The following is a 1008662-nucleotide window of genomic DNA, read 5'->3' as shown; positions in this document are numbered from 1 at the left end:
GACTAAGAGCCTTTGAATAGGGGCTTTCCTCAGAGCAAAGAGACCTTTTATGAGCCCCAAGTACCAGGAACTGTGGCAAACAGTCTAGAAAATCTGCCTGCTTACTTTAGGAAGCAGATCTCTATACTGCTCTGCACTTTAATGGCAGTTTCAGTTTTAGTAGCTGTTTTAAAGCCTTATTTTGTCATAATTTCTTGTAAATCAAGCTTTAGAACTGACCCACAGGTGCTCTGTAACTTTTCTCTAAGCATTTCGTACTATGTGGTATCCCCAGACATGATAAACTTACTGCAGGGTGGATGAAGGACATGTTCTTACCACTAGCTACTTAGCTAGATTGTAGAAATCCTCTCTCTACAGCTACCTGAAAGGAGGATGAAGTGAGATGGGGGTCAGTCTCTTTTCCCAGGGAAAATGGGATGGGACAAAAGGAAATGGCCTCAAGCTGCACCACGGGAGGTTTAGATGGAGATGAGGAACAATTCCTTCCCCACAGGGTGCTCAGGCATTGGAACAGGCTGCCCAGGGCAGGGCTGGAGTCACTATCCCTGCAAGTGTTCACACACTGTGAAGATGAGGCCCATGGGTTAGTGGTGGCCTTGGCACTGCTGGGGAGTGATTGGACTGGATGATCTTGAATGTCTTTTCTAACCTTGTTGAGTCTATGAAACTAAATACCATCATCCTCACTGTAGGTGTGGGCAGAGATGATCACTGTTGCTTTGGAGCGTATGCAGAGAATATTGAATGAAGGAGACATCTGATGAGGTTTTTGTGATAATAAGCTTTAACTTTTGAGGTTGTGAACCCTGTGCTATACTGACCTTCCTATAAGCTACACATGACTTCAGTATTTTCTTTCCTTATATTCTGCTGTGAAAAGTTAAGTGTATCTATGTTGTAATGATTTTTAAACAAACTCAAGCAACTGTGCCAGTTCAGGAGGGGCTTTGAATTAAATAATGCTTTTATTCTGAAAATTAACTTCTTTTTTTTTAATTGGCCTTATCACAAGGCTCCTTCCATGCAGTGAAAGCATTCTGTGGCTCCCAACTGCAAGTCTACAGAAAGTTTCAAGTGATTGGCTTAAATACACAAGACTTGGTTTTCCCCAAGTATAACAAATGATGGGTGCTTTGTTTCTTCAGCTGTCCACTTCTAAGCCTGCTTCACAAGTTTAGTGGCAACCATGACAGAGAATGAGAGAGTTACTCTTTTTATTTCATGTGGTCCCTGTCACTTGTGACCTCCTAGTCCTTGTAGCTGAGAAAAATAACCTCAAGTGTGGCCAGATGTGGTGAGGTAGAAGCACTCCTCCTTGCTCCTTGCTTCTGCTTCTCTTAAGGATCTGCCTTTGTAAGAAGTGGATGTGGTCTCTACTACATAGCACTGTCCTGCTAAGTATGCTCAAAAGTGGTTGGAAGTTGTTCAAACCTACGTGCCCTGAGATAGACCAGGGCCACAGCAGTCTGTCCTTGGCATACAACAGGGAGGCAAGGAACGAGAAGGTCAGCACAGAGAAGAGTGCACCCAGTGAGAAATGTTCCAGATAGCTGTAGAGAACATAACTGAGGAGCCAGTGTGAGGTGCTGCTTTTGTCCTTGGCTTTCTCAAGACTTTGTGCTGTCCACCTGTCCTGATCCCTCTCTTAACATGCTCCTCATTGCTCAGTTTTACTCATGAGACCATGAAGAGGCCAAGTGAGCTTCAGCAGATGGTTGTGAGGTTGGGCAGGAGCTGAATTCCCTCGGAGCCACACCACAGGCTGCAGTTCATCCCCTGACATTTCTCTGTGCCTGAATGCCTTTCACCCAGCAGAAAACTGTGCACCCTGAAGGAAGTATGTAAACTGTGGAGACACAGTAAAAATAAATTTGTCTGTTTAAAAGTATAATGGCAAATAATAATCATCATAATTGTTCCTTTTAACCAGCATAAATAATCCCTCTTGAAATCCTTTTCATGCACATGCCTTTTCATTGCTTTTATCCACCTCCCTCATTCACTTCTCAGTGCAAAGCCTTTCCAGAGGATTTGCAATAGCCTTGATTTAGGAGTACTGCTGCCTATTATTGCTACATTGGTGGAGAAATGAAATGTTTATGGACCAATCTATACCATCCTCCCAAACCATAGATTTTGGTAATGGAAAGTGCAGTTTAATGCTTTAATAAAGCATGGTCTGATATGTACTGTGCCAATTAATCTAAAAGGTAGATGTGAGAGCAAGATTTTTTATTTTCAGCAATATTTCAGACTTCATTTTGAAGTAAATGTAAGTGCCTTGGTAAATGAAAGTGTTGCATTTTTCATTATAAAATAAAGAAGGAATAACAGGTTGCTAAGGAGGCATTTCTTCTTCATTACACATTTGAGCACTTCCTTGTATCCCTGTAGAAGTCAGCCTCACCAGCATAAGAATGGAGTAGACTTAAAGCTGTAGAAGATAGTACTTGGAAGAAGACTGTTTGAACGTGTTGTGTTTAAAGCCTGAGATTTGGTTGAAAATTGGCTGAAGTGGAGCAATTGTTCTTGTAATAATGGTATGAAATACCAGTAAGAGGGGAGCTATGGGAAGGCAATGTATTTTTGTATGGAAGCAACTTTCCATCAGTGTAAGGGTTATGCTTGTAGAGTTTGTTCAGACAGCAATCTTGTACATGCTGTGGCTTTTTAATACCTCAGTACTAATGGAAAGAAGATGGATGTGAAAGCTTAGAGGGCTTACTGGTGTGAACAGCCAAGTTTGCCTGTCAGAAAGAGGATGTCTTTTTGCCAAACTTTCTCTTCTTGGTTTTGCTATCGCAGCATGAGGGTCAGGACTAGCACATCTTTGTGAAGGACCCAGGTTATCTTATGTAGTGATGTCGGGCACCTCAGAAATAGGGAATAATCACATATGCTGCTGTTGTGTAAAAGTGTTGGAGATGCCTCCAAACAGGTGGCAAATCTTCAGAGCCTTGGGCTGCTGCTGTGAGGTGGCAGTGAGTATATGAGCTTCTCCTCCACTGCTTGGGTCAAGTGTTCCTTCTTGCTCTAGGGAAAAGTGATGCATCTGTTGTGCTTCCTTGGTTTCTTCATTTGTAGTTAGGCAGGAGAGAGGGTTGTGAGGAGACATATCTGAACAGCCTTTGCCTGAATGGGCTTGGGGCAGTAGGTGGAGCATGCTGTGTACAACACTCGGGTGCTGCAAGACCAGTAAGTAACTCCTGAACCAGGCACACCTGACAGCTGTGTTTTGTTGCCATGGATAAATTCCCCTTCCTAGCCATCTGGTCTCTCTTTCTGCACAGAACTGTCCCAACCACTGGCTGGAGACCATTCTTCTAAAATAAAGTCTGGTTCAAGACTAGGGAGAACATTGATGCAGTGCAGAAACAGCTCTTAATTTAAGAGCCCAGTGTCCATGGTTTTGACACTCAACTCCTCCATGTAAGAGGGAAGCACATGTAATGTAAGTGGGACAATGTGGACAGGTGACTGTGTCTCATGGTCTCTTTGGTGGATGTTGATACTGTGGATGGCTGTGCAAGCCCATTTGGGTCTGGGATATTTCCAGAGCAAAGCACTGTGAGTAGTACAAAACAGCTTCTGCCTTTTCCTAGCTGAGGATCCAGACCCTCAAGTGATGCTAGACAGAGGCGCACTGTTCCTCTTGCAGTTCCCTGCCCTCTGAAATCCATCTTGCTCAGTGCATATGGATCCCCCTCTTGGAGGGGCTTCTTGGCTATCCCTGCCCTGGCAGAAACACCTGTGGGGATGTCTTTGCTCAAATGTGTGGTGGTAGCTTACTCTCAATGAATATAGCCAGTGTCAAGAGCAAAGTTGCATTCTTGGGTTTGGTGACTACCTTTCCTCAATTGTTTTGACCTTTCTGCCTAGGTTTTGTAGAGTGCGTGCTCATGGTGCTGGTCTAGTGCTGCATACCAAGGACTGGAGTTCTGCAGCTTGACCTTTCTCTGGGGATTTAGCCCTACTCCCCAGGAGATAAACTCAATTGTGCTGAGTAGTGGAAAGTATGTACATTAACAGTGTTCTATTTAAAAAACAAAGCAAATGGAATGATGACAAGAGGTGTCAGATGGCAGGGACTGAGAATTACATTTTCTATTTGGAGCCTGAGCAGATGCAGGGCAGCCCTCCCCAGCTGCTCTCTGTGGGTAAAGGAGGAGCTTGCTCAATGGGGCATCATGTGCTGTATGGGACTGAGTGGTGGGACTTGTATTTCTCTCCTTTGGTGAACAGAAAAGCAGCCTTTTTTGAGGAACTTTCCCATGGCAATGCTCATGTTTCAGCCTACTGTCTCCATACTAGAAACAAGTTCAACCTTTAAATGGGTTGGAGGCAAAGCAGGAGATTTCCCTGCTCTCTTATAGATGAGGTGTTTCCAAACTGTGCTTTTAGGTTGGGTATCTCCTGGATGGGATTTACTGGTGACATTCAAGCTGACTGCCAGAGAAGGTTTGGTGTGTTTCTCAATTAAAAAACCCCACAGCATGTCATTAAAGTTCCAAAATGCCTTGGGTTTACATTTTCAAAGTAAGTAACAAAAGAAATTAGTTTGTGTTGGAGCTGTCACTGGCTCAAATAAGCTCCTGTATAAGGAGTTTGTAAATGACCAAATTAATTAAAATCACACCAAAATGGTTTTGTCTTGTAAGAACATGAACTTTTTTTTTTTTCAGCTATTTGCCTCTGTCTAAACTTGGGATCTTTTAAAATTGCTAAAACCTTTGAATAGCCTAAAAAGTCTATTCCTTGTGCAGCTCTGTGAAATACTTTGAGACTCAGTTTATTAGGAAAGGAGTATTCTCTTTGTTTTCATCTGGTTTGTCTGTCAAAATGATTTCTGGTTTAATTTTTGAGAGTAGAGTGTAGGTGATGTTACCTTCATTCCTTGCAGTTATTGTTCAGAGAGATACTGTCAGGCTGGTGATGTCTCATCATCCAGCTCCAACCCCTGCCATGGGCAGGGACCCCTTCCACTGGAGCAGGGTGCTCCAAGCCCCTGTGTCCAACCTGCCCTTGAGCACTGCCAGGGATGGGGCAGCCACAGCTTCTCTGGGCACCCTGTGCCAGCGCCTCAGCACCCTCACAGGGAAGAACTTCTTCCTTATGTCCAACCTGAACTTCCCCTGTTCCAGTTTAAATATATTACCCCTGAACGTGAGCTTTCACAAGTGAGTGGCTTAACAACCTGTATACTTCTGCACTGGTGAGGAGTCATCCCATTTTGCTTATTGTGAGGATTTGGGCCCCAGATAGTTTAGAAATTAGTAAAACTTGTGATTTCAGCAGAGAAAATACAATGGAAATTTCAGTCTTTCCTTTAGGGCTGTGTCTAGTCTTGGATTAGGCTGGTTCTGTGACTTCATGTCAGTGCAGTGTGACAGAGCAGTGTAAAAAGAAGGCTGACAGCATATATGGTGAGATGTTTTGAGTTTTGTTTGTTTGCTTTCCCAGCAACTGAGATCTGTTGTGTGTGTGTAGGCAATATGTTGAGCAGCAGGGTGTCTAGCAGTCCCCTGAGAAACACCCTATAAATAACTTGCTTTAATGTGTCTCTCACTTATTTTGGCTGCCTTTTTAGGATAAGGTTAAATAACAACTTCTATCAAGTGTTGCCCAATGCGCATGTGGCAACCGTAAGCCCCTGTAAATGACCTGCTGGCATAAGTCTTTGGGCAGGTATAATTCAGAGGTTCTTTTAGGCCTTACTACATACACAGTGAGGGTTTAAATGGGAGGTGGTTTGGGGAAGTTTCAGGAAAGCTGCTGTTTGAAGGGCTGCAGTTTGCTGTGGTGGCATCCACCCTGCTGCACCTGCTGGAACTTGAATTATGGTTATCCCATTCATAGTAACTTCAGATGAAATTGGAATGCAATAGAACAATCTTGACACTCGGGTGGGGATTAAGGCGGTTTCAGGAACGCTTAAGGACTAGAGAGGAGCTACACTTAGGGTTAGGGTGTGTAGGTAATGTTTTCCCTGGGTGATAGCTATTCCTGTGTCACTGGAGAAGAGGTAGATGGACTCCTCTTGCCATGGCCCAGGGAGTGATGGCCCCAGGGCTGGTTTCCGAATAGAGTCCTTTGGGGCGGTTGGTAACTCTGACTGCCTTTTCTAGCTGTCCATAAAGCTGTAAACAGACACAGTAGCTAGGATCCTTTCCTAGTAGTGCTGTGGGCCTGCTGTTACAGCATTTTGGAGGAGGTTTCATTGAGAAATCCAGCAAAATCTCTTCCATGGGCCACCCCGACTGGTTCTTGTCTTGCCTGGTGCACCAAGTGCCACCCTGGGAGCTGTTCTGACACCAGCTACCAGGTTTCCTTCTCCTAAAACTTTTAAGTGCTGATGGAGGTGGTAGTTCCCAAATTACTCCTCAGTCCCCAAAGAAAACACTTTCATTCACATTAAGTAGAGTGACCTGGAGATGTCTGTCTTTTCCTTTTTATCTTTCTTTTGATAAAACTTTATTTTGTGAAATACAATATACAGAGAAAACAAATCAGGTCCTGGGTGCATTTGAGCAGCTTTAGAGGAAAAAAGGTACTTTATAGCCACAAAATGACCACAGGGATTTATTGATGCTTTATTTTTTCCAAAAGATTCCATTGTTTCAATGCAAACAACATGGAAAGAGGTGCTCGGGATGGATGGATCCTGGATGGCAGTTTGCCTTGGTGAAAGTTCATGTTTTTGAAATGAAAGTATATGACCCAGAGGTGATACCTATGGATGCACAGGTAAAACTGGTGGGGTCGGAGGCACATACCATCCAGTTCTATTCAGTTTCCATGTTGGTGGTGATGGACTGAGCATGAATTTCAGGCAGATCTCGAGTGCCTTCTGGTCTTCCTGAGTTTGGCTTGTTCTGGGAAGGAATGGGAGAATTGGACTTGAGGTTGACTGAAGAAACACTTGCAAAATGACAAACTGAGCCCTTGATTTCTGGTTTGAGGTGTTTGTTGCTTCATACGAGAGTTGGTAATGTATCTTTCTTGGGATGGAATAATAGGTCAAATAAGATCACACAGACATTTTAAAGACAGCTGCTGGGTTTTACTTTGGACAAAATAGCGGCATATCAAGGTTGTGTGAGGGTTTCTGTTTAGGTGGTTTTTACCTCCTACTTGTAGAACAACTGCTAAATGATTGGGTACTTTTGAAGCCCTCTTTTGGCTATTGATCATGCCTGTTGAAATACTCTTTTTCAGATGATCATCAAAGAGCTGTTCTGAGTAGTTCACACAAGTATTCAGGCTACATAATTTGTTACAGATTTCTGTAACATTATCAGAAGGTGTTGCTTTGATTTCCTTTAGAAAACCAAGCAAACCACAAAAACTCAAGGTGCTTATAGGATAAATATCTCAGGCTGTCAGTTTGCACAGCTCAAAAGATCTAGGGTGATATTTAAGCATGAGCATTTCCATGCTTGTGAATAAACTGAGCATTTCTTTTCATAGCTTGGGTATGTTTGAAAAACCCACTGAACACAGTTTCCAACCACTTACAGAGCAAGACCCAGGGATCTGCACTCCTGTGTTCTTTCCTCTTAGATAACAGTCTCATTTTATTCTATTTGGGCTATTGGGGAGAAGGTGTCATGCTGGTTTTGTAACTTATACTTGGCCGTGGGCATGTAGGAGGCTTTAAGCATAGCAAACAGAGGAGGTTAAGTGTGCAAATGAGAAGAACATACCGTGTGGCATCTGAGGAAGTCCACTTAGACAGACAAGATGTGCTTTACAAATGCTGTGGGGAAAATACAGATATGCTAGTTAGAAGGAGCAGCAAATGTTAATTTGGGAAAATACCTTAGAAATACATGTTGCTGATCACATTTGTCCCAACAATGCGATAGAAAGCTCTAAGTGCAGTGTTTATTGTAAAAATATATTCTCTTCCTGCTTAAGTGTGGTAAGACTAAATCTATGATGAACAGAGCACTTTTTCTAAGCATTAGTTATAGGGTTGGTTCCAGTCACTGCAACTGCTCTACAGAAGGTCAGAGAGTTTAGAGATGTGGTGTTGTCCAAAGTAGCCTTCTCTGTGGCTGAATCTAATTCGAGTGGTGTGACTGCAGGCTAAGCATGTTGCAACAGTCATTTCCACACATAAGCCTTTCAGCCTAACTTAGCTGTAGTTGTGAGAAGCTAAAAGCAAACTGCAGTGAAGCTCTGAGAGAGGAAGAAGAAATGTAGGATGAGAGGGTGTTGAGCTCTTGCACATACCCTCGTAGTTGATGCAGCCGTTGGAGTCTTCCTGACCTTTCATGAGTTCATCTACTTCCTCTTCTGTCATCCTCTCACCTGGAGAGTTGAGAGACCTCTGTTAATTGTTCCACAGACAACTGAAACCTACAGCTTTTCCAAAGGCTTTCCTTATTTCCTGAGTTAATAACAAAAAGACCTATACATGAACTGAGCGTTGGTAGTTTTAACTTTCAATTACAGTTTTACATGTGCATATAGACACAGGGATTCCAATTATTCCTACTGAGTAAAGAAATTATGCAGCAAGTCCTCTACCTTTGTCCATGTGTGTTATGTCCCTGAGGTATACAGCCTTTTCTCCCTATTCTTTATATAATGAGCACTCAATACCTCCTCTGAATTTATAAGAAACTAAGCCTTTTCCTTTGGGCTTTCTACTGAGTTTTGTGTTTTGTGGGTTACCAGTTAGGAAACCCAGTTTTGTTTGGCTTTGTCGCCTCCTACCTCTCCAAACTGGTTAGAACATCCTTCCTCCCTCTCATGCCATCTGTCAGAAGCAGTTTTTAAAGTGCTTGTAGAGAAGATAATCCCTTACCTAGAGTAGCCAGTACGTGACGGAGTTCAGCCCCCATGACTGTGCCATTGCCTTCCTTGTCGAAGACACGCAGACCTTCAACGAAGTCTTCATAGGTACCCTGCTCCTTGTTGTTAGCAGCTGCTTGCAACATGGGCAGGAACTCCTCAAAAGTGATTTTCTTGGCATTCATCTCTGGAAAGAAAGCACCCGTTGCTACATGCTAGACACTTCCGTGTGTTCTTTTGGCATATTTGCCTCCCACCTCATTTGCACACCTCTTTCTGTCCTTTACTCTTTGCCTGGGGGTTTGGCAGTTCCTTTGCAAAACCTGCATTCTCTCTTATGGGAGTTAGTTTTCACATCCATCTGATTTTTCACCTACTTGCTCCAGTGCTCTTCTTGTGTAACTTTATATGCTTACATGCACATTGTATTTCTCTTTCCGAAATGAAACTAGCTGGCTGAGTTGATCTTTGAAAGGATTTTAGGAATGGGGGAACTACAGAATACAATAAACCAGAAATCTTAAGCCCAAACAGTGGGGAAAAAGTGGAGAGTGGGGTGGACAATTGAGATGAGTCCCTGAGGTTGCTGGCATGTTAGTGACCTCTTCAGGGCCTCTTGGATGCTGTAACAGAGACTATTAGCATAAGAGAATAGAGACTATTAGCATATTAGCATAAGAACAGAGACTATTAACATAAACTAATTGAAATTATGAATGTCCAGTGGGGGTGGTGTCCAGATTTGCTACTGACATGTTCAGCGTGGAGGTTTAACAACTTGCCAGCTCGGTGCATCTAACCCCTTTGTTCTTATGAGCCAGGAGTTGTCCATGGTGAGGCCTTCCCCAAAGGCTTTTTATTGGAGCAAGGCTGTCAAATAAAAGAATCTTTATTTTTCTCTTTTTATTTTCTTTCTCCTGGATCTTTGCAAAGATCAGCCTTCATCTGGGCAGCAATGGAATATAACAGGGGGAAATATGCAAGAGATTTTTGAATATACAGTTGTTACAGGAACCGTTTTGCTCCTCAGCTACATCAAAATCACTGGCAGTTACTGCTGGAGTCACCTAAAGTGTTGTCATGGTGTCACCTCTGTGTTAGTCCTCTGCTCAGTGCTTCCTGCTTGTGCTAATGCTTAACTCAGCCCTTCTGAATTGTTATTCAGAGCTGCCTTTACTAGGCCTGAGGGTTATAATCTCTAGATATATAGATATAATCTAGCCTTCTTAGTGTAGTTCAGCATGACTGAAATCAGGGATCACTTGTGCTAAGTCCTTGTTAGGAGGCAACTGGAATTTTTACCATTTCTTTTATCAAGAAGAGGGGAGAAAAGGAAATGGAAAATGACTGCTATATAAATGGCCAACATATGCCTCAACATGCCTTAGTTTTTGTGAGCTTTGAGCAGACCACCTCAGCCAGCAGAAATTTATGGATGGGTTTCCAGTCCCAGGGCATGTCTTGGCTCATGCAGAAGATCCTGCACTAGAAGCATCTGAAGAGTATCAGCTATTGGAAATGGACTTAGCAAGGTCTAGGGCATAAATGGACTGTGTTGTACCTATGTCAGGTTGGCACCAAAAATGGTCCCTACAGGGACTTCTGTACATCTGAAGGAGGTTTTTCTCCTCGGGAGCATGGATTTCATCCTCTTCAAAAGAAACTAGAGAATTTCCACTCCCTTTCTGAGCAAAAGATGTCCTCCCTCCTGCTGATGTTGCCTAATGACAGTTTCCCAGCCTCAGGAAGGGCTCGGGAGAGACTATAGGGTACTTACCCTCTTTGCTGGGGTTGCCCAGGATCTTGTTGATTTCTGCATTTGTGGGGTTCTGCCCCAGTGCCCGGATGATATCACCAACCTGGCTGAGGGTGATCTTGGCATCACCAGTCCTGTCAAAGAGGAGGAAGGCCTCCTTGAATTCTGCAAGGGAAGAGCAACGGTTAAAGTGAGCCAGGCAGCTCCCTATTGACAAGTTGTATTGACAAAGATGTGAGCCTGCTGTCTCCTGGCACTGCTCCATCAGCTCCAGGAGAGTTAACCAGGGGAACCTTTGGCCCACAGCCCCAAGAAAAACTCCTCCCCTCTGACATTTTGGTTTCACTATTTTTAAACTTTTATATCTACATTTCATGGCTTTCCTGGCTCTAATAGCTATCAATAGCTTTCTGATTGACCCCGTGGTTATTTCAAGCATGGAGCAAGATAAGCTTTCTGCAGACACTGCCATTCAAAGGCAGGTGTCTCTGCATGACACAGCAGCAGAAGGTACCTCAGCAAAGACTGGGATTCTTCTGTCAAAGCACCTTGCAGTGCAAAACATCTGGCTGTTTCAATGGGTCCTGCCTGCAGTCCCAGTATTTCAACTACGCAGTGCTAATGGGAAACAAGAACATGGATTTCAAATGCTTCTACTTTTGTTTTCCTTTGAAGTTGACTTACAATTGCATTTCTGCCTATGTTTATTCCCTCTCTTCTCTGCTCTTTGCAGTCCATCCCTGCTTCTTACAGATGCACAAATATCCGGCTTTTCCAGTGGTAATACTTGTGTGGTGCCTTATTTGAGTGCATTTCCAGTGTGTACACTTTGACACTTTGCTTCATTCAGTGCTGCCAAGTGATCAGCCCTCACTTATTTCCCTCTTGCTGCTGACCAAGAAATTGAGTTACATGCATTTCTACTACAAGAATCAGTCCAGGCGGTTGCCTCATTGCATTGCCAGTCTTCATCTTCTGTTGCAAAGCTCCATGTTAATCATCCTACTATATTTGTTGCAATGAATAAAGAAATGTGCATGGGGGGGCAAAAGTCCAGGGTCCAGCTGAAAAAGCATCCTTGAGCCTCATATATCAAGAGCATCTCAAGACTGCTGTTGATCTTTTCTGCACTGCAGTATCTGATGATGCTGTGTTTTAGCTCCAAATAAACCAAGTGAAATGTCTTTACTGTGGTCATGATGTGCTCCCAGCAGCTAGATAGGCTTTGTATCTCACAGCTCGCGCAGGTGGAATGTTCTTTCTTCCTTGGGGCATGTTTAGAAGCAATAAACCACATTTCAAATCATGTCTTCATTCATCTTGTGCTGGGGACAGGTGATGCAGAGGTATTTAGGTTCTTGCTTTAGCTATCCATATACCTGCTGCCTTAGTGGGGGAGTTGCTGGCACCCAGTAAAGCTGCTGATATACAATGTTGGCCTGCTAGGCTGTAATCTAATACATCTGAAACTAATCCTTACTGTCTGATGTGAGAGACCTATAACCCTTTACTGTGAACCCTCTCCCCTTACAGCTTTTATTGCAGGGTATGAAATCAAGGCCTTCTGGACCTGTATGGAGCTTCTCCTTACAATATATCAGCTTAATATCACCGCCTGCTTTAGCAGCTGAGGTCGATAGAGCTATAGTGATTTATACCATATGACCCCATCTTTCATTCGATGCATTAATGACATTTAGCCAGACTGAGGTATAAAACAGTGCCAGTTTGCTATTAGCAAAGCCATCAGGAGAGTTTCTCTTGTTTGTAAATCCTATAAAGTTTTATCTTCACTGGGTTCTGAACACTGGGAGAAAAGGCCTGATTTTGTTTTTGTGCCTCAGACATGCATTTCACTGAGTTATCTTTGCTGTGGGGTTTATCTTTTCAGTTTTGGGTGGTGTGTATATATGTGTATATATATATATATATATATTCCTAGTTTATACTCTGCTGGAATAAGCATGTTTCAAATCCCTCTCTGAGGAGGGTACCACCCAGCTGCTGGTGCATCAGCCTGTGTGGATGAAAATAGGCATGGAGGGTGGGACATCCCTTTTCCTGGGAAATTCTGCCTCTCAAGTAGCTTTAATTGCTCTTTTGCTTGGATCAGTTACCACAGCATTACAGCAACTGGATGACCTGAAATGTGTAGGGAAGCTGAACAAAGCCTTTTTCTTTGTTACAAATGCCAGCAGCTTGGAGTTGATGACATTTTCCCATAAACTCTCCCAAATCCTTGGTAAAAGTTTTGGAATTAAAAAGTGAGGAAGAGTCCAAATGATCTCTTTTTTGTGATCAGGAGTGTTCAGACTGCAGGAAGAGAAACATTTCCAGTCTCACTGCATTATACCTGTCATTTATTGCTTTGATGGTGTAACCCAGAGCAGGCTGGTGTTCAAGAAGTTTAGGTCTCTCCCTTAAGACCTGCTTCTAGCTATTCCACTCCCTCTGGATTTCTAGTAAATCTCTGTATCTTCCTTTCTAAGAACTTTGTTCACAGTGAGAAGTTTACTATATTTGCTACTGAATTTTTGATGTTTCTTTAAAACCTGTAGTATTTAATGTAGCCTAAATGCATCTCTTGGAATATTTGAAACACTCCAACATAGAATTCCAGAGCTTCAGTGGGGATTTTTGTTCATGCCAGAATTCTCAATCTCTTTCTAGCAGATTTAAAAACCAATTTGTAACTTGCTGGTGAAGCAGAGAATATAGCAAGATGCTCAAGAACTGCAGCATACCCACACCGCATTCGTAAGTAACAGTTTACATAAGTCACTTATTTGCTAGCTATTCCCATGTGTCGTGAATGTATTAACAGTGAAGCAGCCCTTGTTCCTCCAATCCACAGCACCTTCTGGTAAAAGTGACATACAGGCCTCTTGCATCTTCTGTTCATGTAAAATTGCAGTGTCATTGCAGCTAAGTTACGTTTTCAGCCCAATCCCTCCTCCTGTCCTTCATCTGCCTATTCCCGCTATGACTTCCAAATGCAAGACTTGTTTTCAGCATCCTTGTTAATGGCCAGTACAGGAGCACAACTGGAAAATGTTTAGTAGGTAGAGCTGGTAACATGGCATAAACTTCTCAGCTTAGGCAGCATCTAAGCACCTAGATAAATTATATGTAAATCTACAGTCACATTCTTGTTCAGCGTAAGTCAGCACTGCTCCTCTGAAGTCGGGAGTGTGGTGATTTATAGCAGTTGAAGACCTAGCTCATCCCTTCATAAAGGTTGAGCTCCTGAGCTTATAGCTCCTCTCTGAACCCACGTACATATAAAACACATCAGCTCTCTCGCAACTTACCATCCTGTTGCTCCTTGGAGAACTCGATCTGTTGGAAGGAAATCAATCACAAAAAATAGCTTAGGAGGGGGGGGCTGGGGGAGAACCTGTTTGTTTCCTAAAGCATCCAGCTCAATCCATGAGTCATCTTCCAAAACAGCAAAAATGGGTCTGTCAGATGCGCAGAAGTAATGCAGATAGCAACAGAGCTGTTAAGGCTAGTGAATATTTATCATTTGGTGGCCGTTATATACCCCCTCCTGCCCCATGTTAAAGTTTAACTGTTATTTCACTTACCGTTAATTTGGTCAGGAGTGAAGGACTGCAGTTGGGAAGAAAAAGAGAGAAAAGAGAACTAGTACTGCTGAAAATGCACTGAGAGAAAGCAAAGAGCACAGAGCAGTTGAGTGCTCACACCTGTCTTGCCATAATGAGGCCATAGCAATCTAAGCCAGCAACTTCCCTTGTAAAAATGCATCACCAGGTCTGTCTTTAAAGATTCCATTAAAATCTGCATCCCAGGGCAAGCCAGAGTTGTGGCTAGAAGCAGCAACAGTCTAAAGTCTCTTAGCTAACAAAGAAGTCACTAATCAGGTCCTTTACTATTTTATCATAGACCCATTTCATTAAGACTATTTGAAGCAATATTGCTTAACAAGCAGCTTGGGTTTTTTACATGAACATAGCAATTAAACCAACCTATTTGAAGTTTGTGTTTCAGACTACTTTTTGGCAGTAAATTGTTACATAAAGTACTAAAAATCACATTTTCTTATATTAAATATTACTCTGTTCCTTTGCCACTTTAGCAGGTTGCATCTGATCTCAGAACTAAGCTAAAATGTCTAGCAGACAGCAGCAGCAAATTGTAACCCTCCTGTCTGAAGCTATAGGAGCTGCACAGTTACCATTGCCTGGTGCAGAATCTGAGACTAACTGGAGAACCTTGCATAACACTTTAAGTTTAAGGAGGAAAACCAAGCACACCTAAGCTGTCTTCTGGTCTTTCCTTCCCCTCCCCAGAGCTACCTTGAGCAAAAAGCCTGATTTACTTAGGTAAAATACACTGGCTCGCTGCTAACCATTAGCTTTCCAGTGGACCCACCATGGTTGAGTTGGAAAAGCAGAGCAGCAGACGGGCAGGAGGGATTAGCTGAGAGGTCTCGAGAGTGGTCCTCCTTTCCTGGCCTTTCTTCCCCTTATTTATCCAGTGGTGCTGACGGCATTGCCTGGATTAGGTGTCAGAAGGAAGCAGTCCCTCCCCTTGGCGAGTTCTTTAGCTTTCTTAGGGCAAAGTGACAGAAGGCTCCATGTCTTGATGGACATCTGATGATGGCTATTTTTAGGAGGCTGGAGAGGGGCAGGGAGTAGCAAGCAGTAAGTTTGATTCAGGTCAGCAGTTTCTGGATCCATACTGTCAAGAGGAGATATTCCTTGTCCAAACCTACCAAGACTTCCTTCTAGGGAAGGACTCTTATTTCTCCAATAAGCTATAAAGTCAGAGAGCAAGGAGAGTAGAAAGTGAGAGATGCCATGTGCTTGTCCAGCTGACTGTTTTTTTACACATGGCTTGCAGGTTGTATTAGATGCAGCTGGATGGCCCTCATACCTTTGTTGAGCTTTGATCAAGCCCTTAGATGTTAATGCGGTGCTCAGAGTTAGATGAGTGCTGCTGCTGCTTGTCTGCTCAGTGTGATCCAGTTGTTGGCGTTGAGCAGATTAACCTGTTGATGGAGGTGGTGTCCAGCTGTGAAGCTTTTCATCTGCACTCATTACATTGTCCTGTTTGCCAAAGCTTGAATGGTTTTTAAGGCAGAATTTAGCCAGTTTTGGACCCAGCTGTTGCCAGAGGATAGCAGCTGATGTGTAGAGGTACTCTGCAGAGTGCTGAGGGAGCCTGTGCTCCCTAGGACACTTCTTCTAGGGCTGAGGTTAGGCAAGGCACCAGCATGCCAGAGCTTCAGAGCTCACTGGTGTGGTGAGAGTAGGTATTGCTGAGGCTTTTGTGATGTGGAGGCAAGGGAGAAACTGTGATAGCAACTGAGACCCACAAAAGCTTTGTGAAGTGGGAGGATTACTATTTATGATGGGACGGGGAATTGCAGAGTGAAGGGGCCATGGTAGAACTATAAATGGTGTTCCAGGAGGTAGAGGTTGCACTTTCTTTGGTAGCAAAGACCTAGTCCCACCATGTAGCATCCTCCAAGGCCAAGGTCAAATCTCTGAATTGATGCTGTGAGACATTGTAAATAGCTTTGAAAACCTTACTCCAAACTGCTTCCTTTCCCTGTCACCTCAGCTGGGTCAAGCATGTCGTGGAGCTGGGGTTGGAATGGTTGTGTGACAACAACACGCTCCCTGTTGAAAACTGAAATCCCCTCTCTAAATTCTGTTGATTTCTTTTGTTGAGCATTCCCTGCTCTGGATTTTCTAATGACAAAATGAAATTAGTGAGGGACATTTTGTCCTGTAGCTTGCTTCATTACCCTGAAGATAAGCATAATGCTTGTAAATGCCTCTTTGCAGTATATTGAGGGCTCTGAGAGCAAGAATCAAACCCAAGCACTGGTTTGGTTGTTTTTAAACTGAACAATCAAAGTCAAAATATTTAGCTGGATTTGAGACCTAAACTTCCTACCTGCTCTTTTAAAAGCTAAAGATACAACTGCCAAGAGCTCTCAAAGCTCAGAATTTTAACTGGAAAACGTTCTGAACTAACAGATTTAGTTGCATTTTTGAGAAATAGTTAGAAAATATGCTGAATAGGGAAAACTGCTCCACTGCCAAAGTGCACTCTTGTGTTTTCTGCTGCTTGTAATCTATTAACTTGTGGGACCAGGTACGTCTTGAGAACAAAGCTTAGTCATGACCAGGTGTGGTTGTATAGAAAAGGGGGTTGATGCTTTTGTCTGAATTGGCTAACATAGGTTAACACAGTGCAGACCACCTGGTTAATGCTGGCTGGAATTCAGTGAGAAAGCTAATATGGATCTTGGCCATCAGTCCCACTGCATTAATAGAAGAGCCTTCTAAAGACTTTGGCAGAGCTGAAATGTTGTCTGGGTCAGTTCACTGTGTTGCCTTTAGTGGAATTTTCCTCCTGCCCTCAGGCTCTTGCTCCCCAGTGTTGCTGCTGGGAAATGTTCCCCTGAAAACAGGATTTAAACTAAATATATATATGTAAAAAAAATAAGGAAAACTTAGAACAGTTTTCTTCAATGTTTTTTCTTCCTTCTGGGTAATCTTCATGGTTGGCTACAGCAAAACTTGTCCCAGAGGACTTCAGATGCCAAGCAGAAAATAGTTTGGGTGTGTTTGGCTTGGGCATAGAAAACTGATACCTGGATTAGCCATGTGGCTTGAATGGGCTATCAAATATGTATAGATTGAGAGAAGTCCACATGCAAACTGTGAGATTTTGGCTCAGAATTTACTAGCACACCACATGAGCCTTTTATAACTGATTCTGAATAAAACCTCACAAGAGTTTTGCTGGGGAGAAATATTCTAACATGGGCATGTTGCATTCACTTGAATTAAGAACCACCTTCCTTTAAGCCAATAGAGTCTGTTGGGTGCTGAAAATGCTACTTGCTTTGAGTAAGGCCATGGTATAGAAAATATTTTAGCCTTAAAAGAAACTCAAGGTAGGATTTCTGATTCTCTGAGAAGCTCTCATGAGCTTCAAAAGATAGAATTATTCTGTTTTAATCCTGGCAATGGCCTCTGCTTTATCAGAGAATGCATCTTGGGGCTTTGGGGAAGATGTTGAAAGTTTAGGGAGTTTGGCTTTATCAAAAAAGAATGCACCTTTCCCAGAGGAATAATGAAAGGTTGAAGGAACCACAAGATGTGGAAAGACCACAACGACCTGCAGTTCTCTAACGCGACTTATGGGCTTGTTTATGGGCAAAGTTATTATCCAGAAAGTTACCACCAAAGGGGTGTGTGTTTGGGTTGGGAGTTTTGTGATTAAGGCTTTTTGTTGTTGTGTTGTAAGAATAAGGCTTTTACCTGTATATGTGACCACCTTCTAGTCATCTTGTTGCTTGATAGAAACATTTTGGCCAGGTCTCAGTTATATAGGGTGGGGTGAGTAGGGTTGTATGCAACTCTCTATTGACAGCTAAGAAGAAGACCCAATCTACATACATCTTTATTTCCATATTATTACCAAAATTCCTAATTTCCCAACAAATCACTGGTTCATGGGCCTTAGGGCCCTGATCCTTGCAGCATGGTGATGTGCTCACCTATTCATCTATGAGACTAATACAGCCCTGCTGAGTGACAATCACTTTGTGCTCCCTGTAAATGTATAGGTGTCCAGCCAGGATGAAAAGCCTTGGGAAAAGATGCTGCTGGGAGTTAAAGCATTCAGCTGCTCCCTCCCCTTGTTACCCTTTGGGTGAATAGAAAAAAGGGAATCATCTTAGCATTTTATTAGAGAGTCACCAGGTATTTCAAAGTACTCTCTCTGTAGAAGAGACCAAGAACATATCAGATGCCTTGGAAAATCAGAGAGGGGAAAATCTAAGAGTCCCCCAGGATACTCACTGTATATTTAGCTTTCTGGTCAGGACTGGTGGGATTTCTCTATTTTTGGCTGTAGATAAGGTAGGATTGTGCCTACAGCAGTTCATGTGATACCTACTCACCATTAGTGCCTGCTCCTTGATTAATACAGCTGCATATCTTTTCTAGTAGACATCACTGAGTGCAGGATTACACAGCTTTCAAACCCCTCTGCAAAGCAGGCTATGATTCCCCTGTCCCTCACCCCAGTTTGATAGCTCTTGTGATAGATGCCACAGATCTAACAGAGGCTACTTCCCATTTAAGTGAGAATTGACAGCCTGTTGGATTTAGCCACATGTCTTTTATGAAGCAGAGAAATATTAGGAGCAGATATGCCCTTGAGAAACTCTGTTTTGAGAACAGAGCTGCCTCAGTTGAAGAAAGAATAAAACCAACTACCTTTAATATAGGAGAAAATTGGGTGTGTGTGGTACCATATGGTTTGGAAGAAGAGTTCAAAACCTCTTTGAGTTTAATGGACTTAACTTCAGATGAATTTGACCTTTTTCCCCTAAACATTCTGTGTGTAACTTTCCCGTTTGTCTGTTTTTAAAGGCTTGTTTAGTATTGTTTTGATTTGTATCAATGTGTATCGGTGAGAGGAAACCCGAGGCTCTGGAGCCCTGCTCTCCAGGGGATTTGTTGTTTTAACGTGCCTCCCAGCGGCAGTGTTGGAGTACTGACAGTATTTAGACTACTGCTACTTGACATTTAAGTGCTATGTGGCAAATCAGCCCGGTGAAGTGCTTTTTGGCAGTGGGTATAAGATGTAATAAAGCCTCAGTGACGTGGGGCGAGTTTCCAGATTGGTTGTTTCATATCTCCTTACAGACAACTTCTTTCTTTACTTGTCATTGGCTAAATTAAGTCACCTTCTTGCCGTCTGTAAGATGAACTTGGATATCTTGTTACTATCTGTTACAATCTCTCTGTGCTCCAAGGGGGCTTAAAACAGTGTTTTAGATATATTGGGGGGTTGTTTTGATGTATTAGTTGATAGGAGAAAGGTTCTGCCACACAACTGCTGTTAACACTTGAAATTACTCTGCGAGCTCTTGAAATGTTAACTCTCTAAATTGCTTTAAATTCCCCTCTTTTGCCAAAGTATGTTGCTCCCCAGACTCTCCAAAGCCTATAGATAGCATTTTAAAATGCTGCCAAAGCTGTGAATTACCAAGAATGGATCTTGCGAACAATTAATTTCCAAATGATTTTTCAGGTTAGTAGATATAAAGTGTCTCCTATATGTATGGACATATATATAGTAACATATATATAAATTGAAGGATTCCTTGTTTAGGAAGAAAAGGAGGCAAAGTTCTGGAAACCTTGTCAGGAAAACTAAGTGGTGGCTGTTCAGTTTGCTTTTCCTTCTGTTTTCAGCAGTACCTGAAGGGATGTCTTGGTATGTTGCTGAGTCTGATGTCCGAGTTGTTTGTCCTGGGATACCTTCATGCCATGCCCATGCAGTGATTTAACAACTGCCACCAGCGTGGGTCTGTTATCAGTAGTGAGATCCATGGGGGCAAGGGCTTGGCTGGGGTGCTGTGCTCTGAGTTGAACCCTGAATGGTGTTGTACCTCAGTCATCAAAGCAGTAGCAGGAAGCTGGACTGGATGGCATCAGATAGGCACCTTTACATTTCTTAAGGCTAAGTCATGTTTGCCCTTGTCCCCTTCCTACCTGAAAGAGCACTTGGCACTGGTAACATTGTGCAGTGGGTATATCAGTCCTAGAGAATCCTTTTGGAGTCATTGCTGGAGCTAGATCAGGCATAATCTGAAGGTCTGAGCCAAAAAGTTCAGGGGGAAACCTGCCAGTTCCTAAGAAAGCCCTTAGCACTCTGAGCAAAGCTGCTGTTACCATGCCTCTTCTGACACCACAGCTTCACATGGAGTTTGTCTGCAGTACAATAGTGTCTTGCAGCTGCAAGTGCTCCAGCTGACATTTGCAGCCCTGCTTGCCCTCCAGCCCAGAAGGTTTCTGTCAGTGCATTTTAGTGAGTTTCTCTCTCTGGTTATATCCAATGCAATGTCTGTTCAGAGATGACCTACTTGAGTAGTGAATGTCATAAGAATTAAGGACACTTGGTGCAACACTTTCTACTGCCTTAAGAGCTCTGTATTTAAAACCAAATAATCACACTTGTTTGCTTCCATGCGGGCAGGCTTCAGCATGCATCACACAGTTACACAAGGTCTTTGCAAGTCTTTACTAGTTGATAGCTTTTAATTATTTTCCCCCTAAAGATGTAGGTAGCTTATCTGCAATAGGGCATGGCATGATTGGAGTCACGGCATTCCAGTTTGGTGAACACCAGCATGGGAAGCCTTGTGTCAAGGCTGAAGTAGAGGGCCTGGTGTGGCACCACATATTCAGAGCACCACGTGCAAAGCAGAAGCCTAGGAGCACTACACTTAACATCTCCAGCACCAAAACATCACAGTGCTAGGAGCCTGGGCTCAGTCCAAGGATAGGTTGTGTGTGCTGGGAAAGGCCCTTAGATTTACCATTAAAAAAACCCCCACACTTAACATGTTAGTGATAGGGACAGAGTTAAACCAATTTGGGCAATATGAAATTTATCCATTTCCTACTGCCTCAGTTGGAAAACCAAGCATGAGACATCTCATCCCCATTATTGCAGACACAGACCCATAGTAATGCTGTTCATCAACTCAATGTTTCTTCTCAGCTTTATGTGGGAGAAGGAAGTTAAAGCAGATAAGCTATTTTTTGGGAATGTCTGTGGCTACAGTTTTAAGAGAACCCCCAGAATTCTGTAGTTAAGAAAAGGAACAGTACAGTCATTTTGCTTTCAGTTGTAGTTGGTTCCTAGTAGTAATGCTCAGACACATCCATTACCCTGTTCTTTGCATCTCAGTTATGATTTAATCTTTAATCTTTGTATCTATTGCTTAAATCCAGGCCATGCTTGTAATAAGGAAAACTGAAGATGTAAGTTTGGTCTAGAAAGGTTTGTGCAAAGCAGATTGAGTTTTATGTTATTTCCTGAGTGGGGAGAAAAGGGTCCTTACATCTCCATTTAAGCCCAAATTCTTCCACCCTGCCTTGCCTCTCTTCCTGTGGTTGTTGTGGTCTAAAGTGAGCTGAGAAAGGGCTGAGTTTACAGATTTCAATCCTTAAGTCTTCCTGTTACTCAGTTTTATAGTCAATAGATGGTGCTCAAAAATAGAAAATCCCACACCAGCTGCTATCAGTATGAGCAAATTAGCAACTATTTGCTTTAATTGGGTTAATTTAAAGTGGGGTAAAAAATAACAGAAGAAGGTGAAAGACCTGTCACAGCTTCTGCTGGTGACAGGCAATTTGGGGTGCCTGTATTTGCAAGAACACAGCCTGAGACTTCTTAAGAGAGAAAAGAAAAAGGCACCAAACTTTCAAAGTGTGCACCTCGGAAGGCCCCCAAAACCAGATTCCCTGAAGATGGAGGGGTACCATTGAAAGAATGACTACCCCTGTTTGTAAACCACCTTCTTGTTTATTTTGGAGAGTATTATGATCTCCGCTAATTCAAAATGAGGGGCACTGCCAAATGTAAAACCCTTATTAGGCAGCTCTACCCTTACCTGCTCCAGCTGTGACAGTTAAAAGGGGGTTGGATGTCTCCTTATAAAAGCTAACAAAGCCTTTCTGTGTGTTTTCCTCCTGTGTGACTCCCCAGATCATCCTGATACTGCAGCCTGGCATTCCCAGACACCTCTCATCAGTAGCAAGCTCTGGCATGGCTAATTCCCTTGCAGAGTGGAGGGGAGCTTCTTGATGCCCTTGTTCAAAGTGCTGGAGGCTCTGGCTCCACACCTGGTAAATCAGCACAAAGAGCCGCAGGACAGGATCATTCACTGAATCTCAATCAAAAGCTTAGCTTTGAGTACTCCCTGGCTCCAGCTTTGCTGGAGGTGGTGCTGGGCCTTTTCTCATGCTGAGGCTTTGGTGCTTGAACAGAAGGTTTAATTAATGCTAATTACGGGACTGGGCTAAGGCTCTGCCACATCTCCCAGGAAATGGCTTACAAGAAAACATTGTTTCCCTTCACTGCCTGAACTCCCAAAGAGTGAAAAAGGATAACACAGGCTGGCTGGTTGGGACTCTGGGAGGTTGTCCATTCCCTGCCCTGCTCCAAGGCAAGGTGGAAAGCACCATGTTTGCTCGTCATGCCTCTCAAAGAGCCCATCACTGGAGGTGCCACAGTCTGCCTGGGCAGCCCTTGACCATTGTGGGGTCTCAGGTGAGAGGAGGATCAGGAATAGAGGGGATGTGGGTTTGTGCATCACCTTGCAGCCATAGCTGCATGGTTGGGTAGAGTCCCCGTCTGAAAAAGGGAAGTCCATTCACTCCTGCAGCAGCTCTGAGGCACCCTGCTTCTTGCCTGGTAAGGGCATGATGAAGAGTCGAGGAGATACTTATAGAAAGAGATCTGGTAGTGATAAATATGTGAGGCAGGAGGCTGTGCCACCCACTGCATTGCAGAGTAGTACTGTAACCTCCATCATGCTGCTCATGCCACAGAATGGTCTGGGTTGAAAGGGACCTTAAAGCTCATCCAGTTCCAAACCCCCTGCCATGAGCAGGGACACCTTGCATTGGAACAGGTTGCTCCAAGCCCTGTCCAATTTGTCCTTGAACTTATCTTCACTTATTCACAGATAGGAATAATAATGCTTATGTGCTGCCAGTAGTATTAAAAGGTGATTTTTCCCTTACAAGCCCAGTCCCCTCCCTCCCTCCCATTCAAAGAGGGAAATATTTTGTCTGATATTAGCTTTCAAAAGAAAGAGACTTCAGGGAGGCTATCTTCCCTTAGCAGTCTGACTATGACACACCTGTGCTACCAGGGTACATTTCCTGCCATTATAGAGAGCTGTCTGGGTAAAGGAGTGAACAGAGATGTCTCAGGCTGCAGCCAGCCATTTGTTTAGCTGGTAATGTGCTATTAAGCCTATTTATGTAAAGATAGATTAGGTAGGATCACTGGAGTTGAAAATTCTATTTTCTTCTAATGAAATGGCCATAGAAAGCTGTAAAATCCCATTAAATTATTTAGTAGGAAATCTAGCTTCCCTTTCATTTCTGGAGATGAGTGAAATGTGAGGTCTGATCTGATTTTTCAGACAGTATTCTAAGAAACCAGTGGGCTTTTTATATAGCCTTTACTATGATCACCCAAAGTGTTTCAGAGTGTCTTTTTTTGCCCCCTCTTGCACTTGTTTTACTTTGCCAGCAAGGTTCAGCTTCTGTCTAATGGGAAGCTACAGACTATTCCAGAGAAACACTGACTACTGATTGTGAAAATTAAAGTAAACGTCAAGAAATCTCATTAAATGGGTCATAATCCTGGGACTACCTGTATTAAGATACCTGAAACAGAATTCATCATGAGATGAAAATGAGCATGTCCTATTAGGAATCTTTGTACTCCTTCTTTTCCCCTTAATAGGCATGATTCCTTATGTAGAGTTCAGCAGATAGGTCCCAAGACCAATCAGCTTGGTAGGTAGGTGGAGAATAGCTATTTATAGTCCTACCCAGAGAAACTGGTCTGACTTCATTTCTTTAACCATTTAACTTCCTGCTTCTCTTTCCCAAGTAAAGAATTGCCCAACATGGAGGAGTTTTCTTCAAAGGGTCAAGGCAACAACCAGAGATGTAGGTTGGCATGTGAAGCCATGAGATGCCATGAGATCAAATGAAAGTGCAGTCAGAGGGCAATCTCCAAAAGACTCTTCCTCTTTGTTGCTTTCAGTTTGCAGCAAATGACAAATTCTGAGCAAATCTCTGAAGGTGAGAGGAAATCACTTCCATTCATGGTTTCTAACTCATGGCCTCGACCAACCAATGTTTGTTGTACAATGCAAATGAAAATAGGCAAAACTCCTAATTCATTGAATGGTTCCCTCTTCTTAAATCTGTTTTCTTTCTGCTTTTAAAGATAAGCTGTGCTGACCTCAAAACACATGACCAAAGGGTCAGCAGGTGCTAGCAAAAATGTGAGAGGGAATTTGAGGGCAAACTGCACAACAAGGCTTGGTTTTAGTACAGCGTTATGGGAAAACATTGTGCTTCAAGTTTCAATAACCCCTTCCTGTCCTCATGCACCTTTTCTGGGGGGAAGGAAAGAGAGAATGGGGATGTTGTTGCTGGTTTTCATTTTCTTTTATATTTAGTTTTACCAACCAGGTCAGACTGATAGTGATTTGATAAAAGGTTCTAAGGGCCACGCTCCAAAATACTTGGGAAATCATCAGGTTTCCCTCTTGTGTTAAATCATGCGTCATGCCTTACACCCATCAGCTACTAATACAATCAAAAGCTCAGGCAGGTCAACAACTCCATCCACTGAGGTTACTCATTCATTTCACTGCACTCCCCAAACCGGAACCAACCACACACAATGTTTCACTGCAGGTCTCTGTTAGCTGGGACTCTGCTAGCTTTCCCCTTTGGAAGGGCTTTGGCTCCATGATCAGCACACTTTCATCCATTTACCTTGATGCTCTTGAGGTCGATTGCGGGTTCTTTGGGTGCTGCTGGTGCGGGTGCTGGTGCTGGCGCGGGTGCTGGTGCTGGGGCTGCTGCTGGCTTCTTTACGTCCTTCTTTGGTGCCATTTTGTGTTGCTTAAACTTGAAAGTAAAGGTGCCCCCAAAAAAACCCTTGCAAAACCCTTAAAAGTGATCCCTGGGAGAGGAGCAGTGGTCAGAATGAGCTACAGCCTGTGCCCTGGAGGTGGACCCAATGTGTTAAACTCTATAAGGGCATATATATATTTCACTTAGTGCCTCGTACAGTCCTGACACATCCAGCTGGATTGGACAGCTTGCTAATCAAGGGGGATGTCATTCCAGCTCGAGCTATAAATGGAATGTAAGAGTTCAGGGCTTCATAAGATCAAGGGACTCCAGTGGCTTTTTTCCCCCTCTTTAAAAACTCCAACCACCTCCCCTGTGTGTATGTGTGTATATATATATGTATATAATTATTTTAATGCAGGCAAGGGAGAGGGCAGTACGACAAACCCAGTTTTGGATCTGCTGTTGATATTCAGGCACGGATTGAACAGTCCTTTTTCTCATCAGAATTTCAGTTCTGCTTAAGTAATAAATCTTCTTTCTTCCCTTCCCTCCCCTTTCCCCCCATGCCTCTGTAGTGCTGCAGGAGGATTCAGTTTCAAGTAGGAATTTTGACTTTCACGCCTGGGAAGATCATCAATTTCCACCCTCATTTGCCTATCTCCCCACAGCCCCTCACTCCTTCTCTGGTTCCTTCTTTTACAAGGAAGTGTTGATCAAGCTCTGGGTGTTTAAAAATAAAGCAGACGAATATGGAAAACACTGCAGGACCTTCAGCCAAGGCATCTCTCCTAGACCCTGAGTGTTCTTACTATTTCAGCTCTTCTTACTGTTCCTTTCTATAATGTTAAGGCTGTGCTTAAAATTGAAAATCATTTCCTTTAATCTTTTCCCGTCACTTTTCTCCTCTCCTTATGGATAAGCTGTGCCTTGATAGAATGGAGATCAGCTGGATGGTATATTTTCCTACACAAAAGGCTTCCTTTTATGATGTAATTATGATTGGAAAATAGCCATGAGGCAAAGGAGGCACTTCTATTTTCACCTTTTTTTGCTTGCCCATCCTGTGACTTTTGTGTCTCTTTCCACTCCTCAGATTCCTGATGGACCTCCCTGCTCCCCGTGCTCTCCATGAGACACAGCTCTTAGGAGAAGATGGCTTCTCTGGTTTCAGTAGACTTTTTCCAGCACAGCAAAAGAGCTTCTAACTCTTTAAAACCTGATGGTTCCCCCAGTTTGGTACATTGAGATTTCCAGCAGGAAAACCCAGGCCTGCTGATTGTTGCTCCCTTGCCCAGCAATCTCTCCCTCACTTACTCTGCAACCTCCTGAAGTTTCGTGCTACTGAGTGCAAGGCTTTTGATGGGCTTTTTATTTCTGTCTCATGAACACTGTGGAGTGTTTTGTAATGAGAAGCATAGAGCCAAAGGCTGTCAGTGTATCCATGCACATTCATTTTAGTTTAATGGACTTTAAGGAAGGAAAACTTACAAAGATGCACACCAAAAAAAGGGGTGGAGAGTGGGTAAATGTGTATTTTCATCTAAGAAAACATGTGCTCAGGTTTAGCAAAATCCATCAGATCTTGGAGGTATGGAGAAATGGATCCTGGAGGTATAATTTGAGGATGAAAGTAGATAGTGTTTACAAATAGTGGAAATAGATCTATACCTATGAGAACTTCAGGTGCAAGGAAGAGCCAGTGATGATCTAGTCACTTCTACAGTCACCTGAGGTTTGTAGTGAAATAAGACTGAAAGCCACCATCAAATACATTCTGAAAGGAAAACAGGTTTTCGGAAATGAACTATGAGCATAGTGCTGGCTCTGCACAAGTAAGAACTCGGATGTGTCTGAACATGCCTTATGCTGCCAGGAAAGGAGGGTTTGTGAGGAACTGCCATAAAATAAGTGTGTATTGATCAGGTGAGAAGATAAACAGGCACAGAGGAGGATGGCAGGTCATTGCTTTAATTGCTGGGATAAGGATTTGGATCCAGTCAGGTTTTTGAGCTTGGGGCAGCGTACTATAGGTTTATCTGCCTGGCAAACTTGGATGTGTCCCAAGACATCTCTGTGAGTCTGTCGGGTCTGTCCCTAGGGAGCAGAGTTGTCCCAAGTGGTGCACAGGAGACGTGTCCCTGTGCTCTCGCATGGAAGCTGCTGTTGTTGTACCATCTCATCCAGGGCTGGCGCAGGAAGGCTCCTTTCCTGCTTTTAGCAGCAGCTTGGTGTGAGCAGAAATACAAGCACAAACCCCTCATGCTTGCTGGAACTTGCCCAGATCCACTTCTAAGGGAAAGCAGCAGCAGCTGAGGATGTGAGTTATCACTGGCATCTGCCTTGTCTGCTGCACAGCTCCTAGGGAGTGCATGGATGCCCCTCTCCTGCAGGAGAATCCATATCAAGGGGAGACATAATGAACAGTGACAGAGCTTCAGATTTCTTCAGGCCCCAGAAAATCCAGTAGTGAGAAAGCTGCTGGTTGGAAATCATGCCCTGGTAGTCCTGCTACTCACTGAACCAGGGGTCAGTTTGCTTGGGGCTTGCCAGGTTTTTACAAATGGTTTAGTTGATAAGGATGAAGTTCTGGTCAACACAAAACCTCCATGCATTTGGGCTGCATTTAGTTCAGTTGATACAAGGGAAGTGTGTTTTCCACCCAGAGCATTGAGAGGATTTATTCTGACACTTCTGAAGTGGAATATGTTCATGCGGCTCAAGATAGCCAGAGGACTGGTTTAGGAGGCCACAGAGGAAGAGATGCTTTTCGGGCAAGCACATGCTAATCTATATGCTAATATTCTGTGACCAAAAGGGCCACTGCAAGGTTAGTACATCTGTTTGATTGCCTGTTTCAAATGTGGTTTCCTTGCTTGTTGTCAGGTTGATCCCAGGATGTCAGATGAAGCACTTGGGGATGTGCTGGTTCCTCAGAAGGCTCTGGTGGGAGTTTCCTTTCAGACAAGGTGTGTACCAGTGAGAATACAGACTGTTTACAAATACCCAAGGACAGTCAACCTATTCCGGTCTCTTCTTGGAGCTTTTCTCCTGTCCCATGCACACTTATCTTCTATGGTTCAGCTGTCTGACATGTTCTGCCTTTCCTGTGATCAATTCCTGTCTGACACCTGTTGCTGTTACATATTTGCCATGCTCCTATACTGAAGGTTGGGCGACTGCAGTGTCAGCAGGAAAAATCCAAGTGTACATGTACCATGTGGCAAGCATGAGCTTTGAGAAGGACCGCAATGGTTTGGAGTTATGCCCTGGTACAACAACCTGCTTTATTCATCCCGTAGGTGGGAAGTGATGCCATTATCCAAAGTTACAAGGAGTACAGGAAAATTCATGGAAAAGCCTTTTGAATGCAAACGGGGAGGTTCAGTGAAATTGAAAACTAATACATGGGAATTGTTTCTTTTTCTAGCACCAGTGTCCTGGTTTTGGCTGTGATAGAGTTAAGTTTAGATTGTGAAACTCATTGCTTGGCAAAGAACCTAATAAGATGCAGGAAGGAACAGGCCGTTTAGGCAGTCATCAAGATTATCAGTGTTACTATAATTCATAACAAATTTGGAAGGAACATATATTCCATTTCACTGAGCTTAAAGCAGTTCTTGAACTTGATTTTCCCAGATGATGTAGAGATCTTTGAACTCCCGGTTAAACTTGTGTGTTTGGTCATAAAAGAGAGCTGACCACCTCTGCTGCCTGCTCCTCTCCTTTGATTCTCACACACTTCACTACAGGCTTAAAGGAACAAGGGACCTGCTGCCAGAAATCTCTCTCAAGACCTGGGCTTCAGGCTGTAATGCTGTGTGCAGCAGGATGCCTAACTGACCTGCTAATGATCTGGATTTGTCAGTGCTTACAATGTGTGAGGCACTGTCAACACGGGAAGGCAAAGCCATTTGCTATCCAAGCTGCAGGCAGCTGCAGGACACCTTGAGGTGTGGAAGCTTGTGCAGAAGAGTCAAGCCCAATAAATGGCCAGCTCTTTCTGAGCTCTTTGTCCAAAAAGGGTGATCTGGGAGCAGGGCACAGCACAGGAGGTGGTGTACACTGGGGTGACAGTGCAGGAATGTCACCAGCAGACAGTCCAGGTACCATGGAATTTGCAGGTGGTAGGAAATAGGGCAGTGATGGATGAATGCTGGAGACAGCGTTGTGTTTTATTCTTCCCTGTGAGGGTGCTGAGGTGCTGGCACAGGGTGCCCAGAGAAGCTGTGGCTGCCCCATCCCTGGCAGTGTTCAAGGCCAGGTTGGACACAGGGGCTTGGAGCAGCTGCTCCAGTGGAAGGTGTCCCTGCCTGTGGCAGGGGCTGGAACTGGATGAGCTTTAAGGTCCCTTCAGCCCAGACCAGTCTGAGTTTCTATATAATGGCACAAAGGCTGGATTATGTGCACAAGTGAAGGGCTCCATTGGCTTGAGGGAGGTGATGAGTGTGTTTTGGAACGATTCACCTCTTGGCTCCTTCAAGTGCTGTGTAAGGTGTTGGTAGCCTTAACACAGCCAGGACCATGAGGAGTCACTGGGCAGTGTAGGGCTGAAGGAGCAGGCACAGGAATGAGTATGTGAAGAAGGGGAAAGAAGGCACCAACTGGTGTGCCGCATATAGCCTGTGGCTGACTTAGCACTTGTGCTGCATTGCCCTCCCGCTCAAGGTTTTCTAATTCTGTCCCAGCCGATGTCAGTGTGTCCCAGCAACTGGCAGTGACATACAAGGCATTCCTTGGAGAGCCTGCAGCATCTCAATCACTGGCTGATGGGTGAGAGCAGCTTGCTGAAGGTGTGCTGCTTCTCACCTCTGCTGGGTTACTTAGGGCTGTCTTCAGGTCACCTTCCCAATGCCATCGTTCCCTGAGGAAGAAGGTGCCACCCAAGTGCTCTTTGCAGCTTACATTCCACTGCCCTCTAAAGCTTTCAATCATTTCTTTGATGTCTTGGTTTCCTTTGCATGAGCATCAGTTTATACATCACTGAGTAGCCAGGCTCTGAAATACAAGTGACTGGTTTAAATGTAACCTATGCAGGAGCATGGTTGTCTTGCGCCTGTTGCCCAGCTGTTTTGGGAAGGCTGCTGCTGAGGCAGAATGTGTGTATCAAATCCTACTGCACAGGACTCTTTACCAAGGAAAACACAGGCTGACAGGCCCAGGGGGGTAATATGTTGTTTTAAACATAAAGGTTAGGCACTACATAAGATGTTAATCTCTGCATGCTTTCTCACACTGCATAGGATAAAATACCCAATGGCTGCATTGGGAAATAGGGATTCCTGCAGCTTCAGTGTCTCATAGTCTTTGTGAACTGCAGAGATTCAGTGCCTTTCACCTCCTCTCTTTTGTCTGGAGCATGCAGCAGAGGAGTTAAATCGGTGCCCATTTAAAAGGAAATGTGTCTTTCTCAGATCCCACTCTTTGTGACCATACATTCTCTGTCCCTGTTGAAATCCTGTCTCTGCCAAGCACGCGGTCTGCATTTGCTTAATATTGCTAAACGCCCAAACAGTCCAACATATGTTCAGTGTACCAAAACACCCTGGTTTCTAACTGCATGAATAAGTCTTGCTGTTGTGTTAGGATTTAAGTAGCGTGTAGCTCAGTCATATGCAAACCTTGAGACAGCCCAACAAGAATGAAGCTGTAGGAACTAAAATTTTCCAGCTATTTCTATGTCTAGCAGTAAGTACTTAAGAGCTATGGAAGCTACGTAGGTTTCAGGCAATACCTGTGTGTTTTGCATCATATCCATGAAGATGATGTTCTTTGGGCAGAGAGGGCTATAACTACATACTATGATCAATTGTATGTATCTCAGAAAACTATTTGAAGAATCTAAGTAACATTGTCAAGGCTTATTAAGCCTGATGGAGATCCACACAAATATCTAGAATATAACATGTACCATGCTTGTCTGAGTGAACACAAATGGGCATATCACATTTGATGAGCTCCTTCTTTCTCATGAATTGCTATGAGAGTGTTTCTGAGCATCCTGTGTAAAAAGTGTCTGTATGTGGAGAATTGACATGGAAAGATTCTATGATGCTAAGATGGAGCTGACATCTTTGGGTGTTTGAGGATTTGAAGCAGAGTGTTCTCTGTGTCACTCCAGCTGCAGCATCCTTGTATAATTGACACAGCATCTTTGGTCCAGCCTTCCAGCTAGGCTGGATGTGGTTCTGGGCAACCTGGTCTAGTTAAAGATGTCCCTGCTCATTGCAAGGGATTGGACTAGATGAGCTTTGAGGGTCACTTCTAAGACAAACTATTATATGATTCCGTGGTGTTCAGCTCAATGTTATCTATGGACTTGTAGTTTTCCATAGCATTAATGGGTGTGTTCTGATGGTACTGTGCCCTGTTATCCCACTAGGATTTCTATTCCCCAGTGCTCAGCCCATGGCTGGAGAGGCCTCCTCCAGCCAGCAGGCAAAAGATGTTTCAGGGCCTGGCAGGGTTTCCTTGCACTCCTCTAGCCAGCCAGGGATAGTGAGCATCAGCTTAGAAGTGTCATGAGAAGATGATGTGGGTCCCTTAAGTATTTCTGTGGGAGAGGGGATACTCGGGAACTAGTTGTGCTGTGAACCAAGGAAACAGAGCACACAGTGAGCTTCCATGTGCTTCTTACAGGAGGCAGGAAGCTCTCCCTGCTGCCAGCGATATGCTGGATACATCTGGCCAAGGTGTGTCAAAGTAGCTGTGATGGAACTCGGCCTTTTGTGCTGTGCTCATGACACCTCTGTTTCCTCTGCATGTGAAAACAGACCTTGGTAAAGCAGAATCCTCCCATTGAAGCCGCTTGTGAGTGCGAGGCCGCTGTTTGGGGAGCAGTGATGCATACACGTGTCACGTCTCTCCTCCAGGATGTGTCAAGAAGCTCTGCTGGCTTTCTTTAAATAGCCTACTGCTGCTGCACCCCTTATTTAGAGGCATGGAGGCAAGTGGCACAGTGATGCTTAGGACTGTCATTTTGCTGCTTGTGTGACCTATGAGATCAGAGGTGGTTCGAAGGAGATCACATATATGCTCTCACAGAAGCTGCTGCTGGATCAAGAACCTGGAACTCATGCAAGGTTGGGCAAGATGTCAGAGCACAAGGGCTTAAGGGGATCCTGTGGGGGGTCCCTCTGGCCCTAGGGAGTGACTGAGCACCATAAAAACCCTAATGAAGCTTTGTGTGCCCCATGTTTGGCAGCCAGTGCGAGCTGCCTCTGCCTCCACCTGCAGCTCCCTGAACTATTGTATTTAAAGATGGTATTTTGTAGAAGATGAATGGAATCAGGAGGTTTGCTTACGGAGTGCAATATGAACAAGGCTTCAGTTTCAGCCACTTGCTTGAAGGGCCAGCCCTGAGAGCTTCTCTCCTGCTTGTTAAACCTCTGTCAAAGTCAGTTGCTTTGCAATATGAGATGCCTTCAGAGCTGCTGGTGAGAAGCTGATGACACACTATATGAAGACTGTTACCCCCAAAGGTAGTTCAGAAATGCCTGTTATTTTTATTAAATACCTTTCTCCCAAACTCATCTCCCCCAAGCGACTCTGCTGATAGAACTGCAGCAGTTGGCTGTGGGCTGCTGTGTGTGTACGTGCGGGTGTGACTTAACCCTTCTTGCTTACAAGGTTCTTTCTACCTTTCTCCTTGAGAAATATTGGATGATAGAATGGGAACAGCAAGTGCAGCTGGACCCTAAATGCCAAGCTGATTTTGGATGACTCTTTGTAACAAGGACAGCTTAAATGACAGTGGTAGGTACCGTGTATGAAGCTTTCATTCACACCTTTTAGGGGCTTTGAGTTAAGTGAGAGATCGGATCCTGAAAGGTGGTGCTGCCCCACAAGTCTCCTGACAGCAACTCCAGCCTCATGACATCAAATCAGTTGAGTCACCCTGTTTCTTTGGCAATGGTCAAATTTGATTTCCTCCCCCTACCCCAATTCAGTTTGGCAAATGAACTGTACTTTCTGGGTTTGTCAAAGAGAGTTAAACATAACTATTCACAACTGAAAACCCAGGCAGGCCTGATTAACAGGTAGACCACATTGTTTTTTTTACTTCCTGCCTGGTTTGTCTAACTCTCAGCATGTGATGCTGATAAATTTCTGTAATAACAAGTTCATAATGAGTTTTAAGCAACTATTTTGAAAAGCTTTTGCCAAGTAAATAGATTTGAAGAAGACTTTTGCTGAAGAATATAAGACATTTCCACAAAATGGAAGTGGTGTATTTAGTACTGATTTCCCTACCACCACCACCCCGTATTCAAACAACAGCGTTATCTATGAAGGTATCTAGTGTGTTTTACAACATTCAGACACGCTTTTCACCTCTTATGTAGACATGAAACATTAGTTTCTCATATTGATTCTCTATTTCAGTACCAGTCTGTGGCATCCCCCTGTCCCAAGAGAGCAGAATTCTGGTAGTGTCTTGCAGCTGGTGTGATAAAATGAATTAAAGTTGGCTTCATCACAGAGGAGCTTCCTCCACCTTTGCCAGTGGCTCCCTCCTCTCTTTTCCCGAGTTGAATGTCAGTTTGGCACAGCCCCCTTGGAGAAGGGGTCCTTTCAGAATGCCATAGCTACCAGCCTTGTGAGGTTTGAGGCTGGAATGTCATTTTCTGCCCACTGCTTTTGGAGTTGGGAGCGTCTCTCTTCCAGTTGTGCTTTTTAGGGTCTGAAATCAATTCAGTCTCTTAAAATCAGATGGCATGCATGCTCCTTTAGAGCATCACTGTGGAGATGCCTCCAAGGAAGCTGCCAGTGTGGATGCAGTCCCTACCATCTTCTCTTTGCATTGCTTTTTTTTCCCTTCTGTTCCCTTCTGTTGTCATTATGAAGGGGAACAAACCTTCCTGAGAGCTTTGATTTCCACAAGGATTTTATATGGCTTTTTCATCATCATTTTGACAGCATTTAAAGAGGAACTGTAACCAAGTCCCTTGGTGTGCTGTGGGGTTTAGCATTTAATACAAGCAGGCTGCAGATCCTGGGTAGCCCATTTGCTTCTCTACCTGAGGGTGGTGAATGCTCAAAAGCACCTTGCCCCCAATTCCAGCACATCTCATTTAGCAAATCTGCTTCCTTCACAGTAGAGTTCAAACCTGACATTCCCCAATTCCTAATCTACTTGACAAGTGTGTTTTGCCCCACAGACCTGCCCCATAAAGGGAAGCAGAAACCCAAAGCTACAGCACGCTGTGAGCACTTGTGGTCTGTCTGCTCTATGGGAGGAAGAGGAGCTGTGTATTTGCTGCAGCTCAGGATTAGACAGCTGAGGAAAACGGTGGCAATGGCAGCTCTTGGGAGAAGGTGACATCTGCCAACAGGAACGTGGTGCTGGTAGCTTCAGCTGCTCCCCCCCTCTGTGTGCTCTGATGCAGACCCACTTTCCCTGTCAGCCTTTGCTCAGTAATGAGGATGGTAATTGTTATTTATTGGCCAAGGATTTCAGTAGTCACAAGTGATTTTGAGACCAGTTCTGGCTTTTCAGACAGTGATGAACACTCTTCTCTTTAACAAACCCAAACCAAACTCCTCAAAGCCCCCCTGCAGCCTCTTTTCATGGATGTTTAAGCTGAACATCCTCCAAATCAAGGTGTCTCAATTCGCTTCACTTAGAAAATCTGTTACTGCAGATGGGTTTTTAAAGAGCAAGTGATAGCTAAGTCTGCTTCTAATGATGTCTCTGGGGCCACAGGGATGTGTAGTACACTATGCATTGTATGTTGCATGATTAGGGTTCAAATTAAGGAGAAAAAGAACCTAATGGCAAACAGTGGTATGAGGAGGATGAAATTGAAGACATAAATACAGCCAGGCAGTCAGGTAAGCGGGTTCAAGGCATAAGGAGAGCTAGGAAGATATGTACAAACAGGATTTAGGTACCCAGCACAAAGGTATCGCCTGTAAATGCTTGGGTGCTGAATTGGTGTGCCAGGCACACCTTTTCTTTCTGAGCTCTGGGTCCAGAGCAAGTCTGTGCAGTGGCCACATCATGGGGCCTCAATTCTCATCCCAGCACTTTCATGATTAAAATAGAAAGTGCTCTGTCTCTCTGGAAAGCAAAGATATGGAGCATTTCATTACTTCCAGTTCATTTTGAGAAGATCACATTTCAGTGTGGTTTCTAGCTCCCTGTTTTAGGGTCAGAAGAGACTCTTAATATGCCCCCTTCTATTTCTTCTCACCTTCTGTCTTGTCCTAAAGGATGCCACTTTTCACCTTCCATGGCCATTGCAAAATGCCAGCTGGATTCTTTTCGCCCTGCTTGTTGTCTTTTCTCCCATCCCTAAATTTGTGTCCATGCAGGCTCCCAGCCTTGTGTCACATCTAAAGGTTATGTCCAGTGGTTTAGCTGGAACTGAAGATGATGTGCCCAATAGCTAGTGAGGCTCTTGGGATCCTGTAGAATGGATGTCCAAGAGATCCTTGCTGTTTCTGTCCGCTCTCTGACAGTCCTGGCTGGCAAACGTGGTACGCTTCTGCCCAGCTTTCCCCCCCTGCTTCTAGCTGAGCTGGCAGGCCTGGCCAGAGGCAGGGAGAGGGGAAGTTTGCAAAGCAACAGGGCTGGCAACTATCTGTGAGATGTGGGATGCTGCTGCCCTCCTGATGGCTGTGAATCCAGTCCCAGTGGCAGGACGTGATGGTAAAGGGTTAATCATAGGAGAAATGATTCAGATGTTTCTTTGCCTGGGAAATGAAGCACTTTTTTTCCCCCAAGATATTCTCTCACAAGACTTGGAAGGCATAATGTTGGAGACAGAGCATTAATTTTGCATTGCTTTCAGTTCTGTATTTGTACACTTGGGGATTTGGGTACCGATTTCTTCCTCAGCAGCTTGTGAGCATTTTGAAGGTGCTGTATAATTGTTACTATTGTCAGTATAGCAAATGCAAATGTTTCCATAGTTCGAGCTCTAGCTGGGGTCTCTGTGATGTGCAAACACCAGGTAATAATGAGAAACCCTGCCTCAGAACCGCTGGGAAACGAGCAATAGAAAGGGAGAAAACCAAAGCAGAGAGCAGTCAAATCACTTGTTGGAGGAGCTCAGCTTGGTAGTTGCAGACAGAGGAAGTCAATTTGGCTGCAGAGTCCCAGTTGAAGGCAAAGCACAGGGAATCATAGAATAGTTAGGGTTGGAAAGGACCTTAAGATCATCCAGCTCCAGCCCCTCTGCCATGTGTAAGGATGCTTCACACTAGACCATGTTGCGCAAGGCTCTGTCCAGTCTGGCCTTGAACACTGCCAGGGATGGGGCAGCCACAGCTTCTCTGGGCACCCTGTGCCAGCGCCTCAGCACCCTCACAGGGAAGAGCTTCTGCCTTATCTCCAACCTGAACTTCCCGTTTCAGTTTGAACCCATCACCCCTTGTCCTGTCGCTACAGTCCCTGATGAAGAGCCCCTCTCCAGCATCCTTGTAGCTCCCTTCAGATACTGGAAGCTGCTCTGAGATCTCCACGCAGCCTTCTCTTCTCCAGGCTGAACAGCCTCAATTTTCTCAGCCTGTCTCCATACAGGAGGTGCTCCAGCCCCTGATGATCCTCGTGGCCTCCTCTGGACTTGCTCCAGCAGCTCCATGTACTTCTGACACTGAGGACACCAGAACCACACACAGTGCTGCAAGTGGGGTCTCACAAGAGCAGAGTAAAGGGGCAGGATCACATCCACTAGAATGAGCTGCCTCACCTGAGCAGCTTTCAGGCATCACCTCCAGCCCCTCTCCAAGTTTCTCTCCCTTTGATGAAATTGTCATGATCAGAGCATTGTTGGGGCATCATGTAGAAAGTTTTCAGGCTGGAGCCCAACCCTTTGGTCCCAAGTGGGTTGAGGCTTTCTCCCAGTTCCTAGTAGAGCTCCCAAAGCTGCCTTCAGAAGTGGTGTGGAGGCACCATCCTGAGCTGATTGTACAGAGGAGACAGCTGCTGGAGCAAACCTGATCTTTCCGTGTGGATGCTGCATCTCCTTTGGATCAGAAGTGGTGGCAGGATGGGATGTGAAACTTCTGTCATCTGAAATCATTAAAGGGCTCAGCTTGGCCTGCATGGGCACAGCATAAACCTTTTACAGCAGGAATTGTGTTCAGTCTGGTAACGCAGTGGGGTTTTCTTCTCCCAAATAGTGCCATTCACTGGGGAATTTATCCCTCATTTTATCTAAGGGAGATCCAAGCTGCACATGGATCACTGAAGAGTTCTATTCAGGTACATCTAATCCATTTGCTAAGCGAATAGTTTGGCTGGAACTTTCATGCTCCAAGTAATATGATTCACTGTTCTTGGCCTGGTTTCCTAAGAAGGTGAGGCTTAAGGACTTGCCTTGCTTGTCCATATTTCTGTGTTCTCCCACTGATGTTTCTGTCTTTTGGACTATTTTAGACAATTTAGAAAGGACAGAAGTGTAGGAAGGTGATCACCTCTCTATAGGCTTTGTGGGAATTGCTGCTGGGAAGAGTCCCAGGCCAGGCCCTCTTATTATAAAGCATATATTTAAATCTTCAAGTGAGAAAAGCAGAGGAAGAGAATGTCTTACTTCACCCTTGCTGATATTGCCTGTCACAAATCAGGGATATGGGAACTAAGTGCTAATATCATTGCTCCTTGGTTTTACAAGGCAGTAATTCAACACTGGCATGCATAGACTATGCAGTGCAAGGCTAAATGGTTACTGTAGTGAAGGGATGAGATTATTGCTGATGAAAACAAGGCAATTGGGGCTATTGATATTGTGAAGATAATAGAAGAGAGGGGAAAGGCAATTGTCTGGTTTTAAAAGGGTCTGTGTGCTGACACATCTGTACTCATTTGGGATCCCTGTATCAGGCTCTGTCTCCTCTGTGTGCTTGTAAAGCATGGGCTCAGCCCTGCTGGAACAGGGTGTTTCCCAGCTTTGGGTGGTATGAACACCCTGGAATTTATCCATCCTCTGTGGTGATGAATCCTTAGGGCTTCCCAAATGCTTCCACTGGCAACTTCCCACTTCTGGTCCAGAGCCCAGCTTCCTGCACGTGAACTTGTCAGGTTTTTAAACACTCAGCAATGCAGCCTGATGGGTGGTGAGCCCTGTTCTGGAGCTGCTGGGTTGTACCTTGATGTGGCTTTCACCTAACTGTAACACACTGTAGCTGTACCCAGGTGGGGTTTGTCCTCTTTCCCATGGTGATAAATGGACTATGAATTCCTTACAAGGATATCCCTGGATGTAAGAGATGCTCTCATCCAAAGCTTAATCCTGACAGCAGTATCCCTGAATATAGGAGTTGCTCTCATCCAAAGCTTATGTTTCATGGTGACCCTCTTGCAGTCTCTTAGACTCTATTCTGAGGTCTCTCAATTTTCCCAGCCACTTGTAATGATGAGATCAATCCCTTCCTGTCCACTACTGGGAGCATCAGTATGGAAGAGGAGCACCTCAGTGACAGGGCAAAGTGCTACAAAACAGCTCCAAAAAGCTTCTGGGAATAGAGAGTACCCCTGCACCTAAAGGTACTACTGGGGTCTCCCCTGCACTAGTGAGGAGTATCCTTAAGGAGGGATAACTATAATAGAACTCAGCCAAATGGTGGAAATGTGATTGACTCCTCAAGCTGATCAGAGCCAACAGCTGTTACGTGGAACATTTGCTCCTGCCCTACATGCAGCTGCATGCTCCACAGTAACTATTTATGGGCCCGGCTCCAATGGGATTTAGGAATGGTGAAGTACTACCAGTGGATTCAGTTACTGCCTGGGATCACTGCAAACGCTGCAGCAAACTGGCTGCAGAGTGAGCTTTTCACAAGGGCTGCCTGACACGTGTCCTGCCAGCAAGAAATTCCCCAGCTATGAGGAGATGGAGCTAAATGGCTCCCCACATTCCCTTCCTAAGGCTTTCAGGTTGGTTTTAGTGCTGCCTCTGTGCCTTCTCCATCCCTGGCTGGCTGAAGGAGGAAGCAGAGCCGTGTACTGTCATCCACAGGCTTCAAGGGTGCCCATTCATTACAGGATCTGTTGTACTTTTTGGCCAGATTTGCCATCTTTCACCCTCTGGGGGAAGCTGAGGGAATGCTCAGTGTCTGAACATGAAGGTGTCCCATCCAGCATAGAGAGGGGCAGAACCAAATGCCTCTTGTGCCTCTGGAGCTGAGAGCAATGTGAAAAATAACTGAATCCTCTTCTCCCCTCTCTGCTGGCAACCCTTAGCATCCAGATGGCTCAAATACTGGGGATGAGGTTGCCCTCCGGTGGTCCTGGGCTGTACTCGAATGCTTGCTCCCTGTGAGATACACAGGCAGGGCACAGGTTTCCTTGTGCTAAGCTGGTTTTGCCTTCCCCTTGCTGTTGGGCTGTACACTGGTTTTGTGCAGTGTAAAATCCACCACCCTTTTCCCCCAAAGGGCAGCATGGAGACAGAAATGAGTGGGTAAGAAGGGGATGAGGAGTGAGGTAAAACCAGAAGTGTGTTCAGGCAGATCTGCAGGAGGAAACAGCAGGGACCACCATGCTGGGAGTGAAACCAATACTGGGGAACACAGAGCTTTGTGGGTGAGGCAATAGCAAGCTTTGTCTCAAAGCTGCCCCTATAATGAGAGCTTTTGTTCTGCTTTTCCCCAACAGCTTTTGAGGGCGTATTTTTGATTCTGAAACAGCAAAAATCCTGTGGGATGCCAAGATGTGATGGTCCTCTTTGGCTCTCAGAGGAGCCGTGCCTTGCACCTGACACAGAGACCTTCATCCTCTGCTTTCAAAGGTCAGTTGTGCCATTGGGTTGTACTGATGGGAACCTGCTCTAAGGACATAGGACTCCCTTAGAGACTATGCACTTTTGAAGGGTATCCACGTTTCTCCCATCTCTGTCATCCCACACAGTATTCCAATACAGCCTCACCTGCGTGTGCCCCGTGGTTTGAATGACATTCCCAGGACTACCAAAGAGCTGAACCACAACACTCAGGTGGGATTTAGCAGCCAGGGGTGCTTGGCAGCAGCTGGGTGGCTGCTGCTGTTGGGCTGCATTGCCATCTGCTGGGGCCACCCAACCCTTTCCAGAGGCCACCAGAACCCAGTGTTCCTGCTAGGGGCCAGCCTAGCTATGTCCCAGCATGTTCACACACCGTGTGGATGTGCCCCTCAGTGCCATGGGTTAGTGGTGGCCTTGGCAGTACTGGGGAACAGTTGGACTGCATGAGCTTAAAGGTCTTTTCCAACCTGATTGATTCTATGAATGTATCCTTCCTCAGATGCTTATTTTGGGCAGATCTGCCACCTTCTGCTCTATTGGGTTTTGTCTTCAGTCACTTCATAATGTAACTCCTGGGGTTTAGATTTCCTGGTCTGAGTGTATGTCTTCCATTCAGGGTTTTGATACAGAGGACACTCTGCCCAAGGGGCTCAGGCATTCTGGGCAGGACCATGAGGAACCCAAGTTGTTCTTCCCTATAAGAAATAACTTATTTAAACATAAAATCTCTTGCAACAGATCAACTGCATGTGCTGGGACACGGAAAAATGTGAAAGACTCTTACCACTCAGGGTGGGTGGGAAGCCAGTGAGCCCCCAGAGCAGCGATTGTGGCATCTCTTGATCTCTTTGGACATGAATCCTCGTCATAAAGTTGGGGGTAAAAATAACACAAAGCTCAGTAGTTTTGGTGTTTTTATTAAACAGTGCTCCACAAAACACTTGTATACCAGTACACATGTACCCTGATGATCCCCTGACCATCAGTGTACCAACCCTGGGACTTGATGCTGCCATGGCACCAGGCTGCAGGAACCACCTCCTTTGCAGCAGTAGTGCCCAGAAGAAACCTAGGCTCAGAGCAGTGTCCTGCACTGCCATCACACCAGCCAAGCCGGAAGGTAACTGACAGCAGGCCTCACGTCCTACAGGATCCTACCCCCAAACTGTCTGATTAGCCAAATCCAGCCCTCAGGGCTGTGCTTCCTCCTTTCCAGTCACCTCCCTGTGTTGTTTAGGCTCTGTGAATGATAGGCAAAGGTCTGCATGAGCTTGAGGCTTCTGACAGGAATGCTCAGCCCAAAGCAGACTGAGCTTCTCTGCATTTCAGGCCATCTTTGGATGAACTTCCAGAAACGTGATGGCAGCAGGAGGCTGGGTTTTGAGGAAACAAGCAGCCTTCCAGGAATGGCTTCTACTCTTTGCTGGAGCAGCCCATCCAGGAGGTTCTTGAGGGTCTGCCTATGCTGTGGCTAGGCTACCTTGCATTCAAGCACATGGGAGCTAGCTATGTTAGTGTGCCAGGTTTGGTCCTTCTACTTCACTGTCACTGGTGCAGGAGTGCTGGCTTGGAGGTTGCTTGTGCAGGCTGAGGAGCTGCTCTCAAACAGCACCAAGCACTATGGCTGCATCAGTAGATTTCGCTGTGCTCAGTGCTTAGCTCGTGCTCAGTACTAAGAATGTCCTTTACAGGGTCAAGTCCCTTACAAGTATCTGATCTGCTCAATGGGTCAAACCTATTTAACCTAGAGCAGACATTTCAGGTGAGTAGACATGTGGTTGCATATCAAACTACAAGAAGCAAGTAGTAACAAGGCAAACAAGTGACTCAAATTATCCAGGTTCAGGAAAGCTTATAAAAGGAAGCATGTAAACAACATCCATACAGGGAATAGGTTAAAGTGGGCAGAATTCAGTGCTTTTTCCCATGCTGCTGCTTGGTGGGCCTGGCACCACCTCTCACCCATCATATTCATACACAACTGTAATGAAAGACTGCATAATAAACCTTCAAAGCTAAGCAGAAGAGACCACACCAGCAAGCATGTTTAGCTCACTTTTGGAGTTTGCCATTACATGATAAACCTTGCCTTTTGCAAGGTTTAGCATAAGATGGCAAATAGGCACAAAAGCCAGTGGATTATTTGGCTGTCACTGGGAAGAAATGCACAGGAGTTATACATAGCCTTTGTCTTTAAAGCAGGTAAGTGGAAATTCAGGACAGACCCAGCTGTGCCACTTGCAATTTGATGTTTAAAGAACATATAGAAAGCCTCCAGAGCCCATCACATTTGCTTTATGTGAAGCAGCTCAGACACTGAACTGCCTGCTCCTTGGGTATTCAGACAAGAAACTCCTACAAGCAACTTGCAGGGCAATAGTCCCAGTTTTTCATCTTTCATTTTCCAAAGGCAACTAAATTCCTGCTAGTATCTGTCAGCTCACAATAATAAATAGCCAAAGATGCATTCAATAGAAAACTTTCACCCAGGAAACAGGACACAGAAAATGGGATACAAAAAATAGCAGAACTCTCTAGCCAACAGAATACTGTGTATTTTCTCCCTGCTCCCTGTGTTTCTAAGACACCAGCCAAACCTGCATTCTGTCTTTTAAACGGAAACAATGCAATGAGATGATTAGAAGTATTAGAGAACTCAGCATGCCCTCAGGAGGATGGGTTTCCCTTCAGTTCGGTGAACAATGACTTTGGAAGGAGGAGAAAGCGGATCCAAACTGCTTTTCCAAGTGCAGAAGGATTCAGGCATGAAACTGCCAAGCTCAGATTTAGAGTTCAAATGCAGGGAACTTGGCCTTGGTTGGCACCAGCAGGTCAGCAAGGAAGTAAATCGTTCCAGCCATTCCTGAGGGTCAGAAAAGACAATGTGCTTCAGAGAGATTCTCCTTGGGCACCCTTTCTATTAGGGGCTGAATGGGTCATGAAGACAGAAGAAAGATGTTTTCAGAAGGGCCTAAATCACCTCCCAGGTCTGAAGTTTCCCAAGCAACTTAGGTATGCCAGTGGGGAAGCACTTTGAAGTTCATCAGATATTGAAAAGCACCTGATGGGTCTTTCCCCCTCCAGTTCCCTCTTTCTGCTTTACTTGTCCACAGGTTTAACAATATGAGTGTCTTTGCAAAACTTTGGACCCTGTGACATTGCTGCCTCAGGTACCTGCTGAGGTAACTGCCCTTGTGGCAAAGGCAGGGAGAACTCTGTTAGCTGAGGAACCTGCTCTTTCAGCAAAACCAGCTGATGGTGGATTTGGGGGGGGGCTGTTAGCAGGAGCCATAATGTGCCATAGGAACCAATGAGGCTTACAAAAGCAGCCCCATTTGTTACTCACTCACCTTTGGAATGGCACTGGAAAGCCCATGAAGGATTTTAATCCTTAAAAATTCATGGAAAAGAGGCTGTGCAAGAAACCAGGATACAGATTACCATAAGGTAGGCTTTGGCCTGTACCCATTACAGAATTCCCCTTGACACCTGTGTGCAGAACTGTACAATAGGCCAGAGAGGACAAGATGCTCCAGCTAACACAGCCTGTGCTGCAAGAAGACTGCTTCTGGGAAAGGATAGGAACAGGGAATACAATTTCCTTCCCACCTTCTACATTGACTTTTGCAAAGACTTCAGTGGAGCACGTATTTGGGTTTCTTTGGTGCTGCACTGGCTCAGACCCAGGAGCAAAACACAAGTCTAGAGATGAAGGTTACCTTCAAAGAGAGAGAATGGAGTGTCTGGAGTCCGGCACCCATGCTGGCCATAGCTTAAACACCACTCTGCAAACTGAAGATAGAGGAACAAACAGTGTTCAGGTTTTGTTAAAGACAGATCTTACAATACCACCCTCATCCTCACGTTATCCCTTCCAGAGCAAGACTTCTGCAGGATGTTCCTTCACAGGCTGTCAGACCATGATTGTGCTGTTGAGGGACTACTGATCTGAGCTGCATCTCTGCCACATAAATTGGATTTCAAAGGCAATGGCAGTGATGTAAAAGGTGAAATAGAATGATCCCCTCTCCCTTCCTCACACAGGCTCTTACCTTGCAGGCCCTGTAAAGGTATTTCATGTTCTGAGTGAGGTTATACAGTGCCAAGAAGCTGTAAGCATTGCCAGCTGTGCCATGGCACAGTCCATAGCCTTTCTTCAGTAACCCATACTGCCAGATGACTTCTGCACACTGCAGGGCATCATTTAGGTACTGCTGTTCCCCAAAGACCTGTAGAGACAAGAAATATTCCTCCTTACTGAGGCAATTTCCTCTATACAAAGAGCATCTCTGTGTGATGGAGAGGCTTGGGTTAATTATGCTCCCCTTCTGAAGTCTTAATGCTATGACTTTGCTCTCTGCTTTAAAAGAGGATGGTTTTGATATGATGAATGGGGCTGTGTGATCATTACTTTGCACACTATTGTCACCAGTCAGCTGCAACAGGACATCCCATGCAGCTGATGGCCATTTTCAGATATAATTTAAAGAGACAGATTTCTCTGTCAGTCAGGGGGCCCTATGGGATGATTTCATTTCAACCAGCCATCCTACTCTCAGGCAGGCAGGGTCTCAACAGAGCCTTCTCCATGATGGAGTTCCACATTTAGGGATTCCTAAAGGGTCTCTGTAAGATTTCTGGTACCTTGTAGGCCTGGAGAAGCATGTAGATAACACCTGGTGCCCCGTGGCACCAGTGCACGAGTAGGTCTCTGGTGTCATTGATGCAGGGAGGGTAATTGCCAGATGGGAACTTGAGCTGGCAGACGTAGTCCACGCTGGGTTTCACTGTGTTGTGCAGTTTTACTTGGCTTACTCCAAGGCCAGGCTAAGAGATAGATAGAAAGCATTAAATCAGGGAGAATTACCATTCTGTCTATCCCCAAGATCTGCCTGGAAGGCAGAAACAAAACCAATTGTGGTCATGGTCCCCTCTTGCTCCTTGAAAACAAAATACTTTCTTTGTTCAGGCTTTCACACATCACAAATACCCACTTGACCCAAGGCTGCTCTGCCCTTCTGAAGAGACTTACCTTCAGTCATATGCTCGCACCCCCAGAGACAAAGACTGCCCTGGCATGTAATCCTGCCCTCTAAGGAAGGATGCTTGCTGCTGCTTCTCCTGAACATAAGTAGGGATAGCTTTAGGTACTCAGACTTGGAGTAAAGAGAGAAACTGTCTAAAATCAGAATTAAGGATGAATAGAAGGACATCCTTTTACAAAGGCCTGAAGGGACAGGCCAAGGGGAATGGCTTTAACCTGCCAGAACAGGGGAGACTGAGCTGAGCTCTTAGGCAGAAGCTGTTCCCTGTGAGGGTGCTGAGGCGCTGGCACAGGGTGCCCAGAGAAGCTGTGGCTGCCCCATCCCTGGCAGTGCTCAAGGCCAGGTTGGATACAGGGGCTTGGAGCACCCTGCTCCAGTGGAAGGTGTCCCTGCCTGTGCCACAGGGGTGGAACTGGATGAGCATTAAGCAAGAGGGTGACTTCACTGCTGACCTCAGATAGAAGCAAGGGAGTGATTTCAGTGTCCTCTTCTAATGACACTGCTGCATATGCAGTCTGTGCAGCTCAGTTTCCCACTGCAGGCTGCAGTGAGCACTCCCATCTAAGGATCACACTGTTCCCAGGTTGAAAACTTGAAAGTTAAACGTCAATACTTGTGCTGTAAAACTATTACAGATAAAAGTTCAATGCTGTCCTCTCCATATGTCCTGTGTTTGCTTCCCCCAAGGCTTTTTGTGCATCCTGCTTGGCTGATCCTGGCTCCCTGTACATCATACAGCTGAGAAGCATGAAGCCCATGCAGTATTTTATGGGAGACTTACAATGATTTAAAACATCAGCCTGGCAACAAATGCAGGGACTTGATGCACATCTGAGCTCACAGTGTATTGCTGCCTTCCCTGTTCCCAGCTAGCTCTTCCATACAGCTTGCATCCGCCTCTTGTCAAATCTCCTTCTGTTGAAACACTACCAACCACCCCTTCCTCTCTGAGTCACATGAGGGGGTTGTACTCATAGGAACTCTGCTTATCCTGTGCATGGCCTTGAACTTTGAGGGCCCTGAAGCAAAGTACTTGAAAGCTGGTGGCTTATTTTCCACCTGCTGTGAGACTTGGGTCTAATAAAAGATCTCACCTATTTCTATGAACACTGCTATGCTAAAATCATCTGCCTTGCTCAGTGGGTGCTCTTAATGCTTTGAAAATGCAATGTTATTTATTGCTGTTGTTCTTCTAAGAGCTTAAACACTAAGTTTATGCACAGCGACCCACAGAGGGGAATTACCACCATAGGCCCCGCTTTGGAAACAAAGGTATTTTCCACTTTCCTATGATGAATGCAATCTCTGCTGGCATAATGCAGGTCACATTTCTCTACAGATCTCCATGGAGGTGGGAAATTCAGTCACACAGACTCAGAGAAAGCCTTTAGAAGCAGAGATTCATGATCAAACACAGGAACAAGTCCATCAGACAAAGGATCTGGCCCAGCTCAGCATCACCAGGAGCTAATTCAATTGCTCCTCCCTGTTCAAAGAAACGTGAAACAGCTGCTAAAGGTCCCTTCTCTCCAGTGCCTTTTACCTGCATGAGATAGTAGTAGATCCCAGCCAAACCATGGGCTGCTCCTACATAGTACTCCTGGTACCACTCATACATCAGTGGGCTCTTTGCTGTGAAGTTCCTCCTTTTGGCCAAGCTCTCTCCTGAGGCAACAACAGCTTCACAGACCTGTGGATGGGAACAGATGCAGGTGAGGGAAATGCTACTGCCTTGGACACAGCACAGTCAATATCCTGACCACAGCAACAGAATTGGTTTGCTGCCCAAGCAGAGGGAAGAGTGGGTGAGGGAGTTAAGTGTATGGCCTATGGATTTATATGGATGGTGGGGGGGGGGGGGGGTTGTGTGGTGCTTCCTCCCCTTGGAAGAGCGACAGAAATACCATGGTGTGGTTTCTCTCTTGTTGCCAGTGTTCTCTACATCTAGCATTGACTTTTACCTGCCCAAAGATGAGCTGCATATAGGAAGAGACAGCCAAAAAGTCAGAAGAAACCGTAGTACCTGCTGAATGTGACTCTGAGGGATCTTTTCCTCTCCAAAGTGCTTGTTCACAAACATCAGTGCATAGAGATAGCCCATGCGCCCATAGAGCAGCTCATCTGGCACTCGGGGGTCAAGCTTGTGAAGGTGGAGCAAACTGCAAAGATAAATTCGCATGAGAGAGATTAGAGGCCACTCAAAGCCACTTACCCAAGCAGTGAGACTGGAGCTCAAGACCATGGTTTGTTCCTTCATGCTGCCCGCACCCGGGGAGGTGTCAGTCCCATCTCTGGGTCCCAGCCTTCCAGCTACACAAGGTGTGAAATCCCTCCTTCCCCTCTGCTTTTTGTTTGGCTTATTGCTTTATTCTGACCAGATTTTACAATGTACTCATACTATGTGCTTGGTTACTTGTGGGGAATCCTGGGCTATAGGAAACATTCAGCATAAAGTTGCTGACTGCTCAGGAAAGGCTGCCCCAATTCAGCATGAATTACCTCCCCCTGGTGCTGTTGATAAGACAGACCCTCAGCCAGAAATGACTGTTTTCAAGTAAAACTGGTATTTGTTTAACTTGGCTGCTTGAGGAATGCTAAAAAGTCAGACTAGTGCTGACAGTATGTGGGCAAACTCTCACCTCTTGTGCTTATAAATCCTGATAGGAAAGCCCCTTTCTCTCCATGCCTGCAAGTAGGGCTCTACTGTCAGTGGAGAAAGAGATGTCTCCATGAGCTGAACATCTAGGTAAGAGGTGGGGAGAAGTAGCTGAAAATGATGTTTGACATCAAGCCTCTGTGGTACACGTAAGCAATAGTCTCTAGGGAGAGCTGAGTAGTGAGGACAGCTCAGCAGTGAGTGCTGTGGGCTGTATCTGTGGTACAACCCCACACCGAGGGGGTGTTGCAAAGGAAAGGAGCAACTAAACATCCAGAGTACCCTCAGAGCAGAGAGAGGATGCTGGGCTATGACTGCCCACAGCAGGAAACTTCCCCTTGGCACTGGACTCAAAGCGAGCAGGTATATTGAAGGAGAAAGCAATGTCTTGGAACGGATGGGCCTCATCTCCTCCTGTATCACTTGAGATGTGCATTGCTCCATGTGGGAGATTTCTCATGGATTAAAACCCAAGAGACAGATTTTACACCCAAGGCTAGGAGGAGTAAGGACAAGGTCCTTCTCTCAGCTGTGTGGCCTGCAAGGAAAGCCCTGCTACTTCCTCGTGTGCCCTGCCCCCAAGTCCAAGGAAAGCAGATGAAGAGGAGAGTTTCCAAGGAGGAACAGAGTGTTTCAACAGATGGACTCCCTTTTGGCTGGTGATATTCAGCCCTGAGATGTCAGGAAGATGTCAGGTGCAACAGAAGGAATGGATGGGTGAATAAACAGTAATACCCACAGTAGGGATTTTCTGAGGTCTGGATGTAAGATCATTTTGTGGGGAAATCTGGAGCTATGACCCTTGCTCCCTATGCATTACTGCTTCTAAATCTAGCTGCTTTTTCAGTCAGTACCATCAGGGGAGGAAGCCTGCCAGTTGTTTCTGGGTTTGAAATGTGGGGCAGGGCTGCATGGTATGTATGCAGGAAGAGATGCTTGGGATGCTGCTGGACTGACTGCATGCACAGTACATTTCTCAGGTGTGAGGGGCTAAATCAAGGTCCCTGAAGGGAAGCGCTGCTCCTGCTCACATATTGCCTCAACTGTCAAAAATCACTAGTTTCTGGCCCCAGGGCAAACGAGGCAGCTGTCAAGCAGGATGGGATATTTGTATCCACCAGCTCTAAAAACAAACCTTTGACCTTCTGAATTGGTGGAAGACTGGGGGGAAAAGAGGACTCCTGGAACATGGCTTATATTTTCACAGGCTCTTGGAAAATGGGCTTCCCTGAAGCACTGGTCTCCAGAGCATAAAAACACATTTGCTGGTCATGAACTCATTTAGGCAAGAGCAAGGAGCTAAGGCAAAGCAAGCTTCTGTCTATTCCACTGCAGGTAAAACCTGGCTGATCGATTCTGTCCTCGGGCTCTGTACAGATGAGGTGCTTTAAAAGACAGAATAAAATGGAGAGAGGCCTTCCTTCTCCCCAGCTCTAATGGAGGGGCACTTTCTATGCACTCGCACTGCATAACTTAGCAACTGTTCTGTAACTAAACAGCATCCTCCAAACCCACTTAAGACTTGTGATTAAGGGAGCTATTTCTCAACAAAATCCTCTCTTTTTAAAGGCAGCATGGTCAGGTTAACTGCTCTGGGAATTGGTAGCACACAAGGGACAGTCTAACTGTTCCTGTGAGAAAGCCATGCGCTTCTTACTGCCTCCCTTCAATATGCATGAAGAAACCAATTTCCAAGGCTCTGCCTTCATCGTGCCATTAGATGGCAGTGCAGAATTAATCATGAGTCCATTCTCCCACAGAACCAACTGCAGGCAGAAGGGATACAGATACAGAAGGGAGGGGAGAGCTGCTACAGCAAGAATTAGGGATTTTTCACAACTTGGGGCTTATGCATTGAACACAGCTGACCAGCACTATTTGACAGGTTAGTTCCCTTTTTGTTAGTAATTAATCATAGTGAGACTCACTACTCACTACAGGATTAAGCAAAACCTAAACCATAGGTTATTTCAAGAATAAAGAAGAGTTCTGTCCTCAGACTGACTGTATCCATGTGAACCACGGTGTTAAAGGGTGTCCAAACCATACAGGCACCTGATTCCCACCCATGGCTTTCTTAATTGCTACTATGCATCACTTGCTCATGGCTGTTTAAGGGCACTAAGTGTGTTCTGAAGCGTCAGGGGTTTTGTCCTGCTTTTGTGCTGACCACAGGTAAATGGAAACTCTTTACAGGGCTATTTCTCACATTCTTAAAGCTGATCTCCCTTAAGCAAGAAAAGCTTGCAACTGCGCCTCCTTTACTTTCTTCCTTCCTCTGCCACATGCTGATCCGACTCTAGGATGGCTTTATTTGTCCTTTTTTTGTCTTAAGTACCCAACAAAAATACATCTGAAAACAGTTGAGGAAAGGCAGGAAATAGAAAGAAATGAATCATAACCAGCTGCATTCAGCAGTTGAAAGGATGCTGTCAATCTTAGGTTTAAGTCAAAGTCAACTAACAAATAGCAAGTGGAAGCAAGTGACAACATTTATCTAATAATCCGACCACTTTCCTCCTCTTCATCAGAATGGCTGCAAAGCTAAATTGAAGGGTTCTGAAAATACATCACACCTCACCTTCTGGGGTTTAATTCAGGCATTTATGTCTTCCTGTGTTGATCAGAACTATTTTTAAGATGGCAATAGCAGCTGAACTTGCTCCCCAGCCTGCAGGCTGCCAGGCAAGCACGTCTGTCCTTGAGCTAGCTCTTTCCCCAGGGCACAACTAGTTTGTGTCACTGGATTATCCCGCTCATAAGGTTGCAGAAACCTTATTCAGGCTTGGCAGAGAGTGTCCCGTACAAGCCCAGACCAGCTCTATGAGGAACAGTAGGTCCAAGACATAACCAAGGTTTTTACCGAGTGATGCAGTCTTCTGACTGCTTGTGGTTCTGCAGTTTGTGGTAGACAACAGCAGCCACTGCCAGGGGCCCGGCATCTCCACACAAGAACGTGATGGATCGTCTTGTCAGACAGCTCAGGCTCTTCTTTACATACTCATGGGCTGCTTGAAGGTAGGCTGGGTCTCCATACACATCATAGAGGTGCAAATACAGCACAGCAATGCCTGCAAAAGGAACATAAAGGTTGCACTTGCCAGAAAAGTTTACCCTCCTTGCTCTATGTCCTGGCTGTCTTAATGAACCTAAAAGCCCAGCCTCATCTAGGGCATAAGCCTTCTAGACAGGCTTCCTGAGCACATCCAGGGGCATAACCCATAGCTGCAGCATCCACAGCTTCTTTCCCTGCTTTGTGACCTCCTTGTACTTGATGCTGCTTATGAGTGGACTGCAGGTCAAGACAACCAGTGGTGTGTGACCCAGGAGGGTCTGATCACTGGTCAGTGCTGATCCTGGAGGACAGCAGAGATTCTGATACACAGGTTAAACACAATTCTAGTAGCAAGGAGCAAAAGATGAGATTTCAACAAGCCCACCTAAATCTATCAACTGACCTGGGCCTGTTGCTAACCAGTGGAGGGTAAAGAAAGAATCATCTTTGGGCAAGATGGTACTTGTGGCAGAGTAGAACTGGATTGTTATTATCCTTTATTTTTTGCCAGGCTACAAGGTACAGGGCTGGGTCTCTTAGCTTGGATCGGATTTTACAAGTGACACATCATCAGCAGTTGGAAGCAGCACCCTTAAGACTGGCTTTCCCCCCCCCCCCCACCTCATTCCCACTGGGGAACACCAGTAAGATTGTAACAGCTCTGAGGACATCACCCCCTGCTGCTGAGCAGGTCCCAAGCCCTGCACCAAGGACTCGTGTGCCCTACAAAAGAAAGGGGTTACCTGACTCTCCTCTGTTCCTCATTATTCACGCAACCAGCCCTTGGGTGAAACATAAATAGCTACTTGGAATGCTGGAAAAGGCTGTGTGGTTCTCCCTAGAGGTTTTCAATGGGCTGGCCAGCTACAGAAACAATTCTGCTACTGAGAAGTCACATCAATTGCTGTTCTTTGCCTGCCTGCCCTGTCTTCAGCCAGCTCTTGAAGCTTTTAGTAGGTGACTGAGGAGTCCTTCGTCTGTGTTTGAAGGGTCTGCCACATTTGAACCATCCTTTAGATCTGGAAGGTATCCTCAAACATGCACAGAAGAAAGCTATTGACTTACATTACTTTGAGAATAGACCAGCATCTATTTCTAAGACACTTCAGGTCCAGCATTTAAGCCTAAATTAATAGAGCCCATCTCTGCAGACTTTGCTGAGGTAGGGTGAAAGGGACAAGATGCTGCAAAATTACTTTCCATGGTACTGAGGACAATTTTAAATGTAGCTTGTTTTCTCATTTTGCATGGATAATCTCCAAAGCCTCATGCTACAGACAATTCAATTCCACATGTATATTAAGGGCAAGTTTCTATTTCCTGCTGAAGCTAATAACCTTGTCCTCTCTTTAAGCAGTTCAGTGTTAGGTTAGTATTTCCAGAGAGAGCTCAGATGTATGGTGCCATCACTCAAGTGCATAAGGATGTGCATATGAAGCCCATCTTTAAAGGGGAACCCTCCTCTTCCAGCTTGCAGATGTCAAGTGACTCTCCTTGATTTATTTAGCAACTAGCACAGCTTCTAGACTTTAAAAGGCCTGAGAGCTGTCTGAGCAGAATGTGCACTCTTGACTTACCTGCTTTAATATACAACTTTGTGCTTTGTAGTAGCCTCTATTCCCGCTGCCATCGTACCACCCTCGTTACATATGTAACTACCACACTAAGACCACTTCCAGAACTGAATTCTTAGAAAGTCAATGTCTCAGCATTGTTTTCCTCTGCCTTCTTTGCCTCTCCTCTTTTACAGTGTTTCTCCCTCCCTTTCCTCCAGGTTCAAGCATCTTTGGGAAAGGTTCTAAACAACCACTGACTTACAGTAAAGAATGGAAGGGATAAGTTGCTTCCCCAAATCATTAATTTTCCCTTTTCCTTCAAAACCAAAGGCCTTATAAACTGAATCTAAAGCAAATTTCTTCAACTCAATCCTGAAGGAATTCATACTCTCAAGCTGATCAGAAGGCCAAATGCAGTGCTGCACTACCTGCTCTATTGCTGGGAGCCCAGAAGTAGGGGAGGGCAGGCCCATGCATGAAGAGACAATGTTTAGACATATGTAGAGGGATACAAAATGCAATCAGCTGGGTGGGGATTCTCCTATATCCTGTGTGCCAAGATACAGGCAGCATCTTTCAGAGCTTGGAGACAAAAGACTTTCCACACCTGCTGAACTTGGCTCAGTGAGAGAGCATTGTTCTGCAGAAGCTATTCCACAGATCCCTCCACAGTAATACCTTCTTCACTCCGACTGATGGGGTGTTTGGTATGCAGTAAGTGCTAGGCAAACATGGCATCATCATTCAAATGTGCCTAGATAAGCAGTGGATCTGCTCCAGTTCTGTGTTCAGTGTCCCAGTTGGAAATGTGACCTATTTTTGTGACCTCTGAGTCTCCTGGTTGCTTCCAGCAGAGCAGTGGCTGCCTGTGGCCTGCTACTGCCAAAGGTGTATGGGCTTTGATCCATTTATTAGTGGTCTTTTTCTATGTAGTTTCTCCAGACTTCCAAGTTTTTTTGCTCCTTGCAGTGCATGAAGCCAAAATACTGCTGCATAGCCACTGTATCAGACATCACTTGATGGTGCAGAACAGCAGCAAACACTTTGCTACTGACATATCCTTCAGCAGGGCTCTGATGACTGAAACTGTCATCTCCAGTATGCAGGAAGCCAATACACTGGAGTGTTAATGCTTGAGGTGCTTGCTCACTGCAGGGAATCAGGAGGCAAAAATGAGTTCTGCATGTCTGTCTGTTTATTGTAGGACAGCCAACAACATCTGCCATCCTGCATGAGGAGTACTGTAGATGCAGGGGGGTGATTTGCCTTAGAGATTTCTTCTTAGGTGGGCAGAAGAGGAGACTTAAATCTACATAGTAGAAACGGACTTGTCTGCACCAGTTGGGTAGAGCTGATGGTCCTCACTTTAGTAACCATTGCTTTCAACAGAGCAGACATCACTGGAGGTACCAGAAAAGTTCTTGCTTGAGAGCTAAAGCGCTGTAACAGGCTGAAAGAGTAGCTCATCCAGATGACCATTCTGCTGATCAAAGAGCAGTAAAGCTGCACCTCAGCTTCCTTACATTACCACTGCAACCAGTTCTGCTGATGGGAGAAAGCAGTAGTGATACAAAGCTTCCCCTTCACGCTGAACAGAGAGGATAAAAGTGAGAGGTGTCAGCACCACTGCAGTTCCCTTGCTGACAGCACCAGCAGAGGTACCCATTAGGCTGTTCTGAACATGCCTCCTTGTCCACTAGGAGCTGAGCTGCAATGTGGTCCTTTCACAAAAGGCACCAAGTTGTCATGAGAGGATTTCTTGACCTAACCTGGACCATTTCCACACCTGCCATCTGCAGTAATAAAGAGCTCCGAGATCTTGCACTGATCCAGGGAAGTAAGTAAGCACCCTCACAGCAGGGTGTCAAACACAGAGAGCAAAAGTGGGAACCCATCTCTGCATGTAGTGATGGAGCTTGATATTTTAGTGAGTCAGGCATGGGGTAAGTTAGAGGGGGTTGGCACAGCTTTACTGCCCAGCTCAAAGGATAATAAACATCTTTTCTGGTGCAGACACGTGGGATATTGTATTTATAAGTACATGCCAAAGCCATGCTGAATGGGACAGTGAGACATCTCTGGAGAGCTGTATTATGCCATGTCCAGAACTGCCTGGTGACCCACAGATGCATTTGGCTACTGCTTGCTTTTCTAGTGCACTGTGGAACATGGGGCATTTCTTAGCGTGTCTCAGGTTCTCCAGCCTTAAAACCTGGGTAACAAAACTTCTTTTGTAAAGCAGAAGAAGCATTCCCCTAAAAAAAACCCCAAATGAACAAACAAATGAACCCCAGCACAGGCCAAACCAAAACTACCCATTACCTCATCATAGAACCCTGCAACATGTTAGGTTAGAAGGGATCCATGGAAGTGATCTGATCCAACCCTCTGAAAGTAAGGCCAACTTCAAATTTACATCCCATTGCTCTGATCCTTGTCCAGCCAAACACTAAGCCCAGAAACAGAGATGTCACAAAAAACAACTCACCAAGCACTTGGCAGCAATGTGGTTTATGTGGGTGACACAAGGCACTCTATTCTCTCTCATTAAATGCAGCCTCACTGGCTCTTATTCTGTAGGGATTGGCTGAGGATTTGTTTTCCTGAACAGAACTCTCTGTTAATGCAAATTCTCTGGGTTCTGAGATGAAAACGCAGATATTACACTAAAATGAAGGAAAGGGGTTTTTCCAGAAGCTTTCCTGAACTGGTCTGGTCAGGATTTCTATCCATTCTTAAATGGCTTTTATTTCATCTGGTGTGTCTTTTGAAGAGCCCTTTCAAAAGGCAACTCAGCCCTGTTCCTTGTCTCCACTTGCCAGCCAAAAGCTGTGGATGGGGCAGGCCGGCTGGACTCACCAGTCTCAGAGGCCCTCAAGCTCCAAAAGCCACAACTCTGACACTGCTACAGAAGGGAATGCTCGCATGGAAAACAAGTTCCAAAGGCATTGCCATAACGCAGAGGAAGGGGAATCTCTCCCTTATATACCATTTCAGATGAAGATCACCTCATTGTCTGAGAAGGACACAACAGTCCAGCAGGCACTGGACTTGGGTATTTCTCAGGTTCGGTAGTCACCTAGGAGGTGACAGGAGTGAAGTTGGTTTCCTTCCATTCCCTTTTCATTGCCTCTGCTTCCAGCCAAGGTCATCTCTGGTGCAAGGCGCCATGCACTACGAGAAATACCACCACACAGCATATATGCTCTTCAGCACCCTCATGTGAGACTGGATGAGGCAGTTGTACTTCTGCCAGGATATGAACTGATTCTGATTCAGGATTAGCTGACAGCAGTTTACCTTCCCTCAGTCAGCTCTTTGATACCAGTGAAACAGATTAAGACCACAAAAAACTCTTAGAGCAGTCTGGCTAAACTGCTTAAGAGACAGAACACAACAGCCAAGTCTGGTCTATACCCAGCCATGTACCTTGTGCTGCCTATGGACCTTGGTCACTATGGGGAACTAAATGAAACTAACAAGCCAATTCAAACCTGTTTTGAGGGCATTCAGCCATCTGCTGGATAATCTTGATCCAAAATGTGTATTTACTGCCTCTGACCTGAAAATGTAAGTTCTTCCCTCCCTCTGCTCCAACTTCACATGCCAAGAAGCCGTGGCTTCCCTAACACAAATGCTGGCTGGGGGAGCAGGGCTCCATCAAGTGTGTTGGGAAAGAAGCAGGCACCAAAGTAAAACGCCAGCATATGCTGTGTATTACTGGGTGCAATGTAGGATACTCAAGTATGTTACATTTCACGCAGAGTTTGTGCTGAGAGAGCCATATTTCAAATCTCTCTTATTAGCAGCCACAAGAGTGTGGGTTGATTTCAGACTGCTGGGCAATGATTTACATGAGAAGATACTCAACAAGCCTTTTCTACATAAGCAATTACAGGGAAAAGCTGCTGTCTTGGCCCAATTAATTTTGTCTCTGGGAACCAGCACTGAATAAATTAATGCAGCTAGGATTAGAGAAGAAGGGAGGGTGGCAAAGATACAGTGTAATATCTGCAAACTTCCCTTCGCTGGCTGGGACCTGCAGGAAATCTGCCTATGGGTTTTTTTCTAATCCTATTAGCCAAGGTAGTAAGGTTGTGTTTCAATGGGGAATGGTCCCTGGGAGGAAAAGAGAAGACTCTCTTGAGAAACCCCTTTCCAAATAACAGTGAGCTGTAATCCTGACAGTGCTCTCAAACACTGCTTCAACAACTGCAGTTACTTTCCAACATGAAGCTCCTTAAGCCATCCTAAGGAAAGGAATATGGCCTCCGGGCTTTCAGAGTACTCCTAACATCAGCTAATCGTCCTCCTCCTTCATCTCCTGGCAAGAGGTAGACTACCATCATACCAAGTAGTACCCTCATGACTTAAGACCATCTTTACACATGGGGTGCTTTGCATCTCAGAGCAGGGTCACACACATTGTACGACTGAACCTGCCTCCCAAGGTGAAATCAGCAAGCACTGGAAAAGAAAACCCCTATAAATTCACAGGCAGCAGCAGGGTGCTGCCAGGCAGCAACCGATGAAATCAGTGATCTCCCACGCTGGAATTTAATACTAGCATCCTAGCATTTCTTAGGAACTGCTCTAGAGTGCTCTCAGTCTGTCTACCTTACTAAAACTGTTAAGCTGTCATCAAGCTGCAGAGTTATTTTAGCACCAACACAACGAACGCCATTCTCCCAAGCCAACTGTTGGCATCAAGTTCCACAGGATCCAAGCACAAGGCAGCCACACCCAGATCATCATGTAGAAAGTTGTCCTTTAGGATTGCAGCGCATTGCCAAAGGAAAAAGGCAGCATAAAATCCTGCAGTAAGCATGAGAATAATATGGGATTAACCACAACCATGCCAGGGTCCCTCCCTAGAGCCTGGCTTGGTGCAGAAGTCAGGCAAGCTGACAAAGCACACAGCACTAGCCAAGGATGAGGCACCAGTGAAAGGTGCATCCTCCCTGGCTCCAGGGGTAGGAATAGGGAGGGGAAGGCAAGGCATGGTCCCAAGGAAGGAAAACCAGGTTGAAACAGAAGAAAAACAAGCTCCTGGAAGCTCTGCAGACAGAAGTTAGCGTGAGGAAGGCTTCCACCCTTCTTTATAGTCACATCTGCATTTCTGCTCCCTCCAGCAGGTACTGGAGCAGAACTAGTCCTGGCTAAGCAGAGGGGCACTGCCTGGGGAACAGGAATGCAGCACCCTGCCCATCTGACAACATCATGAGGTAAAATTCAGCCCAGAGAAGGCAGACATCATCTCAGGCCTTAAGCTCACCGCTGCCATGTGCAAGGACTAAATGACCTACCACATGCATCTGCCTGCTTCATGGAGCACTGGTTTACTTATCACCATCCTCACTGGGACCAGATTTGGAACTAGTCCCTTTGAAGGCTGCCATGCTTGCTCTCTGTTGTGTAAGTTTGGCTCTATTAACCATGAGAAGACCCTGCAGTCTCTGCAGCTTCAAACCTGCTCCAGAAAACAGGGAGTGCTCAGAAAGAGAACCTTTCGTTTTCATGGATTAAAGCACACAGGAGCAGCACCCTTCTTGTCTGGGATCTACTGTGATCATTCAAACCCTGTGATCCGCCTTGGCCTGACCTAGAATTCAGTTCTGGAGAGCTCCTGCTCCACACGATCCGCTCGGCCGCACTACCTGCCCAGCCAGTGTACGCGGTGCAGTCCTGCGGGTCTGCAGACTTGAGGCCTCTCTCCATGTGCTGGAGCAGCTCCCGGATCTTGTTATTCAGCCTCTGCGTGAATTCGGGGGTCAGCTGTGGAGATAAACCCCCCAAGCTACTAAATACGACGGAAACACCATGAGGCGGGTGGGGGTTTGGGAGATGCCCTCAGGGAGCTCCTACACCCCACAGCCCCCATGGATACCTCAGGGCCGGGTGGGAGCAGGCACCTCCCGGCCCCAGCGCCCCGCTGCCACACTCACCCTCCCGGCAGCATCGAAGTAACCGGTGGCCAAGGACTTGTCGTAGTCGGCATAAGGGTTCGGCAGTGCCCGCTGCGCCATCATGGTTCCAGCGGCCCCGATCCGCTCCGCGCTCCGCCCCGGAAGGCGGCGGCTGCCGGTGCAGGTCCCGCCGCTGCTCCCGCGCTCCGCCGCACTGAGGCGCCGGTGAGGGCCGCGCCCGACGGCGGAGGGACCCTGTGGGGTTTGGAGAGCCCGATGGGGGTTAAAGGCCTCTTACAGCCGCCTCTGAGGGGTTTAAAGGCGGTTCTCGGCTCGCCCTGTAGGGTTTAGGGAGTGATTTAAGGGCCCCTTGTTGCACCTGTGGGGTTTAGGAACACTTGTTTGTTTGCTGGCCCTATGGTATTTAGGGTCCCACATTGCTGGTTCTGTGGTGTTTAGGGAGTTATGTGGGATTTAGGGGTGGTATGTCAATATTCTGTGGTAGTTAGGGATCCCATGTGGCTGTTTCTGTGGTGAAAGTTCCTGTGAGTCAGGGGTTGTGGAGTTTAGAGAGCTCTGTGGTGATTAAGGGTCTTATGTTGCTGGTTCTGTGGGGTTTAGGGAGCTCTGTGGTGGTTAAAGGTCTCGTGTTGCTGGTTCTGTGAGGTTTAGGGAGCTCTGTGGTGGTTAAGGGTCTCATGTTGCTGATTCTGTGGGGTTTAGGGAGCTCTGTGGTGGTTAAGGGTCTTGTGCTGCTGGTTCTGTGGGGTTTAGGGGTCTTGTGGCTGGTTCTGTAGGACTGAAGGAGCTCTATGCTGTTTAGGGCTCCCATGTGGCTGCTCCTTTGGTGTTGAGGAGCTCTGTGGTGTTTGGGGTTGCCACATCATTAACTCTGTGGTGTTTAGGGAGCCCTCTGCAGTTTGTTTTGGCTGTCCCTTGGGACTTGAAGGCTCTGGGGGGTGTTGGGGCTTCTTGCAGCTGGCCATGAGGGATTTGAGGTCTTGTGGGGATGGGCCCTATGGTGGGCCCTGTGGGGCTGGTGGCCCTATGCATGTGGTGGTAGAAGGCCAGTCCCAGGAGCAGCTGCCAGGCCCTGCTCCTGTCAGCAGCAGCAGTTCCTCACACAGGTTGGGCCTTGATGAGGAACTGGAGCTCCTCCTCACTGCCCCTGCTGAGCCTCGTGAGTATAGGATTGGTCCCTACAATTCACAGTCCTGAGCAGTGCTTTGCATCCCAAATCCCACTGGTGTTGGGGTTCTCCCTGCAGTCCTGCTGTGGTGGTGTACCCCTGAGCAGCCAGCCATGTTGGCTGTGTGGTAGCGTTCACTGGGCAGTGTAGTTCTCATGAGCTGTATTTCCTGATCCAGGCCTTGCTGCCTTTCTGCTTAGTGTAACTGTGCCCAGCTCCCCTTTTCCTGACCCTGTAGGCCTGAGGTGGGTTGTGACATCCCTGCTTGGGGTCTGGCTTGCTGAAGTGCAGCTCTGGAACTCCCCAGCTCTTCTAGCTCTGCAGGAAAGCCCAAATGAATGTGGATGAGCTTGAAGTTCTTGCATAGGTCTGAGTGTAGTGATATTGACCCTTGCAGGAGCTGAATCCATCTGGGTGGGTTTAAGGGAAACAGCTGCTGTAAGAATTTACTTTTTAGTAGTTATAAAGAACACCCATGGGAATAGTGCATTATGCTTGGAACAATTGTATTATTTAAGGGATTCTGGTTTTCTACTATGTGTCCATTTCTTTATTACAAACTGTAAAAATCACAGCTCAAAGAAAAGAAAAAAAGATACTATTGCAGGAGGTGCTGACAACCAAGCAGAAAAGAGGGAATCTCACTTGGATTTGCTTTCAGTTCCTTTTCACTCAGCTGTTCCTTGTTTAGAGAGTTTCAGTCATGTCATTGCCTTACGTTCAAGTTGGGGAGGTGGGTTATGCAGATTTAGCATCAGCAAAAACAACACGGGGTCTTCTGCTTATGGCTGAATTCTCAGCTCTGTGTTATGGTTTTCCCTTCCATCTGCAGGTCAAAACAATACTCGCTGCTGTCCTTCCCCCAGGTACAGTTCAGTATTAATTTCCAGCACAAGGCATTTCACCTTTAGAGTCTTTCTTTTGTCTTCAATTCCTCTTGTATTCTCTTCTTCTTTTTCCAGATCACTTGACAACAAAGATACTTCTCCCAAATTATCCTACCTGTTGACAAGCAGTTTTGTTTCAATATGTTGTTTTCTAAATGGTTATGGTCAGTTGGGCTTCAATGGACCTGCTGCTGCCCAGGATAAATCCAAAGTACCTGTGACTGTCACCCAGAGCTCAGGTAAGTGACTCATGATTCATCCTTAGTAACCTGCCTGTGCAGAACAGGGAATGAAAGAAGGAAATGAGCCTGAGAGGGGAGCTGCTCATGTGTTCTCATTGCAGTCTGTGTCACACTGGGGTGTTTAGGTGGGGGACTTGTTTGTTTGCTTTCTCTGGAAAGAGTCATGCTGGATTTGCTGAAAAATGGGCAATTAAAGCAGCTCTGTTCAAAACACATCTAGAGACAGCGTTTGTGTGGAAGGCAGTTATCAGAGTGGATAGAGAAAATGGTGAGAAAACAGGCTCCAGGAGCCTTCCTGGCAGGCCAGCACAGCCCTAGAAAAAGCTGATTCTGAAGTGACTCATCATCAGTGGTGGAAAAGACGTCCTAAAGTCTTTGTGCCTGTGAGAAGAGTAATATTTTCTGCTCCACAGCATTGCCTGAAAGAGAAATCCTTACTGAATTTTAACGCTATAATGATCCTGGCTGTTGGTAGTCTGTACTGCACTGGTAGCATGTCTGTTGGTCCTGGGGTTACATGGATAAAATGGATGTTTCAGAGTCTTTCTTGAAGAAAACCTCAGGATGCTTTGGTGTCTGTTCCCTCCTCATTCCAGTGAGGATGTGAATCCCAAATCTCTGCCAGGTATACAGCTGCCTACAGACTATTTGGCATCCTGCCTAAGGACAAACTGAAACACCTGCTTGAGAGGAGATGCCTCCTTCTGGTGTCACTGTCCTTCACTGGGTATGGGCATCCATCAGGTCTGTAATCTCACCTAGTGCTAATCTCCAGTCAGCAGGTGCTCACATTGGGCAGTGTACATGTGGAATTGCAGGTGGCCTTTCTAAAATGGTGCTTTGGCATCTGCCCCTCCTCATAGCCTCCTCTCAGGGTCAGATCGACCTGGCACAGAGGCTTCCATGCTGTGGGCCAGATGGGCTTGGCATGGTAATCCCATAATAATAAATGTGAGATTGCTTGTTTTGCCTTTGTGAGTGCATGCTGCATGTGAGGGGAGTGCAGTGAGAAAGGATAAGGTGTCCTTCATAGACATTTCAAATAGAAAAAGGGATTTGGGAGGCTGCGTGTGGAAGTGCTCCACAGAGCATGGTTCTCCTGGAAACAGGCAAAGCACTTGGGCAGTGGGGGAGGTTTTACCTGCTGAAAAGTTGCTCAGGGACGTCTTGCCATGGTCACAGAACAGCTGCAGTGCAGAGTTTTGTGGACAGTTAAGATGTAATCCAACTTGGGACATTTATCTTCCATCTCTCCTTCGTTTTGTCTTCTTTTTCTGTTGACTTCTTTGTGTTCAAGCTTCAGACAGTGTAGAGTAGAATTGAGAAGCTTCACAGCTCTATTTGTTAGCCTCTCTTTACAAGTTGTTTATTCAGCAGCAGCATGGCTAAAGGTACTACATATTTAGGGTGGATATCCAAAGTGTCCTGAGAAATACAAAAGATCAAAGGTGTCAGTTTCCTCTTTTAAAATAATAATTTTGAATATTGGGTGTTATTTCAGCTGTAATGCTCTGTATAAACCAGGGATGATTCTAGAAACTTTGCTGTGCTTTCCTATTAGAGCCATGGCTCACTCTATTTGATCTCGGTAAAAACTCAAACCTATATTAAGAGATTGAAAGCCTTAGTGCCATTTGAAGCTAAGTAGACTTGTTTTTGGAAGGTAAAGCAAGTGTAATATCTTGGCATTATGATGGCAAAGCTTTTCATTTTAGGAGGATATCCAGGAGAGGGAAAAAGCATCTTATTTTATTGGGTTCTTTTTTCCAATGCACAACAACCATGATTGCAGGTGTTCTTGATTGTTTTTTCTTTTGGCACCCTCTATGAAGAGCCCAAAGCCTCAATATTGGTCACAGGAGCTGAACTAAGCTAATTGATTATATTAATAGTATATGTAGGGCACAGCTCCCCTATATCCTGCCTGCATTTATTGTGGTCATAGGTTAAGCTAAGCGTTCAGTAACAACGAATTGACTCTGTATACACACCCTAGTAGGCTTTGAGCTAGCAATTCCCATTCACATCTCAGGGAACATAGTAGGTGATTCAGTGAAAACACCTGCTCACTAGAAGGTAAAAGAAAGTCGATACGGGGAAGGGAGAAGAGCAGAAAACTCAGAATACTGTTATGTATGTCCATGGCTCACCTGCATCTCAGGTATTTGTTCTGATCTCAAACAGGACAGCAGAACTAGAAGGGATACAAGTTATAGAACTAATCAGGCCAAAACAAAGGTCATCAGCTGTGTGGAATGGCATATGTGCAAGCAGGACTACTCAGGCTGAAAAGAGACATCTAAAGAGGGCTGTTGTAAATGTCTGTAAAGTCTTGAACAGTGTCATGGATCTGAGGAGGAGAAGGTGACACACTGGCTTTCAAAGCTAGCAGACATCAACTGAAATGACTGGAGTAGCATTCAGAGGTGAAGGGGCTAAGCCAGGACAGGTTGTCAGATAAAAAGACACCACTGTGCACATTATACAATACAGGAGGCACCTGAACCACCAGTTTCTGGGAGTTATGAGAGTGTGTTAGGAGCAGCTTTCCAATATCTGAAGGGGCCGTACAAGGGTGCTGGAGAGGGACTGTAGTGATAGGACAAGGGGTGATGGGTTCAAACTGGAACAGGGGAAGTTCAGGTTAGATATAGGGAAGAAGTTCTTTACTGTGACTGTGCGAAGGCACTGACACAGGTTGCCCAAAGAAGTGGTAAGTGCCCCATCACTGGCAGTGTTCAAGGCCAGGGTGGGAAAAAGCCTTGGGCAATATGGTCTAGTGTGAGACATCCCTGCCTGTGGCAGGGGGTTAGAACTAGATGGTCTTAAGGCCATTTCCAACGCAAACCTTTCTATGGTTATATGATTCTGTGATTTGATGTTACTGCATGTGTTTGCTAATACGCTGCCTGAGCATCAGACAGGAAAGGTGGTATTGGAGGATTTCTTCAGAGCCTGATGCTATATATGGGTTGATATTTTGCTTTATGGCATATTTGCCTGAGTAGAGCAGTTAATAGCCTAACAGTTTTGTCTCCAGCATCTGTCTCCATGTCGGCAGCAGCTGCATCCCGTTTAAGCTACCAACATATCCCTAATTGCACGGTAGCTGCAACTTGTGTTGCTTTGGCTTGATCCTGCTCTTCTTGTTCTCAGCCACTAGATGCCCCTGTCCCACAAGCAAGAAGCCGGAGGAGCCCTGCTCTGCCTGCCATCCAGGGAAGGCAGCTGTGTACTGCTCTGTGCTGGCCATGTGGCTGGCTTCTGCTGTGAGTAAGGAGCAGAGGTCAGTAGTTCTGAGCATCGGGCCAGAACTCTTTGGAGAAACGCACGTAGCAATCCTCTGTGATATTCTGCCATTTTCTGTGTGTGCCATAGGATATCTACTCCAATAGAATGGGAATCCATCTTTCTTATGAAATGAAAGAGAGAGGTTGGAAACTGTGGAGATCAGTAAGGGCTATATGTGGACAGGAGCAAAGAAAACCAGACAGGAAACTGCTGAGAGCTGGATTAAGGACTGGTTTGGTGATGAGGTCATCTGGAAGACAGTAGGGTTTGTTAAGACTTTGATACACTTTGATCCCTGGACAGGACTGACATCAAGTCAGATTTCTTTTGCTTTGCTGCAGTGACTAAAGCAGACTGTGTAGGGCACTTGCATCCTTAATGCTGTCTTTAAAGTTCAGCATGAGGACTGGATATGATTGCCAGTGAAAACATGGTATGGGTACGGCTGATTGCTCACCCTGACTCTGTATTTGACATCTTTCTGCCCCTGCATTCACCTTTTCATGTCTACAGGACAAGCAGTGCACAAGCATGGCTATTGACTTGTTTGCTTAGTGATGTGAGCAGTTTGGAATGGCAGTGACCAGGGACTTTGTGATACTGAGCAATAAAATTAGGCTGTAGAGGTGATCTAAGGACTCTGAGGGTCACGGGAGGAACCCTGTTTTTTCATTTGGTACCCTCTGAAGGTACATTTTATGCCTTCCTTGTAGTGGAATCTGCTATTGCTCGGAGTGTGCTGGGGGTTTTTAGGGGTGAAACTTGGGTGTCATGTTTTTAAAGGACCTTCAGTTTTGAGTGTCTATACCATCAGCAACTGGGACACCATCGCAAGCATCGCAAGGTCTGTTCTGATCTGGCAATGCTTTGGCACCTGTGCCAGTATCTTGATATTCATTCTCTGTCTCCACCTTTATGGTAATAGATTTGTCCTGGTCAGGAAATATGTGCCATCAGGCCCCAGGATTGCCATTATGGGATTTCAGGTGCGTGCTGTTTCTCTGTGCACCCATCACTCTCTGCAGCTCTCTGAAGACCCCCCGTGCCTCTGGATTCCCCATTGAGTTCACTCAGACTCCTGTCCCCTGTCCCTACAAAGCTTGTGGCTGACTTGTGTTTCTGTGGCTCTTTCCACAGAGGTAGAAGGGGTCATGGCTGGCTCTGAGGAGGGACTTCTTCAGAGCTTCTCATCTCCTTCAGGGAAACCAGGTAGAGGCTGATTCATTTCATATTCTTCAGTATGAGGGTGATGAGGTGCTTGCACAGGGTGCCCAGAGAAGCTGTGCCTGCCCCATCCCTGGCAGTGTTTAAGGCCAGGTTGGATGGGGCTTGGAGCAACCTGCTCTAGTGGAAGATGTCCCTGCCTGTGGCAGGGAATTGGAAGTGGATGAGCTTTAATGTCACTTCCAGGCCAAACCATTCTATGATTCTGTGATACCTGCCCCCTGTAACTGTGTAATGCCAGCTAATCAACCTCATTTCCTATAGATTTCTGTTTCCTGTTGAATATCCCAGGGGCTGTTAAGCTGTGAACCTTTGTTGAACTCTTTTTCTCATGGTTCAGATATTCAGCATGGCCCTTTGCAAACAGTCCCAATGTCTGGTATACCCCATGTACAGCTGGGTGCTTCTCAGAGTGAAGCTGAGCACTCTTTCATGCCTCAGATGTGTCCGTAACTCTACATGCTTTCATTTTCCCTACAAAAATTAAGCTGATATGCTGAGGCTTTCAGAGGGAGGACTCATCCCAGCTGGTGCAGGGCCAGCACAGCTGCCTGTCAGTCAATCACAAGCCATGCTTCAGTGCCAGGAGACAGCAGCATGCTTTCTTCTCCAGAGTGACATCTCTTGGTGGGTGGCTGCCTAGAACACAGGAACAGAGCTTGCCATGTGTGCCACAGAGTTTCTTGCTCTCCTTGTCTGTTATATATTTTGCCATGGTTTTGTTTTCAGAAAGGCTTTATAAAGCTTAGCTGTTAAGGACTGAAAATAGTTTGCAAATTCCTGATGTTGCTTAAGGCAAAGGGGCAGTTTCCCCACTACGTTCTCAACCTTGTGGCTTCCCACTGTGCAAAGATAATGTTTCATCTTAGTTCACTTTCTTGTAACTTCTCTCAAGATGCAGATGAAAGGAAATTAATTGCTCAGAGTACAAGTGTGCATGTTATACTGAAGATACTCTTCCTTTAGGATTCTGTTCTGCAATTACCTCATTTCTCACTTTCTAATTTTTCTGTTCAAAGAGTTCTCAAAACAGTGTACAATGGAAACAAGAGGAGACCTTTTGCACTACGAGGGAGCCTTCCCAAAGTAAGGGTCCTCAATTTGGTAGTGCAGATGTTTGGCACTGAAAATGTTTGCCACTCTGGAGGTTATTGTGTGCTCATGATCCCATGTGCTAGATCAGTTGGTGTGCTTCACAGAGAGTGTGCTCAGGCACTGGAACAGGCTGCCCAGAGCAGTGGTGGGATGACTGTTCCTGGTAGTGTTCACACACTGTGTAGATGAGGCCCTCAGTGCCATGGCTTAGTGGTGGCCTTGGCGGCCCTGGTAGTGCTGGGGAATGGTTGGACTTGATGAGCTTAAAGGTCTTTTCCAATGTGGTTGATTCTGTGATTCTATGATTTTACTGCTTCCAGTTTGAATGACTAAAGATACATTGACAAGACCCTTGCAGGCAGCTCTGTCTGAGGGACAGGAGGTGGAACAAATTCCTGCGTTTGGTCAGTAGCAACTCTGTGCTCAAACCATGAACTTCATGAGCCTCTGTTTTGGCCTTGTCTTGTTCTGAATGGTTCATGAATGCAGGCAAAGCAACCACAGGCTTGTCTGTGAAGGACTATCTAGTCTTATGGTCAATGACACAGATGTGACTTTAATGCTTATATATTCCTCAGCCATGGAGCAATATGATGGAAATGTCCCATCTGTATTGTCCCACTATTTTAAGCATGTGGAGGGTGGGGAAAGGGTGTGCATAACTCCCTTTGTGTTAGGTGGTGAGTTTGAAAGCTGATGGCTGTCGAAACATAAAGCATTTCATATTTTACTTGGGTGATTTTTAGCTATTTTTTTACTTGCTCTCTAGAGAAGCCTAAAATGGGTTGTACTGTGACTTTTTCTTGTTACTGAAGCAAGAGCCATTCCTGCCTCTCCCTCCCTGTTATTGAACCTTCTTGTGCCTGTGAAATCACAGTCCATCTGTTGTAGGAAGCTGATGGGAGGATGGTGGTAAACAGACAACTGGAAGCATTCACAGCGTACCAAGCACTGCTGTTCTACCTGCTGGATTGTACAGTTAAATGTATTGGGATCAGAACTCTGGTGCAAAAGGTGTATTTTGCCAGGATGAGGTGTTGTAGTAAGGGAGAGGAGAGAAAAAGGGCTAGGACAAAGCCAGATGTTTGCATGGGTAAGGGTTTTGAGCTTCATGTGAATCAGGAGAATAAGAAGTTGGAGACTTTTCTGAAGTCATGGCTTGAGACCAATTTCTTGTGCTGTTGATGCTGGAAATCAGACCCATGCTGCCCAAATGAGCTTCTAAATTCTTCAAAGCATGTTCCTGAGTATGCCGCAGCTGTAGGGGGATTGCTAGGGGCGGAAGGGAAGCAGAGAAAGAATTAGGTTGTCTGGAAAGATAAAATGTGATTGTAGGAGTGGATGACTGGCTTGACTCCCTGACTGAACAGGACAGAGTGACACTTGTGTAAAGCACTCTTTGCAGATGATGTCCCTAACATCATTTCCATCCACCCTGCCTATCAGCTGATAGGCTCTTTCCACTATATCATTTCTAAATGCCATGTGCTTAGGGCAAATGGTGTTTTCTGTTTCTGTGACTTCTTGTTGCTCAGAGTCACTGTGTGAGGCTTATACAGTGGGAAGCTGTATCCCGGTTTCCTGTGGCTCTTCTGCATTGCTTGAAGCATCGCTGAGCTCTTCCTTTACAAAGCTATATCTAGATAAGCTTTCTCACTTCTAGGAGTCTGGTTTAGAGAACTCAGTTTTATTCTTTTCTGTGCCAGCCATGCTGTGACACTTCAGATGCTAATGCTGCAAATAATCATCTCCTCCCTTGCCTCTGCTTTCATGTATCAGCTCTGGTGGTCCTGTTCTGTAGCCTGAGATTCTCCTGTGCGAGATAACCCCATTTCTAGGCAGTTGTCTGAGATAGAGGGCTTATGCTTGCAAGAAGCCTGTATGACAGGGTGTGAATGCAGTAACATACAGCTGTTTAGACAAGGCAGCACTTCAGTGTATTTTTGTTCCATATTTGAACAACTTTGGCTAAGTTTGAACCAGAGACACAACATGTCAGCTTACCATGATGACAGCCGGTGATCTTGGATGCCTCACTGTATGGATACCTGCTATTGAAGGGCTTCCAATTCTGAGGGGTCTGTATTTTTCAAGCCTTATTTCCTCCCTCAAGTTAGAAATGACAAGCTGAAGCTCTTCTTGACCATATGAGCCACCTCCTTGTTTTTGCTGTGAACTCCAAAACACATGCTGTTGTTGAGATCTCTGTGATCAGAGTAATGAAATGAAAACTTTCCAGTTATAATTAGCTGTCATGGAATTTCATCACTTTAATGCGATTTCATTGCACTGGATGTGGTAGTTTATGATTGCTTTGGTTATAGTGGATTGTAGCATGATGGAATCCATAGGAAGTGCAAATAGGTGACTAGAATTTGTTTTGTTTTGTTTATGGCAGTGGATAAAGATGGAAATCTGAGTATTTAACTTATTTAATCCATACTGGTAAGTGAATAAGCTGCCTTTGTACTGTTCTCCTTTAAATTTGATTGCTCATTTTACCAGAATCTGGTAATACCGTAATCACATCTGTTCATGAAGTCAACTATTTGAACACTAAAATCTGTGTTTAGTATTTTCCTGCCATGGGTTGGTTAATTTAAACCCTGCTGAGCACTGGTAGGTGTCAGGGTGAAATGAGAGCAGTACAGTACAGAGTATCTCCAGGGAAAGGGCAGCTTAACTTCACTCAAAGCCTATATTAGTGGTCCCACTCATTTCTGCCAGGGTTGTGTCTGATAAAAGCTCTGCACCAAAGCACAGACTCTCTTTAAGCCACGTGGTCTTTGTGGACAAGAGCCTGTTTCTGGGGGTTTTGCTGGTGTGAAGAGCTGTATTTGTTGAAGTACAGCAATGTATATTGCTGGGCATAAAGCTGTATTAATGGTCATTGTCTTATAATTAACTTTCTTTGCTATTATAGGAATACTAGCTGAATAGACAGTGTTGGAGTTCTGGGGTTAAAGTCCTGGACACTTAACTTGAGAGCATCAATTACTTCTTCAAACATCTTAGCTTTCCTGCCCTAAAATGTTTTTCAGTCAGCCAAAATCATGTCCCTTCTCCCACTTCCCAATTAAATGACATGGCAGATCTATATAGCAAAAATTTGCTGTGCTGTTTGAAGAGAGATCTCCATCCTCAGGCATTTATCTGCTTAATGCATATCTGTAAGTTCAATCAAATGCTTCTGTGCATAGCCCAGTGTACAAGAGCTAGAACTGTTTTCTTTTGTCTTTTTTTCCCCAGGGTAACCACAGGAAGGGGTGAGGAGAAATAGAAGGACAAACAAATTTTACAGGTCCTTCCAATCGGGAGCTCCAGGCATGAAGCAACAAGAAAAATGCTGATTCCCAGGGATGCTGGATACACGGTGAGAGGCCAAGGCCATGTTAAGTAACTCTTATGAAGTGTTAAGGCCCCCTCCCACCAAAACCAGGAATATCCAGCTCTGCGTAGATTTGTGCCAAAGGGTAAGAAGCTAGCATGAGGAGAAATGTGATGTATTTCCTTTTCAAAGAGTAAATGTATTTATACCAAAGGGAAGATGAAGTCACTTTTATTCACTTGAAGTTACGGAAGGAGCTTTGTGTAGAGCACTTTCTGTGTCTTCTTGTATAGAATACTTAAGTTGGAAGGGACTTGCTGTAAGCATCCAGTCCAGCTGACTGACCAGAAGTTAAAGCATGGTATGAAGGGCATTCTCCAAATGCCTCTTGAACACTGACAGGCTGGGGCATCAATCACGTCTCTAGTAAGCCTGTGTCAGTGTTTGCCCACTTTCTCAGTAAAGCAATACATCTAAATGTCAAGTCTGAACCTCCCTTGATGCAGCTTTGAGCCATTCCCATGTGTCCTGTCACTGGATATGACATCTGTTGTAATAAAAGAAATGTTAGAGCATGTAATTATTAGATTATTTCTTGTTCAGGACAGGCTTGATTGAATAAGGTAGAGAGGCTTACTGTCCAGAAATCCTGAAGGTACTAGCTCATAAGCTAATCATGAGGACTCGTCTTGTGCTCCACCACTGCAGTGGAGCTGCTTTCCTCCTCAGAATGAGCCTAGCTTTAGGCCTGACCCAATAATGTGCTAGAAACAAGAAGTCTGGTTTTATTTGGGCTGTTTTGTAGTCTGGGGAATGGGTAGAAGTTACTGTGAATCATATTTCATAGTGCCTACCTGTGAGGACCTGTTCCAGGAAATATATAGGTCTATAACATGCTCTTCTGATCTGGTGTTTACCTCTTCTGATGGATGTTTTATCTCTCTACTCATTTCCTTACTTTCCTTCTGGGTCACCCTAGTCATAGATCTCAGATCACAGGGTGGTGTGCAATGGGTCTGGCCAAAATCCTCTGCAGATGTCCACCATGAAGGTTGGACCAAATGGTTTGTCCCAGGTCAGAATGTCCATGAAAACAATTTGGTCATAGAAGTTTTGGTTTTAGCAAACTTATATTGCATGGGGGGGGGAAAGGAAAGGGACTATCAAGTCAAATCAAAATGACCAAACTGTCCAGTAACACAGGATGTGCCTATGCAAATGCACATCTGCAGTTTTATGCACATAAATTAGCAGCTTAGGGACAGTTTCTGTTGTAGCCTTCATTCTAGGAAAAGCTTATTTACTTACCATCTAATCAAGGGCAAGTCAATTTTGTTTTCCTTTGCACAACAAACACACTGGGCTATGATAACCTATCAAATATTCACCCATGACAGGATGGCCACAGAAGGCAGCGAGTGGAACATGAATCCTGAGCAAATGTAGCTAATCTTGCATTGTAAGGTCATGTTATTTTTAAACTGTGTAAAGAATGTGTAGCACGGGGGAGCGGTGTTTGTGTAGCCCTTTTGATTTGTTTTTATTTCATAAAGCCACTTTGGCCTTTTTAGTGATCCATCAGAACAAGCCAGCGGGATGCCTGAGCTTCTGGAATCACAAGGGAAAAGGGATGACTCCTAATCCTGGTCCCCATTTGTAAAAATGTCTTCTTAGAAAATGTCAGGGAGTGAGAAATCTTGCTGCCTCCAAACGTCTTCCAATAAATAGAGTTGAGCTCTGGACTGAAGTCAGACAATGCAGGCTCCTATCTGGGAGCTCTAAGATTCCTGGCCCCATTTCCCCCTGTTGCATCAGCATGGACATAAGAGCCGTATCTGAGGTGTGGTGCTCAGTCGTGGCACTGGGAGCAAACTGCACTTTGTATAGTCATTATTACCCCTCGGGCAATGCTCTTCTGGCAGCACTCATTTTAGCTACCTAAGGGGTTTCCGAAATTGGCTTTTTGGAATAACGTCAGTGTCTGTCAGTTATTGCAAGGGTTCTCTCTTATTTCTTCCAAGTCAGCTGAACTAAGAGGAGCTGCTAATCCCAGTGGCAATGGAATTTGACCCATTTTCAAGACATTGATTCTTTTTTTCTTGCTGAAGATAAGGGCCTTATCTTTGTCAAGTTCGGGTGAAGCACAGGCTCTGTATCCCAGACAGCAGATGAATGTACCCTGGGCTGCTCAAGCCTTAAGGAAAAGCTTTAATCTCCTTGAAAATGGATTTTCTGTAACCTGGGAATAGATACATAAAAGTCTTGTCAAGCATTATGGAAACTTTATTAGTCAAAAGGTGGTCTTGATTACTGCTTATACACAAGATTTGTAAAAGAAGGGATGTGCAAAGATAGGTAATTCAGAATCAATAAGAAATTTGCCTTTTTGTTAACTCTCTTTTGCATGGCCTTGGTTTGAGATTTTCTTTTGTTGCAGTATTTTTTCCTGTTATAAAATGAAAAACCTTTATTAACTTTTTAAACTCTCACATAAGGTGTGAGCTGAAACCTTTTCACAGACCCTGTTGGTTGCTGGTTAACCCTTCTGCATCCTGAATCACTTTGGTGCTTGCTACTACCCCTGGATGCTTTGTTTTCAGGCATATTTCCTTAACTTTATAAAACCGAGCATTGGGCATGAGGGTCTGTTTCCACAGCTGAGGATTTGCCTTGCAGAGCTCAATTACTATTAGTTGTCAGACAGACTGAACTAATATTTCTGAAGAAGGGCAAAATTACATCTCAGCTTGAGTCTGATGCTTTTTGACATTTTAATTAAAGTACTGAAAAAGAAAGTCTTCATTTATTTTTTTTTCTTTTTTAGCCAAAATTCACTTTTCACTTTGTGCTTTGAAAACACACAAAAAAAGGAAAAAAAATGATAGAAAAGAGGGAAAAAATTATTTAAAAGAGGAAAAATATGTTTCTCTAAAAAAAACCAACCAGGGGTTCCAGTAACTGCTTGGAGTATGTCATAAAGTGAGACTTGTGAACAACTCTGTTTAAAATGTTGGTACTTTTTGGTTGGTTTGGATTCCCAAACAGAAGTGCCATTCAGTCAGAATTAGGAAGATGTTTCAAGTTATAGTTGCAGTATGAATGTAGTTTGCACATCTTGTTCAAAGCACACTTGCACATTGTGTTGTCCATTGATTCCTATCGTTGGCTTGGGGCTCAGTTCTGTGAGATCTCCTTCACCAGACATCATGTTTTCAGTGAGCAAGGACTGCAGGGCTGGGATTTAAGACTATAGTCTTCTTGTGTTATTAAAACCAGGTTTCCTGCTGGTTTTCATATTGATTATTGTCTTCTGCAGGAAATAGTTAGGATTTGGTAGGATTTTTGCTGTTTCTATTAGCAGACATGGCAGTCATAATTTGGCCTTGTAGAAAAAAAGAAAAGTATATGGAAACTAAAGAGAAAAGATGTAAAGACAAGAATTGATTCTGCTTTTCAGGCTGATTCATATAATCTAATGACAGCTATCAGTATTGGTTTTGGAAGCAGATAAAATTGTCCTTATATTCTTTGGTTAGACTTTGGCTAGTAGATATAGAGGATAAAAAGAGTGTGAACACACGAAAAGGCCCCAAAAAGGTTAACATCTGAAGCTGTAACTGATCTGATATGAACTTGCCATCATTCTGGTGGCTGTGAGGTGTTATTTGCCCTGTACTCTTCCTAACAATTTTGACTCCACCATGTTATTCAAGAGGTGCTCTTCTTCAAGAGCAGGGCCTTTGTCAGCAACACTTGGAACTGCAAAGAGCAGAATTTGTGATACTCTTGCATAAGGAAACAGTGTACTTGTGGATGAGTGCAGAGTATGCTTCCCTGAGACTTCTGAACCTGGGGGGTAAAATTGGGCATTTAAAGTCTTATAGTTGTCTGCTGTCATGCTTTGCAAAATAGAGAACTGTTCCTGGTGAAGGCAGCAGGTAAGACACCAGCTGCCCATCAAGATGATGTGTTACATATTGATAAATGAGATTTTCAGGGAATTACAGGAGGAATGCCTGCCACTACCACACAGGCAAATTTGTGTGTATGTATATATATAAATAAATAAATATATATATATATATATAAAATAGATGTATATATAAAAATATATATTATAAAATATGCAACAAATGGCTTATTTTTGTTGCATTTCTGTAAGTGAGTACTAATGGGGGAACTGAACTTCTGTAGACAGGAAGGGTGATTTCTTTGGAAGTGTGCTCAAGAGAAAGCAGCTTTCAGGACCCATGAAGTGTGATTGGCAGGAGAAGTCCCATGAAGGAGCTGGGAGAATGTTACTCATGCAGAGAAACTGTGAAAGGAAGCAGAGATTAAAAAGCCAGGTCTCAGGAGTAGAAAGGATTAGGGGCCAGAGAGGAAAGGGCAGTTTGCATCTCAGGAAGGCACTGAGTTGGATGGAAAACAAGCTGCAAGCAAAAGCACACCCATAAAGACACAGTGGGCAGCTAGGAGCAGTCTGTTTTTAGTTCCTGTTCTTCTTGCCTTGTCACTTGGAATTGTTTCCATCTAAAAAATAAATCATGGGAGTTTATGTTCAACCATTCCTGTCACAGTCATGTGAGTTGCTAAGGGTGAGTTGAAAAGCAGCACCCCCATCTAAAGATCTGCTCTGAACCTCTCCCATTAAAATTTAAAATACCCTTTTCCCCAGACCTCCTCTAAAATAGAACAAACTGTATAGGAAAAAAAACCCCACCTCTTCTGGCTGTGGCTTAAATAACAGAATTAAGGAGAGCCAAAGGGCAAGATCTCCACTTGATTCTTATTCCTTTCATTTTCTCTCTATACGCTCAGGTGAAGATCAGCCTTAGTTCTGGAATTCTTGGCTTGTTACACTTTGCATTGCAATTACTGTGTTTCCTAAACATTGTGGGTTTTGCTTGAAATGCTTCATTTAATCTGAGATTGGCTCAGAGCCACACATCTGAATGTGTAGCTGAGCTTGCTTTCTGTCTTGGAGCGATCCAAGAGGGTCAAGTGATGGGGAAGCCTGGATGCTGTTAGTTCATTCGCGTGTGAAAAAGAGAACTTTAGTTTATTCCCCCCTACATACTGCAAAAAGACTAAGTTGTGGTCTCTGAGGTAGTGGAGTTGTTAGCAGTGTGCTAAGAACAGGAATTGTCTCTGGCTCAAACCTATTCCTGTATCCCTTGCAGTGATATTGCTTGATAAACTAACACCTGGTTTGAAAATATATGGCAAATGTTAATATTTTTCAGGTACTTCCTAAGCTCTCCCTGCAAGTTCCTAGGAAGCAAGTGGAGCTTGCCTTGAAATGGATGACAGGGTTTCCAAATCACAGGGCTTTTCTGCTAGCTGTAGGGATGGAGAAGAGCATTTGTTTGTTCCCTGTACCAGGAGAGGTTTTCTGTTGTGCTACCACCTTCAACTATTCTGCTTCTCCATTCAATACTTTTGAAATATGTTAAATATATTTTAGTTGTGGCAGGACAGAACCTGCCAGATGGCAGGAGGGATTTCTGAAAGCATCCGAAGGACACTTAAAGGGGGAAAACTCCTCTCTGATCTCACAAGAAGGAGAGTCCAAGCAATTCACACGGGCTGCTTATTACACTGATCCCAATCCAGGGGAGACTTTAGCCTCTGGGGCTCCACTGAGCTGGAGGCAGTTACTTCGGTCTTGCACTATCATGAATCTGGGCCAGTATGCCCACAAATTAGCCCTGATCTCTTGTCTTCCAAGCTTCTCTTATGGAGTAGCAGCAGTACTGTGGCACCTAAGCAGGTCCTTGAGTGCTCTGCAAACTCAAGCAGTTTGCAGTTTAAGCCTCTGAAATGCAGGCACTTAGCTTGCTTTGGATCTCTTGGCCCTGGGAATTTACAAAGCCACAGACCACTGATTTTGTTTGATCTTTACAGTTCAGTGGGACTGTGTGATGAATTTAATTTCTGGTGGTTTTCACTTGTAAACAGTGAGAAAAAGCTCCTCATTTTAATGAGCACTTTGCTCTCCTTGTCCTACTTCCTATGTGTGTAGGATATAGTGTAAACGAATAGGAAACAAAAAGCAGTTTGCCTTTTTCTAAGCACCTATGCCAAGTTAAGACCCTGATAAGGAAGCCTGAATTGTGAATAGTTCCCCCTCCACTGTCTGAACTGTTCTTACAGTTCACAGAAGAGTGATTTTTCTGCCTTTGTGGCTTTACATTCCTGATTCCTCTGCTGAGAATCCTTCTTCCAGAGCCCTGCCCAAACTTCCTTTCCTGAAGGAATGATGCAGTTGCAAGTCACGTACTGGCAGGCAGGTTTTAAGCTCAGGCAGTGTGGTTGCACCTCCATAAAACTGTTGGTTGCTGCTCTCCTTCTTCCAGTCTTCTGTGGTTGTTTCCCTTTTCCTTATTGATTCCCTGCAGCAAGCCAGGAATTCCAAAACTAAGGCAGGGTTTATAGAGAGAAAGTAAAAGGAATAAGTGATTCTGCCTCTTCAGGTCTTTGTGTTAAGCAAAGCACATACATAAGATCTGCCCAAACCACAGAAGGCTTGTTTGTATGTTGACAGGTTTTTGTGAACTGAAGCTTCTCTCAGGAATACCTGGTATATTTTTCTGGCCTTAGAGTCAACAGTTCATCGCCTCTTTTAGCACATTGGCAGTGAGACAAATAGCTTGATTTGTTGGCAGAGGGAAATTCCTCTATAATGGTGGAGGCTTTGAAAGGGAAGGTGGTTCTTGGACTGGAAGGATAACCTTGCTAACCTCAGAAGCTCTGAGGTGGGCTTAATTTTGATAATAAAACATGGATGAATGAAAGGGAAGACAGCAGTGTCAGATCTATAGCAGTTGTCAGTGAGGCATCCTTGCAGTGGAGAGGAAAGCATTTTTTGCCTGTTGTTCCCCATATAGCATTTTGTCCTTAACATACAGGTCTATGTAGGTATTCCAGATCCCTAACTGAACCCAGTTCATGATGTGGTTATGCAGCTCTTTTCACCTGGCAAAAGATGCTGCTCTTCTTCCCCTCACTCCTTATGTTCATGAATGGCCTAGTGGCGGAAGGCAAAGGTTTTGTTTTTAGCTGGATCTGTCTCCTTGTGCAGCTGTGCTGAAGCTCAAGTGGTGGACAGAGGATAGCTGGGAATTAGCAGTTAGGCTGCTGAAACTGCCAGTGTGAATTGGTTCTGGTTCAAGCACATCTATAGTCAGGGCTCAAAATAACTGCCTGATGTTGGCAGAGAGTAAAATGGAGTGCAGAATTTGCCCTTCGGTATGGCCATAACAAAGGGTAGTGCTTGTAACCTTCCAAATGCTATGTATGACATCCCTGGTGGTGTAAAGCTAACCGAATGTGAAATATGACTTTGGAAGAAAGCTGGCTGCTGAATTGCATGTGTGAGCGCACGTGTGCTTGTATATTCAGATGACCTTTCCAGTACAAGATACACATCTTTGCCATCCATTCACTTGTAAGCATGGTTTTGCTTTCTGTATCTTTTGTCTCCTGTGTGTATCTCCAACCTGGATCTCTACAGGCTGGACCCAAACAGAGGAGTAGCTAAAAACCCAAACCAAACCCCATTTCCCAGTTCCCTGTATTTTGTTGTTGTTGCAAAAAGTGGAATCTGTGTGTCTCGAGCTCCTTCTATGAATCAGAATGATTGTCAGGTATCTTGTAGGCAAAACAGTTGTGTCTTTTCTAAACTGCACTCAGGTTACCAGAGAACGTTGTGGGCTTGCTTCTCCCAGCTCTGCACACATGGAAAGCTCATGTTAAAGCAGTGAGCTCCTCCACACCCAGTCTGTCTTTCACCCTGTGTCTCTCTCTTTCAATCATCTGGATTCAGGGCTTCCCCATGTGTCTTTCTCATTCAAGTTTCCAGTAAGCTGTTCATGTACCCAACCCCACTGCCCTCTCTTCTTTGTCTTACTGTGTGCGATGACAGTTCAACCTGGTGCTAGAATGAGCTGTGCAGGAAATACTTGTAGGTGATACTGGCATCAATTTTGACTAATCTCAAACCACTGTGTACAAAAGAAGTCCTGATTATCGTTGTCAGTGATTAGAAAAGGTCAACTAAATCCTTTACAACAGTGTGTGTCCAGCTGTATAAAAGCTTGTATCTCTTGGTTTGCTTTCTTTTGCCTCCTGTGTTGGAGTGAATTGAAGTTTTAATCCTCTGGGTTTCAAAACAGGCCTCACCAGTTTTTGTTCTTGAAGAGTAATAGTAAGGTACATGTTTCTCCCAAAACTTTTGTTTTCATTAGGCGTTTTCATGTCTGGATAATGAACAACAAGTTTCTTATAGTTTAGGTATCCTGTTTTCAGAAGTGATAGTCACAAAGGTCTGTAGTTAATCAGGGGAAAGCATATGGAAAACTTCACCTTATTTCAGCTGCTGTCCATTGAAATTTTACCAAACGAGGTTTTTCTCTTGTAGCCTTTTATTTTTCCTGGTGATGTGCTTTTCATTTCCTTGGGAAGGGGCAGCAATGGAACCTGTGCTAGGGCTGGTGCCTGCCTATTCTCCAAACAGAATAAAAAGACTATGGCTTTCCACAGAATTTGGTCTTCCCACTTTACTTCCTTTAGTACAAATAAGCTTGCAGCAGCCACAGGCTGTCCCACTAGCTAATGTGCAGACCCTAGATCGCACACTGAAGATCACTCAGAAGCACACTATGAACAGACTCTTAATTTCCCCAGACTGTGTTCTGTGAGGAGAACAAGTGGTGCTGTTGGTGCCTCTTCCTGAAACGTAAAGTGTTTGTTTCAGGGTGAGAACTGGCTTCATTGCTGTAGCTGTGATTTCTCCAGCAGGTTTTGCTGTCTTCCAGCAGGCCTGGCCTATGATACAACCCCTGCAGCAGTGCTTAGAGACCAGCCTGAAGAACGTGTTGCAAGGGTGTCTGAGCAAGCCCCTCTCTGAGGGGCGGGAGGAGGTGGGGCTGCACCAGAGGTGTTGATGGCAGAATAAATGGGAAGGTGTAGAGCAGCTCTGTACAGTCAGTCCACGACACCCTCTGTGTCTCTGTCCTCTTCCCATGTGAGCTGCAAGAGTGTGTTGTCTGCACTAAACTGTGAAGAAATACCTACAAGCAGACTGTTGTTTTGTCTCGTTTTGTGTAAACTTCAGCTGCCCATCAGCAACTTTCAAGATGACAAGAATTTTGACAGCTTGCAAAGTGGTGAAGACTTTGAAAGGCAGATGGGAGTTTTGCAATGTGTCTGCTGATCACCGGAGTTTCTCAAGGGCTGCTATGAGGTTGTTGAGCATCAAGGTAACACTAACTGAGCTACTGTGGTTTAATAGATGGCTTTGGTATGCTGAGAGATAGCTTGCTACAGATAACAGGGCTTACCTGAACCAAAGCAAGTTTGTCTGAACCCTGAGCAAGGGGATTGCTTGGCTGGATGGTTTTATTAGCTAAGCAAACACACCTTTTGTGTAGTCTGGAATGGAAATTACAGGGTAAATTGCAGCAGAAGGTGGAAGTTCAGGGTTTCAGTTAATTACTATATGGTATCTTCTTCAGAAACAGACCAGCCTTCTATAGGACTGATAGCTAACAGAGTACATCTTTCAGTCCATATAAGCATGAATCAGATATTTAAAAACATGCATCACTTGAAGCACGTGATTAATCCTGTTGGATTCACAAAGAATCTATTTTCAATGTATTGGGAACTATGATGGCTCTGAGATTAGTTAGAGAGGTAGACAACTCTTTGTGAATGCGCCAGTGTGTCAGCTCTTGATTTACTGTGGCTGTGGTTATAAGTATGCTGTGGTAAAAGGCATCTTCCACTGATAAAGCTTTGTAGGCCATGGTTAGGATTGCTGGTTCACCTTTTGAGGAGACACAGGATAATTCTAGTAGGCACCTGCAGTAGGCTGGATCTGATGCATTCTTACACTGATGAATTAGCATCTGAAGTTTGGATTTGGCATCTTAAATGACAGATTGATGGTGTTAGGTACATGCTTTGTCACTCATTCAAGGACCACACAGTGATAGATCTACAAGGTCATATTTCATAATGCTGAGGCATCCAATTAAGAAGTTTCATGCTTATGGAAAACTGCTGCCCTACTCTGATGGAGTTAAAAGTACCAGCTGCTCTAGCATCTACCTAATTCTGTACTTGTAAAGCTAAAGACTGATGGCTTAAAGCCAATGACACCAATGCTGAAGGCAAGGAGAATGAATACCTGTTAAGAAAGCAATGCCAAGTGAAACCCCAAACCCTATTTTAACCTCGCTCCCAGCAATTGCAGATATACCTGAGGTGGGTCAGAACAAACTGGGCCCCTGTTCTGTTTCAAGGCATATGACAGGATCTATTGCAGGGTGGCCAAGACCTACTGTGCATCTGAAGTGCTGAGTCTGGTACCTGCACTGGGCTCGCTAGGTGTGGTGCTAGCCAGGCAGCCCCAGAAGTCTCTTTCTGGCATATATTGTGTGACAACTCCACTACCTGCCATTGTAAAAAGTCAGCTGCTACCTGCTAACACTAAAGCTGTGTTTTGCCTTTGCTCCCCTGCACATTGAGCTGCAGGGGACCCGATCTATCTACTCCAGAAGCTGGGATGGAACTTAACTGAAGCCTGGATGATGCCTTCTGCCTACCGCAATGAGGAAAGTGACAACTTTTCTTATTAGACTTGATTATTTGAGTTCAATACCTACAGGAATTTGTGCTGTCAGAGTGGATGCTTGTAATCATGGAGACTAAGGAGGCGAATACCTATTACAGTTTAAGAGCCTGCGGCTCGTGAGATCTTGGCTCTAGATTTTGAACACCACCTTTGCAGGGGCTACATTATTTCATTAGAATACAGGATCTGGAATACAAAGCCATGAACCTTTCCTGGCCTGGGGATTTTGCTTTGAGACAGTGACTGGCTTATACACTTTTGCCATGGAAGCAGAAGTGCAAGAGACTCTAATACATATATGAAGCAATAAAGCAGCAGACCTGAGGGAAAAGTTAACGAAGAGGTCTTAAAAAGCCAACTTATTGTATGGCTTTGTGTCAAATTGTGGAAGTTAACTGTACCTGTGAGACAAGTGACCAAGTAGTGACTTACGGCTGGGTTCAGGGTTCCAGCCATCATTAGAGGTAATAGATATTTGTAAGAAGTTTGGAGATGGAGTGAAATGCAAAGTAATTAAGGTGTGTGGGCTAATGATGGTACAGGTAATGATCCCATTCTCCCATTATCACAGGCTTAAATGAGCTTTAGTTGCCTTTTACTGCTTTTTCTCAGTGGGCTATTTTAGGGAGCATAACAAAATACAATGAAAATGTGTTTCTAAGCAATGTATAAGCTAAGTAAAGTATTAGAAAGCATTAGGGAGAGGAGGTAGTTATTAGAAAACCTAATAATTCTTCTCCCAAGTCCCTTTTCTGTCCAGTTAACTGAGCCTGCATGGGGAACACAACTGTAGGTGAGCAGTCTGAGGTGCAGGGACACACAGGTCCATATTTCCCTACTGCATCCCACCCTTCAGTTATAATGGAGAGATGAAGCTTCCAGGAGTGAAAGAAGGGTATGGACAGCAGATCAGAGAGCCCTATGGGCTTTCTGAAGGGGTGCTTAGCAGCACTGGTGTGAGGGTAATCAAGCTGATTGCTAATTCAGGAATGGGCACAGAGACTGCAGCTCAAAGCTCCTCTCATTTAATGCCCATCTGAGGCCAATATAGTTAAGTGGGGATGTAAAGAGTAGTACGTGCAATAAATAGGTGGCTTGTAGCAGTATAGCTGGATCAGTAAGGGGAGGATTGGGAGAGCTATAAAAACCATCAGGAGCAAGCTAAAAATATAGCTAGAAATGAAAGGGAGAGGAGGAAAATTTTTGAGCTCTGGCTGCAGCAGCTATTTCAGGTTACTGTAAAAGGGGCTTTCACATCTCTTTTGAGGCAGGGGAAAAGTAACTGAGAAAATGGCTCCACTCTTCTCCCTCTGGAGGTGAGAGTGAAGGGGAGGTGAAACAGGGCCTGTTCCTTAGAGACTGAGGGAGCTTAGTGAGCTGCTACAGTGGGGACAAGGAGGGGTGCCCATTTCCAGTGGCTTCTCTGAGTTGCCTCTGCATTCCCCCTCCTCTGATTTTTGTCACAAGCATTTGTGGCATTGATGTGAACAGCCTTAAGAAGAGGTTAAGTTGTAGGAGCTGTGACTTTTGTACCATGATACTTGTGTTGCATTTCTGGCTTTGCTTTGTCTTTGGCTTGGATGGTAAAGGAACTCATCCAAAGGTTTTCCCCAGAGTTAGCATAAGTGACTCTTTGGCTGTTGTGTAGCCAGCCAGATCTGTGCACCAAGAGGCTATCATGCTGCATGGAATCATAGCCTGCCTTAGACAGGAGATGTTTTATCACCTTTTACTGGAGGGAAAGCAACTGGTCTGCACTGAAACCAAGACCCAGCTGTGTCTCTGCTGTACAGCAGTGTCCATCCTAGCTTTGGCACTCTGCATACTTGCAGCTCTCCAGCCAGCATTCAGTGTTTGGCTTGCCCTTGCCAAGGTAAACTGAGGGATTTCTTTGGAGGGGAAGGACTTGACTTCCTTGGCTGGTTACTTTGTGAAGCAAGTAGAAAAGAGAAGAAATAGCCAATTCACTTTCCAGTGCAGGGATTTATAGAAGACATACTTCAAGAAGTAAATTGTACTGCAGATCTTTTGAGCTGTTGCAAGTATCCATCATCCATTGTGTAGATGAGAAGGGCAGGAGACTAACTGCAACTAAGTTAATCTGGTTTGTTACATATTGATTTGGGTTTGTTTTTGAACTGCTACAGTGCTTACTTCATGTATGAAGTCCTTAGTGAAGTGGGACCTGAACTTAGCTTTGGAAGCTGCTTTGCCAAAATGCACCAAATCTAGCAATGCTGTAGCCAAGAGCATGACCCTTTCTGTTAGCCGTCTCCATCCTCAAAGCTCTTCAAAAGCCCAACAGCCTCTCTGTAGCACAGGAAGCTCTGCTAAAGGTAAAGCTACTGGCGTGTGGGAGGGACAAATCAAGTTGCAAACCATGTCTCACATTGGGGGTGTGTGGAAGAAACATTCCAGTTGAGACAACAACAGAGGCTTGGCTGGGACTTCATGCAGATGCTTCTGAGAAGGCTGGAGACAAAAGGTCCTCACAGAAGCTTTGGGGGCTTTGTTTATTTCTTGTTGGCTTTGTGAAAGTGAAAATCTCTCCCAGCTAATCTGAGCCAGCTGGCCTTCTCTCTAGCCTGTAAATCACTTCTGCATTAAAACAGAAGTGCAAAGGCAAGGTAGGCTGGCAGCGTGGGGAGATGCTACCACCTCCGCTAGAAATCTAAGCAGGAATAATTGCTTCTAGAGTGCTCAACAAACAAACCAACCACTTAATTAAGAATAATAAATCAAGTAAGGGAGGGAAACATCTGAACAGCTATCCCTTGCTATGGCTGAACTTGCAGGCAGGTTATGGCTGCTCAGGGACATTCTGCATTACTTGAACACTGTGGAGGGGATCTAATAGTACAATGGGGGCTTCTGCACAACAGAAATGGGTTCTGTGCTAGTCTGGTGTGTAGAAGGGCAGGTGGTCTGTGGTGGGAATGAAGACATGTGGATTAATGTCAAGTACTAAAGAGAGAGTAGGGCTCTAGAGGTCACACTGATTGCTCTGGGGTTTGACCCCTCAGGATTTAGATGGATCTTAACTTTTATGGTCATTCCACTATTATGGATGTTGCTTCCTGAAGGATTTTCCCAGCCTGTTTGCAGCTGGGACTATGACTCAGATGATTATCCTAACTTGTGCCAGCAAGGGGCAGGACTTGCTTGAACTGGAGTTGATGTTTGGGTGGACTCAAATAATGTGGCCTGTGGGGGGAAAGGGTCCATCTGTTGAAACCAAGGCTGAGGAAAACCAGTTCTTACAGCCAGTCTCCCATGTCTGCAGCATGGGCTGGGCTTTCAACAGGCTTCACAAAGGGTAGAGGGCCTGTCCAAAGCCCAGTCTGAAGCACCCAAGTGACCTCTGTGCTTCGTAATGGCTTAGGCTTTCTGTAATGAGAAGCTTAGTGAAATATGGGAGCTGACCAAACTGTTTTATCTGGGCTAAACCTAGGGGACATATTTATAACTGGGGAGGGAAGGGATTCTGGCACTGCCGACTATCCCATCCAATAGTGTGGGAAGGTTCAGAAAGTGATTTCTGAACCTTTGGGGAGTGCCTGGATGTTTGACATTAATGAGGAAAAAATGCAAGGCTAAAAGCATCCCAGATGCACAGAATTCAATTACCTGGTGGTGCAGTTTGATTTTTAGTATGTTTTTCAGTACATTAGTAATTGATCTGTGCAGTATTTGTAACTGCAGAGGAGCTTGAGATGAATGTTTGCCATAATTGTTACAAAATGTTCAATGCTGGGAATGAAATTTCTCCTTGCTGTGACTGTTCATCTGATTTATGGCTAATGGAAAGGAGTTCTGCTCCTTTCTACAGCAAATTGATCTTGATTCTTCTTAACATCCCAGGAAGAGGAATTGTTCTGTAACAAAACCCCAATATGAAGTTAAATCATGGTGAGAGGTGCTGCCTGGTGGACACGCTTGGCACATCTCCTGTGGGGTTTTGCACTGGTGGTCACTCTGTGACTACAGCTCTGTGCCCAGGAGGCAGCTGTGCTGGCATTCCAGAAGTTCTCAGAGCCCAAAAGGTTCATCATCAAGTTCTTTTAAGCTCAGATCTATAGAAGCAAATCTATTTCCAGCTTTGCTTCCTGTCTCCCCATGCATGTCACCACTGATGCTGCTGTTTGAGGGAATCTCCGTCATTTCTGGTGTACATGTACTCACTACTTTCTTAGTGGAAGCTGGAGCTCCCAGCTGGTTTCCCGACCAATTCCTGGACAGGCTAAGAAAGGTTTAGCTTCAAAATGAGGTAAAAGAGGGGGTGTTTAATCTGGTGTGTGCAAAGACACTGAATCTTGTAACAGCTTCTACAAAAGTCATTCTCCGTGTCTCATTTTTCCTTAGCTGTAAAATAGTATTAAACCTGTGAGGGATCTCACAGGCAGTGTAGTTCTGCTAAACTGTCTCTGAAACAGGCACAGCTTTATGGGAAGCTTTCCTCTTGGCTGCTTGTTCCATCCCTTCCTCTTCCAGGACAGTTATACCTATCTGAGGTAACTGAGGCCATAAGTGTCTGATCCAGAAGTTATCCTCTTCTGGTGTCCTAAAACTGGTGGTTTGAATTTTGCCATCTCACACCAGTCCAGCTAAGCATTTTTAGCAGCTTAGCTATATGGTCGCAGCATAAGTCCAGCACCTCTCAAAGGTCACAGCTGGATGAGAGCCAGTATGCTCAGCAGCAAGCCTTGAGCCAACACCAAGAGGAGAGGTGATCCTTTCTCTACAGAATTATGATACTGGTTAATTGCAACATATAATGGTGGGAAGAAATGAAAGTGATATGGAAGGGTGATCCCACAGTGATAGCAGCACATGCTCTGCTTGCACTGAGGTTTGTCATGTCCTCATTAGGAGTACAATGTGGCCCAAGTGTCAGAAGGAAAAAGAGCATCAGGAGACTAGTAAAGGAGACTGTATCTTGAGAGCTGGAATGGGACAGGGGCAGGAGTATTTCCCAGGTAAGGTGTAAAAGGCAGGTGTCTTGGGTGTTAACCTGTACAAACATCAAGCCTGTTCTTCCTGTGTTTGAGTCTCTTCATGTGCCTTTCTCTAGGCGCAGACTGCGAACTTGGTGCTGGAAGATGGGATGAAGATGAAGGGCTACTCTTTTGGCTATCCATCCTCCACAGCAGGGGAAGTCGTGTTCAACACTGGTCTTTCTGGGTAAGATAAAAGCCAATGAGTGATAAGCACTGAAATTTGTCTAGGAGCCTGCTAAAGTGTGAAAGCTGCTTTTTTCAAGCTTGTAGGTTCCTGGTACCAGCATGTAGAACATACTCCAGTGCTGCGTGTTGGGTTTGGGTGCCAGGTTTCGATAGTGTGGGGCTACAGGGGTGGCTTCTGTGAGAAGCTGCTAGAAGCTTCCCCTATATCCAATAGAACCACTGCAGCTGCCTCCAAGATAGACCCACTACTGGCCAAGGCTGAGCCCAATAACAATGGTGATTGCCTCTGTGACAACATATTTAAGAGGGGAAAAAGCTGAAGTGCAGGAGCAAGTGCAGCCACAACATATGAGAGCAATAGCTCTGCAGGCACCAAGAGCAGAAGGAGGGAGGAGCTGTTCCAGGTGCCATAGCAGAGATTCCCCTGCAGCCAACGATGCAGGCTATGGTGAGACAGGCTGTCCACCTGCAGCCCTTGTAGGATCCCATGCCAGAGCAGGGGGATGCCTGAAGGAAGCTGTGGCCTTGTGGGGTCCCCACGCTGGAGCAGGTTTAATGGCAGGAGCTGTGACCCTGCAGGGGACCCCAGGCTGGAGCAGCCTGTCCTAAAGCACTGCACCCCATGGAAGGCACCCACGTTGGAGCAGCTCATGAAGAACTGCAGCCTGTGGGAAGGACTTGTGTTGGAGAAGTTTGTGGAGGAGGGACACCTTGCTGGGGCAGAGGAGGAGTCTCCCCATGAGGAAGAAGGATTGACAGAAACAATATGTGATGAACTGACTACAACCCCCAGTCCCTGTTCCCCTGCATGGCTGTGGGGACAGGAGATAGAGAATGAGGGAATAAAGCTAAGCCTGGAAGGAAGGGAAAGGTGAGGGGAGGTGTTCTTAAGGTTTAGTTTTATTTCTCATTACCCTTCTGTGATTTGATTGATAACAAATGAAACTAATTTCCCCAAGTCAAGTCTGTTTTGCCTGGGAAGGTTATTGGTGAGTGATCTCTCCCTGTCCTTATCTTGGCACAAGAGCCTTTTGATGCATTCTCTCTCCCCTGTCCAGTTGAGAAGGGCAGTGACACAGCAGCTTTCATGTGCACTTGTCATCCAACCAGGCTCAATCCACCATCTCTGGGGATATATATATATATATAGAGAGAGAGTTAATGAGGAGACTTCAGGCAGTCCATTTGGGTCATAGCATTTGTAGTGATGAGCAACTTTAAAGACTGATAGAGATAACCATGATAGAGAGGTATGTAGGGATCTGATCACCTCCCATTGAAATGCTGCCATTGCTGACTCATAGCAGAGGAGGTGTCTTTGTTCTTCCTGCAGTGCCCTGACCAAATAGAGGTTTGAATCATTTGCAGCCTTTTGAGTAATGGAACTTGGCTTCCAAGTTGGTCGTGACCCATCTCTTAACGACATTCATTGGCTCATACCACAGTTAAGGATGCATTTAAGCTCTGTGTGATTTCCAGATAAAAGGTAGGATCAGCCTCATGCCTAACCTTGCATGACTCTCTCCTCTTGAGGGGTAGAAGCCAGTGGCTGACTGACGATGGCAGCCAAATCCTGCCAGTGCTTTTATTGAACTGCTTGAGTGGAGGAAATCTTCCCAGAGGTAGGAGTGTTTTGGTTGGGAGAGGGACGTGTCCCTGGGGATGTGAAACAGCTCTGAGGTGGCTACTTGAGCTTTTCCTGCAGTCATTCATAGCTGTCTTTGTCCAGCTGCCTTGCAATTCCCAAGTTCTGCTCTCCTTTGGAGAAACCTGCACTCTGAGGATGAGTTTTGAAATGACCTCATTGGTGAGAGTGTTCAATTGCTGTGGAGGGGAATGCGCTTGCAGGGGTTTTTTGCATTAGGAGGTGATTATTTAAGTATTTTGACAGCACTAATTACTGGCTGTGTTAATATACCTGCCAAAAAGCAACTGTTAATGTGGAGCAGAATGATGGAGGACACCGGAGTTCTCTTCTTGGTGATAGATTATGGGCAATAAATCTTGTCACATCACAAAAGGCAAGGAAGACCTGATGGGTTAATTTCCTCTCCACATGTTACTGTGGCAGCAGAAGCTGTGTTTTCTCATTTTCAGGTGATTTGGAGTAGATGCTTCTGAAAGAGATCATTTCTGGGCTGGGGAGCATATGGGCATGGAGGGAACATTCAAAATGTAAGGCTGTATCTTCAGAGCACTCCAGGAACATGATCTTGATTGATTCAGAGAAGAGAAAGAGAAAAGTTTGCATCATTGTTGCAGATCGTAGAAGTGACAGGTTTGCTACTAGTCCAAGGATTGCTGTCAGAGAATCCTGGACTGGTTTGGTTTGGAAAGGACCTTAAAGCTCATCCAGTTCCAACCCCCTGCCATGGGAAGGGACAGATTCCACTGGAGCAGCTTGCTCCAAGCCCCTGTGTCCAACCTGGCCTTGAGCACTGCCAGGGATGGGGCAGCCACAGCTTCTCTGGGCACCCTGTGCCAGCGCCTCAGCACCCTCACAATAAGGAATTTCCTTCTTAAATCAAACCTAAATCTCCTCTGTTGCTCTGCCCAGTGCTTCTGAGCATGGAGATCAAGACCTTATGTATGCAGAGGAACCCAGCTACCTGTTTTCATTGACTCAGCCAGAGGCTAAGTGTCTGCGTGAAAGATGTGCCCAAGGTTGGGGTCTTCTACAGACTGTCTAGGCCCATAGTGATTTGTCAGAATAGAGAGCAAGAGGCTGCTACAGAGGTGCTTTTGCCAGGGCTGCTGTTAAGCCTCAGACCATACTTGTTGTGAAGTAGGTGTTTCTAGATGGTGAGTGGGGTCAGCCTAAGCTCTGTACTGGGATTATTAATATGCTGCTCTGCACCTTGTCTGCTCATCTGAGCTCCCACGTTCTGACTCATGTCATAGAACTGGGAGACAAAGCACTTTATGTGCATACAGCTTTCAGGCTTGAAGTAGCTAAAGCTGTCTGAAGTATTGTCATTGCTCTGGAATAGAGGGCAGAGAGCAGTGTTTTGGGGGTGAGATGTTGAATTTTCATTAGAAAAGCATGAGAAGGAACTTTTCAGACAGATTTGTTCAAAAAGAAAATAAATCCTGGTATTGCAGCCATCTGTTTGGTATAAGAAGAAAAAGGAAGAAAGGAGATGTCCAATTAGGAAAGAAAAAGAACTACAACCTATAAAATGTCCCCATGTTTATAACAGCTCAGTAAATGCATTTGCCTCCTGTAAGTCTGTGTGTGCTCCCCATGTTATTCTAGCAAGAGAACTGATTGACTTGAATTTACTCAGGCAGGCCTTTGGGCAGGCACAGCAAGGATTAGACCTTGCAGTATCTTTGGAACTTGTGTTCCCATCTGCTCTTCTGTGCTGTACAAGGCATTGTCCTGCTTAAATGCCATCGTGTCTCAGCACAGGGCTGTGTTTTCATGCCCTACCCAAACCCAGGGGCTCTCTGTACTTGTTTGCTGATTACAAACAGCATGCAAAGGTTAATTACATTAGCTTTGTCATTAACAGTGTCTTTTGGTAGCATAACCAATTGACTTGGAAGGAGAGAGCAATGCCAAATGTACACACATCATGCATTTAGTGCAGCATTGTAATCACACTGCACCTTGTGTGGTTGTTTACCTGCAGCAGGAAGTATGGATCTGAACAGCAGGAGAGGCTTACCTGAAACTATTTCATGGCCATTATTTGTTTGACATATCATTTGTCAGAGCTGGCTGGTGTGCTGTGTTGTCTGTATCTGCCTGCAACCATTCCAGGTTTTGTGAAGAGTTTCCCATTGTTTGATAATGAACCTTCTGGCAGGAAGTCTGATGTTCCATAAAAACGTCTCTTGTGACTTGCTGGTATCTGGTAGATGGCTGAAGTTGCCAGTTATGTATTGTTTAAACAATCAGAAATTATATTCTGTATAGGGCAGATTCATGCTGAAGTGTCTTAATTCATTTGGCTGAATATTGGTGTGGATAACTTCATTTGTTGCTAAATTACAGGTGCTTTAAGGTTAAAAGACAGCAATTGTGTAATGGATCGCAGTATCCTGCAGGATAAGGGAGAAAGTCAAGGACTGGTGTTAAGTTGAAGCTGAGGAGCAGGAGCATGGGCATGTATACCATGTTCCCCTCTACTGGATCCAGAGCTGGTACTTTGTAAAGACCCTAGGTTTGCTCCTCCACTGCAGAACACTCTTTCACCACACTTCTAGATCTGTCCATGCTGAGAAAGGTATTCAGGCAGGTGCTCAAAGCTGCTCTTCCTGGGGCTTCAGCCTGGGCTAGAGATATAAGGACATGCTCTGGGGCCTTGTGACCAGGCAAGACTGCTGAATTCCAAAGCATTGCCTTCAACCTGCCTTCTTCCAAACCAACTTCCGAGCACCTAGGAATCTTGTCAGGTGAAATGTATGGTGGAACCTGGAGATTGCTTAGGATGGAGGCCGGGCCCCTGCTGCAAGAAGCTGCAGAAGTAGTATCATGGCAGGGTTTGTTGACAGAGCAAGTAGGAGAGAACATAGAGCAGTAGTGAGGAATCACAAGGATGGTTCACAGCTGCCTTACCAATCCCCAGACAAGAAAAGATAGGCACAGATTTGTCTGCCTGCTTCCCCACAGCAAGAGCAGTTACAGCCTTGAGCATCTCAAGACCTACAAGCTCCAGAGTGTGGAAGGGACCAACTCTGGGCAAATAGCTCCGTTTGTTGGCTTTTCAGTTTGAGCTTTCTGTTGCTGCTGAGAGGGGTAAGTTCTTACACCACATGGAGGGAAGGACACAGCAGTGACAAAGTACTGCCCATATGCAGGGGATGACCAAGCCCAAGGTGTTATCTGTGGGTGAAGCGATGGGCCATGTGCTTACTGCAGTTCTGTAACATCTCTGCACTTTGTGCATTTGTTTGCCTGATGTTAAATCACAAGGAGTCTGAGTTTATTAACAGCTCTTGTGCTTTTCTTAAATGGAACATGAGAAGCCAAAGCCTTGCCTTGTTCTCAGTGTCAAATGTTTAATCACAGATGGCAAAGTCAGAACAGATTCACGGATGTGTTTCCTTTTATACTGAGACTACTTTCACACAAATGCCATTTCTGACTTTTTGCCATATGGGAATTCAGACCTGTCTTGTTTTAGTGGCTCTTTGTCTTTCAGCTCCAACCAAGGTACTTTTCTTCTACTGCTTCTTCATCTAGATACACCGAAGCCTTGACAGATCCCAGCTACAAAGGACAGATTCTTACACTAGCTAACCCCATAGTTGGGAATGGTGGAGTGCCTGACACAACTGCTTTGGATGAAATGGGTCTCAGGAAGTTCCTGGAGTCTGATGGGATCAAGGTAACAACGGGAGATGCAGACCTGATCAAAAGGTGGTGTTAGCAGCCTGAGCATGTGTGTGTGCAAGAGTTTACTGCCAGCCTTATAAAAGAAGGAATCAATAACACTCAGCCTTTCACTTTCTTCTTCTGGATAGCATTCTTTGGAGGAAGGTGGGAAAAGATAATCCATCTTTCTGTGCTGGGCTATGTGCTGTCTGAAAGCATTGTGTTTCCCATCAGTGATGGACATGCTACAGTTCTTGTGATGGCTTTTTTACCACCTTTGTTTTTGTGTTTGCCTGCAACTGGTTGCCACAGAGAGAACAAACACCAGTGAGAATGAGAAGCTTCTGCATGCTGAGACTTTTCTCTCTATGTCTGCACTACCACAAACAGGAGAGGTGACAGTTGTGTGAAGAAGGCTGTATGTACTAGTGCAGGAACCAGTATTTACACTGCAGTGGCAGGGAATGTTGAAGCAGGGCTGTGTCCATGCAGTGGTGGCAGTACTGAAAAATGCAGCAAAACCAAGTGATTGCAGAACCTGAGGTGAAATGACTCCTTTATAAGCTGTCTAACTCCACTGGCAAATGGAGCTGATGTTTGAAATGAAATGTCACTTCAGAGTGAAAAGCTTTCTTAAACAAAAACTGAATCAAAATAAAACATTTTGTTTTGTCTTAAACTTCCATTTTCATTCTAATAAGAACTGTTTTCTCAGTTCCATGCAATTTGCAGCTTTCGTTACCTGGAAGCCACATTAGTCTATGAATTTCCTAAGTAAAATGGCCCAGGTACAATCACAGAATGGTTTGGGTTGGAAAGGACCTTAAAATCATCCATTCTGACCTCCTGCCATGGGCAAGGATGCCTCACACTAGACAATGTCACCCAAGGCTCTGTCCAACCTGGCAGTCATGACAGAACATGAAGTCTTTAGCTCTTTGCAGGGTGCACTCTATCTGTGAAAACTGAGATTTGCTGTCTTTTTGTTATAGAAGAGCAGCCATGCCATGCCTAGCCTTGTGTCCTGTCCATGATATGGTTTGCTGTGAAAAGTCAGGAGGCGCAGAGCAAGTACAAAGTGATCCTTCAGTGCAAAATGACATTTCTTCTCTCTAGGTTTCAGGTTTGCTGGTGCTGGATTACAGCCATGAGTACAGCCACTGGCAGGCTGCTAGGAGCCTTGGAGAGTGGTTGCAGGAAGAAAAGGTGAGTAATCTAGGGGTAACGACATGAGAACAGAGCTGTATGCATGGGAAAGGGGAAAGAACTGCTGGCTTTGAGCTGGTAACAACTCTTCTCCTCAGATATCTTCACCAGTCTGTATTGGGTTCATTCTGTGCTCCTTAGTTCTCTGATTCTTCATCTATTTCTCTTTTACAGCATGCCATGGTATTTCCAAGATCTTTCTAGAAGGAATGTTAATTAAATGGGAATGTTTGCTTTTCCATGAAAATGATGCACATTAGCATTCTGTTGTTGTTTCTGTGGAGCTGCTCCTAGTAGTGCTGTTGTGGTCAGAAGGACAAGAGATGTTAGCTGCCAGAACCCCACTGACTTGCAGCCAAGGTGGTCGAGGATGTGTCAATAGACTGCCACTGACTTGGGACAGCTGGGAGGGTTAGGTGCTTATAACTAAGGCAAAATGGGGCTCAGAAATGAGACTGCTACTTGCCACATGAGCTTTTTCATTTAGTGCTTTTTAGTGCAGAAACTAGACTTGAAGAACTAGGCTGGTTTTGGGTGGAAATAGGGCGAAGTGTATAACAGGAAGGAGGGCAGCCTTGGTAGTAATGCTGCTCTTGCCAGAGCTCCTTAAAGGATATGTTCTTCTCAGCAAAGTGATCTGGCAGCTATCTTCCTCTGTCTTAGCTGCTTGTTTTCCAACTTACCCTTCTCTTGTGTTTTCTTCAGGTGCCTGCACTGTATGGGCTTGATACCAGAATGCTGTCCAAATTAATTCGTGACAAGGTATGATCTGCTTCCCTTGATCTGGTGTGTTAACCTTGTTACCACTGAGCTTTCTTTCTGTCAGAGCAGCAAATCTGGGGTAGCAGTGTTACTGCTGGGCTGCCTTGACCTCAGATGCTGCTCTTCCTGTGCTCTGTGCTCTTCCAAAGGCTCTCTGTCCTCTCTACACAGCAGTCTGAGGCAGAGCAGATCCCAGGGAGGCCTCTCTTCTTAGCTCTGCTTTGAGTTTTCTGTTCTACATAAGTGAACCATGCTAAGCTGATGTAAATGAAAGGCCTCAGGTAGCTGTGTCTGACAAGTATGTCAAACACAACAGGTACTAGTGTTAACTACATGTTGCTTCAGATAGTGACAGAGAGAGCAACAGTTTTGTGAGGCATTTTGGATGTTAGGTTACAGACAGCACTTTTGGTCAGTGGAACTACTGCTCCTCAGAGACAAAAGAAGGCTACAACAAACTGATCTGGCTCCCTAACTCAGGTTGAAGCCTGTTATTATCTTTAATAGTCATTACTTTTCTCTGGTTTCCAGGAGCTGACAATTGAAGGACATGAGCAGGGTTATGTTACTGAGTGGAGGTTAATGTTAAGGTACACTTCACACTGGCTAAAAGAGTGATCAAAGCCAGTCAATGTAAATGTGCCTTGGAGGATCTTTTATAATGGATTATTTAAAGTTGCTCTTTTCTGTAGGGGATCAATTTGCAGTCTGCAGTCCAAGCCCACATCCCCTTTCATTCCACAGAGCAAGGTATGAATGACCTAGCTTGAACAGATAAGTAGCAGGAATGAGCTCTGGCAGGAAGACAGACATTGTCCTGCTATTACAGACAGCAGACAAGTGCAGTTTAATACAATAGAAAATGGCTATATGTTTTCTACTTTCTGAAGACCTACTGTTTAATGGATCAGCATTCCTTTCATCCAAAGTGAAAACACTTTCTATGTTTACCCTGTAACTTGGCAGTGTATGGGAATAATGCCCATTATACTGGGCCTCTGGGTGCTATTGGTTAATGGCTTTTAAAATCGTGCATAATGTAGCCTTTTCTCCCAGTCTGAAAGAAACAGCTTAGTACTTCACTCCATGTCTGTTTATAAATTGAGGGGTAAGAATAGGGCTTCATTATGATAAATACAGAAATGAGCAATTAAATTGGTCTACTTGTAAATAAATCTCCAATGGTAAATGCAGGAAACAATTTGGCAGAATAACCTGGCAGCAAGGCAAGACACAGGGTTCCTGTTTGAGAGCAAGGGCTTTAGGGCTTTGTCATCAGTGTATATGGGACTGACTGGTGGCTCTCATCAGCTTCTGTGGGTCCCAAGGACCTCACTTGTTTAAAATGATGCTGAGTTTTGCAGCTCTGGTCCGAGCAAAACAGCCTGGAGTTGATTTTGTTGTGCTGCTCCAGATGAGGTAGGATGTCAGATACTGATATAAGCTGTCTTTAAAATTTACCCATAGTAGTGTGCATGGCAGTGCAGGATGCTGACTCTTTCTGGCCCTGACAAGGGTACTTCAGGTATGGCCAATGATGGCAGTATCTCATGGAAGGAGCACCAAACCCAATGAATAATCCAATTAGAGTGCATGCTAGTGTGATGTCCACAGGGTGGACTAACATCTTTTATATGAAAGTTAAAAGCTACAACCAAACATTGACTTCTTCTGTGTTACTTTCCCCTTCCATCCTTGAAAAGTTCTGTACTGCACATGCTGTCCCCATGCTGAGAAGAGGTTAACCCTAGGTTAATCCCACTTATTCCAGGAGTGGGGCAAAGCCAAACCAGGGATGTTTCCACTGAGAATTTGAGCAGAAGGTGGAGCAGGATATGCTGCTGGCAGAGCAAGAGTGGCTTGGCTTCTGTGAGGTGCTAACAGCAATAAAGAGTAGAGACTGTGGAGGTGGTATTTTTAAGCAGTTTCTTCAGAAAACAGTGTGCAGACCTGCCTCCTACATAGCTTTGCCTTACACCAGCTCTGCTTCCTTGTAGCTATGCACAGGAGGTGGCTAAAGATCTCACAGTGAGTTTCTATAAACTAGAAAGCTTTAAACTGCTTTGTGGATTACTCCCAGATCTATGGGGATCTGAATTCTAACCCGTTTCACGCTCACTAGACAGCTTGCCAGGCTTCCTATTAACACATGTTACTGCTGACAATGCCTCTCCCCTGAATGAAGGATTTTAAACGGGTTTTTTGATGCCAGGGAAGGCTTGTGAGCTTCTCTAAGATGCTAGAAGTGGTTCTAAGCCACCAAGAAGCCATCTCTAAACAGCTGTTTCAGTTGCTGTGCCTGTCAGCACCTTGTCCCCGTGTTCACAGCTTTTCCTTTGCTCGTGCTTTGTTGTTGACTGGTGTATTTCCACAGGGCACGTTACTTGGGAAGATTGAATTTGAAGGTCAACCGGTGGAATTTGCAGATCCAAATAATCAGAACTTAATTGCAGAAGTTTCAACAAAGGTGAGCAATTCTTCTGTGGTCCCAAGGCTGTACATTCCAGGTGGTGACTGCTCCCCATGTGCTCTGGGGATCATCCAGTCTTTTTAAACAATCTGGGGACCTTTTATATCCCATGCACCTTTGCAGACTATTTGAAGGATGTCTCAACATTGTTCTTGTAGAATCCCCATGGCTCCTCAGGTACAGTGTTGAAGCTGTAAAATGAGCTGCATTGAGCTGGATGTAGTCTGCACAGTACTCTGATCAGAGGACTGTGTGTTACAAGGACGCGATTGAGAGGTATTAGTGGTAAGTTAGACCTAATACATTGTGGGCATTTTCAAATGGAAGAAGTATTAGTAAAAAGAATGCTTGTTTTCTTTAAGTTTCAGGAAATCTCACAAAAGGATTTGGTAATCTCTGTTCAGGCATAACTTTGTTGAGGTGATTCCAGAAGGTAATTCTGGATTTCAGAAAGAGACCAAGTGAGGAATCCCCTGGATCTAATATTACTGGTGTTAGCTGGTTTGTCTATGGATGTGTTCAGATCAGCAGTTAAGCTTGTGCCTCTATTAGCTGGGCATGTAAACTGTGTTCCACTATGAGCTGAGAAGAGCATTACAAATCATGAGGACTTAGGAAACCAGGCCTATACTAAAGTTAGTAACTATTCTTGTACCAATGCAAAAGCTAACATCTTAAATTGTGGACCCTTTGGGGTTTTAATTGTGACATAAAGTGTGTTTTAGGGGCTTAATTCCAACGAAGTGAGAACTGGGTGTGTGAATCTTTTCTACAAATTCTGTGCTTACTATTGTGTTTGCAGCTCCTTGAAGGTTAGAAGAGCTTTGCAAATAGTTGCTTGTGTACTGTTCTGCACACAAGCTGGTATGAGAGTGAGCATGTGTGAGAAGCAGTCCTAAACAGGCTGGTCAGTGAGCAAGTGGGAATTTGAAGCGCAGTCTCCATCCAGACTTGGATTTACAGGAGTAACTGGTTACCTAGGATGCTGTTGGAATAAATAGGCCCCTTTGTGAATATCACCTTCAGGGATCTCACCAAATCATGCCAAAGCCTCCACTGTATTTTGAGTCAGGGCCTTGTTGCTACACAGAAGGATGGCAATTGATTATTGAGATTGTGATCTATGATTGCAAGGTGCAGGTGAAGCCATTTTGAGCAGTAACTCAGGAAAAGGTAAGGTTGCTGATGCTAAACTCTGCAATTACTAAGACAGAATTGCTGTAAAGATGCTGAAAATAGCTTCTAAGAGGGAGATGTAATGAGATTAACAGAGCCTTGCTAGTCTCATTATGTTTATAACTTTATAGGCTTAAAAAGCAACATTGCAAATAAAGCTGAAAACAAAGTAAGTTGTTCAGTGTTGATAATTACTGGATGTGATAATCTATTTGTTGCCAAATAACTATTTTAATGTAAATCAGATCAGGAATCTGCTTATCAACTGTACGTGAGGAGTGATTGATTCCCCTCACCTCCCCAGTTTAGAAGGCTAGTGGTATAGCCTGTATTTGCTAACATTGCCTATACAGGGCAGGGAATATAGAAACCTGCCAGTATTCTGCAGGAACTTCTGTTAGAGACTTATTTTGGTGTACGTGGTGGTCAGGGTCCCAGGGCAGATGAGAAGTATTTAACCACTTGAAGCCAAAAGACTACTTCCATCCACACCTGGAGCCCCATTCCACATCATGCTTTCAGACTGGGACAGTTTCCTATAGGCTGGGCAGTGAACAGATGAGGGAAGCCCTTTTGCTGTAGAGGGAATATGTTTGAACAGTTCCCTGGTCCAGTTCCCAATCTGGTTTCTGTCTAGACATACTCTGGGCCAGATGCAGGGGTCAGAGCTCTGCAGTACAGAGGAATAAGAAGCGTGAGAAGTGGGGCAAGGATTGTGAAGGCATTGGCACCTACAATCAGCCTTGCTGCTGATGGAAATGTAACAAATCACAACCAAAGTAATTAGACAGGGAAGAGTTTGGAGAGTGAGGTGATTTAAAGTATCTCAAAGCAGTTTTGTACCTCAACTCCCTCTGGCCATTAGAACAGCCAAGGAGAACCTTTGAGAGAGACTTTTGCCTCATGTTTTGAGACTTTAAAGTATGGATGTTGTGAAGAGTGGGGGGGGGTCTCCAAAAGCCCTTTTGAAAAGGAAGGGGAGTTTATTCTAAGGGACTCTGGCATATGACAATAAATTAATTTCTATGGAAACAGAGCACCTTAATCTTGGGATCATTGAAACCCACCTTCCAGAAGCCTGAAGGTCAGCAGATGAAAGACCCATACAATTCCTGTGCAGCACTGCAGTTCCACCCTGGACTGTGGAATTAGAATCCACTTGTGCATTGGTGACTGTGAAGATATTGTCATATTTGATGTCAGGCATGGCTTCATATCAGAAGTCTTGAGTGATCTAACAAGACCCAGTTTCAATATGAATTCCATTCTACTCATTCTCAAAAAGAGATTGTAGGGTACTTTGCCATCTGATTTAGTAGCATGAACTACAAGGTATGTTCAGAGACAAAATCTCTCAGCATTACACAACAGGAGTCACTACAGCAGTCATGTCCTCACAGGTTAACTAGGGACCACTGGTGGCTCATGTGTTGTGTTGCTGCTCAAAGCTTTGTAGTGAAGGGAGGTGGCTCTTTGCAATCCATCTCTTCCGCCCTTACTCCTTACATATCAATAAGTCACTCCTGATAAAAATCAGAGCTTTCCTCATGTAGGACATGCTCTTGCATCCTAAAACTCTGCATCTCAGTCTTTGGGCAGGTAAAAGTTCAGACAAAAACTGAGTTAGGAGAGCACAGGGGGAGGAGTTTTAGTATCCTGCTAACAACCTTCATCCCGAGTTCCCTGTAGGGGGGATGTCTTTCCTTCTGGCTGGTCATAATCCTCCCATGAAAGGTTCGGTTTGTCACCCTGCACCAGGTGTATTGGGCATGGATTTTAGCATCTCTTCATAAAGGGCCCAGCAGTGAAATATGAATGCCAGGGAAGCTGATTAAACAGGAGTTACTTAGTCTAAAAAATAAAATACTTTATTTTCAGTGGTGTATTGCATGAGAGAAAAACTACTTAAAAGAAAGCATGCTTATCAATATCAGCTTTCAGAAGCTGAGCATAACTAAAGGGAAGCACGGAGTTTTTTACAAGGAAGAAGGCTGCCTTACGTACTTATTGATGAATAACATCCCAATGTGGTGGTAAGTGCAGTCATGTAACAAGTAAAGTATTTCAACAAGCTTCAGAAAGAAGCTGTCCATAAATAACCTTATACTAGTGCTACAGCTGTCTGTCAGTATATCTGCATGTTGCAGTATCAAGGCCAATCTGGTGGTTTGACCTTTTTTTATGACTGAAAGATAATTGGATGTGCAAAGCATAATAGTCTGGATTTGGGACTGGTGGTGATTAACTTTATGGACTGGGTTAAGAAAGAGCAGCTGGAGGAGGAGGAGAAATGTTGTCTGACATGTCAAACTGTCAGGGCCATATGAGCATAGGCCATGCTCAGTGACATGCTTAGCCTGGTCTGTACTGCTGTGATGCAGTGGAGGCTATCTCCAGCTGTGCTATGCTTTGGTCTTACTGTGATTGGAGGGTCAGGGTAGTGTTGATGTGATGGATCTGCAGCTGGTGTGGAGCAGCCTCACTCCACTGGCATTAGCAGGATGACTTAACAGCAGCTGAAAGTCTCTTGCTGTGTATCTGGTGTTTCTCTTGGGCTGCACTAATCAGTGAGAACTGGCTTGCTGCTTCACTGCTAATGAGGTGAAACACAGAAAAAAAGCTTGTCATTAGCTATGGAAACAAGTGATTTCTTAGGAACTGCTGTAATCAACAGTGTATAAAAGAGCATTATAACTTCTGCTTTCACAGAAAAGTGAAGGAAGTGCTAATGCCTGCAATGCTTCCAGAGATTTCCCTGTGAATTGATTGTTAAGTGCTAGTTTTGCACGGTGGTGAAATGTTACTCTGCTCCCTGCCTTCTTTGTATTCTTTGAGCAGGGGGTGATCTGTCATTTACAGCATAGTCTGTCTTTCTATAGGAAGTGAAGGTTTATGGCAGAGGGAATCCAATTAAAGTTGTAGCTGTCGACTGTGGGCTGAAGTACAACATTATCCGCCTGCTAGTAAAGGTAGGTCAGTGCTTTATGTCCTTCATCTCTTGTTTTGCTTTGTCAAAAGCCTAACCTGTTCTCATTAGCCTTCCTTCTACCTGGACACATCCATTCCAGTAGCAGTTGTGCTCCTAAAATGACGTACAGTTTGTAGGAGGATTTTTGTGGACTGGAAGGTGTTTTCTGAACTTGGTGCACTGTATTCAGGAGTTAAGGATCAGGACCTGTGCAGCAACCTCTCAGCCATGAGAGGAGTTCCTAGGTGAGCTTTAAAAAGACAAGGCATGGCTTCTCTAAAGAACAAGGAAGGAAGGTCAAGCCGATGTTGTAAAGAACAAATAAATGGGGATAAGATTTTACAGTGAGTGAATGGCTGAAACAGGCCCAGAGAAGCTGTGGAATGTCTGTCCTTGAAGATATTAAAACCTCAACTGACCAATGTCCTCAGCAACCTGCCCTAAAGCCGAATTTACCCCTGCTTTGAGCAGGGATTGGAGCAGGTAACCCCCTGAAGTCCTTTCATCCCAAGTTATTCTTTAAGGTTATGATTCTGTGAAAATCTTTTCCTGTTGTTAGCACAGTGATGGAGCAGTCCTCACTTCTGTAGCCACACAGGAGGATTAAAAGGGGTGTCCTCTCATTCTGTGGATCTACTGGGTTTCCCTGGTTTTATTCTTTAGTTTATGTGGATATTCCCATTTTTGATGTGCAGAATTATTATTCACATGGCACAGAATGAGGTTGTGAAGTCCTAATTTAGTAGTTAGGATGAATGGGCCGTGTAAAAATAACCATGTTTTACACGTGTGCATGTGTACACATGTGTGTATGCTTTGTTTTTGCATTCCATCAGCTTTGATCTCCTTAGTGAATTTCAGACAAACCTGACAAACCTTGAAATAGCTCAAAGTTACTTAATCTACCTGTTTTGTGAAAACAATCTGGTCAGATAGTGGAGAGAAACCTTGTTGATGGCCCTGACAAAGGGATGACTGAAATCCAAACTCAGCCTCAGGGACATAAGAGCACAAGAATAACCTCTTCACACAAGTTCATTTCTTCCCCTCATCCCCATTTCTTGTTCTCTGTTCTTTTTCTCCTAGCGAGGCGCAGAAGTGCATTTGGTTCCATGGGACCATGATTTCACCAGCATGGAGTATGATGGGCTCGTAATTTCTGGAGGTCCAGGAGATCCCATGAAGGCCCAGGAGGTGATTCACAATGTCAGGAAGGTACAGTGTAATAACTGTAGGTCAATTGTGCTTCTTTGCTCCTTTTTTCAGGTGCCTGACTTCTAAACAGTTGATGGTACTAACACATTACAGAGCAAATGTTAAGTGATTTCATCTGCCTGGGATAATTTTCATCTTCATCCCCTGGTAGTTGCCTTCAGACCAGTAATTGCAGTAAGGGTATACAGACCTTGGTGAGCAATACGTGATTACTGTGATAACCTTACCAGTGCCTCAGAGTACCCTGTGCTCTTTCAGGACCTCTGTGACCTTTTGAAAGGACAGTCCCAACTTCACAGTGCTTCCCTTTGAAGCAATGTCACACACTAAATGTCTGTAATGCAGAGGGTCATTGCAAATTCCCTTTGAGTAGACTGGGACATCAAACTGTGTTCTGAGACTTCCCTCTCAAAGGAGAGGAGGAAACTTTCCCTTTATAGGCTGTTACCACCCATGCATTCAGCTTTGTTGTGAGTCAGTGAGAGAGCTGGCATGGTTTGTGTTGGAATTGCTGAACACAAACACTCCAGTATCTCCTGAAAAACTTTGTTTTAGGTCCTGGAGAGCAATCGTCCAGAGCCTTTGTTTGGAATTAGCATGGGGAATCTAATCACTGGGATAGCAGCTGGAGCTACTTCCTACAAGATGCAGATGGCCAACAGGTATGGCAGCTCTTCTGCTTCCCAAAACCCAGATAAACCAGCTCAGCAGTACAAAAGGCCACATAGCAGCAGTGCATTACTTCTGAACTGACTTAATGGGAGCTATCATGTCAGTAACATTACTTCTTCATTCCAGCCGTTCTCCTTGCCTTTAATTTAAACTGCCATGTCATGTATTACTTTTTCTGAGGGTATTTTGAAAGTCTTTGATGTAATTGATCCCCATCAAACTGAAGAATAGCAGAGCTTCTCCTAGGATGTAGCATTTTGAGATTGGCTGCCACTATTGAACAGCTAATATTGAACTCCTCTGTATAGCCCCAGAGTTATCTGCTCTAATAGTGGTATTTGGACACAGCTGACTCTTCTGCCCTTGGTTCTCTGATCCTTTCTCTTTCAGAGGACAGAACCAGCCTGTCCTGAGTGCAGTGAATGGACAGGCTGTCATCACTGCTCAGAACCATGGTTATGCTATTGACAGCTCTACCCTCCCACCAGGCTGGAAACCTCTCTTTGTGAATGCCAATGATCAAACGAATGAGGTGAGCTCATGCTTTCCAGGTACCTGCACATAGCAGGCCCTAGTGAGTCAATACCCTCTCTCACTTTATTTCACCTCCTGTAAACTTGCTGTCAGATTACAATTAGTTATTACAGCTAAACTTGGTGATCTGACCATCTGCTTTACTTGGAGTTTTTCCTGACAGGCCACAAGGGGTTGAACCATTACCACTGTTCTCCATACTAGCCCAAAGTGTAGGATTGCAACAGTGACCATGTGTTTTCTCTTGAACAGCTGCCTTATTAACTTCTGAGATCTTCCTACTATCAGTGATGCTCATTCATTGTCTTAGGACTGGTACCATAGGTGTCATAGCCTGAGTCATTATTTGGTTGTGTTGCTTCTGTGTTGTCCAGCACAGAAAAGGAATATTATTGCAGTCTAATTTGGCCTGTTGTTGTAATTTATATCAGTTATTTAGGTATTTTCAAAAGCAATTTCTCCCATGGGAAGGAGCAAGGAAGTGTCTGAGACAATCATTTTTATTCCTGCAGGGAATTATGCATGAGACCAGACCGATTTTCACAGCACAGTTCTACCCAGATGCAAATCCTGGGCCAAGGGACACAGAGGTATTGTATAAGGGCTGATATGAGCTTGCTTTCAGAGGTAGCCTAGGGGGTTCAGATATGTATTAGCTACAGTGACAAATCTTTATGTTGGTGACAGTCCCGAATCTTGGGTTTTGAAATGTTGAGATCCTAACAGAGGGCCCAGTCATGCATAGGCTTATGTCTGCTTAGCTTGATCCCCAGCTAATTACAATCAACAACAAGGCGTCTATTGACTTCTGTATGCTTTGGATCAATGATTCCATTCATATGATGTGTATGCTTGGAGCCCTGGTGGTATTATCTGTGTGTTCAAAGCTACTGAAGTGTTTAAGCCTTTGCAGGATCAGGCTCAAATCTCTTGTGGGGTGATTGCAAACGGAAGAGGTTTTTGTTTTACCAGGAAAAAATGCTAGCCAGATGCTTGGTACTAAAACCATTAACTTTTTAGTACATTTTAGTTCCACTTTCAAATCTTATAATTACCGTAGAGTTATGTAAATGGATTCACACTTCCTCACTCTGGTTCTCCTAAGTGAAATGAAATTTTAATCCCCCATCTGTGACTTTGCACAAACTCTGTAACAACTGGCTGTGTAGTCACAGAGTATGACTAAGCAGCAACAGGGGATGCGGAATGCAAAGGGGGCATGTCTGAACATAAATAAACCATTTAGCACTGCTTGAGAGAGGAGGATGGAAGAATGTATCAAAGTGCTTATTTTAATCTCAATTTGATGATGTTGATTAAACCTTCAAGTAAATCTCTTGATATCAAGAAGTTTCATAGCAATCTGATTGACTAGTGAATCTTAGAGAACTCAAAACAGCCCTCAGCTGTGCCTTTCCCAAGTCTGTGCACTCTGGCTGCTGGCATGGGTTCTATAACACAGTGCCTATCCTGATGGTCTTGCAGGCCCCATCTGTCCTCCTTCCATAATTCCCAGCAGACAGCTTCAGGAGCAGTATGGACAGACGCTCTGCAAGTGTGTGGTCAGATAGGAAGCCTTTCCCACTGTCTGTAGCTTCCTCTGGAAGGGCAGTACTGATGTAGCACAAGTGATGTTTAGATACACCTGTTCAGATCCCAGATCTGCAGCAGGCTTCATTCCAGATGGTTCTTTTGAGCTAGTTAATGTCTGCTTTTCTGTATTTTAACTTTTAATGCACGTTCATTCATTGCATTGCCAGCCATATACAAGCAGAGCATACAGATGTGATTGATATGTGTTATCTTCCTGATATGACCTCACTTTCTTGAATGCAGCTTTGTCAGATATGTCAAACTTGTTAAATGAATTTCAAGCAATGATCCCCTCTTCTCTGATGGTGTAAATCTACCTTCTGAAGGCAGCAGAGCAGAGCTAAGAGCTTGGCATTTATTTAGTTCCACTTTGGTGATTAAATACATGTGTTTATTTTTCCTAGTTCCTGTTTGATTCATTTATTGCACTGATTAAGAGAGGGAAAGGCTCAGTTTCCTCGGTCCTGCCCAAAGCTGGAGTGACAGCTTCCAGAGTGGAGGTCAGTGTACAGACACTCATTATTCATGCCTGTCAGTGAGGCACTTGTTAATTCCTACTGAACCTATGGTACAAAATGGCACACAAAGCTGACCAAGGAAGTCAGAGAAGGCTTCCCTTACAAAAGACCTGTCAGCTGCCAATCACTCTGTTATCAGGGGTCTCATGTGTTAACAACTCCTTTTTCCTTGAAGGTTGTAAGATCTGATGTTTCATGTGGGGTACTCTCATGGCAGTATGTGAGGTGCCCTGGGATAATCTGGCCTTGAGATTCTGTGCCAGCAGCATCATGTTGATGCTCTGTTGCTTAGCAAATAAGTCTGCAATTCTTAGTGTGAGCTGAATTTCATAGTGTTGCTGTCCTAGACGGCAGCTGGATTTTGTAGGCAGCCAAAGTTAAGCTCATGATACAGCTAACAGGTTTACTGTATGCCCTATACATAAGTCATGTTTTTCTCTAAGCAGAGATATATAGGACAAATCCAGTAGAAATGTTCTTAGAAGTAAAACTGCTGTGGTTTTGGACTTGACTTTTCTGTCTTTAAGACTTCTGTTTTGTAATTTGAGACTGTTCAGTGCTGTGCAGTGGCTGTGCATTCCAACATCCTCTATGATAGGACATATTTTTTTCTATGCTGTTTGACATTTCCAGGTCTCCAAAGTTCTCATTCTAGGATCCGGGGGTCTGTCAATCGGTCAAGCAGGAGAATTTGATTACTCTGGATCCCAGGCTGTGAAAGCCATGAAGGTGAGAGGATGCTCTGAAAATACTAACCTCATGTGTCTGATTTTTCCCCTCTCCCAGCTAACTCCTCTGACTGTGGGATCACTGGGGCAGGGAAGCCAGTGAGAAAAAATGACTGTAAGGAAATCTGGTCATTTTTTGTTTGTGAACTTGTTGGTTGAGTGATGTGAATTAACCACTCAGGATTATCTTCCAAAGAGATAGGTTCTTCAGCTTCCCATTGCAGTCTTCAAGCAATCTGTTGTTTGGGATATGTGACTGGTGACTCCAAGCTTGTCAAGATCAGTGGAAATGAATCATAGAATAGTTAGGGTTGGCAAGGACCTTAAGATCATCCAGTTCCAACTCCCCTGCCGTGAGCAAGGACATCATATCCTAGACCATGTCACCCAAGGCTCTGCCCAACTGGGACCTGAATACTGCCAGGGATGGAGCATTTCTATTTCTTACGTGTGACAGAGAAAATACAGTGTGAAGTTTGGCTAACCTTTGTTAGAGACACTTTGTCTGTTGAGTATGTGCAGTATCAAATAAAAACGTAATAGGACAAGCTTCTCAAAGCAATGACACCCGGAAAAGTAAAGTATCTTTAGGGAAAGTCAGAGCAAACAATGTGGGTTTGTACTGTTACTAATTGATACAAAAGCTGATAACTACCTGAAAACCCCATCAAAGACCTACTGCTTGGCAAGGAAAGATTGGGTTTTCATTAATTTTTGGTGACTTCTAGCCTGACTTCCAGCAGAACACAGACATGAGGATGCTGGAGTTTGTTCCTGGCTCCCCTGTGTAACTCCTAAGTGTGCTAAGCAATTTCAACCATGTTTCTGAATCAGGTGGGAATCTCCATTCCCTGAAGAGCCATTGACAGGCAGAGTCACAAAAGTAAAGAATTGGCTTTAGCTCAGCCTGGTACAAGAAACCAGGGATTCCTTACGGGAGAGTGCGTAGCTAACCAGGCTTTTTAAATGCTGCTGTTGGTAAACTGCTTGTTGAGCCCCATCTTGCTGCTGCTGTTAGATATTTTTCCACATATTCTTAGTTTTAATGCATATTTTCATTTTTTCAGGAAGAAAATGTGAAAACCGTCCTCATGAATCCCAATATTGCTTCAGTGCAGACCAATGAGACTGGCTTAAAGCAGGCTGATGCTGTCTACTTCCTCCCCATCACTCCACAGTTTGTCACAGAAGTCATCAAAGCAGAGCGTCCTGATGGATTAATTCTGGGCATGGGTGGCCAGACTGCTCTCAACTGTGGTGAGTGCAATATAGGCATTTTGGCCCTCCTTGCAGGCAAACTCATGGTTTTTACTATGCGTTCAGCAGGCTTTATTTGTGCAGACATGCAATACCCATGTGCCTGGTGCATTGTCTAAGTTACTAAGGGCTACAGGCAAAGATACTGACCATGGGGGAGTGAGTAATTGCTAAGTTGTGAACATAATATCAAATTGCTGATTTTGATACTTGTAGACCACCTTGAGACAGAGATCAAAAGGAAAAGTTAGCTTCATTTAGCTTCTTCCAAACACTGCACTCCTTTGCTGTGTGTTGCAGCTGATGGCCAAGCAGTAACTTTACCAATATTCCAGGTTTCATAGATGTGAGGACAGAAACTTTCATGTTATGGTTCCGAGTTCTAATACTGACAAAGAATAATAAAATCAGCTGTTGAAGAGGCCAGCAAAGTTGCCAGCTGCCTTTTGAATACTTTCTTCTTCTGTTTACTCTGCAGGAGTGGAGCTCTTCAAGCAAGGAGTCCTGCAGGAGTATGGTGTGAAGGTCCTAGGTACATCAGTTGAATCCATCATGGCCACAGAGGATAGAAAGCTTTTTTGTGATAAGCTGACTGAGCTAAATGAAAAGATTGCTCCTAGCTTTGCAGTGGAATCGGTAAATCAGATGATTTTGAAGATGTGATTACTATTACTGTTGTCCATTGGAGCTATTAAAACCTAAATCTAGTTTTGTTGAGTGAATGCTGTATACAGCTGTGCTACTGTAGTTTGTACGCTTTCACCAGCACTCCCCTCTGACTGATGCTGGTTCACCAGGATTTAGAATGAGTGCAAATGCAATTAAGCACTTGGAAAGTCTAAGCTCACTTACTTGTTCACAAGAAAAGGAAATTGGGTTGAAGTGGCCTCTGTGCTGCTCCTGTTGGAGTTTGGAGGGAACCAAACCCAGGATGCTTGTTGGAGGGGTTATTTCATGCTAAAAAGTCTGTGAAGCCAGACCAGATAAGGACTTTGTACTTTGTCAATAAGGAAGTCCACACATAACTAAGGACATAACTAACTCCTTGAGTCCATGCTCCAGTTTTCTGCTGTTTGGCAGAACAAAGCAGTGTTATAAAGCCAAGTGTTATTCTTTTCATCTTAGAGTGTCTTACTGATGGGATTTCCAGTTAGCAGTGTAACCAGAGTTGAGACTTTGTTCATTTGAATTGTTATTATACTCTGAAAACTATTCCCTTGTCCTTTAAGGTTGAAGATGCTCTGAAGGCAGCTGAAAAGATTAGTTACCCAGTCATGATACGTTCTGCTTATGCCCTTGGTGGTCTAGGGTCAGGAATATGTCCTGATAAAGAAAGTCTGCTGGACCTTAGTACAAAGGTATGTCTGCAATTGCAAGCTTTGGGAGTAGAGCTGAACATCTGGTTTTCTTAGATATTCTTCTGATAATCACAGACATCTTTCATCTTACCTGTAAAGTGTTATCCTGATTCTTTCTCATGCCCTCTGTTCGTAATTCATGCTGGCTTGGATAACAAACATGTTTAAATGACAGATCTATCCAGTTCATGAGAAACAAGTCATTACTTGAGTGTTTCAGCAATTTGGGTCTGAAAATAAACAGATTAGACTATATTCACCTACATGCAGGAGTAAATGGCAGGTGAAGGCTGTCAAGGAAGTTGAAATGTCTTAAATGCTGAATGACAGTGCATTATCAAGGACAGAAGACGTGAGAGGCTTGGGCCTCTGTTGTGTTTCTGTCTGAAGACAGTATTTTTGCCGGTCAAAAGCTCATGTAGAGATTTAATGGGATGACAGTTCATAATTTGACATCCACCAGCTGTCTCTGGCTATAGAGATAGCTCTTCTTCTGTAGGAAATCTGGTATTGGTTTTATGAATTTGCTGTGAAAAGTAAGCAGATAATTGAGGAAAACAAAACCAAACCTGAATAGCTTTTTCCTTGGCAAAAAATGGGGAATTTTAGGAAATAAATCTGTGTCTAAAATTCTTAGTTTTTTCTTTCCCTGGTTTATTGAACCTCTTAATCTTTCACATATCTCTAGACAAAACACTGTGGAGGGCACTGAGAAATGTCTGTGAAAATACCATGTATGTATCCTTCCACACTGTTCCCATGCAAACAGACTTTGGGTTTAGTGTGCTTAGTGCTGAGCAAATATCTGCTCAGGCAGAGTCAGTTGCAGGGAGGCCCAGTGGACAGGACTTGACAGATGCTGGAGGAGACATTGGGAGCAGTAACCCAATCTCACAGATTGATGGCTGAAGCTGGAAACACTTTGCTTGCCCAGCATCCATGGGCTTTGCTTAAAGAAAGCAGAAATTCACTCAGGAACTCTGGGTGTGCAGCTGCCTGAAAAAGTTGATATCCAAATATTTTTCAGTAGGAAAACCTGGTTTTGATCAGCGTTTCTTGGTGTTCTTTTAAGGTGGTTTTGAACTTCTCAGTTTTCCCCTGAGATCTGTAAACCAGCTGCTCTTGATAAGCATCTTATTAGCTATGAAACTTCAGAGTTGAGCAGTTCATATCTTTAGTAAATGCTTCATGGTTATGAAACTCCTTCTTTGAAAAGCCTGATTCTGTTTTACTTTCTAAATAAATGTTTTCATTTTCTCAAAAGTTAGCCTAAAAGAACTCCAGCATTTTGAATGGGAGTAGAACAGAGTATTTCAGTTGGAAGAGAGCTACAGTGATCATCCAGTCCAACTGCCTGACCCACTTCAGTGCTCACCAAAAGTTAAGGCATTGTCCAAATGCCTCTTAAAACATTGACAGGCCTGGGGCACTGACTGCCTCTCTAGGAAGCTTGTGCCAGTGTTTGACCACCCTCTCAGTAAAGAAATGCTTCCTAATGTCAAGTCTGAACCTTCCCTAATGCAGCTTTAAAGAATTCCCATGCATTCTGTCACTGGATACCAAGGAGTAGAGACCAGCACCTCCATTGCCATTTCCCCTCCTCAAGCAGCTGTAGAGAGCAGTGAGGTCACCTCTCAGCCTCCTTTTCTCCAAGCTAAACAAGGCCAAAGTTCTCAGCCACTCTTCATAGGACTTCCCTTCAAGCCCTTTCACCAGCTTTGTTGGCTCCAGCCACTCCTGTCCCAGTTTATGCTTGTGCCTGGCATTAGTCCATCCTGGGTGCAGAATCTGGCATTTCATCTTGTTAGATTTCATTCCATTAATCAAAGCCTAATGCTCCAATCAATGTAGATCCCTCTTTAAGTCCTCCTGTCCTTCAAGAGAGGCAACAGCACCTCCCAGTTTGGTACCAACATTTCAAAATATGCAGTGGAAAACAGTTTGGGTTAGAATCTTAGAATCATAGAATAGTTAGGGTTGGAAGGGACCTTAAGACCATCCAGTTCCAACCCCCCTGCCATGGGCAGGGACACCTCACACTAAACCATGTCACCCATGTCCAACCTGGCCCTGAATGCCACCAGGGATGGAGCATTCACAGCTTCTTTGGGCAGCCCATTCCAGTACCTCACCATCCTCACAGTGAAGAACTTTCTCCTTATCCAACCTAAACTGCCCCTGTTTAAGTTTTAATCCATTACCCCTTGTCCTATCGCTACAATCCCTAACGAAGAGTCCCTTCCCAGCATCCTTATAGGCCCTCTATAAATTAAATGAGTTAAATTAGCTCAACTTTGGGTGCTCATGTCTACAGTCCAGCAGAAACTCCCTTGTTCTCAATTATGTAGGTGATCTGTAGTAACTGTGTGAACTGGGTGTTGAGGACTCTGAATTGTATATAATTCAGAGGACTGAACACCAGTGGATGTTTCATAGCACACATGCTTCAAGTAATCTGTTCATGTTTCCTGAGACTGCTCATTTTGAGTGAGAGAAGGCAATAGGCAGTAACGTAGGAGCAGCTTAGATTGTTTTACAAGTGTGATTGGTTATCCCTGCTACATCCCCACAGATTCAGTGTTTGTGCTGTGTGTGAATGTGAGCTGCCACTCCTCAAACTACTTTGGCTTTTCATTTTCTGTGTGCAAGTTTGACACCAGCGCTAAGGGCAACAGTTGACTAACTGCTTGAGCTAACTACAGAGGGCACCAGACTGCAGACTGATGCATGGGCAGCATTAAAACAAGAAGCTTTGCTAAAGGATGGATGGATAATGTAGCTCTTATTTTCTAGGATTTTAGGAGAGAATTGATTAATGTTTTTTATCTGCTAATATTAAGGCCATTTATTCAGTTAGATTATGCTTGTTTACCAACAAGCTGTATTTTTCATTTTCTCTCTTGCACTGAGGAGTGCTCTCAAGATCTGCTTAAGAATAAATCACAACTCTTGCTCCTGGTTAGTATGCCAATGATAAACAGCATTATTAATACTGTTAATTGCATAGCGTTTGCTGGCACCCACATCCCCATCACAAGTCATTCAGCTTTCTGCAGACTTCTGTTGAAGTCCGTGGGGCTGCCCACATCCACAGCCAAAAGCATGTGTCTGCTGCATGATTGAAGCCTTAGATGTTTTTATATTCCTGTTTGTTATTTTTATGGCATTGCAAGCTCACATGCCCTGCCTTTGTTTTCCCATCAGATCACATAAATGTTTTCTTGTACTTTTCAAATGAAGCTAATATGTTTTTTTCCTTTAAAAAAAGAGAAATATGAGGTGTTTGTCATCAGTGCTGTGAGCTTCACTTACCTTCACCTTTCAGTTTTCATGTTGGTCTGGGATGTCTGGAGATAAGCCACAGAAGTTTTAAATACAGAACATGGTCTTAATAAGTTTCTCTTTTTTACTGTTCCTTTTCCCTAACATATTCCCAGGCATTTGCAATGACTAACCAAATTCTGGTGGAAAAGTCAGTTGTTGGCTGGAAGGAGATAGAGTATGAAGTTGTGAGAGATGCTGCTGATAACTGTATTGCTGTCTGCAACATGGAGAACATAGATGCTATGGGAGTCCACACAGGTATGCTTGGGTACAGGCTGGGTAACTGGAAATGGCTCATTAGCTTTTTTTATGCCATGCCTTTCTGGCTGTTGTTATGGACATAGGTTTGTGATTGATGAAGTCACTCTAGAAATACTCTTCAGATCTTGGATACAGCCAGCTACAGTGTGAAATGGACCCCTATGATCCCATTTACTGTATGACTGCTTGGCCTCTCCAACTCTGGGTTTCTGACTATCTGTGTTTTTAATCAACTGTGCATGCACAGGTTAGAATGTCTGTGGTGACTTCATTATTGCAGTGGGTTAGCAAAGAAAGTGACCTGTGTGGCTAGAATTTATCTGCCACTGAGCAGCTTCTCATTTTCCTTTTCTGCTACCTTGTGACAACAGGAGATTCTGTTGTAGTGGCTCCAAGCCAGACACTCACTAATGAGGAATTTCAGATGCTGAGGGATCGTGCCATCAAAGTCGTCCGACATCTGGGCATTGTGGGAGAGTGTAACATCCAGTTTGCTCTGCACCCAACTTCTCTGGAGTACTACGTTATTGAAGTTAATGCCAGGCTCTCGAGAAGTTCAGCTTTGGCTTCCAAGGCAACAGGGTAAGATTATTTAACCCTCCAACCCCTCACCCCCCATAAAAACCCCCACAAAACTATAGAACAAACAAATGAATAAGCAAAAAAGGGAGAAGAACAGGAAGAGAGAATTCTGATAAGGATATTGGAGGAGTGTTTATTTAAATGTATACAAGATGGCTGCAAGGAAGAGGAGCTCCTGCATCTGCTTTCCATTCAGTGAAGAAAAGAACGTGCAAGCCTAATTTGTAGCAAGGAAAACTGAAGTTGGTTTTTAGGGACAACTCTGGAGCAGACAGGACAGTAAGGTGCATATCTCTGCATGGGAAGCTGCTAAGAACAACTCTTGTCAGCATCTGCTAGGATTGACCTTTGGAGAATCGGTCCTGCTGGGAGATGGAAGAAGGGGTTAGTGAGCCCTCCAGGTCTAATCCAACCTGCTGCTGCTGTTACTACATGTGGAAAACTCCCAGGAGGTGTGGGGGGAGCCTAATAGCTGTCCTTACAAAGCATATCCACTGTATCCATATGTTGGCTGCAAATCATCTCTGGGACCCAGAGGACACAGTTATTAATGAGCTGTCTGTCAGATTGATGCAAATGGTGTTGCTAGCTGCCTTTGTTTTGTTGGCTAATCATAAACTAATCAAGATAAGGATGGTCAGAGCAGGCTGTTTAAAAATTGGCTGCTTAATAGCACTTTGCAGATGCTGTAGAGAGGCACAAATTAATCTCTAATTTTCCATTCTCAACAACTCTTGTGGTTGTTGAAGTGCCACAGCAAACTGGAGATAAGCCATGATGTTGGATAGTGGACATTTGATTGGATGCCATTCTTTTTGGGTGGTAGACAGCAAAACAGATCTCTGTGTGTGGTCTCACTGTGGGCATTAACACTGGTGGCTTTGCAGGTAATAAGTCCCAGATCTAGGGAGGTAGCTCTCCAATGTATTAAGGTAGGAAGCTGGATGAGCCTGGCTGTGTTCAAGCACAGTAACCTTCTGTTGGGTTGAAGAGGGAAAATCACCTCACATGTGTTTAATTTGATCCACTCCTGGGATTTGCAAAAGCAAAGCACTTCCCACTCTGCTATTCTGTACTTGTCCTCTATGCCAGGTATCCATTAGCATTTATTGCTGCCAAAATCGCCTTGGGGATCCCTTTGCCAGAAATCAAGAATGTGGTGACAGGGAAGACCTCTGCCTGCTTTGAGCCCAGCCTGGATTACGTTGTTACCAAGATACCCCGCTGGGATTTGGACCGTTTTCAGCATGTGTCCAACCGGATTGGAAGTTCCATGAAGAGTGTGGGAGAGGTGAGTGCAAGACTCTCTTTCTCTTCTATTCCACCACTTGGGAAACTCATTTCTTTTTCTTGGAAACCCTCATAATATCTCTTTTCAGGGACCTAATGACTTTTGAAGGTATTTATCCAGCTCAAATAATTTTTATCCAGTACTATAATTAATGACAACAAGTTAGGGTTGTGTAATCTTGGATATCGCAGAGCAGATTCCTAAATGGTTTGATTCCTAAGGGAAGAGACCACTGGATCACATGAGGTTGACTTCATTCTTCATTCTTAACACTTGCTCCAAGACAATCAGTTATTTTTGTTGAGGGTTCTGTAGTGGTGGTGAATTAGAATGTAACCCCAAGAGTTGTGGTCTGTTAAGATTACCAGTGATGCTGATGAGCCACAACTCTCATGTGCTCCCATAGTCATGTGTCCTCTCTGTTAAAACCATATGCCAAGTCTCAGCCTACTTCTGCTCTTGAAATCCACACCTATGTGTAAATACAGCCTGAAATCTTGTTCTGAAGTCTTGACTTCTCTTAGTGATGAAGTCTCTTGTATCCTGAACATGACAGTGTGACTTTTAAACCCTGATTTTAAGGTGCCTGGGACAATAACGGCATTTTCAGGCCCTTGTTTTAAAAGGAAAGAAATGAAGCAAAATGGTTCATTACTTGCTTTATTAGTTAATTTCCTACCAGCTACCAAAGCAAAAGAACTAAAGTGTATTTTTTCAGCTACTGCATTTACCTAATGCTTTTCAAGTAACTCTTTTATTAAATTGTTTTGACATGTGAAACCTTCCTGACATAATTCTACCTTGCTCAAGCAAGAAGTCATCATACAACTGGAAGGATTAATTAGAACTTGATTTTCCAATGGCAGTTTTGGCTTTTAATGGCAATGAGTTTGACTTTTTTTTCAGTGAGTTGATGCCTACTGATAACTCTCACTGCTTAGGGGTTGTTGGGCTGTTCTGTAGAGCTGGGGTTCCTAAATACAGTTGCCTTGTGCACCATCAGCTGTAAACACTTCCTGGCCATTCCCATTAGCAGGAGGAAATATTGAGTCCTTGCAGGTCGTATATCACAAAAGCAGAACTGCATGAACCCCGTGTCCTCCTCAAGGCAGTTTGCTGGGTAATGGGAGGAAGGAGATGCAGGAAGAGTCAGTGCTCCAACAGAGCAGGTCTGTGACCGCTGAGGGGTGAACTGAAGCAGGGATGGAGAAGAGATGCAGTTTGCAGCTGGTGGAGCTACTCAGCAGAAAGGTTAGCCTGCAGGACCTGGGAGTAGGAGAGTGTCTGAAGTAAAGAGCTTCTTGCTGCTGTGTCTATATTGATACGGCACAGCCATCTCCCCTGGCCTGAACTTGAAGCCCGATTGCAGCCCCTACTGCTCTTGTATTAATGGAACAGTCTGGCTTGGCCTGTGGTTTTGTTTCCTGAGCTCTGTTGTGTTGGGCAGTGGGCCTGGGGCAGTGGGAAAAGAGAGAACAATGTTATTCTTTTCTTTTGACATTTTCAACGCTGTGTTTGGGAAGGTTTTTATGCTGTGAGGGTTTCACTGCACTGGGAAATAAAACTGTAGAAATTGGAGAAAGAGCTCTGTTACCTCGCAGATTTCCACAGAGAAAGGCTTGCTTTCCTATTAGATATGATGTCAAGATTGAAGGAGGGGAAACCCCAATCCTGCCATGCCTAGAAGGAGTAATCCTTTAAGAGAGCCCTCACAGGGGAGAATCACTGTTAAATGTAATTTAAAGGAAGAGGAGCAGATTTGTTCAGAACCTTAAAATTCCCACTGTGAATTTCTATCTAACAGGTTGTTGAACAGAAATATCCTTCTATATTACTACATCCATGCTGCTGCATATGTTTCCCTCTATAAAGTGCTTCAAAGGAATATACAGAGGAGAGCAGCAGCTTCCTGTATTTTACCGATAGGGAGACAAAAGCAGAAAGGAGTCACTCATTTGAAACTCCCTGTTGATAATACTAGCAGAGTCAGGCCTAGAACTGGTACTCCCAATGCTCAGTCAGCTGTGCCTGTCTTCAAGTTAGCAGAACTATCATAGGGGGAAGGTCCAAAGGCTGTAATCTTTCTGAATGTCCATCTTCATGGTTTAGATCATAGAACGGTTTGGGTTGAAAAGGACCTTAAGATCATCCAGTCCCAGCCCCTACCATGGACAGGGACACCTTCCACTGGAGCAGGGTGCTCCAAGCCCCTGTGTCCAACCTGGCCTTGAATACTGCCAGGGATGGGGCAGCCACAGCTTCTCTGGGCACCCTGTGCCAGCGCCTCAGCATCCTCACAAGGAAGAATGTCTGCCTTATTTCTAACCTAAATTCCCCCTGTTTCAGTTTGAACCCATTGCCTCTTGTCCTGTCACTACAGTCCCTGATGAAAAGTCCTTCTCTGACGTCCCTGTAGACCTGTGTAGGCTGCTGTGAGGTCTCTACACAGCCTTCTCTTCTCCAGGCTGAACCAGGCCCCAGGTTTCTTAGCCTGTCTTTGTATCGGAGGTGCTCCAGCCCACTTATCATTCTTGTGTGTTCCTCTGGACTTGCTCCAACAGTTCCATGTTCTTCTTATGTTGTCTTATGTTTTTAATTGTCACTCTGTTATTCAGGGGACAGCTGGGCAGCAGCTCACCACTGCTAACATGGTATCCATAACACTGCTCTCCATTACAGGTCATGGCTATTGGGCGTACTTTTGAAGAGAGCTTCCAGAAGGCCCTGAGAATGTGCCACCCCTCTGTAGATGGCTTCACTTCACGTCTGCCTATGAATAAAGCCTGGCCAGCTGATGCAGATCTCCAGAAGGAACTCTGTGAGCCATCCAGCACTCGGATATATGCAATAGCCAAGGTAACAAAAGATAGAAAGCTCTTGACCTAGGCCCCTGTGTTATAGCAACTACATCGGGCCAACTGAGGTGGCAGAGGTTGAGTATTCTTTATTTTCTGGTTTCCCTCTGTTAAGCACACTGGGACCACCTTGTGTAGGATCCTTGATTCTGAAGTACAGGTATTCTTTCACATATAATTTCCTCTGCAGAACACAATAGCAGGTGAATACAGGACTTCAGTTTGTCCTGTTGACATCTGTATTTTCCTGCATCTTCTGTACTCATGTAACATGTTTGTCTTTTGGTACAATCTTAGCCAGTGCTCATTGCATTCAGGTGCATTCCTGTGTTCTGGTACTTTTAGCTGAGTGTTGGTGGAGACCTGGACCGCTTTCCTTTGTTTGTTCCTGTGATGTAATTGTTTGCTGAGTATTCAGCCCTGATTTACACTAGTGTGTCAGTCAAAGTGGGCTGGTTTTGCAGATTACCATTAATTGATAGGAAGGGAGGAAAGAGAAATTGAAGATGTTTTTGAGAACTGAACAAAGGATGCTAAAGCATGGCAAGCTGCAGTCTGAGAGCACTGCTTTTTTGCAGGTGTCATGTTGGCATGGGCTTGAAACAAACACAAAAATTATAATTCTATCTGAAATTTAGCATGCAGGAAATTTCATATTCCTTGAAATAAGCTCAACTTCCTTTAGCATTGTTTTAACCCCTCTCCTGTTGCACTGGGCAAATCACTTCATCTTTCAAGGTGTCTTAGTAAGAGGGGAAGCCTGGGTGTGAAATGACTTCTTCCTTCAGCTCCACGGTGTTTTCCTGTGTATATCAAATGTGGGATTAGTTACTTCAGAACATAGGTGCAATTTCATACTGTGGTTTTGCTGCAGCTAACTTGTCCATCTGTCCATACCCTCTATGAAGAGGATGAGACAGTTGCCTTTTATAGCTCATGCTTACCTCTTGGTTTTTTCAAGATTGCAAACCTTCCTGGCAGGGAACACCTATTCACCAGTTTTTGTGCCCCTGACTTTGTGTGGTGGAGTCTTTAAGCCCTTTGTGCTCATATGTTGACACATCCTCCACCTGAGTGTAGGGAACTGAGGTTGTGCTGTATTTGTAACAAGGTTTTCACATAGCTTGTTCCTCTTATAAATGGCCTGAACAAGCTGCACAAGATGTTCTATAAATGTGTGGCTTTGTCCAGCTGTTGACTCTTGGTTTTCAAGCTGGGGAAGTGCTTAAGCGTAGAACATCCTTCAGCAGCTGTGCTTGGTCTTTATTATTGTCACTGAGAGAAAAGTCTTGCTTCTTGTCCCTGCATGGCTCAGAGAGCTTTTATGAAAGGTTAATCTTAGCCCCATTGTAACACAGGGGATCTGTGGAGGTAAAGGTGAGTTTGGGTCCCACTGAACACTCTGGGTGTTCCCAGCTGGTGGCATTTTCACTGGGAGCTGTTGGCAAAAAAAACCCAAGATCAGAGTCTTAATCCCTCCCTGTAAAGAGCTGCCTGAGCCAGACACAGTGCATTAATTCATCCCTGTTAATAACTGAGGCAAGCAGTATCAGTGACAGGTACTTCTGGCAGCTGGGGCTGCCTGCCTGGAAATCCCTTTCCAGCCTGCTGACATTTAAAAGCCAACAGTTAGTCTCCATTATCCATCAGCTTTGTTTGGAACAGGATAGAGCTTCCTTGTATGTCTTCTCTTCGCCCTTAAACCCCACTAGTCAGCTTTCCAAGGCTTTTTGCTTTTCTCTCTCCTTTGTCTGTTGGATGATGAAAACAGTAACTATTCAGGTGAAAGGGATAGGAGTTCAGCTGCCATTCAGAGTGATTGCTGTTGTAATGGGACTCCCTGTTGTAATGTGAAAGAAGGCACTAGGAAAGAGGCTGAAATAGATGAGGCTTATTTCTTGGACAGAGTGGCTAACTCCAGGGATGGAACTGCCTGATGAGCAGAGATGTTCAGGTTGTATCACATCTTTTCTGGGCCCTCTTAAGGTTATATGCAAGTGGCATCAGAAGACACTGGCTGTGGATTTGGTCCATGCTCTGTTTCACACCAGGACTCTGGTCTTCGAGCTGTTCACTAAAGGAAGCTAAATACTTCCTTGAGAGAGGAGCAGGGATAGGACTGAGAGAACAAGGGTACTGGCTCTGGACACAGTGCAGAGCTCAACTGCCCTCCCTTGCTTTGCCTGCAGACCAGGCTTGCTCCCTCACTCACCATGTGAAGCCAGTCCTATAAACTCCTTTGCTTCCTAGCATGGGGCCAGTGTCTGCTGGGTGGGATGCTCTTGAAGGTGAGGAGGGCTCTGAAGTCATGCTGTCCTGCTGTGGCTCCCTCCTCTCTTTGGAAGAGCAGTGGCTGGTGGGTGCCAAGCACTAGCTGAAGGTTCAGTGTGTAAGTGACTGGTTACTCTAAAGGAACAAAAAGTGCATTGGAGATTTTCACTGCTGCTTGTAAGCAAGCGGGATGTTCAAATCAGTAGCTTCTTATCTCTCAGGACAAGAGAATCGTTGTGAGAGTGATACTCAGCCAAGCTGCTGAGCATATATATATGTATAATTGTAATCCATTGTCTTATGAATAGTACCTCTGTGGGCTTCCTTTTTACCCCATGCTTGCAAATAGTTGGATTAAAACAACAAAAAATATAGCCCCAGCAGGATAATGCAGGTAAATTTGAATGATCTTGCCATTAACTTGAGATACAGTGAGAGAAGCTTGAGTTATGCTGTAGCTTTGACATTTTTCAGTGTTGGCCAGGACTGGACTTGCATAGAAACATAGAATCCTAGAATGGTTTGGGTTGGAAGGGACCTAAAACCTCATCCAGTTCCAAGCTCCTCCCATGGGCAGGAACACCTTCCACAAGACCAGGTTGCTCCAAGTCCCATCCAGCCTGATCTTGTACACTGCCAGGGATGAGGCATCCCTATCCCTTGCTTCAGAGGTATTTCAAGCCCATGTGCTTTGATTCAGCTTTGTATTTCAATGGTTAATCAGTATTTATGCTCTAAAGCAAAGAGTTTCTTCACAGCTGAGAACCTGTCCTTCCTGTCTAGCACTTGCAGCTAGGAGGTTGCCAGAGGGTCTGAGATTTAGGCAACTTGACTGAGAGTAGGTGTAGGTGGAGGAGTTGGCACTGCAGCTTGCATATGCACCCTGTAGTTTCCTAAGGCACATACTCAGTGGTCACCAAGCCTTGTTGCCATCAGTTGAAGTTTGGCTGCTGACTGCAAATTACCTCTCTCTTGCTTAAACAGAAGCCAGCTTTTGGTACCTGGTGCCTCCCTACACTGCTTGAGGGCCTCATTTTCTGTTTGTGTAGGAGACAAGATGGGTTAGATGCACCTTTATTTGTCCAGCTCAGTCTACAGTTCTATCTATGTTTTTGTGCTATCCAGTTGCTCCTACCTGTTTGCAGACTGAATCTCAATTTGTGAAGCATGTATTAAAGGGACTGGTGCTGTCCTCTGTTTGGCAGGCATTGGATAATGAAGTCCCTGTGGATGTCATTCACAAACTCACAGCTATTGACAAGTGGTTCCTGTATAAGATGCGTGGCATTGTGAACATGGGGAAAATCCTGAAGGAAGTGAACAGGTAAGAAAAACCCACCAGCTTTCTCCTAGGACATGATGGTCCTCCTGGGCATCCTTCTGTTGGGAAGCCCATGGTAAGCTCTGAGCACAGATGTAGTCAATGCTGAGAAGTTTATTTCAGTGCCTGGAGCAAGCAGTGTTGTCTTAAAACCCAGTTCACTGCCTCACCCTGGCAGAGGACATTTCTGAGAACACTTTTAGGCTTGTGCTTAGGCATTAGCTATTCACAGGGATTATGGAAGTTCTGGTTTCCTTTGGAAAATCCTCATTGTATCTCTGAGACTGAGGCTGGAATTGTGGATGGCCTGCAATGAGTTCAGGCTGCACTCATGTGCTGAGGGCAGAGCATCCAAACACAGGATTTGTCCTCGCTTACTACACCTGAAGATCAAATATAATGCTTTTTTCTAGCCTGGCCAGTTGATTTTTAAGCTCTTCTGCCTTGCTGTGATCATGCACTGTGTGTTGTTTTTGTACTTTTAAACATCTATAATTCCAGTCATATTTAAATATAAATCTTCTTTCTTCAAGAAAAATGGCCGTATAAAACTAAGCAGGAGAGACAGCAGTAAATTAACGTGCTGGGCTGTATTTCAGTCCCAGCCTCTTGCTGACTTGAGCTTTCCCTTCATGTTTTACGAGATAGGGAGAACCTCCTTTCTGAGTTACGGGTTGTTGTGTCCGCCGGCTTCTCTGCTTCGGGTACCCCTTGTGTTAAGCACGTTTCGCCACACGATGGCACTGGGAGTGCACCGTAGCCAGTCCATCACTGAGGTGCTTGTTAGTTCATCTGCTGTGATTTTTGCTTCTTTGACCAGCTGCACGTTTTTAATTAAGCAGCCTTTGCTCTCCCTTGCCCCCCGGAACAAGCTGGATGTGGAGCTAAACAAAAATAAATGCGGAGGGAGAGGGAAGAGAAGGAGTAGCTTGGTTATTTACTGAGATCTGTTGTTTGGCCTCTTGCCCTCTAACATCTGTGTCGTGTTGCATTTGTCTGGAGCACCTTAAATATGTACATGCAGCTCCTGAGGAAGAAGATCAATACATCCAGAATCACTCTGATTTCCTCACTGTTGGAGTGTCTCTGGAACGAGGCGCTTTGGATCCTAAAGGTTGGCCCTGTCCTCGGCTGGTATAAATCCAGTATTGCTTCACAGGGGCTAATCATGCTGAACTATCCTATATAACTGAGGGTGCTTTCCGTTTCTCTGCAGTGGGTGACAGGCCATAATACTACTAGTAATGTGATCAGTATTTGATAGTTTTTCATCCTATAGGCAGCCTGCTAGAGAAAGCCCTTTTGCAATATCCAGTCTTGCATTTGTATCATCCATAACCACTGTTGTATCCCTTGCAAGTGGATTCATGCAGTTCAACTTGGATTGCAGGCTGTATAAATTAGTCTCACTCATTTATCAGTGCAGATTTTCACTCTCCTATCCTTACCTAGACCTTCCCAAGGAAACTCTCTTACCTCACAACCTCCATTGGAGGGAAGGCATGGACTGTATGGCTGCATTATGTTGAAGGCACATTGGCACAAGGCAAAGAGCCAGGGGAAACCACTTCTGACCTGAAGTAAGAGCCTAGTCCGGTGAGCCCCATCAGGAAACCCATCTCTGCAATAGCTGAGGGAAAGCTAATTGAGTGATGCAAATGAGACTTGGCACACACATGCTCTTCCTGCAGCCAGCTGTTTCCAGTCCCCGGCATGCCTGGCATGAGTTTTACCTGTGCTACAGGATTATTTCCAATTGAAAAGAATGAGCTGTGACACTGTCATTGCTTTAAATCTTTCTGTTGTTGAAATACAGTTACCAGAACCAGAAGTGATTGTCCTGTTCCCAGGCACTGTTGCTGGTTACATGCTTACTCTCTGGTCAAATCCATCCCTTCCTTTTTGAGGTTTTGGTTGGAGTTGGAGTAACACCTCTGCCAAAAGTCTTGATTTGAGCCCAGTAGAGACTGATAATGAGGAGAATGTCTCTGCCAAGAGGAAATTTAGAGCTTGAACAAGTGGTTATGACAGATGGGAAAGGGGGATCAGAGGCAGGTGGAGGCCTTTGTGAGCAGTTCAGCAAGCAGCATTCACACACTGCATGCTGCCTCACATCCTGACCACGTGGAGTGATTCAGAGGTGAGCAGAAGGCCTCACCGATTTGTGCAGGGAGTCTGCTTCCATGTGTGAAGGTTGTATGGGATAATGTTAAGGGGCAGAAAAATCCTTTCTGACCTATCAGTGTTTGTTCTCAGTGGTGTGCAGGCAGGGCTATGTACAGAGAGAGCAGAGACTGGGAAGGGTACCTTCTGCTCTAAGGACATTTGTCCCACTGAACTTCTTTCCGAAGAAGATTGGACCTGGGGATGGGGAGACCATAGACTTGTCATGCTGCAGCAATGTTTCCATTTGACTCAGCCTCTGGGCCCTCTGAGATGGTGAAAGAGTTGTTTTGCATTGTGATATGGCTGCAGGGAAGTAAATAGCCTGAGCTGAATTGGAAAAAGAAAGGCATTTTGGGAGTACTTGTGAGAATATCCAGTTGTATCTCACACGTGTCAGATGTGTCTCTGCTGTTTCTCCTGCAACCTACGTATTCTTCATTTTAAGTGGAAACTTACATTGTGGGGGGTTTGTTGTTTTCTGACCAATTACCTTCATACCTTCAGTAATGTAATGTTAACCACTACCTTTCCATCACACACAAACAAAACCACATATACCTACCTGAAGGAGTAAGTGCCATCCCGTGCTATCAGTCCATGGATAGGTGATGGTGTATGGAGCAGGAGCAATGCAATAGAATATGCTGTTTTCAGGAAATTCTTTGTCTGGATTTAGCCTCACCTGTCCTGTTAGAGGATAAAAGGGGAAGGGGGAGCAGAGTGGAAGGGCATACCCCTAGAGTGATCCCACTGACTTAATCACACTGACAGCTCATGAAGGAGATGGGAATTTGAACAGACCATGTCTAGCTGTCTGAGGCAGCAAGGAGGGAGATGTGACTTTAAGCCCAGGGTGTCCAGTAACACCATCATCCCCAAGAGCACAGCTGAAGCCCAGACTTGGAAGTGATATCTGGGACATATTTGAATCAAGACACTGAAGGTGTGGGTGCAAGGGAATTTGCATCTGTTCTTTGTCTGCAGTGAGTATTTGTTTGCATGTGGCCATGGTTATTTTTGATCTGTGCCCGGTTTTGTGATCCCTGAGAACTCTGGCTGTATCCAAGCAGAATGTAAGCCAACTAGCATTAAATACAGGTAAAGAGGTAGGCAGCTATGGTGAAATCATCACTTCTGCCCAAGTGACATGGGGACAACTCCTTCTTGAAAATCAGTAGGACTTGTCCTCCTAAGTTGCTTAGGCATCTCCTTAGCTGTTGAACCTGGGATTGCTTGTATTTGCCATTACTTGGGATCTCATGTGGGAAAAGGAGAGGCAATAGGGTCAAGTTCACTGCTGGAGAAAATCTGAGGGAAGACTGGACTCTCTTGCAAGAGGCAGAAGTGTGAGTATGTTGCCCAATGAGGAACATTTCAAATTGCTGAAAGGATATAAAGTAGAATTCAAGTGGGAAGCGAGGAGCATGATAAATGCCCATTTTGCAATTGAGAAACAAAGCATGGAGATGATAAGCTTGCCCAAAGCAAAAAGACAGTCTGGCAGAGCAGTGAACTGAACTCTGCCTTATCGAATCTTCACTCTTCAAATCAATGAAGAGTTAATTCATGAAAACAGGAGATCTTCCATTTGCTGGATACCAAATTATCCAGTATGCTAACAGTGGGAAATGGTGGCACCAATCATGTATTGGTAACTTTGGAGCTGTGTTTTAGAGGAGAACATGTCCTTGCTCTGTAGGCATTGGGTGAAAACACCTCCTGACTTGTGGTTTGCTTGAAAGTCCTGCCTATTGCTCTTGTCCTGCCTAAAAAGACAGAGGTTAATAGAGGGGAAAAGAGAAGGAAGTGGGAGGATGCAGACCTGCTTCAGCCCAGCATTTGTGGCCGGGTGCTCTGCTCAGTGGCCCATGGAAGAAGTTGCTTAGTGTGAATTCCTTTTCGAAGCTCATGTCCTTGGGTGTGTGAAAGGTGTGCTTTGAAAGCTGCTTGCTGGAAGCATGACTTGATTTCAAAACATGATCATGATGGAGCAGCCATAGAAACACGGGTGCTGGCAATAAATCCCAGCTCGCACAGGGAGTAAAGGTCAGGCAGGCCATCAGTAATGTGCTCTTCCACAGTGGTGATTGCACACCCTCTCTTCTTGGCTGTGGTGTTTCTGCTGACTTGTGTGCTTTTGGGACAGGTCAGACATCCTAAGGCAGACCTTGTGTGAGTATAAAGCAGAGCAGGACCAGTGATGCTAAATGAGGCTGTAGTGACTTACACTGAGGAGCTGTCACTGGCTTATCTGTAGTACTCACTTTTAACTAACCTGGAAGATTACTTTTGTCGTCTTTGTGAACTGTGGGGCAGGAAAGACTCAGGAACAAACCAGGAATTCAGTACATTAACAGAATATCAATCGAGCAGCTATTCAGCACTATGCTTTGGGTGGATCTGACATAAGATACTTTCTATTTGTTTTATGGCTCTTGCTTGGTAATTATTACCAATGGCTCTTTGTTTTATAGAGCCATTGGTAATAATTTCACAGTTGTATTTTCTGTCAAAGCATCTGTACATTTGTAGAAACACAGTACGCATTTCTCCCTTCACATAGAGGACATACTGGCATCACCATTTAAAAGCCATTGGGGAATCTCTGTAACCAGTATATACAATACCAGCAGCAGGAGGGTTTATAGCATGACATCCCAGCAAAGACCTCAAAGCTGTCTTTTGCTGGGGGTAGAAAATAGGCTTTGAAGAAGCATCTATGACCTATTTCTTCACTATGTTTTGGTGTGAGCTGCTGCTTCAGCACATCCCTTAATCCTAGGTGGAAGTCATGTATGTCTTAGGGGATCTAAGATTCATATTGCTTATATCAAGATGTCCACAATGAGATTTGTTAGCCTAGGGACCTGGATGTTGAGGATGCAGAGTGCTGGAGTGATAGTTGTTCAGTGACTGAGATTTGTTGGTTTACAGCTCCTGCTTCCCTAAACACTCATTTGACAGCTTTTTGTCAGTCATGTCATGAGTTTCTCAGGAGGGGAGGAATGGTAACAATCTGTCTCCTTGAGAAGAGAAGCAGGGAGAGAATTTATACACCGATCTCATTATTTTAATTGTAGCGTGTTTGAAATCTTGTAAAGCATCAGGAGCAATCAAGGAAGCCACTAGGAGCCTTGGAGCAGAGCAGGACAATGAGGAGAAGAGGAAAAATATGTCATTGTACATAATCCAGCCTGAAATCAAGTAGGCTTTTGAAACCCTTCAAGTCTATGACTACCGAGAGAGGAAAAGTGCTCTCAGGACTGGGCCTGAGGCATTTTGATTCCAGTGCTTCTTGCTTTTGGTTCAGTTTGCTTGCCATAGTGAAACTCTAGTCTGGGCTTAAATCCACTCCCTCCAGCTTTAGGAAGAGCTCAGTTTAAGGCTGGTGGGCTGAGCTGAAGTGTGCTCATCTTTGCAGATCCTGTGTGTGTGTCCAAGCCACATGAACTGCTGCCAAGATAAACCAGAGGCGACCAGGGGTGAGCCTGTAGGCTTACTGGGCAGATGTTAACTGAGACAATAGCTGTGTCCCAAAGGCTTCCACCTCAGGTTTTGCCCCTCTGTTCACAAAATATCCCAGATCCTTTTGATCAAGACCCATTAACATGCTCCTGAGTAATATGTGGATGGGTGTAATCTTCACAACAGACCTAAACCGAAGCAAAGCCTGACTTGGGAGGCAGGGGAAAAAGTGCTCTTTCCCATGTCAAGCTGGGACTTTCTGCTGGCATGTTTCTTTAGCATTACTCCTAAACTGGTGGCTCAGATGAAAGCCAGTCAAGTGGAAGAGAGGGCTGTGCTGAAGCAAGCAAGCTCTCCTGGTAATTGCAATGCTGCCAGCGTTCTTCCAGTCACTTCAGGTCCTCTGTGCCAGGTGAAAATTTCCTCATTAAGGGGAATTTATTCCATTTCCTTTTATCATTTGTTATTGAAGAAGTGAGTGGATGGAGTTCCAGAGATGACAGGGTGGAATCTGAAGCAAAACAACAGCAAACCAACACCGGAAGCTGAAATGGAGGCACAAGCAAGGATTGGGAAAGGCTTGTAGTGTTCAGAAACTGCAGAATGTGCAGGGGACTTGAGCCTTCTGAGGAAGTGAGCAACCACTTAATGCTCATGGCAATGTGCAGAAGTCTGTATGTGTCTGATGCTCTAGAACTTGTGACTGTCCTTTTGCAGAGGCAAATGTTAAGGAAAAGGGAGCATTGTAGGATTCTGGAATCACAGCCACATAATCATCCCTTGTTTCAGAAGTGATTCTAAACCAGCAAGGGAATTTAATCTTTGGGAGACATTTTGCTCTGTGTTTGAAAAGTAAGTGATGCTCCAGGGGAAAGTGGGAAGCAGTGATGTAGGACTGGGTCATGTGTTTGGGAATAGCCAGAACTGAGAACTTTTAGCTTTTAAGTGCTGGATTTCTAGTGAGCTCTTAGAAGGGTTATTTGCTCTCAAGTGTTCAAAAAGATCAGCCTGATTGTGCTCTTACTGGTTTTAGTGTCTCCAGCAAGTCGGAAGGGTTTGCTTTGAGCAAAGGCAGTGGGGATGTTGGATCTTAAAAAGCATCACCTCTTAACCTCTGCGTGTCTCAGTTTTGCTGTGTATAAGATAAGCATCACCCTTCCACGCTGTTTGCATCTTTCCTTATATTCTTTCCATGAAAGCTGAGATATAAATACTAAAAATTACCCTTATTACTAAATGGATATTGTCCAGATATGAGGATGTGTGCCCAGTACATGCAGAGGGGCAGCCTGATTTCCATACCGGTGCTGAGGGTTTGTAGCTCTCTGATCCAGTTCCCTTTAAATGTAGTGGAACAATTCTGGTGCCTTACTCAGCCTGCTGCTTCTGGTCATGCCTCTGAATCCCTGGGAGCTGCAGTTTCTCATCTCATGGTAGATTCTGGTTGCAAGTGCTTGGAAAGCAGCACTCCTGCGTGTTTGACTCTTGCCTGTTTTCTGTGAAGATATTAAATAGCAAATGGAGTAAGAGAAAACCCTTCCTGTCTAGGTGCTGCTGGAATAGAGGCTCCCACTGCGTCTTTCTTATTAGCTACATTGAAAGCTACATCTCTTTACATCTCCAATCTTCTTCCTTTGTCATGCATTAGGAGCAGCAGAGGAAATAAATGTACAGTTTCATTTCCCCTTTAGGTACTCGGCTTTTCTCTTGTGCATTGGTTTTCCTGTACAAAACTGGTTACCTTTTTGCATGGATTAGTAAGTGTCTTAACCTAATTTACGCTGCTAGCCCAAGGCAATGGAATCTTGTCACCAATCACTGCTTCTCTTCTACCCACCCTGCTGGGGGGTATGACAGTGAATGATACTCTTATAATGAAATACAAAGAAACTGAATTGAAACAAGCTGCAAATGAAGGCAATTTTCTTTCTCTGTCAGTAATCAAATGACAGCCAGCTATGTGTGTTTCTGAGGCAGAGGAAGAGTAAACTGCACTAAACAGGCTCATTTTCTTGGGGTCATCAGGTTGCTCACTCATACCTAGGGAATGCTGGATCTAGGCAAGGAATCTGATGTGGCTGTGTTCTTCTTAATAGCTGGTGATGGCCACTGTTTGTTTTGCCAGAGAACTGATGGATTTTGCTTTGTTTCTTCCTATAAAAGACCCATCCATGCCTTATGCAAAAAATCCTGCCTCTGAGCTGAGATCAGAGTAGAAAGGGCTAAGGGGAAGGAGTTATGTGGTGGAGGCATTAGTGAATGGGGACTGCAGGCTTTAATGTACTCTGGTGCAGCAAAGTGGGTCTTACTTGGGGAAGTCTTTCTGCAGCCAGGACTAAATCCAAAACCTAGGAACCATAACCTGTTGGATTAGGCAGGTCTCTTTCCTTCTAATGCTAGCAAAGAGCAGGATTTGCTGGAGTAGAAGGGCGATGTGGTGAAAGGTTGTGGGGAAAATGAAGGTGTTATTCCAGCCTGGAGTTTCCCAAGGGCAGAGCAGGCTGGTTCTAGTGCCAGCCTGGGACACAGTGCAGGGGACAGCAGTTATGGGGATTTCCTTTCTGAAGATCCCCTCACTAGCTGTCCGCTCTTGCTATTGTAGGGAGGTGAAGCACCCTGTTCTCATATTGCGGGGAAAGGAGAGGTGGCATTGGGGAACTCACAGAAGAAAACCCAGGGATCTGAACCCCAACATCTGGACCTCAGTTCTGCTCTCAGAACACCTGGTTTGAGGTCCCTTCCAACCCAAACCGTTCCAGGAGTCTGACATTTCTGTGACTCTTGCTTGTTTTATGCTAGCCTGACTTCACCAAGGGCAGCAGAGCTGCTCTGTGCCTAAGCCAGAGTGGAAAATCCAATCCGGTGACTCTCTTTCATGCTTCAGCTTCCTGACACATTCTAATAAAGCGGTCTTACCCCTCTCCTCCCACTCAAATAACATAATGCTATTTATTTAAAAATACCATCAAGCAAAGGACATAATTCAAAAGCTCTGATTTAGGAAAATTGCTTGTTTGCTAATCATTTCCTTTTTCCTGATTCAGAGCTTGCTTGCTCATAAAATATTGATATATTGGGCAGGCAGGGATGCTCTTGGCAATGAAGATGAAAAGCAGAAGTGCTGATAAAAATACATAGGCTTTTTCTGTGCTTGTGCGAAAGCTAAGCTTCGGAAAGGTAGCTTGGAAACAGGCAGGCAGAAACTAGGAGGGCTACAGGTGGAGTCAAGCCAGAGTGGAACAAAGATATTGGGGGAAAGAAAAAAGTGGAGGGAGTAAAAGGGGAATGGAGATGGAAAAAGTCAAAAGCAAACTGGGCAGGAAACTGCTGAGCTGCAGAGATGGCCGGGGAAAGCAACGTGTTTGGAACAAACAGCAAAAACTGGGACTTCTGAAGCACCAAACCAGGAGAACAGGAACAGAGGGAAGTATTGAGAGAGCCTGACTGCAAATCTGAAATAAAAGGTGTCCCTCCTTACCCTGGCTATACCACTCTCCCCGTTTTCATAATGCGAGGAGGAACACAAATGATGTGGACAAAAGTATACTTGAGACTGTCAGAAGGAAAAACCTACCTGGCGTGTGAGCTGTGCTGGTTGCTTATGCTGCGCATCTCTGAAAGTCTGCTGCTTTCTCTAAAGAGTGGCTGTTTCTGAAGGTAGAACATCCTCAACAACAGAAAGAAGGTCTTGTATGGAACAAATTGTAGGCCTATGTTTTGCAATTTAGACTGGGAGGAGGAGAGATGGAGTTAAAGTTTGGGTCTGGAGATGTGGGGATGCTGAATCCAAGAAAGGAATCGCTGCAAGTCCTCTATGGAGGCTGTAATACTAAATGACCTTGTGCTAGCTTCATGAAGAATGGTGCCTAGGAGATGATGGACTTCACCATGAGTCACTCATTCTGTCTCAAAAATGCAAGGAAAGGAAGCGTTTCACTTCCTAGCATCAGCAGCCTGCCTGTAGACTTTCTCTTATAGGTGCTTGTGGGGGGCATCCAGCACACAAAAGATCTTTTATGTATGAGGACTGCATAAATGAGCTGGATTTTCCTTTATGTGTACTATGCTATAGCAACCCTATTGCAGTATAGAAGACCCAAGCACTCCTCTGTCTTCTAAGTGTTCCTGTGAAGCCTCACGCAGAGGTGTTTTTCTTATTCAATCCCAGTGAAACAGTTCCAGAAGAGACCCTGAGGAGAGCCAAACAGATCGGGTTCTCAGACAAACAGATTGGGAAATGCCTGAAGCTGACTGAAGTCCAGTGCCGTCAGCTGAGACTGAGGAACAATATAGTGCCCTGGGTGAAACAGGTATGTGAGAAACATCACTCTTCAGTGGAGGCCTCCAAGAGTGCAAGGGGCAGGAGACCTCTGTGCTGTTAGAACCAGCTTAGTTAAACCAAGTGGAAGCCCTGGCTCTGTTAACATCCCTGAGCGTTTTGACATTGACATTAGAGAAGAACAAATTTCACCCACATTATCTGTGACTTCCACACTTCAGGCATCAATGTAATGACATGATCATCCCCATAGAGCGACTCAGAATAGTCGCGTTCATATTCTGTGTGGCTGGGAGGAAGCACAGCTATCTGGCTTCAGGGAAAGGCTGAGTAAGAATGCTGGCCCTCCATGGCGTGACCATGAAAAGTGTCATATGTCTTTTCTCTTGGTAGTAACTTTTTACAGGCTAATACTTTATTTGCAGTATGCTGTTGTTACGGGTTCATTTGCTGTTCATTGTGATGGCACAAGCGTAATGAGCTCATCTAGTATTCATAGCAGTGTCATGAGTGCTGTGCTAGGTGTTCTGCTGCTGCATGTAAGGTATGTCGGTATTGAATTGCCACCAGTTGGGGGATTTTTGCTCTTAAAGGGGGAAGAAAAAACCCCAACCCAAACTACTAAGTGTATCTGAAAGAGCCCATATGTATCCTCAAGCCCAGTTCCAGGTGCCATGAAGTACAAGTTGCAGTATTAGTAACAGTGATGAGCAGCAGACACTTACATAGTGCTAATGACATAAGGTCACATTCTTCATTAGTCACAAGGATTTGGACAGGCAGTGGGGGATTCCTGAGAATACTTAAAGACTGGACAGGTTTTTAAATGGTATAGCATGTAAAAATTCATGTCAGGACTGCTTTACTATAGCTCCCTGATCAGTATTCTGTGTAGAAGTGGTTCAGCTCTTCATTCAGGGAACTTCAGCAGTCACTGCTGACCTGGATGGGCTAGTTACCATGTATAACATGCAATAAGTAGTTGACACAAATAGACAGTGAGCAGCCTAGCAGGCAATTATTCTTCTGGGCTCTCTGGTGACTTAATTGCATAAGAAATTGTTGAAAACTACATAGAAGGGGTGGTAGAAAATCACTCTTGCTTTGTGTACCATTTAATTATCAAGACATGAGTTATATTGTAACATAAATACATGGTGCTTGCACTGCTTACTGCTACTTGTCATGATCTCAATGTAATATTGTGTGTGTGTTTGTACTGAGCATGGGAGTGAGATGAGGTCAAGAGTATAGTGTGAAGATCCCAGAGCAGCTAAAGAGGACAGGAGACTTGGAGGAATGGAAACCTGTGTACTCAGTGATGCCGAACTAGCTAGAGAACAAGGGCCTTGGCAAGAAGGGATGGATGGGGAAAGTTCCTGGGCTGTAGAGGTATTTACCAAAGAGATGCAGAGCTAAAACTGCAGCTCAGAAGGGGGTGGTAGACTGTCCTGCTGACTGCACTGTGGGGTCTTGGGGGAGAGCCAGGCATATGCTGTGTTGCCAGCCCACATCACCTCCTTTTGAGGAAAGACATGATGGGAAAATAATAGGAGAGCACTAGGAGTAGAAAAGGGTTAGTATGTCTGGTTCCCTGAGCAAAAGCAATCCCACAAGTGGGTTTGCCCTTACCTTATCTGCCAGGCCTCCCCATATTTATACTTCAGCCATCTTCCTCCATACCAAAGAGGCTTTAACTGTTTTGCTTGTTGAATTGCAGCACGTCTCACACTCATGAATAACCTGGATGATAGTTGTTAAGTCCACCCCTTGATCACAAGCCCATCTGTATGTTGCATCTCTGCCTTGATGGCCTGAAGTGTCATGGGCCCACCAGACTAAAACGTTGTGAGCCATGATGGGAAAATCATAGGACAGGATGGGAAAGACATGATGGGAAAGTGATAGGAGAGAGGTAGGAGTAGAAAAGGAAAGAGGGAAAAGAAAAACCCCAAACACCTGCATGTAAGAAAGATCTTGCACTGGCCAAGTTACAGTCCCTCCTCTTCTTCCCCATACAGATCGACACACTGGCAGCAGAATACCCAGCGGTAACTAATTACCTCTACATCACCTACAACGGGCAGGTAGGCACGTTTGGAAACAGCAGTCTCATTGCTGTCTAGTTTGATCTCTTTCCTCTGTGCTGCATTATTATTTCTGGAGGTCTTGCAGAGGTGTGAGTGTCTGTAGCAATTATTCTGGATGCTGATACTTATGATCCCTTTACAGCGGGCTTGACACTTTCTCTTGCTGACACTGATCCAGTGCATTTAGTGTTAATGCCCCTTTCTTGTTATGATCTCTCATGTGTCACGTGTACTTGCATTCTCTGTGTACAGGTCAAGTGCTAGGAATACAGAACTCATGTTTCACTCATCCTAGCTAGCATTCATTTTCATGTGAAACTTAGTATCTCCTTACACTGCTCAAATAGCTAGGTCAGAGATGCTGTGTCTCCTTTGGTTTGGGTGCAGCGCTGCTAATTCCAGTAGAGTTACACTTGACTTACACTGCAGTAAATGAGATCAGACTTAAAGCCTGAAGGATCAGGCTGTAAGATACGGGCTGAGCACCAGAAACTGTTCTGAAAAGCATGGAGTTAGGTGCAGTGGAGTACAGATCCTAATGACTTTTCTCCCTCCCTTCTCAGGAACATGATGTAAAATTTGATGACTGTGGGGTGATGGTGTTGGGCTGTGGACCATATCACATAGGTAAATCTTTCTTGCAACTCCTCTGTTCTCCTTGTACCCTCGAGCCTTCTTTCGATGTTCTTGTGGTTCATTTGTTCCTCCTCTTATATGGTGACAAAACCCTCCAGAGCACAGTGCACATGACATCAATTCCTAACACAAGGTTTGCCTTTTACACTTACTTGGAGTCTTCATTTCACACTCTGGAAAAGCCAGGAGAGTTTTATTAGTTTTCACTGAGTCACCGAGTCGTGATTTCCACAAAGTTTTAGGGATTTATTATTAATCTCACTTTTTGGGAATGTTAAGGTCTTGAGTATCTGATACCTTTTGTAGCAGTTTGTTGCTCCCATACCTGTCCTATGTGTTTATTGCCAGCTCATGACTATGTTGTTACATACTATACATTTTATTACTGTAAGTATAGGTGACAATGACAGTATTTGGATACCTTCAGCTGCTTTTGTTCAAGCAATTCTCTGTCTGTTGTTTTTTTTAGCCCACTCATATGATTATGCAGCATAAGAGTTTCCTCATGGCTATGAGTATTGAGTAGTCAGACTGCTGAATCCTCTATATGGGTGACTTTCACTTATTCTTTTAATGGATCTTTCCAAATAGCTTGCAATTATTGACAAGAAAAAAACTGCTTGTGATTCAGAAATATTTTTGCTCTGCCTCTCACAAGCAGTGGTGATGGTGTTTGAAAGCTGAAATGGAAAACTGTGCCCATTTGTTCTGCTTGGATGGACAGGTCACGTGTCACTCCTGGTGCTCATTGCAGGATGTGTCTTTTTGCACTCAGTTTCCTGCAGGAATGTTGAGATGAGTGAAATCAGGAGGAACACTCCATGGTGATGCTTATTTTTTATAAGCCTTTCTGTCAGTCAAGTGGGGTTTAATGATTTGATCAAATGTATGTGAATATGTTTTGCCCTCTTCACCTAAAACTCCCTATTCTCATCTTAGTCTTACCTGTTCTATAGCTTTGATTAGATCCAAGACAATGTTTGGGAAGAGGTTACAACTAAATAAAGGCTGCAAAAGAAAACCATTCCTTGAACCTCTAAAAGATTTCCTTTCTAGGTGCAATAGCCAAGTTGATTTTTCTATTCCTTTTGCAATCCTTTGAAGGCAAGGGAGCAGCGTGCTTTTCCTCTCTGCTTTCAGAACTGTAATCATAATTCAATGGAATCAAGTTAGTGTTCCCTGTGGATTTACAGTAACATAAAAGGAATGGGTCAGGAAAGGGCTCAGTGGTTTGGATGGAAGATAAACAGGTGATGTTACTTTTATTTCAAACAAGATTCTTATTTTCTTTGTGAAAACTGAGAAACATGATGTGAATCTGCTCAGCTGCACACTCTTGAACTTCAGAGCTGGCTTTGAGGCACCTCAAAGCCTGAGCTGCAGTGTGTGACCTGTGCTCCATGGTCCATTGCTCTTCACTTGCTGCCTGTCCTGGAAGGGGAGTTTGTTTATGTGAAAGTCAGCCCTGAAAGCTGTATAAAGCTATTTCACCAGCTGTGTGGACCAGCAGCATGCTTTGGAAATCTTAAGGTGTGCATTTAGGTTTAACATGGTTGAAACCTGAAAACGAGTTCAAAACCGTGCCTGTATTGATGCAGCAATTATCTTCTGAGGAACAGTGTCTTCTTGTGTTACAACAGACACTACAAGTATTACTAATTATTTGCTGTCTTCCCTTTTCCCACTGTTTGGACATGACCACTACCAGATGTGACTGGAATATATTTACAAGTGTTCAGCTGTTTTCCCAGGTTGTATCTAAAGCAGTCAGATGGGGACTCCAGGTGACCGTTGTGTCCTAAAGGATTTGATTCCCCTCCTCTTCTGTGGAGTTTTAGCAGAGGCCTAGGCATGTTTTGAGGTTCCTGTTTGAAGAAGTAGAGAAATAAATGGTGTGCCTGTGAGTGACCTGTGCCAGCCATCTGTTTGTGACTAGGTACAGTTAAGCACAGGCTGAATTTCCAACGTATCTTGACACACACATATATATAAAAATATCCATTGTTATCACGTAATGACTGCGAATGCATCACGATGAAGCCAAGGTTTTCTTGTAGACTATAAGCATAACCATTTAATGACTTTTTTTAATACACATTATTCCATGTTTGTGGTACTCCTCCTAGATGTTTTGAGTATTGAAATTTATGGGACGGTATCTGTTAGAACAAGTCTGGAATCCAGCACTGCCTGAAGCCTTGGAGCACTGCCTGAGTCTCAAGTCCTGCAGCTTGCCCAAGGCCAAGCCCCAGGCTCTGGTGCTCACCTCAGCTCCCTCTGTGCCTCTTTAGAGGTGGCTACAGCCACCTACTCAGGGTTCAGGACAGTAAGGATGTGCTTGCTTTTCAGTGTTGCCACAGTCACTGTGGCCTTTGAACCAAGATAAAAGGAGCACAGAGTGGTTCTAAAGGTGTTGTGCTACTGATTTGCCTCATCTGGGGTCACCACAAAAGTCAAACCCACTGACCTGCAGTTCTTCTCTTGCTAGGTTAGCCATACTCTGCTCTTCTGGAAGGTACAAAACACTTCAGTCTTCTGGTTTTTAAACCCTATCTGTACAAATACTTTGTGCTTCCTGGAGTAAATATTGCTGCCTTAGAATAATGGGCACTCAGTTTGGTCACCTCTAAGCTTCTGCCTCGTACCTCAAAGCGCATTGGTTGGGAGGCAATAGTAGCTGGATGGGCAACAAGAGCAGACAGAAGTATGTATGAGCACAAGATGACAGACATAAGTGTTTATGAGTACAGGATGACAGGCATGTTATGGAGGCTTGTCACTCCTGGGGAGCTGAGCCAACTTAGCTGTTGTGCTTGGAGGCTCACGTTTGTGGATCATTAGTTTCCATGGGAGGACAATTAGATTTCTTGTTCTGAGCTGACAGGAGGGAATGCTGTTCTGGTTCTTTTTCTCTTCTAAACCTGAATGCTGAGAATGTCTGCTTATGTTTTCTTCTTTGCATCCTTCCTTTCCTTGCCCACTTTTCTGTCTCCTGGCAGGCAGCAGCGTGGAGTTTGATTGGTGTGCTGTCTCCAGTATCCGCACACTGCGTCAGCTTGGCAACAAGACTGTCGTCGTGAATTGCAACCCAGAGACGGTGAGCACAGATTTTGATGAGTGTGACAGACTGTACTTTGAGGAGCTGTCACTGGAAAGGATCCTGGACATCTACCAATATGAGGTAAAGGAAAGCAGAAGCACAACAAAAAGCCATGAAGCAAACCGAACTTCAGAATTCATGTCACTAGCTTGCTTTGGTGGAGCAGCTGGGGGAGAGGGGAAAGAGCTTGCTAGTAAAAGCTGTTTGGTTTGGATCCCAGTGTTGCATTTTACACATCATTGATGTTCCTAGCAGCCTGCTCAATAATGAATGCCAAATAAATATTAAATTATTTTGCAAGATGCCATATTGTGCAATATTTACAAGCAGATTTAATTTGCTGCACAGTCATTTATCGCACAAATTGTTCTGCCCTTGTGGTGCTGAGCTTTAGCACTTGAGCATATCCTTGACTTTAAGCACAAGTACTCCTCCTGAAGCAGTAGAACAAGTGATGCGTGTAACACTAACATGTGCTCAAGAACTTGCAGTCTAGGCCTTGTGATACAGTGGTAATGTGGTCCAATGTGCAGGCAGATCAGGCAGGGGCATTAGAATGGCCATCAAACAAAAACATGATCCAGCTCCTGATCCAGACGTTGCACTTGTCTGGTAGGAGTTTTCAAGTGTTCAGAAGTGCTGATACTAAGAGATGAAGAAGAGTCCCAAACAGATTTGTTCATGAGAGGATATATACTGTATACAGCTGGTCCCAGTATGATAAATATTTCTAACTGGTAATAAACTCATCTTCATTTGTGGCTGAGGGTTTCAAAGGTATTTACAGGAATCTCACCTCCCTTAAAGTTCAGTGTGAGTTGACGGTATAACTTGCAGAAGCAACATTGCAGAACGCAGGTCATAACCCTAGTTAAATCCATAAGTTTTAACTTACAGTTCTCCTTTTCTTGGCTCTTTTTTTCCCCAATATGTGGCAATTTGAGCTCATCTCTTTTGTGAATGGGTGCAAGTTTCTACAATGTTTTTATAACCTGCTTATGTTTGATCATTCTCATATTTGGAACCAAGCAAAAGCACACATCAATACTCGAGGCCCTGTCTCTAAGCTCTGTTCTTAAACAATTTGCAGAATACCATCTTTAGACTGTGTGTTCACACTTTCCTATGTGTACATGTTGGTTTGGCTCTTTAGATTTTCATAAAATCAGACCCTGCTGCTGGAAAGCACAGATTTAGGACAGGCCAAAAGACTCCTGTGGGGTCTTCAAGGCTGGGTTTTGAGCAAGGCTCAGCTCTGTAAGCATCAAACTCTTGTTTGCTTAAGCAAAACTGAACTGCTGAACTTGGGGTGTGGAAGAAATTGCTGTGACAGTTTGTCAGACAAATAGCGCTGATGAAACACATCCTCTAATTACTGCAGGATCAAAGAGGAGGTAGAGATAGGTGATGAGGGAGCAACTACTCATTTAAACACATAGTGCTAGTAATTAAGCAAGTTGGGTAAGAAAACTATGTGAAAAGAATAATGCACATATATTGAAACTTGCATCATCCTTCTTGTTACAGCAGAGCTTGGAGAGTTTGATGGGAGGCATTGCAGATCTCAAGACCTAATAGCATCCTCTGGTACTCCAAGCTGAAGGGAAAGAACACTCGGGTAGTTTCCCCAGCTCAGCCAGCTGTGCTCATCAGGGGCACTGTACTTATGCTTCTGGGCATGTATTTAGCCTGTTTTGCTTGTAAAATAAGCCAAAAAGTGGTTGTAAGAGCAGAGAAGGCACAGGGAAGGCAGCAAGAGCTGAAGTGTTGGGAATGAGAAGGGAGAGATGTGCTGAGAGTTAGCAGAGGATTCTCCTACTCTGACTTCAATCAGAAAACAACCAATTTGATGTTTGCTCTGGAGGTGTTAAAGCCATCAGGGGGTCTCAGCCTCAACATCCAAAGTTAGGATTGTGCAAGCTAATAAACCCCAAGATGAATAATAAACAGTTGTTTTACAACACTTTAGTAACAACAGAAGGGAATGGCGTCATTATGCCTAGTTTGTAAGCAGGGAAACGGGGTCTGTGAGGAGAGGCTGCAAAGAGTTATGTAAAAGGACATAGGCAGACCTGGGGACAGGCTCCAGACCTCCAGCAGAGTGTAGTCTAAAATATATTATTTGCTATGAGTGAGCCAAATGCTAATATCCTATTAACAGAGTACTCCCTCAGGCAAATGCAGTTGGAAGGCAGTCCCTAAGGAAACGATCAAGTTAAAAAGTCAGGATGCAATTCTAAGACTCCTCACCAGTCCTGCAAATAACCATCTCTCCCAGCTTCATAGACAAAGCATGAATAATGCCATGATTTCAGACTGATCTGTCAAACAGTCCTGCTCATTAGCCTCCTCTGGTGTTCAGTCTTCAGTGAAGAGAGGTAAATACTCTGAAAAGTCCTGGATCATTAGCAAAGCATAGGTAAAACCATCACCAAATAATAGAATTATAGAACCACAGAGTGGTTTGGGTTAGAAAGGATCTCAAGATCATCTGATTCCAGCCCCCTGCCATGACCCACTGGAGCAGGTTGCTCCAAGCCCTGTCCAACCTGGCCTTGAACACTGCCAGGGATGGGGCAGCCACAGCTTCTCTGGGCACCCTGTGCCAGTGCCTCAGCACCCTCACAGGGAACAGCTTCTGCCTAATGTCTAATCTAAATCTCCTGTTTTGTTTTGAACCCATCACCCCTTGTCCTATCACTGCAGTCCCTGATGAATAGTCCCTCTCCAGCATCCTTGTAGCCCCCTTCAGACACTGGAAGCTGCTCTGAGGTCTTCATGCAGCTTCTCTTCTCCAGGCTGAACAGCCTCAGTGTTCTCAGGCTGTCTTAGTATGGGAGATGCTGCGGCCCCTGACCATCCTCTGGACTTGCTCCAACAGCTCCATGTCCTTCTGCTGGGGACACCAGAACTGCACACAGTGCTCCCCTTTTCCCTCTGTGCAACAGATACATCAACTCCCTAAACATTTTTAGGATTAGCAGCAAACCTTTGGTGACTATTTAGCTCAAGTAAATAGATGTACTGCCTTGTCCCAATTTTTCTGATCAGGCAAATGGAGCTCAACTGGGGAGCAAGGTAACCACCAGGATGGTAGGCAGGTTCCAGCCACCTACAAGAGGTAGCTTCACACCTAGATGAAGTCCTACCCCAGGGATGTACTCAGCCATCCCTCCTCTTTCTCTCTCTCGTGTCCTCCTTTTACTTCCCCCCCTCCAGTTGACATTCACAGCTCCTGTGACTCACTGGGGACAGCAGAGCCCTGCTTTGGAGGGAAGTTTAATTTACTGTCAATGTGCAATGTTAGGTGGCAGTCTATGAAGACAATAACTTAAAGACAAAACTAATCCTTCCCTCAGATTTATTGGCTCTTTGCTTCCAGAGAAGATGTTCCCATTTTATTTGAATATCTATCTGCTTGAGGGCCTCTTCTGATTCTTTTTCAGTTTCCAGGATTGTTCTGAAACAATTCATAAAACTAAAGGAGGCTCTTAGGTACAATTTTAATGGTCTAATTTGTTTTCAAACTCAGGGAAAAAGAAAACCCAACTGTATTACTAATGACATAAAAGCAAGGTAGTAATAAAAAGACTGATTTTTGTTATAAAGGGGAAAATAATTCTCTCCAGGCTTCTTCCACGAGATTATGTATAGCATATATCTTAAAGGTATCTAATGGCAAAGATGTTATTCATTTTCTTTATAATTAAAATATGGCTGATGATGAAGTGGTATGCAGTGAAGTCTGTTTCTGCCTGTTCACATTCCTCAGCGGAGCAGTCCTGTTGCAGGGCAGTGGGCTGCTCTTTGTGTGAGAGTATACTTTGGGAAATAACAGTGGAATTTTAAAGGAAGATGGAAGCAGCAGCAGGGTCTCAATTTGTGGTTCTTTTGGAGTAAAAATGAGTATATGATTCTTTGCTCTCTGCTTGAATAAGCCATCTCCTTTTCTTCCTTGGGGCTGGAGTGCCCAGTGCCATTCCAACTTGGATGTAGGCACTATTTGGATTTTAGAGGCCCAGTGACTTGAATTATTTTAAAGGAAGAAATACGCAGCAACTGAAGAGAAGCTGTTAGCTGGGACATTCACATTTCCAGTGTGTTGAGGATAAATTAAGATGTTGGTTGACCTTGGCAGCAAAGCTAGGTTGACTTGTTATCAAACAGAAACCATTCCAAGCTGCAAGAAGGGGGTTTGCTTATTCACTGTCTGGTTCTTGTCTATGTGGGATGATAAGGGGCCCAGGGACTAGAGATAAGTACTGTATTTTGGATGGGTCTGGAAGCAGTAAGGAACAGATTTTTCTTCTGAGTTGGAGATAGCAAGCTCTGATGTTATCAGACAACCCCATGTGGGGCTGAAAGAGTCTCTGTCCTTCCTCCACCCTCTACTACTCCCTGTCCTAAGCTCTTTCAGGTGGCCACTGTCGGCTGGCAGCAGCGTGTGTTCCCATAAGTGACTGCACAGTGAAAAGGAAAAGAAACTGTCTCCAGCACTGTATATTAGCATGTAAAGCAAACAGTGATCTTGCAGACCTTGGGATAATAAGTGCTGCTCAAATGCCAGACTTTTTTTAGTGGAGTTTTATTATGGTAGGAAATTAACCACATTAAAGTTGAGTAGGGTTTGTAGTAGCACTTATCATCTGGTGGTTCTCAGTCACTTCTAGTCCATCCTGCTCTCAGCTTACAGATCTGCCACTTTATATCCCTTTCAGTCCCTCATTAAGAAGTTCTTCTTCCAGGAAGGCCAGTGGGGCAAACCATCTTCAGGAAAAACACACTTGTTAATTAAAAGAACACTGGTACTCTAAAAGATAGAGCCAAGCCATGAATCACTTGATTTATGTTTCTCATTTCCTAAAGGTGGGTAAAACTGTGCAAAATACACATGGTTCCAAAGAGCTTTTTCACTGCAGTTGTCCTGTGGGCCTGCTTCTCCTTTGGGCAAAGTTTCACCAGCTTTAAGTTGAAAGCAAAGTGCCCATTATTGAATTACCCTCAGTTATTATGCAATCTAAATGTAACTTAGGGCCACATAATTGTTGCAGGTACTCTAAGGCTTTCTTTTACTATTGAAAGATTTCACATCAGACTAGGTTGTACTTGAAAGCATTAGGGGTTCTGTGTAAAACTAAAATGCCCATATTTGCCCTGAAGAAATAGTTGTATTTGCAAGCAGCCTTACCTGGCTCATGTTATTTGCTGCTTATTATTTCCTCCCTCAAAATGTGCTTACCCAGTGACAGACATGAAATGTGCCCTCTGTGGCTGAAGGATGCTGTGCCTCTTGTCCTGCCTCATTCAGTTCTGGAATTGAAGTGCTTGCAAATAATGGAAAAGAGCATATATGGTAGTTTGGCTGAAATAGTTGTTACTAGTGAGTGTGCTGCCAGAAATGAGGAGCTAGGTAGGAGTAATGTGATTGAGTTAAAAAAGGGGCTAAGTGTATCCAGAGTAATTCCCCATCACAGGCTGTCAGGTGGATTGTGCTCTATTGAAGTAGACTCTTGCTTTGTACAGGCCAGCAAGAAGTCAGCAGTGAGCACTCCTTAAAGACTGGCTTCTGAGGCTAGGGGAGGTTGGTTGCTGAGCAAAGTACAGTGCTGGCAGAAAAATGAAGATGCAGTTGTTTCCCATTGTGTCTCTGCTGGAGGTTACTTCCTTGCAATTCTGTAGGGGGAAAAAGACTTTGGGTGCATGTCTGTTACTCTGGAAGTCTCTGACCATGAGCATGGGAGAGGCTGCTTTCTTATAGCAGCTTGACTGAGAAAGAAAGGGAACCTAAAGCATCCTGTTTGTTCATGCTGCTGTGTTCAAAGGTGGAAGTAGGCTCAGATCTAATGGTCCCCCATGTTCACATGTGTAGGAGAACACAGAAAGGAGACCTGACCCCATCAAGCAGAGTTTTGAGTTTCATTGTGGGGTGTCACACTTTCATAGCACAGCACCCTTTCTGTGTGAAGCAAGGGAGCATATGTCAGATCAGCACTAGGAAAGCAGCAGCACCTAAACATGCCATGAAAAGAAGGTAAGTCTGTAGCTATATCAGAAGTTATATATGGCTTGGTGTCAAAAGGCTTGTGAACACTGCAGTTTGCTTTGGTTTCCTGGGGAATTTGGCCTCAAGTTACTGCTGAGTTTTGAGTGATATCAAGGAGGATATTGCTGTTTTAGAGAGGCTACATGCTCTGAATCACACTTTGTAGCCTCTGGGTCAGCACAATTATGATCTACCTTTGCTCATAGCAACCTGAAAAGTGATATAATCTAAATATTGGATTCCTAGTTATAGCAGCTCTTCATGTTAAGCTAACTTGGATGTGACTGTGCCCCTTTCTGTCTGCCAACAGGGATGCAGTGGTTGCATTATTTCTGTAGGAGGGCAGATTCCCAATAACTTGGCAGTTCCACTGCACCAGAGCGGAGTGAAGATCCTTGGCACAAGTCCTTTGCAGATTGACCAGGCAGAAGATCGCTCTGTATTTTCAGCTGTTCTGGATAAGCTGCATGTGGCCCAGGCTCCCTGGAAGGCAGTCAGCACACTGGTAAGTTGGGATATGCATCTGGGAAACAATGAAGCAGTGGGGCTTGTTACGAACATCTGCTCAGGGTGGATCAACTTACTGATACGTTTCAAGATTCCAGATACATTTGACAGCTTTTTACTGCTGATGGTGAGGAACTTGTAAAGTGATGCTATAGCATCTCTGAGAGTGGGATGGAAATTGGAAAGGAAGTATCTTTCAATCGCCTTTACTCAACATGGGCTATGAAGCCAGCAGAAGTCAGCACCACTCTCAGGCTACTGTAGTTTATCCAGCTGGCCTTGAAAACTGTTCCAGGAGGTGGAGATGGCAAAGGATTAGAAATGTGTCAGCATCATTCTTTTTTTCCTGGTGAAGCTCTATGGGCAGGGAAGATCTGAAGATGACAACTCTGGAACTAAGAAGTGATGTATTACATTCAGCCCTGGCTGTAGTCCCGATTTTCTCCCTCACCCCCTAAGTCTTAATGGCTGCTAAAGTTCAAATGCAGTTAGAGGTGAAATTTTGGAATGACTTCAAAATATCTTCTTGCTCACAGTATGCTTTTCCTTTCTTTCTTCTAGAGAGATGCAGTTGAATTTGCAAGCTCTGTGAGTTACCCTTGTTTGCTGAGGCCTTCCTATGTTCTGAGGTAAGGCTTAACCATCAGAGCTCATCAGTTTTGGGGTATGAACTACCCCAACTACTTTGAGACAATGGAGAGTAATTTCAGGGGATGTGTGGAAAATGCTGTGCTAGGTGCATGTGGTATAAATCTTAATGCATGTGCCACTATCTTAAAGGGTGGGACAACTGCATAAACCAATCCAGCAAGCCAGTGGACCCCTTATGTTCACCAGGCACAGATCAAAAGTAGAACATAAGTGTAAGAATGTCTGTTTAACTGCATTATCTTTTCCATGCTTCAAGGCTAAACCCACAAACCATCTATGATGTTACTTAAGGTTTCTGAGACTACAATTGAGCCAGAAGATTGTTTGCCACCAGGAAAACAAGAAGGGAACATGCTGAGGCCATTTACTGGGGTTGGCATCTGTTTTCAGAATATGACAGCACATCTTTCGAATTCAGCTTCTTATTTGCCAAGCTTCTCTGCTTACAGGCATGTTTTATGTCCCTAGATTGTGGCAGCTGCTCCTCATTAAATAGGCATTGTGCAGAGCCACACATTTCCAACAGCTTGACTTTCTGAAGACGTTATAGCAGCGCATACCCACAGCAAACTCACACCTTCTGAGTGATCACTCTTCCCTGTGAGGAGTTTCTTCAGAGTTGGATGACTAGGCACAGAGAGACAGTTTGCTGGGCACAGTTTACAAGTGAAAATAAATTGGAGACAGGATCCTTTCCGCATGACAAAGAGATGTGTATCAAAATGGAGAGGCACCATTCATTTCCAGAGGAGAAAAAACAAAACCCACAACACCTTTGTTTTTAAAAAGACAAAAAGGAGAAGGATTTGTTGGGTGTCCAACCCTCAAGGAAATATCCTTTAGGAGAAACTGCTGAATGTGATTTTTCTATCCAGTTTCTCGAGCTTGCAGTGGGGCTGTGGAGCACAGCTAAAAACCAGCACTTGGATAAAGGGGAGAAGTTAGAAACAGCTCCTGATGTAATTCTTCTGGTTTTTAGGGAATACTTCTTTTAGCCTGCTGTTTCCATCTGTGTTAAATCCAGTATAGGCCTTTTCCATGTAAGTGTTTACTAAAGGGTGTTTATGCAGGTTAGGGCAACTTCAGGGAGAAAGATGAAACTAAAGGATGTAAAGCTTGAGAAACTAGAAAGTGAAAAGCTCTGGCACAGCACACAGCCTGGCCTCTTTTTGCAGAACAGCAGCAGGTCCACAGCTAGACTTCATCATCCTTTGAACAGATACAGCCTTTAATATTTGCCAGTTGCCTTGGAAAACTAAATGCATTATTTCCATCAGTTATTTACTGTGTGTACCAGCTTGCATCCTTAGTGGTGCTATTGACATAGGCCCTTGGATTTAATTGAACACTATTGATTTACATCAGCTGAAGAGGTAGTCAGGTAAGTATAATCACACAGGTACTTGTGTCTCTTTATCATAGCCTGAAGTGACTGATTTTGGTAGGGTAGATCCTTCCTGTACTTTTCCCCACAGCCTCTGTGGGTTTGCCCATCAAAACAAAGAGGAAGCTGAGCATCAGTGGTAGAAATGACCACTGTAAAACCTTTGTCAAAGGATACTGAATCACTTACTGGAGGTTCATTAGGTATCAGCTCTGCCTTTCTTTCAGTTCAGAGTGGAGCAAGCGATGAGTCAGGAGCTTGCTTGGCTAATCTGTCATCTAAAGGTAGCTGGCAACCCTGTGCTGTGGTATCTAACATGCTGATCATCTCCCTCAAAGTCACAGTGGAGGCTGATCTCTTTTCTTTGCCATTTGCACAGTGGATCTGCAATGAATGTTGTATTCACTGAAAAGGAAATGAAGAAGTTCTTAGCAGAAGCCACCAGAGTCTCTCAGGTACCAGTCTTTGTGCTGCTATTGTGTTTTTCGTTTGCTGTATTTGTTTCACCTCTTCTGTGTTTTCCATCTCTCTGTTTCTGTGTTGCATCTTCCTTGCCCTTTCCCTTCCTTGTTTGATGAGGAGGCAGTGAAATCAGAGTTTGACTCCTCTAGTAGGCAGTCCATGGGAGCCTGTGCAAGCATCCTTAACTGACACCACTGGGATGCCCCCATGGAGTGGGGATGGAAGTCAGCTCTTGTACCTAGGCATCAATTTCTGAGTGGTTCATTATGTAAATAGATGTAGGGGTAGCTGGCTGGCACCCTTCCTACCCCATGCAAGCTCACTAGTAGCAGGTTCTGCTGCCAGCACAGAACTGACAGCATCTTTCACTCACTTTCTGACCTGTTTTGCCTGGTTTCTTTGACCAACCTCAAACTTCATCCTGGCATCTTCCCTCTCACCAATCTCACCAATGACTTTTAATTTTTTAACCTTTTTAAATGCAGCAACATTTGCAAGCTTTTGCTGTGACCTTTAACTCTCCAAACCGTGTGCTGAGAACTGTTTTCCTCTGATACAAAAGCAGGACCACTGCCTGCTCGCTGTTAATCCAGTGGGATTATTGATCTGCAGAGTACACAATGCACAAGATGAAAGCTCTGGGTTCCGTTTGAAATGTCTTTCAAAAGCTAATTTGGGGATTTTAAGTGTCCTTTTTTTTATCCTAGCAAAGTGAAGGACTTGGTTTAATACATTGAAATTTAGACAAGAAAAATCTAAGTAATTTCCCAAAGACATAAACGCCTCAGAACATAGTAAGCAACTCAAACCCTGAACTTCTTCTATACCTTCTATCAGTGTTATTGTACAAGGGATGTCTGGGGAGATGAGAATATGGCAGGAGAAGAAAGTTAAACACTTGAGGTTGAATGAAGACCATACAGAGTTCAACAGTTTGACCTTTCAGCAGTTCAGAGCAGTACTGTAGCACCATAAACACTGTTGTCACAGGAATCTTGGAGTTAAAAATGAGTAAGTCAAAGATGAACTCTCTGAAAACACAATTTGCTATGGAAGCCAGACATATTATTGCTTATTCAGGGGATTTCTTAGGTGATAAAAGCTTGAACAAGAACAAAAACATGTGGTTTTTAAGTGTATGAGGTAGCATTTCTGCAAGAAAAGATGGAATGAAAGAGTGAGACTTTGCAAAGTTTGCATCCTGAAGGACAGGTAAGTGTTGGAGGCAAGCAGACCACTCAGCACCATCTTTGAACAACTTTAAGGGGATTTTGGAAAGCAGGAGGGTATCACTGTTTCTTCCATCAGAAGGGGTTCTAATTCTCAAAAGCCTACAGGGTCAACCACTAGTGGAAACTGGATTCTTAGCAGTGCTCAGTCACCCAAAACACCTTGATTCCTTCTGTACTTTAAGTGCTCTGCTTTGTGTTTCCAAACACATAGACAGAAGCAGGCTTTCTGTGCTGCTGGATGGCTTTGTGATGGCCATGGATACCCTATAGGACCAGGAAAGTGACCCTTTGTCAGCTTAACTTGGCACAGCTTGATTGACTTGAATTGGGCAGTGTTGTTCTGCATTGCTGAGGTGTTCCATCCCTGCTACAGGAGGCCCTGCTGGGAGTTGAAGTTAATACATGATGTATTCCTAGGGGAGAGAGTGAATGCTCCCATGGGATGCTTGCGTCCAGTTCTGCCATACAAACAAGGGCACTGACACATGAGTGGTTTCACACCATGAGTCTTCAGGTGCTCTAGCCCTGTTCCTGCAGAGACTTGCACTAGATTTCCACACTCAATTTTTGCTAGTGTAGTCAAATTGCTATGGAAAGACTTCTTTTTTGCATCTAGTATTTCATATGGACAAAAACTATAGTATAGTTGAAGCTAAGGTAGCAAAAGGCAAACCGGAACAAAAGTATTGTATCCTGCTTCCAAATGAGGGAGAGTTTTTAGTCTCATCAAGGCTTTATGGCCTGTGAGTGATCCCACTATTGTTAGCTGTGAGCATACAACTAAACCTGAGTACGTGTTCAGTCTGTGGGATACTGGCTTCATTTTTCTGCTTACAAAGCTTCTCCCGGTTGTGCTCCATCCAACAGAGCATCTCCAGATAAAATGCCTGACCAGTGGTGGTTTGTTGTTTTAGCTACTTTGCTGTTAGTTTTGTGTCATTATGGCATTTATGTTGCCAGTCATATTCAAAACTCCTTGTGTGGGTTGAGACACATTGGAGTAAGCCAAGTTCTACAGACATAAAATCTTCTGGTGGAAAACTGCAGCAAGACAGAGAGTTACAGGACACAAGCCTCTAAATTTATGAAGCTGTGTAGGCTGTGGCATTGTCCTTGCCTGTGAATTTACCCTTGCACTGAGAAATGGAAGGAATTGTCTTGTAGCTTTTGGAGTTGCTCTGGGTTTTTTTTTTTAGGAGGAGCCTTTTGAGCATGCACAGAGTGTCATTTAGTCCATTTTATTCTCCACTAAATAACAGGCAGTTAATAGTGGCTGGGACAGGTAAAATGTTGAGACATAAAGCTGGCCAGGAAGAATGTAGATTAGATTTTTAACTGTCTGTTGGAGCTGATGTCTGGAAGGAGAAGGCGCTAGGGGAGAGTGGGAAGTGTGTGCTAGCATCCCAGAAATAAGCAGGAAGAAGAGGAAGGAAAACTGTATGCCAGGGAACCTACTGGGAGTCGGGACAGGTTGCTTGTGGCCAACTATAATTAGGGCAACTCTCCCTGGGAGACTTAGGAAACCAGGCAGAGAAATGAGAAAGGAATGGATTGGTTGCCTAAATAACTCTTTAAAGTAGTGAACGCTACACAAAGTCATTAAGTCTGCTAAGAATCAATTACTTTATGAAGCAGTTGTGTGCTGGGAGGCTCAGAGGGAGGAAGAGCTGAAGATCATGGAGGTAAGGACCACTGGATCCATGCACATGGCCCACTCTCTTCTTTCTGCCATGATCTCACCTAAAAGCTCTTTGTGGCTTTTGCCCCCAGTTACCATGTCATTGTGACTTTATGGACAACACAAACTAATTCATCAGTGGCTTTAGGGAAATCCCAACAAGTTCCCCTCCATTATTTCTTTGCAAAGTTCACTTATCTGTGGAAATAAAGATATTAATAGATTGGTCCTGTGTGATTCTGCTTCCAAAGGTTTGCTGGTAATGAACAGTGGAGCACATGGATGGCTCCCCCATCCTCTCAAATAAAAACTGTCTTCTTTTATCTTGTCTTGATGGCAGGATCACCCTGTGGTACTCACAAAATTCATTGAAGATGCCCGTGAAGTGGAAATGGATGCTGTAGCTAAGGCAGGAAAAGTAAGAACTTTGCTTTTCTTTAATGTTAAGTTTGTTTTTCAGGATCAGAGATTTGTGAAAATGTGTGGTTTCAGTGATTTACTCTACAGCCATGGAGTCATGCTGAGAAGAGCAGAGAAACAAGTAAAGATGAATTCATCTTAGGTTCAAAAACATCATGCTAGGAAAGCTCAACCTATCTTATTGTATACATCTACATGGGGGAGGTAAAGTATTACTTAACCATTTGAAGGAATCCTTTAGAACATAATTATCACTGGATTGACAAATCACTGGCTTCACAAACGACTTTTGTGGGGATTGTATCAGCATGTGTTATGATATTACCACAGTGTGTTAGAGAGGAAGGTAACTTTAGGAACCCCAGGTGGTGGTAGGTTTTATCATGCTTGCAGTTTGTTTAACCAGAGATGCTAATATCATCCCCCTGTTTCCTATGTCTTGTGTCTGCTTCAGGCCTAAATATTGGGAAATTCCTTCCCCCCCCACTTCCCATTTGTATTCTCTTTTGGATACAGCTCTGTTCAGGTGATGGAGAACCAGTTCATGGGAGAGGGTGAGGTGCCTAACTGCTGTCTTGTTACTGTCTGCAGATTATTTCACATGCTATTTCAGAGCATGTGGAAGATGCAGGTGTTCACTCTGGAGATGCCACACTCATGTTACCCACACAGACTATTAGCCAGGGAGCCTTGGAGAAGGTAGGCATTGCAGTACCACTGAAAAGAGAGAAGAAAATCAGAGTTTGAAGCTGCTTTCCCCTTTTGCTTGGGAGAACTCAGTCACCAACAGAGAAAACAAATCACCAATGGTTTTTTAAAGGCCAGTGCAATAGATGCAAGTGTAGGATGTCAGTGTGCTCCCTGTGTTTGGCTATTCTGTCTGATCATCCTTTAATTTAAGCATTAGACATACGCACTTTCAGACTCACTGGGGTTTTTTTGGTTCATTGGCTTAAAACCAGCTCCTGTAGCAATAGAGGATTGTCTCATTCATTTATATGCCACAGTTCACTTTCCACTTCCTCTTCTCCCACAGTCCTTAAATGATTAGATGAGGTGTATGACTTTCTAGCTGCCTGCTTTTCCACAAAGGATATCGGGATGAATGAACTTCACCTAACATTGACGTTTTTCCTCTTCAAGAATAAACGTAGTGATACAGAGTTAGTTGTCAAAATGTGTTTTCTAAATGAAATGTGCCAGAATGAGGGTAGAGGGAAAAAATATGCTAGAGCAGAGAGATACAACATTTAAAGGAATGCAGATGTGAGGTGATTTTTTGACACGATGCTGTCTATTTTATGGGATTGATTTATTTATTATACATACACACACATTTTTATCTATTTTTATAGGTAAAAGCTGCTACAAAAAAGATTGCAAATGCCTTTGCCATCTCTGGTCCATTCAACATTCAGTTCTTGGTGCGAGGGAATGATGTGCTGGTAAGAGCTCTTGTGGCCATTGGAGGAAGTCAGGCTCTGCTTCACCTAATTAGGTGTATGGTTCCTGCAGTCCCTGCCATGCAAACTCTGTGACAGTGGCAGCTGTGGGCTTCTGAGTCCTTTGTCTGGTGATGTGTGGCTCACCTAGTCACACACCTGGCTACATAGGGGAGAGCATGGGGGGTGAGGTGGGTCTGATGCTGGCAGCACTGGCTTTGTTTCACTGTGGGGTGCTGTCCTTCCCAAAATTATCAGTTTGGAATATGATGGACAGCACTGGGACCTGTGCCTCAGCCTATGCACTGAACATCGTTGCTTTTCTATCTCTGATATCCTTTCTAATTTAAGCTATTTGATCATTAAAATAAGCCTGCCATAGCACTGGAAAGAAAGCAATAAAATTTGTTTAAGCCTTTAACATATGCCATTAAGATGGTTTCTAAATTGCGTGATCCTAGTAGCTATCAACAAAAGAAGCACAGCCCTCTGACCCTTCATGAGTACAGCTGGCTTTCTGTTGCTAATGGAAGAAGATCAGAGGAATGTGAGCAGAGTATGACTGAGGAAGCGGTGAATGGAAAGAAAACCTGATGTGTGGTATAGAAGAGATGCATTATTGGTGAAAGATCCTGTTTAGCTATTGCTTGAGAAAAATGTACTTGCCATTCTTCACCTTGATTCTGTTTCACACATAATTATTCAGAAACTCTACAGAGGGGCAGGCTGGAGTATTTCCTTCCTTCCTCAGCTGTGCTTGTCATTCTGTCTTAACTTACCTATTCTTCCCATCCTCCATTCTCCCTCACAGGGATTCCTCTTTTGCTAACAACTCCATGGTGCACTTCTCAGCAGCATACAGAACTTTGTTTCTTGCTTGGGTCACTGAATGACTTCTGCATGTGGATGAGGCACATTGGTAAAGATTCTTGTCATTCCTGAAGTGCCATTACCATGGAAAAAGCACAGAGTAGGCTTCTAAAGGCTGTATCTAATGCCTGTGCATAAGTTTCCTTGCCTCTTGCACATTACCTGAGGGTATAGTGCAACACATTTTCCAAAGTGAACTTTGGATTGCTCTCAGTTCTAATTTTCAGACAAGAGAGATGAAACTCAGTTGCAGAACATCAGGCTTCTTGTATCTCAAGCTGGGCACTACCCATCCCTCACTGCTGTTTGTAATTCAGTTTCTGTTTCTTTTATGTGGTAATCTGATGAGCATCTCTACTTAGAGGAGTAAGGACTGATTTCCAGAAATAAGATCAATCTGTTTCTTCACTGCACAGTCCCTGACCCTGGTATTTCTCCTTTTTAACCCCATCAGGTGATAGAGTGCAACTTGCGGGCTTCACGTTCCTTCCCTTTTGTATCGAAGGCTCTGGGTGTGGACTTCATTGATGTGGCCACAAAAGTGATGATTGGAAAAGAGATTAATGAGTCATCTCTCCCCACATTGGAACATCCCATTATTCCATCCAAATATGTTGGGATTAAGGTATGGTTTCCAAAAGAGCTCCAAGAAAACCTGAAAACAGAGCATTAATAGGCAATTAGTACTTTAATGCCCAGAAAGATTAATTTACTCATTGGCTAAAGGCCAAATTGACCTTTTGTAGTGTGCATGAAGGTAATGTATGTTGGAAACTTTAGAGAAAACTCAAAGGGAAATTAGCCAGTGATTATTAACAAAATCAATCTTCCTTTATCTCTTCTGACCTACTCTGAATCATGTTTATGAACTACATAATGAATATGCACTTGCAGAATTGAGCACTTGAGTTCAGGCTGTTTCATAATACTAATATATGCATGTACATATCTTTTGAGTGCCCCTCCAATTTTATCTTCAGGATCTGGGACATGGCCTGTTGAATACATGGAATCCCCTTTATATAACCACCAGTTAAAATGGGAGTGAGTCTTTTAATTTCAGGTCCTTTAATTTCAGCTAAGATTTTACTTTTCATAATTACTAAGCTTATATAGCACCCAAGGTACCAATGTATACTGTAGCTGTTTTTGAATACTTAGTGGAAGAAAAAGACCAATTGAGATTCCTAATCATAAAAATCTAGAACAGCAGAGCAGAAAATACAATGGATAATGAGAATTGTTTCTACAAACGCTTTGAAGCTTTAATACCTTCCATATCAAGTGAAAATTGAGGACATAGAGAGCACCTAACAGTCTTCTACTGATAAAAGACTCAGACCTATTAAAATATAAGCCAAATCTGTGGTCCAAGCCAGCTCAGGTTATTGCCAAGCCAGTTAGTCTAGAAGTAGCTTTACATTTGATTTTGATACAACAGATATATATGATCTTAAATTCTAGTCTGAGACGTTTTTATTGTTGTGAATCTTATTTATTTTCATAAATGTCTGGTATTTAGGCCTGGGGCTTCTGCCCTGTGTTTAGTTTAACAGTCAAGAGTTTTGTCTCTCCAGGGAATGTTGGCTACAGGGTGGAAAACCCGACTATATTCTGAATACTTCCCTACAAAGCCTTTTATATGACATGTATTCTGTGTGGATGTTCTGCTTCCAAATGTGTCCTAGAAATGATAGTGTTAGTGGGCTACCAGAGAGTAGAAATCTGCCATCAGAGTGTAAGCAGGACTGCAAGGGTTAGAAGGATGATGTATTGGTGAAATACATGTTTATTTGTTCCAGCCCATCATCAAGATGCTGAGGGAGCTCATTTGCCAAGTGCTCAGCTGCTTACCAGCCTTGACCGGTGCTGTTTTTTGGATCAGTTCATGTCTGTCTCTCTCTGTCATTTCCAAGTGTAGCTGGATTTTTATGTTTTTAAATGATCCATTAAGTTTTCATTCTCTTTCTCTCCCCCCCCTCTTCCTTTCACCAGGCTCCAATGTTTTCTTGGTCCCGGCTGAGAGATGCTGACCCTGTTCTCCGATGTGAAATGGCCTCTACTGGGGAGGTATCTTTTGATTTGCTATTTTTTCTTAAACCAAGGGGCCTTAAACATCATGAATCTTTGAAATTGATCTTATTACTGCCTGAATCATGATGGCATCTGTAGCTTCTTCAGAAAATTGAAAGCATCTTTCATAGCTGTAGAAACACATTGTCCTGGAAAACCCAGTTTATTCAGCCACTGGATGGCCCTCTTTACCTGCATGTCAGCTCCATGAGCTGGACCTGATAGGCGTGACAGCCTGTAATGAGTTTATCTGAGAGCTGTTGGGTTCTGGGAGGTTCTTGGCGGGTCAGTCTGTTTTATGAATCATCTGTTTCTAGAAAGACAAATGCTTACAGCTTTCAAATCCCTCCATTGACACATACCAGAAGAGCAGCATCAAGACTCCAGGTCGTGAGCGTTTGGGCTTGGAGTGTGCTGGTTACTTAAAGGCAACATATATGTGTGGTGATATTTTTTCTTGTTGCCTGGTAACAATCAAGGCATGTCCCTAGGTGGAAAAGGCAAGGAAGAGTGAATAAAATGTGATGGCTGTGGTACTGGCTGTCAGTAGGATGAGGGGGAGACTGGGCTACTTTACCCACTCTTTCTGTAGCAGGGCTGTGAGTTGCTTCTGACATGGGTCTCTGGTGTACACTTGGCACACTGTGAAGGCATAAAGCTGCTCCTCTTCCTGTGTAGGCTCAGCACTGATGGGAGCTCTCACCCCTCAAGGGGTACAGGTTTCCATCTATGTCAGTTGAAGAGATATTAACTCATGTAGAACAAAGAGGTTTGTTTGTGAGTTATTGTGAGCTGTCAACAATTCCTGTAGATAGACCCAAGCTATCTTTAGACTTGCTTGTTCTGTTACTTCTAGAGAAGAGTTGAAGTAGCAAGAAATTTGTTCTGGGCTAGAAAACCCACTTGGGAAGTGATTAAATGCTGAGGCAATTAGATTAGGCTTAACTGTGCTCTACCATAGCTAGGCAGGTGGCAGAGCCTGGGTTGCTCTATTTGATGTGAGCTTGGGTATGTCTACATGAGCTGCTTTCATTAGGAAAGCCTTATCATTTTAGTATGAAAAAGCACTATACCCAGATACAAGGGAAGAACAGCTGTAGGTTTTCTACATCTTCCCAGAATTACTTTATTTTACTCTTCAGAATGTGTAGCAAATCAGTATTGCAGAAGATTTCTTTTCAGTGTAGTGAATGGGCAGATGAAAGCCAAGGGACTTCGTGACTTATTTTCAGAACAAAATTGACTACAGAGACATCCCTCCCCCCCAGAAAAAAAAGAAGGAAAAAGAATAAAAATGTAACTAAGGGCAAGAATTATTTTCCTGAGCTTTATATGGAGTTAGCGATTACCTTGGCCATAAAAAAGGGATTATTAACTTTTATGAGTTGGAAAGATCCATATTCACAAATGCCATAAAATGTGACAGTTATGAAAGTCTTTCTTATGAGTAAAGTAAGGATAATAGCTTGCTTTGGGTAAAATGCTCAATTATTCCTCAAAGACTTTCTTCACACACACACAGCTTGGTTTGGGCTTGGATTTGTCACATTTGTCTGGCAGAGATGTATTTTGCTGGAAGTCATGGTTCCCACAACAGTAGAAGACACAGTGCTGCGGTTCCCTTGGTGTATTGTGGCTGTTTTGACCACACCGTGATAAACCTCTCCTGGCAGGCTGGAAACCCCTGCTCCAAGCCTTACAAGGCTGTCTGCTGCCCGGCAGTCCAGGGCATATGTAATCCCTCAGGCAGATACCCTGCAGAACAGCCTGAATACTCAAGGATGAGTGTTTAGAGAAAAGCTGACATGCTAGTTGTCATTATTTGAGCAACCTGCTCTAGTGGAAAGTGTCCCTGTCCATGGCAATGGGTTTGAACTAGATGAGCTTTAAGGTCCCTTCCAACCCAAACCAGCCTGTGATTCCCTAGTTGGATGTTTGTTTGTTTCATTGCTCTTTTATTAATGTACAAAATCTGGCAAATCATCAGTTGTTGTTCTTACACCATGACATACTGGTTTCTGCTCACCATGGTAACAGCCCATGAATGCGAGGGCTCACTTTGTGATGGGAAGGACCATAAGAGGAAAATGGGGCAGCAATCTTCATCAAAACGTTTATCCTATCTCTCTGTGTAGATTTCTTATTTCAAAGAGAAAAATCTGGGGCAGTTTCTGCTTCTGTTTTTCAGCACGTGTGTAACTGGTCAGAAAAAGTGAGGATTGGTTTGGTTGGGTTTTCATTTTGTTTTCTTTTTGTCATTTTTAACTTTCACAAACTACCATTCATGCATTCCTCTCTTTGTCATCAGAATCCCAAAGTTTAGTAAGGAACACACTTTAGTTCCTTCAGATCATTACCACCTGTGAGCAAGTGAGTTCCACAGGCAGTTCTGAATGATGGTGAACTGCTAAATTATTTGCATTGATTTCTTTACCAGGGTTTAGTTTATACAAAGTAAATTACCATGATTTAGCATGATTGCTTTGTTCTTTTCTTCCAGTGCCTAAAGGGGGCCTACAAGAAAACTGGACAGGGACTTTTTACAAGGACATGTAGCAACAGGACAAGGGGCAATGGCTTTAACCTGCCAGAAGGGAGACTGAGCTGAGCTCTTAGGCAGAAGCTGTTCCCTGTGAGGGTGCTGAGGCGCTGGCACAGGGTGCCCAGAGAAGCTGTGGCTGCCCCATCCCTGGCAGTGCTCAAGACCAGGTTGGACACAGGGGCTTGGAGCACCCTGCTCTAATGGAAGGGGTCCCTGCCTGTGGCAGGGGTTGGAACTGGATGAGCTTTAAGGTCCCTTCCAACCCAAACCATTCTGTGATTTTACTTGAATTTCATACCTCTGTGGACTTCAAATGAAAAGCTATCTTTTTATAATGTGGTTTACTCACAACAAAGGCCAGAAGTACCTGGCAGCACCAGCACTGTCTTACCCCAATTCACAGTGTGCACACAGTGCACCGTGCCTGCCTGCAGAACAGTCACTGCTGGTTTAGCATTATGTAACGTTCAACAATTTGCAGTGTACTCCCAAAGATCGAAGCAGAGGCTGTGTACAGCATTCCCATAACTCAGCAGAATCAATTGTTGTTACTCCTTGGTGTGCTGTTTGAAACTAAAACGTTGCTGATTCCTTCATTATTGCTTCATTAAAATGATGAGATTTGTCTGCAATGATTTTCTAATCCCCCCTGCCTGCAAGCTCCATACAAAAGCTGTCTGATTTTACATGGAGCAGTCAAAAGAGCCTATTTAAAGAATTCATCCTGTTTCTTTTTAAAGCAGTAAGTTTGAGTTGGTTTGGGGTTTTCGCCTCATGTTGCCCTCTTTGTTTCTTTGCCAGGTCGCATGCTTTGGGGAGGATGTGTATTCTGCCTTTCAGAAGGCTATGCTTGCCACTGGGTTTACATTTCCTAAGGAAGGAATTTTGATTGGAATCCAGGTGAGTCCTAAAAATCAAAGCTGAGAGAAGACTGACACAGAGGAACTCAGTAACTGTTGCCTTGTTTTCATCCAGGTGTCTTTATGGCTTAAATGTGTTTCTTGGCAATATATCTTGAAGAACATACTCTTGAATTCAGACTAATGTCCCAGCTAGAACTCAGTGCCCCTTCCTTGCTTTCTCCCAGATGGGCACCCTGAGGATGCTACTTTCCAATCCTAATGTATAAACTCCCTTCATATACACATTGTCTCTTGCCTTTTTGAAACCAGTCCTCCTCCATCCCCCCAGAACAGTGAAGCAGTTTCCACACTGCAAAGCTACACCTGCTGAGCTTTCCCTGTTTCATTCCAGGCAGAACTGTAGCATCATCTGACTATAGGAAACATGATATTGCCATCATGCCATCAAAACAGGTTGATCTTAAGGTCCTTTCCAACCCAAACCATTCTGTCATTTTATGTTTTTAGGGTGTTGTGGGATAGTTTTTGGTGTTCTATATATACTGTAGTTATAACACTATTGGGCAATAAGATATCAGGCAATACCTCCACCAGGTCATGTTCCTCTCCTTGCTGGAGTCATGGTGGGAATACACTTGAGTATAGTAGCGCTAGGAATTAAAGGACAACAGTCTTCACCCTGCAGCCTGCTTTCCTGGCTGCCTAGAGGCATGGCTGCCATTATTCCTTTCCCTGTTTGATGATGGTGCATGGCCAATATTGTTCCCTACCATGCAGCTCCTGTCAGCTAGGAATCAGCAGCTCAGAAAAGAAGGACCAATGCTACATTTGTGTAGTAGTGTTTCTGGTTTCCATATCTTGCCAGAGCTCTCTCCTCTTAGAGACTTCCTCTCAGACACATGTTCTGCAGTTCAAATGATTCCATACCAGATTAGAGCTTGGATTTTAGGGGTTGAGGCATTACTGCTTGTAAGAAGCTTATGTCCTACATGATTGCATAAAGCCAATAAAACAAATGGAATAGATGAATTTTCCTGTCAGACAACTGGGGTGTGAAAAATGTGTTGGGCTGCCTGTGCCAGCAGAGGATGTGAAGGAAGTGCATGGAAAGTGACCAGAATGGAACATAACTTCTGCTAACACAGATTACTGCTTTGTCCTTAAGTATACACATGTGTATACACATCTGCAGATTGAAGCTGTTGCTCTAAGATACCTCAAATTAGCAGAAAAGTCTTTGCTTGCTGCCTAGATAAAGTGTAAAAGTTCAGTCTGAAACTCTGGGCAGTTGGTGCTGTGTGTCTGCTGTACATCTAATCACTGCACATTTTAAAACACCATCCGAAAAAGGGGAAAACAGAAGCCAGGAGAAGAAAATAAAAGGATAGAGCTCAGTGTTTAAAATTTAAGCTTATTTTCCTGATAGCAGCTAGAAGTGAACAGGCAGCAGAGAGTAATTTTAGCTATAGAAAGCATTTATGTAGGTTCTGTGTCAGTATCTGCTAAACTGAGCCAAATGTGTTTTGTACAAAGGTCTTAACAAAAATAAGAAGGGGAAGAAAAAGATAAAACAACCTCAAAAGCTCAACCTCCCAAACCTTTTAAAAGCAACAAGATTCTGTCCTCTTTAATGAGTGGTTTACAGTTCTTTTTCTTGCAAAAAAACCTTTGGAAACAACAGATCAATCACGTAAAGATCTCTCTTCATCTCAGCATATTTCTTACATAATTAAACTCCAAACCAAGAAGCGTAAAGTTAATGCTGAGAACCATGGATCGCTCCCTTGCAACTTGAGTTTGTCACCTACCTCCTTTTCAATGGTTTGTTTTGAAACAGAGGGGAAACAAAGCCTTGTAAGAAGGGAAGGTTGGAATCCTGGCCTAGACCTGAAGTGTAGTCTGTGAGTGGTCTTCTCTGAGTGTTAAGGACTGGAGGAAAGGGGAGCCTCTCACTGCAGAAACAAGGAATGAGGCATAAGGTGGGTTGTGAACACTGGCAGCGTTGTTCTCATTTTAATCCAAACATGGGGTCATCTACATCAAAGAGGCAAAGCTGTCAGTGTCTCCTCAGAGGGGAAATAGAGGCTCAGAAGGACAGATGCCAGATCAACCCTCTCCACAATCAGTGTGTAAATGTCATTGCTATGAGGGGGTGACAGGGTGGAAGGTGTTTCCCCAGGCAGAGGTCCCTGGCTTTCAAACTGCAGGATGGTATCTGCAAGCTGTTCTGGTGCACTTGGGGCTGATCAGGAGCACATACATCAGCCCACTTGGTTGTCTTTGAGGAAGGTACGATGCTCCATCTGCAGTGGATGGTGAGCTCCAAACATATTCTGCTTTTGGAGGTTTCACTGCTCCATGACTAGCAGCTTGCTCTGATTTTTAGACTGGACTTCTAGCTCTTGCAGGCAGAGAAATAAGAAGCCAAATGGGTGACATGGTTTAGTGTGAGGTGTCCCTGCCCATGGCAGGGGGGATGGAACTGGATGATCTCAAGGTCCTTTCCAACCCTAACTATTCTATGATTCTATGAAATGGTCTTGAACTCTGCTTCCCTTAAAGGTGTCTAGACTCAACGTGTTTATGTTGTTTGGTATCCTGCACCTTGATTATGTGGAGGTGAGAGGAGGCTTCCTTCTTGAAGGCATCAAATAGATGTAGTTAACAGCAGTAGAGAGGGAGATCTTGATTACCTTGCAAATATATCACTCTGGAGTAGTTTGCAAATCAAGAGTCCAGTGTGTGCTGCGATCTGCACTCCAAACAGGTTCCAGTAATGAACCCAGCCTTAATGTGAGGGGTTCCCACATGGATGTGCTTAACAGGTTGCAGTTCCAGTGGTAATCCTACTAGGATTGTGTTGCTAACAAAGGGATCCTCCTCAGGGTCAAACAAGTGAGCACTCAGTGAGGTCTGTGGGCCAGCACAAGGCAGGTTGGGCAGCCAGCCAGGACCATGAGCCCACTGGGGTGTCTTTCCCTTGTGAGCACTCTGACATCCCATGGGTCAAGATTCCACCAGATTTTAAAGGCCTGACGCTCTCCCGTGGTAAATGAAGAATGGCTTCCTCATTAGACAGATGAATCCCTGCCAGTTTATACAAGTTGATGGTCTGACCTCTTTTCACAATCTGGAGAAATCCATGATGCTGAAACCCTGAGCCTGCCATTAAACAATTTATATTTTACGCAAGAGGAGTTGAAAAGCTCATTTTATTTTCTTCCCTGATTGGCCTATTCAGTGTTATCTCTGGGATGGAGTGCATCTGCCTTACATCTGTGCTGGTGACCACGAGATGCAGAAAGCATTGATGGAGTATTTTATTTTTAAATCTCAGCACTCCCAGCCTGTTGTTTCAAGGTAACCTTCTGCCTTGGTTCCTTACACAGCGGAGTTAGTGCAGGCTCCGCGCTGCATTGGGATACAGGATTCAAGATTATCACAGGAGATGAGTGGGCTTCATTTTGAGTTGAATCTCAGTGAGAACTGGTGTAGCGGTATTGACTTAACTGAAGATGTAACCCTTCACAAATAGCAAGGCATGCTGGAGAGAGGTTATATGAAATAGAACGTTTCTGATAAAGGAAAAAGGATACAATTCACCTACAATAAATATCTCCCACTGCATAAATCTGCTTGTACTTTTCACCTTTAGGAACTAATGGTTTCTTACACAGGTTCTTTCAGGGAGCTTGTAAATCTGAGGCAGCTCGGATGCAGGCTGACAGCTGTAATTTCTTTCCATGGAGAGGCTGTTTTATGTGTCACAAGTGTTCAGTACATGTTTGATAGAAGTTTATAATAGTGTTGTGAAAGCCTGACCCTGACCAGAAGGCAGAACCATTCTCTCTGACTGGGAAGCTGCCAACCCTGTCACATTGTGTATTTATATTTTCCAGTTAGTGTACAGAATGAGATGGCTTTCAGAATAAGGCTCTTTGCGGAGTGCTCAGAAAACCCTTGTTGTTTCCCTTTCTTCATAGGAAATCATTCACCCTTCAGAATATCAAAACATTGCGCTCTTACCCATAAAGGTTACGCTATGAGGAGCTCCAGCAGTGACAAGGGAGCTTGCAGTAATCTTACTTGCAAATGGCCAGGCTAGGCTAAGGGTAAAAGCAAGGTTTGGCCTGCCTTGGCATTGAGAAGGGCATGTGTTGCATCTGATCTTTGTGTTGCTGCACCTCCAGCATCCTGAAGAACGTTATGCTGGGTTCAAATCTCACTCACCTGTAGCTCCAGAATGGCTTGTTCAAGTGCAGATGTCCACATGAGGTCATCTTATCTTTACTTCCAAATGATGTTGGCTCTGGGTTTGTATTATGAATTATAAATTTCTTTTTCCAGAAGTCCTTCCGCCCCAGATTCCTCAGTGTAGCAGAACTGCTGCATAAGGAAGGCTTTAAGGTAAGTTCTTTCAGTTATTTAAAGCTAGAGTGTTTTCAAAATCTGAAATGTCCTCAGCCTGCTACAGAAATGGAGAACACTGGAGTTTATTTGGAGGTAGAGGGAAAAAGGATGTTTTTTGAAGTATAACAGGGGTTTTTTTAGCCAAGTGATCCATAAACCAGCAGTTTTCATGATTGTTTGGTTGAACATAGGGGACTGTCATGAGGGGAAGAACAACCCTGGCTCTGCTGTCAGCCTGCAGCCAGGATGTTGTGTTACAGACTTGTGGTTTAAGCCCAGCCAGCAGCTCAGCCCCACACAGCCATTCACTACCCCAGTGGGATGGGGAGAGAATTGGAAGGGTAAAAGTGAGAAAACTCATGGATGGAGATGAAGTAGGTAAAGCAAAGTGGGAAATGCAAAAGTTCCCCACACAAGCAACACAAACCAAAGAATTCATTCACCAGTTCCCATCACAGGCAAGTGTTCAGCCATCCCTAGGAGAACAGGGCTCCATCACCCGTAACGGTGACTTGGGAAGACAAACGCCATCAATCTGAATGTCCCCCCTTCTTCCTCCCCCAGCTCTATGTGCTGAGCATGATGCCACATGGTCTGGGATATCCCTTTGGTCAGTTGGGATCAGCTGTCCTGGCTGTGTCCCCTTCCAACTCGTTGTGCACCCCCAGCCTGCTCATGGGTAGGGTGGTGTGAGGAGCAGAAAATACCTTGGCTCTATGTAAGCACAAATCCAAACCACAGCCCCATCCCAGCTGCTATAAAGAAAATTACCTCTATCCAGGCCAAAAGCAGCATAAAACTCCTCTAAGCTCTACAAGACACAAAAATGCCAACAGGATTGCACATATGATAGGAGGAGAGGAAAGGGAAGCCCTTTTGTGTGGAGAAGGTCTTTCCAGTGCTTCACCTTCAGTACTACTCACAAGCTGCAGACAGCTTTGGTGGTGTTTACATCCCTCTTGTAACTCTTTTGCATGATTTTGCATCCATATCCCTACTGCAACATTAACTGACAAGGCAGCCACTGAAGACTGGTGAGAGTATTTTAGTGCTCTTTTCCTCAGTGGCATTAGTGTAGCTACTGGATTTATGGATTTACAGCTCTGCCTTTCAAAGCTTGGTGCCTAGGCCAAAAAAGAACAAAATTACAGGAGACTGAACTTAAGTCCTATTGAATGTCAGAGGGATTTGGGTTTTCCTAAGCCACTTAACTGCTTCTGAATGTGTTACGACCATTCTTTGACTATCATCCATTGGCAAATCACAGACAACAGAGCGATGGGAAAGTCATGCTGTTCTGTGCGCGTATCTCTGTATGGAGAGACACCTTTGTGATGAAAAATGCCCTCCAAAATCAGCTCTGACAAGCAGGCTGTGTGTTGGGTCAGACCCACATGCAGTAAATGAACAGTTCAGGTAGTATAAAGCACACAGTAAGTAACCTTTTTTCCCTTAACAGCTTTATGCCACAGAAGCAACCTCAGAGTGGCTCAATGCTAATGGTATCCCAGCAAATCCTGTGGCATGGCCATCGCAGGAAAGCCAGAATCCAAGCCTCCCTCCAGTCAGGAGGTAAGAGTAATACCCACCTTGTCAAACTTGTGTTAACATCTAGGACAGCAAATAGAAGGGGCAAATTGCTGGCTCTATGAAGATCAATGACAGTGATTTAACGGGACTTCGGAGTCAATCTAAAAGTCTTGCTTTATCTGATTCTGTCTGGATTTGCCACAGCAGGGAGGTTTCAACTTAGTTAATGAACATCTTATTGAACAGCCCAGTTTAACAGGGCTTGGATGTATTGCTCCGTGTTACATTTTCACACAAGGATACATGGGATCTGAATATTTTAGTCTCTAATGACAGTCAGTCATACCTTTAACAAAGTTGTGCTGAGCTTCTTGCAGGCTGAATATTGCTTTGTATCACCTGAATAGAACAGAAATAAAGCCCAAACTCCTGAGCCACAGCTTAGTGCCTTTAACTCCTCAACCCTCCTTGAGACTAAGCTCAAAGGAACATTTTCAGTGTTGTTTACCTGCATGGTTGTCTTATTCATCATAGGTTTCCATTACACAAGACACACTGTGATGCTTTCTTGTGTATTGTCTCTTCAGGCTCATAAGGGATAGGAAAATAGATCTGGTCATTAACCTGCCTAACAGCAACACCAAGTTTGTCCATGATAATTACGTGATCCGGAGGATGGCTATAGACAGCGGGATTGCTCTGCTCACTAATTTCCAGGTACTTCCCATGTTGCTCTTTCTTCTTTTAGTTGTAAGAGCTTTAGAGCTTTCAAGCACTTGTGACCTCAGATTTCAGTGTGTTGGGACCCTCATTATCTCTGACAAATAGCAGTGTGCCTGCAAACCATGGCAGCACAATGGTTTGAGTGTATTTTCTTTTTGCTCCTATACAAAATAACATTGCTCAAAGTAAAACAACGGCACAAAATGAAGACAATCTTGAGTCCTGTAGTGCAGCTGAAGTTGTTCCTGTATCATTTTCACCTCTGAACAAACTTCTTGCACAGGATTGCCTATACCATGTTTAAATTATGCATGGGAACAGTTTTTTTGTGGGATGTTCTTTCCAGGTTGGTTCTTAAGCCTTACAGCAGGAGGTAGCAAGGCTTTTTTGAATGATCCTTGGGGCAATCCAGTTCCAAAATGCCATCCAAGTGGAATTGCTGCCTGTCCTGTTGTAGTCCCCAGTTGCCAGTCATTATGTGTTTGTCGATCCTGATAAACCCCTTTCACATACTGATAGGGGAAGAGATATTTAGTAATGCAAAGTGGGACTCCTGCTGCCAGCAGTGCCTTGACTTCCTTTGCAAATGGCTTCGACTGTCACAAGAGCCTCATCTGGTTCTCATTAAGCACAACAGCCAAATTCCCATTGATTTCAGTGGGCGCTGACATGGAACCCAGTGACTTGAACTGGTGTCCAGCTGTGCGAAATCTTCTGCTGTGATTGGAGTGAGTGGAGAGCAGAGAGAATGCCAAGCTGCAATTTCATAGGCAGGGTAATGCCAAACGTCATTAGCAGGAATGGAAATCGAAGACCCATCCTTTGCCTACCAGTGAAACACACACTGACAACCAGAGCAGGGGTCCCCATCCAGAATTGATTACCACACCTGCTTGATGCATTTCATTGAACCCTTTTGATTGTGGAGTTTTAATCCCTGAGCTTGAGAGAGGAAAACAACCCTGTGTTCTCTTTAAGGCTTGGGCTGTAGGAGGAAACAACAGCTCTCATGGCACAGAGCTGTCTTGCCAAAGTAGCCCAGCACCTCTACATCTCTCCAGCAGGACAAGCAGGCTCCAGAGGGCTGGAGGAAACAGCCATGAGCAGTCACCTTGAAACTGATACTGATTTGGATGGACTCAAGGACTTGACCTTCATAGGGTAGTTTCAGGGTGATAGTGTAGAAGTGTGGACCCTGCTCTGTCACTCAGCCTCCTGCAGAAGGCTTTGCAATGCTCAGTCCTCCTCTGCTTTATATTGACAGGTGACAAAGCTTTTTGCTGAAGCTGTCAAATACTCTGGGAAATTGGACTCCAGGAGTCTCTTCCACTACAGACAGTTTGAAAATGGAAGCACTGCATAGAAGAACTATCTCCAACCTGCAGTCTTACTGCTTCTGGCACCACAAAACAGAGGGGTTCTCACATCAGTCCTGTAACTGATAATACATAATATATAACTATGTATTTTATACCATCTGTACTGATTGTATTTCCAACTCACACAAACTAATTCCTAGCCAATACTTCTGATGGCTCAGTGGAAAGCCGTCCTCTACCCAGCTTCTCCACCATCTTCTTCCCATTTCCACAGAGGATCAAGTATTAATTACTTACTAGATCCAGCCACCACCATAGCAGAGGAGATGAAAGGAGATACAAATGATACTACATGGGGTTGGTTCCTTCTTTTCTTAACCAAGATTACTCCTCCTTAGAAATGCCTCCCTTGGGCCTGAACTCCCAACTGTTCTCATGCTGGACTACTAGAGCCTGGTCCCAAACTCTCATAGAAAGACACTTATCATTCCCTTCCCATTGCTGATTGTTGAGGATGTTATGACTTTATGTAACAAACTATCTGCTGCTTGATCCACCCAGTGGTACCATGGATACCTGCCACAATGATGTGTGATAGGAGCTCTTTAAAGGCAGAGGAACATGAATTCCCCATGACTCCCTACAACAGCTGACAGACTTTATGCAGCTATATTTTACTTGGTTTGTAACCATGCCCAAGAATCATCATCTTCAACCTATAGATTTGATGGAGAGGAAGGCTGTTATGTGTGTGTCTTGGAATTGCTTCCAAGTCCCACTCAATCCTTCAGGCTGTTGTTACCATTATTAATTCTGTTTCTGAATTCAGGTGGCTCTCCCTGTATCCTAAAGGCTATTTCAGCTTTGTGTCAGGCTTCAGAAGTGGAGAACTCCCCCAGACTTCTGTGGTTGTGGCTGTCCAACATTTTGTGTCATGACGTGGGAGCTGGGTACCACCCAGCAGTGCTTTTTCTGAAGCTATCAGCACTGAAAGCATCATAGAATACCAGGTTAGAGGGGACCCTAAGGATCACCTGGTCCAACCTTTCTTGGCAAAGCATGAGCTAGACTTGATGTCCCAGCATCCTGTCCAGTGGGCAGAGGCTGTGATGCCTTTGGGTACCATGGGACTCTCTGAAAAATAGGTACTAAGTGCCAAGACCAAATTTTGAACCAGGTGAGGACTTCATTTCTGATGTGGTTGACATCCCAAGTGCTCTTGTCATGGGCATTTCTTCACTATTAACTCTTGTGGTGAACACAGCCCTGCCTGCTGTGCACAGAGCTTTGCACTGTTAGAGGTGTTACTGAAAAACCCAAACAACAAACACACAAAACCCCAACAACAAAAAAACCAAACCAAAACTTGGGCAGAAGAGCCCAAAGCCATTGATGTTCACCCATTCCGGTGTGAAATGCATGTCTAATGGTGGTTGGAGAAGCAGCATGGAAGTGCATCCTGCATGTTGTTTTCAGTGGCAAAAATCCCACTAACAGCTGGTGTCATCTCACACCCCCCCCAGCCTGCTTTGTCTCTAGGAGTGGAGAAAGTGACAATGCAACACGTCAGAATTCTCTTGTTCTTCCTCTTCTATTCTGTCACTTCTCTTGTGAGCTGAAAATGAAATAAATGCCTTGGATTGTGACAGCTGCTCAGCTGGAATTCTGCATGGCCTGGATTCTCCCGTTTATTTCTTTCAGTATTCATTTATACATTTTTTTAAGCATTGATGAGCACTGGCCTGATAGAGACCATCATTCTTGCATTTAAGAGTGAATGCATCATTTAATGCAGATCTGCTGTGTGCCTCAGGTGAGGAGGTGGTGGGGAAAGAGCAGCAGGACAAAATGAATGCTCTTCCTCTTCAGCTGCATGTACACAAGATAAAGGAGGAGCCCTGGTTCCCCAGGAGGGACATGTGAAATGTAAGTGAGGAGCCAGGTGATAGAGCAGGGGGCAAAGAAACATCAGAGAGATGGGAACTTTAAAGAAGGGGCTGTCAGTTTTGGAAAATGGGAAAGCCTTTACTGCTTCTAATTCAAGTTCTTAAACATGCTCCTGCCAATACCTGACAGGGTATGTGCCTATACATAGCATCATAGAATGGTTTGGACTGGAAGGGACCTGCAAAGCTCATCTAATCCACCCCCCTGCAAGGAGTAGGGACACCTTCAACTAGCTCACGTTGCCCAGAACCACATCTAGTCTGGCTTTACACATTCCTGTTGTTACTTATTGCAGCAGCTGCAGATACTTAAACTGCAGCTGCTTTGGTGTCCACAGACTCTCACATAATTAGAGTGGAATTTAGTAGAAAAATACACCAGGGCTGAATATATACTGAGTACTCTGTAACTATGTAGTGATAATGTTTTCTTTCTGGTGCTAAACACTGGTCACTTCCCCACTCTCCTGAAGCAGGTGACACTAATGTCCTTCCACCCTTAATCAGACCCATCTGTGTCCACACTATCCCCTGTGCTGTCTTTTCCTCCACCTCCCTTTGGTGTCTCCTCCACTTCCCCTGTTGAAGAAAAGAAGCTCTTTTTGCTCTGACTGATGCAAGATGGAACTCATAACTCCTACCGTGGCTCTTTATCCAGTTGATCACCTTCCTGAATTTACTCTTCTGCCATTAGCACCGTTTACATCACATGGAGATGGCTCAGGCAGCTGCTGCAGGGTTAGTAGCAAAGCAGTGATAGTTCAGCATACTGAAGGCAAGAAGAAAAGAATGGAAGAGAATGAAGACAACTTATTGCTGCCTGGTAGAGGAGTTAAAACAGCAAGAGGAAAGGTTATGCTTTATATAAATGGGGAAAAAATAGTAAAGAGCTTTAAGAAACCTCTTTACTCTGAGGCCACTTGAAACAGTGAAAATCAGGTAACTGAACATCCTAGGAAGTAGTCAAGTAGGAAAGACACCATGATCTTGACAGTGAGCAGTGAAATAAGTCTCATTTGGCTTGCAGGTCTCTGGGTTTTCCTGGACTGGATGTTGCCACCAGGCTGGAAGGCATCTTTTTCTCCTTCCCCCACATACCAAGTATATTTTGCATTCTCAAGGTTTAAAAGCCTGTTTGTGCTTTGGTTCTCTGTGCTTACATCAAAAGCATCTAGGAGTCTGGCTGGGAGCTTAGCACCTCCTTATCTTTATTATAAAGTGATTCATAAAAGTAGGGGAGGGATTGGAAGTTGGCACTATACTAAACCCCACAACCACAGTGTGTGTGCAATACCAGCAGCTGGATGCATGCCTGCTGTCTGTATCCCAGTCAAGTGTGAACAACCACTACCAAGAAGGTGGGCTCATGTAACAGCCAAGATGAGATGGTAAAAGGAGACAGCATCTCTGGCTCCTCCTGTTTATAGTGTTTGTAACACCAAGTCATAGTTAGAGTAGCCGTGGACCTAGTTGGGATCCTTTCAGCAGACAGAACTAGTGCTGTTGTCATTTCAGCAAGGACAGGAGGTGCTGCCATGCCATATGAAGTACATGATGCTACTGCTATAGCCAGGATATTGAAATCTGCTATTCCACAATTGTCAGCTGCCAAATAGTACCCAAAGCTTCTGGTTTTTCTTCCTTCTGCATCCCAGTGTCTAACATAGCCTAATATGATTTTTAGGGAATAATCTAGTTACGCTGTAACATTTGTTTCACCCTTACATTGAAGAGAATTTAAATATGAACCTTTTAATATATCCTAATTACATGGAGAACATGATATTCTATCATTAACTCGGTAGGCTAAACTGTCGCCCAGCCTCATAATTAAGATATATTGAACCCTGCAGACTGATAATACCAGTTGAGAGAAACTCAGGGAAGTTTGTCGTAGATGAAACTGAGAGACAAAAGCATTTGTTAAGAATGATATTCAAGCTTTATGATAATGTAGTTTGGGGAAAAAAAGGAGTAATTGCTAGGGAGCAATGCAAGTGCTTTGGGATTACCATAATCTTGGATAGATGCTCTGGATCATCTAAGACAGTATCCAAGAGTAGCAAATGCATCTGTTTCTCAGGTTGCTGCAAGAAGTGCCAAGAGTTTGTAGTCCTGGCACAATTCTTTCTCTGGGGGAAAGTTTCTTGTTATTAAAGGTCAAGTTTTTTCTCCTATAACATGGAGTTTCTTCAACTCTATGGATATGGTTTTTTGTCAGTCTGCAGAGTTGCTTACACTACTGCAAAGCCAGCATAATGTTGCTGTGCTGATTTTACAGTGCTTTTAGCCTCTGGTATAAATGATTGCCCAAGATACTCATCGTAGAGAATCGGGTGCCTTTGCAGGAAAAACTTTTGCTCTTCCAGCTCTAGACAATCTTGTTCTTTTTCCTGACTTCCTGAGCATTACTAAATGCTGCCAAGCTCTTGCCCTTCAAGATCTCTTGTAGTAATGAGACCTCATTATAGCTTAAAACAGCCCGCTGCTATTCACTGTCTTTGAGAGGCATTACAATCCATCCTCTCATGACAGAAGCACTTGGAACAACTCTTAGGAAAGTGGGTTATGTTCTGACTAAGCATCATGGGGCATGGGTTGAAGTGTTTGCTGCCTTTCAGGATTCGTGGGAGACAATGCTGGAGGGGAAGAAGTCAAATCTGACCTTGCTGAGGGTCAAACCTGAGCCTTTAGTCAAGTTCTGAATGCATTGATGTGGCCAGCTGGAAACAAATACATAGTGTGTTCTTACTGGCAGCAGGTCTGAGTTCTTGGTAATGAACATTGAAATCTTTTGTAGTGGTCTTCCAACAGCTATAAAGGTACCAGTATTTATCTGTTTTGCAACTTAGCCTGAACTGTTGCTCCTGAAACGAGGGCCTTGGCAATGCTGTACCATTTATATCTCATTCGGATACCCAAGCACATGATGCTCAGCAATAGCTGATTCGTAGGGAATCCCTCCTATGCAGTTTTCATACAGACAGCAAAACATGGCTGTTAGAGCTTGGCAGAGTTAAGGTAAAAAGTAATGGTGTGAGAAGGAAGTATATGCCCATGTTACCATGGGCATCAGTAACATATAGTAGTGCCATTCACCATCTGAACACCATGCAAACCACACAGAGAAAATACAGGCTCCTAAGAGCACTTGGGCACAGATAGAGAGTACAGGGGAAGAAGGATTGACATTGAAGTTTCTGGGCAAATTCCAGGTTATTGGCTTTCATTTGTTAGTAAATGCTTTTAAGTCGTTTCTGGTAGATATGATAGTCTCAGGGGCTGTTATACTTTGAAAGGGCTGGAAGCTATTCCAAGTCATGCTCTGCAGCTAGCTGGGAGAGAAATGGATAGGTGCAGCATCAAAATCAGAAATACCAGTGTTCAGCCGATGGTCCTTCTCCATCCTCCTGCTCTCCTCACACAGTTCAGGCTGGGTGAGAACTGCTGCTAGACATGTTCCTGTGTGAAACTGCAGCAGCATCTGGTACAGAAAGGGAGTGTATGTGGGCCACAAGCAACATCTGCACAAAGCCAGTCACCTGGCTATGCTATGGTCTGAGCTACCACCACTGTTACACCTCAACTACAGCACCTAAATGAGTGCATGACAAAACAACCACTTCCAATTTCTGGTTTTGCTAGCATGAATATACCTGAAATGAAGCTGGAGACATCCAGCTGTTCTGAGATGAAAGTCCCTCTGAACAGTTAATAAAGATCTGAGACCTCAGTGGAGAGGAGAATGCCAATTATATAAAAGCATATCCAAGAGTTCCTCAAAGATTGCATTTCTGGCCTGTGGGATCTAAACTTGGCACAATAGCACTGGTGTGTGTATTAGTGTGAGCCTAGGCATCCTTAAGTAAAAGCTGATACGTTTCTAAATTAACTGCAGGAAAACCAGCCTCAACAAATCCTGCTCACTATCTGCCATCAGGAAAAGCTTATTAACAGTAATTGTTGGGGCTTTAGTTTTCAAAGAAGCCATAATTAGATTTTATTGTCTCATAAGTGATTAGAATTAATTGCTTCCACACTAGCTCTGCTGCTCATTATCTGCTTTAGACCGGGAGTGGCTCTTCTGCAGAATTCCTTCATTTACCACAATCCCTTTCTGTTCTGTTCCTTGCCAAAGAAAACCCATTGCAAAGGCTCTTCACTCTGAGGAATTCCTAAAAAGTGGCAGGTGTTGATTTAAAATACATCTTCTTCAACAGATCAGGATTAACTAAACAGAGTGGGCTCTCCCACTGTTTAAACACGAATGTTTGTCAGAGAGGAGGGTGGAGAAAGCCAATTCTACATTAGTTACACAGAGGGCTGTGTATGAATTCTCTTTTAAAAGGTTTTCTGGTGCTAATCTGAGAACTAATCCTGTGGTGAGGGGAGGATGTATTACAGATTTACTCATGTGTTACAGTAAATGGCAGTTGTCTTTAGCTGCTGTGATGCTGATTTAAGACCCTTTTCTCACCATTGCTGGGCTTGACTCTAACTTCCCAATCATTAGAGCTGTGACTTCTGTTAAGCTTGATTTGGACACTGAGTGGCACCTGCAAATCCTACAGACTTCCTAAAGAACCAGAGTATGCTTTGTTGGAGACCAGCCACATGTCATTCTCTGTCCATAGACATTCCATGCCAGTTGGGATTTGCCCAAGCAGAACTCCTGGTCACTGGACTTGCAGTATTATTCCCCTTTTAGCAATACTCTTCCCCAAGGATGTTTCTAGCCAGCATGAAGGGATCAAGGTGTAACTCCTTGTCTTTACCTATTATATGACCTTCCTTTCACTTCTCAGGGTTTGAGTTTGTTTTCCTTTCATGCACAGTACCTATTTGCATCAGAAGGTAATTGGAACAGGAACTTGCTTTATCCTGCATTATTCTCAGGTACTATGTGGCCAGGCCAAGGTCTCAAGCCTCATGTCCAAATCAATCTAAGCCATCAAACACCTTCCAAAAGCTGCAGGCATATGACTGTGCTCAGCAGCAGTGCCCCTGGGGCTTACCTGAAGAGTAGGTCTCATCTCCTCATGACTCTCCTTGTGGGTCACTCTCTGAAACACAAATCCCATAACCTTTCCCTGCCATGCACAGTGGAGGTGTTTGGATTTGTCTCTGATATTAACCCCTAGCAGTGGGCAGCTGTATAAATCCACTTACACAGAGAAGCTAATCCAAATCCAGCCTCAATTCCACCCTGGTGAGAGAATGACTTAGAGGATGCCCGCATTCTTTGAGGGCACTGTGTAAGGCATCTGGTGAATGGGCTTGCATAAGAACTATATAAAATAGAATACTACAGTGCTTAATACAGTGTGACTTCACCCTTAGGCTGTATTTTTAGGGGGTTGGAGTGCTTCAGAGGATGCATTTATAATAAGGACATGTTTTCTCTCAATGCAGGATGCTGCTTTTATGGAAAAATCCTATACAAATTCTGTACACTTGTCATTATACAAATTATATGGAGTTTGAGGCCCTTTGTTACAAACCTTGAGAGTTTAGCAGACAAAGACTTGCTCCCTCTGAATTGTGCTAACCTCTGGAATTGAATGGATTTAATTTAATTATCTCTCACGGAAAGTTATCACTGTCTATTCAGCTCCAGGATATAGCAGAAGGTAGGAGCAATTTGTGCTGCAGAAATAGGAGGATTAGCATGTAAGTAGTGTAGTCACCGGGAATTGATGTGAACAGTTTCTAGTCCAGCTGAATTACTTTATGTATGTGAAAATATTAATGAAATGGATTTCATTAAAGTGTGTTAATAGCAGCAAAGAATGCTCTCAACTTCTCAGTTCAGCAGCTAATCTGTCTATAGGTGCTTGCATAAGGAAAAGCCTCAGCAAGGCCAGGAGGTAGTGCTCTATAGTGAACCTTGAAAGGCTGCATGGGAGCATATGTACTTACAGCATTTCATAACTGACAGCACCACACATCACTTTGATCCCAGATGGAGAGGATCACAGCCTTGCACTCCTCCTTTAGGATGCTGTGATTTATGTTTCCCTCCTCTTATTCCCTGGGGAAGCTGGATGACCAGCTCATCAGGTCTGTCTGGTTATAGCTGCTGCTCAGTGGTTTCCTTATATGCTCCTAAGCTGGGTAGCTTTATAGGGTGAAGGAAGATTTTTTTTCTCCAGGCATGTAAATTGTGCCACTAGCAGCAATTCACCTTCTGTGCAAACCTAGATCTGTGCAAGTGACTCCTCTGAAGGAGTGATCTGCTATTCATGGGGATGTACACCTGGTAGTAAGTGTAACCTAGCAGCTGGGTGCTAATGAGGGGTAATCCTTTTGATGACTTTGCTGCCTTGAGCAGGTCAGGAGTTTAAATTCATACCTGGGGTTGCAGAGGTCTTTGTTACTCTGGGTAAGGATCCCAGGGGGAAGCTGCTGAGGTTTCTTTGCTGGGTGGTTCCCAGGTGCCCTGGACACATCTCTTTATCCATGGTACCTCCTCCAGGCTGCAGTGCTGGCGTGCCCCAGTGGGTCCTGGCAGGGGAAAGTATTCACACAAAGAAATCTTATTCTTTTCTATGGGCTTATTTCAGTGTTTCTTTTTCAGAAAGAAGATAAGAAAAGAGGGAAAATATTTAAATAGTATTTTCTGGATCATTTTTGTTTACACTTGGGTTAAAAAACATGAAGAAAGAAGCTCCTAAAACCAGATTCTCCTCATAGTAACCCAGGTAGCAAATAGTGCCACTTTGGTAAATGTTACCATTAATTTTTCAATAAATTACCAATTTATACTTCTGAGTGTGGTAATAAAAAAGAGATAGAAGGACAGGAGAAGGGGGAAAACTTGGGAGGTTTATGTTTACTGCCAAGCATTTGGTTTTATGTTGATCTCATGGAAAGTAACTCTATATATCATCATAATTGACTTCACCAAGTGCCTTTGAAGAAAACAGCTTTGCTACAATAGCATCTTGTGCTAGAGAAGGGTTTTTGCACTAAGTAAAACATTCTCTTTTGAATCAGTGGTTTAAGCTCTTTACAGTGTTCCTGTTTTGTCGTTCATTTGCCCAGTTGGTGGCTGAGAACAAGCAAGGTCATGGCATAAATGAAAGCAGAATATATATAGTTCCCTTAAACCCTAAACAAATCATCTCTTATCTACCATCACTCCAGCCTAATTGATTCCTGAGAACTTCGTGGGGTGAAGGCTTCCCCCCACATACCCTTCCAGCTATGTGCTTGTTGCCGTTTTAACTGCTGTGATTCACAGGCAGCTCTTCCACACTCCTGACCAGGGATTTTGATCCACAGACTTCTGAGGGGCCACCAGATTCTTCCTGGGACAGGAAATAAGGATTATCAAGCAGCTGAGAGTCTGTTTTTTCCCATCATTTAACGCAACAAAAGCAAGTTTCATCGCTGATCTATTTTGGAAGCAACATTTGTGGCAGTTCCTCTCTGAGTCAGTCAGAAGAGCAGAGGATGGGATTGTGGCAGGCAATAAACAGCCCTGCTGCTACTATAAGGACTTTAATTACTCCCATCATTCCAGGTGAGACCAAGGGAGGTTGGCAGCAATGCCAGCTCCAGCACAGCTGTGAAGGATTTATTTTTCTCAATGAGGAGTGGAAAAGGCTATAAAAATACTGTACAAGGTTGGCTAATAAACTGTATTTTATTAGCCATACTTATTATGAGTGTTTATAAGCTAGTGTGCTGATAGGCATTTTGATGAGGTAGTATTCCTTCATTGCAGTCGTTCTGGGATTACAGAACAAAGGATAGAAAGCCAGAAAGCTGGGAAACATAGCATATGCATATGTCAGGTCAAGATTTATAGGTAGATAGTGAGTAGTGAGCTTGGCAGCAGCTACTCTAAACTGTTACAGTGCTGGCATTGTCAAGGCATTTGTGGCTTGTTCTGGGCAGATTGCTAGTGCTGATTTGAGGATGTTGGTGATTGAGAGGAAGATGTACGTGCTTTATCCATGGATCTCCTTGGAACATCTCAGGCTATAAGCTATGATAGCAGGCCAGCGAGCTGGCTGAGTCTCCTTCCTCTATCCCTGCTTCCCCTTAGGGTAGACAGCCTCCCCATCCCATCTGATGTAACAAACCCCTTGCTAAGTTAAACTTGGGGGGTTTGCATCCCATTCTAACACTACCAGGCTCTGCTGTGGTTTTCTTTGTGTGGAGTTACAGCACAATTCCCATTTCGTAATGCCTGCTTAGCAAACTGGCATCTGGCAGGTTGGAGCCATTTGCTGGAGTGCTTCCAGCCAGTTGTAGCAGTGCTCTTCCTAGAAATGATGCTTGGTTAGGGTTTACGATGTACTCGCCTCTTGGCAGCGTTACATCTCTGGCTGTGATACACCAATAATAACAGTCCTATAATCAAAGTAATGACAAGCTAGTGGGAAATTAAGGCTAATCTGAGAAGAGGCTCTGTGAAAATGCCTTTGTGCTTATTGGTTTTGGCTCTCTGTTGCCTTTCAGTCACCCAACCAAAAATGTGCTCTGCTTGCAAGCAAAAAGGTTTTACTGATTTGTAGGTTTATTTTATTGTGCTTTCTTCTTGCCCTCCCCCTTTGCTGGCAAACCTGCAAATCCAACCGGATTTGCCATGAATTATGCTGGTTTCTTTTCTTTTTAGGTCTAATATCCAGTAGTAAATGTTCTGCAGGCAAACCACATCCTCAGTGGTAAGAGTGCCAGCCTGTTGTGGGCTCATCTGTCCAGTGTATTCATGTGGTGCTCGGGTACAAGCCATGAGCAATGCATGATGCATTGCAAGGGAGCAGCTTCATGATACTGTCTTAGCCCTCGTAGTGTGGCAGCTCTGCCAGCTAAAACAGGGAAAAGGGCTGTGGAAAGCAGGGAGCATTCAGAGCAGGGGTCACCTAGGACCAGATTTGTCAGGAAATGAGGTATGTAAGGATGTAGGTCAGGGCAAGTTTCCTAGTTGCATGCTTTTGTAAATCATGCTTTGTACCAATTTCCGTTTTAGGAGTCTTAATCCCATTCAAACCTTGCCTTTTATCCCATTCCCTCCTTGATAAAGAGGAAAAACCAGGTATATGCTAATCTGTTAGAGTGCTGTAAGAACACAATCTGTGAATATCCATGATAGCAATGGAGTTTCCGACTTCTGGCCTCCTGAATGCTCTTGGGAAGCTTTCCATTCATTTCTTTAGGGTTGTGGAGATCCCAGAGGATTATTTCCTCAGCTATGAAAGGATCAAATAGATTTGTGGCTTCTCCTTTCCCTGAGCTGACTCTCTTTTCATTGTTTGCATCTGGCAAAAGTAGCAATACATATACCCCAATATTTTAGGACATAAGAATGGCTACCAGCCGTCATGGGAATGTAATGCCTGTATGAATGCCAGAGTAGGTGTTCTGTGTATTTTGCCCTGAAACAAGTAGCACCAATAAGGAAGTCGTCCAGCTACAGATGTGGTCCATGCTCCCAGACATCTCTGTGCTAAGGCAGGATAAACAGCATCCAATTGCTGGCTGAGCTGGTGGGGAAGTTGCATAGAGTGTCATTATGCTCAGTAGACTTTTACCAGAGCAGTTCTGCAGCATTCAGATGGCTGATGGATACGCTGTCTGTTGTGAGGGCTTTTTTGTCTCGTATTGGCAACGTTTTAGAAGTAGTATGTGACTACTCTGTTATTTTGAAAAGAAACTTCTGTTCTCATTCCAAAAGCAGTCTTGAAAATGGCTTGGGTTTTACAAACGTAGCAGAAAAGCCCTCCTACAAACCTCTTGGTATGAGTAGCGTAAGAGTGTTTGTAAGAAGAGGGACTATCTTGAAAACGGATAAATTAAAGACAATTTCAAACAGCTTTATAGAAATGATTTCTTTTGTGCCCAGAGGTTTAGTATCACATCTTTGAAGAATACAAGCAGGCTGAACAGCTGGACCATCTCACTGTCGCTTTACCAAAACCAGTCTCCAGCCTACTGCAGAACTGGATACTGCTCACCATTAACTCTGAGAGTAAAGGAGACGCTTTATTGAATCACTCATAGCCTATCTTTTAAATAATGAGTAAGTACAACCTTATGTAGTTATATGGCAGCTGGAGAAGGGTTTTTTTGAGAGAACAGAGCATAAAAGAAGAGAAATCCAGCAAATTTGCCTGTCTGCATTTTGTGCAAATCAGCTGAGTGCTTCTTTCCTAATGAACAGTCTTCTTGCTTCTCTCTTCAGTTCAGGGAGTGCAGTGTTCATTTGTCTGGCTGAACAGAGGAGGAAAATAACAAGCAGGGAAATTAGGGTTAGGTCTGTCAGTCTGTAAGTACTTTAAAGCTTGAAGTTAGGAACATGATGGTCTTGTTTGTTTGATGAGCACAGTGAGGATAGTAGCCATATGTGTTAACATCTGCACTGGAAGATCTAGGACTAATCATACCGAATGAATGAGACTTGCACAAATACAACTCCATCTCCCTCCATATGCTATATGTAAAATTGCAGGTGGCCATAATGATATGGGAAGGGGACATATGGCAGAGGAGAGCTTTGTCAGACCTTAAATTCAGGACTGAAATTGAAGAGCAGGAAAAGATTGAGACTAACCCCTCTGAAGGTGTATACACTCAGTGCAAAAGTGGAAGATCCATAGTCACTGAGCTGGTGTCAGGAAAACAGCTGTCTGCAGAGTATGCTGTATTGTGTCTTGTGGTTCCCAGCACTGTTGACAAGGAAGGAGAAGGGAAGTCTCTTGTCTCCAGAGAGATAAAGTACTGAAACTTGTGCGTTTTGAGTCCTGCTCCAATACTAATTCTAGCAGTAATCCTGTTCTGCCAGGAATTGCAGACCCACTTTTCTGTCTGGTTGTATGGAAGGGCTTGAGTTCACAGGGGCTTTCTTATGCCTTCCTTCAGGGGCCTGGGGAGTAGAGCTCCACAGTGGCATTCATCCTGCCTAATTTTCATCATCTAAAAATTGCACATCTTGTGCAGAGCAAGAAACTCCCACATCTTGCTTACCTGAAGCATGTCTTGGGAAGGGCCTGCCTCTATTCTGATGGTACAGAGTTACTCAGGGTAGGGGATGAAGCCTGTGAACATCTTCATGTCATGAATCTTTGTGACCAAGCAGTGAAGTGTGAGCTAAAACACAATGTAACAATGCCATTAGAAAAACTGAATTAAATATCCTATGTAAAATGTTGGCCATTCTCAATGAGGGAATTCTGTTATGGAATTCCAAATTCCATTAGGGCTGCAGTGGGAAGTCTACTGCAAATTTCAACCCAATGCTTTGCAGCCTCCCCCAAAACACTGGTAGGAGTGTGAGAGCATTAGGGGACATCTCTCAGTGTGGCTGTATAAATCCATGGCTCACCCATAGCTTGAATCCTGCAGGCAGCTCTGGTCTTTGTGTCTCATAAAGACTACAGCAGAATGGAGGATGCTCTGGAAAAGGCTGCTCAAGAGTTAATTTTTCATAAGAGGAGCAAGAAAGCTCTGATTTTCTGGGGTGGAAGCCATAAAAACCTGCATGGGAAAGAGAGGATGAGTGGGAATTAGTCACCACAGGTTTATACATATTCAAGGGAACTTGGAACATGTTCATGAAGAATTCCGCTTCATTATAAATACACAGCAGCCACGTGCAGTGCTGGATGGTGATGAGCTGAAAATAGTTGGAGGTGCAGCCATGTTATATTCTAACCTTAATAACAAATTATGGCAAAACCCCACTGGGAATGGATTCTTTGGCTGGGTAAGGTTGTGCTCTTGTATGAGGAACTCGTGTCTGTAGTGGTTTGGTGGTTTGTAGTTCATGAGGGATTAGTAGCAGAAACCAAGTATGTGCCTGGCTCCACTGAGTTACTTAAGGTACCTACAGAATGCTCCCTGTAAAGGTCTCAAACATGTCAAATTAAATCAAGCTCCTCTGATAGACTGAGTTTTAAACAGCCCAGTTCATGCTTACAGAGGCTGAGTCTTGGAGCTGTTACGAGTTGTTACAGAGATGTCACCATTGACATTGTCTTAATAGGACAAAGTGCAGGGTCATGGGACAGACTCCTTCTTTCAGGTGTCGATGACCTAAATGTCTAAGGACAGGAGTTTGCCCCTGTGAAAAGGTTGCATACCAAAGGGCAGGGGATGTCCTATTGGAAAGACTGGATTTGCAGAAGGTAGATACCGGGTCTGGACCTGGCCATGGGCTGCAGGAGCCGTCTCTCTGTCTGGTGCTTCACATTGCAGACAAGCTTTGGGACTACTGAGAAATTTTGAAACTGATGGTCTGATTAGATTTGAAATCCCTTTCCCAGCATTATTCCTGCTTAAAATTCCTCGCTATCAAACAGCTACTTCCTCACAGATTATTGGCTTTTCATGTTGCTCAAGTGCAGCCTTTTCATCACATCGCATATGTTCTGATCACTTTCTGGCAATTTTTCTTATTGTAAATAGAGCCCATTCAGCCACAGTTTATATAACCACTATCCAGATAATACCCTCCTAATGACCACTTTTCCCAGAGAAACACAATTATATCTCTTTTCCCATTTCTGCCAGTTGCATTTGAGTTTGCCACGGAGCCAGCCATGGCCCCTCTATTGTACTAGTGCAGATGGGTGGGAGCCACAGAAGCCTGAATTGGAAAATTCCCAATCCCTGGGCAGGAGCTTTGGTTTGCTTCTCTCTGCTGTGGGGGTTCCACTGAATGAGTTGGATAGAAGAACTTTTCTGTACTTCCAGACTCTTTCACAAGCTTGAAGGGGTGTGATTGCAAGGCAGCTGTGGAAAATCAGAAGGTTTGTGTTTAGGTAGGATTGCAAGTGGGAAATGTACACAAAATCTTCCCTCATAGTCTTGTCTGTGAATAACAGCACGGGCCATGGGCTCACTTTTGCCATAGGTACACAGTGTTCACTTTTAAGATGAGTGGAGCCCATTTAAGCCGCTACAGATGCATGCAACCTGGGGATCCAGGGCAGATGAGCATTGAAGGACAAGTGAGAGCCTATCACAAGGAACAGCCAATAGCTTTGCCACCAGTTGGTGGGCAGTAGCAACTTGTGTAGACAGAGGTAGCCAAAATCCTGCTAAATTCTGTGGTATTTGGTAGTGCTGGGTTCCCAAAACATACCTCTGGAGTGAGGAGTGGCACTGAGGGTGCTGCAGCTGCCTTCTGCAGGTATTGAGCCCCAAAGCTAATGTGCATGTTGGGTAATGTCTACCTGCCTTTCTCAAGGTTTCTCTGTAAGTAATTTGGGTGATTGTGTGCATTTGTCTTGAGCCTTGTAGAGAAAGGGGCAAGAATGTCCTTGTTGTTGCTTTCCTGCAGGCTTCCCTGAGCTCTGTGACATGGGGAGGGAAAGAGGAACACCACCACAAGATACTGCATGAAATACACATCTCCAAGCCAGGATGTCAGTGTCCCTCTCACCACCTGCTAGGTGAGGCCAGTAAAGAGTAGGTCTTCGGCAAGATGACCTCTTGTGGGTAGGAGACTGACTGAACAGTTTGGGAAACCAGGGACAGATTGTAAAGGGCTTTTGCCAAGCTTTCCAGGTGTGTGCATGTTCAGGCGTCTGCCAGAAGGCTCAACACAGGGGCTGTGTTTTCATAGTGTTTCCTAAAAACCATTGCTGCTATGAATGCATTTGAAGTGAAGAGTCTTAGCGAAGGTTATTAGTTAGGCAGCAGTACTGGCCTGTAGACTTGGCTGCTTCAAAAGAGACCTGAAACACTCCCAAGGCTGCTGCTGTTTCAACCCAAGTGATCTCAGGTCACCCAGAAGACATCAATATTCAGCCAAATATCAAAGGAGATGCAGCTGTTTAATTCTGTAACTCATAGAAAAATTGAAGGAGGAGGACCAGAAAAGCCTGAGCAAGGATAGTGCCTTCCCTCGGGCAGTGATGGGTATGATAATACAGATTTAGTGTTGTTCTTGTACAGGTAAATGACATTTGGCTGGTTTTGGATAGGCATGGTGACCCTGATCTGCTTACAGAAGATGATATAGCTGTATTCGAAGAATGGGTGTAGGAATATGCACATGTACATACATGGACCTTCAGAAAGTGAAGTGTCTCTCAGAGGAATACTGATGTGTTGAGGATTTATTTTGGTTTTAGGGAAGCAAGACAAATTGTACATTTTTCCCCCTTCACAAATAACTATCACAGCTTAGAAATATCCCAGTAAGGAAAGCTACTGGCAAAATGCAAAGGCATGCTCTCAGATCAAGCAGAACAGAAAGAAAGGAGGGGGGAGAACCCAAAATGTCTTTCAAATGCCTTCAAGTGAATCAGACAGACAGAAAGTTAATTATCCTTCTGTCTTTTTCTGGTGGGAATAACATTATTTGTTGCCCTTTGTGGGGAAAACTCCAGACCCCTTGCAGACAATGCATGTTGTCTGTGCTAGGAGAGCACAGCTTGCTCTATATAGCTGGAAGCACATTGACAAGGTGGAGCTCTCTGGCTCAGACTGGATGCATGGCCCAAAGCTCCCTGTTTTGCCAGGGGACCACGTGTACAACATGGACTGACAGCCTGGCTGGAAGTAATACATGGCAGAGGTTTCCCATTAGGCAGTGAAAGAGAGAAGGGGAATCAGTTCTTGATGTCTTCAGTAGCCTTTGTTCAGCAGGGGACCCTGCCCTTCCACTGCCCTTCCTCATGTTTCTTTCCCGGTAGTTCATTACCTGCAGTAATCTCAAGGACTGAGCTGGATGGGTAGGCTGTGGGCCAGGAGAGCTCTGTGCTACATACCATGCATGGACCCCAAAGAAGACCATTACTGCCCACAACACATGGGCAATTGGGAAATCACACATGTAGATAAATGTACCCCAAAACTGTGCAAAATGAATCATCCATTGGCTGCATTAAGCTACAGGAGGAGGCTTGTAAACTGTGAGCAGTGAGACTTAATGTGAAATATTTATAAATTCTCTTATGTTTTTAATATCCTCTGGAGATTGGGCTGATACTGCAGTTCTTAAAATTGCACAGAAACATGCTCCATGCCTTATTCTGGACTCATATATTCAGTGGTCCAGAATGTATCAGCATGGCTCTCCAAATCACTGCCAGCACACTGGGGATGTTTTCAAGGTAAGTCTGTATGAGAAAAAATCACTGCTGGCTCAGTAAGTGTCAATGCCAAGTCCTGTGTCATTGGATTACAGCTTTCATTGCTTCCGAATGGCCTGATCCTGCTTTGTTCCATTGCCAGCAATGCCCCCTGGCCCTTTCTTGGACCAGATGGCCTCTCAAACCTCGAGGTCAGGCTCTGATCTTGCTGACATTAGGCTGGATCCACCACAGTGTCACATCACCCTTCATCTTGCTTGAGTCACTCTGGGCTGATGTAGGTGGCAGAGAGCCATGGGTTTGGCTGAATGATCAGTGAGGCCTTTGTGGCTTGCTGCAAAGCTTTAAATCCCTCTGTGGGCCTTGCAGTGAATAAAACCCTGGCAGAACTTAGCCCCACATTACTAATAGTGGCTGGCTCAGACAAAGGAGTCAGCAGCACTTAGACTCTCAGAGAAAACAGGTTTTTGGTCCAGAAAAATAGGGGAAAATGAAGCACAGGGCTCAAAACTGACAGCCTGGCAGAGAAAATATATCCCAAACAGCAACTGATTTAACAGGCGTGCTGATTTTGCTGCTCTCTTGTGTCAGCACCATCTATCGAGTGCTTTATTTATTTGTTTGTAAGTAAGGGATTCGCAGGATAATGGCCAAGCTGTAGAAGGCTTCCAGAGTCTGCAAAGATTGCTCATGGCAGTGGGTCCCACCAGTTGGATCAGACTTTGGCTGGGGAGCACTCAAATAGTGAGAGCTGAATCTGACCTCATGTTAGCTGAGCATTGCATTGTGTGGTTTACATTATGTGGGGTAGAAGCCTATAGCCACAGGTCAGCACAGTGATCATCAGGCAGATTAATATAAGTCAGACGATGCTATGGAGTATGTCCTGGTCATCTCAAGGGGTGTCAGAACCTCTTCTCTACACACAAGTCTCCATGGCAGAACAGTTGTTTCTGGACCTCCCCTCCAAGCATCCCCAAGCCAGCTGTAAATTACCACCCTCAGGTGCTGCTACCAGTTAACACTGCAGCCCTGGCACTTCCTGCGTGAGGTTTAACCTTGATTTACCCTTCATTTTGTAAAGTCTACCCCTTATTAGAGTGCAATGCCTCCAATCCATCCTGTTTAAGACAGGCACCTCTTCCCAGCCTTGCACTGCCTGTAAGAGAAATGAGTGATGATGAAAATACTGTGTTTGTCCAACCCTGTTTGGAATTTACAGCACCTTGTAAATGATTTATTGCAATTGTAGTAATGGATGCCTCTGGAAATGGACTCCTATTGACAATACATTCAGACCCAGGCCTTCATTCCAGCTTCATGGTGGCAATATGCGTTTAATGGGGAAATTGGTCCGCTTCCTTTAGGTTCTTATTTATGTCTTGAAAGGTGCTTATATACCCAGTGGTGGTTCTTGCTCCTGTGAAAGGAAAACAGTGTGGAAGGTGCAGGAGTACACATCCTGCCTGTGACTGACCCGAGCTGTTGCCCTTTTGTTAGATTCAGTTCCCATCTGCTTCCACCAGTGCCAACTACTCTTCTACTCACAGGCACTAAGTTCTTTCTGCCTACATGAAATGACAACACTTTGGGCTCATGGAGAAAGTGGCTCTTCCCCTGTAGCTGTGATCACAGTTGCTCCAGCACAGAAAACATCAGCATGGAAAACAGGGGGATGTTGCACTCATTCAGTAGCAGGCATTTGTCTGTGAGCTCACAACCACCATGTGAACTGACTGCAAAGGAGGAATTCCAGGAAGGAGAGGTCCAGGAGGCACAGATCTGCTGAGTAAGTTGCCCATATCTGCATTCACAAGTCCATCTGCCTTCTTGGTATATAGCTTCAGCCACACAGACCTCTGGTCTCAGCTGTAGTTCTGTGAAGCACATTGCTTATGTATTATTGAAGTAAGGATAAAAAGCTTGTATGGATTTGTGACTAAACGTGATAGAGAAATGATTCTACTTGTCCCTCGGAGTCAATAATCCCAAATAGCCAGAGGTTGGGTGTTTCACCTAATGCCTGATTGCAGTTTTCAGTCATCTCATTAAGTGCCTGGTTTCATAGGGATGGCAACGCATTGTCTCCAAGGGGATTAGCACACTCAAACCAGGCAAAGGCAGACCTTGCCACTGTTCTGTCACAAGTATCAACAGAAGGGAAGAAAACCTTATACCTTTTTTAAGCAAGATCTTCAAGGGAAGGAATTGCCTTCCAAAAATAGAAGCCAATGCTTTCAGAAGTCACTTGTGATTTTCAGGTGTCACTGCTGTGTGATACATGATTTGGTACATCTGAAGGGCTGTAGGTTTTAGAGAAGTGACGTCTGTCTTTACTGTGCTATTTGCTAAGCCCTGTTTAGGGACCAAACAACAGTGCAGAGGGAATATACTTCAACTTCCTATTAGAAAGGCTGACCTTGGAAGGATGAAGTCTCTTCTAGGTATGACCTTCCAGCATGCCCATGGGCTGATGCTCTAAGAGAGGCCTATATCATGCCTGGAGTTGCCTGAAACAAGGTGGGACAGACTTGATGCTCCAGATGGCTTTTTTGCTTTGGTACTCCTAAAGTGAGGTAGTTTTTTGCCTTCCTTTTGCTTGTGGCTCAGAGCAAAGCCACCTCTGAGCCCAAAGCATGAAGAGAGGAGCTGAGGTTTGCTTGATGGGGACCCTTCTCCAAACCCTTGACTCTCCTTTTCCTTTAGATTATTTCCTGGCTGATCAAGGTCCAGTTTTCATTATTTTCTGTGACATGTGTTGTGCTGGTGGGTTCTGTCTTTATTGCAAAGCAATCTTCACTCTCAGTAGGAAGACAGAGACATGGTGATGTGCTGCTAAAGTCTTGGGATATGTTTGTGTGAATGGCAGATGGAAACAGACAGTGTTTTAGAGGCTAATAAGGATGACATGACTGCAGGGCCTGCTGGGAACCCCTGCAGGGCAGGGGAGTCAAAGGGAATTCAAGATGTACCCAAAATCTAGCTGTAAACCAAGTTGGGTGAAACTGCATCACTAATCCAAGCAGAAGGGAAGCGGGAGGTTTGATGGCATTGCAGTTTCACAGGCTGTCAGTGACCGTTGTGCCTGAGCGAGCCAGCTGAAGGGCAATAGGATTTAATTGTTCTTTGGAGCAGAGGAGAAGGCAGAGAGGGGCTGGGACTGTGGGATGCTTTTAAAGAACAGTTCAGGAGGTGAGGTTAGAAGGGGAAAAGGAATGGAAATGGATACGTGCCTTTATGGAGCGGGATGAAGCAGCTTTAGAAAGCAAAGGGGATGCTTTGAGGCATTTGTAAGTGGTTCTGTGGTACGTGGTCAAGATGTGTGGTCAGCCAACACAAACAGCCTTGGGGAAGGTGGAACAAGGTGGGTTTGCCCTGCTGAGAATCTGCCCTTATTCTCTTTGTGTTCCGTGTCCTTCCCACTCCCTGGGGCTCCTTAGCCAGGGTACCAATCCATGCTGTGTTTGTGCTCCCAACAAGTTTGAGACCTGGGGAACTGTTCCACACTGTCTGTGCAAGCCACAGAAATCACCCAGTAACTTAATGTGACTCCATCTCAGGTGATCTGGCTCTGTCTCTACAGGAAGGAAACATCAGGAGCATTGGCAAGGCAGTGCAGAAGTGAATCCAACCCAGGCAGTAGCAGAGAGCCCCTGTCCACATGGCATCTGGCACCAGCACCAGCTCTCAGTTCGCACCTTAACTCCCTCCTTCACGAGGAAAGAAAGAGACATCTTGGCTCCTTCCTCCCCCAGCAAGCACCTTGGCAATGGAGAAGGTTAGTACTGATTTCCCTTCCTTCTTCTGTCCTATTCCCTTTGTCTGGCATGAGGAGCCCTGGCAAATCTCATTTATACTTTCATTTTTCATTCTTGGTGGTGCATTTGAAGCACAAACTGGTGCCAGGGGAAATGAGCTGTGGTAGACGCCCACCGGGCCCTGGGGCTGTGCAGGCATTGATGGACTGTGCAAGTCAGAAGGATAAGGGAGCTGCTGTCTTCATATTTAAAGGTACCACAAAACACACTGCCCAGTATGAGCACACCTGGTTTCTTCTTGGAAACGTGTTTATCTCTGTTACAAATATTCATGGCTCCTTGCAATTTCCCATATATAAGAGCTGGGTAAAGGAAATTCACTATTAATTTAAACATTTGTGCCAAACAGATTAGTTTAAACATACTAGTTTAAGCATTTATTCCAAAACCAGCTTTCCCAACACAGGTTTTACCTGCTTGTTTCTAGGTCATCGTTGTGTTGTGGTTTGCTTTCTGGTTTGTTGATTAACTTCAAATCAAACCTCTTCTTTTTCCATCTAGCCAGAAGATAATGAGTTTCTATGATAGTCTTTTATTGTGTCTGTCAAACACCACTTTTGAAGCAAGCTAAGCTAATGACATGGGTAATTAAGCCTCACACTTCAGGACATTCAGATGATTGAAGGCAGCCTCAGGACGGCTTTATTCCCTCCTCTCTTCTACCATCCCTAACCAATGTGGCTATGCACAGATCCTAGGGCCAATGTGTGGGGAAGTGTCACCTCTCTCTGGAGCAGTGAGCTTTATAAGAAGACTAGGGTTAACTAACACACACCCATGGTCTGTCCCAGTGTGCCACACTTCATGAGTGAGTTCTGGGTGCCTCAGCAAACCTCAGTTCCCTGCAATCCCAGTCTAAGTCCTGGCAAGGGGATGCTCCTACCTGGAGTGAGTCCCGCACACTTTACTGCAAAGAAGCATCTTGGACAGGCCCTTGAAATTAGAGGATGACTCTTCTGTGTGAACATGAAAAGTCATTATGGAATCTCTATTAGCTGAAACAGTCTTCTTGGCCAAAATGAATGTTTCCTTCCAGATAGCTCTTCACCTTGCTATGCAGCTGGATGTGCTCCTTCCTTTCCTCATCTTGCTCTTGCTAGGCTGCACAGACATACAGGTGCTGACATGCACCAGAAGCACCATGCATAGGTCAGGGATCAGTTGGTGCTTTGCTACCAAGAGCAGAGCAGTGACAGTGATAAGAATTTGTGGAAAAATATGACCTTGGAGCTTCCATTTTCTGTCTGCTTCAGCTCTGAAATGAGAGAGAGGAGCTCCCATTTGTAAAGCATTGCTTAGTAAGTGGGTAGAGGTTAATTTCTATCCCACAAAAGGTGTAACTTCAGCATAAGAAAGCAGGAAGCAGATCATTAGCTGTTAGAGATATGATAAGTTACTTGATGGGGAAAGTGGTGTATTTGTTTTCTTGCATATTTGCACACTTTCCTCTTACCTCCTTCCCCAGATAGTTAAGACTGTTCAAGAGCAGTTCTGGGACCCAAGAATGTCATTGATGTGTGTTGGCAGGAGCTGATGAGCACTCTGCAACATATAACACAATGGCTTATTTTTGCAGAGCTCAGTCGTGGGGTACCTGTATCAAGCAGGCACTATCTATAGCATCATTTAATTGTTCAAAGCAAAGAGAAAAAACCCAAAACCAAAAAAAGCACAACCCAAGGGAAAAGATAAACTGTAGATAAGTTTATATCTTCCATTTTGAAAAATAGATCAGAGACCTGCTGTAACAACTGCATCAGCAGTTACTGCATCTCTCATCCAAAAGCTGTCTGCTAAATTCCAGCTGATCTCCCCACGTGGTTCAGAACAAAGCAGCAGTCTCTTCTGAACCTCTTTTTTATGCCCATTTTTACTGTAAGGCCATAAAGTCATCTTTATTTTCTTTATGATTTGCCTTTTAATGTCCTGCAGCGTTTCTGCCTTTGCTGGTCCGTTAACAGCCACCCTGGCCTGACACACTGCAGCCCAGCTCAGTTAATGCTGAAAGGCAGCACCACTCGATGCTTCAGGAGCCACGAGCTCTGCTTCAGAGGTGATGTAAAATGTCACATTTCCATGACAGAGAGTAGACAGCCCTGGTCAGCAGGTCCTCTGCAGCACTGAACAACAGGCTCTCCTTGGCAGCACCATTCAGGCTGTGTCTTCAAAGGTACTGACTGGACTGGGAATTTATAAGCCCTGAGGTGTGATGTGTATTCCTTTCACTGAGTCCTGCTCTGGCTGCAGCTGCTAGACACTGTCCTCATAAGAATCATACTCAATAATATTTCCTAATAAAAACAGCTGCAGTTTTATCTTGTCATGATTTCATTACAAGTACTTGCAGCAAGTATTTTTGGACCATATTCTGCTTTAAGAGTTTGTAATTAATTTGGGCTATTAACTCTTGTCATGTATTTTCTTAAATGATTTTGCTTTTCACAGTTCCATGCCCCACACCTTTGAATTATCCATTATTATTATTATGATTTCAGTCAACTGTTCTTACCAAACTCTGTGTTTTTATTGTGTGACTTGTGCATTAGCCCCTGGATTCAGGAGCCAAGTGTCTTTCAGTGTTGCAGCATAAGTGATAAAACCCCAAACCCCAACGTTTCCAGTTTGGAATCCCAGCTCCCTTTTTTCTGATTTTGTATGGGAAAGCCCACCAGGATCCCCAGTCTGAGACCAAAGGGAGCACTTCTCTGGGGGCAGAGAATGCTGCTCATTGAGAACTCTGACTTGCTGGGGGAAAGGACAGTGATTTGGCTGCATAACAGTGCCCTCAAGAAATCCAGGGACAAGAAATGAAGCACTGGGTTCGTTTGGAAGCCCCAAGCCTGCAGGCTGGCTCTTGGCAGTGTTGTGTTATCTATCTCCAAAGGGCTGCAGTCTAAACACAAGCAAAGCAAATGTTCTCCTTCCCCCTTGCCCTCCTTCTCACACAGTCACTGAACACTTTCACAGGGGACTCTTCAATACTGGTTAAGAAATAGAATAAAGAGAATGAGCCCTTTCAAGGGCTCTGCTAATGGCCCAGGGACTGAGCTATATCCCAGGAGATGGAGCTGTCTGTCTTATACCAGAAAAGCACGTGTACCCCAGAACATGGCCATCAAGCTCTGCATAGATAAGCTGAAAGGTAAGGACAGAGTCAGGCTGGTCATGATTTCCCTCCCTTTCCTCTGACATTCATTTCCACACTGAAACCCAGAGCTCCTGGTGAATGTTTTTAAGGCAGGAAATGTGGCAGAGCAAGTGATCCTGTGTCCAAGAGGAAAATCACCTTCTCCCCCTTGATGGGAGGACCTGATGTAAATGAGCGTGATTTTACTGGTACCAGATCAATTCAGTGAAGAAGAATCTGATACTATTGGGATTCTGGGGGGAGGTGGAACCACTATTGATGACCCATTGCTAAAGACATGTAACCTGATTAACCCTACCTCTCTCCCACACAATTGGCTGAATGCATCAGCAATAAAGCATTTCTAATTCCCCCTCTCATATTGCTTTGCAGAGTTCACACAGGTTGTTCAGTTTGGGAGTTCTGTGGTGCTGGGGACTGGGCCTACGTTAGCACAAGCTTCTACTTCGTGGTTCCAAGCCCTAGGAGAGGTGAGTGATAGTTTTCTTCAGCTGTGTATGAAAGAGATAAGCCATATGTTAGAAAATCAGAGCGCTGGATGGTGTGAAGATGGTGTCACTTTGCATGTGATGAAGGAGTCTGAGGGAACCCTGGGCAGTCAGTGCTCAGAGAGCAAGGGCAGGCTTTTTGAAGAGTTCAACAAGAACATACACAACATTCTGTACTGATGGCCAGTCAGAGAGCCATGTTTCTGCTCCTGGCACCCTCCACCTGCAGGGTCCCATAGAAACTCCTGGAGAGAACTAGAGTTCTTTGGATTGGAAGTCGGATAATAAAATCAATGCAGGGTGCAGAGGCTGAGAAAGAACAACTTTGCATAACCTGATGTTAGTTTTGCATGTGGTATTCTTCACATGGAGATAGTGATGAGCTGGTGATCCGGAAGTGGCACCATCTCCAGTTTAGCTTAGACAGGAAACCTGGACTCAGTGACATCAATAAAAAGCAGATGCACACTTTTTAATCCTGTTTATCATAGAATCATAGAGCCAATCATAGAATGGTTTGGGTTGGAAAGGACCTTAAGATCATCCAGTTCCAACTCCCCTGCCATGGGCAGGGACACCTCACACTAAACCATGTCACCCAAGGCTCTGTCCAACCTGGCTTTGAACACTGCCAGGGATGAAGCATTCACAGCTTCCCTGGGCAGCCCATTCCAGAGCCTCAGCACCCTAACAGTAAAGAACTTCTTCCTTATATCCAATCTAAACTTCCCCTGTTTAAGTTGTAACCTGTTATCCCTTGTCCTATCTCTACAGTCCCTAATGAAGAATCCCAAACCAAAGTTATCAACCATCTTTGATCAGATCAGTGGCTTCTTGTGAAAGACCTAATACAGTCGTGTGATCAGGTCTCTCAGAGAGAAAGTATATACCTAGAAAACACTTTTCCTCTCATTTTCTGCTGGTTAGTAATGATAGCAAATGAGAAGCAATTTGAGATGATTTAGGCTGTTATGCCATCATCAGTGGTGGCTGTTTTACATTGGATATTAGGATAAATGTCTACTGAAAGGGTTGTCAAGCAGTGGAACAGGCTGTACAGAGGAGTAGCTGAGGCACCATCACTGCAGATACTTAAAAGACGTAGAAGTGGCACATAGAAACATGGTTTAGAGATGGACTTGACAGCACTGGGTTAATGGTTAGACATGGTGATCTTAAAGGTCTTTTCCAACTTAGTTAATTCTGTGATTCTGTTACAGTAAAATGGCACATGGTTGAGGACAGGAAAGCCTTGCTTTTGTAGCATGGTAGTTTGGTCCCAGTGCTGAGCCTGGGAGGATAAGGCTGACTTTGAGCCTTGCTACTTATCATAGAATCATAGAATACCAGACTGGTTTGTGTTGGATTGGACCTTAAAGCTCATCCAGTTCCAACCCCTGCCATGGGCAGGGACACCTTCCATTGGAGCAGGATACTCCAAGCCCCTGTGTCCAACCTGGCCTTGAACACTGCCAGGGATGGGGCAGCCACAGCTTCTCTGGGCACCCTGTGCCAGCGCCTCAGCACCCTCACAGGGAACAGCTTCTGCCTAAAAGCTCATCTCAATCTACCTTAATCTCTGCATCTCATGAATGTTTGTAAGTGGAATTACTGATGTGGCATTTCTGATTGAAATCTTTGGCCATGTAGAGCTAAAAGTGGGACAGGATGGGGGCTTAGGCTTTGGGGATGCAGTTTTGCTTCCTGCTGAAGTTTAGAAAGCAGAGTGTGTTCTCTGAAGCAGTTACTTCTATAGATAATAACCAGGTCTCACCCAAGTGAAACCTCCCTGTGCCTTAGCAACTGCCTTCCCCTCCCGGGAAATGATGGATTAAGTAATCTGTGGCGCGGTGCTGCTGGCTGTAAGGTTGTAAATTGCATGCATGTGCTGCTGGAAAGATCCCACATTGGTTTTTAAAGAACTGCCACCACAGTAATGCTGATAAAATCTCCCTCTCGCAGGGGGTTATGCACTGAACCAGAGTCTGCTCTGAGACAGGCCCATGCATCAGTGGGTGATGAGCACACGCGCCTGACAGCAGACGCATCCCTTGAAGGGCTGCTGAGCTGAGTGAAAGATCTCTTCCTGAGACATTTCGCGGTAGCTTGGCATGTTACTGGACGTGAGCTATTGCCGAGCCCACTGCAGGCAAACAAGAGCCATTTAGAAATCAAGGGAGAATGGAACCAATCATAGGCACAGAGCCTCAAAAGGATGCCCCTGTCCCTCGGCCCTGGGCATCCCCAGGCTCAGGTCAATAGCTGGTGCAGTAGTCTTGTCGCTTTTGTTGGCTTTAAGCAGGTGATGCCAGTTTGTACCAGTTTTGACCCAAGGTCAAATATTCATGTCAGCAAAGCAACAGAAGTAGCAATGCGAAAGCAGCCAGCTCATTTTTACCATCCTTTAGTGGGACCTTGGCAACATCTCTCTGGCAAGGAATAGGCTGAGGCTTTGAATCTGTGCCTCATGCTGAGTGCTGCCTTTCTCTGGCAGTAAAAGGGATGCTTGTTACCTCCTGTTTATTGTCATCCAAGTAATTGCATGGCCCTGCTCTCCAGTTGTAACTGTGCAGTGATAAGGGTTTCAGTGACCTTCACAGACTTGTTGGTTTGGGGTTTTTGTTTTGTTTTAGTGTTCTGGCTACAGCAAAACCTTGCAAGCTGTTGTACTGGTGTAACTGGGGAGCACAGGCAGGGGTGGGCCAGCTCGTCCACTAGCTTTATGTCAAGAAGAAAACAAGTTACTAAATTGAGCTCTAAAAGTGAAACTTGCCTTGCCCTGTAAGCCTGTCTCCTTGGACAGACAGCTGCCTTGTCTTCTGAAGATGCTCTCTATTTGAAATGAGCTTCTCTTCCAGAGTCTTCCATTTGGGTTGCTTATTCATGGCTACATCCCATTTTGTCCCTGTGGCTGGTCTCCTATGCATTAAACACTGTATATTTCCGACGTGCTCAGAGGTCATGGTCTTACCTGCAGCCAAACTCATGTTTCAGAGGGAAGTGAAAGGCAACAGACATCGCAAGAAACCCAAAAGCCTTTACAAGGTGGGACATGATTTCAGCCCTCTTGATGGAACCATACCTGAGAGCTGCTCATCTCAAGCAGAGCCAATCTCCGTTTTGGAGCCTGGAGGCACCCCCCCCCAGCACTGACTCTCGTTTTACTGGAGATGGTGTTTTGGGCTGGCAGCAGGAGCACTGCAGAGCTGTGTGACAGCAAGGGGAAAAGGCCCCTACTGGCATTTGTTCCTGAAGAAAGTGCTGCAGGGCTCTTCAGAAATGAAACAAAAGCAATAACAAGGAGAACTGGCTCCAGTTTAGCTCACAATAACCCCAGAGGTGTCTGTAGCTGAGCTGCAGCTTAGAGAAGGCAGTACAACTTGGGCTAATGGGGAAAGGGAGGTAACCTCATACTCTGGGGACTGGGGACATTGTGGCTTTTTGCTCAAGGTTTGACCTGGTTCCCTCTGGGAATGGCTCCTGGTGTGAGCCTGAGGGAGGTTTCCTGCAGGCTGGCAGTCAGCCGGGGGGTTTGCTGTCCCCTACCACCCAAGCGTGGTAGGACAGCCCCCAAGGGAAAGCCAAGCAGTCTATTAGATGCCTATTTTGCAATACAACCCAGAGGGGGATTGAAGGAGTCCAACAAACTCCCTGTTTGCATTAGTGATACAAGGTGGAGCGTGGCAGCAGCAGGCAGCGACCACACTACCCAGTTAGTGCTGCTTCGCAAGAGCTGGAGCAGGCAGCATCCTTTGCTCCAGAATCACCGCCTGCTCCAGTGATTCTGATGCCAGCCGGTGAAGGAGCTGCCTTAGCACTGCTAGAGGGAGAAGTGACAAAGCTACAGTCTAAATGTGGCTCTTTCGAGCTCTCTGAATGACAGAAAACACCTGACATGCTGTGTTGGGGAAGGCTGGCTTGCTCTTCCTGCATGCTGACAGGGGCATTAAAATGTATTTATAACAGCTGGGGATGGCTTGCCCTGAGGAGTGAACTTAATTCTTAGTCTGCCAGGCACTCCTTTGTGAGTGACAGTGATTTGTCCCCTGTGTGTTTGTTCTCCTTCTTGCCCACTTGCATTCCCTTTGCATTTTATAGAGCCGTATTTGACAGTCTAATTTCATATAGCTAATAACATTATGTAGTGAAATGAGCTCAAATGTCCGTTTGTCTCTCCAGTGCTGAACTACTTGGTTGGTAAACATTGCTTTTCCCACCTCTCCTATTGTGCCTGTGCCGTGGTTCAGTTTTTATGATCTCCCTTTAAAACAAACATCTTGATGAGAATAGTGCTCTGACTTCCGTCTGCCGCATGACTAAGCCAGGAAAGTGCTTTATACAGCCAAAAGAGGCCCCTTTGGTGACAAGCTGCAACAAATAACTAAACAAAAACTAACCTGAACTTGGTTATTTCAATTTGTTCAGGTAGAAATCTTGACAGCTCATCTCAGCCCTCCCCCTCATCTTGATGTGGAGCAAAATGAATGCAGGGAGATGCCAAGGCTGACTTTGACAGGCACCAGGTTTTGTCCCTGCAGCTTCTGGGCCTTCCTATTTGCTTAGAGCCACAGAGATCTAGACTGTTCTGTCCAGCTGAGAGGGACCTTTCGGGTCAAGGACTTGGATGCATGTGTTACAGCCCCCTCTCAGTGGGGGTGATGTGGAAATGCAGAGCTGCAGGTCAGTTCAGGACGCCTGAGACAACTGACTGCTCTGATTGCCTAATTAAAGGGATTCTCTTACTAAGACTCACCAGGAGGTTTGTAGCTGAGGATATATATTGCACACAGGCTATGCTTGCATGCAGGTTCCAGTCACCCAGAGAAATGACTAATGGGTTTTGTAACAGCTTCGTAAAAAGCTTTTGCTCTTGGCTACCAAAATACCTTGAGGCAATTAGTTCCACTGGGTAAATCTATAGGAAGACTCTTCTGCTGGTAGCTCATCTTAATATAGCAGACAGATACAGCTCCTTGGTGGTGGGTGGAAAAGGCACAGACAAGAGATGTATGTGCCATCATCAACTTCTTTATCAACTCGATCTTCAAAACCTCTGTCATCCCCTTATTGTCCTCTTTGGACATCCCCTCTCCATCCTCTCTTCCTGCAAGGAAGAGTTGATGCAGGTCACTTCTGTGGAATCCTACTTTCCAGACCTGTTTTAAAGCTAACACTTTTTAAACCCTTTTCATTTTTCCCGAATCTTTGCTTTTTCTCTCACATCACCACCATGAATAGTTTATGTTGGTCAAGTCGCCCATCAAATTCTGTTTCAGCCAGGTGAAGGGAAGCCCTGCGATTGAAAACTGCATCTCTTACACTGTAATCCTGGTCCCTGGCCTCCTCTTTCCTCAGCCATGGCTTAGCTGTGGTTTCTGCTGTTAGCATGGATTTTCCTGACAAAATGAACTCTCAGTAAAAGGGAGGGAAGGGAAAGGGGGCACAGCTCAAAGCTGATGGCTTCACAGACCTCATCCATTCAACAGAATCAAATGATTCTGCTTATTACCTGTTTTACAGAATACCATAGCACGTCCTTCAGAAATGGGAGAAGCAGATGTTCTTCTACTTGTTGTTTGTACTCCCACTCCCCATGTGGGAACAGAATGTGAAGAGAACAGCTGGTAGCAGTGCAGCATAACTTGCCCACCCGTCCTTTCTCGTACATATGAGGTGGGTTAGCCCTATGATTGCATATGGCCCATGATGAAGCAAGTTAAAAGTGTGGAGGAAGGTCTCCCACATAGTGGGGACCACCTCAGCAGCAAAACTGTTTGCTCTCTGACTGGGTTTTTGCTCCTTGTCCACATGGGCTGAGTCCTGCACTTGGTGATTTAAAGCCAGGGGAGAAGAAATTACTTCAGTTTATGGTGAGGAAGCAGAGTGCTAAAGGAAATAAATGAGTACGGACGAAATAGCAGGTCACTGATATATTTCAGCTCAGCCTTTGGAGCACTGCATCTAGCCCTAAGATCCTTCTGCTCATGTTTTGCCTTTTCTGTTCTTTACTACACCATAAAACGAAACCCAACCATGGAACGGTGATTTCCCTTCAGGGTAGAGGAGGAGGGAGAACATCACATGGGTAGCAAGTGTGCACTCCTCATTCTTTCAGCCCATATGGAGTGCAAACTCAGTTCTGAAGAAGCCAGAAAAGTATTTAATATTTTAGTTTTAATAATAAATATGGCCATGTGGAGTAATTGGAAAGATGGCAAGTGCTAGACCGTGAAGGGTTTGCTTTCTGATGTTTCCACTGGCATCAGTTCTTTTGGCTGGCCTCACAATCACAGTTGATATGGCCTAAATCAGCAGAATTGAGCAGCAAAACTGAAAAAAGCTGCAGATATTTGGCTCAATGGGTTTTTTTCCTCTCCTATTTATTATCATACATTTTAAATGCTTAATTTAGAAATGACTGCAGTCCTTGATCACCTTCCTGTTTACACTTTGACGTTGCACTCGGAGCAATGGGACCCCTCTTGTACTTCTCCCTCCTCCACTGTCTGAGCTTTGTCACCCTCCTTTGGGACCTCTTTTTCAAAAGATCAAGAGTAGAGAAAAGGCTTCAGATGCCATAAATATTGCAGGAATCAGTGTTCATCAGAGAACGGCCTCCTTTAAGATCAGTGTGTCTTCCTGAGGGGGCATTCAGTCCTTCAAAGTAAACAAGCTGGAACATTAATTCAGATGTTTTTCTACTAAATACATATACATGAATTAGCCTGTGTGGCTGTGATAAATAAGTGTTATATAAGTGAGGTTTAAAGGAAACCACACCAGAAAAAAGCAGGCTCTGCAAGTCTAGGTACAAGCCTCCTGCTCATCTCTTCTGATGGCTGAGAGAATGTTGTTAAAGGCCTAAGAGGAAGGTTTCTTCACCTCTGTGAATAGCCTGTTCTGGGCTGTCACAATCTTTTCCTGAGAGGAGGAATACCATTATGCTGATGTGTAAGTCGAGATATTTTGCACAATGTGCTGAATCTACATTTTGGAGTCTGTCATTGCCTGAGTTTGGAGATGTGGTCTGGTCTTGGGATGGGGAGAGAAGTGGAGATGGGGCTACCTCCATCTCAAAGTGGGAAGCAATGTGTCCTTTTTTTTCTCTATATCAGACATTGCAAACTGGCTCAGGCTGATGTCTGGCTGGTTATAACCTGCCAGTCGTTTCCAAGGTGGGAAGCTTGTGGATCTGTAACTGCCCTGCAGTGGGACCAGGAGCCTGGCAGAGATGGGGCTTGAACTGGAGGTGGGTTCACAGACCGTTTGTTTCTTTCATGACTCTGATACCAGCTTCCTTCCTTCCAGTGCCACAAGGTACCAAGACAAATTAAACTTATTGGAGAAGAGGTCCATGGAAATTCAGGAAAATTGGGATGGTCCCCAATGGAATACTTTGGTCTGTTCAAGTTCAGGATAGCCCCTGTCCCACAGTGAAACCAGAGTCTCCTGCAACCCTGGAGGAGGTCAGTGTTCTTCAGAACATCTGAGTCTCTAGGTTATTAACTCTGGATGATTCATTGATGTCAATGAAAGTACATATGTTTTGATCTCTTAAAAGAGTTAAAACCTTCTAAATAGTTGATGGATTATTTTTTCTGCACTACTTCATTCCTTTTCTGCCAGGTGCTTACATCCAGAGTCTCTGATCTTGGGTGGTGGTGAGCAAGCAGATCTGTATCACAGCATGGTGTGCTGAGCCACTGCAACTCGAGGATGTGCCTTCTGTGCCCTCAGATGAGGGTAAGTCCACCTGTTTTTCTGAGTAGTTTCCTTCTGAATCATGCAGTCTCCATCCAGCAGCCTGAGTACTGTGACTGAGACTCATGAGAACTAGGACTATGCAGTGTGCAAGGGCAGGCTTTGCTGGGTGGTTAGTAGAACAGAGCTTTGTAAGGTGCAGATCGGGACAGGCAGCTAAATGGTTGCAGCTGAGAGGCAGTCATACTATTCTCCATTGAAGGGTGCTCACAGGTCCTAAGGCACCCCAAGGTTTCCCCAGCTTGCCTCGGAAATGGAGTTTCCATCTATCTTACTCTTTACCTTTGGACGAATGGGCTGAAGTCTCCCAGTGGCTTTCTTCTGGTCTTTCCAGTTTGGGGGTGTGATTCTCTGAAAGGAAGACTAAGTGAATGCAAAACTACCAGCCAGGAGGGTCAGTATTCATGTGGGCATTCTGGTACTGCCATGAAACAGATACAGTTTAAAGGGGTTTCATACAGGAGGGATGGAGAAACGAAAGGTAAATCCAGCAGGCTGCTGTGAGTTATTCCTTAACCTTGGGCAGCTCCACAATGTTTATGTGCATTTTGTTCATGGCCTTCCATCTCACAGATCCATCTGTGCTGCCAGTGTAATGGGGATAATAAAGACTCCTGAGACATTTCCCAGGGGCTCTGGTACAGAAGCCACAAACTCCTCTCTATCAATCTTGTTCAGCTGTGTTGGAATTGGTCTGTTTGTTTAGGACTGTGCTCACTCTGTTCCTCTGCAAGTGTTTGACCCTGGTGTTCCTCTGAAGAGTTCAAAACCAGCCACGTTATACAGAACATGTGCATGATCAATTCAGGCTAATCAGCAGTGAGAATAAAGCAGAAGTATCCAGACAACTTGGAAGTGAGGTACCTCCTGCACAACACATTGTGCAGGATAAATGTACATGTCTCCCTGAGCAGTGCATCGTAATTTGTCCTTTCATTAACTCCAGCTCTTGTGTTCAAGTCACTGTTTCACTTCAGTGAAAGCTTTTGATAGCTGCAGTTCTCCCCCTTCTTCCCAAACCAAATTCTGATCCACAGCCTCCTCTAGGCAATGCAAAGACCTTAGTGGATCTTTTTAGACAAATACATGCAGTTAGAGCTATTCCATCCCACTCTTTACCTACTCTTCCTCTTGGTGTTCATGGTTCTGAGCCTGCAGACTCTTCTCTGATGGGAACCTTTCTTTTTAAATGAGGTGTTCCCTGTGGTCCACACCATATGGACCACATGTCTGTATGGCCAATATTGACATGAAAAGCCAATTCTACATGAACAATGGGGTAATATAATATAAGCCACCTGTCTGGAAGCTGTGAAGCAGGTGAGGGTGGGCTTGTGCCCAAGTGATTCAGTTTGCTGCTGGAAATCTGTTCCTCAGGTTTAGCAGAGCAGTGGGGCCCTGGTACCAGTCCCCTGGAGAGCACAGCAGGCTGCTGAAGTTGTGCAAAATGAAGATCTGGTGTACTTGAGAGCTTGATGAGAACAGGGCACATCACCTGTCTGGATTAGCTCTGTGCAGTGCTTCTCTTGAAGCAGAGCTTCATCTTCTGCAGTTTGGGATTTGCAAACCATAGGGAGCTGGGCTCCCCAGCCCTTCAAGGCCAGCTGAGGCAGGCTGTTGCTCAGGAAATGGGACCTGGGGAAATTAAAAGTGCAGCAAAGGGTTTCCTGGAACTTCTGTTGTAATTCTGGTTTATTTAGTTTGGCTCCTGCTGCATCTCAAGGTGGGGAAGACACAATGCAAGCGGGCAGGCAGCAGACGAAAAGGTTAGCTTCTGAAGGAGCTGTGGGTCTGTGAACAAGCAGAAGCTGACACTGAAAAAGGTCAGCTGCTTAAATGGCCTGATTTAAGTAAGGCACGAGTCAGGCTGTACTGCCCCCAGAGGAGGTTCTTTGTGTGGGTTTATGAACCCTGGGAAAGGGGCCAAGTTAGCCCTCATTATATTTTGTTTAATCAGCTATTTAAATAGCGAACTGTTTTCTTGGCTCTCTTCCCCGCCGAGATCACATCTTTATACTCTTGACCTTTTCATTTTATGCAAGAGGCTGTTTTATTGGTTTGGACCATACTTCTGAACCCCAGGTAAGTCAGCTGCACTTAGCTTGCTCTTACCTCACCCCTCTTCCTGGAGGAGAGAAAGCCCAAGGTTATTTATTTCCCATGTTCTCAATATTAAAGAAATATGGAATTTCATTTTTTTTCCCATTTTCACTATGCAAACTCAGGAAGGCCCTCTGGGATAAAGGGAAGTATGTTTAAGGATGTAACGTAAGTAGATTTGCAGACAATAGCAGGAACATCTTGCAGGTTTGCTTTGAACAGTGTTGGGAGAAAAACACAGCTCATCTATCTTCAACATAGACATTACTCCTCTCTTCTAAAGCTCCATTTAGCTGTAAAGAGGTGATAGGAGGGCAGAGAAATTACCTCTCTGAGATGTCCATGCTGTGTGTTGCAGAGGACTGTTCTCCAGCATGAATACTGAGTTCCCTTAAAATTCAACAGGGTCTGTGTGTATATTGGTTGAAGAATAGAAGACTGAAATGATGCTCATGCCTTTTCCACACCTCAGTTTGGGAAGGAGTGAGAACTAGGCTATATACAGCTTCCTTTCTAAAGAGCTAGTATCATAGGTTTTAACTTAGAACCCACCTGTTACCATTGGAAGATGGAAACAGTCATATCACAATTCTTGTCATTTCCTTCAGAGCATTTCTGAGCATTCCAGTTACTTTTCAAGAGCTTGGAAAACAATTTAATTGCAGTTGTGGACTTAAAAAGAGCAAGACAGTAGCTAACAGCAGCCAGGTGGATTTGGGTGAGGAACATGCTGGCCCTCCAGTTTATCTTGCTTCCCCAGTGGACAAGGAAGTTTTAGCAGCAGCCTTTCAGCTCTTTTCCCCTTGGCTGAGAGCAGCTCCTCCGCCTTTTCCCCTTTATGTGTGTGGCACCTTCACACTTTAGTCCCTGAACTAGCCCCCTCTATGAGAACTCTCTACCCTCTCACCTCCATTATGGTGTGTTTGTGGTTACAGACATTTTGCAGCTAGGGTTGTCTGAAAAGTACCATTGATTCTGTGGAGACCTGTCTGACTGAACCATGCTCCTTCGCTCGTGCTGATGTGCACCCAGGAGTGGCATCTCAAGGAAAGTTAGTAACAATACTAACTGCAGTGCTGGTAAATGCAATTGTTCTGCAAGGGGAAGGCCCATAATTCTTTGGCACCAAGTGCCTCTGTTGCCTCACCCCTACTCAGCTCATGTGTCCTGAGGGGACAGACAGATTGAATGGTAAATCAGCGCCAGTCTTTCCTTGGCACATCTTGGCTTTAGCAGGAATATCTGAAGGCAAAGGCAACTTGTGTCAAAGGGGTCCCTGGGCAGGGGAGGGGAGTATCAGTAAAAATCATCTGCATTTGGAAACAGCAGAGTTCCCCCTCTGCTGCACATTCCCCTTCAACGCCTCTGTCTCCCAGAGGGAAACAGCTCCACACATCCCAGATTGCGAGAGCCTGTATGAGTCAGACCTTCCTTTCCCTCTCTGGTAAGGTAGGGCGGGCTCTGGGATTAGCTATGCATCTGATTGTGCCTCTAATAAACGAAATGTAATTAAAAAATAGAGCAGGGCCATTGCATTTTAACAGCTTAGAGCTTTCCCTTTGGAAGGATCATCAAGCAGTGAAAGAATATGAAGATTCGGCTCCTCAGCACCTGCTGGGCAGCCTCTGTCAAGATTAACAGCATCTCACTAGGTTATTAGAGTGAACATGAATACTTTGGAGGCTCTGTGGGTAGTTATGGTATCACGTTTTATTATCTTTTGCTGAAATGAAATTACTTATTGTAATTGCTTGTCAGTCACAGGCCAACAAATCTGACAAAGGAAAGCTTTTGTGCTGCGAACAGGGAGCAGGAGACAGAAGGGGGAAGGTGGACTGAGCAAAATCCTGCTCTGATTTTTTGGGAGGGGAGGATTTGAGGAAATGGAACCAGAAAGGGAGGGAGACAAAGGGTTTCTGCCTTGCATAGCAATCTGAGGCAAACAGTCCTGGCCAAATGACCTGAATTGAGGAAGCATCTTAAAGAGCTGGGGAAGGAGTGAGTGAGCTAATCCAGTGTGGTGCATTAGGCTGGGTGGATGCTTTGTGGGCAGTGTATCAGCCACAGCGGCTCAGCAGTTTCTTGATAACATCAAATGTTTTATCTCTTGGAGACACTGCTGAAGTTTGATGTCTGGGGACCATAAGTCAGCAGAAGGTGGAAGCTTTGCACATTGCAGAGATCTGAGTCAGACAAGAAAATGATCCCCTTGGTTTGTTTGCTTATGATAACAATGGGATGGCTCAGTCTTTTCTGTTAGGCTTGGAACTGAAGGAGGGAGAATGGTGCCTGGGAACAAAGGTGCTGGGAGAAAAGGGGAGAGCAAGGGAGCACTGCAGGTATCTGGAAGAGAAGACTGCTGCACCACTAGACAGACATGCTCTCAGCTTTGCACCAGCACAAGCCAAAGGGCTCAAGGTGTAGTGAAGATGGAAGTGTGCCACTGACAAGGCAAATGGTCTCAGTATTTGCCATTTGCCATGAAAGGACGTAAAACCACCAAGTAGCCATGGTACTCAGCTGTTGGAAGGCATTATAGTGAACCCTAATGGGGTGTGGAAAAAAGGAGAAATGAAAAAGACAGGCCCAACCTCAAAATCCCCAAGTAAATGGGTGGCCTTGAAAGGACTGTCTTATGTGCAGCCACAGCCAGCTTTGGGCACAGGAGTTGGTAAGACCCCAGGAACAAGGCAATCATTCCTCACTTTCTTAGTCTCCATGCTGTTTTCTGGCATTTGGAGCTCCAGCTTCCAACTCAGAGGTATTGTATTTCCTTTTGCATCCATGATGTTGATATTTCATCACTTTTGGCATCTCTATATATTGTCGTATCTGTAGCCTTCTGCAATATTTGAAGTATATTACTCCCTTCATATATTCTGAACTTGTTACTTCCTGACTTCATTTGATGCCTCATTGCTGCTTCAGAAGAGACTGAGCAGCTCATGCTATGGCTCATACTACTCACAAAATGGTGACTCAGTGACCAGCTGAGTCAAAACAGTTATAAGAAAAGCAGGAGAAATAGGAGCTTCTTGCTTCATCATGGGCATAGAAGCAAACCATAACAGTGAACATTACAGATTGTGTTGGAAGTCCAACATCATGTAAATCACCAACCCAGATGGTTCACCCATGCCACAGTTGAAGGATACAATCCTGCATTTACACAAGCATAAATTTAGCAGATTATGTTCCAGAAACAAATATGTTAAGCTCTTTAATTATGGTCTTGTCTACTGCATCTAATTTCCTAGTGCATGAATCCCTGTCTTGAGATAGGTTTTGTTCTGTAATTGCTGCTAACGATTAGAGCTCAGCATTAATTAAACAGATTGGTTTTCATTCTCAGACAGTTCAGTTAAAATGCCTTCAGGCTATTAGACTGGGAGGGGGGTCTTTTCTTAAGCATGTCTTCATTAGAGCTTATGTCTCTTTTATCTGCAGATGAGGATTTTCTGCTTCCTTTGTACTACAACATCAACCAGGGTAGCATCAGCTTTTCCTGCCGAACTAAACTCCAGTATTTTATTAGAGACAGAAAGGATGCCTAGTGATACAATTACAGCTCATACCTGTTGCTGTTGTGGTTCCTGTCCTCCTGGCTGCTTTTTGAATCATGAATGAGAGTATGATATTTACATACCAGTTTTACAATTTAATCTTAGAACTATCTGTATGCCATGCACTGGTGTTTTCAGCTGAGCTCTAGAGTTTAATAATATCACTTCCTCTTTTAAGGTTTATTCTGTGATGAAGCATCTAAATTTTGTTAACAGTAAAGGCAGCCATTGCAATTGTTTGGACATCATGTATAACAAGAAGTGAAAAAGGTCATTTAAATCCTGTTTTGCTCCTGTCTTATGTGGGAGCTGCAGCAGACCATTGGCAAAGTCATTCAATCTTTAGTCAGAGCAGAGGTGAATCCATCACATTGCTGGGTACCTGTAGTTAACAGTCTTCATCAGTGCAAATGTGAATCTTAGTTTGAATCACAGCCTGTGCATTTTCAGGTTTGGGGCACTGAATTCCCTGCCTGATACATGTAAAGTGCCCTAACCTAATGGTAATCTTCACTTCCATAAAGATAATTATAGGTGCTCAAGTGTTACGTCCAATTTGAATTTCAAAATGGAAGTGATTAAAACTCCTGTAATCATTAGTGAGGAGGTTTGAGCTGTTCTAGATGTTCGTAATTTTAGAAGGTGAGATGCTTCTGCAATGAGTTAATCATCATCCTTTTCTCAAATGTAGGAATTGGCTCTAGGTCTCTGATCAGAAGATCTGACCAAATGAGCAGCATCAGGTAGATTTCGTGCAGTGTATGCTGGTTAGTGTGAAACAAGTGCCATACTTGTCCAGGAAGGTAGGCTTTTATTATTGCTGCTTGTTATCTTCATTTCCTACTGGTCTTTGGGCTATAGATGAGTCATTTTGCTTTGGATAAAGTATATAGCAATGTGAATGGGTATTATTCTATATAAGATAATCTGATAGCCTCCATGGTATTACTTCATCAGCTGTGCTTTGTATAGCCTTTAGAATTTTAGCCTTGAAGAAATTAGTAAGAGCTTGGGTGGGATTGAGGATGTAGAAAAGGGTCCAGAGTTTTTGCACGTAGCAGCAATACTTATCCTAAGAGTTCCCAGCTGGCAGCAGATACCTCAAAAGCTAGTAGGAAGGAAAAGACATGAAGGCAGCAACAAAAGAAAGCCTTGTCTTGGTTTTCCCAATATCAGGTGACAAAGGCCACCGTGAAGAAGCAAATCATAGAGCTGGCAAAATATGCCATTGAATGCTACTGCCCAGCCATTTGCAAAAATGAATGATTCTCCTTGTCATGACATACTTGTAAGTGCATCATCTTCTCTTGGGTGTCTGTAAGTCCTTTAGCAAATTATTCCTGTTCCTTATTGATCACTTAAGCATATTACCTAATGCAAATCACAATCTACCTCTTTAGTTTCGGTCCTGCTACAACACATAGAGCTTGGCCATATAGTGGGATTCTTCTAAACAGTCATGGTTACTTATACCTTTATCTCATTTTTAACCTTCTCTTCAACAACTCCTCATGCTTCTGGTCTTGACCTTTTTGGGGAGATAGCATCAGAGTCACTAGTTAAACATTGGGTTTGGTTTTGTTGACACGGGACAAATATCCAGACAACAAGGCTGAGTTACAATTTCCCCTCTCTCATTAACGCCAGTCTTTATGTTCACACTTACTTCCATTAGCAAACAAACATGTCATACAGGGTTCTGATCCTTGCTTTGCCCAAATACCATACAGGACATCCTTCGCCATCACAGTGTAGCCCTACAGGCCTTTTTCAAGGCTCAGTTAAGTCAGCTGGGACCATTGATTTAAAGTGATGAATTGGCTCTTCATTGCTCATGTGGGTGAGGTTATTCATCTGCTTTGCAAAATGAAGTCCTCTGGATGGAAATAATGGCCAGGAGACATAATCCCACCCTGATTCCCCAGAATAACTTTCCTTATTTGAAAAGATTTATGTGATTTTTCTCTTTTTTTAAAATATAATTCCCCTCAGAAATGAAATTGTAACCAAATACACTGTGATACTGATTTCAAGGCTCATTTCCTTGCTCGATAATCTTAAATCTCTATTGCTGTAATTCTTTAACACTTTCAGAGTCAGTGAATTACCATTTGGAGACAGTAGGTTTTGCTCAGAAAGGTTTTTCCTCTGTAAGGTGTCTTCATAGCAAGGGGGCTGCAATAATATATTAACTGTGTGGTATTTTAAAATGACTGCCTAAAACTGCTTTTTCTCATATTAAAGTGGGTTGATATAAAGAGTGTTCTGTTTAAACACTGTTTAAAAGTACATATTTAAAGCCCCTAGAAGTGCAGCTGTTTCCCCCCCCCCCCCCCCCCCACACTACCTAATCAGATTAAGTGTAATATACAATGGCTTTCTGTAAAGGGAAGGAGGATGCAGTCCCCATTGATTTCAGAGGAGCCCACGGTGGTATTTTAAAGAGATAATCAAAATTACTGTGTTTAGAGGAGCCAGCCTAAAGCATAGATCCCCCTACATGTCTTTGCATTTCTAAAGCTTGCCTTCCAGAGACACTTCTCCAAGATGCTCCAATCCAGCGCACTTGCACTGATGGTTTATAGGGTTGTCAGAACAGCCTGGAAGAGCAGTGGCAGGACCAGCCTCAACAGGGAACACTCCAGAGTTGCTGGTTTGGTGTTTATTATAAGGCTATCCCCTATTTTCCATCTTGGATCAGGAAATTTCACCTGGGAAAATATGAGCATTTGTAAATAAGCCTCTTCAATGCCATCTGTCGCATGGGGCTTCAGGTGTTTGCTGTATCACTGAAGCAAAATACACAGCAGACTAGGCAGAAGTAGAGAGGAAAAGGCCAGACTGCATAACAAAGTGAATTGCATGGATCTGACAATCAAGTGGGACTCTGAAGCCCTGAATTTCTCGTCTCAATGCTTTTGGGCATGGGCAATGCATTTGCTCCCACTGTTTTGAGTAGCGCCTGTCTCCCTGAAGGTAATGAGAAACCATTGCCATGCTGTCAGCTGAGCATTTGGTGGCCAGAAAAAAGGGAAATAAACCAAGTCATTCAAAGCAGCTGGTGATTAAGAAACACCTCCTGCTTTTTTACAGGACTTGATGCTCTTTACTGGCTTCTCTTTTTCTTTCTTTTCTTACATTTTCATTTTGCAAGGTGAGGTTGTGTTGTTGAATGTGTGTGACGTCTCGCTGCCGAGCGCAAGGGGACAAAAGCTGTGACTGAGAGATGTTTTCAAGGAGACAACACAAAGGATGCATGAAAGGAGAGAAATCAAATAGGTGATCTATCTAAACTCAGTAGGTCTAGCAGGGGATCCTGCAGAGCAGCATGAAAGTGAAAAAAGAGCCAAAGAAGTCGAGCAGCCTTGAAATTGCTCCATACTCCTCTTCCTGTTCCAGGGGCCGAGGACACTACATTTACACCAAGCGGTGTTCTCTCTAACAGGAAACTAAATGGGGCATGAACAGCAATTGAAGTCCCTGGGGAAATATAAGGAAACTAAATCAGATTGAGCATGTAGGAAAGAATTGTCAAAACCATCCCAGGTGATAGAGTTATGGGAGAACAAGGAAGGACGCAGACAAATGTGGGATGGAGAAATAGATGCTGAGCCTCCTGTGTCAATCCAGTCGCGACCAAGGGCATCCTGACCTTCCCAGGAAGGAAGGAAGCTTCTCAAGAGACTGGTGGCTACTTGTCCTCAGTGTCTTCAAACAACAAAGCTGGAAAAACCCTAGCTAGTGACAAATGAGGGCTGAGTAATTCTCACCGTGTACTAAATGAAGCTCATAGCCCAGGATTTGCTTGTGCCAGGTAAAGAAGTGGATCAACATATTTTCTGGTTATGGAGGGGATAAGATGTTACATGACATTACACTGTCCATGATCGTGCCACTGCGAGAGTGAGCACCAGCAGGTCAAGTAAACCCAGCTGAAACATTGCTCACTGCTCTGCAATCATTTCTGGCTTATGAAGAAGAGCATTCTGTGATGCAGCCAGGAACCTCAGTTCAGGGCTTCCTACTCATTAGCTGCCCACAGATCCAGAACCGAGAGCAGTGCATCACTTGTAGCCATGACTGGAAGCAAATGGAATTGAACAACTGTCAGTGAAATGTCCTTTGTACTGGAGTATCTCAAGACCTATGTGTCTTGAAATTACCACCCAAAAAAAGGCCTTTGCCACTGGTGCATGTTTCCCAAACAATGCAGCCTTATGTAAATATCCCAATTCAGAAAAAAATATTTTCTGGGAATGCCATGCAAACCCAATACAGGGAATAAGAACACAAATGCCAAATAGGTAGTCTGTAATGGGAGAAGAGCATCCTAAGGTATCCCAAGGAATACCATTAATGGAAGAGAGGAAAGCAGGGGAGAAAGAGCAGCTAGCCTTGCCTTGGGAGCTACTTAGAGATGACATATTGAAGAAAACTGCCTGTAGTTGAAAGAGACATGAGAGAATGAGCATGGAAAAGGACCGCACTGTAGGTGTAAGCAAGCAGGTGCAAAAATGAGAGTGGCAAACCCCTCTGCCTCTCCTCAGTATCCTCTATCTGCAAATATATTACAAGATAAATTGTTTTGAAGGGAATAATGGACACGACAAATTACAACTGAAGAAACAAAGAACAGAAAAACAATGCACAGGAAGGAAAAGAAATCAAACATACACCTAACTCCTGTTGTGTGAAGATCAAGATCCATCATCTAATTACACATCTGTGATTTGTATAAGGGATGGTACCAGTGATGGCTTTCTGAGTTTTCAGCCTTGTGTCTTTGTTCAGAGCTGGCTGCAAGCTGGCAATTGGGTCTTGCAACCAAGTCCATCTATGGGTGTACGTGGGATAGATAATCTTTTCTTTCCCATCTGAACTTGAATGAATGATACAAAGCAGGTATCTTCACATTCAGGGCAAGAGAAGCTCAAAACCTGTGAAGAAAGTAATTGGTTTTTCTCTGCTCAGGACCTCAGGAAAAGGTACAAGAGAGGCAGGGAATATACATATGATCCCTGAAGGATAAAGGTTTTGTCTCAGTCAGCATTTACTCTCTGGATGAAGGAGATGAACTCATCCCAAATGTACACAGTGCTCTGTCTCTTCTTTGCGCCCTTCCCCAGAGGTGCAGTCTGAAGTGATTCAACCTGCAATGGTGCTATTAAATTACAGAATACAAGGGTTTTCCTGTGTTTCCTTCCCCAGTAGGGAACACACTAGGCCATGGAGAGATTGTTGCAGCATGGATAAGCTCCAGAGTATCTAGACATAACGCTGCTGAAAAGGGACTTAGAAGTGTGTGAATCCCTTTGATTCTGTTCCTTGCCCCAAATGACTGACTGATATATGAACATGGAAAATCACAAGTCCACCAATGACAGCCCAACAAGCAGTTTGGGGAAATGTAGAAGAGGCTCAAAACCCACCAAGTTTTTGTGTTTACAGGGATGCTTTTTGTTAAATATTTATGTCAAAGTTCAGCTGAACACAGCAGGGGACTCTTGTCTGTCAGTTTGGTTAAAAGGTGATGAAATCCTGCAGTACTTCTTGGCTTTGCTGCTGCATCTCTTGCTTCAGAGAATTGCAGCCACAGGGCTGGTGTAGCTCCTGTTCACCTGGTGCTTTTGACTTTGGATTGCGGCTGGACTGAAAGAGCATGGTTAGAGGATAAGAAGTTTTATATGCTTACTGTGAATCTGTGAACCAAATGTCTTCTCATGTATTGTCTAGGTACTTTAATGTTGTTTCATGGTATTTGGATGTGTAGAGCTGTACCTTGCTGCTTCTCTATTGCTGTAAAGGTGGCAGAGTTGAAGCCAGCATAATTTCTTGATGGTTTGTTGGTGTTGCTCATGTCCAAGAGGAGTGAATAAAGGTTTTTGAAAGGTCCCTGAGGTGTGTGTTGATCACATGTATTTCAAGCAGATCTCTGCAGCCAGTTTTCCACCTGCTTATCCTAAATACCCAAGTAACAAGATGTCTGAAAAGCAGCATGGGTTTTGTCCATGTTCTAGGCTGTGACTCTAACTATGCAAAGTCTGCTGCCCTGGTCCTTAAATAAACAGTAGATTATATCATTGTACTACAGAGATAAAAAGGATTTCAGCAGAGACCATGGTTTTCCTAAGAGTTGGAATTATGTATTTAGTCTGGAATTATGTATTTAGTCCCTGTCAGATCTCCCTGAGATTTTGGATACTCACAGATGCCCCAAAACCTCTGAATATTTCCCATGTTTGCTGCTGCTCTCTGGTCCAGCTATCCACTATTGCGCCTACCTGCACATCCTTGTGTTTATTCAAAGAGATCTCCAGGCTTTATACAGATGAGATATTTTGGAATATGCCCTGACACATTTGAATTAGGATAAACCAGACCAGGCAATAGGAATGATTTATAAAAGGTGGTTGAATGCTGTCTATGCTGAGATCACTGGAACGGTGAATTTTGAAGTAATGGGCTAATAGGGAAATATATTTAGAATTAATGTATTCATATAAATATTGTACAGTAAATTATTTGCCAAATAGCATTCATTACTTTGCAGCAAAGGTCAAATAATGGAGAAGATGTATTTGTGAATAAATTATTCAACAATTAATGCAAAATGTAGCAGCTAAATTATTCACAGAGACTAATTCCACCAGTTCTAATTGATTTCTGCTTTGAAAGTGTTTCTGGGTATGTCAACGTGAGCGTTTGTGCCTGCCTGTGACAGGGGCTTGGACTAGATAATCTTGAATGGTCGCCTGCAGCCCAGAGCGTTCTGTGATGCTGTGATTTCAGCTGGGGTCCTAAGTGTGCTTTTGATGTGAATCTCCCAGTTGCCAGCACTTGAGCAGCTTCAGCTCCTGTTGCTGAGCCACCTTGCAGCATGTGAGCAGGATCTGGGGAGGCCACACTGGGAGTTGTGCTCCAGAAGGGCAGTTAACGTGCTTCCTCTGTGCATGTGAGGGTCAGTCTTCCTCCATGCCAGCACAACCACCCTGCAAAACGTGTGTGATGGGGCTGCCATGTCCTTGGTGCTGGCTTCTTCCATTATGGATCTGTTTCTGTGGTGCCATGCTGCTCCTTAACTGGGGTGTAGGCTGTGCAGAACCCACACACAAACCCTATGGGCTGAGTCCCATAGGAAAGCTGAGGTCCTGGCGCTCCTTTGTGGTGTGAAAGGGGAGGAGGAATGAAATGTGGTTTTGTCTTGAAGACAGAGATATCCTATTGCTTGCCTGGATCATTTTTGCCACTGTTGACTACCCTGGTATTAAGAAAACCCCAAACCAAAACCAAACTACAACTGAGAATTATTTTAGAATTGAATTTGGTTTCAAAACCAACTTCACCAGAAGTCATTATTCCCCATCCCACCAGCCCAAAGATCATCCTAGTAACCCAAACCTCTCCTGCTTATGGATTTTGCTATTGTTTTTCAGCTAGGTAAGTGGTTTGACCTGCATTAGCTTCAACCTGATCCCTGATCCCTCAAATCATGTATATGCAGAAGAGCATCAAACTTCAGCTGTTTGGGGTGTGTTCAAAGAGAAGGTGAGCAGACCTCCATCGGATATTCAATTACCTGTTTGACTACTAACAAACGTAGTTCTGGAATAATGGCACTGCTTCTGCTCATTAGCTTTTCTTTTTCCTAAGACAGGGAATGAGCAGCACTGTTTTGGGATGGCACCATAGCCAGTCCCTCCACAAAGGACCCCCACATCAGGGTGGTTTTGAGGGGCTGGTGGACCCGCTTTGCAGCATGGCAGCACTGATTGCAGGACCCAGGAAAGGCTGGGGCTTCCCCGTAATGCCAGTCAAGTTAATGGAAGTGCAGGAGGGAGGTAAGAATTATATATGTATTGAGAAGGTTAAGACATGTCAGCAAAGATGACTTAACATATGTAATTTTTCATGGGTAATTGCAGTTTAGTGTAACAAAAAGTACCATGTACTTCCTGAGGTAAAACCTGAACGCACAGAAACACAAAAGAGAAACGTGGTAAATTCACACATTTTGAGCCCTCATGGTGCCTTCCTATGCTGTGGAAAAGCCACTGAGCAGTCATTCAGGGGACAGCCGGCTTGGCAGGGGAACCTCACACGGGGTTCACTCATGGTCTTGTGCATCTACCTTGAGGGTGGCTTTTGTTTGAATTTCACTGTGTGCAGTCAGCATTTCTGGGTTCATATGTAGGACTCTGGGCAGGGGAGAAGATGGCGTGGGTGAGGGAGGTGATGGAGGAGCAGGAGGCAGTGTGGGCACAGCAAGTGATGGAGAAGCATAAGGCAGTGGAGGAGCAGAGAGTGGTGTGGGTGCCAGAGATGATGGAGGAGCAGGAGGCGGTGTGAGCACAGCAAGCGATGGAGAAGCATAAGACAATGGAGGAGCAGAGAGTGGTGTGGGTGCCAGAGATGATGGAGGAGCAGGAGGTGGTGTGGGCGCAGCAAGCGATGGAGAAGCATAAGGCAATGGAGGAGCAGAGAGTGGTGTGGGTGCCAGAGATGATGGAGGAGCAGGAGGCGGTGTGGGTGCAGGAACAGCATTAGGGTGTGGTGCCTGTCCCAGATTGCCTGATTGTCCAATTGGGCTCAGGTGTGCACCTCTCCTCAGGCAGCCCTCAGCTCCATATTGCCCATGCAGGCAGGAGGTGGCCATACCATGGGAAGGGTCTTCGGTGTGCTCACAAGTGGTGGGGCCTGCCTGAGGATCGCTGTCTCCTCAGCGGGGGCTTGCAAGTCACCATCCTGAGGACTTCTGCCTTCCTCCCACCTCTCCCGACCTGAATCATCTCATCCACGCAGGATTTGGGCTTGGAAAGATGCAGGAGTGCAGGTCAGTCATACCCTCGGCCGGCGGCCATTTGCTGGTGTGAGGCTAGGGAGATGCGTGGAAAAGGACATAAAATGGCGCCTGAGGGCGTGAGGCGCTGTGGGATGAGCTAGCGCTTGGGCTTTTCTGAGGTAAAAAGGATGGGGAAAAAAGCTTTTCTGAAGTAAAATGAGCACATTGGCAGCCTTTGCATGATGGGGTTGCTTCGAAGAAGTAAGAAATGATGGGTTTTTCTCCTGCAGTATGTTAGAGGTCTGTGAGCAAGCCGCCCAGCAAAGGTATGAAAAACGCACCATTAGAGGAGGTGAAAGTTTCTCTGTGCCTGGTAGTTTCCATCCTCAAGCAGCAAACTATGATGTTGGTGGTTGCTATTAGCAAGCTTTATTTTCATTTGGAGCCTTACTTAAATCAGCGTGCTAATGCTGCTTGCAAATAGAGGAGGAATGGCCTCTTCCTGAATAAACCCAAGCATTTTAACTCGTCCATTCTGCCAAAGAGCCAGGTTTGCAAGTTCCAAAATGTTTGAAAACCAGAATCTCAATGAATTTATGGTCTGTGACAAGGTGTTAGAGGTATCTGTTGGTAGCTGCTTCCAGTGCAGATGGGGTGCATCAAAAATACCCAGACTTTCAGGAGCTGGATCTGTGGTGTTTGTTTGGATTTACCTTTGGGAGATCGAGTTTAACATAGTCTTTGTTTAAGAGCGTGGAAATCTTACCCGAAGTGAATCAACATCTTTTTTCAAGGACATACTATTTTAAGATGGTTGTCTTTTACTATTCTTTGCTTTTTTTCTTTTTTAACATTTTTCTCCCATATAACCAGAAATTTGGAACAGGTCACTTGTTCCATTGACACCATTTCTTATTCCCCCTGAACTAGAATCCCCAAATCTGCAATATTCGTTCATGCCTTCATTTTGTGCCACCGAAGTGTAATGAATACACTGATGCCTCGGTAGCAGACCCAGGTGCCTTGCAAAATAATCATGAAAATTAACCAGCTCAGGCATAAAATGTACTCTTGCCCTTACCATGATCCTGTTGGTATTAATCAGGGGGAAAAGAAGCTATTAACTGACTCACAGATAGTATGACAGAAATTACTCATTTCCAATGACTGAGATGCTGGTGTTTTCATAAGAAATCTGTGGTTTATGGTCTCCAAAGGGTGACAGTGGGTGCTGCTGCCCAGCTCCTGCCTGCTTGTGGCCACAGGGACTGGGGGTGAAGCTCTTCTGCAGCTGGACCTGGAGGCTGGGTGTTCCGTGCCTCTGGGGTACCAGCACCAGGCTCAGGATGTGCTGCTTTGTTCTATGTTCTCATGGGGGGTTTAGCAACAACTTCTGTGTGAAGCAAATGTGTTAGGCTTTGTAGAATTTCACACTGCATCTTCCCATGGTCTCCCAGGACTAAGCCTGCTTTTGTGTTGCTGGAGTAACTGCTGATGTCTGTGGTGCTACAGCAATGAAGCATTTCGTTGCACCATGCACATGAAAGAGACAGGGTTTGACAGAGCTCAGGCTCAAAAACAGGTTGCTGTGGTTTAATGAATTATCGTGCGTTGGCTGAGCAATGTGTACCTTCACCCCAAAAGTGAGATAAAGCCGCGTTAGAGAATGTCTCTGTCATGAAGGTTTAAAGCAGGTAACCTGCTGCTTGCCTGGTTTCGAATGCGTGCATGGCAGCTGTCTGCCTGGTGATGAACAAGAGGTGGCAGTGTTTCTGTGCGGTGGCAGTGTTTCTATTGCTGGCTCTTCATTTATCGCGGTGTCTGACAGAAGGGCGTTCTGACTACACAGAAATATACTTCTTATAATCACCTCTAAGAATATTATGACAGACGATTAATAATCTGACAGCAAAGTAACTATTTTTAATGGCTTTAAACGAATGTTTTATTTCAGCTTTGAACGAATCCTTGCTGTAATCCCATTACTGCAATAAAAGTTCAGGTAACTGAATACATGCTGGCCTTGCTCTGCCTTGGTGAGACCTATGCTGGCAGGAGCAACGTGTCCAGCGCCAGCACAAAAGCCCCAGGGCAGAGCTGACCTGCTGGGACATGTAAATGTGACAGCAACTTGGTTATAAAACATCTTAATTAGCATTACAGCAGTATCTGGGTTTAGGTGACAAGTTTTTGTTTGGAGAGAGAATTTCTGAGGATATACAGCTGGTTAATAAGGGGAATCATGGAGGTGTGTACTGTATACTCCAGAGGTGCTGGTTTTTCTGTTACACAACATAAAACTTCATCCAGATTCTGCTGAACTGAGTTTAAATAGGTTGCAAGGTGAACTTGAAGCATTCACAGCAACTTTTGTGAGCTTTAGATGATATTTTGCATAGCTGACAACTGTTTGCAGGTGTGTAAGCATCCTTGGTGAGGCTTATTTTGCTGATCATAGCTATAGGCTTCCTTACTCCTAGCTTTCATCTACTGCAGTTTTCGTTTGAGAATCTAAAACCTGCTGTTACTAAAGTCCAGGGGAAAATGGTGTCTTATTATTTTTCAAGAGCTATATCTAAGGATAAATAAAGTCACTCCTTGCCTGTAGAGAAGACTGTATAGCATTCAGCTAAAACTATGGCACTTCAGCTTGATGTTGAACTGTACAACAAATTGTTTTTTCCTATACTGTGTGCTAATACACAATGTGTGTATTTGAAGGCGGGTTAATAGAATATTTTGAATGATCATTGGTAAATGTTACATCGTGCATGGCTTAAATCCAGAATGTGACAGATACTGCAGCTGGCTGTAATTCAGGTAAGGAACATGAATGATTCACGAGGTTGATAGAAGTGGAGTAAGTAATTCTTTCATCTTGATAATTTTCTCCCTGGAGCCAAATAGCTCACATATGGTGACAGCTTTGTAAAATAGTGAGATGGCCAGTAAGGATAGGGGGAGCTTAGAAAAAACTTGCTCAAAAAGATTTGATTTGGATATGAGATGGTGCCTGTGTCTCTGTTTCCTCCTCCTTCCTTCTACCTTGCTCCCCATCCCCATTTTTAATTTCCCTTTCCCTGGCTTTCTCTTTGGGTATGCAGGGAATTATTAGGAATAAAAGGTAGCTGGCCCAGTATGCTAATATCTCTGCTTTGATAAGTCAGAGAGATGTTTTAATTAGGAAGAGGATGCAAAGACTTAGAAGAATGTAGTTACTCATGTAATTTGAAAACCCTGGAAACAATCCTGAGGGGCAGTAGCCTGAGGAACAAACACAGTTTATTTTTCTGGGAAAATATAGCCAGATGTAGCTTGTATGTGGGTTTCTGATATGGCTTTATAGGAAAATACCCTTGTGATTCAATTTCAGTTGGCACTTCTCCACACAGAAGAGCCCTAAAACGCACTTAGCATGTTTTCAACTGCTGCTACCCTGGACCTCTCGCTTGCTTTAACAATGTAGATAAAGAGCATCTTTACCTGAGCCAAACAAATAATCTAGTAGATGTGGGATGTAATCCATAGAGGAATCCTTGCAGTTAGCTGGAATAGAGGAGATGACTACTTACACTACCAAACATCAGTGTGATTCATTGCCAGCAGCTGAATCTTGCCAAAGAGGCTTTGCAGTGCCAAACCTGGCCATATGAACACACTGGGGCACAGCAAGTCGCATAAAAAGAGGAAAGACTGTTCTCTGTGCCAGCCTCAGTGTAAGTGGCTAGAAGGTCCTTGTTCCTATGATCATGACCACCTCAAAATTGCAGCCAGACTTGGTACTCTTGAAAGGATGATTTAACCTAACTTAGAATTTACTTCAGTACCTGTTTCTACCTTCTTTCCTCTTTTCATCCCTGTCCTATACAGGGAAAGAGCAGAGGCCTTTAAGCTTACCTTTATCTGTGTCCCTTATTGTCTCCGGCCACAGAGCCTTCTGCATTGGGACGAAAGCCGACCTTACTGGAGAGGAAGCAATGTTTCTCAGCAAATCCACTTGCAAGAAAGCCCAAAAGCAATTACACTAGGTAAACAAGAAAGGATGTTGTAGATCTTGTTCCTTTTTCTAGCTGGGTACTAAATGCAAAGCTGATGGGATTATTTGATTTCACCCTTCTAAATCCTACTGTGTGTTATCTTTGCAGAATGACTTTTATGTAATCTTTAGTGTGCATAAATACATGTTAACAAGAAATGATGCAATGAAAGCAAAATGGCAAGCAATGAAAGCAACACATTATCATGCAAACATCATGATACCAGGCTTGTAATTTGATTTTGTTTATTTTCCTTGTGAAAGGTAAACCCATTGGCTTGGGTACTATAGGAATTCATAATGTTCTTTCTCCAGAGTGCAGATTCCTAATGTAACATGGAAGATGGACACATAGTATTAGTTTGAAGGAATGAAGGATGCTTTTCGTGGTTTTAATTATGTTTTTCACCAGATCTAGTTGCATTTGTTCCCCTGGTTTCTATCAGGTACTAATCAAACTGGAGCGAACTAGGGTGATTCTTGCTTTCAGAGCATCACCTGTTTTTTTTGTGTGTGTTTGTCCTTGTGAATCTTGTCACTGTATACCATCCAGCTCCCCATCCCATAATGAAATACATGCCCCATTTTAGAGGGCATGACAAAAACTTTCATCAGAGCTTGTCACCTTGTCTTCAGGGGAGTTCTTAGCCATCAGCAGCAGAGAAGGAAATGTAGAGAGCTGTGTAGTGACTATAATGATTCTTTATTTCATTGCAGCTGCCATTCAGAGAGGCTGTTGCCTCTCATTTCACATAGCAGATGGTGCTGTGGCTTCTGTCCTGAAGTTTTGAGCCTCTTTAACACTTCTTATAGACATTTCTGAAGGAAGTAAATTACATCCTTTGGAGCTAGATGTACAAGAGGAAATCAACTCGATCACTTCTCATATCTGCATTTCAGGGAAAGCAAAGTACTTAAAGAATTTAAAAAGTGGTTAGCAACACTGTTTCTATACTGGCTAAGTCAGGTGCATTAACCATTGCAGTAGGCCACTTTCTGCTATGTCCAGCTTCTGCCTGTGACCTGCACTGTAATGCAGTGGGTGTGCAACCACTTTCTCAGTATTTGTTGGTCAGATGGCCTCACCTTCCTTACCTGCGGCCCCAGAGGTGTCCCTAGGGAAGGAGAGCACCCACTTGCAGGTGAAAGTTGAGCCTTACGTTATGTCTCACATTTCTGATTGTGAATTTACTTCTGGTTTTGTGGAATATGTTGAGGTGTAAGGGCTTGCAAAATGCCCTCTTTTCCAGATTGGATTGCATGTTTGTTACTCATTACCTTGTGGTATGAAGTTTGCTGTACAGAGTAGCAGTAGTGCTAGCAATAATACCTAGTATAATTAGCATTTGAAGGTAGGAACTCTGGAATCAGGCCATCAAAGTCCAATTTTTGCATCTTAGAAATGATAAACAGGAAAATTGTGCTTGCATTAATAATGTCACCTTAAGCTTGGGCAATTTTCTAATTACAGCATGATGGAGCGTCTGTTGTAGGAATAAATGAGAGTTCATGTCCCTTTTCTACCTTCACAGCAGGAAAATACATCCTGAGTATCTCACTACAGGAATGGCATCGCCATGCTTTTGCAGTGTTCGAACCATTCGTAACTGTGCTGTGCAATTGCATTTCCACTCAGCCCTGTCTGACATTTAGACATCTTGCAGTAGGAAATTCCATAAAGTACCCACGTGCTGTGTAAAGTGGCATCTTTCATTTGTTTGACACTGGCGTGCTGGTAATTTCGTTGCTTGAACTCCTGTTCTCATATTATGAATCAGTAGAAAAAAGGAGAGATGGATCATTTTCATATTATGCCCGTCATAATCATAAATACTTTAATAAAATTGCTTCTAACTGTACTATGAAGTGAGAATGCAGATTTAATAGTGTCTTACAAAAGACCAAAAACGCCTGTGTCTTTAAAAGAAATTCTTTATGATGGTTACAGAGCAGGAGAAAGGATTGGAGATGTAATGTTTAACTTAATTGTGGCTGGAATGGAGTTAGTGAGAACACTGTGGGTAAAATAACAATTCAGTCAAAATGTTATTTTGTTAAAGCTGGAGAGTTTTGCAGAGGCATTGCAGGGCTTCATACATGTTCTCTTAGAAAAATGTGCAAACGTCTTCTTTCATTTAGCAAGAAGGCAAGATTTGGCATGTCAGCTTTTACCTTGAAATAACAATAGTTGCCTTCTGCTCAGTGTATTTAATCTTCTTTGGGTTTGCTGTAGGATTCTGGGGAGCTCTGGGAGGATACTGCAGCATATTCCCAGTACCAGTGTGTGTGTATGTATATTTAATTGTTTATGAAAGATTTCCGTGGGTATTTGTTTTAAAGTATCACCTAGGGGCCAGGCACAGTTTGGATTTAGTGGTGCTACAAATGCTGCAGAAAGGGGTGTCCTTTTTCTGAGAAATCAGAGTTGTAAAGTAGGTGAGGCAGAAAATGCGTGACAGGAGAGCAATGCTCTTGTTTTATAGAGATGTGGAGATGTATAATGATTGCCTTCAGCTTCATGGGAGCCTGCAGTAGAGTTAGAATGGCAGACCTAAGGTTGCCCAAGGCTCAGAGGAGTCCTTCAGCCTCTCCTCAAGCCTGGGGAGCTCCTTGACCTCCTCCTTTCCCAGAGACAACAAGGTGCTGCCTTGCAGTGAGCTAAGGCAGGTGCTGGGTGTAGATGTTCCTTTTGTATTTAGTGCCTGTTTCCTCATTCTGGATAAGGTAAGTGATGCAAAGTCTTGTAAAGCTTCTAATGAAACATACGGCTAGATAGTAACCGTGCTCCACAAACCCCCCCAAGCATCAGGCTCTCGTTTCATTGAGCACTGGGCAAATAAGAGTCTTACTACTGCCCCAGACCACAAGTGAGGGACAAAAGGAGCCCTCCACTGTTCTTGCTAGGGAGAGGATAAGGCAATATAACGGTGATTTACACCTATGAAGTGGAGAGGTCTCAGCTTACCACTTTTCGCACCAATTCCTGGGAATCCTTTGTAGGCGATTGCTAGACAATGGAGCTCAATACAATAGGGGTTATTAGCATGATAGTAAACTATGAATATAATGCAAATAATATTTAATATAATAGACTGAGTAGTGCAACAGAAGGTAAAGACTCAGTCATGAATCTACAGCCTTTTTACCTCCATGTAGTGATATACTTAAGCTCTTCCACCAAGACACATATGGGTATTACCCCCTATTGTGGATTAACAGTGGCTTGGTAGTCTGCATCAGAAAGACTTCTTATTTCTATGCTCAACCCTGCAGGAATTTGTCATTGACTTCACAAAGCCAAGACTGCAATTTTATGCATTGGCAATGGTGGTTAGTGTTGCCTAACAGCTTTCAGAAATCCTTAGGCTGGGTCAAGAAGCACTATGTCAATGCAGCTTACAGACCAGGGACTAGTCTTTCCTAGTGACACTGGATTATACCAAGTAAGAAGGGTCTTTGTCCTTTCACAGGAGGTGGGAGAGTGACAGCTCTTTGTTACTGATTACAAGATCTCGGTATTGATGGAGGGAGGGAGGGAGAAGTTCACTGCTGCTTCATTAGATTTGTGTTCTGCTCATCTTCCTTGGTGTGAAATTCTGCTCTGCTGCAGTCAGTGGGGCTGTTAGCACTGATGCTGAGCTGACACCCCTGGTACTTGCAAGGTGACCAAGATTTGTGTTTGGTTTCCATGCAGAATGTTGAAGAAATTGAGAGCTGGAGGGAAGGCCTGCAAACCTCCTTCCCTCCTGCCTTTCTGTAGGGCTTAAGAGAAACAGCTCCTTCTCAAAATATCAGCTCTTCAGATTCGTTGCCTCCTTGCTTAACATGAAATAGTCTTGATTTAAGGGACATTGAAGCAGCTGGAGTCAGGTTGATTTTTAGACCTTTCTGAATTGTTTCCTAAATGTAATGTAAGTTGCAGTGAGAAATTTACAGCAGTGTGAGAACAGGTATTTCAAAATGTCAGATTGTGTCTGTAAATTGCTGTGTCTGGTAATAAACCCAACTGTCAAGTAACGGGCAATCGCAGCCTCCTGGTGAATCTGATTTTGCTGTGTGCTGGTTTTGGAGTAAATCATAGACACAGCAAAAGCAGTGATTCCTTCTCAGTCTCTACAATTCCTTGGAAATTCAGGAGAAAGCAAACCTTGAGCTGTTAAAGGCCTCAGCTGGTTAAAGGCAGCTCAAAGGAGATAAAATTTTAAAGCTATACAGTTGAACACTTAAATCAGGAATTCTTTAATATTTGTTCTTCAAACCTGCTCCTTAGCATGGTTATATGCATAAAAAACAGTAGCCTACAAAATTGTCCTTTAAGTATTCAGTTTGCCATATATTGACTTGCTGAATGTTTTGAGCACATATCCAGTGTGACGCCTGATGGGCTTTAATTCTTTCAGCTCAGCCATCTGATCTGAAGAGGGAAGCAAAATTATAGCCATAAAACTGTACCCTCTGATTCACCTTCCTGTTCTATTTATGATTTTTGCAACCAGGATGAATAAAGTCCGTAGTCAGCGTTCAGATGGGTGGGTGTATAGTTAGCTCATTGCTCTGCACGTGTCCTCAGAACAGCATGGTGAATCTGGCTATTTTTTGAAAACACACTGCTGCAATATTGTAACTATAATTCTTTTGGCATGTTTGTGTTTAGGTGTGGTGTATGGGGTGAATGAGACAGATGTTCCTGGAGTGCTACCCGTGAAGGTCATGTGGAAGTTCATTAGATGTCAATTGTATTAAAGTACCGAGAAGTTATCAGGGGTGCAAGACTCAGGCTTCCAAAGGCTTGGCATCTCTGCCTCACAGGGAAAACCACAGCAAAAGCCCTGTCCCAAGATGAGTGTGAATTCTGTACTTTAGGTACCAATGGTTTGAAGCTGTGTCCTCTCTGAGACTTTACCTGACTCGCGAATCTTAGTGTGTATTACCTGGTGGGGAATGTTGTAATGTGTATCAGTCAGTGCTGGAGTTGCTGATACACAAAGCTCTATATTCTTCCAAATAATTTGGTTTAGCACATCTTGATCCTGGAGGTTTTTTTGACAAATTGTATGACTTCTGGAGCATAATTTACTTTAGCTTCCATCCACCTTTTCCTGTGTGGTAGCTTCTAGAGCTCTTCAAATTTCCCTTAGCATTTCCATGGTGAAATCTTCAGAGGAGCAGGAGAAAAAAAGACCTGTTTTCTTTTTAACTTTGCATCCAATTTGGCAAGGAAACTTGATGTTTAACCACAGCTGAAGTATGCTTGTAACAGGCCACTAATGTAATACTGAATGTATGTTGACAGGTATATTTGCTAGAGATTCGAGCTGGTGTGGATGCACAACATAATAGATGATTTCCTTAAGCTATTTTTAGCTTTAGGTCATAAAGAATGGAATCACTTCTCCTCTTTTAAGTAACTCCACTTTAATCTGGCTGAGAAACAGTACCAGGCTTTATTGGTGTAAAGGGACTTGCTTTTTGCCTATATAGTTCCTGGTCTAGAAATCAATAAAACCCAGCAATATTTATGTGGCATCTAGAAGTCCTCTATACAAAAGCTCTTTCCAGCAACAAATATGTGAAAATTCCCTCTACTTTCTGTCTATTAGAGCCTTCAGTTGGGAAATGTCAGCGAAGGACTGCTCAGCTGAAACATGACCTGCAGTTTTTCCTGAATGAAAGAGACATTGGTGTTGCAAAGTATTGATGTCTTCAGAAAGATGCAGTTAAAGAGTGTTTTTATTTACTTTACAACATCAACCTTTGTGTCCATAAATGAAGTCATTGTTTACAAATGACTGTAACACAGAAATAACCAGCTCTTGGAGCAATTTTCTCCTTTGAGAGTTGGCGAAGATCTGTGTTACTCGCCACTGGAGGAGCACTGGGAAGGAAGATAGGAAGCTTATTTATTTGAACTTTATTGGTAAGGACCTAATGTTACTAAAACACTGACATATGTTCTTGTTAAGGTTCTTGTTTTGGTCATCTTCTATGCTTGCTATCCAACTGCCTCTTTAATTGTGTAAATTAATACTAACTGATGCTGATTCTGGTTTTTATTGAGACATTGCCAGAAAAGGAAGGGGCGGAAACCCCTTTACGTCCTTACGTTCTGTGTTCAACTTAGCCTATTAGTCCTAATGTTCTAAAGTGATTTTAGACCTAGCTCAGATTCAGCCATTACAGAAGAGAGGTGCAATATTCCTGTTTGTTCTTTAACATACACTGTGGCATCCCAGTTAAACATGATGGTGTGTTTTCCAAAGCTGCTGAACAGACTATTTTTAGATAAAGAATCTGGCACAGCCCACTGATGAGAAGTTTGCTCCTTGCTACTGCTAGCTACGGCCCCTATTTTCTTTTCAACTTCGTTTGAAAGCCATATAAGTAAATATTGCTGGTCTCTTACCTTTTTAATCTGAAGATCAGATCATTCCCATGAGGAGCTTCTGCTTCTTCTGGTACAGCTGTACTCCTTCATAATCAAGGGACAGTGTTTTAAAGTGGCCGGTAACATTAAGTGCTTTAAATTCTGGGTGCTCCATTTGACATGTTCAAAACAGCTGATTTTGAGAAAGTCCTGAGCCACCTGGTATTAAAACACGAGGTTCTGCTAGCTGCCTGCAGAAAATGCCCAGCAACACCCTCCTGCTTTATACTGATACTATAAAGCAAGATTCTTTAACAAGGAAGGTGGTATCTTCTGGAAATGGTGCCATGGGTTTGACTTAATCTCTGAGGCTGCAGTGCTTATCCTCTGGTTCTGCCTCCTTGTTACCAGATGTAGGTGAGGAGAAGGTGACCTAGAGACTGGGCTGAAGTTCTGTGGCTGTTGGTGGCACCACTTGGTGGCCGGATACCAGGACAGGGAAGATGGACTATGAAGGAACTAAGGGCTGATCTCTTCAGCAGAGTCACCAAGGGCAAGCTTGGGCAATGACAGTTTTTGTCTTTCATTTCAGTATCCTTGCTCTCTTCTCAAGCATACCAATTAGATACACTTGCATATGTGTTTGTTCACTGCTCCGCTGCTGCTGTTCTACTATTTGCAGAAGCTCAGTAGAGGAACTAAGTTACAAACTGCCACTCAGCAGTAAGTGGTCACAAACAAAACTCGGATCCGTGAGCAGAGCATGTCCATGCAGTCACTGTCAGTTTTGCCATCAACTTCTGAGGCATCTGGCAGTGACTTCAATGGAGAAAATTAGCTTTTAGCTAGCTGATGGTTTGCTTCCTGGGCACTTTTCTTTACAGTTCATAAAAACAACTCTTCTGGCAAGATTTTCACCTGCACTTCCATGCAAGTCAGCAGAGTTGTGCTGATTTATGCCAGCTGTGGATCTGACCTTTGCAGTCCAACCTGCTGAATTCTCAGCAGCACCTGAATTCTGAAGGGACACTCTGCAGTTGCAGAAGATGGGGGACATTGCTTATGGTCTGTTATAAAGAGTCCAAAGCTTTCCAGGGAAAAGTCATTCATTTCAATTGCTCTCATATCTAACACTTCATAATGGAGACAGTCTGTCACTGGTGAGGCTTTTTGCTCATCTGCTAAAGAAAGTGTGGTTCTTGGAAAGAGGCTTCTGCTGTTAGGGCTATGACAGTTGGTGATTTTTCAGTCTGGATGTGTTAAGATGAGCAGCTTTTAATTTGTCATGGAAATAAGTAATTTAAAATAGATGTTTTCATAGCTAAGTGGACTCAGTGTGAATCACTGTATGGAAAGCCACACAGAGCCAGCCTCACTTGATGCTCCATGTGAAGCTGCAACAACACTTCATCAAAGTCAGTAAATTTAATTTAAACAAAGTAAATCCAATGTGAATGAGTCTGGAATCAAGTCTCATGTTTTCAGATATCTGCGGTAGTTTTGGACCTGACTGGAAGCTATTGAGAAGCTGCCACTGGGTGATTTTAATGGCCCACAGGAGAGTACTTCTATAAAAATGATGGAGTGGCACAACTCGTTAGCTGCAAGCTCTGAAGGTGAAAGAGATAAACTTCACAGCAAAAAAAGAAAGTGGGTCTGCAAGTCATTTGTAGGATATGTATATACCATGCAGTTGAGGGTCAGAAAGCACCCACTGAATTGCCTGTCTGTATCTATATACAGCGTGGGGCTGCTGTGTCTGCCATATGCTGCTTCCCTGCCCTTTGGCACAAACTGCTTGTAGGCACAGAAGAGGTAACACATTTAGATCCTAGATGGTTTGACTTTTAAAGGCAGCTAAGTTATGTTTGGGCCGTAAGGTGGGATTTCAAGTAGATTAAGTGACTTAGGGGCCATGTCCTCACCACCTCAGGGACCACCACCACCATTAGCAGTGGGGGTTAAGTTTCCTGTGCTGGGCTGGAGAGTATTCCTGTTTTGTGACCAGGATTAGTGGCCTGCAACACCTGCGTGGGCCTTTGATACTTATTAAATCTGTAACTCTCAGATTTCCCATGATATTCATGCAAAGGGATATTTCTCAGGTACTCCATACCTTGTAGGATTTATAAAGGTATCTATGGGGGTTCTACTAAAGTGCAAGGGCCCAATTTACTAACAGGAGTGGGAAGAAAGTGAAAAAAGAGCTGGTTATCCAAACAAGGGGATACAAGTTTCAAAAATGTGGGTATTCATTTGAAAGTGTCTACTACCACCTTATCTGTGCATAGTTTCATAGCTCCTGCTGCTTTGCCAGATGACAAGTGGATTAGTAGCCCAAGCAGCTCTGACTTTTGCCAAGAGCTTACTAGTGAAGAGGTGCTGTGGATTCGTACTCATTTCTTCCTGCCTTGCTGGATGCAGCAGCAGAAAGCTGATAGCAAGGCAAAGCATATTCACATGCCTTCTTTTATGGGAGCAAACCAGCATTGCCAGTTTGTTAGAGGGTTTCTGGTTAACCTTGACTTTCCTAACATAAACCTCCTTTCCTCCCAGCTCATGTCCACCACTCTGGCATGTGTGGTTTTATTACTTGTTTCACCTGTGATACTCAGATTCTGTGTAAATAAAAAGCTCTCTGATGGGGTCAGATAACACAGGTCTTTCTGGAAGTGTTGCATCATGGAGATACTACGTAGCAAAATTCTTCCTCACCACTTGTCCTGTTGAACTCCAGTTGGAGTAAACTGGATGGACTGTGCTGTCACTGGTTCATCACTGTTATGTTATGGTCAGGAGAGGCCTCAAAAACCTACATGTTTCTGAAAAATTAGGTGTTGCTGTATATTCCTCTGGCCTGGATTAAGTATCTGCTGGTCGTGAGACTGTTAACATTCAGCACTGTTGAGTTAATGACATGGGTCTACAGAGTAAGGTTTGCATGTTAGGTCTCTGTTACCAGTGTTGGCTGTGCTTTGGAGATCCTCCTGTGGGAGAACCTGGTCAGTCAGCCAGAGGAAAGGCAGAAAGATACAAGTTGTCTTCTCCTCACACATGATTGCTTCTTGGCAAATGTTCCACCCTTGCATGCTTGGGTGTCTGGTGATTTCAGCAAGTGATAGACAGGAAGCAAGGGTCAGATTTTGACCTTACATCTTGTGCAGTTTTTCCTCTGTTTCAGTGTTAAATTCCAGGCCCAGTGCTAAGGTGAGCAGCTCCAGGGAAATCACTGTTCTTGAGTACCTTCTCCCTCTGTTATAAAATTAAAAGGCTCTTGAAGCTTCTGATCCTGCAAATGAGAGCACTACTGAGAATTTGAGTGCATCATTGGCTTTATTAGAGCTAGTCCTGAAAGTAAATTTACTTAGGTGTGTTAGTGTTTGCAAAGGGAAGTTTTGATCCCGTGAACGGTCATACAGGGGGAGAGGCCTTTCCATGCATTTCAAGAGGAATGAGCCAATAACAAGCGCACCTCTAAGTGATTTATAGAAGCTTGTAGTCTTGCTGTAGTGTTAGCAGTCCAGAAGAGTGAGCTTCCTGTGCACAGTGTCTGACAGCACTTAACTCAGAGTCCAGTTAAATGCAGCTGGGAGGAAGGAGCTGGCTGAAAATGTCAGCTTGGAAACTGCATAGGCTCTATTCAGTCTGGATATTGCTAACATGAATATGGATGATGAGTGTCTCTACAGCTGTCAGTCCATTTACCCCAGTGTAAAACCAGCTTGACAGTTATGTCTGGTGTCTGTCATGAATCACATTGCTTAATTTTTTTCATGTTGGGGTTGTTCATTCACTTTTATTTTAGTTTGGTATGCCCAACATTTCAACTTTTTATTTCTAAAAAGCCCCAAACCTTGGATGGTGAAGATGTCGTTCTAAGGGATTCTGAAGTGTGAGGTATAGCAAATCTGGGATGGTCAATGACTAAGATACTTCTGATTTTTCTGGGTCACTGTGTTATTTCTTGGGAGTTATGTGTGGGCCGAAATAAAGCAGGTGTTTAGTCCATTCTGATAAGGAAATGTCAGCTTTAGTCCATGAGTACAATGAAATCAATAAGCTAACAAAGCTGTGAAAGGGAGAGTTGGCCAAATAAGCAGAGGGTTGATTCCCGCAGCTCTGTTTGCAAAATAATGGTGTAGGTGTTTTCTGTCTAGACTTTAGTAAAGCCTTTGAAAACCATTTACCACAGTATTCTCTGGGGAAAAACTAGCGGTACAGCTGTGGCTTGGATAGATGGGTCAAGGCCAATTGTATGAGTTTCAGCAAGATTCAGTGCTGGGCGCTGCACTTGGGCCACAACAGTTCCATGCAAGCTCCAGGACTGGAAAGCTGCTCGCAGAAAAGGACCTGGGGGTGTTTGCTGATAGCCACCTGAGTATGAACCAGCAGTGTGCCAAGAAGGCGGATAGCATCTAGCCTGTATCAGAAATAGTGTGGCCAGCAGGACTAGGGAAGCTGCTATCCCCCTATGTGTGTCACTGTTGAGGATGCAATTTAAATACTATGTTTGGTTTGCGGTTCCTCACTAAAAGAAAGACACAGAGGTGCCCAGAGAAAGGTAACAAAGTGGATAAAGGGTCTAGAGAGCAAGTGTTCTGAGGAGCAGCTGAGGGAACTGGGATTGTTTGGCCTGAGGAAAAGGAGACTTGGGGGAGGCCTTATTGGTCTCTACCACTGCCAGAAAGGAGGGTGAGGAGGATGTTGGTGTTGGTCTCTTCTCCCAGGTGACAAGCGATAGGACAAGAGGAAACAGCCTCAAGTTGCACAAGGAGAGGTTTAGAGTGGATATTAGAAAAAAATTCTCCACTGAAAAAGTTGTCAAGCATTGGAAAAGGCTGTCCCAAGGAAGTGACTGTAATCACTATTCCCAGAAGTTTTTAAAGATGTGTAGATGTGGTGCTTGGGGACATAGTTTAGTGCTGGGTTAACAGTTGGGCTCGCTAGCCTTAAAGGCCTTTTCCAACCTAAACAGTTCTATAATAGCTGCTCTCTACAACTGCCAGGATACGAGCGTATCCTGGGTGTTGCCAGGGACTCACAAGAGGGTGTGGGAAAGCTGAGCATGCAGAAGCAAACCAGCTGGCATCAGGCAGTGTTTCAGCTCGGGTATGAGAACACCTCTGAAATGCAGATGTTACTTCAAAGCTAATGCAAACTTTGAGACATTGAGAGTATGGGAGGAGGCAGAAAATATTCCACAGATGTCTTCTGCACCGCTTTGCGTCCCTCTAAAGCCAAGAAATACGCATGCTTCTAAAGTAAGATCTTTTTAAAGGTTTCTGACTACATTCATTTATAGCTTCCTAGAAAATACAGAGGTAATTTTGGAGCAGTGTGTGGTGATAACACAAGTCTCTTAAGCTGTTCCTGCCCTGGAGACAGGGCATGAATGTGGACTCATCTCCAGGGGACCCAAAGGGCACAGGCAAAGGGTAAGGACAGCTCTGAGGATCAGCAAAGGTCTTTTTAGAAGTTTGAGGGAAAGGATGTGTCTTATGTTGGGTGTTCCGCTTCTGGGCGTTCCACTGCTGGGCAGTCTTATCTCTGCTGTGTTTAGGCAACAGGGAGAGGAGGTGAAAGCCCAGATCAGACTTGTTTTAAGGAAGAAGCAACTGTCTGTGTCATGTTCCAGGGTCTGCTCTGAGCAGGAGGCTGTTGCTCTTCATGTGACTCAACCATGTGGTTGTAATATGGCTTCATGTAAGAGAAACCACTCTCAGCTGATTATAGGTGGCCTGACCTACTGTTACAGAGCTCAGCACAGGTAAAATTCAGCCACTGAAGATGATTATTGAGCTGCTGGGGAAGACAACAGCCTAGGGCTGATGGTGACAGTACATGTTATGAACCAAGGCTCTCTGGAAAGGTTGGGTGCTGTGGACAGCAAAAGCACTTGTGACTGGGATCTCCAGCCATCCATTTAACAGGAGAGGAAAAAAACAAATCACTTTTCAGGTCAACTGTTACTCTTGTCTTTTTATCTGTGCTTGGTTTCTGTGCATGGCTGGTGGCCTTGTTTGTGCTGGGGTTTTGCCTGTGTTGCTATGCCAGGTGTATCAGGTACCAGTCCAGCCACCAGCTCAAAGAGGTGGCAAGGAATGGAGGGACCTATTCAGCAGAGAGGATGCAACACTTCAACATGGAGTGATGCTTGAAGGAGGGGTACTTCAGATCCTGGCACCTGGTTCATCCCCTGTACAGATTTGAGAACTGCGGTGATCTCCTTTCTAGTGCAGGAAGCTAAGGGGATTTCAGGAGAGCTACTCACTTGAAGTGCATAGGAGGCGTTTGGATGCGGGGGGTATTATGTCAGTTGACCCTCTCTCTCTGACTCATGACTTTGTCTCATGAAGTTTCTTTGAATTTCGCGTAACAACTTCAAAGTGTGGATACAACTTCTTTGTTGTGGGTTCCCCCCTTCTTCCTTTGATAAAACTCCTGTGGATTCTGTGTTGCATCCTGCGTTCACATTCGTGACCTTAATGTGTTTGTTACTGTGTGGATAGCAAAAGCATTGCTCTGGTTCACTCTTGTGCGACTGGAAATGGAATCAAGCCTTTTATCTATAGCAGGATTATGGGACTCCTGCCGAAATAATTGATTTTTTTTTTCTTTAATACGTTGCTGATCAGGGCCAAATTCTGGGATTTTTTTGTTCCTTTTCTGACAACCCTTGGGACAGATGCTACCAACTCCATACAGCTTCCTGAAGCAGTAGTGTAGAGTGAGTGTGTGGCTCCTGCCATCTGTACGGAGGGCACTTGGCAATGTTCTTCATGATATACAGTGATTCCCTGACTTTCCAAACCTCCTCTGCATGGGGCCAGCCATGGTGGGGTTGTCTTAGTTTCTGTTTCTTACACTCCCAGTTCTGTAGGACTTTGTATAGTTTTATTTAGTGGACTCTTTAATCTGTCATTTCTCATGTGATACACTCATATACCTACAGAAGTGCTGTGCTTATGGAGCATACTCATAGCAGGTTTATGAAACACAGCTCAGTAATTAGATGTCTTTGTGTTCATGTGAGGCCATGTCTGCTTTCCTTCCAGCTCCTTCATTGCTGGGCACTACACCAAAGACATTTCTTGTTGTTTTCCCTACACTCGCATCTTAGGTGGGGTTTCTTTGCCTTTTTTCATTTACTCACCAGTTTCCCTTTTAGCAGGACTGCCTGAGGCTGGATGAAATAGTAATACAGAGGACTCTTAATAAAAGGAGGTATTATAGCTCCAGAATTATTCTCTGACATTAATATATCATAACCTCATTCTAATTTAGTTCCACCTTCTTCCTCTTTGCCTTCCCACCCACCTGCCCTCTTTTTATAATCTCCAATGTTCTTACACAGGAGAATGTGTGTGATTTTGTCACAAAAGCAATTTCTTCTTGGGCAGTAGAGAATTAAGATTTCCCTCTGCATCTGCAGTAATAACATAATTAAATAATAATAACTCTGATGGGTTACTGTGAGAATGTGATGGCCATTGCTCGTGTGAGCAGCATGGAGATGTCCCTTGCTGCTGGTAAATATATGTGATTAACACAGAGCTCTGGGGTTTTGGGTTTGGGCTTTTTTTTCCATTCCACCTTAATTCTTTTATTCTTCTTTAATTTTATCTTTAAGAAATACAGAAAAAGCCACTACAAGACTTCCGATACTAAAAGTATTACCCACCTTACGCAAGCCATGAAAACTGAATTCCAGCCAGGTTCCTCCGTCTGTCATGCTTGCTGGCTGCTCATAAACCTCTGTGGCATGAGGTCTTAGGCACTGACCTGCTGAAATTTGTAATGAATAGCTATTCCTTATGGATGGCCTGGATGTTTTTCTCTCAACAGAAGGCTTGAGTCATTCATGTTTCACATGTTTCTCAGGGGACAAGGGGCTGGAGTGACCTCGGGCAGCATGTACTCTGTGCAGGACAGGTAATTAAAACCAAGAACTTAACAAACAGAGCTATGGCTGGTTCTCAGTCATGTGGGAAATCAACTCACAGTTCCATGTTAGATTTCTTCCTGGATATGGAGAGTGTGCACAAGCTTAAGCTTAAGCTCAAGCTCATTGTGTATTGCTGAATCCCCAGAGATCATCAGAATAGATGATCTCCTTGCTCTCTGCTGAGAGAGGGGAAAAGATGGTAGGACACAGAAGTCATGGGCCTCTGCTTAGAGAGAGGCATGGGCAAGACTGCAGCTCCTCTTAACTCCCATGGAAACAGTGGGGTCTGGTCTCACTCTATGTGGAGGCACCATGGTTCTAAGTGTATCCAGGGGGTCTGATTTCCATAAATGCTGGATGTAAAGGTTCCTATCGACCTCCCTGGTTGCTTTCACAGCTTAGCAGCTTTGCAGGATAAGTCAACAGAGGGGTGAATGGCCCACGTGGTGTTTTCTTTCTGCTGTGCAAATGAGAGGGACTGTGGCGAGGGGGTGAGTAGGGTGATGGGGACAGGCAGCAGGAGCCCAGACAGCTGTCTGGCACCCACTGTCCTCCTACCTCCAGTCTTCCACCTGAGTGCCAGTGCTGGGAAAGTGGCAGTCTGGCCCTGTAATTAAATCTCAGCAACTGTGCTGTGTTCAAGAGCCTGTCCTCCCAGCCCATCAAAACCCCATCACTCGAGAGAGATCCTGTTAATTGCCCATGGGGATAAGCAGGAGGCATATGAAACAAGGCATGTCGAGCTTGCTGCTCCCAGCCCACCAAAATTTGCTTCCAGAAGGCTGCGTTTAGTCAGGCTGATGTGTGGGGCCAGCAAGGACTCGGAGCTGTAATTTGCACCTCCTAGCATGATTCAGTGGTAATGGGATGAAATGTTATGGCAGGGTATTGACCTCTTGCTGTCGCAGTTGCTCTGGCATTGGGAGTAAACAAATGTTAACATGGGGGCAGTGATTCTCTCATAAACAGGCAGCAGGGATGCTTGGATGCTGTTTTGTGACAATGAATAGATCACACTGAAAACAACAGATGCTGATTTCAATAAAATAATAGCATTTTCAGGCAATGGTTTTCTGCAACTCCAAAGAGCTTTGTAGGCCAGAATTAATAAGCTGGTGTTACTGTGGGTTGTTGCTGCACAGCAATAGACCTGTTTCATTGCTGTCTTTAAGCTTAGCCCCTGTTCTTCACTTCAGTTAACAGCAGTGTCCTTTGCACAAAGGTAATTTAAAATAAAATGTTGTACTGGCTTTTTGAATGAGCATAACTCTGAATGACAAGAGGTTTGATGTGCATTATCTTATTTGGTGATCTGAATTGGTGGACAGCCTAGTGTGGTACTGAGCATGATGTAGTTGCCTGAAATTAATAGAGTGGTCTATTACAAGTCCATGTATTTGGAGAACACTGATTGTTCCAGCTTCAATCTGCAATCTGGACACTGCTCTCAGCTGGGTGAATTTGTGTACTGAAACTGTGCCCTGCCCTGAGTCATTGTTCCAAGGTCTCTGAATCTCAGATATTCCCTGAAGAGCAACAAAAAGCTGAAATGAAAAATTGAACAGAACAGTGGACTGGAGAAGACAGAATGAGAATATCTCTTTTTCCTGGTACCAACATGGCAGCAGGTTTTCTCCATTTCTATTTTTCTATTAAGTTTGGAAAGGAACAGATAAATGTGCTCTTATGGGGTTAGGCTCTAAACACACTGCAGGCTGAACAACTGGTTGGTAATTAAATTGGTCGAAAAGCCCAGTGGAAGACAGTTTAAAGCTGTGTATTACTGCAGGAGAAGAAAAGCATCAGTGAGTGTTTTCCATGCACCATTTTACTCATCCCAGGGGTGTGGAAGCCCTCTATATACAGTTGTAATTGTTTTCAATACCAGCACCACATGGTTAGTGAGTCTTCTCTTTCCAAGAAATGCCTTATCCTCCCACATCTGTTCTACAATGTGAACATTGCAGGTATATGAATAGAGGACTCAGTATGATGTCTTGGGTCACCATGTAAAGTTTTTTGTTAACACAAACTCCGTGTTTTGCAGTCCATTTTCCTGGCGATGGGATAGATTTTTCTGACCCTCTCTGGGAGGCTCTTCCAGATCCTCATTGCTGCAATGGTTGGAAATGTTTTCCCCCTTTTTCTTATGCTGGTGTTACATCCTCCCTTCCCTAAATGGTGGTGGTGTGGCTTTTGAGGTGATCTGAAAACAAAATGAAATCATTACTCTTGCTTCAGTGCTTTGAAAGATCTCATGCTCTTTGGGTACTGACATTCCTCTTTTTTGGTTTTCCTGCTGAAAGATCTTTCATTACTTGCCCTGATTTCCTTCAGAAGTTGTGACCTGGTTTGTTTGTTGGGCAGCTCTCGTTCAGCACGGGGAAGTGCTCCTCTGCCACGGCAACAGCTCTACCGGCTTCCAGAAATGAACAGGCTCCGATGTTTTCCGAGCCCTGCAGATGGCACTGCCTTCCTGGGCTATTGCAGTGCCCGACTCTGTAATCTTCACAAAGACTCTTCTTGCAGCTGGAGTAAATAGTTCATGCACCCGCTAGGACTTTAATCCCAGGTCTTCCAGCCCATTTTTACAGCATCTTCTGTCCTGTACTGCGTGCAACACAGAGAGGCTGTGACTTGTTCAAACCTGCTGACATTGCAAATCGCAGACAAGCAAATGAAAGTCTGTTTTCCTATGTATGCGCTCTCTGGGGTTCTATGGTACGTGAGACAATTTGTTGGCTGTTGGCAGTGTTTAATGGAGGCAGCAGCTATAACATCTGAGGGACCTGACATGTTTTCCAAGAGTCAAACTAAAATTTAGCCATGGCGATGGGTTGGCAGTTGCTTCCTTTACGTAAATCCTCAGCTACCTTACTTCAAGGTCAGTGAGGTATTTCATGCCTCAAAAGTAGTTTGAGTTGTCAAGTGACTGGGAAGTAATGCTGCCCAGACACATCAAATCTCTGATTTCACTGCTTCTATTTCTTCTGTATGGAAACACTTGAATTGTGCTTTGCTTCATCACCAGTATGACTAATCACGTATGCACACCAGCAGCTCTGGCCAAGCTGCTTGCAGTCCTTTGTAGGGAGCTCCATTTTGTGATTGCAGCTGGAGAGCTGCTGCCTGGATGTGAGGAGGGGTTATTGTGTCTAACTGCCCAGTGTGGAATGGCTATTTGAAATGCACCAGCTCCTTGGGCTTTGTTAGCACTCTTCACTTGGAGTATTTGAAAAGGAAGTTCTTGGTCTTTGCTGCCAACAAGCTTGACTGAGCTGGCTTTTACATTAAGTTTAACCTGCAGCATGTATGGCAGAATTTCTGGGTTTGATGCTTCAGTAGTTTTCTTGATTTCTGACTGTATTTTTAGAGTAGTTCCATACGTTCATACATGCAGTGTTAGGTTTGAGAGATTTTTTTGTGCATCTCAGTTCCCAGAGGCAAGTGATCAATGTTCAAAGCTCAGGCTGGGAATAAAAGGAAACTAAATCTCTGGGCTGTGAAGAAAAGCCTGAAAGCCAATGAATGGTTCAAAATATATAAGGCAGTCAGGTGTAAACTCAGAAATAATATTTTGGTCTGAGTGTGGTTGTGATTGTACAGCAAGACACAATTTGTATTTCTGGGGCATGTACACATACAACAGTGTGAAGTCTGGTTAGGGGAACATACACAGTCTGGGTTCCTGGCTTTGGTGACCAAAAGTACACAAGCTGTGCATCAAATCTTCATGATGGGGTTAATTAGCAAAACCATCATCATGCTACAGTACCATTAGCATCAAGTTATTGAAAACATTTCTGTTGGACATGAGTCTCTAATGTATCCAGTTGATGTTTTTATTAGAGTTGGTCAGTAATTAGAGGCTAGGTTTCTCTTAAATAACACTGCTTTACTTCAGAGACTTCATATTTCTTTGCCAGATTTAGGTGGGCAGTAAGCTGTGTGTCCCTGCCATAGTGGCTGTTTGCAGGGTATCAAATCCATGTTCTTTGTTATGGCAATGATTGAATTTCCTGCTGGGAAAAGAACCATTTCCAAAATAATTAGTATTATTTCTTAATCCTTATAATAATTATCCCCTCTTAGTACCACCCCACTTCAATCTGAGTGTTAGTATTATTTCTTAATCCTTATAATAATTATCCCCTCTTAGTACCACCCCACTTCAATCTGAGTGATATAGAGTTAATAACCAAACCAGGGAAATAGTGAAAGACATTCAGAAACATGAGCATGTGGAAATATGTATTTAGGGGTCCCGGTGTCTTTAGTTCTCCTGACACCAATCTCACTCGTTTATTTGTCCATGACCCTTGGCTAGGTCTTGTCTTTTCTATGCTCAGTGTGTAGAGTGCATGTAAATTTGTAGAAATTTAATGTGGGAGCACATTTCACCACAAAATCCTCAGCTTTCCACTGTCTCCTCATTGTCCTTTCTTTTTTTCTTGGAGCATGTAAAAATAGCAGTGTGCTACTGCAACACCTTGTAGCCCTCCTGCCATGCTTGCTTCCTATAATAGCTACTGCACAGAGGCAGTAGCCAGGTTTCATGAAAGATTGAATTGGCAAATGAGTCAGAGTGCACAGAGGAGTTTCTCAGGAAGTTCAATGAGCAAAGGTTCTGGCAAGCAGAGGGGCACCAGCACCATAGGTGCAGCTTCAGAGAGACTGCCACAAAGGCTGGTTGTGGATGTGCAACCTGATCTAGTCGAAGATGTCCATGCTCATTGTAGAGGGGTTGGAACCAGATGATCTCTGGGAGCCCCTTCTAATCCAAACCATTCTGTGATTGTACAATTCTATTCTATACCTTGCAGGTATTGGTGTGCAAGGGCCATTTCATGCCATGCTCATGTGAAATTTCTAATGGAGACCTCTGAAGCACTACACTAGTGCTTGGGGTGATCCACAGGCACTCCACAGCAAGTGCAGATAGGAGTAGCTGCAGACAGGGCAACAAGACTCTGCCCATTGCCTGACAAACCAGTTCATGTTTTTGAGCTACTCATCTGAGGATAGGGTTTGCCTCTCAGTGCTTCATGTCATATCTGCATAAATGTGCCTGCCTTGGAGAATTTTTGATTTGATGCTTTGGGTTGTTCCTGGTTTGGTAGATATTTTGGATGTCAGCAAATGGTACGAAGATGCTGACAATGCTGGTATAGCCACAGGTATTCTCTCTTGGCTTTCAGCTAAATCCAAGCAAAAATATCCTTTGAAGAATAAGTAGGGCCATGCACTTATTTTTATTTCTGCAAAGGGGTTCCTATTCTATACTGCTCTAAAAATTATATATATATATATATATATATATATGCATTTGAGCTGCCTTTTGAAGTTATTGACTTACCAGCCCTGTCACTAAACCAGAATTGAATCCAGCACCTCCTGATTGTTATCAGCTGTTCCTGGTTGGCTCCAGTGCATGATTGTTATCGATCGTGTGGGAATAAAACTAACAATGCTTTGGATTTTGGATCTGGAGAGATATTTATCTTTTCATCTGTAACTGTAGTTTTCTATAAGAGAGCATTTCCAGGTCTATAAATTCACATTACAGTTACACATTTTATTTTCTACCAATGATTTTCATTGCAAACATTGGGCAAGATGATGGGGTTTTGTTGTACAACTTTTCACTCTGCTCTTTTCTGTTCCTGATGGCTAATGGATATCAATAAGTGGGATTCTGGGAGATGGAGAGGGGTGGAATAATTTTACAGCCTAAGTCTTCATCATGTGTCAGAATTATATGATGATTTAGGTTTTTATTGCATATATATTTTATTTGTATGTTGTATTTGGGTCAGATGCTATTTAATGAGTTTATTGACTTATCATGTTTTTGGACCTATCAAAAAGGGAGGAGAGACATGAATGTAATAAATAAGCGTTAGTATTAGTTCATCCTGTTCTGTGATGTTTATTCAGATGGGGGATTTGTATCAAATTTGATCTGAAAAAGGGGAAAGTGGTCAGAACCCTCCTTTTCTTTGGAGAGAGTAAAGCAGTTGCAAGGGAGGGGAATAGATCCCTCCAGGTTTGTTTCTGTTATCCCTGGCAATCCCAGACAGCAGGGTGCTTCAAGACTATCTTACAGCTGTAGTGGGGTGAGACAAAAAGAGGCCTTCAACCTGCTTGCTTTAGCTGCTTCTTTGCTTCTAGTCTGGGAGAGTTTGCTGATCTGGATGAGTTGCTGCTCCCTTTGGTAGATTTACCTCCCTTGATTGCAGGGGCATGTCTTGGTGATCATGTCATCAGTGGGGTTTGTCTGCTTGACTTAGACAGGTTCAGGCTCAGATACCCACACAGGCCTGCATCAAATCAGATACAGGTGTGCACCATGAAGTATTTCAGTACATGAACTGGTGATAGGATCAGTCTCAGATTAATGGAACTTGGGAAGTACCAAAAGATGCATCCTGGCTTAATGGTTATTAATATATAGTAAATAATATACTGCTTCTAAGTTCGTGTATATGTGATAATAACTTTTTACTTATGCCACTTCCAGTGAAGAGGAACTTAAACACTGCCTCCCAAGATACCAGAACAATTTTCTTGCTGACCTGTATAGAGAGGGGAATAGTAGCCAATTTTCTGGGAAAATACTGGACCACAGAATTCCCTGAAGTGTCAGTCTCCTGGAAAGATGCATTTTTGAGAGTGCATCATGAAAATAATAACATAAAGTGACCTTCATATTGCACAAGATGGAAGAACCTTCAAAATGCTGGGCTATTTTGTGGTTCAGATGAACAGCTATAACATTGTCACATGGCAGGAATTGACACATCCTCCAAATTCTCAGTACTGAAGGGACAGGAACAATGGAAAATAAAGGCAGTGCTCACAGTTTTGTGGTGCACCTTTATATTGCTGCATAATGCTATAAGATAGCCTTAACGGTAAGCAAATCGGGGAAGAGGAAACTGCCTGGAGGAGGCTGAGATAAGAGTTACAGAATACCTCTCAATTCTGCATTGCTAATGTCTTGAGTTTGTTTGTATGCACAGAGAGGTGCTAAAACAAGACAGAATAATCTGAGTAATTGCTGTGAATAGGAAAACATGCAGTGAGGAGATATAATGAGAGATAGATGGTACATTAGTGTGAGTTGCAAATGTTATCAAAAGGTTCTGCTTAGCTGCTGGTGCAAACACAGTGGAAATAGCAGCAGAGCTACTGAGATGAGAGCTAATGCAGGAGAAATTAAAAGAATAGTCCAAGTTCCTGATTTTCCTGAGCTTTGCATGTGGACTTTGGGAATTCAGACAACTTTATGTGAGAGGTTTGACTAATGAAAAGGAAGGAGACAAAGACTATGTGTTATTGGCTGCTAAGGGAATTCCAGCGTGGTGATGCTGCGCTCTCTGCTGCAAGTACAGTGAAGGTCATTATTTGGTGAGTGCTGGGAGCTGTTAAAGGTATAACTTGCTGATAGTTTCATTGCCTGTTGGTGGAGGAATGGGTTCTTGGGATACGAGATAATTACATTTGTAGGTTTTCCTTCAGCTTCATGGAAATTGGAAACTACTTTTTAATGAAAATGTAATTTCCTAATCCTGTGAGTGTAGGAGCTGAGGTATCAAAACTTCTGAGAGCTGACATTAAATGTGTGGCAATCAGGACCACTATTAGCTGTGATCACTTTCTCTGCGTGTTCAGCTCCTATAAAGAGCAACCTCCCCTGTAAGAGACCAGCACATAAGTCATAATACAGGCTGATAAACCAAGGTCTGCCCCTGCACCGAAGCATATATATCTCAGGCAGTGACAAAAGTTTCCTCACTTTGCAGCACTTTCAGTGGGTAGCTTGTACCTGAGTGTTTAAGACAGGTAAAGGCAGACATAGTTTGGAGCAAATATTAAGTGAGGTTTCAGCCACCCTGAAGTCAAGTTTGATTTTATTTGAACTGGACATGCATAGTTCCAGAGTAAATATGCTGCTGTAAAGTTTAGGAGTTAGCATATTGATTCAGCAAGCAAGTCTCAGGTTGGTTTCTAGCTTGGTCTAAACTCTACTTTTGCTGTCACTACCAGAGAAATTTATTGCCCTGGGGCAAGGTGTCCTCAGCCTGTCTCTGATGTTGTTTTTTCAGTATTCAGTAGGCATTTACAGCAGTTGGTGCACAAGCTTCTAGGGAAGTGTCCTATTCACTGCTGCCAGGAGTCTTCTTCATGCTGTCTCTCCATTACTTTCTCCATTGCACCGAGCCAGGATGGTGAAGACCCTCTCCAGCACTCTCTTGCAGAAGAGTGCTGTCATCCACATAGATGTTAAAACACTTGGATGAAAGGCAGACTCCCAGCCATAAGGCTTCCCTGATCTGTTTTAATAAAGTTAGTATTTCATTTCCTTTCCACACAAGCAGGTGGAACAAGACACTTCAGAGCAGATGGAATGTCAAATGAAGTGATTTGGTGGGGAGGTTCTGTTTGATCCAGGGCTGTTTGTTTAACTTCTTATTTTCACTCTATAGTTTTTTGGTTCAGCAGCTGAACCAGAAAACCAATTATTCCTCAAGCCCCTGCATAGAGGGGAGATACAGATGCATCTAAAACCATATCATTGTAATCTGAGCTTGTGATTTAGAGGTGGCACTAAAAACTTTTGAGGTACACAACTATCCAAATGCTGCTTTCAAGAGAGTGATAGAAACTTTCATGTGTGGATTGTTATCACTTGTTTGTAGATTAATTGCATATAAACAGATCAGGCAGAAACCATACATTTGAAAATGGGAGTTATGGCATTTGATCCTGATCATTTAAATTAGTTTCACAGTCTTCATTATCTGACTTGATTGGGATCATATGCATGGCTTAGCCCACCCGAGAAAGGGTTGTTAGGCACAGAAATGAGGTGTTTCTGCAAAACACTTTTGTTTTAGGTCTCTGCAACAAATGGAGGACAGAGACCAAACTGTGAGATCAGTACCCTGCCTGCTGAGTTTGGGGGCAGAAGTGGGATGCTGGCCAGGTAAAGGATGAGGATGAGGAAACAGCTGCTTAGGTGGGATTATCACAGGAAAGCATGTTCTAAAGATGTATGTTGCAGATGTATGGGATGTATGGGAGCAACATAGGGTTGTGGATTAGGGGTAGAGCTGGAAATGTATGGAGTTCCCCAGGTCTATTAAGATGGTGCTGGTAGGAGGTAGCTTCCCAGACAGGATCTGGATTGTCCTTGTATGGTTTTTTTTCAGTTTCAGAATTGCTTTGTAATTATTATAAAGAAGCCATAATATATATGTATGAAAATCCTGGTACCCTGAAGAACTAAGTGATGCAACCTTGCAGCAATGCTGGAGCAGGGGGAGTCAAGACTTACTGGTCTAGGCATCCCAGAGTCACAGGCCCTCTTTTAATCAAAACCAAATTTATTTCAGAGTTTCTGTGGCTTCATTGTAGATATTGCGTTGTCCCTCTTTTACAGCCTTTTTGTGACTGGTTTAGAAGCTCTTTAGGCTGTTAGTGTAACCTGCAGAGAGGATCCTTCAGAAGGGGCTTTGGGATTGTGATTTGTTTTCAGAAAGAAGCTGATTTGTCAACTGATAATAGTAGAAGTGTTATGGAGAGCTGAGTGAACACTCCCCAGGACAACCTTCTCCAGCTCTTTGTTGTATTACTTTTCCATGAACCTTTATGGCCAGTTGTACCACTGGAGGACAGAGCAGTCTTACCAGGTTTCAAGTCAATGTACTTAGGGTTTATAGTTTTGTTAAACCTTTTGCTACCAGGAAGCTCTTTAGGTCTTACCCAACCAGAATGCAGTCTAAACCACAATAGTCTTCTCTTCACATAGGTATTGATGACCTCTGTGGGTCTCAACAACTGATTTGGACTTTCTGGAGCTGCCTTTAAGTGTCTGCCCCAGAGCTGCACAGAGGCTGAGATCTGTCCTTAGCCTCATTCCTTCTCATGCTCATGAAACACCTTTATCCAAGCGGTCAGTTGGTGGCCAACTTCAGGAAGTGTCACTGCTGTAAGTTCTTCCAACACGTATGTTGGTGTCTGATGTGTGCCTTTGGCTGCTGGCAGTGGTGTAGGCACTGGGCGTCGCTCACAGAGTGGCTGTGAGTTCAGCAAAGCTTCCACCTCTTCTTTTGAAGGAAATGGAAATTGTGCTTCTTTATGCTTAATTATTCGCTCAGTTGTTAGGTTTGGTTTAGTATTTTCCAGCTTAAATTGAGCTGTATGTGAGGGCAATATGTCACCCTGCTGGTGTCGCAGATGGGTAAGATTTAGTCGGTGGCTTGTAGGAGAAACAGTGTTGACTTACATTTTTCATCTGAGTCCAGAAATTCTGCTTGAATTCAGTATTCCAGAGCAACTATTGAAACCTCCAGAGGCAACTCCTGCTTGTAAGTCACACTTAATGTCGTATAATATTCTCAAGTATAGCAAAACTTACTGTTGGCAAGTCTTCCTTCACTTACAAAAGGGTCTTTTTCTTTTTAAAACCTTTCTGTTACTATGTAACTACACTGGAACAAAAAAAAACCCCACAACCCTCTCTCTAAAATCTGCAGCCTATTTTAGAGCAATATTGTGTCATTTATAATGCTGTGAAAGCCCTATTATTGACTCATGGGTTGTTTCCATTAAAATGTGAAATTATAGACCATGTCTAAAAAATCACTGAGGGAGATGTATTAATTTTGAGTGTTTGGATGGGTCAGTGTAGCCTTAGCTGCAGCGGTGTGTCACTGTAATCCCAATGCCATCACATGGCTCTTAGTGACAGGAATCCAGCTCCCACTCAATTGAAAAGTAGAATTTCAACATTTCCAAAACTCAGAGCCCTTGGGAATCTTACCAGGCTCAGTGAGTCCAAAAGTTGGCATCTGTTGTTCCTCATTATTCCATAATAATTAGTGATGCAAATCCCACTTGGGGAGGATCTTCCCTGTGCTTTTAGAAACTAACAACAGAAGACAGAGCCCTCAGAGCTCTGAGGTTCAGTGCTCAGTGAGATGATTATGCAGTTAAGTTAGTAAAGGATTAGAAAGGGCGAGTAAGTTGCCTCTGCTGCTCCTGGTAATGCACAAGATGATGTTTTCTACTTGGGGTGATTTTATGCGATGCATCAGTGATTTACAGCTGAGCAAGTCTATGTGGACTATATAAATGATCATTTTTGTCTTGAAATCTGCAGCTCCCACCCAAATTTGTGATGTTTTACAATTAAAACTAATTGTAAAACTAACTAATTAGAATGATTTGGTTGACAAACTTCCTCCAATAATGTTGTTCTCGATGATCTTAGCTCACATGATGCCTGTCAAACCTGGCCATGAGAGGATTTGGGCCCTCTGATTTCGATATTTTCTGTAAATGATTATCTGAACTTGAACATTGTTCTTGTAAGACAGAGAATTATACCTTGTTGTACAGTTACAGTAATTACAGCGTGTCTCAAGAGAGATTGCAGCTCATTCAGAAAAGGAGGAATACTGTCTAGCAACAGTTATCTTTAGAGTCTGAATAGCATGGGTAACACTGGAAGACCATGCATTTTAGATCATGCACTAAAAACTGTGCTGCTGTTCTTCCTGTTCCCAGGGATAGGTGACTCTGATTTTTGTGCTGCAAATTCCAGATGGGTACTTGCACTGTCCTGTCCCCAGTGTCATGGCCAAATATTTCGCTTCAGAAATGGCTGTTGGGTTTTCCAGTAGGGAGTCACTGCTACTGCTGTTCGGTCACGTCTGACCACCCCTCAAGACCTTTTTCCGTCTCCAAAATTGCATCTCAGTAATGTGCAGACCTGGTTAGCCCCAGAAGTGATTAGCTGTCTAGATTGCATCAGGGAATTTCATATGCATGAAGTAACTTCGACATGTTTCTTAGTCTCTCAGATGATTTACTTTCAATGTACAATTTATCTTTGCAGTGTTTGACTTAATGTCTCATGAAAAAACAAGGAGCCCCAGAATGTCAGTGGTGGCTGGGGGAGCTCTCTGTAGGGCTCTAGTTCAGCCTTCTGCTTGGAGCAGGACAGTTGCCAACACTAGACCAAGCCAGCCCCAGCTCTCTCCAGCCAACTCATGGAAATTCTCCAAGGATGCACATTCCACCACCTCTAGAGGCACCTATTTTAGGGCTGCACTGTTGTCTTGGTGAAACAACTCTTTCTAGTGGCCAGTCTTTATCTCCTAAGCTACATCTTGTGGCCACCATCCTGTCTTTCACTCTCTGCCACTACTGGGAAGGATTTGGCTCCCCATAACTCCTTTCAAGTAGCTCTAGGCTCCACTTTGTCAGGCTAAACAAGCTTAATTCTCTCCAGTTCTCCCTTATACCCCGAACCCTTATCCCTGCCTACCCTCCCCTGGCTTCTGTGGTTTCTAAGGATCCAAAACTGGGCACAACATCACAGTTGCAACGTTGAAGCACCGTGTAAAGGGCAGTATCCTGCCAGTATCAGGCCATCCTAATAGGCAGCTTGCCTTGCTTATAATGGGAGCCCACCACTGCAACTTTGTGTCTGGCACAGCCCCAGCTGCCCTTTCACTCAGCCAGTGGTGATGCTGCATGGGGTGATTCACCCCACCTACCCAAGACTCTCCTTCTACTCGATGAGTTTTGTGTGGTTTCATTCAGCCCACTCCCAAGTTTCTCAAAGTCCCCTTAGTTGAAACAACATGGGAGACAGACAGGTCTCCTCAGTTCTGCATTGATTTCTAGTGTGATGTGAATGAGCCTGATATCTTCATGCAACATCATGTGATACCATGTATATGTATCTTACTTGAGGAAGGTGCACCACCATGCATGCAGAAATGAACACTATTTATTGCATGTAGCATGCAAGGGTCAGTAGAATAGCAGGGTACATGTTTTCAATGCTTATTTTAAGATTATGGTTCATCATCCACTTTCCAAAAAATGTCACCTTTGTGCTGCAAATGTTCTGGCTACCACCCTTGGCTTGTTTGAAGCGTATCTTAGCACTGCCTTGTGTTTTATGAGCCATGGCCCATGAGGTGTCTACAGTCAAAACATCTATGCAAGAAGCTAATGCTTGGTACTAGATGCACACCTAAAACAGGAACCATGGGTATTAATTTAAGACAAACAAGAGACCCCCATCTTTGACTTGCTCAAGTTACAGGGAAAGTAAGTCTGCCATTGCCTTTGATGGGTTTTGGATCTGTGCAAGACCATCACAAGAGGGGCTGATTTTTTCCTGTCCTTGCGACTTAGATTTTGGAAAACCTTCAATTCTTCATGCAGAGAGAAAGAAGGACATTGTGCTTTTTTGCTTAGACCCTGAGCAAAACAGAACAGGGGTCATATGATCAGAGTCCTTTGCCTGCATGTTACACAATGAACTTTCCTACCTGTCCAGGTCAGCCCGGGCTCAGTAACTTAGTCTCTGATATCTCAGCCAAGTGCTTTAGCTGCTGTTTCTGCTCTACACCTCTCTGGTTTTGATCAGCTATTTCATTCAGGACCTGAGGAATCCAGACAGCCATAAAGCACTGTTCAAACTTGCAGTGGTAAATAACAGATGCAATTCCAATGAGTCAACACTTTTCTGACAAAAGCAAAATGTGATCAGGAAGTCCCTGACCTGATCTAAACCCTCCCAACGTTTTGGTCAGTGTATAAATTTTCTTCACTGCGGAGTTGTAAATCATCATTTTACTATGGACATTGAAAAATTCTGCTCTCCTGATGCAGAAACAGCACTGCCATCTCTTCCAATTAATTTTCATCATCCTTCTCATAGGAATTGTTGGTTTAATTTTCCTTCACTGAAATTCCTGTGACTATTGGCTTGGTTTTATTGGGTTTGGGGTTTTTAGTTTTGTTTTAAGACATTTTCTACCCTTACAACTAAAGAGAAATAAGATCTCCAAAGCCCAGTTGAACTGTGTGAAGCAAAATCTAAAGTACAAACAAAAAGAACAAATAACAACTCTCCCCCTGGATTTTTCAGCCACTTGAAGACATTTAAATGTGTAGATACTGATATTATTATACAATGTGGGCTCTATCCTTATACCTCCTGTTGGTGTAGGAGTTGGATGACAGTATACTCTGTACGTCACCTGCATCATCTGCATCTTACCAGACCGATGCTTTATTTCCACATCAAGACTGTGATGTTTTCCCTCTCTTCACTGTTCTTGCTTGCTGCTGGCTGGTTTGATTGCATAATGAATTATTAAAAGGGGCTTTTTCTGTCAAGGTATGTAGTCCAGCCTTGGCTCTGCCCTGCTGCAGTTACAGTGAAGTGCACTTCCACAATTAACCATTAAGCTGGGACGTAAATGAAGCTGCTGGACTAGCAGATAAATGAGAGTGTCACATGTATAATTGCTAGGCAAAGTGGCTACAATTTGAGCTATTTTCATTGGCCTATTATTGCAGCTTTCTATTGCTAACATAATAAATCATTGTCTGTGTAGAAAGAGGTATGTACTGTATGAGAGAGAGGTAGAACTGTTGCATATGCAATCAAGTAGGATATTGGGAGATTTTTTTGAAGCAGTGGTTTTGTATGGGAGAGCTTTGGCAAAGCCCCAGGTCCATTGTAAGTTAGGAAATAGTTGTTTAAATGGGGTGCAGTGCTGTGCTGAATGCTTTGTCAGTGTGTGTGTGTGTGTGTGTGTATGTGTGTGTGTGGGGATAGTGTCATTGAAGGAGATGCTGAAAGCTGAGCCATGGGGGTGTGGGCAGGCTGGAGAAGCACCAGGCTGGTGCTCTACCAATGCCCGTTCCCTGATGGCACCCAAGAGTGGGTCAGTAGCTCCACATAGAGTCATCCTGTTTTGTCTGTTCAACTGTGAGCCTGTTTTGGGGACCATATCTCACCATGTGCACATGCCAGAGTTCACTCAATGATTTGCATCAGGACACGTGGCAGTGCTGTGGTATAAACCACAGCAAATAACTTTAATAAGTATTGGCAAGCTTTCATTTTTCCTCCAAAGTAATTCTTCCTTAATGTTTGTTTCTGTTTAAAAGAAAGTATGGGTGTATTTGATCATTTCATTTCTTGTATGACATCCAAGAGACTTATTCTTATGCCAGGTGACTAGAACATATCATTTACTTAGAAGAGAAATGAAAACAGTTTGGTGCATGCTTTTGATGCATTTTTCAAATTGCTCTGTGTAACTTCAGCCCGTTGGTGATCGTGCAAGTGTTTGGAGCTGTCAATTGCTTTGATGTATCAGTTGGATATTTTGATTAGTTAAAACTTCCATTTGGGGTAATCCCAAGATTAGAAATTCAAGTTTTATTAACTATGCCTACAGCAGAAAGTCACTGGTGTTTCAGATAGGTCTCAAGAGCCCAAGAACCTATAAATCACTCAAGCTCTTTAGAAAGTCACTTAAGCTCTTTTTTTACTACCCTGAAATATCCTATTATGCACTGTTTTATCTTATATATATAAGTCCTTCCAACTCCTCGTTGTTACAAAAACCAAATCCAGGTCTTAGTTCTGTCCTCATGGAGGAAACTTGAGATTTCACATGAAGGAATCCAGGACTTACTGCACATTAAAAAATACCAACCAACAAATCACCACCACTTTGAGCATTTTTTTTGGACAATTTCTGAGGACATTCAGTCCCTGTAAGATATGATAGGCAAGTAATGGAAGCCTCATCCTTAGTAAATCACACCACTGTAAGGAGTATCCAGTGGGTCACTCAGATATGGTGTCTCCTTCTAAAAATACTGACCTCAGTGTCTCTCTTTAGCCTATCCTGGCCTGAAATCCTTACTTTTAATTGTAGAATATCACATCCTGTGGGCTCTGGATAGGTCCCGCAGAGTTGGAGATCCAATTCAATATAAGTGAGGTGTTTGGTCTTCCTGCGATTTCCCAATATTGCAATTTTCCCAGCAATATTAGCAGGTAAAGATAAAGCAATTGTAGCTATTCCTCAGCGGCATCCTCTGTACTGATTTCAGACTCTTCTTGAAATGCTAATATATCATCCTCACCACTGTGCTCTTGCAGCCTGTGCCCCGAAGGGGATTCGGATTGCCTTCTTAGTAGCAGATTGTTTCCTGATCACATTTCTCATATTAGGGAATCCATGTATTCAGCAAGAGACCAAAGTGCAATGATCATTTTACAATTTAGCTTTACTTAGTCATCCATTAGCAACCCATATGATATTTCAAGTCATTTTAGCTTTGATGAGGAAGAGAACTCACCAAGACATTAATTACCCAGTAGTTTGGATACAAAGCAAAGCAGCACCTCAGTGCATCCAAATACTCTTTGCCTAAAAATCCAACTATTCTTGCTATCAAGGCCACTGGAGGATGTTTACAGGTGCCTTCATGTGTCTACTTTGCTGGACCATTTAATGCTAATCTAGTGTTAGATTACCTTTCTGAAAGTGCTAATAAAATCTGTAACATCACTGTGTTTAGCTGAGGCCCCAGGGCTTCAGAGATGAGATTTCTATCCACTGACAAATCACAGCTGAGTGGAAACTCAAAGCAGATACTTTTCTGCATCAAGTGTGAAACACACTTGCATCCTATCCTGCCAAATGATACAGTAATGCAGAGAGGTGCCAAAGGTTTGTCTGTTCCACAGAATAGATTTCACCTGGGGATGAGTTAGCGGAAATATATATCCTTGAGCTATATGCAATTGCAGGAAGGCCAAAATGGATGTAAAATGCTGTTTGGCATCCAGAGAATGCAGATTTTGAGGTCTGTACACAGTGCACAGTAAAGGCTAAGAACCTGTTTGCCTTTCCAGCCCTGCTAGTCTCAGCAGCGTAGACAGTCCAGGGAATTCAAGAACACTGAGTGCACCTCAGCAGAGAGGGCCTTGAGAAGAGATTTTCAGTAGCAGAAATCCATGTCATTCTCTCATGTCCTAGTGTAATGATGGCTGTTAGACCTCTGGGACAAGGACTGCAAGAGTTGGTGAGTAGAACAGACCCTGGAGAGCACCTCTCCATATGGCAGCATGAGTGGAAGACTTGAGATTTTTCCAAGACTAATGTGACCCATCAAAGCTTTGTGTTCGTGTTATTGATGGAATTTACTCTATTGCATGTGTTGCCCAAATGTCTTCTAACAAATGACAAACTGTATTTTACAACTGTTGGTATTCTTGGAAGATTCCATTGGAAAACATCTCAAATTCCTTTGTGTAGGGTGACCTTTAGGGGTCTTTAATGTTTTGGATGGATGGTATTGGCTAATGCCCAGTGGAAATGCAATTTGGAAGGAAGCTTTGAGTTTGATTTTTCACAATGTTATATTTTGTGCAGCCCTTGAAATCTGGACACTGAGAGCAGGCGGTAAAACGCCTCCCATGCAGAAAACCACAGGAAGCCAAACAGACTTTTGTTCTGTCTGTGGTGCCACCCAAAACTGCAAACCAGTGGGAAAGAGAGCCTTCTCTTTTTGCTTTCAAGCTAATGCATCCAATTACTTCTACTTCGGATGGCAGCAGATGAGCTACTTATCCAGGCTTTCTTTATAAGTTATAGGCATTTCTAGAGCATGATTCATCTGATCTGTTTCAGATGTTTGCCTTAGGAGGAGGGGGGATGCTCTGCTTCTCTCTGGCACCTGTGAAGGGGGGCTCTCCATGTCTAGTTTAAAGGTAGGCATCTAATCTTAGCTGACAGAGATCCTAGCCCATATTTTCAGTCCCTTCCCTGATAATCTTAGTTGGCCCTTCTAAAGAAAAAGGCCTCTTCTGAGTCAGACTCTGTGTTGGTTATTTGCAGCTGAGCAGTGCAAAGACACAAACCCCAGTGCAGGGATGTAATTTGTCTTCCCAACTTAGAACTGGCAATTCCCAGATTAAAACTACATTTCCAAGGCTTGCTCCTGTTGGAAGAAATGCTCAGTGATACTCTTCCACCAGAAGCACTGAGCTTTAGTGCTTTTGTTAAAGTGGGACCACAGATCTGGAGGGACATTGGTTCTCTTTAGCTGCTCCTAAAAGGAGACAGCAATTTCATTCCAGAAGCAAGTGTGAAAAGCAATCTAGGGCTTGCCTCCCAGTTGGCTGCTCTTATGGCAGCAAGGATCAACTCTGCACATAGCAGCCTTCTGCTGTCCCTTTTGCTTCAGTTGCCAACCCTCTCTCTTGGGATATTTTGCCTGGGTGACCAGATTTTCAATCTTACCCCTTGCTGTGACTCTAATGGGAGGAAAAATGAAGGGTGGCTTAAAGGCACTAAATGTGAAAAGAAGAGCCGAATAGCTTTGTTTATAAAAGGGGAAAGAAATTGTTTGTCTATAAAAACAAGGGTGAGAGATGGAATGAAGATAAACTAAAAAGCAGCAAGCAGCCCCTAAACTGGATGGATGAATACGAATACTAGTGACCCTTGAGGGATCTCTTTGATTGGACAATTCTAACTAAGTGGGGAACACAGCAGTATATTTTTCATAGATCCTAGAGACAAGCCTGCTAGCACAGGCTCAGTAGCAGCTTGGATGGCTCTTTCTAACCTCTTTGCACTGCTATTAGACGTTCTGGAGGCTGCCAAAGAAGGGATAATGAAAATCAAGCCAAGGGAGGTCTAAAAACCTCACTCCATCAAGGCTGGTGTCTGCTGTGAGAATTGTCAGGAAATGTTTAGATGTTGGCAGTCTTTTCTCCTGGAGGCAGGACAGTCAGGCTACAGAATCCTCCATAAATTTTCCTGTCATTCATCTGCCAGGAGTGTTTTTCAGAAAGGCTGCTGTTCCATCCAGATATTCTCCTTATGTAATCGAATGATGATTTATTATCCGAGCAGTGAAGAAAAATATATTACCTTGGATTTTATGAATGCATAATGATATGTAAGCCATAATAATGAATCACTCCTTTCCTTCCCTTCCCTTCCTCATGTATATTTGGTTGTTTATTTCCATATGAATTTCCATTTGTTTATGTCCTCCGAAGTTCTCCTTCACAAAGGGGAATTCCCAAGTTAAGGTGTTGGAGAGTTTGGGATATCTGAGTTAAAAAACAAGCAAACAAATGTATGTCTTCCAGCATTTTACTTCCTTGTTGACTTACTTTCCCAGTGCTTGCTTGCTCCTGTTGTCTGAGCTGTTAGTATTTTCTGCCTCCTTGCAGACTTGGGTAACTATTTCCTTAAGGTCTGGGTGTGGAGCATTGCCCAAACCTGAGCACAGGCTAAGGTCTTTGACCACTTTACTGCCATTGCTTGGTTCAGCAAGGACTGGTGCAGAGGCAGAGAAGTGCTAGATCCCCTGAAGGTTGTCCTCGTGAGTGGTGCCAAGGGGTGACCCCCAGGACAGCAGCATTACATGCCTTAAAGTCTTTCTGTAGTGCATAGTCTTTGGTTTTCCTTATATTTGAGTAAACCCAAAGGAGTCAAGGGTCTAATATAATCCAAGCCAGAGTAGGAGAAAAAGCCCTGCTAAATCCTTGAGGGGGAACAGTGTTGGAGAGAGACTGAAGCCTGTCATGAAATAAAATGAACCTTATGACATAACCTGCTCAAAGTAACTTTAAATATATGTGCCACATTGAGATGTTGAACTCTGCTATTGTGATGCCTTCACTGCAAGGTTATTTTTTCCACTTTCATGCATTACTCCATCTGGATCTGTTTGGAAGACATGTTAAAGACATTCACTGTGGTGGAGCCATTATGAAATAAGAAATCTATCTGAAGAAGATTGAGAAAGGCATGCCCTTGGCCAGTGCTATATTCTACAAGATTAGGTGGATTAAGAGTAGTTCCATGATAGGCAGAGGTGAGGTGACACCAGTTAAAGCATAACTGGTTTCCTTGCTATACATTCCCCAAACCTCTGCTACTGTTTGCTAGGGAATCTTCTTGTTAAGCTGATGATTATGTTTGTGTTCTAGAATGAGTTGCAAATATTTGTGTACTATTTACAAGCCTCTTTAATTAGTTACTATTAGGCTGTGCCTGAAATGTGGTTGGCAAAATGCATTCTTTAAGGCTGGGGATGTTAAAAAAGCTTTGTGGTGGTTAGAGACCCAGATCTACTGCAATTCAGAAGGAGCTGGATATCTAGCACATAGGAATCTCATTGAAAATCCCAGGATAGGCCATTTATTATACTTGGTACATTCAGAGCATGTCACAGAAAAAGAATTGTTGCCCAGAAGAGCCATAGGGAACAATCCCACAGTTTTGGCTGCTCTGTTAAAGTCTCATAAGGTGCTCTCATACTGCAGCAGGCTTCCTCCCTCTGGGGCTACAACATGTGGTTCTGAAGGGATTAATAAACCCACTGTATTTCAATGAGTGCTGTAACAAGACAGTATTGCAAAAGTGTCTCAACTACTGAGCAGGACTTTGGCCAGAGGCAGACTCTGTGTGTCTGGAACTGCACACACACAGGCGCTCTTGGCTCGCCCAAGCCTAAGTTGGTCTTCAGCAAAATGAAGATGTTACTGAAAAAGCATAAAACTTTATCCATCCTTGCAGGCTGCATTTGCATTTGAATGGGTTTTATTCTTTTCATGCACATAAAGTGTTATATTAAATATTAATATGGTATTTTTCTTGTGTTACAGTACACTTTCCACACACCTGGAAATTAACTCCATTGTAACCACAATACCCCCCTAAAAGAGGACAAAAAGCCTGTTTATACTAGTGGAAGAATATTGCAAAAACAGATTTAAGAGTTTAATTTTTCCACCAGCCTGACACATTCCTTGACTGACATAACTAAAGATACAGGCATGACTATCTCGATGTTCCTTTATTATCAAAATGCAGCAGAACAACAAGGCAGGCAGTGCTTGGTAAAGCACAGAGAATGAACTTGTAAAAATCAGCTCAACACCTTTATCTTATCTCTTGGAGTTTTGCTCTCTCGAGCTGAGTCCAAATGAGCGTGAAAGCTCTGAGCTGAGCTGCAGGCTGGGGTGGGACATATGTGTATTGTGAGGTGAGATGTCAGAGGGACCACATGAATTCTTTTGCAGTGGCTGGTGCCTTGAAGGCACACCAGAAAGATCCTTATTAATGTTGCCATGAACTCAAGGGCAGGCAGTTGCCATTGATTCTGGAGCAGTTCATTTTGCATTTACACTGGCTTGAGCAGGATATGGTGCACTTTACTCCATGTGGCAATACCTGTGCTCTGATTGCTTTCAATGCTTTCAGCATTAGTTTCTGGCATTTCCAAGCCAGCTGTGAATATGTGAATTTAAACTTGAATTTGGAGCAACACAAAAGGAAGAAGGAAATTTTCCATAGGTATAATAGGCTTGAGACACATAATATCTAAAAGCACAGTAATTACATTTTCACACTTTCAGTATGAGATTGACTAAGGTATCTCATCTGTAGTCCCTCATTAAACTGCTATTTTATCTGACGGTTTGTCATGGAAGCTCCATGTCAATCTTCAGATCTAAGAATGGAGCCTCTCTTCTTCTGGGGAACAGTGATTTCTTTAGGCTTATGTCAAATTCTTCCTGCCAGTTACTAATGATTAAATAGGGAAAAGATTCTCTTGCATGGTCCTAGTTGACTTTCTTGTATGTTGCACAGCAGCTGACTGGTCATCTTATTGGGCTGACCTTACAGAGAAGGGACAAGCTGAAAGAATCTAGACCAGCCCTACCTGATAAGACAAGACCCGCTGCCTCAGCTAAGCTAGGTGTTTGGATTGCACATGCTAAGCTAACAGACCATAGTATTTACAAGAATTCACTAAACACATCTATTTTGTAGACAAAAGGATTTTAAGTTAATTTGTTTTGTTGAGAGAATAACTTATGCAAGTTAGCATTTTGTTGACAGAATTATGGTGAAATTCATTTTGCCTACATAACTGATTGGACAGTTAGCTGACTGCATTTTCTCCACTGAATCAGGTATGTGCCGGGACTATCAAACAGGGTTTTCTCTATGGTTTCAAGTCAGTTTGTCAACAAAATGAATACAAAATCCTTTTGTCTACAGAATGAACCTAGGTGTTGTTTGTGAATGAAGAGCGCAAAGCCAAATGATCCTCTGTTGAACACTGATAAATACCTGTGGGGCGTGTGTGTACACACAAACACACAGAGCTGTGTATCTCACTTTGTTGTCAGAGGCCAAATGTCTCAAACCAAGTGCCTGGTAGGGACCAGTGTCCAATTGAAGTTGGGACAAGACATGATCTGGATATCATGTTCATGTTGAGAGCATCACAAGGAATTTACTGGTGTGGAAATCCAAGGCAAGGGGGCTGGAAAATCATCAGTGTTGTTTCCAGCAGGGATTCAAAACTTGGTGAATGTGAGCTCCAGTTCTACTTGGTATGATACAAGCACATGTGGGATGCAGTGGTTTTCCAGCCTTAAAGAATTGTATCACAAATAGATGTGGCAGATGAGGAGCAGAGAGAGGATGTGTTGTATTCCGAGCATACTGGCTGGGAGCTGAGGCATAATGAAACAAACTCATTAGCTGGAAGTCCTATGGGAAAACACATCTCACAGACCAGGAATAGATCTGAGTCTTCTTGACCCTATAAACCACCCTCTCCTTCTGGACAGACACTAATTAAGGTGGTACACCAGCAGCCATGTGCCCATACAAGATGGAAATTTCCCTTAAACCTGGAATCAAAACACAGTTGGGCTCATCCAAAGTCCACTGATGGCTTCATTTCCTTTTGCCATTTTCATTTTCCCCCTGTTTTTGCAGGTACAATGTGGCTGTAAGTATTCCCAGGGCTCAGTTTTGAAGATAGCTTCTGCAGTGTCAGTTCTGAGCACCTCTTGGGTAGACCTGGGAACGTAATGGAAATAGCTTTCTGTGTGTTAGTCTGAAAATATCATTATATTTTTGGAGCAGTCTGCTTAGCATTAAATATCTGGAAAGGAGCAAGAAAAAAAATAAACAGCCATTAAATATGTCATAAAAAATGCACAAAATAATTTTTTCCTCTTCTCTCTCTTCCTTTGTGCTTTTAAGAGGGTTAAAGTCAATGGAGGGTAGGCAAAATGCAAAATAAAGCCATGAAGAAGTATGACAGTGTCATAGTGCAACAGCCCTCTAATCTGTTTTCATGTTCATTCAGGAGGAAGTGACCACCTAACCCCCAAGTTCATTTATCCTGTTCAAAGTACCTTGGCTTCCAGCTCTGCTAATTGTCAGCAAAGCCAAAAGGAATGAAAATCAGTCCCTTTTCAGCTGTGTTTTCTCTAAATATTCTAGTCACTGCCAGAGTGTTGAAGTAAAGGAGAGGTACATTGGCAATGGAGAGGCAAGGTTAAAGGCACAAACGTTGTTTCTTCTAATGAGGTTTGTCATTTACAAGGGCATAATCATCTCTGGTTTCTGCAAGGGAACATTTATGTCAGGAGCACTCTGCGAGACGCCGTTTTCACATTCTGTTGCAGAATGTGACCTTTCAGAGCAGTGCAGCCATGTACCAGAGGGTTTATGGCTGCTCAGACACCACGCACATTGCAGCAGCTCTGGCTTGTGGTGGGACCTTCCAGTTAACATTGGACACAAAGAGCAACTGGCTTCCCGTCAGGAGGTGACAGACTTGTTTGGGCTTCAGTGTCCATTGGTCTTTATTCTGAGCAATTTTTACAGTGCTTCCAAAATATTTCCTTATTGGCTTTTGCCTTTTGCTTTCTGGTGTGAACAACTGACCTGTGGGGCTGAACAGGAGCAGCACTGGTGTTTTGTAGCTCTAATATACCATTTCTTCCTGCTTTTTCGGTCAACCACGTTACGCTGTGTCCTGCAAAGAGCCACAGTTGCTCTTGCTATGGAAGGTAAAGCAAATCAGAAGTGTCAGACTCCCTTGCTGCTCAACAGCCACTAACGACTGCGACATATGGTGCTTCTTCCCAGGCCACGGGGAGATCAGTGCATCTGGTACTCCTCCAGGAGCCAAGTTCTCATTGTCAATACCATGATCCCCATGCACTTAGTCAGAGAACTGTGGTGGTGTACCTGGTTGCAGGCCAGCAGCAATGAAGCTTGCGAAGGAACATGCTGGAGAGGGGATGGTGGGAAACCTAGGGAGAATTAGGTAACAACTGGGGACCATGACATGCTAATCTGTAACACACAAGTGATGTTAAGTGTCTTGCAGAAATCCCAACCTGGAACTAAAAAAGCTGCAAGTTGCAGATGTTGTATTAACAGGGATTCATAAGGCACTGGCTAAGGGCTACATGCATAAATTGTCCAGGTAATAAAAACCTGCAATGCTAGTGCTGAGAGAGCTCTGGAAAGCCAGGATTTTCCAAAGGATGCAGTACCTATAGTGTTGGATGCCTGTAAAGCTGGCCAGTGTGCTATGAATGTAAAGCTGGGAGATCACATTTGAAAAATGGCCAAACTGACAAAAAAAGCCTTTAGTCACCTCTGTATTTCAGATACCTTTTCACTGCTCGCCACCTCACATATTTACATGCTTCCCAGCAGATCCCACTGTATTTCCATTTTACCCTGAGGTCAAGTCTGCGCTGTAGGCATTCAAAGTCACACCTACTCATGAAACTGATTTTGCAGCCCAATAACTCTTCAGGGCCAGGGAGAGGGGAGTGGGATTTTAATGCAGGCAAAGGCATGACACGTGGCAAAAATCAAAGGTCTGTGCTATGTGCTATAAGGAGGAGAGTAGGGAGTGCTTACTATTACACTTATAATGTCATACTGTGTAATAAAACTGAAATTTGAGCCACTAGAAAGGCCAAACCCTGCTCTCTTTTGCCTACATGCATTTTCTTTGCTAATGTAGTTACTCCTGCTGCTGGCTCCAGCACAATCATCTGCTAAATGACTTGGCCTACATTACATCTCACTTGTGAGGGGAAACCATAACGTTCACTTTAGTATGTTGAGGTGATGTAACAGACATTCTTACTATGTAAATTATTATAAGCTTCCTTTAAAGCCCTGAGAATGAAGTGCGTGAACGACTAGAGATTCTTAGTAAGGTCTATCTGCAAAGGTCACATAGGATTATTTTGAGTCTAAACTGCAGAAATGGTTTCTGGAAAGGTGTGTGGTATTTTGATATGAGGAGTATAAATGGCAGTAGTTATTCCACCTGTAGCAGAAAGAATCAAGATGTATGTGGTTTACAGCTTTGACTGAAGTAGAGTGCTGTAAAGGATGCTTAGATCACCCTCACTACACTGGAGGCTTCTGCTGTTCAAGGTATTTGCTCTTGTTTTGTCCAACAGAATCCCAGACTAATGGAGCTGTCACTGTAATCTGACAGGTAGCTAACACATAAAAAGGGAAAGATACATGACTTGGAGCAGCACTTGTTTGGAGCTCTCTCATTAGTCACATGCAGGAAATCACAGTGTGGTGGGGCTCTCATAATTCAAATGAAATAAAATGTATGTGTGCATCATAGTCTATGTGGATAGCCATTTTAGAACTATGCTGTGAGCTTTTCTGGCTCTGAGGCTATTTGTTGTGGTATTCCCCCAGGGACTTCTGGGTGTAGAGATGTTCCCAGTACCTCTGCTACTCTGCCTGTCCTTGAAGAAGCAAGAACAGGCTGAAGAGCTGGTCTGAGTGCTCTGCTGCAGGAGCACAGAGGGAAACGGGGCAAGGCTTCCTTCCTATAGGGAAAAACCAAGCTGGCTTATTGTACAGGAATACTGGATTTTAGGTAGCCTGAACCTAGGATGAGGGCAGCCTTCTTAGGAGAGACCCTGTGGCATGAGCAGAGCCAGGACTTGGGGCCAGCCTGGGGTTGCTCTTCTCCCATGGCCTTGGAACCAAGTCCTTGCTTGTCAACATACTGGAGCCCTTGTGTATGTCTAGGATGATTCTGTGCTGCACTTGTTCATTTTACTGCTTCTAAGTAGTCTGCTCACCTTGTACTTGCCAGCAGCCTCACTTTTAGTCTTCCACTTACTTGGAGCTACATGGCTCCATTAAACACTCCTGACACTCATCATGCAGCTGATGATTCCCTCTCTGGACTGCTCAGAGCATGATGAAAGTCCTGCCACCAGATTCCTGTGTCTGAAAGGAGTAGATAGAGGTGCTAGAAATGTATTAAATTAAACTCCTAGTAAAGCTTACCTTTAGCCTGATTGGGCCCCTGTTTGAGAACAGATTTCATTCTTAATGACCACAGACAAATCCTATCTTTTTGTTTTTTCCAGAGTTCAGCTGTGTCAACTGGAGGGGCAGCAGCAGCAGTGTTATCTTTCTTCTCTTTTTATAGCCTAATGAAAAAGCATAAGAATGGTGCTGGGAAACAATAGGGTTGACTCATAAGGGGTGACTGTATATGACTCATAAAATGTGAGATTATTGTAGAGACTTGAAGCACATATACATGCACTGGGGCTTGGGGGGGGGAGGTATTTTTCATAACTGGAAGAAGAATGCTTGCTGTGTATTTGAAGATGTGCCTGACATATAAAATAACGTGTCCTTTGCCATTGCATATGTGACTTCTAAGTGGCCTTTCTAAAATACTCCCAGACTCTTGAGGAAATCCAGAGGTAACTTTTTCTACATCCTTTGCTTTAGCTTGGAAGGCTATGGCTGATAGATGATACAGTGGGAAACCAAAGTCACCAGCTTTTGCTAGAGGAAGCCTCAGAAGGAAGGATCCCGAACCAAGGATCCCTGGTGTCATCCTGGGATTTGTCACAGTTTGAAGTTGGCTCTGCCATTTTGCTTTGGAAACCAGGAAAGTCCAATTCAGAAACCCCTGTGCAAGGGACAGACACCCTGAGGATAAATGGCTTGTCCCTTTAAGCAGCACAATTAGGTACCAAGTATCTCTGAGTGACAAAGATGTGTACTTCACTGTTACAGCCTCTCTAATGAACCCTTGTGATCAATCAGCTGTCCTGCTCAATTAGAAAAGAAAGATGTCACTTGCTTTCCCTCCTTGCCAAAGGTGTCCTTGTAGTGAGCTGGCTGGAGGCACTAACCTGAGCCCTCCTGGAACAAGAGTCAGGGTCACTACTAGACATGAACTTGTTCTTTGCCTGGGAAGCGTCAGTGGTTTCCCAGGCAGCTTTTGGTTACTATGTGCTGACAAAAAAAGGCAGCGTGATGGATTAGTCATAGAATCCCATGCTGGTTTGGGTTGGAAGGGATCTTAAGCTCACCCAGTTCCAACCCCCTGCCACAGAGGGGGAGCAGCTTGCTCCAAGCCCCTGTGTCCTATCTGGCCTTGAGCACTGCCAGGGATGGGGCAGCCACAGCTTCTCTGGGCACCCTGTGCCAGCGCCTCAGCACCCCACAGGGAAGAGCTTCTGCCTAAGAGCTCAGCTCAGTCTCCCTCTGTCAGATTAAAGCCATTCTCCTTGTCCTGTCCCTGCAGGCCCTTGTAAAAAGTCCTTCAGATTTCCTGTAGACCCCTTTAGACACTGGAGAGCTGGCTGCTTGAATGGGGCTAGTAAGCTATCAACGAGATTCCCCTGTACCTGCATTATTCTCCTGGATTATAACCAAAGCTGCTTTTTCCCTTGAAATGAAGAAAGCTCTTGGGATTACACCTGCCAGCGTTCTTTTTATCTAATATTGTGGTGTGGTGGCATTTTGTCCCATTAATTTGCAACTTGGAGAATATAAAGATCTTAGAAGAACATGATAAAAAGCGATGTTTCACACATCTGAATTTCAAGGGCCTGTTAGTCCACAGGGAAAGATCTCTCCTTCCAGCTTGATGGTTTCCTTTATATGACCACACATAGCCCAAAGAGCAGCCTTTCCTCATACAAAACCAGGTCTTTACTGCTATAGAAGTCTCTCACATACTCCAATTATTGAAGTGCCTGAACAGCTGAAATTAAAAGAGCACATCTTTGGCATATTCTTTATTTAAAATTGATGAGTTTGATGAGTATCTTGTGCTATGTATGAGTGTTTAACCTGGGCTGGGGGCATGCCTGCTGGGAACTCGAGCAGCTTTGCAGTTGATGCAAGCAGATGAGTTGTTCCTCTGCCTTCTGTTCTTTCTAAAGAGCAATCAGGTGAAGTGGCAGGGAAGATGTCAGCGTAGCTCAGATGGTCCTTTGGGCCACGTCCTAGGTGATGGTCATTTCCAAGATTATGTTTGCATGAAGACAGGCTGAGAAAGTTGGGGATGTTCAGCCTGGAGAAGAGAAGCTCTGTGGTGACCTCAGAGCAGCTTCCAGTATCTAAAGGGGGCTACAAGGATGCTGGTTTGAGGGATCATAGCAATAGGACAAGAGGGAATGGGTTTAAACTTAAAATAGGGGAAGTTCAGGTTAGATATAAGGAAGAAGTTCTTTACTGTGAGGGTGGTGAGGCACTGGAACAGGTTGCCCAGAGAAGTGGTTAATGCTCCATCCCTGGCACCAGGGTTGACAGAGCCTTGGGTGACACAGTCTAACGTGAGGTGTCCCTGCCTGTGGCAGAGGGGTTGGAACTGAATGATCTTAAGGTCCTTTCCAACCCAAACCATTCTATGATTCTGTGTTGTGCTGTGCACATGCATAGGTGGAAGGGGACATTCAGCATTTTCTTTTCCCTCCAGATTAGCTGATGTGAAATCAGAGGTTGGAAGATTGTTTTATTGGGAAACTTTCACATTATACCGGTCTAAAGAGCCTGCTGAGGTGTTTCCCAGCACCCTGGGGCTGTGTATCCAAGCACTCATCACCTCTTCTTTCCATACTCACAGTTGTTTATCAAAAGGAATGTGAAAAGGTCGTTGGGAGAGCGTGCTATGCTATAAATAATGGCTTTGCTGTGCTGAGCATGAGCCATTCAGTGACTGGAGCAGAGACAGCTGTTGACAGAAGGCTGAATTGTTCAGCAACAGCAGACATCAGGATTAAGTGTGAAATTTGGAAACCACCTCATGACGTGCATAGGAACATGTGACATCAAAGATTATTGGTGTTGGCAGGCGTGCATTCTCATCAGGAGCTTGCTTTGTGTAGGATTTTTCTCCTGGAAAAAGATAAGAACAGATTTGTGTAAGTCTCTCACAATTCTTAGCCTGTTTTGAAGCTTACGGTCTGTCACTCCCTGCTATGGCTGGGACTGAGAGAGACAAAGGAAAGAATAATGCCCAGGAGTTTGAGAGATGAGTAATTATTGTTTGGAGAATTAAATCTTATTTCTTTTTAGTGTCCCAAAGAACTGCCTGAGCTTTGCAGGAGGAGGGATTTTTGTGGTATGTTTGGAGTCAAAAGCCTCTTCCTGCCTGGGTTACTTCTCTTGGGTCTAGTCTGTGTGATATAGCAGAAGATATCACAATATGTGTATTTCATCACAAGCAAGAACTTCAAAACAGAGATGGTTGCAAATGGATACTAGAAATGCAGTTCTACTGAATGGTTTGTCTCTGCCTCAGTGACTGTGTACCTTCTGCCTCCCTGGTTTTACTGGACCAAAAGATCATCTGCTGCTGCGCCTGGTGGAACTCCTCTTTCTGAGGGACAAGCACTCTTTTAGATCTTCTGAAGCTAGAAAGCTGAGCCACACATATCTTTGTGGGTCTTACAGAACTTGTTCTGTGTCCTGCATTGGGCATAGTCTTGTCAGCAGTGACTTCAGAGTCTGCCCTTACCTGCTCATGGTTTAAAGCAGTTCACACAGGTTTCACAGTATAGTAAACCATGAATCCATCATCTACATACAAGTCACATATTGTATGTATGTAGTTGTGCATGTATGTATTGATATAAGTAACAAAAGATTCTCAAATCATAACTTTTCTCTTCCAAGCACGTGGCTATGCCTCCGTATGATTTAATGATATATTTCCTAACTTAGCATTAAAAAGTAGAAGGCCCTTAATAATACAGGATGGAAGGGAGGTGAAATTTGAATAAACAAGCCTTAATGGGAAAACTGCAGGTGGTATAAACACAGGAGAAGGAGAAGTGGCTCTGAAGGCCTTGTCAGATGCTCCTGTTTCCAGTTATGAGTGTCTGCTCTTGGCAGATAGGCAGGGAATATACAAGAGCAGGATAAAGGCAAATGTATTCAATTGGGATCCGATTGTGCCATGAGTGAGAGGAGAATGCAGAGCCATACCCTTGGAGAAAACCTCCACAGCAGAAGTGACTTCTTAGTCCCCCAGCTAATTCCCAGGACTCCTGCCTCACCCTTGCAGAGACATTTTAGATCCTGTGCAGAGCTCAGGAGAGGATCAGGACTCAGGATATTGATTAGGGACTTGGCTCCTGCTTTTTATGAAGGGTACAGAGAAAGGCAGCAAGAAAACACCTTGCAGTGGGGGAGAGGAAAGATGAGGATATTGCTCAGCTGTAGCCTGAGATGCTGGAGGTGCCAGGACTGTGGAGCAAGGAGGAAGATCACTGCCTGCTGCTGGGTAGGGAGAGGCCCCCTTCAAAGCTCCTCTCCTTCCTTTGGAATTCTAATGTGTGAGGATAGTTTCTCCCCTTATAAAGGTACACAGCTGCTGCTTGTGGCAGGGAAAACAGAATTTACATGTTATGCATATTGAGCTTCATAGTATCTTACTTGTAAGGGAACTGTTGTCTTGTTTTCATTGCAAAATTAGACAGTCCCAGACAGGTGAGGGGGTAATAAAACCTATGCAAGCAAAAATAGCTTTGCTGTTTATGCAGGGTGTGAGGAACACTGCAAACAACTGTGTGTGAATTCATAATAGCTATGTCAGATAGTGCTTTGTGACTGTGTTTTCCTGGAAATTGCAGGGCTGGTTTTAGCTGTTGATCATTTTGTCTGACTGTAATTGCTCTGGTTGATCTTTGCAAGCACAGCTGTAGGCTGATCTTCCAAAATTACTATTGTTTTTGCCAAGTGTGTTCACCTGTTTTTGGAAACAAGGCATTGAGAATGCTGCTTTGATCTGTATGTAGTGAAACATGCTGGGAACCTTTCCCTGCACAGTTGGGGTGATGGTGGCTGTCACACTACATCCAGCATGTGGCTTTCTGCTCTGCTGCACAGACTTAGACTAAGGTTGATGAGGTGTTTGGGGAATAAAGCTTGCACATGGTGGAGAGACCTGTTGGTTTTAGCAGGGAAAAACCTCAAAAGAGTTGAAACTCTTAGAGCACACACCATCCCTTTCCATTGCTAGCAGTGGCTGATGGGTGCAGGTTTTTGCCCCTGCCTCACCCAGGACTACAGTGCTAGGTCACTGAATTTACTGCAGATATCTGCCCTGGGGAACACTTTTGTTGCCTTGGGAGTTTGCATTTGTGCATCCTTCTTATGTTTGCACAGTGCAGGCAGCGGAGCTGTACTGTTCACATGCAGAGCAGATGTAGGGCAAGGAAAATTAGGCTTTAGTGGTGGTGTTCTGTGACCCCTGAGCACATGTAGCAGTACTAATAATGATATTTCCCATGATCTGGAGCTCATGCACAGTTATGCTGGTCTCAGCTTTCAGCATATCATTTATGGTTCTGAAGTTCTTTTGAAACAGTTGGAATGGGAAAGGGACAGTCACAGCTTCAGAGCATTTCACTCACTGAAGGGTTCACTTGTGCTATATCAAACAGGAAAACAAATAGAAATACACAGGGGATTTTGAATTCTAGATGTCCAAAACCTGCAGAAACCAACAAACCCATCTCACTTGTCATTCTGTATCATCATATCAGAATGGTTTCTCATTTCCCGGAGAAGGTCCTGAGCACATGTTGGTAAAATTTCAGACATGAGGAAGGTGTCCAGACTCTGTCTTCTCACTTCTCAATATTGATTTGCTTGTTGACATTGCAGATGGCTTGCGCTGTCTAACACACTTGCACTACGGATGGTGAGTGCCATGTGCCTGTGGTGGGATGGGTACGCTAACTCCTGCTGTCTTCTGCTGGGCTGATTGTTCCAGATCAGCCCATTGAACTGAGTATCTCAAAACCCTCCTGAAAGCAGGAATATGCAAACCGTAATCCCTGCAGAAGCCAGAAAGGAACTTCTATAGAGCTGGAGAAGGACTTTGCCTCACAGGGTCTGTAGGTGCACAAGCTGAGCTTTTTCACCTCAGACTGTGTCTAGCTGGGCAACCAAGAGTCTGTATTCTTCTAAAGAGACCACATGAGTGGTCTCAGCTTTGTTTCCTCTTGTGAGGAAAGAGAGTGAATTGCTTTCTGAAAGGCAAGAAGAATGGAGATGCTGACCTGGCATTTCACATCCTAAAGCTCTGAACAACCCTGTGATATGTTATTGCTGACCCTGCTTTGAGCAGGGGTTGGACTAGAGACTTCCTGAGGTCAGGAAGTCAGATTCAGCCTGAATTATCCTGTGGTTACCACATGCAACAGCTGCCTTAGAAATTTCTGTCCCAGTTCACTCACCTTTTCTGCCACAGGCTTTGGATACTGAGCTGAAATGATGCCAAAGAGAGCTGGAATTGCAGGCAAAGTACGGGGGACTTTCACCAGGTCCTAGTTGTCCTTGCAGCCAGAACCACAGGAGCATCCTGCAGAGTGTGGTGGCTATTCAGCCTGTGCTTCCCTATAGGGCTGAATTTATGGCAGAGATGGAGGAGGCATGGGAAGAGAGGTTCCAGTGCTGCTCCATACCCTAGGTGGAAATGGGTTTTGCTCTTTGCTACATTCCTTCTCTTGCATTCCAGGCATTTGGTCTGATATTTGTAATGCAGCTGGATTAAGGGATGCACACTGTGATTACTACCTGTGATTAAACCCTGAAGGACAGGACAGCTGGAAAGTATGGGCTGCTGGTACCTTCTGCTGTGACCAAAAAGTTAGAGTTGACCTGTTGAGAAGCAAATCCGTCTGGATATTTGTCACCCTTGTGGAATATTAAATTCTGGCTCTCTGCCTACAGTTTATTCATTCCTTTAGTTCCTATTCATCTTCCCTCCTTCCCCTTTTTGTAACATTATTTTTCAGATGCCTAAATGAGTGCCTTTGCAAAACGCAGTGTTTTTCCCTTCTGTTTCTTGCCCAGGCTAAGAATAAATTATAGCTTAAACTTGGGAATGCTACATCTGTCACCAGTTGTAAAGCGGCCTTGAAAAACTTTGCTTTGGCAAGCCATAATTGCTGATAACTGCTCCTTTCATGCAAATCCCAGTGTGCGTGGGACTGCTAATGTGGTGGTGGGCTCAGTGAGACATGCAGCTGCAGCAGGCAGGGCAGCCTCACAGGCACTGCTCTGCATCCCAATGGGATGCCCCAGGAAGCTGTTTTTGAATGAGCATTAGTTTACATACCTGCAACCAAACCATGTGGGGTTGAATCCAACTTATTTAAGTTCCTGCTCATCACTAATTTAGTCTGCAGGATTTGTGGGTACTTTCATTGCCTGGCTGCCTTTGGTGGTAAATACAACTGCAGTGTGATCCTGCTGCCTGCCAGCTTGGCTTGTGGGACTCTCATGAAATACTACCCCATTGTACCCAGTTCTCCCTTATCATAGAAGCAGTTATTACTTGCCAGAAGCTGCAGGTATAAAGTCAGAAGGCTGACAGCACCATCCTTGTCCTCCAGATGTGGTTATTGTGCTGAGTGAGCAACCTCGCAGCCGCTGAGCTGTAGTAACCTATGTGCAACTTGCAGGAAATAAGGTTACTCACTCTTTTTCTGCTGCTTCACTGAAGAGGCAACTGCTAATGGGGTGGTTGCTGGGAAGAATGTTAAGATAAGTCTACATGCTTTGCTGAGCATCCTATAGAGTAGTCTCTTCCTGCTCTGAGGCTTTGTTGAAGCATACTTGCACCCCTGGGAATCTGACCACTCAGTTAACAGTCCCAGAGATGGGTACTGTCACAGCAACAACTCTGAGCATAATGTGCAAACTGTTAGCTAGCTAGCATCTAGCTGCTGAGGCTTGCACTGCCTAAAATGGAGTGATTATAGAGCACAGTGGGGCTCGGTGCAGCTTGTGAAGCATATGTTCAATGCTACATGGCTAATAGTACAAGTTGTAATACCTGACTTACCTGGAAAGGTCAGCAAGCAATGCAGCTGGGTGGCTGTCTTGCAGTTGGCATGGCTTTCTCTGCAGCCTGCTGTCAAAGGCTGATTCCAGCACATGGATGCTCCAGTGGGGCTGGCACTCAGTTGGCTTTTCCATTTTTCTTCCAGGTGCCACAGAGGTCCTGAGTCCTAGTGTGGTGCATGATACAGAGATGCAGAGCCCAGCAGGAGAAGGCAGCTCAGGTTTGATGTTTGTTTTTGGCTTGCTAACAGGGAATGATTGAATGATTATTTGTTGCTTGTGCAGAAGTGGTATTTCCCTCGATGCTGGCGTGGGAGAGTCCTCAAGCTGGGAGGTGTGATAGGGAGCATGGATGCCCTATTAGTTGAGAGCTGGACATTGAGAAAGGGCTTTGTGTTGTCAGCCTGGGACTGTGTCCTTCAGCATGGCCTTGCTGGGAGGGTTGCTGACCAAAGTTTTCCTACCCTGTGATCCTTTTCGACTATGTGTAAGCTGGAGCACAACAGAAATCTCAACTACATACCCATGTGGAGCAACAGCCATAGGGAAGGAGATGAGGAGGTCACAAAGGGAGCCTGAAATTGAGTGTCAGCTGGATATTTTGAAGGGAATATAAGCCACATTGTAGTAAACACTTAAAAATACATCAGCAGAAAGATGCTCTCCTTCCATTTTACAAGTGAAGTCTTTGAAAGTTGTGCTGGCACCTTAAGGTAACACTGAGTTGTTGGCTCACATATCTAGGACTTCTTTTCAGGTGGCACCATTTGCATTACCAGCAGCTTGAAAGAGCAGTTTTGCAGGTGTGGTTATCAGTGCCATAGCCTGTGTGTGGGTCCTCTCATGTATCTGGTTTGTGGTCCCCCTACCATGTAATAGATTTCACTTGAAGAAGAAATAGGGCTTTAATTGCATCATTCACAGTGTACGGGAGCCATATCAAAGTGGAGAATTCCTCTTGGCTCCCACTCTCTTTCCATCACCTCTACTGCTGCGAGCTCCTTGCTCAGGGTTGCTTTCACATGCATGTGTAACACCACACTGCAGGCCAACTTGGAGTAATACAGTAAAGGCTGCAGTAAAATGCAAGTAACACGTCTTACTTTTTCTTGGCTCTTTCCATCCCTCTGGAGAGATGTTTTTCCTCTCTGTTTATGGAACAGCTCCATGAACACTTTGGGGCAGGAGGAAAACTGGATCTTCTTATGCTATTATGATCAGTAATGTTGGGTTGCCTCCATTTTGAGTTCTTCTTGAGAGATGGGCTCACATTTCCTATTTGCCACTTTTGGGTGTTTTGTAGTTCCTGGAGTCACTTTCTTCTAGAGGATGTCCATTGAGAAGTACAGAAACTGAGATCACTGGTGATTGTTGAAAGTTTGGGCTTATGTTCACTCCAAGGTTCTGTGGGACCCAGTATAGTTTGCTCTGTATGTGTATTGCCAGCTGAGGCTGCTGCCCCTTGGTGCCGGGCTGTATGCAAATATGACTGTAGATATCCTCCATAGTCACAGGCACTATTGAACAAGTCATGTAGTTAACAGGGTCCTTCCTATGTATATAAATCTGCAAATGTGTTGTAGGTTGTAAAATTTATGAGCACTTTAGTCCTTATAAATTTTTACCAAGTGTGGCCTTTAAAACCAAGGGTTGTTATTAGTGTTACATGCAGATCTTCATTATTAGTAACCCTCTGCTCACTCTTTCCCTTATGGGGGGGTGAGGGAAGAGAGAAACTAAACCTTAAGGAAAGAGAAGATAACAGTTGGATGAAAGCAGTGAAATCACTTCCAGGTCCACAGACTGGTGTAGTAGTTTGGGTAGTAAAGATTATATAATCCAGATGGTAGTAAAGATGATATAATCCAGATGGGGGGAATTTGAAGGAGTATATTCCCATGAATTCTAACTGCCTAAATGCAGTGTTGCTAAAATAAAATATGTATCCAGTAAATCACTGTTCACTTATAGCTAGATGGAAATCAAATGGTTTCCTTGCCAGAAGTTAACTCAAGAATGTAGGACATCATGCTGTTGAAATATGCTGGACTGACATTATGAGGAAGCAATTGTTAACTACAGCCTTGATTCTGCTTCTCTGTGCCCCTTCTTCCCTTTTTCCACGGGCTGAATGTTGTCCATTGCAATCCTGTACAAGGCTGGAGTATGCCTGGGACCAGGGAAAGATGAGGCAATGCAGAGGTGGGCTGCAGAGCAGAGCCAGTTTACAGATCTACAGGTACCCCAGGGAGAGTCACAGGAGGACACAAGACTCCTGATTCTCCCAGACTTGTCAGTGGGGTACAAGAAAGTATCCCAGTTCAGTGTAAGGGTATCCACATACCATTGCAGGCTTTGAACCAGTCCATATTACCATCAGTGCATAGTTCTCACTTCTGTATTTTCTTCTCCCATGCTTTCTTTTTTTTGGCATGGAGTCCTTTTTTTCTCCTTCTTTTTGTTTGCAAAAAGGAAAAACTGCCACTAGGATTATGTCCTCTTACTTAAAGTGCTTGTTCTGCTACATGTACATGTAAATTTAATTATATTGGCCATATGAAAGATGCATGAAGGTTCACTTTTGGGAAGTATGCCAGAGATACCTTCTGAATGTGTAGCTGATGTAGGCTTGTGTGTAGTAATTGAATTACTGATCATCAAATATTGTATCAATGAAATAATCTGGGTAAATTCTGTGTACTTAAGTAACTGTAGCCTTGAGGTTGTGGTAACTGGAATAACCCTCTTATTGATTTTTTTTTGTTGTTGTTGAATATGCATAATTTATACCTCTTAATAAGACCGTCCTTTACAAGCTGTTCCCGTGTCCTTCATAACAGGTGTTTTTCTTTCAGTCACTTGTGAAGGATTTTCCTGTCACTGCTTATACTCCCATGTCCTTCTCACAGCCAAGGCAAAAGAAGGAGGATGTTCTCTTTCTCTTCTCACTGCTTTCTGTACACAAAAAGTGCTTGCTCCAATTCTGATGGAGCTTTGTGGAAAAGTCTATTTACATCTTTCCATTGCTTCTTCATGGTCTGTCCTTCCTTATCTACCCATCATTTTGTCAGGGAGACTTAAGATCATGGGACTGAGCCATGACAGTAGCAAATATAATCTGTTCCTGGTATGTCCCAGGGACCAGGAGAAGCGAGTCCATCGAGACCCTATTAATATTGTGGATTCGAAGTTAATTGGTTTGTCTTTCTCCTCCTGTCTTGTATGTTTTTTGTATCTCTTCTCCCATAGGCTGCTCCATAGATAATCTCTGGTCCAAGGGGCAACTAAATTGGTGTTCTTCAGTGTTGCTGTCAGGTTACGGGAAAAACAGCTGAAGAAATAGTGAGCATCATCTTAGGATCATCTTCTGCAACAGCTGGTGAAGGTGCTTTGAGACAGCATAGGATGGCAAATACAATAATCTGTAACACAGTAAATCCATGAAAATATATCCTCATCCACTTATGTAGAGGGACATGTACAGTACACAGTGGATGATGGACCTGACTAGAAGTTATGTTGCAGACCTTTGTTTTGGAATCCCAAAGTGAGATTTCAGCATGTGCTTCCAACTTTTCCTAGAACAAAGCCGTTTGCTTCACCCTTGTCAGTACTATACATGACTTATAGTATAGATGGCAATAATATAAATGACAGATAAAGGTCATTCAAACTTGGTTTGGGGTACAGGCATAATATATAAACTCCTACAGTATGGCATAAGAAAGAAGCCCAGTCTTTAAGACTGACCCAAACCTGTTCTGAAATGCATGATTTATGAAGCCCTGTCAATTCCTTTTACTATTTTAGAGACTGAAGATTTTAAAGCATTTCTGACTTGTCTGAAATCATTCATTGTTCACTGCATTATGCAAGATATTGTTACAAGTTGGATCTGACATGCTCTGTTAGCAGCTGTATTCTCCAGTGGCCTGTTCCAGCAATTCCTTCATGCTTCCAGGAGGTTTTCCAGTGAAACTGAACCCAGCATTGTACTCAGGAGATATGGTATGCAGACCCTGGCTTTGTTCATCTAGAGAAACAACACTTGGGATGTATTAAGCTGGATTGGACCCAGCTAATGCATGGGGAATTGAGCAACTGCTGTTGAGTTTCATGGAGAAAAGCTGCATTATCACTGAATGAACTCCATTAGTGATCAGAGTCTTCTGGCAAGAGCTGAGCAGGTCTTGGACTGTGTAGCCTGGCTCACGAGGGAGGAAAAGCATCAGTAGATGTGATGAGACCTCTGCTAAGCATTCACTGCTCTATCCATGGGAGAATCTCACCCTCCACTTTGAATGCTGCCAGTGTGTCTTTTCTGGCAGCTGCATCTACCAAAAGTAGAAGGCCAGTTTTTACTATTGTTCTCCAAGATCTTTTGTGTCTTTTGCTTTGGCACTTTATAATTTTAATAGAAAAGAACAAAAGAAAAAATCAAAATCCTTGTACCTGCCTTTTTCCCAGGCTTGTGCAGTTCAATACTTGCATTTTCCTCACCTCTGCTGTACAGTTCGACTCCAACTGCCCTCAGCTACAGAGACCAATTCTTTATAAAAGATCAGGCAGCATTAGCTGAAGAGCAACTTCTTTCAGCTTTTTTGCCATAACAAAACATCCCTGGTAGCCCGGGCCTGGGAAGTCATTAGTATGAAGTTTCCCCTAAACCTTCATTAGCCAAAGGGGAAGAGAGGAGCGAGACTATACCTGACTTACCCTCTTTGTTGCATCTGTCCTGTTGTTTAGAAGAGAGGTGGTTCCCTTTGCAGGTAGGCAGTCTTGTTGCTGTAAGAACATGGAAATGAATTTTCTCAGTGTTAATCAGATTTTGAGTCCCTAGTAAGTCATGGGCTCTCAATTTAATAGCAGCCACTTACCAGTTTTTGAAGAGACCTCTTAAAACCATTCCTTCTCAGAAGATCTCTGTGCTGTTTTCTTCAACTCCTGCTAATACTCCACAATATTTCCTATTGCCTTCTAACCAAAGAATATGGAAAAGTGATGCCCAAGATGTTGAATGCTGTTTCCCCTTGTGGGAGCATGATGAAGGACTGGGCAGAGCTGGCACTGATGGAGCAGCCCCTGCTCTGGCCTGCAAGGGACCCGTCTGTGCCCAGCAGAGATGCACTAATGATAGGCTGCCCTTGAGGCATGATGTACTTCATCATTATCTGCAGATTTTCCTGAAGTCAGGATGACTCCCATTCCCTCTCAGTGAGCAAATTGAATGTGTTTCAATTATACTCACATAGTTATATATGTTAGTATATATGTTAGTATAACATAGCTAACTTCATTAATTGTTTTTGAAGATTGAGGAAAGGAAAGAGATTGCAAAAATGATCAATAATAGAGGAGTGGGAGGAGAGAGCTCCCCCCTGAGGAAAAGGTCATGAAGAGCTGTGAAACAGGGAATTGTCACTGTATGGGAATTCGAGGGATCTACATTCTGTGATTACAAAGCACAGTAAGAAAGTGTACTGAGTTTCTTAAAGATTCTATTGATGTTTCTGCTTCAATTTCTAATTTAATTTTGCGTAGAAGTGCCATAAAAGCAATCCTTGAAATGTTTTCTAATGCATATTGAAACGTTTAAGAAAAGAAAAAAATACCAGGCCTTGTAATGTAATGTAACATATAAGGTATTTTGCCTCAGAAAGATTACTTAAAATAAGTGGTTGTGTTTAGAAGCCTGTGTGAACAAAGCTCTTTAAAATGCTGTGGGAGAAAGGTAGTCCATGGAGATTACAACTATAGAAAATACTGTGCTACTAACACACATTTAAACTTTCCACAGCAAAATGTGGCTAATTGAGACCACTTCAGCTTCCAGTGCTTCCTGAATGCTAACTCCATTGTTAAAAACCCAACAAAAGCAGGAGTGGGAATGTTATTTAATAAGAATCATGAGCAGTTGGGCTGTCCCATGGAGAGCAGTTGCTGATGCAGAGTCCAAGCAATGGTAACAGGTGTTTTTAGTGGAGGGAAGTTATCGTGAGTGGTTTAATTTCACATGCAGATTAATAATGTCATTTTATGTTCTTTCTTGTGACATTAAAACTGTTACAAAAGCAAATAATCGGTTTTTATGGGGTGAAAAAACAATGGCGATTAGAAGTTCAGTACACACACAAAGAAGAAGGAGGAGAATATATCAAAGTAACATGCAGAAGGACACAGTGTAGTACAGATAGAAGAAAGCACCTTGTTGAACTTAGATCTTACTCAGTATAAAAGTCTTAGCTAAATGTATCCTTGTTTGTGTGTATGTGTTTTTAATAAGTTATTTTCTGATTTTATTCCCCCTTACAGTTGTGAATCAAAGACTGGGATTGCTGATCAAATTGAGGACAGCAATTTAACAGCATAAAAGATTTGGAGGTGAGTGAAATTAAACCATTATCTGAATTAGATGTTTTTGTGGCACTGAAAGCTCAAAAATCAACATGTCACCTGTAGGCATGTTTTGGATATTCCAAGGTAGCAGAATGCATAATGTTGGGAACAGACATAGAAGCTGAGGGCTGTGACAACTCATGGAGATCCTAACTGATGTTGAGGCCCCATTGTGCAATACCACCCTCTGGGCCTGAAGGCTTCTGGTTCTAGTCTCTGTTTTACCACTGAAATCAACTGATTAAAGTGACAAACAGTTTTCTTCCAGTTTAGTGGATCTGAAATAACTTGGAGATAAGCTGAGCTTCAGGTCCTTCTGGCTCAGAAGTTATGGGGGCAAAAATAAGAGGTTATAATGTCAGGCAGACAGAGGCAGACCAAAGGTACCTGTCTGGGCTGCCAGTCTTTGGGGTCAGAGCTGGGAGGTATGCTTGAAATGTGACGTGGTGGAAGGCTGTGACTGGGGGACTCTGGTCCAAAGCCCTTTTTGCTGACTACAGGCTGCAGAATCTGAGTGTGGCTGCATCCATCTAGGATGTAAATTGTTGCTGGAAAAAAGGTACAGTGCCTCGTAGAGGATGCTAAAGGCAAGTATTAAAGTGGCTAAAGGTCTGACAGCCAGTAAGTTAGGGGCAAGAGTGTTTTGTGATGGACGAGGGCTGGGGGGAGGACACAAAGCTGGGAGGTGCCTGGAATCTGGTCTCTGACCCCAGCCAGTCACAGCTTTAGGAGAGTGGGGCCTGTGTGATCAGCACTGTGCTTGCTGTTTTGGATGTAGTCTGGTTTTAAGATGAAGTTATCCCAGGAAAGCCAAGAACTGTTGTGGGCTGAATTTTCTTCAAAGAAAGGGTTGTTTGCATGGGATTGAAAATGTGACAAAAGAGAGTGCTGATAATACAAGAAGACATGAAACTGTGTAAATTGAGATGATGTTTAGCCTGTAAACTCAGATATGAATTAAAATCAAAATTGGGAGTATTTTAGAGTGTGGAGGTGTATGGTTTTGCTATGAAATTTCTGTTGGTGCCCTGTTCTTTGATTGCTGTAATACAGTAAAACATAAAGGGGCTACACGTTCAAAAAGTGCTCTCCATCTGTCCTCTCAGTTTTACTGTTTAAAAACCTTTCTGTGTTTAAAAGCTTCTGACGTGAGAGTCTCAAAGTAGCTGGGAATGCAAAGTAGTAAAATTCTCTGTTATGTTTTGGTCATTTTGAGCAATTCCAAATTTCAATGGTGTGACAGTCACTGCTCTGGTTCCTGTCTGACCACTCAAGTCCAAACTCAATAACTGCTGATCAATACAGTTTGTGACTGTTCTGCATTCCTGGTGCATCATTGTGCAGCATAACACCAGTTCACAATCTTTATATCTCAGTTCTCTATTTTGGGGCTTGAAAAATTAATACAGCTTTCTCCTCACTAAATGCTGTCATCACCATCTAGTTGTCAGAGTGGTGTAAGTCTGTTACTGGAGTCAGGTACATTAAGAAATGTTATTAAAAATCTGACATCTCCAAAGAGGTATATACAGCAAATGTAATGACAGTCATAAGCATTTGATTTTTGAACACTGCCTTCACAAACACACCTCAAACACCATTTTGCTGCAAAACTGTAAGCCATTGTGCATCTCCCTCCAAGTGCCAGGAGGAAAAGAATATAAAAGCCAATCAGATCTGGCACATGGGTAGGTAAATGATGGGTGACATTTAAGGCATTTAATAGAATAAATCCTGTTCATCAAAGCCTGCAGGCATGTAGTTTGGCCCAGTGTGGGCTAACTGGGGTCTTGTAGAGCATCAAAAGCTGATTTCTTTCTGCCTGTGTGATACTTTGTGAGAGTGCAGGTACATTGCATTAAGATCTCTCAGAGGACTGTCAGTAATAACAGCATGAAGGGTCACATTTTAATCAGTACTTGCTGGCTCCCTAAACCCATCTGTACCGTTGCCTGCCAATTGCTTGTTCCCCTTCCCATATGACTCACCTGTCTCAAAGTCCCTTAGTCACTGATGAACCCGTTGGCGAGGGATCCACCACTGAAAGCATGTCTCAAAATCACCTTCTGCTTTTGCCTTTTGGGTTGTTTTTAAAGATCTTCGGGTGTTTTTACAAATCAGCAATGATTATTAGTGATGCTATCATACTAATCATGTTACTCATGATCACAGAGAGGACCTCTTACAAGCACTGGTTGATATGGTCTTTCTCTTCTGTTGCAACTTCCTTTAAGGCCGTTATGCTGTTAATTTAGCACAGTGGTAGTCCTTCAGTCCAACCTTTAAAAAGATGCAACAAATTAAATCTTTAGGCACTGTAAAAGGTTCTTGAGCAAACAAAAAATGGGAGGAATAAGCTTCTCTATCAGTACCTATACCTTGTCTGCATGGGCTGCTTCCTGCTACAGAGCTGGGAGCCCCATTCTGCATCATGGGCTGCTCTGCCCTGTGCAGTGAAGCTGCACCTGCTGAAAACTAAGTCTGAGTTTATTCAGAGCCTGCTGGATTATAGCACACTTCTCAGTCTGGAGGGAAAAAATCACTGTCCACAGGAAGCATGCATCTGATAAAATGCCCTTAACAGTCTCTCCCAGCTTTTCTTCGTGGTATCAAGCTTAAAAAGAGCTGTTAATGCCAGTCTGAAGCAAAAGAGACCATTTCCAGTGGAGTTTGCATTTGTGTTGGCTGCATATACAATAGTAGGCATAGTCTGTAAGCCTAGTTGGAAGGGTTTACTACTGAAAGGTTGTAAAAATAAAAGGATTTGTAGAGATTCTGTCCTCTCTTGTGAACTCACCGGCTTTGTGGTCGATGTGCTTTACATCACTGCATGCTGCAGTAATCTGTAAACATTGGAACTGCTTATTTGACCAAAGCAAATCAATGTTGGGTTTTTTTTTTGCCAGGTGAAACAAGAGAATTGAGCAGATTTAGACCAATCCTTGTAAAAGACACAGCTAAATCTGTGGGCAGAACTTTTGGTTTACCTCAGCAGGGCAGAGGGCTGAAGCTGCAGGACTGGGTCCTGTCTTGTCAAAGTGCTGTCCCTGAAAAGAGAGCAGGCAAAGGGTATTGCTGCTGTTGGTATTGTGGTCATCTTCAAGAACTGCTGCTAACCTGCTTCCCTCTCCTTGTGTATTACCAGAAGAAAGAAAAATGACAAGAGCTGCCCAGTTTTTAACTGGCTAGAAAGCTTGGCATCAGTGTGTCCTGTTTTCCCTGTGTATTTTCTTGATTGCTTTATGAAGTGGTGTTTAGTATTCTTCATTCCTGTATCATCTGATCTGCTGTGTGATAATAGCAGTCATCAAAAGTGAGGATTTTGTCTTAGAAACCCTATCAAGGACAGCATGGGCCTGATGTGGCAGAAGCAATAAGCTCTGTATCTGCTGGGGTGCACTGACAACTCTCTTATCAATTTGCTTGTCACCCACAGGTTTGTGCTGGCTTCCCAAACCCACAGCGTGTGCTGTTGACAGCAAAGTAGTGATGGAGATAACTCTGCTTTCTGTATTGAGTAAGTTATTTTTGCTGTAACTGTTTCCCCCTTCATCTTTCTCTCCAGCTCTTTGGGCAAAGGCCATCTGTGAATTGTGCAGGGGACAGTGTTCATCTGCTAAGAGTTGTGTGCAAAACACTTTGGTGGAGCTTAAACATCAACGTGTGCTTGGCTTCAGGTCAGTTAAGTAGTCCTGGCCCCTCCTTGTTTAGCAAACCACCCTGTACAAGGAATCAGGCTTAATCCCACACTTCACATTCGTCACAGGCACAGGAGTTTTGCTGCACAGAACTTGATTCTCTTTCTGATGAAAATGGAAGATCCCAATATATAATAGACAAATTTAACAGAGAATGGTCTCTACCAGGGGTTGGGCAGGTGCTCAGGAGAAGGCAGGGCAGGGGTGGTGTGTGCTGTGCCCATGTGTGTAGGAGCTGGGAGACCCTTCTCCTGCATTCCAGCACTAGCATCCAGCCCCACTGGTGATAAATGAGCAGCCCTTCCTTGTGTCCTGGGGCAGAGATGGCCCTGCAAGCTGGTTAGACCCTGAACTTGCCCTGTTTCAGTTTGAATCCGTCACTCCTTGTTCTATTGCTACAGTCCCTGATGAACAGTCCCTCTCCAGCATCCCTGTAGCTCCCTTCAGACACTGGAAGCTGCTCTGAGGCCTCCACAGATCTTATCTTCTTTAGGCTGAACAGCCCCAACTTCCTGAGCCTGTCTTTGTACGGGAGGTGCTCCAGCCCCTGATCATCCTCGTGGCCTCCTCTGGACTTGCTCCAACAGTTCCATGTCCTTCTTATATTGAGGACATCAGGACTGTACACAGTGCTCCAAGTGAGGTCTCACAAGAGTAGAGTAGTGGGGCAGGATCACCTCCTTCAACCTGCTGGTCACGCTTCTTTTGATGCAGCCCAGATGAAGAAAGTATTTCTTCTCAGCTGAAAACAAGGGGCTGCAGGCTTGGGACTACAAACTGACCTACTTCCAAAGAATACTGAGCTCCCTTGAAATACAGTGGTTTATAGTGTTGGTCAATAATAGAAAGTGCCCCAGCGTAACAGTATTAAATGCAGCTTGGAACTGAGCATTATTGGCTGCAGTCTAGACAAGCTCGCAGGCTTTCCCAGATCAATTCCATTCAATTCTGTGCTGGTTTACAATAATTCTTATAGTTCCTACAGGTTTATTCATTCAGAACCTTTTGAAACACATTAAAAGCTGAACTCAGCCAGGGTAATGGTAGACAGAATTCCTGCCAGAGTGTTAGTTGCTTTGGCTTACAGGTCTGTCCACAGGAAAGTGCTGCAAAGTGCTTAGCCAGATGCTTGTAATACTAAAACCACCATGGGCAGAATTCTATCAATATAAACATGCTTGTTTTGGGATGGTTATTCCGCTCTTGTTCCAGGTAGAGGGTCCAATCAAACCAGTATACTGCTAGTTTTCTTCTTCACATCAGCAAGTGTTGTTGGCCCAGTGTGCTCTTTTAGTAGGCTGGCAGGGATCTGTCCCTGCTTTATGGTGGGGAATCTTGGGCTGCCTGTGCAGGAATTACAGGGCTGGAGGCAGAAAGTACTGGGCCCAAACACCTCTGGCATGGTTGCTCTCCACAGGTTTTCACGGGTTGCCTTCATGTTGCAGCTTGCTTTAGCTTGACTTTTGTGTCTTCAGCAGGGAACTTTGGGCAGAATGATGTGTTCCACATTTGAGAAGTACCCCCCCCTTTGCCCTGCTCTCTGGGGAGCTAAGGAGCTGGGTGGCAGCTATCTGTAATACATAACATGCTTCTCAGCTGCTGCTCCTCTCTCTGCCACAACTTGCTGCTCAGGGCAGCAGAGTCTTGAGTCCAGATCAGAGACTGGATGGTTACAGCTAATTGTGAAATGGTCACTTTTGGTACTGCTGGTGAGGATTCTCTTACAGCACTGATAAAGTGCAAATGACAGACAGTGAAGGGAAAGATCACTTTTACCCCCTGTATGGATTTGTCTTAAGGATGTTGTGCTGGCTAAAGTTGCCCAGTGAAATGCTGGATGTTGCTGTGACAGTTACTAAGATTTACATAATCCTTTCTAGAACATCTGAATTTAATTGCTTATCTATAATATAATTTAGAATAATACCTCTCTTTCTGTTTTATTTGCCTATTCCATGGTGGTTACACTTTTTCAATTCCAAAAGCAACCCCATGGCCAGCTCTCTTCATTGGAGAGATGGTATTTGAAGAAGACTTCTTTGCTCTCCATCTGTTCTTTGACTGTGGCAATCCAGCCCACACTCCTGGCTAAGCTGTACTAAAACATAACTCAGCTCCTCCAAGAGCTCCTGCAAACATGCTGAGGAACTGAGATGCAGGCAGTCGTCCCAGGAAGCTCATTTCCTGAGGCTGCATCAGGGTCTCAGCTTGTCCCATCTGCCACCAGAACTGTCCTCCTTCATTGTGTCGGAGCAGATGTCTGTCGTGCTAATTGCTGGAGACCAGAGCTGCTGCAAAGGTCTTCATTTGCTTTAGGACTGGGAAATCATCTTTTTGGGACACTACAAAGTCCTGCCTCAAAGGCAAGTGTGTTCTTTTCAAGGTGTAGAGGCTCAAAGCCTGCTGTGGACTCAGATGGCCATGTTCTGATTGTTTTCAAGGCAGTGGGGGGAGCAGGAGAAAGACTCTTGGCAGCTTTGAAAATGTGTGTTGAAGACTGAGGAGTCTCGCTAATGAAATGTGTTGCATCTGTTGGCATGGAAAATGAGAACCTTACTTTTGAACTAACATTATTTGACTAATATAATGTGCTTCCAAACTGCTTTGTTTCTAAATACCCAAATAATGTGACATTTCCAAGGAACTACTGTGACTTTCTCTAAAGTTTTCATGTCCTTCATGTTTTTCAGCCTATTTCCTTTCCCCTTTCAGGTCTGTGTTATTTGCCAAACTTGTCTTTAAGCCTTCCTCTGTGTCTGGTTCTGTGCACTAGTAATACAGCTGTTTCACAGCCCTGGTATTTGTTTGTGGGAGAAGCTACAATGCTTTCCTGGCATAGGAGAAATCTTTGCCCCGAGTAGTTCAAAGACTAAGACTGGAAAGCCTGGACTAAGAAGATAACAGACCATTAGTGGTTTGGGTATTTCAGCCTTACTCGGGTGACCAGATTATATTCTTCCTGCAAGCACAAACCTCTTGTTTGACCTGGGGCAGGTCGTATGGATTGAAATGGTAAAAAACATGCAGGCAGTAGAGATTTGAGCATTGTATCACTTTACTCCTCCCTGTAAAATACCTCTGCTGCCACCTCTGTGGAGTACTTCAAAACCAAATACATTACAGACAGTAAGACCTCCAGACACTAGCAACAAGGAGCAGATTAAGTGCATGAGCTAGGATCATGGAAAGGGAAGCTCCTGCACAAAAGACTATCATTTGTTGCAAGCTGGAATTAAGTCTTAAAACACAATAGAGGTGCTTACACTGAGAGCTCCTTCACAAACCAAATTGGCATGTACTGAACTTCCACTGGCACTGCTGAAGAGCTTCCTCAGCCTGACCTTCCCCCTCTGTGCTGAAGGGATTCATGCCATGTCGGCAGGAGGAGGAGACTGCAAAAAAGTGGCAGGAGTACAAGGCAGAAAAGTCCAGCTATGATGTGGAAACTCACAGGAAATGCTAAGGAGGGAGATGAAAAGGTGACAAGTGATTTTAATCTGTGAAAGGGATTTGTGAGATGTTCAAGCCAATGATGTATGCTCAGCAGAGGTCAAATCTTCTGCAGTCCTCTATCTTTCTGTGCTTGCCTCAGTGAATTTTAATGGGTGCACTGCTGCATACCCTGCCCATCAGCCTGGAATTACTCATGTTATGGTTGGACTTGATGATCTGAAAAGTCTTTTTCAACTTACTTGATTCTATGTGTCTAGTGGAAAATGATCCATACAAACAGTGGCATTGCCTTTTCAATCTAAGGGTACTACTGGGTTTGAATTTCATGCCATGCAAGATACCTGTTCCTTTATCAGGCAACTTCAGAATGAATAGGGTTAAATGAAGGCCAACTATCAGGGAACAGTTATGTTAATTTCTGTAATACAGACTGTCCTGCAAATCTCTCATGGGGAATGAAGAACAAAACTGGTGACATAATAGGGTAGTAAAGGACTCCTTAACCCAAGTAGAATGGTAGCACAAATAGGTCCAAGGCTAATGCTCTGCTTTTTATATATATAACAAGAATTGCACCCTCAGGACTACTAGGAGTAGCATGTAGGAGGTGTATCAGGATTTCAGTGTTCCTTTGAGTTTCTGGAGCCAACTTATATTGGCTGGGGAGACACTGGCTGTGGTGAACAGGTTGGTGGGGGATGTGAGATTGCTACTGAAAATCAGTATTTCTAGCACTCTTCCCTCTTGCACTCTATTCAACAGCTCTGAGGATGAAATGGTTTGAGCACTCTCCTGCTCTATAACAATTGATTAAGCATGTGTTAAAACACTGTTAAGAATGTATTATCCCTTCCTAAACCATTTGTTAAGGACTGCTTGAGTCTGTGTGATTGTGTTACAGTTGCTATCCGTGTGCTTCAGCAGAGTTCTTTGGGATGTAAAGATGAACAAAGAATAGAAAGTCTTACATTATAGCCATATACATTTTGCTTGTGTTTTCCACTCTAGATGACTCTAGTTAGCAGAACTGGGAGGTTCAAGGAAAACATGCCTGCAGCAAACTGCCTCTCAGATAATGTTCCATGAAAGGGGCCTTCAGTTCTTGTTTTAGTGCAGCATGTGTGTGCAATGAATGAAATCATACTTTGGAGTATGGTGTATTTAAAAGGGTTAGAAGGGACTAGAAAGTCAAACTAATTTTTTTAGCTGACATATGTTCCACTTCTACCTTGTGTTACTTAATGAAATATGGTGGTTTTGTTATGGTGTCTTACCCACTTTAACTATTAGTTACTTGATCTCATATAGGAACCTTTGAAATATCTGTTGGCAAAACCTGATGAGAAGACAGTGACGTGCTTGAAACAAAAGCTGTGGCCGTTTCTGGGAGATGATAAAAATATGATGGGTCCTATAAGTGTTTACAAGGAAAACAGGTAATGGGCTCTCTTATAAGGACTGATCATCAGTGCTTTAATGATACAGACCCAATGCCAGCACTGCATAAGCCATGAATTCTGTAGCCTGGTGAAACCAGGGACACCCTGCCCATTTGCTCTGGGAGTCTTCTGCTTCTCTTGGTGCCAAAGAGTGGGTCGAAGTGTTTGTCTTTTCTGGAGCTCAGCTGTGACTAATGGAACAGGTCTGTGCAAGCTGTGGTTTCAGTTGTGCTGAACATTTACACAGAAATGAACAAAGTGCCTCTCAACACAAGCTTTTCTGCCCAGCTGATGGGCAAACTGTGTGGTTCAGAAGAAAGAATATCCAATCCCTCCTAGATGAGACCCTGACACCTGCCCAACCTGCCCCTTAACCTGGGCATACTGAAAGGTGGGAAGGGGCCAGTCCCATGCTCAGTCCCCTTCCCACCCTTTCTTCCTCTCCCCACTGGTGACTGCCCACAGGAGGTTCTCACACAGTTCTCTTTACCTTTCCCCATGAAAAAGATCTCTACCCACATAACTCCTGGGTTCACAGGGTCCTCAGCTACCCTGTAATGCCACTAGTTTAAAAGAGGCAGCTCTACACCTCAACCTTTGTCCATACACACAGGTTGCTCATGTTGCATGGAAGCACAGTGGTACCGTATGCTTCCATGGGTGGGCTGAGGTCTGAGGTGCATCTTCTCTCTTATATAACTACAGGGGCTGTAGAGGGACCTGGACTAAGAAAACAAGGAAAAATGTGTCCATTGCTCCCCCAGAATTTTATCTTAATCCCTACCAGAAACTAGACTAGTTCAGTGTTGTTATGACTGACTCAGTCATAATCAGAGTAAAAAACCAACAAAACAACATAACATAAAGTTAGGAAAAGGTGTCCCTTCTCATTTATTATGAGCATGTTTTCTCCTTCAACGTTTTCACCCACAGGGTGAGTTAAATCTGAAGTGCACAGAAAGCAGGTATGCATCCCCTAAAGGGTTTCCTTCCTCTTTCTGCTTGAAATGACTGTTATGGGGTGGGAAAAGCCTATAGCAGTGCTGCCCAGGCCTTGCAAAGTGCTGTAGGCACAGGCAACTTACTGTTGCAGCACACAGTCCACACTAGGTTGAAGTACACCTGATGAGGCAGAGGTGAGAAGCGTGTCATGGTTTGTCCATCCTCACTCTTCAAGGACTGGGGTTGTCAGGAGTCACCCCCTTCTCCTTCTGGGCAAGAGCAGAAACTCAGCCTGTCCTAATTAGATCTTCATTAGACATTTGCACAACAGAACTTGATTTATTGTGCATGTAAGTGTGTGTGTTTATACTTTGAGTTTATTCCTATCGCTCTCTTTTAATGTCTCCCACAAAAATACAGCTGAAATCCAAAGGAATTTGGTTAAAACCAGCAATGTAAGATGTTAGAGTGCTGAATGTGCTCTGTGATACAGCTAGCAGTGAAATATTCACAGGTTTGAGGTACTATTTGAATCTGTTGAATAACCTGCCTGAATTTCCAGTGCAGCTGATATAAACCAAAACAAAGCAAGCTGGCAGCAGAAGTAATTAAAACAATAGTTAAACCCACACTGATGGAACTGTGGGGGGCAGAAAGTTACATAGCTTGTTCTTTTTTATTTCAGTCTTCCTTTTGTTGCTTTCTTTTAAGTGTTTCAAAGGCTTTTTCAAAGGGAAGATTAGCGCTGTCCCTGAGTTACAGTCTAAGTCAGAGCAGTCCTGTGGGATTTGCATCACCTGAAGTGCCTTTCCCAGCCTCCCTGGGCTCAGTTCCCCTGCCTTAAAACCTGCCATGCACCAGGGCATCCAGCTGTGTCACAAATGGTGCTATGTCCTGTTGTCTCCCTATCCTTCTCTGGGTCAGAAGCAAGGATTATGAATATATATCTGTTCTGGTTATACCTCTTGCAAAGGAAGCTGCAAACAACTTTATTATCTATTATGTTTTTGAATCATAGATCCAAAATCCTCCTCTGACCTCTTCCTTTCGCATACTCTGCAGTAGCCTTTGCTAAGTAGTTGCAGGAACCTTTAGGAAAACTGCAGAACAATATACCCTTTGCCTTCCTTACTGGATTTGCCCATATGGATAGTGCTGGGGCTTAAGGCATGGTAGTCACAGGGGGAGAGGGAAGAGACTGAACATTTTCTTGGCTTATAGGACTCAGTGTGCTCTCAAGGAAAAAAAAGCATCAGCAAAGCAGGAAGAACAGTTAATAGAGTTTGTAGGGGAGATTTACAGAGTACAAATTAGCTATTGTGCCAAATATCTCATTTGATTGTTTTGTCATGCACTAGTTTCCAATATTGCTATTGCTGGGACCGAGCAGGAAATAAATGAAAACAAAGATGCAAAAGGAACATTTAAGTAGAACATTTATGTATGAGTTAATTCAGTTGCCTCCAAAGCTCAGGTCATTCTTATAGTTCAAAGCTGCCAAAAATGCCTGAATCTTTCTTTTTTACCCTGCTTCTACAAGGTCATCCTTTTTTTCCCCCTTCTCCTGTATATATAAGTGAGCAGATACTGCTTAACCAGTACAGAGGAGTGCAGCTCTAGCTGGAGATAACTGGAAAGAAGCTGGTGGGATTTTTCTTCCCTCACAGTGAAACGTGTTTATCCCTTCTTGGTGCCAGAGAAGTGGTCAGGGGGGAACCACAAAACGTTTCACATCCTCTCAAGCCATTGCAAGGTAGATGATCACTCTCTTTTGAGTGATCTCATTTTGGGCAGAGCAGTCCTGCGGAGATGGACTTGAAGGTGTTGGTTAATGAGAAATTGAACATGAACTGGCTTCAGTGTGCGTTTGCAGCCCAGAAAGCCAACTGTATCCTGGGCTGCATCAAAAGGAGTGTGACCAGCAGGTCAAAGGAGGTGATCCTGCCCCTCTACTCTGCTCTTGTGAGAACTCACCTGGACCATTGTGTGCAGTTCTGGTGTCCTCAACATAAAAAGAACATGCAGCTTTTGGAACAAGTCCAGGGGAGGCCACGAGGATGAGCAGGGGCTGGAGCACCTCCTGTATGGAGCCAGGCTGAGAAAGTTGGGGCTGTTCAGCCTGGAGAACAGAAGACTGCGTGGAGACATCAGAGCAGCTTCCAGTATCTGAAGGAAGCTACAGGGATGCTGGAGTGGGACTCTACATCAGGGACTGTAGTGATAACACAAGGAGTGATGGGTTCAGGCTGAAACAGGGGAAGTTTTAGGTTAGATACAAGGAGGAAATTCTTTACTGTGAGGGTGGTGAAGCACTGGAATGGGTTGTCCAAGAAAGCTGCGAATGCCCCATCTCTGGCAGTGCTCAAGGCCAGGTTGGATGAAGTCTTGGATGACATGGTTTAGTGTCCTTTGGGTGACGTAGGTGGCCCTGCCTATGACAGGGGAGTTGGAACTAGAAGGTCCTTTCCAACCCTAACTATTCTATGATTCTATGATTCTTTTCTGGTCTTGATACTATATTCTAGAGTCAAATACATCAGTGCAGAGAAACAACCAAGCAGGTAATATTATATAGTTCATATTGACAGGGGCAGGAGTATTTTGGACTGTATTCAGGCTGGTTTAAATGGAGAGAATGTGCAAGTAGAGTTTTATGGAGCTTTTGCTGAGGGATGTTTGGGAGCAGAAATGGAAAGCTTGGAAATTTCTCTTGAATTCATTTCTTACCCATTTGTTAGATAGTTTTACATTATTCTGTGTCATAACATAATAGAATTGATGTATCTTTATTTTCAGCTCTTGGCAGAGAATTGAAATTTAGTGGTGGTTAAAATATTTTAGTAGTAGCTGCCCCAAAAAATGGTTGAAAGAGAATTATTTAAACACCATCATTTTATTTCAGTAGTGGCCATGTATATTTTGCAGATGCACATACCAATATAAAAGTGAAAGAGAAACGTGGTATTCTGAAACTCATAATCTTTAGGTGTATCTGTATCAGTCTGTCTTGAGAAGAAGACAAATGCTGATGTATCCAGCTGTTCTGCAGCCCAGAAATCCTGTCATCACGCCAGGGATAGCTGGCAAACAGTGAAGAGCTGTACTGAAGTTGCTTTTCACTGACTCTGTTTTCTGTTTACATCAACCCACTTAACTTAGATCCACTTTGACACCCCCAAAGAGCTGGTATTAACAGTGGGGACTCACAAAATACAGGTGAGGGAAGCAGCCTTAGATATGGCTTAAGCCAGAGGCTCTGCACTTCTGCCTGGCAAAGAGTGTTAAATAGCATTCAGGAGAGGAATTCCGTGTCCAAGGTGGGTGTTTGTGGATCTGAGTGTCTCCAGGTCTCTTAACTCTCAAAACATCCCCAAGAGAAGTTGCTATCAGAGACTTGACATGATAGAGTCAGTTTCAGCAAGTCATCCTTTCCAGATCACATCAATGTTAGGACTCAAATAAAAATGTATTAAAAGAAAAATCCTTTTTAGTTCTGACTTTTGAGTGAAAACTGAGGTAATCTGCAAATGAATCTGATTTCTTTCATCCAGCTGTCCTCTAAAACAGAGGCAAATGGTTTTCATCACAAGGGGCTTTTCCCCTGCTCAGTGAAGTGTGTCTATGTTGGAGGTACAGAAAGCAACACAGTCCTGGTTTGTGTCTGCTCTGCTCCAAATGCAGGCTAAATAGACAAGTGTTGCTTTCCCATGCAGTTCTCTCTTCTTTGCTTTTCTTGTTGCCTATGTTTCCCTCTGCCTCCGGAGCAAGTCTGTTGTAGAACTGATTTGATAGAGCAGCAGTGTAGTTTGTGAAGAACAGTGGGGTTTCTGGACTGTCTTTTCTTGGAGTATTACAAATTAATCACTACAAGACTCAATTGTTTCAGCTGATCTTCACACGTACCTGATGGATAGCAATTAGCAGTCAAAACAGGAATAAAAGGATTAATTTGAATCAAGTGGCGTTTCTCATGTATTCCTTAATGACAGAAAACTGAGTGAGCTAAAATGAAGCAGACTTCACTGGACCTTGTCTCAAGCTCTGTCTATACTATACCCTAGGAAGAGAAATTTGAAATCTGAAGTTTGAGAACAATGTAGTGGAGTGCTGAAGAATTAGAGAGGTAGGCCACATAGTACCTGTGCCATTATTATTTCTTATGACACAGTTTTTCTTCATTCTTGCAGTCTTTATTAACTAACCCACCTGTTTAGATGCTGTTACTCTCTTCTGCTCCCAGATTTATTTATTGGGGGGTTTTGAAAGGGTTTTGTTGTTGTTGTTGTTTTGCTGGGTTTTTCTTTTCAGTTGTCCCTTTGGTCTAAAGGTAGGGTGGTTAGGCAAGCAGACATCACTCCTCCAGGGAAGGGATAGACACTGAAGGCTACAGCAAGCTCCATGCGTATTTTTCTCTGCACAAATGTAAATATATTACCTCCCTACATCCTGTGTTCCAGAGCTCTCAAAAAAACATGTTTCCATTCTTTACAGCCCTTCTCCTGCCTGTTCCTGGGAGTACATGGGGAAATGGAGGTTGCTGTGACTGGGGAGCCAAGGGAGGGGTCTGTAGTGGGACACCTGGCATGGTCCATATTGGCTCTAGGAGGACTGTGCTTCTTGTGTGTCACAGGGCAGCCCCCATTTCCTCTGTCCTCTCCTTTTGCACAAACCCAACATTGACGTTGCAAAAGCAAACGTGAACAAGCTTTGTCAGCTGCGGCCAGCTGGAAATCTGGCCTTGTACCAGATAACCAGGGTATAACTCACACCACTTTCCATTCTCCCCTGCCTTCTCCTCCATGAGTTAGTAGCTATGGGCAGCAGCAAATCTTTCTTTAATCTGCCTTCCAGAGCCAGGTAACAATCCAGGTTTCTCATCTTATCTCTCTCCCCCTTGTTCTTGCTCTTTTTTAGGGACAGGTAACAATAATACTACACATTGCATGTCCTCCTTACAGATAGGTAACTAATGATTGCCATTATATCTCTGCCAGAACTAGGTAACTGCAACACTTTTCATTATCTATCTGTCTTAAAACCAGTAACAGCAGTGCTCTAAATTATGTACCTTTCTTCCCTTTTCTCTGTCAGGCAGGTAATTGTTATGCTCATCTTTATGTGTCTTTCCTGGAGCTGTAATAGTTTTCATTGTATCTCCTCAGAGCTTATTATGGTAATGTTCCTTACGGTATATTTCAGAGTCATAAGCTGATATCTTTTAGAGTCACCTCTGTAGTAGTTTGCCTTCTGTATTTCTTACAATTTGGGTAATTAAAATAGTGTCCTTAGGTTAACAGCATTCAGAAGTGTTATGCTTTTCCTCTCAGGAGCTCTCTATTGGGCTGTCTTGGGGTTAGAAGTGCCCTGTAAAGTGGTCTCTGCTCACTCTTGATCTGAGGCTGGATGGGGCCATTCACCTTCTGGGCTTTAGCAGTGTGTTACTGCCAAGCCTCCACGACTGTGTGTTCAGTCATGGAATATGCTGAGAAGGGCTTGGCCTTCCATGCTACTTGGGACCCACCTTCAAAAATCAGCTTGTCCTACATGTCCTCATTCTCATTTTTGCACACTGAGATGCTGAGCTGTTGAGAGGAACAGTCTGCTCCTTTACACTGTCTAGCTCCATTACTCCTGAGTTTGATGTCACACTCTTCTTTCTTATCTCATAATATAGATCTGCTGTGCATGGGTAACTATGACAATTCTCACCAACTTGGCTATGACTCCTTGAATATTCTTAGGAATTACCTTTGTGGGACTTCAGTGTTTGCTCTTCAGTTTCCATGTGACAGTACAATGTCTTCTGTGAGGCCTTGATGGAACAGAAATAATAGTGTGTGGTTTAAGTGATTTTCCTCCTTGCAGTATGTACACTAAACAGGTTAATAAGCCAGTAGTTGTTGATCAAGTTATGTAAAATAACTCCAAGCAGCAAGGCCAATTTGAAAATCACTTGCTAAACTATTCAGTAAATGCATCTGCATAAATAACACATGGGAATAAATTGGAACTGGTTTGATAGCAGAAAAGGAGGGCTACATTTGCAGCATAGTTCAGGGAGTATAAATCAAATCAAACCACTTTTGTCTCCTGTTCCTGCTTTTATTAGAGAATCAAAATTCAGATCAGTCTCATGAAAACATTTCCTTTTACCTCTTAAATCTCATAAGTAACCTTGATTCTACTTACAAGTGAACACCGCCTCTCTGTGTTCATGCTGCCTGCCCACAACCCCAACATGAAATAGCTGAAAGCTAAAATACATCTCAAGAAACATTTTGTTTGAATTTTGACATAAACTGGAGTAGAAACTGCTTAGAAAAGCAATGTGATGTTAGGGATATAACATACAGAGAACTCTTAAACTTCATGGGAAATTAATAGGTATAGCCAAAGTGGGTAATTTCAGGAGTGCAGCCATAGAAGCTGATGCAGACCTGTGAATAACATTACATCTAGGAACTGTGTTATTAAAATTGCCACCTTCTTGACTAGCATGGAAAAAAATCACAGAGGAAATCAGTCGGCAGTATTAAGGTCTGATCATGACAAGCCAGTGAAAATGGAGGGCATTCTTCAACTGGGAAAAAAGCTGCCAAGTTCATTGCAAGAGCACTGCATTTAGGAGAAAGGCTTCTAGCAAAGCCAATCTAAGTGGAGTTACCTTCAGCTTAGATGAGAAAGCTATGCTGGCAATATTTTTTCATATAAAAGAAAATTGAATTCTTAGCCAGAATGAGGAGGAGAAAAAAAAGTTGGAATCCAGTGTGATTGTGAAATTCCCTCTGTGATAATCTGATCTGGAGACCATCAGGCAGGGGAGGCTTTATCTGTCATTGCCTGACAAGGAGAATTTCCAGAGGAGTCAGCAGAGGTGATTGCTGTCAGCAGCAAAGTCCATCGATTGTCATGAGAGCAGAGCTGGGGTGCTGCTGAGCACCTCCTAATGTGATAGTTTATACATAAATGAATGCCATGAGGTATTTGGTGTAAATTGGTGTTGATTTCAGTGTGTGTAAAACCAGCCTCTCATAAAGAGCTTGAAAGTAAGAGATAAGTAGGTGCTGCCTAAAGTGTTTCACTTCTTCACGCCTCTGTTTCTTGGATGAAATGTTTTTACATCTCATTTCCCCATCCATAAAACAGGTATGTGGGCACTCCTGCCTTTGCCTTGCATGCTGAGAGGATGATGGGCTGTGAGAGACTGTCAGGTTGCATCGTAACTTTAAATGTTCAATTTATCAAATTGAACCAAAGGATAAGTGCTAATGTGGTATCTGCAATACAGTTTTGCACAGCCCGTCACAGTCTGGTTGTAAGCTCCTCAGAAACTCAACAGACCATGAGGTCACCAGTACTGGCAGTGGTACACAGCACCAAACAAGCAGGCTCCCTGTCTTTGAGGGAATCTTTCTGTGTTACATAGCACCCTGCTTAGTATTTGTTACATTGCATTGATGAGATACAAGAATTATTTCTGTCTACCTGCTAATATAAGGAAAAATAAATGGAGCCATTCTGTCTAAGGTTTACTAGTTGCAGACAATACCTTGCAGCACAGGCAGCTGTAATGAAAGCCAAACAACTTATTGACAAGGGGCTGAAGGATTCCATTTCTGCTAAAAAGAAGTCATTTACATTGAGGCATTCCTTTAATTTGTTTCAGTTGATGTCAAATCACTTGATTCTTTCTTCAAACAGCTGGGAAGCTTTTACAGATTTCATAACGTGTTCAAGGTAGCTTATGCTTTTGCAAGAGAGCTGCTTCCAGAGAGCTGCAAATACTTATGTTCTGATGGAGGTGGTACTAAACAAAGAAGAGTTACATAAATGCCTTGTAGCATAGGCTTCATGTGTTAGGAATATTAAAAATAACTCCTCAATGCTCACAGGGTCTTATTTCAGTAAAGTGTGCTCTGTTTTCCATCCTGTTATGCATGACTTCAACTACAAAACCATTGTAGAATTGAAATGTATCTGCATATCCAATACACAATGCCCCTTGGCAAGACCCATGTGAAAATAAGAGGGCTAAAGAGGGAAAACACATTTAATATTCATATATGACTTGACTAGATAGTCAATACACTGGCCTGCTTTTTTGCTTAGTCTTCAGTTAAGTGTAACTGTTTTGTGCCTGGTTTCCATCAAGCTTCAATGAAGTAGGATACAGAAAACAGCCTATTCCTAAACAGAAGAGGTCCCACATGTAAACTTGACTTGCCTACATTTGTGATTGTTAAGATCCATGGTTTGGGGCTTGGTGCTGTGAGACTAGGCCCAACTTTGAACATCGAAAGGAGGGTCTTGAAGTCAGACTCTCTTAACTCTGCTTTCAAGTTTTATATGAATCCATAGCAAACCTCTTCCTGCGCTTTTAGCCTGGCTTCTCATCCAAAATGTCTCCCTGGATGGGACAGTCTGTCTGCCGAAAGTAGCCTTTGAAATTGTTCAGTTTCAATGTTTCCCAAGGGATAAAAAGCCTCCAAACACCGTATTGCTACAAACATAATGAATATAAACAGCTGGATAAAGGAGAGAGAGGGTAGAACTATTCCCCACTACAAAAATGGGGTAGCAGTGAACCCCCCTCACAGCCATCCAGGAGTTGTGAACCATGAGAAAAGCTCAGGATAGAGCCCTGTGCTCCTTAGACATCAGCACAAGACAGGGACTCGTGGTGCAATAGGTTCTTATTCAGCTAGATGGGAACTCTCACTTGTCTTTTTTGCTAGTCTGGGGAAAGATATTTAAACCTTTACCATAAGCTTTGCTCCTGTCTGAGACTGGCAAACAGGATTTGCCAGGGTGGGATAGGAAGCTTTAAAGATTAATGTGTATATGGAGACCAGATCCTGAGACGCACGCTTGACACCTGATTCACTGAGCATGCAAGAGTGATTGCAGCCAGACTGCACTCCTGAAGAAAATGAAATAGTTTTGTGAAGAGTTCAGGTTTGTTCTTTTGTTTTGTTGGTGGGGGTTTTAAATCCAATGAATTGGGAGGAAAAGAACAGAGAATGAGATCTGTCAGGGCCTTTCAGCCCTCTCTGGAGAAGAGGAAAAAAACCCAAGCACATAAAAGTCTTGATTATTAAAAGCATTTTAGGAGTTGCCAAGAAATTTGAATACCAGAAATTACTTACGTGCAACATGAATTCCCATGTTTTTTATAGTCACAAAGGCCTTGAAACTAATGTGGGAAACTAATTTTCCTTAATCTCACATGCCGTATGTAAATCAAAGACCTGTATTAATAGAAACAGTATTTCTACACTTTGAAAACCTCTAATATCTTCTGACTGCTTAAAATTTCCCTGGTGCCTGTGTGTGTGCTTTCCTAGGAGGGCCTCTTATCTGTCTCCTCCCAATGGCAAACACTGTGTATGAGTTCCCAGTTTTCATCAGGTATCTGAGCCAAACTGCACTGGGCAGGTTTCAGATGAGATGCTGTGCTCATGTTTAATGTACTAGCAGAAACTGTAATGGTATTAATTATGAAGTTTTAGAAATGTAAGGCAGAGTTAAAAGCTGTTTCATCTTATTCACAGCATGTGAGAAAGGATGGAGAATACTGAGAGAAGGATTAAAGGAGAAGCTTTGGGACAGTTTTGGTGGAGGTAGCACTTGGCTGGCATAGCTTGCTCTGAGTTCAAGCTGGGTTCCCACTGTGTCATATAGGTCTGGCAACCTAAAATAAGCCTGAATACATGTAAGGGGAAATCTTTCAAGCTTAGTGTTGTAATGGAAAATAGATCATCAAGATAATTCAGATAAGGCATGGTAAATCTAGGATTTCAGAAGGGAAGGAATGAAGAGATTAGTTTTCTTCTGAGTATGTCATGGTGCACAGAGCAATGGGGAGAGACAGGATTTTTCTAGGGTTGCAGATGTGTCCATCATAATGATGGGTCTTTCAAAGAGAGTAACTGGACACTAAAATCTGCAATATTTTTTTTGTGACCCTAAAAGCTAAACTGGGAAGTCGCATTTGTAAGAGAAAATGGCTTTAAAGGAAGTAAATTCTCATATAGCGTTGGTCATTTAGGCCTCATTTACTTAGTGTTAAGGGTTAGGAATGGGATTTCTAAAAGAAGGATTTTTTTCCATGCAGTATATATATCTGTATGTATCTCCATATGCAATTATCCATATATATAAATATATATAAATATATATAAATATATATAAATATATATAAATATTTGTTTATAGTTATGCATTTAGTCTTCAGAATTGCAATGAGAAGGGCTATTTTCCCATGTTTTCTAGCTCTTGATTCAGAGACTGGTTATTATGGTATAGTTGAAGTTAAGGGTGAAGGGTAGAATTACCCCTGCAGGAAGGCAAACATGAGGAAGGAGTGTCAACTTTTGTTGTATGCCTTTGTAGAGATATTGCCAAGCCAATAGATTTTCCTTTTGAGGTTAGTATGAAAGCAGATGAGATTGTTTTCTATAGAGTCTTGTATGGCCAAATAAGATCAAATCATTGTTTTAGATAGAGCTATTACTATTGTGGATGTGGTTTTCTAGGTAACTAGAAATCAGGTTTTTAAAATGAAGGGATGTGCAGAGCAGTTTTCATCCCTGTATGGTATCGTTTGGAGGAAGAACAGTCCTTGTAGAAGCAAATGCATTTATATAATATTTTTGTTTGTAGACACTCCTTACCTGGATGTGTTTTTTGCTAGAGATTTAGAAAGAAGGCAATGAGGTGTGCAGTTTGCTACTGATTACGTTACAGCCCTTGGGGTTAGTAAGAAGAATGGTAGGATAAAGCAATCTCAGATTAGTTTCAGTGCATAGACTGCTTAACTGGGTATGGCTTTCTGCTAGCACAAGGACAGCTAGAGCATGGCTTCTGGAAGAAAGCGCTCAGGAGGGTGATCCTCCATAGCTTCTGTTGTGCCCAGGGACCCGGGTAGAAGAGTGGGATTTATACAAGCAGGAATCAGTCAGGAGAGTAGGGTTTTTTTCTGATTCTGCTAAACTTAGAACAAGAGGTGTTCTAGAAACAAATACTGAATTGCCCTTTCGGTTGGAGGGAAGAGGAAGAGGAAACGAGAAGGAGAAGAAGAGGAGAGGAAAGGTCTGCTGTCATTTTAAGGATGGGTATGGCAAAGGTTGCATGGTTCTGGTAGAGCAAAAGCTGTTTTGGGTTTGGTTTGGTTTGCTATGGTCTTAGAAAGGAAGCTCTAAGGGTAGCAGGTGCTTTCAAATTCTTTCATGGTCTATAATTTAGAAAGGGGAACAGGAGAGCATGGCTTTGTATCAGTATTGGTGTAGACTGGATTGCTTTCATTAAGTTTCATATATGTCAGGTGAAGGTTTCAGAAAGGTGACATCATGAAATATACATTTTCTTTCGTTTTCTTTACCTGATGTTAGACTATGGACAATGCTGTATAGAACTGGATATATACTCTTTATTTTTCACATAGATACTGTTCATGCTGGTACATTTTGGTCCAGTAGAGATCAGGTTTTAGAAAAGAAGCAATAAGGAGAATGGTTTCCCACTGAAGACTTCTTTGACCTACAGCAGGGACCAGTTTTGACTGAGACCTTGATCTTTTTGCATATGGTGGTTACCCAAGTGCTGTTTTCCTAGGAATTTAGATTATGTGCATTAACCTTTAGCATTTAAAAAAACAAATATTAGGGAAAGGCATGGGTCGGGTATGAAGAATCATACTCAAAGGAACAAGTAATTTTGTTTTACAGATGTTTTACACTGGGTTTATGATTCACATTAGGGTTTCAGACAGGGAGCAAGGAGGACTTCATCTTCCTGTGGATTTTTCAGTGTTTCACCAACATATGGTGGAACAGGGTAAATAACATTTATTTAGTTTGAAGTAAATATCAGCTGCTTAAGTTTGGAATTAGTGTAAGACTAAGGTTCTAGACAGAAGAAAGCAAAATTCTGGTTTCCTACTGCTTCTCAGTTGGGTAGGGAAAGCCAGAGAATGGAGAGATGCAAAAATGTGAGAGTCATGGCATGGGTGAACACAGGAGTTGTTTGTTACTTTGGCTCTTCTTAGATTACTAATTGGCTCTTAGGTTACTAACATGTGCAGTGTGGCTCAGTAAATCCCACCCCATTTATACAGGGACTCTGTGAGACCTTGAAAGGTGTGTTGCTGTCATAGCTCTGCTTAAAAGCTTAGAGGGAGTAAAACTTCCACATTGGCAGTAGATTTCAAAAAGTACATCAGTAAACACATCCAGCAAAGGAACTGAGTTCACCCCTGTCCTAACCCCCATGATTACAACAGAGTAGCAGCAAATGTGCTGGAGTGAAATGAGAGCATAAAAAATAGCAGTAACTGAGCAGCAGCAGATTTGTCAGCCTGAGGAGGTTGCAAGAACTACAGTAAAGATGGGCAGGGTGATATGGGGACAGAGCCTGTGATACCTGGAGCTTGCACAAATGGTCATCATTTTTAATGGGAGCTGATGGAGCTTGGTGGCACTAGAGCTTGTCATTATCAGAAAGTGCTGTAAAGGTAATGTTATGCACTGTTTCTGAAAGAAATGACAAGAGTTTCCCCTTTGGATAAGACTCCCCAGAGCCAAGTTGATGATTGAGTTTTGCATAAATTAAATGATATGCAGACTCATTCAGAGGGGCCACTGTACCAGTGAAGGGGAGGAATAAATCCCTCAGAGACAGAAGATAGCAGAGACAGATGTGGTGTGTGTGAGATTGGCAGCCCTGTATAATGCAGTACAGGCATGTGGCCTGCCCAGAAATGTACAGGCTGAGTCAGAAAGCTATCAGTCCTCATCACAGCACAGTCCTCATCATGCCTTGGAGGTCAGGGGAGCTCCTGAGGATGGAGCTAGGCAGTGGACCAGTCTGCCAGTAACATTCTGCCAAAAATGCTATACCACACGTACTTGTAAGGGTCACATAGCATTGCAAGAATATCTCCAAGGGGGAAACATCTGAGTAAGGACTTGAGAGACAAAATATGCCAAACATACAGGCTGTGTCTGAAAGAGCCCTTGGTGGCAGAAGGCTGCTGCCAAAGCATGGGGCTGCAATCTGCCTGGGTCGGGGCTCTCTGCTGCCAGGGCAAAGGTTGCTGACGCTATGTGCCATGGAGGCTTTTGATCCTCCACAGTGGGAAATCATATGCCAAAGGGCCTGTGTTTCTGCTTCCTGCTGCATGAGACTTCCTAGGTTGTGCAGAAGGTAGGGTGTTCCTCCTGGACACCAGCAATGATCATGCCAGGCAGAATCAGGCTCTTAGTGCCAAGGGGACACACACAGTCTGTCCTGAAGTGTGCTTCTCACCCCAGTACAAACTAGGAATTCTGCCTCCTTCTATATACAATACTGGAAAATTCCTGTTAGAGATAGCCCTACAGTGTGGATCACCTAAGTATTACAGAACATGTCATATACACCTGTGTTCTTTAATACAAGATTCCCTTCCTGGTTTTACGCATTTTAGTGGGAATTTGTAAGGACTGTTCCAACAACACATGAGTAAGGCAGATAAATGTGTCTGTGATTTCATGTAGCTTATGCAGCTGGGTTTCTATAGAGGTTGGGTGTTATTTTGAATAATACTCATAGAATTGTAGAATGGTTTGGGTTGGAAGGGACCTTCAAAGGTCATTTATTGGTGCTATTTTGCTTTTGAGACCAGGCAAGGTTTTGTAAAATGAAATGAAGTCTGTGTGAAATGAAGTCTCTCCTTTAAGGCTATGAAGGGCTGGAACAATGACGAAAGAAAAGACATTTATGCTTTTACATTCTCCACAGAGCTGGAAAGCACTGTGTGCTTCTCTGAGTGGAAAGCTCTTATAAGAGAAGTGCTTTTGTGCCCAAAATGTGGAAGAAAACGACCGAGCAGCCTTGCTGGCTGTTCCATGGGCTGGTGAACTCCAAGAGGAGCTTTCTGTGGGGAAAACTGAACACTGTCCCCAGTGAGGGGCACTGAGGGACAATTCCCCTCTTGTGTTGCTCCCCACTCTGCATCCAGTTTTCTTTATGCTCTGTTCCTTCTTCAGGCATAGGTAAGGCTTTGGCTTGTTAGAGACTCCACGTCCTGTTTCAGTATATGTCACCTCAGCCTGACTTTGCAGAGGGGTAAGTTTTGTTTACATCTGAATGGAGAACAACTTTAGATGGTTTTTGCATTACTTACATATAATACGAAATACATTAGTTGTACCTACAGCCAGTCTGTTTCAGAGATGTCTCATTTGGCCATAATCATCTGGGTAGCTGATCTGTGATGTGTACCTAAAGAGTCCTAGAAAATCTTTTATTAGCCAATAAGACTTAACTCTAACCTTCAGCAACTGGGAAAAATGGAGAAAATAACTTAAATATGTATCTTTGTGGGGGTTTCAGTGATTCTCTTTTTATTAACACAGTAAAACAATTCTCAAAATCATATTTAGGGACTTTTAACTGACCACAGACAGACTCTGGACAAATCATTGTCTTTCAGCAATTCAATACATTTGTACTGCATTTTCTGCACAGTATACATTTTTAGCTCTTTTTTTGTGCTTATTGAGAGAAATATTGATTTAGCCAATGAAAGTTAATTAATTTAGGGGGGGAAGTGTCATCCACAAGGGAAAGAGAGAGAACAGGAATATTTGGACAATGCATACAGAGTAGAAAATATTCTTTTTGTAGTTAACTGGATTGAAGTTAGAGGGAGTATAGTTCCTCTCTGCTCTGGAGATTAATTTCATTGCTGACTGAATATAGGTTTCCTGTATTGCTTTATACATGGGCAGTGATATGGACATTGAAATGCTGCTGATCCATGTTAGGGTCACAAAAGCACTATGTGTATGTGTGCATTTGGTGCCCAGTGCGGTCAGTTGTGTCCTTCAGTGTGTCTCAGAAAGGATTTTAGCCAATATCTTGAGAAGGAAGGAGTGGAGGAAATCCTTCCCAAGCAGCTCCTTCGAAGGCTCATGACATGAAAGTCAAGACATGCTAAACTCCCAGGGGCTGATCCAGGGTGAGAGATCAGCCACTCTTCTGATCATTGCACCCCCTCAAGCCCCATTGAGTGGTCTTTGCATCTTGCGGGTTCAGACTGCTGATTTGAGGTTATTCTTTGGGGTATTGTGCCTTCTAGTGGTTTGGGGTGGAAATAATGCAGGCAGGAAGGTTGAAACGGGCTGACAGCTTGTTCTTGCTTTCACAAGCAAAGACATGGCGAGTGCAGGCAGATGGCTAAATTTAAGAAGACAATGAGGTGCTATTAATCTGAATTATTGCTAATACAAAGTACAGACAAATTCAGATGATATATATACGTATTTTAATATATAGATGTATTAAAATGCATATATATATATATATATATAATATGAATGTTCTTAAATTTGATCCAGCTTTGATCTTGCAAAATAGAGCTCAGGTGAGGCTACCCCCCTGGACTTTTAAGGCCATGTAAACATCCATCTCCTACATGGCTCTTGACATGCCTCTCCAGCTGGAAGATGAACTCTTCGTTTGCATGCAGGAAAACTTGAGCATAGTTCTTGTTTGTTTATGTCAGTGTAACTGGGATTGGCACTGAAGTCAATATTACCTGTCTGCTTTGGAGGTGTGTATGCTTCCCACTGAAGGAATTTGGGAGAAGGATATGAACAAGGGTCATGAGTTCATGAAAAGTCCTGTCTGGAGGCAACTGGTTGGATCCTGAGACTCACTGGCTCAAAGGCAGTAACTGGGTCTCTGAGAGCTTTGGGCACAGACTCCCCTTCCACAGTGGTGTGCCTGCAGTCCTTCTTTCTGGGCTGGGAGGGGAAGGAGGTGATGTTCTATCAATCACATGAATCCCCTGATCTGCTCACTCATGAGGTCAGTCTGCACAACAGGCTTACTGGCAGCTGGAAGCCAGGAGAAGAAATATCCCCCATGCCCTCCTGTACCAAAGCCCCCATTTTCACAAGCCATTTCCTCAAATCCCTGCACCTGAGCTTCACAGGTACCTGAGCCGTAGCAGAAAGTGCTGGGAAATTATATTTGTCTTTAATTCTCTGTGTGTGTTGTCTTCTCTCTTCTTAGATGAATGTTTGTTCTGTTTTTCCTTTGTGAGGAGGGAAATTCTGTCTCCTGGAGAGATGAAACTTGACATGCTGCAATAAACAGCCGGTGGGCTCGCTATAGAGTTAGACAATTTTGAAAGCTTGTTGTACTGCTTGTATTTCGGAGTTGTGCTATCTACCACATCCGCTTAGCAGAGAAGTGCTCACCGCACACCAGGTGATCACATTAAAACCACCACAGTGACAGTGGGCACCAAAACGTTTTCAAATGCAGTGTTTTCTGCCCTATTTTAAGGTGACCTCCAAACCAAACCTAACTAGAGAAGCAATATGGGTTAAAGCACAGTGCAGCCTGCCCAGTGCTTTAACCCATGGCTCCTTAGCCATGCCCAGAAGCTCCTTAGTGCCCAACAGTTAACATGGGCAAACTCATCTTCTTTATCTCAGTTACAGTTGTCGAATCTATTTAGTTTTGATCCACAGTAAAAATAACAGTCTAAGGGGCCTGTCTCTGGGATCTATTTAATTTTTCTTTCTGAAACCAGACAAGATTTTTCTTCAGTGTGACCTGTAAAGCATAGTATAAAAATGGGCTTAAAATTGATCTTCTGAAAGACCAGTATATGGTCCTCATTTGTGACCAGAGCAGTTTTTCCTACACCTGTCACAGTCCTGTGGAAATATTGTCACAGCTGACACAGATATCCAGTATTTAGGATGGGGCTTTGAGCACCCTGATCTAGTAGGAACTGGATGAGCTTTAAGGTCCCTCCTAACCCAAACCATTCTATGATTTGCTTGTGTGCAGAGGGTTCTTTTTAACCTGCATTCTCTTGACTCCAGACCAGCACTGTGAGTGCCCCATCTTCCTCTGTAAAATTATGGCTTAGAGGTATAAGATAAACTTTCTCATTCCCTGAGATTCCTTTAAAGTGCCTTTCTCCAAATGGCTCCAACTAGCTTTCCTGCAAACAATTACAATGAAAAGAAAACTAGCATAAGTTTTGAAACACAAAGGCAAAGGAAAATGAAACAAACCCCATCTGCCTCTGCAAAAGTCGCCTTGACTAAAGCACATCCTTTCTTATGAAATGTAATTTACCAAATACTCAGATAAACAGCAATACTTAGTCTGCTTTGCAACATCAAAGGATTTCCTACATTTCTTGATCTTATTTCAGCTAGTACCAGCTCCTCTCATTAATTTAAACCTGAAGGGAGTACTTGCCTTTAGTGTCTAGGAATAAAAGTATTTTGAAATAAATGCAGTAGATCCACTTTTCTTTCTAGTTTTGTGTATATGAGACAGCCAGTGGCATGTGTCTGACCTGGTGAATCCATGCACCAGGTTGAATAGAGCAGATGGGCAGGGTGCAGTGGACTGGGACTGTTCTTAGTAGGAGCAGCAGCAGTAACGATGCCCAGGGGTGTTCCAGCCTTTTCCTTGGGAAGATTCAACATGTCTCATGCTACAAGATGCATCCTTATTTCACAAGGGAAGGATCCAGTCTATGGAGAGGGAATGTGGCTTGTCCCAGAGAGCCAGCAACTGAGCGCAGGCATCCTCTGCTATTGTCAGTGAAATTTAAATACTCAGTGACTTCCCAGGGGAGAGAGGAGAATGCACTGGGAAAAGAAATACTTTAATGCATATTGAGGATAATAATATTTTTCTTCTCTTTGGGTCCAGGCAGCTGGGATAACAGGGCAGAATTCAGATGCTCATGGCCTAGAGCCTGGCTGATGTAAGTAACGGCAGCTCTCTTGCCTTCAATCACAACTGCTCATGCCAGCTGAGAGTTAGGGCTCTGCTTGCAGAGCTCTTTAAACAATAAACCAGCCATCTTTTCCCAGCACTGCTTCCCTCTGATGAGAAACCATCTCCCAGGGAATGGCTGGGAAAATAAAAAACAGTAAATGCATAGAAACATTGGATCATGGAATCATAGAATCATTTATGTTGGAAAAGACCTTTAAGGTCATCAAGTCCAACAGTTAACCTAGTGCTGTGAAGCCCACCTCTAAACCATGTCACCCAGTGCCACGTTTACATGTCTTTTAAATACCTCCAGGGCTGGTGATTCCAGTAATTCCCTGGGCAGCTTGTTGCAATGCTTGACAACCCTTTCAGTGAAGAAATTTTACCTAATATCCAATCTAAACCTTCTCTTGTGCATCTTGAAGCCGTTTCTTGTCCTATTGTTTGTTACCTGGGAGAAGAGACCGAGACCACCTCAAAACAACCTCCTTTCAGGTAGTTGTAGAGAACAATATGGTCTCCCTTGAGTCTCCTTTTCTCCAGGCTTAACAACCCCAGTTCCTTCAGCCAAGGTGACAGGAGTGTAAAGGAGCTGCTCTGTCCTCAGGGGTGCCTGTGTGGGGAATGGAGTTTCTCTAAGGCAAAACATGGTCAACCCCTTTTTGCCATGCTGGAAAGAGAGGCACAGATAAAGCCTTTCTCCCTGTGGTTCTTGTGATATAGATGAACTGAGCTTAGATGCAGATACCTTCATGGCAATATCAGAACGCAACTACAGTATTTCCAAAGTGGAGGGTGGAAGTTACTTACAAAAGCTTTTTTAAGGGGTTAGGGGCTCTGTACCTATTATCCCATGAGCTTCCTCAGGTGACAGAAATAAAAAGGACAGTCTCCTTTGTTCAGCAGCAATCTGTGAATGGAATGAACTCAGGAGAGAGACTTTGCTAAGGCAGCAAAGTCCTCAAATGTTACAGGTAATGTGCCAAGTTCAGAAGAGCAATTGCATTCACAAAGGGAACAAAGATAAATGATCACTTAGTGTACCAACAGTGCTTATTTTCTCTCTTTCTCCTTCCCTTTCTTTCCCATGAAGTGTGAAGAAATGCACTCATTTTGCAATGTTTCTGCTACTGGTTTTGGTTTCTGCATGGAAATCTGAGGGTGTAAGGGTATTCCTTCCTCTTCTCATCCTAATGCCAGGGCAGTTGTCAGCTTCAGGAGCATCTGTGTAGAAGTAAATTGAATCCTTTCTCTGTAATTAAAGAGTCAGTTTTTAGGAAGGCTGTGGCTCTGGAACGTGCTCACTGTTGTGCTACCCTGAGTTTTGCAGACATATTGCTATTAATTGGGAAATATTAAAAAATAGAAAGACTGGTGCTTGCATCAGTTGTTTCTTCTGATGAATACATAGCTTCTAAAGAGGTGTCTATCTCCAGTTTGAAATTGGTGTTTCAAACTCCAGATTGTTGTTCTGGCTTTTTCCATTAGTTCAAAGAGTCCTTCAGTGCCTGAGGTTTTCTTCCCATACGGTGGTTTTTCGCATCCCTGGATCAGTTGTTAAGCTAAAGGGAGTTTCCTCTCTGGCACTGGGTGAAGATGTAACACTAGAGAGTCCCTCTTCCCTGTTTTGGTGCTGTGGAATGACAAAATATCCCTGAATCAGTCTAAGTGGCATGTATCTAAAAACTCCAGTTGGATCCTTTGGGTGAACAGCCCCACTTCTTCCCTGTAGCCAAGTGAATCCTCTTTTTAAGGGAAGGGTTAACAATTCACTCCTTTGACCTAATTCACTTTTGCTCAAGTCCTTTTCTAGCACACTAAAGGATTTATTACTTTCTGTTATCGAGCCTGTCCCAGCCTACATGTTCCCACATGGAAGTAGTAAGCTCTGTATTGATTTGTGAGTGGCAGTTGGAGAAGGCAATGCATGGCTTTGGGACACACTTCTTAAGGAAAAATGGCCACATCCTTCTGCTGTAGCTTGGGCACTGCCAGGCTGAAACCCTTGTGGTTTCAATATGAAGGAGATACTACAACACTCTCAAAGGCATTTTGAACTGTCATACACTTTCTCCTTGGAGCCTGTAAATTCTGGATGAACAGTTCCTAAGCATGGAGCAAAAGCCATTTCCTCTCGTAGGCAGAGAGAAGGATGGGCCATAAGGCTTGAAAATGTAGTTGCTAAATAATTAGGACTGGCCAAAATTATTTTAATTTCTCAGCTTTTGTAGATTTAGATTGATGAGTTTTGGTTTTGACCACTGGTAATGAAAAACTATGAAGATTTCAAAGGACAGTAGTGGGGTGTTTGATACTTCATTTCAGCTCTCCTTTGCAATCACCATCAGGGAATGGTCCATATTGGAGCATGTCTGGTTTGGAGGCTGCAGAAGAGAAGCTGATAAGGTGGAGGTAGTCCAGTGGAGGACCATGAAGGTATTTGGAAGCTGGAGCTCACAGGCGAGGGAGTGTGGAACAGGCTTGTTCAGCCTGGAGGAGAGAAGGCTTTGGGTGTGGGGGAACTAACTGCAGACTCAGACCCCCCTCTTAAAGGGGATGGTCATTATAGGGATGGAAGTGTTAGAGCCTGTGCAGGGGTGTGCAGCAACAGGACAAGAGGCAGCAGGCACAGGTTGCAACAAGAGCAGTTCTTGCTGGGCAGAAGAAAAAACTGCTGACAACAGGAGCTGTTAACAAGGAGCAGGTAGTGCTGTGTGCTGGCCCTGATTGGCACAGTTTGGTGCAATTTCCATTGCTGCAGGTATGAGAATTTGACTGGAAAAGGTGCTGAGCAATTGGTTCCAGGTTTGAAGTTAGCCATGCTCTGAGCAGGGTATGTACTAGAGACCTCCAAAGGCCCCTTCCTACTTGGACTACTCCATGATTGCATGCAGTGTATGCATTGCACACATTGCAATTATTCATGCTTGGCAAAGGAGAACAAAATCTGAAACCAGCATTATCATCATTCCTATTGAATTCACTTGTTGTATAAATATTTATAAGCATTCAGTTTTCACTATGCAGTATTGTATTTTCCTGAAGATCTCTGGTTAGAAACAACAGCATTAAGAGCTACCCTGTCCCCGCTTAACACGGTACTCGGCTTGATAGCGAAACCTGCCCATTGAGTGCCCATCTGTATTCACTCTGTCCTCCTGAAGTGCTAATCCTATTTACCCTCTTGCCATAACCTCAGTAGGTCTGTTTGTTTGCTTATTAGCTCTAGGCTTGATTATTCCCTTTAAGCACTGGGAAAACATGCTGAAAACAAGGTGTACACATGACAAAATTCAAATAAACAGAATTGTCAAGGAAATGCAAGAGAATGTCCAGAACTGAAGATGCAGAGACATCTGTTCAAAGCCATTAGTCTTAGATGGAAATCAAGAGGAGATTTAGGTGAGTAATGTGGAAAACCTGGGAAATATATAGGTGCCTGTGATAAGGGATTTAGATTTTTCATCTTACGACAGCTGATCAAACACCACTTACTTCAGTGGAGCTGCACTGATTTATTCTGGCTCATGGCCTTGTTGTTTGTAAAATCAGCTGCAAATACGCAGTGGGCATGGTTTGGATTTCTTCAGGAAACATGCAACCTTTTAAATGAATACTCAACACAATATGTTGCTGGAGGAGGACCAGTTGCAGGGGAACCAAAGGGCTTCACACAGTCTCACACAGTCCAGCTCATAACAGTGGTGCTGCTTGATTTTACTCATGACTGATCCCATGAGTAAAACAGCCCATAGTATTTTGTCCTATGCTTATTCCTGTGTTAAACTGATAACCCTTGTTTAGTTGCCACAGAGCTTTTGAAAAACATGACCTGCCTAGTTTTAAAGATATCAGGTGCTTATATTAAGTCCCTAGGCCAATTGTTTCAATGTTTAATTACTCCTCATTATTAAAAGAAAGCAGTGCTTAAGGTAGCCTGAATTTATGTAGCCTTATTCCCTGGCCATTGGATCTTTTTGTGTCTTTGTGTGCTGGGTTAAGGAATTGCTGGTAACTGAAATGTTCTCCCTGGGAGTTTGGTTAGAGACCAGCAAGATTTGCTTAAGCTTTTAGGTTTCAGTTGTGGCTTTCTTACCAAAGTTCATGTTTCCCAATACAATAGGCTAAACAGTGTTAAAATAGACTATGTAGCCCATATTCATGTGTCTGGCTTCCCTCTGAACCCCCTTGTTCCTTTTGGCTTCACCATCTCTGTTCCTGCAGAAGTGCCTAATTAATGACGAAGACCAACAGAGCTGTAGAAGGAGTTTAGACACACTGCGTCCAAGAGCATCTTTATAGAAGGGTATCAGGGTCTATCCTAAGCAGGCTTATGTGCAACAAGATCTGGGATTTCATTTGACTATTATTGCTGATTTAGTTACAAATAACACATAAAATAAGTGCATGAGAATACATACAGACACTGTGCAGTAGTAATGAATTCATATCATTAGTGTGATGAAAATAGCAATTGTCTTAATGAATATGGAAACACGTTTGTTTATGTGGACTTCTGGTGTCAGATGGCTGAAGTTTTTAGAAGTGAGTGTTAGATGTGTGTTATCTGCTCAACACACTGTCTTCCATTTTCACTCATCTGGTTTCTTCAGTAGATTTATGAGACTGAATGATAAACCCCCCATGGCAGGGGGTTGGAACTAGATAACCTTAAGGTCCTTTCCAACCCTAACTGTTTATGGTTCTGTGACTGGAACAGTTTCAGTCTGTCCTATAGAGCAAAGCTGAATCTTATAGGTGTTCTGCCTTGCCACAGACCTGTGCAAGGGTATTAGTGTATCTTTCCTACTTATACTCGTCTGTTAATGCTATTAACAAACTTCGAAGGATGTTCCCTGCATATGGTGCCATCTTTGGAGGTAGCGCTCAAGTCTGTTCCTGTTGAGCCATAACTTGTTTGTAGCAGAGCAACTGATAAATACCACAATGCATTTTTAGCAACATGGCACATTGTTCTTCTCCTGTCATGCATATGAGGCAGGAGAATGCTGATCTGCTCTCTGCACAGCAGTAACTCCCCCAATGACTGTTAGGAGTAATTAAAATGGCTTTTCCACAATGAAAACCACATTGTAATACCTAATTAGGAGAACTTTTGAGACAAAGAATCTCATGCCTGATGCTACCCATCTCCCTCTGACCAAGGTGGTACTGTGAGACAGGCTTTGCAGCTTTTTAATGTGCACACGGTCCAGCCTCGCTGGCAGATCAGCAGCAGGCTGCCTGCCTGCAGGTCACAACTGCCTCTGCCTCTTAGAAATGCAGCACTGCTGGAACTTCAAGTGCTAATTGCTGACACAACCTGAATTATGGAGTCATATACTGGGAACTTCCACTGTTGCACGGGGAATTATTTACAGTAGAGAAGTATGTGAATACTCAATTCTCTGAGTGATTTCTGGGTGGATTTCACATTTAACTTACAATAACTACCTTGATAAAAGCCCTGAGAGAATAATTCCATCTTGTAGCTTTTTCATGATTGCTATTGTATGGGTTATCGATCTTACACTTTTCATTTAGATATGTTAAATAGGTTTTTTCTTCCATTAATAATAAGAAAAAATCCCCCTTTTTTGCATACTTTTCAGAATTAAGATTAGTATTAACATTATTTGGCTATCTGGTTGTGAAGGGAATTTCAATGATGTGAGCAAGAAAGTTAATTTCAGTTTTGGAAGTCACTCAGAGGAGAATTGGTGGGATGGGTTTTGTCTCTGGCACGTACATGAGTGGTCTGTAATGATAAAATCCTTTCCTTTTTGCAGAAGAAAAGTTTTGGAAACTCCAACGACTTCCAGCCTGCCTTAAAATTAATGTTCTTACCCTGTTAAACTCTAACATTTGGGCTGTTAATGTAGCCACAGTTCTGTAGACTCTTTAGAGACCTGGGATTAGTGGTGGTGGAAGGGCTAAGCATCCCAGCAGAAATGAGCACAGCAGTTTGCACTGCAGGACAGCAACAGGTCTGTTCCTGAGGCTTTCCAGACTGGGCAGCTTCTTTTGCTGTTCATGTCTTTGTGTCCTCAGTGCTCTGAAGAAGCGATCAGCTTCCTGGGACATGGCTGGCATGGTTTGAACTAAAACAACAGTTAGGAGATATGGCAAACTGGATTTTGGATTTCTATTGTGAAACAACTGACTCCACCCCTCTTCTTTTTGCCTGGATTCTTCTTTCAGCTCCCATATGGTAGCTACAATTCTCCTGTCTTTTTGAACCTTGTCTGGTCCCAAACTACTGTACAAACCTGCTGGCCTTTTTCCTCCAACACCAACCCTACAGCAGGCCCAAATGGGCTTACAGATAGAACACAAGTGTACCATTTCTAGAGGCCAACTTTACCCTAAGGAGGCTAATCTCACTAGGTGCCCTGTATGGTCCATGGAGAGAAACTTTCTCCAAGGAGCACAGTGGGGAATGTGTTGTGGGGTTAATAGTTACTGTGTTAGTCCTATACAGTAGCCTCTCTTGTTAATTCTCAACCCCTCTCTGAAAGGAATTATCCCATCCATCACAGAAGTAGAAAACAAGAGTTTCTACCATAGATAAAGACTGTTATTGGGTCCTGTCTCAGTTTTCCCCTTTTAGGTAAACTTTTCAAATTCTTGCAGTGATTTCCACATAGATTTGGTTTTTTGGATCTCTGATCCTTTTCCCTCCTCCCTGCTAAAGAGAGCAGGAAGATTGTTTCATGTACCTTACAGTCAAAATAAGGCCTCAGTCCTGTTTAATTTTGTGTTAATAAAACAGTCCTGTTTTCTTTTGGTGGTTGGGGGTAGAGCTTGCATTTGTTGAATTGACTCATTGAATTGAAATAATATTCAATTCCAGGTCTGTTCTCTGATGGATGTGTTGCTCTTCCCTGGTTGGCATCATCTGCAGACTTAATAAGCATGCTATCTGTTTTATCATACAGATCATTCGTGGAAGTATTGAGTAGTCCTAGACCTAGGGTAGCTCCCTGTGGAACACATGGGTCCATACTGCTATTTTAATGCTGAAACATTCATAACTGCTTTCCAAGTACTGCTTTTAACCACTTTTGCATTCTCTGTGCAATGTGAAACTCCCATGCCTCCGTAATTCAGCTATGAGACTGCTATAAAAAACAATGTCTAAAGCAGGATATGTGACATCTGCTCCTGTTCTTATGCCTACAAAACCTATCACCCTCTCACAGGAGCAAATTATTCTAGTTTGACACAATTTGTTCTTACGAAATCCACGGTGGCTGCTGCTCAAGCCCCATTTCCTGCTAGGTGCACATGTTCAACACGTTCAGCTATTTGTTCCAGTTTGGTTTTTCTTTTCCCAGGATTTCATGTTGCTTTTGTTTCTTTTATCCTTTCAGAGAAAGAGGCAACCAAGAGCTGTGGATTAGGAGAAGCTGACACTGATAGCGCCCATCCCACATGTGAATACCGTTTGAGCTAGAGGGAGGGATGGTTTTGTGTGAGGACCTGAGGCAGAAGCTCTCTCCTTGAGTCTGCCACATTTCCAGGGTGGCAAATTTCAGTGACCCAAGGCTCTTTGCAGCAGGTTTGCAGATAGGCCTTCCTTGCTCACACAATTCTCACTAGTTTTTGGATTGTATCTATTTTGCACACACACTGTGAGTCAAGGTCTACTACTAGCTCAGAACTGACCCTGATTTTCAAGTGTGATTTAGTTTCAGGTATAAACTTTACAGGCAGTTAGAAAATGAAAGCTATCTTATAGAAAGTGGTGGTGTTTTCTCTCTTTTCCTCAATTCCCTCCTCTATAAATGAGGTCAGGAATGTTATGAAGCTAACATCATTAATGGTTGCAAAGTGTTTTGAGATCCCTGAATGAAAAGGCTTATATAAGCGGAAAAGTCTTATTAGGATAATTATAATTGCCAACTGTACTGGCACAATATAGATCACTTAATGAGTTATTTGGCTTTTCCTTTCTCTTTTCCCCTCAGCTCCCCAAAGCAACATAAACAGACTGATTTTAATTGGCAACTTTCATTCCTAGCAAATGGGCTTTCACTGAAGTTCAAGCTCAGCAGCAGCATTTAGAAAATGCAGGTTGGTTTCAGATCAAGTGGAATTTGCAAGGCTATGGTAAAGAGGAAAGTTTCTATGCTCTTTGAGCTAGGGAAGCACACACTGAACCTGCCCTTTGAATTATGAGCACTTTTCTCTCCATTACCTTGCAGTGTGTTCACTGCAAGAGCTGTGTTCAGCTGTTGACAAAAGCTTGCGACTAGTATGATGAAGGTGAATTGATGACTTAGGCTGGCAACTAACATGATATAGTAAATGGTCTCTGTGGGGGGGGAGAAATCCCCTTTGTAGTTTGATCTCCCACTGCTGCTATTTACTGTCTTGTTTTTGCTGGTGTTTCACTTGTGTTAGTTTGAATATGTGGTCTTCTGGAGCTGACCAGAGGTGGGATAAGGAAACCACCTCTTGCTGTGTTATTAGGACTTAGAGGGCTATTGATAATCATCTGGCTTCCTTGCTGTAAAACATCAGCTGCAGTAACTCATGTTCATCCCTGTGATTGAGGAGTGGCTTCTTAAAGCTTTATAAAAGTGGATTAAGAAAGCTGTTAGGAAATTATGATCTCCTTGTAGGTATCATTACCTTACAGTCAGTTATACCAAAGCTTAAATCAATAGGAGTTTATTATCATTACTGCTATAAATATTTAGCTGGAACTTAGAGCTACAGATCTGGCCCATTCTGCTAAATGTTTTTTCAAATATACAAGGAGTGAAACAAACAATGTAGCTCAAAAGGTTACTTCCCAGCTTTTTAAGTTCACCTTCATTCCTGATGTCAGCATGGGGGGAGAACAGAGCTCTACAAATCAAACCAGGGATTGCTGAATCCTAGTATTGAGGAGAAAGTGTCTTTGGTCAGCTGAGAAACCAGGGAGGGATTGGTTCCTTGCTTAGCCATTGCTGATCCAGGTTTAGTGCTTAAGGGTCTGTGACAGAAATCCTCAGTGAACAAGAGCAGTCCAATGGACTGCTGCCCCACTCAAGTTATGCTGCTGAGTTGACAGACCCTTGTGGAACACCACAAAGGTAAATGATGAACAAATGAGCACCTCTATGGCAGTGTCAAAGGGTGGCGATAATAATTTGTTACATCTTGAGTGAGTAGTGTGGCATAGCCCCACCACACTGCATCCAGTTGTCAGGAAGTCAAGTCCCAGTCTGTATTTGCTGCTTCATCAGTATTTTGTTCTGGACAGTGCTGACAACCATCCCAGTCAGCAGTGAAACAAAGCCACAGCTACTGCTCAGTTCAGCTTTCAAGAGCAGCCAGAGTTTTTCAGGTATTATTCTTTAGGGTATCATGTTTACCTCTGGATAAATCACAGTGGACTCTATCATGCTTTTAATACATGGGGAATGTCAGATGCATAAGTCCTGAGTTGTACCTACGGGTCCTTCTGAAGCAGCAGAATGGGCTGAGTTCTGCCTCTTCCCCTTCCTACCTCCCATATGCTTGGTGGAGAGGATGGTTTACGCTAGAGCTGCTGTCAGGTTTTTGCTACAACAACTTAATAATTTAAATCTTACTGCTATCCTGACTAAAGGTAATGCTGATGTTTACAGCCCCTGGAAGCCCTTAGATAAATGTACTATGCCTGTAATTCCTGCCTTGAATCCAGAATTTCACAGCGGGAGCTGCATCCCATGCAAGAATATCAGCTATATTCCTGGTATGGCAGAGCCCTATGGCATGTCTAATTAGCTGTGTATTTCACTTGTGCATATGTGTGTGTTGTGTCAAACAGCACTCTGACATGAAAGTCGTGGGACATCACTGGCTCTCTTCATCTCTGCTCTCTGTCACTCTCAGACTTCCCACCCTTGTGCTTTATACTCAGTATAACATTCCCAGTCCTTTTGGGCTGGAAGATCCTCACGCTTGGCAGTCTAGTTGAATGTTTTGGATACAGGTTTGGGAACTCTTACTTTGTGTGTTTGTTTCTGCAGGTAGCTGTTGTGCTGGCCAAGACTGAGGCTGATGTGGTGCTTCACACTGCAGCATGCTGCTCTGCACCACAGCTTTGCAGTAAGCCCTAGTCACGGTTTGGCACTGCCATAAGAATCTTACCTCACTCTAGACCTCCTCAGCTCTGTACAGCATCTGCATGGCAGCCCTAAGAAGAGTTTGGGTATTTTAAGATACCCAGTCTGAGGTGCCTTGGTTCTGGTCAGCCATGCACAGGAGGAAAACCAAGACTTAAAACTCCTGTTCTGTTTGATTCCCAGAGGTGTGATCTCAGTGTGCAGAACATGGCTTTATCTTCACTAGGGCATTTTCCACTTTGACAAGTACCTCCAATCTCTGCATTGAGCAAGTTTCCATTGAATGTTTCATCTCACCTACCTGATGGCTCAGCACCATGGGGACCTGTGTGGCGAAGTGGATCACTGTGGTTACAGACTCGGTGCCATTCCTGGGGGCTCTGGGTGCCATGTGTGAGAATGAAGAGGCATCTATATAATTTTGGGAGCATTCTGCCTTTTCTTGGCATGACATATTCCCATTCCCTTATTTATTTTTTTAACAGCATCCCTCCTCACCTCTTTCTCCCAGGTTTTGCAGTTCCTAAGTACAGACTTGAACCAGGACTCTGCATCAGCTGTGGGTGAGAAGGGTGCTGATGGGTGGCAGGTCCTGCCTCCTGCTGGCCAGAGACTGCCCAGAGTAGCAGTAGTAAAAGCACTTGACAAATAGTGAATATATCAGAGATGGAAGAGAACTGACATCATGCACAGGTTGGATACTAGAGAGAAACTCTTCATCAGGGGCTGTAGTGATAGGACAAGGGGTGATGGGTTCAAACTGAAATGGGAAGTTCAGGTTGGAGATAAGGAAGAAGTTCTTTACTGTGAGGGTGATGAGGCACTGACACAGAGTGCCCAGAGAAGTGGTGAATGCTCCATCTGTGGCAGTGTTCAAGGCCAGGTTGAACAGAGCCTTTGGCAACATGGTCTAGTGTGAGGCACCCCTGCCCATGGCCATGGTCCATTCCAACCTAAACCATTCTATGATTCAAGTGGGGATCCAGCAAGCCCTAATAACTCCAAAATATGAATGGAAAAGTTCTGAAACTTCAAATCTTTCTGATTTTCCCCTTTTTATTTGTTCAAGAAAGGAAATTTTCAGTTAGTTCATTCCTGTGGTTTGCAAACAAAACGTGTTCAGTGTTTTGCTTTCCTTTCAAAAAGACATTTCTTTATTTCAATATTGACCTACCAATTTAAAAAGAGAAGGGGTTTGGAGAAAAGATCAATAACCTGGAAATGAGGTGAAGGATTTTGTGTTGGACTGAATGGAGCATTTTACCTAAAATGACATTTGAGGTATTTTCTTGTTGAAAGATATTTTTATTTGGACTGGACATAATGATTTTGTTTCAGCATTACAACCTGCTGCATAATTCCAGAGGAACACAAACAGGGGAGACTTCAATAGTTGTTTATTAGCTATGGACAGTGAAGCTAAGGGAGTTAATTCTTGGACTTGGGATTTCTGCTGCTGTTTTCCCATGTGTTATGTGTTTTGGCTAATCTTTGCCCCTTGCTCCCTTGCGTTAATTCTCCTTTAAGCATCAATTTAATTATGAATCTCACTGCATTTTTTTTCTCTGTGTGTATTTGCTTTATTTTAATTGTTCCACCTACAAATTTTTCAATCTCTTTGGGTATCACCAATGAGAGGGAAATGTGGGTCGGGACTTGGCCAGCAAGTGCTGAATGCTCAGCTGTCATGTTCCTAAAGGTGTAGCAAACAGGAGGCATGAACAATGAGTAAGAGAAAGGGTGATCAATTTGCCAGGACTCTGAGGTGCCAAGATTCAGTTCAGGGTAGTATTATGCCAATAACTGATGCAAGAAGTAAACCCCATCATGGACACCTTGTGGTCTAGGTAGACATGCCAGGCTAACCAGGGAAAACAGCATATTGGACAGGACTGGGGTGGGGTTGCAGTACCAGGAGATAGAGGTACTTGTTGGGAAGTAGGGGACTGTCAGCAGTGCAGTGCTGGCTGCAGGGGCCCAAGTGTGTGCCTGTGCCATCAGGAAGGATGGGGCACTGGGAAGGACCTGTGGGAGATCCCTGCTGCCCTCACTGGCTGCAAACAAAAAAGCCAGAAGGCAGAGTGCCATTTCATACAGTCAGCCTGCTGTTATCCTGATCTCGCATGACAAATTGGTGTTCCCATAGTGGCAGCAGAGTAATCAGACTGTGACAAATGGTTTACTTAGAGCAATTTGTTTTCATTTTACTGAAGATTTCCACAGTCTTAACAAAAGGCTCCCCCCTGCCTCCTCCCTCCCAATGTCTCCTTCTTCCTTTAATGGCATTTGCATGATGCTGAGAGAGGGACTTGGACCTGTCCTGTGACCGAGAGGGCAGTGTGGCAGCTGGGAGATCACCTTTCCAGGGACCTTGGGCTGTTTGCAGCTAGTGGTGGTGGCTGGAGGCAATGCAGTGGTGAGTGTGAAGCTCCCCATCCATTAGCCATAGGGCTGTACACTCTTTTGTCCGTGTTTCTCACAGGGGAGCTGAGCTACCTCTCACCTTGTTGCAGGTTGGTTCCTGGTAGATGAACGGTCTGTGGGAGTGTGGGTTTCCCCTAGGTTCTGAAAAGGGCATCTGTCAGTCTAGCACCTTTCTCCATTACTAAAACCCAAGCACAGCCCTACAGCAGTGATGTAACTGGGAGAGTTGTGTCTATGTGAAGCACTACCAGCCACATCTGTTCTGTGGGTGATGGGGCAGCTGTGCAGCACAGCTGGATCCATCTACTTTAGCACACTTGCAAACCCCAAAGAATACAGAAAGAAGGGGAAACTGCTAAAAAATGAAACAATGCCAAAAACTGACTAGGAATTGGGGTGTTCAGGTTGTCACAGTGCCTTCAGCTGGCCCTAGGATGAGGACCTCACTGCCTTTCCCTGCTTGTGTCTCAACCCAATCTTGCACAGGGCTTTTCAGTACTGTATGGCCACTGCAAGGTTAAAACTTGGATGAATTCACCTTCCTGACTTTCCTGGCAGAGATGAAAAATGGGTGAACTCAGCATTGCCCTGTTAGCAGAACTTCACCCTGCCCTACATCAGGGAAGTAACCACCCTGACACTGACCTAGGTGCAGGCTGATGTCGTGCTCCTCATCTTCTGCTTACCCTTGTTGCTTTCATGTATGCTACCTCCAAGTGCAGCTCTTGCAGTTTCAGTAGCCAGTGTTTTCCATGGGCTGCAGGAGACCATCTCCTTGTGTAAAATAAAAAGGTAGTAAGTAGTGTGCAGGGGCTGGAGCCAGGGGCTCGGTGCTGTGGGGAGGAGACGGGAAGGCAGAGAAGAGTTAGGCTGGTGGCAGAGGACACTGCTTCTGTTGACCTTTAGACATGGGTTATTGAGATGAATACTGAGATTGCCCCACTCAATACCATGCAGTGGGATGGGCTTAGTGGCAGCTCTGTGCTGTCCAGCTCTGTTTCAGTTCTGGCTTCTTTCCTGCTTGGTCTTGTCCAAAAATGCATCTCTGCCCAGAGAAGAGTACCTGGGGCTCTGCAGACATGACAAGTGCTGCTGCACTCCCTTGAAGCTACACCAAAGCCAGGAAAAAATATATGTGGCCTTCTGGGGTGCAAGCCTTACTTCAGGACAAATGGTGGGCTGCAAGATTAGAGGGTGACATGATGGAGTCAAGGATTTTCTCTATCATGCTGCCTGTGGTCGCTACTTTTTATATCTGCATGCAGTTGTTTCTAGGTTCCCTCAGTAAAGGCTAATGGGATGAAGTGTTCAAACCACTCTCATTTGGGAGGTCGAACGTGACATTCTGTAAATGCTCTCCTTTGACTCCAAGGTCTGCCCATGGCCTCAAGGGCTTGATTTGGCATTCTGCTGCATTAAGTGCTAGTACTACATCTTGCATCCTTGTGCTACTGCACAAACGCTCAACAGTGTGATCCAATTTACTGCTATGTCCCCTCTCCAGCCACCAGAGACATTCATCAAGGTCTGGGGAGCAGCCAGCTCAGCCCTCTTCCTGTGCTTTGTTGCAATGGCAGTTGTGTCTGAAAATAGTGTGGTGCCACTTAGGGAGCCTGGCAGTTTAATGGCTTTCCTTAAATGAAATCCCCACTCTGCTGGCAACTTTGCTCTTTGCAGAAGCCCTTGGAAATTGCATACCAGTGTGTAACTAAACTGAAGCCTACTGGAACGTGTCCCTGGCCTTGGGTGGAATGAGCTTTCTAGTGTATGCTCATACAACAAAATGACTTAAGTAAGCCCATTATCACAACATGGTTTTCATAATGTATTAGCAAACATAATAAAGTGACGGAAAATTACTTGCACTAATCGGACATCCATAAATAGACTCAAATAGTATGTTTGACTCAATTGGAATGAATAATTTATCAGCTGATTAAATCTGATCATTTTGTACAATCTGCCAGTAGTTTCCCAGTGCATGTTTTTACTGTCCATATATCTCCATTAGACTGACAGATTTGGGTGGTTCAGAATGGTAGGAGTTGGGGAAGTGCCATGTGTAAGTAAATAAAGCTGGATTTACAGCACTGGGGCATCACTTTCAGATAACTAACACCAAAATGAGGTGCTCTTGTGTATTTAAATACTAGCTACTCTGCTTCACAGATGATGTCTTGAGGTCTAGGGAGAAAGAACTAAAAAACTCAAACCCTCAACTGCCAACTGTAACCTTCCAGATGTTGCAAGCAGGGCAGGAAATCTGCCCAGAGACCCCACAGCTCTTCTCGAGTTGCTCAAGGAGAGCAGTGGGGTGCAATGGCAAGTGGAGGAGATCACAGCACTTGGTGTTTCAGTCCTGCTTTGTCAGGGGCAGTAAGTCCCAGTGGTGAATAACCTTCAGATACCATCCTTCCATAACCCCGCTCCTCTGTCTGTGTCTCCTCTCGCTGTACTTACTATCATCTGCACTTGCACCTGCATGGGGATTTTAGCTGAATGTTTTGGTGTTTACTTTCCTTCCTTGATGTTAAACAGTAATTCTGCTGTTTTGATGTGAGACGTTTCCCTTGAGGACTCAGTAAAATCTATATATGGCTGCAGAATCCCACATGTTTGAAAAGCTTCCAAAGAGATACGATGAAAAAGAAATTACAGTTGTGCATAAAATGCCTATTAGATAGCTGCAGAGGTCTTAGGCAAAGGCTCTGGGAAGTTCAGTGTTATTAAAGACCAAGCTTTGGCTGGCACTACACTGTCACCTCTTCCTGTGCCACACAGACCTGAAGTCACTGCATCCCCACACCTTTGGAGGCTGGTTCAGGATTCCAGAGTGCTGCTCCAGTGCCCTGTAGCAGGCGCTCCAGGTTGGTGCCAGGAACTGGGCCACCACAGGACCAGCAAGGGGAGATGGATTCCCCACACCTCCAATATGTGCAGCTCACATTTAATTTGTAGAAATCAGAGGGTGGTCAGTTGAAAAGGATGATGACAAAGCTTAATTGCTCTTTGCTCTGCAAACAGGTAACAGAAGTGTAAATACAGTCACTCTCTGGATTTGTTTGGCTTCTTTTGCACTAAGGGAACATGCCAACAACCTGTCATGAACCAAGGAGCACTGGTTTCTGTGCTGAGAGCAGTAGTCCCAATTCTTCTCTCCTTGGAGGACCATACCAGTGAAACTCCTGCTGGGGAAAGGGAGGCACTTAGCATCAAACAGTTTGCAGGGTTGCTTAGCAGTAATTTAAAGGAATTAAAATGAAAAGCACCGAGGGGATGAGCCAGTCAGCCAGGGAGCATTCATAGGGCTAGCTGTGTGTGAAGCTGGAATAATAACTGTTGTCTTTTCTCTTCAAATCTGTAGCTGAAATGTCCCTGTTTATCCTCAAAGGCCATCAATTCAGTTCTTGACTAAGGAAGAAGGAGAATTGAGAGAAAGGGAACAGATTTTCAGTACCAGATCCAACACTTCAGGGAGATAGAAGGGTGAGGATAGAAAAAGTATAAGAATTACTATATATTAGCACATAAAAGTAAGCATATGACATAGATACTTTTGATAAATCAAGAAAGTATTAGAGTTGTTACTTTGTACTGGAAGTACTTCCTGCGTCTCAGAGTGGTGGCTGATTAGGACCCATAATTAGCAGCATCTTGTAGGAAAAGCATTTTTTTCTGTATTAAGTTGCTGCAAGACTAAATCCCAGCCTGCACTGGCACAGAGCAGTGAAACCTGGAGAACACCTAAGAAGACATAGTGGTTTTTTGAAAGAAGAGAGGATCTGCATTCACCAGGAACACAATTGTCCTTTTTTACTCAATGACATTGTTGCTTGTTGCTCACAAAACTAAAGAGTTTCTCTTGCATTTGCTCTTGTCACTCTTGAGACCAGCCTGGGCTCAGCGTGGCATGGGTGAGGGAATATGGCCAAGCAGGGAAAGAATGGCCAGAGCTCTGGATTTGACAGAGCTTTCTACTGCTTGCATTTCTTGAGTACTTCTGTTACCTTCAGTGGAACTAGCTTTTGTCCAGGCCTCTTGACTGTTAGTACTACTGGCAGCATTATTCTCCTCAGATACACTCATCCAAATAGCACTGTTTTACAGCTCTAGGTTGGTAAGCTGGGATGTGCTGGGGGTGTCATTTGGAGACTGGAGCTGAGTCTTGCTTCTTGCCAGCATTCACACAAGAAGAGTTAGCTTAACCTCATATTCACTGGATTGGGTCTTTTGGGAAGGCATAGAAATGCTGATCTACCACAATTTCTGTTTTAGCTTGTTCAGGTCTGTGATGATCTTAAAGGTCTTTTCCAACCTAGCTGATTCTGTGACATTAGCCCAAGCACACACCTCTATGTCTTGTAGCACTGGCCATGATTATTGTGATACAAGGACTAGTTCTTCCAGAATGTCCTTATCTTTTCCAGCTCGGCATAGACAGTGTGGTTATCTTCCTTTTCCCCTGGGAATAAAACCCAGGTTACTCTTGTACAACTTGCTGAATGGAATGGTGGATGGGAGTAAGTGCAAACCTTGGTTTGAAGGATGGTATCAAAATTCAGGATTGGGATTCACAAAAACCAGTGTTTTCTTTGCACCAGTAACTATCAGTCTTGAGGATGCTCCCTGGGTTTTGTTGTTCATGCATTGCTAAGGTGATGTTTGACACTTCAAGTAGAAAAGATAAATTGCAGTGTTTGGCAAAGCTGTTAAATGTTCATCAGTTAGTGATGAACTAGTTAGTGATAAGAAATTGATATTCAGGTATTTGGGTACTATCCAAAGCAAACACATAGGGTCAAATCCTTTACCTGTCTGCATCAGCATCCTTCTGTTGACTTAAGTGGGGTCAAGACAATTTACCAGCTATGAACCTCAAAGACTACTTATTTTCTGGTGCATTAGCAGCAAGATCAGAGCCTAGGAGAGTTATTTAGCTGTGAATACACAGTATGTTCAGTGCCAATTCCCTGCAGGCTCCCTTGTGCGTGCAGGCAGAGCTCACTGCTAGCTTGCTTGCTTGCCATCAGCCTGCTCTTCCTTTTGGACCCATCATGCCCTTCAGCATTTGTTTGCTGTGTGCTTTTCTCTTTCAAGCCTAAAGTGGCCACCAGTTATTTTATGTGCACCTTATCTTCCTACCCCAAATAAGGAGACCGGGAGCTTCTTAATCAACAGTGTTTCATTGTCATCGTTTTGAAAGTAGAATAGCTGCTGATAATGCCACAACACTTTCTGACACTGTTTGCGACTCAAAGGGAAGATGGTGATGTGAGGGAAAACACTAGGTTTTACTTTCCTCCATCATCTCACTTAAGGAAGATATTCCTTTTGAAACACAAGGAAAACATGAAATACCACAGCTGTAGAGCACAAACCCTGGGCCATTTAGTATGGCCAAAATAAAAACCTCTGAGGGCTGAGGAAAAGGAGGAGGAGAAGAAAGGTACAACCCATCTTCCCTCCCCCAGTCTGTCTGGGGGTTGGAGAGAGGTGGACCAGGGAATGGGGATATGGGATAACGTATCTCATCCCAGTAACATGCCAGTTATCTCTGACCCGAGAGCTGCAGCAGGAGTGTTCCAGGGACCAAAAGGAAAGCTGTGTTTTGGGTGAGGAGCATCAGTGCTGCTTTCCAGTGCTTGCTGGAGCAGGGCTCTGGCTTACCTCTGATAGAGTAACAGCTGGAAAGGAGATTGATATTCATGACCTAAGCCTTGAACTGTTTTCTTCAGCCTTGTACATTTGTCTAGTATATAATCTACACCCTGGTCTCTCCAGTGACCTGTTGATGCCACACTGGCGTAAGCACAGCATTGCCATCTTTTTACCTTGCTCTAAGGTTGGTGGCTGCATGAAGCAGGGAGGAAGGAACACAGGAAAGCCTGGTTTCCCCAGACTGAAACAACAGATCATTGGAGAGCTCTTGAGGCAGCCCTAGTAATGGTCAAGTCTGTGAGTTTGCTGTTTCAGCGTTTACCCACTGGGATGTCTGAGTATTCCCAGCAGAAGAATTCCCAGCAGCAGTGGTTGGGTATGCAGTTGAGGCTTTGTGTCTCCTAAAGATTCATGAACAAACCAACCACCAAGTCCAGAGGTGTATAAATAAGACTGGAAAATCCAGACAGATACTCACCTTCAGTCCCTCCAACGTGGGGAGGACTGACTGTATGGGATTCCACCTGAAAGGAAAAAACCTTCATTCTTACTATTTATTACAATAAAACTGAAAGCAGCCCCCGTTGTCTCTGAAATGGGAAGCATGACACAGCCAGTATTACATTTTCTTTTTGGATGCAAGAAAATGACCTTCATAGCTCACTTGAGGCTTTGTCTCCTTAGAGTTATAGGCCATTCCCTTGTTAATGGTAATAAACTGCATTATATTCCACTTCACACTGATGGCTTTTTGCTACATAATGCCAGGGAAGTTTAAAAAAGAAGGAGGGGGGGGAAGAAAAAAGGTCAGTGAGTTTCAAAATGTGCTTTATTACAAAGGATATGAAAGGGAAAGAGCTCATATCACTTCTCCTATGGTATGTGTTACAGTAATAAGCCATTACGTCTTAAGCACTATTTGTAAGTGTTGCACACCCGTAGTTTGGGATGTTATTAAACCAGACACGAGGGTACCAGATGTTCAGCATGCAGAATGGACTGGGACAAATATCAGAGGGAGCCATGGAGAGGGTGGCTCAAGGAGCTTCACCTTGGCATCTGAGTCAATGGCAGCTCCCAATACCTCAAGTACTCCCAGATTTTTGGCTCTGTTTTAAAATAACCCTACCTGAATAACAGAGCCCTGGACACTGTTAATGCAAGCCAAAAACCCCATTGAGGTTGATGCTGTGCCTTTAAATAAAGCTCAGCACCCCCCCTATCTCCCCGCTGCACTTTTGGCCTCTCGACAGGCTTGTAATTAGCACAGATTTTTCACATCCCTGGGTAGATTGGAAATTTGGAAGCACTTAATGAAAAAGGTCAGTTACCTTGACCAGGCTGGAGGCACAGTTAGAGGACATTTGCTTGCTCCCAAGGCTGGCAGCATATAAATACATGAATATTAACATGCCACATGCAAAAATGCAAACACTTTGTGTGTGTTTGCAAGGATAGGACCTGGCATTCAGTGTGGCTCCAGCTCCAGGGGCTTTCTTGTGTCCTGGGGGCATTTCCTCCTGGACTTCCTAAGGCAGGGCTTGCACACAGTGCCCAGGTCTCAGGATGGTTTAGGACATGTCTCCAAATCCAGATTAACAATCCAGATTACCACCACACCCATATGATTTGAGCCAAAGACTAGGTCCAAGTCATATATTTCTTTCATGGTAGGTCCAGTACTTCATCCACCCCAGCTATTGCATTTGGTGGTAGTGCCAAAACCTGTGTTTCCAATAGGTTTTGTCTGGGGAGGTTAGTTTCATAGGAATGATGCTCCAGACCCTTGCTCATTCTGATAGCCTTTTGCTGGATTTGCTCCAGGAGTTCCATGCCTTTCTTGCACTGGGGAGCCCAGAACTGGACACAGTACTCCAAGGACTGCAGGCAACTCCTGCAGTTGCCTTTGCTGAATTTCAAAAGGTTCCTCTTTGCTCATCACCCCAGCCTCTCTGGATCCTTCAGGATGGCAGCACAGCACTTTGGGGTATCAGCCACTCCTCCCGGTTTCATATCATCAGCAGACTTGCTGAGAAGAATCTCTAAGTCATTGATGAATAAGTTAAGCAAGACTGGACCCAGTGTTGGCCCTTGGGGGACACTGCTAGCTGCAGCCTCCAACCAGACTCTGCACACCCTCTGAGATCTGCCATTCAGCCAGTTCTCAGTCCCTGTCACTGTCTGCTTGTCCAGCCCACACTCTGGGCTTGCCTGTGAGGATGTTATGGAAACTCTGTGGTGTCTTGGTTTGGGGTCAGCACCAGGGCCTCAAAGATCACTGCCTATTCTGGTTTTATATTCCTGAAACAAGGAAGTGCAGGGAACACCCCACCTGCGATTGGCTTTAGGGGGAATACAGGAAAGGAGTGTCCCTGTGGCAAGGGACTGGCTGGTTTTGCCCCATGGCATCTTCTGTGGTTCCTTTCATTCAATATTTGTGGGATGGATGACAGCAGAGGTCAGGGGAGGTTGTCTGCAGTACCTTACATTCTGGCTGGGAAGTCATTATAAAGGAGTCCTGTGGAAATGGAAAAAGGTATGTGGAGCACAGTGTGATTTCCTGTCTTTCTCTGTCATCCATGAGTTTGATGCAGATTTCAAAGACACTGGGCAATAAGTGTATAATGCATTTTTGTATATCTTTTTTAATCTCTCAGACTATGTTAAATTATGACAAAAGTAAAATAAACACACAGAGCAAGTCCTATAAACAACTGCTAAGTTAGGAAAGCATAGAACCTTTCAATTCTGGATCTCAAAGGTGCAGGTAGTACATAATGGGAGAAGAAGAAAGTCCCTGGTAATAATTGCAGTTTGAATTGAAGCTTATGATCAATAAAGGCAAGAATTCTTGCCATAACGTGCAAAGCAATATCTATACTCATAAAACCCACCCCAACTGTATGCCTTTTAAACATTTCTTTTTACTCTGTGTGTTTAATACTTGAAGTATTGCTCTTCAACTTAATTGTTTGGCAAATGTTATACTGTAAAAGCAAATCCTTCTCTTGCACTTACAGAGTGCCATGACATTGTCATGCTGCCAAGAAGCCCCTGCAAGATGCTGACAAGAGCACTCTCCCTGAAGCGTAGTTTGTGAGCATTTCATAAACCTCTCCACACAGAGCATCCCTCAGGGACAGGGCATTATTTTATTCCTCCTTCTATACACCTGGAGAACTGAAGTGCAGGAAAAGCCCCAGATCCCCTATGATGCTCAGATGCATAAATCCCACAGGTTCTAACTTCATCCCACCTTGACAGGAGGGTTATGCTCCTTTAAAAGTCAGTTCTCAACCACCACTTTGTTGCTTCCCTTTCCATCGCTCTGCATCCCTAAATCTGGCTTGCCCACCAAGTGCAGAGCTTCTTCTCCAGCAATACATGGTCACACTTCCAAAAGATGTCAGTGCCAATTATGTGAACATGTGGCACCATTTGGATCTAGTGTTTCTTTGGTTTTGTTTTTAAAAGAAACTGGGCCCTAGCATGTGTGCCATGTGTTCATTAGCATGGAAGAAAGACAAATGTGATGAGCTACTCCCACCAAGCACAGAGTAAGACTCACATCTCAGCACCTCCAGAGCTATCAGAACTGGCATCTCTGTGATATGCTGGATGGACAAGGCAGGGACAGTTGGGTGTTCTCCAGGACCAGCTTCATCTCTGCCTGTGAAGGTGCCAGTGGTGAGACTGCAGTAATATGTGTAGATCACTTCTGGGAAAGGAAAATCAGGACCTTCAAACTCGTTGCATGTGTGGAAGTTAGTCCCTGGCAGCTGGTGCTCTTTGTTGTTGTTTGTTGGTTATCATTTATCATTTATCATTTATAGAATAGGGCAAATAGAGCTATTGGTATCTCAGGAGACACCTGATGCCTTGGGAGATCAGGTTCCAGAAATAGGGAATCTATATTATATCCCAGTGACTGTAACCTGCACTCTCTGCTCCACTAACCGGATTTATTGTAAGGCTGCATCAAACAAATGGAGTCATAAGCTGCACTGTCCCCAGGGCAACTGGATGAATTAAAATACCCAAGACAATGACAAATGCTGCCAGAGGGTGTTGATATGGGGCTGCTGGACCTGTGATCTCTGGCAGAGCCCAAGAAACAGTCTTGTCGCAGGGAGGCTCCAGAGTTTATCGTTCTCAGCAACAACAGGGAATTGGGTTCCTGTTTCCTCTCGTTTGCTGTCAAAGGGGCAGCCAGGCTCTGCGATAAAGCGTGCTGACTCTTCACACTTTGGAGAATGAAAAGTTTCTTATCTTCAACTTTAGCTTTCACAGGTCTCATCACCTCCTTCCCTCCACGGCTCCAAAATTCAGCTAAATCAAATATAGATCAAAACAAGCAGCAAAATATTGTGGGCCCTATGCAGCTTGTGCTGAAGTCAGCAGTGATGTTCCAAGATGATCCTTGTCCTCAAGCCCAGGGTTATACGTTTTGGCTGTGTGTTGTTATAATCTGCGTGCATCCATGCACATGCATTTTATGTTAACATTTACTTCTACACTTAGGAGACGTTAGGGCCTATTTGTCTATAGGCAGCAGATGTATGTCTGTGTACATGTATATGTTTGTGTGTGCTGCTAACATATGTTTCAACTGGCATAAGTGCAAGACTGTGTGTCTTTGTGAAGGGTGTATCCTCAGATGTATGTGTAAAAAGCTACTCTGCTAGTATAAGCTGTAATGGAGACCTTTGATTTACAAGCCGTTCTCTCTTGGTGGCTCTTAGTGTAGGATATCTGCATGATGCAACATCTGAAAGAGGTGATGGATTGCTATCTGCTGGGCTGCAAGGGAACACCTCTGCCTGTAACCCTGTCAGATACAAGCTCCTTCTATGATGCCATTTTATTTTACAGGTGGGCAGCCATGGGAGGGGAAGCTTTGAGAGTCTGCACTTAGCAGCAGCAGCCCAGAGCCCTGCCATGTCCTTTCCATCCACCCCTTTTGTTCCTTTCTAAAGCAAGTACTGTCAGGAGGTCCTTCACAGGGGAGAAGTCAAGGAGGGTAACAGTCTATCTGCTTGCAGTAGCAATGGCCAGCCCAGCTCCTGGCTGATGGCAGCCTTGTGCTGACAGCCTGGCAAATGATCCCAAACCAGAAACAGAATGAAGGACAGTGGGTTTTTGGCAATGCCACCCTCAGGTCCCATGGGGGAACTGTGATCCTGGGGAAAGCCAAGAGCCACCTCTGCTTGGGGAGGAGCAGAGTTTGTACGTGGGTCCTGGTGCTTGGAGAATGACTCAAAATCAGAACAAAGCGAGCAGTGTATCTGTTCATACTCAATAATCCATCCGTTGCACCTGTGTCAGCTGTGCCACATTGGTCGTGCTGCTGCATGCTCATACACAGAAATAACACAGCCCCATCTCCAGCAACCCCTTTCACACCTGGTGTGCATCTTCCCTCTCCCCAGCCCCATTCTCCCCTATTTGAGTCTTTCTGTCTCCAAAGAAATCACGAAGGCAGAGATGCATTTCTTCTCAGCATCATGCTGACCCCCTTTCTCCTCACTCCAAGCCCTGAAATTAATTAAATGATGTCACGCTTGATTTTATCTGATTTGGAAGCAATTCATCACCCTTTTGCTGGTTCTATTAGTCCAGGCGATCAGCACATTAATTCATTTGCGAGACTGAGCTCAAGGGTAATTACAGTGAGGAAGCTTAATGCTTAAACGTGTTAATGCCTGTAATCAGAACTATTTTCTCAGTGCGGAACAATTGTTAGACAATTACACTTGGATATGATTGCCCTAGTAGGCAACAGACGCTGTGTCAAGAGGGGAATAGCAGAAGCTTGTTTTGCAAGTAGTGTATTATCAGCAAATTTGACTCTGCAATCGCTGTTCTTCTGGATTCTGTACAACTCATCCCTTCCTTAGGCTTTGCATTGTTAAGGAAGTTGAAGAGTCATCCCTTGCTCTTTTTCAGGCTGGGTTGTGTGGGAACAAGAGGAAAATAGACTCTTCTGCTTTTTTGTGACATAAGTGTAAGGGGCTTTTGCTTCTGGTGTCCTGGTTTCTGTGCATGGAGAGAAATAACTAAGTTAGTAGGTGGCCCTTTGCTTTCCAGTAGACCCCCTTTGTTTTCTGCTCAACAATCAGTGCTTTCCAGTCAGAAGATGTCAAGGACTTTAGGACTTAGATTCTTTAGGACTGATATTCTCCCTCTTTTGCTCATCTGGAGGACTCTTTGTTGACCACATGATCGGGAAGTCTCCTGTGACTGTGGGTCAGGGCTTACCTAAGAGGAAAAGTAGCTGTTGATTGAGATCCCCATATGGGCAAAAGCATAGCAAGGGAGCACAAAATCTTTCTGGGCAGGCTCATTTCCTCCCATTTTCTCCTCTTCTGACCGAGTTGTCAGTGCCCTTGTCTAACCAGAAAGCTTCCAGTTTTACATCAAGTGGCCTAAATTTGTCTATTTCCTTCATGTTTAGGTCCAGAAGGAAGTGAGGAAGCTTACAGCATGGATGGTACACAGCAGTGATCTCTGCTGACACACAGTCATGTGGGGTGAGTAAGCACACTGCAGACTGAGTGGATGCTGTGTTGCAAAGGGGCTCTATACCTTTCCCAGGTATAGCTCTGGCTCCTTCCTGCACAGGGATGGCCGTGGTAGAAACCAGTGTTGCTCATCCATAGAAAGGCTGTTGCCTCCATGCAGCAGGAATAGGATGCAGCACAGTTAGGGGTAAGGATCAGGAGTGTAGCAGTGAGGACAATACCACAAGGTGGAGCAGTCATGTCTGCAGCATGGACCAAGGGAAGATGGGGACAGCCTAGCACTTGCTGGTTCAGGGCAGTTGAGCCTTATGGGACTGCTGATCCCTGACCACCATATCCCTTCCTCTGGCTGGCGTATGGCTGACAATGGCATTTGCAGGCAGGCTTTATTCAGCCTCTTGCCTCCAGATGGAGAAGCCCTCTGAAAGTGAGGATGAATTTGCTGCAGTCTGTATGAGCTGGATGGTGTGACCTGGCAGAGGGAGAGCCAGGAACCCTGCAAAGTCATTTCCCTTCTCCCTGGGTGGCCATAGAGATTTCCATTGTTGCTGAGCGACTCCAAGCACTTGTGCTTTTAAGCCAGGAGAGATTTGATTCCAGCTCAACCTGGAGGTCCTCCAATGCACAAGGCACTGTACCTTGCAGAAATTCTCATTTGGGGTAATGTCCCATACACCACTGGGCTTGAGAAATGCATTTCTTGGTAGCTGAAGAAAAGCCTCTGGCTGTGCTGCATTGGAAGTGTCCTCAGAGGCTCCTGTGTTAGTCCTTAGCAGCAATCCCAGCCTCCTGCCACAAATGAGGCAGGAGAAATGAGTTTTACAGTGATGTGTTTTGCAGGCACGGTGAAGCTTGCGCCAGTGATAACCACAAGAAGAGGTGTCTGCTCAGATGGTTTCAGAAGGCTGTCTGCACTCAGGAGGGTAAGAATAAATCTAGTTTCTGTTGTCATTAGTGGTATGGATGAAGAGTAAATGGTTCCTTTTCCTCAAGACAGCAATCTTCTCTGGTCTCCAGCTGGACTTGGAAAGGGGCTGTGCAGTGATCTCCTCCTGTCTTCAGATCAAATTTAGCAGGACTGCTATTAGCACCTCCATGCTTACTCCAAAGCCTGGGCTACCACCAAACCCTACTGGGGTGCCCTAAAGAGGTCTAAGACCTCTCTTAACAGCAGAAGAGCAGGGAGGCTCTGCGGGTGGGAAACACAACATGATCAGGGCAATTGTGGTGTCCCAGCCACTGACCTGCTGTGTGAACCTTTGCCTGTTCAAGCTTGTTCCCACTCGGTCTTGAGGTTCATTCAGTCAGGATCTTCTCAGGAGGGAGAACCAGCATGTGCCAAAGGTTTCACGCAGCAGAGAGCAGGTGAGAAACCTGCCCATGGGGATATGAAGGCTGCTTCTGCCAAGGGGAGCAGATAGGGCTGAGGCACTGCACCGGGACAAGACAGGCCCATTTCTCCTGGTGAGGCAGCCCAGAGCATGGTGGTGGCTGGGTTTGCTCTCTGTCATCCCAGGATGGTCTTATGGGATCTCTCTGCAGCTTTGCAACAGTGTGGTATGGAAGGTGGATTTTGGGAGAATGCTGTGAAACCAGCAAGAATGAGTTAAAACATCATTCAGTTCAGGGCAATCTCCCATTTGTTCTCATCCAGCTGTCAGGTCTGACAACAGGGACTCTAAGCTCAATAGGATGTGTCATGGTTTAACCATTCCTGAATTCTCAACATTTTCCAGCAGAAATCCAGAACACAGCCCCATACTAACTACTGTGAAGAAAATTAACTCTATCCAGGCCAAAACCAGTACAGGATGTCATGTGCAGAGGACTGCATTTTTGTTTCCTTGTCTTTATTTCTTTGTTTCTTCCCCTTTATGCTGGAACACCTTCTTAGCAGTGTAGAAACCCCACTTCTCACCCTTTCATATTCTCCTGGCAGATCTATGAATGTTAATGCTGTCACCAGCTTCTGCGAGTTGAAGTGATCTGTGTTGGGCTGATGAGGGATGTAGGACATGAGTGACGTTCCCCTGCCTCCTCTTCTGTGCAGGCTGCAAGCAATGCCCCAGGCTGCAGTGGTGCTGTGCTGCAATACAGGGCACTTGCCTGCTCCTGGCGATCAGAAGGTTGGGATCTATTTGTTGGCACTGGTTTGCGAGGGAAGCTTAGGCAAAGCATCTCCTCCCATCTTTTCTCCTCTCATCTTTTCTCCTCTCATCTTTTTTCCCCTCCCTGCCTTCCAATTTTAACCCAAAGTCCTTCCAGTCCTCACTCTGCTGATGGGGTTGCAAGCACCTTGTGTTATTCAGAAAGGCAGTGAAGCCTGGGGTGGCTGAGCCCATTGTACTATCCAGGGCCTCCATGGAGAGCAGGGCCTCTGCTCTCCAACTTGCAAGGAGCAGCTGGAGATGTAGCTTGTCCATTGTGTCATGGATGCTATTCCTCAAAATTAGTCTTATGTTACTGTAGATACCATTTGAAACTGTGATATTTGAATAACAGCTTTTAAAATATTCACCTACTCCTCCTCTTTTTGTCTTTATTAAAAGCTGTGGAATCTTTCTAATGTGACAGGAAACAAGCTCCATTGTTTCTCCGCTGTGCTTGACTGAAATGAAGCTGCTTCCCTGTACAAAGGTACCCACCTCCGAATAGTTCGGTATTCAGAACCCTGTTAAATTTGGAGTCTAACTTATTTTAACTATTGCATTCTCAGACAGCCACCTTCTAAAGTTCTTCCACACCATTAAAGCTTGATGGGTCTTTACCCCATTTACCAACAGAGACCCAGAAGAGCACATGGATTCCAATGAAACACAAAGCAGTCAATCAGTTGAATTAATTAGGTGTTTAATATCTCCATCCTCTCTCCTGTGTTTAGTGGTTGGATGCTTTGAGATCCTTTCTGTCCACCAGAATGCGGTCTCCTTCTCCATCACATTTAGCCAGGGGTGATGGGATAACAAATGTGGTAAGAAGAAAAAGACTGAGATCCCAGACCCAGAGTTCAGATCCATGTGCTCCCAGCAAAGCCTGCTGTGCCTGGCCATAGTGCTGGGGTGGAAGGCCCATGCACCAGCATCCCCACCAGGGAGGAATGTCTCCCCATGCATCACTGTGGCAACACCCTGTAGATGCTCTTGGACCTCTCCATCCCATCTGCAGCATTAAGGGACTGGCTGCCTAATGCTCTTCCCACAGACATGCTGGTCAGGGAGGTGATGGATAGGCACAAGCCAAGCTGCTCTGTGGATACAGGTCACTTTGAGCACTGAGTTTTTGCTGAGAACAAACTGGTGCTTGTCATTAGGTGAAAGCTTGCTGTTGATCTTACCAGCCTGGCTGAGATGAAGGGAGCAGAGGCAGACCTCTGCAGTGCCTGGGGAGCCTTCACAGCCTCAGGTGTTTCAGCCTCTGTGCTGCAAAGCAAATAGCTGCCAGTATTGATTTACATAGTAAATGCACAAATTTAAGCCACCTGCAAGCTTCTTTGCAAATCTGCCTGACTGCAAAACCCATCAGAAGAACCAACTCCTTTTATGGTGCAGGAACAGTAAAGTTACTGAGATTGAGCCATTTTTCCTTGTCACACAGCCACACGTGCAGGAAGACTCCACAGGAATCCCACTGAGCTTAAACTATCTGGAGACCACAGTGCTGTGGGGAGAGCAGCAGTCATGCTCAGCAGGACACCTGAGGCCTCCTCCAGCCAGAATGATCCATCACTCCCAGCCTCACAGGTACACACAGCTTTGCACTCACCAAAGCTGCCTTAATAAATCCATGGACCATTGGCGTGACATGTTGGCATGCCTGCTGGGCCTGAGCCTTATTCCCTGGAGTCAGTAAGTGTGAGTGTATTACTGTGGGCAAGCCAGGGCTTGCCAGGGTTAGCTCATAGTTCTCCTTGAGGACCTGGGGGCCAGCTCAGGCCATGGTAAAGGCGTGCTGTGGAGCAGGACTTGGAAATGATTCAGTGGTTACTGCTGCCTTCCATGAATGAGTGTTTTCTCCCTCACGGTTTTAAGTACATTCAATCAAAATGAACGTGTTTTACTCTTCCCTGTAAACAATGCAAATGCAATGCAAACATTTCCCTGTCTGCTGCTTGGTGTTTCTGCATAATCTGGCAGTCCTGCACAGGGCAGATCAAATGGTAGAGAAAGAAAGTTCTTACCTCATGTCTCTCTTCTGGCTATGACAATACATCTAATGGCAGCACATGCAATCTGTCTGCCCCGGATATGCTAACATTTCATGTCTGTGTCTGGCTAATATCACCTCTGCTGGGGTCCTAGGGGCTTTGTGGTCCCCAGGTCCTGGTTGGAAGCCATCACTGCTCCATCAAACCCTGAGTTTAGCAAAGCAGCCAATTCAGACAAGAGTATTTCTTGACCAGTTTCTCCTTGCCTGCTGCCCTGCTCTCTCCTCAGGTCCCAGGGGCCTGCACAGCAGGATGGTGCTTTGGCACATGGCTTTGCTCGTGGGCTAGTGCGTGTGTGTGTGTGCATCCCTCCCAACACAGCCAGCTCAGCTGAGTAACTCAGCACATCTTAGGAAGTGCAGACTTGCAGCAGAGAGGAGCCCTGACAGAGGCTGGGGGCTTCTGCAGGTGGGGTGGCCTTTGGGTAAGACTGACATAGAGTCATAGAGTATCTTGAGTTGGAAGGGACCCACAGGGATCATCAAATCCAAATCCCTACTCCTTAAAGGAGCATACTTGTACAGAACTGTACACAACTTCACGTAACTGTAAAAGCTTACAGTTTGCTTTTAAATAATCTTAAATATTTAATTATGACAGAATGTGGTAACTGCCATTTATTTCAGTGATAGTTCCTGTATTAGTTTTCTACTGTTTAAAAACCAGGAAAAGGAATGTATTTAAAGTAGAAGTTAGAAATCTGAGATGCTTTGTCTTTAACTGGACTATGATCTAATCCAATGGCCTCTGCCACCTGTCCTCCATTGAGCCCCTGCTGCCTGCATTAGCTGTTGTAGCCTCTGCTGGCAGTTTGTTTGGCAAAGAATACTCCAGAACACGTGTATGTCACGTGGGTGTCCTTTTTGAGCCATATAATGAAAAGGAGAGAGCAGGTAGAGAAGGAGCAGGTTTGAAACCAATAATGGGAAAGAGCTGCTATTCATATATTTGCAGTACTGAATTACTGAATGCCATGATGACAAACCAGTGTGTCTTTATTATTTATACCCTCTTAAAAAGCTGAACACTCAGACATCACTGTTAGATGAGTTTTAAGGTCCCTTCCAACCCAAACCATTCTATGATTCTGTTCAGCATTAAGTCATATTAACTACGTGTTCATTAGCTATAGTTTGGTTTCCTTGGTTTGACAGGATTTGGGGGTGCCATGAGTGCTTTGAAACATAAAGCAAGGATGGGCCATTCAGCGCAGCTATCAGTCCTGGTCCCAGCCTTGCTAGGAACACACTTAGGTACAAAGGTGTGAAGAATCAGGACCATTTCTATTCTGTGGGAACAAAAGGTTTCTTTTGTTGTAATTCCTCTGTTCAGCTCTGCGCAAGGTCCTTGCATGGGGCATAGCAACACATGCCCTGCACGACAGGGACAAAAGCAGATTGCTGTGGGCATGCCTGAAAGGAAACCATGACTCTTGTCGCTACAAGGCTCTTTGGCTGTTGATTTGCAGGTGCTTTGCAGGGAGCAGTTCATACAGACTTTCTGTGAATAATAACAATAAAAGCTTTTCTTGGTGGGTAAAAAGCAGGGGGTAGGGAGAGACGCAGCCTTGCCAGAAACAGTTTGTACCATTTATGCAACATAAAATCACTAGTTTCTGCTTCCCAAATGTTGTTTCTCAGAGCTGTGGCCCTGATTCAGCATGGTGGAGAGGGTGATGGGAAGGGCTGGGGGGCCCTAAGGCCGTGTTAAACCTTTATTTCACTGCTGGCCCATGATAGGAGAGTGCAAGAGAGAGAAGACAGCAACAGGGCTTTGCTAAGATCAGCCTGCTACACATCTTGACTTGGTGTTGGTGTTTGTTTCCTTCTTTTTATTACTTCTTTTTGCATGTATTTGGCAAACGAGTAGGCCCATGATAAAGGTCATGATTTCACTTGACACCTCTTGGACTTCTGCAGCCTGCTACTGCTATCTGCACGTCAGGCTGCTGTCCCAGTGGCCACTCTGGTTCTACTGGAGGATGCTCTCACAGGCATCCTGACTGCCCATGCAATTCACTTCTGTCACCTCCCCTGTCCCCACCACATCATAACCCCCATCTCCTGTGTTCTTTCTGCCTGTCTCAGCTGAGCCAGTCTGGGCGTTATGTGGTTGCCCACAGACTGGGACATCACTGGAGGATCAGAAGCTGCAGTCCCCAGGTAAGTGAGGAATGAAAGCCTGAGTTATTTGATTGTTCTGTCTCCTTTCTGGCCAACCTTCAACATGAGTTTTGCCCTGGGGAGGAATAAGGTGAGACTGCAGGAGAACAACAGATTGCCCCCTCCGGGCAGCTAAGAGGGAGCAGGGAATGCTCTGGGCTGCACCAGCACTTCTGAGTGTTCCCAGGAACCTGCCTGGGTCATCTTCAGAGGGAGGTTAAGAAACCAAACAACTTTCCCCCACCAATCCCCCTGAAAAACCAACCCCAAACCCATCCCAGCATTCAAAAGGATCAAGCAAGGATTTCACTTGACTTAAGCCATTAAAAGCTCCCAGCTTTTCAGCTGGCAAACAGTGCCATGATCTTAAAATGGCTCAGGAGGGCATGTTTCAGGCTTATCCTTCCTGTGGAGTGAGGGGACTCGCCAGTAGAAATCCACCTTTTCAGGTAAGATCCCCCACCCACTCCAGCTCACAGCACTGGTCCCAGCTCTTACAATTGCAGGTGTCTGGTCCCTTTTCCCACCCAATCCCCACACCAGCTACAAAAGGGATGATCAGGAGCTGGAGAGCAGCTGAATTGGTGTGGATGTTTTGTGCAGCCTGTCCCTGCCCCTTGGATGGGTGCTTTGGGATCCTGGCAGGGAAGTGGAGCAGTGCATTATAGGCGGATTAAAGGGATGCTGAGTTGTTGGGTTTCACCTTTCTGTTCCTAGCTTCTGGCAGGGATTTCCAAAATCCTTGCTGGCCCAGTTTTGAGCTCTGATGTAGAAAACACAGTCAGCTGCTGCCCTGAGCAACAGCCACAGCCCTGTTGGTGCAGCTGAGCTGAGTTTTATCTGCTGATGGGTTTGACTTGATACATTCTGTACCACATGAGAGAGGTTTGTTTTAAAATGGGATGATGTTCATTGGGCCTCTTTAGTAGTGTTACAACCATAGTATGATGATTTGCAAACTGAGTGCAAGCTTTGAAAGGCTTTTTCTGACTCCAGTATTACCCAAGCTGGTACAACAGCACGGATGGTCCCAGGCCTTAATGGAGGTGGTTTAGTGCCAGCAGGAGCTGCTTGGTTTGCTTTTAGAAAGAGCAAAAAGCATTCCCCTGTGCCCAGTGCAGAGGGTTGCAGTGGTGGGACAAACCCAGAGGTGTTAGCCAGAAACCTGAGGAGTGGTGTGTGTGTGTGTTTGTAAAGCTGGGTGTCAGTGTGCTTGGGTTGGGCCCTGCCAGCCCTGTGGGTGTTGTTTTGTTTTACAGCAAGATCAGCTTTCTTCAGCATTGAGTCCTCAGCTTTGAGTAGTTTCACAGGTGCTGCTCACTAAAAGCTGAACTGTGCTTGTCAGGAGCAGCTTAAAAGCTGAATTCAGTGGCCTTGGCCAGGCTACTCTGAACGAGTGGCAAACACTTGGTCAATTTATCTTTACTTGCTTGCTTTTTAGCCAGGTAAGTAAAACCCACATGGGGCAGCAGTGAAGGGTCAGAGGTGTTTATTGACACTTCTCTCTTGTATTGCCCCTGAGTTTATCTATTCTGCAGCCTTGCTGAAGTCTGTGATTCTCTGACACTGCAGTGACTCTGGTTTTATGTCACACCCCTGCCTTGGCAGCAGGCACCATTTCCTCTGCGCTGTATTAAACTTGCCTGTCATGGGGTGTTGTGCTTCCATTTTGCTAATGACCAGTGAGTGCTTTCCCTACCCATTCCCCTATGTAACCCCCAAATAAGAATACAGCTGTAAAACATGAATGGTTACCAATGTAAACCTGCCGCCGCCAACAGCGAGGACCAGGCAGTAGTGAACTGTGTGTATCTATATCTGTGCCATGACCTTCCCACCCTGTGGGGTACCAAGCGCTGAGGTCATTGCTGAAGCACATAGATGCAGCCCAGGGAGATGGGAGTACTTTAAAATGTGCCTCAAAGAGCCAAGTGACCTTTATAGGGTCTGGCTGAAGGTAACCAGCTTTGGGGAGAGCCGGGAATGTCATTGGCAAGGAAGTTCTGTGACTGGGGTGTGTGCCATTAGGGTGATGTGCCAGAGGCGGGGGGGGGGGGGGGGGGGGGGGGTGAGGTGCATGTGTGTCTGTGTCCATTTGTTTGTCTTTGTGTCCATGGGAGCTTGTGTGTGTGTCTGTCTTGTGTGTCTGTGTCCCTGTCTCTCTGTCCATGTGTGTGTCTGTGTCCGTATGTCTGAGTCCGTGTGTGTCTGCATGTCTGTCTTTGTCCATGTCTGTTTAGTCCGTGTCTATTTGTGTGTTTGTCTCCATGTATCTGTGACCATGTGTTTGTGTCCCTGTCTGTACGTCTGCATCTCTGCATCCATGTGACTGTCTCTGTATCTGTGTGTCTCTTGTGTTTGTTAGTGTGTCTGTGTGACTATCTCTGTGTGTCTCTGTGTGTGTGTCCATGTGAAAGTCTGTCTCTGTATCTCTGTGTGTGTATCCATGTGACAGTCTGTCTCTCCATGTGTTTGTGTGTCTGTGTATCTATGTGATTGTTTCTCCGTGTGTTTGTGTGTCTGTGTATCCATGTGACACTCTGTGTGTGTCTCCGTGTGTTTGTGTGTATCCATGTGATTGTCTGTCTCTGTAACTGTGTGTGTCTCTGTGTCTGTGTGTCCATGTGACTGTATCTGTGTGTCTCTGTGTGTTTGTCAGTGTGTGTGTGTCCATGTGACTGTCTGTCTGTGTCAGTGTGTCCGTTTGACTGTCTGTCTCTATATCTGTGTGTGTCTGACTGGCTGTCTCTATGGGTGTCTCTGTGTGTTTGTCAGTGTGTCCGTGTGACTGTCTGTATCTGTGTGTCTCTATGTTTGTCAGTGTGTCTGTGTGTGTGTCCATGTGACTGTGTGTGTCAGTGTCTGTGTGACTGTCTCTGTATATCTGTGTGTGTCTCTGTATGTTTCAGTGTGTCTGTGTGTGTATCCCTGTCACTGTTTCTGTGTCTGTTTGTCAGTGTGTATCTGCGTGACTGTTTCTGTATCTGTGTCTCCGTGTGTTTACCAGTGTGTCTGTGGGACTGTGTGTGTCTGTGTGCCTGTCCGTCTCTGTGTCTCCACGTGTTTGTCAGTGTGTCTGTGTCCGTGTGACTGTCTCTGTGTGTCTGTGTGACTGTCTGTGTCCATGAGTTTGTGTGTCAGTGTGACTGTCTTTGTATCTGTGTTTGTATTTGTGTGACTGTCTCTGCGTGTTTGTGTGTCCGTGTGACTGTCTCTGCATTTGTCTCCGTGTGTTTGTGTCTATGTGCATCCTTGTGACCGTCTGTGTGTCTCTGTGTCCATGTGACTGTCTTTATATTCGTGCCTCCATGCGTCAGTGTGTATCTCTGTGTGTGTGACTGTGTCTGTGTGTTTGTCAATGTGCCTATGTCCGTGTGACTGTATCTCTGTGTCACCGTGTGTGTCCGTGTGACTGTCTGCGTGTCTTCATGTTTGTCAGTGTCTGTGTGACTGTCTCTGTGTGTCCATGTGACTGTGTGTCTGTGACTGTATCTGTGAATCCGTGTGACTCTCTGTATGTTAGTGTGTCTGTGACTGTGTCTGTGACTGTCTCTGTATCCATGTGTCTGTGTGCCTGTCTGTATCTGTGTGTATGTGTATCCCTGTGACGGTCTCTGTATGTGTCTCCGTGTGTTTGTTAGTGTGCCTGTATGTCCATGTCACTCTGTCTCCGTGTTTGTTCATGTGTCTGTGTGACTGTCCATGTGTGTGTCAGTGTGTCTGTGTGACTGTCTCTGTATCTGTGTGTTGTTCAGTGTGTGTGTCTGCGTGTCTGTGTTTGTCAGTGTGTATCTGTGTGTGTATCCATGTGACTGTATCTGTCTGTGTTTGTCAGTGTGCCTGGGTGTGTGTCCATATGACTCTCTGTATCTGTGTGTTTGTCAGTGTGTGTCTGTGTGACCGTCTCTGTGTCTGTGTGTCTCCATGTTTTTTTTCAGTGTGTGTATCCATGTGACTGTCTCTGTATCTTTTTGTCAGTGTGTATCTGTGTGTCTCCATGTGTTTGTCAGTGTGTCTGTGTCCGTCTCTGCGTGTCTGTGTGACTGTATGTCCATTTTTGTGTCCGTTTGACTGTATCTGTCTGTCTGTATCTCTGTGTGTCTCCATGTGTCAGTGTCTGTGTGTCCATGTGACTGTCTCTGTAGCTGTTTGTCAGTGTGTCTGTGTTTGTGTGACTCTGTGTCCGTGTTTGTGTGACTCTGTGTCCATGTCTGTATCTGTATGTCTGTCAGTGTGTTTGTGTCAGTGTGACTATCTCTGTATCTGTGTGTCAGTGTGTCTGTGTGACTGTGTCTGTCTCTGTTTGTCAGTGTGTGTGTCCGTGTGACTGTCTCTGTACCTGTCTCCATGTTTGTCAGTGTGTCTGATTGTCTCTGTATGACTGTCTGTCTGACTGTATCTGTGTCTGTGTCTCTGTGTGTAGCCATGTGACTGTCTCTGTGTTTGTGTGTCCATGTGCCTGTCTCTATATCTGTGTGTCAGTGTGTATGTCTGTGTCCATGTGACTGTGTGTGTGTCTGTATGACTGTCTCTGTATCAGTGTGTGTCAGTATCTGTGTGTGTGTGTCCATGTGACTGTCTCTGTGTGACTATTTGTCTCCGTGTGTTTGTCAGTGTGTCTGGGTGTGTGTCCATGTGACTGTTTCTGTATCAGTGTTTCTCTTTGTCCCTGTCCATGTGTCCATATGTCTGAGTCCATATGTGTGTCTGCATGTCTGTCTTTGTGTGTTTGTGTCCATGTGTCTGTTTGTGTTTCTGTGAGTCTGGGTGTCTGTGTGTCCATGTGTTTATGTCCCTGTCTGCACATGTGTGTTCATGTCTGTGTGTCTGTATGTCTATATTTGTGTATGTATGTGCCCATGTCTGTCTGTGTCCATGTGTGTGACTGTGCCTGTCTGTATGTGTCTATGGCTGTGTATCTGTGTTTGTGTCTGTGTGCATCTATGTATGTGTATGTTCATGTGTGCTTAATATCCCTGTCAGTGTGGATGTCTACATGTGTTTGTCTGTGTCTCCATGTCCATGTGTGTCCTATGTCCGTGTGTGTAACTGTGTCTGTTTCTGTGTGTCCGTGTCTGTCTGTCAGTGTGTGTGTGTCAAGCCCTGGGAAGCCATTTCAGCCATTACACAGAGTTTGTTTCGTATTTTATTGAATTTCATTTATATTAAATTAAAAATATATTTCTGACAGATTCATGTAACAAAAAGGCAGAACAGTTTCAAATTGTTCAGCTGGGATGAGCGCGGGTTGATGCACGGTGGGTCGCAGTCTACATTTGCCTCTACAAACAGATAAAGCTCTACCCCAAGGACCATGAGGGGAAAGGGGGGGGCTGCACAGGGGTGGGGATGTAACCACACAAAGAGGATGCACGGGTTCTCCCCAGCCTCCAAACAAGACAAAAGGGGAGGGAAGGAAAAGAATCAAAAACAAGAAACCATGAAAAGAAGGGAAATTAGGCTAAAATATGTACCTAATATTAACCCAGGTCAGTAAGTATTTAACTGTGTATAATCCTTGATAGCTAACGTATGAGAAAGGAAAGGTTAAAGTAACATTACGCCACACACAACTGGCATACCCTACTGTGTAAGCAAGTGCAGAAAGTCTGAACACACCACAATAGTGCTAAAACACAGAATCACACAGAATGCCAAGAATGGGACTTCTAACCAAAACCAGGGGGTGGGAAGGGAGAGAAAGAAAAGGGGAGGAGTGGCTTAAATCACAAGCAAATTACCTATATACAAATCAACCCTAAGGACAATTATGTTCCAAATAATGGTGTCCACAAGGAAAATAAAAGCAACATTATCCTTATTTACAAACGCAACTAGCTGTGTCTTTAACAAGCTATAAAAATACTATTCACATTTTCAAAGTAACATACAGTAGTTTTTGTAGGTTTTATTGTTCAGAAAGGCAGCTAACTCTGAATGCATCACCGCAAGAAATGAGCGTCTTCCCCAGCATCCCAATGCTTCTCTTCCTCTGAAGGTACCTCATAAGGCAGAAGTATTGTTGGTTTCATCTCTGCACTCTGAGATCATGGAGAATGGGATAAACCCCAGACTCTCCCATCGCTGCCTCTTGCAGGAGCTCCGTGCTGGCCCTGTGTCCCACCCCCCCACCCCTGCAGATGAGGCTCAGCCCTTGAGGGGACAGGAATGTCATCCTCTGGGCCTGGGAATTTGAGCCTCATCAGAAAAGCAAACGTCAATAGCTTGTGACTGCCAGGTCAGGAAATACATTCTGGCTATCTCTGGTTTTAGGAAGAGACTTCTGTTTCCCGTTTCCCCTCCCTACACTTGGGTGCTACCTCTTTAGGAATTCCAGCTTATGGTGGTGGGGAAAGCACAGAAACTGCAAATAAAGGGATCAAAACGATTGTGAAGAATGTATTGAATGGGTACCCATTTCCCACATTAAAATGCTATAAAAACTTACGTGTTGTCATCAACCTGCATTTTCCTCTTTAACATCCCCCACCCTAAAAAGACAAGTACCCAGCAACTACCTTCAGGCCCCACCTCAGCTGGTGGAACAGTGTTTAGTGCATTCAAAGTTAGCTACCCCTTACACAGCTGCTCAGTTAATAATCGACCCATTTAACAGCAGTACCAGTTTATGCTACATATGTCATAGTACCTTACCTCGAAAGAACGGCGTACATATCTACACCTACTTATAAAATACCATTCACAGTTTATTACTGTGGTTATCCCAAAAGGGTTTAGTCTTCGGAGTGCTATGGACAATACAGTGTTTTCTCCCTAAGAGGGCTCAAAGGTTGGGCAGGGAATAGCACAGGGATGGTGGCAGCCAGTGCTCAAGGGCAGCGCATGGCTCGGTGTCCATGTGTGCCCTGGTCACACTGAGCCACCAGTGAAGGGGCTGTGTGAGAGGCACCTCTGCCCCAGGGGTTTCACCCACACCATGTCTGGAGCATGGTTTCATGGCTTTATTACTGGGGAGGGGAGAAGCACTGCAACACAATTACCCTGGGAAACACCTCACACATCTCCCTTAAACCCCTCTCTGCCAAGGTCCACAAAGCTCACTCTGCAAAGTAAAGGGGAAAGAAAAGCAGCTCAGACTCCTGTTTTCCTAATGGGGATAACATCCACAGGTTCTCCTCACCCCCCCCCCCCCCCCCTCCTGGCACAGACTCCCACTGGAGGATGGATGCCCTGTGTGGAAGCTCCTCCTCTGTTCAGCTCTGGGTAGGAGATGCACTGGTCCCACTGAGTCCCACCAGGGTCGGTCAGACCTGAACACCCGTGTGCTCCCCCTGCACTGATCACCTGCACCTCAGGCAGCTCCCAGCTGGCACTGGGAGCACGGAGCCTACCAGCACAACAGCGTCCTAATCCATGCAGTGATACAGGAATATGACCTTGTGCTAAAATAAAACTACAACAAAGGTGAGGATGCTTTACAGTGGTGTTTCTAACCACTGAGCTTGCTTGCTGTTCTTTATTCCCAACCTGAAACCCCCATTTGTAACAGTGACCTTTTCCTACCTTACTGAGAGCCAGCAAACGAAAAAGAGAGGGAATCTTCCAACTACTGTGATGCTGCAGAGGCTCTCTGGTGGGATACTGCAGCTCCTCACACGTGATGGAGCACAAAAGCTGCAGACAACCAACCCCACCCTGTGCAGCTTTGGTTCCCCCCCCTCCAAACCCGAATCCAAGCTTTTATTTAACAACAGACAGGTTGTTTTCTCAGCAGCACAGGTCCAAGATCCATGGGTATCAGGATATTGCACGTGACAGAGCTAGAAATTAATGGTTGCAGTCTCCATGCTCCTGCCATACCACCGCCCTTTGACAAATACCTGCTGAAGGGAACTCATGGTGACACAGGCCCCTCTGAGGTGCTCTTTAAGAGCCAAAGAGGTGACTGATGACCAGAGGGCTGGCTCTAAGTTCATGCTAAAGCCTCTGTTCCAGCTGCTACCCTCAAGCTAAACAGCCTTCAAAGCAGGAGAACACCTGCCTGAGCTCAACAGTTCCGAAATGGGAGTGGGAATCAGGGTGGCCGCCCCAATACACCAATTGTGCAAAGTGAGGGAAAATCCATCCTGACAAGCGAGCTATGCCCCAACTGTCAGGCCCAGGGAAACTCAGGTTACTGCCCTCCACCTAGAAGTGTCAGTGTCCATGTGTGTGCATACATGGGTGCTTCCATAACGCCTGCCCAGGGTGCACGGGGCTCTGTAGGGAAGCAAGGCTGGCCAGAAGGATACCTTCAGTTACCCTGGGGAATTACATGACCAACAAACAGCCTAATTCTAACTCCTGCCAAGGTCTCCTCATCAACCAGACAGTATAAAGGAGCCTACACAATCCTTTCACTCTTTGGCTGCCACCATGCCACAGGACACCGGTGTAGACACCCCAGCAGGCACAAAAAGATCTTTACTTCCATATCCTAGTTTCCCATATGGGTCCATCTCCAACCCCCCCGCCCAAGCAGACTTACCTCGCAGCTAGTACCTTACACCACCCTGCCCAGCTCTATCTGTAGCTGTGGAAACAAGGGATCCAGAGAATCAGGATCAAGCTGGTCTGCCAGTGCTGCCATTTTCTTGGCATCTAAGCTGATATTAGTGGTGGTTGAGGGTGGGGGAAATATCCCCCTCAGATCTTTACTGGAAACCAGTGCCAGATTGGCTGCCCTGCCCCAGCACCCACTGCCCTTTGCACGCAGCCGCTGGGCTTACTGGCTATGGATAATAAAGGAAAGGTCTTCCCCTGTTAATCCAGGAAATGATGGGAATGGGGTCATTACATACAATTCCTGCAGTCAAAAAATGCATTTTCTACTAAATAAGCAGTACAACCAGGGTTAATGCAACCTTTCTTTCTACACAGAAAAGGATTTCAGGGCTGAACTTCAGATACCTGAAACACAGTGGCTCCTACTCGCTTGGATTTCTTCCCATTGCTTGCTACCTGTGAGAGATTGACCTGTTTGAAAGCAAACTGTAAATACTCTGCTACATCTGAGTGAATGGCCATGGAAGAATCCCTCCTGGCTATTCTGTAGGAGAAACTGAACAGAGCTGAAGGAGGAAACTGAAAAGGAGTTGGTTTCAGTCAATCAGACCCAGCATCCATGCCTGTTTGAACTCACCCCCAGGTAGACAATAACAACTCAGATAAGTATCATGAGAGAGAGATTAGGTAAACCTAAGCTGTTGCTCTCTCATTCAGCACGTTGCTTTGTGCCTTGGACAATGGCTGGTACACAGTCAGGCATCTGCTCTTGAGGAGTAAGTAAGTCACTGCTCTTCCATCATGCAGGCTATGGTTAGGGAAAGGAAAACCTTTACAGATAGGAGACAGCATTACAAAATCCATCAGAACTGACAGTGCTGTGTACAGATACCACTGCAGAACCAGAGAATTAATTACACCCAGATACAACACTACTGCTCTGTGCTGACAGAATGCACTGGGACCTGTCACTGGCTGGTATTAAAAGACACAGCTCAGCCTGGCTGCAGGGCTGAGCCCAACATTAAGGGAGCTGCCGTTCTGGCCTTCAAGCAACCTCTGCACTTCCATGCTACTGAATATGTCACACCCACAGTCAATGATTAAAATGAATAAATAATTCAAGTTTTGTGAGAAATAAAGTGTTCAATGGTTAACCTCACCGTTATTTACAGTTTATTTGATGGGCTCGTTTCCAACACCACAGAAACAAACGGGCCTCACCTTCCGTTAGCAGCTACCTCCTGGCCCCATTCCACCCAGGGCTGGAGGTGTTCATCCTACTGCACCTCTCTGAACTCAAACACATCAGCTGTGCCAGGGGTTTCTTTCACTTTTTCTCCATTAGGAGTTACTCTGCTGCCAGGCTTGTTCAGGGACAAATCAACCCCTTTCTCCACCTACCTATAGAACCCCAGCTGCTTCTGTGCTGGTCTTTGTCTCCTGGCAGCATGGCAATTACAACCCAACCCGGCAGACCTTTGCCCATGCTTCAGGTGACACCCTGTGAGCACAACTGCAGGCAAACCTCCCCTGAAGTGGTGTCTCCAGGACCTCCCCCTGCACCCCTAGCCCTGCCCAATGCCTGCCTGTCTCCTGCCAAGACCATGAGGAGTTATGGAGACACCAGAAGAGGCAAAGCCCCTCAGATGGGTGATGGTTTTGTAACCATCTATCCCACTGCAGTGATCTGGTGGTCATTTTGTTCTGCTGCCATGAACCACCTTGGTACCACCTGACCAGACACCTCCCTCAAACAGATTCAAAGTTCTGCATTTATTCTTGCCGTTTTCAGACTCTTCAGCTATGCACTTGGGTTACAGGTTTAACATCCACCCCACGGCTGCGTCAAGCTGGCCTGAACACACCTGATGCAGAAACAGGCTGTTGGCTGGACCAACCTTGCCCTAGTGATCATACACAATTTGTTTCCCATCAACAATCATACCAACCAACCCAGGTTTTAAATCTCTTCATACCTTTGTCAAACCAACCCTCAGCCACCAAGCTTTGGGTAACTACTGCTTGTTCCTTACTCCTTCCTCTGCTTCCCTACAATTCAAGGTGGCAAGCTGCTGAGATGGCAGGAACTGGGGGCACTCGATGCTGTTTCCATACCACAGGTTGTTGCTGGTTTTGTTGCCAGGTTAGGTCACCCCAAAGATCTTGACTTTAACAGTACTGAAGTGCATAAACTGAAATACTGTTGTATCACCTAAGATGAGCATCATCAGGTATTGTTTCTTTCCCTTTAAAAGCCTTGATGGATAAAGACGTAGGCAGCTCTCCAAAGGTACTTAATAGTTCCTTAAGATTTTGGGTAGGAACTAGGTACAAGAATGCTCATACACACATGGGTCTTGGCGTGTCAGGAGCAAGCCATCAGTGTCTCTGGCCCTTACGCCTCCCTTCCCAGCTCTATCTGCCTTAGGTTGCTAAAAACGTCCAGAACTCTGGCTGAAAGTTATTTCCAAAGAGAAGCAGGCCAGGGGTGGGGGATATCTACCTAAAAAGTGAGGTTGATGAAAGCAGAACTAAGTGCAAGGAGACTGACTCATACTTATTTACATTTGTGATGGAAAGCTCTGCGAGTCATGCACGGTTTGGATCCTCACACCTCGTGTGCACCATCTTCTGTGCCACAGTAATCCTCCTGTTAGGAAAAAGTATTCCGTACTGTGCTGCAAGCCAGAGCAAGACATTCATCTCCTCCAGTCCCTTTCAGAGCTTGCTCTGCTGTCCTTCGCATGGCAGCAGATAGAGCTGGCTGCTCTGTCACTGTATTCTCTGAAGCAGTCAATGCAATGGCCTCTCAGAACTGGTTGACATTGTTCCAAAGACTTGATTTGCTTCATTTTGGCATTTCCACAGTCATCCTTTACATAGAATTCATCAATTTAAAATGAGTATTTTGTATTTTGCTGGTCACTTCCATATTGCTTCATTCAAAATCCAGAAAACAGTTCAAATAAAATCAAAAGTGCAAACTAACCTTCCAGTGAACTGCTATGTGCGTTTTCTCCAGTCCAGTGTCTGTCTTCCAGTTTAAAGGACCCTTCCCACCACCGCCCCACAGAACACCAGCAGACTTCATGACCCACATCAAACTCTCCAGTTCTCTGTCTTGTCCTCAGTGTTGCCTGACAGCATCCCCAACTCCCTTCATGATCATGAAGAAGAAAAAGAGGGAAGGAATTGTTTAGGTCTTAGTATGCATTTATAGTCAGCAGGTATAAAACAGGAAAGCAAAGTGTTCTGCATACAAATCTTGGTTGCTGGGCCTTTGAGCTTCAAAAAGGACATGTTGAAGGAGTGGTTTTGTTACTCTCTTCTGAAAGGGTTTTGTGTTTGTCATGTTGGCACATGTACAAAAACAGTTGTGTCATGTCCCAGGTCTAAGTGGGAGTCTGTGGTTAGGAATTGGCACAAAATCATGGTGTGGCTCAGAAAAAGGGTTTAGCCATGTATTAGAGTCCCATCATCATTTCTTGGGAAGCCACGGGAAGGTCTGAATGGTTATGAAAAGCCAGGTTAGCCATTTTCAGTTGCTGGGCTAGAAAGTGTTAGAGAAAGAAATTGGATTCTCAATCTCAATTACTATGCTATCACACATGATATAAAAATTGTCCATTTTCCCCCCGATGGAAACTGCATCGAGATTTCCAGGAATGCTGTACAGACTCTCATCAGTTCCCGCTGGAACAAACAGCCTCTCTGTGGCTTTCCCTGCAGTGTGTGTGGGTTGAATCACTGAGAACTAGCTTGACAGCAGGCAACACTGCCACTGGCCTTTACTGGTACTGTGTGGCTTCTCCGACGATCCAAGCCTCTGGATCTGGAAAGTGAGAAATGCCAGGTTGTACGCGCCTTCTTTCAGTCTCTTTCCTTCCTTCTTTCCAGGTTCCCAACCCAATCTGCAAACAACTGCGAGACATCCTTTCACTTGGAAATATCAAAAATGAGTGAACTGGCAAGAAGAGGAAGCTCATGGGAGGAAGAAAGGGAGAGAAGGAGGGAGAAAGGGGAGAGAGAGAGAGAAAGAGTGAGTCAGCTAGAAGGAGTTGCCTTTCCACTTGTGTAAGACCGCGGTCACTACACCACTGTGTTCCGGTGTCTGTAGGGCGGTGGGGGAAGCACAGTGCCAGGCTTCAGGGAGAACTCGGAGAGGTATTCAGGATTCTCTGCCACAATGGGCCGGATCCGGCCGTTCTGTTTGTAAAAGTACTTTGTGCTGTACTCTTGCAGGTAGTCCGGGTGCTGGAGGGTGCTCCGTGGCGGCAGGCTGTGGTTCCAGTAGTCTGGGTTGTCAAAGGCCTTCTTGGCTTTCTCTGGCAAATTGTTCTTCAGGTACTCGGCTTTTTCCAAGGTGTTGGCAAATGTGTTGAGGTACAATGGCTCGTTCACGTACTCATCCTCTGCCTTGGGCTGCCCGTTGGGAGCGTTGTGGTATTCCGGGTTGTCCACAGCTTGGAGATCTCCGTTCTTTCGCCGGGAAACAAATGGGTTCTCTTCCACCGGGTTTAGGTATTCTAAGGAAAGATAAAAAGTAACTCAGCAACAAGAGGGAGTAATCCATGCGCACAGCAAGTATTGTGTGTATGTATGTTACTATCAGGTGGTGCTTGGACTTGTGCATCCCCAACCCAGCCATTCCCAGAGAACTCCATGTGCTGGCTACGTTGAACACACATTTGTCGAAAGTGAAGAATCTGCAACCTAAACAGACCATAGGGGCTAAGCTGAAAGCCCTCACTGATGAAGTGACCCATTACACATACTGGCAAACTGAGCCATAGCCCACGTGTCTTGCTTGGTCCTGGACTTCCTCTCAGTGTATGATGTACAGAGCCAAACATGATGAGCAACTTCTGCCTCTGATGCTGCAACCTTGGACATTATCAGTGAAACCCTCTGCTCTGCAGTCTTCCCATCCAGAAAGCTCTATAGGAATCCTAGTTAAGCCTCTCTGCACAAAAGCCATCCCCAAGGGCTAACTTCTAAGCCAGCTTCATTTCTAACAGAACAATTTACTTTATTAAAAACCTCCCATCCCTGAAGAACAAAGGGCCTCAAAGCATTATGACAAAAATGATTCAAATGAGCCCTGGAAAGGGTACAAGAGAGCCTTACATCAGCTCCAAACCAGGACTTGGAGCAGGTTGCAGTTACTTCAAATCCCTTTCTGTGAGTTAACACCACAAAAAAGAAGTGTAACTGAACTGCAGCATATGGAGCATGCACAGAAAGCTGGACAGGAGGTGGGGAGGGAAGAGAAACATGAAGAGACTGGCTGTGCTAGGTTAAAAATGCACACTTAGTAAGGTCTCTGCGATGGTCACCCACAGGCAGCAGAGCCATGGAGCAACAGATTCGTTGCATGTCATGTCCTGCCTTGCATTGTGTGTAATGAGGTCTGGCTGCAGAGCAGAAAGGCAATCAGCTGGGCAGGAGGGAGGTCACTGACAAAGCAAGTGGGCTGCAAAGGGAATGGCCTGGAGGTGAGCTGGGGACAAGAGCGGTGGGGTGCAGCAAGATACAGAAAGCATCCAGTTGATTGAAGGCTGGAACTCATCAGATCAAACCCCCTTTCAGTATTAACTCTGCCTTTCATCTCACAGCCCAGAGGTTCCTCACAAAACAGGGTCCCCAGGGCACTGCCATTAGTGAGGGACGATCTCTCAGCCTGCTTGTGGCACACAGGGATGCCAACAGAAGGCCTCCATTTCCAGTGGCATGGCTCTGGTCATGTGCTCTACAGACACCTCCACACAGAGGAAAGAGGACTCTGCCTGTTGTCTTACAAGGGTGGCTGTGGTCCTCACTTCAGCTCTGCTTGTATCCAGGCTGGAGCCACTACTACTGAATGCAAAAGTTCAAGACTTGGTGAATATCTCTGAACACAGCTAAAACTCAGTGGACAGGCACATGCACTTGTACCAGGAGCACAGGTACAGCGATGACAGCCAAGCAGTGCTTTGATTTGAATCCCCCAGCTGACAGAGAGCACACAGCATGGCCACACCATGACATCCCTGGGTCTGTGCCCTGTGAGACAGGGAGGAGGTGCTTTCTCCTTTTTCACTACATCTCGAGGGCTCAGATAGCACCTCTGAAGTGTTAAGTTCCTGCAGAACTCTCAGGATCTCCAGGGTGAACCTGTACATGAACACGTGTGGGCTCACATGGCATCATCAAATCTCTTATTGCAAGGGTGACTGCTGAAGTGTAAGGCCATGAATGCACTCCTACTATTGCTACTGCTGTGGGTCAAGCCCTAGGGCTCCTTCTGTTTCCATTATGTAACACAAGCAGTAAGTGGCTCCCAAATTCTTAGCAAACACAGTAGTTAACTTGGCATTTACATCTGCATTAATTAATTTCTTTAAAGCTAATGCAAAGGTTTGGAAGCAAATTACTAGTGACATATCCCTTTACATCTAAATGACTGCTGTCACTATTGAAAAAGGAAGAAACAAATGATGGTCAACTGAGGAAGTGTAGCACTGAGCTGGCATAGATCTAAACAAGCTTCACCTTACAGGCATGGTCTCTCTGAAACACATCTTGTTCTTTCAAACCTCCACTTCTCTAGGGTATAAAATGTCAACTGTATCAGTTCTGTGGTGGTACGTTCAACATGACATTTACCAAGCACAACGCCACGAAGATAAAGACGATCAATAAACAAAGCAAAGTGGTGACTACAGCTGGCTAAAAATAGATCCTTTTCTTGGAAATAACTGAACATCTGGGCTTGGGTAAGAAGTGGCTGTTTGATGGTTTGTTTTTTTCATTCCTCTCTCTTGTTATTTCCCAGAATGAAAACTAAAAGGGGGAATTATGGAACTTGGCACATTTGAGCTTTTCAAAGTAGAAAATCAAGCAAAGAAAAACAAGGCCCCATGCAAAGATGTATTAACTCAGAATGTTTCAAGCTTGCTGGTTATTCAATGAAGCCATTTTTGGGGAAAATCTGCTGATGTAGAAAAAGAGAGAGTGAAGTAGGTTTAGAGCAGGAGCATTTCTTTACCTGTTTTAGGCTTGTCTCGCATCGGCGTCATGTACCCATCCTCATCCAGCTCTCCCCGGACAACCCGCTCGGGTATGAAGACTGTGGGATCAGCGCTGTACCTCTGGGTGCTGCTGTCCTCTTTTGCCAGGGTTGCCACTTGCTTTCGTAGTGTGCCGTTACAGCAAGTATCTTCAAAGATCTCTGCTGTAGCCCCTTGAGCAACTGGGGCTTCTGGTATGCAGCCAGGAGCTCTGTAGGGCATCGGCACTTCTCCAGCATAGCCACCATCGCGATACACAAACTGGTTCTATTGGAAAAGAAAGGCAGCATGAGAAAAGATGCTCTGAAGGGAGAGAAGATTCAACAGCAAGTCATCTCTGTGGCTCCTGTGCCTTTCCTGCAGCACTTGCTCAATGATACATTCCACCAGGCAGGTGAAGCCTTGCCCATCCTGCAGCCTACTGCTTGTCCAGCGCTGCAGTACCAGCAGTAGCACAGGCACTGTTGTACACCAGCAAAGCATCCAATTGCCCAATGGTGCTGATCTGGTTTCCTTTCCCAGGGAGGCACCATCAGTGCAGAGAGGAGAGATCGGAAGCAGGCTGGCTGCTCAGGGCTGGAAATGGGGCTGGAAAACTTGTCTCCTACCTAGACATGTGGAGGTTGGATATACACAGCTGAAAGAGACAAACACAGTATCTCCTCTTCTACCACTTTGTCAATCTCCCCTGGTTTCTGAACAAACCCCTTAAACCTCATGTTAGGGAAAGCTCCTTCCACAAAGGGGACTGGAGATAGAGGTCATCATCTCTGAGCTCTGTCTATTTCAGAGGGGCCTACTTTCAGGGTATCCTGCAGCAATGATCACACTGTCACCCAAACACTACATCTTTCCATCAAGTAGTGTTTGAGGCTGCTGAACTGTGTTTGTATTGGTATCTCAACTCAGTGGTTTGACTCCATCTACCATTTTGCTTGTCAGAAAGGGCATGCAAGGGAATTTTGACATCATGACCTATAAAAAAGAAGGAAAAATGTAGATTCATCCAAGCCTGTTACCTAAAAGCTTCTGCAAGAAAAGCTGGCAGCTGGCAACTGCTGGCAACACACAATTCTGGGTGTGGGTCCACAGAGCTTGCACATGAATCCAGGCTGAGAGCAGAGATCTAGACTATCTGATTGCTTCTATACACACTTCATTCACTACTGGCTCTTGAGCCATTTACATAGGAAAAAGGGATTTGAAAAACAAAATACATAGTGAAGGAAGGAGGAAAACCTAAAGGATGAAGGCTGAATGTGAAATACTTACTCCTGACATAGGGGTGTAGGCAGGAGGAGGGCTGTGTCCAATTTCACTCTAATAGGAAAGAAAAATGGAATGATGGATACGTAATAAGAGGTCACACGAATGAAACAAGTCACATGAGCTGTATGAGCTAACAGGGGAAACATGCACATCAGTTAGATTTCCTAACTGAACCCAAAAGTCAAAGAATTCTATCAGGGCAAATGTCTCACCAACATCAACAAGCTGTGTGCCCCAGCAGTCTTAGGGAGGGCTGCTGAGTGCCTCTTACTGGGTAAGGGCAAACTACCATTTTACACCTGCTGAGAGCTGTGTATCTTACAACTGTCTCGTGTCCAAACACAGATTGCACAGAAAGAACAACACAGTGCACTCAACTTCAGAGGAAATACGAGGCAGAACTGCAGGGAACACCTAGTTCCAAGCCAAGGCTTTCTTTTCCTGGGACAAAGCAGGTAAAGAATAACCAGGAGGGTGCAGGACTGTCATCAGACTGTCACAGCTCACATATCACACAGGAAGCACAGTCCCTAAGCTTTGGTAAACCCAGATAACACAACAGCTTTTGGATCTCAAGACTGCAATGTGCCATGGTCCTGCCCTCAGCATGTACCAGCCTTCTAATGTCACCTCTGTATCACAGGCCAAGCCTGGAATGTCCATGCAGAGATCTTCATTTTGATACTGGTTTCTGGAAGCATCTTACGCAGCCCTGGGGACCCTGAACTGCTGTACCCTCACCAGCAGAGTGGCTGCATTTATACCTATTACTGCTACCCCAAACCAGCCTGGTTTTCATTGAGGAAATGAAAACAAACCAAAGAACCCTTAATTTTTCCTGTGTTTTTCTACTGCCAAAATGTTGTTGTTGAGCCTACAAGATCAGTTCCCTCATAATTACTGTATTTCTCCTTTTATTTCAAAAACTTTACTGTATTTCTGGTATCTCCTCACTGCAGAAGAGAAAAAGGTCAGGATTTGAAAAAAGGTGCAAACTTCAGAGAAATGAGGAGAACCCCACTGCTTAAGGAGTCAGGTATCTACATCCAGAAACACACCAAAGTGAAAAGACAACATGCATCCTCACATAGTACAGACTGGATGCACTACGATCAAGCCTTCCTTATAAAGCTCTTGCCAAAACATCAGGATGGAGATGATGGTCACTGCCAAATATCTTACTTTATAAAGGAATGTTTTGTGTTTAAGTGAAATACCTTAAAAGTCATGCTGTGTGTCTGAAGAGCCTTTTCTGGTAATCATCTCCTATTTGAAACAGCCCTGCAGCCAGCTTGTTGCTCAGTCTAGCCCCTTGTGTTTGAGACACAAATGTGGTGATGAGCCATAGCTAGAGATACACTCTTCTCCAACCCTATGAAAATTAATCCATATTTAGCCAACTTATGACCCTGAAAAAGACTCCAGGATTCAAATCACAAAAGCCCAGGAAAACTTTTGCAAGCTGAATTGTCTGTACCATCCATTAGCAAGGCTTGAGCAGGCCTCTCTCTGTAGTTGTTTTCCCTCAGGAAAACTAGGAGCTGGAAGGAAGCACAGGAGAGGATCTATCCTGTGGTCTCAGTGATGCCCCTGCCAGTGCCAGTGCTTAGGGGAGGAGGAGGAAGCAGCAGTCTGAGCAGATGCAGAGGAGTTGAGAGGCTAGCAAGGAAAGTGGTGGTGGAAGAACTGGCAGCAGGGATGGTCTGGAGCAAGGGAATGGTGGCTTGCAAAGGAACAGAGGGCAATGGCAAGTGAGAGAGACTGTGAGATGCAGGTGTGGAGAAAGGGTTGCCATGCGCAGGAGGCTGAGTCGGAAGGGAGACATGGTATGGAGAACTAAACATGACAGGGAGAAATGGAAGGCACAAGGACAAAAAGTAGCCTAAAAGCATTGTAGCATCAGCTTCCCTAGAGGCTGGAGCTGGACTTGAATTTCCTTTCCTGTCAACAAATCACTTTTGAACTGAATGGCCAAATGCAGGCCTGGTTCACAGGGAGCTGAGCAGCCCCTGGGGCTCTCCCAGCACAAGTAGCAGAGCTCTGCTTTGCGCAGGCAGTGGGAGCTCCGAGGGCCCTGTGCATGGGTAACAGTGCTGAGGAGGGGCTGAGACACCACTGAAATCTGGGCTAATGGTGACCAGGTTCATTAAGCTTTTGCCAAATTGCTCATTATATCTGAAAAGCAGTGCCTAAACTTAAGCTAGGCCTGGGAACAGCTTTGGCCTCTCTGACCCAGCTGTGGCTGCTGACAGCCAAAGCAAGGATGATGCCCGCTGCAAAGGAAGTGCTATCTGAGGCAGTACAGAAAGAGATGACAGAAGGCTGGGCTGCGTCAGCCTGGAAACCTCAGCACTGCCCCACCTGTGCAAGGTCTCTTATTCAGAACAAGTGTACTTGTATCCAGAAGAATAGCCAAGAAAATTTCACAAGGAGGGAAAGAAGAACCAAAGTCAGCAGTTGCCTGGCTGAGATGATTCACTTGAGAGCAAAGGCTGTAACAGCAGAGGGAACACAAGACATTCTACCAGAGATAAGATTTTTAGAGGGCACAGACAGCAGTACACATCTGGATACAGCCTGTGCAGCAGGCTTGTAACTTATCAGTCTTCTAAAAAAGGCCTGTTTGGGACAATTGAAGGGTCTCTTTAAACAGGGAACACTGTGGAAATCAAAGATGCTCTGTAAAATCCCCTCTGAACCCCTTACCTTTCTTTTGTACCACAGATTTACAGTCCACTTGTAATGACACATCAACAATATGTGTCAGAAAAATGGATAAAAAACATCCCTAAGCCTGACAGATACTACTTTGAAGACTTACTGATGTCTATAGGATGTTGCATTGCTGGAGACTTAATCTGCCTTCTCCTTGCCCCCCGATGCTGTATTTACTTGAATTCAGGCAAGCTTTCTCTCTGCTCCAAGAAGATGGAGAAGGAAAGACTGAAGACAGTAAGTAGTAAACTGTGATCCATGGAGGGTGATGAAGATTTAGGCAAACTGATGATTACCATGTAGGATCCAGAGAAGAAATACAAAGCGGTGACTGGAGAGAATCAACTCCTAACAGCAAGGAAACTAAAGCTCTGCTGTGAATCCTCCACCTCCTTTGTAAAGCTTCCCAGCTTCCTGCCCTCCACCTGCAGGCTGCGAAACTCTGAAGAGGGAATTTGCTGCTCTTGGTTTCCAAGGTTGCCACAGCCCTCCAGACTGTGGGAGCGCTGAAAGAGCTGTAGCAACACTCTACACAATAGTATTATTATGCAGGGGACTGGAGTTTGCTGCTCTCTGCTTTTCACAGACACTAAACCAGTGACTGTAACCACTCCTTTTCCATTACACTCTGCTATATTGCACACCTTAAATTTACATCCTTCTGTTTTCACAGAGGCACTCCCATGAATTTCAATCTGTGGTTCACTGATTCTGGATGAATAGGAGGACAGCTGTCTTGAACTACTTTTAGTTCACAGCCCACAGTGATCTCTTAAAGCTAACTTAGAAAAGCAAGTCTTTTTTGCCTTCAGTAAACAGGGCTCTGCTTCTCTGCTAGTAGATGTTTAGATGATTAACAGCTTTAAATAATACCAGGATCTATTTACATTATCTATCCATGAGTGAGTTTTGCTCCACTCTCACCACTAAAGGCTAAACCCACCCTCCTATTTTTACAACTTCCTGGCTGTGACTCTAACGTTTAAATACATACTATGCAACTGTAACAACATAATAACAGACCCTCTTAGAACAGCCCTGTCCCAAGATGTCAGGAGAGAACTGGCCTAGCATTAACACATTTGTTGCTATTTTTGCTGACAAGACCCCTCCCAGTCTATGACCTGCCAACTAAGAACACAGTAATGGTATTTGCTTCATGCCTCCTCTTCAGCTCTATACCAAACATAGCTGCCTTGCAACACCCTTAACACAGAACATTACAGCTTGGCTCCTCTCCAAACCACTGGTGTCTGCACATTTTAATACATTACTATTTTCCCCATGAGTTAATACCCTGTGGCCACTGCTCCAAAAAAAAGAGGCAAGAAAATAGCTGTTGCTCCAATTAGCGGAGGTGAAAATGTAATATAATTGTTTAAATGTCTTTAAATTGCCTGCTAATTGCAATGTGATGTCATCATTTTGTAGGCTTCCAAGATAACTACCCCCAAAAGACTTACTGGTCAGAACATGTATCTCACTGAGAAGAAAACACATTTGGACCTCGCTGAGTAAAACTTTAATAGAATCATAGAATGGTTGGAATTGGAAGAGACCTTAAAGATAATCTAATCCCAAACCCTCAAATGCGGCCTTGAACACTGCCAGGGATGGGGCAGCCACAGCTTCTCTGGGCACCCTGTGCCAGAGCCTCAGCACCCTCACAGGGGAGAATTTCTGCCTAAGAGCTCATCTCCATCTCCCCTCTCTCAGCTTAAAACCATTCCCCCTTGTCTTGCCACCTCCTTCAGGTACTGAAAGGCTTCTCTAAGGTCTCTCTGGAGCCTTCTCTTCTCCAGGCTGCCCCAGCCCAGCTCTCTCAGCCTGGGGGGTTCTCCCCAGAGCAGAGCTGCTGCTCACGCTGCTGGGGCTTTTGCCTGACTTCCTCTTTGCTGGGATGCATCACTTGTGAGCCTGGAGGAGGTAACCCCTGAGTATTAACCAGCTTTCTTGGGGCCCTCTTCCCCCCAGGGCAGTAAGCTTCCTGTGCAGCCTGCTCATTGCCCCTGAGGATCTCAAACTCCACCATTTCATGGTCACTGCAGCCAGGCTGCCCTTGAGCTTCACATTCCCCACTGGCCCTTCCGGGTTGGTGAGAACAGTGTCCAGCATAGCCCTCCCTCCCTGCTAGTTCCTCTGTCACTTGGAGAATGAAGTTTTCATCAATGCATTCTAGGAATCTGCTGGATTGCTTCTGCAAAACAAGCAAATGTCCCCTGAAGCCTTTTTAGAGGCCCTTTGGTATTAAATACCAGTGACATATCAGTTATTATAACTGCTAACATTTGTGTAAAATGAGCCTTGATAAAAGAGAGGTAAATAACACTTTTGTGAATATTGGCTTGTGTTATTGCTTTCTATTCATTAATTTCATTTTCCAATTCCTTGCTTCTAAAATCTCCCAAAGGTAAATATCTCCTCCTTTATAGTAGGGACATAATATTTTCTGGCTGCATGCTAAACTGTAATGAAATCAAAACCTTGTTGAGTCCTGCTGCTTGTATTTCTGTAATTGTGTGAATATGCCTCTGCCTTGTTTCTTTTCATTTCAGTCTGGTGTCATGCCTGGAGTATGGCACCCAAGGCTGTGTTACTCCTCCTGCCTGCACTACAGCTGAAACTGCCTTCAGAGCTGCACCTGCAGCAGATGAGAGGTAGAAGCAATACTGAAGGTACTCAGTGATGTGATGCTGCTGTCAAGCTATGGGTGATACAGCACTATCACCAAAAAGAAAATCAGTGATCTGGTACCCCCGTGCTTTGGTTGCTAGCACAGCCTCCCAGCAGCACCCTCACTGCTGCAGAGCTCCTTTCCTTGCCACCCACCACGATGTGGACATGTATTTGACAGGATTGCATAATTAGTAGTGTTTCTTGTTCTTAAGCAGCCTAAGTGCATGGGACTGAAAGATTTTTCCTTACTAAAGGCAAGGTTCTGCCAATATCAACGTACACACACACATTTCAACCCACTCTGACACTGCTCCTATCTGCACAAAAACACCATTCCCTTTCACTCTCTTTCTATCCTCATATGCAAAAAGCACCAAACCACAAAGCAGGAGTAAGCATCACTCCCACCTTCTCACTGGGATCCTCCTCACAGGATCTCACAGGGGCATTTCATTGTCCATTCTTCAGGCAGCTCAGTGATTATCTGTCCTGATCAAGCTCTGCAACATTTCTTTGTGCCAGTTCAGTCCTGGAATGTGTGCCCCCACCAGAAATTACTCACTTTCCCCCATCCCCTAGAAACTGTTTAATTGATTTAAAACTAAGGCAGTATCCAGGCTGGAGTCTCCTAGCATTCCAGGCCAAGCATGTCTTGCTACAAGCACCAGGATTTCAGCAGTTCTCTAGGAAGAAGGACAGCTGATTTATGCAAGTGGATCTGTTTGGGATGCTCTGGTGAGGCTGCAGGCAGAGCACACAGCACAGAGCTGTCCCACCAGCCCTGAGCAAACTCCAGCTATGTTTCAAAGGAGCAGCCTGGAATTTACAACTGATCTGAACTGAAATTCAAACAGGAAAGACCACCCCAGGAGAGCAGCCACCCCTGCTCAGGAGCAGACTTGCTTCCCTCTGACCACAGAACTAACAGCTTACTCTGCCTTGCTTCAGAAAGCCCACAGCAAACATGTCTGAAGCAAAAATCAAAGGAAAGAAAAACCATGTGCCATGAGATCACTGTGTAATGTTAAACAGAAATGAAATAGTGTTTGTATAGTACTAGCTAGAAGGCTTTGCAGACCTCTGGAGACTTCTGGTCCTAGCCCTTGCTCAGAGCAGGGCCATAGAGAAAAAGAAAGGATTAGACCCCCTCTCAGCCATTACAGTTAAAGAGCATCTGTTCCTCCAGCACACGGCACCTGACAAAGGTCTGGCATTCCTTGTGCACTCTTCCTCTAAAATGTGTGTGTCTGTTTCTTACATCGCTAATTTCAGTCACTCAAACAGCAATGTGGCCCACCTGAGTTAATGGAGCAGGACATATGTTTTCCAGTGAGAGGAAAGGGGAGCCTATTATTCTACAACAAAAAATAAAGGTAGGAATAATATACACAGGTTGTGGACAGCAGCTCTGCAACAATTTACAATGACCTTAGGTCAGTGGTTGTAAAGTTCCATTGGGGATCAATGAATCTTTATTGGAAATTAGGAGGTCCCAGTCTCTTTTCCAGCATTACCTCATACTGGAACTAATGCTGGTACACAAGTGCAGAAGAGAATGTAAGCACCATCCTGTGTTTGCTCCAGTCTCTGATGACTGCTCCTTCCACAATCAAGACACAAGACATCCATTTTAATCAGTGAGGGGAAAAAAGATGAATAAAGGAGTAAGTCTTTCCTGGTCATTGTCAGCAAAAAGGCAAGATTTGCAGGTGGCCTGAGCTCTAACTCAGTTCACGCAGGCTGCCTCTTATCATCTGGATGTGCTGGGTCACGTCCTGGCAGTATGGTGGGGTTAAGACATCTCTGAAATTGCTCAAAATCCATATGGATGTTTCACTGGTGACCTGGGTTCACATCAGTACTGACGTACTTCACAGCTCCAGATGAGTCATTTAAACCTCTCTGGCACAGTTTTCCCTCCTAACTGCTCTCTGTTTTCCAACTTATAAACTCCCATATGCAGTGGGATACCCAAATCTGAATGCAGCCTTCTAGGAGACCATGAACAGTGAAATGGCACATATTGCAAACAAAACATGCCTAACAGTCTTGGCACAGTAGTATAGGAAATTACACACAAGATAGATTTTCAGTTTAACACTTCATCAAGCAGAGGAGTCAAAGATTACAAGATGACCAATGAAAATAACCTGTGAAGAGATGCACAGTGTAGCCACAAAACTCAGGATCCAGCTGCTCTGACAGGGAAGCATCGGTGAAATGCTTTTCCATAGACTCATCCCCTATACCTGGGCTGGGAATGAAAGCATTCTCCTGCTGCACAGCATCAAAAACTCTCCCTAGAAACTTCCCTATCCTTTAGACTTCAGAAACCTTCTCCCATCCAACCTCTGGCAGCCAGCAAACAGACTTCAGCTGGCACAATCTCACCGAGGCAAGACACAAAAAAAGAGGATATAAGAATTCATTTTCCCTACTATTTTGTATTAATGCACTGTGCATGTCACACACACAGAAGAGCAGGAAGAAAGCTTGCATGTGTCTGTCTGTCCCTTTCAATCTCCTTACTCCCATATCCTTCCTGTCACCTATGACTAGCTTTCTGTCACTGCTTTTTTAATATACTCTCCAAAGACATTTTACAGTAAATGGCACCTTCTAACACTGTGCCAATTTCCCATAGTTTGGAAGAGACAAATGCCATTTCCTAGCTACTGTAACAATTCCCCACGGGAGAAAAGGGTCAAGGTGCTGCTCCTGCTCATATGCTGTAGCATCTGTCCAGAATACAGGAGCAGCAGCAGTTCCTTTTCTGTACAAACCTCAAGCTTTAAATCCCAAAACAAGGCAAAGGATGCGGAATGGGACCAAAGCCACAACATGGCCATGATTTGTGATGGAGACACAGCAGACAGAAAGAAAAAGGCACAAAAGAAAGTTGATGAGCAATACTGGGCGCAGCAGCCCCCTCCTATGCCACACGCTGCATTGCCATCTTCCCCAGTCTGTTTTATACAGTAATCAAAGGATATTCTGAGCCTCTCAAAATGCCATCAACCCTCATTGAGAATGAAATAGAGCACATCTCCACTGAAGCCTTTACAGCAGTAATCATTACAGCATGCTGGCCTGAACAGGGAGCTCTTACAGACAAAGAGGGGTTTTAAAAATAAAATAAAAAAGCCTTCCTAAAATCTGAATAGAAACTTGATGATAATCTCCCAATTTTATTATGCAAGGGGGAAAAGAAACCCATAATTGTGCACTCTTGGTCTCTTATAGCAAAGAATAGGCTTCTTGATGAAATGCTGAGTTGATTTAGAGCAGGGCTGAGGTTCTGGTGGCAATAATACACTAAAAGAAATAACCATCCAGCTGATTTGGATAAAATAATCATTTTTTAACATTCTAAATCTAAACTCATCTGTGCCTCCTCCCACTTCTCCCCACCGCATCTTTTGGAGAGTCTTTTTATAGCTTTGAGGTTTTTTTCCCCATCCCCTACCGCAGCATTTATCAAGACAGACAGATTCTTTGCTCTGGCTAACAAAGGGCATTTTAGGCTGTGCTGGCATTTATCCCCATCGCATGGATGTTTAGGAAGTACAGCATTTGGCACAGGATGCTCCAAGGTCCCCCTGCTACCTTACTCTCTAAGCATTATCACCACAGACCTACATGTAGATGGCACTCTCTGGCTCAGGAGCCCCAACTGCTGTGGGCTGGCAGGTGTTTAAATGACAGCTCCTTGGTGCATTTCCAAATCACCCCCCCTTGTACCTTCAGGTGCTTTTATTACTTTAAGGAAATTCACAAACAGGACTGCTCAGAAACGGGTGTTTTTCACTAACTATTTCTGCTTCACATCCAGTCACTGAAGGAAATATTTCTCCCAGCTCTCATAATTATTTCCTGACTCTTAGTCCACTTTTCCATCTCCTAATTATGTAGAGTTGTTTAGCTTGCTGTTTTCCAAGAATGCCTCATCAGTGCAGTGTAGAAATATTTATTACTTGCTCTCTTTATATCTATTGACTTTTTTTCCTTTCAGGAGAGAAAAGAAAATGGATCAGCTGTGAGCTCTCTTGACTGTTAATACAGCCAGCAGCTATTCATGGATTAAGCAGGTGCTGCCTGATTTTAAACCAGTTTATATTAAAGCTCAATAAATTTACATGTCACGCATTAAAGTTTGAAGCAATATACAGCTACAGTCTCTTCCGCTGATTCCTCTGAGTGTTAACTCACACTAGGTCTCACCAGGAAGTGCTGTGATTTGTTATTAAATATATATTAAATCTGTAGAAACAAAAATGCCATCCAACACTTTTGGGAAGTCTGATGAAATCAATACGCCTGAATTCAGGAGCCTAAATGTGACAGAAACCAGTTAATGCTGTTTTAAAGCACTTGACCTGCAAAACCATGAGGCAATTTGACAAGTTGGTCCCTATAATCTATTCAGGCTGAGAAGGGCTTACTCCTTGGGAAATACCACTGATTTCAGCTGGCCTGGTTGCAAAGCAAGAAACTAATTGCCACAAAGCACTTTCAAAGAATTCTCTGTGAAGAGCCAGGCATCATCTATTCTGTTTGAGTCCTTCATGTGAATTCTTTTCCCTTCTCCTCTGGCAAACTTGGCACATTTTAAAGAGGCATTTAAATACTCATATTCTAAATCTACATATTTTGTGAGAAGCTTTCCTTTTTCATGTAAATTATTAAGACTGAAATAATCTTCCATCTAATGTATTTTACCATGTATTTATTCTTACCGCTTCCTTCACCTTCATTCAGCAATGAAATCGGGCTGACTGGTATCAGTCTGGGTTCACCCCCTGCTTTGCATGGACAAACATGGTCTTGTACTATCTACGCTTCCAACAAAGACTGGAAATGGATACAGAGGAATTTCCCAGAAGAGAAAAGCTGCAGTAGGTAAAATATTTGTGATGGTCGACTAGACACCATCAAAACACTAACAGCTACTGAGAAGTGCTTAATGTAACAGGCAGAGCAGAACAGACAGGAGCCTCCTACCACCAGGATGTCATTACAACTTAGGGAAGCAGAAAATAGGACTTTGAAAGAGAGCTTGGTGGAGCTTCTAGAACTACCCTAAAGGTTTGATGGCAGCAGCTGCAGTATCTGGTACACCATACGCTGTACTAGGAAAACACACAAAACAGCATTTAATGAAAGGCATACGGAATGCATTCATACAAACTTTCTTAACTAACCCAGCAGTTTCTCAAGAAGCAAGAGAGCTCATATAGAATTGGTGTCAACGTAATCTTCTGAAATGTTATGAAATGCTTTGATACAATGTGTAGTTAATTAACAAGTTCATCTGTTCTGGCATTGGAGATTTCATTGCAACACTTGCATGAGGAAGTGACAGAGCTGAGAAGAAAGGCAAAAAAATAACTACTAAGAAATTTTAGAATCACCTTTTAAGGAGAAGGAATTAAAGAAATGGGACAGAAATAAATAAAAAATTCCACAACCTGACAGACTGCAGCAGAATCATAGAATAGTTAGGGTTGGAAGGGACCTTAAGACCATCTAGTTCCAACCCCCTGCCATGGGCAGGGACACCTCACACTAAACCATATCACCCAAGGCTTCGTCCAGCTTGGCCTTGAACACCACCAGGGATGGAGCATTCACAACTTCCCTGGGCAACCCATTCCAGTACCTCACCACCCTAACAGTAAAGAATTTCTTCCTTATATCCAATCTAAACTTCCCCTGTTTAAGTTTTAACCCATTACACCTTGTCCTATCACTACAGTCCCTGATGAATAATCCGTACACAGCAAGTAGTAAGCATCAAATTTAAGGCAAGATTTTGTCATATTATTTTAGGGAAGATATAGTGAAAGCAGAGGGAGTGGCAAGCACCACAAATGAGCCAAATAAGAAGGACTCACTGGTGTTGTCCTTTAACACAAACACGTGCAAATGGTACTATCCTACTCAGCTCCTTAAACAGAAGAAACTTCTAATAACTGGCACTTTCTTAACCTAGCACAGAAAAAGAGCAAGGCAGATTGCAATAGGATCCAAACCCTGCTAAAGAGTCAGTATTAACTGCCCAGTAAGACTTCTCTACACCGTGATGAATTTTCCATCCTACCTGATACAATCAAGACAGCCTTTCTAAAACAAAAACTCCACCTCACACAGAATTTCTGCACCTGATGCAGGAATGAAGAGACAAGAGACTCTGGCCTAAGTTATGCCACAAAAATAGACAAAATGCTTGCAATGGTTCCATCTAGCCTTGATATCTCTTCACACAAACTATCTATTGACTTTAGGATGGAAGTAGTTTTACTGCCATCAGCCCCACATGGCCAGGACACACCTGGAGGAATAACTTAGCTTGAGAGCTTGGACAGGAACAGTTAACTGCCTTTTCTCACAGAAAAAGAAATGTGGACCAGTAAGGCACTGACTGCTACTAAAGCCCTGGTCATAAGGAGAATCATGGACAAATCATGATTCCCTCCTGCCACTTTCTTTCCCAAGAGGAAAGGATGCTATAATCAACTGCTAGCTCTCCCCACCTGCAATGACAGTAGCTCACATCACCAGCTCAGCTGTGCTGACAGACTGGGAAGTGCCCCTTCAAATTGTGATTGCTCTCCAAAATCCCTCCTTCCAGCTGTATCTGAAGGCAGCAGCACTTGCAGTCCACCACTTTCCAAGTCTGTGGTATTTCAGTATGTAAAGCACTCAGACATCAGGTCAGATCTTCCACCACTGAAGCACTGCAGGTGCCCAAGAAATTCAGCTCTGTTAGTTTAATCTAATGAAAGTCACTTAATTCTAGTAGTCAATCCACTAGTTGAACTGTCCCTGTTGTCCATGATAAAAAGATGCCGTGCTGATGTGAAACACATCTGGAAACCATTAACAACAATCTCCCTTGTAATCTTGTGATTTGAAAATGGCTACCTTTCATATTTAGAATCCAGAACAAATGAATCATGAAGATAACTTCTTTCCTGGCTTCTCTCTGGAATAATCTTTTTACACACAGACATATACAGATGTTGAGCCATAAAACACTACCAGACCTAATGACACACTAGGACTGCTGCAGTGGCATACCAGATACCACTCAGGGTATTTAAAACTGGCTTTTGGTGTGCCAGAGTCTGCTTTAGCCAAGTAGAAACATCTCCCTGGACATATGAATTAGACACCTCTGAAAAGAAATAGCTTCATATTTAATTGCAGGGTTGGCATGTGCTTTCATGTTTGTAGCATATGGAATAAAATTGCAGGGACAGGATCAGCAAGTAATAAACAGTATAGATGGTTTTCAGCAGGAATTAGCCAAGGATTTAAAGCAAAAAGCATCATGGGCTACACAGAATGCTTTCTGTATTAGTACTATCTCTGTGCACACAGGACAATACTCATTACAAATACCTGAATGAATCATCTAATGGTGGAACAGAGGACACTCAAGCTCTAGCTGGGGTCCTGTGCTCATAGAAACACTGCTGAGGATTCAGCTTATCTCTCAGAAGCACAGAGCTTCTAAAACTCCATATTTCTATAATATCTCTAGACAATGGAAAAGAAAAGCTGGAAAAAGCTGAAGAGCTGAAATTGCAGCTGAAGAGGTTCAGATGCAATGAAAGAATTCAATTTAGCTTAGGATGTTAATTTTTATTTAAAAGCTCAATCTATCACAGTCTGGACTTCATAACAGAGGCCACTGTTAGGGGCTAGAGCATGTGCAGGCTTTTGCTTCTGGTAGCACAAGTCCGAAAGATATGCTAGTAGCCAGTGTGGGTAAGATGGAAATGCTGAAGCAGTGTCTGAGCCTTGCAGCTTCATCAATCTCAGTAATCCCTGGAAGAAGCAGGATGTCACACTTCCTGGGGAGCTGGAAACTCCCCAGAAGCCTTTCCCCTTTCCAGCCTTAATAGGCTGCAAAGTTCTGTGCTATTGGATATGAATTAATGGTAGGTCTGTGCTATTAATTCATATCCAAATAGCTTTTCTTCACATAGGAGGGAGAAGGAAGAGTTTTTTGCAAAACTCATCCAGTGGTGCCTTTCACAGGCAACAAGCTGCAAGGATTCAGAGGTCACCCTGGAGAAACTTCAGAGCTTGCTTTAGAAAGTAAAAGCTCTTGCTCTTCCTTAATTCTCTGACTTGAAAACCTAAGGGTGAGGAGGGCCACAATCTCCTTGCTTTCTTCCTGGGGATTCCTGTACTGCTGGAATGCTGAACTAAAGCTGTCAGTGCAGCGCACCCAGAAAAGGAGTACAGTACCTTGCCATCACGTAACTGACTCTCACTAAACTACAATCAGAACAACTAAGATGGGAAACACAATATCTTTCATCTGATCTCTGAAAACGACATGAAGATCATGTAGCTCATGTCTATTTTCCTTCACCAAACTGGCTGTCAATGTCCCCATAAAATTTAATTTCCCAGACACAGTGAACACAAACTACTTAAGCTGGATCAATTCATTTGGCATCTACGGCTGCAGCAGCACCATGATGAGTTCGTATAATATTAATAGTCACTACAGAAAACAAGCATAAATCACTAACTTTCCAAAAGAAACACACAGAATCAGACAACTGCAGATAGAGAGCTCTGACAGCATTTCAATTCTGTGTGATTCTTGTAGCTAACATCCATCTGTACTGAGCTATACACAGCAGATGCACTATTACCTTAAAGGAGCTACTATGTGTTTGGTTTTAAATCAACATGAATCTTCACTGGAAGAATTGTTAATGTACCAAGAACCTGAGTGCTTCAGAAAAACATGACAAGTATGTAGCTTTCTGCACAAAGAGGAAACAAATGTACTACATTCAGAATAAACCTCTCTGCAAAGGAAACCAGGAGTGCTAAGATGCGATGTGGCTTTCAACTCGACTCCAAGCTCTTCCAGCAACACAGTGCTGTGGCATTTCTGCAATCCAGATGTAATCACCTCTACAGCAGTACTAGCAGTACAGGTAGGAGATGCAGAATTAGCAAAGCTGAGACTGGAGCTAATCTGAGATGCTGGAGAAGCATCAATGTTCTACTACAAAATAATCCTGTATGGACAGGAGTCAATCTCCTATTTCTAAATTTCTAAAGCAAGTGCTATTAAAAATCATCTGTTTTCTCAATGGCAATTCCTTTGTCTATCTCTTCTTTCGGCCTTAGAAATTCCCCCTCTATAAAGAGGTTCCTACAGTGAAGAAAAACCCTATAAAGATGTGCAAAAATACCACGCTGGATGCAAGCTTGCTTTCCCCCCACCTGCCCTCTTTGAGGTTACCTGTGTCAGACAACTTGGCTCAGAATGTGAAAACTTTTGGCAAAGGGTAGTTCCAGATTTGTTTAAGTGTTAGATTGCTGTATGATGCCAGAGAAAAACTTCCCAGCAGTAGGAGTTACTGAAAGAAGAATCCAGTCTTCCTGCTGTCATTAAATTGAATTGCAAAGCAAAGCTCCCACTGACTTTAGTGGTCCAAGATCACAGTCTCAAACCAAGACAGGAAATTGTGAGCTGCAGTGAGGAGACTTCACATCAAGAATGTGATAGAAACTCTCTGTGTCGCAAAAATAAAGGCACCGGGTCTCTTCCTGCAGCCTTACTGACTTCAAGGGGATCACACATGCGCAAGTAGCTGATCAGTGTGGCTCAAAGTTAGGCAAAGGCTGTGAGAAAGGTAGAGTTTTCAATATTATAATAATAATAATAAAAAATGTGTTTGCTTTCCATGAATATCCCAGTGAGCACACTGGCTGCCCAAACAGCACCATTTACACAACCCTTTTGGAATATTTACTCTAGGATTTTGGTTGGAATTAATTCCCTCAGCTCTACTGACGACTCTGCTTGGCTGGCACTACAGACCAGGGGCAAAAGGAACTGCTGAAAAAGCAAGTACATTATCCTGCTGATCCTTTCTCCTCCAAATGTGCTGCAGTGTGTCTAGCAAACATGGGTGTGAGATGAATATAGCAAACCTTATGGGTCTGACTCTGCTCTCTCAACCCTATGTTGGTGTAAGTGGCAATATTCCATTAGTAAAGCTTCACTACAGTGATTTACATCAGTGTGACCGCAAGCACCTTTCAAAGGTAACTATTTCCATTTCCTTTCTTGCTCAGAAGTTCAAAGCAAAGGAAACAGAACCTCCCCAGAGACAGCTAGGAGTAAATCTCACTTATTTCAGATCAACATCAACACTGGAAAGTAACTCTTGTGTCACAAAGAGGAAGTTTCTTCCTTATTGCTAAACTGTGCATCATCCCCTCCTTCATTGCCCTTCAGTGCAGGAGAAATGCTATGTGACTGCAGCCTAACCAGTGGGACTACAACCCAGCCTCTTCTAAAGATCTTTCCAGCCTCCTTACATTTTGAAATAGTAGCAATTCCCTTATGAACTGTCTGGATATGATTTAAGATCACATTTTATCTTTCTTATTCCAGAAAAGCACAGATTTACTCAGGAGAGGCAGAGGAACGTGCAGCATGTGTTTAGATCATGAATAGTGACTCAGTTTACACACTCTCAGCTGCTTTGCTTACCTCTTCCCTGCTTCACATTGTATCATCAGTTCAGCCAGGTTATGAATTTGGAATTACTAAGGAAAAAATCCCAACTAAGGTTTCTAAACCATGAGGAATAAACACCAATATTTCAATGACACTCCACTTAGTATTTAAAATGGGATTTTCCACTAAAAGGAGCATGGAGAGAAAACAAAGAAACAAGAAGGACCCTAATTACTAAATACAACCGATACTTGTGAGAATGTCCTCGCACTCATAATTCATTTCACCAGCTCTTAGCTTTGTGAGAAGGGGTAGCACCTAGTCTGTTAAAAGGACTGAGCCAAGCGCAGGAACAGGCAGAGGTCAGAGCTACTGGCACACTGCTCAGGAGTGACAACAATCTCTGCAAGCCTGAACTCATGTCACCACTAGAGCTCTAACAACAAGTCTGGGACTACTCTACAGATGCCCCTAGCCAGTGGAGAAAGACACCTCCAGAAAATAAGTTATCCAACTGTAAATGTCCAAGGCAGACAGTTATAATCACCCATTCTTTACAGATAACATGAACTGAAGTCTCGATGAAGAGCTTATATTATACCACTATCCTTTTGATGGTTAGAATTCTGTGAGCTGAATTCCTCCTGAGCAGTCTCTGTGCCTCAGCTCCCCTGTAAAATGACCAGCATTTCTGCCCTCGACAGGGGTGTTACAAAGTGCTAAAATCTGTGAAGTGCTCAGGAAAAACACATGCTTGTGAAGGAGGGTTGTGAAAGCATCTTATACAGAGAGGAAAAGGGGCTGGGTCCGAAATCTGGCTCCAGACACAAAAGCAGCATTATCTCTATATTCCAGCTGCTCTCAGTTACATCAGTGCCAACCCTGTCAAGACAACAGGATTGCAGGGATGGGAGAACCAGAGCTATGCACTTCCTGGCCAGGATGGTCCGCAACTAAGAAACAACACTGCTTGACTTCACAAGCCTCAGCTGTGCTTTCAAGACAGGCAGTTCAACTCCAGCCTTTGTTCACTCAAGGCTGAACTATTAATTTAGAATTCACTGAGCTACAATGCACAGGGAACCCAGTGACAACATTTTTATAGTGACTCTCTTTACAATGGGAGCTTGTAATTCCCAAGGCAACTCTGGCCTGGGTTTGATTAGTGTACTTAAATCTCCACCTGTGCTTTTAAGATAACCAGCATTTTCTGACAGAGACATTTTCTCTTACCCTGTTGGAATCAATTCTTGTCCTGGAGGTGTAGATGGGAGGAGGGATGTTGAAGGCTTGAGGGACAAGATACTCTTCAGCATCCATCATATCTTCCAGGTCTTCCTCATCGAGAAGGTTTTGGAAGAACTTGCTGTCATTTGGGCTTGGGAGTTTCATACGGTCATCTCCCTAAATAGGTTGTAGTGAGAGAACAAAATGGTCAAAAGATGAAATCATTTCCTAAACGGGGAACTTCAGCCTTCTCATGCTCTGACAGCCAGGCCGCAGGGACCACACATGGCGCTGTATTTGTTCTAAAGTTCCACAGCCACATCATTTGTTTTGATTTTTTTTCTTACAGGGAATATGATGACAGAAAGAGAGTAAGTGCATAAATCAACTAAGCCATTTTTTGGCATTCTTGTGATCAAGCTTTTATTCTTTCTTCTCTCTTTTCCCCACAGAAGCTCAGTTTCTGACCCAAGTTCTCTCAAGGCCTGACGTGTTTTGTGAAATATCTTGGCTATCTGGGCTTCGATGGAGAGAGGGGAAATAACATGGAAACTGCTGTGTCTGGGCATTTGCTTTGTTTTTATTTGCATTTTTAGGGACTTAGAGGGTAAATTTCCCTCTCATCCATATGGAAAGTTCTGCAGAATTTAACAGAGCTGAAAGAAATAAAAATCAAACCAGGGAACAACAGCAACAACATGTGTTTTTACTGAAATAGCATCTACAAGCTGGAGAGGCAAATCAGGACTGCACTTTGGTGCTACAAAAGATCACAGAAAGCAACCCATGCCCAAACGTATAACAACCCATAGAAATGATGCTAAAGTTAACTGCATGGCTAAAAAAATGGGCTCCCACTCTGCAGGAATTACTATGCCACATATGGAATGCAGCAGGGAAAGATGGTTGTGCTAGGGGGTGCATACAGACCAGTTCAAAAGCTCAACATCAAGCTTGTCATTCTTGATTGCATCTGGGGGGAATGGGGAGTCATGAGTCAGAGATATCAGTACAATGGAGTTACCCTGGTTTCTCCTCAGGAAACACATGGCCTATGTCATCTGCAGGGATCACTGGAGAAGTGTCATGGGATTAAATACCCACCAGAGTATACAACAAAGGAGGAAAGGGCAGGGGAGAGAAAGGGATGGAACATGTATTTGGAACAGGGAAACATGTCCTAACTAAGCAGTTTAATCAGACTGATTTTTCCAGAATCACTTGTATGAGCTTAATTTACCATTTATCACATTGGGGAACAGAAATTCTACCTTGTGCACCACACATCCTCTTGGCTACTATTTTACATTTCAAATATATTTTACTTCACCCCAAGCTGAAGGTGAGCAGTGTACATTCACATTGGGCAATAATACATCATGAGTAGGTTAGCATGATGGGAAATGAAACCAGTGTAATGAAATACCACACACTGAGACTAGCACTAGACCCTAAGCAATCAGGAGACATGAAATAACAGTGACTGTACTTCTGGAGGCTCTTCAGCTAGGAATTTTTATGTCAGTGTGGAGCTAAGGACCAGCTGGATGTATCTCTGCTCTGTAGTCCATGGTATGGAGCACATATAACATGATACATAGCATGAGAGTATCATTACCTGGATCAAACTATTTCCATGCTTTGGTGTCTGGTGTTTCATCATCACCTTGGGACCATCAAAGAACTTCACCGAAAAGATATATTCATTTTCTGTGGCTTGAGTCTGAGTTGTAATCCACACAGACACAACTCTAGGCTTTTGCAGAATGTAGGAGTGAAAGGGCAAAAATTTCCACATGTGGCTGTACTCAGGGCATACACGGCTCCAGCCAGGTGCAGTCAGCAGATATGGCTATACTGGCACTGCCACTTGTGAAGCACTGCAGAGCCTGTACAGCCTAAAGAGGATCAGAGGGAAGCTCCTCTCTAGCACGAGAGGTACCAATGTGACACAATTCTCTGTCTTCTAAGAAACCTTTACATTTAGGCTATGAAAAGAAACTTTCTTATGATCTCAGCAGTGCAGAAAAGTATCTCTTCAGGATAATCCCCTGAGAGTCAGCCTAAGCAATTATTGAATCAAGCAAGTCCTTGGTCTAAAGTAAGTCCACCTTGAACTTAAGAGATTCAAAGGCAACTCCCTGAACAGTCAGGTTTGGCTGACAGAAGTCTTGTTTCTTTTCCCTGATGTTGCAGAGTTGCTTACCTGAATGACCAGGTATCTCTGAGGGTCTCGAGCCATTCTAGAGAACTCAGCAGCCAGCTCCTTGAATTTTGGTCGACTGTCAGCATCAATCATCCAGCCTGAGGACAAATGAAATGATAAAGCAAGCAGTTAATTGTCAAGGGAAGAAATCATTCCGTTTTTAAAAACACACAGGCTTGAAGTCCTTGATGTCCTTGATAGCTCTGGCCTAAAGAAAAGATGCAATAAATAGCCCAGGAGAATGGAAAGCTATAACTCTATAATAGAAAACATCTGGTCTTGGCCAGAGAAGACTAGACTGTTCAATGCTGCATGGATGTCTCCTTTGCTCTAAGCTCCTGTTCCTCATTCCCAAAACAGAGACACTAACAATGCCTTCTCTGTTTATCTTGCCCATTTGTTTGTCAGCTCTGACTGTGTCTTCTTATGCATGTGTCTAACCTCTAATATAATGAATATCATCTCATCTGAGTCTAGTAGGTTTATTACAAAGTTACCACCAAATACTTAATTCTACCGACCTACTGTTCCAAGATGACTTAAATTAAAAAGAGCTGTTCAACAGCTCTACAGGATTATTGACCTCACCTCCACCTTTCAGGTAATTCTGCAACTCATGTCTGCATCACTAACAGACTTCACACAAGGCATTAGATGCTATTTTAATTGAGTAAGGGTGATTATTTTGTCCTTCACTCTAAGTGTAATGTAATGTTATTCGTTAGGAACAACAATTTTCAAACCCTGCTAATGCTTTCTGCAAAACAAGGAAGTAATATAGGTAGTTACCACCAGCAACTAGTTTATCTCAGTGTCAGCTTTTTCTAATGGAAGATGCTATCAGCAGCTTACCAAAACATGGTCTCGTTTGCTAGAAAGGCTAAATGAAACAGGGCTTATCTCCTTCATGCTGTTTAACTGAAGAAGGAAACACAGGAAAAACAACCCTAGTATAGCTTATGAAGAATTTCTCACAAACATTGGAGGACTAAGTATGTACACCTAGCTGTAACTTTCCATCTTCCACAATACCCCATCTACTGGGGCTTCCTTTTGTTCACTGAGATCCACTTCATACTCATTAGAAATCCTATCAGATGGTACATTTTTGCACTCAACCAACGTAAGCCCCCTGCACTAGTCAGCGCAATTACCATACCTGCATGTACTATACAACTGTTTTCAGAAGATGTATTATTTACCTCTTCTATTTTTTTTCTTTCAGTGTTTTTGCATACAAAGCAAAAGGGAAAGGACTATATGAGATGGATGAGATGTCTCTATGCTAATCTCTCTTAAATTAAGCCAGAAACACCAGAGAGATGTTCCCAATTCTTTTTAAATTGAAGCATAGCTTTGGAGGATACTGTCATTAGTGTGGGTATCTTGGAAATAAAAGTACAGACTCTTTTCCTTTTTTGCTAAAGTAAAAATATTCATAAATTATTATACTGGACTAAGAATGATAAAAAATATCCTCTCTGTAGCATTTCTTGTATTAATTTAATTTTTATTATTACTATTGCAATTGTCATTCTTGTTACTAACAATAAAACATTCACATTTTCTTTCCTCAGTATTTGGAAGCAGCATTTCTCTCCATAACCTTCACTGGCTGGGTATCTGTGTACCATAATTATGTTTAATACTATCTTTTTTAACATCACAATCAATTGTCATGGAAATGACAATGGTTTACAATAACAATCATACCATTTTGACTTCACAGCAAGAATATGAGATACCATCTGACAGTAATAAGAAGCTAGCTCAACCCTTCGTGGCTAAATTAGTATCTTTTGCAATTGTGAAAAATGTGTATACAGTATTTGAATGGAATTTACAGTCTTGGGAACTTACATATCTTGGGAAATTTTTAGTTTGAAGCAGCCTGCCCTATTACCCATCACTGTCGGAGACCATAGATGCAAATGTTCTAAACCAGTGTTCCTCTTGCACAGAGCACAGGAACGTTAAAAACAACAAGTACTTACATTTCACCATCACCATATAAACGTCAATGGTGCAGATTGGAGGTTGGGGCAATCGCTCTCCCTTCTCCAAGAGGTCAGGGATCTCTCGAGTTGGGATTCCATCATATGGCTTCCCACCAAAGGTCATAAGCTCCCAGATAGTGACTCCTAGATAGAAAAAAAGAGTGAGTGTTAATGTTTGAGGTCATACTACTCAGATTCCTTTGTAGTTTCTTATAGCACAGTATTCTAGCTCAGTTCTGCACTGCAATCTCTTCTTCATGAAGAGTGCCTGTAAAAACACTGAAGTTTGGTCTCCCATTTAAAAAGCTCCAGAAAATGGTGAAACAGCACTTCATGTTAATCTTCAAAAGCAAATTCACTCATTTTTATTGGTGTAACAAGCAGTATGATAGATCTGAGGCACAAGAGGAAGGTCCAAGACAAATAAATGGTGGTAAAGTAAATGAATGCAATAACAGAAGAATGTATTGTGCTCTTTCATTATATCAAAAGGGAAAATGAAGGGCTGATGTACTCTATTATTTTTATGGCAAAAAGTGCAGATGTTCTCTAACTTAGAGCATCAATTTCCCCACAGTGGTACAGCACTGAGTAACATCATGTCATTGTCTTTGCCTTGTAAGTCATCCACAGCCACTTGTATTACTTTTTTCCTTAAATCACCTGGCAGATTTGAGTTATGATAGTGCTGTGCTACAAAGCCAGGTTTCTCTTTTTGAATAGCCATAGGATTTGTTTGGCCATCAGGGCTGGAAATAAAGATAATATATCGTAAGTAACAGAGTCTGTCCCCAAACAAAATCTTAGCTATTGAAAATGCTGCTCTCAGACCAGTTTCTTTAACTTCTATTTTTATTGCAAAGGTCATTTTAAACACGCCTCCAGATGAGTAACCGTATTTTGCCAGCTGTCATGCTAATGTGAAAGGTGATGGGCAAAATTACCATATATATATAAACCATATATTTATTTCACCCTCATTCACCTCATTGTTGATATTCATAGAATCATAGAATCATTTAGGTTGGTAGAGAACTCTGAGAGCACTGAGTCCAACCATTAACTCAGCATTGCCAAATCCACCACTAAACCATGTCCTCAAGTGCCACATCTACATATCTTTTAAATACCTCCAGGGATGGGGACTCAGCCACTTCCCTAGGCAAAAGTGCTATGCCTGCACACCAGTATAATATAACAAAGATATTCAGTAACTATAACTTGTTTTGGTCTTCTCCTTTCTGATTATAGATATTCTGTGCTTCTCACATTTCAAAAGAATTTCATAAAGGGAAAGGTATTTTTTTCCCTAAGTGATATAGGGGATATAGAATTTGAGGAGAAAGAGCAGCTTTATATGATTGATTTAATTCTCTTCTATTTTTCTCAGCTGAATAGAAGAAGGCAGCTAACCAGTCACAGCAAACAGTGTCTTTTGCTGCTACCCACAGGTAAAAGTGAGTAATGAATGGAACTGTACACCTTCTTGTTCCAAATTTATATGGCAACAGGAAATGCAAATAGGAGTCCATAGCCCGAGATATTGCTGAGAAATTCCACTTATAAAGGTATACATGAGTCATTAGTAATATCTACACTGGATAAACAGGCAGACAGCCCAGCAGATGCGGCACAATAGCTTGTCTGGATAACAATTACCAGTGTTAAATGAATATCTCCTTTCTCAAATGTGACTTGATTTTTAGGGCATGTGGAGTCCACATGAGCCGACCTATCTAACCAATCCCCAAATTATCTGTGAAATTGAATGCATGCTTGTTTTAGTTAGCTTGGAATCTCCTTCTCTCTTTCTTGCTGTATTTGCTCTGTACTATGAAAAATTCCTTTTTATCTGACTGTAGGTACAGAAAGTCCCATAAGCCTGAATATGTTTTTTTGACATTCATGGCTTTTAGAGTTAAGATTTTCAAAGGACTGCTGAAAATTATGACCTGCAGCTGTATTTTTATGAATCTGTGGCTGAGCTGAAAGAGGCCTTTGTCTGTCATAATAATCAGCCAAACTGCTACCAGGCCAGACCTTTGGCAGTCATCCCAGCAGGGACATCATATTTTAGTGAGCAGGGGAGTAATGCAGGAGACAACTATTGCTGTTTAGAGTTACACATTAAAATCCAAACCAAACCCAAATACACTGGAATTAACTCCCCAGGGAAAAGAGGATATCTTTAACACAGTAACACAACTTGGTATAATGCTTTACAAGAGACAGTTTTTTTAATCACATGAAGATTTACCATAGCTCCAGACATCACTCTGATGGGTAAACTTCCTGTAGTGTATGCACTCCAGAGCCATCCATTTAATTGGCATCTATGGAAACACAAGAGAAATGTAATCTTAAGAATACAATATTAAAACAATACAGAGGGATCCTGTACGTAGACATCAGCTTTCTTCCTGCTTCTTTTTTCAACTGCAAGCTGAAAGAAAACCAGCACTATCCAGCAGAGGAAATGGTAGTTCCTGTCCTCTAGAATGGGGCTTTGCCTCATAAAACATACAGACAGGAGAAACACAAACCAGTTATCCACAGAATTTCTTATACCACCCAAAATGTACTGATTCAGATGTAGTGGAACAACTCACTTTTTCATCATACCTGTGTAAAGATGGGACCAACACAAAAATTACATCTAATTCCCCTAAATCTAAAGAGCAGCAGAGAAAGTGGAACACAGAAGCTCTTCTGCCTCAGCAGTTTGCAAACCCAGACACTGTTATCTCAATTGCTCTCTAATGAGGCTAGTTAATAACACAGCGTTCATAATACTTTGCAGTCCACGTAATCATCATCAGGGTAAACAGGCAATGGGGAGAATTTACAGTGCTTCATTTCTAACTCCTAATATTCGGTAGGAACTCAGCCCTCCCAGTTCTCCATGTCATTACTGCAGCAAGTGAAGTTGCTCATGGAAGAAGTCCCAGGTTAGCCTCTGGCTATGAATCACTCTTGGGAAGAACTCATCTCTCCTGACAGAGAAGTGTGTGTAGGCAAACACAAAGCTAGGTTTGGCATAAGGGTCTGCCCTTTTGAGTTTGTGTTAAAATGAGATTCATGTTTCCTATTCCCAAGCTGTGCCTGTGAGGAACAGTCTTGCAGTCCATTAATTTCTAATGGACAGAAACCTGACAGCTTTTTACCTGGCATGGACTTGTACAGGTTGCCTCTAATTTGGAACTATGGAAAATGTACTGTAATAAACCAAAGAGATATGTAAGTGCGCACATAATCCGAACAGATGGTGGGTGTAAAAGCAGAGGATGTGTCTTCATTCAAACCTTTATGAAAATACCTTCCATGAAGTTGACTAATGAACATAACCTATACAGTTCTGGCAAAAATAGCACTCTTTAATAAAGTTTGGCTTAGCATTTGCAAAGACAGTTCATCCTCCTCCACTGAACTATGCAGAAGTATATCGCTTTGATTCCCATTAAATTCAACTGGGTCATTCCAAATATGAACAACTGATGAAGAAGCAAAGCTGCACCATTCATCATGGAATAACTCAGACTGGAAGTGATCTTAGGAGATCTTTGGTCCAACCTCAGGCTTACAGCAGGTTCAACTACGTGATCAGATGGAGTTACTCAGGGTTTTAGCCAGTCTGCACTTGAAAAGCTCCAAGCATGAAACTACACCACCTCTATGGGCAACCTGATCAACCACTTTGTCATCCCACAGTGAAAAAGCTTTTCCTTTTATCCAATCTGAATCTGCCTTAGTGTGCTCTCAATACAACTTGAAGATGCAAACATTGTCCGGATTTCACAGGATGAAATTCACAGTTTCTCTGAACTGGCAAATGATACATCTTATATGCAGATCCTGCTCCAGAACTTCCAGCATAGTGACTGACCTCACAAATCTAAGACACCACCTAACAGCTGGTTTGCAAGGACCTTACTGGGGAAGAAATAGGAAACAGCAGTGACTCTTTCCAAGCTCTTCACCTCATAGACTGAAATGCCAACGTAATCCATGCAACAACATGCCCCATCCAGGGCAGCAGCCACACAAAGGCAGCGGCCCATCCAGGAGGAAAGTACATACTTACAGCAGCTGTTTGTCCTAGCCAAGGGCAGAAGTCAGCACAGAAAAACACAGACAGCAAGCAGCCATAAAGCAAACTGAACATTTAGGAAAGAAATGACAGGAGAGGCAGAATCCCTTGGGATTTTATGACAGGTTGAAATGGGGAATTTCAAGACATTAAGGGAGCTGCCAGCAGCAGTATGTACTTACAGCCTCTACTTACAGCCTTCTGAATTCTATAATGCATTAATCTGAAGGCATTAGAAATGAGGTGAGGCACTATATGGATGCTGTGCAGTGTGCTCAAAAGCAGTATGAGAAAATGCCTGGTTTCAAATTATCCTCAAGCTAGCTTTTTAGTGGCCTGGTATTCAGCTTGGTATTGGAGACTTGGATAAAAGAAATAGCATACATAGGCTTTTCCAGTGTGATAGAAGAGGTTGGTCTTTGCTGAGCATACGTATACTCTCATATGCTACAAATACAGGCACATTATGTGGTCTCAGTTTTTGTTTTCTGGGAAAACAAAATGCCTGGGAAAATGGAACTGCAAGTTACTGAGGTCCATACTGACCACAGAAAGGGGCTTGGCAGGAATGTCCTAGAACATCCGTCACTCATTGAACTGACTTCAGAAGTCTTCAAAGCAAGACTGAAAATGGAGCACATGAACAAAACCTAATTCTGAGTGTTAAAACTGTTCAGGCAATTATATTTTGGCACCTGGATAAGCTCACTGAGCAAAAAAAGAGCAGCTTTTATATGCGCTGTCACAACACAGTTGTTCTAGCAGACCGGGCTTTGCTAAGTCACTGACAGACTTTCTTACACAGATAATAGCCCCATAGGGATACACTGCCCTAAAGAGTAACTTCAGGAGGTTTGTCACAGTGTGATACATTTAATTCCAGACAGGATCAGTACTCACCTTCCCTCCATCAGCATTGTACTCCTTTTCATCCCCTTCCAAAAGTCTGGCCAAGCCGAAGTCAGTGATCTTCACATGGTTTGGTGATTTCACCAAGACATTACGAGCTGCCAAGTCGCGATGGACAAGTCTCCTCTCTTCCAGGTACATCATTCCCTGATGGACAAAGAACAGTGAAATAATCTTAATGAGTCTTACATGATTTTTTAGAACTCCTTTTCACTGGTGACATGTAAAATGTCTGGTTCCCTTACTAGTATTCACAGTAAGTTCAATGCTGCCCTTGCTCTGAGCAGGAGATGGGATTAGAAGCACTTCGGTTCCTTCCAGTGTGAACGACTCTATAAGATTCTGTAGTAATTGCCAAAGGGAAAAAAACAACAAACCCCCACACAGGTATCTGCTTTGCACCAGCAAGTTTAAAATCTGGAAATGTGAGACAAAGAAAACAAATATGACTGCCTTTATTTTCCAGACAGGAAATCTTAAGACCATAAAAAATCCTCAATTTAGGCAGAGCTCCACAGAAATTAGGCCAGACTGAGAAACAATCCCAGCTCTTCTACATTCCAGGCAAGTGTCTACAATTCAAGATGATTTTTCTTATCCACCTCCAAATGTTTTTAAGTTGGACACAGATTTTCACTACCCTCAGTGGACTCAAGGAAAACACTTCTTTATTCCAAGTTCTGCAGCCCACTAGCCTTCTCACTCGTTTAAAGTTTTGCATGTAGTGTTATAATAAGGCACTAGATCAATGGCCTTTTCTTTTCATGAGCATATATATTCTGTTAGAAGTACTTCTGTTAACAAGCCCATCCAGCTGCTTTTAAAGATAAGGTAACACATACTCAAACTGCCTGGGTTTAACCTTATTCTTACTCTGATGAGAGCCATTAACCATCAGTATGGAAGTTTACATGATGCCTTGTGATGCTGAGATGAACATCAAAGCTTGCACTTATTAATTATATGACACATGAAGGATAGTCAGGCAGGGTTACAAGCCTGTAATTTCATTAAAAGGCATTTATGACATTAACCATCATTGTAAGAATCTACAGATGAAATTACACACTTGATAATTACCCTTAAGGTATCTGTTAATATGTTACCTCTATATATTATAGATGGTAATTTTTTAAAAGTCATTGCTGAATACCAAAGAGATCATATTATCCCATAACACAGATGATAATTTGGAGAGTCACAGGGAGTGATTAAATAACCAGATTACTCAGTCTCATGGGCTGGATTTTATCCCCTTTCACAGCATAAGAAGCTCACATGTATGTATGTCTATGCATACCAGGACAGTGCATATGGGTAAGCCACCACTCATAGTCACTGGGATGGAATGTAGCCCTTTCTTGATAGAAAGTGGATGTCTTTACAGAAAGCACCAAGGGAAGCTCTGAACCACTATGGCTTTTAGGTGAAAAAAATCAGTGTAGAAACTGCCAAAAGGTTTGAAAATCTGTGGGAGAATATTTGGCATGAGCACTAGTTCACTGCTAATGTGGTAGGCTTTGCTGCAGTCAACATGAAGGTGGTTTGAAAGGGGACAGAGTGACTCTGGCATAAAGCAAATGGAATTCTTTGTTCAAAACACTGCTAGTTGAAGCAAACACACCCTCTTGGCAATTGCAAATCAATACTTGTAGCTGTAGAACATCAGAACTGTGAAGTCTTTGAAAGCATTTTACTTTTTACATCAAATTAAAACCTCTAGAAAAAGGATAAATAAGTCTCATAGCTCAAACTGTGAGTCACACAACAAATGCACCATGAAATCAGAGGCACCATGACTTAGCACAAGTGCCATCTGAAGAAATCCAACCAGAAAAAGACACCACAGTCAATAGCAATGACACTGTGTAATGGATGAAAAACAACCACAACAATCACCCTGTAAAATTCAGACACATTAAAAATTCATATAAATCCTGTTTCACATCTCTAACACTGAACCATAACCAGAAAGGTCTTCGAGGCAGTGTTAACACTGCTCTAAGAAATAGGTGGACTACAGCAATCTCCCAGTGCTCATGTCCCTCCCTTTCACCTGGGGGTCTTGCAGCGAGTCTACTGAGGTATCTGCCAGGTAGGTGCCAAACAACCTGTCTGGATATGCCTCAGAAAGCTGCTGAGGGAACACCATGTGCACGCTGTGTTGGGCTGAACAGTCTGCTCAGGCATATAGGGCTTTGCAGACTTTGTGAAGCCGCCTCTGGCCCACAGTAGTAACAGCCAGATTTACTGAACTTCAAGTGATTCCTTAAGGGTGGCTTCAGAGTGTGCTTTAAATATACAACACAGTCGTTTCTCACACATTTAAAATGATACGGGGTCTTTGCATTTCCTGAAAGTGCTGCCCTTGAAGTCAATTCTGCAGTCATGTGCAAACAGACAGGCACTCTTGTGCTTCCCTCAAATACTTCTATCCTGCAGCTCACAAACTCTTCTTCCACCTTCCATTGCATTAAGCACCTCTCTTCAGTCTTGCATCTTGCACTGCAGAAGAGCTCCTCCCTGAACAAAAGGTGTCAAGGTGCTGCTGACACTTCCTTTCTACTTAGGAAATAATCCCAAATTTTTAGAATGAACAGAACATCATAGATTTAACTTCCAATATCCTTGGTCAAAATTCTCAATACATCAGAATAAGGGAGGAGAAAAGAAAGGTCCAAATCTGTAAATAGATCTTTGTGGGCAGAATCTGATGAGGACACAAGAAACTAGAGGATTTGATAGGGGAATTTTGTTAGTATCAGAATACATTAGGCCTAAATAAAATCATTGGTTTTAATAGATTAATTTCCACCTATCAGCTCTAAAATGATACTAAGATATTACAGAATTTTTGGGCAGAAATGAAGAAATAGAATTTCCGTCTCATTAAAATCAAAGCAGATGACCTGTACCAAAGCCTTCTGTCTTTAGCTAATGATAGCAGGAATGGATGGCAATGGGTCCAGAAACATCCCTCACTGAAAGAGTTAACTAATCAAACCCTTAATCATGCCTTTTTGGTCTTATTTACCTTTTATATATATTTAATTTCCAAGCATTTTTTAAGCATGTAGGCTAACACTGCAGGATGTTTTGCTGTTTATTCTACTCATTCATTTCCACTCATTTACATCTTGTGTTATTATTTAATATCTTCTCAATAAGACTAAATTTTATTGAACCTAACCTCATATTCTTATGAACTAGAAAGAGTAATCACCAACCTGAATACTGCTCTTAACCAATATCACAGCTGGTTTTCTTTTCCATCCAGAAAGGGTAGAAATAGCTGCCTGTGTACTGCTGTACTTACAGTTTACTTCACCTCTGTCAAACAAGATTCTTGGGGCTTTTTCCCATCTGCATTCTCTGCAAAGCTGGAAACAACCTGTGCAGGTTTTACAGCTACAAAACCCTCTGCAGAACAATGATGTGCAGAAATGCAGATCCTCTTTGGAATACCCAGTGTAAACATGTTCCATTTTCCTGATACCATCTCAACAAGTTTTAAAGGTGGAAGGTGGAAATATAAGAGAAAAGGCATACATATGGATAAATTTTCAATAAATAATACAAACAGAATGAAACCAGTCTAAAAATGAGAATTCTATACCAGTCACTGCAGCAGCACTGTCTAAACATATCCTATGCTAAGAATCATCATTTGAAAGCATTTTTGAATGTGGCAAGAAAAGTGCTCTATGTTCATCTCCAATCTTTTTACATGACACAGAACGACAACTCCCCCCCCCCCCCACATTACACATCTGGTGCCATCAGCATCCAACAGGCTCACAATCAAATACCAATAGGGCAATTCATGAGAGTTACAAGACAAAACTACAAGTGACCCTAGACTGTGACAATGGAAAAAGATCTGTTTGCAAAAATTAAACTTGAAAGCCCAATCCAAAAGACACTATCCTGTGCCATTCGTGGTGTGATCTGTGAGGCTTGGGAAATGAAGTGCCCTTCAAGAATTCTCCAAGTTAGAGCTATGCAGATGCCATATAATTATCAAAGTATAAAATGGCCAGACAGCAAGAAGAAACTCCATACTTTAGTATATGCATTAGAACATCCACAACAGGGTGAGACTTTAATGCTGAAGCCACCAAGAGGAAAAAGTTCCAACATTAAGCCATTAATAACCAGTTGTCCCATTATCTCTGAGCCCAGATTAATCTCACACGAATACAAGAATCAGGCATGACCTACCTGTCACTGACACTTCCTCATCATAGTCACTACAGAGGTCTCCTCACAGAGAATGTCATTAGAAATGCAGTTACTTTTAGAATCCCTCAGAATAACATCACTCAGAATCAGTGCCTAATACTATTAAGAAGTCAAACAGCCACTGCAAACAGCTAGAACACAGATCAGTTGAGGAAATGCCTTTGGAACTTCAGAATGAGTAAGGAATACCATTTTATCCTTCACAACTGCGCCTCTTATCCTCACCAAGTACCGGGGTCATTGTACCTGTGCTATACAGAGCTTTACTTAGACATACATAGCAGTAAAATTGCCTGTAGCCTGGATCCCTCCTACTCGTGTGGTATGTAACTGTGACCATGTAAATTCTCCTTTCAGGAGCAGACACAGATGCCCTTGCCAGGCTTTGACCAGTGTTAAAGGTCTCTTATTCTTGCCTACAAAATTACTAACCTGACCTGCCCACATATTCATGCATTTCACACAATGCTTGCAACAGCACCAAGGAACCTAATAGCAATGCTGAGGGTAGAATAATAAACCAAGATGTCTTTGTCCAAAGAAGAGAGGTGGACAGGAAAGATGTAAATGGCCACAAGGAGCTTAACATCAGGAAAAATTTCCTGCCTGTCTCTTTTTGGCCTTGATAGTTTTCAGTGTAATAGCCAGTGTGAAAAGAGAATCAGCAGTTCCATTTAGCTGAGGTGAATCCTGCTCTCAACCCATCAGTTTACTCTCAGAGCTGGCTTAAAAATAACAGAAAACAAAAACTACCTTGTTGAATAGACTAAGTTAGTCATTAAGAGCTATAAAAGAGCAAAGTCCTTCCAAATTTTATTATGGAGTGTTTGTGACGTCTCTGCGACTGTGGACAGACAGATTTGGTATGGTCAGTTCAGGCATGGTCAGGTAGGCTCATGCCTCATCATGAGATAACATGTGCTGGCAACAAGCTGAAGTGAAACAGCAGAAGGGAGATTTGATGTCAACAAATCCATGGGAGGAGAGAAGACAGAGAGACGGGACAGCTTTCTAATCCTTTCAAATACTGAATTGCAGCAGAAAGTATCAAATTAGGTTCATAAAGTATTAGGACATTCAGAGCTGCAGACACCTAAAGGTGGGCTGGGGATGGAAATAAAAAACAGATTCTTCAGAAAAGCAAAATGAAGCTTTTCTGGAAAGTTATAGGTTTGTCCCCTGAGATCTCCTGCCTTTAAGACATGGTCATAATTTGCTGTTTTCTTACTTTACTACCAGTGATATTTTCTGCTGCTGTCATTTGTCTCCCAGTTCCTGAGGGCAGTTTCTGAGCACAGCCTCCATTTGTACAGCTCAGAGTGTAAGAGTTGCGTTCACTTTACTGGACTTTCCAGAGTCCCACCTCCTCACTGAGGATGCTTCTGTGTTTGTTTCATAGATGGTACCTGTCATTCAGGAATGCCCAACTCTTGGAATTGCATAAGCCTTGTCTGAAAGCTCTTTCCATTAGGTGCCTGTGTCTTATTCCCAGAAAAAAAAAGGTATTTATTACTCAGGACAGAATTTAAGGAGGTATGCAAGTCATTACATCTAAAGTCCCTTTGGGATAATTACCAGAGGTGAACTGAAGTGTGTTGAGTCACTAACTTAAGTATATACATATGTCTTTGCACAATGCAAGACATCATTTTGTCAAGGCAATTCATGTTAAAAAGAAAGCACAAAAACCTTCACCTGCCCCAGCAGAGAGCAGATAGTCTTCTTTTTTTCTCAGTATAACTTTTTGCTTTATTCTATAATAAACATTATCTCCCTAAACAGAGGGAATGTTGATGTTATCCCATGCAGAAATGAAGAGCAGCCTGGCTTCCACCCACCAAAGCCAGCACACATGGCAGACTCATCAAATGGGTATGAGAAGGAAGAAAAATTCAAGTCCAACTCAAATCTCACAGACATTTATCTCAAGCCTTGGAGACTGCCCTTTTTTTCATCCTAATAACTTGAGGCTAGCTTAATAACAGGAATCACTACAGAAAGCCTCAAATGATCATCTTTTCCCCCACTTACCCCATCGAAAAAGTGTAATTTTACCTGGGGCTAAATATGCTTTCAAGGAAAACGCAGTGCCCTTTGTTGTCAGGAGCAACCAGCATCATCTGAGTAGCTGTTACTCCAGAGATAGCTGTGGGAGGGAAAAAACTGACACTGCTCTGAAATACACTGACTCAGCTGCAGAGGTGTGATTTGTTATGTAGGTCTGCTTGGGATCTGGGACTGGAGGTCATCTGCACAGCTGAGGGAAAATGAAGGATGCTAACAGTGCGAAGCTGCCAGACTGAGGTGGGGACTCACACCTTGTGCTATGTACCATGTGAGCTGCCAAGGCTGTCTGAAAATGTCCAGAGCATTGCCAGCTCCACTAAAGCTGCATTTCTGCAGCCAGGACTGCATTACAACCCCAGACATTTAGGAGTTAATTTCCCATTTATATGGGGTAAGTTAATACCTCTCTCTGTTTGGTAAAGGGTAGACAAGGGAAAGCTTATGTGATACTAATGTATTTCTTCTTGACTAAGCACGTTCTCACTTGTGCTCCCCCACTCCAAAACCTGATTTATAGCATTGCTGAGCTATGGCCCAAGACATAAAATTAAAAATATGCTAAGGCATAACAGGTCAACACAGACTCAGAAAGCAAAAGGGAAGGGAAAGAGCCTATGAAGAGGTAAAATTTAGATGAGAAAATGCAGGTTACTCCAAACGGACAAAGTGATGCATAAAGGGAGAAAGAGTAGAAAGATGTGGAGAAGCAAGTTCATAAGCTTATGACATTTCAATACTTGACTGGACTGAGCAAACATTTTGATAGGCCCAGATCCACTGTAATCCTAAATCAAAATCTTCTAACCTCTAAAAAGGACAGACCTCTCTGGTTCAAGATTCTGAGGTTGTGGTGTTCTTAAAATGAAGCTCTCTACCCTGGGTGAGTGTTGAAGCTCCTCGGGCATCACCAGAAGGGGAGTTTGTTCCACTTGTGCGACTTGTCTACCTGGCTCCCTCAAATTATGCAGATATCTAGATTAGATTGTGCTGAACATAAAGAGTTTGTGAAGCACTGCATGTTCTTCTGATGATAGATGTTACACACACATATTAAGTATCATAAGCAATGAGATGCAAACCAGGTATTTCAATACTGCCCATACTGTATGTGCCTCCAAGTTCTGGTCTCACATGCAGTTACATCTGTGCAGCTGCTACATGGGCTGTTTAGGACATGAGAAAAATTCAGTTTATTCCTATGCATGACATTCCTGAGGGAGCTGAGGAGTTGTATCTGATCTCCATTTTGCAATTAACTCAAGACTATTGCCACAGTGCTTCCTGAAAACAGCTGGGTGCAGGTACTCTCCTATGCCATATTTAGTGCCTTTAGTGGGCAAACTGCCTTACATTGGTTGTGTTACCACTTCAGTTAGGCCAAGTGTCCCAGCTTCCTGGGCTGTGTGGACACAGGCTACATTAATCTCCTGCAGTACCTTTTCTCTACTCTCAAAGTGCTCAAAAGGACAAGGACTTTCTCCTGTAATCTCTGAAGAAAATCAAAGCTCAGTTGACAGTACTCTGCCCAAAGAGGTGAGAGACGTAATAAACATATCACCAGTAAGGACACTGTACCCTGAGTAGACAGAGCTTTGCAGTTCCTCTCATGCCCTCACTAGGCCAACACAGATGCTATGCACAAATATACATTGCAGCAGAAACACACCAAGAGACTTTCTGACCCTCTGATTACTGCACAGGACCAGGAACTTTATTAAAGTCAGGGCCTTGTGGTTAAAGATTCATCCCCAACACTCTTAGAGTACTTAGCATCTGATGCCTCCCTGCTAGTTCTGCAGTATCTGCTTCTCACAAGGCTTTCTGAAGGTCAGTGTGCAAATCAGTCAGGTGTTTTCAAGAGACTGTCCTTTGGGTGCATTGCCCCACATAGGAAGAGAAAAAAGCAAGACAGAAAGGTACTGATGGTGCCTGTATTAGAAAAAGACTGGTCAGACTCTGATTTCTGTTCCACTGCAGGGACACATTCCCAAGATATACCACAGGGCTTGGCGAGCCAGAATTTAACGCTTGCTGTGGCCACTAATGCTGACACAACTCACCTTTGTGCAGGAAGCACAGAAGTACTTGGCACCATTTTGGCTGCAACTGTAGCTATGTGTTGTCAATACCTTGTTCTGTAAAAGAAGTCTTTAAATAAGAACCAACTGCCTAAAGAACAAACTTATTACTGCAAAACTCTCCTTGCTGGGCAATAAACACTCATTGCAAAGTAACTACAGTTAAGAGGCTGGCAGGAACACAGCCCTTACAACAAAGACTGCGAATTACTGTTTCAAAAGCAAATCCTAGTAACTTGTGCTACACATGACAGCAGGAGGAACTGGAACTCCCTCTGATTTGGGGAGTGCTCAGAGACTTCAGGTTTCAGCTCCCAGTGGATCACATACTTGTGGAAAGTGTTTGATGCTTTTCAAAGTGGCAACCAAAGAGAGAGGTATTGGCGCATTAATGATTTGAAAGTGCTTTTTGAATGCTGTTCTTTTCTCTTAGATTGCTCCATCACCTTCCTCTGAAGAGGCTGACAGGCTAAATGTGTCCTATAAAGGAGCTCCCAGTGCAACTTTAACAGTGAAGCTGTGACCAGTGCTTTCTTAATATTCTGTAGTTATAAACTGCTCATGAAGGAAATAACTTGGCTTTCATGAAACAAAGCCTTTAGAGAAGCCTGTGCTCGGAGGGCCAGCAGCATACTAAACAAGAGGCCACCTTTCCTCCACCCCAGCCCCTGACCTCTTGCCAATACAATTACAATTGGGAGAGTACATTGTGCAGTGCATTCCCTCTCTCCAAGAAAGTGTATTTAAAATGGATTACTTCTGCTCCTTAGGCAGGCGATCAATAAAGATGTGGACTGCAATAAGTACAGAGGTGTCTGTGGGCTGCAGCACTTATCCTCTGTGTCTCTTCAGAAATTAATTAAAAATCAATGAAGTGTGCAGCCTATTAATAAGGAACCTCCACATTAACAGATACAAGCTCAGCCTTGCCTCAGGTTCAGAACAAATGCAGCCCCAGTGCAAACACATTAGACATTCTCCAGCACTTCAAACAATACCACAAGAACTGTGACCTTTCATGGCTATGCCCTGCATCCAGCTGAACTGCAATAGTCTCAACTTCATGCACCCTTAATAAATTCTATGCTATTTGTTTCAAGTTGGTTAAATGGGATGACTTGAGGTAAGCATTTACATGGTTATTGGGCCGGCTTTCTAGAAAACAGTCTTATGACAAAGCAAAATCACCACCATGAAGATGGGATGCAGCAAACATCTGACAGAGGCATCAGTGCACTTTGTAACTCGTGGAGGTTACTCTTGGGTTTTAGCAATAACTGACAAGTTCGCTTATCTGGCTTCTTCAACAACAACCTGAAGACTGAACTTTGCAACCTGATGAATGCTTAATTTCTGTGAAAGATGGTATTTGTCTAGGTTTAAAAGCAGCTGAGCAGGGGCTGGAGAAAGGCATTTTTCTTGCTGGTTTCTGTTGGTCAGGACCCTCATCCCTACTACCCTTCCACAGCCTAGTAGTTTTAACATGCAGTGCGCAGAATACAGAGCAGCTTTTAATACACCTAGAGCTGCCAGCCCAAGTGCAGGCTCCTTCTGAGTAAAGCACAGCACACAGCCATAGAAAGAGCTTTCCTCTGCCTTCCAGATGTTATTCTAACAAAACCCCCAATATATATTAATAAACATAGTAATATCATAACAAATATGTAATAAAGCAAGCTGTGGTTTAGAAGGAGAAAGTTAAAATGACTTGCCCAAGACCACTGTGCTGGTACAGAGGCAGGAGCTTCTCTGAGGTCTCAGGAATACCTAGTCCAATGCAATACTTAACCTTAGTTACAAACCCACCCTTTCTACACACTTTTCTTGGGAAATAAGTACTGACCCCGTAGCAGATACTAGTTTCCCACTGGAAGTGCACTGATAAACTGACATGTCGTGTACTTGATGCAAGGTTTTCCCAGTGTTCACCTTATGTTGCATATTATGGTAATAAAACCTGTGACGAAACAGGTCCTTACTGTATTCTGTGAACTTGACTGGTTTAGATAAGCCAGTAGTTTTGGACAGCTGAGTTTTTGTTCTCCCTTTCTCTTGGTGGGCAGTGCCACCAAGCATAAAGGGGCCGCAGTAATGGCTGAATACTACCTTGTGTATTCAGATGAAAGTCCTACAAGAAGAGCAGGCAGCATCCCTCTGCTTTACAAAAGCCAAAGAAATACACAGTTCCACTGACCTCCCTGAAATGCTTGAGACACAAAGTTTTTGACCTCAAGACACATGTTCCATAGGGCACTTTTGGTCCAATTTAAAGCCTTCAGCATTATGTGTGTTCACATTAAATTACACATGGATGGTTTTCTCAGCAGACAGCATGACTGGGGCTGAATTTCTGAGGTAGGCACCTTTACTTGAAAGATGCCCTTGAAGCACAACAGCTTTAGGCCTCAGTCTGACCACTTCAAATAAAATCCTTTCAGTGTAAATAGGAATACAACAGGACAATGGAAGCATTGCTCCTGGAAACCACTGCCTTCACAAGCTATTCCGCTGTCAGCGGCCTCTGCAGGAGAAAAGTGGAACAAGGGCATATATACACTCTCCTGCTCCTATTTTCCTCTCACGTGAGCAGCTCATGCAGTTGGTTTGCATGACGGCTTCTGCTTAGGACTGCAATATTATTCTACAAAAGAAAATGTACTGAATTTGTTCTAAATGCTTTTGATACTCTGATTCAAGAGAGTTCTTGAATAAATTAAAGCTTTGAACTTCCAAACTGTGCTGCCACTAGGTTTCTGAGCACTTGCTACAAACCCGCATCACAGGTAACCATAGCTACCTATTTCATACTTATTTCCCCCCCTCCCCTTTTTCTAATTGAGAAGCTTATGCCAGCTGACAGAGCAGGAGAGGCCAGTCACATAAACAGGGTGTGCTAGCTGATAATGGCTGGAGAAACCTGCTAAATAATCCATTAACCTTCCTCACTAAATCCAGATGAATGCCAGAGCTGGGTGGGTGGAAGGCAGAAATATGGTTTCAAGAGACACATATTTCCCCCCAGCTAAAGCATCACATTATTATTAACAGTTCAGAGCATTGCTGTATTGACAGTGAGAGCCCACAGGGTGTGAGTCAAATTGCCACTGTGCCCTGCTGGTTAGGTGTATTCAGTCTGAATAGCCTTTGTGTGTGTGTTCATCATTAAATACAGCCTGTCACTTTTTTTGCTTCATGATGCTGAGGAGGATGTTTATAACACAGATAACTTATCCAAGAATATATATGAAAGGTCCATATGCTCCTTGAGTGTATGGAAACAACAACTACTCTGTGCTGGGAAGGGACAGCTGGAGCACTGCCCACTGCATTGGAGTGCATGATCTGTCTCCTTCCCTGTTCCCCTGGACTTTCAGCTCAGCTCCATCTAGACAATAACACTGATTCCATGGAGATGTAGAAGATGAAGAGGATGTATAATAACAAAGATAACGAGATACAACTAAGAATTGCAATTCTTGGCAGTGTTCAAGGCTAGGCTGGATGGGGCTTGGAGTAACCTGTCTATTGGAAGGTGTTCTGCCCACAGCAGAGGCATTGGAACTAGGTAAGATATGAGGTTTTTTTCAACCCAAACCAATCTGTGATTTGATGATTTTAGGTGGGGATAATGCATCCAAGGCCAAGTTTTGACAAGCCCTCACATCACTTGGTTACAGGTTACTCACCCAAAACACAGCATAATTCTACCCTTTAAGTATATGGACTCAGATACATGGAGCACTGACTGTAGTAATACTTTGTTCTATACACTGGTCCATTTGTCCTGCAAAGTAGTTCTGCAGTTTTACCAAGGGATCACAATCCTACACAAAGAAGAAACTACTTCTGAAGTTGTGCTTAAAAGGAAACCTTCATTATGTCCTCAAAACAAAGCTGATCCTTCCTTTTGCCTAGATCCCAGAAACACCTGAATGTGATTTGACTCAAGATTTCAAAAGCCAATTTAATTTTGAAGGTGAATCCAAGCGCTAGGGGTTTCAGTTCCCAAATCTGAGCAAGTTAGAACTGTTTTAATTGATTTCTGTACACTTTGCAGCTCCAGTAAATACTTAGTTACAGCTCTGTTTTTGTCAAGCTGTCTCTGGAGCCATAGATGCCATGATTTATTGAGAAAGAAAGAAGACTCATGACTGTGACATCTCAAGATTTGAGCACGTGGGTGGGTGAATACATTGGGAATGTTGCAAGCTGCTGAGCTGAAACAGGTGACCTGAGGAGAACAAAGAGGAATCAGCACAGGTGTATTTCCACTGATACTAACATTTCAAGTGTCTTAAAACTCAAATCCTCAGTCACTGAACATAAAGGGAGTTTTTCCCTTAATTACAACCAAGGCAGTGCTGGTCAGTGCTGCTACCACTGCACAGCACCCAACTCGAGCATGCAAAAGATGCTGGAGAGGTTTTTAACCACTGCCAAAGTAATTCACCAGGGGAGCAAAGGAAACCTAATACCCAACCTAATACCCTGGGCTTCTCTAAAATCCCAAGTCTCTTTGAGAAGACTCCCACCTGACCTTTCTCCCCACATAGGAACCCAATGCCTTTTTGTCTCACACTCTAGAATCATAGAATACTTAGGGTTGGAAAGGACCTTAAGACCATCTAGTTCCAACCCCCTTGCCATGGGCAGGGACACCTCACACTAAAGCATGCCATGCAAGGCTTTGTCCAACCTGGCCTTGAACACAGCCAGGGATGGAGCATTCACAACTTCCCTGGGCAACCCATCCCAGTGCCTCACCACACTAACATTAAAGAATTTCTTCCTTATATCCAATCTAAACTTTCCCTGTTTAAGTTTTAAGCCATTACCCCTTGTCCTGTCACTACAGTACTCTAAACTCCAGCCATTAATTTCTCTATGATTTACAATGACAAACTGCTAGCCCTGGCTATGGAATATGAGTGGGGCATTGCCTGGATTAGCCAAAGGCAATTTAAGAGGAATCAACTTCTTCCTCCAACCTGTGACAAAGACATTCTGGGGACTGGCTGCTATCACCCTGCCTAAGAAGTTGTTGCCATTCCTCCTGTGGTTCTGCAGCAGCATTTCCATGCTCAGACTATTGCTTCAGCACTGTTGATTTGCCATGTAGCCACAACTGGTTTTGCTAAATCACCATATAGACACATGAACCTTCTTTTTCTTAGTATTGAAATGAAAAGATTCATAAGCGAAAGGGTCTGCTGTAGTAAAATAATTTCAGTGAACAGAAAAGTCTTCTGTTGATTTTGGCTCATTTGGACCAGATCCAAACATACAAGGAATCTCTGAGCACAGTTTCCACGTCTCTTGGTTGGAATGTTTCGGCCTTACCTCTGCCTCTTGGCTGCTTCATTCACAGTTACTTTCCTCCCTCTTTCAAACTGCCTAGATATTTCAAAGACTCAGATGCAGAAACTCACCATTTCCCCAAGGACCCAATCATGCTGCATGTTTTTCTCCTCTTCAATTAAAACTAAGTGTCACCAGGCTTAAAATATTTCTGTCTTGACTGAAACCCACTGATTAAAACAGACATAGGTGCAACATGACCCCCAAACAGAAATACCTTTAGAAAGATTTTTACAGTAGGGTTCTTTAGGAGCATGGCAAGGAGAAGCAAGCTGTCACTGAGGAAAGCATAAAAAAATCAGGTCAATAAATGCTGCACAGTTGCTATGTAATGGACTGTAATGGAAGGAACTTCTTTTCTAGAGGCACTGAGATCACATACTGGTACCTATCAACTAGCACACACAGCACAGATCTTATGTGCACCTCCAATCCCAGGTTCTGGAAATATTAGAATTCATGCATAAACTTCTAGCCAAGCACGTATGGGATGAATGGTACTAACAGCTTCTCAGCATCTACACTGCATCTGCACTACATCTGCTGAGAGTCACGCCAATGGGTTGGGATGGGATGCAAAGGCTGCAATTCTATTCTATCACAAGAGCTCAGATATGGCCATTCCCTGTCTTCATTTGAATTGATGCTTACATTTTTAGAGTTTTTTTTTGGACACTTCATATACTTTTAGCTTGGCTATTGCTGATACTGGGATGGTGCGTATTTATCTTTCAATTTGTCTCTCTCTAATAATTTTTGATGCTTTTGACTGTTTCCAGCCTGATTTGTCTCAAAAGTTGCACATTCTTATGAGTTTCCTGAAAGCAGGTAGGCAAGGAGAGGAGAAAGACTAACAGTTTTCCTGCTATTGTGATCAGTCTTTCCTGGGCACTAGAGACTCCACATAAAACAGAGAGATTATTGTGGATACTTTAACTCGCACTAGGAACATATTAAATTCCAGATAACCTAATCACAAGACATAAATCATAGGCAACCAGCTCTTGGTAGCTCTACTACTCATAAAACTGATTTTCTAAAGAGTTCCATGAGGCCTCATTGATCACAAATTCCATGAAGTTATCCCAGAGAAAAAAATGAAGCCTTGTTTACATACGCTTTGCTAGACTTTAACTAAGGCTTGGAGTCCCTACTCTGGGGAGCTGCAGACCAGCACACAGCTACATATGGGATGCTGAACCCTCTTTGCCTTGACCTGCTGAAGTAAAAAGCAGCTACAGAGACACTGGTTATGGGGTCAGAGAGAGCCTTTCTTTAGGAAAACTACTGAGTTTTGTCCTTCTCATGGAATTTTCTGTGACACAGCCTCATCCAGCTTAGCTCACGAGGGGCTGAAGACTATCTGACCTCAAACTTACAACTGCTATGGTCACATATATGATGGTGTGTCCTATGGATAGTAAGTGCTCAGGAACGGGAAGACACAATTAAGCCATTTACCCCAACTATGAGGCTGGAAGCACAGAGCAGGACATGCATCTTAGGAAAGTCCAAGCTGGCTACATGTTGCAAAGGCCAAGGTTGGATGTAGTGTAGCTCTTTTAGCTTCACACTGAACATAGACGGGGGGCAGGCCAGGTCTTAACCTGAAAATTCTATGGCAGCAAGTCAGGACACCACATCTGGACCAGACTGGTCACTCCTGTATGGCTCTCTATTGCACCACACAGTCCCACTTGCATGTCACAGGTTCCCATTGACCTGTATATTCCTGCACCCATCTTCCACTCTGGGGCTACAACCTGTAGAGCTTTACCTGGAAGCAATGATGACATCCCCAGACCACAAAAAGACTTCTTGAAGTTTAACACAGATTAATTCATTCCTCTACAAGGACCTCAAAGCCTTTTTCAAAACTAATGGAAAGCTCACTCTGAACTATAGAGGGTTTAAGATTAGCTGATTTTGGGGGAATTAGGTACCTTCCAACCCTGAGCCCTGTCTGAACATCCTGATGTGTCACATTGATGCTATAAGTGCACTGGTATCCTGCTCTAACACAGGCAATATCACTACATGTACACCCAGGACAAAAAGACATGGTTTTGTTTTACTTTGCTGTCTTACCACTGGGATGCTGGGTGGCAAAAGAAATGCAAACAGGAGCAGGGAAGACTCTCTGAGAAAGCCTGAAGGCAGGTTTTCTATGGCTGTCTCCCACATGGACTCTCAGCTGTTTAATAATGTGGTTGAGCCTACAGTGCCTTTTTTTTTTCCTTTAGCAGGATTACTAATCACACTCTCATCTATCTCAATGCCTGTTTTTATGAAACTCATACAAAGATAATATCTTTGAGACCTTTTCTCCCCTGTCAAATCTGAATATATTCAACCAACATTTGAAAAGTTATTGCAAGGGAAAGTGAAGGCAGACACAGAGATTGCAATGAGGCTCATTTCCATAGGAAACCAGGCTAGGGCCAGAAAGTTTGAGGAAAACTCAAGCCCTCAGACACTCCTTTCTTTTAAAGGAAAATAGCTTCCCTTCCATTTTTTAAAGGAGATTTAAAAGAACCATCCAGCCCTGTCCTGAGGGGGAAAAGCCTGAATTATATAAATACACTTTGGGCCTCATTTTATGGATGGCAAACCTCAAGGAGCTGATACTTCTTATCTGCTTCCTCTGAACTGTGAGCTGTTGCTCAGGAGAGAGACTGTATTGGAGCATCTTTGTATCCCAAACTGGACCCACTGGCACTTCTAGGATGGCAAGCTTGGGCAGGATATATTTTTCTTATTTTCAGGGATATCTTTCTGATCCTTCTGTAAGTGTAGCAATACTGTAATTCCCCAGAAGCCAGACCAGAAGTAAGTCCCTCAGTACTCCAGAAGGTTCACCAATACACATATACTATGGACAGATTCATGCCTTGCTATGCAGTGGAATTACAGCCAACATAACAGTCACAATAGTGCCAACCTCAAACACTGAAAAATCAAGGTAAATAAAAGAGATATTTACTTATTTACTTACTAAATTCTGAAGTGAAAAACCCTTCAAGGGTCTGTTTTTCTAAGGCTATACTTGTGCAGGCTCAATCATTCTTTTGTTTTGAATGAAAGCAGAAAATCTCACAGAGTCTGACTGGCACTGGAGTGTACAGAATGTCCTGAGGAATGATGCTTTACTCCACAACTGCTGGCAAGAGGGTGCATGTGTTAAGAAGACTCAGCTAGAGAAACTTCCCCAAACATCTGACTCCCAAACTTCGTCCTGAAAGGTCTAAAAGTTTAGTTCATCTTGACATCAATTATAATTTCTACTGCAGTATTCATACTCTCAGTTTATAACGTAAACCTCCTAGCCCCACAGCCTAGGCTGCCTTCGTCCACCAACCAAAATACAATCCCAGACCAATATTCATGTGTGTGTTCCATACAGCAGAGTCTTGATATGTGTTGAACAAACAACAGTCAAATCACAATAAGTAACTGACTTTAACAAATACCAAATGTTTTGGGAGCATCACACTGTGTGTATTTTAAGTAGGAAGTTACTTTTTTGATGAAAGAATTAACAGCGGCAAACGAGAATGGACAGTATTATTCCAGGAGCTATATGAAACAACATGGAACCAGCTTTCATTCAGTATGAGAGTGAGAAAAGATTCAGTCTGCTGTATGGATTAGATGGCTGAAGCTAGAGAGGCCACCCCAGGAGCCCAGTCAGGAAGCTCAAGAATCTCCTGCAGGGACAAAAAAGAAGCTGGAAAAAGGAGAACTGCCTGAATGCCAACTGGATGTCCATATGAAGTTAAAGGATGCTAAAGGATGTGCTAAAGTGACTTTTCCATATATTCCTAAATCAACTAACATTCATTAAGCAAAAACTTGAATACATAATCTCTTTGCTGGGCTCATAAAGACAGCAGAACAGATCTCAATTTCAGGCTGACTGGGTAAGCTGGTAGTTACTGGTGTTCAACTTTAGCACACCCCTGTGGTTCCAAGGCAAGAGTATGAGACACTGCTCTTGGGAGGGGGGGACAAGAATACTTATGAGAAACAAAAGGGACAACCACTTGAATACAAGCAGCCTGAGCTGCCAAAATGTATGGGATTTCTCCAACACAAATGCAGACTTCACAGTGAAGATTACATGAGCAGGGCACTCTTAGTCCCTTTCTCCCCTGTTCACTGACTCTCCCCCCGGGGCACCTAGGCTGGGTCTGCCATACTGCTGTGTCTTCTACTGCAGGCAGCTCCCAGCCTGCTTATCCTATGCAGTGCATCAGTCCCTTTGGGAATGGTGAGAGTAAAAGAACTGGCAAATAAAAGGCAGGGGTTCTGTTTGGAGCAGAACTAGAGGGATGTAGTTCAGTAAAGCCACCAGAAGAGATTGTTCCTAGGTGAAAAAAAAACCCACCTCAAAATGGAAAGGGAGACAGAAGGAAATGAATTTGCAAGCACAATGTTCTCAGGTCAGGTCATTTTGAAGGACATGTTCATATCTTCTCTCGCAATTAGCCAAGCATTAGAACCAAAGCTATCCTACTTCCACAGCTGCAATGTGTTTATTCTTCTGGGTTGTGATTTTTTGTCTGTCTAATGTAATTTTCATACTTTTATCTTTTATGACAGGACTTGGTTCAGTCAAAATAATTACTGTTTTAACATTGTTTTCTTAGCCACTCAAATCAGTTCTGTCCATTAGTGCAGAAACAGCAAACATCCCCAGTCCATCATTAATTCCTACTGGTTTCATTATGAGAAAGCAAAAAAAAATCTCTATGGAAGATTTGTGCACGATGACACTGTAAATACATATCTTAACACAAAGCTATAAAGTACAAACCAGACAAGTCAGATTCTGAAGTAAGATTCTGGTAAAGATCAGCTCTAATTTGGTAGGAACTTAATTTTTCACTCTGCCAAGCCATTCTTATGCTGCTCTAAACCCACTGAAATTAACTGCATCGCATCTGCTGGCAGAAGAATGAAGCCTTTAAAACTGTCCTAACAATGAGTTCAAACCTTATCCCCATATCTCAATCTGACAGAGTTCAGGGAAATGTCAGCTCCGTATGCTGTGAAGACCTATTTCTATAATGAGCATGATTTGGGATTCTAACACCAAACAGCTCTGCCACGTGGGGGAAGTTTTGTTGGGGATCTGAACCTGTACTCATTTCTAGTTCGAGCTAGTATCTTCAGCTGCTTTCACAACAGAAGCCAGATCAATAAACCCACGGCCTGAAGACCACATCTATAGTAACACAGATCTAAAGCTGGATGGGATTTTCAAAGGTGTGAACAAATTAGGAACATTTTAACTGACCCAAGGGCTTCTGATCTCAAATGGAAGCACACATACCACAATGTAAAAACTGCATGTCCACATTTCTCAAATGGAATAAAGTTCAGCACATGCATATATAGCACCTCAGAGATAGCAAGTTTGTTGTAAACTAGGAAATTTAGGAAGCTTAAGGTGATGTGGATGAATACACTACACATAAATATCCAAATGTGAAAAGATAATCAGTGACATAAACACTGTAATATTTCACATTTCAAAGTGGTGAGCATTAGCTAAAAGATGCTAATGTACACAGTATTGCACAGAAGTCTAACAGTTCCTCCAAGTTGAGATTCCAACGAATACTGTTCTCTTTTTGAACCTTGGAGGAGGCAACATAAATGACCATAATTAACATGCAAAGCCACGAGATAAAGATACAAATGGAAAGGATTTTTGTGTCCATTCCTAATCCAGCCCAGAAGCTTTCTGGCTGAGAGTTAACCCTGACTTTAATTCATTTGCTTCCAACCATTAAGTCTTCCAATAGTGGGAAATCAATGTGATTAGACAAACAGAGAAGAAACTCCAGGGATCTTGTTAATGTTCGAAGTTTCCTGCTTACTCATGATTATTTTAAATGCATCCAACAGAAACAAAGAGAACAAGAACACTTGGCATTCACGCTAATAATACAGTCCAGTAAAATCAAACCACAAATTAAAGCAAAACCAGGACCAGAGAAACAGATTCTTCTATTAAAAGAAATTAAATTTTCTTCTACTAGCCACCAAGTTATTACTTCCTACAAGTAACAACTGCTTTTACCAGGATATTATATTTGGTCATATCCTCATTACATTATATTCAGTTCAACTACTGAACGATCTAACAGGCATGCTATTAGATGTCATAGAATCTTTTTCAGATTGTGTGCAGTTCTGGTGTCCTCAGCATAAGAAGCACATGGAGCTGCTGGAGCAAGTCCAGAGGAGGTCACAAGGATGATCAGGGGACTGGAGCACCTCCTGTATGGAAACAGGCTGAGAACATTGGGGCTGTTCAGCCTGGAGAAGAGAAGCTGCATGGAGACCTCAGAGCAGCTTCCAGTGTCTGAAGGGGGCCTATAATGATTCTGGAGAGGGACTCATCAGGGACTGTAGTGATAGAACAAGGGGTAACAGGTTAAAACTGAAATGGGAAGTTCAGATTAGATATAAGGAAGAAGTTCTTTACTGTAAGGGTGGTGAGGCACTGGAACATGTTACCCAAGGAAGTTGTGAATGCTCCATCCCTGGCAGTGTTCAAGGCCAGGTTGGATGGAGACTTGGGTGACATGGTTTAGAGTGTGGTGTCCCTGCTCATGGCAGGGGGGTTTGAAGTGGATGATCTCAAGATCCTTACCAACCTAAACTATTTATTCTATGATTCTATGATTTATATGACAGAAAGGGAAAAGCTTCTAGCATGTATCTTTGCTGATTAACTGATTCTAGCAGTAGTACCTGGAACAACAGCGACCATTCCCAATAAGTCACTGAATAATCATTTTCATATATACACACACACACAGAGAAAAAAGCAAATATGAAATGTTTACTGTGATTGAAACTTAAACAGCAGAGATTTAGACTGGATATAAGGAAGAAATTCTTCACTGTTAGGGTGGTGAGGTACTGGAATGGGTTGCCCAGGGAGGTAGTGAATGCTCCATCCCTGGCTGTGTTCAAGACCAGGTTGGATGAAGCCTTGGGTGATATGCTATAGTGTGAGGTGTCCCTGCCCATGGCAGGGGGGTTGGAACTGGATGATCTTGAGGTCCTTTCCAATCCTAACTATTCTATGATTCTATGATAATGAAGATTTCTTGAGAACCTGACCTGGCATCAATGAAAAGACTTTTCAACACTCATGGCCTTTGGATTAAAGTGAGTAAAGTGAAAAAAGCTAGAGAGCTGCTGAGGAAAAGCATAATATACCTTCACACTGACCTTCAAATTCTGCTTAATCATCAGGTTCAGCTTGCACAGATCAATATTTGAAAATATAAACCCTCCAACTCTGCACTGCTGCTGGATACTTGCTGCCAAGTCCTCATCGGATTTTACCTTATGAATATCATCATCAAGCTTGACTGTATCACAAGTGACCAAAACCATTCATGGGAATTGCTGTGTAAGGAAACAAGCATCTTCATCTACCTTTGGCATCTCTTCTGGCTACCCAAATTACACTTGGACTGTTTATACTTGGCCTCTACGCCTTTGGCAAACACTTCAGGAAAACAGGCATCATGAAACTTAGATTCCTTCTGGATAGGTACAAGAGCCCCAGGTGTTGATCATGTCTGCCTGTTACTGCAGTGGTACCACACCACTTCTTTTGGCTTTGCAAGATGGAGCCAAATTAGACCTTCAGCCACTTCTGCTTCTACATGAAGCCCAACTGGAGGTCACTAATGGACTGAAGAAGAACCTCTTGGCCTGATGTCGTGGTTTAAACCAAATCCGCACAGTTCGTTCACTCACTCCCCCCCCTTGCTCCCCCGACTCCCGGAGAGTTAGGAAGGAGAATCCAAAGAATGTAGCCCCCACGGATTGAGATAAGCACAGTTTAATAGCTAAGGTATAACATAAATCACTCCTGCTACTACTACTACAAATAATAATGATAAAGCCAATAACAAGTGAAGAGAATACAACACCTCACCAGCCACCAAGTGATCTCTTGTAAAATAGGTTTTTCTTTCTTTCTTTATTTTTAGCCTCTAGGGCTCATAACCGATTTTGAGCAACATGAAGAGCATTGGCTTGCCTTGTGGCTGTCTGCTGGACTGTACAAGAAACTCTTTCCCTTTGCTAACACACAGCTATTGTGAAGATACACCAGAGTAGGGACTATCCAACATTTAAAATATTACCACCCTGCCCCTTTCAGCCAAGGACTCCTATCTATATGGAGTGGGACTATACATACAATAAGCAAACTACCCACGTGCTGGCAGGATACAGGTGTTACACCCCTCTGGGGTTGCTCTGTACATGGCACCAGACACCTTCCTGATGAGAGACACAACTACAGCAAGTACCTCCCGCCCAGTATTTCCCTGCCCATTGCCATTTCATATGGGGCTTTTTGGGTGCTTTTGAGCTGCTATTCACCAATGGCAGATTTCATAACTTTCCTTCCAAAACGAACAGGGAAATGGGGAATTTAAAGGCCAAATAAGCCATCAGGATTAGTAATAGGCCAAGATTTATTCATCTCAAAGGACCTTCTCTTCTCCCCTTGCCCAGTTCTGACTGGGACCATGGTAATTGCACTGTTTAGCGGGAGGGGTCCTCACAAGCCTTGTTGTTAGTATTCTGGGGATGAGTGGCAGAAGCAGTCACTTTAGCTATTAGCAAACAAAAAGAGCTGCCAGTTCTCACAGTGCTCATGAGACCCACCCGAGCTACTCTGTCCCCTTCCTTTGCTCAGGTTCTTTGCGGGCTGGCTGGCAGAAGAATGCCATCAATGTTTGCTAGCTGCTTATAAAACATTTTTCCAAAGGGAAAGAAAGTGTGATCCCTTCACCTCTTCCCTGCCACTGCCCCCCTCAGCCCAACCAGCCATTCAGCACCTCGGCTGCTTGCTTTCCTCTCTCCCGCCCCTCTGTCTGCCTCTCCGACTGTTTTTTAAATCCCCTTTAGTGTGTTTCTTTAATGCACTGTCACACATTTTAATTCCATTCTTAGTCTGTCAACAATTAACTCTGCCAGCTAAACAGAGCTGAAACTGCTTGCAGTTGGCAGAAAAGATCTACTGAAGTGGGGGGTACTGTTTTTTCAATAGCAGGCTTTCATGTAAAACACTAAACTGTAGTGCCGTCTTTCTATTATAGACTGCGATTAAACTGTACTGCCCTGATAGACTTATAACCATGATTTCCTACCAGCTGGCCTGGGAAATTATTTCTGTACTTCACCCAACAGAGCTGTTATTTAGATAGCACACACCAAAAAATGCACATCCACATTTGCAGTGCCCATGTCTGGATGCGAGGAACATACCTCAGCTCCAGCCGGGGGTAGGTTGACACAGTGGATGGCAGCACCCAGTAGCAATGAAGCTTCCAGGGGCCAAGCAATTCCTGCAGCCCTTTCCTTCTTCAATGTTATTTAATTTCCACACACTTCCCATGCCAGCATGTCCTCCTCCTTCCCTGCACACCCCTGGTCGTAGTAACCTTAGCTTTCTTTCCAAAAGCCTTTCTCGACATCCTCTCTGTCAGAGAGAGTGGTGCTCAGCTTGTTCTGCTAAAATGACTTCCAAGCACAGTCAGAACAGAGAACCTGGTCCTTTGGTAACTCTCTTGTCAGATTTATTTCATCCCATAAAAAGAGAACAGTACAACATGTTCTTCAGGGCACAAAACTTAAATGGGCTTTGTACTTCAGTTGCAGCATTCATGAAGTGAAAATAGAGAAGCAGTAGCAGGTAACGCTAACAGATTACAGGCCAAAAGAAATGAGATGTGGAGAAGGAATAAGCTCCAAGCAACTGTTCTTAGCTTTGGAAACTGAAAGCACAGCATATGTTGTCTTTATTATTCTCACATTCTGGCAAAGAAGCATCCCCCTACTCACTTGCACCAGGAATGGGATGAGTTTCCCTCTGTATCAGTTCTAGGTCTTTCCACACACTTCCCTCCTGTCTGCGGCTGTGCATGCTCTGCTCCAGCCTGCCTTCAGTGACCTGTTACACCTGTGTGAGTCACACAAATGCTTCTGGACTCCCCTTGTGTCAGAAGAACAGTAACCATCACCTTCCTGAACTGTTCCAGCCAGCTTAGGCGATGCAGACTTGAAACCAGCACAAGCACTGCAGTGACAACCATGTGGGGTGACGTCTTTGGACAGCACAAACACATCAGAAGGGGTCTGTGTCCCCTATCACTTCTGCCTTGGCTGTTGTGGCTGGCAGGTTAAGGAGCAGTGCAACCATGCTCTGGTTGCAGTGCATGGTGCAACCACCATGCAACAGGGTTGTTGCACATCTGCTACCACCCACAGCAACACCACACATGCTCCCTTGCATGCTTCACAAGTGGTAATAGTACAAGGGATTATCACATTCCCCCAAAACATTGCTTGTACATCTTTAATATGGAGATAGTAGTACTGAGGTCCTCAGAAAAAGAAAAGGGGGTAAGAAAAATCTGTAGAAGACATGGAAATGAACCCACCCTTTTAACAACAGAAAAATGACACTGTGTGTTGCTGCACAGCAATTGTCTATGGATGCTTTTACTCAAGGCTGCAAACCAAAACCCACAATGACCCATGGAATAGCTAACAATGGTCACTATGTGAGGCAAACCTAGTTTTAATCAGAGAATAAAAAGACCCAAACCTGCAATTGTAAAACCTAACACTTACTTGTCCTGACCTTTTCCTAATACTGCCTTTTCAAACCTCATTGTCTTAGTTCATGCTGATTTGGCAACAAAAGTGTTAAAGACATCCGTGGTGACCCGCATACATGTGTAGAACAACACAAAGTATTTTCTTTTTCCTCCAGGTTTCTTTTCCTCAATGCACTTGAGGAAAGTATAGTAAGACAATATGAATGGGGAGGGTGAGTACTACCTCTAGTACCATCTTGCAATCACATTTCACTGTGTATAAGCTCATTTTGTAGACTGTAGATAAATGCAGAAGCCTTTGTCCTACAAATGAAGATGGAAGGGGTTGTTTTCACATTATGTACCTCATGCTTTAATTTTAGGTCTCATATTTCGTGGGTGCATTTCTAAGGCCTGTTTTAAGTGCTCAGACCTCTCTGTTTTGCCTCTGGCATTCAGAGGTGGCATGGTAGAGACCAAGGACAGGGAAGAAAGAGAAGATAGCACTGTTCGCTGTGGCTTTCATTCTGCTCCATTCCCTTTCCCAGATGAATGCAGTAACTTTCACTGCCACTTTGTTGTAAGACAGAAATACACAGCATCAAACATTCTATGCTAAAGCGCTGTCTGGGATATGAGCTGAGGGAGCTTGAGCCGTGCTTGTGTCAACAGCATCTTTCACATCGCAAAGGCATGGGGAGATGAAGGTCACTGAGAAAGAGCACTGGAATCAACACAAACCCAACTGACAGTGTTTTGTTTTAAAGGAAAAACTGCTCCTCTTTTTCATTTTTTGCCCCTAATTTTTGATCAAAAATAATAGGAAGGAAATATCTATTTAAAAATATCATACTGCTAACATCCACTCATCCCCAAACCACCTGCATCCTTAAGATAACTCTAGTCCTGTGCCTCCCCAGGAACTTAACAGTGTGAATGCTGCTGATGCACTTGCCATTTGTGGCTCTCTGCAGCACTGAGCTCTGGGACTGGAAATTGCTTTGCCCTCCCTTTAAAGCCACCTTGCAAGCCAGACATTTGTCGCCACTGGGAAAGATCTCTGTATGAAATACCAAGCAGCTTAGCAGAAAGTGACTGGGACAGAAATGCATGCTTTAAGTCAGATCCGTGCACCGTATCACTAGTGAGGAGCAATGTGTATGAGCTGGGCATCAAACTCCAGCTGTTTCTTTTTCCTGTGTGCATGAAGGTTTTGTTTTGAGATAAGGTTCCAAATACATCTAGTTTTAAAAGACACAGTAGATGGCTTCCCTTGGCAGAAATACTTACTCCTATATTATTTTCCACAAATGAGCTCAGAGAATATGAAAAAGCTCATCTAATGAATTACTTTCATTATACTTCTATATTACATAGGTAAGACTCTCCCCGGCATGACACAGAGGGGAATAAGGAACACAGAAGGGATTAAAAGGCCTGCAGAAAGCGAGACAGAAAGTCCATGGATGAATCAGAAACACTGCTTCAATCTTTTGCTGTTATCACTGTCTGAAGACATCCTGTTCTTGCAGGGCACTACTACATGCAGCATAGTACAGCACAATGTTAACACCACCAAATCAGCAGCAGGGATATTGGTCTTCTAATAGGATTGGGAGTTTAGTCACCTCCCTTATAACAATCAGCACAATAGCTACTTGAAAATAGCTGCAGACACATTCAGGAGATGGTAAATCCCACCACACTATTTCAGGAGAAGGTGAGAACACGGCTAATAAAGAAACAACCCAGGACATTGATTTTTCAGATTTACAAGATGTTTCAGACAGCTGGCTCTGTGGAATTTGGCATCTAGGAAGAGTTTAGCATGGAAATAATCTACAGTTTCTGCCACATATCCAACTTCAGTATCCATGGAAAATTTTTATAATGGGAATGGGGGTTTGCTTTTTTTTCATTATGAAATTCTTCATTTGCCACAAAACCAGAATGAATAAAGTTATGCTCTAGATAGTGTTGCCTACCTTTCCCTTTTGTCCTACACTGGATTCTCCTACGAGATCTGTGCTGACTGGGATTCCACTGCTAGAAAAGGCATCTGAACTGGACAGCCAGTCAGGGATCCCCAACCAGAATCACAGGCCCTCCTGTACCACTAGACAGAGGATGAATATTAAAGCTCAGTAGAAATTGCAAACCCTCTGGAATATGTGCCAAAGTAAAGTTAACCTTACTTGTTCCTTAGCTAAGTAGTATCTGGAGACAGGAAGATAGTAAAGAAACATGCTTCCAAGACAGTTTCATCACCAGGGCCGTGTCCCAACACTATTTATGCCACATTATTATGATCCTTTTCTGCTCCAGATTAAAGGAGAGCACATACAGCCTCCAGACACAAACTCAGTCCTTCATACATTCTCACCTGAAGGAAAATTCCCATTGCAAAGACATGCCAAGCTGCAAAATAGTGGGAGTTTGGAATACTTGGTTCAGATAGTAGAAACCTGCAGTGCACAGTGGAACATGACACTGAACAGCAGTTCAGCAATGCACCACTGTGGTCGGGCAGGCTAACCACATATTGAGCTGTATGAGCAAGAAATAGCCAGTAGCTTAAGAGAAGACATTAATCCTTTCCACTTATTTGGAATGGCATATGAAACCTCACGTGTCTCTGCAGCTCAATAGAGATGTCCACAGATCAGAGTCCAGCAGAGGACTGCTAAGATGGTAAGGGGATTGGAGTAGATAAAATGCAAGGGGAGGTTGAGGAAATGGGTTTATTTACTCTGGAAAGGAAGTGGCCAGTGGAGGAATCTAACTGCACACTTCCACTGCCAAAAGGGAGGTTAACAGAGACAAGAGGTAAGTGTCCTGAGGCAACAGGCACAACTTGCAAGAAGGAATTTCGAACGGGTACAAGGAGGCACCAAGGTTATTCTCATTTCTGCGTTTGTTACCTTTCCCTTGCAGATTGCCTTACTGGTGAGATGAGGGACGTTCAAATGTTTACTCCATTCACTTAATCCCATTTTCTCATCCACAAAATGTCCATCAAAAATGAGAGGGGAAAAAAACAGAAAGATAAACATACAGAGCATAGCTGTCTAAACTTCTTTCATGTTTGACCAACACAGAGCTGGGAAAGAAACAGTCCCTCTTTCTGGGACTACCTGTGTGTATTTGTCCCTCACAGTGTGAGCCGGTGTGGCATGGTGCTGTCAGTTTGCCGAAGATCCCTGAAGAAGGGTACTTCTTACCTGCAGGGCTACCTATTTTTAACAAGTTTATCAGGTGATTCAAAAGAAGGTATTACCTATCCCTTCCCAAATCCTTCTCCTTGTAATTTGATCCAATATGGACATTTCTTCTGAAGCAGAAAAATCCTGGCTGCAAAACAAGGAGGATGAGAGCTATCATGGTCAAGGAACCAAGCAGGCCTTTTCATGCTCAAGCCAGCCCCAGTATTCCATGTTTACCCACCACCTGTGATTGAAAAATGACTTAATCCTTAAGCTACAACAGCAAGCTGACTTTGATATCATTTGAATTACAAAAAGAGAAATACTGCAACACCCAAGTTACTGCAAGCAAGAGAACTGCAAGTAGATAATAGCTTCTGACACCAATAAGTGATAGTCAGCATGTAAACTTCTAACAGTATCAGCTTATCATTCTTACTATGAATCAAACACCCACTTTCCAATTTTACATAGTATGTTTGTGCATGATACTATCAAAAAAGACAAAGATTAAACTAAATCAGCACACAGTAATAAAACACTTCACAGAGAGAAGCTGTTAGAAATTTGGAGCTGTTAGAGTTACAGGACTGGTCAAATGATGGCCTACTCCAAGAAAATGTGACCTCTGCAGTGCACTTCAGCTTTCAGCCTCTTGAGGAATGGCATTTTCTTTGAAGTATGAACATTCTGAAAAGCAATGGGGATCCCCAAAAAGCAAGAACAAATGAAGTTTCTGTAAGGACAATGTCAGCCTTCGCTATTTACAAATCCAGCTTCACGTAGTAAATAAAGGTCAATCCCCTTTTCCTGGAAACCCTGCCCTGTGGCAGGACTGACCTGTGTAAAAGTGGTTTTCGTGACATTTGGCTCAAGACTGCAAGCTGCAAGGTTGAGTCATAGGCAAGAGGATGGGTGATTGTAAAACTCTGCAGGGGTGTTTCTTCCAAGCTTTCCGTGAATAAAAATCCCAAGACATTTCAGCAAGGCAGGCTTAGCAGTGCTTGAGAATGATTCTAGGAAACCTTTACACAGAATTGCTTTCCTTTTCTAAGTTAGCATTATTGTTCAACACAATGGCCTTCACTTAGCAGGAGTCAAGGGTCAGCAGTCTTTTTGTGATAGGTAAAAAAGGTGCCTCACAGCAGTACAAGGAGTTAAGTAGATAAAACAGTTGAAAGAGAAAATACCTGCTTGCAATGACAGATGAATGGTTTTATACCTGCACTTCACATGCAACTGGAAAGCAACTCAGGTCTTCTGAACAAACTCATTCAGCGCTTATGAGAAGGGAAGTGTTACGTCTATAGCTTCCTCAGCTTCATGAGCTCACCTAAGCTGTGTCTGAGGTGACAGAGTCAGTATACAGGAACTCTCATTGCAACCAGGCTTGCCTTTTGTCTGTTCTGCCACAGGGTCCTACAGTTTCTGGGGTACAACTAACTGTCTCCTTGTCAGTAAGAGCAAGATATAAGGCCTTGATTTCACTGTATATTTTTGAGCAATTTAAGTTTTCTTCTGTTCCCACATACAAAATCCGTCAATTCAAGAAAAATGAGAGACTGAGACAACCAGGCCATTATCACAATTACACTTGCAGGAAGAGACATAGCTTTCATAGCTGATATCCCCCTATCTAAACCTTCTGCAAAAATGCAGGAACACATTTAAACACTATTATATGGGATATATCTTTCTCTTTCCTCAGAAGGAGATCAACAGGCTCTATGAACAGCTAACCTGACACTGTTCCTGAGTTTGCTCCTGCAAATTTGAGTAATCAAGTTGAGGAGCCAGTTCTGCAAAGAGTTACAGTATAAACCAGCAGCTTCATTTCAGCATTTTCACCTCCCTTCTCTTCTTAATGCCTATACTCTAGCCCCGTGCATCTGAACTTTGTAACTACCCCACAGAACAACTTGCCTAGTTAAGAGTTTGCATTACCTGCATAAATGTCTATTAGCACCTGAGATGATGCACAGCAGACAAGACTTCCCAATGAGAGACAAAAGGCTATTAATTCTATCTAGTTTAACACCAAAAATCTACAGCAAATAGCAAACATATACAGGAACATGCACTGCCCTGCCAGAGGACAAAACTCAGAAGTAAAAACCAGGAATGACAGGGAAAAATAGCATTGCTGGAAAACATTAAGCTTTAGAAGTAAAGATCAAATGTGTGCCTGTGACAGGAGGGAAAAAAACACAATAGGATCAGAGAATGCCCTGTTGTGCGTGGGATTCCTGCCATGATATAGAGCAGAGATGCTCAAATAATAAGGTTATTTTGACAACAAGGAGCATTGTGCTAGTAGGTGTTTCATAGGAAAAGCAAGAAGTACTCCCCAAATAACAATAATAATAACAACTTCAGATGTCTGGTTGCTAGCACTGGATGTCTGCTTTGCTGGTTATTTGTTGGGCAGAAGGGGTGTCTATGATATTCATGGATAAAAGAAGTAACCTGCAAGAAGTTATCATTACACAGCAAATGATAGGAAGGTCAGTGATATTGACTGACTGATTAAAAATGAGATTTATCAAAAAGAAGCAGACGTATAGCTCATATGCACAAAATACTGCAAATAACAGATTATGCACCAGGGGATTTATTACTAAAATCAATTTGATTTTCTAAGCCTTAGGTAATTTAGAACCTGCAAGCAAGAAAGAAAAGGGCTGTTCTCCTCTAGAAAATATTTCTTCTGGCAGAAAAATAGGAAAAAATAAAAAAGAGGAAAAACCTGCTAAACATTCTCCCACAGAAACCAAAACAGAAAAGGAAATGGGAAAAAAACTCCAGCCCTTAAGGTAGCAGAGCTCTATGCTTCATAACTCCATGTACTGCGTTGTCAACCAGACTGGCAGATATGAGAAAGCTGACAGCTCTCCAGAGGACCCCGCTGAAGCCGCTGTGCAGAAGACTGGAACGGCACAGACCTGATCCTGCATGTAATGAGACTGAGGAGAGCTGGAAGGTAAATTCCCTCCCCCAGCCGCGGGGAAGGAGCAGACAGGCTGCCTGCCAAGCCTCATATGTGCCCTTCTGCATGCGCAAACACACATACACAGGCACGAGCCTTCCCTCCTGGGAGGTTTTGCTTGGGGGAGGCACCCTCATGGGAAGGGGAAACCAAAATGTCAAGGCTCTGTTTGCCACAAATGCACTGCAGAAAGGCATTAAATTATATTACATTCAGAAAAAAAAACCCCAAACCCTAGCTTGCACTCAGACACATAAGACACTTGAGTGTCTTACTCATGAGTCCAGAGGATATACAGTCAAATCAAGGAAATACTGACATATCTGTGTTCCTTTTTAATGCCTTAGGTTAAGCACACTGGAAAAGCATCATTAACTGGTGATAGTTTTAGCTGGAGGCCTTGTGCACCAGCCTGGCTGAGAATATTAGGCCTCATTAAACAAAATAATAATAATAAAAAAAAGGAATATACATAGCTGCTCTAATACTCCATTCAGATTGTCTAATTCCACTTTAATTGGTATCCATGTAACTGATCTCTTGCATTCCTTATGGAACCATCCCAGACACATGCACTTCACACAACTGAACACAGCAAACAATCAATGCCTTAATTCACTCCTGCCAATTCTGCCCCAGAAAGACTCTGGAAGAACACAGGCACATTCTCCCAGCAGGTGAGGCAATCCAAAACATGGGGTTGTGGAGGTGACTTGGAAAGTGCATAGCTCAATGTCAGATGCCAGATGGCTTGTTGGTAGCTAATAACTTAACATGATCATTGCATGAGACAACATACCAGCATTTACTACAAATTCACTGCCACCTATAACGAACAATCAACCCCTAACAAAAACCTATGTGACTTCTCTTACTGAATGTATACTACTACCATGGTGAGGTCAGCTCTCAGCAAGTTCAGGTTTACCCTGATCTATATTTAAAACAGATGCAGGTCATGTACTCTGAAAACCCAGCGTAAACCTGATGAAGAGGTTGAGGGCAAGGTAAAGGCAAGCTAAAGATAGCAAGCCAAAAGCTGACACCGACAGCTGTGTGCTTGCTGCCCGTGGCAGGAACTATCCTGTTATATCATCACATCATTTATGACTTAACAGGATAAAGGCTCAACAAAACAGACCGCAAAGGACAACTGCCACCCTAATGCAATGCAGATGTCACATCAGTTCTGCTTCAATAAAGCATTCTTATTACCAGTGGTATGCTGGTGTAAAAGGTGCAGAATGGGAATGGGTTTGTAGACTTATGCTCGTTTCTGACAGGAATGCAGAAAAGGGCCTGTTTTGCAGGATGTGGGACCACCTCCAAATATGATGAAATTTGTAAACATAAAGCTGTACATTAATACACACACATATGTATATGCAGAAACCCAGAGAGCATCAATAGATGGCAGAGAAAGAGAAAGAACACCTCTTATTCTTTGCATAATATTCAGAGATGTGACTTTGGGTTGTACCTGCTCTGACATGTGATCCTGCTGATTGCATTGCAAAGTGGTGGTACTTTAAGGTGCATGAATTCCTTAGGAAAGGTGGTTGTGACAATACGAAGTCAGCATCAAATGGAGATGCTGCTGGCTTGCATATTCTTAGAGGGAAGTATCTCATTGACATTCCTTTGTGTCCAGTATACCTCAACTAAAACCAGTCACTGTGAAACAATAAAAAAGAATAGAAATGCCAACAGAAAAAAGAATGATTTTATAGCCTCATGCCTGTGTTGAGTAGGATATGTATGAGGATTATGATAATTCTGAGAAAATTAATAGGTATTTTACTACCCAAGTAAGAGCACAGCACATTAATAGACCATGCTGGCATTTTTAAACAACAGACAGAAAGATTATGGCCAGGTCTCTGCTTCCCCATCAAACCCTTGCAGCTGCAAGATAGCCACACAGACCCTGCTGACATTGGTTGCCAAAGCTCTGGCACCTTCTCATTCCAGTCACCTTCCTGTGAGGTTCATCTACCAAAAGTCTTTAAAAGCAATAGAAGGAAGAGTCCTTTTAGTCATGTAAAGTTTAATCTGGTAAAGAAATGCTTGTGAAAGCGAAGGACGTAGAGCTTCACATTTCAAAGTGCTGAGTGAAACCCTTTTATTCCAATAGGGAGAGCTTTAGCAGCACTGAAGAGTGACTTGGAATAGAGAAGAGAATGAGAATTTTCACTCTGTTCAGCCTGAAGCACCTAAAATAGGTGACATAGCACAGGCTTTTTCCTGCACATCAAGAAACTAAACTCCACCACTTCCACTCACACGTCCATTCTTGTTCTGCTCATTTTTGCTAATGTGCCATGCTTTCCCCTTCTGCCCTGCTGTTCTACGACGGTGTTTCCATTTCCAGGCAATAATTAATGACTGCATAAACTGTAGCAAATCTAAACGATCAGAATGCAAGGAAAGAAGGAACAGTGCATTTGTAAGATATGAGTTACTCCTTTCAAACATCAACCCGCATACTAATTTGACTTTCACCGGCCAGAACCAGTCTGGCCCCTGGAACTTAGTCCAAGAGCACACTGCTCTAGAACTGATGTTTCCCAGAGTACTCGTCATGGAAGAATGTGCAGTGGTGATGACCACATTTTGACAAAGACAACTCTTCCATCCTGTCCCCTACAATCAAGTGATCTCAGACATTCACCCTCAGCATTCCCCAAACCAGTCACAGAAGTTGTAATATGCTTATCATCTTCTCACATCCATGGCATCCAACCAGACCAACTCTTCCATACTGGAGGGTTTGGGCAATGTTGAGTGAAATTCCTGGCCCATGGAGATTATGGCTTATTCCTTACCTCCACCACAAGGTTCTCTGCCTTCCCTTGACTTAGCAGGTCACTCGCAAATGCTGACAGTGTCTGAAGGTGGTTTCTCTCTCTTTGCTTTCCTCAAAACCAGCAGATACAGGCATTTTCAAAGGACTGCTCAGAGCATGCCTGTTTTCTTCTGTGTGCTTACTGTCCCTCTCTTTCTCTATTAGCTAAACAGGACCAGGAGAGCTATAGGCCTCAACAGGAGTTACCTTTTTTGACACCCTTCTGTAATCTTCAGTAATCTGCACAGCTTTATATGCCACAATGTGACTCCCTTCCCAACTCCTCCACACTCAGGCATGCAGACACAGACATACATGCAAGCATTCCCCAGGCTTCATTGCTGCAGCCTAAGGGCAGATGAAAGAGCAGCTTCGTTGAAAACCCCTCTGGGACTGACTCTACATTGAGCAAAACTGCCTCTACAGCAAGTAAATAAATAAATGAACAATGTGATCCTCACGTTTGATTTAGACTGTAGTTTCCTTTTTAATAACTATCTGCTTTCACAGCACATTCACTAACTCAACAGTATTTAACAGGAGGCTCATACTATTTTCAGGGGGCTTCAATTATGAATTAGACTGTAAACTTCTTTTTGTTTTTATTTTATTTCCTCTAACGCTTTACTAAGTGGCAGTATATTCAAATTCCTCTTCAAACAGATGCATTGCTTCGAGATTTTACATCAGGGAATAGCGCTACTCTCTTCCTGCCTGACTCTACTGTTTCCCTCATAGCCATCAGATTACAAAAGAAAACAAAACTAAATAAACAGAACAAACAGCACACTAAAAAAGCACAGGCACTAAACACATTGGCTGAGATGAATCCCATGTTTCAATTCTGCTCTGATCCTTCACCTTGCTACATGAAGCATATTTAGTTGAAATAAACAGAAACACTTAAATCTCACAGTCACCTCTGCCCATTTCAAATGCCCAAATACATCTGATTTTCAAATGAAGTACAGAGCTGCTTACATAGCCTCCACATTCTAGAATTAAGCAACAGACCCCATGAAATCACTCATTGTCACCAAGTCTCTATATTAAAGCCTCAGGCAAGTGTAAGGGCAATTAACTCTCTTAACACCACAATTGCCTAGTCCAGTAATGACTTATTTTCAAGTCTTTCTTCTATTAGACATGCCACTCCTCGTAGACCAGAGTTTTCACCAAATGCTTTAGAATTCACATCTCCAAATGATCATTCATTAGTAAACTTAAAAAGTAGATACATGGGGTATAGTTACTGGCAGAAAGCTGTGTCCTAGAAGCGGAAAACAAAAGGAAAACCTTCACTTAGAAGTCAGAGCCCCAGCCTCTAAGCCTGAGAAAGAGGAAATGCCGTCACAGAGAATGGGCCACTACACATTCAAATTTGGCAAAAGAGGTCATGATCAAAGTGATGCTCTCAGACTACTGCCACTAGAACCAGTTAGGCATGATGGGGAGCCAGCCAAATCCTGTGGCTTTCCACTCCTACAGACACAGAGAGCAAAGGAATTCCTGCCCATTTCAGCTTCTCTGTACAGTTCACATGTCAATTGGGATTGTGTTCAGTTGACTATTTCTTTGGAGCTCAAAGTAAGAACCCTGCTCCCAGCTTTGGAAGAAGGCAAAGGTGTATTCTGAAAATAAAAATGAAGAAGAGTTGAGTTATGCTTCAGGAACTCAATCAACACCTGGTCTAAGCTTTGAGAAAGGAGACATAAGAAGGTTTATATTTCACTTCTTGCTCCAGCAGCATCCAAGTAATTAAAAGGGACTCTTATCTGTTGTCATTGTCAGCAATGTGGTTGGATCTGACTGCACCTAACAGGCCAAATTCAGACTGGATTTAGGAGGATTTACGTGGAGGAGGAAAGGCCATTCGTGTCTTCAAGAATGGCAGGACAGAGACTGCTGCCTTAATTGTAAAGCAAAGTTCTGCATCATGGATTTACAAGATCACCTTCAGAAAAGGATCACAGACTAGGTTCTCAGCAGTGAATACAGTCAATAAATCACTTTGCTCATTTTATATTTAGTTTGTAAGTATATATTTAATTATACCCCATTAGGTAAATATTTGAGTATTTATACACTTTGCATCCTTTGTGTATACATCTGTTACAAAAACATTCTAGCTTAAGTTTATTTAAATGAAGAAAGAAGACTTGCTTTTTCATATATGCAAAATTAATATAGCCTCTGAATGAGATGGAGAATGCTACAACTGCCAAGTTCTTAAGACCCTGGTTCTATGTCTACAACTAGCAAGCTGTTAAGACCATGGCTTGATGTAAGTCTATTTTCAGTTTTTCTGTTATACACCCAGAATCAATTCTATTTCACACAGTCCTGATACTGGTGTTCAGACTGCTTATCAACTGAAAGTTTAATATCACACAGTAACATCACTGTGTGCTGTCAATGGAGTAAAAATATGAATATACTGCTAGACAGCAGGAGGATTTATTTTCATATCCTCTCTAAACACACACAGGCACAGACGTATGTATCTGTTGTACAGGAAGGGAAGGAGGCTGGGAGGGAAGTGAGTTTTTCAAAGATACAAAGAGAAATTAGGTGACCAGTACCTCCATTATATAATATATATGTATAAGCTATACAGAGCAAAAACATACCCATGAACTTAACTGCTTTAAAGATTAAAATATTTATATATATGAAAAAACCACAAACTAAACCCAAACCTGCCCTGCCTGCCCCAAACCCCCAGAACCTGTAATGCCTACATTCTACTACCACTTTCAAACTTTTCTGCTGGGAAATGAAGCTGAGGTGGTGAGAAGTTCCTATTTGTACTCTGCTACTGACATGGAGAACAGTTGAGAGCAGAGATGATACAAACGTGCATATATGTTAAGGCAGACACAGAAACAAAATTCCCCAAGTTCTTTGGCACAACTTCAAGGAGTTGCCAGTATTAACTGATGTTCATGTACCCTTCCCTGTTCTGAGTGCAGGTTGCCACTCACTCGAATGCTGTTGAGCTTGATAAAAGAATAATGTCGCCTTTTAGTTCCATGTGGGCTAAGCTGGAGCAGCTCGAGAGCATTATGCTATTACTTTAAATTACACTGACAGGAGAGGGCTGCTGGGGTTATACAGGATAAGCAATGCAGCACAGCCACCAGTAGTAGAAGTAATTAGCTGGTGTAATGAAGAGCAAGAAAAAGGAGAGAAGCGTTGGACAGCAGAGTGTTGTACTGCCAGCATTATCATTCTCCAAGGCTTCCGCAGAACAATGCACTGCTGAGCCTCTGGTAATCTCTACACATGGCTACCCATGAAGAGAGTAATTAAGAAATGTCATTGCCTCCTTGGGAAAATACCATCCTCTCTCAACAGAATGATGAAAATCTCCATAAGAGCCCCATTCTCTCTCTCTCTCCTCTCTTTGTTTTGGTGGGGAGTAAAAATGCCTGACAATGCACTCGAAGCTAAAGGCGCTTTTGTTCTTCCTTTTGTTACACATCTCAAACCAAATAAAGCACTGTGGTTGAGCCAAAACAAAGCTAGATTTAGAAGCAAGCACTTGCACTCCCGAAGTCTGTATTACCAGGCAAAGCCAGATCTGCATAGAGCATCCCTACTGAAAAGTGTATTTAAAATTCAAGTGTTGAGCATAAGAGGGGTGAAATCTTACAAACTCAAGTCTGCAAAGAACAAGGCCTTTACAGGAGCTTGTGGATGGCAAACACAGAATGAGCTGGTGAAAGGGGCAGTGCTAGAGCCCTTGTCCAAAGGACAGGAAAGTAAGTCTGTGCAGGACTGCTGTTTCAGGTCTGACTGCAATCAAAAAGCAGCATTCCTGCAGGGGTGTGCAGCCATGTTTCCTAGGAAAAGGATCAATGCTTCCAGGCCAACATAAACAAGACAGCTGCTATTTTTCCAGCACTAGGCCAGACTCAAGTCACCCTTCACTAGGTGACCTTTGTATCATACCCATTCTTCGTCAATCAGACAGAAAAGACTACCCTATTAATTGACACCGTGCCTGGAAATATATACATAAAACTGACCTTAAAGGTTACAATCTATTGTTTTCTAATAAAGATTTTCCAGAGAGCTCCATACTGCTGAGCAGCAAAGCAGTCTGCAATGTCAGACAGAAATGCAAAGGCCATTGCCACGAGTCACTGGGGAAGCTCGAAACATCTCTGCAGTTCCTCCTCTCCCTGCCTACTAGATGTGCACCCCTGGAAATGCATGAGAGCTGAAAGACATCTTGCTTGCCACAGCTGTACCTATATAAATACCAGAAATCCCTTTACAAAAGGTGTGAGTAATTACATAAGGAAGGATTTCTGAGAAAGGGGTTACACTGCAGCAGCCTGCTAATGAGGCTGATCAGTTCAAATACTTCTTTCTTCCTTCCCCAAAATTTCATTCCAGGTTGTTTACTCTGCTCTCTGAAGTTAAGCAGTTGTGCCTACACAGCTAACATACCTTTGATTCTCCAATTCACTGCACATTTGGATTGTACTGGAGGCAAATATTTGCAGCTACAAAGTAGACAGTGGAGAGTTTAAATGTAACAATTGCTATTTCTGTTAGTTTCTCTGATAAAACTGAAGGGATGAGATGAAACATAAAAGGTGTCATTGGGTTCTGTGTTACACAATGCAAAACGCCCAGGTTCCCAACTCAGGGTTTTCAGACATGAGTACAACTCATAGTAAATACCACTACTCACATGTTTTAGTCTGGAAACCTTTAGGCAGAAATACAACATTGATTAGTGAGTTCTGAGATTCTGAGCAATTTTTTTTCTGCAAGCACAATTACATACAGAATGTTGATGCAATTTTGAAAGAATAAATAAGGAAAAATAAATCAAAATTAAAATATGTATTTTTTTCTGCCCAATCTGCACTGATTTTGGTGACTGTCATTCTCCAAATGAACCTGATAGGTTTCCAGTAGCTATCTCTAGCTTCCCAATTTCAAGACATTATCTGGAGACACTGCTAGATTAGTCTGGGATTCCCCCTCAGGATACAGCAGAAATCAAACAGGTAAGTCATTAGGCAAAAGATAATCACAGCGAGGTTAAAAATATAATGGAAAAATGAATATTTAAAACCAGCTGAATACACAGTTTGGATGAAAGTCGAAGTGATTGAAAATCACAGCTCGTCATAGGCAGGTTCAAAAAGAAGGGGTAGAAAAAAGGATGCTTTGTGTAATGGCTTTTATAAGAAGCACTCAGTTTTTTTAATTCTGAAATTGAACTATGGCAAGGATAATAAAAAAAAAGACTAGAATCTGTTAAAAGTCCAAATGGAGAACTATCTCTGCAGTAGTCACATAACCCAACCTGATACAGATAAAAACACTTGCATTAAGTTTTGGCTTACTCTATATCTTTTCTTTGGCTCTAGCTACAGCACATGATAATCTTCTTCAGCTACAGATTGGTGGGTTTGTTCAGAGGGCATTTTTTACATGATTCTTCTGTAACAATATCTCCAGGTCTTTTATTTTTTTAAGTGAAAGTTGCAGAAAAATATAGGTATGACAGGAACATATTCAACTGACACATACTGAAAAAGCTGCAAGGATCCTAAATCTCCTTTTGATAGAATGTTCAATATAAATTCTGAAGCAATGGGCTGTCCCTTTCTGCCCATTTATATTGATTTCAGCTGTTCTATCACTGACTTCAGTAGAGTCCTGACATTAATCCAGAAATGCCTACATGTGACAAAATACAACCATTTTTGCCTTGGATTATCAAGCCTAAAAGTGAGTATCTCACCAAGAATTCTTGTGCAAAAGCTCCTGAATCAGTTGCTGACACAACCAGCCCAGATAATGCTATGAAAACTCTGGCTAACTTAGTTATTTACCTTGAAAAACATCCCAGAGATGCTTTGACTCCAATAGATTTTCCTCAAGGTGGAATTCACTCAACATGTTTTCAAAGGGATTTACAAGTCCTCTCTATTGTTTTGACTAAATACCTGACTGAATGGGAAGATAAAACTTCACTCTCATCTTTCTGTAAAGTCACTCCATGTTCTAAGACGGCTCTCAAGGAGAAAAGAACCACAGAGCTTCAAAGCAATGGAGAAACCACAGAGCTTCAAGCAATTGGCTGAACGCTCCAGGTCCCAGTTAGACAGATTTATTTTGTGGGCTACTTTGCTATGGTGCTGTAAAATGGAAAAAGAGAGAAGGGTAAAAAAATGCATGGGGTGGAGAGGGGTGGAAATCACATTCATAAGGCAATAAAATTCTGCCTGACTCAGATCAAATGCTTGTGTCATTGCTGCCAGGCAAAATTATGGCAGATCAGTATTAACAGTGCATTCTTTATTGCAAATCTATAGTCCTTCCTCTCATATTTACTTCTGGCAATGGGTCAATACAGAATCCTTCAAAAGTACATATCTGTATATGCACACAAGAGTCATAGCCAGTAATGCTAAATTTGCGTGCATGCATGTGTGCATTTCGTTTCATCTTGCTCCCATTTGCCACATGAACGTCTTTTCAAACACATTTATTATTGTGACAACAGGTTGAATCCGCAATTTACCATCTGCCTGAACAACATTAACCTTCATGTAACCTCATATTATTATTGTTAGGCTTTGTCTGAAATTTAAAATCATCCTAAAATAAGCTGAGGCTCAACCCTTGCACTTGACATCATCCCTTCTATTATAAGCACAACCATCCTTCTCTAATGCAGTTGGAAACTTGCATTTGGGATTGATTTTACTTACTGAAACATGCTAGATTCTTTTAAGACAGCACTAGTGTGTTAATAACTGCTTTGTACCATGGTACAGTGTTCAGACACCCTCTACACACACCTTTCAGAAGGTGTAACTTCCAAACAACACTGCTGGACTACTGTTATCGCCCTTTTCTCCACTCCTAAAGATAGAAGTACCACAGAGCAATTCCTACAGAATTTCTTCGAAGGACATTGAGTTTCCACAGAAAAATACAACCAAGTCCCTCTAGTGGGAGTATTAACACAGCTTGTGGTGCAACCTAAGCACAGTAAGGCAGTGGGCACTGCATCCAGCACTCGCTTCTTGACAGCAAAAGCATAGAATGAGACTAGGAAAGTTCAGTGAATGACAAACATATCACACATTCATCCTACTGTTTTTGTGAGAGCATTAAGCCTTTCCATACACCCAAATCTAACCCTCCTGAGAGAAAGCTGATTATTCATACACTTACAGTATGTGCACAGCTGGATAACGGAGCAGCTTTATTACTTTAAAAAAATATCTTGTATTAGAGAGAGAATTTTAAATCAAAATCCATTTCAAAAACTCTTTCCTGGAAGTATGTCACTGTTTAATAATTGAGGCTACAGCATCTCTGCGCTTCTCTTCCAGAGAATCATAGAATGGTTTGGGTTGGAAGGGACCTTAAAGCTCCTCCAGTTCCAAACCCTGCCCCCAACGGCATGTGTCCAACCTGGCCTTCAATACTGCCAGGGATGGGGCAGCCACAGCTTGGCTTGGACCACAGCTGGCACATCTGTTTGCAAGTGGCATTCACTCCAAGCACCAGTCAGCCATGAGAGAGTCCAGCTCAGGAAAAATTCCCTGTATGTGAAGTGGCACATTAAGCACATGCTTAAGTTTGAGCATTTGTTTAAGGCCCTTTCCTCAATCACAAAGTCAAAATACATTTTTCCATTTCCTGATTTGGGGGTGCCTGGGGGAAGAGCAGAGCTTTGCTTGACTTCCAGTCAGCTGGAGAGCTTAAGAGCCCCAGCTTCACAGACTCGGGGTCTACGCACAATGAAACAGTGACAGTCCTGCACGCACCTATCTGCTATTGCCCTCATATTTCCAACCCAAATTTTTTAACATCATTTGGGCAATGTGTGTCAAACAAGACCACAGAAGACACAAGGCAAGAAGCCCATTAACCATTTCATGGTTCATGTCACGGTTTCACTCTTAAAACTGCCAACGAGCAAGTGAATTAGTTTTTCTAAGATTTAGAGATTTCTGCAGTATTAAAGGTATCTTTATATAAAATATATTTTTAATACTTTAAATTGTTGCTCTCCTAATGGCAGTAGCTTGTATTCTCTGTCAAGTAGAAACTCAGCTATACTTTGATCCAGAAAGGAGAAATCCAGGTTTGCAGCTACAAGCATTCTGAAATATAATACTTTGCTATTTTCCTTTTTATTATTTCTGAGAAGAACGTGCAGGTTCCCTGGCTTTCCAGAAATGTACAGCCTTGACCTTGTTTCCTCACAGACCACAGTGCTCAGGGCTGTTAGTCATTTGCTCGGTTCTAAACAGACCTTGCTACTGTCAATACCAATATCCATTAACAAAATATTTTTATACATACTGTATAATTTACTTTCATCATCCACTACCACTCTGAACTTAACATTCAGAAATTATATTGGCAGTTATTGGTCACCATTGCTACTGCCTTTGAAATCTGACCTTTTACTGTGTGCCTCAGATGGGTTTTCTACAGTGATGAGGTGAGCCCAGTTGCTTCTATTTTACCTTTTTCTGCTTCCCCCATCTCCTGCAATAGCATTGCACAAGAGAAAACTGGTATGGAATGAAGAGAAAAGGTAGCCACTAAAATCAACATCCTTGGATCCTTGAGGAAAGCTGGATGTGGGTCTGAATTATGTAATTTCTTCTCTGATCATGACCAGAGATAAAACTTCCTGCCACCAATGAAAGCCATCACACCTACTTGTAATAACTGCAGCACTGGGAATGCTGGGATCCCAGTCCTGTAGAGGCTGAATGATGCATCTGAGGATTCAGATACCAATGATGGCAAAGATGTGTCACTTTGAAAATAAGCACCTTTGTTTTGTTTCTACATGCTTGTTTGCTATAAATGCTTTAGCTAAGCCTCAATAGCTATATTTCACTGGGAGAACATTATCTGTTGACAATTATGCAATTCTATTAACATCATTGCCTTTTTAATCTATGAAAGGTTACATTAAACAGAAAGAAGGCACACAGGAGACTACAGGAAGGAAAGTACCTACCCTTTCAGGGGAGAAAAAAGAAAGATTATTCAAATGATCATCCTGACATTTATTTTTATACAAAGGAAAATAGAACAAGAAACATAACAGGGTATTTTGGTGACCTGAATACCAACAGAAAATAAATTAAACCTCAGACAATAAATGCAAATAACAGGACAGATTCTTCCCCCTGCTTAGATATGTTTACAAGGGTGGGGCAAATAAGATTAACTGGGAAATAGTTATTTTGTGGACTTCTCTGCACCAGCCATTGCTGGCCTGCCTGACAAAGCACAGTGAAGATGGAAGAGGATGATCTAATGTACACTACCTTACTATAGACCCTTAGCTGTCTAAAGAATGTAGGAAAATATAAGCAACCACTACATTTGAAACCTTAGCAGCATAACAGCCTTCACAGCCATAGGATGAAACGCATTTACCAACTCACATTTATGCCTAGCCCAGAACTGGATGAAAATCCCAGCACAATTTCCAGCAGGCAAAGCTATTCCTGTTGCAGGTTTTTTGCAGAGAGCAGAGCCAGCTTAAATGCACCCTCCTCCCATGGGCACAGACCCCAGATCCGTACACTCAAGTGAGCCAACTAGAGCAAAGAGGAGCTGCAGGCTTTCTCTGCAACTGGAGTTGGAGCATTACAGCATTACAGTAGTCATGAAAACATAACAGGGGGAATTAATTTGCTTATTTCTTTTCCACAGAGGGGGAAAGGGGTAATGGCCCTAATTAGTTTAGTGGGTTATACACTGAATACTGTGCTCAGGTCTACCCAGAAGGCTCCCTCCTAATCAGGACTACAATTCAGATTTGTCTGTGACCAAACCTAGCACTTCTTTAGCTGCTTCCAAAGTATCACCTTTCAGCCAGATTCCCTGGCCAGCAGCATACATAGCTCTGGAAGCTGGTAAATGCTTCTTTGACTTCCCAAGGACTTGTGGCTTGTAGTTTTTCATAACTCTGGAAGAAGAACAGGCAAATACATGGGGAAGAATTGTGTACTCTGCTTGCTAAAACTGCACAGGCAAAGGACAATTGAGACAGCAGAGAACTGATGCTTAGGACACTGCAACTGACTGAGTACCCATTAGTTATTAGGAGATTTCAGAAATACCTGTTTACAACCATCATCTGTTCAAGTATCTCTGAATGGGCTTATGACCTTTATTTAACTGTCTCTTTGCATCACTCAAGTACTTTTTATCTTCTCTTTACACAGTGAACACAGTGTAGGAGAGATCTGTAATCACAACCCAGAAAGTAGAGAGAAAGAAGCTTATTTTTTGTACATCCTATCAGTGCTTGAGAGGTTGTACACTAAATGGAAGGGGCACGTGAAGCAGAACACAAACATGAGGACATCTTGCTTGGGAGCTGATGCTGCTGCTCAAAGTTGAACACTGGCCAAATTGATAAGGAATTCTAGCAATTCCACCCCTTTCTGACCTTAAGACAAATCACCAAGAGCCAGATTATGACTTCTTAGGATGGAAAATGTTTTGCTCCATGTGTATGAGTAGATGTATTATGAGCTGGTCCTTGGACCTCAAGCTTCTATCAAGGAAATCACGTTTCCTATGAAAATGTGCACATTCAGCCCTTAGATTTTTCACTGTTCCTCACTTGTTCTTTTTCTAAGTTTTCTCTTGAGAGTTGGGCTCCGCACACAGTTAATGTCAGACAGAGGTAAAGAAAGACAGTAGTTCAGTATGCAGAGCCAACATAAGGCACTAAAATACAAGAACACTTTCTATACTTTATGTTTTAGCTATGACAATGTGTATTTCTAATGATTCTCCTCAAAGAAGTATTTACTTGCCCTTTACTAAGCAGTCAGGATTACTCAATGTAGAACTACACTTCCTTACCTGTTTTGTCTTCACCTGAAATGGCTGATTAGAAGACTGTATTCACAATACAAGTAAGGGGTAATGCCTGCCACAAGTCAGTACCTACAAGGACGAGCCTACATGTTCCCCATGGAGAGCTGTTAGCAGACATTTTAGTTAGAAGAGACCTCTGGAGGTCACCTTGTCCAACCTCCTTCTCAAAGCAAGATTGTCACCAGTGTGGATTCTAATTCTCCAAGTATTTTTAAAGAAAACTGATAATTTGCAAACATTGTATTTTCTAAGCAATTTTTTAATAGGCAATTAGTAAAAGATCTGTAAATAAAACCATTCATGAAGGCACAAGAGATCACACATCTCTGTCTAGCTATGAGAAGACCTTTCACCAGATCTGTGAGTTGACCAGTTGTTACTATTACTTTAACTTGAGCTCAAACACAAACCAGCCTCTTGCTGGCCTTTACTCACAGGGAAAGCTGGTCATGGCACACAACTGTGTTTCTATGAAGACAGTCCTGTATTTCTTCATGAAAGATAAGGCCACACCACTGAGAACTTCCTATGCTCTGGTCAGTCACCACCAAGCAGATCCCCAGTAAGTGGACAAATACATTTTCTATGTATGCGGTCCATTTCTATGAACTTGAGAACTATATGCATGAAAAACAACACTCCATTTGCAGTTGTGTTATTTCTATCAAAGTCTGCTCAAAATAAAACTGAGGACTGAAACAAGTAGTTGCAGTAAGATGACAGAGTAACATTAAAGTTCAGAACACCACATTTTCTGTACTTTGGGCAGGCGTTTTTACAAAAGCCTAAGCTATTCAGGCAGTAAAATCTTGTTGGAATTCTAACTGGTTTAGAGAACTGTCATTAGCTCACTAGCACCACCTACACATGCAAGTGGCCAATAACGATACACTTAGGCAATATTAATGCAGCCAGTAACTGCAGAAAAGATGATAAATTAGTCCCTGTGGGAGTATTATGGAGCTATAATTTCAGTTCAAGTCTCTATGACAGTACAAACCAAGAGCCTGAAGTCTGAATCACACTGAACCTAATTAGAAATGGAAAGCTTTGGAAAACCACCTAAAACTTTCCTTTTAAATGGCATGCTGTACTAATAAATCAAATGGGTTTACATGCTTTTACTAGTTTCCACTAAGACCAGGTCATTTTCTGAACTCATTCTTTAACTGTGATGTTATCTGGAAAGAAGCCTTTCCAAATGCCAAGGTAAATAAGTATCAGCAAGGTGATGGATGAAAAAAGGAATGTCCTCTGCAGACAGACGTCAGTATAGAGATTCAATTAAGTAACATTTACCTGGGCTCTTACATTCCAGCCCTGCTATAAGATCATCACACTTAAGCCCAGACACCTTCAAAAGAGTGTAGCTAGCCAGGAAAATGTGTTTCTGGGAATTATGAAAAGCTTTGGATACATAAATGTTCAGATTAAGTTTTCCTCTAACCTCTAACTAGAATGGAGGTGCCATCCAGCTCCATATGTGGTACCCAAGTACACACACCAAGTACATCAACAGCCTTGAAGTAGGATTACCAGATCCATTATATGGCATAGTAAAAAGTGTGACTCTTCTGGAGACAGCTGATGTTTGGAACTAAGGGCTGTCTTTCCTTGTGGGTTTTGCTTATGTTTTCTATTTTCCCTTTCTTCCTGAAGAACTGCAATAAGTACTTGGCAATAAGCCAGGGATTCTGTTTGAGAAACTGTACAGATGACACCTACACAGAGATGTGTTTTCTATTATTGAACCTGTACTGGCTATTAGAGACTTCAGAAAAAGTACTGTTACAGATCTGCTGAAGCTAAAATACCTGCTGTTCCTAACAATCTTCAATTTGCTGTTGGACTCAAAATACCCATTATTAGCTGCCTCTCTTCAGGGCAGTGAAAGCTTAGATTATCAATTATAAAGCAGATTGCCTATGCGGCTCTTCCATCCAGGTCCTGTAAGTATGTTTCTTTGGTTTCATAAACCAACAATAGGCCATAAATGACATGTTGTCTGCATCACCTGCACCTGGAAAACTGAAGATTTAAATTAAGTGGTGCAACTCCAGATAAATATGTGTTCCTAACCATTCTTACAGTATTTGTGTGTGTTGTAACTGGCTCAAACACTTTTGACTTTGCCAAGCAATGTTCCTGGTGGGAATAGAGAGATAATGAGAAAATGGTTGAGATGGAAATGAATGTATGTCTGCATAACTTGAGAAAACTGGCTATGTGGCATATTCAACACACAGATTTCATCCTGGCTTTTATGCATATTCCATTTAGACAGACATTATCACATCTCTGACTTACCACCTGTCAGCTGTAATTTGATTAACACATTGTGTGTGCACACTACACTGCGAATGCACAGTAAAACCAGTTAACATAAACCACCTTCATCTAAATGGCTTACCTAATATGGGCCTCACCTAATCACATTGTTGTGCAAGTAAAGAAAGCTGTAACATAGAATTTGCTACTGGATGTCAGCCGACAGCTGACAGTTTATTAAGACAGGACAGTTTGCAGGGTTTCAGGAAACCACAACGGTGAATGCTTTGTCTGAAAACTAGACTCTAACTATTGCACTTATCTTCGGATTAACATATATAAACAAACCTGTGACAGGTCTGGTGTATATAATCTTCTGAAATATTCTCATTCTGAAGCAACTGAGCAGTAACACTTGGCACTTGTTTAATGCCTTTCATTACAGGATCTCCAAACGCTTCATTTCATTAAGGGTTGCAAGTCCATTTTTCTGAACACAGTTTAACTGATGTGTCAAAACCTCATTAAAAAATGAAAAACTTCTATAAAACAGCTAGAAGTAGAATCCAGCCCTTCCTAACTTTGGCTTGTCTTCTACCATAGAACAGGGCTTCTCATTTGAATCACTCCCTTCTGAACTAACACCAAGTACAGGCACCACTGAAGAGCAGATGCTAGCAACTGGTTACAGTACATCTTTGCTTAAGAATCAACAGCATTTTGTCATCTACGGCTTCAAAATGTAAAGTAATCTTTGCTTCAACTTAATTTGTTCTTGGGAAAACATTCAAGATTAGAAGTTGTATCCCCTCGCTGCATGCAGCCTGGGTAGAGTGAAAGACTATCATTCATGGAAATGATGAGAAACTAGAAAGCACCTCCTGATGGGTACTGTACACAAACTGGTTATGAAATAAAAAACAGCCTGAGGTTATCTTTACTGTAAGTACCAGATGACTTCACATGGTTTACTCCTCGACTGCAAGCTACTATCCATGCTTCTTTAGCATAATTCCTGCATAAGCAGGAGGCACGCATTTGGCTCTTATGCAAAGCTCTTCTTAACATACCTGCTTTTCTGCTTCTCATTTTGCACATTTCCAGTTTCGACGTATTAATCATCTCAATAACAGAACATTGGACTTGACCAAGAAAACAAGTTCAAGAATGTCATAAATAATTCTTTTCTTTGTTTGCTGGGCAGAACACCAAGAGGCCTAACACTTTGCTGCTAGTACAGAAATGTACATGTCCATGCACTTAAAAAGGAATTATCATAGACCAGGTTGTTTTGTTTCTCTAAGTAGCTTTTAATGTAACTATTACAAATATTCTGGCATATGGTACATCAGTGGTAAAACCCTGATATTAATCCTTCATATGGTTAAAAGCTTTTAACTTATTTCTCTCCCTTTCCTTAAATCAATGTGTATTATTTTACACTGTTATGACACATCTACTACCATAATCATAATGTGACACCATATCATGATAAAATACGTAGTGGAAGTATCAGTCTTTAATGAAATTTTACAATATTAAGGAGCATTAAAAGCAGCTACTAGTTAAAGAAAACGGCAACAGCTGGTTTCTTTGTTAAACGTATCTCCTTGCTTGTTTTGCAGTTTTATAGGGGCTACTCAGAAGTATCTGCTAAAGTTTTCTAATTACACTTTAGTAGTGTTATATATTGCATTATGTCAGAATCAGGTATGTTATCATATGACACACTTGTCATGACTTTCAGGAAATAAAGTCAAAATATGAGATGAATGTATTTAAAATAGCCTAGCTTATGTTTATTTCAAGATGAAATATACCAAGTGCAGCTCTGCAGCTTCTTGTTGAAAGTATCATCTTGTTCACTACTGAAATGTTGGAATTCTGATAACTGGCCAGCTCTGTTAAGCAGAAGGAGCTTCTCATATGTTTTTCATCAGTTCTTTAAACCCATTCATGCAGCAGCCAAGGTAAAGACTGGAAGTAAATTGAAACCAGCTCCAAAGAGGGTCAACCAACCACCCTTGAGATATCCACAAAAGCACACATCACTGGCTGAACTGGACAAAATCACAAGCTACTTAAAACTCACCCCACATCTTAGACATGATTCTATTCCATAGAGGAAGACTTTTTAAGTCATTTGTAACAGATAGAGAATACAGAAAATAAGCATCATGTTGGACTGGAATGGACAAAGGGTCAGAAGCCACCTTACCTTACAGGTTGCTTATTTTTATTATCATTTTCTGCAATTTAATCCTAAAATAAGTGTGTTTCATGAAATCAGTGGCTGACCATCACTTAACTCTGTCCTTGTCACTGAGGAAGAGCAGTTCTAAACCAAAGTCAGTCTTTTCAGTCACAGAGGAGCAGTTTAAAGCCTTATTCTAACAAAGTGAATCCTGGGTCTCCACCTAATATAAGCATGACAATTGGGGGCCAGTGAACTTTAGCACATTGATAAAGCTGTGGCTATGTCAAAGATGTAGTTTATCCTGAAATTCTGACCAAAAAGGGGAGGAAAGTGAAGATGTAAGAGAGGAACCAGAGCTGAATATGAAAGATACATGCTTTCAAGTAAAATCCTGCCTTGAGGAAGGCAATAACAAGGGCTTTTGACTGCTGGCAGGGCTGGGATTTACACAGAGATAAACCCCCAATTTTCTAATGTAAAACAAAAGAGTGATGATATATAATACCATATATTATATATGTTTATAAATTTATATATTTATAAGGAAGTTCTTTACTGTAAGGGTGGTGAGTCACTGGAATGGGTTGCCCAAGGAAGCTGTGAATGCTCCATCCCTGGTGGTGTTTAAGGCCAGGTTGGACAGAGCCTTGGGTGGCATGGTTTACTGTGAGGTGTCCCTGCCCATGGCAGGGGGGTTGGAACTGGATGATCTTAAGGTCCTTTCCAACCCAAACTATTCTATGATTCTATGATGATGCAAAGGCAGGCTGTTTGTGCCTAACTGAACATTTTCCTCAGATTGCTTCTGCAGGACTCGATTGTTATAATAGAGTTTTCTGTGAAGACAAAATAAACCCTTCCTCAAAACTGTCACCTCAATACGAGTTAAAACTACAGTAACAAGTGACTCAAAGGTAACGGCTAAAAAGAAATTAATAGGATTTAATTAACACACCAATTAACAGAATAGTGTGAGGGACCTCTGATGAATGAAATTAAAACAATGATCAACTTGGTAAAGTGGAAGAGCATAAGAAAGGCTGAAGACCTCACAATGCCTGACATATAAAGGAAATTAATGAGAAAAACCATCTTAACCTGTTATAAATCTCCGATTCAAGTTGGAATGTGCTCCTAAATAAGGCCTTGCTGAATACACAGGTACCAAACATTCCATCCTCTTCGTTTTAATCTTTTTCCTTCTTTTAATGTTTATAGAAACAGATTTAAAGTGGTTCAGTTAACTGACATGCCTGGAAAAATGCCTGAATCCCAGCTCTTCACACTCAGTGAGGCTCCATTGCCAATGTGTCCCAGCTAAGAGCCTGCTCAGAGGAGCGCACTAGGGGAACGCAACAAAGAGAAGCAATGACCCCTTAAAGCCAACCCAAAACAAAGCAGTAAACCCTCCCTCAGGTTTTGGAAACCTATTTAGGATGTCCCACCTTGCACATAAGGATGTATAACGGCTGCCAAGAACTGAAACCTCCATGTGTAAAAGAACAGAGAAACACAGGCGTCGCTGGGAACACTGACGGGGTACAGGAGGAGGGACTCGGGTCACAGTCACATTGAGGCTAAACTATATTTACTCCTCAAACTCAATTAAAGCTGCACTAACATCAACTGCAGACTTGGGGTGTCACACAGATTCATCACTACACTGCTGAACCTTAAACTTTATGGCCAAGAACCCACAATGCGCACTCACTCACTCACCTAAAATGGAGGCTCTCAACTGCGGCTGCAGACGTTGCTCTGAGGGGGCTGATTCAAAATGGCGACCATGGGGCTCCTGCTACACCTGAATGGGATCTGAGCTGCTGGCCCTGCGCCCGCCGGCGCCCCCGTGTGGCCGGGCGCTGCAAGGCAGGTGCTGAACATTTGCGCTGTGCATCACTTGAGGCTCCTGAGTGTTCACTGGTCCTTCTTTGTTGTTCTCTGTATTTTTATTACTTCTATTATTAGTATATTTCACTTAATTTCAATTATTAAGGTGTTCAATTAAAATTCTTCCAGTTCTCCTCCCCATCCCACCTGGGGGTGGAGTGAGCAGCTCAATGGTATCTAGTTGCCGGATGGACTCATATCAGGAGAGCTCTGCTGACCTCTTGAGCTTTCTGGCCAGAAACGGGAGAGGATCCTTCATGTACAGCAACAGCTGATGTTACCCAGAACACTCCTAAACACACAGGGACCTTAAAGCTCATCCAGTTCCAACCCCTGCCACAGGCAGGGACACCTTCCACTAGGGCAGGGTGCTCCAAGCCCCTGTGTCCAACCTGGCCTTGAACACTGCCAGGGATGAAGCATTCACCTGATGAAGATGTCCTTGCTCATTGCAGGGGGTTGGACAAGATGACCATTGAAGGCTCTTTTCAACCGAAACTATTCTGATTCATACAAATGTCTGAATCCAGCCCCTCAGTAGCAACATCAAACAAGAAGACCAAGTCAGTGTAAGGTACTAAGGGATCTGAAACATCTTCTCAACTGTCAAGATCTGCTTCCGAAGCACAGGACTCAATTCGAAGAAGTGGGTTGTTTCACTTTGTTTATCATAGTGATGACTACAAATGCCTTCGCAATGAAAAAATCCCTTGTCACAAATTAAATCTATGTTTATGCTTACCTCAGTTTGGGAGGCAAAGCAAAAGAAACCCACAACAGAGTACCAATATAGAGCTGTCAAAACAAAGTTTTCCTACCATTTTTATGATGAAATTTCCTTTCCTTTCTAACACTCATCGCTTTAAAAGGAGATATAAAAAGAATTATTAGACTTGCACTTCAAGATACACAGCACTGTACAGAGCATAGCACCGTTATTAAGATTTTAGTTTTTAAAAGACAGAACAGCATATGGGAAAGAAAGTCAAGTAAGAGCAAAATTGGAAAGATTACAAAGGAGGAGGTAATAACCTGTACTTCTAAGAAGCAGATTAGAAAAGAATTCATAAGTAATGGGAGAGACAGAAGAACTGTGGCAGATGAACTATGAGACATTACTGTCTGAATAGAGGTAGTCCAAGAAGACGTGTAGGTCTGACTATCTCGCAAGAAACACAGAAAAGACTGGAAGAACATGGAATAGATTCCCTCTTCAATGAAATATTGTCCAGGTTGGTGAGCTCTGAATTATAATGAAGTATTTTTAAATGTAGCCGAAATTAGAGACACTATTATTTTGTCTTGTCCCTGCACCACCAGTTTTGCAAACGAAATATTGCAGATCATTAGTCTCCAACACAAACTAGAACACTTCTGTTTAAACGTAATAAAGCCTTCATTAACTTCTGTTATATGTGTTTTCCACCTACTGTACACATACTATGTATTACTGATAGCAAGCCTTAGGCAAAGGCAAGAGGGAAAAAAGAGAGCTGAAGTGAAAGCTTCATTATTTTTTTCATAGGGTGAAGCAGGCTGAACACACATGAGATTGATTCTGATATGTTTACTCACAAGAACAGCATCATCACTGCATGAATAGGCTGGCTCATTTCAATGAAAATGCAAAGTAATGCATTATTCAGTTCAGCTAAGGGAATCAGAATCTGATTTAATTTGAATTAAGAATGAGTAAGGTGAGTGAGTAAGAAACAGAAAAACAAGAAACAATCAACAATCCAAAGTTATCTCTAGTAGTTTCACATTTCAGACCTGGGCTCTCTCCCAGCAAAGCGTGGGAATGTTTCCTTTCATTGTTAATTCCTGCCCTGTTACTACTCAACTGCAAACCAGGGAACTAAAAGCAAACATGCCATCTAATTCTGCCCCTTGAGAGCAACCGTACCATTCAGTCCAAAGCTGCTTCATAAACTTATCAAACTCCATCTTAAAAGGCATTCATTATTTTGCCTCCATTATTTCTACTCAATGGTGGCTATTAACTCTCTTCTAATCTCCACTCCAAATTTATTTGTAGCCAGTTAAGACTTATTCATTCTTGTGCCCGTATTGTCCTTTACCTTACATACTTGTTTTCCTCTTGGGCATTTAACCCTGCTAAATTTATAGCTAACATTCACCACCCAAAACCTGATTTAGTTACACTAAATACACCCAAACATTTAATCTCTTCTCCTGTGCTGAACTTTGCACACTCCCAAACCACTACATCTTTTGCAATGTGATTTTGCTTTTTAGATACAAGTGGATGCTTTTCACTGTTATCTAGAGCAGGTGAAGCCATGAGCTTCATACAGTAATAATGAGATAATGTGATAATGACACATCCTGGTTTTATCAAGAGTGGCCTGGCTGGTGTATTTTAAACTTAGCCTTACATTTATGTGGGACTCCAAATCTTGTATGTAAGTGTGAAAAAACCTCTCAACCCAACCCAAACAACTCCCTCTCACCCAATTGTAGAAAGAGTCATCTATGCTCCTTTCAATTCAGAAACCCCAAATCCTCCATTTGTCTTGTCCATATAAAAATAGCACTTAACGCCTTTTGGAAAGAAAAGATTGAAGGTTAGGAAACAAACCCTAAATTTGGAAAACAAAGACAGCTGCTCCAAGCAGAGTCCTGACACATCATCTGCTAAGATGATGATATTCCCTGCTTTGCAGACACATGGACTGCAAAGTAGAAGGTAGCACCATTTTAATGGTGCCCAAGTATGACAGGGTAGAGCAGTAATGATAATGCAAAGCACAGGATAAGATTATTCCAAGCTAAGCTGATTTAACTCTAACATTCAGAAATGCTTGCAGCCAGCTCCCAGTGGTTTTCGTATCACATCCCTGCAAAGTTCTTTATGTCTTAACACACACATGAGGACAGGCAGCAATAGGCCAGCAAACACGAAACAGGACTCTGCATCAATGTTTCTCACCAACAGAACCAGTGGTGCACATAAAGGTAGTGCACAGGGATCCCAGCATCACCCACCCCCAGGAAGCACCTAAGATACAGTATCATGTCCTGCACCACACATGCCAGCAGCCTGAGCTGACACAGTAATTCCCAGGAGTCAGTAAAGAATGGGAACTTCCTCTTATCTGTGCCATCTCCAAAAGCTCTGACTTAAAATCACTGTCACCTATCATTCACTGTTACTGTTCCAGTCTACTTACAACATCAGATTCCTCCTCCAGTGACACCTAGCTCCTGAACTATCTCCACTCTCAAACATAAAGAAATCAATGTCCTGGGTTCACCTATAGCAGCTATTTTTCTTCTGCCTTCTCAAGTCCCTTTCTGATAGCTTACATTTAATTTCTGCCCATCTACTTTATCATTCTATCAGGCCATTTCTATTGGTTTACTGAATGCTGACATGAGAGATGTAACTATAGGCAAATCCCTGCATAAAAGAGTTCATGAAGCAAGTAATGCAAGTTTCTCCTAAACACAAACCCAAATTGTATTACAGTGTAGCAGTTTAGCTATAGATTTCCTAAGAAATGTTGGGTAAACTAATATTTTTTGACAAATAAAGTTACCTTCTCTAAACCTGACCTTGGGTTTACGTGTGAGGCAACCTGGCAAAAAAAACAGGTCAGAAAAAACAGAATAAAAATGGTTATAAAAATCAGCTGTACTTTTTTTGGTTTGTTTCAGAATGACTTGTTATAAAATTACTTTAAAAAAGTCAGCAGTATAAACCCACAGACATTGCAAAGGTCCTGAAAAAAGTCTTCCTTTGGAAAATTCAGAACTGTTTCAGCTCAGGACAATGCATTCTTTCATAATGCTCAGTATTTTTCATAGGATACATAGAAGCACAGAATGGTTTGGGTTGGAAGGGACCTTAAAGCTCATCCAGTTCCAACCCCTGCCACAGGCAGGGACACCTTCCACTGGAGCAGGTTGCTCCAAGCCCCTGTGTCCAACCTGGCCTTGAACACTGCCAGGGATGAGGCAGACACAGCTACTCTGGGCTCTCTGTGCCAGTGTCTCACCACCCTCATGCTGAACATAATCCAATCCTATTTTGCCTCTAATCAGAAGGTATTAATGTATTGCAGGACTTCAGATTTAAGCCATGCATTGTGTGAAATACGATCCTCTCTGTTTGCTAACATGGGACAGTTAGAAAACAAAAAGAGAAGCAGTGAGGATGTTGCTCTGGCCCACAGACAAGGGTAAAGCTTACAGAAGCACAAAGGTCACAGGATGAAGAAAGAAAACCGAGATACAGTGAGAATTGCTGCTTACTGAGAGCTAATTTGCACAAAGAGGCTAGACAGAAACAGATGGGATGTGGGAAAATGGGAGAGCATTGACGGATGACACCTGAATGCCAGGTGACCCTGCAGGTTTGAGGGCTGGCATGGCACCTGAAACGGTGCCAGCAGCCACTTGAACTGCCCTCTCTCCTCTCACATTTCATTAAGCAGACTCACCTTGGTCTACTGCACTGCAGAGGAGCACACAGAGATCCCAGCATCCCCAGGAATCAGTTTCATTCAGCTACCCCAGTTTATCAAGGAGCTGTTTCATTGACTGCTGTTCACTGCTGCGGGTGCACTCCTTTGCTGTGGCTCAGGGCAACTCTGTTTCAGGAGATTCTCTGTGTCAGCTATCCTGTTCTAGTGTTTCTGTAAAACTTGACTTTGGGATGGAAGGAATGTATCAAGCAAAGCACCAGGATGTGAAGTGCTTCCTTCAGGTCTCATTTATGGTTGGAGATATACCTCAGTAGGGTTTCATCAAAGGCTAACAAGTGACAGATGTTTTGGTATGTTTTTCATGGGCCCCTGATAGAGCAAGTCATGCTAGGACAGAGAGATAACAGACTTCTGTCCACTGCTACTCCTTGCTCCCACTTGGAGACAGAAACAGTTATACATGGAGAGTAGACAGTTCTGGGATGCTTGAGATACATCTAGATGTGGGCCATGGTCAATAGCTCTTCCGCTAATAGACATTGCTACATTTGATCTGATACTTACGGACCTCAGCCCTCATCTGGAATGGCTTCTTCTGAGCATCTCCTTTCCAGTAGGCCAAATCTCATTTCTTGTGCAAAAGGCTACTTAATTATGCCTGAGCATTGGATTGCACAGGAGAACTTGGAGATCTGGCCAATTGCAAAAGCTAAGCTCCATTCAAATATAGACACATCCTTTAGAGACCCAGAAACTTTTACAAATGGCCTTGCAGAGTTTCCTGAAGATCCTTACGTGGGTTTAGGAGCAGGATTTTATGGGGCACATGCAAGCTGTGGTACTGTGCAAGAATATGGGGGGTCCTAACTTTAACCAGCAATGCTTTGGTCATCCATTTTTAATAGTAATCCAAGCTGGGTAAGTTATCTTATAAAATACAGTGTTGAAATAAAGGTATTCACTAGGGAAAAAAGACATCTAATATATGGCTATAGACAGAGAAAAATCCAGCTTTTGTTTCTGAACCCCAGCAACTCAAAAATAGCCAAATACATATATCTCTTGAATAGTAATAATAATAGAAATGCTTTGGGCTGAGACATTTTATGCCAAGTCACAGTCCAGAGTGGAATTTTATGGTCAAGTTATAGACCTGAAAAATATGGGCTTATAATGGAAATCCTGACAGACCACAGTAGGCGCGCCTATAATAATCTTGAATTTGATTTAGGAGTGGTTTTCAATAATGCTTTCCCAAGCCAGTCTGTCGGGGACTGCTAGGAAAAATACCTAAGGTTTGGTATTTCTTTCCCCCCCCCCCCCCCAGTGCATCTCAGTGTACTTGACAATAAGCTGTTATGCTCAGGCAAAGCCAACCTTTTGGGCTTCTGTAGCCTCCAGCTGTCAGGTCCCCAGTATCAGAGGGCCTATAAATGTCAGTGCTAAGTGCACCTTTCATTTAAACAAAACAGTAAGATGTCTATCTCTGTGCAATAAATTGCTCATTTCTGTGCCTTTGCAAAGGCTGCTGTGATTTGTAAATGGCTGGAAATCTGCCTCTCTGCTTTTTTCCAATAACTTTGAAGCATGGAACACTGGATTTTTGGGGGAAGGGAAGAGGAAGCCTAGATAATCCAGAAACCATCAGATTAAGAAAGGAGAATGAATGATTACTACCCACTAGAAACCTCTCCTGGTCACTGTGAAACTGAAAGCAAGTTAACATCCTGCTCACAGAGCCCTACTCAGTACAGAGGGGTACAGCTCTCTTACACAATATGCAAGATACTCTGCAGAAATCAGCCACACTTGTGTCAGTAGTTGCAACCATAGCTTAGTCCTCCAGTACCTGTTTTGTGTGACCTTGTCATCACCAGCACCCTTCACATTTATTCCCCTGCAAATTAAGCTGTCAGAAAGCTACAGGGTTTGCCTACGCCTGTCTTCCAGACAGCATCCTGAGTGGAGTCACCTTCAAAGGTTGAGTCATTCCACCCAGCTCTAGAGCTAATGACCAAATACAGACACACTGAAGACAGCAAACAACTCAAACACTATCATAGTGAGGTTATTACAGCACGCAAAAGAGTATTTGAGGGTCAGAGGTAAGAGCACAAAGCTGGAAGAAAGATATCTCTATAATTTTTATATAAACCCAAGCTTACATTTTTGTTCCTGTGATTCTGATGCAACTTTTCACATTCAAATATCCCTCCCCCAGAACAAGACATGGGGTTCATGAAGTCATCAGTTAGGCGGTATTAAAACCCTCAAAACCAAATGCATTACTATGAGAGAAATGAGGAAATTGAGGTGCTTTCCAAGCCCTGTGATGAGACACAACACAAAAACTCTGGTGGGTAGCAGGCATAATGCTCCTGTGCTCTTTCAAAGCACTGGATGGGTACCAGCTAGAGGGAGCCAAGCAGCCAGAGAATGAAAACAAAGAAGAAATGACAACTCTGAAGAAAGAGCAACAGGGTACAGAGGTTGACACAAGACACTATAAAAGTACAGGAAAGACAGGAGTAAAGAAAGCAAAGGACAAAATAACACAGAAAGAAAGAGCATGAATTTGGCAAGTAGACAATCAGTCTGAGATGAGGAGAGAAAGAAATTAAAGGAATGGGAAAAACTTGTTCAACATTTAACCTGATGAATTTTATTGTGCCTGCCTTCATTTTAATACTTTTCAAAGCAAACTTCTGTTGACAACTGTGCTTGGTAGAAAAGATAAAGGCATTACTAAACCAGTTCAGTACTGCAGGTGAAACAACCAGTGAAGAAAGGAGGGAACTGCATGGGTATCTCCATAAATAGGTACGTAACTACACAAGAAAGCATGGAAACCTGTGCCCTCCAAGGAAACACATGAAGTGCAGAGATGCTGTAATTATTTTTACTAGGATTAAATTCCCTGATTTCTTTGGAGAATTATTTCCAGCCACAGCAAGCAGCAGTCAAGAAGAGTCGCTAGGTCCTGATCCTATGTAGCAGCATTCTAGTAATGACTGCACTCAATTGTGCCCCCATTAATCTGAGCATGGAAGGTTAGACAACATGAACGAAGTCCTAGCGTTTATTTACTGCTCTGTGTTGATGGAAAAATCCCCCCAAACTTAATATCTAAGACGATCGAAAGAAACTTCTTCAGTGCCTCACAAAAACTCAGGCCAGTTCAGTTAACCACAGCAAGAAAGGAAGCTGTCTCCTTCCACCACTTAGAAGTTAAAAGCTATGATACAGGATTCTATAAGATCCACCTGTATTTTCTTGCAATGGCTTCTAAAGTTCAGCTGAGCTTCTGTAACCCAGGGAGCTACCTAGCAGTACCAAGGGAGTCCTAAGGTATGGACAAGGTGGGGTAATTCCCTCTGAGACTTGATGGCAAATCTTCTTCCAGTGACAGCTCTTCAGCTACATGAGAAAAAGGGTTCTTCATTTCAATCTGCCATCTGGGGTTATCCAGCCTTTGAGCACAGTAAGGGAAATGGTCAGGATGAATAGGAATAAGAAAACTGCACAGAAGGATTCAGGAGAATAAGATGGTACTTTCCCTACCTATTTTGATTTTGGGCCTCCACACAATGAAAGCCTTGTTTCAGTATGACTTTAATTTCATAGCCCTTGGTTTAGATTCTACTCTTCTATACACTGCACATCCTAATAAAGCAGCCCCATTAGTAAACTACATTTATGCTAATGTACTCGCTTGCAGTGATAATTATCACAGCCCTTAGCCCTGGTCCTTGCCAGTGTGAGCACGTCAGGAGGGGTTGGTATAGCATTATAATTATACAATTAGCCTTGTCATGGCAAGGAGCTCTGGGAATAGAGACATCTTGAAGCTTAAAATGTGGACAGCTGATAGATGACTGTCATTAAACTCCTTTGTTCACTCCATGATGGAATAGTCACTGAGCTGCAGGGTAGGCTTCTTTAATGAAAAAGAAAGACCCTGAACCACAGCCACTATCCTCCACCTCTTCCCAACCTGTCCTGCCACCCCCAATTCCTCCCACTTCACGCAGCTTCTCCCTCAACCCATCTGCAGCAAAACAACAAAAGCTGTCTCTAACAAGTCATTCCTAATCTATCAGGTCTTAGTAGATGAGAATGGCTCCTCACCTCACAGTATAGCCAAGGGGACCTCACTTGCCTCTGCCCTCTATGCTCTGAGCCTCTCTCACTCCATACATGAGGAGTACAGGCCAAAACCACTAGATTTTGGATGTGAAGCGAGTGTTGTGCCAGATTTTGGGTCAGCTTCTCCCTTGCATAAATCAACATAGATCCTTTGAATTCCACATAGCCTGTGAATTTACATCCAGTTGAGGAGCACTGCCTCGGGGAATAATAAAACATATCTTCCTAAAAGGCCTGGCATGGACACAGGCTTCGGGAGCAGGCAGTGGACAAGCCCCTTTGCAGAAGGGCACTGAGCCCAGTAACATGAACTAGCTAAAAGGAAGGGAGAACAGGATGGCAGAAAGAAGCAGTAGAGAGGCTTTGCAAAGTGCCATTAGCTTGATAGCTCATGGAAACTCCCAGCTGCAGATCTGCACTGCCTGCAGAGAATTCTTAGAGCAATGAGAAAAGGAGGCTGATGGGGCACCTTACTGTTCTCTACAACTACCTATGAAAAGGTACTTGAAAGGAGGTTGTAGTGAGGTGGAGGTTAGTCTGTTCTAGGAAACAAGTGATAGGACAAGAGGAAACAGCCAGGGGAGGTTTAGCTTGGATATTAGGAAAGATTTCTTCGCTGAAAGGGTTGTCAAGCATTGGAACAGGCTCCCCAGGGAACTGGTGGAGTCCCCACCCCTGGATGTATTGAAGAGACCTGTAGATGTGGCACTCAGGGGACGTGGTTGAGTGGTGGACTTGGCAGTGTTTTACAATTGGACCTGATGATCTGAAAAGTCTTTTCTAACCTAAATGATTCTATGACTGCAAGTGTGCTGGAATACTACTCAACAGGACTGGATGTGCATCTGCTTCATTAAAATTCAATCCCCAAGTTCCTCTCTCTTTTTCTTTCCTAGAGTGTTTTCAAACGTTGTTTTCCTGCATACCAGGATAACTGCTGCTGTGCAGGGCTTTAGTTAAGGTAATTTGAGAATTCTTTTATATTGAAAAGGCATAAAAAATAATCCCCTGAAGTACTTGATTTTCCTTCCATGACATTCCACTGTATCAACTTACTTCTGCTTTACCTTGTTAGTATTCTGAAGGGCTGTGAATGAATTATTACATTTCAGGATGCAAAAACCAGGCCTGGCAGCCCCTGGGGGATACAGGGCAGAATAGAATGGGGCACTGGCTAAGACCCAGGAGAGCTGAGCTCTCCTTCACAGGCTATGTGATCACAGGGAAGCTGCTCTGCTTGTGGAAGACTGCTTCCCTTCTCACTCTTCCCCTACCTTCTTTGGGGCAGGAAAAGCTCCTCTGCATTCCAACACTGCTCAGCAAAACTGCTGCAGATGTAAAGCAAATCAATAGATGCAGAATAAAACCATAACTGTACCAGAAAAAACTCAAACCCAACACAGTAAAACAGTAGATGGGGCTGCCTGGGTTGAATTTCCATGCTGAATTTAGCAATTGTTATGTGCAACATTATAGAAGCAAACATGCATTGCTGTATGCCACTGAGAGAGAGGCTGGCAGCACAAAGCCCCATGAAAATAATTCCAGTAGGACCTAAGCTAATTTTTTCCATTACTGTAACAGTGAGAGGTTACAGCCTCAAATACAGGTGCCTTACAGTTAACCTCACCTACCAGCAGAGCATAACCAACTGCTTCTGACTAGAACCCACAAGATGATTCTTCTTTTGAACGCACTTCTATAAGAATGTCACCCCCCCCAACTCCAAGTTGCCAGGGAGTGTGTCTGGGCAGCCCTTGCTGAGAGAAATTACATCAAACACATTGAAATGTCAATGCACAGAACCTTTTTTTCCTGCATGGGGACCTCAGAGCAGCTTCCAGTGTGTGAAGGAGGCCTACAATGATGCTGCAGAGGGATTCTGCATCAGGAACTGTAGTGATAAGACAAGGAGTAATGGGTTCAAACTTAAAAGAGGGCAGATTTAGGTTGGAGATAAGGCAGTTCTTCCTGTGAGGGTGCCGGGTCACACAGTGCCCAGAGAAGCTGTGGCTGTCCCATCCCTGGCAGTGTTCAAGGCCAGGTTGGACACAGGGGCTTGAAGCACCCTGCTCCAGTGGAAGGGGTCCCTGCCCATGGAAGGGGGTTGGAACTGGATGATTTTAAGGTCCTTTCCAGCCCAAACCATTCTGGGATTCTATGACTCATGTGTATCTGTCATACACCGGCTGACGCAGGTATAATTCACTAATCAAGAATTCACTTCTAGGCTTGTGCTAACCTTCCAGAATTTGATTCTCAATCTATTCCTCAAGTAGCCAACACTATGGGCATCCACAACGTATTATTCCATCCTTTCATACCCTAAAGGCACCCAGACTGTCACTGTGGTTCCCACTCTAGGAAGTATCTTGATACATGGGCATAATTTACTGCTTTAACTGGACATCAAGCTCTACATTAAAAAGCTGTGCTAAAAACTCAAAAGAAAAAGGTTAAACATTCAGTCCCTAAGTGAGACAGTACCCATAGAAGCAAGACACAAGGAGATGCCTTGCATATTTGCAAAGCACAAGGGAAGAAGCCCCTTAGACGCAGCTGCTAACAACCTTGTTTTATGCAGAACGCTTGGGGGCTACTCTATTTTTATAACTTCTATCCATAAAATAAGAAGCTACAGCTTCTGAAAGAAGAACACAATTACCCTACAATGATACAACAGTCAGAATAAATTCAACACAATCTGTATATGCAAAAAGAAAAGGCATCCAAGCTTCTTTCAGTTGGCAGTAGATAATACTTAATAACTGCCCTATTGTCAACCTTCACAAATGATCTCCAGAGCCATATGCAGGTTGGCAGCCAGGCATAGAACCTAACTACTTTTTGCATCTAGTTGTACAGAAGTCGAGGCATATGGAAACGAACAGCCTGGCAGAACAAGTGAACTCTGAAGCAATGACTCTGATAAATAAATGCCTGCAAACTGGCAGATGGAGAAAAGCGCAGTAGGGAGGAACTGTATTGCAGCAGCAACTTGATTTTAAACCATTCGCAAAAATCAGCCTGAGCTTGGGCATGGAGGCAATCCCCATTCCTTTAGTCCTTGCCAGGGAAAATCCTCACCATAAAACGAGGAAAGCTGGGAATAGGAAGATGTATCCAGCAGAAGATACCAGAAAGTGCTTCAGGGAGCAGAGAACGGGACCGGGAGGTGACTGATCATTTTTGTCTCTTACTACATTGCTAATCATGGTTTTGGTAGCTTTCAGAAAGATACAACCAATCATTACCTGCAATGTAGAAAAGCAAGATACGGAGAAACGTTCTCAAGCTGTATGGCAGATCCTGAAACATGAGCACAGTGGATACATGTACATGGGATACACAGAGATTTCCCACAGTGAATGGAAACTTGTACTTGATGCAATAGTCACCTTCTACACTCATTCCTCTGGAGACCAGTCTATTTGTAGGCAAATTGAATCTTTCCTATTTGCAGGCTGCAGACTGATTCCCAGTCACTGTTAAATGTGACAGATGAGTGGAAAACAAGTATTACTGCTCCCCTGCTGCTAGCAGGGGACTAGCACATTTATTCCACTTTTTGTGATAAGGGGACTCCTTGTCTGGTGATCTCAAAGATTATTTTTCCTACCAGTTCTGAAACATTTTCTCGTGTGTTTCCTCTAACCCCAATTGACATTACAATCTGAGAGACCACAAGGGAAGAGGCATTCCTGTATCCCATCAGCAAGCACAGTGAGATGCAGGAAATTCTGTGCAATGCTTGCATTACTCATACACTGTGTAGTGTGCACAGCCTCATAGGCCCCTATCTCTCTCCTCTCTTCACTGATAGCCTCCTATATAATATTGAAGATATTATAGTTTCAACCTGACAGGGAGGATTTCCAACACACAACTGTTACTGAAGGTCTCCAAAGACAAGAAGAAAATAAAAGGTATGTTTTTACTCTTTGGAGTCTGCTCCCAGACTAGGATTGCACTAGGAGTGCAATGTACTTGCACACATTGGCATGGTGTGCAAGCATTCATCACTTGAGGTGCCCTCCTCAAGTATAACAAGCCATCCCTACCACTACTGTGCACACTAAAGCAGCAAAACACAGAAATCCCTGTCAGATATGTACTGATTCTCTTAAGCCCAGTACCAACCACTGCAGGAAAAATTAGAGAAGTGAAAGGGACACATGAAGAAACTGAGGAGAAAACAACCCAGACAAACTGTGGTAGCCCAGAGTTAAGAGACCAGCCACATGAACCAGCTCCTGCACTTCTCCAAGGAAACAGCCACTTGTTGCTGTCCCCTTTATGAGTAGCCAAGTGAACGAGCTTCGTGCTGTAATGTGAGGCCAAAGCAAAATTAACCTCATGATTATTGTAATGCAGAAGAAGATGAATTTAATTAAACTTCAATAAACTTCACTAAAATTCCCTTCAATAATACCCCACCTTTTGTTATAGAGAAACTCCCTTTCTCTTCCTGACACTTCATCAGCTAATATTACGTGTATAATCTCACTTCACTGTACTGCTTGGTTACCTACCATCTCATAACTCAAATACCTGTAATACTTCAACTTCTCCTCCCACATCACATGGTGATCAAGAAAAGTGGCAGGCAATGATTTTCAAATCATTCTACCCAAATCCAATCCCCATATTACACTGAAACCATTTACAATAAAATCAGTTTAGAACCTGTTTCACTTTGATAGGGATCATTGTGGGGAAACCATGACCTGCCTTCCCCAGACCCTCCCACAGAACTGTCAGCCCTATAAGCCTCTACTGTCGATCACTAAATCAGCCTCCCACATGAAGTCCAGAGCAAAGCAAGTCCAGCTATTAGTCCAGTGAATCAGTGGCCAAATACACGCACAAAGTGGAAATAAAGGTGGGTTATCTTTTCACATATGCCACTGTGTAAACGTACTGTAATAAATATTAACAGCCAGTATCAATCAAGAGAACGGAAACAGATGGGAAGGAGGTTGTGTTGAGAGAAAGGACTCAAACAGGAATATGTGTTTTCTCCCCCTCCTTCCTCAGTCTGATAACAGCCCTAAATAAATCTTTGCACATCCCCAACAGGGTGTTCCAATGTTCCATGCAGCTCTGGCTGCTTTACCACCACAGAACAGCAGAACCACAGATCTTAACACACCCACAAAATGCTGCAAAACATCAGAATGTGGGTTTGGGATTCCCCCCCCATTCTTTTATGGATCAACACCTCCACCCAGTATAATTTCATTTACTGTAACCTTCAGGCAGGTTTGACAATGGATCTGGTCCTGGAAAGAAAACAGTCCCTATTTATGATGAAGCTCAATCCCCTCCTCTCCTTGAACAAAAGTCAAGGCTGGATGAAAAACTATAGCCCTCTGCAACCCCATGTGTTGTTAGTTTTTACAACTGATTGGCAATAACTTGTGCCTAGTACAACACAGAATACCTAAACATACCTAAAACACAGATAACCCACTGTGCAAGGATTACATTAGGCCTGCATTCATGTTCTGCCTCAGCTGAAGCAGTCTGGATCTAAATGACAATAGCTTCACTCTTGCTCCCAAAACCCCACAGGAAAGCATTATATTATGGCAAGCAAAGCAGGAACCAGCCCTTGAGATTTCCCATTCTGCAGAGGGGAGCAGTATTACCCTCCAGCCTCAGCTGTTGTGATAGGTCTTAAACACTGCAGAACCATGATGGTTCCCAGAGGAGTGACATGAAATGAGTATTTATTTTCCTGGCAGCATGGGGGCAGACAATTGATGGCATATCAGAATTTAACTGGCAATGCAGATTCAGAAAGGTTGAAAACTACAATCAGGTTAAATTAGTGCCTATGAAGAGTGAACAGTAGAAGAGGCTGAAACATTGTGTGCACAGGCCCAGATGTCTAACAGGGCATTTCTTCTTCCACATCACCCCCACAGGGACCCCCTACATGTATTTCAAGACCTACCCAACCTTCCTGGAATGAAAACCATGCCTGAATACAACCCAGAGACAAAAACAAGAAAACCCCCAATGTTTTTATATCTTCTTTTTGTATGTCACATTTTCCAGCTAGTTATGTAAAGGACACAGAAAGAACAGCATGAATTACATACCTTAGCTATTTGGACACACCAGTTTAACAGCAGCTGGGAGCCAATATTATCCTTATGTTCATGAACGTAATCCAACAGGCAGCCATGAGGCATCAGCTGAGTGACGAGTTGAATGGTCGGGCTCAAGCAGACACCCAGGAGTCTCACCAGGTGTGGGTGGTCCATGCTGGCCATGATAAGAGCTTCCTGCAACAATACAAGTGACTCAGTTACTCCAGTGCGCTGAAAGGCTCTAAGTGTAGACCACTTCCCATCTCCAACAGAACATCTAAGGGAGATCAGCATCCTCTTGAATATATTTTCCCAACTTGTGGTCAATTCATTAGGCATCAGGGTTTATTTTTTATGCAAGCAAACTATGCCATTCATCCACTTGTATATAGCAAAAAAGGTCAGTTAGGCCTCATTTGGCAAGATACTTGAATAAACTGTGCTAAAATGCTTCAGTGGATCACAGATTTTATGCTTAATATTTTATAGGCTTAAGCACGTAACATTTATATGTCAACTGCAGCTTTCCCAAAGTTCAACCTGCAAAGGGTTAAGAATCAGGAGGTTTAGTGTCAACTTTTCAAATGTGTCTGATGCTCATAAGTCCTATTCAAAGTCAGCAGATTCGTTAAGCCCTCAGATATGACCATTTACCATCCCTATGACTGTTGTACAGCAACAGCCTAAACTAGTGGTTGCGATGGTCTAATAGTAGCCCAGCAGCAGCAGCAGTCCTACCTTCCTCCTGTTGCCACAAGTAGACTACTACAGAAAGCAGCAGCTCTCTAATCTGAGCCTCTTAGCTCAGCTCCTCATTCTTCCAAACTCTTCTACCAGTAGGTGAGTTATTTCTGGTTTTAGCATGCTTCAGCTTTCCACAGAGCAAATGGAAAATAATATTCCTTTTTTTCTTCTACACTTTATTTCCCAGATCATCAGTTTTCAGAGGTTTTCAGCTAGCGAGCTAGCTGTCCAATACCAAGGACCAGAGGACTTCAGCTTGGCTATGCTATTTGGCCCTTAAGTTCACACCACTGACAAAGAGCCCAGGAGCACTCTATAACAAACCCTACATACCTGTTCTTGGAGGTAATGCTGCCATCTCAAACAACTGGCATTCAAAAAAGGCAGAGAGAAAGCTTTTCCCTCTTTCACCAAGTCCTCCATTTCAAGACCACTTCATCATGGCAATGGAACAATGAAAACTGAGATGAAACAGTGGCTTTGTAAAGCTATTTTTGTTCTCTTTCTTTCTCTAAACCCCCCATACGACAGCTTTCTGACAACTTAAAAGAATAACAGCTGTAATAGTGCCAAAGAAAGAAAAAAAGGGTAAGAAAAAGTTGGCATCAGAGGAACGTAGCATACCCCCAACTCATCAAAGTTTGGGGGTTATTTCCTTCCCTATATTAAGGCAAAAAAAAAGAAAGTCCTGGCAAATAGGTCGAGTTTGTATTAAAGGAAATTGCTCATCATAGTACAAAGAATATTTGAAACCAAATTGCAGAGTATTTGCATAATAGTTCTCTCTTTCTTTCTCTCTCTATTTTTTTGTTAAAATGAAAAGATGAACAAGACACTAATTGTAGGGTTTCCCCCCCCAATAAGAGCAGATGGCCTCCACTGGGGGAGCATCTCCTTCCTTTTTCTTCCTAAATGTATGTGAAGAAATAAAATCAATAAATGAATAAAGAGGGGCTATTTGATGGGATGACTGGAGGAGGAGCTCCAAGGAAGATTCCAAGCAACAAATCAGAAAGGGGATCTGAATTCCAGTAGTCTTACTCACGGTCCAATTAATACAGTTCTCGCTCATTCACCTCGCATGTACAGGGTCTCCTTGAAACAATTTTAGCCTCTCTCCTGCTGTCACTAGAAAATGTCACTGGAGGCCATCAGAATAAATACCTGTTGACAGCTGCATTATCCAGTTTCAGAGTGCAAAATTACTCTGCCTCCTGTTTGCTTTTTATCCCACACATTTTTCCTCCTGCAAATGCAAAAGGGAACAGTACTGTTGCCCTTTCCCTCCCTGAGTAAGGTAAGGCTTTCTGCAGGAACTCAGAGCAGGAAGGCTTTTCTCTATGAGACTGATCAGAATATAGACAACAATATATACTAAGAGATCAGATGGAAAGCTTTGCAGCACGTGCTCCATTAGTCTCCAGCTATTTACTATTTACAAGTCTATCTGAATCCAAAGGAAAGATGCTTCTGTACAATAACAAAAGCAAGCGGTGCCATTTGCCTCATGCTGCTGTTACAGGAAAACACATTTTCTTCTAACAGTTTCGGGCAATGGTTCTGGAAAATACCAAAAAATGTCCTTCAAAACCAGCCTCTGCAATTCCCCATACCTTTTGGGAGCCTCGCAACTGCAGATCTTGTCTCTATTGGCACAAATATACAGGTGATTTTAATATTGTGCTTATTCTGATTTAGTGGAGAGAAAACCAAGACACTGAAAAGCACAACCTACTATCCACAGTCACACAGGAAGTCTCAAGCAGAGGTAGGAACTGTGGCCCAAATAGCTTCATCTTTCTCTCCAGTCCTTTGGAAGTTGAAATAAGAAAGGGAAGGAGGAGAGAGAAATTATTAAGATCTGGTATTTTCTCTTTCCCTCAGGAGACTTTGTAACATCATGTCCTCATATGAGCATCTGAGAAAGGACAGGAGTGGTGAGTTTTGAAAGGCTCCTGTTGGACATCAGACACCTTCCTTTATTGATCTGCAGCAGCAACAAGTCTGATCACAAGAATAACTCATCAGCCAAACCAAATCTCTTACTGGTGTCTGGTAGCTGTTGCTACTCGGGTATTAAATATCACAGCAGTGTGTGGCAGCCATACACGAGGCAGCTATAAACCAGGTAGCAACTGTGGACCCCAGCTTGCCCTTACCTCTAAGACATATTTTGCAGTCTATGGTGAACCTTGACCAGCTGAGGTGAGGATACTACAAGATCTCAAAGGAGTTACTTAAAGCCAAGGCTGTGTAAGTATATTCTATACACAGCAGTGCTTATGGTGTTAATTTCCTAGGGGAAGGCTGATAAAGAAAGGCCTTGATGCAGAAGGCAGCTAATCCCAGCTTGGCAGAGCCACTGTTGTGTCCCACCAGCCTCACCACAGAGAGAATAACAAGTGACTTCAATTGAGCCTCCCATGTTCAACTCAGTATTATACTTCTCAGACATGCCATTTTGCATAAAGAAATCATGTCACATTGATCATTCCTCTTTGCTGTCCCTTTTGAGTGTGGCTGAGTTATTGCCACATTAAGCTCAATTCCCGTGATTTATATACACAACCCTGTATTAAACAAGATATGTTATTTCAATGCTTTACACTGATCCATCGTGCACATTTAGTAACACAGTAGCATACTCAAGAGGAAGGGGATGTTCACTGATCCCATTCAGACATCAACAGACCTGGGACTCTGGTTTCTGTCAGCACAGTTATGTCAATGGGGGTCTGAGGAGGTACAATTGCTATCCCCACAGTGGGAGGCCAGAAGAAGCCCTCAGACTGCCAAAACATGCTTAGACAGATAGAGCTTAGCTAACTCATGAGAGCTGTCTGCCACTGTGATAATACAATGCAGGGTTGCATCCAGCTAAAAGCACTTGCCAACACAGATGATCAAGGGAACTAGGCACTCCCTTCTCACAGGTCACTTAAGTTGCCTTCATTCCTTAAATAGCTTTGAAAATCCTGCCTAACACTGCTTCCTGATTTATCTATAACCCACAGTCATGTTTGAAATACCTTTAATTTGACTGCTAATTCTGAAAAGTAACGCAAACTCCAACTAAAGCAGGATTTTCATTTCAGCCTTCCAGGGTGAGGAAGAAAAACCAGTTCTTAAGACTAAGAAAGAAAGGGTGCTCTGAGTAACACCTGCAGATACCTTTTAAGATAATATATAACTTCTCCCTTTCCTACCTTACTGCTGATAATTATAACTGACAGCTGAACATAAATATTAGCCAGCATGACCACAGAATCATAGAATGCTCTAGTGTGAAGCATCCCTGCTCATGGAAGCAGGTTGCAACTGGATGATCTTAAGGTCCTTTCCAACCCAAAACAGTCTGTGATTCTATGTCAGAGATAACTCTGAGACCCCTGAGGTCTTGGAACCAGGCAGATCTAACAGTGAACCATCACCCTGCTGAGTCCACAACCATGCTCCAAAGAAAATCTGAGCATCAATACAGATCAAGAGACCTTTCCTGAGGTATCTACGAAGGCTCTGAAACACGTTAACAGGTTGTGTCATTAAGAGTCCTTCCCTGTGTGGTGGATCCCAGCAGCTTCTAATGCAGGGCTTGATAACCTCATCTTCTTGATGCTGAACACTTCACTCACCAAGAGAATGAGCATCTGAAGCCATATTGATGATGCCGTTATATTAGATCTAAATATCTGGCAGATGGGAGAAGATATTTCTTCTGAAGACTTGTTCTTTAACACTTGAGCTTCCTGAGCACCCATGACCATACCAAACAGAGCACCAGGACTAGCTAACTTACAGTTAGCTCATGTTCCCTTTGAGTGCTCTATATGCATGTGCTATCGTGAAGACCAAGTGCAGGAGAAACATCACAGACCTGCTGCCCCTATTCAGCAAGCCCAGGGTCAATGTCACTGTTCCAAATGAACATACATAACCAATAAAGAGTTCAGTAAGCAGGGAAAATGTCTGAAAAATCATTGGTTTCTTTACCTTCTAACTATTCACACCATAAAATGCCCTCAAACAATACAAAACAAGCCAGAAAAACACGGTCCTTCTGTTCTTCCTAATCATTGCAGAGTAAATAAATGCACTTAAAAGCTGACTTCATACTGTGCAGTGCATTTCCTGAAAGCAAGGGCTGTGCTGTGCTAACAGGAGATACTACAGAGAATACACTGCTTTTTACATTAATTTTACAGCGTTCCTGATGGCCAGGGCAACCACCTGTCTGGAATGCAGGTCTGGCCCAATTCAGTGCAGATCAAATGGCAGCCCAACATATTTTCAATGCCTTTTATTTGCGAGGTCTTGGACATCTTTTAGGTTACAGCTGACCTAGCCTATGCAGTCTGCACAAGTACTTAAGTTGAGAGACAGCACACCGTATACACATAGCCACATCCATGGCCACATTGTTCATATATGACAATGACCCCTACTGTTCTACTTTCCCTGTATTTCTTATGCAAGATTCTGTTTTCAATTGCTTTACAGCATTGCTGCAGGTTTTCACCACTTGGGCAGATACTCTCTGGGAAGCTTCTTTTGAAATGTCTCAGCCATTTCTGAAAATGAAAGATGCAGTCACAGAGACCAACAGGATATCAGAGCCCATAGTGGGATAGTAGCAACAGTGGGGCAGTAACAGCATCAACTGCCACATCTGCATTCCCATAAACTGGTGTATACTCATCATTAGGAGCAGACATTGGGGAGGGAAGGGAAGGAGAGGTCTCTGGCTGAGGCACTGCTAAGTGGGTACACAGCCTTTTCTGGAGGTGGTGTGTGTCTTTAAATGTGCTGCATTTCTCAGAGCAGAAATACCCTCTGAGACTCCTCTGCTTGTCACAGCACTTGCACACAGCACAGAGGGTATGTAGTCTTCACTGACTCAACACTGCAGAGGCCCAGACTGCACTCTTGACACTTAATTCAAACACATGCAATTGCCCCATGGGATTCAAATTCCACTTTCCTCCAAACACTTAGATGAAACTATCCCAATTCAGGGATCTGAAAGCTCTCCCTCTTGCAGGTGATGCTTACAGACTGCTGGGTCAATATTCTGTGCCTACCTTAGAGAAACAGTAGGTCATATTAATGTAGGAATAGATACCTTCACGTGCTTATAGACGTGAATCTGTCTCACTATATATCTTGAATCAACACAAAATAAAAACAAATAAAAACCAGTATCATGATCCCTGTCCTGCAAACACTGAGGGCATGGGCAACCATCTGACTCCATCAGGGCTTAAGTGCTTATAGTTAGGTGTAAGAGATGCATTTTGTATAACCCACACACCATATGCTCCTTATTTCCTCCTGCTGACTTTGTACCAAGTCTCCCAATTCATCAGAGACCATGTTAGACAGCTGAGGAGGAATCTCAAGTCTAAAGGAACAGACCTCTATGCACAAGCAGCAAAGTGAAGATCTTCCATCAAACATCCAAGTCAGTAGACAAATCCCACCAGTCTGTCTGTGAACTCTGCATGAAAATATCGAGTCTTGTGATGAGAAAGCCCATTCTAGCCCATTTTCAGTTCATTTTTATGCATAAATGGTCAAGAGCTCAGGGCCTCAGCAACCAGGAATATTTCCATTGAAAGATGCCAGAAGTAACAGTGAGTTTCAGACTGGCCCCTTTGCAAAGTGGATGCAAGTGCTTTAACAGTGTGCACACATCTTGGTAAAAAATATTCTATCAAATTGTGACAAATGTTTTACTTACAGTTTGTGACATGTGTCATTATTTCAGAATAGTCTGTCAGAAGTGATTTGTTTCTTACTGTTTTCATGTAACTAGCAAAGATATCTGAAGTCTTAAACGTACATTCTAATAAAGCAATCCTTTCAAACAGACTTTACCGCTGACCAGCGTATAAACATGTTCAGCCTTAGCTGCAGATTCCTTTCAGGAGGAGGGAATTATTGCTTTGGTTTTTGATTTAAGTTGAGTGATGGCAAGGGTGAGAGAATGAATGATAGAGGGGGGAAGAAAAATCCATCAAGATCTCACTCCTTTCTGAGGAGTCTTGGGACATTACTTTGAAATTTTCTGGTTATCGCTGAAAAGCTTTACTTTATAATCATGCACTCGAAGCTCCCTCTTCCTTCAAGATCAATTTAAAGGGATAGCATCTGACTGAAACATAATTTCATCAAGCGTACCATCAACATTAAGAGTTGCTTTAATCAAAGATATGTTTTGTGCATAACCCAACTATTTCACCTCCAACAACTGAGAATCCAGAGTAGATTCATCTCCATGTTTCCCTCATTTGTATTCAGCTGTGTAAGAACATCACACTCAGGACTCAAACACTGCACAGGGACCGTGATATTTAAGCAAAAGTTTCATTGGACTGTTTGGTTCACTGTCAGATTTGTTAACAAGCTGGCGTCAATGAACCACAAAGTCATCAAAAGCTGCCACACATTTCCTGTAGTACAGAGCTTTCTTCCTGTCAGTATCACTCTGCCTGCTACTTTCTCCTGAGTTTCTACAGTTCTTCCTCCACCTTTCTCTACTTTTTCTTTCTTTTACCATCTTGTTGACCTACTCTTCTCCCAAAGATGAAATTAAAATCCTCTGTAAAATAGGCTTGAAAGAAGATCATTGCCACTGCCAAAATTCATACACCTCCCATCTACATCATCTCTCCCAACTGCTGTGTGGCTGAGCTCTGCCCTGTGCTTCACCTGCCATGATAGAACCTCCATCCTGGACAAGTCCTTCTCCATCTAGTGATGTGGTCCTTACCCCTGCTGCTGGATAGATCCCGCTCAGCTTTAGGACACTGCTAGAATAGCAGATATAGGGAACACTGGGTGCACGTTGCAGGGCTGTGGTAGCAGAGGACTCTACAAGGCAAAACCCAAACGTCTTTTGCTAGCATTTCCTACAGCAAACTCTGACAAGGCTGACCTTGGGTGAATCTGCTTTTCAACAGCCACTGGTCTAGGAAAGGGAGCAAAAAAGGCTCGAAGTGGCACTGCCTAGGAAACTTCAGGCAAAGGAAGCACAGTCAGAAAACCTGGAAGCCCTGGCTACATAAGCAGAGTGAGCGTCACTTTTCCAGCACCAGCTCAACTGTAGGCCAGAGGGCTGATCTGCAAGTTTTAGTTGAGCAAGAAACATGTCTATGTTGACACAGTGTAGTTTAAGACACTTTCTGGAGCTCTGGGACACTTTGAGAGCTTGCCAAGCTGTCACTAGCATGACATCAATAACTTTAGGTAGTCTGGTGTTTCACTTGGATCTATGTTCTCATCTGAATGACAGCACTGTCAAGAATGTAAATTGTGCTCTCACCTGATAGATTAGTCACAGAGGAATCAGAAGCACCTCCCTGCTCTGCTTAAAATCAGGCAGAACACAGCATTCAGCTCCTCAGACAAGACCCAGCACTGGAAAACATTCCCCATCCTGTCCTCAGCTAAAGCCAAAGTGCCCAGTCCCCCCACTCCTTCTCCCTTCTGTCCACAACTTAATCACACATGAAAATGTGTAATATTGCAATTTGGATTTGACAGCATTCCTGCCTAATAAACAGAGTCTGAGTTAAGAAATAACCAATGGCTTCAAAACAAAAACCCACCAGAGTTCATTCAGAAAATGACAAAACAGGTATTTCAATCACTATTGTATTTCTGAAACATCTCCTTGCTGAGGAATTGACTGGAATTTATCTCCTGCTGAAAAGCTTCAGCAGAAACTCATCCTTTTCATTCCTGCAAATTAATGTATTTTACCAAGAAATATCTGTTCAGTATCTTGCCAAGAAAACATTTAACTGAGGAAAACCACTTTCTTCCCTCATTTCAAACCCCGTTTCTTTCCAAACACTTTCATTATTAACATAACTTCTCAGAGGACTTCTATTTTTAGCAGGTGACTGTAGCCACTGACCTAAACCAACACTTCATTTTAAAGAACAACAATTTACTTGGCATTACAAAACAAAGAGCTAAATCCTTCTTATATAAATACATACAAATGATCCCACTGAACTCCATTGAAAGATGCTGCCTGCCCCCCAAACATCCTCAATCCCAGGAACAATGCATTACAGATTCAATCTGGGGGTTGCTTCTCCACTGACGTTACCTCCAATCAGTAAATTGAAGCCTTGGGAATTGTTCCATGTTCTACTTTATTGAGGTCTTACATATCCACCATATAAACTCTAATTTAACTTGGCTATGTCCTACCTTTGCATTGATAGTGCTCTATATAATAGAATTTACCTATACAAGGTATCAAGGTATTCCTATCAAGGAATGCCTCTGAAGCTCATACTGAGCAAATACAACACAGCTGCAATTTCTCAGCATAGCTCAAAAATCTACATAGCTGTATTTACTAAAACATTTTTATATCTTTTGTCATGTAAAGCATTAAGATAACAACAGGCCCTGGTCTCTCTGAAACCCATGCAGTTCTATTTTGTACAGTGCATATTTGTCCGTGTAATTAAAAAGCTGATATTCTGCATAAAGCAGAACTCTTCAGGACACAACTGTAATCACATTGTAAGTAACTAAGAGGTAAGCCTACCTATTCTCTCTCTTCTGTTGCTAATACACAATTTACCTTCTCTCAAGTGTCATCCACTTCTTCAAAATACCAGACTTGGAAGAAAGCACTGACTGCTAACAAGAGGTGTTTGAAAAGAACACTGGAGATGTGTTACTGGTAAGTGGATAACAGTTTTGTCTGAAAACAAACCTCATATAGTATCTGCTTTTCTAAGCAAACACTCCAAGCCAATTCAAAACCAGAACATGACTCAAAATAACAATTAATAAAGAACCAATAAACAATTAGCTTACAGGTGATGAAATCTGTGTTGTTATTCACATTCTGTTCCCATCTAGAAGTGGGTATAAGAAAAATAACAATTTCTCTATCCTTTATCTGTTGTTTTTAGCTTGACTGAAAGCTTTTCGAGGCAGACACAAGCTCACCATGTTTCACAGCACAAAGGGTTTCTGATCTGAGTAGGTGCAAGTGATGCTGTATATTACAACAGGAAGCAACACCAAAGTTGATACAGAAAATATTGCTCTGTGAAACCTTTTCCTTTTGGAACTACAGTTTCAGTATTGAAGGTCCAAGCATTTCAAACCAGTAATTACTGATCAGTGGACTGCCAGCCACGCTGTGACCTCAGCTGTAGCTGTTTGTCCTAGTTATTGCAGTGAAGTCTAAAAGGTATCAGCCGAGTACTACAAAGAGTACCAGCAATCCAGTCATGTACCAGATTTCTTTGTCTTATTTCTTCCATTCCAACTATGTGACAAGCAGCAATAGGGATAGCTTACTATCACTTGGAAATAATATGCAGAATATTAATATGAACAGATGTTAATGATTTCATTTTTATTAATCTGTGACAGTTGCTGATGTATCAGAGGTGTCTGGATCAGCACTGACATATGAAAAACACTTAATCTTTAAGGGTAATCACTAAGGCAGAAGTATCCTGAACTACAGTATCTTGAAGATAAAAGATATTCCAACAGCGATACTTCAAGTTCAGCTCCTGTAAGCCTGTGCTTCTGTATCCTTCAATATCTATTAAAAACGGACACAGTGTGTTTATTTGTATGTATAAAACAGTGTTGGATTGTTTTTCCTCACTACAACACAAACCCCCTTGATATCTCTTAAGCTGACTCGGCACTTTGGCAGTTTAAACCCAAGTATGACAAATACAACGTCTTGATCCTCCAGGGCCCTTTGATCTTGCTCACTTTGTGCATTGTTGCTGATCTGTGAGTTGCAGCATGTGCTGGAGCTCACACACAGCCCCATCAGTCTCCTTTCATGAAAAACCTGGGATGTAATAGCCTATCCATCTGGCACTGAACTAAATCACAGACAAGTATACTTCAGAAATGATTACCCAGCACATACATGCAGTTTTACAGCTGACTTAAATATCAAGACATTTCTTCTTCAGTCTTCTCCTGAAACCTCATTAGGTTCACCATTAACCTCGAACTAGTGATGGCTTGTTTGGGATGCATTACAGTTAAGCCTGTGGAAACAGTACCTCTTTTTTACTAACAGAGGTCCCATAAAAACCTGCATTTTTTATCAGTGTGGCAACATTCTGGCATAAGCACTGCCCTTTAGGAACTTAAACATTAATGTATGCCTGTTTTCTATTGCTAATGTGAGCTAGGGGCACAAAGCAAAACCACAAAGTAATATGAAGTCTCTTAAATACAGGCTTCTTAAATTCAGTTTCTTTTAGTGGTTAGTCAGCACTAGTGGCCCAATTCTGTGTGTCCAAGTCTGCTATAAAACTGGGTATCTGTGTCAGCTTCTTCTCATAACATACCAAGTATTACTCAATAATCCCATCTTCCATCTTCCCAAGTTTTGTCAGTTTCATTTCTGGATTTTGCATCTGAGTGTCAGAAAGACTCTGCAAAGAATTCCAGTATCCCAGTCACTTTGCTTACATTTAAGGAAGGTTGTTTCTTATTGCCTGTAATTACAAGCCCATCAGCCCGCACTCCAGCAGGATCTGTTCCAGCACAGGTAACATCTCCCCCTCTGCCTTAAATCCCACCATCCACTGGTTTTGCACAGGAAAAGACTGGCACCTGGAGGCACTATCATGTTGGAAGCTGAGTCCCCCAAATTACATTATCCAGTAGAATTTTTTACTTAATAAGACTGCTCTCCTAAAGGCCGACATCCAGATACAAAGCATGGAAGTCCTAGGAAAGTACGAATCTAGAGGAAAGCATTCCTGCTCAGATCCAGACCTAAAATATATAGTAAAGGGTGGCAACATGAAGCACAATGCCAAGAACTAGAGACCTGTGGTATCATAAGCAACAGAAAACTCATAATGGAAATACAAATCCCAAGAGCTTGTGATTAAGTCTCCCAACTGAACTCTCCTGTATCACTCTTAGCACTGGTTCTCTGCCTAATTATCTTTTTTCAGTATTCCCATCTTTTGCCTGTTCTATTTCCCAGGAAAAAGTGACAACTATGGGATCCTGACCTTCATAACAGCAACACATACAGCAAAGCAAATAACTTCATGTTTCAGTAACGAAGCTCAAATGTACACTCCAAAGCAACAAGCATCAACCATGTTATTGGTGTACCTCCCACCTTTAAAAATAAGCCAGCTGTAAGATGGCATTTTGAAATGTTTCCTTTGCATGCACACAAAACCATTTTACAGCCAAAACTACATCTTGAGTTTCATTAGGATTTTTAGTGGTTTCCATTAATCCCCAGCTATGTTTTCCAGTGAATAAACTAACACTCCTTCCTGATTTCCCCACTGACATATTTCCCAAACCTTATGCAGGGTTTCCAAGTCATAATACAATACGAACTCTTCAGATTTTCTGCCATTGCCATCAACAAAAAGCTTCTCAATATACTTCTGAACTCATTTAGGAATATCTTACACCAGCAGTCACTCACTAAAGTATGTGATTCTCCCTTAAACCTGTGGCAGACTTGGAAGAATGATTCCAGAGGTAAAGTCCTGGCTCTGCAGAATTCACAGCTCCCATTGATTTCCATGGGGCTCAGATTTCCCCATCACCAGCAGCAGGCAAACTCTCTTTCCCTCACTGTATTTTCCAGTTTGCTGTTATGCCTGCAGAATTGTTTCCAAACAGACTGTGCTGGCTGGCTGTGCTTGTACTTCATCCCTTCTGTGTATATACTTTCTCTGTACAGCCACATGCTCTTACATATGGAAACCTGACGCACATGCACATCTTACCCTAGCATACTATAGAAGGGAAAATTACTGATGTAAACATATATAAAAAACGTAAGATGGAACTAACACAAATGTGGCCTTGAAATGGTTAAACTTTGGATGACTCAAAGCAGTCAACCTTCAGCAGTGATCAGATTTCCAGCTTCTGAAGAGGCTGATCACTCTGGGGGCCTGCACATGGTATGCAGAGCTCTCAAGGACAGCTTGATTTCTGGCATCTCTGGACAAGCTGGAAATTGTAATTGCAATCACAGTGAGCTTCTGTGCCTGGAAATGACAAGCAAACAGTTTCTCCTCTTAAGTGGCCTCACTTACAGCATAAGTGGGAGGAAAGAGGGGACACTGCACAAATGTGAGTCTACAATCAGATGAGTTAGGTCAGCCCTTGCTGCCCAACCCTAGCAACTTCATATGATGGAGAGAAAACCTGTGTGAATCGCAGATGAAGCACACTGCCAAGCAGGGCAGCAACACTGCTGTTCATCATCAGCTATTCTTACATGGATGCCTGGTAGAAGTGAGGATGTTTACAAAAATGACAGCAGAAGAAGATAAGGAAAAAGTCTCACTGCTGCCATAAAGGATTTCATTTGATCCTAAAGCTGCCTTTTAAATGGAGGTTCAAGATTAACTCGGTTTTATTTCCCAAGCAGCCATGCAGCCAGTGAAATGACTCTGGGCTGCCTGGAGCCCACTACTGTTAGCAGCAACGTCTTCTCAGGCTTTCAGAAGCATCTACACAGATTGTTGAAGAGCTGGGTCAAACACTTGGCTAGGGAGCAGGAAATGTATACAAGGAACTGAATATTTCTCCAGTTACCTACATAGTCATGTACAGCAGAATATTCCAAGGAGACTCAGTGTAAATGCATCTGTCAATTAAGAAACTACATGCCAGTGTCCACAGGGAGCTCCCTATGGCTCTGTGAAAGCCACCAGGTGCCAGAAAAAGCAAAAGCTTCAGCTTAGAACCTTCCTACGTTTAATGCAAATGGTCTTGAGGACTTTACTGTAAGACAGACTTGCAATTTAGGAAAAGCTGTTTCTTTTTGCAGGTCAAGACATCTGACTGCTTTATTAATATAGTCAATTAGGCAGACATAAAAAAAAATGTGGGTATCATTCCCTTATATGCAGCTTTAACCTGTTTGCTGCACACCTGGTGGAGGTCATTGTCACTTCCTTTGCTCTTCACTTAACAAATGCTCTGCCACACAGTGAACACTGCTCCTAGAGTCAGCGGGGGACTACAGTAAGTCCAGGCAAAGTCAAGAAGCCCCCTAGATCTTAATTATGAAACCGTAAAAGAAACCAACTGCCTCGGAAGCTCTCTTACCAGGAAACAAATGAGAATGGGAAATTTATTTCCAACCATAAATCCCAAACCCTTCAGTTTAATTTTTCCCAAGTTAACTTTCTCACCTAGCTAAGCAGGACTGCCTTCTATTATTAGCTTCTGGCCCAGTATCAGCTGACCACCATCAGTCAAGCTGTCTTCATCTCAATGAGCTCAGGGACTCCCAAGGAACTCTGTGTATGCTGACTTGTGCTTGCAGCCTCTAATTATTTTCTAACAGATAATGGAGCATTTAAGTTCAGAGAGGATAGATTAAACTTGCAAGTGGATCAAAACCCTGGACACATTCACAGCTCACAGGATTACTTCTTGGAAACATCTGAATTTAGAGGGCTACAGAGGAAAGGCCCTCATCAATTGTCTGTTTCCCCATGACAAGTTAGTTTAACTGGGTTTTTTTCAGCCTCAAAAATGGTTTGTTATGCTTTCCAACTGCAGCGTGACTTTAGAATGTGTTACATTATCAGTCAAGCAACTGGTCTGATGTTAAACCATCCGATCAGACCAATGGCTACTTGACTTGTTAGACAATCATAACAGCCACACAATTTGAGGCTCAGGAGGGGGAAACTGTTTTCACAAGTGAAATTATAAGTCCTGTTTTACTATCAAGTATCCTCTCAGCTTCATATTTCCCTTCTTTCCCCACAACAAGCCCCTTCTCTCCCTAAAAATCAGCACCCTCATATATTCTGTTACCAGCCCTAATGTGAGGAGCAGAACACCCTTCTCTACTGACACCTACTGTGGCCACTGGTGAGTCCCCTCCCACACTAGCAAGAACAACTGCATTCTCAATTCAATTTCAGCACCTTCCTGGGGATGATGAAGTGTGACCAGCCAAGGAGGAGAAACTATGCTCCACAACTTAAGCACCTACCCACTTCAACACACCAGGGGAAATTCTTTAGACTATGAAATCATTACAGAAATAGTATGTATTCAGAAACGTGCAAAAAAAGCAAACCTACATGTTACAAAACAGTAGCAATAACATTTGCATGGTGAAAACAAACCACAGAAGTCACAGAATCATGGAATCAATCAGGTTGGAAAAGACCTTCAAGATCATCCAGTCCAACCATTCCCAGCACTGCCAATGCCACCACTGCCCCATGGCACTGAGGGCCACATCTCCACGCTGTGTGAACACTTGCAGGGACGGTGCCTGCAGCCCTGCCCTGGGCAGCCTGTTCCAATGCCTGAGCACCCTGTGGGGCAGGAATTGTTCCTCAGCTCCATCTAAACCTGCCCTGGTGCAGCTTGAGGCCGTTTCCTCTTGTCCCATCTCTTGTTACCTGGGAGAAGAGACTGACCTCACATCACTACAACCTCCTGTCAGTTGTAGGGAGAGATAAGGTCCCGAGCTTTCTCTTCTCCAGACTAAGCTCCCCTCCAAGGTCCCTCAGCTGTTCCCACATGTACTTTCTGCTTCTATCCTGGAGAAGGCAGTATGGGTTACTTGGTACACTCCAGATTGCATTGCTGTAACAGACACAGACTACTGCAGTGATAAAAGCTATGTATAAAAGCAGGGAGCAAGGGAAAAGAAAAAGAACTAGTTAGGGATGTGTGGAGAAAGCTGGTAAACAAGATTGCTGCAACTCCCAGACTCAAAATTCCAAACACTGAAATAGTACTTTTTGATGATGGCCAATTCATCATCCCCTGATGGAAGGAAGGTGGGAGGTGTTTGGCCATAGCAGGTGCTAACATCATGCATTATATCATTATAGTCATTACAGATCCATTAGTAGGTGTTCAAGATGCTGAAATGACAGCCCAGTAGCCAAATTGTTGTTCTTTACTCTTTTAGCATAACATTTAGCAGAATTTCAGGAGCTCACAAAGCACTTTTAGACTTACATTCTGCCAACATTAGAAGTTTTAACCAGACCCTACAGACAAAGCCACTAACATCTACATCAGCTCTTTCTGTAGATGCTGAAGTGTCCTAAGTACTCTCTCTGTACACAAACCACTGGTTACAGGAGGCTTTGCATTTTCCAGAGCCTCTCTAAGAGTATTGCTAAGTTTTCTTTGCAAGTACAAGGACATACACAATTCACTAAGAAGTAACTGTTGACAAAATACACCTGTACTTGGCAAGTCCAAAATATGAAAGCCAGGGTGTGACTCATAAGCGACCCCAGCTGCCTTCTAACCTCTTCTTCCTATTCACAACCAATGTGTCAGACACTCACGTAAGCGTTAACCCCTACCATGTTCATAATGGCACTTGACCACCTCAATACCTGTAAAAAATCTGATGCAGCTGTTTTTAACCAACAGCAACTATTCATAACACTCTTTTACTGGAATCACAACAGCTGCATTTTGCTTTCACGCGTACACTGAAATTTTCCTCATAATGTTCTTTCTGGAACAGAGAGGAACATTCACATTAAAACCATCGATCATTCTCTTTAAAACAAAGTGGGCTGCTTCAGGGAATAACTGCCTAGGTTAGGAGGTGAGGATGGCAGGAATATGTGAATGATTGTCTGGGCAGCTATTTCAAAAGAATGAAATTAAATCATCTTAGCAGAGGATGTTACAGACCACTGGGCCTATATCAAATGCAGCACTGATACAAAGCATCTTATTTTTCCTATTGTCATTATCAACTAATGATGAAATCCAATTCTTTAGGTTATTATTAACCTCTAGAGACAAAGAAATAACTTCAACTTCTCTCACCTTGTTACAACAAGGTCAGAGACTAATGGGAAACTGTTAATTTAAAGAGAAACCTTTCCTAGTGTGGGTGTACCTTACATAGCTGAACTCCCTAGGGCGTCCAAAAAACCTCCCTCATTTCTAAGCCATTTATCAGCTGTTATGATGCATACACTGGAGGGAACTGTGGCCCAGTGGATTCTGTCAGCTGATCAAGATGAGCTATGAAACTTCATACAAGTGAATTTGTTTCTGACCAAGGATCTTACATGTTCTTTCTAGAGTGCTTCAAGGTTAACCAGGGAGGTTGTGAATGCTCCATCCCTGGTGGTGTTCAAGGTCAGGTTGGATGAAGCCTTGGGTGGCATGGTTTAGTGTGAGGTGTCCCTGCCCATGGCAGGGGGGTTGGAACTAGATGACCTTAAGGTCCTTTCCAACCCTAACTATTCTATAATACCAGAGGAGGAGATATTACTATTCTCTATCAGCTCAGGGGTCATATCCTCAGCTGGTGAGATCCTCCAGCAGCCTTGCACTCTCTGCATATTCACTTCAAAACATGCTGAATACCAGCTCTCCTCTTTCTGCAGCTCTGCCATTAATACTCTTGACCCTTATTTTTTCCATTAAGCAAACACCTAATACTCTTTATCCTTTTAGTGCAATTCATTCCTTTTGGAGAAGGCCAAAATGCCTTCTTTTTGTGAAATTTGTGCACAACGATTATAGAATGCCATAAACATAAATGTGCAGTGCTCTGTAGAAAAAGAAATCCCTCCCTCTGTCCAGCCTTTGTTCAATTGCTTAAGAACTCACATGTGGTAATTTTGTCTGAAATACCTAATCCACAACTGTCCATTTCTATCCACTTCTAGATGGATGTATAAACTATAACAGGAGTACATTCTCCTTGTGGTTTACACTCATTAATGCTAACCAAATTAAGCCTATACACTGAACATATCTTCAAGATTTACAAGTCCTATGCAATTTACAAGCTCCCCAGAGGGATTTACTGAAACGTACAAATGACCATGATTAGTCAAAAAATGTCATTGAATGAGACATGCACATTCACAGTGTCAGTGAGGCCTGACCTTGACACTGAGCTAAAAACTGTGTGAACATGCAGCATTCATGAAAATGATGATCTTGACCTCCTATTAACAATATTTCAGATAAGTAAAGCAAAGGGACTTTAAAATCCAGCATTCTCCTCACTGATATGCTTTGCTGCTGCTGCTCCCAGCTCCAGACTCAGTGCTTAGTTCTCAGGAACACTGAAGCAGAGGAAAGCTAAGGTTAATTCCTGTTTCTGTGAGTTCTGCACCAGTGGAGACTCGCATACATGGTAAGACATTCCCTTACAACTCCTCCTCTCACTTTTCTCTAGCTTCTCTGCCATGGAATGTAAAATACCTAGCACATGAGTCAGAGGAATTTCAGCCTTCCATTGACAGAAGGACTATAAGGAAGAAAACCCCAGACATCTTAGGATTCATCATATCTGCACAGTAAGTAACCCAGCCCTTCATTACCATGGTGCTGACTTTACCCTCATAGCCCAGGGTTCCAGAAAGAAATTACCTACACGGTGAGCTCTACAGCTTCAGAAAAGCAGCACTGACCTACCCACAGCTGAGGTGTAATCTTGGTTGGTTGGTTTTGTTTGTATTTGCTGCAATAGAGAACGCTATGGATATGCTTTAATACTGAGACAGCTTCTCAAAGACTAAGAGAAGGAGGGAAATACACAAAAAAACAAATAGCTGAGTTTTTGCAGGGACATGATATTGTAGCACTCACTGAACATCAGCACAATATTGGTCCTGTGTACAAGCCTACCTCTACTATTTAAATGAGGAAAGAAAACAGGCCAAAATGCTTCCTTACAGTCACTGTGGACTACAGAAAGACAGCTCCTCACCCCACAGACAAAACTCAAAGACACTGATCATCTCTTACTTACATCCATAAACTCCACATTGGCTTTTGGACCAGTGGTCTCATTGAGGATCTTAATAGCCACAGGAATCTTTACAGTTTCTCCTTCAGGGACCCAAATACCCTAGAAAGAGGAAAAAAAAGGATGACAGAAGACTGTTAAAACAACAATCATAAAAACTGCATTCAGAATTACAGTTCCTTTTGATGCATTCTGTCATATTACGCAGATGAGTTTTGAACCTCAGAAATAACAACACACAAAGCTCCAAAATAATAAATCCCACAAAACAAATTCTTACAGCAAAAGTAAACCCTTATGTAAAATGAAAGATCTTGTGAACGTCCTCATCAGGCCCCCTTGATTTTCTTTTCTACATTCCTAGGGAGTAATATCAGCACATGAATGATGCACATACTTTTTCCACTGACTATTGATTCTGATGAAGTTAAATATCTGGACTTTCTATTTGGATTCTGATGCTAAACTCCTGGAATCCATCAGGAAAGCCTCAAAACTGTAATCAGTAATCTACAGGTCATACTATCATGCAGGAACAGAAGGTTCCTGCATTGACCTAACTCATCTTCTCTACTTAAATGGAAGAAACAAAATGTATTACAGTCTAGCTAATGACAGTGTTATTTTACAAGGTGTCATTACAAGACCCAAGTGGTACCTGTGAAATGACAAAGTTTGTCTGGCTTTCCAACACTGTACTGTAAAGCCACTGTGTAAAAACAGAATGACAAACTAATACTGCATTTTAGTGTCAAGACAACCCAGCTTACATAGCCCTCTTGCATGCAAGAATGACTGTGGTTGACAACGCTCCTTTTCTCACCAAGAGATTATCTGCATGTCTGGTTAAAACTGAAGCCAACATTTTAGCCTGAAGGTGAGCTCCTACCACACAACTCCACTATCCTGAGTTTCCCAGATACATAGGGCTCATGAATCCATCACAGTACAGGGTTACTTTGCAGAACCTGATTGTGTTAAAGTTACATGAGGGAACTCACTGCTGCGTAATGAACACTCTTACCTTGTAGACAGTTCCAAAGGCTCCAGAGCCAAGAACCTTGACTCGTTTAAGCTCAGTTTCCTTCAGGATACGAAGCTGTGCTTGGTTGGGTGCTGTGCCACTTGGAGTCAAGGGTTCCACAAGCTATGAAGGAAAATACAACAGTCTTAAATATTTCAAAACCCATCAGAAGTTTATACTGAAAACAAACAACCCAACTAAGCACTGGACTAAGACAGTGGTGGGGTCTATCGACCATTGACCTGCCAGCTTGAGGAGGGATTTCTCATCTATGAGACCAAGAGATGTGGTAAAGAAAATTCTCACTCAACACGTAATAATTTCCACCAGAAATTGCATGATGGGATTATGAACTGGAAATTGAATTGGTGTCACAACAACACACCCAAGGACTCCTGCTAATGGAGGCAGCATAAATATTTTCTACATGACAGAAATACAGCATTTATTATCAGTGCACCACATTCTATTTTTGCCCATTTTATTGCCTTTTAACTTGGCCATATTTCTTTTTAATAGCCCTGACTTAATGGCTCATCACGTTGCTGTTCTGTTTTGGGGAAGGCAACTTCTGTTACACCACACAGGAGGACAGCTGTAAGGAAAAGAAACATCTCATAGCAGACCATTAATTTATAACAGCCACTAATTTGCTGAAGAAAAAAAGCACAATTAAACAATTTGCTCAAGATGCCCCAAGAAACTTCTCAAATGAGCCACAATGGCACAGTCAGTTAAATGTGTTCCCAGATCTCAACGTTATACTGTCTCTGCCAGAAAAACAGCACTTCTTTAGAAAGAAATCAAATACACATGGACAGGACAATTCTCTAAATAAGGAGAAATAGCCTCTTCCTTTACAGGAGAAGGAAAATAATTCAGGGCTACTCCTACTTGAATTGGTTTGAAACCCCTGCAGCATTTAAAAGTTGTCTATTTCCAAGGCTAGATGCACCATCTTCTGCAGTTTGAGAACTACTCCTATGGCACAGCATCGTGAACTACTGAATTAGCTGACCAGACTAATTAGTTGTGTTTAAAAATACCAGTATCTGGAAATTATCAGGGTAAGAAAACAACAAAACCAAAGAGCAACAAGTTAGGTTATCACTGAAATAATGTGTGCTGGGCTTTTTTAGAGTCATTTCTCTTTCCTCCTTCCCACTTTGGATGTCCAGTATTTACACCAGGAAAGAAAGAAGGTTTACTGTAAAAGAAAGTAGACAGACTGGCAGCACATGTCTGTATCCACCAACACAGGTATGGCTGGGAGAAGCATTGGGAGGGTCTAGAAAAGTGCTTGTAGAGTTTTATGGAGAATGATCCATGAAAGAATAGGTCTGGTACAGCCTCCAGCTAGAAACAGAGACTTTAGTTGAAGTTATAGTTGCTTGTGTGATTGTCTCTGGATTCTCCTGATTCAATCTTCATTTTCTAAGCCAAGACAACAACTTTCCCACATGTTCAGTAGAAGGCCTTGGTCCCGCAGGAACTACTGCCAGCTGCAGCTTTTGTCTGACCAAATGGAGACTGAGAGCTCAACTTCAAAGCAAATACTTCCCAACTGCTTAAAATAATTTATGCTTATGCAGGGGCTGGTACACTGGCAAGGCACTGTTGAGCTTTCTATACAGCTGAATAGTATTTAGCAAGTAATACAAACTCTACCTAGGTAGAAAAATACTCAGACAAACAGACTGGGCATGCATAAATTATCTGCTTCCAGGCTCTACAGTGGAGATGAGTGTGACCACGACCCTTGGAAAGGAAGCTGCTAAACCTACGGATGAGCCAGGTTCGTCTGACCGAACATCAACTGATACAAGTTCAGTTCAGAGCAGGATGGGTATCCAGAAATCTGGTGGAACATGTCTGTGATTATGTGGATCTTTTTTGATGAATCTGTGTGTATGTATCGAAAACTACCATCTTCAAATAGGTTCATTCATCCCATCAGTTTAGTCCTGCAGAAGTTAGCAAAAGGTTTTCCTACAGACCTGAAGACCTGAGCATCTTGAACAGAAAAGCAGAACAGCTCTACCTATCCTTTCAAATGCCAGCTCACCTCAGTCTCCAGGAATCTCCGCAGTGCTCTCTTCTTCTTAATGCTTTTGCGCCGAACGTACACAGCAAATGTCAGGCCCAGAATGACGATGATGAAGAGGCCACCAATAACTCCCGCAGCGATCAGAGGGGTTCTAGCAATCAGAATCACAGACTTTATTTTTAGGTAGAGCAAGAGACCAAAGAATGGTTGGGTACATAAACCACAATACTTGGAAGGCCTATTAACTGCCTTATGACCAGGATTTCTAAGTCAGTCCAAATAGGAAGTCAGGGGAAACACATTTACATAAGGTATTACTTTTCTAGTCTTCAATCAATACACCAGTTCTACTTTCTTCAAACCGCCATGCACATGTGAGGAGTCGTGTGGACAAGGAGAGACAACATGCACTTTGATGGTAAACACAAATCTGCAATGGCAAAGTGAGGATGCAGGTATCTGCAGTTTTCCTGCAGGAGCTTTAGCTATGCTTACCCTTTGGCTCCATCTAGGTTAACTCATGGGATGGTGGATTTAGGGGAAAACAAACTACTGGAAAATACCCAAACTACCACTGACACATTCCTTTCTGAGTATAGAAGAAGCGAGCAGCCACTTCAAACGTGGTGTTTCATACATAGACATATCTAGAGGCATCATATTCATACACCTTACTCAAGTAGAGGATATTTACATTTTAACAACACAATTCATGACTAGAACCACACACCCTCTTGGCACTCATTACTATTACACACAACATCTTGGTCAGAAGTTATGATTACACCCATTGGTTTTGCTGTGGCTCTTAGGCACAGCCAAATCCCAGACCAAAAGACTGGTGTGTTGGAGCCAAAAACCTCCTGTGAACAATGTCAAGCAAGGCTCAGCTTCTGCACAAGACCTGTCGTTCCCTCACTACTCCTTTCAGCTTTCCAGGCTCTTGAGCAGCACGAGCTACAACTACTAATTTGCTTTTTCCATAGTGATAGGATATAGTAGGCTGGCATTGTGGTAGACACTATACAAGCACAAACCAAAAAGAACGTCTCACAGAGTCACTCTGCCTCAGGTGCTCACATTTGAAGAGCGCCTACACATTCACTGGAGAGAAGCAAGCTCCCTCTGAAGAAGTCAATGCTGTAGGTGCTCTGATGCAGTCTTCTTTCTCCCTGCTTCATCTCTAAAGAGTGGGCAGCAGCCTCCAATCCAGATGCTTACATTAGGCATTTTCACAGCATCCCAACATAAACACACAGCATTTAAAATGTCTCCAACAGCAGCTGGAGAGTAGCTTAAAAGATGGGTAAAAACAGAGAGCAGGACAACTGCAGACTATAAACAGTGCCAAAACCACTGCCTGGTAGCTACAGGAAACAGGTTAACTACTGTCAAGGCTGTGGAAATATCACTGCTATGCTTTAACAGCCTTCCTTGGTTATTTCAGAGGGATGATGAAAGATACATTATGGCCTACTAATAAAAAGGTACCACACAGCTATTGAAATTTTAAAGGACTCTCCCACAGAAATAGTAATTTGATTTATCTGATCCTTTATTCTTCTTTTTACATTCTACCACGAAGCAGAACAGTAGAAAGCAGTGCCATATAACTTGGTTTCCTATATTAAGGTGTCTGCTTACCACTGAGTACAGTTTTGAAGCCCATCCCTAAACTGTCCTATTGTCACTGCAGTTTGTTTCAGAAAGGTCTTTCAAGCAGACAACCTGGAAACATTTCAGTTAGAAACCAGAAGATATGTTTCTGGTGTGCACCTAATGTGCTCCAGCCTCTAACTGGAATTAAAGTCCATAGGATCAGACTACAGCTAACCCAAAGAAATACCCCTTGCAGCAAATATAGCCTAGATGTTAGGACTATTACATCTTTCATCTTTCAGATCCAATCCTATTGTGTCACTCACTTCACATTAACAGAGACAAAGCCTCATACTCCCACATCTACTTATTAAAGCACTGTGCTTAAAGCACCACTATTATATTTGCCCAGGGAAAACACATTAACCTTACACATCACTGTAAGGCCTATTACAGTTCAAAGACTTTATGATGGAAACTATAAAGCCTGCAAATAAAGAAAGCCGGATGCTGTCCAGCTGTGAAACAGATTATGATGTTTGGGAAATACAAGCCCAGTACCACCTACTCCTCAGGCAGAGACACTCCTCCTTCACCTACTTTGGCCTTAAGATACATTACCCCTTCTAATTACATTGGTTACTCAGCTCATTTTGAGTGCAAAGCTCTAATTAAAGGACCTGGCATATCCACCCAAAACAACGCTCTAAATTTGCATGTGCTTTCTGTGATGCTGATGCAAGAAACTCTTTAATAGGCAATTATCAAAACCATTGGACATCAAAAGATTCTATGGAGCTAGTACTTCTTAATGCTCTTGAGCAGAGGATTTTTCTTTTAATGCTGTATGAGCAATCATACTAACATCACCAAACAACAGACTGATGAAACAGACAGGGGATCTGGCAGCTTTAAAGTGCATATTAATAACAATCATAACAGCTGTCAAAATAAATACAGTTACATTCCAAACGATATTTACATGGTAGACCATAATAAGGAAATGGTTCCAAAGGAGACATAACATCTAGTGAAGAAAATAAAATGAAGTTACACATTCCTTGCAGCCCTTTTATTGCTATAGAGTGCAAGATGAAGCTTTATGATCCATCGTGATCCTCTCACTGACTTTAAAAGAAAGCCCTCGTCCTTTTAGTAGTCAAATGAAAAAAGGCAAATCATTTTCAGAACCTTCACCAAACAGGCATTTAGTCATTAACGTGAAATACACTGAAATGGCATTACAGAAGGTACCCTTTAAACACACTATTAAGCAAGATTAAAATGGGAGTGTAAAAGGAATGATACAGCAGGTGAGAAAAAACATATTTAAATGCTAAACAAATAACTAAAACACAGAAAAAGTTCTGTTTACAACTCAAACAGTGATCAGTTGCCTTCACTCCTAAGTCCACTATCCTTGCATGAAAATCATCACACACATCACAGACCTAAATGGATGATGCTGTGATTGTATACCATGCAGCTTCGCCTCACTCTGCTACTCAGCTAAGCCCCTAAGTCAACAACCATGTGTTTTATTTGCTACGCTACCAAATGACGAGTCACTGCCTTCAGTGCTGGCATCAGTGTTGTTTTCAACCACACATAGATTATTTTTCAAGCTCAGTTTTCCAGGTGTTATCACCTTTGGGTTAGTTTTACTTGTATTTGTTAGGCTGAATCTGCCTTTCATTCTGCTATTGTCTATTCTGCTGTATCATTTCTCTACTATATTCCTGTTTGCAGTGTCTTCTGTGTAATCCCCTGGTGAACATCATTTACATGCTGTTTACCTTTCTTTTACCTAATTATTAGGGTTGTTTATCAAGGATCCCTGCACGGTGGCACTGATCAGAGATGCTGCTGAAGACACAAGATCTTTCTCCCATTTTGTTTTTTTAATCCAATCCTTTCTTTCTTTTTGCATATGCACCTATCAAGAGTTCAGCTTCACATACAGCTGGACACACAAATCTCCTTATCTCTAGGGCATTAAGGGCTTAAGCCACTTACAGTTTCATTACGGTACTGTCCCAGACCACCTCCGTGAATGCAATTTGCCCACCTCAGACTACTGTCCTCTTAAAACTGATTCCATGAAAGTTAACAGGTGCAATGTTGCTGCAGAGACAAAAGTTTCACTACCCCTCCCCTCTTTCCCCCAGTGTTATTAAAAGTAAGAGGCCTCATTTGTCTGTTAAGGCTCAACAAGGCTAAAGTCAAGCAAAGAAAGTCAGCTCTGTATCAGTCCAGCATAAATAATCACCAGGCAAAAAATCAATCCTAGATCACATTTCTTTCACCTCCACCACAAACCCAACAGGCAACTCCTGATAGAGCCACTACTTCCCTTTAAACACTGAAAATCTACCCCAGAGGATGAAAACAATCTCTGTTTCTGGATTTCCAGGCTCATCAAAATAAACTGAGCAGTCCAAGAAATATGACCCTGAATCGTAATTCAGCCCCACAGAATTAATTTGCTGTCCCCCACCGCTTCCCTCAGCTGAGGACAGACTATCCCATTAATGACCACAGAAGGTGCAGCAGGGGAGGCAGTGGGAGGGAAAAAGAAATCACATACGGGAAAAGTGTTGCCTTTTAAACAGGAAACTCTGCATCTGTGGCTAGAAGTTGCAAGTAAGACTCTAGTATTCCCTTACGAGAGATGAATAATGCATATTTCTTTCTAAACATGTACTGTGTTTTTATGTTTAGAAGCATGCAACACCCATTCCCATGTACCACAACTGAGGCAAAAAGTTCTAAGCTAGTCTTCCAAGATGGACAAGGATGCAGAGCAGAGGGGCTTGTATCACTCCATCCACTCCAAGGCAATCTGCAATTCCCATGGTGCTTTGAGACCAGGTATTAAAGCCTAATTACTGATGTAGATGAGTGCATAGTCTCATACTATTGACTGGCGAGTTGCAGCAGAAGGGGAAAGGAAAGAGAATGAGGGTCCATGGAGTAAAGCTGAGAAAGAACACCCATTTTTCTACCTTTGGCTTTAACCCACATAATATGATAAGTAAATAACTTGAGCTTTGAAGCTGAGTTGTTTGAGGGCTTTAAGTTCCTGCCTTGATCTTCCACAGCTTTATCTATATACCCAAACAGGATCCACAACATCCTTGAATACGTGTTAAGTAGCTGCTTCCTGTAAATCAAAGCATCATTTTTTCCTGATGGACAGTTTGTACGTTCTGCATCCCTCCCCCTTTCCAGCAGTGGGGAGTTCAGCCGACTCTGCAGCTGCACTCTTTGAGATCTAACGGATTCTGCTAATCCTGGAATGGTAATCTTAGTATTTAAAATATACAAGATAAACAACCAGACTGGGAAGCATATTTGTGTACATTTTAACAGCTTCTCTCTGCTGTGCAGCACTCCCCTGGCAGAGCTCTACAACCACAACTGCCAGAGTGCTCATGAAACGGTGCTCCCCAGGGGTGGGAAGAGTTCATCTAATGTTACTCACATTAAGATGTGCTTTGCTTTCTATTTTTCTTCCACAAGAACAAGGCTCCCTTCCTCCTTTATACACCTACTCTGAGGCTGTTTGAACACTGGCAAATGTCAACATCTTATAGGCAGATTAGGAGTTTTTATCATGTGTAAACACAATTTTAACTCCCAGCTGATCTCCCGATTACTACCAATTCTGACTTTAATCTAGATGTGGGCAAACTGCATTCCACTGTACTGGCAATGAGCTGTCATTGAACTCTGGTGTGGCAGGCAGCTCTAGCCATAACTTTTCAATATGCTGAATGACCATAATGTTGCAGTCAACATCTAGGTCCATTCAACTGTTAATCAAACAGAGTTTTCATTATCTAGAGTCAAAACTGCTTTTTCCTTTACCCACACTGGTTCCTACATTGAAGCCTTCCTCAAGTAAGTATTTAAGGACATTTCTAGACCGCTATAATCAAGTTATCTGTATGCTCAAAGTTTCTTCATAAGAACATGTGCAGAACTGAGACTTGCAATCTCTAAATGCGTGCACACCCTTTCCCCCTCTACTGTACCACTACCCAAGACATGCTGTTGAGAGCAACTATTAGGATACATCAGAATATTTAAGACAGTTAAGAACTTGCACAATGACTTTGTTTTGAGGCTTGTGCTTTAAGTAAACAGATTAATGTTCCTTGTAAAATATGCCAAGTCAGGCACAATACAATGTAAATTGATTTATTTGTGACAGAAAGGCAGTTAAATGCACCAGATTGGACCTGCAGGTGAACCCAGTTCACCAAATAAAAGAACAGTCCCATTTCTAAACCTGTCATATTTCCCATTTTCTTTGGGAAGAGTAGCATTTTGCTTTAAATAAAGACAACTAGATCTGTAATGATCATGGGTGCTGATAGACTGTTCTGAAACTAAACCCATCAACATTAGCTCAAAGAGTTTCTCTCTGCATAAAGCATTCCTGTTAGAAGCAATAAAGTCAGCCTGCTTTTCAGCAACCAGCTGCAGTGAACTGGCTCCAGGATTATGTCTGTGTACATGAAATTATTAATAAGAAAACCTGCTTTTCTCAAATAGAAACATAAAACACATTATGATATTATATGCTGAGAGACTACTTTGTCCGGTGGCACTGCTTTCTATTCATTAACTGTCAAATCCCAAAGTATGGCAGAGCAGCACAGTCTGGGACAGTATGTACAAATACAAGGTAGTGCCCGTATTAAATGAGTAGGGAGTCAAAACATTTAGTGAGAGCTGGGTCACATAGAGATTACAAACCCTAGCACAAAATTGGCTATTCAAACCAAGTAGGAACATTCCTTTGCTCTGCAGCAGGCGTTTGGGGCAGATTCTTATAACATTTTCTTCCCTGCTACATTTTGGTTTCTATTATATGTTCTAGCAGACATTGGCAGGCCAATTACCTTCACCTTCCATTCTGTACACCTTCTCAAGCAGAAGGCTGATCTCGAGCCTAAATGGCACAGAAACTATTACAAACACATCCTTTCCTCCCTCCCCAGCTTTGCTCCACCAGTGACTGTACACCTGAGTGAATACTGCATTAACAGGCATTCACTAACATTTCAGGTGGCAGCTTGAGTCAGTCTAATGCATGACGGTTTTTCTTTACAGTTAACTAAAAATTATGTAGATAGGGGTATGTTTGGAAAAACAATCAGATCTCTGAGGGGACACATTCATGATGAATTAGACATTCATGACTTCCTTCTCTAAAATTCCTGGTACCCAATATTTGGTACAAGACATGGAGGGAAATTCACTTCGGTTTAATAATTCATAACACAGAGTATAGAGAACAGGAAGGGATGTTTGGGAGTATTTTAAACAACAGGAGGAAACCTTGTAGAGTAACTATGCTCTTCCTTCTGCTATTTTTAACAAACACTTTCCAAATTGCACTGGTGGAAAGTGCTTGTCATTTGAGTTCCAGTTAAGTGTTTGCTGAAATTGAGCAGTTTAACATACCAAATATCCAAGAGCTCCAGGAGTATTTCACATTAGAGACCCTTTGTTTGGTGACCAACTCTGAGATTCTGTCCTGGACTTCCTCCTTCTGATGTCTTATGACCATATGCTTCTCCTTCATGAGAACAGATTCTGTATATTAAAAAGAGCCCTAATTTCTGTTGGACCACTTCTGGACCAGCTCTGCATCCAGACTCCCATGATCTACCTCACCTAGGAGAGCAAGCCTCTTCACATGCGCGAGCAGTCAAGTTAAGGTTCAGCACCGGACACTGGCAGAAAGAAAATCAACCCCACAAACATCATCAAAACAAAGATAGGACATGATAAACTGATAAGAACAGAACTGTCACACTGTGTTCCCAATCTTCAACTTTCTGGTCATCTACAATCATTTGTTTTGTGGTAAATGTAGAGCTTACATGGGTTTCAGCTGGGCTTTTCTTTAACAAGTGATGGTACTAAAGCATCTTTTGGACCTATGTTTGAGACTAAAGTTAGAATGCATGGAGGATTTGTGGGAGAATGTGGTTGGAAATACGCCCCCATATATCCTGCATGTATTACAAACACTGATATATACACACATCTGATTAACATTTTTTCCTTCAAAGCCTAAATCCAAATAGTAATACTTTGTTCTGCACTGGTATAAATGTATATATAAATACAGCATTTGAGACATTTATTGGAATACTAGTAATGGCCATGATGCTGTTAACTTCAACATATATTTTAGCTACTCCTCATTTGAGTTCTAAATATGCAGAATTTATCTTTGTAGAGCATAGTAGGGAATAAATGCAGTCAGTGCTCATAAATATCAAAGAAAAGCAATGGTAGGTAAATAGTGGGGTAGAGGGAATTTCTTTCCGAGTGTGCCTGATACTGCTTTCGGATTTATCACTATTCTATTACAAGGATAGAATTCTGTCTAAATATCTGTATGCACATTATACCAATCATTATAAAATCCCATATGATTATGGGAAAAAAAACCCACATGAAACTGAGGTCTTCCTTCTGACACAAGGCTTATACAGGATCATCTCCTCTACAATAATATGCCCCAAAATTCTTGTGTCCCTAGCTTATCAGTTATCTCCCAGTAGTTCTAATATTACCAAGTGGAACAGAGAGAAACTCTGGTGTATCTTGCAACTCCTCTTTGTTCTAATCATCATCCCACTGCCAGCATTTTCCACAGAGGCCATTGAGAAAAGAAAGGTTCAGCTTAGAAGTCCTGAATCCACTCACCTTTACTCCTCTCCTCTGTACCCACAACCACCCAAAGGAATCTATTTCACTTCACTGGCTGAAAGTGAGCCAAGGCAAACCAGTCTTTGTGAATATTATCCTCATCTTCTAGTCTCAGCTCTGCTGAGGATTTTCTTTGTGTCTATGTACACAGCAACCTCCTATCATCTTGATAGTCACAGATGTGACTTGATTAGAAAAACAGCTTGTGTCCATGGTGAGGGTACTGCTCAGAGTAACCTAGACTCTGTAACAGCTGTTTCATGATGATTATTTTGCAGTACAGTATGGCCCACATAAAGGCAAATGATAATTTAGTAAAACAGTTCTTCCTTCCCCCAAATTTCAGTATGAAAGAACGTTCCAGAATTTATTGCAGATACCACCTTTTCTATGCATCTTACATCCTCCTCTCCCAATAGATGCTCAGCTCCCAGAGCAGAGCAGGCTGAGCATCTGGGGAAATGGTGATCCAGCTTTAAAACACCTTCTTCCTCTTTCAGCCACAACCCCCTTCCTTCTCTTCATCCCACCAAACGTGCAGACCTAAGCACCAACCTCTCTGGCAGACAGTGGGTCCTGCTGACTTCTTGTGCCTTTATGTTTCACAGCTTCTGAAGCTCATTAGGGCTCAAGAAAAACAGAAGAGAGAAGGCTCAGACATCTTTTTTTCCTGCTTCTGTCAGAAGGGAGCATGAAAAAGGTGATGAAACCAGCTCAAAAGAACACACACAAACATACTGCTACTGCTATAATTTTGGCTTGCTTTCTTAATAATTGCCTTTTCCTCACTAGAATTTTCCTGAAAATGGAAAGAGTTCCCTTATGTTAAAATCCCTTGATAAAAAGGTGACTCAAACATCCCAAAGTTTAGAATTTGGAGCCTGAATCACTGGTCGATCCAGGAAATCAAAGCAAAGAGAGCTCATGCAAAGCTGCAGTGGTGAGACAGCACTGAACTGCATCCACATTATTTACATGCAGGGTATATTGCTGCCACAAAGGAGGGAAAGACATATCTACAGGAGATGGGACTATTATAAAGCTAGATCACTATCCCTTCAATCTGTTCTTTGTCTATTATCTTCACTGTGATTGTGACTATGCATATTAACAACTAGTGGCCCATTTTTAATGCAGGAATACTTTCTACTTGTTTTTTCTTTCCCTGCATCAGACCATTCTGGGCAGGGAAAGAGGTAATATCACAAATGTAGATATTTTCTTTCAGGAAGGCTATTCACTCAAAGTAATGCCCACTGATACAGTCCATAGAAATAAACTGAAAATACCCCACGGGTTGATTCAAGCCTGCTGGGGATTTAGAAGAGACCAGTTTGACCACTGCCACACTGGTGAAATGCCCAGCTAGAATTAGTCCTCTTCCCTCCAGCCTACCAGGGCATCGCTGTCTGTTTGCTTCTCACCACCCAGCCTGCAGGATTCTGTATCATGGTTCATGCTCCCAGTCAGATTAATTTGCAGAGTAACCTGCTATATTGCCAACAGTAGGGATTACAATGTCTCATCTCCCCTTCAGCATGACCTAAGACTATGCTCAGCAACAGGGACATCAAGCCTCCAGGTTCTAACCAGGTTTGTTTAGCTGGAGCAAACCAAATGGTAACAACTAATTAAAACCATCTTCTCTATTCTTTTGTTTGCTTCCAATTTTCCACTGGTACTTCTTCTTTACATCAATGTTGCTTCACAGGTTCTGTGCCTCCTAAGAATTACCTGTGCTACTTAAGCTCAGTAACACTTCTAAACATCATTAGGTTTACTACAAGTAGGCAGCTGTGAGTTAAATCAGAACAATGAGTAAAATTACAAACATGTAATGGAAAACCAAGCAAGCATTTTAAGAGGCTTAAGTAACTTAATACTTAAGTAACACCTTGGTGTGTTGCTTTGGTGGCCTGTGTTTGTAAGAGGGCAGGCTACATCACAGGCAGTCTATTATAGTCTATATCGGGAGTCCACGACAAATCACTTGAGGAAATGGTTCACACTCTTAGTCAGTTGCATTTCAGACAATTTTCTTGCAACTACTACCACGAAAACTTATATAATGTTGGGACTATGTTCAACCAAAGGCTGGCCTTTCTCCTGATAATAAGGGTGAATCTGTTCTCAAATTTCTGCATAAACACCCCAACTCTTCGGGGTAAGCTACTGCAAACCTGTTGAGAGATGTACCAGAACAAATACACAGTAAGCTCCTTGCAACTCTCTGCCAATGAAAAGCTCAATCAGAACTAGCCAGCACCCAGTTTCACATTACCCCCATTCTTTCCTTGCCTGTTTGAGCATCTGCTCAACCTCAGATAACTAGAGGAATTACTTGTATTATCATCTGTTGATTACACAGCCAGTATGTCTGCAAAAGAGCTTGTTCACCACTGTGGGAAGATGTTGTCATCAAAACTTTACAACAAATTGGAAAAAGCATGATTTTTTTGACAAAAGTACTGTTCTCATTACAGAAAACTTCACTTTCAAAGGTAACACACAAATTAAACCAGTATCTAGATACCACACCTTCTAAAACTTCAAAGGACCAAAGACATGGCTCCACCAAAGCATCTTCCAGGAGAGGAAGGGAGGGACAATAAGAGGGAGAGAAAGAAAAGACAGAAAGAGTCTGCGCTGCAGCACACTGTAAGACTTCAGTACTTAACTAGTATCTAAGGCTTACAGAACCCTATAGAGATGGACAAATTTGACCTTCAAATTTGTGTCATTAGCGAAGAAATACAGTAATGGGGCAACAATTTGCCTTCAGTTGTAGAACATCAAATAAAAATGATGAACCACCAGCACACAAAAAAGCTACTCATTCAAAAGAAATTTCGTTCAAGTGAATACAGGCACAAATGTGAGACAGTTCAGTCAAACAGGTAAGATCTGAAAGAGTTTCTCCTCTCCTGTAGCAAAGGACAGCCTAAAAACTTAGAATTCTAACTGCTGACCAAAAAAGACAAGCCACCATAACAGAAGCCTTGAGGAAAGTAATTGGGAACTCTCACTCTGTGCCTCACCACAGCTGACAGAAACTAAAGCCCAGTATTCAGCAGGTAGATTTGCTTGTCTGTGTCCAACTCAGTACTAGGAATCGAAACTCAAAGGAGGAACTCTGGGTGCTAATCTTACAGCATGAGCCACGAGCTGACTGTAGGTGGAAACTATCATCTCAGACATGAAAGTGCTATGTCACACACTGCAAACAACCACTTAAGGAACCAGTGAAATCCTCTGGCCTGAGTATCCCTACAACACAGCCTACAGCTTGGCTCAGATCCATCATGCTTGCAAGAGAAAGTTCCAGTCTTGATTTTACAAGTCTAGTGCTGGAGAAAGGAACATTAGCAGGAAAAATCATTCCAGGCATTAATAATCCTCAATAGATAATGCACTGGCATTTTGTGGCTTTGCATGTGTCTTCCCTCAGATTTGACCCATTTCATTAGCTCACACAGAATCCTCCTGTTCAGTCTGCTAGACCAGTACCATCTTTAAGCAAACTTTCTTTCCTTATCTATCTGCTTTAAGATGACAGTCAGGCTCTACACTTTAATCTTCAGCTAAAAGAAGCTTTAGCTGAGGTCTCAAATTTCTTCACTACAAGGCACAATGTGCAAAGCTTTAATTATTGCTGGTGGCTCTTCCCTAAAGCCTGTTTAACATATGGTCCTGAGGAAACAGTCTTTCTGAAGATACAGGGCCTACATTCCTGTCCACCTCTATCCACTACCATTACAACAAGGTAGAGAAGAGACAAAATACCTCTATTTTACAGAAAAGAGATGCAAAGTAAGCTGAACTAATGGAAAGAGGGCACTGAATGGGAAATGAGTTTAGTATTAGGCCCCCTTTCCCACTACAATTTGAACGTAGTTATTTGAAAGCCTTCATGCAAAAAGCCCAAAAGCACAGAAAATTTACATGACATCTTCCCACCCTGTTACTTCACTTTACATCATGACAGGAAAAAATTATAGTAAGATAAAGTAATTTGGTCTGATGGCTCAATTTACTAATACTCTGTTCCTGCATGGTTTCTGCTATTAGTGGCAATGCTTCCACCTTTGGTAACTGCTGCAGTACAACTTTGCACATGTGCCATCAATGGACAGAAGCTTGTTAATTCCTTCAAACCTATAGCTTGTTTTACAAGTTTACCCTTGTGCTTGCAGGCTACACACTGGTAAAACTGGACCCTGTCTTATCAAATTCGAAGCTGGTATTTCAATTTCTACAAAAAACAAATGGAAAGATCCCCTGTGAACTGTATTATCAGCATTAAAAAGTTATCTGCTCTTTTTAATCTAATGCTGGTAAAACTGTTGCAAATTAACTGGTAAGTAGAACCTAGGCTTTTGTGTATAAAACAACAAAGGTAATGGCTATTGCAGAGTTCAGGTACAAATTCTCATCAGCATCAAGTCATTCCACCACATATTTAACTGATGTTAAACAGGCAATGCAAAAGTATGCATGAGAGAATGTTCTGGCAAGATCACTTCATAGACAGCAGAAAACAAGAAATCTATCCCAACCCCAAATGTGGTCGATTGCATGGCCCTTCACATACTAACTTTGATCTGAAGAGATCTAATTAAACAGGTTTGACAGTATACATGCAACACAAGCACACCACTATCTGTGTACTGTTCTGAACACTCCAACCAAGAGCTTCCCATTTTATGCAAGAATTTCAGCTCTTTTATTATCTGCCAGAACACAGAGAATGAAGTCTTGGCTCGACTCAAATACATTTGTCACGTCCACTGTCTACATACAAAAGAGTGACAAATCCTGCATTACACAGGTAGACTGAAGTAAGGCTGCAAGCTCTAGTTCTGATTTACTGTATGTTAAATATTAATGAATTATTAAGGAATCATTCACTGAGGTTTAAACAACATTACTTCTTACATATTTCTAAAGCTCTGCTAATGTATTTTTAATAACAGATAATTAATTTATAACAACATTAAATCTAAAGTAAATCCTCAGTTCAAGCCATAAAAGAAACCCATTGGAGAGTGATGAGATATATACTGTTGCTCTATAATAAGGTCACTTCTTCATTTTATTTCTGCATGATACACCACTTGCATAGCCAAACTAGTACAGACAGGCAAAACTTATAAAGCCTGATGAGCAATAAAAGCAGTGACCTCTGTAATAGGGTTCTGTGTTGCTTTCCATTCTAACAGTCTGTTTTCAAACTGCATTCCATAATGCTTCTTGTCCTTCAGCAGTGACCTACCACATCTGGCTTAATCACTTATTGTTTCTGCTCATTGTTACAGCACAAATAATTTAGTTTTCTGAACAAATAATTTTCTTATTCTAAATGTATCTGAAAATCTATTTTGCAGCTCCAGTGCTTGGTAAATACAGTGTTTAGTACACGTTGTATATTTTCCATGACATGCTTCCTAACACTGAGAAGCTTGCTGTTCAAGTGGGTCTGCACCTATGCATACAGCTCATCAGGCTGGACATTATACTCAAGCCATAGAGGGGAAGGACTTCATCAGCACTTGGCAGGAAGTTCTGGATGACAGAGATACTACAAAATTCATGACAAGCAAACCAAATGCATACAGTCTTCGCACCTTTTCTGCAAGAAACCTGCTCGCTTGCTTTGTGAGACTGGGTGCTAATGTCTGAAAGAGCTCAGTGGCTGAACAAGGCACAGGGTTGGGACATACTGAATGAGACAGTAATGACTGCCACACCTGTATCTGCAAGAAGACATGCATTTCTCTGTTTCATAAGCACCACTGCATGATCATGAGTCTTAACCCATCAAACTGCTGAGAAACTGGTCTGTAAGTATCAACAATCTCATTATACTGCAGGAGTATTTTGCTCATATTTCACTCTTTGTGTAACAAACTACCTAGAAAAACCAGATTTCTGGCCTTATTCTGTCCTTTGCACACTCAACAAGATCCTCCAACTACTGAAGCCACAAACCAGATTTTAAAAAGCCCTTGCATGATAATTGCTTCTAATTCTTTCACTCTTCCAACCTTAACAGTTTACTTCTCCTTATACCAGCAGAATCTACCAAATCCTTCTATACTATGAGGCCACACCAGCCAGCCCTGCTGAGTAAAGCAGATGAAGTTGAAACCCTCAAAGATGCCACACAAATCTTTCCGAACAGAAGTTTTAATACAATGACAGGTTTTTTATCTGTGTCCACATCTGTAAAGCAGAAAAATAAGGAAAACCTCACCTAGCCCCTTTCCTAAGGAGCCCAGTCTCACTAAGAGGGAGTTGTGAAAAGTAGGAGAGACCAAGAAATCACTGCAGTTACTTCCATTCATGTCACAGGGGTACTCAAACTGTATTCCTCCTAAAGCTCCAGGCAGTGAAATGCTGTGACAAGAAAAGTGCCCACAGCAAAGGTCTGTCTGAGAACTCGTTCAGAAGCAGCAAGTTCTCACATAGAAGAGGATTTTTCCATCAGCATGCCCTAAACAGATGAAGTGTAAGCTCTATCCAACTCACAGAGGCAGGATCAGAAACTGCCTGGTTTTCTAGTCTTAATTCTTAATAAAAACTCTTTCTTCTACTGCTCAGTTCTAATACAGCATCAGAAAGCTCCATATTAAGTGTCTCTGAAGAGCTGCATCTTATACCAATCAAGCAATGTAGCTTAGTTTATACTTAGATCCTATTTTTCCTCTTATTTTATAGAGAAATTCTCTTCCTCTTCCCCTCTAGAATGACCATAATTGTATCTATAAAAATACAGAGCATATGGAACACTTTCCTCCAAGCGATGGAACAGAGTGCCATAAAAGCAATGAACATAAGCAGTTTATTAGAGGTGGTTTCCCTTCCCCATCATCTACTCAGAGCTGCTGTGAAATTCTATTGAAGTCATACTGTGCAAGGGTACAAAACAGCTATGAAAGAATTTGCCTGCATTACATAGGGTTTACTGGTAATTAGCTCTTGTACACACACACAGTACATAAAGACTGCTTTTTTTTGCTTAGGAAGTGATGATGTTTTAAGAGGATGTCCTTTGTTGATATAAAGCTCACATCAGGATTGTAATTGGAGTTAACGTCTACACGTCATTTTATGTAACCACTTGACAATGGTGGTCTTGGCTAATTAGTTTCTGTTAGTTAAAAGGGAAATGTGAATGACATTTTCTTAGGGCATAAAGAGAGAGACATCAGCTTACTCAGACTAATAACATCAAGGTGCTAGTTCTTTCCTGTCATATCCACCACACACTTCTGATCACATCGTCAGATCTGCAATCTCTCACGCACCGGAAAACGGAACCTTCGCTCCTCCTTTGATGATCTCTTCTCTCTTAATATTAAGCTGAATGAATCACAGAAAGGATGAACACATCTAAAATTTGTATCTGAAGTAAAAACTTTGTCCACAGCCTCGCTTCAAGAATTGAGTTAGCCAAACTTTTCAGGTGGACTTGGAAGCAGAGGAGTGAGGAAGAGCCAGCCTTTCATGACTGCCCAGACTCATTTTCTTAATGAACAGCAGAGTATTACTTCTACTGTTTTTCAATCTCCCTTTCAGGCAATGCTTATCCAAACCCTTGAAGCAGGCATACTCCTCTTTTTGCCCTCTACTCCAGTATTAGCAGGTATGCTATTCCACTTCAAGAAGCCACCATCTACGACTGCCAGAATAAGGAGTGTCATTCTAATAAGGGATAGGAAAGGAGGACAACTAATTCCTTTAGGTACCCTGAGAAATTCAAGCCACCATCTGCTTTCCATCTTCGCTTTAGTGGTTTCTAGGAAATTTCGATAAAGAAAGGGGAACCCAAAGGGAAGTCTTAAAGTAACAATCTAGTACCTATTCCTCTGACCCCCAAAAGGCAGAGCGCAACAGGACTTGCTATGCGCAGCTAGAAGAGCTGCAACACAAGGCTCTTGTCTCCTCTCAGTTCCCTGAGCTGAGATTCTTGGCACAGCAGGGAAGGAAGGAGACAGAAAGGACAACAAAGAAGCAGAAATATTAGTTACATGCCACCTTGCATAGAGCATTCTCTGCTGGCAAGGCCTGTCACATTCCTTCTGGCCTCTGTGTCATCTGAGCAGCCTGAAGAAGTCAGTCAGAAAACCTGCTCAGCAAACTGACTCCATGATTCAAACAAATTACAACCAGACAACACAGTGATAGGGGTGATACATATTAAACATGGTATAAATACAGACAGAGTGTGTCACAAATGTGAGGAAAGGCTTTTCCTGCCATATCATTTCAACCACAGTAAATCAAAAGCTACAATAATAATAAGCAGAATTTGCGACTAACCAGCGGCAGAAGAGGCTCTCATTTCTCCTGTGACTTCTACATCTTTGCAGTTTGAACTTTTTCTGGCAGTTAGGAATATAGTGAAAGCCTTTGTGAACAAAAGCTCAACACACCAAAAATAAACATGGGTCCTCACAAGGAAACAAAAGAGGCAAGTGAGATCTAGCAAGTAACTGAACAGTTACTTGATGAAATCTGTCAAGTAGTCTAGAGGAAAAGGGATAAAATAGCTTTTATTCATGGCACTGAGCTGGAATTAGGAAAAGGGTTTCCTGCATCCTTTTGAACAGAATTCTACCGAAGCTACAGGCTTTAAAAACCCCAAATAGCTATGCAGAAAAATATACAATACCAGAAGTGAGATTTTTTCTCTACACAATATAATGGACCAAACATAAGCAGAAAAGCTGGAGTTTCTCCAGTCACCTGGAAAACAAGCCATGTGATGCACATCTGATTCATCTTTATTAAACACGACAGTAAGAATCCCTCTGCTATTCTACCACACTCTTACAAAAGCCCTCAAGTCAATGGACCACAGCAAAACCAATTTGCAAACTGCAAAACTGGAAAGAAAAACCCCACTGGTATGAAAATGGAAATAGGTGAAGATGCGAAATATCTCATTGTTTCCGGTTAGAGCCCTGCTCTCACTTCCAGCTGCCCAAACAGCAGAAAACTCTGCTCTTCAACTCACTGCTAGTTCACATCAGTGGAAGAAATTCAAGTCAACAGATAAAGGTAAACCTGACTATTAATTACATAAAGGTCTGGAAGTCAAGGGAGGGTGCACAGTTGCTAAAGGGACATGAAAAAGGTTCTGTCTAAAGTGAAACATATCCATTTTTGATTTACATCCCTAACATAATAAAAGCATCACTTTGCCAGTGCAGCTTTGGCCATTTTTAGCCCAAACAAAACAAAGCATTTTCAGACACACAAAAAAGGAATTTAAGAGCACATAATCTAATAAAGGCATGAAATTTCCTTCTTTAGCTTAAAAATGATGGAATACATATATATATACACTGATATTTAAACATAGTGCAGTAATTCTCCTAAAATAAATTCAGAAACAAACCAAAATAAAATCCATCAGATGTAAAGGAAACATGTGAGGCTCCTCCCTCCCTGACTGCACAGAGCTGGAAATCATTCACTTGAGCAGAGTAAAACAATGGCTTTAATTTCCACCCCCCTTAAAAATTTGCTTTAGAACCTTGACAGTGAATTCAAGGAGACAAACCCCACCATTTACACCACATAAAATACTAAATAGGCATTGCCTGTTAACACAGGGCTTAAACCTGGCACCCCACTAGACAACACTTTGTTGTGCCATCATGTTTGAGGTTCCACTCCTTTAATTCCACTTTTAAATACATGACCCAATCTAACATCCAGTGTGATTGACAGGCAACTTTCCATCAAATTCAGAGGGTATTTGGCAGTACCTCCAGAGGCTTTACTTCCACCTGAACATTTTCCATGCAAAGGTAAGTTCTGGAGTTATACTACTTGAATTCAGTGAACAAGGTCTGGCTTTTGGGCTAACAGAGGAAGCTAGAGCAAGCAGCCTGGCATGCTGTAAGAGAGTTACACTACACCCAGCGAGCTGTCTTCCTAGTATAAAGCCCTTCATGTTCCCTCAAAAACTGATTAAAAATCCAACTTGTTTTTAGATTGGTTACTAAACCAAAGAACTTCAGCATGGCCTTTGTTCTCTGTCATTTAGTAAGCCCCTTGAACTTAGAATACTACATGTTCTGTATTTGTGCTTTGAATGAAGCACAGTTTGGATGAGTACATCCACAGAAGTATCTCAAACTGGATATCCCAGACCAGAAAAATTAAAACAACATACTGAAACATTCAAAACCTCCTTCATTGGGTTCATGAATTAAGGCAGAACTGATACCAATTAATACAAATATACCATTTGATACCATTTATGAAGCATTGGTTTTCAAGTCTAAATACGTTCTCCATTAGCAGTTAGAAACAGGACTATTCACATTAGGCACACAGCTAGGAAGAAAAAGCACCTTAAAATCTTTCTTTTGAAGACAAGGAAAACAGCCAAAGTAAAATCCTTAATGAAGTGAAGTTGAATGAAATGATCTATTTTTCACCCAGTCTTAGCTCAGGCCAATAATCCCAAAGCCTGGAAGTCATACTAACCAGTTTGAATTCGAACATAACTGAATGGCAATAAGGGCTTTCATGAAAAAGAATGCAGAGTGTAACTGCAATGTTTTGGGAGTCTTCCTACATTCGTTTTGATCATCACTACTGAAAAATAAACCTGAAGCAAGGTTAGGATTTCTCTTTCTCCTAAAGAGAAGAAAAAACCCCAAACCAACACAATCAAGTAATAGTGTTGTGTGAGTTAAGGAGGAAATTCAGTTTTGCCAAAACATTTACTTTTCCCCAGAGAAGTATGGAATGAAAAGCTTAATTTGCCTTTAAGCGCTGCCTTAAAGAAAAAAAATGAATAAAAAGGGAAAACAGTAAACTCCAATTTAGCCAGTTTTCACCATGTTTACTTTGAGTAAAATTGCATCAAGAAACATGGGTCTGCAGAAAATGCTAGAATGAAATCCTTATTGATTTCACCTAAAAAAGGCATTTTCTAATCAGCCTGAACAATTAAAGATATTGAATTGGCTTTTCAAAAGGAAAAGTAAATTTGGATGTTCATATCTCACTTCAGGATGAATTATATTCTCCCTGTCATTTGTGTTTCTGAACAAACTGGATAGTATAACATTCCTGTGGTAACCCTGTGTGCAAAAATGGAGAAGTGGTGGATGTTACCTAGCATGTTGTGGTAAAGTGGACTGTCGTGTCCATGGATAGTAAATGCAGTCATGACTAGCGGGACCTCTACACCTGCAGGCAATTACAGAACAAAAGACGTCATTTGCCATTCACAAGGACATGCACATGCATTCGCCCTTGTCCACACGTGGAAGATGGAAGACACACAGGGAACGATCACTCAGCAAGTACCTATCCATCAGGCCGATGCAGTCCTCAAGACGTGGCCCGATGCACCTGCAGCAAATCCAAATTGAAAATAGGGAGAGAAAGGGAGAAATCGGTTATTTACAGGTCCCAGCAGCAGGAATCCCCTCTTTGTGACAAAATCTTAATTGCAATTCTCAAGAGAGACCCAAGTCACCACAAAATTATAGCTTGTGATAAAAACAACCTTACAATGGGAACACTAATAGCAACAGCACTCTAAGGTTGGACATATTTTGGCTCAAAGGCAGGTTTCACCTGCATACGTGGGAGTTGTGACAATAGAGCTGCTTTTTCTGGATGTTGTCGGAATCATCAAACCAGTGATTACTGCACACAAGCTACTCATTTGCAAGAAGAGACCCCCAGGAGCACAACACAAAACTTCCTTGCTTTCTGTAACTGATGCAATTGCTCATTCTGTTCTAAAGCTCCCAGTTCAGGCAACTCTAGTAATACTTTGGAAGCTTACGATACCTGCATCAGGGAAACCCAAGGATGAACATCCAACAGCAAAAATCAGAGCAAAACAATATCTGCTGATTCAGGTATTTTATTCCGCTTTCCTTAGGTGCTGCCAAAAGTCCTCCACCTCCAAAAATCAGCAAGTGCTCATCAAACAAAAATGCAGGGAATCACTATGCAGCACCACTAAAGCATAACCATAGGGAAAGATACTGCAAAACACAGCTATGCAAGGATTTTCCTTGCCCTCATGATGCACAGTACCTGAAGTGGTGCCCTATGTCCTGTGTGTTCAAATAGCAAGTCAATTACATATTTACACAGCACTGTCAGGATTCTCAGAGACTTAAAGTTAAGCTTTTAGAGGTTAAGACAACCTGACACCCTTGTGTTGGATGTCCAGATAGTGCACCTGCAGCCATAGAGTGCACTCAGCTCTCTGCATTTTAAGGAAATAAAACCACTTATTTATCTCTTTTAAGATCCCAGGCCATTTTATTAACAGGCTCTTTGGCTTGAAGTCCACTATAAGAACAGGTGATCTGATGTTTTGGTAGACTGAAACTCACTTCTGTTGAGGCAGTTAAAATTGAAGGTATGATCCCCAACTCCTTTAAAGTCCTTTGTTTTTAGTTTGGCTTTGATAGAGGAATATGCACGTCAAAAATCTGAAAGAGTTCAAATATTCTCTCATGGGATCTTCTTTCCACTTCACCATCACTTGCCACTCATCAGCTTTTGCTGCTTTTAAATTAGCTGTTGCTCTGCCATTGTAAAATAAATTCAATGAATTCCATTTCCCCTTACCTGCCCATCAGGGAGAGCAGAATGACAGAACCTTACCTCTTGTTTGTTTACTTGAATTCTTATTTTAACACAAAAACTGTGACATGCAAACACAAACTGGAAGGATTTCCTCAATAATGGTTTCCTTCAGCAAATGTGCAGACATAAAAAGGATTCATTAAATACCCAGGTGGCCAGATAATGCATAAATGGAAAGGGAAGATTTAACTGCAGTTCAAAAACTTCATAGAGAAAACTCCTGCTGGGTGTTTTTTGAGATGTGAGCTGTCCTTGGCTTCAGGACTTGAGAGTTCAGGACTGTCTGAATGCTAACCAGCCTCAAATGCATCCAGCACGTCTTCCTTTCATGGCATTCTCAGCAATTTGCAGATAACCAGTTCAGTAATGAAGGAGGCTGGAAAGAAGCTGTTCAGATCTTCCATTTCCTAGCACGTCAAGAGAAGCTGAGCTCTGACTCTTGCTATAAATAAAAAGAAGGCCCTCTTCAAATTAGAGGTCTGAGAGCCCATTACTACTAGTTCAGACAAGTGGCAGACCAACATAAAGAACCTACTGTCTTGGAGTCATTTCACATCTGTACACTTATTCTGTCTAGCTTTTGGAGAATAGGACTTGGATCCAAGGAGAGAGTGCTGCTTAGACCTCACCCACTCCAAGATGAAATACCACTGATTTTTATTTAAACCTCTCATCTTCTTCAGTGGATTTCCCAGCTCCAAAGAGAAAACTCCATCCAGGTACAACTTCCATTATTCCAAGTCATGTTGAACAGCTTCCCACTCTCTGACTGGCTGTCCTGACTACATGCAGTAAAGTACAACACTGAGCGAAGGCAATGGCTGTTAGGAAGTTATTTTGCACCATCAAGTCATCAGTTGTTTTTCCTCTGGAAGTAACTTCTTTGGCTTCAGGCTTTTTGACAAAAAACACACACAACATTGGTACTCCATATACCCCCCAGGGCTCCTTTTTCTGCTTGGACTCTGGATGATACTTTCACTTCCAAGTTTGCTCTGTAAAATGAACTTGTTAACTAATACATGCCAATTTACTAATGATATATTCAGTATCATACAACAGTCCAATACAGCTTATACAAAATCATTACACTTGGAGCTCATCCTGGCTTTACAGATAATCATCCCCTGAAAGAAAATGACAAGTTAAGATAGTATTAAAATCTGGAATAGCAAATGTTTTTTTCCTGAAACAATCCTTTTTCCCTCTGTCACAAATACTGTCTTTCAGCAGTTTTCATTAGGATTGAAAGGCAGGGTCTGAACCGTTCATGGATGTGGAGCAGTGAAGCCATTTGTAGTCAGATGAAGACTCAAAAATCTTTGTCATTAGAAACAATCACAGAATGGTTTGGATTGGAAGGGACCTTAAAACTCATCTAATTCCAGCCTCCTTCCATGGGGCAAAGACATCTTCCACTAGAGCAGCTTACTCAAAGCAACCAGACTGCACAACTACTCAAATATGATGGATAGTGGCTTAGCCACTTCATCCACCAATTCCCTCAGGACCCATGGATGCATCTCATGAGCTCCCATGGACCTGTGCACCTTCAGGTTCCTTAGATGGTCTCAAACCTGATCTTCTACAGTGGGTGGTTCTTCATTTCCCGAGGCCCCACCATTGCCTTCTGCGACTTGGGTAGGGTGGCTGGAGCTCTTGTTGGTCAAGACAGAGGCAAAAAAGTCACTGATTATCTCCGTCTTCTCCATGTCCTGGGTAGCCATGTCTCCTGTTTCCTTATGGAGATGATCCATGTTTTCCCTTATTTTCCTTTAATCCCCAAGTGCACCTATAGAAGGTTTTTTTTTGTTGCCCTTGATGTCCCTGGCCAGATTTAATTCTACCAGGGCTTTAGCTTTCCTAACCTGATCCTGGCTGCACAGACAATTTCTTTTTATTCCTCCCAGGCTACCTGTCCTTGCCCCCACCCTCTGTAGGCTTCCTTTTTGTGTTGGACTTTGTCCAGGAGTTCCTTGTTCATCCTTGCAGGCCTCCTGATGTTCCTGCCTGACTTCCTCTTTATTGGGATGCATCACTCCTGAGCTTGGAGGAGGTGATTCTTGATTATTAGCCAGCTTTCTTGGGTCCCTCTTCCCTCCAGGGCTTTATTTACCCCATGGTACTGTACTACTCAGATCCCTCACGAGGCCCAGTCTGCTCTCCTGAAGTCCAGGGCAGCAAACTTCCTGTGCACCCTCCTCAGTCCCCCTAAGGATCTCAAACTCCACCACTTCAAGCAAAACTGATTATACTATGGCATAAGCAGATTAACTCTGAAGAGAAACCCTTAGTTCTGATGATGACCAGTCATGCAACTATTGCTATGAATAGCCAACTGATAATCAGGCTGTTACTTAGCTATCAGGAAGGGCATTCTGACAGTGACAATACGAAAGCTGAACTGGGGCAGGAGATTGAGGAATATTTTATATCAGCAAAACAGTAACAGTTTCTTATTCAGAGCTTATTGTCATTAAATCTGTACTGTTTTTTTCCTATGAAATTCATAATGCCTTCCTAAAAATACACCCAACCCTTAGGGGCAAGACAGTACTTCTGCCTTCAGATCCCTTCTGGACCACACACATGTTGATAAGGTTCTCCTGATTTCTTAGGTCTTGCCTTATAAAGTTTTGATGAAGAGTAATATACTTCTTCCAAAAAGCTGTGTGAGAAAATGACTTTCTATGAGGAGGAGAGGTGTCCAGTGAGAACTCCCACTTGTGTCAAATGCTATTATATAATTAGCATTTTATTTCTGTGAAAGTGTTCCATTTTGGCTCGCTCTGCAACAAGAGGTGCCAAGTGCTGTCTGACTCTTGAATTAAATGGGATAGCCGTCCCACATGCCCCAGATCTGCTCCAAACTGGCTTCAAGTACCTGATGTTGAGCATGGGCATGTAAGGCCAAGAGCGTAGTTATTACTTCCAAGGAAGTCACTCCTTGATGGTTCTCCTAGTCAATGCAAAATCATTAACAGGGCTGGATAATTACATACCTATTAACAGAAGCAGCCATTATCATTGAATAAGGGAGGAGAATGGTCTAGGGTTTAAAGCAATCATCTGCAGGGACCATGATGAAATTATGGTAAGACTCTCCCAGGAAACAGGGATGGGACAGACATCTTCCCTGGTGACAACAGGTAGGAGTGACTAGGAACAACATATGGGAACAACCCATTCCAGCAAGCAGCCAGATTTAAAAAGAACAGCACTGCAGGAATGAGATAATACCACACCAGGAGCACTGCTCTGCAGCAGCTCAACACTTTTTGATGATTATCCAAGCTGTACTGAGAGGGCATCAGTTTTATTCCAGCAATTGATCTGACAGAGAGGAGAAAAGACATGCTAGATAAAGTAGAATTACAGTTCCTCTGTACCATTCAGTCATGAGCCAAGTATCAAGATGTGTTCCCTCCACAATCTATCTCACTGAACAATCCTGACTGAGGGGAATTTAAATACTAATTTTTAAAGGAAGGGTATGAAACTAGAGAATTCTGTATTGAAGGAGAAAAGGGGCAAGAGTTTGCCCTCTCTCTGTGGGCACATTCAGCCCCTGATAACACTGGCAAGAAGATGGACAACCCATAAGCCCCAGACATCTTGGGTAGTCATTAACATAATCATATACCAGAAAGTCTTTAGCAACACTAGAAGAAAATACCCAAGTGCACCCAGACTTGGGGGGTGGTGGGGTATTGTTTTTATGAGGGATAACCAAATACCTAAGAATAGATGCAGTAACTCTTTAATAAGAGCATGAGGATTTCCATGAGGAATAGTATTTTACTCGCAGCAAAGGGATAGCTCCTCACCCAGGAGATAACCACACCTTTTCCTATGTAACCTGGCTGTGAAACCTCTTGCCCTTTCACTAGTGGCAATTTATCAGTTCCTCTGGGGATTGACACACAATGCTAAATGAGACATTCTTTTACCAGCTGCAGAAAATAAGAAGGGATAACTGCAAGTTCAAGGCTTAAATGCTAACAAAGGAACACTGTGTCACCAAGGGTTGCCAATGAGTACCTGCTACAACTGCCTAATACTTTTCCTGTTTGTTTATGAACTAGAACTTCAGATTTTCATCACAAAAGTCTTCCTTCTTGATCCTGTTCTATCCAGGGAGATAAAAACAAGTAACACTTGTAAACTACTGATGCCTATGAAGAAGTGGAAAGGCATGGAAAACATTCTGCTCTCTTTCTGCACTACGAGAAACAGTTGTGACATGAAGATAAGTAACACTTAGACCTCCCCAGAAAAGAGGAGGGAATGAGAAGTAGTATTGCGTCCTTGTTTCCTGAAAGGCCAGCAGAGCTGCAAGGCACTTCGTAAGTAGGGTGGACAGTAAATCTATCATACACTGCTGGGCTTGTCAGACTTGATCAGAATTGGCACTTACACCATTTATTAAAGCCAGGACCAGAGCTCCTGAAGTGAGCTCATCTTTTCATATTGTTTCTTTTTACTCTCTTCTTCCACAGTAGCAGCATTTTTCTTATTGCATAACTGATTTAAAGGGTCTGAGAGGAAGACAAATCTGTAACAGATCCTGGCTGTGTCTTTGCGATCTCACTTTCATTTCCCTAATGGCTCTATTGTAATTAGATTTGCAAAACCAGCAAAAGGTCTCATTTTGAATGGCAACAGCTGTTGACATCAAGATTACATTGAATAATTTACTGGTTTAATTTTAGCTGCTAAACAATAAGAGCCTCCTGTTGAAGATTATTTCACTGTCTGAAGTTTGCTCTTCTTTCCCCCTGGCTGCCTTTCCCTTCCTTTGTTCCGTATGCTGGACAGACATCACCAACCATCTCATCAAAAAAACCCAGCATTTAACTTGCGTGGCCCATACAAAACAACAGTTGTGCATGTGACTACTATTATTTTGTGGCATAGATCCTTAATTTTGGCTCAGATACATGGGCTGTATATTTCCAAATGTAACAAGTGATTTTAGGCACTTAGCACTTGAGAAGTCGACGTTCAGAATCAGACTCCTGTACGAAGCCTGGTTTCAGACAAACCCTTTGCATCAGTCCCCATATGAGAGAAAGAGCATTAACACTTTCATCTCACAGTAGTGCTGCCAGGTTAGTTCACCAACAGCAAGGAGCAGAGATGAAAATTCTGTCAACAAGTGAATACCAAACATAAAGTCATTTTACAGGCCTACACTGAAGTGTCACTGGCAGCATTTGCTCCAAACGTCTGGCAGGTAGAAGGAAAGCTAAGAGCACTGCTGTGAAAAGCTGTTCTCTGTGGTCTTCAGAAGGGCTTGAAGCTTTTTTTTCTGTTAAACTGCTGGACGTTCATGACCAGAACCCAAAAGTCATGAGACCCCTGAAAATCAAAAGTCACACTACTGCTGCACACACTCGGTTTTCGAGTGCAACAAGTGCTTTACCCACCCAAACTGTATGTAAATAATCATGTGCTATAAGCAGTAAATAGGATGGCTCACTTGACAGAATTGGTACTTACCCTTGGGTGCAGTTTGGATGGCATGGATGGCACTCACGATCCTCATCAGCGTATTTAAAAATGAAGCTGTTGGCCCCCTGTAAGCCATCAGGACATTTTTCCACACAATTTGGACCATCCTTAAAGTGGAAACACTTTGTGCAGTGGTCAGGTCCCTGGAGATGTGGAAGAAATAAATGCAGTGCATTCAAGTTCCTCTGTCTCTTCCTCCTGCACTAGAATTTGCAAGTCCTCGACTGGCAGCACACTCAGCAACAACTGTTAATAGCACTTATTTATAGAATCATAGAATAGTTAGAGTTGGAAAGGATAACCTTAAAGACCGTCTAGTTCCAAGCCCTCTGCTATGGACAGGGATGCCTCCCACTAGACCATTTCACCCAAGACTCTGTCCAACCCGGCCTTGAAAACTGCCAGGGATGGAGCATTTACCACTTTGTTCCAGTGTTCCTGTTCCAGTGTCTCATTACCTTCACAGGGAAGAACTTCTGCCTTAAATATAAACTGAACTTCCCAGGTTTACGTTTTAACCCATTACCCTTTGTCCTATCACTACAGTCCCTGATGAAGAGTCCCTCCTCCAGCATCCTTGTAGGCCCCTTCAGATACTGGAAGGCTGCTCTGAGGTCTCCACGCAGCTTCTCTTCTCCAGGATGAACAGCCCCAACTTTCTCAGCCTGTCTTCATACAGGAGGTGCTCCAGCCCCTGATCATCCTCGTGGCCTCCTCTGGACTTGTTCCAATAGTTTCATGTCCTTTTGATGTTAAGGACACCAGAACTGCACACAATACTCCAAGTGAGGTCTCACGAGAGCAGAGTAGAGGGGCATGATCACCTCCTTGGACCTGCTGGTCACACTCCTTTTGATGCAGCCCAGGATACGGTTGCTTTCTGGGCTGCGAGTGCACACTGAAGCCAGTTCATGTTCAGTTTCTCATTAACCAACACCCTCAAGTCCATTTCCACAGGGCTGCTCTGAATCTCTTCTCTGCCCAACCTGTAGCTGTGCTTGGGATTGCCCTGACCCATCCTACACCTGGCTTTGTTGAACTTCACAAGGTTGGCATTGGCCACCCCTCAAGCATGTCCAGGTCCCTCTGGATGGCAAACAAGCACTGAACAATCCGTATGGTTCATTTAGGATGCATAAAAAAATTACCTATTGAAACAACCGCAAAGGCTAACCTAAGTTTGAAAGAAACAAAACCCCAAAAATATTGTTCAACTTAACTCAGAAACTGAGACAAAATTCCATACATTTTGTGGCGAAATAAAAGCAAGAAACAGAAACTGCAGAGCTGCAGTAGAACAGGACAGAGCTGAGTATAAGGAACAACAGCAGTGATAAAGAGGGCACTCAAATCACAGCTGCATGCTAGCTCTCATCTAAAAACAAAGTCTGTCTGTACCATTAAGGCATTAAAACAACTCAGGAAAGAAAAGGAAAACTTTTCCAACATTTTCTAAAGGGGGCTGATCCAAGCAAGTTTATTCCCAGCACCAATTTAACATGAGCAGAATTCATTCCCTGCATGCAGAGACTGCATATTTTCTGCTTTTGTTAACATTAATTTTCAATAGCTGCTTTGAAGTCTGTGAGCAGAAAACTCCTGTGCTTCAGCACTCTTTAACTAACCAGCCCATAACACACCCAGGTTGGTTCTTACCGGCCCGTAGCATGTGATCATGTTTTCTTCCATCTTTTCGCACTGGGGATCACACTCCACACAGACAGAACCATTTGCAAATTCCCGAAATTCCCTAGGAAAATATTTTGCAGGCGAGTCAGGAGAGAACAGAGGCAAGACTGAAGCTGGGATGCAAACTGAGACAAAATGGCTGCTCTTCGGCAAGTGGAAATCAACTGTGTGCAGGTGAGCAGACTGCACAGCTGAGATCACTTCTGTTAATGACATTATGTTGCTTTGCACCAGCTGAAAACCTCACTCACAGGCAGGTGAAGCAGAAGGCATCTTGTTTGCCAGTATAAAACTACAGTAGGGCTTTGCCCTCTTAAGAAATAAGGACATCATTAATAGGACAAAGTAACTCATTTCTGGATTTTTATCTATGGAATTGTCACTTCTGCTCAGGTTCAGGAAGCCACTTGTTACTTGTTGGACACCACTATCAGGCAGGAAAGGATTAGGAAGAGCACTGATCCACAGGGCTGCTCTTGTTTTACTTAGATTTCTACAAATGCTCTCTCTTTTTTAAGCCCATAAAAGGCTTGTAACTTACTCAACAACAACTCCAGATTGAGGTCTGAATCTATAAAACCTCAAAACAAATCCTTTTGCTCCACTAGAAACTATCATCTTTCTATTAACCACTTACAAGGTGTGGGAAAGCAGTGATAGTAGGTGGGATTTCTTTCTTCAAACACCAGGTATTTCGTTTTAGCTGCCAGTTACCCCTCACAAAAAACCCTCCAGCACCCTTATAACACAATACATCCCTCTTCTAGGCTAAGATAAATTAACATGTGAGCAGGCCATTTTTTCTCCCACTAACCACAGACAGAATCTATGCACCTAACTCAGACTGGACACACCAAAGTTTTGTAGGTGGATCCCATCTCATTGCATTAACCAGTTAAAATATTGGCATTAACCAGTTAAAGATGTGCTGCACACTCACAGTGGGCTACAGGTAAAGGGTGAAGGCCTTTGTTCTTAGTTTATGGATGCTCCTTTATAGCCATTAGGTTCTATTGCAACAACACAGCTAAGGAAAACCCCACTCAACTATTGCAGTGAGCACACCCTTCCCTGGCTTTTTTTGCATGCATTCTCTAGATTGAAGAGCTTAGGAAGTTTTTCATGTTATATGGCAATTCATTTTATACTCTTTCCTTAACGGTTATATAAGTTGGCATCCAGTGCAGGAAAAGAAAGAGAACAAAACCATATAGTGACCCTATCTTCAAATAACAGTTTGAGTTGGAAAGGATAATTAATATCATTTAGGTTTTTTATCTTGACTTTAGAAGAGGTGCTGGGGGCCTTGCTATGCTGTTAGACAGGGATTGAAATTCAACCTGCTCCCGTCTATAGCCTAATTATGAATTTCTGCTGCTACAGCTAATATAAGCAGTTCAGCTCTATTTTGTCTGTTCTGAGGCCGCTTTCTCATTCCTACATACTGTCTGTACCATATGTAGGAATTCCCCCACCCATCCTCTAGAAAAGATGGTGCACATGCATGAGCAGCAGAGGGAAAGGAGGGGAGACTTCATGCTGGCTTAATATTTATAGTTCTGTGTACACATACACAGTGCATTATGGAAAGAGAGTGAGTGTTTCTACTTTGGGGTCCTTATTTAGAGTGTTTCTCTAACAAATGCCTACATCTAACTCATCTGAAAAGACATAAGTATATGTGTTTTGGAACAGGACTGTCTATTCAAGTAGGGCTAAATGGTGGGGCTTTTTTGTGCAAGTCTTCACCTAAATCAAAGTGTTCACATCATCAGCAATGCAAAAGGTGCAACAAACTTGATGCTGCATGATAATTTTAGCAGAATACTAAGTAAAACCTTCTACACAAGTTCAGATTTGGAAATCTTTAAAACTTATCCCATAATATATTTCACTCAAAATCAGTAATACTGGCAATGGAGCCAGATATTGATTAATTTTAAACCAAAATAACTTACTCATTGAAGGCCTGAACAATGTAATCAGCAGCTTGAAGGCAAGGTGCAAGGGAAGTATCTTACCCGTCATACAGGTTACAGGAGTCTATGCAGGTCCTGCCTCTGATGAAGCGCTTGCAGGAGAGACACTGGTCTGGGCCTGGCCCCCAACAGCCATCACTTGAGCATAACTCATTACACACCATTCCATCAGCAGCTGCAGAGAGAGGGGATGCTGTCATTAACTTACACAGTCCTCTGAAATCCAAAGGAAACCATGGCATTCAGCATTCTGCCATACTCAGAGAAGTACATGGAATGTTCAGATTTCCCAGAAACAGAGCTGAGGAAAAGCACAAAACTGTCATGACACTACTAGAGAAACACACTGTGCAATCACAGTTTGAATTCTATCACTTCTGGTCTGTTCCCTTTCAGAAAGGATTTAGTAGAATGAGAAAAAGGTTTAAGAGAGGGCTGCAAGGATGAGCTTCAATACCGGGAATAAACAAATAAGCAGCCTTAGGTATGGGTGAGAAAAGAACATGATACAGGTTTATAAAACTGTGAATAACAGGAAGATATGTAAGCATGAAACAACTGTTCAATGCTTCTTCCAAGTCCCTCAGGGGCATTCAAAACAACAGGAACCCAACAGGGTTCAAAACTGAGAGTTTTCATCACAGAAAGTATAGATGAAGCTGTAGAACTCCCTGACACATGATAAATGTCAAAAATCTAAAGGATTTGAAAATCAACTGTCCAAATCCACTGAACCTAAAACACAAACCACTACCTCTGAACTGAAGGACATCCTAAAATAACACTTATGGATGCTGGGGAGAAAGCTGAAAGCAAGTCACCAATAACTGTGATTTTTAATCGTTTATTGCAAAAGCACCTGAAGTGCCATACAACCTTTCTTATAAACCCCCAAATAAATCATGAACAAAGGGTGAAAGGGAAAGGTTGTTTCAAACAGTGTAACTAATTCTGTATTTTACATCAATCCTCCTCTACATAAAGATCTAGATGACTGTGACAGATGGAGAAGATGACCAAAGAGCAAAAGGAAACACAGGTCAATCTCCCCAGCATCTGAGCAAAGTCTAGTTGTGCACTGTCAGCCAAACCCTGGCATGTGAAAAGGTATCTGAGCTCACTCTTGCACAATGGAATGTTTTACACAGATGGATTACATACTACACTTGAGTAGATAAAAACCAGCAAAGATCTGAAATATCAGATATGGCAAATACATAAATATTTGTTTGTTTTTGGAGACAGCTTGAGGGAAGTGTGAAGTGATAAATAACAGTAGGTTTGCTGGTAGAATTCTACCACCCCCACCAATGCTGCACCAATGATGTCCAGTTGGGAACAAACACATGCAAACTGAATACCCACTTGAACAATTAAAGAGCACACTATGCTTTATTACCTGAGAAGTACAAAGCCCTTCTAAATCACAAGAGTCAGCAGGAAGATGCTTTCTACTCTCCACTGCATGCTTGAAAACTGGTTATTCTGTGCTGTGGTGTGTATAATGTCTCACATTTGTCTGTCACAGTAGCTTACTGCCCAGGAGAGCACGCTGCTTCATACAGCACCTCATTCCTTAACCACTTTTCATCATCCAACATAAACCCCATCTTTCTCATCTATATAGCATGCCTAGTCTATATGTCCTCTTCTACTTCCAACAAGGCAATTCTTGAACCTCCTTTTGCCTGCTGACATGCAGGAAGTTCATGTCACACTGGCAGGGTGCTTTCCTTTCATACACATGAGCCATCCTACCCCTGTCACCCTGCTTTTTGACCACTGAATTTATTACAAAGCACTTAGAAAAAAACATGCAGCACTTGTATGCATGGTTCCTCTCTCCTAGCCCACAAAGTGAGTAGGCGAGAAGAATGAAGCTTCTTCCATGTTTCCTTTCTTCTTGCAACAGGACATTTTGCTTTATTGAGATTGAGTATGGCAGATCCTCACCTACTTGTCTGGTTTTCTGCCTAGAACAGTTCCAGAGTTCAGTGCCAAAAAAGAATATTTCACCTTTACACCTTTACAAGCAGCACAGAAGCCAACCAAAGATTTCACATCCTCCAGTCCTTGCAGACAACGTGATTCAAGAACCAGACATTTGCCAGCATGACTGGTAGTTGTACATGGCTCTGCTGTACAACACGTGTAATTCAGCAGGTGGAGGAGCACTACCTTATTCAATACTATACCACAAATAACCTTGGACATGAAAAGTCTGCATGCTCATGTTTTATCAAGGGAGGAATGCTTGAATACATATATATATATCTCACACTCATTTTCTTAATGACAACATCCAGGTGGTGTTCAGAAGTATCTTTTTGATTCTTCTTTTGCCTCAAAGCTCAAATCAGGTGTAGCCAAACATGGCATAATTAAATGTAGGAGTAACTTCAGGTGATCATTTAATTTCCTTTTAAGTGTATTAATTATCACAGATTCCAGCACAGCAAGAGAAACCTGTGCTATTTAGCATGCCATTTCACAGAGCTGTCTCCTTCTCTTCCCCTGAGCTCTGCTGTACATCAGGAGTCATTCTACTGCAGTCAAAGAAGCCACATTAGACAAGGTCAGTATGAGCAGAGACCAAAAATCCAGCTTTTCATTATTGTCCTAACCTTCTTTTAAACAACGTTTTAAGAAGAACTAATAGATGTCAGTACTTCCACTGTGCTGCCACTGACTGAACTTCACAGAAATCAAAGGAACCAGGCAAAAGCTTTGCATTACCAAATGCTACACATGTAGTTCATGCAGTTCCTTTCTGCATGTACTTTTAGACATTTCATGTGCATCTCAGTCTCCTGCTGGCTCTCTGCAGTACCATTCGGGAGGTGCATTGACTTGGTATTAAAGGCTGATTTGGCCTATTTCGTGTACATTACCAACAGAAGGAGCCAGGAAGAAGTTCTGGATGATACATCTGGATATTTAGGGGACCCCCAGCTATGCTTTAGGATATAGAGCACACTTGAGGGCTCCTTGAGATTCTCCCAATCTCCTTCCATCTAACCTAATTGCATAATGACCTTGACTGACCAGAAAAACCCATGAATCCTGCCTCACTCTGCCTCCCACAGGGACACCTGGGATTAACAGACACTCAGCAAATAAAAACCAGCAAAATAAACCAACCCCAAAGCTACCACAGTTCCATGGAAGCAAACATTTTCTATGACATGCTTTCTTTACTAGTAGTCAGCGACTCACTTCAAGAACATGGCACGAAATAAATAAACCCACTCTGCTTTGGAGATTGCTTTTTTGGAGATCTCAGTTTCAGTCTTAAAAGTATTAACAATTCCTCTGTTTTTGTTTTACACACTCTTGCCATTGAAAGGCAGTTTTTTATTTGCTTTCTCATCTTTTCTATAACTTGAGCCTGTGCTTTTCTTACTAGTGATTTCCTTTCTTTTCACTGTTCTTAGCTGTCAGAGAACTCTGGAATCAGAATTCATTTACACATGCAGACACATAATGTTGCTGTGAAATATCCCTTCAAATAGCAAGTGATGCTATCACAAGGTAGCTCAGAAAATACACTCAGTAACCTTATGCAAACAGAGAGCTTTTCAGTGCAGAAAATCAGGATTACCCTACCGAAATCTGGCCATCGTAGCACCTGTACTCTATGAAAAAAAGCAATTAACCCCCCCCCCCCCCCCACTATCTCCTTCTGCTTATTTCTAGGTCATAGAAATGTTTTTATAAATGAATGTTGGCAAGAAGCAAGTGGGGTTTTTTGACAACTGATAAACACCCATTATGCTTGTCTGTCTTCCTCCTCTTTAATTATAGGGGTGGCTGAAGACATGTTTCAGTTTTGAACATATTACTTGGTATTTCCATGGGCTGAGAATGTTCTGAAGCTCCAGCATATCACATGGCCATGTGTGGAATGAAAGAACAATACTTTTGACAGGAACTCATTGCCATTGGGAGTTTTAGAGCAACTGTTCATTCTTTATGAATGGGGTCACACAGGTTAGAAGCAGAAAGGTTCCATGTTTTTCCCAACCTAGACAGAACACAGGAAAATTCACTATCTAAAAAAGGAAGAATTATTGTTATTTGCCTATAGACTTAGGGGCCTGTTCCAAAGCTCTGGGGACTCTAGGAAAGAGCTTCTGCAGGCTTCAGTTAGCATCATGCTAGGTAAGGAATGGAATCATTCATGCAAGTTGTTAATTGGTGGCGAAAGTGACAAAATCTATAACAATCACATTTATAGCAGCCTTTGCCTAGAAAGGTTTCCCTGTACATTGCAGGTGTCACTAAAGCTCAAAGGTATTACTTAAATAACTTGGTATAAAAGAAGATGATTTTTTGCTACATTTCTTTTGTGTGCACTCATATTGAACATGAGTCACCTCTGACTGTTCCATAAAAATCACACATGCTGGGGAAAAAAGGCAGATTCTTCCCTTCATTATGGAGCAATGGTAAAATCTACCTACTAGAGCACATGATGTAGCAAATAACTTCACAGTCATTCTTTCTGCATTAGTAATATCCATAACAAACTAACTTTAACATTACAGTTTACAGTAGTAGACAAAAAGCTGCATTAGAGGAGTGCTTCATACACTGCATTTTAGACAAATGCTCTCCAACTGATTTCCATTTGACTACCCACGGCAGGAGGATTGGAACTGGATGATCTTTAGGTCCTTTCCAACCCAAACCATTATATGATTCTATGATTTATCAGTTTGAAGATCACAGAATTACAGACTGGTTTGGGTTGGAAGGGACCTTAAAGCTCATCCAGTTCCAACCCCCTGCCACAGGCAGGGACACCTTCCAGGTGCTGGAAGGTTTAAAGAAAACCCTCCTAAGTCCCTGTCCGTTGGCCTTTTCTGAAAATCAAAGATGTTTCAGAGGATGCTGGACAAATGCATCTGGCCCGAAGGAACAGTTCACCCTTCCTCCACATAACTGGGAGCATTTTAGTTAGACATCTAACCTGCAGCAGAACCCATTTAATCCCAGAGAGGTGCTGACTGGCAGGCAGAGTTGAAGCAGCAGGATCGCTCTTCTCATCTACTGCTGGCTCTCAAAAGGCCACGAAATATTAATCCATTCACACAGATGTGCATAGAGAGAGGAAGCCACTGTTCCCCAAAAGGATTCAGAAGTGTCTAAGACACTGCCTTCTGATGGGAGTGACCTGGCCACTAGCCTACGTTCATTACATACAGTTCATTTAACGAACACAGGTTAGAGTCCACTTTTAAAGCTAGTCCCTTGGTACTGCAGCTTACATTGTGACTTCTTTAAAATGAAATGAATGAGATCTGGTTTCCTCAGGAAGATCCCCTTGGTGTTCTATGTCATGAGATAAACTCTTTAGAAGTTTTTTCCTTCCTGGAAAAATAATGAATCTCTATTCTAACAAACCCTCTGTAAGCTGAAAGTCAAACTTTACATTTCCCCTTTGTGTGCAAACGTAGTGACAAGACATGCAGTGCAAAAGGATGATGTGACAGCACATCCAAATTTCCAATTGCCCTGGGAGCCCATGTTTCAGCAGTTGTGGCTGCTTCAAAGGGACTCAAACTTGTGATCACAGGAAAGGGCAAAGAGGTCTTTGACAAAGGAGCCCTGACAACTAATATGGGAGTATCTTCCCAACTACCGTGTTCAGCTATGTCCCCAAGCTCTCAAAACCAGTGAAGCAAATGGGACACTATTCCATGAAGGAAAAAGCACATTATGAAGCTCCCCATTTAGTAGTTTTCCATTGTCTTCTATCATACTGTAAGTTGCAGACAGTTTGAAGCAAAGTGGAAGCTTTACTGTATGAGCCATGAGTCCTATGTTCAACTTTATTTCTACCTATTTTTATACTAAATCTCTAGGAACTGCAGTGAGCTGGCTGTTTTTCCATCAAATTATGATCATTATCATACAGCTATAGCCAATGTGCTGTTAGAAAACATCAAAGAGCACCAAGAGCAAGATTTTCTCCCAGAGTCAGCAAGTTTTGATATGGTAGAGAGGAAACCTCTGGAAGGTCCACAGGTTCACGTATCTCACAGCAAGATGGGACCACAAGGATCTTGGAATATAACCACAGAGACTCTTGCACAGCCATCTAGACCTTGCGCTTTTCAGACAGATTCTGTTCTGTCAGCCCAAGAAATACCTTACATGAAATCTCAAAGGGCTAATTCTTCCTGTCATGACATACAAAATGCACTTGTTACTAGACTGCTAGCACAGAACTAGGTTCCTCCTCACACCTTGATCCTATGAGTTCCACTGCAGAGGAAAGCAGCTAGCAATCCACTGTCCCTGGGCAGATGTAATTCTCTTTGTTGGCAACACCTGTTTGCCAAATAATATACCATTTTACATATATTTTAGTTTCTATGTGGGGGCAGAAAAAACAGACTGCAAGTCATCCACAAACACTCTAGCTTTCAAGACTGAAGGCACTAGATGTTCATGGAAAGTCAGGGTCTTTCCCCCAAGTTTCAAAGGAGCTGATGGTGCCAGAAATTGCATACTGATTCATTGCAAGGCTGATCTTATCTAACGTTCAAATAAGATTCACTCTCAGAACTCGAAGCAAAGAAAAAGCCTTGAAACAGAACAAATGAAAAACAAGAGGAAAGTAGCCACTAAGATGATACAGAGCTCATAGATGTTGAGAAACTGGGGCTAGTTCAGAACCAGATGGAGTTGGGAGTTTTGACAACAGAGAGTTTGCAGCCTTCTTTGGTTCTACAACTGGTTAACTCATTTCATTATTCAGGACTATTCTTGGACTCTTCATCAATTCTTCATTCCCACATGCCATTATCAGCACATGATAATCGTCTTTGATTTGATGACGTTCAGTCATCTCTGGATGACAGAGAAAGCTATGCTACTCTCACAGACAATCACCTGGATTCATTTACTCATGCCTTTGTCACCTCCTGGCTAGGTTTACAGTAGTAAGGATACCAGGGCACAAAGCTGTTCAACCTACAGGACACCCTTTGCACTTCCTCACCTCAGAAGTAGCAGCAGACACTGCAGCTCTCCTCTGCCTTCTCTATTGCCTTCAGACAAAATGTTCTACCAAATGGAAGGGACTACTCCATAGTTTCACAATTTATGCCAAGGACACCTTTGGCAAGCATACACAGAAACTTCTATCAAGGAATCCTCCATCACATCCTTCTGCCTCACATAATAGTCAAATAATAATCATGACAATAAAAACCCCAGAACAATAAAACCCAGAGACAGCTACTGAAAAGGTCTTTGCCTTTCATGTAGCTCTGGGATGGCAGAAGAGATTAAAACAATAACTGAACAGCAGTGATAACTGTATAGTTGTGTTTCACCTAACACTGGAAGGTACACTCACACTACAGTGATGGGCAGAGCCATAAACTCTCCCAAAGCAGAGCAGAATAGCACTTCAAAGGGAGGGGAGAAAAAATAAAGGAAGAAAAGAAAAAAGGAAAACAAGAGAAACAAGAAAAGGAACTAAATGAGTACATTAAAAGCATAACCACAGCCTGGAAAAAAAAACCCAAACCAAACCCAAAGCAAACATTTCTGACTGGTCAAAGCACAAACCCCAGAAATACCACTTAAACATTTAATGAATGCAGTTCATTAAATGCAATTTAGTGAACCTCTTCTCTTCCTAGCAGTTTAACAGGCGCTTAAAATTAGCTGTATTGCTGTTACAATATGACTGTATTAATTCTATTTGCTGCCTGATTTCTGTATAACCAAATTGTTTCATCTGCCACATAGCATTCATTTGCTTTTCAGTACTATGACCTCAGTCCAGATTCTGGCACATCAGCATTCCTGAAAGACAGTTAGGCCCAATTAAAAGTAATCTTCTTTATTAGATAAGTCAAATACAGAAAGGAGGAACTCAGTGATCAAAAACAGTCTCAAACGTGACCTTTCTGGATTAAGACAGGGCCACTTTGGTAAGGAAGAGCAAAGGAAGCAAAAGGTGTTAATCTATCTCCATAAGGAAAGGGCTGCAGTTTTCCAGTCTGTAAAATCAGTGCCTTTCCTGAACACTACAGTTGCTCCACATTTATGGCCTTCAGAATTCCTATTTGTGAAAGCGGATCTCTGACTCATAAATTTCACACCATGGTAAGGAAGCAGCTCTCTCTGTTTCCTCCCTTTCATTTGTTCAGACCTTAAAACATTTCTTTTGCCTATGAATCTGCTCAGAGACAGCCTGGGCCAAATCCTGAGATGATCACAGCCCCACTGATGTCAATGGAGCTCAAACATTCATCAGCCAGCTCTCACCACACTGCATCCTGTCAGTAGCTGTACCATTTCTCCCCAGCTGAGCCCATCACAGACAAGATTTGCTCTGAGCTCCAACACTTACTGCAGTTCTCTGCCTTTTTGTTTCGATGAATCACTGTCTTTTGACTGGGTGTGCTGAAGAGGCTGGACCAGTTGACAGTGTGGTAGTAGCACAGATTGCTGTTGTCTGTTATGTAGATGTTGCCAGCACTGATCTGCTTCAAGGACTGAAACTGCAGAGAGGTAATGCCCTGTTGCTTTAGGATGAGTAAGGAAAGTCCACTGTGATGAAAATGAAAGAGAGAACAGGATTAGCTCCAGAAGGTGGAACTGGTTGGGAATTTCACATTAGAATTAGTTACTACTATCAAGATGACCTTTCTGGCAAAACTGAAATTTGGTCAAAAACCTTCTATTTTGGGGTAACAAAAAATATTCAATTCCTTTGAGTTCAGCCATTTAACATATTTTTGAGATAAATCAAAATCTTTTTCAGTTTCCTCAATTTTGCTGTTGAGGAAACTGAATAAGATCCTGATTTTTCCCCCTAACAGAATTAATGCTAAGATAGTTTATATGCTAAGGAGAAACTGACAAAGTCATGCAAAATGTATTAACATCTTCTGTCAGGCATCAAATTAATATCATTCATAGTAATACAGGAAGAAATTGTTATTTTCAAGGAATTTTTTCCAGCCCACTTTCTACATTTCATTTTTCTTTTGTTGTAGTATGTGGTTATCGCCTTTCTTCATCAAAGGAACAGTAAATGATTGTCTGTGTAACATGGAAATGACTGCACATTTTTTATGACTGAAGATTAGTGAAGACAATATCCAGTTTCTGGGCATCCTTTAAGTTATTGTATTTTAATGATTATAATTGTTTTCCAGCTGTTCCAAATAAAAATTGCTGCTTTGAAACAGAATGCTGGGCTGTAACTCAACCTCCAGGTTTCACTGCTATTCCCATTCTGCTTGGCTTGCTGTTTAAGATGCCAGCAGAATCCCATGACTGCTTTCCTACATTCACACAATGGGGAATGAGGGGTTGCTGTATATATATCATTCAGGTACCTTCTTGTGCTTCCCCCATTATTTCTCACCACATATTTTCTCCTCAAACCAGTTCTGTAAGAGCTTTCATATGGAAACATTTCTGGTGAAAATGGCTCTACAGAACTAATGTACACCCCACCTGTCAGGCACCTCAGGATCTCAGTATTCAGATGTATTGATCTTTTACCACTTCTTAGGACAACACTGTTCTGTGAGCATGTGAACCTGCACTTCCAGTCGCAGCCACTTAAACTTACCAAAAATGCAGTTAAGCTCTCCTATTAATGTCTTCTAAGCTGTTTTACATTCACAAGGTATTTTAAACCATGAAATGTACTTTCCAGACAATGTGTTAATAGCTACAGCAATGAACCGAGATGTTATTTATTCATTTTTAAATGATTACATTCAATATGTATTATCCATTAAAAACAACTGATTAGCAAAGATACTGTTCATGAATACCTCAGTTACAGAGAAAAATGTATCAATTTATGATGTCCTTCCCAAAGGATCTTGCATCTGTGCTGCTGCACTAAGTATTATTGAATACTAATAAAAACCAATTTCATCAACAGAGTAGGTACCTTACCTATAGAGGGCTCTTCCACCAATAGTAACCAAGTTAGAAAACACCCTGAAATCTGTCATATTCTCAGGCCATGACTGGATATTCAAATACCCTGAAGGAGAAAAAGGCAAGCACACACATGTCAGGGATTTCAGCCATAAACACTGCTCTATTGCATACATGAGTTAGGACAGGTTTAGCCTATAAATGAAAGACAGTGCTGGTTTGGTAAAAAGGAATAAACAGGCAATGAATGCTGCAGACTCGTGCTTCTGAATTCATCAGACTGCTCTCCTCCAAGAAAGCAAAGTAGGACTCATCACAGCAGCATTACATCCACTTTCAACAGCCACAGTGAGGGTGAACCCAAACACAGGCTGGAACCTTCCAATGCCTCCCAGCCTTTTCTGAACAGCAGCAGCAGAAAAGAATGAAGATTTGCCTGAATTAAGAGCATTCCATTTTAAAATGTGCTAGACACTTTGGACAGCAGTTGAGAGATCTGTCGTGATTCATTAAAAGATGACAAGGCTTTCCTAAAACAAAGACTTTGCATTCACTTCTATGTGTGTGTGAGGACTCTCCATCACCAGAGAACATTATCTGCACAAGTATGTGGGACTAACTATTTTGTGCTACACAGATCTCTATATACTGCAGCTCCCTATGATTTTGATTCAGTACTGGACAGAAATGCAGTACATCCTTAAGGACAGGAGTAATACCACTTAAGTTGTAGAACTCAGACTGTCAGCGTGTTTAAGAATGGGAAATGACACCCATCCAGTTGTCAGGTTATCTTTGACATTCATTATGGAGAAATTGAGAGTTTACTTGCGTTTTTAACCCCATTGCTTTGCTGAAATACACAATTTTTGAGAGCTCCCATGAAGTACACAGGAGAGAACTCATTTCAAATTTGTTGCAGCATCCTCTGCTAGACCAAGAGAAGCAGCTGCAAAAGCAGACTGTCTTTTTTTGTTTTCCAAGGCATATTGTAAATGCTTTTAGATGAGGACAATACTTTCCCACATTTCAGCACCATTTTCCTCACCAGGTGCCCCCCTTGCAACACTTGCCCCACTTTGTTAGCATGGGACCAAGACCCCTGGACCACTTAACAAACACAAGATTCATGGAGTCTTGGTCTTCTGATGTTTGTGTCCCCCAAACATAATGGGCATTCTGTATTCACAAATGACAACCACAGAAGCAAAGCAAGAAATTCAGATTGTAGGAAATCAAAAGCATGTTACCTGTGATCTCTCTCACTGTTTGGAAGATATTTAATTTCTCTGGATTGATTGCAGCAATTGTGTGATATGGGTCTCTGAAAGATTAAAAGCACAAAATGTGATGCTCTAAATAAAAAAAAAAGAATCAGATTGTCAAAGACACAGAATGTAGAAAGCAGCATTCAGGAGCATTCATTTTGGTTTTAGGCACATGTGCCAGATGTCTTTAGGCTGTTTCCAACTTCTTCAGACTGTTGATCCTGCAGAACCTGTATCTAACTTCTCTCAAGGCATCTTGAATGAAAATAATGGTGCTTAGCAACTTCAAGGTTTAAATTACTGGTGTTTCGGCAAATTAAGGGATTCTAAATAACCATGGGTAACCTCCCTAAAGGAAAGATGAATTTTCAACATTTTTCCCGGGAATACTAGCTCAAATGGTACAATTGGGATACCATATTACCAGTGACAAAATATAAGCAAAACAGACCAAAGAGCATGCCACCAGCTCCTGACACCCAACATCACAAGGGTAAACTGTTTAGAAGGTATTGAACAGAGAACATCAAAAAGCACAGATCCATGCCAAGCAAGTTTGCCACCTAAGAAATGAAATATCCCTATCAAGCTTTAAAATACCAAAGTTAAATGTGCTACAGTGTAAAAAGACAAACCTGATCTTGATTTTGAGAGTGCTATCATTTAGTAAGTAGCTTTTTTTTTTTGTTTCCCTGATTATAAGGCCAACTAGAAGCTTAACCCAAACAGATATCCTTTCAAAATCCTTCTGTAACACCATGTTATGGTATGCCATGTGTTTTCTGAGGGCAGAAAATATCTTCAATAGATGTGAAGCATGCATTACCACTTCTCCTTCTTGTAGACTAGGTAACAAGGTTTTACTATGTAACAGAAACACAGAACTTAGCTTTTAAAATGTATTACTGCTGAATACAGAAAACCCTTGTCTGTAATAAACATAAGCTTGCTGAATTTCACCTCAAAATCCTAAGATAAAGTAGACTTTAGAGATACAAATATACACTTAAACCCCTTAAACAGATGAATGTCTGCTATGTTTTATCCACATATAAAACTGTAGAATAATGTAGTCATCTTCTATCATTCTTATTGGCAGAGCCAGGATTTTTCAGTACAACAGACACAGCTGAACTGATCCAAGAATGAGAGTTTCAGCTCATTGTGAAACTGAAGATGGACAACTTAAAGTAAAATAAAGAGCTAGTCAGCACTGAGGGCTTGTTGCAGGGCAAGGAGGATAAGAAAGCAGCATTTGATGTTAGATGCATCTCTCCATCCTCAAAACTACAGCTTTCCATGGTGTGTCCCACCCATTCACAGGCAGCAACACAAGCAGAAGCAGTTTGGTGTTTTAGCAGCCCAACCAGAAGAAAATAGTAGATAGAAGGCTACATCCAACCTATACAGGTCCTACCCCTTTCCCAGGTACTGTGTTTTCTGTCTCAGACAGCATATATGTGTCTTAATAACGATCATTTTATCCATACGCTTTAGCAGAGTATTACCTTGGAATAATGAGTACTACTGACTCACCAAATTTAGGTCTACCTTCGTCACACTTAACATCTGGATATTAATTAAAGCCAGTTCATGATTATTTGGTTTATATAAAAACTATTATAAATGACTGTGTATAAAACAAATTCATAATGATATGTACAGCAATTTATAAAATGAACTACAAATTCACAAAGACTTGAAATTCAGGTACTCAGGAAAGGGAAAAAGGCTAAAGAACCACAGGTTTAAAACTATGATGAGATTAATTGTAATATCACAGTTCCCTATGAAAATGTACAGAAAAAAATCCACTCAGCACCTTTCACAAAGTTATTTTCTGCCACTACAAGAAAATCTTTCAATTCCCCCCCCAGAACTAGACTTTAAAGTCCCTCCAATCTAAAATAATGGAAGTTCATACTTCTGAAAGCTGCATTTCACTCTGAGTAAAATGAATTTGTAACAGAACTAAAAAGTTGGATTGGAAATATGTATATTTATATATCTATACCTATATTATTGTTGTTGTTCTGTACTGTCCATTTATATAATAAACTACTTGTACAGCTACTGTCATTCATTCAAATTTCTTTCCTGTATTACTAATGTTCAAAATGTAACAGAAATGTTAAAGAAAATCTGGTCCAGAAATATAAAGTTATTTTAATTAATTCTCAACTCCTCTTCTTTCAATATGTACAACTGTAATTTATGCTGTGGGAATATTTAGAGTTGCAGAATTCAGTGTCCATATACTTAAGACTTATTGGAGTTTCTTCATAGAGAACAGAAGACAAAGTGCTACACATTTTAAACAACATGTCCTAGGCTCATATTCTTCTATTAAGCTAGAACAAAGTATATTAACCCTCTCCTTTATAGTCCATGTTTTAGGTATCTTTTTTCAGATGAATATGGTTTTATTCAAGGTTGGTTTGGATTCCTTGAACTTAGATAGATCTTTTAATAAGACTCATCTTGTAACTTTGCAGCTAATAAAAACTTCTGCAACAGCTTGCATGCTCAAAATGACATATAATGCACTGGAGTAATCCCTACAAAATTGCTTGTGTGCTCTAGCCACTTGCCCTGCATTTACTAAAGTGTTCCTGTCCTGTGAGATTTAATAGATTTACACTCAACCCTTCGACTGGTCATTTGGCCATATCAGAAGTGTGATGGTCTGTGAGCTGAGTGTGACCTTCTCCAGGGTTTCAACAAGTTCAAAAGCAGCATTTCCTTAAACCACTTGAACCAAAGTCCTTCTTCCTCCCTATGTTACATTAACTTTCACACTGTACTCCCTGCTGGAGAGAAGATGAACAATGTAGTCAAAGCTCACATTTGCTGGCCTTTTGAGAACCATTGAGCTGTAGGGCCTGGCTGAAGTGGATTTTCAACTCTTTCTTATGGCTGGACTCAAGCTGTAGAAGCATTACAAGCAATAACTATATCAAATCAAAGAAACAAGCTGGTTGGTTCCACCTCACCTAGTAGGTGAGCTCATTGACAAGAGGGCAGCCTTTTTGCATGTAATACGCAGAGACAGCCACCCAGGCTATGACAATTTTCTTAGGTGAGGGTCCCTCTCTGCATATTTTGCACATTAGACCTTCTGGTCCTAGGAAACTTAAAACAAACTAGTTGGTGGTAACTTCCCTTTCTCCCTTCTATTCTCTAATCAGCCGTTACTGTAAGCTGTCCTGGGTTCAGCCAGTTCTGAGGATCTCATAATGTAACCAAAGATCAGAGTCATCTTTTCTCTTTCTAGTACAAACAGCCTACTTCATCCTTTCTTTTCCTAGAAGTTGAATCGTAAGAATCAAGGTAACAGTTTCCGTCATAACCGAAGTCAGGAAAATGATTTATCCTGGATCTGCTATCCCATAAAGTCAGCTTGAAGTCATCATTAAAAGGTTACTGCAATTCATTTCAGCTGGCAGCGTGACATAACATCTTAACATTTTGTCACTTACCCATGAATCCCAGTAACAAGGAAGATAAGGTTGCCATTGATCTTGGTGCAGTTTATGAACTTGTCAATGTTGCTGGAATCCACTGTCTGAGCTGACACTAAACTCCCTGTTCCGATGCCATCACATGCTGCCGAAACAAGGAGTTTGTGTAAATAACCAGGAAAAACAGTTATTGAATCAGAACACAAGTCTTCATTTCTTTCAGAGATGAAAGCAGCAAAGAGGTGTTAAAACAGGACCCTTTACCCATATTCTTAAGGAAGCACGTGTCAATTTAAACCAATAAGCTAAATTACCTCTCACAAAAGTGCATCCTGGCACATAGGTTAAGATATTTCACACTGCATCTAAAGGCAAGTGTGAACCACACAATATCCCACTCAACCCTTTCATCATGTAATGTATCCTATCTCTTCAGCTGGTCTCCTCTAATAGCAACTACCATCAGTACACCTGAACATTTAACAAACCTGTGATAACTTCCCTCCTCACAGGCCAAGAGCTTGACAGGAACATTACACATGTATTTTCATGCATGCAACTATCTATCCAGCAAACATGCTATTTATTGCAATTAGGTTAAAGGGCTGGACATCGCCTTCACTTAGAATTCAGCAGTATCCTGCCTAGGCAGAGATCTCTGTGTTTGACTGTTTCAGCCTTGTGGAGTGACTGATGATTTACACCATACTTCAGTAGCTTCATTGTGAATCCCTTCCAAATATGGCTTCCAGTAGGACTGAAAAGTGGCATAGGCCCAGGTGGGAAAACTGATGGCGCTTTACTCCTGAGACCTTTGAGCAGGGAGCAGAAAGTCTCCCCAGTGGAGCTTTAGACAGCAAAGAAAGCTATAGATTTCAGTCTTCTCAACAGTACCGTCACTGAAAAAATCCTAGCCTACATTTTAGACATTTGGGAAGGAGGCAGAAAATGCTCAGAGACATTTTTGAAAACCAGAGGAAATAAATGGAAATCTATACTGACAAGTATGAGACATATCATACATTGAAGCCAGTGCTTTAGAATGGCCCCTTTGGAATGACAAAAGGACAGCTCTGAAACACCTCCAGGAAATACCTGTCATTAAAATACCATAATAAAGAATTCTTTCAGATTTCTGTAAAGCCAACAGAGAAATACCCATCATTTTTATCTAACCAAAAGTAATTAGTTTGGTTATATTTCTATTACAACATCATAGCTTTTAATTCTATTCATATTCTTCACACAGGCTACATAGCTCAAAGTTCTGTGTGCATCCAAAGGCTGTTAATATTCTTCAATGTACTCATGAAGGGTACTTCAGGCCAAAATAACACCCTGCTCTGCAATGCTACAGCACTGACTACATTCAAGGAAGTTTATACTGAACTACTGCTTACCTTTAGGACAAATGTCAGTGCAGGGCTTGCACATCTTAATACCATTTTCTTCAACCTCCATCTTGGAGCTTGGACATGCACGGACACAAGAGCTGGAATCTACCACAAAGTTGTCTGAAGAGAAAAGAAGGTATTGTCAGAAAGTGAACCACTGGGCTAAATAATACTGGGACACATGGTTTTGGACTCTGTCAATACATACTATTAATTACCTCAGCACTTCCCCATTGACATTAATGTTTCATGTTCAGTGTTTTCAGAAGTGTTGTTATTATTATTTGTAGCAAAGGAAGCTACAATAATTAGAGAGAAATTAAACAAGATGCTCTGCCCTGTCTCTTTCATAAACACACACAAATATATACATTTGGGATACAACACTGCTCAAAATGACAAGTATCTCAATTCTGCCTTGTAAAAGAACTGCCAAAGGGGATATAGACTGATCCTACCTAATTTTCAGCTTAATGCTGTCAAGAAAGGAAAAATGAAGGGAAAAATTTCAACTAAGTATTTGGACAAAGACTTGTACTCCTTAAGCAGTGCATGGTAAAAACACCAACAAAAAAAATCTTGCTTCAAAACCCCACCATTCTATTATAGACAGAACTAAGCCTTGACAGTGACAGCCTCAGCCCACTGTCAATGTGAACTTCTCCACAGAGATTCAAAAGCTGGATTTTGCTTTAGGTTCAATTATGGCTCCATTTATTATAGATTACTCATCCTTCTTATATGTAATTTATGGATAAAATAATTAATGCACAGCACAACTGTAAACCTTGGTGGGAATGAAAGGGAGGCCAAGAACACTATCTCTCTTATTTTCCTAACTAAAACAGCACTATCCAACTGTGTAAGTGATGACCCTCTATGTTTTTCTGTTATTTGTCATCATCTGTCTGGTATCTCAGAAGCATGTGGCTTCTAGATACATGGAATCATTCTTTTCAACTCCCTCTTCCTTTTGAATTTTACTCTGGGGCTTTAAGGCTGTACAGTCAGTACTATACGGGTTTTTCTCACTGGGACAGCACTGCTCAGAAAATATTTATGGTAACTTTCTGTCATAGGATCACAGAATGGTTTGGGTTGGAAGGGACTTAAGATCATCCAGTTCCAATCCCCTGCATATGGGCAGGGACGCCTCTCACTAGAGCATTTCACCCAAGGCTCTGTCCAGCCTGGCCTTAAACACTGCCAGGGATGGAGCCTTTACCGCTTCTTTGGGCATCTTGTTCCAGCACCTCATCACCCTCACAGTAAAGAACTTCTTCCTTAGATCTAATCTGAACTTCCCCTGTTTTATTTTAAAGCCATTACCCCTTGTCAAACCATCATTGTTGCAAGTTAAGGGCCTCACTCTCATGAAAGCATTTGGTACTGGCTAGTACAGGTGGTGGTGCATTGTTAGTTTTCTGAAGCAGAAATTTACAGCCTTTTATAATGCCAATAACTATTTTAACAGTTCATTTAGATCATGCTGATCTAGAGCATAAATGTTGGTGTAATTGTGGTCAGGAAAACAAGAAACCTAGTGTATTCCCTTTTTGTTTTGTTTTTCAGAAAATCACTGTAGGATAAGTGGGAATTGTCACCAGCCCAAAATGTCACTGCCTTTAGTTAACACATGAGTTATTACAGGCTGCAAGCCCATGTGGAGTGATTTGAGATACTGCACTATGCACTTAGCTCTCATTGTCTCACTGTTTTGTTCAGCTCCTGAAATGTAACTCACACTCCCCATCCCTGCAGGAAAAGGCAGGTAACACAGCACTTACGTGGGCACTTTTTGACGCAAAAAGCCCCATAGGTGTACTTGGCATTGTGATTGTGCTCCAGCTGGAAGGTGGTAGGATTGTACACAAAAGTCTGGGGGCACTGTGTGACACATGCACCACTATCATTGAAATTCATACATGCCTGCAAAAAAAGGGAGAAGAAACCATTAAAGTAAATCATATAGCTACTGTTGTTTTGTTTGTTTGTTTGGTCTTTTTTAGTTTAAAACACAGTCTTGATGGTTCAGACTTGCTGCAACAGTGAGGAATGCAATATATAGTCTTCTAGCCTTCATTTTGGCTGCTTGGATTTCTTGCTAGGATCTTGGCTAATACAAGACTTACAAAAGGGGGCTCACTAAGCCCCTTTAGTTTGAAACACAGTTGACTGTTACAGCACTTCCCACAAAAACATAACAACACTGTAATTTGTTTCATAACTGTTGTTACTACTAGCAATTAACTAATTCACAACTCGATAGGACATTCTAAAACTGCCAAGAATGAACTACTATTTATCATAGTCAGTCTAAACAAATGCTAATGACTTTTCAGAGGTCCAATCTTTAGATTTCTTACAGTGTGAGTCCATCATCCAGCTGAAAACTGAAATTCCCAATTAGAAAGCGAGAGGGATAAAAACTTCTTTTGAGCTAGCACAGGAGGGAGTCATTTCCCTAAGTGGCAAGTTTAACAAGGTCAGTTGCTTCACACACTGAGAAAAGAAAATAGGACTCTGTATCACTTAGCATTCAAGCTCAGCCACCCACAGCTGACAGAGGACAGGGCCCTGACAAATGAAGAGGCAAGTGTGTGGATAAAGAAAGTAATGGTATGCAGGGAAAATAATTGACCATGCAAGACTGATAATTACTAATAGAAAACCCCCACTGATTTTGACACTCCTTATCACCACATATTGTGTCCATGGCTTTAACCACAGGTTATATAAAACTCTTGGAGTAATATTCACAAAGCATACCATAAATGAACAAGTTCAGATGAATATGAAAGCTGTAGCTGGGCTTGGATCCCTCTAGCAGTTTAAGCAACTGCTGCTACTGGATACTGCTTCCCCATTAATCTGTCTTCCAGAAGCCAGGTTGCTTTATAAGTTTTAGTTAAGGGATGAACCCTTTTTGTCTGTTTCCCGTTTGTAAAACATACAAATGGTTTTGACACTTTAGAGTCAATAATACAGCAACATGTGTCCCCTCCCCTCCAGGGCTGGGAATGAGAGAAAAAGTGGAAAAGATTCCTCTGTTCTGCTGCTTTTATCTCCGTTCAGATCAGGACCAGCAGGACGGAGGGAAGTTACTTGTCATGACAGAAGATTTCAGAAGGGAGAGACTAATAATGTAACCAAGGGAGAAGGACAAAATCTGCTGCTGAAAGGGACAAACAGGGAGTTCCATGATGAAGGCACTGTCCTATTTGGAGCATGAGCTAAGCCAGACTGCTGATCCTGTCTTTTCTGGTTCTTTACAATACGTATTATAAAACCTGTCAGTTTCTCACTGAACCAGTTTTCCTTTCTTTCTTACAAAGACAAATACAAATATTATGTTTTTACTAAGAACTGGAGGGGAAATCCACCCTTGGAATAGGGTTGTGTCACTTTCCTGGTACCATTAGGCACTCACATACCCTCCTATATGTTTCAAGTTTTAGATACAGTTTGGGTTTGAATGCAACAAAAGAGCATCTCTAAAACTTTGGTTTAGCATATTTGCTTGCAGGATGTCAGATGATTATTATTGTCTTGCTCTTAGAACTGAATGTGTAAATGATTGTATGGCAGCATATGGAGGAGGATGGATGAATTTTATCTAGAAATATTAAAACCATATTTACAACAGGATGCTGCTGCAAGCTGCTGTAATATGCTAAAGGATTTGTAATGCTTCATAAACTGAACTTCTGCTTATTAATAACTACTGATTTAGTTTGTTTCCTCAACACACTTTTTACACCCACTGTTGATTTAAAAGGTACTTTATTACACACATGACAATCCTCTGGTTTAGCAACATCATTAAGTAAAACACACCAATACTCTTCAGAGAGATGGCATTTCTGTGGAAAAGCTAGAGGATTTGGGAACTTGTAATTTATGACTAGAATACTTTGCATACATTTGTAATTGCTTCGAGTATATATGCAAACTTCTAGCATTTGGTGCTTAATGCTGCTGGTTTGTGAATGAAAGCACAGGAAAATACACAAGGCAAAATGAAAGTTCTGTACCTCAGCTGACAGCTAAGCGCAGTTGTTTATAGCTTAAAGGGTTACACTTTTCTCCCAGTGTGTACTAAGCAAGTAATGACTAGTCCTGCAAATTGCCAGACCCCTGCTGAATTTCCTTTACATTGCTCTCGGGCCAGGAGTGAATGAGAATAAAGCTCTGGGTGCTTCTCTGCTGGATCAGAACAAACATGCCAGCTGATTTTTTAGCATATGTATTTCCATAACTGCCACAATTGAGAAAGTCTAACTCATTTTCTTTCAGGCTGCAGTACTACAGAACTTATGCTGTGAATAACTTGTTCTTGATCTTTGAAAACAGACTCATATCAACACATAAGATTTGAGGATGTTCCTCAACATGGGAACAGTAATTGCATTTTTCCTCTTTCCTTTACCTGTTTAGATTGTACATGACATGGAAAAGATGGTTATTTCCCCAGCTCTCTAGTCCAAATACAACACAGTGCTTCCAGTGAGTGTTGAATCAGGTGTACTACACGTACGGAATACCTACTTGTGTAAATCCCAGCCACAAAGATCAGCTTTAGTAAAATCTTAGTAGTTAAATCAAGCCATCATTGCATTTCAGCAGCGGCAAAGGAACAGCACTTAGAATGTGGTTTTGAAGCCCAACACCTTCTCCTATCAAATGATACCTGAACAGCGAGCAAGTTTCAGGTCCAAGCAGGGGAAGATTCATTTTGGCCCATTCATTATCATCCACTTGCTTACACCATGAACACACCTGCGATTTGCTATAATATAAGATCCCTCCTCCCCATCCTTGTAAAAGGAGCCTACCCAATTTCATAGATATTTGTCTGTTCAGTCAGTTGGGTACCTCTGAAAATCCACCTCTCTAGCTATGGGCTGCTTTAGGCTTAGCTTTGCTTCCCTGAAAACATTAGCAAAACTTGTCACTGCATGATGAGCTGCACATTTTTTGAGATCAGTGCTGGACCTGAAGCTGCTTTACATTACTCCAGATAATTGACTACAGAGAAGACAAATTTGTCTAAAGGCCTCTATGTTCAGACTATTTTTTTAAGGAAAAAGTTAGCCTTTTCCTCTTTTCATCCAAAGCACATGTAGTAGCACGCATTTGAGGTAGAGTTTTTTGGAAACCTATTTCCTTCCATCTCCACTAAGAAGCATGCACAGTAAGAAAGCTGTATTTAAATGAAGCCTGGCAGTAGCAGGAAATACCTTCCACAGAGAAGCTAAATTGTATTCTTGACTTTCAAATAAAAAAGCATACAGAGCAGCTATAAAAGCCATGCTCAAATGTAATGATAAATCCTTCTAAAAATTCCCTATCACATCCAAAAGTTAGTTTAGAAAAAGCAAAAGATAAAAATCACAGAGATTAGCACATTAATGGTTCCCAATCTGTATTTACAATCTTATAAATCTGTTAATGGGTAATATTAAGTAGATAATGTGATGTTAATATAATGTGAGAATACTAAATGCTAAAATTTGCTCACTGAATCTGGGAGTGTGCATGCAATACATTAAAAGGGACAAAACTGTGAATTTAATGGATTAAAGCATTAAGGATTTGCAGTGTGACTGCCAGGAAGAAGAAAAATGAGAACTCTCACACATACAAAGCAATCAGTGTCTTTAGGTCCAGAACAGCCTCCAGCGCACTCCCGGTGGCAGCAGTCGCTGACGTAGGGCCCGTAGCACCGTCCATCACATTGCTCTGCACACACTGTCTTCGTTACTAGGAGGAGGCAGGAAAAATGATCATGTCAGAATCGGAGCTAAGAAGAGAGCTCTTCAACTGCACACTGAGAAAGAGAATAAACCAAACAGCATACTGAATAAAAACTCAAGTTTGAAGGGAGTTGCTTCAATGGTACCGGCCACTTATATCCACCTTCACAATATCCTCTTTAGGAACATGCACGTTGCTCAAGGACTGAGAAGAAGAATTTTAAAGTGTTTGCTCTCACCCTTGGAAATTCATGTGGAATATTATTTTCATATTAATAGTTTCTGTAACTGGGACATGAAAAAAAAGGCCCACAAAACAGCATAAGAATCCACCACTTCCATGTGAGTTTTCCCCCATGAAGAACAGCAACATTGAGTACATGAGTGAAATTCAGCAGGAGGCCAGCAATCCCAGAGCCAAATGCTCCTCATGATGGCAACCAATTTGATGAGCAGTCAATGAAGTAGCAGAACTGAATACAACCTGCAGATTGAAACACATTTGGAAACACCACTTACCTTTTTGAAATAACACAGGCCAGCCTTCATTCACAGGGCAACTATATTCTACCAACTGGAAAGCACAGTGATTGAAGTGGTACCACACTACAGTACTTGAGGGCTTAGTCTTGTGCACAGGATGGTGAACAAGTGAAGCATCTCCCTTCCTTCACTCACTTATAGCCTCTATCTTTATTTTACAGAAAAAGCAATTATTATTATTATCCACAGGACTACACCAGCCACCACTTACAGAATGTCAGGAAACTGTGCTGTTGGCTGCCTTTTGCTAAAAGCAGGGACATTCCACTTCTGCAATTAACCTTTAACATATACTTTGTTAAAAGCATTTAATTACTCCTCTGTGGAAAACACTTTTCAAGAAGCCAGGAAACACAGAATTCCGTCCAACTTTTTGCTCTACAATTCTACTGTTTCATGTACCAGTAACTCCTTTATGAGTACTTTCCAATCCAAACTCCCTCCACTGTTTGCCAGACATACTTAAGAGTAATGCCAAAGCTTCTTGATATAGACAATATTTATTTAGGACATAAAAATGAAATAACTGAAGAGGGAAGTCATCATTTATAATCTACGGAATAAAGTGATGTACTCTTAGAGTAATTCCATCTTGCTGGTACCAGAGGCAAACCCCCAGACAGAAAACACTTCTGTGCCTTATGCAATCTAATTGAAGAAATATGGAAATGTCTGTAAATGCACTTGCTGTCAGCACTGCTAGAGAAACAGATTAAAAGGATTTGTTTATTTGAGTAACGCTACTGATAAACGTTAGGACAGAAAGACGAAACAGTGGCATATGTTAAGCAAAACACACATTGCAGTGTGGTGTTAAGGAAAACACCACACCGCTAGCTGACAGGCACAGAGTCTCATCTCTTGAAAACGAAGACCTCATTTAATCAGTGAGTGCATGTTGTTTTCTGCTGGTTCAGACACTGGCCCCCAGCACCTTGATGTGCCCTGGACCAGACACTAAGGTTTCCTATCTAACTAACTGCTAACTAACTGTAAAGGGAGGCAAGGCACAGATTCATCCCAACATCTGACTATTTGCCAGTCTCCCTCTCTGCCAGCAGTGAAGAGGCACAGAGGACATTCATCTCATTTTCCCCCACAACCCAAATCAAACTGAAACAGGGGAGACTGAGATGAGCTCTTAGGCAGAAGCTCTTCCCTGTGAGGGTGCTGAGGCGCTGGCACAGGGTGCCCAGAGAAGCTGTGGCTGCCCCATCCCTGGCAGTGCTCAAGGCCAGGTTGGACACAGGGGCTTGGAGCACCTGCTCCAGTGGAAGGTGTCCCTGCCTGTGGCAGCTGGATGAGTTTTAAGGTCCTTTCCAACCCACTCTGTGATTCTATAAAATCCTCTGGGCTTACCTGTGTCACTCTCACCACGGTCACGGAGCTGTCCCCTGAGCCAAGGGGACAGAATCCAAACACTGCCTCCCTTTTGCACAGCAACTGTTCATGGTCTCATTTGTTACAATGCCTGTTCCTCTGTCACCTCCTCTTTCTGCCCCTCAGGCTGGTGCTACCACAGCCATGCACTGGAACGCTCATGGCAGCAGCACTGTGAGTGCGCACTAAAATGGCAGCCGCTCCCTCACAGCGCACTGAGGGCACGCCTCTGTGCCCCTCCCCTTCCAGAAGGTTCCGCAGGCAGAGAGTGCAGTGCCCGGGTTCCCCTCACCAGCACACGCACTGTCCCCATTCACACCCTACAAAACTACCGTGCACCAGCAGCATATTTCTGACTTTATTTCTTTTGGGGTCTTTTTTGAGCCTAGGAGCTCAAAATCAATGCTGTTACAAGAGGAAAGGAGGACACGATGCACCATCATGGCTGCTCAGTGGCGGGATGCTGTTAAAAAGCATTCCTCACCGTAGCTCCCCAGCAATTTAACACTCTGTTTAAAGCTGGTGTAAAGCACCTCTGTGCAGTCAATGAGTACAAGCAACCTCATTAACTCAGTTATAATTTCTTTACCTCAGTGCCAGCTGCTGTTGGGAGCTGGTCAATATGGCCACCATCACCACATAACCATTGCTTCCCTGCAGAGGAGCTTTCCTGGCAGGCTTTTAGAAGGGCAAAGAGGCCGAGGCCTAGCAGCACGTCCTGTACCACCAGCTGCCAGAGGCACTGGGAATCATCCCCTGCTGCTTCCCCAAAAACCAGCCCTGAGGGGGTGAATCCCTGCCTCTCCCATGCATGGTGTCCATGCTCACAGACCACACTGACCAGCCCTGGCTGTATCCAGCAAAGGCACTGTCTTCTCATCAACCCATGAGCTCTTACTTCCAGTTGCCAAGGTCTGTATTTGCAGGATGACACACTCCTTTCGAGCTGAGCTGTGGATAATGACACTTCCCAAGGCTGAGCAGTTTAAACTGTGGCTCGGGGAACAAGCTCCAACAACTGCAATGGATTTAAGCAATTTCCTGACACCTTTTCAGCAGTTTTCACACTATTAGGCTAGGACAAAGCCTTTGCCATTATTCACCTTCCTCTAGAGCCCCACAGGAAGCCTTGTGCAATGGATTAAGGTTACAGATATTGTAATTTCTATTCTTAAAATTCCCTGAGACTACACCAATGTATTCCAGAGTAAAGCAAGAGAACCCCCTGCACCAAGGCTGACTGGAGGGATATAGCTCCCTTTTCAACACAGCATACTCTGCTTACGACTAGATGCCAGCTTCATGAGGGCCCCTATCATGCTGTTCAGGACAGGGAACATTTGGGGGTTTCAGTTTTAAAGAGGTTTGAGGACATGGAACGGTTGGAACAAGTCCAGAGGAGGCCACGAGGATGCTCAGGGGCTGGAGCACCTCCCATATGAAGACAGGCTGAGAAAGCTGGGGCTGTTCAGCCTGGAGAAGAGAAGCTGCATGGAGACCCCATAGCAGCCTTCCAGTATCTGAAGGGGGCCTATAGGGATGCTGAGGAGGAACTCTTCATTAGGGACTGTAGTGACAGGACAAGGGGTAATGGGTTAAAACTTAAACAGCAGAGGTTTAGATTGGATATAAGGAAGAAATTCTTTACTGTTAGGGTGGTGAGGTACTGGAATGGGTTGCCCAGGGAAGCTGTGAATGCTTCATCCCTGGCAGTGTTCAAGGCAAGGTTGGACGAAGCCTTGGGTGCCATGGTTCAGTGTGAGGTGTCCCTGCCCATGGCAGGGGGGTTGGAACTAGATGATCTTAAGGTCTTCTCCAATCCTAACTATCCTATGCTTCTATGAAATGAAATCCAAGTCAATAGTGGGTATTTTCTGAAGACCCAAACCAGGTTCATATTGTTCAGATTCCAATAAACATAACTCACAGTTCAGGTTCCTGCAGTCATTATCATGGGATAACCCTACAGAAAATGTACATAGCCCCACTGGTTTCAAAAGATAGAAAGCTTTTTCACAACATGAATCTACTAATTTTATAGCTGTGACTCAAGATCTGAACGAGTGAAATGTATAGGTTCTGTTCACAGGTGAGGTGGTAGACAGGTATGATCAGGAGCCCTCACACTATGTCCTTCCTGCAGCCCAGAAACACACATGAGATACAAAAGTTCTGGGCTGGGACCCCAGAGGTATTTTAGGTACCAGGCACTTGTTTCTTCACCCAACGTAACTGCTGGGTGACAGCCAAGTCCCCAGGTTTCAAACCAGACTTGAGGCTCAGCACAACTACCGACCCTGACACCTACTGATCCTCTGTGGATCCTGACACGGAACTGTCACAGCTGGGACCAGGACACCAAGGTCCTGAAAAACTATGCCATGTGTTGGGATGGGTTTCAGTGATAAAGCAATAAGCTGTGCTGGGGACAGGGTGGAATGAGCACTTCTTACATGTGCGCAATTAATCTGTCTCCTTAATTAAAGATTAAGGGAAACAATAACGTCAGGGCACTATAAATCTATGACAAAAAATGGGAAGTAACTGAAATCAATAAAAAGTCTTATGAACATGCACAGTTATTAGAGAAATACATGGATTTTAATTAAAGATGCTGGCTCCAAGCAAAAATGCTGGGTTACCCTGATTGATCTAAGCTGCTGGTTCAGCTCTTTCGGTCTCCCCCACCAGGCTCCTGCTTGCATTTTGCTGCTCTAATTGGGTACTTACTGCATCGGCACCTTCTTTTCTCAGCAACATCAGCTGCACAAAGACTGTATAAATACAATTATACTAAGGCCAAACTCCTGTACACATACACAGTCACAGAGGGTTTTACATTTGCTAAATATTTATGTCTCAGGTCTGATTTAAAGGCTCTTTGACTGTTTTGCATTCACTATTTTAATTTGTATTTCTCTCTTTGGTTTCAGTTACATTCCTCTAGGACAAAGTGCATAATCTGTCCTTTTAGTAAAATAATGTATTACATTTGTAAAAGTTTCAATTTCTTTCCATAGAAAAGGTTAAAAAAACCCCAAACAACAAAAACTTAAAAGACATCAACCGCAAAAATAGTAACAATGTAACTATAGATTTTCAAATGTCATTAGTAACTTCCCAAAGCATTTGTTCTTATGAGGTTATTTATGTTCTATTTTGTGGGTGCCCAAGACTCTTCCTAAAATAGGTTCTTTTTAAAGTACTTTTACATTAGCCTTTCCTGACACTGAAACAAAGAACACCACCTGCCTTTCAGATGTTCAAGATGAATATTTACTAATATTTAATCATAAAAGATGACTGGATTGTTAAGTGCAGAAAAAAGTGTGCTGAAATTACATCTTCTCTACCTCCTGATAGAACAGCTTACTTTACATTTCCTATTAACTGTCTTCTTAAATGCATAAATTCTCTTGTCACATTAAGGGATACATTAGGACCAAGTCAGATGCAGGTGGTGTTTCAGACTGAGTCAGAAGTACAGAGACATTGCTGGAAGGCAACATAAGAAGAAGGTAGGTAAATGATATTCATGCAAAAAAACAAAAGGATTTGGATTTTTTCCCCCATGCAATTTGAAATGAAAGATATGGATTAAGATCTTTCATTTTTCATCCTTTCCCAGGAAAATAATTTAAATCTTATCTTGGGAGGGGGGTTCATTAGAATATTTTGTTTCAGTGATTTGATAAAAAAAATTACAATATTAAAATGCAGATGTACCTCCAAGTTGTTTCTAGGAACAAAATAATCTGACACTGGGATGTAGTACTGGTGAAGTATTTTGAAGTATATTGAAGTATAGTTTGAAGTATAATGCTGAAGTATGAGACATCAATTTGACAGGTGGACCACTCAGTGGATAAAGAACTGGCTGGATGGACACATGCAAAGAGTTGTGGTCAATGGCTCAATGTGCATCTGGAGACTAGTAACGAGTGGTGTCCCTCAGGGATTGGTGTTGGGGCCGGTCTTGTTCACCACCTTTGTCACTGATATGGACAATGGAATTGAGTGCACCCTCAGCAAGTTTGCTGATGACAACAAGCTGTGTGGTTTGGTTGATACGCTAGAGGGAAGGAATGCCATCCAGAGGGACCTTGACTCACTTGTGAGGTGGGCTGATGCCAACCTCATGAAGTTCAACCATGCCAATTGCAAGGTTCTACACCTGGGTCAGAGCAATCCCAGGCACAGCTACAGGCTGGGCAGAGAAGAGATTCAGAGCAGCCCAAGGAGAAGGACTTGGGGGTGTTGGTCAATGAGAAAATGATCATGAGCCAGTTTCAGTGTGCGCTCGCAGCACAGAAACCAACCATATCCTGGGCTGCATCAAATCAGATGAAAGCCAACCGAGAAGGCTGTGTGGAGACCTCATAGCAGCATTCCAGTATCTGAAGGGGGCTATAGGGATGCTGGGGATGGACTGTTCATTAGGAGCTGTAGTGATAGGACAAGGGGTAACGGGTTGAAACTTAAACAGGGGAAGTTTAGATTGGATATAAGGAAGAAATTCTTTACTGTTAGGGTGATGAGGCACTGGGATGGGTTGCCCAGGGAAGCTGTGAATGCTCCATCCCTGGTGGCGTTTAAGGCCAGGTTGGACGAAGCCTTGGGTGCCATGGTTTAGTGGGAGGTGTGGGGTTGGAACTGGATAATCTTGAGGTCCTTTCCAACCCTAACTATTCTATGATTCTATGATTTTCCTACATGGTTGCAAGTCCTGCATCCCCATGGTGACTAGGTTAAGGTACACACTATGTTTGTGATACCATTCATCCTATCTAAGAACAGTGTTTGTAAGCTTGAAAGAGGGGGATGTTTTTTAAAGTCAGAAATGAAGGCAGCAAAAACCTTCACAGCACCACTTGCAATTTTATGTTTTGTCCCTACTCATATTCTTACTCTCTGCTTCAAACAGTTTGCAGAAAGTGCAATGAAGAAATGCCCACTGCCAGCCTAATACTCAGTTTTTCCTTCAATCCTGCTGTTAACCCAACGTGCAGTGATGTCAGGGAAGCAAAGAGGAAGCAGATGATATAAAATTAAGTCCTGCCCCTGACAGTCAGAGGCTGCAGAGTGTGCTTGAAGGTGAAAGGCCGTAGAGTAGCTACTTCAATCAGAAATGTGTGATCTGTGCATCTCCCTAGAACTTAGATGCCATATGTCTTTCCAGAGTTTATTATTTTAAATCCACAGTGGTGCCTTAGCCTGTCCCCACTATTTGGAATTGAGAGGGCAGTCACTGTGAAGACAGAGAGATAGCTGTCACCCCTGGAGCAAACCTACCATGCAGCCCTGCTAAGCTTCTGACTTCACAACACTGCAGATAAGGTTTCTCTCTCTGGTATTACCACATTAATCCACAAAATCAATTCAGTCATCTGAGAGGAGTGCTTTGTAGAGGCTGAGACCATGGGAGCTGATCCTGCCACGTGGACTCCTACAGCCACATTGAGTCCAGCTGGACTTCCCAACTTTACACAAGGATGGAGTCTCTGTTTGCTGGAGCCAAAGCCTGAGCCAGGATCATATCCTCCTTGTATAACTGCCAAGGTTTTACAGTGCTCTTGGATATGCTAAACACATAAGGCTTCACTAAGTGTTCTGAAGTTTGGATGCATTACCCAGATTCTTACAGTTACTCATTTTGACAAACTGGCCTCTCATTAGGACAGAGAAAGAACCAGCATTAAATAACTCTAACCATGGTATAAAATAATTTGGTCAGCTAGGGTTTAAGTTCCTTTCTATTACTTACTTTAGCACCTAACCTTGACATAAGGTTGCTTTCTGAGCACTGACTTCTTTGGGGCTTTCATAAAGACTTCCAACAATGGAAGGAGACATACTAGCTTGATTCAGACGAAGATTCTGCTTAGCATTGCTGCACATGGTTCACTATACAGTTATTCCTATAGCCTGTCCTAAAGCACTTTTAATCACACCTGCAGATAAAGCTCAATATGAAACAGTAATATAAGAACATGTTAACTTTAGCAGAGCTGTCGCTGTCATCAGTTTTGCCAGCAACGCCAGCAGATGCTCCTGAATAAAAGCAGTGCCCAGGGGGGCAGCAGAGCCTCTGCAGGCATCCAGCTCTGTCACCTCTGCCCCAGAAGGGAGGTCTGTCTGGATTTCCTGCTTGTACTCGTACAAGGCTCATGCCACACTCTCTGCCATTTCTAATTGCCTCTTATCTCCTGCTGCAGGTAGTCAAAAAGAAAGAGAGAAAGAAAAGGCATAGTTGCACTGTTCTTAATATTTCCAGCAGAAAAGGCAGATGACACTGGGCTATCATCACTTGAGAGAGTTACCTGGTGTGCTTGCTTTATAGCGGTCAATTTGCCACAGTCCCTTCCTCCTATCTACAGCTCAGCCAAGGAAAGAAGCGCAAGCTGCAGCAGTGATTTCTAGGGGAGATATCAGCAACAGTTTCATTTCACAGGAAGAGGAACTCCAGTAAACTCAACCGATTTCCACCCTACGAAATATCAAAGAATGGAAACGTAATGGATAGCTCCACTCCTGCAAGGATGGGGGGCAAGGAAAGACTTGCAGGAAGAGACAGCTCTCTGTTTTGCTTCTCTTTTATATTTGCTAATATTGCGACTGCACTTCTAGCTCTTCCATGCCTATCTGAAGAAGCTGAAAGCATGCAAAGAAGAAACTCTCTCAGCATAGTTATATTTGATTCATTTTAACGCTCTCTAAATTCAAGAGGATGGACAGATGTTGTGAACAACCCTTCACTTACTCCTTCCTTGACAAAAATCCTATTATTCTCTTTTTCAGTACAAGTCAAATGTATTCTGAAGTTGTTATAAAGAGAACAATTCTGCAAGATAAGTAATATTCCCAGGCTCCCACTGAAATTAACAGAGTATTTTGGCATTAGGAACTTTGCAGTGTCAGGATGTCATTAAAGATCTCCAAACCTGCCTTGTAGTTTTTCCGATGCCTGCAGTATTCATTTCAGTGCATTCCAAAAGAGCCATCAATATTCTCAGGAGCCATGCTCCATGTTACCGCCAAGAAGCGAAAAGCAAATTCAGCTTAGCTTAAGCATTTTTAGTAAACACATGGGAGGAAAGAAAACCAAATTCATAGGTATGGAAATAAAGCAGATCATGTTGGTAACAACATACAGAAAAATATCCCCAATACCAAACCCAGAATTTAGAGTGTCCTTTCACAACTACAAAAAAGCCCATAGGATCGCTGGTACAGTCCTTTGTTTCTCAGAGTCTTGCATACTTACAGGTCTGGCAGTGATTCTCTGTGGGTCCCCAGCATCGGCCTGTGCAGGACTTGTGGCATCGACCACCTGCAGGACAGACAGAAAATGGGACAGTTTAGAAATGTGCCTTCCTTTCATTTCTTTAACATCCATCAACTGCTGAAGCGGAGGGTCCATCTTGTCTTTCAAGGGGTTTTATGCTCTATCAAGGTTAAAACAGTGCCTGTAAAAAAAGCCCATATAAATAGCTAGAATTGGTGTCATACATGTATGAAAGAGGGTACATTTAGATTATATATTAGGCAGAAGCTCTTCCCTGTGAGGGTGCTGAGGCTCTGGCACAGAGTGCCCAGAGAAGCTGTGGCTGCCCCATCCCTGGCAGTGTTCAAGGCCAGGTTGGACACAGGGGCTCAAGGAACCTGCTCCAGTGGAAGGTGTCCCTGCCCATGGCAGGGGTTGGAACTGGATGGGCTTTAAGGTCCCTTCCAACCCAAACCATTCTGTGATCCTATCAAATATAGCTATTTATTGAAGTGCTTTATACCCTAAATACCTCTCTGCTATGTATAACAACTGGCATATTTTAAGCAAAAAACAGATGAACAAGTCATGAGGAATGAGAAACAATTCCATCACCCAGGGCTACAACTATTGTTTTCTATGTCCCATATAAGACCCAGTCATTCCTCCACAGAAGAGATGTCTGTCTGTCTGTCTCATATGAAGTTTCGCCTGAGCAATGGGGTGATATATTTAATGCCATTGACAAAAAGCCACCCCTCTCTCCTAAAAGCTTTTCATGTCCAGCATCACAATAAAGGTAATGTGTCCTGTGCAACCACTTAACCTCAGCAACAGCTAAGCTCACAGGACCTTTCCTTTTCTGGCTGCTGGTTCTTTAGATGCCTGGGCTTGTGCTTCTGAAGGAGCCTCATGTACCTTCAGAACTTGGAGGTGATGCTCTACAATGTCTTTCCAAATACCGACAGGCTTCATCCCTTGAGGAAAGGTACTGTATGTGCTTCCATTGTAAAATACAGACAGAGGAGGAAGAATTAGCAATGGTAACTTTTATAAACCACCTAGTAATTAGTGACTAAAACTTCAGCTGGACTGAAGAAAGAGTTGAGTTCACATCTTCTATTCCATGATTAAATGCTGACCAGTGTGCATGGAAACAGAAAGCTGGCAGAATGAGCAACACATTCTCCTGTGGCAGCATCTTACACTGTTTGAGAAAACACTTGGACAGGAAAGACTGCCTATGGAAGTCCTGACTGTGAGTGAATGGAGGCCTCATTCTGCAGCTCCCACCCAGACACAGCCAGAGCTCAGTCACACTCCTGCTGGTAGTGATCCTCCCTCCTGAGTGCCAGATGCTCCTGGAGCACATAGGGAGAGGGTTCCTTGCTGCACCATGAGCCCCAGTGCCTAAAACCCATGGGTAGGAGTGCCTGAGGCATAGCCAGCTAAGCCTTTTACATCCAGCCACACCTGAAGGGATGAACTGAGAAGCCCAGCATAAGCCTTGTTGAAGACAATGTTATGTGATAAGGAACACAGTCCTTATCACTGCTCTTTGTGACCATAGGAACCTAACTTCATCTTTGATTAAACTTTTATTCATCACTGAAAGCTGCTGAGATTCTATTAAGCAAATTTCCCATTTGAACTTGTTCCAGCAGCTTACCTTTCAATCCTGTATTAACAGCAGCTGCTGTTAACACTGCTCCATTACACTAAATCAAATACTTCCCACACATCCTGATGGGAGATAGCATTGGAAAGTGCAAAATGTCTCCCAGCAAAGGTTGGATCACCCCAAAAGAAACCACTGCTCCTCTGCTAGCAGTGTGCTTATAGCTGTGAGATGTCCCACAGCTGAGCAAACCCACTGTGACAGTCTTTCTGTCATGACTTTTCAAAGCCAGCATTCTTCCCTCAGCACTTGTGTAGCATTCATGGTGCTATTGATAATGTTGTATGGTAATTACCACACTGTATGCCAACTACCTTGTTAAAACTACCAGCTCCTCACTGCATTTGTGTTCATTTAAAGCAATTATACTTGGGAAGCGTGGTTGCTGACATCACCAGCACATAATTTGCTGTCACATTCTGCCATCTGTTTGTTTAGATCACAAATGTACTATAACTACATAATGCAAACTCATTCTGGCTGACAGCGAGGGGACTCCATCTGGCATGAATAATGCAACTTTAATCAGTAATAACGATTATTATGATTATTAAGAGACTACTGGAACCTGCACAGAAAGCAAATGCATCCATATGGATTTAGAAGAATGAAAGTTTAAAGACAAGGTGAGGTAAGCAGCAAATTAAAGGAAGGACTTTAACTGAGGAGGCTTGATAAGATACAGTTTGCTTGTTGATTTTGACACTCACTCAACCAAACAAAAATGATCCCTAGGAAATGGGTTTTATAAACTGGCTACCCTGACCAACAGAAGTGGGAAGGAGAAAGATGCATATTCAGATAACCTTTCCACCACTTGCTTTGCTTGGTCCTCACCTGAGCTGGAGCATCCCTTGTGGAGGTAGATTGGGAAGAACTGCATCCCACGGACAACAAAGCCTCCTCTTTCAAGACTCTGTTGTATGCCCAATTCTTCCTTGTCAGTCAAATCTCATGCTCATCACACTTAAGGGGTCTGGAGTTTAGGGAGAAAGCCTGAAGTCTGGCAGCTAGATGCAGTATGAAGCACTGCACACACCACTTGTAAGCACATATTCCTGAGGAAGAATAAGGCAGCAGTTTGGCTGCCTCTTCCTCTTTCTGTCCCTGGATTCTGCCCCCTTCCAAAACAACTGTATGCACTGGGGTATCCACTGCAATATATGCAGTGAGGTAACACAGACGACACTTCAAGCATCCCTCCAAGTGATCTCTAACCAAATAATCCACCCACACTTCTGCAGAAGTCACACTTAAAATACAAATCTTCACATTCACAACTCCCAGGTGCTGATCCTCAGTATGCAGACAAAAATGTATCCAACCACCTCGATTCCTCCTGGAAACAACCGAGATCCAACATCTTCAAGTACCATTTTACAAGCTGGTTTTTCACTTGCCTGCCTGCTTCCTGGTACCTGACTTTGTTTGGCAGGGTCAGAAGACCATTTGCATTTAAATAGAGATATTTAGCAGTAAGGCTAGAAAAGGCTGCTAGTTCTCATTGGGAACTCCAAGGGGCTTTTTCATTGGTTTCACTTTTCTCAGCTGCACAGAAACAAGGTGCAGGGCCTATAGGCAACACAGCTCTGAACTGCATTGCTACATGTCCTTTGGAAGGTCAGATATGCTGAGAATCCAAACCAAGCCACAAACTCCCTGCACACAGTGTGTATGCATTGGTTTGTTTGTTTAAAGAGAAAAATAACTTTCTTTGCTCTCAGGATGAACTGGTCCAGGTTCTGCCCTCACATAACTCAGTATTTCACCTTGTTTCCCCACTGTAACAAGGAATGACCACTACACATCAAAGATCAGCTCTGTAAGTATAACACAAAACCAGTCCCATGGAAGTCAACAGAAGTAGTCAGGAGCATAAGGAGCGTTCATGCAAGGAGCAGGTCTCACGATTAGATGTGCATGTCAGGCTTAAACGATAATAAATCTATTGGCCCTAAGACTGGTAAGTAATTCTACTACTTCTCACAGAGTTTTCTGTATGCAGTTGAGTTTTCTCACTTCCACCCTTCTGATTCTCTCCCCCATCCCACTGGGGGGCAGTGAAAGGCTGTGCGGGGCTGAGCCGCTGGCTGGGGTTAAACTATGACATCTCTGAGCCAGGGAAAGTCACCAGCAGAAAACGCCTGCTCTCTAGCTTGGGAAAGACCAAGGTTACTTCATCCTTGTGCTTTCCTGAGAATTGAAAAGGGCTTTCCTTTGGCTCCAGACTGACTTTATTATTTCAGGAACAGTCAAACCACAAAGGATTAAGTTACTGACAAGACAAGAAAAATGAAGTCCTTCTCTTAGCTCTCAGCTCAGTATAGTACAGAGAAGAAACACTGCTTCTTCCCCAGCAGCTATGCCAGCTGCCTCAAGCAGACCTCCCTTGATAGGAGAAGGAAAGCAGAAATAAGACAAGAAATGGTCTCATTTTGCACTAAGCCTGCATTTACAGATGGTTTCTATCAGGTTAATAAATCATTAATAGATGTTAGCATATCTGCAACACACTGATACTGAAGTGCGAGTAAACACAGTCAAATAAAGGAGCTCTGATGGTTACAAACCACCTCTTTACTTACCTAACAGTCTAAACTTATTGATTAACTATCAAATGACCTATATATCTTTTATTAGCTTCTGTAAGCTACTTATAAACTCATGCTTCACCTAAATAATCTACTCCTGCAAGAATGCTAGAGATGTCATCTAGCTGTTTCTAGACATAACAAGCACTAAGGACCAAGAAGCTCCAGCTATACTGCACGGTAAGAGTCCCAGTCTCTTCTTTCCATTGCTCAGATGGGACAGAAGGTTTAAATACACTTGTGTGTTATTTTTCTAGGCAGCTAAAACTCTTTAGTTTTATGCATGAAGAGATAACAAAATCAAAATGTAATTCAAACACGGCAGCACAGCATTAACAAGAATTAAAGATACTATTGTTGTGATGGATTGTTCTGCCTTTATCAGGCTGTAATGCTTTCCCTGTCCTTGTCTGACTATTTCTATTGTCACAGGTTCATTCATTCACACTTCTTTGTTAAGCAGAAATAATTGTGAATCTCCTACCAGCCCTGTTCTAGCCTTCAGATCTCTGTTAGCGATTTGAAACTTAATTACCTAACAGAAACTCACACTCTTCAGGATTCCCTTTCTTTATGGCAGGAGAGATGTGTGTCATAAGAGAAAGTAAAACTTCCTGTAGCAGAAGAAAGCATCTTATTGAGAAACCTAGTGCCCATTTTATCTTCCTCTCTGTAGAAGTGTTAAAAGATACAGAAAGCTAAGGGTCAATTCCTCTACTGCTCTCCAACTACGTTGCTTTCACTGCTGTCAGATGAGTTCACCTTGGGATGTATCAGCAAATAGTTTTCCAACACGGAATTAGTCCCATAAAATTCAGGCTTTTCTTTAACAAGCTGTAACTGCACTGATATTGTTACTTTTATTGTGGTAAATGGCAGCACTTCAGCTGACCTTTCTGTCTCATATCTGTATTGCTGCTCTACTCTGCAAGTCTCCATGCCCAACAGAAGTACCCTGCACAAACATTAACAGGATTCCTTTACATTAAAAACTCTCATCGTGCTCTTCAGTGATGAATACTTACTCTATGGAATACTTTTGTGCATGCCAGCACCATCCATAAGTCAGTGTTTTCTAGCACCCACTCTCTCCAGGTTTGCGCATCTGGAGCATGGGGACTACTGCGGCTCAAGGACAGTGAAAGCAAACTGCCCCTAACAACTGTGTCAATAGGGACTTCCAACTTTGCACTTCAACGCCTCGATCCTCCCCGATCTTCCCTAGCAGATAAAAAGAGACACACACACAACTGGAGACAGACTCAGGCACAGGCAGCTGAAAAGAAACTGGCATGGGAAATAGGTCTGAGAAATGAAAACAATCCAAGAGATATGCCCTGAAAGACAGCCGTGGAAATAGATACGGGTGCAGTGCGAGGGAGAGGGAACAGAGATAAAACTGAACGAGCACCACAGAAAACAAAAACTGAATACCAAAGGGAGAGGCATTTTCTTGAGTAATGTGGGATGGAGACAACCCCCACATGTGCGCAGGGACCAGAGATCTGTTAAAAACTGTGAAATTACAGCGTATCACCAGATATGCTGGTGGCAGACAGTTCTGATTTGAAGAGAGATTGGCCACCAGAGGTAAAGGAATAAATGGGAAGGCAAGAAGAGCGTGTCAGCAGCACCGAATGAGCTCAGGCCGCTGGATTCATATCTACTGCTGACAGCTCTGAGCCGATAGGAAGCTCACTGTAACGTTACTTCAGCTGCTACAGAAAAATGTCTTCAGGCCACAGTAATGACTACAGAAAGGGACCTGAGGGGGGTAATGAAGATGCTGGTTATTTTTCTCTGCCTGGAACAGACAGCACTGGTGAGGCTCTATGACTCGATGCATTAATTGGGGGGTTAGTCATCCACACAATATAAAAACCTTCACATATGACATAGTCTAAAACTTTACACTGATTAAGCAATTAAGAGCTATTAATTATCACTGCTTATAGCTGTTAGCACAGAGTAATGTAAGTGAATTCCCCCCACTGTGATGGTGAATTAGTTCCAATCAGCATCAAATGCCTTGCTGAACATACACACAGGGATCCTGAGCAAATGGGGGGATACAACCGGAAGGCTAAAAGGATAGGTCAAGTTATACCTGCTGCTTGGCAGGCTCACTGCAAACAAGAAGCCTTCAGGAATCTTTCTTGTAATCATTACTGTTAAAAGAAATACATTCCCCTCCAGTAAGCCATACATAACTGCCCATCCTCACACACCTCTGCTCCTGAGCAGCAGAGCTGCTCAGTCCCTGTCTAACAGAGCTCAAAGTAGAACACCCTGCCCCTCACTCTGCCTGGGTGGCTCTTGGGCAAGAAGCTGGATGACTTCTGGTGTCACATCCAATCCTTAAGTTTCAGGTAGTCCTGTAAGGAATAGGGATCCTTATGAGTCCCTTTCAACTTGAGATATTCTATGATCCTGTAGGAACCATCCTCAAAGCACACAGATCAGAGCCCCAGACCCTGTTAAAATACAGAGGTAGCTCTTATTTTCCCTTTCCTCTGGGCAGAAGGAGAGTGAGATGTTAACACTCAACTAGAATGTAGGGTTATGCATCCTGCTTTCTCCTTTGCTTACTATGATGGAGACTCTTGCCTCCCAGGATAGCAACCCAAGAAATGGTCTACAACCTGTTTTCTGGAAGGGAGCTCACAGGCCCTGAAGGGAGACCGCTGGATACAGCATGCATCCATTCTTAGCTACTTGCCTCACAGCTCAGTGCTTCTAAATCACTGCAGAAGGGGTACACCTAAGTATCAGTCCATACACCTAAGAGTATTTATCTATCTTACCTGATGATTGCTTAATATTCAGAATTTCAATAGGAGTAGAAAGGACTCCAGCTCAGACCAACCTGATGCGGTTTCCACTGGGAGGTGGGAGACCCAAGGTACAGATTTGAATGCCTTCAGCAGGCAAGGTGCGAAGCTGAACCCTGCTCCCTCACATCCTGGGCAACTCCTAAGCTGCTAATGTATTTTATAAAAGGGGAACAAAGTCCTTTTTATTGAGGAAATTTGAGCATGAGCAAAAGACACATCTGTGAGGGGAAGGCTGCAGGCCAGTAGGCACAGCAGATTCCCAGCAGAGACCATAAAAAGCCAACATCTTCTTTGCCTTTATACTCACTGCAGCATTCTCCCCTGGTTTGCTTCTGGCAAGTACTATTTAATGGGCTCCCTCCTCTGCATGGGGGTGTCCAGAAGTGCATGAATTTCACATCTGAGCAGTAGCCACTGTGATACCTAACACTGGAACACCCCTCCTTGCCCCACCATCCCTCATAGCAGTAGGTGCTTCTGTTTGTGCTGTGACAACCCATGAAGTTAAAACCCACCAACAAGCCAAGCAGAAGTGACTCCTACCACACACAGCGATCAGATGTGCACCCACATCAGCGCCTGTAAGAAATGTTAAGCCAGGTAACAAGGACAGATACAAGGTGCAGCAGCACACTTACCATGGCATGTGTAACCTTGGCTGAGAACCAAAGGATGCAGATACAAGGTTTCTGTTTTGGATACTGTGTGTAACACTGGGTGAGAAATCTCTGCACTGTTTAGTTGAAGAAACTCAATGACATGCTGAAAAGCAAGTGCAAACCTAAGGGTATTCTTGTACTTAGTTTAATACCAACTCCTCCACCCCTCAAACAGATCAAGTCAGTCAATACCACAGAAGTCAAAATAATGTCACAAAATGAAAGTGAATTTTACTTGTTCTTGATGCCATGTACTGTTCCTAGAGTCTGCCTGGGTGCTGTGAGGTGCGCTCATGTTTTAACCAACTTCTGACTCAATTAAATGGGAGTGCTAGAAAGGAACTCCCCATCCCCATGAGATCTGGAGTTCAGTTTCAGACAAACTTTGGATAAGTATCATAATACGCTTACTCAAATGCAATTGCTTATTCAAAATGTATCTCATGGCTATTTGAAACAACTGATTATTACAGAACAATACTTGAACAACAGGAGCCCTTTCTCTGTTGGAAAACAATGCTTGGGCATATACTCTGATATTTAGATTCAGCAATTGCTACACACACATATTCAGTGAAAATAATCATACAAACAAATTTCAGGCTGCAATTTCCTGGCTAATCTTCAGCTATTGGAGATCTGCACAGAGGTGATGCCGTGGACATCATGCAGGCTTAATACGATGAGTTTCGTATGAAGTTTTCCTTTTTCTTATGTAGCAATTTGTATAAAACCACTTGAAAAGCTTGCATTAAGTGTCTTACTCGGTAAAGATTCCCAACATCTCCCCTGTGTCAGAACACTTCACTGATGATGGCTTTTATGAGTTTCTGAAAGTAAATTACAAGCTCCTACAAGAGGTCCAGAAAGAAGGCTTTGAGATGTGAAAGCTCCTTTGAATATTAGCCTGAGGAGATCCTACACACAGGGACAGAAAGTGTGAGGGACTGCAGGAGCATAAAATACATCCTTTTTTGCTTTGCTACTTCCTTGTCCGTTGCTTAGGAGACAGAAACTTCCCTTCTAGTCACTCAGCTCCATTTGCCACCACAGCACTGTCCTCTTCCCTGCAGGAGGTGTGCAGGGATCAGAGAGAAGCCCCTGAAACAGCCCTGCTTAGCAGAGCAGTGGTGAGAGCTCTTTAGCCAGGCTGTCCACAAAAGCAGGACAGGAACTTTAGTGACAGTTCGGAGAATGTCTGTTAAAAGAGGCACATGTAACAAAATCCTGACATGAATGCAGGTGTGACAGCAATAAAGCTTGAAGGAGAAGGCTTATGTTTTACAAGCAGCAGAGCAGTCTGTTGGGAGAAGCCCATCGTGGTACTAGCTGCTGAGTCCCAACACTGCACCCACCTCTGCCACCTCCCCTCATGCTCTGCACAGCAACACCAACCAAGCCCACTCTGAGCTGGTGGCTGGGCTGCGCATCATTGCAGATCTAACAATGTATGACTTCAAAGGGTGGGTGGGAGGCCCACAGCAGCTTCAAGCGCCCGTAGATGCAATTAAGTGGGTGATTTGATAGTCTTTCTTTTCCTCCTCTTTCCTTAAGCAGCTCTTCAAAGGCAGGTAGCTGGAGCTTGCTGTGAAAGGCCAGTCCCAGCCAGTCACTCAGTACAGATCTGCCAGCTACCATTCAGTGAGCCTATTTTAAGTATGTGGAGTATTTGGGGTTTACTTCCCACTCTGAAGAAACACTGGTGTCAGTAACAAAGCAAGCTGCTTGTAATGGACAGGGACTCGTTCAACTGAAAATCTTTCCCTTGTGCAATACCCTGCTTAAATGCCAGCCTGCATGTAAACAGGTGGTATGGAGTAATGCTTTATACACACACAGGTTGCCATGATGAGATAAGCATTCAACACCAGTCACCACACATGTGGAGCACTACAATTCTGCAGCCACAGAACGAGCACCACTTTGTGATATTATACAGCAGCCTGTGCCTCTTGGTGGGTGACTTTGACCCTGGAATTGCTTTAAGGAAGAAGGAAGGTCCTCAGTAAAACAGGTCAGCACTTTGGCAGGGAGTTTATCTTTCCAAATCTGTATTTTCCATTGCAAAGAGATGCCCATGTCAAAGGTTCTTCAGAAGCTGCTAATGCTGGCTTTGGCAGTGCCCTGTTTTCTGTGTCCATGACTCCTCAAGATCCCTGGCTTTGTGGCACTTACCTTGCTAGATCCCTGGATCTGGCAGCCCAAGGACTTCTGTTCCTTGCAGCATTCTTTATTCATATTAGCTAGGTACACCTGTGTTTGTTACTTACTTTTTATTCAGTCAACTCAAGTGTTAGGGGCTTTGTATTTCCATTAAATGCCACGTCTGCCTGCCTTTCAGATCTGTTCCAAGGGCATTCAACAATTGACAAATCCCTTCTGAAAACAGTGGCTGAAGGTATTTATATTAGGAAGCTAAACTGATTCCCTTTATTTAAAATACACTGTTCTGGAGTGAGGAAAAACATTACAGGCAACTTCAGGCACTTCAGCTTGCATTCCTAATGCAAAACAAGCTCATTACGTCACTGGATTTCCTGTATTCCTCCATCTTCTGTTACATATGCTTGGCAAAACTATTCCTTAAAATCAATTTCTTCTGTTATTATATTTGTCACTTCATCCCAGGTAAATAAATAGATTCTCTTCTGACTAGAGATTCCTTAATGGTAGAAAAAGCAACCTCCACATATGTTGAAGGTGGCTGTGGGACTTTCTGGCTGTCTGTATTATGCACTGATATAACTTATCTTTCCAACTGAGATATCCATGAAACTGTAACTGCTGCTAAGACGAATGTTGCAAACCCTTGAAGCGCGTTCCACATGGAAGCAGCTTTCACAAAGCCGGTTAGCTATTTGTGGCTTTTTATCAGCTTCTCATCCTAGCTTTGCCGTGGTGAAACTGGTGGCAGGGAACACATTCTGTACCGAGACCACCTGCCTATAGAGGCCCCGCTCACCAGTCTCCAAACATACATTTAAAATGTTAATTGAACTTTAAGTAATATCCTCAATGAAAGGTTATAATTTAACAAACTCTGCAATAACAAATGTCTTCAGGGTATGCTTTCTGAAATGCCATTTTCTCTGTAGGTAATTTCCAATTGAGATGTACACCTGCAATGATACACTAGCTATTCTGAAAGTTGGCTTTAAGCACGAATTAATCACTGCCCTCTTTTCTTTTCACCAGCATACATAAATACACTGCTGTTACTCTGGCCTTCTGTAGAGCAAAATCCTGGTGCTCTGAAAAAGCACAAGGTATCTCGCAGGAGTAAGTGGACAAAATGTGGGTGTCTCACCTGCATCTTGGTATGAGGGCTGGGGGTTGATCTGCACATATTCACTATTTACATAGATTTGTCTCCTGTTACAGGAGCATCCACTCATTCAAAGGAAAGCTTTCCTTGTACTTGCATTTCCCCTGTGTTCAGCTCTCCTGAATCTTTACTACCTGATGGCATGTTTCCACTGAAGGGAAAGGACTCCATCCTCCTTCCACTCTGACCTAAGACTCCCCACTGCTTCAGTGTGGCTTCCCAATGGTAGCAGGACTGTTTTGGACAAGCCAGCTGGAAACACTGATGTACACATGGGTAGAATTTTATGCAATTTAGCCCCAGTACAACTGAAAACTGGTGGAAGGTTGAGACTTTAAGGATCTGAGGAACCCCTGTTCTTCAGAACTGTCACATAATCACTTCACAATTAAATACCCACTGGTCTGACGCAAAAGCATAAATTTCAGATAAGTCACTATGTGTAAAAATGATCCTTTTCTAATATTGTGACTCCTGGCCCAAAAAATGAGTTCCTGTGCTCTGTGAAGAATCACAAGGTCACCACTGAACATTAAGTTAACAGGCTGGCTACCATCAGACTCCGTTCTGTAGCTGCAACAAATGACCCTGCACAAATTCACCTACAGCAGCTCCAAACACAGCCTGTTAACCCCCGGTGGAGAACAAAGCTTACCATTTACACAAAACTCCATGCAAATATCAACTTATGCCTTTTGTGAAACACACTACAAGAACAGACTCAGAGAATCATAGAATAGTCAGAGTTAGAGAGGACCTTAAGATCATCTAGTTCCAACCTCCCTGCCATGAGCAGGGACACCTCACCCTAGACCATGTCGTATATACTCTGTATGCTAAAAGGGAGGTACATGTATCCATGTAGTAGATTTTGTCCTATACCAATTTATACCATGTAAGGAACTTTTGTCTTTAAACTAGTCTGACATAAACAGACATTGCTACTGAACTAAGTTTCTACCAAATTGTTCCCATTTCTGTAACATTTTAAAGAAGTACCTTGCTAGAAACTGTATTATTCCTTTAGCCAGTGCATGGAAAACTTGTGGTAGAACAGCCCAGCAAGCTCTCAGCTATGTGAGCTGAAGGAGTAGCTGGTTAACTCAAATAAAGCAACTCTCAAAGATGGTATAAACGAGAACATGAAGGGAAAAAACTAATTCACATCAACCAAATACATACTATAGACAGATAAACATGTCAAACTGAGCGAGAGCGCTTCTAAACACACCTGCAGAAAGGTAAGGTCAATCACAGCCTGGACTGTCTGCACCAGAACCCAGAGCTGACTTCCCAAGCAACTGTGTGTCAGGCTAGTCCATGTTCTGTTCTTTAAATTACAAAGCAATGAGCTGGCTAAATGGTAAACTTCTAATTAGATTTGTCTCTTGTTTCAATATTAATAAAACACATGAAAAATGCATTAAGAGCCAGCTAATTGGGGGCTCTCCAAAAGTAGCTGTAAAGGAGCAATTACAATGCAACTGGGGTGTGGTTCCCCAGGGATCATCACAGGACTGATGCTTTTTAGTATTCCAGGCAAGGGTTTAGCAATTATTAAACAATCCCAAGCAATAAAAGATACAGATGACAGGAAGGCTGCAATCCCAGTAAATTACAGTGAAGAGCAACCAGTGCTAGAGGGGGAGCCAGGCTGGCAGGTAAACTGGAGTCACACCAAATGTTCTTTATACTGCCAAACAGAAGCTTGCGTGTTTTGGTATGAAGCATACAGACTATGTATGCTGGAAAACAGGGAGTCTCTAAAGCACACAGATGTCAGAACTGTCTAAAAACCATCTTCCTCACATGGAGCTGAAACACAAAGGATACAATTTTTACTCCTACAGGACATTGGTTAACTCAGCAGCAAACAACTATATGTATTTCGGTTTCTGTCTCTTAACAGCACATTGGAAAACACAGATATTTTACATTGAAAAGCAACTAAAATTATTCTGGGGCTAGAAAGAAATTCCTCACTTTGGGACTCTCTATCTGTTTAGCTTCTGATAGTAGTATCAGGAGAGCTGATTGTATGGGAAGTGCTATTTCAGCATGGAGAAGATGCTGGCTACAAGAGAGCTCTTTAAGCTACCCCGAGAAGGTGTGAGAAGCAACATCATCTGCATTTAAACCTGTTCAAATTAGAAACAAGGCAGCTAGCATCAGGTGGTTTAATGCTAGGAAACTAACCAGCCTCTTGAGGGATGGCTGCACATCTGCAAAGCTTCAGACCAGTGTCAGGAGAGCAATCAGAGGACCAGAACCCCGTGCTCACCCATCCAGTGGCTGCAGGAGCTCCAGCCACATCAGGGCTGGGGCTATTCCTGAAACTCAAAGCCAGGCTGGAAGATAGGCTGTGGTTAGGAAAGTTACTGAGCTCAACGTCAGGCAAGATGATGATGCTTCAGAGCCTCTGCAGACAGGGAGGCAGAGCTAATGATGTTTCAAGGCTTCTTTTGCCCTTGAAAAAAAATCTATGAATCAATAGGTAAAAAAGAATGAAGACATCTTGAAGTAGTGTTTCCCCTGAATACATCATGGGATTTACTGGATCCCTGGCACACAGCTGAAGACCAAGCCTTTTCTTCCCATGCACCGTGTAACAATGTAGAAGTACTTCTGCGCAGCTCAGAACTCGGGTGCTTTTACATTAGTGGGTGCAATCTGATACAAAGCAATGGCAGAGGAGTACTGTGTTATGAATAGCAAGCAACTGAAGTTCTTCTGCTTGAAAAAATGCCTTGCCAAAAACTCCAGCTTTTTTCACAGCTGACAGGGGCTCAGTTGAAAAGCCAGATGAAGGCAAAGGAGATGTATCCACAGATCTCACTACTCTTCAGAGTCTGAGCAGAAATTTCAGTTCAAGGGAATACTTTAAAATGGGCTTAATTTCCACAGACTTCAGTTTTCCCAACTCTGGGCACAAAGAATTATAGAATGGTTTGGTTCAGAAAGGACCTTAAGATCATCCAGTTCCAAACCCCCTGCCATGGGCAGGGACACTTCACACTAAACCATGTCACCCAAGGCTCCATCCAACCTGGCCGTGAACACTGACAGGGATGGAGCATTCACAGCTTCCTTGGGCAACCCATTCCAGTGCCTCGCCACCCTTACAGTAAAGAACTTCTTCCTTATATCTAATCTGAACTTCCCCTGTTTCAGTTTGAACCCATCACCCTTTGTCCTATCATTACAATCCCTAATGAAGAGTCCCTCCCCGGCATCCTTGCAGGCGCCCTTCAAGCAGTCCTACACCAAAGACACAGATCCAAGAAGCTGGGTTTTCACTGGTCTTCCCCTAAAGCTGGCCAGAGAGGAGCTGTCTAACAAGTTAGAGGCATTTTAGGCAAGTAGTCTAATCCTTTTTTCCTGCTTTGTTTCTTGCACCATCACTGGAACTGGTGTCTAGCTCTGAACAGGAGAGCTCTAAGTTCTTCAGTTATTAAGGGACCAAATCCAGCAAGTAGATGTGGTACCAGGGGAATATGCTGTTGCAAAACATTGCTTTAGCATGCTTGGCCAATGTTGTAAGTCATGGCTTAGTTATGGAAGGAGAGAAAACACATTTTCAGCATTGCAGAAACAAATTCACTAACATATACCTAAAGGGGAAATCGTGTTAAGCATTTTTGAGATTCCCACTGCAAGGGGCCCAGCTTAAAAAGCCCAGGCTGACAGTGTTGATTGCGGGTAAATAGAAGAGAAGGCTGCTTTCAAATTACAATTAATATTAAAAGCTTCAGCTACAAGATACCAATATGGGAAGGCTTTGCAAACAGTAGATACTAGTAGTATTGCAGCCAGGCACAGAGGTATCTGTCCTTGAAGAGCTGACGTATGCGTGGTCCCTGCTACAATGTTTGTTGATCACATTTCAGCAGCACACGCTGAGCTCGGCACCCGTAGCCACTGGCTGTATTCATCTGAACATGAGACCATGTAATTCAAAGGCCTCTCACACGGGCTTTTCTGCATGCATTTGATCACAGCTTGAAGCAATGGGTAGAATCCGTTTCAAGGTAAAGGGAGAAGCAGCATTTAGGATTCCTATGTCTGCAGTATTTCTGTCATAGTGGTTAAGATGCCATGGCCTTTTCAACCGGCTTCTTAACACTGACAATAAAAGCCTGTGAAGAAGGGAATCAGAAAAGCTTTATTCCCAGAGTTCACCGGCCATGTTACTCTCCTGTCTAGCACTGATGTAAATGAAGGGGATCGCCCGAGTTGGCACATACAAGATAGGAAACAAGCACAGAGGCAGGGGACTGATTTTATTTCAAAGCATCTTCGCTTCACTCTGCCCTTTTGTCTTCTTCCTCTGCTGATTGCTCTGCAGCAGCAGGGAGGGTGGCAAGTGAAATTATCCCTGAAGTGGGACCATTATCAGCTCTTCTGTCTGGCTGGAAAAGGGAGCAGCAGCATCTGGCTCCCTCCTGGGAGAAGACAAGCAAAGAATGGGGCTGAGCCCTGAGCACAGGCTGATGCACAAGTGCTCCCAGTGCATTTATATCAACCTGCTGGAGTTGCTGCACTATGGCATCAGCAAAAACCTGGCAAGAGTTGGGCTCTTCTCTGAGGGTGGGTCCTTGTACTTTCTGACAGGTTAACACCTTGGGGGAGATTTATGTCTGCTACTGATGGTTGGAAACAATGCTAGTGAGCCAAAACCAAACTGTTGTTTAGGCTTTAGGACCTGTTGGAGTGATGAAGTATCTGATTCTGATACAGCAGTTTGCAGCCTTTTGTCTCTGAAGTATTCTCTGACAGGGAGCACTACTGAGGTGGTCACAGTGAAACAGCCTCAACAACAGGGCATAAGCCACCCTCCAGTCCTGCCAGCCATGGCTGCCCACGGCACACAGGCCAATGCATGATCTTACATGCACAGGTCTTACATGATCACACGTTTACACAGACTTCCTCAAATTACTACTACTGTGGACTTTGTCAAGCTTGACAGGGAAGGTTTGGTTGGTCTGCATTCCCAGATTGATGCAGCCTCTCTAACAGACCTTCTCCCTCTCCTGGAAAAGGTTTTTAGATGAGCAGTAAACCCCACTCATTCTTTCAGACATAGGAAGTTCCAGAGGGCTTTCCTTGACACCCCTAGCACTTAGGATACTCTTAGTAATGCAAGCAAAGCACACCTATTCCATTCCAATGGATGCATCCAAGATTTGCATTTGATAGGAGGCACCTGAGACTTTATGCAATGAAACAATCATGTAAAATAAACAATAAATATATATACATGCTGGTCCAAAGGCGAACGAGTTACAGCCTATGCAGAAAAAAGACCAACACACTGAGCATAATGTGCAGCAGTGGAAAAATAGCAAGGCTGGGCAAAGCAAGCACCCACATTGCCTAGAAGATTCTGAAAAGTGACATGTGAGCCAAATTTGAGAAGCATATACCTTATTTAATGGTACTTTATAACCCGATTTAATGATACTTCATGTGGGTTTCCATTCTAGGGTTATAATTCGATGTTCATTTCTCCAAGTCCTTTCTGCACCAGTACAAATAACTTGTCTCAATTCTTTTGTGAACTACCAGTGTAGTACATTCCCTTTTCTCCTGCCTCTTGACAGGTAGTAATAAAGTTCTACATTTGAGTGATTTCATTGGAAGGCTTTATATATATATATATATATATATATGTATATACAGAGAGACCTATTAGTGTGTATAACAGTGCATGTGCACACATACGGACAGCTATTTAATTTTAGGCTATTTTAAATGGTGAATTCTATACCTGAATTCTTTGTTTCCCAAAGACTTAACACCTCTGTTAAACCACTTTAGCCATTTGCTGGCTTTCTGTATAACGGGGTTTATATCTTCTCCTGTGTAAGTTGTGAAGACAGAAGTGGTTTGGATTAACTAATTCAATCAAATTTCACACAAGTCAGGCATAGCATTGAGATGGAATCCGGTTTCTTGGACAAGGAGATTTCTGTTTATTAAATTAAATACGCCCTAACTGTGCTCTGCTCTATCGCAAGTAAGGAAAAATAAAGTAAAACCTGGGTGGCTATCTTAGTGAAGCTGCACTGGGATGTAGCTCTCAGTCACCATTGAAAAGAAGCTGTTACCAGCTTTATCAAGCACAATTTGTTCCTTCCATATGCTTCAAAACAACTCAAAAAAGGATGAAAAAGTGGTTTAAGAAAACTGGACTTAGGTACATACATTCTTTCCTCTTGCTGTGGGAGCTAATATTTGCCTTTATTACTTTCTGGGTGTGATTCCAAAAGTACTTGGCACTGATCCTGTTCTGATTCCTCTGGAGTCACCAGTAAAACCTTTGTTAGTTCAAAAAGATAGTATTGATGTTGGTTGCTTTTTTATAAGAGCTTATTACCTTGGTGTTGCAGGAGCATTTGTCTTGAAGAACTGGCAAAGGGTAAAAGAAAACCCAATAACAGAACAAACCAGAGGAACAACCAAGTCTTTTTCTTGTTGAAGTAATGACTCATAAAAGCATACAGGCATTCCCTAACCTTCAAAGGTTTTATCAGTTCTGCTCAGAACTGATCATCACCAGTGATGAGGGTTTTTAATATGTAAATAGGATAGCTGGCTGCATTACAACTGTGTCAGGTTTCCAGCCAGAAGGCAGAAGAGATGAGCCTCAGCTCCAGTGCTGAGAGACGGAGGAGCAGTGGAGTTTAGTGGGCTCCTGGAGGAAGCTGGATCTCAAGGAGTTGTGCTCTGATTTAAGGGAAGCAGGTGAAATATACAAAAGCAACTCAGCCTTATATAAAACCTATTATTCCACAAAGCACTTGGTTAAAAACAAGTTGCTGCTCAGGAATTATGGGACTTACCAAGTGGTCTTTCCCCAGAGGCTAATCTATATTTATTTATTTTTCTGAATTCCTACCATACAACTGAAGAACTGAAGTTGTTTCTTGGTTGTTATGGAAGCTAAAGAGGCAATTGGTGATTTATACATCCTCGAGGGACACCTTAGGGTATGGCAAGCAATCCAGAATGTCCCTATATCCATGGTGCTCAGAACATGTCTGTTGTGGTGTCACTTCTGACATCAGATATAAACTTCCCAGCCTATAGGTGAATTTCAATGCTCATACATCCCAAGGGTATTGTTTAATAGCATGGTATTCATTCTCAATGTTCTTTATTATGGGATATTTTACCTAAACACTTCGTATTACAGTCACCACCATTCAGCACAATTCATTATTGCTGCAAAAATCATCAAAATACAACTGAAGGTGAGTAACTCTAGGGAAGGGAAATAGAGAAATGCATCAAACAAATCCATCAAAGTACTCCAAGTTTGAAATTGAGAGCATTAAAATGAGAGGACATATTAAAACCAGAGAAATATTTGCTATATTAAGAAGAGCATCCCATACCCTGCAAATTCTATCTTCATAGATACACACCAGACAGCAGGATATCTACTTCTCTGAGGTTCATTTGTCATTTAAAAACAGAATATCCATGAGCTGATACCATAATTACTTCAGCAGCTAATTATGATGCCATAGACAGACCATTATGACTCAAGGACCAGCCTGAGCAGCAGGAGCAAATGCAAAGCAAACACTAACGTCTGTGCTTCCACGGCAGCACAGGGGCTTTAGCAATAAATAGAAGAAAGAATACGCAAAAGAGAGACAACAGATGAGAGACAATTCAGATGTTCACAAATACTCTCTGCAGACAAAGTGTTTTTATGATTAGACCAAGTGTTTCTATAGGCAGCATAGAAACTTTGAAGAATGCAGGGAAAATTTACAAATACAGTTCTCCATAGCAGAGGATGAGGGAAAACTTGACATAAATCATAGAATATGTGTCCATATTTATATCATTTCATGCTGAGCAGATGCAATGCTAAGAATAAAACTGGTACTTACATCCTGAGCTGCCATTTGTTGGAACCAAAGTGAAGTTGGAGGCCCAGGGGTTACGCACGATATCCTGCCAATGAATGGTGTCTGCGAAGCAAAGGAATTTGTTCTGGCCAACATACACCCCTCCATTGAGTATTTCTGCATAAAAGAAGAAGAGAACATACTTGTAAGACTCTTGTAATCAAGTACAGAACAGTACTGTTATCTGTGGGTAAAATAACCTTCAAGACTGAACTGACTTCAAAACCACGAGCAATCAACCTCACTATGCTGTATGTCATTAATATGTGTGATCACTTAAAACATACAATAAGGTAACATGCTCTGCTGGAAGAGGAATTTTCTGAGCCCACAACACATTGAGAAGGTTCCAGTCACCATGCTGTCTGGAAAAGTAGCTTTCCTGATCCGATTGTGCTGCTGTAATATCATCATCCAAAACACCCAAATACTCAGTATCTATGAACCAAATTGAGAACTACCACTGACATGGCTTGCTGGAAGCTTTGTGCTGAAGGGGGATGCTTTCTGAGCAGATGAAAGTTGGTTGGTTTTTGTTGCAATTTCCATGTTTTTATCAGTTTGTTGAAATAAAAATGGCTTGTTGCCCTGTCTCTCTTGTTGCCCATTTTCATCTGTTCAAGATGAAAATGATCTTACAGTGTTGGTTGTAGCCCAGGGTTTCCTCTGGAGCAGTAACTTGGGTTTTTTTACCCTCTAAACATTTGTTCAAATTCACAGTTTCTCAACTTAACCTGGCTTTCATATTTCCCAAGCAGAGGACAATCCATGTGACTTCCATTACAGTTAACAGGAGCGATGCAGCTAAAACCTCCTGCACCGCTTAGCGTCAGAGATTCAAGCCTCAGCACAGAAATGTTGAAGGTTAGTTACTAATGGCACCTTAGAATGACATTAAGTGCTTCTATAAAGCCAGGAGTGTCACACTTCTCGCAGACACATTAAGAGTAAATCATGACCATGGTGGCAATGATTAAGGTCATCTGATAGTCCTCATCTGCAAGAAAACCTTTAAAAGCTGTAGTGGGGATGCTAATATTGATGAACAACAAGGAAGGAATTAATACATCTTCTTCTTTTAAATTCCAGGGTTTACAGGCCACAGCATGAAGAGGGGGTAAGCCCCCAAGAAAAAAAGATATTATATAAGAGATGATCTGTAAATACATCTTTCCACCATATTAATCAGTTCAGAGTATTACTATTTCTTAGAAACCTCTGGTTTAAAAGCTTGGCTTTTCATTGAAAAGGAGATTAAAAATGAAAACAATAATAATAATAATCATATACAGACATGAGTCCAGATTAGAGCTGTAGCAATGATCTGTCTGTATGATATTCTTACGATCCCTGAAAAAAACCCAGCCTATGCAGCATCTGTTAACAATTCTGCTCTGGGGAAAAACAGGACTTGAAAACATGACTAGTAATGACTTCATAGCAGCCTTCCAGTATCTGAAGGGCCCTACAAGGATGCTGGAGAGGAACTCTTCAGCACGGACTGTAGCAATAGGACAAAGGGTGATGGGTTTAAAATGAAACAGGGGAAGTTCAGGTTGGAGATAAGGAAGAAGTTCTTCCCTGTGAGGATGCTGAGGCGCTGGCACAGGGTGCCCAGGGAAGTGGTAAATGCTCCATCCCTGGCAGTGTGCAAAGCCAGGTTGGACAGAGCCTTGTGTGAGGCATCCCTGTCTATGGCAGGGGGTTGGAACTGGATGATCTTAAGGTCCTTTCCAACCCTATTCTATGATTCTATGATTCTCTGTGTTGTCCCCTCTATACAGAATTACCTAATCTATTACAGCCCAGATTTTGATTTCAAATAACATCTAACAAGCCATGAAAAACTAAAATCTACATTCATGGCTTCTTAAACATTTGCACACGATTCCGAACAGTGTCACTATCACATGGCACATCTGAACACCTGCCTCTGGCATCATTTCTGGCTTTTAGAGCATTCACTCATGACAATACCTATCAAATTCTCTTTTCTGCTAAGAACTCTGATGCAGTCTTGTCTAGCAGGCAGCACCTCAGCTTAGAAGTAATTCCAACAGTTTCAAGTTGTGAAGAAAGACTTTTTTTCAGCAGCAAAGTAAGCAGAAAGTGTCTGTCTGTACTCTACAGCATGCTGACAGCTTTCCCTGTGATTTACCAAACATGGAAAGTGCTCTGACTTCCCTCATCACTGAATAATAAATGCTGCTCCTGCTGTTCTTCCCTCCAAACATGACACAGTATCTTCATCCACCCAGCACTGTACCATTTTTCACACGTGACAGCATTCAAGTTTACATGTCTATTCATGTGGTGAGGTGCTAATAAACCTGAGCACTAATATCAAAGATGGATTCTTACAGATACTGAATAACCCTGCGTTCAAAGTTTACTACAGTCTTTTCCTGCTCTGTGGGATCCAGACTCATTCCCTTTCTACCTTCCTTTTACAACCTGCTACCCTTCTTTACGTTGAATCTTTGGCATGTGTAAATCAGCACAGATACGTCAGCTTCACTGACTTGAACTTATATGCACATTGCACTTCTCTGCCCTCTCTTAGCAAGAACAATGCCTGCAAAGACCTAATAAACCCTGTTACATGTTAAGCAAATGAAGCACAAATGTAATCAATATACACTGGAGTTACACTATAATGAACTCATCATCATAAAGTCATCATCTCACTTCAATTTACAGCTCTGAAAGCGAGAGATAAAGTTAAACAATAAACAGGAGGAGAAAGGCAGGCATCTCTGCCTATGCAGATGAGCTAGCAAAGGAAGCCAGGCAAGAAGAGGTTTCTTCTCCTGTATGCAGCATCTGAGGTGCCTCTCTACTGAACTCTTCCATAGGCTGGAACAGGAAAATGAATGACAAGTGGCCCAGTGAATTTTGTGATTTCTCCTGCGAAGAAAGAAGCTGTTCCTGACAAAGAAGCACTCAGAAGGACTGTTCATAGTGAAAGGTATTTTAAGTACCCTTTTGGGAAGAGCATTTGTGTCTTCTAAACCAATTCTTTGTGACACTGGAGAACTGCTGGTCTGAGTACAACACTGCTGCCTGGGGCAGGAGACTGAGCACTCGGCTCCATCACCTGCCGCCTGAAACACTGACTGTGGCCATGCCTGGGCTTCTGAGCTGCTCAGGGACACAGGAGCTACAAAAGGGGATTTGGAAGCATAAGTCCCATTAGCTTTCATTGGGAAAAGTTCTTAAAGGTGTCAGTTAGTTTGGGAGGCCTTCCTGTAAGGTACCAATGTTGACACTTAGAGAGCATCATGGTCTTCCATTTTGGCACCAGGGCTGCAGTGGGTGTTGTGAGCAAAGGAGTAGCTCGAAGGTCTTTTGCTACTAGATTCTGAAGTGAATCATCTTCCTTATTAGAGCTACATTCCTGGTTTAACAGCAGTATAATTGTGTAACCAAAGTTATATGAAAATAAATCAGCCAGTGCACTTGACACTGACTTTGGTCATTATTTTGCTCATCGCTGCCAAATGATTGTGAGGAACTTATATCTGCTGTTATTAAAATTCTATTAAATGGGTATTTATTCAGGAAGCTAAATCAGAAATGTATTATCTGTTATATCTGCTATTTTCTTGCTTTCATGCCAAACCAAGCCAGAACCATTACGACACAAATCTGATAACCCACCTTACAATACTAACAGGAGAAATTGAAACATATAGGTTTCTGGCAACCATGAAACACAAGTATCTTACCCTTTCCATACAGTGGCATGGCACACAGGTAGGCACAACACATACAATTTATACTTAGTCTGCCAAGTTCAAAAGGGGGTTAAATTTATAACATTTAACAGAAGGAGTTGGACTGGAGTCAGTGAAAATGCATTACAAGGCACCAGAAGCTGAAGATCACAGTAAAGAAGGCAAAGCGAGACTAGCTCTGTGTGTTGCCTGTTTGGAAGAGAGATGGAAATAACTCTTCTTCGTCCATCTGTTAAAAGGGCATTTTCTTCAGCTGACTTTTCCTTGTGTGCAGTGTAATCCCTCATGGTCTGTTATCTAAGTTCTAATGTGGATTAAACTGGCAAAACATGCTCACATTCTGCAACGTGCCCTGAAGTGCAAGTAACTCGTTTGTGTTGATATGCAGTGGGGGCTGTAGGCACCTATTTAGCAGTAGAATCTGGTTTTAAAATTGTTATAAAACTGGTTATAAATGCTACTGCTATTCAAGGTTGCAAATTAACAGCTCTTTGGTGCTATGAAGCCAGCTGGTGCAATGAACTGGAAGAAGGCACAGTGAGAGGGAAGAGAACTAGCTCCAAAGAGGGCAGAGAAAGGGGAAGGAGTTATTTAGGAGAAATTGCTAGGCATGTCCACTGTAACCACTTCAACAGTGAAACAGAAGATATCTCATACCTTCCAAGCTGATTGTCTGCTAAGGAAACAGCAATCTTTTACACTACAGCATATATAGGTACTCTCTGCACATACATGTTATACAATGCATGTGGATGATACCTGAATTTCCAAGGTCAGCTTCCATTAGAGCTGAAGCACTATTGCATGCTGACATTCCTGCATCTTCACCTTCATCATCCAGGTGATGGGGAACTGTTGTCAGAGCACTCTCAAAACACTGTCATATTTCATCCAAGATGCTGAATGTATTATCCAAAAATGGCTTTGGCCTAGGAATTTCATGCCAAGCCAAGTCTTTTGATCTCTTAGCACAGTTGATTGCTGATGACCCACTGGGAAAGCACTTCAGGTCCATCATTAATAAGCTATGTCTTAAAGGGTAATGAGAACTGGGTGCTTTAGAAGACAATAGCTCATCCATCATCAATCAAGATCTGAGGTTTTTATACAGATGATTTAAGAAGAATTGGACTGTGTAAAATTGAAATGTCACATCTGTATTGGGAGATGAGGGGAGCTTGGTAATGAAAATGAGAGTTTTAACCTTCTCCATTTCAGCTCAATGACCATACTCAAAAGCTCGTGCATGTGGAATCTGTGTACCAGCTAGAAGCCCCGGACAGCCTTCGATCTCAATTATACAATTTCAAGTAAAGATTATTTGGGTCATTAGCTGGAAGTCAGTTTCAAGGCTTGATAGTAACAGCAAGATATTCTTTATCTCTATCAAAAGCAATCAGTGTTACGTGCAGCCTGTGGATCTGTACTACTAACTGCTCAATAACTAAGAATACTGGATTGTAGCACCTGAACATAAATCTTCCAAACCTAGCTCCCTGTTTTAGTGCTTAAATAAAAATGGAGTAATTTGATTACCTTTCACTGAGTTTGATGGGGTACCCTTTTCACAATTTCACCCCAAATGTGTGTGAAGATGGGCTCACAGGGTCCTTGTGGGTCATGTAGCCACTGCATTAAAGGACAACTGGCTCTGGTCAACTCCTCCTTTAGCAGTCTCCCCAGAGGGAATATCTGTTTCATGAATGGGTACAGCCATATTAAACTAACTCAGGGAAGACATTTGTATCTGCTTGGATTATTCCTCTGTGCATGCCTTGAATTCTGCCTTCTCACAGCCTTATTCAAAATAAGACACCAAATCATTTAACTGGTTACTTTGTAATAGGAAACAACACTGCAAATGCTTCCAGCCCTTTGTGTGGAACACACCAGAATTACAACACTTGTTCCATAACTACCCTGCTCTCAGGGACATGCAAGTCTGTGTCAGGCTACTGAGCCTCATTTCATGCTGTACCCTGAGCAGTTACTGAGATCATCGGGCATTTACAATGCAGCCACATGGCCCCAAAAGGTTCAGTGCATGGATAAAGTAATATAAAACACTATAGAAAGAAGAGCAGAAGCAGCTGACTCAAACAAGTAACAGAAAAACCCCCTCACCCATCCAAAAGGGAAGAAAACAGTTGGGTATAAATTGAATTTAAGATGTGCTTCTTTCCACAAGAAACAGTCCTGTTCTTAAGTATAGTGTTTTTTTCAACACACTTGGCTGTGCTAAAGGAAATGGTCTCTCTCCATAATCCAATAGATTCACTTGTCCTAGTGGCTGCTCAATTTAACCCATCCTGCAATGGTCACAGCAGCTTCTGCCTTCTTCATTCCTGACAGTATTTAGGCCCAGGTTTATACTTAAATAATCTCTTCCCCTCTATTCTGCAGGAGGCTTCCTGCTGCTGCTGCAATAATTACTCTGCTTTGACAACAGAGGATAACAGAGATGTACTGATCCCAACCAACAGCACTATGGTTAACCACGCACCTGCCATCAGTATCACATACTCTTGATTTTAATTAACAGCAGGGTAGACACGCAGCTGCATGACCAGCCTTAGCTCCACCATTTCCTGTGCAGAAGCAGCAGTAGCTATTTACAGTGTTACCCGCCTCATTTGTTTGCTTCTGTTTCCATCACTACCTTCAGAAAGCTGTTTGACCCTGCTGTCTCTGCAGGCGAGGAGCTTTCATGTACCACGCTGACTCTGCTACAGGGATATTAATTTTCAGAAGGAGATGCTAATTGCCTCATCTCTTTGTCCAGTCAAATTCGGATCCTGATGTTAGCAGCCAAGTGCTTGATTTACTGCTTTCTTCATATAATTTTGTGCCTGAGAGGTAGATTAAGAGATATAAAAACATAACATTGCAATAACCCACATGGCTTCCTCTGGGTTTCTCTAATCTCTGGCAAGAGTCAGAAGAGAGCGTGGTGGTCCTTGTGTGGGGCAAGGTGGACATAAATCAGCAGTGCACCCATGCAGTGATAAAGGGTGATCACACGGTGGGGTGCAGAAGCAGAGCCAGCAGGTGAGGAAGGTGATGATGCCCATCCATTGGGCTCTCATGAAGGCACATGTGAAGCACTTTGGTCACCCCACTGTAACACACCTGTTGCTAAACTGCAAGGGAGCCCAGGGAAGGACCATGGTGGTGGTTAGAGGCAGAAGGATTGCCACATGAGGAGAGCTCTAGCCTGAAGAAGAGATGACTAGGGAGGGTACACCTAACTGCAGGCTGTCTCTACCTGAAGGAGGACTATAGGAGAACACAGAGCCAGACTTCTTGAAGGGCATGGCCTAAGGATGGCAACAGGCACAAGCTGCAATGTGGGAAACACTGATCAGACAGGAAAATGGTCTTCCCAGCAAGAGCAGCTCTTAAGCACAGGAGAAGAGGGACAAGGTAAGTGCTAGCTCCACCTCCAGAGATTTTCATAAACAAACTGTCTGATCCTTGGCTGAAGCTAACCCTGCTCTAAGCAGAAGACTGGACTAGATGTGACCTCCAGGTATCCCTTCCAACCTTAATTATGATCATTAAGCATCTACTGCCACAGTAACTCTCCATAAGCAACCCATTCTCTCCATTTCTTATAAAAGCATACTTCATTTTAAACTTTTATCTACTCGAAAGCACTTGGTGATGCAAAACAGCCATCTGAAAGAGAGTGTATGCTTAAAAGCACGTGTAAACAAGTGCTACAGTGCTTGAAATACAGAACCTGTGTCACCATTGCTGTCCCCCATTTCATGCAAAGGGGACATCTGGACTAAGAACCATTCACTATGAAAGAACTGCTCTTTTCAATCTTTTGACTTTTGTTAGCAGAAAGAAAATTATATTCATTTAAGTCACTGTAATGAATCACTGATGAGTTTCAAATTACTGTCTGTGGAGAGCACGACAGATCACTAGCTCTCCCCCCAGAAGGCATGCTCTTGAGCTCAACAAGAGCAGCAATAAACCAACAGTTAGAAATGAGCAGTCACTTCATTCACAGGAGCCCTGGTTTAACATTCAGGTGGCATATTTTCTCCTTTTCCTTTCCTTTCCTTTCCTTTCCTTTCCTTTCCTTTCCTTTCCTTTCCTTTCCTTTCCTTTCCTTTCCTTTCCTTTCCTTTCCTTTCCTTTCCTTTCCTTTCCTTTCCTTTCCTTTCCTTTCCTTTCCTTCCCTTCCTTCCTTCCTTCCTTCCTCTACCTGCTGGGGAGGAATGTCTGTGTCCCAGTGACAGCATGTTCAGGAAGAGGGGAGCTGTTCCTGCAGTGTGCTCCTATGTGCCTTTTAGTGAGTCCTCTGATAACACCCATTTACTTCACAGTGCTATCCTTCACTTGTTCCAAAACCAGACCTCGGAGTGTGGATTTCAGCAAGGACACACAGCTGTGGGCAGCTGATCATTCAAAGATTACCAAAATCTGCTGAATCAGAAATAAGCAATCTCTACTCTGCCTGGTTCTTGTTATTCTGCAGAAAGCCAGCAGAAGGTGCAGAAGGGGAGATGATGTGCAGCACACTGGATGTGCCAATAGGGCCCAAAAAGGCTCCCTGGTGTCCCAGCAGAAGCCAGAAAGCCTGGAGGCTGTGACAGATACTGGAAGCCATTTGTGCTGTCTGGTCATCTTTAATGGTGAGCATCCTGTGGGACATAATCTGGTGTAACAACCCAAGGCAGCTGTATCAGCACTTGCCTTACAGTCTTTCATGATACAGCCCCTGCTTTCTGTGTTGGGCATCTTCCAGTTTGTTCAGTGAAGGCTGAACAGCCTGCAGTGTCATTTCTTCTGCCCTCTTGAAATGCTACCCATGCTCTATAGGTGCAAAACCTCCTTCATCTGTCACACTATCAGGCTGATAACTTCTCTAAAGCTTTTGCTGTAATTGAAGCAGTTCTCCAGATGAACAGGTTCTGCTCCTGAGGGGCACTGTGTTTATTTGCCAGCCCTACAACAACATGAGTGGCTTCCAGCAGTTTCCTAGTGCCTCCAGGATGTTTCCATTGACTGCAGATTCACCCACAAACCCTACAGAGAACCATCAGTCCAAGCTTCCTGGGCATAAGGCTGCAGACTGATCTTTCAACCGTCCTCCTTTGCTGGTGTACAATATGGAACCTAAACCTCACTGTCCCACTGCTCCAACAGGGACTCATCCCCCCTCTTTCCTTCCCTGATCTCAAGGGCAGGAAAATCAAGGGAGTCTGAAGAAACATGGGGTAGCAGTGGAGAGAGCATCCTATTCCAGGCCAGAAAAAGTGGAAGCTGGTGCTCAGAGACACCTAATAGGTATGAGGTCCCTCATGCTACAATGAACCCTTAAGGAAACCAGCTCTCCATTGAAAGCTACCTTACATTTCATGTCACCGATGTGGGCCACATTTGAGAAATGGCACTGACACTACTTATTTTTCCCCCTAAACTTCTTAGTAAGTTCTCTCTTCACAGGATGTTCATATTATTTCTCCACCCAGGATGAGGTGTCTTTGATTCACATCTGCTGCCAAGACAGACATGAGCATTTTAAATGCCTCTCCTTGTCAGGACATTTGCTATATAATATTTTGATCAAACCTGTAATGTTTCACGTCTGCAGCTCTCAATCCCTCTCTTCCAGCTGCTGCGATATGATATTGTGAGACTACTATGCTCCTGTTCTCTTGGCATCCCCTCTTTACAAGAGGCATTTTGTGAGTCAGTGTTGCATGGCAGTTAGTTTGGCATTGCTGTTGCACCCTTTCCAAGTGGGCTTTCCACATGGAAGTCAAGCAGCAATCGGAACAGAAACCTCCACAGGGCCAGGGGCATCTGAATGCAGCTGGGTTTCCCTGCAGCATCCCCAGGAGCTTCAACTCTGGCATTAGCTGGTGGTATATTTTTCAGTTCTTATCCTACAACCACTGACAAATTCCAGAAGCCCGCTTTCTATCCCGAGCACATCTGGCACTCGGGCCGTGCTCTTGGCAAACAGACTGATGGCCTTCTGTCTTGGATCCTAAGTGCCTCAAGTACATCCTGATTGGCATCAACATGCAGAAATTCCTTCTCCCTCCGAAAAAAAGAGTAGTTAAGATCTGGATGTAGTGGTAATTTCCTCCATTTTCTGAAATGCTGTAAAAAATTACTGCCTCCATAGAGCCCTTCTCTTTCAAAACTGTCATAATGTGGCTTGGAATAATCCTGGAAGGGTGCCCAGACCCACGTCCAGCTGCATCCTGCGTTTCAGTACAAGCATTTGCATTTGGGCTGGTAATTGGCATGCAGCTGGGTTGATGCCAGCTCCTGCAATTGCATAACCTCACTCATCTTTTTTCTGGCCTCAAAAGAGGAGTCTGTGTCCACTGAGCTTAAAATGTCTATACGGGAGCTGTTCAAGTACTCTCCCACATTCCCACCCTGTGTTGTTCACCTCTTCTGAGATGTGGTGTCAACTCTTGGAAGAGGAGTTTTCATTGAAGTTTGAGGTGGGAAGTGCTTGTGCCTTTCCCTGGCTCTTCTGTTCTGAAACCCTGCAGATAACATGCTAAAAGTCATCCTCCTGCACACAGGATGGTGAAGTGACTCTTCTTTGGCTCCTATGAGCCCTAAGGACCTTGGATTCCATTTGCCCTCCCAGTGCTGTGGCTGGAGACAGGCAGCTGGGCAAAGGAAGCCTGTGAACTGAGGCCCATGCATGTTAATCACAGCAATCAGCAATGCTTCTCTGTAAGTTAATGAGTTTGATAAGGTCTGAACCTCCAGTATACCAACTCCTGTTTTTTTCCTTTAACTGCTATAATTGCTAAGAGGTCACTGTCAGCCCTGCTTCCTGCTTTTGCATGCACACTTAATTCAGGTTTCCAATCTGATGGGATGGCAGGGAGCCTGTCCATGCTGCTGAGCTCCTGACCCTTTGGAAACACAGCCAACGTGTTCCTTCTAAACTGTTCTCCCTCCCCAAAACTCACTCCTGTGTCTTCTGTTATCATCATGTTTGAACACATCCTTTTTACCCTTAATTATGCCTGTTCTCTGTGCATATATTATAAGGTAGCAGTGAAACAGTGGCAACAACTGTGTCCGTTACATTAACAAAATCCAGAATCCAGGCCAACTGTCCTTAAACTATTAACCTCAAACCAGATGCTTGGGTGAGGCAAATAAGCACATAGGAACGCCTGCCAAAATAACCATCTTGCATAGTGGAAGCTAAAGCAATGGGTGATAAGGCACTAAGTACAAGAGAGAGTTCAGAGTAGTTCATCCACTTTTTAAGACTACCATCTCCTTCCTCAAATGTTCCTCAGTTCTTCTGCCCACTCTTAAACAAGAGCCCTTCTCCTCTCCCACCAATCCTAATATTCCATCATGCCTCATCCTACACACTTAGCTTTCTAAAAGCCACACTGAAAACACCCTCTTCTTTCTTTCCATCAATATTTTGATTGTAACCAACGTGACTGCAAACACTCTCCCAACACCCGCTCCTCTTCTCCCAGCAGATGAATTGCACTGAACCGAGCTGCTCTCGGTTACGATGCAGTAGATCAAGAGTGACGCTGTGGCCTGCTGTGACAGGGAAGTAAAGCTGCAGTGAGATCTATGCCTTCATTAACAGGGGACACACTCGGCTCCCAGCAGTGGCTTGTCACATGGTGGACAGTCTGTTTTCTAACTCGTTTCTGCTCTGTACCCACAGCAACCTTGGCAGGGTCAAGGGTTGCTTTCCTTGTCATAGTTGATAGCAGAATACACTCTCTTCCTGGAAAATGGATCGGTTTGCTCCCAGCATTTTACCGCTCTGCAGTTAAACCAGTCCAAGTAGTTGCTGTCTGCAGGCAGCAAACGTGCAGGGTTTGTCCTTGTCTACACTCTAGCTAAAATGCAGCTGGCACTGATTGATGATATTTATTTCAGTGAGATCATTTTTAATAATGTAGACAACAGGAGGGAAGAGCAAGTGCCCCGACCCACCAATTCTGCTGTACTAACTGCTATTCTTTGCATTAAGAACAAGTAATTCTTTTGCCAGAGAGCTTCCCAAATAATTCTACATGAGGAGGAAAGCACACAAACAGACCGCTGCTGTGAGCGGAGTCACTGAGGGTGAAACAAAGCACCTTTGGCTTCAGGGCTCGGCTCCCTGCCCTTGGCTAGCTTTGGGGCTTTTCTTACCATTGGCTTTTGATGCAAGTCTCAGACACAGTTTATAAATAAATGAATAAATTATCATAAGAGATACCCTGAATGATAATTTCTTTCTTGTTCCACAAAGGCTGCACCCCACAACTGAATAAATGTTGGTAAAGGGATAGGAATAATAATCCCATCAGATATAGGGCAAAACCTCATATTCTTCTGAGTTATTGTAACACTTTATTTGGCTTTAACAGCTTCTCTTTCTCATGAGCTTCAGAAGTTCTTGCTTAGGTTGCACAGGCAGTCAGTGTAAGGCTACAGACGTCACATACCTGGCTATTCCTGGCCTTCAAAGGCTACCAAACATCTGCTGGTTGGCAAGAGCAGTTCATTAGCAGCATTGAAAGGATGCTTCCTTTCTACAAAAGCTTGGATGATGCAGAGGAGGGAGAGAGACTCTTGGAAAGTCAAGCCTTGTGAAGGCCTGTAAGCTGTGTGCCTCTGGGCAAATTCCCAAGGCTGAAATCTCCAGGAATTTAATGGTTCTTAATTCCACAGGATTTCTAATTACAGCCAAGAGAAGGTAATGAGATGTGATGGAAGTTTAAATGAAAATAAAGGAAATAAAAAGCCTGTCAGATTTACGAGCCAGTCTCTCAGACACAGCGCCTCCGCATGCCGAGCATCTGTCAGGGTACTCAGAGCAACTGCTTCCATGGACACAGGGACAGGAGAGGAAAATCAAGTGGCTTCCAAACCATCCTCCCCACACCCTGTTAGAGGCTATCTCGTAACAAAGGCAAAGTTCTCTTTCAGCCCAGCTCTATAGGTCTGACAAACTTCCGTGACTACAATACCTCTGCATCCTACAATAAACTCACCCATGTTCACAGGAAGAGCTTCTCCTTCCCATCCCAAATCTCCCCAGATGGCAGCTCCCTGATCCTCCCCACTGTCTTCTGCCTCCACCAAGCACTTTGGAGAGAATGGATGGGAAAGGGCTGTTAGGCTGAGCACTATAGGAGCAAAATGTGTTTCAGGATTTGAAGCTTGTTCATCACTGGCCTTCACTTTAACATATGCAAGGATTTTCCTGTTCCCTTTTTCCTGTTTTACACCATTTTAGAACGAAATTCTCAGAAAAGGGTCCTGTGAGTGACCCCTGCATCAGATGGAAACATCTGTATATCACTAGCAAAGGACAAGCCAACAATCCCCTGGGCACCCATCATCTCTGCAGACACAAACAGAGTGGACACTGGCGGAGAAGTCCCACCAGAGGACAAGCCTGGGGGGCAACATGGTGGTGCAGCATCCCTGGCCACCCCCACCAACAGGCCAGATGTGAACTCCTTGTGCAGTGGGTTGTGGGGCCACCTCCAGCCCTCCTGCCGCGGGGTAACCCAGGAGGGAAGGAAGGAGGTAGGAAAGGCTCCACAAGGCATAAAATTCAGCTGTCGTCTTCTGGGCATTACCACAAATCAGAGCTTGCATGTGAACAAACCATCTCCTTGCACATAGGAAGAGGGGGAATTCCTAACACATGTAATACATGCGAACCTCTGATGATGATTCCATGCACGGGGTAGAGCCATGCCTGAGTGATCTCTGGAAATGACACTGCTGGCATTCTGGAAAGAGTTAGTACCCTCAGACAAATTAGACCAACATCCACTTAAAACCATACTGGTAATTATGGAGTTAATTACAGGTTTGGGGCTTTACTTTGGCTTTTTAAGGCACTTTTTGTTCTTACTACTGACTTTGTCAGTCTTCTGTCTCAGCACCCTTCCAACTTCAGTCATTCAATGGTTCAACAAAACTCCACCGGGGCACTGCATGGGGTGCATGTGTGTTGCCAACTCTGGGGTGTAGTTTGTAGATGTTTGAACGTTTTTCCCTCAAAAGGTACTTTCATGGGGAACTTAGGACAGTCAAAGGAATTTTTGCAAACAAGCAATATTCTTCCTCCTCCTTTCCACAGGAAAGACTGGTTTGACAAGAGGAAGCATGTTCTTTACCATGGGGCTTGGTGCTTGGGTTTAGTATAGCAGCATTGCACAGGCCACAGCCAAAACAGATCCCAGCTGAGGATGCGCAAGAAGGGAAGAGCATTATCTCTGCTGCATCCATATCTCTTACAAATCTGCCTTGTGTGAGACTGTTTCTGAGGGGGTGGGCTACAAGGCAAAGCTCAGCTCAGGCTCCTCTTACTCCTTCAGCCCTGTGAAGCATTCCACCTGCATCAACATCAGGGCAGCCTCAGCTAGCTCAAGCTTTGCCCCTTCCTGTAATGTGAACAGAGGAGAAAATGTCCTTGACTGCTACCAGCACTTGTCACAAGAGGGACAAAGTACTCAGGGCTCCAGCAGGCACTCTGAGATCTCCGGATTCACACATTTACTGGTCTGGGATGCAAAATATAGCTCTGAGCAGCTCTAAGAGCACAGTGTCAGGACCTGAAGGTTGCTGTCAGAGGTGCTGACACCTCTCTTGCACTTGCTCTTCTTCACATGCTTCTGAGTTATGGAAGAGGTGATTCAAGTCCAAGCAAGTCTGAATCTGAACTTTCTGTTCATAATTGCCTAAATCTGATAGAGATGATGGCTGGTTCAACAGAGAAATGCAACTGCTGAAACACCAGCTGCTTCTCCAAAGTGCAGTGTGTGCTGTTCCGGACACAAGCAGCAGGAGGCTGAACCCTCTGGGATGCTGCCCCCTCTCCCTGTACCACACAGTATATTGATAACTGCAACTTACTGTGAGGCAAATCCTCTGTTTTACCTCTCTGGTAGAGGAGCAGACAGAAATCAAGTCCTGGTTTTACCTGTATCTCACTCTCAGTGTGCCCTACTGAGACTTGAATGTGTATCCTTCAGAAGGGCAGCACCAGCAAGCCACAGTAGCACTCATCCCGTAAATTAAGGCCACCATATGGCACATAGTACTTGGAGGTACTATGAAATCTCATCTAAGAAGAAAACATAAAAGTACTCACTGTACCCATTTACAATAAGACAGAAGAAAAATACGGCCACACATCAAATACACTGGAGAGCAACCTTATGATGATGCACCAACCACCTGTAATTATGAGTGTAGGATTTCTTTTCTTTGGTGATTTTGATTCCTTTTCAGGAATAATTATCCTTCTCCTTTCCTAGCATATGAAACGTTTCTTGCCAGGCAAGAATAAACAGAAAACTAAATATGTCTCAAGGCAGAAAAAACCAGCCCCAAATCAGATCTTCTGCTCAGTCATGGGGCTCCTGTACATTTTCCCTTTAAACCCATAACTCAGTTTTATATTTACTTTGTTAATTAAAACTGAGATTTATTAAAATTGTAACTTAAAAATCCAATAAAGAAGAAACCACCATAGGCAAAAGCATTTCCCTTGGCATAGCTGTTATAGTAAGCTATCAATCAGCGATGAACACTGATACACAAATTGACTGTGCCTATCAGAAAATGATAAACCAACGTCAATCCGATGTAGGAAAGTTTGGCTTATCAGCAGCATGTGTCATTATTCCACAAAATACAGAACTACACATGCAGGCATCTTCAAGGATGAGGTCTTTTTCCTCTGTGGTACTTACTCCCTATGCTGCATTATTATTATTCAAGCAATACCTACCTCAGAAATGAATTCAGTGCAGGTATCCTGCATGCAGAGAAGCTGGAATGGATGGTGTTTGATACATAAGGGATACCAAAACCATGCTGTTCTTTATCTGAGAATTTCTTCCAATAATTTCGAGCTGTTCATTAAATAACCAATGCACTTCCCCTGAGCAGGATGCTAAGCCAAAAAGAAACCCTGAAGAGAAATAGCGCAAACCTGCCCTGAGAGCTTTCATGTGCTTCCTGTTGCTAAGGGGTACAGCGAGCGCTTGTTTGGGATGAATATATCACCAGGCTCTTTGGAAGAGCCTGTTGGGCCAGACAGGAGGAACAGCACAAACTGGACAGGGTGTTAAGATGCATTTCTTCTGTGCTCTTCTCTCATGTCTTGAAAAACACATAAGAAAGAGAAAGGAGTCCTTAACTTTTAACCTCGCTATATATTTGCAGAAGGATGTTCTGACTTCAGAACTGCTGTTTGCTTGTTGATTCATTGTGTAACTAACGTTGTGCTTAGGATTCAATGAACTGCTAACACCACCCTCCCTCCCCCTCCATGTATCAGTGCCTTTATAAATAAAATATGTTCAGTGTTCTTAAATGGTATTGTACTAGCAGCAGGAAAACCCAAAATGTGGCTTAGTTATACAAACTGCTATACTGTGTATTTAGGACTGAGTATGGCTTTTGTGTGGTGCTAAACAGTGGTAACATGTAAGAGATGAAACTTGTAATGTTATCCATTCTCCTGCATGAAAAAGTAACTTTTGGGCTGAGAGTTTCTTCAGTCCCCATGCAAGTGAGATTGCTCAAAGCCTACAAACATGTTTCACTGTAGTTCCCAAGTGTTTTCATTTATTCACTGTGATTGTTTGTGCAAGTAAATTCCTGCTCGGGAGAAAACCAGAACATCTCAGACACCCACATAAAAGAGCTTGCCTATCACTTCAAACCAGAAGAATCCATGTGGGTGACCCAAAACGTCTCTCACTGCCTATTGCTGCATATGTGAGGTTCACTGAGGACCAGAAATGAATGCCATGCTCAGCACCACCAGCCACCATGCCCTTCAAATAGCAACTAGATTTAACTGCACTGCAATGGTTTTATCAGCATCTACTAGCTAAACCTGAGCAGCAAACATAACTCTTGTGTTATTCTGATTGAAAAATAAAATCATGCTAAAAACATTTTTCCAGTGAAACACTAATAGGGCATCAACCTGACTGCAAACCATTTCAAGCCACAGTTCCGTATCTGTGCTCATATATATTACCAATATATTACTTAATCCTAGCATGGTTTGGGTTGGAAGGGACCTTAAAGCTCATGCAGTTCCACCCCCTGCCGTGGGCAGGGGCACCTTCTATTAGAGCAGGTTGCCCTCTTCAACCTGGCCTTATTAGTACAGAAATATACTAGTAAGTGTACTTCAAGTACAAAATGAATTTGAAGGCCACGAAATGGAGTGACCCATTTAAAGGCTGATAAAATACTCCAAGGCAAATACAAAGACAAGAAATTCATGTCATTTTGAAAATAATGAAGGCCTTTGGGAAAACAAATTAATACCCAAATAACTGTCATTCCTGAACTGTTTCTTAGCCAAGATAACTTAGTGACTCAGCTCACAGCCTCGCAATTCAAAATTGGCAAAGTACTTGATTGATACAATAACAGTACTTACATTAATGAAGCAGATAACGCCTATAATCAAGGAGAAAACCCTAGAAAGTGTCTAGGTAACATGTTATTATACCACAAAAGAGTTGATTAGTTTTGATTTCAGTTGTGCCTCAGTATGTTTACTGAATGTGGTTCATTTTTCAGGGACTTTCATCTCTCTATGCACACAGCAGTTACAATGCCAACTCGGTTGATGATGAAACCCAGAGAGTTTTCGTGATTTATGGGATGTGAAACCTATAGAAAATGGCAGTTGCTGTTCCCTAAAAGCTGATTGTTGTGGCCAGAACTTCAGAACCACTCAGATTTGGTGCACACAGACAATGGCCTGATGGATTTATATGTTCAAAAGGAGCTCTCTGGAAACCGTCTCCTCTCCTCAGTGACTTCAAACTCTGTTTCTGACCATGTAGCACATCCTCAAATCTAGGAAAGCACTCGGTGTTTTCATTGATGAGGGATCTTAATGCCTGGTGATGAGGGAGCACCATGCCTGTTCCCAGGGACAGGGACTTTCTGGCTCTCATTGGGGAATATTTCAGAGCTTATTGCAATGGGCCCTTTGCCAGCTTCCCACAGAGAAAGCTCGGCTAACTGAAAGATATATCACCAGCCCCTGACACTGTGTATTTCTCCATCCCTGGCAGGACAATAATCCTGCAAAAGTCCATTTCCAACTCAGCTGCTTGAGAAGAATGAAAAAGAATTATAAAAAAAACCAAAAAACAAAACAAAGAAACCCTGATTTAATCTAATTTAAAAGTTGTTGAAGATGTAAAATGACATGAAAAGACACAAGCAACTAGTTTGTTTTGGATAGCCGCCTAAGGCATGGGCTTAAATGCCCATCTTTGGGAAACGTTCTTTTCCAAAGCTTAACTTCTATGAAGGACTCATATTATAGAGATAACCTTGGGAGAGATACCATGTCCTTTGCTCTAGCACCTGTCACAGATCCACTTTCTTGTCCTGCCAAGCTCTCAAGGGGCATGCCTGCTCTCCGGAGTAGCAAACAGAAGGCATCTGTCAGCGTGCCAGAGGTTGTCATTAAAAACAACTGGAGAAATAACAAGAAAATGAAGCAACATCCAGTGCTTGGGAACCTGCACCAAAGCTTCTCCAGGTTAAGATGTCACTATTGCTGTAACAAAAGGACCAGATGACATACACTTACCACTTGCCAGTGTTGTTACCTTCATAAATTGCTAGATCCATTCTTGGTTGTATTAATAACCTAATGATTCACGAAATTCAGAGAGTGAATACCACTGCTCAACCCCTGCCAAAAGAACTTCATAAGCTCTGCTAAAAGTATATTGTTCAAAGGATGCAAAACCACATCTTTTATCAAATATGTAAACCAAGTATGACACCTATGCCTTTAAAAATCAGTTGTTACATTTTATTTATACACACAAAAGCATCAACAGCAAGACACATCTACCAAAAAGAAAGGGGAAGAGATAAGGACAATTGTGCAGGCACTCGGAGCTCTGAAATACTCTGTATTACACAGATGAAGAAACCCAAAGGATTTGGTTCCTCCCCTCCCATAACCCAGGAAGATTACATGACCAACACATTGCGACAGGCAGGATCCATTTGGATCACAGCTGCCATAAATATATGGACATGCAACAGAATCATATGAGCTATTTGCTGGTTCTCTTGCCATGGCTCTGCTGCCAGAAGCCAACTAAGAACCCTGACCCTCAGCTACCTTTGCTGTGTTGCTCAAGTCCTCCCTGCAGTCCTCACATTGCCAGGAGTAGGAGCAGAGACCCAGATGTCCGAGGCACCCAGCTCTACCTGCTCATGCAGAAACACTACTGTGTGCAGGCTCCACGTTTTGTGGAAGCTGACTTTTCCTCAGCAGCCACAAACTGTCAGCTCTAAAAGGCTGAGATAAAATCTGAAGACCCTGAGACACATCCCAGATAGCAGAGTCAATGATATAGTCAATGATGAAGGACCCAGTTTCTTCTTTCCCATTGGTAACATGGTGTACCTTCAGCTGTCTCTCAGATACAGTTCTAGAAAAAACTTCCATTAATTCCTATTTCCTACAGACTGCTGGATCAAATACTGTAACTCCTCATTTATGGCTGAAGGGTTTTAGGCAATAGAGTGAAGCAAAGCAAAACAACTCAAAAGCCAGAAACCATCCTATTTTCTCCTTCTCCCTTAGCAAAACCCTTCTCACTTAGTAAAACTTCATCCCACGGACATCTGAAATCCATTCCAAGTTATCACTCAAGACCACATGTTTGAAGCAGGATAGCTACAATTACAGTATTCAACACTGTTAAGGCTTTTGGCTTAACACCGGGCTTGGCAGACCTGTGAGGTTTTTAGTCCAGGAATCAAAACCAGAAGCATTCTGCCCATGATACTTCTGGTGCAAAGGCCACAAAGAACACGCTTTTGGTGATAAGAACCATTGCAAGGCAATTGCTGAGACCACCAGCTCTTTCAGTGTTCTTTTCATTTCATAGCAAGCAATGATGAAAAATGAAGTAAGCTGGAGCTGTGGGATCCCAATATCATGAGAAAATGCTCAAAACCTACATAGAATAGTTGCCACATCATGTTCCTTCTCTCTCTCAAATTCAGGTTGAATGTTCTATCAAGAAGCAATTAAAATAAGCTCCTGAAATGTCAGCAGTGCCAAGAATCTGGATGTGCATAGAGTCAGGAACCCACCTCCTCATCAAAAGGAGGCCACTCTTGGCAAGTTGCATCAATAGGTGATGTATAGCGTTCTCCTAATGTTATAGCTGACTGCAGTAAATAAAGCTGATTGCTACTTGTAAGATTTAATTTCTTGATTAATCACAGGCATAAGTAGTTACAGTTTGCACACTGATTTTAGCCTTTCTTTAGGACTATGCGTACGAGGTAGCAACACAAGAAACTAGTAACTTTTTGCAGCTCAGGAAGAGGTGAAACAGCTGATGCATTCAAGGAACCAGATGTTCTTGTAAGTACTTGTAAAACCGAGCTGAAGCCATCTGGTCTCAATGCTTTGCCACTTGGAAGATGCGATACTGCATCCTCAATTTCCTGTCTTGATATCGCTGATTCTAATTGAGGTTTCTGTTCCTCTGAGGGTCATGGGGTGTTAAGTTTCTCCCAGAAATCATGCCCTGGTTCAAAAGTGACACTTTCCAGCGTAAAATGAAGTTAAAACAAAAATGACCAAAGAACCCTATGACCTTCTTATTCCCTGTATGCCCCAGAGCTGGTACCATCAGCGAAACTGGAAGGGGACAGCTAAATACCCATAAAAGACTGACTTTTTCTCCAAACCTTGAAGCTTGCTTTCACACTCCAGTTACATTTGACACTTCATAGTCTTGACACTACAAGCCTGGGAAGCAATGAACTTTGCCTCGCAAAGCCCAGAGAGTTATTTTAAGACCTTCTGCTCTGTGTCTAGGCCGCCCTTAAACACTTCTGGCTGCCAGGCTGTCCTAGTGGAGGTTGTTATCTTGTACCAGATCCCTCCTTCACAGGGATTCCTTATGTGGTGTAACACTCCCAGGGCAGCTCTGCCCTTCCCCTCCCCATGTGCCCACCATGGGTTATCACCACATAAAAGGGTTGTGGAGACAAACGCTGGGGCTACCACCTGACCGACTGGAGGCCATCAACATGCAGCTTTAATCAGAGCATCTTTGAAACCAAGAGGATCTGTTTGCCCTTGTTTTATCAGTGCTGGGGCTTAGCACGGCTGAGGATCACATTCCAGCCCATGGAGCAATGCCGATTTACAGCAGTTGCAAACTCAGCCTTACATCTTTTGCTTTGCCCTTTGAGCACATATTTTTGCCTTCCAATGTACTCACCCCTCTGTCAGGATAAATGCCAACTGCCCTTTTGAGATCCTTGTAATAAAGCAGCTTTCCTGACGGATGTTCCCTGCATTCATTCTGGAAGTGGGCTCTGATTCAGGACTGCATTACACCATACCTGCACGTATCAGAGGCAGTGCCGAGCCCATTTACTTTTTTCAGTATGCTCTGCTTGGAACACCAAGTGCTTTTGATTTCTGCTTTTTTCCTATCAAATGGGCTACAAAAAGTGTCATCCTAATGGCTCATAAAAGCACTTTTCTGGAGAACAAATGTTAACCGTTCATCATAACGGAGCACAAAAAGTTCCCGCTTTGGATGTGCACAGGCTCCATACATGGGGCTGTACAGAAAAGCCATTTAGAAGTTGGAGTTTGCATCATGCTGCCACCTGCTCAACAGCCGTATCACTCCATTCATAAAGGGCTTTCTCTAGGCTAGCTTCAAGTAAATCAGGCCAAAGGATTTTTGACACTCCTGAAGTCTGTGTCATACGCAGGCTTTATTATGGGAAGTTTTCCTACCCCCATTTTTCTGTGCCCAGTTTGTTCTGTTACTTCTGGTTACAGCTCATTCCCTGTGCCTGGGCTTTATCTTTCTGAAGCAAAGCAAAGAAACAAGCTAAGCTCTCATTGCTGTGGCATTCACAGCCCTCCACAGTACTTCATGCAAAATTGAAGACTTTCCAAATCTGGATTCTTTTTGAGTTGACAAAGTCCTACCAACATGAAGCATTTTCTAGTATTCCCTGCTGCCATCCCATTTCTATAATGGCAGGCTTGCTTCCTTTGTAGTTACTTATAACAAGCCAGAACAAAACCCACTGCACATCAGGGCTAGAAGTGTTGCCTGTGTATTTAGAACACGCTGCTGTTCCCACATGAGTGCATATTGTTTCAGAAGAGCTTTGATGACATGGTGTCAGAAATAAACCAGCAGAGAGATTGCTCCTGTCAAGTCATCACAAATACCTAATTTTAGTGCTGCAGGATGTTGCAGCTCTAACAAGCCCCTGGACCAACCCAAGTAAAAGCTGTGCCATTGCAGTCTTTACGCTGCAGAGCTCAGAAGAACAAGGTAAAATCTAAGGTGGACTGAAGTCACTGGCAGAGAGGGTTTGTGCAGTGTCAGAGTTTTAGCCTCTCAAGAGTCAGCAAACCTGATAAGCATCCCTTGAGAATGCCATATATTGTGTGTGTTGTGCCCAGTTGTAGCTTTCTCTAGGGAAGTGGGTTGGAAAGGTCACGGTAAAAGTCAAAGGCCTGATGATACGAAAATGCTTTTCTTGGATGCCTGTGGAATTTGGTACAATCCTGAAAAACATTAGGAGACACGGCTTGAACTTCATGGTCCATCCAAGGCCTCCCCAAACTCCAGTGGTGCACCATGAGCTGCAGACCCCAAAAGAGGAGATTTTAATATCACGGCAGTTTGTGTGCTCACTTCTCATGGCAGAAGGGAACACACGGGGGATGAACCCCTCATTAACTTTTCCAGTTATATCACAGAAGATTCAAATGCAACTAATCACTCCAATGAGAAGCCACCTTGTCATCAGCGTGATTAATTCCCGAAATCAGTTATAACACTGGGAAGGAAAAACCAAGGATGTAGCGAACCTGAAACTGTCTTAGAAGAGAACTTTTCTCCTAAACCAAGAAATAGGGGAGGCAAATGAAAAATACTTACAGAATCAACAGAAAAGCAAAAGAAGCTGATAAAAAGCAGTGATCATACCTGCTACCACATGGTTAAATGCTCAGCCAAAAGCAACAAAGCTCTAGATCCTCCCGGAAATACCAGACCAAAGAGTGAAAGATCTGACAGACAAAAGAGCAGTGCAAAAGAGGCAAGCTGAAAACACACTAAAAAGGCCCAGAGTGCCGGATGCATGGCTCTTTTGGGGTTATCTGTGTGTGATACATCATAAAGCAAGTTTCACTCACTTGTAGTGGATAGCCTAATTGTCAAATAAACATAACTGGGAACTGGTGTTTTACTTATTAGCCTGACACTCACCAGTGACTGATCATCTGGGACTGTAGTGACAGGATAAGGGGAAAAGGGTTCAAACAGAAACAGGGGAAGTTCAGGTTAGATATAAGGAAGAAATTCTTTATTGTGAGGGTGTTGAGGCGCTGGCACAGGGTGCCCAGAGAAGCTGTGGCTGCCCCATCCCTGGCAGTGTTCTAGGCCAGGTTGGACACAGGGGCTTGGAGCAACCTGCTCTAGTGGAAGGAGTCCCTGCCCATGGCAGGGGTTGGAGCTGGATGAGCTTTAAGGTCCCTTCCAACCCAAACCATTCAATGATCAGCAGTCAACCACTATTCAGTAGCGAGTACAGCTCTGGGTACTACTGCAGTACAAACAATGATATGAACATCCTTTCTTGGCTGCTTTACAGTGAATACAGTAAAGCTCTAGTGAAAGAACAGAGACAGCTCCACAGCCAGGCACAGGTCAACACTGCTGGATCCTGCAACATGGGAAAAGGAAGTGGGAACATTTACACAAACCTCTCAGAAGATTTGGCCTAAGCAATATATCAGTGTAGGAATCTGATGCCATGACATTTCCAGGAACTTCCAAGCTGGCCATCCCAGCAAGAAATATGGCTATTCTGTTAGTTTTAGTACTACCAACACTGTGTAATTACACACGGCTCACTTGATTTAAAAACATCAGGAGCTATGGGATGGCCAAAGAAGTTAGGGGTGGTGCAGCATGAGGACCAGAGCCCCAGTGCAGTGGGAGATTTTTATCATTAGTGTGTATTTACAGGCTCTTCTGACAAATGCTACTGCGTCCAGAGAGTGCCAAATAGTTGTGTTAATTCTATTTGTCAGATAGTGTTTTCTGCACTAACTAGTTTGGCCAGTGAAACATCTGCACCTCACTGGACTGAACTGCTGCAGGATGGAGATAAACCTATGAGTGATATTTTGATTTGGGATTAAACCATTAGTATTATCTGGTCTAGTTTCCCAAACCAGAAAGTGAAGACGTGTTGTTTTAGAGCAGAAAATAATCCAGCTGTAGAGCTGCTACAGAGAGAAAACATAGGAAATGGTTTCATAACCACGTTACATGAAGACTCCAGGACCTGTTTTCAGGGGATTTGAAATCCTGAAGCCTGACTTCATTGTCTTTTAAGTTGGAAGTCAAAAATTTCAATTCCTCTGGCAACAAAAAGATCTCTCTCAGATTACTTGAAGCATTTCATTTCAGCAAATGTAAATATTTCCTTTTGATTTGCCCTTAGAAAAACATTTAATATATGTTACAAAGGAAAATATTCAAAGCAAACTGTATTTTTAAAATGAAAAGCTGAAATCCTGCATTGTCAGAAGTGTCTTGGGAGAGTCAGGCAACTACCAAAGCAGCTCCTCTACAAAATCACTCCAGTTCCAATAGACGCACACGCTGTCACTAAACACAGTTGAACTGCAGCTTTGCCAAGTCCCACTTACACATGGCTCGTGCACTTAATAAGTCCACAGGACAAGCCCTGAAAAGATGTGTTTGTCCACCAGTGAGGCTAGAAACATTCTCTAGAGCATTATGAAGAGTGGAATAACATGTTCCCAGCTGAGACTGAGAGAGATAACTGCTAAAATTGGCTACTGTAAAGGGAGTATTAAGTATATTACTTCGTTAGGAGTATTTTCTGCTCTTCATCACTAGTTTTCAGTACTCAAAATGTCTTGTAAAAAACTGGAGTGTATGAAATCTGAAATGAACAGGTTTTGCATTTTCATCATGTTCTGAACTAATTCTAATTAAGATCTTGCCTCAAAACATGCAGAATCTAAAAAGAAAGCCCATATTATCTTGGGAAACTAGAAATATGCTTCTCTAATAGCAAAGCAACAGCAAAGTTGTCCTGTTCAGAAAGCTCCCTCCTGCCTTGAAATCTTGACAAGAGAATATGATGATGAATGAGCTATTAGCAAATGCAAAGATGACTGAAATAAAACATGCCATGAGAGAGTCAACCACTTCTTCACAGTCTCATTTTGATTCGAAACATAAAACCCCCAAGAAACGTTTTCCTCATCACCTTCACAAAAAAGGTCATGAAAGGGTTTCCCAATGTCTTTAAGCCAGGGGGTCTCAGCACATTCTTATTCTCCATGTGTTGTTCATGATATTTGCCTGAAACTTTCGCATCTTTGGGAAGTTTGGCATGTTTGCTCTGGGTAAATTCCAAGCCACTTGTTACAGATAATACACAAGGATTGTACACAGCAAGACTTCCAGTTTTCAAGGCGGTGCTGTTTTCGGAACTTTACTACTTGTCTTCATTATCCCAAACTGAGAAGAGAAGCCAAAGTAGCTGTCAGGGCAGCTAAGAAAAGCTCCTAATGTCATGATGCCCTAATAACTTAGAGAGTGACATGCTCTGGCTATCACTAAATTCACCTCTATTTTCACTAACAGAACACGAGCTCCACCTGAAAGACTTGGTGGCACCTCCTGCTCCCTGCCAGGGTAACTGCAACATTCCTGCCAAGGAAGGTTAATGGGTAACATGGCTCCTGGATGAATTCAGCAATGAATCACCATTTAAGCAGGAAATCAGAAAGCTTTCAGAATTCATAAGCAGTTTCTGTCTCCTTCCCAGTGTAAACCAAATAACCACACAAAGAAAACAATATGGAAAGTGGTGCATGTATTTGCAACACTAAATGCGAACTGGGCACCTGTGGGAGGTTGACAATGTGTCTGTTAAGTACCAGAAACATCCTGCTGGCACAGACCAGTGGTCCAGCCAGGTTGGTCTGTCTCCCTGCATGGCAAAAGGGATGGTACTTAGGGAGAGAAGGAAGCTTGGCCTCTCCTAAACCTTCCCCCACCACCTCCAGCTGTTGTTTTGGGGATGTGAGGTCCCTACTTAGCCATTTACAGACCTGTCCTCCATGATCTTGTCCAACCCTTCTTGAGCCTGATGGCAGTGCTGTTCTCCCCAGCCCTGTGTGGCACCACATCCTGAGTGTTCATCATCTCCTGTGCAAATAATTCATTCTTTTCTCTCTTACAACTCAATCTTCTACTTACTTCACCAAGCACCCCCTCACTGCAGTACAACAGAAATTGGTGAACAACAATTCTACATCCAATTTAGCCATCACCTCCCTGATTTTGCAAAGCATATTCTCCCTACAGCCTTCAACTCTCCAAAGTGAAGTCTCTGACTTTTTAGACATCCTTAAAAGCAGCTGGCCCATGCATCTGATCATTTTAGTCACCTTTCACTGTACCTACTCTAATCCTACAACAGCTTTCAGGAAACATAAGACCAGAACCAGGAGGCAATATTCTGTTTGCTTCTTAATTGTTTCTCTACATGGTCCTGTTCAATACAAAATGTATAATAGAGCAGCTACCACAGGGCAAATAGATGCACATTTCTCGCATTACTGGTCTTATCTACTAAATCCAAACCCTCTCTGATCTTTCGGATGAAGGGAACCCCACCTCCTGAGTTAAAATCCCAGTTGTTTCCAGCAGGCATTTGGTTTACAGACTCCTAGGTCTCTTCTGGCTTTTGTTGCTGTTAGTTTAGTTTCCTACATATCTTGTAGTTGAGCAACTTTGGACATCATGCTTCCAGAGGAGAGCTATCATTCTGAAAGCAGAACGTGGTGTTGGCTGGAACAGGGTCTGGGATCCATAAGATTCAGGTGTAATTTTCTTGCTATGCCACAAAATTTTCCATGCTCCTGGACACACCATCTTTGTCCTGATCTTCAGTACAGTGTTGTACAGTGGTACAATGGATAGAGCAGCAAGTCTCTGACTCCTCAGGATACTGTAAAGCTACAGACATTAACAACTACAAGATCCTCTGTCAGCCAAAACGAGTACATAAAAAAGTACCAGCTGCTTCATCAGAGAAGCAGGAACCAACCTTCCTGTCTGGAAGGCTCCCAATTTAAACTCTTTGTCAAATGCGTAAGACTGCTCCCTGGGGCCAGCAGAACAAAGAACATTATCTTAACCTCAAATTATAAAGAGCTCTTTTACATTCTGGCTGTGGAAAGGCTGTTCCACAGGCTACTGAGGAGCTGGAAGAAGAAATACGCTTCACTATGTGTGCAATGGGTGGGGGGAACGAAATCAGTCTCTTGTTCCTTATGATGCACTCCGAGACCTACGTAAGAACCACATGCTAATTATTCATTGTTTCCATTCTGGAAGTGCACGTCACAGTGGCTCTGGGGAAGATCTTTCATCTTCTGTGCTATTCCTCAGAGAGCAGGGGCTGTAGCATCGTGAGACCTTGGTGCTCCCACAACAGAGGTTCAGCACTAAACCAGAATTATTACGTGGTCTTATTCATTGGCAGGTTTGCTCTTTGACTCATCAATATGCACCTTGACTCCTTGCCCCACAACGTATCTTGCTTTCTTCAGTGCCCTAAGAAACTGGTTCATTCGTACTCATATTGTACTGTGAAGGTAAATGTGATTGCTTTTAATATAACATCAATGTTACAAAGTTCTGATTAAAGCTAACTGCCATTAGAGGAAAATCACAGGGGTTTTGTTGGTTTGGGTTTGGGTTTTTTTAATAGGTTGATTATTCATCTGTGTTCAGAGCCTATGAGGAGTGTAACAGCGAGCTATTTTACACACTAAATGCGTACTGACTCTCAGTAAAGGGCACACCAAATTTGCAAAACCAGAAGTGAAATAGCAGACATCACCTCTCAGAAAAGTCACCAGAAAGCAGCACATGAGACAGTTCTTTCCCTAGACCAAAGAGAGAAATCATGCACCTCTTGCACCTTCTATTAACAAGCAATATCCCCTTTAACTTCTTCCCCCAAAAGAGGCACCGGTGTTCTGTAGTTGTTCTCAGAGGGTGATTTCCACCTCAAAGCAGGCTGCAAACTGCTGTATGCATAAACATTTGGGTTCTGAAGGTGTTCATACAAGAAGGGGAGAAATGCAGGATTAGTTACTGGAGCAAGAACAAGCCCAAAGAAATGATTATTTGGGTAAAGCTGGGTTTAAATTAGGACCCTTGTGTTTCTTTTCTTACATTTCAGAGGGTTTTTACGTAGCTGAAGGTTTTGAGCTCCATGTGTTTGGTTTGGGTTATTTTGTTTTGTTTTATTTTTAAAGACTGATGACTCTGCTATCCCACTTCAATGATTCAGTGCAGAAAATACACAAACTGCCCTTGGGAATTGCAAAACTTTCTCTTCTTTAATCGAAGACAATATTCTGGAGCTACCCTAGGGGCTAGAGCTTGAAATTAATGCTTCTGTCTTCTTTTGCTCAAGCTCTCACAGAAGAAATGAAGCAACACTCCTAACAGTGTAAATCTGAAATGGATTTTATTAGTACTATTTTCTTGTCCGTAAAAGAAAGAAAAGTCCTCTGTTGGTGTAACCTTCAAATAAAAGCTGTTAAGCTTGCAATCAGTGGGCTAAAACAGCATTTGGAAATAGAGGAATGACTCAGAGAGGTAGGAGCAGAGTATTTGCCTAAGAAACAAAAATTACTCATATAATAAGTTAGATATGACATTACTGACTTGCCAACCTGTAATTAAATCCTTTTAAGTATTTTGATTGTTTTAATCTTGCTGCTGGATACACAAAATCCTCTGCTGCTTTTTCAAAACATCAAGAATAATCACAAACAGTAAAATCAGAAACAAAAATCTAGAGGAAAGAAAAGCCATGCAAAGTAAAATCAAACCTAAAAGCCAAATGCTAACCCACCAACAGCCTATTCATTGTAGCTCAGTAAAGCAGCTGTAGCTCCCTACAATACATTAGGGAAAGCTTAGTGCTTCAGAAATCTGTGCGCTGCTCTAGCAGCGTTCCCCATATTTACCAGTGATGTGACATAGTAAGGAGGAGTTATGAGATGTCAGGGGAAGTAATGTCCCTTCCAAATGAAAAAACCCACTATTTCTCTTCTGATTCCTTCCCAGAGCCTTACTAGCAGTGCACATGAAATATGCTGCATGTGCCATAACAGCATATCCACACAAAGCACCTGTGGCTCCTGCTCCAGTGCAGATAAGCACGTCTGGATGCTGAGAAGAGCTGGAGTCTGCACAGCCAGAACCTTTGCCTTTCCCATCTCTAATCATGTTAGCAAGACCCAGAGGGAGCCCCCTTTAAAGGAAAAAGCCTCTGCAAATAAGGTTGGTCATCAGATAAACATATTTCAACATCACAGGCAGAACTGAGTAAGGCAAGACAGCAAATGCCGTAGGCTCCTATTGATTCACAAGAACCACCTCTCCAGCACGGCTCTCCTTACTCCAGCACAGCCAGCACAGCCCTATGAGTTCAGTGCTTGAAGCAATGGTCACTCAGCTTCCCAAATCAGAAACATGATGCCACAGTCTTTGAAATCACTGGTCCAAGGATAAATAAAAAGAAGCAATTGTGTTCTGTGCAAATACACCATTTGGATGCCAGTGGCAGAGCACTGAAACACTTCAGGCAGCAAACACTAGCTACTGGCTGTTCTGCATCACTTGCTTTTGGGTCTTTTATCATTCAGCAGCTCTCCAAGTACTTCTCATATACTTTTCTCTATGTTGAGAGAAAAAAACAGGGCTCTTATAATTTTTTCTTCAACTACTCTGGCCCTTGCAGATGAGAACTGCCCACCTCTCCTCCCCGTCTGCTCAATGTAACCCTTGGTGTCTAACCTGTGTCCACGCTGCAGTGGATTCTGCTCCAAGCCCGATATATTGGGCTGTGCAACTGGTGTAGTCAGTGATTCTCAGGAGGGGTGCAGCCTGTGTATGACAGCAATAGAGTCACAGCATCTGTGGAAACATCCCAAGAGGGTTCACAGCATGAATAGCTACTGAATGAAAGACTTCAAGAGAAAAGAGTCAGTGCCAGCAAGGCAAAGGGACACAGCATAGAGATGCGTGCTTTAAGACCAGAGAACCACAATTCCAACATCATTACGTCTAAGTCAAGTGGGATGTACTGGAAAAGGACAGTGTAAATGTAGACACCACCTTTGGACAGCAGAGCACAACCTCCTCTCAGCAGTGCTGGAGGCTCATGTGGTCTTAAATGGGAAAATACTTTGGTTTTCTCCCCCTAAAGGAAAGCAGTACTGACCACCCCATTTCACATCAAAGTCAGCCAACCTTGCAAAAGGAGGAATTTCACATACCCTGTATTTTTGACTACACACATTTTCTTCTCATCGTTACACCCAGATGGTAGAGCAGAGTTGTACCGTGCATACCAAAATGGCCCACTCTTCTGGCAAGGAGTAAATGAGAGCAGCCTGCTTTTCTGTGTTTACAAAGCTCACAGTACCATTCCTAATGCAGAGGTAGTATCTTGATTTTCTGGTATAGACTATGGCCTTAGGAGCTTGGCTTGTTTCCTACCTTTTATTTCTTAACTGCATTTTCAAAGAGTCTTTATGACAAAAACATTTACTCTGGAAAAGAAGCCACCTTTCCTTGCTAGGAAAACATTAGGTGGGTTTATGCTGCTCTGGCTGCTGCAATCCAGAACTAGGCTAGCAGTGGGAAGAGGTGCCTCAAGGCCCTCAACGCAAGCCCTTTGGAAAAGCCTGGTGTCAGCTCAGTGAGTGCCTCCCCATACAGATGCCCTCTGACACCTGTAGTTTGCCCCTTCACACAGATCCAAGTGTATGCCCATTTTGGGGAGCATCAGGTCTGTCAAATCAGCTCACCACCTTAATGAGGATCGCTGCTCTGCAGGAGATCAGAAGTGCTGATTCCAGACTAGCACTCTACCCAGGCACTCCTTTCTTTGGCCTTGATTAAAGCATTTCTAGTGTCTGTAAGTACCTGCAAAAAGAGCTGCTGTGCCTGGAGCACTGCCTCCCACCAGCCAGCCCAGCAGGAGAGCACAAGACATGACAGCGGCATTCACCTCCGGAGCTACTGCCTCATGCCAGAAGGCCCAAAACGTTAAAAAACATGAGCATCTCTTTAGAAAATATACATTCTTCTACTTGAGATGGAACAAACAGATGTCCTGAATAATATTCTCATAAGCAAACTAGAGAAAGATGTTCCTGGGAAACCCTGGAGGTGGGGGAAAGCTGTGGCTGAGTGCATGGAATAGTCATCGGTGGCTTGGGGTAAAGACGGAGCCCTACTGGGAGTGATGCTGAGGAGCTGGTCTGATTCTCCACAACTACAGCCTGAGTGATGGACAAGAATGTATGCTCATAAGTTTCCAGGCAACATCAAGCTGTGAAGGACCTCAAATAAAAGAGGAACTAAAATTAGAATTCAAATGGTCCTGGCAAATTGAAAAAAATGGTCTGAAAAGAACAAAATTACCAGGGACAAGTGCCAGGGACTATCCTTAGACAGGCATAATCCACTGTACAAACACTGAATGAGAAAAGAGGAAAGGGAGAAGTTCTTCAGGAAAGCATTCTGATCCGCAGCCCTAAGATATTGTCATGAGCCAGCTGTGACACCTTGCCACAAGAAGAGGTGAACATCATCCTGCAGTGCACAGAGAGGCACAGAGCCTGCAATGTCTGTGAGATAATCCTTTCATGCTGCTCATCCCTGACAAGATGGCAGCTCAAACGCTAGCTGAGTTTGAGCCCTGCACTTCAAAATGAGGTGGACCTGCAGAGAAAATCTGGAGAGAGAAAAAAACCACAAGGGAGCAGAGACCTGAAAGGGCAGGTAGAAAGAAAAGGGGTTGCTTGGTCTAAGGAAAAGAGGATTGAGGTGATAAAAGTCATTCCTGCACAGAGGAAGGGAATAATCTTCTCCCCTGATCATGGTGAACAGACACGATAGCGAGCTACAGCAGAGAGAGGAAGGGTACAGAAGAAGTGAAGCATGGGGACCAGCTCCAGCTTGCCTTGAGGAGTCATCTGGGTTCTAAGCGCTGCTTTCATTTGTAACACTTTGCAACCCTTGTTAGATCACTTAACTCACTGTACGAGCTGCCTCCCCAGCCCACCAGCCACTCAACTGCCCAGGAGATGCAATACTCTTTGCTGAAGAGATGTAGTGCCTGGCTAACAGACAGACACAGCCATCAAGCTGTGAAGGACCTCAAATAAACGGGGTCCTGGAGATGGGAAGCACTTAGCTTCCCATCCACTTAAAGTGAAGCAAAACTAAAGCAAAACAGTGCTTGCTGTGAACGAAATCTCACCCATCACAAGATCAAAACTCATTGAATCTTGCCATCTGGAAACAAAAGAGTACAAGTCTGACTGGCGAAGCTGGGTGACGCTTTCCTTTTTGTTCAGATAGGAGCTGTCAGCACTTGGAAATAACAACATGAACAACCAAATGAAACTAATGTATGTACAGGTAAGGTAGCTTTTCTGACACGCTGTGACTTTCTGGCAACTATCAACTGTAATGCCATCCAACCCTGACAGTACCTCTGCACAGGCAGGAGACAAGCAGCAGTGTGTTAATTTACCATGTTTAATTCCCATCCCTTCCTATTACACACACCAAGAGCCACACATTCTCCAGCACCACCAATACTAGGAAAGGTTCAGCCTCCAAACAGAAAGGGAACTGCACATTACATAGAAGGACTTCACAAAACCACCAGCAATAATGTCTTTTTGTTCCCTGAACTTTACTCAAATGTAAACCTTATTATTATTTGTCTGTTTAATTTCTTTTTCTCCAACTCTTCTGTGATCAGAAAAGCTCAAGGCAAGAACCTTCCAGTTGTTTAATACCTCTAATAAAAGCCAGTGTTTCAAAAGAATCCTTGTTTATGCCATTGGGCCATGGTTTTCAGGAGTGATAAATGGTAGCAGAAGGGGGAAGGTTGACTTACTGAGGAGAGGACCCATTTTTAGTGGGGAAAATAGCCACTCTTCTTGGAAAAATAAACTACTCGGAGGAATGCCAGCTCAGACCTTCTGAAACAGTACCTTATGCAAACCGAAGTACAAAACTGATCACTGTGTTGAGCTATTTGAAAAGACATATTTTCTGTTTCATGACAGTAAAGGCTTGCTGAATGTGTCTGACAAGAATAGCTGTTATTTACGTGCCTAAACAGGAAAGGGCATCTTCTGCAAAGCTGGCTGCAAGCCTGGATCATCAACAGCTGGTATTACAGGTGTATCAGTTTTGAAAACCCACCATTCCTTTCAATATGCAAGTTTAAGGGGAGTGGGGCTACAGCCCATTGTATACAGCAATATCACAGTACAGTTCAGGCACAGTAACTGAAGCAAATCACACAGGACCTGCTACCCACTCGCCATTGATTTCAAGTGTGCAAGGAAACCTTTAGGGGATCAAGAATATGGGGGCTCAGCTCCAAGACCTCCTCTCTCTGTAGCAGGTTTTTATCCTTCCTGTAAACTGAATTACATTTAGGACCAAAATATGCTACTTGTGGAGCTCTTACGAGCACATTTTGTATTGGAGCAAGTTACCGTAGAGCAAAAGGAAGCTGATCATGAGTAAGATGTCTGATTAATCATATCTATAGAAGTGACAAAGGCTTTAAAAGAGAAACCAGTTTCCTGTAAAACAGCGATTGTGACTCTTAAACTATTCTGCTTTCTGGACATATATCATTTCCCAGTAATTAAATGTTCTCTCTTCTTTTCACCCTAAGTGTATTATAATTTGTGACACAAAGACATAAAAAGGACAAATGCTGTGTTGCCTGCCACAGCTGAGAAGAAGGCAAGTTGGAGAAAGGTTGTTTTGCCAAGTTGATATTTTGAAGATTTCAGACTCCATTTGAGGGTAGGCATCATATCTGCAGAGAACTGATAGGCACTGCTACCTCCTCCCTTCCCAGGGAGGCCGTAGCTCCCTTCCCTTCTCCTACTGAGTTTCTCCTCTGGCCTGCTTCATTTCCTCCCTTTCTGCTAAACACGATAAGCCCAGGGAGCAACAACATCCATTAACAGGGTTAGCAAGGCTGAGCTTAACTCTTCAGTGTAAAAAGGCCCCTAAACTCCCATGAACGGTTCAAAAAGGGGTAGGTTTTAGCTTTGTTCTTTTATGTCTTTTCACTGGAGACAGATTCTGTTTCTTGTCTTGTTTTTAAGCCTTTGAGATACATGCTGCTTTGTTCCTTCTGCACCACTAAGCCTTTGTTTTAACCCAAAAACTAAGAGTCACTTGAGCCCCACAACTGTTGCCTGGGCTTCACTGCGACAACCATACCCCCACTTTATAACTACATAAAATCAGAACATCCAGGCAACAAGTAGGGGAATATTGTTTTCAGAAAGCATTTTGAGACTCAACTTCACAGTTCTCTTACAGCAAACTTGGATATGAATATATATCACACTGCTTTAAATCTGTATTATTCTGGCACCTTTGCCATGATGTCCCCCCCCATTTTCCATATGACATTAATAAAATGCATTCACCTGACTTCAGTGACCTGTGACTCCAAATTACAGACCAGATTTACTTGTTGGTTTAGCACAAACATCTAATTGTGTTTAGAGAAAGTTTAATATGAGAATATTAGTCTGGGCAAATCTTCATTTTTAATATGTGCCTCAGTGCCAACTGTGCATTCGGAGCCTATTAATGGTTATTTCACATAGCATTAATATCTGCAGCAGGAGTTGCAGTATTATTTTGAATGGGAAAACATTTGACCCCTCTATACTGTAAATTGCTTATTACCAGCAAACTGAAATTGAGGGAATTGGCTATTTCAAATGCAAACCTATGTGACCCATCAGAATTAGGTGATGAGCTGATTTGATTTGTTACATGCAACTGCTGCAAACAGAGGGAAGTTGAAGAGCAGGCCGGCTACTGGGCCCATGGAAGCAGGAAGGATCACTAAACCGGCTTTGCTTTGAGCATGACAATGACAGCTCAGTTCACACATCCTTACTTCCCAGCATGGAGCAACACTCTCAGCTATCTCCCGTGCCTGCCCTTTCTTTCCCATCACAGCAGAGCAGAGGTCAAGAAAGAGCAAAAAGCTCGCCAGAAAATTATTGCCAAAGGACCTCAGTGATTTGCTTTGTGGATGCTGGTACAAATGAAGGCATGGCAGGATTAATGGATTTCCTTTTTTTCTCAGCAAAAATAATTATGATCCTCTCTTTTTTCATCCTTTAGCTCCTATGAATTACAAGAGCTCATTTAAATACATGGGACTTAAGGATCTTTTCCAACAAAAAAAGGATGCTAAGCTCCATCTCCATAAGCATTATCATCATAAGCAAAGCACTGACAGACACAACAAATCCAAATATGAATTATTAGAACCTAGCAGAGGAGCACGATTATCCACAATTGCTTTCTCAAAGATATGCAGAGCTCTGACTTCATACTGCCCTATCTTAGCATACCGGTCAGTACAAACCAGACAGTTTCACCCGTGTGTTGGAAGGAGAATATGTAATGAGGAGGAATTAAAAATGAGTAATGAAAGAAGCTACCACTTCAAATAATAACCCCCAAACCCAAACAAGCTTTGCTACATTCATGTCACAGGAAACACTGATGCAGGAGGCTAGAAGGGGAGTTTGGCCATGTGCTATCACTGCATTGATGGCATGTCATACTTTCCACTCAAATAACATGGAAAAATGTTGGCCTTTGCATGTGAGACTCAAAGTTTCCTGGGCTGATTGCTTACATCCATCAACAACTTCAAAAAGGCCATAACTGCACCTAGAGTGCTGCTCACCTACATCCCCCTGCATATCCAAACTAAGAAAGGTTGAGCCAAAAGGTTTAACTGGCAGAAATGGGGTTAGTGAAACGGCAGCTCTTAGGCCAGGATTTAACTGCTGAGGGTGAGATTGGCAGGTTGAGCCAGGCCTCTTTATTCCTTCCATCTGATGCAGTGTCTGCTGTAAACAGCTTCAAAGGCATCCACCACTTTCTGCTGGGTATAGACAAAGGAACAAATAAAGAATCCAAGTGCCAGTGCACTTTATCAAACAGATGGTATCTGGTTAGATATAAAGATACCTGAAACACATTCACAGCACAGGCTCAGCTCAGTTCAAGACTAAGAGAACACACACTGAAAGGCAGTATAAATTCTTGCACTTGGCTAAGGGAAGCCCGTAGAAACCAAGGCTGTCACACCATTACAGCATTTAGATTCCAGCTACAAACAAAGCTGCCCTTTTTCTTATGGTATAGCTCTCTTTCTGCTTCTGTTGCCAGAAAATGACAAACCTAAGCAACATAATGCAAGGTATGAAATTTGCCCGAAGTCAAGTGCATGTGGAATGATTCCTTCTGATATCTCCATTAGGGACAAAAGGCCAAATTTCAATCCAGCTCTGAACACCTCACGGGATTTTAAAGAAAAAAAGGTGTTAGAATAGCCATGCATCTGCAGCTGTGGTCACAGGTTATGCCCAACTTGAACTGTGCAGGAGACTAAAAATGCTCCATTCCAGCTTGGTTTTAAATTAAGCCAGAGGTTTCACACACACGCATCAATTTTCCCCTTGCGTTATCTCACTGCTGTCTTTCCCCAGAGCAAATTTCTACCCTGCCCCTAGGGCTAAGGGGCTGCTTTACCCTGAACAAAACCACTTTGTACTTAGCAGTGTTCTGGGGGAATTTACCTACCTGCACTGGATTTGGAGAGACTGGTGTTTAGAAATACCAGCAAAGCTCATCCACCTACCCTAGACTTGGAGGAAAAGCTTGCCTCCCAGCCCCATGGTGTGTTCCTCATCAAAAACAGCAGATAGAAGAAATTAAAAAGTCCTTTCCCTAGGCATTCTTTTTTCCAAGGCTGCTTCTGTTGTTCAGCTCTTTAGTTCTATTCTCACTGCTAATAGTGTGTAAAGCTCTGACTAGCACAGGAATTAATGCTAAGCAGACTTTAAAGCAGTGCTACCTACAAAATAGCATCTTTACCAATTCCGAACCCTGGAAACAAATATTGTTTGTATCATTTCAGAAGAACAAAACAATTACCACTTGGTTTTGTTGACACTGCAGCTACAACAGTGCCTGGCGAGCCCTTGCTCACACGGAATCAAAACCAACTAGCCAAAAGCCATTCTCCATTAGCGCTGCTGTGTTTGCCTTCTGCTTATTGTGTGCCCTGATCAGACTGGGAGTCATTTCTTCAGATCTGCTTTGAGGTTTTGTTCAGTTAGGAGAAGATTCTGAGAGGCAGAGAGCATTTGGTAAAACATGCCACAGACTGGGAGAGCCTGTTAAAGCCTGAAAGACATCCCTTGATTCCGCAGTGCTGGGGAGGGATTTTTCTCTGTCCTGAGGAGATGACAACTTTGCTTCTGTGTGCAGCCACCTTTAAGATGTTTACTTGCTTCTTTTCCACATGCACATACAGTGGGCATTTGGACCTATTAATATACAGCATTTTGCACAAACAGACAAGGAGTTTCCAGTCAGTACCACACTTCCACAGCTCCTCATAGTTCTGCCATGCTTATGCATAATGCAGAGCCACTTGCCCTCTGTCTTGCCTAAAGGCAAGACCTAAATGACTTTCATCCCTTGGCTAAATCCATCAGTTACTGTCTGTGCTTGCTGAAGTCCTACCTCCACTACTGAAACCCCTTTTGCAAAGACAGTTGCTGTCTCCATTTTTCCTGCAGGAGCTTTAAGAGCTAAAGGCTCCAGCACGTTGCCCACACTCCTCACTGCTGAGGGAGGCCAGAAATGAGTGACTTCTGTGATCCAAGTGTATGCAAGTTACTGCTCACTTCTTCCACCTCATCAGAAAATTGAGAGAGAGAAGAAAGGAAAACCTCATCCTCCCCCATAATCATTTCAGATGAGTTCTTCTTTACAATTACAGCACTGTTTCATTCCAGCTCTTGCTAATAACCTGCAGTTGTTCACCTGCAGAAGCAATTGTCTCTTACATCTCTTCTTTCTTGTCCCCCTTCCCCTAGGGTTATATTGGCTTAAGATATACTGCTTGCTACAATAGACAAGATTAATACAGCTTTCCCACCAAATTTAGGCAAGAATATTCAGATGCTTTAGCAGCTGCCTGGGCCTCTTAAGAACTCAGTAATCCTTTAATCTCCAGATACTTTTTCCCACCCCCACCACAAAGCAAAACAAATGCAATATGGATCAAAAATTCACTTGGACTTCTTAAAATGCAATTACATTCATCAGGGTGTTCTATTAGGTCGGGTATTAAATCTGGGGTTTATTCAATAGCCTCCTTTTATTATAAAGCAGCATTTTTCCACTCTCTAAATCATCTGATCCCAAGGCTAAAGGCCTCTTTGCCCAAAACATACATACAAAATAGTGGTGGTGGTGGGAGAGCTGGTTATGAATCCCTGTACCAGATCACTCTAGTGGAGATAGGAGAAAGAGACAAGTAAGTGAGCAAAGACATTTCTACTGAAGCAGAGAGGCTAATTTCAGAATCTGAGATTTTGCAGTTCTGGCTTTAATAAGTAGTTGTCAAATGAGTTCCTTTAACTCCATTTTCAAAGCAAACCCGTATGTCTGCTTGCAGCTCTCGGTGAGCGTTTCCCTCCATCGTGCAGGTTTAAAGGAGTTACAAAATTTAATCACATTGTTTTGCACCAGAGCTATGTGGAAATTTTCCAACCCAAAAGATTTTTCCTGTGGAAATGCCAGCCTGTTTATATCAAAATTTGTCTGAAAATGCAGCTTCAAGCAAGTCATAGAATCATCACAGAATCACAGACTCAAGTTGGACAGGACCTTAAAGCTCATCCAGTTCCAACCCCCTGCGCCATGGGGAGGGACACCTTCCACTGGAGCAGCTGCTCCAAGCCCCTGTGTCCAGCCTGGCCTTGAACACTGCCAGGGATGGGGCAGCCACAGCTTCTCTGGGCACCCTGTGCCAGCGCCTCAGCACCCTCACAGGGAACAGCTTCTGCCTAAGAGCTCAGCTCAGTCTCCCCTGTTCTGGCAGGTTCAAGCCATTCCCCTTGGCCTGTCCCTACAGGCCCTTGTCCCAAGCCCCTCTCCAGGTTTCCTGTAGCCCCTTCAGGCACTGGAGCTGCTCTCAGGTCTCCCCTTCAGGAGCCTTCTCTTGTCGAGGCTGCCCCAGCCCAGATCTCTCAGCCTGGCTCCAGAGCAGAGCTGCTCCAGCCCTCACAGCATCTCCATGGCCTCTGGACTCGCTCCAGCAGCTCCACATCCTGCTTGTGCTGCTGCCCCAGAGCTGGATCAGGGCTGCAGGGGGGTTCTCCCCAGAGCACAGCAGAGGGGCAGGATCCCCTCCTTCAAACTGCTGGTCACACTCCTTCTGATGCAGCCTTTACCGTGCCCAGTGCATGGACAAAGAGGGTCAAGCACCCACCTGCTGCACACAATCAGAGAAGACCAGGGATGGTACTGGCCTAATGATATGGATTTTATCAGTCTCTTTAGTGCTTTGAGACTGACTGGCTTAGTGGTTGGAAGCAGTTAGATCACCTTGGACAGCATCAAGTAGGGTATGAGTGGGATCCCCTCTGCATAGACATTAAGTCCATTATGATTCGAGTTGTGCAGTGTTCCAGAAGCTACAGGCAGTAACTTGAAGAGTCTTGGTAGTACCACACACCACCCTACAAGTGTTTCTTTACAAAACTAAGCTGTGATGCTGTTAGATACCTGAAATTCACTGCCTTTTATTGCAGATGGGCACAATTCAGTACTGCCACATGCAGCAAAGTATGATGGTATTTTACCACTGACATTCATCTGAGCTTGACTGACAGCTGTCACAAACCAGTGCCTGCAATCCCTCAGCTGGGCACCATGGAAAGGAGCGGAAGCTCCGTGAAACAGTTGTGTCCGAGCACACTTCACCAAATTGTTACTGTTCCTTGTACAAGCCACCAACCAGCAGTGCTCTCACGGCTGGTTTTGAGGCACACAGCATCAGCATCCTAAAAGGTCTTTCAGAAAGCTGCAGTCAGGCTTTCAGCTTCCCAGATGCCCACTGATGTACCCTCTGCCATCTGAGACAATCCCTGTTTCACTTCCTGGGCTGACTATTGTAACTCACTACTAACCAGGAATAGTGGAATAGAGATTTCTGAAGAAGACTACTGAGGATTCTCAACAATACATCACTGATGTGATTACAGGTTTTGTGCCAACTGGAAGACCACGTCTGAAATAATGCTATAAAGATTTCTGTTAACCTAAATTAAGATTAGTGGCATTTCCGTTTCAACACCTTCTTCAACACCAAAAGTCATTTTGGGTGACACTCCTATTTTTTTCATTTCAAAAAACTTGTTAACAATTAAATTCCCTCCCTTAAATGAGTAAAATCCATCAAAATCTTCCCCAATCTACATAAAATTTTGACTCAATCATCCTGACAATTCGGGGGGACACTGTGTCACCCTGTTCCTGGTATGCTTCTCTTCTGGCTGCAGGGAAGGGACACACGGGAGCTGATCCAGCACGGAACTGCCCCCGAGCCCTGGGAGATCAGAGCTTTCTTGTCAGCTCTTGTGTCGAGAAGGATGAGAGCATTTTGCACAAGGGAACCGTGACTCTCATTTCCAAATGAGCAATAAACTATAAACGGTGTCAATGTACCAGATGGAACAATTTGTACATTGCTTCCAGTTAAAGAAACTACTGCTGTTCTGTAATACTCTATTTTTTTCTTTTCCCTTTTGTTTGTTCCAGAAGATGCAAAGATACTGAATTAGAAAAAGAGCTTAGGTCTCCAAGCAAACAGCTCTGGAAGGGGCATAATAAAGATGCTTTTCTATTCTCATAGCTGAAATCATACATAGAGAAGATGGAGAATGTTTGCTTTCCAGCACAGATGCATTAGTGATCAGTACCAGTGTAAGTGAAATGCAGAAAAATATTAATATACATATTCCTGCATGTTTATAAGTGTAAAAGATAATATATAAAAAATCTGCTAAATATGGCAAGAGTTCTTTGAGGAATTGGTTCCTAGCAGGCATAAACCAGTCTTAGCTAAAACCAATAGCTCAGAGAGTCTGACTACTTTCCCCTCTGATGAAAATGTCAGCTGCTAGGTTATTAGTGTCACAAATGGAAATGGTTATTCCTGATCTAAAGACACAGTAAAGTCCTTGTTACTTCTAACAAGTTGTCTTGCAAAAAAAAATAGTTCATCTTTTAATCAAAACAACAAAATATTCCATGAATTTAAGTCAAGGTGATAGACTTCTCAAAAGCATAAGTACAAGAGGCTCTCAGAAACATGAATATCACATTAGGGCTCTTGCATTAGGTTGGTGGATTGCTCCCATAGCACAACCAATTGCAAATCTTCAGTCAATTGTTTGGGGAGACAAGGATGCCCTGGAACAGCTAACACTTCAGATGCAGGGATTCACACCATGGGAAGCCCTGCAGCAGGGCTTCAGGCCAGTCTCATAAACCAGAAGGAAAAGGCCAAAAGAAGACATTCGATGTTAGAGCCAAGTCAAGGGGAAATGTTCATTTGATTTCAGTGAGGGGTGACACACCAGTGCCCAATTTGCTACACTCACAGAGGCAGATAATACTAATGCTTTCAATATGCATGTTTCCTACACTGCAGCTTTAGCTGTTCACCTGCATAACCCCACAATATGCATTAAGTTTCCTTTGCTTCATTTTACCTTTGCCCATGCCATCTCCTTCTCTGCTGATTTACAGTAACATCAATAAGGATGCAATCAAGGTCCATCAGGAGGTCAGTCTCTCCACTTTCCTGACCCTGTAAGTAGGTGTTTCCAGTGACCACAGAGAAGGCAATTGGGCAGCACTTCAGGCCCACTTCACACTTATTTCAGTGTGATCTAAATGTGCACAAGGTCAGCTTTCACATATACCACAGCTCTGTTGCTCACTGCTCTCCACTCCTGCAGTCATCTTTCGCTACTGCAAACAGGAAAACATCCTTAAACCTGAAAAGCAGCTGCCACATTAGCTTAATTCCCTGCTAGCAAAAATCACCGCATGACAGCTTAAACTGGTTTGTGTTGGAAGGGACCTTAAAGCTCATGCAGTTCCAAATCCCTGCCATGGGCAGGGACACCTTCCACTAGAGCAAGTTTCTCCAGCCCCCATCCAACCTGGCCTTGAACACTGCCAGGGATGGGGCAGCTTCTCTGGGCACCCTGTGCCAGCTCCTCAGCACCCTCAGAGGGAAGAACTTGTCCTATCACCTAATGTAAATCTTCAGCAGTTCAAACCCAACAAACTGTTCTTGCCACAGAGTCCAAGCAGGGAGGTGATTCTGCCTTGCCTCCAACAGTCTCATTTCCCTGGCAAAGTTTACAGCACTCAGAGGTGCTACAATAGACAAAATGGGCCATGCGAAATAGCCTCAGAGTTAAAGACAATTGTCATTCCTATACTTATTAAGTATAGTAAGCAGACGAAGGATGAAGTCAGATGCTCCCTGCTTAGACTTCACCTTCTGTGGCATTCAATTCACAAAAACTTCCTTTATCTTGTGCTTCATTTTCACACCTCTTGCTTTCTCCTGCCTGAATCTTTCTTTTCATTTCTGTCATGGTCATTGCTGAAATCCAATTAAATCATAAAAACGAGTGAGAACAAAAGGAAGAGAAACATAACCAATGTAGACTTGAGCGTGTGACAACTGCAGACTGGAGCTATCACAAAAGGTAGCTTAAAAGTATTACATCAAAAAACTGAACATGCCTTCAGTGAACACAGGGCAGTATTTCATGGCAGAAAAACTCTATGTGTAACATAAATCTAAAAGCAGAAAGAATAGCTTGTACCCAAAACATAGCTCCTGAAGATGTATCTGGAAAACAATGTCGCCTCAGAGTCAAAGGTGCACTAATAGAAGGTCAAACGCAAGTAAATGCAAAAACTTAGTCACAAAGCTTGAGAAGTACATGAGCACAAATGTAGCTAACCCAGCTCAGACTAGGTTTTCTTCTATATACTTTCTTCTTTTGTTGTTACACAATGTTTCGAAGAAGTATTCTGAAGGAAGACTGATTCCTACCAGTGAGGAGTTGCAGCAGTTTCATGCTCTGAAGACTGCCATCATGGTAAAAGCTGGTATTACCTGCACCAAGAGCTGCCCCATCACTCATGCCTGCTATGCTCCCAACTGCAGCAGGTATTGCAGCAGTGAGTTCCACAGATCAGCCAGCTGCCTACAAACGTATTTATTATTCCTTGTTTCATGCTTGTGGTGTTAGTCCTTCTCATCTATGGGATGAAGACCTAGGAAGAGGAGAGTTACAGAGAGCATTACTCTGCCATTGCTAAACTGCACACCTGCTCCAGTACTTCCACTGGAAACCTCCCTCTGCACAATTTTCTTGGGTCTGCTTCAGTTTATAGCACAGAACACAACAGATTTAAATACCAATCTTAAGCCTCTGTGCAAAGATCTGTATGAGTGCCTGGAACAATGCACATCATTTTAGGGATGGACATGGCTTGGAGCAACCTGCTCTAGTGGAAGATGTCTCTGCCTGTAGCAGACGGTTGGAACTGGGTGAACTTTAAGGTCTCTTCCAACCCAAACCCATCTGTGATTTTATGATGAATGAGCATTTTGAGACAGTACAAGTGTTGCACAGCACTGTGAACAGCTTGCGACAGGAGCAACAGTACTTGCTGAACTACTTCAATAGTTCTTTATACACACTCAATATTCTTTTCTTAGAATAGCTTTGGGTAAAGAAACCCAGATGTCTTCATTGAATTGTTGATCCTTTGATAACAAAGCAAGCAATTTCTGGAATAGCCTCAGGGAAACTCACGTTGGTTTTTAAGCAATAAAGCAAATTGGTCCCATAGCTTTAAAGGTTAACAGACAGAATAGTCCCATCCAATAGTAGCAGAAGAAGATGTAATGATTAAAAAAATCAATTTGTTGCTATGTTGTGATGCTGTTTATTATCAATGGTAGTATAAAATCAGCTCCTCTGCAATCCGTAAAGACCTGATTCCTGCATGCAGTTACACTTAAGTGTCTCTGCCCTGAGCAGCTGTACAGAGGCCAGACAAGGAAGGTGAAACAAAGGCCCGGAAGCATAAAAGGGCATCTCACAGTGGTTCAGAGTGGCAGTGGCAACACCGTGGCCAAAGCCACAGTCTGTGGATGCGCAATGCAAGGCCTCACATCCTGCAACCCATGAGCCTTTCAAAGATGCCCAACACCACATAACTGAAATTCCCCCTAAATGCCAGTCTCATATGGCTGTGGAGAGCAGTGTAGTAGAGACCAAATGCTTTTTTGTCTGTCACAAAGCATCAGAAAAGATTATGTGGTCTGTGAACATAACACAGAAACACTTGCTGCTCCCCGAGCTGGCAGTAAAGGATCTAGATCATGAATACCACGAGCGAGCTGACAAGCTGTTGCACACACAAGCATTCCAAATTGGGCAATTTACTATGCTGCAAGAGCTAGACTGTGCTTGGTAGCTAAACTGGTTCATTTTGAGCTTGTTTAGGTACCTTTCTGAGTAGGTACTCCTCTGATACAGACGAACAAGTTTTCTCCATGCTCCAAGTCCCCTAAAAGCTATACAGCTGCTTTAGCACAGTGCTAGACTCAGGCTAATACACTGTGATGCCCAACTCAGCACGGTGTTACCGAGACAGCTCAGACTCAGCTGTATGCATGAGCAAAGCAAACTCATAGTGACCCATAAAAGACTGCAGACATAACCTCAGCCCCCCTGCGGTTAGCAGTGTAAGTAGATCTCTTCCTAAGGAATTGAGTCTGACTAATTCTCTAGTACTCCCTCACAGAAAAGAAGACAGGGTCATTCTCCTCTGAAAACCATGAAACACCCCTCCATTACCAAAACACCTTCAGAGTATCAGTTCCCATCACAACTGCAGCCTCTTAGAAGATAAGGCACATTCACAATAACAAAAAAGAAGAAACACAAATGCTAACAAATCTTTTTTTTCCCCAGACTCATCAAACACACTCTAAAACAGACCCTTCCTTTTTCCCACCACAGCTCACAGGGGGTTTCTGACTGCCAAGCCAACACAAGTTCACATCTTCTTTTCCTCCAGGATCCTAAAGCTTCCACCTCTTCCACCAACAAGCACTCGGTAAGGACGATGGGGCACAGAAACCACAACACTGCCTTTGCACCACTTGCTGCAAGGCTCAGCTAAACCACCTTTCCTTGACAGCTTCAGGCAACCAAGGTGGTAGTAGAACAGAGGCTGTCCTGTCTTGCTGCTGTAGTTGGGGGTGACCCTCACCCAGCACCCTGCAGCGTGTAGCATTTCCCAGCAGGTCTCTCCATGCACTAACTGTGTTTTAACCCACATCACTGGGGCTCTGATGAAGCCCAAAGCCTGAGGGGCCACAGCTTCAAGCAATGCAGTAGCTCCTCTGTGCAATGGTGCTCCCCAGGTAACAGCTCAGCAGCTTCAGATATTCCCACTGGTGCTGGGCCTTTTCTTTGCTTTGGTCTCTGGGTAAGCAACTGCAGTTCAAATTGTACAGAATTATTTCAGTCAGACTTTGGGCACAGATAGGCTTTGGCATGGGGAACTGCAACAACTCTGTGATTCAATGTCCCTAATAAGGCAACAGGTTGATGTATTCTTTTCTTCAGCCAAACAAGTGGTGGTCACAGAATTACTGGTCTTCAGGTGGGAGGTTTGGAAAGGTATCTTGTCTGGAACATTTAAAATTCTGGTTTTCCACATGGATGATTTTACCATTCTGAAACCTGCTTGCTCCAACATCCCACAACAGCCTGCAAGTCGCAGTGTGTGTTATCCTCTTCCTTAACACATGAAATATGCTTGTCCTCAAGAACATGTTTGCATAACACAAAGTACCAAAACATGCTTTCTTTTCCTTTTTTGGATTTATTTTCCACATGGAAAGGACTCCTAGCATTGCCTCATACGATGGAAAAAGAAAAGAAGTCAAGAAGGAAGGCAAAGAGAGCAAAAACTGCCGTAGAAGGGAGAAAAGAAAATGTTTTCTTTGGCAAAACCAAAGTTAAGTGCAAAGAAAAAGGAGAAAATGAATGACAGATTTTGAAATGTAAGGTGATAGGCATGGTAACATAGCTTATAGAAACTGTTAGTTTAGGAATAAGAAACTGCTAGATGTCTCATCCAGCTTCACAACCATGAATGAAGAGCAGTGCCCCAGCCTCCCTTCTGGTCCTCATTGTTATGTGGCCAGTTTGACACCTCGCTGTGCCTTAACCTCAAGAATGTTTGCAATGAGACTTGCAACTCGATTCTGTTTTGTGGTGTGATCCTGCATGAAAACACGTGTTTATGTCACTCCCTATGCCCCTAGCACACCTTCAAAACCTTCTACATCAAAAGATGCCTTTTCTGAACGTAAGCTATGAGACAAACTGGCTTCATGAGCCATCACCTACATTTTTGTTTCAGCTGCTGTGTGGAGTGTAAAGACATCAAGTGGCAGTCAGGTTCTTCTGGCACTGTGAAGTTGAGACAGCCGGCTTGCATTCACTGCTTGTTTTGGAAAGACAGCATTGTGATCACTAGTATGGAAATGAGGGTAAGGATTTCCCAGGTGAAAAACTGTGGATTTGCCAAATTTGCAGCAAAAAGCCATGCCAAGTATTGGTCTACTGCTTTCGCTTTTAATATGTGACGAGCAAAGGTGTTACAAATTAAGACACAATAGGAATAATGCAACATTGCTATGCTATCTTTTTGCCATCTGTCACGTCTGCAGTATTTTCACACTACTCTCAAGTGAATTACTAATTCATCAAAACATCTCTCTTCCTGTCAGAGGGTAGAATACAGTTGCTAATGCAGTACATTTAACCTCTGGTAGAAGTTAGTATATTTGTGTGGAACCATAAACTGGTTGTAAGTGTGTGCCAGAAGGCTTCTGGCAGCCTTCCTAAGGATTTGTCAAAAAACAATTTGGATCCCCATTGCAGCAAATGTGGAGCCCCAGACGGATTGCGGCTGTATGTCAGGATCTTGTCAGAAGCAGCCTTTGCTGATAATAAGAATCCAGGGCTGGTGGATTTATGGCAGTGGACAAAAGCATCTCGTTGTCACCCAGCGCCTTGACAAGTATCATGCTTTTTCCTTCAATTACCCAAATCACCTCCTGATCTGGCAGGCTGTGGATTGCATTCCAAGGCCTCACCTCCTGTTTTACAGCTATTGAGATGGCCGGGCAATGTCCTCATTCACAGGCGGAGGGTGAGCTGAATCATGTCCATTAAATCTCGGGATTTAAGAACAGAACGGGCATCCTCCTTGGAAGAAACAGCTGAGCTCATGGCTTTCTGTTTTCTCTCCACGAAACTAATAGAAGCAGTTTATTTGTGGCTAACTTTTGATTAAAAAGAGACTATTCTTGTGAAGTGTTAACAAAGCAAATGCAGAATGAGTCACTCCAATTGCTGTTATCTGTGGATTTTACTGCCCATCGAAGGTAAATAATTAACTAACCCTTCTATTTTGTAAACTCTTCACACATCTTAGTCTGCAATTTTCTGCTTTTCTGCCCCCTTGCTGATAGGATTTTATCTTACAAGTTTATTGACAGTAAATATCATAAATTTTTATATTCTCAGGAGAAAGCACTGGTGCTTTGGACCCTACTTAAGCTGGGGCTCTTCAGGATGATATAAGCTTTGCATAATGAGTTACTATTGAATATTAACAACTGACATACTAACAATTGAGAGAATGCCAAGCATTTTCCAGATTACAGCCACCTAAGGATCACTACCGAATAAAAGGGAAGTTTGAGCTTGAATAGAGGCTTGAGCCAAAGCAAAGCTGTGAAAATGGAAAGGGTGAAGAAGGGAGGGAAAATTGATTCAAGGTAATAAAAGAATAATCTGACAGTATAATTGAAAGAGAAGTGCAAAAGCTAATTTCATAGAATCACAGAATCATAGAATGGTTTGGGTTGGAAAGAACCTTAAGGTCATCCAGCTCGAACTGCCTGCCATGGAGAGGGACACCTTGCACTAGTCCATGTCGCTCAAGGCTCTGTCCAACCTGGCCTTGAACACAGCCAGGGATGGAGCATTAACTTGTTACAAAGCACACTTCAGTTTTGCTTTAAACACTAGACAGTAAGGACATGCTTGCTTTTGGTATGCCCCCAAATCCTTTATTTATCACAGAGAAAAACTGCAATATATTGCAGGTTACGGTTTTAACTAAGAAAGCTGTTGGACTGAAACATATCACAACCACAAGTGGCCATTACAGCCACCAAGATTGTTTCATTAGTGAGACCAAGAAGAGATGAAAATAAAAGTCCATGTGCTAAACTGAGAGGGCACAAGGTGCTGAAGCCAAAACAGAGCTGAGTTGCAAAGTGAAGCAGTGCTGGCTTTACTGAAACATTGGCAGAGAGCTAAGATTAGAGAGCCCAAGGAGTAGGAGATGGGCAGTAGGTTGCTGAGGATTGAAGCCAGGCCTGATAATTGAAAGAAAAGAACATAAATTATAAAGCTAGAACAGAAAAATGACAGCTAACACAGATGTCAAACATTAATCCTCTGCCTTTAGTGAAGTACTGTTTTCATCAGCTAAGGGTCTGCTTCAGAACTTGAGGGTCCTGAGTCAAAATAGCTGAATTTATTCTCACCCTCAGTGCTAAAGGGCATCTTCCATGGTAATGTCTCCTTAAAGTACATGTGTATATCATCTCCCCACACTCCCCCCTGTTCTAAACCAGGTTTTGGGTCCCTGGTGAGGCCAGGTCTCTGCAGTCTTCTCAGCCTGAAGATGAAGAGAGTTCACCTCACCTCTGTATTACCAGGACAGCCCCCACTGTGTGGAGGAACCACAAGGAAAAGGTCACTTGTTCAAAGAAAACTGCTTTTCATGGACTAACAAAAGCCCAAAGCCCAGTGGAAAAATTCCTGTTGTTCCTGAGAAATTCCAAAAGCTTTTTCAATACACCTCAGGGCCCCAATACATTAAAACCACACTAGATTTCCAAATACCACCCAGCCTGTCACATCACACGCAGAGTGCAATGCATAGGAAAGATGCCATTGTACCAGAGGGTCTAAATATAAAAAGGCAGAAGCAACATTTAAATCCTTCAGCAACAAAGGGGAGTTTTGCAACTGAATTTAAAGGGATATGGAACTGACACTTACAAGAGTACATGCTGGAGCTTTGCCCCAGGGCAAAAGTTAGCAAAACATTCCAGAAAAAAACACTTCTTTTTAAAGGGAGATGATAGATTGTGTGTGTGTAAATGTCTGTGGGCTCCTGAGTGTGTTACCAACACTGCCATCCCATCACATTACCCACTTGCTGCTCTCTCACTAACAGAAATGTTCATAGTTAAAAACCCCAGACAAAACCAACTGATGTAGAAGAGCAACTCCAACATGTAATGGCACTAGCTAAGGCAGTGCTCCCACAGCTGGGAGTGCTATGTAATGCCACTTTTCCCATGTTTTTTACCAAGCTGCAAGAAGGAATGAATCCCAGCCAGGATGGACCATGTGAGACCTCTGCTGAGGAGCAGGAAAGAGTGTAGAGCAGGCAGCACCGATGCAACCACTGCTTCCACGTTGCATCTGTCCTAGAGGCAGCACACTGAGGGGTACCTCAGAAACAAACAGATCTCTTCCTCTCCCCTTTGGTCTCTAAATGCCTTTTCAGAAATGATGAGCTGCACCCTCAGCAGACAGAAATTTGCACAGCTCCCTTATAATCAGTGAACCATGTCTGTTTACTCCAGATGAACATCTAGTCCTACACCTTCCATGGCTTTCCAGTTTCAGATGGGCTGGAAAATTAAGATTTCTCAGTTCTAAATGCATTCCTGAACCTCTCTCCTTCCTAATGCGCCTTTCCCCTCCTCCTTCTCCTTTCCATTTTAACCTGCAATTTTTCAGGTCATTCAGTTCAGAATACAAACACAGATGAGTTATTAGGAGTTGAACACTGCCAACCGGGTATGTAATGTGACCTTGTTTCACAAGAAGTAATAAGCATATATTATGCACTAACACAAAATAAGGACTCATAGTTCAGGAAGATAGGATGCAACACGAGAGGCCTCAGCAATCCAACAAGCAAATGCTCCCTACCTAAAAACTTGTTGGAACTTTCAAGCACTTTGGAGCTGAGGTTATAAACTGATAGTAGCAGAAAGGACTTGGCTGGTGAATTAGCTCTAATTTTATGTACTGCCACCACTACATCACCAGGATGAAAGAAAAGATCATCCAGAGGGGAAAGGGTAATAATGAGTGTTCTTCAATGTGTCAAATACAAAACACTGCAGAAATGTTGAGGCCTGGAAAAGGGCTGAGCTAAAAGGAAAAGAGCAAAGGTCCTCCAGAACTGGAGAAAGTAAGAGCTGGCCCCTAAAAGAAGTGTCATCTATTTTAGACAGGCTGATCCTCCAGGCTCAGAGTTTAACTTGGTTTTACAGCTGGTTTATTACTTTTCCCATTTTGCCATGACAAGCTAATGATTTTTGCAAAATGTACCATGACAAATCTGCCCCCGCAGGTGGTTCTACACACACAACGTTCAGGAAAGACTTTGATCCCTCTTCTCTTTTCACTTCTTCGACTTGTGTGGTGTTTTCAGGGCCTTTTTTTTCCCTTCTAAAGAAAGATTAAAGGAGAGAAAAACAGACACTGAGGAATTGATTGGCAGGGCATGATCCAATACAGCCCTAGTAAATGAAGTGAACCAAGGCCTTCCTTTAGGAAAGTTTACAGCTGACCCCACTTGCAGCACTGCGTGTTCTGGTGTTCCCAACATAAGAAGGACATGAAGCTGTTGAAGCAAGTCCAGAGGAGGCCACAAGGATGATCAGGAGCTGAAGCACATCCTGTATGAAGACAGACTGAGAAAGTTGGGGCTGTTCAGCCTGGAGAAGAGAAGGCTGCGTGGAGACTTTAGAGCAGCTTCCAGTGTCTGAAGGGGGCTATAGGGATGCTGGGGATGGACTATTCATTAGGGGCTGTAGTGACAGGACAAGGGGTGATGGGTTCAGACTGAAACAGGGGAAGTTCAAGTTGGATATAAGGCAAAAGCTCTTCCCTATGAGGGTGCTGAGGCGCTGGCACAGGGTGCCCAGAGAAGCTGTGGCTGCCCCATCCCTGGCAGTGTTCAAGGCCAGGATGGACACAGGGGCTTGGAGCACCCTGCTCCAGTGGAAGGTGTCCCTGCCTGTGGCAAGGGTTGGAGCTGGATGAGCTTTAAGGTCCCTTCCAATCCAAACCATTCTAGGATTCTATGATTCTGTGATATCTCTACCTCTTATAACTGCAGTGGTTACTGTTAGGCCTCTCCTGCTGGTCAAGGATGCTCAACATGTTATTTTGATGGTCACAAGGCACCAAAGAGAGGAGCTACTCCCACTGAGGAGCCACAATTCTGACACATCACTACTACTGCACTGTAATGCTCCCTGCGCTGTGTGCTGTCAGGAATAGCTGCAAACACTGGCAGGATAACTCTTGTAAATGGAAGTCATCTTTAGAAAATCTTCAGGTAAGCCTTTTTTGCTGCAGGAGCTCTAACTGTGAACCCATTTAATACCCATATGCGTCTTTGATTTCTGTGCTAATCACACACCACATCATCTCTTGAGCTGCAGTGCTCCATCTTTGAAGCTCCATGTTCTATTGCCATCAGGAGATGCAGTCCAGTTTCCCCCCATGCCCCTTGCTAAGGCAACAGGAGCTGCTCACTTCCTCAGTAAACTAGGGCTTTATGACTAGATTATATTGCCTAATATAATTATTACCTGATACCTGTGAATGGGAGTAACAACAGCTGTTGGCTGGGAAGAGAAGATGGGGGGTGAGGTGGGCTTTATAAATACTTATAACTTCTAAAGATTATTCCCTTTGAAGCTAGATATACATTTTAATCAGCTGCTTTCATCATTATTCATGTATGAATTATTAATTAGTCCTCTTGCCTAAAAATACTATTTCCAGCTTGCTGCAAAAATACACACACACGCATGCACACACACACACACAAACATGAAAAAATAATACAAGAAAAGGAAGCTATTCCATATCATTAGCACTAGAGGAAAGACTGAGTATTTGATCTTACTTTAATTATGAATGCCTGGTTTGAGAGAACATTTCCACATCAGCAGTCAATAACACTGCTGTGTGCACTTGGGTGTAAGACACGGTAAGAGGCAGCATTGGCAGCGACTTCTTTTTCAGCAGCTTCACTCACTGTGTTAATGAGTGTGTATGCAAAAGTACCTGCACAAATCCATCCCTTTCATCTGGTGACTTCACATTCAAATTGGGAAAAGCCCAACAACTCAACCTTGTGGCTATTTCTAACGACATGGCAATTCAAGGCTCCAGCCACTGTGAGAACCCTGAGAAAGAGACAACCTTTGTCCCCAACCTCATGTGGGCACAAGAAAAAGGAAAATCCAAAAAGAAGTACCACCATTTTACTTTACAGATGGGAAAACAAAGTAGACAGCACAGTTTTAACATGATGGATCCCATGGCTCTGTAATGACCAACATCACATTCCCCATCACATACCACCATACCCCAAGGAAGAACTGCTGGGGAGGGTGAGAAGAAAAGGGCAGAACGTGGTATCTGAGAGCCAGTAGCTGTGGAGGACTCTGATCACCTTGCAGTGCCTTTTCTCCCCATAATGATAGAGACAACTAACAATTGTACCTTTTTGTTATCTGAATTGCTTTCCTTGATGAGCATATCCCTTCAAAAGCTGCTGCAATGTTAATTTCCTAAATGATCAAAAAGCTTCTAAACTAAGAAAATGCTGCACACTCAGGGAAAGTGGGGAAAGGTTCAGAGGAATTGGAAATGACTTGCTGTTATTCTGAAATCTGGGCCATCCTCTGAATGCTGTTATTTAACAGTTTGCGCATTATGTACACATGGTTGAATGGCTCAAAAAAAACCCTCTTATTTTGGCAGAGGTCTAGCAAAAATGTTAACTAACAGGTTTCACGAACCTTGTATGGGCTATTTTAACTGTTACTACCCTACACATCTGCCTCAAACCTACTCCACTCTCCAGCAAAGCAGCAGTTTCTTAGCATGTATTAATCATAATCAGGGTAAACTAATTAAAATTACTAATGGAAGCATGTCCAAGACACAGATTTCACCTCAACCTACCTAATGAGGCCAAAGTCAGAGATGTACCGTGCTAAACACAGCAAGGAAAGAGGGATTTGGCACTTACTGTGGAAGAGCAACTGTTTTCAGCACTAGGGGAAGGGGCTTGATGAGGAATCTACTTAATGTGGGTACTTCTGTCTTCTCGGGACTAATATGGGCTTCTCTGGCAGTTCCACCTCTTTGAATCCCAGACTGGTTTGGGTTGGAAGGGACCTTAAACTCACCCAGTTCCAACCCCCTGCCATAGGCAGGGACACCTTCCACTAGAGCAGGTTGCTCAAGCCCATCCAACCTGGCCTTGAACACTGCCAGAGCTCATGTTTACAGCTCTGTCCCTTGTTTCTTTTCTAGACCTCCACAGAGATTTTGTTCACTCAGGTTTAATCTTGCCTGGTGTGCTCTGACAGTCCATTTTCAGCTCAGCAGGCCTGTGGATCTTGCTCTGCTGCCCACACCTGACTTTGCTTTACCTGTGGATTCCTACTCGCTAACCTAGAATAGTCCCCCCAGGGACTTCATGCTCAGCATGCCCAAGGCAGTGTGGGGCACACGCACTTTGTGGTGCCTTTTCTGCTCAGAGAACACAATAAGTGCAAAGCACATTCAGGTCAGGCTTTTTCAAAGTAGAATCATATGCATCACTTTGGTTGTTATTAATATTTCATTAATTTCTCAGCTACAGGAGTTTCCCCTTGAGAGATCATTAACAAAATACCACCCAAATCAGCAAGATAACAGGCAAAATGACCAAAATACAAACCCAGTTTAATTACCTTGGTGTTACACCTCTGAAAGCATCAGTTTTAAACTGAAGAATCCTATAAACTAAAGCTTTAATGATGATGAGGTCTATTGCTTCCTATGTCTTGTCATTTTAATTACTTCTCTCACTTTCTCTCACTTCCTCTGTTTTCTATGGAAGAAGAATACAAGTGCCTGTAGAGGTTAATGGAGGGGTGCTGGGAGGACTGGAGCAAAACTTCCTTGGCACAGATCACCAGCAGTGGAGCCACCTCACCAATATACAAACTTCACAGGGAATTCAATGCTGCTCAAAGCTGTAACCCTTTCAGGGATAAAGAGAAAGATGAGATTGCTCATTTAGCTAAATCCTATTTCTTCTGAAGTTACAATATAAGCTTTGCCAATAGCTATCTCAGATTTAAAAGTAACCTAAACAAGAAGAAAAGGAAATGGAGTTTTTGAGGTCTACTCACACAAATGACTAAGGAGCGCGAGCTACACAAAGAACAAGAGGATGAAGCAGCACAAAGAATAAAGATACTTGATGCTTCCTTTAAAATATTACACTATTCATACATTATAAATATGTGATAAGAATATGATAAATATATATATATGTACATAGTGGCAGTGCTACACACTATGTCAAATCTGCAGGAGATAGATGCTCCACCTGGCAGGCCTTGCACAGGGGCAAATATAGATAATTGTTTATGAAAGAGTTGCTCCCTTGAACGCAAACATGAACAGAAATGCTTTAACCTTATTTCATGGAATCATAGACTCATAGAAGAGTTAGGGTTAGAAAGGACCTTAAGATCATCCAGTTCCAACCCCTGCCATGGGCAGTGACAACTCTCACTAAACCATGGCACCCAAGGCTCCATCTAGCCTGGTCTTGAACATCACCTATTTCCTTATCTGCAGATGAGTTTCCTAAGTTTCCTCCCCAGGCTGCTCTCCTCACTGGCTGTGAACAAAAACTTGTACTTCCCTACAAAAAAGTACTTCCCTAACTTGTATTATTCCTATGGCTCTCTGCTGAATATTTTCATGTTTTATTTTTTCCAGCTCCATCTACTATGGAACACCTCAAATTGTCAGCTGAATTCAGTTTTAAACACAGTTATTACATAGTTTATTTTGGGACAATGATTTTGAATCAGATCTACTCATCACCAAAGCAAACACATGAGCTTCTTTTTCTTTATATCATCAGTATAAACAAGATCATCAAAATTTGGCCCATAATGATTCTAGTGCCAATTTCTTTTGTGAGGATACAAGCAAGGGACATGCATTTCTCACCTTTACACTGTCTACTTTTGAACTTAAATAGCACTTCTTGTAAGTATGCATAAAAGTACATGCCATGTGCACATGTGTGCATGTGCATGCCTGCCTGGTAGGTATGATGTTTATTCTACAGAAAGTTCTATTGAAACTACAACAGAAACAAATGTGTAATCTTGAGCCAATTCATTCCTGCCTAATTCTTGTAGAAAGTAAAAGGAAAGAAGTGCATACACAGATATGTATTTCATACAATTCCTTTCCTGAGAAAAGTGTTCTCAGTTTCAGCCTGGAATTCATTTACTGCACAGTAGGCCCTACCCAAACTGTACTCTTTTTAAGCCTAGCAAAGGGAAAATGAAGTAGATTTGTTACACAGAGAAGAAGCTGAAAGGTAAGCACTTCTCCTGCCAAGACAGAAAGAAAGTCAATAACTGATTCTTTGATGGTTCACTAAAAAAGCTGAATCCTTAGTGACAGAATGGTGAAACCATTTTGAAAATGTACAGATTTAAAAAGAGACAGCTAGAACAAAGAACAATATGAGACTGACATATGAAATAAAGAAGTAATTGTTGTAATCTTCTCTCAAGCTTAGTATGCCTTTGATCATCTTCAACAACTCTTGTGATGCACAGCAAAATCGGTTCCAAAACAAATTTGCATACAGGAACTTTTATACAGTCCTCAAGATGCGTTTCTTGAGTCACACCAGAAAGAGAGAACAATTTAAACAGGCTGTCAGGCAAAAATGCACTGATGAAGCACACAGAGACACTGGGAAGTAAATTCTCTTTGTCCTTGTGACAAAGTTACATTCAACTTTTGCAGAATCAAAAGAGAACATTAACTATGGGGCTGCAGTGTGCTGAACCCCACTTGGACAATCAACAGTCTATCACACATTAAAACCTGGAAGATGGTTCAATGAACAATTTTAATAATGCCAAAGCTGTCAAAGTGTGAAGTAGTGGGACTCTGCACAGAGAGGGCTGCAGGAAGCCAGGCTCTCAATGCCGGAGCCCAGCACAGGCTTTCCAAGAAGGACTGATGAGTAGGTGCTGTGCTTGGCCCCAGGATCTTGGAGCATTGTGTCCAGATTTAGTGACAAAATGCGAATAAAGATGAACTGAATAAGGCTCAGATATAAGCCATAATGATTAAAAATAAAGGTTTATAGTGAAAGGCTTCTAAATCAACTTGTTTTCTTTCCTAAAGAAAAGCTAAGTGTCCACCTTACCACAATCCACACGTACCAACACAGGGAACAGACACTGCATAGCAAAAGGCACTTCATTCTAGCGAACAAATATCCCGAACATGACAAGTAATGCTACAGGAATTCAGGCAAGAAATCCTGTGTGTGCTCTGAATGGGAAAAGTTACCAGCCAGGCCAGCAAATGGCCAGAGCTGAGGCAAAGCTCCTTCATGGAAGTCCACCTTCAAAAGGCAGACGGGCTATTAGCAATACATGCAAATCAAAGGACATTTTCTGAGTTGTTTCATACAGGAGATGTAACTATTTAATCACACCCTCTTCAGGTTTAAGAATGAGATGAACTTTGGAAACTAAGGATCTAAGAGCCTGGGCATTTGAAATAATAACATGGAGTCTATGGGCCCACTCCCAGGGGCAAACTCTTAACTAGATTGTGCTTACACCTTGCAGGTGTTGAGGGGCCAGCCCCACATATCCCCAAACTATATGAGCAGGGTTTCCAGCAGGGATATAGCAAGTGTTTCACTAGTGACTTCAGTGAAGCAAAATCCTGCCAGTACACCACCAACATTCATTGGTTTACAAAACCCTGCCCTACGTGCATGAGTGTTCATTTGCTTCATCCCACTTTTACTATATAACATGCCTTAAAACATTGCCTTAGGGAGGCTGGGAAAAATACTAAAGTGATTACACAGTAACTAATGCAAATTGCTATGTTAATTTTGAAATTACTTAACTCTATAAAATGCCTGCAGGTTTTAGTGTCCTGTTCAGGATTGGCTCTTGAAACGCTCCTTCAGAGGTGTGAACAAGCAAAGGTGCAGCAGTCTCTTGCTATGACACAGAAGCAACACGATGATGGCATGGGTGGCCAGCTATTTCTCTAACCAGAGAAATTTCTTTTACTGCATCTCTTTCCATTAACTTCCCAAGTCCTCTGGAAAACTAAATCCACCATTTTCCAGTTTGGATTGGAGATCAGTGAATAACAAAAGCTTTTACCTCTATTATCCTCAAACCAGGTCCCATAGCCAACTCCACAATAGCTACCTCAAAGCAGGTGTGTAGGAAACATGTTAATATGAGGAGATCTGCAGGTACAAAATCTGTTGCCATTCCTAATATGAAGTCTCTCCTGTTCAGCCAGCAGAATACCTGCTTCCGGGAGATGCTTTCAAAGGTTCCTCCTGGTTTCAGATAGGTTTGCTGTTAGCCATTGCTCATGCAAAGCTGGCCCGTTCTAGGTCAGCAGTGAAGCAGAATTGTAAGAGGATAGGAGTCCTTGCTGCAGTGCAGAGGAGCCAAGGAAGTCCTTGGGGGAATGCCACGCACTCAGAGAGGAGAGAAAATGTTTGCTGACTTTCTGTAAAGGAGGAAGAACAAGTCGGCATCCCCAGTTTGCTGCAATCCTGAATGGTTGGTCTTCATCACTATGAAAGGTTCCACATCCAGCAGCTAGAGACCAGTGAACCATTTTGGCCTGAATTTCTATAAAGTCCAACTTCTGACTAACAGTAGCTAAACTCACCCATTTACAACTTGCTAGTCCTGACTGCCTTGATGGAAAAGGCCTCAAAGTATGTAAGAAGCATCTACATGCTTTGAATAAATTAGGGATAGAGCTTTTCTTAAGCAGCACATTAAAGCAGATGGGCACAGAGGAATCAGCTTCCAGCCTTAATTAATAAGGAAAAGAGTGACCTGCTTTCAGTTTAAAAAACATACACAGTAATAATTTACAGGACACAGAGCATACCATGGCCTAAGTAAGCTCCAGGTCTGGCTGGTTGTGAACCACCGCTACAGTATGTCTTGCTACTGCTCAAAGTATGCTTTTAATATGCTAAATGTATCCCTAAAAGGATTCTGGAAGCCTCACATTAGCATATTCTGGATGATCTTTGAATAACTGATCAGTGCAAGACAGGCAGAGACTCGCTGTCATGGCCTAATTAAAAACGAATAGTGTAACATATTGACCTAACAAAAGTAATTTGTTCATCTCAACTTAATTCTGGCTCTTTTTAGTCCTTTGGCTGGAGCAATCACTGTATTTTGCTAAAACTTTTATTGTATTAACACAATGTATCGTGACTTCCAGGGAACAATGTTTAGCCCGTGCATCAGATGCCTTATGGTGCCTGAGGCACTCACAGGAATGAGGAGATCTTCCTCAGCCAGGGATCAATACTTGATCTATCCCAGAAAAGGTGTAATAGATCACCTTTAAAGTATCTATGGAAACTGAATTGCATATGGCTGTCAAAAGTAATTCACCCCAAGTTATCTAGAAAGAGTTTCTCCAGCCAGTGCAAATCAGAATGCTTAAGTTTATGGTGACCAGGTACAACTTTGTACTTACAGAACCCCTCGACATCAAATCTGCTAAATTTACTAATCCACACATTAGGAAAACCCCATTTTAGTTTGCCTCCTATTTCCTTGCTATGTCTTTAACTACCGTCACTAGGGTAAATGCAGGGAAGCAACACAGAACCACCACCCCTTTGACTGCCCATTTCCTCAGATGTGCTGAAGGATGGAATGAGGACTAGCTCCCAAGCTTCAGTTCAGCCTTAGCTATACCACAGCCCCTAGCCACAGATGCATAGCTTACATAGTGAGGACATAGCCCTTTGCAATGAGAAGATGGGTGGTGAAATTAGATCTCCCTTTTGCCATGGTGACATTCACCTTCCCTCCTCAACTTCCCCCTCTTCCCAAACTATTCTTATTAAATCATAAAACAGGAAAGGTGAGAGAAGTAAATCATTACAAAATTTATAGCTTTCTACTAACACAATTAGCATTTGTAACTACTTCCTCTCCATTTCTCTTTTCTTTGACTTTTTCAACATGCAGCCAGCCACTGGCATCTTCATGACAGCCATGGAGCATGATTTTAAATCTGTGCCCTCAGAACAGTGACAGGGTTGTGTATTTTGCTCTTCTTAAACAGGGCCTTGATGCAGAGTTGTATTCAGTTTCAGAGATGTCTTATCACTCTCTGGTACTTTCTGTAACTTTGTTTTGAAGTCCAGCTAATTTAAGAGTCAATCTTTCCATTTGTGTTAAAGACCTAGTGCTTTAACAAACATGAGAATGAATGCTGACAGGCAAGAGAAAGCAAAGTTTGCTGCCAAAAACTCACTAATAAATTACTATTATATAAAAAGTCTGGTTAACCAAAAGCAAATCACCAGGTTTTGCTAAGCAACAACTTTGCCTTCCTGCTAAGAACAGTGCAGCTAAAAGCTACTGTGTACCCTGTGCCATATAATTGAGGTCTGGCTGTATCTGCTAAACTGCTCACAAGGCGTTGTAACGTTGGTGTTGCAAATTAAGCTTTCAGGGATATTCTAAAAGCAGATCCCAGGTTTCTCACATATCAGAGCTGGCTGAGAATGAACTGTTCTCTTCACAGCTCAGGACTATCAGACACACAAATCGCGGACAGCTATAAACTTCAATTCCTGGCAGAGAAAACCACATTTTCAATTCCACCTAAAAGCAGTACTTCTGGCCAGTATAACAGAACTGTCTCTGGCAACTGACAATGTCTCGTGCACACTGGCTTGTTTTCTACTCTATTTTAAATAAAAAAATTGCCAGCTTCCTATCTCTGAGGAAAATAACACCTTGAAGAGCTCAATTCTGCCCTAGCAAGGCAAAATGTACATTGGAGTCAATGAGCCATGAGAGTGTCTCTGATATTTGGGTTCATATTCTACCTGGGGAGGTTTATGTGAGTATTTCGCTTTTGTAGTTCCAAGCCTGAAAACCTGCAAGGCTCCCTGCATGCTGAGTTCTACTGCACTGTACTACACTTGTGCACCTTCCTGTCCTTCCATGCTTTTACAAAGGCAACTGAGGCCAGTCTCAGACTCAAACCCATACCTAATGATTACCAGGTTTGCATGCATATCTACAGGTCTCTAGCTTGCTTAAATTAGAGATCCAGAGCTTAATTGCCTGGCCATACTGGAATACTGATACAGAGATACTGAAGTCTGGCTCTTTCCACTATGGTACACAGCTTTCACAAGCGGTGAACAAACTCATCTCCCATCACAGGCAGCAATCAAGGGAACCAGGTTTGATGACCTTATGCATTTTCTGGAGCCTATTTTTGATATTTGTATGTAATGCAGCACTTGATATGCAATATAAAGAATAATCCAATCCATGTGATGAGGAACAGGAATGGCAGATTCATCATTTCCTGCAGATGTCATCAAACGCCCAGAGAATAAGCTGCTTTGAAGCAGGTGAGAAAGCTGCTTATATTTGTGGAGGTATCTTCCCCTCTCCCTGACATGAGTTTGGCCTGGTTGGTTTGAATTTAACAGGACCTGTCAATGAAGTACAAAACTGCTGTTCACACTAGAACCGCCTGATAAGTGATTAGGCTTAACATGTCCTAAGTGATAAGATGCACACACAAACTATGAGCAAGACACACACTCCATGGTGGCAGGGATGTCCACACAGCACGACCAGGCTGGTTTTGCTCCAGCTGGGCTTTGAGGGACCCCCCCCCCCCCACCATTCTCAGCACAGTCCTGTGCTTTTTTGATAGTGGGTTTCCCTGCACCATCCCTTCCCCAAGCTGCTGTGCTTCAGCCCCTGCTCCAGAAGGTGCTGCTCTCTCCTGCAGCTCCTGCTCCGGCAGCAGCCAGGGTCACCAATCAGACCACCAGCAGCCACAAGTGTCCTTGGGCTGAAAGTGATCTTGAACACGAAATGCCTGTGAAGAGTGGGAATTCCTGAAAAAGGCCCTTCCCTTTGCTTAGTGTTCTTGTTAAGTGGTATCTATTTCTGGAGAGATTACAAACACTGAAGACAGTTGTTGCCATGTTTAAAAATAGCCCTGGAAGAAGGCTTAACCTTTCTGTGACCAGCAGCAAATCATAACTGCTATTCCTAGATCAAAAAGGCAATTATTTAGCAGATCTGATAAAGGAATGAAGGGATCAGGAACATCTCCACATGACATTACTTCAGGAGTTCTTCACCCCACCTAACCCCAAGTCTGCATCCAAATAACTATCCTGGTGTCTGCCTCTTAGAATACAATCCCCAACTTACTATAAGGCCATAATGACACTGCTTGTGCTGCTCCACCATTCATACATATTGATAACCTATGAGAAAACATCCTTGTGTTTGAAGCCCACAGGTAATTCCATTCACCTAACACTTTACTTTGCCGCTCATTCCACCTGTGGCTTTAACACCAACCATTTGCTTTCTAACTCTTGTTAACAAGAAAAGGCTTTATCTGTCTTAAAAACTAATGCTTAGTGGAGCTGCACCACAGTGTAGTTAACAAGGGCAGCATCATAAGCGCTTGTACACACATGCTGTGCCAGCCCCAGTTTAGGTGTGAACTGAAGGTGATATAACCAAACCAGATCACAGTCTCTGCGAATGGTCCTACGCAGGCACACACGTAGTGTCTTTCACTAGACAGTGAAGAAATGATGAAAGGTTTTTATCTGTTAAATAAAGCTCTCCCCTATTGAAATGTAAATGATCATACAGTCCTATGCAACTCTATCTCCAATAGCTTAAAAGCTTATCTATGGTCGCTGTTCTGAAAACTTCCAAGCTCAGTGTCAAGCACTGAGATCCCATTTCCAGTCGAGATGCACCCTGTGCACGGTTACACACGCAGCGCATCCGCGTGAGGTGGGAGACGAAAGGAAGCATCTTCCCAGCCTCACGCTCTCGAAATTCCTGTTAGACTCACATGATGCCGCCTGACCAAACAGTTAAACCCAACTCCCTGAACTCAGCTTGCTGCATGAGCAACTGGAGCCTGCGGGTGGATCCAGCTCCTCTGCTCTTCTGGCTCTTCACATGAAATACACTGGAACTGTACACTGAGGGGCTATTTAAAAAACCCTTCCAGGAGTGGTCTCAAATAAATGCTTCCCTTCCTGTGATCTGATTTTAGAAAGGCCTTTTTTGAACTATGGGGTTTAGAAGCTTAGCCCTGCCTAAGGGAGGCACAGCTTCCTGGCACATGGAGGGGCTGGCAAAGGGCACAGAACGAGTGCCACGAGCATTCCCAAATGCATCCCACCCATCAGTTCCTAGCCCAGTCCAGTGCAGCACCTGAAGAACAAGGAAAAGCAGCTTCCTCACAGGAGAAATAATTAAAAACCTAGCAGCAAGACTTGAAACAAGAAGTAACAGAAACACTAGATACAGCTAGCTATAGGGCACCGTAGCTTCGGAAACTCCAGATATATGCCCCTTTTAAGCACATCTTCATTTCTCATTTCATATAACTAGGGCTATCAGAAACAATACATACAGAAAAGGCACGTAAAGCATATGTATGCTTTTAATACATATATGTTTTTTAATTTAAGTATGATCAGTAAGAAAAATACTTTAAAGCCATACCCACGGCTTTAGGCTGTGTTTGTAGGCACATATACACAACCCTTTCTTTTGGGCAAATGTTCACCTTATCTGATTCACTCTGTAATAATGCACAATTTTCATGAAGCAAAGCACTAAAGGATGTGAGTTGTACAAGGAACTCCCTCATTTTCATTTTAAATCATTCTTTTGTCATGGGAAATGTAAAACAATTTAAAAATTAAAAGACATAATAGACTAATGATGAAAGGTCTCAACTAAAGTCAATGGAAAAAATCAGGCATTTAATTGTGTTTTGGATTTATCCCAGACATGTCACTGTTTCAGAACTAACTGCCTCGGCACAGAGAAAGAGAGGGCAAGGCGTGCAAAGAGGGCAGCAGGCAAAGCCAGTGCTGGTGCAACTGGCCCAGCACAGATCCAATGGAAGGAAGTTCACACTGGATTCGGGCCATTTGTGGGCAAGATTTGCTGGCAAGTGGGAGATTTCCTGACACAAAAACTGACCCAGCTCAAACTGGCTTCCAGAAAGAAAACAAACTGTAAGCACAGCAACCTGTAAGGTAATGAGCTCATATATATGCCAGGACTGACAGGCCCAAAGACTGTAGGAACATAAAGAACCCTACACAAAGCATGGGAATTTTAAGGTAATAGATGCAAGGAATCTCGAAAGCAAGGAAGCTCCTTTGAACACACAAATGCTGTGGGCAACCAGACACAGCTTTACTACACTAAACAGTCTATAAGTGGGTCTGCCTAAAGACGGTATCAGAAGAAAATCGTGTCTCTGACCACATAATGCTTCCTCCCTTCCCTGGCAGCCAGAAATATGTAAGCAGGTTGCTCTATACCTACAGAAAGCGAGTTGAAAAGCAAGCTCCTCTTGAACATGAATTCTATAATCAATAATGACAATGAAATATTGGGATAGAGGAAACACACTGAGGGACTGCCACTGCTTTCCTCCTGCCAGAGGCAGGACAACATCCTGCACCAGGAGCTCAGGAGCTTACAGGAGCAAGAAACTGCCTTTTTCAGAGCAGAGGAGAAAAGAGAAAGGCATCTTGAGGAGCCTTGAGGACAGTGCTACACGTGTCTGAAACTGCAAGACAAGCAACAGACTTCAATTTCTTCTTCAGTTCTATTCTGGGATGGAGTGTGCTGCTCAGCAATAGCACTGGAGACATGCAGGAAATGACTGCCACGACAGTAATGTGAGCAGACTGCGTGAGCAGGGATGCTACTTTTGTCCCTCTTTTGAAAGTAAGTCCATACTCTGAGATACCAGCATCAAGACACATTAGGCAGGCCATAGGACAGCATTCAATTAAACTATTTTGGAGCATTTGTGAATTTGTAATCCCTTTGATAGCATCATATTTATTTTCTTCACACTGCTTTGGTAATTGAAGAATACTGCAGTGTGGTTTTGGAGAAAACCCTTATAGCTTGGTGCCACACTTTGATATGTTTGTGGGAAGAAGCATGGCAATATGAATTCAGGAGTACCATAAAGGAAATATAGCGTGGTCATTAAATACTTGCCCTACAGAAGGGTAGTCAGGGCCCCCTCTCTGTCCTGGGTACCTCACAGGAAACTTGCTTTTAGGAACTTATAGGCTAAAGTTATTTGACTGGCTGAATCAGGAGGGACAGCATAAGGCATAATGAAGAGGTACAACTTACCAAAGGTCATACAGGGATGGGATCCCTGTGCCCGCAACAGCAGCCACATCTCCAGAGCCTCAGGCCAGTGTCTGCTGCCTGGAAGATGTTCCCTGACAAATCTGATTGCAACTCTCTGCATAACACTGACTGCAGGTGAGATGAATTGTCACAGTACTCTGAAGTGGCTATGAGCATATATTCAGGCTTATTGAGCCATAAATCTAAGAAGCAATGAGTTCAGGTGATTTCTAAGTTCACCTAAGTTTTATGAAACCTATTTTTTTAGCCAAACAACTGCAAATGAGAAGTGCCTGGTGACATTTTATTACATTTTCCCTTATTATGCCTTAGTGGTAAAAGTGTTCTCGCCAATCAGCATTGCAGTATCAAAGAGACTGTTAAAGACAGTAACCTAAAGAAACCACAGGTAACAGATTTGCTTGTCTGTCTCTCTGAAATGGGCTCCTTTTCTTTGTGCAGTGCAGCTTAGAACACTGATTAAAACAATAAACCAATACAATGGTCAATTAAGAGAGTGGAGAAGCAGGTATGCCACTCAAACCCAGCAGCCATACCATAGGAATAAATCAAAGTAACAGCAGCACTTGAGAAAGGAGAAGTTTACCCTGAATGTTATACCAAGTATTCTTGAAATCAACGTTTCTCAGTGATTCTGTTCAGCATATTTACACCATACTAATGAGGAAGAGCAGAGCATCACGGACTTTTCCAATCACATTCAGTAACAACATCAGTACCTGATTTATTAATTTACAGTTATCCCTATTTCACAGAAGAGTATCTGCCCATGGAAACACCTGTTTTTATGGTGTTAATAATGAACAGCACCTTCAGAGAGTTTTCAAAGCCTAATGAAAAAATCAGGAGCTTAAAGCCAAAGCATGTTTCTATTTCCTCCCTGTACATTTTGGTTAATGGTGTTGTAAACATAATTGCCAAGAGCCAGTCAGTGGAATGTGCATTTTATTTCCATTTCTAAGAGATTACCTCAGGGTCACCCATTTTGCCACTTGTGACTTCTGCAGGCCTGCTTAATGAATACCAGAAACCTATTGTGGTGTCCTCCTTCTCTCTCATACATTACGTATGAGTTGGCAGGCCCTGTTAGCCATTTGGAAAGCAGGCCTATCGTGAGGTTAGCAGCTCATTAAATGCTGTTCCTCGGAGCTAATAAACTCACATTAGCTGAATTCTACATTGTGAGTGACTGGCAAAGCTCAGCCCTCCCTGTTGCATTCCCTGGCCATCACACAGCACGGTGCACTACAGTAATTAACATGGAAACGCATGCTAATTCTGTTGATATTTGATATAAAGCAGCGTTGCCTCAAAGTGGTTGTCAAAACCATGTTTGCTGATAATAAACAGTTCCTATGCAAGTGAATGCGGCAGCCGGCAGCCTCCATGTTTATCATATTCCAGTGTTATGGGCTCTCAACTCTGAATATTCATGGAGGGAAATTAAGCCGTCATTTTGGGAAGCTAACAGTAGTCAATGCTTAATGTCATTGGGTTTTGGTAGAGTTTTAGGTTGTATAAGAAAGAAGAAGCTAGACACACGATCCATTTTTAAAGCAGCAACTGAAAGGAAGCTTCCTAAATGGCCATGTTTAGTCATCAAAATAAAATACATTCAAATAACTGCACACTTGTAGGGTTTACAAACAAATAAAACACTCTAGGCCTTCATTCTGCAAACGTTTATACACATGCTTCTATAAATATCTGGAAAAATACAACTTTCTGTCAGTGTTTCAACACTTAGTTTTCTAAACACTAGGTCCATGGCCTGTTGAAATACTCCTAAACAAAAAAACAGGAGTGTGCTAGTTCCTCTGGGAATGGCTCTCTGCCCTGCTTATGAATCAAAGGGTCCACCTTCCTCCAGCTTCTGTTTGCTAAATGCTCCAAAAGGATTCACTGTTTTCAACAGTGAGAGAAGGAGAAACAAATTTGATGTCTGAGATGTCCATCTGGGACAGAGTAACCGTGGAAAGCGATGACATGAAGCACAAAGAGCTGCATTTCTTCATGGTAGTCAGAAGAATATCCCAGAAGTTCCCAGAAGAAGGGCTTTCCATCTCTCTAGAACATCTGACAGATCAAAGTCAGTGAGCAGCTGGTAACTATCCTATACCCTCTTAAACACACACTGTACATGCACATACAATGGGGTTTGATCTATTGGACTCTGTTGGTCACCAGATGAGAGCAGAAATGGCATAGCAACAGAAGACAGCATGGACCTTGAAAAGCCTGAAAGAAAATTCATGAAAGGCACAATGTCTGCTGTCCATTTTACATGCTCCACCACTTCACTGACCTTCTTCTACACTCTTCTTCCAATGGGCCCTGAAAGGAGCTAAAGTATCATTCCTTACAAACAGTTATGAAAATTGGGAAACAGAAGCTTCTTGTAAGCACGCTTTCTAGGATGCTTATCCTACCACATCTCATTCTTCCCTGTGGTCCTCAATAACCAGCCCTGCACGCACGGTTGTTTTTCAGAGCTTGCTGTGCTTGTGTTACCCCAGAGCAATGAGTCTGTGGCTTCCAGTTGCTATGCTATTTGTCATTGTAAGATGGGAGTCCTTTCTGGCATTCCTGTGTTGTTAAGAATGCATGGTTCCTATCCCAAACTGCAGTTTCTCACAGCAATCATATATTCCCTGGGATGAACACCTTCATTAAAATGCTGTTGGGCTGTTTCTTTCTGTGTGAGATCACAGTTTTGTTTTTAAGAACCCAGCAACAAGGTGAAAGAAATGCAAAAGTGGGCTATGGGAAGCTAAAAGCATTACCAGTTCCATCTTCCACCTGCCTGCAATCCTGCGATACTGCTGGAATGTAAGAATGAGATCCAGCAGAAAGCAACAGGTTGCAAATGGGATGCTGGGCACTGACCAGCTTTCCCTATTCCAGCAGAACCAATCCGGCTGACTTTAATAGTTATTCATGCCTTCCAGCTCTCAGTCACAAGGCTTGGACAGAAGGCAGAGATTGATTTAACAGAGAATGAATGTAATACTCTTCAAGTAGCTTAGACTGCAGCAATTAATCAATTACCCAAGTACATTGCACTTTAACACATCCATTACTATTCTAATCTTTAATCAACTGCTTGTGGTTTCTGCTTTTCTGTGTGAAGAACAATATTCACTTTGCACAGGAAAAACACCGCTTCCAGTGCCAAACATGAAAAACCAGACATGGGCTGACCACTGTATAAAGGGAACAATCCTGTAACTAATGGCTTACAGACTCTGCTGGTCCTTGCTGGGGTGTTGTTTCATACATCCGTTATTGGATATTAGTAGTAGAAACTGATCTGAAGGACGTTTTTACCTTCATATCTCAGCTTGGCACATTCAACTGGAACTTCTACAACCAGCTACTGAATTTCCTGAAGTCAGAAGGGTTTTCAAGCTGGGATTTATTTCATGTTTAAGAGGAGGAATAAAGTTTGAAAATGGGCTGAATCACCTCCAAGTCTTCAGCCGTATCGCTCCCTTTCTTCCCTTTTTCTGGCTCTAGTGTAGGGTAACTCCATTTGCAGAGGAGACAGCCCACCTCAGCACTACCTGATCCAAAGCCCATTTAAGGTTGGAGAACCTCTTCCCTGACTTCAGTCGGTATCAGGGTATGCCCTTAACACTGTTGTTAATTTTTTAATCCACTTATTCTATGAGTGACCTTTATGTTCATTGACCTCTTCATCAGTGCTCTGAGAAGGAGACCTGGTGACAAAAGCCCAGAGCATGGGGTGGAAAAGTGCAATCTCAGATTGAAGGTTCAAGTGGATCAAAAATTATCTGCAATAGTGAGAAAAGTGCATTTGTTGATAACAAGTCTGGTGTTTGATGTGAATACAGACTTTGCTATCTAGCCTTTCATCAAGAGCCAGAGGATTTATCCTTCAGGCATGAGAGATGGAACAGCTTAAAATGGTCAGTGACCACCGAAAGGATTAGCACATTATTATCTTTATAATCCACAACATTTACTTTTTCAGGATTGACTGAAGTTAATACAAAAGTGATTAGTGTTGTGGGTTTGCCAATGTAAGAGGTTGTTTATGACTCCATTCCCACACATGGCCTGTAATAAACAGATAGCGCTGGCTGGAGAGTGGCCAAGACCAGAAAGTTTCATCATCCACAATACATCCACAGAAACAGACGTGACCAGTGCAATTCCTAAAAAGTACCTGGACCTTCTAAAAGTAAAGCAAAAGTATGTTACATTACCTCACCCTTCAAGCACACAATAGAAGGTGGCATGGAAAATCCTTCAGCTTTTTTTGCCTTTGCCAGACATGTGCTATTTTTACAAATGTGGGCTAAGCAGCCCCCAGCATTCCAGGATCTCAGTCAGCCCCTGAGAAGTCATGACTAAAAAATGCTGAGATGTTAAAAATAATCAATGTTATTTTTCGGATATGCATTCTCTAGCCTCTGAGAATTCAGGATTCATCTTTCTCATTCTCACTCCACATTTATGATGGCTGGAAGTGGATTTGGGTTTACATGAAAGCTGAAAGTCTCAGGCCATCTCAAAACTTGAGCACCTAAAGGTTTTGAAGCAGAATCCTCAACCTGGCTTTCTCAAACCTATGTGATTTAAGATGCTCAGTCTCTTTTTCAGAATAGTACTTCAGGATTGTGTCCCACCCTTTCCAAACTGGACTTGTGTTCCCAGAGTGCATACCATTATAAAAGCTATTTAGATGGCTAACTCCCACTAATTTGAGTTACATGCTCCTCTATTTTTATACAGGTGGTGCAGTAGAAAACTGGTAAGCTGAAATGATGGACAGACAGACACATGCAGAGAAATAGCAGAACAGAAAACTTTCTTCTTCTCCTCCGTTCTTATACCAATTAAATTTGTTTCTATCTTTGCTTGGAGCACACTTGAAGCAGAATTTGTTTCTCCAAACCTCTCCAGCACTTAACAGAACCAAACCAAACTTGTCAGTGTAACACCTGAATGCTGCCAGTCTTTTATATGTAAGTTCTTAGCTTTTCAAAGACAAAGACACAGGGATGCACTTTAGTCTTGTAAACAGCATGAAGTTACACATGGCAAATAACTTACCCCTGCAAAGCCCAGACTGAGACACCTTTGGATTGCAGTCAGTCCTCTTCAGTCTATTAAAAAACCAGCAGTATGTGCCTTCACACACACATGGCCCAGTCAGGATTCCTACTCCGGTTGGTACTTGAAAATAACCCATCCCAGGCATTACTGTATTTGCAATACCTCTACTACATCCCTCCAGAACATAAATGTTCCTTTCTTAAGGAAGAGGCTAAAATCAAAGGTGAATAAATTTACTACGGGTTGATTCCTCTAGTTCTTCATTCACTTTGAGGCTGAAGAGACAACAGACAAATTTGGGACTACTTCTGTGTTTGGACTGCTGATCAAATGTGAATTGCTACCGAACTTTGAAGCCAATTAGGATTTTAATATATCTTCTCTCATGTAAAGGTTATGTCTGTATTGCAATCACGGTATCTCAAGTAGATGTTCTGGGCTGGGTTCAGAGCACTTAGAACTCGTACTGTGAACAGTGTGACTCGGGTAGCATGGAGATTGGTTTTGGCCTGCCGCCCAAATGTTTACTTAGTATCTGGGGAAGCCTTTGTGGCCTATGCTGGGTTCCCTGCTCCACTGCCAAGAGCAGCTGAGCCAGGCAGCTAGCTGGGGTTTAAATCCCTGGCTTCCACAGTGCAGGCATGTGCTTCAGCACTTGTGCAGCCAAGGCAGAGCATACAACCACTTTGTGCTGCTAGGCCACACGACTACCAAAGTCTTCACACTGTGGTTGCCACTCTCCCCTTCCACCTGAGCTGGTGCTTTGTGAGGCAGCACCTATGTTGTGTATGTGACATGTTTTCCATGTGTTAGCAAACACCTTCAGTAACTAGACCTGCTTGTGAACCTCAGTTGCCAGCTCACACCAATCTTCCCCCTCCCTCCTGGCCTTGGCGCTGGTGGAAAGTGCCTGAGCCCAAAGGGAACTAATTCCCTTGTGCTGGGCAGCTGGCAGTTCATCCCACTGTGCAGTGCCAGGGCAGCCTGAAGGAGCCAGGGAAATGCAGAGCTGTCCCTGTACACCTACCTACATGGAACAAAAGTTATAAAGGATGTAAGCTATATTTAAATGAGTTGTCACTCTTCTTCCATTCTCTGTACGCATTTCATCCTGCATCTCTTTCCATTAGGATCGATTCTTGTAGAGAGAGGCTTTTAAGACAATAGTGCAAAAAGCTCCCACAAGGATTCAGGTAATATACTTCCCAATCACATGGCAGACAGGTGGAAAACATGAAAGCAAAACAGTCAATAGCTGCTTGCTATCTCACCCCCTCGGAACTGCAAGAATTTCTTCAGGAACTGTGAATTACTCCCCTATTGTTCTTGCTACATTATTATTTTGAAGTGGTTCATGCCTGTGTTACTTGGTTGCCTGCTTTGTTTGCCTTATCAGTTTGCTGGGTGATGTATAATTAACAGAGCCCTGTTTTACCACCTCACTCACAGATCCCTTCAGATAACACACCAAGTGTGATAGCAAAAAGAAACACAATATAAATCTCAAGCGCTGCAGCTTCCTTGTGCATTTACTGAGTCTCTCCCTTCTGGGATACGTGTCTCTCATCAGAAACGGCTCTGTGCTCCAAAAAGCCAGTATTTCTTTCCTGGTGATGTCCATGAGCATGAACATAGGAAAGCACTGACTCTGATAGCAGGTGAGGCTGGACAAGCCTCTCCAAGCGCTCAGCATCCACACTTCCCGACAAAACCTCTCAGGAAGTACTTAGCCTGTGGAGATACACCTAAAGATGGTGATCCCAGATTTGAGCTAGACAATACATTTCTAAGTGCTGGGCTAGATACTATACTCAACAACTGTCTGCCACTGAGAACAAACTCTGCATCCCCTCTCCCGTGCACACTCTGCCTTCGCTCTTTCAGCCCCAGGCAGTGCTACTGACTGCATCAGCAATCTGGATACCTTTCTCCTTTCACCTCTTCTCTAGAGTCTCAATCTGTGTGACGCACTTGGTGCCACCCCTGTTGTCGCTTTTTAACATGTTTTCTCTTTGTCTGTCATTGAATTCTGTCTGTCATTGAATCCTGTCCAGGCTTTTCTCATGTCTTGACAACAGCATTTCTTCTTTAAGAAGCCATTTTGACCTTTTCTGTTTCCTTCCAAATTCCACTGTGTGAATACTTCTCTAGCTCACCACTCCAATCATGCCTTTTTCTTCTCCCCCTATTTAAGGTCTCCTCACTACATTGAATAAAAGCAAATTTTATTCACTTTCAGGATCTTCCAGAGGCTATCATTCTCTCATACACTATTTATGTCTTCTCCCGCCTTCAATAAGCCTGTCATGCCACCTTTCATCAAACACAAGACACATTTTCAAACATCTTTTGTTCTTTAGTCTGTGCTGTATCTCAAAGATGTGGACGTCCAGTAAGTTATCTCACTGACCTTTTTCAAATCTTGCCCCTCAAACCTTCTTTGCCTTCACACAGAAGTGAAACTTGGCTGCCTTGGTAAGCTATGGATGCGTAGGTAGGCACTGATGTTCCCCATAAGCTGCTCTGTCTCCCTGTGTTTATCTTACCCACCTCTCTGAGGGAGAACTAAAGGCAAACCATGTTCCTCATTGCAGTTCCTTCCTTCCAGTGCAGGAAGATGATGGGTTAGGTTTCAGATCCTTTCCACATTGTCAGTGGAGCAGAAATTTGGTCACAGGTGTTAGTTTGGGCACTTAAGATTAGCTCTTGGTGGCTGAGGGAAGATGAGCCTGTCAGCTTAATGGCTGAAGGAACTTAAAGAGACACCAAGCTGAAAGATACTGTCTGAAAAGGGAAGGAAACCTTCACATAAGGGTTCTTATCTGTTCTTATTTGGCTTGGGGAGGCATTAGGAAGGACAGTAGAGAAGTAGGTCTTCAAGTCTTGTTCCTCTTCCTTTCTCCAGACATAAGGTAACAGTGCAGCCCACAGCAAAAGGATTAGTCTTTTTCAGATAGTTGCCTTGCAGAAGGAGGGTACTAATAAGGTATCCAGGCAATACTGGTATCACTTCAAGCTCAAAATGAGGGACAATGTTAACAGGGCACCCCAGCATTACAGTCAGAGGTTAAAAGACACTTTTTCCGCTAAGGTATCACACTGCTCTTCCTCAAACAAGCAGTAACAAATAAGAAAGACCTATTCTTCACACAAGGCTTGCATTGATTTACCAAAATCAGTTTTGAAGTCAAGTCAGTTCAGCAGGTAGGAAATCCCAAGTGAATGCACTTAACTTAGTGCACAGACATCAGTTTTGCTCATCTGAGTTACTGAAATAGACTAAATCAATACAAGGCACTTTTAAATGGATTTAGAAGAACATTGATGCAGGGTTTGTTTCAATTTAACAAGTCATGTTAAGGAGCAATTTTAGTTAAATCCAAGTAAGGCTTCTTTGTTGGCTATCCTTAAACACTAGATTATGACTCTAATTGCCCACATAAGAAAGCACAGAGGAAAGAAACCCTTGTATCTCCGAGCAGGCTACCCTCAGGTTCTGCATCAGATCCCACAGAGGATGGATGTGAAACTGGCTATCGGCACCTTGCATCACCAACATCTGTTGCTGGGTCAACGAAACAACTGTCATGCAATGCCAAAGCATGTCAACACCAGTCACATTCTAATGCCAAGAGAGAGACAGTGACCTCCTCAAGTGACTTCTGGGATGCTGCAAACAACACAGCTTCCTTCTTCAGGGCTGTGCCTGTACTGAGCCAGAAGCAGCAAGGCAGCTTTCTCATACTGCTCATGGAAAGACCTTAGCTTTGGTTTGGATACCACCAATAGACAAAACAGAGTTTTGAAATGGCCCTGCAGCCATTAAGGTTATCAGAGACAGGACATCATTTCCATGTCTCATAGTTTCTTTCCTAGGACTGGAACCGTAAGGTAACCTGTCACAACCCATCTCCATGCAGACAAACTCTATCTCTTCCCAAAACACACTAAAATAATGGAGGGCATCTAGCTCCAGAGAAGGATGCAAGAAAGAAGAAGAGATATTAAATGTGGATGTTAGAGGATATATGCACAGGAAGCTGGTGTCCCATTTGTCCCTCCTGCTGTGACAAGCAAGCAGTAATCTGCCCCACTCCAATACAGTGTGATGGAAGGTCCCTTGAGCAGAGAAGCACAGCGGCAGCACTGCCACTTCTTCCTCAGAAACAAAGCAGTACAGCTGGATAGGCCACTGACAAAACAGTGATTGCAATTACATGTTTTTTTTCTATTTATACCAGAGGCTAAATTAACAGATTCAATTTACACCCAGCCACTGCTACCAACCTGAAGGGCAAATGGAGCAGAATGAGGTCAGCAGAAGTCATAGCTCATTCAACCCATCAGCATAGTCAAATTTGCTCAGCAGTTTTGATTATTCTTCCAAATTTCAAGGCTGGTTTCTGGTGGGAAGGGTTTTTAGACAGGAAGGAATAAAAGGCTAAAATTAAAGCCACATTAAGATATTAATAAATCTCCCAACTAGCAAAACTATTCTCTTTATTTGGGAAGGTGAATGTCTCTGAATATTAAATCAAAACCATCCAGCTCTGAACATCTAAAAGTCTTGTTCCTGGATGAAGTGGGGGCTGTAGTGAGATTTACCAAGCTTACACAGGGCTGACTGTACAGCCCATGGAATTAAGCTGCTACTGTCACAGTCATTACAATATCCCTCTCAAATCTTCTTCTTACATACACGGAGGAGGATGCTGCCCTTGCAACCTTACCCTACACATATTTTAGCTTGGTGCTTCCTTTTAAGACATTAAGTCTCACTTAAAGATCAGCACTGTCTTTATCAGCGGAGCCTCTGAGTCCAGCCATTGCTAAAGCATTTTACCTGTCACCTTCACCTGACAGCAGCACTACAACACACACCTGGAACTGGCCTGTAGCAGCACTTAAGTGTGGCCACTGGAAGCACAGCTATCACAAGTAACAATTAACAGAGGCAAAGAAAACCATAGCCATGTAGCCACAAGGGAATCATTTCAGAACTCCTATATACCCTGCGTAGGCAAAGAAAAGAACACAAAGACAAGACTCAAGTCCTGCTCTGCCCAGTTCATTACGTACTCTGAGAGCTTCCAAGCAATGATACCTCCCACCTTCAGCTGCCTTTGCTGCTTCCCTGACACAGCCTCCAAGGTGGGGCTCAGGCATCCATGCTGAAAGCACGAGACCAAGCTGCTGCCTACACTGCCATGGTACTGAGAGCTAAACCCATCTGGGGGCAGCTCTAGGTAGTGGAGCTGTTACATTGAATCATAGAATCCTAGAATGGTTTGTGTTGGAAGGGACCTTAAAGCTCATCCAGTTCCAACCCCTGCCACAGGCAGGGACACCTTCCACTGGAGCAGGGTGCTCCAAGCCCCTGTGTCCAACCTGGCCTTGAACACTGCCAGGGATGGGGCAGCCACAGCTTCTCTGGGCACCCTGTGCCAGCGCCTCAGCACCCTCACAGGGAAGAGCTTCTGCCTAAGAGCTCACCTCAGTCTCCCCTCTGGCAGGTTAAAGCCATTCCCCTTGGCCTGCAGGCACTTGTAAAAACTCTCTCTCGAGCTTTATTACTGGCCCCCTTTAGGCATTGGGAGACTGTTGTAAGGTCACCCCTGAACCTTTTATTTTCCAGGCTGAACAAGCCCAACTCTCAGCCTGTCTTCTAACTGAAGAGAAGCATACAACCCCTAGTAAAGAACTAAACAAACAGTGGTTTGCTCTGTAAGAAGAGACCAGTGTGTTTCCATCCTGGGGGAAAGAAACAAATAAAACTTCCAGAGTGTAGTTACCACCATCTCTAAACAAACTGCTATTCCTGCTCATTACTAGTGAGGCTGGCAGAGAGCACCAATGCTGTGGAGACACCAGATTCTGGATGCCCTGCCAGTGCTGGTCACTGTCCAACTCCCCCAAAACACAGGTTGTACATATCAATCCAACATGAAGCAAAGTACCGTATCAATCCCTGATGGTGTCTTCCTCAGCCTTTTCTTACACAGCTGAGGTCACATCCAGCTGTGTCCACCACCAACGAGCTCTCCCTTCAACCACATACAGGACAGGGCACTTTGCCTTTATCCTCCCTGTATTTGTCTTATCCTTTTTTAGAACACCGCTTTTTATTATTAGGAATGGTTGTCCCTCTTCTGCATTACATTTTTTATTAGTATGGATCTTTAACTGGCTGGGCTTTGTAAAGAATTCGAGTATTAGGTTAGATAATCATTAATATATCATGGAAATAAAACACCATAGATGAGAAACCCACCTGCTACGTAGGCTGCACATCCACTTTGCTTCTTATACAAAACCAGTAATGATTAAAGAGTAGGCTGTGGACTGGGCCCTCAAGCCTGGTCATGACTGAGTTCATTCCCCAGAGATCACCACAAAGTTTGTCACTAATTCAGGTGCACTATTTCAATGCAGCTTTGGCTTAAAAATAAAAGGAACCAGCATGCTTTTATAGAAGAAATTACAGCAACAGTAAACCAAGGGCACCACTCCAAGATACAGCATGCTTCTGCATTTAATTCTGCACTCCAGAACCAGAGACACACAGCGAGCCTGGAGTTCATCATACTGCTTCAAAACAAGCAGAGGTGCACAGAAGTTAGGGCTGTGGATCCAATATAACCCTCAGAAGTGATTGCTGCCTGCCCTGGGGACACTCACAGTAGTCTGAAGCTAGGGACTGGGTTAAGCATGGCAGCAAGCAGCTCCCCAGAAAAGACAGGTAGCTCATGTCAAACCACACTGACAGACCTACATCACAACCAGAGCTGAGCTGATTCATTTGCAATTTGCTCTGTGTATGTGTTTGCATTGAACACACTCTTACAACAAAGGAAGTATCTTATGACTGATACTGGGATGAAGTATGGGCAGTAAACAACTTCTAAATCCTTTTAAAGGTTTTCAAACTCTTTAATTTCCCAGGCCAGGTAAACAAGCCAAGAGCAGACACTTCAGTGAGCTGAACTCAGATGGAAACCAAAATTCAGTCTAGACCAGATTCAATTATTATTGTTCAATTAATAAGAATTAGTTTGATTTGTTTGGTTGAACATGTGAGGTCAGTTATAGAAGAAATCCCCCAAAGCTGTTAAACATCCCAAATTAAGTATCTGTTTAATATAGGTGTTAAATATTCTATCATTTTCACTTTCAAATGAAAGATGGTGCCTTACAATTGCAGCACTTTCCCCCTTGTTTTTCAAACTCCTTCCTCCTTTTTTTTTACATGCTGTAATGTTACAGTAGTTCTCAGAAGCTCTGCTACTAGCTCTAACTGATGCCTACATACAAGAGATTGGAGCAGGTGAGCTTCATTCACACTGTCTGGGCAAGAAAATCTTGAACCTCTGCAGGTAAGCTCAGTCTCGTACCTGTGCCCTAGAGCCATTCTTAAAGCTGACTGACTCTACAGCCCTATAATGGAACCAGCTCCCAGAGCTTGCACAGCCTTCAGCATCGATCTGAGTGCGTGCACAGCTGATCAGTTAAAAACCAACACAACCCCCTGCCCCCCCCCAACGCCACAATCTTCTCCCTCCAGCACAGCAGACAGAGATGTCTTTGATGCTGCCCTTCCTTCTGTGCCCCCACGCAGGAGTAGCTGCTGTTTCAACCCAAAGCACGTGGCTATGCTATTTCTGACGGGCAGAAGCAGAAGCCAACTCCTCGGGGAGCTCCAGCGTGAGCATGGCGATTGTACAGCAACTGGACAGATGGATGTGCTCTCGCTTCTAAGCCTTAAAGAAATGAAAGCACATCTATGAAAGTTTCACCAAGGGGAAAATATAAAGCAGAAAAAAAGGCAAGGCAAAGGGGTTTCAGAGAAGACAGCCCCTTGAGCGATTTCCAAACATCAAAGGCCTCTAGCGTGTTCTCCTCATCTGATACCTTTGTTCCCCCACTCTATGCCTGCAGGCACGTTCTAGCAATGCTCAAAAGGATCCTGCAGCACATGGACAGCTCTGTGTCCACACGCATTACCTGCCTCCAGCACCGATTACCTCACGCTGTCACTTCAGACCAATCAAAGCTCCTTTTCCATGGTGTGAAGCTGGGTGGGACCAACCCGGGAGTCTCGAGTCCCAGAGAACTCCAGCAGGCCTGTATCAGAGTATCAGACACGCTCCTGCCCAGCCTGTCTGCTGGTATGGATCAGGTGAGTGCTTCTGCTGCACCATTAGGTTGACTGGTGCATACCTGGGTGTTTCCCACTTCCCTCCTTTGTTCACACGGTGATTTCTCTTCTTCTACAGTCTCCATTTATCTTCCGATGTTCCCCTCAAGGTTAGCTTAACCTCTGCATCTGCCTCCACGGCTTTTCTCAGTGTGTACAGCGCACACTTACAATCCCAGCACACCCAGCTGCATGGAACTGCTGCCCTTGAACACGTCCCTGCCACCATGTGCACTCCTATGGGCAGGGCATAGGTAGAAAACAAGGCAGGCCACAAAGGGTCTCTGGAGACAACTGTAACTGTTAGTCCTTTTTACTTCACCCAGTCACGTAAGGAAAGCTCCTGACGGTAAAATCCTTGTTTCCCATTTGGGATCAACTGTTGTTAACTGTGTGCAAATTCAGAAGCAGTGCTTATGTGGGTGAGCTAACAAGAGTTTTCCTCAGCCTGGAAATTACAGGCAGGACCTGTCAGCATAGCACTGCAGATGGGTTCAATCTGTTAGAACTTGTTCTTTCATAAACTAACACACCACACATGCTCATAACAGCAGCATGTCCCTTTCACATCTCAATATACAAAGCTTGTGTGCTCAAATCCAGATTCAGATCAACTCTTAAAGAACTTCTGCTCACTCCTCGGCCTGCACTGCTGCACATCTGGAGGCTGCTGCAGACCTGTTCAGGTTAGAACAACCCCACAATGGTTTTGTTGAGCCTAGTCCCAGTGCTGGTCAGGCTGAGATAAAGCAGCCTGGGATGGAGCTGGCCAAGCAGAAGAAGGGAGCCTCTGTCAGCCTGCAGGCAGCCAAGGCTACGTGACACTTGCCCCTGTGCTGAGTGTTTGGGATGGCTTCTCTGCCTCCTCAGTCTGTAGGGGCTTTCCTGGAGCTAGATGTAGTAAATGAAACAGTCTGGGGTTCACTGCCTCTCCAATCTCTTCATACAGGGTTTCTAGGGAATTTCTCTTTGTAGCAAATTACATGAAAATGAGCAGGCATGAAAATACCCTAGGAACAGCAATTATTCCTACCACATAAACCTAGGGGTCTGATCCAACCTTCTTTGAACTCAGTGGAACTTTTGTGTTCACAATAAATAGTTCCCCAGACCCCAGCTCCTTATTCCTATAAGTCAGCAAGAAAATCTAAAAGAGGGAGCTCACTCCTGGATTTGGGTCTGTAAGTATAAGCTAAACTTGCACACATACACTGCAAAGCCACTGCAATACCTTTGCTGAGTTTTAAGTAAAGCCACTAAACTTGATACCAGATCTTCACAGTTTCATGCCATTTTGAGCCCTAGATGTCAGCAGCCCCACACTGCCAGAGCCTGGTCCCTCTGCCCCCATCAGTGCTCACAGCTCACATCACTGCTGTGGGTGGGCAGAGAGCACCCACCACCTGTGAAGCAGCTGAAGAAAGCATCGTGCTCAGTAGCCTGCCTGTTCCTAGGGAGTGCTGATAGGTTACATTCCCCGTGTAACACAAGACTCTAATTATCTTACAAAAGCACCTAATTCCTTGTCAGCTGTAGCCTGTCAGAAGGAAATAAGAAAATCAATAAATTCAGAGGACTGTAGAGAAAAGAGGGGGAAAAGGAAAGAAAAAACCACATTGAAATGAACACTTTTTTCACTCATCAAAATTGAAGATGATTACTACTGGAGTATCAAGCCTACTACCTAGTCAAGACCAGAACTTGGCCTGGGCTGTATAACCCAACTCTGTTTCTTTTCCAAGCAGGTGGGGAGCTGGGTTATATTTTTCCAGCAGTGCTGTTGCTATGAACTGTGCCATTTCTTCCTGACTGGAATGTTGATTGCATTTTACTTATAGTATAGCTCAACACAGATCTGTCTGCCAAAGTTGGATGTTTTGAAATGCCACCCATTCCTGACCTGTGTGATTGAAATGGAAGGATTACTGTGTTCAGATGTTTAAGCATATGGCTAGAGAAATCCCTGTGCTGCTAAAGCTCTCGAATCACTGAAGTCAGGCAAAGCTACTCGCTCCATTACTGGAAGGCTTCAGTATTACTGGATTTATCTTGATTGCCCGAATTTCTAAAGAGCTAAAGGGTGTTTCACACCTCCAGAACATGGAGGATTTTGTACTTCATAATTGAAAAATGTACAGATAGAGAGAACTACTGCAGAGAGGCAGAAAGCAGAAACTGCCAAGAATGAATGGCATTATTATTTTACATGCCATTATCAGGTGACACTGGTAACATAAGTGGATGTATTTTATAATGACATTTAAACTAACATTTGTCACTGTTAAAAGCTGAATTCCACATCACACCAGATCCTCTAATTAAAGTAGGCAAGCATTATTGGCTTTGTTGTAGAAGTAGTGATTCACAACAGAAAGCAGGAGAGGCATAGGTTTCCACAGGGCTATGAAGGGTTTCCTATATCTACTCTAAATGCCAGTGCTTCCTCCCAGTCCACTACCCTTTTTTACCCAGCAGCCACACAACTATGACCCTGAAAGCCCAGAACAACGTGCTTCTGTTTGTAGAGCGCACAGTTAGGAGTGATCTGCTGTGTCCACCTTGCTGGGTTATTTAGCCTAAGCACAGTACCCAAGTGGTGCAGTTAACACTGTTTCTAATGCAAGCTAGACTTGATGCTAGCTCTAGGATCCCTGCACAGAGCTCAGCTGCGTGGTGTAAACATGCCCTGAGTCAGCTGTCATTAGCTGGTATCAATCCTGACAGAGAACCCTGAACACAACATCTGTAAAGGGCTAAAGTGGGAGTTAGGCACTAGTTAACTTATAAATTAAAGCATGAATTAAATTATCCACTGAAGAAAGTAAAGGGCAATTTAAATTTCAGTTCATTATGAAGTCATAGCAAGGAAGCCAATTTACACCAGCTAAGGATTTGGCTTAGTTTTTCCTCCCTGTGATTTTAAGCCCTATTCTGTTGCAGGAGAGGATGTGCAACATGAAGTCATCCTGCTGCATGACACTGGAGACTTACATCAAGCATTCTACATAGTACTTTCAATAAACTGTTTCAGACCTTTTGCAATCCACTATATATATTGCGTAGTTTATGTGAAAATACTGGGGGGCAGGGGGACATCAGCCAACAATTTAATGTGGGATCCTTTGAATTTACAGTTAAAGACATTTATTAGTATGAACAGCTTTTTTGTTTAATTCCTTGCCATCATCATTCCAAACAAGGCTGCACATTTCTAACACTAGAGACAGAACTGAAAATAGTAAAATGCTCTGAAATTAGGAAAACTGAGTGTAAACTGTTGATCACTAAGTTGCAAAGAATTGTAGACATTAGTTATATCATTTAACATGACAAAAGCATATCCAAATCTTTCAGAGAGACTGGGTAAAATTCTTACTGCGATGTAAAAACCAATGTCCCGCTCTTGTTACTGAACATAATAAACTCATAGTATTAATCTCACTGGGCTCAAAAATCAGTATTAATTTCTGGCTGCATACAATATACCTATTTGCCCTATTTGCCTTGAAAACACCTGTGAGCAACTTTCTGCTAGCTGGAGGCAGCTGCTCCTCAGGTTGCAGTTCCCTTATCTGGGATTCCACTGGGCCAAGTCTGCAGAGGTAAGCTGAGGAGTGCCTGGCAGCATTCCCAGGCACTGATGCCAACTGGCAGAGAGCAGCCTGAATCCACGCTAGTAACTGTCCCCGTGCTCAGCACAGGGTGGCTGTATACCAGCTGCCAGCAGAGATCAGCCTCTGGACTCTTCTGGCTGTCAAATCACGCCTGTGAATGTCCAAGGGTTGCAGTAGCTGGAATAGGGCAATACTGTTTTCCAGGACATAGTCTCACTGTACTGGGGGAGAGGACACAGCCATGCTCATTTCATTTATGAGCATGGAGGCAGCCACAGGCTTGACTTTTCTCTCATAGAGATGAGGTGAGCAAGGGGAACCATGGCACTGTGCCCCTGAGGTCTATGCCACCATGCGGACAAGCCCTCCTTTCCCAGGGGAAGCACAGCCATACTGGCGATATTCCTTTGTTTTCCTCTACCCAATGGCCAGCCAGCAAAGCTGTGCTGGGATACAAATGCCCCTATGGCCAGTGCAGCTCTGAGGATACAGGAAAAGGAGCACTCCTGGGTAGTTACAGAGCTCCTGCAGCTTCCTCTCCAGGGCAGACAACAGCAGCAGCCCTGCACGCAGAGGGGACCGGGGGATGCTTTACAGAAATCTCTCATTCCTGCATGTATCCTAGCAACACCTCTCTGAGGTTAGAGATGCGATGCACCTGTTGCATAGGAAGCCTGAGGCAAGTTACATATTGCTTTCTTCCCAGCTAGTCCCACTAGTATAAAGCCACAGCAATAAAGCAACATGCCACAATGGGCACAGGCCGGCCTCCTCTGCTTAGGCTGGGTGCCACACACAGGTATTCACAGCCCTGTCAACACATCAGCAATGGGCATGCAGGCCAAGGAAAGGTCCTGCTGACACAAGCTGAGGGCTTTGTGATCAAGGCAATAAAAAGGGGGTATCCTTAATCTCTGCTTAATTTGCAGTCATGCAGTGCTGAAAGAGCTTAGGTCCTGAGCAGGTATCTAAATAAGATCTCCAAAAGGGTTGTAAGTCCAAAATGTGCACAGTGAACAAACCTGAAAGAAGATTCAACCCCTCCTATGCCCTCCCTTTCAACTTCATTGAGCTGCAATATAATTACGGGGAGTGATACACCACCACAAAAACCCAAAACAAGAGACTGGCTGAGAGGTTGAAATGGTTGTCACCTTTTCCATACAAGATGATGTCCTTCTCCCATCACCCCTTAAGAGATTTTATTTCCTCAAGGGGAGAAAGGATATTGAAAATGTTCCAGAAATTATCACAGAATTTAAAAATTCTGTTTTACAGAAGAATTAAAAACAATTGAATCACAATTCTAAAAAATAAAACACAAGACAAACATCTGTAGGAGGGGAAACGGGCAATGGATCACTGTTTACACCCAGTGAAAATAGTCCTTTTTCTTTCATTCTCCTCCCCATCAAATTTGATTTCTTTACTTTGGCTATCACTGAACAAATCTCTCCAGCTACAATATTAATTTGTGACTTGAACCTCATTTTATCTTAATTTACCATTTATCTGCATTCCTGCAAAACAAGCAAATAAGAAACTATGGTTTTTTTCGGTTTTTTTGCTGTGCTACTGAACTAATCACTGCTGGGTCAATTTTACTCTAATATAGTAAAGGAATTCAAGGATTGCCCTGGCACACACAAGGGGAGCCTCTGTCCTCAAGGCCCATAGGGAAGATGAGGTTATCACTGCTCAGTCAAAGATACATCACTTGCTGTAGATCTCTCTTATTCATCTCACTCAGAGGAAAATATGGGATACTTCATAAGTGGTTTTGGCACTTGTGAGTTATCCCTCTTTCCTCACTCATGAAGATAAATGCCATAACGAAATGCAGCCATCAGGTATTCTCTGTATTTGGAGTACTCAAAGTGTGAACAACAATTATACCTTTTCATTGGATAAGTTAAGGTTGACTGCCTGGCTACCTGGGGAAGACAGGAATGATTTGCACTAGCTCACAGGCAATGAAAGGAAGAAGGTGGCATACCTTCTCTCTCAGCAGTTATTCTGCTAAACCCAGGCTGAACAATACGTTCAGTATGTCAAACCTGCCTTTTCACTTTAAGGCTACTTGGCAGCTGAATCTGCAAGCTGAGATAAGTCCAGCTGAGATGGCAGCAGCCACTTCATTAGCTCAATGTCTGCTTGGTTTTGATGCTTTTGTGACACCATTAACTGCATTTCTCTAACAAGGGAGAAAAGTAGCTTTTTCAGGTGAGATTTATTGCAAGTGTCACGAGTTTTAGGACATGGTCCTAGCCTGCATTACACAAACAAAAACTCCCCTTCAGCTTGACAGACATCAGGAGTGAGAACTGAATCATGTTTCCTGTGTGAGATAAAAGTTACTGCCTTCATAGCTGTCACTTCTTTTTATAGTGTATGGGAGGAAATTCAAGCATTCAAAGTTACATTTAAATATGAAAACATGACAGACATATCTGGCAATAAAACACAGCTGGAAACAACACAGTGTAAATAATGCAATGGTACTGCACAGGAGGCCAGAACCCTGTCTCTGGCTACATCTGAGGATAACCTGCAGGTGACAGCAGCTTCCTCATTTATTTATCAGAGGGAGTAGAGTTTGTATTTGTATCCTGCGCAGTACTGGGCAGAAATACCCTCAGGAACCCATCGTCCAGCACTGCACAAATAAGAACAGAACTTCCCAAACATCTGTGAACAAGACAAAAGCCCTAGAAAGACACAAGGCAAGAATTATTCATATTTTACTCAAGTGCAAGACATGCACCATTTGGCATCCACCTCCTGAAATCTACAGTGGACTTGAAGGATGCAGACTCACAGGGCTGCTTCATCTTAAATTTAATAACAAACCACTGGTTGTGTCTGACGTAAATATGGAACAGTTGGTAGACACAGGATAGGTTCAGACACAGCTGATTTATCACAGCCGCACCACGCACAAGATCACCAACTCCCACGTCCACCAGTTATTTTTACGCAGCTACTAATGCTATGTGTAAGGAAAATAAGTATTAGTATGCTCCAGGGAGAGCATCTGCAACAAGAAGCAGGTTGGGGGTTAAAATAGCCAGGTGCATCCTAACCAGTATACAAAATGGTCAAAGAACAGCTGCTGATGAGACTCAGGAGGCACTGCACACGCTATCTAGAAAATATTAAGAGTATTTTGAAGCACACACTGGCTCATTTTCAGCACCCAGAAGCTATTTTAAGTGCTCAGTGGAGACAACCTAGTGTTATTAGGGCAATTCTCTTCGATGAGACAACAATACATTTGGAGCCAAATAATCCCATCAGAGGCGTTTGTAAACACCTAAATCAGATGAAGTGGATGTGATGATCTTATGTTGGGGAAGATTCAGCAGCTGAGCCAAGGCAGGTTTTCTTATGACACTTGGAAAGAAAGTCAAGCTATTTGCTGGGCAGTTTTGGCACCATGCCTATCACGTAAAAGCAGCCTCCAGAGGGAATCTCTGGAGTATGAGGAACTGCCTAGCTGTCGCAATGAGAAAAACCTTGAACAAAAGACTGCAAAATAAGGTTTTTTACCTTACTGAGCAGCAAAGCCATAGCTAAAGAGCACTGAGAGTACAACCCTTGCCTTCTGGCAAAACAACAGCCTTAGACCCAAGAGAAAAGGGTTCCAGTTTTTCTCTGGCCTTGGCTTCACATCACCTCTCTGTCTCAGCGTCACCCAGTCTAGTGACCTTTACAAAGCATTTTGAGACCCACAGTCAAGAAAAAGTATGTGAAGAGAGATAATACTACTACTACCTGACGTTGGGTGATATGGTTTAGTGTGAGGTGTCCCTGCCCATGGCAGGGGTGTTGGAACTAGACCATCTTAAGGTCCTTTCCAACCCTAACTATTCTATGATTCTATAGTTCCATATTATGTGAAGGCATAGACAGTCACAATGAACACCCTAAATCAGAAAGATGGGAAGAAATATAGAAACAGAAGAGGAGGAAATTGGCTTATGAGAGTGACAGAGAGGAGTAGATAGCAGGGATTTTGAGACCTTGAAAATCACTCTGATATCAGCATGATGGTCTCATTAAAGAAAGTTGTTAAAAGCATGACTAGAAAAGCAAGCATGATCACAAAGAGTCAGCCAAAACTGTTTTAGTTTGTAAAGTGTTTCAAGCCTCCTTTCCCCTCCTCTTTTTGCAAGCTTTGTGGCACAGCCTGGTGAGGGAACTGGAAGCACTTGTGTGCTGCTCTGAACATTGCAACACAAAAAAAGCAAAGGGTGAAGGGTGCCTAAATATAGTTCAGAAGGCTCCCACCTCTTTGTACTCTGGTTCAAACACCACATCCAGCTCAGGTCACTGACTTTGAGTCAGCTTTTAGCCACTAGCAGAAGTAAGGCTATTCCACAATCACCAAAGCTTAGGGTTGAAACTATTGTACCTGAAGAAGAAGCTAGTATAAAGAAAATACTTTCAGTGAACTCCCTAAAAAGAGTTTGCAAATGTCTGCACTTTATTAAGTTACAGTCCAGCGATATTCAGCCAATTTTTAATGACCCTAACCACTGACTGCAGATTCCCAGCTGTGAGAAATGAAATGCTGATCTATCCCACATCATGATCCAGCCCTGAGTTTGCAGATGAACAACAACCCATGAACTTGGCTTACATTTCTGTCTCGAGAAAAAGAAGCACTTTCCCCACATATATAATGCACTATTTTTGCTCAGAAAAGGAGTTTTTGACCATGCTCTTCCTGTCCCCACTCACCCTCCAGTGCAGCCTCAAAGGGGACACAGACAGCAGCAAGAGAAGAGGCAGAGGGGATACTAAAGCTAAGCTAGCTTGGCAGAAAACATGTAACCTGAAGCAGCACACGTGCAATAACCAAGGATCACAAGGAAACCAACATGCTTATGATATCAAAACTAAGGAAAAAACTCATCTACTCTTTCAACAACTATTTCTGTTTCAAATACACAGCTTGGCATGACTTCCATACACAGCCTTTGATCAGCATTGCAAAAAGTACAGTTGTGAACCAAAATAAGAATGAAGTACCAACAAACCTCTCGAGCAACCAACAGCTGCCAGCCCCTCATGGTGCAGAATGCAAGAGACTGAGGGGCAAACATTCAACAAGCTCATTTGGGTTCCGGCAACTAATCCATCACATTTGCAAGTTTCACTTACCCGTCAAGTTCTTCAGTCCAAGTTCCCTGAGTCCAAAGTTACCATCCTTTCTGTAGTTGAGAAATATTGCCAAGGCATAGCGCTCTTCATAGAGTTTGGTCCCACGAATGATGCGCAGGTTCTCCAGAGGCAAGTATTCAAACTGATTCAAAGCCACCAAAACGTAGCCCGTGACTTCTCGGATAGACTGAAATACAAGAATGAAACAAGCACATTAGAAATGGTCCATTCTGAACTGTTTTGATTTCCTCATTCAGTGGATGGTTTAGTATGATATGCTGGTACCCAATGAAAGAAAAAGAACACACAAAAACCCAGAAAACTTTGGAAAACAGATTCTGTTTCAGCTTATTGATTTTAAGCACCTTCTTCTTTTTCAATGTAACTGAGTTTTTAGAGATACTTGTTTGAAAAGTAGAAAATAAAGGGATTCCTTGCAGTTTTCTTAAACTCTAGCAAAAATTCACAGTAAAGCATTAAAGCTGCATGAAAGGATGACTTTGCACAACTCAAAGCAGAGCGCAGGTTAAGGGCCCCTACAGTACATGAGCAGAATCAAGTGGGGCAATGGCACAGTTCAGGTAAGACTGTATGCAAGTAACTCTCTGTTGCACTGGGTATTTAAGGGTGAGACAGAAGGGACACAACATGGGGTAAGAGACACCTCTGGAAAAGCTCATCACTGAACAGGAATGGATGGTAAACATGGGGAATAGGTTTGGAATAGTAAGTAAAGACAAGGCACATATGTACTAACAGACACTTTTGTACTTCTAAATGAAATCAATCACTGAACATTTGCAAAGATTCAACTCCTGTTTTCCTTTGAACTGCTGGAACCATACATGCTATACATCCCAGACTTTGATCAAAACCACTATCAAAACCTTCAATAAAATGACTGGTGCATCTTTGGGTTGTCTGAAATCTTTGTTTGCTTTAGACAAACTATTCAGCCACCCTCCTGACTGACTGCCTGGATTGTAAAGGGGAAAAACCACCCCCAAATCCAAAAACTAGAGATTTTTTCAAAGTACAAAAGATTAACAGAACTAAGAGGGGTTTAGAAAGAAAAGAAAAGTTAATTTTAAAGAATATAAATAAATGGCCAAGAAATCTGCAAACACCTTTCAACATCCACATAGAGCCTCACCATCCTCAACAGGACTTCATACAGGCTGAGGAGTGCTCCTGCTGCCAGCAACAGATCTTCCATGTTGGAAAGAGTGTCTCAAATACAGTTTTCAAGCCTGACCTAACTGTGAGTCTGCAACAGCCTGCAACCACTGTGTACACACGTGTACCTACGTATAGCAGGCAGAAATTGATGTAACTTGTGTGCTTACTTGGATGCATGTGCTTTTCTCTTCCCTTTGGCAACATCAATACATAAAACAATAGACAGAAAGAGAAATTCTGCTTAGAGTAATGGGCACTGACTACAGGTAACATGACGGGCACTCCAGTGAATATCGTAATAAACAGGAGAACATGAGCAGGCATTGAATTCAATGTGTTGTATATGTATCATTGCTAAAGAGAAGCAACATTGATTTGCAGCACAAAGGAGAAGCTTCTGCCTTGCTGGTGCAGAGCAGTTGCCATGATTTCATGTGTTAATGTGCAAGTGCCTTTTAATGAGGTTTATAGAAGTTCATCAGATTATTAACAAGTGTGGCAGTATGTATAAGGAAGGGTTTATATGCCACAAACTCTACCCACGACTTGTCCTTCTGAAGTCAAACATCTGCACTCAGCTGAAGCTGCTGAAAAAACTTTGGAGCTATTTCAAGACTTGCTTGGCATCTAAGCAGAGCACAGGACTTTGATGAGAACCCAGCTAGGCTGAGAAGTATGGTTCAGTAGCTCAATATTAACTGTATACCCTGGGACACTGATTCCACTATAATTAGAAGCTTTCCAGCACTTTCATGGTAGTTCTTTGCTTTCAGATCTTTCATCTTAGCCAGTTTAGTCAGGAATTTGGTTTTCATTGTACACAAAAATTTCCTTAGGCTGCTTTTTGCAACCTCTCTTTGGAACTAAGGAACTATTAAAACTGTATTCATGGATTCAATCTCTCCACTGGTATTCTAGGGACACTGTGATTGCTCTAATGAATTTAAAGGGATGTTTAGCTTGGAATTGAATTGAAAAAAAAAACAGCCCTAAAAGCAGTTCCAAAACTGCATCTGACCAAGTCTTCCCTGCCAATTTTTGTCACTTATAAAGCACATTTTCTATTTTTAGGGTATGTCTCATTTACTCCTGAATGGCAAGTCCACCTGAAACAGCCCTAATTCAGTATGGCACATACACACAGTCAGCAGCAAATCTTCATTCCAAAGTTTAAAAAGAGGAGAAAAGGACAAAGTCTTCTTGCTGATAATTGTGAACTACTCCTGAAGCCCTGTACTTTGGTTCGTTGGTCTGTCAGACTGCAATGACAAATGATGGCAAGCATTTTAACAAGCAAGAGGGTCCTTTCCAGTCCCGTGGCTTTCATTGTATCACAAGGCCTATTTATTTACTGGAAAAACTGCCACATTAATCCTCATAACAAAGAGTTATGAAAATAAACCAAAGGGTTTCTGATTTACTAGAACACAGCAGCTTGACTGACCCAGTCTAGAGGTATCTTACATTAATTTGGGGTTAATTTTTCATTCAACTATGACTGAAAAAGGCAGAGGATTCACATGTTTTTACAGGATGATGTGTTTTCTGACTGGTCCAGCCTGAAAAATCATACTGGGAGCCCAGCAGGCAGCTCAGGCTTTGGCCGCTCCTGGCCAGCACTGTCACTTTACCAGTCACTGCAAGTTTTGACATGATGCTTACTGAACATGGACACCTGCCCACTTGGAGCTCACTCCAAGCCCTGCTGGAGTCACTGCAAAGACGCCTCTTGGCTCCCATGCAGACTCACAAATCCTCCCACCAGACGGGATCAGCCAGCTTGATCTCCTCCTCTGCAACTCACACCACGGTTAGGCATGATTTGAACCTCTCATCCTTTGAATACACAGCTTTCCTGTTCAGGTACCCTAAACTCGGGTATCCTAATACTCTATTTGAGCTGCTTTTGCTACAGCATTAATCTGCGTTCCCCCAAAGAGGTGGAGTGACTCATAGCAGCGGCAGTTTGAGTGTCACCTTCTAGTTTGATTCTCCTTCTAAGGCTGGAGGTCCTTCAAAACTACATTTCTCATGAGTCCCTCAGGAAAATAAATAGCATTTTGTTCCCAAAACCTATAACTGGAATAGGCAACAGACTTAAACCTAAAAGCTTCTGATGTGGCAAACCAAATGAACTCTGGCAACCTCTGTTCTGGATTGTTGACCACTGTTATACACCAGGACTCCTCCCAAACCCCATTACAGCATTATTTTGACTGAATTCCTGGCCAGGTTGATCTGCCTTTTCCTCATCACCTTTCCATCACCTGATAGCACTGCTGCTGCCTCAGCAAACACCTTTTGGCTCCCTGAAGCTGCTCATGTCCAGTAGCACGAATGAGCACACAGATTTCAACAATGAAAAACTGGAACTCACAGGCTCCTGTCGGGAAGGGACAATGGACACTGTTCCTCAAGCCCTCCAAGCACATGCCTAGCCATCCAAAAGCCGATGAGGAGACACCTCTGAGGATACAAGAGCCAAAGGTGTCTGCTCCTCTGACCAGGCCTGTTAGGTATCAGATCCTGAAGTAATAAAAGGCATGCTTCTGGCAGAAAACAAAAAGAGTGTATGTGTAAGGGAGTAAGTATTAATCCTTCACAGTTCTCAGTCCTCACGAGCTGCTTTAAAACCACACCAAGCCATAGGATTCAAGTCTGACATATTTACCAGTGCCCTTCACCTACATTTTTGGACAGAAGATGAGTACTCGTGCTCCACAGTTTGCTGTCGCTAAGGCTCAGCGCTGCCCTCCACCCCAAAAACAAGCACAGGACCCTCTAAACCAGTCTCCCAACAACCTCTACTCACCCAAACACAGACAATTTCTGGTTTTAAACCTAAAGCTGTGTTACCTTTGCTGACATGGACCCAGCCAAGGCCTCCGTGTTCCTCCAGGCGCTGCCCCGGTGCCTGCTGCCCCTCAGGGCACACAAAATGGCGGCCGCCGCTCCCCTCATCCACCTCAGCGGGCAGAGGAAGGGGCCTGACCTGACACCAGAACCAAAGGGCTCTTGTCAGAGGTTCTTTTCAGGTGGCAAACTGTAAGAACGAGCTCCAGACAACCCTTAATCACAGCTAGCATTGGCTGAGCACAGGTAAAGCATTTTAAGCTCACAACAGCAAAGTCAGAATTATGCTGTCAGCTGGGAGTAAAAGGCAAGATTGTTCCTTGCCATCTTCTATCATTCTTCTTCTCAAGTCAAACGAATCTGAGTGTAACGAAGCAAAAATAACAGCGAGAACTTCACCATTCTGCTCAGAACAGCAGATCAATGTGCGATTAAGGATGCTGATGTTTCTCATAAACATTACCAAGTCTTCTTAACATCTATCAGGGAAGGTTAGACTCTGGCTAAGTCACTGAAGGGAGCCATACTGGGGGGTTTATATCAGCTGCAGACACAGTACTCATCCAGTCGCTGACCCTGAGCTGGTAAAGCCCTTGCTGACCTCACCTGACCACATATGAGTCCTTGGCATGGGAGCTGGAGCAATAGCAGCCTGCTCCAGAGCCAGCTCATGGCCCTGGGACCCCTGAAAATTAATTGTCTTTTAGGTTATTTTTTCCCTTTTCCATAAAAGCTAAGTACATTTTAAGCCTGCTTTGATGTCACTTTGAAAGTGCCAATAAACACGAGCCAGAAGAGGATCGGCTGATGAATGAGTGTGTTTAATTCACGAACATTAAAGAATGCATATTCAGCATATTCACTTGAGAGACAAAGACAAAAAGCCTTTGCTTCTCCAGCACTTGTCTGCAATGACACAGAGGTGCTCTGGTTCCAGAGGGAAGCCAGGATGCTGCTCCTCAGGGAATCAAGAGAGGCAGCTACTTGGAAAAGTCTGGGGAGGCACAGGGGTTTCCATAAGGGAAGGAGTTCCTTCTCCTTCCACCACAAGGAAAGAAATAGAAAAGACAAAGAACTTAAAATTAGGTATACGTAGGGAACAGGCCAAGTGGACACTTTCCATCCCATCTGTTGCAAATACAGTAATGTCTATTTTCAGGGGATATCCATTTCAGGAGCAGCAGCAAAGCTCCTCACGCGGCTCAGCTGCCAGCAGACAAGAGACATCTCCTGACTCTGATCCGAGGAGCTGGGCTGACTCCAATGTGAACTGTGCGCTTTGTTGCATTACATTAAACCCTAAAAAGTCTAATTTCTAGTGGTACAAAGAGGAAGATGTTTCCTGTGTGCCTCATCCTTTTCTTCCTCACTCAGCAAAGGTTAACATCCTGCAGCAAAGCCGTGATGAGAATAAGGAATGTGAATAGTCACCATCACATCGTCTCCTTCAGAAGCTTCTCGTGCCTCAAGTTGACTTGAACAGAGCATTACACATTTTGCTTTGTGCTCAGTTAAAAGCCCACATTTTTATCTGGTTAGAACTGTGCAACATCCAACTGGACAAATTTCCTTCCTGTTATTATGACAAGGATAAAAAACCACAGCCAAGACAGCACTTGCTCAACTTTAAAGTTCTCAAAGCAATCACAACGCCCACCTTCACAAAATGCATCTGGGAATGTTTGTGAGTGTGCTGCTAACCTAACCCACCATCAATTCATTCTCATTATTTGTTCATACATTTTCAGCCATGCAATGCAATACATCTGTCATTGTCATAACTAAAACATTAGCGATTACTGAAGAGCCACAAAGTGGCCTCTAAGCAGCTACAGCACTTGCAATGCTAACTCTAAGGGAAATGTTAATACCCAAAATGTGGATATAGCAAGCCTACTGCAACTCATGGAGCTTGATGAGCTGTTCCATGCATTGCTCACTGATGGTTATGATCAACAGAGAAACTGAGATTTTCTAAGGAGTTCAGGAGATGTATCGATGGCATTCAGGCACACGGTTGTGGCCAGCTTCTCCCAAAGCCCCATCCATAACCATGAGAAATATGTAGTACAAACTGACATTTCTCATGTCTAAGAGGACAGTCCATTCAGAGACAACACCATAGCTAACATAAAGCATGCACATAAGGAATTTTTTCTGCAACAAGCTCCTGCCTTGTCTCCTTCCACACTGTGCACCCTTCAGTTACTTTAACACATGTGAAATTGAGATGTTAAGCCATTCAGAGCACCAGCATTTCTTCACATACACTGTACAAGCTGCAATAAAAACCCCTCAAGTTTAAGCACACTGATTAATATCAGAACATAGACTGAGAAACATTTCTCTGGTGCCTGATCTAGAAGCAGGCAGTGCATCGCAACTAGAGTTGTCTTGGGAGACACAGATAATTCATTGTCCAAAACACTGAAGTTGCAACTTAGATTCAGATTTGTTACCAAAAAGAAAGGAGGAACTTGTGGCAGTATTTCTTGCAGTCTGCTTTAAGATGTATTAAAGGCAGAAGGATGGACTTAGATGTGATTTTGTTAAGAGCTACACTTGAGGAGCCTTGCATTGCTGTATGGCTGCAGAATCGAACTGGAAGTCAGTTATTTCAGACAGCTGGTACAAACATTAAATCATATTCTTGTCCTCACAGACATCGAAGTCTTCTTTGGTAACATGCTTACAAAACATTAATAATATCCTCAGCAGCAGATCGATGACTTGAACATAGCATTCGATTTCCTCCGTTTTCAAGGAGCAGTTAAATGCATCTTTTGTTAAAGTCGCTGGAAATTCGTAAGTGAAGATTTTGCTACATCATTTATAGAACCCACCCTGGGAGCTGTTGAACTAAAGCTTTGTGTTCTGAATGGTTGGTCTTTACATTTCATTACTCCAAGAGTGGGACTTTTCACAGGAGAATTAACTGTGTAGTTATTCATTTACCGAGTTTGATGTAGGAATCACAGTGTTGCATACATGAGGCTGAGCTAACACACCTTACAGAAGGGCCTAGGGAGGGCTTGGAGGCAAATTGGAGGCAGTCTAGAATCTATTAAACTGCAGACGCATGCTGAAATCTAGCATTTGGAAAGGAAACCCCATAAATAATATGTAAGTGATGGTCACAGGCAAAACCATGGGGAGTCTTTGAAATGTGTTATCTTATCTCATTTGGCAAAGTATTGCTGGGAAACCACTGTGGGACATGAAAAATAAAATTATTATAGACAAAATAATAGAATATTGTGGGAAAGTGAACATTAAATAGAAATAACTGGGTAAAAGACAGGACCAAAATAAACCAAAATCCTTTGCTTTCAAATTCTGAAATACAGTTTCTGAGGACGTAGCCAAGAATTCCTCCTGTTGACTGAGTTAGACTTCAGCTCAGGTGACAGCTAGCACCATGTGTCTGTGCCTCCTTTTCAGTTAAAAATGTTATCTGATCAGAGCAACTGATCAGGGTTGCATCAATATCTGAGAGTCTTCCCAACGTTTCCTGTCTGAAACAGAATTCCTCTGTGTATCTGCTTAGAAGTGTCTGACTTTCAGGTACACAGGCTGCCAGAATGCACACAATAAATGCTAAACTGTTCATGTTGAGCATCGTTATGACCCAGACAAAGTCTTTACTCTGTAACAACCCAATCTTCACAGCTAACATCTTTCCGTCCTAAGGAAAGCTATGGATGACTACTTACTTAGCAAGTCAGTAAGAATTTTGACATTAAACTATAAGACCTGATTGGCCTTCGATGTATTTGCAGAGTGTTTTCCAGAAGAGTTTATTGTATCATCTCCCAGGGGAAAACTTAAGTCATAAATTAGATTGGAAAGACTAAAATGAGAGCATTATGCTGTTACAAAAGGCTTTGCCATTTGGGCTGTTTAGTAGTAGCTGCATTTTACAGAAACTCAAAGCACATCAGCTTATAGCTGCCCAGCTACAGAATTTCCAGCTGGAGAGATTGATGCTTTTTGCTTTCTCTGCTTTTGGGAGCTTAAATCAAGTAAATCATGGTTTCTTTCCAGGCAACATAAAATTGCACAAACTGCTACTTCATAAACCAAATAATAGCAACACTCTGGGAGGATTTTAGGAAAGTAATAACCATGGGAAAACGCATCCCCTTTTATCAATTTCCCTCAGACAGCCATAGCCTATAAGAAGCTGTGAGCACATTCAAGGGTCTTGGGATGTCTTATCAAACCAATGTTTGTAACTCCTTCCGAGAGGCAGCACGGGCCAGCAGTGTGAGCACTGCACTGGGATGGCTGCACCCGCTATCAGCTTTGACATTTCTTTTCTGTACTTAGACAGTATAGTCCTCAGAGTAGAGGTGCTTTCCCAAGAAGACAAGGAGCCTTGACCCCAGTTGGTATGTTCACTGTACAATGCTTCACAACCATATTTACACATCGTCGGTGTATTTATTTTGGCAAAACAAGTTATCATCTACAATACAAGAAAAAACCCATTCAGTTCCTCACTGTTCCTATCTGTGATACTTTAAATCACCATGACATTTTTGCTAGTGTCTAAGCTGAACCAAGTCTTCGGAGGCTGCTTATTTGGTTCTCTGAATCATGAAGCTGGTTGGAGAATGGCAGGGAGACCAACCATGCCCAAGTCTCCTTCCCACGGTAAGAATACGGAAGATGAAGAGGAGGAGATAGAGGAGCAGCAGCAGGACTGGTGCTCATAGTCTTCCACACCTCAGAAGCATACATGGCTTCTCCAGCTTACCTGCACCCAAAGAGAGCAAATGGATGAAGTTTTACGCAGGGAAGGAAAATGAGAGGTGAAAAAGGATGTCTTTCCCACAATGGTTAGGAAAGGTTGAGTGTCTGGTCAGAAGTCAAATGGAAGAATACACATGACAAATACAGTGCAGGCTGTAAAAGGATGTCCGGAATTACGCACCATGGCAAGCAAGCTGCCTGCGAAGATCCTAGGAATGTTTTGCTTAACAGTAGAAGGTTTTATGTGTTCATCTCATAGGAGTAACAGCCATCGTACATTAGACATTGTGATTTCCTTTTCCTAGTACACAGCCAGGTTAGTTGGTGTGACTTATGGGAAAGTCTATAGTTAGCCAAATTAATGTGTTCAGTAAAATTTCTCCCCCAACTACTATGGCAGCAATGGGAGGCCCTGGATGGGGTAACTCCCACTCTTCAGAGCAATGCAGGATGAATTAAACATCCCAGAGATCCTGATACCGAGGTGGAACTGAACAGCAGAGCTTCTCTACTCTTGCATTCAAACTGCAGGTGAAAGTGTCAGGCCACTCCTGAAAGCAAAAGGCTGTTTCTATTTCCAGATGCAGGAACTGACTAAATGTGTTAACCTTGCCAAATTTCAGCTAAACCACCTCAGTTTGGGCTTTTTGGTTATTTGCAAGATGCTAATAGCTGTATATCCAATCCTGGAAAAGCAAATCTCATTTCTGGAGAGCATTGCTTTCTTTTCCCAAGAAAACATACCTTCTGTTTGTTTCACGTATGCAATAACCACTCTTTAATGAGTACTCTCAATGCATTTCTTGAGAGGAACAGCTTTTGTTGAGACTCCTGGGTGCTTCTGCACACATAAATTACTGAATATTGGAGGAGTTGGTGACTGGTTTCATTGAAGAGGAGAATCTTCATCCAGATACCGGATTTTAGCAACTCTTCTTTCTAGCTGAGTATATACAAATACATCATCTGAGCTCAGCATCACACCTACCTATTGAAACAATTTTAGCCTTTGAAAGTCTAATCTCTTCAAGTATAGAAACCCTGGAGAGATTCATTAATTGCTGGCTTTTGATTAGGTTTATTTTCATTAAGATAAAAAGCAAAGAGGCTTCTTGTTGGTTTTAAAGCTGTGGGTTTGGTTTGTTTATCTAGGAGCTGGAGAATAGCTCTGTTATTCAGGCTTTAATAGATTGTTGAAGTCTCCTTGAAGGAGAGATCCATAATTTATAAGACGGGAGCTATTAGTAAATGCATCTGATTTTCAAATTCAGAGGTATTCTCTAGGAAAGGCACGTAAACTCCAGATTTAGAGATTATGCAGGGTGCCACCAACCAGGAAAACAACCTCTAATCCACAGTGACTGAACTAATAGTGAGATAAGACTTTTCTCTGCATTAATACCACTACTTCTCTTTAAGGGGGTATGTAAAAAGTCTTCTCCCACTCATTCCATTTTCTCTGTGCTTCCTGAACTAAGCAAGATGCACAATTTGACAGGAGATGGGATCTTTTATTAATCTTATCCAGCACAACCAGACACCTTAAATATACCATTGCTCCTACATGCAGTTCCTGAAACAATGAACAAACGGTGGTTCCCTCAAGGTGCACAAACAGCTTTTTTTTGTTGGAATTATAGGTGGGTTTGTGGAGGGGGATGCTGGAAAAAAATCTACAGGCAATTATGTCCCCTTTCCCATGAGAAAAACAAGGGAAAAAATGGCTTGTTCTTGATATAAAGATCCTTAAAAGCTTCAGAATTAAAGAGTCCCTAAGAAATGGTCATTTTGTGACAGGAAAAGATGGGGCACAGGGCAAGAGATCAGAGAGAAAAGGGGAACTGCTCATCATCAGGAGTGAAGAAGGACAGACTGTGCTTCTCCTAAGACAAGGCAGATTCATTCTGGCATTATCTAATTTCTAAGTGCTTGAGTTTGCAATCTTACTGCTTTATTTTTATATCATTTTGTTCTTTTTTTAGGCAAAGCATGGCAGGAAAAGGGTAATATTCTGTACAAGATATAATTTCCTTCAATACTTATCACCAGCAAATGATTGGACAGGCAATCTTTCGCCAATGGCTTAATTAGAGGAAACCTCTATATTTAATGATGTTCCTTAATGTACTGAAGCACACACAATAGCTTGTTGAAGGAGAAAAAGTTGAGTGGTTACTGTCATAGCTAAGGATGGAAGAAAGGTTCAGTCATTAAAGTCATCACAGAAACAATGTTATTAACTATTCAGAAACAATTTCAAAGGAGTTCCCAGCTGATTGACAACGATAACATAATGCAGCAGGCTAAAAAAGACCTCCTCTCCTCACCTGTTTTTATTAACACCCTTATTACCTTTCCCTGACAGGCAGCTTTTCAAGAGCAATCGTCATACTTAATATTGAATACAACTAAGCACGGCAGACTTTGCATTATGTCTTCTGAACCCTTCAGCTGGGATGTGCCATTCAGCAGGAGCAGCCCAGCTGTCAGACACCCAAAAGGACAACCCACTTGTGACCCTGAATGCACTGAACTTGTCCCTTGCTGCCTCCTTCACCTCACTGACCATGCTAAGGGTGTATCCTCCATCGGAATGAAGGCACAAGGGCTTGAGTGGTCATCCAAAACCCAAGACCAGGTTTTAGTGAATCCAGCAGAGATTTCTCATCCAGCAATGGCCTTCTCTTCCCAAAGTTGGCAGCTGGCATGGGAGTGGCCTTGAAAATGCGCCTATCATTCAATATCCAGGGACACAAAGAAAGAAAAGATGGCTTGGGAGAGAGAAAATGGAGTGCTCAAGGACTCAACTACATCAGAAGGGCAGCAATGGTATTTCATGGATATTACTTACTTTACAATCTGTAAACTATACAGAAAGTGCCAGCTGCTGTGAGCTAGGACCATCAAAGGTCAGATTATCATTAAATCATTACAGGAGAGGCTGCTTTTACTTAGCATGTAATAGCTAAACCTAACCACACTCCATATAATCAATAGTAAAACAGATTACTGAAATACTCTTTTTTAACAAATAGTATAACCATTTTAATTATACCACTATTAATTTAACACTAAGAAGTGCCTGAGGATTGCGCAGAATTAAGGTTTAAAGCCTCTGGGCTTTTCAAGACATTTCAGATCTGCACAACACACGTCTCTCTGTGTGTGTATATATATACACACACACATATTTTTTATACATATTTACAAATACACATAGATGCATTTTAAAAGTGTGTGTGTGTTTGTATTCTGAAGCATTTCTTGTCTTTAGATATTTTGGGTGCCTAAAAATGTAATCCCTAGACAGTTTCCTCTCTGAATTGCATCTTGCTGGGATACACGGGAAAAATCCTGGCTAAAATGACAGTTTGTCTCAGTTGAGCAAACCCAGCTCTCACTCTCACAGCATCCAGCCTGACCTTAAGGCTCAACTGGCAGGGCCAGGATCAAGTTAAAGATGCAGGCAATGCTGCCTCTAAAGATATTTTTCTGTCTCCAATTCTCCTCTACTTGTAGCAACTAGTGCTTTTGAGAGGCAATTGGGAAAACAGATGATGGCAGGTTAGGGGTATTTCACTCCTGGAGATGGAGTATAAAGGCAGTAAAGTCAGTGTCAGCCCCTGCCCAGTATCCACACACACACACAATTTAGAATCATAGAATCACAAAATAGTTAGGGTTGGAAAGGACTTTAAGATCATTCAGTTCCAATCCCCTGCTATGTCACCCAAGGCTCTGTCCAACCTGGCCTTGAACACTGCTGGGGATGGAGCCTTTACCACTTCTCTGGGCAACCTGTTCCAGTGCCTCACCACCCTTTAAGAATTTCTATAAAGCTTTTACACATACATCTTTCCACATAAAATTTCCTAAACTACCATGTCTCCAGATGGTGCAGCCAGACAACTCCTCTCTCCATATTGCTCCACAGCCTGTTCACCCAACTCTTCTTTCTCTTTTCTCACATGGCCCTAGACAGAAGAGACACTTTAACTTCTAATAGCTCTTTATTCCCAGCTGCTCTGAACTGTATGGTCCCACTGGTTGAGGGCTCTGTTTGCCCTTGCTTCCTGACCCTGTCTTCCCAACCTGACATCTCCCTACCAGATGCACCAAGCACACCTTTCAGGCCTCAAAACCATCTTACTGAATGAATAAATGCCTCCAGTTTTATTGAATTAATTCTATACTTTGATTTATTGAATAGACTTGCTTTGTAAGCATTAAGCAGGGCAGTGTAAGTCCTGATCGCTTGAAGTCAATAAACACCATTCACAGACTTTGAATCATGTCCTTATTAAGGACATGATTATTATAGATATTTCCAGGATGCCCCCAAACCAGCCTTTTCTCTTCTGTGAGATACAAGGGACTTCTCATGTGCAGAGCACACCTCACATGCTTCCACATTTGGAAAAGTTTCTAGATGCAAGTATATAACCAGTCAAACCCTGGCACTTTTAGCTGCCTACTCTAAACACTGTGTGTATGTGTGTAAGTGTGAGCTTGCACATGTTGTACTTCATACTCCAGAGGGGCACAAGTGACTCATGTTTCACTCCAGGACTCACAGATGCAGGAAGGTATTTGCAGTATTTCTCCTAATGGGTTTCCATGGATGGATAACCTTTCGGCTGAATACTTTAGCATCCTACTTTGCCAGTGCCTTTCCTATCCCTATTTGACCCTGCCAGTCCATGAACATTTGATACTAAATTAAAGCATTACAAAGCCAAGGGATAAATTCTACCCAGGATGCAGCCCTCGCAGACCTTAGTTACATTTCCCAGTGTGAGTGTCACTGTAAGAGCTTTAGGCTTTGCCTTCTGTTGAACCAGAGCCTGAGAAAGAAGGGAGCTTTCATCTGCCCACACAAAGGGGTTTTACTTTGCTTGACATTTGCTTGTGTGCTGGCGTTGTCCTTTAGTTCGAACTACTCCCAGGTATTGACAGAGATGAATATATCACTTGAGGCTTTGTTTTGCTACACTAAACATGCCAAACTCAGCCCTTCTAGACTCCTATTTTAGAAGCTCCCTATTGCCTTCCACCAGCCCAGTAGTTCATGTCCCCACCTCTCTGTTCCTCAACAGAGAAATTAGCAAATTTGCCTTTGCTTTCATAAAATTACCAGCTTTTCCCCCCCTCTCTTGCCCATTTAGGCTCTAAGCTTTCCAGAAAAGGAAAAAGTCTGTGTCATACTATGTCCTGATGCTGCATAATGGAATTCTTCATTTCAGTTGGACTTGAAAAGTCAAGAACAAAACACAAATCATCATTAGTTACAGATAACCAGCCATGATCTTTGCAAATTAATGCTTAGAGTTTAATGAAGAGAACTGAAAAATTGCTGTTCCATATAGGTATTTCTCATGAAACCAGAGCTGATGATAACATCTGCATACACTGTACTAGAAATCCCAGCAATCCTGTCACTTCCAGTGAATGGTCACTGGTCTGCCCATCTTGTCTTAACAACAGTTCACACCAAGCTCACGTGAAGCTCAAAGGCTAAGGTTAATCTCTCACCTGCACCTAAAATCCAGCAGGCACTTCCCATCTAAAGTGATATGAAAGCCCTGGCACTCCAATGGCCAATGCTTTGCATGGCTGAAATATTTACCACCATGGTACAAATGGGGACTCTAAGAACCCCAGGGACCAGATTTGCAGCCAACTTCAGAGAACAAAGAACTGCCCCCCCTGGCTCTCAACACAGCATCACAGTCAAAGGGATAACATCTGCTGGAGAAACTTCACTATCAGAGGCTTCACCAGCCTCACTGCCAATACTAGATTGAAGATACAGTTGTGAGATGAGGATCTGGAAGGCACTGGAGGCCTGTTCTCATGTCACTGCACACTCTGGTGTTCCCAATAACAAGGCAAACTGCAGTTTCATTTACAAAGTCAAAGTTAACTCACAGGACACTTACAAATTAACACGTGTGCTTTGCTTTGGCTGTTCTTGCTGAGATGCATCACTAAATCCAAACCAGTTAAACCAGACAGAACTCTACCAAAGCATTGCTCTAAACCAGAACTTCATCATTCCGCATTCAGAAGTGGGAAATGATACCTGAGGCCAATTGTTCCACAAGAAATGCTTATGTTTAATCACAGGCTGCTTCAAAGGAACTCGTAACAGTTATAAGTATCTTCCTGCTACGCCCTTTCATGGAACAGAATGTATTGCCCTATTCTCACCTTCACCAAGCAAGCCATCACTTTTGGAAATATAGGACGCCTGAAGAACGGGTCTGGTTAGAGCTGAGGATGGGATTGCACATGTCTGCACAAGGGGGAAGGCTACAGAATGAGTGGCCAGAGAGTGGTTGTCTTGTTTGCATGGCTGCTCACAGCAAGTACCTTCCTTCAAGGAAAGTTGTGCTTGGATTAATTTTGACTGTACTGACAACACTGTCTATTTCAATATTAGCAATTGGGAGATAGGCCAAGCAGAAGGAAATATTTTCCTTTCAGAGAAATAAACAGGCTCAGGACTGATCCAGAGAGCTTCTGAGCTCCAGCATCAGAGCAGGAACTTCCTCTTGTGTCCCTAGAAGCTTTGCTGTGCTTGACACAGCTATAGCCAGCTCCACCTCAACAATGACCATCCTCCTCAGCAGAGGCTCGGTCTAGGTTCAGCCAGGGGGGCAAAGAAGCATATTAAGGTGAGCTACAGCCAGGGGACATCAGCTGACGCTTGGCACACATCTGTGGGCATGGACTGGATTAACACCCTCACTCTGCAAGCTAAAACATGCTTAAATGCTTCCTGAATACTGCCTTTAAAATGTGCTCCAAACTCTGTAAAACCATGGACCTGTCCCTGTTCTGTGAAGTACATAACCACACGCAGCTGCTGCTGTCGTAATGCAGATGGGAATGTCTTGTTTTCTGCCTCAGGATGTCCTCCACGTCAAACTCCATCATCCTTTCCAAGCTAGCAGCATTTTGAAGGGAAAATGATCTAGTCAGAACAGCATCTTTGGGTAAATAGTTTCTGGTGTCTTTCTCTGAAGCTATGCTTCATGCAGAACTCTGGCCAGCTTATATTCTGGAGGCCAATATCTAAGAAGACTGCCACAGGGCAGGCAGCTGGGTTTAGTCCTCTCTCGTCTTGCCACGTTTCCTGCTTTGTTAGGAAGAAATTCCTGGTGTAACCCATCAACAAACCTAGATGACAACCCTGGCTTAAGGCATGGAGCAACCCAAGCCTCCCACCTCCAGAATCTAATTTACCTAGTGCTGGAGGAGAACTACTCTCTTACCCTCTGAAAACTAAAAGTTAACCACAGCACTGTACAGTGCACTGTGGTGGGTCACAACCAAACCAGCTCCATCTGAAGTAGAGCAGGATGGATGACCAAGTTCTGCTTATGGCTCAAGGTGTTAGTAAATTATTAGAGCCACAAGCTCCACCTTGAAGTCTTGCTCAGAACAGAACTACAATATGATGAGCTCTAGAAATCACTGCGCAGCCTTCAGCTGTCTAAACATTCCCAATCACAAGAATCAGGCAATAATAGCAGAAAACGGGAGAGGGACTTTTTACAAGAGCCTGTAGGGACAGAACAAGGGGAATGGCTTTAACCTGCCAGAACAGGGGAGACTGAGATGAGCTCTTAGGCAGAAGCTGTTCCCTGTGAGGGTGCTGAGGCGCTGGCACAGGGTGCCCAGAGAAGCTGTGGCTGCCCCATCCCTGCCAGTGCTCAAGGCCAGGTTGGACACAGGGGCTTGGAGCACCCTGCTCTAGAGGAAGGTGTCCCTGCCCATGGCAGGGGGTTGGAACTGGATGAGCTTTAAGGTCCCTTCCAACCCAAACTGTTCTGTGATTCTATGATTCCCTGGCTCCCTATGCTTAGCCTACTCAGCATGTTTATGAGTTTTTTGAGACAAACTACACAATGTGGAAACTTCCAGGGGAGGTTTGGCAAGCTCAAATGCGTACTCTAGAAAGATAGTGCTACACCAGGCATGTGTCTTCATCTTTTGCAGTTCCTGACTGCCTTCCCTTAGCCCTGCTTTTCTGGGCATTAATAGGAATGTCTCTGGCAGCTGCTGAAGAGCTGACTGTGCATGGGGCAGCCAAGTATTCTTCCTGCTCTTTATGCTCTGATTGAACTTTTCTCCTCAAACCATGACACTTGGCTAATCAGCATCATTTACATTTCCATATATAACACTTGCTATTTCTGAGGCACAGCTAAGAAAGTAACTCTTTAGCAAAGCTACTTATATACACGAGAAAACTCAGCACAAAAAGAAGCAGGGGTACGACAAGGAGGAAGGGAAGGAAAGCTGCCTTCTAGGTGGGCAAACATGCTGGCATGACAAATCTTCCCCCTTAACCAACTTATTTACCTCATGAAGGCTCATGACGACAAACTACCTGAACTGGAGCTGATATCCCTCAGCGTCCACTGCAGTAAATTATTGCCTGGCTCTGCTGATGGAGCTAGAGAGAGGTGATCGTGTCCCATAACAAAGAAGAAATGGTAATATCAATCATTTCTTTCCACTCTGCAACCAGACCGCCAGTACAAAGTGCCCAGATTAAGAAGTCAGTGCTATTAAAATAAAACAGCTTTTTCCCTTTTGTTATTTTCTCCCTAAGGTGAACAATGGCTACAAAAAAGCCATATGTTTCCTAATAAATACTAAGCCATGCTAGAATCAGGTAACAGAGTTTATACTAAGTTCTGAAATGCATTTCTGGCAACAAATCCTCATTCAGTTATCAATGAACATTGCGTACTTCATCATCATCCTGCTGGCTTTTCACCTTGCAAAACAACTGTTTATGTTATGTCCCTTCCATTCCCAATCACTGCTATTCCTGCCTTCTCCTCCTCTCAGAGATGACTTCTAAGGTGTACACGGATGGCTACCAAAGCAGCTCTGCTCCTTTGTACTTCTATGGATCACTCTGCAGGGAAGCTTCTCCAGAGGCAGGCTGAGGACAAAGCATGGGAGGCAATGAAGAGTTCCTACTGTCCTGAAAATAGTGCTATAACCAGTTGTAACTCCACTTTGGTAGCTGTGGGCTTAATTACAAACTCCAGAAGGACACAGCTATTAGCATATGCATGAAATGCAGTACACAGCCTTCTACTAGATGCCTGTAACTACCACAAGACATAAAACATAGTTCAGGGAGTGAGGCACAAGGGAAGAGGAGGTCATGCCAATGCAGTACCAAAGTATCAAATGGAAACAGAGCCAGGGAGCAAGATCCCCCCGGTCTGCACCGCTGCACTGAGATCAGCACAATAAATAGGATGCCGTGAAAATGTTGATTAGAAGCAGGCAGGGCTCCTGCTTCACAAAAAACCCTCTGATGCTTATTGAGAGTGAGCTGAGGGTCTGCTCGTTTTGGCACTGCAGGCAATCAACAGGGGGAAAGCGCTGGGAAACCTGCTTCCATCCTCTGCTGTGTCTCAATGTCCCTGTAAGTCAGCAGCTCCCCTCGCAATGTGCAGGCAAGAGACTGCCCAGCACACCCATCCCTCAGGAGCTGTGTTTGACACTGGCTGGCACTGGCACAGGCCCTGCACAGCCAGGTAACCACAGGCATTTATTGGATTGTTTTACTTGGTTAGATACTATTAGAACAGCACAAAGTGCTGTTGCTTTGATCATTTATCATAATCATACTTTTTATCTGAAAAGCTCCAGGTCCTAGACACTTCAGCTATGGCTACTTACAAGGCATTGGGCCTTTTCCTCTCCTCCTGAAGACTGCCTGTAAGCAAGTGTTAGCTCACAAGCTCCAGACAGAGCTACAACACTGGCTCTAACATAGCCCCATAAGATTGACATGGGCTACCCACAGCTGGGTTTGCAACACCTCACATTCTGGTAGTAACATAAAATTACTAAGAGCATTTATCATTTGCTTTCCAGGCAGGTAGAAAATCACAGGGACTCTCTAGACAGAGCAAAGCAGAGCACAACACCAAAGCAAATGTCAGTGATGCTGTTACCACGTACACAACTGCATTCAACTCCTGAGTGCTCTTAGATTCAGATGACTCTTAGTCAAACACACAGGTTCCCTCCCAGTTTTGGCAGATACCATGCTGTTCATTAGGTACTATAATAAAACACACAACCCCTACCCTTCTCTGGGGTTGTTTCATTTTAAGTGATATTTAAACTGTTCTGCTCCCTTAAATCACCACATCCACAACAACTAACTTATTTCATGAGCAGCACAAGAACAGAGAATGAGTGCCTGGGAGACTTCAGGGCAAATGAAAGTTAAAAGGGAAGGCAACTGAGGAACAGGTACTCCTAAACCTTGAATGCTTAAGAAACCTGTCCATAAAGAACAGTGACAAGATAATGGGATGGATCATCCAACTCTTTCTGCAGACACTTCACACAGTAGAAGGCTGGAGAAACAAGGCAGGACTAGGAGGAGGAAGGCTGAAGGTGACAGGCCCCTATCTAAAGTATGCTCTGGAGTGGTGAAGGGACACATTTTCAGTACTGTGGCTCCCAATGAAACTTGTGCCAGCCCACCCATAGAATAAAGCCTGGAGCAGGACTGGCAGAAGGAAACAGGGTGTCCCCAACCCCGGGCCCAGAGGGGAGAAGTAGAACCACTGCAGCTGAAAATGGCACAACACAATGAACCATTTGACACGAGTCAAGGGCAAAGACACAGAGGGCATCAACTCTAGAGCCAAAATGTCAGCCCAATAACAAATGGTGACTTCAAGAATAAGTCTGGCACCTCCATTCCTCAAATACTAGATTTACTGGATATGTTTTAAAAGCATTGGCAGTAAATATGGCAGCCTGACTGACTGACCATAAAAATGTAAATAAAAGAGCCCTAAATTGCATCATTTGGGTAAATATGTATTTATACAGTTTGGAAAGAAAAGCCTTGTTATTCAACTGTTGGACAGCAGCAGCGACACAGGAGCTGTGCTGGTTTATAATGCAAATCATGTAATTTGGGACACGCATTATGTGTATTAAAAATGCAAAGTAAGAGCCCTGTGAAATGCTGTTAATTTGTGGTAGCCACGTTTCAAAGTATAATTTCTCAGGCATTTACATATTTTTTCACTTAAAAAAATAAATTAAACACTATTTAGAACATTTGCCATATCTCATCTGTTGGACCAAGATACATTTGAGCTACAGCAACATGAAAATGTCAATAGAAAAATGGTAAAATACTAATAGCCTTTTTTTAATCAGATAAAAACTAAAGACAGGAGTCTCATATTTCTAATAGGCCAGTTTTAATTACAAACAATCTGATCTCAATCGAATTATGTGATCATCCTCGCCAACTCCCAACCCTTGGAGAAGCATTGATGCTAAGAAAGCATCCAGCAGTAAGAAGCTCCAGCTGGAAGCAGAGTTGTGCTCTGCAGGTCAGCCCCACACAAGCTGGGGCTTGAGCAGGGCTCAAGAGGGACAAAGAATGAGATTTTCCCTCCCTAAAGGAAGGTTTGGTTGGCCCTAGCAGAAGCCTCACAGCTGCTCCAAATCTTGGCTGTAATTGCTTGTTTCAGCTCTATTCCATATGCCCCAGTGAAGGAGCATCCAAGGACAGTGGCTGGGAGGTGCACACATCCATCACACATGATGGTTATCCATTTTTCCTATAGTTACCTCAAGAACCTCAGAGCCATCCCATGCCTGAGATCCCCACACACACTGCTGTGTTTTCTAGAGAGGGGACTGTCTTCTCCCTGCCTACTGAATTGTTAGATTTAATCCCTAAATTTGCAGATCCTTAAACGCATCACGGAGATGATTCTTGGGGAACCAGAGATTTTCTTTTCAGGCATTCTCCTTTGCTTTAATTTTGCTGGAATTGCTCAGAACTGCCCATCTGAACAAGCTGGCATTCAATCCTAGGCAGCTCTCGGCTGTAAGCATCCTTCCTCTTTTAGGAAAACTAAAGGTCTGTCATCACTCAGGCTACACCTGCAATCATCAGTAGCCAGAGGCTGACAGTTCTCCTGTGTAGTACTAATTCCCACAGCCAAGCTACAGAATGGAAATAGGATCCAAGCCCTAATCCAAGCTCTGCTGCAGCAAAGTTGGTACCTAACCCAAGGCAAGCCCTTCTGGCATGTGCCCCAATTGCTTGCTCTCCACCCCAAACCCCATTGCACACAATGGGAGCGAGTGAACCCACGGGCTTTAACAACATCTGGATCATGGCCAGTAATACTCGCTAGCACTCCTGGAGGTTATCACCTAGGAAGTATTATTTAAACCTAGCTACCTTATTCCCAGCAGCATGTCAAACAGTAACCCCTGAAGTGGTGAAGCCAAGCCGTAATCTTTGTCAGATTAACCTTCCTAGAGGCCTTCTAAAATCAATTGCAAACGTTAGCTCTGAAGGCCCAGGCAGATGAAAAGCAGTTTCTACATCCCCCCGCTAACTTTCATTTCAAGTTGCAAAACCAATCCTCAGTCCCATTACAAATCAGATCTGAAAAATGCTGCTTGATTATTTTTTAAAGAGCTCAAACTAGGTCACCAAAAATAGAGTCTCTAATGGGCTAAATGCGGAAAATGACTGCTCAAAATTAACAAGTTTCTGGGCTCCAGCACTACACAAAAGCTTTTGGAGTCGATTGCTTGCAACTCCACAAACTGTATCCTCTGCCACACATGGCAAAACCCCAGCCTGCCAGATGCTGAGCGACCATTTGTGCAAAGTGTAAAGCAGTTTTCCAAATACCATAAAGGAATTTTTATTCTTAGTAAATAACTCTCTAGTTCCTTTTCCCTTCATTAGGAAGTGCTTTATTAACACGGCTCCCGAGGCTGGTCAGGCCAGTGCAGAGGCTTTCTGCTCTCAGACTGTTCTCGAGCACGTAGTGTGGGACAGCATTCAGCCCAACAGACCCACCAGAAGGCACAACTTCACAGGCAACAACAGGCCATATGGGCCATTTTGCTGGGTAGCTCTGATCAGAAGCTCCCATTCTATGGTTACAAGTCCTACACCAGGCAGCCTGCTGAACCACCACATTAAAAGCCATATGAGAGTCAGAATGAAGGGGGATATGCATCTTATTTCAAAACTAGGATGCCCTCAACAGTAATGCCCTCCATGGCTAAGGGCACCATGCATAAGATATGACAGTAACACCAGTGATTGCTGGAGTGTGGTCTTCACTGTGATATTGTGCTGGTTACTTTGGCATCAATACTCACAGCGCTCCCACAAGTCATAGCAATGCATATTCAAACTCTAGGATCTGGAGGATTATAGTAAATAGGAAATGTGCTGGGTTTTGTCAGAGATCCATCATTTGACACACACACACCTCCCATACCGAAACCAGTGGCTAAACCCTAGAGCTACAAGCTGGTCCAAAGTGTGCCTACCGGGGCACATCACACTGTCATACTCCCTCTCCCAAACCAAAGGAACAGCCAGCACATCACCTCAATTCCCTGCAGCATTGCCAACGGCCTCATTCTTAAACCCAGCATTATTTTCAAGGGAGATAAAGCAATATGAGACATACTACTCTGGGGGCAAACTCTGGTTTCCATTTCATAATGGAAGTAGTACCCCTGGAGTGATGTCCAGCCCCTATATCTTTCCTAGGTTGCTTCTCTCCATCTTACTTCGATTTAGTGCAGAAAGCTATGACAAGGGCTCTCAAAGCCATGGTGTGTTAAGCTTTGAGGAAAAAAATGCTATGCACCCTAACTGCTTTCTCCCAACAACCTTCCACCTTTTGAACCAACATTTCTTGTTGATGGAAGTGTTGAGGTGCCTCTGCCCATGGCAGGGGGCTGGAACCAGATGCTCTTTAAGGTCCCTTCCAACCCAAACCGTTCTGTGATTCTATGGATAATAGCAAGTTATGCCAGATTCATGGAAACAGATAGAGAAAACATCCTTCTAAGAAGCACACAGAGGCCTCGGCAGTAAACAGATGTGCTCATGTTTTGGACATGAGTCACCCTCGACACAAGGCTCATCAAAAATCCATCAAAGACAAGGACAGTCTTCCCTCCAGAAAGACTGGTGCAGACATGTATTTTGAAGACAGCCTAGGGAGCAAATGCCCAAAAGCCAGGAAGCTGAAGAAGTACTTTATAGACCCACCTTCGCCAAATGGTTTAGACAAAACATTGAATCTCTGCCTGTTTCTTCTCTGTAATATGAGGATTTTGCCCAATGCCCATGACCCTTGGATAAGGGATGCTTCCATACACGCCAAGCAGGATGCTGGCTTTTCTGCAGCAGCTCTGTCACTCACACCGGAGATCTGTCTTGGAAGTTTTCAAGGCTGAGTGTGTGCTCAACAGCACAAACAGGGCTGATTTGCTTGGCTCTGCATTTCATTTTTGCTGTGCATACCTACTGGATAGCATCTCTCACACAAGCCTCACTCCCCTGCAGACAGAAAGACCTCTGGAAAAAGCAAAGCATCAAAAAACCTCAACAAAATCTAGGATTAAAGCCCAGCCGTATGTTGGAGAGAATGCTACCTCTTCAGATCTGCCACCTACAGAGTGAGCACCTGACTGCACTTGTCCTCTTACATCTTACATGATGGAACAGAACACTAATAACAACATGATGTGAAGTGTAAAATAAAATGAGAGAGCTTTAAATGTGTATTTCTTTGAAAAGGCTTCCTCCCCGCCTGGACAAGAGAAGGCTCCTGAAGGGGAGACCTGAGAGCAGCTCCGGTGCCTAAAGGGGCTGCAGGAACTCTGGAGAGGGACTTTGGGCAAGGGCCTGTAGGGACAGGCCAAGGGGAATGGCTTTAACCTGCCAGAACAGGGGAGACTGAGCTGAGCTCTTAGGCAGAAGCTGTTCCCTGTGAGGGTACTGAGGCGCTGGCACAGGGTGCCCAGAGAAGCTGTGGCTGCCCCATCCCTGGCAGTGTTCAAGGCCAGGTTGGACACAGGGGCTTGGAACACCATGTTCTAGTGGATGGTGTCCCTGCCTGTGCCAGGGGTTGGAACTGAATGAGCTTTAAGGTTCCTTCCAACCCAAACCATTCTATGGTCCTACGATTCTATGAACAAGAGGAAGACTGCAGTACAGCAGCTGCTGTTGGTACAGGCATTTCCACCTAGCAGTGGAAAAGGGATGGGGATGTGGGTGGTTGAGACATACTTTGTCTGTTTTCTATAACAGCTGTGGAATTAGACAGGAACTGAAAATAACTGTTCTGGTGTTGGTTTTAAGGCCCATTACCAAAATTCATGCCTGTTGGCTCACGGTGCAATTTTGGTTTTAAGAGGTCAATAGAAATACTGTGTTACTAAAATTCTATCAGCACTGCTATGTTCACGCACTTTTCCTTTGCTCCCTTCATGCAGGCAGCTGCCTGGTGCTGTATGGAGGAGCCTGGACAGACTCTACCCCCCCCCCCCCCAAGTAAACATAAGTGTGGCTTTCCAGTGTGGGCAGCCTCCTGCAGAGGTCTGCACAAAGTCATCATGGGTTAGGGTGCTACAGTTCCCCCAGAAATGTCTGTGGGATTAACATAGTTCAGACTGTAGGCACTAGTGTCATGTCAGCATACTTGTATGTGTGTGTGGATGCTGTTTAGCTGGCATTCATTTTCTGTCTGCAGTCGTAGGAGTATATGGGGGGGGGGGGGGATTAATTTTACAGGACCACAGCCTGAAGTCTTTCCAGGCAAATCACCCACTGGTTTCAGAGAGAGGATTGTGGCATTTTGAGATTGTTACTCAAAGGCCTCTCTGTCTTCATAGGAAGCTGGTACCTTTTAATGTAGACTGTGATATCCTTGTTGTCACGTATAGAACTTAAGCTTTGTAAGCAACAGGAGCTCATGGATGTGATACAGCAAGAAGGTGGATGAAGTGGATCAGATGAGAATCCAAATCCTCATTCATTAGGGCATCGAGGGAGAATACAGTCACTAAACTGCCCCCATCTCAGCTCCTCCCCTTCTTTCCTTTCATCTTGCAAACAGCACTACCCTTCCTGTTAAGCAAAAGAACCCCAACATCTTCCATTTAATGGTTTTGCACAAAAGCTGCAGCTTTAAACATCAGTGCAGACCTGAAGCACAGTGAAGGGGGAAACCAGAGATCCTCAGTGAAGCTTCAGCAAAATTAATGACTTATACTCTGATTTTACACTGCTAGTTACATAAAGCATTAAAGCTCATCCAGTTCCAATCCCCTGCCACAGGCAGGGACACCTTCCACTAGACCAGGTTGCTTAAAGCCCCATCCAATCTGGCCTTGAACATTTCCAGGGATGGGGCATTCCAGCCCTTTCCAGCTGTTTCATCATTTAGTGCTTTGAAACTAAAGACTTGGAAAATGCAAGTTTTTACCATATGGCAACATTGACAAGTGCTCACTGAACACTTGGAAGCCCTTCCTTTAGAGCTATGGAGTGAAGTTGCACTTTAAAGTTGCACAAGAGAGATGTGGGGAGAGTGTCAGTGCTTTCATTAACCATTTTACTCGCAGGAATACTCATCAATAGCTGCACAGTCAGTTTTGAACTTGGGCAAAGCATGTTCTCTCCATAAAAAGAGTAAATAAATTAGCTTTTCCATCAAAGCCTCTTGTTTTCTCGCTTGAAAAGAGTACTTTTTCATTACTCGGATTGCTTTGTGTGTTAGTTACTGAAGTCCCAAACATTAAATTCCACTCATGAGTTTGAGAAATTCAGTCCAGGAAACTTTTCTTTTGCAGCAACAAAAATGTTCTTTCCCGTGGCTCTATTAGGCACACACATCACAGCACTCTCTCATCTCCCCGCAAAAGCCACCCGCACTCTGGAAGGCCCATGTCCATTTCTCCTGGCTGCTGTCTTTAAACAGGGAGCAAAATCAGCCGATAACAAAACACCAGCATCCAAAGCACCTGCGTGTTTCTGCCACACACCAGGCAGCCGCGTCCTTTTCTAGACAGCAGCACAACATCTTCCTTTCTAATGCAAACTGCCACCCACCCGCATACCACACATAATGACTCAAATGCAAAGGCAGTGGATTAATTATGCCTCTGATGTTCTCCAGGTTTTGTTCTCGCCATTATCCAATTCTGAAAGCTTGGCATCCCTAAAATCCCAGAAGCCTCTTTCAGCGGATGCCTGTGCCTGTCAGATGGTGGGCAAGGCAGGAACACAGGCAGCAACACCGCGAATGCCAACACAGCAGCCCAGTTATGCCATGACGGCATCTGGCCCAGAATCTTTGCATACCATCTCTTTGACCATGTCTCTACTAAAAAAGCTTAACAAAACTGGATCTTCTTAATGTTTTTTCTTCCCCCAGAAACCTATTTACTCCAAGATTAGGGCAAACCTACTCTGAGTAGGTTTAATTAGCAATACGGAATATAAAGGTGACATGGTTTTGCTTGAGGGGATGGCAACAGAGAAGACCATGGTTTGGGCTGAAGGGACCTTAAAGCTCATCCAGCTCCAACCCCTGCCACAGGCAGGGACCCCTTCCACTGGAGCAGCTGCTCCAAGCCCCTGTGTCCAACCTGGCCTTGAACACTGCCAGGGATGGGGCAGCCACAGCTTCTCTGGGCACCCTGTGCCAGCGCCTCAGCACCCTCACAGGGAACAGCTTCTGCCTTGTATCCAACCTGAACTTCCCCTGTTTCAGTTTGAACCCATCACCCCTTGTCCTATCACTACAGTCCCTGATGAAAGGCCCCTCTCCAGCATCCCTGTAGCTCCCTTCAGACATTGGAAGCTGCTCTGAGGTCTCCACACAGCCTCTCCACGATGAACAGCTCAAATATTCTCTGCTTTTCATAATATGGGAGATGCTGCAGCCCCTTATAATTCCCATGGCCTGCTCTGGACTTCCTCCAACAGCTCAATGCCCTTCTTACATTGGGGACACCTGAACTGTATGCAGTACTCCAAGTGGGGTCAAAACCATTCAAGATCAAGTCTCTTTCAAGCATCCCTTTAAGTGCAGTAACTTAAACATTGAGAAACAGTGGGTTTTCTCTCCCCCCCTCCCCCTTTTTCATTTTTAATTAAGGTGAAAATCATCTCAGAAACATGTAGTTAGATACAAAAAACCCATCGCTACTACTGTGCTTTTCAACTTCATTCATGAACTCCAAAAGCTTTCTTCTTCTCTGCAAAGAAGCTCCTGCTTTCATGTTTTTGCCTTGGGCTCTTATTTCTTAATAAAAATAACAGCTAATTCAATCTCGGTGCTCAACTGTTTGGGGCTTCATTTCCTATTAGAGACTAACTTTGGAGTTTTGCCATCATTTTGCTGTGTCTACAGCTTATCTGAATTTTATCGACTACTTTAATTAAAATGACTTGCAGTGCAATACTAATTGATTTTGTGATAAAATAATTAATAGCAATTAATTCAATTTGGGGGTAATTAGCGTATGTAATTTTCCCACCAGCTGTCATTCGCTGCCTCTCAGAGCCATGCCCTTAGGGCAGGAGAGGTCCACCAGCCTTGTTTCTTTATCCAGATGTCCACAGAGGATGCTCATCCCTTTCCCTCATCCTGATGCCTCTGTGAGCAGTCTTTAGTATTCCAAGCACCACTCCAGCATCCCTAGATAACTCCTGTAACACTATCCAGTCATCGCCAGGCAAGATCCCCAACCTCTTCCTGAAAGCAATCGTGAGGTGTTTCCTGCAGACCTTGCCCAGGAAATCCTAAGACACTGCATTTTAATTAACCTCTCAAACTAGAATTGTTTGCCTACTGAGAGCATGCTCTAAAATGAGAGCACACTATAAAATGAAGGATTTTTCCCCCTCCACTTTGGCATACCTGGCGCAAGCCTCAAATCAATCACACATCCCTGTGAAGCACATGAGGATTGTTCCTAAGAGAGCTCATTCAGCACAAACCCACATCAAGTGCCCACTTTTTTTCTATGGGCCTAAAATTACCTGGGGCCTAACATCTTCTTTGTGAACTCCTTATTACAACTCAGTTAATCTCTGGCTTCTGGCTGAACTCAAGGCCTCACTCTTGGAGTTAGGCTGCGGTGGCTCTGCACAGGCAGGTGAGGAGGGCAGGAAGAGACGTGCCTGCACACGCTGTGTGATGCTCAATGTGAGGAACATTCCAACAGCCATTCTGTCAGTGCTCACAGTCCTGCGGGCTGTGAAGCGGTGACCCCGGAGCACAGACAGCCTATGAAGGCTGGTTAAGTAAATTGCTTTAGAAGCGTGTGGCATTTCTTAATACAGTGTCAAACACAGGGACCAGACCCCGGCACAGCGGGTGCTTGAGGACTGTGAGGTTTCCATTTGAAAATCTCTTTCCAAGGCAGCAGCCGAGAGAGATTTTGCTGCTGTAGGTGTGAAGTGGAGCAGAACAGATTCTGTAGTCTCTGCTACCTAAACCCATGCATTGTAAGTAATCCCCTACACTACTGAAAGACACCAAGGAACTAGGAACCCCTGTGCATCACACCATCAAAACTAGGTTGGAAGGGACCTTCAGAGCTCATCTTGTCCAACCCCCTGCAATGAGCAGAGACATCTTCAACTAGATCAGGTTGCTCAGAACCACATCCAGCCTGGCCTTCAATGTCTCCAGGGATGAGGCATCCATCACCTCCCTGGGCAATCAGTGCCAGTGCCTTACCACCCTCTTTGTAAACAATTTCTTCCTCACATCCAGCCTGAATCTCCCTCTTTTAGTTTAAAACCATCACCCCTGATCTTGTTTTAACAGGCCCTGATAACAAATCTCTCCCCATCTTACAGAACTCTTTTAAGTACTGAAAGGCTGCAATATGGTCTTAATGGAGTCTTCTGAACTCACTCATGTTCCACAGTTTGCTGTCCCTAAGGCTCAGCGCTGCCCTACACCCCAAAAACAAGCACAGGACCCTCTAAACCGGTCTCTCAACAACCTCTACTGACCCAAACACAGACAATTTCTGGGTTTAAACCTAAAGCTGTGTTACCTTTGCTGACATGGACACAGCCAAGGCCTCCATGTGCCTCCAGGCGCTGCCCTGCCCCGGCGGCTCCTGCCCCTCAGGGCACACAAAATGGCGGCTGCCGCTCCCCTCATCCACCTCAGCGGGCAGAGGAAGGGGCCTGACCCTACACCAGAACCAAAGGGCTCTTGTCAGAGGTTCTTTTCAGGTGGCAAACTGTAAGAACGAGCTCCAGACAACCCTTAATCACAGCTAGCATTGGCTGAGCACAGGTAAAGCATCACCACGTGGGCAGGAATTGCCCTACCGCAGTGCAAGAGAAGATGCCACCACAGAGGCTACAGCAGGTTGTGAATGCAAAGGATGGTGAATAAATGCACTGGTCCCATGGCAGCAGCCACTTATTTAGAGAGATCGGTGGCACGGCTGTGATCCCCTTACCAACAGCATCCAAATCTGGCTCCAGACACATCACTGACCTGATGAAGCAAGATACCTAAAGGCAAAGCACTTGCTGTGGTCAGGTGTGGTTTAAGCTGAATTCAGGACATCAGAAAGCTTTATGTACATTTTCCTTTCAACTGCTCTACCTTACTAACTGGTTTTTGTTGTGCATTTTTGTGTGTTCTAAAACTCAAGCTGCTGCTGTTCCATTTTCATGGCAGACATATTTCTATCTGCTGCCTAAATCTAGAGCTGTCTTTGCCTACTACTGGGAACTTTTGACACCCCAAAGGTGAATTAGAATTGCTCTGGGAATTGCTTTTCACACCAGCTCAGTTCTTCCCACTGAACGTGTAAATTCCCTTTCCCATGGCTTTTCACACCCCCTCCTGATATTTGTGGTCAGCCTTCAGCAGCTGGTACCAGCTCCTTTGCACATATGGATGCTTTTCAAGTGTTGTTTCCTCCAGAAATAACAGTGGCTGTCTGCAGCATAGTGGCCTGGGAGCATCCTGTCAGTGATCCCAGGTTTATGAGACTGGAACTCACAGCCCATGGGATTTGCTTACTGTTTTAGATAGGCATAACCCAGAGTATTGGGCATGTTTGGATGAAGACACCATGAAAGCTGGCAGCTGCAGAGAAAGCCCACTGCTTTTCACTGCACAGGTTTCATTACTTCCATCGACTCTCTTTAGAGGCTGCACTAAAGCCCCAAAGCATGACACTGTGCTCTCTCGTTGTTTTGATGGGGGAACAAAAGATGCTTTCACCTTCCATTTCATCCTTGCTTCTGCTCAGTTCTGACTCCTCCTAAATATTCCTCTGAACACTAAGGGTGAATAAAATCTCTTCCTGCTTTGATACAGATTATTTAAAATAGGATGAGAGTGACAGAAATCTCATACGCTGAACCTGCAGCTTGGTTCAGCCCAGTACTGACAGTCACAGGTTTCTTTAAGGATGGAAAGGCAACGGGAAATGGATTTCAAGCTTTGAGCCAAAACTGCTCCACTGACCCAGGCACTGCCTCTTTGTTTTATCTGTTTGACTGATACTTCTGTTTCTCCTTTTCCTGAAGGAAAACAATAATATTTTGGTTGACCTCTGACTGAAGTGTTTCTGATGAGCTGCATTACCTTGGGTCAGTTCAGTTCATCCTTAACTTGCCAACATGTTGTTCCATAGCACTTAGAATTTACAGCTTTGCTGAGTTTTAAGCTTAAGTTGCAACTCGGACAATACCACAGTGCAGCTGGTGCCATTGCACCCCACAGCACAATTCACTTCTTGCCAATACATTTATGTACGGGCGTTTCATTCTGCCAAATTTGTGGCTATTTTACCTTGTCATTCCAAACCAGGCTTACCATAAATGTTGAAAGAACCGAATTTTCCCCTAAGGCTGGAATATCAACCTTGCAGTTTCCATTGCTGCTGTTAGCAGGGATGTCGTCTGCTGCTCTTCAATAGTTCATTACCCAAAATCAGTTGGCAATGCATACTTGTAATAAAAACACCCAAATAGACCTGCCAAGACTGAATGACCAAAGAATTGGAAGAAAAAACCCATCTGGCATTCACTGACCCTGCAGCTAGTGAAAATCAACACCAAGGTGATGGCAGGAGGAATGAGGTGTGACAAGATGAAGAAGTACCTCTATCTTAGTTACAAAAGAAAAATCTATGAAATGCTCAAGGAGATAAATAGAATCAGTTTCATGCAAGAATTATCAAGGTCTTATTAGGAGAAAGCATCATTCCCTTCTCCTTTCCTCTCTTTCTCCACCCAAGCCACTAAATAGATGGAAACACACCACAAACTGTGTGAAATGGAGAGATTCTGGCCAGTTCAGCAAGCAGAAGTATTTTAACTGTAGACAGTGATCCAAAGTAAGCCCTTCCTTTTCCAGTTTTCCAAATTAGTCTTTAATGAGATTACAGGAATTGAACAGATTTTAGACTCCTTCCACTAAGCAGAAACGGTGTTAAAAAAGGAATCATGACAATTACACAGATGTTCTGTTCTCCTCCCTTCGCACAGCTCGCCAACAGATTCCTCACCAAGAACGTCTAAGTACCTAATAGAGACACAATTATCATTACTGGGACTCACTCTGCCATTCTTCTTCAAGAAGGCTCTTGACAAAGTCACCAGGGAGCCCTAGGCAAGGGCCATGTAGCTATTCCTAAAGCTGACTGTACCGCATGCTGACAGAGGAGCACCACGTCTTGAAAGAGGCGAGTACATGAGGAAGATGAAATTTTGCACGAGACTAGTCAAAATAGATTGAAATAATTAAAAAGGGCTGGGGGGAAAAAGAGATTGAAAGGAATATAATGAGCTAAGGCACTGGAAGTAACTGTGAGTGGAACAAGACAGAGGCAGAAGATGTGTGCAAGATGATGGGATTGCTACCAGTGAGCTGGAAACATCATAAAACTAACACGTCCATTATTTATTCACCCTTTGAATGGTAAAATTTAGGTTCAATATTACCAGCCAGCAACAAGTGAATCCCAGTCATTTATTTAGGGCACCCTTCAATATGGAGCTGTGAGGGTGGGGAGGCACTGGAACAGGCTGCTCAAAGTGAATGCCCCATCCCTGGCATTCAAGGCCAGGCTGGACAAAGCCTTGGGCAACCTAGTCTGACATGAGGCATCCCTGCCCATGGCAGGGGGTTGAAACTGGATAATCTTAAGGCCCTTTCCAACCCAAATCAGTCTTCTATGATTTACAGAAAAAGTTTGGCAGACTTAGTTGTGACAAGTCTTTTAGGGGAAAAATAACTAGCTTGTATCCAACACCTCTTGGGCTATGATTGGACCATTTAAGACAGGGTCTGTAATGCTGTAGATGATGCAAGGTATTTAAATCTCCATTAAGAGGCTCTAGATAGTCACTGAAATGTTAAGGACTAGAGCAAGCTGAAAATTTGACACAGGAGGCTCAAGCTGAATCAACCTGTGGAAGCATTGCAAGTGGTGACCATGCCCATGCCAGGCTGGCCACGCTTGTGGTACTTTGTGCTTCAAAGTGCTCTGCAAGAATAATCTCATGTATTTACATATACCGTACTGAAAACACAGCTCCTGAAACACAGACTGTATATTTACAGTATATTTATGCGCACGTGGCATTGGCCCTTTTCTCCCACACCCCAAAACACTCCCCAAGCCCTTCCCAAACCAGCAGCCCTGCACAAGTCCAGCTCAGCCCTCACAGCCCCACAATTCAACATTTCCAGTTACTTGACACATATGCTTAAGCCTGGAGCCATACAAAGTGTGACTTCCCACAGTCTCCTAGTCCAGAACCACCACCACCAACCAGATTTATGAGGCTAGCATGGATTCAAAGCCACAGTTGATCAGAAGCAAGCTTTGAATGTAAGCCACAATAACTAAGCTAGTTCTGCGAAGCTTCTGATAGATGTGGTCTCTCCTCAAACCATGAAATCCCATGGACAAACTTCAGCTTGTCATAACCTTTAAAGAAATACCCAAATGCTCTCCAAGCACAAATCTCTTTGGAGCAATTTGAGAGCATCATCCATGCTAACAGTTATCAACTTCTTCACGCCGCAAACTTGAGTTACTTGAAGGTTATCTCAGTGCAAGAAGAGAGGCACTCAGACATGAACACCAAACTGAGAAGCAAGTGACTTCCCCAAGACATTCCTTAGAAACTCTGGAGCAGGTCACGTCAGGAGCAGTGAACTCCCCTGCTCAGAGCTTCAAGGAAAAAGTGAACTTTCATAAACACCGGGAGTCACTTCAGTGCTACATTCCAAGTGCCAAAAAGTAGCTCCAGCCAACAAATAACCCAAGAGTAAGAGCTGGGTTCATTTGTATTGATTTATCATCACATATAACAAGTCCTGACCTAACCCCACTGCAGTCAGCCTAACCGCTGCTGACACTGCACCATATATCTTTTCCCTGGGTCTTGGCTTGAAGTCCAGAGGCACTTTTCTTTGGAAAAGAGCAGATTTGATTTTGATCACAAATATCTTTGCATGATTCACTGCCCCTTCTCACAGCCTCCTGAAGCCTTTATTAGTCTGCAAAACGAACACAGGTAATTGCATTTTATTTTGCTCATAGCTTTGTTAACTCATTACAAGAGTATAAAACTGAGCACTGGCACTCAGAGCTATATCCTGAGATCAAAGTCACGCACTTTCTCTAAGTCTCGAGTTTTCTTCACACAAGTGAGTAAAGAGTATAAAGTCTCTTCTCACATTTATCTCTGCAAGGACTGTATCTGAAAGAAAGCCTGTATTTGTGCTCCTGTTCAAACCCTAACTGAAACACCAGAATGACCATGTTCTTTCCACCTTGTCCACTTCAAACTGACAGAATACAGAGGTAAGGGTAAATAATCTCAGTCTTCAGGATCCCCCCAAGACATCTGAGCTGAAATTAGGAAGATCCAGCCTTTCCTTGCCTCTCATTTGGCCAACTTCGGTATGGTTCTGCCATGGCTAAAATATCTCCCACGAGCCTCTTGGAGGCTTCCTCACTATTTGATCTGCTCAGAGCACAAATACAAAAGGCAGCTTTTGTGCTTCCACAAGCAAACAGGTTCAATGGAGTCCTAGAGAGTACCTGAAAATGCAACACAATCTGGGAAGCTTTAGCCCAAATCCAAAGCCACTCAAAACTACCTGCCCAAGCAAAGGGAAATAAAGCCAGTGTCACAGAAATCTTTCCTAAAATACCATAGGATCAGCCAAGGGGACTGGAACACTGATGGCTGCTGCTTGTGCTGAGCTCTAAGCTGACACTAAAGCCAACCAGGCAGAGATCAGTGAAGCTGCAGCCGTCTGTGGACTCACTTGAGTCATGTTTGCTGAAGGGTGGAAGCAGCAAAGTCGACTGCTTCAGGCTCCCACAGCCCACGCACATAAAAGACCAACTGCTGCCATGGACTCCAGGGACAAGAGATGTGTCTGAGCTGACATTTGGCTTGGCCCTCATGAAACAGGGCTGCCTTGATTAGGTTTGTACTGACCAGAGCAGTCTTCTGAGGCCAGGCAAGGAATAACATCTAAACAACCTGCACAGTAAAGCGTGTTGCGCAACTCTTTGCTGGTGGCTTGGTAAGGAAGCTCTTATTCTTTCACAGGGATGTAACGGATCAAAGGCACAAAGAAGGTATCTATAAAAGAAGGCTAAAACCAGATTTAATCTATAGCTCACTTTTTCATAAGCTGATTTATCCTATAGTGAAATGCAGCTTTTGCACTGTAAGTGTCCACTGAAATAAGACTTCTGAGTAAGCCCGTGAATTATATGGATGTAAATTGATCAGAGAGTGAATTAAGGTAGTAGTGGGCACAAAACCAGCACAAAATGAAAATAAATCAGAAAAGCCACCCAGAAATGGGGTATTCAATGGAATGTAGGGACAGGATAAGGGGAATGGCTTTAACCTGACAGAGGGAACACTGAGATGAGCTCTTAGGCAGAAGCTGTTCCCTGTGAGGGTGCTGAGGCGCTGGCACAGGGTGCCCAGAGAAGCTGTGGCTGCCCCATACCTGGCAGTGCTCAAGGCCAGGTTGGACACAGGGGCTTAGAGCATCCTGCTCTAATGGAAAGTGTCCCTGCCTGTCGCAGCAGGGTTGAAACTGGATGAGCTTTAAGGTCCCTTCCAACACAAACCAGGCTGGGATTCTATGATATTCAAACAGCCTAACACAATCTCACATGGGTGGCCTGAATCCTTCCCCAAAGCAATACCATCTGCTAACCAGGAAAATCATGCAGGCATCTCAATTTGCTGCTGCTGCTGGTACTCTTTTATCCTCTTGTTGTGGTACATTGCAAAAGCAGGTATCACGGGACCTTCTTTAACAAAATCATCACCAGATTTGATAGAGACACTGTTGTAAGAATTAGAGAGCTGTGAAATAGTTACAAAAGCAGTTATGGATATTTTCCATAACTAAAAAAGGTTTTTCTTGAAACACTTTTATTCCTCTGCAGGGAAATTCTGTCAGCCTCAGAAATAATTTCTAACAGAAAATAAAACACCTGGACCAAGTTTTTTGTTTTGTTTTCTTCTTGGCTTTAAAAATCTGTAGAGATTTGAGCAGTCAATTTTTTGCCTTTCCCATTTTTCAGGGTTGAGTTGGGGGCGGAGGGGTTGGCAGGGGAAAGGATACCTTAGACTCTGCAGATACCAACTGATGTCCCTGGAATCTCTCCTCTGGATCACTACAGTTGACACAAGTTCTAATCTGTCCAACTGTTTCATACTTCAGAGATCTCATCACACCTATAGGGACAGAGACTTCTAAGAAAGACTCTTTGGAGACTTCTTCAGTGGCACTATCTTCGGCAGACACATTTCTAATCTATTCCTAAACCCCATAAGAGAGTTTTCTATGGATCTGATACAGAGATATATTGCTGCCAGCATCTATAAAGCAAGTTGTTTGTACCACAAAGACTTACATACAAAAACACAGTGAAGAAAGTGAAAATACTCTCATACAGTCTACAGAATTAAGTTAAAGCATAATAAATCCTCACATAGATGCTTCTTTATGGGTAGGAAGGAAGGCTTGAGTTCAGGTGGGGTGACTTTGAGACAAGGTAATGGCTGACATCCCTGTCTCTTGCTGGTCTGTGGTCTTTCAGGGAATCACAACTTCTAACATTGTCATTTCAGAAGGAGCTATGGAAATTCCCATACCGTGTGTCTCTGCACTGTGCTTTTAGGGTGCCAAAAAGCCTTGTTGCCTTCCCAAGGCACAGGTGCTGTTCGGGGTAGGTTATCCATCATCTACACAGCTTCCAGCTCCTACAATTAACCAGGATGCACATGTAAGAGTAACAGAAAACTTTCTTTCAAATGAGGGCTGCTTCCCCTCCCCATACCCTGGCTGCACATGAGACAAGAAAACAGCAAGGAGGAGGAGTTAAAAATCTTAGGAGAACCTAAGGCAAATATGCTTTGTTTGGAGTCATTACCTGAAGAAGCAACACGAACCCAACAATCACTCTTACTGCTTTCAGAATGCAACATACCCTGGCAAATGTCATCGACTGACAAGATGAGGTTTTAAAAGGGTAAGGGCAATACCAAAAGAGGCCACACATCCGGCCTAAACCACCAGTTCTTAGAAACAACACCCAAAGCTATAAATCACATCTATTTGGTCATTCAAATCAAGATCACTTGATCAGTTTTGAAGGACAGGAACTGAGTGCATGAGCTATTTTGGAGGTGCTGAGTCGCACCGCAGCTGACGGTGCTGCCTCCCACCCCACCGGCTGCTCTGGCAGACCTATAGCTGGGAAGAGGAAGAAACCTTTTCCCTCTTCTTCAGCCGAGGACCATGGAAACCATTTCCTATCAAATAACAGCAGTAAATCGGGATCAGAAGGTGCTGCCTGCACTATGAAACCCTGTGGGATTGTTTCCCAACTGCCCAACATCAAAGAGCATCCTCGATAAATACAGACCTCGCACTTGCTTCATCTGACACCCTGAGCCTTTACCTGACTCTTTTTTGTGATCACTCACTGTCCCCTCACAGGATCGAAGAGAAAAAACACATTTATTGCTTTTGGTAAATACTTCTTACCCACCCAAACAAGTGCTTGAAAGAGCCTCTCACGACATGACACTGCTACAGTATTTTCTCACTGTTTCTATACAGCCCTGCTCTCTGCCTTTGGAAAACACAAGGTTTTACATTACACCTTCTCTGCACCTACTGGATTCTTGTTTTAGCCTGTTTTGTGAGGCACAACCCTGACAAAGGAATGTTTTATGAAGCAAAAGCAATCCCACTGGTCACAGTTGCTGGTAGGCACTGGAGTGGCCATTTGGCAAGTGGCTGCTGAGAGCCCTCCTCAACCCACAATCTGAGACGTTGCTCCCAGCTTCTGCAGGGTGAATAAAGATACACAAACAGAGAGGAGAAATGCAAGGAGTAATCCAAGCTGGCAGTGTTTCAGATGAAGGGCAACACAATTTACCATTTGCTTGTAATTACTGCCACAGGATTCAGGTAGCCCAGAATTTGTCATTGCTTCTATCGACCGTGTTCCCAAAAAGCATTTTGCTGGTGGAGCTTAAAAAGACTTCCAAGAGGCTGGATGCAAGTGTCTGTTTAGGTACCAGTCTGTCACTGAAGCTAAATGGATTTAAACTGGCTCAGTCACAGGCAGAGGCACGGAAAATACATCTAAAGCCACAATGGAAACAAGCAGAGAAATTCCCCTGAATGGCTCCAAGGCTACCACATCTTCCCTGGTGAAAGCAGGCTGGACACCAGCCCTTATCACAGCCATGAAATGGGATGGAGGAACAGCACATCCCCTCACTCCGCAGTCTCCTTTCTTCCGGCACCTCTAAATATTTATTGGAGCTGATAGACCAGGCGCTGCGCTTTAGCTGCTCTGTGGGCATCTTTATCGTGCTTTTCCACACAGGAGGATGCTAATAATTAGGATCCTTCTGGATTTTGGAAATACTTGCCCATTTCCAGCACACAGGGCTAAACCACAGCTTTAAAGAAACAGCTATCAGTGACTGCTCTTAGCCCAGGAACGGGTTTACTCTACTGAAACCTGATGTTGGCTAATTCACATGAATAACAGGTAAGCTGCAGAGAGGTTCAAAGAAATCCCTGTGGTTTAGATGCTTACCTGAACTACCCTGGCCTCTTGTGTCTGATGGGCTGCAGCAGAAGCTCTTTGCAAGCACCTGAAGTTCTGAGAGGTGCAGATGAAAGAAACCAACCCTCAACTTAAGCCTCTTGCTGTATGTACTTCTCCTGGGTGCTCTTTATTACCTGAACTGCAGCAGTGGCTGGGTGTGACATAGACACAAAGAGAAAATCCCTCTCTTGGGCAACTGGTAGTCAAAGACATAAAAACATGAGCTGCAGCAAGCTCTTGTGAGAAACAGTAAAAGCTCGGGGATGAACCTGAGAAGCAGCATCAGCCAGGGATAATGTACTCATGCTTCCCATATTAAGGAATTACTCTGCCAGTGACGAGTGCTTAAGGGAGATAGGAATTAAGGCCAGACTGCAGGTTTCTGGGCTTTCATCAAGAGCCCCTCTCCCACTCAATGGATGGAAGCAGCATCTGAAGGACACCTGGATGGAAGGGCTGGTAGGTTACATAGCATAACAGAGTGAAAAATGATGGGAAGAGTGAGGTTAAGCATTTCCGAGCCTTTAAAAAAGGCTGGGGTCTCCCTTCAGCAGAGGGAACACCCTGGGACAGAGCAGACAATACCTCTCCCGCTAACAAGCTGTTTTCAGCCTTTAGTGTTCCGAGTGAGTTAACCTTCCTGAAGCAGTCGGCTCTGCAGCAGTGCAGGCACCTTCTCACATGGCATGTTTTCTAGCAGATCAAAACTGGTGTTTTTAAAGTCTCATTAAATACATATGCAGCTGACAGACATTAGCACACATTACAGCAACGCGACTGATGGTGGAGACTACACAGCCAGCCTGATGCGCTGTCCCTGATTTACCCCAGCTCTTGCAGCAGGCTCTTTGGAGTGTGTGATCCCTTACAGGGGATTCACTGTAATACCACAACACAAAACCAGACGAGTCAAAGGCAGAATGTCAGGTCAAATTTTCCAGGCTTAACTCAGGATTTAATTGCATTCAGAGGTTTAAGTCACACTATTACAGCCGTCTTTAAGGTAATCTCCTCCTGTAGGAGGGGGTATATATGTGTCACACACAGGTACACCTGCTAACCCTCTGTGCTTTAACCACCTCTCAGTACAGCTGCTCTTAGACCCCTCTTTTCCTCATGCCTTCCTGACTGCTGCTAAATAATCAGTTTAGCCTGGAAGTCAGGAACCACAGGCAGTGCTTGAGTCAAGGCATGGGACTCACCTCCAGCTCGGCTAGAGAAACCCATGGAAATCTGCTACAGGGATTTAACAGAGGGAGATGCTCGGAAATCACTACAGTTGGGAGCAGAAGTTTATGGGAGCAGGGCACTGGCAGTCTCTGCAGGATTCTGTGTGTCTAATTAGGGGTCAATGGCTAACCTGAACAGCTTTGAGAGTGCAGCCTATGTGAAACACAAGGTACACGGTTCAGATCCTTGCTGTGCGCTCACCTTCACTGGAGCAGTAAATATTATTAGTGATACAGCTGGTGGGCATCATATGCAAATGCTTCCAAGGGAGAATAATGCACTGGATTTTCATGGTAATACCATGTTGGTGGCTCAACACAAAGGTAGCAGAGGGACAAGCAACCAGATCCACCACTGGAAGGAATAAAGTGGAGGCAAAGGCATCTGGAAAAGCAGCACCCCATGAAAGAAGGCTTGGCTGCTGCTTCAAAAATACTACAGAACGCATAGGCAGCACCACTTCTATAGGCTAAAATATTGACATTTTGAGCCAGGCACCCACCAACATACCTCATAGGTGTCACAGAGAGACAGAATGGTTTGGATTGGAAGGGACCTTAAAGCTCATCCAGTTCCAACTACTGCCACGGGTAGGGACACCTTCTACTAGAACAGGTTGCTCCAAGCCCCATCCTGAACACTGCCAGGGATGGAAAATAAGTAAATAAGCTCTCTTTTACTGCAGTACTGCAAGTTCATGGCTCCAAGACCAAGGATCCTTTGGTGCGACCATCAGAGCACCAGCCTGGACCTTCAGACATCCCCTGCCATCCCTAGCACAGCTTGGGCCTTTCTCTCCCTGTTTCCCAACCTCTCAAGCTCCTTGGTCTGTTTGGACTGAAACATCCCAGAGCACAATTCCCTCTTCCAAGATAAGGTTCCTTGCTACAAACTTAGTTGAAGCTCTTTGGACTATACCATTATACAAATACTGTACAAATACATAGGACCCATGGTGTTATCTTGTGCATTATTTCTGGCATGAAGAATCCAAATTCTCCCACTCAAAGACAATTATCTCACTTGTTATAATAATTGTTTTTAAAGCACTGAGCCTTCTTTAGCTGTTTGGACCAACTTGTTCAGCAAATAGTGAGATAACTGTACCCTCTCAGTGCCTTCTGCTGGAGGCAAATAAACACCAGAATGAGCGAGAGGGGTGGTTATGCATGCTGGTTGGAATGGAGCCCATCATCCCAACATCAGCATCACCCCTGCCTTTACGGTGCTTGGGTGGGTATTTATAGTCCCAGCCCTCCCCTGTCCTTTGGCAGAGGAAAGGTTTCATTGAAGGTCTCAGCTTTCTCCTTTTTGGAAACTTAACCCTAACCACACATCAGCTCTGAAATGAATACTCAAAGTTAACTCTTTGGTTAAGCCTGGTGGCATGTAGGATGCTGCAGATGCAATCCTGCGGAGCCCATTTCCACCAGCGATAAAACATGTCCCATCTCCTTTCCTAAGTCCAAATTCATAGAGGACAGCACAAATGTCTTTTAATCACTAAATATTCCTCTCATAGAGAATGCTCTCCATTTCAGGGGGTCTGTTTCAGTTCATTTTTCAATTTAAAAGCCCCCTACCTACTATTCATCAGCATCACAACAGGAGCACCCTTGGATAATCAGACAGAAATGGGTTAAGCATAGGAAGAGCTCTGACAGCCTGTGGGAAGTAGGCTAAAATCCATAATAATCACAAAAAACAAACTCAAATCAAGGTAAATCAACAAAAACCATAATAGAAAAGGTGCAGATTAGAGATAATCAGCTATTATCGCAGAGAAGCAATTTCACACCAAAGATGGAAAGAAGGGAAGGCAAAAACCGACTTCCAACCCTAGGAAGACTCAATGTGGTTCACGTGGGTTCAGCATTTTCACTGCTGACAGATCTAAACCCTTCCTCAGGCTAGAACAGAACACACTGGAATTGCTTGCTAAGGTCTACAGCCCAGCTGAGGCGGCTCCAGCAGCAGATGGGTGCTCACAGCTCAACTGTAGTGCTCCAGGGACACCTTCCACGAGAGCAGGTTGTTCCAAGCCCCGTCCAACCTGGCCTTGAACACTGCCAGGGATGGGGCAGCCTCAAATATTTTCCCCATCCTTTGGTTTGTGTTATACCAGACACCTCTTGCTCTGGAATAACCACCAAAAAATGACCTTATAAGACACCCAAACATTGACATTTTTCTGTATCTGTGCCTTTTCCTCAGTTTCGTTTGGTCACGTTGCTAAATTCAGTGGAGGTGCCCAAGGTGCTTCTAAAACATTGCAGCTGGGGTGTCAAAAGTATCAGCACCCACTCTATTTCTTGCAAAACCCCACTAGAAGAGAGAACAATGTGCCAAAGAGCCTACTAATTCGAATATAACTGAAGGCCTTAAACAGCTTCCCAGCACCCAAATACTGTGGCTTACAAGCAAACAAACATTATAGAATTAACAAAGAGGTGCCAATCTAATTAAAATCAATCCACAGATATCTCTAAACACCAAGGGAGCCTGATTACTAGCTGTTTATAGTAGCTGCTTAAGCAAATTGTGGAGGAGTAATAAGTCTGATCTTGTCACTTGCCAAGAAAGTCCTTTTTTTTCCTACCTCCAAAACATTCCTTCAGCTTCAATTCATTTGAAGTTCCCATTTTAAAAGAAACCAGCATCTTTGGGGGCACAATTCCTTCTAAATAGCAGGTTTTATTGAGAACAGGCACATTATAAGAGTGGTTGCTCTTTGTGTCATCATACACCCTTGAGGGTGCACACAGGGTTTCTCTTGGTAGAGAAAGGAGGCAGTGGTGTTGAAAACTGCGTGGGACTCCAGCAATGCTTCCCTCTAATACACTGGCTGCTTTGTTGCTTCACAACAGTGTTGCTCACCCACCTCCAAAATGAGCAATGCCAGAGCTAAGAAAGAGGGCTGCAAGGAAAGAAAAGCTCATCAGTGCTCAGTCAGATGCTAACTATTGCTGGAGAGATGCCCTGAGATACACAAAAGGTGGCAGGTAACAGACCTCCTAAGACATGATGGTCTGATCCATTCCTGCAAGCTGACTATGAATGTGAATGGTGGTGGCTGTGGCTGAAGAACTGCAGCACCAGAGCACATTTGGCTCATTGGGAACACGCGAAGCATCACACCCTGAACAAAACAAGGAGTGTTGGTTGGGTTTTTACCCAGCTTCTTTCCAGGCAATTCAAGAATGGCATTTGCCAAAGGGAAAGAAGACAAGAGACCAAAAAGCAGAGAACGGAGAGAAGAATGAAACTGGGGCCAAGAGATAACACTTTCAGGAGGAAAAACCATTCTTCAGCAGGACACCCACTCTAAGCTCAGAGAAAACCAGCTGCTGAACAGAGATCTTCTGTAAGTCAGGAGGAAAATGATGAGTCTCAGCCAATTCTCTACACACCCTGAAGTTTAGTATATCCTGAAAACTCCCAAGAGAAGTGCTGAGATGGAGCATGGAATGAAGGTGTTTCTTCCATTGCATGACCTGTGTATTACAGGACTGGCCTGAAGAACCTCCTCTGGCAAAAGCACTGAAGGGCAAAAACTGAAGCAGAAGATAGAGGCTGTGCTCAATACTCTTCAGAATCAAGAAATCTTTAAAAAGATGGGGAACAAAAGACAGCAGCCCCAAAAGCCAATTTGAGGCACCTGTTCTGGACTGTCTGGAGATCTCACAAGGCCAAGCTCATACACAGGACCTTCTTGGGCTGCAACAGACACCAAAATGCATGAGACACCCTCAGCACTAACATACCCTTCCTATGCTGCAATACAAAACCTTACAGCCCAAAAAGTCTAAGGGAGGAGACAGCAGAACTCATGTCCCTGCTCTCACCCCTGTAATTACATATCTGTGCCTGAAATACTTTATCATTATTAACCACAGGATCAGCAGCCCCAGGGAGATGCCTTCAGAGATGCCCATCTCCGCTCTCCCCACCTCCTCCTCCCTTGGCCAAGCCCTCAGGCAGCAAGAGCAGGACGTGCAACCTCAGGCTGTGTAGGGCCATCTGCAGTCCCAAACAATACTGAGCTGAGCAAATCACTCACTGGTGCTCTTCTGGGTGCTGAGTAGGAAAGTGAAGTCTAGAGGCTCATCTGTGGTGCCGCCCCTCCCCTGCAAATGGCACAGCTGCTGCAATGCATTTGTTTTTAGAAAGCGGAGAGAAAAGAGTTTTTTCGGTCTCCAATTCACAGAGCTTTGCTTTTTCCTTTTTCTTTCTCCCAAATGTGCAAAGTGCTTTGTGAATGGGCCAGCTAAAATTATTTATAATGAGCTAATTTCCATAAAATTGGGCTAATTAATTTCCATGCTGCCTGATGAAAATTGCTAACATCGGCTTTTTACTGACAACCCAGGTCCTGCAGCAATCTCGCGCCCATCTGACTGGAAGGAGGTCCAGGCTGCATCCTCAGCTAGTGGAAATCAGCAGATACCTCCTAAACCAAACTGAGTAGCATGCTCATTTGCACAGGGAAAACACAGTTCGGGCCACTTCACAGTTTCTATGGGGGTAACTGTGTTAGCCACAGTTCAGTGCGTATATAAATAGGGAGGCACAACAGAAGTTTGCTCTTCAAGCTGCTGAAAGAGAAGCAGAGACTCAGCTCAACTAAAATGCATTTGTTTTCCATTGGATTTAGGGAAAATCTCCATCTTGGTGCAGCAGTCAACTGGGAAGTGACAGGAGGGGCAGCTCAGAGGGCCAATGAAGAATAACCTTATGGGACTGCTTCAGTGCCTTGAGGTTTCACTAACACCAAGGGATAGGTGTGCTCAAAGCTGCTTTGCTGATGAACATTGCCACTGAAGGGATTAATATTACCCTTTTTAAGACCATTTCACACAGTACCAGTGGATGTAAGTCCAGCTGTGGCTGAGGACAGTTGACTTTGCAATACGAAATGCTGATGTCCTACATCAGTGGGATGTCACAGGTATAATGAAAGCAGTATCTGGCTGGTCTCAAAAGCAGAAAAATGCTCCTTGTAGCACCCTTTGTGTTGTGGGTTACACTTTGACAACATTTTCTAAATCATGTTAAGCTTCTAGTCCCTAAGCCCACACACCACCAAAGGCAACTACTACTGGCATTTAGAAAGATATCACTGAGTTGTAACATGAGCTTCAGATGCTTCTTGGACTCCTAAGAAATATTCTATTGATACTCTCATATTGCTCCCATCTGTGCTTCCATCTGAACTCTTTGCTGTAAGCTTAGAGGTGTAAGTCTGTGACTGTCAATTTGGAATGTCGACATCCACATCTCCAGCCCTTCCTGACAACATGGACCATCTTTTCCAGCCAGAAAGATCTTGCAGGTTAATGTTCACAATCAACTTGTTTATTGTACCACGGTAAAGCTAACTAAGGCAAAATCAAATGACTTGGTTTTCATGTCTTAACACTGCTAAATGATACTGTATCAAGCTAATTTTGCCTCAGGCTTATTAAACACAAATTGAATTTGGTGCTCATCAGATACCAAGCTGGTATGCAACATGGAAATGGGTGATCTGCACTGACTGCTGTAAAATAAAGTAATTGTATTTGTGCAAGACATATCTTCTAAAAAGCCCCACAATTACTAGTAGTGACACAATAGCTGTAACTTACTGGATGCTGCCTAAGTAATTTATCTGCTCTTGGCCTCAGGCCTATACTTCCAAATGATCTACATAAATTAGAGGGCAAATGTTTCTGGTTTTGAACTTATACTGTGCTCCATCACCTTGCAGACATTGGGCTCTGCATGGGAATGTGCAGCTTCTAGGATACCTCTTTCCAGCAATACTGTTAGAAACATGTGGAGATCCAACGTGTACAGGACAGAATGATCTGCCCTACCACAGAGGCACCATCCTAGGCGAAGGCTGCCCCAGGTACTGGCAGTGCATGTCCCCTATAGAGCAACATCTGCCAGCAGCTACAACGTGATGCCCACCTCCAAAATCCAGATGGGCAGCAATGCAGGATGGTGTTGTAGCAGGGGAAGGGGTGAGGAATGTCATGCTGATACGTGGGAGCCTTTATGCACTTCCCTGTCTGAAACAGGCCCAGCTATGTGGTGCCTCCAAGGGCAATACTTACTTTAACCTGAGTGCTCAAGGCTGACATCTCTTCTTCGGCTTAGCCCACCATAAATACGGATACTGTTGTTATCGATATAAATGCCTGATCCTTTTCTGCAAAGAACAACCCTTTATAAGAGGAACAGACCTACCTATTTCATTGTGATGTGTACATATACTAATACATTGCATTTTTAATATGTTTAACAGCATTACATTAAAACACTCAGTTTGCAAATGTTTGCAGCGACCCCACAATAAGAAAATGCAATCTCACGACTCCTGCAACTTTGACATTCAAGACTTATCCCCATCTCTGACAATTAATGCAAACTCTTTAGGAACTCACTCAAAAGCTTCATTCCTACCCTGCTTTTATGCTATTAGGTGAACTTGCACACTAGGCACAACCACAGTATAGATTTATATGAATACATATGTGTATGATCTAGCTAAAACACTGATATATGTCAAACTAATATCTCTTTCTCCTTTTATTTCCACTCGTGTCCTTCTAAAGGCACTTTATTCTACTGAAGCATTAATTATGATTTTCCTGTCCCTGGATGTGCCTACATTTGTCTTGTGCTTCTATTTACTGCTTTGTGACAGCCCCTGACAAGACAGTCAATAACACTGGGGTCCACTCCCAAGCAATTTGAATGGATGACTTGCAAGAAAGGAAAAGAAATTAAGAAGGGTGGAGGGTGCTGAGGAGGAGGACACCAATACCAGGCATGGTTGTGCTCAATGACATTTTCCAAAGGAGCTCCTCTAATTGCTTTTCAAGTTTTTTATTCAGGAAGGCATAGTCTCAGCATGGCTTTGGTGTCAACAGTGGAATGAATGCTGTTTTAGAGAGGGAAATAAGGCCCACGGACGTGGTTGAATCTCTGCCTCAACATAAAACCTCCCCGGCTGAGCTTTGAAACTCCATGTATGGATCAATAGGGAGGAAGAATGGCTGGAATGTAGCAGGACTGGGAAAAAGAGGATGTTTTGATGGCTGTTACCCACAAAGATGCTGCAATGCACTACATGTATAGGCAGTCTGGGTCCATGTGAGACATGGTGTTCACAATGCTAGAAAGGACAAAGGCAAACTAAGCAAAGCCACAATAAAAGGGTGACCACTGAAAGGAAGAGGAGAGATGATAAAAACATTCCCAAGACTGTGTGTTGGGGAGGAGGCGGATGGCACAATTCTGTTCAGCCTCCCTCCAAACGTGGAACTACCACTGACAATGTGCAAAACCCACCAAATTTAAACCTGATAAATGGATTAATACCAATGCCCAAGCTGTGGCCCTCGTTACTTTAGGGTACCATTAAATTAATGCATTTAGAAAGGGATTTCATCGAGGATGCCTCAGCTGAAAAGATAACCAGAGCATCCTCAGCTATAAGAGGAGATCAAATACAGTTCCCTCAGGGCTGGAGCCCAGAGCTGTGCCCGTGGGGAAGGACTCACTGCCTGTATCAGCAGACCCATGGGCTCCTGCTCAGTCCAACCTCATAGGCTCTGCTCCACTGGGCTGGCAGCCCCCTGAGAGCCACCTTTCCTCTGTTGCTCCTCCAGCTCCCTGCAAGGAGCAGCCTGCAAACCACCTCTCCTACTGTCATGTCCACATCTCAATTGCTAGGTTTGGCCCCAAACTACAGATGCAGAGGTAAAGGAATGAATGATGAATATGTGAAAAACAAACAAGCTGAACCCTCCAGAAAGAATTCTCTCAAGTGCTGACAAACGACTCTGAGTGGATCAACAGGAATGCTTCACCCCAAGATTTTGGGAACCCCAGACTAAGAGCAGATCCTCAAGCTGAGATAAGCTGTGGGAGTTCTCGAGAGGCCTCATCCTGATCAGAGAACTGGACTGCTTGACTTGGAAACATTATCCTGTGTTAGTCCTGAGCTATATGCGCAGCATCAGCCGCAATCGAGCAGAAGACACTACAGCCATCTGTCACTACTGCATGCTCTCAGAGCAAGCTTTTCTATTTCACTTAAAGGAATTTTTCTAGAGTGCCACTGGTAAGACACATTGAAACCTAAACAGACATGTTAAAGATGGCATCTATGCCTGCAACAGAGGTGCTCACAGAAATACAATGAAATCCTTACAAGATGGAGATGTGCGCTTTACATCAGGAAGAAACTTCAAACAGGTGAAAGCCCAACCAAAAGAATACATCATTCGGCTCAATAAACCCTTCTCTTCCTGCAGACTGAGGCAAGTACATTCTAGACAAATACTAGAAAAGCATTAAAAGCCTTTGGTTTTTTATATGCAATAGCTTCGATCCATTTTGCCTACAATTTGTTGCATTTCATTGTATTTAAGGCTATTTTTTTGACAGATATGCAAAAGATGTAGGTGTCTGATTTTCATTCATTTCTAAGAGTAACTGAAACTACTCAGCCACGCTGGAACGCTCAGTCAGAAAGCACGCTGTGCTGGGTTAGTATAGATCCACTGAAACACAGCGTGCTGCTAATGCTTGAACACTGTGTCATTAAACAATAATGAATCGAGGTCCTAAACAATGGCATTGCAGATGAAGATACAAGAGACTTAAATCACATTTATCTACTTTACTCCCAACGCAAAGTCAGCTTAACACACCCGCACAACCCAATGCAGTCACTGCAAGTTGCAAGAGCTCCTCCAGCTCCTCTCTCTTGCCCCATCAAAAAACCACAAACATTGTCTACAGGGTGCATTTAGCCTGTGCTGGATCCAGGTGAAATAAGGTCCCTTGCAGGCAGGACCTGAAGGAGCTTCCTCTTGCTTGTATTAGAAGCATATAATCCCCACTGTAAATTTAACAACCTCCATCCTGAAACTTCACTCGCCATTATGATGAAAAGGATGTGCTTTGGGGCACATCAATATGAAAGCCTCTGATACTCAGGTGCCTTCTTTAATCATAGAATGGTTTGGAAGGGACCTTAAAGCTCATCCAGTTCCAATCCCTGTCACTGGCAGGGACACCTTCCACTCGAGCAGGGTGCTCCAAGCCCCTGTGTCCAACCTGGCCTTGAACACTGCCAGGGATGGGGCAGCCACAGCTTCTCTGGGCACCCTGTGCCAGCGCCTCAGCACCCTCATGATCAAGTATTTCTTCCTAATGTCTAATCTAAAATGACCATCCTTCAGTCTGAAGCCATTCCCTCTGGTCCTGTCACTGTAAGTCCTTTTAACCTAAACTCAGTCCATTCACCCTGATCACACTCTGTCCTTTCAGCCATCATACTTCTTTCTACACTGTTATGTTTCTGCCTTCCCCACCAGCAACCTTATTTTCTTCCAGCTCTCTCTTTACTATACTACAGTGACTTCAGCTCACCTAAACAGGTCCCCACCTTTATGGGCAAGCTCCAGCAGCTCAGCTCATCCAAATCTCACTTGCTTACACTGATCCCACTCTTCTGTTACCATAGGGTATTTATTCCCGCTTCCATTAAAAGTACAACATCCTCCTTTTGCTGTATGACATTTTTTTTGCCTTAAATGAACTTTTAAATATTTCATTCATTTCTTATTGACTCACTTTGGGGAAGTGGAGAGTGAGTGAGCAGCCGCCTAGTCCTTAGTTGCTGAGGTTGTCCTGATGGACCAAAGACAGGGGACAAACCTCCCTGTGCTATTAGCACATGTCACAGTTTGAGTTTAGACTTGACTGGGAGATACCTGGACAAAAATCACTGACTTCCACATCAAAATGGGAATACAGTCTTAGAGACACGGGTAAGAATATGTTTGTGGTTAAGCGCACCCACATGTTTACAGTGCACTGTGTAGCAGTAAACTAAAGCATCCCTCTGGGATGTGGGAGACAGGGAGAAACTCCTACTCTGGTATTTTGGGGGGGAACAGACACAAACTTGGATATTTAAAAGTAATGCTTACATTTCCATAACTTGTTACCCAAGACACAAGAGCTGTCGTATTCGTTTTGTACTAAGCAGGAACCAACACTCAGTCCATTTCACCAGCAAATGAAAAATCAAACCCAGATACATCAATCCCCTCACAAACACTGTTCCTTAATCCCAAGCAGCTTTTTACTACTCAAATTGCACAGGCAGGATAGATCTCACATCCCCTCTCTTTGGGGCACATCAATACAAAACCACTGCTCAGTCCTTAAACTGCACAGCAGCAGTTCCCCTCCTGCCTGTGGCCACAGCCTTGGATCAGGGTGAGTGATGCTGCTGTCTGCGGATGGGGGTCTCCAGTGGGAAGGGTGCTGAGCTGCTGCCTGGCACACCCCATTCCCAGGCACGGGGCAGATTTGATCAGATAAAGCAGAACTCCTAGCCTGGAAGCTTGGCAGCGAGGGCCAGGCTTGTGCTGCTGTTCCCAGGGGCCTTTGGGGACAGTGGGAGAGAGATGATGGCAGCGCAGCAGCAAAAGCGCAGGGCTCCAGCTCTCCATCTCCATTTGTGCCTGGCAGTGATGCCCTCAGCATCCTCCAGCACGCCAAAAGCAGCCACTTCAGCAGAGAGGAGAAGCTAAACTGCACTTTCGGCAGTGGTTTTGCTCCAGAACTTCTCCTGTGAATGAGTTCTGTCCATCCTGAATGGGTGCCTTTGCTCAGAGGTTAATTTGCAGGAGAATCCATTGTCCTTTATTCCAGATACCCATCCACAGATTGATTGCCTCTGCAGCAAGGCAGATCGGGCAGGGTCTTCAGGATAAATGGCTCAAAACAACGATTGCCACGCTGCCTATTTTGCTACACCCCCCCTGACAACTTTCCCCCACTCACTAAAAGATGCACAAGGAAATAGGAAAATAACAGTATCAATACAGCATACCCCTCCTGCAGCACACGCAGGAGATGGCCCCAGGGCGGGGAAGGCATGTCCTTCAATATTTAACTTCTTCACTCTTTGTTCTCCATCTCAAGTTGAACAATACGTTAATTACCTGATGAAGCGTTATAATTACTCTAACAGCTCTGCTCTTAGTTATAATTACTGCATCAACACTTTCTTTTTCATATGCTTCAATCTATACCTATTACATTGTCATGATGAAGACACATTAACATTATAATACCGTATAATTAGCTGATAAGCAATTAAATTATTCCACTGCTCTTGTTCCTCTTTGCCAAGAGGTTGCTTTCCAAGCGCTATTATCTTCCTTTTCTCTGGTCTGCTTCAGAGGTTGGGTGTTTTTTCCCTTCAGTTTCAAAAAGGACCTCATAGACTTTATTCCAACAATTTCATTGCGAATTCCAAGAGAGTACATAGCTGAGGTCCTGGGAGAAGCTAATTTGTTGCTAATACTTTACACTTCTTTCCTCTCGAGTTCAAACTGGTTTTGCTTTCCAAAAGCTGCTTGGAATAGGAAAGTGTCAGAGACATATTTGTGTAAGAAAATAAACGACTCCTTAATTGCTCCTTTCAAACACTTGGTGCCACATGGTGGGATGAATGTGAATAGGGAGGAAATGGGAGGAAAATGAGAAAAGCAAAACTGTTTTGGTTTTTATCCTCATATTTCTGTTACTTTATACCTCGAGGGAAGAGTTTGAAGTATTTTTTGCACCTTATTTTTTCACACCCTAAAGAAAATCATTGCTAATAAGCTCAGTGTAGCTATTTGAGAAGCCTGACTCAATCTCAACAGCAGCATTGGCAAATTCTCATGGCATACAGGCAACCTCTTAACAAACACCGTGCAATGCACAGTAAAGCTGTGTAGACTTTTTTATCTCCAGCACTTATGTGGATTATTAGCCTGCTTGTAGGTCTCGTGCTTTGTCCTCTCGCTTGATTTTTGTGGCTGGAAATTGCTCATTTGGCTTGCAGTCAGTGCAAGCCATTCACGTTATTGCATAGCCTTTCCCCTCTCCTGGCTATAATCCCTTTCATATGGTTGTAATAAGTCTACAGCACTGCAGCGATGGAAATAACTGGCTGCAGCAGTTTTAGGTGGCACAGGGCTGCCCAGTTTCCATGCTGGGATTATTTCCTTTCAGCCATGCTTTGCTGCCAATTGTTTTGATTTACTAACACAGGAATATGAGCAAAGCACCTTGGTACAATGACAGAGCAGACCTTGGTGATGCAGCCCCTATCCCAGACACCTGGGGAATAATCTATCACCAAACAGCACTGATTTACCCATCCACCTACCAAGCTATCCACACAGGGATTTCTCCATCTCTCAGTACCAGAGACGGAGACCAGATTCAAACCATCTCTTTTGGAAGAGAACAACAACTGCTTAAAATCACAGCCACTATTTGCTATGTTGATTAAACTCAATTTCAGATGTACCCAGTGAGTCTTCTGTCATCTACCACAGCAAAGCTGAATTTCTTGTCTTCGTGCTCAAGCTGTTACTGGGCAACATTCCTCATTTGCTGCAGGCACCAGCCCTTGAAGTACTCAAACCTGTGCTTGCCTTCATCTTTACCCAAGAAAACCCTGAAGGACCTCACTAAATTTGTCCCAGTGAGGATTACTAAAACTCCATAGCACCCGAACAAACATCCCGAGGATGGAAAGCTGGCATGAGGGATTTTTATGTGCACTTTACTGAAGACTCCCTGTCTCCGCAACACCTGCACCCACCTCATTACTAATAAAGCACTCAGTGGTGTTCAGCATCTATCCCCAAGTCTGCCTTGGTCCTGCTCACGTACATGCCTGACACCCCAGCTCTTCGCCCTCCAGTGCAGGGACAGATTTCCATGTCAGCAGTTTGCTCACATGAAGGGATAGCGTTTGCTCACCTCTTCCCTGTGTTCGGCCCAATGCTCCTGGGTGAAGTGTGAGACTTCGAAGGCTTTGTCAGACGGGAAAGCACCAGGAACACCAGCATTTATCCTCTCTGATGCTACTGCTGCTTCCTGCAGTGCTCAATACAAACTGTGCTAATCCTGGTCAGAGGGACTGATGGCTCAGCTCGTGTGGCCATTCAAACCTGTGATCAGTTTTGGATGCTTCTTTTCACCTACTGGCAACTATCTCGCATTTAAGTTAGTTTTGAATTGTATAGATCAAGGATGTGTTATTCACTTCATCACCTCCTTATTATCCATGAAAACTCCTATTTATTTATGGCAAAGTTCTTTGCAGAGATACTGTGAAAGCACAAAATGGTGCTGCAAGAATAAAGATTGCTGCTAAGAAGTGCACAGGGCTATTGCCTTCCTGTCCTCCTGCCTGCCCCATGGCCCCATATCCGCACATCCTGATCCCAGCACCGCTCCTGCACAGCCGCATCTCTCCCACCATGACCCTGGCAAGCTACACACTGGCCCCAAATGAGCCATGGACTGGTGTTCATAATGTCATAGAATGGTTTTGATGGGACCTTAAAGCTCATCCAGCTCCAACCCCTGCCACAGGCAGGGACACCTTCCACTGCAGCAGGGTGCTCCAAGCCCCTGTGTCCAACCTGGCCTTGAACACTGCCAGGGATGGGGCAGCCACAGCTTCTCTGGGCACCCTGTGCCAGCGCCTCAGCACCCTCACAGGGAACAGCTTCTGCCTAAGAGCTCATCTCAGTCTCCCCTGTTCTGGCAGGTTCAAGCCATTCCCCTTGTCCTGTCCCTACAGGCCCTTGTCCAAAGTCCCTCTCCAGATGAGCCTTTCTTCTCTCCCTGGAGCCTTCTCCAGGCTGAACCAGCCCAGCTCTCTCAGCCTGTCTCTACAAGGAGAGCTCCAGCCCTCTGATCATCATTGTGGCTTCTTCTGGACTCAACTGTGTTGCCATCTAGATGAGTGAATAAGGAAGAGTGGGACTATCACCAAGGGGCAGCAAGCAGCATGGTGCTTTTTCTTTCTTGATGTCTCTATCTGCTGGAGCAGGGGTATGAAGTTCAACATCTTGGCCACACACATTGCTGTTTCAGGCTTTTTTTTGGTAGCACTCTTTGCAAAACAAAAGCCATTTGGCAGATGTGGCACACACACACAGCCAGCTCATCTTTACTCATCCTCCAAGGACTTTGCATGAGCACCATACACAGCCAGGCTTCATTACTGCAACTTTACCGTTTAGCAGAGCTGCCAGAGACTGCCCTGGCACACAGAGCCGGCACAGGTACATCCTGAATACCAATGGAGCTGGTGCCTTCACACAAAGGCCTCCCCACTAGCTGCCTCCAGGAGAACAGCTGGGATTTGACGTGTTTTCCATCTGCCCCTGCAGTGAGCAGCACCCCAGCAATGCTGGGGTCCCAAAGGCTCAGGGATATGGCTTCTCTTATAGCATTGGCTACACACATAAAGAGATTTATAGGCATATCCTGGTGCCTGCAGCAGTCACCACCCATGGCTGAAGAGCTGAACTTCACACTTAGCTTCAGAAAGAAGGGTCAGCTTCAGCCTCTGCATCTACACTGGGCCGATCTGACCGCTCTCCCCTCCTTCCCAACAACAACATGCCTGTTTTCAGCACTCACAGCTTCCCAGCTTTAAAAACCCTCTCATCATTTTTGCCCGTGCTGTTTATTTCCTGATGTTGTTTTAAACTGTTTGCACATGGCCCCTGGTATCTCAGCGGGTGAGCACTTTACAAATAAAATGATGAGGAGGGTTAAAAGGATGCGACTTGATAATTCACGCTAGTAGCAGCCAGATGTCTTATTGCCTTAGAAAGAAGCAGAAAGGAGAAAGCAGATCATCCTCCTGTGGGTTTAGTTGTACATAGAACACTTTAAAAAATGAAAGCAAAATAATATAGCAGATGCAGAAACTGAAAAGCTTAACACAAGTGAGCTGAAAACCAAATGTACAAAGGAATGACAAAACATGTGCTTCCCCAAGCTATTCTCCATCATCAGTACCCTCAGTGAGGTTCTGATAGCCTAAAACCTCTCTTTAAGCTAACAGCTTCTGCAAACTTTTTTTGCTAGAACAAGATGGATTTTTCTAGTTGCTAATGAAAACCAGGATATGCACAACTTTGGGGTATGGGGTACAGGAACAGGGAGATGGAGAGGCAAGAGCAGGTCCTGCCTTACCGCACTTCACTGGTGCTCCTGCACTACACTTACTGAAAGAAGCTGGGTTTATAGCCTGTCTTTGCAAAGGAAAAGCAGAAAGAGCCATGGGCTGGGTAACACGGTGCTCCTCTGACAAAACAACACACTGCCATACTATGGTGCTTAAAAGAAAACTAGAGAATCACAGAATCTCATGCAGCAACAAGGTAAGTACAGCTCGGAGCAGGAAGGGAGATATAGACCCTAGCTCACCCACCCCACAGCAGGTGGGAGAAGCAGCAGGGACCCATGCTGGGGCTCCAGGCTCCAAAGAGGGCAACACCAGAGGGTCCTTTGCATTTTTACATAGTCCTCTGACAGTGAACTGACCTCGAGCAGCAAGAAGTCTCATCTTAAGCTCACATAATTCAGAATCCTTCGTTAAAAGGCAAACCAAGTGATTTTAAAGCATCACTCCCTGTTTCCAGACCCCAGCTGAGCTGCCATTTGGGTACACACCACACGATGCCTCATACCCAGGCTTTCCAGGCCCCTCCATTGGCAGCTTGAGAGAACTGTGGCCCCACTGTACTTTGAAGGACAGGATATAAACCACCACCTCTCCAAAGCCCCCCAGGGCAAAGCCAGAGCAGGCTGCAGAACTGGCCATCACCCTTCTGTGCTGGGTAAAACTACAGTGCCATCTCCCACTGGCAGGGGGGAGCCTGGGGGAGGCAAAAATCATGCCAAAGGCTTTGCAGAAAACGATCTTTTCCTTTACAGGAGCTTTGAAATGCCATCGAGCATTTCCAGGAGCATGCATCTGAGAGCACAGGGTTTAGCTGTAAAGGCATGGAGGGGGAAACAGCCATACACAAATCATGGGTCTGTAAATGTGATCCCCTTCTAAAAACCATCTGGAGCCTGGTATTAAGCCTAAATCTAGTTCTGCCTCAGTAACAATAAATATAACAGTAAAATACACCAGGTAGTGGCCAAGCTCAAACTTGTAGGGGAAATACAAAGATTACTTTAGTATCTAAAGGTGCTCTTTTATCTTCCTCACCACCACCACCTCTTAGTAAAGTGGAAAGACATTCCCTGAGAACCTGAGTTAATGCTCCTTGAAGCCAATTTTCCACTGAACTTCACAAAGCTGTGGATTTTGCTCCTGGTGAACCTGGTGGTAGTTTCCAGAATACCCAGCTTACAAGCTAAAATGGGCCTCTGTGTTTACTTAAGCCTTTGACAAAACACTTGGGGAAAACTAGAGGGGGGAAATGTCAGTACTCCCAGTTGCACAGGGACCAAGTTCCCTCTGAAATCACACTGAAGGTGATGTTTGTGGGGTCCCAACTCCAAGAAACCAGCTGCTTAGCAGGTAAAGCCTTGCACGGCACCACTGGCATCAGTAGAGCTCAGCTAACTTATACTGGCAGCAGACCCCACCCTTAGCATTTAAATGTATGTACTGAAATTCCATAGAGCTGTCTGTCCAATACTAATATTAGGATAGGGGTTGTAATACATCCAAAGAAAATCAGGACAGGTATTTTTGTAGTTCTAGAAATTATTCACACTGGACAGAGCTAAAATGTCTGGAATTGGGGCTGGGGTGGTTAGATGACCAAATTAAATTGGGAAACACTCAATTACTCTGACTCATACTAAAAGGATCTTGATCAAATAGGCATAATATAGCCACTAAAATTGGCTTTTGGGGCATTTCACCCCAGATCTGGCTGGGCCCCCATAGCCAGCAGGGCAGTCCTGGTTACTTCAGGCACATACAGATACAACACCAGACCTGGGTTTCAAGGTCTTTGTGCAGGAAGATCTCAGTGGGGCCATCTCTTGCTCTGTACTCCACAAACCCAAGGGTTTCAGTGAGTTTTATCACCACTACAGTTCTGTGACTCCATGCTGGGTCAGCAAGGCAGAAGCAAGCCCTATATGCACAGAGGGTCAGTGAAGAGTGGGGTGATCAGTGCTTCAGCTTGGCAGTTACACCAAGTGTGACAAGTGGCAACATGAAATGCATCCTTGTGCCAGTCCTTCCTCCTTTTATATCCCAGCTACAGCTCCTTCCTTATCCGAAAACAGTCTAAGTTTCTCACTATGTTTCTTGGTCATGGCACCATTGCTTCAACAAGGGCTATGGTCAAGCAAGAGAGCTCCACACCAGGCTCATTCCAAGATTAAATAAGTGAATCTATTTTTCATGGATAACATGTATATATCCATATACTCTGTCCTGAAAAAAAACAAGAGCAATGTTGAAATGACTTTTATCTTTTATTGCAAAGCTGGAACTGAGGAGTAGAAGTAAGTTAAACTGTCAACAGGGACCCTCTTTACTTCTTCATGCATTACTCCTTGTAATAACCACCATGGGAGAAACATTCCTTAAACATGTGCAGCAAAGGGAATGTTTTTCACAACATGCCAACACTTCCCACAGTACTATTAATTTTAAGCAGAAATCTCATCATTTATCGAAAAAAACCCAGAAAAATCTCAACTATCTTGACCCAGACACCTATGCTGACCATTAGCATGATTTCCATCAGTACCAGTGCGTCAGACATGGTTATTTTCCAAGGCAAAGGAATTCATTGCCCATTCAGTCAATGAGGTTGTGTAAAGAGCTGGAGAAAGATGCCTGCCAGGTATCTCTTTCCACCTCCACCACTTAATGCATGGCATCATGCCTTGGCCAGCACCACACCTTCCAGCTCCTGCCGTGGGGCAAGCAGGAGGCCCAGAGACAGTAAGTGCTGAAACCAATAGGCACAGATGCTGCCCCTCCTTTGGGATAAACAGGAAAAGAAACTGGGGCCAGTGAGCAAAGCACAGCAGATGCCACCGAAACAAAGGCATGTCCATATGCTGGCTGTGTGAGGGGAAGGTCTGTCAGTGTATGGTGGGAGATGGAAGACGCCAGAGAAACTGAGAGAGAAGCAGAAATACAAGGCAAAAGCCTCCGTAATTGGGGAAAGCCTGGCCCCATGCATGGACAGCAAGCACTGTGCTGAGCAGTGACTGCTGGGTGAAGCTTGGAAGAGTAACTAAAGCAATTACCTCCTCTGATTTCTGAATTCCTTCTGCGTTCAGAGCAAAAGGGCTTTGGGCAGTGACAGATGGTCCCTCGTGAGTCTTGCTGTGTTGGTTTGAGGCTTTGGCCGTGTCCAGCCAACCCGTCTGTGCTATGGCCCTGCAGCAATGGCGTCAGCAGAAGGTGACCAGGGGCCAATGCTTGCAACCCAGACACATCCCAGGTGGAGAACACAGGCTCCTGACTTAAGCTGCCAATGAAGGTGGGGTTTCACTCAAATGTTGGCCAACCAAGTGGAGTAGTTACAGCCTGAGCCTGCGGGGACTCTGCTGGTGGGACAGGCAGCTGGACGCAGACGTGTTTTATGCTAGCACACAGCAAAGTGACCATAACAGGGCTGCTTGAATCCTCAACGATCTCCATACAACTAAGGGTAACTGAGAAAAAAGCATTAAAAAGGACTGTCTTCAAAATCCACCCCTCTTCCTGGATAAGAATATTGCTAAGCAGAAGTTTGGACAATGGTTTAGATTAGTCAATAGAGGAAAACACAAGTCCAGAAAGGAGAAATCCCTGCATCGTGGCACAGCAGAGACTGTACTACACTACAAACATGGAAGTGAAACTAAAAGCAGCAGGGCCACCTTTTTTGTGGCACCCCCACATCTGAATTCCTACCTTTACCCACATCTCCTGGCTCAAGCTGCCTGCGTGCATGGATGCACAGAGCTGCGCACACACACAGCACTGCTTGCTTTAAACCTCAAAGCCTTTAGGCTATGCTATAAAGAAAACATTCCACTTAATAAAGCTAATAACCAGGTGCTTGGTGCCTATTTGAACCTGCCATGTCACTCCCTAGCCCAACGGTGTGTCCCTAATCAGCATTCTTCCTGATAGGTTTATACTGTAATTGATAAAATTAGACGAAGCACTACTGTGCCAAATGGCAGTATAATTTCAATTCCCTCTATTTAAACAACTGCTAGCTCTTACACAGAAAGTACTGTACTTGAGGGAAGCACGTTACTTTTAATTCCCTACTTTCCTATTGTGTCAAGTGTTTTCTTGTGGCTAAACTGATTCTGAGGTCTATTCTGCTCTGGAACCCTTCCATTCATCACCGTAAGTCTGAAATGAGGCCCTTGAATACTGTAACACTCAATACTGCATTTTAGTTTATGCCTGCTTATGTATAACCTGCAGCAACATGAAGAATAGCCCTCAAGCAGAATATACCAACACACACCTTTAATTGGAAATGCAATAGTAGGAAACAAAAAGAGAACTGACAGTGCTTGGTATCACAAAGCAATAGAAAAGAGCTAAAATGCTAAACTCTCTCCTTGAGAAGCATGGCAGAAACACTACCATTGCCATCAGTGGGGCTTGTAGCAAAAATGATGCTTGTGCCTTCTTGGGGACAAGGAGCAGCTCTGTAAGTAAAACTCTGCTATGACCATCAGCTCACCCATACTGTGAGGAAAATAAGTGGACTTGCACAGAAGCAGGGATTAACCAGATAGAAACACATACCATGGAGAAATGGCAGCCCATATTGACAGGTTTCTGTGGGAGATGCTGAGCAGGCAAACCCAGCCTTTCCCAGCGATTGCTGAAGTGTAAAGAAATCCCTAATTCACTATTTCACAGTGGGGGAAACAGAAAAAGCTCACTGGAATGGCAACAGCCTCCTGGGGGAAAAGCTGTTGGCATAGCACCCCAGGAAAGGGATTCCAAGCATGGGGGCTGGATTTAAGGAAATGGTGGAAAGGGAAGACCTTTGGAGGAGCCCCTTCCTTGGGGAAGGTCTACACTGTGCAGAAGTATCAAATACAGTCAGTGCAGCATGACTGGGAAGAATAAAACTCTTCCAGGTGCAGATGAGCAGTTGTCAAGATTCTGGTATGTGACTGATGACTGAAGGAGAGATGGGTGATCCTACAGGGATAGACAGAAAAGCTGCTTTCCAAAAGGATTCACATGTACGTACGCTACAAGCACATTAATATCCTCTTAGTTTTGCTTTTCCATGCAAACCACTGCTGTACATACCTCAGACACACATGTCTGTGAGCATGTATCGATGGTGTCAACCTCAGGATATAGACTAAACCTTCCACTATATTTAGCATAAAAGACTGGCAACTGTTAGAAAATCCCAGCATGGTTTGGGTTGGAAGGGACCTTAAAGCTCATCCAGTACCAACCCCTGCCACAGGCAGGGACACGTTCCACTGGAGCAGGGTGCTCCAAGCCCCTGTGTCCAACCTGGCCTTGAACATTGCCAGGGATGCAGCAATGCTCATTTTCAGTCTACTCACTGAAACAACAGTGTCTTTTCTCAAAGATATAGATAAAAAAGGGATTGAAAACTTAGCTCACAAAACTGTAATTAAACACCCTGTTGGGCCTCTCTCTACTATGCCTTAGCATCACCTTATTCAATTAAAAACAAAAGAGACTTTCCCTTTTAGACTACATCACAGATATGAAAACAGCCATTTGGCTGAAACAGCTGATTCTCTGAGATTTGTTGCTTCTTACTTATTCATATCTGGCTGATAATTTATCTAAATGAAATCTCTTTAAGACACTTGGCACTAATGGCAGGAATCGTGCATTACCATACATCTTAAACAGATCTGTGAGGATAAAGATTTCAACATGGGACCAGAGGCTGAGGAAGGGTAATGCATCACTGGATTGCAAGCGGAGCTCCTGGCCGTTATCTATCATGCAGCAGAGATGATCTAAATTACCATCTTTCATGAACCTGTGAGGAGTGGAGCCTGCAGATGATCAGCTGCAGCAAGTCCACGTGTTTTGAGGAAAACCAAGAAGCTGTGCTCACCCATAGCAGGTGAGGAGCTGCCCTTCTGACTTAGAATCATAGAACCATCAAATGGTTTGGATTGGAAGGGACCTTAAAGCTCATCCAGCTCCAACCCCTGCCACAGGCAGGGACACCTTCCACTGGAGCAGCTGCTCCAAGCCCCTGTGTCCAACCTGGCCTTGAACACTGCCAGGGATGGGGCAGCCACAGCTTCTCTGGGCACCCTGTGCCAGCACCTCAGCACCCTCACAGGGAACAGCTTCTGCCTAAGAGCTCAGCTCAATCTCTCCTCAGCCAGTTTAAACCCATCACTCCTTGGTCCTACCACTCCAGCCCCGAAGAAGAGCCCCTCTCTGCATCCTTGTAAACCCTGTCAGACACTGGAAGCTGCTATGAGGTCTCCATGCAGCTTCTCTTCTCCAGGCTGAACAGCCCCAGTGTTCTCAGCCTGTCTTCATATCCTGGCACAAATAAGTCAGGAGGACAAAGGTGGCCTGGCTTTGGCCACAGGAAAAAGCATCAAAACCAGCAGTTTGGATCCAAGGAAAGACAATTCTGTTCTTGACTCCCTGACGGTTGCCAGCTTGTATTTTAAGCACACACTACCTACACAAGCAGCACTTCCGTCCTACCCCTCTAATTGGTCTAATCATGCATTTCATTATTAAGGCGATTCCTAATGTTACACATTGCATTAACCAAGTCTTTCAATTCATTTTCTTCCCTACTTTTCTCAGCTAATAAAAGGAGAGCAGTGAAGAAGGGGAAAGAAAACTGCCATGTTCAACCCTTAACATTTAAATGAGCTCCAAGCAAGTTCACACCTTCCAGAACTAAGGAGCCTCAATTTCATTTTTACTGTGGCTATGGATTGGAAACAACTTCTCTAGAGGTGGGTTTACAGGGCAATGGGACACTGATTTCCAGCTGGATGGCTGTGATTAGGTTGCTCTGAAATGCCTACAGCCTCAGTAGCTCCTTGCAGCCTGGCTAGCTGCCATCCCTCCCCCTTTTAAAGCCCATCAGAAGCAGATGAGTAACTTGGTTGTCACTCATCATCAAGGAAGGGGATCCTAAGTCATGGAGCTGATCATATCCAGCTTGTAAATTCACTAGAAACACCTCCCTTGCCTTCCCCTTTATCGCAATCTCCACAGTTCACTTTTTTTAATGGATTTGCCTGTTTGTTAACTGCTACTAATCTTGTACCAAGACCTTAAATGAGCAGGAAGGCTTAACCATATCTGTTCCACTCTGGAATTGCCCAGTAAGCCCTTCTAAATCCTTGGCAAGCATCATAAGTAGCATAGGGGCATGCTGCAAAGGCAGGCCCAAGTGCAGAGCAGCAGCCACTGGCATGCAGAAGAAGATAAGACCTTGAGATGACTGAGCCCAAATCCCTGCAAGAGCATCCTGGCATCTGCAAGACAAAGAGCTGTCTGCATTGCTGTAGGTCTAGGCAACAAGGCTTTATCCTGACTTTCTTGTCTGGTGCTGACATACAAGCAGGGAAGAAAGCTGAAAACCAGCTAAGTGTTCTTTTGTAATCATGCTGTCTCACTAAGGACACTTCACTCTAAGTGATAAAACAAGATCAGTGGTGAAGGTATTCATAACTGAAACCAAACATCCATTATCTGGCTTTCAGTAACTTCCTTGCCATGGCTGTTATGTTCCCTAATACCTCTACAGAGCTCAGAGCAATTTAGACTGAAGATGCTATTTTAAGCAATTCAGTGTTAAACACGTTTTTGCCATCAACAGGAGTCTGACACCTCACAGCAGCTGTTAAAAGGTTTGTCCCTGTCTACCTTGACCATAAGACATACTGAAGAGCGACTCAGTTAACATGATGAAAAACACTCCTAATTTTCACTTATTGATTGCTAACAGAGCAGGTCCCTCTCCCACTGACTGGTGTCAGAAGGGACCATCAGCTATGCAGAGCCAAAGCCTTGGTGAGCTTTTGCTCCACAACCACGCCACAGCCCCAGCTGGGGATGGCTGCAACCCCTTCCATGTCAACACACCACAGCAGCAATGCACCATCCCACTGTCTCCCCAGGGCAATGCTATGCTGGGCTTAGTTTCCTAATGAAGTATGGTTTTCTGCTGAACAGGAGAGTGCAAGAGACAGGGAAATACCTAGAAAGGAAATGGCTGAGATCACTAATAGCAACTGCATTGAGGTGCTGGGCAGTGAAGACACCTCAGCAAGGAGACAGGGCAAGCTGGGAGAGCACCCAAACAGTAGCAACCAGCTGAGAGCCTCTGATGCTGAGCTGGGGTAAAACTATGCTCTGAAATACAGCAAAAGGTATACAGGTCTCCCAAGAGTGTCATATATGATTCCACAGTGCGACCCTGGCCACATACCTCCTTCCCAGGCCCTTGGTGCAATAAACCTTCCCCAGAAGTTAAATGTTGCCTAAACACAGCTAAATTTAGGTGCTAGGATTGACTGCTCTTTGCCACGGCATGACTGACAGCTTACAGAAGCTAGGGAGAGGATGAACGTGTTTGAAAGTGCCACAATAATCACAATATATTTACATTTTTCTGACACATTAGTCAAACATTTATCATTTCTTAAAATGCAGCTATGATACTTTGTCTAAACTGTCATGAGTCACAATGTAATTACATGGTAATCATATGGCAATTAATTTATATGATATTCATTTGAAACGGAGAAGAATTAGGCTTGTGATAGCGTGCAAAATTAACAGGCACACCAGACAAGGAATGGAAATCAAGCCACTGATAGAAAAAAACCACAAACTGCAGGAAAATAAATGTTAAAATCAATGTTTAAACAAATTGCTGCCAGCTTTGGGGAAAAGCTGTGAGACGAAACCATCCCATTTTGTGTTCCTGGATTTCCTCCTGAAACAGCCTCTCAAAAGCTGGCTTTTTTTCACTTCAGTTGAGCCCCTTCCATCCACCCAAAAGGACCATTTTAACCTTCCATCAACATGTATTTTAACACTTCCCAAACTGAACTACATAAGGAAAACAGACAAGAGGCCAAATGCTACTGCAGGGGACTCAGGAGCTTTTCTGTGCCCCATTTGGGGATTTCAGGTCTCCGGTTTGCTGACAACTGATGCTACAATAGGGCATGCACTGGTCATACCCACACACTAATAGAAAACCAATGGCAATAGTGGAGTTCTCCTTGTTTGAGAGACCTCTGGCCCTGCAATCTCTTTTTCTGATTTATGAGATAACTGCAGGTCACAGTTACTTGCTTTGGGCACTGAGCTCTGGTCACCAACCTGAATCCTGCAGTGATGGGAAACTCCAAGAGGGACGAGGCTGGAGGGAAGCAAAGATGGATTGGGCACAGCTATACCCAGAAGCAGGAAACCAGAGGACTGGGGAGCAAAAGAGAGAAGCTAAAGCACCTGGGCAGACCCACCAGAAAGAAGTTGTGAGCTTATGAAAGGCTTTTAACAGCAACTGAGAGTAATTAAAAACTGAAAGCTATTTTGCAGTGAAGAAAATTAAGATGCCTATATGGTGAACTATTCCATTTACAGCTTCCCTTTAAAAAGTCATACTAATTAATGACTCCAGCTCATCTCATTCTTATTCACAAGATATTCTGTATTTATTTTGCAGAGAAAATGTTTAACTGGAATAGCCTATTGAGGTCTTCCTAACTCATCTGCAGCAGTTGTCTTGGGAAACAGCACTGTAGTCATATTTAATACATGCACGCTGCACAGCAACTTTGATGAAAAGGGGAATAAAGTTATACAATTATTGCATTCATTATACATGATACATTTTTGTTCAGTGGCCCTTAGTGCTTTGCAGAATAGCTGGGTCACCTGGAGAAACACTGCACCAAAAAGCCTTCTCATTAACATTGCCAGGGGGATGCCTTGGACACTGCAAGCAGCTGGTAGGTATGAAACCCAATGTTCACCTGGTAACAAACCACATAAAGTGGGTGAGGTGGGGACAGGAGACACACAGGCAGCTGCAACATCATCTTCGCAGCAATCCCCTCAGCCTGTGGGGCTGAGGGTCTTAGAAAAGACTCTGAAACCCAAAGCCACCCTGGCCCCTCACCTTGAGATGCTCCTGAAGCACATCTAGAACTGCTGTTTTCTGTACAGCACTTTCAGTCAACCTAGCATAGTGTTGCTGTAATTTCATAGAATCATAGAATCAACCAGGTTGGAAAAGACACTTAAGATCATTGAGTCCCACCATTACCTCAGCACTGCCAAGACCACCACTACACAATGTCACCGAGGGCCTCAGCAAGGTCCTGGTTCAGTGTGAGCACATCCAGGGATGGTGATTCCACCACTTTCCTGAAAAGCCTGTTTCAATTTCCCTGTCCCATTTGTCCTCACCTCATTCAACCACAGGGTCTGATCCATGAGATCCCTCACACTGGGAAACGGGAAGCACCACTTGAACACAGGTGAAACAGGGCAAGAACCACCTCTGGTCATTGACCAGCACAGAGCAGAGGTGACCTCACTCAGGCCACAGATGACAAATGACACTTGACAGTGTCTCATCTCATTATATATCACAACTTCATTGCTGGTTGTCATGCTATGGAGACACCCCCAGGTCCTCCTCTGTGCTATCAGGAAGAAAAAGGATATTTCAAGCTCCTGATCCCATTTACTAGCAGCTTTTCTATTTGTGTGGAGTAAATACATGGAGGCTTAGGTAAATAATGAAAAAATAATAATTACCTAATGAATTCTCTGATTGATTTGATAAATGCTCTCCAAACAGAGTGGAAAATAGAATCATAAATAATGTACTCGTCCACTGATGGAAACAGCTTTGAATAAGCTTGCACATGTCTGGCAGTGTTTGCTGAGACAGCTCCAGTATGTCCACAGGTACCATGCCTGCCAGGAACCACTGACATGAGTTCTGGTGTGTGATACCTCCATCTGACACGGTGCCTGGTGGTTCACAAACAAGACGGAGGGTGTATAAAGATGCTGAGGGAAAGGGATCTCCTGGTCCAGAAAGGAGAGAGTTGCAGCTTATATCCATCAACCTCCACGGGTACAGCATGAACACAGAACCATAGCATCCAGTTCCAATCCCCTGCCACAGGCAGGGACACCTTCCACTAGAGCAGGGTGCTCCAAGCCCCTGTGTCCAACCTGGCCTTGAGCACTGCCAGGGATGGGGCAGCCACAGCTTCTCTGGGCACCCTGTGCCAGCGCCTCAGCACCCTCACAGAGAAGAACTTCTGCCTTATACCTAAGCTGAACTTTCCCTGTTTCAGTCTGAACCCATCACCCATCATTCTGTCACTAAAATCCCTGATGAAGAGTCCTTCTCCAGCATCCTTGTATGACCCCTTCAGACACTGGAAGCTGCTCTGAGGTCTCTGTGCAGCTTCTCTTCTCCAGGCTGAACAGCTCCAACTTTCTCAGTCTGTCTTCATATGGGATGTGCTCTAGCTCCTGATCACCCTCATGTCTTCCTCTGGACTTGCTCCAACAGCTCCACATCCTCCTTACATTGGGGACACCAGAACTGTACACAGTACTCCAAGTGGGGTCTTACATGTTAAATTGTACTGAGATTTTGTCTACAAATGGATGCAGAAAGACTAAATCATTTGGCCTTTTGTAAATTGTGAAGTCCCATCTGGTTCAAGTTCAAACACAACAGAAAGCTGCCATTTCCAGGCACAAGCTGGTAACCCTGCACAACACCACACAGGCACCTCTTACCCTAACAGGCCTCCCTGACAGCCAAAGCCTTCTCCAGGCTCTGCACCAGATCCATCCTCCTCTCCTTGGCATGTACCTGAGGCAGCTGAGCTCGCAAGGAAAGGCTGCAGCTGAACTTGGTGTTGGTTTCTTGCTGTCCTCCCTCTCTGCAAAGCTAACCTCTGAGAAGCCCAGGTGCAGCTTTCACATTGTACCTATGTGAGCTGCATACAGAACAGGCTGAGAAAACTGTCAGCAAATACATTATTTATGATATTATCGAGCGGGTTTCACTCAGATGATCAATATGAAGAAACCCCCAAATGCTCTGAAATGCTTAACAAGGCAAAATCCTTGGATCCACCAGATCACTATGCCAGGCTGTGCAAGGACTGGGTTCTTCTCCAGTATTTGGGAGAGTTCAGGTTGTAAGTAAATGATGCTTTCTGCCACTTCTCCTGCGTGGGCAACTTATCAGTGTCACATCAGCCTCGCAAGGGCCAGATGCCCCACACGCCTTCCTGCCTGCAGGCTCCTCTAGCAAAGCAACACCTCCCTGCTGAGTTCTGCAGCCCCCAGCTCCTTCACAGCTTCCTGACAGAAACCATAAAACAGCAATACGTATACATATATATATGGGTAGGTTTAGATTAGCTATTAGGAAAAGAATCCCTGTGAGGGTGCTGAGGCACTGGCACAGGGTACCCAGAGAAGCTGTGACTGCCCCATCCCTGGCAGTGTTCAAGGCCAGGTTGGACACAGGGGCTTGGAACACCCTGCTCCAGTGGAAGGGGTCCCTGCCTGTGGCAGGGGTTGGGAATGGATGAGCTTTAAGGTCCCTTCCAACCCAAACCAGGCTGGGATTCTACGATATATATATATATATACATATATATACGTATATATGTATATATGTACAAAACCCCTAACATTGCTGACTTCTTTTGCACATCTCCCCAGAATCTCCCCATGCTGGCTGGCTGTGGGCCAGAAGAAAAGTATTTTCAAGACTTACCAACATACATTTACCTAGTTCCTGCTTTATATGCCCAAGACCAGTGTTCACAGACAACACTTGATGGAAAATGCTCTAATGGACTATAAATTCAGCTCTCTCTTCTATGCCTGTTCTAGGCTCCACTTAAATATGGCAAAGAAGAACTATTTGCACGTACATAAATTATCCTTCTATGGATAAAACTAGTCGATGTGGGAGATTGGATCCAGTTCAATTAGTGTCTCCATGACAGTAATGGGGAAAATACTCTACCAAGACCTATTGTAAATCTAAGAGAAAAGGCTCCAGCAGGGACTTCACCATTCCTGGGCTAATTGTACATAATTAAACAATGTTACAGCACCATTTACAATCATTTCAATGAAGTTCAGTGATACACACATTTACTGACTTTATTACAACATCTGTGATCTTCATTTTGTTTCATTTATTGTATTCCTTTTGCAGGCGCGAGCTCTTTTCAGCTCTGTTCAGCACAACAAAAACTGACCTGCATCTTTATGAATAACTTGCTTTCATCAGATTTTAACCCAGCAAAGAGAAAACAGATTTGATAAAATACCATGGAAAAAAAAATCTATCCTTATCAGGTTGGAGCAAGTTCTCAAAGAACAACCGTATCAGCACAGGGGAAAAGAAGAAGATCAATATTTGTCTGACCAAAGTAAATTGAATATTAATCTTGAATGTGGCAAATAGCTCCAGCTGGGAAGGGGAGCAAAAAACACACTTGAAAAACTCCAGGTGCTCATTGCTTTGTAATGAACCAGAATGTGTCATTTGAAACAAATCAAGAACTTTGAGCTGAACAGTTAAAAATCAGTGGCCACAAAGCAGCGTTTTCCAGTGGTTATGTTTTGGTGGAGGGAAGAGAAAAGCAAACCAGACTTCCCACTTGGGTCAACCCCAAATGACTTCTCTAACTCTTTCCCAGTTCAGTCTCCAAGCTGAAGTGCCAAGTATTTGCATGGCCTGCCTTTTACTGAAGTTTGCTTCTGTTGGATTGCAAATCCTCCTCTCTCACACCTTCCCTCGGGTGACTGCTGCCACTATTCCATGTCTCATTTAGAAAACATCATCCATTACCTTCTTTTCCTTCACAAGCATTATAGCATGGTTAGAGACTTGGAAGGGACCTTAAAGATCATCTAGTTACAACATCCCTACCATGGTGTGGGGGTTATCATCTACAACAGGACAAATAACGACGAAAACATCCTCCCAATGCCACCAAAAGAGCACACACACCCCAAGCTCTGCCCCAACTGAACAAGATCAAATCACACCACAGAGATACCATGAGACCAGGAGCAGAAGTGCTTATTCTCATCGCTCTAGCATGTTTTTCCTCAGAGGTGCTGGGCTGGGTATCACCCCTCTTTAGCCTTGGTGATGACTTTCAGCTAACAGCTCCACAGGGGACAAGCCCCTGAAGCTCTGGCATATGCATAAGGAGAGCTCAGGTTTAAAGCTAAACTAGAATAACTAATTTGGCTTCTACTGGGGGGATAGGATTCCCCATTCACTGTGATACCTGGTTGCTGTATGGTGTGCATGTTCTAGCCTTCATCGGTGGTCCTCTGAGGTGCTAAAGACAAACACCCCCCTGGTTCCAGTGTGCCATTGCTGCAGTGAGTAAGTTTTAGAGGTCTCCTGAGGAAGACTTAAAAAGAAAAACAAGGTGGAAACCCCTGAATGAAACCAAAAATTAAATTAGGAATCTTAGAGGCAAGGATGATGATCATGCACCTTCTTCTATTTCTAGGATGAAAATCTCTGCTGGGCACCCAAGAAGGAACACAGGGCTTAATGTGAGATAAAACAATTGTGTGCTAAAGGTGAATGGACAGTTTGGGTGAGAGACAGAACGAGGCAGGGAGACCTGGATTTCTGCCTCTAAAAGGGCTTTCCAGACCCCAATCACAGGCAGGAGCAAAGCTGCCTGTTACACAAAGTCAGATATCAACTTTGCTGGCATCCCTGTGAGAAAAGTCTCTGGCCAGCCATCACTGCAATCCAGTAAATGCTCTTTGGCAGAAGGCAAAGGGGTTTCACACCAACAGCCCCAATATAAGGGATTGGGGTTTGTCCTCCCTTGTATTTAGGGAAACAGCATGTACATCCTACCTGTCCTACTGTTCCTCCTACCAGCCTTGTTCCGCAGCTTGCCCAGTTTATTGCCTCTCTTTGAAGAAGGCAGACCTCTGGGGAAGTCTACCAAAAGCAAATCACAATCAGTCTGCATTAAAACCAACAACAATAAAGCAAAACAGCAAGACTGCCTACAACAGCAGGCAGCTTTTCCTCCATTGCCCTCACCATGCAGATCTTCTCTCCGTACCTTGTGAAGCAAGCCAGGAAAATGAGGAGACATCATAAAGGAGGAAAGAGAAACTGAAGTTCAGAAATAATAGGTAATCAATCTGAAATTTGAAAACCAGCCCTTTTTCTTCCTGGTTGTATTGTTCCAAGCAGCATGGGCTTGTAAAAGTCTAATCACTTCCCATCCAGCTCATCAATCACACAAGGGAACTGGTCCCTCACACAACAGAGTAAGCCTCAAATCGGCTCCCACCAATAATAAAAGGTAGCAGAGGAGGACAATCCCTTCAGAGGGCTGTTTAATAAATCTTGTCTAGACAGGGCACACAAGAGAAATGGAAAAGCTTTCCTGGAAAACCATGGCCATTCAGTCCCATCCCGCTTACATTATTGATAGGTACTTGCTGCAACCAATACTTCTATGTGAATTTTCATCTTTTGATTCTCGTTATTGAGCGTCATCCAAAATGAAAACGTTCAAACTTTAAATATTTAAACCAGGCCAAGGCAGTACTTGAGGCTGATGGAAACTGCGCACTGGCACTATTCCTGCTGCCTCTGCTCGCCTGGCTGCAAGAACGCCAAAGAGAAGCTGCTGCCACCCCGCTATTTTCAGCAGTTGCTGACATTTTACTGTAATTTATTCCTGTTTTCTCCTCCTTTTCTTAAAAATAACACCACTTCTACTCTAATAATAAACCAAGAGCTCGCGCGTCCGAAGGACCTTTCAGCAAAGGACTATTTCTGCCAGCAAAAGGCACCTAAGCTCAGCGCGCACAGCCGGCTTGCGGAGCACATGCTGTATAAGACCCAAGCACTGATCACCACGTTACGTTCAGCCCTACTCTACCCTTTGATTTCTTAGTCCTAAGTTTTCCTTCCAGTAGCCTGTCCTTTCAAATAACAGAACCTAAACATCAGCTACCAGCAAAAATCCCATTCCAGGCCGTATCTGGTGTATTTTTGATGGCTTCCTCCTCCACTTTTATCTGTCAGAAGCACTAAAGACTCCCACAAGTAGTAAAGTGTTTCTGACACTCATGGCTTTTAGATCCTTGGTTTCAAAGTACTGCTGAAGGTTATGTTGATTAAGCCCAAAGATGTATTTCTAGAAAGCTGTAGCTTAAATAAAAAAGGTGCTTTGCTGTCACCGTGATCAGCCGCAACTGTTACTGAACCAGAGCATATGGGAGACAAAAGCCATCAGAGAAGCCTCGGCTGCTGCAGGCTGCTAAGATTTGCTCTCTCCAGCAGAGATCAGAGGCAGCAGGAAAGCAGAAGCAGCATTTAGCTCAATTAGAAAACAAACACATCAAAACAAAGGCTTGTATTGAGCGAGATGACGGACGATTATCCGCCAGTTAAGCGAGGGCTAAGAAAAATCACTGCCTCTTAAAAGTGCTACCAGACAAGAGCCCTGTTTGTTTTGTGAGAGCCCTAGAGGTGCCTCTGGAGCATGGAGCTGAAGATGTTTGTTTAAGGAAACAAGAGGAGCCTTTACTGGGGGCTTTCCTGAAAGCCAAGATGAAGCCTCCTTATTTCCTGCAGTCCCTGCTAACTGGACACAACAGGATTCATCCTTCCGGCAAAGTGACACCCAATGGACGCTGTCTGCAGCAGATCTGACAAGTATCTGTATCCGCTGTGAATTCATGGTATGATGCAGCATTAAAAATTGATGGAGAAAAGAATATTGGAAATGGCTTAAGGAGCTGTTGGGTCTGGTCTCCTCACAGTTACAGGGATTGTTACAGGCAGCAGACACTAGACAACTGCCAGTTGCTTCACCTAACAAAACTTCAGCCCTTATTAGACACAAAAAGATGGGTCATTTCCTTCCAGAGATCAGGATTAAACCCCAGCACTTGAGCTACAGAGGGTCAGCAAGGCCTTTAAGAACAACTAAGAAGTGAAAAGGAGCAAACCCAAAAGCCAGGCTGACATCTCAGGAGCTGAAGGCACATTTGGAGAAAGGTGACCTTCAGTGGGAGGACCTGAGGTGCAGAAATGCAACCAAAAATAGTTTCTTTTAAGCTGTAATCTCAAGGAGTGTAAGAACTCTATTCAAAGTCATTTAAATACACAGAACTTTTGTAACTCCTGGCTGCTGGCTTAGAATCACAGATTCACAGAATGGTTTGGGTTGGAAGGGACTTTAAAGCTCATCTGGTTCCAACCCCTGCCACTGGCAGGGGCACCTTCCAGCCTGATCTAGTTGGCCCTGTCCAACCTGGCTTTGATGAGAGAGATGGAGCATTCGTATCTTCATTGGGCAGCCCGTTCCAGTGTCTCACTAGCCTCAAAGTGAAGAATTTCTTCCTTGTATCTAACCTAAGTCTCCCCTGTTTAAGTCTGGTTTAGCAGGGTCCAACATGCTAGTGCAGGTGTGGGCAGATTACCTGATCAGAAAGGGTTTCTACTCAGTACTCATCTTTTGTTGCATTCCTACCATCAGGCAGATCAAGCTGAGGACATAGTCCCTGGAATAATCAGTGCCATAAGGCCTACTGGAAAGAGTTGTTCTGCACCTCCCAACATGGGGCCGTCAGAAACCACCTTTACAACCTTGCCCACTTTCACTGTTTTGCCAAAGGAGAGGGAGGAAACTGCCTAATACAGGTTGTTCCCAATGCCACCTGAAAAGTCCTTTTGCAGAAAATAATACACTTGTGGCTAGCTCACTCCTCTTTGGTGCATGAAAGCATGCAATCATCCACAGTGGGATCTCTCCAGCCCATTATCAGCTATCTCATACTGCTATAATGGAAAGCTAACAAGAGCAAGGAACAGTATCACAGCCATCAAATCAGGTGCAAAACAGCTGGAGGAAGGGGGATTTTTCCTGCCTCAAGCCATTCCCTCTCCATCCAGTGTTTGGGGCCCGGGTGTTTGCACTGCAGGATACAACATGCTCCCCCCCAGCATTAAACAGAGCCTGCATCCCAGCTTCCAGTGTACCTCCCTGTTCCAAACAGCACTCTTGGCTTCCCTCCCACACTTCTCCCACAAAACAATACATTTCTAACGGAAGATGGAAAAGACAAAGGTGACCAGAAATGCACAAAGCCAAGTGCAGAGAAAAGCCCTCACACCAGGAACCACAGGATTTAAATCTCTGCATACTGAAAGCATAACACTGAGGTAAATAACATAAACCCAGTATTGCCCATCGACCCTGAACAAGCATTTCACTCTGTCTCAGGAAGACCAAAGAACACACAAGCCTCAGATGTTTGTGGCAGGAAGAAGTATGATGATAACTGGCATGTGGTGCCTCCATCGCTGCGATCCATTAGGCGAAAAGCACACCTATAAATTACCATTTCCATTAAATAAAACCAGCACGGTTTGGTTGAACAACAGGATTACAAAGGCAAAGCAAGAGTATTTCAACATTTTCCCCAAATCTGCTTTTTGAATGTTTCCAGCCAGCTCTATTTAGCGCTACACTGCTGAGCCACACATCCAACACAAGCTGAATTGATCCCAAAGCAGGCGACAGCAGGGCTGCTGCAAAAGATGCAAACATATTGATGTTGGTATAGATTTAAATGTTCTAGACCTTCCCTGCCCAAGGAAATGCTGCCTTGCCTGCTAGGAACACCCATGGCGATGTCATTAGTCCATAATCTGGGGACTTTGTTGTTTCATGAGCTGAGCACGCACCAAATGGATTTCCAAGGTGAGGCATCCTCATTGCAAATGAAGCGAGATTTCTCAATTTCACTGGCCAGTAATGGAGAAAATTTGGTTCAAAAGGCCATAATGATGTCAAGAAACAGATGGCATGAAAACACTTGCTTTGCAATGACTGGATTTCCTTGCTCACAATACACAATGTTCCTGACAGTGTCTAACCATAAGTATTCGATTTTACATTTGATTGGTTTGAGTGATTTGGGTGTCACCCGATCATGGATACTTACAGGCAGGCTGAGAACTAAATGCCCTTTTAACTGCATTTTATTCTTATATATGCATTGTTCTGCTAAAATAATTCATTGTATCCTAATGAAAGGAGCATGACTCACTCCAGGAATGAATTTACACTCCCTGGTGATGGGTATTCAAGTGCATGGACAGAGGATCTGTAATGGAAGATCTATCATTAGTGCCTGAACCCGTTTTATCTTCATTTCACATGATAAGATTGAACTGAGTGTTGGTTTGGGGGTGTAATTGATCTATAGCTGAAACAAATCAGCTCCGCAGCTAAGTGAGGAGATGAAGTAGTGGATAATCTGTAGTTTAAAACCAGCTGTTCTGCTGAGATCAAATGATTACTTTGGCACTGAAAGGATGAGCTGACAAGGGAGCGTGCTTCAGCATCTGCCATCATTACTGGGCACTGCTGCTGTAACCTCCGGCCATGCTGATGCTGGGACTGGAGCTAATTGACAGCATGGCTGGGATCAGCTCCTGGTTTGCTAAATGGATGGACCTCATTTGGCCTCAATTACAAATATCAGCATTCTCAGGAAACAAACAACAGGCAGAGGAGGCGGGAAGGAGGATACTCACCACTGGTCAGATAACTCTGACTGCAACAAATGCCAGCAAAATGGTTTAGGTTTAAAGCTCTGTGGCTGTCTCTGCTCTTTATGAGAGTTTAAACATAGCACAAATATTTGCAAGCATTTTCCTCCTATTTCTCTCTGCTTGCACATCTCTGACAATCATTGAGAATGCAAATTCATCTCATCCCTTTCTGCAGTGCTCCCCCCCCCAGGATTCCTGCTGTGGCTGTTTGCAATGGGTTTCCCTATTTCAGGCAAGTTACCACCTGCTCATGGGAACATCACACAAACAGGACAAAAACATAAAGGAGGACACAGGTTTGCAGTTTCCTTTCCAGTCTTCTTAATCATCTTTTACGCTTTCAACTACATGAGCATTTGCCAAACCTGAAGATCACTGAGGCTGCACAGGAGATGAAACATAAACATGGTCACATACCAGGCTGCAGAGACTGCCTGCCACAGTAGCAGGGTTGGTCTGCACTGAGCTTGCTGGCTCAGAGAGTTCCCCTTCCACAGAGTGCACTTCCTTCTACCTACAAATTCACCAGACTCCAAAGAAATTGAAAGTGGTATTTCAAAACCGACAGCAATCCGTAAGACCAAACAGGTGAGGTTTTCCATACCTGTATCAAATGAAGACAGCTCCTTACATCTTCTAGTTTATCACCAGGAAAATCTTCAGCTTCCCAAAGAGGTTACTCCACACTTTTGCAGAGACAGCCATTAATTCCCTGATATTCATGATGGATTTTCCTTTCTTAGGCCTTCACTCTGCACTGTACTTGAGGGATGACCTGTCATTACTATTCCTAAGGTATGTATTACACAGGGTGGTCACTTTTCATTTACAGCAGCAATACAACATGTGCCTCACCATTCCTTTCACTCTCCCATACCCTTCAGCCCTTTCTGGAAGGGAAGCCAGTGAGTATGGAATGGGGGTGGTTTTCCGAAGCTTCTTTCCAAATTCAAGGCAGGAAGGATATGTATAAATCAGCAACACTGGTATGAAAAGGATTTAAAGCAATGATGTTCTGTATCTCAAGCTTCCCCATCTGAAGATGGCAATACACCTGCACGTAGCCATGGGTGTTGGTGGGTTTCCTTGTCATTGGTTCACAGGCTGTCCCCTGCAGCAAAATGCAGATGCTTCCCCCATCACCATGATTATCCAGAATTATAAACCAACTTATATTGTTTTACAGCTGCTTTTCTGGCACTTTAGGATCTAGATCAATCACAAAACATCAGGAATTGGAAAGAATGGCAATGGCAGCTCTGGCCACCATTCAAGCTCTTGGGCCACTTGGCTATGGCCCTTCCATTCTATTCAAACTAAACAGCATTTACTTTGAGGGTCTTATCTCCAGCTTGTGCTCACTGAATTTGTTTTCTTAAAGCATGAGCACAAACAAAATGTATTTTCAGTATAACCTCTCTCTCCAGTGAGCAACATTAAGCTATCCCCATTATTTTCCCAGCACAAAACAGTGCAGGTTTGTCAAAATCAGCATGATATTTCTACTTCGCCTTTTGACATTTCCAAGTTTATTACATTCAGACAGTACCTCAAAGCACTCTATTCTTCCTCCCTGGTAGGACTAATGACCACCAAAAGGGGGAATGGAACACTATGCACTATTCAATACAGCAGGCAGATGCTCCTACCCTTCTACTTAACTCCAAACACAAGTATCAGAAATCAATGAGACCAGTTGTGCTTAACCACCTGCAGAAGTAGTGCCTTGAACTAGGTCCTTGCTTCTTTAACCAAAACTTCCCAATTCCACCTTTCCACAATGATGTTTGACACTGGAGAGAGAGAACATCTCACCTGAGAAGTCAGTGGTACTTGACTTCATACCCCACAGGGTTGAGCACTCAGCCAGCTGGCACTGTACAGCAACACACACTGCACGTGGTTAAGAGATACCCCTGCTAGCTGCTTGTTGGGTTGGGCAAACTCATCCTCAACCCCAGACATGCCCATATCACCACCCTGGCCAGCTCCAATCCCCCTGGCCCCTCAGACAAGCTTTCCCTAGGACACATCCTTGTAGATGCTCCCTTGGCATGCCATCTACACAGGATGCTTGCAGGACACACACAGGGCTGTGATTAGGGGGCCCAGTGCTAGTACCAGGTTTAGGGTAGGAGCATTGCTGTTGCTAAATGCTGCGATCTGCACAATCGTGCTGACATTTCTGCACTCTAAACACCCTCCAGCAGGCATCTACAGAGGAAACCTTTACAATTGATCCAGTTTAGCAAGAAAACTGTTGGCTAAGCCTCCATTCATCCCTCTGCTCCCCCACCCCTTGACACAGCTTACGGCAAAAGACTTTGCTTCTCTTTTCATATGGATTTTAACAGTAATTCAAGTCCATTGATGCAGAACTCAGAGCCAGTGTATTACAATACAAGATTATTCAGCTCTCTGACAATCAGTTTGCTTAATTTCATCTTATTCCAGAGTAAAATGGGATTGAAGGGAGCGGGAGCAAGAGGAAAAATATACCTAAATGCCTAGGAAAAGAGAAGAATGGCACTCCAAGAAAGTATAAAATACTTCCAACTTGGTGCAGGCTGCTATACCACAGTTACAGATGTCTATATAGGCCTCACTAAACCTCATCTGTGCCTCCCAACTTCAATCTCTGTCCCACAGCCAGAGGGCAGGTGGATAAAGAGGAGAATAAAGCAGCCTTAACAACACCTGAGCAAAGCTTGGCAGTGAACGGCATGAGCTGATGTCATCTTCTCACACAGATGAAGACTAGGCTTGAAAACTCACTATGCTCACCATTTACACCAAATAGCCTTTCTTTTGATGCAAGAAAACTACTTCTTTGCCTTATAACTTTGTAAATCCATTTCTAATTTAAAAGCATTTGCAACTAGGTCTGTTTCTTTTCCTGTTGGTTGGTTTAACTTCACTCCCCTGCTTGCTTTAGGCCAGCTTCAATTAGGCCACCATTCCCAATCGCATCAGTAGGGGAGAGGTTTACATTTACAAGAGGAAGATCATTAACAGCATAAGGTGGTTGAAAGGTAGGGGATAATTGCTTTTACTCACATAGAGGGAAGAGCAGCTTCTAAGAGAAATAACACCTAATTAAGGAGGTTTGCACTGGTTTAGTTCTAATAATGTCCTCTCCTCCACCACCAGCTGCGTGATGCCCATCACAGCAGGGTCTGACGTCTGGTTTGGCCACACGTATTTTACAGACCATGGACAGACAGAAGGAAGAGTCTGATGAGATGCTAAATGATAAGGAATTAATGAATAGCCTGTAATTGATTAAAAAAATAAAACCAAACAAACCCAAGCCTAGACAGAGTCATGGATCTCAACATTTGTTGCTGTTCATGTTAAGAATTTGACTCCTGATCTGAACTTCTGCCAGTGGCCAAAGATTCAAGGTGCCAGGACCAGCTGAAAAGCACAACCAGTTTGTCACACACTTGGCTGGCTGTGCAGAGGCAAAGGTAGGTCATAGAGTGGACAAGCAAAGTGACAATGCTGGCCCATTGGCAATACCAAGCCCAACATGGGGCTGCATGGCAAAGGAGATTCACCTGCACCTCAAAGATCCCTGCCTGAGGAGTAACATGCTTCCACCAGCACACACTGATCATGAAGGGAAGGGCTGGGGTCAGCATGTGCCCCAGACACAGCCCCAGATAGCAGGGAACAAGATCTGTGTTAGGAGAGAGGTCTTCTGGGCTACTGCTGATGCTACACAACCGAAACACAAGAACAAATCCATTTCACAGACTGCTCAGCAGTTTAAACCAAGAGCCCCCAGACCTGTCTGTGACATTCCCAGGGTGAGGATACACTTGCCAGCTCCTCCACATGCTTTCCACTACCATTAACATCCTCCACAAGCTACCCAGGCTGACCTGCTGCCAGCTGGCACCCATCCACCACGTTAGCTCTGCCAAACCTGGAAAGCAATCTACCTGGAGTGGTGAACCCCACATCCTAAGGGTATTTTTGGTACTGGGCCCTATTTCACCTCATAATTTCCCAATAATTGGGCTGGGAATGGGGTAGCAATACTGTGGAATGGCAAACATCACCTGCAGCCAAAGCTGGCACCTCATCACAAGCAGGAAGGGTCCAACATCAACCTGGGCTTGCAGGCACTCCCTGCAGCACCCAGAAGCTGAGAAGGACAGATCCCACCTCACATCACAAGGAACAGCTCTTGAGCACTGGGGCAGCTCTGCTCTGCCTAACAAAGGGCAGCTTTACTTCAACCACAAGAGCAGGGAACAAGTGAAAAAGGCATTGCTGATCTCCAGCATGTGCATGGGTCTGGGTTACTCTGAATAATTTAAGTCAAGCTTCTTTCATCTCTCTCCTGCTGCAGAATTGCTACTGCTGCCATGCACATGAATCAGACAGGCTTCCCAGGTGGCTGGAGGTGGGGTGCTTCCCATACAATAGAAGCTGAAAGGGAAATGCTAAAAGACAATTTAAAGAGACTCCTTAATCATTCTGGGACTTCAAATCTTTACCTCTCATCTTTTCCACATGTGACACAACTGAAGGATGCTCCCCCCATCTGAAAGAAACATAGGCAAAGGCTGTGGGAGACCTGGGGGAGCTCTCAGCTGCTGCCAACCCAAGAGAAGGGGGAAACAAAGCCTGACATTGGAATCCATCCCCTCATCCTCCCAGAGCCCCACTGTGAGAGCCTCTCCCAACTCCCCATGGTGAGTGCATCTCTGTCAGCGAAGGGCCTATTCACACCACCGACTAGCTGCTCCACAGATGACAGCATGTGTTTTATACAGCAAATCTATCACAGGGATGTGGACACAAGGGAATGAAGCTTCTATTGCCCCCAACAGCTTTGGCAGCACCCAGGCTCCCCTGGAAAAGGGCATCATCTGCAGCCCTCCTCATACAAATGCTTCCTTGGGGGAGCTGTACAGCCCCTGGCACACACAGACACAAAGAGCCACTTCACAGTCCATCCCTGTGCCAAAACTGGAGCCTGCATTTGCGCAGCACGCGACTCTCCTCCTAAACCCAAGTGGTTCTTTCAAACTGTATCTTTTATACAGAGCCACCAAAAATAATTGCTAAATTAATGGGGCAATAGCTAATGTAGATATATTTGGTTACAGCTTGGCAAACCCAGCTTGAAGATTAATTGTGTATTAATTCTTTTCTATGTTTGTTTTACAGAAGCTAAAAATGTAATTCAAACAGAAGAGTACCAGCTTGCAGAGCCTTTAAGTTACTCTCAGTTGAAAGCAAAGCTCAAACTCCATTGCAAAGCTGATCCGGGCTGCTTGGTAGCGGTGCATTGCCAGTAGGGAAAGAAGGAGAGGGGAAAGAGAGGTTGCACAAGTGGGTTTTCCAGAGAGGAGGTTGGTGTTGTGTATGAGCGAGGAAGAAGCCTCCTAGCCAAGTCATTCTGCCTGTTGCAATGCCCAGGACAGCCATAAGAATAAGAGAGTAGGGCTGGAAGGAGTATAAAATCTGAGTCAGAATCTGGCTGTGGGGACCTAGGCAAAGCATTAGCTGCTTGGAGAGATTAAGCTGCTGGGTTTGTAAACACCATTAAAACAGGCTCTGCAAGAGCGGGACAGAACTAGCAGTGTGGGGAGCAGGGGTGTCATGGCACCTGAGGGCTCAGGGTCACCCCTCAATGCCCTGCAGCTCCAGCAGGGCCTTAGTGGGAAGGTGCCATGGCGTAGGGGCAGCACAGGGGGCACAGGGACCCGAAGTAGGCAAGGGGGAAGCCTTGGCAGAACAACAGGGATGGGTGCCTGGGGGCCACACAGGCAGCTTTTTGTGGGGGAAGGAAGGAGACGTGCGAGCAGGGACCTTGCGCTGCCACACTGCATCGAGTAGGGGAGCTGCACAGCAGCAGCTAGAGCCCTGCACCAGAGAGGTTCTGCAGAGACACGGATGGTCTATCAGTGTAACATGAGAGGGATCAGCAACTGAAGCACAATAATCATGTAACACTTCAAACACCTTCAGGCCAGAAAGCACTAGATGCCTTTTATGTACTAGCTAGGAGGCTCTGGGAGCAGTGAGGTCGGGATGAGATTATGTTTAGAGACTACGTGGCATGTGTTATTTGTCTTAAATAGTAGGGACCAGGCACCAACCACCCAAGTGCTGTCCCACACATCAGCGGATGAGGGCAATGGGAGCACCAACTATCCTAATAGGGCCTGTATTCAGCTACTCATAGGCATCCCATTTCACTACCTGCTTCCCAACACAGGACAACTCTGGAAGGTCCCACAAATTCGTGTCACTTCCTCACCTTGGCAATCAATATTCCCTGGCCATTTTGAGACCAGTCTAAACAACTGGTGTTACTTTCAGCAACTGTTTCTGCAAAAGCAATGGGAAATGACAGAAGAAGCTGTCCTGGAAGAGAGCTCCATCACATGTGCTTTCTGCAGTCAGACTTTGCTCCTCTCCACCCTCTGAGTCTGTGATCCAAATCACTTTGAACATGGCTCGGGTTCATCCAGCACAGTTGGCGCCTGATCACAGCCAGTGTAAAACATCCTGTCCACGCCAGAAGCATGGCCTGAATGCCACTGGTCTCTTGTAACCCACCCAGCACAGCACTTGCGTTTAGTGCTATGTGTACAGGATGCCCTCAACAGGTTTACACAGCCAGCTGGAGGTGTCCTCTTTCCACCTGGATCTGTGTGGCACACATAGCCCTGCCCCTCATGCCACTGCTGACACACCATTCACCTCTTTATGCTTCATTTTCTAACGAGGAAAGTCCTGGGAGGACAATTACAAATACAGAAATACATGTATTTGATTTCCAGGTCTAGAATTACCTGGAAATCTTTGCTTCTTGTCAGCCAAGGACAAAACACATGCGGCCGAGGCTCTCCTGATGCAACTCCAGGGACAAATAATGGCTAAATTAAATGCTACAGGACACAGGTTACTATCCTGCCCGCAAACATCCCTGCTCTGTAGGTTCAAGCTGCACTTTTGGGGAAATCCCCCCTCCACACAGGCACAGCCACTCCATAATCTGTCATTTGGAGGACAGGCACTCCACCTGTGAACTGGGACCTCACTGAAGCCTGTCAGTGGGGAATAAAGATACCATCTTGCTGCAGAAGAGGATGCAGAGCTGTGCTACCTTCGAGAGCCATCAGTATCATCAGTAAGCTGCTGACAAACTGGACAAGGCAATACCCTCCTGTACTTGGGCTCCCATTTCCAACACATCTATTCAGACTGCAGGCTCTCTCCGTGCCTGAATCTCTGCCAATAGAGCCTTCAGAAGGGTCTGCTTAGACCCATTTTGCTATAAAAGACCAAAAAGCTTTAAAAAGAATTCAAAATAGGTTCTTGTTTTTAATGCTCATGGCTGAGGGTGCTCCAGAGACACCATAGAGGTAAGTGAAACAAGGATGTATAAAGTGGTGGTAGATCATTTCTGAAGGCTGTTGATTGCACTTACAAGGAAGTTTCATAATCATCTGGAAGAATGACTGCAGGGAACAGAACGTAACTTTGATCATGTCTTCCAAAATAAATAATATGTATGGTTAAATAAAACCCAGGCACGAGGAGGTAATTTACTGACTGTGAATTGCTAAAAGGCTGGGGATTAGGCAAAGATAACTCCTGTTTCCCAAGTGTGCTTAACAGAACAAGAGTGTTTGCAGAGTATTGTGTTCCAGTGTACTAACTGTGTATTTCATTTCAAAAATGACTGTGGAGATGGCATTAAGAAATAAGAACTGTCCACAAGACAAACTGTCAGTGAAACTCAACTATGTTCCCACTTCTGCAACCAAACAGTTGTTTGCAATACGAACCAGTTCATGAGCTGAGTTTATATCAAGTTGTGTTCTTCCTGAAATCCAAAGCAGGGCAACAATAAATCTCAGCTCAAGACATGCACCAGCTCACTCAGCTTCTCTAGTTTCACAGAACAAGTCCTAGCACGAAAGCCTGGCCTGTGCAGTTAGTTGAAGGATGCCAGTGGGTCAGGAAGCAGTGGGAGATGAAGCCTGACCTCTTCCCACTGTCATTGCTGATTTGCTGGCTGAGCCTTGACATGAAAACTGTGATAAGGGAGCTCTTGAGGCCTGTTTTCCACCCAACTATTTGTCCTGCCCAGTACCATCATGCTCTTGCAAACAGTAAGTGCCTTTCCTCAATGCCAGTGGAGAGCCTGCCTTGGCCAGGACAAGCAGGTGCTACTCCAGCAGTGATGTGCTGCATTAACCCAAGCCTTATTTCGTTGCCAGAGCTTGCAGTGGTGGGACCCCAAAGAGAATTAACCCAGTGTACATTTTCTGTGGGGAGGTTGAGCCTCAGAAGAATAACAAAGAAAACCAGCAATCAGCCTGCTGTCAGAAACATCCTGCCTTTCCCAGCACTCAGGCTTAGACGTGTTTTTTCACAGAACCCCAGACTGATATGGGTTGGAACAGACATTATTGCTCACCCAGTTCCAACCCCCTGCCAAAAGCAGGGACCCCTTCCACTGGAGCAAGGTGCTCCAAGCCCCTGTGTCCAACCTGGCCTTGAGCACTGCCAGGGATGGGGCAGCCACAGCTTCTCTGGGCACCTTGTGCCAGCGCCTCAGCACCCTCACAGGGAACAGCTTCTGCCTTATGTACTCTAAATCTACCATCCTTCAGCTTGAAGCCATTCCTCCTTGTCCTGCACACATATGAACTAGGACAAAAACACTGGTACATGCAATCCCTTCTTACATAAATGAAGCTCCTCATGATCTCAAAGCCATGCAGTCACTTGCAGGCTTGGGGATTTAAGTGGCTGAGCACTTCATTCAGGTGATAGGCAGCCCTTCTTAATCTTAATCAGCAGATGCTAACTCACAGACATAAAGTAAATCTACTTAGGGAATAAACGTCTAAATAAATATGAGAAATGGGATGCTGATCTTTTAATGTTCCTCTGCAAGGTAAATAAAATTATGGTGGGCTTTTTTTCCACTTCAATTCATTTAGAGTATTCATTTACTATGGCATGATAAAAAGGCTCAGCATGCCTAGCTCATTAGGGCTTCCCTCTGTCTTGGGGTAAGAAGTTGCCCAGCTAAGCTGAGCACTAAGGAGAACGCAGGCAGGCTCACAAAGCCACAGTACTCACCAACTGGATGTACAGCTAAACCAGGGATGCTTCAGTTGCCCACCTGAGGTGGAGGAAGAGGGCAGGGTTTGCAACAGAGCCTAAGGAAAAGTGGAGCAGGCTGGAGGAGCCTTATCTTGCACAATGAGTTCATCACATTTAAGTCTGAGACACACAAATAGCCTTTCTTTTTGTTTTCTCCCATCTGCCACCTTCATTTGGTCACTAAAGCAATCTTTTAAATGATAAAACAAGTAACACTGCCTAATTAATGAACGTCAAATCATCAGTGTAAATAGGCTGGCATTATTTGTTTGCCTCCCCAAGAACACATTCTCCTCTCTTTGGTTTTCTGTTTTAATGGCTACAATTTACCACATTAACTAGACTTCCAGTTTGCTGGGGTTTGCTTCAAGTTCTGCTTTTTGCTGAGACATCTGTGAGAGGGCAGACACAGGGGAAAGAAGTAATAAAACTAATAAAGAAGTGACAGTAGCGATCACCAAAAAGCACAAGTGGCTGAGCCACCTTCATTTACTACACATGGTCCTTTCTTTTTGCCCTCATTTGCTGATTTTACTGCCCACTTTCCACTAATACTTTACTCTGCTTATGGCAGCTCTCTACAAGGAACGTGGCAGCGTAAGGAGGAAGGAAAGCCGAAGCAGGAGAACTGATAAGACGAATCCAAGCCATGGCCCACAATGGCTTCAGGAGGCATCTGAAACTCCAGCAATGCCTGAGCGTGGGGCTCCTGCCCTCACAGGAAGTATCTCTCTGCCGCCTGTCTAATACAGTGGGAAACGTTAGTCCAGCTGCACCAAGGCTATATCTATTTCAGAGCACAAGCATATGTGTTTTCCCCACCTGTTACAACTGTGAAATGTATAGATAGCATTTACTTCCTAGGCATTCGGCGCTCAAATTAACAGGCAACCTGTTAGTCTGAGTGCAATTAGCACCCCAAACTTTACTCCAGACATATCTGGTAGCTGAATTTTGCTTGCAGGGCTTTTCGCAGCCTGGTGCACTCTTGAGTAAACACAGGCCAACGTATAGAGTGGAAATCCTGTGAAATCCCTGACAAATTTAACATGAAGCAAAGCTAAACAGGCTGCTGGAGAATTGGCTCTGCCTTTGTTAGAACCCAGACTGGAAAGTTCATACTTTTACAAACTGAAATTGAGCATCAGGTTCACCCATGAACCAAGTGACTGAGTGTAACACAACCTGCTGGGCTGACTCCTGCCGCCCTCTTCCTGCTGCCGGGTTGCAACATCGCTGCTCCTGCTACGTGCCTGTTAGGAAAATGCCAGTTCCATACAGACATGCATCTTGGAACATAACATGGACATTCTGCAGAGGTACACATGAGCAGTACCATATGATACCAGCAATGTAAACCCTTATCTGTGTCACGGCTTGACTTCTGCTGGAAAGTACAATCATCACAGAATGCAATAGGCTGCCTTCTCTACCATGTTCTCCCTATGAGTTCCTTCAGTGTTGCAGCCACAATGTCTGCAGCATCATCAGATGCCCACCTAAGTGCACTGGATTACTCCTCTAACTGGGGTATTTCTTCCAATAGTTTCCAAACGTCAGATAAATGACGGGCTTAAATTCTTCCAATTCAGCATTCATAGTTCTCTCTTCCTGGTTGCCATGTTAACAGGGAACGTGCAAACCACACCAAAATGGTCCTTCATAAACCCAAAAGCATGATATTTACTCAGAATTTGATGTAAGGAGCACTGAGAGAGTGGTGCAACTGAGGGTCCACAGTGGCAGGAGAGCCTCCTTCTATTACAGACTACCCCTGGATACTGGAGATTCAATTAGGCTCACAATTCTAGTCTCTTACACAAAGAAGGTTTGATGTTCATTCAACAATCACCTTTTTCCCCCCCTTTTTCTTACAAGCTCCACAGATGTTACCCAGAGTCCTCCCCTTGCTTAGTTTATCAATCAGTCCATCTATAGCATTTTATTTGGATTAGCTTCTCCAAGCCTCCAGTGCTTATCTACATGACACTCAGAACTTCCTAAACCCTTCTGGGAACACACAGACCTGAAAGGCATCACTTTCCTATGTAGAGACATGGCTTTCCTCCCCTGAGTCCTGAATAAATCTAAACAACACATCTTCAGAGTATCTGTCACACCAATGACACTGCTCATTCACTGCACATGCTTAACATTTTATTACCCTCTTACACCACACTGGAGCTGGTGGGAAGGAGATCTGGCCTTCCCGATCCTTGAACACAGAAGACAAGCAAGGAATAAGGAAGGTTGCTTACCCTCAGAAAGGAGAGGTCTCGGTTGTGCTCGATGCTGGTGATTTCCAGGTTGCCCATCACTACCTCGCAGTTCTCATAGTACTTGCGCAGGGCCCGATACTGCTGCTCCAGGTCAGAGAGGGAGCTCAGCTTGTTCTCAGTGCCGGCACACACTGCAAGAAACCACAAGGCAAACAATCAGGATGAGTGGGGCAAGGAGCAGAGAAGGAAATAAAGTTTGCATACAGGCATACAGGTAATTGTAGCAAACTCCTGAATTATTCACAGGATTGGGTGCTGCAAAGAAACCCCAACAAGAGTTACTTAAATATCAGCAGTAGAGACAGGAAGGTACAAATATGCTCCATCTCAGCAATTGAAAGACATCAAATGGGATGAGATGCCCATTCACATCCAAAAACCTCCAAATGTTGAAAGGCTGAAAATGCACAAGAGCAGGCAAAATGTAAACCTAACTGACCCCAGCACCTAAACTGTCAAACCCAGCCCATGGCAAGGTCCCTACCAGTTCTGCCAGTGACAGAATCAGACACTGAACAGAGATGCTCCCATCACAGACTGAAAAACATATAGGCTGAAGAGACCCATGAACCCAAGCTAACCCGAGCAACCCAGTACTCTCCCTATTCACCTGATGCTCAGAAAGATCTGTTAGACAAGCCAAGAGCAACCTGACCAGAAGGCTCATACCCAACATGAGTTTTCCCATCACTTTCCTTAAGACCTCAGCTCTTCCCAGCTTTATGCAATTAAATACGGAAAAGGCAGGAGCAAAACCTACATCATAGAATCCCAGTCTGGTTTGTATTGGAAGGGAACTTAAAGCTCATCCAGATCCAACCCCAGCCACAGGCAGGGACACCATCCACTAGACGAGCTTGTTCCAAGCCCCTGTGTCCAACCTGGCCTTGAACACTGCCAGGGATGGGGCAGCCACAGCTTCTCTGGGCACCCTGTGCCAGTGCCTCAGCACCCTCACAGGGAACAGCTTCTGCCTAAGAGCTCAGCTCAGTCTCCCCTGTTCTGGCAGGTTCAAGCCTTTCCCCTTGGCCTGTCCCTACATCCCTTGTCCCAAGCCCCTCTCCAGGTTTCCTGCAGCCCCTTTAGGCACTGGAGCTGCTCTCAGGTCTCCCCTTCAGGAGCCTTCTCTTGTCCAGGCTGCCCCAGCCCAGCTCTCTCAGCCTGACTCCAGAGCAGAGCTGCTACAGCCCTTTGATCATCTTCATGACCCTCTTTCCAGATCCATACCCACATCTTCTTTCCACAAGTCACCAGACTACATTGGAGATGCCAGATGAGTTGGGAAACCCCATCCTAATACAGTTCATTTTCAGAAGATTCCCTTTAGTATTCTACTCTGTTCTCAACTCTGATGTCCAGTTCCAAGCCACAGCTCAGTTCATTTTATGAGCTTGCTATGCATCAAGCAATGACAAAAATCAGTGCAGAAAGAATCACTGAAGCAGCGTTTAACACCCACAGATTGTCACACAGCTCTCAACCTGCCAGGGCAGCAATGCTATTGAAATGGTCAAGTGTGGGGTTAGGCTTTCTTACTTTCATTTTTTATTTTCCCCTTTCACTCTTCAGTTTGTGGGTTGCTCTTATCTGTGACAAAATTAACCTGAATATAACCAAGCTTTTTTATATGAGCATTATATTATGCAAAACATGAGCTGGACCAGAATAGCATTTTGGGAGCCATTCCCACTCTTGGATGAGATCAATACAAACAAAACTCTCCATGACTGAAGGCATAATCACTAAAATTGGCTAAAATATGCCCTTTTGAATGTTGCAGGGCCTTTTTGAAATATCAAAAGCAATGAGCTTTTTGAGTACTATTATTGACTGTTTACTTACTACACCACCACCAGAAATGAGTAATAATTCTCATCACTTCATCAGGGACTGCAGCAATAGGACAAGGTGGAATGGGTTTAAACTGAAACAGGGGAAGTTCAGGTTGGATACAAGGCAGAAGCTGTTCCCTGTGAGGGTGCTGAGGCGCTGGCACAGGGTGCCCAGAGAAGCTGTGGCTGCCCCATCCCTGGCAGTGTTCAAGGCCAGGTTGGACACAGGGGCTTGGAGAACCCTGCTCCAGTGGAAGGGGTCCCTGCCTGTGGCAGGGGTTGGAACTGGATGATCTTATGGTCTTTTCCAACCCAAACCTAATGGGAGCAGAAATCTTGTCTTCCTGAACCACAGCAGGAAGGAGAGAAGGGGCTGGTTTCATTGCAAGCTGTGCACAGGATGAAGGCTTTATCATTTATCAGATCATTTTCAGGTTCTGCGTTTCATTTAGCATGGACCAAAGTGAACAGGCACTGTACAGGACTGTCTGAATACATTTGGTCTGGTTACCCCAGTTGGCAGGGGTTTGGACCTGGATTATCTTAAAGTCCTTTCCAACCCAAACCATTTTATGACTCTATTGTAAGGGAAGTAATTTTCTGATTTCTTTCTGTGACCTGGTAGAATTAAAATGTCAACATCCTCACTAAGTTTAAGAGCTTGACATGGTTGACATCTGTTCATTGCACTGGGCTGCAGAAACCCAGAACTGGCTGCTTTGCTCTGGTTCTAACAGAAAAACTACCATCTCATTTACAGGCTTAATTCAAGGCACAACTATCCCAGTTTGAAATTTTACTCACAAAAACCTACCCCTTCAAGTAAAACACACCACTGAGTATAACACATCTAAGCAAGGTTTTCATTGACAGTATTTTTAATAGCCATTTTGGGGGGTTCCCAAGAGGGAAAGAGATGGTCCCACTGGGACCACAGGTAGCTCTGCTGGACACCTGGAAGGATTAACCACTGCTGCTACTGATGGTGCATCTCTCTTGTTGAAATGCAAAGCTCTGTCCCAGCTCATCCTTAGGGCTTTATTTGGAACAACCCCAGGATGTAATGTACAAGCACCTCCACCTTCCATGCCTGTCCCTGCCAGAAGACTCCTAAAACTGCTACCAATTACAAAGCCGGCTTATTTGCTCCTTCCTTAAATGTGGCAGCATCTATAACAAAAAGATTGACTGTGTTTCCAGCTGAATAAGTATTATTCTGTCTTAAGGCTTCAGAGGACTAATAAATAATTTCTGTTCCATTTCACAATCAGCATTAAGGATCAACACAGCTCAGAAAACAATTCCAGCAGCTCAGCTAATAAAGCTATACACTGCAACATTGCTATTCCATGTTTCACACCCATTAAACGTTTCCTGAAAGCTAATTTAGCTCTTTGTTTTTGTAAGGAGGAAGAACACCTGGAGCCTGATCTTGCAAGAGGATTCAATGGGGGTGAAGCCGACCTAGATGTAAATCAGGGCTCCAAGTTTTATTCAAGCGAGGTTAATTTTGTACCACCAAACTATTGAAGTAACTCCTCTAGGCTTTGGATACTGCTGTTGGAAATCAATTCTTTCAGATAAATACAATCTTAAAAGCAAATTTAGAGGATCATGTCAATCCTTTGAATTTATCTCATCATTCCAAGCATTTTATTTGTGTCTTACAAAAAGAAATCCCTTCTGGTCCTCTGTTACACAAAACATCTTGTTCAAGATCCCTGGACCTGGCTGATACATGGCAAAAGGTCCATGCAACGTGCCTCCTCCCAGCCTGCTCTGCTGCAAAATCTGGGAAACCAGGGAATGTCAAGTATCCAGTGTCAATCGTCCCAGCCATGGCATGGCCCGGCTCAGCTTTTACAGCTCTGAGCTGTCCTGACAGGTCATCATCCCTCAACAAAAAAACCTGGTTACACATTACCTTAAAATCCTATACCAAAAGTAAGAGCATCCTACATCAAGGGGTACAGCACTGCCAAAGGTACCCAACCCAAACAGTATTCGGAGCAGGAGAGCGCCATGACCTGCAGAACAAGTTGAAGTCCCACTGTGACCTTGAATATAACCATGGATCCTCAATAATCCATTACTATACTAAGCCATTAATCTCTCCATGCCTCAGCTTTGCAGCACGGATTTTGAGCACGTACTTTTGATGCACCTAATAATTATGCCAGGTTCTAAATACACAAGAGAAAACTAGAGGAGTATTTAAGAGAAGGAGATGAGATCACAACTGTCACTCGCAGGAAGACAGAGCTGGGACAGCACCTCCATCCTTCCCAGAGAGTCTTTTAAAACAGAGAGATCAGATATATTGGTGGTGGTTTTGTAAAGGCAAAATAGAATTAATAGGGTAAAAAGCCATCCCTGCCATGAAAGAGAAACGCTGCTGCCATGTACAATTACAGAGGTGCCCACACACACCAGGGAGCCAAACCTGGGAGCGGAAAGCAGGCTGTGAACTGGGAGTTATTTAAGTTTTATCCCCCCATTTTCAGACATGGGAGGAAATCCCCAGCTCCTCCAGGGCAAAAACAATTTGGGTCTGACATGCCAAAATACTTCAGAAGCACTAAAGGGAGATGAGAGGGATGCCCAGATCCTCTGCCCTCGAGCCCAACACAGAGCACAAGCATATCCTCCTCATCCTCCTGATCCTTCCCTGGCATAGCAAAAAGGATCCATGTGCTGCAGGAGCTCTTTAAAACACCAAAATAACATAAACATATGAAAATATGTATTTTCAGGGATGCTCCAGCCGTATACAGGCATCAACATGAGCACAACAAAATGCATTTCCTTGTCATGCCATGCAAAACCAGTGTAATCTGTATTTCATGAACTCTCTTCACAGCACTTTGCTGTACATTATTTTAGATAGCCCCAGAAACCAATGAGCAGCAAGAAAAGCCAGGTTCCATGCTAAAATCAGTCCCTGCAGCACAACTTCTCCTGGTTAATTACAAATACTCATTCCCCAGCCTTTGACAGAGGTCGAAAATCAGCATCTTCTCTCACTGTTGAGCATCTCTGAGCACATTTGTTCTTGACTTACTCAGGAGGTCTTACAGGGATGTGTCAATGAGGGGAACCTTTCAGTGCTATTCCAATACATACCCAGGAAAATCTGACATTCCCTTACGTTTCCCCTGATGGAAACCCCAGCGAGCTGTTGACTGCCAGCCTCTACCAGGCTACCACCACACTATGAAGCTCTCTAACACATCTCCACCAACACAGCTTGGCCATTCCATCTCTTTCCACATTGTGGCAACAAGCCTCAGAGAGTATTGTTGTATATGCATGTGTTTGTGCAGAGAGATATCCACCCCTCATGCTATGCCAAAGATGAAGGATGTGCATCTTCCCCATCTGGGAAGCCCCAAGCTAGAGGTGAGAGCCAACAGCCAGGCTGCCAGCCCATAGCCACCCCAAGCACAGGGTGCTGGGGCAGAGCACTGCTTGGCCATCACAAAAGTGGATTTCAGGCATTACTCACACATTCACACTTCACTTTCAGTTGTTTGCTTATTATCAGCTACTGAAAATGACAGAGATGAGCTTCAGCTCCTAATGGCCCCAATTACAGCAGCAATAATCACGAGTATTGAATTGAATTTATGTTTTTCATCAATATTCATGCACATGACTTGGAAATTAATTTCCCATTGACATTATTTTTCATAACAAAGCCAAATCATTCGGATGCTCACTCAAAGGTAGAAAATACTGGAGGTATTTAAAAGTGTCCTTTAGCTTCTGCTTTTTAGGCTGTTATTTTGCTCTGCTCCCTTGGTGATAAATCTATACATTAAATTAGGAAATCACATTTGACTCCATCTCGTTCTGTTTCTAAAGGATTGTATAATCCTCCCAGCTCAGCTGAACTAACTTTTGGAAAGAGGTTAACTCATTTCCTTTCTTATTTAACCCCTCTCCAGATGTGGAGATTTGGGAAGCATGAATCCCATCATCTCTGGCATGGTCACCCCCACCTGAAGCACTGGTGTTTCACTCCTCTCCCACAGCACATTCAGACAAGCAGCAATGAGGCATCCTTTTTGCCAACACCAAGGGAGTTATCTCGAGCATCTGGATATATTCTCCTGAACCACAGAACATTTATTATTATCTCTTTGGCAAGGACACAGGAGAACGGCACATCTGCCCTGCACCATCTCCCACCTGAAAGCAGCACAACCTCCCTCCATCAATTGCTTTGCACATGGGCCAGAGGCACAAGAGGAGGCCTAACCTCTCAGACTGGTTTTAGCAACCTGTTTATGAAAGGAGAATCCACCTTCCTTCATCCCAGACAGGATAAGCCCACCAGCAGTGAGTATCTCTTTCTAACACATTCTCTTCCCATACTTCCTACTTATTTACTGAATTAGCAGCAGGTTTACAGGCATCAGGGTTTCTTGAAAGGCAGCTCATGTAACTATGTATTAATAACCACAAACACTTGTGGTAATCTGCTAAGACCCCCAGATGAGGGGAAATACTCAAGCCCCGTAAGGAACAACTAATTACCAGGAATGCCACAGCAATCCCTATTCATTTCATTATGCTCCACGCTCTCAGCAACAGCCTGGGCACCCTGTCACGTACACACGCAGAAGAACGGGGAAAACACACTTTTAATCCTTTCATTATTATTTTACAGCTTTCCTTGGATAAGCTGCCAAAGCCCTGAATTTCCTTGCAATTGGGCATGTCCTAACAAAGGGAGGGACCACCAGCACTTCCAGCCTTGCAGATGGCTCCCGCGAGAAGACAAAACACTCCTGGAGGTCACCAGCCACTTTCCTGTAAACCCAGTGGTTTTGGAGAGTGTTTGAAACCTGGAGGCTTGCTTTCCCTAGGTGAGAGACTGACATGAAGGAGAGCATCATTTTCTCTGTACTCCTAATTAAAAGCTCAGCTGGCACAAGTGTTTTCCTTCCGTGAGGTCTGCTCTCCACTAGAAATTACCATCGCGTTTGAATCCGGTTGCATGCAATCAACCTGAGTGCCATGAACCCCCTGGACAGCTGTGAGGCCCTCAGAAGCTCAGCACTGCCATCCAGCCACCATTCAGGCTGTCAGGGATGTCATCAGGATGAGGTGACACAGGACAGGGCGGCCCACGGTGCCCGTGAGTCACAATATCATGGCTTTAATCCCTTCTACCTGCAGGCAAATGTGCAAACAACCCAGAAACACAAGCCTGGGAGTGCTGTGAATTATATGGATTCCAAGTTAAGCTCTCCACATTCCTAAATAAAGTCAAATTAAAAATAGGAGCTATAATGACGAGGCTATACATGGCAAGGCACTGGAAGAGGGTGGTGAGGCACTGGCACAGGGTGCCCAGAGAAGATGTGGCTGCCCCATCCCTGGCAGTGTTCAAGGCCAGGTTGGACACAGGAGCTTGGAGCACCCTGCTCCAGTGGAAGGTGTCCCTGCCCATGGCAGGGGTTGGAACTGGATGAGCTTTAAGGTCCCTTCCAACCCGTTCTAGGATTGTCTGATTTTTATCCATATTACAAGGACACTCTGAAACACTTCTACAGCCTTTCTATTCTTTACCTAGAGGAGAGGTCCCTGGGTTGATAGCACCAGGGACCAAAAGCATTAATTCCCTAGAATGTGCTGAGTAAACTCCCAACTATCATTTCATATGCCATTGCAAAAGCTTCCCAGCACTTCCAGGGAAGTGGCAGGGATGTGTATTATCAGGGTAGTCCCACCTCCAGTAGAGGCTGATCAAATGCCACCTACAGAAGGAAGCTCTTTCCCAAACTCATGAACACAAATAGGCACAGGAAAGGCTGACAGTGATTGCAGCTTCATCAAGAAGGATTAGTTATGTGTGATAACACTTTTCGGTGCTGATGGCACCCTCTCCTTGCACCGAGCTCTTCAAAATCTCTTTGGTGGATGCTGCACAGTGTATTTTACCCATGTAGCATTCCTGTTCATAGCTACCAGATAACAGGATCAAACGTTGGCTAGATCTATACTGTGACATTTCAAGGATAATTACCTGTGCTGACCATGGCAAACCATTGTCATCTGCTTGCTTTATGCCAGTATTACCAGCATTGTTTCTCTTTTGGGCTTGTCATATCTATATTATGATACAGGAACTGGAAAGGACAAAATGGGAAAAATGTACTGCAGGACCTGTATCACACAGCTACCACTAAACAACAACAGAAATGAATACAAGAAGCTTTACCAATGGTTCTTCCCCCCAGGCCTTTGTACCAAGTTATTTTATCTGGGTACTTCTCCTTCCCTTTTTCTCCCTACTCTTCACAGACGTGCACACACACACACACACACACACTTTTTTCATTCTATTTTGAGGGTAAATAGTTGCTTCTTAACTATAATGTAGGTACTGGACATGACAAGCAATTAAAGCAAACAATTTCCACTCATCTAACTTTGCCAAATTAGTCATCTGCCATCTGCTCTATCATCTGGCTCTCCTTGAGGTCTTGCTGTGAATCTGGAAGCACTCGCTCCAACACAGAGGCACTGGATAAGCCTGCAAGCTGGCGGGGAACCCGAGGGATGGAGGTGACGGGGGTGCGACACGTGGCCCTGGCTGCTCATCCTCACCCCTACCAGGCAGCTCTGAGGAGCTGCTTGCTGGATCCCATAGTCAAACTGGCAAAAGACCAGCACACAAGTTGTGATAGAAAAGCATTTAAAGGTTTCTCTTCTGGCCACTTGTACACATGCTAGCTTAGAAGGATGCTGGATTTGTCTACTGGGTGCAGGATGCAAAAAATAACCCACCTTACTGAAATGCTTTCAGCATTTGCTATTGAGTTCTCAATGAAGTAGAGAACCTAAACAAGCAATTAATCAGTGTTATCTAAGATAGATTTGAGTGGTCTCTGCTTCCAGCGCCTGCCTTAGGTCAGTGAGGCCTAGGGGAGAATTAGTAAAGCCTCATTTTAAGACAGAGAAAAGGTTTTCAAATAGCTCTGAAATACAACATCAACTTCTGAGCACTGGCAGGACCTCTCTCTTTTACCAGCTTCCCAGTTTGGCCTCCTTACTGAGTCTCCCAGTATGATCATGAGCATCACCAGTGCCCCTTTTCCAGCTGACCGACATTAAACACCACTCCAGAGTGCAAGTTAGTTCATGAAGATGTTTGCTGCTGCTGCTCTGACCCAGCACATGGAGGAATCACTCACCCTGTTGCTGGTGAGGGCCACAATATACCAACTACTCCTGCACAACTCTCCAGTTCAGCTGCTTGAGTGCAGCACCCAAAATCAAGCTTGTGAATCTAACTCTTAATGCCAAGAACCAAAATCCTCCCCCCTGAAGTACCAGAGCATAGAACATCACCAACACCTCCCAAGATTAGTAAGTCTGCAGATCATGAGTAATACAAGGCCATGTGTTCCTGGGCAGCTAAACACAGAGCAAAGTGCCAAGCTGAAGGCTTAAGAGTTTGCAAATGTTGCTCTCCCTGCTTTCCAGCCCTCACCCTTCCCAAGTCCCATTCCAGCACAGCAGCAACGGCTCATACAACCCATTTCTCTCCATTCACAGTGTATCCTGGCTCTCTACCACGGCAAAGTGGTGGAAAACCCTACAGGTGTCAGCAGTGGGAAGGATTTAGGCTGGTTTTTCCATGCCAGGGAAAGAAGGGGGGGGGGGAAATGATGGAACACAAATCACAAGCACCAGGTGAACACATGCACAGGTGGGAGCAGGGGGAGTAGAGGGGAGCCAGGGTTTTGGACTGGGTTTTTGTACATGTGCCCTCAACACAAATCAATTTTGCAAGGGATGCCAGGAACATCTGCTGCATGGTTGATCCAACAATCATTTCCCAGCTCACAAACCAGGCTGCCTTACTGGGGACATGAAGGGCTCCTGTCTCCCTGCAGTGCTCTTTTGGGAGCCCAGGGGTGCTCAGCTTGCACAGCCTTGCCATGGTGCTGCAGCAACGGTTGCCTTCCCAGCAGTACTTATGCGGCCCCACAACAGAAGGGGCCCTTTGCCTGCCTGGCCTCCTTGCTTTTTCCTTCCTTCCCCAGAGGCCCCCTGAATACCACAGCATTCACTCAGCTTAAATGCATTTTAATTAACATTGTACAAACACCCTGAGTTTGTGCGTGCACAAGGGAGCGCGTTCATTCAGCCTCTGCTTGATTCTGAGCCCAAGAAATCCAGCGGGAGCTCTGGCAGCCGCTGCGATGGGAACGGGATCGCGGTCCTCCCTGCCTGCAGGACATTTAAAATGCACTTGGCAAAGTGCTCACAAGCCCTTGGATCCTACTTACTGGGATTTAAACGCAGCTTAGGTAAAAGATACAGCTCAGACATGGTAGGTGGGACAGGTGCTTTTGTATCTACTAATGCAAGTGCAAGTAATTAGTCACTGCTAAAGCACACAGCAACCACCACGTTGTTACAGGGTAAGCAAAAGGCACTTGTGACACTAAAAGAAAGAGGTATTTCCTTGAGATCTCTCACAGCACTTCTTCTCACACTACATTAGTAATTAGCATGTATTCCACCTAATCAGATGATTAAAATAACTATGAAATTTAAACACAAACAAATGGACTGCTTCGGATAGAAGAACCTCCTCTAATTCTGGACACCCTGTGAGACAAAACTGCAGAAGGGCTTATACAGAAAGTCAAGGGAAAAAAGATTCGGGTAATAAAGCAAACAAATGAGTAACAGCTCTGTTTTATCATTATTAATATTAATATTATTATTATTACTATTATTATAGCAACCTGCTCTAGAGGAAGGTGTCCTTGCCTGTGGCAGGGGGTTGGAACTGGATGAGCTTTAAGGTCCCTTCCAACCCAAACCATTCTATGAGATTCTATGACTCTATCTCACAGGCCATGCTGGCACGTGGGTGTTCTCATCACACAGCTAAAAGCAAACCCAACATTTTTGAACTGCTTTGCCCAGGTGCTTCAAGGTGACTGTGCAATGCAGGAGAACTATTTTAGCCAATATACACAGGTCTATTAAGTTGAAACTGCATGTGGGTTATTTTTCATTGATGAAAATAACAGGCTCTCAAGCAACATGAGAACCTTGTCAAGCAGACAGGAGAATTGAACCTGTGTAAGACAGCTGAAATGGTAATTATTTAAACTTACAAGTGCTGCAGATGAGGGGAATGACACTGCAGTTGCACAGTGAGAGAGGGGCCACGCTGAGGCTGGCTGGCCCCACAGGAGGACACTGCACTTCAGAGCTGAAACATGCTTAAGAGGGAACAGGGTCCACGTCCTGGGGTCAAACATGTTAAGGTCATCAAGTCAAAGAACTAACCTAAATGCTCTCTTACACAAGCCTCCCTTAAACTGATAGTTGCATTTTCCTATTTGCCCACTTCTAAAAGGAATAATACACCTGTATGTTATTAGACCAAATGCTTTCAGATACCAGTTTATAGGCAGAAAAAACAACCTTTCCATAACTAAAGTCTATGCAAGAACCTTTCTAACTGCTATACACTATGTATAAAAACCAGCCTAGTCTTAAATTAGTATGTTCTGCCACAGACAACCCTCCATCTCTTGCAATTCACACAGGTTTCACACAAATAGCTCCATACAGGTTACCAAGTATGCATGGCACTGCTGCTGGGCATAACAAGGGTGCAGGTCAACACCAAACTCCCACCTTCTCAAACCCACATGTTGTGAACCAAGTCCTGGATTGACCAATTTAAATGAAATAGAAATTAAAAGCTAATAAAAGCCTGAGCATCCAATAAATTCTTCTAAGGCCGCTGAGATCTTCAAGCTCTGGTGAGCAGCAGCACAGTGGCCATTCTGGGGTATGGTCATGCTGTATAAAACCATACCTCTACCACTGAGGTGTTTTTAAGTAAAGGAGCTACTTTTTAAACCTCACTGAGGCTGTGGGCATAAGGTGCTGCTATTAAATCTGCACAAAGGGGGCATACACAGGGCTTGCATTTGAATTGATAACCTCATTTTGCACAAGCAGCATACTCAGGGCAAGCACCCGCAGTGCTGATGCATCTGCCTTTTTACCTGGGAGGTGAGGACTGCATGTCTGCTTCTGATGAGCTTCTCATTGATTCTTTAACACTGAGCAAGGTGGTGGATGAAAGCACAGCCTGCCTTGCCCCTCTTCATGCCATCCCTACTGAACCTTTGTAAACAATGGCACTTCCCAAGGATGAAAGAGGGGATGGGGGAGAGCCAAAGCTGCTGTGAAACTGCTCCTTAAATGCACTTCCTCTGCAGTCAAATCTGGTACAGCAACTTCAAAATCCTTAACTGCTTTCCTCACCCAACCTATTGCTGTGAGGACTAACCATAGGCATATTTGTTATTTTTCTTTCCTTTACCTTCAGAAATCATCCCAAAAGGTAAGTTTTAAATAACCACACTTGTCACAACCGCATTATGAATTCCTTATAGAACACTTTGCTCAAATAGGCTTCCTGTTAATAGTTTCTTTCTGTTGGGCTTTTTAAGATGCATGCCATATATATTTTATGAATGTTTGGGTTTATTACCACATCCCTGCCCCAGAGACTGCCCTTAAACTTCTGTTCATTGATTGTGACGGTATCAATTTGTAAAGGTCAACAGAAAGCTTCTCTGACAGCTCAACTCAGAAAGCAATGTTTAAATGAGCTGTTTCTCTACAAAGCAAGATGCCAACAAAATCAAAACCCAAGGTCTTTATTTCACTGGCCTGACCAATGGCTTTGATAGGCTTTGGATCTCCTATAGTTGTTGAACCCTCCTTGGATACCTGAGCTTGTTTGAAGGTCTTGAATAACACGTGAACAAGCAGGGTTATGAACAGAAAGGTTTATCCCAACAAACATGAAGTTGGGCAAAAAGGCAGAAGGCCTGCAAGGATGAACAAGGGGCTCCTGAACAAAGTCCAACACACAAAGGAAGCCTACAGAGGGTGGAAGCAAGGACAAGTAGCCTGGGAAGAATAAAGAGAAATTGTCCAAGCCCCAGGGATCAGTTTAGGAAAGCTACAGCCCTGGTAGTATTAAATCCAGCAGGGACATCAAGGGCAACAAGAAAAGCTAGTCCAACAGCAGTGAAAGGAAGACTAGGGAAAACATGGGACCTCTTTGGAAGGAAACAGGCCACATGGTTACCCAGGACATGGAGAAGACTGTGATACTAAGTGACCTTTTTGTGTCTGTCTTGGCTGGCAAGTGGCTCCACCACACTGCCCAAGACACAGAAGGCCAGAGCAGGGAGTAGGAGAATGAAGAACAACCCACTGTAGGAGATCAGGTTGGAGACTATCTAAGGAACCAAAAGGTGCATAAGTCCATGGGACCAGATGATGGGGACTAAAAGACACCTGGAGAGGGACTTCTGACAAGGGCAGGTAGTGACAGGACAAGGGGGAATGGCTTTAACCTGCCAGAGAGATACAGATTAGGTACAATGAAACAAATCTTCACTATGAGATGGTGAAAACATTAATTTGCTCCTCCTTCTGAAAACCTCAGGTAACAGAGCTCCCAGGGATCACTATACAAATGTCACCCCTATGTGTGCTTGGTGTCATGCATTGTTTTGTCATACATAAATTACACTTATCACTAAAAAAACCCACAACCAACTGGCTAGTCAAGAAACAGACCACACCAACTTACTGTGATGCTTGCTTCAGCAAGCACTGTATTGAGAGAACAGCTTATTTTGTTTAGAGTTGTGATCAGAAGCCTCTTCAAGAGGCTTCTGCCCTTTCCCCCCATCCCAGAGTGTACTGAATACCTCAAATTCATAACCAATGAAAGCAGGGCTGCACAATTTACGACACTGTTACACCTAAAGAAAACCTGCCATAAATCAAAGAAAACAGTTATATAAATGAGTATAAAAGTGCAGGGAAATGTCACAAGATAGCAATAAAGTATCTTCCAAATGGTAAATCCCAGGAGCAGAAGTACCATTAGTTTTGAATCCTCCGCTCAACAACAGCAGGACAGGTTTATCACAGGAGTAACCAGTACCGGAGCTTGCCTCCCGGGAGAAACCGCACGCTCCTGGTGGGAATCAGGGAAGCAGGAGAAACACAGACAATGAATGCACCATCACACAGAGTGGTGCGAAGTAACACCGTGATCCCGTGAGTTTGCCCCTGCTGCTAACTGAATGGAACACAGGAGCACATCACATGTAGCTATTCCCACATATAACCTGAAATAGAGAAACCATGGAGGGCTGATTCTTGTTTCACCTGCAAGAAGAAAGAGATGCCCACCCCAGGGGCACCAGCCAGGTCTCCCCTGCAGGACTGCAAAGGAGGCTGCTTTAGCCAAAGGGCAGCAACACAATAGAAGAACACAATACAGCCTGGGAAGAATAAAGAGAAATTGTCCAAGCAGCCAGGGATCAGTTTAGGAAAGCTAAAGCCCTGATAGAATTAAATCTGTCAGGGATATCAAGGGCAACAAGAAAAGTTTGTCCAACAACGATGAAAAGAAGAAAAGGGAAAACATGGGACTTCTTTGGAAGGAAATGGGACACAAGGTTACCCAGGACATGGAGAGAAATGCAAACACCGGGAGGATCCATGGACAGATGAGAGCTTCAGCCAGTAGCACATGGAGAGGATGGCAGAAGAAGATCACTCTGAGACAGAGCATGGTACAGAGTACTCCCATTGCTGCCACCTGTGATGCTTCCCCAAGGGATTCCCTTTCCATGCTACTTGTGTGACCACTCTGGAGCAAGCACCAGCCTGTGCTCCAGGCTTATTTCTTACCTCTGTGCACAAACCCTTCCCTGATCCTTTTCAACTTGGAATTCCTAAGCCTATTCCTGACCTCTTCAGAACACATTTACATGCACCTTTATCCTGCAAACGGTAATCATTAGCTCACTGTTAAAATAACACTCATGTGCCAAAATCATCTGTTTTCTGGTTCTTAACCCAAGGCAAGGAAAAGACATAGCAGGTGCCTGGTTGCTTGTTCTGGAAACATGGATGACATTCCCACAGACCAAAAGAGGCTTTGTATTCCTGCCTCTCATAAGCAGATGACAGCATTTCTGCCCAAAGACCTCCCCACCTGATTTCATTTCCATAAACAAACAGGGAGGAAGGCGGATGAGTGACAGGCTCCTTGCTCCTGTCACTTGGTTTTGAGCAGCAGACATGTTATTAGAAGCCTCATTAAGAAGGAAAGGCCAAGAAGCAATTTTCCCAACACAAGCCCTCAGCAAGGAGGCTGCTCCTGGGGTCCCTGTTTCATTAATACCTTCCTCTTGCTCACTCCATTCCATGATCCGGTTCAGCTGAACCTGGGAAATGGGATGGAGGAGGGAGGGGGAGCCCTGCTGGGGGAGCACAGGGCACCCAGCATGTGATCCCGGCCAAACCTTGTGCCGTGGGCTTTGGCCACAGCTATGTGCTTAAGTGATGCAGGAGCACGTGCAGCTGGAACGGCTCAGTGCAAATTTACCCATTGCAGAACGTCCTTGAAGCCTGTGACGGGTAAATGGCAGCGAAGGTCAGTGAAGCTAATTTGGTGGCAAGGAGGCCTGGCTCTGCATCACTTGCCCATAAGGTGGCCCTATCCTTTAAAAGACTCAGCCTAAAACCATTGTGCAAGGCACAGAGGAGTCCCCAGGAGCAGGGTTCCTTGTTTTCCCTCGTTGAGGATGTGCTTACCAAACGCATTTGCTTTTTATTACAACCAACAAAAGAGCAGAGCCCAGCTAGAACGGCTTCATTAATAACAATTAGCCAGAGCACAGTTGTGATTCAGGTGGCGTTCTGGAGCATGAAGGAGAAACTTGACACTTTTGCTTGCATGCACGGACAGAAGAAATCCCAGGCAAAGTTAATGGAAACGGAGCGGCTGAGCGATGCCAAAATTCAAATGTACTGTAACATCACTAAACGATTTCAATGTCACAGGAAGGTGTCGCGCTGCTTCCAGGATTATTAGCCCTAGCAGAGTTTTAATAACATTTAGTGAAACACCTCAGCAGCACATCCCTGGGATGTGCTAAAATCATCAGGAGAATGCAAAAGATTCTCAGGTTTTAGGAAGTGGGGGAATAAAACCGCTGGTTATAGCAAAAGGAAGATGACAGCCTTGAAAATGCCCCTTATGGGGTGAGATGGCAGCAGGCTGGGGTGTGCTCCCTGCCTGGAGGGTCCCCTCCTCATCGAGGAAAAGGGGAAGGACACTGTGAAATTGCAGTTGTCTAAAGCGCTCCAAACACCTGCCAGTCACTGCAGGTTTATTGGCCCTGCTCCCCGCAAGGGGGGCTGCATCTGAGAGCCTCCACCTTAATTAGTGTCACTGCAGTCAGATGCAATTTATGTTTCAATATACGTGGGGAATATGAAGACAGACCCAGTAACTGCTTCCAGTCAGGAGGAAAAAGGTGGAGACTTCCAAACTTTTTTGATGGAGAAGGGAAGTTCTTTGCTGGAGAACAAATGGATCCTGCTATTAACGTAAGCGTAAATCCTGTCCCTGAAGGGACAGCCACAGCAGGCTTTGTCTTACTAAAACCAGATAATCTGACCCTACGGGACCACGTTTTGAAAGCATGGAAAAGCACAGGAATCCACATCCAGTCTGCATGCTAAACATGAACCAACGAAGGGAGGTTGTGCCAGGCAAGCTAGGCAGCTCCAGGTAAGCCTGCGAAACAGCATGAAAGCCGCATGCATGGGCTCAGTGTGGTTTCCATAAGGCTTCTTGTGGCTTTGCATGAAGCCATCACTCTGATCTCAGATGGAAATAAACATCCTGTACAGAACAGTAAAGTACATGTATTTAAAGGGAACATACCATAGCCATCTTGCAGGCAGAGGGAATTCCAGGTGGCCGTACTTGGCCAGGAGGAAGTATGTTCGGAGGTTGTAATTCAGGTGTAATGCAGCTAGAAAACCAAGTGTTTGAGGCTCCTTACCAACAGTTAAAATGACATCTTCTGAAGTAGGCAAACCCAGAACATGTGGGCTAAAACTCAAAGAGGGAGGCCCCAAAGCCATGCAAGAAATCCTACCTCAGCAGAGCACTGCAGCTCCTGCAGAAAGCTATCATCTGCTCAGTAACACACGCTTTCCTTATCGTTTAACAAATCCAAGCCATGTTGTTATAAATACGTGTCTTAATGTATGAAAACTGTTCCAGGGCTTCTGCCAAAGCCTGCACATAGACGGGCCAAAAATATGCCTCCTAGCAGCACGAATCCATCCTACTCATCCCCAGCATTTCCATCCCCAGAGCACACAGCTGGCTTGACATCACCGGCACTACCTAATGCTCATCAGCGAGGGAAACAGAACTCACCACGTCATGAACTTATGAGCTTATCTCTGCACCTCCTTTTGCCACGTGCAGCTAGAGTATGGCACTGATGTCTTTTATTTTCTGTTAGGTCTTTGCAAGAGCCTTCATTTTGCCGTGACAGATTCCCATCAGACTTAAGTATGACAAAATACATCATCAAGAGAACTAGCTGCGCATCAGTCTCCCTCCTGCTGGTAGGGCTGGATGAGAAAAACCAACATTTGTTAAAGAGCTTTGGATCCTCTTGTGTCACCTAACGTAAGGCTGAGAGGTTTGTGGCTCTCCACACCCAAGGAAAGGAAACAGTAGGTAAAAAATATACCTTACAGATCATTTGGACTTAAACAAAAACTCTCGGGCACCCTTCAAACTCAAACCAAGGCCTCCTGTGAACATCCTACTTGCATGTCTGTAATCATTAATGCAGTTAATATTCCTATTTAAGAAAAGCATCACTTTTGGTTTAGCTACCTTGCTTTGTCCTCAGACATACTCCTTCCCTAGGAAGGTAACATTAGCCTTGAACCTGAAAATAACTGTCCCTGTAGATTCGGTCTTTAATGCAACAAACCTAAGCTCAGAACTGGGTTTGATACTTGCTCAGTTTTAGCCTAATTAGCTCCTTCCTAACTGCAATGACAACTGTTTGTCATTACAGTGGCCCTATTCCTTCTGAGAAGTTGTAGGAATTACCCAATACAGACGCCACCATGCTCTGCAAGTTTGCCATGTGGGAACTACAAGCACTTCCTGAAATCAGTGGCTCTCCATTAGCATTGCCTCTAGAGGAAAGGAAGGAAATCCCCTCCAGTGGGCCTAGACATAGCATGAAGCACCCCCAGAAACCCATCTGAGAGCGGCACAGGCCCGGAAGGAGATGCAGAGGATGCACTCACTTACCAGGAATGGGATACTCATTCCCTGCTTCAGCAGAAAACACCTCACCTAAGACAGACATACACTGTGTTGAATCCTTCCTCTCTCTCTCCCCTTTCCTCCCGCTGGCACTATGTGATTAATATCGCATCAAATTTGTCTTTGGTACAATATCCCACCGATCTTTCTTTGTATAATGTTCGCTTTACATCAGGTGACAGTTTTAGTGATTCCTCTTTTATTTGCATGTCCCCTTGAAGAAGCTTCATTTCTCCTTCTAATCAAGTCATTAATTTTCACAGAAATCATTCCCACCCTGAGATGGCTGGATTCTAATTTGTCTCTGTCACCCAAATGACTGCTATCACCTCATTGCCATGCTGGGATATTCCTCCACATACCTGTACTGGAGTAGGAAAAGCACTAAGATTATTTTTCCACAGCTGTAACTGCTTTTCTTTGTGGCAGTTTAATTCTATCATGAGCCTTCCTTGAGGTACTTTGGAGTAGTATTATACAGCTGCTTGCTTTCTATTTCAAAGCAGATCGTGTTCATAACATAGGGGGGGTTTGTAATGGGAGAAGTGGAAATGATGGTACCCAGTTACTTTTCCTTTTTATCTTCTCTGCATCCTGTTTATCTTGTTTACCAACAGTGCTGCCCACCTGGGATGTCAGTGCATACACCCCTGCTGTCAGATTGATGCATCTTCCCAAAACCTCTTCTGCTTCTGTGGTGCTGTCAGAGCATGGGGTTTCACATGCTTTAGTCACACACACAGCCTTGTAACAAAAACTGAATGCATCACAATAAGACAGAGTTTATGCAGTCGGAAAAGCCACCTGGGCAGCTCCTCCCTTCCCAAATCTTCTTCCAATTATTTCCCTTGCTGCTTATTTCTTTGGATCCAAAACTGTCCTCCTTAAACCTGGGTTACCAGTCAGGGGAAGCATGAAATGCTTTCAGGAAAGCTAATATGAAGTGTGGCTATAAGGGCGATGCAGGGCTATAGAGTTTGCAACAGATTTCCTTTGGAACCTGTCTTTTGCCATCAAAACAGAAAACTACCAACTACATCTGTGACTTACACCTACACTTCTCAGTACTGAATGTACCAGGAATAAGCAGCAGAGAAACCCAAGACAAAGTCAGAGCTGCCAAGCTGCTGCACCTTGCTGTGGTCACTGGACCATCTTTGCTCTCATCCTGACCATGAAACTTGCTTCTGAACACAAATCACTCTGTCACCACCCACCCTGCCCAAGCAGTAACATGGACATTTCCAGGGGAAATACCTTGCTTCATCATTCAAGCAAATGGGCTTGTTCAGACTGGAGAAGAGAAGGCTTCTTAAGGGGAGACCTTAGAGCAGCTCCAGTGCCCAAAGGGGCTATAGGAAAACCTGAAGAGGGGCTCTGGAAAAGGGCCTGTAGGGACAGAACAAGGGGATTGGCTTTAACCTGCCAGAACAGGGGAGATGGAGATGAGCTCTTAGGCAGAAGCTTTTCCCTATGAGGGTGTTGAGGCGCTGGCACAGGGTGCCCAGAGAAGCTGTGGCTGCCCCATCCCTGGCAGTGTTCAAGGCCAGGTTGGACACAGGGGCTTAGAGCAGCTGCTCCAGTGGAAGGGGTCCCTGCCTGTGGCAGGGGTTGGGAATGGATGAGCTTTAAAGTCCCTTCCAACCCAAAGCATGATTCTAGGATACCTGTGATTTTCTTCTGCCATTTACTATAAGGCACTAACTTGATATTAACTTCAAAAACTGGCCTCTCATAGGCTTTGAGAACACTGATCAAATTCTTTCCCATCTCTTGCTTCTTCTCCTTGTGGAAATGTACTTGAGCTTCAAAATCACCCCCCATATTATATGTGGGAAACTAGCTGGGGCTGCAAATTCTTCACTGTCGCTCCCAAACACACAGGATATTAGATATCAACATGTTCCAGGCCAATATAATTGAATAAATCAAATCTTTCTCTTAAAGACAGATTACTTTTGCTTCATTAAAGTGTCAGGGTTGCATGCACACCCTTGAGGATTGTTCTGCCTTTCTGATTTCCCCTCTGTTGTGCCTACTGTATCAGCTTGTGCAGAACAATACCAAAAGTGATGGGAGAAGTGGAATTATTCACAGAGGATCTTAAGACCTTGCAAGGTGTTGGGTTTTTCTGTCAGTTCAGCAGATGATTTCCACCGATGGGCCTGGATTACCTGGTTATATATTCACACAGTGCCCAGGGTTCACGCTGGTGCTAAATGGTAACACTGAGTGCAGTGCTCCAGGGAGAGGATTATTCACCTGGTCCTTGCCCTCAAGGTTTTCCATGGCAATGCTTCTTTTCCTTTTCATCTCCCTTTCCCTTAGCATCCTGCCTTCTGCCCCACCTCTCCCATTGATGTCCCAACACTGGGTTTAGCTGCATTCCCAGCACAGCCTTCATCTGCAAGGGCATTCTCTTTGCTCTAAAAGCCCTCATCTCCTCCCACGTTGAGCCAAAACTACTCAAGAGAAACCTATTAAACAACAGCAACTGACCCAACACATCTGAACTACACAGTACCATCAGATGAGAGCACTCTGCCAGCAACCCCATTCCTTCAGAGGGTAATTCAAATCCCGTGCTGGGGCTAATTTTAATGCGGGCAGCAGCAAGCTCTAAGGCACCAATTCAGCAAATTACAGAAGCACATATTCAATTGCAACTGTTCAAGACTCAGTTAACAGGAGTGAACTGTGACCGAAATGATTGATGCTGTGCAATGCCATCTCCCCCCTTCTCCCGCTCTTACAGGCTGTTATTATGTTGTGTGCAAAGATTGGCCTCATTTTCCAACCTTGTAATTCCACAAAGCAATGAAATTCTCAGCTAGAACAAGTCTAAGTAGCAGAGGGCTTCTTAACATGCTCCATCATTGCTGAAGAACTCAAGAGTAGATGAAATGAATCACTGTATTTGAGCACCATTTCAAACCCCAACTTCAGGAAAGAAATTCATTTCTTTCTATTTTAAACTCAGAATTAAACTGACAACAAAGGTTGCGGCTTGCATTTCTACTGTGAAGACCTTCAAATGCATTTCACTGTTTGATCTGAGATGCAATGCAATAGATGTAGAACATGTGTGGAGGGGGAAAGCACAGGTACTTTTCTATCAGCCCAAAATCAAACCTCTAGAAGTGACAGCTCACAGAACAGCAAAGAAGAACCTATTTCTGTATCTGGAGCTAACACCATCATTTGTACAAGTTCAGTTGTCTTGGAGAAAAGTAAATGTATGAACTTCAGACAATCTCCTTTTTCCTTTCCCAGCTGGGAGAAATTGTTGCCATTCTGATAAAGTCTTGTAAGAATGAACATGAAACAAGAGAGAGCAACAGTACCTGGCAAAAATTCCCATTCACTTTGTGTGATGGATTTATCTTGTTGGTCCCCAGACTAAAAACTTTTCATTCAGTTCTCATTTACTCAGCCAGCCTCCTGATTTTATAGGCACAAAGCAAACTCGACACAGATAAATCACCTTGCAAAGAGCAGACCTGAAGTACAAGCAGACATTAAGCATTTGCTCTGCTGGAAAAGCAGGCATGAAGAGAGATTCCCATGCTTTGCAAGCCATTGCATTTAATAACAAAGTCTAATTGAAAACTAGGGTATTTTCTCTTTCTTTCCATCAGATCACAGAATCCCAGACTGGTTTGGGTTGGAAGGGACCTTAAAGTTCATGCAGTTCCAACCCCTGCCATGAGCAGGGAGGGACACCTTCCACTAGAGCAGGCTGCTCAAAGCCCCATCTAACCTGGAATCCTCATCTGGAAAGAGATCAGCGGGACAAACATCAGATTCTCAAGAGCAGTTAATCAAAGATGTGGTTATCTGCCAAACCAAGGAGGAAAATAAAAGCCAGTGGAGGAATACCTGATAAGAAAGCAAGCCAGATGGCAACACGGCTTTAAGGTCAGGAAGGTGCATGCCACCACTAAGTTTTAAAGCGTTTTCATGGTTTTGAAGCCTTTGATCCAGTAAGAGCAACAGGGTTTCTTGTCTTATTTTAATCAACATCAATGAAATTAACCTCCCTGTAAGAACTCACACCTGATTTTTCATGTTCTAAGCTCTTCTTTGGATACTTAAGGAGCAACCAGGCATTTAATCACTGCTTGGATTTCAAGGTAGTGCAAAGAGCCACAACTCATGGACTGAAGCATGGCTTTCTATGAAAACACACCTGGGCAGAAAACAACCCCAAATACAGGGTTTTATGTCTTGTATTTCAAGTATCTGCTCTCAGAGTGTTAGAACTTAAGGAGTTCTACAGGTACAAGCATTTTCCAAATGTGATGGAAAATCTCAGCAAAGGGAAGCAGACATTTGAAAGAATTTGGGGGTCAATCCTTTCCTGAAATTAAAACAAGATCCAACCCTAAAAAACATTAAGTCTTATAAAACTTCCCTCCCTTGGATCAGGTTTATAAGATGTTTCTTGGGGATTAATGTTAGACAGAAGCATAGAACGGTTTGGGTTGGAATGAACCTTCAGAGCTCATCTTCTCCAACCCCCTGCAATGAGCAGAGACATCTTCAACTAGATCAGGTTGCTCAGAACCACATCCAGCCCAGCCTTGAATGTCTCCAGGGATGAGGCATCCACCACCTCCCTGGGCAATCAGTGCCAGTGTCTTATCACCCTCATTGTAAACAATTTCTTCCTCACATCTAGCCTGAATCTCCCTCTTTTAGCTTAAAACCATCACCCCTCATCCTGCTGCAACAGCCCCTGATAACAAGTCCCTCCCCATCTTTCTTATAGGCCCCTTTTAAGTACTGAAAGGCCACAATAAGATTTTAGTTTGTGCTATGTGAATTCCCTGCTGTGTATCATATGCATAACATTGTCACAAACATCAGTATGTACGATCCCCTCTATCATATTTAACTTTGGTTCATCTGGTGAGTGGCAGAATAAGCAGTTTTTCATCCACTGAGGACAATAATAGGAAGAATACAAAGAAAAAGTCATTTTTGCTTGTGTCTGCATTTATGGTTTTCACTTGCTTTTGGGATCCCACAGCAGTAGTGTTACCCGAGATTTAAGTTGCAAACCCTTTGTTGCTGCTCTTCATTGATTTTTCACTCTACCACCTTTAAAATTCCCACATCCTAAAGCCACAGCTTTTATGTTTTCATCTCTTCCTCTGTGGAAGTTGTCTGGGGGAGAGAAGAAGGACAGGGCTGGATTGAGATTGATCATCCTCCCAGTGGCATTTGAAGATTCAAGCTGCGCCTTATCACCAGGCACAGCAGGGGGATGTGGCAGCAGCAGCTTTGCAGACATCAGCTCTGGCTACCTGTTCAGCTATTGAGTTTCCAGGGGGTTTAAATAGCTTCTGAGAAGTACCCAGCAGCAGGCCAGGTATCCTGCACTGCAGCCCCTCTGGAACCTAATAAAACACGTCTTAAAGAGATGCCAGAGATGTCTTTAAGACACCTGATTAAGAGATGTCTTAAAGACCACCTGGTTAGGAGGGGATGTAACAAGGAAAAGAACAGACAACTGTGACTGTTTTATTCCTCAGACAAGGTTACTAAAATGATCTCAGGACACTGATGATGCTACTATGATTTTTGGGCTTTAAAGGAAGACTGGAAAATGATGTCATAAGTAGGCTTTAAGAGTTATTCCCAAACATTTTCTGTTTCCAACTGAGGGAGAAAGGATCTTTTTCATTCAGTACTTTTACAAGTCCAACAAAGTCATAGGAATGGAGCAATGCCCAACACCAACAACACTGAAGTATGGTGTCAAATTTGGGTCATACACCTTTGACCACAGGTCACTTAGAGATGAGCTTCCCTCTCCAGATGCTGCTGAGAGTCTAAGGGGAAACCGACTGAGAACAAGAATGTGAAGTACATAAAACTTTCTGCTACTCAGACTATTTCCTAGTAAATCACAGCTCCCACTGCTTGTCCTGTAACTCCATTAAGCAAGAAGCTACATCTAGCTCAAAGGTGTCCATACTCAACTGCCAGACTCAGGGTTTCAACACTAGTTTTGAGTGAACTTCCCATCTTCCAAACCTGATACTTTAACACAAACCACTCCAATACTGTTTATAGTCGAGGATATAGTTTATAGTCAGCCACAATAATTCTATAGCCTCCAAGTCACAGATATGAGGAAATAATATCTCGCCCATCTCTGTATCAAGGACAGAAGTCAATTTGTTCTGGAACAGCATGTATTTTCATTCTGTGAACGTAACAAAGGTGAGTACCCTTGAACTGCTATGAGCAGAGCCTTTCTATTTTGAAGTTTAGATTCCAACAAAAACTAAAGTGCAAGATTGCTGTATCTTCTGACTGATCCTAAAGTTCAAGCTTACTTTTATAAGAGTATGAATGTCTCAGCCTGCGGTTCCGGAAGCTGGTATGTTGGTGAAATGAAGGATACACAGGCACTTAAATGAAGGATACACACTTAAAGAAGCTGTTTGGGTGGACACAGAAGTACATGGAAAGCAGCAAGGCAAGCAAAACCAGAGAATTGTACAGCAAAATAACTCTCAGGAACCTTTTAATCACAGAATCAGAAAATCAGGTCTAGAAGAGGCCCTGAGAGGTCACAGAGCCCTTCCCTCTGCCCAGGCACATAACCCTCCTTCATATAATCTAAAATTATCTGTGTACACTCACATGCAAGTAAAGATCAAGATGACCATCGGATGTAGTTCATTATTACAGCCAAACCATACGACTACCTGAGGCCAACTGCACTGTTCAAATGAACATATATGCCCATGCGTCTCTGCCACAGTCACACCTTCTGTTTCCATTTCATTTGTCTATTTACTTGTTCCTGTCCTAATTGCAGGGCTGCAAGATCTTAAGGACTTGGATGACTTTACATTACTTGTATAGCACTTGTGACACCGATTCCCTCAATCAGTTCTTTAACATAAAAGTCCGACAGTCAGGAGGAACATATGACATGTGACAGAGGAACAGTAACCAAACTAATTCTCTTCCTTCTACAACTGTGAAGGAGAATACACTGTCTGCTCTTCCCCACCTACCTTGCCTGCCCAACAGCTCTGGTTCTTCCTTTTTCACTCACTTAAAACCAGAAAGCTTAAATCCCAGGCATGAAACACTTGGGTGAAAGTAAGGATTGCCAAAATATCTCAGCATAGCTCAGTTTATCCTGGTGCAGCACCGACACAACTAATACCTTAAATCCTTTCATGCCAGGCCAGGACTTTTTCAGCCTTAAGCCTTTTTGAGGAGTAAGAGATACAGGGAATCTCACAGCTGACTGACATTTACCCAAACCACCTCTACCTATCCTTCACTGAAAAAAACCCTCACCCCAAATCACCTCTATTTAGTAGTCACTGAGCTAGAGGAAAACACACACACCAAAACCAAGTAACACGTTTCATTTGAGCAAATAACTGAGACAAAGGATGCAAAGGCATTGCTGGGAGAGCCTCTGGGAACTCCCTGACCACTGCTGGGAGGGAGCCAGAATCCAGTGCATCCATGAACAGAGGATGAAAGCTGTGCTCTGACTGACACAGTGTGAGTGGCTGTGTCTTCCCACGTTCATGGCAGCAGGAATGGCGCAGCCGAGAGAGCAGAAAGGTGTCTGAAGCCTTTCCCAGATAGCCGGGGAGATAAAAGACATCAACTACAAAGCATGCAGCCTGAACGGTGAAGGTTAAATATAGGCTCCCACTGCCATTATTTATCCCCTGAAACAGCTGGGAAACTTCCAAAGTAGTTAATATATCACAGGAGCAGAGGAAGCGAGACTGACTGTATAAACACACCTTGGGGCCTGCTACTGTTTCCATTAAGCGCCTGTCTCCAGAAAGGTCTACTATTAGCCAGCCTCCTGCTGCAGCCACTCTGATTGAACACTGCAGGTAGGGCAAGAAATTAGAGTGAAACACATCTCTAAAGATGACTCACAAGAAGTTTTTCAGATAAACAACACTGATGTGACAATTTGGGGAGGGGATGAGGTCATTCACACACTCAAACCCCCATTTTCTGCCTGTCCCCCTGCAAAGCTGCCTCCATCACAGCAGCTCTCAAGCAGGGAGTGATGTAGAAGAGCTGGGAAGAGGGGGAAATGTCAGCCTATTCCAGCAAGACTCAAGCTGCAAAGGGCAAAGTGGATGAAATCAAATGGAATGGACTGCATTTGAAGTCACAGGAAGCTGGTGAACCCTGAAAAATTACCAAGGGCTGATCTCAAAGGGGCCAGAATATGTCAGGGAGAAGTGTGCTGAGGCTAGGAGTTTTTAACAAAGAGGTTTTATGGGCGCAAGAATCTGAGACACCTGAAACACCTTTTCTTGGTGTTATCATCATACTGCCTACAACAAAAGGGGGGTGAAGCTGCAGAGCAGTTCTCCAATAGGCTTTGCAAGAGGTAAGGGGGAACACTCCTGCATGCTGGAGCTGTGAATTTGATCACAGAAGCAGGGTAAGGCGAAATAGCAAGTTTGACTTCCCTTGGGGAGGAAGCCTGGTAAGAATACTGTAAACTGTCTATCTCATACCATAGCCTACAGGAGGCACACAGCATCAGCACATCTCACCTTTTTTTTAGGCTTGGGTTTGCACCCCAAGTGCCATAATCTTTCTGTTGAGCAGTTTGAGAACAAGTGAGTCCATGGGCTCACTTGACCAAAGCACTTTACAGAGACAAAATGCATGGTGGTAACATATTTAAGAGGAGTAAAAGCAAATGTGAGGATGTCTGGAGATGCCAGAACTGTATGTCCCTGATGCCCCTTGCCATAGGCAGCTCCCAAGCAACAGACACCACACAGCCTTAAGCCAGCAGGTCTGCATCCGCTCCGCACCTCTCAAGGGCTTCACTTGCTCAGAAGAAATGTCTGAAACAATTCAAGCTAAGAGGAAAATGTTATGGCAAGGTTCAAAGCACCTGAACGCAGCTGAAACCTTCTTACAACCTTAACCATCACTGTCACTGCTGTTTTCAGGAACAAAATGTAATGTAAATGGTAATACAAAGCATCACAATTAGGGTACGTCAGGCAGATGCCTTTGAAATAAAGGAATGGTGATAATTACGGTCTATAAGCAAAAAATTTGGTTTTAGTGTTCAGAAATCTTTTTCCCTTTTATATGGGGGAATGTAGCATCTGCTACTAATATAATGCACCAATAATTGAGGCATATATAGTGTATACTCATGGGAACCATAAGGCTGTTTTATTTATTCTTGGCCAACTGCAAAGCTAAACAGATTTCACTGAAAGCGGTACATATGGAATCCTGTTTTCATGGAGAGCCTATGTGTTTCTGCAGGCAGACTGAAACACAGCAGTCTCAGTTGTGAATGCTAATGGAACTAGCTGAAAATGAGGTGGTACCATCAGGTCTGACCTTCAATCCTCCCCTCTGTGTGGAGGAGTGGCATCCAGGTTAGCCAACTATCTGTGGAGGAGACGATTTTAAGACTTCTGACTCAGGAGTCCAAGCTGACTGAAACAAAAGTGGAGCTGCAAAGTCCAAAACTACAGTAGGCACTTGCTCAAAATGCTAGTGGAGGGGTCTGGATTGAAAGTAAAGAAGTAAAGAGTGCATACCACTCCTGTTCCCTGTCAGGACAACCTTGAGCACAAAGACTATATCCATACACCGTTCAAAGTACATAGAGGCATAGACAAGTAAATGCAAGTTACAAAGCCTGGCAGGTGGTCAGCACCACAGATGACTAGGTAGCACTACTGTGCATGAATTTATCTTGCACACAGGTGTTTCATTTTGTGTTTGTCAGCCAGCCAAAAGTGGACATATTTTGGGGGGATCCCTCGCAGTTGTTGGCAGGGAGACTGGAGGGAGAGCTCTCCATGTCAACCTGCACTCATTACAATAATCTTCCTTCCTAATGACTGTAGTGCTGCAGCCAGATCTCTCATTTTGCTCTCTTGCAATGTGCTTATAAACAAATCTGTCTGCTGAGGTGCACAATCACTGGACAATAACCCTAACACAGTGTGTGCTCTTTCTCCTCTCTCTGCCAAGTTAAATGTGGCTGTCCTCCTCCTTTAGGAAGAGCTGAAGATGATGACAAGAACTCCATCAGGTCCTGCCTTCTGATTCACTCCAGCGTGTACCATTTATCTCCTGGTGTGGAGTGTAAGCAGAGAGAGAAAGGATGACTCTGCTTAAGAAGATGCTAGATAAAACAAGTCCTATAAACAACATTTCCATTGACTCTATAAAAGAGCTGTTTGGCTTTGCACAATCTCAAACTCCACTGAGTGCAGTGAATCGAAATCTGCGCTAGAAGCTTTCTAAGTACACCCAGGAGAATATCCATTTCTCTTCCTGGGTTGTAAGCAAAACATACACATCAGCTTTAAGAAGAAGAAACTGCATCTGCTTGTGAATGAGTACAGATTACAAGCAAGGTCTTTCTTTACAAAACCCTCACTAATAACTCAGCTTCTGCCACCAACTAGCTGAATGAGAAGCAAATCATGTCCCTAGAAATACTCATCAGCTACATCAGAACATTATCAGACTGTTACTAACCTGTGGTGACTCTTAAACTTTAAAATGATTACCAAGGAGTGTGCCTGAAGTGAGAGGGAGGTTTTTCTAACCCAGATGTTGCTCAGGTTACCTATAGCCATATCTTACCCACCTTCAACACTACAGGTTAATGACATTGACATCCTGTATCCAAGACACACAACCATATTTTGACCAGTTCTGTCCCAGGCATCTTCCAGTGACAGAGATCCCACAGTCTCTCCAGTTAATTTACTGCAATGTTTCACCATCCTCAACATTAGGACTCCCCCTAATACCTAGCTCCTTGTTGGTACTTAAGCCCGTGATTCATCCAATGTCCTCCTCTGCAGAATGCTTTCACATGATCCTAGCTGCCTCCCCAGGTCTCTTCTATACCAAACTTGTCATCCTTCTTCCCTTTTTTCTTTCAGTCTGCCCAATACTGGGTGCAATGCTACAGCTGAGGGGTGACTTCATATACCCCTCATGAGATGCTGTTTCTGACACCAAATGTGATGCTAGTTTTCTTTGAAGGAGATCCTGTCTACCTATTGACTTACTATTCCCTATAACCTCCATACGAATAACAGCTACTACAGGGAAAGTCTTTGCTTTTGCATCTGTTCCCACACAACGTGCTTTTACAGTCAGGTATTGCCACATACAGGATTAGCCTCCAGTTCTAAAATTTGCTCCACATAATGGCTTTTACATCTGAATACATTTGCTGTAGCAGTACCTGAATGAACCACTTCTATTAATACAACGGAGAAGACAGAGTTTACCAGCTGAATCCCCTCTGTGAATGCTTAGAGAAAACTATGAGTTTCAGCTACTCAGTTTAGAGATGATTCATTTGTTTCCTCCAGCCTCACCTAGAAGTCAACAAGCTTCCCCTTGACCACCAATTGCCATGCTCCCAGTGCTGCAGGAGCCCAGCAAAGCACCACTGCGATCACCCGCAGCCGCCAGCCCCTCTCTGCACTGCTCTTGCCTCAGCTCCATCCCTCTACCCCCACTGGCAGGTTTTATCTGATTTACTGATCTATTACCCCTTTATATTAGGAGCTTCTTCAGGGCAAAATTGAAGCCCGTGTCTCCATTAAAGGCTATAAAGAAACCCACACACATTCAAGAATCGTTACAGGGTGATATTTTACTCTGTTAGCCCATTAAACAACAGATGAAATACGAGGCTACTGAAATCACAGCAGCGGTGTGGTTTCTAAGACACAACCCTTAAAAGACCAAGTATCTTTTATTCTCAGGATTCTCAGAAACTCTATTTTATATATATTTTTTCCAGGAGCCATCATGTGCAGAAAAGATTTTATCTTATCACTTGTCAATGGCAAATGTATTTTCGGTATAAGAATGGGTGTTTAGAGGATACTCGTATCACTCACTACTGCTTGCAAATGCTGGTGTTACAACTCTAATTTCTTCTGAGGGGAAGGACGAATTACATTCAGGTTAATAACTAAGACTCAAAAAACCTTTAAAATGTATTTACCAGGTGTTAGTTCCAAGCTGCGACTGCAGCTTGGATCTGTTCTCCAGTCCCTGGAGTTGTACATTAAGGTCTGTCTATTCAGAGGAAGCGCTTCACACTAGAGTAGAAATAATTTAATGCAGCCTAATTGTTTCATGGAAGCATCTTTAAAATGATGCATAGTTTGTTTCCCAGAAGTCCCTGGAAAACAGCTCAAGATAAATTGCACTGCTCTTGTCAGCATAGCCCAGACAGGCCCTGTGCAATTCAGGCTTGTTTCCACCACTGCATTCCACATTCAGGGACTAGTGAGCCCATGAGCCCACAGTGTGCTACCCTCGGACACCTTGTTGTGTCCTCTGACATGGGGGACACTTTGATCAGCTCAGGGGGTCCTGTAGAAAAGAGTTTATGTAGCCTGTGAAAAGAAACAGCCCCAGGTCTCCAAGTTAACTCTTTAATCTCCCAAGTTAATCTCCCTCTGCAAGCCCCAGTAAATGCCAAGCCTTCAAGAAGCTGTATAGCTCCTCCAAGCTTCTACATCACCCTGGATGGTGATGCAGCAAGCCTGGAAATGGGATATCATTCCCATCAAAGGCAGAACTGGTTACATTTACAGTCAACCCGAACCATAAACGTATCATGTTCTTCACCAAGTTCCTGCTGGAGGGCCTGATGCTTTAGAGAAGCTTTTAAGCTGCTGGTTTTACACACCAAACAAGGTACCTCTGAGGAATTCCAGGCAGGATTTATTTAAAGGAGTTCTCATACAAGCGACCTTTCTGTATTTCCTCTCTGCCTGCCTCCTGGAAACTTTGGGCTGCTCAGATACGTTCCAGCAGTTATGTTTTGTGACTGACAATTATCTCATAATGAAAAACAAGTCACAATTAATAAAACTCAAAACTAATACCTGCTAAACTCATTTAATCATTTAATGAAGTAGGGGAGAGTCTTATGAAAAGATTTTAAAAGCAAGGGACTCAATTTCCAATTAGAGCCAACAATCATTTGAGAGCCTGCATGCTCCCAAGGTAAGAGATGAGGAAGAAAGGAAGGGGAGGGGAGGAAAAGCAACGAAACCCAAAGATTTTCTCATTGTTTTGACTCTGCAGGAGCAGGAAACACTGTACAAGTGAGTTGAAGGCAATTACAGGATCGCATAGAACTCCAAAAGCAACGCAAGTTCAATTTACAATCCTAAATTTGATTCTTGAATGATGATACACCTTTAAACGTTTTTGCACTCTACCAGCTCTGCTAATAAGCCTAAACCTAATTTAATGTTGTGCTATTCATTTATCACTATTATGGACGAGGAATGCTGAATGCAGGGAGTACCTGACAGAGGAGTTTTCAGTGTTAGAAGCGTGCCAAGCAAAACAGCCTGAGCATCACAAAAAACCCGTAATCACTGGTAAAAAAGCAGGGCTGAAGAAGCACAGAATCAGGTTGGAAAAGCTCTTTAAGCTCATCCAGTCCAACCATTCCCCAGCACTGCCAAGGCCACCACTAACCCATGGCACTGAGGCCTCATCTCCATGGTGTGTGAACACTTGCAGGGACAGTGACTCCAGCACTGCCCTGGGCAGCCTGTTCCAATGCCTGAGCATCCTTCTCTGTAAAGAAACTGTTCCTAATATCCAATCCAAACCTCCCCTGGCTCAGCTTGAGACTATTACCTTGTCTCCTATCGCTTGTTACTTAGGAGAAGGGAGCGTGTTCTTCACTTGCCTTACGTCCGGGTGAGCTCTCTGCCCATCAGATTATTATATTTATTAGCCATCTCTAAGGTATCTCTCATAAAATGAAAAACTCATTCAACACTCCTTCATTTTGAGCCTGTTAAAGGTCACCCTGCTTTGAGGGCTGAGAAAACCCTGGAAAGTGAAATAGAAATGGCACGTACAGTACAAGGTGCTCCCTGTTCCCTCCTGCCCATCCTCATTCACCTCCTCAAACCACAGAAAAGTTCAGAACTCCATGACAAATACAAGGACTCCAAGGCCAGAAAAAGAGCAGGAAGAAGAGCTGCCTGTTCTCCTGAAGTTATTATCAAGCTGCAGGAATGACAGTGGTTCTTACAGATCTGAGGGTATCAACTGGTGATTGAACCAAGCTGTAAATTGCTGAAACTCCATTTACTTTGATAGCTCACGTCTGGCTCAATGATGATTCACACCAGCTCCCATCTTGTCAAGGCTCTGTACTTTACTGGACCTACAGGAGTTTCACATGCTTAAAAGTGGTGCCATGATTTTGGCTGATGTCATGTATGTTCAGCTCCTGGACATATGTATCTCCAAGGCAAAGACAGCCTGCTTCCAACCATACACAAAACAAACTGTGAAACTGCAATGACTTCACCTATTCCTTCTTCTTACTGTATCATTATCATTATTTTCATGGCCAAGACTCTCACAAGGGTTTACAATGAGACAGAGCTGCCAAAAAAGCAGGTTTAATCTTTCCCAGTTTGTGGGTTCCAGAAATGTCATGGTGAAAGCCTGCAACCCCATACAGAAAATGGATGCCTGGTAACAGCATACCTCTTTCCTTCTTTGTGTTTCATGGGTCTCCTCACAAAGAGCAAATAGGCCCCTAGGATGAGAGATCACCATTTTAAATTCCTGTTCTAGAGGGATCCTGAGCTGTTCATGGGGACACTGTCTCTACACACTGCACACCTTATGTATGTAACCTTGATACCAAGTGCTTCCTTTAGAATATGAAGTGCCGAATTCCAATTTTCCCTCTGAAGCCGGATGTTCTCCAGAAGAAAAGAGCCACAAGGAAAGTAAAAGTGTTTTCCAAAACCCCCATGAGTTTTCTCAGCTGATTCAGAAAGTCAGCACTGGGCACTACCTTGGATGGTGGCATAGAATCCTGGAACGGTTTGGCTTGAAAAGGACCTTAAATATCATCTAGTTCCAACCCCCCTGCCTTGGGCAGAAAACCCTTCTACATCACGTACCTTGGACCATTCAGTTCCAAGGCAGAAATAATCTCCTCCTGCTCAGTTTATGACAAATAAGACTCCTAAAAGACTTTACATGGCTAAACCTCATCCTTATTCCACATGCAGAAGAAGAGCCACAAAACTGTACTTTGCAGGAAGTCAGGCAGTCAGAAGGAAACTCACAGCTCCCTGGTGCAACCTGGAGCATCTTACACTCCCTTTGCCAGTGAAGGCAGGCAGATGTGTTCAGCAAGTCAGAGCTCCAAGGGGCTTCCATCACAGCAAGTCAGTGCCACAGACTTCATGTGCAGGAGATCAGGGTTGCAAATACCCTTCCACCATACTCCAAGCTGCTTGCACAGGGGAACACCATGATTTTAAACTTCACTGCTGCAAGACACAGATGTAATTTACCTAGTGTTTAACTTCACAGCTTCATTGACTTGCTGAACCAGGATGCATTTAAGCCCTTGCTAGAGTGATCTTGCTTAATCAAGGTCTATATTGGATTGGAATTATTACAGAAGCACTTTCATGGTGCCCAAACCCCTTAAAACAAAACCAAGCACTGCCTGGATCTCCATGTCCTCTCTTCCATAGCCTGCCTGAGAAACACCAGGAAATATTTTAAGCAGTTATTCTCCTTCCCTTTTTAATAAAATGTTCTTTCCCTCTACCCCCTAATCAAATTTAAATACACAACAATAAAACACACATTAGTCTTCCTGTCAGAAATTGCAATCACATCTCAGGTAAAGAACACCAACTTAGCCCCAAGGCTGCAGTTAGGCAGGTTTCATTTGACTATTATGTTCTCTGGGAAAAACAGAAAGAAATCCATCTATGCTGACACAATCAAGATTGCAATAGCCAAAACACCACAGCTGTTCTTTGAATATCTCAGATAATGCTCTGCCATCACTGATAATATTAGGCCCGCCTGTCTATTCCAGTGCTGTGCTACAATAATCAACATGCCAATAGGAGTAGCTGCCACCCTCCCAGCTGCAGAAAAGCTTCTAAAGATTTAATTTGGGCTATTATTTCCTCTTTGTAACACTGGGTTTGCATCCCAGGCACTAGAAACAGAGGCTGTTCAAGAGAAGCGAATTTAGCTACTCCAATGTAACTGTAAAAGAGGACAGCTCTTGGACTTAGTACAGTAATCTCTAGACAGCAAAGGTGTTCCACCACGTATTCACATTAAAGCACGTAATTCCACCAACTTCAAAGTGACTTACAATGTGCTTTAAACTAGTTGCACACTGAGGTCCAGATCCACAGATGCCCTTCCTATTACTGCCCATGTAAAAACAGCTCTACAATGTAGGTGCCACGTTCGACCAGAAGATGGATGCAGGAGGTACCAGTTCACACACCTGTGGTTCAGATGCCATTATTAAAGCCAGTCATCTATTCAAAATGAAGCTTGTATTTTCAAACAAAACTGCAGGTGTGTTTACCTCAGTTAAAGCTTCAAAGGTCTTCAAGATGAGATGTGCTTACACCAAGCATTTTCAAAGGCCAAAATCTTTGGGATATCACTGATATTTACATACGCCCTATCTGATCTATGGCGTGTTATCTAATGGCATGCAAAACTTACCTGTGGAGCTTTCAGAGACTCAGAGAAGCCTGCATTTTTGTCTTGAAATACCATGTTGCAGTATTCAGAAGTGTGCTGACAGGATGGCCTGAACGCACACAAAAGGACATCTAAAGAAACAGTTGTGCAAGATGATGCCTTCTCCAGATGTAAACCCTGTCAGCTACCAGTGAATGATCCTAAAAAGCAACATAAGACCATTCCTCTCTGCTATTCTCTACTGCACAAATGCCAATGAGTTCTCTGAATACGTAACAAGAGATTAAGCTACAATATTTAACCAGGCCTTTTTAACCACAGAAACCCCATAGCATATTACCATCTATATAAAGTCTTCAGTAAAAAGGTTAATTACAGATTAAATGGTCATGCTTGCTTGTGTATCTTTAGGCTAGTGATTCTTAAAAAGCAGTAATGCAATCAGAGAGATCTTAATAATAGCAGAAGTGGGATTCCTCCTATGCATATCTCGCCATCCAAATGTGCAATACATTGCCTCTGGTAAGTTTTGCCTACAGTCTGGGAGAGAACATGATACTGAAAGGGGGCCATTCAACTCCAAATGATTGTTACAGTTGGGATAACATCACCCTCAGAGGTACCTACTGATGAGAGAGGGAGCCTGGTACACTATCTTAGTACTTAAAATGATATTTCACAGTGTCTTTTAAACCTAACTGAAGTCAATCTTTTGAGTTTCTGAATATACATTTGCTTAGATTCCAGTTCCTCCTTGAAAGGAATAGATTCTGCCCATGAAGTCTTGCTGTAATGCCACAGCATCACCATGCACCTGTTATTTAATTTCCCTCATCAAACTGCAAAATCATTTATAGAGAGGAGACTGGTTCAGCTGAAGGGAGGATGTTCTGCTGGGAATGCACCACCAGCTGAGCCCATGGGTCAGACTTTTACTGCATCCTGAGCTATTGAATACTTGAACTGGTGGGCACAGGAACATGAATACCATGGAAGTTAGGTTGCCTTAGTGAGCTGTTTTATAGTCATTTGTAATTGATTTCATACTCACTGGAAACCATTAATTAGTATCTTTCAAACAAAACTTTCCAAGTATCCAACTATAAGTGTCTGTACAGTTCAATAAGGATAGTTCCCCCCATCATTAAAGATGATTTAATGTATTGGTTTGATGTTCATTACCAGAGCAGAAGGAATCCTGCGTCCAGAGGACTGGCCACTGCTTCAGTAAATAAACTCTCTCAGACATGTGCTCAGCCCACAGAAATTTACTCTTTTAGTCCTGGGATGCTGCAGTTCCTTTCCTGGTCAAGACAAAGATGGCTTTCATCACCCTGCCATTTTAATTTGGGACTCGACTGGCAAGCTAAAATGTCACTTAAAATAGTTGTGGATTCAGTACTGGCAAGCCGAGATTGAAACAGCACAACTCAAATAGTCAAAAATCCCTCCCTGCCTGGAAGTAACATGGCACTTGGGAGAGAATCTTTGGTTTCAGTAAGTTACCATCAAGAAAATACAGGAGCCCAGTGCCATCCAGGTGACCCAAACTTCTTTAGAGACTTAAAGCTGGTCCCATTCATTGTCACAGAAGAAATCAATGCAGCAAAATCAGTGCTGCTGTTGTCCTGTACCCAGGATCCTGTACACTGCATTTTTCCTGAAAACTATCCCTGTGGGCTGGGAAGGAATGCAACATGATATGGAGTTAACAGTGGAGGACTAAGCACCCACTTCCATAAATCACTCCTGAATAAATACCAGAAACAAAGTCTACAGACCTTAATCCTTGAAAAGCCCAGCTAACGACATAGCTGTGATGTTAGGAAACTTCTTACCACACCGTGCGTGGAGAGTGCATGCAACAAATGTGGGTATCACAACAGATGCACAGAACAATTCCTTTGGACCTTCAAATGAACACTTCAGAATATCGTCAGATTTCTAATCTCTGAACACGAAACACAATTAAACACTAGCTTTCAACAGTGAGTAGTGAGAATGTGCTGACTGATACACTGAAGCCTACAGTCATTTGGGAGGCAAGCTTACAAGGAGAAAAAGGGAAACGTGCTTCGCAACGTAGAAGTCTAACCTTGAAGAGTAAATAAAGATGAAACTCACAGAGATTATTTCAGAAACCCCAAAGCAAACTACCTGGGGAACCCAGCCCCATACATGCATCTTATACATTCAGAATGACAGCTGCCCTCTCTTTCTCTCAGCATTCTGCTTGAGCTAGGGCTAGGCTACAAGTGTCTCATTTCAGTTGGGGTCTTTTCATGACTTCTGCTGCGTTTACAGGTGGATTCCTTGACATTGGCTTGTGACTTACCTGGGAAACTGTTCTCATCTGTGAGTGGGGAAAAGATGATAATAAAACATTAATAGGAAGAGAAATACAACAATGCTACCCTGGGAAAGGCATCCATTGGCTGGCATTAACTCCCTTCCTACTCCCCCGAAAGCAAGCGACTGTCTTATCCATGGAGGCTCCATCAGGGATGGCCCAGGAGGACTGAGCAGAATGCAGGCACTGCCCTGCAGAGCAGCTCTGTTTCTATTCCCAGCTAGCTCACCTGCGTGCTGCTAATGTTGCACTTACACTGCAGACAGATCAATCCTGCGATTTGCTTTCAGCCAGGTGGTGGGAACCCCCTCTGGCACTTCCTATTTTTAAACAACTCAACTTGTTTTGTCTTTCCAAACCCACATTGATCCACGAGGCTAATGATAGGCTTTATTAAAGCTCCCCTTTGTATGCTCCGTCACAGAGGAAGCCTGGAAAATTACAATTAGTGATATGGAAAACGTTTGAAATCTATTTTACTGCCCAATTCTGCTGCCAGCTCCTGCTATGTGCAAAGCAGAACAATAACCACAAATTCAGTTGCTCCCACTTGGAAGCACAGATGGATAACTGTACAAGCAATGGAGAGGGCTTCCATAGGGCACCACAGCTACCATACACCTTTAATTTACACTCCACTGTCAGTTACATGAATGAACGATAAAAATACTCCTACAGTTCAAATCTGTTGAAATAAATGTAATTTAATTTTCAGTTTGCAAATGGAATGAGAAAATGAGATTTATTTTAGAAGTAATTCTCCATCCTCAGGGGTGAAGAAGTCAAGATCAGTGCAAAACTCTTAACATAAGGGGCATTTGTCAAACTAAATGTATCAGTAAGAGACCTCACCTCTGACAGTCAAACCTATGTGAAAACAGAAAATCCTCACCCAATCCACGTGTGAATGGGGATAAGTTTGAAGGGAAACAGAGACAATGAGCAGGTTTGGGGCACCAAGAGGAATTCTGTCATTCGTTCCACAGCTCTGCATGACCCTGGGTGTCCACTCCTTGTCTGGCAACAGTACTAGTAACACCACGATAAAGCAGTCACGCTGGGGGAAGTGACTGCCTCCTCCATGTTTTCATCATGTGGATCTAAACGACTGTTTCTCCTCTAGAAATAAATAGAATATGCACTTCTGTGAAATGGCACTGCTGGGAATTAACAAGCTAATAAAAAGGACTTTCAGGATGCATTAAACTTGGTTTAGGGAACTCTCTGGCATTTGCACCATAAACGCTAATAAAATTATAGATCTGTTATTAACTTTTTATATCTCTGTCAAACTATACAGACTTGTACAAAAAAAATAACATCAAAAGGCTACAGATGGACATTTCAGTAGTCCAGACAATGCAAAAATGACTTACATCAGATGAATATTTCATACAGCCCCGAAAACTGCACACACTCATCTCCCCAGGGCAATATGGGCTTGATACCTTACACATTGTGAGGGCAAGGACAGAAAGAAAAAGGAAAGGAAAAGATTTTCATTTTTCCTTTAAAAGCTGATTAAAGCAGGATCCTACCAGCATGTGCCTCAGGGGTAAGGGCTTCCCCAGGCATCCCTCACCCGACAGTAAGCGGTTTCTATCAAGCCCTGGCTGACAATGTGCCATGTTCACCCATTAGAGCCTTACAACTTTCCTGCTGTACTTAACACACCAACCTATTCAGTGCACTTATTGTTTCAGGCACTAACAACCCCCAGCTAATTGCTACACGTGGAAGGGAAATTAAAAGGATGGTCCTTTGAGACCGTGATGTCTGTTTCCAGATGAATATAATTAGCAGAGGAAGGGAAAAGATTGTAATTGCTTCAGACTTAGTGGTATAGGAGGCATTTAGGGATTAACATTTCAGGGAACAACCACTCTGCTAGCTCGGTATTTGGGAATACAGAGAACCAACAGGCAAAGGACCTCACACCAAAACCTGCAATCCTTCAGCACAGAACAGTAAGGCAAATCTGCCAGCAATGGGACCAAAGAAGCTCAGTGGGGAGATGACCTCCTGCCATGTTCATCAATCAAACACATCAGAGGGAGGTGGTCCAGTCCTGAGCAGAAGCAGGTCCTGAGGTGCCATGTTCAATAGTGGGAGAATGTGTGTTTACAAGAGATGGGGGAGACTGCACGACCTTCTTTCCAGCATTGAAAGATCCCATGCTCACATTTGGTAGTGTAGGCAGCACAGAGACAGGCATGTTACAAAACACAAGACAAAGGCAGATCCAACAACAAAAGACCTCCTCTCTGCTGCAGGAGGTAACTGGTTTCAAGCACACTAAAGAGCCCTCTTTTACAGAGAAAGCATTTTTCTAATGCCCAGGTTGGCAATACTAGGCTGGTGGCTCCTCATCACCTTGTGCAGTCTCAGCTCCTGACAGGATCCCTCTTCACCAGCCAAGCAGAGCCACTCACCCACTCTAAGACACCATGAGTACAGACTTGTACTGTCTCCTATACCATGCTGCTGGGGAAAAACATTTCAGAACATGTTCTAGATGACATAAATGCCTCTTTAGGCACCAGAACAGAGAATTGTGGGGTTTCTTTTAAAATCCTTATTAGCAGAGAGCCATCTGAGGTCTGGGAAGTGCTGAGAGCTATGTCATTTTGAAAATTCAGCTCTTAAGTGAATTAATGGATGCCGAGTAGGTGTTAAGGCTAAACTCAGTACTGTGTGCTGAGACTTTCCGCTTCTGCCCAATAGTAAAAACAGTAATACCTTTAATGGACTGACCAATAATAGCAGGAAGAAGTAGACAACCAGTTGGGGAAAGGACAGAACAGCCCCAAACAACTGTGTCCATTTTCTTTATTCTGGCTACCTTGAGAATTTACTCTCTTCCACAAGAAGTGCTTTATTCATAGCCCTCAATCACTACTATTTGCTTTGTAATCTGCATTAGAAATAGCACTTTCATTAATTCACTACAAAACTTAGTTAAATGAGATTATTTTATTCAGCATTTCCCCTCTGGTATTGCTTCAACTAACAACCATAGCATGCTTCAGTTACTTTGACAGTATCTGTGTAAACCATATGCCTATCATGTAAATCTAGCTTAAAACCCAATTGTGCCTGAAGCTACCTTATTCTTTACAAGCTTCATGAAACCTGCTTCTTGCCCAGCCCCTTCCAGACACAACAGGTACCATTCCACTGCAGATCTCAAGCCACACAGGGCATGTTGCCACGGAAACATGAAACCAACTGGAACAGGCAATAAACGCTCACATGGTTACAAGTGCCCTGGTCCACTGGTCCTTCCTTCACCTTCCTCTCCTTTGGAAAAGAAGAGAAAATGTGCTGCTCGTATCATTCAGCCAGGCATGGATACCTAGAGCTATTCCTGCTCTTCAGAAAGCCTCCAACTTGCTTTGAGCCAAGCCCATGTCAAGAAGGCACAGGCAGCAGTGATGAAGGACATGATGAAATGCAGTCCATCATGACGTGCCTCCAGCCTTTCCTAAAGGCAGGACATACACCAAAGATAGGAGAGGTCACCAGCTCTCCATTTAAACACCTGACTGCCCAACACGGTATCTTCTGGGTGCTCAGTACTGTCACACAAACACAGAAATGGGAAAAACCCACCTGCTTTCATGAATTAAATTAACTGAAAAATCAGAGCTCTCTGCTGGTAAATACTAATTGCTCATACAGCCTTGGTGTTAAGGGGGATACTTTATCTGTAATACGAATTTCCAGGGTTGTATGTTTTTAATCCAATGTAATTTCATCTACAATGTTTATTTTACCCTGAAATAAGCAACCACAGGAAGCTGGAATTAAAACAAAGCAAAAAAGACAGACAAGAGGACTCTTGATCTTCCTCCGCAAGTCCTCTCTTCACTTGTCATAATGTTTAAGCACCTAATGTCTGTTGATTAATTCCCCTCTTTATTGTCAGCTAATCAACATGCAGCTCCTACTACATCAAATTACCTTAAAATGATAAAAAGCAATGGTGTGTGGTTTTTTTCCCCATGTTACAGCATACAAAACCCTACCTGAGAACGATACTAAAATAGCTCTGGGAGGCACAGGAGACAGTTACTCAGCACAGAGGTTCAGGCCATTCATCTTGATTCCAGCTCTGTTTTGAAAAGTCCTTTGACCAAACCTCTCAAGAACAAACAAGTAGTTTAGAGCAAGTTTTGTAGGCTGCCTTCCTTCTCTCTTTTGCTAAGCTCTGAAGCAAGATGGGCTCTGTTATTAGACATACCATTTAGATTTAAGTAATTCCATAAAGTAAATGAGAAATAAATATATTGATGTTAAGTAACTTGCAGCAAAACACACACCAACAAATTTTCCTGGTGTTGTTGCTGCAAAGCAGCTGCAGCATTGCAGAACTCATTTTGATAGCAGATAAACTGACCATAACTAATGTAGTTATTATGCTAACACTCCTCCATTTCAAGTAATTCACATGAACAGAAAAGTAACACAACTCAGATGAGGACTTTGTTGGCAGTGCCTTGTACTAAAACAAACTGGAAAGGAGCAATATTCACATTGATGGGATTTTATGACATCATGTTCTATATACATTTAGATAAATAGAGAGGCACATTTAAAGCTACATTAAGGTTATGCCAGAAGATACTCCAACTCTATCATGGGATTCAGCAATGCAGTGCACTGTGTGGATGCGGTTCTGGCGTGACAAAGGGATAGCTCTAGGAAACCCTTCTACCGATGATCTTCATGGCCAAAACAGAAGGCACTAAGCTGCAAACATTCACCCTTCCTGAAATGCGCAGCTTTTCTCTCTCAAGAGGGGGAACAGTAGCATTATGTCAGGTGAGGCCTGCATGCAACTGGCTCTGCCTTGTGCTCACCACTGCAGCAACGAGGCACACAGCCAGCATCAAACATACAACCTAGGACACAAACCCCTTCATTTCCTCAGTTCTTCTCTGCTTTTTTATTCCAGGGATGGCAATTAATCTTATAGATCAATAAATGGCATAGCACTGGATCACTGTTTCCTTCTGGCTGATCTGCAGAAACCTGCACAGATGCTTACCAAGTGTTTTTCCAAGATCGCTGATATTTAATCAGGACCAGAGGACAGTTCTTGCTCCATATTATATGTTTCTAAGCACAGTTGATGAAAAGAATATAACCAAGATGATTTTTTAATAGACCTTAACAGTGTACATTGTATCCCATTGCTGCAACAAAGCCACAGAGAAGCGTTGTGGACATGGCACAGAACACACTGGCACAATCCTAAGGTCTTGGGGCCAGCTACCTCTGTCTTCTTTTAATAAACACTGATTACCTTAGGAGAAGATTCTAAATTAACCTAAGATGTTGTTTGCAGGCAGCCATTACCTTTTTATTTCCCCAGGCTTAGGGCTTTAATCGACTGTCACCCATGGACCTCATTAGATAAGGCACACAAACCTCCAGCACACAGTTCCTGTGTTGTGATGCCACTTTTGCAACCGTCAGCTTATGTGCTGTGCTAAGATTTATCCAGAATCACTAAATCCGGGTCAGTCTTGCATCCGAGCCAGGGCAGAGTTACAGTACCTATATCATCAGAAGCAGTCTGAAAGGCTGGACAAAACTCCTCCTAGGAGCTCTACTGCTCCCAGACGTGCAGCTTGCTAAATCTGTCTGCCCAGTGTCTGGTCAGAGATTAATTTCCCCGGCTCATCTTGCCAAGTCCACCTCAGTCTCCGTAAGACCTTTGCCAAAAATTCAGAAGAAAACCAGAGTAATAGACACAAATAAGAGCACAGATGACATAGGAGCTCTAAATCATTGCCAAGATGCTTCCAGTCACATAGTCCTCATCATTTTACGATGGCGACTCTGAGCTGGTGCTTTCAGATATGCTGCGGGCCTTGCCTTTGGTGTCCTCGCCAGGTTATTTTGGCAGGACTGGGTCTGGCTCAAGGCCAAGGCATTACTCGGCCTCCAGATCAAGGCACAACAATATTTGTTTTTCTGCCATGTAGTACCAGCTTAAAAAAACAACCCAAAACACAGACATAATTTCTGCCTTCTTCCAATTACAAGAAAATGAGCAAAACCCCCACCTGGATCCCACAGGAGACTTTGCAGCTTATTAAAGACTTTGCCTTTTGTTTTGCTTCTTAAACTTCTTCTTCTTCCCTGTGAAAACATCATCTAGGGAAGCAGACTTTGGCCAAAGGCAACCAGCTGCAAAATCCTTACCAGTTTGTTTTTTCTTTCTTAAGCAACATTCTTCAGATGCTACCATGCTGAGTGGGACATTCAGATTTATTACAGTTAAAGAGCTGCTGAACTCGAGGCCCAGGGGTTAAATGTAACCCTTCTTGCCAAGGATAAATAACTCTTCCCCCACACCCCTCCAATGAAGGGTTCTAAGGTGCTACAATTTAGAGACACCAGCTTACACACTGGCAGCTTCTGCCCGATGCAGAGGGAAGTAAAAATAACTGGAACCCAGTAACAGATATGATGTGTTAGACACTAAAACGATTCCTGCAATGCCAGGCCTGGCATGCCAGCAAGGCAGAAAACCACACTGCTGGCTCCCGTCCTCCCAGTTTGCAAGCCTGGAATTTAATCAACAATGAACTGGGAAAGGTCATTAAAGAAGTCACTATAAATTCTTGTAAAAGACCTTAATAAACGTCCTGAAGCAGAAGCAGCCAGAAACTGTAAGTTAGGCAGTTGCTCTATTGGGATATAAAACTAAGGGGTGAGGGCAGAAGGTGAGAGATGGGGTCAGGATAAGCAATGGCAAGTGTGCTATTTGGTATTTAAAAAGTCTATTTCTAACCATTCCACTGATGCAGCTTTTGTGCACTAGCACTAAATACAGAGGACAGATTTCATCTGTGGGGCCCTGGAAAGCACTGGGTGGTCGAGGTCAGCACGTAAGGGTTGCTCACATGTTCGAGTCTTCCCATCAAAGGTCTTGAGCTCACTGCTTTCACCCTGGGTTTCCCCAAGGGACCATACACTCACCACTCCTTATTTCCTCCATATCAATCAATAACCCACTGCACAAAAACACTGGGAAAATTAACTACCCACTTGTAGACACTTTGGATTAGGGCTGGGCAGATTTACTTGAACAAAGACCTTTAACACTCCAAAGCCCAAACAATTCATTTGAAACATCACAGGTTGGATTACTGGCAGTTTCTTACAGAAAAATACAAGCTGTGTAGTCCCAGGGAAGAAAAACTCCATTAACAGCTGCCAAATCAGGCAAGCCAGAAAGTGGAAGTCTGGTCCCTTCTATTCCAGACCATTATTCCAGTTACAAAAGCACGTTTCCTTCTGAAAAGTTTTGTGGCAAGCTTGATGTCTCCATGAAGTGTTTAAGCTGAAACACAATGACAGATAAAGAGGCTTCTAACTACACAAACCTGAGGAGCTTTTGAAGGCCTTATGACTGTTTGTAACAAAGAAGAAAGTGTTATGGCTTTCTGATCTCTCAAGTACAAGATGAGATGTCCTTTCAGAAGTGACCAAATCAGCAGCTTAGCTTAACCAGAACCACCAGATTCCCAATTTCACAAAAGGCAATGCTTTATCTGAGTGACGTTACCTTTTACCACCTGATTTTGGCAGAACACAGATGAAATAAATCTTGACTCTCTTTTGAGTTCATTGCAGCTAATGACTTTGAACTTAAGGGTCTGTTAACACTAAATGGCTATCATCAGGCAAACATTACTGCAGGAAGTAGTAGGTACCTTGAAAGAAGGAAATGCACCCATTTATGCCAAGAAAACTGGACGTCAATCAATCTTGCTGGACTGTTCTCTGCAACACCAGGTTTCTGGCCCAAACATGCTTCTCATCTACAGTATTCATCTCCTGCCAATATAAATCCAGCCAAACTGGCTCCATCTAATTCTCACTCAATATGTCCTGCAGAAACTCACACATAAAAGAGAAGGCTTTATCGAAAAACAGTCCTCCATCATGCAGAGTAGCTCTCCTTCTGGCTTGCTCAAGGTAATTATCTCACCATTTTATACAGTTCCCTTTTATCATCAGCTTTAGAGGCACTGCTCAGAAAGGAAGGACTGATGAAATAAGGACTGCAACCTAACAGATAGCTAACATTCTCAAACACAGCCAAAATCACTCAGCATTTGCTGGAAGCTCTGGGTCATTCAAAGATAGCACAGAAAGTGGTCTCATTCAAGACAACTGGAATGGTGGCTTTTTCCACAGAGATGAAGGTTTCATGCCCACCTCTTAGAGGAAGTTGACAACCTCATGTATCAGGAGAGGGACACAGCCTGTTTTGCTCTCTGGTGACTTAGATCAGTGACTGCAGTTGGACAGAGAACACCACGCGTGCTACACAAAAACAGATGCGGTGAAAAACAATGCCGAAAAGAAACACTGTTGGTGGAAAAAGCTCAACCAATGTCTAAAATACATCTTCAGGACACTGGTTCAAATTGTATCTTGGTATTTACAAACCACTAAATGAAAGCAAATGTTTGGATCAGTTGCAAACCCATACATTACATGAGCATGGATGCACAGGAACGATGAAGTGTTAAGGCTGAGCTTTAGGTGAGATGTCAGAATTACTCCTCTCTCCAGCTCAGCTGTGCTTTCTTCAGTCTAAATCTCTGCATTCTGAGAAATTAAACAATACTGAAGCCCTGTCCATGCCACTGAACACTACAGTATTTATTTCTATTACACTTCATTAAACAGACTCTCACAACCAAGTGGTACAAACAACGTAACAAATGAATTCCTTGTAGATAAACAATTCAGCCACAGAACAGGTAAACAGAAACAGCAAGTTAAATAAAATCACTTTTTCCTGCTCTTCTAGAGCTATTTTTCCTTTAAAGTGTAAAAAAAAAGCATTAATTAGGCTGGACTTTTACCATCTTTGTCTTGTTAAATCCTCCCAGAGCAGCGCAGCAATAATCTCACATGAGGCAAAATTCCTTTGTCTTATTCCTTCAGTGACATTATACTCAAGATCATGCCAAGGGTTTGGGGACTCAGCACCCTTTTTCTGAAAACCACCATCCGTGTTAGTACTTTGAATTGACAAAGATCTCCCTAAGCCTGGGCAAAGTTACTAAGTATCTTGCTTCAAACTCCTTGGTAATGTATTGTCTACAGGTGTTTGCCTCTTCCTATAGGGATACATTTAGTGCGCTCTTTGCTGTGTTCTCACTAATGGATCCCTGAACGGCTTCAACTCCCCAGATGCGTGGGAAAGACTAGATCTCTATTTGTCTTTCATCAGCCATCCTTGCTAGCAAGAAGAGCCCAATGCTTCACTGGATATCTCTCAGCAGCAAACATAGTTAGAAAGCTGGTACTTACATACCTGCGCTGTCATCACATTTTAATCAACTGAAACACATCCCGTGATTTTATAACAGAGGTCACTCTTCATGGAGCAGCTTTGTACCACTGCTCTCCACCATCGTGCTTTACCACATCCTAGCTGTGAGCTTACAGTGAACTGTTAGTGGCTGCAACACATTCTGGGACACGTGCTATCGCTGCTTCTGTTTGTGGAGAGGCAAACAGGACTCTTCTGATGGAGTAATGCTTGGAAGACTTTCTGAAGAATCTTAACAGCAATTAAGCTGATTTACCCCTGCCAAGCAGATGCCAGAAATTAAAGCTTACAAGAATGACAGACTTGCATGATAGCTAAAGACAGAAGAAAATTGCAAGATCCAAGATTATAATTCTCTTGTCTGTATAGAAGTGATTGTAATTATTGTTTGGTTCTCAACTATTCTGGGGCAGGCACCAAGGAAAGATATCTATCAAGACACTGGATTCATTTAGGCACCCTGCTCAAAGTGGTAATAAACGCTGGGCTAAAAATACCACTGACATTTCAATATTAATAAAGATGTGTGCTCAAGTATCACTGTAGTGATCCTTCTGCAATAGCTTTGCTAAGTCTCTATTGACTCCTGCCTTGTGTTTACCTTCCAGCTTCCTGAAGGTGATCTGTACATTGGTGTAATCTTAGCCATGGGCTGCCCCAAAATCATCACTTGATGCAATTCCAGAGTATGTGTTTTATCTGCCTCCTCCCAATGCCTGTACTTTAGTAGTGTACAAGATTATAAGAAGTTAAAAACTGGTACAAGAAATTAAAGTGGCTGCTAGCAAGCTCAAGATTATTTCTTCAATCTTATAAAGCAAAGTAAGAGAAAACAAAATTCCTGCTATTATTTGGTGCTTAAAACCACTTCGAAAAACATCTGTAATTTATTCAGCTTGCCCTGAGCTTACAGAAAGCATTAGGAGGACACTACACAAACTAATTGGAACATATATTCCTTGAGCACTATATGCAACTATAGCCTCTATTTACAAAGAAAACCAAACCCCAACCCTCTCCTAACAGTTTAATTTCATCAGTTTCTCACAATATCACCCAGCACTCAGCAAATAACAAATAGATACCCATCCTCAACAGACCATCTTCAAACCTTTGCAATCTGCATTAAAAAGCAGCAAATGCACTCTCACAGCCTCTTCATCCTTGCCCATTCTACAAGGTCAGCACAGCCACAAGAGAACAAGGCAGACCCACCAGCGAGGGTGCACCTAGCAGTGCACCTCAGCACAACGCATCTCCTCTCAAGGTGACGCTGAACGGTTGGAGGTTAAACCCTGACACATCGAAGTACAACTCCCTCTTATCCCCTAGTGGACCTGAGCACATTTGGAATGGTAATGGTTAGGAAACAATCAGCATGGAGCTTGATGCTGTCACTGTCAGAGCATCACTCCTCCATGTAGAGTGGCACATTAACGAAGAAGCCCCTAGACCTGATGTAGATTGAAGAGTTTTTAGAGCATGGCTGACAAAAGCTTATTTATTCACCGCTGCCTTATTTTAATCTCTTCTTTTTGCACATGCTCTGTAATTATGGACGCGGGTTGGTTTCGGCTGTATCGCCCTTGCCCAGACTCATGAGCATATTAATAAAAATAAATAAGCCTGGCTTGCTAAAAGAGCTTTAAAGAGGTACATGTCCAATTAAATTCTCAGGCTCCTTTGAAAACCTGAGCATTTTTCACTGTCAGATGCCATTAGAATAAGAAAGGTCACAGCCAAAGAGAGATCTCGTCTAATTCCCTGGGAAGAACGAGGCCCGCAAGCAGACAGCATTAGGAGAAGTGGCAGTGAATGCTTCTCAGTAGAAATACAAAGTTTGCTTTGCAAATAATATACTCCACTGCTGAATTTATCCTGGACATAGCCAGGTGAGAACAAGCAAATTGTTTGGAGTGGTTTTGGAAACTTGTGCCTAAACACTGCTCCAAGACAGAGCAGCAAAGGTCTGTCTTTACCTCTTGTATTAAAAGACAGCACCAGCTCAGCACCTCTCGCACACTCGACAACCCAGACAATAAATTTAGATGGGAACAGTGACAGGAAGACAGATGCTTTGTGTTTTAACAACTCTGAGAGATGCTTCATGCAACCTGATCAACAAAGTCCTATAGGCTGCTTTTATAGCGTGGATCTATCTAGAAGGTTAAGTGAGAAAATTAGCTTTAGAAATATTACTTATCGGTGTACTGTCACAGCACAGCGACTGAGGAGGATTATCCAATGCCAAACAAACAAAACAAGCACCAGGAGAGAATCCCATTAGCAACTGAAAACCCACGGCCTTGTTGTGGGTGCCATTTGCATAAGATTACAATTGCACCACTGTTTAAAAACTGCAAATTGGATTTTGTTTTCCCCTGGCTACCTGCCCGTTTTGCTTTCAATTGATTTATTAATGTCCACTGTTGCTTTGCAGTTTTATCCTTTTAGCAGTAATAGATGTAATATATCACACACCAAAAAAAAGTTAAGAGTACATCATTAGAGTGATGTAGCACTGGTAATAAACCCCTTCACACTTGGATGAACTTAAATCAGTTTCTCTTTATTGATTTTTGGTCATAACATAATTTTAAAGTTCAACTCAGTTAATAAAAAAAAGATTTGCTCTGGTGTTGTCTGTAAAACACTTGTGCTTGAAGTTTGCACGTCACCCCTTGCAAAGGCTCTTATGGATTTATATTTCCCTCACACACTGGCTCATCATTATATAGCCTATCTTCTCTGATGATATCTCCACATTTATCCACCTATCTTTATGGCCACATGACTTAGTGAGCAATAGATCTTTACCCTGCGACCATCTATCCAAACACTCACACTCATTTTATCTTCCCAGCAGCATTTTGAGTAATGGTCATTTGCATTCTACCAAACTCTCTTACTTCACTGAGTGTTCTGCATTGACAAAACCATTTGCACGACCATGCTTTTTGTCTTCTTCCAGCAGAAAAAAACAATCATTCACCTTCTCCTCTTGGCCTTTTGGACAATGTATATTTAAAAATCTTCTGGAATATATGCATCCTTTTTTTCTTCCTAAATACACTTTATAATATTCCAGAGCACAGACCTAGTCTAAGTTAACAACAGGTGAGCTTAGGGATTTATTGATAGAAGCTGCTTGATAAGGAAGCATATGATTTAGATGAGTATGATCACTTCCGTCCACTTCTCTTGCCCCCCTGACAAAGTGTAATGATCATGGTACAGACTAAAGGAGCAGCTTCACTGTCATCATAGGCTCCAAAGGACAGTGAGTTAATCAGAGAGTTGGAGCCATCCCAGAGCTTACTATAACACTAGAAAAGCAACCTTACAGCCTGTGTGTTGCACCAAATACTATCCAAACTACTGATCTGCTTTTCATTTGCTCTCATTTTACACATCACAAAGCATCTCCAGAATGTCTCCTACAGATATAAAAAGAAGGAGACTGGTCCTGGCAAAAGTTTTTAACATTGGTAAAGTCTGATAAGATATGTAGTGGTTGGAAAGAAAGACAGGTCGCACTGTGACCCCAGCTTAGTTTAACAGATGCTGTACTATAAACTTTTCCATCCACAAGAAAAGTTGGATGGAAATCCAACACTTGCCCTTCAGATATCTTTCTTGGCTCACTCCAAGAACTTCAAAGAAGTGAACAACAATGACATCAGCTGGAACTGGTGGCACATAAGGAGACTTTATGACTAAGGAAGAGAAGGGTTTGCTTATATCCCAGACAGGGAATTACTCACATACGCATTCATTCAACAGGAAATTTAAGGCTACCAAGCTCTGTATTTACTGGCACACCACTTACAAAATTTGTGTTCTTAAAAAGCACAGAAATGAATCGGTGAATCACATCATAAACCTTACATGCCACCCACCAAAAGAAATCAGTCTCCTACTTCAATACATTATCACTGACTTTGACTCCAGAAGAATAATTCATTCCCCAGAAAGCACTTATTTCTGGGTTTGGTTTTTTTTGCCTAAAGGTTTGTTTGTGTATGGTCTTAATAAACACACCCCCATGCATTCATACACACTGAACAGCCATAGGTAGGACTTGGATTCATCTCTTGTCTACACAATGAACACAGTGACATGCAGGAAAACTCTGTGAAAGCAAAATAGCTTGTTATGACTAAATTCCCTTGACTGGTTAAACAAAGGCAACAACAAAAGGAAGAGGTATTAAGTTTTAGCATTTTGACTCCTAGTCTGCACTACCTTCTTTTTTCTTTTAGTGGATTAAAGACTCATCCCTCCCTAGCTTTGGCCTGAAAAATTTGCACCAGCAGCTACCTACAAGAAAGAAATTACCCTCTACCTGACACCTATTGTACAACAAGAAAAAGCACTTCAGGTTTGGCCTTGCAAAAGAAATACACAAGGCATCAACTCAGAGCACAACTAAACAGCCCTGGCTACACCTTGTGTCCGTAGAGAGCCTCACTTCTTGTTCTGTTCTATTACAAGCAAGCTGCTAATGAGGAAATCCATAACCTTTTCACAGCAGGTGCTGGGAAATAGTCTTTCTCAATACGTAATGGTGTATTGATTTTTAATTTCAAAATATGCAAACATGACATTTACAATCATGACTCCATAGACACAAAAGCTGTGGGTTTGGACTTTTTGATCTGAAGCCCATTTTGTAAGCATTTGCCCTCAATAAGTAGGCAAAAGAAACCCACCTCTAAATAGCATGCTCTAAAATAGAACATGCTATGGATTTCTCCCTGAATAAACTCTTGTACAAAAGCTGCTGTAAACAGCCTTGTGCAATGAACTTATCAAACCCCAAGGTTAATATAATGCCACAGTGACAGAAGTATTTCAGATGGGGACGTACCTCTGCCTTGGTTCCACAACTGCTCTACATTTTCTGTTACAAGACTGAATCCAACAGCACAGGCTCCCATCTCCATGGTTGGATGCATGCCTGGTTTTAATTTCTTTGAAAGGGTGATGCGGAAATCCCCAAACAGATTCAGCATTTGCACAAATGAGATTTAGGAAATATGTATTTTGCCTCTGTAAAAAAAAATTGTTATGACTGATTCACTGAAAAACAGAAAGGAATAAATAAATCAGCAGCACATCCATTTTCTGGCATAGGTCCTTAGAACTGGGGAAGAGGGAGACCAGAGAGGTCACGCTGCATCAGCAACATGCTTTCAACTGTGGTCATGCTGTGCAGCACAACCTATGCCCACACGAGATGACCTTTAATGTTCTTTCCAACCCAGACCACTCTATAATTCTGATTTGAAAGAAACCATTGAGAAGGTCACTCTGCACCACACTCACCCCACTCCTTGTTGCAGATGGGTTCCATCCCGGAGGGCAGTCAGGGTGGGAAACGAGGAGCACTACAGCTAGAGGGAGAAAGGCTGACAGGGGATGGTGGCAGGAGCTGAGGAAAAGCATTGAATCAGGGAAGACAAATCAGAGGCACCCAGCTGGCAAGGCAGGGAATGAACAGCACCACTGGAAGAAGAGATACTGGCTGGTTAAACCATTTACCAATTCACCAAAGGCCACTTTTGCCTAGGTACAGAAGGAGAGGTACAACCAATCCTCTCAAATAAAACTAACACAAGAGGCAATATAGGCCCACTGCTGTACAAGGTGGGTGCCCTGGAGACAGAGGATATAAAGAAGGCAGAGGTGCTGAATGCCTTCTTTGCCTCTGTCTTTGCTCCTGCAGACTCTCCCCAGGGGCCCCAGATTCCTATAGCCCTGAAAGGAGTCAGGACAAAGGAGGAGTTTGCTTTGGTAGATGAGGATTGGGTTAGGGATCAGTTAAGCAATCTGAACATATACAAATCAATGGGTCTGGATGGAATACACCCATGGGTGCTGAGGGAGCTGTCGGAGGTCATTGCTAGGCCACTCTCCATCATCTTTGGTAAGTTGTGGGAAATAGGAGAGGTGCCTGAGAACTGGAGAATGGCAAATGTCACACCGGTCTATAAGAAGGGCAAGAAGGAGGACCCGGGTAATTATAGACTGGTCAGCCTTACCTCCGTCCCTGGAAAGGTGATGGAACAACTTATTCTTGACACCATCTCTAGGCATATCAAGGATGAGGGGGTCATTAAGAACAGCCAACATGGTTTTATGAAGGGGAAGTCGTGTTTGACCAACCTTACAGCCTTCTATGAGGAAGTAACTAGGTGGAGGGATGATGGTAGAGTGGTATATGTGGTTTTTCCTGACTTAAGTAAGGCATTTGATACTGTCTCCCACAGCATTCTCATAGATAAGCTAAGGAAGTATGGACTTGATGATCAGGTAGTAAGGTGGATCAAGAACTGGTTGAAAGGAAGAAGGCAGAGAGTTGTGGTCAATGGCACAGAATCTAGCTGGAGGTCTGTGACTAGTGGAGTCCCTCAGGGGTTGGTGCTGGGACCAGTGCTGTTTAATAGTTTCATCAACAACCTGGATGAAGGAACTGAGTGTACCCTCAGCAAGTTCACTGATGACACTAAACTGGGAGGAGTGGCTGACACACCAGAAGGCTGTGTTGCCATTCAGCGAGACCTGGACAGGATGGAGAGCTGGGCAGGGAGAAACTTGATGAAATTCAACAAGGGCAAGTGTAGAGTCTTGCATCTGGGGAAGAACAACCCCATGTACCAGTACAGGTTGGGGGTTGACCTGCTGGAAAGCAGTGAAGGGGAAAGGGACCTGGGGGTCCTGGTGTATAGGAGGATGACCGGGAGCCAGCAATGTGCCCTTGTGGCCAAGAAGGCAAATGGCCTCCTAGGGTACATTAGAAAGGGTGTGGTTAGTAGGGCAAGAGAGGTTCTCCTCCCACTCTACTCTGCCTTGGTGAGGCCGCATCTGGAATATTGCATCCAGTTCTGGGCCCCCCAGTTCAAGAAGGACAGGGAATTGCTTGAAAGAGTCCAGTGCAGAGCCACAAAGATGATTAAGGGAGTGGAGCACCTCCCTTATGAGGAGAGGCTGAGGGAGCTGGGTCTCTTTAGCTTGGAGGAGAGGAGACTGAGGGGTGACTTCATCAGTGTTTACAAATATGTAAAGGGTGGGTGTCAGGATGATGGAGATAGGTTTTTTTCAGTGATATCCAGTGACAGGACAAGGGGCAATGGGTGTAAACTGGAGCATAGGAGGTTCCACGTTAACATCAGGAAGAACTTCTTTACTGTAAGAGTGACAGAGCACTGGAACAGGTTGCCAGGGGTGTTGTGGAGTCTCCTACATTGGAGATATTCAAGGCCAGCCTGGACAAGTTCCTGTGTGATGTATTCTAGGTTACCCTACTCTTGCAGGGAGGTTGGACTAGATGATCTTTTGAGGTTCCTTCCAACTCTTGGGATTCTGTGATTCTTCCCAGAAGATGACCAGCGGAATTAGAAATAGATCACTTTTTTCCATGGCAAGGTAAAACTTCTCTATTGCTGGTAAACCACTGAAGGAATACCCAATAAGTCCAGTTGTTAGATCATACCTCAGTATCTTATGAACAATCATTATTGGTTTAAGAGACAGACAGGATAAAAGAAGCAACTCCTTAGTGTAGCTCTTACCTCTGCCTACATTGAAAAGGCAAAGATTTAAATGGCTTTCTGAGTTCCCTTGCCAACTTAATTTACTGAGCCCCTCCTCTCTTCCTCAGATACACCCAAATTATACCTATGGCAGCAAAACCAGCTCTGCCCTATGGACAAATGGGAAAAATAACCAGACAGAACATCTCCAGCTGGGATAAACTGCCATGAGTTTGCCAACTTCAACAGAGTGACATTGATTTACACCAGCTGGGACTCTGGCCTTACATTTCTTTTCAATTCATTCCTAACATAGTTAAAGTATCTTCTTGGAATCGATGTCCTGTAATAAAATATCATCTCAGGAGTGCACACACTGAATGTCAAGAAGATGGGGGGGGGGGAAACAGGCACATCTTGTATAGACTTATGCCATGTTCATAACCATTCTCTTAATTTTTAAGCAATTCAAAAGGGAAAAAAAAAGAGCTGAATATTTCTTGGTATGTACCCTATAATCTTACAACATATTTAGAATAGGAAATCAAAGCTGAGCTAAACTACCAATTGTGTCAGCAAAAACAGCCTTTCATGGCAAAATGACAATTTGCTCTCTTTGAAAGCTGCCTTTCCCAGTTCAAATAAGAAAAAGCACACAGGAATGAAAAGTGCTTTGCCCTTTTATTGTGCAAACCGGCAAAAATACATTCTTCCCTGCAAGACTTTTCCAAATTAAATATGTATTTTTTTACTGTAAATCTCTTGGAGATCAGTTATTTGGTAGCATAAGATCTCGAAAAACAACATTTAAATAGACAAAGGCAAATAATCAAGCCATCAACATTTTGAACAGCTACAGGTTTATCCAAATATTCAGTGGGTTTATTTTTACCTTCTCCTAAAAGCTCTCACTATGTGCAATTTTGAGCCCATTGTGTAAAATAGCATGAGGCCATATGACTTTAGCCCAGGCTGCCTATTTGTAAGTCACAGACCCTCACCATAAGGCATGTTTAAGGACTTCTTTGAATGCTACAAACTGAAAAGCATCAGCATGGCACAGGCAATTTAAAAGGAACATCACATTATGCGACCCGGTAGATCCCTAATTCTCATCAATGCCCAAGCTCCTGGGGCACTACGAACATTTCAGTGCATGCCTTTTGGCTTTCATGATTTAGCAATCAGGAAATTGGTTTTCTTTTTCATTCCAAGATAATCTGAGTCATTCTGTAGGAAAGGAGCCCCTCAACTCTCACACTCCTCCAGGCACAGGACCCTCAACAGTGGCTGCAGGAAGCAGCAAAGCACCACTTTGATTAACTTACTATACAGCTGGACACAAACAATTCCCACTTTGGGTTCATGATGCTTTCTTAAGTGTTCAAGGCCAGGCTGGATGGGACTTGGAGCAACCTGCTCTAGTGAAAGGCATCCTTGCCCACTGCAGGGGGTTGGAACAGGGTGAACTTTAAAGTCCCTTCCAACCCCAACCTTTCACAGGATTCTATGATTCTATATATACACTGTCTGAACCAAAAGCCCTGTGAATGAGCAAGGTCTCTTACCAGCTTTGCATCTGTTGGCACTTTTTAACGCATCAGAGGCTTTAAGGCACCCTGTATGCAAGAAGTAAATGGGACATCCAATTATTTATCCTGTGCAGCTAAATGCTGCATTAGGCTCCTGTAATACCTGAGCAATAACGCTTCCAAGTTATTAGTCAATGAAAACAGAGAGTAACTTGATGAAGCTGAGGCTGTAGATATAAATAAAATGACCTCAAATCGCTAGCTCAGCACAGGAGGGCATAAAAACTGGGGAAAACAGAGCCTCAAGTGTTAGCCTCTGCCCAAGGAATAATACGGAAAAGAAAAGGCAAAATCAGCACTCAAATCTTGCTGGCCTGATAGGGCCCTGGCAAGTACCGCTAAGGGGCCAATTAAACCACAGCAGTGAGTGGTGAGGAGGCAGTGACCATGGCACACACACTGCTGGCTGGAGAGGTGTAATGTGAGGTGGCAGTGATGGATAGCCCATCCGCCTGCCTTTGAATGCCATGCAAATCCATTTACAAAGCAGAGGTGCTTCAGTGTTTCCCCTGTGTGCTGCACACTTGGTAGATTGAAACCAAAGCACTGGGTTCTTCTTTTATGCTTCCAACCTGGATTTTTAAGGTATACTACGGGAAGCCATGATCCTGTGCTTTATAGCAGTCTATTGGGTTTGCTATCCTGTGCCAGCAATGCTTCCATACCCAGTGGGCAAAGCAGGAAGGGAACAAGCTTTGCACCTGGTTCTGCATGGGTCCCCTCCAGCTTAATTCAGGGATGGGGAGGTCACACCCTAATAAAAGGAGATATTTCTTTGAGTGGCATTTATTATTCCCCTCTGTTGCTTTTTAATGAATGACAGTAGAGGCTGTGAAGCATTAGATGGGTCTGAGCACACTCTATGTCTGAACTCCTGGAAACCATAAGGAACAGCAATATAACTTCACCATTTGGGATGGGTTTTGCTCCCAGAGTTTTCCTCCCAACTGGACAGACACACAAGCTTTGTTTATTCTGCCAGCTGCACTTCAAGATTCAGACATCAGGAAAGCCACAGTGGCAGACAACAGAGGAAAAAGAAAAGCAGTATCAGGCTGTTGTGTCAGTAAGTGACGCCTGGATTTATCTTAATGACTTGCTGAAAACTGTAACACTGGGGAGAAAGTCACATCAAGGGAAAAAACCTACCAACCTACAACCCCAAAACTGCACATGTGAACCTTAGCTTCATTGTGCATTTATTAAAACCTAACCCAACCCAACCCACAAAACCCAGCTTCACTGATACTGACTTGAGAAGCGGAAAACCCATCAAATTCTCTGTTCACACTGAAGCCTCCTCATCCAGGCAAGGATGCAAGAACCCTCCTGTATGTTTACAAACCACAACCTCTCTCTAACCTGCCTCCTGCTAGCTGGAGAGGACAGCAGCTTTGCTGACCTGTGCAATTGATGCTGGTTGGGCTGCACCAGAAGGAATACCACTTCTGGAGCCTTTCTGTGCCACCCCAAGTGAGCACTCAGTTCTCCAGTAGTGTTTATAGAAGACCCTGAGGCTCAAGAGCAGCTCATGGAATGCATAGATAATCCAAAGACGTGTTTTCAATTGCAAAATGGGCCAAATGAGCCAAATGAAGGGCAAAAGAGTGCTCTCCAGAAGAACCCACCTCGACCATGGTCTGCCTTTTCTTCCTAGAAAGCCCTGTTACCCATTGCCCTCCTATTGGTACCTTCCCCATATGCAGCAAACCCCTGATCTCCGAGTTTCCTCACCTCAGCCTGAGCTTGCACAAGGTATCCAAATACATCCACACTGTACCTATGAAAGTACAAATTATACAGCAAAAGGTGATTCTGCTATATGGGATGGTAAAAAAATCCAACTTTCTCCACCATGTTTGAACCATCTTACTCGATAGTAAAGTTACTCAGGGTTCCTGTTCTGCTGAATACCTTGCATTCAAAGAGAGAGATTTGCTTCTGATTGGATTATGACATAAGTGAAAATTCATGCGTATTAGTGATAAAATCCATTATCCAGGGTAAAGATGAATGTATAGGCATGGGGAATATTTAGTTACTAACTTTTAAATGGAGATTATTGCTCCAAATGAAAAGGCAGAAATAATCCTCTCTAAACCTGCTTCACTTTTAATACTCGCTGCCAAGAGCTAGATCTGCTTGCTTCTATTCCTGATGTACCATAAAACCTTACAGCTTGTAATAAAACCAGTTCTGTGCACGTGGCACTTGACTTACCCAACAACAACAACAACAAGAGACTAAATCCCAGTCTGCAGAACTCAAAACTGTAAAATCAGCTGTGAAAAACTGGTGATCAGGGAAGGCCCCTGATGTGGGGAAGGGCTGATGGTGCCCTCGCCTGAAGGGAAGGGAGGGCTTGGGGAGCACTTGGTGAGTCCCTTGGCAAACCTTCATCCTGGCATCCATCTCCAAGCAGTGAAGGACAAGGAAGAAACTGAGTAATTTTGGGGCTATCAGCACTGGTGAGTGTTGATCTGAGCATGCCCTCCACAAATCTGCAGGTGATTTTATATCACGTGAGATGACAACTCAAGAAACAGCTAGAACCCAACACTAGAGGGACCCTGATAAACCTTAGATAGAGCTCATCGGAAACCTAATGTGGTTTGAGGAGGAAAAAGGCTAGTTTCTGTCTGGGGGTGCAGACTAACACCATGCAGTCACAGGTGGAACAGCAGCCACACAGGGAAGAGCCAGAGGGCCACCAGGGACACCGAGCTGTCTATGGGGCTCCTTATGCTGGTGAAGAGGAGGCAACCTGCTATCCATATCTATCTACACTACAGAAAGAGCCACCCCAGTTCCTGGATGCAGCAAAGCTCCTTGAACCAGCATTATTAGCCTGCTCCAGTGCTGGGAGCTCCACTGGAACAGGAGCTTGAGCTGCGTGACTTCCAAAGAGCTGCTCTGGTGGCATTTCTGTCATTCTGCAGCACAAAAACTACAGGGGTAAGGGCTTTAACAGCATCTTTGCACACTACTTATCTTACTTATTCTAGAACTTATGCTCTCTATCAGCCAGGCAATAGAATGCATAAACTTCCCTTCTGTCAGGCAGTATCGAATATATGAATAAAGCATTACAAGGGAATTTCTGCAACGCCAATCTTTGAACTGTGCTCTGCTTTCCCATCACTACGCCCCTAACCACAGCAGCAGAAGCAAAAAAAATCCCTATTCATCACACTGGGATCTCCTTTTGATATTGATGAGAGATGGAAGAGATCATGCTCAGACCCTATGGATCATATGGTCAGCATATAAAAAAAAGTAATTCCTTATGAAAGATGACTTCTGCCTGAAGAGCCACGCACAGAGGTGCAGGATAAACAGCAGCCAGATTTACAGCAATAAGCCACTGTGTCCTTTGACATTGCACTGTCAAAACAAAGCCAAGTGAGATTCAGCGGCTCCCTGCTAGCCTGCTCCAGCGACGGGCTGGGCCACACAGCCACATCCTTACACTGATGAAGAGCTTATAGAAGAAAAACAGGGGAAGTTGTCCATGACTTATTTCAATCTCTGCTTCACGTGATTTACTAGCCTTTGCTCTCTTTCTTCCTGGCTTTTCTTTCTTTCTCTTCCCTATCTCCCTTTTCTTTTAGATGCCATTTCCAGAAACTATTACTGACTTACAAGCCTTCGAAACACAAATGTTAACCTGAAGATTTAATTCACTGTACGCTCAGGGAAGGTCCAAGGTAGGAGCTATCCCAAATCAAAAGCTACCTTTGAGCACACCAGTCTGACTCTTTCCTCACAGAACCAGCAGCCTCAGATGCTTGTTTCACATTTAGACCAGGTTCTCTTTAAGGTCTCAGTGCTGTAAACACTCAGAGCACGTGAGCAATGTCCTTGCTTTCTGGGAGCTACTCACATGTTTAAAGATGTACAAATGCCCTGGAGCTGGCAGCACCAGACGTGCACAGGCATACAGCTAGCTTTTAAAAGTGGAGAAAACTGCTTGGTTAATAAATTACTTGTTAACTGATCCTCCAGCTCCAAAAAGAACAACTCCAGTGAAAACAACACAAGAAAACATGCATTTAGAGCCCAGCCCTGTAGGACCCCAGCTCCTTCCCTCTCCAGTGACTTCCAAGGCAGCTGCAAGAAGCACCAGGCTCAATGCATGAGCGGGCGTTTCATGCCAAACGGGATCATCTTTTCATTTCCCCAATTACCTCAGGAGCCAAAAGCACACATCTACAGAGCTGCCATATTCCTGGCAGTAACTAATGTTGTTTCTGCAATAAATCCAGTTAGTTGTTCTTCACAAAGGAGTTGTTCTTAAGCACATCCTGCTGCATCTTAACATCTTATTTGAAAGAGGAAAAGCACTTCTGTCCCAGAATTGTACTCAGTGAAATATCTGCAGGCATACAAGAGAATATGTTTGCTAATGCGAAGACATCTTTTTCAGCAAGTAGCATAATGGCATTTTATATGTGACCTTGTTATGCTTTTAATTTGAACACATCAGCATCCAAGACTGTGGCATTTCCTCCAAATCATGTATGTTATACACACACGCACACAGATATATCTCTATATAGATGTACAAAAAACCCTGGAGTTTTCCTTGGCTTGTTTTATACATTTAAAGTTTACATTTTCATGTTTCTCTTTGCTTTTCTTTTTATCAAAGCTGAAATTCTCATAAAAATCACACAGTTCCTGGAATTTGGGTTTCAGGAATGCAGAACAACACAAGACTGTTTTTAACAGGAAATAAAACTGCAGCTGGAGTTAGGGGCTCTGCAGATACTTGATATCTGGATATTAGACCTGATGCTTTGGGATGACAAAGCAGAAGCTTACACAGTAATTTTGCATAGTTAAAAAGGGAGCTCACATGTGGTACTTTAGAAAGAGATTTAAATAAACCAGCAGCCATTCTGCTTCATGATGGTTTAAAGTTGCAGGAACTTTTATCCTCAAAGCATCGAAACCCTTCCTCAAACAGAAGCTTTTCTGACCATGAAATGATGATGTCGGCTCTGCTCATACAATGGTAGGAACAGAAAACACCTTTTGTAGGAGCCAGATCCCCAACACGTAGCAAAGCAACCTGACCATCTCTGACAGTCAATATTTCTTTCCCATCTACTTGCCTTTCATGAGCATGCTTCCCAAAATGCTACATTTTCATTTCCCAATGACAACTTCACTCATCGGCAAGAGCTCCGGGCAAATTCCCTTTCATGGGAAGCCCTCAGCCCTGGTTTTAATAGCAGTTTTGATGAGCTGAAAGGTTTTCCTGAGGGAAGGGTGTGGTGGGAAAAACCAGCCCCACCAGCACCCATTATCTAATACAAGCATACACCAGCCACTGGGGGAAACGATAACAAAACGCTCTTGAGATTAAAGGCATAAACTCCGAGACACTGGTTTTCTGCCAGAAACCCATGCAAGAGCACAGTGTGGCATTACTTGGTCACTTGCTGATCTTCCGAGCACACAGGGCAGCACTGAAGTGCTGGCTGCCTCATTATCTTCCGATTTTGGGCATATCAGAGGAAAGAGCCCTTCACATCCAACCTCTGCTACGAGCAGGAACACACCCCCCAGATTCTCAGCTAGTTTCCCATCTGATGAGACGGGTTTAACATTGTCTGTTACCAGCAGGATTGTTCTGTCATGTCCTCTGTTTCTCAAGGGAGTGGATTTAATGGAAAGCCCTTCTTGTACTTTCCATGTTTTTATCCCTCACCCCAGCCCTGCAGTCCTGAGATACATTCTGATGAAAGAGCTAAAGTGTATCAATGTCTTTCATTAAAACCCTTATGACAACTTTCTTCTAAAACAACCCCCAAAAACCTTTACTTGCTTTTAGTAATTTATTTTTTACTTGGAAATAAATAAGTCAACTGTATACGAAATTAGTTCTTAAAGAAAAGTGAACTAAAAGAAACAAAAGCAACTTTGCAACATGGCAGGCAATAAGTGGGGTTAATCCTTTATACCAACACAACCGCTACCAAAGGAGGGCTCACATTTCACCTATCACACCACAAAGGGACAAGGCATCCCTAACACTAACAGGGCAACGCAGCAGAGAAATAACCTCATGACACAGGAGCACATCTTCTGAAGTTTCCTTTGTCAGAAAGGACAGTGGTTTCTAGTTGTACTTCTTTCTGTCCTCTGCAGCACCTTCCAGGCAGGGTGGTAAGTATGAAGTGACTCCCAACCTCTCTGTCTCTAACACCTGAAGAACAAAAACCTTACTCCTCTCTTTCTTTCGATTAAATAAAATGTTATTAAGGATAACACACACTCTCAGTGTCCAATTGCTAAGTATAAAAACATAACACTCAGCCTTACATAGCCACGCTCAGTCTGTAAAAAGCATTGCCAACAATAACCAGAAAGTTAAGTTTCCATTTTAGAGCAAGCACTCTTGGCAATTATTTGTGGTAATTGTGCCTCAAGCTGGTAGGATTTCATAAACAAGGAGCTCTCATGCAGAGCTAGGAATAACACTTTCCTTTTTTTCATGCCCCTCATGCAAACAAAGTGAAGAATTACAAACAGCCTCCGAGGGCTAAACTATGCAAGGGTAACACTAAGATGTTAGAATAGCAAAATATCTGTAAGTAAACCAAACACCTTTCTAGAGGAGCTACACAAAAGGCTCCAGTACCAAACCCCAAGAGCATGAGAGTTCTTGCTGCTGAGGGCTAAGGCTTCTGTTAAGACCTAAGCAACGGCACAATTGCCTAAAGAACGCAAAAACAGGTAAAATCAATGTGCAGCCATAAGGAATGTGTATAAGACCTTTTCTCTTCGTGGTATACTTAGGTCCACCACTGCATTTGAAGGCTGAAACCACAGTGAGAATCTAAGGGCCACAGAGCAGCAGCATGCAAGTCTCCCTCACTTCCCATACAGCCTCATTCATTTGATCATTTTAGCTTATCTGCTACAGATAAAGGAAACTATCCAGCAAGTTTCCTGCACCATCTCCCGATGACAGGGAACCATGTGGTCCCACTACAAGGCAGGATGCAGCACCCCAGGGGGTTGTTGCAGACACACTTGGGAACAGGGCTAGCACCCAGGGTACTTTAGGATCTGCCCTGCCACCATGGGTATAGGCCAAAATATCACCCAAGAACTGTTCTGGGGAGAAGAATACAGACTCTGTGTGTGCTCCCACCCCAACACAGACAAATACAACCCACCTTGGAGCTATGCAACCTAACCAGCTTTCCTGCTCTGCTTCAACACCTATTTTCAACTTAGCTACTTCATAAAAACAAAGAGGTAGCATTGTACACGAAGTCCTCCAGCTGCTTATCGAGCCCCCAGAGGAGCAGGTATTTTTGCAGGCATCTATAAAGCAATGCTAATTACATTACGCACAGTGGCAAATATGTATAGGGGACAACAGTATATCTTCTAATGAAATATTACTGCTACTTTCAGTCTGTTATTCTCAAAAAACCCCCACCATGCCATGTTAAGATTCCTGGGAATGGCTGGCTGTAAGACAACAGTCCTGAAGGGGAATAATCCTTGACCTGGTGTTGCTCATCTATGAATACTCTGGGATGCATCCACCTTAAAATGCACAGCAAGTTCACAGCCAACATCTCTACTCCCCTTTGCTGAGCTCAGCAGTTCTCATTCAGCTGATGGTGCCTTTAAATCATAAGCGTATTTACTTATGCAGCATTAAGTTGTAAGCACAACTTAAAGGATGTTAAACACAGTTAATTACTGAATATTGTAAATCCCACAGTGAATGTATGTAGTCATATATAAATTATACACAATCAAGAAAGTTTAGGGATAGAACAAGGGGGAATGGCTTTAACCTGCAAGAGGGGAGACTGAGATGACAGAAATTCTTCCCTGTGAGGGTGCTGAGGCGCTGGCACAGGGTGCCCAGAGAAGCTGTGGCTGCCCCATCCCTGGCAGTGTTCAAGGCCAGGTTGGACACAGGGGCTTGGAGCACCCTGCTCCAGTGGAAGGTGTCCCTGCCCATGACAGGCGGTTGGAACTGGACAATATTTAGGGCCCCTTCAACCCAAACCAGTCTGTGTTTAAATCAAGTGCCTGCAACAGATTATGGGGATGGGCTATAAAACCAAACTGAGGTAAATTTTACTAAAATTGGAATACTTTCACAGTCTCAGGGTGATTTCTGAGCTTCCACATTAGAGCCAAGTCCAGCTCCACATGGAGAGGGGAAGACACAGGAGTCCTGTTGCATAGCAGCATTCAGGATGGCAGAGCAGTGCTGGATCCTGGTCACAGGGCATCAGGAGCACCAACATTCCTCAATGATTTAGCTCTTCCACACTGAGAAGCTTGAAAAACTGTTCTCCATGCAGTTTATCTGAAACAGTTTTAGTCCAGACCACAGACATAACAGGCTGGTGAGTTCAAGTTAACCATCCTGTCTTAAAAAGCCTTGAATATCTAAGGACCAAACCTAACCATTACAATCATGTTTGAGCTGAGCAGGATAAGCACTCTTCTTCCAAGTAAAACACTATCCACCCTCCTTATTCATCATGTGTTTATGCAACCAATTCTGTCACGGAGAGCTTCACAGATCAAGAGGACACATACCATAGGACTGTTAATAACCATAATAGGCACTAGTGCATGTGTTAGGCTCAAAAAATCGAACCCTGCATCTCACCCAGGTCCAGGGGACCCACGTGGTTAAAAACCAGTTTAGGGTTTAGCATGCTGAAACTCAGCAGAGGGATTGCTTGAGCTGGTTGTCACAGCACACTGTTCTCCAACTAGTGGGAATGCTGGAAAACATGCCCAGTGTGCCATCATCCGATTTGCAGTGGAAATATTAAAACAAATTAATATCAGTAGAAGTCAATTTACATTTTCATATTTCAGAAGAAAACACCGGCTCATTTGTCTTCCTACTAATACAAAGGGAATCAAGCTTGCACGTAACTTCGTTAGTGCCTCTCCAGCTCTGCATGACAAACCCTAAGGTAGTCCATACAGCAAGCTCCGTCAGATCTAATTGATAGCAAGAGGAGAGGCAACGCGTAAGGTGCTGTAACACAAGCTGGTACTCCAACTCTTCTCCTCGCGTGCAATATGCATGTGTAGTTTGGGGGCAGTAGAGCCTGTTACTGCAAGACAAATTCAGAGCTAAAAGGATATGGCAGCCCTCCACACTGTAGTCTGATTGCATTAGACTGAGCACAGCACAAGAAATAAATATTTAGACAGGGTAGATGGCAGCCTGAACACATCGAAGTGTCAGTTCTGATCTGTGACAAGTGAAAAGCACCCTCCTCTTCCTGCGCTCACGTGAAGTTCACCATCTCTTGCTGTCTCATCCAGATGGTGTGCAGGCAGCACTCTTCTGTTCTGTTCCTAGACAGCTAAAAAACCACAGCCAATCTGCCATGCTATTGCTGTCTCTCCCCACACTGGTTCATCTATCACTGCCAGCACATCTACTGCAGTACACACTCCTGCTCTGCCTGTTTACGATTAAAAAGGAAAGGAAAAGAAATCTCCAAGCCCTAAATTACAATTGGGCTTCAGCTGCACAGTGGGTAATTAAGAAATTTGGGAGCTTGCAACTTCCCAGGAGGTAAGGGACTTAATTAAAACTAAAGCAGTTCATTTGAAGAGGCTGGTGTGACACTCTTTCTGCCAGACTCCAGGCCCATGGAAACCCCTCACTGTAAGCTCCGAGTATTAGGATAAATGTTTTCATATGTAAATTGAGCAAGCATTCCTCAGTGCCCTGCCTACAGAGCTGTTTTATTGCTTCTCCCATACAGTTGTGCCCAGCAAACAACAAAAGGCAACCTGTGTTTATAGGGCACTGGCCTGACATTCAAGAATCTGCACTCCAAATACTCAGCTGTGCCAAATGTCAGCAATGTGATGTGGGCAGGTCAAGCATTGCTCTGCCTCATAGTTCCCCCACCAGGAAAAATGGGAACAATTTGTACTTCTCACCCACTTAACCTGTATAAAGCCAGAAGCTTTTCAGAACAGGGATGGACTCCAACAACACAGCAGCACAGTAGCAATGGAGGAAGGCACCCTCTGCTCCTTGTCAGTGCCATCTCATACACAATGGAAAGAGCAAATAAAAAGCAGTGGACCACATGATCCATCTTCTATTCACGGTGGCTATGGCTGGTCAGTGCAACAAGCATTCCCAGTCCCATTTAGGCCCAGCAGCCATGGCACGGGTGCCTCTCCGAGCGGGATGCGGGGCCACTGTCCCCCCTGCTTTGTGGCACTTGACCCAATTACAGCTGCCGAGAGCAGAAAGAGGGAAGAAAAAGTTAAGCTGTAATTTGTGCCAGTAGAGCTTCTTCTGGATTCAAACTAATTGCCCACCATTAGCCGCAATTGGTGCATGTTCTCCAATGCCTGTGTTTGTTTTAAAAGGAGAAGCAACCATAGCTACAAGGGGTGAAGCAACCACAAGCACATTCCCTGTAGTAACATCAGTCAGGGCAAGCACAATGCCCTCAAGGATGCTACCTCAGTGCCAGCCACGTTCCTCTTCCTATCACCCTGTGGAGGGCTTCATCACATACCACAGAAGATGAAAGCAGTAAGCTGTACCTCCTAAAAAATATCAACAGGTAGAGCACTAAACTTACTGTCTAGCAACAACACAGGTGAAGCCCAGAGTACTTTAAGGTGATGGATTGCCTAAAAAAGCATCAGAGAAAGATGGCGAAGTGACCAGATGATGTCTTGTGCTAACAGGGTGTATTAAGATGATGCAATCAAAGAAATCCTAAGCTGCAAAGAAGGCTCACAAGGCACTTGGGCAAGGGTTTTCATGAGGCACATCCTACCTGCTTGGACAAGACACAGCCTGAAATGGAAGTTGACAGGATAAAGAGAGGAAAAATGTTGACAGTGACACAACCTGAAGTTGTGGCTGCCCTACTCCTGTTCTGACATCTAAAAGGCATTGGCACACAACAGTGAACCAAGACAACTTAATTACCCTTTCAGTGTAATTACTATTAGTTGGCTGCTCTTCCTTCAATACACATTAGCCCACCTGAGCTGGTTTAAGTCCCCATTTGAAGTCCTCCAGGCTCTTTAGCACTGCCTCATTACAGCTTAGCTTGAACAGGGTCATCTCAAACACCACAGCAAAACAACAGGATCAGCCAGTGCTGAAAACAGTGGAATGAAATACCCAACATCCACAATTATTTCTCCCATGCAGCTTTTGACCATCACTCAACTTCCCTAGCAACTGTTCAAGTGTTCTCTCAATTCAGCTATTGCTTGCAAGAGGCTGAGGCTCCGTGGTGGAAAGCAGAAAAGATTACAATTGCTGGAAAAGAGGACAGTAAAGTTTAACGTAAGTGCTCTAAACATCAAGAAATAAATAAAAGAAGTTGAAAAATCCCAAACCAACACCAGCGTGATTTGGAAATGTGAAGGAAAACTGTAACAGAAGTAAGGTCTTCTCCTAGATTAACAACACTGGCTCCTTGCATCTTGCAGAGTTGACTGCAGAGCCCCATCAGTTCATATCCATTCCCAGTACCAGCAGCATGGCACTACCAGCACCCTATTACACATTTTTGGGCAACCCAATACATCCTGTTCCTCCAGGACGTGGGGCGCTTACTTCCCTGGTCCATGTAAAAACCCTCTTTTAAGTATTTGGAGAGGGACAGAAAAGCTAGATCTATCTGGGTTGACCCACTACAGCTGCTCTTACTCCACACAACCAAAGCACAGCAAATGGGCACCACCAGTGATGAAGAGTCTCCAGACAGTCATTACTTGAGGGGTGCAGCTTCTGGGTACCATTACAGAAGTCAGTAAGTTAAGTTCTTGCTAGGAAAAGAGGAAAGTTGCCTTTGAAAACAAACTACAACTGGTTACTCAAGTTGACAAGAATCAAAGCAGATTCTATATACTCATTTTAATACACAAGAATGTATAAGAGGTTGTGCATAAACCTGTAACAACAGTGGAAGAAGCTGAAGGAAAAAACAACTATTTTACACCAATAAAATCATTCAGACCAAGCAAGTAGCTGCCAATTACTCTGTTTAAAAAGCCCCCAGGGAATGCAGCAATTTTTCATTTCAAGTGTTTTGATTGTGACTGTGTGTGCTGGCACCTACATGTCTGCAAAGATGAAACCACTGATTTTGCCAGTGTCTGCATGGGAGAGAAAGGAAAAGAAACCTTAGGTTTTCTTTCTTTCAATCTATTCCTACTCCACTAAGCACTTCACAAGTGTTTCAGAGCGCTCAAGTCCTCTTCAGTCTTAATTACACCATTTCTTCAGTGAAGTTCCCAGGATTTTTGGTGAGAACACTTTCCCTGCATCACATTCTGCTTCCCAAGGGTTGCACAACGCAGACACCATCTGAGAACATCTTCCAGTGGCCCTGCGAGCCACAGCGTGTGACGTGATGCCACTTCATTGCAGGGACAGCTCAATCCCACGTTTTCATGTGCTTAACTTAAGGAGGGTGCTTTCATGCTATGTTTTCCCTTCTCAACTGAGGTTGGAGGAAGCCCAGATTACAAAGCAAGTTGTCTGACAAGGCCACGTCTTCCACTTCAGTCTCAAAGCAATTCATGTAAAGTGAATTTGACAAAATTACAATGGGAAATTTGAAACTCATCCCACAGGTACATCACGGATGCAGGGAACATTCAAGGACAAACTTCTGACAAAACACTGCAGTTCTGCCCAGGGTTCAGCTGTAGATTTCAATAGTTTCCAGCAAAACTGCTGCAGGGCTGCTGGAGCAGGAGATTTCAAAGCTACCAAGTTAGAGCGAAGCCTGGATGTGTACCTGAATGGAAGGCAAGGGTTTATTCTTGCCTAAGGCCCACTTGAGCCCTCCAGCTGCCTTGTTTGTCCAGCTATTTGCCTCCTTTGAGACACTGGAGCCAGTGTGTGTCCCCATGGGGCTACAAGCATATTAAAGAGCAAGAGACAAATTACTAACTAGTGTTAACTCTCCTTACCTGCTTACAGTTAGGAGAGTTTGCTTTAGATGAAAAGAGTTCCTTTAAGCACATCTATGACAGAGACTTAGTGCCTCAGACCTGGTCTTGATGACCAAAATCCCTACAATGTAAGGACATGTTAGTGAGACAGAAATGCAAAACTTGGCCAGGGGCTCATTTACAAGGATGCTTATTTACTTCAAATCACTGGTGGCCTCAATTAGCCCAATAGGCTGAGGATGCATCTTTAGAGAGCAGATTTTTTTACCGTAGTCTCCAAAGGAGCACAATTAAAAGAGTTCAGGGCATCTTTGCCACAGTGGGAGCATCAAATCAAATGTGAAATAAGCAGGGAAGGCAACTGGATCACTTATTTCCCCTGAGAGGAAATGAAGCACGCTGTCAGGCTGCTAGAACCTCTAAAAGCTGATCCTACTAGTCACGTAATAAGGCCAAACAAATCTGATGCAAATCTCTTCAGTGTTTCCCACAGGTGTACAAAAGGCAAAGCAAGAGCAAAGATGAAATGAAGAGACCAACTTTCCAATACCACAGGAGCTGAATGCTGCAACATTTCAGAAGCCTTTGAAACACAGCTCCCCACCCAGGTCTTCAAAGCCAAAAATCCGCCTCCCAAGAAGCAAGCTCTGAAATACCACACAGGAATTCACAGGCTGAAGAAAGTCACCATCCACAAGGTCAGTGTGAAACATTAAATAAAGATGGAGCTCTGCAAAGGAAAGGCTCCACTGACCAGACTGAGCTTGCCCATGGCATCACCTTCGTGATTCTACTAATGGGAAGTAGGGAATAAGTATTTTGCTTTCCTTTGCTTTTACACACAGCCTTCACTTTTACTTTATTGAGCTACCTTTATCTTCACCCACAAGTTTTTTCCATCCTATTTTTGTCTCCCTCTCCCCCCGAGTGAGGGAGATCCTGCTGAGGAAAGCAGCAGTAGAGCAGGTTGGTGGGCACATAGCATCCGGTCTGCCTGTGATGTCAGGCAAACTGCCTGGACTCTGCCTCTAGGTTTTGGTTCACCTTCTGACTAGTCCACAGTGTGTCTGGGATTGAGAGCATCTCCTCGTGTGCAAGGAGCTCACATCTCAGAGTGCCTGTATGTTATTTTTAGAACAGGTAATAAATAGTATTTTGAATTCAGGCCATTTATCTTACCAGGTTTCCAAAACCCACCCTTGACTTGCTCATCTGGCAGGAACATGAACACTACAGACAGGCAGTGCAGTCACTCCCAACATCAGCTATTTGTGGGGCTTGGATCTGCAATGAAGAAACCCAGCCACTTTCCAAGTCCTGCTCCACAAGGAGCAGTGAGTATTTAATTTCTAGCACAGACCCCTGCAGCAAGCACACCTTGTCAGAAAGAAAACCTTGCAATGGAAGTCTCATGCCTGCTCTGTCAAAATCTGTGCTGTGAATGTGACACACACTCAATTTTCAAGGAACCAAATTGGCTGTGAAAACTGAAAGCCAGGGCCTGCAGCTCAGCTGGAAGGGCTGGAGCTGAATCATTCAGATGAAGAAGCCTCACATGCAGCCAAGGTTTCTTAGGACTATTCTCATTTTTCATTGTCAGACTGATGGGCAAACTGGACACTGTTGCCTTCTGTGGGAGCTGCCAGGGAGGCTGTGGGCTTGGGCTCAGCCAACTCCTCAGCACCAGCAAAATAGCACCGGCCAGGTGAGAAGCAAAGAAACACAATAGAAATGGATCCTTCCCTTCACTGCCCCAGGAACCTGAGCAGCCAGGCCTGTCCCATTTCCAAGTCTATCAACATGGCACACTCTCTCTTCTCCCTGTCAACTGGCCTTGTATGTAGACAGCAGCATCCTCCTTTGGTGGAGACATAAAGCTGCAGTACAGGACAAGAAAAAGCCTCTCCTGAGCTCTTTCTAGATGGTCCTATTAAATCCTTATCACTTCACCACACCTCCCTAAGACTCCAGCCAGCCTTTTAATCCACACACCCGGTGCTCTGTGGCAACACAGCACACAGCTAATAGAAAAAATGTTTCAATTAACTTTTTATAACTTCTTGAAAACCATCTGTGTAATTCTGCAGCACTTCCTTTTAATCCCACCGACAGAATTGTGCTCATCTGCCTGAAACGCTGCATTTCACTGTCACAAAACATCATTTGGTGGACATTACAGCCCATTACCTGTTCTACTCCATCTCTCCAGCTTGTGCGTGCTGCTGCACGTGGTGCTCTCCTGCAAGAGTCCAGAGCAATCTCATCCCCACAACTGCCCCACAGCCTTCTGCTCACTGGCACCAAGCAGCAGAGAATAATAAAGAGGTTTTGCTTGTACAGCTGGGTACAGGTGTTCTTAAGCTATGTACCTGTCTCCCATTGCTTTGTTCCTTTGAACAGCTGTTTATACCATGCAAAGAGTGTTTTCAGCATTTTACACCCATTTTCGACAAATGCTAAGCAGCACAGTTGGGAGCACAGCAGCCTGGCACACATCCAGACACATGCAGAGCCCTCTCAGCCTCACCAACATCCCACGGAACAGGGCAGGACCCCAGAGGAGGGCTGCAAGCAGGGAGCTTGCAAGATCACAGGCACTAGTGGGGCAGCCCATCAGCTCCTTCCCACATGCACTGGCACAGGGTCTCACTGCTCCCCACTGCCTTGATCCAGGAAGCTGGGATATCCCCTCACTCCGCTCCTCGTTCTGCTTTTCTCTTTTGTGTACTGAGCAGGCAAGTGCTCCCAGGCTGTATGTGCACAGCCCTCAGCACCATGCATCCTTGTAGCACAAGTCATCCTGTCATAAAAGTTGAAGAATGGGGCTGCCTCTGCTCCCTTCAACTCTCCTACTAAAAAGGCTTCATCCCCCTGATTTAGCAGAGATATCTTAAGGGGCTACTTTTAATTTTGCAGTCTTCTGGGGGTTTTTAGTCTTTACAAGAAATTAAGAGTAAGACAATAGTTTTGAAACCATATTAAAGGGGAACTGCACAGAACTGGTCCACCTGCCACTCCAGGAGGCATTCTGAGCATTGTTAAATAACAGGGATAGCACCACTGCTGAAAATCCAACCATCAGCCAAAAGAAAAAGACTGCTGTAGGCTCCAGAGGGTTATGCCTGTCCCCAGGCTCCCAGTCAGCTCCTCAGAGATGCCTGACACCTCCTGATATCTCTCTATCTGCCTGGCAGAGTAAATGTCAGGATGATTTTTGCAAGTAGCTGTCACACAAGGGAGTTACCCACCAACAATTTAGGTAGCAGCTGTAGTGTGTAAACCTTTGAAATGGAGATTTCATGGGAAAGTGAGGGGTTGGGTGCTTGTTTTATTTTTTGCTTCCTAGAAATCCAAATGCTGTTGGATTGGAATGTCAGAAAAAACAGTGATAAAAAATTCATAACAACCCCTCCAGGCTACAAGAGTGGCTGCTTATCGTGTTTACTTAGCCACTGTCTGGGAGCCTGAAGCCTGATTTCACCCCAATCCACTCATTAAACATCTACATCAACGTTGTACAGATTAGGGTGAAATACCAACAGCAACATGGATCTGCCTACAGAGATCATGGCATGAAGGAAACAAACCTCCCAGGTGTTCTTTCTTGAAGAAGCCACCCTTTCAGCAGTACCAATGTGCACTTTGCTGTGTTCTCTGTTACCTGCTCTGCTCAGTGCCCTCTGCTGAAGGATCAACAGCCCAAACGAAATCCTGCAGGTGACAGTGTCAGAGCTACCTGAGGACACTGCTGTGTGGCATGTGGCACTGATTTCTCGGGAATCCACAAACTCATTTATCCTGTAGTGCTCTCACAAGGGGCACTACAACATACTATTGACTGTGAAGTTAAGCTGTTACTCTTGCTAAAGAGGAAGGACTCCTCATTGGAAGAGGAGGATTGTGATTTCCCCTGTGTATGTTTCCTCCCTCCTGCTTATGCAGGAAAGGCTAAAGCTAATATCAGAGATACCAATTGCCCAAAATCATGACCTGATATAGAGAGATTATTACCCTGAAATGGCTCATTTAAAAGGAGGCAGCTAATAGCTATGCTTAAACCCTGGAAATTCCTTCACAATATACAGCATCCTTTTATTGGTAATGTGCTGCTCTGTATTTTCATTAACAAAACACCAACAGCCTCAGCTTGAAACTACTCAATTGGAGGTACCAAGGACTCAGTGCTTTGACTTTGGCATTCTGTGCTTTTAAAGTGTAGCATTCTTTTTTCCCCCCCCACCCTCTTCCATGTTGCTGTCTGGAAAACCACAAAACCAAATCCTAAAATAAACTATATTGGCAAACTGCTTACACAGAGAAGAGTGCAGCCTCTTACCCCCAAGGGTTTCCTGGACCAAAATAGGTTGTCCTATTTTGCATGGAGAGGAGACTCTTTGCAAACCACAACCGCAGTGGCAGAAAGGAGTCCAAGTGCTAAAACCTGAGAAAGGTCAATAAAATAAAACAATGTATCTAGAGCATATTTTTCTCATAAAGAGGCCCAGGTTTGTTTGGCAACCTGGTGTGTTCAGGGTGGTAACATATGCCCCACAAAGGGATCTCTGACTTGCCCACATCTCTGCTGTTCTAAGCAGCTGCAACACCAGCCCGTTCACAGAGCAACTTTCGTGCAGTATCCATCCACCTTCACTAATGCTCTTAAGCTTTCATTCCCACAGCAGCTCAAAAGCTCTATCTTTAAAGGCTGCCAAACCATCCCCTCTAGCACAGTGCAGGACTGCTGGTTCTTTTTGGGGTAACAAAGGCCCAGAAAGGCTTCCCAGCTTTCCTAAAATACCTCATCTGTCCCTCCAGCTTGCAAGCTGAAACCAGCTGAACGCTGTAAACAAGTGTGAGGGCCAATCCTCAGCCACTCGCAACCAGCAGTGCTCTCTCAAACCATTCTAAACAGGTCTCTTTATCAGGGACTGTAATGATAGGACAAGGGGTGATGGGATTAAACTTAAACAGAGGAAGTTCAGGTTAGATACAAGGAAGAAGTTCTTTACTGTGAGGGTCCTGAGGCTCAGGGAAGTAGTGAATGCTCCATCCCTGGCAGTGTTCAAGGCCAGACTGGGCAGAGCCTTGGGCAACATGGTCTAGTGAGACATCTCTGTCCATGGCATGGGGTTGGAACTAGTTTTAAGGTCCTTTCCAACCCAAATGATTCTATGATTCTATGGTATTTAATTATGCCAAGGACAGGGCACTTGGTGCCCAAGGTGCGAGAAGAGGCCCCCTCTGCTTAACTTGCCAGTTGCACACATCCGTGCTTGTGCAAGTGGAGAAAGAGAGCTGTGACTTCCACTGCAGTCTTTTGTGTCAAGTACACCTCGTTCAACCACACACACACAGTTCTTTCTTAAAGGGCTTTCAGTGTAGCTACAGGACTAATCGGCTATAAGCAAGACTTTGATATGAATGGAGTAGTCTCTCGAACAAAACTCTGCTGCAACAGGCACAAGCACCACAAGCTGCAACACAGCCCAACAGAGACAACGCAACAGAAATCTCCTGCCTTAAAAAAAACCAGATGAAGGAATGCTCCAATGGGCTCCATAAAAGCAGAATTGATAATCCATGTTTCCTACAAACCCATCTCCTACCCCAGCACTAGCAGAAGTGTTTCACTCAGCTGCACAGGAGCCCTGAGCTGAGCACCCTCCCAGGGAGTCACCTTGAGGGGCTGAATCCCCCTGCCTCTCTCAGGAGATGGGCTGGCAGCTGCCAGCAGCTTGCTGCAATGCCTCATCCAGAGGCTCCTGTCCTCAGGTGCTTCTGGTGAGGATTTTGGAAGAGACAGAACATACCATGAGTAAACAAGGGCTTTGTTCCAGCCCTTTTTGCCACTCTCTTCCATTACCAAATTCCTCTTTAGCTCAGGAGCAGCAGCTGTCCTCTGGAGATGCTCAGCAGCAATCTGTCTCGTTTCACAAAAAGGCCTTTCCATTTGCAGCACCTTCTGGGTATAAGCTAAAATATTTTACAGAGAATTTTCATTTTGCAGACTTGAGTTTCTAAAGTGCTCTAAGCATTGAAAAAACTCCAAACCAACCACACACCAACAAGACACCGACTGCATTAACTTTAAACTGTACAACGGAGGCTGTACCTGGAAGGAGAGAAAGATTCCACCTCTCTCGGGCACCACTCACACCACTCACAAAACAGATGAGTTTTGGTAAAGAACAGATCTACCCTTCCCACGTGTTTCACAGCCTTCAGGCTAGTGATGGACATCTGGTATTGTCTGAAAGAGCAGAAGAAGTACAAGATGCACCTCCTTGGTAGCAAGGCCTTCAGGTGCTTGCTAGGTATTAAAATCAAAGAAAGACTGTACTGCCTGAGGTAAAAACCCTATTAATTTGTTGGATACTTCAGCCTCCAAATCCTCCTCCTTTCTTAATGGTATTTGTTTCCACATTTGTGCTTGTCTGAGGAGGTGTGAAACAGAACTCATTATCAAGATAAATGACCTAAAACACAAGCCTCCACAAGTGACAAAAGCAAAGGTTACACAGCACTGTTTAGATCCAGAAACTCCACTGCACAAACCCAGGTTAATCTAACACATAAGGTAACCTGGTGGCAAACCAAGTCCCGTGTCATTACATCTCTAGTGCAGAAGACAAGTTGACGTGGAATCTTGACAGCCAGCTCCCAAGAAGCAGCCCTGCAACATGTCCATCAACCCTCCTCTTTCCAAACCATTACCAGCATGGATAAAAGCAGATGAGACTTCTGCTGAGGTTCATCTCCATCACATTCAGGTTCAGCAGAAGGGGCATTTAACCAGCCCAGCCCCAGGCTATCAAATTAAGCATGATCACATTCTGCTCCCAAGTCTCTGTTGTGCAACTTCAAGGAACACAGGACTGCCTGACTTTTGAGCATCTCACTTTGCAGATTTTTAGGAGAGCAGGCATATTATTGATTGTTATGTACCAAAACCCAGGAGTTTTTGGTGCCACTGCTGAGGTTTACTTTTGTTGGGCCCATGAATTGTACAGCAACACCACCAGAAGGAAAGAAGCTAAGTTCTCCCAGCTGCACAGCGAGAGAGACATTGAAAAAGCTTTATGTTGTACTCAAAGTGTCTGAAATTCTTCCTTCTCCATATTCCTACTCCTACAATTATACTTCAAGTCCAGAGCAAACTCTATCTGCAAACTTCCATATCATCCTTAAGCAATCCAAACTCAGCCTTTTTAGTGCAGGTAAAACCTCCCACCACACAGGCTTTGTTTCCCACTGCATCTGAAGGAGGGTGTTTTCCTTAGACACAGCAAAGGCCTGGCTTGCCTTCAAGTTTTGGGTAAAGACTGTTAAGTTAGTTCATATTTCCCCTGCACTGGCTCACTGTCCTTTAGTCATGGGAGGAATGAAATAAACTCAAATCACCGTTTTATCTTACAAGTCAATGGAGCTCTAAATTGCCTTTAAATCTGAGGTCTAGTCTACCCTCTGCACAGCAAGCAGCCTTCTCACAGCATCTGCAGGGGCTGGAGAGAAACTGCACTCTTGCTTGCTTCCCAGGGCAGACTACCAGTATTAATATCCCAACTACAGCTCAGCTTGGTCCCCTGTCAAGGGTCTCTCTTACCTCCTACTCATACAAGAGCTCAGAAACTTCCTCACTGATCTCTCTTCCTGAGGGCTCCCAACACCAGCAGCAGCAGAGAGAATAATCACTTCTTTCACAGTTCTTTGTTGCTGAACTATGAACCTTTGTGCTGAGGTCTCCCAGAGTGCATTTTGACAGACTGAAGAGAAAGGCTGGTTGTGCCTTGCACCATGGCCGCAGCATGGCCAGCCTTGAAAATCAGGCACACTCGCCCTTGTTTCTTCCAGCAGCCTTCTCCCTGTGACAGGCTTACGGGTGCAAGAGGCTCTCAGACAGCTTCCATCCAAAGGGAGATCAATAAAACCAGCAGCCACAGCCAAAGACACATAGAGAGTACGTACAACTTGCATGTATTTGTGATTTGCACGTCCCAGCAAAGGACATGGTCATGAGCAGTGACACATCACTTTATTTGAATACAAAACAGGATGCCACTCATGCATCTTTACTCTGAGGAAGTCACCCTTTGCCTGCACCCCCAGGAACAGAGGTGGTACCCCACCCTGAGGTGGTGGGAACTGCAATTTCCTGCTGTTAAACTGCAGCATGCAGAGAAGGGTAGCTCTGAGGACAGGTCTGCCTACCTTGACTGATTTCTGCATGTAAAGGTTTGCATAAGCTCAGAGTGAGCAATTCAAAGCCCCAATCTACAAATACCAGTTCAACTGGATGCCACTGGGTGTGGTGGAAGCAAAAGGTAAACAGGTGCTTACATGCACTAATGTAGTGGGAGAAAAGGGACTTGGACTACACATAAGCTTCTGGGGAGTATCCAGGAGGGTCCAGGGCTGATCCCCGCTGGTGACAGGCTGGATGGACTCAGCACAAAAAGTGATCTCTAGAAGGCAGTCCCTAAATCATGACAAAAATAGTTACATGCATAACTTAGGCCCTTCTTTTGGTTTTTCTCTGTGTGTGCCCTAATTTGGCATGAAGACAATGACATTCACCTACTCAAGTCCTGAAGGAATTGGGTAAATGCTAATCTTTCGGGTGGCTGGTTGTTGTAGTGAGTCAAAGCACCACTTATCACTGCTGGAACTCCACATGGTCCGCTGCCAGGTCTAGTTACTAAAGAAATTTTACACATTTGATGAAGGATTTCCTCCCCCAGAAAAGATGAAATCCTCTTTACAGCTCATGTTGTTTACATGTCTAAACTGTTCAGTTCTGCCCATCAGCTCTGCCCAGCATGCCCATTATAACTGAAACTCCTGGTCAGAACAGGCAGACAAAATACATTATTTATGATTTGGAAAACTCAGATTTCAAACCTATGTCTTTCCTCGAGACTCTTTCTTGCTTGTTTGGATACACTGTAAGACACAGCCCCAGTTTATATTTTGCTGTTCGCCATTTCTGGTTTTGTTGCAAAGAAAAAGGGCATTAAGAAAAATGGTGCTCAGTCCTTTTGGCTTAGATACAATTAAAACATTGGCTACAACAGTGCTGGGATGTGATTTTGCATTCTCTTTTTCTAATATGTATAAAAGGAAATGGTACTGCTGAAGGTAATCCATAGCATATGTGTTACTTACTGTTCTTTACCTATAGTGAAGAATGCTCATCATGGCAAAACGATGAGTGAAACCACCCTGAAAACTAGTTCACAGGTAACCTGAACAAGGCTTCCTGGTAAAACTCTGCAGATGTCTTCAGTCTGAGCTCAGTGAAGGATTAAGAATCACAGAATGGTTTGGGTTGGAAAGGACCTTACAATCATTCAGTTCCAACCGCCTGCCATGGGCAGGGATACCCCACACTAGACCATGTCAACCAAGGCTCTGTCCAACCTGGCCTTGAACACTGCCAGGGATGAGGCGTTTACCACTTTTCTGGGCAACCTGTGCCAGTGCCTCTGCACCCTCCCAGTAAAGAACTTCTTCCTTACATCTAACCTGAGCTTCTCTTGTTTTGGTTTGAAACCATCACCCCTTGTCCTATAGCTACAGTCCCTGATGGAGAGTCCCTCTCCAGCATCCTTGTAGCCCCCTTCAGATACTGGAAGGCTGCTATCATTATTTCAAAATATCTAATGGAAGAGTGTGTGTGTATAGAGAGCACGTGTAAATCAATGAGGAACCATGACCCTTATAGTGATGCTCTCCATCACAGGCCCTGTGTAAGTGTAAGGGCTGTGTGACACACCAGGATGGTCGTGTACCTATTTAAGGAACTGTATGCATACACTGAGGCCTAACCAGTGGGTTTGCCAACAACTTTAAATGTCTTACTGAATCAGAGTCTGCACAAGAAAGCAGTTTCTCAGGAGAAAAGAATTATGCAGGTGAAGACCGCCTCACACTGTATTGAAAACCATGCAAAATTTAAGCTCTGTGGTAAATGCAGTTCCTCAAATAGTTTCAAATTGCTCACCACTGTGACCCTAATGCTCTTTTAATAACATTTGTGGAGTGTATTTGTTCTATTATATATCCTCCATCTGCCCAGCAAACAGAATAATGCCCTGGCTTGATTTCTTGATTCATCATCCCTGCTTCAAACTGTTCAGTGAATGCTTTGGGAGCAACCAGATTAATACATCTTGCCTGCCTTTCCTCCAAGCAGGGAGGGATGCCCCCAGGAAGGCACTATGTCCATATGAAGAGTGCAGCAGAGCACTTTTATCCGTGCTGCACCTCTGGGAGCACCCAGCAGCCAGGGCAGTGCTATCCTACATTGAACAGAAGGTGAGACCATGCACAGCTCTCAGCTGGCAAATGCCTCAAAGCACGATCTCCTATGCTCCACATCCAAGCCTTCATTTAGTTCAACAGCACAAAGCTCTTCATCCTGTCCCTAAGGCAAGGATGGGGTACCAGATCTCAGCACATCAAGGTCTGTCCTTCAATCTTCTAGATCAGAAGCTTGAAGGAGAATACCTTAATGTTTCCAGATCTACCTGTCCCAGAGAAAATAATTCTAGAAGGTATATTGCAAAGGTTGTATCTTCAGGAAAAGAAGTACTGCCTTCTGGAATCAAATCCAACAATTCTGGTTACAGACTCACCACTAAACCACTGAAAGAGTGTCAGCCATTCTGGCCTTGTCCCGAGGGAGGTTCTAACAACAACTATTGGCATTTTACTGGAACATCATGTTTCAAGTATGGCAGCAGCGAGGAGGACTGGAGTCCTTCCATAAAACAGAAATAGTGCTTGTTTTCAGGAATTGTGACTTACCCAAATACCTCCTAAGCTATTAAAATTTCTTAGGCCCTGGAGCTTTCTACGGAGCTGTGGTGCTGCAATCATTTTCTTATACAGTTTTATTAATAATTAGCCATTTTGCTAAGTGACAGAAAACCATGTCCAAAACCTGACACTACCTTAAAATGCATAATTCTTACTCCAAGAGTAGCTGAGGTGAGTAACATGGGCAAAGCTGAGTTACAGAATAGGCTGATGAATGTCCCTTTTGAAACAGCCCCCAGAAATCCCACACCACTTTGGCTTTTCTGACAGCCCTCCTGCATCATCTGCTATCACCTGACAGACCTCACCTTCCAACAGCATCGGCTTTCCTGTTGTCAAGTGGAGCACCCAGCAGAGATGTGGCACGTGCACAGAGCTGCAGCAGGGCTAGTGCTGCTGTCCCTGCAGGGGAAGCTGCTGCTGAACACCCTTTCAGGTCCAGAAGGAGCCCAGCTCAACACCCTCAGGTAAACACACATCTAAAGTCCATCGAACACTGGGTGAAGCTTGGCCACGCACTAGCTACGAACAGCAAACCCGAGTTATGTTGCTTTGCATCAACGCCACATGCCTATTTGTTTTGTTGGATTTGTTTTGTTTGAATAAAAGCAATCAGAAATCAAGTGCCCAACTCCCACACTCACACACAGGCTGACCACCCTCATCCTCACATCAGAAACAACCTGGTAGCAACGGGGCTTATGCCATATTCCATCACACACAATTGAGAAACACTGTATTTTAAACAAAGTCACTTTTCTGACCATATTGGCAACTTTATGTTGCTATTACATTTGCAAACGTGGAAAAATGAAACCATATGAAGATGCCAGAGATGGAAACTGCTGAGGTTTTTGAGATTTTGTGTTTAGCAGAAGAAGGAACTAATACAATCACTGCCACCGTGGTACTGTGGAACAGTCTGACCCAAAGTTCCCCTCCTCCCGTATTGGTTCCTCATAGTATTAAAAACTTACACTGAAAAGCAGCTTGCTTAGTGTATCATTTTCTGTAATGATCAGACCAAGGTCTATAAATCACACAATCACAACAGAGATCAATAGGTCCATCAAGGTAGGGGAGTGGGAGGAGGAGGAGGACTTTCCCAACATATTACCAGTAGTCACTCAAATTAGCATCACATGCTTCAGTAGGACTGTCTCTATTTCAAAGAAGCAGAGTGTGACCCATTGATTTTGAAGCTCCTGGCCCAGCACAAAATAGGTCATGTCCACTTCTGGATGCATCTCTTCTCTACGCAGTGCAACAGGCAGAAAAACACATATATTGGTTGAATTAAATCAACTACAGCATTTGTGTAGCACTATCACAACTTGCTCTGGAAGGTTTGTAAAGGGCTAAATGTCAAAACCATCTCTGCTAGGAAATTAATATTCAAACAGGTATTAAAGCACACATTAGCCATAATACAGTGACACCCCCGGCACTTAGCCTTTATCACAAGGCAGGGATGAGAACAACTTCCCTGCAAACAAAGCAAAGGAAGCAGGGGCTGCTCATGATCCAATTTGTTTTGACACAACTGCACCGCTCAACAGTTGCCGTTGTGCTTTAGTATGAAGAGGCATTTAGCAGCCAGTGCAGTGAGCTCGTGTACCCTCGCCTGTCCCCTGCATTACGCTGCTGTTTGATGCCAAGCAAGCACTCTGAACAAAATGTTTAATTTGCAGGCATGTGTGATTCCCTTTTTGATTATCCATCTCCCCACACAATAAAATCCAGCTGATGCAGAACTCTACAAGAGCTGCCAAGTCAAACTGCAGGCAAAGGTTCATTTAGCAGCAGAGAAACACCTCTGAAATTCTCATTTATTGGATTCTGCTGCCAATCGCATTAATTCCAATACAAATGTCAAAATAAGATTAAAAAAAGAAGTTGCCTGATCAAAGCAGTGAGCAACAAAGAGGGCTCTTTACATGTAGTTGAAAACAAAAGGCCCGTTTAAATGAAACAACATAGTCTTCTGCATCTGCAGAAATGGAAACTCTTGAAATCAAGAGGCAGTTATTTAGCCTGGGTAAATCAGCAAGAACTCAGTACCACAATCAGCTGCTTTTGGTGTCTCCAGCCCCAGGTAAGAACTTCTCTGCAGTGTTTCATTCTGCCTTACTAAAATCAAAAGGAAACAAACATCTATCTTCTCAAGTAGAGATTCACCTTATCCACATCCCAAAGTCCACCATAGCAAAACCTTAAGCATTTACCACCCAGCTTTACTTTTGACACATATCTGGCCAACCAAGCATAAGCCAGTATTTTGCCAAATAGACAGTAACTGTACTCCTTAGCTTGGTGGAACAGCCACCTATCATGTAGCCCACTAAAGCACAAGAGGAAGAATACTTAAAGGGGATGAGTGTCTTTTGCTGGCAATTTACTGATTTCAGCATGCTCCACACAATACTTTACTTCTACCATCATTTTGTGTGGTACAGGGTTTTGTTAGTTTTTATACACATTGGGTCACTCTGTGATCTGGAAAATGAAAGAAAAATCTATTCCTGAGCAGAGACTGCTTGCCTCTATGCTGGTAAAATCTGCAAGAGACAACCAAAAAGCATAGCCTACCATGCATACCAAAAGTATGTATGCATGTATTCATATATTTATGTATTCTTCCAGATACATAAATATATATAATATGCTTTGTATTCTATTATGCATATCTTTTTATGCATGTGTTAATAGATATTCCCTCCTGAAAAAGACACTTTACTAAGGTCAAGCCAGGAAGCACTACAATTAAGATACATCTAGCCACAATCTCTTCTTCTGCATATATGTCCAGATGCCCTCTCTGCTAATAATATCAAACCCATTTTGAGGATTCATTTTTTTCTTCTCCAAGCAGGCTCTGCCTTAACCCAGGGCTGCTCAAGGAAATGATCCCCGGCTGCTCCATTTTCTCAGCTGTACATGACCTCACTGCACACACAGAAGTCCTCTTTTCATCTGCCAGCCTGCAGACAATAGCGGGTGGACACAAATCTCTCTAGCATATGGGAGTGCCTAACCAAGCACTTCTCTTGAAGTGACATCTCCCGGAGCCTCTGTGGGCCATCCACTGCACATCACATCCAACTTGGCTCCTGTTTCTCGCTCAGTCTTTCCATGCTTGCACCTCAGCTCAGGGATGTGAGAAGACAATGGAGGAGAAGAGGCTGAAACATTTGAACCTTGGTACCTTACACCAAAAATAACTCGCATGGCTAACCCACACAAATCAAAAACGACCTTCCCAGCTCTGAATAGTCGGTTCCAGCAGGGACTCTGGGAACGTCCCTGGTGTGGCAGATCATCAGGCCACACAATCTGCCTCACATTTTTCTAGCTCACATGGAAACCTGCCAGGACTCCTCTTTCCAGGGCTTCTAATGGGAAACTGTTCCAGAAATTTGCTCTCTAGCCAGGGGAAAGCTCTCCTCTATTTCCCAGGCCAAATCAAACTCTGAGTACTTTAAAGCATCCTGCACCCACATCTAGAACCCTCCTGCCCCTGCTCCTCTTCAGCCTGCTCAAAATTAGCCTCTTTACATCCCTCACCCATGTATGGCAAGGATCAAAGCAAACCACCACACAGACAGCTGTAACTAAATACATCTTCACAAGGCAAAACACAACTTCATGTGTCACAGCTGCATAAAAATGCTTTATGAAGTTATGAGCTATTCAACAAAGAAAACTGGACAATCCATCAATTGCTGTCTTTGCCAATTAAGTAAAACCAGAGCTCCTCTATCTTTTAATATAATAACTGTGAACCACAGGGGTTCGAGCAACTCTTGATTTCTCTCACCCTCATATCCTATCTCCCAGTAACCACTGAAGCAGCATTTACTATATAGGATACAAAGAGCAGTTGAGCTAGCCAGTCCCTGCAAACTTTATGGTGAGCTTTGCTCTTAAAGCAATCTCCATCTTTCAACTCCAACATACTCTAAGTGAACAAAGCATTTTCAAAATGCTCCCACAGCTCAAAAGACTTGGAGCTGGTGGCCCATTCACTTCCTTCCTTCTTCCACTGTTTTTTTCCATGAAGTGCTTACACTTCTCACCTCTTTCACTCCAAGAGTCGCCAATAAAGGCACTGTGGACTCCATCGAACATCTCACCAGTTTCCCTACTGACATAATCTCCTGGTCTCCTTTGTGAAATAAGAATGTGGCACCAGAATGTGGCCAATAGGGAAAGGTGAAAAAGCCAGACCCACCCAGTTTGCTCACAAGCTTTTTGACAGAGATAAGATTTTAGTTTCAAAACAATTTCCTTCTTTTAAATGTGGAATTACTGCACTCAATCAAAGCAGTAAATGAGTTGGATAAACACAGAACCCCACAAGACTTGAAGATGTTTAGTGAAAAATAGCAGTGTTTTAAAGCACATCTGTCCACACTGTTTTAAACATTTCCAATCCTACCACAACAAGGCACTATTCCCCTTCCATTTTATAACTACTTTGCAAGCTTTTTACCTCTCCCCATCACTTCACTTCTGAGAAAGGTAGGTCTGACAGTGAAGTCAATGGTTTTCTCCAGTCTCCCTCCAAGGGCCATCAGGATGGATATTCTCATGCTTATCATTAATCCTTGCAGTAAAGTCAAGAGTTATGGTGGGGACGATATATCCAGCCCAAACTTTTGGTAGCTAGGCACAGAGGTCTGGCTTCCTTGGAAATACTCAGCAGAGTATCAGCATCTATACCTCTCCCTAAATGTTCTTTCCAATAACATTACTCACAGAAACAAGAAGTGCCATTTCTCCTTGCCTAGCAGACAAGCAAAATAAAGCTGAAATTCAAGCTATGCAGGAGTATATTAATCTCACCTTAACAAATCTTCCCGCTAAGAGAAGCTGATGTCACAAGACTTTCCATGCTCTGAAATGTGCCATTAGGACTGGGTTTGTCACAGCCATGTTTATCTCAATAGAAATTTTAGAGAAAGTCATAGATGAGCTTCCTACTGCTGTGACAGGAGCTATTTCCACTATAATGCTGTGCTAATGCAACAGCACAGATCATTACTAGATACTACATTTCCAGTTATCACGTCTGGGAGCAACAAGTCAACTCTCGTGCAGACAGGCGCTTTCAGTGGAATTGTGCCGGCAGCAGACTGAACTGGAACAGAGTGGGAATATCGTTTTCAAAACAGTTTCAGTCAAGCTGCCTATTCACAAAATGCAGTTGGATTTAAAACAATATCTAAGGGTTAAAAAATAAGTGTTCCTTGGACAGGTAACTATAGGAAGTTTATTGGCCAAACAAAATCTTTTAAGTTATCTTTATCTGATGATAAAATAACAGCAATAATTTGTGTGTTTCTGGTAATTGCTAACATCTCCTGCCTACCTTATTGACCCAATGCTTAGATGCTAATGTGGCATAGCTGATCTGTGCCTTGGAGCCACTGACAGTTGATGGAGTAACTAGGAAGTGATTCGCAGTCTATACAGGGAAGTCTTTAGCAATTTTACTTTGAGACTGAATAGATTTGCTTTGGTATATTTAAAAAAAAACCTGAAGTTTTCCCTTCCTTTTTAAAAAGCCAGATCTTCTCCACCTGCCTTTCCCTCCTAGTAGAAAACCCCCATGTTATATGTGCAGTTGCACTGATTACCAACAGCAGGGAAATCAAGGCCGGGATCTGCATTGTGATGCCTGTGTACAAGTGATACAAGTGTAGCAGGGGTAGCTCAGGAAACCCAACCAGAGGGGATGATATTCATACTAAGGACTGCCTTCTCATAGCAATAGCAATACAGGGGAGAAGCCCCCATTAACACACCATGATTCTGCATTCTCTCCTGTTTGAACCTCAGCCACAAACAGATTCTCTCTTCTTCATGGAGGGCTTTGGCTGGCAGCACAAGCACAAGGGTGCTGTAAGTCAGTAGCTCTGTCTACAACACTGGAAAAAATCTAATTATTCTCATTACCTCTTCATCAGGTCCTTTGTCTTAGCTCAGTGGGCTTGGAGAGAGTGGGCCCTGTGTGTTATTCAGAGCATGACTGCTCTGCTCTGGCTGGTTTTCTGTGCCTCCCATAATGTCCTTTATGAATAATACTTTATAAACATTCTTACAAATACTAAGAAACAGAGGGAGGACAATCATCTCATTTAGCCCTGGTTGCAGAGACTGCTAAGACCGAACTGGTACTCAGAGCATGCAAGCAACAGATAAATTTATCTTATCTGCAATAACCATGTTAATTTTCATATACTGCTGGAGAAAGGAAAAGTAAAAAAAAAAGCTTAGCATACTTTGGTAGCTGCTACCAAACTGTACCAGGTACCTGGTTTCTCTTTTCTCATGGTAAAGTTTGAGACTCCTCATACAGCCAACAAACTCAACTGCTCCAACACAAGCCTTGTTCAATCCCTTCGGAGGTATTTGTATTTTTAATCAGTAGATACAAGTTAAAATCGGTGCATCAGTGAGTCTTATCTTGAAATCCTCCTGCCTGGAAAGCCTGCAGAGGATGCTCGGACAAGAAACAAAAGTCTTTTTCAGTGTGGCTATAGAGCACAAAATAAATACAATACACTCAAGGTCAGCCTTTATGCAGGCTGCTAAACTGAGCCTGCAGGATGGAGAGAAACAAACACCCAAAAATATTTCTCACGGTCTCAGAGATGTAGGAGCTGACAGTTCCCTGCCCCAACAGGAGCTTTACCTTGGCAGTATGTATAGCTATCACTGGCACACTGCCGCAGGACTCTGTACCCTCTCTTCCATTCCCAAAAGGAAAGAACATCCAAGGTTGGTTTGAGCCTCAGGGAACTCATGGGAGCACCTTGGCCACAGGTTCCCCAAACACTGGCTCTGCAGTAGAGGATTTTTAATTTCCAAGAGGAAAAAGTAAACTCAAAGCAAATCCCTAAGCTTGCAACCCTTTCCATCGCAGACCTTGTGACACATAAGAGGCATGTGCATTTATACCACTAAAAAGAAGCACCTGACAGCTGTGCAGTGCAGAGCATCCCGAAAATAACGGTCCTGCCAGCAAGCTCCCTCAAAGCCTACAGCACTGAAGAGCTACCCCAACCCCTTTGAAGCCCTCTCAGGTTACCCCTTCTGCTCTCGCCCTGGGGCAGGCTCCCTTTCTGCTTAATTTTTTTGTTTTCACTATTTGTTTAATTTAATTTCTTAGAAAAGCTAGGTCATAAGCCATCTGATGACTTTGTAAATGCAAAGGGCCAATGTTGTGGAACAGACAATCTAATGACATAGTGCTTAGTGTTCCCTAAAGCAGGAGACAGATGAAGAGAAACGGTGAACCGGCAACCTTAGCATAATTAAGACAAGCCTGAGTGCTTGCTGTAGTGCCATTACATTAATCTCACATCAGTGGCACCTGGCTAAAATTTATGAGATATGTAAAAAGGGCCTTTCTGACTGACCTTGATAAGACAGTGTTATTTATCACGTGAGGGAGCAGGCAAGGATGCTAGGTGGGAGGGGGAGAAACTAGCTAGGAGTGAGATGAGAAGCCATGGACCAAAATCTGCTTACACCTGAGATTTTAAACACTCTTGTGCTTGTACAGTAGTTGCATCTGGCAACTATAATCAATCAATATAATTTTGTATTACTAGAACACTACAAAGATACCAGTGGAGCAACCCAGGCATTCAGCACAGTACAGCCTTGTGAAGCTGAAACAAAACAGGTAGGTTTTTACATCCAAGAACTCACTCTTACTCTTCAAAATTCTCCTATCATGAAATAAAGTGAAACTTGTACATAAAATAGTGACCTTATGTTGGAAAAAATATCTCTGCACTAAAATTATATAGTGTATATAACAGCACAAAATTAATATATAATATGATGATTTGACACATTCCAAATATTCTAAAGGTACAAAAAGCTGAAGGAGATGAAACTTTAGGACAAGTATTTACTTCCTACAGAAAAAAAAAAATCCATATAAAACTTCAAAGCATTGTAATAAAACAACTCCCCTGAAGCCTGCAATAGCCAGTGACTGCGAGTGCAGACACCGACTGTATGGAAAGCTGGATCCAACATCTCAAAGCATGTCTCTGCAAAAATAATACCTATCTTTCCATTTCAGACTGAACTGAACCAGAGGTTACTTCAGTCCTGAAGGGTGTCCATCCAGAGCAGGACAAAGATTAGACATGTTTTTAGAGAAAACAATCTGCAAAACAACTGAAGATTTGGCCAAACTAGGCCAAACTTTTTCCTATACAGTAAACAGAGCTTTAAGGTTGGGTTCTGAAGGCAAAAAATCCACAAAACCACCATTCTTCATTTTGGCCAGTGCATCTTCAGCTTTCAGATAAGGATGCTTAAGTAAAGTCTTTCAGACAAGGCATTCATAAGTAACAGCACATGTTAAGAAGCTTATAGTAGGAGCTGCTCTTCATGTCTGGTCAGAAGCATTTGTGAGGTCTGCAGTATGCTCTTGTTTGGTCAAAGCATGGAGCAATCAATCCTATGCCAACACAGCAATGCTAGGAAAGGGCAAGCAAGACAAAGCATTCATTGCACCAACTAATTTCTTCTAAGAATTCATCACTGGACAATTCTGGCCCTTCCTAAAACCAGAAATGAAAACCACCCAGATGTATTTCTTAAGTACTAATATTTTTATCCACATTTTCCAGCAAACAAGATCTATTTGTTGGTGTGAAAAATGTAACTGTGGTGAAATATCCCGAGACATTCTGGGTTGCTTCTTTATGTTCTTCAGTTGAAACCCAAGAAATAAGAAAACAATTTGTCAAAGCCTCTACTAAGTCTAAACCAAAGTAAAAGGGGGGGGGGGCGGGGGTGAATTTTATCCTTCTGCAGTCAACCACAAGCTGGTGTCAGTTTTAAGGCTTCTGGCAAATTTAAACTGCACAAGTGATGTTACACACTTTTATAATCTGTTATTATTACAATAAGAGACCTGTCAGATTCACCACAAAACAAGTTTTGGCTTCTTACCTGCTGATTGTTTCTTGCCTGTCATTCAAGCCTGGGCAGCCTCTCCCAAGTAGTTTCTTCAGAGGATATTGTCCAAGGACTTGGAAAAAGTGAGCACATAACCACCATACCCCAGAGACCTTTCTCCACCAGTTTCTTCCCCTTGGTCACCACTCACACCCCAGCTGCTCCCTAATGAAAACCTGGACCCATCAAAGCCTCTCTGAAACACCCAAGCTCGCTTTTCTCTTGCCATTAGACACAAAAGTGAGGAGATCAGAAACATCCCTGTGCTTTCCTTGTCAGTGCTGAAATGCAGATCTTTCCTTTTTAAATCAAATGAACACAAAAGTCAATAGTTGCCCCCAGACCTCTTCAAATTCAAGGATGCTGCTCTCATGCAGCAAAGGCAAAGGAACTACCTGTGACCCATACTTGTAAAAATACTAAGCTGGAGAAAAGGAAGAGCATAATCCATTTCTGATGGGTAACTACCATACCCAGGCCATGTTACTCTCCCTAGGGAATGCCTTTTGCATAGATGAAATGAAAAAAGCCACAGAATTTTGACTGTTGTAGCAGTATTGCTTCAAGAAGAGCAGACTGTTGTAACACTTTGTGCAACTTGAGCCTCTAAGCAAATGGGTCTTTGGCATCACATAGCAGTACATACAAGCATCCTTGCCAGAAAATCACACTGCTTACAGCTGAGGGGTGTAGCTGACATCTAGAAGAAACTGAAGTGTCTACTTTAAATCAGTAAGATCTGGTAGCTAGGTGAGAGGTTGGGTCCTCTGGGACTGAAGTGCACTGTTCCTATGCTTTCTTCACACGTCTTTTAAGGGTAAAGGGAGGAAATGCAGGTTGATTTGCTGGAGTAGATTTGTAGGGATGATCTGCACCAGGCCACCTTCACTGTCTCACAGCTCTAGAACCTACCATGGGCTCCATTCTTCTGGCACAAACCTAGATTCTTCCATAAAATAACATTACCTGGGTGACAAGGTATTACTACCTACCAGTCATCATCTCTGAACATACAAGACAAGAATCTACAGCTGTTGAAACTAGAGTTATGTTGTCAAGACACTCCCATTTGATCTAGCTTTCAGAGCTGATAGACTTGGTTTCAGAAAGACATTTGTGCTCAGATTTCAGCGAAAAGCCTGAGACACGGCACTCCCTTCTCCCTGCTTCATCAACCCATCATAACAAGACTTCATAGCTCCCTCTGAAAAATGACACTTGCTGTCAGATAAACCAGCGCAGCTCCTGGTCCTAACTCTTACATGCTCATAATCCCAGCTCTGCTGTCGAAAGAGAAAGGACAAGTCTCCCATTTTAAATAGAACCTGGCAAGCACAAAGGTTTGTTTGATCCCCTCCAAGTACAAACATCACTGTGCAATACCCACCAGCAAAATTCAGCAAGACCCATCTATTCCCAGAACAAAGTAAGAAAACCAACAAAAATAACCCCAAATTGAGATTTGCCAAAGATGGTAACAACTGAAATGCTGTGGCCTGCCCTGAGCTAGCCTTCTAGGAATGTGAAATCACAACAAAACTACCATGTTATTTCTTATCCAGAATTTCTTCTTTCCATGGAACTACATAAGGTGCCTACAAAAGGCAGAAGCTGCACAAAACACAGCACTACTGGCAAAGATACCATAGCTGGTTGCATGACAGGCAAACAGGGTCTTTTAAATGCCAAGTTTATACTGTCTGCTCTTGTGCCACGGCATCATTTTCATCTGAGTGCTCTCCATAGGGGTGACTATGGGTAACAGGAAAGACGTAAACCTTCTCCACTTCCCTGGTGCTGCTCTCTAGGCTTCCTGAGGCTAATGGAAATATTTTGGCCAAAGTCTGTTTTTAAACTGGTGTCTGATAAAAAGGCTGGACAGCAAAATGGAAACATTATCCTGTGATGAAAAAGTGCATGAGAGGAAGATACCATGAATAGCAAACTGCAACAATAAAGAACTATTTACACACAGAAGGGGTTTATCAAAGTTGCCATTCAACTTGTGTTAATCACCAGGTTTGGATAAGACTAAGTCCTCATGGAATGGGCTCCATCAGACCTTCCCATTTAAATAACCTCATTTATAACTCCTTTTCATCACTGCACAAAGCCTCCATTTTCTCTCTTTTCTTGCTCTCCTTCCCTCTTTGTTGGTGCTGTTTACTCCCAAGTCTGTCTCTGAGCTCTCTGTCTAATTAGCTCTTGATAGATCTGCTGCCCTGTTTCCACAAACATTTAAGTCTGCCGTCAGTCCCATTTACATTCCAACATGTTGCATTGTCTTTTACCAACCTAATTTTGTTTGAGTGAATGTAAATCCCATTAAGCAGTCACTATATACCTATTAAACTGTGGCATATGAACTCAAAACCTCCTCTTCTTTAGAAAAGCAAACATAAGGCCCAATTCATAAAGGATTTCTATTTGTGCTTTCTCCCAAAGTACAGAAAATTCTTAAAGGCTGCAAAACTCTTTTCTTCAAGGTAGCATTGTTGAATTGCCCAAAACCTGACATGTTCCAACCACTGCATAACTGACAATAATGCTTTTATAATTCTAATGAGTCCCCAGGGAGCACTCACTAATTAGAGCAGTGATTTGAAGTTGTCATTATGAGTTGCTCTACGTCTACTCTGGATTTCACTTCATTTCTTTTTGTTGTGAGGAATACTTGGGTAAGCTGCCCAACTGTAGACTGCACCAAAGCAAACCCCAACACATCACCTTTTTCCTGCGCTAACTACCCTAACGCAAGGGCAGAAAAGTCGGGATGAAACACATGGAGGTGATCAATATGGTTTTGAAGTTTCACCTGGAGTGAACTTCCCCGCAAAACAGAGTCTCTGTTTGGTGAAAAATCCCCACAGCTCAGCCAGAGTCAACTCCTGTGTGAGTTTTTCCTCAGGAGGTGAAATGTTCCCTGCTCTATAACACAGGGCAACCCTGAACATTCCCAAATTGCCAGGACCACATCATTTCCTCTGTTGAGACCAAAACAGCAGCAATATGTTGCAATATGCTAGAGTCCACAACCTAAACAACCTCCAACCCCTGTGTTTGATACACCCTGGGCTGGCCTTGGGCAGAAAGGTGACAGAGAGTCCCTTTGTGGATGGTGCAAAGGGCATTCCCAGCCCTTCCAGTACAGGTGCGGTGCTGGCAGCCTAAAACTGCATTAAGTGAATGAGTGCTGCTCTTTAGTATCAGATGGATGCTTGGTGCTGGATGCCAGCAGCCATCCGGAGTCTCAAGCACTCCTCCAGCAACTATACAGCACTGTGTATTCAATAGCATGCCTAGAATAGAGCAAAACCTTGGCTGAGGTGAGAGGCACTTGCTATGAAGCTGCCACTCCACACTTGGAGAAGAATGGAAAGCACAGAAAATTACTAAATCTAATACTATACAAAAATAAAGTCCTCTGCAAGGACAGGTCAGTGTAATTTAATGGAACTACACCAATTTCTATAAAGATCTTGCTCAGCAAGTGCAAAGCCCAAACAGCAATAGCATTCCTGCCAGAGTAATCTGGGAGAACTGGTTTCGTCAATCGACACTCTTCTTGCACTGTCAAAAACCCTCCAAATCAAAACTCAGAAGCAGTTAGAGATAAAAATACTCACACAGGTGCTGAACAAACAAGTTCTAGGTACTAAGAAATTCAGTTGTGTCTCAAAGACAGCACAGGAAGGGTAAAGAACTGTAAAGCTTCACATAAATTACTGTTATTTTTCTAAATGCTGAAGCTTTAAGGTTTTTTTTAACTAATTGTTGGGTTGTTGGGTATTTTGTGATTTTGCTTTTCCTTTAGAAGCAGATGCATTTAACAAAAAGGTAAGATAAAAGCATGAAATAACTTCAGAATGAAATGGCATCAGAAAATAATGCATACTTGAAATTAAGTAAACTTTTCCTTGGGCACTGAATGGAAATTCCATTACTCGCCCACTTGTGTTCCAAAGCAAGAACAGTGAGTGTTTAGAACATTTAGGACACATGGTTCTTACAAACTTGCATTAAGAGTAAGAAGAATAAACTCCTTTCTGAATAAAAGCTTCTGACAAGTGCTTTCATGATCTGTGCCACCACTTACATGATCTGAAAGGATAATGATATGAGCTGATACAATAACTACCATGCCAGTAAGTATACAGGAGAAGCATATACGTTTGCTCATGATTTTGTCTGTCTTATGTGCAAACAGACGTACCATTATGTAATTAAACCAAATGCAATTTATAGCTTTTTATGTAGATAAAATATTTCATTTCAGCATTAGAAATAAGCAAACGAGCTCAAAAAGATATTTTGCCTCCTCGTCCACACTTATTTCAGGCTAGCTACTGCCTAATTTTGAAGCTGAGAACACAAAAAGCAAGACAACAACTCTGTGTGTATGGTACAAACCTGCATTTCCATGGTAGAACACTGGTTTTATTGCCACATATGCTCTAATTTTGGATAATGGCCTGACTTCAAATTATAGCTCACATTTGATGGATCTAGCTGAGCAGCATTTCTCCACTGTTTATACTGTGGGAAGCAGGCAGGAGTGAAACAGGAAACATCAATGGGAGGGAGGGTCATTTCACTTGCAGGATTCCCAGGTGACTCAAGCACACTCCCTCCCTTTTGCCCACCCCAGCTCCCTGCCTACCTACTCAGCTTGGGAACAGTATTTATCAACTCCTACCTGAAGTTGACAACTCCCTCCACTTCATGGAGACTACAGCAGGTTCCCATCCTCTGCTCCACAAAAGTCCTCATCTGCTCAATGCAATGCCAGGACTCAGAAGCACATCAGTGTCAATCCTAGAGCTAATCGTTTGCTAATGTCCAACCAGGTTGTTGATTGACACTAATTAGTTAGCTACAGATTACCAAATCCTTGGGCTACTTCATCAGTGTGATGTACTTCACTGTGCTACAACAGCACAAAGGCTTTAAAAGGTTACCTAACCCTGATGCAGCATTCAAAAATGTTATTCTTATGTAAAAGACAGTTGCTCAATCAAATTTTACACATGCAAGAGACATCTACTGGATATCTTGTAAAGAAATATATTTCAATGCCTCTAAAAGGAGATTTAAAAGCTAGTTTTTATCTGCAGCTGCAGCTCCCTCCCAGTGACTCAAATGCAAATTAGATTTGACACCATGGTCAAACCCATCTCTACACATCCCACATCGAAACATTCAAGAATCCATAAAAATTAAAGCCTGCAACTTCTACAGTAGTTCTACAGGGGCACATAACACTCAGCATAGCCCAGAGAGATGTCCTAAATCTGCTACCCCATCACCATAGAAAGGAACTTAGATGCTGCTTTCCCTTAAACCAGAGTTGAACTAGTGCTCTCTGCTTTCGTGTCATGTTAAATGAAGAACTTCGGAGGACATTCAGGTAGGATTTTCTCCACTAAACCTTTATCCAGACCAATATGATTCTCCCCTTTGGGGTCAATCCTGATGAAAACAGCAGCTAATACTAGAGGAAGCATCCAAATCAAGGCCTTTATCTATAGTCATAATTTGGAAAATAGCAGAACTTGAGTAGCTCTCTGTCTGCCTTTTGTTATCATTAACCTCAAAAAATATCATAAGATGTGTAAAGCAACACCTGAACAGTCTGGAGCTCAGGTAACTGAAAGCCTCTCAATTTTTTTACTACAAATCCATAATAAGAATTGATAAAGAAAAAAGCCAAAAGGAAAATTCCTTCAAAGCCCCTTTCCAACTCAACTGCATCTACATTCACTTGTGTATGAAGTCCGCAAGTCTGAACAGAAAATTTCCCCTGGGAATTATTATACCAATATCAGTGAACATTTTGGACAATGTTCACTGATACATGACGACAAAATCATTACTACACTTGACTGGTGCTTTTCAAAAGCCTGGGCTACATCATCTCCACTAGGAAAAGAAGTAAGTGATTTAAAGTTGTCATTACGAGTAGCTCTACATCTACGCTAGATTTTACTTCACTTCTTTTTGTTGTGAGGAATACCTGGGTAAGCTGCCCAGCTGTAACAAAGCAAACTCCAACACATCACTTTTTCCCTGAGCTAGCTACCATAGTGCAAGGACAGAAAAGTCTGGATGAAACTCATGGAGGTGATCAGTATGGGATGGGAGCAAGACACTCTGTCATCCCTTGACTAGCGTGAGCATCACGTTGCAATGCACACATCCACATGTATGCCACTCCAAGACAAAATGGGCTGCTCTCCAAATGGAGATAGGGAAGCTTTGCTCATAGAAGAGACAGGAGATAAGGCAAGTGAGTGTTTTCCCAGCACTTCCCTCAAAGGGTGATGTTTCCTCCCTCACAGTACTCATACATCCCCCGGCTAGTTTTACCTCCTCAGATCCAAGCACATTTTCCTACAGCAAACTGTTTTCTACCTCATTTAAATAATGGCTTTAAACACAAAATTCCAGTTTTTCTGGTCTAGTTGCTTGGTATCAAGAAAAGCCATTCCTAATCCCATCACCACTTCTTAGACTCTGTATCTGATGTCATAAACCAAAGTACATTTTAAAGGCTTTCTGCACAGCAGTTTGTTTGCAGCAAAGCCCATGAACCTCTGATAGAACAGAGAGAAATTATGAGCCTCATATTTCCTATGCTTTGGAAAAGAAAACTCTTGTATTTTTATTGGGATCATACCTTGAAATACTGTTTCTGAGGTGAAAAATGTGTTTCATCTACCAAAAAACATAGCTTTCAGCTTTCCACCTCAGACCTCTGCTGCCTGACTGCATTCCAGAAAACATTTGGGTTTGGTTTTGTTCTTCATAAAAGCATTTGAAGTTCTACTTCTCTGTTCTTTTATCCTTGCTATCATCTATGTATAATTTATACTGTCACTATACACCATCTCTCTACCATGTATTCTTTATTTTTTTCTGCTAAGTATTAAAGCCAAACCTTGCAAAATAGACACCTTTCAGTGATCCCTACTCATTCTCTAGCTTTAAAGAAAACCATGCTACATAGGTGTGTTTTGCCTCTTGCCTTTTTAAATCCACATTTGTACAGATGCAAAGTAGAGGACACTACAAGGAGAGAACCACACTCTGCAGGCTGCACATGTGCACATCACGCAACTAGGAAGAAACTCTTGGGTTACACTCGCACAGCTAGAAGAGAGAGGTCAGCAAGTGAACAGCCAGAAGGGCATAGTAGGATGCTAAGTCTTGGAAACCTCTTAGAGGCAGTCTTTTAGCAGATTGATTTTCATGTGCCTTCAGGCTGACACAAAGCCATGCGTGAGAACCCCTCTCAGTTACCCAGTGAAGTGGGTCGTGTGTGACAGTATTAGTTAGATGGTCCTAGGATGTGACAGCAGAGAGGGAACCAGCTGTCCAAGGCTAATGTGCCATCTGTGCCTAAAATATTCTGCCAATTGTGTTGGCAGAACATAAAAAGTGTGTCCCTTTATTGGGCGATAAATCACAAGCAGGTCTTATGCATTGTCAATTAAACACTGAAATACTGAGTAGCCCGGATGCTTCATTGACTTACAGCCTTTTAAGTGTGACATTTGGTGGCACGACCACTATGGAAGTCATTACCTACACACTTAAAGCACCAAAGCAGCGTGATCAGCTCCCCATGTGACAGATCCATGGTTTACTGCCATCTGGGAAAGCACTGAAAAGTCCCCTTAGACAATGTGTTTAACTTCCTGGGACAAAGAAAAACAGAACCAATCACAGCAAACAAATTATTATAGGTTTCATTATTATATTTACCTTACTCCTGAGAGATCAGGTTGGGTATTTTTCTATCTTTCTAGCCACAGCCATAGGCAAAGACACCCATTCTGTCTTCTCACAACTGGTGTTTTGGTGGAACAGCCATCAGCCCTGCAACTAGGGCCTTGAGCCTAAGTTGACTGGCATCTACCTACCTGAGTAAACCTCAGGTAGGCAGAGTTTCACGTATTTCATCACATTCTTCTACCAAAGCCTTACTAGTCCTAGGCCCACGCAGGTTAACATGCATATTACAAAACTCCATGGTACAGCTCAAAAAGCAGTGACAGCAGAGGTCAAGCACCACTACCACTTACTGAAGTTATGATTACACAGCAGCCTCTGTACTGGGTCAGGAGAAAGGGCCTGGCTAGCAAACAGCTCAAACACATACCTACAGAGAATTAAGAGTGTCAGAAGCAGAGACAGCTCTCCCTTCACAGCAGCCTCCCAACAAACCCCAGCTTCTGAAGCCAGATGTGGGTTTGTACACATCTTTCACTGCCATATTACAGTGTGTGATCATCACCTTCCACCCAACTCTCAGCACATAATTGGTATAATCTATAACACAATGCACAGATTTTTCAGAACAGAGAAATGCTGTAGCTATGGATCCACTTTGAGTTGCCAATGAAAACAAAAGAGAGGGAAGACTGAAAAATTAAATTGTTTTCTACAAGACAGCCTCCTAATAAATAGCTACTGACTGGGGCAAAGAAACAAGATACTGCTACCATTTCAGTTGCCAAACATAGCACATTACATAGATAACAAAATAACATGTAAATGTAGAACAGACTACATTTTATTCTACTGTCCCTGCAATGGACAGTACTATAAAACATAGGACAAAAATCACTGATCCTTAACTTGGAAGTACTGAGTATCTGACTGGTTGGGCAATGTGTCTTTTTAGAATTTATTTTCTGATAAGCAGTGCAATGTCATCTCTTTTCCCCCTTTTTTAAATACGGAAACAATGCAGAGTTGTTCAAAAGTATGTCTAACGTACCACTTTAGTCTTGCTTTTAATAGCAAGAAATAGTTTGATGGATTTTGCAACTCCCCTAATCCTCTTTGTCTTTCTGCATGCAGAAATGAGAAGTGATCCAACTCAAAGAAACACATTTTCTTTAGACCCTTAGAAACCAAACAGTTCAACAGTTCAACCACAGATAAATAAGGTACCACTTTTATATTGCTATGTCAGGAGCTACTGCTAAGAAGATACATAACCATCAGGGAGGTGCTCTACCACTCACGTGCACAGAATCTGCACAAGCACATCCAAACAGCTGCTGGTGCTGGTGTTTTATGGGGCAGGAGGGTGGAGGTGTGAGAAGAGCTCTGGAGAGAACTTTCACAGTGAAATCTCCATTTTTCGTTACAAATTCATAATAAGAACGGATGAAGAAAAAAACCAAAGGGAAAATTCCTTCAAAGCCCCTTTCCAGCTCAACTGCATCTACATTCACTTGTGTATGAAGTCCGCAAGTCTGAACAGAAATTTTCCCCATTATACCAATATCAATGAACATTTTGGACAATGTTCACTGATACATGACAACAAAATCATTATTACACTTCACTGGTGCTTTTCAAAACCCTGGCCTACATCATCCCCACTAGGAAAGGAAACAAGGGTAATTCTCCAGTTATCCATTGCATTTGTAATTCGCTGTTAACCTCCACTGCCTACCTATGAATGAAAGAACAAAACAGCACTTTAAAGCCTATGTGAAACTCTTCCCCAAAATAATTAAGCTACTTCGAAGTGATCTAGCTTTTCCTGAGGATTTTTTAATAGTAAAAAAGAACAGAAAACAACTGTATGTCACAGACTTGGGAGTAAAGGTAGGGAATTCAGTAAACATCTAGCCTTCAGAAGATTTCTTATCAAAAGGCAAGACTGAGGGAAATCCACAGCTAGAGATGTGAGCAGAACAAAACAAAGATCTATTAACTACTGATGGAAATGTCATAGCATTTATCTGTAATTGTATTCTCTGTGCCTGTGCTTGATCTATTCATATCAAAATCACAATACGCAGTTGGACTTGGTAGGGAACTCCTGAATGTCAACTTTCAATCCATCTTTCTCTTTTCCCGTGTGCTTTTTTTGCCAGCTTCCCAGATCTCCTCATCCTTTGCCAGCTAACATTAAAGTTGAAAACGAAGAAAATGAGAAGAACAGAATTAGGGATGAGTTTACAAAACGTAACAGCTCTATGGGCTTACAACACCTACTGCCAAAAATCACTCTAGAGAACTAACATTATGATGCCGCCTGGTATTTCCTAGCTAGCCCCTAGGCTAAGCACAAGGAAATCTGCAGTAACATCATCTGCTGGCAAACAAAAAAACCCCACCAAGTTTTTAATGAAGAACTAAATGTCACTGAGTACTCCAAAGGTTGTCCAGAGGTCAGCTCCATTTTCTGTGTTCCAGGAGGTGGAAGGAACCAGGTTCAGCCTGAAGCAGAAGATTTTCAAAGGCTCACTCACATGAGGTTAACATGTGCTTTCTGATTTTACCTTTCTAACTCAGCTAAGGAGAGGAAAAGGGGTGTGTTAATAGGTGGCTTTTCTAACACCAAAGCAGAAGCTGCAGTGCTTAATCGTGGGTAGTTTTGTTCTACTTTGGAAAGAAATATACATACATATAATTTTTATACACAAAATACATTTAACAGTGGCAAACAAAAATACTAGTGTTTACTAGTTACACCAGAAGACGGCATTGAAAAGAATTCTGATTACAGTTATTAACAGTGTTAGTCACCGAAATGGAAATAATCCCCAAAAGAGCTAAGCAAAAGATACTGAAAGTCATTAAAACAGTGTACTTTTTGAAACAGGTGATCATTTCAAGTTAGTAGCTCTCATTGGAGTATAGGCAATAATCCCAGGGAGATGTCTGCATTACTATGAATGGCATCTTTATAACCAGGAGGCACAGCAGTTTCTGACAAAACACTGTTCAAGGGCTGAGTTACACATTTCCATCAGGAGACTCAAGCACATCAGGTAATACTATACACTAGTTTTAGTCATTCAAGCCCAACTCTACTATTTAACAAAATCAGAATTATATGCCCAAATCATTACCTAAAGATTTGTTAAGAGGACAAACCAGACTATTCCTTCAGAGCAACCTTCAGTTGATCACATAAAAAGAAAAAATTAGATCAGTGTACTATTAAGTGCTGTTTCTATGGAAAGACTTCTTTGAAAAGCAGAGACAAACGGCAGCTGGGCACCGAGTTCCCCCTGATATACTCGAGCCTAACTCTCAGCAGGGCATATGGAAATCTCCCATATGACTTTTTATGCTGGACTGCCAACTACGCCTTTTGAGTTAATTTCCAGATGAGCACATGGTGGTTCTTGTATTCGTTACCAACAGAAACCCCACAATGTAAAAAGAAAGAAGCCATTTACAGACAGTTCACAATCACAGTTGGCTAGAAGTGCTATCATGTGCATTTCTACTTTCGTCAAGCATGAACAACCAATGGCACCTGCCTAAAACATGCTCTATGTTCACTGATTAATTGCATGCCCTTCGCAAGATACTGAGTGATTTCTCTGGAGAGCTCAAATCGCAGCTCATTATTGCCAGCTATGTGAGATGGTGTTTGATACACAGCAGTAATGACATTGCATTATTCAGAGATAACATCCCCAATAATGTCTGTGCCTGATCACTGTAGTAAGCCACAAGGCTGAACAGTGGGCTGTAGAAATCCCAGACTCCAAGCACAAATGAGCAGGGATAGCTGACAAACATTTCTGTTGTGTGAAGACATCAGGCAGGAGTTGCAGTAATTCTGTTCCTTCCCCCAGGAATATGCTGCTCTTCCAGTTGAGCTAGCTTTATTTACAGTAGTTTCTTTGCACACAGTATAACACATTTGGTTTTAGCCTCACAATTTCACTACAGTAGGTCCTACATTAGATCAGCCTGGTTGCTACTCACTGCTGATTTACAGACAACAGCTTTTCTCCCATGCACTGCATCATCTACATCAGCTCTGGAGCAAGTTGGGTGATGCCTTTACATCAGCAAATTGTTTCACCTAAGCAGCAGCCTCAAAAAGCAGGTTAATTTGCACTGTTCAAACATAATCACTTTAAAAGAGGAAAGGACTCATTACTTTAGTGATGTTTCCTGGTCCACTGCACCATTGTTGGAAACTCTGTCCATAAAAAAATTACAGCTAACACTGTGCCTTTCCGCTAAACAGATCTCCTGAGAATAAGTTGCTATGCAGAATGCTTTCATTCACACCTCTCTAGCTGGCAATAGAACGTGTCTCCACAAATGCTGGATACTTTCCTCCCATATTTTCCATCTAAAATAAAGTGGAGAATAACTAAAGCTCAATACTGAAATTTTGCTTACGAGCAATAATATTAAAGATTATTTTTTCCTATAGTAGCAGCCACTTTGGGTACATTAACCCACACAGAGAAAAAACAAATTCACTTCAGAAAGTGCTGAGGATTCCCTGCCTAAAAAACCAAATAAAGCAGATATTTTGTAGATGTCTCCATAATTGGGTGTTGTAGTATTTGCGAGTACTGATGCATTTCAGAATAACTAGATCAAACTACCAGGCTCACTTCAAGAGGAAGCTAAACCCCAATATTATGGGCAATTTTCCTGTTAACTGACAGGCAGGCCCACAGAAGCAGATATCCTTCTGGGAAGTCACCACTGCAATACTGTACTATTACAGGTTGAAGATGATTTTAAAGGACAGATGGAACTCGCAAAGCATGCTGAAAGCTTTGTTGGCAAAACAACAATTCCTGTGAATTAAATTCGTCACCAAGTTGAAGGCTTCCCTCCTCCAGTAAACCCTCCATTCACCAGGAGGTTTCAACAATTATTGCATTTGTTATACTACTTGGTGTATCAAAATTATAACAGTCAGGAAGAATTAAAAAGGTCAAATTTTGTTTCTTTCCACTCCAGTGGGCTTATACCATTGCTGCATTTTGGCTATTTAAACGGATTATCCCATGTGGAGTTTTACATAAATCACCCACCTCCCCAAATGTCACCAGACAGATGTTACACTGAGAGGTTTGCATACCCTACACCCAAGGTAATACCAGCAAGCCCTGGTGATCTTCCTGCCTAGCACAGCAGGGTTCACCCGTCCAGTGACCACAGTGTTCGCAACAGGAGCTGGGGGACATCAGGTGCTTTTAGACATTCCACCGTAACAACCATCTGTTAACCGTAAAGCACTTCAAAATGTGAACCTCAAAGAGTCTGTAAAACAAATGCTTAACAACACTTCCCAAGACAACAAAACCAAACATATCTGAAAACTCCCCTCCCCATTTATACAATATGCCTTGATTTCAAATTAATAGTATTTTGCCTGCAGCCACTGCTGCCATTACACAAAATACAGAACCAGACTGTATTCAAGCCACAGATGAAAGAAGATATCTCATGAGGAAAGATATCACACACTGAGGAACAAAATTATTGATGCAGGACCTGGGTAAGAAAGAACACTTATGAGGAAGAAAAATTACTGAACTACAGGATTTTCACTATATGATAAGAAAATGTTCCCATTACTTTGCTCCCCTCACCCATCCTTTGATTTTCAGAAGATGAACAGTGGGAAATGACATGGCACTACAGAAATCTCTGAGACCTTCAAGAAACAAGAAGGAGTTTGGAAACATTACAAGCAATTCTAGCCAGAATACCAGTGCAAAGAAAACATTTAATTTCACCTTGAGCCTTGCTTTGAGGGTTCAAGTGACACCAAACACTAGGTCTCAAGTATGAAGATGAACTCTGGCCACATTTACAGACTACCAGAGTTAGCTGTCTGCATTAGTAGCAAGGGATGATTTCAAACAGAGAACGAGTCACCAGGAAAAACACAAAAAGATCTGGAAAGGAGAACCAGGAAAGGAAGAACAGCAAAGGGGTGGTTGTGCTGCAGTAAAATTGCTTTGCCTTACTTAGCAAGTAGGACACTACTAGAAGGATACAGAGAGCGATGAGCACATCATGTGGCATCAAAATGCTCCTACTTAAAAAAGGAGGGACCAAATAAAACTTCAGCACAGGCAGAAGAGCCTGATCAAAAAGAAAGTTGGATTTAGCTCATATATAGGACTGTAAGTCAAAGTCATCAGTAAAACACCAGCAGGCCTTCATAAGTGTTTGGTTTGGGTTTGGGCCCCCTCCCACAGCTGAAGCTGCCAGCTAGCAAAGCATTCTTAGTGACCCTGTAGTCTGATGAAATCTCAGGGACAGCTTGTTTTCCAGCTATTCTTCAATATAGGAAGGGTAGCCTGGGGTAGACATCACAAATGCTGCACAATGTTAAACATCAGCAGGCCCAAAAACCTGGAAAAATCAGCACCAGTGGCAGGAACTGTCAAGACCCTCCAGCTCAGAGCCAGGCCAGCACAGAGCTGTTGAAATGAAAAGCGATGTTCACAAATCAGTGTGCAATCATCTGAGCACAATTTGTGCTGTGCTTTGTGAGGCAAGCCCGAGGCTGGGGAGAAAGTGAGCTGATAAACTGCATTATTACACCATGTATATTTTATAATAAACTGTTATAGGGCTTGGGAAAGAAAAAGAGATCAGATAGGACTGAGAGAGGAAGGATGGAATTATGCCCCAAAAAAGCATTTTCACATACAGTGTTCTGCCTCTAACCTTTGAAAATGAGAGTTTAGGTAATTAACAAGTTTTACAGCAAAACCCATTCATGCAAAATAAGGAAGGCGTTTCCTACCCACTGGTTTCAACTGGTTAGTTACAACATCAGAGACTATACTCTCAAAGCATGTCAAGACCCAGTCCAGAACTTGGGAGCATTGGGCTGACGTCCTGTTATGTCCTCTCTTTCCTTTTATTCTTGATGCCAGCAAACCTTGGTGGACTGCTGATTTTGCTGATGTAAGCTTCAGCTGAATGAACTTCTGGGAAAAATATCTTACCAGGTATTAAAGAAAAAAAAAACAAACAACAAAAACAGGATTGCAAGAAATGAGCATTTTGTGGCTGTGGGTGAGACAACATAGGATATGAATGCAGCACCATGCAAGTGTGGCTCAGTGGGTTCTTCATCATGATGACCAGCTTTGTTGAGCTACAAAAGGTGTGTTTTGGAGATAGCTATTTCAAGTCAGGCATCAATCATTTTTAATTGAGTCAAGATTATTTACTTACTTTCTTTGGGCAATACATAAGAAAAACTGAAAAATGCTGCCTTTCTGAGATGGTGGCTAATACTGCATATATTCATAATGTTATCCATCCAATTCTTCTGACAAGACACACTGACATGAGAGTAATCAAAACATACAACCATGTCCCTTAACCTCACTGACACTGGTCCTCAGTTACATCTCAGTATGTTGTGAGCTGAAAATGATGAATGCCAGAACCATGAATGCTGAACAGGGTAACTAACACTAGTAACGAAAAGCAAAACACATCTGAATATGAATTGGTATTCTCAAATTAAATAGCTGTGATTTTGATAGCTAGTAAACATATTTATAGTCATTCAGATGCTAAAATATGTGCTTCTAGTTCTTCGATGAATAAACATGAAAGCTGTGCCTGTTGATACATACTTACACATTCATTTCTTTAGTTGGGAATACAAATCATACTTACAACTTTTTTTCTGTTTTCTTCTTGGTTTTCCCCTTTTAAATTAAATGGGCATGGATTCTTTCAGCAGGTCCACGGCATTGTAACACCACCACTGACTATGAATGGCAGCTCTACACAATTCCACCAGTGCTCTGACAAAAGCCTTTCACACAGAGATAAACCCTCTTGCATATATTTACTACATGAGTTGATCAACAGCCTGGTTAGTTTCTTTATGGTTTATTATTTTTAATTCTCAACTCAGCATACTGTTTATGTACAAATAACAGATTTTGATTATATCCACAAAGAATAATATTAGTTCATGCAGATGGACACATGGGAAGAGGAGTGGAAAAAAAAGGGAGAAAAAACAAGCAAACAAACAAAAAGAACAAAATCAAAGAAAGAAGTGAGTAATTTTCATTTTTAAGGACATATTTTCAATGGTTAAATGGCAGAGCAGGAAAAAGGAAAGGGATGCAGCTCCTTTTAAACTTACAGGCAGTTGGAATAAGGATCACTTGGCATGAAACCACCTTTTTCTGAATCTGAGCAGGCTGAGTTTTACCTCCTGTGAGTTTTGGAAGAGGCAAAGCTGACAAGGGAGGCAAAGTATAGCAATCTAAGTACATATTTGGACACAATAATTTATCTAAGGAAAAGAGCATTAAAATGCAACTGTTCCCACAAGTGCTCCAAGATCTTCTATGTAGGCAAGCAAAGAAGCAAGATCTCCCAATGACACCCACTCCCCCAGCAGCACTTAGAAAGCTGACGGTTGCCATCCCAAGCACCATATCCTTGCTCCCAGAATCAGATCAGTGCATGAAAGAAAAGCTGGTGATCACTCACTGTCAAAAGGCCTGAAGGCAGAGAAGTGCTCTCACTGTCAAGAGGGGCACCTTACTCCAACATAAAAAGGAAAAATTCTGGAGGAGCCAAAAGGCAAAGTCAGTTCACAAAGCAGCCAAATGATGCTCTAACCACTGCAACATCCTCTTCTTCACTCTCATGAAAGCTTACATGCTTCACCCTCCCCCTCAGGCAAGTATTTCATTGGAATTATGGTACCTAAAATTGCCCCACAATACCTGACCCTGTCTGAATTATTGAATCTCTGTAAGAAGTGTGCATGTTGCTTGATACCACGCAGTAAGTATGATACTATTGAGAGGTTTCTAATGTCACAGTCTTACAAACAGGCACAGTACCCAAACCAAGAGTCAAACTGTTCAAAAATAAGTTTAAAAAAAAATCAAACTGACCCTAAAATGATAAAAAAACCCCTACAACCAAAAAAACCCAACACATTGAAATACTAGTCTTTTCATGGGTGTTTCTCTTTGCCATATGGTTTTGGAGCCTTTCAGTTGCACTTACATTATTTTTCCCATGAAGTCCAGGAATTACTTCCAAGGAAACTAAAAGAAAGAAAACTGAAAGAAGAAGGTGGCAGCAGAGATTGCTCTGTACATAAACAAATGCAAGAGCAAAGATTCTCAAAGAAAACCACATACCAAGAGATGTATGAAAAAATGCAAACACTAACAGCAATATCTACACATCATACTTAGTTAAAGCATTGCTAGCATGATGCTGGGATTTTCTCAATGATGCCAATCCCTCTTCCTCCACCTCCAAGTATTAAACCAACAGGAAGTCCAGAATTGATTCAGGCTTGTGTCACTCCCCCTTAAAAGTTCCTGGAGCTCACCAAACTCCACTGCTACTTTTTGTCCCTACAAATGTCACTTGACCCATTCACACAGCTGAAAAGCACAAGTACAAACAGCCCAACAGGGATGAGTATTTACTCCTCTCTGCTGTAAACAACCTCTCACTCCCAGTCCATACACAGCACCAGGCAGGAAATGCCACACCAGCCTCTGATTTGCCCCTGACAGATCTTTTTCCTTTAAAAAGAAGACAAGGATGTTTTGCAAACTGTTCTTCTTTCTTCAAATGGCATGATTAATATGAACGCAAATGCAAAACTTCACAATCTAAATTAATATTCAAGAGGAAGAGGGAAAAATGTGACACACTGCATCTTAAAGTATAATGTTATGCACAGACTGGACCGCTTTTACCAACCAAGCAAGACATGACATGAAGTTTAATAAATATTCAATAAAAAGGGGAAGAAATATGAATTTGATGAAGTTTGCAGGCAATTAGAGCAATTTATTTCACTATTAACATGACAGACTAAATGGAAAGCAGCTATGGGTGAAAATGCAGTTTCGGTGCCCACTTTCAGTGCAGTTTTAGCTTTTTGTAGCAATAAGACAAGAGGTAATGGGTTTAAACTGAAACAGGGCAAGTTCAGGTTAGATAGAAGGAAGAAGTTTTTTACTGTGAGCGTGGTGACGCACTTGAAAAGAAGTGGTAAATGCTCCATCCCTGGCAGTGTAAATGCTCCACCCCTGGCAGTGTTCAAGGGCAGGCTGGACAGATCCTTGGGCAACATGATCTAGCATGAGGTGTCTCTGCCCATGGCAGGAGAGTGAAACTGGATGAGCTTTAAAGTCCTTTCCAATGCAAACCATTCTAGGACTCTACGAAATGGGTGAGGGGTATCCATAACCAACTTCTCTAGCAAAGCAACCATCCATCACAGCCTTGCCTCCTGCCAGTGCAGCAGTGCTGAGACAGTATTTGTGGCGATGTATGTGCATCTGCCTGTGTGTAACACTGCAGCGGGGTTTCTCTCCACTATGCAAAGAACATTTTCCACATGGTTAGCTTATTCCTGCTTCTGCTGCACTAAAAATGCCAGCTGCATTCAGTCAGTCAACATCTTATCCAATTCCAAAGTCAAAAGCCATGCCATCCCTTTGCTCCTGATTGATATTCTTTAGGAAATCAGGACTCTTATATCAGACCCCACAGAAACAAGGGAAAAGAGTCTGTGCTTAACATAGCAAAAGTAACTCTTCTACCTTCTAGGAGGCTTAGAGCAAGGGTTGCAGATACGCACCAGAACACGAAGATTTCTGCCATTCTATGACCACATGTCCTCCAGAATTCCAAGATGAATTTCACTATTTATATATGTTAACCAGTACCTGCATATTTCCTTACCCTTTCAGTGACAGGTACGGCTCTGGACACGTTTATCAAGTTGATCTCAGTCAGTGAGTTACTGTTCCTGACAGACTCTCCAGCAACAGAGTTAACAGTCAGTTGTGTCTGACAGGTTGTAGATCTGTTTGATGTTAATAAAATGATCCCTTTCTAAAATAGCCATCTTAGCTGGCGGCACACACAGTGATAGATGTGCAAAATGCTTGCTCTAAGTAATTCCTTCTTTTGACTAACTTCCCCCAAACACTGCCTTTTTGCAGGAGGCTTTAAAAAATAATACATCAAACACATCTGCTTGCAAGCTTACATCATGTTTAAAAACTAAAAGAGACAAGTTTGGAAGGTCTGAATTTTAAGAAGCTCTAAAGGAATTTCCTTTCAGGAAACCTGCATAGTATCTAGGATCTTGCAAATAAAATCTCTTTACAGTGGCTCCAGCTGGTCACCTAAGAACTGCGGATATATCTGAAAATCTCTTATTCATCTATTCTATCTTGCAGCTGTAAAATACAACTTGGCTACTGATACTCAAAACTTCAGAGCTGGCCCATCCACTAATAGCCATCACCATGGGAACAAGGAAATAAGCACCAGTGAAAGGGAAAATACTTTCTTAATCCTTGAAAACCCAAAGATATGTGCCTATCTTTCCCCTCGCTTGCATTTGGGCCATCAACTTACTGCTGAGGGAACTGAAACTTTGCAATGCCAAAATCAATGGTATTCCATCTAAAATTAAGAACATTTTTATGGATCAGTTTCAGCTTGAATCCAGATATCAAACATGATAGGGAACACGCTTTTAACAGATCAATCTCAGACTGTTTCAAAGGGGGAAAAAAAGAGGGCCCTGAAAGCTTTGATCGGGGAGACCTTGAGAAAACAAGTATTCTATGGTATCAACATTGCCATCTATTTCACCATATGTCTACAGATTTTCAGGAAAGAAACCAAGAAAAGGAAGAAAAGAAGGATATCTACTCCAATTAAATATACCCCCATTAAATTAATTCCAGTTATGCATGAAACAAATTCACCTATATAGCAGATACTACAGCCAAGTCAATGCAGCATCAATTTCACCTTTAGAGCAGGCACAGTGCTGCAGCACTGATTTACAAGATATGACATGATTGACTCAATATGTGTATTAGCATATACAGTGGCAAAGAACATGCACATGATCAAAAAAAAGCAGCACATGGACACTTTAACAGCGTTGAGCTAGCTAACATCCCAGTTTGTACTAACAGGTTAAACAATGTCCTAGCCCTATCAAAATAAATGGAAAGCTTGCAATGGTCTTCAGCATGGCAAGAATTACAGCTTGGAAATGCTACAGAGGACAACACAGCACAAAAAACTCTATCACCTCCTGAAATTAGGCAGGCTCCTTAAAAGTCCACTTTAACTAAATCCACTAAACAAGCAAGAAAAGCATTTGATGTACAAACCAACTCACGAAGGACTCGTGATGCTGGTATTAGATATAAAGTTGTATTCTGTTTTTTTATGTGTGGCACCCATACACTAATTAAAGTAAAGAGAGAGAGAGAGATGGCCAGGCATCTTTTGGGGTTGTTCCCTTGTCAGGATATCAGAAGGCTGCCTGAGTAACAAGGAACCTGTGGCTATTAATTTTTCATAGGGAATACATATCGCCACAACATTGTGAGGAGTTATTGATAAGGAGAAATAAGAAATCAAAAAGAAAGCCAAGCAGCTTTAATCATCAAGTTTCCTACACACACACACCACCCACTCCCGGCTGAAAATGGAGAGCACCTCATTAAGACAAAGGTAACAGGGCACAGCATTGCCACAGGCAAGTCTCCCCGCTGGCACCCTGCAGACTCCACAGGCACAGCAGTGAGGGTAGCATTACACACAACACACGCACAGAACCCAGCACAGCACTAGGAGCAGCTATTAGTGGGAGGATAACGAAATGCTCTGCCTGCAGAAAAACAACAGACACCTGCTCTCTATGGTCTAACCAAACCCTTTGTCTGGTTACCAGCTATCTTAAAAGACTGCAAAGGAGCAGCACAACAAAATTACCCACACCATTCCTTTCCCTATTGACTACGTATGAGCAGAAGTCATTAGAACTCTCGGGAGTTGCCATCCCCTACTATTAACAGGATGTATTAATAATGACATTATTTTAATGTTTTTTCCATTTGCATTTACCCAAATGCCATCACGTTAAACAGCATTAATTACACGGTTCTGTCTGGGACATCAGGTTTATAGGAACATTTGTTGAGCTTACTGACATGCCAGACCTGCCACATTAGAATGTTTTCCTGTCAACCATCACATTGAAGAGCTTGGTGATGCTTCATCAGAACTTGCCTGAAGGTTCAGAGACACCGTGACTTCCATTCTCGCACATTTTTTTACAGTTTTTAGGGGGTTTTGGTGGGGTTTGTTGGACCTTTTCTTTTTTTGCTCCATCTATGCTCTCCTGTATGGATTTAAGATGTTTCTTGCCCCAATGGACAAACCTTCGTAGCTTTCTCAGTGGGCTCCAGCATCCTCTGTTGTAAATCCATTCCCCAATAGCTGCCCCAGCCCAGGGGCCCTCCCCACAGCCACCCTGTTTTCCTCAGGGCAGGAATGCCTCAAAAAGGCCCCCAAACCTCCCAGGGCCCTTTGGGGGGCATTAACACCCAGCCACAGCGATATTACCCCCAGGAAAAGGGAGCTGCAAGGCAACATTTGTGTGGCACATGGCCCTGGGGAGCCCTTCAGAGCAGCCTACCCCTGAGGAGGCCATTTCACCCCTGGGCCGCCATTTTCCTGACCAGCCCTTTCAGGAATAAAAGCAGAAGAAAAACTACCAGGGGAAGTACCTGAAATACACAGAAAACTCCACAGATGTTCCCAAAGCTGTTGGAGGGCCCTGGCCTGCCATGATGGTGCACAGATATTGTAGTGGTTTACGCTGAGGCAGCAGTGAGCACCCAGACGGACTGCCCATGTATCTGCCGCAGAACACAAATGAAGGATTCAACCCTCTCACTCACCATTTGGAGCTGAAAGTGGTTCCTGAGGAGAACCAGGCACCGTTCCCGAGGCAGAGCACCTCCTCCCTCCTCTCTCACAGCTCCTGGGTGAGGAGAGCACCTCGCTGTGCATCTCCGTCTCTCACAGCGGCCAGGTTCCTGTCAGGGGACCCCATAGCGACCAGGGGTGTTTTTGCAGGAGAAATACCAGAGAAGCTCAGTCTATCCAAAACAAGTTTGCAGGCAGCATGAGGCACGCAAGCGGGGTGGTATTCACCAGAGAGCAACAGAGGAACTGCATTGAGAAGCTGCAGATGAGCGCACCAAGTAGGACCTCGGCACCAGCAGCCGCTGCGGCACAAAATGGCGGCTGGACAGAGTCAGGCCCGTCCTCAAAATGGCCGCACAGGCAGCTGTGGGAGCTGGAGGCCACCAAGGCCAATGTCCAACCCTTCCAAGAGTTATTCTGAAGAACAAAGGCCCTTGTCACACACATATAAGTAAGGTTTTGCTGGGGAAGAACTGGTGTATCTTCTCTAAAGGGAAGCTCTGCCTCAATAACCTTGCGTGACACGAGGTGGTCAGCTGGGGTGTGAATGAAAGGGATTCCCAAAATAATTGGATTTTCAAAAAGCCTTTGACAAAGTCCCATGTAAAGGATGATTAAAGAAACTAAGCTGTCATGGGCCTGAAGGAAAACCTCTTATGAACCAAAAGCTGGTTAGGAAGCCAAAGGTTCTGGGATGAAGATGAGCTAGCGCTGTGGTCCCCCAGGGATACATGTTCATGAGGATTTCATTCATACCTTTATAACAAAGGTGGAGAAGGAAGAAACAATTGGATCTCAGAGCCTGCAGGTGGAACTAAACCATTTTGGGTAGTAATATGTCACAGCAATGGTGAAGAACATTAAAAAGCTGAATGGGCAAGGAGGCTGCAGATGAGCTACATTAGATAAGCTTAAAGGGTAATACATGCAGGGATAACAACCTAAACACACATGATGGGAGTCACAGTTTCAGATCTTGGGGTCATCAGCTCATTGGGCAGTGGCCTTCAAACAAAGAATCAACAGAGTTCTGTGAATCATTTGGAAGGAAACTGAAAGGGACAGATGCTCTTTTGCCACTTGACAAGCCCTTGGCATGTCCCTATCCTGTATGCGGTCCTGCTCTTGGGAAGGCTGCAGCAGTTAGGTGAGGGCAACCGATAGGATAAAGGGGATGAGGCTGCCCCTTGCACAAGGAGAGAATACAAAGTTTCAGACTACACAGCTTGGGGAAGAGAAAGCTGAAGAGGGCTTGTCATTTTGACGTTTACAAGAACATGGATGAGGTGGATAAGCCTCAGAAACGACATGATCTTTACGTTCTCTTGCAACCCAAAGCATTCTATGATTCTATGAACTGCAGTTTGCCAAGAGCTGCAGAATGAAAAGTAGTGGGATTTAGTAAAATTAGGAGATGGATTTAGAAGGGGTAACTTTGCACAGGAGGTGGTGAACACCTGGGACTTGCTGCCATACAGGGCTGGGGAGACCGGCACTGCCAGTGGACTCAGAAGGGGTTGGACAAACTCACAGACAATAGGTCCACAAACAGGTATTGGGATGGGAAGTGGGAACTTCAAATCCCCGAAACCATTGAGAGTGGTGGGAGTGCTGCAGGAGAGGCCAAACTTCCTCCTCTTCCTAAACACCAGTCCCTGTTGCCATGCAGAGAGGCAGAAGACTGCGCTGCCTCAACCACCCAACTGACCCAACAGGCACAGTGACAGAAACACAGAGTGCTATACAGAGGTAACTTGGGAGGTCCTTCAAATCACTAAACAAAACCCAACCCAAACAGACCAAAAAACCCTCAACAAACAACACAGACACTAAAATATTAATTCTTTACCTCTGAAAGACTTCCCTGATAACCAAACCACTGCAAAGCCCAGGAATGCTTTCCAGTGCTGATGTGTGAACAGTACACTCGTATACTTTCAAACGCTTTGGGGGTCACTGGTGGTGGTAGGTAAAAGAAAAACAAAAGGAAAAGAAGGAACAATGATATCCAGATCTGCTCAAATCATTAGATTATTCCCAATGTTCTCTGGCCAGGTCTTCAGTACCCAGAGGGCTTTCCCCATCCTTGGTGTGTCAGTATAAATTATCATCAACATTAATCCTTTTGTTTCTTCCTTTTCCTAACAGATGCAGTAATGGCACACTTGGATACTGGCTATATTTCTAATTGTGCAATAGGGGCAGAGATAGACTTAATTAAACACAAAATCTGAGTTAATTTCTTGCAGGTTTTTGAGGGGTTCCTTACAGCTGGAGGTGTTCTTGCAGGCTCCCAACTCTGTCACAGGACCCAGCCGTACATGCCAAAGAGAAAACAGGCACTTTGGAAAGGGAATAGGCTGGATATTGAAGGGCTCACTGCCACAGAAACTACTTTCTTAGTGGCAACAGGCCTGAGAGAGTAGCTGGAGTCAATGCAAAGCAATACTGCCAGGAATTAAATTTCCCTGCTGGGAGCACGGTAGAGTGATTCCATCCGAGTGCTTCTTCATCTCCCCCTACCACCATACCCTGGTTTTCCTTGTCTGTTCACCTATCTGACTGCTTCCTGCATATCAAAAGGCAGTCGCTTTCCACCAAGGAGAACAACATGAAGGAATCACACAGGCATAAAAGGACAGGATATTTCCAGGACAACAAAACCAATCCAGTCCTCAGGCAGCTGTGCAAGTGAACTGCTAACCGAGAGAGATGAGCTCTGATCAGATGCCCTGGGCCTGTGTGGGATGAGTATACAGCACAGATTATACACTTTGCCAGTGGGGAGGCAGTCACATAACACCTAGCTAATCTATACAAGCACACTGCTGGCTTTTACAGACGGCCACTCGCTGGAGGTATTGAAAACCACCACAAAAGAGCCTAGCACAAAGGAAAGGGAAGCAGAGCAAATACAAATAAAGCTTGTTCAGAGCCAGGACTGTAACTCCTGTTTTACTCTGGGAGTTTTGTTTAACTTGTTAAATTAATCCACTATAAATTATATGTACATAAGATTAAGTGTCTAGCAAAAACGAGACTAACTGCTAACAATGCACTCTTAGATTGAGGTTTTTAAGAGGCAGTGATTCTCCATGAGATGATTATGTTTCGCAGCATTTGAGATGAACAACACGACCTATGGTTTCAGTGTCTGGTTCTTTTGGGTGTTTTCAGTTTTGGGTATGAAACTAACCCAAAAGAGACAGTTTTCAGGAAAATGCTGTGTCTCATCTCTGAACTCCCAGTATCTAGTGTCCAAATTCACTAACAATCTCTTTTCAAATGCCTTCTGCTCTATTTCTGTATTGGTTTTGGTTGGTTTCTTTTAAATACCTACCTGAACCCCCTAGGAAGAGAAAGAGGCACACACATAAAATACTGCAGTGCATCTCTATGACTGTACATCTGTTGTAAAGCTGATCTGGTATAACGACAAGACTCTGTATGATCCATCATCATCACTGGAGCTGTAATTATGCAGCAGTCAAGAACACTTAAACAGATATGGGACAGCATAAGACCATCTCAAATGCCATTCTGCCCCGTGACCAACACAAGAAAGGGCTGCCCATAGTACCCAGTGCTCATAGAGCCCATGCTTGCAAGGTACAAACAAGAGAGACCAACCACAAGGCTTCTCCAACCAAAAGCAGAGAGCCTCTTGGCTAAGCTGGTGTCAGCTCTGCATCCTGGAACCGAATTGAGCTCAGGTCTGTACTTAGCCCTAGCACTGGAAAATAGCATCTAACGCTGCTAATGCATCACCAGTCATGTACACTCGTTAGTGACAAACTGAATCAACTCTGAACACGCACAAACCCACACAGGGCTCGGCTTCTCCGAGAGATGAAAGGCCCCCCGAGGCCTCTATGTATATTTTATTACCTAACTTCCCTAGTTCAGGTGTTGAATTCCTGTTGTTACTGTCATGACAATTCTTTAACTAAGCAAAAGCTGTTGACAAATGCTGCACTCACAGCCTTGCTCAGCACATTACTGCACTTCAATAACTTCCACCGTGCCTCAGCTATTGAGGAGAACACAACTCGGACACCACCACCTCTCCCAATGGAAATCAGCTGGCAGGCCTTTTGCTGTGACAAACATGCAGGCTCCACAAAGGTGCTTCTTCACCAGCTTCAATGATTGCATATTTGCAGCAAGCAAATACTTAGTCCAATTCCCACTTCATGCTGTTTCTTTTACCGTTCAATTTCTCCTACTTGGTGTATTACACAAGCTGCATGGTAACTCTCGCTCAGGCTGAAACAAGCTGTCAGGTGACTTTACCTTGGATCCCCAGTGACTACAAGCAAGTTCGCAATCACTCTCTCACAGAATAGCACCCACACTGCTCCTAGCATTTGGATAGAAGTGGGGTGTCAATAACGTGCTGAAAGAAACAGCCAGCTTGGAGTGTGTAGTGCCAGCTGATGGACAGGAACTGAGCAACCAGCTTATCCTGAAAACCAGTGCAGTTTTTAAGTGTCAGAAAGGAATTCAGGCCCAGTTTATGTTTTATAATACTCAGAAAAAAAAAACCCTTTCAATTTTTCATTCAGCATTCCAGCTTGGCCACTCTCTCTAAAAAGGACCAGGATATTTTCCTTTCTGGTTTGAAAGCACTTGTTGATGTTTAACAGGTTATATAGCTCCAGGCATTATTATTTTTCAAGCTCGTAACAGCTTGAATATGCCTTTTCTTTCACTGGGGCATTCCAGAAATTCCTAGCTCTAACCATATATACTGAGACAAAAGCCCTGTGTCTTTGCATTAACTCTCAGCTACAACTGCAGATCTATAGAGTCAAGGAGAGCTCAAAATTAAGGTTATCAAGTCTAATTAGGGACAGTGTATTGTAACTTTATAATTAGAGGTGCCTAGATGCCTTCCAAATCTGGGTTTTGGTTGAGTTCTTTTTTATTCAGCATTTCTTTTATCCTTTTATACACAACTATACATACATCAGCTCTATGCTTATATACATGCATATGTGCAAAGGTCCTCATGTCAGTATCGACATACCACAGCTAAGAGTCCTGTCAATACAGGGTGTCAGTGGTTTTAGGCACTTGCCACAGTGAGAAGGCAACTCTGAGACAAGCACCAGTTGTCTCAGGTGAGGCAGACAAACACTGGCAGAAATTCCCTCTTCAAAGCAGGGAAAAATGAATATACAACTACAAATCAAGCAAGACGTGACCGAAAGCATCAGCCCTCTACAGAACAGCTTGTAAAACACAAGGCAGGAGGTGGAAAATCTTCTCATACAAACAAAACCAACACGTATGAAATGAAGCTGATTTTAAAACCACCTGAGTTGCCTCAGATGTGAACAGGTTTAAGTCTGTGCACTTCACTCTAAGCAGCAGCACGAGGAAGGGCACAGTTCCTAGGGTTTATCTTCTCAAGCCCTGCGAGATTTATCCCACTAAACCCATTTAGCCAAAGCAAAACAAGTGAACTTCTAAGAGTAATGAAAACCTCTTTCCAAGCTCTGCCTCACTCTGCCCTTCAGTTTTACTGCTCTATTTCTTTCCATCACATTTATAGTGTTTACTGTTAGAATACAGAAAGTGAACAGTCAGCTAAATCAACGTCTACCTGTCCTTAGGGAGCTAGATGACACTCCTTGTCATACAAGAAGTAGGGAAGGTACATCTCGATGGCCGTCCTTCACCCCAGGAGATGCCAAAGTTGGCAGATGGTTGGAAGGCCAGTGACTCAATGCGCCTTTGATCACTGATCCAAGCTTGGAAGAACAGCTATGCCCCAGCACTCCTGCATTCAGATGTGGGAGCTTTGAACAGAAGAGGCACTTGGTGATTTGACAACACTCATATCTCTCTTTTCTAAAGGACATGAAAAGATGGATTAAGACAAACCTTGTGCCAAGCTTTCTAATGATGTATGCTAGAAATCAATGCTTCTCCAATGTCCTGCCATTTCCTTGGACTTGCCAGTGGAGTGGAAAGCAGATATTCAATACTTGACGCAAATTACTTCTGAATGCCAAAATATATTAACAAATACATTGCATTGGTGCAGGATACACAGTCAGGTCCCAGGGTTTGCTTTAAAAAATCCCCAAAACCACACCAGTGATTGAAGAAAAAAGAAAGGGAACAACAAAAAAACCAACAAAAGCAAACACCCAACTGAACTCCACAGCACATTACTAAGTTCAAGTGTTTTATGCAGGTCTGACACAACCATGGACAACACCAAGGAATTCTTGGATGGCCCGATTCATTTTGTTAGTCCCCTTCTTTCAGCACAGGTAATATAATCTCCCTCCCTGCCCCCCCAGTCATGCCCCTACCTTTATGGCATACACTGTCTAGCTTCTAAGAACAAGATAGTGTTTTTATTCTTTTAAGGAATGCTGCTGCCAGCCCTAAGGATAGAGTTCACCTTCTCTCTGAGGGTCAATACATTAGAGACAGGATGGAAGGAATGCAGTTTCCTTAACCTGTCATGATCCCTGAGTCTACAAATCCAGAATGTGCAAACCTTTTGTTCCGTTCATTAATTTGGGACAGAGTCACAGGAATCCATCACATCAAATCAAAGCCAGTTTCTCCAACGAGGATGCTAACTCCCATTTCAACATGAGGGCTGCAGCCGGAGAACTGCTCTGCACATGGGTTCTGAGACCACTACTATTGATCTTGCCATGCTTAACCTCCAGCATGAATCAAAGCACACCCATAAAGCAGACGTATGTTGCACAGAATGCACGTTATTGCAATCCACAGACAAACAGAATTAAACCATCCCAAAGGTTAATAGTCATTAAAGTAGTGACCAAGGAGCGGGTGTCGTGCTGCTGTGGACAAGGGGTTGGCAGTGCTGAGTCAGGTCAGCAGCCGGTGCGGAAGAGAGCAGCCAAGCAGCCCAGATGTCTCCTGCGGAAGGAGGAAGGCAACTGCAGGGAAGGAGCGGAGCCAGCTGCCTCGGATGGCTCCTGCTGTCATACGGGAAGGTTCCCGGGTGTTTCAGCACAATGCTGAAGCTGAGCTGGGCTTCCCAAGCTGGGCTCGCAAGGTGGAAAGGGCACAAAGAACCAGGAGAGACCTCAAGATCACTGTCACCTTCAAAGCCCTCTGCAAGGCAAGTGATGCTTCTGTGCAACAAAATAAAGACCATAAAAGCTCCCACAAAACCATTTGTAAAGATTGGTAGCACTGGATCACATACACCAGCATTGCTGACAGGAAGAACTAGGGAAAACCCACTGGCAATAGCAGCAGCTTGGCTTTTGCAGCTTACCCTCTGCTTTACATAAAATGCTACTTTTGATATTGGTTAAATATGTATGATTCCACATCTATACCCACACCTGCACGGAGATGGGGAGAGCTTGTGCTGCCATCCAATAAAGTGAGACAGGAAACCGAACATAAAGATGCCAGGGACGGGTTGTATTTTGGATATGTAATAAATGTGATTTTGCCAAGGACATTTATGACTAACAGAGGGAAGGTATTGCAGAGGGGACTGAAAGCGACTTCACTGATAGAAGCAGAAGAAAGTGCCTCAATATTCAGGCTCTCATCATTGTATCACATTAAGGCAAGCCAGCAAGTGGAAATGTAATAGCAAAGCTGGGGCTATGTATGTACACTCGATTTCCCTTGGTTTTATTTATTCGTATCTGACAAAAATTATTTGTCCTTTGATTCTAGCCTCTAGTCCTGATGCACTGTGGTACCTAAATGGGAGTACCAGGCAGCAGCATTAGCTATACAAGCATATCTTTGCCACGGCATTAAATCAAATTTGTACCCGAGTTAGTAACAGAGATCTCTTACACTTCCCAGAGGGAAATTGACCCTTTGAGCTACACAGCCTGACATTCCCATCTGCTTTATTGACATCTGAAGAAAGCCATTTTATGTAACAGGGTGAAGCACTGTTATTAACACAGAATGGTGTGGGTTGGAAGGGACCTTAAAGCTCATCCAGTCCCAACCCCTGCCACAGGCAGGGACACCTTCCACTGGAGCAGGGTGCTCCAAGCCCCTGTGTCCAACCTGTGTTGAACACTGCCAGGGATGGGGCAGCCACAGCTTCTCTGGGCACCCTGTGCCAGCGCCTCAGCACCCTCACAGGGTGCTTGTCCGAAACCCCTCTCCATGTTTCTTGCAGCCCCCTTTATGTATTGGAAGGCTGCCATAAGTCTGGCTTGGAGAAGGCTCCATGCAAACAAACCCTATCCCTTTTATGCAGGAACTCAAGAAGTGGGGACTCGAACCCTACATCCTCCATCCTAGGAATCACAGACAGAATTTTCCACAGGGAAACTGCAGTGCCTTTAATACCATGCTTCAACTTCTGGGCAGCCCTGAAATGCTCAGACAACTGGACTAGATAATCACTGCAGGGCCTTTCCAACTGGGATATTCTATTCCACAGACTTCTGGTCAGTCTAAGGCATTTCCTTGCCCATGCCCTAGGTGTCAATAAGTGGTGAGGAAGACGTTTCTCTGGTGCTGCTTAATATATTTACCATGAAAGTAAGACTCTTTGAAACGTTGGAGCTGATCAACATTAGTGGCAGAGCAAAGGAGAGGTCCTGAGCAGGAGTTTGCAAATCCAGATTTCCTTTGAGAATCTGACATCCAAGACATCACTCATCTGATTGCCAGGAAGGGAAAAATTGTGCATGAAATGCTCCAGCTACTGGATTACGGTGCAAAACACCTATAGGAGCTACTTGTAAATAACAAAGAGCTAAAACCACTGTGCTGCTGACATACAGTGAATGTCTATGGAGGCATTTATCTACACATTGCAATATCTTTTATGGGAAGTGGGAGTTGCAGCAAATCTGAAATGGACAAATCCTTTATCCCTAACTAGCTCTATATCCCTAGAGTACTTTGGCTCCACTGTGGGCCATATTTCTGATGTCTTTTCTCTTACGTTGATTCAAGACATTTGACTTCCATTTCATCCTTGGCTCTCATTAAGTCCATCAAACTACAGAACACACATAAGAAAATGGGTCCAAAATGCCTTAGGGATCTCAAGAGACTGAGATTCATACAGTCCAGTCAACTTCAATGGGAGCTGGCCATCCAGCTCTTCTGAAAATGCAAGTGATGCCACTTGACTTTGTTTGAGAGATAGAAACATCCCTATCTAGAAATGTAAGAGAAGCACCAACTCCATCTCCCTATCAGGGGTACCCCCCCTAATTGCCTCATTCATAGGCAACCCCTGCCCTACCCCAGGAGTACAAAGGGCATTTGGTAGCACCCTAAACAGAGTATTATCACAGTCATGATGAATCAAGGTTTATACTCGCTGTTACCAAACACCAACAACAGCGACCCAGACAGCTGAGGCTCAACCACCAGCCTGCTGCATGCCCCTCTGAACCTCCGCTTTCCCCTCTCCTTTGTCACACTGCTGAGCTTTGTAAAGGCTTCTGGTCCCCTACTGATTGCCCTACATCTGGTAGCAGACAACCTTAACTTCATTTGGAGACTGGAATGTAATTTTCATTCCAATGTTTGTAAGTGTGTACTATGTATGTATAAATCCTGCAGCAAAGTATCACTTTTCCTCTCACCCCCCCCCTTTCTCACCCAAAATTCATTCAGAATGGTAAATGTTTAAAAAATAGATCTTTAAACACTTATTAACAAACTAAGGAAGAGGTCTCAATGTTAAGATTCAAGCGAGTTGGACATACAAACACACAGGCACACTTTAGAGCTCTATCATATTCATGGCATGCAGCGTAACCACCAGGGAAAGCTTTATTAGACAAAAATAAAGCTGTTGTAAAAGATTTCCTTGCAGTTATTCTGCTGCCATTATCCTGGCCAGGCATTCATGCAGCTTTTCAATTTAATATGCTTAGTTTTCTGAGCAGGAGATCAGAATAGTGGAATTCTATAGGGAACTCAATTACCAAAGAAAACGACTGCTTGAGCATTCAAGAAATTGGAACGACATCTAATTGTGAAGAGTAGATTATTATCTGCATTATGGAAGACACTTTCAAATGAGCTCGGACATACAGCTACATAGGTCTTGAGGATGGTATCTGCTAAGGTTTCTAGGGCACCTCTCAGGCACGGAAGGGCTTGCTCTCACACAGAAAACAGGCTACCAATGTGGCTTCATTGGGTTTCAGGCAGGAATGCAGGAAGCCAGAAGCCCTGCTGAGAAGCTAAAAAGCAGAGAACAACAAAATCACCAAGGGAGTTCGCTTGGGACTTGTTCCTTTCCCGTTCTGTATTCCTTGGTGTGGTGAACATTAGCATGTTGCTCTATGGTTGGCTTTTTTGCTGCTTGAAGACTGTACTGTCTGGCTGTAGGTTGCTGGTGCATTCAGTAGTGGCTATACACAGCGTAGCTTAGGTCATAAATGAAGGCATCCTTTGAGCTCTGATTAGCAGAGAGATGAGCTTAAACAGTGGAACAGGAGGGCAAGAAGAAAGGGGTTTAAACCCAAGAAGTTCAGGATTTTTCAGAGCACAAAACAGGACACTTTGTAAGAGAAAGGGTTTGAAGGATTCTGTTCCATTTCTCTGTGAAGATAAGCAAGCACTACAGGGGAAAAAAGATTATAGTACTGAGAAAACATCTGAGAATAACAACAAACATGAAAGGATACAGGCTCTATAGGGTGCAGACTGAGTAACTCTGTCAGAAATGATGCACAAAGTATACCTTGCAGATTGGCATCAAAATGGTACCCAGACTAGAGGAGGAGCTGGGAATGCTGCTGAAGCTCAGACATTAGGTATAAGGATATAACAGCAGAGAGGCCATGTGGACAATTCAAGACCTGCTGCACATAAGAGCACACTGAGAAACAGAAGACAAAACCTAAAGGAAGAACTCAAGAGGAAGGGGGTTGGTTGGGGGTTCTCTTTTTCCCCACAAACCAAACTATGAGGCAGTATCACAAGCAGGGGCTCCCCAGAGATGGAGAAAGATCAGTGTTAGTGCCTGGTGAACTTCCTCTGTACAGATGATTTCGAGCAGAAAGAGGCTGAGACACAGCCATGTAGGGTATTAAGGGAGCCCACTTTCAGAAGGCAGACTCAGACATGGAACTTACTTAGACTCAGAAAATCAAGGTTAAGAGGGCATTTACTTGTTTACTACACATACATTACCAAGGAGATATAGAATACCTTTCCACAAACCAAACAAACACAATAAACCCCAAATCAAACTTGTTTAATACAATGCTGGCACCAGAACAAACATGTGTAATGCAGGCAGGGTAGACCCAGGTTATCAATAAGAGTTTCATAACATACTGGGAATCTCAGAACCACCCTCCCAGAGCAAAAGCAACAGCAAAAAATGACAACTTAACACATTAAGGTGGGGCAAGATGAATTTTCCAGAGGGATTATATGATACAACAGTTTGCCAGAACTGAGGACTAACATGGACAGCTTTCTGCTCCCACTCAGATCTTTCCAAGGGTAAACACACAGCCCCAGCTTCATTCAAAGCAAAGGACAAACACTGCCTCATGAAATGGAAGCCTTCAATTTACTACTCACAACCAAGCTCATTCTCCTTACAAATTCAGGATGACCTTTTCTACATCACACTTCCCATATATGGCTGAGTATGTGTTCGTTCACAGCTGGTCAAAACACAAACACATTTCACTACAGACTCATTGCCATGGCTTAACCCAGTAGGTAGCTGAACACCACACAGCTGCTCCCTTACCCCCTTCTCCTTCCCCGCTGGGGTAGGGGAGAGAATTAGGAGGAAAATTAAAGTAGTAAAATTCATGGATTGAGATAAAGACCATTCATGGACAGAAATGGAAGGGGAAATCATACCAGAATTAGAATACACAAAACAAGTGAGGCACAACGCCATTGCTCACCACCTGCCAAGTGATGCCCAGCCAGCTTTCCACCTAGTTTCTATACCAAGCAGGATGTTCTATGGCAGAGAATATCCCTTTGGCCATTTGGGTCAGCTGTCCTGGCTGCATCTCCTCCCAGCTTCTTCTACACTTCAGCCTACTCAGTGGTAGGGTGATCAAAGAAACCAAAGAGGCCTTGACTTAGTGTAAATGTGGCTTAGCAACAGCTAAAACATCAGTGTGTTATCATCAATCTCATTCTAAACCCAAGACACAGCGCTACACCAGCTAGCACGAAGAAAATGAACTCTTTTCCCAGCTGAAGGCAGGACCTCACCCTTTCCAGACCCAGCTCTGTAACTCACACGACCAGCCTTTAAAACCTATCGGAGAGCGGTCCATTCTTTTTACACACCCATAAAACTTGAGTTGTGACCATGTGCATTTTGTCTGCGCTCTGACTCCAGGTAGTTTGGCCAAGCCATTGCAGCTATACAGCCCTCTGACAAAGAGCTGGTGTTACTCATACATTTGGAGAGTTACTGCACTGCCTGCCATCTCTTACTGCAGGAAAAACGAGCTGAGCCTTGAGACTTCAAACCGAGTGCCAGAGAGGGATCTTGGAGAAGCTGAATGCAGGGGCCAGTCCAGAGGGAGAGAAAACCCTGTTCATGAAGTTACTCAACAGTAAACGTGTACTTTGAGACAAGTCTGGGGTCTGGTTCCTATTTAACTGCTGCCAGATAGCAAAGCTAGAGACCAGAAACAGGATTCCTTAAGGGCTGCTTTCATTTCTACCACTGCCCCCAGTTTCATCATCTCCTGAGCCAGAGCCCAGGTAAGTTTTCTGTCACCATACCATGAAACACATATATAGTCCACAAACCATCTCCCACCTGCCCATAGAGCTCCTTGTTCCATAGCTGTTGGGACTTACCCCCAAGCCAAGCAAATCTGCTTCCCATTTCACCCTTCCCTACTTTCCAGGACAATTTTCCTTCGCTTCAAAGCACAGAGCAACTTAATGAAGCTTTCCCATGCTTTTAGGGAACATCTCCTGACCTGCTCCCAACCTGAGAACTAAGGTTTCCTGGTACAATGGGTTGACTCAGATGCTCTTCAGCCTCACCAGCAATGATGGAAGTTGCCCCCAGCTGCAGCTGAACATGAATTCTCCTCCTGAAGAGCCCATCACCCCTGTTGATAAGAACACTATTTCTCCAGCCTTTTCCCTTACACAAGGAAGATGAACTGACTGCAAAAAGGAGCTTGGCATGGAAAATGCATCCCATTAATTATATAACTATCAGGACCATAACCATATAACTACCAGGATAAGTCAGAGCAGTCTGTCTGCTCAGCCCTGCTCTCCCTTGAATTTCTAGCCACGCAACAGCCACCCACTGCAAAAACACCAGGCAAATCCCACCCACAGACAGTGCTTTACACACACCAGTGCTAACCTCTTACTTTGCCTCAAAGACTTGCATCAGCAAGTCCACAGGACACATGCACACAAGAGCCTGAATCCAGAATAAACACAGCATTTTCCAGACCTTGCTAGCAGCATCCTGAGGATGTACCATTAAATATTCATTTTAGAGTGGGTATCAGACACACATGACTCCCATAACTGAACACTGCCTCTTCCTTCCATTAGCTTTGTATCTCTTCATGAGAACACTGCAGTTTCCTCAGTCCAGCTCCAGGAGATCTGAACCAAATATGTATGTGTGCTAGTCAGCTCTCCATCTAACAGTAACGGCAAAATCACACTTAAAGTGGAAACTGACTGTCCACAGTGTATTATCATTATAGCAGAAATACAAGAAGGATCAAAAGACAGAGATGAGACAGTCATGACATGGTTAGGAGTGTGACATCTTTCTCAGATCTCCCGGTGACTTAAGACGATGCAGTGCTAACACTGCACAGGCACATCAACTCCAAGCTACTGATGAGAATTTAAACCATCATGTTGTTAGCCGTTTCAATTCTGATTGTTTCAGTGGAAAATAACCAGCTCATGGTGTTGTCCCATAGTTGTGAGGCAAGGAGAAATGTAAGCACTGTCACAGCATCAGCTTGTGTCTCAAGGTGGGCAGGACCAGTTTCCAGCTCACCCAATGCCTTCACCACCTAGGCAAGCACTTGGCTTGTGCTTTGCTCCTCTACCTGTTAACTTACATTTTAACTATTGGGAGATATTAAGATGCTTCTGGAAATATGTTTTTCTGTTTAAAAGCCACAACCAGCTTTTAAATGAGCATCTCCACTTTCAGGCTTCTCCATTTTTGTTGAAGGTGCAAAGCTGCTCCGCAGGGATCCCTCATTTACACCACCCCTTCCCAAGACACCCAAACACGGAATGAAAGGAGGAAGAAAGGCTTTCAGGAGATGAGTAACCAGCTGTATGGCTTAGAAGCATTCCCAGTGGAGCACCACACATCTCAAATCCAACATGGCTCTTTCTATTCCACACTCGATTTAAAAAAACCCTATAAAAATGCCCTTGTCTGGCTAGAGATTTAGGGAAACACAAAGGATCTCATAGGCAATAAAGCACCAGCTGCTTCCCTGTAGCTAAGATTATCACAGTTTAACAAACACTTTTTATATCATTTATAGCCTCTGCATGTTAAGACTCTGCAAGTAGATACCTGTTGGGAGTGAACAATCCTAGCTCATGTGTGTATCAAAGAAATGCTGTTCACCAAGTAACAACACTACTACATACACATACAAGGATATATAGATATTTGTGTATGCTTATGTACATGTTTATATATTAATATGTAAATGAAAATATGTGTATCTATATACATCTGTATACACACCCAAAACTAAGGATAACCTCCTTTGTCTTCAAAGACCATAACCTATATGAGCTAATAAGAAGAAATAAGGTTCCTCTGGATCAAGACTGATAGACCTATTATTGGGATATAGGGCATTTGCTGTGGATAGCAAAGAAAGACATAACATCACCGCAGCTGACCAGACATGGAAAACCTGCGGGTCAAGAAGGATGGCCCTTGAACCAAGGTCTCACCTGAGCACAGCAGTTAAGCAATGTTTTGTTCAGTCAGGTTTGCAAATGTGTCCAAAACACAAGCCTAAGTGTATCCCTGTGTAGGAACAGCAGATAATCTGCTATGGAAAGGTAAATGTGAGGTTTAAGGCAGATATAAATGTGAGATGCAACAGTAAGACCATGCAAGGAGAAGCAATTTCAAACCTGTTTTCTCCACCTAAATGACTCGATCCTTGCTCTTACTCTTCTTGTAATCAAGGAGATTGAATGGAGATGGGAGATTTGTAATGTGGGCTTCACAGAAACAGAAAACACTGCTCCATAATACTCTATGACCCTTCTCCTTCTGTTCTTTGATGTAACCAGTGGGTCAGCAAAGCCTACAATGGGTGAAATGTACCCAGGCCCTTATGAAGGAAATTGTCTACTGAGATCATAGAACAAGGTGTGAAAGACAACCCAAGGAGCCAGCAACATCAATTTTCATGGCACTATGATAGAATATAGAGAGCTCACAGAAGCTTCGCACCCCCCAAAACAAATTAAGTAGCATCTACTAAACATAGTACAGTTTCCCCCAAGTTTACTAATCCTGAGTAGGCTCTACTCAGCTTTTCAGGTGCATCACAGGGTAGCAGTGCAGGAGAAATGATGGAGGTCTGCCTCACCTCGCTATGGCTGACAGAGCAGGAGAATTAATGCACTGAAGTACCGCAAGCTCTGCGATGCCATGAAACTTCTGGTTTGCAGCCTATAAACATTCTGAGCCCTCAGAGTGTCCTTAAGATAGAACAAGACACAGGATTTACTTCCAAAGTCATGGCTAATGACAGCACATCTCAGAAGCAATATTAAACTGTAAACCTTGGTTGAAAAGGCAGTCTCTCGCTATTAGAGATGAGGGTGAAGCCTATGGCCATATTACATTGTACGTCAGCTTCACAGGCTTAACACTTTCCTCCAAGCCTCTGGTGGTGTGGCTCTGAGAGACACAAACTGGGGATTTAATAGACTGAAATGTGAAACAGGCTGGTAAATAACCTAATTTCCTTCTTCATAAAAGAAAAACAATCATAAATCTGATCCTTGACATCAGTCTTCGAGGAAGATGCTAACAATGATGATGGTCAATGAGAAAATGAACATGAGCCAGCTTCAGTGTGCGCTCACAGCCCAGAAAGCCAACTGTATCCTGGGCTGCATCAAAAGGAGCGTGACCAGCAGGTGAAAGGAGGTGATCCTGCCCCTCTACTCTGCTCTTGTGAGACCTCACCTGGAGCATTGTGTGCAGTTCTGGTGTCCTCAACATAAAAAGGACATGGAGCTGTTGGAACAAGTCCAGAGGAGGCCACGAGGATGATCAGGGACTGGAGCACCTCCCGTATGGAGACAGGCTGGGAAAGTTGGGGCTGTTCAGCCTGGAGAAGAGAAGCTGCGTGGAGACCTCAGAGCAGCCTTCCAGTGTCTGAAGGGGGCTATAGAGATGCTGGGGATGGACTATTCATTAGGGACTGTAGTGACAGGACAAGGGGTAATGGGTTAAAACTGAAACAGGGGAAGTTTAGATTGGATATAAGGAGGAAGTTCTTTACAGTGAGGGTGCTGAGGCACTGGAATGGGTTGCCCAAAGAAGCTGTGAATGCTCCATCCCTGGTGGTGCTCAAGGACAGGCTGAACAGAGCCTTGGGTGCCATGGTTTAGTGTGAGGTGTCCCTGCCCATGGCAGGAGGGATTGGAACTGGATGATCTTAAGGTCCTTTCCAACCCTGACTGTTCTATGATTCTATAACAATGCCAGGTTATTCCCAAAAAACAATTACAATCTCAAGGAGATCCACAGAACAGTGCCCTTCTATTTATAATCAGTATTCCTTTCGTCTACAAATGCATGCCCCTAAACAGATTTCAAACCCAATATTACAAATCCTCCCTATTAAAACATTAACCGAGTCCACAGCTGTGATTAACTAACAGAGGATTCAGGAGTATACGGAGCAGCACAGCAACCACACAGCTTCCAGTGAGCTGAAAGAAAACCAGCCAGAAATAACTGACACTGCTACTAATGTTCCTGTTTGGAAAACAGTCCAGAGCACGGTTCATGGGAGAAGGGCTGGCTTTTCACTTAGCTGCTTGTTCATCCCCATTTCTCAGTCCTCCCACTCCAACAGATTTAACTAGCAACCTTTATAAATCGGCCAATAAATTACTGTAGAAGGAGAATATACTTCCTGTCTAAATAAATGATAGCTGCAAAGTTCCTAATGGGCCTTGTACGTGGGAAGAGGCTGGCTTTGTTCACCACGCTGCATGGTTTCTTCATGACAAACAGAGGCTTCATTCACTCAGCCTCCTTATCTGCACCTGTCCTCGCTGCAGCTTGGCAGCTTTTCCACAGCGGTGTGCCGTACGTTATTGTCTCTGGCAAACCGGAGCTCAAGCCTGCCTATGGGCTGTCAATGGGAGGTGGCCATGGCTGCATCTCAGCATCACTCCCCTGATCTGGCACTGCATCCCCTGGCCCCCACTGAGCACAAGCAGCCACTTGTCCCCCCCACTCCACATGCCTGCACCTTGCATCTGGGTGCAAGTAAAGCCTGACACCGACCCCTATAGTCCCCACAACCACAGCTTAGCTCACCCTCCTCCCTCAGTGATGCAACTATTTGCACTGTTTAAAGCCTTCTCCTCCAGACAGTTACATTACCTACTGCTTCTGCATCTTAGAAACAGCCCCAGAGGGCAAATACGCCCAAAAAATAATGGGAACGTACATGGTTGCTTTAACTTCCCCAGTTCCCTGGAGAGAAAGTGGGAATTAATCTTGCAAATGCTTTCACACGAGTTACCTTATCCTGACAGGGATGCGTTCACCAAGCTGAGCAAAGCCTTTGATGAGTAAGAGAGACTAAGAAAAGGAAACTATTGGCAATTAGCTGCCTTTATTTTCTATCAGCAGACCAGATACTGCTCTCATTAGAGCACGCTCGACTTTGCACCAGCATGGCCCCTTAAAAACCTCGGCCTTTCCCACATCATTAATATCGCTCATGTCATGTGCCAACACAGGGCTACCACTGCAACATAAACAACATTAATGCAACGCAACAGCTACACTTAAAATACACATTCATTGTCACATTAGCCCCGCTCCCCGCTTGAGTAGCACATGCTCTAATCTACTACAGCAGTTACAGGCAGTGCAAACGCCAAAGGAGCCTAAGTGGAGCATGTCAGAGAGCACTGACTTTTCTACTTTCAACAGGTACAGACACTGAAGTTTGCTTGAAAAGTGGTCAGACATCCATATGATTGACACAACATATGGCTCCTGTGACTACCTCACCAACCCTACGGTCTCTATCATCAATGAACTAAAACGTGCCATTTTTGACTAGGCAAGCAGGATTTAGCAGGCTCTACAGAGCACACAGGGGTAGTAAAGGAAACCTACAGCTTCGGAGCTTCCTACCAGGAGCAGATGTCACCCACAGGAGATTTGCAAATACCTTCATCAAGACCTCTCAAAAAGCATCTGCAATTAGGAGAAGGGATGAGATGAACTACCATATCCCTCCCATTAAGATCAGCTGGAGTCATCCTCATCTCCATGCATGGTCTTCAAGAGCTACTCCCACAATTCTTACTGAGCTTATGATTGCCTATTGCTTATGGGTATTTGTTTGCAAGCAGCAGCAACTCTGGCTTTGTATGCACACTGAGGTTACAAAAACACGGGATGTATTCACTCAGGCACGGATAACATAACATCACCTTGTCCCACTTCCACCTTACATTGAGTATGACAGTATGATCACAGACCCCCAACCTGAAACCATCACATCCTAGTGCCAAGCACTCTCAACACCACATTTCAGCTCTCGGTAATGTTTGAAAGCAACATGTCACTATACTCCAAGCTCCTTTATTGTTCAGCATATCACCTGGCATGAACAGCTTCTCCTCTCAGCCTTGCTCTCGAGCCTTCACAAACGCTTCATTAGCTGTTCTGAAACAGGAATTTGCACAGTGATACAGCTGTTCCCCCAGCCATCAAGCTCTGTCGACCTTCGATGGTACACAGCCCCTACCTGCACTGCATCAGCTGCTAACAGAGCACATAACACACAAGGTGATTCAAGCCTGGCTGGGAATGTACTTGAAAGAAGACAAGGGATTGTGGCTCAGGTAACTCCACTTCTCCTCCACACCTTTGAGCCTGTTCTTGGCTTTCCCCCCCCCCAATCCAACCTACTTTGTTCCTGAGATGCCTCTTCTCTGACTTTCTACTCCCTTTGGTCCTTATGAAGCCTTTGGAGCATCCCTAAGATAACTATTATCTTTTGAGGTGGGCTGCCAGAGAAAGATGAGAAAATAGGTTTTGGAAGGAAGAAATCCCTGCATACAACTCTATCATTGCTTAGTGAAGTACAGTAACAACCACAGAGCACTGGGAAAGGAGAATAAACTCCTGCCAGATTCCCTAATTCAGCAGGAAGCCTGTCTTGCCTTAAGTGTAAAGACAAATAGCTTGTCAAAACCTGGAATTTATGCCTAAAATCCTATTTTGGAACTTCATGAATTAGAAACTCCAGTGTTCCCTGGGAAGAAAGAGGAATGAGCCCCATCCTGAAACAGTGTTAATGCCCCCACTTTGCTCCCGCATTCACCACTGCCCTGGCTCCATCCTGTCTTCAACTTTCCCTCTTCAGCACTGTTCTGAAATACATTTACAACGGGACACTCCAATTCCATGTTCTTTCACTATGAGGCAGGAAGTGACAACAATTAAAATGACTGTGCCATGAATAATACTTAAAAGGTCTAAAAAGTTATTTCATTTTCCACTGGAAGTGATGGGTGAATTTCAAAGCAAGCGAGAAGGATATTGCGCTGCCTGCAGCCACTCCACAAACGATTGCTGCCTCCAAACCTCTCACCAAAAGTCACCATTTAATCTGTTAATCACATCTGAAAATGAATGTGTGTGTCAAAAGGAAACAAAACAACTGGCTCAATGGCATTTGGGCTAATCAAAAAACCCCTTTCAGACATCGCTGTTCGACCCTCTAATCCAATTGATGTCATTAGACACTGCTCGCATCGGGCTCTGCTTAGAGGATGGCACGACTATGAGAGGAAGTGATCTGCATTAGAACAAACAAACACACCTGGTGTGAAAGCAGTGAACTTTAAAAGCCTAGCAGAAAATCAGAGTATTATTTAGTCAATCATATACCAGAGAGCTACCCCAGAGCTCTGTGTCATTTTGATAAATTAACTTGGAAAACCAGGAGCATAATAAAGTCAAACCCAGAGCCCAGACTATGGCAATCATGCTTGAACGCCGCGTAAAAGGCTTCCCACAATACAAGTCACGCTTGCCACTGCTTAATGTTTAAGGCAATTTTGAACCTGAGCAAGGTCACTGGTTGCATAATGTGTTTTGGCTTTGCTGGTTTGCTGTGTATTTAGGTGCCCTTGGGAGGAGTGACAGTAAAAATGTCAACCGGTGGGCAATACCTGTCTCACCCACAAACACTGCTTAGGACTCCGTATCCCTGCAAGGCAGCTTGACAAAAAACAATTAAATACACACATATATATATACATACATATACATACATATATATACATATATATATATATACAAAAAAAACCCCATATAGATATAAAAAACAGGGGTATTTTTCAAGGAGAATCGTTAAGAATATAGCACTTTCCCCCCTTGAATTCCTCCATAGCCCACAAGAGATCAAGCCATGCTGCAGACAGGATGGTACTCATTTAACATGGGGAAGAAAGGAAGATTGCTGAGAAACGAGCATGTACTTGAAGTACAAATACCCGCTGTGGTGGGGAGCACCTCATTTCTCCCCAAGACCCACTGAGTTTGAAACGATTTGGGAGACCAGAGCTCCATGAGCCCCCCAGCCCTTGCTGGGGCACTACGCCCTTGTTCTGACTTCATTTCTTGGCTCAGTTCTGATGCTGCCCCTCATTTTGAGCATCAGTTGAGCCCAACTTGCCAGATGTTGCTGATGCTTGTCAACTTACAAAGTCCTTTCCATGTCTGTCTACTACTTCTGACTACTTCTATTCCAAACTCAGTAAATAAAGCACATCACTCAAAGCCTAACCACAGCCTCCATAGCCAATAGTTACTCTTTCCATCACTATTTCCCCACTCCACTGCTGGTGGGCACATTCCCATGCTCAGGGCTAGGAGCTGCAGCAGAAGTAAGTAATGCTCACCCATGGGCAAAAGCATAACCTCAGGGAGGGGAATAAAGAGCATTCCCTTTCACATAGTGAAATGTTGTCACTAAGTTTTCCAGGCATCCCAGCTAATTCAGTGCCGAAGGAAGAAAACAGCAAGTTTTTCCTACCAACATATCTAAAAGAATCTAGTATTGGACCTGCCAAGTTTTCTTCACCTAGGTAATACCTCCAGCACCAGATCAGAGTTAATCTTACATGAGCCCAGCAGCTCTCATAAGGAAAGGATGCAGCACTCTACCCATCACCCTAACAAGCAGCTGGACCTCGGACACTTCAGGCACATTCAGAACTGGAGTCTCAGTTACCTCATTTTTCCACTTGGCACAGTCAAAACCTGCTCTGTTTTATACTGCGTTAAACTTTGGGCATTGCTTCCCTGCTTCTGGAATGACAGAAAACAGAGTGGGAAAATAAGCATTGCTACTCTCTGCAGAGCACTTATAGCAGACGGCTGTTAGTAGTCATTGAGTTTTATACTCCTGATGCTCACTTCTCTTCTTCCCAAAGCCCTCAAACACTGTGCATTGCTCTGCCTTACAGAGAACCCTCATGAGAGTGCTGCCTCCCTCCACTACAGGGAGAGCACACAGGGTCTCTGGGCTGCCCTAGGTGGAAAAGACCCTTCCCAGCCTCCACATTTTAATCACTGTTGGCTTAATTTACACCAGGGTGAACCTGCTTGTTCTTTGGCCTTGAATGCTGTGCATGGCAAGCACCTTCCAGAGCTGATCCTGTGCATCGTTTCTACAGGTGGAAACATGGTCTATATCTTCCTCAGGTGGCACCTTCTCTCCATTCCCCATCACCCTCAGGCAGCAAAACAGACCCTTCCCACACATGTATAGAACATGTACCCAGCCTCCAATTTCCCTCTTCTTACACCAGAATTAATCCCAGATCACTGTGGCTGTGGGTTACCTACGAACATTTGAAGACCATTTAAAATAGTTCTATTATCTTCTTTTATAAAGATCCTGTTTTGGCCACAAGAGCCTTATGTGTAAGGAATATTAACTTGACATAAATAGGCAACCAAAGGAAAAAACAACAGGATTTCATAAAAGCAACACACGCATCCAACTGCTCCTCCACCCGCACGTCAAAGCGCCTAGGAAATGAGATAGATTGATTTATCTAGGCTTCCTGATGTTATTTGTGGCTAAAACAAACAACTACATGGGATTATTTACTTGAAAGTGCCTACCCTTGGGAGATGCCATTAGTCTCTGCATACAGGGGGTGCTTTGCCCAGTTCTGATTTTCACAGCTACTCCTGGTCACAACTGGGGCCCTTTCAGTATCTGATGCAGCATGACCACATCCAGCGGCTTCTTGCATTTTGATTTAGCTTTGCTAAATGCACGAGTCAGAAGGGGGAGGAAAAGTGAAATTAATCTGCCCAGAGCCACAGAAATCCTCTTCTTGCACACTTTTACAACAAAACAACCTCCATACTTGGGTTTCTGTTTCCCTGCCCTTCAGCTGGGCTTTGGTAGACAAATGCCTCTTCCCTGTGAATCGGCATCTGTGCTGGCCAAATCAATAGCGGTCTGTGTGCAGACAGAGCCTGTGTCAGTCCAAACAGAGCCAGCAGTGGTGGTTCTCTGCTGCACTGCAATCAGGACTGGTTTCTGCTCACTACTGAACCCTGACTAGGTTAAAAGAAACCATGGTTAAGTGGGGAGAAGGGTGGAAGGCGCTACACAAATATATGCATTGCCCTGAGCATCCTCATGCTGTGGCAAGGGATGCTTGTCTCCCCTCCCCGGGAGATCAGAGCTGGAGGCCAGTCTGTTGTTCCAGGTTTTATCTCCATTAGAGAAGACTGGTTTGCAAAGGGCCTTGGATAGCATCATCAGCAAGCTATGTCTAATACCACAGATCTGAATCCGTGCTTGTATTTAAGACAGGTTAGTGCTACATGGCATAGCACAATAAGCTTATTGTTCTTGCTAGTGAGCAGGGACCACATCTTAATTTTGCTCCCGATGAAACGACGAAAGGGCTGTTTCCATAGGAAGTCACAAGAATTAATTAACCAGAACACAGGGACCCTCATATCCTGCTTTCAAGCACGGATTTCACTTTGAACTCAAGGACGTCCTGATTCCCATACCTCGAGCACCACATCTCAAAGAAACAACCCTATTTTGGGTTTGCATGCAGAGACAGAGGCTGTGATGCTCGGCATGCATACTGCTGTGCGTGAACTCACCCACTGAAGTCATGTTTATTTATTAACATGCATCCCTTCCCAGAGCACACTTGCTCAAGGTTTTCCAGCTACTCGTTGTACTTAATGTGTCTTATCTTTGCTACCTGCCTGGTGGATTAGGCACCAACTTTTCAGTTCCACAGAAGCCAAGTAACCATGACTACACTTCAAACCAGGTCCGCAGCTTCCAGACCTTTCCACCAAGCTTGAAAAGCTGCTCTGGTTTCCATTGCATTGCACTGGACCTCTCAAGTGCAATTCATTTACAGAAATGACCCTGATTTCACCTAACAATAGTTTTTAGAGACAATTCTAAGGCACTGGAGCTTTGGGACACGAGGACATCCCAGCCCATCTCCCTGGGAAAGCAGAAGGACTAAACACAGCTCTCAGCTTTGCTTTCAGAGATCACATCCCCTTACATGATAACTACTGCCCCAAGGCTCCTCTGTGTTGGACATGATGAACAGAGTGTCAGGAACAGCCAGACTACCTCAGTGGCAAGCAGAACCTCTTGGGGCTCCCAAAACCAGAGGGGAAGCCTTCGAGAGCTCTATAGGCAAAACATATTCATGCAATGGAATCCAGAATGAGATGGAGATAATTTCTGCTTGTTCCAAGTAACATAACAGGCTGGGTGCTGTGCTGCTGGAACTACCCACAAAATAAGGTGTAAGACTTAGGTTTTTAAGGCTGGCTTGGCTTAAGCATGATTTATGCTACTGAATAGGAAAATACTACTATTAATAGGCTTTACTGAATCCCAGCAGCACTATTCGCCCATAGATTAGGGGTATTGAACAGTTCACAGCTCTAAACCTCTTTAAAGGCAGCAAGATCCTTGTATTTGCGCAACAGCTTTAAAAAGCCAACATTTGTTTGAGCTTACAAACATACTTAAGTCTGTTCTTCAAACAGCAGCTGATGAAAACAGCACTTCTCAATTAAACTAGCATATATTAACATCCATTAATTTCCTCTCACCCTTTTGTTTTAGCCTCGGGGTGACAAACAGGCCACACAGACATCAGCCAGCTCCTGATGCCATGGCCACAGAGGAAGCCAGGAGGTCCACGCAAGCACCTGTCTTCTGCTGGTGTCATAAACACATGTGTTTTGAAGTAAAGTTCAACCAGGATGGAGATGATTCCTTGTGCCCCTGACAGTGGGATGCTGTGTGTCTTAGCTCAGGATAGGACAAAGCTTTGGAAAAGCTGCTTCAGGTTCAGACTGCATTCACACCATGGTTCTGATTCTGCGGCCACATCATCTCCAGCAGCAGGGCAAAGCAAGTACCCATGGCTGCAGCTCATTGCTCTTCCTCCACAACACAACCCCTCTTCCAGCTGGTAACCCATGTCTCTTCTGCAGCAGTTCAGTCGGCATTTGCTTCTGTGGGGACAACAGCACTTCCTCCAGCAAGACATCCAATCCGTGCTGTAACTGCACACACCATTTCTTTTACATTCAGAACAGACACAAGCAAAACCAAAGCACAGACAGAAATACATTTGTATTTTGGCAGCAACACCTTGGAACAATCAAAATGACTTTTCCATAGCACAGTCTGAATCTACAGCACAAAGAGGTAAGTGTTCCCATACTCAGGTGGGCTGCCTGCTTGGTGGATGCTGTGCCATAGGGTACCACCCCAAGCCACTCATTTTGACTCCTCAAGGCAGCAAAGGCAAGCTCAGACTAACCTGTGATGCCCTGAAATCCAGAAATCTGGTCAATACACCTGGAAACCCACAAGCAGCACAAAAAGAAGTGATAAGACATTCCTGGTAGGTGATGAGGTGCTACAGCAAAAGCTCTTCCCATACACACAACTTACCCATTTCTACTCCATCAGCTCATGGAAACATGACCAAGCCAGGAAGCATGACGGAAAACCAAACAAAACTCCAGCCTGCAATGTGCTTTTAGATCATGACTCACGCACTAACACGCAAAGGTGAAGTTTCCCCTTTCCTCTTTACAGTGAAGGGTTTCAAATCCAGCTCCAGCTTTGCTGGAGTTCACTGCTGTTTGTAGAACAAAGATGCTGCAGTGTGCAGTGCCAGAAACACTTCCACAACAGCAAGTGACTGAAAGGAAAAGGTGTTTCAGGAGCAAAAGGGAATAACATGTTTACTGTATAATGACACGGTGTATATGCTGAAGAGGAAAAGAGAACTGAAGAGCTGTTTCTTTTCTTTACTCTTAAGTCAGAAAGGATGGAAACCCTCTCTCTATCAAAATAAGGAGCTTTGCTTGCCAGACAGCACCAAAAACTGCAGTCACTGAAAAAAGTACACTTGTAGATGACCAGAATATATCTTGTCCTGAGGGAAAAGAGAGTGCCAGAGAGTTTTAAGGTCTTGTTGAGAGTCAGGAGAGCATCTTCTCCCTTTCCTTTAAACTACCAGGAGAACTGTAAAACTGATGGATAGCACCATCTACAAAACCGAAGGCTTCCAGCCATCAGGAGTACTGCAATGTAAACTTAAATATTTGATTCCTAGAAGCAGCCATATAACAAGATAAGGGAACATACCTACGAGTGCCAAGTCATCTCATAACCACATCATTTACAATTCTGCCCCCAAGCTCCTCTATTTCAATACAGAACACAGAAAGCTCATCTCCATGTGGCTTTCGCTTTAGAACTTCAACAAAAACATGCCAGAGCCAAATGAATGCATTTTATACCCACTCGGCATGTTATTTCCTACCTCATATTGCAGAGCTTCTTTTGATTTCCCCAGTGGAGGTGCTACCCCTCTGTAACAGCCTAACCAAGGAGGCTGCTGGCCTATGGCCACAAAACCTCCTTCACAATTAGACCAATAAAGAGGGAAGATTTTGGCCAACCGGCATAACTGCTCCCCATAGAAATTGGGAAACCCAAGTTATTAATGTTAATAAAGCAGCAACACGAAATGAGGGGGAGCATTGCCTTGTTCCCAATTAAGCCAATAGCCCTTTTATCACTGCCCATGATGGGGTAAGGACGTGGGTCATTGTAATGATATTCTTTCTTCCTTTTTTGAAGTTTGGGCTGCAATATATTCATTTACTGTTCGTCTGACAGGACATTCTGGCTGCAATTTATTTAATGAGGAGAATTAGAGGAAGAAACAAATGAGGCAGGACAGCAACAGAAAATTCATGGTGGGTTGAAAAGAGAAGAGGAAGGCAGAGATGTGATTACCTCCCTACGTGCCTCTAATAAGAACTGCAAACCTGAGCTAAAAGACAGACTTCATGAAACTGGAAGATGGAGCTGTAAGATGGGAATCAGTCTGCTTACCCCAAACAAAATCAGGTCAGGTGGATTTATTATAGAGGCTTTCTTAGGATCTCGGGAAGTAGCAATGAGCAGAGAGGACAACAAGCAGTAAAAGGCTGCCTGGAGTGAATAGACAGCATGCAAGGAGATGCCCTCTAACACTGTTATACTGTGTTGGATGGAAATATCCTGGTGCAGGAAAGGCAGAGACAACCAGAGCCACTCCTTTTGCCCCACTGGACATACGGCATGTCCTGGGGTGCACGTACACCATCCACATCCATGCACTTTCCCTCGTGCCTGTGTTAAGTAATGGACTTCAGGCAATGCCAAGGGACCTGGAAAATGAAGCAGCAGCCCTGACCCAACACTCACAGCACATATGCTTGGGGAATGTTAATGCAGACTGCATCCAACCCAGTTCTGTAGGCTAAATGCTTGTGAGCAACCAGAGAGCCTTAACATGGATTCAGAGCACATCACCTACTAGTTTTTCATAGAACCATAGAATAGTTAGGGTTGGAAAGGACCTTAAGATCATCCAGCTCCAACCCCCTGCCATGGGCAGAGACACCTCACACTAAACCATATCACCCAAGGCTTCATCCAATCTGGCCTTGAACACCACCAGGGATGGAGCATTCACAGCTTCCCTGGGCAACCCATTCCAGTGCCTCAGTGTTCCAGTTTCAGCCCAAAGAAGTTGAGCACAGGCATCCTCAGGCAGCTCCACAGCATGCACCCAAGCACAGTAAGTGGGGACAGCGAGGAAATGCACTTAAAAACACAATCCAGATGTGACCAGGAATAGTAACATGAAAAAACATTTCCCTAGGAAAAAAAACATGCACATATTCCAAGGAGACATAACTGATGGGTGCTGCCCGAGGCTGACCTGTCCCAAAACAGAATGCAGCCACTTCAAATTGGCTGTCATCTTTAATTACAATGAAGAATGCCCTATCCACAGCCATGTAAACAGGGCCAGCCTGGGCAGACGATGGCATGGCTCAACTACCATAGTAGCCATTCAACAGACGATGTGATGTCTGTGCAAGCAATCACAGTAATTTACCAGCTTGACACTGCAGTGGTGAGCTCTTTGCATTTAGGAGTCTGTTATAGGCCAAAATGTGTTCCTTTATACTGCAGCATTGGTCTGTAGTTACAGTAACAGAGTCAGAGCCTCTGCACCAACTCCTTTCACCCTCAGACAACACGCACGGCTCTGTTGCAGAAGAAATGGATGTGCTCTGCAGCGCTTTGATTTATTCAGGTAATATCAATTCAGGCTGATTGCAGCCTACTGAAATGGCAAGTACCAGACCCACACTGAAATTTAACTATCTATTGTGACACAGTGATAAATTCAGAGTGGCCCCAGGACCACTGTTTGTCTCTATATGTCACTTCACAGCAAGGCTCTACACCACCCAACACCCCCGGCAGTCCTTCAATTGCTGCCGTGTCACCTTTTCCCAAACTTAGCCTTTTGAAGAGCACTGGAAAATCCTATGGGAATGAGGGAAAGTGTTACTTACACTGCCAGGACAGGGACAGCCATCACTGCTGGCTTCCCTCCCTGTTAGGCATCCACCTTGCCTGCAACACTAAACCATCTCCATTGTTTTCCTATAACTCACACAAAGTAACTAAACCAAAGGAAAAAAGATCATCTAATGCTACAAAACCAGTACCTACAATAAGTCTACATGCTTGCAAGGCTGCTCACTGAGTAAAATGGGGCTTGTGTAGCACCAGGGGCTCAAGGATGTGTAAAGTGCTGCTTCGTCCCCTCCCAGCAGCACCAGGCTGGTGATTCCCACATATGCCATCCCACAGGCTTAGAGTGCACCTCACAGAGCAATCAGAACACACCACAAACAAGTGCTCTCTATTGTAAGGGTAGATAACCTCATTGAAAAACCTTAGGGTTTTTCACACAAACCTTACACCTCACATCTCCTGCATGTGTTTTCACATATGCTACTGTTCTACATGCTTAAGCAGCAAATAAATCGGTTCCTCTCACAAAGGTTTCAATATGGCAAATACCAATAGTGAATTTACTCAGTATGTGGCCTGCACAGTCAATGAGCTGTAAGAAAAGCTTAGATTTCATAGAATCCCAGCCTGGTTTGCGTTGGAAGGGACCTTAAAGCTCCTCCAATTCCAACCCCTGCCACAGGCAGGGACACCTTCCACTGGAGCAGCTGCTCCAAGCCCCTGTGTCCAACCTGGCCTTGAACACTGCCAGGGATGGGGCAGCCACAGCTTCTCTGGGCACCCTGTGCCAGCGCCTCAGCACCCTCACAGGGAAGAGCTTCTGCCTGTTCTGGCAGGTTCAAGCGATTCCCCTTGGCCTGTCCCTACAGGCTCTTGTTCCAAGCCCCTCTCCAGGTTTCCTGCAGCCCCTTTAGGCACTGGAGCTGCTCTCAGGTCTCCCCTTCAGGAGCCTTCTCTTGTCCAGGCTGCCCCAGCCCAGCTCTCTCAGCCTGGCTCAGATTTGCTCCTCATGGGAACCGGTACTACACAGCAGTGAGACACACGGTACCCAGGAACACAAGGATGCTCTCTGGCAGTGTGGTTTTTGTGTTAGTAAGGTGAACACCAATACCTTTACTTGCTCCTGCCCTGCTCTGCCTGTTGCTCCTGCATCAATCAGTCTGCGCAGCTCTTACATGTACAAAACCACAAATGCATAGGAGGAAAATGAAAGACCTTATGAATTTCTCCATCTCACACTAACTCAGGATCAGTGGACAAGACTCAACATTCTCTACAAAACATTTTGGGTGATAGTAGGATGCTTGGGTTTTTTTTGGTGTGAGTCATTTTGCTTTTCATACTAGAAGTTCACAGTAGAGTTTTGCTATAAAGATTTCTGTGTGTTGTACTGCACTGCTGTTGTGGGGAGCCTATACATCAGTGCAATACCCGTGGACCAGCAGATCCCTATGTGCAACCAGACCCACAAAAATTACAGCAACATAAAATAGAGAAAGTAAAGAAACAGAATACCTTAGGTTGCACTGAAACTATTTGGCAGTAGGGCATTTGATGCAAAAGATCTTCCTTAGAGCAGAATATATGAAGTGCTTGTGTAGTAATGTATAAAAGATAAGGGTAGTTAAGTTATTGCCTGGTTTCCACAAACCAGAGTGTTCATAATGGCACTACCACCTCACCCAAACTGCCCCCACCATGGTTTTTCACTAAGAGGTCTGTAAGAAGTCACCACAGATCCTTTTGCAGATGTTCCTTACTTACTGTACAGGAACAGGACCAACCCACATTCACACTTCTATCTGCTGTTAGTTGGTTGCAGTGGGTAAAGAAAACAGATAAGCAATTCCCCTCATGTTGCACCTCCACGTGTCAGCCTCTCCATGCTCTACCTCTCCACACCAATGTGATGAATGGTCCTTCAGCAGCAAGGGCTGCCTCTTCTGGGAACACGAGGAGATGTGCTGATGCCAGAACAAAGTAAGTTACTGCTGGGTTTAATTCCTACTGGGTACAACACTAGAGACAACAAGGATCGCACAGGCAGTGCAAGGCAAACAGATGTAGGGTTTATTATCTCAGCAGAGGGTTTCCAAACCATGCCTGAAAAATTATCCATGGGATCATCTGCCCCAACAGGATCTCCAGGTCTGTTGTTCTGCCAAAATAGTCCAGGTCTGCAATGGAGCAAGAAGATGATGCCCCAAAAACATCCTGGAAAAGTATGGATTCACCCTTGGAGATGAAAAAAATGCACCTTTAGCAATGCCAGAAAGTAACCACCACTGAGTACATCTTCAAAATGAACACTCAGATAAGTTACAGAAGAAAAAGAACCCCATTGTAATGAGGTAAACCTCAGACAGCAACACCCAGGACACATCAGGGCCAGGATATTCATACAGCCGAGCCCTGGGGATGAAACCCTACAGAAGCATCCTCCTGAAGCTACGCTGGCTTTGTTATGGAGCTAAGGGGGCACCTTCTTCCTATGGCATTAGACAATAGCAGTGCTTGAGCTATGCCCATGGGAAAAAGACACCTTCAGGAGATGATAGCTCAAGGTTACCACTACCTCCACCCTGGTCCTTTGCTGGAAGGGTTGGGAAAGCCCTTCCACAGCTTCCCCATCAGACTACTCAAACATTGTGGCTTGCAAAGAGCAGGTGAGCTGAGCCTGCTCTCAGCTACTCCTGTGAGCAGTTTGTCTCTAACTAAATACAACAACTTTGCACATGTCTGTTGACAGTTGGCTTTCCACTCTCCAAACTTATTCCAACAGTAAAAGGAAAAAGCCAATCACTTAGGAAGAAAAATGCCTTTTACACAGTCATTTAGGGAGAAAAAACAACCTCTGAGCAACACAGCTACAAGCCCCACAAGACAGCACCCTACTGGTTTTGAGGGACTACCTGGGTCTATTGCTATTATCACAGCCCCACCACCAGCTACCTCCACCACCACCATCTGCTTCTGGCAGCAAACAGCCTCTGGGCATCACAGAATAACAGACTGGTTTGGGTTGGAAGGGACCTTCAAGCTCATCCAGTTCCAACCCCCTGCCATAGGCAGGGACACCTCGCACCAGACCATGTCACTCTGTCCATCCTAGCCTTGAACACTGCCAGGGATGGAGCATTTACCATTATCATGTAGCTCCAGGCTCTGGTGCAGAGGCATCTCTCATCTCCCTCTTGCACCCTGCTCTCTTGTTTCCCTCCCCAGCTTTCCTTCGCTCTTTCCTTCTTCCTCCCCTCCACCACCTAATGTATTTCCCTCACCCCAAACCAACTTTCTGCTCATTAGGAGGCTGGGATTTGGTCCCTGTTATGCTGTATTTACTTTAATTATATTATTTAGCAACCAGATGTCTTTGTAAGCTGTGAATTCTTCCATGCCGAATACATTCCTTGATAATCAAGGGAGAAAAAGTTGCAACTCCAGCTGTGACTCAAGGCACTTAATTTGTTTCCATTGGTAGGTGCTTATTAAACACCTCCTCACTAAAGAAACCTCGGAAGAAACATATCAGTACATTTATTTTCATTGCTTATGGGGGTGTCTCTGCAAAAACAGGATTTGGATGTCAACAACAGCCTAAGATTCCAGTGCTGCACCAACAGGATGCCGTGGCCAATGATGCTAACAGAGAGCAGCTAAATGTAATCAAACATTGCAACTGAATACTGAAGCCAACTGAATATTGATCACGTTTAAGCTTCTTGAGGATATTGTAATATCATTCCTGAGCTCCTGGAGAGAACCCACTGCCAGGGAGGCGATGCGTGGCAGTGATTATCCACATGACAAGCACATAGTGGGTTCAGACAGATGACTGCTTGCTTATCCCCTCCTCATAGGGGCAAGAGGCTGCTAAGCACAGCAGGGAGAAGAGCCCCTCTTCTGCTAAGTGCTAATTTGGGTAATGGATACAGACCTTGGAGGCTACAGAAGCCGATTCCACCTGATGCACTCTGTGGCTTCACACAGGATGACTTTTTGGATGCTCCCATTCCATTACTGCTTTCAGAACCAATAGTCTTATTTTTATCCAGAGGTCAGACCCCAATGGCCATAGTTCAGTTTCTTTAATAGCTATTCCATGCTTCCAGGGTTAAAAAATGAAGCTAAGTCCTAGGAAAATGACGCTAAGTCCTAGGATCCAGCCTCAGACAGGGCCAAGAGCAGCACCTCCCATCTCCTGCCCAGAACCCTGCACCAAGCACTGCTGGTACTGTATGGTTCTGAGCAGGGATCTGCCCATGCCATGGGCAGATGAAGGGATCAATGAGACATCCTCATGGACCACAACACAGCTGCAGATGGGGCAATGCTGAGGCCATCCTTGCTCTCCTGCAGAAACAGGCAATGCAGGACCATAAGAGATAATTAGACTTGGAATAAGCTGGAAAGAGAGAAGGAAACCGACTTAAGAGATGGCAAAAGGAAAAGACACTTCCCCCTCATTTCATAAATCAACACGCAGGGGGTTTATGTTGATTCAATTACATCACGTAATGATGCACTTTGATTTCAGCACAGAAGGGGAAAAGAAATAGGACCTACAACTGTCAGGCAATTCTCTCCCCTACCTGGAGGACTTTACAAGCAAGGTACCTGCACCCAGCAGCGAGGATGTGCTAACAAGCCAAAGAAATAATACACACCAAACTGCTGAACGTGGGTTTCCTGTTGGCTAGCACAATCCTGTTCCACACTTCCCAGCAATTCCACCAAGAGCAGAGGGCCGGAAAGCATTGCTTTAATTATCACCATCAGTCTCCCAGACAAGGCACTTAGGAGCTTTAGCTGCTGTAAACACTCCCTTGATAGGGGATAAAGAATCTGCTGAAAGAGGGTTTTCCATGAGGAAACCTCAGGGGTGTAAGGGTTGGCCTGAGGAACATGCAGCTCCAGAAACAGAGTGAGGGCATGTGGAAAACCTCAGCTGCCTTCACCCTCTTGTGCTGCCTCTGATGCTGTGAAGGTTCCAATCCTGCTCTAAACCAGGCACACGTTTGGAGCAGGCACCATCATTCATCCCTCTGTGTTTCTCAGAATCCTTCTTGGTCCCCAGCGGCTCATGGTGAGGGACCCCTGTGCCACCGGTTATTTCTCTGCATCTCATAGCCCTCTATGGATTTCTCGTCTATGAATGTGCTCCTCGCTGTATTTCAAAACATGTCATCGATTTGAGTGGTGTTTAAATGAACTCGGGAGCTCCGGCTTAAAGCTGTCACCGCCATAAAGAAGTGATTGATACCAGCGATGAGTTGTGCCTCCTCCTGTTAGAGATTAATTTGGCCATTCACTGCAGACAGACAAGGCAGCTTTCCTTGGTGTCTTCCCATGTTCAGGGACAATTCCCATCTCTGGCAAAAGCACTGCAGCAGAACCCAACCTCCTCCAGCTCTTCATCCCAGCAAAGCTATGGGGATATGGCTTTCCCAGGGTGAGATGGGGAGGTGGGAAAGGAGCCCTATTCCCTGCATGTGCTCCACTGAAAAGCCTTTGTCTCGGAGGGACCTACATGGGTACATCCATGCACCTCAATACGTGGCTGATACAAACAAACATCCCATTACAAGACAGGCAACGATGAGCCCCACTTTGTCCATACTCCTGAATCCCACCTTCATCTGTTTCAGTACAACTCAAGGACCATAGCGCAAAACTCACCAGGTTTCTTCAGAAAGCCATTGGTAAATCTCTTCTTCTCTGCCCACTTCCCTTGTTATTCACCTTTGCTTGAATAACTTCAAGATATTCACTTCCCCAGTTAAAGAGTTAAGCAAGAGAAATAGTCACACATCAGCACTAGGGACGTTTGACAACCTGTAACCACAGTCCACAGCCTGCCAGCTTCTATGTATGTGCCAACCATGAGCAGCTTTTCACTGGGTGAACACCACAATGCTTCAGAGCCTCTAAATCTTGTCCATCTACAGACTGTACTGCTGTGGTCTTGGTACTGGTGAATCCTGCCCTGAAGCCACGTGAGCACATGTGCATTTTCACCCCTCCTGCAGCACAGCAGCACCTATCTGCATGCCCGTATAGCATGTGTCATAAAACCAGCTATAACAGCTTTACTCTGAAGGCAAGCAGGTGAAGATGAATGCTGATAAACAGAAAGAGGGGAGCAGAAACAGGGATTCCCAGCTCTTGCTGCTGCTAAACTTCCCAGTGACCTGTTCTTAATGAGGAGAGCATCATGCAAAGAGCTTGACTTTAAAACAGTTAAACCAGACTCTAAAGCAAAGGAGTCAAAACACCACCGAGCATCCTGAAAGGGGGCTAAGACATCAGCACCTGAGCTGGAGCTGCCACAGCAGTCCCCCAAAGGCATCCCCAGCACTGCTGCCTCTGCTGCACACTGTTCCCAGGTACAGTGTGTTGTGCCAAAGATGCTCCTTCCCAGGTGTTTGCAAGCAGAGCTCCTACTTTTATCCATTTTACCCACTAAAAACAACAGTATGCATTTCTGCCTCGTGCCTCTGTCACCTCCTGTTATTAAAGCAGCCTCGATCAGCATCCTCACAGGCTGCTTTTGTGGAGTGGGTTAAAAAAGACACTGCAGAGAGGAACTAAAAAGGCTGATGAACAAATTCACATTCTCCCTTGAGATTTCTATGGTTTTCACTTTAAAAAACAGAAGAAAATAAAAGAACCAACAAAATCCTTTTTCTTCTCTTCCTGCAAAGCCAGCTGCATCAGCACCTCCAGCACCACTGCATCACCCCCATTTACTACAGCAAAATTATGCTGTAGCCATTTAACATAGGGACAGAAACAGTGTATGGCTTCTTCCAGGGTGGAAATGGTGCCAAGACCACAAAGACAAGGCTGGGAGCAGACCATGCAACCAGGACACATCAGTCCAGAACGGCATGGAGAGGCCAGAACTCCTGGGACAGTTGCTGTGTTGAAGTGTTGCTATAGTTGCTATAGCTGAAGTGTTCAAAGCCAGGTTGGACACAGGGGCTTGGAGCACCCTGCTCTAGTGGAAGGTGTCCCTGCCTGTGGCAGGGGGGTGGGAATTGATGGGCTTGAGATCCTTCCCAAGCCATGCTATGATTCTATGCCCCGCTGCTCCAGGGGCAGTTTTATGGGCACAGGTTGCTCCATAAAGCCACCAGGACAAACATGCTGAAGCCCATCCTCCTGCCCACAGCTCTGTCCCAGGCACCAGCACGCTGCCAGGCACACAGCACTGCCATAAACCTTCAAGCAAAGCAATTATCTACCTCTGATGTAAAACACCTTCCCTCCTTCCTCCCCTTGCTGTGATAATTTGCTGCCGCACCATCAAACCAAAGTGTCCCAGGATTTTATAGGGAAGCATAAAACTTTATGAGTGGGGGGGAAAAAACCCAACAAACCACCTTGGTAGCACAGAGAGACACCTCCAGTTCAACAAGACCACTCGAACGTTTCCATGCTTCTCCATCACACCGCATCACCTCTCTTCCTTATTGAAATGCCCCCACCATTTCATGCTCTAAGGACTATGACAAGGTGGAGAGCTCATCCCTTTCACAAGCACCTTGATGCTCCATCTGGGTAGAGCAAGGCTGGAAGTGTGTCTTGCAGGAGTAATTTAATCGCTTTTGTAAAGGTTAGGACAAAATTAAGATCAAGCTTTCATGTTCTCGCCACTTCCTTTCTTTCCTCTTTTAAAGGGATTTGGAAGGAATTATTGCTGCCATAAAGGAAAGGACAAATACCTGTCAGTAATAGAAAACAAATTTATACTCCTGCTGTGACAAATGGGCCGTGCCACACTGCGGCCCTTGGTGGAGGGGAAGCCCCATCCTGGCCCTGCTTAATAGCGACTTCACATCCTCTCCTGCCAGGCCAAGTTTCCACCTGGAGATTTGATATTTGCCTTCATGGCCGGTTCTTAATCAAATAGGGCACTTTTAGACTGAAATTATAGCGGCTGTGTTACGGATGTGAGCCATCTTGCTTCAAGGGCATAAGCCAACCATTCAAGAACGGACATTAGAAAGAAACTTTCCTTGCGAGCAAGTTATTACATCCCAACAGTGCCACTCACGTTTCTGCTCGGAGCACGACACTGCAGTGTCCATCTTTTCCCATGCACCTACATCCTCTGCATCCTACCTGGCACAGGGGACTTGATCTTTCTACAGAGTCCTTTCCTGTGGAGGACATACCTGCAAGCCCCAAGCACCTGACCCCCCGCAGAAAAGCAAATGGGGGTCACAACAAGGACCAGGGTAGAGGACAAGAGTGTTCATATTTAGCAGCTCAGACCTCCCTGCCCAAAGAAGCAGGGGTTCTCCAGCCATGATCACATACTGAGGAAGCCCCAAGAGCTTTGACATTGCCTTCAGACACATCATGATAAAGCTCCATGCTGGTTTCTGGCCCGAGAGGCATCTGATTTCTATTCTCAGGGACATGCTGTGATGTGGGAGGGCTCCCCTCCTTGGAAACCACCACTTTAACCACATGCCGCCATGGCTCTTCCTTGCTAAAGCCATTTTTCTGGCTTGTGAAACCTACCAAAACTTGCCAGCAGTGGCTGCCCACCAGTCTGTGCGCCCATCACAGGTCAGATGTGCTGCTCAGCACCAACATTTGCTGTTTGTAGGGAAGATCTGCTGAGATCAGAGGAAGGAGAGTCCCCTTCCACAGCGCTAACTTCATCCAAGCTACCTTTAAACCTGCACACTATGGCAGGCTCCATACAAATAACACCCCTTACATGCACAGGTAAAGCAAGTGGTTCAGCTGAGAAGGCAGGGATTGAGCTACAAGTTACGGGCCACTGTTTTTAGTGGTATTTCTAGGTAGTTACTTCCAAATTACCCATTATCCCAAGTTGTTGTGGTGTTCTTCTCCCAGCTTGAGGGTAATTCAAGAGTAACCTGATTCCATACGCTTCCCATCAGCAGCAACAGTAGTGAAGGAAAGGAAAGGTTTTCCTTGTTATTGCCTAGCGCTCAGCTTCCTGATTTGATTTTCTCACGCGTTTACTACAGCTTGTTAAGTAGCAATATAATACAGAACGGCAAGTACAAAGCCCAGTTTTACAGCGATTAAATCATCTCTAAAGCAACACGCAATAAAAGAGTCAGAAAGAAAATCTGATCCTGCTGGAAATCCATTCCTTTTAACCAGGACAGCTTGCGAGAAAGGGCACTGAATACATCAGCTGAGGCACTACATAAAATAACTGGGTCTGGGGGAAGAGGCTGCTTAAGTGTTATGCTCCAAACATTATTATTGCAAACCTAAGTGTTTGCAGAGCTTACAGTCAGGTGTGTGTGTTGCCAGTGATGAACCAGCGAGTTTTGTGTCTCCAACAGCAGGTGTATGTAACACAGACACACTGTACAGAACATACAGTAATTAAAGCAACAGCAAACCCAAATCCAAGGATAATGCCTCCCAGCAGCTATTGCCATGAAGACAGATGCAACGCGCACAGAAAACAACCTCTTGGTGCCTGCACACAGAGCACAGCCCATGGTGGGAAGCAGAGGGGCAGATTCCCTTCTCCGACGCTTTCCATCTGCAAATAGGGTAAGAACACTGGTATTTCCTCTTCCTGGTGAAGCTCCTGGAGATCCACACATCAGGAAGCACAAGCAAGGCACCTGCAGGGCTACTGATACTCTTTCCTCCACCCACATCATTGTTTTTAATTAACAATGGTTGGAGTATCTACATTATAAATGTGAGCATGAGGGATAATGGCATTATTTGCATGAAAATGCTGCTTTCTAAAGGTTCTAAAGTAGACTAGAGCTAGGCAAGTACATGCTTCATGTGCATTGAGTTCTTCAACCTTGCAAAATTCACACTCTTACAACCCATCTCTTGTATTCCCTTTCATTTTATGAAGAGTTTACTATACTGTTTGGTTATAAATACAGCCTACACACCACTGGTAGACAGCACTTCAAATTACAGAGGTTAATCTGTGTACACACCCCCCTTGAGACAGACAGAGAGCCACTTCCATACCACGGAATCACAGAATAGAAAGAGCACCTGATCAGCAATAGATGTGTAGGGAAACTATTTTGACTGGCCAGATTATGTGTGCTTATGTCTATACATAGATAAATGCATACACACACACATGTATACATGTTTAGGCACATAGATACTGAATTGTCGCGTTAATTTTAGGGATGTTAAAAACAAGGAAAACATAAGGATGCAGACTTGGAAAATCATAGATGACACAGGAAAAGCTGACAGGAAAGGGATGCCATTCTTCCTTATGTTTTGCATGAAACTGCCAGTTCTGCAATCCCTCATGTGCCTTCAGCAAGGGGAGAAGCTACAAAATGGGAAGGAGGAAAAGGCATCCCAGTACAAACCTTAGCAAACAGAGCAAGAAAAACCATCTAAACAAAATAGAATAGCAGGATGGTTAGGGAAGCAATGAAAAATTGCCATGTTCCCAGGCCTTCCTACAGCTGCTCTTCTTTCTGGAATTGCTCTAGAAAACAAATAGCATCTTTTCATAACATTAGCATTGCTTTTATAACATCCCATCCTATCTTGGTCTTCTGGAATGCAACACCTTTCCCAAGGCACTCCAGGACATTAACAACCTAGAAGCTAGAGTGCCAACACGCAGGAAGGCATTCCTCCAAAGGGATTAGAAGTTAACCTGCTGGACACAACCATAGGCTTTCCTGTTTCCATTCAACACATGGAAAACTGTAACAGTAACAGCAAAATGATCACTTCTTTAGTAAAACATAATATAGATACCTGTGTGTGCCCCTAAGTACACACAGTCCAGGGTAGCCCATATGCCAGTGACTCCCTGTCTAGTGATGGAGTGAGCACAGTGGCCCTCAGCATCCCTCCACAAGGACCAGGCAGGGATGCTCCCCTGCTTGGTGGGGATGGAGAGGGTACCGAGCCTGTGGCTCAGACCTGCCTTCAACAAGTTGTCATTAGCACCCTACTCCTGTTTTCCTCTGTTTTCTGTCTATCTGGGTCATTAGCTTAAGAAAAACTGCAGGGAGGATAGGAAAAAGGCTTATAAGAAAAATAAACACATCTCTGTTTGTTCTGAAAATGGAAACTATAGGATTAAAAGTATCTGTATGAAAACTAATATCACAGATGAGCTGGAAGCTGTTTTGTTTTTTAAATCAAGGCAGTGAAGATCCAAAGGTATGCTCTGTGCCCTGTTAATCCACCAGCTATTTGAATATCCTAATCCTTTACTTTGTTCACTACCTTTCTTTTATTTTCCTACCCTGACTACTTTGCTGTGTCTTCATACGCAGCAATCTTTACCTGTAGCACAGATTTCCTTCCCCATTGTTAGAAATACTTTACAACTTCATGCTGCTCCCGATTAGCTGCAAAGATGCTTCTAGGCCTAAAATCTGGATAACTGCAGAAGACCAAAGTGAATGAGCAAACACTGCCCTGTATTATAGAAACAGACTCATCCTCAGACATCCTGAAATCCAGCAGTGCCTGGGAGCCTATGGCAAACTTCCTTGAGCCACAATCACAATTTGACTGGCATAGTGTTATCTACAAGGGCATTAAGCTCTGTTACTGATCCAGGGGAAGGAAATAAGAGTCACAGGTTCAAAGGTAGTAGGCTATGAAGTCGTTATTGCAATTTGGTGATCCTGCCTTCTTCCCCTCTCCTTGTTATTTTGGTTATTCCCCCTTCAGACATGTCACAGTGAGATGCTAACAGGCTGCCAAATAAACCCTTTGGAGAACATAAGGACGTTACACGCTTCATGATTCCTAAAGAGAACATCTAGTACTGTATTAAGGATTTTACATAGTTCCATTTAACTCTTGGGTACTAGCATTAGGGCTCCCATGAACGACTCCCTGCAAAGCTGTGCCCTCTGCTTGCTTTCTGCACCCTCCACTCATTCTCTGCTTCTCCTTCCATGCCTGGGGTGGCTGCAGCAGCACAAAGGCCAAGAGCAGCCTGGGATGCCCACAGTGGTCAGGCTGCCTGACCCTCCAAGGATGCTCAGATTCCTGCCTCAACAGCAGCACGTTGCTTTGGGAGCAGTGCATGTAAATGCCACAGGAAAAAAAAGCCCTTTCCCATCTCAGAAACGATGCTTTTCAACTGCTTCTATTACATTTAATAAACTACACTTGTCCAAAATGGCAGAGTATTTAAGAGAAAATGACACTAATTTATGCAGAAGTAAATGATGTAATTGCAATATTCATTTCCACCTCAAGTCAATTTTCAAGGTGGTAACAAACCAATATGGCTTGAATGGGAAACATCTGGCAGGCAAATCCAAGGAGAGAGGCTCAGAAAACACCATGTCTACAAAGATACTGCTGTAGTACTGCTGCAGAGCAGAAGGCACACACCATCACCACCCTCTGCATAGGCTGTCCGGAAAAGAAGGCTTGCTTTCCCGACCCAAATAAAACCCAAGGAGGAGAGAAACTCAGAGTGCTGCTGATGTGGCACCCCAAACAAGAGTGATGCTTGACTTGGGCGGCAGGAGAAACCATCTCCCCACAAGCTATTTTGCATCGTGTCACATTAACCACCACTGCATTCACTCCCTCTTCCCCATCCCCTTCTGACACCAATGTGTATCCTCGTGCCCTGGATAAAACCTCCCACCACAGAACTAGCAACCAACTATAGTTTCCTTGAAGCACCTACCAATTACTCACTTGAAGCAAAGAAACAGAACAAATCACAGTTTATGTGTGTTTCTGCTGTAGAAACACACAATTCCTTCAGCTGTAGATGAAAAGCAGTATGGAATTGTAGAGCAATTTTGACCCAAACAACTTACTCAGTTACCTCTTTTTACACTAAAACACTGAGAGAATCCCTTGTATGAGAAATCATAAGGTACAAACCTAAAACCTGGAAGAGGGAAATTTCTGCCCTGCTTCAGGGGAAAAACTGCTTTCCTGCATTATCTGTGAGATGCAGTCAAGGCATAAATAAACTTCACAAAAGCATCCTGTGATGATGCTCGTCTCTTCTTGGAGGAAATTAATGAAAGCAGCTCTTTCTTATGTACATAAAACCAAATTCATCTAAATTATAGTATAGTCACATAATAGCAGCTATTATGGAGAAGACAGACAGCAACAGTTTACATTAGCATTCCAGATGGTTTTTCCTCTCTTTTCTAAGAGAAGGACCCCATGTAACCAAATAAACAGCACTGGACAGAACCAGAGCACAGAAAGGGCCTCGAGCCTGGCCATAAGGAAGGAAGATTCCTACATTCCTATCTTAATAAGAAAAGGGTGCTGGAAAGAGAAGTCCTAAAGCCTTTTGTTGAGGCAAAGCCAGTCTGTGGCTTTAGGACCTTGAAGAACGCTTGGTCCATTTGAAATTCTGGGCTGAAGTGTTCTATTACCCAGGCTAGGGAAAGCTTGGATGAATCAGTATTCCTTGTGCATCCACTGCACAGTTCAAAGCTGCCCATCTGGATTCCATGGCTGCACACACGCCTGTCAAGGACTCAAGAAGCTAGATGGAGAAAACAATGGAAAAAGTTTAAAGTCTGTATTAGATTATCTTTTCTCCCCACACTTATTTCTCCCTTTTCTCCACCATCCTGACCATCCCTACAGCACTCTCTCAATGTATCTAACAGTTTCTATAGCTTACTTCCTGATAAAACAGAGTATTATGGAATCAGAGAATAGTTAGGATTGGAAAGGACCTTAAGATCACGTAGTTCCAACCCCCCTGCCATGCTCAACCCATATTGAGCACATCTCACTTGTTTCAGGCAGCAAAACTGAGTCCCACAAAAGTCCTATGTAGAGCACTTCTGGCATTAACAGCAGCACAAAGACCTTTGCTGGTAGATTCCTTTGAATCATCAATATCTTTTATGCCTAACTCTCACTTGATCTTGATCTGGAGCATCCCCTCAAAGCCCTCTGACAGTTGTTCTAAGTTAACCTCCCCAGGTTAAAAACTAATGCGGCACAGGGTTCATACGTGCATGGAAATTTAAGGTCAAGAATGACCGCACCTAACATAAAACATGGGATTTTGGGATTCCTTGCAACCTGAGAGGAGAAAGCACATCCTGTGGATGACAGAATGGTAAGATTATGACACTTGCAGCAGTAACAAAATGGGCAATTAAATGAGCTTTAACCCTTGCAAGAGAACTGTGGAAATGGCACACTGGCATTTAGCTCAGCAACTGCACCAGCAAAACATGGGTTGGATTCATTATGGGAATGAGTTCATCAATCTGGTGTTGTTCCTGAAGAGAAAATGGGCACAGAAACATAGAGGTATACTCCAATCTGGAGCATTACCAGGACAGCTCCGCTCTACAACAACCTCCTACAACCCAGTCTTGCTGGCAAAGCCAATGTGAGCCCAGCAACCTCCAAAAAAAGCTTCCTTTTCCTGATCCCAAGTACATGGTATAATCCTGACAATTTCCACACCTTGAAAATCATGAGGGTTATGAACTTGCATCACAAAACAAGCATTAACATTCAGAGTTTCTGACTTTCTTGTTTCCTCTGGTGAAGTCTGAACCTCAGACTCAGCCTTTCACTCAAGCTGGACAGAACTGTATTAAAACAAAGCAGCAAACACACTGCTTTTACTCCACTTTCCTTAACAAAGCACAGGAGCTAATGAGTGTGCTTACAATACACTAAAAAGAAGCTGACTTGTTTAGGTAAACAGAAGACTTAACTCAAGAGAGTTTAGAAAGGATACAGTCAGCAGTTCAGCACCTCAAGACTGTTACAAAAGCCCTACGGTCATCACTAGGATGCTACAGCAGAGGCTGGAGCTGCAGTGTTTCCTGTTTTCAGCTAGTTTCTAATTGCACAAATAGACACTGTAAACGTTTCACTACCTGAGTATGCCCCTGGTGAAGTACACGGGAGCTGGGAATGTGTCTTTGCTTATTGACAACATCAGTGCATGGTCTGGGACCAAGCCAGTGGTCCCCACTGACAGCTCAGCCGACAACCCTAAAGGCATTGGTCAGTTACAACAGAGTAACATAGTGGTCACGTTCATATTATAGTTTCTAAGGAGTCATTCTGACCTGGGCACATCCCTAGGTCCTCCTTCATCACAGTTACCCAGGGAGCAGCAGGACCCTGAGCAACTTGATGCAAAGTCCATGCTGGCCCCAACCTTGGGCCAGAGTTGGACCATTTGACACCTGTGGTCCCATCCAACCTAAGTTGGCCATCTCATTGGTTTAAGGCTAGAGAGAAGGAAGGATGGAGACGATACCTGAAGACCCACACACAGTCCAGGAAGAAGCCACAGCTGAAATGGCTGTGACTTGAATGCTCAGGCTACTCTCCACATCATACAGTGCTTGTGCTAACTGCAGCCTCAATCAAGTGCTGTTTTGACAGCTTAAAATGAAGGAGACCGTTCTTCATGAAGGAATTCAAGCTGTACCCACTGAATTGAAAACTACCTTGTTCACACTCTGCATCTGCCAATCTTACCAGTGAGCCTAAACCTTGGAAAGAAAGGAGAAAATGAAGGTAGTGTGATGTGACAGGATATTTTTTCTCATATTAAATGTGTGTCACGTTGTTGATTCATTTATAATTCATTACAAATTGCAATGCAAGTATTTGGCTAAAGTGCCACAACACTGGGAAATACAACTTCCCTTTATTTATTGTCTTCTTGCCTTTAAACAAACTGAGACCAGAAATATCACACTTAGGCCAGAGATGAATCCTGGATCCATGGAATCAATGAGGTTCGAAAAGACCTTTAAGATTGAGTCCAACCATTACCCCATGATGGCCAAGACCACCACTAAACATGAACTATGAGTTCATCTCGGGATAGACATGAAGGACGGACAACTACCAAACCCTGTAGGCTTGGGGTGAGAAACAGAGGTCAAGGAACTCTCCCAAGCTGGGGGGATAACCTGCTGAACATACATGCAACTGGTGTGTGCCATTACACACTGGCAAATGCCTTCACGCGTTCCTGCATGCCATTAGAAAGATGAACTCACTGGACTGTCCTACAAAATTGGTATATAACTAAGCAAGGTGAGCTCAAACAAATGCATACTGCTATTTCCTTCATTATATTACCACTAAATTCCCTCCAGACATTCAAGCAGATGGGTTTCCAAGAAGCTCAGGCTTGAATAAAGACGGGAAGCTTGTCCAGAACGTAGCAGAAAGTCATTTCCCAGACTACAGGGGCTCAAAGGTGGGCAGAGATCTCTTGCTTTCTGCCTTGAGAGATCCACATCTGCCAGCAAAATATGTGACATTATTATCTGCAGCCTACAGAGACCTCCAGCAACACCAACTACCAAGGCAGAACAGAGCCAGTTATAATCCCTTGTCCCCTGGGGAACAGTATCCTTTGGTTCTTAAGCTCTTCTAAGTTAGATTTTGTTTAATTATGATTATTATCACTCTCTGTATGCTTTGGCTCCGGTGGGGTGAGGCAAAGAAAGAACAGGCACGACTTGAAAACCAGATAACACCTCAAAACGTCTGGTTTAGACGTCTGGGGTTTACTTGCAAGTCCAACTGCACTGGGTAAGAAAATCCATGGAACAAAGCCCAAGGCAAACATATATACATTTTTTCATATGAGAAGAAATTAAAACTTGTATACACACCAATCTTGCAACCTGAAGCAGTTGTCACAGCTTGAAAATCTTACAGCTGAGACAAAGAAGATATTTAGGGATGCTATTATTAAGCAGTTGAAGAAATGACTATGCAATTGCTAGACATCAGTCACGCTAAGTTCTTCTTTCCAGACATCTAAGAGGAAATCTCCCTCCATCAACAGCCTAAAGCAGATTCAGACAACACTGGCAAGAGGCAGCCGCAGCTGGGAGATTTCACTTGTGTCCTCAGACTGCAAGGGCAAATCAATGGCCAATGCCAAAGAACAGAGAGCTGACACCATCCGGGCTGGATGTGGCTGCAGGAGCTGCTGTTCAAATCGCTTCTGGACATCAGGGGGGTTTTGCCACCGAAACTTTGGTGATGGGAGGAAGGAGGCTCCTCCAGGCAGCAGGAAAAGGCAAAGAGAGAGAGGAAAGAGGAGCCCTCATGGATGTTTAAAGTCTTCCCCAGAAAGACCAAGAAGAAACCATCCCAACTCACCCTTTATTTTACCATGTGCAGTTAAACAAACAAAACCCTATTCAACAAAATCAGTTTCAGACACTGAGGAAATACTCCTTCACTCCCTGAACACAAGAGATTAAAGCTCCACTGATCCCATTGGAAAAAAGCTCCCATGACTTTACCAGGGCCAGGATTTCCCCCGTCTTTCAACCACCACCGCATTACTGTGGTGTGCAGAATGGATTACACCAGCCTTGCTAATTCAGGCAAGCTCTGAATAGCAGCAAAGCCAGGCTGACAAGTCAGTGCCTTTTACTATTCCCCCTTCACTGCTTCCTTAGTATGCAACCGAGCGCCTGTGGCAGAAAGCATCGGTCTTTTCTTCCCACTTCCGCACGGGGCAGCTCTGTTGTGGTAACCCCGGCAGCATTCCTCCCAAAGGGAAAGCTGCCTTCATTCAGAGGGGCATGCAGGTGGTCCTCCCTCCTCGCCAGCAAGGGCGGCAGCTGGACCAGCATCAGCCAAAAACACACAGTCCCCAATTGGGCATCCTCATCCCTGCTCGGCACTGCCAGAGCCCAACACCTTGCCAAACCCCAAAACTGCATCCAGCACTCGGAGATGGTCAGGAGAGACCTGGCACTGGCTGGATGCTGACAGAGGACAATGATCTGTGTGTGTGTGTGTGTGTGTGTGTGTGCATCTCACACCCTGTGATTATGAGAGCAGCACTCAGGGATGATTTTGGTCGTCTTGGGATAGAAATAGTTAACCCAATCCACTCAATGGAAGTTATCACATTATATAGGGTGTTCCTGACTTAGGGGTAGTTTTCTCAGGATGGACTGAAACCAAAAATAATCTGATTCCTCCCATTTATTATCTAACTCAGCTCAATTTTATTCTCATAAGCATCTTAGCTGCTGGAGCCAAATACCTCCTATTTCCCCCAGTGCTCTTCCACAGTTTAGTCTTCTGCATGGTCAAAGTCTACTTCTGCAAGATAAATGTATGTGCTGGCACACACATACTTAGACATGCTCAGACTGTACCAGTGCCCCTTTGCAGAAGAGCTCTGCTAAGAAGATAAGGCATTTAATAGGTAATGGCCCAACAGCCCAGATAGCTCCTCCAGAAACCATACAGAACATAAACCATGTGCTTGCTCAAAAAAAAAGCATTACCTTCTTTTCTATATATATATATATATTAAATATATATATATATAATATGCTTCTGGCTGTATAAATATTACTCTCATTTTTAAACTACAGCTCAAATAAGGAATATTTGCTTTTGCCTATGATTATATTGGGGTTTTGTTTCTTCCTGCAGAATGACAGATGATACTGTCTTTCCAAAGTGACAGAGCAAAAGAGATTACAGGGGTAATAAGGTTACCTGAGATAGAAAGAAACGTGAGCTTCAGACATACTCTTCTGCCCAACAATCCTCAGACTTAATATTTTCATCTGCTGGCTGAGCACTATCTCTGTGAGGTTTATTTGAACATATCACTTTTGCACTAAGGCATTTTCTGGCCTCTTATACTTTCTCTAAGGATTCTGGGCTAAAAATAGGTTATAGTTTCAAAGCATGGACCGAACAGAAATTGGAGGAGATAGATCATGGGAATTGTGTTTACCTCCTAATAACAGAAAATGAGGAATATTCCACCTACTTGAAGCAGGATTAAAAAGATTCAAAAGCACACCCCACACGAAACCAAACTGAACCAATGCCAGTCCATGCACAACAAGCCTATAGCCAATCACTGCATTAATCAGCAAGACACAAAGTCAGCAGCAGAGATTCATGTGTCATACAGAGTCAGAGGACCTTCGAGCCATGTCCAGTGGAATCAAACACGATGGATGACCCATCTCCAGTCCCATAGTCACAGTTCAGCTTTCCTTTCCCACGTTCCCAAATGTGGGATTTCCCATTCCCAAACCTCCAAGCCTGGAAGCTTCACCCAACTGGGCTTCCTCCCCCCTGCAGTTTTTCATGTTCAGCATGGAAGACAAACTATGGCTGGTGCCACAAGGCCCTGCCTAATATGCATTTGAGGATAAGAGGGCAATGATGGAGCAGCATTAATAGTCCTCTAGGACTGGGTTAAGTCCCAGAGGACAAAGAGGGCTGAAACAAAAGCATGTACCCACCCCACAGCCCACAAGCCTTTCAGTCAGTGTGTCTGACAAAATGCTTTCACAGATCCCAAAGAAAACATATAGCAAGGAGAAGATCCTAGCTCTCATCTTTCCAGGCTCAGCAACTCACATCTGGATTTAACATGAAACCAGCATCAATTTCAGTCTGGGAAGGGATCTGGCTTTTTCAGATTCAATTTCTTCACCAGCTCAGCCACAGTGCTCAGCAGATAGCAAATGCATTGCTAAAGTGAGAGTTCTGCTACCAGCCAGTTAAAAATACAATCAGGCAACAGGGGAGCTGCCCATGAGCATCTTCATCTGTGGCAATCAGCAAAATCTTAGGTCCTTTCCCAAGGAACACCGATGGACCTCATGAAGCTTGCTCACCTACACGGTACTTTTGACTTTGAAAAGGGCACATCCTCACAGGTGTATTCCTAGGACATGTCACACCATCTCCAGGACCAGGAACCATAATAAGGCTTTGCACATTCAAGATCCAAGTTAAATCTGCCTCTCAAAAATGCACTTTTTCTGCAGCACCAAAATCCACAAGAACAACAGGCTTACCATGTGTGACAGTTAACAAACGGGTAGTGTTTATCAATGATAGGCATGTAAATCTCAGCATTGTGGGGCTGATTTAAAACACTGACTAAATTAGTAACAATAATCATGCAAATTACAACCATTTAGAAATGAATACCTTAAAAAATAAGTAATATTAAAATGGGTAAGTATCAAGTTAGCAATCTTGAAAATGGGGTAGAAGCAACCTGATGGCAAAATACCAAGCCAGAGCCCTGAGCCGACATTAGAACACATGCAGGCAAACCTCAGTATGTCTCTCTTTTGCCCAGTAGAAAAAACAGCCCTTCAGTTCACCTTTTATTCTCCTTTTTCTCTCCAAGACATATGACAGCCTCATCAGCTTTGTTTCCCTTTTACTGCTTTTATGAGCACATTATTTGTATTCATAAAGGCAGCAGGAGTGTCAGCATTAGAAACGTAACTCTATTTATGGAAAGGGCTAGTCTAAAACCACCTTCAAGCAAAGCATCCCAGGCCTGCCCAGCATAAACCCGCAGCTCTAAATTAGATCAAGCCAGGAACCTTGTTTTGACAAAACATTTTCCTTTCCTTTGCTGAAAATGCTGATTCCTCCAAACCCAAACAACTGGGTTTGAGGAAGACTTTGTTAGAGAAAGCTCATGATTTCTGGTCAAAACCTGAGCAAAGATGAAAAGGCCTCTGAAAGCCAAGAACTGTTGTGGGATACATCAAGCATTGCTTGCTGCAGAGGAAACTCAGCACAGGCAACAGGCATGAGCCCCAGACCAAGGACAAGGCAGGTAAGGCAACCCTAAATGCACACGCTCCTTGTGGTGCTGCTTGGGTACTCATTCCCAAATCCTGGAGATTTAACAGATCTGAGTGCTGGAATTACAAGCACACTGCTGCTCTGGAAGTTGAGCTTTCTGCTTTAATAATACCTCTCTTCTTCACACAGTAGCTGCTTTTGAAGCCTTCAATGAGCCATGGGTAGTGTAACTCTAAAGGTGAAGCAGTGATTTCCAAACAAAAGATACAACTGATGGAGTCAGCACTGACTCCATCACCTGAAAAACACTGTATCAGATGAAGCCAAATGACCAAAAAATGATTTCCTATTGAATTTCATTTTACATTTCTTCACATGGTAATTAAAAAGCTTACAACTAAAGATATAGGAAGCACTAAAAATGATGCATACGGAAAGACCTTACTGAACTTAATGCAGCATGAAATTATTCCATGGGACGGTTTAAATACTTTGCTGTAAAAAATACACAGCATAAAAGCATATTTCACTGCTCTTTGTTTAAGAGTTGAGATGATGGGGGAAAAATGAGTATTTCCAAATATTAAAGGAAAAAACAACCCAAACCTGAAGTATTTCTGTTCTCAGAGCTCCTAGAAGTACAGCTCACTCACTGCAGCAGCACTAGGCACAGATGGAAAAGGCCACGGACTCACTTCTCTCTCTTAATTCTCTGAAACCATCTATTTCAAAGCAATATAAAACACCACAGAAGTCATATTTCTATTCTGATTGACTCTTCATTTCACCGGGCTCGACGTGTTTAAACCACTGCCTGGCGTGACCTGAAACAGTTCAGGGTTATGGTTATTTTACAAATGATTATCAAGAGCAAACTTACAAATTAATCCTGAAGTAGCAAAGAAAAGAAAAGGGCCTAATGAATAATTTCAGTGATGCTCCCTGATGTTTGCACAATCCTCTGCTTAATTCCCACTAGCTCAATGCTCCTGCTGGCACGGAGAGCTGAGACATAGCACAGGCTGCATCTACACTGTGTCTTCTGGCCAAATAAAGAGGGGTTTGGAGGGGTTTTTTGGGGGGTTGTAGATTAAGTTTCAATCAATTCTTAACTCTTCCAGTGCTGACACAAAACCACATATTCCCATTAAACTTTCCTCATTAAAGGTTAATGGGACCTTCTTCAAACAACCCACTGACAAACCAGTGCATTCAGGGAAGGATGCAGAGCAAACATCGACACGGAACCATGTGTATTTATACAGCAATCCACTTCCTACCTCTCACCATGTCATTCTCTACCACTTGAAATGCTTCCCCTGCCTCTTCCCAATGTGATCAGCCACAGGAACATTGAAGGGGAAGCGAATGATGCTTCTGGAATGCAGCAGGAGCAAAGTGCATACAAGATAATTATTAAGAACCCCAATTAAGGAGTTTTGCCCATGGAGCTCTCCAACAGCAATTTTACACGTGGTAAAAGCTGTCACATAGTACAAGAAGCTTAATTTCTTTTCATCACCTTCCAGTTGATAGAATACCATAAAGGGGATTTGTTAAATGCTGTCGGGATCACTCCATTGTATGCAAAACCTACCTGCGGGGGTTGTTAGCAACCATGCTTCTGTGTGCTTTCCTGTATCCTCTCCCCTTCTAGGACAGGCAGAGGAAATAATGCTGAGGATACTTATTTTCCAACATACCCTAATGAAGTCAGCGGAGGCTCCAGGAGCTCAGTACCATAAATAGAGAACAGAAACAGAACATATCAATCAGACCAACTCAGTTGCATCTATAACAAAGGAGAAAAGAAGGAAGCAACAACCTATTCAGCAGGGGAATAGTGAAGAAAATACTGATGAGTTAAAGAGAAGCTCCGGATGCATTCTGAGCTCTGAGGTGGTTGTAATGGTTTCTAAATAAAGCTAGAAGTCCAACTGCATGGTCAGCCCCCTCCTGAAAGCATTCATGTTGTTCATCTACAAACAATAGGTGGGATTTTATCATTGCTCCTCTGAATTCTTTTCTTGGAACAAAAATCCCAATTCCTACGTTTCAAAAGGAAACACAAGGCGTGCATGCTCGTACCATTCTACTGGCCACTGAAATAGTGCTGTATTTATACTGCATGTTGTCTCTGCTTTTATGGACCTTTCGGGTGGCCTTAAATGAGTCTGAAGTGTAACTATAGCCATGCACAACCCCACAATGGTTTCCAATGCCCCAAAGTCCCTCCCAAGCCAAGCTTCAGTATGAGCTCAAGTAGAGGAACACCATGAAGACCCCACAGGGAGCATCCCAGGCAGCACTGCACCACTGGGGAAGATAGATACTCGCTGCTTTCATGGTACTTACACATGAACCATTCACAACTGCCTCTCTAAATGAGTTTAGGTTAGTTGCTGGCACAGAATACTACTAATTACTGGTAGGACAAGCACCACGGTCCTTCCTTCCCTCCCCGATGCCATCCCTCCTGCTCAGCACTGGGCTCCAGCAGCCGCATGCTGGCTGAGAGGCAGAGAATCCTCTCCTGTTTCGAGTGGCAATGCAATTCTCCTTGTGCCAATAAAACCTTTCCTGTGATTAAACTTCAATCTGAGCGGGCTCATTTCCTCATTTGCAGAGATTTTATTAGTTTGTGGGAATTTCTGCTTCCCTCCTTTGAATTTAGTCTTAAATTACTCTTCCTTTTTGCCTTTTTTTCCCCTCCAAAATCCCTCTCTTTCAAGTGACATTTGCCAACATTAGTCTGATTTAAGACCTTTTATCCAATCCATTGCCTTTTACTTAACTATATTGCTTCCAAGACCACTGGGATCTCCGGGCATTAACCATCAGCATTCAGGCTGAAGCTGGCTTTAGGCAGTTTCTATGGGGAACACCGTGCACCATAAGCTGACATGCTCCCAACAGGTTGCTCTGGTAAATTAACCCTAAAAGCAAACCCTTTCCCCATGCCCATCAATGCCCCTCTTCTTAAAACACCTCAGACTGACTCCACAACTAAGACTGGCATACCCCATACCCAACCTTATCTAACAGAATGGTTTGGGTTGGAAGGAACCTTAAAGCTCATCTGGTTCCAACTCTCTTGCCATGCACAGGGACATGTTCCACTAAACCAGGCTGAATTCTGGGTCTTCTCTGCAACACATTGGGAAACTGTAGGCTGAAGTGAAGGTAAGCCCATGGTCCACACTATGTCTTGGAGCAACAGGCCAAACCCATTCAGCTTGGCCACATCAGTTAATGGCATGGTCTCACATCCACCAGCAGAGCTAAAGCTGGATCATCTTGGTTAGAGCACACTCTGAAGCCAGTGAGATGTGAAAGCCCACAACCCTCAGCTCAGAAGGGCAATGTGCTGCTGGGGTCTGATAAATCTGTAGCAATCCCTTCCTCAGGGACTGCAGCGATAGGACAATGGGTAATGGGCTCAAACTGAAACATAGGAGATTTAGATTAGATAAAAAGAAGAGATTCTTATTCTCTTACCACTGTGAGGGTGCTGAGGCTCTGGCACAGGGTGCCCAGAGAAGCTGTGGCTGCCCCATCCCTGGCAGTGTTCAAGGCCAGGTTGGACACAGGGGCTTGGAGCAACTGCTCCAGTGGAAGGTGTCCCTGCCCGTGGCAGGGGTTGGGACTGGATGAGCTTTAAGGTCCCTTCCAACACAAACTAGGCTGGGATTGTGTGATTCTAAAAAGACATCACAAGCTCAAGGCCACTCAGCCTGGCAGCAAGGGGACAGGGATCAGCACTGCCAAGCAAGCACAAGGCAGGCAGCACAGCAGCTCTGAATGCTGAGAAACTCCAGCAGGTACCAAGCACCCTGTCTGCATAAAAACCAAAGAGAAAACCCCAAACAAACCCACACCACACCAAAAACTACCTTGGTTTCAGTGTTAGGTTACTACCGCAGCACAACCTCCATGCAGTGGGGAGCAGAGCCCAGCTCTTGCTGTTACTGAACACTCCGATCACTCTGCCACATCCAAAGCCATTGCTGCATCAGAGTGGCAGCTACACACCTATAAACTACTGTCATCCAGAACCTGCAAAGAAAACAGCCAGAGGTGTCCCCTTCCACTGGTCTGAGCTCAAATCCATCTTCCATCATCGTGGCTGTTTAAATCAAGGGGTGTGGGGAGGGTTGCATTTTGCAGAACCATCTCAACTCCACCACCTTGCACAACTCAGGGGGCACTGATTATAGACACCATGTATTAAAATCCCCCATCATTAGTTATGTTAAGCACATGGGAATTTCCTAGCTGCTTCTGATTACATTGGATAGCACTAGGAAATACAATAGGAGCAAGATATTTCAACATTAGCCTCACTTAAATTCTATGACATTCCCCCCAAAGGAGCCATGTCCTTGCTTTCAGTTTTAAGCTGCATTTTGCATAAGTCCCAACCATAGAGGCTGTGTAAGCCTTAGGCTCCCAAAGATGCCCCCTGATCCCAAAGTCCTTGTTCTTGTGAACATACAGAAACATCTTGCATTGGTTTTACTTGTTCTCTTGGTGCTTATTATTACAGACCTGAGGTCACATTCCCAGTCAGAATAAATCAGTGGCAGCACACACATTTAAAGCAGGCGAGCACCAAAGGTTGTGTTTCCAAAGGCATCAGGTACAGGGGGTGCCAGCATATGCCCAGCAAGGCTTTCCAAACGGCATGAGCAGGTCTGGAGCCTGACCCCCATCATCTCTCATTGGGATGGAGGGCTGGTCTACAAGGTGAGATCCACGCTAAATAAGCCAGAGCGTGAATTTAACATGCATTTGGAATTCCCTGCAAATTCCCTACGTGAACTGATTTAATCTGCATTACAAATGTCTTTTCTTGGCTGAAGTCAACTCCGAGCTCTTCTTTCAAGGGTAGGGGAAAGCTGAGGCTCTGTTGCACATTTCAGCTCCAGTTTCTGGCTCTAGGAATCTGGACTTAGAGCATACTCCTATTTCTGCAAATCTAAAGCAATAACATACGTAACTAATATCCTCAGGCATCTAATAATATAACTCAGACATGCTACTTACACATGTGTATATATATACACCTATACATAATGCTACTTCTTCAAAATGCCATTAGCAGGCTTTGAACTTAATAGCCATGTGTATAAGTTTTTGTGTTTCCCTTATTACAGGGTAAGGTTTAAAGCAGCTCTCAGCACATTCAGCTACTTCAAGAACAGCAGCTGTACAGGCCAAATAGCCAAACATCCCCATACACACACACACACACAATTAAAATCAAATACTTTGATGATCATTTCAGCTTTAATTAGATTTTACCAGCCCTATGAGTTAAGTCAAGGCTGGAGGCTGAGATGTTGATTTAAAGCTGTAGCTAATGTGTTTTACTGCCAGATTTGCTCATAGTCAAAGCTAATTATCCCTATTATGCCTACATGATCTTTCAAACAACAACAAAAAAGAGGCATCACAAAAAGGCGAGCGTGTAGAAAGCAGACTGGCACATTAGCGTCTATGGGGGTGCACATGCCTCTGTGTATTTACCGCTTAAAACATAGATCTTCAGTCATACAGGGGAAAAAAACACCCCAGGCAATTAGCAAATGAAGGAAGTGTGGCAAAGTTAAACAAACATCTCATTTCAAAGACCCATCAGGAAGCATTAACCGCAATGAGAAGTTCCTGTGCTACTCCTAAATATGGCAATACTGCGGAAAGGATGATCCCTTTTACAAGGCGAAGACATGCTGAGTAGCTTTTTGCCATCACATCTTAGCAATAAGGGGTGTTAAAAGATAATTTTGTGGGTTTCTATGTGGAGACTCAAATATTGGTTTGGTTTTCTTAATGCTTCTCACTATTAATATTTCTTTCTTAATTTCATCTCTGGGAAAATGAAGATGGGGAAATGCTGAAGATGGGGAAAAGAATAAGAAAGCCTTAAGTTTGAAGCTTTTTTTACATTTTTAGTTCTAAAGAATCCCAAAGATTCCAAAGAGACAGGAATTGGCAAAAAACAACCCCTCACTACTCAGTTTGAAGTGAAGCCAAGCTTCTTTTACTCAGAAAGAGTTTAGGTACATCTTGAAGAAGCCTTCATCATTGCTCTTCCTTCCTCCTTGAGCAAGGACCCAGGAGCATTCACTCTTGGTTTCATCTCTCTATCCATCGCCTCAACCTTGAATGGGTCCCTGGGGTTCTGCCATCCGCCTCCTTCACCAGGGATGCACAAGGCTTCTCAAAGACTCCCAGAAACTCCTCTTCCATGAGATAAACCAAAGATAGCATGCAGACAGTCAGCCAACACTGCTGGGTTTGGGTTTTTCTCCCTCCTGTCAGAACAGATTTTGTTTTGTTTCTGGTTCGATTTCCAATGGAAAACATTCTGGAGAGGGGGAAAACCCCCCAAAAAGCATGCTTCCCAAATGGAAAATATCAGGTTTTGGCAAAAAAAGCAATGAAAACACCCAAAAACCCAACTGTTGAGATCCTGACGCAGGGCTGCAATGCCTCATTGGTTTCTTCTTGGAGCATCCCCAATGCAGGCAGGACAAGCAGAGGACAAGTCTGGGTGAGTGGGACACACACTGGTTCTTCTGAGGCAATAAATGCTCAGTTTGCAAGAGTTTTGTCTGCCCACTGGAGCTGCTCCTCACTTCTCCTGCATAACTGACACTGCTTTCCTTGATGCTTTGCAGGACTGCAACATGGGTCTCTGAGCTCCTGCAATGAAGGCTCCTGAAGTGGTTGTGAAGCTGTAGCACAGGTGGAAAGCCCACATAAACAGTGTGGTTCAGGGCAAAAAGCCAGAAAGAGATGTTTCATCTCTCCTGAACATAATGCTGCATTGCTAAATATGCAGATGGGTTTCAGTACTCACCTGCAGACAGGTTGTCTCCTATTTATAACTCCTGCTTGCTGGTAGTTACACCACCACATACAGAGGCATTGTTCTTTCCTAATCCTTTCTGTTCAAGGAGAGACCTGAACTTCCCCTGTTTCAGTCTGAACCCATCACCCCTTGTCCTATCACTGCAGTCCCTGATGAAGAGCCCCTCTCTGCATCCTTGTAGCCCCCTTCAGACACTAGAAGCTGCTCTGAGGTCTCCATGCAGCTCCTCCTCTCCAGGCTGAACAGCCCCAGTGTTCTCAGTCTGTCTTTTTATTGGGGGTAAACATGAGCCATGCCACAGAGCTCATCACACACGCTCAGGAACATCAACCCCAATGCAGGTACATCTGTGGAAGGACCTTCCCTCAAGTAAAGAGACAACTGCAGACAGGCTGACTGCTCACTCCCTAACCAAGCAGCCATGACCCTGTCACTTAAATGCCTCTAAGGAACAGTTTGCTGTCATAAGCAAATCATCTTCTCAACATTATTAATAGAATAGCAAAGCACGGTCTGCCTGTACCTCACATACATCACATACATAGCATTAAAGGACATCCAGCGAGTATGACAGAAGTGGACTACATAAAACCTTGTTGAAAGGTTAAACAACAAGAAAGCTGCCTTAAATATTAAGTGCCCCCATATCAGACTATTTTAGGCTTTGGCTAGAAAGAGGACCCCACATATATTCCTGCTATTAACTGCTTTGGGGCTCACAGTCATCATCCTAACCATTTTTATGAGCAATACTTCAAAATAGCTCCAGATTTTCTGACTTTCACCTTTGTTTAAAAACAAAACAACATAAAAGGGTAAGAAAGCACTCAAAACACATCCGTGTCTTGCTAAAACCAACTCCTGCACTGTTTCAGGTCAGCCACACTGCTGTTCCAGACCCAACAACAGAGCGGAGCGCAGCCTCCTTGCCACTAATGTTAATGACCATGGGAGTCCCGACACACACAGCACAGCCCACCTGGCTTCAAGGCATGCCCAGAAAATGCTTTCTGCTTCTTTCCCCAAGGTGTTCAAGCCTGCCCTATGGTCTCAGCAGATTTTGGGCTGATATGACTATCACAGGCACATTTGGAGCTGTGTGCTCATACCTGCATGCTGCAGCTCACCAGTTAGCTTTCTTTCCTGATCCTACCATCACTTGCTCAAAGGGAACAGATGGGCTTGCTTCTTTGGTGTGCCTATTTCCAAGCAAATCAGCCAAGAGCAGCCTGTGAATACAGCAAAGAAAGACCCCTCTTGGAGAGCCTCTCCTTGGGCATGCAACAAAAGAGAAAATGAAGAGCTAACACTGGACGAGACCCAAGGGCTCTTCACGTGAATGACTGTGAATGGGAAAGAGATGCCCCCGAGAGACAGACTTGGAGGCAAGTTGGGACAATGGCTAATAATTCCTGAGACCGGCAGGGCTGGGGATTATTTAAGAGCCCAGCACCGGGTGGACACCATTGCCTATTGAAATCCTGAAGGATTTGGTTTAGTCTGTTTATAAATGACATCTCTGGATGAAGACAGAGCTTTTTGTTTTCCCAGCATCACTCAAAATGTCTTTTCAGCAACACCTGGCCAGGGTTTCTGCTTATGCCTCACGCTTCTGATACCTTCTTGGTCAAACTGAATCCCGCAATCCCTTTAGCTTTCAATCCGCAACAGGAAGGTCAGACCCTGTGGACAGAGGCCAAAGCCTTTGTTTGCAGCCCCAAATAGGACTGCATTAGCTAAGCCTTAGCTGCCGTCCCCTATTTTCTTCATTCACACTACACACTGGCCACCGATTCGGTTGAAAGAAGTTTGGCAAATGCTCTTGGACCTTCATCCTCCACTGTTCCTTTCCCCCCCAAAGTTAATCCAACTGTTTTCCTTTGCTATTAATGACAGATCCTAAAGCACCTCAACTAGTGCCTAAGCAAACAAATGCATGTCTGTTCAGGAACGACTTGGTTCAAACCACGAGGATCTGATGGCAATAAATGCCTACGAACAGAGACTTTTTTCTTTGTATCTCAGTGTTTTCATAGAGCACATCACCATCCAGCATGTAAAAAGTGACAAAGTACACAGGATTATGTATCTATTAAACTAAATAACACAGGAATTCAGTCCCCAGGGGGCTGCAGAGGGACAGGAGAGCATAATGATTGGCATGACAAAATCCTTTAGCCCTCTGCATGTCTGGTGGATTTTCTCTACTGATCAAGCTGATATTACATCTGTAGGGGGTTTTATGCGATGGCCTCAAATACATACCATTATCAGTTCAATTTAGGAGGGACTAAGAGCATCAAGACCTTACCACTTCAAAAGCCGCCTTGAAATACTGCTTTTCATTTAACACAGCCAACGTGACCTGGCCTAATACTGATCAGGATAGACCTGAACTCCAGCATCACCAGATCTCCTGAGCAAGGGAAAAAAGCACCTCTCTGAAGATGCATGGCAGGTATTTCTGGCACACACACCCTGCAGTCATAGGTGCCTTTGGAAGGCAGAAAGCAGGTCTGCATCACAGCCTCTGCCGCCCCGAGCTCAAGGAAAGGTAAAGTGCTTTACACACAGGTATATTCAATGCAATCGTAGGAATACCATTTAAAGACCACAGGGTGAAAATAGATGGGTAAGAAGCACTTAAGGACACTTTACTCTGGAGGAGACCTTTCCTTTCTGGAAGGGAGGTTATAAGCCTCCTGCTTACTATGGCCTTGCTGTTTTATACAGGACAAAAGCCCAGCAACAGTGGAGTGCCTTGACCAAGCACATCCAACTGCTCCCCCTCCAGACCTCAGGTCACACAGCAGAGGAAGCACTCAGAGGCAGAAAGCTTGTGAGAGGATAAAGAGCTTTTATCCCAGGCAGGTCACACCTTTCCCTGGATAGATTCACTCAGTGTCATGCAAGTCATTGCAAAGGTATGGTATCAATGTAAGAAGCAATGGACATATCATCCAGACTGCATCACCAGCATGCACTTCATTACTAATACTTGTTTCTAATGAATAAGTAGAACCTGCATGAATTGGCATAACACACTTAAGGTGGCAATCCCATGGATTTCAGCCCTGTGAAAGGTGCATGCATGGAAAAACATTCCTATGTTTGAGTCCTCCAATGGTTCTTTCCTAAAATGAGTGGTCATGAAAGGCAAATGGCTTTGAATGGGTTGCCCAGGGAAGCTGTGAATGCTCCATCCCTGGCAGTGTTCAAGGCCAGGTTGGACAAAGCCTTGGGTGCCATGGCAGAGCTTTAATTTACTATATTCCAGTCAAACGCTGCCTTGAGTTGTGTTAATCAGAGTCACTCTGCCTGCATTGTTTTGTACATTCCTGCTGTTTTATTTACCTCTCTTCCATGTTAGGAGAAAAAGACAGTGGGTTATCCATGGGTAAATAAACACCAATACATGTCAGGGCTGCAAGCTGTGCTGTTCCCTCAGCCCAGTGATGTTTGTAACAGGATCATTCAATGCTGGCACCATTTATTGGCTTTGTAAAGCAACGAGCTTTTTAACTCACCATCATTGACTGAACCCATGGAAGTCAAGCCTAAAAGAAAGACCCATCCTAAGAGCACAGCAAGGTTTCCCACTGCAGCTCTCTGAGGGACTATCAGGTGAGTTACAGTACCAGACACTCACAGGTTATCCTGCACAGGTTTATTCTGCCTATGGCAGAACTTTTAACATCCCCAAAGTGTTTAAAATCCTACTGGCATTTCTGGATTACTTCAATAGGAATTGCATCCAGTACAAAACCCACCTTCACCAAAATAGGAATATTTCAATGGAATATATGCATTTTTAGCAAAACCATAATGGGTACAATTCCAAGAGCACTGTTTCTGCTTTTTCACTGGAACACTGTCAAAACATGCCTGTTCAGTAAGAACAGAGTAGCTGTGTTTCAACTTTCTCATTTTAGATGTGTATATTAATTGAGCTATATTTTCATCTGTGTTACTCAATATCCTTGTGTTTAAACACACCCAATGATTTCCAAACTATTTTCATTCCTATTATATACTGTACAATTTTAAAGACTCCATTTCCTTTCCAACTTTGAAGCCTTGCTCAATGTCTCAAGACAAGCTGCAGAAGAGAAAGCCCATTCCTCTGCCAGTCCCAGCTCCTAAGCTTTATACACTATGGGTTTTGGAATCAGTATAACTGGGGGTTTGAGCCAGGAAAAAATACAGCCCTGCTCTGTATGTGACAAGCACTGAAGATACAGGCTACCAGAAGGAAGAATTATGGAAAAAGCAACAACAAAGGACCTAAAGACCTTTTTAAGGATCTGAAGAGTGAAACACAGTGCAGTGCTCCCTTGATATGTCCTGCACCCCAAATAGTGTCCTCTCCTCAATGGGCAGCCAGATTCTGTATCTGAAGACACATCCCAGTGGGTTCTCCACACCAGTGGTGCAACTGCAGCCTCATGCAAAAGGATTTCTCCCTGTAATGCTTCCCAGCACCAGGCTGGGATCATAAGTCCCAGCCCAAGGGCATTTGCTCATTTTAACTGAGTGCACTGTGCTCCTTCCCTCCTTACCTGGAAAGCTGGACAGGAGATTTATGTTGAAGGAGGAGGGAAGTTAACGCCTGAATGACTTAGCAAGGTCGTTAAAGAGATTAACCTTGACACAGGCCAAATTGTGCTGAAATCAGAGGGAGAGGAAGGGTTTGGGCCAACGCTGGAAAATAAACAGAGAAATCAGACTCAGAGAAGACTGTAACAAGTGTAAAGCCATGGGAAGCAGTGGGTCACCCCCAAACATCCCCAGGTGGGAGAAGAAAGAACCTTCCTCCTCAGGTACCCATTACCCAAAACTCAAGCCTCTCTCCCCTCAACAAGTCCTCTGTGCTCCACTATAGTCTGCACCTCATATTGGTGCCTGACCCCATACAGAAACAGGTATCTTAAAGCACATAGGATGCTTTAGTCTCAGGACAGAGTTGTTCTTGCCCACAGGTGGGGCCTTGCTGATGGGTTTAGATCCGAGACAGAATTCTGGACTCTGAAATGAGACAGATCTCATTTGAGACAAGTGACCTGAGCTCTTCCAACCAGAGTGCACCACAGCAGCTCAGAACACAGCACACAAACAATGAGCACTGACTGCACTTACATACTTGTGCTGTTGCTACCAACACCTCCCAGCAGCTTTGCCAGCAGGTTTCCTCATTTTAAACAGTATTTTCCCAGGAATTGCCCTTCAGTTTGGAAAACACAACAGGTTAATGCTGAACCCACCAAAACCTTAGCTTTTACAAAGCCATAAAACACCCTTCTGCTTATTGGGTGACATAAACTTCTAACCCTCGAGCAGTAAGTATACCTAGCATTCAAAATCTGACATATATAGAGAAAGCCTTTGTATTTTTCCTTGGATAGAAAGCGTCAGAAACAGGTATGGACTCACAGAATGGTTAGGACAGGACCTTAAGATCACCTAGTTCCAACCCCCTGCCATGTGTGGCTGTTCTTCTACATTAAAATCATTTTATAAATGCTTTGCAAGTTCCTGAAGTCACTTGTACTGTAGAAATACATTCCTATCATTTTTCTTTGACCACCAAAAGCAAAGGCTGTGTGCAAAGGAAGAAGAGATGTCCATAATATCAACCACAGCACTGAAATAAGGTCCTTCAGAAACAGTATGATGCAATGAGGCACCTTCCTGACTACTCCTGTAGATGTCAGGTGTAATTCAGAGTTGACATCCTCCACTGTGCGCAAGGCAGCCACCAGGTATCTTCATCCATACCAAAACACAAACCACACGGCTTCAATCTCCCCATATAGAAACACTAAGAGGATGGGTAAATGGGATCATAAATGCAGTGCTCTCAGACTCCAGTGCTGCAGCCAGGCAGGCAGCCACAGGGCATATATCCTGGCTCGAGATAGCAATGTCAAATTACCCTAATTATTTTCTTGGAAGCAAAGTTGTAAAGAGTTTTGGTTATTAAATGCTGGTCTGTTCCGTCTCCCTTTGACAGCTCACTGGCCCAGTGCCTCCTGAGAGAGAGTGAAGGCTTCTCCATAGCAAACCTTGCTCGCTTCTAAATGCTTTGCTATGTTTGTATTCAGAAAAATACCAAAGATTCCAACAGCACATACAGGCACTTCTGCCTTATAAAACAGAGATGAGACGTGACAGAAGGAGATCAATAGTTGAAAACCACCTAACACCACAATTGCTTAGAGGAGGAGGGCTCAGAGTGGTCCATGAGCCCACCAGCCTGACTCCATGGGTGGGCTAAAGGTGCCTGCAGGACTGGTTTAGACTCATAAAGCAGGGAGTGCATTTGGCACTAGCCTGAAGTGAAGCATCAGACTTGGTTTCATACAAAGGAAGTTTAGGATACCTGTACCAAAGACACACAGCGCACCAGTTTGGATCACAGTAAGTGATGGTGCTGGAAGGATCCGTCCTAAAACTGCGCTCCTGCTCTGAACCTAAATGCTCCCCTACATGCGACTGGAATATGAACTAGAGGGAAGGCGTAACAGCATTGTGCTTGCCGAAAGCTATGGCGTAGCAGGAAAACCAAGCCTGCTGATGGGCTACATTGAGGAGACAGATTTATTGCTGCACATAGGCTTGCAAAGTCATTAGAGACCTAAATGCATTTACAAAACACAATGATAGAGTCAAAGCGATCCTTTGGGCTGAGAGGGTATCTTGGCTTTTTTGCTTTATTAAAAACATATTTCAGCTGCTGATTCTTTCTTTCAGATTTGATTATTGGCTTTTCCATCCTATAGAGGAAAAAATTCCCTCTGGATACACATACACCTGTGGGAAGAAGCTCACACATGAGCTTGGGTCTTCACTGCATTTATTCGCTGTTCTGCTCCCCATGAAGCCCAACCAAAGGATGCGACTGATGTGTTCGATTCATTTGTTTTCCATCAACAGAGCCCTGGCTTCATGGAGGGGGTTGTCAATTTACAAAGACCTTAAATTACTTGCAAGAAACAAAAAGACAACTGAATCTGAAGGTTTCTCTTCGTGTTTACCCACAGACATGAAGACATTCTTTGGTGCCGAGATCTGCCCTGGTACCTCCCAGGCAGCCAATGTCAATTCTAATCCTGAGCGCAAGTTTCAGCCTGCAGCGCTGGGCAGGATGCCCGAGACAGGAGAGTGATTGGCAACTTCAGAGTGTTCCATAAGGGGAAAGAAGAAGAAAGAAGAAAATAGCAGTTAAAGGTAATACCCATAAAAGAATCACCAAGTAGTATCTTCAGTGGTGGGATAAAGAGACACCCAGCTCTTCACATCCTGCTTTCCTGCACTCATTCCTAAGTAATAAGAGAGGAAGATGCAAGGAGGGGGAAAATGCCAACAACCTGTGAAACTCAGCTCTACGTAGAACACAGTTTTCCCCATCAAGCTCGCTGATGATATCTGCTCCCATAAAACATCACTGACACAACTCCCTTTCTTTAGGTGATGTTATGTAAAACTGCACAAGAGACAGGTTCATGGTCCTGTTCACAGAAGGTCATAAAAGCCTGTATTCTCATTTCCCACTGCTCTAGCCAATAGCTGTGATTTAGAGCCCGCAGTTTGGTGGCATGATTGCTGCCACACTGAGGAAGAGGCTCCATGCATACCGATCCCGCTGCTCCAATTTGGCAGGCTAAAAAAGACTCCTAAAACTGTGAAGTGCTGCCATAACTTTATATGACTTCCTTCCAAAAGCTCAGCTATAGCTAAAATAAAGTGCTTAAAGGAATTTCAGGGCTCCAATTATGGTATTTAAAAGGAAATGTACTGCTGGAGACCTTGCGGCGCTCGGCCTCGGATCATCCTCCTACAAATGTGCACTCAAATGCTTCCAAATTGGTTCCCGCAGAGTAAAGTTACTAGAAATCCAGGCAGCCTTTTTCACTTCATTTCCCAACGGCTTTATAAAGCTGGGAAGCAAGAAGCACAGGGCATGGATTTATGATGATGCCCAGGGATGCTGTGATCCAGGTTTTGTGGCTGTCCTGCTGCAGGTAAACCTTCCCCATCCTTGGCCAAATCTATCACAGGCCTCTTTGATTCCATTTTAGAGAAACAGGTGGAAGAGAGTAAATAAATAAGAACAAATACAAGAAGCTACAGCCCAAAGGAGGCTCCACAAGCTGGGAGTGACCCCTTGCTCTGCCTGAACACAGTCAAGTGTCCTGAGCAAAACCCTTTGCTGAGGGTCAGGCTCCTGCAAACCCTCTGCCAAAGTAACACTCCTCTTGAGCCTTCATCAATCTATCCGAATCCCCTATCAGAAATAGCTGCATGCACAAAGCTCAAAGGAGGAAGAACAGCTGAAATCCTTTGTTGACAAAGATTACATAAATACGTACACGAAACATAGAGCAAGTATTAAATTTACCATAAAAGACAGGGATTTGATGAACAGAAAAGCTTCCATCGAGCCTTTCATGCTGGAAAGGAGCTCTTACAACAAAATAGAGGGGAAAAAACATTCTGGTTTGGTTTAGAGTGCTTGGTTCCTAGAAAGGGAGAATAACAAGCCCTAAACTAAAGGCACTGAATGTTCTGACATGGAAAAGCCAAAAACCCCAGGAAAGTTATTTGTTGGGGGTGCCTGCAATAGAATAGAAGGGAATATTTTGGGTTGAATATTTGTTTTTCCAATTTAGTGCCTCTCAGATGTGGTCAGCAATCAATATTTGCTGTTACACTGGCAAATACAAACGCATGTAACGCTAGGAAAACACCTACAGGATGCAATACGCAATGCACTTAACATTATCCTGCTAAGCCCATCACCACACTGCTTTCCAGTGCTGGGCAAGCGCAAACTTGTATCCAAAGGGATAGGTCCTGACAGTCCATTTGGATATCAGCACCTGAAGTGAAACCATTGAGTTCGGATACCCCCTGGCATTATGCTTCTGGCACTAAAGCCCAGGGGCCCTCCATCCCTTGGAGTTGGGCTGATACTGAAGAACACTATCCCTAAACAGACAGCCGCCCTTCCCAGACTGCTCAAGTCAGGATGCACAGTTGCAGTGGAAATAAAGGTGATTCCGAAATGATGGCTGGAGAAAACTGCTTCCCAGCAGCATTTCCCAGTTCCTTTAACACACAAGATAAATATCGGCATATTGGCATTCTGCACTTCGCTGACTCCAACCCAAAAGCGATAAGCTGGATTCACTTCAGGTTCCTTTGGTCCACACAATGCTTGGAATAGCTCCAGTAAGATTTACCACAGATTATTTTTCCTGCAGGGAAAGAAAGGCTGCAGGAGTACAATATAGAACTGTCTGTGCTAAGAGGAAGATTCAAACAACTTGCTATTATCACAAGGTAATGTTGAGGGGACTTGGACACACAAAGAGCTATTGGTCATCTTGGGAGCTCTGCTTTTGTGGCTGAAAGGTTATCTAAGCCCAAGTAACCCCAAGTGTACCTCTTTGTCTCCATTCTTCCATAGCTCTGAAAAAGTCAGAGGCATGGGTTGTACCTGGTCCCGTCTGCTGGCGCATCTCTGATGTCAAGCATCACATAGCACATCACCTAACCTGACCTTCTGCAGTGCCAACCACTGCAGACAGCATAGCAAGCAACTCAAAGGCATAATCAACACTGTGACAAGGTAGATATTATTGAACCTAATTCAGTCTCAGGAGTATCTGACAGGACTGAACACAATATGCTCATACTTACTGTCTGCAGAAGGGTTACAGAAGTAGAAGCCAATAATTAGTATTAGATACACTTTATAAAGGTGTTTCTATGAATATCTAATAAAGTGCAGAAACCCATACAAGCTGGCCCATAACAAGTTCCATGGGGTTGCCCATAACAAGCTCCATGTCTTACAAGTGCCTGATCATTTACATTGAAATGAGGTGTCTTTGCAGAGCACTGCATTTGGCTTCTGCAGATGATGGTGAGGAAAACACACATGAAAGAGTGAGTCATAGAATCATAGAATAGTTAGGGTTGGAAAGGACCTTAAGATCATCCAGTTCCAACCCCCCTGCCATGGGCAGGGACACCTCACACTAAACCATGGCACCCAAGGCTCTGTCCAACCTGGCCTTCAACACCACCAGGGATGGAGAATTCACTACCTCCCTGGGCAACCCATTCCAGTGTCTCACCACCCTCACAGCAGAAAACTTCTTCCTTATATCCAATCTAAACTGTTCAAGTTTTAATCCATCACCACCTGTCCTATCACTACAGTCCCTAGTAAAGAGTCCCTCTCCAGCATCCTTGTAGGCCCCCTTCAGATACTGGAAGGCTGCTATGAGGTCTCCATGCAGCCTTCTAGTCCTTGTCCTGAGTTCAGCTGTAACAGTTATTTCACTCATTCCTAGTAGCTAGTACACTGCTGTGTTTACAACTTTAGCCCAAAAACAATGCTGATAACACACCTATGTTTCAGTTGTTGCTCAGTAGCACTTCTCGTGATCAAGGACTATTCAGTCCATCATGCTCTGCCAGTGAGGAGGGGCAGGGGAAGCCAGGAGGAAGCAGAGATAGGACTGCTGACCCAAACTAGTCAAAGGGGTATTCCATACCACAGCACATCATGCCCAGTACATAAACTGGCAGGAGTCACCCAGAAGGGACCCATCGCTGCTTGGGTCAGGCTGGGCATTAGTCAGTGGATGGTGAGCACTTCATTGTGCATCACTTGGTTTCATTGGTCTTCCTTTCCCTTTTTAGTTGTGTTATCTCCCCTTGTTATTTCCCTTATCAGCAGTAGTAATAGTAGCACTTCTATATTTAGTTATTGGACTGTTCTTATCTCAACCTGTTGGGTTTACATTCTTTTGAGTCTCCTCTCCATGCCACCCAGAGATGGGGGAAAAGGGGGAAGGAGCAAAAGGCTGCCTGGTTCCTAGTCAAGCTAGGCTTAAACCATGACAGTCCTTCCTGTGAGACTGTTCCTGAGGACTTAGCTGAGAGAAGATAAAGGAATACGTAGGTTTTGTATACACACATTGTGTATATACATATAAATGTATACTGCATTTTCCCATTGAGATGCAGAAGTCTCTCTTTTACTGCATATTTTCCACTGTATAACCTGCATGTTTCAAGAACATTCAGGAAAACAGCTTCTTTGAAGCTTCATAGCTTTAAGTTCTTTAGAATCGGCCACTTTTTACAAGGAGCTGCTGGAAAAAGGTTTCTCTGAAACAGGTAAGTTTACCACTAACTATGGGAAAGCTTCTAGTGACAGAGTTGAGAAAGGGATGAAGGTAAAGTGAAAGCTGTCAGTCTAAACCCAAGGTGAAACGCCTTAGTGCATCTTCATGCTGTAAGTTAGCCGCAGATGCTCATGCTTCCATTTTTGTCTTTTTCATTATTTGTCTTTATTTCTACTAAATGCTGCAATCTGCCTTTTGTTCTTTGGCTCAACACTTAATTTACTCTCCCCACCATACCCCCTATCACAGAGCGCTGCCCAAATGCTCCTAGAAGCAAGTTTTCATCTGCCTTTTTTCTACTAAAAACAGTACATTTGAGGGTAGAAAAAATACTTCTTAGAACAATTAACCAACTATCCCAGCTCCTTCTGATTCCCATTTTAAGGAATGCATTTACTCCCCCCCACACTCCTGTTTTAGACCTTACATTTATGGTGAAATGCAGCAGAAGCATCTGCAGGTTGGATGTTTGCCTAATTTAGCTGTAGTTAATGGAACCTTTTGTATAAAGCCCAATTCTGGTCCTTCCCCAAGACATCCTTCAAATGCAGCTGTTTAAGAGGAGATAAAACCAACACAGAGAAGCTGCAATGCTTCACCCAGCACCACATCACCCTTGCCAGAGCAACCTCCTAAGCATCAAACCTCAACCTTCCCCAAACTATGCTACAAACAGCAGATGACTTTAAGGTCTGCCACCTTCACATCAGACACAACAGCTCCTCATCAGGTATCATCCAAAACCAGAACATGTTAATGTCCAAAAGCAACATGTTACGCACTTGTGTACCTTGAGCTAAGCCTCCTACAGATATGCTATCACAGAAGATCCACTGATGGATGCTGCATATCTTGGAGCGCTTAACAAAATCAAACCTGCAATGCCAAGCAGCATTTCTGCACGTCTTATAAAGTACAGCCCTGTGTCATTATGCCACAGGACTTGTGTTTATCAATGTTTCAACTGTGTTTTATTGGAGCTCCTTAATAACCAAGTGTCTTTATTCCATTCACAGTAATGTTCAGTCAGAGTCATTGTCTTCCATTCCTGAAAATAGCTGTGAAGCCAAATAGGAAAGGAAAGGTAAAAGCTCCGCACAGCACAGTACAATAATTGTAATAGTTGTCATCTGTTATTTGCTCTGTCTTGTTTCTCTCCTAGATAATTTTCACTTCAAAATTAATTCACCCATCACATTTAGGATAGAACTTTGTAATTTCTGTGTTTTGCATGTAAAACATGTAACAAATATTACCTGCAGACAGCCCTGGGATCTTCAGGAAACTAAACGTACTAGAAAGCTACAGCAACAACTTCTCTCTTGTACCTTGCCAAGCAGTAGGACTGCCCCTTGTCTCTGAACACTGAGTTGCACGTTCAGTTTATGGGTTGGGGTGCCCATTTTGTTACTCTTTGCTTCTTTATTTAATAGCAATCAGTTGTAAATTAAATCAGCATGAAGGCCCCTGAACCTCATCGGCTTCAATGACCAAGATGTGAGTAGGTTCCCATGCAGCAGCTCTTGGACAAACAAGAACATGATGTCCCATGCACGAAGTGCTGCAAAATTCCACGTGGCTGTTTGCTCAGTGAAAGCCAGGATGTGTGTTGCTCCCTGGCTCTATTCCCCTTTCCCTACTGCTCATGCTGGGATCCCTTTCCTGGTTTGCTACCAACGTACCCTTCCAGTGCTCTCTCACTTCTCACCTGCCAGAAGCACATAGAACCTGTGCCAGCGCCTCACCACCTTCATAGCAAAGAGCTTCTTCCTCCCATCTAACCTGAACATCCCTGTGAATTCAACCATTTCAAAAGCAGCTATTTCCATTCCGATGACAAACTCTTGTTGACTACCAAACAGGGAGCAGGATCTCAGCTTCTCCTGCTATACTTACAATGCAAATGATCCTGGTGCTTGTGCAGATATACAACTGGTATGAATCACTGCCACTCCAGGGAAGTCGAGAGGCCAGAACCCCTGTTCACATTAAAAATATATAGATCCCCAGAGTCCCCTGCTGGCTTTCATCTGCAGGAGATCTAGAACAGTAGTTCCTGAATAATCCTTCAAAGTCCTTGTTTTTTCCAGCCTCATCAAATTCCTCAGATCCACTGTGCCTGCTGGGACTCTAACTCACCCTAAGTCTTCATTCCTTCTATACATGATTCATCTGTAAGGCCATTTTCTCCCTTTGTCTGCTTCCCCAAGTAGTACCCAAGATAAACACAAAGCTCTTCCATTAACTGCTTTGGGGAAGTACTGTCCTGCCATAAGTTTTTTAAGGCATTGGTCTAGCTGGACCAATTGATATGGAAATGAGTGCAATTACCAGCGTAAACAGTCTGTTATTATCCATACAAGTCAGAGCCCTAAATCACCAATGGTCCACTACATTACCATCTGAATAGGAGGAGGTAGCTAATGGGCCATATGTTAAAAAGCAGGTTACTTGCATCTTCATTTGCAAATGAAAAGCAAGAATGACAGCTGGATAGTAAAGATATGACCATCGATCATATTGCCATTCCCAGGGTCCCCATGCAGAAAACGTGTATCAACCAACCAAGGAAGTTTTCCAGCTCTGAATGCTGTCCACTCCAAGACAAGGCTCCAAAACTGACTTCTGATATACCATATCCACCTCCATCACAACACAGGAAGCTTCCCAACTAATTTGATGTATCTCAAGAAAGTACTTGAGAAACTACACTGCAAAAGGTACACATCTGCCTTCCCAAGTGGTGATATACACTAAGGACCAAAGTTTCCCAACAACGCTGGAGAGAGGAAACAAAACTAACACAGAGCATCAGCAGCTCATACAAGCCATCAGCTACATGACAAATACACCAAACACTGCCCCATCTCCAGTACTCCATCCCCAAACCCTACCCATGAGCTAACATGATGCCTTCAGAAGATCAGCTTGGCACAGCTAACAGGCTGAAAGAAGTACTGCAGACAGCAGGAAAGGCACCATAGAGTCCTTGCTTAAGTAGAAATTAATCACCAAGTTCAGCTGGATGGGAAGTGTTTAACGGCAAAGCTGAATTAAGGAGTTATCCCTCCCTACCCTTAGCTGCTTGGTCATAATACCTGTGGTCAAAAAAGAAGGGAAAAACAAAAACATTGGTTTTAAGCCCAATTAGTTCACCCACCAAGTTTCCAGAGCAGCCCTATAAAGAGCTTAACGGACACAATGACAAGGACATGCAATTGATAGCTAAAGACCTGAACTGCCACCAAATCAAAGTATCAACCCCCAAACAGCATATTTTGATGCTGCAGTGACTGAGGTTTCATCTTTATCTACACTTCTGCAACACCAACACCAGGCAAAAACCAGGAGGCCAATTCCCAACTCAAAGAGCAGCAGCACATCTGGTCTGTGAACTAGCCTGGAGGCAGGGCTGTTTGCTCAAGGAACATCCCTTCCAGCAAGGACAACTGCATGCCACAGGGATGAGGGGACACTTAAACTCCCTGACTGATGTCCAGCCAGAGTGATAATAGCACTGTGTTCTGCCTCAATAGGCTGCAGCTATTAGCAGTGTTTACCTATCCTTGCAAAGGTGCTGCTTTGTTCTTTAGGAACACGACTTTCTGCCTCCATGTCCTGGTTTCCCCCTGTCTTCCTATGTATATTCTTGACTTTGTGGTTAAAATAAACTAGAGTTCAAGCTACTCTTAAATGCATATTCATTAGAGCTTCCAGAAAGCAAACTAATTACACTGAAAATGATGAGCTCAACAGAACCAGTGTGACACCAAAAATGACCATTCACCATGTGCTAATAGGCTTCAATGTATACACTATTTCTCACTCAAAATAAGACTAGAAAGCTTTAAAAATCAGGTTTCTTCCTGCAAATATAATCCTGCCAATGATGGTATTTATAAGGCAATATATAAGTGAAACTCTGGCAGGCCTGGTTTGTTTGGCTTGGCTCCCTCACTCCATCATCCCCATGGGAAACCCCAAGGGATGCACACACACAGCACTGTGGGATGCTCCAGAGACACACCAGTCCCTCCCCAGAGGCAAACTTAACTGGTAACCCTGGGTGAAAACTAGAACTACCTACACACTCAATTATCCCTTTTCCCACAGGAAGTTTTTCCTCATTTTTTACTGACTTCAAGCATTATCTAATACATCCTATTTCAGCAAGGAAGAACAAGGCAGTCAAATCACAACATCCTGGCATTTGTAGCGACTAATGGGTATAAACAGCACTTTCAAGCCTGTCAAAATAATGTACAACCTCTCCCAAAGTTTCCTTTCAGTACGTGCGGTTGAGGAGTTAAAGGGTTTTACAACTGCAAATCATTTTGGGGAACAGGGGAAAGAATGAGAGTATCCATCAATGGCTTTATTAATATGGAGAGAAAGAGTAATGGATGCAATATCTGCTAAGGAGGCATCACATTATGATACATGCTTTAACTAATTTGCAATCTAACAAAGCCAAAGAGTACATTGTATCCCAGGGAGGCTCTTATTTGCCTCCTGCTCTCTCTGGAGGCACTTTTAGCACCCGATGAATTAATAATTGTTGCCTGGGTTATGCTGCTCAGCAACTTACGCACCCTGGCTGTGAATCATCATCTGGCACTAAAAACGTAATAGGGGTATTGCAGCACTGTGCGAGATGCACCCCATTGAGTGTTAAATAACTTAGGTTTTGTAAATATAGGGTTTTTGCCACCTGAAAGCAGCATTAGGCTTTGCTAACTCTACCTGTCACCAACAGCAGCAATTAGCACTTGTGTGGCTTCACTGAGAGATTACCTGATAGAATCCAATTAGGAATTCCTCCCCCTTCTCCTTGTTGTTTTCCTAAAGCCATCACCACACTTGGCTGAGCTGCATTTTCATGCTGTGCAACCAAGTTCATTAAACACAAGTGGTGGACTGAGAGGTGGCTTTTTGGTGCCGTTTGTAAAGGCTGAGCCCTGGGAAGCCAGTGCTGCCACCATAGACAAGAAAGCTTCCAAGGTTTTCCCCACAAGAACCATATGAATACCGAGTTTCTGGGACAAACAACAACAGAGACAGACCTGCTGTATCATCACAACAAGCAAATAACAGCAGCAGCAATAAAAGCAAAGCATCCATCCTTCCAACACCAAGTCCCCAGACAATCACAGGGATCCAAATAACGGGATGAACAATAGGTTATTTCAGTACTAAAACCTGCCCTGGCCAAACTCTTCAGTGTGAAAGACACAGTGAGAGTCAGACTAAGATGAGACAAGTGCAGGAGTGCCACCATCATTAACACAAGGCAAGGACATACACAGCGACCTATTGTGGGACGATCACCCAAGGATACAGATACCTAGCAGTTACCTGCAGCCCACCAGGACAGCATCCTGTGGCCCTGGGAGGGTCCATCCATCACCAGGGCTGCCCATGGGGACTGAGCAGAGCCGGTCAATGATCACCTTCCCTCACCACGGAGGATGGCAGTGACAAACGAGGTAAATCCTGACCTTGGAGCAGCAATCCCACTGAGCCCAGCAGCTTCCCAGTGCCTGCACAAGGACATCAGACAGCATCCACTGGCTCAACTGAAACAGGCAGGGAGAGCTGAGGGCCACAGCAGGCTCAGGAAGTCATTCAAAACTGTATGTTTGTCCCTGCTCTCTGGGAAAAGAATCCTTAGTGCCCTCCAGCAACCACCACCAGCTCCTGGGCACCATTTGTGGTCCCTGCCCTGCGGTTCAGCAGCAGTGGTAGGAGCAGCAGCTCTTTAAGGTGGAAGAGGGTAAATATATGTTGGAAACTTGGGAAATAATAGCAAAATAACTTGATATTAGGAGACATTAGGCAGGAGCTCTTCCCTGTGAGGGTGCTGAGGCGCTGGCACAGGGTGCCCAGAGAAGCTGTGGCTGCCCCATCCCTGGCAGTGCTCAAGGCCAGGTTGGACACAGGGGCTTGGAGCACCCTGCTCCAGTGGAAGGTGTCCCTGCCTGTGGCAGGGGTTGGAACAGGATGAGCTTTAAGGTCCCTTCCAACACAAACCGGTCTATAATACTATTTGCCTCACTGAGTAAATGCCCCTAAGCTCCAGGAAAAGGGGCAAGCATTTAGAAGGACCTTGCAAAAGGGGGATTCTAGAAGCCTCAGCCTGGCTGAGCTCTCCAGAGCCAGTTCCCTGACCAGACTGGACCACTGTGTCCTCCAACTTCAAAAGTCATTTGCTTTCTGAATCAGCGCCCTATTTTTGTAATACATGCAAAGTAATTTCTGCAACAGGAGGGTTAAAGCAGGACATCCTATGAAGGATGAGTTTCAATTCCAACCTCCTGAAAGCAGATGGAGAGGAGCAAGTGGCTGTGTAGTGCCCAAAGGTTCTGCCATCCCACTAAAATAACCATAACAACAAATTCCTTAATAACCTCAACCCCCTCCCTCCACTTGGCACAGGCACCATTTGCCAACAGCTTGTGTGGGCAGAGCTGAGCACTTGAGAAGCACAGGCTTTTGGGACCATAAAGAATCCTGGAGATGCCGACAAGCTGTGCCAGGAGGTCCGAAGAACAGCACCTTCATAGAGCATTCAAGATCCCAAACATTTGCCTTGCTATCACTATGATGGAAAGGGAATAGGAAAGAGTAATAAAGCTTTTAGTAGAACTAATTAAAATTAACTTCCTCACAATTTACAACCTACTCCTTCTCTACCCCTAAAATTAACACCAATAAAAAGACAGACATTCTGAACTCTATTAAGGAAAAAAAAGGCTTGCCTTTCCCTTGCTTTTATATGTCAGCCAAAATATAAAGCACTGCCCTTGTGCCTGCATCTTCACCAGCAATAACTGGACTAAACTATTAATCATGAAAAATCCATTCAACACATTTTGCCTTTTCTCCTATGTGCAAATAACCCACAAAATGAAAGGAGACCAAGTTGGGTTACCACTGCCATGATTAAAAGCTTTGGAAGTAATACAAATGCTTGCGTTTCAGGGCATGTGCTGACCTCTAGTTAAGAGCAGCTGGGAAGAGCTGAAGCAAGGCTGCAGCAAGCACAACCACAAGTGCCTTCAGGAGAAAGGCTTCCCCAAACAGCCACCAGCACTGCCCCTTGCCAGAGATGGACCACAGACCTGTGAGCTACTCAAGCACACTTGAAACCCCTTCTGTACCACTTGCTGTTTCATGTACTATGATTCCCTAACCCCAGAGCAGCACTATTGCTCTCAGAGTGCTGGATGGGAAGAAGCTTACAGGCTAGTAGGTCTAGGAGTTATCACAAAGGTTTCTAGACAGGCTTTTACACAGGGTCCTGCAAACTTGCACATCACCACCTATTTCGTATGTACATACCCAAACCAACCACTACTTGCATACACACATGCAACAGAACCCAGTCCATCCACAAGGTCTTTCCCAGCCCAGACAATTCCCTACCTCAGCTTCATTATAGACCAGGCTGTCACAGAGATGACACTGGAGATGCCTCATCTACAGGTGACAAGGTAAGTGTGAATTCTGGGTAATTACCCTTCTTTTTCCAGCCAGAGGAGAGTGGGAGGATGGAGTCAACTACTCCACAAAAATGCTTCTTGCTGCATCTGGGAGACAGTAAACTGGTGAAAAAGTGAACTCTCATCATCCCCAGGAACATTTCTCTGACTTCCAGCCAAAAACCCATAGTCTGTGATGCATGAAAACCTCCTAGAACACATAATTCAAACAGCAGCACAAAGACAGAAAAATCCCTGTGATTTTGGGAGTGCTTTTCAAGCTGGCAACGGAGCAAGTAACAAGTATGTGAAATGAGATAGAGCTGAAATGAACTTATGACAAATGTTAAGCATGGAGGTAACAACTGAGGACCAAAGCAGAAATGAAAAGGATGTCTGATTAACAGCCCTCCATTACCCACTCAGACAATCCCGTTAATGCTGCAAACATCATCATGTCCCTTTTGAGGAATGAAGAGGAGAGGTGCAAGCTCCTTTCTGCAGGCACAGCAGCAGCACATTGGGTTACATTTACAAGAGGACATAGCTCAGCTCCCCAGTGGTGCAGTCGGGTATCACCTCAGTTCTTTATAGAAAGGCTTGCAAAGCACACAGCATGAAGAAGCCTGTAGAGGTTTACAGATGGGGAAACTGAGGCACTCTTGCTTGTAACAGTAAAACAGATCTCAGACCTTGGGCTTTTCTTCTTTAAATGCTTCTCCTTGATGGAAAATATGAATACCCCCATCTATCATTGCTACACCTCTCCCCTGTCTCATCTCTGCAGCTCTAATACATGGAGTCCTAGGACAAACCAAGGAACCCAAATTACAGTGTCAGAAAACAAGGGATTGCTCATCACAGATTTAAAGCAGACGTTGCCTGACCTCTTCAGCAGCATGGGAGTATTTTATCTCTTCTGTTGTATTTGCTACACTGTTATTATCTTCCCATTTATTTTCAGCCCTGCTAAGCCCAGTGGGGAGGGTTTGCAGTTCATACTGCGCTACCGGGATCTTCCTCCTGCTTGTTCTTTGTAGCATATGGCCATTGAGGTTATAGCCTCTCTTTCACTTTGGTGTCTAGCATTATTACCTTAATGCTGGTTTAATACCAAAATCTATATGACATTTCTCTCTGCAGGCACCTCTTCTGCCTGAACTCTGATTTTATCGCCACCTTTTTTCCCCTAACTCCTCTGGATGTCTGCAACACACCAGTGCAAAGCCTGTACCACCACCAGAGGGTTCAGATGACAGGAGCAGAAATCAGTGCTTGCACTCTGATTTTCCATTGTTATTTAATAGCAACTTCTTAGCAATAAGATTAACCCTATTTGTTAACTGCTAATAATAAGCTAATGGTAAACCTTAGTAATAACAGCTATCTTATTTTACCTCCACTCTGTATCTTGTCACCTAAAAACAGAATTCCACCCAATTTTCCACTGTTATTTCCTGTTGCAGGCAACTTCTTGGTTTGTCCACAGATAATTCATGACAGCTCTTCCTGGTGTGTCAGACACCCGTTCCTCCCACACACCAGTCATCCTCAGAGAGAACCATGTCTTCAGTGAAAGGAGGACCAGTTTCACCTGTTAAAATCATTTTGACCAGAAATGTATCCTAACATATCAACCTCTCAAACTGGAATGATGAGCATCAGCAAAGAACTCATTCAGTTGTGCTTTAGATGCTACTGAGCGCTCTACCGTTTATGCAGACATGGTCATACCAGTTTCATGGTTAGCCTCAGAGCAGTGTGATCTGAGCAGACACAGTGCCAACCACCTACCTCACACCTCAAGACAGAGATGGGACCTGTAACAACTGGGAATTTAGTACCGAGTGCTATTTCTTAACAGAACTAATGGAGTTAAACAAACAGTTAAGGCTTGATCTTCAGGTAATGTAAATCAGAATAGCTCCATCAAAGTAAAATGTATTTATACCACCTGCAGTCCTTGTATCATAATTTCAAAGCATTCTTGTCATTTACTACTAACTTTACAAGGAGCAGAAGGCAGAAAATTTACCAAAAGCCAAAAGAAAAAGATAGTAATAGAGATGTCTCAGTGCTGATTGCAGAATCGATACAACAACAGAGATTAAATGACTATGAATCATCTTGTTAGTTCTAACTGATTTGCAGGACTGCCCTACAACAGCAAGCACGCAACAAAACCAACCCTAGCTGGTGCCCTGCAGCTACTAAACCTGTGCAGAGGATGCGGTGCCGTCCCAAATGCCACATCACTGGGATGGCAAGGGACACAGCAGCTTTGCAAGCCCCCAGCTGGCACAGCGTGCCATGCCCTCATGCCTGCCCTGTGTCCCTAGGATGGAGCCAGGCTTCCGGGGCCAGGCGAGCTGCAGATACCCAAAAGGGAGAAGGAAACAAGGGTGACATTGTTCCCTGTGCATTACCCGGGTCGCTGGAGTTCACATGGCTTTTTTTTCCCCAAAACTTGTTTATAGGAGGCAGTTACCATCATTCATTTCGACTTCAGAGTATAATAATAGTAGTAATACAATGTGGGGGAGCAAGGGAGGGTGCCCGAAGATGACATGGGCACAAAGGTATGCAGAGAATGAGGAGGAGGGAAGCTGCCCAACTGCCCAGGGCCTATGAATCACACCGGTTGGACGATGACCTTTCATGTGCTGCCCGCTGCTAAAGGTTTCCGACAGGCAAAATCCTCCTCCTTGCTTTGAAGGGACAACTGGGGCTCACAAGTTATTAAAACAGGGCCTGATGGTGAGTCAGAATGAATAAAGCTGTTTGGGAAAGAGGGAGGTACCCTACATAAGCAAGGATGCAGGTCAGAAATCCCCTGAAGAGATGGGTGTTTTGGGGCATGTCTATTTTTGCCTTTGTGGGTGATGCTGCTGCAAAGAAGGGCTGTTAACATCAGCTGTGATGCTCACGCTAAGACCCAGAGAGGGCAACAGCTCTTGGCTGGATACTGGTTTGTGAGAAAGAAAGCAATGGGAATTTCATTGTCACTTTATAGGACATCCCTTCTGATCCAAAGGAGAGGTGAAGCAGTGACTTTCTTCTCATCCTTTGTCACCATCACCCCCAATTGTTCTAATCTGTGTTTCAAAGAATATGAAACCCTGAGACCACTGAACCACAAAGCTAATTGTGCTGTTTCTCTGCATACATAATCAAGCATCTTTGGTGCCCAAGCAGAGTAACTCAACAGGACAAACCGAAGTTTCTTGTGCATATAAACTACATATAACTCGTGTGTAAACAGTTATAGTTACAGTATATATACAGTTCTAGCCTGAAAGGTCACACTTTCATTTCACTTTAGGCAAAACCAATTTTCCTGGCTTCTTAATTTTATCCTTGCAAAAGGGACCTTTTCTACAGGGACTTGCATCTGCCTGATGATTTCCCAACGGGAAGGCCTGGGTGCCTGTGTAACAAACAGATGGGCAGCATTTTCTGCTTGGACCTTGTTTATAAACGTGACAGGTCCATCACGATGTTCTATGGCAATTGTCACACCACGAATTCTTTGCCTGCCACAGAGCAGGAACTGCAAATAAGCTCCTAAGGCAACAGATATCCTAGTGCAGGCTTTAATCTATCAAATATGGTAATTGTTAGCACAGTCTAAAAACTCACTGGCTTGCAAATTAATCACTCTGTGTTAGCAGCAAGGTGCATCTTTTTATAACTAATGCTTGGCATATGAAGTGTAGCTAATAAGATGCCTCTAATTTAAGAGTCTCACAACATCCCCCTTAAGGAGATAATTGCTCATATTGAAGGCCTCAGTTGTGAAAAGGCTGCGGAGAACACCCACCACCACTCATCAACTGCTCCCTACCACCAGAGGGGAGGGCAGAGCATCTCCAAGAAGGACATCACAGGCTATGAAAGAACCAGTATGGGATTGCAGCTCATCAATACATATGACATACTGGATCAGAAAAGTCATGGTCATGTAATGTAAGCTCTGATCCAGAAACAGACAACACATCATGAAAGACTTTTAAACAATTATGACCTAATAAATTTGAACAATACATTTTGAACAACGCTTCCTTCTTGTATCTTACAGTTCCTTCCTTCTAGTGTAACCATACCCCTGCTGCTGTCCAGACTTAATGTAACATCAAAGCCCTATCCTCACACAGTCATCTTCTACCACTTCAACCACTGTTCATCTCTGTCTACCTGGTCCAGCTTACTTCTCCAGCTAGTCCCCATTCATGGGCTTCTAAAGGAGGCACCCAAGGTCTCATGGCTTCTCCTAGACCTTTTTACCTGCATTACTGAAAAGATTTAACCATCCCTTCCTGGTCCCTCCTGTGACCCATGTCAGATATGAATTAGTTTAAAAGACAACAAGTTTCAGGCAGATAACTCCTCTTAGTTGAAGGGTGAAGAACTCACCCATGTTTTAGGGCACCACAGTGTTATAAATGCCACCAAGTAGGGTTTATGCCTTTCCTACATTATGTCTTCACAGTCTGCACTCTTCAAATAGGGTAGTGAGAAATTTGAAGAACAATTCATTACAGAATACTAACACCAAAAATACAGGTTCTGATGCACTTGGGGCCTCTCCCAAAGCAAGCTGGGGAGAAAGGCAATTTACTGCATACCTCTGAAATTACAATTGGCCAGTAAATGCACCAGCACAGTTAATGTGATGACCACCTGCTTATTTGCATGAGGTCATTCTGATGACAAAATGAATGTATTTGTTAGGAACAATTCCCTCCAACATCACAAAGGTGTGATGGTGTACCCTGTAAGTCAGTGATGTGACCCCAGCTAAGGCAGGTTGAGTCCCCCGAAGCACAACATGAATTGAACAGTTCAGAGATCCCATCTGCCAACCACTATTATCACTGAAGTTGGTGAAGAGCACAGACACTCATTGCCTCTCCATTATTTGTTAGTAACTGGACTTGAAGACCACCCAGACTCGCTCAAAGCTCAGGCTGGGTTCTGGATAAAATGCTGAGTACCTGTAAATCGTCAAGGAGCTAAACTCAGGTCCTTTTGCTCCTGATTTACTACACCCAGCAATATAACAAATCTAATTCTCCACTTCTCTGAGTCTCTGTGAACACAAGGGCATCCAAACCTCAGCATGGGAATGGCACATCCCTTCCACTCTCAGGTCACACAAGTGGCTAGAAGCTTATGAACAGCTTCATGTACAAATCACAGTTTAAGAAAACAAGAGGAGGATCATCCAAGGCTATGGTGGGTGTCCCAAACATTGCCTCAGGGCAACTTGAGCACTTCTGAGAACTAAACCACAGCCCAAACCATACAGTAGTGACCAGCACCACTAAAACCGGCCCATACAACACTGACTTCTTCCTGTTTGTTCTGTTTTTACTGGAAGTCATCAATCCCCTTTGAGCATGACAGCAGATCATTGCCAACCTGGTGAGACTGAGCTGCTTCTAAATCAGGCACTGCAACAGAAGAACAGCACAGCATTAAAACTCATCTGAGGAAATGATTAAATCCTACTAAATTCCACAGCTTCTTCTCTCATTGAAGAAATTGATAAACTAATTAACACAATCATTATCAGCAGGTTTATAGAACTGTAACCTAGATATCACTATATAAAGTTAAATAACTGATATGCAGAATCAAGCTCCACTATACTTGCTTCTTTCAGTATATAACTGCCTAAGGAAAGAAGAGTGGACTGATTAATCAATTAAAAGTTCAAGGGACTTGTGGTTTTGATTTAGTATTCCATTTCTTGGTTAAACTTCATTGGCTACCTTATTTGTATCAACCTTTTATCTCCTTGAGAAGCAGGAGGTATGTCTTCAGTCAGATTTACTGCTAGAATGATATCCCCCTTACTTTTCTTTGCATCCTTCCTTCTGACACCAGTGTGCTCCAAACCTCTCTCCCTGCTGCAGCTGCTGAGTAGTAGCACAAAAAGGTGTACAACTGCTTAGCACACGCTCTCCATGGGGAGCCATTAAAAAATGGGAAGGAGACCTGGATGTTCCCATTGGACAAATCTGCTTCACTCTTTTCAACCCATGTTACAAGGAGAGGCGTGCAATGGTTTCTCCTCTGCAGCTCATAACAACAGCACAGTAAATAAGCTTAGAAGCAGGATGGTCAGAAATTGCAATGTCTGGGTAGAAACAGCCAGGCAAAATCAGCTCCAAGTCCTCAGTCCTACAGATGCATGGATTCAAATACATCCCCTCTGCATACCCTTCTGCAAGTGTTTAACTAAATGAGTTTCATTCACTCCTAACTCTTTACCAGGAGATAAGGTTTTTACAGGCTTTGGGAGCAAGGGAAAAGAACACAGGCACAGTTTAGGAACTGAAGGATGGTGAGGCTGCAGGCACTTGCCTTGGCATCCTGGGAAACAAGCTCTGTTAAGGCCATACACTAATGACACCTCAAACTGGAGGCAGCAGCAGTGTGTCCCATACGAGGCAATGTGTAAATTGGTGACAAAGTGGGTGAGACAGCACCCAGCTCTGCCCCAGGACAAGCGCAGCCCCATGCCACTTACTGGTACTGACAGGACCAGGCAGCGTGCCACCCAAGTGCACAGCCAAGATGTCTTATGTGACCTCCTTGTTCCAGAAATGTTGCTCCAGGTAAATCTGACAGAGGAAAGAGCTGTAGTTTGTGCAAGGGGAGGATTCCACCAAGTCAGTGACCTTTCCAGAAGCACAGGCAATAAAACAAAGCAGCCCTCTCCTGTTAGCAGCCCAGTGCCATAAAGCTCTTACACTTCAGATCATCTTTCTGCATAAAAGCTCTTATGATGCGCCATGGAAGCTTTGCAAAGTGCCTCTTAGAGAACTTGGTCTTTGACTGCTTGCTGAACTGGGTGAGCTAGACACTAAAAATGGCCATGGCCACCCCAGAAGGTCTGCCACAAAGTGAAGCATCAAACCCCCCCTAAACACATCAGATCCGATGCTCTAGGATCAGGTACAAATGTCTCCCTAAATAAACTTCCCAAGTCTAATCCCAATACCCTTCCATCAACTTCTAGCATGACTGTAACAGAGTGCTAGCACCACACAGGCTTTTCTCTCTTTCTCTCTTTCTCTCTTTCTTCATTATAGCTGATTTCCTTCTCTTGGGGGATGCTTCCAGAAAGCTTTGCCATTTGTCTTGACAAGTCATTTCACAGCTAGCTAATTTTAAACATTAAAAGCCTAACCTCATGCATCCCACTGTCATGGACAACGGTGCAAAATCCATCCACTGGAGAGGGTAGGACCATGGAGCAATCAACTGAAGACACCCCAACATGGGTTGCCCATGGGTATATGCTCATCTCACACTCTGAAATCAGGTTCCTCCCCTCCACGCAAGGCTGTGGCACAGCACTACTACATGATAAAGTAGTAACAGAGCCACTTATTGCTCTAATTCATTACTGCTGCACCAGCTGATTCAAAATATCATCTAAACCCAAGTTAGGAGCTAGGTTGCTAAATATGCTTTAATCATAATATTCTTCAAAGAACGAAAGGCAGGGAGACAGCAACCATTTTGCCTTCATCTGTCTTCTCTTGGCACCAAAGCCCTCTCGGATGCTCCCCCATTTATCACTTCGATAGCAATCGTTAGGTCTTTTCATCCCACCTCCTACAGACTGATGATGGCTGTTAGACTTTTTATTTACTTCTCTTCTCTAACTACAGGCAGAGTAATGCTGTAATAACTTCTGTACTTTATTAAATTCCTCATTCAAAGGAGGAGCACTTGAATACCATATACTATCCTATGCAGGCTGTATGGAGACACGCTCCTGGGTAATGAACACACAGGGTGATTTTAGAGGAAAAGGTAAGCAGTGCAATACTGCAAGTCCACGCTGTTTACAGAAGCTGGGTTTCATTCACCTGGCATTTTAACGATCTTAGCAAATAAACACCTCCAAACAAGTCATCCTGGGTTAGCTGTAGATGTTTGCTCAAACTTATGAAGCAATTAAACTCCAAGAGGATAGGAAATGTGGAATCTGAACCACTAACTACTTGGGCTATCCCCACTCAATGACGTTGATGCATTCACCTTTTCAGCCCAGACTTCATGGGCCCAGCACCAGGTCCAGGCAGAAGAGAGGAGCCACCAGCAGTATTCCCACAGCAGTGTCTGCTGGGGCAGTCTGAAAACCCAACTGTTTGGGAAAGAACACAAAGAAGGAAACCCAAGAAGTGGTTTTCTTCCAGAAAACTTTGATTTCAACCAACCCAAATCTTCTGGGGAAGTTATTCATGTGAAAAAGCTTGACCTGCTTTAGGAGTAACTGAGATATCATCACAAGCCACTAAAGGGAATGAACAAGGCAACCAGCGTTGTTTAAATACACATCTGTGGACCTTAATACATTCAAGGCCAGGAAAACACATGAGCTGAATGCCCATCCCTTTTAGCATCCAATCCACTACCTCTCAGCCCAGTTTCCCATATTAACCCAATAGCAAATGGTCCTTCAAGGCCAGGCTGGATGGGGCTTGGAGCAACCTGCTTTAGTGGAAGGTGTCCCTGCCCATAGCAGGGGTTGGAACTGGATGAGCTTTAAGGTCCCTTCCAACCCAAACCAGGCTGGGATTTGGGAGTACACCAGGGAATCCTGTACCTCATTTTCCACCACTCTTCATCTGCATCATCAGATCTCTCATCCCACCACATGAGGCTCAAACCTACGGTGCAAAGACTCAGACAGCAGTTTAGGCATTCATTGGGAACAGTGGATCCCTGCAGAGAGTCCATTTCTGGGGTATGACAATGGGAAGCAGATTAGGAAAAATTACCCAAATCTCTCAGCCAAAAAAGCATCTCATCTGTCAAAAAAAAGAATAAAGAAATCAAATTGCTCTCTAGGCTGAGAACTGCTGACTTACATCTGCTCAGCTAATGTCCAATTACTGTTACATGAAGTTCTACATAGCAAAAAAAGGGACTCTAATACAAAAGTTAATGAAAACGAAGTATATTACAAGAAAGTTACCTAAGCATAAAGTCAGATTCCACACTGGGTTTCAAATCCAGGGACAAAGCTGGACACATGGGCAAAGCTGGCATTCATACAGGAACGAGTCCTCAGACATGGAAGAAATGGAGCGAGGCAAAAACTTCCAGAAGCCCAGTCTCATGATGCTACCCCCCTTGGCCCCCCTAAGCACACATTTTAATACAACCTGGAGCTTTCCACACTGTATTTGAAACCAGTTCTCTGTGCAACATTGAGAACTGAAGCTTCTTTCCTCATTGGCAAAGAGGTTTGCAGGGAGGGGGTTCCAAAGCAGAACAAGCTGCAGCCTCCCCCCTTGCAGCTCCAGATTGCTGAGGGTTACAGATGCATGACAGGAGACAGGGTTCAACCTCTTTGCAGCCCCCTGTCCTGCATCAATGAAACGGGGAGCAAATGGTGACATTGCCTGCAATTCACTTTGGTTTTCGCTTTGATTTTTTCCCCTCTATTATAAGCTTAATAAAGGCTTTGCTGCGCTTCAGTGCGGACAGATTTCATTGCTACTCTCTTCACCAACTTCAGCCATAAAGCCACGCTAATTACTCTGAAAGGCTAATGGGAGGAAAAAAGAAAGAGATACACGCAAGCAAACACATATTCCTAGTGAGCCGTCACGGGTAAAAGAGGGCTACAGCCCCCCGGCTTGGCCAGCCCTATTGACAGAACAAAGGGGCTTCTGGCCTGGCAGCAGAGAGCAAAGACTGTGGATGCAGAGAGCAGAACGGGGAGAAAAAAGGAAGAAAGAAAAGGAAGTAACACTCATTCTTGTGTTGTGAGGTCCTTACTATGCAAAGCTTTCACGCTGCAAAGAAAAGTGCTATTGAGAGAAGGTGGAGGGGACAGAAACGCTGGGAGGCAAAGGAGCAAACGCACTGCTGTGCCCTTTGCAAGGGGCCCAGGACCCTTCAGCAGCACTGGCACCAAACACAGAGACCAATTGGGAAGTCAGATGATGGGATAGGCACCTGCTATAGAATGAATAATGCTTTCTTGGCAGATTTACTCTCTTATGCTTGTGAACACCACCTCCAAGCATCTTGCACAGCAGACACATACTGCAAGCCACCACAAGATGGATCATCTATTCACCTGTCCTGCATGCACATGCACTATTTGGAGTAGCCACCAGAATTACATCTATTTTTCCATAAGGAAAGGAGGAGAAAAACTGAATTCTCAACAAATACACTTCAATATAAAGGGCAGAAATGCCAGGGCAGCCCTAAGTTGTCAGAGCAGCCCTGCTGAGCAGCCTGCAGGCTTGCAACAAGAGGATTTACCTCCTCACTGGCTCACAGACAGAAACCTGCCTCTTGCCAGTCATGTTTAATTGCATACTCCAAGCACTGCAGTTTTCCACAGGCATTGATAACCACAGGCTCTCTGCTTGCATGGAATAAACGACAAGCTTAAAACTCCCTCTCCTCACCATTGATCCTTCTTTTCCAAAGAAAAGGCCTCCAAACTTACATTTACAGCCCACCAGTAGAGATGGAAACGTTTCACGTTAAACAAGAGCATTTTAACCAAGTAATGACCACCTTAGATCACCTTTTATAACAATTACTACTTGAGTTAGGATGATTCTCACCCACAGCCTCAGAACATGAGGAAACCTTATTTGTATCACCACCCTGTTTGGCAGAAAACAAGTGGGAAAGTGCATGAGATATTCCTTTTGGAGAGGGGGAATCCTTTGCCAACAGCCAAGACATGGGACAGAAGTGTAACCCAGGTCCCCCACCTTGCTACACTTTGAAGCCTCACCAGTCAAAGTGTGATTTGAAGAGGAACCACTCGCCTTCGGATGACTCTGGAAGTGCATTTGGGAAGTCCTCCATGAGATGTGCAGTATTTACCTCCCTGTTCTTAAACCTTGTTATCTTGACAAGTAACAAGCAGCCATTTTCTGGCTCTCTGTATTAATTATACTTCTAAAACATCTAAACTGTAGTCATAGGAGGAAAAAGAAAAGAGGGCTGTCCCCGCTACAGTAGCCACACATTGACAACCTAACAGGCACCAGCTAATTATTTTGTGTCTTTCCCAGCAAGTTCCATTCAATTAGCTGCACCACTGGGCTCAAAGGGTGATTAATTGAGGCCTATTCTGGTTTATGGAATTACAGTCCCCAGTGATGTATGCAGACATGGGGAAATCTTAGATTTAAGCTGAGCTGCCTAAATACTGAACGAACAGTGGATAGGTGGGGGAATTTGGCATTCACATCTTGTCTGCAGTGGAACAATTAATTTCCCACTCCACAGTAAGATGACCAATGCAGTGCTATAGCACACACACATGTATCAGCACTCAAAACCTAAGGCAGGGGAGCACCAAAACCACTCCTCGATGATGCACTGTCCCAGATGGTCACTCACTAGCACATCCAAACGCTGATCCTTTCAACCATGTTTTATAATTACTTCCCCCTCCCAGACTAATGACTTCTTTTCCTGCACTAAATGCTTTTCTCATGATTTTGTTACATTCTTAAGCAACTTCTTTATCTTCCTCCTTTGCTCATCCATCATGATGGGGGGAAAACATAGACATCGGGGTGATTTTCAACCAATAAGTCGCTTAGGATGCTCAGGGCACAGCTTCATCCTGGGCTGAGGATTAGAAGGGCAATAAAGAGAAACATAAAATGAACTTAAGAGTGAAGATCCCCATCTTTTCACTGACACCTCACAGGAGGCTTGCTCTGCTGGCCCACACTGCACGTGACCCAGCCAGATGTGTACCAATACCTGCTTCCAGCATCACCTTGAAGTCTCCAGCTCTTTGCTTGCATTAAGACACATTTCCAAGGACTGAGGAACCAGGACACATTCAAGGGCTCCTTTGGTCTTAAATACCACTGAAAACCCATCCACTTTGGAAAGGGACGTCTACATTTTCAACTTGCCATATGTTTACCCATAGAAGCTCATAGCTGTGGGATGGCACTGAGACCATGCACACAGCATCAAAAAATTACTCCCTCAATCTATACTAGCAGAGGTGAATGTTACTTTCATCTTGATTCTTCCCCTCAAGAAGGCATGACAAGCACACAGGTATGCAAAGGACCAGCTGTGTTTCAGATAGCCTCTGGTTCAGAATACGTAACTACTACTACTATAAAGTGCAGGTGTATTGCTCTAACATATTACTTAAAGCCCAAACAGCTCTTAACAAACATAACAGTCTGGACTCAATGGCAGATGCATTTTTAATTTACTCATTTCTGTTAAAGCAGATGCAAGGTTAAAAGAAACAGAATTAAACAGATGAGAGTAACATGAGGTTAAAAGGTGCCACTTAATGTACAAGTAATTAAAATGATCATTCCATTGTTCTTGTTTTATCTGTATCGTTCTTTGCCTTTGGAGTTTCTGCCTTCAATAGCTTAGTATCTGTTTGCTTCTACCTTCTTTGTTCAAGCATAAGAAATTCAGTATCATATCATCAGAGGAGACGATAGCTTGGAAAATCCATCTGCAAAAAGGATGCTTATAGATAATGTGACTGGTACCTGAGCCCACTTCTTTCCCCCTGGAGGGTTTATGCTCAAGTAAAATGGAATAAAGGCATCTAATTTTTATTAATGTATTTTTAAATCACGAGGTAGTGAATAAACCCCACCAAGATAACAGACATGCTGGGATTCTTACCATGGCAAATCACACTACAGCCAAAATAGCCCTTCTAATGATGCCAGCCCTTGTCTTTCTTTACAACAGGGTTCACTTTGATGGGCAAATTCACACTGCACTGGGGCTTTCCAGATTAAACTGGCCCATTATTGAGATAAGAGGGGCAGCAGAGAAGCCCTGTGCCCAGTACCCAGGCAAGAGCAGTGGAGCAAGCCATTTCAGCTGCCAGGACATGCAGCATGCCACGCTGCAGAGAAAAGGAACATTTACTGCCAAGGACCCATAAGAAAACATGGGTGCAGTTAAGTGTGCAAATATTTTGCTGTTGACAAAGGAAATAATAGGGTATTTTAAAGTCATTTTTCTCTTTGGTAAGAAGGGGCTCCATTTCTCTCTGCAAAGGAATCAAATCGCAGCATCATGAGCCTCACCATCACCCTTGCATCTGACACTTCATAAGCGTACAGAAACCCAGGTATAGATCCCAAAATACCTTCCCCCTTTCCAGACATGAAGTACCACTTTTAAATATTTCCACTTTACTTGCTTTGAATTGCCCGAGATCAAATGAGTCAATTAAGTGCTGTGTCTTTTTTGTTCAGAGGCGAGATGAAGGTAATTTGCTGCTCAGTGCATCTGTTTCCTCATCAGCACAGTAAGGACCAGGCTAATTAGGGGAGGAAAACAATATGGTCATATGGATAGGCCAGATTGCCTGTCACTCAGTTATTCAGCAGGCAGGTTGTGCTAGGAGGACAGCAAACAGATGAGGAGCCTTCATCTCCTTTTTCACTGTGCTCACAAAAAGAAGAAAGGACTTCAAGCACTCAGATGGTTACCTGGGTATTTTTAGCATTAATCCCAAAAGGTTCCTCCCCAAGTCCTGCCTCATGCTGCAGAAAGCACAGGCAAGCTGCAGCACTGGCACGTGGACTTTATTACCCATTAAATGCATGATGCTAACCAAGGTATTGCATTCCCTCTTCTGCTGACCTTAAATCCACAGTGCAAGGCATGGCTCTGCTCTCTGGCGATGCAAGCAACTGCCTGCACTCCCTGCTCCAAGACCCCCCCTACGCAGCCAAGAGGAAGGCACCCATCTGGAGAATGGCTGTTTTTTACTGCAACCAAATCTTGACAATCTCTGCCTCCTTAATGCCTCCCACACGAAGAGTTTGATTTTCAGTACATCTGAGAACGATAGAAACTTGCAAACAGGCAGTGCATGACCAAGGCCCATGTGCATCCATTGCTGAGGCTTCCTTCCCTCTCCAGCACTGAAAATCCCCTATTATTCCTCATCATTTCTAGTGTCAGTCGATTCAATTAGGCAGATGAATTTGTTCTCAAACACCTCTGAGGCCGCAGCACTGCAGAATCACAGACCCCGACTCAACAATCATGTGGGTGAGTGCCCAGATTCAGCTTGAAATCCCTAAATCTGATGCCAAAATTATTTCCTTGGTAAACTGCAAACATGCAAGTGCAGGAGAAAAACAACTTCCAGAAGAGGAGCTGGAGATAAGTGATTCCCAGTCACTCACATGCAATCCCACTGCAGCATTTCTGTTTATTAGGAGAAGATATGGAATATCAGAGGAAGTTCATTTATTCACTGGCCTGTAAAATCAAGCAGCAGTAGACATTACATTTAGTACGTCTAAGCTTTATTTGCTATGAGAAAATGAAATGGTATAAGGTACAGAAAACAAGTTAACTCATAGAGCATATCATGAAGGCAATCAACCTAAACAAGGGCTTTCACATCCTCCTGTCAGCCACAAGACACAGACCGAGTGCTAGATGCTGCAAAAACAGCTCCAGTTTCTTCATATTGAAAGAGAACATTCCCAGCACATCTCTGGTTTTACATTGATCAGAAACATACTCAAGCAGGGAGTAGTTTTGCAGGGCTTGCTAAAAACCAACCCAAACCCCATGAAAGCCAGAACAGATTGGCTTTCAATGGAGCCCACCTTCTTGGCACACCAGGGAGGACAGGTTCACTCACAAGCCATTTAAAAATCCACCATTGAGCATCTTAGTATGCCTCAGCCCAAAATAAGACAAGTTCTGTCCCAGATTTTGGCACACTCCCACACCGGCCTTGACCCAATGGCTTTGCTTAAGCTGAATCAGCTCTTTGCTCCCATTCCCAAAGTCTGGGCTGGGTCACCATTTAATCCAAATCCATAAACATCCAAAACCATGGATCAGACTGCAGAGCTCCCTCTGAACTCGTATTTACCCTTGCACCCTCATCAAAGAACCTGCATTTCTTCCTTACCAGCTCTTTACATCATTATTTACTCAAGACCCACAGCACATCCAACCCCTCAAACAAGTGAATATTATCTGATGATGCACATCAAGAGACAGGAGCCTGTATTTGAGAGCAGCTATGGTTACAGCAGCATAGGTGAGAATAAGTGATGTCATTCAATATGCCATGTATTGAGTAGGAGTGTATATAAACTCCTTTAAACACAGCTTTGTTGCCCCAGTATCCCACAGAATTAAGGGCAGAAAATACAACTCAGATTTTCCCACTTCTTAAAGCCGGTTAAATGGTTCCTGTTAACAGTGTGTAAATATTAAAACTTGTCCAAATGGCATAATCAAATTTAGCAAACTATGCAGAAAACGCTAGTGGCTGGAATAGCAAACCAGGCTATTTGCTCCATTAAGCAAATCCAGGCAATAAACCGTGTCCTCTCCAAGGAAAAACACTGGATGGGGCTGGCCCTGAGTCAGACAAAGGGCAGCACGGGGCAATGAGGGGGTCTGGCTCATGAGCAGCAACCCATGCTCTGTTCAGGTGCCCTGCTAAAGCTTTGCAGAGAGAGAACAAGTTGCAGGAGATCTGGTTTGTGTAGTATGCACACTATACCGATAACTACATGCTAGCAACTTTATGGCCACTGTAAACACGGAGGCTTTAACAGCAATGAGCTAAACTGCAACAGGTCTCCGAGGGCTCTGCAAAACCCCTTTAACAGTGTCTTAAACGATGAGAGCAAGGGGGAGCGTTGGGAAACGGCACATAAAGCACAATGCATGCGAAACGCCGGCTTGCAGGGTGCTGTGGATGCCAGCGTTTGCATGGGTTTGAAAAAGCAAACAAATTCTCAGCTGAAAAGCCTCCATTGAGTGCAATTCAATGCAGGTCTCCACCTCCCGCTCGGGGTCTGAGCCAGAAATCAGTGCGAGCCCAGTAAAGTCTTCTGGGGAGAGTTTTATATGCAGGTCTTGCTCTTAGAGCCCAAAAAGACAAGAGGTGTCCACTCGCAGAGCCAGGTTACTGGAAGAGGAGGACTGTGGCTTGACCCAGTCAAGCTGTATGTTCCGATTTGGGCCATTATACCTTGCTTTATGCTCTCATTCCGCACAGGTTGATCCCACCCCATCGCTCACCACTTCCTCATTAAGGACCAACAAAAGCTGACCCACTGCAAAGGAGCACACTTATTTCCCAGCAAGAAGTGTGGAAGAAAGGTTAAACAGGGGGCTAGCACTTCAGCTTTGTCACTGTAATTGTACCTAGACAGAGCGGAGCTAGCCTCTGCAGTAAGCATAAAGAATACTCAGCTCCAACCTGGCAAACCACTGCATCCGAAAAGCCAGAGATGGACACGCCACTTGATTTTGGCAAAGGAAACTGAGAGCTCTAAAAGACTGAGTGCAAACCTCGGCAATTTTAGCAATGATGTGCATTAATCAAAACCCCAAACCACAAATAGCAACCAACCAAAGGCAGCGCTCGAGTTTTTAAGAGACGCCTTAAGTCTGGCCAACACTGCAAGCATTTAAATGCTGGCAGCTTCAGAAGCAAGTGCCAGCATGAATTTAGATACTTGGACACATTCAAAGTCTTCCAGTCGCAGTTTCACTAGGAAATAATGAAAGCATACACAAATCATTATAAATAAAGTTTGGGGAGCCCAGTAGAAGATAACACTGATGGATTCACGATCTGTGCTGCTGTAATAAAGCTGCTACTAATTGTGATGCATTGATTCAGGTTTTGTCCTTAAAAAAGAAATCATAAAGTCTGGATTCCTGCAAGGAATGCATGCTCAGGAATTTCAACCAAGCTGAACACTGTATGATGCTGACATTGTCACTATGCTTTAAGTCAATTAGGGAGATTGGAGCCAGATGGCTGAAAACGACCAAAATTACACAGTACATTCTGTTTATTAGTTAGGATTATTATTCAGGCCATAATTGCTTTTAACAGATTATTTATCATTATTAAGATTACACTGATGAACAAGAGCAGTATCCAAGTTATGAAAAACATGATTTTTCAATTGTATCTGTCCCTACTCTGTTCAAAACGTCTCTTAAATGTCTGAACTAATGAATTTAAACCAAAAAAGACAGACAGGAACCCATCCTACTAACCAGATACACTGACTTCAGGATGGGACCAGATACTACAGAAAGATGCCAGCAATAAGGAATTTCCTGAGCCTCTCACAGGAATGGGAGGATGCTCAACTCCTCCAAGGCTGCCTGAACCTCATTATAAACGCAACTAAACCTCCTTTGGAAAGTCCTGCTTCTAAAAGTATCCAACCAAATGAGCTCCAACCAAATGAGCAAACATAGGAAAGACAAGTTTCACAAGGACTAACAACAGAACACTGGGAGAGGCAATCTGGATCCCATTTAAAGCAGTGACAAGCACTCCACTCCACAAAGGAGCTGGCCCAATGGATTAATCCATCTTGTACATGACAGATATTAGCCTATCATCCCCCTCCTTCAGCAGCTGAGATGGTTCATATCTGATGAGATGGCATATATATGTGGTAATCTATATGTATTACCTAATATATATTTAGTTACTCAAAAACCATCATGTCGAGATAAAGATGGTCAAATGCTTCCACCCATAAGGCATCTGCCACTCAGGAAAACGTTCTTCCAAACTGCCTCCAGTATCACCAGCTTTGGTAATCTGTGTCCTATAGCTCTGAACCCTCAACAGGATAAATCCAAGTGTCAACAGCTGGAGATCAGTGATACAGTACAACTGGGAGAAAAAGACATGTACTCATATCAGAGCCTACCCTGGAAGGGAAAAGCACACAGCAAACACACTGGTGGACAACAGCCTCACACAGCCAAAAGCCTTACTCCTTTGATGCTGCTAATACTAAGTTAAAGAAAAAAACTATACAATATAGGTCTTTTTTCTCTGCCAGAGGGCTTAAGAAGTCAAGCAACAATGAGGACAATTTAAGTTGTGTGAATCCAAGCCTCTTAAGCTTTTAACTTTATATATACACCACAATTGCATCAAGATTTATCGTTATCGTACAGCCTTTGGGGAGCAGTTAGGTTTAGCCACCCACCAAAATCCCACAATGCAGTGTGCCACATTGCAGCTACAGTTCAGCTTTGAAGCACAGTCCTTTTGATTCAGAAACATACACTTTGACACTATTTGTGGTTAATCCTGTATTAACACTTGGGCCAACCTCTGGGTTAGACAGTATCAGCACTCTTCTCCCTCCTATTTACACAGACAACTTAAAATCTCATCCCATCAAGCCATTGTATTCTCAACGCTTTTGGTTGCTGCTAGGTTGGGGTTTTAAAACTTGTAAAAGGAGAGGAAAAGAAAGAGCATTAGTAACATGCATAAAGAGTCCTCTAAAGTGGACAAAATACACAGCACCATTAAGAAAAAGGGCACCAGACAAGAAAAGCATCATCCTTTCTCACCGTGATCCTCGCCATTAAGTTTTGGCCAGAACAGTGAGGAATGAAGGGAAGAAGCAGACTGGCTAATCAACAAGTACATCATACAGCTACTCATTAAAACCATATTGCACTTGCTCAAAATCCATGGACTTCCCCACGTTATTCCATCTCCCCCCACACCTACCTCCTCATTGCCCTCAATTCCTAATAGCAGTAATGCCCTTGGCACATGGCATTTCCTTAGAATTAATAGTTGGCTGGTGTTAATGGCCCTTGGCTACACCTTGGGCCATCAACTCCTCCCAGACAGTCATTAATCCCAAGGAAACCTCAATCGTTCTTACTTAATTAGCTCCACACAATCTGTGGAGCTGTAACACCACACCAAAGGCTTGTCTCGTAAGTTAGGAGCGAGAAAACTTCCAAGTCAAAAGACTGGAGATAACTGCACCAGAACCTAATTAAAGGCATTTTAACGTCCTAATAAATAAAGGATAATTATTTGGGGGCTGAATCAGCTCCTTGAGTAAGCAAAGCAACTGCTTTGACTCAGCGGAGAGTTAGAGGAGCTCCTTTATTTTTCAGTGCTACAGTGCACACCACAGCAGCCAGTTAAAGCACAGACCCAAGCTTGTACTTCAGTGACAAAGTGATGCTCTTTAATATGCCATGAACTGCATCGAGAAACACTTTTTGCTTCACTTTGAGGAGGCTGCACACAAACAGGATTCGGGACCTCTGCAACACAATCCTGTCATTAAAGGCTGTGGTGAATACCCTACACAAGTAGCCTGGGCTGCTGCAGTTCCTATTGCTGTTTCATTGCTCCTCTCACATACTCCTGACACCTTTAGGGCAGGTTTTCTTCCCAGATTACACAGGCTCCACAAAGCCAAATATGATTAATTACAATCTTCAATTATCAGAGTCACCCAGAGTGAAGACAGGCCTCGTATTTCATGAGGCTGCATTAATATCCCCATCCCAAAGGGGACCCAACCTCATCACTGGCTAATTCAAGCCCAAAGCCTCTTCCATCTCCTTCCCCGCTCCTGGAGGACAACAGGGGACCAAGCTTTTGGTAGCAGCAGAGCCAAGGGAAGATGAACAGTCTCATCAAAGTAAAACACAATAAAAGACTGATTCTCAGAGGAAGATAAGCTTGAGGAAACAATTCAGATTCAGAGGATGTCAGATGATTTAAACGTGAGGCTCAAAGGGAAAACGAGATGCCTACGATTACAAAAGCAGTATCTTCTCATCGCCTGGACTGTTATTAGCTGGGATAGCAAACAAGATGACAGCAGAGACTTCATAAATCAGCCAACACCGCGTGTTGCCGCTCCTTGGCATTAAGCAAACATCTGCCTGCTCCTGCACAGGCAGTCGGGAGGATCCTGCAGTTAGCTTGAGGGCTGGCTTTCCTTCCTAGCTTGTCTCCTTCCAATGGTGAGCTCCACTGAGCTAAGAATAAGCATATACAGCCAGCAGACCACCAAACCAGAGCATCTTCCAGTGCTCACCTTCCCTCCCCTGTGCTACAATCACCTACCTGCCAAACAGGCATTCTAAAGCTATTTATCAATGCTCACACCAGCAGAAAGAGGGCTTGTGCATCCTGCTGCCCCGCTGTGCATCTCCTCCCCTTTCCCATCACATTGCTTCTCATTTTTGGTTTGGTTTTATGGGTTTTCCTAATAAGGATTCATTTGCCCATGCCACTGAGCATTCTCTCTCCTCCTCCCCCCAGGCTGGCTACCTACCTGCCATAATAACTGCATAATTAAAAGGAAAACCACTCCAGGTAATTGGCAGGCTCTGCTAATTGAAAACTGGGGAGGTAATCATTTGGCCCAGGGAAAAGCCCCACTCATCACATGCTGTAATATGGACCACCATCTGTTTGCTAAATTAGCTGCAGTGAAACATTAACATAAAAATGACTGACACCGATTATTTTCTGATGGAGTTTGCCTTAACACAAAGGACATTTCATCACCTCCATGGAGCTCCTCCTGAAACAGAAAGCAATTTCCTCTCCAAAGGGCTAAGATATAGATGTAGTCAAACTCAACTGAGCATAAAGCCATTAGCTTACCAGTGATGGACCCTCCCACTAGCATCAACTTGATGGGTCAAGCATCCTCAGCTCTCGCTGCCTTGGGCTCGCATTCACCCATCCCATGCTGGTCCTTATCTCTAGGGAGAAGATGTGCAGACCTATACAGGACAAGGGCAGCCCCACATCCAGGGTCAGTTGATTCACTGTGATTAACCAGACTTTGGGTGATTGAGGTCTCAGAAGCTCTGGCTGGCTCAGGTAAAATGGGATAGAAACACTACTCCTGCTCTGTCTCAGATCACAAGGCTGGATCAGGAGTGACCATCTGCTTCTCTTCACAATTCCCTCTCAAGCCAAATCCTCCACCATGTGGGGTAGAAACTTGTCCCACTCAGCAGCTTGCATTCAAACCCCAGCCTCTGGAAGCACACACTGATGAGGAGATGGGCACATGGATGATGGGCACACACATCACATTGCCCAGAAGAAAACAGCAAAAACTGCTAAGATACAGGTAAAAAGAGCAGTTGACCTCAACTCCATGGGGTTTATCCTTATATTGCCATCATGGCAACCATCTCCCTAATGCTCTCACCACAAGCCAAAATCCACATGGCACCATGCACAACAACACATGGGGAAAAACAAACACCAAAAAGCCTGGATCTGGAGCTGCAGTGAGAAACTGCATCTGAGGAAGAGTAGGGCCTTTCTTCCTCTCAAACCTTCACACACCAAGTGGAAGGTGCACCACGGTAAATTAAAACAAGGATGCTGTTCAAGCAAGGAATCCAAGCTCGCGGATTAAACTTGCAGCAACAGCTGTCAAACAAAACATTAAAGCACACAATATATTTGCCATTACAAGTTCCTATCCTATACCTTCCCCAGCACTGCTTATTTACCTAGGGGAAAGAAAATACACAAATATGCTTCTTTTTCTCCTAAGCCTGTTTTTTTCCAGTGAACACACAGCCTTTGTAGCATAACAATAGCAAAGTGCATCCAAAATACAAACCCCATCACTTGCCATACTGATACACAGCATCAGCATGCTGCATAAACACATACATGTGTATGTATAAAAGCATACGTAGCAGGACATAGGAAAATGCAGACACACTTATGCATCTTATAAGCCCAACTAAAGCTGCACCACTGAAGTAGGAGTCAGAGGGGCCCCTCAGTGTGCCCAAAGGTGCTTTTTGCCTTTAGCAGTGAAGGTCTCAATACTGCCTGCACCTCTGCTAGCCCATACAGCCATCAGGTGATAGAAGACTGAAGGCACCAAAACCACCTCCCAGAACCACACAAGCATTCAAACTCACAGCAAGTGCACTTGGAGGAACTTGGAGTCACTTTAATTCTTTAATTGACACATGATAATGTTGGCAATCGGTACTGTGCACAAACTGCTTCCCTCCAGCTCTCTGCACTGATTGTTTTGCTGAGAGAGGAATTTGGATTCTCTGTTGTCCTTCAGGGATGATGAAGGGCTCAATGTAAAGAAAGCACACAAAAAACCACACAAAAGTGTTTGAAAACATCACCCATGATACTGACAGTTAAACCTGAAATCCTTTACATGAAATATCACAATTCACATCACAGTCCTTTCCCCCCCACACCCCTTCTGCAAGAGCTCTATTTTTACTTCTGCTTAAGCATCAGAAGTGATGGAGAAAAGTTTGAGGAGAAGCCATAGGAAGTTCCTGAGGCAAGAGCTCATTAGTGACTCACTGCTATAATTAACAGTTAAGCTGACCCCATCAGGAGTCAAAATGCATTTTTCTGATGGAAATGGAACGGGTCTCTAGAAGCCTCATGGCAGCAGTTGAACACACACATACACACACACACACAGCTGGCACCCTCAAGAAACACAGTTTAATCACTATGGACTGGTTTCTATATTAAAGACATAAGTAAACGACAGCAAATAAAGCAAATGTTTGTGCAATGTCTTGATACATTTCCCTCAGTCATCCTCAGGTGTCAGCTGTAATAAATGAAGCATTTACTGGGTGCAGGCTTCACTTTAAACAAATCAGCGCAAGTCCCTAAAGGAAACAAGCAGCAGCATATTCATAGTAGCATTTCATCATTCCGGAGCCAGCAGAACGGAGCTGACAAGTACACAAGATAAATACTTTGTTCTGTCATGCTGTGTCATGTCGGGGGAAAACAAAGTGTTAGATGACCTTTGGAGGCACAGCCCACAGAAGCCTCCCTTCTCGCTTCCAAACTGCTGTCGAAAGGATGGGGAAAAGGAAGATAAAATAGGAACACCCCTCCAAGGCACTGCTTCACAGCAGCTGGAACTCAAGGGGTCTCACAGCCACCTTCCTGGCAGAGCTTTTGCTGCTGGAGCCTGAAAAGCCATCAGAGCAGGAGGCAACACCGCTGCACCTCCGGCAGCACCGCGGTAACAGCACCACACTCCTCAGAGGGGAAGGAATTAGAACTGTGCAAGTTAATTACTATTGATCACTGGTTCCCACCAGCAGAATGAGTGTTCACTTTCTGTGTTTCTTTAACAATAAATGGAATTACACTTTTGTTCTTGGTGGGATTTAAAAGGCACAAATCTGGCTGAACAGAAACCAGCCCCGCTGCTCTCTGCAGAGGATGGCTCCAGCACAGCAGCACAACCCAAGGACCTGCACCAAAATCACTCCACTGGGCCAGACAAAATCATGCCAGGACACTTCCCCCCTTCAACAGGACCATGGTGTGCCCCAGTTCCGTGGCACATCCAGTTGTAATGCAGATAGACATGCAAGTAAAGCATGATGCACTGATGATGCACTGAAAAACCAATGTACACCAAATGCCCATTAAGACCCTTGGTAATTTTCTGTTCATTCCAGCCACTTCAAAATTCTACTTGTATTTTAGTTTATTGTCCTTTATTCTTTTCCCTGATGTTTCCCTGATGTTTTCCCCATGCTCCCTATCCACAACAAACAACACTGGGAAACACAAACACACCATCTCCATCACATTTTCACATGGCAAATAGCCTCTGTGTGAGTACTTTGAGACCAGGGAAAGGTGAATACTGAAGTACATTGGATGGGAGAGTGACTATTAACAAACACCTCTGAATCATGAAGAACTGGTACAATCAGTGTTTTAACTGGTAAAGGCATCTGATGGGACACACTGTCCTGCCTCACCTTCCCAGGATGTGCCTGCTACCCTCCCACATGCCACTGCTGAATCTCACAACAGCACAAGAACTCTTTTATTGCTATTTTCTTGCCTAAGAGTTTCCATTTTTAAAGTGCCAGGTAAGCAACAAAACTAATTCAATAAAACAAAGATGATTGCAAAGGCCCAAGGAACAGAGCGAAGAAGACTCAGAGCTGGCTTGAACAAAACTAATCCGAGGCATTTTGTATTAAAGCTAAGCATCAAATACATACTTTCACTTAAAATAAATCACTTTGTGTTCTCAAATAACTGCAATAACTAACCATAGATATTGTATTAATTGTAAGCGTGGGAATAGTTGACATTTTCCCCCTCCCTCTTCTCCCATGAGAGATGGCAAGCAGCAGACCATCCTCATTAATTACACTGTCACTTCCCTATAACAACCCGCAGTTACAGAATCTCCATAATAAATTATATATATTTACATCAACTTCCCAGCTTTCACACTCGTGTATCTAATTACTGTGAAAGAGACAAATAGGTAATTAAGCTATTTGCAGCTATAGAAGTCTGGAATTATCAATGTAAAAAGATAGGTACCGGAAAGCTGGCCCTCTAGTATACACAGTAAAAAGCAATAATGCTAAAAGCAGATAAGGTAAAAGTGCATCTGTAATTATTAACAATATGCCTAACATTTAAGTGTCACATTATTATGAATTAATTTAACATTCATTAGAGTTGCTCTGATAATACTGGATCCATTTGCCAAATGCCTTCAGATAAGACTCCTGCAGTTCCATCATAACCCAGTTGTTAAGTATTAATTAACAAATGCTTAAGAGTGAAAGGCTGGAAAGAGTCGCTAGATAACAAAGTGGTTTGATACATCAAACACACTGTATGGAAATAATAATGGATAGACATACAGAGCCTCTTCTATTAATTTTTAGCCAGTTTCCTTTAGCAAGTAGGTTTTTGGATGGTTGCAGAGTGTGGCATCTACCCAAGTGCTCCAAATCCTTGCACTTCTGGGCCAGCTTCAACTGCCGTAACCTCTGAAGGTACCACAGGTCTAACTAGGCAGAAGAGAAGAGCTACCTAGACAAGCTGCCCACCAGAGCCAGCTACAAAGCAAGGACAGAGAAGCACCCATCTGCATGCCCAGATGTGCTCAGCACAACCCAGGCAACACCCAGCCATGCCCCAAGGCAAACTGTGGTGGAGAGCAACACCCACCTCCTCGCCCCAAGCCAAACCCAGTCATGGAGATGTGACAGCATCACTCCAGTAGCACCTCTATGTGTTTATCCTTCTTTCTCTGCAAATTACCACCCCAGGATGTCTTAAGCATCATACGGACTAAACCATAATATTACTCTTCATTAAAGAAGAAAAATACCCAGCTGAAAGACACGAGAGGAAGCCCAAGTGGTAACGTTTTATTATAAGAGTTCCTTAACTAAAGCTGAACCACAATGAAATACTTTCAGAAACACACGTGGCCTCCCCAGGAATACTAAGTGGCTTCATTATTTTTTCTGATTATAGACTGAATAGCAAATGAGTTTATAATAGAAACTGCTGCAGGAATATTTTACCCCACCAAGAAATAGAAGCACTACTGAGAACTACACATCTTCCCATCCCCAGGATCTGGGAAAGTGCAAGAAGAAAGCATTATGCATCCCACTTCTATCATAATGAGACTTAAAAGAAAAATCATTTTCATATATATATATATATATATGTGTATTTATATATATATATACACACATATACATACACTCTTTCCCCCCCCTGCATTTCTGTCCCAAAGCTTTCCTCGGGACATGTTACCAGCATGCCTCACATCCCACTCCCTTGCTTTTTGGGGGACCACCCTGTACAGCTGCTTTGTTTGCAGGATGCTGACTCCCCACAGAGCACCTCTATTCCTCACTGATGGGAAAGGATGAGCCTGGGCAGTGGACACAACAGCCCAATAGAGGTTTCTGTGTGGTTTTTGGGGAGGTGACCGAGTGAACAAGATACGCTTCAGAGGGATGCAGCCACTGATAGGATGCTCCTATCTATTTCTTCTAAGAAGCTTTTGGGAAGCAGAGCCCTTCCCAGCAGTGGGAAGCAAGGTTTCCCACTGCAAAACCTGCATTTTCTTACAATGAGGAGCCTTGACCAGGCATGCTGCTGGGGGAAGATAACCAAGAGCAATTTCATGGACACCAGGCAGGCACACTTCCTCTGCTCAGCAAGGAGCGGGGCCAATAACTGTATTTACTTCAGGATGACCCGAGCTGATGATGCTGCTCAGCAAGCAAAGCTCGCCTGACAGGGCTTGTAAAGAAACCCAAACCCCGACCAAGCAGCAACAATGACAGAAAACACACTGAAACCACCCAAACCTTAAACTGGTTTGTGTTTTCTCTCCCCTACTGCTTTCTTGCCACTGCACCCTTCCACCCTTCTCACCCTGCCAGGGGCAACCACAGGCAAGAGCTACTCTCCCTTGTCTCCAACACACACCCATGCAGTTGTACACAGACAAGAGGCAGGCACCCACTAAAAATAACACAGCACTGCGCTTCAGAAGTAACCTGATGCTAAAACAACATGACAGCTGCCATTCGCCTTTCCCAGGCGAACCCAAGGCAGGGTTTAGTCATCCCGACCTGCTGGATGCCGCAACAAGTGCTGGGCTATTCCTGGGGGCTCAGCAGCTCCCACTGAAGGTTATCAGAAGGGGGGCACAGGGGTTCAGCACAGGGCTGGATCCAGACCCACAGGGGGAAATGCAAAAGCAATAATGACAGTGGTTCTTCTCCTCCTGTCTCCCCATTTCCAGTGCCTGGAAGCTTCCCTGCTATCCCAGCTGAGGGGGGAAGAGGCACAGTCCACACAGGGAAAGCAGAGGCACCCACTGATACAAAACCAATACATAATATCCCTAACAGTGTAACATTCTTAGCAGTGCTTCCTACAAACTGCAGAAACCAAACACCCCAAGGAGAAAGCAATAAAGCAAAACGATCCACATATTTCACAGGAAATGTTACAAACTGAAAGATACACATTCCCATCAGCCTGCCTTCCACCAGCTCTCAAAGCCCTTTTGCTCCCCCCCCCTTCTATTTAGCATCTACTTTAACTTGCAAGAAAGCTTCCAAATTACCTTCATACCAAACTGTGACAAATCAAGGGCATAAAACCCAACAGACTGCAGGGAAGCAGCCTGACTACACTGCACCTCTTTACTGTATAAAAGTTCCCCTCTTTTCTTCCTTCCCATTTAAGGATTAAGCCTTCCAAAGCTGTGTCTTTTGCCAATTCAGAGCTCAGCTAACTACACTTGAAGGCAGCAAGAGAGAGACGCGGACCATACTTCATGCACCCGGGGCTGAATAGCTTGCAGTAACACAGGCAATACGCTGCCTGCAATAACAGCCAGTAAAGCTTCAATCTCTTGCTGGTAGACTGTTCCCTCATAGTACAGGAGCGACTGCAAGCCAAGGTCAACCCTTTCCTTTAATTCTCTTCTTTATCCCTTCTCCCCCCCTTTCCCAAGGCATGGGAAGAGAGCTTAGTTATTTCTGCATGGATGCAAGGTGAATGAGGCTGTCGCTTCTCATTGCAGTGCTATTTATTACAGGTCGCTGACATAATACAACTTCCCCACACACAATGGAAGAAAAAGCAGTGGGGGAAGGAGTTCTTCAGCATTGTCTCACTTCTTTGAAGGGAATAAAAACCAGGCTTTATTTATTTATATAGTGAACTGACAACAGAGGTGCATCAGCTTGTTTTCAGAGGCTGCCTGCTGACAGAAGGCAACTTACCCTGTTATTTGGTGGTTTAAGAACACGCACACACAACAGAGGAGTACACATCGGGAGAAGAAACTACAAGCTTAACCAGACACACCAATGAAGAAGGAAGAAATGATACTGAAATCAAGAGTGGGGGAGTATCACAGGCTTGCTCCTGCACAAGCTAGATTCACAGCAAGGAGAGAAATAGGGTAATAAGAAATTAAGCTTCACATCCTCAGCTGGTGTAAATCAGCATCACCCCTCTAACTCCCCTTGCTGCAGCAGGAGACCCATTCCAGAACGCCTGTCTGGTTTAGGGGTTGGTTCTGGTCTCTCATCAGCAGTTCCTCCCAATTTAATTCCTAGTTTCAGATGAAAAGATTTTATAGACCTCTGTTCTGTCTTGAGATGGGTTTGCCTAGAGCTCCAAGCAATAAATTGATGAGAAATCAATTTTCCTGCACTGTGCTTTGTAGTCCTGCTTTTTCTCTTTTCCCAAAGAGCACTGAGAGCTGTTTATGAAATATCACATTCCTTCCTTGTTTTCTAAAGGTAAACTAATGCATTTAAAGATCAAGAATATCCACATCCTATTTTTAGGTTGCTAATGGTAAACCAGAACTGCCTTAATAAAAGGATCTTTTAATTCACCTCTCATTTTGTTTCATGCCCAGATTAAGAGATAAATGAGCCTGTACCAAAGGCAGTGGAAGTTGCAGCAGTGACTCTGGAGGATGCAGAGTGACCCATATGTGACTGCAAGAAGGCTTTTGCAAGTTTCCCATGGGGCTGGCTTTCACCCACAGACCCCACAGTGTTTCTAAGTCACACAGGCAGCTCTCACCCATATGAACACATGATGTGGAAGAGTGGCCCTGTGTCCTCCTGTACATCAGTTATCACTGAATTACACACTTAAACCCCATCATCTGCATTCTCTCACAGCAGCATCTGTAACGGAGCATGGCAGTTGCTATGCAGCAAGGGCAGCTATTAGCTCTTCTGCTGATAATATAATTAGTATTATAATTTAAGCAGCACTTTTTTTATCCTTTCCTATCCCCAAATGCTTTATGGATTAATACCCCTACTCAGAAGGCTGTCCATTTCATGAGCCTGAACTGAGACCATGGACCACAAATTCATGCCTCTGGAGACCTCAAGTCTTAAAGACCATGTTTCTCAATCCTCAGGGTGCCAACTGCAGCAAGGTGAGCTGGCAGTCCCCAACGGCCACAAAAGCCTTTCCAGCAGCATCCAAAGAGAATCCAACACCACCAACCCCTGGAATGTGGAAAGACTGCCTGCACGAACTGCAAAGAGTCAAAGGGGTTTTAGCTTATCAAACTGTGCCAACACAGAGTTCAACAAGCCTCATGTGCTCCAGCACTGCTCCCGGCTGCCTCATTTAAGCATCATTTCAGGGGTGACCCTCCACCTGTATTTTTGGCTACAGCTCAGCTACAGACTGTGCTTTGCTGTCACCATCTCCTTCACCCTCTGTGGATGTTTAATCCTCATCAAAGCTACTGGGAAGGCACAAGGAAGAGTTCTGCAAGCTCTGGATTACATGTAAATGTAACACAACCCTGTCCTTCCTCCCCATAACCTCACCTCCCACAGACACCAACCAAATGAATTAAATGCTACACAAGCATAAGCAGAATGAAAATACAATGTTGGAGTTTGGGGTTTGGATCCTTTCACCCTTTTTACAGCAGCTCGGCTTCTGCAGCATGGAGGGAACGGTGGCTTGTTAGCCTGAGCTGGCTCCTTCAGTTCCATTGCCAAGGCTATCCAACACACTAGCACTCTTATTTGCTCTCCTTTCTACTGTGTCCCAAGCTGTGAAATTAATATGCATAGAGGACATAAACCTCTCACTCAGGAATAAAAAGTGACCTTAATATGCTCCTGCTTAATCCTTCCCAGGCTCATCGCTCTGGGAAGACAACCCAGCAGGAAACTAAAGTGCCACTTTGCCCTCTGGTGAAAGCATCCATTCCATGTGTGACTCCTTGTGGGAAATCCCTTGCTGGGAGGGAGCACCACAGGAGCAGAGGTACCACATAGGGCTGCTAACTAACCCCTATCCACACCAGCTACATCCATGCCTGGACAATACAGTGCAGGAAAGCACAGAGCACAGACCTGATGTGCACATAACTACTCAACACAGCTGGCTCTCAGGGAAAGTAGGGGGGTTGGACCAAAAGGGACAGGCTTTAATGAGGAGGCACACATGACAAACTGCTTCTCAATCCACCTATGCAGGAGCAATGTGCACTTTGCACAGGAGCACCCATCCTGCCATAGACACACACAGGGGCATGGCTGCTGCTGAAGCTGCAAGGGAAAACTCCATCCAAAGCTTATTTAGGATATATTTAATTTATGCCCATCTACACTCACCCCACTGTCTCAGATGATGCTTTAGATGGGAATGTAGCACCCTGCTCTGTAGGGAAAACATAGGATGACACTATTTCCTTCATCCCAGTCTGGAGAGATGCATAAGTGCACTCCCTCCCCTAAAGGGACGAAAGAAGCAGCACCAAGTTTTGATTACAGAGCCCTCAACACAAGCCAGTTACACAGTAATTCTAAGGGCTTTATGGGGATTATCTTAATTCTCCTTTTCCTAACATACAGTGGCAATTGCTAGAGACCAAAACCTTGCTTATGTGGGCACCCAGGCAAACAAGAGCTTGCATCAACTGCAAAGTGGTGAACACAAGGAATTCCACAGATTCTTCAGCTATGGGTTTGAATTCATTCTTTGGAAAATAAATATTTTGACAGAATATTCAGATAAAAGAAAAAAGTATTAATATATATAAATATACAAATTAAACACATTTTGCATTGCCAAAAGCATCATATTACATTTTCAAAGCAATAAATTCCAGAGCAATGAGGCTGCATCCATGTTAGTAGGTCTTGAATTTAATACACATACACACACACACACTGGTGTAACACACACATACCTATCCCCAGCCTTTTCAACAACTGTCAGAGACCCAGAGCACAAGGCCACAGCAAAAGCAAAACCTAAACACACTGGAGTCATTCAGGAGAGCCCAATGCTGCTTCTGGCTCAATCCTCAACTTGTACAAGCATGGATCTGTCACATCACTCCTCAGCATTGCATCCTTTTCTCTCCATCTTTGGCCTTAAATCAGTAAGCCTTTGGCACATGGGTTACCCCCTGTATTCCCCCACACTGCTTTGCTTGCATGCCCTACACCAATTGCATTACCAGCCTTCTGCAATGTTATTGAAATCCATTATACTCACATCCACAGCTCCACTGTTCAACCTGCCGCCTGCTCACTGAACACCTCCACATAGCTTCAAGTGGCTTCTGGTTTTCCCTGTTTTATTTATCTGGTGCTTACCCATATCAATCAGGCAAAGCCTCTAGCATGCCTCCTGCACAGTAATGAACTACTGTGCCGTAATCTGTATTTTGGGAGTATTTCTCAACAGACACTCATCATTTTTTACCCATTGAAAATGTACCAACAAGTATTTATTTTCAAGAAGGAAAAGACTCTTCCTTCAGAGGAACAGAGATATGTTAGCAACATTAAAGCAAAGACAAGAAACCTGGAAAGGGACTTTTTACACATGCATGTAAGTGACAGAGGGAATGGCTTTAAACTGACAGAAGATAGATTGAGATGAGCTCTTAGGCAGAAGCTCTTCCCTGTGAGGGTGCTGAGGCGCTGGCACAGGGTGCCCAGAGAAGCTGTGGCTGCCCCATCCCTGGCAGTGCTCAAGGCCAGGTTGGACACAGGGCTTGGAGCAGCTGCTCCAGTGGAAGGTGTCCCTGCCTGTGGCAGGGGTTGGAGCTGGGTGAGCTTTAAGGTCCCTTCCAACCCAAACCAGTCTGGAATTCTGCAACAAAACACACAAGGAGAACACCAATGGGAAGAAGGGGAAGCTGTGACAAAACTCAGCCATCTCCAGAAAGCTGTGTTTTCTACTATGAATATTCAGAACACAATCTGCAGAATTGGTTAATTTTACACACAAATGGCCAGTTACACATCTAACTGACCATTTGCGCAAGCAATTACACCCACGATTACCTGACTGCATAATTGCCTGGGCCTAGTTTTGAAATAGGGTCTTCCATTTTCTGTTGAACACAAGCGCTGTGTTTAACAAATAGGTATCGAGTAGTTCTGAGGCAAAGTCATCCAAACCTACTGACTCAAAACCAGATATCGACAAAAGATGCCGAAATGAGTATTTACCCCAAAAGAGCATCACGTAACCCTGGCCATAAAGCTGCATGTGCCCAAACTGAGCCATAAGTTTCCTTGCTGAAACTTCTAGTGCTTTGAATCGCGACTCACAGCAAAATACATACTCAATATAGGCACAAGTATCTGTACAAACAGACCAGACAGACAAAAACTATCAAGTTCCTTATTGTCGGTTTTTCTTCAGAGGGAGACTTGTTCTGGAGCATTCTTGCTGCTTAAGTTGTATTTTAGGGAGGAAAATCAAAGTAAAAGCACATTAAAAGATGCCTACTCTTAAGCAAGCCGGTCAGCAGTTTGTGAACTCAGCTTCATCAGGCAAACCCTGAAGATCAGGCAAAACTCAGGCTCTGAATGATGAGGTGATGCGAGCTCTTTGCGTGTGATCTAAGTGATTAATGTCCCAGGTCTTTGCCTTGCTGACCTCTAAGGAGAGGTTTCCTTGTAAACTTCATCATCTTCAAGCAGTTTCAGCCAATGGTAAGGAGTATAATTCTTCTATGGAAAAATCCTAAAGACCATCAATTTTCCTGTGAATGTCAACCACAAACCTCTATTTTACATGTCAACCAAACACACTTTCAGATTAGCTGTCAGAGTCCGTGAGTTTTGGCCAGATATCAATTTTCTGTGTGGATGATGCGTTAAATTTAAGATGCCTGTTGCTACGGCGGGCAGAGCAATATAGCAATTACCAGGCTATTTCTGACTTTACAAATCCATAAGTAATCATATTGTTGGGAACCCAAACTTGGTGGGAAAGAAATGAAGCAGTGTTAAAAGCAGAGGCTGTCACTGAGACACTAACTGCCAGCTCGCCCAGGATGTGTGTTGGTGGAAAGACCTGATATCACAGTCCCTGAGCCATAAGTACAGCTGCAGAGGTGCAGGGAAAAGCTACTCCAATGCCCTCAAGCCTGCATTTCATCCATGACACCTATACTTAGACCACAAAGAAGATCTGAAGTGGTGCTTGCTTCTCTCTCCCCCATTCCCTGATACTTTGGTACCTGCTGCTTATGTTTGTTTCTACCATATGCTACTAAGGCCCTATATTACTTGCCCAGAGACACCCTTTTCACTATTACTAAGTCAGGCTTGTGTAATTGGAGAAGCGATGCTGCTCCAGCACTTCATACTGCTGACTCGCAAGGAAAGCCTTATTTTAGCTGGTAAAACAAGCCCCTGAGCCTGTGCCATCAAACAAAGAGGTTTTATTCCAGATATTCCTAGAAACACAGGTATGCTCCAGTTCATACGAGTTGTGAGACAATTTAGTCAACAACTGGTCTAAGAACAAAGATGAGCTCCAGTGATCTTAGGTTAGAGTTAGCAGGGATCCCCCCAAAACACTAGCACTTTGGTTCACATCAGCACTATCCGAATCAAAAAGCAACAATCCAAGTAGCACTGCATCCACCCTCCTTGCCTGGCCTTGTTCCAGCACTCATCCTCCAAGAGTATGCAACAGTACTGCCTCCATAAACTGCTCTAAACACCATCCATGCCCAAGGGAGACACTGGCATCATTAACAGGGCAAAGCATAAAAACCTCACACTGCCCATAGAAGGCAACACAAATCTAACCCTGACAGAGGCTACCCAATACCAAAGCTTCCCATAGTGCAGATAGAAAGTGTTTGGAGCAGAAGCTTTCTGCCCAAATGGACAGGATCCATCTGGGATAGACAGGACCTACAGAAACCACACACCCTTATATGGCATTTACTTGGAGAAAGCTATTACTCACAATGCTTTTTCCTCATTTCTATGGGCCTTCAGTGAGACTGAGATTATTCAAGTTGACAGTGAAAGTTTGGCAAGATCATTTTCCAGTATCAAAGGACACCTACTCAGTAATTGCTCTGCTGTAGCATGAAGCATAGCACATATATTTTAATGCCTTAACCACATGTCATGGCAGCAACTGGACTAAAGCTATCAAGAGTCTTAATAAACCCATGTTTCCATCCCCAAAGTCACCAGCAATACTTGCCATAAGTCAATCAGCCCCTCCATAAAATCTTACAAATGAGTTATAAATCAAGGCTTATAAAAGCAATTCTTGCATTTTTATCCCGTTTCTTCAGCTACAGGAGCTTTCACTTTTCTCTGCACACAGAGGAGCCAAAGAAGCTTTTCTTTCTTTACGCAAAGACTGAGATTCTCACAACTCCAAGATACCAGGATAAAATGAAATGAACACAAAGGAATTTGCAGCCAGTAACGCTGTGTGAAATCTATTTGTAAATCTTACAAACAAGAGGAAAAAAAAGCATCTTCCTTCTGTCCCCAGTCCTTAGTTATTCCAAAAAGTAAATGCTATTAAGAGGCTATTTAAAAAGCTATTGTATTAAAGGCTTGAGCTGCGCACCAAAACTCACGGGCAACCAGAAACAGGCAGCACAGCCCTGATATTACCTCCTTTATGAGAAGCTGGACCAAGACACAGAAAACAAAGCACCACTACAGAAAGACACCCCCTTCGACCTGTGCCACAGGCAGCGCATTATCAACCCAGCAGCTGCTTGTTATATCATAATGTAGAGACAGTGACACGTGAAGCAACACTAGAAGCAAGCCTCACCCATGACTTCAGTGTTATGCAGCAACGTAAATGCTATAAAAGTTATCACTACTATTTATAGACTGATGGTTTTGAATAAGGTCTTCCCAATGCACAGAGGAGCCCTGGGTGACACCGGCTGCGTGAGCTGGCAGCAGTTCTAAACACCTTGCACGACAGGACCTAAACATGCGTGATTCTAACTCCAGGAGATAAAAAGAAATCCTCTGCATTGAAGAATCAGGGAGAAACTTGCAGGAACATCCAGCACAAAAGCCCTGCTCTGGCTCAAGGAAGGGACGAGAGGGAAAGGCTGCCATGGCTTCACGTTTGCTTTGAAGAATTCCATCTCTTGTTAATGGGATATTAACTCCCTCATTCCTTCGAGCTCCGCTGGCTCTGGGGGCAACGATTCCCACCTTACACATCACCAAAGCCCCAGGCAGCTCGCCGGGACGCTGTGCCGAGCGACTGAGTCAGCTCGCACAGAGGGCGTGAAATAGCAGGGATCAGATCTCAGTTTGCTAAACAGAATTAGCTGCACACTATTCTGTTTGCCTATCAGTTTCTGCTGCTCACGATGCGCTAATTCAGGCTGCAGTACACACAGATAGGGTAACAAAGGTGGCTTTCAAATGAAGCAAGCCGTACACATCATTTTCTGCCTCCTTCCTCCACAATTCCGTGGCTTTTTCCATACACTCCATTGCATATGTCCTCTGAGCATTATTAATAGCTACTAAAGAATATTATCTGCCTACCAATCACTTCAGCTTCCTACTTAATGACAAGTACATTTTTAGAGCATCAAATATATCAACAGAGACAATGGTTGCTAAATTTGAAGTCAACAACAACTGGAAAACGTTTGCTACTGCACTGGTATTTTTACGCGCTACAGAAATCTCTCTGGAAATAAATGAGCCCTTTTTTATCCTTTCAAAGAGACAATAACATAATAGTGACTTCTAAATACTGTCACATATCCTCAGCAACAGCAATTTAAATTTAGAGATATACATTTTTAGTGCCAAAGATAATGAGCAAAAATATCCACAATTCAACTCTGCATAGTGGATGGATAAAAAAGGACCTATCCTGAAACGATAGCTGGATGGCAGCCACAGTGCAGCCGATGAGCGGTCGCCAGGACGTGGACACTGTTAGAAAAGGGGTTAAAGCAAAATAAGTCCTAAGAACAAATGCTTATCGCTGCATCTGGCTGCGATGCTAGCCTTAAAAGATTACTAGAATATTCCATTAGCATACTAACCATGGTACATAAACTTTTATGCTTAAGATGTTCAATATTTCAACGTAATTTCAATTAATGGAAATTGGACATTAGGATATGCATCAAGTTCAGTGGGATGATTTTTCTCCCTGTCCTTGCACCAAAGCAGCTCCATCCTGCCAGTGCTGCAGCTCCATCCACGGAAGAAGGTCCTCAGCAACGAACTCGCGTTCAAGCGAGCAAAACGGCACCGCAAATCTCTCCCTGATACATCCAGCTCTGCACACAGAGGTTATTTAAGCACATACAAGCACAGGCAAGAGATGCTTTCTTGGGAAGCACCCTTTGGAGAGGCTCAGGGGAGCAGCAGGAGCTAAGCCATGCCAGAAGTCCATAGGACAGGGACATGTTTCAGAGCTTTACCTGGCATACCACCAGCCCCCTGGACGCAAGAGCAGTGTGCTGTCTCGCAGCCATACTACAGCCAGGGTGTGATGGCATTTCAGAGAGATTTGGGCTTTCCAATGTACTCAAAAATCTAATTTTGCAGCTTTGTTCGGGGGGGGGGAGGGGGGAGAATGGGTTTGGGGTTTTTTGTTTTGTTTGGGGTTATTTGTACAGTGTGCAAGCTTTTTCCTTCAACCTCCCTCTGACTTGACCGTTTCCTTCCATGAATCACAATGCCGCAAAACTCAGGGGAGGGCTGAAAACAGAGAGAGGTCAGGTATCACAACTCTTAATAGACATTTATTAGGCAATTTAGTGGAGCAGCTGCAGGCAGAGGGTCAGATAATGTCCTGCAGCTCCACAGTAGCTTCCCCACATGAATTTAAACCCTGTCAGCAGCATGTGCCACAGCTCAGCATCCTCCCCAGCCACGCTAGGGGTACCGCAGCACAGGGCTCAGCTCTGCTGCACTGGTTTGCTGCACACCCCAAAAAGCAGAGGCACTGACGTTTATGGCACCACCCTACATACTATCAGGGGGACAAAAGGTTCTCCCCATTCAGCAGTCAATGCTTCAGCATCACCCTGGCATGGCTTGAAGTGTTTCACCCCTCCCTGGCATCAGCTATAGGCTGGTCCTGGAGACCAATGCCACCCAGACAGGTACTTTTGGAAGGCTTCTATGAGCCCAACACCAGTTTGTGACGAGATACAGGAGTCATGTCACCATATGGCAAGAGCCCATGCTACAACACCAATTTATTAGGGAAAGATTAAGAAAGATCAAGTGCCCATTCAGTCAGCATATGCCTAGCTACACAGACATCAGGAGAAAGAGGAGCCAAACACTAAGTGAATATATCTGAGGAATCTCTAAAAAGGACTCCACAGAAACAATATACAATGACTAATCATTTCTTACAGCTCAAAAAACTGCATTCCCCAAGAGCCTGGGGCTTACTTTCCCATTTACTTTATTTTCCCACCTCCTCCTTTGCCAGGAGCTAGTTTTTTATAGGCTTGGAAACAAAAAGCAGGAAAACAAATACTTCTCAATACTCCTACAACATGAATTCCTCGTATCTATTTATACTCTCTGTATTTTTACAGTACAAGCTTACAGTGTGACTAGTATGGTCTCTTCTCATTTGAGTTACAGGCTTTGCTGTCCAAAAGTCTGCCAGTGTCAGACCCTCAGGTATCCCTGATGCACAAGCACATCCTGGATTTTGCATCCCTTTTTATGCAAAGTGGGAAGAAGGATGAGTTTCCCTGGCAGGCTATGGAGAAAATAAAAAAAGCAGATACATATACATATATATACATATATACATATATATATATATATATATATATAAAACAGCATCTGATCAAAGGCTTCATGAAGCTTGGCATCTGCCCGTATGCCCAGCAGATGTAGTGGACAGTGCAGAAATGAGACCATGGACACACAGCTCAACACAAGGAAGCTGCCACTAAGCATAGCTTAAAGTGCCCATCCAGAGCAAGAAGTCGCTAAACAAACATTAACTAAAGTTGCTGAAATGATGGATCTTTCTGGCAGACTCCAGTGCTCCCATGGGATAACTCAGCTTTGGCTACGTGGGGACACATAAAATCCACCAGCAGCCTGGGCTTGTTTGCCAAAGGAAAACCTTTAGGTCAGTGAAAACAAGAGCCTGCTGCACACACCAAGGACTTGTCAGCACACATGTGTACACATGGGAAACAGCCCAGACGCAGTCACCTCCTGCCTCAGGTCATGCCACAGCATAAAGTAAAGCCCAGGAACAAGCCCCTACTCCTTGCCCAGCAAAACAGCCTCAGCACACTGAGAACATGCAGTCAATGGGGAAAGACCTGGGTTAGCTGTTCCTACAGAGCTGCCATTGCTTACCAGCAGTCTTAAGAACCTAAATGTCTGCATGCACAGTGTTAAACCCTCATCGGTTCAGGCAGGGCACAAAGTTCAGAAGCTTCCAGGGAATCAATCATCACATTGCCCTGTACCAACTCGCCCTAAAGAAATCGGGAGAGGGCTCACTGTGATGCTAAAGCACTATGAGAAAAGGACCAGAATGAACATTAAGACAAAGGAGAAAAGGAAAAATAAAAACCTATGGGCTATACAGTCCTTCTGAGCAACTATATGTATTTTAGAAGGACCATCTGATCTGAGTTAATGATAACAACTAACAGGGTTATCTTCTTACTCTCTCAACTTGCCACAACAGTTACTACATTAAGAGCATGCACTTCATAGTTGGAACTTGCTCACCTTCAGCACCCAGTCATCAGCTTGGTCCTGACCTACTGATTTAACAAGTCCTCTATAAACCCAGAAACTTCCCCCCAGTTTTAAGCACCTCCAAATATGATCAAATCATCCTTAACTCCTTCAAAGCCACCTGAGCTCTTTTTGGTCACTCATTTGAAGAACTTTATAGTGTTTGAGTTACCCTCCCAGTCCATTATTACACCTCCCCAATTCTGCAAGCGAGGGCATGGGAGGGGGGAACAGGACCCCAAGGATGACCAATTCCCTGCATCCCCACCCTCCCCTCCAGGCATCCCAGTGGCCTGGGAGAGGGATACTGAGCAGCAGGACCACAGCCTGGGAAACCACATCTCCAGCTCCGGGCTGCGAGTCCTGCTGCCTGGGAGCTCCTGGGGGCTGCTGCCACCTAGAGATGCTCACACAGCAAGGCTGCGGGCAAGCCGCCTCGCACACCCCACTGTGCCCCATAGCAAAGGCACACAACCCATTCGAACAGCTCACCGGCTCTGGCAGTGGCTCGCATAAAGATGTTTTTCCATCTAGCCTCTGAACAGGGGCATGCCCCTGATGATGGGCTGTGCTTTAAACACAGTGTGAGTGAACTTGCTGCAGCTTTCTTAAATCTATTTTCATTTCAAAATTAAAATAAAAAATAGTAGTAAAAAAACTAACATCCCCAGAAAACTAGAATTAAACATTTAGTTACATTAAGGGCTGTGGCTAATTCTCTGCTAGAGAGCTGAAGGCACATTTCAGATCAACTCAACATCACAAACTAAGGTCAGGAGTGCAAAGCAGCACTTGCATCCCAGCTCAAGTGCACCCCACAGGGTGCTGGGCCCTCGGCTGCCATCCTCCAAAGGGAGTGAGCATGGCTTTCCCTGCTACCCGTACCACTGTGCTCCTGTGCAGCTTCAGAGGGCTTTTTCCTTTGTGAGCTGCTAATGCCAAGTCTCATTCAGTTTACTCACAGGCATGTATTTCAGGTCGTACTATTAGTGTTTTCATGTTAATCACAAGCACAGCTCTTCCTGCCAGAATCCATACACATACACATCAATTACCACCTCTTTAAAAGGAGACAAGAGTCACAGCTCAGTCACTGGGACATTATGCAGTGCCGTTTTCAGCAGGCGGGTGCACACACATAGGCTGCCTACTGCAAACCCAGCGCCGAAGCTGCTCCCTGGGAATGCCCCAACAGCAGAGCCAGATCCCGTCTCTTCTGCCCTGCAGCAGCACTGGGGACACACGGGGACAGTGGCAGCCTGCCCTGTTTCCCATGCAGAGACATCCCCACACCACAGCCCTGAAGCATGGAGGGCAGCAGGACTCCCAAGAGGGATGCAGGGTCCATGACAGCACCCGCTCCCCTTCGGTAAGAGGAGCTGGGACAGGACATCCCCTTTGCAGGGTCTGAGTCATTCGACAGCAGTTCCAGGCTGAAACTCCCAGTCAATATTTATCGTGCCTTTGCAAAGGCACTCGGAGCTCAGCCTAATTTTAACCATCAAATAGACATCGTGGCGGAATAAACGGGAGAGGTGCCAAGGAGGGCTGCTGCAAAAGAGAGGAGCTGCATCTCTCTGAAGGCGTGTGGCATGTCCCATCTGACACGGCCGGGAGAAGAGCAGTGCCATGACATTAACGCCTGCCCCTACATCAGCCTGAACACACTCTTCACTGAAAGAGGAAAAAATGAACGTAAAAAGCTGTGAGAATATCTGAAGTACAATTAATTTCTCGGAGCAGTTTGAATACTTCAAACAGCGCTAAGTTAATTTGGCTGTAATTATTTAACAACTCACCAGCCCCATATATCAGAAAAGGGAGTTAATTTATCAGCTATTCCCAAGCAGAACAAAGACTTGCCAGCTTCCAGGTAACAGCCCAAGCTGTTTGGCTCACGTGACCCCAGCTGAGCTGTGTACTGCAAACATTATATGCCCAAGCATGGAGACAGAAGAAATCAAAACCCCCAATGTATTCACGTATTTACATCTTAACCAACTGATAATGAAATCAAAAGTTTCGCCAAGAGCATGAGCAAGGGCATCACCATCTCCCTTCATGCTGCTGCCTTTGTTTTCAGCACCAGAGCCCCATCCTGATGCCCCTGAAAGCCAGGGGAGCCCAAATCCTTGAGGGACCCAAATACTTGCAAATCAAGGCTCCCCTATCCAACCTGCTTCACTATTTCAGCGAGCACCAAGTCAATCATTAATAGCTGCCATTACCCAGAGCTGAGCCCAAACCCTTACAAATAGAAAACATTACTCCACGCCTGTTAGTTTAATAAACGGGTTTGGTTTTTTGCACCCTGCAGGGCACTGAGGCTTTTCTGCAACGCAGATCCAGGAGGATTCCCCAGAGGCAGCGAGAAGGAGGGAGAGCAACCCTGGACCGATGGTTTTCACTGGGATATAAATCCAGCAAGGGAGCATCTTTGTGACTGTCCACTCCAAAAGCCATGCCCGAGCAACGGGGAAGGAGGGCTGGAGAGCACGGAAGCAGCCCGGTGGGGATGGCTGCTGCCCTTACCAAGGGGCAGACTACGGGGAAAGTCTCAGACAGGAAAGTACCAAGTCAAAGGAAGAGACAGGCTGCATGTCAGCACGGAGACAAGCAAAAAAGTCCAGCAAAGCAGAGCCTGCAAAACAAGGCTCCTCCAACTGGGATTTACCGATTCCAACTGTACCAGAAGAACGGATGGGACCAAGCAGCGGCAGCCGCGCAGCGTTTCACCCCTCCCGATTCCAAGGAATAGAAAACAACCACAATAGAAAAAGTAAACTGAGCACCAAGATCAAAAACTGCCTCGCAAAGCCTAACGTGGCAAGCAAAGCCGGGACACGCTTCTTGTGCTGCTCATCAAACGTTATCATCATCTCAGTTACATAAAGCCCCAAAATACAACCCGAATTGTGAGAATGAGGAGCTGTTGCACCAGTGCCGCCCAAACATCATGAATTTTGCATCACCGGGGAGGGAAAAGGGGGAAGAAAAGTTACAAGGATTGAAGAGATTTCCTTTTAATGTTTTATTCACAGCAAAACGCTCCCGAGCAGCGCGATGCAGCGGGAGGCGATCCCGGTGCCCTCCCGGGGAGGCTACCCCGGCGCAGCCCGTACTACGGCGGCGGAGAGCGCTGCTCCGATGCTATAGAGCGTAAAATACCCCGAGTCCAAGCCGCAAGTTTCTCTCCATAAAGTTAAAAACCGGGATAAAGGAAAATGCGCTTTTACCGGCTTTAATTTCCAAGCCGCCCGCTCCTTCCCTGCCCCCCCCGTACGCCAACACCCTCAGCCCTGTGTTTATGTTGTGAGTGTTTGGACACACCTTGTAGACACATCGTCTACAGCTGAGCAGGGCAGCGCAAGCTTCCTCCTCTGCCCGGTGCAACGCGAAGCCACGGAGGACACAGCCCCGTCGGGGCGGCAGCGGCACCTGCGGGGGGCAGCGCCCGGCGGGGACGGAGCCGCTGCCGCACGGGAGGCTCCCGGCCCCGCTCATTCGTAGCGATAATACCCACACCAACAGAGAGCCGCGAGTACCGGGCAGCAGCGAGGGCTCCGCGGCCGCACAGCGCTTCCCACACGGGCTTGTCGCCCTCTGGCCGCCGGCTCTAACGGGACCGAACAAACTCCAGCACCCCCCGCGCAGAGCACCGGGACCCACATCCCCCCCGAGGTCCTGAAGGAAAAGTTATGGGGACGGCTCCGCTCGCACCCCCGCTCCCCGCCCCTCACCGCGAACCGGGCCGCTCACCCACCTGCCTGCGCCGCCGCGGCGGCCCTCGGGGCTCCGGCCGCCACCACCACCAGCACGGACCAGCTCCACCACAGCAGCCCCCCGGCCGCCGCCGGCATCGCGTCTCCTCCGCCGCTGTCCTCAGCGCCTCCGCCTCAGCGCCGCCGCCATCCCCCGCGCAGCCTCCGCCGGCTCCCAAAAGTTGCCGCCGCGGAGCCGCCGCCCCCAGCGCCGCCCCTCCGCGGGCGCGCCGCGGCGCCGACGGGGCGGCCGCCGCTCGAGCCCGGCCGTGGGGCGCTGCGAGGAACGGAGCGGACCGGAGGAGGAGGAGGAGGAGGAGGAGGAGGGTTTGAACGGGAGGGGGGGGGAGGAGCGGCGGGACCGAGCGAAGGGGCGGGCGGGGGCCGAGCGCCGTGCGGGACCGCCCCGTGCGCTGCCCCCCCCCCCCTCCCTCCCGTACCTCACCTCAGCCCCTCCGCACCTGCGGAGACGCGCGGTGCGCGCGTGCGCGCGGGCTCGCGCTTCCCTCCTCTCCCTCCGCCCCCCCCCCCACCCGTTTCTCCTCACGAACGAGGGGCAGGTGCGTGAGTCCTTTTCCCTCTTCCCCTTTATCCAAACGGGGAAAGTTTGTCCCGTTCCCGTTCCCGATCCCGATCCCGTTGGCACCACGCGGGCCCCGTCCCTTGTGAAGCAGAAAGGACGCAGCTCCCGATAGAGCCAGGGGAGGGAGGGGACACCACAGCCGAATGGCGGAGACAGGGGTCTGAGGTGATCGCCGCCATGCCGGCCCCAGCGCAGCCCCTGGTGCGTTTGGGGGTGCTGGCAAGGGGGTTAGGGTGACGAGGGAAGGGGTGGTGGCAGCCCGGGGATCGCTCACCGCTGTGGTGGGTGCACGGAGGGGATGGTGAGGGGGTTTCCAGCCCCCCTTGCAGAGCTGTGGGGCACGGAGGTGCCATCTTGGAGAGTCGGGGTGGGGAAGACCTTTAAGCTCATCCAGTCCATCCGTTACCACAGCACTGCCAAGGCCACTGTGTGTGCGCGCCCTCAATTGACGTGTCCAGATGCTCAGTGAGGATGTTAAACAACACTGGCCCTAATACCGAGCCCTGAGGGACATCTCTCACCGGTGTGTTCAGTACCCACCATCTTGATGCCCTTTGCCAGCCCCTTGGCACCTTATGGCTGCACCCAGATGTGAGCGATCCCCCTCGCTGTCCCCTGCCCTGGTACAGGGGTGAGATGCTGACCCAGACATCCTCCCTAGCATCCAGGGGATGGCATTTGGGGAAGGCTTGTGCTGGCAAGGTAGAAACTGCAAATCTCAGTATCTCATTGCAGCCTTGAGACAGTGTCTGCCATTTGACATTTGCCTGTAGTGACAGGACAAAGGCAAATGGCTTTAAACTGACAGAGGGAAGATTTAGATTGGATAATAGGATGAAATTCTTCCCTGTGAGGGTGCTGAGGCGCTGGCACAGGGTGCCCAGAGAAGCTGTGGCTGCCCCATCCCTGGCAGTTCAAGGCCAGGTTGGACACAGGGGCTTGGAGCAGCTGCTCCAGTGGAAGGTGTCCCTGCCTGTGGCAGGGGTTGGAACTGGATGAGTTCTAAGGTCCCTTCCATCCCAAACCATTCTAGGACCCTATGATTAATCTCTCTTGACAAGTTGATTGGCATCCTCAGAGCCTCTGTCAGAGCTGAACTGCAAATATGCAAGAGAACATAGAAACATCTTTGTTCCTTCTTTCCCTGAAATATGTGCTCTGAGGTAAGTTTTTGCTGCCTTCTCACCCCAGCCCAGCCTCTGTGGATCTCAACATGAAGGCCCTCTCCTTACCCCTTTATCTGATCTACAGGATGCTTCCTGGAGCCCTCCTCTTCCCACTGACCCTGGCAGCTTTCCCCTGCACCCGGAGCAGATTTAGTGGAAGAGAGGAGCAATGAGCATCTTCCCTCCAGCCGGCTCCAACCAAGGTGTTTTCCCAGCTCAACCTCATCCCCTCCCACCAAACTGCCTGTTTTCCAGCTAAGCTGGAGGCTTGCTTGTCTTTAGAAGCCAAACAAGATATCCCCAGATCAGGACAGTATTACAGGTTGAATTACAACTCTTTCTCCAAAGGGCCAAAAGTTTTAGCTGAAAAGAGTTAGCTGGGCTCTGCAAAAGGGAGGCTGTAAAGGAGGTTTTACTGCTGCATCTCACTGCATACATCAAGTGGTGGCAAAGTGGCAATGCCACCCAACAGGAGAACGAAGAGGCAGTGGGGAAGCAGAGCCCTGACACATGGAGTATTCTGCATCTTCCTTAGGGTATCCCATGAAAGCATCACTTGGGTGAGGCCAGCCGGGAGCCAGCCCTTGTCCTTGCCAGCGTGATTAACGGCAATGCTAATCATCCCCCATTGCCCCTAGGAAAGAAGCGTAATTCCTTCCTTTTTCAGGAATGGATCCAGCGGGAGGCTGTGAGACAAAACTCACTCAAATATTGAAGTAGAGAATTTCTGCTCTATCTGCCTTTCAGTAAACAGTGACTAATTGCTCTGGCTGGAGCTGCCGTACCTTCAAGATTGGAAGGTGCAGATGGAGCGGCGATAGCGGAGGCTCCTTACCTAATGTTGGCTGTACATTAATCACAAATGTTTGCTATGCAAATCTTGTCATACAAAGCAATTATTGCTGTTCCCATACTGACCTCATGTTTATTTATTACATGAGCTCTCTATTTGAACCTTGTCTGGTCTTCTCTTCCCTTATAAGCGTATTAACGTGTGGCTTCCAAAGGCACCCAGCTGAGAAATTGTAGATTTATTTGTGGCGTGGAGGCATGGTGAGCACCACACTGCCTGCAATGCAGAGCCGACAGCCTCGGCTCTTCATGCAAAACATTCTCACCTTGAGGTCTTTTGCTGGGATGAAGGATGCTTTCCCATAGCGCAGGGCCATGACACTGGGGTTGCTCTGACTCGGCACTATTAGCTGATGGTTAATGACGCTGTCAGTGCAAGGAGCTGGGCAATAAAACTCCTGTTGGGCTTTTTTAGGGCCCTCTTAGTAAAAGCAGAGTTTTACACAGTCCTTTGTCCTTGCCTTTGCCACCTTTGCCTGCATCCAAGATGAGGAGTTGCAAGAAGATTTAACTTCGCCACTGAATAAGTTGCATTTGTGTTGCTGAAAGAGCCGGCATTTGTGTGACTGAAGCACGGGGTGTTCTTAAGCACCAACTATGCTCTTGCCACAGTTTTCTCCATGTGATTTAATGTTGAGCAACAGTGGCATCCGGTGGGCAGAGGGTTTCCTCCCTGACAGCTCACATCAGCTCGCTCCCTTCCTTTTATCTTATGGTTTCTATAGGTTATCATTAAATATGACTTATAAATGTAGCTGGACTTAGGTTCTTGTTTCCTCCCCCTCTTTCTTCAGTTGGGCTGCACAGCAGGCAACCCCATGTGTTAACTATTGCAGCATTACAGGGTTCTTCCAAACACGCTAGAAGATGCTGTGCTCTGTAAAGCAGGAGTAGGCAGACTGAGTAGTGACTAGTGAGTAGGGAGCAGTGACTTCTGAAATCAGCTGCCCCTCCAAGCCTATCAGTCTGCTTCTGCAGGAACCCTGCCTGTCTGATACCACAGGCATCCTTCCATGAAGGTGGTGGGAAGGGTTCTCTTATGTGCCTGCTTCAGACCAGACCCTCCTGTCTGACCTCTCATCAGCTCTCTCCCCATCCACACTCTGTTGGTGTGGTTTTATCCCTCAGAGCCTGAATCCAATGGAATCCTCTGCTGTATCCCTCAGCCCTCCCTGCAGCCTCCCTGCAGCCTTCCCCTTGCTGCTCTTTCTTCTGCTCTCACTGCTAGTTTCAGTTCTTCCCAATGTAGTGTCCTTTTCCAGTGTGGTTAAAACAACATTTCCCATTGCTTCCACATCATTAATAAAGCCAGTAATTAACAGCAGGCCTGACAACGAACCCTGCATTGCCATGCTGTATCCTTTCCCCTGCCCAAATTAGCCCTCTCCAGCATCACCCTTTCATCTCAGCTGGCTTCCTATCCATCTGGCAACTCACGTTGATCTGGAACATCTCTTCCCCCTCCCCAGGTATTTCTGTTTCATGGCACAGCTGTAGCTTTTGCTAATTGTTCATGAAATGGCTTTTTTATATATTTTTTTTCTAAGGTAATATTTTTTTGAGACATTCAATTAAAAAGGGGCCATAAATGACTAATGGTAATTAATAAAAATGAAGAAATAATTGGGCAATATCTTTAAACATATATGCCTGGAGTCAAACTCCTAAATCCCCTTTCCAGTCAGAGCAGCCTGGCTTGGTGTTTTTTAATCCCCCTGAAGGAGCAGCAGTTCCCGTGACTCAGGGAATACTCCAAGTGATGGAATAACCCACTGACAACCCCAGGAAGCTGGGAGAGAGTGCTGGCCCATGCTGGGAGCAGTCAGCTCGCTGCTGCCTTCCTTTCTTCTCCAAGAGGAAAAGGAGGAGTGCCTGTAACAGCAAGCAGGGATTTGGGGAGCTGGTGAACGTCTTGATCCTATTGGAAAACAGCATCTTTAACCCGTGGAGAACTCTGCCGCTTCCACAGGACTGTTAGAAAAGGATCAGACATTTAAGGGGAAGACAGTTACATTGAAGAAAAACCAGGAGCTATTAAAGGCTTTTGTGGTTCAAAGCGTAAATCAGCCTTTTACTGCTTCCCCTTGCAGGGAGTGCCGTCGTGAACGTCCAGCTTAGGGAGTTTTGTATCTCCTTGTGGAATAACTGGGGGAGAGCAGTGCCAGGGAGCTGGCATGGGACAATCCACCTGCATCAGTGCTGCCAATACAAGGATGCTGCAGCATCCTGATGGCTTTGGGAGGGAGGCTGAGCCTGCTGGCATGGAGAGCAGCACTTGGGTGTGCACAGAGCTGGTTTCAGTGGTTGCTTCACCCCTGCTCCCCTCTCCTGGTGATAATTTATCGCTGGTGTTTTCCCTTTGCTAGTGCAGAAACTCGGATCCAGTGCCCAGATCTAAACCTGAGCTCATTAAAAGGTCACGTTTTCCACAGCAGCGCAGCCACCCTAACCAAATGAGTGCCTGGCTAATTGCCTTCCGTGTGAAAGTGGGTTTGTGGTTTCCCTGGGGCCAAGTGTGGTTTCCTCTTCTCCTCCCCCAGCTCTTTGGTTATCTTCCCAGTCTCTGATGAGCATTTGAGTAGCAGAAAATACTGCGGTTTGTGGTCACAAATGTGCTTTCCAAACCTCTGGGTTTCCTTATGTCATAGCTGGTGCTGAGGCAGGAGGGTTGTAGAAACTTCAATGTAGCAGAGCAACCAAAGCCACACTGAGCTAAACCTCAGCAGGCAGTTTGGGAGTGCAAACACCTCCTGAGATGCCACACAGGGTAGGTTTGAATCATACGTGTAAGGCTTTAGGTCAGATCATCACTTTGTTTTCACCGCTTCTTGCAGTGTCAAGTGGAACAGAGCTGGCCAAGCTGGCACATGTATAACAAGCACTGGGTTACACCTGCTTGCTGGGCTAGAGGAGGATAGATATACATCACAGTAGTAAATTGTTCAGCTGAAAGCATGGGAGAACCTGTGCCTTGCACAGCAGCATCTTGTGTCATTTAACAAAGCAAGCGTGTGTCAGCTGTGGTGACAGAGATGCTCCTTGTCAGCCACACTGAACAAGAAGCCCTGGTCATTAGGCAACACGTGCCAGAGCACATGAAGCTGGAAGCGAGCATCCCTGCACAGGCTGGGTCAGCAAATCCTTGTAAGCAGCCCTGAAACACATCACATGAGAGAAATACTGAGGCAGGTACCTCATCTTCTATCAGCACAGCCTTGCCTTATGCGTGATGAGCAGCCAAAAGCTAGTGCAAAAAGAAAGCTTGTGCAGGAAGAAGATGGATTCTCAGCTGGTACCCTTGGAAATGCTGACCAGCCCACCTCAAAGAGATGCTGAGGCAGTTATACGTGGAGGATTTTTTATAGGTGCAGGCTTTTCACTTCATGCATGGACAAACAGGATAATAAATATAGGATCTATGTGTGCATTCCCATGTGAGCAGTATTTTGGAAGCATGTTGCCTTTGTGGATAACAGTGGTGGGGAGAGAGTGGCATGGAAGCATCCCTACCTCCTCCTGCGGAGAAGATGCTCTGCTGTTTGGCTGCGGTCCCCAGCTCCACGTTTAGAGGAGTGGGATCTACAATGGGAGCAGTGTGGAGCTCAGCTGTGTTTGCAGGACTTGAGAGATGATATCATAACCCCAGAGGCAGAGCAGAGGAGAGCTCCGAGCAGCCTGTGAGATATGAGCTCAGCCATTCACCGGGGCCAGTTAACCCAGCATCAACAGTGGGCCTATTGTAGCATGGTGCAATGCACTAGTTTGTCTTCTTTTGTATCCTCAAAATTATTGTTTGGGGAGTAACAAAAATTCCCCTGGAGCACAAAGGAGGGTATTCTGGGAACCTGGAAGAGGTCAGCCAATTCCATCATATTAAAACTAAGTTGTAAACACAAAGTTTCAGGAGTAACAGGTAGTCGATGTAACACAGGCTTCATAACTGTGTTATCTGGAACTAACAACCGATCTCAAGGAAGCATCTTATGTTGTGCCTGGTTCTAGCAGTGTTTGTGTCTCATTCATAGCAAAAGGATTTAAGTGCACTCCCAATTTAAGGAGACCTAACCCAGGTTTATAAAGTCTCTTCTGAACTAGGGCATCATATTTATTTTGGGGTTTTTGTGGTCCTCCTGTGTCTATCAATGTCCTTGGTAAGCTGCCTTTCCAAGGACCTGCCTCACATTCCACAGCTCCTTTTAAACCAGTCTGGTTCTCAGCCCAGTACAAAACACAGCATTTGTTATCCCCTTGCCCCAAAGCAAAGTTGTGTGTGTTTGTGTTTTCTTCCTATGAGAATCGTATATTACATCCAAATACAGCATCCTTTTCCCTTGACCTCTCTCATCTTTCTTTCCCACCTCTCCCCTACCTTCCTCATGATCCTAAAAAGAGGATAAAGGAGACAAAAGAATTTCTTCCCAACTGGTGTCGAGCAGAGGGCAGTAAAGACAATGTCGAGGTCACTTGCTTGGTATCAGAAGAGTTTCTCCTTGTTGGTGGTTCATCATACTTCAGTCTGGTCCTGATACATCACTCTCAAGCTCTACAATGCCAGCACATCAACATACTAACAACGTTTGCATTTGCTCATGGGGGACTCAGTTTTGCAAGATGACTGAAAGGCAATACAACCTGTGGGTCAGCATTTAGCAAGCCTTGTGCTACAGACTGACAACAGTAGAGCTGGGATTCCTCCTCCTGGGTTAAAGTACCCCATTGGTTGCAACACATTCAGGGTTGCATCTGGAACATCTTCATGGTGCCTACAGGATTTCCCCCCATTCCCCAAAGCATGTTTGAAGCTGCCAGTCACGATTGTGAAGCAGTTTCTGATGCCTTTTTCTTATACAAAGTTTTCCAATGAAAAATTCATTTACACAGCCCAGGATGTGTCTATAAATAATGGACACTCCAGCGCACCTGCTTCTGTACCTTTCTATAAGTGATGTAAGCTCTACTTACAGCAAAATAGAGAAAATTAACTCCACCATGTTATCAGCACATAATCCCCAGCCTGGAACAATTTGCTGCATGGTCCCATTTGCCCAATAATTCATTGTTTCTATAGCAATCCCTCTGAGAAGAGTTTCCTGTTGTGCTCAAGAAGGGCACTCCCAGCACTGCGATAGCTTTATTAGCTGCAAATACCTTAAAACAGAGCCTCATTATCAAAATCAGCTTCCAAAAATCACTGTTATTTATATATATATTATTTATACCGTAAGTTCTTCCCTGTAGGTGCTGGCACAGGGTGCCCAGAGAAGCTGTGGCTGCCCCATCCCTGGCAGTGTTCAAGGCCAGGTTGGACACAGGGGCTTGGAGCACCCTGCTCCAGTGGAAGGGGTCCCTGCCTGTGGAACTGGATGATCTTAAGGTCCTTTCCAACCCAAACCAGCCTGCGATTCTATGTTTGGTCACTTTTAGCTTATAAGTGCCTGAGTGGGGGTTCATACTGACTTTATTTGTAGGAATGACTGCACCAGTTAGATTCTTTCAAGCTGTTGTTCTTATGTTTAATAGTTCTATTAGTCCTTAATTTTCTGTATAGCTGGAGAAGTCACACAGCTATCGATGTGAGGGAAGCACTCGATACCTTCACAAACTGCACCAAAGGTGATTTAAACCCTAACTTGTTATAAGTATGACTGATGAAATCACTTGTCCAAGAGGCAAAAGCAGAGGGGAAGGGGCTGTGCTGACCGATGCTGAGGCGTTGGTACCTGCTGCTTGGCAGGCACCTCACACGCAGATGCTTTCACACGCAGGGCACCCACCTCCTCCCACCACCATTGCCCACCGGGAAGCACAGCACAAAGCCAAGCAGGGCTTAAGGCTCTGCTGCCAAGGCAAGGGCAGAACTTCCGCTGGCAGGCCAGGAGCAGGCAGCAGGCCAGCGGGTCGCCTTGTCTGCAGGCAGCAGTGCAAATCTCCGCCCAAATTTTCCCTCTTTTGCCTTTTTATTCCTTTGCTTTTTCCCTGGAATCCAGCCATTCGCGAGGGGAATGCTCTCTTCTTGCACTGCTTTTTCTTCCTTTCTAACAGATGCTCCAGAAAAATCAACTTCCAGCAAGTACAAGGCACTAAATAAATCTGATTTGATTTTAAATGTTATTTTCTGATTTATTGCTAACCTCTGTTACTGCTTCTCTCTATCTTTGGCAGTCCAGAAGCAAAACAAGAGGTGCTACTTGAAGTTATGACAAAGGTCCCAGCACCCTGACAACACTGAAGCGGAGAATAGATTTGGCATGAACAGTCACAGGAATGAATTCCCCTTCTTTGTGGGCCTTATTCCATGTGTGTGTTCCTCAGAGAGACGTTGCTTGATGGCACTGAAAAAGGGGAATGGAAAGCATGGGAGAGATCGCAGCCCCTCCATGTTTCCTCACGACTTCCCGGCTCACAGAAGAACTTGCATAAGGAAATATAAGGTCCTTTTTAATTAACCTTTCTCTCTCCATGTTTTTCCTCTGCACCATCTTGGAAGTTTATCTCAAGTCCCAGAGGAGTAGTTTATTTTATCTCGATAGATTGACTGAATTATCCAAATTCAGAAGCTTTTTTCCTTTCTTAGGTAAAATCAGCAATGCTGTTGTTGGGAGATTTCCCAAGGGAAAAACAAACCACCCCAAAGCACTCCATCCTGATTTAGAGTAACCCTTGTAGGAAGGGAAAACCCTTTCCTTTCAACCCATCAAGCCTTCCAGCCCTCTCATATCACCCTCTTAGTTTCCTGATCAGCCTGCTTTGATCACACAGAGGTGATTCGAATCCAGATCTTGTCCCACATGATACAACCACTTGACCACTTACTGTGGTCACTTCAGGTGTCCTCATTTGAGTAGTTTTCTGTATAAAAACCCATCTCAAACCGCATCCATCCTTATGAGAGGGAACGGTTGCACACCTCTCTCCTAAGGTTTAAATTAGGATTTAATGAAGACTCAGAATTCAAGATTAAATGCTCATCCCCTGGCTAATTCTGTTCAATTTGCTTGGCAAGCATCTGAGGTAAAACAATGAAACGAACCCAAAAGAATCCCCAAACAATATTTACATGCTAGAGAACACAGTGAAATGGCAAAAGAAATCCCCGTCAAGCTCTGCTAGCTTTCAGGCAGCCTCCTTTTATTGTAAAATCATCCAATTTCCTGAAAAGAAAGGAAAATAACTCCAAGCTCACTCTGTTTGTGATTGAAAAATAGTGAAATATCTCAAATATTTGTGCTTGTCTCTTCTAGCAGCTCCCAGGTGCATTCCAGCTATGCATCTAGCTACGCTTCTATTCCACACCTCGACATGGGTGAAGATGTGGAGTACAGGTCCCCTTTGCAGCTATTATGCATCACTTTTCCAGAGTTACATTTAAGGAATGACATTAAGCTAATGTTTGCCTTCCATTTAGGTCTTTCATTACAATTCCAGCCATTGGCTGCATCAAGTTTTCATGTAAAATTTCTCTTCCCTGTAGCGATGTCTTGTAAACATCCTACTTACTGATGACTATGAATGAGATGGAAAAGCCAGGAAGTATCTCGCAGTATTAAGATTAAAAAAGGTAGCTGTGTTTGCTGCCTTACACAGTGCACTTGCTGAATGTGAATAATCTGAGGTTTTATTGCAGCAGTCTGTGAAATAAAGAGCTACAATTCCCTTTTTTCTCTTCTTTTAAATAATGCACAGAAGTTCTAATAAACAATTTCATCTGAATCACAGGGAGAAGTGAATGAAAGGCTGTTGGGATGTAGTGACTCACTGGATTATTGAAAACTCCATGGCTGCAACTGTTTTGACTTGCCAATATATCTTTTCCCTCTGTTTTTAATAACAGGATCACTGTAGTGCTGTTATGAAAAATGCAATTTCTTTCTTTTCCCATTTTTGTAGGGGTTGGAGAAACACGGCAAAAATGATGAGACCTTTAACGCAGCTGAAGCCTGCCAGGCACAGATTTTTACCTATGTGAGTTGTAGAACCCTGTCTGCCCATCTTAATTCTCATGGCTTATCCCCTAGTGTCCTTTTTCCCTTTCCTCCTTTGTTATGAATATACCCCCCTCAGAAATCAAACACAAGGCTTGTAATATCTAGGGGAACCTTTGCTGCCACTGTGTGTAAAAGATGTGAATTGAAAGGCTGTTCTGATGTAGAACATGAAGTAGATGATGTCTCTTGCCATGCCAAAAAGTGATGTTGTCAACACTGAACCAACTTGTTCATAGCCAGCTACCTCCTCCCTCCCCTTTTTAAAGTGTATCAACACTTAACTGCAAGAGACACCAAACATGCCAAGAAAGGTTCCCCTCTTAAGTGGTGGCACCTAAGTAGATGCTCTGAACGTCTCATCTCTCCATAGGTACACAGACGCATGGCAGTGTCATCAGATCTCCAACACCATTGCTGACACCACCCAATGTTTAAATGAATGAATGAATGAATGATGAGCTGTGGGATTCAGAAGGAGATTGTGTGTTTTGTTGGTGCTTGACACGCTGACAAGCAGGTGAAAAACGTTGCCCTGTAAACATAGTTTTCTCTGCTGATGGAGAGATGCGCTACGGAAAGGTATTAGTCATTGTAAACCCCGAGATACCCAACAAAGATGGATTTCAATGAAAACAGAGAGTCATTGAACTAAACCATCGTCTCTTCACAGGCTCAGGCATAAAGGTAAATGTTATATACTCACTTCTGTTGATCTCCATGCTTAAAGCCACAGGCACATGAAGCAAGTAGCATTTCTGATACCACCACGTTCCTTTTAGCTGCTCTGGAAAACCTGTGCAGGGTTTGAGTCCCTCTCCCACTGAAACACCACTTTAGCATCACTGAGACAGGCAGATGGATATTCCCTCCATCATGTTTTGGGTGGGTGTTTGTTTTAGCTGAGGGTGCTAAGGGAGCAGAGCCTGCAGTGCATCAATCAATTCAAAAGCAAGATTCAGTCCCAGAGATAATCCTTATCCTCTCAAAACTTGAACCTAAGGGAGCCCAAGGGGAAAAATAAGAAGTCATCTTCTGTTGGTCATTGGTCATTTGCTTTACTTGGCCTGACAAGCATAGCAGAAAAGGTGGCCTACAGCAGAGTATGCTTCAGATAAAGAATAACTCTTGATCTACTCATTGCCAGGGCTATTTAATCCTTCGAGTTTTGGACATACTAAGGAAAGCCTCCACAGTGCACACAACTGCAATGAAATTAAATGTTGGCCGGAACATTAAGGATCCACTTAGTCAATGTGAGCACAGAGAGATGATCGTACTGTCTGCCTTGGCAAGACCTGTCTTTCCATCCCACTTGGTGCGCATCCATCAACTGCAAGGTGCAGAACTGGTCCCTCAAAACTTTGTCTTTCCCTCCCACTCTGAATATTCTTGTCATACAGAGTAGGAATCAAATGAGATTCCTACAGAGTAGGAATGAAAATGAGCTGGTGGCTTCTTAACAGAAGAAAAAACATCATCTCCTCGTTGTTTGACCTTGTGACAGAAAGGCAGAGAACCTGGAACTCCTCTTTTCCCATCTTGAGATGCCATTTATGCCTTTATTTCCACAAAGGAAAGGTAATTATCTGGGAGTGCTCTGCTGTAATGTGGATTCATCTGTGTACAGCACCAGGTAAAGGTGAAGGCAGCTCACCACCATGTGTGCTCAGGCACAATAGTTTGCATCTGTTTGCGTGGGATATGGTGGGGCCTTGTGGGCATCCTGGCTGGGGAATAACATCATAGAATAAACCAGGTTGGGAAAGCCCTTTAAGCTCATCAACCCCAATCGTTCCCCACCACTAACCCATGGCACTGAGGGCCTCATCTACATTGTGTGTGAACACTTCCAGGGCATCTGCCCACTGAACCTGGGCATGTTCACCTGATACAGTCACCCATCACCCTCGGGTGCTCTATAGGCGCTGCTAAAAAGCCCGGGTGCTCCCAAAAGCTTTTGCAACAGGGAGTCTATTGAAAGTATCACAGCTCGACACTGCAAAAACACAGTTAAAACGCTCCTGCAGTACAACACTGCCCTCTCACGGCTCATCTGCTGCTGAAATATAACATCTACGGGAGCATACAGGCATCCCCTGCCAAAACCCCTTTCGTTACAATCCCCTATAGCTCTAGTATCGCTGGAGGGTGCACTCCATTATATAGAACTGCAGGGATTCCTCCACCTGCATCCCTCATCTGCACCTCAGGCTGAAGGTGGGATGGGTGGGTTTGACACCTCCTCAATGATATGGGGGAGCTGAAACCAAGGGGAGAGCTGAGCCACCAGTGCCTGGCATGTTCCAACACCCTGCTTATACATCAAACTGAGCAATGCCACCTTCTCCCCAGGTTTACACACCTCCAAACCCAAACCCCATCAACTGCTGCTGACACACGTACTCCTTGCTTTCACTGTGCCATGCAATCAGAAGAGAAGCAATTTTCCTTCTTAACATGGGAAAATCTTCCCTTGGTCATCAGTCAGGTAGAGGAGATATTTGCCTGGAGTGGGTGTCCTGGATAGGTGACAGGACAGCAGGATTTACCACTGTGGATGCCTGGGAAAGCCAAGCTGGGTCCTGTCCCAAGCCCCTGAAGGATGGCTCAGGGTGTCAGCAGCAGACACAGTTGAGATGAAGGGGTAAAGAACCAATGTAGCACATTGCATGGTCTCCCTGCCCCTTCACTCTGGATCCAAGAAGGGTTAAGAGGCCCCCATGGCATTGCCCATCCTTCTCCCCCCATATGACCTCTCCCCAACACTGATCACAGGGACTGTGCCACAAAGGGTTGCTCTCTGCTCAGTCTCATTCCCACCAGCTCATGCACATTACTTTGGCCCAAGCATATCAATGCTGTCAATACCCAATAGTGTGCAACCTACCTGAGCTGGCAATCAAATGCTTGCATCCCCAGCAGGTAGCTGAGCTCCCTGAGCTCTGTGTTGCAGCTCCCTTCTCTATAAGCTATTCCTGGATTCACTTTTCAAGCAAATAACTCCCTGTGCATCTCAGGGACTTTTCCCAAATACAAAGAGTGTAAGATGCAACTAAAAACTCACCATAGAGCCATCTCTGTGTGATGCTCTCACAGTGGACAGTAAATAGATGATGGCCTAAACTATGGGCGATAAATAGTCCATTACTGAATATATACTTCACAAATTAGTCACTGACATCAGCTAATGACATAGTGTCAAAGAGGCCTGAATCAGTTTTACAGAGGCAACCAATCTTGATCTCTGCCATCTGCAGAGTCCTCCCACTCTTGTTCCTTCCAATAAAACCTATTTTGCAGGTGCAATTATTCAATGGCTGGGGTTAACCCGATGCTCTGAAGGATGAAAGTAAGATAATCAGCTGTATTCATCTTAGTATGTCTTTTGAGAGCTCTGGGGTTATAAATACAAGATAAAACATTATTGCAGGAGGCAAATATTTGACAAGGTATCAGCCAAAGGGACAGGCCTTCTAAATGCATGAGGATGCTGTTGCTGAGAGTGGGACTAGTCAGGAACACCATCATGCACATCAAGGCTAATAATAGGTAATTTCATCACCTCTGCCAAAATGTGACACATCCCTGGCTGCTAGCATCATTCCCAGCACTGCAGGGTTTTCCTTTCTCCTGCAGGATGGAAAGGAGACATCCCTTCTTTTCACTCTCTTCCTGCCCTTGATCTGATCCAGAGCCCATGGGTCCTGCTAACAAGAGAGCTCAGAAATCCAATGGGAATCTGGGCACTACTTACAGCATGGGGATGCAGCTAGTCTCAGATGAGCCTGTGCATCCTTACTGCAGGCCTTCTGAGGATTTGTTTTCAGGCACCAAATTCCCTTTTGTGTTCAAGAATGATGGCTTGAACAGCCACATCCCAATGAATTGAGTGTTTCCCTACCCCTGGTAATGCACAGGTACTGCAGTCCCATCAAATGAGAGCCCCTCTTTAGTTGTACTGCCCCATATCATCCCTCAGGTCGGATTTAGCTGCCTGCCCTGCTGCTTACCTCTTGGTTTGATATTGCCCTTTGCCTCCTGCACAATCACAACCAGGCAAAGTTTCTGATGTCTTGTGTCTCTCAAACTAATTACTCAGTAACAAGGGGCCACATCCCCTTGTTGGATGGCTCAGGACACAGCGCTGAGCTCCATGGGGACCAGCAGAACAAATGTCAGCACAGAGCCATAAGACCAGCATGGAAATAGAGAGCATTTGTAAGGTTCAGGTAAGAGTCCATACATGCAGTATCTGCAGTCATCGTATGGACATCATATGTATCCTTTACACAGTGATGAAGTGGGTCTAAAGGAAAAATGGCAATGCTGGACTTTCCCACTAGCAGGGGAAATTGGCTGCACCCCTAGGAGATTTCCACTGGGAAAGGAAGGTTTAGCAATGCTTTAGAAGTACAAAAAGGGATTACAGCATCCAATCTTTGCATTGAATGGAAGTAGCTCTTTGGCTTAATACTCATTACCTGCTCTTTGTAAAATACTTGGCATTCCCAGAGTCTTCTTTTTCCTACAGCTCCATTCATATAGATCCATATAGATCTATATGAATGGATTTATATAGATTCGTATAGATCCATAAAAGCTCAGAGCCATTTCTAAACCAAGAGACACCAGAGCACACTAATGGAAACCAATGGAGTGCTGTGCTCCAAGGTTTCCTCAGCGGGTTCTCTCCTGGCAAATCAATCTGAGCCTTCAGCTAACCCAGCAAAAGGTCAGCCAAGCCATCAACCATTTCAAAGCACAATTAAGACCCCAAATGAGAGAAGTTACAGTTTAATGCTGAAGCTTCACTGCCAGTTGATGCTCATCAATTACAAGGGTCAGCAGGAACACTGCATGTGTCACAAACCTGTCGTTGCTGATGGGCATTAGGAAATGGTTTTGGTGAGCAAATAACCTTGTTATTTGCTGCTGCTGTTAATAAAGAATAGACTACTACTACTAACAATAGACTATATAACAAGAATAGACTAATAATAGACTGCTGCTATTAGGACAGAAAGAGGGGGAAGTTAAAGAAAAAGTGATTCAGGCTGTAGCTGAGGAAGACAGAAGCTGCTTTGAGTCTGAAGAACTTGAAGTTCATATGTTTTGAGGCCCTTCAAACAATTCAGCTCCCATGCAGGTATGGCTGTCCAGAAGTCAGGAGTTAACTCTCCATCCTGGGAATACAGCACTTAAGGATAAATCAAAGACCCAAAGGAAAGAAAAATAGTCCATGTTGTAGTCTAATGCAAAAATACCAAGTCATTTCTTTCTAATAAAGCTGAAATCTTATACAGACAATCAAATTTCCCCATCTTATGAATTCTTTGGTGCAACATCCTGTGCTTAAGCTCCAAACAAAAAGAAGCACAAAGTCACAACTAAAGAAGGTTCAAGCAAAGCATTTCAGCATCAACATGAGCAGGCAACAAGGACTTTGTGTTTCTCATTCTCATGTGCACCACGGAGTACACCTAACATTACTGCAGTGTGTGATTTGACCAAACCCAGTCTTTTCCAACAGCAAAATGTTTCCTGGGAAGCTGTCTTCACTGCTGTGCTACCCATGCCTTAGGATTTATGTCAGAAGAATGACACTGAAATATCATGGTGCTGATATGAACTCCATACCAGTGACTTTATTACCAGCAACAAAAGGGAGAGGGGAAGTATCTGAGCTCCATTATCTTTCCTGCCAAGCTGCCACAGCAAGGACTGTCACTAAAACCCAAGGGTTTGCCAGGATAAGCCTCTCCCTGTTTCAGCCACGGAGGATATTTCAGGATATCAGATGCTGAGGAGAGGGAGAGGTTGTAGCACATGGTGTTCTTCCTTGCATCCTCTCCAGTCCTTGTGGGTGGCTTGGGAAGGGAAGGGGAGGGGAAAGGGGAAGGCGAAGTGGAAGGGGAAGGGGAAAGGCAAGGGGAAGGGAATGAGAGGGGAGGGAAGGAGAGGAAAGGGAAAGGAAAGTAAAGGGAAAGACAGACATTAAACTGGGGACTCATAATAGAAGGACAAATTCAACTTTTGGCTTTTTATCTCCTGCCTAAAGAAATGGCATAAGGAAAACCAACAGCAGCTATGTCAAATGAAATCTAACTGAAGAACCAACAGTGAAGCCAAAAGCAAAGCTGAGATTTGCTGACACCATTTCTATTGATGGAAAACAGGTGAAACACCATTGGAGATAGGTGAGTTTGGCTCCTTTTTTTGGCACGACAAAAATCTGGCTCATTTATTTCATGTTCTCAGATATAGTGTATAAAACCCCAACAGATTCCAGGCTGAAATGCCACCTCCACATGTTAGCAATCTACTTTCATTATATTCATCTTCATTTTTGGTGTAGGTTATGAATGTATAATGTAAGTCATAACATAAAGGTTTCTCCATTATAAGGTGACATATCAGGCATTACACTACAGTTTATAATGCCAGTGGAATAGCTCTGAATCAAGGGTTACAACAAAATTCTTGATAGAGAATGGGATGTGATGGGAAGTAAGTGCTTTCCATATGGAAGTAACTACTTCCAGACCAAGCTATTAAGCTTCAATAACTCAGATATGACTTTAGGTTTCCTAAAAGGCTGGCTGACACAGGTTTCTGTCATTCATGTATTTTAATAACCAGAACAAAAGTATCTAAAACATATTTGCTATTTCCTTTAAACAACAAGAGGTACAAAATAAATACAAAATGGGTTATTGGTGGCAAACTGAAAGAAATCCTTGCTCCTGAGCTTAGACTCCAGATACCAAATCTCATCAGCCTGCCTGCTGCCTAATCCCTTAAATATACTTCTTTAGGCTAGAAACTGCAAATGACATAGCAGAAATAGGAAGATAAATTGAGGATATACTTAATGGATTATATAGAAAATGAGCAAGAAATGCCCTATAATTATTCCAGGCTGTTGAGCTGGTTTCCTAGCTGATTTAAAAGACTTAGCTACCTCCTCTGGAGCAGTAACTATAGACAACTATTGGTATATGTGTGTGTATATATACATGTGTGTATATATATGTGTATATATATAGCGAATTCAGTGTGGCCCCCAGCACATGCTCCAGGCTTGCCTTTCTCCTTCTGTCAACTTATCAGTACCATACAGCATGGGCAAGGTAAGGGCCTCTGAGAAGCCAAATAAACCTCCTTTAGGCAAGCATCTCCGCCAAAGCCATTTGTCTTCATTCATTATTGTACCTGGAAACACCAGAGTTGCCTGTAGAAATAACACATGAGTTCATGTTTGCCTTAATTGCTTCAGCACATGGAACAGTTTTTGTCTGTTTGGGTTCTTTGTGTTTAAAGACGTTGAGGTCAATACAACTTAACATGGTTTCAAATGCTGTGTTATGATGTGGGGGTTTGTAGGGGCAGAAGAACTTGTGCTTTTATGTAGTTTAGCCACTGAAGAGCTACAAGAAAAGGCCTTGCAAACCCCTCTGCACTTCTGTGCTCCCTTGGTGGACTGAGCTGTGCGTGTCTGCACCATTAAGCATAGAATCATAGAATAGTTAGGGTTGGAAAGGACCTTAAGATCATCCAGTTCCAACCCCCCTGCCATGGGCAGGGACACCTCACACTAAACCATGGCACCCAAGGCTTCATCCAACCTGGCCTTGAACACTGTCATGGATGGAGATAAGCATAAAGAGATAAGCATAAAGATAAGGGAACTACCACATTAAGCATAAAGGGAAAAGGGAGTAAAGGCATGAAGTGGTACCAAAGCAAACCAGAGGTTACTTCTGCCATTTCCACAATGGTCTTGAAACGCCCATTAAATAATGCCGATATTAAAACGCTAGTTAAAAACCAGTAGGCAGCTCCAATTTAAAAACTATTTGAAGACCTCGTGATGCCTGGTAATAAAAAGCACCATGCGAATCAGGAAAGGAAGGCATTGTAATGATTCACTTGACAAGAAAGCTATTGCCTTAGGGTTGGGGTTCCAGCTGTCAGACCTGTCCCTCAATGGCCACTTTATGGACTTTAGCCATTTCTTGGTTAACAGCTTTACCTCCACAGATCTGAGGAACAACCTGACCCTGCAACTCCCTTCCATCTGCATCTGTAAGGTTCATACAATCACAGAAAAAAACCTTCCCCCTTTTTATATTCTGTATTTAAATGTGCTGTATTACTACATATTAACATATTCCTCTTAAAATCCTCATGCATTCAAAACAATAAGAGGTAATGCATAGATGTGTTTTTCCTGGTGTTTGATCACCACTACTCTGGCATCCCAGTGCAACCAGCTCCTACTAGACAGAGGCCTTCATCTTCCACCCTGTTTCACCACCTGCATATTGTAACCAACAGCTTCCTTGCATTGAACCAGGGATAAAACACGATATTAATATCCATAACATATTCCATAATATTAATGGACAGGCAACATCCAGCCTAGAGGCCCAAGCATCGCAGAGCACATTGGGATGCTTTGTTCTAGGCACTAGATGTCAGTGTTTTACTTACTCTTACATTGCCAGCCACTATGGATGAAGTTATCAATAGCTAAAGATGTAAAGCATCCTTAGTTTAAAGAAGAGGAGCCAGTCACACAGATGCATGACACCAAAGGTACCTGCCAATGTTATCTAGAGTGGACAAATACACCTAAGGGCTTAAGAGACCTAGCCAGGAGTTTTTAGTAGAAGGAAAGAAATGTGTATTTCTTCAAAACCTTTTTTCTACATTGCACAACATTCATCAAGGTTTTGACCTGGAAAAAGAAATTGGATAGTTTCTTAGCTCTATGGAAAAGTTTTGTTGGAAGCAGTTCTACTCAGGACTTAAACTGGTTTTAAGTCCAGGTAATAAAATGGGTTCAAATACATTGACAATGTGTTTGAAGCTGGTATCTTCAATGTGTGGCTCATGTAACTAGGACGGCCACCTGAACTAGAAAATAGAAGAATTTTCAAATCAAGTTATTAAAACCATTTTAGCCAGGTGCATTGTATCCCATCATAACCTTGATATCAGATGAGCAATATGTTACCTAGTTCAAAACACAATCCTACCCCTTCTCCTCATGCATACAGTCTGTTTATAGGATCATAGAATGATTTGGGTTGCAGAGGACCTTAAAGCTCATCCAGATCCAACCCCTGCCACAGGCAGGGACACCTTCCACTGGAGCAGGATGCTCCAAGCCCCTGTGTCCAACCTGGCCTTGAACACTGCCAGGGATGGGGCAGCCACAGCTTCTCTGGGCACCCTGTGCCAGCGCCTCAGCACCCTCACAGGGAACAGCTTCTGCCTTGTATCCAACCTGAACTTCCCCTGTTTCAGTCTGAATCCATCACCCCTTGTCTTATCACTGCAGTCCCTGATGAATAGTCCCTCCCCAGCATCCTTGTAGCCCCCTTCAGACACTGGAAGCTGCTCTGAGGTCTCCACGCAGCTTCTCTTCTCCAGGCTGAACAGCCCCAATGTTCTCAGCCTGTTTTTTATGCAAAACTTCTTTTAAAAGAACTTGGATTTTAAACATTTGGGGAAAAATAGGTGAGGGAAGGAAAACAGCTCATAAGTGAGCTTTCTGCTTCTGTCCCAACACAAAGGAAATGACTCCAGCTTTCCAAATGTGCAGTGTTAACTCAAACACTAACGACTCCTTACCTTTTTAGTTAATATATCAGTGTACCTCCCACATGCTCGGTGACATGAACCATCTTCACTTGGCTCAGGTGCTGGCTGGGATTTATAACCATTACAGCTAGGTGAGGGACTGCATTAACCCTGCTGCTTGCCTGCCTGCCTAGAGCTATGGCCTCAGCATAAACCCCCAGGTAAAGGAAACACCTTCTCTGGTTTACTGGAAGCTCAGGCAGGGATCTGAAGCTGATGTGAGCTTCAATTGTGAGCTTTATGTGTTCACAGACAAAGCAGCAGCCGGTGCCACCATGATCCATACAGAGCTGAGATGTGGATCTTTTCCCATACAGCAGGGGCCCCAGGGAGACTTGCACAGCCTTGTGTTTCCTGCTAAGCATGTTGCTGTTAGCCAGCATCAGCAATGGTGTGCAGGGTCCAAAAGTGGTATGACTGCATATATTTGGATTATGGGCTTTTTAATTCCAAAGCTGAAAAGTCTTATTAAAGAGAAGCTGTCGGCTACTGATGCACACTCACTGTGAGGTTACTACTTAATCTGAGCTTCCTTGCAGATCATCCCATGCACGGCTGCCCCTGCACCGGTTACAGTGATATCCTTCTGAAATCAAGTTTTCCAGTCCTTGAATAAGAGCATTCTGAAATAAAGACTATAGCAAATTACCATGAGGACTATTGGCTTGATGGGGGATGGACATCAGCACCAACACAGCTTAAATTAATCTGTGCAACCTCCCAAGACACCAGTGCCTGCAGGAATGACTAGATCTCCTTCCTTCCAGGTGGTCCTGTCTCTGATGCATCTTGTTTCTGCTCCTCTCACTAAATCCTTGTTGTTCCCACTGACCTCTCAGGTCCCTTTCTGACCATTGGAGGTGTTCCATACTGGACAGCCACAACAGAGTGCTGTTTGCCCTTCGGAGAACTCAGATAATAGAACAAAAAGGCAACTATAATGACATTCAAAGAGAGAATACTTCAAGATGAACACCATCTGCAAGTTTTCAAGGTAGTTTTTGTGTTCTCTTTTGTCCATTAATATACCTATGCTCTATCTTATTTTGCACATCTTCAGAGTGTGAAATATGAATTCACTTCTCTAAACAAGATAGGGGGGACAAAGTCAGTAAAGCAAAAGCAAACAGCGCTGGGAGCATGACCGTAGCCAGAGGTGCAAATGATTAGTATTTGTTATAGGTTTATATACTTTCACAATTCCATTAGTCACATGCATATTCATAATTCCTGCGTATAGGCAGGGAACATTATAACTAAGTCCAGTAATTTATTATCATAAGTCTCCTCTTCTTGGTGTCTGGGCACTGCTCTTCAATGATTGTGGGCAGGGGTCTTGAGGATGAAGTAAGCAGTCTTCCTCACAGTGTACTTTTCACCCTTGGCACAGTTGAATGCCCCAGCAATCACACAACGAGTTAAAATCAGCCCTATCTGTAATGATTCTGATAACTAGCAAAGATTTAAAACAGTGTGACCTTCCTGCACAATTTATAGGAGGATGGGCAGACAAGGAGTATCCCAAGGTGTTGTATGGATTCAGTTAGCATGAGTTGGGTTAGCATGAGTTGGGCTTGTCTAGGAGTGGAAACCTACCAGGCCTTGAGGAAGTAGATAAAAACGGCTGTGGGGAAGTGAAAACTGTAGAGCTAAGGCAAAAGGCAGGATGCAGAACTGCAGTGCAAGGATGTTGAGGTTAAAGCTAGACAGAAATAAATGTGATGGTTAGTATTAGGAAATGTTGTGTGATGCCCAATCACAAGCTTGTTGGTAAGGATTGTTAACCCATTATCATGTAACCAGAGTGCAGATTTATGTATAAAAGGCTATGTCTGATGCTCCATAAATGACAATCGCTTGATCACATTGATCGTCTCTGCCTTGTCCGTGACTCCCGCATCAACACCAAGGGAGCAGATGGTTGGGAGGCTCTGTCTCTAAACTAACTGATAAGGAGAAGGATGGTGTGAAATAACTCATTCATGTTTACTGGGGTCACTAAATCTTGTTATCTCACCCCAGACTTACAACACAAACATTGTTCTTTAAAACTAAAGATACTTTAGAGGACCAGTGTGAAACGATTAACTCACATTTAGTGGGGCCACTGAATTCCACAGCCTAACAATGTAAACATTGTCTCTCTACAACCTAAGTTAAGCTAAAAAGTACTTTAACTCTATATTTTACAGGCACTAGCTTTTCTTCTATCAAGCATGCAACCCTCCCCCCTTCTCTTTACCTTTACAGATTCTTCTACTATGCGACTCCATTCTGCTCATCTTGTGTCTTTATCGAGCTTTGTTTTTGTTACTATAAACTTGTATAGTTATATCCACATAACCACACCTATGATTTGCGAAAGCCAATACATTGATGTGTTTATCACAAGAGCATGAGAAATTGGCCTCCATAAAGCAGATATAATAAGTAAATCCACCTATCTTTTCTTCTCCTTTTTTTCCAGCCTACTTACACATTAAGCCCAAAATGGAATCTGAAGTATGTGCTGCTAGTTGTATTCAACAGCAGCCTATGGGCATTGGGGAAAGGGAGGGAGTATATTTGCTGCAGAAATGTTCATGTTCACCTTGTTATGTCACTCCTTGTAACTGAAGTGTTGCAAAGGTCCAACATGTAAGGTGCAAAGACATAAAGGTCTTGCTGGGCATCATCTACACATGGTGAGCTCTGGAGCAGTGCCACCAACATGGATATCCACGAATGCTTTTCCACCTAAGATTCCATGGCAGGAGCCAGCGGGTGAAACAACAGCCTGTATGGCCCAGGTTATAGCAGGTGACCTTTGTATGTTCCTGCATGGCCAGGAGCAGGGTCTGGACTTTTGTGCACAAGAAGCTTTCCCCCATCTCCGCTTGTTGTGCCCGGGAGGAAGCAGGAGGGAGAGATCAGAGGCTCAGATGGGTACGGGGGTGGCGGCTGCGGATGATGGGGCTGTGGGGACACCGCGGTCGGGGGAGCAGCAGGCGGGCGATAGGACCCGGGCGGCATCGCCGAGAGGGGCGGGGCCTGACTAATTAGGGGGCGGGGCTACGTTGGTTGTGGGCGGGGTCACGGGGGCGCACGCGCCATCTCTATAAAAGGCGAGCAGCGGCTAAGCCGGGGCGTGGCTCCGGCGGCTCCTCCATTGCGGTGAGTGTGGGGTCCTGGTGCATCCGGTTCTCCGTGTCCCGGGGCCATCCCCGGCCCCTTCCCGAGAGCTCCCGGCGGCTCCAGCGGGCGCTGCTGCTCCGCAGAGCCGGGACCGACACCGGGGAGGGGCCCCGGGCTCCGGCGGCCGAGTGCTGGGAGCGGAGCCCGAGGGCTGAGCCTGGGCTGGGGCCGTGCTCGGAGCTGGGCAATGGAGTCCTGAGCGTTGGAGTCTGGAAACCAAGCGGGGCCGGTTCGGGGTCAGAACCAGAGACCGAGTCCTGCGGGCCGGGGGCAGGACCCGGGGTCACTAAAACCGGGTTTGGGGCTCGGCAATGGAGACCAAGCCCCACGTGTTGGAGTCTGGAGCCCGGCTCACGGGGTCAGTTGGGGGGCTCAGAGAGAGCCCGAGCTGCCCAAAGCAGGTTCCGAGCTTAGAACCAGAGCCCCGTACATGGAAGTCTCCTCATGAGCCCTCCCTGTGCTGCTGCCGGGGCTCAGGCACAGAGCGGCTCCTGCCTTCTGCCGCTGAGCCCCGGCCCCGGCTGCACCGGGCTCCGGCTGCCGCTGAGGCCGTTCTGCGTCCCGGGGAGAAGGCTCTGCCGGAGCCGCAGGCGGCGTTAACCGGGAAGGGAGGAGCGGTGCGGGGGGGAACCGGGTGGAACCGGCGCTGGGGCTGCGGCTGCAGGGGGGAAGGGAGAGGAGAGAGGCGCGGGCGGGCACGGGAGCAGCAGCTGCGGATGCCGCGGGCGGGCGGTGGGAGCCGGGGCGGCCCCGGCGGCTCCGTTCGCACACAGGGAGCGGGTTCCTGGGGCCCTGAGAGCGCTCAGTGCGGCCGTACGGAGATGGACTCGGATGCTGCGGGCACCGTTCCGGAGGGCCCCGTGTGCAGGAGTTGGTGTTTGCATTGGGTCCTCATGAACCCACTGGGTTGTTGGTGCTGGCTTCAGGTCCAGAGTGAGCAGTGAGGTGAGTGGGAGCAGTGTGCTCCCAGGTGGGCTTGGTTACCCTCGGCAGCACCAGCAGGTTCTGTTGATTGTCCTGGGAGGGCTGTGCTTGCAGAGGAAGGTGTGCAGGAGCTGGGTTCATTGCGTTGTGTTTTCCTGAGATGGGAAGGATGAGTTTGGCTTTGCTTTGGGAAGAAGCAGGTCTGGTTTTGTTGGGGTGCTGGCGTCTGCTGATGTCTGTGGGCTTCTCTTTGACTTTTGCACCTGCTGCCTTGAGCCTTCTGTGTGCTTTTGAGGCAGAGTTTAGTGCTGCCTTCTTCCTTGAGGACTTGGAACTCTTGTTGCATGGATCAGAAACCCTTTGGACAGAGTGGATGAGGCAAGGCTGGTTGGCTGAGCATGGCCCTCACTGCCTCAGCAGGGGCAGTGCTGCAAACCCTGGGTCTTTTCCCAGCTCCCATCTCTGTCCTTGGAGCATTCCTGGAATGAATTCAGTGGTCGGTGCCTCAGTCTGGGGGAAACAACAAAGCCTGGAGCCATTTTTCAGGGCTCCAGCACATCCTCCAACACGTTTGCATCTTTTGGGCGCTCCCTGATGCTTCCAAGAGCTTTGGTGATGCTGAATTGTACCTGCAAATAGGTTTAGAGCACTCCAGCAAGGCTTTTGCTGGGCTAATGCTGTCAATGCTTGTTTGTGTTCCCTCAGCCTTGATGCTGCTCCTGTCTGCACGTGATCCTCCAGAGCAAGACCAGAGGAAATCCAGGGAAGACTGCTGGGATACCTTCCATCCTCTCTTGGAAATGGGATTGTCTGACAGTAAGTGACCCCTCTATGCGTTTTCACATCATCCATAAGTGTAAAATTGCTTTAGTTCCAAGTTACCGCCATGTATTACCCAGAAGCAGCTGAGAAATTGTGGTTTAGCTCCATATGTAGGTATTGGTGAGAGACCTGAGGCATGTTTCTCTCTAGAAAATGCCTGTGTTCGTATCAGCCTCAGCTCTGTCTGCAGAGGATGCTGTTCCTTATGCTGCTGCTGAAGTGTGTTTGGGAGAGCTCCCAAGCAAGGCTGGCTCTGTCTAAATAACAAGCAGAATTTGTCTGGGACCATTTTATTCACTGGAAAGGCTCCTGGAGAAAGATCTGGGTGTATTGGGAATGTGATGGGACATGTAAAGGGCTTTGCTGATGTTTACTGGGGCTCGGATGTGTGTGGTAGAAGGAGAGCAGGAAGAAGTCCTGTAGTGGTGTGAGCTGAAGCAAGGGAGATGGGTGCTTGGTGACTTGGAAATGACTTGGAGTTCTTCAGGCTTGTTCTGAAGGAGGTCTCATTGCTCTCTTTGGTTAAGGAAGGGGTTTCTGTCAGCCTGGGAAGAACATTTCTAACCCTGGCAGGAGCTGGTAACCCCTGATGTCAAGTGTGGCACCTCCCTGTCCACCTTCCCTTTGCTGGCGGTTCAGTGGCCAGTGCAGGCTGTAAGGGTTGTGTTGGTCAGGGACACGTTTTGTGCTGGTTCAGCTGCAGGCTGAGTTGGGAGGAGGCAAATGGATGGAGGGAGTGCTCATGAGCAAGCAAAGGGCTGATGCCCTCTCCTGTTAGGGATGGTGCAAACAAGGTGAGGAATGGTGTTTGATGGCAGATTGTTGTGTGGCTTTGGGTTTGATGCTCTGTGTTTGGAGGCTTCCTCTACTCTGGTTCTAGCAGTTTGTGTAATGCTGTTTCCAGGGGAACATGGAGGGTTATGCTCTTCCCCAACCTTTAAATGACTTAACTTGGGGTTTTACTGAGCACATCAGGGTTGGAATCACACCATGAGGGGGAGCTAGAATGTAGTAGGAAGGAATATACCTTTCTTGTTGAGTAGTCAGGCTGTGAGAGTAAAACCAATGTTGTTGAGAACAGAGGAATGAATGGAGGCAATGGGGAAGGAAATTAGAACTTTCTTGTTCTTCCCCCTCCCTTTAAAAAGAGAAAAGAACATAAAACCCCTTAAAATTCATCCCAGAACTTGAAATTTCACAGCAATATTCAAATGCCATGATCAGGTTTGCAAAGATTAAATGGAATAACCAAGTGGAAGGTGATGGCAATGGATGGATGCTGTGATGGTGTAGTGTGGAGAGGGAGTGTCAGCTGGGTTGAGGTGCCTGTAACCCTAAAGCACATTGATGGGGCACATAAATGTGTCCTCTGAGCCATGGCAGTTCCCAGAGTGCTTCCCTTGAAGTGGAAGTGATTGAATCTTTAAAGGTAATAATGAAAGAGCCAAGTGTCAATGAGAGCTTCTGGCAGAGAGTGATGGGGCTGTGGTCCCGGGGGGAGATGCTCATGCAGCATCTGAGGTGACTGAAGTCAAGAGTGCCAACTGAGTGTGGGCAGTGGGCAGGAGCCCTTGTTATGGTGGAAGGCCTTGATATGGGAAGGAAAAAGGGGATGGAAGAATTCACTGGTGAGGAGGGGATGTGGGGCGTATGAGCAGTGTTTTGTAGCTGTTCCAGCTGTGTGCTTGGTTGCAGGGCAATGAGCCCATTCAGTTTAGCAGGGTCTTCAGCAATTGATAAATTCATGTGGTTTGGATTAGGGTTAGGGTTTCACTTTTCACCTTTGTGCTGTCAAAGTCTGTGCCAGAGCCAGGTTATTCTGTGTACACCTCAAGCTTGTATCAGAGATCAGAGCTGCTTGGGGTTGGGCTGTGTATGAAGGTGCTGTGAATGCTGGTGGAGCTGTTCCAGTGCAAGCCATGTGTAGGTGCTGCCCAGCACCAGGTTTCTGTCCTGAAGGGGAGGCAGAGCCAGCCCCGCTCCTCTGCTCCCTCTCCCAGTGCTGCACCATTCAGTAGCTGGTGCTCGAGGGGCATTTGGTGGATGAGCCCTGCCCTGATCCCCTGGCTGTCAGGGGCAGGATGAAGCTGGTGCCTCAGTGCTGAGGCCATAAGAGCAGGCCTGAGGCTCAGGGAATGGTGTCAGTGTCACAGCTGTGAGCTGAGCCAGCTCAGCTGCCTGAGCAGGGCTGCTATTGCAGAGATTGCCACTGTTGGAGGGCTGTTGGCATCCCCATTTCTCACAGCAATCAATGGAGGCCCAGGGAGAAAACAAGCCCTGGGAGCCCCAAACTGGCCACATGTGCTGGTGCTGAGCCCTGGGCTTGTGCTCTTGTGACTGGGATGCCCCTTTGAGGTGATGGCCGAAGGTACCTCCTTTCTCCCTGCCCTATGTCCAGTCCCTAATGGCCTTCACTCACTGTCCCTTGAGGTTCAGTGCCTTCAGTGGAGTCTCCGTGTGATTTGCCCACAGTGTTCCAGCAGTTACATCCTCCCCTAGGTGTAAGGTTGCATTTTGGCTTCAGTTGTGGTCTCCTTCCACCTTATGGGACATTTCCTTTTGCAATCCCTGCAGGTGATTTCCTCCTGTTAATGGCAGTTTCCATCACTGTGCCATAGATGTGCAAGGCTGGGTGAGCACCAGACCGGTGTGCTGGGATAGCCCGGAGGATGCGCTCTCTCTTGTGCTTGAGCACAGGAAGAGCCGTGGGAAGCCTGAAGAAATCTGGGATTAGATCTTGGAGGAAAACTTCCTTCCCGGCAGCTTTTCCCTGCAGAAAGAGGAGGCTTTTGGCAAGAGACCCTGACGTGTGATGCATCAGTGCAGTGCTAAAGAAAAGGGGGAAAAGACGCTACGTTATTCCCCCCTCCTTCCCTCTGCCTCTTCCCAGCAAATTGGGAATCTATGGAATTGTGAGCATGTGGGATGAAAACTAATAAAAGGATGAATAAAGTGAAATGAATTTCTGGCTGGGCACCTGTTTTGTTGGTGTTGGTTTCATGTGTGCGTGTTGGAATTGGGATGGGGGGAATAACGTAGCATCTGGGCTGGTGTAATGACAGTAAAGCAGGCAAGGATGGCCCAATGAGATGGGATTTATGGCAGCTCCATAGGCTGGACGGGGAAATAACACCATGTTCCAGGGAGTGAATGGGAGAGGGGTGGCACTGCCTGACCTGCCAGGTGCATGCAACCCCAAATAACCCCTTTGTGTAAAGGGGATCATCTCCCCATGGCTCTGCTGAGCTCCTTCCCCAGGGCTGAGGCTGCATCGTGTGCATGGGCTGTGGGGTGCTTGGCAGAAGTGAGGACAAGCACTGGGTTTCTCCAGTGCAGGGCTCAGCACTGATGGTGCTGCTGCACCTCTTTGTCCCTGTCCCTCCTCCTGCTGACAGTGTGGTCCTTATGTTTCAGTCAGAGGAGGAATCTGCATAGCTTGAGAGGGGAGAGGGAAACAGATCTGAGCTTGCAGAATAGAGGTGGGATGTGTCAGGGCCTCCTGAATCCCAGTGTCAGCCGTTAGAGAGGGGCTTTGCTAACTGGTAGCTGAACCTCCATCATGTCTGTCCTGTGTGCTGATCCTGGAAGCCATCCCTTGGGTCACGCTGTGTGCCCACATCTCATGTGGGTCCTTCTGAAGGCCTCCTTGGAGGAGCAGAAAGCAGCAGGGGCTTGAGTGCAGCTGAGGGCAGCAGCCCCTTAGTGTCTGTATGAGCCAGAGCACCCTGGCTGTGCTGCCCTGCTTGCACCCGAGGGTGCTGTGGTGGCCCAAGGCCCACGTGTGTGAGCAGAGCTGCTCTGCAGTGCCTGTGATGATGAAGCCTGGGCACTGCTCACAACCCTGGCTCTTAGATCCCAGTCTCCAAACCCCAGGAGCAACATCCCAGCTTCTCCTCATGCCTCAGCATCCCTGCAGGCGAGCTCTCCTTCCCATAGCCGCTGTGCTCCATGTCCCAGCTCAATTCTTGGCTCTGTGAGGGTCTTGTTGGGATCACAGGGATACTCTGCTTCCCTGCAGGCTGGACACTTGCCTGTGGCCCCTGTTGCCTCTGGAGGTGCAGCTTCTGCTGCTCATTAGCTCAGTGGGAATATGGATGAGCAGTGTTCAGTGCTAATGGATGTTGTGAACTGAACCAGGCTGAAGATGAGAACACATCCTCACTTGTAGGCACAGGGAACCCCTCCAACCAGTGCAGGTTGGGAGCTGACAGAGACCCTCAGCACAGGCCCTGTTTAGAATGAATGGCTCAGACCGTTAAAGGAACCCTTCACCGCATCCCTTTCCTTGCGGTGCTCTGTGAAGGGAGTCCCTGCAGGCCTGAGGGCAGAGTTTGCCGTCCCTGGGCTGGGCTTGGATGGCGGATCCGAGCTGGGGCTGTGGCGTTTTCCTGCTGTCTGAGGAAGCAAAGCGGGGCCCGAGGGAGCGGCAGAGGGGGCAGAGCGGCCGGGGCAGGAGGGAGCTCCGGGCTCAGGAGCAGTCGAGAGCAGCACGGGAGGGAGTGGAGGAGAGCCGGGAATGCTGTGGCTCCAGAGCCGGGAATGCTGCGGCTCCAGAGCAGGGAATGCTGTGGCTCCAGAGCAGGGAATGCTGTGGCTCCAGAGCAGGGAATGCTGCGGCTCTAGAGCAGGGAATGCTGTGGCTCCAGAGCAGGGAATGCTGCGGCTCCAGAGCAGGGAATGCTGAGCTCCAGAGCAGGGAATGCTGCGGCTCCAGAGCAGGGAATGCTGTGGCTCCAGAGCAGGGAATGCTGCGGCTCCAGAGCAGGGAATGCTGTGGCTCCAGAGCAGGGAATGCTGCGGCTCCAGAGCAGGGAATGCTGAGCTCCAGAGCAGGGAATGCTGCGGCTCCAGAGCAGGGAATGCTGCGGCTCCAGAGCAGGGAATGCTGTGGCTCCAGAGCAGGGAATGCTGTGGCTGCAGAGCCGGGAATGCTGCGGCTCCAGAGCCGGGAATGCTGCGGCTCCAGAGCAGGGAATGCTGCGGCTGCAGAGCCGGGAATGCTGCGGCTCTAGAGCAGGGAATGCTGTGGCTCCAGAGCCGGGAATGCTGTGGCTCCAGAGCAGGGAATGCTGCGGCTCCAGAGCAGGAAGGGTCCGAGCGGGTGGGAAGGGAGCAGGCGGGGCAGGAGCCGGTGCTGGGGGCGGGAGGTGTCCGAGGAGCTGTCACCTTTGGACAGTGCTCCAGGTGGGATCGTCCCTCCTGTGGGCAGCGCCCGTCTCTATGGGGCCGTGTCCCTGGAGCAGGGGTGGGCGAGTGCCTCTCATCCGCCGCTCTGTAGCCCGCAGGGAGCCCCGTGTCAGCTCAGCCTAGCGAGGGTGTCGGGAGAGGTGTCCCCATCTCAAGGCACAGCAGCTCTGCGGGATGTGCCTGTCAGGGCAGGTCCGGGAGTGCTTTATGTGCAGGCAGCTCATGGTATGTGCAGGGCACCGCAGGTTGGCTTGAGCTGCACGGATGTGTTTGGGGCTGGCTCCATCCCTCCTGCCTGCGCTGCATGTGCCTGGCTCCCACCCGCTCATCCCATGGGATTAAACCTGCTGAAGGGAAAGCCAATGCACCCTCGAGATGCTGTTGTCCTCGACAGCCTGGCTGGTAGGATCTGTACTAATGTACCCAAGGCCTTTAGGTGCTCTTCTGCAAGCCCTGGTAACGCCAGAGGCAACAGTGGCTGTTGAGGCAGGTTATGGGGCTGCATCTGCCCCCTGTGTCAGCATCCTTTGCTAAGGAAGGGTTTAGAGCTGCTGAATGTATTGGTGTGGATGGTGTTTGCTGACTGGGAACACTGTGGCCAAAGTGGAGTTTTCCTGTGCGGGAGCCAAAGCGTTTCTGTGCCTGGGGGCAGCAGAGGCTCATGTCTGTGTCCAGGGCTCTTGTCTTTGCATCTCCCTTTGTACGTGTGGGTGAGGAGTTAGGGCCGGTGCCGGTCCTGGGGCCAGGCTGGATGGGGCCAGTCCTGGCTCTGCTCTGAGCAGGAGCACCCTGAATGTCTGGGGTTGTTTGAGCTGTGCTGAGCCCCCTCCTTTCCTGGCAGTGCTGCCTTGGGCTGGGAGCACGTGTGTGAGGTGAGGGTGTGAGAAGAGGGGAACGTCTGTGCTGTCTATGGGGTTTTATTCCCTGCCATCCAAGGCTGGCGTAGGCTCTCAGGGAGCAGCATGAGGTGTGGAGCAGGGCTTATCCCGCAGGGCACCCAGGGAGAGGGGCACGGCTGTGATGTTGCTGGTCCTGCATCACTCTCCTCCTGCCCCACAGCTTCCGTAGGCAGCAGCACCCCTAGGACAGGCAGGCTCCCTCTGGAGCAGGGCTGCACATCCCGGGTCCCCACAGATGCTGCCCTTTAGGTCCAGCTCCGCTTTGTGAGGAGCGCTGGTTTGCAGGCCTGTGAGTGAGTGTCAAGTGCCCGGCAGTGGAGGGGTTTTCTGGGATGACTTTGCTGGTTTCAGGTGTTCTGGTACCTGCTGAGGTGCTGTCACTGACAGGGCGAGGTGCAGGGATGCTGGCAATAGGGGATAACGTCATCCCCTGGTCCCAGGCAGGAAGGGCCATCAGAGCTCCTTGGAGTCAAGTGGCACCGCTCTGAGCATTAAATACATATCCAGCAGCGCACACTTCCCATGCATCCCCTCATGAAGGACTTACTTAACCAGGCTCCCTGCTGTGTCAGTCTGTGTGCTTCTGTACCCGTGTGTCAAGGGGCTGGGCTCTTTACTGCCTTGCAGGCTGCATCTGGCTGCAGAGACCGTTCTGTGTCCCCACTGTGCCCTGTCCCAGTGAGCCAGGGAGGGAGGCGGTTGGGAATGCAGGTGGGTGATGGACTGGTTTAGGCTGGGATAGAGCTCGTTTGCTTCCCATGAGCTGGCTGAGTGCTGTGCTTTGGGTTTAGTGTGAGACTGATGCTGATAACGTCAGACTGATACTGATAACATCAGATAGAGCTCGTTTACTTCCCCCGAGCTGGCTCAGTGCTGCGCTTCCGGTGTAGTCTGAGACTGATGCTGATAACATCAGCAGTGAGATTTTAGCTCTTCCTGTGTGGTACTTAGCCCAATCCGAGGACGTGTCACACTCTTGTGCTGTGCCAGTGAGGAGGGGCACTGGAAGCTGGGAGGGAGCAGAGCCAGGACACCTGACTCAAAGGAGCCAAAGGATCATCCCATCCCACAGCACGTCCTGCCCAGGATAGGAACTGGGGGGAGTTACCTGGAAGGCAGCGATTGCTGCTTGGGTCGGGCTGGGTATCGATTGGTGGCTGCTGAGCCATTGCACTGTGCATCACTTGTGTTTATTGGTTTTAACCTTCTTTTAGCTTTATATTCTGTCCCCTTGTTACTTCCCTTATCATTATTAGTATTAGGACTAGTGTTATCATGTATTTAATTTATATTATACATTTTCTAAAGTATATTGTTAAGTTCTGGGCCCCTCACTACAAGGGAGATGTGGAGGGGACTTGGCTGGTGGGAAGGGCAGGGGCACAGCACGTTGCACTCTAAGCATCATCTTGTGCCTTTGAACCCTGCAGGTGCCCAATGGGCTGGAGGCTGTGAGCATCGAGAGCAGGGGCTGCCTGTCCACGCTGACCTTCTGCAGCATCTCAAAGGACTATGGCAACTCCATGCGTATGGCCAGGAGCAAGCTGGGCATCACCAGTGCCAGCAGCATCCTGTAGGGCAGGTGCCCTGTTCCCTGTTCAAGGAGGAAGAGGAAGAAGGATGAAGAAGAAGTGAATGGCTGGCCAGCAATAGAAGGGAGTGGGTTTTCTTTAGCAATGCCAGCCCATGGAGGTGCAGAACAGCCGAGCTCTGAGTGCCGAGGATGCATCAGAGGATGCTGAGGAGCTGTGCATGGGCCCATGCAGGAGGGCCCTGCTTGGTGGTGGTCATGGTGCGTGTTTAGGGATGAGCAGCGGACGGTGAAGAGACAGATGGGACATCGTTGGAACACAGGCCCAAGGAGAGGCCCCGTTCAGGTAAGGACACACTGGGGACACAGTGTAGGGTATCTGCAGGTTGTCCTCTTGGCAGGGATACAGGCAGTAGTTAAGGGGTGCAGGCAGTGGCAGGAGGGGAAGTGTAGGTGTCAGGCTGGGTAGCTGCAGGTGCAATTTGCCTGTTGCAGGTTTCAGGTTGGGAAGCATAGGGGTTAGATGGTATAACAAAGGTGTTAGTTTGGGTAGTGCTGGTGTCACTTTGGGTATTACAGGTGTTAGGTTGGATCCTGTAGGTGGCACTTTGGGAACCAGAGGTGTTAGGTTGTGTAGCATAGGTGGCACTTGAGGTGGCGTTAGGTTGGCTGCATTGGTGTTAGATTGGGTAGTGTCAGTGTTACTTTGGGTGTCATAAGTGTTACTTTGGCTGTCACAGGTGTTAGGTTGGGTATTGTAGGTGGCACTTTGTGTATTACAGTTGTCAGGGTGGATCCTGTGGTAGGTGGCACATTGGGAACCGCAGGTGTTAGGTTGGGCAGCAGAGGTGGTACATTGGGCATTGGAGGTGTCAGGCTGCGTAGAGTAGGTGGCACTTGAAGTGGTGTTAGGTTGGATATCATTGGTGTTAGCTTGGCTACTGTGGGTGGCACTTTGGGAACCAGAGGGGTTAGGTTGGGTGTTGCAGGTGGCACTTGGGGTACTGTAGCTGTTAGGCTGGGTATCATAAGCGACACTTTGGGTAGTGTAGGTATCAGGCTTAGTATTATAGTGGCACTTTGGGAACCATTGGTGTTAATTTGGGTAGCAAAGGTGGCACTTTTGACTCAGGTTTAGCACAGCTTTATTAGACTGGTTCCATCTGAGGTGCTTGGAAGTTGGACAACTCCTGCTCAGCACTAAAGGCTGACATGGGAGATGGCATCATCCAGGTGTGTGGACTGCCAGGTGCATGGCCATGTTTTGTGCTCATGGTGTGAGAGGGTTCTTAGGAGGAGGAGGACAAAGAAGATGCAGGAGGCAGCCATTGAAGTCTGTGTGTGGAAAGGAGGTTTGTTCCATCTCACAGGATGAAGGCTGTTATTTGGGAAGGATCTGCACAGCTGTGTACATGTGGGTGCCAGCTGGGAAAAGCCAGGGAAGCAAAGGCCTGGAGGAGGGACCAGGCACAGTCTGCCCATGCTCCACGTACCAGTGGAGAAGCAGAAGATGATACAGGACAGATAGAAGGATGCAGCATGGCCACAGTGTGGGGCTAGGAGTGCCACAAGGCCAAGATGTGTGGGGAGGAAGCAGGTTGGGCTGGTGGTGGGTAGGAAAGGTGGCCAGTGGCAGACGCATGAAGAGATTGGTGGTGATGGGTGTTCTTCTTGCAGGGACAGGTCGAGCACCCCGGGATGGTCCCTGAAGAGAGCTGCGATTCCAGAAGGGATACGACGTTTGGGATGGACTCTGGACAGGTATAAGAACCCCCTCCCTCCCCCTAGCCCCTCCCCTCCAGAGCAGAGGGAAGGGGTTGGGGGGACGGAAGGGGTTAGGGGAGGGGATGGGGGAGGGCTTAGGGGGGGCAGGGAGGGGCTTAGGGGAGGGGCTTACTCCTCCCTTAAGCCTCTCCCTGCCCTCCCTAAGCCCTCTGGGGAGGGAGGGAGGGAGTTAGGGGGGGAGGGAGGCCTCCCTCCCCCCCTAACTCCCTCCTGGGGGGGTGGGGGGAGGGAGAGGGTGGGGGGGAGGGGGGGTGAAGGAGGGGACTGCTGTACTGCTGTCTTTGTATATATAGAGATGTCTTATCTGGAGAACAGAGCGTCCGGGTCCCCCCTGGTTCCCCCCCCCCCCCCCCCCCCCCCCCCCCCCCCCTCCCCCACCCGCCCCCCCCCCCTCCCACCCGCCCCTCCCCCCCCCACCCGCCCCCCTCCCACCCTCCCCCCACCCTCCCCCTCCATCCCACCCACCCTCCCATCCCACCCCTCCCACCCTCTCCCTCCCCACCCACCCTCCCACCCCTCCGCCCCCCCCGCCCCACCCCCCCAGCCTAACACCTACAGTACACAAAGTGCAACCCAAGTTGTCCAACTTCCAAGCATCTCAGATAGAACCAGTCTAATAAAGCTGTGCTAACCTTGAGTCAAAAGTGCCACCTTTGCTACCCAAATTAACTCCATTGGTACCCAAAGTGCCACCTATAGTACCAAGCCTGATACCTACACTACCCAAAGTGCCGCTTATGATACCCAGCCTAACAGCTACAGTACCCCAAGTGCCACCTACAATACACAACCTAACCCCTCTGGTTCCCAAAGTGCCACCCACAGTAGCCAAGCTAACACCAATGATATCCAACCTAACACCACTTGAAGTGCCACCTACTCTACCCAGCCTGACACCTCCAATGCCCAATGTACCACCTATGCTGCCCAACCTAACACCTGCGGTTCCTAGCACACAGAAGGCTCAAGGCAGCAGGTGCAGAAGTCAAGGAGAAGCCCATGGACATCAGATGCCAGCACCCCAACAAAACCAGACCTGCTTCTACCCAAAGCAAAGCCAAACTCATCCTTCCCATCTCAGGAAAACACGATGCAATGAACCCAGCTCCTGCACACCTTCCTCTGCAAGCACAGCCCTCCCAGCACAATCAACAGAACCTGCTGGTGCTGCCGAGGGTAACCAAGCCCACCCGGGAGCACACTGCTCCCACTCACCTCACTGCTCACTCTGGACCTGAAGCCAGCACCAACAACCCAGTGGGTTCATGAGGACCCAATGCAAACACCAACTCCTGCACACGGGGCCCTCCGGAACGGTGCCCGCAGCATCCGAGTCCATCTCCGTACGGCCGCACTGAGCGCTCTCAGGGCCCCAGAACCCGCTCCCTGTGTGCGAACGGAGCCGCCGGGGCCGCCCCGGCTCCCACCGCCCGCCCGCGGCATCCGCAGCCGCTGCTCCCGTGCCCGCCCGCGCCTCTCTCCTCTCCCTTCCCCCCTGCAGCCGCAGCCCCAGCGCCGGTTCCACCCGGTTCCCCCCGCACCGCTCCTCCCTTCCCGGTTAACGCCGCCTGCGGCTCCGGCAGAGCCTTCTCCCCGGGACGCAGAACGGCCTCAGCGGCAGCCGGAGCCCGGTGCAGCCGGGGCTGGGGCTCAGCGGCAGAAGGCAGGAGCCGCTCTGTGCCTGAGCCCCGGCAGCAGCCCAGGGAGGGCTCATGCGGAGACTTCCATGCACGGGGCTCTGGGTCTAAGCTCGGAACCTGCTTTGGGCAGCTCGAGCTCTCTCTGAGCCCCCCAACTGACCCCGTGAGCAGGGCTCCAGACTCCAACACGTGGGGCTTGGTCTCCATTACCGAGCCCCAAACCCGGTTTTAGTGACCCCGGGTCCTGCCCCCGGCCCGCAGGACTCGGTCTCTGGTTCTGACCCCAACCGGCCCCGCTTGGTTTCCAGACTCCAACGCTCAGGACTCCATTGCCCAGCTCCGAGTGCGGCCCCAGCCCAGGCTCAGCCCTCGGGCTCCGCTCCCAGCACTCGGCCGCGTGTGCCGGAGCCCGGGGCCCCTCCCCGGTGTCGGTCCCGGCTCTGCGGAGCAGCAGCGCCCGCTGGAGCCGCCGGGAGCTCTCGGGAAGGGGCCGGGGATGGCCCCGGGACACGGAGAACCGGATGCACCAGGACCCCACACTCACCTCAATGGAGGAGCCGCCGGAGCCACGCCCCGGCTTAGCCGCTGCTCGCCTTTTATACAGGTGGCGCGTGCGTCACCCCGTGACTCCGCCCACAACCAACATACCCCGCCCCCTAATTAGCCAGGCCCCGCCCCTCACGACGGGGCCGCCCCGGGTCCTATCTCCCGCCTGCTGCTCCCCCGACCGCGGCGTCCCCACAGCCCCATCATCCGCAGCCGCCACCCCCGTACCCATCTGAGCCTCTGATCTCTCCCTCCTGCTTCCTCCCGGGCACAACACGCGGAGCTTGGGGAAAGCTGCAGCCAAACCCCCACAACTCCAGCTCCACCCGGTTCCCACCGCACCGCTCCTCTCTTCCCGTTTAACCCCACCTGTGGCTCTCGGCAGCGGCTTCTCCCTTCCACCTGGACCCATCCGCGCCCCACGCGTCAGCCAGAGCCCCACGGGGCCGCTTTTGGGCAATGACCCCCGTACGGAGCGCCCCGAGCAGCAAAGCAGGGACAGCACCAGCCCCGGCACCGACGGCAGCCCCGAGGTTCCCGGCTCCTGGTGGGGTCTGTGTGCCCGGAGCTGGTGCCGCTGCAGCACGGAGCAGGCTGTGCATGGACAGCCTGGAAACGCGATCCCTGCTCTCAGGAAGGACCGGGCCGGGCTTCATCCCCTAGGGGGGTCTCGGGTGACCCAAACACCAGCTCTTTAAGTCCCAGTGTCCCTAAGCCTAAGGTGCCAGGACAGAAAGCTGGTGCTGGGCATCAGCTACACGTGGTGTCCTCCATAACACTGCCACCAACATGGATATCCTCACTTACTTACTGACATCAAAGTCCATCTGCGTACTGCATACACTGGCAGGTGCTCCAGAAAGCAGCTCCCAAAGTGCAAACATCCATCCCCAGACATGCATTGTCAGAAAGCTTGTGCTGGTTGTTAGAAGTGCTTAAAATCAAAGACAAACCACAGAATAAAGAGGCTTTTTTCAGGGTAGGGTGAAAAGAGATTGTTTATTTTTGCAGACAGCAAAATTCAAGTTCAAATCTGGGCACTGCTCAGCAGGTACTGGTGGGAAGAAGGCACTTGATTACTTTGAACACATTGGGATGACAGGGAGGCAGCTCCCAGTGGTTGGTGAGATGCTGGAGGGCACAATGCTCCTCTCAGCCAGGAGTTTGGGCACAGTAACATATGAACAGGTTCTGGTGAAGGTCGAAATGAAAGAAGGGAACAAGTGGGATATGGTCCCTCTGTGACATTTAGCATAGCAGAACCCCAAAGAGAGCATCTGCAGACAACTGTAGAAGGCAGCAAAGCTGCTCACCATCCTGTTGCTCCTAGGAAAGGGGAGCGTGCCATCAAGGGCCATGCAAAAGGAAAGCAAGTTGCTGAGCATTTGAATGTGTCATAAACTCACTCAGTCCCCTCAGGACAGAAGTACCAAGAGAAGTAAAGAGATGGGATAATGTGGAAGAAGGTTTGCTAAAGAACAGGGGATGTTGTAGCCACAAAACTCCTCATAGGACACTGAGGGATACTGAGGGGGTTTGAGAACTAGAGATATCCATTTGTCCTGCCACACTGGAAGGGTTTCTTGCTTCTCTGATAAGCCCTCCTAGGATTACAGTATGTACACAAGTCATGGCTTGGTGTGTGTAAAGCTTTACAGAAGCACATCGTATGGCTCTGTGTCCTGCTTTGCTCTTGGCTTTAATTAGCACCATAAATGTAAGATACACAACTTTTCATCATGAAAATCACAAAGGAGCTCTGGATTTTGGCTAGAAAGGAGGACCCAGTGGCAGCTGTTCTGGGCCAACTCATTGTTGCTAGCAACCATACAGGGGGAAGAAATAAAACGGGATCTCAGGGGGTGTATAGTGCTGAGGGTGAGACGTGCATCCCTTCATTCAACATATCCACCTAATGAACCTGTCGAAGAAGCTGGGCTGAGAGAGGCTGTCATAGTCCTTCTCCCGGAAGATGGCTGCCCGGTCCCCAAGGCCAAGCTTCAGCAGGACATCCATGTCTACATCGCTCCCAAGAGCCACCACGGTGGGCATGACGTCTTGCTTCTTCATGGAGTTGATGGCCTCTTCCAGGTTCTTGCTTCCTGTGATGCCATCAGTGATGAAGACGAAGGAGAGCTCTGCATTGCGCCGCGCGAGTCGCTGCCCATCTCCTGGGCTGAGCACGATGTTGTTGATGGCGTGTATGATGGCTGACCCGATGTTGGAGGAGGAGTCCAGGTACTTGATCTGCGCCAGGGCGTTGGAGATTTCCGTCAGGTTGTAGGTCAATGGGAAGACCACGTTCTGGTCCCTCTCACTGCCGTACTGCAGCAGTGCGACCCGGGCGTTCATGTTGTCACTGTTGCTGTTGGCCAATGTAAGCTGTCGGGCTACATCCTCCACAAAGCGATGGGCCCTGTGGAAGTTCTGCTCCCCAATCCTTTCAGAGCCGTCCAGCAAGAAGACAACGTCAACAGGGCGCTGTGTGCACTGGGCCACTGCAAGCTCTGCAGGAGAAAGAAGACAAGAGTTGGGAGCACAAAGCCTACAGGCTAAGGTTGAGGCTTGCCTTGGCCAGTTTGGGCTTGGAGATGCCTCCATGCAGCTTTGGCCAGCCCCGCTCTGCTGCCAAAGCCTGTCTTTGCAGCTGGTAATGCAGGCTTTCCTGTGATGCCCTCAGCTTCTGGGCATTAGGTCTTAATGAACGTTAATTCTGGGGCCTCTGACAGACCTCAATGATATTAGACAGGTCTGTGCATCTCAGTCCCTGAGTTACATCCACCTTCATACAGCAGTTCCCATCTGTGAGAGGAACATCCAGAGATTAATGGCAGCACTGTCTGCAAACCTCTTGGGTGGTTTACCTTCAGAGGTCCTCTTCACACACAGATTTGGAGGGTGAAAGCCGTTTCCATACCTTTCACCCAGATTAGTTTAACCGGGAATTACTAATTCTAGAAGAGCTCATAAAGGTTGGGTTATATGGCTGAAAACAAGACTATCTTTGTCAGTGTGCCTGGTCATATCAAAGCAGCTTTTGCAATATATAACAGATGAGTGGTTGAGTGAACCACAGGGGACCATTATTGTTCTGTCACTCAGAACAGGACCTGTCCACGAAGCTGGCATGTGGACATATGTATAGACACAGTGCATGAACTCAGAAAAAGAAGAAGAAAACAGAGTCAGCTATTAGGGACCATTATTTCATCCCTTTGCAGTAGTTATGTGTATTGCATTTAGTGTTCCTCTGCATGCTTGCTTCTCCAAGAAACACTTCCACTTCCTTCTTTTGAGTTTCCTCCTCTGCTGAAAGCATCACTTAGGAACACAAGTGCAACAGCAGCATTGATTTGTGATGTACCTACTGTGGCTGGCCACCCTCTGAACTGGCAGCAGGGCAAGCACTGCCAAGCAGTTCGGTGGCTTCAAGAATGAATCTCAAAGTCCTGGAGTCAATGTTGTGTTGTTTTGCATGACTAGCAAAGAACAGGAGACTGGAACAGCCCCAGCTGGAGCACCCATTTCTAGCAACAAGGAGTAACTTTTGGGATAGGAGTATCACATTGAGTTGAGTATCTGCTTGACAAAGTGCTTCCTCAGTGCTCAACACTGCTATGCTTGGATTCAGCATGAGGGGTGCTGAACCAGTGTCATTCCTTCTATGAGCTGAGCAACAAATGGTTTAGTACATGAGTACTATGTGTGCAGTCAACGTTATCAAAGGCACATTTTAAGCTAGATACATGTGCTCTTGAAACTACAGAGACAGCATCCAACATGAATCCAACAGCACAAGCCAGTGTAGCAGAAGCTCTGATAGTCACATCATTCAGCTCATAGATGATTTGCACCACTTCCATCCATGAGAAAAGTCAAACCTGATGCAGGAACCTGCTGGTATATGTGGTTTAACCTACCTGGCTGGACATAGTAAAAGTGGTTGTTTCTGTATCATGTTCCCTGACCTTGTAGACGTGCATTGCTCCATAGCCCACACTGTATTACATATCTACAATGGCATGTCTTGAATGGTGCTTACTGTACATTGTCTTACTGTGGACGACAGGCTTGGCTCTGACTGCTGTAGGAACAAATCTCCAAGCAATGCTTTTCCTCCCAGCCCTTTTTGAACATCCAAATTCATCTGCAATGCTCCACTCCTTCAAAGCAATAAAGGTGCATACTCACCTCTGCCCAACCTTCCTTAAGAAATGGGATCTAAAGGTACATTGGTGCTGCAGTTCCCTGTATGCAGGCGCTGCTGCCATAAGGATACTTGGCCTTGGAAGTGCCTGACCTCGTGGTCCTCACCTGATCTGTGCAGCCGTGGGAGGGGAAAGGCAGACAAGAAGGCATGGCCCTTCTGACTACACAGTCTGATACCTGCATAGGGGTCTGCAAAAGCCAGTGAAAGCAAGCGGGTGGGAGTGAGGGCTGCATATAATGCTGGAGAAGTGTTACACCAGTCTGTACCCCCAGTGCTTGTCTACATGTAGTTATGTTTCTGGAGGACACAAGCCTCCTACATGCCCTGAAGCAGGCCTTATAAGCTCCTAGTTAAGCTGACTGCAGCTGCGAGCAGCATCACTCCATGGAGTGATGGGACACCTTCCACTAGAGCAGGGTGCTCCAAGCTGTGCTGGGTGACACAAGCACTTCCCTGCGTCCCACACAGCTTCAAGCAAGGCCCAGATGTTGAAGCAGAGGTGGAAGAAAACTGCAGGAAGTTCAAAGTGGGCAAGTTCCTCCTTCCATGGGCTCCAAGGAAGCATCCCACATTTCTGAAGACCATACATCTCCCTTCTGCCCATTAAATATGACGTTTGCTCAGTATACTTTATTGCAATAATACCATGCCACTTAAAGAGGCTGCAAAATCCACTTGCTGGCAATAAACACTTCTACTTTTGTGCCTGCACACAAGATGCTGCTCTCTCATGGATTAAGAGGGCAGTAGTTATGCTGGAGGCAGGAATGGTTGATACCTGACTGACTTCCTGTGAGTACTAGGAGCATCTGAGCTTACAGAAATAGCACCCCTCATCTAAATGCACATACCCATAGCACAAGTGGTGTCTCTGAACCAGACTAGCACTTGGTATGGATTGAATCAAGTTGAAATACTTGCTTTTAAATAGCTCACATCATAGGGGTTTGACTGCGCATAACCTCTATCTCTTGGCTACCAACAGGTACATGTTGCAAACTAAGACAGAAGAAACACAAATATAGAAGCAGATTAAAAGGCAGAGGGAGCTCATACAGCTTCAGAGAGAAGCACTCCCCAGGTTTTGGTGCTCTCAATGGAAAGCCAGGCTTGCCCCTCTCCCATACCTCTTGCTTCTTCCCTTCAACATCCCCCACTGCCCCTTTGATGGTTGCACAGAGACAGTCACTGTGGCAGGATGAGATGCACCTTGCTTTGTCAGTCTTGCCACACAAGACCAGAAGAAAGCCCTCATGGTAACGCAGTGAGAGGATGCAGAGGATGCAGAAGATGCTTCAGATGCAGTTAGCAAATACAGATGTAGGAAGGCATGGAGAAAGCGCATCGCTGGTCCCTCTGCATATGAAGCCTCCTTGGTAGACCCTGGTGCTTGCCTATGGCCGAGGGCTGGGACACGCAGCTCCTCTGCGGAAAAGCAATAGGCAAAGCAAAAGCATCTCTTGCCATCACTGAAGAAAGCTGCCATGCTCATCATTCAGCCAAGAATGCCCCTCGTGTCCCATCCTTCACTGAGTGCAACCAAGAACTAGAAGCATCTACCAGTCTATCTGCCCCCTCTGCCCTGCAGGCACATGGGGAAAGGCCATTACCACCTCCTGTCAACCTCTGCCTCCGCTCTCTTCACATTGATCCCTAACAGAGATGTCAGCAAAGCCCTAGCACAGTTTCTGGGTCCCCCACAATCTCGCTGTGCACCATTTTGAAGGTGTCAATGAACAAGTCCATCCACTCTTGCCGCTCATTTCCAGTGGCAAACTTGGCTTTTTCGGCGGTAAAGGCCAAAGTGGCCACCAGCTGGGTGTACATGCTGGGGTCCTGGGATTCCCGCGTGGAGTTTAGGAACTGGGCGATGGAATGTATGGTGCTGGGGAAATCTATGTTGACTCCCTCTTCCATGGGGCGGAAAATAAGTGGATTTACGTTGCCAGGGTTCCTGTCATCTGCAAGTGAGCGTCAAAAGAATATTTTCAGGGCTTGCTGGCAATGGCTCTGAAGCTGCCTGGCTTCCCTAGGTGCACTGCACCAGCACAACAGAGCTATTGAGGACAGGGAAGTAAAGACCAAAGCCACGGTTTACATCTTTCTGCCCCATTTTATGTCTAAGGGACCGTGGGATTTGGGCTGAAATCACTCACACATCAACTGATGCCATGGAAACTGGACTGCCCAGTTCCTTCCTATTCATCTGGCATAGAGGCACAACGGAGGAAGGGGGGCCAGCTTCTTTCTGCCTATGGGATTCAGCCATCATGTAGCTTTGAACTCGCCTCTGAGTAAACTATACACATGATGCTGTACAGCCAGAAACACATCTAAGGGACAGCACAATGTGAACTCCTTGCCTGGCACTCAGCTTGCTGCTGTGTGCAGTGCTCCTTTGTGGTGTCTGGGCTAATCAGGACCCCAAAGCCTCCATCTCCACCTGGCTGTGCTGAACTTCAATGGGAATAAACCCCCCCAAAGCTCAAAGCAAAGCCTTTGGCATAGGTTAGAAAGAGCCTCACAGAGCATCATGCGGTTTCTATCAAAGCAAGTGGTCAGTTCAGATTTGCTGAGCATTCAACACATTTGACAACCCCATTAGCACCACAGCAACTGATGGGCAGTGACACGGGGACAAGGGTCTGCCCTAAAAACAGGATTTCCTTAGGCAAAACACGAAGGCAGATGTGAACCCAAAGTGGCAACGTGCCTGTCTCTGCAAGTAGGAAGCCAAGGTGTATGTAATACCTGCCCCTCTCTGTGCTCTTCTGTCAATACCCAGGCTGGGGTATGTGGCATGAGCAATAGATCTGCTTCCTGAAGTGCCAGGACTGCAGCTCTGGGGGTAAGAACAGAGCTGGATGTAGCTGCCTTCCTGACCTGAACCTGTCTGGCCTGTCTCTCACTGGACACACGCACTGGATATGCATGAAGCTCACTCACACCCCATGTGAATGCACCATCTCCATCCAAAGGGTTTGCACATGAATTGCCACCAGCTATTGAGATGCTTTTGGAGAGCCAGAGGGAGTTGAGCACTGAGAAGAGAAGCCCCAGGCTCCCTCACATGCCTTAGGTCACATCCCATCCAATACGTTTCCATTGCCATTAACAAGTGTGGTCATTGCAGATCCTTCTAAATGATGCCAGGGATGCATCACACACCACCCAGTGTGGTGGATGGAAAGTGGTTTGCCCAGAGGCCCCTGAATCCCTGACCATCACCGAACACCTAGCACAGATCCTTGCACACCAAGACAACTTTTGCCCATGCCAGGATAGGAGCAATGGCACTTTGACAGAGGCCCACACCTACCCATCCATACCACCTATACCTATGTGCTCTGGGGCACAGGTATAGGGCCTGCCTACAGCATGGCTGGAGGGATTCCCAAGAGGGAACACCCTCAGATGCCTCTTCAAGCCATTTCTGTTCTGGTCCCCAGGACAGGTACCAGTGAACTATTCTCACCTTGCATCAGGAACAGAGACACCCAAGTGCACTACAGAACCACCAACTTCACCTTGCTTTGAAGGGCTTCAATGGCCCAAGACCAGTGCTTGGGTCAGCCTCTCTCCTGCAGTGTTCTTCTGAAACAGGGAGGCTGCAGGGACCAAAACCTTTGACAACACCAGTGTGGCATGGGGAAGTCACCTCCTTGTGCACGGACCTGCAGGACAAAGCTCCTCAGGGGATATGGCAGAGGAGCCTGTGTGGGTAGCTCAGCATCACGGTTGGACGCTGTGTTCTCTGCATGGCCAATCCGCAGAGATTTTAGACAGGAGTAACTGTGGCTTTTCTGTCTTCAGATTTCTGAGCATCCTGGGACCAGTTTTCCTTTGCTTTGCATGGAAATGAAGGGACTTCTTTGCCAGTCGAGGATCTGGGCAATACTGAGTCAAAGCTGGGGACTTGCACAGGAACATTCACGGCAAGAGGAGAGACAAAAACTGCAAGAAGTGGCAAAACTTTGTTCCCTGTAAGCTGTGTGCAGACCAGCCAATAGTGCATCTATTGCCTTTAAATGGGCGCAGAGACGCAGACAGGATCTACAGCAGTTCAAGTTGCAGATCTGCCCCTTAAGGTGAAAACCATGACCAAGTGAAGCTACCTGCAGTGAGCAGCAGCCGTCTCCTTTGTACCACAGGATCCTCACAGCCTCTTCCCTTTAATCCAACACCCCCAGTAAATGGTTAATTAAATACAGCCAGCGTTAGAGAAGCCAAAGCCTTGGATCCACTATGGTGTCATTTTCCATATGCTCCCTGCTCTGCTCTTGTCACTCCTGAGGAGCATCCTGCCCAGTGCTGCGGGTTGGGTTCTGCATCCCAAAGGTCAGCATGGGTGGGAGAGTTTAGCGAGGGGGTTTTGGCTTGATGCATGATGGAGACATGGAACAAGTGAGCAATGGATTGCTGAGTTTGGAGGCCAAAACCTGCTCAAAACCTCCAAGGAACTGGGTTAGGGCTAAGCCATGCTGGTGCACTAACACAGTGCACTCGTACCTACCTGTGCAGAGAACTTGGAGAGGTAGGAAAAGAGCAGGAGGTGAAACCCTGGAGCCTCTTCTCATTTAACTTAACACTACTTCCCTTGCCACCCAGAGCAAATGAATGGGGTTGCACATCCCATTCCCACTCCTGGCCCTACCACTGTGTGCAGATAGCATGAAGGTGTTTGTCATGTTTACCTGTCTGACAAGGCAGCTCAGGGCAGACGACCTGTGGATCTGGAAGGGAAAGAAACAAGGAAAACATGAGTGATGTGCTGCCATCCCCCCTTCCCCCAGATGGGGTGGCAGGGCAAGGGCTCTTAGTGGAGAAAGGATTCCAATGGACTACCCCTGCTATGTGAGGAAGGACTGCTCATCCAGGCCTACATAAGGGTATAACCCAGCTTATGAGCTACTGGCCAACCTGCTGGGACACGGTGTCTCTGCAACTGCTGCAATGCACCGTATATACCCCCAACCCCAAACCCTGGGGCTGAAAAGCCCAGTTCCAGTCAGAACAGTGCAAGGAGAGGTACAGACCTGGGCAGAGGACATCTTCCATCTTGTCAATGAATTCCTCTGCCACCAGGTCTGAGAAGAGCCTCATCTTCTGGACGCGTTGGGGCTCATTGCAGGCGATGGAGACCAGAGTCTCACTCTGTTCTGGCTGGTCAAACATGTCTCCAATGCCAATGGTGTTGACAACCACATCTCTACCGCAAAGAGCCCCAAGGTTCTTGTCGTCATCCCGGGGATCGTAGCGCCCGTCTGTGATCACCACAGCAAACACCTGGGCTTTCTCTCGCCTGCTTTCCTTGATGAGCTTGTTATAGGCAAACTGAAGGGCAGAAGGTGTCCAGGTGCCTCCAGCAATCCATTCCAGGCGCTTCACTGCTTCCTTGAAGCTCGACAGTGAATCAATGCGCTCGTCATCAAGCTTGATGGCTTCAAAGGTCCCCTCGTGGCTGTACTGCACCACCCCAACACGGGCACCTGCAATGAAGCACCAGGTCACTTGGCTTTGCATCCTCAGTGAAAAGAGAGGGGTCAGCAAACTTTCATACCAGCAAAGAGCTGCTCGATCAGCCTAAAGAGTTGGGAAGGGAATAGGGAAGAGCTGCGGAAGTGCTGGATTGGTGGATCACAGCCCAGGGCAGCTACAAACATAGAAGCTGGAGGAATCCCAACCCCTTTTCTGTTCCCTGTGCCCCACACAGTCCAGACCTGTCTGGGACTTGGGGTCCTTGGCAATAGAGCCCAGGCGGCTGACCACATTGACCACAAAGTTCTTCTCCAGGGTGAAGTTGGTGTAGCCAATGCTCTCTGAGCTGTCTATGACGAACATGATGTCCAGGGCACCGCAGCGCTTCTCGCAGTCTGGGGAGGAGGAAGACACAAAGGTCAGTGATGGTGGGAACAAGAGACCATCTATGGGAAGATGAGACAGCATCACACCAAGCACCCACAGGGCTTGTGGATTGGATAGGGAGGGCTTTGCATGCATCGTTCTGTCGATGTATTTGATGCCCCCAATACATTAAATCTGTGCACTGCACTCTATTCTATCATCTGGACCATGCAGCTCTGTATTACAGCTCATTGCTCCTAAAACAATCAGGAGGTGAGCAGGGAATGAGTTTCCATGAAGGAGGCAGCCCCTGATGACCCCCTTTCCCCATCCCTCCATTGCTCTTCCCTGAGGAAAGGCAATGGTCTGCTCACCACAGCATCCGCATGTCTCCCGCACGTAGGTCATGACGTCGCAGTCCTGCCAGCAAAGGGATGCAGGGTGAATGCCTCCCTCCCTTTACACAGCATCCATCCTCTCTAAGGGAAAGGTTCCCTTTTCCCTTCCCACCCCTCTTTCCTTGGGAAGCCACAGGCCACCTTTGCCAGGCAGCATCAGGATGGGATTCTCTTTCATTCTCAGGCTATGCATGGCAAAGCCATGGCTGCCCCAGGAGGAAGAGCACTGGGGGATGCAGAGAAGTGCTACTTACAGTCAGGCCAGGATCTCCTGGTGGGCCAGGGGTCCCCTGTAAGAAGAGCATAGGGATTTCAGGCACAGTTTTCCCATGAGCTCCCTTTGTGGGAACTACACATCAGAACCATCAAAATCATGGCTTTTTGCAGAGGGAAAGGCAGGAATGCCTTGTCTGTCAGCTCCTCCACCAAGCCCTGCTGCAGGGAGACCCATTGGGGTCCTCTGGGCTTTAGAGCTTCAAGAAGAGGGGAGGAAGAGGAGGGAGCTGCAGCATCTGCTCACACACAGTGTCCTGGTACTGTACCTCAGGGCCTGCTTCACCAGTGGGACCGCGGGGTCCGGGCTCACCTCCTGGACCAGGATCACCCTGGGCAAGAAGCAAAGAAGGGTCAGATATTATCCCAGCAAGGCTGGTGATGCAGGGACAGTCCTGCTGAGCATGGTCCCACAGCAGGAGGGCAGGCAGTGCTGTCTCCAGCACGTCTATCAGAGGTGTGGAAGGGGGACACTGACCCACAGGAGGTCTGCTTACCGGTTCCCCCTTCTCTCCTTTGGTCCCTTGCACTCCTTTTGGTCCAAGCTCTCCTCTTGCTCCCTGCTCAAAGGAAAGAGAACCAGATCCAGCACAGAGCACATCTGGATGTGCTCAGGCAGTAGTGTTACTGCTAGAAGCCTATCAAGAATACTTGCCTGGCCCAGGAGAGCACCCTCTAAACCAGCACAGAGCAAACAGTGTTTACTGAAGCATTAACTAAGAACAAGGAGGGTTTGCACAGCATGTTTCAGACAGTGTTATAAGGAAATATGGGCTTGGGAGATTCACCCCAGCTCTGCAGCTGCAGGGAATGGCTGTTGGCAGGACAGGCTCCTTGGCCACACATGTGGAGAGCAGGGCAGCCACTGCTGTGCATTACAGTCCCTACTGAACGTAGGTGATGGAGACAAACACACTCACCTTGGGTCCTGGCTGCCCCTTCTCACCCTTGTCACCCTGTGAAGGGAGAGACGTGGACGTCAGCACCCAAGCAGCACTGGTCCTGCAGTGTACATCTGCAGTGTGATGGCAGGAGTGGTGGGCACAGCCACCTCCCCATCACCACTGCTGAGGCTGGGGTCCACAACCCCTCTGCTGTGAAACTGAAAGGACTGTGGCCAGGTACAGTCCTGGTGTTAACCCCTTTGCAGGCTCCATGTTTTGGGGCCCTGGTCACTTTTATTCCTCCTTCCCTCTTCTCCCAGCCTCCAACAGCAGCCACCACTGATACAGGCTTCCTTGTGGCACATACGTCTGATGGGTGAGGGATACATACCTGTGGTCCTCTGGGTCCAGGGTAGCTAAAGCCAGGTCTGCCTCTGTCACCCTTTGGGAGGAAAACATAGGATCTGTCAGGAGCTAAACCTGGCCATGACAGTGACAGTCATAGAATCATTATCTATCTATCTATCTATCTATCTATCTATCCATCCATCCATCCATCCCTATCTATCTATTCCACAAAAGCACACAGCAATACCCTTTCAAACACAGGGCTGCATTCAAAGACCTTACCTTTGGTCCTGGTGGTCCGGCCTCACCTCTTGGGCCCAAGTCACCAGGGTCCCCTCTCGATCCCTGCAGGACAGTGAAGGGAGTGGGTGAGGATGTTCCCTGCAGCTCCCTACCTGCACATGGGACCGTGCTGGAGAAACCAGCTCTTGAGAGGATGCTGCAGGATCATCTTCCCTCCCCATGGGGTCACTGTGATAGGGTCTGATTCAGCACTTGGGTCCCTGTGTCCCATGGAGACACACTGATGTCCTGATACTACTGCATTAACCACAGACCCAGGATGAAGACCAGGCCTGGGGAGACCTTTCCCTTCGCTCCATATTGTCATGGGAACATGTGGGACCAGGAGCAATGGAAGAGCAGGGATTCCTAGGTCTTGCCATTTCTCCTTGCCCCATGGGCTAGCTGGGGCCTTTGGAATAGATTTTATACTCCTTGGGAGGGACAGTGCAGCCAGCTTATGTCAATGGGACAAGCTCTCACTTGAGAGGGAGGACACGGTCATACAGTTGACTTACAATCCTGCCTGGCTCTCCCACAGGACCTGAAGGGCCTCGGGGTCCTGGTATTCCTTGCTCTCCCTGCAAAACAAGACACAAGAACATGGAGAGGAAGGCACAGCAAGGTGTGCATGAGGAGGAAAGAGCGAGCTGCCCTGCATGGCAACAGCGCTCTCCTCTGTGTGCTTACCCTTGCTCCTTTGCTTCCAACCTCCCCAGGCAGCCCACGAGAACCCTCTGGACCAGGATCTCCCTGTGAGGAGGGTAAAGACATTCCCAGTCAGGGATGTCTCCAATGCATGGAAGAGGAGGCTGTACGTGATGCCAACAGGACACATGCACGGTAGCACATCACTCACACCACTCCTGTGCCTCTTGGCCTCACTTGCTATGGTCCTGGGGCAGGTGCTTTACTCACCCTTTCTCCTTTGGCCCCAGGAGTGCCTTTGCTGCCTTTTGTCCCGGGATCTCCACGTCGACCCTTGGCAGACACAAGAAAGGCACATAAATGGGATGTGAAGATGGATGCTACCCAAGCAGTCATAGGTGCCTACCCTGCCTTCTGCTTCCTTGCCCCCTTAGTGCCTGTCAGGAGGGAGCAGGGATGCCTGTGCTGGCTCTGCCTGGGGGATCTTGCCTTTGGCTTTTGGGATGCCACAGCCAGACTATTGTGTCAGGAGGTGGTCACAGCTGCAGCCATAAACACTCATGGTTCATTCCCTGAGGGTTCCCCATGGTGGCCACCAGATCTCCCCTGCAAGAAGCCAGCAATGTGGGGAACTTGCTAGAGTACAGCCCGAGGGTCCCTGGGTATCCACAGAGGCATCCCAGGGAATACAGGATGCTTTTCTGGGGTGGAATGGTTAACATCACACTTATGGATTATGGAAGTACTGCTCTGGGAAGATGGAGGAGACATCCTCCATCAGGAGATCAGCACCTGCACAGTTTTGGAGCATGCAGGCTAAGGAAGGGGAGTTTCTCAGCACTCATCCATGAAACTGCATCAGGATGCTGTGGTGTTCCCACCGTGCACAGACCTATTCAGACACTTACAGGCTCTCCTTTGGGTCCGGGAGGTCCTGGTTCACCCTTTCCTCCCTTTCTCCCAGCAGGCCCTTGAGCACCAGGGTTGCCTGGAAGTCCCTTGGAGGGGAAAAAGCAACACAATTTGTTGGAAGAGAGGTGAGGGTGCACACATCCCCCTCTTGTCCTGTACAGAGCACATACACCCTTGAGCAGAGGTGCGTATGAGCACATAGCTCATGATTCCACATACCCACCATGCCTACACAGCAATGCTATGTGCATAGACTCCAGCCTCAGAGCAGCATGATGCTGTGTCACCCTTCTTCTATCAACCAGTGCAAAGGCTGGTCAGCTTGTATGGTCAGCTTATGTTTCTTATAGCATCTATCCAGCCCTGCTTAAAGCTGGAGGGTTATTTCAGCATCCTCCACTGTGTCTGAAGTAACTGGCCAGGAGAAGATGGGAAGAGAAGGAAGGATACAGTGCAAGCAATCCCCTTTGTGCTGGAGCTGCTCCATGACCAGCACTTTGTACCATTCCATGCCACGAGGAGCAGACCCTACTTAGACACTGGATACACTGGAATGCTGCATGGACCTACCAGGTTTCCTTTTTCTCCTGGAGGTCCCGGTGGTCCACTGCGACCAGGCCGGCCAGGATCTCCCTGAAAGAGCCATAGAGCAATGGTCACTACCAGCATCACCAGCACGTTGCTGTGCTCCAGCAATGTACACCATGAGGAGCACAAGGACACTGTTATAATGTCTGAGCCTTCACTTGTACCTTTATGCCTTCATCTCCTCTTTCTCCTTGGTCTCCTGCATCTCCTGGGTAGCCATCAGGGCCCTAGGGAGAGAAAGCACAAAGAACCACATGTTTTGCAGTGGCAACAACGTGCACTTTCCCTGCAGAATGCATCAACTGGCTTAGAAAGTTGCTGTAGAGACTACAATAGTTCTTGCTTGTTGGTTGGGAAGGGCCTTGAGGATCATTTGGTTCCAACCCCCTTGCATCATGCAGTCTGTGGGGACTGGGCCAGTTGGGTCCCATTGGCCATCTTTGTACTATGTGCAACTGCATGAGAGAGTAAAGCATTCCTACCTTGTCACCAGGGTCTCCCTTGCAGCCTGGTGGTCCAATTCTGCCCAGCTTGCCCTGGAGAGATAGAATTCCAAAGAGAAAGCAGAGAAGCTGTAGGTGTCCCAAAGGAACATGCAGCTTTCCTTCGCTAACCTTTAGCATCATCTGCTGACCATGCATGTCCCCAGCTAGAGAACGACTAGTGAGTGTATTCCTTAAACAGGAGTGTGGTGTGCAGATACAAATGGAGGAGGAAAAAATAGTCAAAGACCCCCAACTCGATAGTAATTCAGGCATGCACATCCTGCACATGTGCCCTGAGTGATGGGCACATCCCTTGAGGCTGGATTTGGAGGTCACTCATGTTGTGTTGGTCCTCTGTCCTGCCTCTTGGGTTGGAACAGGTCTGCAGCCTATGTGAGCAGTGATGCTTTGTTCTGAATCCCAAAATGGCTTTGCTGGACAATGCTTAGACAGTTTGTCCTGGCGTTTGAGGAGTGGAAAGAACTGGGTGTATGAGGAAGTGCAGAGCAAACCCATTGTGTGCTGGCCAGTGGACAAACCCATCTGAAATCAACTCAAATTAGGCTGTTCTGCTGTGCTACATCTGCATGGCAAGCAGACCTAAGAGAGGTCATGGTCCTCTATGCTCACTATAGAGGTTTGGGTTGGAAGGGACCTTAAAGCTCATCCAGTTCCAACCCCTGCCACAGGCAGGGACCCCTTCCACTGGAGCAGCTGCTTCAAGCCCCTGTGTCCAACCTGGCCTTGGGATGGGGCAGCCACAGCTTCTCTGGGCACCCTGTGCCAGTGCCTCAGCACCCTCACAGGGAACAGCTTCTGCCTAAGAGCTCAGCTCAGTCTCCCCTGTTCTGGCAGGTTAAAGCCATTCCCCTTGGCCTGTCCCTACAGGCCCTTGTCCCAAGCCCCTCTCCAGGTTTCCTGCAGCCCCTTTAGGCACTGGAGCTGCTCTCAGGTCTCCCCTTCAGGAGCCTTCTCTTGTCCAGGCTGCCCCAGCTCAGCTCTAGGCTCAACTCTTTGAACCTGGCTTTAGGGCTTCAATATCAAGAGCAAGCAGCAGCTGAAAGCTGAGATTTCAGATTTTTGACGAACTGCCTCAAAACCCGAATTTCTGCCGAACTTCCTGTTTCCTTTAGGGGTCACTAACGCTCCAGATGAGGTATCTCCAACCCCGCATCGCCTCCTGTATCAGGAGCACAGCCTGGGTTGCACATCCATTTCCCTGCTTGCTGATGAAGGGATAGCTCTCCCTATGTCATCTGAATAACTTCATCTCCAACCTTCTCAGGTATTCCTACACTCCATGCGGAACAACGTGTAAATAACCTCATAGAAACCTCAGGCAGAGCAAAAAGCATTTGGGAGGAGAAATGCAACCAGTGGAGACAAGGGTGGGTAAAGAAATGGAACAGCAGCAGCTACATTACTAAGTCGTGTTACCTTCTGTCCATCGGTGCCATCCCTGCCGGCCAGACCAGCGGCACCCTGGGATCAAGGGGGAAAACAGAAGGATCAGTGATGTGTTAACGCACACGCAAGGGTTGGGAGCTGGGATAAGGTGTAAATGTGCTTTCTCACCCGCCGCCCATCGGATCCAATCTCACCCTGGGGGAAGAAGAGGACAAGAGTCAGGCACTGAGTACATCCATCACTCATTTACCTCCCACAAACATCTCCGCTTCAGGACACAAGGCCTGAAGGAAGGAGATGTCCCTGGAAATCCTTGCCTGTGTCTGCATTTACATATGAATAGGGTTGGTATTGTCCCCATTACAGCTTAACTCTTTGCCACAGAAAGGTGCCCACCCCATCCCACAAGTGCCCAGAGGTGCCATTTGGTCTCTCCTTTCTCACCTTCTCTCCTTTCAGCCCTGGGACACCCTAGAAGGAAAGGACATCACTGTGTTAGTGCCTGGGATGAGCAGGAGCTGGGGTCTCAGCTGGGAAACAGAGAGGTGGGAGGGAGAAGAAGAGCTCCCCACTGCTTTCTCATAACCCAGTGACTGCAAGAGCTCAGTCACTGGCTATGGGATACTTACCTTGGGACCAGGGTATCCAATGGGACCTTCGATACCTGGGTCACCCTTGAGGGAGGAAGACACCAAGTGTTAGCTCCAGTGTGGCAGGGGTGCAGCCCCAGCTAACACAGGGGCAGCACTGCTGGCTGTGATGGTGGGGGGCTTACCACCACTTACCTGTCTTCCTTTCAGCCCAGGGGAGCCTGGCTCTCCCATGTTCCCCTTTGCACCCTAAGGAAAGAAAAACCCCAATGTTAAGTCTAAGTTTGATGCAGCCTGTGAGAGAATGGCAATTTCTGGGAGCATCAGAAGTGGGCGTCAAGTCCTGGGGTAAAGGTTGGGATTGATGATCTTAAAGGTCTTTTCCAACCATGTTGATGCTATGGTTCTGTGCTAGTTCTGCATCACCAGATGCTTGGTGCAGCAGGACCTGCTTTATTCCAGGGAAAGGCTCCATGGGGAGAGGAGTACACTGGGCTAGGGGCAGGAGAGTGGGACACTGGTGTCAATGCATCATCCTCAGCACACACATGGGGAGACACTGGTGCTGGATGTGTGCTCCATTCACTCCATCACAGCAGTCTCCCAAGGCCAAGGCAGAGGTTGGGGAGCCGGTTTCCACCTTGGTGAATGCTGCCTGCAGCTGAGGGGGGTTTATGGCATCCTGAACTGTCTGCATTATTCTCTTCCCGCAGGCTCAGGGTGACTTACCTTCTGCCCTCGGTACCCCTTGGGACCTGGTGGACCTGCAATCTCCAGGCAGCTCATCTTGTAGCACTGAAATACAAGGGATGGAACAGGAGGTGTAAGCACTGTAGCTCTCCACGCACCTCTCCCTGTGGACATGGTGCTAAAAACAACCCCAACTCCAGCTGTGGGCATAAAGTTGCCACAAGCACATTCATTATGGCTTGAGACTGGGGCCAAACTGCAAGAACAAGACTGTTCAATGTCAGATGAGGTGGGGTGGGCTTGCTCTTCTGGGGCTATCAAGGGATGTGCCCTTTGGAGCATCACTCTGCTCACTGTGTATGCCAAAACATGTCCGCATGGTACCAGCAGGACTTCAGCTTGTGCAGCACCTACAGAACTACCCAAAGTGATGAAATGAGTCTATTGTCAGAAGGCAGAGAGTGAAGAGTCCATTATGCATTTCAGACATGGGATAAAGGGACAGGTCCTCAGGCTGTTGTAGTGATCAGAGTACAGAGAGCTGTCCTGTGCAATCTGTCCTGCTACTTTTGAGGTAGGAGCTGGTTTTCTCTAAGTGAGACAACTTAAACATATGTTACCTGGCAATGGCATAAAGTTGCTGCTCACTCACCTCTCCATAGGCTTCATGTTTCTGCAAAGGAGAAAACAGGATGGACAGAATCAGTGAAGGTCAACCCCAAAGCAGAACCAGCATCACAAGCCTAGAGGTCCATGTGATAGTAAGGGAGAGGAGGTGGCAAAGGCCCCATGGCTTTAAAGAAGTTCTCAGAGCAAACAGTGCCTCACAGGTGGGACCTCAAGGGCCATGCTGAAGGTGAGTGCATATCTCAGTACATGTCTTAAGCTCACCATATACATGTACACATCTCAGTACATGTGCTCCATGCACTCCTGGATGGGGAGCAGGCTGGGTACGGGTCTGGCTTTCAGCAAAAGCCAGGGCTAGGGTGGCAGCCTGCCCATAAATCATAAGCACACACCAAGGAGTCCTGGTTTAGCACTTAAGCAGACAAATCCAAGATGCTCAAGATTCCATTTGCCCCCTAAGTGCTGGAAGGCCATGAGAAAGGAAGAACAACAACGTGAAGGCTTTTCCCTGGCTCAGCAGAGCCCTGCCAAATCCCATAGCTGGGCCACTCAGAAAGCATCCCCACCACCCATATACTGCTTCTCTCTGCCTGTTCTCCTCCCATATCATACCATAGCTTGGATTATCCTGTCGATGGTGTTCACATCAATCTCCAAGGTGTCCTTTTTTGTGATGGCGTAGTTGTTGCGGTACAGCTCGTGGGGCAGGTTGGCGATCTCCCGCAGCCCTTGCTCATACACATTCTCACTGGGGGCCACTGCAAAGAGCTTGATGCCCATGTCTCGTGCCTTCTCTGCCTGCACCTTCATCCCCCCGCAGGGGCTGCCAGTGACGTGGCCATCGGTGATGACTACAGCGAAGTTCACGCCTGAGGCCATCTGGGTCTGGATCTGCTCTGTCATGTTGGAGATGGCACAGTCTGTGAAGGTGCCCCGGCCAAGGTAGTTAATAGCATTCAGCCTGGGGAGGTAAATGTCTTTGCTGCTGGTTAAAGGGCTGTATATCTCCACCACATCCGAGTAATGGAGCCCACCAAACTGCCAGGTGATGTAGACTTGGTTCTGGTAGAGCTCGTTCTCCAGCTTGTCGATGAACACAGGGATGAACCGCTTGATTTGGTCCACGAGGCTCTGGATGGGCACAGTCTGCAGAGCTACACTCTCCGAGGTGTCAATGATGAAGTACACGTTGATGGGGCAGTTCCTCTTTTCTGCATGGAGATGATGAGGCAGAACACGTCAGAGCACTCCAGAAACCTGGACTGAGAAGCTTATCTATTCAGCACATAGAGGACAGCACATAGAGTTGTGAAGAGAGCAAACAACAGAGCAAGGCTTAAGGTCCAGCTTCCTGTGAGGGTGTGGAAGCTCTTGATAATTAGGAATTAATTCCACCTGGGTTGGAGGAACTGAGGGAGCTGAGGATTTAGGCTCAGGGTTGAATGAAGGAGGGTGAATGTTTGACTTCTGCTCTTCTGCACTACATGGATGCTCTGCCTGCCAGGCTGCTGGTTGCTCCCTGGTTTATAATCATTGTCAAGAAGACCATACCTAAGCATGACACTGGAAGAAGTCCCCCCTAGCTTGAGCACCTCACCATCCTCAAAGGGAAGAGCTTCTCCCTTATATCCAACCTGAACTTCCCTTGTTTAAGCTTCAACACATCACCCCTTGTCCTACCAAATCCAGAGCTTGTAACTCCCTTACTTATGGATACAGAGAAAGCACCACTGGCAGACCCCAGCTCTTCAATCCCTACCTCTCTGCACTTCAATGCAAGCCCAGAAATGGGAGGTTTGGTGGACAGTGTTCCTTGGAGATGAACCACTACCACAGGACCTGGGACTGCAAAGGGGCAGGAGAGGTTTAATGTGCCACTATTCCTTATGAGCAGGCTCTCCAGCTAAGCATGGCTATTGCTTTTGGTGAAGTTAATGCCTACAAAGGAAAGAGGCACCTATTTATTGGGTTAATACCTGCACAGGAGGTAGGGCTGACATCTTCAGGATCCCCATTAGGCTGAGCATGGAGAGAAACCAGAGCCACACAAAGGAGTGTGGTAAAAAAGGTTCGTCGGAACATCTCAGCAGTTCCTCTGGATATTGAGATGCCTGTGGGAAAACACAAGTTAGATGTTAAGCACCATATACAGCCTCCCAGTGCTGCTGGGGAAGCACAAAGCCAGCCAAGGGAGGGATCAGGTGATGGAGCTATAGACATTGCATCTTGATTGTCTGGTTTCATAGCTTCTCCTTATGGCCAGCCCATGCCCACATTGATTCCATCACTCCCAATCCACACAGACATAAGCATCCATGCTTCTCTTTGCCCACTTGGCCACAGCATCAGTGAAGGTGTGCAGTGGGTCCTTCCATCTCACCATGGGAGTACGCAGCATCCCTTGCTCAGCAGCACTGCTTTGTAGCCTGCACAACCCATGGAGTGAGGGGATGAATAAGCAAGCACTTGAAGAAGTGCACATCCTTAGCAATGGACCCATCACACTGGGCCTACAAGGTATGCACACAGGAGCATACTTTGTGTAGGGTTACAATAAGTAGCAGCAGAGTTGGAGATCTCGTCTGATGAGCTCTTGGGAATGTATAATGGTGTTCACAGTCAAAATCCAGGCAGTGCTTTTCAACAGCAACATCACAGAATCATAGCATCAACCAAGCCCTTTAAGCTCACCCATTCCAACCATTCCCAGCACTGCCAAGGCCACCACTAACCCATGGCACTGAGGCCTTGTCTCCACGCTGTGTGCACACTTGCAGGGCCGGTGCCTGCAGCCCTGCCCTGGGCAGCCTGTTCCAATGCCTGAGCACCCTGTGGGGCAGGAATTGTTCCTCAGCTCCATCTAAACCTGCCCTGGTGCAGCTTGAGGCTGTTACACAGAAGAAGAGGTGATGCTGGACTTTATACCTTGAGGACAATAGCTCTAACCCACATGGCCCCTTGAGGGCACACAGACCATAAATGAGGCATATGTGATCTCCATTATGAAAAGGAGGCCTGAGCCCAGTTCAGAAAGAAATCTTCTTCCTTGAAAGGGTTTTTTGGGTATCTCTTGGAAGAGTCCAAGTCTTGAATGGACACTGAGAGTGTGTTTGGTTACATTGGTAGTGCAGGGGGAAAGCAAGTTATGCAGCTGAGCTGACTATGTCCTAGTGATGCCCCTGCATAGGACAGTGTGGCTCAGTTTTCATTGCACTGCAGAGAACAGAAGGGCTATCTGAGGATGAAATACTTTAATGCTGAAAGAGTGTTTTAGTCAAGATCAAGACTTCCTCCTTGTGCCCTTGCTGCAGGCTTCCCTCATCTTGTCTGACCACAAAGCAGGATCCTGATCCCGGGTAGGACACAACAGCTTTGTGCCTTGAGACAACACCATTTTAGAGCCAGCCTTTACTAAGGAAGCTGGAGGCATTAGCTTTTGGAGAGGCTGGGAGCACTGGAGGCTTTGGCCAAGTGTCTGACTCACTCACAGATCAGCACTTCCCGAGTTTAACCATATCCCTGCCTCTGGCCATGTGTGCACAAGAGCTGCTCTCGACAGAGGGGCATGAAGCAGTTAAACTGCATAGATAACCAGGGGCAGCTATGACATAGAACTGCCTCTACCTGCAGTCCTGGGGCCTTTGAAATGGGTCAATGAAACAGAGAATCCCATTCCATAGACTGGTTTGTGTTGGAAGGGACCTATTCTGTCATCCTCAGAGTGCTATCAGCTGTTGAGACGCTGTAGTAAATCTCATATCATCTACTATTTCCCTTCCAGCCCCATCTCCTGCTGTGAAACCTCAGGTTTTGCCAGCAGAAGAGTGTATTTCTGACACATGGTCACATATACAAAAGCATATGGGGTTATCTACACAGAGGTCTTTGAGGAGGACCCGAGTCCTCTGTTTGTGGGTATCCCTTCCCACCCCGAGCAACTGAACCAAAGGTAATATTAGGGCAAAGAAATGACTTGCAGTGATTCTTTCCAATGTGTATCTCACATCTGATTATCCCACACAAGTTCCTCCCGGTGCACTGTGTACTTCCCCTTCAATCCCACAAGACCTCTTATAGCTGAGCAAATTGGTCCCACATTCCCACAAATTCAGGTGCTCTGCTCTCTAAGCAAACACTGCCTGCAACGAGCTTATTTCAAGCCACAAACATTACACTGCCCTCAAGCAAAGAGGACTATTCTAGCTATGGCATATACAGAATGAAGTCAGAAACTCCATTGCTGTTCTGACATGGACCCAGACCCAACTTTATTCATGCCCAGTGGGCAGTGCCTGCTTGTATGGCACTCCAATGTTCGCTAAGTAAAACCAGGGGGGGAAAATCACCCCAAAAGCATCCTATTTGGTACAAAAGCTCTCATAAATGCACCTCCTTGTCCTCCTTTGCGTGTGGGAACAATGTCAGTGTTGGTCACAAACGTGACCACAAGGAGCCCTGTACTTTAGCTCCTGGGCACATCACCCAAAGGGGAAGGTTTCCCAACATCAGCAGGGATCCCAGCCCTTCTCCAGCTCTCCTATTGCAGCTCCACTGGGAATTTAGCCAGGGAAAGCCCAGGAATGCTGGATGGAGCAGACAGACCCCAGCGACTAAATAATAGAGGAGCCTGTGCTGATGAAACCCAGCAAAACTTGGAGGCATGAATCCCAGGTTCATTTAATCCATATCTTCTGGAATCCCAAAATCAAAGAGGAACCATGCAGCACATCGGTTGCTCTGCTGCACATCAGTATAGCTGAACTCAGCTTAGTTGTCCCAGGGATTTGGTTCAATAGTACCCCCCCCTCCAATAGATTCTCTAGGCCTTTGGCTAGAGAATGAGAGTACATGAGAGTAAATGAGAATCTGTGGGTCACACTACCCACAGTGGACAAAAAGCTTATGGAAAAACACCCAAACAAGCCAAAAGCAACAGGAAAACATATATTCTCCTATAGTAGGTACTGCCTAAACATGATGTGCCTGAATGGAGCGCCTTGCTGGTGAGCCCATAAGCAGCACACTAACTGCAGCCGGCAGCTGGGGTTTTAGAGGGTAGCTTTTCTATTCCCCCTTGGAGACCCATCAGAGAACAGCCACACACCACCCGTTGTAAGGAGAGGAAAACTGCCTACCTGGAAAACGAAGTCATCCAAATCCCCTCCAAAAGAGCCTCCCAAGAGCCAGGAAGAAGACTTGGTCGAGTTCTCGTATCACGAAGGCTCCCGCATCCCAGGCTCTGCGTGCTCGGGGGGTCTGGGGAGGAGCAGCAAAGGCGTCTCCAGCCCAGTCCCTTCTATCCCTGGAACTGCCCCTTCTCTCTTCCTCCTCCTTCGCAATCCTCATGTGTAGTAGCTGCAGACATCCACCGAGAGTCACTGTGGGTCCACCAGCACCTCGGGATGGTCTCCTCCCATCGCTCCCCTCCCAAGGCTGTCATCTTTGGACCTGAAGGCATCTTTCTTCTAAACAGGCTGGAAGAAGTCTCGTTTTTCCATGATGAGAGGCCCCATTTTCGCGGTTGGCATCGCTGCCCCACATATTTATACCATCAAATAGTGTTCCTCTTACTTTCCCCCTCCTGGTAACGTGTCCTGAGCGGAACAAATAAAACAAGAACAGCTCAAAAAGGAGCAATTTACATCTTTGGCTTTTGCAGATATCCAAGTCTTGCTCAGAGTCATCCAAGTCTGAGTAGTACCTGTTACTATTGATAGCTTTGGGTGTTTCGTTGCTGGGTTGGGCCTTGATGGGGGACTGGTTTTCCTTTTCTGTTTGATTTTTATACTCACAGGCAATTTTTAGCTCTGATGAATCAAAAATAGTGGGAAATGTCCCAATAAAATATAGGGAACAGCAATGACTTCCATGTACATGGCCTGTTATCCATTGAGTTATCACTTTCTGCATGCCAGAGAGTGAGCAGCAGGTCAAGGGAGGGGATTCTCCCCCTCTGCTGTACTCTGGGGACACCTTAGAGCAGCTCCAGTGCCTAAAGGGGCAACAGGAAACCTGGAGAGGGGCTTTGGACAAGGACCTGTATGTCCACAACAATGTAGGGTCTCTGGGATGTCATCATCTCCTATGGATCTAGGGAAGAAACACAAGGTCATAGATAGGGGCCTGCACTTGGCAAGGCTTCAATAATGCTGTAGGTTGGGAAATCCTTGGGGTTGTTTAAAATAGAACCTTAGAAACTCCAAACAGTGCTTCCTTATGTGGTAGCAAACAGCACTTTATGAGCACGCAAATGCTGTATATATATATATATATAAGAACGGAATTCTAAGTAAATAAGAACTGCAATAGCAAAGGGGACTGAAAAGATAACACCAGAATGTTAACAATGGACAAAGCACGCGGAGCCCTCGATCGCCCTTGTGTGTTCATGATGACTCTCTAAACATCCTGGAGCAGTTGACTTTAATGGCCTAAATCCCAGGAAATGCTGCTAAAATATGGGATCAAATGAACATTTGCTTTGTTTCCATCAGAAAGATTCGCCTTTGTGTCTCATTTTACCACAATTCAAGAATGTTAAACACCGTGGGGGCTGTTTGGAAGTACATGACCTGAGCTAAGCTAGAAAAGAAATGGGTTTGCTTCTTTCGTTTCTTTAATAGCTGTTTTAATAGATCTATTTGAAAGATGTCGTAATAGATGTATTTAATAGATGTTTTAGTAGATCTATTTAATAGATGTTTTAATGCATGTCTTCTCTTTAGCATCAGTGACAATGAGCAGGACCTGCCAGGGATGTCTCAGAGCCAGCTGAACCTGCACCCAGTGTGTACACAAAGGATAGTGAGGATCAGTGTGTGGACCAGTACATGCACTGGGGTTGTATGGTTCTGCTGCAGACCTCCTTATATACATACAGCAAGCACTATGTGTAAAAGAGGATCAGCTGCACACAGAAAGAAATGTCTTTGCCCATTTGATGAGATTATTGCTCTTCTGATGAAGAGGAAGAGGTGGATGAAGGCACTTGAAGGAATCCTTACAGCCACAGACCTGGGTACTCAGGAAAGGATTTAACCATCTCATTGTCTGCTAGGAGATAGCAGATCATGGTCATCACCACCAAAAGAGGTTTCTGGAATGGTCTGAAGGCAAGTTTGTGATGGAGGTGATGAATGAACTGACTGGGGGAGATGGTCTTTTGGACCTGCAACTCAAACACAGGGAAGAATGGCTGAAAATAGGAAGTCCACAGGGACTACAAAACTGCAAGCAGCAGAATTACAATCCTAAACCTCAGAGGAGCAAGAGTTTACCTGCTGGGGGGGAAGAATACAAAGGCATTGTATGAATTGAGTTAGGAAGCAAGCATTTCAGAAATCAGAGTATAAAAAGCCATCCTTCTGTTTGTCATCAGTGAAAGGGCAGAGATTTATCAACTGCTTACATACAAAGATATGAAAACCAACAGGCATTGTTTTCACTAAGCACTGTCTTGGCCTTGGTTTTGGTTCTCCTTGCATATTTAGAAAGCAAGACGCTTGGAGACCACTGTATCATCTTAGAAACACATGGGGGGTGGATACAATTGCAGGCAGACCCAAAGGAAGTGCAGTAGCTCTTATCTGGAGAAGCACAGCAGTCCCATAAAGCTGTTTCAGATGGATGTGATTTAAAACCAGGAGACTGAGTTTTAGTGGGAGCTACAAGTGAGATGTAAGAAGGAAAAGGAGCAGCTACACAGTTTACAAAGAAACAGCTGAACATCCCATAAAGCACACTTAAGTCTACAGGGGGGTGTAAATAAAACAGTAACCATCTATACCTGACTGACTCCCTTGCTTCAGGCTATACAGGGTTACAAAGGGGAGCAGAAAATCAAGCAGGTTTTTCCTTCTTTCTTCCTACTCTTGACCTTCCTTCATTTCCTCTCCATTAAATGTATTCAAATATTAAATAGCTGTTCATTATATAGGGTGTTCTGTGGGCAGCAATAATAGTACTTGGCTCAGATACATAGGGAATGAGCAACTAATCCATGTCCATGCTCCTTCCCTGCAAATACCTCTCCATGAGACTATCAGTTTCAGGAGGGAGGAAAAAAGGATTCAAGGATTAGGAAGAGGAGCCAAAGAGAGGATAGAGACAGTGGATGAGGCTCCCATGAATGTCTCCTCACCTGGACAGACTTCCTTATATGCATATAACAAGCACTATGTATAAGGGGATTAGCTGCCCACAGAAAGAAATGTCTTGGTCCATTTGATTCCCTTTACAAAGAAGGAAGAAGATGCTACATAAGATTTTAGTACCATCATCAAAGGTTTCTGCCCCACATCCATTTTCCTCTAGAGCTTCCTACATTCTCATCCCAATCACAAGAACTCCATTACAAACAAGTAGCTCAGGACTTTAATGCTGTCAGTTATAAAAAACAGACCGTAAACAGCCCAATAAATTCAGGAAAGAAAACATCATCTTGTTTTTGGGTTATTTTTGCTGATTTTGTGTGAACAAGACATCCTACCAATGTAGAATGCCTGTTTCTCAGACCACCCCAATGTAAGGCATGAACTTGCGAGATGCGGCTGCATATGATAGAGGTGTGAAGGTGATAGTCCTACTAATGTAATGAAAATAGGTACTGGGTAGGTGAGAAAGGCCCAAGTAGCCTTTTTTATTGAGGACAAGGATGCAAAAGGGGGCTGTTCTGTAGAATATGTAAGAATCCTCATGGAGCAATGCATTGTGTCATGTCAAGCTGCAGGAAGGACATGGGGAAGATCAAGAAGCACAAACAAAGTTAAGAGTCTGTAGGGCCTTTGGGCAAGAAACTGCAGACAAAAGACAGCATTCACTAACCTGTAAGGAGGAAAAGGGTATGGAAGTGTTGGCCTATGCTCTCCTCCATTCTACCCTTTGGGCACTCACCGGATACGTAGGGGACAGATGTGGTTTTCACTTGCTGGTTGTGGTTTTCATCTTGCTGGACAAATAGCTTCTGCAGGGCCAGATTCACCTGGAAATAGACCAGTTGAATGTGGATTAGAAGCAGCATTGATGGGTACTTATAGACACAACAGAGCTTGGACACAGCAGCAAGGTAGAAAAAAGGAATGGGCTGGTATGTGGTTGTTCCCTGCATTACTGCAAGGTGAATGCTTTGTTTAGACAGAGAATCACAGCCTGGTTTGGGTTGAATGTGTGGCAGGTTCAAGCCATTCCCCTTGGCCTGTCCCTACAGGCCCTTGTCCCAAGCTCCTCTCCAGGTTTCCTGCAGCCCCTTTAGGCACTGGAGCTGCTCTCAGGTCTCCCCTTCTCTTGTCCAGGCTGCCCCAGCCCAGCTCTCTCAGCCTGGCTCCTCCTGAAGCACTCATTTAGGACCTCACTTGCATGAGAACCCTTTACCCAAGTTTTATTTCCCCTCTGCTCAGGATCTGCCTTCCCAGGATCAGTCTGAGTACATTGGCTTGGTGGAAAGCTCCAGGGCTCCTGTGCCAAGCTGCTCTTGCTGCATGATTTCTGTGAGCCATTGAGGTTTGCCTTTGGAAACTGAGGCCTTACTTATGGACTTAGTATTTTACACCTTTGCTTGCTCAGTCCAGGTTTATTGTCTAGAGCCAGCTTTGCTGCAGTGCTCTGATGGTTTAGTGCATCTGGAGATGGTCCCTCCAAACAGGCAAAACCTAAGGGCTTCCAGAGACCATTCCTACATCTTCTTACTACTGGAAGAGCCACACTGAGCATGTCAATACGAGGGGAAGCGATGGTGTCTGAAAGCAGGTCATACGTGAACCCAGCAAGCCAAGAATGGGAACAGAGATTGCGGAGACAGTGAGGAAAGGATGGGCTGAAACACTCTCTCCCCAGATCGATCCCCTTTTCCCAGTTTCACAATCCTTGCTTTTGATGCATTCGGCTCTTGCAGCACATTTTTTCCATGCAGCCAGTCAGGACAGCTGAGTCCCAAACCTCTGGCTCATTGGGAAGAGCCTTTGCGTAGTGAAGCAACTGCATTCCAGCTCCTTGGCAAGGCAGGAGCTCGGGGAGACGGCTGATGTGCTTCACAGTACTGGATAACCCTGGAGCCCAGGGTAAGGAAACAGTTAAAAGGCACAGTTTGTGTCTTTGGGGCTTGGAGGTGAAACACAGCAAGCGCAGAATGACCCAGCTGCATTTGTTTTATTTTCTTGTCACCAGAGAAACGAGAAGGAAAAACTTGCAGTGGTGTTTCCATGCGATCCAGAGAGAAAACCGCCAGTCCCACATAGTTTCTAGAGGAAACCTCACTCCCCTCCCTGCTCTTTTACCAGTAATGGTTAAAAGAACCATGTACATTTTGGAGCTTAGTCACATCCCGCCTCACCCACGGTCCTTGATGCCATGTACAGACCCAGAAGAGATGCAGTTCCCTTCTTCTGCCAAGCAGCTTCTAAGCTAAACATTTGCTTTCTTCACTGCTGGAGCCTGGAGGTGCTGCCCCCCCCTTGCAATGACTCCTCTGGCTAAGGTTACAAACGAAATATAGACTTTCTCTGTTAGCTTTCGGCTCACTATGAATAATATTCCCTCAAGACATACTCATTGTATTGAACCATGAACCTACTGGGAGACACTTTCGCAATGACTAATGGTATAATTAGAAAGGAAAGGGATTAATTAGTGCCTCATCCTGGGAAAAGAGGGGGCTGAAAGGGATCAGATGGGGGGAAAGCCTTTATCTCTCAATGTGAGGGTACAGCAGTGGGGCTGCTGGGCTGCGGAGGGGCTGGCCTGCTTGGAGTGACTTCCCTTAAGAGCTTGGTGGCCTGGCAAGGATATGTTAGGGCTCAGGAATGGAGGTGATTTGTTTGAAATGCTAATCTTGCCTTTAATCCCAGCTTTGTGTCTGTGACCACATTGTTCTCCTGCCCTCGGGTCTTCAAGAGATGTTGCCAACATCAAGCCTTGTATGGAGCTGAATGCTTGGGATGGATTAGGTGGAATTCCCATTTCCACTGGATTGCTAAAAAAGAATTAGAAAGGAAATATGAAAGAAAGAACCGCCCCACCTTGAAGCCAATGAGAGGCTTTTTACTGGTTTAGGGACCTGTGATTCAGACCCTAAATGGGAACCTATGACTTCAAGGTTGCATCTTGTAACCAAAGATGCTCACCAAGGGAAAGCATGAAGCTGAGCTTCCCGAAACACTCACAACATCCCAGGAGGTGGGGGGGAGTCTTGGAAGTGAGCTTGGCACAGCAGTCATATATGAGCCCAGCTCAATACTGAAGGTAAAACCTGCCAGCATAGAACCATGCTGGTACACCAGTAGCAGTAGCTCCAACACAGCCTTGCCTTCCTGAAGCACAAAAAGTCTTCACTTGAGTCTCTCCCAAACTACATAGTAAGGTTTTAACTTTCACCTTACAGACTTCCAAGGACAATATAATCACTCCCTCCCCAAATGACAGGACCTTTTGGATGCTGGTATCAAGGAAGTCAGTAAGGGTCTAGATGAAGATCTGATTGATGCTTGCGTGAGTAAGTGGATTGATGGGCAAAAGATACTGCACAGGTAAACATCAGCGATGAGTAAGAGTGAACAGCAATATCTTCTGGAGTTTCTGCAGTGGTAAGAACTGTATCTACCTACTCACTAACTACTACTACTACTAAAAGACTGTGAGGGTGCTGAGGCACTGGCACAGGGTGCCCAGAGAAGCTGTGGCTGCCCCATCCCTGGCAGTGTTCAAGGCCAGGTTGGACACAGGGGCTTGGAGCACCCTGCTCCAGTGGAAGGGGTCCCTGCCTGTGGCAGGGGTTGGAGCTGGATGAGCTTTAAGGTCCCTTCAACCCAAGCTGTTCTATGACTACATTGCCACCAAAGTCTCTGGAAGATGAGTGCAGTCCTGGAACAAGGAGTTCCATCATGACCCCTTCAGCTACACGAATATGGGGCCAAATTTGCCACAGGTTAATCTGACAGTAATTTACAAACCCCTGCATCCATTTACAGTCATCACAATTCACAAGCTAATGAACAACCCCAGCTGTGGCACTGAATTCAAGTCCTGCTAACAGTGTGTGCCACAGGCAAATAGAGACCACTGGAATCTGCACCCACTCCAGCCACCAAGTCATGAAGCAAAAGCTCCCAAAGTGTCTTCAGCCCTCCTTGCACTGACTTTACGTGCTGAGGCCTCTCAGGATGTGCTTTAATCCCTCTGTTGGGGTAAAGGCTATGGGGAGAGGCTGCTTTCCTGACATCCCTATTCCGGGAGCATGGTGGGCAGCCACCCAGCTGCTGTTCCTTGGGCTGCAGAACTTTCCTACTGCTCCATGGCTTCTGCTTCCCACGTATTTGATGTGAATCCAGGGAACCCTGTGCAGCTCTTTGGCCCAGCTTCCCAGGTCACGTACAGCAGAGCATTGCTTGTCTGGCTTTGGCACGAATCTTAACACCTCCCTTTCCCTTACACACATGCTCAAGCTTTTGCTCTAACATAAAATGCTAGAGGCCCTCCTTTCATTTGTAGCTGTAGGTTGATATATACAAGAATATTTTATATCTATAGGTATCTATCTCATATATATATTATAGGCATATTATATTGTGTAAGAAATGTGTATTTCTGTAATGAAGTGTCCTCCTGGCCAAATACAACATCGCAATAGAATTCCCTTCTGCCATCAGATGAACTTGCTACTACTGACAAGGAAAATGGTATTTGCACTGAGTGTCATGAAAATCTGAGCAGGAGTTTGATACATGTGAGATATGTAAAAGAATTAACACTTACTAGGTTTATATATGTAAGCAAAGTAATCAAGTTAACACTAAGTTTATATATGTAAGAAATGTAATAGAATTAGCCCTTATTAACATTATATATGTAAGAAATGTAATAGAATTAACACTTATTAACTTTATACCTGTAAGAAATGTGATAGAATTAACATATAAGAGAATTAACATTCCATATAATAATGTGTCCACATTATCAATGTTAAGCTAAAGATTCTTACCTGAGCTGGTTTCAAAGGTCCCCCTATAAAGAAAATAAAAACAACCCCTGCAAACCCCATTATTAACGTGTGTTTCTCTGAGACAAAACCAGCAAATACCTAGCAGAGCAAGTTAGCAATACAGGGGTACAGCACAACAGCAACATCACATCCTTCCTTGGGTTCTTATGGTACCTTCAATCAGCCCAAGCAATCAGGGTCACAAGGAAGTTAAAATACATGTCATACCCTTTTACCAGGTTATCTGACTGTCTGTGCTCCCTGTTTGAGCACTAATGTGAGGCCAGCCACCAACAGCAAATGAGATCATTATAATCACATCCACACAGCATCTTATATCTATACTAGTTTTGTGCAAGATTGAGAGTCTCAATGCTCACTGCTCACTGTCAGTCAACCCAAATGCTTACTGCCAGTCCAAAGAGGCTTGAGACTTTCCAGCTTCACTGTGTGATAAACAAGATTAACAGTGGGGAGGTGAAAGTGCAGGCATGCACTCATTGTCTTCACATACATTTCTGTCCCTTGTTCATCCAGCCTCTGACAGCCTCCATCTACAAAGAGAAACACAAAGAGAGAAGCAAAAATGAGCAAGAAACCATCCAGGACTTGTTCCTCTCGCAATGATCTTCCTGGGCACAGAACCCAGGGTTTCATTTTACACTGAGATTTCCCCTGCACCACTCAAGCAGTCTGAAAGGGCCTGAAATGTTTGACACAGCACCACAACTATCATAACAGCACTAAAAACATGCCCTGCCATGGAAGTCACAAAGTAAATTGCTTGTGCCTACCCTAGAATGGTGCTAGCATTTGTGGCAGGCTCAGAAGTCTGCTCACAGGAGGAGCTTCAAGGCTTAAGAGCTGACCCATGTATGAAATCAGGCAAATGTGAGCATCGTTAAGAGCAGCCTGCTCCTGTTTGCACACCTCACTGCCTCACAAAGGCAGAATCAATGTCCTCTCTACTTAACACATCTCTACAAGCCATGATAAGGACACGATCGAGCATAGCCCATCCTCAGGGATGCACAGTGGGAAAGGGTGAAGGCTGCTGGGAAAGAGAAAAGGGGGAAGGAAGGAGCTGTGGGAGCTGCTGGGAACCCTGTGGGGAAATCAGCCTCCACATCCCTTGTGGGGAATGCAGATAATTGAAGGCTGTAGGAGTGCTTGATAGAAAACCCCAGGCCAGGGACCATTAAGTTCTCCAGTCCTCTCATCAGGAACACATGGATCTCATTGAGAGACCACATCTTGGCCAGCAGTGAACTTAATGTCTCTTTGGGGGAGGAATGGGGATGGGCAGTGCCTGGCAACAGGAGGCAGCAGCAGCAGTTGTCTTTGGCAAAGCTCTGCTGTGTTTCATGTCCAGGAGCAGAGAACCCTCCTCTGTTGTGGGGTTTTGCTCTTGACACCTTTGGGGAAGAGGTGTGGGAGCATGGAAGGTGTCAGGTCCATGCGTGCCCCTCTGCAGCATGGGTTGTAGGTGAAGAGGAAACCTGTGTGGGCTCCCTGCCCTGAGAGCAGGGGCTGGTGCTGGCCATGAGGGAGCACTCTGGAGAGGACCTGAACTAGAAATGCCAGTAAGGATTACAGCCAGGGCTTGCTGAAGTGTCAGGAGCATCATGCTTCACTGAAGAGTCCTGCTTCCAGGGAAAACCTAATTCCAGAACCAGGAGCAGCCCAACGTCCACATTCCAGGGGAACGAGCTGTCATTTAAATACATTCATTACTAAGTCTTTCAATGTGTGTGCTACAAGGTCTTGTCTTTCCTCCTAGACAATTTGGATGGACATGATAACAGCATGTCCAAGTACTCAGTAACTCCTCTCTCATCCTGCTAAGAGAAGTTAAGGTTACAAGTTTAAGCACATATACACAGCAATCTCAACCTCCCTCTATAAAGGTTACCTCTATAAAGGTAACCTTTATACCTCTATAAAGGATTGACACTGTAAAAACCTCCATTCTTTGCCCATGCAGAACAGAGAGCGCAGACCATGAGAGACATCTGAACATTCACCTATTGCTGACTCCTTTGGGAGGGCTGATCCACTGCCCCACGTATCCCTCCATTCGTGTTTCCCAAAGACTTTCCCCCTGTGCAGAGCAACCTGGGGTCCATTAGTCTGCTCTCATGAGCCAACAAGCTGCATCCCACCAGCTCTAGTGTCCCAGCACCCCTATAGCCACTGCAGGAGCATCTCCCGATTTCCCAGTCCCAAGTGTTGTGGTCCTCTCCCCCCTCTCCATCTGGTCCTGCAGCAGCTCTGGGGTCAGCTTCAGTGCTGGCTTCCAACCAGGAGCCCCCACTGCAGCTTATGGGATGGTGTATCTGGATCCTGCACGTGGTGAAGGTCCCAAAGCAGGGGCTTGGAGCAGGAACCATCCCAGGTCTGGCTCCTTTCTATGGTGTCACACATCCCTGAGCTACTCCTTCATTCTTCTCCATGCCTCGGCAAAGAAAGGACTCAAGCTCTTAAGAAAGGGATAAGGCACATACTCTGTATAGGGTGAGGGATACAGTGCCACGATGTGATGGTTTTCAATGGCTCCCATCTTCTTTGCTTGAATCCTCGTCATAACACAGGCCAGAAAGCCAAGAGCTGTAGACAGGGCTTCATCAGCAGGGCCTGGCAGGAACAACATAACTGTTCTTCCCACGGTAGCTCTGTGTTCAAAGGAGCTGAATGATTTGATTGGAGAGGAATCGGCTCTGGCAAAGATTAGGGCTTATTTGTTCTGTCTGGAAAAACCAATGCTCTGTTTCCAAAAGGTTTCTCCAGAAATCACATGTTTCCTCAGGACACCCGGAACCAAGCCAGACGGTTGCAAGGAAACAGTTCACACACAGAGGTTATCCATAACCTGACCAAGAGGCACTGGCCTTTGTACCCTATCTGCCTCCCCAAGGAGGGGACCCCCATTCACCTCTGGCCAGTCAGTCCAGGTTTCAGAGGGGCACAGACACTAAAGCAAAACTTCGCAGTGTTTTGCTGAAATCTGGCCTTAAATGAAAGGTTTTCCCCATGCAGTTCCCTGGATGAGGAATTCTGTGGGTTGTCTTTTTCCCTCCTTCAATTGCTTTCATCCTGCTGCTCCATGTGAGCGGGATACTGGGCACCAGGAAGCCAGACAAGATACGAGAGCACTGAAGGGGTGCAGCATCCAAAAGCCATTCCCCCAGAGGCTCCAGCTCTAGCCTCAGCAGTAAGCTCACAGCAGGCACATCACTTTATCAGCTCAGGTCATGACTCTGCTTTATCTGCCCTAAAGCTCTTCATAAGTTGGGAATGCTTTTTCCATAGGCTGGGGAAGAGTGCAGTTAAGCCTGCACATCTGTAACGCATGGGTACAAGCTGCATCCCACATGCTGTTCTTCTCTATAATGGGATCCTCTTTTCCTGGAGCAAGGAGCATCCAGGAGCTACAAGCTATGGGAAGAGGATGAGCACAGCCCCAAAGGGTTTCCTGTTCATGTGTCCTCATGCCAGTGTCCCAGCAGGGGTAACCAAATGGGTGCAGCATATCTGAGCCCTGGGCAAGGAAAGTATTGACAACCACAATGACATCAGACAGCACCCAGTACTGACCTGAATGATTCCTAATGAGCCCCTGGAGTGCCCTGGGTGGTGTAAGAGTGCAAGGTATGGATGTACACAGGCTCGTTTCTCCCAGTGTAAACCTATGGCCTCCCCCTTTGGAGGCTTTCCATCCCTATGGCGATCGGGGGCAGAAGGAAATGCAAATCCCAGACCTTAAATGGAAACGTTTGCAAGGATCTGGATAATTCCAGCTGCCAAGTTACAGTCCCTGCAGTATGACTAAGCTCAAAATCACCACAAGATACGGTACTCCCTGCGAGCTGCTGCTCTTTCACACAGACAAAAGCCATGCATCTGCTCTCCCCCTGCTTCCACACTATCCCCAGCTTGGGGACCAGGAACACAAAGACACTGGGAGCCCAGCTCCTGAAGCCTGGCTCTGGATGATCCAGAGCAGGGTTGGTCCCAAGTCCAGCAGGATTTACCTGGACATAACAAGTCAGGAGCTGTTTCAGTGTTTATACAGCTTACCCCACTCTGTCTGAGTCCTTTCTGAGCTGACAGGAGATGGGACTTAAAGGGGAGAAGACCCCTCTTTAATGTTCTGAGCTCTCAAAGCCTCTCCCTGTATGAGAGATGCTCCAATACCTTCATCATCTTCATGGCCCTTTGTTGGATGTTCTCACCTATCACAGAATGGGGTTGGGTTGGAAGGGTCCTCAAAGCTCATCCAGTTCCATGGACAGGGACACCTTCCACTAGAGCAGCTTGCTCCAAGCCCCTTCCAACCTGGTTTGAGCACCCATCCGATCTTGAACACATGTGGCCTCAGAGCAATATTGCCATCTTTGCATGCAGGCTTCCTCCTGCAGAATGGGGAGCATCCAGCATCCACCACAGGTCTTCCCATGGGATGGGACCTGCGAGATACAGGAACATTGCAGAGATTTAGACAAGCCTAATCCTCCTCCTGCCTTGCATTTGCCCTGGGGGCAGCATTTGTGTCTCATCCCAAGCTGCTGTTGCCATGGCTGGTTTTGTGTGCAGGAATCTGCCACATGTTCTCCTTTCCCCTGCGTGCCAGACCCCTTTTGACACACTTTCCAAAGGAGCTCTGGAGCTCCAGATGGGGCTCATCCAGCTGCCCTTGGTGTCTTGCTTAGTACAAGCACATGTGAGGCTCTTGGGGCCAGGAAATACTGCATTCTATTGCTCATGGCCTGAGCTTTATCTTGGGACAGGCTTGCCCTAGGAAAGCAACACGCTGGTTTTACAGTCTCAAGTGCAGAAAGCACCATATGCCACTGTGTTTAGCTCTCACATTAACCAAAACATAACTGGATATGCAGGGATAACTTTATCTATTAGAAGTCACTATTAGAATCCCAAAATCCTCAGAAAACCCCCCATTTGTATAGAAATAAACACAACTCAGACAAAGGAGCAACCACTTTGTGGCTCCTGAGGGTTTGGATTCTTCTAGGCCAAGAGAGGGATTTGCAGGGATTTCTGAATCTATAGTGGAGCACTTTGGGATAATACCCATGTTTATGAAGGTCTGAACTGCTTTCTAGTGCTGAGCCAGGAAAGAAATTGAGCCAGGGTCTGATGGATATGCCTTTTCCCCATGCTTTCTGTTGGCTCAGGGTAGCAGCACAGGCAAGGGGGCTGCAGGCTCCTTCCTTGCTGCAACATCTATTGCAGGACGTACCTTGAAAACGCTGGCTGATGCCCATGGGCAAGGACCTCCTGCTGCAATGGATCTGCCTTGAGCTCAACACAAGGTAGTGCAACGTGGGGCATCGGGTGTCTGGTTTGGTTCAGTCTGACTGCAAGAGGTGCATCTGTGACATGGCAGAAATCCTCTAGTTCAATACGCCAGTCCTAACACCAGGAAAGCTCATTTCTGGAAAGCAGGAAGAACATCAAAGAGCCATTACCCCTCCACAGTCCAAAGGGCAAGGAGAGATTAACAACAACAATACCTACTTCTAGTGATATACAACCCATCAGCCAACAGGGAGCATCATAGGATCCCAGACTGGTTTAGGTTGGAAGGGACCTTAAAGCTCATCCAGTTCCATGGGCACCTTCCACTAGAGCAGGTTGCTCTGAGCTCCATCCAGCCTGGCCTTGAACACTGCATTTCAAGGAGCAGTGCATCCATCTCCCAAGACCTCTGGAGGAATCCAGAACAAAATGCCATAACCAAAAGTGAAAAGAACAATGATTTCCCTCCAGAAGCATAACGTAAGCATGATCTGCCTGCACTGCCTCCAGCTCCTGCTATGTCATTCCAGTTTTCCTTTTCATATATCACTATCAAGAAGAGATCCCCCAGCTGTGTTTTTGTTTGTTTCATTGCCTTGGATATGGAATTCTAGCATTTTCACAGGGATGAAATGGTTGACAAAGCTGAGAAGCGTCTTCTGTGGGTGTCTGGAGCAATGGATAGGACCAGGAGCACTGCTTTGCTGAGGTGAGGTGGTGGGCAGGTGGAATAGAGCTGCAGCTCTATTTCATGGGGATAAATCACCCCATATATTCCCAGTCTTTGCTGTTGCTTCAGGGTGCTCCTACAAGCATGTGACAGGGATGACAACGTGTGTATGGAATAGATGCTTTCTGCATGGGAAGCAACCACTGTGGAGCCAGACCAATCTTCCAACAGGTAAACCAGGAGAAATATGAAGGGGAAGGACCCTGTCTGAGCATGCTTGCTGCCTGTGAGCTTAGTTATGGGCAACCAAGGAAGGCACTGCTAAAGGTAGCTGTAAGAATTCATTGTTTGCCCAGTTAACATCTTCTCATCCTCACCACAATACAGCTTATTCAGTCCAGTCATTAATCTAAACGACCTAATTATTGATAGGAATTAATAAACCCTGAAGCTGGTACATGCAAGCCTCCAACAGCGGCACCACGCTTTGGTGATGCTTCCCCATCCTATGCAACTTTATAGGAAGCCATCAGCTTCTGAAATCCTTTACCTGGAGAAATATGGTGATGATAGGATGGGGTGTGGGGGAATGGCCTTACTCTGTGGTCTTGAGTTTGCTCAGAGTTCCTTCTGTGTGTTGGCACCATATTTCTCCATGG

The 1008662-nt window shown here is 44.1% G+C and overlaps 5 protein-coding genes and 1 long non-coding RNA gene across 9 annotated transcripts; 2 read left to right on the top strand and 4 right to left on the bottom strand.

Moving 5' to 3' along the window:
- Positions 1-6569: 6569 nt before the first annotated feature.
- MYL1 (myosin light chain 1) lies at positions 6570-25191 on the bottom strand. 2 transcript variants are annotated; one of them, XM_005144174.2, is made up of 7 exons: positions 24934-25191; positions 13870-13897; positions 10580-10723; positions 8816-8989; positions 8239-8316; positions 7707-7759; positions 6570-6875 (listed from the first exon to the last, which is right to left on the bottom strand). In XM_005144174.2, exons 1-6 carry the CDS (start codon positions 25051-25053, stop codon positions 7731-7733), a joined length of 573 nt encoding a protein of 190 aa, XP_005144231.1. In that variant the 5' UTR covers positions 25054-25191; the 3' UTR covers positions 6570-6875; positions 7707-7730. The 2 variants fall into 2 exon arrangements, with proteins under 2 accessions (XP_005144231.1, XP_005144232.1); XM_005144175.2 differs by lacking the exons at positions 6570-6875; positions 13870-13897; positions 24934-25191 and adding exons at positions 14146-14170; positions 14954-15003.
- A 15449-nt stretch (positions 25192-40640) lies between these two features.
- LANCL1 (LanC like glutathione S-transferase 1) lies at positions 40641-58123 on the bottom strand. The gene is made up of 9 exons (XM_005144173.3): positions 57998-58123; positions 57710-57827; positions 50305-50512; positions 46809-46944; positions 46329-46475; positions 44385-44567; positions 43793-43969; positions 43460-43532; positions 40641-42603 (listed from the first exon to the last, which is right to left on the bottom strand). Exons 1-9 carry the CDS (start codon positions 58079-58081, stop codon positions 42527-42529), a joined length of 1203 nt encoding a protein of 400 aa, XP_005144230.2. The 5' UTR covers positions 58082-58123; the 3' UTR covers positions 40641-42526.
- A 20228-nt stretch (positions 58124-78351) lies between these two features.
- Positions 78352-164274, top strand: CPS1 (carbamoyl-phosphate synthase 1). The gene is made up of 38 exons (XM_034065453.1): positions 78352-78474; positions 84925-85034; positions 90228-90372; positions 91476-91565; positions 92271-92327; positions 94702-94794; positions 98853-98942; positions 100028-100156; positions 100712-100818; positions 101219-101360; positions 101875-101952; positions 103360-103455; positions 104107-104202; positions 105269-105458; positions 105937-106094; positions 106688-106816; positions 110254-110398; positions 110773-110983; positions 112076-112274; positions 114954-115130; positions 118606-118724; positions 128521-128662; positions 130653-130718; positions 131285-131348; positions 134357-134538; positions 140811-141005; positions 141569-141636; positions 143422-143497; positions 146755-146832; positions 147426-147533; positions 148190-148279; positions 149601-149771; positions 151142-151216; positions 154563-154661; positions 158972-159031; positions 160494-160606; positions 161152-161281; positions 162552-164274. The coding sequence occupies exons 1-38, from the start codon at positions 78352-78354 to the stop codon at positions 162648-162650; spliced, it is 4500 nt and encodes a 1499-aa protein (XP_033921344.1). The 3' UTR covers positions 162651-164274.
- Positions 164275-337658: 173384 nt separating this feature from the next.
- ERBB4 (erb-b2 receptor tyrosine kinase 4) lies at positions 337659-934215 on the bottom strand. The gene is made up of 27 exons (XM_034065367.1): positions 934119-934215; positions 708001-708152; positions 623037-623223; positions 536512-536646; positions 517518-517583; positions 508219-508337; positions 504362-504503; positions 502581-502694; positions 501199-501325; positions 497702-497775; positions 496467-496557; positions 494899-495098; positions 486567-486699; positions 484513-484606; positions 482845-482999; positions 475843-475917; positions 456388-456520; positions 454323-454445; positions 453302-453400; positions 434785-434970; positions 369384-369539; positions 366654-366729; positions 364394-364540; positions 362400-362497; positions 360200-360370; positions 341781-342069; positions 337659-339279 (listed from the first exon to the last, which is right to left on the bottom strand). The coding sequence occupies exons 1-27, from the start codon at positions 934213-934215 to the stop codon at positions 338843-338845; spliced, it is 3876 nt and encodes a 1291-aa protein (XP_033921258.1). The 3' UTR covers positions 337659-338842.
- Positions 934216-957453: 23238 nt separating this feature from the next.
- Positions 957454-967516, top strand: LOC117436551 (uncharacterized). 2 transcript variants are annotated; one of them, XR_004549886.1, is made up of 3 exons: positions 957454-957503; positions 959154-959264; positions 966787-967516. It is a non-coding gene; the product is annotated as an uncharacterized lncRNA (long non-coding RNA). The 2 variants fall into 2 exon arrangements; XR_004549887.1 differs by lacking the exon at positions 957454-957503 and adding an exon at positions 957514-957760.
- A 4322-nt stretch (positions 967517-971838) lies between these two features.
- Positions 971839-994364, bottom strand: COL6A2 (collagen type VI alpha 2 chain). 2 transcript variants are annotated; one of them, XM_034065278.1, is made up of 28 exons: positions 994183-994362; positions 991024-991158; positions 989660-990258; positions 989070-989090; positions 988457-988522; positions 987923-987976; positions 987767-987811; positions 987582-987608; positions 987306-987332; positions 987168-987212; positions 985728-985781; positions 985410-985472; positions 985228-985290; positions 984654-984743; positions 984016-984078; positions 983788-983850; positions 983616-983678; positions 983098-983160; positions 982859-982909; positions 982504-982539; positions 982081-982143; positions 981853-981915; positions 981565-981600; positions 981287-981332; positions 980789-980941; positions 980105-980557; positions 979763-979801; positions 971839-973365 (listed from the first exon to the last, which is right to left on the bottom strand). In XM_034065278.1, the coding sequence occupies exons 2-28, from the start codon at positions 991127-991129 to the stop codon at positions 972758-972760; spliced, it is 3060 nt and encodes a 1019-aa protein (XP_033921169.1). In that variant the 5' UTR covers positions 991130-991158; positions 994183-994362; the 3' UTR covers positions 971839-972757. The 2 variants fall into 2 exon arrangements, with proteins under 2 accessions (XP_033921169.1, XP_033921170.1); XM_034065279.1 differs by lacking the exon at positions 971839-973365 and adding an exon at positions 976446-977029 and having other exon boundaries at positions 994183-994364.
- Between the last annotated feature and the right edge of the window lie 14298 nt (positions 994365-1008662).

Source organism: Melopsittacus undulatus, chromosome 8 (assembly GCF_012275295.1).
Source record: "Melopsittacus undulatus isolate bMelUnd1 chromosome 8, bMelUnd1.mat.Z, whole genome shotgun sequence".
Classification (NCBI taxonomy): domain Eukaryota; kingdom Metazoa; phylum Chordata; class Aves; order Psittaciformes; family Psittaculidae; genus Melopsittacus; species Melopsittacus undulatus.
Note: the sequence above shows the minus strand (reverse complement) of the source record. Positions and strands in the feature narration are given on the sequence as shown.

Excerpts from the sequence above, each read along its gene's own strand:
- MYL1 (XM_005144174.2), bottom strand. The coding sequence starts at position 25,053 with ATGGCACCAAAGAAGGACGTAAAGAAGCCAGCAGCAGCCCCAGCACCA. Across the intron at positions 13,898-24,933 it reads TCGACCTCAAGAGCATCAAG|ATCGAGTTCTCCAAGGAGCA; the intron begins GTAAATGGATGA and ends TCCTTCCAACAG. Across the intron at positions 10,724-13,869 it reads CTCCAAGGAGCAACAGGATG|AATTCAAGGAGGCCTTCCTC; the intron begins GTAAGTTGCGAG and ends CTTCCCTTGCAG.
- LANCL1 (XM_005144173.3), bottom strand. The coding sequence starts at position 58,081 with ATGATGGCGCAGCGGGCACTGCCGAACCCTTATGCCGACTACGACAAG. Across the intron at positions 50,513-57,709 it reads CGCGTACACTGGCTGGGCAG|GCATTGCTGTGCTGTATTTG; the intron begins GTAGTGCGGCCG and ends TTCCTTTTGCAG. Across the intron at positions 44,568-46,328 it reads TCTACTACTATCTCATGCAG|CCTGGCCTTGGAGTAAGCCA; the intron begins GTAAAAGGCACT and ends TCTATCTCTTAG.
- CPS1 (XM_034065453.1), top strand. The coding sequence starts at position 78,352 with ATGACAAGAATTTTGACAGCTTGCAAAGTGGTGAAGACTTTGAAAGGC. Across the intron at positions 103,456-104,106 it reads TGACAGCTTCCAGAGTGGAG|GTCTCCAAAGTTCTCATTCT; the intron begins GTCAGTGTACAG and ends TGACATTTCCAG. Across the intron at positions 148,280-149,600 it reads TGCGAGGGAATGATGTGCTG|GTGATAGAGTGCAACTTGCG; the intron begins GTAAGAGCTCTT and ends TAACCCCATCAG.
- ERBB4 (XM_034065367.1), bottom strand. The coding sequence starts at position 934,215 with ATGCCGGCGGCGGCCGGGGGGCTGCTGTGGTGGAGCTGGTCCGTGCTG. Across the intron at positions 496,558-497,701 it reads AACAGTGAGAGAGATCACAG|GGTATTTGAATATCCAGTCA; the intron begins GTAACATGCTTT and ends TTTCTCCTTCAG. Across the intron at positions 369,540-434,784 it reads GGTGTGTCCAAATAGCTAAG|GGAATGATGTACCTGGAAGA; the intron begins GTATGTAATTCA and ends TTTGTCCATCAG.
- COL6A2 (XM_034065278.1), bottom strand. The coding sequence starts at position 991,129 with ATGTTCCGACGAACCTTTTTTACCACACTCCTTTGTGTGGCTCTGGTT. Across the intron at positions 983,851-984,015 it reads CTGGGGCCAAAGGAGAAAGG|GGAGATCCTGGTCCAGAGGG; the intron begins GTGAGTAAAGCA and ends CCCTCCTCACAG. Across the intron at positions 982,910-983,097 it reads CCGGACCACCAGGACCAAAG|GGTGACAGAGGCAGACCTGG; the intron begins GTAAGGTCTTTG and ends TTCCTCCCAAAG.